The sequence below is a fragment of the Lissotriton vulgaris genome, chromosome 12 (assembly GCF_964263255.1).
Source record: "Lissotriton vulgaris chromosome 12, aLisVul1.2, whole genome shotgun sequence".
In the NCBI taxonomy this organism is placed as follows: Eukaryota; Metazoa; Chordata; class Amphibia; order Caudata; family Salamandridae; genus Lissotriton; species Lissotriton vulgaris.
In genome coordinates this window covers 201,734,318-202,887,750 of record NC_141700.1, presented here as the reverse complement: position 1 = coordinate 202,887,750, position 1,153,433 = coordinate 201,734,318, and the positions used below count along the sequence as shown (strand labels likewise).

The 1,153,433-nt window shown below is 42.9% G+C and overlaps 1 protein-coding gene across 1 annotated transcript; it reads left to right on the top strand.

Moving 5' to 3' along the window:
* The first annotated feature begins 259,263 nt into the window (after nucleotides 1-259,263).
* On the top strand, nucleotides 259,264-1,071,632 carry CDH8 (cadherin 8). Its single transcript, XM_086947716.1, has 11 exons — nucleotides 259,264-259,600; nucleotides 537,130-537,424; nucleotides 626,629-626,748; nucleotides 752,662-752,829; nucleotides 801,256-801,443; nucleotides 814,839-815,092; nucleotides 851,131-851,267; nucleotides 954,530-954,651; nucleotides 956,399-956,516; nucleotides 1,066,956-1,067,207; nucleotides 1,069,631-1,071,632. Exons 1-11 carry the CDS (start codon nucleotides 259,349-259,351, stop codon nucleotides 1,070,119-1,070,121), a joined length of 2,397 nt encoding a protein of 798 aa, XP_086803842.1. The 5' UTR covers nucleotides 259,264-259,348; the 3' UTR covers nucleotides 1,070,122-1,071,632.
* The last annotated feature ends 81,801 nt before the right edge of the window (nucleotides 1,071,633-1,153,433 follow it).

Below are 1,153,433 nucleotides of genomic sequence, written 5' to 3'. Positions count from 1 at the left end.
AATCAGTATAACAATACAGTAGGGAATATAGCCTAGGAGATAAAGGAAAATGAATGATGAAATGTTAAGCAAACTAGTTTAGAATACCTCACCCTATAAGAAAGGAATGTTTCTCTCTCTCTCTGGTGGAATCAGGGCTCTCGCTCCCTCTATCACCACGGCTTCACTCCACTGGCTCCAACTGCTTCAATAGCTCCAACTGGCAGCTCCAACTCTTCCATCTGACTGGCAACTGCTTCAATACATTCTGATAAACTGGCAGCTCCAGCTGACAGTTCCAACTTCATTCCAAGATTCATCTGACTGCTCTCTCTCCAGCTCCAAAAATCATCTGACTGCTCTCTCCAGCTCCAGCAACCAACTGACCACTCTGCCTTTCTGCACTTCACTAATATGGAATGCTATCCCCTAGTGGAAAGTTCCAGCCAGTAGCCTCCTCCCACCAAATTCCTGTGCCAGCTCCAAGGCTCTCCGCGCAACTGCAGTGGCCATCTGAATGTTACGTCTGGGCCTAAGAGACAAACACATTTCTTCGATAAGATTCAGCTCCAGCCGGTTCTCTCTAGTATGCAAAGGGCGAACAACACCTCATAACTAAAACATCACACTTGACCTACATGCATCTCAGTCTGCAGAGGCAGAAAGCAAAATGGAGTCTCTCTAGTTCTGGGCCTTGTAGGCCCGAAAAGGATGAAATAGACACGTAGCTCTATACACAAACCCTACCAATAGATAATATAAAGTCAGAACTACAGGATCCACCCTCTACTATAGGTAGAATGATGAAAGGACACATAATTATGTCAAAGCCAATAGGCAATAGATGGATTAGAGTCAGAAATAAGGGATCTATCATCATATAAAGCGGCTATCCTCTAGTTTATGCTTCTAGGTCTGAAAAGAGGCCTGAAAAGGACCAAAACAAGCTAAGAATAGGGATCTAGGATGGTAGCAAGCTTAAAGTCACCATCACTCAGAAATAGAACCAAAAACCCGGTCACAACAAATTATAATTTTTTTTTTTCATTTTTTAATTTAGATTTTATTGCAAGCAAGTCAGATTACATATATTTTTCAGTAAATACAAAATATAAGAACTACATACGTTTCAAAGTGCATTTTAGAATTTCCAAGAGCATAGATAAAAAAAAAAAGACACAGCATTTCAGCGTACACTTAGAAAGAAAAGAAAAACTGAAAAAAAGAAGAAGAAGAAAAAACATAATAGCGGGGATAGGGCTATCCCAATTCCCCCTGAATCCACTGCTGAACTGGAGCCCATATGTTCCCTCCTAAGGCTCTTTTTTTCTGCCCCTTTGTTCTATAGATGGCATGTTCTAAATTATGCATAGCTACCAAGCGAGCCCTCGAAGTACAGAAGGAAGGCGGCTCTGGACTAATCCATTCTTGAGTAATACACCCCCGCAAAATTGCCATGGAAATAAATATCAGATTTCTCTTTTCATCTATCAATGTAACCGAGGACACCCCTATCAGTACTAACTCCGCTGTTAATTCTACTGAAAATCCAAGTAATACGGAAAGAAAAGATTGAATTGCAGATAGCAATGGGGTTAATTGTGGACAAAGAAAAAAACATATGAGCTGCATCCGCAGCAAACAGGCCACATCTACTACATGATGTACCATCTGTTGTTCCCCATTTGGAAATTTTTGTGTGGGAATAATGTAGATCGAAGAGTGCCATATACTGCTGTGTGCGGGTTCTACCTGTCAAAAGAATGGAATTGGCCAGGAAAATAGAGTCCTCTATCATAATGTTGTCAGAGCCCAGCTTCTCGGCCCATCTCTGTTGAACAGTCAGTATGTCGTCTGAGAATACTGAAATTAATAAATTATAGAAAAAGCCAATCCTTCTTTTACTGTACAAACTGTAAATCAAAGGAATCTTCTGTATACCAGAGCGTTCCAGAGGTGTTAGCGTGTTAAGAAAGCTATGCAACTGGAGGTACTTAAAATATTCAACATGTGTCAGATTGAACTTAAGTTGAAGGTCTGAAAAGGATGTCATATGGTTATTCTGCCATAGGTCACCAAGGAAATTAATACCACAGTTGCACCATCTCATCATTATATGATCTCTAAAGATAGGAGGAAAAATGTGTGGTGAATTCAAAGGGGTGTATCTCAAAATGTTTTAAATCCCTACATGACGCCTAATTAACTTCCAGGCCCGGAACGCTGCTTTCAAGGTCTTAAATTTAGTTTTTTTGTAGTAGCTGGGTTCTAGCTTTTTTAGCAGACAGCCACAAGCCTCAACCCCTAATGCAAACTCATATATAGATGGAGCATGTGATTCTAAAATTTGGGCCTTTGCACCTATTATTAAAGGAGTAATAAACTGTAGTACAGATGCAAGATAATAAAACATGAAGTGTGGAATACCACACCCCCCCTTACCTTTGGAAGAATCATCTTTTTGAATGACGTTTATATCCCCACAAAAATCTCGCAGCCATCCTCTCCAATTGTTAAAAAAAGGTAGGAGGGAATTCGAGGGGTATAGTTCTGAATAGATATAGCAGTTTCAACAGTATTAACATATTAAGCACATTATTCCTCACATATAAAGACACATTCAGGTGATCGATACGTTCCAGTGTGGAATTAGCTTTTTTAAGAACTGGGTTGAAGTTAAGTTCTGGAATAACAGACACTGGAGTTGTGATATTAATGCCCAGGTATGTCGCAACAGGTACTGTGTTAAGGTGTGCAGGGGGATTCTGGCCAACACATAATGTTTGGGTCTTAGACACGTTCAATTTATACCCTGAAAAAACGCCAAACTGGGTTGCAAGGTCTACGATCTTTGGCATTGCCAAATGCCTATGTCTGAGGAGATCACCACCACATCGTCCGGATAGGCAAGTGCTCTATATATGGTACTCGCAACGTCCACTGGAGTTATATCATCCGCTTGATTCAGTTCATTAAGAAAGATGTCAATATAGATGGCAAAAATAAGCGGTGAAGACGGGCACCCTTGTCTTGTACCTCTATAGATAGGAAACGAGGCAGATTTATTTACCCCAAATTTGATACAGGAAAATTGGTGAGTCATACAGAGCTTTCAATGCCACAATCATGCGAGGTCCAAGCCCTTTCAAAGAGAGCAAATCCCAAAGGTAGGGCCAGGCCACACTGTCAAATGCCCTCTCGGCATTCAACAGGGTGACCCCTATGGCTGTGTTAGAACACTGTGCCCAGTCCATTAGGGCAATAATCCTCCGGACATGATCCGTGGTATCCCGGTTGGGAATAAACCCATGTTGCCAGCGTGGCACTATACCAGAGATTACCCCTGAGTTTCGGGAGGCTAAGATTTTTGAGAAGACTTTGCTGTCGGCGTTTAGTAACGAAATCGGCCTATAAGAGGCCGGATTAAGGGGAGATTTATCTTTTTTAAGAAACACCATTATTGTTGATTGTCTCCAAGAAGCTGGAGCCGCCCCTTTCTGTGCTTCCAGAAAAGTAGCCAACAGGTCTTATTTTAATAGATGCCTAAATAATCTAAAAAACTCCAGAGGGATACCGTCAGGTCCCATGGCTTTGCCAACGACAAGAGAGAGCAAGGCCGTCTCAATTTCCTCCCATGTTATATCGGCATTTAAGGTCCGTGCCTGGGCAGTGGTTAGTTTCGAGGTGCTATCTAGAGTGGTAAAATTCAAAATAGAATCACTAGAATACATTAAGGTATCCTGCTCATAAAGCTTAGAATAGAACTGCCGGAAAACCTCAAGGATTCCCTCAGGTTTATTGTGGATCTGGCCTGCCTCATCCTGTATTGCATTAATGAAATTAAGGACCTCTTTTTTTTTCGCCAAGATCCTGCCCGAGTTTTCCCCCATTTCGTATATCTGTGACCTAAACATTGCCACCTGCTCTGCAAATACCTCATATAGCCTTGCTTTGTGTATGGCTAGGGTGGTTTTAATATTCTCTGCGTCTTGTGATAGACTAATGGCAGTAACTAGCTTTTCCTCCTATTCCTGTACCGCCTTATAGAATGTATTGAGTTTATTCTGAATATTTTTTTGCTTCTTGATCGAGTAAGCTAAAGTCTCCCCGTGCACCCCAGCTTTAAAAGCATCCCAGACATTTTGAACAGAAGCACTTCCTCTATTAAACTTAAAAAATTCCCTAATCCAGCTCCCCATATATTCTATATATGATGGGTCTGCCAGCAGTTTCTGCTCAAATGACCAAGGTCTTACCTCTGCTGAATATCTGGCCTCTGTTTTGACCTCTATCAGCACCGGATTATGGTCTGAGATTATTCGAGGAAATATCTCAAATAAAATATTATTAACAAGCCCAGCAGTAGCAAAAAAATAGTCCAAGCGAACAAACTTCTGGTGCGGGGCAGAGAAGAATGTAAAACCCGGTGTCAAAGGATTTTTTGCATACCCCACCTCACAGAGACCAAAATACACTACTAAACCTCCTAATGCCTTATATGTCTTCTTTTTTTAAGCCTGGATATATTGAGTCGACCCAACCATCTTCCAAGTGAATATTTAGATCTCCACAGATTATTAGAGGAGCTGGACAGTCAGCTAATTCTAGGCTTAAAAAGTTCAAAATATCGGGTTCATCCGAGTTTGGAGCGTAGATTGAGCATATCTTCCATACTTTGCTATCAATACTGATCTCAAGAATCATCCATCAACCATACTGATCTACTTTGGTACGTTTGAGACATCCCAGTCCTTTTCTCATAAGGATCGCCACCCCTTTTGTAGTGGTACCTTGGGGGGTACATCCCAATAAACGTAGAACCAGGTAATTAAATAGAAGCCTGTCGTTCCAGATGAGATGCGTTTCCTGAAGACACAATAAGTCTATCCTCATACTCTGTATTATTTGTACACAGACCCCCTTTTTTCTGTTATTGAGACCACATATATTCCAGAAACAGATCCTCAACTTTCCCATCTTGATAATTTATTCAACAAAAGCAAGATTATTTTCCCAAATATATCTGTATTAAGTTTTGCTTTAAAAGGAACAAAGTTTTTATGGTTCATATTTATATTCAAATTCATATTCATATTCACATTACTCGACAGATCGCTCTCGGTTCCACCATTACTGAACTTGCTTGCCCCTACTCACCCCTCCCCAGCCACCCAGTACTTCCCCCTACCGCTCCCTCTCCCCCCCTTGACCCCGAACCAAAGAGGGCAGAGGGACTGAATAGTCCCTACCATTGATGATGTGAGAAGCATCTTGTGCCTCGCGACTCGCTTCCCGTCACGTTTACACTTTTAGGTTATCACACTGTGGGATAATTGATAGAAATGAAAGTATAAGTCTGGTTCATTTTCACTACAAGAAAAAGAAACCACAAAGAACACACAGCTACTACCCCACCAGAGATAGCATGAGAAAAAATCAAAATGAGGCTAGTAACTCTTTGGCCGCCCCCTCAGATGTTAGAAAGTATGATCTCTCTTTAGAAATTATTTTCAATTTTGAGGGGTTAAGGAGAAAGGCCTGGGTGCCCTTGGCCTGAAAAGATGGAATTAGTTGGCGAAATTGCCAGCGCTGTTGGACAGTGGCATGGCAATAATCCGGGCGAACAAAAACTCCAGGCCTTTCCCCCTACGTTTATGATCCAGTCTTGCCAGGTCATAAAGAGCTTCTCTAGCCAGAAAGTTGTTCAAACATATCAATATAGCTCTTGGTTTGGCATTTGCATCAGATCTAATATTTTTTTTAAAGGGAAATCTATGAGCCCTTTGGAGTTTCACGTCCCACTTCCAGTGGGATAATTCCGGAAAGGCCTCCAAGAAAAGCTCACTGACGAATTGCCTTAAATTTCCCCCCTCGCTCCCCTCCGGTATGCCCAAAATTCGTAAGTTATTACGCCTAGATCTGTTTTCCAGGTCAACCAGCTTCCAGTTAATTTCATCCCTTAGACCTTCCAAAGACGATATCTGTGATTTTTGCTAGATCATAGTGTCTTTGATCGCCGAAATCCTGCCTTCAGCCTCCACAACTCTAGCAGTCATTTCATTGCAAGATTTTGCCATGCGCCTTAGGTTGTTTTGCAGCCTGTGGACTGCACCTTGAGTGTGCAGGTTCTCTGCTCTTGTCTCCTCCCAATGCTGGAGCATCAGCTGATATGAGGCCCATCTGTAGTGTCTACAGGCGTGATTAGTGGAGAGCCAACATTATCACCTTGTGCTGTCATCACTGTGTTTTCCTCTGCCCCTCACTCTGGTCTACCGGAGGGTAATCTCTCCATGTCGCCATCCTCCTCTTCCATTGAACTCCGTACTTCATGTGTTGAGCTATTCATGCTGTTTGCGCTCGCATCGTCCCTCCATTCCCCATCTAGGCTCTCTGACTCCAAGGCATTGGATAAGTCAGACATGGAAAAGAAGTTCCCGGCCGAATCAATAGAGTCAGTGTCCCCCAAGGGGGTCGGTGCCTCGTGTGTGTTGATTCCAGCAAATAATGCCTCTCGAAGCACTTGCGCGGTTGGGGAAGGATAGATAAGAGCTATCGAAGATAAATCTGACTCTGATATAGCTCTTCCAGGAGCCAGGTTTGATCTTTCCTTTGATACAGCAATATTACCCAGCTTACCAGCATTGTCTGCTTTCAGAGAGTGAGAGAGCTGAGTGATGCAATATTCTGGGAGATATTTACATCGTCATCAGTTATCCGATTGTCACCAGTTGCTTGGCTGCCCTTGCCTGAAAAGTGGTTCTTTTTCTTAAACATCCCCAGTATTTTGGGGATCGCACCGGACCTACAAGTCCCAGAATCCACCAGTGCTGCCTGTACGGGAGCGGATTCATTAGCGGATTCATTAGCTTCAACTGAAATAGAATTTGTGCTTGGGTGTGCAGCTGAATTTTGCTTTTGAGATCTCGTAATATCACCTGTATTAGAATTGATGGTACCTCCATTCTGCTCAGCTCCCACCGCTGCTGCTCTGACCGCTCTGGTTTTCGGCTTCTGGGTCTTAGAAACTAGACCGGAGGTAGGATTCTTAGGAGCCATCCTGCTTCGAGCGCTCCTTCCCGGATGATACCGAGACCGAGACCACCAGTCCCTGGAAGCCGCTTGGTGAGAATCTGCAAACCGCGTTTCGCCGCCCTGCGCCGCTGTATACCGTTCCGCACTCCAACTCCGGGTCGAAGCAGCGGCTGGGAAACGCCACGCTAACTGCAGTGACCGCCAAAAACTGCACCATAAATCCAGCCGCATCCCAGGTAAGAAAAAAGTTCTCCAAACAATAGTGTTAGCAGGTTAAAGATTACTCTAAAAGTGCTCTGGCAAGGCTCCGCATATCCCCAGGTAACTCCGTATTAGAACTCCACATCAGAGCTTCAGTGGGAAGCGAGCACAACGAGAGCACCTCAGCTGCTGCTCACTCGGACACCTCTGCGTGTGTCCGCCATCTTGCCCCTCCGAGTCAGTTTTACTCCTTTCAACAAAAAAAAGAAACTATAATTTGTTAATTTGAGCAGTGGACATCTGAGTTTATTAGTTTGATTTACATGATAAAGGATGAATAAAGAAGGGAAGAGTCTAGCTAGTGTTATTTGGGAGTTCATATTAATTAAATGAAGTTTTGGATGTGTCAAAGGCAGGATTGAGGAGGTTGGAGTCTATAAAGGGTTATTAGTGAGATCATAGTAGTAAAATGAAGTTTGGGATGAGTCAAAGGAGGGATACAGGAGAAAAAAGTCTTGGAAGTGTTATTTGAAGATCATAGTAGTAGAATGAGGGTTGGGGTGAGTGAAGGAGGGATAGAGGATGGAAGAGTCTAGAAAGACATCATAGTAGTAGAATAAGGTTTGGGGTGAATCAAGAAGGGACAGAGGAAAGAAGAGTCACAAAAGGATCTTGGGGGGATCAAAGTAGTAGAATGAATTTTGGGATGAGTCAGAGTGGAGGTAGATTATATATTGAGATAGGTATAGGATGAGCCAATCAGCCAAACCTGCGCTTAGGTCTTTACACTGGCTTCCTATTCAGGAAAGCCCGCTGCACCACCCATAAGATGCTAAGGGGTTTGGCTGGCTATCATCTCTTCCTTTGACGAGCCCTATCAAGCTAACGATCTCTACTTGGCGTCTGTTCCTAGAATTAAGAGGTCTAGAAGCGGCGGTCGGCTTTTCTCTTACAATGCCTCCAAACTCTGGAACTCCCTACCGCTTTATCTACGTAGTAAGCCAGACTATACCTTCTTCCGCAAGAGGCTGAAAACTTGGCTTTTTCCTAATTGATTGCCAAAGCTTAGCTCGGTTCTGCCCTAGCGCGGAGATGCCTTTGGGTAACCATGCGCTTTATAAATGCTACTTCAATGCTACTTCAATTCAATTCAATGAGACATAGAGTAGTGCATTGGAGGGAGTTGAAGTTTGTTTTCATTCTTCTTACGGTAGGAGTAAAGTAATACATTTATAGATACATAACTACATAGAAAGGGTATACATGTGTAAGGAAAATATTAAAGAGATATAAAATAGTATTGCATAAAGTTCCATTTGTGCAAGTACGGATAAATAGTAAGAAATTTAGACTTTCAAGTTCTGATGTACGTAAAAGCTAATTTATTTGTGCATTTTTATATATTTTTTATTTTATTTGGATCTTTTCCTCAATATATCAATAGTGAAGTACTTATAGATAAAACTGGTACATATTGTGTTAGATACATGAAATAAGACCCTTATGCGGTTATTAAGCAGACCTAAAGAAAATCTATGTATTTTTCAACCATAAGCAGTATCTGTTTTTGTACAAAGAAATGCACATATCTAAATAGATGCATATAATCAAATGATATTTGCATGCACAGGCATATGCTGTACATTTGTGTTTGAGTGTGTGGTCATGCAGGAAAGAGGCAACATTTGAGTAATCTTCTGTAGATAAGATAGTTATCTGTTGATCATATGTTTTGAAGTAATGAATTCCAAAGTTTGGCTGTTTGAACAGAGAAAGATGTACCTACCACCCATAATATTTTGCTTGTATGCTTGGGTTTTGAGGCAAGGTGCCAGTTTTGAGCAGGGTTTTTTTCTTGAATGTACTTGATGATTTTATATCTGATAAAAAGTGGCCCTGTTAAATGTATTGCTTTGTGGGTCATATAAAGGAGCTTGACTGACACTGATGGTTACCAACTCTAATTGTGCCCTGATTTCTGCTAAAAAGTGCCAGTGCTCTGTTTAAAAGGTAAATAACAATTAGGTAAAATTACAATTGGTACTGACATCCTACCTGTAAGTCCCTAGTGTATGGTAGGGTATGTAGGTTTAGGGGCCCAGTGGATTTATTGCACTTAAGTGTGCACTGCTGTCATTTAAAGGGAAGCCCGACTTTGCAGGCTGCTTTTAAAATAAACCTATATCCATATTCTACTTTGGAATTAAAAGTACTTCTGTAGTCTTAAACAACCTTATTTTAATTTATAAGTCACCCAAAGGTCTACCCTAGTTGCCCTAAGGGTAGGGTGCATTATGATGATAAGTGAACGTATTATAAAATATGTTTTATATGCCCTGGTGAGAGACAAAGACTGCGGATTTTATTTTCCCCATTGTCGATTGCTAGCTCTATAGCCTAACATGGGAAGGTTTTATTAAATTTTAATGAAGCTTCTCTTTTGACAGGAGTGAGCTAGAAATACAATCCAAAGTATGAAGATAAGAGTCACAATAAATCCAGAAACTTGCCAAGGTTCGATTTATTATAACTATTGCAGGAAAGAAGTTATGGAACTGCTTCCCTGAAGTTACCTAAAATCAGTTCTGTAGCAGCCTTTGATAGGCTGAGCCAAGCTTCCTTACTGAGAAGTGACATGTCCTGGGGTGAAGCAAAGAGTCCATCTGGTGGGAGGTGAAATTCAGCTGCAGATGCCAGGACAGGAAGGGGACGGGAAGTCAAACTGGTCTTCAAAGCTAGAAAGACAGTGAGGACAGGAACAAGGCCGACCCCCACTTCCTGCACCTCCAGGCAGAGGGCAGCCCCTGTAATTGAATTAGGAGAGGTACTGGAAAGGGAATGTAGGGACAAGTTAGCCACACCTGTGGGATGTGTTAGCCAGATCTGAACCTCCAGGAGAGATTTTCGCCATTTTGGATTTATGTGTGAATTTCTTTTTGGGACAAAAATATGCCAAACTTCTAAGGAAGTTGCCATCACAGAGGGTGGCAATCTGCACCTCACTGGATGAGGTGCTCCCTTTATGTCAGCCCTGAAACTGGAATAATTATGGGGATCTCCCCAGCAATTCAGATCCCTGCCTGGAAACATCAAGAAAAGAAGAAAAGAAGGTCCTTGTGGATGATGGCAATTCTCCCTCACACTCTGTTGGTGGGCTCTCTGTGGGAGATTTGGTAGCCCTCTTGGATGGTAATGGGGATGTCTTGTGCCGAGGTGACTTTCAGCCAGGTCTCCGTCTGGAAGGCAACATCAGGGGTGGTTGAGTGTTGGAGGTCCCAGAGTACGATAGCGTCCTTGCGAGCAGAGTGGGTGTTGAGGAGGATGCATTGCAGGTGGTGGGTACTCTGTTAGATGGTTTGGGGGTCCGGATGCAGTAGAAGCTGCAGTTCCAGCAGGTGAAGGACCCTTGGGTGTTTTTTGGGGTAGCCCCGTAGCAGGAGTCATTTCCAGCATGTGTAGGGACTTGCATCATGAGTTAGTGATCGTGTGGATTTGGTGAACTTGATGCAAACATTGATGTAGCATAGCTGGATGGTGGTGTGTCTGTTCTCCAGGCAGGAGTAGCTCTCCCACTGAAACATTTTTGCCTGTTTAGCTGTGGGCCTGCGTGCTGAAGTACTACTACAATGTCTGAGGAGCAATCAGGAACGTTGTGTTGCAGCCCAGTGGTTTACGATTAGAACTCAATTTATGTTGAAAACTCTCAGCTCAATTAGCATATGTTAATCCACTTCCCCTACTGACCCCCTGAACACAAACCACCACAACATCCTTGCTAAGATACCCTATGAACACCGAAACGTCATGTGGAACCCTTAGGTCAGATTGGTCTGCAACCCAGATGTGTGGAGATACACGTTCATCCTGCACATCTTTACTTAAGGCAGGGGTCTCCAAACCGGTCCTGGAGGGCCGGATCCGTGCCAGATTTTTTGGATATCCCCATTGAGATACATGTAGTTATTTTAAAAATCTGGCATGGATCCGGCCCTCCAGGACCGGTTTGGAGACCCCTGACTTAAGGTAACACAGATCCTGTTTAAGCTTCCAACCATAAACCAAGATCCATCTATCAGTCCTGGCAAAGATTGATATAAATTTTTCTTGTAAGCAACTTATGGCCTTTTTTTAAGCTAATAGCCTCCTTCATTACTCACTATCCAGCTTCCATCCCACCCATACTATGCAGGTGGCCCTCATACAAATGGCAGACTCCATACGCTGGGAGGTAGATGGAGCTTCCAATGCGGCGTTGGTGCTGTCCAACATGTCTACAGCATTTGACACCGTAGACCATCACAATCTTCAGACCCACATGAAGACCATAGGTGTGTGTTCATCAGTGCTGAACTGGATATTGTCATAACTATCTGACTGCACACATTAGGTCCGCACATACAACATCGACTCCTTAGTCAAAACACACAAGTGGGGTATGCTGCAGGGCTCTGCTCAGAGTACGCATACTTTGGCAATATTTCCATTACCACGCAGGCTGAATCGATTGCCATGTCTAGAGTCTAAATGATATCATATGCAGAGGATCTTCTGATTCTAATCAACTAAAATTCTGTCAGAGCTGCACATTTTGAGCATCACCACAATTGGTACTTGGTGTAGTATGTCACTCAGGGGGTGTTCCTCACAAACTTTTGTCAATCATATTCTGGAAAGTTGGTGTCGTCCTTGCGGGTGGTCTACTAACCATCTGTGATGGCAATGTAGAAGTAGTGTTTGGGTCTTACTTACAGCCAGGTCACAGTAGTTATGGTTTTGTGTTGTGCTGTTGTGTTGATGAGGTAACAGAGTCCAATGTTTTGCTGCTGTAAGTAGCATATGTGCAGAACAACGCACATGAGCTGCTTGTACGATTAATGATTGTGTAACTGAATTTGAACTTCAACTCGAGCACCTGCTTTACATTATCTATTAGAGCTTCCTGTTGAAGCTGACTTTTGTAACTATTTTAGAATGGCTCTGGCAGCTTGCCGGCGCCATTCTAAAAGATTTACAAAAGTCAGCTTGAACTTTTGACCCAATCCGTTCCGCCCGCGGATTTTGCGGGAAATTCACAAATCTCGCTGATTGCAAATTTACCGAAAATCCGCGAGCGGAACAGATTTTCCGCCCATGCTTAGTAAACAAGCATTACAATTCAACTGTTCTTGGCACTGATTCACATAATATGAATGGCCTATTCTGTAACTGTTACACCTGTGTACATTAACCACAGCCACTGTATCAAATTTGTCTGCACATGTTTAGAAATTATAGTACATCACAGTTTTTAACATGGACACATAAAAGGTAGCAGAGTTTGTCTCCAAAATGAAGGGGGTCTAAAGCTCACCAGGCTGCTTCAATGCAATTAGAACCAAGTACTCCCAAACTAACTCACAGTGTATGAATGTGGCTCAAACTAATACAGTGAATTGATTGCAGACGACCTCGCCCCACTGAGGACCCCGGCTAGCAGACCCAGCAGCAAGAAGGCCCCATGGTTCACCGACGAACTCAAGAGCTCCAAGAAAAACTGCCGAGCCCTCGAGAAAGCCTGGAGAAGGGAGCCAACACCGGACAACATGACCACCCTCAAGCTCGCCACCCGGAAGCACCATCAACTGATCCGCGCCACCAAGAAAACAGCATTCAAGGACTGGCTGGACAACAACGCACACAACTGCAAGGAACTTTTCAACATCGTGAAAGAGCTCTCCAACCCCAACACCGGAAACAACGACATCACCCCGTCGCAAGACCTCTGCAACTCCCTCGCCTCCTACTTCCACAACAAGATCGCGGACATACACAACAGCTTCAGCCCACAAACAACGCTCCCAACGACCGCACCAACGCCCCCCACCACCACCCTCAGCGCCTGGACCCAGATCAACACAGAAAACACCATCTGCACGATGAACTCTATTCACCCCGGATCCCCGAACGACCCGTGCCCCCACCACGTCTTCAACAAGGCCGACGCTGTCATCGCACCCCACCTGCGGGACATCATCAACTCCTCCTTCGACACCGCCACCTTCCCTGAGAGCTGGAAGCACGCCGAACTCAGCGCTCTACTAAAGAAACCAACAGCGGACCCCACCGAACTCAAGAATTACCGCCCCATCTCGCTCCTCCCGTTCCCAGCCAAAGTCATCGAGAAGACCGTCAACAAGCAGCTGGCCGCCTTCCTCGAGACGAATGGATCCCTCGACCCCTCACAGTCTGGCTTCCGAGCCAACCACAGCACCGAGACCGCCCTCATTGCTGCCACCGATGACATCCGAGCCCTGCTGGACAACGGTGAAACAGCGGCCCTCATCCTCCTAGACCTCTCCGCGGCGTTCGACACTGTCTGCCACCGCACCCTAGTGCAGCGCCTCAGCAACATCGGAATCCAGGAGAAGGCACTGGAGTGGATCATCTCCTTCCTCGCTGGAAGGACACAGAGAGTCCGCCTACCACCGTTCAGATCTGCAGCCACGGAAGTCATCTCCGGCGTTCCTCAGAGCTCCTCGCTCAGCCCCACCCTCTTCAACGTCTACATGAGCCCCCTTGCGGCCATCGCACGCCAACACAACCTCAACATCATCTCCTACGCCGAAGACACCCAGCTGATCCTCTCCCTGACCAACGACCCCGCCACCGCCAGAACCAACCTCCACGAAGGGATGAAAGACGTAGCCGAGTGGATGACGACCAGCCACCTGAAACTGAACTCAGACAAGACGGAAGTCCTCATCCTGGGCTCCTCGCCCTCCGCCTGGGACGACTCCTGGTGGCCCCCCGCCCTGGGCACCGCACCCAAACCGACAGACCACGCACCCAACCTGGGCTTCATCCTGGACTCCTCCCTCTCCATGACCAGACAAGTCAACGCCGTCTCCGCGTCCTGCTTCAACATCCTGCGCATTCTACGGAAGATCTTCCGGTGGATCCCCACCAAGACCAGGAAGACGGTCACCCAGGCCCCCGTCACCAGCCGACTGGACTACGGCAACGCCCTCTACGCCGGAACCACCGCCAAGCTCCAGAAGAGACTCCAGCGGATCCAGAACGCCTCAGCCAGACTCATCCTCGGCATCCCCCGGAGCAGCCACATCTCCGGACATCTGAGAGACCTGCACTGGCTCCCCGTCAACAAGAGAATCACCTTCCGTCTCCTCACCCACGCACACAAAGCCCTACACGACCAAGGCCCGAGCTACCTCAACAACCGCCTCAACTTCTACGCTCCCAAACACCACCTCCGATCGACCACCCACGCCCTCGCCGCCGTCCCCCGCATCCGAAGAGCGACAACAGGAGGAAGGTACTTCTCCTACCTGGCCTCCAAGACCTGGAACACCCTCCCGACCGACCTTCGCCTGACCCAAGACCACCTCTCCTTCAGGAAGAAACTCAAGACCTGGCTGTTCGAGCAGTAGCGGCACCCCACCCCCACCCCCAAGCGCCTTGAGACCCTCCGGGTAAGTAGTGCGCTCTATAAATGCCTTGATTGAATGTGTAGCAGTGCTACTCACAAAATTCAAATTACTGTAGTCAGCCATGGGAATCAGTGAGGCTCATGATTGTAAGATACACATTGTAAGGCACAGGAGTGGATTGTCTTGTTCCTTGCCGGAAGAACACAGAGTCCACCTCCCCTCGTTTTGATCAGAGGCTACCGAAGTCATCTGCGGCGTTCCGCAAGGATCATCACTCAGCCCCACCCTCTTCAACGTCTACATGAGACCTCTTGCCGCCATTGCATGCCAATACAACCTCAACATCATCTCCTACGCCGACGACACCCAGCTGATCCTCTCCCTCACCAAAGACCCGACACCGCCAGAACCAGCCTACACAAAGGGATGAAAGACATCGCCGAGTGGATGAAGAACAGCCGCCTGAAACTGAACTCAGACAAGACAGAAGTCCTCATCCTGGGGCCATCGCCCTCTGCCTGGGACGACTCCTGGTGGCCCCCAGCCCTGGGCACCGCTCCCGAGCCAACAGACCGTGCACGCAACCTGGGCTTTATACTGGACTCCTCCCTCTCGATGACCAGACAAGTCATCGCCGTCTCCTCATCATGCTTTCACACCCTACGCATGCTTCGCAAGATCTTCCGATGGATCCCAACCGAAACCAGGAAGACGGTTACCCAGGCCCTCATCACCAGCCGATTGGACTACGGAAACACCCTCTATGCCGGAACCACAGCCAAGCTGCAGAAAAGACTCCAACGCATCCAGAACGCCTCCGCCTGACTCATCCTGAACATCCCCCGTTGCAGCCACATCTCCGGCCACCTAGGGGACCTGCACTGGCTCCCCGAAAACAAGAGGATCACGTTCAGGCTCCTCACCCACGCACACAAGTCTCTCCACGACCTGGGCTAGCCTCGCCCTCGCCGCCATACCACGCATCCGAAGAGCAACCGCCGGAGGCAGATCCTTCTCCTACCTGGCGGCCAAGACATGGAACTCCCTCCCCATCCTCCTTCAGCTGACCCAGGACCACCTCGCCTTCAGGAGACATCTCAAGACCTGGCTGTTCGGGCAGTAGCGGACCCCCTCCCCCAAGCGCCTTGAGACCCTCCCGGGTGAGTAGCGCGCTATACAAATGCTATGATTGATTGATTGATTGATCACCTGCTAGAGCCGTACTTAGCTGACGCAACAAGGAAGGGGATTATCTAAACACAAGGAAGCCTAGCAAGAGCCAAGCATTGGCTCATCAAACTGTGCCTTACAATGCCAAACATGACAAGCAGGTGTGATCAAACTCTACAGAGAGTAATGAGGAACAAACCCAGTAAACCACCCCTACTGTGACCATGATATGCAGCACGGCACAAGACTTGTCTGCAATTAACGGCAACCAACTGGTGTAATGGAAGTGTTTACATTACCAACACCTCTACGTTCCTACGTCATCAGTGCAACATTACTGGAATAATGGGAATAGAAAGTTGACATCAAGTTACCAAGAAGGCTTGCAAAGCAGTGTTCTCCACTGGCACAGATGTTGCGACCTGACAGTGACATTACATACTGGCACAGGGGGCAATGCATCCATACGGACACACTCACTGGACAATTGTCAGAACATGTGGGACCTACAGTGGTCCACACCTTCACAATATGTCAATAGGTAAACCTAACTGTACTGGCCAACAACAGCAATGTGAGGAACCAAACACATCCTGCTGCACACAGTGAGTTTGCAAATCCACACAGAGCCTGTGGTTGTGATGTCACACACAATGTAAACCGGTCACATCCGCAATGTCTCAGGACCATGGTTTACACACATTGATGCATTCCCCAGAGTCATCAATCAACAACATATGACTGAGAAGAAGGGTGAGTGTTCAGTAATGGGAATGTTGCAACAGGCATCTTGATCCATGTTAATGACACATGTATGCATGCTTCAACGACAAGCACAGTAACAGCTCCCACACATTCCCATAGCATACCAAGCCAAAAATAATGTTAAGATATCTTACCAAAACTGACATTTCCACAGGTCTGTGCATGGAACGGTGATTTGACACATGTTGCAATCATCATGATCAATAGCAGGAGTACCAAGATAACACGAACAGACAACAGGCAGAGCAACCTGGGAAAGACAGGCACACAAGGGGACACATTAATAATAATTTCATACAGACATGGTCATGTGAAAATACATCACAATCTAGTACATATGTACATTACAAAATCACTCATTGCACATATGCGTGTGTCATTACATCATCACTTGTGTGACACATCACAACAAACATCAAAGTGTATTCACATACAGTCAGCTGGACACACAGTATGCAACACATGCCACTCCATGCCACAAGCTTGCACTCGACTACCCAGTGACTCACCATTAAAAGAGGAAGTTGCATATGAGCTGACTCCGGATATCCCCCTCCTCCGCCTCATCACTTGCATTGTGCCCAAGCCCTTCATCCTCAACGGGTGTGTAGGAGAGTAGGGTCTGCTATCCTATGGTCACCCCAAATTTTTGCTTTTTGCTTCACTGGTTTATAACTTAATGTGGCTGTGGGCCTGCCAATCAGACCCACAGCCTGCTGTTCTCTCTCTAAATTAATGCCAATGCACTCTAGGTGCATTACGAATTGGAACTGGTTCACCTTATAGGCCCCTGTAACAGTGTACTCCAGGTACCCAGGGCATAGGTGTATCCAAGGCCTACCAGGGGCTGCAGCATGTATTGTGCCACCCCTGGCCTGGCCTCCATATTTGACACAACTGGCTGATCACTCAGCTGGGGTAAGTTGGTGTAATCACCTCTTACTTAGATGTAGTATACCTATATCTAACCTAACTGGACACATGGTAACTTATAAGCCACTCCTATGGAAGGCCTCTGCAATCCTGGAGGCAGAGTGCATGGTTTCATGTGAGTTGGTGCTCTAGCATGAGCTGAGCCTGTCTGCAGCTGTCGGGAACAACTCCTTTAGCTGTTCCGGGACATTGCCATACCATATACTCTTAAGTGCATTATAATCCTCGCGGTTATATGCTAACTTTGGTTTGGCTTTATCAAAACATGTCGAGTAAGGTGTCATGCCATTTGGAATACTATCCCCTCGACATTTATGTCAACGGGGATAGCATTCCACCTTCTAGAGGGACACGGCATGTACATAACCTGAACCCCGGTTAAAGTTAAACTTGAGCCTCAGCATCAAAAAATGGATGCTGCCACCACAGACAAGTCTGACCTCCTGCTGCTGGGAGTCCTTCCAGCGAGGGAGGCTTGGACAAAGGGTTTCCTGCCTTGGGAGGTTCGAGCACCACCCAGACAGGATTTTGTGTATTGGGTAGGACAGGGCTGAATAGAATCAGACATGCCCGGGGTACACAAGGTGTCCTCGTGCATTACCCAGTCCAAACCGGTGCTGGGGCTTTCCAGCCCCAGTCCTGGTGCGGAGCTGGACAAAGGAAAGGGGGTGTAACCGCCCCCCTTCCTGGTCCCACCCAGAGGAGGGACCTAGCAGGTGATCCACCCCTCAGATTGGGAATAAGAGTGGGAGCAGTGCTATAGCACCTCAGATCATCCTGAATCAACTTGAAACTAAGAAAACGACTGGACTTCGACATTCTGCTGCACAGAAGACTGAAAAGCATCTCCCTTGTGGCCTAGGAGTGGTCACCCAGTGAACACAGGCACCATCCAGCAACTCGACATCTGCTTTGCCGCCGCCTCCTACCGGAGCTCAAGCCCAGAGCCCAACCAGACCCAGACTCCCAGACTTCCCACAGCCCGATCCACAGTCCCTGCAAAGAAGGGACCCATGGAGGCACCGAGAGACATGGGACCGGACATCTCAAAAGACCCCCAAGAAGCTGACTGCGCAGCACCCGAGGCACCCTCGATGCTGTGCTACAGGGTTTGAGAAGCCCCACCACCGAGCAGCATTTGCACTGAAGATCAGCCCCGCAGCATCTCCACGATCTGCGTGGGGCCCTTTTGCATCTTGCCACTCGACGCGCCATCCCGACCACTTGACACGTGGCTAGCGGCCCTCTTGGCAACGAAATCCAAAATCAACACTGCGGGTCCGGTTGCTCCAGACTTGCCCTCGCTCCTGTAAAAAGGGGCACCCGCTCTGACCTTGCTGGTCCGAGTGAAAAGCTTGCATCGTTTCCTGCATGGCTTGCATTAGCCAAGGCCTGTTTGCTCCGATCAAGAAGCCAACACGGCCAACACCTAGAACGTTTGTGGGAAAGTTCGTGACCAACGCCTGGACGTCCTTGACCTCTTCGTGTCCACGTGGCTGCAGAGACAATCTTCACCTCATCGCCTGTTTGCACCCAACATCGCCTGGTTCAGTCCTGGTTCCACGGTAGTCACTGGCTAGTGACTTTGAACATTGTCCCCTCTGCTTTCAGGTCTTCACCACTTCAGATCCACCCTTGGATCCACCGGAACTCTTCTTGTCTCGACCCCTGCAGCACCTTCAGCCCCAAGCACCATCGACCTGCGTGACGAAACCCGACACTACTTCGCACCTATGTTCCCGCTCCCTGTGGTGAGGTAACTCAGCAACACCGGTGTTCCTACACTGGTATACTCCTCTAGTGCCTAGGTCTACAGTTCTGTCCTTCTAGGTCCATCGGATGGTTCCTTAAACACTAACTTTGTAACTTTTATGCACCATTGACATTGCATTGGTGTATGCGTGCACTTTCAGCACTGCACCCGAGTCCCGCAGGCCTTTCCCGACTTAGTCACTGCTAGTCCCGATCAGCTCCAGCGATTCCCAAGGCCCTAGGCCTACTTCCTTTCAGCTAGGTGGTTCTTATACCACTATTTTAGTATATGGTTTAGGTGGCCCCTAGGGCTCATCCATATTGTGCAACTTTTGTGTATTTAAACTGCGTTTTGTTTTAACGCATTTGCTTCTGTGCTCATAAAGAGTATAGGGGATTTGTAGTAAATAAATATATATATATATTTTCAATATATATCTGTGTGGTGTCCTTTCATTTGGTATTCAAGGGGATTGTGTATGGTAAAACAGCTTGCTTCTCATGCCTTTACAGAGGTTAGCCTAAGACTGCTTTGTCCACGCTACTAGGATAGCTGGTCTATAAAGTTGACTTACAACCAATCACCATAAGGGTTGCTTGGCATGGTACAAGGTGATCACTAGAACTAGTGAGCATCATATACCAGGCCAACGTCTCACAGGGTGGATGTTCCAGCTCATCAGGATCCAGGATGAGTGGCACGGCCTTCCCAACTGCCATGTTGTGCAGCATGCAGCACACAATGAAGATGTTACACACCTTGACCGGGGCTTATGGAAGGGATCTGCCGGTCTTATCAAGGCACCGGAATCTGCTCTTCAGGAGTCCAAACGTTCTCTCAATCACACGCCTGCCCATGTGCATTGTTGTACCAATGGTCTGCAGCTGTCCATGGGTTGCGGAGCAGTGTCATGAGTAACGCCATGTTGGGATATCCTGCATCTCCTAAAAATATACAGCGTGTTGAAATGTAGGGTAAAGCAATTTTGTCAGAGCAATTTAAAATGTTAAACATACAGGACAAACAGAGTATACCCACCAACAAGACATGCCCGATCGTTGCGCAGCTGCAGCATCATCTGTGTTACCCTTCTACGCCTCATGATGAATGCATCATGGCACGATCCTGGAAAACGTGCCAAAGATGGGAAATCAGCATGTTAGCAAGACACACCACAAGGGTATTTATTGAGTGGTAATGCTTCCTATTGCGGTAAGCCATCTCCTGAGCCTGTAGTGGCACCAAAGCCACATGTGTACCATCAATGGACCCAATTACATGTGGCATCCCTCCCAGGGCATAGAATACACCCTTGACATCTCTCAATTCTTCAAGGTTTGGAAATTTGATGAATTCATCAATGTGCTCTAACATGGCAGCTAAGACATCACGTAGGACACGGCTGAACATGGTCTGGGACATACCCCCCACATCTGCAATGGTATATTGAAACGTACCTGTGGCAACAAAATGTAGGGCTGCCATCACCTTTAGCTTTGGTGTCAGCGCAGTTGGATACCTGTGTCGCGGATGGAGATGTGGTTCCTGCCTGTCCCTCAAGTCCTGAATTAAATCTCGAGTGAATCTGTATCGTCGGATGCAATCATGTTTCCTCATGCTCTCCAAGTCAGGAAAAGGCCTTGGTAGAGGCGGTGCCCTGCAGGACATATTTGGGAAGAATACAGAATAACTGTCATCCAAATACTATTCCAATGTGCATAGCACATGCAACCTTGCTACTACACATCAAGGTACTATGGGGTCTGGTGTAAGCAAAACATCCTGGACACATGTGGCAGTTTCATGGCCCTTTAAAAATTACCAAGATACATCTGTAGTAATAGTAATACACTTTACACGCACACAAAATAGTGCAGGGCTGCTCTGAGTGAGCAGAGCAAGATACCACTGTAGTGACGCACATCACCAGACCTGCATTAGAAGGTTGTCATCCCATACAGACAGCTGACTGCAAGGCACAGACCCAGGTCACATGGAATATCTATTGGACATATCGTACAACTTGCTAATGAGGTGTGTATGTGACAATGCAAGACCACAGCAATTGTCAAGATGTAGACATGTATGCATGTGGATCATTGATGTATGATGCCATCACACAAAAAAAATCTTGAAAAGGCACATGTGCCATGGTGTGCGTACATGCGAAACCATTTCAGTCACACCACAGACCCATTAGAGATGCACCCGCAGCAGATGCAGTATACTGACCCCAAACTGAAAAATCTACATTAAGAATTACACACACAGTACATTGTTACATAGGGACGTGATTAGAGTCAAAATGACCACTGAGAAATAGCCACGGTCCCTGCCATCATGTGACAGGTCCCGGAAGTGATGACTGTGCACTCCCAGTGCTTATGGCATGACAACATGTGCATGATGATACACAGGGGACAAGTGGAAAGTTGATGTGTACCACTGAAGGACTGGGCTATTTTAAGGCCCAGCGGTGCCAGGGGACAACACCTGAAACCTTCGTGGGATACCTGTTCCGGCGTACAAATCACAGAGACACGGGACACTTCCTTCGGCGTCAAAGATCAGCGTTTATTTACTGCAGGGACACAGAAATCGCTAGAAGTACAACATAGTGTAGGTTCAGGGAGTCTGCTTCAAATTTCAAAAGTGGATTGCTCCTTTTATACACATTTTCGTCATTGCACAACATAACGAACAAAAGGTTACAACTTAGTTCCCACAGTAAATTTCAAAAGGATCGCATTCATGTTTTCAGAAGCCCGGAACATAATTACAGTTACATGTCGGTTCCCAACTGTAAAAGCACGCTATCCCACCATTAAGCACATTCCATTCTAGTCGTAAACGAGATAAGAGAAGGGACAGGAACAGGTGCAAGGAAAACAAAGACAGACAACAGATTGAAAAGAGTGTGGGGGCAATATCGGAAGCGTGATCACAGGATCAAAGGATTCGAGCCTAACGCATGCAAGGCTGAAACAATAGACCAGCACGGCAAGATGAGCCCCGAGCGGAGCCATCTGCTTCTGCCGTGTCATTCCCCTAGTCATAAAGTCACATTCAAAGGAATATGCATCTTCCGCAAGAGCTTGGGAATCCCAGGGTCATTGAGTGGACATTGTCCATTCGCTGGCTACTTGAGGGCAAGAAACAAAATGGATGCCGTATCTAAAATGGAACCCGAGGGTTCAGAGGAAGAAACCCGTAAATAAGACGAACCCTTCCAAGTAGTGTAGCGAAAACGCATACACCTACTAATCTCGTCATTTGCGGTTCGTAGATACCAAACTCATCCATATCCGAACAAGCCCAAAACGTCGATACGATTCTCACGGAACCTCACCACATAGTGCCCCATCACACATCACATGTGTCACCAGGTCATCACACATCAATTGTGCAACATGAAATGATATGCTGTGCTATATCAGCACCTGCCACACCTAGGGCCTAGCTCATGTCAGTAAGCAATGAGCAGAACTTGATAGTCGTCCTTGTGTTAACTGTAATGCTACATCCCTGCCATGTGTGCGCCTCGTATCACTAACCATACGTGACTGTGTGAAACGTACCATCCCCCTGCTTTGACTCCAGCTGTGAAATGCACTGTGTAAAACGAACCGTACACCGAGAGTGCGTGCGTGTGTGCGGGACGTTTCACCATTGTGATGGTGCCATACACGCGCGAGGCGAACCCCAAGAGTGCGTGCGTGTGTGCGGGATGTTTCACCATTGTGATGGTGCCATACGCGAGTGAGGCATACCCCGAGAGTGCGTGCGGGACGTTTCATCATTGTAATGGTGCCATATGCAAGCGAGGCGTACCCCCAGAGTGCGTGCATGTGTGTGGGACGTTTCACCATTGTAATGGTGTCATACGCGAGTGAGGCATACCCCCATAGTGAGTGTCTGTGTGCGGGACGTTTCACTGTTGAATATGTGGCATTCGTGACGAAAAACACGCCGTACTTGTGTGGGGATCCCAGAAGATACATAGGGAACACCTAGGGGACGAGTAGAATGCCCAGAATGCAGGCTAGTCGTCAAGGAAACTGAGATTTGAGTGTGTGCGACAGGTGTCCTGCAAAATTCAGTTGGGCAAAACAATACAATGTTGCAAAACCATGCAAATGTGTGTCAGGGCCTTATGTGCAATGGGATTGGATGAAACATAGGATGCTAAGTAATCTGACCTATCACTCTGTACTCATGATACTGAAAGCCCCTCAGCAGCACTGATTTAAGGCTGCATGTGTCTGGGAGAGGGCACTTGCCTGCACAACATTGGAGTGGACCACACTGCTGCTGTCTCTGCATTCCCTGGACTCTGATTTTGCTGACCATAGAGAGGGCACCAGCATTCAGTGAGGAGGAGAACCAGGCCCTGCTGGATGCCCTCCTACCAAACTACAGCAAGCTGTATGGGAGACCAGGGGAGCAGGTGAGTGATGACTGCACTAGCTTGGACTGTGCACCTGCTGTGTGTGTGTCACTACAGCCATTGTGTATTTGTGGAACAGACATGCAATGTGGTTTGGCATTGAGTGCGGGGTGTGTACATTGTGTTATCTCCCATGCAGTGAATAATGTTGTTAAATAGTGTTCACTTCTTACCTGCATTGTGCTAACTGTGGCATTCAATGCAATGTGAATCACACATTCTGCTGTGGCACACCTTGCATGTTTCATTGCCATGATTTACTGAGGTGTCACAGTGTTCCCCCCAGAGTGACAGTTGAATGTACTCACTGTTGCTAATGGTTTTTGGTGTCCTGTGTGGATGTTGGACAAATGCATGGTTTGAACTCATGGACATTGAAGAGTGTGAATGTTCGTTGTCACCTGGCAAAGTGTGTATGTGATATCTTGCAACACAGCTGCATTGCATATGCCACAGCTGTAGCCATCTGATGTGACAAGTATGCAGTTTTGTGTGCATGACTTGGACAGTTAGCATGACGCCTGTGTCACATCTTTGTCAAGTGTGACATGTGCAAAGTGAGGGTTGTATACACTGTTGACACTGACAAGCAAATGATCTGTGCCAGGGTGTGTATGTGCGGTCTGCTGAGGGTTCTTAGGTGCAGTGGGAAATGTGACAGCATGTCACATGCTGTCCACCACCCTGCAGTGGCATGTCTTGTTCCGTGTGTGCCATGCTCACTGAGTGGTTTGCACCCCTTATGGCATCTGTTGCCTTTTAAAGGCATGTAGTGCATTCGTGTTTGCTCACAGGCCACTTTCACATGGACAATGATGCAAGCCCTGTCAGCATCCTATGCCCTGTTGTCATTGTCAATGTGGTGCAAGTGTGTGTCTTTGGGACATGGAGCAGTGTAGTGATGTTGTTTCACTTTGTCTTCCTGACAGGCAACTGCCTATGAGAAGGGGGTGATCTGGTTGGACACTGCCAGGGATGTCAGGTCTGTGGGGGGCCCTCAGCGAAAGCTGATGAACATCAGGAAGAGGTGGCAGGACATCCGGTGCTGGACCCGGTGTATCGCACGGGTCCAGCTCAAGCTTGAAGCTTCACGCCGGCATGGCGGCGGCCGTCACCTCACCCCCCACATGCTCTGGGTCCTGGAAGTGGTTTTTCCTGACCTCCACAGGCAGTTGCAGGAGGGACAGCAGCAAGGAGGGGGTAGGTACATGTCTGTTTGTTGTCTTGTGTGTCATATGCTACCTGCGGTGGTCTGAAGCCTGGTAACACTCCCACATTTGGGGGGTTTGGTCAGACTGGCAATTTATGCATTGTAGTTTCAATTCCCCATATTCAGCTGATGCTCTTTTACATCCCTTCCCCTCATCAACATGTGTCCCCTGCTTTGTGTATTTTCACTTTGCACATGTACTCCAAGGGTGCAAGGTATGAGTATGCACATTGCTTAGCACATCATCATGTTGGAGGGAGGTCTGTGACACGTGTTGGTACCTTAGCTGTTCCTTGACCTGTGTACTGTGTTTGGCCTTCATAATTTTTGGCACTGATCATGAGTCTCAACATGGAGTTCAGCAAGGGTCTGCCTCAGTGGCATTTGTCCCTGGCATACTTTGTATTACTCATGTGTCTGCTACATGTGCCCACTGACCATGTATACAAAATTTGGCTTGTGCATACTCACACTGGGCAGGGCCTGTGTGCCTATTCACAAGAATATGTTGCTGGTGGTTTGTGACTAATATGGATGGCCAGCCACACGAGGTGACCTTGGTTTTTTTTCAATTGCTGCTCAGTTTTTGATAACCTGATTCTGAGTTTACACTTCTTGAGCTGCATCACTGACATTGACGGAGTGATGGGGGTGTTGTGCAGGAGAGCTGTGATGGGTCTGTCTGTTTAGCCTTGACAGTGGTGAGCTGTGTATGTAATTTCTGATGTGAATTCATCACTATGCACTTACCCTGTGATGCTGGACAATGCTGTTGTTGGGGGCTTCACAGGCTATGTTGTTTGCTCACAGAAGTGTTTGATCCTCATAGATTTGTGCAACATGTATGTATTGGTGGTGCAACGCTGTTTGTCTTGGTGTGCACACTACTGTGTTCACATTTCCCATGTGGTTGAGGGTGTGCCAACAATGCAGCAATTATTTTTATGTTCACATTTGCAGGTACATTAACTTAGACATTGTCAGGATTGTGGACAGGTGGGCCACTTTACTTGACAGCCAGTGTGTGTTATGTACAAGCAACTGTATGGTCTGGTGATAGATGCCCCTGTGAGGAGTGTCACAAAAGGGGTGGTGATGGAGGCAGCATCTGTACCAAACATACACTCACACCCAGTCAACAGGTCAGGGTTTTATCCATCACCGTTCTGTTGCCCGCTCTGCACCCCAAGTTCAAACATGGTCATGTGCAAATCAGTCTGACCGTGTGCGTCATGGGAACAGTTCAGCCAGATATGCCAAGCCATGCCTTCCCTGGACTTTAAACAAGCTTCCTGGGACCGCTTTCTGGCATTACAGCCGTCTTAAGCCATGCTTGCTTGAATACAGATCTGGGTTTCACGCAAGCCTGGCTGAAGACGGCTGTGATGCCAGTGACCAGTCCTAGAAAGCTTGTTTCCTGTCCTGGGATGGCATTACTTGGCAGTTCGGCCAGGACTGTTCCCATGTGGCAGAGGGTCAGACTGATTTGCACATGACCATGTCTGTACTGGGGTGGCAGAGTGGGCAACAGAACGGTGATGGATAAAAACCAGATCTGTTGACACACAGTGGCTCATCATTGTGACTCTCATTCAAGTTGTGGCCTGGTCTGTTACTTGTAGCTTTGTATCCAAGGAGCATTGTGTCTATTACAACTGCGCAGTACTAGTCTTAAATGTGTGCTGAGTTATGTGGCATGTTACTCATGATGCATGCCATGAATTGAAATGTGCCCAAATGATTTTGTGCTCATGTGTCTGATGTGTACAGGTGACTGATACATTTTTTTCCTTTCTCCTTGCAGACAGCATCATCAACCGAAACAGGAGGAGACACAAGCACAGACCAGGCAGAGGGACCCAGCCGCAGTGCCACCTGCATTGAAGAGTCAGAGGGAGGAAGTGGCACAGAGGGTGAGGGGAGTCAGGCGGCCGGACCCATGGAGCAAGACACTTCCTATCATGCGGACGGCTCGGCTTCAGACTCCCAGGAGGAGGGGGAATACGCAGCAACTGCATCTGCCACCACTATGTCTGTAATCTCCTCCTCCACACCCATCTCCACCCTCCCAGTTGCTAGGGTCCCTTTGGTCGGTGCTTCACCCCGTGTCTCCTGCGTCCCCGGCACTGCAGCCCCTGCCCCTGTCTCCCATGCTGCCTTCAGTGCCGAGTCTGTGGACCTACTCCAGCAGATTCACATTGGTCAGACGTCCATGCTGACTGTCCTCCATGGACAAACACAACGTGATCAACGTCGGAGTTTGTCGTCCATAGACTCTTCACTGATGGCAGCACTTGCCCTTCCTCCTTCAGGCCCATCCACATCCCCCTCTCCCATACCTGTCCACCATACACGCAGACGCACCAGATCACACACCCCAACAGAGACACCCAGCACACCCACACGGAAGTCAAAGTGCAGAGCTCCAGGCACCCAATCTCAGGAGGATGTAGGCACACCCACAGGGAGAGGGGACAGACATCACGCACGCAGCCACACACATATTCCACCAGACGCAGAGCCCTCTACCTCCACTCCCATTTCGTCCCCGGGTGCAGGTAGTGTGCACCAGTTTATATGAAACCACCTTTGGCGCTGCACTCCCCACTGAGGTTGATTCCTCCCCCTCCTGCACCCACAACACCTACCCTTCCCTCTACTGTCCCTGTGGTGCCGGAGCCTGTCCCTGATGATGCCCCCCATGGGTCACCAACCCTTTGATTCATCCGTGTGCAGGCAAGTTTGGGGTTGTGATACTCCACTGTGTCCCCAAACAAGATTTATTTTGTGGACTGGCCATTGGCCTTGTTACCTCCGGGACTAATTTGCATCATCTTTTTGCTTTGGAGCTGAATAAAGCATTTTATTTTTCTTTCAGAAAATTTGCATTTCAGGTACCTGCTTTAGGTGCTGGGTGTCTAGGAGTTGTTGTCATGTTAATGTGCATGGATTTTGAAAGATGTCTATTTCATGATGGTGATGATTTGGACCATGGTATCTATGTGGCATCACAATGTTGCATCAATTACTCTTTGTTTGTTTGTGTTCAGTTTGCATACAGACATAGTCCCAAAGAGTGTCCCTTCCTCAGTGCCACATGAGATATTCACTACAGACAGTTGCACAATTGTTGTGGTGACTTTTGTGTAGATTTCCTATATATTTGTACATTCCCTTCAGCAATGGCCATGCCTGCTCACCAATGAGTTCTGATCATTGGTCTGTACCATCCATGCTACTCACTGTGCTCTGGCTTGTAGTATGTAGTAATGCCTACAGGAAAACAACTATGCATGAAAATGTTATCAGCCTTGACCTTATAATTCTAATTGTAATGCCGGTAATTTGTGCACACGACTCACATTTAGGTGATTTGTATCTAAGGGTTTTCAACCCTGTTCCTTCCATGAGGGAGTACATGTTTCACCAGCTGGACATTCACATCATGGCAGGGATGTAAATGATACTTCAATAGTCCATTTGTGCTTTATTTGTTTGGCGGGCTGTTACATGACTAGACAATATTGAGTCATGATGGCGGGGTGTGTGGGTGCCTAAAACCTCCATGGGTGGATATGCATGTGAGATCTGACAAAACACTCACATGTGGTGTGTCACGCAGTGTGTGACAGAATACCACCCTCCATGGAGTAGGTCACTGCTGTGAGTGATGTGTTGATATGCAACTATCATGAGTGTAGCAGGTTAGGGATGTCCACATACAGCCATGTAGTTGTTGGACGATGGTGGAAATGCACACCCCTACGTCTGAGCACTGCTGGGAGACCTGTGCACACCCCCCTCCTATGTGTGGGCACTGCTGGGAGTCCTATCCACCAACCCCTCCTATGTCTGGGCACTGCTAGGAGTTCAACGCACACCCCCCTCCTATGTCTTGGCACTGCTGGGAGTCCTATCCAGACACCCCTTCTATGTCTGGGAACTGCTGGGAGTCCTGTGCACCCCCCCCCTCCTATGCCTGGGCACATCTGGGAGTCATATCTACACATCCCTCAGATGTGAGCAACGTACCCCAACATTAATGGTGACATACGCGAGCATGTAACGCACTGTACCCCAACTTTAATGGCGCGTGTGCGACTTGTATCCCTTTTGCAATGGTGAAATACACGAGCATGTAACGCACCATACCCCAACTTTATTGGCGTGTGTGCGGCTTGTATCACTATTGCAATGGTGATATACGCCAGCGTGTGACGCACCGTACTCCAACTTTAATGGCAGGTGTGCGACTCGTATCACTATTGCAATGGTGACATACGCGAGCGTGTGACGCACCGTCCCCCAACATTAATAGCGTGTATACTTCTTGTATCACTGTTGCAATGGTGATATACGCGAGCGTGTGACGCACCGTCCCCCAACATTAATGGCGTGTGTGTGGCTCATATCACTGTTGCAATGGTGATATACGCGACCGTGTGACGCACTGTACATGTACACTTCCATTGTTGCGGTACGTTGTACTCACCGTCTGCGCCGTCATCGGTTTCTGTGCACCAGGTCATAGGCGTACAGGAGTGGGAGGACACGGTTGATGGGGTTCATGGTGTGTCTGTCGCGTACCGGGGTGCGGTTCAGACCGGACTCAGCTTTTACGGTAGTTTTCAGCTGCCGTAGCAATAGAGTCGTACGGAGTGTCGCCGACACGAATCGTACTTGCTGGGCCGGAAACTGCTGCCTGTTTATATACGGACGTCGCGTACAGCGTAACCCGGATATGTGTTGTATGCATTTTTGGTTCGTATGGTGTTTGGTACGAATCGTATGTTTAAATGCTTTGGGTTATGATCGTACTTCATCGTACGTACGGGGAGGGTGTGGGTGTACGAATCGTATGAGAAAAACGGACCGTACTGCGATTTGTAGGGGATTTTACCAGATTGGAATTGGCTCCTAAGTGTGTATGTAGAATTTTGACTGGTCCCAACCGCCCGAACGCCCATTGTATCTGATCTGCGGTCCATCGCTTTTGGCCTGAAACTTTGACTTGGTTTAAGTCAAGCGTGGCCAGATGTTCCTTTATTGCGCTTTATGCTTTTAAGCACCAGAATCACACTTTAAAAATGTATGTCTCCGATTCCTTAAATTGGATGTTTGTCATTTTGATGTCATTAAAATACTTACTTATTTTCTTTTTTGATTATATTCAATGCTTTACACAACTGCCGCCTAAATTAAGCCTGAATGATTGTGAGCCAAGCTACTAAGGGTTGAGCAAGTATTAATGTATTGAGCCTTTACTGTACCTTATTTGTGATTGTGTTGATTTTACTAGCTGTAGGTACCTACCTGCACCTATGAACAAACCACCGTCCAACAATATGAAATTGTGTGTGTGCTAGGTTTTGATGTGCTTGTGTGGGTGTTATGTTTTATTTCTGTGAAGTAGTGAAATGAGATATTGAATTAGTGAGTTTATGGTGATTGATTTGGATGTGAAGTACTGTTGATGAGTGAAAGTTGAATTGTAAAGGGGGTGGTGATGTTTGTTGGAGGAGAGTTTGGATTGTCTGTATGTTTTTGGTGAAAAGAGGATTAGGGTTTTGTTGGTGGATGATATGAGAGAGGGTTGGGTATAGGGTTGGTGGTTATGGAATGGGGTCTGTTAGGAGTAAGTAGATGATACACCTGTTTTTTGTATAAAACAGGAGTGTGTGGTTTAAGGGATTTAGGTTAAGAACAATGTGGGTTTGTAATGTGTTGATGATTTGTGGATTTGAAAGTGGAATATAACAGAGTGGTGGTATATGTGTGAGTCAAGGTCTGTGGCAGCAGGGGTAGAAGGGGATATAGATGTGGTTTGTGGGGTTTTGTGTTGCTTGTTTAGGGTTTGTTTGTTGTAAATGAGAAGTGTGCATTTGTGAGACTTTGTTATTATATTTGAGGATGGGGATGGCGTAAGGTGATAGCTCATAAATGGGAAAAAAGGGCAGCATCTCTGTCCCTAGGCCCGACTCAGCCCAAACAGGCGCAAACAGGCAACTGGCCTGGTCCTGTTCAATTCTTGTGTAGTTCCTAAAAATACATAGGGGCATATTAACAAGGGCCTTATCGCCGCTTTAGCTGCCCTTTTTTCTGATAAAGCGGCGATATTTATATCGCCCTATTAGCAAGCCAGCGCTGACATGCGTTAGCACCAGCTTTCCGGTGTTATCTGCCGGTTTTCCTATTGCCTTGCATGCCAGCAATAATTATCGCTAATGACATGCAAGGTAGGTGATCCTTACAAAAAGCACATGGAAAAGGTCACTAAAACAACTTAGCTCTATTAGCAAAGCTGTCCCGTGATGACAAAAGTCACACTAAGCCCCCATCATCGCAATTTTCTATCGCCTAATTAAAACCTGACTTACCATGAATGCCTATGGGAGGTGGATTGTAAGGTTAAGTCCACACTCCCCTATTACCAAGTCTGACATTAGCGCTGTGAAATCATTGCAGGATTTCACATGCTAATGTTCATTATTGCAGTCTATTGCAGGATTTCACTTCGCCTGTTAGCTAAGCGTTGCTAATACGCCGCTAACACAGCGATGTAATCCAGCGATAGCTGGCGATATTTATAGCAGACTGTAGGTAATATGCCCTTAGGATCTGCACATTTAGACAACATAAACTAAAGGATTAGAATCTAGACTGATTCCGGACACCCCCAAAGGATATGTTAACCTTAAGAGCAGCTAGCTCACAGTGCCACTATAAGCACCCTAACCATACCAAGTTGCGAATAGTTTCAGGCAACTATCCAACGTGACAGCCCTTGATCCTTCAGGGATCATGGAAACAGTACAGTACTTTTCGTTCAGTCAATCATACTTACTTAGTGTCAGAAAGATACACAGAATAAACAATGGGACGTTTCAGTAAGCATTTATTGAACCAGCGTCATTCTAGTATAAAACATTTTGTTGTAACAATCATTAGACAGAAGCAAATGTAAAAGATTACAAGCACCAACAGATTATATAAAAGGTAGAATTCTACCATAGTGCTAAAACAGTGAATATATGCAGGCAAATGTACAAGACAGTAGTCAAGTGCACTCCGACTATGCTGACCCTACCTAGGTTTACCTAGCATTTATGTTGGTGTAAAGCCATGAATCCCCTAGGAAAGAGCCACACCCATTAATTGATGTGAGAGAATGAAGGACCCAGTCTTGGTCTTGAGTTCGACATCCCGCAAGGGATGAAAGACAGCTGTGTGTTGTAGTTTCTGCATCCAGAATCCAGTGTCTTGTGTCAGTGTGGAAGCCCTTCCTCTATCTATCTAGGAAAGGTATTGTCCTTTTATACCATAAAGATAGTCATTAAACCACAAAGATCCACCCTCAGATAGTTTCAAAAGCCATGTCCTCCCAGCTTGAGTATGCTTCCTACAATGGAGGGAAAAACAAACAGTGTTTTAAATACCCCTCACAAACCAAAAGGGCCCTTGGTGTCATGTTTCATCATAGGGGTCTTCCCGCCCCTCTACGGGACGGGGCGTGCTACAACCTATGGTTATGCGGGAGCACTGTTGTTGTGAGAAGACTATGGGGCCCATTAGTATGTCGGGCGGATCGCCACGACCATGTGGGCGGTGGCGATCCGCCCGACATCCTTGCCCGCCAGCCACCCATTTCCCCCTGCCATATTACTATGGCGGGGGACTGCAGTGGACGGAAAGACCGTCCTTCGCTTTTCCGCCCCGGTCGCCTTGCGACCGGGGCGGAAAAGGTTTAAAATGGTGGCGGTGTCTATCGGACATCGCCAGCCATATTAGTATGGGCTAAAGCAGATGCATTTCTGTGGCGACAATGCCACCAGGGAAAGGCTGGCGGTCTTCACTTTGGGGCCACCCGGCGGGCCCCCATGGTGAAGGCGAGGTGGGGGATGCACATGGGGGGTACCTGTGGTACCCCCTTGCATTTGCATATGCAATGCGTCAGGCACCGCGCGGTGCCTGCCGCTTTGTGTATGCAAATGCATACATGCATTTTTAGCATTGTGGCGGGCGGTGCTGAGAGCACCGCCCTCCACAATGTTAAAAATGCAGGATGAGCCTGCCACTGTGGCGGGCGCATCCTAATACCCCCCACGGGACCCCAGCCCTTATGGCGGGCGGCCCCATTATCCGATAGGATGGCGGGCGGACTAAGTCCGCCTGTCATCCTAATGACCCCCTATGTGTCATGTAAGAGTGTGAGTGGAAGGGTCAGGAGTTAATGGAAAGGTGAGGTTAAATAATACCTGGCTCGTTGGTTAGAACATTTTTAAAATACCTTTGAGCTGGTATTGTTAAAAATGTGGGGACGGAGGTGTATTTGCCACAATGAGCTATGCCTCCAAAGTCAACATGTTTCAAAAGCACCCCTGGCTTCTTCTCCAGGACCTAGCAGATCCCTTCTACACTCACTATATATGTGGTGTGTTCATTAAACTAATCCTCTTCATGAAAATGTGTTTCTGAAAATAATTATACAGTGCATGTGGATTCCCAATGCACATATACGATACCTAAATAAGTATCTTTCCTCGTTATCTGGAAGAAAAAAAAGGCATCATAAATATATGTTAAAACGCGACAAAAGTGCACCATCCATCATGATAAAGTAGTGACCTGAAAAACAAATGGAATGAGTGAACATATACTCCTTCTCGCTAATTCACAGTGTAGTTTGATGGTGATGTGTCCCGCTGTTTATCGGAGGAAAAAGACATTTACCAAAGACTCACACACATGAAACATAAAGCACACAGTCCATGCAAAAGGACCCGGTCTATTCGTTCCGTAGGGTATTGTCACATCTGTCCAGTAAAACAGATGGTGATATAGTGTTTTTCAGGGCAAAAGTTCATCTCGGTGTAAAAAGGTTTACATACTTTTTTTCAAATAAAAAAATGCTCCATGAGCCTGTAACAGGTGGGAGGGGTGCCTATAGTTGCAACCTAGAGAAAATAGATAGGCACGTTTGTTTCTATAGTGATTGTCTCATCCAGAAACAAACGCTCAACAGCACGAATGCTATGCCATACTCACTGCTCCTGGGACACTGCCCAGCCATGTCTGGCCTCCCCGTGGCTCCGCTGGACAATGAAGCTTGTTCGCAGGGGGTCTTAAATATGACTCTTAATTATTGTTCCCGCTCTAAGATATGAGTTTAATTGGTTACACCTGTGTTTCGCCGGAAGGCTCCGTAGTTTAGAGCGCTGACCTCCGATGTTTCCTGGGTGGTGTTCCGCTGACTTGCAGTGGACGCTTCGCTACTGCATGTAGCAGCGTCTCTACATTGTGGCCGGATATGAGTGAAGAAGTATCCGGAAGGGGATAAACGCTTGGGGAAAGACTAGCACTAGTCTGCCAACCTTCTTTTAAATGGAATCCTAAAAGTAGTTGTTAATATACATATATAAAGAAAACGGCGGTACACAGTTTATTGAAACTAATTTCGTGCACATTAATCATTATATTCTGACATGAGTAGTGTTCCTGTAAGATTAAAAAATTCACAGGCACATTATTCAGAGTCTCTTCACATGGGTAGAGCTCTTATAGGTGTTAAAAGACACGGCGGGCGTTTTTATTTAACTCCTTCCATGCTAGTGACGGAGCCACTCTGTCACGAGCCACGGGCGCACTGTGCTCATGACGGAGTGGTTCACGCCACGGCCTCTCCGCCCACGTGGCACTGATTCCCTGCCTGTGCGGGAAAATTAGTGAGTGGGAGGAGCCGTGACGGAACCACTCCGTCATAAGCACAGCACGCCCATGGCTCGTGACAGAATTACCGCTGCGGCCAAGGGGTTAAGGTGCATATCCTTTTCTGTCAGTTTATGGTATAAACTCAGAAGGGACTGGTTTGGTGATGTTAGGTAATGGTGTAAAAACAGAGTTTGCTGATAAAATGTGTTAAACAGGATATTTGGGTTCAATTCGAGTTTCCGGTAGGAAATAGGTATACAAGGGCCACCACAATGACCGGTGTGTGCACACCCATTGTACTTATATCCATAGGTACTAGAGATCCTACATGGTCTAAAAAGACAACTGTAATGTCTGTTGCGAGCCTGATGTACAGGTTAGGTGCGTGGGCCTAGTTCACGGAGTGAAGGTTACGCACATTCCAAACTGAGGACACTTCTTACGTAAATTGGTTCCATGGTATTTCGTCATCGAGCACATCGATGTGTGTTCCAAGACGGAACACCCAACGTTGTTCTTTTTCAAACAAGCCATTCTCTCCATTTAGTTGTTCAATTGCGGTCTATTTCAAGTCTCCCATTCCGTGATTGTGGGTTAGGTAGTGGGTCGACATCTTAGTTGCGCTCCTCCTGTAACGAATGTTGCTCATATGCTCCCCAATGTGAACTTTGACGGGTCTCGTGGTCTTTCCTATGTATTCCAGCCCACATGGGCAGGTGATCATATAGATAACGTTCTTGCTGTTGCAATTCGTGAAACTTCTTTGCTCCCACTCACTACCATTCCTGAATTTCAAGTCCCTACTCCTGCCGGTCAGGTGGCATGTGCTGCAGTTGCCACACAGATGATGTCCCTGTACTGGTGGCAATAGTAGGCCCGTCCGTCTTGTCGGTGGGGATTTCTTTGGTCTGTCTTTTTCCTCCGATAAACAGCGGGACACATCACCATCAAACTGCACTGTGAATTAACTATAAGGAGTATATGTTCACTCTTTTTTTTATTTGGGATTTTACAGTGCATCATAGGAAAAAACAGATATTAATAAATTAATCCAGTCATAAAAAAATAATCATATATCGGGTATCAACAACAGTTCATAAATACAATCCATAGATAATAAACAGCAGAATACATCTTATCTTACAATACAAATCAACTCATCATATAAAACAGGGTGATAAAAGCAAATAATAGAATAAGGAACCAGTAAAACTCTGGTAATTTCAACTTATTCTGCCTCCAATTAGTTACTGGGGCCCATATCTTCCTTCCAAACTCTCTTAGCTTCGCCCCTTTTTGTTCGTACAAGCACGATTCAATATTATGGATTCCCAGAAACCTAGAAAGCCACATTTGAAAGGACGGGCCACCACATCCTTCCAACCTGCTCAGATTAAGATCCTGAGCACAGCCACAGAAATAAAAACAAGGGCTTCTTCCTCTTTCCACAACTTTTGAATAAAATCAATGCCCATGATTGCTAGGGTAGGGGATAGGTCGATCTTTTTACCTAGCAGCCCCTCCCAGAACTTCTCAATCTCATTCTTCACGGGGGTCAAGAGATTACAATTACAAAACATATGCAATATATCTGCTTGTCCAGCCCCACACCTAGGACAGGTATTGTCATCCCTCTGACCCCAGGAAAACAATTTAGAGGGAGTGAAGTATAAATTAAAGACAGTTTTGTAATGCTGGGCCCGTAAATTTGAGGCTCTAAGGATCTTTTTATTCAGTAATGAAGCCAGGTCGAAATGTAACTCAGGGTTCCCAAGTTTCCTAGACCAAGCTGCTTCCACCTTATCAACATCATCTTGAACTTCCAAGAGAAGTATATTATACAAAATCTTAATTTTTTTACATCCTTTGGTCAGGGCCTCCAAAAGCGGGCAGTTATCCTGAGGTGGCGGTTTTGGTCTGAGTGCCTTCAAAGATCTCAGCAGTTGACCATAAACAAACCAATGATTGGAGGGGATTCCGAACCTATTTTGCAGGGCCAAAAAACTTACAACTACATCTCCATTCATTACTTCTCCCAGGGTCTTAATGCCCACCCCCCTCCAAATTCTAAAGGTCTTATCGGCCCTATCCCTGAAAAGAGGCTCGAATTATAAATCTGTAGGAATGGGTTAACCTTTGGAATGTTACACTGCTTTCGACAGGCCGTCCACACCCGCCAGACACTCTCCATGACCTTATACCTGGCTTTCTTATAAAATCTACGGTCCACTTCACATAGCATTAAACCCATCGCCTTCCTACCTAACAGCAGCTCATATATAGAGGGGGGTTGCTGATCTTCAAAGTTTACATCGCTAGAGCGTGCCTTTGTCTGAAAAAGTACCGACATTTGTGATAAAAGACAAGTCCAATGGTACAGCCTTAAATTCGGCAGCGACAACCCACCCCTTTCTCTTGGAAGTGACAATAAATTTGTTGACCGCCTTACTTTCCAAAATTGCCAAATGAATCTAATATAGACAGATTCCAAATTTTTAATTATTTTCTCTTTCAGGAGTAGCGGTATAGCCCTAAAGAGATATAATATCTTAGGGAACATTGTCATCTTGACCGCGTTAACCCTCCCTATCAATGAGAGGTGCAGCCCATCCATTCTTCTCAGATAAGTCTCTATAGATTTACTAAGTGGTATATAGTTCTCTTCAACTATTTTCCCTACTGAGGCATTAATTTATACTCCTAAATAGATTGCTGCATCAACAAATCTGGGATCAGTCTTTACTATATTTTGTGTACAAATAATCTGCGTCTTTGCCTCGTTCAATAAATACCCTGAGGAAGCACCAAACTGTTTGGTGAGCTCGGACAGAACAACTTTTGCCTGCTGGGGGTTTGTTGAAAAAAACGAGAGATCATCTACGTACGCTAGAATTTTATTTTCGAAACCATTAAAAACCACTGGTCTTAGCCTAGGGCAGCCCAAGATAGCTTGAATGAGGGGGTCAATATAGAGAGAGAAAAGGATCGGGGAGCACGGGCACCATTGGCACATTCCTCTCTCTATGGAGAACAGGTCAGACTTCTCACCCATAACTGTGACTCTGGCCCTAGGCTCTACGTACATTGCCCTGAGTGCTCTGATGGTTTTCTGCCCAAATCCTCTGCCTTCCAAGATACCCCAGAGAAAGCTCCAGTCCACACGGTCGAAAGCCTTCTCTGCGTCGAGCAGGATCATGGCCATCTCACCTCCCGTGGCAGCATGGGCATCAAATAGGGCTATTGCCCTGCTAGTATGATCCGTAGTGCCACGCCCGGGGACAACGCCATGCTGCCAAGGGGAAACGAGACCGCCAATAATCCTGCCCAACCTCAAAGCCCAGATCTTTGAATAAAGCTTGGTATCGGCGTTGATCAGTGAGATTGGTCGATAAGACCCAGGGTTCTCACTAGGCTTCCCCTTTTTGTGGAATATAACAATATTAGTTTCTTTCCACGAATCCGGGATCAGCCCGGTCCATATAACCCCATTAAAAAGATCTATTAATAGCAGCATGATTTCTGGTTCAATACGCTTGTACACCTCTAATGGAATGCCGTCTGGGCCGGCAGCCTTCCCAGAGGCTAGCTCCTGTAAGGCAGCCTTAATCTCTTTTTCCGTAATATCCCTATCCAGCTCCTCCTGAAATGACTTGTCCAGTCGGGGTCCTATATCTGAAACATCATCCACTTGTCTCCTATCCATAACCTCTCTACCATACAGTTCCTGGTAAAATTTTCTGAAAACCGCAAGGATCTCTTTAGCCTCTGTGAATTCCCTACCGCTCTCTACTATTTTTAGGATAACATTTTTTGACTTCTCTTGCCGTAAGCGAAGGGCCAGGGCTCTACCTGCATATTCTCCCATTTCATACCTGTTAGTTTTGGTGGCCTGATATTCCCCTATCACCTTTTGAGTAATCAATCTCTGTAATTCTGCCTTAATTGTCGATAGAGCATAATGGCTACTACTACCATCACCCCCCGAAGTGATATCCTTGATGTCCGTACCTGGAACACGGCAACCGGGAAATCTAAAAGAGGGAGATCAACAACTACAAGGTTAGCTGCCTACGTTGACAAGACGGCGTATCCGCCCACCGACAACGTAGTTCTCCTCCCGGTATACTCTTCTCACGGGGAATAACAAGATACCGTATAACCCGCCTAACTAACTGGATATCCGAACCAGGATTCCGCACCACGCCCGGACTGGGCGTTTTTTCTGACCGATCATCTATCATAACTATCTCTAACGAGGACACGGAACAGAGCCGTGTACACTGACCGGCCATTTCCTTCAAAATATACTTACCTAAAAATGACAAAAGACTAAACATCTGTACAGATTGTATCTAGTCCCAAAGGTTTTCCCAATCCAGCCCTGAAGATTCGCAGCTTGTTCCCTGCGATGAAACACGTGTTGGCTTTTGAAATGGAACAATAAAACAGAAGTGTCCACACCAAGAACAAACTGTGTTTCTACCTATATTTCTCCATGTATATGAACTCATTCTCGGAGATTGACTACATGTTTAGATTTGTTCAAATTCAGTATTTGCTAAGTAAAAGACATTAATATTACAGTCACAACCTGTTATCACTAAATTGTTTAAGTGCAGGGGCATAGTTGTTTTTCTGATATCCTTGATGTGCTCTTCTTCTACTATTGCTAACCTCTTCACTAAATTCATTTCCTCAATCCTATCTTCTCTCCTCAACCTGGCTGCGATGCTGATTGTTTCGCCTCTGAATGCTGCTTTAAAGGACTCCCACACTACATTACGAGAGGAGCTGTATCTGTTGGCAGCGAAAAAGTTATCCGTCCAGCTCTTGATATGGGCTAAATATCTAGTCTCTTCCAATAGCCTCCTCTCAAAGGACCAAGAGGACCTTACCCTTTCACACCTCTCTCTTTGGTATATAATTACTAAAGGATTATGGTCAGAGATTACCATTGGTTGCCTGAATATATTAACTCTATTAATTTTGGGGGTGGAAATAAAGAAGTAATCAAATTTGGAATATTTCTGAGCTGGGTTTGAGAAATAAGTAACTCCAGGATTTTGGGGCTCCTTAGTCCCCCAGATATCCATAAATCCGAGCGAATCCATGAGGGCATTTATGGCCCTGAAAACCCTGGGTTTGCGCCCAGCATAATGCCCACCATTAACCCAGTCTGCAGAGATATTTAAATCCCCGCATACTAAAAGCGGTGCCGGCCAACCAGCTAGTTCAATTTCCAAATGGTTGAAGATCTCAGGGTCATCACTTTTCGAGCCATACACTGCACACACAGTATAGCCCATTTCTGCTTCTGCTATAGCCCATCTACCACAACTATCCACCTTTGTCCTTTTCACATCTCCCAAAGATTTCCTAATCAATATAGCGACCCCCCTGATTGTAGAGGATTGGGATGAACAGGCGACCAACTCAAACCCATTGATAGCCAGCAAATTCCGCTTTGACCAAGGAATGTGGGTCTCCTGGAGGCATAGCACATCAATCTTATTAAATTTTACAAAATAGCCAGTCTCTGTCTCTTCCGCCAGTCATTCAATCCACCCACATTCATTGTACAAATTCTTTAGTCAGCCATCCTTACTTTTAATTCGGCCCTACAATCGACCATAGATCTTAAACCTTCCAAGATTCCTTAGATACCCTTTAAGTCCAAATAATACAACGACAAATACAATACCAATGATGCATCTTTTCCTCCCATTTTCTTTTTTCACCCTACCACACCCACCCACTTCCCTCACATTCCCAACCCCCCACCCAACCCTTCTACAACCCAACCCCCCTGCATCCCCCCACTCAGTGAGGCGCACAGAACTAAACTGTGCATGTGATGAAAGTGCAGTGTTTGTGGTGAGGACAGCAATTAACACCTCTTAAACCTAAATTATGCCCAAAAAATACAAAACATGTGAAAACTAAACACTAAAGCAAGGCACAAGGAGCAGCTATCCTTCAACTAGAGGCACCGACTATTACCCTTATGATATGCCCTATATAAAGCCTATTTGCCCAAACTGTCCAGGTACTCCTTGGCCTTGATTTGTGAAGAGAAGTACAGTGTTTTCCCCTCGTTAATGACTTTTAACTGCGCCGGGTTGATTAGGTAGGCTTGGAGTTTCCTGTCCTGGAAGGGTTTGATCAACCCCCTAAGACGCCAGCGCCTTTCCACCGCCACGTGGCAAAAATCAGGGCGGACAAAAAACGACACCCCATCACAACTTCTCCTGGCATCAGGTCTTGCCCTCTCTGCAATTGCCTGTCGTAAAATAAAATTGCCAAGGAATATCAGCACCGCCCTGGGTTTATCGCCTTCTTTAGCATTCCGTCGTACTTTAAAAGGGGTACAATGGACTCTTTGTAGTTCATTTGGCCAGTCCCAACCGGACAGCTCGGGAAAGGCTTGCTGGAAGAGCTTAATGACGTAAGACCTGATGTCGGACCCCTCAATCCCCTCCGGAATTTCCAGGACTCTTAGATTGTTCCTTTGAAGCCTATTTTCCATCTCCTCCAGCTTCCATTGTATGTCTGAGACCTGGTAGTTTTGTGAGTCCACCTTAGCCACTGCTCCTGCCACCTTGGCTTCTGTAGCCACCACCCTCTCCTCCAAATTTGACACTCTATCCCCCGTGGTAGCACAAACCCTAGAGAGTTTCTGAACCACTCCCTGCATTTTCCTCATAGCGGCCTGGGATTTATGACCGTCTTGACGCGTTTCCTCTCTGTGTGCTAAGATCTCTTGGTGAATCGTCTCCAGCAGAGACAGTTGTGTCTGTTCCAACAGAGAGCCGCCTTGCAGTGGTAGAGCCGAGGAGTGGTCCCAGGTTAGTTCTCGTCGTAAATGAGCTTGACCCCCTGCGGCATTTTGGAGTTTCAAAGCTGTAGCCGGCTGATCATTCTCGGGGTCGCTTTCTGATTCCACAAAAGAGCTACGTTCATCCTCGTCTTCAGACCACTCTGCCCCCCCATCTGAAACAGAATAGAAGGCTTCACTTGGGGCGCTCTCTTTCTCGATGCTGGTTCCGGTCGCCCCTTCTATAGCTTCATCCAGTACAGCTTCTGTGGGTACTATTATGCCGGGGGGTTCGCCACTGAGCCCCACACCAGCACTTTGCTCCGAGGATTGAGGGTCCCCAACTAACTGCCCCTTCCCAGGGGGGCTCATAAGGGATTCCTGGCTCCCCTTACTAACGGTAACCAAATTTGCTGCCTCCAAGCCGCTTTCCAAGCTTGCAATCTCAGTTAAAGTCTCAGGAGCCAGATTCAAGAGACCGGCTACATTGGAGACATTATCCGCTCCCAGCTCTTTAGAGCTTTTCTCCTTGCCCACCTTTGTAAATAAATCCGCAATTGTAGAAGCCTGCCGAGTCTTAGGAGCACCTTGCTGCCTCTTCTTTAGCTGGGGCTGGGATTGGGGCTGACTATCCTCACATATGTCATCAGGAGCGGCATTCTCATTTTCCCCCTTTAATGCTCCCTTTTTCTTCAGGCTACTAGCTTTTGATCCCGGATTCTGTTTTGGGGCCATACCTCTCACCAGCAACCGTCCCTGCAGCCTCCCAGATCGGCTGTGAGCACTACCAGCGCCCTCAGTCTCCGACAACCGCCTCTGCTGGATTCCAAAGCGGCTGTGTCCACTACAGGCTCTGCGGTCTCCGCTCCCATTTTTCCTTTGCTCCGCAAACTCCGCCGGCACTGCATCAGGCTCCGCCCTCCTGCTGCTGAGAAACGTCCTCGGCCAGGATTGAGTCTCTCCAGCGACCACACCACTGCCCGCAAAAGCAATCTTGTCGGGGCAGACCCGGTAAGAGCCGACAACATTACCGCGGTCGGTCACCAAGTTCGAGCACGGTTTTCTTTTTCGCCGCTCCTTGCTTTCTGCTTAGGTCGCCATCAAGCAGAAACCAAACAGCTTCCTCACCGCACGTCTGCACCGGCCACTAAGCGGCCGCCATCTTGCCTCCGTTTGCAGTCTCCTTACACTTCATTAAATTGCTCGAGTATATGTTCACTCATTGCACTTCTTTTTCAGGTCACTACTTTATCACGATGGATGGTGCACTTTTTTTCGCATTTTAACATATATGTATGATTCCGTTTTTTCTTCCAGATAACGATGAGAGATACCTATTTAGGTATTGTATATGTGCACTGAGAATCCACATGCACTGTATATTTATTTTCATGAACACATTTTCATGAAGAGGATTAGTTTAATGAACACACCACATGTAAAGTGAGTGGGGAAGGGATCTGCTAGGTCCTGAAGAAGAAGCCAGGAGGGCTTTGAATCATGTTGACTTTAGAGGTATAGCTCAAGGAGGCAAATACACCTCCGTCTGTCAAAGCCCAGCTCACCTGAATTTCTGTTCAGTTCTGATGGAGGTTGAAGACAGTCTGACGCCACCCTGAAACTGCTTGTTCTAGCACACTAGTTTTAAAGCAGTGCACTAAGAACCAGAGGCTCAAGGGAAGGGGGGAAGTGGATAAAATAAAAAAAGAGAGACAACACCGTTCTTGAGTTTCCACTGTAGAAGAGCTGCTAAAATCTGCGGCCCTCTCTGACTTCTGTAGAAACTGGTGCCTAATGAAACATAAACAAAGAACAGATAAGTGCAACCTATCCCTAAATGTGTTCCTGACTAAACCTTAATCTTATTAGAAATTCTCTTCTAAAAGTACCTCTTGGATCCTGGTCTCAAGCTTCCAGGTTTGGAATGTGTTATTGTACTGGGATGTGCTTTCTATTACTGTAAAACTTTTGTAAAATCAAATGAAAATCATTATCAGAATTACCAACGTCTAACATTCACCTTAATATAACTAAAGCCTAAATTCTTAATAGCAAACTCTCTTTTCACACATTTCCAGACGTTTTATAAAACAAATACTGTACTTTTACATCAAAATACAGCAGGTAATTTGTGCAAGTCCTTGATTTACTGTTTGCCTTGCTGACAATGGTTTCCTCTGTTTGATTCTTAAAAAAAAGTTCCATGTAAAACAATGTTTATTTCACAAAGTATTCTTGTAACAAAGGGTTTGAACCACAAAGTTCGTGGGAGATATCTTGTTCCAAATTGTCCTTACATGAATCCAGAAATCGACGATAAACTTCTTTCAGGTAATAAAAGGTTTTGCACTTACTTGTTGCTGAAAAGGGATCTTGATCAATCTAACCTTGATCTCTTTCTCTTTTGCAGGTCGATTGCAGTGGACAAAAGAGGGGCTGAGGCAAGAAGTAGCCGGAAACCAGAAGAAGGAAGAGCCAGAAGCCGCGCCCGTTGAAGTCAATGAAGGTCTGGAGAGAGCAGGAGTGCCAGCGCCAAAGGATCTGTTCTCAGGTAAGTGGGAGGTAGACGAGCACAAGCACTGGGTGAGGCTCAGGGGATGCCTTTTATAGACAGGGCTGGGTGTGGTTCGAAGAGCTGGGTGTGGTTCGAAGTACTGGGTGCGGTTCTCACAAGCAGGTGTGCAGAGCTTCAGTTATTATGCTAATGAGTTGAAGTAACACCTGGCCTAGGGAGGAGTGTTCTAAATAAGCCTTGGTAAAAGCAAGGTCCAATGTTTTCTAAATAAGCCTTGGTAAAAGCAAGGTCCAATGTGCAAACAAGACAGCAATGTCCAAACTTGTGAATACATTGAGCAACATACACAGAAGTCCTAGGGAGGGGCTGAGATAACAAGAAAGGCTTTCAGTAGTATGTTTAAAGAGAGCTATTACAAAGACCACTAGTGCAATGAGAGGGGACATGCGCTTTGCTGTGCACAAACCCTAACAGTCATCCCCCTCAAAGGCCCTCCTACTGGACGGGGTTTCCCTGGATTTTTTATATAAAACTGTCTAATCAACTGTGGGGCATGTACATAGGACGCTGGTTCCCATGAATTCTCAGTTTCGTCATATCCTTTCCATTCTACTAAATAAAACAGACGTCCATGAATTCCTTTTGCGTCTTTTATGCTTTTCACTTCATATTCTAGATTTCCCTTAATTGGTATGGGTGGAGGTGGTGGTTCGGGTCAGGTATTTGGGTTGTACGGCTTAAGCAAGGACACATGGAATGTAGCATGTACTGGGTATTCTTTTGGTAAGTCCAATTTTACTGTTACCGGGTTTACTATGGCAGTTATACTAAAGGGTCCAATGAAACGTGGTTGCAGCTTTCAGGATCCTTCTATATTTAGGTTCTTTGTGGAGAGCCACTGACACCACTTTACTTGGCAAACCATGTGAACGCACAATTTCTCTTATAAAAGTATCGGCAAATTCTGCCACAGTCGGCAATTTCCGTAATGGTACAACATGTGCCATTTTAGACAAAAAATCCACTATCACTAATACTGTTGTGAAGGATTTTACTGCTGGTAAACCTACAATAAAGTCTACACTCACAGTGTGCCAAGGTTGTTTGGGTGATGGCATTGGTATTAACAAACCGTCAGGGGCCTTATGCGAAGATTTATGTCTTGCACAAACTGGACAGGTAGTGACAAATTGCTTAATGTCCTTACTCATATTGTCCCACCAAAAGTGTTTTAGCACATTTTCCAGGGTTTTTACCCAGCCAGGATGACCTGCCAACGGTGAGGCGTGATGCCAAACTACCACCTGTGTTTGTAATTCTGTGGTGAGCACTAACAGCATGTTGTCGTGATACAATAAACCTAGTTGTATTGAGTTATGGGAATCCTTTAACCAATCTTGAGGTGTGCATTATAAAGATCTGTGATGAAATCCTTCTGTTGTACTGGTGGCAAAAGTTTTTGGGGAGGAATAATGGGTTCTCCTATTCTGCTTTGTTTCTTGTCTGAGGTATATCCGTATCAAGATAACACATCAGATTGAATTTGTTGTGCACCTGGTCTATAGGTTATAACGAAGTCAAATGTGCTAAAAAAATTTAACCAGCGCATCTGAAGTGGAGTTAATGCTTTTAGTGATCCAAAGAACTGTAAGTTCTTATGGTCAGAAAAGATGGTAACAGGGTACTTGGCTCCCATTAAATGGTGCCTCCATTCAGAAAAGGCTACTTTGATAGCTAATAGTTCTCTTTCAGCCACAGTGTAATTTTGTTCAGCTGGTAATACCTTTTTGGAATAGAAGGCTATAGGATATAATTGGCCATCTACTGCATCTCGTTGAGAGAGAACTCCTCCTAAAGCTACTTGTGAAGCATCCGCTTCGACAAAAAATTGCAAGTCAGGATCAGGATGTTTCAGAATTGGGGCTGAAGTGAACTTTTGTTTCAGGAGTTGAAAGGCCTGAGCCGTCTCATCAGACCAAGGAAATTGTTGCTCTTTCTGCAACAAGGTGGTTATTGGGGCCGCAATGTCTGCAAAATGAGAAATAAACCTCCTATAAAAATTGGCGAAACCCAGAAATTTCTGAACATCCTTCACAGATGATGGTTCTGGCCAATCAGTAATAGCACTAATTTTTTTTTCATCCATAATTATTCCTTGAGGTGACAGGCAGTATCCTAAAAAGTCCACTTTGCTGACATTAAAAGTACATTTTTCTAATTTAGCAAAGAGATGATTTTCTTTTAACTTTGATAATACTGCACGAACATGTTGGGTATGTTCTTCAGAGTTCTTAGAGTAAATGAGGATGTCGTCTATGTATACTATGACACAAACGTCCAGGAATTCGTGTAGGACCTCATTTATATAGAATTGAAAGGCCGCAGTGGCATTACACAACTCAAAGGGCATTACTGTATATTCAAATAGACGAAACTTTGTCTTGAAAGCTGTATTCCACTCATCCCCCTCTTTTATTTGGACCAGGTGGTAAGCTCCCCGCAGATCTAGTTTAGTGTATACAGTAGAATGTCTTAATTGATCCAACAACACAGGTATTAGAGGAAGAGGATATTTTTTTTTTTGTAGCCTTATTTAGTCCTCTATAGTCGATACATGCGCGCAGAGATTTATCCTGCTTCGGGATAAAAAAAAGTGGAGATGACACCGGAGATGTGGAATGTCGGATGAACCCAGACTGTAGTAGGTCGTCTAGGTAGGTTCTTAAATATTTGGTCTCTTCTTCAGTCAAAGCATATGCTCTGTTATTAGGTAAAGGGGTCCCTGGGATGAGATCTATACGGCAGTCATATGACCGATGTGGGGGTAACACACTAGCCTTCACTGGATCAAAAACGTCTTTAATGTCAGAATATTCAGGAGGGAGACTTGGTTTGTCTGTATAACACAAGCACAGTGCATTACTGAGCTCTGTTCTGTACCTGCTTCTTGGTAGCAATTGGTTATACAGAATGAGGAATCCAAAGTAACTGTTCTGTTCACCCAATCAATTTTTGGGTTATGAGTTGTTAACCGGGGTACCCCGAGGATCAAGCCAAAATTAGGGGTATCTATCAGATCAAATCTAATCATCTCTGTGTGTCCGTTTTGACAGACCATGACAAGGGGACTTGTTTGTTTTGTGATTAATCCAGAGGTCAATTCTGACCCATCTACTGCACATACTGCTTCTGGACAAGGCTTTAGGCAAATAGGAAGACCTAATGTGTTAGCTAACTTATTATCCACAAAATTTCCTGTTGCTCCCGAGTCCAGTAGGACAGGGAGAGAATGTCTAAATTGGATAGTAACAATTAAAAAGATCTGAATTATGAATTGTCTAGGTATGTGCGGTACCATGAAGGCTGCAGAATTAGAGGTTTGATTAAGCTGTTTTCTCGAACAAGTAGCCTCCCCCCTTGTCGAGCTTAATCGTTTCCCGACTCAGTTGAGGAGATAGAGGAAACAGTACCCTTTCGTGAAGTTTTAGGTTTTACTAGACATTCTCTGGCAAAATGTCCTGCCTTGCCACAATATAAACATAATTGAAGTTTTCTCCTTCTTTCTTTTTCCTCTGACGTGAGTGGACCTCTGAGTGTCCCGAATTGCATAGGCTCAGGGAGTTTATTATCTGTGTCTTTCTTCTCATGTCTAATAAAAGTTAACCGCGATTTTAGTTTGGATTTATCTCCCTTTCTTTCTCCTAGTCTGTGTTCCGATTTCACGACTAAATCTACAAAGTCAGAATAGTCTTCAGGCAAATCAACGATATGAGCCATTGCATCTTTTAACTCGTCTCTCAAACCTTTATAAAAAAGGGAGACACGCTTTTCTTCTGGCCAACATGTCTCGGTGAGTAAACGATTAAAACTAGTGAGATAGGTCAATAAATCCATGTTACCTTGTTTAAGATTTAAAAGCACATTATCGCTTGCCTGCATAAAGTGTGTTTTGCAAAAAGGCTGGTCATAGTACGTTTAAATTGATTCCAATTATGGAGGATGGGATCATCTCTATCCACAAAAGGAATTGACCAATTGGCTGCTGTACCACCCAAATAAGACAAGACGAATGCGACTTTCGTAGCATCATTAGGGAACTGTTGTGGTTTACAAACGAAGGGTAATTGACATTGATTGATAAAAACATGGAATTTGTTACTATCTCCATGAAAACGTTCAGGTGCTGCTAAAGGCACAGCATTAGGAACATTAACAGTAACCTCAACTGGGGGGGGGGGGGGGGAGTTGCATGTTTTGCTCACGCCCCTGTCTCTGAGGAGGTTTTAAAGAAATGCGTAAAATCTGTGTTCCACTGAGATTCCCTAGGTTTATACCTGCTTAAATCCGGTTTTAAAAAGGTGTTTTCCAACAATTTCTCTATTTCCTCTTGCATATGTTGCAAGATGCCAGACACTGATTCATTATGGGCCAAGTCCTCGTTTAGGGCCTGCGCCATATCCGTGGTGTCAATGCCCTCTGTTTCTTCCCCGGCATTCATCGTCCAACAGAACTGAATATTTTAAAGGCTTGTGCTTCTGTCAAAGCCCAGCTCACCTGAGTTTCTGTTCAGTTCTGATGGAGGTTGAAGACAGTCCGACCCCATCCTGAAACTGCTTGTTCCAGCACACTAGTTTTAAAACAGTGCACTAAGAACCAGAAGCTCAAGGGAAGGGGGTAGTGGATAAAATAAAAAAAGAGAGACAACACCATTCTGGCGTTTCCACTGTAGAAGAGATGCTAAAATCTGCGGCCCTCTCTGACTTCTGTAGAAACTGGTGCCTAATGAAACATAAACAAAGAACAGATAAGTGCAACCTATCCCTAAATGTGTTCCTGACTAAACCTTAATCTTATTAGAAATTCTCTTCTAAAAGTACCTCTTGGATCCTGGTCTCAAGCTTCCAGGTTTGGAATGTGTTACTGTTCTGGGATGTGCTTTCTATTACTGTAAAACTTATGTAAAATCAAACAAATATCATTATCAGAATTACCAACGTCTAACATTCACCTTAATATAACTAAAGCCTAAATTCTTAATAGCAAACTCACTTTTCACACATTTCCAGACGTTTTATAAAACAAATACTCTACTTTTACATCAAAACACAGCAAGTAATTTGTGCAAGTCCTTGATTTACTGTTTGCCTTGCTGTCAATGGTTTCCTCTGTTCGATTCTTAAAAAAAGTTCCTTGGAAAGCAATGTTTATTTCACAAAGTTCCACAAAGTATTCTTGTAACAAAGGGTTTGAATCACAAAGTTCGTGGGAGATATCTTGTTCCAAATTATCTTTACATGAATCCAGACATCGCTGATAAAGTTCTTTCAGGTAATAAAAGGTTTTGCACTTACTTGTTGCTGAAAAGGGATACTGATCAGTCTAACCTTGACCTCTTTCTCTTTTGCAGGTCGATTGCAGTGGACACAAGAGGGGCTGAGGCAAGAAGTAGCCGGAAACCAGAAGAAGGAAGAGCCAGAAGCAGCGCCCGTTGAAGTCAATGAAGGTCTGGAGAGAGCAGGAGTGCCAGCGCCGAAGGATCTGTTCTCAGGTAAGTGGGAGGTAGACGAGCACAAGCACTGGGTGAGGCTCAGGGTCTGCCTTTCATAAACAGGGCTGGGTGTGGTTCGAAGAGCTGGGTGTGGTTCGAAGAACTGGGTGTGGTTCTCACAAGCAGGTGTGCAGAGCTTCAGTTATTATGCTACTGAGTTGAAGTAACACATGGCCTAGGGAGGAGTGTTCTAAATAAGCCTTGGTAAAAGCAAGGTCCAATGTTTTCTAAATAAGCCTTGGTAGAAGAAAGGTCCAATGTGCAAACAAGACAGCAATGTCCAAACATGTGAATACATTGAGCAACGTACACAGAAGTCTTAGGGAGGGGCTGAGATAACAAGAAAGGCTTTCAGTAGTATGTTTAAAGAGAGCTATTACAGAGACCACAATGAGAGGGGACGTGCTCTTTGCTGTGCACAAACCCTAACACTGTTCCCACATTTTTAACAATACCAGCTCAAAGGTATATTAAAATTTTTCTAACCAACGAGCCAGGTATTTTTTAACTCACCTTTTCATTCACTCCTGACACTTTCACTCACACTCCTACATGACACATAGTCTTCTCACAACAACAGTGCACCTGCGTAACCGTAGGTTGTAGCACGCCTCATCCTGTAGAGGGGCGGGAAGACCCCTATGATGAAGCTTGACACTAAGGGCACTTTTGGTGTGTGAGGGGTAATTAAAAACACTGTGTGTTTTTCCCACCATTGTAGGAAGCATACTTAACCTGGGAGGACATGGCTTTTGAAACTATCTGAAGGGTGGATCTTGGTGACTGAAGGAAGACGTATCCACCTCCACTGCTTGTGACAAGTAGTACCTCATTGCTCCCCCCATTATTTTTTTCATACCATAAAGATAGCCTCAGATTTCCTAACACAATCAATATGTTGTGAGTTTCATTATGTAAATGAGCCTAAATCAATACCTGCAAATATGCAAAATAGTTATTTCACCTCTAGGATGAAGACGACCATGACTTTTATACAGAGTATGTTAATCCTGTTATGTACGTCATGTGCAGGGGACTTTTCTAAGAATCCTCATACATAATAAATGAGGCTAGTTTTAAGGAACCTGATCGACGTTTATTCAGCACATAATTGGGCAAAAGGTCAGTGCTAGAACTGGTATGCACTGTCTGGCAGCTGTGTTTCGCTGGCTGGCTAATGCACAGCTAAAGTGCAACGAAGAGAAATCGGAGGTTCTCTTGTTTGGCACGTTCCCGGTGGACTTCAGAGCTAGGTTGTGGCCGCCTGACTTCCCGCCCCCTTTATCCGATAAGGGTCTCGCAAAAAATGTGGGGGTCTGGTTTGAGGAAAACTTAAACTTTGCCACACAAGTGAAGAAGTTAACAGGAAAATGTTTTGGCACCCTGAAAATTCTGAGGAAATTCCTCCCCCTTTTGCCAGCCGGAGCCAAAGAGATACTATGCCAATGGTCTCCTGGTAGGATGCCCGGGCTATCTGACAAGGAAGATGCAGGTAGTCCAGAATGCGGCAGCGAGACTCCTCCTGGGGCTTTTTTCCAGGCTGAGCGTGCGGGCCCATCTTCGCCACCTGCACTGGCTCCCTGTTGAGTCCCGTCTTCAATTTTAAATGCTGTCCATTGTCCAACGGGCTTTGAATGGGTTGGGCCCGCTCTATCTTCAGAAGTGCTTTGCCTTTTATAGACCTTCTAGGCAATTGCGGTCCTCTGACCAACTCCTAATACAGAACCCTCGGTTCTGTCGCCACAGGCTGGCTGGCTGCTCTTTCACCCGGAAAGCAGGTCTTGCCTGGAATGAGCTCACTTTGGCCCTTCGGAGGGTGTCGGACCCTGTTGTTTTTAAGAAGAAGTTAAAAACTCTACTTTTCTGATGGCTTTTTCTTTCTCCTTGTCTCCCCTGTGGATAGTTATGGGGTTGTGTTTTCCCTGAATAGTTACGTGGGAGGCTTTCTTGGGAATCAGCGCCGGGATACTTTGAGTAGCTGCGCGCTTTACAAATACAGTATAACATAACATATAACATAACATAACATATGCAGAGCAAGGTAGGACAAATGTAGGTGAAAGGTTGTTTGCTACTTAGGCCTAGTTTGGGGTACATAACACCCACTCCGCTAAAACACAGCTAAAAGCATGCCTGCTAAAAAGCGTAAAAAAAACTTTGTCATAAATCAAGTGTCTAAAAACATCTAAAAACAGGATACATGCAAAAAGGATGCTGGTAAAATTCCAAAGCTCTACAAGTCCACTAAAGAGTCAATATATTGTTAGGCCAACTGAGCACACTAAAAGCCATGGTGCTCAGTGAGAGCAAAAAATAGTAGAAAGCGACTCAATGCCTGGAATGAAACGCCCTGACCCTAAGGCTAAATAGCCCTAGATCAGGTGAACTTTGGCCAGTGGGAACCCCTGCCCTAATCCCTGGAACTGTTTGGAGCCCCAGCCCTATTAACCAATCACAGCCCTAGCAACCAATCAAAACCCAACCCCTAAACCCTAAGTCCAATAGAAGCCTAGCTGTAGGAACCGATCAGAGCACAGACGGAAAAACCAATAGGAAACCTTTTTAAAGTACATGTGAACTTAAGGGCCTATGCAGGTGTGAGGGGCGTCGTCAGGCCTGCTCAGATGCCACCCCTAGGCCAATCACTAAAGTGCAAACTGATGTGCGGTGGGCAAGTGGGTGCTCCTAAAGTCAGAATCTCCTTGGATACAGAAAGGATCAATGCTCACTTAGCAGATCCTGTTCCAACTCTGCAAGTAAGGCCCAAATCTAAACCACTAAAATACTGCTTTTGGCACACTAAAAAAAAATCCAGACTAAAACGAGTGCTAATACACTTTCAAAAGACAAGTCAAACCAAAAACAGATTTACAGTCTCTTAAAAATGACTCATGTTAGGCTTAGGGGTGTAGTTTGCCTTTTGAGCTTGTAAAAAAACAGGGGAGGGGGGGTTCTAGAAGCCTTAGCCCAGTTTAGGGGAAAACCAGGAGAGAAATGTAAAAGTGACGAGTAGAAAAAAACACAACAGTGCTGCCTCAATGAGGGCAAAGGGGTGCCGCCCCCTGCTGAAAGTGAAGGAAAACATGACAAAATAAAATGGTAATAAAACTAATGTATTAACATTTTATTTTTCATTCTTGCAAGCAACAGAGTCTGAGAGGGCGAGGCCAGCATCAGGGAGGAACAATGGGCACAGTGCACTTCAATTTAAAGCGCTCATGTTACTTTGGCTGACTGTCTTGGGACAACCGGAGCTGTCGTAGACAGCTGGGTGGAGAAGAAGCACAGGCCTTGAGTGCCTGAAGGAGCATCAGACCAGGGTTCTCCAGCTAATCCTGGTGGGGCTCTCATGCTGCCTGAACAGCATAAGTGCAGCGCCTAAATTGATAGAGGGGAGTTGAACAAGGCTCTGGCAGCTTGCTGCCTGGCTTATGGAGCTAAAGGGTGGAAAGACAGGTAGGTACATTTGTATTTCTTTATTTTAATTTAAATAAACTCACTGACAGACACTGTGAGAAACTCGCAGTGCCTTCAACCTCAACTCCAGAGCTCTTAATTGTGGTCCTTTATAAACACTGTTTAAAATGGATAGCAATTGAGAGCTTTGGCAGTTAAACTGGGCACTATTAGTTTTTTGTACCAGTGCCTGTCAGTGGATTAAATATTCGCCCCACCAGGTGGCTGTCACTGTGAAAACAGCAGTGTTAAAAGTATAAATGTACAAATTGCACAGAAACCAAAATATACATTCAAACTGTTTTGGGTGGAGAACAAGAACACTTTTACAGTTTCAAACAACACAGCACACAGTCTGTATTCTTATCACCTTCCTTTCACCTTACTCACTGTCCTGTTTAGTGTTCAGAGAAGCTGGGGCTACACAATGGAGATGGTAAGTGTGAGGGGAGTGGTCAGCCTCCTAAGATGCCACATGTGGGCCATTCACTAAAACACAAACCTCTGTGCAGGGACAAGTAGATGCTCCTTAAGTCAGAATCTCAGTGGATACATACAGGCTCAATAAACATTTTGTAGTTCCTGTTCAGCCTTGTAGGTGAGGTCCAATTCTAAAACCACTGTAATACTGCTTATGCCCTCTTAAAAAATAACTTTGTATAGCCAAAAACAATTGCAAAACACAATGTAGACCAAAAAACAGATTAAGCAGTCTCCTAAAACACTTTGGCTGGGAGCTGTGTTTTGCCTTTTTTTTATAGAGTACAAAAAGGGAGGGGGGTGCCTTTTAGAAGCCTTAGCACAGTTTAGGGGAAAACCAGGAATGAATTGTAAATGGTCATGGGTAGAAGAAAACAGCAATTTTGAACATGCAAATTGCACATACACCAAGTGAGAAATGTAAACAGTCAAGTGGTCTAGGCTATAAAATATGATTTCTAATAATGAAAGTTTACACCCTTTTGCACTCTTTTGCACAGTTTTGAGGAAAGTGATGAAATGTGTTATGGTGGTTATGCACTATCCCCATTAGTATTAACCTGAGCCCCCAGTTCCTCATTAATTTCCTAGCCTAGTATTGCTATTCCTTTGTTCAACATCTGAGAGATTAACACAGTGTTGGCAAGTCTGTGATTCTGGTAATTACCTCCAGGTACACACCTATCTTTGTAATGAGCTTATACTCAATTTTTATGGTGATTTATTTTGCTGCCAGCGATTTTTATTGATGGCTTGCCCATATATAGGAGACATTTTAATAATAATGATGTGCTGGGCTTCTCACCCAATGGCCAACATGTGTGATAGTGCGGCTTTCCAAACTGCAATAAACTAGTCCTTTTTACTGTTACAAAACGGTAAATTATCTTTTCATTGTTTCATTGTTTCATTGTTGAAAGAGCAGGCAGCTAAAACATAGTATCATATATGAATTGCATTCCAATTATTTTACATACCGATGGTGTGATAAATTGGGTTGTTGAATGGCTGGGGTGTGATCCTTCGTCAAACAAAATACACAATCGGCTGGAAGGTGAACCACAAACAACCATTAAATTAACTTGTGCTTAACCCTAGGTAGTCTTGCGAGAATAGGGACATCTAGTCTTGCGAGAATAGGTCAAAATTGAAAGTTAAGGCTGACAGCGATAGAGCGCAGTATGGATTTGGCCTGGTCAGTGCTTAACTTTACACATAGAAAAATTCTTGAAGAAAAATGCCTTAGAAGGTAAGATGCAGTGGCCCAAGGATGCAAGAGGATGTTGAGGAAGGAGTGTCTGCATCAGATGGCCTTGGGTCGAAGCAGCGAGGAAGATTTCTACGTTCTGACTTAGTCGTCGAAATGGAGGAAGAATAACTCCAGCGGGACAAGGCAGAGGGCTGTAGTCGAAGACAGTTCAACAAGATCGGATACCCTTTGGAGAAGGACCTCTGAAAACAGATTTATTGCTGCGGAGAAGAACAAATTGCTGCTGCTTGCAAGAAATGTGTATGCCCAGGCGTGCGCGCATGCGCAGTTTTCAAAAGGACTAACGAGAAGGCAAAGAAGAGGAGGAGGGCTGCCCGGGGACGCCGCTGTACAGGTAAGTGGTTTTAAATGTATTTTTTACTAGTGTTTAATTACTTTTTATAATGGGGGTGGAGGCGGGGGCTGGCCAACTCCGTTTCACTGGTGAGTGTGTGGAGATTTGTCATCTCCACGGAATGCAGAGTAGGCAAATCTCCGCAAACTCTGCGGGTGTAACGGAGGTCTCTGCCTGGGATTAAAAAGAGTACAATATAGAGATTTACTAACAAATATATGATCTAATCTGGTAAAAGAGTTGTGAGCAGGAGAGAAGAACATATATTCTTGGGATGAGGTAGGAGCTAATCTCCAAGAATCAATCAGTGATCTGTGAGAAATAAAGGAGCTCAACTGTTTCTGCATTTTATGTGGAATACATTTAACTTGGTATTTTCAATGGAGAAATGGGTCACATACATAGTTGCAATGCCCAGATAAAAGAAAATATTACAGTAAATTGAAGTCATATTTTCTCAAAATCAGACCAGAACACAATATAATTTTGGGTTGGAGCATAAACGTTAAAAAGAGTAATGTGTATTTTGTAGCAGATAATCTGGTAACAATCCATCTACCACATGAGTCTGTTTCCTCTGAAGGAACAGAGATTTCAATATATTTATTACATAATAACAACACAGTCTTACTTGTTGAGGATGGGAGAGACAAGTACCTTACCGACCAAGGATCTTTTCAATTTCTGTGCTTCTGGAACTGTGAGGTGGGTTTCCCCGAGAAGCACAAGACCAGACTTATATTTTGCCAGGTGGGAAAAACTCTCTGTCTCTTAATAGGTTGATTAAAACCTCTTACATTCCAAGTTATAACTCTGAATGTAAACTATTATACAACATATGACAATAAACAGGCCAACTTTGGGTACAAGATAAGTGGAAACGATAACGAAAAGGGAAAGGAGAGGTAACTGAAGGAAAATGGGAAGAGCATGGAAAAAGGCCAGTAATGGGATCAAAAGAAAGATTTAAAAAGGAAAAGCAGAGATAAAAATGAAAACAGAAGAAATCACAAACCATGGATGTGGTGACTAATAGATGTAGCTGTGGGTAATAAAACGTCAGGCTAGACGTGGGTTTGGCACATCACGAGGATGACAGAGTTCGAGAACTACGCAGGGCATGAGGTCAGAAACACTAGTGATGAAGTGATGACATAGGACGAAACAAAGTTAAAAATATGTAAAACAAGAAAAGAAGAAATAAACTAGTTAGGAGAGAGAAAAAAATCAAGGTACATGGAACAAAAGTACATATTTCTAGTAGGAGAGCCAGCTATTGACATAGAAGTTGAAGAATTTAACCTCAGGAATTTCCTCAATCCTGAAGGGTCCTTAAAAATATATAATTGACCCTTTTAGCGGACTTTAAAAGGGCAGGGGTGGAGAGGACCAAAACATGCACCCAAGTATCATAATGCTAGATGAGGAGAAAGAAAATCATTCTGTATATCTGCTAGTGCTTTGGCAACATCCTGTGTGAAGAAGAGCTTGGAGGCAGAATAGTGTTTTTTAAGATTTTACAGCTTGTAGAACCTTGAGGAGATCAGTATATTTCAGGAAAAAGATATTAATGCCTCTGGGATTGAATGAAGTGGGTATGCAAAGGAGACCTATGTCCAAGCCAATGAGATCTTTGAATATTGAGTGCCACAGACTTCGGCAGTTCAAGAAGCTGTGCTAAGAAGTTAGTAAATAAAGAGACAGGATTCATGCCTTAAACCTCCTCTGGGAGACCATGAATGCAAAGATTGTTGCATTGGTTTCTATTTTCTAAATCTTCAGCGTGTTTTTGAACAGCCTGAAGCTATTGTTGCATAGAAAGTATTTTTGGAGGATTCATCTTGAAATTCACTGATACCTTGTTCAGCTTCTGTTAGACAAAATCGATAGTACACCATTTTGTAACTAATGCTTGTATTCTGGTATTGATTTATTTTACAAAGGTAGCAAAGCACAAATTTCTTCTAGCAAAATCAATATTTTCTGGAGATGATAGGTCTTGCTTAAGATGTTTTGAGGAGCCAGCAGCTGAGGTTTCAATGTAGAAGCTACTTTGTGAATGGTTAAGGGCATGATGTCTAGAAGAAGAATAGACAGCCATGGGAACAGCAGGAATGTTTCAGTACAACTTAAGCTTGCACAGTTATTCCAGATAAACTTATACTGGTAAGAAGAACAAACAAGATAAATGAAATATTATTTGCCACCAAGCTAAATTGAGGAAAGCAGATATGAGGAAGCAGGCAGAAAGCAGGAGCTCCAAAAAGAAACATAACAGAAAGGGCAAGAAAAACAATTAAAATATATGAAAGCATTTCAGCTGGAAAATAAATTATTAAAATAGCAGTGGAAATAAGCAAATGCTCATATTGAATACCTCAGAGGTATACAGCATAATGTGAAGAGAAGTCCATGAGAGCACTGGAATTTGTAAGATAGCCACCGCATCTGAGAGAAAAAACTCAGTGGTATAAACTTCAAGCGTTGCAGCCGACAAAGGAGGTTTAGGGAGCCAAAAATGTGCTGAGGTCGGTCACGGTGACCTCTGTGACTTTCTCCTATCTTCATTACATATGAGCACTGATTCTAAAAGGAGCACCGGGAAATGAGGCCCACATTTTGGCTCTGCTATACTACAGCCATTCCTCTGGGTGCACAAGCCACAGCCCTAAAAGTGGTATTCTTAAAATGACATTTTAAAATCGGACTTTACCATTAAAGATTAATTTAAATTATAATTTAAAAGAGTGTAAGAACCTTGTTTCTAGCCACTACCTCTCCGAATTTAGCATTTAATAAAAGTAACAATGTAGCCCAATGATTTCCTATGGCAGCAGCCAGCCTTGATACAGTGAAAATCATTTTGGAGATTATTTCAGTGTAACTGCCACAACCCTCAGCAAGTCATTCAAGTTCTCTTTGCCCCCTCCTGTCTAGGTGACATCTGGGTCTCCTCAGTACGAGTTTGGAGGAAGCATAGGGTAGGTGGGTAGGACACCACATAGGAATTCTTGCAGCAAATACATGTAACAAACATACTTCAGCAAGCTTAGCACAATTCCAAGGGAGATACTATAGGCCACGTTATACTGCACCAATAGCATGAGGCTAATTACATACACATCATGAACCTTAGGAATAGTACAATTAATAAGATCAATGTAACAAAACACAAGTGCTTCGAAAGCCCTAAAACCTTCTGTTCAGACTGTGTGAGATCTGGCAATCTTGGCTGCCATTTTGTTTGACAAAGAATAAAGGATCATGCCCTGATCCACTGCTTGTTTGGCAACTGAACAACCACCAATGAAGATGTACGCTTACCACAGAGAAAAAAACGTACCTGGATTTCTCAGGTGCTGGATGCCCGAGTAGGGCCTGAGTCCAATCCTCCTTCTTCCTCCATCGCCGCAGTCTTGGTACTGCTGTGACAAACCTGAAAGTGAAAAGAGCGAAAAGTAAAGACTTTAATGTTTATGCAAATTCGCGCTTCAAGTAGAGAAAGACCAATGCGTGTTAAGAGAAAAACTTTAGTTGAAACCCTAATCCCTGCTAAAATACTTAAAAATTATCATGTTCCTGTTACTCGAAAGCGCTAGATGTGCCCAGAAAGGTCATTAGTGAAATCATGCTGCAATCAAAGAGAGAAGTGAACAGACAAAGAGTCAGGCGCATGCAAATAAGAGCAAGTTACTAAGATTCTGTTTTGAAAGCACTAGTCATTGTGTACCAGTCATAAGACTTTACAAACAATTCAGTTATACTTAAGAAAGGCGCCAATGGTGACAAATTCAGGGGCTGAGTTCACAAGGAGTGCCAAGGACACAGAGAACTCAATCACTATATCTATTCCTGCCCATTACACAGTTGCAGAGCATCGCAAACTCGTCGAAAAGGATGCATTTTCCAGAGACTGGTGAAACACATAATCCGAGGTGGGCAGGGCTCATGCAGTGCCAGCAGACTGAAATCTCTTCTCTCTCTCTCTTTATCTCTCTTCCCCTATTCCCCCCAGCATTCTTCGTGTTGAGCATTTCATTGTTAGCACCGCCGAGCGCAGTTGGGCATTGGAGGACTAATCATCACGCCTGCTTGTTTCGAACTCTACAGTTGAGTGCAACTGTACAATTGTGTTCTGGCAATAAGGACTAAGCCTGGGTGGTGAATTTGCGGAGTGCAGAAAACCCTGCTCCACGTGGTGCAGCAGAGTTTCTCCCCTGCTCGCACTCGCCAACAGTAAGTTGGCGAGCGTAAGCTGCTGCTTGGGTAGAATTTCTAGTCGAGGGAGATCAGCGCAAACGGCAATTTGCGCTGCACTTCACCACTTGTGTAACTCTGTTGAGTTTTTTTGACACTTCGTGGAGTTACTCTCAGGCCTAGTAGGGACACATTCAACAATAATTTTTACATGCCCTTGCTTTAGAATATCTGCACCCTGCCTTTATGGGCAATATGGCCTTCATATGATGATTTGTTAACATTTAGAAGGAAGGTTTAGGCCTGTCAAAAGAGATATTATGTCAGGGCATGCTTAAAACTGCTGCAGGTAGGTTACCTGTGTACAGCTACTAGGCTGCCCATGACTGGAGTCTCTCGCATGCAGCCTCCACCCGTGCACACATATGTGCGCACACGTGTTCATGCGTAACCAGCCCAGTGCCCCTTAAGATAGCTGCATTGCAGCAGCTTTATCTGAAAAGGTGGACTCTGGCAGTAAACACGTGCAATTAAATTTACTATGAAATTACTGGAAGAGACACTCAGGTAGGGAGACTCGCCAACATTAAAAGTCCAAACTGGGTGATCAGAAAGCAAAACATATGGTCATATTAAATAAGAGAAACCCATTTGCAACAATCATGCTTAACAATTATTATTTGATGTACCACAAAGAAACTGGAGAAAGTGCATGGAATGTTTTTCTTGTGGGCATAAGACTAATCCTAATAACCAACAAAAACCTCTTGTTGGAAAGAAGGTTATTGGTCAGGGTAAGTATGCACCTACACCAAGTAATAAGTCCACTAACATGGTATAGGTTCCAGTAAAGGTCTCATTGAATTAGTCCCTTGCTCAAACCTTGGTAGCTGTACCTGAGCAGTCTGGGCTAATTTAGGAAACAGGAGTGTAAAGCAGTTAAAAACACAAATCAAATAAACAAAGCACACAATAAAAATTCCACACCAACTTATAAAAATATTCAATATTTGTATGAACAAATAGACACCAAAAGGACAAAAATGCAATGTAGTGAACAAATAATATAATTATTTAAAGATTAACCACTTTATTGTGCCTAACAACTAGAGCGCCACTATGGGACTGTGGAAGTTCTCTGTTTTGTGGCGGCAGGACATACAATGTACACAACATGGAGGCCGCCACTGACCAAACAGGAAGTCGGGTTAGCGGTCTAGTGGCCCAAGCAGACGTCACAGGTGGTGCGCCAATCACGGGCCATCAGGAGGAAGCTGAAGGGGGATAAGGCGGCAGAACCAGAAAAGCTGCGGTGTCCGGAAGAAGAGGAGGCGAGCAAGGAGACGGAGGAGAAGACCGAAGAAGATGAAAAGAACACTGCGGAGGAGGCGGCATCCAGGAACACGCAGTAACCTGAGGAAGAGAAGCAGTTTTCGTGCAGCCACTCTTGGGAGCAAAGCGTTTGAGTCCAGCACTCCACCGGTTGGAGGTGAGACTGAGACTCCTGCTTCCACGACTCAGGAGGGTTATGGGCTAAGGCAAGTGTCCAGGACTGGGTTAGTTACGCTAAGGGGTTGGTGGGCAGGGGCCACAAGTCACTACCCCTTTCACCATTGAATCATCCCAGAGCACAGTAGGCACTGCACAATAGGAGCAATGGTGACGGGTGCACTTATACCCCTTATCTCCCCGTGAAACATGAGCCAAGCTCTGATTGATTCTTTCTTTTTCTTTTTGATCTACTCCCCATGGGATTTGCCCTTCATCTCTGCCACCTAAAACGCCCCGAGGGAAGTCAATGAGAGACTGCTGAACAAGAAGCAACACTATGGACTGACTTTCTTTGTTTTCCCTGGACTGTTGTTTTCTCTTACTGTAATCCCATTCCCAGGACAAGAGGAAGAGTCCAATCAGACTCTTATGCTTAATATTATTATTTTGTTGTCCTTCCCATCAATAAATCCTCCTGACCTTCATCTAGAGACCCTCTCTGCAATTCTTTTACGCCCACAACGCCATACAATCTACCCTGATCCGCAAAGAGATCACAGTGACATCTAGTCACGCTTGAACAGGACCAAGTCAGAATTTCAGGCTGTTAGAAATGGGGATCTCTTGTTGGCTAAGGCTTGCACCAAAGCCAGGCAGAGACCACCACTTTAGTCAGGGAAAGGGAGTTACATGCCAAAGATAACCCCTGCTCACCCCCTTGGTAACTTGGCACGAGTAGTTCGGCTTATCCCGGAGGCAGTGTGTTAAGCATTTGCGCAACACACACATTAACAACACACTACGCACACCACAAAAGGAACTCCACACAAGGTTATATAAAAAATAGACTTTGTATTATAATAAAAACACATCAGATTGTAATCACACAGTATGCACTGTGCCAACTGGCACGGGCAATATTTACAAGGGATTATTTACACATGACAAGGCCACTTGGGCCACTGTCAGAATTAGCACTTGGTAAAGTAATAGTAAAAATAAGAATATATATGAACTTAGAACACAGCCAGTAATCACTGGCAAACACTATACTCAGCGTCAACCTGTAACATAAATCATAACTGGCACAGTATCACATAAGGCGAGAACTCTATTCTGCACCAACCTCATAAGTCTAAATCTAGTAGACCACAACTCCTAAACATAACTTGCATTAGGAAATAAACTTAATAGCATAACCTGCAATAGGGAATCAATCAAACCTAGACCACAGTAGAGAAATAAAACTGTAGGTAAAAACCTAGTAAGCATAAAAGCACATCTATGAGCATAAATCAAGGTGCATAAACATACTACAAACATTACATTTCCTAGCACCTATAAAATTACACAAGGTCCTTGCACCCTATAAACCTAATAGTCCCGTGGGCCAACTGGCCATCTCTAAGGGGCTCAAAGTCCCTCTGTCCACAAAGTCAGGGATGCTGCCTAAGCAGCGTCAGTCACTGGGGTGCACTTGGCGCAAACCTTAATGTGGCAGCTGCCCACTACTTGCTGGGCAGCTGGGAGTTCAATGAAGGCCTAAACATTACAGCTGGCACTAAGTGCTGCGCAGCTGTGCAGGCCAAGGTAGGGGCGAAGGAATGCAAAGGAGTGCATCTCCCTCCTGGATTCACAAGCACATGTCCCCTAAAAGAATGAAATACCTAAAAGGTGCAGCTGCCCACTACTTGCTGGGCAGCTGGGAATCATTCAAAATGAGGCATGGGCCCTCAGTGGCCCTTGGAGTCAGTATGTAAACATGGGAGCCACTTAGGCTCTAAGAATAATTAGGTCCCCCATGCCCTGTAAAGCGCACTGGCGCTTTAGGTAAATATGCACCATAAATGGAAGGAACTTGCCCGAAACGTTGGAGCCACAGGGCTCTGGAAATAAGCATGTCCCCCAAACACTGGGGACAGGACACGGGCCCTTAAAATAATGGCCACAGCGTGGGAGCCACTCAGGCTCTAGAAATAATGGTGACCCGGATTGGAGCAGCCCTCTAGCTAGCGGGCCGCTCAGGGGACCAACAGCAATGTTGGCACGGGGGCGGGCACCAACAACATGCCCCGACACCACCCCCCCTAGACAATGAAGCATGGACCCCACTGGGCCCGAGTAAGCAATTGGGTAAGGTGTCGGAGCAGCCCTCTGGTGAGAGGCACCGGCTCTTCCAGACTCCACACGGAGGCGGGGTAGATTCCTGGCTCTCCGCTACAGCGCAGCGGCACGCGGGGCTCTCCCTGGTCATGGGAGCCCCGCCACATCAGCTTCACTGGTCCATCATCTCAGGACTCAGTGTGGCATCTCTCCAGGCTGCCATGGCATGCGCGGTACTTCCTGTTTCACCGCAGGCCCCGCCCACGCCCCGGGCAAGGGTGCCTAACTTCCTGGGGGCCGCGGCGGTGATTCTCTCGGCGATATGAGGAGTAGGCTCCCTCGAGAGTACGGAAATAAAGTTAGGAGTGGGGTGGGCACCCACTTTGGCTCCCATAAACGTGGTGGGCACCCGTATTTATTTTAAATTAAATCCAAAGACGCAGGGTGGGCACTAGCTCACAAAAGTAAATAAATAAGCGGAGTGGGCACCCGTGAGGAAGTCAGCACGGGTGGGGGAGTCCCCATGTTGGGAGTCCCTCATAGAGAATTACAGCCCAGTGCTGCAGGGCCAAAACAAAGCGCTCCCTCAGGAAAAGGCAGCGCTGGAGGAGCTAGGTGCCCCAAAAACGAAGCCAGGACTCACAAGGTGCTGGGACAGCCCCCTAAAGTCTCTCAGGGGTCCTGAAGGGAATGAAGCAAGGTAGGGGGGGTCCCACAAAAGTCTTGAGGGCATCCAGGGGCTGGGCAGAGCCCAGGGAGGCAAGCCTTCCCCTGAGCTCTAGCAGCAGCATGCCCCAGACAGATTCCAGTCCAAGAGAAGAACAAGAACATTTTCATGGGGTCACAGCCCCTCTTTTACACACAAAAATCCTTTGTCTCAAAGGTGCAGGCAAGGAGAGAAGAACAAGAACATTTTCATGAAGCATGGACCCCACTGGGCCCGAGTAAGCAATTGGGTAAGGTGTCGGAGCAGCCCTCTGGTGAGAGGCACCGGCTCTTCCAGACTCCACACGGAGGCGGGGTAGATTCCTGGCTCTCCGCTACAGCGCAGCGGCACGCGGGGCTCTCCCTGGTCATGGGAGCCCCGCCACATCAGCTTCACTGGTCCATCATCTCAGGACTCAGTGTGGCATCTCTCTAGGCTGCCATGGCATGCGCGGTACTTCCTGTTTCACCGCAGGCCCCGCCCACGCCCCGGGCAAGGGTGCCTAACTTCCTGGGGGCCGCGGCGGTGATTCTCTCGGCGATATGAGGAGTAGGCTCCCTCGAGAGTACGGAAATAAAGTTAGGAGTGGGGTGGGCACCCACTTTGGCTCCCATAAACGTGGTGGGCACCCGTATTTATTTTAAATTAAATCCAAAGACGCAGGGTGGGCACTAGCTCACAAAAGTAATTAAATAAGCGGAGTGGGCACCCGTGAGGAAGTCAGCACGGGTGGGGGAGTCCCCATGTTGGGAGTCCCTCATAGAGAATTACAGCCCAGTGCTGCAGGGCCAAAACAAAGCGCTCCCTCAGGAAAAGGCAGCGCTGGAGGAGCTAGGTGCCCCAAAAACGAAGCCAGGACTCACAAGGTGCTGGGACAGCCCCCTAAAGTCTCTCAGGGGTCCTGAAGGGAATGAAGCAAGGTAGGGGGGGTCCCACAAAAGTCTTGAGGGCATCCAGGGGCTGGGCAGAGCCCAGGGAGGCAAGCCTTCCCCTGAGCTCTAGCAGCAGCATGCCCCAGACAGATTCCAGTCCAAGAGAAGAACAAGAACATTTTCATGGGGTCACAGCCCCTCTTTTACACACAAAAATCCTTTGTCTCAAAGGTGCAGGCAAGGAGAGAACCAGATGCAACTGGTTCGGGAGCACTTTGTTTTGCTCAGCCCCTCTCCCTATTCACAAGGAAGGCCAGGGACATAAGACGCACCACAGAAGGTGGAGCCAGCATTGTGGAGGGAAGGCACAGCCCTATTCAGGTCCCAGGTGCAACTCCTCCCTCCCATCTAGATGCAGATCTCCCTATTCACCACCGGGCAGACTTACCCTGGCTCCTGTAGCCCAGCACACCAGCCAGCCCCTGTCACTCATAAGCCAGACAGGCAATTCACATCTCACAGCACACAGAAATACCAACTTCTGAAAGTGGCGCTTCTACACTAGACCCAATAAATCTGCGCACATCATTGTGCAGCATTTATTACCACGAGTTTGCACATACCAAACTCGACCCTGCACTCCCCACATATCAGGAATTACCACAGGCACACATATCCCCCATGCATTCCTATGGAAGGGCAGGCAATGTAACCACACGCACTCAGAGTGGGCACGCACTTTACACTGGGCCACAGTGCTAAAGTGCGCAGAGGCCTAAAATCACTATCACCATGCCAGAGGCTAAAGGCAAAAGATTTAGGGGTGAACCTGCCAAAAAGGCAGATGTCCAACACAGGCCAACCGCAATGGAGTCCTGGTTGGTTACAGTAAGCGGGAGTCCCTGGTCTAAACTTTACCTTCACACTTAGAAACATTTCTGGAGTTTTTTCGTCCACGGGCCATTGACCCCACAGCATGCCAGATTTGGAGGTGTTCGACAGATTGACTTTCTGCAAGCCCCCAGTCAAATCCTGGAAGTTTGTAGCTCTAGAGCCTACAGTGGGATGAACCTGAAATCCTCACCCGACCGAGATTGAAGGAGGCCATCTTGACTCTCGTGGTCGGGTTGGTCACCTTATGGAGCTTTTTCTCAAAACTTCTCCAAAAGTTCTCAAACTTCAGGACATTGTTCCTGAAAACCTCATTGTAGGTTCAAAGTGTCCAAAACACAGATCCAAAGGTCTGGAATCTCCTGGATGGTCTCTGGCAGGTCAGGACCACAGCTACCACCATGCACCGGATCTATGTTGATACAACGCATGTTATTACAACGCATGCTTTTACAACGCAATTTTTACAACGCAAAAACTTTTACAACGCATGTATTTACAACGAATGTTTTTACAACGCAGGTACCTTTACAACGCATACCATTACAACGTAAGTATTGGTAAGTATATGTTAATTTTATAATCGTAATTTATTTTTTAAAAATATAATTTAATGTAATTTAATTTAAATTTAATTTTAATTTATTTTTACCCTGTACCCCTTTACCCCCAACACCCAAAACTGACCCTGAACCCCAAAAATACCCCTTTACCCAAAAACTAAAAACTGACCCTGAACCCTAAAAATACCACTTTAACCAAAAACTAAAAACTGACCCTGAACCCTAAAAATACCCCTTTACCCAAAAACTAAAAACTGACCCTAAACCCCAAAAATGCCCCTTTACCCAAAAACTAAAAACTGACCCTGAACCCCAAAAATACCCCTTTACCCAAAAACTAAAAACTGACCCTGAACCCCAAAAATACCCCTTTACCTAAAAACTGACCCTGAACCCCAAAAATACCCCTTTACCCAAAAACTAAAAACTGACCCTGAACCCCAAAAATACCCCTTTACCCAAAAACTAAAAACTGACCCTGAACCCCAAAAATACCCCTTTACCCAAAAACTAAAAACTGACCCTGAACCCCAAAAATACCCCTTTACCCAAAAACTAAAAACTGTCCCTGAACCCCAAAAATACCCCTTTACCCAAAAACTAAAAACTGACCCTGAACCCTAAAAATACCCCTTTACCCAAAAACTAAAAACTGTCCCTGAACCCCAAAAATACCCCTTTACCCAAAAACTAAAAACTGACCCTGAAACCCAAAAATACCCCTTTACCCAAAAACCCAAAACTGACCCTGAACCCTAAAAATACCCCTTTACCCCAAACATATAACATATAAAAAATAATTATATACTTACCAATACTTACGTTGTAATGGTATGCGTTGAAAAGGTACCTGCGTTGTAAAAACATTCGTTGTAAATACATGCGTTGTAAAAGTTTTTGCGATGTAAAAGTTGCGTTGTAATGGTATGTCGTTGTAAAAGTTGCGTTGTAAGTGATGTTTCCCCCATGCACCTGGCCAAATCCTTTAAAGCTCATTGGATGCACTCCCTGATGAAAACTCTGTTAACCTGTACCTGCAGGAAGCCCACTCCTTATTCCTTCTTGAAGCAAGGCAGAGTCCACACGGCTGTAGTACCAAATTGTTTAGCAGGCTCAGCTATTCTGAATGCAGGCCTTTGGGTGCAAATTCAGATTCCAATAGGCCAGTCTTTCTTTTTCCTCTAGTTCCAGAAAGCAGAACTGAGAAGCTATGCACCTCTCTCATAATTAGTCTTAGCTTCTGGGCATAAAGAGAGGGCACTCCTGACTAATGGGCTGTAGGGTGCCACCCAGGTGCATGAGCACTTTTACCTAAGTGTGGCATTTCCTTGTCCTAGGAAGCACTATTCTTCCAAAATCCTTGATTGTTGAAGTTTCCGCAGAGCAGTATGCGCTAACTAAACCATCTCCCAGTGTGGCTCATTTCCATAGCTCTCCTCCTCCTAACATCTAAAAATTCCTTCCTTAAGCCTGTTATCTGGCTGGAGCACAGGGGTAGATAGGCCTGGCATTCCCTGCCTGTCCTTTCCTCCTTTCAAGCCTCATGCTTTATGACCCATTCCCCCTGCTCTCGCATTCCTGTGCAGCTGTGGAGCTCTCATCAACCGATAGCCTCTCTGCTGGATAGCCACTGATCACCTAATCAAGACAGCCTGGCTAATCTTGTTAGAGCTAACCAATCAGGGAAAACTGCAGGAATGCTGGATTTAGGCTTATGGGCAAGAAGGTCTTGTAACTTCCTTTCTGTACAAGTTATGATAAATTCAACAAGAGCAATCTGTTGGATGTATCAATACCATTCTTCTAAGTCTTTGAATGATATTTTTTCCCTTCCTAGCAATAATAATGACTGCATAAAATATTGCAAGGTTAGCCTTTGGGCTTTGGGTCTACAATAGTTAAAACATAAAATGGGCAAATTTCCTCCTCCAGGGTTTATAAAATAACTTTGATAAGGACCATGCTTATAGTTAAATGACCCCCTACCCCTGGCACTCCTAGGAGAGACCCAGGGGTACCTAATATGTAAACATATTGTAGTTTATCACTTGAAAGTGCCCATAGCACCAAAGTTGAGTTTGCAATAAATTCCCTTTTACAAGCAGTCGGGCTGCTTTTAAAATTACCTCAGCCAATAAGCAGTGCACGCATGCAAGTGCAAACAAAGTTGCTGGCCTCTAAACTTCCATGCCCTATTGTATACTAAGGTTTTATAGGAAGTTTAACTCCATCTCCCTATTATCTACTAGTGACTTAGAGGGTAGGCCATGCCAATTGAAAGAATTTACTTTTAAAGGTAGCCTGCAAGGCAAGGCTGCATTTAAAATGACAGACAACCACTCAGCAAGACACGTGCCAAGTGCATAAAATCTGCTGTGCTTCTAAACCTCCATGCCCTGTTATCTTCTAGTGGTGCATAAGTAGATGAATTCCCATTGTTCTATTACCTACTACGGACTTATAGGGTCCGTCAGGCCAATTGTAAGGGTACCCTAATACATAGTGTATCCTATAAAGGTGTTGGGTTTTAAACATAGCACTGGCCTGGGCTTGCCAGCAGAGCCCAGGACACAGTCAGAGCCAGTTACCACTAGTATCATTCAGCAAACAATGTGGGTAAACAGGGCAAATGTATGACTGTTAGACCTGGCACCATTGGTGTGGGTCTCCCTTCCATTTTTTTGCTTTTGCCTCCTGGTTTTTTTTTCTATGTTTTTTTTCTGGTCTAGATGCTTTGGGCACTTTGCCACTGCTATTCAGTGCCAAAGTGCAAGTACACCCTATTGTAAAGTATAGTATTGGATTAGTGACTCCCTGATTGGCTTATTTGGTTTACTTGTCAGACCCTAGTAAAGTGCACCGCGTGAGCCCAGGGCCTGTAAATCAAATGCTGCTGGTAGGCTTGCAGCACTGATTGTGACACCCACCAGAGCAGCTTGTAAACTATGGCTCAGGCCTGTCCTGTCATTGCAGAGCCTGTGTGCACCCTGGGGTTGCCATGTCGACTTGGCAAGTGCACCCACTTGGCAGTCCCTACACCTTCCCTTTTCTACATGTTAGTCACCCAAAAGGTATGCCCAAGGTACCCCCATGGGCAGGGTGCATTGTACGTAAAAGGTGGGACATGCCCTGATGTGTGTGGCATGTCCAGATAGTGAATTACAACCAATATCATTTTTTACTATTGCAAGGCCACCCGATCCCTAGGCCAGAATGAGCAGTTTAATTATAGCATCTTATAATCCTAACTGACTCAGGGAACTTGGTAGAAATTCGAATTTAGTATGCCTGAACTCAGAATGATAAAATACTTATTTAGGGAAGTTGGTTTTAACATTCTGTGTTTGAAAATACCACTTTTAGAAAGTAGGCATTTTCTTGCCTAACTATCCAATCTTGCATCTGCTAGATTGTGTATTCCATGTCTGGTTTGTGAGTGACAGGGGTTGCGGTGGCTCCAGGAGACAGGGTGAGTTAGCACAAGGCTGAATATACCTATGGTGGGAGGAGTAGCACCTGGGCCTGAATGGGGCTGTGCCTGCCTTCCACAATGCTGGCTCCACCTCCTGTGGTGAGTCTGATGACCCTAGTCCACACTGACACAGAAATAAGTTGTGCACTGGCATAATGCACCCAAAACTGGTTTGGAGTAGGTACAGACACTCTCTGCCTTCAGAGACAAATGAATTTGCAGTATAAATATTGGGGCCCAGACCCCTGAACTTTGTATCACTTCTGGGAATCAAGAAAAACCTTTGCTGAGGAGAAGAACCAGGAAATCTGAAAGAGGAGACTACCCCTGTGCTGTGTGCTGTTTAGGGGTTGGCCTGCAGTGGTTGCTTCATTGCCAAAGAAAGGAGAAAAAGGACTGAGTGTGCTTTCATCAACTTGAAGAAGAATCTCCAAGGGCTTTAACTGTGCTTGCCTCCTGCCTGACGTCTCAGGGATACAAGACTTCACCATCAGCTCCCCCCTGAATTCCCTTGCTGGGAATTGAAGTGCCTGCGGTTGTGCTGGGCCTTCTAAGAGACTGTGTGTCACTGGGAGCTGGAAGCCTGACTCAAAGAACAGAAGCGTGCCACCGCCGCACCAGTTGCCATTGCATCGCTGAAGAAGAGTCCTCCTGCTGCTACTGTCGCCATCATATCACCGAAGCTCGTTGCATCACCGGAGAAGCATGCTGCCACTGCAGAGGTTGCCGTCGCATCACCAGAGAAGCATGTCACAGGGCCTGTCACGGCTCAGAAGTTGATCGAGTCGCCTCACTGCCATCGGGCGTGCACACATAGCATTTACATTGTCGCAGCGTAACCAAGACGCCATTTTGTCGCATCACGCTGGAGCGTCATCGCGTTCGATCGCAGTAGGAAACCGCCGCCTCAACTCCCCACACAGTAAGGAAGAGAGCCTCAACTCCCCTGCGCAGCAGTAAGAAACCGCCGCATCCACTCCCCTGAGTGTAAGGAATGGGGCATCACCTTCCCTGCGACCCTTTTGTTTGTTTTGTGTTACGCAACCCTGGTACTGTGAGAGTAAAGTGTTGCATTTACAATCTAAAGTGAACTATACTATTTCTACCATTTTAAAGACTTATTTGGATTACAGTATTGCTGATTTTTGTTGTTTGGTCTTGGTTAAGTCTAGTAAAGATTACTTATTTTTCTAAACTGTTGTGGTGTCCATTTGTAGTGTTTTCACAGTATTAATGTATGTGTTCACAAAATGCTTTCCACACTGCCTCTGAGATAAGCCTGTCTGCTCATGCCAAGCTACCAAGGGGGTGAGCAAGGGTTATTCTAGAAGTGTAGCCTCTTACCCTGACTAGAAGCAAGGGTCCCCAATTGGTCAAAGGTACCTACCTCTGCCAACTAGAGACCTCCAATTCTATCAATGACTTTCTGACATGACCCTCACACGAAAGGTGATAGATAACTAATTACACCCTGGTAGTCTTCATCAGCTAAGTGGAAAAACCTGGAAAGTCCATCTGCATTGGCATGGGCATCCCCAGGTCTGGCTTTCACTGTGAAGTCCATCTCATGTAGGGAAATGGACCAGCATAACAGCTTGGGATTCTCCCCTCTCATCTGCATGAACCACCTGAGAGGTCTGCGGTCAGTTTGAAGATGTAAGTGGGTACCAAACAGCCATGGTCTCAGCTTTTTCAGGGATCAAACCACAGCGATGGCTTCCCTTTCAATGGTACTCCATCTCTGCCCTCTGGTGAGACGCTTCCTGCTAATTAAGTCAACTAGCTGATCATGGCCCTCCTGATTTACTTATGCCAACACTGCCCAAATTCCTTGTTCTGAAGCATCTGTCTGAAACACAACATCCTTTGTGTAGTGAGGGACCAGAAACACTGGTGCTGAACACATAGTGTCTTTCAGAGTGTCAAAGGCCTTCTGACACTCGGGGAGTCTTTGTCACTTCCTTTGGCCTCTCCATCGAAGTAAGTTCTGGCTGGGGAGCCATAATGGGCACATAATCTTGAATACATTTTCTATAGTACCAAGTCAGACCAAGGAATGCCCGCACCTGTGTCTGGGTAATAAGAGATGTCCAATCAAAAATGGTTTGGATTTTGACCTGGAGAGGTTGCACATGGCCTCCACCTACCAGGTGGCCCAGGTACACCAGTGAACTCTGTCCTATTGACACTTGTTGGCCTTAATAGTTACACCTGCCTGCTGCATGGCCTGAAACACTACCCTCAGGTAGGTTAAGTGCTCCTCCTAGGTAGAACTGTACACAGCAATATCCTCTGAGTAAGCAGCACTGAACTGCTCCAACAAAGACAGGACCCTGTTCACGAAACTTTGGAAGATGGCAGGGACATTTATTGAGCCAAAGGGCATCGCTTTGAACTGGTAACATCCCTCTGGTGTGAAGAATACTGACCTCTCCTTTGATTTACTCCTGCAGTGAGGGCAATCTGCCAGTAGCCTGAAGTCAAATCAAAGGTACTCAGATACCTAGCAGTACCTAACCAATTAATGAGCTCATAAGCTCTAGGTATAGGGTGAAATGCCAAATAGAAAAGCCAGTGCTGCCACTAATCTTTGTCCTTATTCCAAAGAAAGACAGAATAAAATAAGTCCTTCTTAACTACTATTTCCGTTTGAACTATTCTAATTTATTTTCCAATTTCAAAACTTCTTTTGCATAGAAAAATTAACAAAACTTCAAACCATCACAAACAATTCCTTTCTCCCCCCCCCCAAAAAAAAGTAATAACTATGCCTTGTGGAACTTAGTCAGTGTTCCCTCTGTCGCAGAATCTCATCATCACTTTCCCTACCAAACATACCAATAGTGACCCATTTATACTTGTGTTGTGTTCTTTCTCACATTCATACGATCATTCTTTCCACATTCAAACTGATACTCTCCCTGTAATGCCTAAACAAAATTGTTACATGAAAAGACATAAAATTGTTTTAAATTTGATTAGAGAACCTAATAATTAATTTCAACAACAGGCCATCAATAATTCACAAAGCAATGTAAATCTTGAAAGAATAACTATGCTTGATTGGCCTAAAGTGTCGTGGTCGACGTGTTTTGAATCACTTTCTTCTAGGGATTCTCCTCAGGACCAAGAATGCTCTGCTTTCACAATCAGATAGAATCATGTAGACCTTTCCGGTGTCATATTTAGAAATCATGGGCCCTGCGCGCCTGGTTGTGGGCCACTTCCCCAGAACATTAAAAGCTTTTCAGTTTCAGCAGGTGAGATTAATATTTTGTTGGTAGTATTCACTTTCAAAACTGGATTTATGGTGATAGTAACTCAAATAATCACTTAGCACCTCATGAAATAGACAAGAACTGATTAATCCAAGCTCCTTTGACTTAACGGGGGTCAAAAGAGCAAGCATCAAGGATCCCTCCCTTTTTGTTCTGCACTCCCAGCCACCATTTTGTGTTCACAAGCCAGTGAAACCAGCCCCCTGCATCCCCCCCAAGCAACAGGGATTTTTTTCTACATCAGAGGGTGCTTCTGTGAGCTGTTTAAACTGTGTTTTACTAGGGTCTGTGCACTCCATTTTTTGGCCAGCAGGGGTAGTAAGGTTTTATTCAAACAGTATTGTTAGATTTCAAGTTAGTGAAGCACGTACCTGCAGAAGTCCAAAGTGTGGATTGAGCCTGTCTGTCTCCTAGGAGATTCTGAACAGGAGAAGCAGCTGCCCAGCCCCCCACCCCCAGGCCAACAAACAGTTGGCTATTCAGCTACCAGGCAAGTCTGAGCCCTCTCACACTTGCCTGTGCCCCTGAAGGCCTTGCTGGGTGCACCCCAAATCATACTCCTCCATCTTATAAGATGCAGCCTACCTGTGCCCCAGATTGCAGTGAGCATAGTCCAGGAAGTGGTAAGGAGACAGACTAGTGATGTCTCTTCCCAGGACAAAAAGTTGTTTAAAAAACGATTTTCACTTTCTGTGTTTACTGTCTATGCCTGTGGTTGTTGCAATTAAAAATTGCAGTTTTAGCCTGCTTGTAATTGCATATTTTATCACCTGTGTTGTGTTTTAAATTTGTGGTTTTCCCTGCCCATGATTGCCTCAATTTAGTGTGTTGAATTGTGGGATTTGCAGTACAACCTCTGTGTTTTGTCCCTCTCATTCCTTGGTGACAAATCTGTTTTCCCTCCAAATTTCTCCTTTGCTCTGTGCTAAAACCTGTATGTTAAAACAGTGCACTCCCAGCCACCATTTTGTGTTCACAAGCCAGTGAAACCAGCCCCCTGCCCCCCCCCCGCCCCCCACAGCAACAGGGATTTTTTTCGACATCAGAGGGTGCTTCTGTAAACTGTTTAAACTGTGTTTTACTAGGGCCTGTGCACTTTGTTTTTTGGCCAGCAGGGGAAGTACAGTTTTATTCAAGCAGTATTGTTAGATTTCAAGTTAGTGAGGCCCTTACCTGCTGAAGTCCAAAGTGTGGATTGAGCCTGTCTGTCTCCTAGGAGATTCTGAACAGGAGAAGCAGCTTCTAACTCTCTGGCCAGCAAACCTTGTCTGAGGTCGCTGGACCTTATATGGTCTGCTAGTGGTTGGTACATGTCTACACTGATTGGTGGTTGTATCTGGTGTTTCTACTGGATTAGGGTTAATGTCCTCATTGGTTGGGTATTTGAGGGTTCTGATTGGTTTCTGGGTCTGTGATTCAATCATTGTAGGGTTAGGGCTAGGGTTAGGATTTCTATTGGAAGTAGGGACTAGGGCTTCCTATGTTAATAGTTGTTGGGAGTAGGGTGGGACTAGGGCTAGGGTTAGACCTTTAATTGGAAGTAACGATTAGGGCTTCTGGTGTGATTGGTTGCTGGACTAGGTGTGGGACTTAGAGTAGGGTTAGGCTTTCTATTGGAAGTGGGAACTAGGGCTACCTGTGGCTCTGGTTGCATGGACTTGTTTTGGGACTACTGTTAGGGCTAGGGCCTTTATTGGATGTAGAGATCAGGGTTTTTGAACTGATTGGGTGCTTGAACTAGGGCTAAGATTGGCTGTAAGGTCCTGGTCTCCTATTGGTTTCTAGATTTTAGGGGCAGTGTTGTGATTGGATAGTGTTAGGGCTAGGGTTCCCATTGGCGGAAGGGGTCACCTGATTAGTAGGGCTATAAAAAAGGCCAGGCTTATGGCACCTCAGCCCGGGCGTCGAGGCTAAGGGCAGAGAGGACAAGGGCAGTTGCCTGTCTGAGCCAGTAAGGGCAGAGAGGACAAGGGCAGTTGCCTGTCTGAGCCTGTAAGGGCAGATAGGACATGGGCAGTTGCCGGTTTGAGCCTGTTCGAGACTGGTCGGGACTAGGGCCAGAAATGCTGCCCTTTTTCTCATTTAGAAATACCCAGCCCACACCATCCACATCCACAAACAGAACAACACACTCACACCAAATGTACACCACGCACAACACTATGCACAGATTAATGTACCAGCCTGCACTACAAACCCAACCAAACCGCATCTACACACCCTACTATCCCGTCTACCACACATATCCACCATCACCTACAAACAGTACACAACTCTATCCTATACCACTAACCAATACTAACACTACACCAATCAACACCATACATATCTACATCCATTCTGACACACTCTCCCTGCTGTAATTACACCTAACAGACCTTCCATCAGTTGTCCAACAAACACATCCTACCATAATAACACTAACGCACAACACACACACTGCACACCACCACACTTTGTAACTCTTGCAACACATATAATTTCAATGTAATTATGGATCTACATATTTATCACTTTCTTCTAATTTAGCATTTCCAATGCACTACCCTATTTCTCAGCCTATACTTCACTCAATATATCTTCTAACCCAACCTTCTGACTCATGTCAAAATTCTTCTACTACTCCTTCCAATGCACTACCCTATCTCGCATCCTATACATCTATCAATATATCCTCTACATCCACTCTCTCATTTATCTCAAACCCCATACCACTACTATGATTGCCAAAATAACCCTTTCTAGACTCTCTCCTACTCTACCCTTCCTTGTATCATCTGACACCTCTTTTACTATACCTATCCCCTAAAACAAACCTTTCTAAACGTTTTCCTCTGAGTCCTCCCCTCCAAAACCCCGTTTTACTCATCCAAAAGCCTCCTCCTATTGCTAAGAGCTAAAAAAAAAAAAAAAAAAAACACTCTTTTATTTCTCCACTATCCTTTTCAATCGAAATTAACACTTAACAGACTAACATGTGCACTTCTCAAATTCCATATTAAACTATACTAATATACTACCCAAATAACTGAATAACATATCCACTACTCAAATTACTTCATATTTTTTTACTATACTAATTTTCAACAGTAATCTTTTATGGGTTCCGGAGTGGAGTGCTACTCACCAAAAAAGCGATTCAACACCCATCAGGGGTAATATGAATGCAAATCTTTCTTCCCCTTTTATCCCTTTGCTATCCTTCTCACTCCAAGTAACTGACGAATATCCACCACTGAAATTACTTCATATTTTACCTTAATAATTCACCACTAATCCTTTGTAGGCTTCCTGAATAGCGTGCGTCAACAAGCGCTATATAAATACAAACCTTTATCCTCCTGTATCCTTCTGCTATCATTCCAAATCCAAATAACTGACTAACCTATCCACCACTTAAAATGTACTTGCATGTTTCACTATACTAATTCAACACTAATCCTCTATGAGTCCTGGAGTAGCGTGTTACTCGCCGAAAAAGCGCTTCAACGCCTCCTCAGGGGTAGTAAGCGCTATATAAATGCTATTACAGTACATTACAATACAATCAAGGACTCTAGCCTAATTCAACAACAAACAGAGCACAGTGTTAGAAGATTAAGAAACAGCATAAAAACTGAAAAACGTTTAAAGTTCTGGGGAAGTGGCCCCCAACCAGGTGCGCATCGCCCACGATTTCTAAATATGACACTGAAAATGTCTACATGATTCTATCTGATTGAGAAAGCAGAGCATTCTTGGTCCTGAGGAGAATCCCTGTAAGAAAGGGATTCGAAACGCGTCGACCACGACCCTTTAGGCCAATCAAGTGAAGTTATTCTTTCAAGATTTACAGTGCTATGTGAATTATTGATGGCCTGTTGTTGAAATTGATTATTAGGTTCTCTAATCAAATTTAAAACAATTGTATGTCTTTTCATGAAACAATTGTTCAGGCATTATAGGGAGAATATGAGTGTGAATGTGGAAAGAATGATCGTATAAATGTGAGAAAGAACGCAACGCAAGTATAAATGGGTGACTATTGGTATGTTTGGTAGGGGGAGTGTTGATGAGAGTCTGCAACAAAGGCAACACTGACTAATTTCCAAACGATATAGTTATTACTTATTTTAGGGGGGGGGAGAAAAGAATTGTTTGTGATGGATTGAAGTTTTGTTAATTTTTCTATGCAAAAGAAGTTTTGAAATTGGAAAATAAATTAGATTAATTCAAACGGAAAGAGTGGTTAAGAAGGACTTGTTTTATTCTGCCTTTCTTTGGAATAAGGACAAAGATTAGTGGCAGCACTGGCGTTTCTATTTGTTATTTCATATTGTGGCGAGTCCTTGCTGCGTTTCAGCCAAACACTTTTTTGGTACTTCTCTAGGTATAGGGTGAGCATCAGTCTTAGTGACTGCATTCAGTCCTCTGTAGTTCACACAGAGCTTTAACTCCTTCTTCACCAAGGGGATTAGGTTTGGGCACCAGCACCACTGGACTGGCCCATGGACTGTCAGAGGGCTCAATTAACCCCAACTCCAGCATTTTAGCCACTTCAGCCTTGATGCTGGATTTGGCCTGGTTAGACAACCTATACAGTTTATTTTTGACATATGGGCTGTCACCATTGTCAATGTGGTGCTCACACCAATCGGTGATACCTGGGGTCAAAGAGAACACACCAGTAAACTGCCCCTGCACCTGCTTGTAGTCTCTGTGCTGCTGGGCTGTCAATTTGGGAGAGAGTACCACTCTCTCCACTGAACCATCTTGAACATTGTGGGGGAAGGAGGTCGGGCACTGGCTCAGTTTCCTCCTCTTCTCCTTCATCTGTGGCCAATAATATGGTCATGTCTGCCCTGTCATGACAGGGTTTCAATCTATTCACATGCAGGACCCTGTATGGATTATTTGGGGTGTTGAGGTCAACCTGGTAGGTAACCTCACCCTTTTTCCCAGTGATTGGTTAGGATCCAGTCCAATTTTCATGGAGAAATTTAGGAGCCACAGGCTCCAGCCCCCAAACATACAGCACTGGAGTATTCTCTGGCATGGCAGCCTTTTGATCATACCAATGCTTCATGAGCTCCTGACTGGCCTCCAGTTTCCTGCCTGCCTTGTACATATACTCTGCCATGTAAGATCTCAGGCTTAGCACATAGTCAAGCACATTGTCATTTGCTTCCTTGAGAGGCTTTTCCAAAGACTCTCTTAGCAGGCACAATGGCCCCATTGCAGGGTATCTAAACAACAGCTCAAATGGACTGAAACCCACCCCCTTTTTGTGGGATCTCCCTGTAGGCAAACAGTAGGCAGGGGAGGAGAACATCCCATCTCCTCCTGAGTTTATCAGGCAATCCATCGATCATGCCCTTCAAGGTTTTTTTGAACCTGTCTACCAGGCAATTATTCTGGGGAGGGTAGGTTGTGGTGAACTTTTAGGTAAAACCCCATTCACATTCATCCCACATCCCTTTTGGATAGCTGGACATGGAATTTGTGCCTCTATCTGAAACAACCTTATCTAGGAAACCCACTCTGGTGAACACACCAAGTAGGACCCTAGCTACTACAGGAGTAGTGACTGTGAATCTGGTGGCATGGTCCACTACCTCCAAGATATACTTATTCTCTGATGCATTGGGGGATTCTAAGGGACCCACAAAGTCCAACCCCACCCTCTCAGAAGAAGTCCCACCCACTGGCTGTAGTAGCAAGGGTGCCTTTGACCTGCCCCCTGCCTTGCCATTGGCCTGACAGGTGATACAGGAGCTACAGAACTCCTTTACCTTTTCAGACATATGCGGCCAATAGAAATGGTTCACTAACTGGTTCCAAGTCTTTGTCTGCTCCAAATGTACTGCCAAGGGGTTATCATGTCTTAAAGTCAAAATAAACTCTCTGTACTTCTGGGCAGCAGCAACCTCCTTGTGCCCCCTCCTTGAGGTTTCTGGACTCAGTGTAGAGCAGTCATTCTATCCAGTAGATTCTGTGGAACCCACTGCCATCCCCTTCCTCTTGCTTTAAAGCAATCTGCCTCAAGACCTCAACGGTGGAACAGTCTCTCTGCACCTGACAGAACTCCTCTTTGGAGGGCCCAACAGCTCCTGCCAGTTCTGCTATGTCTGACGGCTCTGGCGGGGATGGAATCCCTTGCTCAGATGCCAGGTCCTCCAAACTCAGATCTAGCGGGAGAAATGGTGATAAGGTGGGGTACTAGGCAGGGCTGCCCCTTTCCACCCTTCTATTTTCTCTTTTTATAGTGCCATTGGCGATTAAGATTAGCTCCAGTACATTAATTTGGTCTTCCCTAATAGGAATGGCAAAAATGTATCTGTTTGCCGATGATTTGATCTTGCACTTGAACCCAGACAAGGTGAACATTAAGCTGGCCCTTGGAGAGATTCAGGTGTCTACAGAGTTGGGGGGTTACAAGTTCAATCAGTCGAAAATGGAGCTTCTCTTATTCAATTCATTGGGAGGCAATCTCCCTGAGGGGATGACATTTCTGCTTTTAAGACCTATCAGATACTTGGGCCTATATGTGACAGCCGCTTTCTCTCAACTTTTTCCACTTAAATTATATAATTGCACTTAATAAAATCCAAAATCTTTCAGATAGATGGTCACTTTTACCAATGACCATAATAGGCCAATTCTCCCTAATAAAGATGTTGATACTTCCCTTGCTGATTTTTCCGTTTTTGAATCTCCCTTTAAAAATACCAATCTCATATTAGTAGAAGAAGGGATAATAAGATGAAAACGTCACATCTAAAAAAGTTGATAAGCATGACCATCATAGATTATATACATGTTAAAAATATTAAAAAAACAAGCAGAATTAATCAATTATGCATTAAAAGTTAAAAGCAGTGAGGAGCCAAAATAACAAACCAGACTTCAGGGTGTACACATTGAAATACGAGCACGCACTGCAGCTTTCAAAAAAGCGCTAACCCAAAAGGTTAGCTCTTCATCTTCCAGGGCGATGACCATACTGTGAGCTGCCTTATAATCGGTCTCGAGTGAACTTGAAAAGGGGAATCAAAAACAATTTAGTGTATTTTAAATAACACTTTGAAAAAAATAAGAAATGCGGCATAAATTGTTTACCTTGATCATCACAATGACGCAGCAACTGATCAAGGTTAGGGCTAAACCCCACAGGAAAACATAGTGAGAATTTCATCGTATCAGCCCTTAGGCAAAAAAGCAGACCCCTCTCCCACCGGTTTTAAAAGATATCTAGATGGAGAATGGGAGATATTCTCAAAAAGCATGTATCTAGCAACAGAGGGCTTCAAAGCCTCTGTGTCGTGTCTAATTTTACTATAGAGAATATATAAGGCCTTCTGCAGGGTTATCTTGCTTACACTTTCAGAATCTGTGGGGTTTAAAAATAAATACTCATAATTCACACTAATAAGGCTCCTCAGGACAGCAGCGTGGCATCTTCTTCTTATTCCAGAAAGCACTTTTCTTCCAAAATCCATGATGACTGAAATTTCAGCAGAGCAGTGAGAGCGAACTAAACCAACTCCCAGTGTGGCTCATTTCGATTGCTCTCCTCCCCTTTACATCTGCAAATTCCTTCCTTAAGCCTGCTATCTGGCTGGGGCACAGGGGTGGGATAGGTAGTCCTTGCATTTCCTGCCTGTCCTGTCCTCCATTGTAGCCTCTTGCTATATGACCCCCCTCCCCTCTGCTTTGACATTCCTGTCCAGCTGTGGAGCTCTCTCCAACAGATATCCTATCCCCTGGATAGGCACTTATCAACTAATCAAGGCAGTCTGGCTAATCCTGTTAGAGCTGACCAATCGGGGAAGACTGCAGTAAAGCTGGATTTTGGTTTACAGACAAGAAAGTTGTGTAACCTCTTTTATGTACACATTATGATAAATTTAACAAGGGCAATTAGTTGGATTCATCAATACCATTCTTCTAAGTCTTTGAATGTTATTGCATTTCCTTCCCAGCAATAATTATGGGTGCATAAAATATTGCACTTTTAACTTATGTGCTAAGTGTCTACAATAGGGAAAACATAAAATGGGCAGATTTCCTTCACCAGGATTCATAATACGACTTTTATAAGGACCCTGCTTATATTTACATGACCCCTGCCCCTGGCACACCTGGGGAGACCTGGGGGAGGGGTTCCTAATATGTCAATTCAATTCAAAAATACTTTATTCAGATAAAACCATATCCATAAAAGCATATCAGACATGACAATTTAAATTCACAAATACATAATCACGGTGAAAGTTCATTAACATTGGGCATAAATGCACAATATTTGAAGCACATGTGACAAATTCAAATAAAAGCTCACACACAAAAGAGGGAGAAAGGACTTATCAAGGGTTACACATTGTATTGCAGGCACGCACGCACGGTAATTCTCAAAAAAGTGCTGACATGAAAACTAGCTCTTCGTCTGCCAGTGTGAGTATTCTCCTATGAGCATCTACCAGACTGATGGGCATGTTTTTTTAAACGGGATTAAAAGGCATTTAGTATACTTTATATAAAACCTGCAGAAAAATAAAAAATGTAAAATGGTTTGACCACTCTGTCCTTCACACGAGCAGGGTAGGAAGTCAAGATTTGCATTGTACCCAAGAGGGAAACAACGCAAAAATGTTACAGTGCCCGCCCTTAAGCAGAAGAGGAGACCCCTCTCCCAGTGAGTCATGGGCAGGGTGAGGTAGCTGGCCAAAGAATACACAATATGTTCAATGGTCTTAAAATTAAGAACAGATGATTTCTTGGATTGCCTCTCCATCCTTTCCATGCCAGAGTGTATAAAGTGTCATCCTGAGAGTATTTTTGTGTACGGTGTCAGCTGTGCTTGGGCTTGGGCTTAGGAAAAGCCTGCCAAAATGAACAGGGCGTAGGCTCCGATTCACCCCGGACGGCCACGGGATGTCCAGCCTTTTCTCACAACTAATGCCATCACATATGATCTCTCTTGTGAGGGATGCTGCCAGATTTTCATATGGTGTGCCGGAATAGGGCAGGGCGGGCCCTTATAAAATCCTCAATATAGTTTAGAGTGAATTCTCTATGGCAAACATACTGAGCAGTGGAGGTTGGTGCACCTAGTAATTTCCTACAGAATCTATTTTTTTCTTGTTGAATACTATGACTCTTAGTGGTACCCCAAACCTCTGCACCATAAGTGGCTGTAGGTATGCACTGGGATTTAACATTTTTTAAAGTAGCTAAAATGGCCCCTGTTCTCTTGGGCCGGGGAAGGCTAAGAATAGAATCGGAGGCCTTTGAGAACTTGTTCCTGCAAAACGCCATATGTTCATACCAGGAACCGTTCACAGCAAAGACCAACCCAGGTATGGAAAAGTGCTAGTGCTTTTTAATTTTTGATTACCCACAGATATTAATATTTAATTGGTGTTTCCTCGGCCCAAAAGACATTGTAAAAGATTTTTTTTAATTAGTACTTAGGTCTAAACTGGCAATAAAGTCAACAAATCCCTGCACTAAGGTGTGTAGGGCAATGGGTGTGCAGCCCATTAGGACCGCGTCATCAGCATGTATTAGCACAGAAGTGTTTTCCATTTACTTTAAGAACATCATTGGTCAATGTGATCAGGGATTTATGCAGACCATTAATGTAAATGTTAAAAGGAGAGGGGCTATGACATATCCCTGTCTGTCCCCTCTACCTATTTTAATATCATTAGAGACATCGCCCCCACTACCGATCCTTCCCCGGGCCTTCAGCTCTTTATGTAAGTATGCCAAAGAGTGCACCAATGCCTCGTCCAAACTATAAGCTAAGAGGGTGGACCATAATCTTGACCTATTATCAAAGCTGAAGGCAGAGGTCAGATCCATGAATACCAGGTATATTGGCAAGCGCCGGGCTATTGAATATTTACTGATGAATGAATTGAGGTTTAGGCATTGTTCATTGGTGCCTACTTTGCTCCTAAATCCCAATTGACAGGACTCTAATTCTTCCGAGGGAGAAACGTACAGGAATTTCATTTGTACGGTCTCTGTACGATTCGTACGGAGTCCAGCTCCTGGTACGTATCGTACTTAGTCGTACGTACGGGGGATGTTGTAGGGTACGATTTGTACGGGGAAAATGCTCCAAACAGCTATTCAGAGGGTTTTTCCCAAATCGGAATCGACCCCATAGTGTACACTTAGCGAAAATAAATAATTACTCCCAGAAATCTGACTGTAGTGTGCATTTGTAAAACAAAAGTTAGTGCAAAAGATAACATGTTTTAAGATTCAATGATAAAGTGGTTAATTAGCAAAGAGGCTTCAAAAGCAGAATGTTATTCAGTAAAATAATCAAATACCTATTTTTTTTAAGACAGACACTTACAGCATGACGAGTTTGGAATACTCAGTGCAGAGTGCCTTTACCACTAATGAATAAAATGGTCATTATAATTCTCTGCACCTTTATTGGCTTCAATGGAGCTCTTAACATTCTATCGCCATGACCAAACTTTGCTCATTAAGAAAGGCCCTAATGACCACTCCTTATTAAAATAGTCAACATTCACCAAACTCAACCAGACAAAGCAGCCAAATTCTGAAATTCTATTTCAGAATTATCTGCTATAGCAGTGTTACTGTATGTACCTGCATACCCGTTCTTTGAATTTGTATGACGTAACCTTCATTGAGTGAATACTCTTGTTCTTCCTGAATTACCTTCTCCATTAAACTATCTTCAACTTGTATAATGAGAAATGTAGGCATAGTCGAAAAACATTACTTTGTGTGAGCCGAAAAAAAAACGTCCATGGCTTTGAAAATATGCATGATGTGAACTGTAACTTTCAAGGGCCTCAGTCTTGGATCCCTGTATGTGACCGTCGTTATTCAAAGGTTGTAGTGCATTTGATGTATATGCACACCAACAAACTAAAACCTTTGTAGCTATTCACAAACCCTATCCCAACTCCTTCCCACCCTGGGATTGATCAAAGTTGTATGCCTGTCAAGATCAAGCATACATTCCATTCTAGGATAAGAACTGGGAGGGAACGCCCAAAATGTGTGGGTGTTCAGGGGAAGCAGTGGAGAGAAACAAATAAAAAAAAATTAGCAAGTTCACTTGTTTTTTTTTTTTGTTTGTTTGCCAAAATACTCATGTGCATATACTTACATGCAAAAAAAGGAATTCACATATTATTAACAGAATTATGCATGGAAACCTACTGTTAAACAGGTGCAGGTGTAACACAGAAATGCTTGGTGATTTCCTGAAATTAGTAAATCTACACCCAAGTGAGGTTGTAAACATCTGAATGCCGATTACACCGTTTAGTTAATGATAGGGCACTGGATTTTATTTAAGTCAATGGAAATCACTAAATTGTACATATTTCTTAAGAGACATTATTACATTTTGTCAACCGACTATCATCATAGACAGAGGGGAAAGTCACGGTAACAGCTTCAAATAATGACATTCATACTTTATACCAGTGCTTACTTTGAGTCAGTGGTTTCCGGTACTCAGCAACATCACTTAATCATCAACACCAGCACTTTTCATGAGCACCAGCTAAGGGCACAGGGAGATTAAGTTATTTACCCAGAATCACAGGATATTGAACCAGCGCTAAGACTCAAACCTGGTTCCTCAGCGCCAAAGTCGCCAGCTCTGACCATTAAGCCACATCTTCTCCCCAATTTCATGGTTAGTAGGTTCTGTTTTATGCTGCGCTAACAGGAGAAATGGGCTGATGCAATCTGCCTCCTAACGAGGGCCCTTGCACTTATTTTTTTACAAATCAACCACCACGTTATACCTTTTTTGGTCTAAACTTCCACCTATTTGGCTAATTCATCAACTTCTTTAGTGTACAGGTGTGTCATTTAGATGTGTCTAAGCAAAGAGCTGTAAATGAAAGCTAAAGAAAACATGATTTACACCTATTTTACTAATCCTACATGTACATACGCTACATAGAGCACACATTTGCACGGTGAGGTAAGTAGATTTTCAATTTTACCTTTTGATTTGATTAGTTTCAAGTAGAATAATTGGTCTGCAAAGTGTATCAGATTACTACTCATGCTCTATAAACACTTACCAAGCTTTAACATTCTCCCCACTGTCAGCAGGACTTATGCTTTGATCACTCCGTTCTAATTTGAACCAGTCAAAAAGTGGTGGAAATGCATTGACAATTGTTTGTTATGTCACCAATTTAAGAAAGAGTGGCTTGTTACAAGATTTCCATAGGGTTTCCCAGGCCACAACTCTGACACACATTGGGAAAGTCTTGAAGTATGCCTAAAATGAAATCTATTAAGGCATACACTCTGCATGAGCCGATAAACTGTGAACTAGTGTTGCCTGAGCTCGTGGTTGTTACATGAATCAGTTATATGACACACAAGTAAATTCTGACTTATTCAAGGCATATGTAACACCTGGAAAAGGTTTGTGAATTTGTCTTTAATATTTAGTGGCATTTTGACAAAGAGGTGTGATTTATGAACACCAGCCTAGTCCTAATTTTTAATTTAATCCATCTAATTCACAACGCACTCTTATTAATGGCTGGAACTAGGAGATTTTACGATCAAATGTTTATTCTGTTACTCAAAATTTATTTTTCCTTTTCATGGTTATCGTTACCAATCATCACCCATTGCAACTGGAGATTTTTGATGCATTTCCCAGCACCGTAGGGCTAAAAATGTAAAATACAGTTCAAATGAATGGTAACCTAATGGAGTATGAGAAGATGTAAAGGAGCCAAGAATCATTAATTCCTTAAAAGCTAGGTAAACACATTCTGCTTACTTCCTGCCACCCTTGAAACGTGTCCTCGCTTTCCGCAATCCTACTAACCTTCACCTACAGAGTGACTTAGAATCAACAAATATAATCTTTTTGCATATTCCCATTTTTAGTTTTCTTTAAAAAACAAAAACAAATGATCAGTGAAGAGCTAAAAGTTCATATGTGTCTTTTTGCACTAGTAGCCAGGAGATTTGAGGTAGATGGTGTCATTGTAAGGGCAAGACATATTTTGGGATCCTTTTGATCAGAACAAATTTGAATTTATTACCATTTGTAAACATCTTCTGCAAATTCAAAGCCTAATGTTATGAACCAATATTGAATTATAGTCAAGCTGTCAGAAATGGGGGAGTGCAAAACATGCTGAAAGTTTAAACCTCCCATCATCCACTAGCGAAAAAAGTGCACAAAGAAAGATTGAACAATCATTGCTAAGCACATTTTTAAAGCATTTTCTGTTTTTTAACAGTAATATTTTTTGTGACATTTAGGGGCATATTTACAACAGAATGGAGAAGTGTGCATTAAGCAAACATTGCTAATGCCACTCTTCTCCATTTTGAAAACGCAGGGATGTGCCGTATTCACAAGAATGCAGCACCCCCTGTGTGTCCCCTAGCGCTGGCGCTGAGTTCAGCTGCCTAGCGGTAACGCAGGCACCCTTGCACCATAGTGCAAGGGTGTCTGCATTGGGGGAAATGATTGTTTACGTGTCTCTCTTCTTGCACATAAACAATCATTCATGGCATTCTGAAACTTCTATGTGTGCTGCCTAATGCAGCACACATAGAAGTTGCAAAACGTAATTTTTTATTTTGTGATTGTTTATGTGCTTGAAGGGAGACCTTACTGCACATAAACAGTCAATGGCATTTTGGCGTTTCCATGTGTGCTGCGCAAGGCAGCACACATGGGGACAGCAAAAACTAGGAGAAATAAAGCATTTCCCCTTGTTGCACCAGGGTAATACTAGGTTTTACCTGGTCTTAATTTTGGCGCTGTCTCCTGTTTATGCCACCCTTGTAAATAGGGGGCAGCGTCAAAATCAATAGGTGCTGCAGTTGAACGCGCACTGAAACACATATTGCCCTCCCCTTTCATGCGGAGTACAGCGTGAAAGGGATCCTTATTTAAAAGGCGGCGTTAAGCCACGTTAAGTGGCTTAATGCTGCCTTGTAAATAAGACCAAGGCCCTATCGCCACAGGAATATCACTAGAAGTGATGTTCCTGCGGCGATACAAGCTTGTAATTATGCCCCTCAAATGGGAAAAGGTGTGGGCACATTAGCGTGCCTACAGGGGGTCACTTGTAGAGCCAGGCAGTGGTCGGAGAGGCTGTAGACGATCTGAGAATGATTTCCCTTTAACGTTGATTCTTCCTCATTCCCCGAATGGATTTCCACCCCACCCTATCATTTGTCATCCTAACCTATGTAAACAGATCTCCAATGCGTATGCTTTGGAGAATGTTATTGTACTGTCGATTAAGCATGTTCAATAAAAAGATTTTAAAAAATTAAAAAATGTAAATATGCCCCTCAGTGGCTAGCTATCCTGTTCCTTCCTTTGTAATATAGACATGGTGAGATTTTCATGGGGGATGTTTAGTGGACTAATACAAAGCAATAATGTAAGACAAATGCACATAGTGGTTGAAATTGCAGCTTTCATTGCCAGAAAATCGTAATCACAAACAAATCGACCTTCACAAGTGGCATTCAAGCTGCAGTAGTAAAAATCAAAGCACTGATCTAAATATTTTCACCGTTCCACTGGGAAAGTGTTGATTTGTTATTTCTTTCCCCAAAAACATTATTTATGCTGGAAAGTTGCACAAAGCTAATGTATAGTAGCGCTATGTGCTGTGTTGCGTGTCATTGCATTTGTTTGCGCCTAGGGGCATCCCATGGCTGGTAGATGGGCATTCCCACGCTACCACCCATGGTTTTTGGCACAAACACCTAGCTACAACAATTTGTGGAAAGGGCTTAGCACAAACAAAATAATGTCTCCCAGAGACAGGTGTTCATTGGAGAAATATGTATCCAATGTTTTCATGTGTGCTCCGTTGTACAGAACACATACAATGTTTGAAAAGTTTAAAAATATGTTTTCGCTATTTTTTTTGTACTGGAAGGGTATTCTTCTATTACAAAACCAATGCTAGACATCACACACAAGCCTTTGCAGTATGCCTCAAAATTGTGTGTGGGGGTGGGCGCTAGGTAGCCTGTTTAAGCTTCAGCATTGGGGATGACAACAGCAGAGCCATATTGTTGTATATATGAAACTGCAATGTATTTTCTCCCTAGCGCAAAGCAGGACAGCAAATAGGAGATTGGATGCAGTATTTCCTATTAGCAAGTAGGATTTTATTATGAGGGCACCCTCAGGGTATCACTCAGAACCCCGTAGAATGCCCCTCCTCCCAATCTGTAAATCAGGATGGGGTGGAAAGTACTGAGCAGCTCTACAGCCCACTTGTAATGAGACCATATATTCTGTCACTATTGTGAGATAAAATGAGAATGTGGTGTGTTAATTTCATGGTGTGGTACAGTCCAGGCTTATCAGAAATGCTCAAAGAAAGAGCGATACATTACTTTTTGCTAGACATCCCCATTAAATGTTGAGAAGAAAAGACTTAATTCACCAAGTGGAACACCTAAAACATCTAGATGCTCCAAGCAAAAATATTCCTGTTCTAATTAGTAGTGCTTACGCCTGGGGGGGCAAGAGCTGAAAGGAACAACACCTAAGGACTGATCACTGTGACCTTCTTCTAACAGAAGGTCACAATGCTAATTTTCCTAAGTGCATGCTATTGTAACATGGCCCGGGGTTCACTGACCCTGCACTTTTCAGCGAAAGTATAAAACCTCATGTATTCTTGGAAAAAATCTGCCACAACTCACATTATTTTTTTATGTTTAGGACAAGCATATTTATCAAACCTTCGTTCCTGCTTAGAAATATTCTTTAAGAATTACTTCAATTATCACAGATCATATTTTTTTATTCTTGCATTGGGTTCTCTCCTGCAACGCTGGCATGCATTATCATGTTCAAATCCGAGGCGCGGTAGACAAGTACAAATATTAAAATCAGATGTCCCTTTTTAAGATATGTTAAAAAAAAACGAGCATCATTAATCTTACAGGTAGCTTCAGACACGTCGTGCTAATATGGGAGATTTGTCTCTGTCTCTGAGTGCTAATGCAGTGTCTGTGTCCCCCCGGAAAGAATCATGTCACGGTAACAGTTGGAAGCAGCAGTTCTATACTTATCAACACTTGGGGAATTGCAATGTCCTTAATGCTGCTTTGCAGCTTAAAATGTCCTTTTCTAAGCATGCCGAGAAGTGAACTCCATAACCTTGAAGCTGGGACTGTGGTGCAATTATGATACCGCTTACGGGAGTGGAATTTCTCAATGAGAGCAGAAATAAGTAAATATGAAAAACTTGTAAGGTCTGAAGCACCAGGAAGTTGTTACAGCGAGGAACAGCTGCATAGCAACGTTGGAGGCTATGCCCCGCCCATGTAAAAACCGGAAATTCGTAATACTTGATTGCTTTACTGCTAATGGATCCCATGCCATGGATGAACATGGTTCAGTCCTTCACAGGCTTTTTCTGTCAAATGTGCGATCAGGCCGTTTAGGGTGCAGTGAAGTGCTAATCGAGAACACCCTAGTCCAGTGATCACTGCAGCAATTGTTTTTAAAACAATCTGCAGCTTTCATCCAGATGTGATGACTCTGCAGCCATAATACTGATCAGTTATCTCCTTCCCCATACCGGAGATCAAATGTGCTCTGTCTGTGCCACAACTTCATCATCTTCTTGTTTCTTGGCTAACATTCATAACTGCAGCACAAGATGTTCCCTATTTATAGCTGGTAGATTTGATAATTAATTTTAGATGGAAAGAGTGAACTAAAGGGACGTTTTTCACCAAGGGGTTCTGATTGACATCAAACAGACAACATGAGAGAAGCTTGAGTTGTCTATGCTGTCATTCAGAATCCAGAGGTGAAAAAATCCCTGTAATTTACTTTTTACCATTCTATAATTTTATGTTATGCATGGCCCCCAAAATCATCTGCCCTGCTTTGAACTAATGCACACGGGCATAGCTTGGCCTCAACTCCCTGTTTCAAATGTGTAACATCAAATACCTGACTTTCTGCCACCCACCCCCACCCCACTGTTTTGCTTCTATTCCTTCAATTACAGAAGCTGTTCTCCCTCCTCTCTGCTGCTGCTCTGACAGTCTCTCACAGAGTCCTGCCAAAGCAGCCAGGAATTATGTTATGATGTAGCAACTGTGGGTTACAGCTTATATTAACAACTGTTGCTAGTCAAAGCAGTGAGTTACCAGATTTTGAATCTTGCATTCACGATAAAGGCTTCTAATGGAAGCCATATATAGCATATGGAATTATACTAAGTAACAGTGAATAACAGCAATGTTTTTCACTCAGGGTTTCTGAGTGATATCAGATAGACAACAAGAGTAAAGCTTGGGTTGCCTATATTATGCAGTACTTCAAGTTGAAAACACCCCTTCATTTACTTTACCCATTGTTATACATATTATACTTAGGGTGGGCTTCCCCCAACGTTTTGCCTGCTTACCTGCACTTTGTGCTGTCTCTTTTTGTTGGTCTTAAGACTCTGAGCACTTTGCTACCGATAACCAGTGCTAACGTGCATTTGCTTCTCCCCTAACCATGGTGACATTGGTGTATACCTGATTGACATATTTAGTTTACTTATAAGTCCCTTGTAAAGTGTTATACCATATATCCAGGGCCCTTAATGCTACTAGTGGGCTTGCAGCACTGATAGTGCCATATACACAAGAAACCTTTCAAACTTGTCTCAGGCCTGGCATTGCAGGGCCTGTGTGTGCAGTTGATTGCCACTTTGTCTTGGCATTTAAAACCACTTGCCCTGCCTTAACCCTCCTTTTATTAAACATATGTTACAACTAAGATGAGCCCTATGTAGCCCTAAGGGCAGTGTGCTGAGTAACTAAAAGGTAGGACATGTATTTCTAAGTTGTACATGTCCTGGTAGTGACAAACAGCTAAATTCATTTCTTGCTACTGTGAGACCTACTCCTCTCATAGGCCAGCATTATGAATTCCTTAAAACACTTTTAAGCTGTAACTCCTGATTAGAAAGGAGTAGCTAAATCATGCTTCATATCTTTGGAATAGTAATTAAAAAATCCTCTTTAATGGTAGAGTTGGGTTTAACATTACTATTTAGATAAGCCACTTTTAGAAAGTGAACATTTCTCTGCTCTTAACGTAGCTCTGTGTGCCTACAACCTGTCTCCAATACACTTTTGTCCTGGGTATCAGCTACACTTTGTGCATTCCCTCTAGACAGCCACGAACAAAGGAAAGATGGGTGTGACAGAGGACTCATCTGCATTCATTTGTATTGTCATAATTTTCCTGGGCAGGAAGGGAGAGAGGGAGATGACACTACTGAATAGGCTGTGTCCTGTCCCCACACAAAGTAATGATTATCCCCACAGACAGCCTGGTAGAAAGGCCAGCGATGAAATGGATCATGTGCACTTCAATGAGCTGCTTTGAAGTAACCCCCACTTCAAAGGCAAATTTGGGTATAAGTACTGGGGCTCTGACCCTACCACGAAAATACACTACTGGACCCGTGCAGAACTCTGCCAGGTGCAAGAACCCCGGTGCTACAAGGTTTACCACTCTAATTGTCTGACTGTTCTATGGAACTGCTGCACTATTGGGCTGAGCTGTCCTTGCGGCCTTGTGATCTCTGTCCTGCTGAGGACAAGGACTGGACCCATCTCACTTGAACCCAGTGTGACTCCAAGGGCATGCTGATTTGCCTCCTGTTTTCTGAAGTCTCAGGGTCATAAAAGACGTAGTTTAACTCTGCTGGTGGACTCTGCCATCTGTGCATTCTACCCTTTCCTGATGTGTCCTGTCCAGTCCTAGGCCTCAGAAGTGGGTTTTGCAGCTGTTTTCCCACAAAAACAGCAAATTATCACAACTGTGTCGGTCGGAACCAAAGCAGGGCCCTTCGATGCCGATGCAGTGCCGATATAAAGACATCCCTGTGTGGCTTGACGATGGCTCAGAGCCGATATTAGGTCCTGACGGTGAGGTTCGACTCTGACAGAGTGTCAATCTGAGGTTCTAATTGTGAGGCTTGACTTTGACACATCTACCCAACTGGTTGAATCAGAACTGATGCATCAGATGGTCAACCACAACACTTTGCTCCATCTAAGGTACTATGTCAGAGTGACCTATTTGAGTCGTGCAGCCGGCCTGCCCTCCATCGCAGTTGACCTGAACTTTGCATTTAAACTAGTCTAGTCTGACCTCAAGCAACCTCTTAGTGCTATTGACTTCTAAGAACTATTTTTGGTGTATTCTTTAAAAATAAATGGCTCCCGTTCTACTTATTGTAGTTTTGTTGCTTAGGTCTTGATTTACTCAGATAACTATTCTATATTTTTCTAAACCTGTGTGGAGTCTTTTTGTGGTTTTTGCATTTTGTTACTGTGTGTGTGTTTTGCACAAATACTTCACACATTGCCTCTTAAGTTAAGACTTTCTGGTCTGTGCCAAGCAGCCAGAGGGTGAGCACAGGTTAATTCAAATTGTGTATCTACCTTCCCCTGACTAGGATTGTGGTCCCTACTTGGACCGGGTGCATACCTCTGCCAACTAGGGACCACATTTCTAACACTCACCTATAATTATATATGCCCCCCAAATCATCTACCTCTGTTTTCAACCTCTATGCAGGGAAAGAGAATAATGGAGTAGCCACATATACCATGGCCTTCCCTTCCATAGATACAATTCTGTTCTGCTGCTACCCATCCCTAACACTGTCTGTGCCTTACCTCCTCCTACCCACCTGACTTTCAGCAAGTCGGATAAACAGCAACAATATTTGTTCCCTACTGCTACTACATCATGTCAGTGAGTAAGCAGATTTCATTATTCTGTGCCAACAGGTTTTAAATCTTGCTGGGATGATACATATCTGTCTGGGTGCACTAGTAGCATTGTCACAGTAGTGCTGGGTCAGTCAGTCAGTTTTTGTTTTACATGTTCCGGGCATTGCTGAATTTTTTAAGATCACAGAATACAGTATGAAACACATAAAATGCCTGAAAACAAATATTCATTGTGCTAATTAATCTAACTTACTCCTGCACATGGTACTCCAGTTTTGTCCTTTGGCAGATTTTCAGAGCACGAGTGAGGCAAGGCTCATTTTTGGTTCATTGCCCAGGTTGTCAACAAATTAAATATAATACATCTGAGAGCATTCAGAAACATTTTCTAGATCTTTTACACTCTAGAAGAAAGCCTCTATTCAAGAGAAGAGTCGTAGATAAACCTGAGGAAATGGTTTGTCATAGTATATTGTCACAGTAACTACTTACCTTGGCAAAATAGTGCTAGTCTTGTATTGTTGCAGATCAATAATTCGACTGCAGTATTTGGAGCCCCAAGTAAACATTCATTTCCACCCCCTCCTCAAGCCATATGTGTCATTTGAAGTTTGACTTGAAATAAAACCAGAACAGATAAAACATATAGAAGAATATTGCACTAATCTACATCCAAGCAATTATTTTTTTATTCTTCAATCTGTTCATGTAAGCATGAAACTTTACAAATATGTGAAAACGATTACATCATAATTCGCACACTGGACAGAATGATAATGTAATTAATATTTACAGCTTCCATGGATTAAATTCCATATTACTGAAATTCAGTTAGTCATCATTACAAACTAGATGGGCTTCTTTTTTGTATTATCTTTTCTTTCATTTACATGCAATCCTTAAAAAGCCAGTTACAAAGCTAGATACAACATATTGCATTACAGGTTGTCTAGTCATATAGGGGAACGTGCAAGCTACTTCATGAAAACACAGTGAGTAATGAGTAGGACAATTTATCTTGAATTAGGTCCTCAATACAGGAGACAAAACACCATACTATGTCTAATGAGTCAAATTACCTCTGTATGGAGATACAATTTCTTAAATTGCTAACACCACCTCTTGTCTTCCAGCCTATGATGGAACTTGAGAGAAAATAACTTACATTTTCTATGTATGTGTTAATACCCTTATTGTTATTTACCCTAACCGTAAAACTTTGAACAAGGGTGAGCCTCATTTCAAGTAGTTGGGAGCTTGTACTCCTGATCCTTTTCTTTAACATTAAAAACTACATTTTAAAAAGCTCATAGTGCATTCTGGATATAGACTGCCCAAGGATACTTTTGTGGCAACTCTCAATTCAACGAGTATCATCACGGCTAGTCAATAATCAGATGATTACTCTTTCATGCAGAAATTCAACCGAAAGATCACAGGCTATAGCCCATTAAGTGCTCACTCAGAGATCCAGTGTCTGCCACAGTTGTGGCCGGACTCATGTCTTGAGCAGTTGAAGAGCTGAACCAGAGCTATTCAATTACTACAGTGATAAACATTTTCTTGTCACAGAAACGTTTTAAACATATTCTGCTTTTGGTTGGAAATGTAGAAGAATTTGTTGACATATCTAAAATAAACAACACAATAGCATACATAAAGTGACAAAACAACACTAATAAAACATAACAACACAGAGCACAGCAAAACATTCCAAACACAAAGCAACACAACAACCACAGTACAGAACAACAAAATAATATTGCAATAATGCAGCATAAAAACACCACAGCATAAAAAACAGTAGACCACATCCCCATCACAACAAAATTCCACCGAACAAATACAAACAAACGTTCTTATTACACATTACTATCCCTAGAATCCTGTTTTTATAACATTGTGGTAAAGTGCATTTGAAGACAGCAAAGGCTTAACTAACAACCAGGTTCATGGAATAGTACCAGTCGGAACTGTTTTGTGATCCATCCTATGGACTTTATCATAGTTTAGGTCTGACTGAAGCAGCTGCATATTCCTAACATAGATAGTAGTGAAGGGCTGCTAGTCTTGGGAACGGTAAAGGGATGGCCTGTATTTAATGACAATTCTAAAGTACATAACATAAACTAACATAATATCATACATAGTACACATTCACAACACAACTAAAATTTAACGGAACACATCACAACAAAAGAGTTTGACAATAATCAAAGTAGAACACAACATCACATTTCAATAATGAAGCACCAAAATAAAACAACACTTCATCCTGTGTAATTTCCTTATTTAACTCCCCCATATAATCGTCTGAAAGTGGTTTCACCAAGGGTAGCCATCTTTCTATCTCTACTTTACTTGGGCAGAGATCCTCTGTATAAACATTTACAAAATGATCGTAAAATGCTTCTACGATTTTTTTACTCTCTGTTATGACTTCTCCTGAATCCGCCTTCTTAATCTCTTTTATTTGATTACGTATAAAGTCTTTCTTGGCTTTCTAGGCTAGTAATTTGCCACATCCTTCCCCATATGAAAAATGTGCCAACTGGCTAGCTTCCCATCTTTCTTTAACTCTTTGAGCGAGTACTGCCGTAAGTTCTATTTTTAGATCTAGAAGTTTATTTTTAGCTCCCTCTTCCGAGATATTTCCCCCCTGTACAGTTTGACTGGTTTCCCATTCTCGAATTTCTTTCTCCAAATTAGTGATTAAACAATAATACAACCTCCGCTTCTTAGCCCCCTGAGCCCCCAGTCTCCGTCTCATAAAAGCTTTGCATGTTTCCCAAACTGTGTCCTCCTTAGCTGATCCTACATTCACATCCAGGAAGACTCGTAACTCATCTTTTAAGGCTTCTAGGTATTCTTCATCCGCTAAGATAGTATGATCTAGTCTCCAGACAGAGCTCATTTCATCTGTTACTGATCCTAAATTTAGACTCACAGCTGAATGATCCGATAGATGTGCCCCTAAATGCTCCACTTTTGTAACCCGTTCTTTCAACCTGATATCTACCAAGAAAAAATCTATACGTGAACTATGCTTGTATTTTTTATTGTGGAAGGTGAATCCTGTCTGCTGTGCTGCTTTCAGTCTCCATATATCACACAGACCTTGCTGTGCCATAATCATCCTTAACTTAGCTGTCATTTTACCATTTACTATTGCCCTGTTATTTCCAGTTCTATCCAACTTACAGTCTAAAACTGTATTAAAATCTCCAGCCATAATTATTTTACGTGAAAATTCCATTAATTCCACCTCAATTTTATCTAATACTGTTGGATCGTCCACATTCGGGCCATAATATCCAACTATTACAAAAGCTTCCCCTGCCAATCTTAACTTGACAATCACCCATCTTCCTCTTCTGTCTACTAATTTATTTTCGACAACAATATCAACCCCTTTCCTAATCAAAATTGCCACCCCTTTTGTTACTAAGTCTTGAGATGTAAAGATGGCATTAGTAATCCACTTTTGAGTACTAAAAATCTCCTTACTTTCATTCTCAGTTAAGTGGGTCTCTTGTAGAATAATCACGTGAGCAGGGGAGTCTTCTAAGTATTTCAATATTGATAATCTCCTCATTTTAACCCGAAGACCATTCACATTCCATGTGAGGAACCTTAGCTCCTTGTTATTAACCCCACTCATAATAGTTTGCCCATATTTCCCATTTACTTATTTGGCGGCGAGAGAGCTCCTGAGGAATATTTTTCTTATTTTCTCCCTTTACCCTCCCCCTCCCCTCCCCCCCCCTACCCCTGCTCCTAACCCTACCCTTCCCCCACAACCTACTTCCCCTATCCCCCACCCCTCTTCCCTCCCTGGAAAACCCAACCAAAACTCCCAAGGCCTAGGCCAGTGGATGTCGCAGTGGCGGTGCCTCTATTTATCTATATATAATCAGTAATCAGACCATTTTACTATTAACCATCCTGAGAGTGATCCAGAAAGGCGTCTACCTCTTCCACTGTATGGAACGTATACATCTTATTTTGCCACATTACTTTCAGGAAAGCAGGGAATTTCAACTGGGCTGTTGCCCCTATTGCTCTAAGAGGTGCCAATCGTTTTCCTAGTTCCCACTGTCTACTGGCTGTGGCAGGTGACAAATCTGACCTGATATCGACTGCAATTCCGTCCACCAATATATCCTTTTTCCGAGGAGCTACTGTCAGAATCTTTTCTTTTAGAGAATATGTCAAAAAGTTAATCAGAATTTTCCTTGGTTTAGTGCGATTTGGATTTAACCGGAAGGGGTCACGATGCACTCTCTGAATGTCACGTAGCAACATTTCTTCTGTCTCTACTATCTGCAATTCCTTCTTCAACAGTTGCACTACAAAACTTTTTATATCTGACCCCTCCTTCCCTTCAGGCACTTTTAAAATTTTCAGATTATTACGTCTTTGCATGTTCTCCAACCTCTCTATTCTCTCATCAGCTTCTCTATCTCTGAATATTATGTTCTCAATTTCCTTGCGGTTATCCAATATTCTTCCCTGCATAACTTTCATCTCTGTTTCAATATCTACCGTGCGAGTGCTTAATTTGTCGATTTTATCCTCTAGTAACGTACATGTAGCACTTATACGTTCCTGGTTTCTTCTGGAGGCTTCAAACCCTAAGTGAATATCTTTTTCCAGTTTCCTTAGCAATGCCAAAACTGACGAATCTGGCGTGTCTAAATTATCTTGCTGAGCCAAAAACTGGCCTATTTCGGGTCCTTGCAAGGGTATCAGCGTTTTTCCACTATTTAAAGTGTCACTTGACGTTGCAGGTATATCATCTCTCATATCTCTCATATCATTTACTATGTCCAACAGTTCATCTGAAACTACTGACACTCCTTCTCCTGTTATATCTTGTAGTTGTGGTACAATTACCTGTTGGGAACCCTCCTCATTAACAACATCTGCAGCCATGCTAATGTTTTCCCCCTTATCTGATTCCATCTCAACTGCGAGTACCTGAAAGGGATATGGAGTTGAGAGAGTTGACCAATCCTGCTCTTCTTCTATAGACTCAGGCAGGGGCTGCGCTAACTCGCAAGTAAAGTTTTGGGTTTGAGATATGGGATATGGTTTCAAAACCAGAACCTTAGGAACCGGTTTAAAATATGCGTTTAGCGAAGGGGTTGTTGAAAGTTTATATCCAGCCCCTTTTTGCCTCTTTTTTTTTTTTTTCTTTTCTTAAAGGGGACTCTTCAGATTTAGTGGAGTTAACTTCTTTCTCAGCACCCTTTTTAACGCTCTTTTGCAGTTGCAGTTGCAATGTTTTGGGTTTTCCCAGTGCAAATTCTTTATTTTCTAAGTTATTGGAATTCTCAGGTTTGTTGCTCCTTAGTAAATATCTTGGATGCCCCAGCAACTGCCCCTTCGCTCCTGCCCCTCTGCTTACTTGTTTTAATTCAGCCTCCTTCTCCTGTGTAGACGCCAGTAATCCAGCAGCGCTTCTCACCACCGGGGGGGCAGGGGGGGAATTAGTGAGATTTTCTTCTCCTCGCCCTCGACCTCCACACGTCGGTGTCCCAATTTTTGCCAGTATTCGGCGCCCTCTGCCGATACCTTGAGCAGCTCTCCTCCAGCACCCGGCCGGTGAATCCAACGAAGTACGTGACTCCGCCTCCTCACTCTCTGCAGCCGGCAGGGCTGAGGTCTCCGCCATGCGCTGCGAAACGCCAGCGTGTGGCCGACAGATGGCCTCCAAAATTGCCCGGTAACTCGTCTTGAAATTGTTTACAGGCGAAGCCCGCTTCCCGGGTAAGTAGACTCCCTCCTAGAATCACGTATGTGCCCCACAGCTGACTGCTAACTCAACTCGGCACCGCCGCTGCTCCGGACATCCGCGACCCGCTGACTAGCCGGCCGCCATGTTTTCCCCAAGGAGGATTTAAAGTGATCAAGGAGGGTAAAAGAGGGAAAGCTCCTGGACCGGATGGCCTCCCAGTGGAGGTATATAAAGTGTTAGGAGATATAATTGCTCCCACGCTATGTCAACTGTACAATAAAATTTTTAGAGGGGAGGTAACAATACCAAATTCATGGAATGAGGCAACAATCACCCTAATACTTAAACCAGGGAAATCTCCTAGTAGTTTAGATGCTTACAGACCTATTTCACTTCTAAATTGTGATTATAAATTTTTCTCAAAAATTTTAGCTGACAGACTCAGTAAAATTATTCACAAATTGATTCATGAAGACCAAAGAGGTTTCATCAAGGGGAGACATCTAAAAGAATTAACATATTCGTTGATAGGTATGATAGATATGGCCTCTAGTTTTGAGCACCCCTTGGCAGTGATCGCTCTAGACGCTGCCAAGGCTTTTGACCGAGTCAACTTCACATACTTAAAAATATTGTTGCAATATCTGAACCTAGGAGATAAATTCACGCAATCTCTCTTTGCTTTGTACTGTTCACCAATATAGCGTGTTCTGGTTAATGGAACTCTCACACATCCTATTAAAGTAATGCGGGGCACCAGACAAGGGTGCCCTTTATCGCCCTTGCTTTTCAATTTGTACATAGAGCCTCTTGCCTGTAAAATCAGAGCCTCAGAAGAGATACCCCCTTTTGAGGTTATGGATTGGTCAAAGAAACTTGGATTATACGCAGATGATATTATTATTTATTCTTCTAATTTGTTGCTTTCTTTGGAGAATCTAGTAAAAATAACGTTGGAATTTGGAAAGATCTCTGGCTATCAGATAAATCAGGATAAGACCGAAATAATGGCCTGGAATCTCAATACGGGGGGGTAAAAACTACATCAGAAATGAGATATCTGGGGGTCAGGATTACACAAAAGATTGATGAATTAGCTAAAACTAACTTTGATAGGATTAAAAAAGACGTCGTTGCTACATTTAAAGGATGGATGAATCTACCTCTTTCAATATATGGACGAACTAATCTTGTAAAAATGGTGATAGTACCAAAAATCACATTTTTGTTTGAGACTATCCCACTTGGCTTTAAAAAGGAATGGCTGGCTAAATTACAGAGCGAGATAACATCTTTTATTTGGGCGTCAAAGGGCTCTCGGATTTCATGGAAGAAACTAAGGAGAAGAATTAATAAAGGAGGTTTGGCGGCCCCAGATATTCAAATTTATGCATGGGCTTTTTGCTTAAAAAACTGTAGGATGTTGTTGGGTACCCTACTCAAATCCACGATTGGAGAAACGTTTGGAATTTTGTTGAAAAGGTCTGGATATCATGATTTTGATTTTTTATATAAGTTTGCAGACCCTAAATTTTTTAAAAAGGTGAGACTTAAGATTTTGCGGGACTTGGCTGAGACATGGTATAAAATTAGAAAGTTGTTAAAACTGCCTTACTTTAGTTATATGGCTCCAATATGGGAGTCTCCTGGTGCTCCATTCTGGACAAAAGATGCGTTAGCACTACATCTGAAAAAGGAACCTGCTTTGCAAAGATGGAAAGATTTGTTTCAGGATGGCAAACTTATATCATGGGGCCTTTGCCAACAAATGTGGGGACTGGTGTTTTCAAAATACAAGTACTTACAGATCCAAAGTTGGGCTAATGATTTGGAAACAGAGATTGGAATTGAAAATGACTTTGAGTTGAAGCTGGAGACAGGGATCTTTAAGAAGGAAGTGGCCTTTTAGTATTGGGCGATATTAGAAATGGAAGATGGACCATTTGTCTTGCCAGAGACCCTGTGGATGGATAGCTTGCCAAGGATCGCGACAGAAAACCAATGGCAAGTAACAATGTCTATGCTTTATAGTATCGTTAAACCTGCAAACCTAAGGCGAAATCTTTTGTTTACTATCCACAGGGCATATTGGTCTCCATATAGACTTTCCAAATGTAAAGCCGGCGGAGTTGTTGGGTGTCCAAAATGTAAAGCCCCAAATGTGGATGACTTGCATATGTTTGTTTCCTGTCCAAAAATAATGCAATTCTGGATAGATGTAAGTAATTCTCTTTCCAAATCTCTGAACCAACACATTGAGGTAAGCCCTGAATTAATTATAACAGGAAGATATGATTTAGAAAACAAAAATATGAATAACAATGTTAGACTCACTTTTTATGCTATGTTGCTAGCGCGTAGAGAGATATGCAAGTTATGGGTCTCACCACTTAGTCCTAATTTAATGGATTGGATTTTAGCCATGAGGTATATGGCTAAGCTTGATATTTTAGACCATTCTAAGAGAAATCGAGGATTCTGGATACCCTTTCTTTTATGTTTTGGTTGAACAATTTTGTTTTGATTTCCGATGATTAAGCCCATGCCTATCTCGCTGGTATATGGTTCTCCAGGACGAAAAGTAGAGTTGGAGGAAGACACACTTGTTGAGTCAGGCGGCCAAGAAGGGCAGTTTGGAGAAAGGCCGGATTCAAAAATAGGTGATGTCTACGCCCCACTGCTCTAAACCAGCTTATGAGATAAAAAGCCCAGTGGTGGACTAAGATAGAAGTTATGGGTGGCGAGGTGGCAAATGAGGGGAAAAAAAAAAAAAAAAAACAACACACAAACACAACAACCCACCCTCCCCTAACAGAATGCTAAACAGGAAATATGCACAAACATTCTTGTCACAAATTATCACCTCCAGAAATCTGCCTTCAAATACAGTACTACAAACTATTTGCAGCAAGCATGGTCTTACTTATAATCAATTATATCAAAAAGAACCATCAAAAATACTTTGTGATCTGGCACCAATGCTTTGAAAATCACAATGTATTTTAAAGCCCTTCCTTCAAAAGTTATTATTAATTCCTTTACAGGTGCCTCAATGCTAACAACAGAGCATGATATTGTATTACCAGAAATTTCAATTCATAATTAGAAACCAGACTTAAAAAAGTACAACTAAAGTCTTAATCAAGTTTTGAACTACTTCACATCTATTCCAATCCTATGTTTAGGCATGTATGTCTATATATACTTCTACATGATAAGAAAAAGAAACCTAAATGTCATAGGAATTTCGAGCATTCTACGGGAAAATCTTTATTATAAGACAATACAAGTGTTGCCACTTCACAAATGTTGTGCTAGAAGTCCATGCTATTGTTTTTATATCCCAGTGGTCATTGTGTTTTTAACTTAGTTGATGCTATCTGGTTTTATTCCTGACCTACCATCTTAGTCCTGACTTGCTGTACGCCAAAACCATTATTTCTGTGGTCTTATGTTATCCTCTTATGGTCTAAGCTAAAATAGCCGGTCACAAAACCTGATAGCATTCACCAGTTAGCTATACCCACTGATGATATATATGTATAGTATTAAATCACTGCGTAAACTGGGCAGATATAAAACCAAAGACGCTTTAAGCAGAACGTACTGTGGGAGAAAACAAGACAGATGTTCAGTATAATGAACCCCCCAGTCGCTCACTCTCTCTCATTCTCTCTTTTATTCTTACTCACTTAACATTGCCACTCTCTTTGCATTTTTTTTTATTTCTCTGCCTTCATTGTTTCTCTCTAAGTTAGAGACTCTAAGTGTCTTTTGTTACCTTTCTCACTATCAATTGGCACCTTCTTCCCTGGGCCTCATTCACTCTATCTCCAACTACCCATACACAGCTCTCTCATTCTCTTTTTTGCACCTCTTCTCTTTCTTTATATCGCTTTGCACTGTGTTCCTTTTTTCATTTTCTTACTTTCTCAGTATATCTCACTTTCTACTTTTTTTCATCCTCCAATTGTCCGCTTTTTGTTTTTCCATATCTATGTCCCCATCTCTCCCTCTCTCTCGCTTTCTCATTCTCTTTCTCTCCTGCTCTCTGCCTTTAATTCTCTAGGTGAGACACTGTAGAGAATAACAACAAAGCCCTTTCACAACAAGAGGAATTTGGCCTTGAATTTCAAGTCAATCTTTGCACCAACCAGCAAAATTTCAAATCCACAATGGACAATCTCTCAAATAATGCATGGCCCAACCCATCTTACAACAGCTGTCCAGCCCTGTTTGAGTCAGGATTTAATCATTTATGAACTCTTTTAAGGCCCTTATTCCATCCTCTAGACATCAGCAGAAGAGAAAGAGGGTCAGCATTCTTTCCACCCTCACCCAAGATTTTCATTGCAATGTCATGGAGGATGTAGTGAAACGGGGATCAATCTCCTTGATCTGGTAACCAAACCTTCATGGGTAGGATCATCCTGGGTCCAGTAGGATTGCAAACAGCACGCTGGTGAAGGCCATTGTAGTGCTATTGATGAGTGCATCTGAGGTGACTCACAGAGAGCGAGAAAGAGATTCAACAAAGGGTAAGTCTTCAATATACAAATGATGGTCTCTGTAATCCTGATGGGGCTGGTAAATAAAAGGTTACTGTAGTAATGAATCACCACAACGACGGCTGTTTAAACTGTAGTTTATTTCTGGTCAGAGTGTAGTTTACTTCTTATATCCCTGATAGGCTTTGCACATTAAAATACTATACACTATAGTTTTGGCATAGGATTGAGGTCAGGATGTCTCTATTGAGTACATTAAAGTTAATCACTTGTGTGTGCCAGCTAACTTAGAGGTCACTAGAAACTTCTCGAATAAATAAGAAGGGATTAGTTTCTAATGACCGCATAAACATGACAACTTTGTTTCCCTTTAGAATCGGAACAGTCTCAGAATCGTGGAAACAATAGATAACAGTTTCACTCAGTCAATCGTGGATGCTTCGTTTCTACAGATTTACACAGAAATAGATAGACGGGCGTTTCAATAAAAAAGGGTTTATTGAACAGTCTTATTTCTCGTGCAAGAGATAAGAGCTGCTACAATCGTAAGACAGAATGCGAAGAGGGAAAACCTTCCAGGTCTGTGCCGTCTCTTACTGGAACAAACTTCCTCTTGCCATCAGGTTGATCCCTGAGGAGCCCTCCTTCCGTAAGGCACTAAAAACTTTCGTTTTCTGCTGATCCCTTCAGGAGTAAGATTTATTTACACTCTCAGAAGCGCCGGGACACCCCGTTGGGGTAGCCGCGCGCTATATAAGACACACTAAATATATAAGACACACTAAATAAAGTATAATACGTACAGCGTTAGCAGTAAGATAAAATAATACTGCAATAGCATGGTTTGTAGCTATGACATATATTCATAAAAATACATACACTTAATAACACAGGCTAAAATGTGAATACTCATCTGGTGCTTGTAGCTAGTACTACCCCAGTGTACCTAACCTAAGTGTAGTAGGAGGTGAGAAGTAGGTGCTGTTTTTCTATAGTCTAGGTTAGCTATAGTTAGGATTGGTGTTGCCAAGATTAGCCAAAAGTCCCTCTAGGTTCTAGTCTGCTCTATACCTTAGAATTAGAGAGTTTGGAATCTCTTTCAGGGTCTCAATCTTTAACACCCCGCAAGGGGAGTCAGAAACACTGGAGCTGGATTCTCTGCAAGGAGGATGACAGCATCTAGTCAGTGCGTCAAACGGGTACTCGATCTCCTTCCGAACTTGCTCTGGCGAGCCGCGTAGCTATGCCGTGCAAATAAATAGCTGGACCGTACCGTGGTTTGCCATGGCAAGTGATGGTATATTTATACTTTGAAGGTGTTTAGGAATGCAAGCATTGACGTAAAAATCGGGGAGGACTTTATGAATGAAACCTAAGGAATAGATGTTCATCAATAATAAATGAGTTCTTGGAGAAATAAACAATCCAAGCAATGGGAAGTCCTAAAGGCTTAAGAGTCTGGTTTTCAAAGGACTCGCTGTGACTTGGATGGACAGATGTAGGTGGCCATGCCTGTATTTGGTTAGCATGGATAATGCCTAAAGAAGGGTAGGATTTCTATGCCTAAATATGAGCAATGCGATTTGTCCCTATATAAGGACATAAATCGGGAAACCTATATACGGTATCTAAATCAACACACGACAAGAGACAGACAACCCCACACCATGCAGCAAGCACAGCCAACAATCTTAACTTGCACTGACAGCGCTACATGACCCCACGCACTCTCTCCTTCAGAATGTATTAATGCCACAATGGTCCCAGCCTAGCTGAGGGTAGTAAGTACAGTATGACAGTTACCTTTGTCATTAGGGTAAAGAGATCCAAAGTGCTTCCACAGCTCTGGAGTATTTCACAATTAGGCATCGCTTGCTACAAGCAGATGACGTCTCCTACAGATATATCAAACTAACATAAATGGAGCTGTGTTGAAACTGATTTAAAAACATAACAGGTTTGGGAGAAATGCTTGCAGTTTTTCTAACTGCTGTCAATCACCACAATGCCATCTCACATTAGACGAAGCCATGTACAAATCAGCCTTGGTCCTGCTCCCAAGGAAACAGTGCAGCCCGAATTGCCAAGCCAGGACCTCTCTGAACCGGAACACAAGCAAGGTGGCATGATGGACAAATAAACAGTGGGTTAACATTTTAGCAGAGTGAATGTCAGTGGTTAGGGTTACTGCAAGCATTCCTCCCATCACCTTTTGTGTGTTCGATGTTTCGTCTTAGTGGCAACGGTATGCCCAGACATGGGTCTTACACTCACAGTGCCAATAAAGCCAAGCTACACCCAACAGGCGAGCCCCAATCAGGGTGAAACCTCTTGGGTTGCTTGTATTTCAGCTCAGGGAGGACCTCGCCTGGCAGTTTGGGCTAGATTATTCCTATTGGAGATTGGTCAAGTCTGATTTTGATACGACTTGGTCCAAACTGAGGTAGCTTGGTGGGCAACATAACAAGGGTTTGCAATGCTACCTCAAGCCATTTCCAGTGACTTATTGCAAGCATTCCTCCCATCACCATTTGTGTTTAATGGAAACTCTGACTCAAGTTATTGCTCAAAAACATGGAATGGGGCATATGTCTGCCCCCTATGAAATTACAGTTGCTCCAGGATTTAGTAATTTGGTGACTGTACCATTTACTGCCCAACTTTTAGTGGGGCCCTAAAGTAACTTTGTGGATTTACACAACTAAGTAATATCGCGGCTAAGATCTCAACCTTTCTTTAGCAAATATAGGAGATTCAAGTTTTACTGTGACCATCAAGTTAAAAGCACAAGCATAACACTGGAAGCGTACAATAGATTCAACAAGAGGTTGTGAAACAACATACATAATATATGGAAACACGGTTCGTTCAGTAATTGAAACACTATATTGCAATTTCCCCTTAACTAAACAGCCTTTCCTTTTCTGCTGATGTCAGATTTGAACAGGAAAGTGCAGAAGTTTGCTTTAGATGTGCACGAGAAGGGGCCTGTGCAATTTTCCAACATGTATGAATACTCTGAACACTCAATGAAACATTCTGGAGCACCGACATTTTAGAATTCATGTGCCCCTTGAAAAGAAAATCGATAAATATGAACATTATTAACTAGGGGGCATATTATCAAGGGGGTTTATCTCCGCTTTTTTTGGCTTTAAAAGCCAAGAAAGCGGAGATAAAATTATCTCCCTATACCTAGCTGTCGCTAACACCAGTTAGCGACAGCTAGTAGGAGATAGCTACCATCTTGGGCCCCACTTTGCATGTCAGTGATATTTATCACTAATGACATGCAAAGTGGGCGTGCCAAGATGTTAGCGACTGGAAACAGTCGCTAACATCGCTATCTCCTATTACCAACTTTTGGAGATATTCGCGCTAAGCGCAAATATCTCCAAAAGCTAACACCTGCCCTGAGCAGTTCTTAGCCATGTTATCCAATTGGAGGTGGATAACATGGCTAAGAGCATTAGCTCGGTAATGCATGAATATCGTGGACTTTTCAGCGATATTCATGCATTGCGGCCGATTTTTATCGCATTTGCGATAAACCTTGGTAATACCAAGGTTTATCTGCGATAAAAATCGCAGCAGCTCAGCGGTAAATTTCTGTCTCTAACCAAGCAATAGCGATAATTATATCGCTATTGCTTGGTAATATGCCCCAAAATTCGGGAATTTTTGTTGGTAAAATAGAAACGGGTTCATCCCCACTCCCTTGTAAGATATATCAAACCAGGTATTGCTGTTATCATAAATTGTAAATCTTTCTAAAACGTCTAGTTTACAAGGCTTCTATTGATGCATTTCTTTCTAGGCCCAAACACATAATGCAGTGCCACACTTAAAACGGGGACTTTAATTAGAAACTTTGAATTATAAACCTACAAATACATTATAGACTAGCTGCATGAAACGCCTTGGTGAAGTGTTTTGAGACTTAGCATAAGGCTTTGTTTATTTATTTGTGTTCCATGTTTCCCAGGCTTAATAAACAGGAGGTAATACATTATAGAGTGGGCCTGTCAGCTATAGGTTTGCAATCTTTGTTTATAGCTCGGCTTCCTTTTTTTATCAGAGCATCATACATTTTAATTAGGAGAGTGTGCTGCTGCAGAGCATTCTCCAACTGGCATGTGAAAATGAATGTTACATTATTTGAGATAACAGTTGTCCAATATGCAAAGGGATTAAATTTATCTCAGCACAAGATGCAATATTCTGTGTGCAAGCAACAAAAGCAAGATTGGACAAAGGACGCTGATTTGCATGATTCCTTGGATGTGCTGCCTGGGAGGAATGGTTATGTTCTTGCATTCCACTTTACTTACTGCTGCCCTGTTCTAGAAATGCAAAGATTGCTATGATCAGAGTAGAGCAAGAAACAGAGCAGAGACAGCTTCGCAGCAGAAGTGAAGAAAGTGTGACATCAAAACGAGAGCAGAAGAGGACTATTTTTAATCACAAGTGAGAACAACACTGGATACGTACAACACCTCATTCCTTAGTAAACAATGGCATTTAAAAGAAGGAATTATAGATATTTTCAGCGTTGATAAGTAGAATTACTCCAAGGGCATGTGAAAATCGCTGAAATTCAAATAGAAACAAGTTATTTGATGTCAACCTTTGTTCATTCAGCACTCCTGCCTGTACTGCTGCAGTCAGACAAGGAAAGGGGATTTCGTGTATTATGTTTTCTACATGGGGCATTGGCACTATAGTGTGCACCTGCACCCATGCATTTATGCTGGTTGGAAGGGAATGAGCAAACTTGCATTTTATGGGGTATATTCTCAAGAACGTGTGATAACCATCGCAAAAGTAACTTAACGAAACTTCCACCATCACAGTCTATTCCTGGCAAATTACGGTGTGTTCACGGCGGTGCCATGCGATAGTCTCCAGATAATGCGTCAAATGTCCGCGTTAAAATCAACGCCACACAGCAAAAATGCGAAACGCGAACGCAAAATATCTTGCGATGAGGCCAATTGCGTAACAAAAAGCAGCGAAAACCAGTGACAGGCCTTCAAATCCCCTGTGTCTGGCGGGAAAATGCACCATAAAAACTACAGAAACAACACACCAGAAACAATCCAAAGCACGTAGCAACATGGATGCACCCTGACCGAGCACAGAAGCCAACGCAAACCCCACAACCCTCACAGACCACCAGCAAGGAACAGCAAGGATGGGGACAGCCAAGGAGAAGAGGGAGAGGAAGACAGGGTGCAGTCAGCAGCAAAACCAGATCAGAGTCACAGAGTTGACAGAACACTACTGTTAGACCTGGCATCATTGGCATGAGTCTCCCATTCATTTTGACGGATTGCCTCTTCTGTTTTGATATGTTTTTGCTGGATTCTTTGGGCATTGTGCCACTGCTAATCAGTGCCACAGTGCAAGTGCTCCCTATGTTAAAGTTATGTACTAATTGGTTATTCCATGATTGGGTTATTTGATTTGTCTCTCAGCCCCTAGTACAGTGCACCATGTGTGCCCAGGACTTGTAAATCAAATGCTGCTGGTGGGCTTGCAGCACTGGTTGTGCCACCCACTGAAGCAGCTTGTAAAGTGTGTCTCAGGCCTGCCATTGCAAGACCTGTGCACAGTCTAGCACTGCCATATCGACTTGGCCAATTGCACCCACTTGCCAGTCCCTAAACCTTCCCTTTGCTTCATATTAGACACCCCTAAGGTAGGCCCAAGGGCAGGGTGCAGTTGGCAGTTGGAGTTGGTCCTGGCAGTGGTGGCATGTGTCTCTTGCGGTGATCTGACATCCGGGCCGGTCAGGACTTGATTTGATGTGTGTACCCTGGTGGGCCGCAGTTGATGCCAGAGGCAGTGGACAGCGCAGAGCCACAGACACATGGGGTTGATGACCCCAAGGCCATGGCCTCAGAGGCCATCCAATATCTCGGAAGAAGGGGTTCCGGACCTGACCAGCACAGAATTAGTGGCCCCGGATGCACAGCGGCCGGCACAGGCACCCTGCCATAGGACGGTGATTTGCGGTGCACTGAGGTAGGGCCACGCAGACTGGGAGGGTCCTCGTCGATGTCGAAGGTGAATATGGCGGAGGATTGCTGGGGACCGTGGAAGGTGTCCTCCAGGGCATGATGCGGAAGGTCTGATATTATACAGAAGCAGCAAATGGTGTCGTGGAAAGCGATTGCCAGAACCAATTCGGTATCAGCTACATGAGGATAAAAACTATCCCCTACTCCATAGACTCAGATACCACCAATGTACGACCAGTGAGTGTCCATGAATGTCGGGGAACAGACTTAGCGGCACCAGGGCTGAGAGGGTATACAGTCTGCGATGATGCCGGTACACTGAAATGAACTCCGCCATTGCTAAATCAAGACTCTGTGACCTACTGGACTGCAGTGTAGGCCGGAGGCAGCAGTCAGCAGTGGCTCACAGCCACGTGTCGTTGGCTCGCGATGCACAGAGTTAGTGACACCAGGGCAGTTGTCAGTAGTGTTCGATCACCTCTCTAACGATGATCCTTTCTTGCTCCTGACTGCAACGCGTCATCCTCTTACACCTCTCCTTGCATGCAATATGTACTCTGCTATTGAAAAAACGATGCTCATTTCCAAATGTGTGAACAACTAGAACGCAGTGTAGGCAGTCGGCGTTTCCTGCAAGGGGCCACAGAAAGGTGTGGTTGTGATGCTAATCATAGACTTAGTGTCACCACATTGAAGGGAGTATAGTAATTTAAAGTCTTCATTGCCATGTGTACCCGGCCATTGCATGATCAAGACTCAGTTCCAAATGTGTGACCTATTCGAGCTTAGTGTGGCCCGGGAGCAGTAGTCCACGTGGGCCCACAGACATATGTGGTTGTAATGCTATGCACAGACTTGGTGGCACCACATCGAAGGGAGTGTAGTGACTTCAGCACAGCCATAAACAACATCCTCAACCATAGTATGATCAAGACTCAGTTCCAAATGTGTGACCTACTAGTATGCTGTATATGCTGGTAGAGTACGTAAACGAGAAAGTAGTACTGCGGGCCGTGCTCGTAGAGGACGTGATGCTCATAGCAGGTTGCCAGGGTCACGGGCCTAGGGCCTAGAGCTTGTCCCGGTACGTGGTGGGCCCTCTTTGACACACGCCATTCTCGGCAGGTGGGCATTGAGGCCTGGGTGCACAGGGGCGGGTAAGATTGGTTCTGGGACCAGCATCCCAGGGTGCAGCAGGCGTACAGGATCGCTGGCAACCCCACTCATGGCGACGGTGTCGGCCTCGTGACGGGGTGAGAGGCGCCACCCTGGCAGAGACATTGAGCATTCCAGAAGGGGACCACGCCCAGAGTTATGTGCCTTTTCTTCAAACCCCTACGCTGACCTGTTGTACTCTGGGCCAGCCCACTCGGCTCATGCTTAGGGGGGACGTGACAAGCTACATTTCCACGTTCCTCCCCACTGACTGGGGTGACATGGTTGTGTCCACTGTCCACTACACTCAAAACACCAGAGGTGTGTGTTGACATTGATATGTGTGTGGTCTCCATACTGCAGTTTGTCCAGCACATCCATGCCACACTTGGCATTGTGTAAATTCTCATTCATGGGTCACTTGCCTCCTTCGCACATGCCTGGTCCGGTATGCACCTGTTACAACGCATTTTTTACAACGCGATACTGTAACAACGCATCTATTACAACGCAGATACTGTTACAACTCATGTTTTTACAACGCATTTTTTTACAACGCAGGTACCTTTACAACGCATACCATTACAACGTAAGTATTGGTAAGTATATAATTATATTTTAAATGTTATATGTTTGGGGTAAAGGGGTATTTTTAGGGTTTAGGGTCAGTTTTGGGTTTTAGGGTAAAGGGGTATTTTTAGGGTTCAGGGTCAGTTTTTAGTTTTTGGGTAAAGGGGTATTTTTAGGGTTCAGGGTCAGTTTTTAGTTTTTGGGTAAAGGGGTATTTTTAGGGTTCAGGGTCAGTTTTCAGTTTTTGGGTAAAGGGGTATTTTTAGGGTTCAGGGTCAGTTTTTAGTTTTTGGGTAAAGGGGTATTTTTAGGGTTCAGAGTCAGTTTTCAGTTTTTGGGTAAAGGGGTATTTTTAGGGTTCAGGGTCAGTTTTTAGTTTTTGGGTAAAGGGGTATTTTTAGGGTTCAGGGTCAGTTTTTAGTTTTTGGGTAAAGGGGTATTTTTAGGGTTCAGGGTCAGTTTTTAGTTTTTGGGTAAAGGGGTATTTTTAGGGTTCAGGGTCAGTTTTCAGTTTTTGGGTAAAGGGGTATTTTTAGGGTTCAGGGTCAGTTTTTAGTTTTTGGGTAAAGGGGTATTTTTAGGGTTCAGGGTCAGTTTTTAGTTTTTGGGTAAAGGGGTATTTTTAGGGTTCAGGGTCAGTTTTTAGTTTTTGGGTAAAGGGGTATTTTTAGGGTTCAGGGTCAGTTTTTAGTTTTTGGGGTACAGGGGTACAGGGTAAAAATAAATTAAAATTAATTTTAAATTAAATTAATTAATTGAAATTAAATTAAATTAAATTACATTAAATTATTTTTGGGGTTGAGGGTCAGTTTTGAGTTTTTGGGGTACAGGGGTACAGGGTAATAATAAAGTAAAATTAATTTTAATTTATTAAAATATTTAATTAAATTAATTAATTGGAATTACATTAAATTAAATTACTTTAATTTATGTTTGGGGTTGAGGGTCAGTTTTGAGTTTTTGGGGTACAGGGGTACAGGGTAAAAATAAAGTAAAATTAATTTTAAATTAAATTATTTAATTGAAATTAAATTAAATTAAATTACATTAAATTATATTTTAGAAAATTAATTTACGATTATAATATTAATATTAATATATACTTACCAATACTTACGTTGTAATGGTATGCGTTGTGAAGGTACCTGCGTTGTAAAAAAATGCATTGTAAATACATGAGTTGTAACAGTATCCGCGTTGTAAAAGATGCGTTGTAACGGTATGCGTTGTTACAGTCCGCGTTGTAACATCATATATCCGCCTGGTCCCCACCTCTTCCCACATCCTGATATTCTTGGCTGAGGTGCCATGCCGTTGATGGCTAATGTACATGGCTGGCCCAGGTTCCCACAGTAAGTTATTCTGTTGTGTCTGGTGGGTGTGTGCATGTTGTATATGAGCTTGTGACGTGTGCATTTCCTGTGTTATGAGTTGCATGATTGTCCATTTGAGGTGTGTGGTGTGTTCATTTGATATTGGCCAATGAGCAGTGCATTTCCGTGGATGTCATCCTGGTAGCGCAGGTTGATGATGCACTGTCGGAAGGTGTAGGGCTCATGCACACTGCCTGGGGGTTGGCGGCGACGTTGGCGGGTATTCCTCTGTGGTTCAATATTGACGGACATTGGTGGGATATGTGTGCTTTCTGTTGCACTTATTGTGTGCATTGTTGCCAGGGGGCACAAGTAGGACATGTGTGCAGTCAATTGCCCCCTGAACCGTGCGGGAAGCCAGCTGTATCGTAGACACCTTGCTTGGTCTCTGGCTGTTCCTACGCAATGTGTGGGAAGTATAGATAGTGGGGTACCAAGCTGATGGTGTCATCCATGACCGTTGTGAGGGACTTGGATTGGGCTGGCTGCGTGACTCCTCTGACTCATGTAAATGTTGTTTGGAGGGTACCAGTGGTCAACAGGTGCATCACGGCCAGCAGCTTGGTCTGAGGAGGGTATTTCCGCTGTGTTGGTACCATCAGCCTGTGTACAATGGTGGTAAGAATGCGGAGGATGATTGTCCTTTTGTGCCTGTGGTGGGCAATGACATTCTCTGGTGTTGGGTCTATGAGGTTGGGGCATTTTCAGAGGGCCGCTTGCTTTGTCTGCGCTGCCTCTATGTTAGTCCGGGGGGTTTTCCTGGGGGAGGTGTTGTGGCCCTCTTGGGTGTCCGGGCTGCATGTTCTGTGGCTCCATGGCATCTTTTGTTCTTCAGGTGTGGCTCTGGGCTCACCTCCCTATTGTGGTGCAGGCTGTGGTCTTACTTTACACCAGGTCAGAGCAGGTGTTAGTTTCTTGCTGCTACCATGCCTTATCGCATGTTTTGAGATCTTATCGACAATCTGGCTGGTCATTGTGAATGTGGCGAAGTGGTGTTGTCACAGCTTTTTGCACAGGAACGCCTACTCTGCATCTCATTAGCGATAGTTGCATGGGTCATCTGTGACAATGTTTTTTGTGGCTCTATCGTGGGTAAACTGGTGATATGGGCTGTTAACACCAGCTTGTGAATGGGATGATGAATTTATCATGAATTTGGTTGCGATAAGGTGCCGTTAACTCGGCAATAGCTCCTCGAGAATATGCCCCTATGAAAGGCACATTGTTTGTGATTTAATAAATAAATGTCAGTGGAACTCTCTGAACTCATTATTCTTACAGTCACTGTCCATAAGTGATACTTTCATTGCAATCGAAGGCAAGGGATGACAATTTTTGTGTGGCATTTAAAAATGCTAAATTCCCAAATGTTATTTTAGGCCTTGGCCACTGTAGAATCTGAAGTGTTTATTTTCCTAATAGTATTGTCTAGATCTGTGATTCAGATTCAAATGTTAGTTACATGATTGCCCCCAAAACAGGGCATTATCTTTGTACAAACCTTGTCCAACAACTGTGTATTTGCAGTCTTGTCTGTATGGAGCTGGGTCGCTGGTGAAGGAAGGCAAATAGACACAGTCAAGATTTGAACATAGTCCTCTGCTGACAAGGAGAAGACGTTGTGTTACATCAAAGAGCTTAAAATCAACCGAAAGGCTGTGTTTTTTGCTATTCTCACATTTTAACAAGATAAGTCCCTACCAACTACCTCAGCTAAGAGCACCAAAGATTACACTTAAATAACAGTACTCTCTAGCAGAGCTAATGATTTAACACCTAAAAAAACAGATACCCCTCGTGACTCCGAGAACAGCAAAACGAGGAATGAGAAAACAATCTGCACCTCACAGGATGTATGTTATGAAGATGTGTAAGGCCTAAGTCTATCACAGAACTCTACATCTGGTTTAGTAATAAGATAACTTCTTTACCTGTACAATAAATAATCAAGGAAGTGAGTCAACTACGTAGTATGAATGGACAGCAGCTGCCAATGTAATGATCCCTGTCAAAACAAACTCTAGCAAAGGCAAGCAAGCATCTCCATTGGGCAAAATTGAAGTATTGTTATCTTCTATCAACCACAAAAGGGAAAATTAAACTAGCTATTAAACAAGGCACGGAGCGAAAAAAAAAACAAATGCCACAAGCACCTGCTCCTCAATCCTAGGTAACTTATCGAACGTGTCCAGCATTCATCAGTCAATGGTGGATGACTTCAGGAACTTTTCATATAGCAAGCAGTTGCAGTACAGAGAATAAAAAAAGAATGACTCCTCAAATACACTAAAATCAAATCAATACAAAAATGTTGTGTGCACAAGTTCACCATTCCCTCCAGCCTCCGGCACACCCAGCGATGCCCAACCCTTCCACAGCAAAATGACAATTGTGGTAGTGTTCCTGTCAGCACATATTATATAAAATACATGTCCTACTTAATAATATGCAACTCCCTGCCTTAGGGCTTAACAGGCCTTCCATAGGGGAGGCTTACATACATGGTTAAGAGACGTGGGAGCTTTGTCCTTGGTTTGAATGGCAAAGTCGAACTCACAGTGTTACCACTACCCTTCAAGTCTGTCGTGGCATGCTAGGAGCCATTTTGTCACACACAGGGTGGCACAATCATTGCTGCAGCTCTGGGTGGATACTCTGCCTTAAATGCCCTGGGTGCCATAAACTAGAGTCTTACAAGTAAGTCAGTGTCTGTGAATTGGGGGTAACCAATTTAACATGAACTTTGTAAGGGATTACAACACTGGCACTGAGGTCTGGTTAACGGGCCTCTGTGCACTCTCAGAGTTGAGAAACCAGCAGCATCAGTCCACAAATGTGGGGGTTGAACATGCAAAAGAGGCATTTCCTTTCAGAAACGTTTACCCAATTCACAAAAAAATATAAAAAAGGACAAGAAAGCATAAAATCAATTAATCCTGAAAGGAATTAGAGCAGAACAGTGACACTCTGCTGGATTGGAACTCAGCAGAAGAAGAGAACTAAACACCAAATGACCAATAAACATAACAGACAAAGTAAGTTAATAAGAACAAACCTATACAATTAAATAATCATAACAAAAAACAAAATCTATACTATACATTTACATATGCAAAACACAGGTACCATCGCTACATGGAGACAAAAAAGTAAATAAAAGCAAATTAAACCACACACATCTGAAAAACAGAAGTACAAGAAAGACAAACTGAAAAAGTAAGTGTTATAACTAAAGCATGAAATTAGCATTTAAAGCAAATATAATGTATAGGATAAAATTAAAAATAAATGAAAATGCAGAAAGTCAGAATAAAAATAACAATATGTAATAAATCAAAAAACAAATATATCTCTTCCTCTCATCAGACTTAAAGAGATGTCAAATGTCACAAGAAAACAGATTTAAACAGCCCTGCAAAACAAAAAAGTCTACAGAAGAATTTAAGAAAAAAAAATAACATCCAAAATGTAAGTTAAAATGTGACTGGCATAAATATAAAGAACAATTTAATTACTGCCTTTTCCAAGAGACATGGTTATTAGAACCACCGTATAAACATGCAATCCCCTCAAGGCATAGGAGACCATTGGGAGGGCTGGTCAAATGGATAAAAATGATCCTAGATACAACTACACATGCCCACAACATCGACTCTCAGGATATACTTGGAATTAGCATACCTAAGAGCGAGGGGAAACCATTACATGTTTTTAATAATTACATTAGACCGAAGAAAGCTAATATTGAATCTGAGATTGTTAGATCCCTGGACAATATTTTAAAAATCATAGACCCCGGTGCCACAATAGTCATAGTTGGTCATATTACAAACCCCTTATGGGACTGGATCCAATCACTGAGGAAGAGGATCTAGCGAGAGAAATCCCACTATTAGAGGCAGATAACCATGTACTATGTACAACTGTAACACTGCAATTGGCCCACTTTGCAATAGAACATGGACTACGAGCATGTAGCACAACGTCACGGATGGTAATATAGTTAGAACTCCATTATATACATTTAAAAGGGGAACAGCCCACTCAACAATTGATTATATCCTGCACAATATGACGACAAATGAAAAAAATTGACAGTTTTAAAACAGATAGTTAAAGAGTAGACAGTGACCACTACCCCTTAGCAACAAGTCTGTTGAATTTCTCTTTTGCAAATACTCAATGAAATGCTTAATTTTCATAGCAAAGATACATATATCAGCATCAGGGGGGACTTAAATATGACCTTTCAACTCTCATCACTTCACTAAGTAGAGACCCGGCAGTGGGTAATTAATTGGGCCACCCAGGTATCATCTCTGTAAGTCTTCTTTACAACTAGTAGATATCACATTCTCACACAGCTTACATGCTTGCAAAGGCCGATCTCTTTCAAATACTGATGCAACCCCTACATTTAGACAATGCTCATACTTAAGTAATATCAGTTATATTGTGCTAAATTTGAGGCTTTGAGGTGAAATAGTTGATATGGCCTTGATTTCAAGATACAAGAGTGAACATAACCCTCAACCCTAAATTTAAATGGAACCCTGATTAGTGATTTATCTGATCCATTGAAAAATGTAGATGATTAATTAATTATTGTTAACAACAGAAGAGCGGGAAACTGGGGAGATATAGCACAATGTCCAATCCTCATAGAATCAATGTATAGCAGTCCAATTCCTGTACTGACTTTTTGGTTCTAATCTCGGCCATGCTCTAATGTTACTTGAAACTCATAATAATTAATTTTTTGAAATAAAAGATTTCTTCTTAAAATATCTAAAAAAAAGGGGACCAAAGGGAAAATTGGTCAAAGAATGGTTTAATAGTGATTGGTGGTTAGCAAAGACAATGCTTAATAACACTATCAAACAGGGAGTCAAAAGTGGAATGCAGGAGGCTAGGTGTGCCTACAAAGATATATTTTACAAGAAGCTAGAGCAGCTTTAGAAACAGTATTGTGGGAAGAGGTATTGGAAGCACCCATATGTAAAGACACTAAGGGGCATATTTACAAGGGGGGTTCGCCACTAGGAATATCACTTTTAGCAACATTCTGGTGCCGTTATGCCCTTCTTAATATTTACAAAGAAGCGTTAAGCCACTTTTTGTGGCTTAAAGGCGCCTTCTAAATAAAGCACCTTTACACACATCACTCAGCATGAAAGTGGCACACCCGTTGCTTTTGACGCTGCACCAGATTTACAAGGTTTAAATCTGAGCCAGCGCCAAAAACGTTGCCATGCAAGAGCAGGCATTAGAATAGAAAAACGAAGAAAAATACCTTTATTTCTCCTCATTTGTTTTTTTTCTATGTGTGCTGTATTCTGCAGCACACGTGGATTAAGCAAATTGCCATTAGTAATTGTTTATGTGCATGAAGGAACAGCCTCTTGCACATAAACAATCATTCCCTGCAATGCAGGCCCCTTGGTGCTATGGCGCAAGGGTGCCTGCATTGGCGCTAGGCAACTAAAATTAGCGCCAGCACTAGAAAAAACACAGGGGTGCACTGTCTTTTTATGAATATGGTGCATCCCTGCATTTTGAAAATGTCAGAGTCCTACGCTGCCAATTTTGGCGCAGCTCCGCTCTCCGACATCTTCTCGTAAATATGCCCCTAAAACCTTCCGGCACATAGTTGCCCATGGGGGACATAACAGGTGTATGAAACTAGGGAACTACATTCAGCCCTCAAGTGGGTTGAGTACTTCCAGGACTAGTATAAAACACCATCCAAGGGAAATGCTACTGATACCGCCTCTAAAAACTCAAGTGATGCTATCAAATTAATTAAAATGTGTTCCTTCATGCCTTTTGAAGGAACTACCTCTATTGTCTCTGTTTAAAGCCCCTATGATACTCCCACGTCCACCACAGTGTGCTACCTTATTCTCTGTATCTGACACTTAGCTAGCTGTTTGCACCCAGAAACAGGGAAGCCATATGTTTTATACAAAATCCTAGCGTACTCGTACCGTACAGAACCCTCTATATAGGTACCATATATCGATGCATTTTAAAATGCCATTGCAGCTGATGTTCCAAATCCTGAATAAAGGTGTGGAGATGACCCCAATCTAGAAGAAGGGCTGTCATAACATACCTGGCATCTATTGCTCTATTAGTTTAATTGGTAATATCCCAAAGACTTTCTACACAAAAGTCCTTGATAAGCTGACAGCCTGAATCTCTAAGAACGAGATTCTCAGTCATTAGCAGGTAGCTTTAGATCAAGGGAAAGTATGGTGCACCAGGTCTTCTGCTACCATACGATTAGATGGCAGATGACGGATATTGATCAGGGCAGTGTTTATGTTGCTTTTGTTGACTTAACCCCATCGAGGCTTATGACGAGCTCAGCTCGTCATGAGGCACAGTGGAGCTGCACTAATGACGAGCTGAGCTCGTCATGTGTAATGGATATGAAGACCCTTCAGCACAGCAGGGGAATTGCTGTAGCATCGATGTGGTTAAGGTCTGATGTTGATATGACCTCAAGAGGGAACTTTGGCAGGAGCTAATGGGGTTGGGAGTTCCATCTGATCTATGACACTGAATAAACCATTTGAAAACAGATAATTTCATGCAGGTACGATGGGGAGAAAATACGGAACTCATTCAGAACATTGTTGTTAGCGAAGGAGTATGACAAGGTTGTGTCATGGCACCCACTTCTGCTATACCCATATTCACCAGGTGCTCTAAAGTGAATCCAGTGTCCCTTGCCCTCAAATTTTATCGAGCACAAGCAGTAAATGTGGCCCTTTTTGGTTTAGAATTATGAGGTCATTGTAATGTTGTTGTTCTAGGAGCAACTGACAATAATTTTATAACCTCCTTACTGAGGCTCCCCAAAAGTAAACGGCTACTCAAATTGAGACTGGACCTACCTTTGAAACCAATTATTGGGTTTATCATTCTCTGGCCCATTCTTTTTCAATTTCACTTTTGGTCCTCATATGAGCTGAAACTTTACAGGGGAGACTTTGGTGATATTTTAAAAAGATCTCAAGCATTTAGAAACCCTTGGCTAAGGTAGATTACATCCTCCCTGACAGCCCCAGTTTGGGAGATTTCTAGTATAACACATTATTGATTTTTTCCACTACATGTAATAACGTGAAAGCAAGATTTTGGTATAGAGAAGGGTAGAATTTGCAATCAGACTCATCTTTAATGTAAGAAATTGGGTTACTGGTTAAAGGGAGTAGAAGCCCCACTCAGGCAACATCCACAGTTCTTATCAGGAAAAACCACAAAATCATTTATTTAGTCAGTGTTTGACGCTTTGGTAGATTGGCACAAAAGTAGTCAGGCTTTACTAAAAAGCAAAGTGCAGAGTGAAGTACACAAACAGTAGTATAGAGAAAACAGAACACATGACAAATCCCCCCAAAAATAAGAATAATATAGTACATTTTAACAATTATGCCAGAATAACAAAAATCCAATCAGGAGAACCAGAGATAGTCAATTTTTAAGTTTTTTGTTCCAAAAACAACAAAGCACCACTTTCGGACTTCTGGTCGCGCTAGACTGGCGTTAAGTCACAAGTTCAGACCAACAGGTCCCAGGTTAGTACTGCTGAAGAGATACCTTCTCAAGTTGGGCCAAAGGGTTCCATTTGTGATGGAGTAGGCCTCCTAGAAGTGGAGGCTTCAAGTGCAAAGAGCAGATCAAGCATTGCCGACAGTCGTTGCTGTAGTGCGAACATATAGAAACTGCTGAAGCTTGGCATTGGTGGTTGTTGAATCTGTCATTGCTGTAGTGCAAAGTGTAGGTCTTCCATTGCCGGTTGATGCTTTTGGCATAAAGAGCAGGTCTCACCAAAGCTTCACGTTGGCAGTCATAGCGTGCGGCGGAGTTTCAGTACAAACCAGTGCATGTGCGGTAATGAGGAGCACAAACTTCAGGATTTTCAAATTTTCTCACTAAAGGAGCTGTCAATGATTCCTACCAAGTGTACAGGACCTGGGGCAACTTCTTTGGGGCCAGGTCTCACTCCAACAACATCCAGCAGATCCAGGCAGGTCCAGTTGCAGCTGGGCAGCTGCTCAGTTTCATCGAGGCCCCTGAAGCTCATTGTTTCCCTGCAGTTCACATTTTAGGCTAGCCAACTAGCCCATAGAGCCACTCTGGTGGCCTGGGTTCAAAGGAGCAGGTCCAGTTATCCTTCCTCAAACACCAGAGCAGCAAAGCAGTCCTTCAGACAGAAGGGCAGCAAGGGAGCCCTTCCAACAGCAGGGAAGTCCTTCTTCTAAATCTTCCATAGATGCAGGAATGTACTGATGAGTGCCTCTTGAGATCAAATAATTTTTTCCCCTGGTGCCAGCCTTTGTATGGGGGATTCCCTGACCTATCCCTAACACTCACTCTAGAAAGTTCTTCCCGTTCCCCTGGTCAAGGCAGAACATTGTCTGGGGTTACCAAAGGCAGGGCAGGTTTGGTGTCAGGTATGCTCTGTAGGTAAGACCCTTTAAAAGTAAGTGAAGCTAGGTACAGCTCCTCTCTCTGCCATATTGCCAGGATCACCCATCCTGACCACATCTAAGCACCTTTTTTGTCAATGTCTAGAAGCAATAAACAAACTCGAGTAGAAGAGATTTTAACAGTCATTGAACAAGGACAATGTCAGAAAGGCACATTTGATTTGGGCAAAAAACATTAAACTTTCTGAAAGCAATCTGACAGTGACCATAACTTTCTGAAGGTAACTCTACATGGAGAATCCTTGAAACAAACAAATATTTTTTCTCTCACAAATGTCCCCGCTCCCTCTGCAACCAATAATTGCCACTCTGTTCAGTAGCCCATAGTTTTGTCAAAACAAAAACTGTATTCACAGTTATATAGCTTGTTTGTTGCTTTTTTAGAACATTACGAGGGATTGAAGGCAGCCAATATTCCTATTTCAAACGTTCATAATCATATGGTCGGGGAGCTGCAAAATGTGTTTTACAAGAAGGTGAACGCTACAAAACTTAAACTGCCCAAGGAGAATGAATAGTTTGACTCAATATCTCAAGCTACTAAGAGTTCTTTAAGGTTGGCTATCTTAGATGGGAACAGGTCTAATATTAGAATAGGTAGACTTACCTACAAAGCCCGACTGAAGCAGGCTAAACGGGTTTGGAATAAGAAATGTTGCCAAGATCTGCTTGTTGCTGGTAAAACGAAGGATAACAGACACTTCTGGAAACTGGTAGCTCTAACTAAGCCAGGAAGTACAAAAACCCATCATTATAACACATCTCCTGAAAAGTGGTCGACCCACTTTTCTGCTCTTTACGCTGTAAACCATTATAATGATAATGGGCTAAGTAACTGCCAGATCTCTCTCATAACGACATCCACGGTAGACTGGGAAGGAGCTGCTATCCCAGTTTCATTTAGTCTAGAAGAAAAAATGTGTCCATTGACTCGCTAAAAATGGCAAAGGCACCAGGTCCAAATAAAATTCCAGCAGACCTTTATAAAACTGACCCACAAATGTGGTTGACTTATCTTGGAGTCATCTTTGATACCAAGCTATGCTTCTGTGCTCAGATCAATGCAGTGACCTCCGGGGGCTTTTATTTGCTATGGATTCTGAAAAAAAGACTTCTGTTTATTCCAGCTGAACTTCAGAAGGCAATTATGTTGGCCCTAGTTGGGTCAAAGCTAGATTATTGTAATACGCTCTATCTAGGCATTCCAAAATATTCAATAAAAAAAAACTGCTGCCTCTCCAAAATGCGGTAGCAAGAACACTTTCGAACATTCCTAAGTTCAAACCTGTGGCACATCTTCTACATGGCCTTCACGAGCTCCCTGTGGAGAGGAGACTTTCATTCAAAGCCTTGAGCCTAATGCATAAGGCACTTTGTGGAACTGGCCCCCTTTCCGTTCAGGAGCTATTTACTTGGTATACTCCTAGTAGAATGTTGAGATCCAGCACAGAACATAAGTTTCAGATTCCTAGAATGAAGAATTAAGCGATTAAAATGGGATGGGGAGACTCTGACATTTCAGGGGGGAAAGTTATGGAATTCCCTCCCTCTGGCCCTCCACTCCCAGCACAGCCTGCAGCTGTTCAGAAAGCAGCTGAAGACCTGGCTGTTTCCGACGACTTAGCTCTAATGTCTGGTGACTTATCTACCTGGTTGTTGCTCCCTATTTTTGTCTTGTTCCACCCAGCGCTAATAGACCCTTGGGTATTGTGTGCTTTACTAACTCAATTCATTCATTCATTCATTCATTCATTCATTCATTCGTTCATTCATCTGAACCTGCTATCTAATGCCATTTCTTCAGGGGGAGAACTACCTGAATCAGAGAGGGGAGCTGAGCTCATAACCATATTTAAAAAGGGAGATGGACTCAACCCTCACAATTATAGGCCATTAAGTTTGATTGACAATGTGCGAAAACATTTTGCCAGGCAAGTTTTGAACAAATTAAACGACTGGGTGGATGCCAGTAAAATAATGTCACCATTTCAAGCTGGCTTTAGGCCAAAGGTCAGCACTATTGACCCGATTTTTAGATTCACGATTCGACACTGGAAAACAGTTATATTACAGCAACAAACGCTGCATGTGGCATTTATAGATCAAAGAGCTGCATTCAACCTTATCACACGCCCAAAAACTATGGCATGTTTTATAAACCTGGAAGTGCCCGACAATCTAGTTCAGCTTTTAAGAAAACTGCATGAGATCAACTTCCCTCAGGTTCGTTGGGGCCCAAATGGAGAGCTGAACGCATCCTGATTGAATGTGGGGTGCGTCAAGTCTGTGTTCTTGCACCTACATTGTTCTCCTTATATATGAATGATATTGTTGAAGTTTTAGAAAACTGTAGAAATGACTTCCCTACTTTGAACAACAGGAAGGTACCCATTTTACTCTTTGCTGATGATTCTCTTCTCATCTCCAAGACGCATATGCGCCGGAAAATGTTAGTTGATAGATTTGTAGGTTTCTGCAAATCAAGGGGCCTCGAACTGAATGGAAGCAAGACCAATGTTGTGGTGCTGGGCGAGGGGGCATGAAAAACGGTCATTCAAGTTGGTAACGAGGCACTAGAAAGGGTAGATAACTTTGATTATCTAGGGGCGCGACTCATTGAGAATTTTTAATTGGCTGGGTGAACAGCCTTTTAATTGAGCACAAGTTGAATGCTATCATTCGGATGCATAAGCAAACAGTCTCACATGTAGTCTCACCAGTTTTGAAAATATATCGTGCTACAGCTCAAGGGGCTGCGCTCTATGGTGCTGAAATATGGGGTCATGTGGATGTCCAGCCCATGGCCTCTGCTGAAAACAATTTTGCAAGGAAATTGGTTTGTCTTTCATCCAGCTCACCTCTTATCCCATTGTACTTTGAGCTGCCTTAAAAATACCAGTTTACTGGGTCGCCTTTGAACCACGCCCGAGCTATATGATTACAAGGATTCACTTGCAGAATTATTAAAGATCCGAGGTGCCAGGATGCTCCCTTGGGTCAAATTTGTATGTATGTGGCTGGGAAAGCTGGGGATATATAGTTATTGGGCTGACCCTTCAGGAATCAAAAAATCTGATATTAATATACTGCAGGCTACGTATTGGGTATACATCAACGAAGAATAGTAGCTCAATAGGTTCCCTAACCAATGCGTTTTTAACACAAATTTATACCATCTTTTGAGCAAATTTAGACCTAATACCTTATTCTCTATACAAGAGCCTCTATCGAAAAGATTATTATACATTCAATTGAGTTTGGGAACTCTTCTGTTAGCTTCCTTTACTAGCTGGTGGCAGGCACAATCAATCAAATGTAATCAGTGTGCCACATGTTGATTCATCAAAAAAGCGAGTAATACTTATTGTTCTTTTGCACAGTGTACTCGAGAGAGATCTAGATGGTGACAGAGTGGAGAGGCTTGTATCTCTGTCTTCAAGTGTAATCATTAAATAACCAACCTCACTGGTCATAGGGACCTTTGTTGGACAACAAGGAGAATTTGAAAGGAACAATCCATTACATTAAATCTTCATAACAATAAAAACCCATCTAGCTTTTGTAGTAGTCAATAAAGAGAATTGGTGTGCATTTAAAGGCTTTCATTAAAAATTCTATTACTGTTAAATGGTTTTATTCAGTGAATATTAATCTTTAGTCATCATAAAAACATATTAAAATAATCCATTAGTTGGTATTTCTATAGAAGGCCAAATACCAAATTAGTGAAGATTGCAAATCATATAGAGATAATACAACAAGCGTGTTCCATAAAAGAATTTCCCTAATTTAAATTAAGGATCCTAATGGCAATATAGGCTGAAGTAAAGGTGTCAGTTCAGAAACCCAATAACGAGTTCTGATTTCATTTTTACGTAAAAAGCTTTTCAAGATAGAAAATATTCTGTAAATCAGCAGACATCTTTTGAAAAGACAAAAGGGCTAGAAAGAGAATTTCTCCTGAAACGAGTAACCCCACGGATCTCAGTAAAATATCCAGAGTGCTCTCAGATGCTAGTTGTCAGAGTCCCAGCCTACTTTAAAAACATATGCTAATACAAATTAGTTAAATTATAAGTTGAATCACATTACACATTTCATTCTTAGCATCCAATCCAATTTCAACAAATCACTGGGTGCAGGTAAACTCTTTAGTTTTTCACGTCTTCACAATAAACCACAGAAACAAGTCCTTGAAAGGATACTTTTGGCAGTTCAGACAGTTCTTTATAGGAGACATGCTTCCAGCCATCTCCTCTCTTCCCCGTGGGAAATTCACTATCCGTTTTCTAATACAGGGTTCTCCAATGTCGGCCCTTAAGGGCTGGATCCATGCCAGAATTTCAAGATAACTACATTTATTCAAATTTGGATATGGTAAAAACTGACATGGATCCAGCCCTCCAGGACCAACATTGGAGAACCCTGGTCTAATACATAACAAACTCCTATTCACTAACTAACAGAAGGCTTCTGAAAAGTCAAAGCATCCGCATTGGAAGAGAAAAACATCTTGTGCAAAACAACGGTTCAATGTGATAGCAGACCTTTCAATGCTAAATGTATAATCAATGTTAGTATGGCATCAGTAGTTGGGATAACTTATGTCAGTAAATTATGTTACTTCATTTGTATGCTAGCAACACCTAAGTATGATTATCAACTATAACTTTGCATTAATCATACATGTGTTATTTTTTGCAGAGAGTTTTGCCCTTTTTAATATAAGTGCGTTATTTCCAAATTGAGGAGATTCACTCCAGCAACCTATTGTATTACTTTGTTGATTGATAGAAGCTAGACGATACAAAGAAGCATCGCTTACATGTAAAGCTGACACTAGTCCTTGCACAGTATTCTCTGTCTCAAACTTTTTAGCTGAGCTTGGCATGTAAGATCTAAGGGCCTTGAGATCAGGCTGTCAGAAATAGAAGTCATTCATTGTGTTAACTGTATTTGCAAATGCCTATGAATTAGGAATGTTTTCATATATAATGTTGCTTTGCTCAGTGCATTTTATGTAAATATTCTTATAGAAAATGTATTTATCTTTTTTTGTTGATGGATTTTATCTGATGTGACAAAATAGTGGACCTTTAGTTCATTTACTCTAGATAACTAGTGCTGGCAAAATATTTTCTCAGTGGGGCTTCTAGTCATGATAAAGGGTGCTGCTTCCATTGGTGAAGGAGGTACAGTGGCATCAAAGCTCAGATGCCTGAGGAGCCCATTGAAGACTGGTTTTTGCTGTGTATTATAATGTAGACAGAAGCCAGAGTGCACATTTCCTTCCCTGCACTAGGGCCCAAAAGATAATAGTTACTGTTAGACTTGACATCTTTGGCGTGGTTTCCCCTGACTTTTTGCTTCTACCACCTATATTTTTGATTCTGTGCTGGATTTCGTTTTTTGTTGGGTTAGATGCTTTGGACACTTTGCCACTGCTGATCAGTGTCAAAGATCAGGTGCTCCCTGTTTAAAATCTTATTACAATTGGTTCTCCCAGATTGAAATATTTAATTTACCGGTAAGTCCCTAGTAAAGTGCACTGAGTATGCCAGGGCATGTAAATCAAATGCTACTAGTGGGCCTGCAGCACTGATTGTGCAACCCACATGAGTAGCCCTGAAAAGGTATCTCAGACCTGCCACTACAGTGTCTATGCACAGTTTGTTAACTGTCATGTCAACTCGGCAAGTGCACCACTTGCCAGGCCCTGACCTTCCCTTTTCTTACAAGTAAACACCCCTATGGTAGGCCCAAGGAACCCCCATGGGCAGGGTGCAGTATATGTTTTCCGAATGCAGCACCGCTGTGAGAGAAGAATCTCCACGCATCTCTGTGCCGCTTCCGAACTGTGCCTTTTGCCACTGCAAGAACCAAAGCATTGAGGAATCACGGATGAAGAAACTGACGCAGCACCACATAATGCCGACGCATCACCCACAGACCACAACAATCTTGAAGTCCACGCATCAATTCCCCCTACTGGCCAGATTCGACGCATCACTTCTCCTGCGTGCAGCAGAACTGTTGCATCGCCTCCCTTGGCCTCAGGAACTGACGCATCTCTCTGTTTCTTGACGCTTTTTTACGCATCTGCAGGTACTTTGTGAGAAATCACGCATCAATAGTTTTATATGGCCCCAGTTGTTTGAAACCTTTAAAAAGTCATATTCTTATTAAATGTATGTTGGATTTTTGTTGTTTTGGTCTAGTTGAGTTTAGATAAAGATACTTTATTTTTCTCTAAACTGGTGTGGTTTCCATTTGTGGTGTTATCACTGCTCAAAGTAGGCAACATGTCCAGGTATGAAACTGTCTGCAAATGCTGCAATTTCTTACCAGTAATACCATTACTCTGAGTCCTTCTCTTGCAGTGAAGACTTACCGATTGAGTCCTCTGTGCCTCCAATTACAACCATTTTCCACAGATAACAATCTCTTCCCCTCTTACTTCCTTTTCTGTTCCAAGCCCATACACCACACAATTGGACAGTCTGGGAAGGGCAGGAGGGGAGGACCTGAGTCATCACCGTAAGTGAAGAACTAAGAATAATGTTATTACCAGTGAGTAATCGCGGCATTACCTCTTTGTCCCTCTCGCAGTAATGACTCCCTTAGTGAGATGTACTTGAGCCAATATATGGACCTGGACAACTGTACAGAAAATGCAGCACAAGTTGAAGCCATAGGCAAAAACTAATTGCAACACGGATGCCAGCACCGTGATACCCAATAAATCTGGAACCTCCGGACCCTCGACCACCCGAGAATGAGTCATAAAGGGAGAAGGAACTGCCCAAGAGGCAGCCTAACAAAATTCCCACAAAGAATCCCCCTGTACCTCAGTAAGGGAAGCGGACATGCCCCTAGGAGACCTCCCCTGGATCCCCAGAGGACAAGACAGACCAAACTGCTGATATGCCAGCAGAACACAGACACGATCCACCTGCTCAAGGTCTTAGAGGAAGGCTCACCCCCTATGCAGGGGGTACCAAAATGCAGAATAGGCCCCAAACATTCACACCAGCTCCAGTTAAATCAACAAACCCCCACACAGAAAGTGAATGAAGAGCCACCACCTCAATAGACCGAGGCCCAGGAAAGAACACCAGAAGAACACTTCCTGCCAAAGAAGAAATGGGGACTTCCCTTCGGGCACAAATCCTGGACCCAACCAAAGCACAAGCCTGTTCTCTAACACCTGATAGACAGGAGACAAACAAAACAGAAAGCCACGTACCCCAAGGTAGCAGGCAAAAACCTCAGCCACCAGGAAAAAACATGGAGGATACTGGAAAACTCGCAATACCAACTAAAGATCACAAGAAGGACACACAACCAGCAGGACTGGATGTAAAGGAAAAACCCCTAAAAGATCCAAGAGAGCCGACCTCGGTCAGCTGCCGGCACAACCCAGGGGATCGGAACGCGTTTACAGCTGCACACACTCCATAAAAGTAAAAGGGGAAAGACCCAACTGAACACCAGTGTTGAGAACTACACAACCTGTGAAAAAGAAATGGCATGAGGAACTAGACCCTGCCACACACACCAGGCCTGAAATGTCAGTCAACTTCGAGTAGAAGATAAGCTAAATGATACCCATCAGGATGCCTGCACAGAGGAAGACACAGAAGCTGAGTGTCTCTAGAGCCTCAAACCTCCCCTTACAAACTCTAAGCTGGCAGCTCAAGTTTCGCCAATGACAGAACCCCACTTGTTGGGTGAGTGGTCTGGTCATGGCCAGCATCCATTGTAATGCCAGGTGAATAACATATGCTATTTTTCCCCTTGTGCACTTCGGGAAAGCTGCTCTTGGGCCTAATGCACTTTAGGGTGACCAACTGGCATTGGTGCAAATTCAGTGCAGTGAGTGTAAAAGTTCAGGACAAAAGATCAAACTTCGGGAGAAAACCTTAGGGCAAAAGGTAAGTTTTGAAGACACATCAGAGGAGGTTGCGCAATAATATATAAGTAAATAGACAACCAACATAAGTGCAAGTCAAATAAGTTTACAATAGGTATTTATGTGATTTGATTTGATTATGAGATTCATATAGTGCACGAATGCCCAAGGGCATCTAGGCACTATGCGGAGGGATATGCCAGAGTTTCAGTTGAAAAAGGTATAACTTATTTTGAAAATAGCCATATCTTTAGTAACTTTCTGAATCCGAGCAATGTTGGGCATCTTTTAATAACTATCGGGAGCGAGTTCCATAGTTTCACTGTACCAAGGACAAAGCTTCTTCCTACCCAGCAAGCATTCTTGAATTTGGGTGTCTGGAGGAGTTTGGTCTGTGCTGAGCATAGGTGTCTGGGTGGATGGTACCAGGTTAGGTGTTGTTTCAGAAACGCTGGTCCATTACCGTGCACAACATTGTCCGCCAGACATAGGGATTTAAATTCTATCCTTATCTTCACAGGAAGCCAGTGGCGTTTTTTTTAAGCCTTCTGAGATGGACTGGAATTTGTGAATGTCCAGCAGCATTCTGGCAGCAACGTTCTGTACCCATTGAAGCTTGAGCATGTGCTGTTTTTGAAGGCCCAGGTATAGGGCATTCCTGTAGTCACCGTTGTATTAACTGCTGAAGGGGGGGATGAAAGTGTGCACTTTCTGGATTGATTTTAATGTTAGAAAGACCAGGGAGGCAACCTTATTGACCTGGTGTTGAAATGTTAGTCTGTCATCAAAGATGATGCCCAGATTCCTCACCTTGTGGACAGGGGTAGGATGAGCTCCCATACAGGGAGGCCACCAGTTCTGTGGCCAAAAGGAGGTGTCAGATCTCAGTAGGAGAACCTCTGTTTTGGTTCCATTGAGCTTTAGGCAGTTTGTATCCATCCATTGGTTTATGTGGGACATGCATTGGCTAAAGCATTCAGCTGTTTCCTCAGGCCTACGTGATATGACACCACAATTTGGGTGTCGTCCGCGTAAGAGATTAGTGTGAAGCTGAACAGCCTGATGATATTAGCTAAAGGGGTCACATATAGCTTGAACAAGGTGGGGCTCAATGAGGAACCCTGCGGCACCCCACGCTGAAGCGTAAACTGCTCTGTATTAGAAAAGCAAAAGCTCTAACTTGAACGAATGTGTGGCCGATTGCATATGCTTGTTTCTTATAAGTAACTGGTAATGTTACTTCCATCTAATTTATTACATTTGTTTCCTTGCCTTTAGCCCCTCCACATGCCTTAATTGCACAGACTGGCTCATTGTCATTTTGTATGCAACAATCAGCCAGCAAACAGAAGGACAATGGATCCATCACAGTCTGTGAGAGGCTGGGGAGTGGCTGCTCTTGAGCACAGAGGAGTACGAGGCAGCCCCAGCAGGGAGCTTTCAAAACACTGAGGCATCTCAGAGGTGAGCAGTGCAGGTCGCTGTCAACCCCCAAATTATGGGCACAAGGCTTCCATAAGAGGGGTCGTCAAGGACAACAGATGTGACTTCCAATTAACGGACAGTCTGTGAAATTTAAGGACGGTTGGTCACCCGAATGCACTTCTATGCGAATGCGGAGCTAAGTGAAACTAGTAAACGCATCCATCAAACAAGAAATAAATAATAAATAAAGCTGGAATCCCCACCCAGTAGCATTTAGCAATGACGGATTGCCCTCAGACACTCGAGTCGTCCAGCATGCTGTTGATTGCAGAGGAGTCTCAGCCCCCAAGACACGCCTACCGCCGCCGATGGGAGGCAAGCACAGCAGACTCCATCCCAAGCTCACAAAAAGGGTAAAGGCTGGAGGCTCAGAAACTGCTGCACCACAGGCAGACACCTCGTCTCTCACTCACTGTACTGTTTGGCGAGGGTGACAAAGGGATAATGAAGAATAATGTGAGGGAATTGATATGAAAATATCAATTGCTGCATATGATTCACCATTCCAACTGCAAAAGTTGAACAGCTCAGTAAAGATATCATAATTGTAGTGATAACAGCTGCAATATAACCATGCTGCACTACTTCTGATAGGATCTCAGTTGCTGTTATTCACTTGAGTCCCTACATGACCGAAGCGCAAAGCCCACCTAGGTGTTAGGTATGGAGCAATTTGTCAGATCCACAAAGATCCACTTAAAAGGTCCCTGGAGAGATGTCTGGTTGCTCCATCTCTAGCTGCAGTGCTTGAAGCAATGTAGTAGATATAAATCAGCAGAAACTGTACAGTTTTATATAATGTACTGTGCTGAATAGCGTCATTTGACAGCAGAGAAACTGATGTATGTGTATGTGGTATTATACCCGGTACTGGTCTCAACAGCTTTTCACACACTTTAGGTTAAATGCTGCTAAAATTACTATTTAAAAAATCTTTTAGAGGGGTTTTAGATAGTTTTAGATTGTTATCCTTTATTTGAATTGGGGGGGTGGGGGACGCACTGCAAATGCCGGTACATACCTGTTGAAATGCTGTGAAATACTTTTGCAAAAATGTTGCTAAACACCTTTTGAGAAATCCTTGAAAGACTTTTTATGTGTTCATTTGATATGATGTAAAGCCTCAGTGCACGATATTTGGACGGCCATCTGGGTGGGCCATTAATTGCAGAACGATTAGCACTATAGTTCTCCAGAGTGATTGCTACACGATCCCGGCCAGGAGCATTTAAGCGCAGTCATGCGCATCACCGTCCCGGCCAGGTGTATTTAAGCGCAGGTGCCAAAGGCGTGTCAAAGGCAAGTCCGTCTGTGCCTGTCCATGACCCAACGGGGCCAGGGGATAGAAATTATGACCCACCTGCACCAGACAGGCTAGTATAATTAGCCTCAAACCTATTTGCTCTCTGTCCCAGTAAGCCAATTGCCTGCCTCTCTTCAATTGATTTAAATGCCAACAAGGAGAGACGTGCTCACTGCAATTTCAAGATTGCGTTTTCCTGCATAACCTGTAGCCACCACGTAAACCAACTGACATGATGACAGGCCATATCCTAAAAGTACATTTATCAAATCCAAAAATGACCCAATATAAATGTTTCAATATTACCCGTTGCTCCATAGTGAAGAGCAAAAAGGATATTAATGACATTTTAATAGACCACAATCCGGATGCCATTTTTGTAAACAAAACATGGCTTATTGAAGCCTAGTTTCCAGATATAATTGCCGCCCTACACACAGCGAATAGCATGATCAGACTTGATTGCCAGGTGGGGGGGGGATTGTAATTATTATCAAAACACAATATTATATTGAGAACTATAGCAGGGATAATATGCACCAATCTGTTCACTGCTAGCTATGATTGTAATATGTTACAGATGTAGATGTTCCAAACTTCAAAATGGGATTGATGATGCAATATAATGCTTTTTGCATGTACAGCAATTTTACATACCGATTAAAAAGATTTATAATTTAAAAAAAACACAATATCAATGCAAAATGGAGAACCTGGAGATCCCTGACTGCAAGATTCTCTTGTTCTTCCTGTCACTATTGAACAACTTTGGTTAGTCATAAACCCTAATATATTGTCCCCCTAAACTAGTGGGTAATTGGGGCACCCATATTATAGAGTGCTTCTCCCCACATATCTTGAAATATGCTAATTTCACAATATTAGGTGACCTTAGCATTCACTTCGATCGCAAGGAAGTTAACACAACCTCAACCATTATGGAGAACCTAGAAGGCTTAGACATAGGCTCACGAAGAGTGTGCCTCGACCCCGCTGTTTTCATATCTGGAGGACATGCAAACTGATTGCCCAATTCCTCTGTTGTGGGCAGAACACTTTGCTGTACCTTTGTCTCTCAATTTGTCCGCTACAACCAGTATCCAGGAACATGGCATACCCTCGATAGGGAGGAATTAATCCCAAATGGACACATCTACCTTGAACACTAGGTTAATGTTTAGCTGTACAGATATGAGGAATGCCGTGAAGGCGGTCTCCATCATTATTGATGAATGGCTTCCACCACCAATTGATGCTGTGTTACCTCTAACCCAAATCACGCATTACAGAACAATTCCCAAGCACCATGGTTCAATGAAGCGCTGCGTAAAGCTAAAAGGAAGAGCAAACACTTGGAAAGAATGTGGCGTACATCCTATCCTGAAATTGATAAAACAATTCACAACCAAGCGCTGAAGGTTATCACAAAAGCTGTTTTCCGATTATATCACCAAAGCCCAAAACAGTCTGCAAACCTTTTTTCAAGTGGTTAGAAGTGTATACGATCCCACCAAGATATCCACCTCAGTGGCAGTCTTGCAACCCCAATACGACAAATTAGCCTGCTTTTTTCTGAAAAAAGTGGCTGATATTCAAATTTCCTTCACACTGGTTGACAGCTCGGGCACCTCTAGGAGGATGTAATTGGGAGCTGGTACTCCAACCACTTTTTTCTCCCCACCCATCCCTGACAGTTCTCGAGATGGCTCAAGAGAAAATGGTCTGATCCAATATTTATCAGAACACCATCGGAGGCAGGTCAACGGAGATCACCTCAAGAGTCCTGCTCCACCCACTTGCTGAATAAATTTGCACCGCTACACCCTTGAACATTACAGAGTTCCTAAGCACGACAATCTCAGGCTTCCCTCTTGATACATTAACTCATTGGGCTCTGGGTAACTGAACCCCTTAGTTCAGTGGCCGGCAATGCGGCTAGCACAAGGTTAGTGGTTTTCTTTTTTTTTTTTTCATTGTTGTCGTTTGTTGACTCCCCCAACCCCTGCCCTGCCGCTCTTGGCTGCATTCTATGTGAAATTATAGGATGTAGGTAAAATGGAAGGAAACCCACTGCGGGTAGCTTTGCACTTTACAAGACACCAATATTATTAATGTTATCTTTTGAGAGCCGGAAGTGTAAGAGAATTTTTAACACATTTCAGGATCCAGGCACATCAGGCTGTCTGAACTGCCTGATTTTCTGAAGAATAAATAGAACGCCATTACATTATCCTGTGTATCTCACACAACCTCGTCTCACAACTCTTGTCCATTCGAGGACCTTGAGCGACAGATGTTACCCCGAAAACAATTCCGTTTTGTATAGTTTAGCATTCACTTTTTCCCTTTCTGCATTTATAACTATTTTTTTTTTAATATGAGTGTATATATGGAAGTTACATTTCTATAGCTCAAATCTAGTAAAAAAGCAGCGGGTGCTGTATATGATTAAGGATCAGCATAAAGTCAATAAGTGATAAGAGAGGTAGCTGGTTTGTGGACAGTTAATGCATTGTTATGTACTGATCTTTAAAGAGGTGCATCTTTAACTCTTTACTAAATCCCTGCATGTGGGGTGTTCCCAATGGAAAAGAGGATGTTTTTTCCATATCCTGGGTAGATAGATCAAAAATGCTTGCTGCCTTGTTATAGGTGCTTTAATTCCAGTTGGACTATTGAACAATGTACCTCTTTGTTTATGTGCATCCATAGTTGTTTAACCTGCTTTTATACAAGAGTTCTTCCATTCACTGTTGATATTTTAGCGGTGATCAGTTAATAGATTTTGATCATGCATTATAATTACTTTCTTTTACCTATTAAATTTCTACCTTTATGTCCTTCTGCCTTGTTGGTGGATTAATTATAATTTTGCTGCATGTCTACTTCCGGATCTTTGAGGTATCAGTTTGTTTGTTATCATTGTATGATGTAATTATGCCAAATGTATGTTTCCCATCTATTTGGTACTATATCTGTCTCAGGCTTGGGGTGGGTGGGTGGGTGGAAGCGGGGAGGGGAGTTTGTTCCTGTATGGCTCATATTGCCATACCAGTCTGATGTTTCTATATTTGATGAAAATCAATAAACACATTTAAAAAAAATATTAATAATTCTTTATCCACACTTTGTTCATACACTTCTTATTGTATTATTTATACCCTTCTCTGTAAAAATTTAAATTACCTCTCCAATATTTTGTTTTGAGCTTCTGAATAACTTGGCATGGGCAATGTGGAAGGGTGGTCAGGGGACATTAGACTTCTAATTTTTTTCAACCTCCATGAAGCATGGCACTACGGCTAAAGAAGTAGCTTTCTAGCCAGTAATTTGACTTTGATTAAAATAGACAGAACACTAATAGAATATCAATTGCTATCTGAAGGGTTCATCCTGGATCAAATACCAATTCATTCTTCTCCCTCTTTGGCTACTACTGCCGCCTCATTAAAAGAAGCAGACTTCAGAAAATTAGCGGTTCCATCCTTCTTCAGTTCTACATAAACTTCACTGTCTCAGCCAGTCAGTTTCAAGTTTACAGGCACTTTCACAAAGCCCTAACTGTGCACCATTTATTGGCGAAGGGAGGACTATGTGAGGGGCAGAAACTAGATGGACCCAACAGGTAAAACGGAACAAAGAAATATTGTTAAGGGCTTCCGGTAAAGGGCTGTGTGGTTTTATGCTGTGTGGATGAAGACTAGTTCTCTCACGCAATACAGTGCAATTGCCTATTTATGACCAAGATTACTCCACAGTATGCTATACCACATACAACATGCACTTAAGTAGGCATGGTGGTCGTTTATGCTATAAATGTTGAGCTATCATATCAGTCTGTTAATAAATATGCAAAACGTCCACTAAATGGAAACCTTACTATATTTGTTTACATTCATTTTATTGTCTTATAAATATAGACAATTTCGGAATATATTTAATGCATTCCTTTATGAAACTGGGTTATTGGTTGAGAGGGGTGGGAGCCCCACTTAAGTAACAACCTCAATCCTTGTGAGGGTGAAACACATAATTCACTAAATTAACATGTTCTTAACTTTCTGGTAGATCAATCAATTTAGAAGTATAGGGAATATTTTAATAAATACAAATACAGCAAAATGATAAAAGCAGATTATAAGTTATGAGTTCTTCAAATTAAGGTAAAAATAGCTACAAAAAGGTGTGAAGCACCAACTGCATGTATCTGGTTGTGCAGAACTGGGACAAAATTAAAAGCTCTGTCCGACCAGTTCGGAGTACCAGTCAGATAAAAGACCAGGTGTGGTCTGCTAGGAGTTATACCTTTTGTCCTTGCTGTGGGGACTGCATGGATCTGCAATGCAAGGCTTTGGGTCACACTGCATTGGGTCCATTGATTTGCCAATCAGGAGCACAGTGAAGATCTGTGTCGCTCCGCTTTGGGTGCATCGAGTCGCTGATAAGGAGCTGTAATGTGAAGCACTTGCATGTACCTTCATGAGATCCAGTGAAGGTGGCAACCAGGAGCTGCAAGGTGCTGCGATGTAAGGGAAGTGTATGTGTGAAGGGGGGAACCCTCTCACGAAGACGTGCGCACTATTAAACTGGAAACTGCTAGGTTTCTTCTCTTCTTCGTCATTGAATTGTTCAATAATTAATCCATGAGGCTTTTTTCATAGTTCATCTGGTATTTATTGCATCAAAATATTATTTCTTATTGTACTCGATAAGAAAAACTTTCTTCCATATTTACAATCTCTGCATTTTATCCGTTGCCCAATGCATTTCGGGTCGACAGGAATGACCCTTCTTTAGGGGCCTAAAGGTAACATAATACAGGACCTTAGAAAACACAATCTGTGAAACAACTGATGTATACATACTCAAGTGGATGAAACATGCCCGATATGTGAGTGAAAGTGAACATGGAGTACATTCAGTAGCTCAAAGGTGATTACAATGGTGAAAGCACAACATCAAGGGAGATAAACGTGGCGTATGTTAGAGGGTTGTCAAAATAGAGTTCAAGAGTAACGACTAAACCCTGGCGTGGGGGCGGTGCTACGAGATTGAAAGTGAAGTAAGGTGGCTGTGCTAGCGGTTCTGTGGCCAAAGTAGTACTCAGTTATACAAACGGAGTGAGGGGACGGTGCTGGTGAGGTTAAATGAACCGAAATGTGGAGCGACTAAGTATGCTGTCGGGATGATGAACTTACTCTGGATATAGAAGAAGACTGACGTCCGATACTCGAAGCAAAGTTTGAATGCGGGAAGCTGCCGGCAGAGGAATGAAACATGGAAAATGTAGCAGAGGGCCTGGTCACATGATCTGAGTAACAGAGCTTCAATGGAAAGCGAAGAAACTTGTGTGGGGCGGTTCAAGTTACAGATACGGGAAAAGTTTAAGCTAAAACAAAAATAAATAATATTTAGAAAAGTAAAACATGCAGGTGGGGAATGGTAAGTGCGAAGGGTATGAATCGGTGTGAATACCGACAAGGCGGAAACAAGTCTGAGTACGGGGCCTCACTCGGGTGCCGGTCACGTGATATGAGGACATGTACTTCATCAGGAACAGCGGGTTCGTGTGTGTTGTTAGGATTAGAAGGAAAAATAAAGTTAATATTGAAGGGCTGTAACAGGGACACTGGAGAGTGGGAAAAAAAGTGAATATACATGAAAGATGCATACGAGTAGGAGAATGGAAATAAAGTATGAAATGTAAAGTCCTGGGGTGAGAAACCATATAAAAGATGGAAAACATTTGTGAATAACTGTGAATACTCTCAATAGGGGGTATGTTACAGAGACAGGTATAAGTGACAGGAAATGGCATGAATATCATCAAGTAACACGCTGATATAGATTATTTTAGTAGTTTACCAGCACCGTCCCCCCACGCCGTTTGTATAACTGCGTACTACTTTGGCCACAGAACCGCTAGCACAGCCACCTTACTTCACTTTCAATCTTGTAGCACCGCCCCCACACCCGGGTTTAGTCATTACTCTTGAACTCTGTTTTGATATACCTCTAACATACGCCACGTTTATCTCCCTTGATGTTGTGCTTTCACCATTGTAATCACCCTTGAGCTACTGAATGTATGCCATGTTCACTTTCACTCACATATCGGGTATGTTTCATCCACTTGAGTATGTATATATCAGTTGTTTCACAGATTGTGTTTGCTAAGGTCCTGTATTATGTTACCTTTAGGCCCCTGAAGAAGAGTCATTCCTTTTGACCCGAAATGCATTGGGCAACGGATAAAATGCAGAGATTGTAAATATGGAAGAAAAATTTTCTTATGAAGTACAATAAGAAATACATATTTTGATGCAATAAATACCAGATGAACTATGAAAAAAGCCTCATGGATTAATTATTGAACAATTCAACGACAAAGAAGAGAAGAAACCTAGCAGTTTCCAGTTTAATAGTGCGCATGTCTTCGTGAGAGGGTTCCCCCCCCTTCACACATACACTTCAAGTATGTTTAAGGCACGGTTATGCACCGTGTGTCAGATGCAGCGCCAACCCAAGATAGATTATCTTCTGAATTTTTGATCACCAGAGTGCAAAGGGATCATAACTTTATTTAGCTGCGATGTAAGGCCCATGTGCCATCCTGGAATAAGTCCAGTGAAGCCACCAATCAGGAACTGCAAACTTCTGCGATGCGAGGCCCCTGCGCCATCCAACATCGAGTCCAGTAATGCTACCAATCAGGAGATGCAAAATGCTGCAGTGCAAGGCCCTGCATTGTTCTGTGCCATGTTGCATCATATCCAGTGAAACCTTCAGTTGAGCAAGGAGGAGTACATTCTCACTCCAGTCATTGGCCCGGGACGGGGAGAATAGCACTTGGGCTGTCAGGACTCACTCCCACAGAGGTCAACAGAGTGAATATGTTCAGGAGAAGTGGGTCTGGTCAGGTGGAAAGCAAAGAAAGTTCTCTGGAAGGTTGTTGTGTTCCTGTATCTCAAATAGGAGGTCGGCAAATTGACCATGGAGTCACTTCCTGGTTCCCGGGATCACAGGAAGCAGGTCAAGTTTTCCTTCTTTAACCCCTTCGATGCTGATGACAAGCTCAGCTCGTCATCAGCCACGGGGGCGTGTGCGGATGACGAGCTGGGCTCGTCATCTAACGCGGCTTTTACAAAAAAGCCGCGTAGCGCAAAAATAACCGCCGCAGAGATGCGGTTAGACAGCAGGGCACTCTGTCTTCAGAGTCTTCTCAGGCCCGTGTGTTCTGAGGAGAGGTTCTCAGGTTGCCACTTTTATGCTGAGTGCCAGTCTGTAGATGGTAGAAACTCCTGTTGTGTAACCCTAAATTTGTTCTCGTCAGTTCTTCCCTTTCCACTAAGTCTGGCTCCAGCCCAATAGTGAAACAGAGGGCAGGGTCTAGATGTGAGCTGCATTCGCCAGTGACATTTTTCGAAGTCAAGAAGGTGCTGGATAGAGCCCTCAGGCTACCTTTTAAAGCTAAGGAAGGGACTGGGTACAAGCCCCCAAATCATCTTCCCCAGGAGAGGGAGACCCTTACCAACACTTAAGGGCCTTTTGTCCCCTATCTGTTAGGAATACACATCACTCCACAGGACAACCAATAACTGTCATGCAATACTGGAGAATGGCATAAAACACATTTGATTTAGACAGTAAAATATAAAATTTCTAAATGTGGCATTTTGAAAATAGTAATTTGTGATATGAGTTTACCATTAAACAGGATTTTAAATTGCAATTGGAATGAGTAGAAGACGTGTTTCTAAAGTTGTTCCCAAACTGAAGTGTTTATCTATGGGAGGCTAGCCGTGCCACAATGAAAAATTAATTTGTGGATGTTAGATCTGGCATCCTTGGCATGGTTTCTCCTGACATTTTGCCATCAGGCCTCCTGTGCTTGCTGGCTTTAGGACTCTGGGAACTTTAAAAAATGTATTTGTAAGTCACATTTTATTGGGTTTTGTGAGGATTAATGCACATAACCAATAAGGCATCCAATACATTTTAAATCCAAAAACAAGATGGCAAGATGCTCAGTTGTAAAGTACACAGGTGTACAATTCCATTTCCTTATGACTGGAGGTATCATGCAAAGCGGTGCTTAGGGATCTAGAGGATTGTTTCCAAACGATGAAGCAATATTGTAGAAACAATGCCACATACCAAGTAAGTACATCAACCCCTCATCCTCCCAACCAATGTGTGCACCTTTTGTAGTGAATAATAAAGGATGAGAGAAAAAGGGTGATCCATCCAATCTGTACTCAATGCCAATATTGAATGTAATGGCGTAAATGTACCAGTATGCAGTGCCTGGGGCTGGGCAGGAAAGTTCAATTACATTAATCTCCATTCAAAACTGAGTGCGCAAAGCCATCGTGCTGCGGCTCAATGTGGGGCTTGGATCTGCACAGGGGCCCAAATGTGCTGCCTGTGGTTTGCACGTGTCTGATTAAGATGTAACTGTATCTAGCACTTTGAAGGACTCTAAGGACTCTGAACACCTTACCACTGCTAACCAGTGCTAAAGTGCATTTGCTCTTTACTTTAAACATGGGAACATTGGCTTATCTACAATTGGAATATTCAATTTACTTATATCTCCTTAGTAAAGTGTACTACTTGTGTGCAAGGCCTGCAAATTAAATGCTACGAGTGGGCCTGCGGCACTGATTGTGCACACACCTCTGTAACACCTTTAACTGTGTCTCAGGCCTGCCATTGCAGAGCATGTGTTTGCAGTTTTTCACTGCCATATCGACCTATCAAGTTAACCCTATTGACAGGCACAACTTTTACATTTTAATACATGTAAGTCCCCCTAAGGTATGCCCTGGACAGTCCAAAAGCAGGGTGCAGTGTACCATATAAAATTAGGACATGCACTTTTAAGTTTTACCTGTCCTACTAGTGAAAAGCTCTTAAATTAGTTGTCACTACTCCAGTGCCTATGCCTACCATAGGTTAACATTGATATTATCTTATTACATCTTACATGTGTAATTTACAATTGGGAATATGCCCCCCCCCCTCCAAGTTTGGTTTGTCTGGAACCACAATTTAAAAATCCAACTGATGGTGAAGTTAGACATTTAATTTGCAATACTGAAAATGCCACTTTCAGAAAGTTGCCATTTTCTTACTTAGCCATTTGGTTGCCTTCTGCCTGTTTTTGAATACACATCTGGGGTGGGTGACAGTTGGGCTTTGTGCATTGGATCTAGATTAGTGATACACAAAGTACGGCCCGGGGGCAGCTTGCAGCCTTCTTGACCTTTATTTATGGCCCGCCTGGTGAACAGCAGCACGAGTAGCTTAACACTAATATTCAGAAAAAAATGTTAAAAAAACAGGCAAGCATTTATTAACCTGCAAATAAATTCTTGCCCGTTTATGTAATTTTCTTTTAGACCTCCTTACAAATTCTGTGACCCACCCAGACCCTAAACCACCACCCTGATGGCATCAATGCAGCCTTCAGTCACACCACAGACTGTACTTTGTGGCCCCATGGCAAATGTTTGCAAGTACCCATGCTCTAGACAGTCACATACAAATCAAGTTTTGGTGTGACTAATGGGCCATCCATGATCCTGATAGGCCATCCTGGACAGGATTGGAGGGAGGAGCTGATTCTTACACCTGAATAGGCTGTGTACTGTGTCCACGCAAAGGGCTGGATACTCCCCTGTATTGAGTCTAGAGTCAGGACAGGAAAGGCAGGGACTCGTTGCACTTCAATGGCATCTCTTTGAAGTACCTCCCACTTCAAAGGCACAACTGAGTATAGGCTGTGGACCCCCTGACATCACAAACTCAGTACACTTCTAGACTTGTGGATAGTCTCCCAGTAAGAAGGACTGCTGTGCTGCTGAAAGGACAGCCACTCTGCTGGACTCCTGCTCTGCTCGACTCCTGCTGTGCTGACCTGCTGCTCTCTTTGCCTGGGAGTGAGAAGGAATGGACCTGCATCTCTCCAACCCACAACCAAAGTGCCTCCAAGGGCTTGCTCGCTTGCCTTCCGTTTGTCAGGGACATCAAAAACTTCCAACTCACCTGCTACAGCACCCGGACTCTCCCATCTGAGAGTTTTCCCCTGCTAAGTGGTGCCAATCCAGTCCTAGGCCCTTGGAAGTGGGTATAAAGTGCTGCGCCAGTGGAAATCCATGCATCAATTCTTTTGTGCCACACGGAACCGGGCATCTCCATCGACAATGACGCATCACCACTGCTGCGAGGTTCCAGGACATCACATTGCTGACTGTGCAGTGCAACACTTGCAATTCCAATGCTTCATTGACTCTGTGCGGTGCGGTACCAATGCATTTCTTTCATCCTGTAGTTCAAAGATGATGCATTTTATCTTTGCTTCACGCATCTCAGCTCCGTTGATGCAACTAAGATACTTTGCATCGGACCAAGGCTGTCCCTCCATCTGACCTTCTCTCCATCGTGGTCAGCCTGAACTTTTCTATTTGGCCCGGTTACGCATGACCAGATAACCCTGGTTGGCGCTATATGCTTTTAGGCACAATATTTCAGTTTTTTCTTGAGAAATGCATTCCTCTGATTCTACCTATTGGGTTTTGTCATTTTGCGAATATTTTGTTCTTTAAATTAAGCACTACTTTCTAACCAGGTGTTGTTTTTTTTTGTGTGGGGTTTTCACGTTTTACTATTTGAAGTGGTGCACAAACACTTTATATAATGCCTCTTAGGTTTAGCCTGACTGCTCTGCGCCAAGCTACAAGATGCTGAGCGCAGATCAATTTAGGGTGTGTTTCTGTGTTACCCTGACAAGGATTATGGTTCCTGCTTGGACATGGTGCATATCTATGCAAACCAGAAACCCAATTTTTAACGGTGGATTTTTTCACTGCCAGGACATGTAAGACTTTACATAGCCAAGTCCTCATTTTTTATTTTTATAATTTACTTTTTATTTCCAAAACTAAGAGGCACAATCAATATGTCGTAATGTATGTTACATTTGAATGATATGGTCCATTTATATTTATACAATGTTGGCAATCTTACATGTACATCACAAAAACCGTTTCGCTGGAGCTTTGATTTATACAGCATTACCAACAGCAATATTGGTCATATCTAAGTATTCACTTTCTAGAGGTATGGAGGGCAGTTAGCAAATATCTCCTCTATAGGTATTCCATCTTCCCCATTTTTTTATCGATTTTTTGGGACACCCCCTATGTACATACACCACTTTCTCCACCACCATAACAGTGTCCATGTCTCTACACCATTCTGCTAATGTAGGGGAGGATGGCCCACCCCAGTGGCTGGCAATATTTCTCTTGGCTATCATGATACCCAGAGTAGCCCAGGTATGTAGTGTTGAATTTAAATCTGTTGCATCCCAGATATTAAGTAGGCAGCATTTGAGATCCGTGGGGACTAGGTTACCACTTACCCTCGCGATCAGAGACATGACTGACTCCTAGTACGATACCATAGCGGGGCACGTCCAGATAGTATGGAAAAATGTGCCAACCTCCTCACATTGTCGCAAACAGAGTGGGTTGCGACTTTACCAGTCTTACAGAGGTTACTTCTAGTGTAGTAAATTCTGTGAAGAATTTTGAGTTGTACTAGATGTAATTTGGATGTGAACGCTACCTCTCTGGGGGACGCAAGCGCCTCCTGCCAATCTGTGCCTTCCAAATCGCCCAGGTCTGCCTGCCATTTGTCTTTAAGCTTCTCCATCGGGTCTGACATGTTATTAACAATGTTGTAATATGTTAAGGAGATTGCTCTTTTGTCCAAATAGTGGTCAGTAATCTGTCCTCCAATAGGGACGCTTCAGGCAGGGTGGTGTCCGGCAAAAAGTTTATTTTGTCAGATCAAAATTTTAGTTTTAAACCTGCAGACACAGGCTGCGATACAATGGCAAGCCTGAAACATGTTTTACAGAACTACTTTAGTAGGTGGCATAGTGAGTGCTGCTGCCAACATGTAGTATTACATTTTCCAGCCCTGGGTACATACTAGGGAGTCATAAGTAAATTATGCATTGATCAGGTGTATGCCAATTGTACTAGGTTTGAAATGTTGAGCACAAGCGCTTTACCACTGCTAATCAGGAGTAAAGTGCACAGAGTTCTAAATCCAACAAACGAGGTTCAGCAAAAATAGGGTAGTGAAGGCAAATATCTAGGGGATCCTATTCAAAAGATAGTAATTACCAACAATTTCACAAAATATGCGCTTGTTAAACACATGTGCACCCCTAGGGTTTTTTTGGCTCTAAGCCCTCAGTATCAGCCTAGGGAGGATAAATTGCTAAGCAGACCCAGGCTGGCATCGAAACTTTGGCCATGAGGTCGAACAAATGCTCCTTAAGTTGATGCATTTGTCCACTGAGCCACGGCCTAATGTAATGGCTCATTTTGATGCATATGCCCCATTCAAAGATGTAAGAGTTGGCGATTTTTATGGTTGCTCCCTAAGTGATCATTGACAAATAGTTGACATTCAGAGCACAAAATAGCCAAATAATTGACTTCTCTATAAAGACAGTCACCTACGTTTAATGATGCTTGTGCATGATCAGCACAATGGAGGTGATGTTGGTTGCCATTATGCCTCTCCATGAATGGGGCTCCTGCATACTCATTCATTGCTTAAGCTCCAACGCAAACCAAGCACAAACGCTCTTGTGTGCATTAATATACTTTTAAGGGAATTGTGAACATAACAGTGTGTGCAATTCATTTTTCATGTCCTATTCCTCCACACAGAAGTCCACCTTGGGAGGCCTACCTACGAGGACTTGTGTGTGTGGGTCTGCTAAGGAAGTTAGGTGCTTCCCTCAACCTTAGCATATTTCCCACAAAACAATCAAAAACCCAAGAAGGTTGATAAAGTCTGTGCTAGTTTGACACCCACTTGAAAATGGGGACCTTTTCATAGACGCACCACTGTATACTCACCACCAGGAGCGGCCCGTGCAGGTAAGAGCAGTGGGGCCAGGTTGGGGGGATTCGACAGACGACCATGAGGAAAAATAAACAAATAGTAAATGTTCCCTCGTCGTCTGTCGAAATCCCCTCTGCTGTGCTCCAACGCCCCACCGATCTTACCTGCACTGGCCACACCTGCTCACCACTTTCAACCTATTTTAAGTGCTTATCTAGTGATGTTCTCTCTTATTCGAAGTGCTTATTGTTTAACTTGGTTTTCACCACCAACAATTGAGAGAGGGATATGCAACATTTGCGTAATTTACTTCTGTGCAATTACACACAATTTCGCAAAAACGATGTGTTTAGTGGTATATTTTAGGGTACAATTACTCCTCATGTCTATTTTGGATGCACGGATGCATTTCATGGCGACATACTGCAAATAACACAATTACTGTGAACAACAGCGACTGGTCATTTCTGGGTTTTTTTTTTTTTTTTTTTTTTAATCATTTAGGTCATTTCTGTTGTTGCCATACTCCTCTGCTAAAATGTTGAGTAATTACATTACTTGGCATAATGGCTTAATTTTGTGAATTTTGCATAACAAGCATAACAAAAATTCACTAAATTAATCAAGATTTGTTGGAGTAGTGGAAATTTTGTCTGCACCTAGGAAAAGCTACCCTAAGGGTAACATAAGGGAGATGGGTAAGATCTGTCAGTTATTTAAACGCCAGTAACCTGGAGCTATTTGAAATGTTGCTTGCATAATAAAACTTTTGCACAATGTTACTCATGACAGACTCCTGTGAGCCCTATCAGCCAGTATGCTTACACTTAAGTCACATTTTCTGGCCAGTGTCCATATATATCGCTTTTGCTGTCTCTGATTGGCTCCAGGGACTTCTTGTTTACTGCTTGCTTTCCTGAGCTTCCTCTTTCATTGAAAATGGAGGTGTATGAAAAAGAAACATAGGCACAGGAAGGACATCCATGTTCAAACACCAGCAGTTTCAAAAGCTGCAATTGATTTCCAAAATGTGTGGAAAGATTCTGAAATCAGTGCTCATTAATAAATCTCTGTTTTTCGCTGGGAAATACATACCATCAATTAAGCAGGCTCTTCTTCAGGAACCTGGGCTTTGGACAGAGCAAAAAAATAGAGAACACAAAATGCATTTCCATATTCATTTCCAGCTACATTTATTCTTTATGTATATATGCGCTTTAAGAGCGCTCATAATTAACATAAAAAAACAGGAGGCTAAAAAAATGTTTTAGATTTGCATACCATGTTGTTTAACAATACTAAATGTAGTTTGTGCAGACGAATGCTCAGGAAATTGGGTCACATGCATTGTGAAAAATAGATTTATCTTTGTTTGTTAAATGTTAAGAATTCACAAGCTGTAGATTGCTTTTCTTGCATTTTAACTAATTGCTGAAGCAGTTATTTACCTGCATGCCTAAAATTGTGGCAGATTGCTGTCAGTTTTTAGGCTTTTTTGTAATATCTATTTGCAAGTGATGCTCAGCATAGAAATGTCCAGAATAGCGGATTTTGTGTAGTGATTTGTGTACGGTGACGGTGGGACGTCATTTATGGCATACACCACTAATAAAAAGATCTTATTCTACCAGGAAGTCACCTCCCTTCGATACGTCAAAGTTATCCAAGTTATCCGATGTTTAGTTAAATATTTCAACTCTGCAACCAGGATTAAAAATTCCACTTGGACCTAGTCAGAAGCACATTTAGGTTATCTCATGGGTTCAGTTGTCTGGATACAAATATTGCATTCCTAAGCAAAATTACACGTGATTGAAAGCCTGCAATTCATAGGCCTAGCTTCCATACAAACGTCCCTGGTTCTAGACATTAATACGAAAATGCTTGATAGAATGAAACATAGGAAAATGTGCCTTTTCTTAAACATGCAAAATTAACATGTAGCATGATTTTCCCATTAAGCACTAATTTCTATTGTTATTACACCACAAGGCCAGACTAGGCCTCTTCCCTTTTCTATCTTTCTGTTAATTTTTCTTCTAAGAAACAAATCTTTTTAGGAAAGGATCAACTATGCAATGTGATTTGATAAATGATTCATACTTGACTTGCTTAAATGTGTCATCTCAGTAGCATGTGCTGACTTCAAAAATGTATTTCTCTTTTCCTAAGCTATGTGTACTTATCGTATTTCGTTAGTTTTCTAAATTTACAATGCAGAATCGTGTATTAAAACAATAATGCTTACATCGAGACGTGAATCTCATGACTTAAAATCATAGGTTACAACTAAAATGTTTCTGCCTTTAGAATAGTTCATTGTTTCCCAGTCAGAGTGAAGCTCGCGCAGATGAATGTTTAGCAACTAAGTTGGCACTTGTAGATAGCACCTCGCCGACTTTGTCCATTTACCGTGGGAATGAAGGAAGAAGCAGCAGATCATTGGAAGATCCTTCCTCAGTTTTTTTTTTTTGGTCCTCATCTCACCTGTCAAACCTCTGCGGGTCTTATGAAGCCGCTTTTACGATCTGTGGCCCCTACGGCTTACCGCACTCGCTTGGGTCATCCGACCGGTCCTGTTTTGTGAGGGAGCCTGGTGTAATCATTAGACCAATTACAATAATCTTAAACTTTGGCCCCAACTCACGGCTTGTCTTCTATGCCCTCGTAGTCTAGACGAGCCATGGTGAGTGATGCCTTAAGCCAATCCTCCCTCTGTGGTGGTAAGGGGTCTTTCCACCTCTTACAAATTTCCCTTCGGGCCAACAATACCAGATAGATTATTAAACCTCTGTTTTTCTGAGAGAGAGTCTGGCTAAGTTTGCTAAGTTGGCCATCGTCTCCAAAAAATACCAAAAAATACCAGTGACATATTGATATCTATAGTGGTGTTAATAATATCTCCGATATTGTCGCCCACCTCTGCCCAAAATGTTGCCAACACTGGGCACTCCAGAAAGATATGTAAGTCGTTGGCAAGAGGTAGCAAACATCTTGGGCATTTGGGGGATGGCTCCGGAGCAAACTTGGCGATCTTGGCGGGGGTGTAATAGATCCTAATAATAATGAAGAAGTTTTTTTTTTTAAACAAGCAGGCTTGACATATTTATACAGGGTCGTTAAAGAGGGCTCGTAATGGGACTCTATTGATGGCCCAAGAGGAGTTCCCGCCCAAACTGCAGCTGAGCGGGGATCTCATGGTCCTCAGCTTCCAGAAGGATGTTATACTATACCGAGATTTCCTTCTTGATTTTGAGGGTAGATTGCCTCAACCCTTCGATCCCTCCATTCACATTGACCTCCCCCTTTTCTGCATTGTACCATGAGATCAACTGTAAATATTTAAATCTTGAGAACCCTGGGCCAATTTTTCCTCTTAGTTATTCCCACGGGTGTATCCCTCCAGAATCCACAAGCTCGGCCCAAGTGGTGATACCTGCCCTTCTCATGGGCAATGCCTAACTATCTCTGAGGCAGCCCGGTGTTCCTGGTGTATCCCATACGGGGTCCCTGTTCGAGTAGTATCCTATGCCCCAGCTACTTCGGAGCCAATACCATAGCTCCAGGGCCGCCCTCAGAACCTTCAGGCAAACCCACTTAAAGAATTTTGGAGACCCAAACTTGTATAGAAAAGCCTGACCATCTCCTCCTCCCTTTGCTCTAGCCATTTCTCCAAGAAGCCTACCCCACTCCCACTCCACTGGTTTAACAAGTAGCATCCGTATGCTTTTAAACTGGAATGCTGCAGCATATAACCTGACGTCGGGAAGAGCTAGCCCACCCTTCTTTTATCTGCGTCTGATCTTTTTCCATGCCAATCGGACCCCTTTTTCACCCCACACAAAGCTCCCGATCTTACTCTGTACCTTGCTTAAACTTTTTTTCATAAATTTTAATGGTATAGAGGAAAATAAGTACGACATCTTGGGAGGAATTACCATCTTTACCAAGTTAGTTTTTCCATAAATGGTTAAGGGCAGGTTCCTCCATCTACTGAAGAGGCCATCTATTTCTTTAATGACCCTGTTGAGATTAAACTCAGGTATCTTCTCCAAGTCCTTGACGATACAGATCCCCAGATATCTCAACTCTACACTAACTCTTCCTGTCCACTCCAGGTTCCAGCACATCACCTCTGTCTTAGTTTTATTAAAATGGTAGCCAGATAAAGAACCAAATTCACACATAAGCTTCTTTACCCTCTGGATCGTTGCCTCGAGGTCACTCATATACAATATTAAATTGTCGGCATAAAGGGCTATTTTAGAGTTATATTCTTCTGATCTAAAGGGATAGATTAAATCATCCAATCTCAACGCCTGTGCCAATGGTTCCATGTATATATTAAATAAAAGGGGGGAGATCGGACACCCCTGCCTGGTTCCTCTCTGGATATTAAAGCTCGGCGTGAGCAACCCATTTATCAGAATTCGTGCAGAGGCACCCTGATAACAGTTCTGCAAAGTTTGAATAAAAATAGGACCAAACCCCATTGCCCTCAAAACGTCCCAGAGATACACCCAACAGACTCTGTCAAAAGCCTTGGCCGCGTCTAGAGCGACTACGGCCAAGGGTTCAGTGCTCTGAATGGCCAGGTCTATGTTGCCTATTAAGAGCTGTGTCTGCTCCTGGATGTGTCTCCCTGCAATGAACCCTTTCTGATCCGAGTGGATTAACTTTGGGATCAATTTTGCCAATCTCCCCCCAATATGCCCATGAAGATTTTGTAATCGGCATTCAGCAGGGAGATTGGACGAGAGGAGTCCGCCTTTTTAGGGTCTTTGCCAGTTTTTAAAATCAATACAACTGTTGCCTCCTTCCAGGTCTTGGGAACTCCTCTTTGAGGAGTTTATTAATCTTGCTTGGTAATGAATCTGGGCCTGCCGCTTTTTTGTTTTTAGACTTTTTAATCTGATTGGCTATTTCCTCTAAAGTGAAGGGAGCGTCTAGTTTATTCTTACTTTTTTCTGACAGCGAGGGGGGATGTTTATTCCTCAGCAATGACTGAATAGTACTCGGTAAAGGTGCAAGATCTTCTTTATATAGTTCCGAGAAAATGGAGAGGAGACAGGATTGCATATTCTCAATCCTACTTGAGGTTTCCCCGCTGGCGTTGATGATTCTTTTATAATGTTTCTAACATGATCTGTTCTCGCTTTCCATGCCAGAAGTGCGCCTGCCTTTCCCCCATATTCAAAATTCTGCATCCTTCTGGAATTCCACTGCGCTCTACACTTGGCTTCTAACTTCTCTCTATACTCTGATCTTGCCTCGTCCAGATCCTTCAAGACTTGTGTAAGTTGCTCCGAATCCTTGTTACTTAATCCGTTTCTTTCTTTCTCCAAGTTGTTTATCTTCCCCTCAATACCCTTTAGTGCCTCCGGTTCAACCCTGTCCATAAAACAGATTATTCCATGCAATTTCCCCCTTAGTCAAGGCCTTATATGTATCCCATACAACATCCGGTGTTGTGGAACCCATATTTAAAGAAAATAATTCCAAAGAGGGAGCTTGTACTGCCTCAACAACCTCAGAGTCTAAAAGCTCAGCCCTATTGAGGGTCCATCTCGCCGGCTGCCGCTGCACCTCCTTACTCTGATAAACAAATTGCAAAGGTGCGTGATCGGAGAGATGGCTCGGGAGGACTGATATCTCCCCTAGACTATCCATTGACATTCTGTCCAAAAAGACATAGTCAATTCTTGAAGAGTGACCATGCTTCTTGCTATAAAATGTAAAGCCCTGTTGGTCACCTTTTTGGGCCCTCCATAGGTCGATCAGGTCCATATCATGTGTCATGTTCAGTAGTGCTTGGCGGATCTTAACCACTCCTACCTTATGGCTCAGGTTGGATCTATCTTTTAACGGGTCCAACAGGACATTGAAGTCCCCTCCGATGACGTAAGGTGGAGATTCCAACATCAATGCCGATTGGAGTTTATATATGTTTTTTTTTATAGTACAGGGGGCTCCTTGTTTAATTAAAATTGCTACCCCTCTACTTTGGGATGTCTGATGTGAGGCACAGAAGCTCTTGATTATTATTATTATTATTATTTATTTTTATAAAGCGCGTAGTCACCCGGAAGTATCCCAGCGCTGGAAAAAAACCTTAGAGACATGACTGAGGGCTGAGTCTACGGGGAAGGCATAAGGCTAGGGGAAGAGATGTGTCTTTAACCGTTTCCTAAAACGGAGGTATTGGGGGTATTGGGTATTGACCCAAGGAACCTTAGAGAAGATTGCTCCGCTTTCTTTATAACTCAAATGTGTCTCTTGCAAGATACAAACTTGAGCAGTTGATAGTTCTAAATGTTTAAAGATTAGCCTCTGTCTCCGAGAGCACCTTAGCCCATTAACATTCCAGGATATAAAGATGGTCTTTCTATCCCTCAGACCCAGACTACCCATCATCCCCTTGTTCAGCCTGGAGGAAATGGCACCCCTTTATGTCGTTATTATCCATACATAAGTTTAAGATGAGGTCGAATTTTTTTTCTTTTTTCCCACTGCTCCCCACCCTCGTGCCCCCCTACCCCCCCACCCACCTCCCCTTGCCCCCGTGCCCCCTCTACCCCTGAGGAACCCTCCCTCCTAATAGACGAAAACCTATTTAGCCCTTCCCCCCCTATGGGATAGTGTTAAAATTTTCAATTTTTAACAAAGTTCCTGCTAGGTACGTGTCATGTACATATTGAAGCCCCACTGGGTCTACTTCCCTCCCTGCCCGTCTCTGATCTTTTCTATGAGAGAATCCGCCTCTTCGCCAGTTTTAATTTGGTACATGTGGTTGTTCCACATCACCCGTAGCAGTACTGGAAATTTCAACTGAGCCTTGGCCCCTATACTGTTCAGCTCCTCCAACCGTTTCCCCAACTCCCACTGTCTCGTTGCTGTTATATGTGAGATGTCTGATCTTATTTGGAAGGTAAAGGGGTTGGAGCTGTTAAAGTGTATGGAGCCTTCTTTCAAAGCAGATGACAAAATCTGCTCCTTCACAGAGTACGTTAGAAAATTCACCAGGATCTTCCTAGGTTTCTGCTTTGTGGGGTTTCTTCTAAAGGGATCACGGTGCACCCTCTGAATATCATGCAGCAGGTCTACTTCTGGTGAGTCTTTTAACACTGTCCCCCTCAATAGAGATATTACAAAACCCTTAATGTCCGCCCCCTCCAGGGCTTCAGGGATATTCAGAAGTCTCAAGTTGTTCCGGCATGAATAGTTTTCTAAGCGCTCAAGGTCTTCTTTTAGTTCTTTGTTCTGGGCAGACAGATTGGTCACCTCCACTTCAGTGGTACGCATGGATTTCTTGATTTTAGGGATTTCTATCTCAATTGCCTCTGTTCTAAGGGTGACCTCACCAAGTCTCTTGACAAGCACTTCACAGGATGCTTGTATTGCTGCCTGGTTAGCCTCGGAGGTTAGAAATCTATTAGTCAGTTCCTCTTGATTAACTTCAGATACCGTAAACCTGCTGGTGATTTCATCCTTCATAGCTAACAGTATGTCGGCCAGTGAACGTGAGGTTGCATCTGGTTTATCTGCCGTGGTCTTCATGTCTACAATATCGGATGGGGCGGAATTATGTACTTTCTCTAATTGTGCTCCATTTGAGGCTTCAGTACTTTTTATTGTTTCTATGGAGTCCATTGAGATATTTTCTACTCCACCCCCCCAAGCACTGAGTACCTATTTGATATGCTAACACCCGAATGTACAGCAACCACTGCCTCCTCCGAAGCTGAGGACTTGTCTAAGCACCCCTCAGTGGAGAAGTGTGGCTCACCGGTTAGAGGAGGCAGTCCCTGATGCAGAGGTCAGACCCAGGACCTGGGTTCAATCCCCAACGCGGCAGGGCCTGAGCTCAAAATGTCCACGGACTCGATAATTCTCGCCTCGGTGCCTACTTGAATCGTGGGTTCACACTCTGCAACTCTGGGCAATAGCTTGCTTAATCTCCACTATGGCCCTACCGTGATGGGATGCCTGGTCTTCACCTTGGGGATGTCCAGTAGGGGTAATCTCGCAGGGAAAGGCCAGGACGGGTTCCCAAAGCAAGGGCCTTGAGACCTTACGGTCATATGAAGCCCAGTGAGAATGTTTTCATGACAGGTACAATAAATAAGGGTTTTCTTTATTGCACTACCTACTATGATGTGTTATCTATGTGATATTATAATGTGCCACGTATAAGTATTTACTTTAGTGCACTAAATGGGATGCCATGACAATGGATGTATGAGGTTACAACGCATACTATTACAACACATACTTTTACAACGCAACTATTACAACGCAAGTACCTTTTCAACGCATGATTTTACAACGCATACCATTACAACGCGAAAAAGTAAAATTAATACTAAAGTACCATTACAACGAAAACTACAATAACGCATACCATTACAACGCATATATATATTAAATATATATATATATATTTTTTTTATTTGTAAAATAAAATCTGGCACGGGATGCAGGGAAAATAGGGGTTTTGGGTGGGGAAGTGTATTAAAATGTAGTAAAAAAACTATGCATTAGATTTACGAAATACAAGCATATTTTCATTAATTAATACTCGAGTATTAATATTCATACTCGAGTTTTAATAAACGAAAACAACCACAAAAACACATACCATTACAACGCATATATATATATAAATATTTATTTTTTTTCAAAAATATATATTTTTTATTTAAGTAAAATAAAATCTGGCACGGGATGCAGGGAAAATAGGGGTTTTGGGTGGGGAAGTATATTAAAATGTAGTAAAAAAAACTATGCATTAGATTTACGAAATACAAGCATATTTTCATTAATTAATACTCGAGTATTAATATTAATACTCGAGTTTTAAAAAACTCAAACAACCACAATTACACATACCATTACAACACACATATATATTTAATAAATGTAATTTTTTTTTTTTGTAAAATAAAATCTGGCACGGGATGCAGGGAAAATAGGGGTTTTGGGTTGGGAAGTGTATTAAAATGTAGTAAGAAAACTATGCATTAAATTTACGAAATACAAGCATATTTTCATTAATTAATACTCCAGTGTAAATATTAACATTAAAATAAATATTCGAGTATTAAATATAGAAATCTTTAAATTATAAGGATAATTAACACATTAAAAAACACACATTATTCTTAAAAATATTATCATTATTTAGATATTGGAACTTCATTTTAAAAATAACGAACATAAACCGAATATATATCAGACATTTTAGATACCTTACATGATAAAATAGTCCTATCACTATTTCAACAAAGGAAACACCACAACAATTATATGTTTCCACATTAAAAGAATAATTATTAAACGCTGTCTAAAACGCATCTTTTCTCGAAATTTACGAACACAGTGACACAAACATATAAATACTAGGCAGACACCATTTTGAAATCTGTTGATTTTCAACTCGCAGAGTGAGCAGACGCCTGAACCTGACCCTCTGACCTAGTGAACCTTAAAGAACATTGAAGAACTTAAAGTTAATATTCGACTCATTTATCTGAATAAACAAGTAAGTTTTATAATCAGAATAAGCATAAAGTAATATTACTACATTTAAAACGAATAAATACCTAAAACAAATATATATTTAATTTTCAGATAATTGATTTGTTCAAGATAAAAAAGTCACATCGTGATATAGAATGTGAAAAATCATTACAAAGTAAGTTCATTTTTTAATAAAATCGCAATGTACTAAATAGTCAAACAATTAAGACTAATTAATTAAAGAATCGGTAAAAACAAATTCGGTATTTCACATTAATTCAAATGCATATCAAAACCAATAGAAATCAAAGCGGAATACCAATTACATATTTACTGTAACGATAAATTCTGAAATTAACTAAGTCGATATTTACAGAATTTTGAATTATCTTCAAGTCCACTCCTCTAATTTACCACAACTAAAATAACTAATCGGTATGCTTGTGTATTTTAGACAAAGTCCACTCCTCTAATTTACCACAACCAAAATACCTAATCGGTATGCATGTGTATTTTAGATATGATAAATTAAATTTACCTACATCGAGCACTAAATGTTATAACCTACAAAATAAATACTAGACTAAAAAGTGAAATATTGCACAAAGCTTATAGTTACCAATTCTGATCAAAGACTAAAATTAGAAATATTTAAGTAATAAACAGTGCTCAAAAATGAATACATTTCCAAATTTGAAAAAAAAGCAATGCTTACTTTAAAATATTTTTTTTTAGTAATTCAATCCGAATTACATCACGTGAGCCTCATCAAAAACATCACCTTCAAAAAAGTCACCTTAAGAAGAAAAAAACACCAAACTAAAAAGGTAAATATAATCGAAATAGACCTTAACCACTTGGCTACTAAGGCTTTTCTTTTTGATACTGTAGGTGTATTAATTACTAATATAACTAGTACAAAATACATCAGTAGAAAAAGAGCTGGATAGTGTTGAGGTAAAAATTACTATTGGAAATCCACAAAATGCAGCAGTAAGAAAATTGATAGATACTCTAAAGGAGTAATTCACTATTCCAACTCCAGGAAGGTGCAGCAGTAAGTAAAGGGAGGGACAGTGTAAGGGTGTAATTTACTATTCCAACCCCAGGAAGGTGCAGCAGTAGGTAAAGTGAGGGACAGTGTAAGGGCGTAATTTAATAAACCAACCCCAAGAAGGTGCAGCAGTAGGGAAAGTGATGGTTAAGGAAAGGGTGTAATTTACTATTCCAACTCCAGGAAGGTGCAGCAGTAGGGAAAGTGAGGGACAGTGTAAGGGTGTAATTTACTATTCCAACTCCAGGAAGGTGCAGCAGTAAGTAAAGGGAGGGACAGTGTAAGGGTGTAATTTACTATTCCAACCCCAGGAAGGTGAAGCAGTTGGAAAAGTGAGGGACAGTGTAAGGATGTAATTTACTAAACCAACCCCAGGAAGGTGCAGCAGTTGGAAAAGTGAGGGACAGTGTAAGGGTGTATTTTACTAAACCAACCCCAGGAAGGTGCAGCAGTTGGGAAAGTGAGGGACAGTGTAAGGGTGTAATTTACTATTCCAACCCCAGGAAGGTGCAGCGGTAGAGAAAGTGAGGGTCAGTGTAAGGGTGTAATTTACTAAACCAACCCCAGAAAGGTGCCGCAGTAGGGAAAGTGAGGGACAGTGTAAGGGTGTAATTTACTATTCCAAATGCAGGAAGGTGCAGCAGTAGAGAAAGTGTGAGACAATGTTAAAACATTTTTCAAAATTACATTAAAGACAATCTTCATTTAAACACAGTATTAATCACATTTACATCTGAAACAAGCTCATTTATCATTTAATTAAATATTTAATTTTCCATATTTCTTTCATTTAGAAATTCTGATAAAACGTCTGTGATAAACAACCTCCAAATTCGAAGAAGACACCAAACAAAAAGCCCAGTAAGAAGAAGAAAAGCAGAGCAGAATCCAGACCTCAAGATCAAAAAAAGAAAACCACAAGGTAAATAAAAATTCATGAAAAATATTTTTCATTTCTCTACTGCTTCACCTTCCTGGAGTTGGACAGTGTAAAGGTGTAATTTACTATTCCAACTCCAGGAAGGTGCAGCAGTAGGGAAAGTGAGGGACAGTGTAAGGGTGTAATTTACTATTCCAACCCCAGGAAGGTGCAGCAGTAGGTAAAGTGAGGGACAGGGTAAGGGCGTAATTTACTAAACCAACCCCAAGAAGGTGCAGCAATAGGGAAAGTGATGGTTAAGGAAAGGGTGTAATTTACTATTCCAACTCCAGGAAGGTGCAGCAGTAGGGAAAGTGAGGGACAGTGTAAGGGTGTAATTTACTATTCCAACTCCAGGAAGGTGCAGCAGTAAGTAAAGGGAGGGACAGTGTAAGGGTGTAATTTACTATTCCAACCCCAGGAAGGTGCAGCAGTTGGAAAAATGAGGGACAGTGTAAGGATTTAATTTACTAAGCCAAGCCCAGGAAGGTGCAGCAATAGGGAAAGTGATGGACAGTGTAAGGGTGTAATTTACTATTCCAACCCCAGGAAGGTGCAGCAGTTGGAAAAGTGAGGGACAGTGTAAGGATGTAATTTACTAAACCAACCCCAGGAAGGTGCAGCAGTTGGAAAAGTGAGGGACAGTGTAAGGGTGTATTTTACTAAACCAACCCCAGGAAGGTGCAACAGTTGGGAAAGTGAGGGACAGTGTAAGGGTGTAATTTACTATTCCAACCCCAGGAAGGTGCAGCGGTAGAGAAAGTGAGGGTCAGTGTAAGGGTGTAATTTACTAAACCAACCCCAGAAAGGTGCAGCAGTAGGGAAAGTGAGGGACAGTGTAAGGGTGTAATTTACTATTCCAAATGCAGGAAGGTGCAGCAGTAAAGAAAGTGTGAGACAATGTTAAAACATTTTTCAAAAGCTACATTAAAGACTATCTTCATTTAAACACAGTATTAATCACATTTAAATCTGAAACAAGCTCATTTATCATTTAATTAAATATTTAATTTTCCATATTTCTTTCATTTAGAAATTCTGATTAAACTTCTGTGATAAACAACCTCCAAATCCGAAGAAGACACCAAACAAAAAGCCCAGCAAGAAGAAGAAAAGCAGAGCAGAATCCAGACCTCAAGATCAAAAAAAGAAAGCCACAAGGTAAATAAAAATTCATAAAAAATATTTTTCATTTCTCTACTGCTTCACTTTCCTGGAGTTGGACAGTGTAAGGGTGTAATTTACTATTCCAACCCCAGAAAGGTGCAGCAGTAAGGAAAATGAGGGACAGTGTAAGGGTGTAATTTACTATTCCAACTCCAGGAAGGTGCTGCAGTAGGGAAAGTGATGATCAGTGTAAGGGGTGTAATTTACTATTCCAACTCCAGGAAGGTGCAGCAGTAAGGAAAGTGATGGTCAAGGAAAGGGTGTAATTTACTATTCCAACTCCAGGAAGGTGCAGCAGTAGAGAAAGTGAGGGACAGAGTAAGGGTGTAATTTACTATTCCAACTCCAGGAAGGTGCAGCAGTAGGGAAAGTGTGAGACAAAGTTAAAACATTTTTCAAAAGCTACATTAAAGACAATCTTCATTTAAACACAGTATTAATCACATTTAAATCTGAAACAACCTCATTTATCATTTCAAAAAACATTTAATTTTGCATATTTCTTTCATTTAGAAATTCTGATTAAACTTCAGTGAAAAACAACCTCCAAATCAAAAGAAGACACCAAACAAAAGCCCAGTAAGAAGAAAGAAAGCAGAGCAGAATCCAGACCTCAAAAAGAAAGAAAGAAAACCACAAGGTAAAAAAAATCATAAAAACTATTTTACATTTCCCTACTACTTCACCTTCCAGGAGTTGGACTGTGTAAGGGTGTAATTTACTATTCCAACCCCAGAAAGGTGCAGCAGTAAGGAAAATGAGGGACAGTGTAAGGGTGTAATTTACTATTCCAACTCCAAAAAGGTGCAGCAGTAAGGAAAGTGAGGGACAGTGTAAGGGTGTAATTTACTAAACCAAACACAGGAAGGTGCAGCAGTTGAGAAAGTGAGGGACAGTATAAGGGTATAATTTACTATACCAAATCCAGGAAGGTGCAGCAGTAGGGAAAGTGATGGTCAAAGAAAGGGTGTAATTTACTATTCCAAATCCAGGAAGGCGCAGCAGTAGGGAAAGTGATGGTCAAGGAAAGGGTGTAATTTACTATTCCAAATCCAGGAAGGTGCAGCAGTAGGGAAAGTGATGGTCAAGGAAAGGGTGTAATTTACTATTCCAACTCCAGGAAGGTGGAGCAGTAGGGCAAGTGAGGGACAGTGCAAGGGTGTAATATACTATTCCAACTCCAGGAAGGTGCAGCAGTAGGGGAAGTGAGAGACAAAGTTAAAACATTTTTCAAAAGCTACATTAAATTCAATCTTCATTTAAACACAGTATTAATCACATTTATATCTGAAACAACCTCATTTATCATTTTTAAAAACATTTAATTTTCTATTTTTCTTTCATTTAGAAATTCTGATTAAACTTCAGTGATAAACAACCTCCAAATCCAAAGAAGACACCAAACATAAAGCCCAGTAAGTAGAAAGAAAGCAGAGCAGAATCTAGACCTCAAGAAGAAGAAAGAAAACCACAAGGTAAAAAAAAATTAATAAAAACTATTTTACATTTCCCTACTGCTTCACCTACCTGGAGTTGGGCAGTGTAAGGGTGTAATTTACTATTCCAACCCCAGAAAAGTGCAGCAGCAAGGAAAGTGAGGGACAGTGTAAGGGTGTAATTTACTAAACCAACCCCAGGAATGTGCAGCAATTGGAAAAGTGAGGAACAGTGTAAGGGTGTAATTTACTATTCCAACTCCAGAAAGGTGCAGCAGTAAGGAAGGTGAAGGACAGTGTAAGGGTGTATTTTACTACACCAACCCCAGGAAGGTGCAGCAGTTGAGAAACTAAGGGACAGTGTAAGGGTATAATTTACTATTCCAACTCCAGGAAGGTGCAGCAGTAAGGAAAGTGAGGGATAGAGTAAGGGTGTGATTTACTATTCCAAATGCAGGAAGGTGCAGCAGTAGAGAAAGTATGAAACAAAGTTAAAACATTTTTCAAAAGCTACATTAAAGTCAATCCTCTTTTAAACACAGTATTAATCACATTCAAATCTGAAACAACCTCATTTATCATTTTTAAAAACATTTATTTTTTCTATTTTTCTTTCATTTAGAAATTCTGATAAAACTTCAGTGATAAACAACCTCCAAATCCAAAGAAGACACCAAACAAAAAGCCCAGTAAGAAGAAAGAAAGTAGAGCAAAATCCAGACCTCAAGAAGAAAGAAAGAATACCACAAGGTAAACAAAAATCATTAAAACTATTTTACATTTCCCTACTGCTTTACTTCCTTGAGTTGGACAGTGTAAGGGTGTAATTTACTATTTCAACCCCAGAAAGGTGAAGCAGTAAGGGAAGTGAGGGTCAGTGTAAGGGTGTAATTTACTAAACCAACCCCGGGAAGGTGCAGCAGTAGGGAAAGTGATGGTCAATGAAAGGGTGTAATTTACTATTCCAACCCCAGAAAGGTGCAGCAGTAAGGAAAATGAGGGATAGTGTAAGGGTGTAATTTACTATTCCAACTCCAGGAAGGTGCAGCAGTAGGGAAAGTGATGGTCAAGGAAAGGGTGTAATTTACTATTCCAACTCCAGGAAGGTGCAGCAGTAGGGAAAGTGAGGGACAGTGTAAGGGTGTAATATACTATTCCAACTCCAGGAAGGTGCAGCAGTAGGGAAAGTGAGAGACAAAGTTAAAACATTTTTCAAAACTACATTAAAGTCAATCTTCATTTAAACACAGTATTAATCACATTTAAATCTGAAACAACCTCATTTATCATTTTAAAAAACATTTAATTTTCTATTTTTCTTTCATTTAGAAATTCTGATTAAACTTCAGTGATAAACAACCTCCAAATCCAAAGAAGACACCAAACAAAAAGCCCAGTAAGAAGAAAGAAAGCAGAGCAGAATCCAGACCTCAAGAAGAAAAAAGAAAACCACAAGGTAATTTTTTTTTATAAAAACTATTTTACATTTCCCTACTGCTTCACCTACCTGGAGTTGGACAGTGTAAGGGTGTAATTTACTATTCCAACCCCATAAAAGTGCAGCAGTAAGGAAAGTGAGGGACAGTGTAAGGGTGTAATTTACTAAACCAACCCCAGGAATGTGCAGCAATTGGAAAAGTGAGGAACAGTGTAAGGGTGTAATTTACTATTCCAACTCCAGAAAGGTGCAGCAGTAAGGAAGGTGAAGGACAGTGTAAGGGTGTAATTTACTACACCAACCCCAGGAAGGTGCAGCAGTTGAGAAAGTGAGGGACAGTGTAAGGGTATAATTTACTATTCCAACTCCAGGAAGGTGCAGCAGTAGGGAAAGTGATGGTCAAGGAAAGGGTGTAATTTACTATTCCAACCCCAGGAAGGTGCAGCAGTAGGGAAAGTGATGGTCAAGGAAAGGGTGTAATTTACTATTCCAACTCCAGGAAGGTGCAGCAGTAAGGAAAGTGAGGGACAGAGTAAGGGTGTGATTTACTATTCCAAATGCAAGAAGGTGCAGCAGTAGAGAAAGTGTGAAACAAAGTTAAAACATTTTTCAAAAGCTACATTAAAGCCAATCCTCTTTTAAACACAGTATTAATCACATTTAAATCTGAAACAACCTCATTTATCATTTTTAAAAACATTTATTTTTTCTATTTTTTTTTCATTTAGAAATTCTGATAAAACTTCAGTGATAAACAACCTCCAAATCCAAAGAAGACACCAAACAAAAAGCCCAGTAAGAAGAAAGAAAGTAGAGCAAAATCCAGACCTCAAGAAGAAAGAAAGAAAACCACAAGGTAAAAACAAATTCATAAAAACTATTTTACATTTCCCTACTGCTTCACCTTCCTTGAGTTGGACAGTGTAAGGGTGTAATTTACTATTTCAACCCCAGAAAGGTGAAGCAGTAAGGGAAGTGAGGGTCAGTGTAAGGGTGTAATTTACTAAACCAACCCCAGGAAGGTGCAGCAGTAGGGAAAGTGATGGTCAAGGAAAGGGTGTAATTTACTATTCCAACTCCAGGAAGGTGCAGCAGTAGGGAAAGTGATGGTCATGGAAAGGGTGTAATTTACTATCCCAACTCCAGGAAGGTGCAGCAGTAGGGAAAGTGAGGGACAGTGTAAGGGTATAATTTACTATTCCAACTCCAGGAAGGTGCAGCAGTAGGGAAAGTGAGAGACAAAGTTAAAACATTTTTCAAAAGCTACATTAAAGTCAATCTTCATTTAAGCACAGTATTAATCACAGTTAAATCTGAAACAACCTCATTTATCATTTTTAAAAACATTTAATTTTCTATTTTTCTTTCATTTAGAAATTCTGATTAAACTTCAGTGATTAACAACCTCCAAATCCGATGAAGACACCAAACAAAAAGCCCAGTAAGAAGAAAGAAAGCAGAGCAGAATCCAGACCTGAAGAAGAAAAAAGAAAACCACAAGGTAAATAAAAATTCATAAAAACTATTTTACATTTCCCTACTACTTCACCTTCCTTGAGTTGGACAGTGTAAGGGTGTATTTTACTATTCCAACCCCAGAAAGGTGCAGCAGTAAGGAAAATGAGGGACAGTGTAAGGGTGTAATGTACTATTCCAACTCCAGGAAGGTGCAGCAGTAGGGAAAGTGATGATCAGTGTAAAGGGTGTAATTTACTATTCCAACTCCAGGAAGGTGCAGCAGTAAGGAAAGCGATGGTCAAGGAAAGGGTGTAATTTACTATTCCAACTCCAGGAAGGTGCAGCAGTAAGGAAAGTGATGATCAGTGAAAAGGTGTAATTCACTATTCCAACTCCAGGAAGGTGCAGCTGTAAGTAAAGTGAGGGACAGTGTAAGGGTGTAATTTACTATTCTAACCCCAAAAAGGTGCAGCAGTAGGAAAAGTAAGGGGCAGTGTAAGGGTATAATTTACTATTCCAACCCTAGGAAGGTGCAGCAGTTGGGAAAGTGAGGGACAGTGTAAGGGTGTAATTTACTATTCCAACTCCAGGAAGGAAAGAAGTAGGGAAAGTGAGGAACAGTGTAAGGGTGTAATTTTCTATTCCAACCCCAGAAAGGTGCTACAGTAAGAAATGTGAGGGACAGTGTAATGGTGTAATTTATTAAACCAACCCCAGGAAGGTGCAGCAGTAGGGAAAGTGAGGGACAGTGTAAGGGTGTAATTATGTTGTATTCTAAAATCAGATAAATGCACCAATAGTTAAAAAGCAGGCAGAAATATTATTCAAAGTAATGTACAGAATATTATTATTCTATATTTTTAAACAGAAAAAAATAATGACGTTTTTTTTATCTTTACAGCTTACTCTACAAAAAATGTCAAGCCAAGCAGCAGCAAAATATGTCAAATCCAGGAAAGGAAACAGGTTATTAAAACATTGTGGATATATATATTGCAATGAAAGAATAAGTGAACCAAGGAGGCATTGGTGATGTGTGCAATATTATTCATCCCGTTGCAGTGGCAGAGCGGTTACTGTTGGAGAAATTGTTGTAAAAACAACTGAACATAACCACTCTGCCTCTGCAATGGAAATTGAAATTTGTGAGACCATTAACGAAATGAAAGATATTGCATCCACCTCCAATGCCACACCTGGTTCAATTTTAAGAGAGGTTGCTCAGCATGTCCCCGGTCATGTTGCTTGTAATATGCCAATTATTCCTAATTTGTGACGAATTATCCAAAGAAAAAAGCAGGCAAGTAACACTCACACTGAAACGCCACAAACTTTTGCAGACATACATATTCCTAATGAACTTTCTATCTCTTTCTCAAATGAACCCTTCTTACTCTACGACAACCAAAACCCTCTAAAACGTATACTAATCTTTAGCACTCCCCCAACCTTGTGAAATTAGAGAATACTGAAATGTGGATGATGGCTGGAACGTTTAAAAGTACCCCCATCCTTTCACCCAAATTTACAGTATTCATGCACAGATTCAAAATAATGTAGTACCCTTAGTATATAGTTTGCTACCTGATAAGCAATCAGCAACTTATACTGAATTTTTGTCAGTAATTAAAGAAAAAAATTCTAATAAAAGTCCTAGGAAAATCATTGTGGATTTTGAATTGACTATGATGAATGTCATCACCAAAACGTACACGGATACCCAAATTCAGGGATGTTTTTTTCATTTTTCCAAGGCTTTTTGGCGTAAGTTACAAAAAACATCCCTAGTTACTGATTACTGTTCAGATAGCAAACTACAGGTAGAATTAAAGAAACTAACTGCACTTTGTTTTGTACCTCCTGAAAGTGTAGATGAGTACTACACTGCAATTTCTGAATGAGAATATTATATTGAAAATGAAGACCAATTGGCACCCTTACTAAATTATTTTGAGGACACATGGATTGGACATCTAAGTAGATCAGGTCACAGGAGGAAGCCACGTTTCCATGTGGAGTGGTAGAACTGCTACTCAACCTGCTTAGAAGGAGGTGCAAAAACAAATAATGCCATAGAGGGATGGCATAACTCCTTCAACCACACAATTGGTAAACCACACCCCAATTTCTACTCATTCTTAATAACTTTTAAGAAGTAGCAAAGTTATCAAGAAATGAGAATTGCACAAACTTTAACAGGTAGCCTAAATCCACGGATTTCAAAACAATCTAAGGAAATGTCTGAGAGACTATTGGCAATACTTCAACAGTTTTCGTTGAGTGTGGCATTAGACTACCTGGAAAATGTAGCTAACATTTTACATTTTTAAAAACATACACCCACCTTACTTTCCTGCTTTTGCCTAAAAAATTTTTTTTATAATAAATTAAATTGGCAACTTTTTTAATAATTGTTTTTTCAAAAATACAGTCGGGTCACCAAACAATAATATATATTTTTTTAAAAAACAAGATTATCTGATATTTCAGACTTTTTTTCATAAAAAATGTCATTATTTATTCATAACTAAAATAACATTTTCTTTAAAATGTCTAAATTTTTTTGGACTTCCTGAAAGCATTTTGAACGTAACATAAATTTCATTAATTCACCCTATGCACTATTTTATCAAAAAGGATATTTTGGTATTATTTCTAAATTAACAGCTGTTTTTTTGTTACTAAATTAATCTAAAGCAATCTTCTTTCAATTATAACAAATTAGCCTATAACAGTTAAGTTGCAATCAACAATTTTCGAAACTCCAATTTCACAATCAGTCAATCTGCCATACAAACGTTTATAAGAGTAATAATTCACTATCAATTAAATGGCAACCAGAAAATGAAAGACCATATTAGAAAAGCCAAACTGTCTAACTCCATTATTTCTCACTAACTAAACCTTTTTCAATGATTAAATGACAACCAGAAAATGAAAGACCATTTTTTGAAAAGCAAAACTTTCTAACTCCATTATTTGTCGCAAAACAAAACCTTTTTCATTTTTTTTTCATTTCCGACCTCTCAAATTTCTCGGTTAACAGCCCTTTTTTTAATCTTCATTATAAAATCAATGTAACGAACAAACGATTAACCAAAAACAAATCTCCAGCGAACCGATCCGAAAATAGAAAACAATATTTCTTTTGTAACACAAAAACCAGCATGTTATAAACTCGATAAAACCAAAATACAACTTTTTTGAAAAACTAACGATACTGTCATTTTATTTTTTCAACTTTTTTCATAAATACTGTACTTTTCTTTAAGTTCACTTACTAAATTACGTTCAAAATATTTTCTAATATTAAACTTTTCCTTATGTAAAACAACGTACCCGTTTCCCCATTTATAATTACGACCCGACAAAGGCATATTCAATTAACAAAATCAGCGACATGTTAAAAACAATTAAAAAACATCAGATTTAACAAAGGCAACCTCCCCTTATCCTTACGTTAAAATATATATATCCACAATGTTCATATTAACTATATTATAAGTTATTTAAGTTTCCTACCTGAGCGCAGATCAGCTTCCAGCTGCTTCCTCCAATCAATGATGTTCAAAATGGCCGCTTGCGTCGACGTTTACGTGACGACGTGATCCAAAGCAACAAAGACAAAAAAAGGACTATTTAACAAAGCATTTTTTATCAATATGTTTGTTAATTGTTTATAATATAATTCTTTTGTTAATACATTTTAAAAAATATGCATTAATTCAAATAAAATACGTATATTTTTGGGGTATTTTTTTAAAATAAAAATATATTTTGATACAATAAATACAATTTCAGAGTATTTTTTACTAATCTATATTTTACCTTTTTCTTCTCAATTGTTCATTTTAAAATTATCTTTTCTATCACTTACCTTACTACTAATTGTATTTCCATGAAATTTTGCATATTTCCTGCTTTACAACGACCATCACTATTATTACGTGGGATGCTATGAAGAAGGTATGGAAATAAAAGAAGGAAAAATGACTCCATAGACATCAATGTTAAAACGTGGGAAAAAAATTAACTCAACTTTTAAAAGTAATTCCTTTTTATAATAAAATGTCAGATAATTTTCAAAAATAGTAAATAAAACATTAGAATACTTTAAAAAATATTGATTCTTTTTCACAATTTTTTATATATTTTTTTAAAATAAATAATTTTAAAATAATTGTTTAAAAATCTCTCTTCAAAATAATATCATTTTTTTATACATAAATCAAAACATTTAATATAAATTAGAAAATAAAATAATGTAATTTTTTTTATTTTATAATATTATAAAACCATAAAATCCAATTAAAATCAATTTATTTTGTATGAATAAAATTAAAAAACAACCAAAATAATACATATAAATTTTCTTAAATTTAATTTTCTAAAAAAAGTGATTATACTACATTTATTGAAAATGTTTGCCTAAATTAAATAAAGTAACATTTTAATTGTAAAAATATTAATTATCAAATAAATACTTCAAAAATACTTTTAAAATACACCATCAAAAAATAAGCAATCAATCTTAAAAATGTTGAACATTTTTTAAAATAAACATTTAATAATATAATTATTATATTAATACATTCATTTTTTAAAAAAATATTAAAATAATAATTAAATAAATACAACATAAATACTTCTAAAATACTCCATCAATATTTAAGCTATCAATCTGATATTTTTTTGAATATACATTTAATAAAATAAATAATGTAAAAAAAAAAATGTAATAATTATGCGTTGTAAAAACATGTGTTGTAAAAACATGCGTTGTAAAGGTACTTACGTTGTAATAGTTGCGTTGTAAAAGAAATGTGTTGTAAAAGTTGCGTTGTAATGGCTGTTTCCCGATGACAATCGCTCAATTGGCAAAGTGATTTAAGTGATTGTGAGATAGTTTGCTTTATATCAAATATATGAGATATTTGTATATAACCTTGTGTGGAGTATATTTTGTGATGTGCCCAGTGATGTGCCTAGTGTGTCACTGGTGTGTGTGTTGCGCAAGTGCTTTACACATTGCCTCTGGAATAAGCCTGATTTCTCTGCCAAGCTACCAATGGGTGAATAGATGTTATCTTGGGTGTGTAACTCCCTTATCCTGACTAGAGCGGTGGGTTCAGCCTGGCTCAAGTGCATACCCTAACCAACCAGAAACCCCATTTCTAACAGGCACTACATAAAAATGACATGTCACCCTATTAGGTACATCTATGTTGCAGATGATGACTGCAGTAACTAAGGTTCTAAACCCTTCTTACAATGCATTAAGGGTTTGGTCCAAGGGGACAGGGCGGCAAAATATAGATAGTTTGGCAGAGCAATAAATGTTGTTGATTGTAGATTCACTAGAGTCTGTAGGTCAGATCTGAGGGTTGCATGTCAGAACGTATGTATGCATGTGTTTGTATAGTATTTCTCTAGCGCAAACCTAGCCAAAAGCAGCAGAGTGCTGCGCATGGTTAAAGACCAGCATAAATTCAATGAGTAATAGGAGAGAAAGCTGGGTGGTGGATGATTAATGCATTGTGATGTAGTGTTCTTTAAAGAGGTGAGTTTTCAACTCTTTCCTAAATTGGAGCAGCGAAGGTGCAGTCCTTGTTTTGTCTTTTTTACACTTCTTAATCAGCAATCTGATGGTGCCTGGCTAAAGGTGTGCTGCGAACCACCAGAGATGGTGATCCTGTCGCCAAAATAAGCGGGGTTGATAATTGTGGTGACTTTGTTAAGTGATACAGCTGTTTTTTAAGATGGTGTGGTTGGCAAAGGGAAATAATGGAGTTCCATCAGGATTGGGGTGATGTAATCAAATTTGTACAGGCCTTTGATGAGACGTGCAGTGCAGTTAGGATGCCCCTAACGGATGCCACTGTGGACACTGGGATGTCATGGAGTAAGGCTTTACCACCATCCAGATGTGAAAGTACAGGGGCTTGAACAGCAGTTGTGAAAAAAAAATCTGGAAGAAGAGAATGCACTTTCTTTATCAGCAAAACTGTGTAAAGTATTTGTACAACACACACACACACAGTAACACAATGTAAACACCACACAAAGACTCCACATAGGTTTAGAACAATAGATAGTATGTATCTGAATAAGACAAGACCAAAATGACAAGTCCAAAAAGTATAAGTCGAGATATGGATTTTTAAACAATTAACTGAAAATAGTGCTTAGAAGTTACTAGCGGTCAAAGGGTTACTTGAGGTTGCGAGGCACTGGTACAATTCCAAAGTTCAGGCCAACCATAATGGAGGGCAGGTAGGCTACAGGACCTAGACAGATCCCCCTGAAGACATACTTTGGCTAGAGCAAGTGTCGACGTCAAGAGGCTCCTGCATCAGTGGTGAGCCGCACAAAGTGGGTCGCGATCGTCATTGCACTCCGTTGAAGTGAATGCAATGTGCCGTTGTTGAGCCGCGCAGAGCATCATTGTCGAGCCTCACAAGCTGTGGATTCCACTATCATCAAGCAGCCTCAGCATCGGCACCAATGGGCGATGAGACAGAATTTCTCATGCAGTTGAGACGATGCATCAGTGTTTGCAGGAATCAGCTGTAGAACCCACTTCTGAAGCCCAGTAATGGCTGGGGTACATCGTGCAAGGGTAGGACTCACAGATGACAATGTCTACCAGCACCAGTAGTTCCCTGAGACTTCAGAAAACAGGATTCCAGCCAGCAAACCTTTGGTGTCACTCTGGGTACAAGTGAGATGAGTCCAGTCTTTGTCCTCGGCAGGGCAGAGATCAACAGGCAGCAGGGCAGCTCAGCAAAACCGGAAGCTGTTCCACAGAATAGTCAGTCAAGTCAAAGTGGCAATCCTTACAGCACAGAAGTCTTTACTCCTGCAGAGTTCTTCCCAGGTCCAGAAGTGTACTGATTTGGTAGAGTCAGAGTCCTAGTACTTATACCCCAAAAGCGCCTTTGACGTTGGGAATAACTTCAAAGGAGCCCTTTGGCGTGGACAAAGATCCCTGAGCTGTCTGCCAGGCAAACTGTGGGGGTGAATCAGTGCTTGTGTGTGGACAGGACTCTATCTATGTAAGTGTAAGCGTCCGTTTCTCCCATTCCTCCTGGCCCAGGAAGACCCACCAGAATGCAGAAGAATGTTGATGAGTGCTCAGAATGCTGATGACCCCCACCTTCCTGTGTTTGTGACTGTTTAGAGGAAATGCACAAAGTGTAGCTATCACCCATCCAGTTGTGTGTTGGAGACAGGCTACTGGCACACAGAGTTAAGTTAAGAGCAAAGAAATGTCCACTTTTAAAAGTGTCATTTCGAAAATAGTAATTTTAAATCCAACTTTACCACTAAAGAGGATGTATCATTGCCATTACAGCGTTATTACAAAATAATATAAAATTATTTAGCTATTTTTTCTAATCAGGACTAACAGCTTTAAAACGTTGTAAGGAATTCCCAATCCTAGCCTATGAGAGGAATAGGCCTCACATTGGTGAAAAATGAATCTAGCTGTTTGTCACTACCAGGACATATAAAACTTAAAATAACATGCCTTCTCTTTTAGTTACATAGCACCCTGCCCTTAGGCCTATCTAGGACCTCCCTTGGAGGCTACCTGTATGTACAAAAAGGGGAGATTAAGGCTTGACAAGTAGTTTTAAATGTCAAGTCGAAGTGGAAGTGAACTGCACATACAGGGCTTGCAACTGCAGGTCTCGGACAGGTTTGAAAGACTACTTGTGTTGGTGGCACAATCAGTGCTGCAGTCCCACTAGTAGCATTTAGATTACAGACCCTGAGTATATGGAATACCACTTTAAAGGGACTTACAGGCAAGGTAAATATGTCAGTAAGGTATATACCAATGTCATCATGTTTTAGGGGAGAAGCACATGCACTTTAGAACTGGTCAGCAGTGGTAAAGTACTTAGAGTCCTAAGGCCAACAAAAAGAAATAGCAAAAAGTGGCAGTAGGAAGGCAAAACGTTGGGGGAAGACCACCCTAAGGATGACAGATCTAACAGCTGGGTTGACCTTCAGGAATGGACTGGGCATCCAGTCTGAATGATGGGCAAGCAGTGTTTGGACACAAAAAAACAACCTTCCCTTTTCCTTTTCATTATAGCTGGGAAGAATCTATATCTTCCGGACCCTCTGTTTTCTCTGAAAATGGGACTTAGTATAGGATATAGTAACAACTAGGTTACCAACAGTCTTTTTCAAATATGTTTTTTATTATGTATTGTATGTTTTTTTAATTAAAGTCATGAAGAATTATTTTTAATGTAATGTATGAATAATGATGACAAAACAATTAACTGGTAAATAAAATAGGCAAACACCACATTCCTTTGCACTTGTTTTGGGTTTTTTTGAATGAAGAAGCATTGTATAAAAAACAATTGTAAATTTGGTAACCTGGTTGAGACTATGGGCCAGATGTATCAAAGGGTTTTACCCATTCTGTGTCTATGGGGAAATGTGTTGATACTTCTGGAAGCAACAGCATAGAAGACCCTCAACGCAGAAGAACATATGCATGTAATATATAGTGCATGTACCAAGCTAGAGGTCAAAGGAGCGCTGCACATTTCAGGCCTGGGAGGCGATTTTATTTACATGAAGTGACTAGATTACACAAATACATGTCACATTTTTAGGCCAAGGGAAATGCATTGATTCGTCCTATGGCATAAGGCATAATGATGGGGCCCTCTGCCAAATATAATGAGGGGCGCCTTAGTCTCATGTGTCACAAATATTCACTTGCCTTGTGTTGAATGATGCTCCCCCCACCAAACCCTGTTTTTTTATTTAATGGTAAATCAAACGCAAAATCATAGCTTACCGAAATCCCTGCGACCGGGTCATTGATCTTCTCAGATAATTTTACCTTTTGCTGTAGGTGGTAGAACGTTCTAGAACGGATGCATTCACTCAACCCACGTCCTAGAATGTTGCAGTGGTTTGAAGAGTGACGTGACGCTGTTCCGCGCTGCAGTTTAAGCGCGCGCATGGAAATGCACCTATTTCACTTAATAGATGGGACGCGCTGGGGTCGGCGGACTTTTGATCATGAAATTTACTCAGAGTCACCTCATCGAAAGAGCTCTGCTTGTTGCCGGTCAAATATGGTAGTTGTCGCTGCAGTGCTAAATTTCTATTTAACTACATTTTAAGAATTCATGTTTTACTGATGGGGGAATGTTTTTGGCATTATGTCCGCCCCCTCACACCCCCCTCCCCCACCCCAAAGAGAATAGGCATTTTCATGCAGCATTTGCCTCCATACCAAATAATTTTAGAAGTTAATTTCGCCCCGTTTTCACCTGACTTTGTAATCGCTTTGAAATAAGCTCACTTCACTGCCAGGAGAGAGTACAGTGTGCGCAGTTGTGCTCGCACTGAAATTCCTCGAGTTTAATAGAAACTTGTTTTCCAACACGTTCCTGCACTAAAGAAATCTCTTGTAGATGCGCACATCTCTTTCAATCGAAATAACCAGTTTGCAGGGCACAAATCCTAAAAAAGAAGTGGGAGGACGGATAATATGCAAATGACCACATGACGTCACGTGCTGAAAGTGTCCCGGTGTCTGAAAATTACACCGGGACGCGTTCAGTATATTTCTGTGGGGCCCAGCTTCTTGGCAGGGGGGACGGCGTCCACCCTGTGAAAGAGCAGTGCTTTAAATGGGCCGGTACTCACAGGTACTGAGTACCGGCACTTTTTTCCAGAAGAAAGAGAGTACCGGTACTCATGGGGATCTGACTTTAACCTAGCCAGTGCACTCCCTTTATCCCTCAAGTTACACTACGGCTGCACCTTTCAAGCACTGCACCGAATCAATCAATGGAGCTCGTCACCAGGACCCAGCGTGAACTGCTTTGTAAATCAGAGCAGGGGTGTGTCTGCTGAGTCATTTGCTTATCCAAATATCTTTCACAGTGGGCGCTAAGAGGGGGCTGTAAAATCTAATGGGTGGCGGTGGGAGGCACTATTCAGGACATAACAAAAGAACGTATGGGAAGGCTTTTAAAGTCGCCACGCATCTGAATTGCTTTCTTGCACACTTCCACTTCCACACTCGCTGATTCCTATTTCATCGACCTTGGAGTCTTGGACAGACCTTAAGACCAATCAAAAATGTGGAGATTGGCACCTGGTTCCCCAGTACAGACGTTGTCAGCTCTGGCCCTAACTCCGGTTTACAAATGTTCCAGGAGAGACTTGTTTATTTATTTCATATGTTTTTATATAGCGCAGACTTTTTCCGGAGGTGTCAGAGCGCTTCACAATAGGAACAGTACTGATACATGAGGAGAAAATTACAAGTGAACAAATTACAAAAGCAAAAGCAAACGTTAAGTTACATGAGGCAAAGGTGACAATTGTGAACAAAATACAAGAGGTAGCAAACAATACATTACAGGAGGAAAAAGTGATATGTGTGCTGGTTACAAAAGCATAAAAAGTACAAGTAGAGGTATAGTACTGCAATAAATGGCAGACACTCCAGCACAAGAACAAACGTTACATGAGGCAATGGTGGCACTTGCGCAAGTATATAAAGCAAACAAAATGTAAGAGGGCTATCAAACAGTATGTTACAAAAGAAAAGTGACGTGTGCATGTTACAAAAGTGTACCAGTACTGGACAGATGGCTCAGTGGGCTGTAGGCCACCAGTTCGATTTAAGGCAGGCTGAAGCAGCATGTAATCCTTAGGCGGTTGATAAAATGCATGTAGATTTCGTGCATACAACCTTAAAAGCTAACCCCACCCCTTGTCCCCCCTTAGCCCCGCCCTAAACTCCGCCCACTGCTCCTTTTGGTGAGTACCTGCACTTATTTTTTTTCCATTTAAAGCACTGGAAAAGAGGGGGGGGGGGTGCCGTGTACCACCTTGTACCCACAACTCAAGCCCTGCCAGTTTGTATGATTGCCGCCCGGTGCCAACTCTCCGTTTTTCGAGGCATAGATTGTTATAAATTACAAGCAGGCGATTGTGGAGTCTGTGTCATCATTGCCCACTAGAGGGAGCGTGAGGCAGCGCAGAAGGCTCTGCTTCCAGCACGGCCTTTCTCTGTATGCAAGATGCAGCGCTCGGCTCTCCACAAACAGAAAAGCCCTGGCTGCTTTACCCTCATAAGTTACCAGCCGGGGATAATACTATATGAGGAGACGATGATAACGTGAGCGGCCCCTGAAGGTGCGCTGTCTTGTGCCATGCTGCAGTTTCATCGCGCTATTTCCGAATTACACTGTCTACACAACCTCTCCGGAACCTGGATGCGGACCCCGCTTCTGCCACTCATCCCTCCGGTGTGGCATGAAGGGATGGCCGCAGTGGGCCGGAGCCAGCCCTGCCTATACCATTCGGGGTTCAAAGTGGATATCAACATCAAAAAACCTCTACAGCCGATTCTTCAGATGAGTCCCGAACAGGTGTCTCTGGAAATGCTTTCACTATGAGCTCAGTAGATCTGCTGATCCAGAGAGAAGTCATTCAATTACAAGAGAAAATTAAAGAAGGCATCAGTCCAACAGAATCCGATTGGTTTCATGCTCTAGGTGCAGAACTTCGTGAAATAATTTTTGAATCATTTACCTGAACCCATTCCACCATTAGAGACATTCCTCAATTATTTCAATGGATGTTTACCTCTGGACATACTAAAGAGTGATATTGAGATACATTTTAAGTCTATAAAAACAGCACTGGTGGCAGATGAAGGATCTAATCAGGAACCTATTTTGTCTGGGTATTGCCTTGACTGGATGCTTAATGTTACACACACCTCATCTCCACAGTGTCTTCGCTCCCCGAAGAGTTGACAGAAGAAATTGGACCAGCTCTGTCTCACATCGCGGTTTTATGACGTCTCAGGGCAATGGCACAAAATGGCGTCTGCTGTCACACATCCGATGACTGTGAAAGGGAACAATGTGATCATGTGCAAATAACGAACACAGAGAAACAACGTATATTACAGGGGCGTTTTAAACATAAATACAACTTCGACTTTTCGCAAGAATTCCTTGAATCTTCTCTAATGTAGTTTCATTTATACATCTGGACCTCTAAAAAAACGTAAAGGTTATATAACACATTTACTTTGGGTTGTAACTCCAAATATTCAAATGCTGAAACACATGACAGATACAATACACTTCATGGTATTGATGTAATAAACGTGTACTGCATGTGTCAACGCCCAAAAAAAAAAAAAAGTTACCAGCCGGGGCTACCCAAACACAGACGGCCCCAAGCCAGCGCGTGCGGGCGTGTTACTCACAATCAGGGAATATACTATTACTCCTCCACCGGTGGCGTTACTTGACAGGATTTTTTTTTTAAGAATGGTCTTATTTATTTGAATGCCATTCAATTTCTTTATGTAAGAATTGGAAATGCGCGCCCATGGCATTCAACGAGCCCGCGTTCAATCGAGCTTTGTTATTGCCATCTTAACTCCCCGAACGCATTTTAAAAATTCATTTACAAGGGCATACACGTTTTCTCTCCCTTAGTAAAAAATCTAATATGCAATACTGCACACTTCAGATTAAATGTAATGAACGTTGCTTCTTTCAAACTGACACAAGGTCGTTTAAACGAGTGCCATTTCTTTCCATTGGCCTCACCTTTCACGAGCACCTTTGACCTCGCAATGCAGAGATACGGCTTCTTTTATCATCAATTTGGAGCGGATAACGAAGCGCCTGTTTTTTTTCTTTTCATGGTCACAGAGATGCTTATCGCCAGCCAGTAATTGCCCTCTCAGTGTTTTCGGTAATGAATAAAACTGGCCCCTCTGCCCCACAGGAAGAAGTGTTAACACGCTTCGGCATTTGGCTTTTTAAATCAGATGTTTTTAATTCTGATAAGTAGCACTTAGTTTTTTTTTTAGATGGTCTCCAATGTGTGAAATTTCCAGCCATCCAATAATGAGCTTATTTAGAAATACAACTGATGAAGGGGCTAAGAAGCAGTGTCTTGTGGGGGCAAGGCAGTGGCATAGCAAGGTCGCCATGGGCTCTAATGCAAATAAGGAAATTGCACCCTCCCCCCCCCAATAATCCCCTGGTTTGGTAGTAAAAACTGGTTTGAGACCCTCAGGCACACGAGCCTCGGTACACTGCACCTGCTAAACTTTTGAAAAATCCATGTGGCAAGGTTCATTTATTTACAGTTAGTTGCCCCAACGCATATTCTGATCAGACCCTATGATTCATCAATGTTTTTTTTTTTTATTCACAATTTCATGAAGGGTAGAGATGTGTCATATGAGCTTTATTCAGAGGCGTAAGCTCAGACCCCTGCAGTGCAGGTGCAACCATTCAGGGGGATCCCAGCCATTTAAAGGGTCAGATTCAGTTGAAGGCCAATGAATGTCTGTGAAGTATGTAAGACTTGGAGGTGGCTCATCACGTTCTGCATAGAGGGTGGCATCCTTTTGAGTTACACCACTGACTTCATTGCTGACCAAGAAATCTGGTCACCTAGATTCCAACCCCCTCCCAACCTTGGCTTTTGATAAATCCGTCTGTGATTCTATGCAAAAAATGTCATCTTTCTGTGTTGGACATGGCCTTTCTTAGGGGGATTTCCCTAAAACCTTTTGCTTTTATTCCTCCTGGTTTTTGCCAACTCTCTTTCATAACCTTAGGACTCTGGTCACTTTCCCACTGTACTGCAGCAGGAAGGTTCTCATGCCCTTCCTACACATGCCAGGAAGGGGTGTCTACTTGATTAGTTTAGGTGTTGCACCTGTGGGTGCCATTTAAAAAGGTACACCACATATCCAGGGCAGGTACTGTGCTGTCTAGTAATGGGATTCAACACTGATTGTGCCACCCACCGGAATAGCCTGTCAAACATGTATCATTCTCAGGTTGGCCATTCTCACTCATTGGCCAATCCCGAGGGGGTCTTTCTTTACCCCCAGGGCATTCCTAGGGTAAGTCCTGAGGGATGAAGCTCAGGGTAGGGGAGTGGAATAGTAGGTACATCTGCGTGTTTGCTGCCCCACTAGGAAAGACCCCCAGTGTGGGTTTTCCCTATTTAGGGGATAGGCTCTCCCCATGGGACACCTCATGCGTGTTGCTGTTTCTCTTGTTGTGTCCATAGGACCTGCGTCAATTTCCCACAGTAAATGCAGTGTGAACGTGCACATACCCTTCCTTCTCATGTTAGGAAGACGTGCCTACCTAATGTTTGTGAAACAGTAACCAGGCTGCCATTGCAGACCAGTGTGCCTGCTGGCACCAATGATGTGCTTAAAATGTGTCCAGCCTGCGCACTTGCCCCAATGATGAGATTAAAATGTCTCCAGCCTACCATTGCAGGCCAGTGTGTGCACTTGCAATTGTGATGTTTTAAAGCATGTGTCCATCCTGCCATTGCAGGCCAGTGTCCGCACTTTTACCTATGGTGTTTCTAGACATGTGTCCAGCCTGCAACTGCAGGTCTGTGTGTGAGTAATTATGCTTTTGCTCAGGCTGGCCATTTTAAATACTACTCATCCTGAGAGCACCTTTCACTACCACTAGAACACCCAGAGGGTACATCTTAAGGGGTGAAGCGAGCGGTAGGTGGAAGGCCTGGCAGGTACTCCTGAGTGTTCCCTACCCAGGAACTGAGGAATACCCATGTGTGTTTTCACTACCTGTTGAGGTTTGCTCTTCCCATAAGCTGACATGGGGACATTGGGAAATGGCTAAAATTACTTCAGGCTACATTAGTGGACTGCAGTGGAACAGCCTCATTGTGTTTCCTATCATAGGATTCACAATGACAAACCCTTTCCTGTGGTAAAGGATATTTTGCCATTACTAGTTAAACGAAAGGTTTTCCATTCTAAAACTCTTTGTGTGCATTTTAGCTTGACTCCAGTCAATACTGGAGGCTGGGGAGCCCATTTAGGCATTCCCCAGTGACAGTTATAAAACATTGGGCATGCAACTGGAACAACAGACCTCTGCCATTTGAGGACCTTGTGGGATAGATTGGAGGAAGAGGTCTTGACACTTGACCTCGGGAGCCGGGTCATGGCCCCACTAAATATAAAGATCTTATTTCGTGGCCTCATGGCAGACAGGACTGAAATTTAGAGGAGATATCTGTGGTTTAAAGGGAAACCCTCTGAATCCCCACCTACACCAAAGACACAATACAGTAAAACTACTGATGCCATACTTCAGCAGGACAGAGATTCACTTGTGGGGACGTGGAACCAGAGAACCTAGAACTGCATGGTGCACACTGCCAGAGGATCTGTTGTGTACAAGGAGGATTACTGCCATTAAAAGGGACCGTGCACCCTTTCTGAATAGTGGTTTGCCTGGACTGACTAACTGCTGCTGTGTGCTTTCCAAGGGCTTGCTGGCAATCCTCTTCTTTCTCAGGGACAGCAAAAATCTCCTAGTATGGACCCACACTGTTTACTTGTGACACCTGTAGAGCGGTGCCCTCTAAATTGCCCACATTGTCTGCTGGGTCCCAACTGGTAGCACGGTGTGAGCGTGGAACTAGTAACTGTGCCTGGAGACTGAATTGCCTTGTGTGGAGCCCCAGAAATCTTGCCCGCATCTAAGGGGTGTAGCCCCTGCATTGTGGGGTCCTTGACACGCATAGGTGTCTTGTTGGTGGTGAGCAGATTCACCGGCTGCGGGAATCAGCGTAGCCCGCTTCATCGATCGTGATGCATCTCTTCAATGCGACACGCTTTCTGCATGTTCATTGAGTACAGTGTCCGATTCACAGGTTGCGACCCTCAGAGGTGAGGGTCTCTTCATAGTATTACCGTATTCTATCTTGTAAGGCAGTGCTGAACTTGCACCTGTGTGTGTGAGCGGAATTGTCTGGGGCGACCAATATACACATGTACCAGACATTGTCCCTCCTTTACAGAGAAGTACGGACTTTGCAACTCTTCATTGTGTGTGACGGGAATTATCTGGTCAACCAATATCAATGCGCACCGGACGTTGTGCCTCATTTCAAGGGCGGTATGGAATTTGTAACTCTTTGTCGTATATGACCGAAATGGTCTGGTGCAACCCTTATCAACGTGTTCAAGTCGTTGTGCCCAGATGGACTGGGTGCGACTCTGATTGATGTGTACCTGAAGGGGTGCCTCCATCTTTGAAAAGCCTCCCCTACTTAGCTCTCCATTCATCGATTGTTTCTTTTTTTGCCCTGCGAGTGGTTGACCAACTGCCCTCTCCTCACCTGGCCCCCATTAAATCATGTTGTCAGGAAGTATTGCCCCCCGGTTCAGTTATGCAGAGTAACTGGCTGGGACGAAGGAACGTTTCTGATAGTGATTGAAAACATGTTGTGAATATGTGTGACCCCCTGTCCTTCACAGAACTGGGTTGGTGCAGGAAGGCCCTTGTGAACCTTTTGTAATGTCCAACTATTGCCCTCCGCCCGCTTCTCCTCCACATACAGTGGGTGAACTTCCCGAGTTACTGCCAAGCCCCCATTTGATGACTGTCTCCTAACTAGCCCCGTTACCCACTCCCACCTGCTTTCCTGGGACACTGACTAAGTGTGACTTCAGCTGCGTGTGGCTTACTATCTGGGGTAGGGCTGGTAATCTTCATTCTGTGTGCGTAGGACAGTTGGGCTGAGCTGGAGGGAGGCTTGTGCAACTGGGTCTGCATTGTGTTATCAATTGACCTGCTGGGTATAAGTTGCATCACATTAAAGTGCTGAGTGCTTATGTCTGCAGCCCATTCTGTATGAAACGGCCCGATATTCATTGCACCGCATATCGGTGGGAGTGAGTGTCTGTGTGTGTGTGGGACTGACAGTCTGCGGACCACCTGTGATTCATGGCACTGGCCGGCCGTGTTGCGTTTCACGTTCATTTCTTGCCAGAAGAACACAATGTTGCCATTGGTTTTATCCATGCAGCCTCAGCCCACAGTGCTGAAAATGTTTTTTAGAGTTCCTAGTATACACCTATTGCTGATATTGTTGTGACTCGGGTGCACCCTATAAATGTGTGGTTTTGAATAATAAGAATTGCTGGGGTGGGCCTGGGGTTAACAACATGTTGCACCATGTAAGGATGCTGGGGAAAGGGGTTAGGATAGGATCTGTCCCAAGTGTGCATATGATTGATGTCACTTCATCATGATTGGGCATAATACTGCTAGTGATTTTTACAAGTAACATGATGTTCATTTTGTGTTGTTTATTGTGTGTGTTGAGTACAAACATTATTTACACTCATCACGTGTGAAGTCTCGTTTGTGATGCTCAGTGTATTTAACGTGAATGAGTGCTGTGCCAGTGCTTTACACATTGCCTCTGTGATACGCCTGACTGCTCGGTGCCAAGCTACCCAAGGGTGAGAGCAGGTTATACAGTGTGTGCAGACACCCGCCCATGATGGGAGTGGTAGGTTCAGGCTGGCTGGGGCATCGCCTCAGCCAACCAGAAAGTGTCAGTTCTAACATTCTGTGACTCAAATAATCATACATATGTAAAGTGCAATGTAACACTGCATCCTAGTTTGTATAATAATTAGTAGTACCCAATGGCTGATGAAAGAAACCTTAAACACACATGTTTATGAACCTTTATATGGATAATCAAATGCCTTGGTAAAGACCTACTTACTGCCCTCCCGAGATATTTCTAAATAATAATTCTTTATGAATTTCTATATGACTACATCTTTCCCCTTTACTGTTTGTATTTTCTAGCGTTTATGAGATACACCTTGCACAGCAATGTATCAGGCTATCTATGGAGATTCTGGTAATTCAGTTTTCTTCACATCATTTCAAGTTATCAATCAAATAGCCACACTTATTTGCAAAGTCTTCCTCAAAATGAGTTAAAGCGTTTTTCTAAAGTATGTCATTTTAGTAATAGTATTGAATCAGAATTGTCGTACCATTAGTGCAATTTTGTTAATTTGAGGAAATCAATATACTAAAGCAACCTTTTTCCTCCCCTGTTCCTAGTGTATTCCACTAGTCAAGAAAAAGTGGGACTAGGTTGGACGATCCTTGCGCTAATACATTACCACTATTGCCAGTCATTACGCTTCCATAAGGCTAGGTAAACCAGCATTCATAAGATACCATTATTAGGAACACAAAATAACAAGGAGAGGCTAAAAAGGAAGCCATTTCCTTGGTGGATTGGGAGTGATCCATTGATAAAAGTTTAATTTGCATGGATCACTAAACATTCTCTCACAATTCCTAAGTACACATGATCCAAACTGGTGCACTTGTGCAGAAATGTTAAAATGATGCAGTGTTCATCACAGGCAGTTTTTTATTCAACATAAAACCCAATGCATTTCGGGCCCTTATAGGGCCCTTCTTCGGGGGTCACTGCTGTGATCAAGCTTTAAAAGCTGCAGTCCGCTCCTTTCTTCCTCAAGCTGTGATGAACACTGCATCATTCATATTCTCTCAAGAGGCCAGGATCGGCACTGTTAGAATAGAAGAAAACTGAAAATTGGCATAATAATCTGTTTCGTGGATTTGGACAAAATAACATGAAAATGAAAATGATTAAAGAAAAGTGACAAAACTAGAATAAAAATCAGGATTACTACTGAAAAATGGTAAAAAAAAACTTCGAAATTAACATGCACGCCAGGGGCGGCATGACGCTGTGCAAACGGCTCATGGGGCTGAATGCAGCTCCATCTCACATGTTGATTTTCCTAACCTGAAAACATATGTGAGTATGCTCCAAAAAATAAACGAATAAATAAATACAACAAAATAGGAGTACACTGATTGTTATGGCTGGATTAATTAAGAAGCATGCCTGCATTTGCTACGAATGGAAGGAAAATTATTTATCCACAGTGAGAAATACATGCTCGCATTCTCGGTAGATAAAGAAGTGTTTTCATAAAATGTGGAAAACAAAATGCAACCCCAAAACTAAGCAGGCTGATTTCTCCCCGTAGGCCTAGCATGCTGCCGACCGCCGCTTGTACTCATGGGAAGCTACAGTGAGCCCACCTACACAGGTGTATCTCTGCCAGTTATATTAGGGACATGCTATAATTGAGACATTCATCAACAACCAATGAGAAACATCCTTACATCCCGCCCGGTCCGGCACAGAGCCTCTTGCTCACTGGCCTCCCGGACATTACCTCTCCGCTCGTAACTTTGAAATGGAAAACCTGTACATCCCACAGCCCCAGCTCGATCCATCCAAGCATTCATCTCTGTTGGTTTACAATTCTACTATGACTAATAGGCCCGTGCACCTGTTGTAAAACGGCGCGCCTCTCATCTTTTATTCATGCAGGTTAGGAATGCATTATTTAAAGCGGGATAAAGGTTGATGCTCTCCGTGGGGCTTGCACCGCTGTTCCTCGTCCTTGCTCCGTGCAATGCCAGCAGCGAGCACCGTGACCGAGTGGGACTCGCTTCTGATTCTAAAACAGTTTTTCTTCTAATTCAGTGTCGGACACGACTGCACTTAAATATGCGCTCGAGATATCCGCAGACCCCGTTTGCGACTTTCCAGAATTTTTTTTCTCGGCTCGTTGGGCTTCTGCCACTTGATTTTACCGAGCGTTGTAGCAGAAAAGCGATTTAGGAGGACACTTGTGCCGTTGTGATGCGGGCTCCTTGTAGGCAAGCTATAATAGTTCTGTGCCAGAGATCTGCTTTTTACTGACAATAGGGCATCGTTTTGCAGCAGGCATAAAGCTTTTTATTGACAAGAGGGCACCGTTCTGCTGCAGGGCACACGGGCCTGCTGCCAGAGGTCGTGCCCTTGGCGCACCTGGCTGTTTTTATAGAGACATATTACAAACTTCCACTGCAGCGATCGATGCAAGATGCACGCTGTATGAACTGGAATCACCTCCTTCAGGAACAGTGTTGACTTATCTGGGCCTGATTGACATTTTAAAACAGTGAAATCCCTTCACCCCGCGTTTCGCTTTACGCGAAATTAGCCAGAGTTCAATTTACGCTCTTTTGCGTACCTTTTTAAACGTGGCTTGCACCTTGCGTAAAGACGTCACGCGGAAATGTCCTTCAGACGTTTTCTGCCCAAACCCATATATTACAACACTTTTTTTGCTAGGTACAGATTCACTTAATTTTTTTTTTTTGAAGCAGTTATGCGTGATAACAGCAAATCACATTTTGCTATGAAAACACAATTTCATGAAAAGTTCACACCCTTGCCTTTGATTAAAGTAGCACAGACCATTGTCAAGACTATTCTATAGCAATAGGAGAAGAGCTATCCGCTAACTAGAGGCTCATTTCTAATATTAACTCACTTAAACCAGGTCCTTGTCACTAATTAGAGCGCTGTGAGTCGCGTGAAAAGGCAGATTGCCAGAGCCCACTTTCAATGGCGTTTCAATCTTCTAAACATTTGCACATTTCTCATGAGGCCATGTGAAATCACAGGGACACTTGTGAAAATGTATTTCGCCAGAGTATCCTTGTTATTTTGTGTCATGCTGGCACAAGTGACATCTTTCGAGCAAAGGGAGGCAGAGAAAAGGCGGAGCTCTCATTCTGGGGGCTAAGTTGTGGTTTTAATCGACTAACACAAAAAATAGCTGCACATGGTCAGGGCAACAGGGTCAGCGCTTTTCACAGTGGCAATAGCTTTCTATAGCTATTGTACTGTCCGGTACTGAGTACCAGCACTTTTTTATTTTGCAAGGGAGAGTACTGGCACTTCTCAAGATGAATGTAATACTTTTAATTGGAGAGTACCAGCACTTCTCAGAAACAAGCAGGTACTCTGTTAGGGTGACCAGAATTTTAAAGCAAAAAACCGGGACATTTCACAAAAATGGAAGAAGGACTATAATTTTAAGTCAAGCCAGCGCACAGAATGATAGCGCTCCTCAGCAGAGAATTACAAAACAGGCAGTAAGAACATACATAAGATGCAATTTTCAAACCCAGTTGCTTGCCTGTGAATTACACTGCTTTCTTGGAATTACTGCTAACTATCCCCACTTTGTAAAACATAAAAAACACCTCACCCCGTTTTTAATCGACCCTCTCAAAAAACCGGGACATGAGCAAAATTTCTCGGAATTTGCCCGGACAGCTTGTGAAAAACGGGGACCGTCCTGGCAAATCCGGGATGCCTGGTCACCCTATACTCCGTGTATCTGCACTTCTATGTTTCCATTTCAAGCACTGACTGTACCTAGATATAGTTGCAAACACTCTCTTACCTTCCTTGGACACAGGCACTTCATTCCACAGTGCTATGCACGTTCGCCAGCTATGGGTCAGCATTCATGGCCACGCCCACGGGTCTTCTGGCTCAGCTGCAGGAAAGCAGGCACAACATATCCCATTGCTGCTCAGTCTGAAGTTCTTCTTCCTCTGTTTCTGGTGTGTGTTGTGCTCTTGCCTGCCCTAGCTGTTTCAGATTGCACTGGAATCAATGGTAGTCAACATTGGCAGCTGCTGGCAGTGAATAATGATAGCTCAAACCAAGCAGACCTTTGATATTTCAGATGTGAGGATTGGCGGCTTTGATGCACTTAGGTTCAATGTCTTTAACTGTCGCCTCATCCAGACCAGAGAATACAGGGGCCACTTATGTCATGGCACTATATGGATGCCCGCGAACTGCCCACCCCAGCCAGGGTGCTCCGCAGACTACAGGCTCGAAGGCATTGATTCTCCATGGTTCTAGAGTCTCATGGTCCTTTGTTCTTGCTGCTGCGCTCTGTGCCTGCTGTGGTTTTGCCCAGTGCTTGAAGTGGAGAAATAGAAGTTGTACCAGAGGACCTGCTTGATTCTAGGAAGTGCAGGTACTCTCAAATTGAAAGTATTACATTTTTCTCGAGAAGTACAGGTACTCCCCCTCTCAAAATTAAAAAGTGCTGGTGCTCAGTACCGAACAGTACCGGCCCATTTAAAGCACTGTTTGTGCCACAAATACCGCTATGATCTGCTACAAATGGATCTTTAACCTATGTCACACACCCTACACTTCATTTTCCACTTCAAATTTAAAAATGAAAAATGTGAAGGACATGTGAGTTTTATACATACCCTACCCTTTAAAACACTGCAAATCTTCTTTGTTTCTATAGACAGACCTCATTTAGCCCTCACAAATATGCAAGCATGAGATGATTATGCACCAGCCCTAGCAGAAGAAGCATTGCAACTCTCTCTAATGTGCTAGAGTTTTTGTCAGCCGCAATGGAGAAGTGGAAAAGGTTGTGTGGACGTGAAAAGAAAGAGAAAATTAGGAGCTTTGACTAAGGATGGCAGACAATTTAAGGATATGAATACTGAAGAGAGAATTACAGTGACTATTGCATTCATCTCGGTATGCCCATAGTTTTTTACCCGCAAGTAGAATCTTGTTCAGCCTTTAACACACAACTAGCCACTTGTTTCCAAGTGTTTTTATTTTCAGGGTGTTTATTTCAAAGGCACTCTTCGTTGCTGAGTAGTGTTGACAAATGTGTGGATTGCAAGCTGATGATGTTTTTAGTGATGCAGCCCATGGGGCATCAATCTGAAAGAACATACTAGAAAATATTGTATATAGCCACAGAACGTGTTTTTGACACTGCACACTGAAAAGGTAGCAATAGGCATGAATAATTACAAATATGTTTTTTTATGTAGCGCTTAACTTCACAGTTATTGACATTTCGAGGCACTTGAAATAACATATGTTACTCTTACCCTGTTAAATGGTACATAAAGTCAGTCATTTGTGGATTTATAGGAAAACGTAATATAAGTAGGTAAAATATGTAGTCACGAGTTTAAGGTTAAGTTCGCACAGTGTGCAATAAAAGCTAAATATTGAGTAGACAGGTGAAACGTTTTTGACACAAGAAAAAAAATGTTCACATGTTGATTAGCTTAGATGAAAGCCTAATTTGAGTGTTAGACTTTGACAGAAGGTGTGGGGTAGATTAAAGGAATAAAAGCATAATTTGGGCCTTACGAATGGCACCCCTACATCAGTGTTGGAGTTTTGGTAAACTCACCCCCTCCTCCCAGCTAATGGCATATGGCAATTGACTTTTCATAGATAAAATAAGTCTATATGTTTTTCATCCATTGAGGCACTTTTCAAAACCATTCAAAATATAAGTTTATAAATTTATACCAGATTGAAGTGCTACACATTTCGCTTTCAACAATGAATATCTTACACTGGAAGTAAAAATATATTGTAAAGCGTACAGTATTAAGGGCAACAGGGAAAAATATTGGATCACCAATTATACCCCTATAATAGAGAGTCACGGTGCATATGAAATGTATAGAATCTGATGCCATGACTTTTTACAGATAATCTAAATATATATGTCTAATTCTTTGCAGCACTTTTGAAAATTCTTTGAGATCCAATTGATTGGTAGTTTCGAAATAAAGTGTTACATACACATTTTACCTTCAACAATGGACAGCATACAGGGGAAAATAAAAAGAAAGTAATTCATAGTGACTCTGCCCTACGAAGTGCTGATTCTCTGTGTTACTACTCAAGTTGTTATCTGATTCTAAATGCGCACATGAGGATAACAAAACGGACAATGGAAACAGACGAGAACTGCAATGGTTTCTAACTTGAACATTCCACTCACTAGCACTGCAACCCGACAGATGAGTGCCAGATAGATTGTTTTCCCCCTGCTTATCATATGTGAAGCATTTTTTAACATAGCACACCTTCACCATTTACTTAGCATTTTAGCACTATCTGATCCCTGTCTGAAATGTACACATGATTTGTTTTCCACAGTTCCTGTTGTTGATGAGTTTTTTGCCTTAACAAGAATTACAAGCATAAGATGTATGTTTGCTTAGCTCCTTTTTTTACTCTTCTATGCCATGCTGAGCTCTGTTATGCTGTGCTATGGTAGTGGCATTCATTGTTTAGCACTACTTGCGTCATCAATGTTTGGCGCAAAGCATGGGCCCGGCAAGGGTCAGTTTACTGAACGCACTTGCATAAATGAAATCCAAATGAAAAGCCTGTAGAACAATTCGTTTTCAGAATATTCTGAAAAATAGTCTGGCTTTCCACTTAAGGTGAGTCATTTCACAAGTGGTTATCTAGGGCTGCAAGCAGCTGCCTTCCCGCAGCCCCTCCAGATTTCATTTTTTGGTATTTACAGATCAGAAGAGTTTGTCATTTATGTGATGCTCACTGCACTGAGGAAAGTTAATTTACACGTATGTCTTTTTCTCTATCAGTTCCTTATCTTTATTGATTTGCACTTGATTGCATCCACTGTAATAAAATATCTAATTCAAAGAAGTCTCTAAATTATTTTCTACAAGCCTCACACTAGAGGAAGTTTATCTTTTGGGGGTGTTCACGTGATTTATAAAAGTCAAAGTGGTAAAAAAGAATGCCTCACAAACATTAATTATCCGTTCACAAATAGCTCTGCACATTTTATGCATGTACAGGCCATCTGTGGCATGGCAAGGAATACAAGTATTGTGCATCAAATGCGGAAAATGGTTTTAGATATAGTTCCTCTGAGAAAGGGAATAGTAAAAGAAACAGAGAAATTGATGGGCCGAATGACAACAAACACATTTCCTATTGGGAACCCCAAAAAGCAGGCACAGTACAGTTAATGGGGTAATGAAACCTAACCCAGTGGATCCGGCAGATCATTTTTTGAAGAAAAACACTTTTGAAAAGAAAGATCAGAGTTCTAGAGTAATCTGAGATTAATTGCTGGTACAATAACACAAATTTTCACCTTGTAATGGACTACATTTATATAAATACAGTTGGGAATCTTTGCAAGTCGGTCATTATTACACAGTCTACATTTGAACACTGCGCCATCCCGGTAATAAATAATAGTGCATGTGTCTCTTATGAACATTTGACCTTGGGGATATTTCAGAACAGGACACATTACAAATGAACATATGCAGTGTGAACTGTGAATCAACAACTTATCATTTTCTCATTAAATGCACTCTGTAAAACCTGCAGCCGAACTCTCACCCTTTAAAGATTTTGTCATTTTATTTGGACAACTCGAGGTCCATTGCCTAGATTTCTAGTATGTTTTGCTGAACAGATACCTAATTGTATCATGCTCAGACCTACAACTTGAATTTACTGCAAAAGTCTAATTTAAAACGTTATTGTTAGTTTGCACTTGTATGTAGAACACCATACCATTATTATGGCACACATAGAAATAGTACACATCTAAAGCTTTGCAAATGTAGCAGTTTATTAAAATGAATGAAGATTTGTTTAGATACTTAACTGAAGCCGGATTCACGGTAATGCAAATCATTGCATTCGATTTTTAACAAACTATTACAGAACATTCCATTGTAAAAAAAAGACATTGCAAATGATAAATTATTTGCAAGAACTAATGACTACTGAAATTTCTTTTCAACTATGTTTTCCAATTTACCTCTTATCCAATTTTGTGTTCCTAAAGGCCCCTTCCTGTTTATACATTTCTTCACACTTCAACATCCATACATTGTGAAATGTGATCTCCGAACATGCACATATAAGCCTCTAGTTTGCTGAAGATATTGAAATCTACATATCCATTTCCATAAACCTTCTGCATGTTGTGTAGTAATAGATCAATTGCATGTGAGAATGAGGCTGAAAATCGCAGTAGGGATAATTGGCTGATCGTAAATTTTAAAATGAGCCTTTATGGTTGATGTCTCAGCAGTAAACATCTGGCACGCGTGGATGAATGTCTCATAAGTATAACATCTACTATTAATGTGGGCTAGTATTGTACATAATGTTGGAACTGAGTTCAATTAGATAAATTATGAACAATAATGAAACAAGTTAATGCAGCTGTCTAGAAAATCATTTTGCATCTTTCTAATAGCCTTGCTTAAAAACTATGTTATTTTTTTCAATTATGAAGGGAAACACGGGGCCATGAATTGATTTGGGTGCAGAAATGTGTAGTGTCTCTTTGTTTCAAGGACAAATGCAAGGTAACTTTAAATATGTATGGGTAGTATTTTAAAGATAATCCAATCTACATGAGCAAATGTGTCTATAATTATGGGACAACACTGCACTTTATACATAGCATGTTGTTTAAGAACAATTCTCTTAGATGCACTATCATCAGCAAGCCTCCTGGCCAGCCTGGCTTTGTGAGAGATCCAGAGACAAGATGGAAAATAATGACAGGATGGAAAATATTGTCAGGAACGATTAAGAATGGCTCACTGTAGTGGAATTAAATGTAAGTACTTCAAATAGTCCACCCAATTGCTTGTTAGGGAAGACACTTGAAATATAATAAACCATATAATACTTTCAGTGAGTATAATCATATATTACCAGACATTGACCACAGGTGCCTGAGGGAAGAGCAACTCTCCTTTTTTATTGGACACCTGTTAACAAAACATCTACTTTCATTGATCCTGACACTTGCTACTTACTTTCATTGCAAGAAATCGATTCCTCAACATCTGCCAGTTGGTGTGGCTTTTGTATGTTAGTTTCCTTGAAATTACAGAGTCTGGAATTCCTAGAAAAGTACTTCCTTAAATTGAATTCATCTTATTTCTATAGATAAAACATTAAAAAAATGTAATAGATGAAAACAAAAAATAAATCAGGTGCTTACTTCGGTACTTCCCAAAGAAAAGTTACACACCAGAAAGTGGTCAAAAAGATATTTTATGATAGATGTTTTGTTCAATAGATACAATTATAGAGCCATATAAAATGCTGTTTCGGTGTACTCTAGAACAGTGTGCTTATACATGTTTTAATGAAAGTATTGAGCAAACTAATCTGGCCCTAGTGATAGCACTAAATATTGTTGAGCACATGGAAGCATCTAAGTGTTGTTTAACAGGGGACTCTTCACTTTTTCAATAGCCTGACAGAAAGAAGGCGGACAAAAACATAACTGATATGTTGAGGTTTCAGAGCTGATTTCTAGATCAACAAAGAAGTTTAACATGACCTTTGATATATTTTTGTTTGAAGATAGCAAAAGGGATGGTCATACACTTATTTTTAATTTTAGGCAATCTCAAACATGATAAAAAAATGTGTCTGTTTATGATGCGAAAAGCACATTTTATGTATCTGTGGTATAAACAACCAGACCCTGGGCATAATGTATATAAATATCACAAGTTCAATGAAGACTAAATTAAATGTATCTCTCAACCATTTCTGATTGTTTTTTTTAAATAATTTTTATTGACAACACAAGCATATAATCATTACAAAAGTAATTCATTACTAAATAAAAAACATTAACAGAAAGTTCCAAAGTTCATAAAGTACTAGATCACATAGCAGAAGAAATCATTCAGTACAAAAATGAGTGCATATCACTAACTAAATAATAATAAAATGTCAACTCATACATGGAAACAATTTTCCCCAAATGTTATCAACTTTCTTGAGTGAGCATTCACCTCGTATTCTAGCTAGGGAGAGTTCCATATCGTAAACTTCTTTCACCAACCGCCACCATTCGATTATATAAGGTGGTTTATCCGAGATCCATGCCCTTGCTACGACCAATCTAGCACAGGATATTAAAATAAACATCAAATCCCTGAAAGGAGAGGTAATTGGTTGAATTCTTAAAAGTATCATCTCAGCTGATAATGAAGTATTTATCAATTGTTTCTGTTTCAGTAAAATATTCCACATTATCCCAAAATATATGTAAAATTTGGCATGAAACGATCATATGCTCCAGGTCAGCCGCGAGCAGGTCACATTTTGGACATTTTGTACGATCGTAGGGAGTGTTATTCCTGACCACTTCGAAATTTTGAGCGAAGTGTAATACAATTGACATACAGTCTTATAGGATTGAAGCTTTAAACTGGATGAATGAACCAAATTATTGCTACTATGAAAACATGTAGAAATGATGTTTGGAGATATGCAAATCCCGAATTTAGAAGCCCATTTCTGCGCCAATTTAGGGCTGTCGTCCGTTTTAAATTGACTAAAGCATTTATACCGTCCATTTTTCTGAGTCTGAAATGTCTTTATGTTTCATTTTACCAATAAAAAATCGCAAATCTGCATATATTTAAATAGCATGTTTTTGGGGAGTTCATAAAGTAATCTAAGGGTATCAAATTCTAAGAAGCCTGTTGAGCCATATAAGTCAGTCAACTGGGTTATGCCATGATTAGACCAGATTCTCCCCAAGGAATTGCTAAAAATGTCGGGTAGACCCGGATTTTTCCACAATGATAACTTAGAGTGAAAAAAAGAGGTTTTATCAATAGCCATTATCATATTCCAAATGCGTACCGCGTCTTTAGCAGTCTTAAACCTGACTCTCTTAAAATAATTTGGATCGTTGGTTCTCGTTAAAAATTGTATGGATTTAAGAACTAACATAAATTGATGAAAGTAGTATGGATTTTTAGAGTTAAAGAGACTGCGAATTCGGCCCAGAAAAGAAGCATAAAAATACGTTTTGAAATCCAGGAAATTTAAACCGCCTTTAATAGGTTTTAGTTTCAGAAGGGAAAGCGCTCTACGACTTTTTTTATAACCCCAGATGAAGCTACCAAAAATACCATCCAATTTTCTAAAAAATAAGTTGTTAATAAGCAACGGAATAGACCGAAATAATTAAAGAAATTTAGGTAAAATATTCATTTTAATAGGGTTAATTCGTCCAAGCAATTTAGGGGAACCTTATGCCATTTTTTCAGAAGCAATGTTGTATCCCTTAGTAAGATGTCATAGTTTAGTGCCTTAATATCCCTAATATTAGATGTTATTTTAATGCCTAAATAAGTGGCTGTTTGGCAGATACTAGTGACTGGGACCTGCATTTTATGGTTTACAATTATTTGCGTTTTGTTTAAATTTAATTTGTATCCTGAAACCATGCCAAAATCGTTGGCTTCTTTAATAATCCCAACCATGGCTTCTGCCACATCAGTAGTATAAATTGCAAGGTCGTCGGCATAAGCTGTCATTTTAAGGGAGTGGATGCCATGAATAAAGGGTTTGATGCATTCCTGAGCCTGTATTGCATTAACGAATGGCTCCATAGAGAGAGCAAATAAAAGTGGAGACAAGGGGCACCCTTGACGAGTGCCTCTTAAAACTGGGAAACTCGGGGATAGTAAATTAGCATATCCTATTTTCCTATTTGGGCAATCATAAAGTGCTTGGATTCTTGTTAAAGATCGTGTCCCAAAGCCAATCTCCCTGAGGGTTGCCCAAAGATAGTCCCACCCCACTTGGTCAAGCGCTTTTTCAGCATCTAGTAGCACCATGCTGAGTGGGGAGGAGTTAGTAGAAGCAACATCGAATGCTGTGATGGCCATGTTAACATGTGCAGACGTATCTCTACCCGTCACAAAGCCATGTTGCTGTTGACATACTAATTTGGGCATGAGAGGGGCTAATCTCAAGGCTAATAATTTTGCGTATGCTTTAGCATCAGCATTTATCAAGGAGATTGGCATATAGGACCCACACTCCAACGGCGTTTTATCCTTTTTTTTAAAAAATATTATTTTTGCAGTTTTCCAAGAGTCAGGTGTTTTGCCTGATTCTCCCATTTGATTTATCACTGTGCACAAAATAGGTAACAGTTCTTCGCTGCAGCTTTTATAAATTTCAATGGGGAGCGTGTCATCTCCCGCGGCTTTCCCCAAAGGAAGGGAAGAAATAGACAATTGTAATTCTGTAAGTGAAAAATTTCTTTCCATTTCTACCATCATTTCTGTTTCCTTTCCTTGTCTATTATAAAATACCACAGGTGTACTGCACAAATGTGTAGCAACAGGCAAGTGCCTGGCAACCCTTGGTAAATCAAGGCCTATGAGTTTTACTTTTATATTGTAGTTACCAGCTGGGCATTTGTATTACATGTGCTCAGGATTTATGCAAAACAATAACTGTAAAATGACTCATTTTTTTCTCCATGCTGATGACTTCAGCTCTCGACTGACCTTTGAAATATTTACACCTTGCAAATTCCTTTGAAATTAAGGCTGCACCCAACCTTGTGCTACGGCATTTTGTCCATACATCATTCATCTCGTTTCTTGCCATTCGGAATTGGTGACAGGCACACAAAATCTCGTCTTAACAAATGCATTTGTCTGTTACCACACACTTACAACACATTTTGTTAGTCCAGTAGATGGACCATCCGGGTACCTTTTTTTTGTGAGTCTAATAAAAACAAATTCCCCTGCCTTACATTAATGATAAGGAGAGACCTAATGAATGGAGTTGACCACAGCATTATCACAAAAGAATGTGGTATACAATTGTTCTGCTCCAATGATAATCTATATTTCAATATTGGAATTTCAACAGGTCCATAGAAGACAGTGGAGCTGCATTGGGCTATACAAATTGGTTAAGGCCCACTATTCAATCAATCAACCAAAACAGGATTTATAAAGTGAAGCTAATCACCCAGCAAGGATATCCAGGCGCTGTAAATATTCCAGTGCCCAAACTTTACAGGCTCTGCTTCTTCCAGGCTTCTGTTTTCAGGTAAAAGAGAAAGGCAAATACTGTTGGCAAAGGCTCACAGCAGCCTTGCCCTCTCCCTTCTCCTGTGCTGCAGAGTGATACTAGAACCATGAGCGGACAGCAGGGCATTCTTCTCAGCTCCAGTGTCTCTCACAGCTCTTCCAAATTAAGCAAAACAGGGTTTAAAGTCAAGGGAGTACCAGGGGCTGAATTCAGCACCATTCTGTACCTGTACCATGTTTGTTAGTTGTTGCCAATACAGTGAGCATGGCTGCAACTGTTAAACACAGACAGTAGGAGCTGTGAAAGGCTCAGAAGCTTCTAGTTGGGGGGATTTTAAATCCCTTTCCTCAGGAAACTTTTTTTTCAATTAGTACTTCCACTCTCATGTGGCAGAATATTCTAATAGTCTTATAGTCCAACACAACAGCATAAACTGTCCATTAGTGGTTGCAATAACCTGCTATGGTAGGTCATAACCCTATAGTAGAAAACTGGAATGTTGAGAGCTCCTTTGAATACATTGAAGTAGCCGAGGGCTAACATGGGCCTTCTACTCCAACATCCCAACTGTTATCTTTCTGTTTATCACTTTTTAATGTATTATACGCTAAACTCAGTGGGTGGATTGTTTTAATAGCATTATAGCCCTTTGACTTTGGCCTACACTGGTGGCTAAATACCTCTCCCTCATTATAGGCCCTCGCCTGTGGCTTGGACCTGTAACTTGGGCTCAGGACCTTTAGCAAGTGGTATAGCCATCCACAGCAAACTATAGGGCTATATTAGAACATTGGAATGTTCAGAGCTGTGTTGAAGATAATGGAGTGGTTTTGAGCCTACAACGACTGGTAGAGAACTTATGCTCTAACATTCCAGTCTTAGCTTTGTTTCCCGCTTTTTATTTCAAACATCCTACCTCCAATTGCTGGAAGTTTCTACTAGCAGGATAGTCCTCATGCCTTAGGCTCTATTGCTTGATCAGGGACCTCAACTCAAGTGAGGTTACTGCCTATAAAATGGGAGAGGGTCTTTCTGCCCATGTTTCTGGGCTCATTTACTATCCTTTTGCTCGTCTATGTGTGCAGAGCAAACAAAATAGGCGTTGCTTATTCTCCCTTTATTTAATTTCTAATTTTAAGCCATTACGTGTGTGTTAACTACCTCATTTCTTAAAACTGTTGAGTCCATGTTCTCAACTTTTATCTGGCAAAAAAACCCACCCAGGGTTGCACTGAGCACTCTATATGAATAACGGGAAAATGGAGGATTGGCGCTCCCTAATCTTGGAGAGTACTACTATACCTATTTTGCACAATTTATGTCTAGGTTCAGTTCAAAGACACTCTGTTTTTTTAAATAAATAACTTTATGCAGTTCATTTGTAAAGAGCTTAACATCCAGAATATACTAAAGACGACTAAGCTGCCTAAATGAGTCCGTTATAAAGGCTTGAAGTGGCTCTTTCGGAAACGCAAAGATCTTTATACAAGATACTTCATTCCCCAGACTAATGCGGGACTCCCTTGGCTGCTGTGAATATATGTCCAGGGGGGATGCTCTCCCTCAACATTTTTCACAGATGGGGTAAAGCAGGATATTGGAAAATTTCGGACTTCCTTATGGGAGACAGATGGCAAAACTTAGGGGAAATACAGCGTATACAGAATGGCATTCTCCTCTCTGGCTCAGAGTTTGAGTTTGAGTTTAAAAATTCTTATATAGCGCTCTTACACCAGCGGTTTCATGGCGCTGTAACTGGCAGATCTCCACAAAGAACAAGGGAAAGAGGACTGGTGACAGAGGACTAGATAAAAGTTTTACTGAAAAAATAAGTTTTAAGTTTCTTTCGAAACTGGGGATATGAGGTTAGGGATCTGAGCTCTAAGGGTAGTGAATTCCAGAGGGTTGGGGCGAGGGTGGCGAATTTTGAGCCCCCCCACTTTTTCCGGCGAAACCGGGGGACTGTCAGAAGGAATTGGGAAGAGGATCGGAGCTCCCTGGCTGGCAAGTAGGGGATAATCTCCGAGGAAATGAATGCAGGGCCCGTGCCCAATCGAGCCTGGTAGGTGATAGTCGCAAGCTTGAATTGGATACGTTCCCGAACCGGGAGCCAATGTAAGATTTTCAGGAGGGGGGTGACATGTGAGGATTTGGGAAGGTTAAAGACCAACCGAGCCGCCTGGTTTTGGATCATCTGCAACCGCCTGAGACTATATGCAGGTATACCTGCATATAGGGCGTTGCCATAATCCAGGCGGGAGATGACCATCGCAAGGAGGATCAGTTTCAAGGCCTCAAAGGTGAAAAATCAAGAGACCTTGCGGATGGTACGAAGAGAGAGAAAAGAAGAAGAAACCACAGAACTAACCTGGGAGTGAAGGGTAAGGTGAGAGTTGAGTTTGATACCTAGGGTTTTGACAGAGGTAGAGGGGACCGGAAGGGGACCAAGGGAAGGGGGCCAAAAAAGTGAAGACCAGGGACTGGAGCAACCACCCGTCAACACCAACTCGGTCTTATCGGGGTTGAGTTTCAGGTGGTTGAAATCCATCCAGTCCCTGATGAAAATCATAATAGACTGGAAATTAGAAATAGAGGCAGAAGAAGAAGACAGATTGAAAACAAGTTGGAGGTCATCCGCATAGTTATATACGGCGACCTCCATTTGTTCTAAAGAAAAAATGAGGGGAGAAATGTAGAGGTTAAACAAAAGAGGTGAGAGGGAGGAACCTTGGGGGACCCCGCACAAAACCTTCCGAAAGTCCGCAGAGAAGTCACCCAGGCGAACTGCCTCGGTGCGGTCCCTCAGGAAGGAGGATAACCAAACCAGGGCCGTGCCCCCGATCCCCGCCGCTGCGACACGGGAAAGTAAGATGGTATGATCCACCGTGTCGAAGGCGGCAGTTCAAATAGTCAATAAAATTAAGTGGATTTGGATTTAGGCCAGTTTCTTAGTAGTAGAGAGGTGGTGCCTGTCTTAAATAAGGATGGAGTTTTAAGAAGGCAAGGGGAATGGAAAAGAATGTTTCTAGTATAGGAACGCCTTGATCCCGCCCAAAAAGCAATTTAAAAATGGGATAAGTATGAAGACCTCGAAATGGCAATATATTACATTTTAGTGTGTTAAGAGGAGCCAATTGGCGCTGGATGCTTTTTTTCTCTAAATGACTTCTGTATAGAACCCCAGTTTTTTTTAACACATATTAATCCGGCCTTCCTGGGTAATTGTGCCTGGTGTATAGCGCATTCACCGGCAAACTGGATGCATGTCATCAGCCACTGTCCAGCTATACAGGGATTTTGGATTGAAGTATTTCACTATCTTGTAGGTGTTTGGAGAGTTAATCTGGCTCCAACTATTTGGCTGAGAGCCCTGGCTTAAGACCCAGCTCAGGGTTTGTCCAATAGAGGGGTAAAACTAGTATATATTGCAACAGCTGTAGCGCTATCTCTTTTACTTAAAAGGTGGCAAACTCAGATAATTGCCTCAATGAAGGATTGGTTACTAAAAATTAGACGAGTAAGAAAAAGTGAACAGTTATGTGTAATACCAATTGGTGGAGTAAGGAAGTTCGAGAAACTCTGGGGACAATTTTCTCAATCTGAAGATATAGGAGCGACATGAAAGGGATTGATTAAACCGCCCCAGGTTTACTTCCTTACCTTATTATAGTCATTTCATGAGCTATTTTTCCTCCTTTTATATGGTTTTAAGCCAACTGCATTTGGAGATTTAGAGGTTTTATAATATTTTTTGCTATGATGAAATTCTTTCACTGTAAGATTCTGTACCCTGTGTATTTATTCTATTGATACAATATGAAATTATATTTGTATTGAATACTATTATGTGCAATTTATGATGAACATGTACTGCAACTTATACCTATGAAATAGCAATCCCTGAATCCTAATAAAACATATATTTACAAGAAATAGGCTTTGCTTACTTGGTTACAGTAAGAAAAGTTCTCCTGTATTATTTCATTAGAAAATGAATTACAAATAGCTCCTTTTGTCACAAGAGATATCTTAATATACACATATTAATGTAATATTTAAAGATTTAAACTGTTTTTAGGACACAAATACACAGCAAGTTAATTCAAGATCTGGCTTAAAGCAGGTAAAATATGGAATTTTGCAAACAACCTCTCTTGCATGCAAAATAAAAGATAATTCACTTTCACATACAATAACTTCCAGGTAGGGAGTTGTGTTTGACTTGAGTGCGTGACGTACTAGCACCTGGCATGGCACAATTCAGCATTTGCAATTGTTGTAAAGAATTGTTAAATATATTTTTCACATTACAGCACAACATCTGGTATGCATAATGGAGTAATCTCTACTTGGATTACATCCTAAAAAGTATGGATGTGGTTAGATGTGGAGGTTTATGAAGCTGATGCTGGTATACGTAAGGGAAGAAAGTTTCTTATCTTGAAGCACAAAGAAGCCCCACAGGCATTGATTTGGGGAAGGCACCTGATTGAATGTGCTTGTATTGCAAATAGTAAAATCTGCCTAGGTAGGAGCAACAAAATGATTGCAAAAGATATCCGACAAAGGTACATTGATTGCATACCGCTGAGCCAGGGATGGAATCCCTAACCTGAGTGAGGAAACCAGAATGCAAGTCTAGTGTCTGAAAACTGGAATATTGCATCAGTTGGTGATATGGTGCAGCATGGTATAAATCTTGACACATCTAATTGAAATGTGTACATATTGGAGCGGTACATTGACTTGTAAATTGACAGAGTGGATACCAACAGTCTAATGGGCGCACTACAACATATTATCAGGGTATATTTATAGAATATATCACATATGGTGCATCAAGAGGGTGGATGTGTATCCAACATCCACAAGTCCCGCAGGTGCAGAAACAAACAAAAACAAATACCCTCCGAGCACACTATTATTAATTCTCTCAGTAGATGTAGCACAAGTCTTATTGGCAAATGTCACTATTCAGTAAATCAAAATGAGTAGCCCAAATCTTCTCCAATGAAGGTTTCAAAGTTCTTCCGTATTTATTTTCATGTCATCAGCCATTTCTTGACAATCAATTGTTCATGGTACATCAGCCAACATGTGTTTCGTTCGTGCGATTATACTCCGTACGGAGTAGTGAGGATAGCTACTGCCCGAAGAAGACCAAGGACCCCGTAACTTGAGGTGTCGCGCGCCGAGGTCGGGGGATTATGAATGTGTACATGAAGTCTGGGGACTTTTAATTCAGGATCGCTACATGTATGTTATAACGATACTGGAAGCAAGTATCTGAATATAGAAGAGGAGGAAAAAGTATACACACTCAGATGTGGTGAATAGAGATTTGACATATGGTTGAACCCAGTGGAGGATATTACTCTTGAGGAAACTATGGATATTTAGCCCTGAGGACGTCAATGTGTTGTATAATTGCACGACGAAACACATGTTGGCTGATGTACCATGAACAATTGATTGTCAAGAAATGGCTGATAACATGAAAATATATATGGAAGAACTTTGAAACCTTGATTGGAGAAGATTTGGACTACTTATTTTGATTTACTGAATAGTGACATTTGCCAATAAGACTTGTGCTACATCTACTGAGAGAATTAATAATAGTGTGCTCAGAGGGTATTGTTTTTGTTATTGTGTTTGCATTGACTTGTACACTTGGCTTGTTCATTATTCCAGAAGCTTGCGTAGATTGACCTTGTTGGATCTCTGTTTGTTCTATTAAAATAATACTTGAGCAATAAAAGAATAGCATTGAATTGCCTCTGATCCATCGTTGCGGACTTGCAAGCTTGTTATTCATTTTTTGGGTGGAATAATCTGGTAGGTTTCTTTTTAAGTCAGAATTGTACCTTTGTTCTTCAAAAATAAAAGGTCTTTTAAAGCCACAAAAAATCAGCTAGAACACATAGTTCTTAGTCAGAGTTGTACCTTTGTTCTTCAAAAATAAAAGGTCTTTTAAAGTCACATGAAACCAACTAGAACACATAGTTCTGCTAATTACATGCACTGATACCTTTGCGTGTCAAAGAAAACTCTGCTTAGCGATGATCAACCGAAACCATTGAAATTGGCTCCAATGTACTCATCTATTGAATCAATAGCTTCTTGTTACATGTATTTCGAAAGGATTTGTCTAAATAATAATTCATGAGTCTTTGTTAAAGATAGAATAAAGTTTCAAACACATTGTCATTACAGGGGACAAATGTGAAGTCTCTGCAGCTGTAGTGATACTATTTATTGGACCAAAACAAGTAATTAATTGATGTTAAAGCAGGGGTCTTCAAACTAGGGGAGCGGGCCCCTTTAGGTGGGCCTCAAGAGACCGGGGGGAGGGAGGGGGTGGTAGGCAATTATTATGCTGATAACAGTGCTTTGTTTTAATTTGAAAAAAGATGAACATCAGTAGGCTGCTCTGTAATGCGCCATCACTAACATCTTTTGACATTTATATCCTGGCTGGGAGAAGGTATGAAATGGGAAGAGACTCCAAATAACCCCCAGCCCCATTTCTAACAATCACACAGTGTATACTTTTACAAGTCAGTTAGACCTGCCTGACCAGAATAGTATGTTTGGCAAACGTGTATTTGATTGCATTTTTAAAACGATGACAGAACTTAACTGCAATGTTTAACCCCTTGCATGCTCATTACGAGCTAGCTCGTCATGAGCTACAGTGCTCCGGTGCTCATGACGAGCTGAACTCGTCATGGCCTTTAGAACGCTCGCATGCTGGGCTAATTCCCCTGCTGTGCTGAGCGTTCTAAAGAAACGGTTGCGGCCGTGACGAGCTCAGCTCGTCATGAGCACAGGAGCACTGTAGCTCATGACGAGCTGAGCTCGTCATGAGCATGGGAGCGCTACGCGCGCCCCCCCTCCCCCCAGCACAGCAGGGGAATGTGCCGAGCAGGGAAGGGGTTAAATGAGTCTAGACATATTTAAACAATGCCAATTCAATAGGATAATTGTGGAACATTATGAGGGGGGCCCAATGATCTATTAATTCCATTGGGGCTATGGCGTTAAAAAGTTTGAAGACCACTATATAATGGAATATGTCTATGCCTTTTCAACCTCTTTCGAGGCTTCATCAGATGCTCATCATTCCATAAAGTCTCCATTTAGGCAGTACAGTAATTCCATACCTGTGTGTCAATCACAATGCATACGCAGCCAATTGTGGAATCATATTGGAAATTGAATTTATACTCAAATTACATTTATGTAGATATTGAAAGGGCATCCAATGATAACTAAAATATGAGTTGGATGTATCAATGCACTACATTTGCATGTGAAATAGGTGTTGTATATTCAAAGCTGTCTTTCCAAGTGTTGTAGAAATGATTTTAGTGATAAAAAAGTAAAATTGTTAATATTGCAATATTGCTTTTTAATCAGTGGTGGCTGCCTCAGAACAGGGGTGGTAGGGCGGGGGGGAGGAATTTTTTTTTTTTAACTTACCTTCTTTGTCTTCACTGCTGCCACTGTACGTCTTTCCTACGTTTTCTATTCTGCTGCACTGGAAGCTCCCGGACTCTCCCAGCTAATCACAACGCTGCATGAGCAGCGTCGTGATTGGTCTGAGTGGCCTGTTTGGGCACTCAGGCAGTACCTAGGAGACTGGTTTGATTTCCACTGGGCTGTGCAACACAGCCCAGTGGAGAACATGCCAACTGCGCCCAGAGGGCCGGACAAGCCTTCATGCACACTTAGGGAGGGAGTGCAAACCACTCCTGCTCCCTATGACAGGGGGAGCCCCGCCCTGCCCCACCTGACCTGGCTGAATTCACAAAGAAAAATAAAACCATAGTATCTTCTTGTTATGATCATTTTATATTTATTTTCCTCTGCTCAATGAGCAGTGGGGCGACGCTCCTCTGCCTTAGCGGAAGCGCTGCCACTGTTTTTAATATCTCCAATTATGGCTGCAGGTTTCTGCCATGGCACAGCTGCTTGATACACTATGGAGGGGCATACTGAAGATACAAAATATTGCAAAAAGAAAGGAGAAGGTTTGCTGAGTTCTGTAGTTTTAGTGATCTGGTCCTTGTGATTCCAAATAGAATTTATGCCCTATTCATGACCAATCTGGTCCATATCATTTACAAAATGGCCTGCCATTATCCATTGCGCCATGATTACCACAAGGTCTGGTAGATGCTAACCGAGCCATGTTTTCAGACCAGAGCATCAGTTGCAATCGTTTATTACTTATTATTGTGCATCCACAGGTAAGGGCACGTCGCATACCATATCTTGTTTATTTTTTAAGGAGTCCCAGTGTGGCCATTGTTAAATATCATGGCGCTTGACTGTTTGCATGCAAATTCTGCATTTCTAGATTTGAATATGTACACCAATTTGATACACATGGTCGCAAATCCTCACAGTAGCTTGCGTTCAGAGATTTTGAATTTATTTTGCTATTTCTGAAAAGCTCTTGCATTTCGTAGTCTAAGATTTTTTAAAAGAGCTTAGGAAAGAATCAATTTTACAAACTAGTCTCCTGTTTCTTGAACAGTAAGGAGAAACTACCTACTATTCTTGCTGGCATTCCTGAGACAAAAGTAACAAAATATTGTGGACTGCGTTTACAATATTTCAACGCATGACAGCGCAGCAAGCCTTCCTGCAGCACTGCTGTACGTCAAGAGAAAAGGGCAGGAATGCGCTGTATCTACAACGTACGGTGCATTCCTGTCCTTTTCCCCTGCGCTGGAGAACAATGGGCTGCCATGCACCAAAGCAGGAACCCTTGCGTCATGGAGCAACAGTGTCTGCATTGTAGGGGTGATTGTTTTTGTGGAGGTAGGTTACACCTTCCTGCACAAAAAAAAATCATGAGAGGTGTTTTTCTCTTTCTATGTGTGCTGTAGAATGCAGCACACATAGAAAAATACGAGGAGAAATAAAGGTCTTTCTCCTCATTTGTCCTCCCTCACAATTCCTCTGGGGAGGCGTAGGAATGTGACGCATTTCCAGGTTTACAAAACCTTTTAAATCTGGGAAGGCATCAGGTTCCATGGATGTTACGTTGGAACACCCACAGCAACACCCATGGAACGCCTATTTCATGCAGAGTAATGCATGAAAGGGGCCATATTTACAAGGCCATGAAAAGCCACACAGAGTGGCTTTACTAGGCCTTGTAAATATGGGCTGGCACACTGCGCCGCCGGTGTGTCAAAAAAAAAATGATGCACCAGAGGAGAAATGGCCTTGCAAATAAGTCCCTGAGTGTAGAAATGGCCGTCCAAAACAAGCATTTTCCTCATTTAGCACTATATGTGTACACAGAGCCGGACTCGGATAGCAAACCAGCCCTGGCAACTACGTCCAACCGGCCGGCCGGGGAGGATGGGTGGGGTGGTGCTGGCGGGACCACTGCTGCTGCGCATTTGTTACAAGGGGCCGATTTTGCAGCACTGCAGCAAAACTGGCTCCAATAACAAAAAACGTCACCCACCGGTCGAAAAACACCCCCCCACCCTTCCGGCTGACCGGGCAAACACCAGGTGCCCGCTGCGGCCAGTCCGGCCCTGTGAGTACACACCCGTTTTCTTCCTAACACATGTGTTTTCCTAAAAGAAACCCACTTTCAGACTACCCATGCCACACAGTGATGCAAGCTTGAAGAAGCAGTAATGTAAGAGTGCCTCCATAAATCTCAGTATGAGCTTAGCCAGTACTTTGCAGCTCGAGACTGCGAACTGAACAACCTTGTATAATGTCCTACTTGAATTATAAGAGCACTTGATTTAAGTCATAGACATTCGCTCAGCAATACTGCAGGAATGACTTGACCAAGGTCAGAAATATCCGGCATATGTGAAAGGAATATGGCGGGCCTTTTCTTGGCCTCTAATACTAGTCTCTACCACACCAAGGTGACATAATAGAATTAGGTGATTTCAATAGTGTCGCTGTCTGTTGACCTCAGATCACTTTGTGAAGAGTAGAAGTAAATATTGAATGAAATCCAAATATATTCATCCAATCACGAAAAATAGAACTGGGAAAGTATTTGTTTGATCTTAATAGCAAAGCCCAGTGTGCCGGAATTGCAGATGTATTTATTATGAGTTAAATATTAGATCAGGGTGAATATTTAATATGACAATTAAAACGCAGACATAAAACTGTTGCAATAAAGCTTTAAACTGTGGTATATATATTCCCTTGATAGAACTCTTGAGGCTGTCACTCACGTTCCATTTTTTCGACGTGTTTGTAAATCATCGTTGCATATGAGATGGCCATATCTGCCAAGTTGGAGCTCAGAGGATAAAAGAGGCATGACGTTTGGAAAACAATATTTCTCAGTGAATATTTACCCATTTTAGCAGCAGAGAGTTAATCTTGCAGTTTTTGGTTACTTGTCCACAACCAGACATTCTAGGTATGTGAGTTTATTTATATACATAAAAAGGTTAGTGGGTACCAAGTGTAATGTAGATCTGGCAATCTGAAACTGTCACACAGAGAACATTTTAAAAACTCCATGCACTTGCTAACCCAAGATATCTATTTTTCCATATTCACTGTAATGCCTAGATATAGAGTTATAGAGTCACCGCTATCCCTGATCTTCTGTGTAAGATTACAAACTATTTTATGAGTGGGACACAACTTGTAGACGAATCTTTCTAATTTTGCATTTTTTCCCCTACACTTACACTACTTACATAATGTTCACGGGAGGGAGGCTTGGTTTGATTAAAACAATTCTCATAGGAACTCTAAAACTGGGTGTGTGCTGCAGCCTCATGCGTTGTGATAGCATCACTCATTGGGGCAGATTTACACGCCCCTTTCTACAACTTTACCCTGCCGTTGCGTCACTTCTGTGACACAGCATTGTTGTAAATAATGTGCCACGTTGCGACATATTTACAACGTGACGCATCTAGGGAGAGGCGTCACATTGCAAAGTCCTGCGGTACAATATACCTGCATCAGGTATAATTTATGCAGGGTGGGGGTTTAGACGCAAGAAAGCCTCGTAAAAGTGGCGCAGTAAAATCTACAAGATTTCACTGTGTTACTGCTACGACGCCACTGCGTCAAAACCTTGTGCCTGCTTGAAGAAGGCGTCAGAAGTGAAGCAGCATGATAGAAATAGGCTTTTCTGACCAATGCTGGTGATGCGTCGTGCTTGCGACACAACTCCAGCAATGCGCTACCCTTACCCCAAAAGATGCGTCAAGCATCTGTCTATCCTTGCGCCACAGTGCGCCGTATTATTAATGCGACGCATCCATGGTGGCGAAAGGATTTTTTTACGTGTCGCAAATTAACTGGCGCATCTCTGCTACTATGCAGAGATACGCCAGTTCTTGTATATCTGCCCCTTCATGTGACTTTAGAAACTACAGATATGAAAAGTTGCTGTCTTGCACGCTTTTTATGTGCATACTTTGGTTACAATTTTGTTGCATTTGATCGCCACAGCAAAAGTTTGCAATACATGAAATTCTTGTATGAATTATGCATACTACGTGTGGAAAAAATTTAAATTTCCGCAACCCCAAATTTTTGTTTCATAAATGATTGGACCTCTCGAATTGCTTGATCTTTTCACCACCAGGATGGAGGAGGTATACTTTCGAATTCCCACTTTAGTTACTTATTTTATAAATGGTACCCAATCAAAAGTGGTGACGTCAGCATGAATTATGTGGTGACCAAAGTGATACTCAAAAACTGGAGCTCTTATTGAACTTTTCCAAATGAATTAAAAATATGGAAAACATTTATGTGTTGTTCAATATATATGGCAAAAGGTTAGGTATGTCAATAATATTCACAGAGCATTCAGGAGCAGACTTATTCGTGAAAATATATTTTCTCATTAGCCATATCATTATTTTTTGATCGGAAAATAATTTACATTCTTCTTTCTGCTGAGGGAAATTGTGATAGCAAAGGCGACCCTGGAGAGAGAAACTTTCATAGCAAACTGTATGAATTCAGAAAAAAAAATGGAATGTGTCTATATAAATGTCCTTAAACAAATTTCACGTGGCAATAAATTGTGTTGTAAATATAACTTACCTATGCGTAGCATGAATAATTGCACACAGGTGTTAGCTCGAGAAAGTATGAACGAAGTATGAGATTCGAGTCGTCTGTTTACTCCAGTTTGGACGACTTCTACTTTGCAGTTTTTCTCTGGGATAAATGATTTATTTAGAACTTACAACAAGGTAAGATTCACTGCGTTTTTTATTGGATGGCCCGACTCTTTATATTACACGGTCAAATGCCAACAAAAACTATCCCCATGGTGCGGCATAGGCTTCGGAAATTGGGACAGCAGATTTTATTTGGGGACTGATCTATTAACTACCACCTCAAACTGAGAATGTCTAGTATGTCAGCAAATGTTGGGGCAGTTATGGAAAACAGAAGTGTATTTTTAAAAATCTGCACGGTGAAATATATGTACTATTGTGGAAAGCAGATGCTTACAAGGGAAAGCCAAGCACTCTTTTAAGTTAATATACTTAAATACAGTGGATAAGTGTGGCTCACTGGTTAGAGGAGGCATACCCTGAAGCAGAGGTCAGACCCGGGACCAGGGTTCAATTCCCGACGCGGCAGGGTCTTGAGCCCAATTGTCCACGGACTCGATAATTCACGCTTCGGTGCCCACTCTAATCACGGGTTCACACTCTGCAACTCTGGGCATTAGCTTGCTTAATCTCCACAACAACCCCCCCCCCCCCCGCGGTGGGATGCCTGGCTTTCACCTTGGGGATACCAAGTACAGGTTATCTCACAGGGAAAAGCCAGGACGGGTTCCCAAGGCACGCGCCGAGATGCCTTATTTTTCTTCTATATAAGAACACACATACATACATACATACAGAGAGTGGAAAGGATAGGACCACACAGAGATTATTGAGGTGACTACTGTGTGCTGAGGAAAGTTTGCTAAGTCAAAGTGAACACTGAACATGTCTGTAATTTTGATGTTCTCTGTGAAGTTACTTTGAGGAATCCATGCAGCTGTCCATTCATTTTTCATCCGGAAAAATCTGAGAACATCTAATGGTATGACACCCACAGCAGTAAAATACATTGGAGGCAATCAGCAGGTTTTCTGGGGTAAAAGTGTTGAAAATAAGAAACCAGCGTCAGTGAGTCTCCCTCTCACCTTGGCCATGTGACTTACTCTTACCAAGCCCTCCTAACCTTTCACTCAAATGACTGTCTCAGTCACAGGGACCTTCCATGTGGTCAGCTGTTTCCCACCCCAGCTGAACTGGCATGCAACATGCAACTTGTTCTGTCCAACCCTTTGGGTCTATTCTGTTACTTGTTCAGCCTGATTACTACTAGCCCATCATCAGGCACGGCCCGTGCTGGGCGTTATACTGGGGCGGTGATGTCAGGCAGGGGAGGGTCAGGGTGGGGGGATGTAAAATACGGGATAAGGACCATTAGAGGTAAGTATCGACAAAAAAAAAACGAATTACGTTGCCCACGCTGCATCACATTTGGAGATGCAGAGTGGGCAACGAAATTTGTTTTCTTTATTTTTTTCGATACTTACCTCTAATGGTCCTTATCCCGTATTTTACATCCCCCCACCCTGACCCTCCCCTGCCTGACATCACCACCCCAGTATAACGCCCGGCATGGGCCGTGCCTGCCCATCATCCATCTGGCTCAGTTCCAGCCACAATGGCCTACGATGCATTTGGCGCCTCCGAAGCCCCACTGTAGGATTGACTGCCTGGCTTCTACTCTGTTCCAGTGACCAGTGATGAAATCAGCTTGGTGAGCTCAACTGACCTTTCAAAACATTTTCTCTGATAGAAATACGGATGTCTACAGTAATGTCTAACTGGATATTTTACAGTCCCTTTCAATGGCATGTGACTTGCTCTACACTAGCCTTGTGGGCTACCACACACATAGCTTTACCAAGTACAACCAAGTACTACTTGACTATGTGGAACTGGCTCCTTCCTAGTCATCCTGGCCTTTAATGTGATTGATTTCACCCAATTTAAAATTCTGCTGTGAATAGTTAGGCCCCAATTCCAGCAGGAATGGTTATGTCACAATTTCACTGACATCACATTCAAATAGCTTTAACCAAACCCACTGCCCTACATTGTTAATGGCCCCGCCTCAGCAACACTCTTCTGCAACAACAAGAAGGTGATGGGTGGAATGCTTGAATGAATCTCAGCCTCTGGCATTCCCTCAGGCCGCATCCCAAGCCATCATTTTTCACCCACCATGCTACCTCAGTTTGGACCCAGCCTGGCAGTTCAGGCTGGACTGTTCCCATTGGAGCAAAACCAAGATTTACATATGGCTGGGTCCAAAGTGAAGTGGCATGGTGGGCAAAATAACAATGGAATGGGATGCGGCCCGAGTATTTACCAGTGTTTGAGATTCATTCAAGCATCCATTCATCACTTCTTTGTATACTTTATGGTCAGTGACACTTTTCTGGCGTGCAATTGCCTCTTCTCCCATGACACTATGCTTTAACCCTTTCGCTGCAGCGACTATTCCGCCGCAGTGCTAAGGGGCGGGGGGACGCGCTCCCACTCTGGTGACGGAACCGCTCCGTCACGCCCCTTGGGTAAGATGTGCTTGTGACGGAACGGTTGCGTCACGGCCCCGCCCGCTCAATAGAATGCACTGCGCAGGCGCGAAATCAGCGCCGCGCAGGCATGGCGAGCGGGCCATAACGGAATCGTTCCATCTCCAGCACAGCACACCCGAGGGGCGTGACGGAACGGTTCCGTCACCAGCGTGGAAGGGGTTAAAGAAACTCTCTATGTCACAGCTCTGTTGACAATTCGCTCAACTGGTACCTGCCAAGCCGCATTTAACAAGCCTATGAATGGCTCTATACCAGCCCAATACTCATATGGTTTCACTGTCTTTCCTTAGCCCTACTGGTCCATAATGTTATTGGTTCAACCATAGATCCATTGAGGAGTAATTTGACTTGCTCTTCTTCAGTACTACTGGTCTGCCTTGCATGTGGTTGTATCTAACCTTCCACAATTCCCTTCTAACGCTGTCTCTGGCCTACAAAGCTATTATGCAAATGGTGGCTACCAAGCCTACTGACTTACAGGTGATTGACTCTCTCCAAACCTTAGTTACCTCACCCCATTTCACTGGAATAGACTTCTCCTGTATATTCACACCTGTCCAGACCACCCAAGTTCACAAAATTCCTCAAAACGTGGTTATTCTAATTCCACTGTGCTACTGTTGTGTAGCAAGTGCTTAGATACTTCTTCTGGAGTGTGTTGCAGTGCTATATAACATAACATAACACCTGGCATGTGAACGTCTGATACAACTCGAGTGGCCTAACATGAAAATTACCCCAACCCAGTCCATCTGACAGACCTATAGCTTGACTTGAAGTGAAGTGAAGTTAATTTTTTTTTTTTTTTTACTGTTTCAGTTAATTAAAACCACAACAATACATTTTAAAAGAGTTGACTAATATGTTTAAAAATTTCTTGATATATAAGTGCGATCTCTGTTGGTATATTCTTTGTTATTTAAAATAGAATAAAGTGTAATTAAAATACAGTCTGTCTAACTTAGTGCAGAAGTTCTTGTTTTTTTTTCTCTTTCAATGTTCCAGAGAGCTCTCTCGCCGAGCTACCACAGTTATGTTATCCTTTTGTGGACAGGGTGCCCGGGTGTGCTTTAGCGCTTGGGTGTGGGCTGCAAGGAACTTTAGTAGTAGGCAGTTCAATCGCGTGTCTTCTGGGTTCAAGGTTGCCATAATTGCAGATCTGCACGTTCTTATGCCCCGCTCGTTCATAGACTTTTTAAAAAGAGAACTTCGAGCTTGAGCTAGATTCAGGCAGATACAGACAAGATGAATGAAGTCCTCATTACTCCTCCCGCATAGTCTACAGATTTTGAGTCCGTCGTGCACCCAGATTGGTTGGTCCATAGTCGATGGAAATTTCCCCAGACGGAGTCCCATCAATTTCTGTTTTCTATGAGCTGGGAATGTGATTGTTAGATAGGGGGCTGCCACAAGTGTTTTGTAGTTTGATATGACCATCCATGCGTGTTTTCTGGCACTAAACGTGGCTTTATCGAGTAAGAGGGAGTGAAATTTTGTCGACTTATTTATAGCATGTTTGAACGCCGGGTAAGGCAAGTTGAGTTCCCAAAGTTTTCTTGTTCCGGTCTCAGTTATGGCCTTTTCCAGATACTGATTGTATGGGGAATTAACATCAGATCTTATTTCTTCCCATAGTGCTTGGTGCAATTCCGAGACTGACGTGTTCTGTTTCAGTGTGTACCAGTACTTAATGCTTGACTTGAAAGTGCACAGCTGCCCTTACATATGACTGTTTCTGCTCCAGTACTGATCATCTACCATTATTTTGCCCTAGCCTTACTTGACTGCCATGCAGCCTAATATGAGCAATTCAGACAAAAGGACAACCCAATGTTCCCTCGTGAGTTTGGGTATGTAATCGTAGTAAGGTAAACTGCTGACAAGGGAGTCATTCAAAAAAACAGAAATTTGAAAGATACAACATGATTAGAATGCCCAATCAGTGGTATCAAAATTAATTTGTATCATTCAGATAGAAGAGTTGTGCACAAATTTGGACCATGAATCCTCAGTAAAAAACAGACAGGCATGTAAGATGACTAAATCAGAAAAACACGTATTCATAAATTGAAAAGAGTGGGGTCTAATACAAACGATATCCACATATACATTGACAATGTGTTATCCTAATATAAATACACTGTTTAATGACTCCATCTGTAATGTGTAAGTAACCCACTCTCAAGCAAAGCAATGTAAATGGCGTTTTTTTCAAGACAAAATTCCAAATTGATATAGAGAATTGTACCAGAGAGATGGGCTTGTCGTCAAAGTTTTGGTCCCAATTGGTATCAATCCATGAGACCATCCTCAGGACCATGAAGATTGTATGTGGCAATACATGACCCCATCAGAACAGATTAAAAATGTGAAGAACAATAATATCAAATATTACAAATAAATATGCCTGTCTGAGATATAAATTACCTGCTATGATAATAGTGGATACAAATTCGTTTTTGATGCCACTGATTGGGCTTTTGTATTCTGTCATATTTTTCAAATGTCTGCTCTTTTGAATGACTCCCTTGTTCAGTAATTTGCTGTACTATATGCATCTTTATATGGCACACCTTTACTGACCTGGCACATGACTGGTTTTGTGGTGCTCTCCTGGTCTTCTGTTGGCCCTGGTGTAGACCCATTGAAATGGCATCTTACCTGGCATATGATTTGCACTGCTCTAGATTCAAAAGCTTGCGAGGAGAACTCTTTCTTCCCCAAGGCCATTTACATACCATGCAACTGATTCTTTCCAAATCACACCAACCAATCTTGCAGTTGGCTTAACCCAAGCCCTACTAACATAGAATGTGATAGCTCTGCCCCAGCCCATATGGCTAATCATGGAGCTAGTTCTGCCCATGCCAACTGAACCTATCTGATATTGGCATTGCCCCAGACCACCTACTCGGTCATGTGAGATCCTCTGCATTCGTCTTGCTGATCTGCCATGTGAAAAGATCTACCTATTTCATTGACCCAAAGTTGGCTGTATCTCAACCACCTGATATGATATATAACATATCCTGACTCAGCCCCGCTCTCCTTCAAGCCCCTGACCAGGATCCACATGCAATAACCTGACATGAGATCTGTGCTTAATTTGAGCCGCTCTTTTCCAGTGCTCAGCACCAGCACTTAATTGTCAGCACCAGAGCTTGTGACAGTCTGCCACAAGGTAGCCCAGTCTGGCCAATTTACACATGACACTAACAACAGTTAATTAGTAGTGCGATATAAATTTAAAATTTACTATTACCTGCCACCCAAGCCATTCTTATAGCTTTAAGGGCCGAAATAGTCTGAATCGTCACATGTGTAGGAGAATGATTGTTATTAGTTGTGTTGTTACTGTCCTTGGCAGGGGTAATGTGTGGTGCAAACTGCAGTGCCCTCCCCACGAGAGCCCCAGCACTTAACGTTTTGCCAATTAAGCACTGCATGAGACTGACTCTTTCCCAACCTTGCTGGTGGTTGCCTACAATGACATGATGATCTTGGCAATACCTTTGAATGCCGCATCTCACCGACGAGGAATGAGAGCTATTCACATTGACGGAGCCAGATTTTGGCCTTAAGTCTCCGGCTACTCCAGCCATGTTTGCAATGAGCATATTTTAAAGCCTGAACCATCGCTGCGGGTTGACTCCGCTGCGCTAAAGATTAGAATCATCAGCACTGAACGTTTTGTCTCCGAGTACAGAATCTCAGCACTGAAGAATCCCTGAACCCCAGGCCGCCGCTGTTTTGACGCTGCCACCTATAGCCATCATTATCTTTATCTCAACATAGAGTTCCGTCATTGAAGATGCCGCCCCCTAGAGACCCTCTAAGGTGACGCTCACTTGAAGAAATAGTGTATGTGCGGCTCCAGCGGATGAGCCACTGGTTTTGCTGAGCATCTCGACTTTGTTTGCTTGAAGTGCAAACTGATGTTTTGTCCCCCTCTCCATATTACATCATCGCCCTGATGAAGGTGTGGTCCCTTGCTTGGACCGGACACCGAAAGGCGCGTTGGCTTTACCACTGTGGGCAATAGGATTGTTCTGTCCATCTTTGGTTCCATATGTGTTTTTGCCCCCACCGCCTTTTCATTGGATGATTTGTTTGTCACCGTGTCATCCATGTATCAGATGGCGCTAATGTAATATTGTAATAACGTTTCTAGTTGTGAATGAGAGATTAAATGCATGAATATGATTGTGTGTGTGTATTTATGAATGTGAGAGTGGAAGGTGCGTGTGGGACTATAGAAAGCTGCCGCTATGTTCTTGACCATTTATTGAAATGATTGTCACTTTTGTAGCCTTTTTATACTGAATCGCTAATTCCAAAAAAGATCAAAAGAAAAAATGAATAATAAAATTAATTGTTAAAGCATCAATGATCTTTTTCTCTGACTTGTGTCTGGGTGGCTCCGTTGCTCTGTTTAATATATAGGACCCTATATAGGGCCTTTTTGAAAATAGTCTTGGCAGGGCTCTTCTCAGTTTCGTTTTGATTGCCTACAATGACATGCCATGAGGCTTGACTTGCTCCAGACTTGTCCTACCAGACAACAGACTGTCTGAGAACCTCTGACCTGACATTTGAATAACTCTATCCCAAACCTATTGTCCTTTAGGAGACTAACTCTGCCAAAATCCCAATGTCAGTGCTTGAAACTTTCTCTGACCCAGTCTGACATACTAGATGTTTGAATGGCCTTTTCAGTACTAGTCACGGGCATTTAACTGACTCCAACATAGACCTGGAAGTCTTGCATTTGGCAGATTCTGCTTCAGCCATCCTGTTGAGGCACATGGCTGGCTAAGCCCCAGCTCCACTGATCTTCATGTAGCTGAATATGACCCAGTCACACTGGCCTACCAGGTGGGAGGCTCTGGACAGCCGCACTGACCTTGCATAGCACTGGCTTTCTGCAGCCCACTGTCATGCTGTGTGATTGGGTCTGGGCCAGCTCTTCTGGCTTATCATGGTACTAACTCTGCCTTAGCTCCACTGACTTGGCCTAGCATATGTCCTTCTCCAGTCATATTACCGCCCTGGAGGAATAGGACACGTTACAATGCAAACATTCACAATGCATACCTTTACAACGCGGTTTATACATCGCAACATCCATTACAATGCAGATTTTAAAATGCATGCCATCACAACGCATTTTTAGAAACTGCATTTACAAGCATTCCATTACAACGCATACCATTACAACACATAATACTTTTAGGACAACAGTAGGGTAAGTGTTGGATAGTGTAGGGGTAAAAATTATTATTCCCACTCCAGTGAGTGCAACTATAGGGTAAGTGTTGGATAGCGTAGGGGTAAAAATTACTATTCCCACTCCAGAGAGTGCAACAATGGGGAAAGTGTTGGATAGTGTAAGAATAAAAATTACTATTTCCACTCCAGTGAGTGCAACAGTAGGGTAGTGTAGGGATAACAATTACTATTCCACATTGCTTAACTTATGATGCGTTGTAATAGCATGCGTTGTAGTGACATGCGTTGTAATGGCATGCGTTGTAGTGACATGTGTTGTAATATCTGTATTGTACTGGCATGCGATGTAAAGGCAGTTGCGTTGTAATGACTGTGTTGTAAATATAGTGCGTTATAATGACTGTGTTGTAATGGCTGTTTCCCTTCTGGGGGAAAGTCACCCCTCCTCTGCTGGTTTCAAATGTAGCTGATGCTAACTACTCCCTGGTGGCAGTACCTGAGACTTTCTCTCACTCAGGCAAACTGGCCTGGAATGTTTCTTGCTCATCTTGTGCTCTACCATCTTGGTATGAGATTGGCCCTACCCAAATCATACTAGTCTGCCATGCATTTTACTCACAGTGCCAGCCCTATTGATCTGCCTTGCAACTAGTCTCTAATGGCTTGCCATATGATTACCTCTGAGCCTGCCTCTGGTCTGCTGACCGGCCATGATTGAAGGCCACCCATCACTGCCACGCTGCTCTGTGCCCGGCCCTATCCCAACCCTAGTAACATAGTGACATATCATGTGACTAGTTCTGCTCTATTTGCATGGATCTGCTTGGTGACTGTCCCTACCCCAGCCCCACTGACATGGCATTTGATTATTTTTCGCTGCCCCTGTGACGTGGCACGTGCTATTAATAAGGATCTTACTTTTTTTAAGATGGCACCGCTTGATTTTACCGAAGTTGAAAACTTGGTCGTTAAGCTAGAATCTAGCTCAGGACCTCTTGTATGCATATTGCTATACAGACCCCCCCAAAACATGCCGTCTTTTCCTTTTTCCTTATGTGATCAACTGTCCTCCTTGGTCACTGACTACTCCAACATACTGCTCATTGGCGATTTTAATTATTGGCTTAACTGTACGAAGGGCGGCCCTGCAGCCACGGAGCTCACGGAGCTTCTTGCTGGACTTAATTTTCTGCCTCATATCAATGAGGCGACCCATGTCAAAGGGCACACTTTGGACCAAATCTGGAGCACTTACGTTGACCTCTCTCCCCCCACGGTCTCGCCGTGCATCTGGTCAGATCATTTTCTGATCCAGTTCAACATCTCCATTTCTGAACCCACAACTAAGGCAGTCACTGAACAGGGACTCATCAGGAAATGGGGTACTTTAGACACCCCTGCTTTCTTGGAAAGTCTAATTGATTCGCAACCAGCTCAAAACTCGGACCTCAATTCGGCCGAGTCAGATGTCTTTAACTGGCTCAAGACTGCTAGCGACACCCACGCCCCATTGACAAAATGTAACACCATTCGTCATTCCAAAGCCCATAAATGGTTCTCATCGGATCTGAGGGAAAAAAAGCTCTTTGTTCGGCAAAAAGAGCGTGCATGGAGGAGAACCTATAATTCTCTTGACAGGGCCAGTTACCTGGCTGCCCGCGCAGACTATATGAAAGCTATTCTGTCTGCCAAATCTAAGTTCTTCTGCAATTTAATCGAACATTCAAATAACAACCCTAAGGAGATCTTTTCCATCGTTAAAAAACTCTCGAATCCCGGTAGAACTGAGTGCAAACCTGTTGCCAATCAAGAATTCTGTAACACCTTGAATCAATATTTCTTGGATAAAATCGCCTTAATCAAATCCAGCATTCCTGCCTTTGTCCTGGACTCGCCTGTCTTGGCCCATCCACCTAACCATCCAATTTTGGATTGTTTTCCTCTTTTAGACACCACTACCCTTGCATCCCTATTAAATAGGGTAAAATCAGGCTCCCCACATGACTGTTGCCCCCCTCACATATTAAAGACGGTTTTTACCGCTGCCCCCACTCCGGCGCTGAGTCTTCTCAATACCTCTCTGCTCCAAGGGATTGTACCGGAATCGTTTAAGGATGCAGTCCTACTGCCTCTCCTGAAAAAACCAGGAGCTGATCCCAATACCCTGTCGAATTACAGACCCATTTCCCTGCTTCCATATTTGGCCAAGGTATTGGAAGCGCACGTCACCTCTCACCTCTCACTATTCATTGAACAGTCAGGTGTGTTACATCCTTCACAGGCCGGTTTTCGACCAGCCCATTCAACCGAGTCAGTTATCGTAGCGGTCTTGGACTCCCTACGCCTCAGTGCTGACTTGGGAATACCTCAAGCGCTGGTCCTGCTAGACTTGTCGGCCGCGTTTGACACGGTCGACCACAACATCCTTCTCGACCGTGTCAGATCGGTGGGCATCTGAGGCCGTGCCGTGGACTGGCTCAGATCATTTCTTTGTGGCCGCACTCAAGCTGTCGGACTCCCCCCTTTCTCCTCCCACAAACTCCACACTACCTGTGGAGTTCCCCAGGGCTCTTCCCTTTCACCGTTATTGTTCAACATTTATATGCTTCCTCTGCTTCAGTCCCTTCACTCATTTAAAGTCACTACCTTTAACTACGCAGATGATCTGCAGCTCACTTTCACAATCGATAACTCCCCTGACTCAATCCACCAATTTCAAAACACCATGCTCCACATTTGCCAGTGGATGGATGTGAATCAACTCAAGCTGAATCCGGGAAAAACGGAACTGGTCTTGTTCGGCGATAGTCACCGTTTCTGGGGCCCCAATACTGGCCATCTAAGCTGGGGTCCCCACCTGTGCTGTCTAGATCAGTCAAAAGCCTGGGGGTAGTTATTGATGACGAGCTTTCCTTAAAACCTCAGGTCAATGCCGTTGTGTCCACCTGCTTTTTTCAATTACGGAAAATAAAGAAGATCAGTCGGATGCTCACTCGATCTGCTCTGACGCAGGTTGTAAGAGCATTGGTGTTGTCTCACTTAGACTACGCCAATGCCATCTACCTCGGTCTGCCTGTCACTCTCAACAAACGACTACAGTTGGCACAAAACCAAGCAGCGAGACTGATATATCACCATCCTCGATGGCAGTCCGCCAGACCGCTTCTGAGGCAACTTCATTGGCTTCCGATTCAACATCGCGCCAGTTTCAAATCGGCCTGCATGATTTTCAAATCTCTTCATAATTCCGGCCCACAGTTCATTCAAAAACTTTTTCTTAGGTACACCCCCTCTCGTAGCCTTCGCTCTGCTTCCCAAATTCTCCTGACTGTCCCTCGCTACAAGCTGTTGCGCAAGGGAGGCCGTAGGTTTGCCACCCTTGCTCCCAAGCTATGGAACTCTCTCCCCCTGGAGCTTCGTTCATGCACCGCTCTCCTTCCATTTAGGAAGCTCTTAAAAACATGGCTGTTCACCCAGGTCGCGGCCTAGTGCTTATGGCCTCTTGTAAGTCAGTTCCCCTGTTGGTCAGCGCCATGAAACCTTTGGGTGTGCGAGCGCTTTATAAAATCTTGATAAGATAAGATTCAGGGGCAAGTACCAATGACCTGTTCTGTGAATGGTTCTTCCCCAGCATCGCAGGCCTGCCATGCAGTACCCTCTACCCGAGGCCCACTGACCTGGTATGTGACTCGCTACAGAGAGGGAGGCGGTTGTGACAGCAAAATCATTGTGATTAGGGAGTAATAATATAGGTTGAATCAATAAAAATAATTGAAGTTGGTACATTTAATGAAAGGAAAAATAAGCTATTGCCTCTTGTTGCACTTGCACAGGACTCAAGCCAAGTTGGTAAGACCTTAAAGTAGGGGTTTTATTTATGTCCATCTCTTTACACAAGCCATACCATCTGCCTTGCAACTGATTTGTCCCAGCCAGCCAGGTATGTAGTGACTGTGTCAAGACCAGCTCTGCCCAGTCTCACTGCCTTGCTGCCTGCCTAGTGACTAACTCGTCCCTGCCTGGTGGGCTGGCATATCATTAACTCTGCCCCAGTCCGACTGGCTTTAGACATTATATTTTCCTGCCCAGCACAACGGGCCTGGCTTGCAGCTTCCTTTGCCCCTGCCCCCTGACTTGATTTGGTACTGCCCCATCCATGTTAGTCTAACACGCATGTGACACACTGCTGCAACCCTATTACTCTGTGATGTAACTGTTTCTGCTCCCGTTGAATTGGAATGATACCGGCTCTGCCCCGGCACTCCAGATGTGAGCTGTGAATGCATTTTGAATGTTCCCATTAGCTTGACATACAAGTGGTTGTCGCTAGTGACCTGGCGTGACATGCTGTGACTCCGCCCTACTTGCAAATGACTAACGCCACCTCAATCCCAACCGCTTAGCATATAAATGGATTTTCCTAAATTCACCATTATATACACATAGAACACAGATTCCTCAGTAACTAGTAGTACTGACCTTTCATGTGACTGAATTTATCCCAGTAGATGGCTGCAATGTGATTGGCTCTCACTCAGCTACACTAACGTGGCATGTGACTGCCTCTACCCAGCCATACTGAACTGCAATAAATGTGCCTCTATCCCAGCTCTACTGCCCTACCATGAGACAGGCTCTGCCACAGACCCATTGAGCTGCTGCGCTATTGCTCTGTCCCAACCCCAGCAATTGTGCAGGTGCCTGCCCTGACCCTCAGTCCGATTTGCTGATTTGTCATGCGATGTGATTGATTGTTGGCCAGCACTGACTGCCTTCCATGTGACTGACTCTAAACCAGGCTTAGTGACACACCATGGGGCCTATTTACAAGCCCCTTGCGTCACTTTTTGCCATATGAAACGAGACGCACCAGTGGAGCAAGGGGCTTGTAATCTCCAGCCCCGTCGACCGTCCAGGAGACTGGCTCGGCTCCAGCCCCACTCACCAGGCATGAGAATGGCTAATGGCCTGTCCCACTGATTTGTCATATCGCTCACTAGGCTATGGCCAATCCCCGATCACCAGTGCTGTGACTGACACCACCGACCCTTCTGGTCTGCCAGGTTATGATCTCTGACCCAACACAACTTACCTGGTATGTGACGAGCCAAAGAGAGCGAGGACGATGCGAACGAGAAACAAATTTGGCTAGAAGTTATTAAGACGCAGCAATTATATTTTAAAACATATGCAATAAAATAAAAATAAAAATATGGTGGACTATGTTGTTTTTTGGGGGGGGGGGGTTGGCAATTTAGTGGTGAAACTACTTCTAAAATGTGTGCTCACCCACTGCTTAATCCCTGGCATTATGTTGGATTTGTTGGGACGAGAGGAAATGAGCTCCCCCCACCACGGAGATAAAACCATAATTAAGGGTTTTCATTGAGGCCATTATGACATCTCAATGACGACTAAAGCCTTTGAAACCGTTATGTATGTATTTTTTCATTCCCATGTAAGAAACATGAAATCAATCGCAATTCCCCAAAATATTAATCATTGCCATTTCCATCAAGCTCCCCCTGGTTCTGTTCCAGGTTTCACCTACACCCCTGTGTGCTTACTTGATGAAAAAAAAAACTGCTTATGAATTTCAAAGCTGCAGACCTGCCTCTGCGATCAGCCCAATAAGAGCTGTCAGGGGAGGCTCCGAGCTCACTTTTACACATCACTTCACAGTTACAGTTAGCAGGCAGGCACGCCGGAGTCGCTCGCGCACTGAATGAGTGGATTTCTGTGGAATATCGCCCTGCGCCGGAGAGCCGCGCGCTCGACTCCTCGCGCGCAGGAAGGGGAGATGTTTTCCTAGCGGCACGTTGGTCTCGCGGCGGACGGAGCTGCGGCGCGCGCGGGATCCGTGGCACCTGCTCCGTCCGCGTCGGAAGGCATGCACTCAGTGCAACCTCAAGGGCTTTGCTACAGGCGCATCTGCGCGAAGTGCGCCTTTTGAAACCGGCTGCTTCCAGAGGCGCTGCCGACCTTGCAGGGGCATCACTGGCGGAGTAAGTACGCTTTGCAAAGGATTTGCTCTGCATATTGTCTGTCGCCGTTGTAGTTGATCCCTGGGTTTCTTTAGACGGGGTTGGGAGATTGATGGCTGTGTTGTCAATTGATTATTTCAAGGAATTGCGTCTTTAGTGGCGGGGGAGAGTGAGTTGTGCGCCTAGGTGCGGGTGCGCTGCACCGGGTAACACATGCCCCCGAGTTTATTGTATTTAGAACAATAAGTCTGCCGGCGACATCATTGTGGTGAAGGGATGCACAGGGGCGCTCATGCACCGACACACATTGCAGTCCTCATGCTGAGAACACAAATCCCCCTCGAGCCGGCTATGTAAATCACTGGAGGGAGTAAGAGGTCCACTGGAAGGAAGGCAGCGGTCTCCCGGCGAAGACAAAAAAAACCTGTATGATTTATTCCTGCTGCCTGACAGGGTACTCGGGGAAGAAAGTAAAGTGCGCGGGGGGCGCGGGCTGCGGAGGAGCCCGGAGCTGTGATTGCAGTAAAGCAGCGGATAAAAGCCCCTAAGTCCCCGGCTTGGCGCGGAGCGAGCTCTCTCCACAGAAGTTGCTTCGCTAATTGACTGGATAGGAAATGCGCCCGTGTGCAACTTGCGGCGGGGGAGATGCCGTTATCTCGCGGCTGTTATCTCACGGCTGTTAGCCGCCTGATTCCCACGCCGAGCCCTGGACGGCGCTGCACCGGGAGCATCATGAGCATCCCGGGGTGAGGATAGGCACCAGTCGGGCTCTTGTGCTCCGACCACGGGTCTTGTGTTCCCCCCAGGAAGGGGGGGGGGGGGGGGGGGGATACGGGCGAGCAGGTCTTTCAGCCGGGATCCCACAATGTGCGCTGCATTATCGCACACGGGGGTCAGCCTGATCTCAGCCGCGCGAGCATCATTTAGGAGAGATGCTGATGCGAGACCAAAGCTCGCTCCATGGCACATACCAGGAGAAACACGTCCCCGCCGAGGAACAATCTCTCCTTGTTGTGTGACAATTGCGTGATGCTGCTGTGTGTGGACGTAGACTCAAAAGTCCCATTCTGTGGACGCTCCACGGGGCTGAAACGGTGCCTGTGGGCTGCGTTTTGTGATGGCATTTACATTTACAGCCTGTGGAATGTTGGCAGGGCAGGAAGACGTGTCACTCGGTGGCAGGTACACAGCACACGCGAACTGCGAAGACACTTTGTCATGGTGTGACATTCACCCAAGCTGCAACTGATGCACATCTGACCCTGCACGTCCATCAACCCCCCCCCCCCATCTCCCCTTAGCACCAGAGGCAGATGGTTTCGGTGCAATGAAATGCACAACTTACAAGCAATGAAATGCACAACTTACAACCGCATGCTCTCGAATGACATCTCAAAGACACGGGGAGAACAGCTGCACAATGCTATTCAGATTACCTATACCCTAATTCTAAGTCATTAGGACATATTTATATCTCAGGACATCTTCTTGGGTGAGGACTGGTGTGAACCAGTGTGGAAGGTTTACTTTGGCACAAATTGATATGTATATGTGACATTCCTCAGCTTATCATACAATGATTTAAAACAAAACAGCAGGAGACTCAATTTGGCGCGTTGTGTAGTCACACCATCTCCGTTCTATCTACAATTTAGGTCAAATGTGCATTGGGATTCTTGACTTACAGGTCCAACCCGATTAGTGCGTATTCTTCTGCCACTTTCTATATTCCTTGGATCCCGAGTGTCAGCGACAAGGTATGTCATGACATTGTCATGATAAAAGAGGTAGACAAAGTCACCTTATTTCCCTGTGTGCAGCTGGGTGAACTGTAGAGGCGTTGAGATCCCTGCACGCTGAGCAATTTTCCTATTGAAAAATTCAAAGCAACACTTCTTACCCACAAAGGGCAATCTCTGTTAAAACTGCAACATTTTATCAAACTATGGAGAGGTGCTTCATACGCTGAAGCAATTTCTAATAATTGAGGCTGGCTAAATTGGTCATTATTAGAGAGTCTAAACCCAATTCAAGCTTCGATAATTGAATAGTGTGCTCAACGTAGTGTTCTGTTACCGGTGAGAATTTCTGATGGCATTTGGAATCTGACAGGTTTCTCTCGCAGGAACAGGATTCAGTCTAGAATGGATTAAAATACATTTTCAAGCTGAGACCTTAAAGGGCAGGATATTAGTGGACACAGTTCAGGGGTCAAAGTGTTTTGCTAATAGAAAGGTAGCATCGTATTACTGGGTGAGTGTCCCATAATCGAGACACCAGGTAGGTAAAGGTAAATTATGTATCATCTCAATGACAGTAGCACAAGGGGATAGGGCGGTGTTTGTGCCGTGGAAGATAAATTGTCAAAAGGATTTTTTTTTTAGTTGGCATCACTCAGCTCCATCAATCATCCACCCACCTCAGTCTAAAAGTGTAATGATATTCACAAGACATGTTCTGGACTAAACAGAATCTGCACTGCTATTCCAATATTCAATTAATCAGCTTGCATTGTAAATATAATGACCTAAAAGACCAGTAAATCGATTTCAATTGGGAAAAATATCTCTTATATCTGTTAGTAGATTGTCCTTGCAAGCAGCCTCCGGTGGCTAAATCCAGGACCTTCGTGGTAGCAAATGAAGCACAGCTTGGTGCAAGAACTATTTTACTACGCAAGGCGAATTTGCCTGTGCCAATGTTGAGATACAAATCTGCTGGGACACTTCATACAGTAACCACATTTAAGAAATTCTGGAACAAAAAAATAACTTTCAAAGACAGCTCATGTGACCACAGACCCTATTCTATTACAATGTAATATTGTGTTATTAAAATGTAAAATTGTGTCACCTCTAAAATCTGTGCTAAAGTAATTAATGTTTCTATCTAGGAAAGCATTCTCAATCTATTTTGCAAGCTAAGAGCCAACAACTTTTTAAAACATGACTTAAATTTGGTCCTGTGTACTTTGTGCAATTGCCGTGATCTCTCTGTTGCTATCTGAGAAATGCTCAGCTTGTATTGTTTAGACTCGGGTGTATATTTTAGAAATGTATGACTCACGTTAGAAGGACCCGGAAAGGAAAGAGTTTCTGTTGATAGATGGTAACATGTAATTCACGTAGACATCGTGTATCTATCAAACTTGATGAATAGCAAAATAACATTAAAGGTGCACGCATTATGCACCTTAAGTAACAGAGGGGTGTTAATTAAGCCTAGGTGGCCTGAAAAGTTAATATGTAAAAAATCTATTTATTTCGAAATACTGTCGTTTTTAGTGAGGGTAATTTATTGTTATTGAATTGTCTGACCTTGGTGTATTATGCAGGGTGCAATTACAGATGTGTGTTGAAGAGACGCTTCTGTGTCGGCATTTCCACCTCGCAGGATGCGGTGGTTGGTGGTTAAAGTGTTAATTCGGACATTTTCCAATCTGGATGAGCATGTGTCTTAGCACAAAGTGCACAGCATTTGCTGCGTCATGTACTGAGCCCATACATGAAGCAATTGAAATGCTGCCCCCACCTCCTTCCTAAACATTCCTTGACACTCTGTGTGTATTAAAGTCAATTTTATCTGATAGATCTGTTGAATGGATTCAAGCAAAATACAAGAACATAACCACTTGCTGTAATGTAGTGCTGAGGTCTTCAGTTTCTAAGTGCTGTAAATAGCAGCTGTCATTGGTATCCAATTTACTGGTACTCTGTTTACTGGCTTGGAAGGATTGAATCCTGAGTTGACCGCGCCATGGGTTGAACTCGTTTCATGCAGTTCAGACAAGCGTCAGCAGTGGGTGCTCAATTCATTGAGCCACCGTGATGGCTGATACTGGAGACTACCCCGTCAAAAGTCTAATGAGTAGTCATATGGGCATCATCAAGACCAGACAGGCCTATTATTCCTCCTGCCAATTCCCTGTTGGTCTGCAGCCCTTGAAGGCTGGTTTTGAAACCCCTTGTCCTGGTGTCTCTGTCACTCTCTCCAGTGCCCTGATGTTAAATGCTTACAAAAAGGGGTGGTGAGGGACAGAGTCTCTGAATTAAGCAGAAAGCTCTCACCCAGTCAAAAGATCAGGGCTAGATCCAACACCGTTTTTTAGCTCACTGCACCATCCCAGTTTCAGAACCTGGCTGTATGCAAATTAGTCTGTTCCTGTCCCAGTGCATGATGGGAACAGGACAAACCAAACTACAGAAGCCAATTCTTACACTGGGAAGGAAACAAGCTCCCGGGGACCGGTTTCACCCCCTTTTTGTAAATCGTTTTTGGCCACTATAGGTGTGGCAGGGTATACTCAGACATGAGTCCCTTTCTCACTGCTCCATCAGGATTCAAGCAAGCCGGGCCGAAGAAGGCTGAAATGCCAGAAACCGGTCCCCGGTAGCTTGTCTCCTTTCTGGTAAAGAATTGGCTTGGTAGTTTAGTCTGCCCTGTTCCCATGATGCACTGGGCCAGGGACAGACTGATTTGCATATAGCCAGGTTCTGAGCTGGGATGGGGCAGTGAGATAAATAACGGTGATGGATCAAGCCCTGATCTTTGGACTGGGTAAGAGTGGTCTGTTTAACTCAGACACTCTGTTCATCACCACCCCCTTTTTGTAAACTGATGTTAAATGCAGCAGGCACAGTGAGGCTTCAAGAGAGAGAGAGAGCGACAGAGAGACAGAGAAGGAGGGAAGCTGAAGTTGGAGAGAAAGAGAGGGCAGGAAAAGGGAAGGAGAGGAGTGAATGAGAGAGAATAAAGGGAAAGAAAGAAATTGAGTGAATAGACGAAGAGGCTGGACTGGTTTGATCATTTTTGCCAGGGTTACGTGCGGTTCCCCAGTCCAGCCCTGGGCTTTATGTATTTCTAAAAGACTTGACTAGCACAGCCCACACAACCCTTCAACTTCCAGGAGCCTCCTTTTAAGATAATAACATAATTGGTGCTAGTCTTAACTATCCCAAAGGAGAGAATACATTTCCAGGAATTACTATGTCAAAGAGATTGAAAATCTGCCCAAAGTTCTTGTTTTCAATCCTTTCAAGTCATATGGGGCCGGAATCCAACTTTCCAATCGACTGCGTTCATGGTAGTCAGATTTGGAACAGATAAGAGGGCACACTGATGCGCCTTTAATTAACTTTACACGTACCAAAAGGTTTGCAGTACCTACCGTACAATCTTCAGAGTAGATTTGACTTTAGTAACCACCATTTCTTTTTACCTACTGCTTATAAATACTCCTCCCTCCTTGCTAACTGGCAGGTTTTGCATATTGTGTGCAAAACAAGTTCCCTGTGTATTTGACACTCTACATGCTTTGGTGAAAAGCAATGAAGGGGTATGTATGTTTTTACAATGGTGAGTGCAGCAGAATTTGAAGTAAGAAGTTTGCTTTTTACACACAATAGTTAAATGTTCTTGAAAATTTGAGTTAGCGTCAACATTATACTTATTTTCTCGTGTTTGACAGTGTAAATTTGGATAGGAATCCCTATTTAAATACTTTTATTTTTAAAGTACTATTATTATTACTATTTTTAATACTGTTGCTATTAACCTAGTGCATGTCAGTTGAGGGTATCGTGTTTTCAAAGATCACAAATCTTTTATTGAACAATGTTTGTAGAAGCACACATAGCCAGCCCTCCAATTTGTTTGTTACGCTGCTCCGCTGGCAATTAAAGTTTTTTTTAGGGACACACTATCCTCCTATGACACGTTAAGAAGTATGATGTGAGCAGTGAGAGAGCCTGTAGTGTGTCTAGTGGTAGCAGTGAGAAATGAATAGATCATACTCATTCAAATATTACATCCCTGCCCATCACCCACAAAGGCATGTACAACACAGAGGCACAATACAGCAAAGGCAGGCTATCTCTCCCTTGTTCTTATTAACTGGATATGAATGCGGAAGCACAAGTGGAAGCCCCTAAGAGGATTTTCTTGCTCTACAAATACCCACAGCATAATACTTATCTGTTACCTTTGTGTGGTCATGCATCATTACGATTCCCATTGAATGTATTAGCAGAGTTTTCTGTAACCTCTTAGGTGCTGCGCCTATTCCAACGGCCGACGGCATCACTACTTCAGGAGTGCTGCCGTCGGACGTTCGAACCTCACCTGCGCAATGGAACGTTCAGCACTGGAGCTGGACGTTCCATAACTGCTAAGAGGTTAAAGCACAATTTCTATCGAATTCGGTGAACCAGCCATGCATTTGAAGATTACCTTGAAACTTCTGAATACACCATGTTCTCTTTGCTTATTGTCTTACTACCAAGCAATTCGTATCTCCGGCTCAAGCGTTTCCACCAATGAGCGCTCTATAACCAGCTGCGAATAAGACCTTGAGGGTATGGCTCCCACAGAGCACAGCATTCTGAACAATGTTCGGAAATTTATGATCCGTAGCAAAATCTCAGTAATGAGAATTGATACATTTGGATCAGTAGAACGTACACGCTTAGAGTCGTGGGAACTCTGGGGTGTCAGACAGGCTCTCTGGTTTTTGTAGCCGCAAACTGCTTTGCATCTTTATATGCTATTGAATTGGTCACTTGTTTCTTATTTGTGAATCGACAGGGTACTAACCTTTCCAAAGCACTCTAACTCCGTTAGAAGTATCATTGGGTTAGTCCAACACCACAGCTAATTGATGTTTTTCCGTTGTTAAATGGAAATGCAATGTGAGATCCACAGTAGAATTCAATGCTTGTATTACATGAAAAAAAATCTTCCATTCTGGGATAGCATCTATAGCCTATTCATGAGACAACTTCAAATATTCACGCAGACTGTTTTTTAAGCTCTTTCTAACAGGACTAGAACAAAATATATCATATTTTCTACGTGTTTGCCCAGTTTCTGGTTATGTCTTCATTCTGGCCATGGTTGAAATGTGAGCGAGTAGTACACGGGCTCCCTGTTTTGAGAGCAGGCGCCTGTGAGTCTGTTTCATGTACCACGTCGCAAAGATGAGAAAATGAGTTCGGCCCGAAATCCACCAAAGGTCGAAACAGAAATCAGTTCAGAAGATGGCATTTAGTTTCTAGCGTCATAGGCTGCATTTTGCTCATGAGAGCCACGTCTTAAAAGAAGTCACCTCTCAAATGACTGCTGTTCTGTATGGCTAGGAGTGAAGCCCCAGGGCGAGAGCACAGCCATGTGTCATCTGAGACCCCTTATCATGTCTTGAAGTGTGAATCGCAGCCGATCCACTCTCACACCGTGACCTTGGGCAAATCGCTTGTCCTCCACCAGGGAATATCCCTCCTTTTCTGCTTTTTTTTCCTACTCCTTGACTGCAGCATGCCTAATGCTAAAGTAATTGCTGCTCTGTTGTAAACCAGATGTGGCTTTACATTTGCATATTCATTAGCTGGACGTACAGCAAATTCGGTGCAATGCAAATTAAAAATAAAAATTGCATCTACATGACAATGCTTTGTATTGATTTGCGTTCGGCAGGGAATGCAGAGAGTGACTTTCCTGGGCCACGTCTACCCAGTGAATACAAGGTTTAAAAACGTGGGCACGTTTCAGATTTTACTTATTACAAATGTTACATTATTGGCCGTTTTCACAAGAGATACTCGGAAAAGGAACTTTTGTTGTAAGGGTGCGAATGTGAGGAGCATATTGCAGTGACAGATCATTTCTAAAATTATTAGAATCGGTCCGGTGAATCTAATCCTACAATGACATTCCATTTGCAGGACTAGGAAAATACAATGTACTCAATTTAACAGGTTTACAAAGCTTTTTTGTTCACGAAAACCCGCTTGTGGCATAAAAAAGTGCATGTGCTGACTTATGTGCATGATCCAGAAAGAACACACAGGCGTATGCCATAAATAAAGTTTGTGCTAAATTGTGTGCATGATCCAGAAAATAAAACACAGGCTTATGCCATAAAGAGTGTGCGCGCTAAATTGTGTGCATGATCCAGAAAAGAAAACACAGGTTTATGCCATAAAAAGTGTGTGTGCTACATTCTGTGCATTATCCAGAAAAGAAAACACAGGCATATGCCATAAAAAAGTTTGAGTGCTAAATTGTGTGCATGATCCAGAAAAGAAAACACAGGTTTATGCCATAAAAAGTGTGTGTGCTACATTCTGTGCATTATCCAGAAAAGAAAACTCAGGCATATGCCATAATAAAAGTTTGGGTGCTAAATTATGTGCATGATCCAGAAAAAAAAACAGAGGTGTATTCACAAGGATTTAACTCCGAATTATCCCCACTTTAACATATCAAAAGTGGTGATAGAATTAACACCCCATTCACAAGCTGGTGCAAACTGCAGACAACACCAGTATTATCGCGATAACTGCCCCCAAATGTATCTCCACGGTGAACACCACCAACCAACACTAATGAGATGCAGAGTAGGCGTTCCTGTGCAAAAACACACTGGAAAACCACAACACCACATTGAGAATGAACTGCCAGATCTGCGAAGCAAAGGAAAAACAGGAGATAAACCGCATTAGCACAAGGGATTTTACACCTGCCTTTTGCTGGTGTTAAAAATCAAAAAAGCCGGGTGTCTACCCAATGAACCCCAGTGCACTGCTCGACACACTCAACAGAGTGTTAACACAATTTTTTAGTAAAGTAGTCAAATGACGCATAAACTGACATTAGCATCAACCAAATGTATACATGTCATCAGAAATAAATGTCATCAAAAATAAATCTCCTGAAATCTTCAGCTGATGATCAGGTTCTTGTTTTAATTCTTCAAAGAACTTGTTGAGACTTTCACAAAGTCCATGACAATGACATCTTTAGTGCAGATACAAATCCCAATGCATTTTGGGCTTAACAAAACGCCCTTAGTCAGGTAATCTACAAACGATAATTACGCAACATTATGAGACTGGAAATGCAGCGAAACTTTAAGTTCAAACAAGTAAGGTCAGGAAAACATACATCACTCAGGGAAAATTACTTAAAGCATGCTCCACAAAGTAAATGCAAAAAGTGAGAAAGATACTAAACCACCAAAGATCATGTCATCCAAGCAAAGAGAGAGGAAAATGTAAAATAAATCATCTGAAACCACGGTGAAACCTCAGAACCTAAAGTTCCCAGTTGGACAACCGTGCTTTTGAACATGAGTAAAAAAAGCCGTACAACAGACAAGTGAATGAAAACGTGACAACTGAGTAAAAAACGTGACAGACTAGTGAATTAAAAGTAAGGGGGCTTACAAGTGTCTAGTCATTCTATTTTGGGAAAGATGTAGCGTGTGATTACCAGATTCCTCATAGGACCGAGTAAGCACTCAGGTCCTCGAGAGCGGTGACAGCAGCTGTGATAAAAACGAGCACAGTCAAATGAAGAAAAATGGCTGTGACGAAATTTGCCAAACAGATGGGGTAATAAAACGGGGACTCACCCGTAAATAGCCAGGCATCGGCCCACGGCGTTGAAAAAGAAAGTAGTTCAGGGTCCCTATAAAATAAAGTAATTCAATCGTATCAATCAGCCTCATTAACAAAATATGTCACCAAATTACGCTACCAGCAAAAAACCATAATCTCACCATGTAAGGCGACCGCTCGAAGAATGGCGTTTCACACGGTGTAACAGGTACTGAAGACGCTGGGAGTTCGCGTCACTGTGAAGCATATTAGTCAGTGTGCAAGAAAAATAAAAAACGGACTGCTGAAAAAATATACTAACTCAGCGGCCATCTTAATTGTGTGAATCGGAAAGGGACTGAGGAGTAAATAGACTCAAAGAAAGAGTAGGAGAAGTGAAGCAGACACCGAATTTTAGTGAATTTTGCTGGTGTTAGGCAGGACGACTACCTGCAGCATGGAAGGGAACACTGCCAGGAGCCTTTGAGGATGCCAGTATTCCAGAGGGAAGGTGTCTGCCTAAGTTAGCACCACTAAAATGACAGTATTTTTTATTAAAACAAATGGTCAGACTGTGAGGAAGCTGATTGCCACAGTCACCATGCTGCCAGTTTCACAGTGACACCTGGCTTCCAGCAGGGGCAGTGTTGGGCTGGGAGCTAAAAGTAGTGATGTTGGGACTTTGCAGCCGATTATCGGCCATTCACAATGTATAGCCAGCTAAAGCAGGATTTCAATGCGCCATCACGATGATTAGTACATGGATTTTTACACCCCTTCCCTGTTCCTATCGCCATGTACTGCGGGCTTGAAAATAAGCCGCTAACAAGGCGATATTATTCAGGGTTAGGCAGCATTAACTATTCTGCAGATAAATTACTATGGCAATAGTTATTGCACGTTCTTGTGAATATGGCCCACAGCCTTATGTCATAAAATTGTGTATGTGCTAACTTATGTGCATGATCCAGAAAAGAAAATACAGAAAATGCAAGCTCACACCCATTAACAAGTGTGTGTGCTGACTTATGTGCATGATTCAGAAAAAATACAGATTTATGTCATAAAAAGTGTGTGTGCTGACTAATGTGCATGATCCAGAAAAGAAAATACAGACTTAAGCATAAAGAGTGCATGTGTAGACTTATGTGCATGACTCTGAAAAGAATCGAAAGGCTTATGTAATTAAAAAGAGTGTGCTTTGAATTATGTGCACGCTACATAAAAGAAAATAGACTTATGCCATTCAAAAGTGCATGTGCTCGCTTATGTGCATACTCTTTAAATGAAAGAACAGGCTTATACCATACAAACGTATATGTGCTGACTATGTGCATGATCCAGAATAGAAGATACAGGCATATGCCATAAAAAGCATATGTGCAGTCTTATGTTTATGATCCAGAAAAGAAAATGCAGATTTATGCCATAAAAAAGTCCGTGTTTGACCTGTGTGCTTGATCCAGAAAAGAGAATACAAGTGAAATATTTGCATGCCAATTGTCTGCTAGGATCCTGACTACAAGTAATGTAGAACATGAGAGCATGCGTTAATTTTCTTATGCACCATTTTGACACAAGTGCTTTTTCCTCCCCCCCTTTTTTATCTGGTAGGGGTGATCCAAACACAATTGTTCGAGTCGCTAATTCTGTCCAGAAAAATCGCATGAGGCTTTGGCTGCAGCAGTAGGCAAGGGTCGTTCTGTGTTTTTATACTAGCAGTTGCAGCATGCAATGTTAAAACCTTCTTGAAAAACCATTCCCTTCTCTTCCCAACTCTACCCCACACCCTCCCTCATGCCCACCCAACCACAAGCATATTCAAACAATTACCATCTGCGAAGAGCAAATGGCGAATGTATGTGGTAAGACTGCATGACTAGGGGATTCCATGTGGCTTTATCACAAGAAATATCAGTCCTGAATGGCAATTTCCATTCCATGGGATTTTTCTCCTTAAGTGCATGGCACTAGGATGATTTGCCCTGACAGAACCTGTAAAATCAGTGCGGTTTTACCAAGGACCCACTAAAGTGCAACTCAGGTTCAGGGCTAAGTGTTCATCTTGTGCACATTACATACATACAGTTTGCACCTGAACATTTCAAGTTGTCATGAATAAGAGGGGACATTCAAGGAAGCGTCAACAGTGTGACATAGAAACACATTGTGCATTTCCCATACACCAGTGGAGTGTGACGTTGCAGTTCCACTGATGAAGTTTTGCAGAGGTAGCAATCCTCCAATCTGAAAGATTTCCTATTTTTGTCCGCCCCCCCCCCACCCCCCACCTCCAAAAAAAGTGCATCTGGGTTAAGTTTCAATGAATTGAAAAGCTTTGCAGGAGGTTTCTGTGTGAGAATGTGCTCATCACAAATACTTGGGCTGTTTTCTCATGCTAGTTTTGTTAAATCATTGACAATTTCATGGGTTTTGTGGGAATTTCACAAAGTTAGCAGTACCTATTTTAACTAATTTCGGTCATACCTAGATTACAACCCCAAGGTATTGAATTTCGAGACATTCACAAATATGTAGCATTTTATTCCCTATACTCATTGAAACACCAAACTTACATCCCAAAGTTCTGGCATAGGTTGTTCAGGAATAGGTTGTAGTGCACCAATCAATCCAATACTATCAAGATGTGTGGAGGAAAAAATGAAACGCTGGAGGAAAATGCTTGTTTTGACAGAACTTGAGCGAGGTTTCGAAATGTCTTTTCCTTGAATTTACATAATATAGCTTCAAGTAAGTTACAAGAATAAACGGAATTGGAATAAGTCACAATTCTGCCTTTGTACCGTGCATCGACGGTTTGCATGTTTTGCAAGTCAAATATTATAGTAGAGCAAAGAAGAAAAGTTCATCAAGCAACCAAAAATTGTGACATATGCACAGTAAATAAAAAAGACTTTGAGAAAAAGATTTAAATCGTTCAAATGTCTCATCGGTGAGAAGGGTGGGTGATCTCCAGTAAAAGCCACTTTGCCCACCGCTGGGTAATCTTAGCTCAGGTGTATACCACGTTTTTTATTAATGACTTGACTGGAGAGGCGATGCATTTTCCTTTTCCTTCTTCTGGGATAAGCCCCATTAAGAATGCCATGGCTGGCACCTTTCATGTTTGCAAATAAAATCAGGAGCAGGAAAAATGCCTTTTCCTTGTGTAAGTTGTGTGATGAAGAGAACATTCAATTCCCCACAGCTACGTTTATTTGGCGAGCTTGGGTGGTAAGGAGACATTGCCTTAGTGGGGTGCATTCCGTGCTGTTTTATTTGTACTAGTTATTAAGATTTCAGCAAGGTTACATTTCATAATGATCCATGCCCGCGTATGCTAATCATTCGCATCTGAAGAGCCAGAGCCGGCGGCTGGGTCTTTTCGTGCCTGGCACTGACAGCCTGGCATGATCTCCCCTCATACGAGAGCTGCCAGAGAAGTCCTAGTATTCCGAAATAAGCTGAAAACTTGGCTCATCCCATTGGCCCCGGATATGGCAGTTTTCCCTTCTCTAAGCACCAGAGTACCCCCGGGTGAGTTGCCTGCTCCACAAGTAAACATAACATAAGATATGTCATACTTGCACTGTGGTGGTGTTGTAGGGACCGGAACATCTTATTGACTATTGCATTGAAGGCGATAATGCATATTAGCTAAATTTTAGGTGCAGTTTGCAAAGAAACTTGGGGGATATGCACAATGAAGTGGAGTAGCGCGTCGTTAGCTTTCTGGGCATAACAACACGCTCCGCCACTTCAGAAACGCAAGGCTGCACCATCTTTACAAGAATGTGGTGCAGCCTTGAGTTTCCCCCTGTGATGGCGCTAAGTTTAACAACTTAGCGCCAACGCAAGCACTCTTCCACTAGAGTGCAAGGGAGTCTGTGGGCAGGGTGAGGATTGGTTATGTGTAGGGAGGTGTTCCTTCCTGCACCTAAACAGTCCTAAAATGCCATTTTGTAAATTTCATGTGTGCTGATTCATGCAGCACACGTGAAAGTTAGAAAATGGCGTTTAAAAAAAAGGTTTGTTTATGTACAGGAAGGGACACCTTCCAGTACATAAACAAACCATGGCATTTTGCTTTTTCCATGTGTGCTGCACAAGGCAGCACACATGGAAAAAACAAAAACGAGGAGAAATAATGCATTTTTCCTCATTTCGCCAAATTAAGATCAGGTTTTCCCTGGTCTTAATTTTGGTGCTGTCTCCTATGTAAGCCACCCTTGTACATAGGGGCCAGCGTCAAATACAATGGGTGTTGCTGTGGAACGCCCACCACAACACCTCTGCACGCCCCTTTCACGCTAAACATAGCGTGAAAGGGTGCCTTATGTACAAGGCCGCGTTAAGCGTTTAGAGCAGCCCAGTGCTGCTGTTAACCTAGGGGCTGCATGTGAAGGTCAGGAGGGCCGCTGGCGCGTCTCAGGCCATTCTTTGAGTATCACTGGTCTAAGGTGTGCATTTTACAAGACTACTTATGCACTCTTTGCCTTCATTCCGAACTGATTATGGGTAAAAGATATGGAGACAATGATTTGCATGTTTCAGTCCTGCAACTGCACTGCATGTAAGGGTGGTCAAATGCATCTTAATGTTTTTACCCAGCATTCAGCCTGGTTCTCATTAAGATGCTCAGATAGTTGGTGTCCTCTGCCTGAGATATATTTCCTATTTCGAACACTTGGAGACTTTTAGTCACTGGGCCTTATTCACTAAGGTAAACTTACACCTTTGTGTACATTTACATTTTATTTGGTATTCACAATTTGTGAGTTTAATTTTACGAATAGTAATTTTATGACCGCTGAGACTCCGCACTTGTGGCGGAGATGCCACTCATGAAAAGATAGACCTGCCCAATATTTTATGTGTGGATTTCTCCATCCCAGCTACAATTACTATTAATAAAATAAAACCCACAGTTTGTGAATACCACAAAAAGAGTAAACTTACACAAAATTGTAAGTTTATGTTTGTGAATCAGAGCGACTGTATGGGACTTTTGTACAATATATTGAGATTAAATTTACATTATAGTTGATTAACTGGGATATTTATTTGCAAAATTGCACTCTGAGATGTAATTCAGGGCCCTTTGTAGAGTGGGAAGATATGTACAATTCAACAAATACACAAGATATATGTTTATTCATGTATGCTTCCTACCTCATAAAGGTGAATATTCTCAGTCATTGAATCCTTACAGAAGCAATTTGAAGGCATTTTTGTCTTTGCTGGTATGGGTATGTTATATTAATCATGACCTTCTCCAATACTGATAGTGGCTCTGTTCAAGGTGCATGGAATGAGAAATAGCTTTTCAGCAGCAATTTCTTAAGGCTATTTGACACTAAAAAGGAAGAAATTACTGATTACTGTAATGATTCAGTTAAATATTTCTTGAATTAAATAATATTTTTTAAACAGGGGCGTACCTTGGTCAGTAAGATCAGGGGGCTGTAAGCTTTAGATTTCCCAACAATCACCCTGGCATATCTTGGTAAATTATACTATGAGATGCTGCACACGAGGGGGGGTTTAAGAGGGGAAACGACCTTTACAACGCAACTTTTACCACGCAGTGCCTTTACGACGCAACTTTTACAACGCAAACCATTACAACGCATTGCGCTGGGGGGCGCTCTAGGATAGGGAATACGTTTAATTTACAATCCAACACCTTCCCTTGTTTCCACGGGGACTAGAGTTGAAATAGTAAATTAGACTATTCACTATCCAGCACCCCAAAGCGCTATGCGTTGTAAAGGTTTTCGTTGTAAAAACCGCGTTGTAAAGACATGCATGGTAAAAGCATGCGTTGTAATGTCATACATCCGTTTAAGAGGCATTGGAAAGAGAGAGGGGTGTGGATTGTTAGCAGTCTTTAAAACACAATAGTTTTCAAACTAACCAAGATTTAAGACAGAGACCAGGGAGAGTGTGTGTGTGTGTTTTTGTCTGTGTGTGCATCTAAAACTCCAGTGTGAAATCTGACAGACAACCCACCATACCCGACTGAAAGCACCTGAATCAAACTATTCACTATCAAATGATTTTTTAGGGGGTAATACCCCAAACACCCCCCTGAAGCTAGCTTCTGCGTTTAAATGCTTGGTACATTAACAGAGCCAATTCATATAGATTAGGACAAACCTAATATGAAATCCCTTAATGAATTTAAAAAGGAGACTTTTTAGCAAGGTTTGAAAGAGGCTTCCAGGCAGAGTCACTAAAAATGTCAACCATACCACGCTCCTAAGGAACATCCATATGTTGTTCTAGAGAGTGTGACAAGACTTCAGAACAAGTTTCACATATTTAAATGTATGCAGAAAAAGTAGCTCAGAGCGGATTTCCTTCAGTACTGGTAGGATCTCAAAGAAAATCAAGCATTTGCAATGCAATAGGTCTTGCATTCGCGAGAGTTTAAGCTGTTGGCATTGTAAATGACAATGCTATTTATTTATCTGTTTTGCTAACTAACACACAAATAAAAGGCATTGCCATTTACAATGGCAATAGATCAAATTTATGAATGCAAGACCTACTCAAAGAAGCGGCAGCCATTGTCCCGGGCTACTCGGAAAGTGAAAGCACACATGGCGCGCTGAATGTTGCAGGAAAGCATGTTGTGCCTGCAGTAGGAGAAACTCATTAAAGAAGGTAGTGCTTACATACTAAAAAAGATGTACAGTGTAACAACTGATGTAAAAGGGCCAGTCCTCATGGGAGGTTACAAATGAAGGAAAGGCGGTACTAAGAGTGGCAAACAAGCATATTTATGAATCAGAAGCCAGCATTTATGAAGGGCAATGACACAAGCCAATAACAAATATTGGCGGAGAGTGGGACAGGCTTCTATTCCATACTCCAATACAGCATGGCTCAGAGTAGCGCATGCGCTGCCCAGGCTCGACCTACAAAATGGCCAAATAGTACCAGGATTCTTTCATTTGAAGCACAGGTATACACAGGGTTGGTTAAAGGGTGGAAGGAAATTACCTACCATGTATATTATTTAAGGTCCTTTTTACAAGTAGGTCGATATATTCTGATATATGCTGTAACGCATGATCACCTTCGTGCTGATACTAATGACTAAGTCATCATGTTTGCTAGAGGTGGGCAGGGCAGCAGATTAACAGGGAGAGCCGAGCTAGAGCCAAGCCAGGGTCCAGTCTGAGCTCTAACAGCCAAAGCACGAGCCAAACCAGCAAAATATTTGGCAAGTAAGTTGGACAACATATATCATGTAAACACAGATTATGGTTTATATACTGAACCAAGAGTCTTTTGCAAGAAGTGATAATTTATTAAGATGAATTTAGAAACATTCATTCTACCTCGTGTCCTGGCCTGACGACAATGCCAGTGGTGAACCAAGTGGCAAGTCAGGTGCCACCTGCCTCCCATATGCAGCTCAGGCACAAGATAGGATTTCATAAAGTGCATTTCCTGAACTGATGAAGTTCAAGATGCTGTCAAATGCACTGGTAATGCAAAAGGAGGCACAATAAAATAAAATATTTGTCCAAGAACACACAATTGCTTCAACTGAGGTAAGGACGCCGGGATTGATCACAGGTTTCCTAGAAACACACTGCGCAGTTCCACTATTGTGCCTTGCCGTGAAAGCATACTGCATTAACAATTACCCCTCCCCCGGGTTTGTTCAAAACCAGACCCTATGCAGCAAGACGGCGGAGTAAGATGGCTGGGAAGGCAGGTTTGAACAGTGCAGTAAGAGCATGGTCCTCAGGGCAAGCAGAAGCAATTTGAAGGTCCGGCTTGTATTGGGCTCCAGGTTCCAAGATGACCTCGAGCTGAGCCAAAGCCAAGATTTTGACTTAAGCCTAGCTCACCAACCACTAATAATTACCAAAGTATTAAAGCAAATTTTTGAATCAGCTAATATATAACAGGAGAAGTGCAGGCATGGCTTGTTCAGAACATATTTAAGTGTAGTTTTGATTTTAATGAAAAGTTGCATTTTTAATAAATGTAAAGAGACCAAAACCTGTAGTCACAACATTCCCATCCTTGTGTCTGTGCTGCAGGCTATCCACAGGGGCTGCCAATACTTCAATGCCGAGTCCATTGCGTCAATGTTATCCTTTGCAGTGTGAAACGATCAGTAAGGGAAATGGTGAAACTTCATTTATAAGTGATGTTGATATAAATGCCTTTCTCACAAGTCCATCAAAAATTAGATAGCAGAACAAAATAAAAAGCAAATATAAAATGAAAAGCTAACAGAAGATTCTTAATGATTCAAGTTGGAGTCTTTTCAAACCATTCACAGCTACATCTGGGGCCTATTTCCTAGGTCCTTTCTCTTATATAAGTTCAGTACCCACTTGGCTTTCAAAGATTACTTTACTTTAAATATTACATTAAGTGAGTCCTTGTTGCAGTTACCAGGGATCCCCTATTACTTGTGCTTGTAAGAGGACAACTGTGGGTAAGTGTGGAAAGTATTCTCATATGTTGAACCTGTAACAGGGGTTAACTGTATAGCAGACTCGCAACTTCTGCCACCATTTTGTCATTTTCACACTAATTCCAATCACACTTCTAGGTTCAATGCTTTTTTATCAGTGAAGGACAGCGTTTGCTCAAAGTTCTTGGACCAAATATCTTTTATTATTCTAGCTTGTATTTTATATTTTATCATTAATTTATTTTTAATTTATTTTTCTCATTCATTAATGTACACTTTGAATAAGGAGTATTATAAGTGCAGCTCTCGGTGGGAAATTACCTAAAGGGCTTTTTCTCCATTGAATGTTAGTAAGTGGCAGAAAGGTTCACCTATTCCTTTCTCTAAGTGCTTTGAAGTTGCTGTAAAGTGGCACTCAGGCGCTAAAAGCAAACATATGGTTATTGAAATTATAGTGCAACCATAATCATTCATCTATATTGAATTGAATTATATTTGACTTCCCTACAAGTGTTTTAAGACTAGGCATTGTAGGTACATTTATTAAAATGTGACCATATCTTAAATTCAGTATATGCTTTGTGCACAAGGGTTACAGTGCTTGCCCAAAAAACCTAATCAGATAAGTTGACGCATTAATTAGGTCAATGAAATATTTTAATTTGCAAGCCTTGGCAAATTTAGGCAAACTAAATTATGCAAAAGAAAGGTAATACACATAAAAAGAACATCTTGTCTTGGTGTCCACTGGTTAATGATGTGTAGTGGTGTTTTTTGAGTTGTTAGTTGTGATGTGACACATTACTCATAGTGCAATAATTCACCAAGGAACCTTCATTTGTTTGGCAAATAAATCACTCAGTGTAAATTTTGAATGATTTTCTTCACTTTGCTAGATATACATTAGTGCATATACACTGCAAATATGAGGTGTCAAACACATATATTAATATAACAATTAATATCTGCACTAAACATATGGGCTAAGTTGGAGGCCGGTGGTAACTGTTAAGTACATTTACATGTTCAGCACAAAGTGCATCTGCATCCGGGGATTTTCACTACGTAAACACATCCAGGTGATGAAAATAATATGTTCGGGTAACCGAGTTAAGCAGACCAGTGCTAAGGCCTCCCAGTACCATGTATGGCAACTTATGTGATTCTGGTCAACAATTTAGTAATATAAATATTTGGAGGCACATCTTAGTAATAACTTACAATTCCAGTTTCTCCTTTCATTCAAATATTTTCTTGATCTTCAAATCACAATCAAATTTACATGCTAAATGTCATCATCGCTTGTAATCCGCAACACAGACAGACTAGGTTTTATAAAGATTTAAATGAAACGCGGATATTCTTAGTTGTATGTTTTCCACATATAGGAGCCTCTTTAGCTGGCTTTCTCATCCTTCACTAGTTGCTATCAGTTTCTAAAATCAATATCCCATGACAAGGGTTTGATATTTATTGATTGTATCACACACACTTTACATCATCCTTGCATTTATATTCAATAACATCCAGGTAATATTTGGAGGTATTTGTGCATCGAAAATAGAGTAGAAAGTTGAACACTATATGGGATTACTGGCCAGTAAATTTTGAGTCACTTGTTATTCCCCAGTCTGACTGGGACAATATAGAATAGAACACAAAAACACCCAATGGCATTGTTGTATCTGCATGGAGATGTTATTTCCCATAGCACTTTTTGTTCCGCATTTTGGGGGTCATTAGGATGGAGGATTTTCCGCATCCTCCGGGCCGGCGGAAGCCACCGCCGGCCCGGAGGATGCGGAAAATCCTCTGCGGACCCACCAGGACCCACCGCCACATTAGGATGGCTGGTGGGTCATGGTTTAGGTCCGCAGCTTTTCCGCCGCTGCTGGCTTACAACCGCGGCGGAAAAGCACTAAAATGGTGAAGGTGTCTCTTAGACACCGTCAGCCAGATTAGGATGTGCTTGGGAACATGCTTTTCCGCGGCGGCTTTTCCGCCGTGGAAAAGCATGTGTAACTGCACTGCAGGGGTCCGTTGCGGGCCCCCTAGGTGTAGTGGGGGGTGGGGGGTGCACATGGGGGGTACCTATGGTACCCCCCTGCATTTGCGTGCACAATGCAGCAGGCACCGCGCGGTGCCTGCCGCTTTGTGCACGCAAATGCTGTGCATGCATTTTTAACATTGCTGCGGGTGCAGCTTGAAGCTCCACCCGCAGCAATGTTAAAAATAGAGGATGTGACCGCCACCCTGGCGGTCACATCCTAATCTGCACAGAGGGAACGCCGCAGCCCATGCGGACGTTCCCTCATGCTCTGGGGTCGCGGACGGACTCAAGTCCGTCCGCGATCCTAATGACCCCTTTAGTTAGCACTTTAGAATTAGTGGCAGAGTAAAAAAAAAAGAAAAATGGAATCCTCTGTAAAACGTACAATTTGTTTGCCTTTGTCAGTGTTCAAGGATGAACAAGCAGCCGCAAATATCTCTATCCCACATTTTGTATCACACTCTCTGTACAAGCTGAGTCAGTTCAAGCAATAAAGGCTAGAATATTTAGGATTGCTTAAGCCCCTCCCAAATGCTTCCTAAATATGACACATTAAGAAGGAGATAGTTTCAAACACATTAGGAAGATTTCTGCCCGGTCAGTTCATGAAGGCTTTGGTCATGTCTTTCTATTTTTCCACATTGCATTGGGCAGTACGGAACTTGTGTTTCTAAAAAAATTACATATGTCCAGATCTTACGAATACAGAAATCTACAGTGATACATTGATATGCTCACCTTCTAGAAGAACAAGTAACTTGATATATTTTAGGTAGGGTTATGGTCATAAATGACCACTGGAAGACATGATGTAAGGCCATGTTGCTTTTTATATAGTCCTGGCATATTTTCAAGGGTTTCATGGCACTTGTAAGCTACTATATCCATAAACACCAGAAATAAGTGTGTGCAGCTGTTGGAAAAGATCCATATCTGGAGGTTTTTTTCTCTAAATTTGGTGTTATCAATTACCATGTAATACTGAATCAGATTTATATTGCAGAAAGTGAAAGTTAGAACTAAACAGGTTATTTACTGATTTAGATCTCAGCAGATGGGATATTCTGTCACAGCGGTGATGGCTACCCTGCTCGCCGAAATATAAATCTCATATAATATAATGGGATTTATATTTCAGCTGATGGGATACCCTTCGCCGTTGTGACGGAGTAACCCATCCACCGAGATCTAAATCAGGCCCTTAGTTTTGATATCGAAGGGGGCAGGCAACGTTTAGACCAAGTACAGGCTGGTTCTGAATAAGGAAGATGCACAGCAAGATTTTTGGGAACTTGACCCAAATTAAACAATCTACTTCATACATTACATTAACCAGTCAACGGATTGAAACTTTGTGTTGGTAATGGTAAATATATGGGTTGTATAATCAAAATGGCAACCAGATTTTGCAAAGCCTGCAGCCTTCCAAAGGACTTATTAGAATACCAAAGTAGAAATAATTTTCATAGTCTAATCACAATCTGACCCATGTGGCAAGTGCAGATACTACTCCAGGACAATGGATTTAAAAAAAAATATTTTCATTAGTTTTACATATTTACTTTTAACTGAACGTTTTCATACCATCTTTATAATTTACACCTGGCATGAAAATAGCTGTTGCATCTATTTGAGGAAAGTGTAAGGCAGGATAGGCTCTTAAAGAGCTCATAAAGCTGGAAAAAAGACATTCACACAATTCAGACAACTGGAAGGTTAATGTGCAAAGAAATGTCAGCATCAACATTGCAATGTAGCCTATGTCCAGACTGCTTTGATAACCTTTCCAGAAAAGAATGTCAGCATACCTTTGCTACCATGCTGCTCAGGTTCTTCCAAAGATTGGTATTTATTGCTTCCAGCATCTCCGAATTGAATTGTAGTCAGTGGCTTCATATTCAGTCCTCAACATTCAGCAGGAGCTGCTAAAGAAATAGAGATTGCCACCAGAAACAAATAGTAACTGATGGTGGCATTGCCAGTGTCAGTTTCCTGATTCTTTTGTGTCTATTTCCCCAATTTGTCAGTGTCTCCCATCAGGAAGCACAGGCTTTGCAGCCGGAGATAGCATTTGGAGGAACAATGATCACAAGTGAATAATACCTCTCCATTTAATCAACTAGACTATATATATATATGTTTGTTCAATCTCTTCTCAATCTGTTTCCTTTCCTTTGGAATCCTACATCAACCATGGTTATCATATTTACATTCCAACCTTTCATTTGTGCTCCTCTTTTATCTAACCTCTACCTCTCGGATCTCATTAGGATTGCCCAAAGGTAAAGACACACCAGATATCCTGTTTATACCACTGTTGTAATATATTTGCCTTTGTATACCATTTGTTTGCATAAAAAGAGTGTACAAATTGAAGATCTCATGTTATCAATAATTTCTAACACTTCTTTGGTGACCTCTTACTTCTTACAGTGGATAAAGCCCAGCTTCAATTTCCTTGGTGGAAGCTTTGGCCTTCATGATGGGCTCAGACCTCTACTTAGTCCTCGGAGTGACACAGTGACATCATATTTTTACTACTATATCAACCCAGAAGTAATTTTACCCTGCCTGGATTTCATGCATCATGGCAAAGTCACTGCCTTGCTTCTTTTCTGCCTTGCTAGATGTACCAATCCTCACCTGTCTTTCCCAGATCAAACAATATTCTGCCAGAGTGCAATTATGAATTTGCGCTTCAAAAATAAATCTAAAGAATTCGACTGCTGCCTTTTTGTACTTGCTTAATTTGATGAACATTGTGCACTGAATGACTCCATTATTATCCCCTTCTCAAGACAAAATTCAATAATTACTATCATTATAAGACATTGTGTTCAATGACAGGAAAGTTAATAGTTGTCCTGCACTATGATAAGGAAGAAACAAACCTTGGTTAAATGTTTCTCAATTCTTGCAGCAAAGCTCTGTAAGTCTTTCAAAAGTTCAACCCAGCTGATCAAAGATTTCTAGGACAGAGAAAGTAATTTCCCGTCTCAGAAGAGAATGACTGCTGAGGTTAAAATGGGTTCAATCCCATGCCCTGCTCTCTTCTGTAAAGGTGAAAGTGCTATGGTGGGGAAGTTCACATGTCAGTATTGATCATGAACATCCAATAAGACTGATTACATTTTGATGCAGAGAGAAACCATGATCAGCAGCATATGACAGGAACTCAATGAGAGAACAATCCAGTTTAATAATCTGCATTTTTCAAAAAATCGTCTCTAGTTTTTAGCACAAAGAAATAATGATGATAAATTATTAATTTATGTAAATGTGCATATTCTAAGATATAAGGTCTAGGGTTGCTTGAAGCTTTGAAGTAAAACAACTATCATGAATTGAGTGTGACTAATTTCAATGGGACTATACTAGTGTCTAAGGCCTAACCAGTGATTCAGATAACATTCCCATATTATCTTAATGTTTAATACAATCAAGATACTCCTGAGGCAGCTGAATATGATCATGGGAATAAGAAATAACACTGGTAGGACACATGATGCCAAGTGTAAGTGGTAATCGCAGTGTTATAATGGTAATAACACAATCTGCTATCATAAAACGAGTTGCAAGGGAAAATGCTTGAAGACTCCGATGGTTTACTAAGTATAGCTTTAAAAGTGAAGGCAGAACACAAGACTGAGGTATTAAACCAAGGCTTTGCTTTAAGTTTGATTTCTGCTTTTATTAGAACATTGCCTTCGGATCAGGCCTTTAACGCTGGAGTGGGACTTTAATGGCCGGTAGAGCCCACCAAGGGGGGTTCTAAGGCTATATAATTCGTTCCAGGTTAGGAATTCTCCAGCCCCTGTGTCTATGAAAGGTAACTAGAGTCGGACATCTATATATAGATTAATGCATTATTAGGTGTAACATGTAAGCCTTATGTTACTAATGGCTGAATATGTCGACTCACTTGTTGGACAGCTGTAGTCTAGTCAATTCCAAAGGCAAGTTTCCATAAAAACAGTCTACTCTTGAAAAAGGATTTTCAGTGCACAAACCAAAGGAGAAATATTCCTTGCCAAATAAAAGCCATTGTTCTCCCCATTAATGTATTTCTCTGCCGTACTTGTTTTTATATACTGAAACAACCTTGAGTCGAAATGGGTTTGCAGGAAATTCAGGAAAGTTTATAAAAAGAAACACCATACTGACATTGATGAGAGTTAAGTTTAGGACAAGGAAATAGAATTTATACAGTATATTCCATGATACAAAAGGTTCAAGAAACGAAGTGGCCTTGACAAGTTACTCTTTGTATTTTAAATAGCTGATCTTCCAAGAGTATTTGTTTCCTAATAACTAAGGATGTCAAGCTGATGCAAATACCTTTCAGTTTACCATTCTACACGAGTGGCACATTATTTCTAGATATGATGCGATGTTGGACTGTAGACAGTGGGCATAGCTAGACCTTGGACTGTCCGGGGCAGTCCCTGCATTTGCCGCCACGCGGCAGCAGCATTGAAGGGCAGGAGGGGTGGTGCCTGAGATTCCTCGGATTGCTGAACCGCGATGGCGGCACTGTAGAGTGGGGGAAATTTGTTGTCGATTGCCGCCCAAGACGGCAGTTAAGAGCTGCGGGGAGGCTGCCGTCCCCAAAACTCCTGCTGCCCGGGCCGAACCACCACCGACACCCACCCACCCTCGCTACACACCTGACTGTAGAGATCAATAACAACTTGGCAAGTGTAATGTGATGTAAGCATCTTAAAATCAATGTTCTAAAGAACAAAACTTGTTGTCATCTCAAAAACTAGAAAAGAGCATCAGATTACAGGGAACGGAGGACATGAGAAACTAGATTCTGTATCCCAGTGATACATAGGCAAAAATGGCGGAAGCAGCTAATCATATTATAAATCAAAGGAATCAAAAATGGTGTCAGCTTAAATACACTGCACGAGGGAGGTGTTCCAAGGGCAGTGCGGTGGGTATTCCCCTGCAAATCCCATGGTTTTTGAAGCATTCCCAGATTTTAAACCTGGGGATGTGCCAAAAAGATATTCGTCCCCCCCAGTTGAGGTGTAAGGAGGAGAAATATCTTTATTTCTCCTAGTTCTTTCCGCTTTCTATGTGTGCTGCATTCTGCAGAACACATAGAAAGGCGATAATGCCTCTATGGATTGTTTTTGTGCAGGAAGGTGTGCCTACAGTACAAACACGCTTTCAAAATTAGTGCAAGTGTGCTTGCGTTTGAGCTATGCTGCCCAAACAGCGCCAGCGCAGGGATAAAAGACAGGAATGCACCCTAATGCTTAAATATGGTGTCATAGCACCCTTTTACAGCGCCTCAGTAACGTCGGAATCCAAGGAAAAGCACTGGAATGGATCACCTCGTTCCTCACCGGAAGAACCCAGAGAGTTCGCCTCCCACCATTCAAGTCAGAGGCCACTGAAGTCATCTGCGGCGTACCACAAGGATCCTCACTCAGCCCCACCCTCTTCAACGTATATATGAGCCCCCTCGCGACCATCGCACGCCAACACAACCGCAACATCATCTCCTACGCTGATGACACTCAACTGATCCTCTCACTCACCAAAGACCCAAACACCGCCAAAACCAACCTGCATGAAGGAATGAAAGAAGTAGCCGAATGGATGAAGCACAGCCGTCTGAAACTGAACTCAGACAAAACAGAAGTCCTCATCCTGGGCACCTCCCCCTCTGCCTGGGATGACTCTTGGTGGCCAGAGGCCTCTGGAAGAGCACCCATCCCGACGGACCACGCACGGAACCTGGGCGTCATCCTGGATTCCTCACTCTCGATGAACAGACAAGTCAACGCCGTTTCTTCATCTTGCTTCAACATTCTTCGCATGCTCAAAAAAACATTTCGCTGGATCCCCACCGAAACTAGAAAAACGGTCACCCACGCACTGGTCACGAGCCGCCTGGACTACGGAAACACCCTATACGCCGGTACCACCGCAAAACTCCAGAAAAAACTCCAACGCATCCAGAACGCTTCAGCCAGGCTCATATTAGACATCCCGCGTAAAGAACACATCTCTGGTCACCTGAAAAACCTCCACTGGCTCCCCGTCAATAAGAGGATCACTTTCCGCCTCCTAACCCACGCACACAAAGCACTTTACGAAATTGGACCCGAATGCCTCACCACACGACTGTCCTTCTACACCCCCTCCCGCCAGCTACGATCCTCCAACCAAGCCCTTGCCACTGTACCTCACATCAACAAAACCACCATGGGAGGTAGATCCTTCTCCTACCTGGCAGCTAAAACCTGGAACTCACTTCCCACTCACCTTCGCCTTACTCAGAACCACCTAGCATTCAGAAAGCAACTTAAAACATGGATATTCGACAAGTAATTCCCCACCCTTCTTCAAGCGCCTTGAGACCCTCTGGGTATGTAGCGCGCTATATAAATCTCTTGACTTGACTTGACTTGACTTGTCCCCGGGTAATGCTAAGGTGCGCTATAAGCAGCTGTGTCTTACTTTGCCTTAAGGGGGCACTCTATGGTTGGTACCCAGGTGTTCCTAATCTACCACCCAGTGGTTTTGATGCAAATCCCTGTCTACATACATTCAGAGACAGGAAATTGTGCCAAAATCTTACGCCTCCTCAAGGCAGGCATGAGGAGGAGAAATGTTTTAATTTCTGCTCGTTGTTTCTACTCTGCATGTGTTCTGCATTTTACAGCACACCCACAAATCAGGCAAAAAGATAAAGTACAGTTTTTTTATTGGAAGGGTCCCCTCCAAGTACAAAACGTTTTCCTTACAGTAGCCACAGACCCTTATTCTCTGGTGCAAGGGTGTTAGCGTTGATGCGTGGCAGCTAAATTGCTCCTTCGCAGGAAGACATGAAAACTGTGTCATATCTTAGTAGGTATGCTACTGTTCTGCTCTCTCCCTTGCATGAAAAGAAGCTCAGCAACTTTAGCTGCTGTGCACCATTGCATGAATTTTCATATATATTGCCCACTATGACTACTTTGTTGACAGGAATTTAATCATTTTCAAAACAGACTGTGAGTTTCTGTTTGAATTCATTTTGAAGTAGACAGATTTCCCTGACCCCTTATCAGGAGTTAGATCAGTTCTAGTCATTCATATTACTGATCTAGTCATTCATATTACTGATCTAGTCATCCATATTACTGATTTCCTGGTTTGCCCAACATTCTGAATGTATCTGCTTATCATCTATGTGCATCAGAAAATGGAAATGTGTTGGGATTGAGGGCCTATTTACTAAAGGGGCCGTCTAGTATAAAGAAAAGAATACGGTCTTTTGATGATGATGTTAGCAGAGGATTTAAAATTGGTCATGACATCATTTAGCAGGCAGCAGTTCTAACTGGTGGGGGGTAGCGAGGCCCTGCATAGAATCCCCAACTATCCCCGAAAGGCCAGTGGTAACAATACAAATTCTAACCTACATGTTTTTGTGCTCATCAAAGCACTTAATCTATTTCATTGCTGGGGACAGGCCAATGAGAGTTATGGTAATGTATTTTTATTATTATTTTAGGACAGCCTTTGCGCTATTGCAACCTATAACATAAAAATCACAAGATCAAAAGTTTAGCGCGAAACCACTAACTAATATGAAAAAACAGGATTTAAGCTCTTTTACAAACGTTAAATAATTCAATTCACATAAAAGACCAAAAGGAAAGTTGTTCCAGTTAGGTGTACCTTTGAGCTTCAAAACATCTGAAGTGAAATTTAAGAGCGAAACATTGCTTCATCCACGACTTTTAGGATGTCCTCTCGGATACCCACCTATAGATACTCTGACCATCTTGAATGCCTGAAACTTCAAAAACTGTGACGGAGGGAACTGTAGTTTGCTGCCTTCTCTTGTAGATGTTTTGTTGATTCACTAGGATCCTACTAAAAAACAGCAGGTTTAATGTGAATCAGTAGACAAAGCTGAGACTCTTTGACCATCACAAGGTAGCATTCATTACTGGGATGGTAATAGCATGTTTTAGAACTTTCAAAACATTTGCCTGCAACCGGGGAGCAATAATAACTGAATAGACACCTGGAGGCAAATGTATGTTTGGAGTTACTGCTCTCTAAATTAGTACATAGTACAGTCAGCTGAGTATATGATTTGATTTTCATGGCCGTTTCATTGATATGGGCTTTTCTGACTTGTTTGAAGGCAGCCATGTAGGCTTGTAGGCGTGGTGAAGAGCCTCTTCCATTAGTTCATAAATTGGATTTCAATTGCGTCTGTTTTACGTTCTTTGACATATCCAACTTAAAGATCTTCACTACCCTATGGCTGTTATTTGACCATTTTCTGTCCTTATACTGTTTGGATTCAATGACATATACAAGGACATCGTTTTGTACATGTGGGATAGGAAATTATTTGACCTAATATTTTCCTCCACCCTTGAAAGTGAGGTCAAAATATGATTGTAAACCTTTTCCAATTCCTTGCCTTGACAAAGTTTGTCACCTTTATTTGATCGCATGCTTATTGTGCATGTCACCTTGGTCTAGATTAGCCAATAGACTGGAAAAGCTTCTGGATCAACAATGTCAATATTTACAAGATTTTTTCGAAACCAATGTGAAACTTGCTTCATGTGTGAGAATCTTCATTTGATGATTAGATTGGATGTCATCCATGTTCATACGAACTTTGGGGCATATTATCAAGCAGGGCGTTAAAAATTATTGCAGTTTTAGCGGCAGAAAACTGCCGCTAAAGCGGTGATAATGGGTTTGATAATATGCCCTTAAGAATTCCAATAGAAACCCATGTTCTGGTGTGAACATGGGCTTTTATTGAAATTCACCAGGGCATATTATCAAACCCATTATTGCCGCTTTAGCAGCAGTTTTCTGCCGCTAAAACGGTGATGATTTTAATGCCCTGCTTGATAATATGCCCCTTTGTGGTATGCCTCCTCCCTTTGTCTTGAATCAATTGGTTGTGAATGCTCTGGTCTTGCCTTTGGTTATTGAATTGAGAAAATTATGGAATAAGGTACTGTCATTGCCTGATCTTTCTTAAATCATGTTGAGTGGTATTTATAGACTTATTTGAGTTAAAGGTTAGATGTTCACAGGAGGTGCTTGGTGAGCCATTGAATTTTGTTCTTAAAAGACCAAACACAGATGTTTGAAAACAGATTAATTCTGTTCTGCTTGTAAGAGATACTTGCTTTGCTATTTTATACGCTATTGTCATGCCATGAGTTTTAGTAAAGAACGCACTGACATTCTGGGGCCATATTACATAAAGTGCGCTGGAGCGCAACAGGCGTTTGTGCCCACTTTGTATGCCCCAGGGACACTTTTGTATAACAGAAGAGGCTGCGGATGCTTGTGAAGCCCCTTTTGTAATACCGATAGCACTGGGGCACATAAAGCACCAGCATTATCTGCAGCGTGCATTTCCTCCATGCCTTGCCCCATGCAAATCAGGTAATCCGTTTGCCTCTGCTCACGCTCCGTATTATAGACGCGGGTGCAGAGACAAAGAAGTCCTCAGGAGGCGCACTGAGAGTTTGCCATCTAAAATGTGCTGCACTGTCAGTGCGCCCCTTGATGGCAGCCCTCTGGAGCTAGCGGGTGCAGCCTGCACTTTGAAAACACAGAGCGGCTGTAAAGCTGTAAAGCAGCTGCTCCTTTTCTCACAGGACCGTGCTGCCCCCTGGGCAGCACGAGTTCACGGCTACCCTGGATGCAGTGCATTCATGGTAATAGGGTGCATTTTCACTGTTTGCACCAAAGCACCTTTTTAAAGGTGCATCCGGCGCAAACAATGAAAATGTGCATTTACCATAATATCGCCCCTGGCCTTTAAGTATTCAGGAACATTGTTCTGCTTCTACTGTTCTGCATCTTTTTATGGGTGGCCACTTTGCAGTCCTTGTGACTGTGCCCTACCTGTTTTGTATGTAAAAGAGAAGACAATGTTGTTCTTGCCTCTCCAGCAGGTAATATATTAGTGAGGGAAGACTACATTGCTACTGGCTAAGTTAATGGCATTGTTGATTGCGCGAACCTTACATTGAGGGTGCACATACTAAATGGATGTTGCACGTGTTAGAGTAGCATGAGTTGGGGAGCTATGTCTCCTCGTGCCTCTCTGAGTTAATGTTTCATGACTTCTGCTCATGTTCTGCCTGATTTTGTAGGTGAAGAATTCATGCACAGTTGCTTATTGCACAGTACCACACTTATATGTTTTGTGGGAATTTTTAGGGTTTGTCATCATACTGTAACACATTTTCTTTTTCTCATTTGGGATACTTTCCTTAAGGTAATTGATGTAATTATCATTAAATCACGTCAGGTACTCTTACAGATTAATACTGATAAGTTATTACCTGTATATGTGTGGTGCTGATAGTGATATGTGAATGCCTGTTGATATTTAGTTAAAAAGCTCTCTGATAACGTGAAGTGGCATTGCTTGTGACATGGCAAACTCTTCTGTTTTTCAAATTAAATGTGTTGGAGTGCCATCTGTTATCTGTCTGCAAAGTTGTTTTGCATGTTTGCCAGCTATATTTCAAAATCTGCTTCTGGCCTTGTGCCATTTACTGAAATCATTTGACCTTTGTCCCACTATTAACTTACCATGAAACAGAGTCTGTGGTCTTTAAAGACCTGCACATTTATAAACAGAAGAGAGACTTAAGATTTTTAGAAAGAAAATGCAAGATGACACAATACTGCTTCTTAGAAGAGTCGAAACAAAACACTAGTCCCTGTGTGTTTGGAGCTCTTCACAACAAAAATGAATATGATCGAAGCAGACATAACTGTATGAGACCTGGTATCCAGATAGAGATCATGGTACAAAGTTACAATTGTATATGCTCCTTGTAAACACCACTAAAACATTTGAAATTGAATGATCTCCCACAAGTTTCATTGATCATAGAGCCTGGGATTAAAGTCTTTATTCTAACAGTAGTAAGGACAAACATTCCTACATTGTTTTACCAGCCTCTCTTGGTTCGCCATCTTGGGTTCCACCCAGAGAGAAAGCCTTGAAATTTCATTGGGAATGAGAACGTGCATTGCAAATTTAGCGTCTAACGACTTTGTTAAGTACAAGTTCGAATATACTGTCCCTTTTGCCATTTTGCAAGCTGAAGAAATATCATCAAATGGTTTCACAATGCGCTTCTCAATCCGCAAGCTATCCTCAGTTCAAGCGGTATCCATCTGCTTATCATTGTAATCACTAGGATGTTTCTCTGTGCCTCTTTGCTAATATCACATCCATTCGCTTCTACGTTCCAATTATATTCTTTAGGAGCACTGGTGCATCGGCAGTGGTCATCATGGGAATGTAGGAGTCATCGCCTCATCCTTCCAAAATGACCTGAGCTGCATGGAACGGCAGTGGAGTTAAAGCCTCCATCACTGTAAGATCAATGCAAAGAGTCTATGAGAAATTGCCAGTATCGTGAAGAAAACAATGCTCTTACTACACACATAAGTCAGGTGATGTGTTGTAGGATACCATGCTCAGCACCTGGATTTGGTTCCTCACAGCCTGATCTGTGATGGCATTTATTTGGTTCCAGTCACGCAGAGGGTTGTTTCAGGATCATTGTGGAGCATTAAATGGGGCACTAAGGGGATTGTGGAGTTCTTTGGTGGACAAAGGATGGCAGGCTTAAGCTTCTTCTTTGTTAATTCACTGGCTCGAGTTACTGGAAAGGGGCAAGGACAAGCTTCGTGAACTGCTGTTTCCAAGATGGTGGTGGGTTGAGTGAACAATGCCTGAGGTTACCAAATCTGAGATGAGGTTGAGTTTTTTCATTTGACTTCAGTTTGTGTTTAAATTGTGTATAAATGAGACATCAAAGAGTGATGGATACATCAAATGCATTTGATCCCATAATTTGCGTCACATTAGTTGTCGCACTGGTACTATTTTGTTCCTGATTTTGCTTCTTACAGTTGGAGTTTCCAATGGACTCCCTGCTGAATGTCTTTTCCTAGTTCTTACATCTTACCCAATTTCAGGCAGAGATTGGTGCCTTGCTATTTATTTCTGCATAAATCATCATCTTAAATGAAGACTAACAAGATTGTGTAGGAGAGTTTTTGTTGCCCATTGTGGCTTTTCCCTAGTAACGTGCACCCTTTTAAGGAGACACTTGACAATTTCCACATTAATTTTTCTCTGCAGGTTGGAAGGGAGGTCTCTCTTTCCTTGGGCAATCAAGAATGAGAATTAAAAGATGTTCTCAGGGTGCAGTTCTTGACAACCACCTTGACACATGACGTTTCTTTGGGAAATAATAACCAAGCGTGCGACACTTCAGATCATAGCATGGACTCTGTTAATAGCACATTGCATTTAATCTTGAATTTGACCCTTTCATGATGTACAGTACATTGATGCTTCCTCTATGCGAAAATATTCTAAGTGCTTTGAAATAGTCTTTCGTGACATACTTTGTGAACAGTTAACTTATAACATAACAACAAATAATACATCAGTTGCATAAAATTTCATAGCAGGATTTTCTGTGCAGGTTTGGATCCTACACGGATATGATTATTTTCTAACACTGTAGCAGCAAGTACAAATTTAACTTTGCTATTCACAAAACATGATTTTTCACACATATATGCCCATAAAAATGCACATAAAATGCGATCAGCATAGTGTAATTGTATGGGTGTGCTGTGAGCATGCACGTGTAATTTCACCATTACTTCTGCTATTTGGAGAACACTGTATTCTCCACTTGCAACTTACAGGGCAACAATATTGTTCACCGTTCAGCGTGGTGCTTACTTTCTTCTCCAGCACTAGCTCTCCAAGAGCACTGTGCATTTCTTAGAGAGCTGTGTCCTTCTTCCAGGCAGCATGTGTGCATTTCATGTTCTTTATGAACAGTGTGGTAGTTCTTTGATATCTTTGTACTTCAAGACACCACATGCTCATTGTCAGCTCTTTATGAACAGTGTGGTATTTGACATCTGTGTGCTCTTTTCAAACAGTGCACTCACTGTGTAGTGCACATTATGTGTCCTTGTCAGCAAAGATGCAGTGAGGTTCATTTCCCTGAGTATCTTGCGCTCCCTGCAAGTATTGCATGGCCTGATGAGCTAATCCCATTTTGATGAGTTGTGCATTCCATTCTCTTGCAGTACACTGCACACAATTTGAGAAGATCAAGATCTCTTTGAACAGTGTACACACACCAGTGTGCTCTCCTTTCCTTTGCTTTGTTTGCTGAAGGCACATTGCACGCTTATGCACTGACACCAGCCTTCCCTGGGGCTCTCCCTTTCCAAGGCATGTGCTCTCATCAAGCAGTAGCATAAGATTTCTCAATGAACAGTCTACTTGACGAGTGTAGGCTGTCTTCAAGCAGACACACTTGACTGCAAAAAGATGTTGCCCTCTCTTAAGATCTACTCTCTATTATAACAGCTTAGATTTCTTGAGACAAGGCCACTTTGATCAGTTTATACTGCATTTGAAAAGTGTACTGTCTTTGAATAGTGATTCCTATTTCGCCACTGTGGGGAACTATTGACTGTGTGAGAAAATATGAACTGATTTACTCATTCAAGCAACACATCACAATGAAATATTGCCTCTGATTCAGATTTTGCAAGAGATTGTATGTGCAGAGATCAATATTTGAGTTTGCTGGAATTTATCAGTTCAATATTCTTTATTTTGGCATTTTGCCATATAAGAGACAATAACACAAACATATAATATGTAATACAGATCATTAAAATCATGTTAAAATTCCTTACGGAAGCAAAAGATTAAAACTGCCAAATAAAAAACTTGTGCAAGAAGCAAACGTTAAAACATTATTCTTACCATTATATGCACATATAAAAATTGACTCAATAAGAATATTTTGCAATAAATACAATGCTTGTTAAAATATTGAACTGAGGCCAAACATACAGAGGCTGGTTAATATATAAAACACTCAGCACCATTTACCCACGGAACTGAAAGAAATTTCCTCCTAGTAAACCACACAGCCAGTTAATACCTTGAAACTGCAAAAGCAATGGGTTGACAAGTATCTGATTTCAATACTCTACAAGCAGAGGCAAGCTGGATAAAACCTAGGTTCTTGCAGATGGGCATCACCCCTTTGGCCCTAACCCTACTATACATGGGCAGAAAAAAAGCATACGAGCCCCAGTTGTCTTGGTATAACCTTAAGAGGGACAGGGGAACTCTTCTGGGCCAGCGGATTCCTCCCATTTCGATGTAAAAGTATGAAGTGGAAGGGTTCCATGTCTGAATTGTACATACAGTTTCTTTGCCAGGCTTGGTACTATCTCATCTAGAATTCCTTCTCTAACATGAATGAACTGGTTAGAATACCTATAGCCTGTGTTAATAACAACATATCTACCTTAAGACTCTTGAACCAACTTTTGAACTCCATTTTGCTAGTCAGCAGACCTAACCCCCCTGGGTCATCCCAAAATTTCACAAGGCCCATGCTCAAATGAGCCTCTCTTATATATTTAATTCCAGAGAGATTACCTACCCTGGGGAAACTGAGTATTTCCTTAAATCCAAAACAATAATGTGACAATTTTGGTGAGGCCCAGAGTCTTCTCCAATGTGTAATAGGTCTGACTGTGATTTATTTCAGAAATTGGCCTAAGCCCTATATCAAAACTTAACGGGATCAAAGGAGTACTAACTGGGAGGCACAACACTTGCCTCAGGAAACAGTTTAACCCTATTTCTAATGTTTTTATGGACGTGTGCCCCCAATGACCGGCACCATATAGGGTCGTACCCATTGCTTGATAAGAGTCCAACTGAACAACTGGGGAGACTGGTTTAGAGTAGGACCCCTGTGTGCTGAAGTGGCAGGGATGGAACAAGATCCTGACACACACCTGGTGGGGATTTATAAAAATTTACTATTGGCAATAAAACAATCCTAGATTCCCTACTCTAGCCTGCACATCGACAAACAGCAGTGTATGAACTACTGCAGTTTTTTTTAAAATTAATGATAACACACTCCCCGCGTTATTCTTTTCGCCCCTTCCCAAACCACCCCACCCTGTGTGTGAGAAGGATATTATCCTCCATTGATGCTGGGAAATTCTTACTTTTACCCAGCCAATTAAGACACTTGCTGCCAATAACAGGGTGGGTTTCCATCTGCCCTCTGCGCAACCCTGAAACTCCAGTCAACACGGCCACATAGGGGCATGCCGCAGGGTAAAAATAGGTCAATCCTTTGTGTATTGACTAAGAGCTCCAACTCCAGCCCCATGCCACTCAGAGCTGCCCCCTCGTGGTGAGTATGTCTATGTTCAAGGACCATTGGACATGTGGACCCTTGTGACCTTGCACAGACACCATTACTAATTGTTTAAGTAGCAAAGGAGACCAGGGTGCTCGTCCTATCACTACCCACCATGACTGGCCTTACAAATTAACCAGGCAAAGAAGGCCCTTGATCTCCACTTTCTGTTGGCAGTTGGAGCACACTGCAGGTATTTTGTTTCTGGTCATCCAAGATGGCCATTGTAGCTTCAAAGAGTAGATCTCACAGGACCTTTGCGTTGGTGTTTTTCACGTGCAGCAGACTTTTAGTGCAAACAGGCATGTTTGTGGTTGCGATGCCCAAACCTCAGGATTCTCACTTTTTTGTCTTGGAGGAGCTTCCAGCAATGCCAGCCAAGGGTTTGGCATTTTGACAGTGCTACGTTAGTGGGTTCCAGAATAAGTGCTAGAGGCCCACTTATACCATTTCATTTAACAACACTTGGTACTGGTATTACAATTTCCTAGGGACCTACAAGTAAATCAAATGTGCCACTTAGGCAGTGCTGTAGAGAACCATCTACTAAAATAGTTTAAGTGGGTTGCTACTGGGCTCCATGGTCTGTGGTACTAGGTCCTATTTAAACGTGAATTAGGTTGTTATGGGCCTCTACTGCCCACAGATCTGCAGATAAAGAGCTTGTAAACAATACTGTGAGGGAATATGATGAGAGAGGGATGTGAGAGACCGACTAACATGTATATCAAAGGAATCAGAGAAAGAGAAGTGCAGAAATTATGACAGCAGGGGAATTTGCAGAGAAAGATACAACTATAAAGAGTGAGCAAAAAGAGAAAGGAATAAAAAAAGTAAATTTGAGAGGCAAAAGGTGGGTAGAGACCAGTACAGGGGGAGAAATGAAGGGTGGATGGAATAAAACATGAATGGAATAAAAAGTGGAAAGTAGCAAGGAAGGGTGAAAGGAAGAGTGGGAGAATGAATGGATGAAATGGTGAAAGTCTCGATGGAAGACTGAAGTGATTGATAAGAGAAGGAGTGAATGGATGGAAAGTAAAATGATGGATGTTTGAAAGGATGAATATGTGGGTATATTGATGGGTTACCACATGAACGGATGTATGTATGTATGAAAGAGTGAAAGGATGGATTATGGCTGGGTGGGTAAAAAAAGAGAAGGAATGGATAAATAAATGGATGACTAGTTGGAAGGGAAAAATGGATTGAAGGAGGATGCAGAGTTGAAAGCAACAGTTGTACTTTCTCTAATGCTTCATTTGATTAGTGGTATTGTTCAAGAGGGGGGCATTTTCATTTTCTGACTACTCTCCTGCAATTAGGTGTAGTGCAATCTCACCATGTGTGAAGGAGATAGTAGAGGCACTTTAGCACTGGTTAGCCGTTTTAAGGTGCACGGAGTCCTAAAGCCAAAGAAAAACTAATCCAGCAAACAGGAGGGGTGAATAACACATCAGGTCGAACAGTGAAATATGCTGACAGATGATAGCATAGTTTTTGATAGGGTGCAATCTGAGGTTTATGGGCTTTTGAAACATAAAGGTGTAGAAAGAAGTACATTATTATTTGAGAAAGCATTGTGGCCCTAGTACAGATTTTATGTGAAGTTCCCCCTTTCATTCTTTGAATAATAATTGAAGGTAGCAGGCATGTTTCCTATATCTAAATCTTACTTGCTGACTTCAGTCACGCCTAATATCTGTAATTGAAGTATTTTCGATCTGCCTGGAGTGAATCACCTTGTGATTTTGTCAATGGGTTTGTGTGCCAGTTGACCAGCAGGGACAAACTTTGAGTTTCAGGCGGAATGATGAAATCGTGTATGTTTGAAAGTGCACTTCATCCATTAGATAACCATAAAAATATTTCACGAGAAAAATATTCAGAAAAAATTAATAATCCATTGGTCCAATTTTATTTAAATACACTAGCACTAATATTTAAATAGAATTCTGAAAATAAATAACATTTACAAAAAGTATTTTATTAAAGATTTAATTGACTACAATTGTGCCATCCCTTTGAACACTGGTGATTAGTCTGAAAAATGTGGCATCCTGAAAGCAAATACCACGTTGTATAAAAATATATGTAAACCATATGACATAGACAGTCTTTTAATATGCTGCTTTAATGCAATCTCAATGTTCTGGTGACATTTACAGTGTATGCCTCTTAGTATTTAGCTTTGGAGTTTATTATATTCTTTCACTGGCAGAAATATAACCAGACATGGCTACCTCTCATGCACTTTATATGAATGCTTGGTATGTGAAATGCTTCCAGTTTTGTAATTAGAGGAGTCTGAGGACTATGATGTTCCTTCCTGAAGCAAAAAGCAAACATAGTGGAATTTGGTCCCTCATGGGCCTGTTCAAAGCCTAAAGAAAATAATTGGTTTGTTTGTGGAAGTTGGTGATTTGTAATTGTTGTATGCTTATGTTAGTGTTTCTGCGTACTGCTCCTGTTAATAAAACACTGCAAGATTTGCCTGTAGTTGTAATGGATGAAGGCAGTAATTCCCCGATGTGTTTAATGACCTAAGAATAGTACACAGCTTTTTTCCTTGTAATGTTTTGTAGCTCTTGCCTTGTACAGATATTAAATGAGCACTGAATACACTGGAATAAATGAAGGTGAGCAAAGAAATACCAGAAGGTAATATAAGGCCCAATGTCTTATCCCCGTTCTCAAACTAAGTGCCTCATTTATGAAAACTGTTGCATCGCTATGATAAAACAGCGATTAGACAGTTTTCACTGCACCCTCTATGTGACACAATGGATGCGCCATATTTATTGTATGGCGCTCCATGTCACAAGAAATTACAGAAAAATCAGGTATCTGTTGGTGCAAAAGTTGTGTTTTGTTTCAAGCATGACTCAACTCCAGCAATGCATGAGGGAGACCTGTGCCTATGGCACTGTGTCACCCTAACACCTGCCACGAGGCAGGCCTAAGGTTTTGACTTCGTGGCGTCCTAGATGTTTCGCAGTGAAATCTCAGATTTCACTGCTACACTTCTACAACCCTTTTTTACTTGAGAACGCCCACCCTGCATACATTATACCTGATCAAGCGATAGTGTGGTGCAGGGCTTTATAAGGTGACGCAGCTGCCTAGATGCGTCACCTTGTAAATATGGTGCAACGTGGCTCATTGTTCTTACCGCTGCTGCATCATGAAAAGTGACACAATGGCAGCGCAAAAGGGTTGCAAGGCCTTCTTAAATAAGGCCCGAAGGATGTGGAAATTTTGCAGCAACTGTTTTTTTGAAAGTGGATGTCATTTGTGATGCAACCTATGTACTACTAGGTCGCAACTCAAATTGGCCAAATTGGCCAATTGCAGACCATCATAAAATGCATAAATAATATTTGACAAGTTACATTTTATAGGACCATTACATCATCACCCATAAAAAACGGAAGGTTAACCCCTTCCATGCTTATGACGGAACGGTTCCGTCATGAGCGTCGGTTGAGCTGTGCTCATGACGGAACCATTCCGTCATGAGCCGATAGGCTCATTAGAACCTTCAGCACAGCGCGAAAATTTGCGCCGTGCTGAAGGGGTTAAGGACACGGTTTACGCGAACAAGAAATTAAAAGAACAACGCTTCATCCTACCTCCTGTATAACTAACCAATACAGAGGTCTAAGGAACATCTATACGGTCTGTGTTGACGGACCGACAGTACGCTTCAGAAAGAGACCAGGACTCCAAGTGGAGCAAGGTCTGCAAGAGGCTGTCCTACATAGACACAGTCCTGATGAAGACCCGCCATTGATGCGTTAAATCACCGCATCGCTCCCCAGGGTCGAAACGTCGACGCAATCCCTTCTGACACGAACCAACTATTCAAAATCTTTTAGGATCCAAGATTAAATTGATGCACCTACAAGATTATTGTATATATAGTTGTCACTGCCAATAAGTATATGAATTAGCAATTTTACTTGTTTTAATTGTGTATTATTTCTTTGCACAAAATCTATGTGTCATGTATGTTTTAAGTATGTTTTAGGGACCGCAATTGGAATAATTTGTGTTTCAAATTCAAGAGATGAAAGTTTATGAGTAAAAATTTACTTTCATTTTTTTCTTTGTGGTCAGTGTGTTTGTTTGTATTGGTATAAGTACATTTATCTTTGTATCCTGGTTAGGAACGAAGTGTGCAAAAAATATCATTGAAATACTAAAACACTGTGTATTTCCGTCCGACAGAACCATTATTATTCTGTTTTTTACATTTTATAGGACAGCAGTCCAGAATTCCATTTCTGTAAAGCAGTCTTTTTTCTGAAAGCAGTCTGGGTCTTTTAAAGAAATGTGAACCGATTTTTAAAAAGGTCTCCCATATGCGAACATATCGGGTGGGAATGCAGTAGTCCCCTGGACCACTTTCTACCCCCACTACGACCATCTGACACGATTCTCATAGGTAAAGCTTTAACCTGGGACAGCTACCTCTTTGCGAATCACTTCGTTCCCCAGCTTGAGAGGTAGTACGTTCTCAATGACTTGCAACCACAATTGAGGCCACAAATCTTTGATATATGCTCATGTGTGACTCACAAAGTGGAGAGAAACATCTCCTCCAATACTCTTCTTAATTGTGATGAGAAACTGTAGCAAAAGCCACTCTTTGGGACATGAAGACTTCTGAAGAGGCTTTGTACATTGCAAAAGTGTATGGTGGCCAACCTTGGTGACAAACCTTGAATTTTGGAGAGCGTGGCCTTGAGACTGCTAAATACTTTTGGAGATCAGGGCCACCCTGGATAGTTGTGCCTTTAATTTAAACTGCAACAGTAGAGGAGGTATGCACTCCAAATTTTGAAAGTTTATTCCGATAATCATCCTTCTGCGTTTTGCGTGCAATCCAGGTTTGCGCCTGCCCTAAAGCACTAAATCAACATCACTACAAAGGGGAACGCAGAAACTACGTCCCACACCCGGATGCACAGCATAATTGGATACTGGATCCTTTTTAGTCCATATTTCTCTTAACTCGAATTTAGTCCATATTTTAACCATAATTGTTCGTTTTATCTTTGTTAGATCCACATCATTCACATTTTGCATTTTCGGAAGCTTCAAGTATTTCGGTGTGCCCATCCAGACCTTCACTGAAATATGATCCAAATACAATAGAGAGTTTTAAGCAGCATTTCTTTATACTTGAAGCTTCCGAAAATGCAAAATGTGAATGATGTGGATCTAACAAAGATAAAACGAACAATTATGGTTAAAATATGGACTAAATTCGAGTTAAGAGAAATATGGACTAAAAAGGATCCAGTATCCAATTATGCTGTGCATCCGGGTGTGGGACGTAGTTTCTGCGTTCCCCTTTGTAGTGATGTTTAATTTAAACTGGCCATCAACAATTCTGTCCGCCTTAGTGTGTAAATCCTGTTAGTGTGTAAATCCTGTTAGTGTGTAAATCCTGTAGAGTCATTTGGCCCTTAATGCTGAAAGTGGGTGCAAAATACCCTGGTGCAGTTATCATGTGTGATGGGTGTTATTGTGCCTAATTAAATCTTATGTGTTAAAAGAAAACAAGACTGATGAGAGAAAAAGTCTTTTGCGTCAGTTTCAATTTGATTCTTTCACAGGAGAGAGATGTTGTCACAAGTCTTTAGGAGGAATGACAGACATTGGTACCCATCTCCTCGTTGCCGCTGGTGCTAAATGAGATGCAAATACCGATCAGATCAGTTCAAAGCTGGTACTTCCATGAACTGACCTAAGGCCAGTGCTTTAAATGGGCCGGTACTGTCCGGTTCTGAGAACGGGCACCTTTTTTATTTTGAGAGAGAGTACAGGCACTTTCTCAAGAGAAATGCAATACCTTTAATTGAAGAGTACCGGCACTTCTCAGAAACAAGCAGGCACTCTGTGTGGTACCAGCCGCGGCCTGTGGAGAGAGTTCCGGTGGAGCAGACAGGCGGGGCGGGGAAGGGGCAGGGTGGGGGGTGGTAAACACCGGAATATGGATGATTGCAGGTAAGTAAACAATTAAATTAATAAAACGAATTTCGTAGCGCGCCCTGCATCGCATTTTGCAATGCAGGGCAGGTAACGCAATTCGTTTATTTAATGTAATTGTTTACTTACCTGCAATCATCCATATTCCGGTGTTTACCATCTCCCACCCTTCCCCTCCCCCGCCCGCCTGCCTGCCCCACGGAACTCGCTCCACAGGCCGCGGCTGTATGGTACTCTGGTACAGAGTACCTGCACTTCTATTTTTCCATTTCAAGCACTGCCTAAGGCAGCCTTCCAGCAGAGCCACCAAAGACCAACAGAGAGCACTCGTTTGTGTCTGGCAGCTGCGAACAATTGTCAATGGCATTTATATAGCGCTAACTACCCTTGACGAGGCGTCGAAGCGCTTTTCGATGAGTGGTTCAGGGGCAAGGACAAATCAACAGCAAAATCACCTTTGGTCTGACGAGCCAAAAAAGCCCTGCGCTGCACCTACGCCCATGTTACCACTAACTCAGCGCGCCAAATGACCATATTTATATCCGAAGGACCGTCACAATATTTTTGCTTTCGATAATTTGCAAATTAAATTTAGTCCACACGATATTTTACTCTGGATATTTTGTCCAAAACCTGTTTATCTTATTTCACTGAAAAAAATGCTATTACTGAATATTGTCACTGAAATGGTTTATTGAGACTAGAATAACCAGCATTCCTGATGCATGTGAAACTCTTAGGCAGTCAATGCTAATTACAATTGTCTTTGTCTTGTAGGGACGTCCAATGACTGAACCCCCCAATGGGCCTTGCATTTATCATCTGAGCGATACTCAGTCCCCTCATGTTCGTGGCGCTGTAAACACACGGAGGAGCTGTTGTTCCGCCTCATGATGAATTGGATGGCTGCAGTCTGGAGGCAAGCAGAGTAATAATTCCTCGTCGCCAGTGATTTGTTTAACTTGTGTAACGATGGCAGAGCGACTCGGAGAAATGTTTATGGATATGTGGACTCCATTAATAATTCTGTGGATTACCGCGCTTCCCCATGTTTACATGGCTCCCAGGAACCAGCCCCAGGTCCCGTCAACCGGCTCCACCTTGGAACTGAACGGCCTCGGCTCAGAGCAGCACATCCTGAACCGCTCCAAACGAGGCTGGGTGTGGAATCAAATGTTTGTACTGGAAGAGTTTTATGGGCCAGAACCAATATTAGTTGGCAGGGTAAGTACGAAATCCTTTTGTTTGTGGTATGGATTAAAACCCACAATCTAGCACACAAATGTGTTTTAACTACAAAGTTGTTGAGGGCAAAACTCTAGAGAGCCCTGTTTCATGTTTATCCCTATAATGTTTTATGAATATCATGGTTTGCCGTGTGAGGGAAAGAATCGCACTGTGCTTGTTGTGATCCCCTGGTAGACGAAAATCTGAAATATTTTCCCTGCTCTCTAGACGCTGGGCGGAAGACAATCTGTTCAAACTGGTGTTCTGCTCTGCAAATGTTATGATATCCATTTTTTTGAAAACTGTTACAGGAACAGATGTATTTTTTTTTCTAGTGTCAGAGCCTGGCTTGCCATGTCTTTCTCGTCTCTAGGGAAGCGTTTCCATTTGCAAAGCTCTCCACTCCCCCCAGCTATGTGGTTATTCTTGTATTCATCATCTAGTTCTACGTGTTCTCTACCTGCTTAGAGCGAGTGCTTCCACTTATGTCTTGGTGCCTGCAAAGAAATCTAGTATTGGTGCAAATCACTCCATGCACAATCATGTCACAAAACCCACTTATTGTTTCATGGATGAGACCGAGAAAAATGTACCTTTCAAACCTGAAACTATAACACATTTCAGCATTTGCTCCCCATCCATTATTTAATAGATGGCCACAGTGTGTGGAAAAGAGGTATTCTGGATCATTGTTTCATACTTTTGAATGATTGTAAACCCATACATTGCCTGGCAAAAATTGCATCGGCAAATGTGCCTGGAATCAGTGAGCAGCCACAGATTTATGTTGGTATTTAGGATTCCATAGGTAAACATTTATAAAAGTAAAAGTAATTTGAGATATGTAATTAATAAAGTAGTTTTTGCAGTATACTTTTAATGAGGGTTTTAAGGCCTGACTAATAGTAGCCCTTGTACGATGGGATAATTATTGAATCCAATAAAATCTGACAACAAAGTTAAAGATTAAAGTTAAATGATGTAATCATTGTTGCCTATTTACACGTTTTGGGGAATAACATGCAGATGTTGGTGCTTTCCACACAAAACTCTTCAGGTCCCGGAAATACCAGGACTTTTCCCACTGTTAAATTAGGGCAGATTTGACCTAATCAAATTTAACAAAAGTGCAAGCTTTATCACATCTTGTAATGACTGCACAAATTATAACTGTGATGCTGTGGAAATAGGTTTTTAGTCAGGGATCACAATTTACCTGTAATCCGGCCAGCAATAGTAAAATAGAACAAGATTGACATTTGGGGACTGATGCCTGTTGAGCTCAGGAAGAGGAGAAAAGGGCTAAATGTCTTTGAAATAGCATCCAGTCGAGCAAGTAGATTGATAGATTTGAGAATTTGAGGTATAATAGTTATGGGTGGTTTGGATAACTTCCAAGATTATCATGCTACTGCAGTGATTTATGATTTATTTTTAGGTTTTGTCAGCAATAAGACAATCAACAGCACCTTACAGTAAACACCACTCATTTTATCCGGTGGCACCGTACTCCTACATTTTAAAGAACTACCACGTCAGTTTCTATAGTGCTGTGTTTATGCACTTGTTTTAGCCCCTGCACTGCTTGTGATAGTATGAGTCCATCCCTGCATGTGACGCCAGCCAGTTAAGGAGGTGCAAAAATAAAAATTACATTGAGGGATTGTGGACTTCATTATGAAGGCTGTGGCAATGTAACTGTCAATCATTTTTGCAATATAAATATGCACTATGGATTGAGTCTGTTTCGAGTTTAAATTCAATGGAAAGGACAAATCTAAAGTAAAAAAAGTGCTATATTTTTTCGTTCATGCTTGTTTGTGAATATATAACTCTACACAGTTGTTTAGCAGCGGAGCCCCCAGCAAATGCAATAGCTGAGCCACGGGGCTTTAATTAATTTGATGATGACAGGTCTTACCAGCAGTAAATTTAGATGAGGCTGTGGCATAGCTAGGTCTTTCTCTGCCAGTGGCGGTCCATGCATGTGCCTCCCACAGAGGCTGAATGTAAGAGCGGGGGTGCTGGCGATTCCTCCGTGATGGTCACAGGTTAGAGCAAGGGAGTTAGGCCGCTTCCTCCCTTTGCTACGCCTATGGGATGAGGTGTATTTTGATTTTCGAAAATATCTTACCACACTGGCAGACAACATGTGTATTTTATTAGATGTCTGGTATGATGTGAACTGAACAGAAATAAGTGGTTTCACATGATCACTTTGTTGTACCTTCTTGGGTATGATTCAGCAAACGTTTTTGTGACTCAATTTATAATGAAGGAATGGAAAAATGGCTTTGGAAATTCTATCCATCATTATTCCGATTCACAAAACATAAGCGCTCTTAAGGGTAGCTTAGGTGTACAGACGCTAGCATTTGCAGTTCTAAATCTCATTTGAATTTTAGAAGCATAAAGTAAACTTAAAATAGTAGAAAATAGAATATTATGGCATATTTTTACTGCGTAATTTGCGGGTTGGATTTGGGAAAAGTGTTGCATTGGGAGTGTATCCATTGAAAATGCATCAAACACACACAAACACGCAAGGTTAATAACATTCACAGTCATTTTGCCTGGCCATTCACAGCCTGAAAAATATAAATGTAGTTATGATTGGTGGAAAGTTAAGTCAGGGCTTGCTACAAACAACTTTTACCACTGTATTATGAAAATAGGACTGTGGAGGTGGCAATGAGTAACAAGAATTTGTGTGCATATGTTTTTGGGTGTAAATGTGTTTGATAGTGGTCTGGTCTGCTGTTTTAGTGATGCTTTATATTTATGCTGCATTATTGAAAGTGATTTTGTATTGTTATACTACACTTGTGTTGTTATGCTTCGTTTTGACTGTTCATAATAAAGTGTCCTGTTATGTGTTATTTGTGTTGTTATATTGCTTTGTGTTGTGTAGTGTTTTTACTTTAACTATGTCACCAAATACTGTTACATTTCCAATCAAAAGCAGCACATGTCTTGAAACTTCTTGTGACAAGCCACCATTTGTCACTGTCTAAGCTGCCAATCTAGCTCTAGACAAGCTCCTCAACTACGGTAGACACCAATCACCCCAAAACTGTGTCAAAGACCACAACATGTGGCGCTTTATTTGGGATCACTGCCTTTCATATCAGTGGCGTAGGAAGGGGAGGCGGTCTGCCCTACGAGGCACGAGTTTTGGGGGCAGCGACCCCCCTCTTACCTGCACCAGACCCCCCTGCTTTTAACGTAGGGGCCGCCATTGGAGGTCTAAGGCCTATCTGCGCCACTGTTTCGTTTGGCATCCCAAACAACTTGTGAAAGTTTGTGAGTTTACGGAATACACTCTAGTATTTATTTCTGAATGGCAAGGCTTGTTGCCACATTTGCTCTGCACATTTTGCAAGCATCATACACTATACTATTTGAAAGTAAGTATTTGTTCTCCATTATTGACTAAAGTGCATTGTGTTTTTTCCGTATGTTATCTTGTTGATGGACCAAACCAACTTCCGAAACTGGCTATACTTTCGGCTAAAAAAGCTGTTTCCATAGAACGGGGTCACTTTAGACTACATCCGGTATACCAGCATTTGCCAACTAGTCTGCTTATTGTTGTGTTCTAGATATGGTTTCTGTGAATATATTTTAATCAGTTGTTCACAAACCAGGTAGAACAGTTGCAACTGCATGCTATCAACATTTCTTTACCAAACTGAAAAAGTTGGTCAATATTCAATATATAGATGGTAAAAGTATTTAATTGAAATGAATTTCCGCTAGGTACCCAATTTTTTCATATTGTAAAAAAAACGGCCACGAATGTATTTATTTATGTGTTTATATATGATTATGTTTACATTTGTTTATAAGTTTGCAAAGTTTCCCAATGGCAGTAGGGCGCTCAGTGCAATTTGATGGTGCCACGAGTTACAGTGACATTTCGGATTCTGTCAAATCTGCTTTGTCCTTAATGGGAAGCAGTGCTCGGGTTAATGTGGGCTGCAAGATAATAAGAACAGACTGCAAATGTATTCAAAGCAGTGAATACAAAAGAGATTACATATTCAATGTCAAAGTCGCAGCAGGATAAAACTGCATCGCCCGCTTGCAACAGAGAGATAATCACATAAACCATTACAATAAATGCGGCGGTGCCTATACACGTGCATGAATCATCGAAAGAAACAGGACAAGATGGCACACCTCAGTATCCTTTGACAACACCATCACATAGGATGCGCCGCCAAAAATAATGTATGACCTATGAATTCATTTGTATACACGGAATTAGTTTTTTTATGTGTTTTAATACAAACATACTATGCTATTGCTTAGACTGCTTTCACCTGCCTGCGCTATCTGTGATCTCTTTCCTCGTCATCACAAATTGATCTGTGAAAAGGTGAGCCCCGATTTCCGGTGTTAATGTGCCCCTTTCAGTTTCCGAGAGCTTCGCGCCGCTGAGCGGCGGTGACAACGGAGGCCCGCAGCAGCGCCGCCGGTGACTGACAGTCCCATTCGACTGTGCCGCCGCCGTACGTCACGTGACGCCCACAGCCTCTCCCCACGGACTTGATTAGTTAGATGAAACTTTTCCCTGATATATATGCCGCTGTACGCTCCTGGCCGCTTCTGCATGCATTTACAACTGCCTGGCAGATGTGCGAGGAATCTGTGGTGAATCAAATGTCACCGTTCCCTCCGCAGAGACAACAGCGGAATTCGCAATGTAGCAGGCGATGAATCTCAGAGACGGTGGGCAATCGTACACTGTGGTGAAGTGCACGAATCACTTATCATAGCTCTGCTTCTGAACATGTTCGAGAGCCCAAGGTTGACATGTAATACATATTGCCGAAAGTGTGCAAATGGGAAACAGCAGAGCTGAGAAAACAATCCTGTTCTGCTATAACCTGAAATTGTGTTTTGGCGGCTTATTCCTTCATATTGAAAATGTACATGGGCTACATGTTTGCGCTTTCCCCGCGGATGGGAATCCGCGCCCAATGCTTTCTGTGGTTTCCCAAAAGTAGAATTTAAAACAACAGTAGAATATATACGTGATGAGCTACTGGCAGCTTTTTCTGGGAGTCTCAGCAGAGCAGATTTTAAAATAAACACTCTGACTGCTTGGCTAAGATTGAAGCTGAATGGCATCCAGATCCCCAAAGGCCAGTGCCACTAAAAATGAGCATCTGCTCGTAGCCTCTAGCCACAATTTGCGGAAACAAGGCTTTGGCTGAAAAATTGGAAGTCTTGTACAGTCGTCATCTTAGTGCCTTGACCAATTTAAGAGTCTGTAAGTGTTACTTGGCTAAGACAGTCTGTAGGAAAATGGATGTGTTATTAGTTATGTGGCCTGCAGAAGTAATGGTCCACATTTGTCCTTCAATGGAAACCAAACACCCCATTGTAGCGTTTGACCCTATCAGGGTAGCGAAGTCCAAGGCCTACTCAAGGGAGGTGGTGTGGGCTAGCAATTGCCATTCCCAGATACACAATAACAACACTTGATAAATGATTCTCCAAGCTGTGCTTTTTCTTTTGTAAAAGACAAAAGTACATTTATTACACACACGCTACTCACTACTATGCAGAAATCTACAAATATACTTATGCTGAAGGAAGTACTTGATGGTGATATCCTGTAATTACTCCTACTCCTCCCAATAGGGAGGTCTAGTTCAAAGAACCACATGTCAAAACACTCACATGTATTAAAATGTAGCTTAATGTTGTCAATAAAGCGTCTATACTTTGAATATTTGTGGTTGTCACCATTATTACTTCATTAAAGCATTCACAAGAGAAAATGTCCATGCATGTCTGGGTGATTTGTGTACTTAAAATAACTTTTAGCATGAAAATACACAATTAAAACATTGCCCCTAAAATGCATTACATTTATTATCACATGTGCAGTGATAGCCTTTCGCCTCTAGTTGGTGTTTGCGTAGCATGAAAACTGATGTTGAACAACTGCAGCCATAGACCTTGTCGCTGGAGAACGCAGCGCTCACAGCTGAAGAGCACATGCTCCAGCCTGGGAAGGGCTTGAAATTACCAAGAAAGTTGGAAAGTTATCCATTTAGAATCCCAACCAACCTAGGGTGGGGACTCTGGAAATACATTTGGGGGGAGGCTGCGCCATTCCTGTAGGTCCTCCTGCAGTTGTGATACCTTTTGGTAGTAACCCCATCCTCCTGTGGGCACCACAAGCTAAAACAAGTGATTTTCGTGTTGTAATTTGAGCAGCCCCCCTGGGCCGCTCCTCCGCAAGCGTGTACATCATTTATTAGCAAACTCTCCTGCTGAGCTGGGGAGAGCCTCTTCTTTCTTTTTCTTTGTTCCTTTGTTGTTTTTCTTGTGGCCTTGCGCTGTGCTTTTCTTTTGTCTCTGCGGGTCCGAGTGCAGGTTTTCTTGTTGAGGAAAGCTCGGAGATCTAACCCCAGCTGTCCTTGCCGGCTCCCCGTGCCAGCAGCAGCACTCCAGCATGCTGCAGTGGGAGCTGGCAGCACCCTTCTGGTCTTCCAACTCTTGAGGGCAAACAAGTAGGCTGAGGTTGGCTTCCTGCTTCCCCCAGTCACAGGCAGGTGGAGGAGGATGGGCCAGCTGTGCTGGGCAGTGCTGCAGCACTCCCCCTATATCCTTTGATTCTGGGGAGCAGGGATGGGGTCCTGGGCTCCTTATTTCTCAAAAGGGGGAGTGTGACAGTACTCCCTCACAATGGACACCTTCTTGGGGCCCAGGGATGGGTCCTGGGCACATTTCTTCCTTGAACGGGGAGCGCGATGGACTTCCCCGCTATTCTTTGTCTCAGGTGGTGAACTCCGGTCCCTGGCTCACCCCAGGGCATGACAATCCTCCCGCAGCAGAGTTCCACGTGCTCTGGGATCTCACTGGGGTCAAAAGTTGCTGCAAACTTATAAAGGCAATATCTTGGGCCCCACTGGGCCTATTTTGACACTCTTCATCTCTTTCTGCTCCTGGTGTTGAGCCCTAGCCTCCTGGAACACCTTCTTCAGGCCTCCTGGCCGCAAAGATGATGAACTTTGCAGAGAGTTGATTTCACTAGCTCCCTGCAGCAGCCTTTCTCCTTGTTATTGCTACGGGCCTTTCTCCTCCTTGTGCGCAGAAGCCCAGTCTTTCCTCCAACTAGTCCTCTGAGGGTGTAAGTGAACCAGCTTTCATTGTCCTGCAGAGAGCCCCCAGTGGTCCTGGTGTCAATTGCAGTCAGGGTCCTTAGTCCTGATGGCAGTCAGGGGGTTCTTTCTTCTAATTGTCTATGGCATCGGCCACTAGTCCCAGTGTCCAGCAGAAAAGCACAACCATGAGAGCTCTCTCACCTGCGCAGGACCTTTTAAAGGAGAGGTGGGAGGAACCAGCAGGGATATACCTCTGGCATATCCTGATATGTCACATCCCCTCTCCGCCCTATTCCCAACCTTCTTGCACAGCCTTCAAAATTGCATCACCCAGGAGTCACTTGCTACATCTGCTCTGGGGTACTCATCTCCTCCCCTCACTGACATCACTGCCAGGGCCTTCCCCAGCATAACTTTAAAGAGGGCCACAAAAGTGTAAGCTGCTCCTTTGTTCGGTGGGCTTGGGCCGGCCCCCTTCCTGGCACAGAGTGACAGCTGGCTGATTGATGCAGAGCAGCCGGATCCTTTTATTATCAGGAGCTGACTTAAGTACTGTTAATTGCACCCTTTGTGAAAGGGAGGCTTTTGTTTCTGCTGCTGGAGAGAAATGTAATTAATCCAGCCCACCAGGGTGACAAAAGGCCTAGGCTCTGACCTTGAGCTGAGCAAGAGAAATATTACACTCCTGTATGGCCCATAAGCTGTTCAGATAGGTCTTTGGACTTTGCAGAATGTATTTTTTCATACAGGTTACACTGTAAATCGGTGCAACTCTGGAATCTGTAGACCAAGGAAAGTGACGCTGCACACTAAGGCAGCCTTCCCCATAAGTTATAATGGACTGCCACTGCAGACAAGACAGTAAACCTCACTGACTTTTCCTATCTGTGTACACCATCATTATAAGGCCTACCCCAGGTCAATGCCCAATCCTACAGAGTCCCCTCTTCCCCATCCTTCCTGTGCGCAGTTAAGGCGTGAGCAAGAAAGGTGTCTCCCACGCGCAGCCCTCCCACGTGTGTTCACGTGTAACCAGCCAAGTGCCCCGTACCCTTGCTGCATCACAGCAGCTTTATCTTAAAAGTCAGTCACTGGCGGAAAACAGGGTGCTGTCCATTTACCATTTACCGTGGGAAAGTCACAGGTTACAAGGCTCTCCCACAGTAAAAGTTCAAAAACCAGGTGTTCAAAAACCAAACAATCTGGGCAGATTAGATGGGCTGGATCACCTTCTCACACATTCCACGAAGGTTTGGATAATATCTAGCAAATATGTGCAGTAACTAAATTAAACTAGGACCTTGAGATCATCTGAGCAAAAACCAGTCATTCAACTTAAAAGTAACAGAAAGAAGGCTGGTGGCAGAGGGTTTATGAGTGTCGCTTGTTAGCTGTGGGGCTCTATGCTGCACTCTCTCAGGCACATCAACCTACCTCTGCATATCAAGAAGATGTGAAAAAGTCCACTTGTTCTGCGCAGGCATTTTCTGCAGCTGTGATAGCTCTTTATTCTAATCTAACAAAGCTGATAGTTTTAGAGCAGTGGTCACCACTGCAAACTATTGTTCATATGACTGAACTAAATATGTAAATCTGAGCAAATCACTCTAACAAGCATTGAGTAGATTTGGAAGAAGATTCCACTTCAGTCTTAAAAGTATGGGATGACTCACAGCTGGTTCAAATGGATTCAAACCAATTAAAGTAATAGAAAGAGATATGACTGCCCTTTGATTCACAGAACTGTAGGTAGGGCTATTTACTGAGTGCCCAATGATGTTCATTAATACCCGTCCAGCTACAGAAAATAAAACTCATTTCATTTAATGGGGATAATATAAACAATAAGTACTATTAATAGTATCAGGGCAATAGTAAATTGCCAGCCCTCCAGGCACTTGAAATAAACTTAACCTCAAGTTATTTTGTAAAAACAAAATGTTGAAGTTAAAAGTGCAAAAATAAAATTGCATGTATACTAACGACAATGGATTGAAGTGGGCAATGAATTACAAAACCCTCAATAAATACGGAAATTAATAAAAAAATAAATACATAAATAAGTAAAACAAGACATAAAACAATAAATAAATAAAACAATGAATTAATAAATAATTAAACCTCAATAGGTTACCTCAGCTGTGATCAATGCTCACAGAGCATGCTTCTTCTTCAATACGAAGCAAGAAAAGTGAAAATAAGTGATCTTCAAAAGTGAAATGAGTGTTCATAACTAGGAGTATGGAATTGTGATATTCTGTTAGTTTTGGCTTTTCAAAATTCTAGGCCTACAGAAAAGTCCCTGAATGACTCACATCATTGAACATAAGGCAAACAGGAGGTGCTGACCCCACTATTTAATTTGGTTATTCATCCCATCAATTCCCAAAGATTTCTACTTCTGTATAACCCTTAATGATAACACGTAAATGTTTGTAATTGTATTTGTGTATAATATTTTTTACCGCTTATGCTTAAGGCCAGGTACATATCCCTTGTCTTGGCTTTCAGTTCTGCCTCTACTCACAAAGCTTTGCCATAATTTTGGAAACATATTTGATGGTGGTTATAAACGGACACCCTCCTTTCCTGTTTAATGATTATATGCAACTGTCCTCTATTAAACCCACCACTCCCACAAGTGCCTGTTACCAAAAGCGCATAAGGCTATTTCATAGCGATTAGTGGCACTTTAATAAGCACCCAATCAAAATTAAATAACATTAAACATCTAGGTTATTCAAATAAAAGGTGCTGCAAAAAGCCACTCATGAGTAAATAAACAGTTTCAAGTGGAGACGGGCATCGAAGGCTTTTCTTAAAGGGGGCTTTAAGCCTTTTCCCTGTCTTCCCACTAGCCAGGCAGGTTACACAGGTCCTGTAGAATGCATCTGAGGATGTCCCGATCTTAGACCAAAACAAATATGGGACACGCCTTACAAATGTATTGGCCCTAGTGTCCTGCCAGGGAAATCTCATGAGCCAGCTACACTAGGAAGACCCTGTAGCAGTTGGGGGACCACCAGGGACCTTGCTGTCCCTTGCACAGGAGCCTTAGGCTCACTGTAAAGGGGGTTGTACTCCCAGTAAATGTGATAACTCCCAGAGACATCCCTGCTGCTTGGGCTTCAGCCTGTTTCCTCATGCCAACAAGAGTTGGGCACTCACTCTGCCCTACGGAACTCTTCCTTTGTTGGTCCTCATCTAAATGCCTGGTTAGGCGTGGTAAAGTGCTCAGAGTCCTAAGGTCAACAGAAATATACACAAAATGTGGAGGTAAGGAGGTAAAAAATTAGGGGAAGACCACCTTAAGGATTACAGGTCTAAAATGCTCATATTCAGGCACACATTTAAAGTGAACAAAACCTACGTTAATTTGCCAACGTTTTAATTTAAATAAAGGTTTTAAGTCAACCTAGTCATTTGCCTGTGTATGTGTGGCTTGTGCACAACCATAGCCGTTTGCACATTTCAATCTACTTTTATAATTCAGAAATGTTTTATTTACAGTCATAACAGCGTTCACTTCCATGGCGATTTTCAGCGTAGTAAATTAGCTTAAAGGGGTCCAAATCTCCGGTGAGTAGATATTATAGGGCTGGAATGCCTTCTGAGCTTGTTCACACCCACAGATATGCATTTGTGAGTTTTCACAAAATACTCTCCGACTTCTTATAATCTTTTAAAAGGCTGGAAAGGTTTTCTTGACATAGGCATTAGTAACGCCATTCCGGGATGGAGAGATGTCCAGTACATGTTCAAATTAGTCAGATTTTAGCGTAAAGTGTTTCCCGGCAAGCAAAACATATTTTTCTATATGGATAAGAAAGACAAAAATGTGTTTTGGACAAAAATTTGCTCTTCTGAAGAAAAGATTAACAAATAGTTTCCAAGTATACTCGGACATCTGTGCAGTCAAAGTTTCCTGACAAATTTCTGGAATTATTTGAGATTTCCTATAACTCCCGGATCCACACTCATGAAATGTTACTGACTTGCGGGTGCAGGTTTACCACTTTCTTTAAGAATTTGGCCGTATGCATATTAAGAAAATACCACCATAGATGTCTGTACTCTTAAAAAATGTTAATGTAACCATATCAGTCTACATTGCTTACAGAAGCAAATGTTTTCCAATCTCAAGTAACATCAGTCAACATAATGGTACCTCCTGATCAAAACATTACATAAGAAGACTAGATGGCACTTAAAATTATTCTTGTTCTTCGAAATCACTTCTGTGACCTGATACAGAAAGCAGTTATGGGACAAGTAAAGAAATCTAATAAACTAGTATTTCCACTCCATTTATTGTACATTTCTTAGTTTACCCGGATTCATGGATATTCTAGTGAATACTCCTTGAAATCAATGTCTGCCATAGAGTATGCTACGTCATCAATAATTATTCATGGTCATTTTCCACTGGGGAGGGGGGTCAATCATAATTATTAAGTGTGGAGGAAATGGGTACTTGCACTTTATCCTTTTTTTAATCCTTTTTTTTAATCCTTTTTGTCTCCTCTGCAAAAATCGTTTTTCTGTGAATAACATTCTTGCCCTTCTGGAAGAATAGATTGTTTTCTTATTTTCCCACCCCCTTTAGGCTATCTTTTTTACATGAATTTTGCAAGCCATGTGGCATGTATAATCCATTAAGAAACTTTCGGGATACCCATATAGATATGACTTTGATGGGTGCTTACAACATTTTTAGTGGCCACCACTTCCTCTCCACTATTTATATGCCTGCTCTTTTACAAAATTCCAAAAGTGGAAAATTACCCAAAAGAATGCAAATGTATGGCTGTTGTTGTATTTCAGCTCATATTTGTTTATTTCCTCATGCAATTTCCACTTTTGTGTGCAATTATCTTGCGAATTCGGCACTGCTCTGTTACTTCAGCGTTTTGATCATGTGCATGTAATATGTAATTTATGTAAACTGTCAGCACAAGTACCTGGGGTGTCTCTTACTGAACTGGGCAGTGGGCACCACAAAAGCTGGTTCAGATCAACCACTCACCAGCATGAATAGTGGATTTGGGAAGGTCAGTAGTGTTGTGGCAGAAGACAAGTCTTTCCTTCGAAATAGCTGACAGTCACTTAACTTAAAACATCCCAAAAAAAAACAAGACAACTGCTTAGAAATCAACTTAGAAAAGCTGATGCATAAATTTAAGAACACCTCGAAGATACTATCTGAAGTACTGAAACATCAAGGTATGTCTAGTTAAGCACAGCTGGTTGTTTTCAAGCTGGTTGTTTTCAAGCTGTGATATATTAAACAAGGAGACCAAGACTTTGTTGTCATCACATGTCCATCCACTTTCATCTACTGTATATTACTTTGTGCTGCATTGTTGTTTCTCTGCACTTATTTGTCAATTTGTAAATGGCCACACTGTGACCTATTGTACTTGCTGAGTGTGTGCATAGGGTATGTCTTTTTAAGGCATAGGGTACATTCCTGTCATTTCCTCCTGCTTTGCCGCACAATAGGCTGCCTAGTGCCAATGCAGGCACCCTTGCACTATGGTACAAGACTGCCTGAATTGCATGCAGGATTGTTTTTGTGCTGGATGGGGCATCTTCCTGCACAAAAATAATCCTTAGAGGAATATTCCTCTATCTATGTGTGCTGCAGAATGCAGCCCACACAGAAAGAAGAAGTAACCAGGAGAAATACACATATTTCTCCTTGTTAAGCCTCTTCTGGGGGGGACATATTTTTTTGGTGCCTTACCAGATTTACCAAAGTTTACCAGGTTTGGTAAATCTTGAAATGCGTCAGATACCATAGGAGTTGCAAGGAAACACTCATACAACATTCATGGAATGCCTCTCTTGCGTAGAGTAATGCAACACAGCAATTTACGCTGTTGCATTACCCCAGAATTTAAAGCCATTCAAAGCCACGCAAAGTTACATGGCTTCGAACATATGACAAGGTTTGTTTCATTCTATTGTTTGGTGTAAGGGCAAGACAAACCAGCTCACAAATTAGTCCCTAAGTTTACTACTTTATGTCAAAGTTTAGTGCACATGGATTTCCACCTTGCAATAGACACATTTACGTCCATTTTAAGTTGTTGTGTACAAAGATTGTCAAGATCTATCAAGATTCAGAGTTGTGATCAAAATGGTGTTTTGGTAACCTCACAAGAAAATGGCACATCCTTTTTCAGTACTAAAAGAACTCATGATAAAATACTGCCAGTTTGATAGAAAAAAACTACTCACATGAACAGACATATGTAAAGTGGAAAACTCCGCAAAATAGGGGAGCCAATATTCATAAACTATATGCTCAGCCGATCTCTTAGGGTCATTTTTGACAAGTGATGATATTAATTTCTTTGTAAGGGTATCTTTTACCCAAAACTGAGTTGTAATAAATGTGATAATCACAATCTCCTCATTCGCCGATTCAGGAAACTTGGACAAAAAAGAGACATAAGAAGTTTTCCTCCTGAGGTTCCAAATGCTTTCTCTCATCTCAAGAAATTACCACTCTGGCCTTGGATCAAAAATATGAGTTACAGGAAAGAGAGGATTACCAATACTAATATGGGACATATTTGAAGCATGCACGGCTGTGTTCTAGCCAACCCTTAGGTGAGGAAGAAAGGAAAGTGACAAAATACAGAGTTGAGGACAATTTGGATACAGAGACCTCTGAATAAAAAAGGGTGTACCTTATTTAGCTTACCATGCAAATATTTTGAGAGGCCTGTGGCCTATCAAGTGTGCCTTGGGCTGATTTGGAAGGATTAACAAGCACCTGCAATGCAATAGGTCTTTCATTTACGCAAGTTTGAGCTATTGCCATTGTAAATGACAATGTGTGAGGAAGATCAGGGTCAGGGACGGGAGATGCCACCCCCTACAGCAATCCCCAATGACATTTCATTCCGCTGGTCTCCTTACCGTCTTTATGATGATGACAACTGTACAGGCAGTCCAATAATCAGGACTCTTTTCCCCGCCCCACAGTATGATGTGCATGACCCGGAAGCCATTCCCGGAAGCGGCGGGACTCAGTGACCCAACCAATGGAAGAACGAGGACAAAGGTCAGCACCAACAGAAAAAGCCGGAAGTTGAGTTCACCGGCCCACCAGCTGAGCAGGAGAAGACGGAGAAAGCAGCAGACGCCGACAGAGCCGATGACTCCCCATCGCGGCGAGGAATCGCCGGACGAATCCCCAACGAGGATCCGGAAGACCCTGAGACCTGGTCCGAGGATTGGTGTAGCCCGGAGGACACGCATGAGCCGCCACAACTCAATGAGAGTTGTGGCAGACACGGTACGTGAAGGCATTGCGGGCGGAAGTTTGAGAGCGGGACACGGGTTGGGGCACTCTGGGGGATAGCACTAATTTTCTTCTCCCCTTGCTTTCTGTATGTGCCCGGTGCTCTGATTTAAGAAGAATGCCACTAATCTTGCGCCCGGTGTTCTGATTTAATAAGAATGCTCTACTCCTGCGCCTGGTATTTTAAGCTCAAAAGAACACAAATACTCTTGCGCCCATTCCTATAATTAGTATTAAAAAAAAAACTCACATATTACCTTCCCCCCTAACTGAAGAGTCCAACCTTGCACTTGTTGTGGTGACGGAGTAGATCAAGGCTATTGTCCTAACAGGGTCAGTGACTGCTATTTTCTTTTCCTTCTTTTCGAGTGCCTCAAGTACTCCGGGAAAGACTCTACCCAATTGAAGTACCAGGAATTATCCGTTCCTCCGGAGCTGTTTTTCACCTGACCACCTGACGACCTCCCTAAGAGTGTACCCTGGAACTCACTCCCGAGACTGATTCTCGGGACATTGGACTATTATTTTGTTAATCTTATTAATCTTATTCCATCCACCGCTACTCTGGGCTACTGCATCTCCTCAATAAACCCTACAATATTCACCCCATACGGCCTCCTTGCTTCTGTTTCCGACCTTCCCTCCAACACAATGCCTTTAATTTATGTTTTGGTTTTTAAAAAGTATATAAAAGGCAATTGGCATTTACAATGCCAATTGCTTAAATGCTTGAAAATGCCAGACCTATTGCCTTCCAAATGCATGAAGGCATCACTGAGTTGCCTCTTCTGTCTCCCATGGGCCCTGAAGAGCTCCCCATTTGCTATAAACAAGCCAGTGGACACAGCTGCACATGACAGGTCATCTTGCCCTCTTGCAGTAAGAGAAACTTATTAAAGAAAATAGTGTTTACAGACTAAAGAAGACAGACCGTGTAACAACTGAAGAAAAAGGGCCAGTCCGGATGGAAGGATACAAATGAAGACAAGGCAGTACGAATCAGAAGCCAGCATTCACGAAGGACAATGACACAAGCCAATGGCAAATATGGGCGGAGGGTGAGCGGGCAGCAAGTACATTTTCCAATACATCATGGCTCGCAGAGCAGCGCATGCGTCGCCCAGGCTCGACCTAAAAAAGGCTCCCATGCCCTGGGTTGGGTAGTATAATACAGGTGTCGGTGTCACTTCACCTGCTGCACCATTAGTTACTTCACCACTAGCACTAAGGAAAGGCCTTACTGTAACTATAGACCCACTGATGAAATGTATGATTTCACAACATTCAATCAGGAGAAGGCTAGACGCTTCTCGTTTAGCCATCTCAAATCCTTTCACAGAGAGCGACATTGCAGTTCCCTTGCTAGGATAAAAAAAATGAAAAAACAATAGCATTTGAAAGGGCTGACGGGCATATGAAGCAATGCTATTGAAACTGCTGGCTACTAAAATGTTTATTGGCTGCCTAACAGATCATTATCTACAAATGGAAATCCAAAATGAAATTAAACATTGAGTACTGGATTAAAATGTTGGCACACATGACATCTGCGAAAACCATTTACAATACGCTTAGAACAAAAGGATTTGTTTGAAATCTGGAAGACATGCACAGACGTAAAGGACACACATATAATTATATATGTAGATATTCAGAGACTATAAAGGGATAGCATTTCTCTGATATAAAGTATGCTGTCTATTTATGACTTTATTTCTGACCCCTCTTAACGTTCAACATTTCCATCGCCATGCACAATAGTGGTTGCTATTAAAAGCGCATATCAATTAGATGTGTTTTTTAAGTTGTAGATTTATTACTTGAATACCACATACTGATTTTAAATATGAGAAAACTTGCTCATTTATTTTTGTGTTTTGAAAATCATTCACTTTTGTTATATCTATCTATCTGTCTGTCTGTCTGTCTTTCGGTCAGTCTGTCGGTCGGTCGGTTGGTCGTCGGTCAATCGGTCAGTCAGTCAGTCAGTCAGTCAGTCAGTCAGTCAGTCTGTCTGTCTGTCTGTCTGTCTGTCTGTCTGTCTATCTATCTATCTATCTATATATATATATATGCTTAAAAACTAAAAAAATATATAAATTGAGTAAAATATGAAAGTATATGTACATGGCTGTGCGTGTATGTGGCTGTGTGTGTTTGTGTGGGGACATGTTTGACAAACTATATGGGATAAATCCAGTGTAGCCATTGTTGCTCAACCGTGACAAAGTCAAACAGCATTTCTTTCAGGTCCATCACATTTTAGGGACTGGAGAGCAGTAGTATCTTTAGGTACTTTCAAGCAAGTGTGTCAAAGAAGTAAAAGCACTGCTATATTTGTTTTGATTCTCTGTGTTACCTACCCCAGTATCAATGCTCACAAGGAGTTAGAAATGCACATAGTATATACAGGACTTAATTAGGTTTATTAGCTGACCCTAGTAGATCTAGGTATGTAATTGTGTGTGTGTGTGTTGTGTGTTGTGTTTGTGTGTGTGTGTTTGAGTACGTGTGGTTTCATGCATTTGCATACATTAAAAAATGACTGCGTGCAGGAGAAAATGAAACAGTACATTATTACATCACTTTCCACCTGCAGACATCAGGGATGGACAACGCAAAACCAGGGGGCTGTATCCATGCCAGGCTTTTAGTATAATCAATTGCTATATTAGTAAGTTGAATTTAGGTACAGTGGGCCTGATTCACAAACCATTGTTAAGGATGTGAACAAACATTTATTGCCAAAAATGCCTTCATGATCGCCTGTCTTGCATAAATATGCAGGTTATGTAATGGGAACGCCTTCTCTGCATTTTCTCCATGCTTATCTTACAAACGCCCCTGGATCTGAAATTAATAATAAGGGTGCCTGCTCTTACCAATCTAACTGTAAGAGCAGCATGAAGGCCTCATTTATTTTTTACAGAGTTTTATATAGGGTCAACTTGACCCGAAGGTATCGGGTATCAGAGCGCTTTACACAAGCACCGGTTGCGTTACATGAGGACACATTCATCTTTGTTAGGCACAGGGAGATTACGTGAGTTGCCCAGAATCAAGGGATGTTGCGCATCCTTGCCAAGACTCGAACCCAGTTCCCCAGATTTGAGATTGACTGCCCAAGCCCTTTGGCCAACTCCTCTCCCCTACCTCTCCCCAATCTTGTCATTCAATAAAAGGATTTCCTTGAAATTAAACAAAAATATGATCATTGACTGATCATTCCAGTTGGCCCTTCTCTTTAGTAGCGGAAGGTGAATTTCTTTTTTTTTTAACTCACGGAGCACTGTTCTCAAGAGCACAGTTCTCAAGAGATCTACATGTGCTATACCCACATGGGTAAGGATGGCTGTCAGCTTGACATTTTTAACTTTTCTAGTGCTTTTCACCATCAAATCCTCATTTTTACTACCTGATCATTAATCAAAGGATCTCATGAGCTTTTCTTTGTGACTGTCCACTCTCCAATTTCTGTAAGTCAGTGCAGCACCTATCAAACACTTCCGGTGTCAAAGTTCCCGGAAGACATTTGTGCCTGATCCAACTCTCCTATGAGAGAAAGGTACATGTCAGAGTAGGCCAAATAAAAACTGAAACATCACACAAGTTACATGTAGCCCAATAACCAAGATTTACACAAGATTACACATGCGTAATACAAAATTAAGCACAGCCTAACTAGAGCCAACATAATAGTACATCACAGACTTGCCATAATGTATTACATAGTAGTGATTGTATATTTAATTGTTTATATGTGGTAAAGGAATGTGTCGAGCCTATTGGCTATTCCAAAAGACATATGGGCCGCCTTCTGCGTTCCGGTTCATCCATTCCCTTCTGTTTCCACCCTGCCAATCTCGAATGATGCTTTTGTTTTTGTACCACGGTTCAAACACGTTATTAACAGCCCATATTTCGCTTCACTGAAGTTTTCATTCTGTCGTGGCCCGAACAGCAGCTTTCCAAATCAGCTATGGGTGTTTTCACACCTACAATCCTACTTGTCAAACCTGCCATCTGCTCCAGAGCATCCAACAGATTCCACTACACGCAATTTAGCAATTTCTGAACCCAGACATCCTCTCAAACATATGTGAGGCTCTGGGCAGATTCCAGAGACAAGCATTGGAAAGCGATCCTGACTTATTGACTACACATGTGGGCTAGAGGTATTTCAATGCGTGTTTTCTGAATACCTTCATTTTGTGCAAGTGGCAACGAGAAAAAGCAGGAAGAAGACGTATTAACCTGATTTTAATATCAAATACTATTTAGACAATTTTATCATCAGTGAACTGTAATCATACCATATGATTCTACAGTATTATTGCACTGATTTTGCTTTTTAGTGCCAAATTGCCGAATTCTCTCTCCAATGTGTTGCCAGACTCTTGTGTTAGATTCAGACGTATTTTTAAATATTTGATCAATTAATGAACAATACTGGGCCATGTACATTCTTGCTATTAATTGCGTATCCTGATAATGACTTTGTTCATAGTACACAATGCCGACATATTTACCATATGTGATTGACCAATATAAATTTGTAATGAACAACGTAATTCCTCACCCAGGGGAAGACGAAAAAACAGATTTTGTCCCATTTGTTAAATTTTTACCCATATGCAGATAGTCCAATATCGAATGTACTCTTAAAAGATGTTTGTGGAAAATTGTCTCCATTTGCCCCCATTTCTTTCTGCAATTCCTGCACTTCATTACCAACCAATTCCTACTGCGTTGGAAATTGCTGTTGAACAAGTTGTCATATAGGTTTGTGCTTACTTGGCAAAGGTTAAAGAAAGAATATCCATTTGACTGTGGTTTCTAATGTTGTTTGTCAATTTCAGTTCATCTTTTTATTTCACATGTAGAATTTGCTTGTTTACCTCTGCTTGGCAAACCATTAATGGTCTATTTCCTTTTTACAACAGGGTCAGGTCCAAGATTGAGCGGGTGATCATTCTAGCTGCCGACCAGTAAGGCTAAAAAATACAGCTGGATTACTAAAAGTAATCCCACTTCATATAAATAGGTAGGAAAATGGCATGAATATTTTAATTCAATGTCAGACACATTATTTTCTCACATTTCTCCAGCGGAACAGCATGACGTAAGCACAGTGGGATGCCCAACAACAATACCAGTGCCTCTTTAGCCCCCTCCGCACAGGTTACAGGGTCCGACTCACAGACTGGTGGGCCTCAAAGACACTGGCCTTTGTTCCTTGCCCAGACAACTGAAACGTAAACCAAAAACAAGCTGGATTTGACATTGAAAAATATCCATTATGAGATGGATAAGGCCGATTCATTGAAAGAATGAACTGGGCCCCCCCCATGTGTATGGCGGAACACCCCCTCCCCCCTCCCACATTGAGCATCTCCCCACCAATTAACCTGTTGGTGATCATGGTGTTGTTTCTTACCTATAGAGAATTGCTGCCTGCAGGCTTAACAGCTATGGACCACTGGCCATCCTGTAATGGTGGCAACTTCTGCCCACTGATTTCTCTAATAAGGTTCTAGGTCTCTGCATCTCACTCATGCTTGTGAACTCTTATCCTTATCCTGCCAATCAATATAAAACAAGATTTTAGTCCTGGGTAGAAAGCTCAAGGATTGGTGGCAAAAGCACCATTCATGCCTTCTAAAATATAATAGACTCATCCAATTTCACTCTAAAAAAATGTGCAATATCTTTTCTCTCCTCCATTGCTTCTTGTGGAACGTCGACTAACCTCCCCATGTAACTAATTTGAGAATATGTTTGTCATTTAATACACCAGTGCTGATGTTTCCATACACTTCCTATGATATATCAAGTGAGTGAAGGTAAACCACCTTTCAGTGTGTATTCCACAGGATTTTGAATAGCAATAATTAAATGCATAGCCTATTTTATTTGATTTAAACAGCCATTTTGTGTAATTAACCAACCTCGCAGCCAATCCCTGCACACATACCTTAATGAATGTAATGTATGCACAGGTAAATAATGCAATGGTTCTCCTTAATCTCTCTGTCTGTTGAATGCCTTGACTGAGCCACACAAGGGTAAAGTCTATGATATTGTTTATTATTAGGAAGGGTAGAGTAGATCAACATACTTTCCCATGAAAATATTCTGAATATATTCCACATCATTGTGAGACAGAGTTATTCTTTTTCATCATTGTGTTCAGAGAAAATGGGATTGTATTTAATATGTTCATCTATGTTTAGTACATATACAGATCATTAAGTTAGGCAACTGTTGCCCTCTTTATGAATTAAAAACATCAGAAACTAAAATATGTCTGTGGATAGTGGGTATACTCTCATACCAGTAGGAATGTGCTAAATTATGTTGCAGAAATGTGGCATATTGGACATAGTATTCAGGCTAAACTTTGATTTTTTCTGAAACTTCCTAAGGAAAAACAAATATTGATTCTCAGTGATATATTATATATGAAAGACTGAATACAATATTAGTCCAATGTGAAAGCACACATTCTTCAGGATTTGACACACTTTGTTGGAATAACTGATAATACAACTCAGTGATGGTACACGCATTCAAGGTACTAGAGATCTCTTTGTCAGACTCGTTCATTACAGCTACAAGACCACATTGGCATTCATTATTTTTCAGTGCAGTGGCACTGGCTGCCCTCGTTTTGAATTCCAACTATGCCCCATGTTAAAAGCTTTCAACGTTTTACAATAGTTCCTAAATATCATTTGAATAAGTAAAACATTAGAAGTAAAGTGTTTTTGAAAGGACACAGGTTAAAAGTTGTTTTCTTTACCATCATAAGAAGAGAAGGAAGAGCAACTGTGGTAGAAATATAAGTCAAATGTCAAATATTAATGACAGCAGGATTACCCTGGACAATTTCAATAAAGGACATAGGAAATCCAGAGGGGATGCCACATCCTTGTTTTTATGCACAAAGCGGATTGCTAGTCGTGAGAACACAAAATGAAAACATTCTATAATCTTTCTACTTTTAAATAAAAAAATAAGCAGAGAGAGCTAAGCATCGGTTCAGTACAGAACACCCCAAAAAGTAATTGAATGTTTTGGGCTTAAATGAATATATATAGAGGAGGCCTTTTTATTTAGTTTGTTTTTAATTACATTTGGGAAGTAGGTGAAGGGGCTTGGGGTAGTAGTAAACATCTGTAGAGAGGTGCTAGAGGTAGAAAATGTTAGAGAAATGGTGAGCATACATGTAGGGAAACTAAAAGTATAATAGGTTGAGTAGAGGTCATTCTCAATGTGACACTATTTTAGAAAGATATGAAAGACAGGTTGGCATTTTGTAGTAAGGAAAAGGATTGGTGTTGCAGTTAGCTGCTCTCATTCAAGCCATGGCAGTGACACATTGTATATCTTTAGTTGCTAATATATTTTTCTGGTGTGTAATGAGACACTATATAAACACATATGTTGAAGTGCTATATAAATACATATATTGAAGTAAAAAGGTAAAGTTGGAGGCTATACAATTTTTGAGTTGCCATATGGCACTTCAGTCTCATAAATCAGGACCAAGTTCTCACGTTTGAGGATGAAAATGCTATGGGATTTTTAATAAGCATAACCTCTCAAACCTACCTTTTAAGGAATATCATCCAAGTTATGTCAATCTGATTGCAATACAAGTCTTCTATGTAGGATTTGGATTAGGAAAAACAATGCAGTTCACTATTGAAATTCCTATTCATTGATTTGAGAACTTTGCTAAAATAGAGAGTGTTGGGCGGTGGTTTTAATGTCGGTGAATAGATAGGCACAGTCCCGGGCACACTTGATGGGGATACAAAGATGATGCAGCAGTCTTTTAAAGGTCGAAATTTCTGAGGTCGATACCAGTGTGATCTTAAGAGATATTTAATGAGGAAAATCAAAATGAAATCAAACAATCAGCCTGATTGGCTATGTGCACCATCACTGTACCTATCAAACTATTGTGGGTTCCTGACTCATAAAGCAACGGGTGTTAATGGGTAGTTCCCCCGACCTGGCAGCACCCCATATACTGATAATACCATCTAGACAAAAACGCACACTAGTCTGAGCGCCAATCTTCCTGATTATACTAAATAAAAACAAATCCCAGTTATCACTTTAAAGTAGGTGTTGGTACTTGCCACTAGTAATAAGGCCACAACCACAATATAAGGCCTAGCCAAAGTCTTAATAAATTATTTTCTTGCTCAATCCTTGGCAGCTCGCTGTGAGCAGGCAGGTTTAACTTAGGAGACAGCTGTGAATCATTTAAAAATACCAATACATTAAATAAGTAAGATGCAACACAAAATAAAAATCCAACACCAATTTATAAACATGGGAAATATTTAAATAATTAAAATTACTACAAAATGACAAAAGTCCAATGTAGGGAACTAGAGATATGAATTTTAAATGAATAACGCTTTCTTATGCCTAAATGCCAAAAGTGTCACTTTGGGACATCTTGTCACTCTTGACTGGGAAAATTCAAAGTTGTAGCGCGGGCCGGATACAGGGAGAAGTTCGGTCCAGTCCAGTTTACACCTTCTAACGTAGTCATTTATTTTTAGCTTTTTCTCTTGATGTCGAACAAGTATCCTTGTCAGGCCAGCTTTGGGTTCAACTATGGCTGCTTGGTCCAGTGGTAGGCCTTGGTGAACTCCTGGAAGGCGCGTCAACAATAAAAAGCTCTGGTGCTTCAGCGATATGAACTTGGATTTCAGGCCCGCTCTGTGTTCAACGTCGGATTCTTGACTCTTGACTCTTGACAATGGGTCGGTCAACTTATTATATATTATTATTTTTTATTAGCGACTTGTAAAGTGCCTGGTGACCCGAGGGCATCCCCGCGCTATGAGAAATTTGTATCCAGCTGAGGGAGAAGGGCAGAGGGCTTATTTGGGAAATAGAAGGGTTTTAAGCTTTTTTCTGAAAGTCAGATAGCTGGGCTCAAGTCTGAGGGAGCGTGGGAGGGAGTTCCATCCAGTGGACGCTTTTACAGAGAAGCGTCGGCCTCCGGTACGTGTCCTCTTGAATTTGGGGATGTTGGCTAGGTGCTCGTTCTCGGACCGTAGAGCTCTGGGTGCTTTGTATGGAGTAACCAGGCCTCTGAGGATCGCAGGTCCCGAACCGTTGATCAGTTTATAGGCCGTGCACATGGCTTTAAATTCCACCCTTTGGCGAACTGGGAGCCAGTGCAGAGCCTTGATAGCAGGCTTGGCAGACACTCTAGGGGGAACGTTCATGAGTAGACGCGCTGCTGCATTCTGGGTTTGTTGCAGTCTCGCCAGGGTAGTCTCTGACGCTCCCAAGTAGACCATATTACTATAGTCCAGCCGTGACAGTATGAGCCCTTGGACTAGTAATTTCCTGGACGCGGGTGGAAGTAAGGGAAGGATTCTGCGGGTAGTCCGCATAAGCCCAAAACAGGTACCTGCAGTTTTGGCCGCTTGTGTCTTCATTGAGAGGTCGGGTTCTAACCAGACTCTGAGGGTCTTGATTTCCTGTTTCGGGGTGGGGATTTCCCCGAACACGTCTGGCCAGACCGCTGGGGGGATGGTCACCCATTGTTTACCCATGAGCATTATTTCGGTTTTTGAACCGTTTAGTTTTAATGATGATTCACACATCCAGCCGTGGATTTCGGTGAGACAGTTTGTCAGGTTGTCTGGGTGGTCGTCTAGTTGGGATAGGGAGACGACCAGTTGTGTGTCATCGGCGTAGCTCACTATTTTTATACCGAATGGTGTCACTACGTCTTCAAGGGGGGCCATATACGCATTAAAAAGCGTGGGGCTCAGGGAGGATCCCTGAGGGACCCCGCTCGTGAGGGGGAGGGTGGACGAGTGATAGTTACCGTCCCATACCTGGAACGTGCGTCCGGTAAGGAAGGACTCTATCCAGCTGAGTGCCGTCCCGGTGAGCCCTGCTGCCGCCAGTCGATGGAGGAGGACACGGTGGTTGACTGTGTCGAAGGCTGCGCTGAGATCCAGGAGGATCACTGCCACTGACCCTCCTGAATCTAGAATGCGCCTTGCCTCCTCGATGACGGCAAGAAGGGCGGTATCTGTGCCGTGTCCCGGGCGGAACCCGGTTTGGGATTGCCGTAGGATGTTGTTAGTCTCGAGGAACCGGGACAGTTGACCATTGACCAATTTCTCGGCTACCTTGCTGATCCCAGGGAGGAGAGATATTGGCCGGTAGTTTGCCATATCTGTTGGATCGAGCTGGGGCTTTTTAAGGAGTGCTTTCACCACCGCGCTTTTCCAGCTGTCGGAGACCGATCCCTGTGCGAGTGAGCTGTTAATAAGCTCCGTGAGCTTATTAACTTATGGAGCTTTTGGGTAAAATGCTCCAAATGAACTCAAACTTCTGGAGATACCTGCAGAAGGTCCTTTTGGGTTCCAAAGAGTCCACAACACCAATTCAATGCTCCAGAACCTCTGAGTTGCTCCTTGGGACATTGGGACTAAAGTTCCCGTTATGCACCAGGCCAAATCCTTTAAATCCAGCTGAATGTGGTCAGCGTTTATTTCGTGTAGGAGATGATGCAGGTTGAGTTTTTTTAACCTGTTGCTTTCAGGTAGTCTACTCCTTAATCTTTCAGAGCAAGGCAAAAACCTTCTTTTCCTGTAGTTCCAAAGTGTGCAGCAGGTGGAATCATTCAGGGTGCATTCCTCTTGCTGCAAGCCAGGGTTACAGCAGAGCAGTCCTTCTTCTTCTTGTTTCTTCAGGCAGGGTTCAGGGTTGCGGGGCAGCTCCCCCATATTTATCCAGGTTTCTGTGGTGACAAGCAGTGGGAATGTCCTGACTAGTGGTGTGCAGGGTGCCCCCCTCAGGTATGCCAACTTCCTCCAAATGTTGGCATATGGTTGCCCCAAAAAGCACGTTTCTTTAAAATTCAAAATGGAAAAAATCTCTCCTGGAGCTTAAAGTCTGGCTAACCCAACTTACTGATGTGGCAAATTTTCCCTAACACACCTCTGCCTGCCCTTCTGCTAAGTCAATTAATGGGGCTCCCATCTCGCTGGGCATGCAGGAAGTGGGGGTGGGTTTGAGTCCTGTCCTAAGTGTGTCTCCCTCTTTGAAGACCAGTTTGGCTACCCAGCCCCCTTCCTGAGTTTTAATCTTCCTCTTCAGAACCCATCCCACAAGATGGCTCCTTGTTTCCTTTCAGGCCACTTCATACCTCATCAGAGAAGCTTGACTCAGCATGTCAAAGGCTGGAAAATCAGGAGAGGCAACTCAAGAGCTGGATTTAGGCATATCAGAAAAGCAAGTTCTATAACTTCTTTTCTGCCATAGTTATAACAAATCTAACTGTGGAAAGTTGTTAGATTAATTCTAACTATATATTAGACACCTATGAGTAACTTTTCCTTCTCCTGTCAATAGGAAGACATTATTACATTTTAATAAAGGCTTCACATGTTAGTCTATGGAGCTAATGTATTGCAATGGGGAAATTGGCAATTTTCCCCCCACCAGGGCATGTAAAACATACTTTATTGTGTCCCTATTTATAATCCTAAGGCACCCTACCCCTAGGGCACCTACAGGAGACTTTAGTGGTGACATACGTAAAAATAAGGTCGTTTAAAACTTTGGTTTCACTTTTCATTTCAAAGTTGAATTTTGCTTATAGTTTTATTTTAAAAGCAGCTGGCAAAGCAGGACTGCTTTAAATGTCAGCAGGTTAACACAACAGTGCACTCTTAAGTGTATTAAACCTACTAGGCCTCTAAACCCACATGCCCTACCATATACTAGGTGCTTATAGGGAGTTTGTCATACCAATTGTAATTACACTGTATTACCATACGCCTTTTAAACAGAGCCCTGGCTCTGGGTCTAGTTAGCAGAGCCTAAGGTACAATCAGTGTCAGTAACCACCAGGATCAGTCAAAAATGGGGGTGATCAGGCTAAAAGGACAACCTTCTCTCAGAGAGTATAGTCCATTAGGAAAATGTTTCATGCGATACATAGCAACAGAAAACAAAACAGCAAGTGACTGTAATACTCACAGATGAAGAAAACTTCAAGTTAGGAGATGCTATAGAGGAGGAATAATGACAAATAAAAAACAATAACCACCACATTTCAGTCCTCATGGTAAAACTATCAAATTCTCCACTGAAGTTAACCAACATATGAATTATTTATTTGGAAAGAAAACCGTTTATGTGCTTTTCTTTACTTGGACAATTTCCTAATGTTTGAACGCCAATCGCAAACCGTGAACCTTGAGGCTGGGTGATCTGATGCTTGACTGAAACATATGAATTTAGGATATTAGATAGGTAATAGTGACAATTTCTGAAAAAAGCATAAGTTGCCCTGGTAGAACAATTTGTTTTTTCTGCAGTGAGGGCAGACTAATAACTAGAAGGTAGGCTCGACCAACACAGACATCAAGTAGTGAAGGCAGTCAGGAAAACAAAGATGTATTCATCAGTCAATTAGAACGTAATATTCCCTGAAGACATTATGTCTGTGGTATACTTTTTAATATCTAATTCAGAGGTGGTCTTTCTTATTAGCAGTGGAAAGTCAGTCCATCAGATTGACATGGAACTTGACATAGTAGACTAGGAACCCTCAAATTGGAAACCCAGTAAACTGGTGGAGGCCCACTGGAAAGTCAGTTCTAAATGTTCATAAATATTTCCATTAAAGGTTTACTTTCTGCTGTCAGTTTTTGAAACTCTGAGTAGGAGAATGGCTGAAGAGTGGAGTAATCTAAGCTACCAAATTCCTTTCTACAGGCCTCAAGACTTGGCTAACTTGCTTACTATTTTTATCAGGCTAAGCAGCATTGTGTGAACTTCTGATTTTGCTTAATGTCTCACCAGAAATTTCAAATGATTTGTGGGACTTGCAATGGTTTCTGTCTCCTCCTCGGAAAACACCAAATTGCCAAGCAGGATAAATCTGCAGTTTGCTCATCAAATCTAGTGCCTACTCTCAATTGTCTTCTACCAGTTATGTCTCAAAAGACACATTGGGACACTCACAACAGTGCAGTGGCTACACACTCTATGTTCAACTTTATATAAAGCAGCTTCCTCCAAACACTTTGACAGAAGATGCAGAACCTTTAAGTGACTGGGGTTTTCTGCATCAAAACTAATGAATTTAATGATGAAGCACATTCTGACACTGATGAGTATACATGCAAATTAACATAATAAGGACCGGCCAGTTGTACATTTCTCACTGTCTGTATATAGTCATATACTTCGAAACGGAATCCCCCCTAAACGTGTTATTTGCTTTTTTACTTTTGTAAGGTGATCACAAAAGCCCTTTTCTCTTTTACCCATATTACTGATAACTAAAATTAAACATTCCTTGATGTCTCTGATGACTTCCTGAATCATCTTGTGTGAGATGCACCCTTTTTTAATATCATTTAGCGAGCCAGGAAAGTGACTGCTGAGGTGCAATGCCTCGTTATTTTCAGCAGCTGGTGTGAATGATAATGCAGGAGCCCTGACTATGTGATGAACTAATAAATAGATCACAGTCTGTTTGTTGAAGGTTTTCTGTATTTCACACTGCCTAGTTAATAATAAGATACTATGTACCTTCTAATCATAGTACTGCATGCAGTATGTTATGTAACAAAGCAATGAACTATTACCTTCCTTCTCTAATCAAAAAGAAATGTGTACACTCCTACACTACTATATGTCACAATTTATGAGAATGCAAGCTGAAATGCACTTTCATTTAGCACGATTGTGCAAGCGCCAGTCACTCTCCTCCACTACCAAGAACCATGAACAGGGAAGAAGTCATATTGATGATTTATTATCTTTTGCAATTGACTCTCTTAAGAAGTCCACTTACATCTGAAATGTGACTGAGCATTGGCACCTGGATAACAGTTATCTCCATCCGATGTTGTCTGGAAGCGCCGGGATGCCCAAGGGTAGCTGCGCGCTATATAAGATTTTAAATAATAATAATAATAATAATAGTAATGGCTTCAGTAATAATATTCTCACAGAAGATCTGAGGGTTAGGCGGGTAAGATGCCTTCAGAGCATAAAGGTAGCCATGCAGACAGTGGGAACAATTCTTCCAAGTAATACGCAGAATATCATGAGAATTGCTCAGGCCAAATGCACAAAATACGGTAAGATACACATAATGGTTGCAATTATCTTACTCCAGTGGAAGTAAACAAAAAGGTAGAAATGAGGAAGATGTGTGGGTTGATCCTACTGTTATGTTGTATGGGTGACAGCAATTTTATGCAAACATTAATCTGAACAGTGAGGGTGGTAAAGGAGTGTCAGTGCTTCATCCTGTTTATACAGAAGAACGTCAATCAAGATGTCCACTTGAAAGTAAAATGTGGCACAGTCAGGGCCTGTACATGTAAAGTGGTTTTCTACAATGAAAAGTATGGGGTGTATATTTTATGCTCCATTTATAAAGCATAAATGGGAAAGATGGCATCTCCAACCCTTTTGGTGCCCACATATGTGTGCCCTATAGCAAAATGTGCAATTGAGATACCTGGATTGAGGCCATGTATTTGCATAGAATACTTGCCATAATTTGCTCAAATATAGTGGTTTTCATCTGCTGACCGATGAGCAGGTGCGCACTTTGGAGACTCCCAGTTGCACAGTTTCTCTGCTGGTTGTTCTTTATGGCAAGAGCTGAGCCTGATGCTTGTGAGCTGTCATAGCTAATGAAATGGTATCTCTGCATTTTGAGAACCTACACTGTATGAAGCCCGCTGATTCCAGTGCATCAACCTCATGGAGGAAAGTCAATTAACCTTATTTCAATGACATTTTGAATTATAGAATGTTTCTTAGAGATACATGTCATCAGTTTTTGTTTGAGGCCCATGAATTAGCAGTTTGCAAAGAATAAGACGCTTAATGTGCAGCAGATTTATAGGCACCAATCCATGCTATATCCACTAGTAATATTCTTCTAGGTTATTGGTCACTGGACTATTATTCCTCATGAAGAGCATTGTTGTAAGTTTTACCATTGAGAGACTATTGAAAGTATTATTCATATTTTACTGCATTGTCTCCTGTTTAGTAGGTAAGTTCATTGTTAGATTGCCATTATACCCAAAGAAAGATGGATTATCATTTTTCCATTATTTTCATTTTTATGAATTTAGCTAATGCTGATGAACTTAGTTCTTAATATGTTTTTTACATGTTAAAATAATTTAATATTTGTAAAGTTATTTTAATATCACGTTTTGCAAATTGTTTCTATAATCTAAATAAAAAATGATGTAATCAATTGTTAATATTGAATGTGCATATGGTTTTAGGTAATTGCTAGTCATGGAAATTCACTTCCCTCCAGATGAGCACAAGGCTTTACAGAATCAGTAAGGTCTCATGTACCTTGCGTTATTAGGTACTTTCTGAAAAGTTCTTAGACAAGCAACAATTTGCTTGACATACGTGAGGCCGCATTCTTGATACCAGACTGCTCTGTCTATAGGTCTATCTTACATTTTTCACACAACGTTCAAACATTATTTATTATGTAATATTCTCACCGACTATTCATAAATAATCAAACAGTTATCAACAATTAAAAGAGCCTCACGAAGCTTGATCCAGCTATAAATGCCTCAAACCTAAGTGAAGTACAAACAAAAGGTTGGATTAAAAGTGAAAAATTGAAAATGTGCAAAGTAAAATTGATTAGATGATATAGGACACTACATATGGGCGTGGACAATCCAGTAAATCATTTGTGTGGTCTCCTCTGCACAAAGAATCTATGGATTTTTTTATTTTTAAATAGATTTTATTGTTGTATACAGCATTATTTCCAATAAAGTAGGAGATATTCTTACTAAAAACCAGGCTTATAATTTGGGGGAAACTGTATGCAAGCTTGTGAGAAGTATGGTGTGTAAGTAGCGAATGAAACATTATAAACAACACGTAGAACAACATTTTGTTATTGGATTAAAAGTAAAATATTTAATGATTCATAAAATGTCCGATGGATTCTTTGCATCTACTGATAAAATAGCATTCCATATGTGAGAGCTAAATCATGTGAACACTTAAATATATAAAACCAGGTCACAGAGCACGAAGAACCTCTGGAAGAGTCTTGCAATGACTTCAAGTGCTGCACACCCCGAGCTCTATATAGATTGCTAAGGATCGGACTCAGAACCCTTCATAACCCATCTGTGAGGAATGACAAGACAAGGGTCTTTTAACAGTATCAAGCCCCTGTTTTACATCGACACCGCAATTTGAGGACATTAGGAAAGCTTGAAAGGAACAAACCATGGAATGTAGTTTTTATCAATTACTGGGTATGAAAGGAAAATGCATAGCTGCGGTGATGCTCCCAAAAGGCTCAGCAATTTACATAGGATAACATTAAGACTCTTCTACACATTTTGCATTATTCGAATTAGTCCTCATTCTTGTCTCAGTGGTTGCAACTGAAGCATTAAGTTGAGCATGCCTGTGTGCAAGTTTATTTTTGAAGGAGGGAGAGGAACACGGATACAATAAACATTACTACTCACCAACCAAGTTAGTGATCAAATGCACAACCTCTTGTCAGCTGCACTCAAGAAAGTGCCCAGAATGTATTCCTCATGCAAGTTGGAGGGCATGTGCAAATCAAAAAAAACTTTCATTAATGAGCAAATGTTCTTTGTCCCACATGCACATTACTGCCATCTTCATATAACACTCACATTCCATTAATCTGTCAGAAAGTATGTACTGAAAACTAACACTTGCATGAGTGTATCACACAGCAGCTCCGGTTAAAGACAGTCAGAGTAAGCTGTTTTCCCTCTGCCTCTTACATTGAGTCTAACAACAATGGTAGGTTTTTAAAGGTGTGTGCTAAACCTGCAAGGTATAGTTTTTGTAGAACAATCCCACAAAGCCTGTCCCAGCAGGAGATTTCTCATTCTCTAGTACATTTTTCGGTGAATTCACCAACTTCAAAACTTCACAAAGGTGGGATATATATAACTTTGAAAAACTCAGCAGATACAAAAATAATACCGAGGATGATTTAACATTAAATACCGAGGATGATTTAACATCAGTCTTAACACACCTCCTGATAGATACACATTCGTTTTTCAAATTTTCTTTGTTGAATATGTGCTGGTTTTAAATTTGTAGTTGGCTGAGAGGGAAGATGACCTTGGAGAAAAATCAGGCAATAATATTTCACGAAATGTTGTGATGCATTCACTTAAATAATGCTGCATTTGGATCTCTCATGGAGTCAAACCAGACCACATGATTCGTTTGCACAATTGTTTTCGAATCCATTGCTTGACCAATATATCTGGATACCGGAAAGCATAACAAAGCACACAAAAATAGATATATAAAAACTTTTTTTTTTTGCAAAACTAAGGAGTGGAGACCAGATAATCGCTCTATCACGTTTATAAACATTGACTTTTTAGTGTTGTTAACATACTTCTTACAGGGTTTCTAGAAAATGTAATGTGACACACAACCAGTCAGGGCTCTACAGGACACATTTTGTGCCAGGATTGATTTCATTGACCTGCGAAAAGGAAAAATTATATTGCAAGTTACATCCCACAGATTTAATTATGTATTATATATCGCATTTATATATGGCATTCATATTCAGTAAGTATGACGATTTGACAAAAAAAGTTGCCAAGAAATTATTAATTCGAACGTTTAAAATAGTACAAAGCACAAAAAAAGAAAAATGTGTACATTTAACAGATGCTGTTTAAATATTAATCAATGTTATCTTGCAGAAAAGAGAAACAATAACTTAATTGATACAATACTTTCAGCCTCCTAGGATACCATCATCTGAATCAAATGTGTCATAAATGTTGACCCCCTTATATTCTGTACAACCATGTTTCTGTGTTTTTCCTGTTTCTTAGAATGTCATCTATACTGTTTTTACATAATGGTGATTTTACAAACACTGCTTTGTAGCTAGAAACAGTCCCGAAGAAGAGCATACATACTGCATGATATTATATATCTATTTTCGAAGCTCTTTACGTTTCAAAACATCGAACTATGATAGAGATGCCAACTTTTGCTACCCCTCAGCATCATGACTCCTAAGTTGAAGTGACTGCTGTTTTAATAGAAGAAAATGTAAACATGAATTAACAGCAGCTGTGAAATAAAACATGAAAATAATATGCCATACTTTACAGTCAGTAAGGAAATACGTGTATATAGCTATTCCTGGTTTCTTACCTAAAGAGAAATAAATAGAAGATCACTTTTTCCTAAATATCAGGAACATCATTAGAAGCATTAAAGCCTTTTGGGAGATTCTCACCTCTTTAATGTCAGGATAAATTAATCAACCGGTGAGAGTTATTCCATTAAGGTCTGCAGAATGTGAGGAGCTAAAGTGCAACCCAAATCCAACATCCGTCATAACGTTTTCTAGGCCGGAACTATTGTTGAAATATGCAGAGTATAAACAAAATAATGGATTGTGTGGTTAATAGACCAAATTATTCTTGTGTGGAGGTGCAAGATTTCATTGATTCTAACAATTTTGTCAATTTGAACATTGTCTCTGAGTTTGAAGGCAGAGTTTCAAGATTTTTTTACTTTTCGCATTATAAGATACAATAACATTTTACAGTTTACGCTCACACCCGAAGCAACCTGTCCTGATTGAATATAAGTCCCATTTCAGCTTCTTGACTCCTGGTTTAAACGCTGTCCTGACACTGCTGTTCTTACAAGAACACAATGCTATCTCTTTTTATCCTAGTATGATATTGTTTCATGGTTCTTTTAGGTCCCTGACTATTTTGTTTTAAATAGATATTGAAGGTCAGTCAGTCAGTCAGTCAAAAACTCTTTATTCGATTAATTAAAATCATAAAAGAAGCAACATTACATACATACAAAGTAAAAATATATATACATTTAAAAACAGACATCTATGTACATACATACATTCAATGCAGATTATATATTGCAACGTTCATGGGGTGTTAATTAATACAAATTATCTCCTATTGTAATTAAAAACCACTATTAAAACAGTACAAATATTTAAAAATTCTGTTCCACGATTATGGGGAAGTGGTTTAGATCAATTTATCTGTAGGGTTCTTTTGTTTTTAACTCTGGCTGCAGCCACCAGAAAACTAGCTACGCTGAAGATAACTCGCACATTGTTCAGTAATTGCAGATACAGTAGTGCAGGCCTCACCTGCAGGAAACCCGCTTCTCGTAATATGGGCAACAAGAATTTATTTCGTGCCACCGCAAATTTGTCACAAAACATAATAAGGTGAAGGGTGTCTTGTGTCGAGAAGTTGTCGAAGGAACATGGTGGAGAATCAGCTGGCTTACCCCAATGTTGTTGATCTCCCAACACAAGATGAATAAGGTTAAATCTAAACCTTGTAAGCAAGAAGCGATGGTATGGCTTTGTTACAATCCTGAGGTAGGGTTCAGTGTGGGGCGAGGAATGCAGAGCATAAATGCTTCTTACTCCTGATTTTTTGAGTTCTATATCCTCCCTGTCTGCCTCAGCCATGATTTGAAAGTTCTGCTTAATCCATCCCAAATCCTCTTTCTTGATACCCTCTGGGGTGGAGAACATTGAAGGTCTTTGCTTTGCAATATATATAGCCCATCTAGTAGAGCACAAATGGTTTTGAAGAGCCTACATCTGATCATTTATTTACTTTTTATTCCCTATCCTAGGAAGTTTTGTATTGTTAAAAACCCAACTGAATGATATCAGGCATACTTCACAGTGCTGATACAGAAAGACACAATCTACGTGGGCAGATTTGATAGCATAGCCGCAGCCCATGCAGGCAAGAGCAATGGGGCCAGGTGGGGGGGGGGGGGATTTTGACTGACAATGCAGAGGGAAAATGAATTATTTATATAATTTTCCCTCTGCATCGTCCGTCGAATTCCCTCCCCACCCGGTCTCACCACTCTTACCTGCATGGGCCACAGCTGTAATAGCAGGAGACTTCTCGTACAGTCAGATGGAGATATCTGATATTCAACTATGTTCAGTGCTGCCGAGATTCTTCCATCTCTCCCCGGGAGATTAGGGTATTTCCTAATACATTTGTTTCAGTATCCGTTCAGAACTTCCAAAATGATATATTGTTTCTTCTCTGAGTCACACACAATAACTTATTTCAAGGATCTCTTCATATAAAATAAAACAAAAATGTATAATTTGCCTAATTTGTTTCAATCATTGCATATTTAGAGCTTTATATCAGGCTGTCTGTAAGATTTGGCATCCTTGGCATGGTTTCCCCTAACTCTTTGCCTCTACCTGCTGCAGTTTTTTTGATGGCATAGCAGGTTTCATTTTGTTGGCTTAGATGCTTTGGGCCTTTGCCACTGCTGGTCTGTTGGAACTGACACTTTTTGCAGAGTTATCCTTAAACATTTTGCCTTCCTGCTGTATTTTTTCTGACCTGTTTATTTTGGTTTTATGACTCTGGGCACTTTACCACTTCTATTCAGTGCTAAAGTGCATGTGCTCTCTCTTGTAAACTTGGTAAGATTGGTCTACACCTGTTTGGTATATTTAATTTACATGTAAGTTGCTTGTACAGGTGCTGAGTAGGCAAAAGGTAGGACATGTGCCTTAGCTGTGTGGCATGTCATGGTAGTGACAACCAGCTTATTTGGTTTCTCACTGATGTGAGGTTGCCTTCTCATAGGTTTGTATTGGGAAGTCTGTGATATATTTTTCAGTGGTCATTTCTGAAATGAAAGGGGTAGTGTGACAATGTTTGGAATAGTAGTAATAAGGTGAAAGTAGATTTGTTATTACTATTTTAGAAATGCCACTTTTAGAAGTGGGCATTTCTGTGTGCTCATGACTCTTTGTGTTTTGCCTGGTTGTGTATTCACCGTGTGGTTTAGGCTAACAGGATAAGGGAATGTGCATTTACTGTAGACAGTCACAAGGTGGGTTGGGTTGTGTTTTGCCTTTCCTGGGGGACTCGGCGCTGGACTAAACAGACCTTGGCTGCATTTAGACCGATGGGAGGAGATGCACCTGCACCTGAAGAAGGTGGTGCCTGACTTTCATAATCCTGTCTCTACCCCCCTGGAGTGTGTCTGGAGCCAGGGCTTGGGACTGAATGGGGGTGTTGTGCATTACTGAATGTTGTTTGAAGTGCCTCCAGAACAAATACTTTTAAACTCTAAGTACAGGGGCTGTGACCCCATGATTTTAGACACTGCATGGGACATGTAACTCAACACTCCAGCTCTACATTCTGCACCAGAAGATTACTGCGCTGCCAGGAAACCCCCAAGGACCCTTTGTGCTGGCCTGCTGCCTGCTTTAATGAAACCTACGTGCCGCCCAGTGCTCTCACTGGAGCTCAGCGCAAGGTGACCATTGTGGACTGCTCCTGACAGTGTTTCCCTATAGCTGATGCTTCATTTCATTGCCTTTTAAAGGAAGCCTTCAAGAGAACGTTATGGATTTCTTCCTCCAAAGTGTGTATGGAGCGCTTTACTGTTCACACCAAGCTGAGGAAGGGCTAAAACAAAAGCAAACACAATAAGCGCGTTGAGAGTGCTTTATTGCCTGAGAGTTCATGGTGCCTTACTAAAGAATTGCGGGGGCTTTATTCCCTGGAAAGCCCAGTGTATTTGTCACTAGATTCAAGACTGGTTGCTTGTCAGCAGAGCGAGTGCTGTAGGCGTACCAGACGTTGCCTAGAACCCAGGCAAAGACGTCAACCTGGGATAAGAAGCCGAAAAAAAGACCTCATCCCACCACAGTCCTGCCCCCAAACAAGATGCTGCACCGAGTGCCTTCAGCAAGAGCCGATGGCCGAAGAGGGTGGGGCTGCTCTTGAGGGTGAAGAGAGCTGACACCTCACACCTGCCCTGGGTCAGTGCATGGCCCTCGCAGCCTGAGATTCCGCACCCCAGTGGTGAGTGTCCTTCCCTTATCTGGGATTAAGAAACCACTCATCACTGCGCTGCTCCTCTCACTGTGGGGAAGCGTGGCAATCAGCACTTCCCCCCATGCTCATTTTCGCGAGTGCACCTGGACAGTCTGCGTGTGTCCTACTAGCACCGCTGTCGTAGTCCAAAGGGGAAAGAACTTCCTTTTGCTGCTCCAATTTTCAGCATTTCTCACCTATGTAATCTGGGGCCCTTGCCTGCTCTACAAGAATGGGGGGGAGCGTTTCCTTGTGGCAGGAGCGGTCTGAGAATACTGTACAGGGAAATTGTCCTGATGGAAACCGAGCTTTTCAGCAAGTTTGTTCCGTAATATTTTTACTGCGATACCTCTGACATTGGCCTAGTTGGCCAGCTACTGTGATGTACCCATAATAACTAACCCTGGGCAAAGCACTACGCTATGCTTGTGTAGTTTGCGAAATTTGCGCTACTTCACACTACACGAATTGCACATAGCACTGTGCAAACACGCGTAGCATAGGGTAGCGTACTGCAGCTGTCATTTTTTGGCTGCTTGCGGTCCTCAGCATTGTTGGCGACCACGAGCAAGCAAAATGACATCCCGGTGAGACTTTTTCCTCGTTCGCGATCAGCAACATCAAGTTGCCAATCGCAAGCGTGGAAAATAAACCTCGAGGCGAGATTCTCAACTCGGAGAGTTCAGGTTTCTCATTGCGAGTGGTCGTGCATGCTCGCGACTTCTCGCGATGAGAAACTACCAGTCTGCGTTGAGAAAGCTGGCGCTCGAGAAAAAATCTACTCGAGCGGCAGAAAACTACAGCTCGAACTGTGCAAGATGCCATTTTCAATGATTGCATAGTGCCGGATGCTTGTTCGCACTGTGCAATCATTGAAAACGGCATCTTGCACAGTACGAACAGGGGGTGCACAGTCTAAATATCGATTCCGAAATTTCGACCTACAGTAATATCGAGTTGGAAATATCGAAGGTGAAGAATATCGAGGTCAAGAATATCGTCGGACAGAATATCGACCCTAAGGTAAGTAATATCAAAATTTTTTTTATCGATGTAAGTAATATCGAAGTTAGTAATATCGATATCAAATATATCGATGTTACTAATTTCGATGTTACTAATATCGATATTTGTTTATTGTTATGTATTGTTATGTATTTTATTATGTATTTTATATGTTTTTGTTATATGTTTTTTGTTAAGTATTTTCTTTGTTTTAAATTATATATGTACTATTTTTTATATATTAATAATGTTATTTTTAAGCTAATTTTATGTTTTAGTACTGGAGCGGGTTGTGGGTTTATAGGGGAATAGGGTGGGAAGTAATTTAATTATAGTAAGTTAATTATTAATTTTTAGTAATTGTAAATTAATTTTAATTAATTTTTGCGTTTTAAGTTCTGTAGCGGGTTGTGGGTTTATAAGGGAATTGGGTGGGAAGTAATTTAAATGTAATAAGTAATGATTTTTTTATTAGTATTGATAATTATTTTATTTTTAATCAATTATTGATTGGTAATTAATTATTTTAATCGGTAATTGATATTTTTAATCGGTAAATAATGTTTGTAATTAGTAATTACATTTTTTTAATTGGCAATTTTTTTTTTAATTTGTAATTACTTTTTTTAATTGGTAATTAAGATTTTTAATTGTTAATTACTTTTTATTAAATGGAAATTACTTTTTTTTTATTTGGTAATTATTATTTCATTAAAAATATTTTTTGATTTAAAAATACATGTATTGTTTACTTATGTATTGGTATTTATTGTTAATTTATTGTTAATTAATTATTCAATTGTAATTATGTTTTTAGATTTGAAAAATATTTTATTGTTCAATATTTATTGTTTGGTAACTAATATTTATAAATTAATATTTATTGTTAATTTATTGTTAATTAATTATTCAATTGTAATTATGTGTTTAATATTTATTAATGGGTATTTGCAAATGATGTAGAGTTATTTAAAAATTATAAATTATTTTATTTACAACAATTATTTATAAGTATGTTATATTTTGTTTCTACGCTATCCAACACTTTCCCTACTGTTGCACTCTCTGGAATTGGAATAGTAATTTTTAGCCCTACGCTATCCAACGCTTTCCTTACTGTTGCACTCACTGGAGTGGGAACAGTAATTTTTAACCCTATGCTATCCAACGCTTTCCCTACTGTTGCACTTACCTGAGTGGGAATAGTAATTTCTATCCCTAAGCTATCCAACGCTTTACCTACTGTTGCACTCTCTGGAGTAAGAATAGTAATTTTTACCCCTACGCTATCCAATGCTTTGCCTGCTGATGCACTCTCTGGAGTGGGAATAGTAATTTTTACCCCTATGGTATCCAACGCTTTCCCTATTGTTGCACTCACTGGAGTTGAAATAGTAATTTTTACCCTTACGCTATCCAATGCTTTCCCTACTGTTGCACTCATTGGAGTGGGAATAGTAATTTGTACCCCTACGCTATCCAACGCTTTCCCTACTGTTGCACTCTCTGGAGTTGGAATAGTAATTTTTACCCCTATGCTATCCAACGCTTTCCCTACTGTTGCACTCTCTGGAGTGGGAATAGTAATTTTTACCCCTACGCTATCCAACGCTTTCCCTACTGTTGCACTCTCTGGAGTGGGAATTGTAATTTTTACTCCTACGCTATCCAACGCTTTCCCTACTGTTGCACTCTCTGGAGTTAGAATAGTAATTTTTACCCCTAGCTATCCAACGCTTTCCCTACTGTTGCACTCTCTGGAGTTGGAATAGTAATTTTTACTCCTACGCTATCCAACGCTTTCCCTACTGTTGCACTCTCTGGAGTTGGAATAGTTATTTTTACCCCTACGAAATCCGACGCTTTCCCTACTGTTGCACTCACTGGAGTGGGAATAGTCATTTTTACCTCTACGTTATCTAACGCTTTCCCTACTGTTGCACTCTCTGGAGTTAGAATAGTAATTTTTACACCTATGCTATCCAATGCTTTCCCTACTGATGCACTCTCTTGAGTGGGAATAGTAATTTTTACCCCTACGCTATCCAACGCTTTCCCTATTGTTGCACTCACTGGAGTTAGAATAGTATTTTTTACCCCTACGCTATCCAACGCTTTACCTACTGTTGCACTCATTGGAGTGGGAATAGTAATTTTTACCCCTACTCTATCCAACGCTTTACCTACTGTTGTACTCTCTGGAGTTGGAATAGTAATTTTTACCCCTACGCTCAGCGACGGCTCGTGGAGGGAGTTACGGTGGGGCAGGAGGGCGGGGAGGGGGAGGGGCAGGGCGGAGGTTGCTAAAAACCGGCATATGGATAATTGTAGGTAAGTAAACAATTTAATTAATAAAACGAATTTCGTAGCTCGCACTGCATTGCATTTTGCGATGCAAGGCGCACTACGAAATTCGTTTTATTAATTAAATTGTTTACTTACCTGCAATTATCCATATGCTGGTTTTTAGCAACCTCCGCCCTGCCCCTCCCCCTCCCCGCCCTCCTGCCCCACCGTAACTCCCTCCACGAGCCGTCGCTGCCTACGCTATCCAACGCTTTCCCTACTGTTGCACTCTATGGAGTTGGAATAGTATTTTTTTCCGCTACGCTATCCAACGCTTTCCCTACTGTTGCACTCTTTGGAGTGGTAATAGTAATATTTACCCCTACGTTATCCAACGCTTTCCCTACTGTTGCACTCTCTGGAGTGGGAATAGTAATTTTTACCCCTACACTAGCCAACGCTGCACTCTGCACTCTCTGGAGTTGGAATAGTAATGTTTAGCTCTACGCTATGTAATGGTTTCTCTACTGTTGCGCTCTTTGGAGTTGGAATGGTAATTTTAAGTTCTTTGCTATACAGCATTTTTATTACTATATTTTTTTAGCTATGGGTTTTGAATAGTATTTTTATTTATTTAGCTATTTAATATTTTTTGTATAATTTTAAATAATGTAGTATATAATTAATTTAAAATTTTTTAAAAGTATATATATTCTTTTTAATGTATTAATAATAATGATTTACTTTTTATTTATGTTTTTGTTTTATGTTTGTAAATGTATTTGGAATTTATATTATTTGTTATTCATTTATAAATTAATAAAATAATTATTCAAATTTATTGGTAAGTAAGTATATATTATATATCGTCTGTATATTTTTAATTAATGTATTATTATTATATATGTATTATTTATTAATTTTAAACATTATCAGATATGTTTAACTATGTTTTTTTTTATTTATTAGGGTTATCAACTTTATTTTACATTTATATTCTTACAGAAAAAAAACGATATTTTTAACATCGATATTTTTAACATCGATATTTTTGTACTTACCATATTGTAGATGGGATGTCGATATTCTTGCCTTTGATATTTCAGCATCGATGTTTCTGTAGGTCGATATTTTCTAGGTCGATATTTTGTCAGTGATTCCGAACAGGGTACTACGCAGTTCCCAAAGTGCTACGCGTAGCTCGCGTGGTGCGAAGTGCACTTTGCGTAGCTACGCATAGCGCTACTTCGCAAACTACACCCAGGGTTAATAATAACCCAAGTGATTCAATGTGCTTTATATATGATATACAGTGATGGTGGTCTAATGGGCTTTGCCTATCCTACCAAAGTGATTTATGATCTGCAGATCCTTTTGAAAATTGACTTGTTGTCAGAGTGATTCATGAACTATGTGTCCTATATGCAGTTTTAGGACACGTGGCTAGTGGCACAGTGATGCAAATAACTGTGGTCTATGTGTTTTTATATTACAAAGGAAATCTTTATATACCCTTGTGTGGAGTTTCTTTTTGTTGTGTGCCTAATGTGTCACTGGTGTGTGTGTGGGGTGTGCAAATGCTTTACACATTGCCTTTGGGACAAGCCTGACTGCTCTGCCAGGCTACCAAGGGGGTGAACAGGGGTTTTCATGTGTGTGTAGCTCCCTTACCCTGACTAGAGTGGTGGGTTCTGCCTGGCTTAGGTGCATACCCTAGCCAACCAGAAACCAAATGTCTAACACTGTTGTAGACAACAAAGTGAGTGTTATGCCTATTGCTATTCAATCTGTCGCACATCGACATAAGAATGCATAAGCAGCTCAGAACTGTACTCTTCTGTCTTTTTCACATAACAAAGAGATACTGAATATTTTTGCAAGTGAGCACCTTTTAGGTAAAAAGTCTTGGTAATACTCTATGAATTATTTTTCCCTTAAAATCAGCTCCTCTGTTGTTTCATAATTGGCTGATAGATTTTTTTTTGTGAAGATAGAGATTAGAACGTACAATTCCAAGGATTCTTGCACATTCTACCTGACTCACAGGTGGCTTTGTACCTGGTCATTTACACAAATAAAAGTTCCAGGGCACATATTGAATAAAGAACCATGTTTTTGAGTTCTTTCTGTTTGCTAGAGACAGCTTTTGAGAAGTAACACTGCTATTTCCTAAAATAGTATGACATTTTTTTTAAAATATGTCTTTTTGAGAAAAGATTTTTACTGAAACAAATTTTGAATGTTATTTATTTTAAATCTGATTAAGTTCATAATTTCTAGGTGTATGATTAATGATTTACAAGTTGACATATAGTACCATGGTTTGTCTTAAAATGGCTAACAATTGGGGCCACATGTATGGAGGGAAGGCTTAAGCGCTGGTGGCGCCCAGTGCAACAATAGATTTTGGTGCCCCCACCCTCATGACTGCCTTCTCGGATTCTCTAACTACCACCTGGCAAAAGGGCCCCATGTATCTTCAATCATCAGCTATTGCTAAACACAGCCCCCCTGCCAATTAATTTGTGATCGGAATATGGTCACAAAACATTCATAGTTTACGGCATACTGCATACTTAGATGGTAAACGAGTAGCAAACAGGAAGGTGTAGTAGTCTGATGTTATGGTTTCTCTCCTAAGTTATCCTGTTCCCTAGTTGCTCAGCCTGTGTGAGTGTTCTAAGTGGAATGTTGGTGTGTGGGCTATGTGTAGAATGCCTGGGTGACTGGATGAGGAGTGACAGTTGGTGAGAGGGGCTGAGCAACTAGTAGGCAGCTCCTGGTTGTGCTGTTGATTATCATCTACAGGCTGCCCTACAGGGCTTATAAACCTGTTAATGATGACCTACCTGTTGTTAAGGACCTACTGATACTACCTGTGAATAAACCTACCTGGATTACAACTTACCAGCGTGTCATCATTACTACAGAAGGGTTCCCCAGGGGACCCTTTCCCCTTTGAAAAGCATGCAAAACGTTTATGAAGAGCAAGCAGTGGTCCCATGGACCACTACCTAGTCTTAAAAATTGAACTAAAACTTTTAATTTTTCTTTTTGAAATGCATCCTATTGTCCATTAAGGAAAACAGGCGGAATTAAAAAAAACGTGCTTTATTTAAAAGCATACAGAGACATGGTGGTTGCTGTCCCCAGCAGGCCACCATACCTCTGTTTTTAGCGGATCACAATGGGTCGCAAATTGCAACCTACCTCAAGAATATTGATGAGGTAGGTCCATTGCGACCCCATTAGGAATAACTAAGTACATTGCATTTTGCGACTTCCTAATTGTGAGATGCCAAAAATCGCAATTAGGAACTCAACAAAATGAAGCGGTCTTACATGTGGACCAATGACTCTTAAAAATCTTTTAACAATATTCGAAAAATATTCTGTTCAAACCTTTTTTGCAATCAAATATGTCAGAAAAGATTTAGAATGTCTAAACCTAGAACTTTTTTGAATCCTTCCAGCAAGACATTTCAATATAGTGCAGTCTTCCCAGATTCTGATGCTTTAAGTGCAGATAAGAATTATTATGACTACTAACTCTGTCTCTATAGTTATTATTCTATTGAATTAAACTATGAAAAACACCAGTTACTATGCTTTACTGGCTATTACCAAATGTTTGTTCTAGTTTAAAAAATGGGCGAGCAACTGACTGTTGTCTTTTCTCCATCCTCTCTATTTTCCTTTGCACTACACTGTCTATTTTCCTTATGATTTATTGAATATGTGGTTGTTTGTTAAAGTAGACAAGTGTTTTATTTATGTTGTCTTGTTTTCAGTGATCTTTGATAGAATTCTGCAATTGTGCTAAAATTAGAAAAGTGGAAAGATGGTATGTTTAAGTGAATGCACTTCTGATTCCGATGCTTGTAAGAGGAGCCATATTGCATTAAATAAAAACAATCTGTCAGATGCTGATGTACATCATCAATCAGTGTTTAAACTTTGTGTCAATTATCATGATACAACCTTTTGCACTACAATGTAGTACGGAACTCTAATCCTTTTTTTGTTCACATGTTTTGCATCAAATATTATTTTTTTGGGGGGGAGGCTCATCAGGGCAAAAGAACACACATTTGCATAATGCAGGGCAGTATTGCATTGGCCAGTGAAAAAGTACTTGCACTGAAAAATGAATGAGAAATATTTGAACAAACCAATGTACCAGTTAAAAAACTTAAATAATGAATAAATTCAAATGTGAATTTTACTCTGGTTATCACTAAAAATGGCAGTACAGGTTTTCTAGCAAGGGTGCAAATGAATGAAACCCAGGCCCATATTAGAAGTAGGGCACACTTTCATGGTTTGCAACACTTTAAACAGGGACAGTGCACCCTATTATGGTGAATGCACTGCCCCCTGGGCAACCACAAGCTTACACTACCCTGGGGGCTACCATTCAAGTGTAATATGGAGCAGCTGCTTAAAAGTTGTCCCATGCTTCTCTGTGCAGGCAGCGACTTGCCTGCACTTGGAAGAGGGATTAGAGATTCTATTTTAAGCAGATGCAGTGAATGACAGCACCCACAGAGGAATGTCTGGCGGGTTTTTCAACCCCCTGAAGATGGCTACCTTCTGAAGGTTCACTTACATTGCACTAGCTTTTTGTGGTGCACAGTGAGTGTGCCTCCTAATGGATGGCCTGTTTGCATCTGCCCCTGCATTTGTAATTCAGAGCGGGTGTAGAGGCAAAGAGATTCTCTGCATTGAGGAAATGCCCTCTCATTTTAATACCAGTGCTACATGTGCACCAGGGCTATCAGTATTACATAAGCTTCTGTAATACTATTGTGCCCTGGGGTGCAAAATGCAGGCAGGCAGACATGCCTGTTGTGCCCCCTAGACAGAATGTAAAATACGATCCCTTGAGTGAAACAAAACTAAACTGAAAGCAGGCAATTTGCTCTGGTTTGACATACATTTACAAAGGTCCTGCTAGTCTAAAACATAAAAAGACTCCATCAACTCTGATACAGTTTCTCTTCCCTTGTCTGCAACATGACTAAACTGAAACAATTGCAAAGCAAACACATTTTTGGAAGTGATTCTCGTGTCCCTAAAAAAACAATACATCTTACTAGGAAATCTTTTGATGTATGCTCCTCCACACATCTCTTAACCCTTTTTTTAAAAATAAGCAATACTATTTAGAAGTACAGATGTGCTTCCCTCGAAATCTCTTGCTTAAATACACATTTGTTCAGCTCTACCTTTTGGTTTGCCAGTCTGCTACCAGAATTTGCAAAAAAGGGTGTTGTTAATAAATAACCTGAGTTACCTTCCCCATCAGCATTGCCAGTTTTCATGTTTCTTCTGGGGACTCCATCCGCATAATGCAGCCAAAATCTCAAGGTGAAACTCCATGGATGAATCTGAAATTCCCAGTGGAAATCTCATTGTAAGCCCTCATTACTCAGGGGAACTTTAGGGTACTACTACAGTCTCTAGTAATTCAACATCCCCAGAGTTACCTGATATTGATAACTCTGGGGAATAGGAGATACTTCGAATAATTTTGGAGAACTCAGAATGGGGCTCAGACTGGAAATCACATTAGTCTATAGTCTGGATGCCTGAGTGTGACAGAAGACCTCTTTTGACAGATTTTGCTCTGGAAATGGCAATACTTTGGTAACCTGTTTCTTTAAAGGACAAATATTGCAAAAAGCTTGGTAATGTGCTATTAGTGTGCTAATAACTTGTAATCTTGTAATACTCCAAAAATCTTGCATTGTCTGTAAACAATCATGCCACATAGACTTGTACTCTACAGAAGATCAAATGATTTTCTGCTGCAAGTGCAAAAATTTGTCATTGACAAACACAAGGAAATAGGGAGCAATATAGCAGAGAGAAATTACATTTTAATAATCCTGAGCTAATACATTTCACACAGTTTGTGTCTGTGCATTTTCATTTATCAAATCACAAACCATTCTCAAATCACAAAAAAATACGAACTAGGTACTGATGACATACAACCATCAGAAACGCTTATAACAATGCAGGGAGTGAAAATGTATATTTAAGTGGGCAGAAGAAACTCGTCATGGAAAAAATATGAAAGAGGGTCCCACATACTTTCAGCGATGATCTATAAAGACCCTGACAAGCATTTAATGAAATCAGTTTTATGGTTTTCAGCGAGAGCACTATGAATACAAAATGTTTGAAGATTCATAGGAGAGAAAATGATTTTGGTTTCACCTGGCACAACATAGATTGGATCATAAGGCGCTAGCACAATATACAAACTTCTATGAAAAAAAATCTCCAGTACTATATTGAAGACATGATGGCATTACGATAAAATAATGCATAGAAATATCTTGAGACACAAATATTGTGTCGAAATATTGTTATGTCAAGGATATTTTGGAACTGGATATAGAAGGTATGAATATTTTTTAATTCATATTATTTTTACAAATAATTGTATATAATAGTTGTTTCATGTAAAATATTTTAGTATTATAAGTTATTAGTATTGTATTAATATGTAATGATATTTATTAAACATTTTGTTAAATTGTTTTAGTACATTTTACATTAAATACATTTTTTTATGTAGTTGAAAATTGTAAACAATGGCTGGGAAAGGGCACTTTTGACAAAATTCCACTTGGGAACGATCAGATGCTGTTTATGCTTTCCTTCTTCGATTTGACCCCAAGTCTATTTTATTGTGTCCCTACAATGAATCTTCACCTCAAACCTTGGAGCATTTTTTTTCTGCTAGTTTTATACAACCCCCAGACTTAACTTTCTACTCCCAATTCTTAAAAACCTGAGGTTCCGCCAGCACAAGCTTGTCTTCTATTTTCTCCCCATGTTACCAGTATATAATATACTAGCAGCCCGCCCCGTCCTTGCCCGGGGCAGAAAGGGGCTAGGGGCAGCATCGCAGCAGGAGAGGCACAGCAGAGCGGCCGCTTCTGCCCACGCTTTGTTTCCCCCGACGTCCCGACTTTGTGCTCACTCTCTGTTCATGGCCCCCGCCCGTCCCTCGCTGCGCACCCTTTATCACTCACTGTTCATGGCCCCCACCCATCCCTCGCTGCGCACCCGAGGCTGCTTGACTTACCTCATCCGCCGCTCCTCCCCGCGCTGCTGTGTTTACCGCTCCACTGCTCCTCCGCTTCTCGCCGCTCCTGACCGCTTGTCCGCTACCTCATCCGCCGCTCCTCCCCACGCTGCCACTGCTCCTCCGCTTCTCGCCGCTCCTTTCCGCTTGTCCTCCGCAGCTCCTCCCCACGCTCATGTCCTCCCCTCTTACTGTTGCTCCTGAACGCCGCTCCTCCCCGCGCTCCCGATGTCATCATGCAGACGTCGCGGCCGGCGCTACTTTCTAGGGACTACTTTATTTTTATTCGTAAATTTTTTAAATAACGTATATTTGTTATTTTTATATCGCCTATGTCCTTCTGCTTGCCCTGAGGTTTTTATAGATGTCTTGGGTGCTTAGATTGGTGGTGTACTTTTCGAGTTTACTTGGCTCAAAGGACAGACTTCTCTCTTTATAATAGTAGTATAGATGTCATTCAGTCAGTGCTTTCTTAAAAAGTGCCTTGCACTGACGAAAGTAGATCAAAATCCAGCTCTTTCCTATGGCTGATGGAGCACTTTTCCACTCTGCACATTTACTGTCTTGAATTTGTTTTCTTTATCATTGACTGTCCTTTCAAAGTGCGGCTACAGCAGGACTTTATGGGGGGAAAACAACATGACGGGTCTATGTTTTTAACATATCTCATTTTATTCATTTATCTATAAATGTTTCATTGCAAATCTGAAATTACGATTTAATGTATCATCATGTTTGTTCTTTTATAATTATATTTTATAATCAAATAAACAAATCAATCAATCAATCGATCAATCACTTGTTAATTTAGTGCCAATTAGGAAGGGAAGATTTTAATGTGTATATATTATTTTCTTTTGTGTAATTATTTTCTATTTAATTTGATTATATAACTCGTTGACCACAGCGCGAATTCCGCTGCGGTGCGGGCAAAATAGTGAGTGGTGGGGTTCGGACTGCCCCCGGTCGTCCTCCGCACACGCCTACTGTGACATCAGACAGCCGGGGGCCGTTGGATACCTGGAAGGGGTTAATTGATAACTAATTATGTAAGAGAAATTATTGGTTTGCTAATGTTTATTTTTAATCAATTGTTAATTGATATATTATTACATCTATTGTTTAACTGTTTTAATTTGTATTGATTAATTGTAATATTATTATGTTGTATTAATTTTTAATGTAATATTAACAATTTATCATTTTTATATGACTTAATTTCTTATTCGTTTTACTTGTCATTTTCGGTTTTTAAATATTAATATTAATATACATAGGTGTTGTCTATTTCTATGCAATATGAAAAACGAAGGGTCATTCTCTAAATACATTAGTATGATTCTTGGTCATCTTTCAGGGACTTGTAAAACATGTCATTTGATGCAATTATATTGTGGCAACATAAAAACACATATTTACATATAAAAAAAATGAAGATATTGCTGACATGTCCCTAAGACAAGAGTGACCCAGTCCAGTGCAGAAATCACCCCAAACATGCAGTCAATACACTGTAGTACCACCCCATGAAAATAAAGAAGCACCACCATCAAACCTGGAGTATGCACCATACTACCAGTCAGAAAGAGATGTCTTTCAATTTGAAAAGTGAGATTACAATCTTTACCCCAGCTCCAACTAAAAAAAAACATAATCATGGATATATCCTACAGACCTTCACAGCAAAGTTCAACTATTTGATAGTTCGTGTTCTTGAAGGTTTCTCCACCCATTGCTGTTCCTTTTTGTGAATTACTTGAGTTACTGATGTGAGATTGTGTGCCCCACCAAAATCCTCCCAAATTTTGTGAGAATTTGTAATCGCTAAGACACCTCCTTCACCTTTGCTAATTTTGTAGGTATGCCAGGTAAGAGTAGTTAGTAATGCAGCATTTGGCGATAGGGCAAAGAATCAACAATTTGTTACATGTCACTTTCTATCACCACTGTGGAGCAGGAGGACTTTGAGGTTAGGCGTTGTAATGGGCACAGCACTTTATATTTGTTGGTAGTCTCTAGCCGTGCACTGAATCATGTTCCATGACGATCCGGGACATAAGAAGTCCCTTGTGAGTCTTTAGCTTGTAACCTCTACTCATGACTCTCCTTCAATAGCAACTACTCTGCTTCTAAGTATTTTTTAGCTCCCCCTTCTTCTGATAAGTCTGTTTGCAATCAATATGCCAATGTATCTCACACCTGAACAAATTTTTGACATTTAGGTGAGTGGTGTACATTTTTAGACTCCTTATTTAACTATGTTGCACATTGCTACCATCTGTTGCACCTTAGTACAAAGTTTCAGGCTTTTTACAAAAGAATGTGATTTTTTGGTGCGGGTCATGCACCATTTGCTAATTTGGAGGTGTTTTTATGAGAGACCTGCAACACTTTTGCACAAGGTAAAGTGGCTCATGCATGATGTAGGGCTCTCATAACAATTTATGAAGCCATGAAAAGCCACCCTGCGTGGCTTTGAGTGGTCTCGGAAATCATGAGTAAGATGAAGCAGCGCAAATAGCCTCATCATTTAACTGTGCACACAGGATGCACGCATGGGTGTTGCGGTGCGTTTTCCCATGCAACGCCCATGGAATTAGACGCTGCTCCAGATTTACAAAGTGATGTAAACCTGGGGAAGCACCAAATCCACATGCCTCCTGAGGTGAGGCATAACAACGAGAATTAACTTTATTTCTCCTCACTTGTCTCCTCTTTCCATGTTTGCTGTATTCTGAAGCACACATAGAAAGAGGAAAACACGTCTTTGGATTAATTTGGTGTATTCATGCACAAGAACAATCCTGCCTGCAATGGAGGCATCCTTGCACCATGGTGCAAGGGGACCTACGTTGGCACTGGGCTGCCAAAACGGCACTTGGTTCAGGCAGGAAGGTTTGGAATGCACTGTATTCCTTAAATACGGTGCAATCCGACCCTGTCACTTTGGCGTAGGGCAGTGCAGAAAGGTGTCTTTCTGCACTGCCTTATGCCAACATGCCATAAATGAGGCCCTCAGTTTGCTAAGTTTAAATTTACAATGCTGATTCACTATTGTGATAATGACGAAATATCAGTTAATGCGGTGAACAGACATTTACAAATACTTCACAGCAATGGAAATCCCGTTTTTTGCTACTGTGGCACAATGTTAGCAGTTTTTCTATGTGTGCTGATTTTTTAACCATTGTTTGCAGCTACATCTCCCTATGGACTTTGCTTGCAATTTAGAAGCAGGTGCTACCAGGAGCTTTAGTGCTTTTAATGCTGGATACAAAAGGTACTATTCTAGTGACGGTGCACTTTAAACAAATTTCATCTTCTCATGCTTCATATTATTCTTCGGAAAAGCAACTCTTTAGTCATAGAAAAGTATGGAATGATGTAAACATGCCCATCATACAAAGTAAGCACAGAATTTATGTTTGGTTCTGGGCATTCATTTGCACATATATTTTCATGAGAGACTGGACCTTAGCTGTTTTTGTCTATTTGTGGATAGGTTGTCATCAAAACTCTCAGTAGCCAAAGAGGGAGCCTTCTTTGCTGTGCAACTTTATTGCTGTTGTTTAAGATCACCGTCAGTATTTTTCATCCCTTTCTTGTAGTCACAGGAACAACTAAGGTTAGAGTGCGGACCAGGACAATGGATGGTCACTATGCATCAGAAGGTCGAAACCGAGGGCCGTGTAGAATTGACTCTACGTACATTGCACCCCAGGCATTCCAGTTGCTTAAATAATATCATTGTTCAGCCAGAGCTGTGAGTTTTTGTCCATATGAAGCAATTTATTCATATTTTACTTAATAACTGTGAATATTACCAATCAAACAAAAACAGATGCAAAGGGCCATACATCCCACTCAGTGACTAGTCACAATATCGAAAAAAATATATCGACTCGACAGAATATTGTGTTTTTTATATAGAATGGACAGAATATCGAATTGCAAAAATATAGTGGTGCAGAATATCGAAAATCAGTTAAGAAATATCGATTTTCATAATATCAAAGTTAGTAATATAGACAGTCATAATATAGTTGTTAAAAATATTGATTTTTTATAGTGTTTTTAAGTGTTAGTAAATGTGTTAAAAGTATGTAATATTTTGTAATGTATGCTTATGTTATTTAATTTTTGCATAATTTAATTCCGTAGCGGGTTGTGGGTTTATAGGGGAATAGGGTGGGAATTATTTTATTGTAGTAAATTAAATATTATTTTTTAGGAATTATTAATTATTTTTCTTTTAATTTTGTGTTTTAGTTCTGTAGCGGGTTGTGAGTTGATATGGGAATAGGGTGGGAAGTAATATGATTGTAATTAAGTAATTATTTATTTGTATTTATTGGTATTGATGATTTATTGTTAATTAAATAATAATTGGTAATACATATTTATTAATTGGTAATTATTTCATATTAATTGATTAATTGATAATTATATTAATTGTATTAATTTATTATACGGAGCGGGTTGGAGGTTTATAGGGGAATAGGGTGGGAAGTAATTGAATTTTAATTTATTAATTATTGAAAATATTGTTCTGTGTTGATAATTAATTTACTGGTAATAATAATTCGTAATTGTTTTTTATTACTTATAAATATTTGGTTTTGAAAATTATTTTGTTGTTAATTAATTAATAATAAGTAATTAAGTTTTAATAAATAATATTTATTGGTATTTATAATTAATTAATTATTAAATATTTTGCAATTGGTAATTCAATTAAATTATTTATTATTGGTACTGATAATTAATTTATTTTTATTTAAATATTAAATCATTACTTTCCCTACTGTTGCACTCACTGGAGTTGGAATAGTAATTTTTACCCCTACGCTATCCAACACTTTCCCTACTGTTGCACTCTCTGGAGTGGGAATAGTAATTTTTACCCCTACGCTATCCAACACTTTCCCTATTGTTGCACTCATTGGAGTGGGAATAGTAATTTTTACCCTTCCGATATCCAATGCTTTCCTTAGTGTTGCACTCACTGGAGTGGGAATAGTAATTTTTAGCCTTCTGCTATCCAACACTTTCCCTACTGTTGCACTCACTGGAGTGGGAATAGTAATGTTTACCCTCCCGCTATCCAACAATTTCCCTTCTGATGCACTCACTTAAGTGCGATTAGTAATTTTTACCCTCTCTCTATCCAACGCTTTCCCTACAGTTGCACTCACCGGAGTGGGAATAGTGAATTTTACCCTCCCGGTATCCTAGGCTAAACATATTGAATACTTTTTAATATTAAGTTAATATATATGTGTATTAAAATATAAAAATGCATGTTTATTTTTTTTAATTATATTAATGATTTATAAATTTTAAGGTTATTTAAGTATTTTTAAGTATGTTTTACTTAATTATATTTATTATTTCCTTAATTGTACATTACTTTTAAGGCTTTTAAAAAATTCGATATTTTAACAAACTATATTATTTACAACGATATTTTGGATTCGATATTTTTGTACTTACCTGTTTGTAGATAGGAAGTCGATATTCTGTCATTCTATTATTTTTCGTCGATATTTTGGCAGGTTGATATTTTGCTCCTCGATATTCTGTTAATGATCCATCTCACTCAGTGGTATGTCAGAGTGTTGAGTGACACAATATGTGCCCGCCACAATACAGATTCTAGAATACTAACTGCCACTATATTGTCAATGTAAGTATATTTAAAAGAGACAATATTTTCTATTTTATCTCCTCGTCTGTGTACCTTGAAGATATGTATATCTTTGACACTTATAGAGGATGAGTTGAAAATAGTACATATATATTAATCAATACATACTTAATTTGACAATCGAGTGGTAGTCGATATTGTATGCTCGTCATTGGTGCAGGTCGATATTCAAAACTTGATAGCATAGTAAAATACCTATATGCTTCAGACCAATAATCTTCATTTGAATGGGGATGACAATAGTCATCCTTATGTTAAGCTACTGCACCCCAAAACTCAGGGCCTATGGCGATGGAGTCAAGGGGGCTACTTATGCAAAACTACCGTGAGGGGAGCCACATTTAGCACCTCTCTCTTCTCAGTGAGTTTCATGATGACCTTAATGAGCACCAGAGTTGCAGATTGAGGGGCCTTCAACATCTGTGTCTTTCAACTGTTTTCATAAATAAAAAACGCTGTGGAACTTGCAGGGACAAAGAAAAAGTAGTGGGAATGTTGTAGCAGTATTTAGTGCTTTTATAATCTATGTATTTGTGCCCAGTGTTTTTGATTTCTAGCAAAGCACTCAATCTAGAACTTGTAGTGGCACAGTTTCTACATGGAGGAATACTAGTACACTGTTTGTGGAGAAAAGTCCTCAAATATTCATTTGTATTGTTTAAAAGTAGAAGGGAATTTTTTACATGGAAAAATATTTCCCATATTACTAAAATGGGAATGTTATGTTTAATTGTGCATTTACACTAACCCATCTGCATATATTCTGCTTCATTAACAATCTGTCAATTTTGTGATTTCCCAGAAAGATCATTAACAATCGATTCGCCACTCGTTTCTCGTGTGCTTTCAGGGCTGATAACATGTAAAAAGTTGGTCCAACATTGTTGTTTAAATTGGGTGCATGATTTCCCGAGTTGCATGAATGTTGGATTTATTTTCATGATAACCCACTACTGATTTAGCGGATTGGGAACTCAACTACCTCCTATACCTTGACTTTTATAGCCAAGTATTATACCTCTTTGCTTGCCATCTTCAGGAGCAAGCCAGGTGATGTACCTCCAATTTAGACACTCCCTAGGATTGTAGGACTGCTGTCACAATTCTTCTGGTGTCTCCTTCAACCCTCTTCCTAATGATGACTCTTTTCTTATTAATTTTGCTTTGTGGGCCGAAATATTTCAAAATGTGATTATGGATTTCAACACTCATAATATAAGTGCCATAGTTAACGTCACATTACCCCTATCAGTCACATGTACATAGTATTATTCTGTATAGCACCAGCAAAATATGTATTCACTGTATCACTTTTCACTGCACCATCATTGATGGGGAGCACCTTATCATGCTACTAGCATTGCTGAATTCTTGTCTTTATTAATTCTTGAAACAGTATTCCTGTAAAGTGGAACAAAATGCACTAAATCATAAGCAAACCTTACTTGTAAGAAGGGCTCTTTAAAACTATTGCAGTGGAAGTGAAGTGCCACAGTTCCTCCATGGGGACCACTTGTGTTTTTAATCAGGATCAAACACAGGCATGAAGTCAGTGAGTGTTAGGAGTGGCAACTGGCTCGTGGACTGATATTGCAGTGTGATGTGGTGTTCTTTAAAAAGGTTTTACTTAATTTCTTTCTGAAATTGGAGCAGCGCTGGGATGGTCCTGCTGGATCAAGGGATGTAGTTCCAGATCCTTTGTGCATAGATGGGAAAGCCATAAACCTACATAACATAGATTTGCTTAGTGTTTGTTAATCAGACTCAGCATAGTAAACTAGCTGCATCATTGTTATGCCTGTCATTTTAAAGTGAGTTCTTTATTTATTAAATATGAAATATATTTGTATTCATCAGATGCTGTGGAATATAGGCTACATAGAATGAATCCGGTATATAATCATGTGCATGTGTGTGTCTGCGTGTGTGTATGTGTTTGCACGTTTCTGTCTGTGTGATTTGGATGGGTATTTTGGAAAAACAGCGGGTGTTTATGAAGCTTGGGAAGGTGTTTGATTTATCTGCTAGGTGTCACAATATGCCATGCCTGGAGCTCCAATTTCACAGCGAGAATTGGACTAAACACTGACCTGAATGGATCATGACTTCATGTCCCAGCAAATTAAGTGAAGATTAAAACCTTCCATGTACGTGACGTGAAGATCTGAGTGAATTCGTGTCTTTGTTCTGCTTTCCATTCACGCTTGACCTTGACATTTTCATTACTAGTCAAGGCCACCGCTATATACCATTCAGTGTACTCCTCCTTTTCAGACACACAGCCATTTAACTGCTAGGTGATTACCGTATGAAAATACTATAAAATGCCTTTGGAATAGAATGTGGCCGTCATATACATTCCTGGATGTAGTGCTGTGGGTGATGCTTCATGCAGTTTGCTACGATGATGCCTTGTGTCCACAATTTCCTACATTTGTTTGCTGAATCCATTGTCATGCAGTGCATGTGCTTTTTGAAAAGAGCATCCCTCGTGATTCTTTGAAACACATCAATGAGAGTGATAACTCAGCAAAGGGATCCATGCTTCCTTTTAACAATCAGGTTCATTTTTGACAGGGAACAATAGGAATGTTTAATGACACAGGAACATATGTATTATTTATTCAGGCTTGAAAGCAATGATAATAACCACATCAGCTCTAGATTCTGTCTACATCACACGCAGAGATTCAAAGAGTAACCTGCAAACACAAAGGCTGATGTAGAGTTTAGTGGATGGGTTGCTCCATCACAAACATGACAGATATCCTGTCCGGCTTATTACAAGTGTGTTATAAACAGATGTGGCTGGTACAGGTAAGAGCAGTGAGGCAGGGGGAAGTCGATAGATGACAGAAAAGGAAAAATAAAATAACAAAATTAATAAAACCCCCTTACCTTGCGCTCGCAGCATCGCTGACTCGGCATGCGCAAAGTAAGCGGTTTTATTAATTTTTTTTATTTTATTTTCCCTATTCTGTCATCTGTTGACTGGATCCCCCCGCCCCACCCACCCACTGCTCTTACCTGTACCGCCCCTGGCTAAATTAGGACCACAGTCTTCCATTGCTTTAAAAGTTCGTACAACCATAGTAATTGTCATTAATTTACATCAAAGTCATCAAAGTTAACATTTTTTCAAATGCAATGCCCATCTCCTTGCTGTTTCCCAACAAAATAACAAAAAATGATAGTGTCCTCTGCAGAATGTGAAGAGGGTCTCCCATATCACACAGATATTCATTGGTCTTGGGCTGAATGAGGTCCCCCCTGAAGAGTTGGGAGAGTCTTGAAGGGTCGGGCCCACCTATGCTGCAGCGACTGTGGGGACCTTCATTACTAACTTGCTCTTTCCCACTACACCAGAATATAGTGATTATAATGAGCGATAATTAGATTTTGTATCTCCACAAGCAGTGCTTTTGTAAATACAGCGCATTTGAATGTACACTTATGGTTGAATGCTGCACATTCCCTCATTATTAGGTGAGCAATTTGCACCTGATGAAGAGTTGCACCTTCCAGAATGGGGCATTCTGTGCAATATGAGCATAATTTCAACCAATCTGCAGGTGTGAAAACTTGCATTGTGAGAAATCTACATCCACAACGGTAGCATGTTTTTTATTTGTATTTAGGGCAGTTTTATGCAGCGCAAGCATGGTGCCAGGCCATTAGAGAACTTTACATGAGAACACGGCGTTACATATTTTGTGGGCACTGAGAGGTTACATTATTTACAGAGGATGTTGAACCTGTCTTGGTTTGAAACCAGATACCCAGGTCTAGCCACTAGGTTCATCTCTTCCACCCACCTATCCCCAGCCCCCCCCCCCCTTCCCCAGCCCTCCTCCATGGCTGTATGCCAACTGCAGCGTTAAACTCCAATGTTGTCAGCAGTTTGCAACTGATTTGTAATCCTGTTAAGGTAAAAAAAAAGATTTTGCTCCCGAAATTGATTTAATGGTCTGTTTATAAACTTATCCTTGGTCACTCAGTATTGTCACTACATTATTGTAACTGTAACGATTGAGCAGAAGGGTGCCTGCGGCTGCGACAATAGGTCTCCGCAGGACACCCTTCATTTTGGACTTTTATGTCCTTTTTTTAGAAATCCTAGGCGTTTATTTCTGATTGGCATCCTTAGAAAACAGAAATTTTGCCATGCAAGAGCTGCGCTGTTTTTCTTACAGAAAGCCAGTGATACTCATACCTTATGTGCCATTTTAAGTTTTTTAAAAGTAGCCGTAAGATTGAGAAACACAAGAAATTAACTAATTGTTGTAAATAATTATCTCTGCTCATGAATTGTATCCTTGCCTCCCTATACTTTTAATTGTTTTTTATCAAAATGTTCAGTAATGTAATTTAATGGAATTTTTACTATGCAATGTATTTTTTATGAGGATTTTTTATTCTTATAAATAAAGATTTACTGAACTGAACTGAACACTACAGTATTGTCTGTGGTATTTCATTGGTAGCTATCATGTTTACCAAAGAATATTTTTTATTATTTATTTATTTAAGAATCTGACCTTGGAAACTAATGCACACATTTTCATGGTGATAAGGAAGGCCCTCAATTCCATATAACATACTACTGCTCTTGTTTATTTTTGTTCTCTCATTGAACGATCAAGTCCCTTTGCGAGCATAAGCAATTTTTCCTGTTCAGAATGATCAGAAGCCATTTAAAAGATAAGATATTCAAACTTTATGGATTCATGTTATCTAGAATAATCTGCAACATCAATCAAAGTTTGTCAGGTTGCTTCACTATTTCACATTTCTGTCAAGAAAATATGCATTCTATTTTTGAGATAGTGGTTTTCAATTGCCATGAACCGAAATAAACTCTTTTTCACGTGTTGAAGGTACTGTGTTGTTGATTCCATACAACAGCATTTCCTCATCGTTTTGGCACATATAGCACATGGAATTATGTACATACCATACTTTCCATATGGACCTTAGACCAATCTGTTAGATATAGGAACATCCGTAGATCAGATTACTTAGCAACAGGATACATCATATACTTTAAACATATATATTTTTTAATTATGATCTTTATTTTTGCTTTTAAATGTACAGACTACAGTTTTGTGATGCAATATGCATTAAGGATTATGGGCCAGATGTAGCAAGCCAAATTGCCATTGCAAATGATGAAATTTTGCGAAATTCTGCGATAGCGATCGCAATTCAACTGTGTGCAATGTAGGAAGGCAAAATACCTACTCGCAAAATAAGGAATAGCTAAAATTGCGATTCCTTATTTTGCGCAAGCATTTAGAGAATCGAAATTTGCTATTCCCTAAATGCTATGCTAGTAGGCATTGCAAATTGCGATATTGCCTTAAAGAATCACAAATTACCACCTACTTCAAGTGGGTGGTAAATTTCAATTTCCTTTAAAAAAGCACTTTTTTGTTTTTATATAAGTGCACGCATTCATGCCCTTAGGGCATGTATGTGCGTCACATGTGCACACTTGCACATTTCAGGGGTGCAACAGCATGTCCCTTTGGAACCCTTGCACCCATGAAATTGTGCACGCAATTTGCGAGTACCTATTGGGTACTTGAAAATTGTGTGCGCAATTCCCATTCATTCCCATGGGCTCCTTGGCCCATAGGAATGAATGGGAAGGTATTCCTTGATTGCAAATCGCAATTTGCAATTCGCAATTAAGTATTATTGAGGAATCGCAAAAAACGTTGCGATTTCCTACCAACATGGCATTTTGCAAGTCCTAAATAGCGATTCCCTAAAAATCGCTGTTAAGCACTTGCTAAACTGCTTGTACCTACATCTGGCCCATTTAGTTTCAACGTACATACAGAACAAAGTACTTGCTTAATTGTAAAGTTCTCTGGTGGTATGGAGCAAACTGAAGAACAGATTTGAGAAAGTATGGCCAGTTTTCATGAACAAACCTAGTAAAAAAAAGATTCTAATTCATCGATTAAAGTAGATTGTTGATAACCTTGGTTGAAAAGTGCATTTTGAACAGTGTACTTTGTGCTGCTTAAGAGGAAACTAGTTTAGAACTGGCTTGCCTCATAGTCCTGCTTTAAAGACTGAGGGGCAGATTTACAAGCCCCTTGCGCCACTTTTGCGTCATTTTTCCCATATTAAAAAAGACACAAAAGTGTTGCAAGGCCCTTGTAAATAAGCCCTTGAATATATACCCTTGGCTGAATTGTTGATGACCCTCCTCTTGGAAAACAATGGCATGGAAGTAAGGATTAATCATGATGGAGGGTTACTTCATCAGTTAGCAATAAAAAAGGACACTATCGCCTCTCTTGATGTGGAGTGGTGATGACTCATAGACTGTCAGTAACAGCAACCATTGATACACAGAGCCACACAGATTTTCTATCTGCATCCCTACCAAGAAGGAAAAACAGTTTTAGAACTGACAACAAAAGGAAACCTCATCTCTATAGGGGAGTGACCAGAGGGAAGGACAAAGCCTCAGCAGGTGGATGAATGAGAGGGCCATCTTAAATAGATTTCTATCCACTATTGTATAACAATATTATGGCTGAAGGGTTAGAAATGCAAAGAGTATATATATCATAAATAGTCTTGTATTCTTCTGTGGATTAAAACATGAAATGTGTAAAGGGATTACTTTTCTTGTGTTTAATGTTTTAGATTATTATTATATATGGAGTAAGTTATATAATTTTCATATAAAAGGAGATTGCTGTTTTACACTGTATGTAAAGTATTTAGAAAATATTTTCCATAGATGCTCCTACATTTTCTATCTGAAATTCTACTTACTTTATAAAACCTATAATAGAAATAAATAAAATAATTCCCCTGTAAAAATGCCTCATTTATACAATGTTATGCACTAGAGTTAATCCATACGGAGATTCAGTTTGTGTTGGTTTTTTAAACTCATTAACTTCCTCGAAGCAGTTTTTTGAGTGATATTGATGTGCACGGATTGGACTTTCTTTTAGTTACTTTTTGGGAAAAAAAGGTTCCAAAACATTAATCCAAAATGCATAGCTTAAATTAAAAAGAGATATTTAATTCACTGTAGGTGGCTATTGGCCACACTTAATATGTGAAATTCTGATCCACTTGTGACTTTGTATACAAAAGTGCTTTGCATGGGTGTACTTTGAAAGTGAAACATTAGACTAGATGTACCACAATGCAGCGTCTTGTTAGTATAAATGCAAGGTCCATGTGAAGTGATGCAGAAGATAGTGGTAAACTTGGCAGCTACATTTCAATAATAGATGACTCATTGGAATTTCGAATAGTGGTGACCTGCATCAAATGCAGTTCACAAAATTGTCGAATTATCAACATCTTTGCTCATCCCATCCTCACCGATACTTTGCTTTGAATGTGAATGGTAGACCCAGTAAACATCAGTAAAAATTTTAACCTATACGTATTATGCATTGATTCACAAATCATTTGTAGCATTGGATATGAGGTTAGTCATTTATTTTGAGAGTTTTATATAGCGCTGGCTAGACCCGGAGGTATCAGAGCGCTTTACGTGAGGTTCCACAAAATTATAAGATTACATCAGTTCCAATTTACATCAGTTGCAAGACAAACAATTACAAAAGCATAGAAGACAAGATAAGTGAAGTGTAGAGGGGAAGGGTAAAGGGATAGGAGGGAGATACGGCAGAAAGACGAAGGAAAGTCTGCCCAAAGTCCGGCTGGGTAGGTGAGTAAAGATTCCCTTAAAAAGGCTGGAACTGGACAAAAAGCAGTACATTCTGTGGTTTTTCCAATAATTTCTTGTTTTGTGACCCTAGTCAGACCAATTTACAGAACTGTGATTGCTGTCCATGTTCGCTCTCATTAGACTAAATTTTTTTGCCAGTGCTGCTCTTGGTCCTGTTACGCAAATAGTGTACACATTCCTAGCCCTTTGAATTATTACAGTCAAAGATCTTGTAAGCCTTGGTGCCATCAAAAGCCACTTTATCCTATTTGTTTTTTACCTTTTGTTGTGGCAGTAGGTACAGCATGCTCCTTTGATTACCTCAGTCAGGATACTTTGTCTAAAGTACTATTTTGATACATTTGTGCAAATAAATTGGAACCCAGTTCCCTATGTGCTCTAGTGCCTACTCCCTCTTTAATTTAACTCCACATTAGAGCGCCCTGTCTCGGAATTGCAGTAAGCATGATTTTGTAAAAGTAATCAAATCTTTCAAGCGCTAGTTCATTGTTCTTAACCTTAGTGGGATTCAAATCTTACAACATAGCAAAGAACACAAAAACATTTCAGAACACAACATAAACTGCAGAAAGCCTCTGCACAAGTATAAACAGCAGTCCTTGCAACAATAATTTGTCTATTAATCCTATCACGGTCGGATCGACCTGGTGGGCATTCTGGCAGTCTCCAATGGGCTGAGCAGACAGGTCATCGGCATGGCGTAGGTCCTTGCAGCCCCTGGGGTGCGAGGGCCCCCAAACCTTCAGAGAACCCAAACCTTCAGGGGTACCCTATTCAGCCCAAGGTTGATAAATATATGTGAGATATGGGAGATTCATGTGCCCCTCATCACATTTTGCAGGGGTGGCTCCAACATTTTCTGTTACGCCACAGAGAAGGGTCAGTGAGTGGGCCATTTTATTGTCTGTTTGTGGGCCTGTTTTATGGTCTGCAAGGCAGGTTTTTACTATTGATTTCCCTGATATTAAAATGAACATAACCTGCAGCCAGCTCAAATCTGTGCAGTCTTTCATATGCTGTAAATCACATATGCAGCTTGTCTTTGCAAGTTCAAAACGATGCCAAATTGCAAACATGGGCAAGTTTTTAGTTATCTAATTGATTAATTTCCACTTCAATTTTGGTGCCCGGGCCAACTTTCTTACTCGGTCTGACCCTGATTCTGACTCGTCAGAAAGTCTTAACCCCTTCGATACTCATGACGAGCTCAGCTTGTCATGCCGTACACTGCTCGTGTGCTCATGACGAGCTCAGCTCGCCATGAACCATGGGCTTCAAAGCCTCTCAGCATAGAGGGGAAATTGCTGCAGCACTGATGGTGTTAAGTAATATAGTTTCAAAGCAGGACTTTAAGGGGTTAATATTACTCAGAGACTGGGGTTCAAAAATAAAAAAAGGACACTGAGAATCATATGTTTTTGGTACTGAGAAAAAATAAATATTGCAGGCTATGCAAGAGACCTTCTTGGTTTCACTTACCGGTTTAAGAAGAGAAGACCGCTCTACAATTTTTCTTTTAAGTATAAACGCTAAGCAAATTCATGCATACTATTTATGCGACTTTTGTAATACACAATAGAGAGTAGAGATTTTTCTCAGTGCACATCAGAAATATATTTTTGCATCAGAAGAGTAGAGCGAACAGACTATGAAATCGTATTCAAAACAGGTAACTTTATACAAAAATAAAGCAAACGTGTGTTGTTTATATATCAAAGCCCAGCAAAGGAATTTCGCTTTATTTTACATTTCAAAAATAGTGCAAAGACACTTTATCCAGTTCCTATTTTGGTAACATTACAACTTGGGATATCAGTTTTTTTCATGTTTTGCTCTACAGCGAATATTATTTGATCCATTCCACACAAAGTAAAAATACCTTGATTTGCACCTTTAGCATTCTAAGATAAGGCTGCTAGTGTTACAAATATACAAGCCCCTTGCGCCACTTTTGCTTCACTTTTCCCATGTTAAATATGACGCCCAAGTGGCGCAATGGGCTTGTTAATCTGCCCTTTCATGTTTAACTTACATATTTTGTTATACTACTCATGCAATTTCTGATATCGTCACGATAAAGTATCATTCTGATCCTGAAAGAGGACAATAGTCCACTTGAGGTAAAAGGAAAATGTCCAAGATCTCTGAAGCAGGCATCACCTAATGGTAGCTATTGAGCAAGAAGCAGCTGACTGCCACGAATTGCTACCAGAGAGAACTGCCGGAGGTAAGTGAAACCGTACCCACTACAATCTTTCACATAGACACGTGCATGCAATCACACCCCACCTCAAAGCAGGTCACAAAAATATCCTCACAAAAACAGCAACATGCATAGATATACAAAAACACCCATACCCGAACCTGCCACACAACCATTTGGTAGGCAGTGCTGCAGATCTTAAGAATTCAGTTACAGTGTGTGTTTTTGTACATCCATGTACGTGTCTGTCTGTGTGAGCCCATTTTTGTGTTCGGCTTTGAGGTGGTGTGTGCTGTTGAGTAAGGAGGGTTGGAAAGGTATAAATAATGTTTATCATGCAGCAAAGAGAAAAGATTCAGATCACGATTGGGGAGAGTTTTGAATGTACCCTATTTTCTATGTAGGAATATGGAGTGCTTTACTCTTATGGAGGACATCATGAAACAATTCTTCGAAACATTATCAGAAGCACAGTGAAAGAGCGGGCTTTGGTCAGCTCAATTTGTCAGAGGGCTTTCATGTATTTGTCATGGCTTGGACAGGCTATCTATCAAGGCCATGGTTTCTTGTGGCTGGTTAAATTTCATTGTTATTCCCATTCAGTTCTGGAGGTGAGTCATTACGTTTTCAGTGCCAGACACACTTAAGAGTGATAGTGCTCTTTACAAATAGACATAACATAGCACAACATAACAGAACATAACATGTAGTGAATTATTTGGACTAGGATTTGTGCATGATCTTTACTTAATTTACTTTCTTGACAAAAATAACTTTTTAATTGTTGGTTTATGTGTAGTTTGTTTGGGTGCTTTAGAATATTAAAAAGGTACATTGCTATTTAATAATCATCATTGGTTATTATTTTGTTTTATGTGCTGCCATCATTATGGTTCTGGCTTCAAAGTTTTAAAGCTTTCTTTGATCATAGTGCACAGATGTGAGTGCACATACGTTTTGTTGAATATGCACTAAAATGCTTTTTTTAGAGGCATCTACTATGCAATATTTTGTATGCTTTTTCATTTCACCACTGATATCATAAACTTCATTGTGTGTCTCCTTTTTATAACACTCTTCCTTGAGGGTTCAGCTTAGCTCTGCTATTGGAATCTGTTCAGCAAAGAATCCCTGCTCTCAGAGTCCATATAGTTGTAGTCAAATGTGTTACTGTTATGAAACTTGATGTACTCCAATATAGGCCATGGTAGTTGCACAAACCTTTACCTACATTTGTCCTAACTTGCTCTAGATAATGGTTTTGGCGCTGACCTTTTACCTAGTTAGGTGCTGATTAAATGTTGTGTGGTTTTCTCCGAAAACTAGCCTCATTTATTATGAATAAGGATTCTTAGTATAACAGCAAGATTACCATCTTCTGCATAATAACTCTGTATACGGGTCACCACTATCATCATCCTTGGCCGACATGCCCACAGTACCATGACAAATCTAGGTAAAACCCCTGAAGGGTACCTATTGGGTATATAAGTACCACATCTTCGCTCGGCAAACCAGAGGAGAAACTTCCATGCTGACATTAGACGCTGATGTCTCTGCACGCAGACAATCCAACACGCAGTGGTCTGACATCCCGTGTGGGTGTCCAACTCAAGAACAAGACGGGGTCCTTCATTCTCTCCCATCAGGTAATGAGGTTGGTTCTTTCCTAGGGGCTTTCTTGGCTATAGACTTCCATACATGCCAGGTACACTTAGGTACATCTAATTAGGGCTTGCATCGTAGAAGTACTAATGATTACTGCCATGTACCTAAATGCCTGCATATATTCACTGTTTTAGCACCATAGTAGAATTCTACCTTTTATTTACTCTGTTGGTGCTGGTAACCGTATATATCTGTTTCTGTCTAATGGTTGTTGCAGCACACATATTTTACACTAGGATAACGCTGGTTCAATAAGTATTTATTGAAAACTCCACACCAATTCATTCTGTGCATCTCTCGGTGACAAAGTGAGCATGAGTGACAGAGCAAAAAGTACTGTACTGTTTCGACGATACCTGAGGGGTCAGGGTTGTCATGTTCGAAAGCTGCCAGAAGCTATTTGCTCCTTGGTAAGGTTGTAGGGTGTATAGTGGCACTGTGAGCTAGCTGAAAGTCAGACAAACATATCCTTTGGGGGTGTCTGGAATCTGTCCGGACTCCAATCCCTTAGTTTATGTTGTCTAAACGTGCAGATCCTATATAGATTTATAGGAACTACACAAGTACAAAATTACCACTTTATGGGATTTTATTTCTAGGACAGCATATAGTCGCCCAATATTATTGAACACTTCTCCTAACCAAAGACTAGGTCCTTTGGCTTTGGCCATCGGATTCACTGGTCAACTTTTTCAGTGCAATTGCTGCCAGACACGTCTACAAAGTCAGGACCTGATTTAGTTTTTTGTTTAGCCCTTTTATCTGTTATGCGAAGTACAATGTTTACCTAAATCCAGAGTCATAAATTACAATGGAAAGTAAATGCTAACACAAGTATGGGGGATGTGACTGGATGAGAAAGCCAAAAAGAAACAAAGAAAGAAAGGAGAAATAAAGAAGTCAACTATGGTGAATGGTAGTCATGACCTGATAGAAGGCTCGACAAGAGTCCCCTCAATGGATCTTATATCTTCCTGAGCCTAGATCATCACTTGTAATTGTCCATAATCAAACTCTCGAGACGGCCAGTATTGATGAATTTATGCCACCAGAGCATATGGCTGGGAGCCTGAGCCAATAACCAATGGCAGGCCAAGGTCATTCGAGCTAATACAATAGCGAAAACATAAATTCCTTCCAAATGACATGGAATATGAGGTGAGTGACCTAAACTCCTTAGTTTAGGGTCCCACATTATGGTAGTTGTGCAAAACTGATTAAACTTCCCGAAAACTGTCTGCCAATAGTAAAAGATAGCAGTGCAACTGGCAAAAATATGAACATAATCTGCCTGATCTCCTGCCCATCAAAAACACTTTGAATCCTGCCTGAAAATCATAATAAATAAATGGTGAGTGGTGTAATAAAAATGATTAATACATTTAAACTGCTGAGTTTTAACTCAGGATACATTCAGAACTGTATGTGAAAAAACTTTTGTGCACCTTATGTCGTCAGAGGTAACTTCGACCCCGGGATTTCAGCTCCACTTGTCAGCCATGTTTTGAAGTGGATCAAGCCACCGTTTAACTATGGCCATCAAAATCATGTTATTGGCCAGACTGATGCCCTTCTTTTGTGGACCACACTACAGGTATTTCAGAAAGGCATTAGAAGAACAATCAAGATTGTCCATCTTCAGAACCCTACCATAAAGGCAGTCGTTGAAGAAAGCAAAAAAAACAAGAATGGGGAAGAGAAACTCTATGAGATAGTATCTCAAATGAGAGAAGGCCGTCTCCCTCATAGAAATAACCCAACATAAAAAGGCAGGATGCATGCCAACAATCAATAACATTCCTGTGTACTTGCTGAGGAAAGTTAGGGTTGTAACCTAAACAAGCGTATGTATTGTCAATGGTCAAACTCAGAGATTGCATTTTCAGGCAGGCCCATATGGAATTGAAGACCCACAGAGTTTTAAACCGAGGCCTCTTAAATAATACTTTGTCAATAATTCCACTCTGTGGACAATGTCAGCCCCGTAGGGACGGTATGCTGGAAACAGAAGGCCTAACGCCCATATTTTGCAACCCAAACCCTTGGCAGGGTGAGCCATAAACGCAGCTAAATAATTTACTCATGTCCCCCATGAGGCCTCTAGCTGGGAGAAATAGGCTTTGGGTAGATAAAGATATATACATCAAAAGATAGATAATGAGGCAAGATATAATTATAATGAAATTACACCTTCCTATTAACTCAATCTATGAAGGGTTCCACTTGCTGAATATCTTAGTCATTCCTGTGAAACGGTGACCGAAATGTAACTCAGTTACCTCTTCCATCTTCAGAGAAATTTCTACTCCTAAGAATGTGGACGAACTGGCCCAGCACTGATCATACCCAGAAGGAGCTGTGTTTGCCAGAACCAGAGTTTTTTTAAGGTTGAGTTTATACCCTGCCATAGCCCAAAATGAGCTTGCTATTATTTTAACTGCTACTAAAGAACTCTCAGGGGCTGAAGTCAAAACAATAAGGTCGTCTGCATAACCTAACCCTTTAAGCATGAGTTGATGAATCCACAAAGAAGGGATATCACTAGAACTTTTGAGAGCTTGAATGTCAGGTTTCATATTCAGTTTGAAGCGATTGGGTGACAAGTGACATATCTGACAGGTGCTTTGATTGATTTGCATTGAGTCTGTTGAGCTACATAGCAAAGGACTCTGGTTGTGAGTTACTGATATAGCTGCTCATACCTGAGTAACATACCATGCCCCAAATCCTGATGCCTTCATAGTGGCCCAGAGAAAAGGCCACGAAACCTGGTCAAATGCCTTTTCTGCATCTAGCATTCTCATTTCGACCGGGTTTCCCTGAGCACAACTAACCTCGAGAGCAGTAATACTGTATTAACATGTGCTGTGGTATTCCACCCTATAATAAACCTATGCTGGTTCTCATCGAATAAATTAGATATCACTGTAGAGAGCCGGTTAGCTAAGATCCGAGTATAGATCTCGAAATGGGCGTTGATCAGTGATATAGGACGGCCTGAGCCACAGAGAAAATGATCTTTCTCTTTTTTGGGACGAATGACAATGTTAGTATCGGCCCATGAGTCAGGAACCTGTCCGAGTAGCTAAAATGATTTAAACAATTTGCATGAGAAAGGCACCAAAACATGTGACAGTCTGACATAATATTCCAATGTAATTTGGTCAAACAACAAGCCTTACCCTGTAGCAGCTGGAAAATTGTAACTTTAACTTCTGAGGGAAAAATTGGGCCCTCTAACCTGAGCCACTGTGAACTAAACAATGTCCGGTGGTGATATGCTCTATGGAAATCATTGATTCCCTCAGTGGAATGGACCAGTCCTCACTGGAAAGCTTCTGATAAAGGCTACAGAACTCCTCCTGAATAAGTTTTCGGACAGTCCTTTTCTCACCTTTGGAATTTATGATAGTTGGATAATAGAAACATTACCCCCCATCTCTGATCCTAAAACAAAGAGTTTTGCCCATTTCTTCACTATTGTCCGAGATAATTCATTGTTTGGCCGGGCCTTCTTGATCTCCTTACACTGCATCTGCTCCCAGATGGAAGCCTGAGCAATTGCAAATTGATCCATCAGAGAAGCGAAAGACGCCAAGTCTTGAGTGACTGCAGTGCATACCGGAAGGACTCCAAGCAGGTACGTGAAGACCAGATACTTGCCTCAGCCAGACCTATCCCCTTCTGACAAAAGGAGTCATATTTTACAGTATGGCCTCTGAAGAAGGCTTTAAGGGTGTCCCAACCCGACAGAAGGGATGTTGAGCCGAAATTCTGCTCCAAAATGATTCCTAACTCCCTGTTCATAGAATGAATAAAGGATTCATCAAGAAGAAACTTCCTGTCAAAGGTCTAAGAATGGAACTTAGTATTTCATAAGCGGCCCTCTATTCGAACAAAGAGAGAAAGTGAATTATTGTCAGAGATCACGCTAGGATTAAGAAAAGATACTAAGATATGAAAAAAGAGAATGGCTAGTGAGGAACATATCTACCCAGGAGTAAGAGTTGTACGGTGTCGATTAATAGGTAAACCCATACTTTTCCGGCTGGCTGTGCTGCTAGACATCCACAAGAGTGTAAGATTCCATGACTTGCAGCAGAGTAGCCCTGGAAGGTTTTTCCCATTACAGATGGTATATCTGAGTGAGGTAAACATGTTCCCAGGATAAGATGAATCAATTTGTGGGTTGAGGGTAACATTAAAATCATCACAGAGTATTATGGGTTCCTGCCACTGATGCAACTCTGACAAAAAAACATTGAAGACTACAGAATCATTGATGTTAGCACAATAGATTACACATAGTGCAAACCAGAGATGGCCCCTCGTAACCACAGCGATGATCCATCGACGGACTGTATCTACACAATGCCCAGTAAGAGACCAACTCTTATCCCGAGCCAAGTGGGTGATCCTTCTCTGGGCAGAAATGAAGCAGGCAGTAACCAAAATATGATACCCCACGTCATCCAAGTGAGGGATCGGGTATAAGAGAAGTGGGTTTCCTGTAGACCGACTAAGTGTGAATGGAGATAGTCTATCACCTCCTTTATTATTTTGCGCTTATGGGATGACTTCATACCGTTTATATTGCATGACAGTATATGTAGCTGCTGGTCATGACCACCCCCAATCTAGCCCTGAACATAAACTATCCAGCATCCAGCAAGTCCTGCAAAATGATGAAAGCATGAAATCTGAATTTGTCTTGCTTTTTCCTGAAGCAAATGATACCTCCAGAACTCAATTTATTTTCTACCCAGGTCCTGACCAAATGCTAAAGCCATATTAAAAAGATGAAGCCTAACTCCCCCCCCCCCCCCAGAAAAATCTCATGCCCCCTCTCCCCGGGCCTTCACATAGACCTACTCCTATCCAAAGCCCAAGAAAGGGCTGCATACACCCTCAAACAAGAGAATACCTTTGACCCTACAATTGTGGTGAGAACAAATTCCTCCCGAGATACCTCATGCTGAGAATAAAAGAAAAGTGAAAAGTGTAGAGACCACCCAGGGACCCTGAGCAGCCCAGTCCAATCAGATCCAAAAGAATGTGTACTGGAGTAAACACATGATCAGAGGGGTCAGGAGAATAGGTAGCTAAACAGACAGCTAGAGGAAGCAAACAGGGAAAAGAAGAGAAAAATGTAAATAAAACATGAAACAAGAAACATGGTAATGGTTCAACTGTCTCTCAATTCACAGGCTTAGTCCAATTCCCTGAACGAAAATGAAGAAACAGGAGACAGTCAGCCTGTGCCATCTGTTCCCTTGCTTCTATTTTACCACTGGGACAGGAACAGACTAATTTGCATACAGCTAGGTTCTGAAACTGGGATGGTGCAGTGAGCTAAAAAACGGTGTTGGATCTAGCCCTGATCTTTTGACTGGGTGAGAGTTTTCTGCTTAATTCAGAGACTCTGTCCCTCACCACCCCTTGTTGTAAATATCCATTTTACCACTTGACAAGGAGCTCTTCAGCCTTTGGGGCATCGAAGCAGGTACAGACTTGCATCTTGTACTAATTATGTAGAGTTGCAGGTTCCAGTAATAAGACAAAGGCTCTGAGTTTCTGCAACATGGAAATACACTCTTTCAGCTGCAATCGCCGAATAGTTTTGTGAAAGAAGTCAAAGCCAACAAAAAACTCCACTCTGGAGGCCTTGATCAGGGACCTAGGACGAGCAGCCAGAAATATCTCCAGGTACAGCAACCAAAAATTCCCACATATATTAGGATTGCCCACGGGAAGCAGGGATGAACCTCCTCACGAGGGTGCAGAAATGGATATCGAGGGCTCTCTGAATCATACTGTCCATGAGGCAGTCTCCCAGGGCAGAAAAAACCTCCATGAAAAGGCAAACTATACATTTCCAGGGGTCATCGCTTTCTGCCCTCGTCAGAATACCCTGAGGTTGTTCTGGACAGAACGGTTCTTGAGATCCTCGACCCTTGATGATAGCGTGGTCCACTGGGATTCATATTTTGAAATCTGTGTTCTAACTGCACTTACAGCAGTTTGGGGGCTTTCCTGCACCTTTTCAGCTTTACCAAGTCATAAGTTGAGAGTGTCCAAGTTACTTGACAGTTTCCTGAAGACCACTTTAGTCTTTAAATGGACAGTTTTAAGTGTGAGCAAGGACCTGATTTAGAGATTGGTTGATGGGTACTGTGCAGCAAATGTGACAGGTATCTCATCCAGCTTATTACAAGTGCAATATAGCCTTATGCACTTGTAATAAACATTCAGGCGTGATGGAGCACACTGAAAATTAGTCCCCTTGAAGTAGCACCCTATAAACCCGCGCCGACATTATTGCACTTCCCTGAGTGATTCTGCCTTGATTAAAAAATTTCCCATGGCTTGGAATTCCTCAATATATTTGTTCTCCACATCCCATCTTGTTTAAATTGAAAGGAATTTTTGATATTCATATTCAACCTAGGTATAAATCTGATTCCCATCACTAATTTGGAGATTTTGTGACCATCATCTTTGCTTCAGAGTTAAGCATAGAGGACCAGACAAAGAAGGAACGGTGGGCCAAATTGCTGCTTTGTCTTTCATTTCAGACAGAGTGCCCCACCTACTTTTGTAGTGGGCAGAAACTTCATAATAGAAAGCACCCCCTTGCAGAAAGTCATGGGGAGGTTTTTCTGTGCTCCCAACAACAGGGCAGGATAGAGGGACAATTAGACATGTGACCTTTGATAGTTTGAGCATAATTAGTGCACCGTCAATGAGCCTTTTTACCCTTCTGCCAACATCTGTAATGCAGTGCAGACACACAAGTCAAAATGCTGCTTCATTTCCATGGGTAACATAGAGGCAAGAACATGTATTCTTTAACAGAATTTATTTATGAAAAATGTGATCCGTTGACCCAGAGATATTCCAAAATAATCTTCCTCAGATACTAAACTTGTGTACTAGACAAATTACTTTCTCTCTCTCTCCATAATTCACATTCAAATATTCATTAAAAGCTTTAGTCAAACAGGCAATACTCTTAATCATGCTGAACTTATTTTGTACAACACACTGATTGGTCATTATACCATGTATCACTGCTGCCCAATAATTATGGACCTCAGCACCTTTAAAAAATGTTTGTTAATATTGTAACGGTCAGAGGAAAGTCTGTGCTCTCGACATGTAATAACCTCTTTTAGCGCACAACATTAATCTATAAGAATACACAGGAATATGGGGACAGAAATATATTTTTTAGCATAGAGCAGTATTTGTTTGTGAGTTCCAGCGCACCACTCTCAAATAAGTGAATTCATGGAATTTGGAATTGGAAATATGTTCTAGGGACTTACTTTTGTATTTTCAAGTCACTGAAATCTAAAAATATTGTATGAGAGGTAAATTTGTATCTATGTTTGTGATCGGTGGTTGTCATTTCACAAGTGAAGGTTTTTGCTTCATGTCACAAAACCTGCAAAAAATGTTCATCTATAACACAATGACATACAATTCACTAACAGTAGTAAGTCTGCACCTGTAAAAGTGGCCTTACAAAAGGGTGTAGATTTACTAAATTTGACAGAATTCCCAAACTTTCCCAGTTCTACACCCGCAAAGCAATGATAGGCAGAGGTTTCTAGACATTCTACTGGGAAAGTCATTGTGGGAGTGTAGGCCGGATAAACTGACGCGGAGGCTGTATGTAGTGTGCCAGTCGGCGGCTTTTATTTACAGAGTCAGGTTTTGAACTAGAGGAGTTTGATGATTCTTCGGCTTCCTTGGGATTTTTCTCTCTTTCAGGTGAAACGTCGTCTTCGTCAGTTCCCTCGTCTGTCTGATCTTCACCTCGGTCAGGCAATGGCTTCCGGAAACTGTGTAGCATAGTCTACTAGGACCAAAACATAACGACACCCACTACAGGAGGATAATAGTGGACTGATAATGTCTATCCCCACCCTATAAAAGGGTTCATCTATTATAGGCAGGGGATGTCGAGGTGCTATAGGGGGTCTATATTGGCTTTTTTTTTGCCAAACGGTACATGCGCGATAGTACTGTTTCACTTGCCTGTAAATCCCTGGCCAATAGAAGCTTTCCATTATCAATTGCTCGGTTTTCTCATCACTAAAGTGTCCCCCCAATAAATGACTATGGGCCATGTATAGGACTTTTTCCCTGATTGGGGCGGGAACAAATAACTGAGGGGCTCTGGTGGCCCCAGCTTTTCTATACAATAGTCCATTTTTAATAGAAAAATAGGGACATACGTGTAGAGGGTCTTCATTAGGCAGGGCTTGATTCCATGCTTCCTGTAAGACTGGATCTTCTCTTTGTGCCGCATTGAAGTTTCTATTGTCTTCCCATGGGTTTTCTTCTGTATGGACTAGAAGGGCGGTTACAGGCTTTCTTTTCTCTTTCCGACTTTGGTTTTTTGTTTTCCTAGCTTTGGAGTGTGGCCATTCAAGATTATCATCCTGAGAGAAGGGGGCGACAGTCCACCAGTCTTTCTCGTCCTGACTTGCCTTGGAGAGCAACCGTGATAACTCTGGGTAATCGTTCCCCAATATGACCTGCTCAGGTAGTCTAGGAATGAGACCAACTTTCAAACTTGATCCTGGATTGGTGGAATGTTGTATACTTACATGCGTAGTGGGGTATTTCATGTCCCCATGGACACAACGTATATTCACGATTCCTTTGGTTTCTCCTAGCTAAAGCCCCCAAATCCTGAGGACGTATCACACTCTGCCGACATCCTGTATCCGCTAGAGTGGTCATGGGTTATTCAGTCATGGTTCTACCACATCGGTAAGGGTGCAATTGGTTATTCTGGGACAGACAACAATAGTTCCTTGCAACCCCTACTTCCATCGGTTCTTCTTTCTGTGGACAGAAGCATGCTATATGTCCTAGTACACAGCAGTCAAAACATTGTGGTCCGGGAGTAGGGGCTGTAACCACAGGAGGACCGGGAACTCTGAACACAGGGGGTCTGGGGACGATGGTAACAGGATCTGGCTTTGGAACCCGTGGAGGTCAGGGTGGTCGATCTATCCCGCTGATCCCTGCTTTCCAAGGGGTTTCCTCTCGTCCTTGTGTGTTTCTTGAGCTCTGCTGTAGGTACTCGCGATTTCCACTGCGGTCTCGAGGGTGAAATGGGCATGTTGCCTCACCCATTTCTGAATGGGTGGATGAAGCAAGGATAGGTATTGCTCCAAGTATAGCTTGGCCATGATTTCTTCTTTGGTGGCGGTAGCGGGTTTAAACCACCGGTCGCCCATATCCGTCATTCTGAAATATAGGGCGCTGGGGGTTTCTTGGGGACCCTCTTTAATTTGTCTGAAACGCATTCTATGTGTTTCGTCGTCGATGCCTAATCTTTCCAGGATGCATTGTTTTATTTCTGCATATGGGGTGAATCCTAGGATATTGGCTTCTTGGTAAGAAGCCTGAACCTCTCCCGACAATCAGGGTCCTAGGTATTGGCCCCATTTATCCAGTGGCCATGCGGCTGCCAGAGCAATCCTCTCAAAATTATTGAAGAAATAGTCGGAATCTTCTCTGCTTATGTATTTCTGTAGGATGACCGATGGTAGGGGGCTTTGTTGACCGATAGCATCCACGAGTTTTCCCATAGTGGTGTCATGGGATTGGCCTTGTTCAGAGATGACTTGTAGCTTCCCCCTGTCCTCTCCTACAACTGACAGGAACCTCTCCATTGCCTTCCCCAAACTCTCTTGGTTTTCAGCCATATTGGCCAGTACAGCCTCCATGTCTCTGGCTAATCCCACTTCGGACACCACTTGTGGGAGTGCGCACCGGATAAACAGACAGGGAGGCTATATGTATGTGCCAGTTGGCGTTTTTTATTTACAGATTCAGGTATTGAACTAGAGGGGGTTGGTGATTCTTCGGCTTCCTTGGGATTTTTCTCTCCTTCAGGCGAAATGTCGTCTTCGTCAGTTTCCTTTTCTGTCTGATCTTCTCCTTTGTCAGGGTGTTTCCCACGGAGGCTCAAGGGAGTAAGTAAAAGAAAAAGGAGCCGTCCATCCTCTCTTTAAAAAATAAACCCGTAGACTATGGCATTCTGTACCCACATTCGTTTGGTAGTTCAATACAGTTTAATGGCAGAACAGGGGTCACTCGTGCGTGTAGGGGAATTTTGTGTCCAAGGAAAAGGGTGGGAAATGTGCACGGTGAATAATTTATATCACGCTTAATGTCACACCTAAATTCAACAGTTTGAGGCCGATCCACGAAAGGATAGTGTATCAGGGAAAACACAATGTGCCCGCACTCTCGCTCTCAGCCTTTTCTCCCCCCTCCCTATTCACCCCTCTCCCTCCTCCCCTGTACTGAGTCACACACCGGCTATGCCACAACTCTCCTGATGCGCGGCGACTCTCCAGCCTCCTCCTGTGGGGACCACCTATCTTCACACCACCTCTCGTCTTCTCTGTTTACTTCCTCGTCTTACCTTGCATCCTTGTCCTCTCTCGATTCTACGTCCTTCTTCTTCACTGTTTCTCCATTCGACGACTTCCTCCCTTCTCTGGGGTCTTCGCCCCCTCCTTGAGTTGATTCGGTCTTTTTCTCTTCTTCTCGGAAACCACTTCCTGGGTTACTCCCTCCTCCTTCCTCTGTGAAGTCCTGAGGGACTAGTTCCTGTATGGGTAGAATACATAGGGGTGTGTTTATCGTCCTGAAGGGTGTCATGCACAAAGTTGGAGTCCAGGTCTTAGCTCCTACAGGTAATCAGTCTCCGTTATGATATATGGGCAAGGGACGGGACCCGCTCAGCACCCCCTCACTGTCATGTGATGTATACCCTAGTAGCAATGTACCCAGTGCTAAAATCCACATGTTGTTTTCTTGTTTTCTCCCATAGGGAAAATATGTTAATCTGAGAAGAAACCCCCAACCCTACTCCTCTAAGTTTAGAGGTGATTTGTCCTCTTCCCATCCTTGAAGGACAGTTACTTCTGCGTTTGCTGGAGTAAATCAGAGTTTGTGAACTCCTGCATACATACAAGTGTCTTCCTATCACTTGTGAGGAAGTTACCATTGCACATTTCTTCATTTTTGTGTGAGTGAAAGTAGTAATTTATAGAACACTCTAATATCAGCAGTAGTAGTGGAGAAAATAGTAAAACCATTACACTTGCCGGGATTTCCTTTGCACATTCCTGACCGGGCACATGAAGGCACTGTCATCCATATACATATGCTTAAGCCAAGAAAATGAAATGGACCCTCATATTTTTTCAGTAAGGATGTGCTTTAACTAAATTGGTTTATTTCACTAGTTGTTAATAAACGTGGTCAGCTAGAGCACTGGAGATTCAATTTCACAATGGCCATGAGTGGTTAAGTCTTCTGTGTGCTCTAATGTTATTGGTAGCTGTCAAAATATCATTTAAATGGAGTATGTTCAAATTAAAAATAGATACTGTATCCGGAAGTGGCATACTATTGAATGTGATGACATTTATCACAAATGGCAATTATTTTATCTAGGGTACGTAGTAAGTGTTCCACAACCTCAAGGAATAAAATTAATAGCTTGTCAGGTCAAACCCAAAGTCACTAAATTTGCCTAAGTTCAACTTCCTGGTGGCTATGGCACAGAGCAGACATGGACCAATGTGTAAAATATTTAAACATTGCATTTTAAGAAACATTTTAATAAAAAGAATCTGACTTAAATTGCAAAGCCCCAATAAGGGGAACCAGAGGAAATTATGTTTAAAGCTGTAAGTAAAAATAGTGCAAAAAACACAAAGCGTCAAAGATAGTCTATGGTAGACTTGGTAGACTTGGACTTAGGTGAGATTTCAGGCAGACCGCAATGACACTGGCGCCAGATAACCAAGCATGCTTGTTCTGGCCAAAGATTTTATTTTCTGACTGACTCTCTATTTATGGTTAGCACAAATAGTCTCTATTTAAGGTTCTTCCCTAACCAACAGGGAAAATATTCCCAGGAGCATACCTTTTCCATTTTGCTGCACACCCTCTTTGCCTTACTGCAAACTATCCAGCAATGCACCATTCTAAGGGAAATCCAAATTAGGACAAGCATTCTGCCCTTGATGGGAGGCTGTGTGCCAGCAGTTGTGCACTTAGAGAAATGAGCAGTCCCGTTCCTAGAGTCCACTGAAAACTGGTTCTGAGTGTAGCTTCCCTCCCACGGCTTCAGGGCCATCCTGGCTAGTTTAGGCCTTAGAAACAAAGGCTTCCCTTCTTCTGGTCTCCTCTTACAGCAGAGGTCTTCAAACTTTTCTAGGTTGAGCCCCCCAAGCTGAATTTTGTTGAAAGTCGGGCCCCCCCACCACCTGACAGAAATTTCTGGAATCTGATACACCTCATAATCGACCGCCATTCGGATATCCCAGGCCATATCCGGCAAATAATGTTAAACACAGTAAATGTGTTTAGTAATCTGCAGGTTTGTGAGTTGGTGTGGTTAAATGAAAGAAGCTTATTAGACAGTTTAATAAAAAAATGTCCAAGATAAAGTGCGCACATATTCTTTTAACTAGAGTTTTACTTATGTATTTGAGTCATAATGGAACAGTATTCTCTGGAGCAGCCCCGTCACCTACTAAGTAAGTACCCTCAAGTCAGGTAAATACCTACCAATCTCTTCATAAACATTTTGAATAGAAGTGAGCCACTCAGTCCCAGACTTGTTTTTGCACCTTCTCAAATTGTTGAGTGTTACCAAAGCAATTGAGGTGGCAACATCCCTTTCTGTGATATCAGTAACACCAATGCGCAATGCTTATTCTTATTAGTCCCCACACTTGTTTTTTTAAGACCTGAGCCCTCAGTTGGTGGTTTAGGACACATGTCAGGCTTATGTTTAATACAATAAAACTAATAAAAACTTAATGATGTTGCCTATTTTACTTCGTAGCAATGTTGGCTGACAGACTTTGTGGTGATCAAATGGACCTGGCTCCGGCTGCACAGTGAACTGGCAGCATTACTGTGCATGTAAATGCAGTGGCGGCTGGCACAGGTAAGTGCGTTGGGGGGGGGCGGCATGGCAGGGAAGTCGACAGACGACAGAATTGGTCAAATTAAATAAATAAATGATAACTACCCTGTTTCCCCGTACCACTCCACCGCCCCATCGCGCTTACCTGCACCAGCACAGCTGATGCGTGAGCCTCCAGGTAGTAGATCTAGGAAGAGAGTTGAAAAGATTGCCCCAAATTACTTTTAATTACCCAAGCTGGCGTAATCACCTAATTTCAGTACTTTCACATCACAAGAGTAATGCGTAATTGCTGAAGTTAATCTGGCATAATTAAAATTTCACCCAGGCCTATCATTTACCCATAACAGTGGATTGTCTGCAGGTATGGCAGTATGACTATATTGAGTAAAACAGTCTCAACTAGCCTAAGTGGAGGAACGATATATGAATGAGGATTTCCTGTGGTGATATTAATGTGGGATTTTCACTTGGAGGTTATGAAGCAAGTTAAAGCGTTTATGTCGACATAGCTCCCGAGTTGGACCCCATTTCTTGGTCTTACCACATTGAGCTAAGTAAAATGGGAGTGGATCTTCATGTCCAGATGCTGGTTGGAAGTTAAGAGTGCCAGTAATAGTGAAAATGTTGAGGAGGCAATCCCCAATGTGAGGAAGTACTATTCTAGAAAACTCAGAATGGTGTTACTACAAAAGAAGATTTGCAGGAACCACAGGAAATGACAAAATACAAAAGTTGTATCTCATTTATATAGGCATCTTATAGAAACTGTAAATTCACCTACAACTTTGGGCTCTTTTTTAAACTTGCCCTTTTACTTGGTTTTTGATGGGTCGGGAACCCCTTATGCACCTTAGAGTAAGTATAAGGTTATTTTACGGAACATTATTGTGGGCAATAGTCTGGTGTCCTTGCCTCGCTCATCATGTCCCCTATAAACAGTCTAGCTCTGTGAAATCTCTGAGTTTGATTTCTACAACTACTTATGTTCCAATGACCCTTGAATCTCTGCCTTCCTCTAAATCACAGACTCACTCACGTGTCACATAATACTGTTTCTTTCCAAAAGCAAAAGTAATTTACAGCCTACTACTTCTAGAATGATTTAGTTTCAGCTCTCCTTTCAACAGACTTCTATTACCCATTCCCCTTCTGTTCAAGATCATTGAAATCCACCCACACCTTGCCTTCCATTTTGGAAAAGACTTTAGACCTGGATCTGATCTACTGCATATCATCTCACTGCTTCCTCCAATCACCCAAAAAACACCTTCCTTTCACCATGGATATCTGGTACACGCATCACAATTCGCATCCACTGCTCCCTACAGCCACCAAGTGAGCGAGCTCACGTTGCTCCAGAATTCCCTACAAAACGCCCTCATTCTAGTATTCAGATCAGTCCTTAAACTTTAGGTGTGTGAAGAACTATCAATCCGCGATGATTAATTCAGAGAGCTGAAATGTTTTATCTGCAGTGGGAGGCACAGAGTCTCCTGTGCTGTGAAACCGAAAGCGAACTGCTTGTGGTTTTCTTTCAAATTACAGAAGTAGGGGCCCATCGTGGCCTCTCGATTGGGACAATGTGAAACTAAGGTGAGATTTTTGGGTGGAGTGCGCGCCCCCCCTGAGATGGTGTTGCGCACCCCGGGGGGGGGGGCCTGCCCCACAGTTTAAAGAACTCTGCCTTATAGTAAACTATAAACAGGCAGTGTTTGATCTGGGGGTCTCTAGTTGGCAATGGTATTCACCTTTGCCCAAATAGGGACCCTTTCTTCTAAGTCAGGATAAGGGGATTACACTCCTTAATGACCCTTGCTCACCCGCTTGGTAGCTTGATACGAGCAGACAGGCTTATCTGAGAGGCAGTGTGTTAAGCATTTGTGAATATACACACTACTACAGTGAAAACACTACAGATGGACATAACACAGGTTTTATAAAAAGAAGTATTCTTTATATAGACTTAAACACAAGACCACAAACGTTAAAAATCCACAATACTACACTTAAGATTGCTTCAAGATGATAAATCGTTGCTTAGTTCAAGTTGATGATAAATGCAACAAAGTTTTCAACAAAGTACCTGGATGCCTAATGCAAAGTAGACAAAAGGCTTGCAAAAGGGGAGATGCGTCGGTTCCGTGATCCGGGGGAGATGATGCGTCATGCCTCAATGCTTGCACAGAGTAGGGGATGCGTCCTGATCCATAACGGTGCGGAGGTGATGCGTAGATTCTTGGCCTGCAGGCTTGTTGCGTTGCGCAAGATGGCACCTTGATGCGATGCGATGATCCGGTTGCGATGCAAGAAGATGGCACCCTTGATGCGGCGATGACGATGAGTAGGCACACTGGCAGCCTTGCGACGACTCTGTATTTTGGAGCCGTGACAGGCCCTGCGACACCCTTCTCCGGTGATGCGATGGTGACTCTCATGATAGCGTCACACTTCTCCGGTGATGCAACAGCAGGCAGCTTCGATGAACATATGCCTCCAGGGAGATGCGGTGAAGGCTTGCTTCTCCGGCGTTGTGACGATTTCAGCTGCGGCGGCGACATGCTTTCTCTCGATGCGTCGCGCTTCCAGCTCCCAGCAACACGCAAATGTCTGAAGTTGAGAATTCCGAGCAAGGAAATTCAGAGGGGAGCTGGAGATGAAGTCTTTTGTCCCTGAGACTTCAGCAGGAGAAAAGCACAGTTCAAGCCCTTGGAGAATATTCTGAAGATTATGAAAGTCCTTAAAAAGTTCTTTCTCCTTTCCTTGGCAATGAAGCAACAACTGCAGGCCAACCCAGCAAACAGCACACTGGCAGAGAGGCAGTCAAACTCCTGCAGCTTCCGTGGATCTTCTCCTTGGCAAAAGGTTTAATTGTTCCAGAAGTGATCTAAATTTCTCTGGGGCTGGGTCCCAATACTTATACCCCAAAATCCTTTGTTCTCTGAAGGCAGAGAGGCCTCTGCCTAGTCCAAACCAGTTCCTGAGCACTCTGTTTACATGACTCCCTTTTTCCTTTCACTGTGCAGGGCAGAGACATCAGCCGCCCCACAGGAGGTGGAGCCAGCACACAGGAGAGAAGATACAGCTCTGGAGCACTTTGTTGACAAGATTCCTTCTCTCCTTTCACAGTGCAGGGCAGAAACATCAGCCAAGCCACAGGAAGTGGAGCGGTCATTGTAGAGGGAAGGCCCATCCCTATTCAGGTCCAAGGTGCAACTCCTCCCTCCCATCTAGATGCAGATCTCTCTATTCACCACTGGGCTGCCCCAGTCTGTCTCCTGGAATCCCCCAGCCCTGTCACTCACAAACCCAGACAAGGAATACACAACCTAGCAGAGGAAGGCCTGGACAGTTAGGCAAGAAAATACCTACTTTCCAAAAGTGGTATTTTCAAACAAAGAATATTAAAACCAACTTTACTGAAAGATTTATTTTATTATCCTGCGTTCAGACATATTAATTCGAATTTCTACTGTGTTCCCTGAGTCAGTTAGGATTATAAGAATGTAATAATCTAACTGCCCATTCTAGCCTATGGAGAATAAGTAGCCTTCAATAATGAAAAAAGAAAATGGCTGTAATTCACTATTAGGACATGCTGCACACACCAGAGTATGTCCTACCTTATACTTACAATGCACCCTTCCCTTGGGTCTACCATAGGGGTGTCTAATATGAAGCAAAGGGAAGGTTTAGGGGCTGGCAAGTGGGTGCACTTGGCCAAGTCGACATGGCAGTGCTAGACTGCACATATGCCTTGCAATGGCAGGACTGAGACACACTTTAAAAGCTGCTTCTTTGGGTGGCACAACCAGTACTGCAAGCCCACCAGCAGAATTTGATTTACAAGCCCTGGGCACACATGGTGCACTGTACTAGGGGCTGGCAGGTAAATCAAATAACCCAATCATGGAATCACCAATTAGTACATCAATTTAACATAGTGAGCACTTGCACTGTGGCACTGAATAGCAGTGGCACAGTGCCCAAAGCATATAACCAGCAAAAACATATCATACACAGGAGGCAATAGTGTCAAAAATGGAAGGGAGACTCACGCCAATGATGCCAGGTCTAATAGGCAGACTTTAATGCTGTCTCTTTAAAGTTAGAGGAGCTCCTGGGTACACCATAACTGTCCTTCCTCAGATGATAGGGATCACATGCCCTACATCTATCCATCATGTCACTAGGCCTAAGCCATTGCTCTGCTTTGAGAGCAGTTTTTATACCTCATTCCTGTTAAACACAGACTGTGCCGTTGCTGGTAGGCTAAGCAAATTATCCCCGGAAAGTCTCAGGTAGTGAAAGTGTAAGTTTCTAAAAGTTACTTTCCCTAAACATTTATTAAAAGTCTCACTTCGTCAATGAATTGGACTTTTAATTAGTATGAAAAATAGTGGATGAGAACCATTTCTGTTGCTTCTCACAAACCAGAGATAGTAAAATTAAAAGAACAATCAGTATTCAGTTTTCATCATAGTACAGCTAGAGTTTTCTACCCAAAATATAGCTTTTGGGGGCTGCCACTGTAGGGACATTCCAACATTAAATTACTCCATGTTCCTTTTTTAAATACTAGGCATCCTAACTTTATAACTACAAGGCCTACTTAGAGGACACTAATTTAGACATTTCTTTTCAAACGTTAAAGATTAAACTTTGAAATCTGTACATTTACATTTCCTATGAGCCCACTTCAGCCCTGTCAGTTAGAATAGCTTTTTGGGTCTACTTAGGGGAGGGTCATGCCAACATTTATTTTGCACAAATTCTACTTTTGAATATTAGGTACCCTGCCTTGAGGTAGTCAAGGTGCCCTTATGGGTGGTTTATTGATAATTAAAAACATGATTTTTGCTTGTGAAAAAGTGTTATTTTGACTGGTTTCACTGCAGGCTTTTAGGCTGCTATAGTCAGGCTACACATGGTAGACACAATAATGCATAGGCCACAGGAGGCATTTAACTTCCATGTCCTATGTGCATTTTTCTGTACCTTATACTAGGGAACTATAGGTAAACTAATCAGAGTCAAGCCAATTTGACCATGTTTAATGGAGAATACAGGCACCTAATGCATGTTTAGCAGGGGTCAAGTGCACAGATTTCTAATGCCAGTAAATGTACGTTCTAGAAACATGCATAAATCTGGGGTGACCATGCAGAAATGATGAATTTGCTACACAGTGTTTCTTTTTTTTAACAAAAAGTGTTACAATAATAGTCACAAAATGTTTCAGCAAATGATACAACACAAGGGTTCTGCTTCTGGACTTGTGCTCATTTGCCCAGCAATAATGGGCAAAAAAGGGATGGAATTTCAATAATAAACTTTTAATTCAAAAAAACACTTTGGTAATCTCCAAAATGATTTTAATCAAGAGTACACAGAAATGCAAACATAATGTTACCATAATTGCGTATATCATTTTTCGTTTAAAAAAAACATGGTACTTGTGTGTCCAAGTCACAATATTCTGTGTTTAGAACCAATTAACTAAATCAAGCATAGTCAGTCATTTTGTGATTCTAAATATGGAGTTGTAGTAATCATTTAAAATGAGCTACACTCATGTGTAAATTTGGACGTGAATACACTGAGCACTCACCAGCCATGATTTCCCCTATTTCAAATGCCACCTCCACTGCTAGTCCCACAGAGTGTGGTGTGCCAGTGACAAACAACTACACCCTGAGGTGAATGTATGACGTTACAATGCATATATTTACAATGCATGCATTTACAACACAGTTTTTATATTGCAACATCCTTTACAATGCATTCTTTTACATAGCATGCCATTACATTGCATTTTCAGAAACTACCTTTACAACGCATTCCATTACATCGCATTATACCTTTACAATGCATACCATTACAATGCATACCATTACATTGCATTTAAGGTAAGTGTTGGATAGGATAGGGGTAATAATTACTATTCTAACTCCAGTGAGTGCAACAGTATGGTAAATGTTGGATAGTGTAGGGGTAAAAGTTACAATTCTAACTCCAGTGAGTGCAACAGTAGGGTAAGTGTTTGTTAGTGTAGGGGTAAAAAATACTAGTCTAACACCAGTGACTGCAACAGTAGGGTAAGTGTCGGATAGTGTAAGGGTACTATGCATTGTCAAGGTATGCGTTGTAATGACTTGCGATGTAATGCCTGTGTTGTAGTGACATGCATTGTAATGACATTTGTTGTAGTGACATGCAATGTAATTGCTGTGTTGTAATGACATGTGATGTAATGATTGCTGTGTAAAGGTAGTGCAAAGAAAAGACTGCGTTGGAAAGGTTGTTTCCCCCTGAGCCATATTCTTCAGCCCTTACAATTTCCAGTCAATATTACATGAAAGGTCACTAAAAATACAATGAAGAACACTGCAATTATATTAATTGCTTCTAGCTCATAAACATGCAATGACCCACACTCAACCCTTCACCACAGCTCAATGAGTGATGGAAGGGTCCTAGGTTTGGAATCTGACTTTGGCTTCTAGTAATGAGCACAGTAAGAGATAGTTGAGAGCATGGACATGGCAATATCACCCTGCAACATCTCAACTTAAGTTGGAAGTAGACTAGAAAGCTTGGTGATGAACTTCTAATCCACAAATCTCCTCTAAATGTCTGCACTGGGGGATTAAAGAAAGGGTACAGAGGTATGCCCAAATGGAGTACACTATTCTGCTGTATCACAACACCTTAACCCCATCCAAAGCACACGCTGACTACAATTTGTACAAAAATATCATGGTGGGCTGTGTATTGTTTGCGAAAGAAGATTTGCATGGCCACAGAAGAGTTTATTTATAATACTGTTGCCAAATGTTGGTCTTTACATTGTTCAGGGCCTATAGCATGAACATTTATCAAAGTCAACTGAACTAATATACTGATAAACAAAGTATCATGCAACCCATGTTTTAAAAAGAATCTCCACTTAGTCCCCAATTATGCGTTACATAGTATTAGAGAGTTTAAAACTCAACGCATGTAGCTTCTATGTCTTTGTGGTAACACTCCGCCAGTTCTGTGCAATTACAAATTAAACGCCTTGGTATGAGCAATACTGTGCATATACAGTCATATTGTGAGGTATTCCACATGGTATTCCCCATCTAGAGGGGTTATACACAAACTTTTCCCATCTGTTCTAAGCAATTGGTAAATGTGTACTGGAGCTTTTGTCTGGAGCGGCGATGCCTATTTCTATTTAATTTAATTTATTTAAAGAGCTTGTAGAGCGTGCAGCTACCCAAAAGGGTCTCCTGACGCTATTGAGGGGCAGAAGCAGAATAGCAGAGTCTAAAGAAGCAGAATTTAGTCAGTTCTGCTGAAAAGTAAGGTTTTTAGGTTTTTCCGAAACTGAAGCAGTGAGTTAGAAGATCTAAGAGAAAGCAGCAGAGCGTTCCAAAGTTTAGGGCCCAGCACAGAAATAGAGTAACCCTTAAGAGGACATCGGGGAAACCTCAGCACCGAAAAGAGAGCGAAGTTGGCTGATCTCAGCTCACAGGTGGGGACATACAGAGACACCAGAGCTTGGATGTAGGAGGGAGCCAGACCATGTCTTGTGCGAAACATGTAGCACAGAGCCTTAACCTTGATCCGTTTGTCCACTCTTAGTCAGTGCAGTCTCTGCAGCAGGGGGGTGATGGAAGATAATCTCGGAAGCCAAAAAAGAAGGTGGGCAGCCGCGTTTTGGATGATCTGCAGGTGGTGAATTGCGGCTTTGTCGGTGCCCAAATAAAGGACATTCACATAAATTAATCTAGATGTGATCAAAGGTTGCAGCACAGTTCTCTAGCATCTGGGGGGGATCAGCCAGAGTATTTTCTTCAGCCATTTCAGAATTGAGAAGCAGGAGGTGGTGAGCTTAGAGACCTGTGGTGTCAAGGAGAGATTTTTGTCACTAATGAAACCGAAATTCTTCACTTCATTTACCAGCACGGGCACTGCGACCATTATGGCAGGCCAGTGGCTGACACCCAAATCATCTGGGTTATTTCCCATGATTAGAACATCAGTTTTGTCACCATTACGTTTAAGGGTGTTTCTGTTCATCCATAGTGAAACATTGGCCAAACCTTGCCTGAGCACGAAGGGGTATTTTCTATGAGCCTTGAATATTGAGAAGATAATCTGGGAATCATACGCATAAGAAAAAACTGTGAGACCAGACTCTTCAATCACATCCATTAAGGGGCTTAAATAAATGTTAAACAGCAGGGAGCTCAAAATGGACACCTGCAGAACCCCTGAAGGTAGTGTTAGAGTAGTGGAGGTGTTGTTTGCTGTGGAGACCTGAAAGGTTTGCTCCTTTACAAAGGAGGACACCAATTTCAAAGCAGTATCAGTAATGCCTAGAGCCTCCAAAATATTCAGAAGAATAGAGTGTGAGATCGTGTCAAAGGCAGCAGTTAGGTCCAAGAGGATAAGGGCTGCTGTCCCACTGAGTCAAGTTCTTTCTTTAAAAACTCAGTGACTCCATGTAGGGAGGATTCGGTGCTGAAGCCTGCACTGAAACCAGACTGGGAAGGGTGCAGCACGTTGGAGATGGTCACAAATGAGGAAAGGTGAGTATTAACATGCTCTTCCAGAATTTTGGAAAAAAATGAAAGCAGTAAAATAGGCCTAAAGTTGGACCAGCACTCGGGGTCGAGGTTCTTCTTCTTAAGCAGAGGGAGTATCAAGGCATGCTTCCAGTTCTGAGGTACCACCCCTGTCGCCAAGGAGGAATTCAGAAGATTCAGCAGTACTGTGAGGGCAGCGTCCTCAAGCAGGCTGAATTAAGATGGTAGAAAGGGGTCGAGCGGGGAGCCCGACTTCATAGTAGCCAATAAGGTTCGTAACCATTCAAGGTCCAGAAGATGGTATTAAAGGATGTATCCGACTTTACTGTGTGTTGACCTTCCCCGAGGTGAGAAACTGAAGGACTGGGTGGTCGAGCATCTGGAAACGGAGTTGCAAGCATGGGTGTGTCCTCTTCTAATTGCTGGTGAATAATCTCGACTTTGTTTAGGAAAAACAAAGCCAGTTCCTCACACTGTTGCCGGGAAAGGGAAGGAGGTGGTGTGAATGAACAGGCTGCAGACAAAACTTTTACCACTTTGAATCAGGTTTTCTGACAGCTGTGGGCATTAGAAATTACTTCCATATAGAAAGCTGCCCATGCAGTTTTACTTGAGGCATGATATTTTTTCAAGGCAAAAACATAGGTAGCCTTAGCCACAGATGTATAGTGTTTCATCCAAACCCTTTCCAGAGCTTTACATGCCTCTTTTTCCAAGCAGAGGGCGTAGTTTAACCAGGGTACTGGAGGGCCCTGTATTTTAGAAGACCGAGGCAAAATTGAAGCTATGGCACTTTTGAGCCAATGATGTACAGCGATTTTGTCAGAATCCGGTCTAGACGAAAGAACAAGAAGGGTATGGAGGAGAAGATTGTTTAATTCCCGCATATCCATTTTGACCCAGTGCCTGTTTGTGGTTTGTCAGGGCGACCAGTTTGCCGGCGGGGGAGGAACTGTATTATGGAATGGAACTGCAGAATGGTCGGTCCAACTAAGTTGGACCGGAAGATACACAGGAAGATTGGAGAAGACAGGATCCAAGAGATGGCCTGTGGTGTGGGTGACTGTAGAGTTCAAAAGCAGGAGATTGAGAGATCTCATGTCTTCTATAAAGGCTCCCCCTGACATCTTCAGGATCCTCAAGATGTGAATTAAAATCACAGAGCAAGGTGAAATTTGCTGCCTGTAAAGTGAGAGGCGCCAGATAGTCAGCTAGGCTAGTGCACCAAGCGCTTGACGGTCCGGGAAGGCGAAAATATTTCTAGCAAGGGAATTGCATGCTGCCCCTTGCCATATAAGAGGGTCTGGCAGAGCTGGGTTACGAGGTCTGGCTGCTGTTGCATCCAAACACTCAAACAACTTTACCAGCCAGAATTTTCAGCTAATAAAATCAGGACTGGTATTTCCACACCTGGAAAACTGGGGCAGTTGTGAATGGGCAGAGTGGAACTGTACATGGGAATTCCTTTCTGCCCGATTCATAATCAATGCCTTTATGGGCACATCTGTGGAAAAATAAGAATAATTATTAATACTAACTCGTTTTGAGTCCAACATAGCCTATGTAATAGTATCTTTAGAAACCAAAAGGTAACTAAACATGAATTGTTCTCTCATTTCATAGGGCAATTCATATGTTTACTGGGTATGATCTTTAACCCCTTCCCTGCTGCCCACGGCCGTTGGCCATCGCGAGCTCTACCTTGTTGGTGCTGCGAACGGCCGACGCGGCCCGCCCACTCCGCGGAACCACCGCAATGCCGCAAAATAACGGCCGCGTCTAAGGTGTTAAGACCTCTGTACACCAGTTCATAAAAGAACTTCAAAAAGTCTTCTTCACAACACATTTCAGCATCACATTTAGAAGTTTATATGCTCCCTCTCTCAGCAGTTTTCAGCCTAGCCTACCCCTTGTCTGCTACGTGAACTCCCTCACAGTGAGATCCTCACCATGTGGAATGAAATTGCCCTTATGTCATGCACTTTAAAGTGTCAACCTGTTAGAATGTGATGTATGAACACATAAAATAAGTTCCTGTTAGCACCTCTGGAAAGAAACTGTTTACTTTGAGATCAGTTTGACGGACAAGAAAGCTAATGAATTAAGGAATTGCACCTGTTTAATTATTAATCACATTAACCTCAGCATGTCTGGAGCTGAAGTTGATTTTAAGCATCTATAGTAGATACAACTATCAATATGTTATTTTATGTTAAGGTAATTTGTACAGTGCACGATTACCATGAGCGTCTTGACGCTGAATACACAAATAAAAATACAATTCTGAATCACTAAGAAAGCAATCTTCAAGAGTGTAGCAGAAGAGCATATTTCCAATAATATACCACATAGCCATGGTCAGTATAAAGAACATATTGGCTCCTGGTGTTGAGCAATTTGCCTACATGCTATGCTAATAAATATAAATATAATAATTGCAATAAAAACTCTAAATATGGTGCCAGAACTAAATTGTAGCCTTTTAAGTATTGTACGGCCACTCTGGTTCTCAGAGATGCTGGTGCCATAAAAAATATATACATAATTGCGAGAGGTCCTACTGAGTAAGGTAAAACATTTGTGATTGGCAAAATATATACTGTATCTATGACCTCCACATGTGGTCCAATTGAAAAATATTATTCTGTCAGATGATTTAAAATGCCTTTTTAAACTGTTTGCTTTTTAATCCTTGCAAAACAATGCGGTGATCTAGCAAATGGACATATGTAACATTAGATTCTGTAATTGAGTCCTAATTACTGAAAAGGTATGTAAAGGAATGGACCTATAATTCATCTGCAGAGGAAATAGTTGGCATCATATGAACACAGCTAGTGACAAATCACAAATAAAAAAATTATTCTTTTTTTTTTTTAGAAAAAGCTGGTACACTCTCACTAGGGGACTCTCACTCTAACAAAATGCTACCTGTAAATATAATAATATGTCCTTTCCCCTCAAAGATTGCAGTGGAAACTTGTAGAAAGAACATAACAATAGTATACTGATTGTAAAATAAATTTGTACTCCATTCCCCAGTTGATAGTTTGTTTTAATAAAATGTGTGCCTTAGATGCTGAAAGTAACAGCAGGTAATGGCACAGCATCACTTGTGTACTTTAAAAGGTCTAGTTACGGAATTATGTGGTTTGTGCCTCTTTAACCACAGGAGTTCAGGAGGAGAAAACCAGAAGAAGAAAATGTAAAGGTAAATGTATGCTAGAAGTCTCCAAGGGCTACCATATTTCTTCTACCATTTTATACAATTTCAGGGCATCATGTAGTTTCTACACAACTAATAAAATGTGCCTATCTCTACAATTCATTTAATTTATTTCATAAAAGAGTCCACACAAAGGGCCAGCTTTTGGCCTGGGTGAGCTAAGCACTTGCTGACGTAGGCAGGGACTTCCAGCTGCACCGACGGGATTGGCCGGTCGCTAGAGACACGCCCACTTCCGTAGCCACGCCCCCTTTAGTTTATAACGCGCGCTGATCTCGAGCGCGGCGTTTGTATAGCTAGAGCTCTTGAGGCACAGCCGGGAGCAGGGCACAGATTGTTTTAAAACTGCACTAAATTGCTGAAAATAACTATTTTAACTCGCCGTTTCTGTCCCTCTTTCCCTGGCCAGCAGATTGCTTGCTGACGTAGGCAGGGACTTCCAGCTGCACCGACGGGATTGGCCGGTCGCTAGAGACACGCCCACTTCCGTAGCCACGCCCCCTTTAGTTTATAACGCGCGCTGATCTCGAGCGCGGCGTTTGTATAGCTAGAGCTCTTGAGGCACAGCCGGGAGCAGGGCACAGATTGTTTTAAAACTGCACTAAATTGCTGAAAATAACTATTTTAACTCGCCGTTTCTGTCCCTCTTTCCCTGGCCAGCAGATTGCTTGCTGACGTAGGCAGGGACTTCCAGCTGCACCGACGGGATTGGCCGGTCGCTAGAGACACGCCCACTTCCGTAGCCACGCCCCCTTTAGTTTATAACGCGCGCTGATCTCGAGCGCGGCGTTTGTATAGCTAGAGCTCTTGAGGCACAGCCGGGAGCAGGGCACAGATTGTTTTAAAACTGCACTAAATTGCTGAAAATAACTATTTTAACTCGCCGTTTCTGTCCCTCTTTCCCTGGCCAGCAGATTGCTTGCTGACGTAGGCAGGGACTTCCAGCTGCACCGACGGGATTGGCCGGTCGCTAGAGACACGCCCACTTCCGTAGCCACGCCCCCTTTAGTTTATAACGCGCGCTGATCTCGAGCGCGGCGTTTGTATAGCTAGAGCTCTTGAGGCACAGCCGGGAGCAGGGCACAGATTGTTTTAAAACTGCACTAAATTGCTGAAAATAACTATTTTAACTCGCCGTTTCTGTCCCTCTTTCCCTGGCCAGCAGATTGCTTGCTGACGTAGGCAGGGACTTCCAGCTGCACCGACGGGATTGGCCGGTCGCTAGAGACACGCCCACTTCCGTAGCCACGCCCCCTTTAGTTTATAACGCGCGCTGATCTCGAGCGCGGCGTTTGTATAGCTAGAGCTCTTGAGGCACAGCCGGGAGCAGGGCACAGATTGTTTTAAAACTGCACTAAATTGCTGAAAATAACTATTTTAACTCGCCGTTTCTGTCCCTCTTTCCCTGGCCAGCAGATTGCTTGCTGACGTAGGCAGGGACTTCCAGCTGCACCGACGGGATTGGCCGGTCGCTAGAGACACGCCCACTTCCGTAGCCACGCCCCCTTTAGTTTATAACGCGCGCTGATCTCGAGCGCGGCGTTTGTATAGCTAGAGCTCTTGAGGCACAGCCGGGAGCAGGGCACAGATTGTTTTAAAACTGCACTAAATTGCTGAAAATAACTATTTTAACTCGCCGTTTCTGTCCCTCTTTCCCTGGCCAGCAGATTGCTTGCTGACGTAGGCAGGGACTTCCAGCTGCACCGACGGGATTGGCCGGTCGCTAGAGACACACCCACTTCCGTAGCCACGCCCCCTTTCTCTCCCACTCCACATTGCTACAAAACATGTGTCCCTACCGGAAGCGCAGCGGACGGGCGCAGCGGGCGCGCCGGCGGTGCGCCGAAGGCGCGCCAAAGGCAAGCCCGTCTGCGCCCGTCCGCGTCCAGACGGGACCAGGGGCCAGAAACCCTGGTTCCCCCACTCCTCAGAGCAGCACATACAGCTCGGCAGTCCTACATAGCATAGGAAGCACAGCTGCTGTCCAGTGCACTCACATCTATGCACCTACAGAGCTCCCCCCCCGTTGCCCTGACTGCAAACACTCCTTCCGCAATACCTCCCCGTCGGCCTTGTCACAGAAATACTGTATGTATGCGTTAAACTGCCGATCACTGCCGAAGCATAGCACACAAATCGCTATGCTGCTCGAGGAGCACAAGCCAGACGCGATTTTCCTGACGGAGACTTGGCTCACTGCTCAATCTGAGCCAGATATAGTCTCAGCCTTACCCGCTGGTTACCATATCTTTAGATTGGACAGGCCGGAAGGGAGAGGCGGAGGTCTGGCAATTATACTCAAGGACCAGTATCGTTGCCGTACTACAGCGGAAACCATCCCTGAGTGCGAGAGTGTCAATTTTTGCATAGAGTTTAATGCCAACAGTTCATTCTCTGGCACTTTGATTTATCGCCCCCCTGAGCCAGCAAAACTCTTCCATAGATCTCTCCCAGAGATTATAGCAAAAAGAATTTTGTCTTCTGCCAACTATACGGTCTTAGGGGACCTCAATTTTCATTTTAACTCCCCCTTAGACCACATCGCTATGGAATTAATAGATGACCTAGGAGCTCTTCAACTGTCCCAGCTGGTTACAGCCCCGACCCATGAAAAGGGTAATTTACTCGACCCAATTTTTAGCAATTGCACCGACCTGACTGTTGACCAACCCACCCCCCTCCCATGGTCAGACCATTTTTTGGTTCCCTTCACCTGGATTACTCACAAAACCCCCCAGCTATCCCCCCTAGTCACAACCAGGAGGAATTGGACAAAACTCCCCTTGGAATCATGGACGCACAACCTGGACTCCACTCGTCCACCTCCCTGCCCTGACCCCAATGTATCAAACAAAAACTATGTGAGCTGGATTACGAATTCGTTAGATACGATCCTCCCTCTCTGCAGATCCTCTTCAAAAAGATTGCAGAAATCAGCTCCCTGGTTTTCCGACGCTCTGAGAGAGCTAAAACGCCTTTGCAGGCAACGAGAGAGAGCCTGGCGATTAGACTTCCTCCCGGAAAAAAAGGTATCCTACAAAGAGGCGATTAGAGCCTACAGAGAAGGGGTCAAGGCAGCCCAGGCAGCCTTTTACTCTGATAAAATCTTGGAAGCCAAATCCAAGCCCAAGGAGATTTTCCACATAATAAAGCAATGCACTAGCGTCAACACTGCTCCCCCCCCGAACAAAACTCAGGATCAATGCAATGAGCTTGCGGAATTCTTTTACAATAAAGTTTTGGAAATCTACTCCACTTTCCCAACAGTAGTCACAACCCCCGATGCGACTGACCCTTCCCCCCCCAGACCCCCTCCGCCCCCAGACCAGCCAACTCTTGAGCACTTCCCTCCTCTGGATCTTGACACTCTTAGCAAAGTGGCGTGCCAAGTCAAGTCGGGCTCACCACGTGACCCAGCTCCACCGGAAGTCCTGATGCAGGCATGTCAAACCACCTTGCCTGTAATCTTGGAGCTTCTAAACTCATCCATATCCGCATGCACAGTCCCCTTAGCTTGGAAGCAAGCCATGGTGCGGGCGCTGTTGAAAAAACCCAACCTGGACCCTGACGATCACTCCAGTTACCGCCCCATCTCACTCCTCCCATGGGCAAGCAAGGTGCTGGAGAAATATATAAATGCCCAGCTGGTCCAGTTCCTAGAAAATTATTCTCTATTACACACGTCCCAGGCAGGCTTCAGACCGAAGCATGGCACTGAAACCGCCTTACTAGCGGTCACCGAAGAATCTCGAAGGGTACTGGATCAGGGAGGATCAGTGGCAGTGATCCTCCTTGATCTAAGTGCTGCCTTCGATACGGTCAGCCATGCCACCTTGCTGAACCGTCTCTATGACATCGGAGTATCAGGTGACGCACTTAGGTGGTTTGACTCTTTCCTGTCAGAAAGATCTTTTCAGATCTTCGACGGTGACACAGTGTCACACAGCAAACCACTCAGCTGCGGAGTACCGCAGGGCTCCTCTTTGAGCCCTGCGCTATTTAATATATATATGAGACCGCTGGCTGGGGTCGTCGAACCGTACGGCATTAAAATTGTGTCGTACGCCGACGACACTCAGCTAGTGGTTTCATTGGCCCATGAGAACAACGGGCAACCCCTGGGAGGTCTGCTGAAATGCTTAGAGGACGTCAAGGAGTGGATGACCAACTCCTTCCTCAAATTGAACGGAGAGAAAACGGAGCTCATGCTTCTAGGCCCAGCTCCGCCAGTACCTTTCACTTCCTTGTGGCCCCGCGGGCTGGGCGCTCCTCCCACCCCTAAGGAAAATGTAAAGAGCCTAGGAGTGTGGCTCGACAAAAAGCTCTCTTTTTCCACCCAGGCTACCAAGTTGTCCGCCACATGCTTCGGCCTGCTCAGAATCCTGAGGAAGGTCCTCCCGCTTTTACCTCTGGAAGCAAAAAAGGTAGCAGTACAAGGCCTCATCCAGTCCCGCCTGGACTCAAATAATGCTCTATACGTAGGGGCCCCCGAGATGACCCTCCGGAAGCTGCAGGTGGTACAAAACTGCGCAGCACGTACCCTGCTACAGATTCCGCGAACCCAGTCTGCCAGACCTGGACTAAAGAGTCTGCACTGGCTGCCAGTGAGGCAGAGAGTGGCTTTTAAGGCGCTATGCATTGCGCACCTGGCCTTCTGGAAAACAGGACCAGCAATCTTTGACAACTTTGTCATCCCCTACCATCCAAACAGGAACCTCCGGTCCACGGAGGCTTTCCTAGCAGTTGTTCCTAGAGTAAAGCGAGCCAGGACCGGGGGTAGGCTATTCTCCTGGAACACTGCTAAGCTTTGGAACGCTCTCCCCCTTCCACTTCGGTCCAACCCAGATCTGCTCTCGTTCCGGAAAAAGCTGAAAACGTTACTGTTTGCCAAATCCTTTGAGTGCTAACTCTTCTGCTCCGTCTCTTCTCTGCTTGAACTCAGCGCTTGGACGCCCGTGGGCAGCAACCGCGCTTAATAAATTTATTTACATTTACATTTACATTTACAGACCTAGGGCAGCAATCTTTAGAAGGGTGCACAAGGCGAGAGCATTAAGGTCATACTTACAGGAGCGACCCTCTCATCTGCTCCACTGTGTGGGCTATTCATGCAAATTGGGGAAAGTGTGGAAATGTTTGCCAACAGATGGACCATTGTCAAATCCTTAACCCCTCCCCTGCTGATGACGGAACCGCTCTGTCATCAGCTACGGTTGGGCTGTGCTGATGACGGAGCGGTTCCGTCATGGCCCGGCCGCCGCGCCTGCGCAGCGCTGATTTCGCGCCTGCGCGGCAGTTGTATTGAGCGGGGCGGGTCATGACGGAACCGCTCCGTCACCAGCACAGCTCAACCGCGGCTGGTGACGGAGCGCCGCGGTTCTGTCACCAGCATGCGGCCGCCGCGCGGCCGCCCCGTCCCTTTAGCGCTGCGGCGGAATAGCCGCCGCAGCGAAAGGGTTAAGAAAGGTTTTTGTTTACATTTACAAAGAGAAAAATAGACACTTAGGGATGCCCTCTCATTTGCTAACGTATTACCATCTTCTTTGAGATGATGGTAATGTTTAACTGTTTTGCAACAAGATTCCAGTTACAAAAAAGTAATACCTACCATAAAGAATTGGTATTTGGAAAGGAGGCCCTAAACACACGCTTCCAAATACTGATCCTTAATTGTGTTTAGTGCATTTCAAAAAGTGCTTTAGCGGCCACAAACCCTGAGGTTTACCAAATCTGAATATTTGGCCCTAATTCTAATGCAAATGGACCATATTATACATTTACTGTCTATGAGTCCGAGAGAAGTTAGACACATTGAAAATAAACTAGCTAATAAGAGAACGTCATTACGGAATGGAAAGTGTATATAAAATAGAGATATATTGTATACAACGTGTATATGAACTGGTTATTCTGACCGTGTATGAGCTGTTTTTAAACAGGTGCACATCAACAAACAATTACAAAATGTGGAACAGCGTCACAGGTACACATTGAACGATGTGCATAATTATTGTGAGATATGAGTAAAGGATGTTCTTCACACAGAGCAAGACATTTTGAATATTCTTGCGTTACCATGACAAACTGAAAAAATTGTATTTGTCTAACTTACTACTACTTATAGACACCCACTTGATTAAAAAAGCTATGGATATAAAAGTCAGATATTTGCTCTTTTAGGATCCCTCCTTTTTTGCAGCACATCTAAAACTTCTATGGGATTCACAAAGGAAGCCGTAAGACTCAAGGACATCTACAAAAGTTGTACATTTCCTTCAATAGTACATTCCATATATTTTGCAAGAGATTATCTGTTAAGGATACATGAATATTGAAAGGCATTAGCTTGTGGCTGTTGACATACTTTTTCAGGTAGTTGCACAACATGGTGGGCACTAACCCACCAACAGCAGTATGAGGTCAGTGATTACTGACATTCAACCATAGTGTCAGAATCTTTGCATTTGCTAAAGCCAATTGTAAGGATTAAGTCTAATAATGTTGATCCTGTGAATAAGGACAGCTAATTCAACTTTGCAAATGCAATTTTCTGCATCCAAGTTGAACAGAAGTGCACACAAACATTCGGACCCAGTGTGTAAAATCGATTAATAATAAAGTTCGTAAAGTGTACTAGGTCATATGCATAATTTAATAAATGTGAACAATATTTAAAAGACAAAGGCATATAATTACTGAGGGTCACGGGGATCTCTGGGTTCTGTACTCTGTATCTGAATGATCGCCCAGGCTTATAGGAGCTTTGCAGAAGATGACCATCATGCTGGACTCCAACATTTTCCTGGAAGAATAAATACATGCTGTATAATTGCTTTATTTTCCAGTTAGTTTTCCCAGACGTGAATACAATATTTTGCCACATAACAGTATGTTTGGAATTTGATAAGAAAAGAACCACATACACACTCACAACTTCCCTATGTGATATGTTCATGGAGTCGAAGTGACATGTCTTTTCTTGAGCTAACTACTTGACAATAATTGGCAAAAGTGATGCATGATAACACTGTGAATGGTGGTTACTTTGGTGCTTGAAAGGGGTTGTGTGTACAGAGATGGCAAGTTAGGGCTCAATTAAAAATACCTTAATAAACCCAGTGGTCCATTGTGCGGGAGTGATTTAGAGTAGAAAGTCCGGCGCTCTGTATTCCAGAAAACTGTTTGAAAGTATGGCTGCCAAACATCCTAACAGAATCTGTTTCTTGCAGCTTTAGACAATTTGGTATTACTGGAGTGAATGATGAAGTACTTTGCTTGAAATTCGTTAATGGGCGCCCTTGGCAAATTCAAGTTAAATCCCGGGAACATTATTGAAGGGTTCGCTATTTCTGCTTTGTGAGTGAATTATGCTCTATTTGTATGGTACGTGTTACATAATAATTCGGCTATATATAGTCGCAATGTTATCTGAATGCAACTAAGTCGAGAAAAAGTGACTTTGGCAAGATCATACACTCCGTTTTTGTTTTGTTATTCAAGTGGGAAAGGCAGTTCTAGCCATGGGGTCTCTGGATATCAAAGTGTCTAAATTAGCAACTCTGAACATCACCTTTCAATGTTTGCCATCCACCACACATTCAAATATTCTATTCATATTTTATTGACTAGGCAAGGAGACAGTTCTGTTCTTCCAGTCCTTATGGACACATACATGCATTCTAATTAGCTTGCCAGTTACCAGACCTTTGAGCCAAGAAAAGTGCTAAATAATAAAATATTTTAAAAAAGAGCATTTGATCCAGCAATCCTTCTCCAGGCACATGTCTAAAATATGATACTGTTTGTTCCACAAGTCAGTATCTGGTGGCTGACTCGAAAGTTACCCACCTGAAAATCGACTCGATGTATGCTTTATTATTAGAGTTCTTAAACCCAAACACGTTGCCATGGGTATTGCTCAATCCACTGAAACCTAGTGCCCTCATTATGATTTGTGTTATTTCACCAAGTAAAATAAAATCAGGTGAAATTCTGCATTTCACACTAAAAACGTTTCAAGGCCCTGCATTTTCAGGTTTGCCCATTAATTTCTGGCGCTGAGATAAATGACTTCTGCATAGACAGAGGCTGTGAGCAGTCTGTGAGCAGCATCCTAACCCAAGGTAAATAGCAGTATGAGGGAGCAAACAACAATCATCACAGTAGTCACCCCAGGCAGGCACATGTCAGTCCTGAACTCCTGTCCCTGGATTTCCCTTTCGTTGGCAACTCAAAAGCAGCCTCTGGCTTACAGGATGGGGTAGAGAAAGCTGTTGGGGGCCAAGGAGATGTCCAGGGCTTCGAGAGAACCTATTAGGACAACCCTGGACTCTTCTCTGGCCAGAGCAGTTGAGGTGGTCTCAAAAGAAATTGACCTGACTGAGAGAAGACTGTCCCTTGAGTTTAGTGACCAGCAATGCCCCTCAGCCTTTTTACCTTGAGACTAACTTGGTCGCTAGTGGGGCATCCGCTTCAGCTGAATGCCTCTCTGCATGCACCGACCTAGCCCCTCAGGGCCAGGAAGTTTCCCAGCCAGGGCTTGAGCCACATAGAAACATCAATCCACCCTCAAGTGCAGAAAACCCACAATCTAAAAGGAAGCGCCAAACCAAAATGCCTTGCAATAAGAGAAACATAGGTGTCACAACTAAGGGAGCATCTAACTCTGGTTGCGACAACGAGGTTCCTGCTAAATTCTCTTATGAACTTACCTCAGTCTCCAAAGATAACGGCCCCAAAAACACTTTGGATAAACTTTTGGAGCAATTTAAGGCTTAGAGTGAGACATGCAAGGAAGGAAAAGCTGGATTCCTTGGAAATCATGGTCTGTAAGCTGGTGTCAAAAAGGGGGATTGTCAAGCACCTGGGCTCGGATTTGAAAGTGCTGTATATGTGCCTGTAGTATTAACTGTAGCAGATAACCACATGAAAACAGGACCGGGCCTTACAGTAAGTTCACTCAAACCGGTAGCTTCTGGTAATCCACCTGCGCTTACATCTTCTTCATCTCAAGAAACCAATTCCAGGATGGAACAAATAGGGAGCAAGTATACAGCTGATCGTAATAAATGCTCTCAAGGTGCATCTGAGGGAGCTAGACTGGAGGCTTTTCAATCCATTGGTACCTCTTCTCGTCTCAATCTCCCCCCAGAGTGTTCCCCTATGTTGCAGTTCCATCGTTGTGGCCAGAAGTGAGGGAATCCACTGCAAACATGAAAAATAAGGTCTGCTTTTAGCCGAGTAAGAATTCAGATTTCCTCCTCATTGAGCATAAGGGGAAGGAAATGGTGGGTAAGCTTGTCAGCTAAGCAGCTGGAGGAATGACTGTGTGGTTATGAACTGACCATATCCCAGGCTGGCGCACCGCCCGATTTTTACCAGTAGACAGCTTGACTCAATGTCCAATGTGATTAACTTGGTACCTCTGGGGTCCACATGGAAGATGGTGGCCTGTCAACAACCGGTATTTGGAAATGGATTTTCAGTACATCTGGCCATTAGGTCCAGCAACAGATTGACAGCACTATCTGGTTTAGAGGATAATGACTGACTGTTACCAATTGATAGCTCCATAGCAGTCCATTAAACTGTGTTCACCTCAGCAACTAGAGTGGGAGACAGTCATCCTTCAGATTCTCATACTAGGGAGGACTCTTTACTGCAGCTAGTCTGCTGGAATACTGTCAGGTATGAAAGCAAGCTTTAGGATGGGGGCTGGTCGGCGTATGTATCTGAGTTTGATATTGTAATGATGCAGGAGACCTGGTCAACAGAGGACACAAATTGGGACAGGTTTTTAAACTTTTCAGTACCAGCTGTTTGGGATCCTGGCCATAGAGCTGGGGGGGGGGTTTAATGATACGTATTTGTATTGCTAAGATATATCAGGCTATTCTAATTAAATGCAACCATCAGAGTATTCCAAATGTGTGGGTCATCCTCCTGAGTAAGTTTAATTTCTCTCTTGTTAACTTCTATAATCCAGGATGGGAATTGTGATGCCGAATTCACCCTCTGTTTTCGGCCCTCGTTATATTGAAACAAAGAATGGAAACTATCTCTAATGATTTCTACTACCACTGTTCCAAATCCCTTTGAAATTAGAGATATTAATTGTCTAGAAGGACCACCAGGTGCAGACCATAGAGGGGAAAACTCTTAGGGGCCCTTCTTTGTTTCGGGCTGACAAATGCATCTGAACTGGTGGGTAGTGTTTCTAGGCAAGTAACGACTTTTGTGGGCTGGGCTCAAGTACAGTGATTGATTATGTAATTGTTTCTAGTCCCATGAGTCAGTTGTACTCTGGGGTGGGGTAAAGGAGGGGGAGCATAGTGACCATAACCCTATTGAGATAGTGCTTGACCTGCCGGTTCTTAGATGCCCCCATGCAGCTGAGAGCTCCAGTGGTTTTAAAATCAAGGATAATGGGCTTAGTGTTAGCTGTTGTCATGTTAATATTCCAATTTTCCCTTTGGCCCTGGTAAAATGTAATCTTAGCTTGATCACAGATGTGCCATTATCAGCTAATTCATGAGATTATGGCTGCTATGGATAAACCAACCAGCTCTACTAGGGACCTAATTAATGGCACCTGCACACTAATAAAGACTCGCTATCCCGGATGGTTTGATAGCTTATGCAGAGCCACCAATATGAGGTTTTGAAAGAGCTGACTAGTAAGCCGAGAGACCGGGCAAGGATAAAACAAGATAAATTAGAATATGTTAGCAATTAAAAACAGGAAACTGGGGGCCAAGAAAGAGCTGTAGGAGGATCTTGTTCAGGCATGCCAGACTAAAGATACTAGGAGTTTCTAGAATATAGTAAATCAAGGGAACTTTACAACCTGAACAACAGAGGGATTGGGTTCTAATATTCCACGCAAACGATGGCTCTATCATTTCAGTCGCAATAATTCTGAGGGGGAGACCATGGAGGGTGTAGGGCTGCCAAATGATACCCACCTTCATTTGGAAATTAGGTTTTGCCTTTGCAAAGTGATGGCTGCTGTCCTAGAAGGTCCATCAAAAAAGGCTCCCGGACCAATGGAATACTGATGGATCTTTATAAAGAAAATGTTCATCTGTCGGCACTTATCATTACTAATATCCTAAATGCCCCTGCTATTCATGACATACCCTCCATCTGGCGTTTGGCATGTATAGTTCCCATTTATATAAAAGGCAATAGACCTGACCCCAAATATTACAGGCCTATTTCCTTGCTGGACTCTATAGTGAAGATTCTGGGGAACATTATCTTGCAGAGAATAGTGAGCTGGGCCCAGGATATTGCAGTTATGAACCCAGTAGAGTACAAGTTTTGAGAAGGTCTAGGGACAGAGGAGCAGTGCCTAAATTTACACCCGCTAATTTGGAAATACATGATTGCCAAGAAAGGTACTTAATACCTTGCATTTATGGACCTCAGTAATGCTTTTGATAGGGTTAATTGCATGAAACTAAGGGGCATTTTACACAAGTTGGGCATGACTCACCCTATTGCGGAATGCTTATAAGTGCTTCATGATGGTATTAGTGCCTTGGTCAGGTGTGGCACAGAGGGGAATGCACTGATTCTTTTAATCTTTTTAGGGGTATCCGCCAAGGATGTGTTTTAGACCCCATTTTTTTTCTTTTATATATCAATGGTTTGCACTCTTTTTTTACTTTCCCAGAGTAAAGATATACCTATTGTAAATGGCAAGGGCATGCTGTCTCTGCTGTACACCGATGACACTGTACTTCTATCTTGTACCTCAAAAGGCTTGCGGGGTATAGTTGACGCCTTTGTCAGAAACATTAAAGACCTGGACTTCGAGGTCAACATATCTAAAACCCACTACATGGTGTGTGGCAAATCCCAGAGTAAACATGGTCCAGTGGCTATTAAAGGGCAGTCAATTGTTCATGTTTTGGAATTCTCCTATCTGTGGGTAACCTTTGATGACAGTGGAAAACTGACGACATGCATCTCAAAGTAATGTGCTTGATTAAATGATGCAGTGGGCCCTGTTTTTGAACTTTCCAGAGTTGGCAACAAACCAATCTTGCCCCTGCTGGAGTTGTGCTAACTAAAATGCCTACTGGGCAGTACATATGAGCAGGGCCGGACTGGCCATAGCGGGCACCAGGCGTTTCCCCTGTAGGCCGCTAGGGTGGGGGCCGGTTTTGGGCCCCTGGGGGGCCGTTTTTGTTACCGGGGGTCGGCAATGTCGGCCTTGGGTAACAAAATCAGCCAAAACCGTCTGTCGCAAACTGCTCACCTGCACCCCCCCTGACCCCAGGGGGGGCCAGTTGAGCAGTTTGCCAGGGCCAGTTTTGTTTCTCAGTCCGGCCCTGCATATGAGGCTCATATCTGAGGATATTGGAATACATTCTCTCCACAGCCGGAAGAGATTCGATTTTGCAGGCAGCTGCTTGGAGTTAGACCCAGTAGCTTGAGATTTGCTTTGCATGAGGAGTTGGGTCTCGATTATGTAGATGATGGTATAAAGCTCTCCCCCCTGCTTCTTTGGATCCCAATATGGGGCAACAAGTATGCAGTTTTTGATAGGGAAATTGTCTCTGACTGTCTGTCCTGTGACACCAGCCTGTAAATACCACCTCTGAATTACATTAGAAATATGCCCAACAGTCTGGGTCGACAACAAATTATTCATTACCCCACACCTATTGAATAAAAGGGGGGTGGTCAGGGCCAAGATTCACAAAGGTAAAATTACAGTATTATGTAGGTTTACTACATTTAGGTATTCACAAAGGTAAACTTAGAACAAAAGTCTAAGGTTATGTCTTTCGGTATTCACGAATGCATTTACGAGTAGCATGTTTACGTCCACACTCGGGAAGGAATCACTGTCCCAAGTGAGTTGATTCCACTCCGGGTTAGGAGCGTACTCTCCACACCTGCAGTGGAATCGCCTCACTATGTGCGGAGATTCCCCTCCAAGTGTTGACATAAAGATACTATTCATAAATGCTTTTTATGAATACTGAAAGTAAAAAACGTAGACTTTTAGTCTAAGATTACCTTTGTAAATATCTAAAAGTAGTAAACTTATACAAAAGTGTAAGTTTACCTTTATGAATCATGCCCAAGGAGTTAAAGATACTGGCTATGGCTAACATGAAATCTACGGAACTATGAAACCATTTGTGCGTGACTTTGTTATAGTTCAGACAGATCAGGGATGGGGCCGTTCCTCACACAGATAACCAATGTATGAGAGAGGTCACTCATAACCAGATTTGGGTTGGGCACCATTAGGTGTAATCTCAGTTTCCCGCTTGGGCCAGTATTATCCAAAGAGCATTTTGGTGTGCCCCTGTGATGATTTCTCCCAGACTTTGATGCATTTTTCCGTGTTTTGCTAATTTTATGAACATTGTAAGTGAATATTTGTATCACCTATTTTAAAAAAGCTGCTCTCTATTTTCTGCTTCTGGTAGCAGATGCCACAGGGTGTGTTTTGGTGGGGTCTTTTCTTAAATATGCAATATGTTGGCGCAGTTCTGTGATTTTTTAATGTTTTATGTATTGAGTGTATTTTTATTTCTCTATTGCAATTTGATCATATATTTTATGTAATTTTTGTATCTGTTCTTTTATGGTTATTCTCAAATATCCGAATAAATCTAAAGATCTCAGAAGATAATCAGTGCCTCCATGGGAAAACTGCACATTTCCTGCAAACTACGGATTTTCCCTGGTGTTCTGTGTTCATTGTATGGATGTCTTTGCAGTATGGGCCTTATTTCAAAACAAGTGTTCCATATGTCCTAGTTTTACCCTATCCTATCTTCGTCTATTGCCAATACAGCCAAAGCCCAGATGCAAATACAGCTAATGCCCATACCCAATTGCTAATACAACCAATGCATAGTTGACCCAGAGGGCAACTCTCAGAGTCGTTTGCTGAACACCTTCTTCTTTAATAGAAAGTGAAAGATCATGAAAGTTTCGTACCATTATTTCTGAATTATTGTGTTTTATTACATTCATTTTTTACTAACAATCTGAGCTTTCCTACAACTTTAGAGAAGTAAACCTTAGGTCCCTCATCCTGGAATGAGATAATGGACAAGTGCAATTAGAATTTGCCTTGTCCTAATGGTTGGTCTGGCAAGGACAGCATACCAGCAGAAAGCAGTTGAATAAATGGTAGAAGAAAATAACTTTATTCTGGGAAGAAATGGTAGGCATTTGAATCTTTTCTACTTCCTTCTGCCATATCCCAAGTGAAGTCCTGTCCACATTTCAACTCCCAACATTTATCCACTCCTGATTCAAATCTCTTCATTGACTTGGAAGTGTTGCCATATTCTTCTTCACCAATTTATATACACTCTTTTTGCTGTCAGCTCCTGGCCATCTGCAACATGACACAAGGGTGCCTGTGTTGGCGCTAGGCAGCCACAAGTGCACCAGCCCTGTGAGAGAGAAAACCTACACCATATCCTTGGGAATATGCCACAGTTCTGATCTCTTCCTATCTCACCACACAGCTCAGAAACTTCCTTTGTTGGTCCAAGTTGAGTCAGATGTTAGTATGTATGCCTCAAGGTTTTTTCTGATCTTTGTTGTATGTGAATTCTCTCCTCCATGTCAGACTACATGGTTGTCTTTTTACTAAATGTTATTTTGCCCTGAGGTGCAGTCAAGTCTCTAACATAATCTCACCTTTCTTTCACACTTTGTTCAGATTTTGACATCTTTTGAGCCAGCATTTTTTTTAAATGAGTTGATGATTTTTTATATCGGAAACCTGAATAAAGATTATTATTCTGCATTAACAGTACTTGTAATCCCCTTTCAAAATGGAGGCAAAACCTTACGTAACGATTTTGAGCATGTGTCTACATTGAAATGGAAAATCACGGGCATGATTTTTCATTGCATACTATACCACTATTGCCAGGCACCTCAAATTCAACAATTGCATATGTCTAGAAAGAACTACAACCCGCATTTGAGTGATTCAGTCTCGCTGTAGTAAAACGTCTTCATCTTCTCTGAACAAGTTACTCTAAATGGTACATTCTATAAGCTGAGAATAAATATAACCAGTAATAGCACTGCACTGAAGCAGTTCTAGAACACCTGTCAAAATGTTGCTGTCAAAGAAACAAGCAATTTCACATCCGCGTAAAAAAGAACAATGCGTGCAAACACGAAAACAGAGCATGGCTACCAAACTGAAAATTAAGCCAGTGTGATGTTCTTTTTTCATTGGTATTGAATATTTTGTATTTTTAATTAAAATAATAGCTAACTAGTTTGTGGTCAGTTACGTATGGAAATAAAATATGTACAGCAAATAAGTATATTAAATGAAAAAAGGGATATTGGTTTTATAAATCATAATATCTATTTTGGGTGTCTGCGGTTGCCACTCGCATCATATTGCAATCTTGATTTAACCCTGTGGCGGCTTCATGTGGTCCTAAAAAAGGGGGTGATCTAACTCATCCCTGATGCCACATGAAGACATAACTTCGGAATCACACGTTTGAATGTTAAAATCATCCACACAGATTGCTAATAATTGCATCTTATGCTTCTATGGACTTTATGTTCTATCTTCTCAAGCCCATGCATCACCTTTGTGACTACAGAATCAAATATATTATGATAAAAATGTACTGATAGTAAATCATAAGATTCAGACAAAGGGATCAGTCGCACACAAGAGTGAGGCGTGAAGATAACGTTGCATATTTTGGTATCAGCGAAAGTTACTGAAATAAAAGAGACCAGGCCAAGCAGTCGCTGGTACATGATATGTGACATAACCATCTAGGTAAGTAGTATCCAACACAGTGGCGGCTCCTCCGCAAAGGCAGAGGAGTATCTCCCCACTTCCAGTATCAGCAAAGAATATAAAAACTAAAATAATAATAACAGGATGTTAGTATCATTTTATTTTTTCCTCCTGCTGCGGTAGTGCATGAGGTGGTGGGGTGGAGCTGGAAGGCACTAGTGGTAGACACTCATGTGCGCAATGACTGTATGGTCATCCATCTCTTGCCTCCCAAAATAGTCATGCGCACTCCCCTGTCCTCCATGAAGGCCGCATTACAGCTTACATGGAGAACATGCCCACCCCTACAGCCCCTGGCTGAGCAATGTGTCTTGAAACTCCGACAAACAACAACACTCCATTGGAGTGTTGTGATTGGCTTAGTGGTGGGAGCCTGGCTGCCTGCTTTCGGTTCCGACTGGGAGTAAGACACAGGCGAGCAGGAGAGAAGGCCAGGACCCGGCGGCAGCAAGGTACATTTTATATATATTTTTATTTTATTTTTTTAAAGCAGCACGCGAGCCACCGACCCCACCACCTGTGAATGCTTCCCCACTCGCAAGCCGTGCCGGCCGCCCCTAATCCAGCAACAATGTCTCTTGACAACAGATTATTGAGTGCTGAGCCACAAGACTTAGCCAGTCAAGGTTGGTTAACTCTGAGCAGAATCAAGGTATATGCCACAAGATTATAGATCAGATCTTTTCCTTGGTCCTAATGGTAAGAGGCTGGTACTGGGTAAAACTTTGAGGTGTTGTGAAGTGACGACTTGGTCTCCTCTACATTATGAGTATCTTGCAGGAATCAATCTTGATGATCCAGAGATGAGAAAACCACATATATACTAGAAAGAGGGAGACTATTTTGTAAACTTTGTGGGAAATTAATTCTGGACACCTTCTTCCCCAAAACATTTGTTTGGACATGTTGCTGGCCCCTGTCATCTGATTTCCATAAGTAAGAGGGGTTTGGTCTATAAACAAACTAAGAGCTGAGGTCTGATGCCATATGGTACAGGGCCTTTATTTGAAAGACTATAAAGTAGCACCCACACCAAATCAGGTCTCCTGAAATGTAAAATCACAGATTCCTCTTGTGGACTAACCCATGACTCTCGTTTAACAGTAATTATATCATTAGATAGGTCTCTCTGCCAACTTGATTGTTTTTTCAACCAATGTTGTGCCTTATTCAGTGAAGATGCATGAGATTCGAACAATGAAGGATCTATGTGTGGGACATTTTACTAGACAATTATATAGGGAGTACACTATGGAGGTATGTGATGTCATATGTCAGGAGCTTCAGACTGGGTCATAATTTGGAGGAACCTCATCTCTATGCCCATATTTCTCTTGCGTAATCGTTTTTCCTTGTAATTGAGAATTCGAAAAAACTGCACTGGAAACCGGTAGTACATGCAAATTCACCCTTCCTACATTTTCCCGGGAAGACATGACAAGATTGCGGAGTTAGATGCCTGCGCCTGAGTTAGATATACACTTGGGCATGGAGGGACGTATCAATTTTTTCTGAAGCGGCTAATTTGGCTAGAATTTTATCTTGCATAGTTTGAATACTACCCAGTTTTCCATCCAGGAGACTTTATTTTGATGTTGCAAGGGAACAACATTGGGAGATTGACGAAAGATGACTCTCCATCTTGGCCATTGTAGCAAGGCAATATTGAACAGGTACATTGCTTTTGATCGTGACACATGGGGTCTTTTTTGCCGACGTTTTGCCTCATCCGTTCTTGCCACTTGAAGTTTGTTTTCCCTGGGGCACAGCCCTGGCTGTGTAGTTTTACTAGATACTATTTTGACTGCCTCTCGTCTGCTTCTCTTACAGGGAGGACTGTCAGGGTTAGATATTATTTCCAGTCTGTGCAGAGCCAGGCGTTCTCAGACGATACATGAATTTTAAGTACTTAATACAGCATTAACCTTGTTATAACTAGTAGGTGGGTCTGGGTTTGAAACAGCTCAGGGATCAGCTTGAGGGACACAATTACATTAGATTCAATTAGATCAGCAGTGCTGAGATTTGCTTCTGATTGACTGTGATCTGAGGCACCAGGTCTTTTTAAAGTGTTAAAGAATCCAGACTAGCTTCCACACGATCAATTTCAGTTCCTATGGCCCCCATAACATGCGTTAGATCATTTTTAATGCCATTGGACTTCCTGGCCCCTGCTATCATTCAGTTATGGCCTCCCTTCCTCTATCCCAGGTTCCACCAAATACCTGTTTTGCTCTGCTGCTCAACTCGGAAAATCTTCCTCTGGGTCCCACAATATCCGAAGGAGGGTTTGTTTGAAATTGTAATGCCAATAGAGCCAAACCCGGCCTCATCTGGCCGCAGACCCGGACACGCATCCGGGTGTGTCCAATATGCATCCCATGCTGCGGGAAGTCTCCGGTGTTTTTCTGGAGCTCCTGTGCCTGGTGATGACCTGGATAGCTTGGGAAGCTGGTGGACTTAGTCACACCCCAGCGAGTACAGCACGCTCCCAGCAGACAAAACAAAGTTATTGACCGGTATGCGAGGCACCTGGGCTGCGGGACAACTCAGGTGTTTTTTTTGGCACTTCTGTGCCTGGGGAGTACCTGGACAGCTTATAAAGCTGGTGGACATAGTCCCACCCCAACGAGTATAGCTGCACTCAGTGGGCAAAACAAAAGTTAATGGCCGGTACGAGAGGCCCAAAAAAGGATACTCTTTTTGCCACAACCAACAAATGAAATGTATGTAGTCCTTGATGAGTCCTCAGCAGCGCCTTCGACATGGTAGACCATTGTATTTTATGGTCAACCCTGCTGACGCTAGGAGTCCCTGATGGCATAATCTTCTTCCTGGTAAGGCTGTACGAGAAACTACAAACTAGCGTACGCTTTGGAACCAGAGGAGAATGCACCCCGAAATTTAATGTTAAACGGGGAATTAGGCAGGGATGTGTTCTTGCCCCACTCCTTTTTATTTTATTTATCAACGGAATTGATGCTATTTAAAAAAAAGTCAACGCAAATGCCCCTCAGATTAAAGGCGCCCCAGTACCAGTGTTATTGTATGCCGATGACGCCGTACTATTATCAAGGACCCCTGTGGGATTACAGCGACTAATGGATAGTTTTTCCTCTTTCATTAAAGACAGAAAATTATTAATTAATAAATGGAAAACACATACAATGACCTGTGGGGCCAAAAGCAAATTTTTCAATGCCTTTTTTATTGACGGTGAAAAGGTGCAACAGGTTGAAAAATTCTGTTATTTAGGTATTACCTTCTCCAAGGATAGGAAATGGACTAGTGAGTTTATTAATATACAGAATAAAATGGCTAAGAATGCCTATGGTGTCTTCAGATTTGCTGCGAAGGGTGGGGAAAGGCGTACACTGGATATGCTTAAGATCTACCAGGCTAGATGCGTGTCCATAGCATTATATGGGGCAGGAGTATGGGGTCACAGCTGCAACTATAGGTTACAGCTGGAAGAAAACCACTTCTTAAAAAAGCTCCTGTGTTTGCCAACATCTGCCCCAACCAAATTAATTCACCGAGAATTAGCCATCAACTACTTAACCGATCTGTTATCCCTTAGACCACTGATGGTTTGGTGATCTATCTGGCTAAAGGAGGAGAAATCATTTAACAGATCAATAATTAAGGACTGTTTATCACTGGACAAATATCTTGAGATCCCATGGGTTAAATATGTTGTTGTCTGTTTCTTGGACATATTCGAGGTGAATATTTTAACCGACCCCTGCGCAGCATCGAAGATCCCAAAAGCCGAGATGAAAAGTACATTTATGGCATTTGTAGGGAAGAAGCGGGCACTTGCCTCTGGATCGGTCCACTGTTAAGTTCTATAATAGATACAGTGTGAGGGAAGGATTTCCTATTTATTTAACCATGGTGACTAGGCAGTCACATAAATTTGTGCTCACTAGACTTAGACTTGGTATGGCACATTATTTAGTGGTTGCTGATATCTCCGTGCACTCCTTAATTTGAAACCACAATTTCAAAAAGTACGTAAAGCGCAGTCCTTGACGCACTGTGCCTGGCAGTGCCTTAAATCATAGGAGACTGTGTGATATGGATATCACTAAGGACGCGTAAATTAACATGAAACACATAGGGTTTCTTCACTCATTCAACGTTGCTTGATTGTCAGGATTAAACCAATTTTATCATTCGTATTTTCATCATGTTATTTTATTCATAATCGTCAAGAATGTTTATAGGAATTCATTCCAAACATAAGTAGCTAGATTGCATTACTTCATGCTCGCCCAATGCATTTCGGGTTAACAGGGTAACCCTTCGTCAGGGGCCTCTATTGTTGCATGTCGCGTTTCCTTCGCCTCGCTCGGGTAACCACTCGGCGTTTGTTCTAGCCATTATTTAGTGGCCCATCCGAATATTAAGAAACATCCGATGGGGCCATGTATGTGTAATGGTGTGTCTACCCAGAGCACGTTGCACTTTTTGCTGTTTTGCAAACTGTACATGAGCTTCCATACTACATTTCTGAAACCTATGTTTGTTAAGTACGGTGCACGTACAGTTAAACAGGCTATGGATTTAATTTTTAACTTACAATCTGCGGATACCTGTTTTTATACAGCAACGTTTTTAAATAAGTGCATTAACTCCAGGAAAGGTATGTGTTTCAATGAACTCTGATTGTTAATTTTATTTGTAAATATCTTTTAAATTTAACATTTTTATGAATTACTGTATATGGTATGCTTGTGCTTTTATGGTCATTCATTTGTACCGAATAAAGCTTCATGAATTGAATTGAATTGAGTCTGTCACAGCATAACTCAGGGGCTCATATTGCTGATCGGTTCAATTTTCTGTTGCCAACTCCCAGGCCATCTCTGTCGATGCAAAGGACCTGTTGGAAGGTGCACTGACAGTGCACCACATTGAGATGGCACACAGTTCCTCAGAATGAGGGAAAATGAGTCCTAGGGATCTCTGCTTCCCTTTCAAATGCACACCAGATGGCCTTCTTCAGTGTGAAGGGCCACTAACACTGCGATACACAGCCAGTCCATCATTCAGTATTACACTGCTACCCAGTGCAGGCATGACTTCATGGCTGCATTTGGAACAGTGCATTTACAACAATAGGGTGCACTGTCCCAGTCTGAACCCATTGAACCCATTTAAAGGTATACATTGGCACAAGCAGTGACAGCATGTCCTGTATGTAATGCAAGTTCAGTTTATGTTAGATTTGGGCAATGGAATACAGTTGTTTTCCTCAATATTTTCTTATGCAATATTGAAACACATTTACAGCCTTTGAGACTGTTTGTACAGCACACAAAAGAGAGGAATGGGTTACAATTCTTGGAGTACCTAAAAATGGTCAGTACTCTTTTTGTCTCCATGTGCTAACCAGTTTTCTCAATTCAATCTGATCATCATTACCGTATAAAATTATGTAGTGGATATGAAAGATTCTAGTCAGATTACTAATTGTAAGTTGACTGGCCTAAATTCACTTGTCCATGTTGAGTGGACTGCACCTTTTTATATGTGGGTCTTCTCCAAACTTCCACATACAAATTGCAATTCATACATCGGCTGCCCTTCTCATTACAAGAGATCCTTTATTTTTCAACACCCCCGATTCAGTCATTGCAGTGGCCTCCTAGTCAGAAACAAACCATTTTCAATGCATTATGTGTCCGTCAAACACACTTTTTTGTGCCCATTCCAAAAACTATATGTCTGACATTTGTTCAGCATGTGAGCCAGGAGTTAAAAGGCCTCTGTTCCTACATCTAGTGGGTTAGAATGATCTACTGTTAAGTAAAAAAAAAATAGGTGGAAGTCATCTAACCACAATTTCTTCATTGGGTATATGAGTCAATCTCCTCAGTGTTGCTCCATTATCTTTTTTTTACTCCTTGGTAACTGAGTTTTGTATGAATTTCCGGAACAGGCGCGTTTCTTAAACGCAAATGTAGTTCAAAGTTGCTGGACATTTTTAGGTTTCGACAGGGTAAAGAAGGGGTTATTCTGGAAACAAAAAAACCCATCCCTCAGTCCGCAAAAACGTCTCCTCCATCTTAGATATATTCTAAGATGCCTGACGCAAACCAAGAAACAAAGGCGGATCCATTTTGATCTCCTCCTTAAATTAAATAAAAAGATTTATTTTTAGAATCAAGGTGATTTATATCCTGGTGGGCCTGAAAGAGTTGCAAGGTATTACCATGGTTCAAAACATGGAAGTTTCTTTTAATTGTATATTCTAGCAATGAATTAATTTACAAGACGATTCTACATCTGCACTTCTATTTTAATTTTGACTGGCATTGCATATTGAGCCAGATCTATGTACTGCTGGTTGTAGGAAAGCACATTCTGATATCTTCTACTTGGGATCAGAGGTGAATGATGAGGAAACCCTAGTCGACTGTGAACTTCTCTATTGAACATAATTAGACACATGTTCCAAAGGAAGCCAACCTTGGCCGGCTGCAGGCATTATCATGTGTCCCTCTGGGTTGTCTATTGAACACTCAATCTTTATTCCAAATAGTTACAGCTTAAATTCTCTTCCCCACAGGTGAACTTACTCTTGGAGCTTTCTCTGGTAGGTGTTACAGTATGAACTGATATAATCCCTGGAACCATATAATGGCAAATCACTTAACCCGTTTGATGCTGATGACAGAACCGCTCCATCATCAGCTGCGGTTGGGCTGTGCTGATGACGGAGCAGTTCCGTCATGGCCCGGCCGCCGCGCCTGCGCGGTGCTGATTTCGCGCCTGCGCGGCGCGTTCTATTGAACGGGGCGGGCCATGACGGAACCGCTCCGTCACGAGCACAGCCCAACCGCGGCTGGTAACGGAGCGGTTCTGTCACCAGCATGCGGCCGCCCTGCACTGTTAGCGCTGCGGCGGAATAGCCGCCGCAGCGAACAAGTTAAAATAACAGTTTGATATATTTTGTGAGTCTTCAACTTAGTTATCGCACCCGCCACTACTTTTGGCAATACTCAGCTGGTTTGAAGGTAATAAGGCTAGGTGCATGGCCATACATTTGGCCAAGACTTTCAGCCCCATGCTTAATGTGCAACGCTGTGTCAGAGCATATTGATTTGATGATATAGAGGATGGAAGCCGATTGTGCAGGATTGCTGAGCCTGGTAGTAGGCCACGCTCTATTCTAAGAGCATAAATCATCTGGTCAAAAGTCATATAGCGTTTATTTGTGTGGGTGCACGGCTGGGTGCTGGGCCTGACCAAAAGTCAGGTTCTGTGCCCAGAACCTGCCACTTAAAGCCAAGGGTAGTTTAAGAGAGACATGGAAATCGCTGCATTATGCAAAAAATACAACACTATGTTAAAGATACCTGATATCATCCTTGAGGCGTGAGCTCATGAGCAGTTCCTGGTGGAGAAATGACGCAGAATTTGAACACATTTCTATAAATGGGGAATTTTAAAGGTATCTATTTACTTAAGGGAACCAAAGCATCAGAATCCTCACTGAATGCAGAAAATGAACATTTGGAAAAATAAAAATAAAACATACAAAATTGAAAACTAATTAAGAGGTGAACGAACCAATTCATCTCTTTAAATGAATTATTATTCTTGATTTAGGTCAGCCACATATGTTTAAAAATGCTCCTAAGTATGAACTTTATCATTCCTTGAATTTCAGCGCCCTTAGATTGCGATAATATTTATTTTAAAACTCAAATGAACCTTTAACACCTGGATTAGCTATAGCTTAATGACACTTCTAGAGAGATCTTGCATTTCTTATCGCTAATATATTTGTAATTAAAATTAGTTGCTGCTTGTATTAAACAGCACCTGCTTAATCAGAGGTGGAGAGTCAGGCTGAACACATGAGCACGCCATTTGTTTTTCATGTGAGCAGAATGGCAGGTCTGTAATTGCAAATTACCCAATGCTTGATGATGATTAAAGAGCGCTTTTCTCAAGGAAAGCAAATGCAATCAGATAATGGAAGTGGAACAGTTTTACCAGCATTGCTCGCTGATACTTTTGGATGCCCTCTATGTTTCAACACAATTAATGAGCACGAAGGAAGGTGTCCTCCAATCAAACAAACATGCACAGGGATATTTCAGAATGCCCTTCGGCTGAATGCCTGAATTAACAAGCATCGGTAAAGCCAATAGATCCATATTACTTTATTGTGTGCGGTTTGTTGTGAGCACTGCAATAAAAGATGCTACTGTTGCCCAGATTGATGCAGCGGAGAGGAGTTGGCCTAACGGCTAAAGCGGTCAACCTCAAATCTGAGGAACAGTGTTCAAGTCTCAACAAGGAAACGCAACATTTTGTGATTGTGGGCAAATCACTATCAGTCTAATTTATGAAGCCTAAATCGGCTCGCAAAGGGCCAGATTCTGAGAATCTGGCCCTTTGCGAGTGCGATTTTTGCATTTGGGATTCAACATCCCAAATGCAAAAATCGCTTTTTGCTAATTCGCATATTTGCGAGGAATTACATTTAAGGAATCTCTATTTGAGATTCCTTAAATATAATTCATCATCCATTTTCCAATTGCGAAATCGCAATTTCGGCCCGCAATTTATCGCGAGGTCAAACCTCGTGGTAAATTGCGAAAACTCAGAAAAATGCATTTAAATGCATTTTTCTGAGATGCATGTTACACACACACACAGGTCCTTTGGACATGTGTGTGTGCAACACCTGTGTTAATTTCCATTGCAGGGGTGCTACAGGTTGTCCTTTGGACACCCCTGGCACCCTTGTACTCGCAATCTCATTTGCGATTAGATAATTGCTAATCGCAAATGAGGAATGACTCCCCATGCATTCCTTTGGGCCTTTTGGCCCATAGGAATGCATGGGGAGTTATTCCTTATTTGCGATTAGCAATTAGCTAATCGCAAATAAGGAATCAGTGGGAATCGCAATTAATATTGCGATTCCTACATGAATACCGTTTTGCGAGTCTCAAATAGCGATTCCTTATGATTCGCTATTTGAGCCTCGCAAAACGGTACTTTGATGAATCAGGCTGCTAATCTCCCTGTGTCTAACAAAAATGAATGTGTCCTCATGTAATGCAACTGGTGCTCGTGTAAAAGTGCTCAGATACCCCTTACATTCAGGTCAAGTTTGTGCTATGTAAAACTGCGTAAAAAACAAGAGTGCATGCCTAAATGGAGTGGTACCACATGCCATTGGCACCCCACTATAGACTTATCCCCGGTAAGGAGTGTTATTGGATTTACATAGTGCATTTATATATGGGCATAGTAATGGAAATCAAAGGCTCCCTGCATTTTATGCAAAATGGGCCTACCACCAATGGAACACACTTACTGTATGTATCTATGTACCAAGGCAACATTAGTTTTTCCACAGAGTGCATTCATGAATAAACTTTGTAAGAGATCGCAAGTTCCCAAAATGAGATATGCATTGTCTAAATACAGCACAAAAATGTTGAAGAACAAAGCATTATGAAGATGCTGGAACATCTACTGGGCAGTGCTGTTCAAGATCGCTATTTCCCCATGACACCTGCCAGCTTTCTCATAGAAGAAAATCTTGCTGAAATGCAAGAAGAGGGGGTGCATATATGGACAGGTAGCCTACAGCTCCCGAGTTGAGTGCACAAGTGGCTATAACTACATGTTTCGCCGCTTCCTCAATCTCCAAGCACATCTCCCGCATGTACCGTTGCCCACAATTACCCTCTCTGTGATCCCACACCTGAGAGACATACTGGAGTTCTACTACCTGAATAAAAACTAGAAGCTGAATGTAAGAAACTGCGTAACCGTTTGAGTCGGGCAGAAGCCCAACTCCCACAATCCTAGTCAGGGTAAACCACAAAAGTCACAAAATTAACCTGTGAGTAACCCTCTGGTTGATTAGCACAAAAGCAGTCAGGCTTAACTTCAAGGCAATGTGTCAACGATTTATGCAATACACATGCGGTAATAATGTGAAAACACAACAAAAGGAAAATTCCAAACCAATAAAAAGAAATAGAGTACATTTTAATTAATAAAAAGTTCCCAAACTGACGAAACTCCAATCGTAGAGTTAGAGATATTCAATCCTAAATTTTCTAGTGAAAATAGCACCTAACAGTGCAAAGAGCCACTCACGGTCACCTGGTCATGCTAGACCTGGGGAAATTCACAAGTTCAGGCTGATGCGGGTCGAATACAGGGGCCAGGTTTGTCTAGCTGATGAATTACTTTGAAAGCCTGGCGTGAAGTGTTTCATTCGCGCTGGAGGAGGCCATGAGTAGCCCAAACTTCAATTTTTTCATCTTTTCTTGAAGAGTACAATTTTGTGCCAACCAGCATTCCAGGAACTCGGAGGCCCAGTTGCAGATTTGTAGCTGGGCAGTTGCAGGGAGGCCTCTGAAGGTTGTTGTGTCCATCTAGTAACACAAAATGGCCACATGCATCAAACTCCCGTTTTGCGTTTCCAAATTTGCGATTTTTACCGAATCGCAAATAAGGAATCGCAAAACGGGATGCATTATTGAAAGTGTATTATGCGAAAAGGCCCATAGGAATCAATGGTAATTGCGAATTCGCAAATTGGAATTCGCAAATGTTGATGCATTCCATGGGTGCAGGGGGGTCCAAAGGACCCCCCCCTGCACCCCTGAAATGTATTTTCAAATGGATGTTTCACACACACATGTCCTAAGGACATGTGTGTCTGTAACATGACAGTGTTTAAAATGCAAATTAGAGCATTATAAACATTTTTCGCAAAAATCTTCAAGATCGCAATTTTTAAAAGAATGATGCATTGCATTTAAGGAATCGCAAAATTGCGATTCCTTAAATGCAATCGCATTTTTGAAAATTGCAAAATTAGCGATTTTCTACTAAAACCAATGATGCATCTCAAAAAGCATTTTTGGAATCGCAAACGGACGATTTTAAGGAATCGCACCGTTTGCGACTCCAAAAATGCTTGATGCACGTGGGCAAAAGTCAGCCAACTGACCCTTGAAGTCACTTGGTTTGCCTGGGATGAAGGCAAGCAGGTCCAATCTTCCTTCACAGACAGCAAGACAGTCTTTCAAGGCGCAGGGTAAATCAATGACAGAGGGGCAGTCCTTCTTCTGTACCTTCCACAGGTCCAGGTGTATTCTGGAGAGCAGCTTTCTGTTGGGGGATTCCCTTATGGTGAACTGGAAAGAAGTACAAGCAATAAACAATGATCAGTAATTTGAATTAGTGCAATCTGTTTTTGTTCTTGCTACATCTGCAGCCATCTTCTCACATTTACTTTATTAAATATGTATGGTAAATATGTACTGGCAGGGCCTAAATGATTTTAGCTTGGGGCTACAGATTTCCTTCATCACAGAATTCAACATATAATGAACTTTGCTGCCTGATGTCTACTAGATCCGGGACAGCATGTTTACATCACCTCAACCCTTCAAGATCTTCACTGGCTCTCAACAGCCATCCAATATCATTCAAAGCCCTGAACATTGCAAGTCGAGCTGCTCACGAGGCAGAACCAAATTTTAGGGGACACATATACCTAACTAAAACAGAAGACCCCTCAGATCCCTCCAAAAATGTCGAAATATGTCTTAACCCCTTCGGTGCTCATGACGGAGCGGTTCCGTCATGAGCGCCAGATGGGCTGTGCTCATGACGGAACCGTTCCGTCATGACCACACCCGTTTTTAAGAACGTTCAGCACAGCGCGAAAATTTGCGCCGCGCTGAACGGGTTAATATTTAATATCAGAATTTGTGTACTATATTGTTCCATTCTTTTAACTGTTGCCTGCACAATTGTCACGAGGTTCTCTGTCCAAAACGTTCAGTAGCAAAGCACGATTCTATGTTATCGGAAATCCTGATTCAGGCACAAAACCTGTGGCTGGATCAGGATTACCAGACTGCATGAAATGAGGTCCTAAGTATCAAACTGAACAATGCTTAAGTCAATACTCAAGGACTGATTATGAGTGGGCTGTTGGGTCCTTTTTTCGAGTTCACTGTTATGTAAGGTATCCGATAATTATTGGGTGCTTTAAATACATCAACCTCCATTAAATTTCGGCAGGTAAAACCTGCCAACATATAATGTGCAAAAGTATATGGTATTCAATGTATCATGCAAATTGTGGTCCATTAAACACCAAAATATGTGCGCTATTCCCCACCACCTTGTAATAGGCATTAGTTATCGCACCTGTTCAATAACCTACCCCCTGCTATCGTTATTTATCAGGTGCGATAAATAGCACTTCAGCTCTAACTCAGGGCCTTGGTAAGGGTCTGGACTAGTCACCACTACTGAACTTAAATTTTTCATATGTGACTTCAAAAGATCAAGCTTCATGTCCTTTGGAGGTGTTATGTCCAGAGCAGTTTTGCTTAGTGATACATGTTTTCTGAATTAAACAATATCTCCCTAAATTAAGAAAAAAAGTATATATGTATTAGAATTTACTTGGTAATAATAATAGAGCTAACTACTCAATCAAAACTTGTATCCACAAAATAATTAAATAATACTTATGTGATAATAGATATGTTTCATGTTGGGCGTTTATTTGGTATAACTATTTCTTGATATTTGATATTTCATTTTTGTGCTACTGTAGACATGGAAATAAGGGACGATGAGCGGGTTCATCTGACATTTTCCTCACTCCTATGCAGACAAGATTAGTGCTCAGCATTTGGATTCCAGAGCTCAAGTTTCTGTCCTTTTCATGGAACAATGGAGCTCCCTTGGTGAATCTCATTGCTCATAAAAAGAAAAGATTTCACAGTACTGGTTTGATGCAGGCGTAATGAGGCCTATCGGTGTACAAGCTTTCATATCCGGTTCTGCCAGAATGCCTGACTTGTGAGCCATAATACCTGCACAATACAACTCTTCATTTTCTTCAGTGGCCGTTACGCCAAATGTTCTGAATGCTTCCAAAATGCGAGTAATTGTTTTGGCTGCAGCATGCATAAAAAAATCTGCACTGGAAAATGGCTCACTAAACAGCGCATTCTCTTATCATAGGTTTGGAGAGGATATTTTATGCATTTTTGGAGCTGTGCACATTAGTCTTAGAGTCTGGCCGCTTAGTTTGCTTTGCAGTCTATAAATGTCATTCAGTACTGATAAGGATAGAAATCCGTGTTCAATGTTTGAGTAATACAAGACCACAGACTCAGGTGAATCAAGAAGTGGTGGTGCTTAATTTGGAAAAGAATGATAGCCAGGGCCCAACGCGCTGCCCAGATACCTGAAGGAGGTGCAAGTAAATGTGGGTGTGCTAAATACGAAGGCTGCGTAGTCCTAAATATACGCCATGCCTCTTTTATCCACCATCAGACACTCCCTACTTCTTTATCTCCTTCTTTCAGAGGCCTATGTTCTCCCTTTGTTCTATTTTCCTGTTTCTCTCTTCCCTGGTCTTTCCGATTTGTGTGGTTTTCCCTCTTCTGCTCTCTGTAAAGTTCTGATGTGGAAAATAAGTGCTGGTCCGATAATTTCGAATGTGAAAAATAAGTGATAGCCTGCAAAAATGAACAGAGGTCGCAACCACCGGTACAAATTAAGCACTTGGAGTGCGACTGTTATCCTCAGGTTTGAACATAAATTACCGGGGGATTCACAACTGAAGTGTTAGTGTGCTCTGCCAAAGCTTCACGGGCACCTGAATCTAGCTATGTACAGGCAGAGCTGAGCCAAATGCTCTCTAAAGTTCACTTGGCACTACATTGAACCTAGCTAACAGCAAAGGGAGATGGGCTCTGCAAGTTGCAACAGAGAAAGATTCCGATAAATGTTAATGCAAAACTAGCATTGATTTATGAACCTGACATCAGTGAAGAACCACTAGTCAAAATAGCAGGAACTGTAATATAAAATACCCTGCGGCCAGCATGGTTTGCTGGTGGCATGGCAGGCGCGCAGGGATGGGGGCGTGAGGGAGGGAACGATACACACTTAAAAATAAATATCTTACCCTGCCGCGCCATGTTCCACGTCTCTGCTCCTGCTCTCCGGGGATTGAGTCACAGGAAGCACATCCAGGCTTTCCTGACCAATCACAATGCTGCAATGCAGTGTTGTGATTGGTTTTGTGCGTCCTGTTTCGACGCTGAACCAGGGAATGGTGGCCTGGGCTTGTTCTCCATGCAGGCTGTAATGCAGCCTGTGTGGAGATCATGGAAAGTGCAAATGACTGGTTTGGGCGGTCCGAGAGGGCTGACCAAACAGTCATTGTGCACTTAGGATTGGGCAAACCACTCCTCCTCTGCCATTCCCTGCTACATCTATTTACCTCTCTCTATCAGAAATCTACAGAGAGAAACACTCTACTGACCTACTCCAGCCATCACCCCCTTGCCTTGAGGGACTCATTAACATTCTCACAATTTCTCCGTATCAGGATAAACTGTTCATTTAAAGAGGACTACTTTTGTGAAGCCAACACCCTATCTGACAAACTACTGACTAAAGGCTACCCTCGAAAACTTGTCCGGAAATCCGTCAAGAGAGCCTGGTACTGCCCACAAGCTACTCTTCTCACACTGAGAGCAAAAAAGGACACTACTAACCGATTAGTATGAGTGACAACCTTCTCATCTATATCTAACCAAGTGAGGAATTGCATTTTTAAACATTGGCCCATACTAAACGCTGGTGGTTTCAACCTTGAACCCCCTCACTTTGCTTTCCAAAATAATTGGAGCATTAAAGACCACCTAGCTAGAGCTAACCTTCCATCAAAAAGACCAACACAAACACTGCATGGGGTCTACCTCCACTTGTTGAGCATTCTAAATGTGGTAATTGCGGGGCATGTCAATTTACAATTGAAAGCAAAGAATTTGTTTTTGGTGACATCAAAATCACTCTAGAACAATTCTCCAACTGTAACACCTCAAATATTATTTATGCCAATATGTGTCCCTGCAACTTAATTTACATCGGGCAAACAATGCAAAAGATCCAGATCTGAATAAGCCAACATGATCCGTGTAAGGTTTCAAATGCCCCACTGCTTGATCACTTTTTGGAGAAAGGACACTCAGAGAACATCTGTTGGCAGATCAATCAAATCACCCCCTAGAGGAGCAAACATTAATCAAATCCTCAACAAGGAGGAACTTAAATGTATTCTTCATACCAGAAGTCTATACATAGGTCTGAATCGGTTGGAGGACGGACCACCCTTACATAGACAATGTCCATATGAACCCCCAACATGGTTCATAAATGTAGAACCAATTCACTGACACCAATTGTATATGTTTCAATACACAGTCATAAGGTGACCATTATTGCAATCCTATTGAATGTCCTCTGATGGTGACCCACACAGGCTTTCTAACTATTGTATATGTTTGAATTAGTAATTGTTTACTATTTCTAACAATAACTAACTATAACCATAATAGTATTTATTACTTTGACAATTGTGAATGGCTGTTATGACTACATTATCTTTCTTGCCTGACCAATTCCTTATTATCTATCCTTTTACATGGAATCCTTAGTTCACCACTCTAGTATGGCGGCAACACCAACCGATGCACGTCTGATTATGTCATCATGTCGCATACACACGTTCTTAATTGGTACGCACAATCATGCCCACCCACCCGGCTCCACACAGAGCTAAAGCGTTGCGCGTCTGGTCACATCCTAATGTTGAGTCCTTGCAGTCACATTAGTTTGCAGAATCATGTCTTCCTGCTTCACACTGGCCTGCAGCATCGAGGTGACTACCATGGTAAGAGCACCTAGTTCTGTTGCTCCAGTCCTTAACTGGCAGGCTATTCACTGGATTTGCTTTTGTTTTCAATCCTCCATAGTGATCATTCCTGATCCAAGAGCAATCGCTCAACCTTGATCTCATTGCGTTTTTTTACATCATATTCCACAACTATACCATACGGTTTGCACCACATTACCTGACACATTGTTCCTTCTCTAACGTATGATTCCGGATGATCACCCCTTCTCTTCTCCTGCCAGGATTTATGAATAATCTAAATGATTTGCTGCTACGCTCACCACCTGTCCTCCGGGCTCTTGATGACCGTCTGCTATTCCTTGGACATTGGTGTACGTGTAACGCGCTCCGGACTCCTATACCACTGCGCTCTGGAATCACTCCAGAATTGCTTTTTTCCTCCGGGTCACTGTCCTGCTCAATGTTCTGGACTAACACTCCAGGGTTAGTCATTATCTATTATGAGCAACATTCGAACGAGCATGTCCTAGCCACATAACATAACATAACATGTGTATTTGTAAAGTGCACGTTCACCCGTAGGTATCTTGGTGCTGAATAACAGATGTTTCTTTTCACCCAACTCAATGATACTCATTTTATCGACCTCAGATGGGAAAGGCTGAGTGGACCCGCCGGGATCTGAACCTGTGACTACGAGACCCCTGCAGTTGACACATTAGTCCACCGAGCCACCAGACCCAGCCACCACAGTAGTCTTCTGTCACTATCACTTAAGACCTCTGAACATCCAGTCTCACTATATGATAATTATTGAACTTGCTCACCCTACTCACTTTGCACTAGTGCTGATTCATACAGTGTCTTCTAGAGAATGCATGCCCACTACTTGTGCATGCTCAAATGTAATCATTTTATTCCCCAATTGGACCTAACAATAGCAGAGTACTGTTTCTCTTATTTTCCCATCCCCCACCCCTTCCCTCTCTCTATCTATTTCCTCCTCTTAGCTACTACTGCAATTATCATTTAGCTGAGGAATAATCCTTGTTGCCCTGAAGATGATCCCAGTATTTTGACAGTGGATCGAAACGTTATCAACTCTTTGCACCTAGACACAATCTTATTGTTTACCAAACTGCGGAGGAGCCTCCCCTGATAAATAACCTAACACTCCAAGAGGATTTAGGTTTTTGGGCCAAGGAACAAATGTATAATCAAGGAACCATTGAAAGCGCAGAAGTTAAAGATTGTTAATTTTATTTATTTTTGTCAAGACCAGTATCAACAACCTTCCCAGCACTCTGAGTTGACCTGACTTGCATGAGGCATAGGTTTTAGCCCTACCATTCCTCGGTATTTATAGGAGTTTTTGGAGCTCAGTTTACTAATCTGGGTACTCGGCTTGGCTGGTGATTGTGGTGCCAAATATTTGAGGAGACTCTAGAGCTATAGATGGGAGTGAGCATAACTATATTGCCAACCAAGATGCAAGATGCTTGGATGAACATAGCTGTCTTATTAAGTTACTTCCATCGATAATGGTACCTCATAAAAAAAGTTATTTATTGATTGCCAATTGATTGAAAGAAGACTGTATACTTTTGAGCCTGCTCCAATGGAAATTTGGCTGAAGGCCGAGAAAAAAAATGTCTTGAAGGAGTATTGTTTTGAACTGGCAGCAGCCACAAATTAGCATCATGTTCTATTGAAACAGATTGACATCTCACAGCCTACTTTTGGATGATGCTGTCAAATCACAAAATCCTACACTGATTGGCGTAACACCAAAAGGATTTATTCACATTTTCCCAGAGTGTCTAGAGGAATGGATCAGGGCTTCTCAGAACTCTTGACATTCACCTTTTTAGGTGTTCATTTCTACTTTATTTACAGTAAGAGTGCTGGAGACCCTATATCTAACACACACCATGTTTTCTTCAGTTCATTTCAGTTTTTCTTAAAGGAGTAGGACATTTTCTCAACTTCAATAATAGGACAGAAGTTTTAAGCGGTTTCTGTTCATCAGGCAATTAAAATTCAGTGATGATGTTTGTGCTTTTAAAACTTGTATTCAGTACTTGGGTAAAAGCAATTGCTCAAAAAATACTCATCACAGGAAAGACAGTGTATGTTTTAAACATTGTACACAGTAGTGGGCATCTGCTGACACTTCCAGGGTGTGGTAGTAATAGTTTATTTGGGTCTCACCATCAGTGTTGCATGATTGCAATGGTGCCAAGGATGTCAGGCTACCATTAATAATGTCTGTTAGGAAGTGTTTGAAGCATCTGGTCATATGATTTAACGGCTTTGACTGATGCCAAAGGGTTTGATGTATATGTAGAAGGTGCAATTTTAAAATACATTACCTTTTTTTTAAATAAAACATTTTCTATAATCAAGATGAACACTTCAGAAAACTGTTCTATGTCTAAAACATATATCAACAACAAACCATTACAAGAGGGTCCAAGGGATATCAAGTTTTAGAGACCCACACCTGGTTATTATCCCCAGCTCTTATGTCTAAAACACGCATTGCCACCCAATATCTCTAAGGAAGGGGCCTTTACAACTGAAAAATCTAGCTATTCTATGAGCATTGCATGTTCTGCTTGTAGTGGTATGTGTTTAGAAAAATCGGGTTAACACAATTTGGTCAAGGACCTGGGTATCGTATTATATGAAAAAGACAACGGTCCTGGACCTCAATGTAAATAAAGTGTAAATCAATCCTAAGTTAATTCTTCTAGAAAATTATGAGCATACAACTAATTATCAGCTCCAAGTAATGAATACAAAGATAAACAACAGTGCCAAGAAGAGGCTGCAACGGACTGAAATACTATAAAGCAGTTTTTAATTCATTACTATATCCAAGTGGTTTGTCGACATCTGTGTGGATGTTAACATAAATTTGTACCAAAGGATCACAACAATGTAATCCATAAACAAAAGTGCCCCCGAATAGGGAACGTGCATAGATAGAAGTAATAAAGATTGATGTAGGTGTTCAAGAGAAAAAAGGAAGAATCAGAAATGGTGACAAAAATAAATACATTATTCTGAGAACATATGGGCAGTCAATTACAAATCACTATCCCACACTGTGTGTGTTTTCACCTGGCCTAAGCATAGTTTATATATACAGTCTTTTTTGGTTGGATATAAATTCCAAATTGGGCACGTTAGGTAAGAAAACGAGGTCCAGGGTGAAACCAAAAAAGGTAAGCGTCGACGTTTTGACTCATCTTTGGGCTCAATGGCAAAATTACACCTCGGCCGTGCGAGTCTTCATCAGGACAGAATGAAAAGGGGCACTTGCACCATAATTTGAATGATCCAGTAATCCCCCCATGGGAGAAACCTGAGAATTCTTCAACCGTATGCAGACTCTCTCACATCGGGAAGGACGTAGGTGTTTCGAGTATGGTGCAATAAATAATTCTCTTCAATTGTAAAGTGTAATCTAAAGTTACAATTTAGAAAATGTAACTTTGAGAAAGTTGGCATAGACCTGCCATAACTATTTGGTGCCTGCAGCCTGTTACTGGTTCACGTGGCTGGGCTTTGTTAATTCTTCCTAGCCATCCACACAATGGAGGGATTAGATATGCATGGATGGCCACCAAATGGCAGGAAGGGGAGAGAGCCTCACATACAACTAAATAGACTATGCTCTGCCTTTACACAAAGGATTTGTCACCCTTACATTGAACCTGCAGCCAGTTTGGAGATAGAACAGAGGAGTCAGGAAACTTCAAGCACTTCAACGTGAATAATCTAGAAACTTCTCCTACTTAGAAAAGGCATCACAAATAAAAATAGGACTCTAATTCCCACTGTTCAGTTCACTTCCTAGGCCTGTGGAAGGACTCTCAGAGGACTGCCTGCTCCTGTGGCCTGCTGCGAACTCAACAAGTCTGCTTTGCTGCACCAGGATAGAGGGTTTTGCTGCCTGGAGCTTTCCTTGTACCCTCAGAGTCCGGCTGTTTGAGCCCTCTTTCATCACTTGATCCCATGACTACCAGAGTGGCTCATAGGGCTAGTTGATTAGCCTCCTGATCAGTACCTCACGGGACAGAAAAGGCTCTAACCGTCAAAAACCTGCACCTGAACCCAGCCTGAGTGAATCCTAATCCCCCAAATGGTGCCCTACAGTCCTGGACCCTTGGTGGTGGTGCTAATGGTGCCCAGTTAGCCAAAAGTCAAAACGTTCAACATTTTTGGTTAAAAACGGCTCAGAGAATCAAGAGATGACTGGGACCAACCTGCTTTTCTAAATGTCCAAGTTGCATCGCCAAGCAGCATGCCCTGTGACAGCTCCTGCTACATTCTTCTCTGCAGCAGCATATCCTGTTCAGCAGTCCTTTGACAACGGAGTATCCGGCCTCCTCGAACTCTTGTTGGCTAGCCCCCAGCCTTTTCCCGCTAGAGATTTTTGAGTTCCAAAAAAGTTTGAACAAAGGAATCTTTACTGCAACTTTGCACTGCAGCTCCCCGACGACAACACTCCCTCCTCAGACACTGCTTGCAGCCTTGCCCCACTGAACTTTACCGTCTTGGAATACTTTTCTTTGAAATTGAAATTCCTTCTAAGTATGAAGGTAAGCACTGACCAGGCCCATTCCACTTTTTGTATCCAACCTGTGCTCCATTACAGACGGCCATATTTTTTAACTCTAACCTGGTCTTGTGCGACTAGGTTCCTGCAGTTGGAAATTTGAGCTTTTGGTTCTCTTTTTTTATCTTGAACTTTTAAAATTCATAACTCTCGTTTGTTTTTTGTTTTTGTTGAATCATTTATTGAAATTTGCTCTTTGTTTTTAAATTGGATAGGGATTTTCTTGAGTTTTCCCTTTATTTTTGTTTGTGTGCTACATAATTACTTTTCGCATTGCCTCTACGTTCATCCTGACTGCTTTTGTGTCAAGCTACCACAGTTAAGCACAGGTTAATTTACTGATTTTTGTGGCTCATCCTTACCCGGTTGGTGGCAGTTGCTCGAACAGGATCACCCGCCCATTCAACCAACAACCCAATTTCTCACAAGCTGCGACTGCAATCTTGCAGTCCACTTTGACCAAAGATCCATCTATTAAAAGATCATTGAAAAGGCAGACTTTGTTTAACTCCAAAATCACATTATTACAACACATCTCCTGCACAACTACCAGTCTGACTCCAGGAGCATGCTGCCACTTTGCCACAGGATTCAAGCAAGCCGGGCTGAAGACGGCTGGAATGCCAGAAACCGGTCCTCGGAAGCTTGTTTCCGGTCCAGGGAAGGCATGGCTTGGCAGTTCGGGCTGGACTCTTCCCATGAGGCACAGGTTCAGACTGATTTCCATATAGCCATGTCTGAACTGGGGTGGCAGAGTGGGTTAAAGAACGGTGATGGATTAAACCCAGATCTTTTGACTGGGTGTGAGTGTTTGAATGGTTCAGATGCTCCGTCCATTACCACCCCTTTTTGTACCGCTTTTGGCCGCCATAAGTGTGGCAGGGTATGCTCAGACATGAGTCCCTTGCTCACTTTGCCACTGGATTCAAGCAAGCCGGGCTAAAGACGGCTGGAATGCCAGAAACCGGTCCGCGGAAGCTTGTTTCCGGTCTAGGGAAGGCATGGCTTGGCAGTTCGGGCTGGACTGTTCCCATGAGGCACAGGGTCAGGCTGATTTGCATATAGCCATGTCTGAACTGGGGTGGCAGAGTGGGCTAAAGAATGGTGATGGATTAAACCCAGATCTTTTGACTGGGTGTGAGTGTTTGATTGGTTCAGATGCTCCATCCATTACCACCCCTTTTTGTACCGCTTTTGGCCGCCATAAGTGTGGCAGGGTATGCTCAGACGTGAGTCCCTTGCTCACTTTGCCACTGGATTAAAGCAAGCCGGGCTGAAGACGGCTGGAATGCCAGAAACCGGTCCTCGGAAGCTTGTTTCCGGTCCAGGGAAAGCATGGCTTGGCAGTTCGGGCTGGACTGTTCCCATGAGGCACAGGGTCAGACTGATTTGCATATAGCCATGTCTGAACTGGAGTGGCAGAGTGGGCTAAAGAACGGTGATGGATTAAACCCAGATCTTTTGACTGGGTGTGAGTGTTTGATTGGTTCAGATGCTCCGTCCATTACCACACCCTTTTGTAGTGCCACTTCATATGGCCACAGATAAAGATCACCCATGACTCCTCATACTGCAGTATTTCACAGCTGCCTTGTATTATCAGCAATGTGAAGATGTGGGAGTTCGTTTTCTTTTGTTTGAGATATTTATCTGCCATATGTTGGCATCATTATTTTCTCTTTCTTACACAATAACAGTCTTATATTGACATTTGCATACCTGTAATCAATCGTACATAGGTGAAAAAGGCTGTTAAATGTAAGATTGAAACATTTAGAAAGGAAATTTGCAGGACATGTAAAGTAATTATTCTGCATACATTGCATGAGATGGCTGAAGTAATTTGCTAGCTACACATTCACTAGTATTCATTTTTTTATATAAGTTGTTGTCAGCTGTTTTTTATTTTTTGTCATAAAGAAATGTTAGTATGCTATTATAGTACACACCAGAAATTAAAGCCGAGAAGTCTTCAGAAGACCAATAAAACTAATTCTGATCAAGGATAGAATTTTCCTTTCTTGAAGGTATTTGACAAGATGAGAATGAGAAACTTCCTGATTCAACACATGGCTGTTGATATCTTATGTTTAAAATGTTTCCTACAGAAATGTTCTTAGCTTTTTCAACCCGTTTCGTGCTAGTGACAGAACCACTCCTTCACGAGCCACGGGCGCGCTGTGCTAATGACGGAGTGGTTCCGTCACGCCGCGGCCGCTCCGCCCACGCGGCATCAATTCCCCGCTGCGCTGGAAAATTAATGAGCGAGCGGGCCGTGACGGAACCATTCCATCATGAGCACAGCGCGCCTGTGGCTCGTGACAGAGTGGTTCCGTCACAAGCATGGCGGCGCTGCACAATCCCCCTCCCCCCCAGCGCCGTGGCGGAATTACCGCCGCTGCCAAGGGGTTAATGCAATCTGATTGCATATACATTTCGACACAATCCTTTGTTTTATTTAAGACAGTTTGTCCTAAACAAAATGTTACAAGGGATAAGCTAACATTAAGTTCTTACAGCCTGATTCATGAAGTAAAATTGCGCCCGCAATCGCAGCAAAAATGCAATTGCGGGCGCAATTTCCGTAATCGGCATTCAACATCAAAATTGTGAACTCGCAAACACATAATAGCGAATTCGCTATTATATTCGCAGAATCCCGGTAGGAAAGCATTAGCGAATCGGAAAAAGCGACAAACCACGGATTCTGCGAAATAAATAGCGAATTCGTTATACAATCGCAATCGGTATTCATGAAAAATCGCAAATAGCGAAAAACCCAAAAATCGCAGTTTGCGCCGTGCAAATTAAGGACAACTCAAAGCAGGTGGTAACCATAAAAGCCATGCAAAAATTACATTTAAAAAACCGTTGGCCAATCACCAACAGGTTCAGGCCTGACCAATCACACATAAGGACAATCAGCAGCAGCAGCATTAGGAGTTCCACAATGCCAGGAATGTACATGGTGGTGAGGTGTCGAAGGCTACAGCGATTAGTACGGAGGAGACGCAGGATCCAGGACAGGATTTTCCGCCAGCGGGTCACCTTGCTTGGCCAAACCAGAGAGCAGATATATGCAAAATACGGGCTGAATGGGGAAATGATAATGCAGCTAATACAGGACCTTGACCCCCTGATGCAGCACCCAACAAGCCGTATCAATGCGGTACCTACACATGTGCAGGTATTGTGTAGCCTGCACCTCCTGGCCTCCGGGAGTTTCCAGGGGATAGTAGCGGCTGCTGGGGGGATATCCCAGCCCACCATGTCACGCTGCCTCCACACTTTTGTTGACGCCATGCTCACCCAGCTACACCGTCACATCAAATTTCCCGTCAGCCAACAGGAATTGGACTTGACCAAGCTACAATTCTACAATGTAGCCCATTTTCCACATGTACTCGGATGCATAGACTGTACCCACGTCGCCATCTGCCCACCAGCTGCCACGGAGTATATGTTCCGCAATAGAAAGTCCTACCACTCCCTCAACATCCAGATGGTCTGCAATGCTAAGACATACATCACTGACATTGTCGCACAGTACCCAGGGAGTAGCCATGACTCCTTCATATTCCGGCACAGCGGCCTCCACACACGACTGGTCAGGGAAGAGTTTGGGGAAGGACACCTACTTGGTAAGTACACTTTGTTGACAATGTCACATTGCTATGAAGTAACAGCGCAGCACAGGCAATCACCATCTGCTCCTCTCATTCAGGTGACAGTGGCTACGCCCTCCGTGAATACCTCCTGACCCCATACCTCAACCCTGCTACACCACAGCAATGGCGCTACAATATTGCACACATACGGACAAGGAATTGCATAGAAAGGACATTTAGCCTGCTCAAGAGCAGGTTCCGCATACTGCACAAGACAGGTGGGGCCATGTATTACAGTCCTGCAGTGTGCTGCCGCATTGTGGCTGTCTGCGCAATACTACATAACATTGCAACCAAGCGCCGGGTACCTTTCGACATCTCTGGCAGTGAATCTGAAGGGGACAACCGGCCACCTGCACATGCGCGCCATGCACGCGGGGAGAACCCAGCTGAAGGCCACAGACGTCGCAACCACATCACAGTGAACAGTTTCTAGTGCACCCTCTTCCCTCACCCCACAAATCACTAATGCATGCAATATGTAATAATGACACAACGCTAATGTGTGCTGCAAAATAAATGTATTTGTTTCAATCACAAAAAAGGTACCAGTTCAACTATCTTCCACTAACAGTATTACTGCATACTGCAGTGTCAAAGGACAGGGCAGGCTTATAGTCAGCCTGTGCCTGTTATTGTCAAATGTACTCAAGTGCGCCTCCTGCGCGTTCCGCCCAAGCGCCTCTGAGGCGCATCCTCTTCCGGGGCATCTGGACCTGGTGTGGGCCTGGTGCTGCGCCTGAGTGGCGGGACTTGTGAGGCAGAGTGGCTGCCGATGCTGGATGCCCCCTCACTAACATCATCACCCCCAACAGTGGCAGGTAGAACAGGAGGGTGTAGTGCCGTAACCGCCGTGGTCAGGTGCTCCAGGACCCTGGTCATGTCCTCACAGCACTGGACGAGTTGGTGCTGCTGTGCTAGTGACCGCCGCGACAGCTGTGAAGTTGCATTGGCTGCAACATAATTGGACCTGCTGTAGGAGGCCAGCCGGCTCATGAGCTGATGGTGGCGCCGGCGTGCTGCACTGCACTGAGTAGTCATCGCAGCAGTGTTGGCCTCCATGGCTGCAGTCATGCGGGCCATTCCCTCCCCCACACCTGCCATGGCTGCAGTCATGTTGTCCATGCGGTCCCCCATACCTGCCATGGCCGCCGTCATGCGGTCCATGCGGTCAGCGACTCCGGCCACATTGCGCCCAATCTTGTGGAGCTGGAGCTGAATGGCACCTTGCTGCCGTGCCTGGCGCTGATGGATTCTCAACATGCGTCTTTCGATGCTCATACGCGCCAGCCCCTGTCCATTGCCCCTCCTGCTGCTTGCTGCAGTGGTGTGCTGGTGAGACCTGCCACTCCTGCTCTGCTGGCCTGACACTGTGGCTGGCTGCTGTGTTGCAACTGTCGCGGGCCCAGATGTTGTAGCACCAGCTGCTGGTGGTGTCACAGCAGGCGTTGCTGGTGCGGCAGGGACTGGAGGCACACTAGTCGCGGGCCTGGCTGCGGCTGTAGGTGGTGCGCCAGATGCAGGGGGCACAATAGTCACAGGCCTGGCTGTGGCTGTAGGTGGTGCGCCAGATGCAGGGGGCACAATAGTCGCATGCCTGGCTGTGGCTGTAGGTGGTGCACCAGATGCAGGGGGCACAATAGTCGCTGGCCTGGCTGTGGCTGTAGGTGGTGCGCCAGACGCAGGGGGAACACTGCTGGTGGACCTGGCTGCTGGTGTTGTTGCAGCAGCAGGGGCTGGTGCCTGTGTTTGTGGTGGCACCTCCTCCTCCTGGGCCTCCTCACCAATTTGCAGCCTTTCACTGTCGCTGCTTTCAGCACCACCAGTGAGGGTAAGTGGACGAACATTAGTTGCATGTATCTGTCAGACATGCAGTTGCTGCATGCATGCTGGGTGACATTCCCTGAATGGCTGTGGCTTTGCGTACTTTGGAACCTGTCTGGCTGCATTGTGGTACTACTACATTATGGCCACACTACATCTCCCACAATGCTTCAGGGCATTCCCTGATGTGCAACAATGGCATGACTATGGGACATTATGGGAGCCTATTTGGTCATGGACATTCATAGGGGACAGGGTCGCAGTCGCATGCCACTTACCTTGGGTGTCTTGGGTGGTGCGGGATGAGTCCAGACGTGTGAAGCCAATGCACGCCTCCCTCTCAAGGGTGTCTTCCACCTGGTCCTCCATGGGTGTGTTAGGAGGGACTGTAGGTCCGCCACCTCCAGTGCCCGACGACTCTCCAAGGCGCTCCGCCACCTTCTCTTTGGCACGACCTCGGAGGTCGTACCATCTTTTTTTCAGTTCCTCTAGTGACCTATCGGCCACACCCACGGAGTTGACGGTGGAGGCAATTGCCTGCCAGATCCTCCTTTTTTCTTGCTCCGGGACCCTCCTGGAGTCTTTACCAAAGAGTTTGTCGTGGTTGGCCACCACCCCTTCAATCAAATGTTCGAGCTCCTGCTCTGAAAATTTGAGCTTCCTCTTCCGCCCTGTGGTGTTGCTGGGGCCAGGAACAGGTTCCTCTGACATGGCAGCAATGTAGTTGCAGAGTACAAATCACCAGAATAGCAGCAGCTCTCCCATTTGCTCCCTCGAGGTCTGCCTCACTGTGGTGAATGGGGGTGGGAACTGGCTGCTTCCTGGTTGTGATGTCATCACTGTGCTCGAAATGCGACTTCCCGTTTTCCCGATCTCGCGATTTTGCGATCTCGCAAATAGCGATATCGCAAATAGCGATATCGCTATTTGCGAGTTTGCAATCCCGACGCGGGTAGCCGGAAATAGCGATTTTTCGGCGATTATCGGTAATCGCAAACGGAATTTGCGTGCGAATCACATTTTTTTATCGCTTATCTTCATGAATTCAGATTTGCGATTTCTCAATAGCGATTCGCAATTTTTCGCTATTTGAGAATCGCAAATCCCGCTTTTCATGAATCAGGCGGTTAGTCTTTCACTTTCAAATTGGATGTTTAATTGAAATGATACAATAAAAAGGCATTTTAGGCCAAATCACAAAACATTTTTGACTATTTCATGTACTTGGTGGTAAATTATAGCAGCGCTCACTGAAAATGCAATTTACTACTTTTTTTAAAAAGAGTGGACTGGGGTGCTCATGTGTAACAAGAACTTTTGGGCGTATTTGTTGTGTAGCATTATGTTGTGGTGGTGATATGTTTTGTTGTTTTCTAATCTGCTGTGTCTTTGTGCATTATTGCAGTGTGGTTTTACTATGTTGTACTGCAGTCAGTCTGGGTTGTTTTTTGTGTTTTGGTCTTTTAAGTTTTTATTTTGTTTATGTGCTGCTTTTTGTATGTCATTGTGGTAGGTTCAGTTGTTTACCTTAGGTATGTCAACATTTGTTGTTTGTAGGAAAGTGGAGTATTATGTGGTGTGGCATTAGACCTCACTATCTAATACTATCACAAGACCCCAAATATGATCCTTGGATTCACACTAATGAATCCTTAGTTCAGTGTTGGCAGTGCGCCAAAATGCAGCAAGGCTTTACTAGAGGAACGTGTGTTAAGCATTGCAGAGTAACAACATTGATGATAAGTAATTGACATGACTCGAGAGAAATTTGATGCCAATTTATACAAATAAATGCTGTTTAAAATGTATTAACAAGTACACAAGACTAACAAAAATATACATATGGTCAAAGGTAATCTGTGCACAATGAGACTTCCTTATTTTGTGAAGGTTTTGATGCTTACACTCCTTTTGCAAGGATTGTACCCCTTAGGTCAGAGCAGGCGCTCTGCACGATGTGGGTAATGAGAGGCTCCTTATAAAAAACAGGAAAACTGGCAGTTTGGATGTAGTCTGACCTCTCGGCACACTGTCCTCACAATTCTCGCTGAGGTGATCGGTATCATCATGCCTGTTCGCCTGGAAGGACTAGATTCTCTGTCCGGGGCTGGTTAAATGGCAATCTTAGTGCAGCAGGTGTGGGGTCAGAGCACATCCCACATGACCGGTAACCATGGGGTTGGAGGGGAATGGATGTGGTTCAAGTTGTTGAAGCTCAATGCCTGGTATCGAGGCGGCCATCTTTGAATGATGAATACGGCCGCACGGAATCAAGGCCTACTTTGCAAACAGTGTCTAGGTGGGTACAGAACATCAACCCTATTGTCAGCCACTAAATAAACTGTACTTGTCAAAAATGTATTGCAATGGAAGAGTACAAGAAACGGGATAAAGTAATCAATGTATAGCATCATGAGGAGGGGAGGCTCCTCCATGTGGGTGAAGGAGCGTCACCCCACTGCTTTCTCGCAGTTCGAGAAGCAGAAACATAAAATGTTATAAATACCATTTTATGTTTCTGCTTCTGGCACTGCATGGAAAAAACGGCCTCCCCATAGACGCCTGTGCAGTCGGCGTCCCAGCCAATCACAATGTGCCATTGCAGCATTGTGATTGGCTTAGGGGAGGGGATAGAGACTGCCTGCAGCTACATCCTGCCAGGACAACGCAATGCAGGACCCAACTACAGAAGTTAAATTTTTTAAATTTATTTTTAATTTAAAATGACCCCCCTCCCTGTGGGACCCCACACCCCCACCCGCGAGTCATGCTGCCCGCGACTGGTCATGAGTGCCAATGTACAGAAGTCCACAGTTAAAGCTCTATTGAGAAGTTCCCGTAGGGTGTCAAAGGAGGGTGTAAAAAGCATAGAAGTGGCAATCAGGATAGTAAGCTTCAAAGCTTTCATCACCTGTTATATGCAATAGGGCTGCCTCTCAAAGGAGGAAACAGCCCTCCCCCTGACCCCATGCACAGCTGCATCCCAGCAGGTGGGAATATTATGTAGTCAAGAACTATACACGCCAAGAAGGCTAGCCACACCCCAAGGATGGGTTACCCAACCTGTACAGCTATGGAAGTTTTCTACCATTTTAGAATTGGTACAATAAATGGTTCTGGTAGAGAAGGTAAAATACACCCCTGGATGTGGTCACCTCATGGACGGATTAGCCTTTAGTACAAGTAGCTCATTAGCTACTTGCATCAACACCTCTAACGCCCCTAAATATAGAAATCAAAGAACACTCCTGACATCATAAGTCCTACTCTGATTCAAATTGCAACATAGGACACAGAAGAGACCTGATTCGGCGAAAACAGGATCTGTACAAACCAAAGGAGTGACACTCTGCACCTGTGGCAACCTTCCTGGAACTGCACAAATGTGACTCACCCCAGACCACAGATTGGTTCCCCCAGACAGAGGGGCTCCTTTAAGGGTCAAATGCAATTGCAGACTCCCCTGGACTAGTGGTACTAGTCCTCTGCACACCGCAGGCAAAAACAAACTACCGGAACTAAAGTATTGCTGGCCTTCGGACCCTGCAAGGGATAGTCCAAAAGTAGATGGTCCATTGCATTGTAGTGGACCAGTGCATTGTGAGACATGTAGTCCTTACCTCCAGCACGTTTCAGGCAGGTACTGTTTTCCCTCGGACATCAAAATAAATTCTTGCTGGCCTTACCACTGCCAAGGCTTGTTGGTTCCCAGTTCGGCAACCACTACCTTTTCTCAACACTGCAACTTGTGGGATCCACACAGCACCTTATTCTGATGCTGGCAGAGGCTTTATTGTCTGCTTTTTACCCCCGTTTCCTCACCAGCACAGTAAAACTAGCGCCCTGAGGCTCCTGCTTCAGCACCTAGGACAGCCAGGACAACTCTGCACCCGGGGTTCTTGAGCCAGGAAAAACCAAACTGTTGTGGCTTGGTCCTGGGACCTGCATCACCTTCACCCTCCTTGAGTTTCATGCAGCTCGACCTGTACATGACCAATTGTCACTAGATATTTTTTCCATTGACACAATGTTAAAGCTTTGCAGTATTGTTTTGGTCTGATTTAATTTTGCTACCATAATTCATAACTCCAGTTTTACATATTTGATTGAATTATCTTTGGTGTCTAAATTTATATAAAAATCTGCTTTCTTTTATTAAATTGGTGTCGAATTTCTTTTGAGTTGTGTCAATTACTTATTGTCCATGTTGGTACTCTGAAATGCTTAACACATGCTCCTCCAGTAAAGCCTGCCTGCTCCCTGATACTCTACCAGGACTGAGTTAAAGATTTATTATTGTGAGTCCAAGGAACCTTATTTTGGGTATTGGGAGAGCACTGCAAGTAAAGCCTAACCAGAATCACTACGTAATGAACCACCTTCCTTCAGTGTGCAAGACCCACTAAAGTCACTGAGGAAGGACCACTATAGAAGTGTTGTAATATTGGGGTCCCGGTAAATCACTCTGCAGTAACTCAGATGTACTCACTTCACCTCTTGCTCGATGTAGCTCAGGTCCAGTATTCACATCCCACCTCTCTAAGTCAACTGCTGGCGTTCAACCCAGCAAAATTATGCCCCAGACACCATCAGTCCTCCTTACCCAGCTCTCCATTTTAAGACTGAACAGAAGCGTAATCCTAAATCTAAGAAGTAGCAGTAACATGACCTTAATGCGCCTGAATACTCTTAAGAATGCTGTAATGACAAGTAACAAAAATGCAAGTGTTTCAATCTGTGCATAACCATACCCTTATAAAAATCGAAACGTTCTACAGCAATCTTTAACCCCTCCCATGCTTGTGACGGAACCGCTCCGTTACCAAGCCATGGGTGAGCTGTGCTTGTGACGGAACGGTTCCATCACGGCCCGCTCGCCGCGCCTGCGCGGCGCTGATTTCGCGCCTGCGCTGACGCTTTGATAAGCGGGCGGGTTCGTGACGGAACCGTTCCGTCACAAGCACAGCTCGCCCGCGAGCCGTGATGGAGCGGTTCCGTCACTAGTATGGAGCCGCCGCGCGGGTGCCCCACCCCCTTAGCGCTGGGGCGGAATAGCCGCCGCAGCGAAGGGGTTAAAGGAGGCTTTCGAACTTGCCAATCAATGGATGTCATCTGTAAACCAGAGAATGTGGCTCTTCTTCACTCCAGTTACTGGAACAACTTTTACCACTGCCTCTTCCCCTCAACAATCCCTCTTTTAAAAAACAAACTAATAGGAGTAAACTCTCTCCTTTGCTAGCACTACGTGTGTGACCAAGTGATTGGGGCACTCTATAAATGCACAAGCATAACATCTTATAATATTATATCCATGGGGTATGCTGAGATTTAGGTCCCTCTGTGCCAATACATTTACATAGCATTGTCCTCATTTCTACTTTAGAAGCATTATGATGCCATTCCCTGGATGCTCCAATCCCCAGTTTGAGCATACATCCCATAATCTCATACTCTAGGCAGGCCTGTAATGTTGTTCTCTCTTTGAGCAAACTGAATATAAATAAATCAGTGAGACTCCCTCAATCCTGGCATTCCCACCCGCACCTAATGTGCACAAGAATTTTGGCAGGAGCCAGTCCTTTCAAATACAATACAACATTCAACAAGCATATTTTATTCAATTTTGTGGGGGTATTTATTAATATTGTTAGATATTTTATTACTGGGTACTTGTGAATCAGCACACTCCTGAAAACGATATATGCTGTTTTAATTTGATGGGTTGGTTATTGTGTTTAGCATCACAGAGTCTGAAGCAGGAGAGAGCAGACCCTGCAAGGTATTTGCATGCACAATATCTGATCTAAAAGTATGCCTTCTTTCTTCGAGCCCCTGAAGGTGAATAAGAATTAGGCGTGTGAATTGAACGCGCGCTGCCTTCTGGGGCATGCAAATAGATGTTTTCGCCAAGGAGAGAGAATGCGCAGTCGAAGAACAAAAGCCACCTCAACAAGAGTGACTCTGCCTACCCAGGAGAGATTGAGAGACCGACTTTAATTTTAGTTATAATCGAGGCATAATTAGGTTTAGCTCAGTGTAATGAGCAATGTCTTCAAAATAATCATTTAAACGTAATTGACGAAACCTTTGGGAGCTGTTAGGAGTTTGCTAAATACCCCGGTTGTAAAGGGTTCCGGCTTGTCAATGACTGTGGGGCATTATTATAAAATTGCGGACATTCTAAACCTAGGCAACCATTTTTTTCTGATATTTATCTGATTAAAATGAGCCATCACTTTCACTGGTGGTGCTCGAATGGATTTGTTAGTGCATTGTTAGCTGTAATGAGTCGCAGCATGCTCAGACCAAAGACTACTCTGATTCATACGTTGTTGAAATAACCTTTTAGGATTACTTACACATTCATGAAAATACATATGAAAAAATAGGTAGGCAGATGCATCAAAGAAAAAATGGGAGCATTGTTGAACCTAAGCTTATTATTTTTGGAAACAGGCTTAGAATTCTCCAACGCTGTGTGTCAACCAGTAATGAATTAGGGGGCATATTACCAACAACTAGCGATAATTATCGCTATGTTGGTTTAGCGGCGATATTTTTATCGCCGAGCTGCGGCGATTTTTATCGCTTAGGAGCCTTGCTATTATCAAGGTTTATCTCCTAAGCGATAAAAATCGGCCGAAATGCATGAATATCGCTGTAAAGTCAGCGATATTCATGCATTAGCGAGCAAATGCTCTTAGCCATGTTATCCACCTAACTTTGGATAACATGGCTAAGAACTGCTCAGGGCAGGTGTTAGCTTTTGGAGATATTCACGCTTGGCGCGAATATCTCCAAAAGTTGGTAATAGGAGATAGCGATGTGCTAACATCTTGGCACGCCCACTTTGCATGTCATTAGTGATAAATATCACTGACATGCAAAGAGGGGCCCAAGATGGTCGCTATCTCCTACTAGCTGTCGCTAACTGGTGTTAGCGACAGCTAAGTAATAGAGAGATAATTTTATCTCCGCTTTCTTGGCTTTTAAAGCCAAAAAAGCGGAGATAAACCCCCTTGATAATATGCCCCTAGGTTTGTAAAAACACAACAATGCAGAAAGATCTGTGAAGCCGACATGGGCTTCCATGGGCATGACAGTGGTTCAGTTTGGGACTCTCGGTGACTGCCATGGCTGCCCGTCCTGCTCAGCATCTTGTATATTAGAGTATCCTCTACAGAAAATACATTTGATGTGACATAAATGTTGTGTCCTAGTATAGGCTGCTGATGCATTGTCCAATTGTGTGTACATTTTCTATTAGAAACTCCAAAAAGCCAATATTTCGGTAAATTATATTTTACAACACAGTTTATGTCACACACATTCTGATGTCAACATCTGATATCACACCGCTCAGGGTTATTGCTACTCTTTTTTTTAAATTATTGTGTGTTGTTTTCAATGTTAAACCATTACAGCAACAGAAACAGCAGTGTCTACATGTACAATATAATCATTATCGTGGAACCAATCAGGTGCTGCATGAATATAATGTACAATTATACAGCAATGTATACAAATTATGCCGATCAGTGGCAATGCACAGTACATGGAATCCACTTCAGCAGTAGGGTGACCTAAAACAATGTGTACATTGGCACCAATGAAAAAGAAGAAAAGAAAGGGGCAGGAAATACAGCATACACGCAACAGAGTCAGGGGGTCTATAAGCACCACACAAGAGTGCGTAAATTAATGGCGTTGAATCAAGGCTTCCTGTGAACAGGTGGTCTTGCAAGGAACCCCATATATTCCTCGGTCTGCTGGATGGGGGTAATGTAAAAAAGTATTTATATAATTGCTCCTGGAAGTGTGCCAGATTTAATAGCCAGTCTTAGATAGAGGCTCAATGCCCTCAGCCCCACCCACATGCCACTCGACATTTAGCAAGAAGTAGCACAGGTGAATTATTTATACTCTGCAGCACATCTGAACAGCGCTTGTGGCCGCACTGCACAGAGGTCTGAGCACATTGAGGGAGCATGGAGAGTCTCTGAATGATCTTAAACACCTTGACATATCTCACCCAGCAGGGTGAAGGGGATACCCTGAGCTCACACATTCAGAGTGAAGTTCCTAGTTCAATTCACGGTTGTGAGGACACACAGACCTGCTCTCAAATGCCAGCCACAGATTCCCTTGGCACCTGTAAATTTTATGTGTCTGGAAATTGTACGTATCTCTGAACCAGAAAATCAGTCACCTCACTTTAAGAGGACCACCAATGGTACTGGAATGTTGCAGCGCATAAGTGCTCCCTCTGTGAGAGGATTGGACAGTTTCTGCACATTATTTTCATCCGGCTAAAGTTGGTAAAATGGGGTGAATTTAAAGGAGACCACCACTGGGAGGGTCTACTTTTTCCATCTCCTTTAGGTGGTGGTTTGTTTTGGCACTCATTACCTACCAGGAACACTGTACTTTGCAAATCCAGGCAAAGCACACCTTACTCACTTTGATTGTGCATGGCCTGGACTATCGCCCATTCCATTTTATAGAAGAAGTATGTGATCTTGTCTGCAAAACAAAGCTGCAGCCCAGCTGTACAAGCAGCAAAAAGTTCGATTTGCAGTTAGCAATACAACATATGTGCTGTTGAACTCTGCACTGTGTAGCTATGTGCACAGCAAAGTCTTGAACTTAGCTTTATGGTAGTGTTTGTTGACTGTCCTCATGCACTGGTCTCTATTTGTATTTCCAGTTTATTTATTCTTATTTTATTTTTTTCATGTTAAGAGTTCTCTATAGCATTGATTAGACCAGAGGGTATCAGAGTAGTTTACAACATTGTCACAGCATTATCAGTCAGTAATAATAAAATATACTTAACACCTTAAGTGCTGCGCCCGTCCAATGGCCGATGGCACCACTACCTCGGGAGTGCTGCCGTCGGCCATTGGACGTTCCAACTGCACCTGCGCAATGGAACGTTCAGCACTGGAGCTGGACGTTCCATAGCCGTTAAGGTGTTAAAGTGATGAGCATGAAGTCAGTGTACAGCCCGTGCCCGAAAACAAGATAGAAAGAGGTAGTAGTTCCAGAGTGATTTTGATGTTATTTCCTGGATGGTTGAGGTGTTGAATGAACAAGATTTCTTTCAGTTGTCTTTTGACGCTCATGAAGGAAGGGTTAGCTCTGATATGTACTGGGAGAGAGCACCAGATTTTCGCGGCATTGCCTGAGAAAGAGCGAGAGAGGGCTTTTTGTTTATTTGTTTCTGGGGGGATGAGAAGTGTGTTGGAGTTTCTTATATTTCTTGTTTGGCGTGGCTTTGTGAGTTTGGACATGAGGTATGCTGATACCGCTGTGGAAAACTTTGTGGGTAAGGCAGGCAGTCTTGAAGCAACAGCATGCTTTGGTAGGTAGTCACTTTAGACTGTACATTGCAGGGGAGATGCAGTCGAATCTCTGCTCCTGTGACAATCCTTGCTGCTGCCTTAAGAGTGGCCTTCAGTGGGTACGTGAGATTTCGGGATGCCTGTGAGGTTTGCGTTTCCATAGTTCAGTCTGGATGGTCCCAGAAATTGCATGGCAGTTTTAGGTCATGTGGTGGGAGATAGGGCTTAATTATGTTAAAGAGTTTTAGGTTTTCGAAGGCCCCCTTTGCTCGAGCCTTTATGTGAGTGCTCATGTTCAGATTTGAGTTCCGGGTGATCCCCAGAGAGTTAGAGGAGTCTGCCAGAGTCAGTTTGCATTTCAATGCATCTAAGTTATTTAGTCATACATGTTTCTGGGTGGACTGGTTGTGATTGGACAGAAGGAGGATTTTGGTCTTTTGTTGTTTAAGTTTAAGGTAGGTGTGTGTCAGCCAGATTTGGACTTGTGTGAGAGTGGAGTACAGCCGGTGAATATCATCCAAAGAGGATATTTCCACTTATAATTGGGTGTCGTCCGTACATTAGTGGTAGGCAATGTTTGCTTGTTTAAGTATTAAGGTGATGGTATTGGTTCCATGTAAATACGTAAGTGTGTAGGTGAGAGCACTGAGCCTCGGAGGACCCCTTGGGTGATGGTGTAAGTAGCAGAAGTTGAATTGTTTATTTTTAATATTTGAGATCACTTATGTAGAAATGATGAGAACCACAGCAGAACTGTGACATCTGCTCTGATTCATTGTTGTATTAAGTTCAAAAGTAGTTTTTGGTCAACTGTGTCGAAGGCCTCTGATAGGTCAAGGAGGATGAGCAGGCAGCATTTATCTGCATCCATCCAGAGAATTTGGTTATCATCTATTATAGGCAGCATAGATGTTTCTATGCTGCACCCCTTCCTGAAACTTGTTTGGTGTGAACTGAGTAGTTTGTTAGTGTCAATGTTTTGGATGAGTTGTGAGATGGCACACTTCTTATAATCTTTGTTCCAAGGCTTGCCATTTTACAACCATTTTTTATTTACTCCATTATTTTGCCCCACACAGATCTGTCTCTCACATAATGCCTCAATGCATTTCAGGAATCACATACCCTTCATCGGGAGGAATTCATTGATTCATTTTTTATTGCTGGTCAGTTTTTTTTATCAAAAAATACAACCATATAGGAATAACTTACCCCTTATGTATCACATTTCATAGTATTAGTCATCAGTACCGCTTTAAATTGTGAAAAGGTCTGATGTAGTCATGTTTGTGAAGGCTGGTGCACAATCAGGCTCCTTATTTAGCAATCTTGGAGCATGTCAACTTGTTGCTTTGGAAGTGCTGAGCAAATGACATTACAGCAGTTAAGGCATTCCATAACATATGTGTATTGTGCTACATATGGTAACTGATTTGGAGACTAGGAGGTATTTTCAAAGGTTTGAGAGATGCATATTGACACCTTTTACCAATGTGGGGCGCACAAGACAGCACCCGGGTCTTGGAATCACATCTACAGACAAGCTAAAAATTATGAGGTTCGTTCCAAGATCAGATGATTGTCGAGGCGTGATGCGCGACCTGGGATTGAACTCCTGTGGTCCTGTGGGTTCCCTCCTGCTGCTTCTTCGTCCGCCCAGAGTAAAATGAGGAGAGAGGTGGGCTTGGAGGCTAGAGTTTTTATGTTATGTTATAAAATCTTATATAGCGCGCAGCTGCCCCAGCTAAGGGGCGTCCCGGCGCTTTAATAGACAGGAGAGTAGGCTGCCGTAGAGACGGACATATGGCTATAACATAACAAAGCAGTTAGCAAAACAGGTAGGTTTTGATGGCCCTTCTGAACGTCAGAAGGTCCTTTGGGCCGCGAACCTGTGGTGGTAAAGCGTTCCATATTTTCGCTGCTAAGTAGCGGAAGGAGCGTCCTCCCATCCGCGCACGCTTTATTCGAGGGGCCACTACCAGGTGCTGGCCCTCTGAGCGTAAGGTGCGCCGAGGAATGTAAGGGGTCAGAAGGGGACAAACCATAGGAGGAGAGGCAAATTTCAAAATTTGAAATGACAGACATAAGGTTTTAAATTTGATCCTCTTGTCCACGGACAGCCAGTGAAGTTTGGTCAGAGTGCTGGAAACTGTATGGAAGTGGGGAAGTCCTATCAAGGCTCTAGCTACCGCGTTTTGCACTTGTTGTAATCTTCCCACCTCCGCCTGATTGGCCCCTAAAAGTAGAGAGCTCGCATAATCCAGTCGAGATAGAATGGAAGACTGCACTATGATCTGGCGGGTGGGAGAGTCAAAGAATTTTAAAATCGGCTTGAGGTTCCGAAGAATCCCAAAGCAAGTAGCGGCAACCTTTTTTGTGTGGTGGATGAAGTTGAGCGAGGTATCTAGCCAGACTCCAAGGTTTTTTACCTTATTTTTAGGCTCAGGAGGATTCCCGAGAATTTCCGGCCATCATTTGTCTCCCCAGCCGGAGACATCCTTACCTAGCAGTAAGACCTCAGTTTTGTTGGCGTTGAGCTGTAGGTAATTGGATGTCATCCAGTTGGTAACTGCTGTTAGGCCCGATTTAAATTCGGACGCACTGAGCCCTGAGTCATCACTCAGCAGTACCACTAGCTGAATGTCGTCTGCGTATGAGACTATAGAAAGCTCCCACCGTTTAGCGACCTCAGCCAGTGGCTGGACGTACAGATTAAAAAGTGTCGGGCTGAGAGCAGATCCCTGGGGCACTCCCTGCTCAATTGGGCGTTCTTTTGAAAGAAATGGGGGGGTGGAAACTTGGAATGACCTTCCGGTCAAGAATGCCCTAAACCAGTCTAGTGCCTGCCCACAGATCCCTGCTGCCTCCAATCGATACAGCAACACCTCGTGTGAGACCGTGTCGAAGGCAGTGCTGAGATCTAAAAGGATCAGCGCTGCCATCTGACCTGAATCCATAATGGTCCGCAGTTGTTCCGTTACACTCAGGAGTGCTGTCTCGGTGCTATGCCCCGCACGGAAGCCATGCTGGGAGGCGTCTAGAATGGAATTGGAGCAGAGGAATTTCGTTAGAATATTAGTCACGTGGGATTCGGCCACCTTGGCTGGCCAGGGCAACAATGAAATTGGCCTAAAATTTTCTGGTCTTGTGGGGTCCAGCGTGGGCTTTTTAATAATAGGAGATACCCAAGCTTGCTTCCATCTAGTGGGTATGATGGCAGATGTAAAAGAAGAGTTAATGATTTCAAGAAGGGGGTTGAGTATGAGCACAGGGGCCTCCCTAAAATGGTCCGGTTTAAGTGGGTCTGCAGGAGAACCTGACTTGATGTTCCCGCAGAGTCTGAGAAAGTCGTCCTGATTTAAGTCAGGTATAGTCATAAGTTTATTTCTCGGCTCGCTGCTAGCGGAGGTTAATCTGGGAGTGGCTGGGAAGGAGCTATAGATGGTTTGTACCTTATCGATAAAAAAGGAGGCAAGTGTTTCACAGTGTAGATAGGATGCAGTTGTCATTACCACCGCTTTTTTGGCGCTAAGGTCTTTCAGAATTTTAAAAATAGTTTTCGAGGAGTTCTGACTAGCCTTGATCTCCTTGGCATAGTAGATAGCCCTTGTCCTACAGATATTTCTGTGGTAATTCTTTTGTGCAGCCAGATATTGGGTTTTTGACAGTGGGTCATACATTTTCCTCCATCTACGCTCAGCCCGCTTGCATTCTTTCCTAAGGGTAGTGAGCTCCTCATTGTACCACGGACTAGACTCCAGAGTTCGAGCTCTAATCCAATCAGCTGGGATCAGTGAGTCTAGGGCTTGAGACAGCCAGATGCAAAAATTCTCATAGCCCTGTTCTGTGTCACTTCCTAATTCAGGAGGGTCCGCTTTAAGTAGGGCGTAGAAATCCTTAAGACGAAGCTTTCGCCAAGGACGTTTGAAAACTCGTTGGCTTGGAGGCTAGAGTTTTTATAAAATATTGAGACTTTGAACTGGAAGCCCAGTCTGTTCTTAATGAGATCCTCATTCCCAGTCTAACGCCCCCCTCCCAAGTACTGGCTCACCCCTGAAATGACTCAAGATAGCCGCCGAAGCTCAACACCAGCCTCCCTTGCTTGACCTTTAAAGGGAGACTGAAAACAACATCTTGATTAACCCTTTATAATTGACCAGCCCCAATCCTCCAAAGTTACTACAGACATGAAGACCCCACCCCTCAACCAATATCGAAACCTCCTTCACATCAAGGAAGGAACACAGGCTCATCATACAAAGCAAACACATCCCTTGATGTGTACTGATGGTTCTAGTGATGGAGTTTGCAAAGAAAATAAAGCCAACAGGTGTTGCCAACTTGATTGGGAAGGACTTCCCAAGATGGCCGACCAGTGAGGAGCTCCGGCCAGGAGCTCCTGACCAGGCATCGCCTTTCTGCTTGTTAAGAGGTGCCTTCCCAAGCGACTGCTCCCCTGAAAAGAGGGCCTCTGAATGTCTCTCAATTTTCTAATCAGTGCCCCTTTTATTTCCTACCTGCAATAGCCCAATATGATTGGCGGGCGATCGACCACTTAACATTGCCTGACCCTAAAATGGCGACTGCGCTAGTAGCGCTCGCTTAATTCCAGTCTAGGGGAGTTAACGCTTTACCTCACTCATACCAGATCCTTAATTCTTCACTTGCCAGCTGCCCAATTTGTTATCTGGGTACAATAACGAGCATCTTCATTGACTCTGATCTCCCTGCATATAAGATGGCGCCCGCCTAATGGAAACCTGACATTTCACATCATTTGTGACTACACTCAGCATCCACGCTCTTCTGAGCCGATAGTGCAGAAGCCTGCTTAAGACCTCCCAATCGCATGGATGGTTCGCTCTGGACTACAGATACCACAGACAGAATCATGGAACGCGAAGCTACACAGTAACCCCCTATTGCCGAGATGACCTAACGCTTAATCTTGACACTAGACTTAATGACAATGTGACCACATCTGAGCTATGGGCCCATTTACTCTTACTTACTAGGCCCCCACAAGGTATTTCTCTACCACTGCTAATCTGCCAGAACTGTACTGCTTCTTAGTCCCCTGTTACTACCCCCCCCCCCCCCACATTCCCTCTATTCCTCTATTGGGGACTTGTTTCTTCTGTATTTGACTATGCAACTGTAACGATTATAAACTTGTTTATCCATGACCGCCGAGACCTGAGCAACATGGCTGATGCCTGGTGGAGCTTCTAGACAGCTATAGAGGAGATCCGCCCAGGCTCACCACCTCGACGGTCACCTACTCAGCCGGACATTGGGCACTGTTCTCCCCGTCTCGTCGATGCAGCCGTAGCTAATGTATCCTAGTTTCCCTGACCACTGAGACCTGAGCTACATGGCCGATGCCCGGTGGAGCTGCTAGGCAGCTATAGAGGAGATCTGCCCTGGCTCACCACCTTGGCCGTCACCTACCCAGCCGGACATTGGGCACTGTTCTCCCTGTCTCCCCGCCCTGTCTCCTTCCTCCCCCTCCCTTCGACGAATTACTATAACATTGTTTTTTTGCCTATGTTTTACTATGCTCTGGTAACGGATGTAATTTGTAACTTGTTATGCTACGATTCCTCATGTAAAGTGCTCTGATACCTTCGTGTCTAGCTAGCGCTATATAAAACTCTTCAAATAAATAAATAAATAAATATTGTTCTAAGATTCCTACATTTTAGTGAGGGCGTTGGGGTTGTTCCTAGGCTAGCAGGCCAGTCGATTGCCAGAGCTTCAATTTCAGCCATGATATCAGGCACCGTCACAGGAATGTCATGTTGATCTCGGTGGTTGAAGACAGTCGCAACTCCCAGCTCAGGTCCCCCATTACCCCTCGGACACCACACACTTCGGAGTGCAAGCTAGGACGTGTCCCCTGATTGCAAACACTGGTCTCTCAGACTCTACAAGCTTCCCTCACACTCTCGAAATCCTCATGTCCCGTCAACTCGTGTGCTGCTGATCTTTATGAGCACACTTGTCTGCACATGTGTGATGGCGGTGTACGTCAGGATGGTCCTTGTTCTAACTGACAATCACTTCCACCCATTTCTGCCTCACCCTGTGCAGTCCCTATGATTTCATCGATATGGAGAGATCGTTTGTGCCCCTGAAATATCATGGACAGTAGGCCAGCCTACTGACCCATGGAGAGTACTTAGTGACCCGGGCCACAATAGGTGGCACTTAGCTGCAGGCCAGCAGTGTCCAGGCAAAATCCACCAAGTGATAGTTCCCTTCATGGAGCATGCCAAGTTCCAGGCCATCACAAGTTTGCAAAAAATCCAGTTGCAGTCTCTTCTCCCTTAATGATTCCTCTTGTCAATGTCCCAGTGTCAAACCAGTATAGTGTGGTTCCAAATACAAAAGTGTCTCTAACTTCTGAGGCCAGAGCCCCAGTAGTTGTACCCTCAATGGTCTTTGAGGATGCGATCAGTTCGGAAGACCACCATTGAAATGCACAGTCCCCCTCTAAATCTTTTCCTGTCTGCCATCCTACCCCGGGAGGTTTGATCACTATCTTTAGTGGGGCCTAGACCCTGCCCCTTGGATTGCAGGTCCCAATTTCCCCCCGTAACCATCCCAGAAAGGCCCCTCAGAGTCAGACTTTGACAGTTTTCCTTGAGCCCCTAGTTTATGGCCTCCGATCAGGAATGCACAGATATAGCTATCCCCCCAGTGCCCAGATGTGAATTGTTTACAACAAGGGGTGGTGAGGGACAGAGTCTCTGAATTAAACAGAATACTCTCACCCAGTCAAGAGATCAGGGCTAGATCCAACACCGTTTTTTAGCTCACTGCACCATCCCAGTTTCAGAACCTGGCTGTATGCAAATTAGTCTGTTCCTGTCCCAGTGCATGATGGGAACAGGGCAAACCAAACTACAAAAGCCAATTCTTACACTGGGAAGGAAACAAGCTACCGGGGACCGGTTTCTGGCATTTCAGCCTCTTCGGCCCGGCTTGCTTGAATCCTGATGGTGCAATGAGCAAGGGACTCACATCTGAGTATACCCTTCCACGCTTAGGGTGGACAAAAATATTTACAACAAGGGGTGGTGAGGGACAGAGTCTCTGAATTAAACAGAATACTCTCACCCAGTCAAGAGATCAGGGCTAGATCCAACACCGTTTTTTAGCTCACTGCACCATCCCAGTTTCAGAACCTGGCTGTATGCAAATTAGTCTGTTCCTGTCCCAGTGCATGATGGGAACAGGGCAAACCAAACTACAAAAGCCAATTCTTACACTGGGAAGGAAACAAGCTACCGGGGACCGGTTTCTGGCATTTCAGCCTCTTCGGCCCGGCTTGCTTGAATCCTGATGGTGCAATGAGCAAGGGACTCACATCTGAGTATACCCTTCCACGCTTAGGGTGGACAAAAATATTTACAACAAGGGGTGGTGAGGGACAGAGTCTCTGAATTAAACAGAATACTCTCACCCAGTCAAGAGACACCACCCCCTTTTGTAAATCAGATGTGAATTGGACACAGGCCAACAGGCACACAGAACCAAGGTCATCAAAATACCCACTTTCCCAAAGTGACATTTCAACATACGTAATGTCGGATATGCCCTCCCTATCGGAGAGGATTCACCATTACTTACTCATCGGTATTGAACACATCACCAGGTACCATTCAGGACCCTTGCATATAACTCACATTCACACTTGCCTCACCTCTTCCCCAACACCGCACCCTGTCCCCAGAGGGAACTCTGTTATAGCAAGAGATATGCAGAACCTTGGCGCATAGCTTTTTAAATGCCACACAGGCCACACCACAACAATCCTGTGACACGATTGAGAAGCTACCTCCATTTGTGGCACAACCAGTGCTGCAGGTCCATGGAGGAGCAATTGAGATACAATCCCTGTGTATATGTCTTACCACTAGGAACTTACTGCAATCAGCCACTCATGTATAAACCAATCACCAGTATGTATATGAAAAGCACAGGGCTTTGACACTGAATGCCCAGGGAGGGGGGTGGTAGCCGTCGCTGGCCATGCACCCCATAGACCTCACAGACACAACATCCGAAGCACAATACAAATACATGGGTCAAAAATAGAGCATAACATTCAATAATGCAGAAAATATGTGGAATGTCCTAAATAACACTAGTAAAAAAAAAAAGCACTGTAGCGCCAAATATGATATGACTCAGTAAATATGGTGGAAGAACAGACGTTTCTGCTTTATTTAGATATATGCGGCGAAAAATGGGAATTTATTGGCCGTAAGAATGAGGCACTCGTGCCATTTTTCCCTGTGCATTTGCCAACATTGTTTTTTATTCGGGTGATATCAGAGCATGGTTTTTTGGTGTCACAGATTCTGTAAAATTGCATCATGGAAACAGCGTTAGAACTGAACGCATTTAAATATATTTTGGAAATACAGATTCCCTACATTTTTCCTGCTCCTGCAGCTCCCTAAATAAGTACAAATAAGTACAAATATGTAAGCATGACGAATAGCATCATAAGCAAATAATAATGTTGGCTTGGCAGTGATGTTGAAATGCACAGGTATTTGGTGTCTGCAAGTCTATCACATGTAAATGAAAATAGGGCATAGAGAGATATAACGGGAAATCGGTTCTAAACTTTCATGCATCATACCATCAACTATTGTGTTTTTTTGGACCTTAATAACATTTTTACTCTGTGTTTAATAGAAATTACCCGTTTGTACGTGTAAAGTTCCATTTGAAGGCACGCAGGTTTTAATCTACAGCTCACACTGTAGCTGCCTCGGTTCACGCTCTTCTGTGCCAGAGCATTAGTGCCAACAAGCTCAGCTGCAAAATTGAAGTCAATGAAGAGAACATAAACAGAAATCTTCAAGTAAAAAAAAAGAAAAACAAAAAATCAGTAGATCTCCCTTTGAAAAAACAGCAACTGCTCAAATTAAAAATGTACATCAGAGTCTTATTATTGTATATTTCCTGTCGTGCTGCAGTACCGCTTGTACCCCTACTTCCCTTCCCACTGCATGGAGGAACCTTCTTGTTATATATGACCATCTCTACAAATCTACTTTCATATTACATTGGTAAAGGGTGTCTTTCACCAGCACTGCCTTACATACAACCAAGGACGTCTAATGATGGCAGGAAAACTCGTTTTGTCAACAGGCTCTTCTTGTGTTAAGTAAATATTCATTATTTTTCTGTGATATTGTCATGGCGAACATGGAGAGGAAAATTCACATACCTTTTAAGGCGAACGACTGTGAAGAGATACCTGTTTCAACATGTGCACCTCCAATCTGGAGATATGGAAACTTGGGGCATATTACCAAGCAATAGCGATAATTATCGCTATTGCTTGGTTAGAGACAAAAATTTACAGCTGAGCTGCGGCGAATTTTACCGCAAATAAACCTTGGTATTACCAAGGTTTATCGCAAATGCGATACAAATCGCCGCAATGCATGAATATCGCTGAAAAGTCAGCGATATTCATGCATTACCGAGCTAATGCTCTTAGCCATGTTATCCACCTCCCATTGGATAACATGGCTAAGAACTGCTCAGGGCAGGTGTTAGCTTTTGGAGATATTTGCGCTTTGTGCGAATATCTCCAAAAGTTTGTAATAGGAGATAGCGATGTTAGCGACTGTTTACAGTCGCTAACATCTTGGCACGCCCACTTTGCATGTCATTAGTGATAAATATCACTGACATGCAAAGTGGGGCCCAAGATGGTCACTATCTCCTACTAGCTGTCGCTAACTGGTGTTAGCGACAGCTAGGTAATAGGGAGATCATTTTATCTATAAACCTCCTTGATAATATGCCCCCTTGAAACTTATTGAGTATACAAAATCAGTACTTTTAGCCAATAAAGATCAGAGCAAGCTTTCCAATTCGTACCACTGCTCAAAAATAAGATTTTCCATATGAACATTACGGCCAGGTTTAGTCTCTGGATTGAAATGCTGAGCTATATTAATGCCAGGTAATGAGAAAGAGCAGTGAGGAGTGATACAATATACCGTGGTATTATTTTCATTCATTTTGAAGTTTCCTTTGTCAAATATTCAAAAGAAATAGGCGCCTTTGACAAGTGATTCGAATGCTAATATAGTGACTTTCAAGATCAAAGAAGAGTCCCTTAATCAATTGATTGACCACTGCTCAGAAACTGATCGCGAACTCCTGATGCATTAGCAGACATGATGTAAAACCTCTAGCTATCATATTGAGCTGAGGGCATTTAAACTCCCTATAAAGACTTTCAATGTCTCTATGGCAACGAGGTCGATCTTTCTTCCCCGAGACGGAAGTCAAATCATGAATGCACATTCATTCATTTAAGAAAAGCACATTGCAATACAGATGTCCGTGTCTCACAATAAGATGCCACGAGTTACGGTTGTGACACGCCGTGGCCTCCAACACATGTCCTTCACATATTTCAATTCAGAAAATGCTCTCACTGTTCTGACATGAGACGATTTAGGTTAAAAGAGTACATACACACTCCCTTTAACTCTGTTTTTTTGGAAGTCTTTTATTTCCTGCTAATTTCCATGTAGCCGTGAAATGTAACGTCATTCCTTGCCTAGGTTTCAATTCTTTTTCACTCTCAGCTGAAAAGGCCACTTCCTGTTCCCATTGTGGCATTCACAGCGGCATTAAGGAAAATGAACGAGTGATAGCCGCGCGCGTGTGATTGGAAACTTCCCCCTGACGCGCGCGCTTGAAATGTGAACAAAAGCCGTGGGGGGCGAGCCTGGCTTAAAATGAAACAGGTTTCTAACAGCATGACTTTGTGAATCCAGTAAGTGGATTTGAAAGCGTATTAACTTTGGAGACAGCGGATGCTGCATCTTTTATATCTATTATTAAATGCCTGTATTTATCTCGGAGATTGTAGGGACTGCCGCAGAGGTATTTAAGCGAAAAGAAAGCCCACCTCCATACATTATGAATCAACAATATTTAACAAATACGTTTTCTGGCACGTTCAAGAGCCTAAGGAAGAATGTTAACCATCCAAGAGTTCCACTTATATTTCCTCGAACAAAATATAATTTTTGCTGACCAAATGTGATTTTTGAATCCTCAACAGATCGGATTAGTAGGGGGTCTGCAAATGAATGGAATGTATTCTGCATAACCTTCACTACGCCCCCTGCAACAGATAAAACCTGGCCTGCCAAAATTGAGCCTGATAATATAAGCGAGTGCACAAATTCCTGAAGTTTCATGAAAGGAAGCCTGTTATAAGCAGCCCAACCAAAATCTATTCAATTCAAATTGAGATTTAAACACAAGTACAAAGTCAAAATAAATATTACATTACAAGTATTCAGGTTATGCATTGAACATTGCTTATGTATCTTATTTACATATTTAAAATACTTAAAATACTTATTCTTCTAAAGTGCCTCTTTTTGGTCACGCCATTGCAAAAATACTACTGGGCATTTCATCCCCGCACACAGAAGATCTACCTGGGTTTAGATTGTTGGATATGTTATTAATACAGAAGAACATGTCAATAATTAAGGGCACCTGTGATGATGGCCCTGACTGGATATTTTTAGCAGGAGCTGTACACTTCGATTAGCTGTTGGTGTCTTCTTTAGTTAGTGTTTTTTTCCTTCAAAGAAGACGGATCATCCTGGAAATAAATGGAGACCCTACTATGTTTAACAAGAACAGATAGAACTTCACACATTATCTTGGTTACCAAGTTATTTGTCCAGACTTTTGCCTGACTATTAAGCAGTGGGATTTCTGAATAAGTATAAAGCATCAATCCATGTTCCAAATCATTAGTTTTCCTCAACTCTGTTGCCATGCAGGGAACATGGTAATGTGCCCTCCAGATCTTTTAGTTTCAAAAGTTTTAGAGTAAATAATGGGGGGCACATTTATCAAGCTTTCGTGCAGCGCAACACAGCAAGACACATTGCTGTGCTGCATGAAAGGGAAAGGGCAGGAATAGGAATGTGCCATATTTAGCATTATACGGCACACTCCTGTGCTTTCCTTGCGCTGGTGCACAATGTGCTGCCTAGTGCCAACCCAGGCACCCTTGAAGGATTTTGCCTTCCTCATAATGGATGAAGTTCCATTGTAAAACCGCCAACCAGATCGAAACTGGTTGGTGTAACCAACGCGCTCCTTCGCTGTCGACCTGAAATTGCACTGGCTCCAGGTATAATGAGACCATTGACTACTACTGGTTCTTTTTGTTTTTTAAGCGCTATTTATACTTAAATCTTTCAAGATTCATATCTCTGGCACCCCTACCCTTTAATTGAATGTACCAAATTAGTGCTGTTATCGCTTGTGGGTATCTCAATCCACTCAAAACTAATAAACCATTTTTTTCACTAGAATTTTCTCAGACCAATTTCAAGCATACTACAATTTATCTATGCAGCACCTGTAATGTTCTGTGGCCACCACTAATAATCATTATTTAGCTATGTCAATGACCAAAAGATGATTCTATAACAAGTCGTGTGAAAAACAAAGACAATGGTATAGAAAAAGGATGGTCAATCAAAGTGTAAAGTTGAACCCAAGGAGTTCAACGTTTTCAGAGCCCAGGATTTTGAAGACTGCTATGTTTTCTCCCCTGAGATTCTTCAAAGTAAATGAAATAATTAACTTACCTAGGTAATGGTCACATGCACAGGAAGTTGAGAGAAAGGCCCCCTTCTAATCTAGAACCTTTGAGTATTGTTTCACTGTCTTTCCCTGCTTTGTTACTGTAGAAAATAGAAGCAAAATTACTTTGAACAGAGCCCATAGTTGTGAAATCCAGTGGAAAAGGAAGAGAAACCATAATTCATGTCTTAAACCATGGAGCCAATAAATTATAATAAGTTCCTATCTGTCCAAGGATAAGACATTCGTTCTGTTTCCATTTTAGGACATTACCAGTTCAAGTGATTTTTCGTCATTGCATCTATTCATCCATGGGAGCTCCCAAAGTTATAATTAAAAGCTGTAAAACCATCCATGACTTCATTTCTGAAACATAATGACAAACTACATTGACTTCTTTTAGATTTGATATCCTTGGTGTGATACTCCCCACTGACCTTTAACCTTCAATCCCCTATCTTTTCTGAACTCGTTTTTGTTGGCTTTAGGACTCTGTGCAGTTTATCCTGCTAACCAGCTGTAACGTGCTTTTTCTTTCACCCTTAAACTTGGTAATATTAGCTTACACCTGACTGGTACATTTAATTGCCTTATATGTCCCTAGTAAAAAGCACGTTATATATCCACGGTCTGTAAATTAAAGGCTACTAGTGGGCTGCAGCACCTGTTGTGCCTCCCAATAAAGAAGCACTGTGAAAGATGAGTCGGGCCTGCTCCTGCAGCCTGTAGTGCAGTTTAAACTGCCATTTTGGCCAGGCAAAATATACCCTTTGCCAGGCCTAATCCTTCTCAATACTTATAAATGACTCCTTAGTTAGGCCCTAAAGATCTATGGAGGAGGTGGAATGATATTTACGAGTTAGGTCCTGTGTTCTCAAGATTTACATGTCCTGACAGTGCAAAATCCTAAAGTTGTAGCAAGGACATCTCTCCCAAAGACTGGGTTGCCTTATTATACTTAGTAACTACTAACTCCAGTTTAGGATCAGAGAAATACATATTTCACTCATTTGAACTGTAATTTAAAATCCTGTTTATTTGGACTGTTGGATTGTAAGTTACTATTCTGAAAAGAAAATCCCCTGGCTCGCTTTTGTAAAAAAAGAACTGTACTCCATAAATTTGTCCGAGTTATGGGAGGATCCTGAACAAGGCTGTCGAAGGGTTTCTCGCAAAAGTCTGGTCCAAATTTATAAAGATAACAGACTAGCACTGCTGTTGTCTGCACAAAATAGCGGCACTCTAACAGACCGTTTCCTGGAATCCAAAAATTCCTATGTATTTGAAAGTTTTATGGATTTTATTTTTCCCATTTTAGCGAGGAAATTGTTTGTACAGTGGAGGCTAGGAACTTTGCCCATCAGAACCTTCACTTGTAAATGGCTAAAGGGTAACAACAAAATCTGTCCATGCTGTAACATTTTTGAGGAAGATGAACTTCACATAATGTTTGTCTGCCCTGCCTATAACAAATCCAGAAAATATTGGCTGGCGCCGCTTTGCAGGAATCTGGGGTTTAGGAATTATTCACATGCGTACAGAGTAATGAAAACCAGCACTCTGGCCCACATTGTGTTTGCGGTGGCCAAATTTTTAATGGCTATTTGGCAGATTAGGAAAAAAAAAATCCTCTAATGTGTGGACAATGTTATGAACTGTTTTTAACCCCTTTTTGCCTTGATTATTTGAGAAATCAATTGTATGAATTGTATAAAATGTTTTTATAATAGTTAAGTTTTATCCATTGTGTCTTTGTACTGTATCTTTTATGGTCTAAATGACCGAAATAAAGAATTTTTGGATTGGATTGGAAAAGAAAATGCTGTTAGAAAGTTGGCAATGTTTCTTTCTAAACCAAATGTGTCCAGGGTCACATGACAGTAATAGCCTTCCTGTGGTGTGAAGTGTAATCCTTTCAGACATGGGAACAAAATGGCCTTGGGTGTTATGTAGGGTGCTCCTTTCCTGAACAGGATGTCCTTGGGGGTGTATTAAGCAGTTCCTAAGCTTCAAATGATAGCCTGGGGGCTGTGCCCATCCCCTTCCTGACTTACAAAGCTGCATGTCCTGTCACTGACAACTCACACCTAGGACTACCTGCTTTTTACCCCCTAGAAAGATTGGAGCCAAACCCAGGAAAGAGGGAAGTTTAGACAAAGGGATGACCGTCCACCCACTGGCTGGCACTGGTTATAAGAAAGGCACCATCAAAACGCCTCTTCAGAACACTCTTGGACCTGTGAAATATTTAAGGAGAAGGACTTCCCTGCTATCTGAAGAAGGTATACTGGACCTGCTTGCCTTGAACTAAAGATCCCCAGAAGTGACTCAAAAGGGCCAGGTGGCTGACCTCCTCTTTGAGTTACAGTGACAGAACAAGCATCTGATTCCCAAGAGACGCCCCTGGTCCTGAACCCATGGTTGGTATCAGACTGCGCTCCTCCAGCTTCAAAGCTGAGCTACAAGTGAAAACTTTGAAGTTTGCGTCTCTTCGCAACCACTGGCGGGCTCCTCACATAAGCAATGATAGTTGCATTTCCAGCCAATGCAAAGTTTGGATGGTCACCTGCTCTTTGTGCCAAACATCGACCGCCTGCTTCTTCTGCCAGAGCACAGCTCCAGACACAACCTGCTTCGTAATGTGAGAACGATCTCCTTGTTATCCCTGTAAACTTGAAACTCCAGCCGAGGATGCTCACTTGGACTTGGAGAAGATAAACTCTTAATTCAAATGAATCTGGTACCTGTATACAGCCGGTGCTCGATCACAATTGGCCTGAACTTATGACTTTGACCTGGTTCTTCGCAACCAGATACCTGAAAGTGGCATTTTGAGATTTGTGGCACTAGTTTTTTTGTTGAAATAGTAAACAGTAATACCTCTAGTTCAACCAATTGGATTTGTGATATTTTGATGTTGTAATATTTACAAAAATGTAATATATTTTTCTAAATTGGTTTTGGATGTTTCTGGTTGTGTTTTTAGTTTAGTACTGTTTTGGTGCTGTATAAATACTTTACAGATTGCCTTAAAGTTAAATCTGATTGCATTTGTGCCAATCTACCAGAGTGTTAGGAACAGGTTTATTTAGTGACTTTTCTGGATCACCTTGGCAATGACTTTGTTTATTACTTGTGTGGGACTCTCAGCCCTCTCAACCAATCGCCCAATTTCTTACAGCTTTCAGCATAATTTCTGACAGATACATAAGGTTTCCTGTCCATTAGGGTTATTTAAAAATAACAATAAATAAATGTACCATATCTGGTACAAAGACAATCAATAATTGAGGAATATACTTGAATTGGTAAGACAAGTTCAGTAGATAATCACAGATGTTCTAGAATCAACAGAGGTTTCTCTCAGTCAAATACCTATTAGGATAGAACACTTTCTCTGACTAAATCTAAGCCACCAAATACGTCACTATAATTTACACCCTCCTTATACTCACAGATTCCATTTAATAACCTTTGTTCATGGCTTAATCTGTTAATGAATAATCACTGTGGCTCAATGTTTTGCTCAGAATACCCCAGCCAGAGCTATTGAACATTGGTGGGTGGGTATTTCTGATTCCACCTCATGCCTCTGTAGTCGATCAATAGACACTCCCTGCCCCTTTATTTCATTCTTGCAGGTGCCTCCTTTCTCCCTTAGCAGGGAGCTAATTCTTTCATTCTCTTCCTCTTTCTTTTCCCTTTGTTAGTTGTTCATACCCCATCTGGCTCTGGGTCAAATTCTGATTGGGCAAAAAATAAAAAGTGTCAGACCCCAAAAATGAGTACAGGTGGGCGCCACCAGCAAACCACTGGCTTAAATTAAGCACTACCCATAATACTGCATTGTTGCCATGCCTTTTTGATAGAACCCATGTTAATGTACAGATTATAAAAGTTTTCCACCTGTAATCACTTTCTACACCTTCAAATGCCTCACAATTGCATTTAGTTCACTACACATATATTAAAGTTAAAGAGATGTGAAACGCTGTCACAAACACAAAACATGTATCCTAGAGATGTATAAATGTGTTCTATATTGCATTCATCAGTAAACATTGGTAACTGAGTCACAATTACTGAGGATTGCATCTGGCTTCAAATAGTCTTGTAAACTTTAGTGAAATTTCATCCTCTCATATTAGAGTGTAAAGCTTGTTTGTGGCGGTAAGATCAGCATCTCAGATAAAATTAGATATCTGATATATAAAACTACTCATGCTGTCAACACAGGTTACTAAGTCTAACCTGCTGTTCACCAGTAATGGATTTTTTAGATCAATACATCATTAACTGCTCATGGTTCCAGCACAGGGTTGGCAGCGGTTGACTTTGTACATGAAATGGCGTTGCTGGGAAATTGAGATAATATAGTGTTTAATATCACACCATTTTAAATATACACCATGCTTTCTTTAAAACAAAGCACAAGAGGCAACACAGTGGACCCAAGTGACATCATTATAGGACTTCTCACCTTTATTGAGCAACAAGAATTCAAAACATTTAAACATTTGGCCAAGCCGTAAAATGTAAATGTAAATTGATACTTGTATAGCGCACTACCAACTCGCAAAGGTCTCAAGGCGCTTGTACGAATACCGCTGTGGAACCCATCCTGGCTTTCCCTGTGAGGTGTCCACTCCTGGGCACCCCCAAGGTGGAGGCCAGACATCCTTAGTGTTGTGGGGGCCATTGTGGAGATTAAGCAAGCCATTGCCCAGAGTTGGACTCCATGATTGGAATAGGCACCGAGGCGAGAATTATCAGGTCCGTGGAATTTTGAGCCCAAGACCCGCCGAGGCGGGGAATTGAACCCTGGTCCCAGGTTAGACCTCTGCATCAGGGTCTGCCACTCTAATCATTGAGCCACACTTCCCCTTAGCAGTATGGGCATTGATGCACAAAATCAAGATTGTAAAACTAGCCTACACTCCTTGTGATGAATATACCATGTTTGGTTGGTTCACTATACAAGTATGGTATGCCTATTGTATTCATATCAATCCGCCAGATATATTTTTATTAAAAAACATCACTATGATAAATAATATCAGATTTCCCGATACTCAGTAAGATGGTCTCTGATCTACCCTGTTACCCTTAGGCCGCAGAACTGTAAAGGAATTAATTGTCTAGTTCTCTAATTCTTTTTTATTACTTGGACAGTTATTTTTTACTATGAAAATCATAGTTATGCATAAACTTGCTTAGGAAGTTAGTGTCAACTTTGCATACAATTTTAGTCTCTGTTGCATATTCTCTTGAATGCTAACAAATATCATTTTAGACAAGCATTGGAAAAGCCAATAGGTCTAAGCTCTAAAAGGCTGAAGGTATTGATCTTGCCATTGCTTCTTCCTTTGCTGTTCCTGTGGAAATGCAAGAGTTATTACATATGAGTGTGTATTTCTGACAATATTGCAATAGGTTTCTATAAGAAAATGGGTTGTTAGCTGGGGAGGATGGGAATCTTTCCCAAGTAATAAGTCTAAAATCCCGGCAGGTCCAAACACACAAGTTCAATAAATAAACCTGGGCTCAAGTCCTACAACACACAACAGTCAGACATATCGTAAGGAGAAGTGTGCAAAGTTCTTATAAGTACCAGACAATAAAAATGTCAAACAGAATACAACAAAAATCCTAACCAATAGAGAAAAATATAATAAGAAAAATTACACTAAAATTACTCAAATACAATAGGGGGAACAAACAACTGAAACAAAAGATATCAATTTGAAACACACAAAAAGTGCTAAGAAAAAGTAAAGTATGAATCAGAAATCACTGTGGATGACCAGGATCTAGGTGAAATTTTAGGCTACTCGCGTTGGAACAGATATTGGATTCCCCAAGTCGGTTGTCTATCAAAGCTTTTATCTTCAGACCTATTCTTTTTATGTTATTCAAAATACTCCAGGTGGGTAAGGTAGCAGGTCGTATCTGCAAAGTGCTCTGAAAGTTCAATTGCCAGAGGACAAGGTGCCCCTGGAAACTGTTTTTTTTGTGTCCTCATTTTGCCCTTGGAAAACCACATAGGAGCACTAGGAGAGAGAAATGAACTATACTGTCACAGGTAGACTGGTAGTGCCATCAACCAACTGCGATTGACACTCAGTATTGTTCAAACTCTCCAAAGGGTGCGCCGTGAGATGTTAACCATGAAGGAGCAATGTTGCTGCTATTCGATACCTATTACAGAACAGGGATGCCATAACATTGGGTAAGTCGAGGGAGGAGAGCAGACCAAGCAGCGTTAATCATCGGACAGTGGGGAAAAAAAAACCCACAGTCAAAAAAAGGATCACTTAAATCCAATTTAAAAAGTGCCATAAGCCATGTTTATCGGGGTTTCCAGATCTTGCTAGATCGATTTTGGACTTTTGCAGAACTGATATACGCCAGTCCAGTGCCCCTGGAAACTGTTGATTTGGGTTGAAAAAGTTCAGAGCATGAAAACTTAACTTTTGTGGCTGCAAAATGTTTTCTCATCAGATGGATACTCTACATACCTTTGCCCAGTTAAGATTTCTATCTTCAAACTTAGGGCCTGATTTAATTATTGGGGTATAGAGTAGTTACCATTGGCCTGGCGGAGGACTTTATGTTCACCAGGCCGAGACTACTCCGTTTGCCGAATTTATAAATGACCGCCTAGCAGGTGGTCTTTTATAAAGGTTAAAAGGTTGTTTATAAAGGCATTGGCAGGCGGTTCCTGTCAATTCACTTTACTGTTTGTTACTGGGATGCATTGGAAGGCTCCCGAAACAAAATGTTCTTTTTGTAAGAAAAAAAGTAATGCACTGCTCACCTTGGCATGCTTTTCCCATGGTGGAGGGAGCATTAAGAATGTTTTTACTCTTCCTTACTGCCAGATTTTAGCTGACGGTAAGAAACAGTGAAAAATTACTGCATATCCACCCAATCAAAATTGGGTGGGCAGACATGTAGTCATTTCTCCATTGACACTTGTTCCCCATGGCTGTCAGAGAGATCAGTCACAGCAGAGATAGAGTAGTCGTTGCCTTGAGTAACCCAAAACTCTGCCCACATCTAAAGGTGGTGTACGGACCTCATTCTTGGAGGTGAGGTTACTCTGCCACCTTTGAGATGGAATATCCTTACCAAGAAGAATTAAATCGGGCCCTTAGTCTCGTTTTGGAGCTTTAAGTCCTCCAGTGGGACAAGTATGAAGATCTATGTGATGAAGTCCTCTTAAAGCCATTTCTTTATGCCATACTACCTCCTGATACACAGGAGTTCTTGGAAAACCGAATATTGTCCATGTCTCAACTTTTCTGACTTTCTGAAGCAACTCATCTTAGTGACTTCTAAGGCTTCCAAGACCACTGGCAAAGCACGTAGGAGCCATGACTCACTCATGCAGAAATCACCAGCAGAATGCAGTCCACGTCCAGTTGTAACTAGTCAGCTTGTCTTTCCAGGAAAAGGCCTCTTGCAGATTGATGTGTCCCAGTTACCACACAACTAGGCCATCTACTGACCTGTGCAATCAACTTTATATTACTGGGTATAAGTAGGAGGAGTAGGTCTAGTCTTTCAAGTTTACACACAGGTCACACACCACAGTTCCAGTCCTCTTCTGTTCTTCCACAGTTACAGATGTGTTCTGATGAGTTGAGAGTGAGATCCCAGAGTTGTGTGATTCACTTATGTAGGTGGGGGTGATTCTTGGCACTATTTATCCAGAAGGAAAAAAGTACCCAAGGACAATTCCTTACACGTTTACATCACAGTCTGTTTTCCTTATTGCTAACTAGTCAACAGTGCACTGCTCTGGGGAAAATCAAACATGGCAGAACCTTTTGTGCCGTTGGAAGTAGTTGGTGTCCCAGCCTTGGGTGTGTCTAGAGACATTAACTCTTCTCTTCAACCAACCTAAACTAGTTTTGGGACAAGCTAGTCACAGTGGGAACACGTCAACATAAAGTTCTTACTTTTTCAATTTTTATAAACTGGGCACTCTACCTTGTGGATTACAAGACCTACTGAGGGTTAGCATATTTAATATTTGAAAGTGGGTGTACTTGTAAAGCGCACTGCGACTCCATGGAGTATCCTGGCGCTGAAGACCGCTGGGGAACCCGTCCTGGTTTTCCCTGTGAGATGGTCCCTTTTCTGGGTATCTCCAAGGTGAAACCAGGCATCGCCGGCGAAAGTAGGGTTCCTTCCTCCAAAGTTTGCCTGCAAGTTTAAATCCTCATGAGCCAGGCAACACATGTAGGAATTAAGCCATGTTTTCCCTGTCAGCCTAGTGGATGGTATAATTTGTGCTGCAGTCCACCGGTGACATTTAACTTTCCATGCCATTGATATAATTTCCTGCCTTAACCTTATTGTAAAATATAATATGCTAATTGGATATAGGCCAATTGTACAATGATTTATGGGTAAAAAACCCCACCATGATGGACTGGAAAGCAATGCTCCAGAGAGTGGAGTGCAAACCCATCATTACCTGAAAACAAAAAAAAGTGGTGGGATCGTGCAAACAGAATGTTTTTTCTATGTTTTCTAACAAAACTCATTCCAAGATGCTCCAAAGTGCAAACACGTGTGTCATGAATCTAAAGCTTGCATGCATCATGATTATACTGTGCTGCAATTAATGTGTGCATATGATTTACAATGGATTGCAGACATTTTAGTACTATTAGGTTACTTTTTAACATGATTAAAAAAATGTAAACAATGTGATTGCTAAAAATAGAAGCAAGCAGCTTGGCAGAACTTTACAATTGCCAGTTGCACTTGAAGAAAGATAAATAGGAGGGAAATAAAAACATAGCAAGAGTGAGGAGCAGAGAAAAAATCAGGAGCCTCATTTATGAGAAATGACGCATCGCTGCGTGAAAGCAGCGATGCGTCACTTCTCAGTGCGCACTCCTTGCGACATACCTGATGAGTCATATTTACAGTATGACGCATCATGTCGCAAGGAGTTACAGATACGTCAGTATTTCTGACGTATCTGTAAGCGCAAAAGTGACGCATTGCTGGAGTGCGTCACAAAAGTGACGCAACTCCAGCAATGCGTCCTTTCACATGGAGCAAGCCCCACGTGAAAGGGCCTGCGTCAGTCTTACGCCTGCTGTGAGGCAGGTGCAAGATTTTGACGTAACAGCGTCCTAAAAGTGACGCAGTGAAATCTCATAGATTTCACTGCGTCACCTCTACGAAGCTTTTTGCGGGGGAACGCCCCCCCCGCATACATTATACCTGACGCAGGTATAATGTAGCGCAGGGGTTTACAAAGTGACACATCTGCTTAGATGCGTCACTTTGTAAATAGTGCGCAACAGGAGGCATGTTTTACGCCGCCGATGCGTCACAAAAAGTGACGCATCGGAAGCGCAAAACTGACGCAAGGCCTCATAAATGAGGCCCCAGGTAGGGCAAGCAACGAAACACATGCACGCCCATGGCGTGCTGAATGCAAAAGATAGAGCCCTCTCAAGTAAAAGCATACCACTCATCCAATCAGCACACTATGAGACTCAAAGCTTTAGGGTGGGGCAAACACATGAATAGGGAGTAAAGCCATTGGATCAAGAAGAGACACTTTAGACAGACAACTAAGCCATGCAATCATGAAGAAGGGCCAGACTCACTGTGCACCTATTCTCTATTGGAAACAACAGGTATGTCAATAGACAAATAAAGCTGCCTGAAACCAAGTGCTAAAACATTATTGTAATTGAATTTATATAGCGCTCACTTCCCCTGTCGAGGCGCTGAAACGCTTTTCGGCAAATAGCATGTTATGAATGCTTTAGAGAGGTTCATAAACACTTACAAGTCACGGAGCACTGTCATACAAAAAACAATCTCTTATATTGAGCATAAGGATTAAATAACATCATTCAAAGCCCAATTGTAATCAGTCATCTGAGAGCTAATTTTGTTAAATCGGAAAAAATAAGAAACTCACAATTGTTCAGTGTACCCGAGCTAGGAGTGCGCCTCTCTCGTGCCAAGATGTTTGACCACGACCTGGCGTATCTCCTGCCAAAACCGCCAGCTCCGATTGTGTGGGATGGGCGTCCCCCGCACAAGAGGGCACAAAGCATCTGTTATGCATGTCTCTCATGACATTCACCAATCTGTTATTTTAAGCTTGCTGGCTATGTTTCAGCGCTGGCTGCCTTGCGGAATTCATCTGCATGCGCAGGGCTCGACCCCTTCCTTTAAACATATCTTCACTTGAAAAGCTTCACTCTTCGTTTCTAAATTTGACTTCTTTTATCCGACCTTTCTCCAACTCCCCTATGACGTCAACGATAAGACAAAAAATAAAGCGTTCTTTCGACACCATTTGCTAAAAATGGCTGCCATCTGCTACAATATTTTGCGTCACTCATGTGCTCGCCTCAATTTTCCAGGGGAACGTTGCTCATTTTTTAAAGTTTTTTGCTATCATTTTTCCTGATTTTTAAGGCAAAATCATTTTGGTTATGCACAAGTGAAGTGCAGCTTTGCATGCACAGACGAAAGTATGAACACATGTTTCATTAAGATCCAATGAGTACACTTATTGTTTTACTTCTGTTGGCCTCCACACCTATTTATTTTTTATTTGCATGATATATCATCATCGTCATTTAGCATCTAGCCGGATTTCTTGATCCCATTAACTCTGTATTTAAATAAGAATTAAGGAATCCAGATCACAAACTTGTGTGTGGAAGCAGGAGTGCATCGACACTGCAAGTGATTTTGCAGACGAAAAGGAAACGGCCCTCCCTCTATAGCAAACTCCACTTGTTGACAACGCTTCTTCCAAGAGCTGATAAGGAGGTTTCAAGCAATCACTTCACTTGATGAAATTGCATGTCCTGTTTTGACAGGGACAGCAGAACAGCTTACGAGATTTTCTTGAGTTACAAGGATAAAGTGTATCAATGAGAACGGCTTTAAACATTGAATTAGCCAAGTGGTGCAAACACATAATGAGATGATGTATGCATTCTAAGTTGAGCATTCATTCGATCTTCAAAAATGTCTATTCCAAGTCTGCAGTGTCTTTAAATGATAAATATTTGTTACCCCAAAAACCGGATCCACATCAACAACCAGCATACAACGTGTATTTCAATATAAATAAAGAAAACAAGTCCACCATTTTTTTTGCATCTGAATCGAAAACCGTATCAAAAAAAATTTCTCAACCAAGGAGTACAGAAAGAGTACCCTGATCGCTTGTTTCCACATTGAGCTGAATATCAATTTGAATTTGTTCAAATGTCTGGGAGGTCCTGTAACAACCTTACCTGGCGTTCTGAGAGGGGAGAAAATAAAATATCTCACAGACACAACTGTAAACCTCAGACAATATCTGGGTATGGTGATTTAACAAATGCATGCGAAGGATCATCAGTGAAATTCTTGTCTTGCTCTTAGATAGTGAAGCCAAGTTCAAGAATTACTTTAGGGGAGGTGCATGAGGTGCCATGATCAACATCTCAAATAAGCAGGTTATTTACAATAGAGGGCTGGATTCTGATCGCGCTAGGAAAGCCCTCCGTACAACTCGGATCCGGAGGGCTTTCCTACCGAATCGCGCTGTGCGAGTTCGACCGAACGAGTACGATGCAGCTGTTTGCTGACGGACTCGGTTCGCTCGGACTCCCATTAAACTCTATGGGAGCCTGTATACCGACGCCTACACAGGCTCCCATAGCAAAAAAGGGGGTGGGTGGGAAAATGCGTACATTCTGTGGCAGGCACCCCATGTTGCCCGCCACACTGTGCATGCCCTGGATTGGGGGACCCCTGGGCAACCCCTGTGACCTATTCGGAGGGCTCTGGGTGAAGTGGGGCCTGTTCTGGCCCCCCAAAATCCGATTCCGAGAGCCATTTTATCTCGCTGAGACCGAGTCGATACCGCTGTCCAAATCGTGCAGCTTGTCGCTTGTTCGGAAGCTGGGTCCAATGCGGTGCAAGATTGGGCTCCAGACAAGTCAGACGGACAGATTTGGGTTCGGAAACAATTCAGTCAGCACGGACGAGATCTTCGCATCGTACTTTGTTGTTCGGAATGGGGGACGATTCGGACGGAAACAGTGGCTCCGAATTGGATTTGGTTGTTCCGGATCCCGTCAGGAGCCCTTTCGACTGAGATCGGAATCGAGCCCAAAGAGTGAAAGCTTCAAATCCAAGATTATAAAAAGAAAATGAAGTATTAACTAACTTATATGAAAAAGGGAAAAAATGATCAAAGGGAAAATGGAGAAAACACATTTCTCTTTTTCAAAATACGTTTATGTTAGCCACAATTATAATCAAAGACAATTTAAATAAATATTATCCTATGGGATGGGATTAAATAGAGGCATTTCTAACTGCAGGTATGTTTTTTTCAGTGACTACTGGACCCAAATTAGTGTGATTTGTGATTTTACATGCACATTTTAGCTTGGAAGTTTGAGTTTGTGGAAAAACATACTGTAGAGTCTTGTAAATTTTGTGAAGTTAATGATTCATAAAGGAATGGGTCCCGGTTTTTCATTTCATGAGGCTCCACAAGATTGGATATAACACTGGGTTACAAATCCTGAGGAATAAAATGTTGGTTTGGTTGTGTTTGATTTGCTTCCAGAGCTATTGTTTCGCTAGTATTCAGAGACCGCAGGCTTAGGCCAATCGGAGAACCACAAGGTCTCAAAGTTCTTGTAGGAGCTTTCAGTGATGTTCTATGTGGGAGTGGAACAACCATACCTCAGCATGACCATTAATTGTTCGAGGCTATTGCTATATAAGGGATCCTGGTACAGGAAATTATGGATGGGCTATTAGATCCCTCCCAAGTGTGTACTACCAGAATATCGGGGGGGACAACAAAATAACGGTTGAAAATTCATCTGGTGAATGATAATGGAAGTTATATTGTCCTCTGCAATAATATTGTAGGGTAAGTATTGAAATAAGTTTTAGGCAAGGGCTAAGGTTAGGTTTAAGGCAAGGGCGACATTTAGGCTAGGCCTAGGTTCAGGACTGGGGTGAGATTTAGTATTAAATCTGTGCTTAGGTTTAGATATAGATTTAATTTGAATGTATCATTTTAGTATCTCTTATTTACTTTCCTGTGATATTGCCTGCCTTTCTACCGTATGTGTTTACCAAAACAATATCTTGACAAACAATAAAAATGTAGACTTTAATATGGTAAGATATATAGGATAGACTCAATTCATATTTTGATGGTATTTCTCCGACAATAAAAATGCACCACAATTTTGTTGGTAGTCAGTATTCTGTCATACACCTATCCAATGGTCACTTTTAGGTACCGAGAGAATAGCTGCCAAAGACAGAGTGGGAGGTGAACCTTTAAAGAAGCAGGCTGATGAGGCTCAGAAGGTCAGATATCTCTCTGTGGCTGTGGGACATGAAGGAGTGAGTAGCGGTCATATGGGTGCCATTCAACACATTGTCACAACATCAAGAACAGTTTCCGAATCTTTTAAAGGACCACTGATTCTGGCACTATTTGTTAAAATATGGGAAGCTGAGCAGTTTCCAAAAATTAAATAACATATGGAGAGATGTGGATCTTCCAACTATGAAGCTTCTCACTTCAGTACTTTCACAAGAGAAGTCGTTTTCATCTTTTGACCCAAATCCAGAATGAAGTTGTCTAACACCCAGCAAAGCATGCTAGCTGGCCTCATGTCAGAAAACCTCTTTCTCAACAGACACAAGAGACTGATTCCCAGCATTTAAGGAAAGGGTTACATTGGCCATTCACAGATTCACATACTTTTCTCGCACTTTTAACTGTTTAGATACTTAGGCAATTAAAGAAACCAGTGCCAAGATGATAGTGCGCTTTACAAACACATATAACATAACGTTTGAACAGTTATACAATGTTTTGATAATGCTTTATGCTTAATTTTTCAGTAAAATCAATCATGTGGTATAAGCTAACAATGGTATCCCAAAAACATTCCTACTAAACAGTAGTAAAGCTTCAACTTAATAGACAAAACAAGTGGATTTTCAATGGGTTATTCTTTCAATATCACCAAACCTCCAAGCCGAACTCACTTCCTGATGCAGCCAAATCCGAAGGAAATAACAGTATGGCTTCACGCCTATATTTGTAAAACTCTGTTTTGAGAACATGACTTCTTAAATATTGCAGAAGGAAGTAGTTTTCATCTATCTCTACTTGGACATTGGAGTGTATAGATGTCATCGCGGCTTTCAGTGATCATAAATTCTACGGTGGTTAGACAGAAGATCGTTGTCAAGAATATCGATTTTAAGGTAAGTAATATTGATTTTTAAAATATAGAAGTCTTTAATATCGTTTGTAACAATATGGTTGTTTAAAATATCGTTATTGTAATGTTTTTTAGTATATATTTCAAATGTACTTGATATACATTTGAGTTAATTATTGTTTATATTTCTTAGTATATTAGTTACATTTTAAGTAGTTATGAAATGTATTTAATTTAAATGTTGTGTTTTTTAGCTCTGTAGCGGGTTGTGGGTTTATCGGGGTATAGGTTGGAAAGTAATTTAATTATAAATAATTAAAGAATATTATTTTTAATCAATATTATTATTTAAATGATATTTAATGTTCTTAATTGTGTTAAGAATTTGTTATGCAAATGTTTTTTGTGGTTTGTGGAAAGTAATTTATTTGTAATTAATTAATAATTAGTTGTAAATTAATATCAATTAATTCATTGAAAATTAGTTATGATAGCTATGTAATTTTTATATTTTCAGGTGTGGGTTGTGGGGGTGATAAGGGTAAAGGGTGGGAAGTAATTTAGTTTTAATTTATTGATAATTAGTTTTTACTTAATATTAATTAATTAATTGATAATTATTTTAATTTTGTAATAATTTTTTTAGGTGTGGGTTGTGGGGTTTATAGAGGTAAAGGGAGGGAAGTAGTTTTCATTTAAAAATTAATAATTCAATGTTAATATTAATGAATCCATTGATAAAATAATTATGTTAATTGTTTAATGACATTTTTTTAAGGTTTGGGTTGTGGGGTTTATAGGGTTAAAGGGTAGGGAGCAAATTATTTTACTTGTTAAATACTTGGTAAATACTAATAATTATTTTAATTGTAAATTCTTTCATTAAATTGTGTTATGCATTTTTTTGTTTAATTTTCGTTGGGGGTTGTGTAATATTTGTTTAATTGATAAATAATTATGTTACTTGTTTAAAAAAATGTAGATGTGAGTTGTGGGTTTTGTAGGGATATGGGGTGTTAAGTAAATTAATTTTACATTTTTAATTGCTAATAGACTTGTACTTGTATTTTCTAGTCAGCATATATTTTAATGTATTTGCTTTGCTATTATTTTCATTTTGTTTAAGATATGTTATTTGTTTTAAATGTTGAACTGACTAGAGTGAGAATAATAAATCTCACCTCTCCACAATCCAATACTTTCCCTACTGTTGCACTGACTAGAGTGGGAAAGGTAAATTTTGCCCCTTTGCAATCCACACTTACCCTACTGTTGCACTGACTGGAGTGAGAACAGTAAATGTTACCACTCCACAATTCAACACTTTCCGTACTGCTGCACTGACTAAAGTGGGGATATTAATTTATTACCCTCCACAATTCAACACTTTCCCTACTGTTACTGGAGTGGGAATAGTACATTGTACCATTCTGCAATCAAATACTTTCACTACTGACTTGAGTGGGATTTTTATTTTTTTGTTATTTATAATAATTATTTTTGCTTTAAATTGTACTGGGAATAGAACAATTGTTGTATTTTTTAATGGTATATTTTAATTCATTTTATATTCATTGTAGTAGTTAGAGTAGTAAATCATATTTTTGTGTTATGTAACTATTTTGTTACTGTTGTGTTAGGTGGGAGTACTTATTTTTATATTTATTTGGTATAAAAAGTTTTTAATGTAGTGGGCAATTTATATGTATTTATTTTGATTTTTAATAATGTATTTAATGTAATTCATATGATGATGTGTTGGATTTATTATAATAATAATATTCAAAAATCTCAATATTTTATATTTGTAAATTATTTGTATTTACATTATAAAAAATGTGCGTTGTTTACTATTAATTTTAAATTAAAATGGTTTCCTTTTTTGATTCTTTATGTTTTTGGTATATTAATATATGTATAAATATTCTTTTGATAATATTACCTTATTTACAATAGTTTTCAATTATATTATCATTTAAAATATTAATTAATTTATATTTTTTACATATTTGTATGTTCAAATAGATGTATCTGTTTACATTTTTAAAAATTAGTGTATATGCTATATTTGGTTAAATAATTTTTTTAATGTATTTTATTTTCATGAATTAATGTTAGCATTTAATACAGGTTTATTTTAATATTGTAATATTTTAAACTATATATATTTAAAAATCGATGTCTAATACAACTATATTTTTGTAAACAATATTTTTTACTCGCTATAGTTGAACTTGCCTTTTTAAGTATAAGCAGTTGATATTTTTGTATCCAAAATATTTTCCTCTACATTTATTGACATAGATATTTTTGATGTCGATATTCCGTCAGTAAACCGATTCTACAGCTGCATTTCAGGGTTTGCTTTGGGGTGCTAGGATTAGTTTTAGGGTTGCACTCACTGAGGTGGGAATAGTAATATTAACATCTTCGCTTTCCAACACCTTCCCTACTGTTGCAATATGCCTTGTATTATTATGCATTGTAATGGAATGCAATGTAATGGTATTCGTCTTAACCACATCAATGCTACAGCATTTTCCCCTCTGTGCTGATACTCATTGACTCTCATGGTTCATGACAAGTCCAGCTCGTCATGAGCACACAAGCAGTGTACTGCATGACGAGCTGAGCTCGTCATGAGCATGGAAGGGGTTAACTTTATATATACCTGTCACATCAGTGGTACGCCCGCTGACCATGGCCGCACAGCGGCCGCCATTGCGAAGTGCTGGGGGGGGGGGGTCTGGACAGCGGGGAGGTGGGAAACGCCAGAAAGGACACTGGATGGGGCGTGGACGTGGGTGTGTGTGTGAGCAGGCGTTGTAAATATTTAAACGAGAGAAATCTTACCTCGAGGCCGGGTCCTGTATCTTCGTTGCTCCTGCTCTCCTGACTCTGCTTCCAGGAACAGGAAGTAGGCAGCCAGGATCCCTCCCCTAAGTCAATCACAACACTGCAATGTGGAGTTGGGATTGGTCATTGGCACCTGGACAAGGCGTTCAGCCAGGGGCTGGAGGGGTGGGCATGTTCTCAATGCAGGCTGTAAGGAAGCCTGCATTGCGAACAGGACAGTGCAAATGACTGCTTTGGGCTGCCTGAGTGGGCCGGCCAAACAGTCAGTGCACACTTGAATGGGCATGCCACTTCAACCCTGCCCTGCTCCATGAGTGGAGTATCCCTACTCACTCTCCTGCCCGCAAAGGAAACATAGCACAATTACATCAGGAAGTTATCATCATGCAATGATTTCTCCTCTTCTTGCACTGCTTGAAAGCAGTGTGGTGACCCTCTTCCGCCATAGTAAATGAGCTGCCACTGGGGGAGTGTCATCTACAGGTGATAGGCCTTGCTGACTCGACCCCAAGGCCTCCTCCACTTTGTGTCCCACTTTCTCCTTACTTGGACATTAACACCATGGCACAATCAGTGCACTCTCTCCAAATCTGTAACTCAGCCAGCAGGAGCCGGTGGGATTTCAGAAGTCCGGGTACCGGAGTCACCGACAAGTCCGCTGGTGAACCTCACGATCAGTTGATGCGGAAGGCCCCCTTAGGCAACAACTTAGCTCCTGCCACACAAGTCTGGCGCAGCTCAGGGGCCTCACCCTCTACAGCGGCCGGCCAACATAACATCATCCGGCCTGTGATGCAGATAGGCGCTGACCACCGTTGGTAATCCCCTCCGTGCACCCAGATGTAGTGGTGGATCGTAGTATGCAATGCAGACCTCCCTACCTTGATGTGCAGGAGTGCCTCTACTGTTCACAGCTACATTTTGCTGGACATTTAGTAGCACTACAATAGTATTAATAAAGTATTTTAAAAAGCTAGTCACATGCCTTTGAGTGTAAATATCCACTGCCACCTCTCCCATTGTTTCTATGGGGAGATCTTCATACATGTAAGTTTACTACTTAGGTGCGGATTCTGATCTGGGTCAGAAAGCTCTCTGACCGAGCCGGATCCGGAGTGTTTTCTGACCGAGCCGGAGTCCTGCAGTCCGACCGAGCGAGTACAATGCGACCGCATGCTGTCGGACTACCATAGAAGTCAATGGGAGCCGGTCGTCCGACGTGTACATGGGCTCCCATCGACTGAATTGGTAAATCTCGGACTAGGGCGCCCCCTACAGTGGGTACGCGTCAGTGCCATCCGCACCGTACATGCCTGTGTTGGGGAGACCCTTGGGTCGCCCCCTGTGTTCCACTCGTAAGGCTGCGGGTGACAGGGGGTCCTACGCGGACCCCCAAAGGCAACATCCCAGACGTTTTGCGAGCCGGAAACTTCAGCTTGCACTGGCTTTCCAATGCGTGCGTACTGGCTCGGTCGTAAATCGCATTCTTTGCATGGCACGGTTTACTTACGGACGAGACGGACGGAGCGGTTCGGACCCGGAAATGACTCAGCTGGTGAATTTCATGTTGCTCGCATCGTACTTGCTCGCTCGTAAAGCTGTATGAGTCAAGTGGAAAATATGCGTATGACTCGTACTTTTTCCAGCCGGTTCGCGTTCAGTGCCCTTCAGAGCAGGATCGGAATCGGCCCCTCACTAGTAAATTAGCAAGGGACTAAGGGAAGTGACTGGAAAAAGGGTCATACTTACTTCTAAATGTGAGGGGTTTAGGAGGGGCGTACGAGAGTTTTGGGAGGGGTTTAGGGAGGGGCATGCATCCTATTCACAAACTGCACTTCTAAAGTTACTGCAGTGAAGAAGGAACCCAAAACAGAACTGAATTTCTCTAGCTCCGAGCTGAAGTAAATCCACCAATCAATACATATACTAATATAGTCATTTAGATTCATAATATGTCTAGATATTGAAATACCGGTCAAATTATCCATACAAAGTGAAGTATGTATGTGTTTTTAAATGCATGTATAATTATTAATTTTTGCATAACTTACATATATAAAATTCTTCAGTTTTGGCAGCAAGGCATTTGTAGACAATCTTAATCACTACTTTATGCCTTATCTTAAAGAAATGTTAAATTGTGATGGCTTTCAATAGCCACAAGCTATTTTAACATAAAAGTGTGATCTTTAGAATTATTTTTGAAAACTTTGGAAAACCTATCAAGAAAAATGAACAACCACACATTTGCCATTTTGTTGTAATTAAATGTCATAAGAGGAATAGTTTCTGCATTTTAGTAATTTTCATTTCTGTTGGATTAATTGTGTGTCAAAGCTGAGAAAATGATGTGGCTTCCACATAAACTAATATCTGCATTTGCAAAGAGAGAACCATGAAACTCAATTCATATCTCTTTGCAACATTTTAAGTTCTTTCAATTGGTAAAAGGGAATCAGTTTGCTGATCCGTTGTGAACATTACATTCTAATAAAAAATACTTACCTTAGGGTTATGCACCTTAAATAATTTTATTCAGCAAAGTCAGTCAGATTCTCAGTTGTAAGTAACCATATCAAGTGTCAATTATCTTGCTACATAAATATAGTAGCAAACATTTCAAAAACCAAAATATTGACAAAGTACCACACCACCCTAGGTCAGGCAATGGCTATATGCAAATCAGCCTTGACCCTGTGCCTCATGTGAACAGTCCAGCCCGAACTACCAAGCCATGTCTTTCCTAGTCCGGAATCAAGCATCCAAGGACCGGTTTCTGGCTATCAGCCTTCTTCAGCCTGGATAGCTTGACTCCAGTGATGTGGAGAGCCTGGGACTCACGTCTGAACATACCCAGCCCACTCGGGGTGAACATTGTCTGACCTAGGGTGGTGTGGAGTGCAAAAAAACAATGGATTTAAGCCCAGATCTTTGTACTGGGGTGAATGTAAGACATTGTTCTGCATTCTTTCCATCAACTGTGTTTTTTGCAATTTTCACCCCGACTGGGCTGGGTATGCTCAGACGTGAGTCCCAGGCTCTCCACATCATTGGAGTCAAGCTATCCAGGCTGAAGAAGGCTGATAGCCAGAAACCGGTCCTTGGATGCTTGATTCCGGTCTAGGAAAGACATGGCTTGGTAGTTCGGGCTGGACTGTTCCCATGAGGCACAGGGTCAAGGCTGATTTGCATATAGCCATTGTCTGACCTAGGGTGGTGTGGAGTGCAAAAACGATGGATTTAGGCCCAGATCTTTGTACTGGGGTGAATGTAAGACATTGTTCTGCAGTCTGTCCATCAACTGTGTTTTTTGCAATCTGCTTATAATATTAGCATCATTCTCAAAATGGTTGAGGCTGTTTTTAAGGGCCAATTATGAGTGCAGCATTATTTTTTAACACCTTGGCTGCTAGCAGTTTTCCCGTCCTGTGCTGGAAATTTATATTTTACTTTATTCATGACGAGCTCAGCTCGTCATCAGCACAGCTCAACCGTGCATCATGACGAGCTGAGCTCGTCATCAGCATCGAAAGGGTTAATATTTGTGTATAACTAACTAATGATGTACTAATGCTAGCAGTTCATTTTCATAGTGGTTGGTGTCCATGTGTAGGCCAATACACAATACTGCACCAACCCCTCTAAGATAATATTCATACTATGAGGCAAGCACAGGGAAAAGATTTTGCTGTATAATTTATTTGGAATGGCGTGCACATTGTATTTTGACTGGAATCTCTCAGTTGAAATCGAAGTTTCCAATTATCTTCTCTGAAACTGGTCAATGCTCCTGTGCAACAGTGTGTTATAAAGCATCATCAGAATACTTTAAAATCATTTTTGTTGATCTTCACTCTGCCAGGTTCCCACTAGATATTTCTAGATTAGGTTAAAAACAAATGTATATTTTTGAGTAAAGACCACACACAGCAGAAGTCTGGAATTCCTATAGCCTGTCACATTGTTTGAGGTCAAGGACAATAATTGTTCATGTTTATTTTGTCTTTGGGACAAGTAGGCCCAACCTTCTTCGGCTGCCAGATTATACTACCACATTATAGATCAGGAAAGGGCACTGTATGAAGTTAAGGGGGTAGTTGTGCTCCAATGTTAATGGTGTTCAATCTTTTATTTAAGGTTCATTAATACAAAGCCTTTATTATTAGAGTGAGCGCTTTACGTTTCGGACTGCATTACTGACAGTGCTTCCAGTATAAAAATGTGTACTTATGTTTGCAAAGTTTAACAATAGAAGGCTACATATAATGCTTCCAGGATGCTCTCTGATTAGATGCAGATATATGCAACAGCTTGAAAGCAAGATTAATGATTCTTTGCTTTCAAAATATAATAGTAATAAAAAATGCAACTAGGAAAAAAATGATTTGCTAAACTACTTTGAAATTTTAGGCACAAGTTCTTTGAAGCATCATTTAGCAAAATGTGTTGATGCATGCTAGTATTTCCCCCAAAATATTCATAATGGAAAATCAGAGAAACCAATTGCAACAAAATTATAGGGAACATGAAAATAAGCATGCATTGGTAAAACTAATAGTTATGACTTTGGTGATCAGCCTTTGGTTATGTCAATGCGTGCCTTGTTTTGACGTGGGCTTGTAAAACTTTATTGTTGTGGGAGCTGTTGGGCCCTCATAATGATAACAAACAGTGTCAAAAGCAAAAATATTTTTCGTCTCAAAAACCAAACATTGCCACAGTAGATCCTGTCACTGAAAAAAACTACTTTGCATGCCAATATGCTCCTTCTGAAAGAGCAGAAAGCTGTCACTCACAGTCAAGCCAGCCGGTAGATAGAGAGAGATAGCATTTTAATAAAAACAAAATTACAAACCTAAATATGGGCCCTATTCTTAAAGAAAGTCACAAAAGTTCAACCATGGTATATATCCTCGCAGTAGTGCAGATTTACAGCTTTCATGAATTCACAAAAATTTACAGGTGTAGCTCAGGAAATTATACCCCTAGAAAATATTTGTGTACTGCATTTTAGCACTGGCAAAAAAAGCATGTGTAGATTTCCTCATGCGAATATCTGTTTCACAGTAACATGTTCGCTTTCCCACCAGCCACTTGTTTTCCCAACCCTGGATGAAGTTTTACATCTGCCCTTGTCAGGAGTAAATTTCCATCCTTTCTCTATATGGGAAAATATTAGAGACAAGCTGATGAAAACCCATAAAACATGCAACGTTGTAGGTTTGCAATGACTCAAAAGGGCATTCCAACCATGGGGACCCATTGCTTGCTGCTACCTCCAGCCCCAGTATGTAGATCTGTGGAAAAGTGACAAAACAATTGAATTGCTAATGTTCAAACTCAACTATGGTATGAGCGCTGACATAATCAGAGAGGCTCTTATCGGAGCTCTTATATATTGAGATTGCAGCTATAATTTGTCACCGGTCTACATGGCACCAGAGGGACAAGTGGATTTTGTTACAGGACAAGTCGTTTTATGAAGCAACCGGTCCCATGGACAAGTATATATTGCATTACATTCTACTCTCCTGCAGACACACACACACACACACATTTCAGAATTAGTTGTACACTTAACTGTAATGCAGTAATAACAGTCTGGATAGACACGTTTTCATGCAGGGTAAACAGCACACTTCCAGCCTGCTAGCACCATTCCTTACAATTCAGTATGGTATGTAGAGTTATCAATGTTTGTATTCACAGTTAAAGGTATTTCAGAATAAGTAAATGTTAAATAGTCATCATAAATAGTAAGGTAATAGCCAACAGCCCTCTACAGTATTGCCACGTTAAAAAGGCGCAGAAATCATCTGAAAGGACATATCACCATCATGTAATAAATAATGTAATGTTATATTTCCCTGCTATTTAGGCATAATCCAGGCAGAAGTAGAACAGGAAACATGACAATGTCCACTATTTGTAAATGCCAATCCTATACTTCATATATGTTGCTAGATTAATATGGAAGAGATCCATATTCAATACAGTGAAGGCATCCAAAAAATAAACCACCGGTAAATTGGGTCTAAAGAGAAACCTAAGGTTTGGTAACTGAGAGGCGGTTCAGAGGTTGAAGAGCATGGTGCTTAAATGTGATGAAAATACCCTGTCTACCAAACCCTCAGTCCATCTACCTTATTTTGAGACACTGAAGTGTAAAAAGAAATGATGGGCCACATCCCAATTCATCATTATTTTGCCCACAGTGGCACCTCAGATTAGACCCATCTGTATGCAAATGACCCCTAATCCTGCTCCAGTATGAATGTACAGCCTGACCTGCCAGCAAGGTCCCTGAACCTGAAGACAAGCAACCCAAGCATAGTTTAGACCTTGTTGGTGCTCTTTAGTTAGGTATAGCCTAGTTCCGGTGGCAAAGTGGGATGTTTAGCCCTAGCTGGGGCTCTTCACTTCAGTGTAGCTTAGTTCCATTTGCAAAGTGAGATTTAAAAGTAATGCTACAGCTGCACTACCTACAAGTACGACACTGGGCCATGCACCCTGATAACCGAACCTAGGCGACTAGACTTCTCACCCTTACGAACGGTGGCTTATCATATGGTCGTTGGACAAGAAGTTGATTTCGGATCTTTATAAAATGCTCCTATCACATTACAAACATATCCATCACGTAGGTCACACCCGCTGGGATAAGGATCCTGTCCATAGTCTTAGCCTCAAAGAGTGGGAGGGAGCATGTTATAGGGCTTGTCACACAGCGACTCACACAGGCCTTACTGAAACGTACACCAAGCTTGTCTATTACTGGTATTACACCCCGGAGCGACTCCATCACGTTGACAGTACATGAGCCCTGAGTGCTGGAGGGGCTGTGGGGTGAGGGGCACACTAGTCCACCTTTTGTGGGAATGCACACATCTACAGGCCAACTGGACGCAGATACTCGATGATGTTGATATGCACCTCGACACAGAGCTTCCCCAGCTCCCTGCATATGAGCTACTGGGGGTACCAAACCCACTCACCTACCTATTGAAATCTAGGAGGGGAAAGCAGATTGCAATAGCACTAGGTACAGCCATCCAGAACATATTGGTACATAGGAGGTCCCCACGCATTCCAACTCACATGGGGTGGCTCCACCAACTGTAGCATGTCCTAGGCATGGAAAAGATTTCATTAACTCTGGCGGGGAAGGGCTCATCCTTTAGTGACCTGTGGCAGCCATTCTTGAACCTGCTCACACAGGAATTCCAGGAGCTGACTTGCCCCAAGTATTTACGCCTCCTGCATCTTACTATGCTGAACCCCTCTACGTAATTGAGCCTTATTTCACAAATGGCACCTAGCAGTGCATAGCGACACATAGGAGATGATGGACCGAGGGGGTGGGGAGTGGTCTTCTCAGTGGTTTCTTCTTTCAGTTTCTTCCTTTTCATCGGGAGGAGGGCGGGATTGTGCCAGTTATTTTCTGTTCCTTTACTGTATTAATGCTATTGCCAAGATGCGGCCCTGTGAGAACTGCTCTGACGCACGTTTGATACTTGCATTCTTCAATAAAAAGATTTAAACCATAAAAGTAATGCTACAGTGGGAGAGGGAGGAGACAATACCTATGCGTGGGGAATGTTGTTCCTGTGGAAGTGGCATAAAAGGTCAAACGAAGAAGCATAGAGTGTTTTCGGTACAGTGAGCGAGTTGTTGCAGGTCAGGATTGTATCCCCCCTTTCTGCCATGAAAAGGTTGGTGGACCAGGAACTCGTAATATGCTGAGCGGGATTGTGCCAGTCCCCACTCAGCATATTGCATTGTGGCGCTCCTTCACCACTGCCATGGAACAATTGTTCCCAGGTGCAACCGACGGTCTACGGCTGCATTGAATTTAGAAGTCATAATGCGGCAGGCGGTGGACCGCCACTGCTGCGCCACTGTGTATCTGGCTTGTGGGAAGACCACCAGCCTTGTAATCAGGCCCATACTACCCTTTAATGGTGACAGACAAACATACTTTCCTATTCCACTATTTCATCAGCAAAGCAAATTTTGAAAAATCAAACCCCCTTTTTATTTGGCTCCATTCTCTGCATCCCAAACTAAATATTCCTATTTAAATTGGACGTTTTCATTTAGTGTAGGAATACTATTAACCACCTTCTATCACCAATGTTGCAAATATGAACTGGATCCCAAGAATCATGCATTACAATTCAAATGTCCCAAAACTGATATTCTTACTCATATTAATTCTATGTAAGGTTATTTGTTGTTTTTTATGTAATGCACCCAAGCAGTGCTTCAAAGTGACAATGGGGCAGGAAGGCATGGGGGTGGAGGATAAATGAATTGAGCAAAAGGTTAATTAACACATACATGTATAAGAAAATATGCTTGGTGGACAAGGTAGGTCATCTGATATTCAACTCTTGTCCTAGTAAGACACTTTGCAAAACTATCAATGAAATGGCGATTAACAAATACATAGTACCATTTATTTGGCATGAAGATTAAAAAAAATATCACAACCCATGATCAGTCACAGTTGTCAAGCAGCTGCGTAAGCAGATTATTTTCTCATGCATATATTATGTCTGAAATATGACCCACGAAAACATGCCCCATTGCGGTTATATGTAATTTATATTGGTTGAAGGGGTAGAGGCCCCACTCAGGCATCAATTACAATCATGGTTAGGATGAACCACAAAGGTCACTACATTAAGATGTTCTTAACCCTCTATAGCTTGGCACAAAAGGAGTCAGGCTTAACTTAAAGGCAATGTGTAAAGTATATAATGCAGCACAAAAACACAATATGAGAAAAATTCCAATCTAATTAAGAACAGTTTAATTAATTTTTTTAATAAAATGATACCAGAATGACAAAAATCAAATCTGTAGAACTAGATTTATGCATTTTTATAGTTCTTTCGTGAAAATAGAACCTAAAAGCACAAAGCAGCACTCACAGTCCTCCAGTTATGTTTACTGGGTTCTTATTAGTAAACTCCACCTACTTTGATTAACTTATCATTATGTTCCCCAGGCTGAACTATGCTGACAGTTTTTGTTGTAACCAAAAGTGAGGGTTATTAGTGAGGGTTTGGCGTTGTGGATGGTTCTTGATGTAGCACAGAGAGCTGGTAAAGCATTGAGGATAATTGTTGCTGTAGCTCCGCATTGGTGGTCATCACGGGTTGCTGTTGCTGTAACATGAAGTGCAGTTCTCACATTACAGGAAGCCACAGACAGTCATTGTTGGCGCAAAGAGCAGAGTTCACTGGAGTTTCACATTGGCGGTTATCACAGGTGGGAGAGTTTTGATGGGAACGGGTGCACTTGCAATCACAAGGAGCCCAAAATTCTGGATTTTCACCTTTATTTTCAGGAGATGTACATTCCGATGCCAGCCAAGGATCCAGGACCTGGGGTGCACCTTTGATGATCAAGAACTCCTCCACCAGTGGACAAAAGCAGGGTTCAAGCAGGTTCAGTTACAGGTCCAGTTAGGTCCAGTTGCAGCATCTCAGCATGGACGATTCTGGGAGGCCTCTGAAGCTTATTGTTTTCCTGAAGCTCACACAACAGGTCAGCCAACTGACCATTGAAGGCACCTGGGGTGACTAGTATGAAGGCAAGCAGGTCCAATCTTGCTTCTCAGACAGCAAGGTGGTCCTTCAAGTAGCAGGACAGACCATCTTCTGTAATTTCGACAAGTCCAGGAGTGTTCTGATGAATGGCTTCAGGTGTCTATAGTGATACCTGGTGCCAGCCTTTGAGTGGGAGGACTCCCTGCCCTTCCCCCATATCTAGTTCTGGAATGTTCTTCTCCTGTCAAGGCTCCAAACTGTCTGGGGGTGCCAAACGGCAGGGCAGGCCTGTGTCAGTTTCCTTTGTGTGGGCAGGAGGTACAGGTCTTTGAAGTGTAAGTAGGCTCTCCCAAGTCTTCCAAGTCACCCTGTCCACACCTAAGCACCCTTTGTGTCACTCTATGGAAGGAAGAAAACAAAGCTTACAGCAGGCCAGTTGCTGTCATATGACCCAAGCCACTGTCAGAAGGCACAGATGATTGGGGTAAGGAAATGCTAACTTTCTAAAAGTTGTTTCCGACAGAGTACCGAGGCTGATAATCATACAATCAACACACCTTTTCAGGAAGGCAAAGTAATTTAGTTATCTTAACCTTATTTTTGATTGAAAGTGTTTTTTATATGTTAAAACATTAAACAAATGCACTTAATATTGCCATCTATCACATTATTTTCCACTCTTCTGGAAACAATACACAAACTATTTCTAAATCCTACAAAGGGATACCATTAAAGAGGATTTTAAATTACCATGCATTTGATTCTAAACAGCATATCTATATCTGCTCCAAATCAAAAGTTAGCACTTATTAAATTTTAAATTAAAAGGTAACCCAGTGTCAGTCAATGGGAGAGATAGGCCTTGCAACCGTGAAAAATGACTTTAGGAGTTTCTCACTACCAGGACATGTAAATCTTCAGTACACATGTCCTACTTTTTAAATACAGTGCATTCTGCCATATGAGCCTTTAGGGCCTACGTTAGGGTTGATATAAGTATTAAAAAGGAAGATTTAGGCCTGGCAAAAGGTTTATTATGCCAGGTAAAAATGGCAGTTTGAAACTGCACTACAGGCTGCAGTGGCAGGCCTGAGACTTGATTTAAAGACTAGTTTAGTGGGTGATACAATGAGTGCTGCAGGCTAACTAGTAGCATTTATTGTATATGTCCTGAGTACATGTAGTACTATCTACTAGGGACTTACAAGTAAATTAAATGTGTCAATTAGGTGTTATTCAGTTTTACCATGGTTGAAATAGAAAGCACAAGCACTTTGTACTGGTCATCAGTGGTAAAGTGCACAGAATTCTAAAGTCATCTAAAACAAATATAGCAAAACCGGAGGGGCGAAATCAAAAGGTTTAGAAGGAATATCACAAGGCAAAATGTTTAGGGGAATACGACTCCAAAGATGTCAGGCCCAACAAAAGTCTACAGCAAAAGCACCAATATTTTTGTGTATTATATTTTTGGCATTATATATTTGTTAGATTATATTTCTGACACCTAACTTGTAGAGTAACTTTTAACCAAAGATAAGCACTTTGTGCCTGATGCTATTAATATACATTCTTTGACCAGTGAAAACCCACCTTGGCACTGTAAAGTTTCCATATTTGTGTAAGATGTTAATGATCATCGATTTATTATTCACTTAGACTGGCCCATGATGTAAGATGAAGGATACTCAGATCCTTGACGTTTTTTCATTCATTAATTTGTGCATATTCTAATTCCAATTTACTCACATTTCTGTACTCAGTGGTTATGCTTACATTTTCTGTCACAAATGTATGATTGAGATGGAGCATATTTTATATATTTATCCAAAATGTAAATGATGTTTGAGATTGAGTGGGCCGTGATGAACAATTTAATAAAAACAGATCTAACACACTGAAAAATCTAATAGTGCATAAGTAATTTAATATCAGTTTAGTGTTCATGTGAAACTACATTAATTCAGTGAATCGTATTAAACTCGCTGCAGTGCAGCTTTTCTCATCTAACAATGTAACAGAAGAACTGGAAATGACAGCAAGTGTCTTACTCACTTAGAAGGAATCATTAAATTGGAATTAAAACATGTGCTTTAGCATTATTAGAAGTTTTCTGTTTGCTTCTTATGTGGGACCCAGAGAGCTAGCTCTGACCATTATACTTGAGACACAAACATAGGAACATCATCACAATAGCACATCAATTTAATTTTCTGAGAAGGCACTGTATTTTGTATGCCCCTCTTAGTATTGTGAGTCTATTTTCTGTGGAACAGCTTTGAACATCCATCCATTCATACACCAGAGTATCATTTTGTATCTATTTCACTTTAATTCACTCTCTGATCTATCAGTCTATTTTTATTTATGAACAAAATGTATAGCGCAAACATCACCCTTGCGGGTATCACAGAGCTTTAAAGTGTTTAATGAGATAAGGAGTATAAAGAACAACATCATTATCAAGGACGGAATATGTTATGATAGAAGACTCAAGAGAGATCAATACAGAGTCTAAGACATACAAAAATCCAGAATCAGGGGATACACATGAGTACAGGTCTAAAGGGACACCTAGGCTGCAGGAGTGGAGAATGTGGAGGCAATGCCTCCATCAAAAGACTGGAGGGCATGTCCAAAGGTTGAGCCCAGTGACCTCAGGGTACAGGAAAGTTAAGTTCTTTCAGTATTCAGTAATGTAAATGGTGATGTGATATGGCTTGTCATCCATGACAAAAAGAACAATTGATGGACAGAACAATGTCATACATTCACCCCAGTACAGAGATCTGGGCCTAAAACCATTGTTTTTTTGCTCACCATGCCATTCCAGTTTGGACCCAGCCATATGCAAATCAGTCTTGACCCCTGGGATGGGTATGCCCAGACGTGGGTCCCTTGCTCACTGTGCCACTGGATTCAAGCTAGCCTGGCTGAAGAATGGTGACATACCCTGAAACCGGTCCCAGCATGCTTTTTTCTGGTCCAGGGAGGACCTGGCTTGGCAGTTCGGACTGGACTGTTCCCATGAGGCACAGGGTCAAGACTGATTTGCATATGGCTGGGTCTAAACTGGGGTGGTATGGTGATCAAAAAAACGATTGATTTAACCCAGATCTCCTGACTGGGGTGAGTGTATGATTCATTCAGCATTCCGTCCATCATTTGCTTGCGTAGCACTTGTCACCCATGACGTCATCAATAATATCATAGTTAAGGTGATGATCTGAAGAATGCAAGAGTGTACATAAATGGCATGTACTGTGTCACTTACATATTTTTAGATCTCCATAATGAAGGTTTAGCGGTGCAAACTATGTGTAATGTTTTGTGTGACTTAATTTTAAACAATTCATTATTAGCCTTCTCAATAACATTGAATAGCATAATAGTCTACATGCTAATAGAACGTGGAAAAATTCCTATAGAATAATAATCTTAATTTTATTATATATATAAGAGAAGATAATGTAGGATTAAAATGCATGTTTTTGCCGTAATGTAAACTGATGTTCAAATGAGGTTTGTATTTGCACGCTTTCTTGGCTTTTGCCCTGATTATAAATAAGACTGTAAGCACTGAAGTACAACTTCTGAGACTGAAAGATATCGACAAGAATCAACCAATGGAATTCAGGAATTACTGTGTATCTCTGAGATAAAGTGAGCACGAGTGACTGAGCGAAAATTACTGCACTATTTCCCCAATCCCTAATGGGGCAGAGTTGTCCTGTTCGATAGTTGCCAAGAACAATTCTCTCCTTGGTAAAAGGAGTTTACAGTGACACTGTGAGCTAGCTGGTATACATGCTAACATACCTGGTGGGGATGTTTGGAATCAGTCAGGACACCAATCCCACAGTCTATGTTGTCTAAACCTGCAGATCCTATATAGGTTTAGAGGAAATACACAACAAAGGAAGGGAAAGAATGCAGGGGCTCTCTATATTTGCCTTTAGACTCAGCCTTCAGAAATTCCATTCAGTTTCCGCAGAGAGGTCCTTCAATTCTTGATTAACCTAATAAAGGTTTTTTTAACACCTATATTGTGAGAATTGTGCCAGTTTACAAAGATGTTTTTGGCCTAAGGATCTTAAAGGAAATTTGGTGCAGTGACTTGTTCTTTCTTTAAGTTGTAAAGTGCATCAATCAGGAATGCACTTGCCCTTAATCCACCCAGTCCTTGTATCAGGGGACTATGTGGCAACAATGGAGCTAATTCTCCACAGAGACACAATTTGGTTTCTCTCAAATCCCATTCCTAAATTTGGAACAAGGACACAGTGATGAGAGTGGATGGAGGTCTTCTGCCAAGGTGTCTCAGCTGTTCTAATATCCCTCCTTCTCTTTGTCTTAGACTAAGAGGCATATTGACAAGGTGTTATTACCACCAGAACGTCACTTTTTTGGTGTTCTGGTGGCGATAACCCCTTCACCTTATTTCTAAAGTGGCATCACACCACTTAACATGGCTTAAAGCCGCCTTGTAAATATTTCCCCCATTCACGCAGCACTTGGCATAAAAGGGGCATGCAATGCGTGTTACATTGGGCGTTCCGCTAAAACACACCTTGCTTTTTGATGCTGCTCCATATTTTAGAGGTATGCGTCTTAAACAGGTGATACAAGGAGAAATGTTTCATTTCTCCTCGTATTTTGCTCTTTCCATGCGTGCTGAATTCTGCAGCACACAGAGAAACAGCAAATCGCCTTTAAAGATTGTTTATGTACAGGAAGGTGTCCCTTCCTGCACATAAACTCCCCCCCTCCACCCCCCTACTGCAGTGCAGGCACCCTTGCACTGGCACCAGGCTGGTTGTTTAGTGCCAGCTCTAGGGAGAACGCAGGGATGTACCACCTTTTTGTAACTACTGCACATCCCTGCATTTTGAAACTGATGGAGTGCAGGGCCAATTTTGGCATTAACACCGCACTAACCCAGTTTCTACTACATATTCCCCTAAGAGGCATGGAAAAAGAAGGCAGGGAAGAGGAACAAGAGGGAGACTCAGATTACAGAAGGCAACAATTGACCCTGGGCAAAGCACTACGCTACGCTCGCGTAGTTTGCAAAGTTTGCCCCACTTCGCACTACGCTAACTGCACGTAGCACAGTGCAAACACGCGTAGTGTAGCGTAGTGTAGTGCAGCAGTCACTTTTTGCTTGCTCGCGGTCCTCAACCTCAAGTTGGCGACCACGAGCAATCAAAATGACATCCCGGCGAGACTTTCACCTCGTTTGTGTTCAGCAACATCAAGTTGAAAATCGGCAGCGTGGAAAATAAACCTCCCAGCGAGATTCTCAACGCGATGAGGTCAGGTTTCTCATTGCGAGTGGTCGCGTATGCTCGCGACCGCTCGCCATGAGAAACTACCAGTCCGCGTTGAGAAAGCTGCCGCTTGGGTAAAAATCTACTTGAGCGGCAGAAAACTACAGCTCCCACTGAGAAAGATGCCGTTTTCAATGATTGCACAGTGCCGGATGCTTGTCCGCACTGTGCAATCATTGAAAATGGCATCTTGCACAGTGCGAACAGGGTACTACGCAGTTCACGTGGTGCTGCGCATATCTCGTGTAGTGCGAAGTGCACTTTGCGTAGCTTCGCATAGCGCTACTTCGCAATCTACGCTCAGCACTAAAATGCATTCAGTTGAATACGCACGCACACATACAAAAACAGCACATGCATATATGAGCATACATTACGGCTACTACCTCAAGTACAGTGATGCTCAAGAAACTACAAAGCAATACTGTACTCTCAGTCCACATAGATCTCTACTAAAAAAAATACCCCCGGATTAAACCATACAAAAAATATATTGTGTTACTGAAGCAGACGTCCTTCTCACAGTGGTTTTTCTACTAATTATGAAGACCAGTATTGTACTATGCAATGCAAATTGAACAGGATACCATTTGCATTGCTTCTCTACTTCATGTTAGATTGAGCATGGTTTTCACCCTAAAAACGAATTCCTTATTATTTTACATCAAAAGATCATCACACCATTAATTGCAGTTCAGTTATATTGCAAAACATGAAACTAAAGGCACACAACACTAAAATATACGCTTATATTTCGTTGTGCAATAACTAAAAATATTCCAGTACTAGTCAGGTTGACAAAAGGCAACTGGTAATGCCAGCTAGTGAATCTGATTGAACACACAATTGACTATTAATGTGGAAATGTGGTAAATTTGGTCTTTGCTGGTTCATATTATTGTAAAAGAGAGCCACCTAAAGCCATCTTCAAGTGGTAATCAGCAACCTTTGTCCTTTTTGACCTATTGTGTTTTTCCAACAATGAAAAACAGTGCAGGCTGTCAGGTTTGACAGATTTTACAGGCAGTCGTCCATTACTGAATGAGGACGAGTGATTAATAGAAGCATTTTCTAAGTCCAGACATCAATACTCAGGGACATATTATGAGATAGGTTATCAATAGCTGACAGTGTGCTCGAGTCTCTCTGAATTGCAGCATGCATTTACTGAAATCGAGCTTTATGTCCCATAAACAAACATCATTGAATGGCTGCTAGAGCATAGAGCTAACACAATAGCATCTTGTCCTTCAATACACGAGGAAAATTGCCTTAAGTACCCGAACAAACAACACAAATCGCATCAGAGAGTAAAGGCATCAATACAAATAATATAAGTTGTAACACAATCTATCGCAATTGCATTTGCCATAGATCATTGAAGAAACATTTTGTGCTTGTCGTGTTAAGGGTGCTTAGGAAATGCAACTACTTTAGAAATAGGCATGTGTATTTGTACAAACTGGCAAAGCTCTCAATTGATTAATCTATTTTTGTGGGAAAAAGAAATCGATAATTAAATAGAAATATTTTTTTTTTATCTTGATTTACCTTCTTGCAGGTACAACTAATATATCGGAAGTGCATCAAAACAGATGCTAGTTAAACATATTAATGTTGGCGTTCTTAAATGACTAACATCCCAAAATTCATTAGCTTTTAAGAATACCTCCATCTATCTATACTAATATAATAAAAAGAGAGCCCAAACCTTTGAGGCGGGTAATCTCAGGAACCACAACACCAATCACAACACCCAATACAGCATTGAAAAGGGCAGTTGCAGCAGAAGGACATAGGCTATGCAGACGCCCACCATATACATTTAAAAGGTAAAAGAACCGTGCCAGCAAAGTAGTCCCTTGTGGGCGTGTCTGCGTTGTGCTGTGGGCGTGTGCTGGGGGCGTGACAAACGCTCAGGGCGTGTGGTACATTCCGCCCTTCATGCCATGTCTCATATTTTGTGCTGTGGGTGTGTGCTGGGGGCGTGGGCGTGTGCGGGGTGCGGGATTATGAAAAAAAGTGAGCATTGTGCCCAATATTTCATTGTTTTTTCTACCCAGGTTCTGTACAGTCCAGCTCCGAGTGTGCTTGCCCCGCGCTCCCAGTGATGTGCACCTGCTTTACTGTATGGAGGTCAGGCATGGCGCTATTCCCAAGGGCTGGAAGGAGCGCAAACAGGGGCCATTGTACAGGAAATGTAATCTTGCCTTAACTTCCGGTGACGCTTTAAGCGCACACTGGAGATTTTCCACTTCTGTTGCGCACAGTCCTCGCGGCACGCACATCCGGACACAAGGCCCGCCTCAATGAAAATAGCAAGAAAGGGACTATCCCTCCACCGGGAATATGTGATGATATTCCGCAAACCAACATCCTGCATACCATCACTCCCCAATTTTTATAACGCGGGACTATTACTCCGCAAAGACATCATTTATAAAACTTTTACAATGCATATGACTTTATCACTCATGCCATTATAACGCAAATGCATGTGCGGTAAAGTCATATACATTGTAAAAGTACATTATTAAAACATCAAATATATGTTTGTATATATATGTGTGTATATATATATATATATATATATATATATATATATATATATATATATATATATATGTATATATATATATATATATATATATACACACATGTTTTAAATTAAATTAAAACATGTATTCTTTTAAATTGCATTATTTATATTATTTGTATTCCTTTTTTATTTTATTACCCTTTACACCCTAAAAACTAATCCCACCCTGCTCCATTTAAATACCCCTGCACCCCATAATCATAACCCACCCTTACTCCTTCAAATACCCCAACATCCTTAAACACTATCCCATCTTAATCCTATAAATATACCCTGTACCCCAAAACCCAAACCTATCACTAAACCCTAAAAATACCCCTGTTCCCCAAAACCCAAAGCTTGCCATGAACCCTATAAATACCCCTGTACCTCAAAACCCAAACCTACCCCTGAACCCTAAAAGTACCCCTGTACCCCAAAACCAAAACCTAGCCCTGAACCCTAAAAGTACCAATGTACCCCAAAACCCAAACCTACCCCTGAACCCTAAAATACCCATGTAACCCAAAACCCAAACCTAGCCATGAACCCTTAAAATACCCCTTTACCCCAAAACCCAAACCTACCCCTGAACCCTAAAAATACCCCTGTACCCCAAAACCCAAACCTAGCCCTGAACCCTAAAAAAACCCTGTACCCCAAAACCCAAACCTACCCCTGAACCCCAAAATACCCCTGTACCCCAAAACCCAAACCTAGCCCTGAACCCTAAAAATACCCCTGTACCCCAAACCCAAACCTAGCCCTGAACCCTTAAAATACCCCTGTACCCCTGTACCCCAAAACCCAAACCTACCCCTGAACCCTACAAATACCCCAATACCCCAAAACCCAAACTTAGCTCTGAACCCTAAAAATACCCCTGTACCCCAAAACCCATACCTATCCCTAAACCCTAAAACTACCACTGTACCCCATAACCCTAAACTATATCTGAACCCTTAAAATACCCAAACACCCCAAAACATATACCTCAGTACTCCAAAACATATACCCCTATACCCATACTTACCTTATCCAAACATAAAAAACATGCTTTTACCATTCATGCATTTACAACGAATTTCGTTGTAAATGTATGCATGGTAAAAGCATATAGAATCCTTTTGTAAGGCTATTACAGTGCACATAATATTTAACCCATTCTATGCTCATGACGGAGCCGCTCCGTCATGAGCCTCGGTTGAGCTGTGCTCATGACGGAGCGGTTCCGTCATGGCCCGCACGGCGCGCCTGCGCGGCGCAAATTCCGTGCCTGCGCTGGACGTTTCATTGAGCGGGCAGGGCCATGACGGAACCGCTCCGTCATGAGCACAGCTCAACCGCGGCTCGTGATGGAGCGGCTCCGTCGCGAGCATGCGAGCGCCGCTCGGCCCCCCCTTAGCGCTGCGGAGGAATTCCCGCCGCAGCGAAAGAGTTAAACAAAATTGTTTTTATTACATTTTTCATGGTATTTTTCCTTATAACCTCTGCGGTGCCAGTCTATTACCCCATTTCTAGGCTCATCAATTGGAAAATATCCGACATCATTAAGCTTGATTCTATACATCTCCAAGCAATAAATTGTGTTACTTGCCTGCTCCTACAGTTGTGGGTCTGAGCTGCTCTCAGTTATGGGTAATTGACTTCTGTACTTCGCAGCATCTCAGGGCATCAACTATTAGCATTCAAACTCTTTCTTTTGGTTTCACCTTGCCACCGAAAAAGGTTCAAGCTTCTCACCAGGGCATCAGGAGCAGTAACTGCCCACCAGCAAACGTTCTCAAAGTCCCCAAAGCATCATTATGGAGCATCAACATTCTTGCCTGTCATAACCCTACACTAAACAAAACCTTCAGATATACCAACAGTAACCATTGGAAAAAGCTGAACATGCACACTTGGGTAGTGTGCGGCAGCTCTCCACGCATCAATACCACAATACCAAGCTCACAGATTGCTGATGGCCTTCCAGGGGAATTTATTGCATAACGTTAATAGACAACCCCAGACAACCAGTTGTCGGCACAATTTGAATGATCCATTTGGCATAACTAGTAGAGCCTCAAAGACATTCTATAATACTAAGGAGCCTGAATACCAGGAAAATCAGCCCAAGCAGGTAAATGTTCCTATAGTGCAGTTAGTTCCTAGATTTGTTTTACTGTTACATGAAGCCCTTTTTCTTTATAAGGTTGTAATCTTGCAGCAGATTTGTGATCCTTCATAGAAAAACTGGGATTTGCAAATTAGACCTATATATATACGCAGCAATAGGTTTTTAACATGCTTTTTCAAAATGTTTATCAAAACGAAAATATAATTTTGGATTGAGATAATTAATGAACTACGAGTCTGTTATCACTGACACTCTTTTTGTAGTTTCTGTCACGCGATTATTTGTGGTGCACAGCGGTTAAATGGCGACTGCAAATGCGTAAAACTTCGGTGAACAAGCCTGCGGGTCAGGCGAAACGCGTCCGAAGGTCTGACTTAAAGAAAATTACTTTGGCCAACACATGGTGTCGTCAAATTGTGGTGCTTTGCTACATGGGAGAGGATATATATATATATATATATATATATATATATATATATATATATATATATATATATATATATATATCTTCTCCACTCCTTGCCTCGGAAATAGTCACCGCCGCCAAACCAACGGGTGTCTCGTCTGACAAAAGACCTCCGATGCCGGGTCTTTTCGAAAAAGCCTCAACGAGTAGAGAAACCACACGCTGACGAGACCGTGTACCAGACAAATTAAGTTTTATTTGTCAAAACCCTGGACGCGTTTCGCCTGACCAGCAGGCTTGATCATATATTTATTTTTATTTTATTTTTTATTTTAGGGCCAAGTTTCCATGGGAAAAGAGTTTATCAACTTGCCTATATCTTTGGCATCGGTTGACTAATTTTCATGAATATTCCCTGAAAGTTTCAGGGAGATCCATCAAGAAGGGGCTGAGAAAAAGGGAGGGGGGTAAGAAATAGGGTGTTTCCCAATTTAATACCCATAGGGATTTTAGAAAATAACTACAGCCTGGATGGAATAACAACAAATGTGGCAGAAAGGTAGCTCTTCGTCAAGAAAGTGCCCTTTTTGTGATTTGGTGTAAATCTGTTCAACAGTTTCGAGATATTTAAAGAAATACAAATTTGTATATCTATGGACTATCAACTAGAATGCCATGATTTGCTGGCCACAAGCTGAGCAGAAAGTTGCTGCAGCCATTATATGTAACAAAACATGGTCCCCGGGGGTAAAAATAAATACTCAATGTAATAGAAGTGGTCAGGTCAGTGGTACCCTTACCCATGGCTGGAATATAGGGGTGTTTGAGGGACCCCTTATTAGTAAAACACATTGAACTATATCGTTTTTTTCCACCTGCGATATTCATGAGTGCGTTGTGACACTCGGTGTGGCTCTCTTTGTCACGTCACAATGAATTTGTGTATATTATCAAACACAACTTTAAACTACATTCATAGACTCATTCAGACATTAAGGCATTCACTCACAGATGCACTCACACTCTCTTACAACCACTCACTAATCCATACAGACACTTATGCAGCCACTTATACCCACTCAGAGACTCATGCACCCACTGACAGAACCACTCAGAGACTCACACACCCATTCACAAACCCACTCAGAAAATCACACATCCACTCACAGATCCACACAGAGACTCATGCACCCACTCACAGGCCCACTCAGATACTCACTCACCCACTCACAGACCCACTCAGACACTTATGCACCCACTAGCAGACCCACTCAGAGTCACACGGACCTGCTCACAGACCCACTCAGAAAATTATGCACCCACTAGCAGACCCACTCAGAGACTCACGGACACACTCTCAGACCCACTCAGACACTCATGCACCCACTCACAGACACACACAGGGAGTCACACAGTCACACATAGACCCACTCAGACACTCATGCACCCACTCACAGACACACACAGGGAGTCACACACTCACACATAGACCCACTCAGACACTCACACCCCCACTGAGTCCCACTCAAAGACTCATGCACCCACTCACAGACCCACTCAGACAGTCATGTGCCCAGTCACAGTACCACTCATACACTCACACACCCTCTCACTGACCCACTCAGAAGCTCACTAACCCAGTCAAAGACCCACTCAGAGACTCATGAACCTACTCACACACCCACTCAGACACTCATGCACCCATTCACTCACCCACCCACTCAGAGACTTATCTATCCACTCACAGACCCTCTCAGACTCTCATGCACCCACTCACAGATCTACTCAAAGACTCATGTACCCACTCAGAGACCCACTCAGAAACTTCCCCATCTACTCATTGACCCAGTCAATAATACACATACTTACTCTCATATGTGCTCTGAGACTCACATACCCACTCACAGACCCTTACAGAAACTCACACACCCACTCACAGAGCCACACAGACATTCACACACCCACTCTCATACCCACTCACAGACCCTCTCAGACACTCATGCACCCACTCGCAGATCCACTCAGAGACCCACTCAGACACTTTCCCGCCTACTCTCAGACCTAGTCAAACACTCACACACTCATTCACTGTCACACTGAGATACTCACATATCCACTCACTGACTCACAGAGAAACTCACACACCCACTCACAGACCCAGACAGACATTCACACACCCACTTACAGGCACACTCCACACCCACTCACACACCCACACAGACATTCACACACCCACTTACAGGCACAATCTCATACTGAATCAGAGACCCACTCAGAGCCTCATGCACCCACTCACAGTGTGGGAGAGTAGGTGTGTGAGTGTCCATTAACAGGTGTTGCCCTAGAACTGTACAGAGTGTGTGTGTAGTTTAACTGCATGGTCGAGTTGGCATTACAAACTCCTTGCTAAGTTTTAAACTTCTGTTATACTATGTACTAGTTACCACTTACAATGGGTGTAGGTAAGTCATAGAGCAGGGTGCTATTTGGTTAGTATGTAAGACATGAAGTTGCAAGTCTCAGCTACTTACTCATCAAACACTCAGACAATCATTCACTAACCCATACCTCAACTGACACACCCTCTTAATCACCCCTATACCCGCTCACTTAAGACTTTTATGCATGCACTCACTCACTCACTCACTAACACAGAATCTCACTCACTCATACTCTTTCATATGCATGCACACACATACAGTTTATATTTTTTAAACCTAAATGGTGATTCTAATGAGAACCTTTGTTTTCTTCATAAATTCTCAGAACTTTCTGTTTTTGTTTTTAACATTTTGTTTTAAAAGAAAATGACAACTGGAAAATGTTTTAACAGAAAAAAAACTGAGGAAATAAGTGGCCATCACCCAAAAATAATACTTGTGCAGTTTTGCAGTGTCCAAAAGTGCAACAACAGATTGTTCTCCTTCAGTTGAGGTAGGCAGATTGCCTGCAGTGCACTGCCATTGTGCTCTGGTCAACTCCTTAGAGTGGTATATCTTCAGATGATACAAAATACTTGTTGTGCTGCATGGAAACCTCTTGGACGTGCCCCTGGAGAAGCTCTTCTCACATATTAAGCCCTTAACATGCTTAGCCTCCACTTTTTTTCTCCCTAAAGAGGATGGTAAAACATTCCCAAGCAATTGATTACCACTTTGCTCTGCGTTTCTCCTCCAAAGAAATGTCTCAATCAAGGTGTAGCTGCTGATCTTCACTGCCACAAGATGCCATTTTATTTGGAAATAAAATTTCCCGAAAAATAAGCCAAATCAATATTCAAATTTAAAAAAGCAGGTGCTGAATTCTGAAAACCAAAATCAGCACAAAGAAAACTGGATGGGGACTTTCTATCTAGAATAATCAAAATTGGCTTGTCCAATGGAATCCCTTTCTTCCTTATTCGTATGATATTCACAAACACCATATATTCATGTTGTTATTATGGGAAGTAGAATAAAGCAGTGCTCAACCATAAGTTTATTTAGGAAAATCTCACTTTATATTTTATATTTGTAAAGTACTTATCACAAACATTGAGTGCAATTTGTGTATATATGTTTTTTAAGCTTTCTAAAAATCACACTGCTTTTGTGTGGTAACGGAATATCCTTTTTGCAATTAATTCTCAAATATAAAAAAAGCCTGGTGGGAATATCTGTTTCCTGATGCAGAATAAAATGATGCTCCATTCTTGATGCCCAAGAAAATGAGGACATCTCAACCAAAGAAAGAAGTACTTGCTTCATATAGTTAGGAGAAAGTACCCTTGTTAGGTGGAGATTTACCTCTTTGTGGTTGTGTTGTCTTCTCTATAGCAGGATTCATGTTATCACAGATTTCTGGATGAAGACACATGAGGAACAATAACATTGCCAAAATGCAGAGAAAGCAGCTGGGGACATTTCCTCATGGTGCATTATGCAGCTACAGTGTAGAATACACACCAAATGATATAGCACTTACTAATTAACCAGGGTATAAACTACTCCAGCTGGGTAGACATTTTATGTGCAACTGTGGACTCTTGTTGGATAAATTGGCTGGTGAGATTCCTTTATGGCCTTATGCTGATTTCACAGAAATGAAACCTCAATGGGAAGCACTTACAAATATAACATAGCAGTTGCCCCAGTTGAAGCTTCACTTCTGTAAAGAACAGATGATTCTAATTTCCTGATCTTTGCAAGGGAAAAGTATTGCAAAGCAATCTGAAATCCTTGATAAAGGTTAATGCATTGTAGATCTATCAGAGCGCAATCTGTAGTGACTTTGATGTATGGGTTCTTTCTTGGCTTCTCCTGGTGAAAGCAAAGTCCATGGTTCTCCCTTTTAATAACGACAAATATGCAAAAGTGCAGAATCACCAGGAGGCATCGCCCATTTGGCCCCAACCCGTCCACCTTAATACTATGCAACTCACACACCCATACAGCCACTCATACACAGAAAAAACATCTTAACTCCTGCCTTCCACATCCATACAGCATTTACAAACCCAGCCACCAACCCATACAGCCGCTCAAACACCCACTCACAGACACCTACAGTCACACACACACCCATACAACCACTCACATCCACAAAACCACTCACGCACCCACTCACAGACCCATGCAGCCGTTCACACACTAATTCTCCAACTCATACAGCTACTTGTACACACACTGTCAAAGGTTACTGGTAGGAAATAAAAGTAAAAAAACCTTAGTAGTTTACTAGAAAAACAAGGTTACAGGGATGTTATAGTTAGGAAATCACCTTTAAAAACAATAAAACTTCAAAGAAAAAAACAATGATTACAGGGATGATATTGTTAGGAAATAGTATTAAAAAAGCCTTAGAAATTAGCTGTAAAACCAAACATTCCATTTACGTTATAGTTAGGATGTGTGAATAGGTATGTAAGTGGCTCCTTGGGTGTGTGAGTGGTTGTATGGGTGAGTCAGTAGCTGTGTCAGTGGCTGTACGGGTAGCCGAGTGGGTGTGTGAGTGGCTGTATGGGAAAATAAGTGGGTGTGTGAGTAGCTGTATGGGTGAGTGAGTGGCAGTGTGAGTGGCTGTATGGGTGAATATGTGGGGGTGTGAGTATCTGTATGGCAGAGTTAGTGGCTGTGTAAGTGTCTGTATTGGTGAGTAAGTGGGAGTGTAATGTGAGTGGTTGTATTTGCACTCTTTCTCGGCTTTTGCCCCAGTTAAAATAAGGCTGTATGGACTGAAGTACAGTTTTTGAGATGGAAAGATATTGACAAGAATCAACCTATGGAATTCAGTCATTACTTGTGTTTCCCAGTGGGTGTTTATCCCAGTTACCTCAGCTACCAATGCACTCCACAGTCTTTTCTCTATTGACTTATAAATAGTGTTTTCCATATATTCTCTTTCTTTAGACCTTACTAATGCTCCCTGCAATTTCTTCGCACTTTCAAAGCTTCACCTTGTAGTATGCAGGCGATCAAGCTGTGAGGGTGAAAACTACTTGCATGCAGGATCGTATTTCCTGCTGTTGGCTTCCTGAATATTCTTGTCTCTAACTTGTTGTTCCTGACATAAATCATCAGTTCTAATAAGATCACTTCTTTTTAGCTTATTAACTGCAAACTCAGGTTATTATTACTGAAAATTGTAACAAATTCACTTGCACTGTTTTCAGATGCTTTCCACACTATGAAAAGGTAATCTATGAATCTGACCCATAAAATCACCTTCTCATTCTCATTCCATTTGTCCTCATGTTCGACTTGTAGCACCTGCTCCTCCCACCAGTTCACATGCAAATTCACATAGCTAGGAGCGGAGCAGGTGCCATCACCATCGCCTTAAGCTGTTTGTATATCTCATTGTCAAACAAAACATAGTTATTATCCAAACAGTATAGCTCTCAAATCATGACCATGATTGATGATCATTTGAAATTGTTTTGTGTAGAACACTTATATGTGTACATGGCAAAGATCGAACATGGTGTTTGTCGATGGAGCATGAGAACCATATGAAAATGAATGAAGCAAGATTCCAACAAAGTGAAAAACAAATATGTTTGATAGAATAGAGTGATTTAAAATACTAAGGAAAACCAATAACTAAAGTAATATCAAGGCTCTAATCTATATATATATAAAAAACAAAAGTATGTCTGTCTGTCTGTTTGTCGTTTATGCATTACTACACCATTCATCCAATCGCCATGAAACTTTGGGAAGTTGTTGAGTACACTCCCGCGAAGATTTCTGTCAAATTTCTATTTTAGAAATCGCCCCCTCAGGGCACTCATAATCTGTAGAATCCTGAAATAGACAGCGAATTTGTGAGCATCGTCAACAGTTATGACCTCCAAGCAGAAATCGATTGGTCAATCTACATCAGATGTACAAAAGAAAAAGGCATTACGAGCTTCAGAAACAGATGAGCAACAGGAAGCAAGATTAGAAGCTGTTCGAATACAAACTGCTCAAGCCCCTAATTCTCAAACGAACGAGCAACGAGGATCTAGATTGGAAGCGGATCGAGTACGCACTGCTCAAGCCCGTTCTTCTCAAACGAACAAGCAACCAGAATCAAGATTGGAAGCCAATCGGGGACGCACTGCTCAAGCCACACTTAGAAATGTTTTCCAAAATAAAATGAAAAAGTTTCAATAACAATGACACAATGTAAATTTAATGTTATCATAACGAGTTTCCTTGAATTTCCTTTCTTCTGAGATCGCAGCAACGCGCGACGGGTAAGCTAGTCACAAATAAAAGACAATTTCTGATTCCATTGCAAACAAGAGATCGCGCATGGATTGAAATCCCAAACTTTGTGGTGTTTAGTGCATGAGGTATTGAGGACTATTTATCAATAGTGGTCAGCACTGCACGTCAAGCATATTTGCCATTGAGATGTGCCTCAGACAAACCAGGCATAATCTATTTTAAAACAAGCAGGAAAAAAGATAAAACATGGATAATTCCATGTGGTTAATGCTAATTCTGCAGCTTATGCCTATTTGAAACTCAAAATGCAATATATTTACAACATTTGGTAAACACCAAACTGTAGATTAATGGTAACTATCAGCTCTCTGATCACAAACGAGGAGATGACCTTGAGAAATGTACAGGACCTAGGTTGTGCTATTTACCAGGAATGGTAAATGCCTTCTATTCCAAGTTCAAACTTAGAAATATGGCATAACATGTGGGACTCAGTGCATACCAATTTGAATGCTGCATGTGCTGGTAATTACAGGGCTTTGCCTCCCCCCAGTAAATCTCTGCACACTTAACCTGCTGAGGCTGACCTGGAAAAAGTAGAGGTGGATGCAGTTTACCTCATCCTACAATTACTATTTTACATAACCGAAATGTTACTTGGAATTCCAATCCCTATTTAAATAGGACTTTGCAAAGGGAGCAGAATTTCATAGTCCACTTGTGATTGGGATCCAGGTTCAGTATGAGCCACGCCCTCTTCTGAATTAGACTGTAATTATTAGTAATTAAAAATAGGGATAGATGCGTACCACATCAGCTATATGCCAGTAGAACACAGTGACATATATACTGGGTGTGGTAACTTCTCCTGTATCGCAATGAAGCACAACATGTGGGCTCAATGTTTACTACATAAAATTTTGACTTATTTCCAGCTATATTTTCCAAAGTTTTACTGATGAAATCTGTCAGGAGATATTTGTGGGCTGGTTGGTATTTACCACATGAGGTATATACCACACTCTGTGTAAAATACCTGTGTAAATACCCACACTTGTCCTATACAGGTTCCATTGTGTTAGAGGGGAAACTCCTGAACAGGGTAAATTAGTTTAATTATTTAGGTATAACATTGTCCAAAGACATGTCTAGGTCATGCCAGGTGGCCAGTAGCTCTTTGAAATTAGCACAGCAAGCTTCAGCGGTGATAAGGCTATGCAAATCCTCTAAATGTAGGCACATCTCTCTTGCCCTAAAATTTATCCAGCGAAGGCTGAGGATAGCGCACTATATCGGGCGGAGCTCTGGGGCCATACATGTCTAACTAAGCTTAGCTCAGCGGAAATCACTTTGCTTAGAACACAGGTGTATCCCGCTAAACGTACACCTTTGCACCCCTTACAACATGATTTATACATTTTACCGATAGCTACCAAGGCGCAGCTAAGGCCACTCAGAATAAATGATTAAGAAAATGCGTCTTCGTCATGAAAAATGCACAATGATTCAAATGTAGAGTGCCACTGTGCTGTCTTTTAATGTAATGCAATTGAACACACTCTACGCTGGCATGCATTTCCATTTATCCTGATTAAACTTAATCATCATTCCCCTAGACCCTTCATTATTATTAATTAAATGGTCTTTAGTCGGTGTGTGATTACCATTCGTAGAAGCCAGAAGAACTTTTCTTTGTTTCGCTATCCAAATGCTTAAACACAGGGATGTTTGTTCTGTGCTTTTCGACTTGGAACACTGGTTTTATTTTTTAACTGGACCCCTGTGAGTTGAGCATGGCGTTTTAATATCACATCGCAATACCATCATGGCTGGTGAACCATTGGCTCCACATAAAATATTGTAGTGTTTAGATAATACCTCTTTGAGTTTTTGAAATACTCTATTATTATTGTTTGTAGAGTGGGATCATTTTATAATATTTATTAAATTATCATCTAGGAGATTGTGCTAATTCTCCTATTCTCTTCAGTGTTTGTGAGTCAGTGCAATGCATCGTTATGCATATGTTTAATTTGAAGTCATTGTGGTTTCCATTTAAAAAAACATCTGTGAAAATCAAATCATAATGAGTCTATAAAGTCTGTCTTTTGGACTGCTGTCTACATAAGTAATAAACAAGAAAAAAGGGGGAACATCAACATTGGCACCTCAAAAGATGGTGGCATATGCAGTGGGCTTTTGCATGGGAACACCAAGGGCGATATTATACATTGTGACCTAAGGGTGCAAGGAGAGTGTAAGCCCATTTTGTGCTTCCCTGGGACACAATGGAAGGCGTTGCAGACGCTTATGCGTTCCCTTCAGCAATACAGATAGCACTGGTGCACATGTTGTGCCATCACTGTCATAGGAGGGAGTCCCCTCATTTGCATGGGGGCTTGGCCCCATACAAATGAGGTAATCAGTTTGCCTCTGCACTCGCGTTGTATAACCGACCTGGGTGCAGAGGCAAATTTGACTCTAGAAAGCGCACTGAAAGTGACCAACAAAAAGGTGGCACACTGAAAGAGCACCTCCTACAGGGAGCTCTCTGAAGGGGAGAAAAGAGGTCCCACAGACCCCCCCAGGTGTCCCTCTGCAGGGGGATCTCTCACCTCTCTTGAAAGAGCAAGCAAGTTGTCGCCTGCACAGTGAAACATGGAGCAGCGATTTAAACACTTGCTCCATATTTCACTAGAATGTGCTGCCCCAAGGCCAGCAAGTGTGCAGCTGTCCTGGAGGCAGTGCATTCTTTCTAATAAGGCACATTGCCCCTGTTTGCACCAGTGTACATTTTGAAAGGTGCACCATAGTGAAGACAGGGAATGTGAGCCATATTCATAATACAGCTCAAAGATGTTATGTGACAACTGCAAGGTCTAAAGAAAACATGCAAATGAGCGCATACAGACACACACAAACATACTGACTAAACAACAAAGGAGAATATTATCTAGGAACAGAGTTAAAATTATCGCCGCTTTAGCGGCAGAAAATTACAGCTAATGCGGCGATAATGGGCTTGATAATATGCCCTTGAGAATTCCAATAGAAGCCATGTTCTGGTGTGAAGATGGGCTTCTGTTGGACTTCTTAATGGCATACTATCAAGCCCATTATCGCCACTTTAGTGACAGTTTTCTGACGCTAAAGCAGTGATAATTTTAACGCCATTCCTTGATAATATGCCTCAAAAAGAGTTATAATATAGATAGATATACAGTTCAGATGGCTGGATACTTTGGTAAAGATACATCAAAGAACTGAATCATTAGTTATTTCTCACACTTATAATCAATAAATGCTTCAAAATAACCGCCTTAACATTTTAGTTCTTCTGAGGCACCCATCATACCAGTGGCTAGAGAGTCACCAGTGACAGATGAGGTATACCCCTGAAGCTATGGAACATTTTTTTTACTGTGCCCCCAACCATACATCTCTTGCAGTGAGGGGCAGCTCCTGCTCTGGCAACACCACCCTGTTCCCTTGGCTGACAGGCTGGTAGAAGGAAGAGAGTTGGTTGGTGAGATACAGAGTTCACAGGGACAAAACAACTGTTATCCAGATTCAGGTTTAACCTTTACCTCCTTCTACTTGCTGTCCCAAAGTGAAGTCATAAAGGGCAGGTCTTGCCGCCCTGTGGCTGCGATGTTTCATCTCCACAGGACCTAATGCACTTTATGTTCTTTTGCCATTATTATGATGTTCCCCGTAGACTCTTTTTAAAACCTCTTTAAAAAAAAATGAATTTCACCCAGGTTCGTCTGGCTCTTTGCTTCCTGCGAATGTTGAGCTCAGAAAGCACTTTATTTGTGGTTGGTTTTTAAAAAAATGCATTGAGACTGAGAAAAAACCTCCCAAACTGACGGAACCTTGTACCGTAGTCATGATATCAACTACATTTTAGACTTATGTTTGCACTTCTGGGATGCAAGCTTTTTAACTTGTTTTGTACTAATATACGAAGGAACTATTTTATTACTTGCCCAAGTTTAACGTACATATTTTTAATCATATAATTGTCCTTTTTATTGTTCAAATTTCGCTTTTATGGTTTGCTATTTGTAAAACCGAATAAAGTATTTTGACTATGACCATGACAAAACAACTCCATGTTCTGACAGGAATAATGTAGAAGGATTCCAAGAATTACTGAAAACGTACCCTAAGTATTAACCTAGTAAGTTGTCTCAGAATATTTGTTTTCCAACAAGTCAAACTTTCAAGGGCATTCTATGTTCCTAACAGAAGTACTCCAATTTAAGGGTCTCATTGTGTTCATCAAAGCTATAAATAAATGTCCATTTAGTATTTAGTGCAAGCCTGTTGTGGATTCCAAGTAGTGTTCATGGTATGCTGGAAATAGGGTGTCTTCACAAACAGAACATATGTGATAACATACCAATGTATGTAAACATGTGTACCTATAACCTTTAACTAACAGTTCTTGCATTTAATCATTGTCCCGAACTTTGTAGGAAAGCTGGACCTTTTTGAGCATTGTTTTGTTTATTAAGCATTAACCTACTAAGCATTTTTATTTAGGGGTGCACTTATACACAAACTTTTCATCTCTTTTGCATGCATGATGTCAGGTAGTGTCTAGTACGTACTTTGTAGAAAAAACTCCTTTCTGGAATTGATACTAAATAGCAGAATTGGTCTACCTTATTCTGTGAGAAGGATATTTCCTTACTAGAGAAAGGCATGAAAGTTCAGTATGCAGTCTTTAACATGCTGGTCATTACCTCACAGGTAAGTACCATGCAAGCCATTTTGTTTATAGACATTACTGCATTAAAAAAGGATTTCAGGGTTAAAGGATGGAAAATTATTCAAATTGGTAAGGGAAGGGGTAGGTGGTGGTAAAAGTATTTAAGGAGTTTTAGGGTTTAGGTGCAGGTAGAGGTAAAGGGATGTAAGGATTTTTTAGGGTTCAATGGTGAGTTAGGTAAAGGGTGACATGGGATTTTCAGAGTTCAGGGGTGGGTAAAGGGAGGTAAGGGTTTTTAGGGTTTAGTGGTGGGTGGGGAAAAAGGATGTAATGGGTTTTTAGAGTTGACAGGTGGGGAAAGGGTGCAAAGAAATTGCCTTGTGCAAGCCTGAGTTTGACTAGGCAATATAAATGATCAAAATATATCATTTTGATTTTAACATCTGCAAACCTCTGATTGGGACCTACTCGTCTTTCACTGTGATGCTTTATGTCTATTGTCAGATTACACTGGCTGCAATAAACAGTTTCGTAATTTATTGATGTCAAGTTGGATTACACTGTAACCTGAACAATCTTCGATGTGGCACTTGCACATTTATACTTACAGTCATGAATTATTTGCATTCTGATTCAGATCAATCTGACTGGTCTTGGAACTTTGAAATCTTTTTCTTATGTGGACATCTTGAAGTAAAGGATTTAGCTTGACTTTCCTTAGATACCCAATCAGGTAAGGTAACTCTGCTCTGTCCACTTCTGATACTCGAGTAATTTTTTTCAATGTGGCAAAATAGGAGTTTCAGGACAGTTAGTAGTAATTGTATCATGGGTACCGTCCCTCTGCTTCATGTGAATTCCCACTAATTCACATGAATTCCCACTAATATTTTCAAGGTTATTTACCAATATTTTTCATGGGCACATATGTTGTGCAAACCGACATCCCCATCAATCCAGCCATGCAAAAAATTGTGTTAATATACTTACCACTAAAAAGACCCGCGAGCACCAAACAAAATTAAACAATGTCAATGAAGGGCCCGTGCAAGTCTTCCATAATAAATATAAGCCTTAGAATTGGCAGAGCATGTTAACCTCTTCACTGTGTTTTGCAAGTCATACGTTCATATCCTGGCAAGTGTTTAATACTATTAAAGCCAGTTACTTATGAACTGAGTAAAAGTAATACCTGTACTTGGAAACAGTGTAATTGTGATATCAAGCACTATCTTAAAAGCAAGCCACTATAATTGTTTATCCTACACATTGTGACAGTTGTTGTTCCAGAGATAGTGAATCGTTTATGGGTGTCAAAGGGCATTAGAGGTACATGGAAAACAAGCTGACATCATCATTTGGATTAAAGTGATGCTTTTGTTCAGACCTCTTGTAAGAAATTACATTATTGGTTGTGCGGAGTGGAAGCCCCTCTCATGCAATACCCACAATCATTGTCAGGGGGAACCACAACAATCATGAAATTAACATGTGCTTAATCTTCTGGCAGCTTGGTATGAAGCTGTCAGCCTTAACCTAAGGGCAAAGTGTGAAGTAGTTATACAGCACACAAATGGCAATAAAGTGAAAACATAAAAGAAGAAAAATCCCAAACCAATTTGTCAAAAATAGAGTACATTTTGATGAATGAAAGGATATCAAAAAGGTTCAAATCCAATCATTGCAACAAAAGATATGCAATTTAAAAGAGATATAGCTCCTGCAAGCATGAAGTACCAACTGAGAGTATCTGGTCGCACTGCACCACGACAAAGTCACGAGTTCAGATCGACCACGATGGAGTGCAAGTTGGGTGCAGGAGCTAGTTTGGCCCATTGAGAGTTGTACCTTATATCCTTCTTGCAAGGTCTCAGTGGCATTGCTTTGCGATGGATCAAAACACTTGGCATCAGTTTCGATGAAGCTTTCAGCTATGCGACAAGACTTTGCTGCGCTCTGCCTCACTCAGCGTCAGGTCAGATGAGGCTTGCAGCTTTGTGTCAAGACTTTGCTGGGCTTTGTGTCGCTTGGCCTCGGTTCCCATGAAGCTTTCAGCTGTGCATCGAGGTATGGCATCACTCGGCATCAGTTCCAAAAAAGCCTTCAGCTGTATGGTGAAGCTTTGCATGGCTTTGTATCTCTCAGCGTAGGTTCCGATTATGCTTTCAACTGTGTTGAGAGGCGTGGCGGGACTTTGCGTCACTCAGCGCTGGTTTCAATTAAGCTTTCAGCTGTGTGGAGAGGCTTTGCATCGCTTTGCAGCAGATTTGATGGAAGCTTTTGATAGGCAAGGAGGAGTTCTCTCTAATGCCATTCAATGGTCCAGGACCTATGGAACCAACTTGTGGGGATCAGGGACTCACTCCAGCAGAGGCCAGACGGGCTCAGACAGGTTCCGTTGCAGGTCAAGACAGGTCCAGTGCAGTGGCATAAATGCCTCCGGAGCTTGCTGTGTCCCTGTAGCTCAGACAGGAGGTCTTCCAACTGACCCTTGGAGTCACTCATGTAGTCTGGGATAAAGGGAGCAGGCTCATGCTTCTTTTAATAGAGCAGGGCAGACCTCAGGCAGCAGAGCTGACCTTCGGGGGACAAGGCTTCAAGTAGCAGGATCGTCCTCTTGGGAACAAGGCAGTCCTTCTTCTGTAATGTCCTTAGGTTCAAGAGTGAACTGAAGACCATCTCTAGAGGTCCACTATTTATATGTGGTGTCAGCCTTTGAGTGGGGGGATTCCCTCTCCTACCCCACTCCTGGTTATGGAAAGTTTGCCCCTTCCAGGTGCCAAGTTCCTTTTTGGGCATCATAGGCAAAGTCCTTTTAAATGTTAGTGAGGCTGAGTACAGCTCCGTCCCAACCATTCTGGCAGGATGGCACATCCTGTCCACACCTTATCCCCTGCTGTATCACTGTGTCAAAGCAATACGCAAACAGCAGAACCATTCACAATCACGAGACCCAGGATATTGGCAGAAGGTATTTATGCTTAGTGGAAAAAAAATGAGAATCAATGGGAATTAGCTTCCTGCCACTTATATATAGTGTCAAGAATGTATTTCACTCCAGTCTCAAGAGAAAACAAAAGAAAGCAATGGATATTTTAAAAAAAAGAAATAACCCTCACCGTTACTTAGTGGCGTGCTTCATCATTGGGTTTCCTCCCAAGACCACTAGATCATTTTGGGTGTGCTGCGATGCCTGAATTACAGCGGAGCAGGTTTGTTTGTGAATTCATTAGTTGTGAGTGAGTTAAAACTGCCTCTAGGTGACCCGTCCTGTAAGATTTTTTTAGTTGTGGATATTGACTAGGGTTAACATTGGTGATGGCGGATGTGAGATTATAATGGTCTCCCACATCCTAGGTCAACATGGTTCAGCCAAATGTATGTGCTTACTGGTTCAAAAAAGTTTTCTTCAGGATCAAGTTGCTAGGAAAAAACCTACCCAGCAGGTGCTCATGGTTTGGAATTTCCGATGTTCGCCAACCTTTTCACTGCTGTAGGGTGAATATAATCAAATAAAAATTCTGCATCATGACCAATATGTCCTCAATACCATTCACAGACAATCAAGTCAGAGTTTTGGTTAAGGGTCTGGGTTTCTTGAAATGAAATGAGGGCTTCATAAAGTGCTACAAAACCTAAAGGTGTCTAGGCACTGGATAGACCAGTAGGCAGTCGTATTAGGAAGGTGTGTTAATAAATCCAGGTTTTTGAACGCTTACTAAATTTTAGCAGGTGAGATTCATTTTTGTGGTGAAGTGGGTAGGGAGTTCCAGAGTTTAGCAGTGGTGTAAGCAAAACTTTGGATATCTTGGGGATAGATAAGTTGCCACTGTTAGATGATCTTAGTGATCTGCCCGGGATGTAGAGTTTAAAGAGTAGCAACAGTTGCCATGGACCCTTGCCATGTGTGGCCTTGAATGCAATACATAAGGCATTAAACTAAATGCACTGCTTTATGGGCAGCCAATGTAGCTCTGCGAGAGCCTTTGGGGCTGAATCGAAGCGAGTGAGCCGAAGCAGGACTCTGGCAAGGGCATTTTGAGTGCCCTGGTAAGGAGAGCATTGCAGTAGTCCAGCCTTGAACCAATTAAGGCTGTGACTACGGTTTTCCTGAGCTCTAATGGGATGAACGGAAATACTTTTTTCAAGATTTTGAGAATGAAAAAGCAGGCTACTGTGGTATGATTGATCTCGGATTCAAAGGTGAGCTTGGAGTCGAAGAGCACTGCAAGATTCTTAACCTTGTTGGCTGGTGGTGGAGAAAGGACCATGTGACTTGGCCACCAGCTGTCTGACCAGATAATAGGCGAGTTGCCAAAAAGCATAACTTCCATTTTTGAGGTATTAAGTTTCAGACAGTTAGTCTGCATCCACTGCCCTATGTGGCTCATACAGTTTTTTTTTATCTAGATGCAGTGTTGGCGGACGAGGTGTTGATAGACACGATGATTTGTGTGTCATCCGCTTAGGACACTAACGTAAATCCAAAGGTTCTTATAAACTTGGGCAGCGGGGTGACGCACATATTAAAAAGAGTTGGGCTCAGCGAAGAGCCCTGAGGCACTCCGCAAGGTAGTGAGAAATCCAGGGAGACAAATGAATCAAGTGCTACTGATTGTGTCCTATTTGACAGGAAGGATCTGAGTAGGAGGAGCGCTTTATCACTGATTCCCAACAAGGCAAGGTGTTTAACCAACAGATCATGGTTGACCATATTGAATGCCGCTGAGAGATCGAGAAAGATAAGTGCAGCGCTCCCACCTCTATCAAGGGTTTGCCTGAGTTCCTCCGTGGCTGTAATTAAGGCCAGCTCTGTGCTGTGGTGAACCCGGTAGCTAAATTGCGAGTGGTCCAAGATAACACCTTCCGCAAGAAAGGCGGAAAGTTCCTCATTTAGGTATCCTTCTATAATTTTAGCAGGAAACAGTACTCTAGAAATAGGTCTGTAACTGGAGGGGTCATCAGGATCCAAATTGTTTTTTTCTAGGAGTGGCAATATAGAGGCTCTTTACCAGTCGGTGGGAAAGTCCCCCGAAGAAATCATGAGGTCAAAGATAGGTCAGAGAAAGGATGCCGCGATTTCAGAGACCAGGTGCAAAGTTTGGGAGGGCAGGGATCAGAGGGGGAACTAGACTTAACTAAAGAGATTAACTCGATAGTCCGGTCGAGTGTGATTTGCAGAAACATAGGCAGTATAGTGGTAGAAGGGCTATCTGCATTGGCAAGGAGGGCTAGACTAGCACTTGGGAATTTGTTTGTGGGTGCAGACAGATTAGATTGGGGAATGAAGGCATCAAAGACTTGTTTGATTTTTCGTTGGAAGGCATCTGCTAGCTTGTTGCAGAATTGCAGGCAATTAACCTGATTTTGAATTTGATGAAGCTTGGAAAGTTTTTTTACTGTGGAAAATAATCTTTTAGTGCAGCCATTGGATGCTTCAATTTTTTCTTTGATGAAATCAGATTTAGCTTTCAGAATAAGCTGCTAATAGGTTTGCATGGCCAGTCTATAATCTGATTTGGGCATCATTAGCTAGCCTCCATTTCCTTTTGAGTTTTCTACAAGTCTGTTTTTGCCCTTTCAAAGACTCATTGAACCAAGGTTCAGAACGTCTGGTTGAGTGCCGCACAGTTGGGGGGGCTAACTGCTTCCCCGCGAGATCAATCCAAGAATGATAGATCCTCACTGTCTCAACCAGGTTCACAGGGGTGGGTTGACAAGAGCATAGGAGTGTTTTGCTTAGCTCATCTCCCTCAATACTATGCCAGGGTCGAGCACTAAGAGCTTTTTTGGGTATGTAGGTGGGCATTTTAGATGGTAAGCTAATTGTGAACATTATTGCTCTGGTCAGACCCGATGAGCGGCAGAGCTTTATTCCATAATAAGTTAGGATAGTCAGAGAATATTCCATCCAGTCAGTCCCCAGCCGAGTGAGCAGCTTCTTTGACCAGTTGATTGAGTTGTGCCCTGGCTATATGATCTAAGAGGGCCTCAGTATCTGTGTCCGTCGTGTTTTCAAGGTGAAAGTTGAAATCACCTGTAATGGTAAACCTTGATACATTTTGCTTCACTGTAAATTAGCAGATTTTTTAATAAAACTGAATCACTTGGGGAAACTGAACCTCCATGAGATACAGCACTTAAGATAAAATCTACCTTTGTCCACAAACTACTACTATACCCATTGAGGTGCTCACATTTAAGCAGTATTCAAAGAGGTAAAACAAATACAGGAGGGAGGTAGCAATATCTACCATAGCATGAGTGAGGAAGATACCAAAACACTGTGTGATTAGAGAGTTGATCAAACAATCATTATAAAACTGGCAGGTAAGGGGGGGCATTGTCATACAGAACAAGCAGCATTTCTCTGCATAACAAACCCTAAGATACCCTAATAATATGCACTTCCAAAGTTCAACAAAATTAGGACACCACCACATTGTTGCCCAATCATATCAGGGATAGGTTCTCTTCTAGAGCTGTTGCTCCATTTTTGCTAATTCGTCCTCAAGCTCTGAGTTGAGGACCCCTCCACACTAAAGGGCACAAAATATTTACTGCACTTGCTCAAAGGTATGGAGTATGCTCCAGGAACAAAACCTACTGGTAAGCCATGACATTGAAAGCTTGTATACAAGCCTCCTGCAGGAAGAAACACAGACAGTCAACAGATATGCTCTAGAGCAGGGGGAATGGGAATATAACATCCCAAGGAAATTTATACTAGACTGTCCCTGCCTAGCTCTGATGAAAACCTTCTTTGGGTTTGAAGGGACTTTGTACCTTCAAACATTTGGGACTTCAATGGGCAGTTTATTTGCCTCCATCATAGCTGGACTGTGCATGTTTAATTTAGAAACAAAAATATTCTACATGACAACAATCTTTACACAAACAACATAATACTGTGGAAGCAGTATATAGATGACATTCTGATAATTTGAGATGGGGACAGAACATCGGCAACACCCTTCCTAGATTGTGTTGTACTTAGTTATGCTTGTTTGAGGTTCTTACTAGAACTTTCATATGTTTCCATACTACCCTTGTGCAGGGTATTCTACTAATGACAGTTGGTGCCTCTTGCCTGTCGCGAGAGGAGCGGTGGCTCCTTGTTCCCACAAATAAACTAAAGAAACCTACCAGCTGTGTCCTGTGGTGATATCCTGTGTCCTGGGACACAACAGATTGGATTAATGGCTCTGACACCAACCGAAAGTTCCTACACACGGTAGACAACACATCCATCACATTTCTGAATGTGATGATATTTGAATAAGATGGCAGACTACAGACTAAGGCATATCAAAAACCTACAGACAAGAATATGGTGGTAAAATTTGGCAGCTTTCACCTGGGAGCCCTGAGGCAAAATTTTGCCTATGGACAATTTTTATTGTTTAGAAGAAACTGCAGTAGAACCATGGACTTCAACCTACAGGCTAAATCCTTCACTGAGAAATTATGTGAGCATGATTATCCAGGGAGGATTACAAAAACAACTCAGAACCAAGCACGTAATCAGGCCAAGGAAGCCCTGTTAGAAAACCATGCTTGCCTGAACACTACGATCCCTCTCATGTGTCACTACCTTTAACACTATATCAAATCAAGTAAACATAGTGATGAATAAACACTGGCACATTCTACAAACAAGAAAGCTCAAATAGGAGAAACCACTATTCTCTTTCAGATGAGAAATAAGTCTAAAAGATATTCTGGCATCCACCCGCCACCAAAAATACACAGAACTATAGAATACTGTGCTGAACAACTGGGGCCTTTTTGATGTAGTGAGACACTATGATTGTGAGAACTGCAGCGAGTGCCATCTCACTTCAATGGCAAAAACGCTCAACCTAGAACCAGGGAAAGTGCGGGTAATAAAGAACACATTAACTGTACTAACGTAGTCTACATGATAACGTGCTGCTGAAAGCTACGCTACATGGGGATGACTTATAGGAAAATCAAGACACGGATCTGCAAGCAACAAAGCAACATCCGATGCAAAAGCAACGCAACTAAGATGACACATCACATCCCCAGAGAAGGCCACACAACCAAAAACATGAGGTAGGTTGTTATTGAACAATTGGAAGGACATTTGAATAATCCACAGAGCCTCCTGTTCAAGTAGGAACAACAGTGGATATACAGCTTGTACACAAGAAAAACAGGACTAAACAATAATATACCGTAGAACACCATTTACATGTAACAAGGCTCTCCATCAGTCAAGGCTCAAAAATCTGCAACATTTTTTACCCTGGCAGCACACCTATACACTTTTTTGGTTTGTCATATTATAACATATAAACAACTTTTGTTAAGGTAAAATACACGTTGAAATGGTTACCAACCTGTACCTTGAACAAATAAACAAGTTGAGGCTTTTGCTAACATTTTGCTTTCCTTCATTACAAACCTTTACTATTGGGTTCTCTTAACAGAGAATCAGAGTAACTAATTTTCTGGTTTAACAAACTTTCATAAGTCCCAGGTAGTAGAACATAGTTATGCAAACTGAGTTCTGAGTTACATTATTTTGCGTTGGCAGTCAGCCATTTGCTGCCAAATGTGTTTGCAAAAAGTTCTTTTTTTTTCTTTAATCCTTGCATGTTTATACTAATGAAGGATCTAACATGTGACATGAGAGAACAAGGAGACATGCTGATTTTACTTCAGAGCTGGCATCAAATAAGGTTACAGCACATAACAGATGTCACATATATTTCTATGGCATGCATCCATTTAAATGAAAGATTTTCTGTACTGGAGAACAGCTAGAGTCTGTCCAGCCAAACTGTTCCTTGCAGTATGCCAGACGAACAGGTGGGAAGCAATGTTAGGCACCAAGGAGACTGCTTTCGTGCATCATTTGTGGGTGTATAAGGCAATATTCCCAGCTGAGAAGATAACATTTTAAAAAATACCTAATTTAATTTCTTGCGCTATAGGATTATGCCCTTGCATTATTTTTGTCTAAAAACGAAAGGTTTATCTGTGCTCAAATACATAACTATTTTGACTTGTACTGTCCCAAACTGTTACATTGTTCTTTATTTATTTCCCTATCTTTTTTTTTTAATCATGGAGTCCAACTGAAGCGCTGAACACGCCTATGTGAAAAAAGAAATACCTAATTTGTCTCACTTAAAGAGAATGGGCAGGATCATAAAACATGTTTGACTGGTGCTATTAAGGCAGTGCAAGCTTCAAAAGCCTTTTAACACCATATTATGGAAACAGGACTCTGCAGGTGGCAATGTGTGACAAAAATGTGTGTGCGTATGTATTATATTCCATTTTGTTGTGCTGGTTCGGTTGTTGTTTGTCTTTCTGTCTTCTGATGCTGCATATTGCAATATGATTTTGTTTTGCTGTAGTATAGATTTTGTGCTAAAATTTAGTTAGCATGTGCTATGTAATGTTTTAATTGTGGTGTTATGATGCTTAATGTATGTTATAGTTCTACGTTTAGTTGTTTGCTTTAACTATATCAACAAACACTGCGATACTTGTGGCTAGTTTTGTGGAGACAACCAACTGCATAAATCGTGATGTACCGAACAGACAAGTGCAAAGCACTTCCAATCATGATCCCTGGGAGAACTATTATTGAAGATGCTGAGCTTTGAAAGGCTTGTAGCCTCTTGAGAAAAGAGGTATTTGCTTGTTCTAATTGGGTGTTGTAGTAATCTAAAGCTGGACCTCTATCAGTTCATATCATTACAGTATCTTGCAGCAAAATAAGCCACATTTCAAGAAGACAGATTGAGAAGGAATGCTTGTTAGTGTGTTACCAGCAGTGTGATTTTTTTATGGACAGCTTAGACAGCTCTGACTTACACGCCGGACCTCTGTTGATATTCTCTCTGGAGGTGCCCCATAAAATACCAGCCATGACTTTTTTATGGGAGTCAGTTGGACAAGGTCAACTCATGTTCACAAATACTTAAACACATAAAGTGCCTGGCTGACATCTGTGATTTGATAGTACATTCCAACCACCGTGACATGTAGGCTCTTGTCCTAAAATATAGTTCTTGTTTGTAGACATTGACACACATGGAGATCACTCATGCATTTAACATATGCCAGTTTTACATGCACATGAGATAGAACCTAGGTTTGCTATTAGTAAGAATGCAGTGACATTGGAGCACTATTCCCTTTTCACACACATCCTTCCAAGGAGCATGATTGGAAAAGTATTATAGTAATAATGCTCATATACAATGTTCTATTGTTTGTCCCACAGCTCAGGAGAAGACAGCCTTCTGTGAACAGATTTCGAACTCGTTTAATAGTTCATTCATGAAGCTGTGGAGACAAGTGCCCCATATATATACTTTGTCCAAGATATGTGCAAATGCCATCATTGATTTTCCACAAAACATACAATTGACAGTAGCCCCGTGTAGAGTCTGACAGTGATGCTCTTTTGGAACCTAAGCTGTGTGTTTAAATGTAGTGTTGACTTTAGTTGCTAAATTTCTGTCATCGACTGTAATCAGGTACGCAAACTGTTCTTGAGTGCAAACATTGTATTGTATTGTCATTGCATTTATATAGTGCTTAGAACCCCTGGCGAGGCTTCAAAGCACTTTTTCGGCAAGTAGCACGCTACTGCGAATCTCATCAAGGATTAGTGGTCAATTAGCATAGTGAAAATATGATAGTAATTTGAGTGGTACTGTTATGGCTATGTTTCTTTTAGAATTTCTGATTAGGTCATTTAATGATGCATGTATGTTCTATGTTCTACTACTGAATGTTGGACACGGATCCTGATCTGTCGGTTGCTGCTGGATTGAGGTCCGTGAGGGTTGTAACTTATTTACTCCTGTAAATAAACTTGGATTCTAACCTGACTGGCACTGAAAATTACTTTTTAACAATCGCGACGAGGTGAAGTACCTGGAATTCAACACTACACTACATCAAATTATAATTGGAACAAACTCACACGTTATTTTGAAATTCAGTTCCCAATCTTCTTCAGGTCGAGTTGGTTAATTTCGAATCCTTGAGATGACGACGGTAAAATGAAAAGCTTACGGCAAATACCTCTGAGTGACTGCTTGTTGCGGAAGGTACAAGTGGAAATTTGTGGTCTTGGCCTCTGATCCAGCCGAGCTGATGTTCATGAATTGAAATCCGGAGTTGAACTGATGAAATCTGAATTGCTTCAACTGTAACTCCAGGTGCATGCTGGGGGTAAACATCTAGACTGTTGTCCTTCTTTTTTTTTCACGGTTCAGCTACGGTGCGCCATGACGTAGTGGTGTCATCTGCCATTTTAGCAAGCTTAACTGTTTCACCTAGTGAACTGAAATCAACATTCACTGAGTGAGCTGAAATCGACATTCACGAGTGATGGCAAGTCAATATATTGGGGTAAGGTGAAATCAATTTTTTGTGGATATTATTGCAAGGCTGCATCGATTTTTGTGGAACTGTTTTTAAAGCGTTAATGTTTGGTGCAAATTGTAACCATTGCACTAAGATTCAATTAGAAAACGACTACGTGGGCAAATAAAAAAATAAATAATCTTTTTGGACTAGTGACTAAAAATATTGTTCTACATTGTTCACAACGTCATGATTTTTTGTGTTTTTATTTTTTCTCTCTCTTCACACAATACAAAGCAAGTGTTTCAAAGAATACTTAATGACACAGGTATCATCATTTCTTCACAGAAATGCAGCAAACTGAATGAAGCTTTCACTCTGGAATATGCTCATTTTTATCTTGTGCATACAGTGATGTGCACACTTCAAACTTCTACATATTGTGATTAAAACATATGACATTATTAGCAGTGACAGCCACAGTTAGCTCCTTTTTGCCTATATTTTATTAATTACATTATGGTGGATTTACATTGTTGAGTTAACTTTATTATCATTTAATTTACACCAGTATGGCTACTTCATCTGAACCTCCTCATTTTTTAACTGAAAAAGGTGAACCTGTGTTACCTTGGACAAGATGGAAACTTATCTTCGGTTCCTACCTTATAGCCATCGGTGGTGAGAAATTTTCAGCCTGTTGTAAACAAGCTATACTTTTGCATGATTTATACTTTGAGGGAAGATGTATTTATGAAAGTCTTGACTTAATTGAGATAGGTAATGAGACTGGTGAACCTAGCAATATATAAGACATGTCTGTGTTGATGTTAGAGAGACATTTTGGTTCACATATAAATGTTGTTTTAGAGAGGCAAACATTTTTTTCCAGAGTGCGGGGTAAGAATGAGAAGATTTCCAAATATGTTGTTGCTCTTAAGACACTAGCTTGCACATGTGATTTTGAACACCCGACTGACTGATTCATTGATCAGAGATCAAATCGTCAGGTGCACAAATAATGTCAAAGTTCAAGAAAAGCTTTTAAGCAAAAACCCTAGCTTGAAAGATGCAGTTGCCATAATTGAAGGTATGGAAAATACCACTATGTGGGTATGTGAAATGCGAGAAGAGACAAACAAAGATTGTGCCACTATCATAAAGAAGGTAGTAGTGAGTCATCTGTTAATGAAGTTTACAGAGTTAATAATCATAATGAAAATATAATGACAAAACATGTAACGATAAATCTGTATCATCATCCAACAAGGAAGTTGAAAAGAAATTTGAGAAAAAAACATTTCCTTCTTTTGACACTAAATCTAGTGGTCCAAAATGATACAGTTGTGGCAGTGATGGACATTGGAAAAATCCACCAGGGTGCTTTGCAAGATTTGCATTTTGCAAAATTTGTGGCAAAAAAGGTCATTATGCTCGTGTGTGTAGAGGGGCAAAATAACAGAACACAAATTATATTGGTGATGAGGTCAATGTTGTTTCTAGTATACGTGAGGATGGCAGTGTAGATGTGGATCCCATTGAAATGCCTGAGTGTGAAATAACAGTGGGTGGTCAGAAAATAATCGTTTTAGCGGATTCAGGATCACCGAATACAATAAATGGTGACAAAAACTGGGACACCACATTTGGTTTGAGAATGTAGAATTATTACCTTCAGACATTAATCCAGTAGGCTATGGGGGATTCAAAATTGATGTAATTGGATATTATATCAAGAAAATTCATTTTTCGGATCGTGAGACTGTGGGTAAAATGTATGTGGCTAAAAGGGGTGACAATCTTCTTGGGTGGAGACATCAAAGGGATATGGGAATCACAATCCTAACAGCGAACAAAACGTGTTGTTACTGGCAAAACCTGATTTACCTTCAGATATTTTCATGAAGTTTCGAGAAGTCTTTAGTAACTATCTTGGTCTTCTGAAAAACTGTGAACACAAAATCATCCTAAAAAATGGTGCTACACCATTTGTGTTAAAGGTGAGGAAAGTTCCTCATATGAAGATGGAACCATTGGAATAGGAGATTTGTAAGCTCAAACAGAGAGGGGAAATTGAAGAGATTGAAAGCTCTGAGTGGTTGGTTCCGGTGGTTTTGGCACAGAAGGATGGTGGGAAAGAAATTCGACTATGTGCGGATTTAAGAGATTTGAACACATTTTTTTGGGTTAATAGACAGCCTTTGCCAAATATAACTGAGACTTTGGCCCTCATTAAAGATGCAAAGATTTTTTGTGTGATGGATTTGTCCTCTGCTTACCACCAGGTTAAGTTACATCCGGAGTCTAGGCATTTATTACACCTGTGGGGGCTTTCCAATTTTTGAGGATGCCTTTCGGACTTGCATCTGCTACAGCATGTTTTCAAAGAATAATGAAACAAGTGCTTCAAGGGTTGAATAAGGTGTTATTTTTCCAAGACGATATTTTGCTTTATGGTAAAGACGTAGATGAACATGATGACATTTTGTGGAAAGTATTGGAAAGGTTACAGTCTGCAGGGTTGGTGATTAAGAGAGAAAATTTAAGTTTAGAGTTACATCTGTAACTTATTTAGGTCATATAATTTCCAGTGAAGGGATTAGTCCTAAATTAGAGTTGGGTAAAAGCATAATAGAAGCTCCCAAACCAGTTAACAAAGACCAGATACGTTCATTTCTTGGTTTAGCAGAATTCTGCTGCAAATTCATTCAAAATGTTGCTTCTATTTCACAACCATTGAGAGCTCTGTTAAAAAAGGATCACAGTTTGTTTGGTCTGATGAATGTGCATTGCATTTAATAGAGTGAGAGATTGCATTGCAAAGTTACCTACATTAGGTAATTTTGATGTGAATAAAAAACCTATTTTATCAACTGATGCAAGCATTTGCGGTTTAGGTGCAGTACTCTCTCAGGTTGTAAATGGTGATTTGAAGTTGGTAGCTTTTGCTTCACTCGCCTTGAGAGGAGCAGAAGAGAGATATTCTGTAATCGAGCGTGAGGCACTGGCAGTATTTTGGTCAATTCTTCATGTCCAATTTTTTTGTGGGGTATACCTTTTGTTGTAGGATCAGATCACAAACCACTTACCAGGATTTTCATCTCCAGGAAAATAGATAATCTTTTTCCGAGGATCTCTCGTTGGGTTGATGGAGTATCTTACTATAATTTTTCTGTTGAGTTTGTTCCTGGTTCCAAGAACTGTATGGCAGACTGTATTTCTAGGCTACCAGTTCAATCTGACTTAGTCAGTGTCGATAGTCCTGTAATAAATTGGATTTGTGAATGTGCTTTGGAAAATAAGGAGTGGACTGATGCATATGAAAAGGATCCTGATTTTAATATGTTGAAGGAGTTTATTGTAAATGGTTGGCCAGATAAAAATATGTTGTCTGCAAACATGTCCATTTATTTGGGTGTGAATGATAAATTGAACATACTAGACAATAAGATTTTGAGAGGTAAGCGTTTATTAGCTCCACCTGATTTAAAATCCAAACTAGTCAATTTGGCACATGAAGGTAATTTAGGCTGTAACAAAACTAAAGCAAGACTTCCCCAATAGTATTGGTGGCCAGGAATGGACCATGATGTGGAAGTGTTGTGAAAGATTGTTGGCAATGTGCCAATAATGACAAATCTAAGAAAACTTTTTCTGCACCTATTTCACCATTTAATGTACCTGAGGAACCTTGGACAAAATTAGGTCTAGACATTTCTGGTCCATTTGAGTTGTTGAATCATGATGAACGCTTAGTTATTTTACTTGTGGACTATACTTCCAAGTGGGTGGTAACAAAATGTGTTCCATCAGTTAATTCTCGTGTGGTTATTGCATTTTTGAAAGATGAGTTCTCCAGAGAAGGTGTCCCTAAAACATTAATTACTGAGAATGGAGCACAATTTGTCTCAGATGAGATGAAACAATTTCTCGTTAATGAATATCAAAGGCTCCCTGATTTTCTGGGTAAGTCAAATCCTAGGACATGGAAAATACATGTGTGTGAACATCACTCCTAGGCAATAACAACAATATACAGGCAATACTATGAGGAGGACACAGGAAGAACAAAGAACTATTAAAGGATTATGGAAAAGGGAAGTATATTGTTTTATTCAGTATCACAAATGTATGTAGTTAAAATTCAGTAGAACAGAACAGTACACAAATAAATCATAATAATCAACAACAGTCATTTGGTCCTTGTGCCAGAGAACATAACAAATGAATTAAAAATATCCTTTTAATTAAAAATTTGAATTTTTTGATTTAATTATAATGAACAATCTAAACACATTTTTTGATTGAATTAGAAATGTGGTCTTTCCCTGTGATAATTTTCAATATCAGTATAAAGTGTGTTGTGCTGCTCGGTTTCCCAAGAGTGCATGTATGCACCTGTTTTTATCCAGATTTCCATCTCTTTTTTGATGTGCAGGTGTATTTGACTGTTGTTGTACATGTTGGAAGCACGCAAACTCACCTCCTGCATCATCTCGGAGCCGTGAGGGAAACAGCTGGGTGCTTTTCCTCCCCCATCACGCCGTGAGGGAAACGGCCAGCAGAAACACCCCAGAATTACCACTCCTAACCACCCCGGGGCCACGGGCGCGCTGGTGACACACTATCCTGCGCCTGGAGACGCTACAAACACCGGGAGCGCCCCCGCAGCTCGGGACGCACGCAAACTCACCTCCTGCATCATCTCGGAGCCGTGAGGGAAACGGCAGGGTGCTTTTCCTCCCTATCACGCCGTGAGGGAAACGTCCAGCAGAAACACCCCAGAACTACCACTCCCAATCACCCCGGGGCCATGGGCGTGCTGGTGACACACTATCCTGCGCCTGGAGGCGCTATAAACACCGGGAGCGCCCCCGCAGCGCGGGACGCATGCAAACTCACCTCCTGCAGCATCTCAGAGCCGTGAGGGAAACGGCTGGGTGCTTTTCCTCCCCCATCACGCCGTGAGGGAAATGGCCAGCAGAAACACCCCAGAACTACCACTCCCAACCACCCCGGGGCCACGGGCACGGTGGTGATGCACTATCCTGCGCCTAGAGGCGCTACAAACACCAGGAGAGCCCCCCTGAGCGCGGGTCGCACGCGGGCAGCACCCGGGCAAAGCCCGGGCCAAGGGTGGCCCGTCTTTGTCTGTCATTGCCCGGAAGAGGCCGGGCTGGGCCATCCCCCTGTTGCCTGCATCCAGTACACCGGACTTCGCTAACTCTTAATGTGGTAAAGGTACATTTAATACGATTTCCAGGACATATCTGGCATCTGGCTGTACTGTTGGTTTTTTCCCCTCTGATCTTGTTTGCTTCCGAGTACGCTCGTATCCGTCAAAGGTTTGGCGATTGTTTTTGTCTTACCTCTATCCTCTATTAACTAGCAAATATGGGCAAAAGGGAACTTGTGGACCCTCTAGGTGGAACAATAGTGGGAAACAGAGGTGGGGGGGGCTGAAAGGAAAAAGGTAAGGAAGGCCTCTAAAAGCCCCTGCATTTTACAGTCACTAGAAAGTATTGAGACCTTGGTAGCTGATTGCGGGGATATCCTGTCTTCGGATTCTGTTCTACCCTCCACCTCCTCGAGTAAATCTACCATAAGTAGCCCCCAAAGTCTTATTCTAGCAGTTATTGTACCCTCGATGTTGCAAAAACCTCAGGCTAAATATATTGATTCTGGGGTTGAGCTCACAACAACTCCCAACCATATACCTTTGGAGCCCATAGTAATATCCTGCTCTAACCGCTTTTCGGTATTGGCTGAAACTGTGGATTCATTGGAAGAGGCTGTGAAGGAAGCATCTCCTAGAAACAGTATGTCAGAAGGGTCCCCGGGGCCTTTACCGAATGGGGGAAGCTTACATGACGTTGTTAAATCAATCGCCTCCCTCAGAGCAGAAATCGGAGAACTAAAATTACTAGTGCACAATCTGCTGGGTGTCGTAAACAAACTTCCTACTTGTCCACCAGTCAGGGGTATTGTCTCTAAAGCTGATGGAGAAACGGGGCGGGACAAAAACAGGTCAATCCCTAATGGAAACAATGCCAAATCCCCGATTGTAATGATCTCAAAATCGATTGACAGCACCAATAGGCAGAAGATTTGACAAACTGATTCTAATAAATTAAACCACTACAACAGCCCTTGGTTGAGAACGTTTCCTGTTGCTCCAGTGTTGGTCTTGCTCCCAAATCTCTATATAGTAGTCCCGGTCCTGACCCCTTATCCTAACCTTGTATAATTCAGGATTCGGGCCTCAGACTATCCAACCCAGAGTGTACATGGTTAACGTCCCTAAAATCAGCTCCCGAGAAGATGAGGGCTCGCTGATTAACAAGGCAGCACACTGGATACGGCATGTAAGAAGGTGCCGGTCATTGATAAGGGAGGACATAAGTGGGGCACGCAGAAGTAGCTCTAGGGATAACGGTACAGACACCATCGAGTTAACTCTCACAAATCATGTGCTCGCTGAGGGCCTTCTTGCATTGGACTTTAGAACCTTTCCCCCAGGCCAATCTGCCATACAGTTTAGGCAGTTCCCTAGCATGGAACCTAAGAGATATCTTAGCTGTGCCCCTGTTTCAACCTTAGAGAGTCAGTCCGCACTCGACGTAAATGATTGACTGTTTGCCAACGCTAACCCTGTCAATAGGAGCACCAAAATTAACCTCTAGTGCATACACAACATCCTCCATTCTGGTTGAGCATCAACAAGATGATCTTGTGCTCTCTACCACCACTGACACAACACGAGTGACTCTCTTTCAGTTAGTCTTCCGTCCTCCTATACTTTGGCACCTAGCAGCTGTGCGAACACCCAAAGGGTAAAATCCGCGAACTTCAAAATAATCTCCTGGAACATAGCCGGTCTTCAAAGTAAATTACCCCTGCCAGACTGGAATAATTTTATAGACGGCTATGATTTATGTGTCTTCCAGGAGACCTGGAGCTTAGTACCACTCCACAAACACGGCTACTCGTGCTTTTTTATACCTGCCATCTCCCAAGGGCGTGGCCGTCCATCAGGAGGGCTTATGGTCTGGGTGAAAATTGCTCTTAAATGTAGGGTCACCCATCATATTTGTTCCATTTTGGATTTAATGAGACTAACCCTGAGGGGGCCTTTTGGAGGTACCACCATCAATCTTTTTAATGTTTATGCTAGAGGCACGAGGGTAGGAGTTAAGTCACCAATTATTTCTGTTCTATCTAACGAACTCCTTTTATGTCCAGCTAGTGCCCAGATTATGGTGGCCTGTGACTTTAATTGTACCTTCGAACACTTGGCTTCTGATGATCTCATTGGGACGGAGGAGGATGATGTGAGATGGGGTATACCGCCTCTAACACTTCCGCCAGTTAAGAGATGGTCTCCGCTGGTCATTCAACTGAACGCCATGGTTCTTGTATTTGGACTAATGGCACTCAATGGGCGAACCCCCTCAGATGCCCTAGGAGCTAATACATTTAATAGGGTTTCATCCCCCTCGAGAATTGCTTATATACTGGTCGATAAGAGATTTTGGAGCCAAGTGGTTGATATGATCGTTATTCCATCAATTGCTAGTGACCATAACCCACTTTCTTTCGTAATGATGGACGTCTGGCCACTGAGGCATCCCGTTCTATAGTGGCCACATGATGTTAACCAAAGAAGTAATATCATCTAACTGTAAGCGGTTTCTAAGATGGCCAAAAGTCGCAATCAATGAGCAGAAAAGGTTGGCCACTGGTGAAATACTGAGCGTCCATACTCCCAAGTTGATCATAGCTTGTAGTGTAAAGGAAGGGGCACAAACGGTTGGGGATGTATATACCAGCACTATTGAAAAGTTAAGCTACCTTTTCTTGGCACCTTTAGCTTCTAATAATAAATCCACGACTTGTAAGTCCCCACAAGTATGGTACAACAGGGAGTGTAGACAAAAGAAGTCCTCTCTGATCTTAGCAATTAAGAATCACAATATTAAGGAGGTTCAATGGCTTAGAAAGGATTACAGATGAACTATGGTTGATGCGAAAAGGGTGTGGGAGGAGTCCCACTGGCTAGATTTAAAGGCGGCCAGCCTGTCCAAAAATGGTGGTTTGTTTTGGAATTTGGTGAGGAGATCTAATGGTCATGATCCTGATCAGATCTCGAACCATATCACCAATCAGGAATTTGTTGACCATTTTAGAAAATTGTACGAGGGAGAAGATAGTCCTGGGTATAGAGAGTCCTTTTGTAGTCAATTGTCTCTCCTCCCCTCTGAGCTTTTTCAACAAATAGCGGTAAGTGAGGTCGAGAGAGCTATAGATAAGATCATCCCGACAAAGGCCTCTGGTCAGGATGGCATTCCAGGTGATCTATACCATGCAAATCCAAGAGAATGTGCCATCTTTTTTGCCCACTTGCTCAATGCCCTCTTGGCAGGGGGAGCTGTCCCCGCCTCTTGGAAGGGGGCTGAGGTAATCCACATCTTCAAGAAGGGCTCCAGAGATGACCCGGCCAACTATCGCCCGTTCAGTCTTATTGATGTTTGGCAGAAGGTGGCTGGTCAGGTCCTCCTGGAGAGGACCCTCTCCTGGGTTGGGGAGAACAATGTCCTGTCAGACTATCAGGCTGGGTTCAGGGCCTGCACCAGCACAATTTACCAGGCCTTCAGGTTGGCCCTGCTATACTGGAAGGTGGTGACCATAGGCAAGGGCAGTCTTTATCTTGCTTTTATCGACCTAAAGACTGCCTTTGACCTGGTCCCACGAGTCCGCCTTTGGCGGGTCCTTCTCGAAATGGGGATTTCCCTGCCGATACTGAATCTTTTGGTGCATATGCACGAGGGCAATTATGCCCGAATTAGGTGGGGTACACAGGGACAAAAAACAGAGAAAATCCCAGTAGAGAGAGGTGTCCGCTAGGGTGAACAGACAAAATATCGACTCCAAAATATCGACTGGACATAATATCGAGTTTTAAATATAGTCTGGACAAAATATCGACTGGACATAATATCGACTACAAAAATATCGTTTTTCAGGTAAGTGAAGTAATATCGACTGTATAAAATATAGATAGCAAAAATATCGAATTTTTAATAATATATAATACTTTATAGTGTATTTTTATGTAATAATATGTGTGAAAAGTGTGTATTATTGTGATAAAATATTTTATTAAATGGATTTTGTTTTTTTAATAATTGCGTTATGTAATTCTGTAGCGGGTTGTGGGTTTATAGGGGAATAGGGTGGGAAGTAATTTAATAATAATTAATTAATTAATATATGTTTGTAAATATTTATAATTAATAATTAATTGATAATTAATAATAATTAGTTAATTAATTAATATAATTTTGTACATATTTTGAATTAGTAATTAATTGGTAATTGATTAATTGTAATTAGTTAATTACATTAATTAGAGTACATTTAAATATATATAATTTTGTGTTATTGTTAAGTAATTAATTGGGAAAAAATAATATTAATTATTAAAATAATTACAGCTAATGTGCTAATATATTTACTTTATTGTTATTGTTAATTAATAATTATTTGGTAATTAAATAATATTGATAAATGTTGGGTAAAGGAGTATTTTTAGGGTTCAGGGTCAGTTTTTAGTTTTTGGGTAAAGGGGCATTTTTAGGGTTCAGGGTCAGTTTTCAGTTTTTTGGTAAAGGGGCATTTTTAGGGTTCAGGGTCAGTTTTCAGTTTTTGGGTAAAGGGCCATTTTTAGGGTTCATGGTCAGTTTTCAGTTTTTGGGTAAAGGGGCATTTTTAGGGTTCAGGGTCAGTTTTCAGTTTTTGGGTAAAGGGGTATTTTTAGGGTTCAGGGTCAGTTTTGGGTTTTTGGGTAAAGGGGTATATTTTAGGGTTCAGGGTCAACAAATAAGATTGTAAAAAATTATTTTTATTATTTTCATTTATTATTTAATTATTATAATTTAGTTTAAGTATTCTTAATTATATTTTAGTAATTAAAATTTAATATTAATTTAATTTAACACTGTTTTTAATAAAGTCGATATTTTTTACATCTATATTATTGTTAACGATATTTTGTACTCGATATTTTTGTACTTACCTGTTTGTAGATAGAAAGTCGATATTTTGTCTGTCGATATTTTGGCAACGATATTTTTGCAGGTCGATATTTTGGCAGTCTATATTATTTCAGTGATCCGTCCGCTAGGGCTGTGTTATGGCCCCAACTCTTTTTTCTCTTTTTGTCAATGGGGTCATATCTGATCTTTTAGAAATAAACGCAGATGCCCCGAGCCTGGTGGGAGATAAGGTGCCCACCTTACTCTTTGCGGATGACACCTTACTAATTTTCAAAACCCCTGTAGGCTTGCAGAAATTGTTAAATAGGTTTTACTCATTTTGCAAATTGAGGGGCTTGGTAATTAACACAACAAAGACCAAGCTCCTGTTCTTCAACCCCAGTAGACAGTCAAAGTCCATTCTCACTCTCGATGGGGTGCCTTTGTAGTGCGTCAAAACATTTGATTACTTGGGCATTAGAATTTCAGACCAATTGTCCTGGAAACCCCACATTGACAAAATGCTCTCAATTAGGAACTAGGAATCACTGTGAAGCCCTGAGAATTTTACGCACGAATACTAACACTACTCTGGTATGTGTGGTGGTCAAATTTCTCAGATGGTCATGGGTGATCCGTTCGAAAAAGCAATGTGCTGGGCGAACCTTTTTCTTAAATTGAGTTTTAACTTTGATTCAAAGCTGTGATTATTTAATTCACTCTTAAATAATATATACTGTGTATTTTAGCTTCTTTTTACTTCAAATGTTGTGATGGTCAATGATTTTATAACCATGTATTCTCCTTTCTTCGGATGAACTGACATATTTTGATTGTTTACGAGGGGTATACGTTTTATCTTGTTATATTTTTAAATTTTCTCCTAATCCTTTTTAAACCATATTGGAAAATGCTTTTATGATATATTTATATCGAAATAAAGCTTTGATGATGATGTTGTACATTACGTTTGTTCCCACCACATTCTCGACTGAAAATTCACATGAGATGCATTGCACCAGCTTCGTCTCTACTGCCGTGATTTCACAGGCATGTGTGTATGCCAATGAAGTGTGACCTTGTTGAGACAGGGATGTTCTGTTTGTGGCACTTGGAGCAGCTCACTGCCTCAGTTGCTATTTTATGAAGCAACATTCATCCTTATCACTTTGATGCGATGTGCTGTGTTTTCCAATGCTTAGTTTGGACCAATGAGCTTTAATCTTGTGCTCTCTTCCAAATTTTATTTTGGATACATTTCTTGCTCGACTCACACGTTTACAGACTGGTGATCCAAAGTGAATGTAAATCATGTCCTTATATTTTATTTTAAGAAGACTTGAATTTAATAGGCAGGTAAAATGAGTGTTTAAAAAATACCTAAATGTATGAAGCTTTATTCAAGATGAAATGGGATCAAACAATAGACAGACTGGTCTGACTGATCATGAGTGGGTTCCTGCATCCGATTTTTCACGGTGAAAGGCTTACGGCGCATTCCTGCCCTTTTCTTTTGCCGTAGGTTAGTGCAGCAGCAAGGCCTACAGCGCTGCCCTATGGCTAAAAAGCCCATAAATGAGGCCCTCAGTATTTTTTAACAACCAGTAAAGTGCTGCAAAACCTAAATGAGATTTACCAAGCCAGGCAAGGCCATCTTGTGCGGCCCTGCGGTGCTCTGTAAATCTGGAGCAAAGTAAGGCAGCACAAGGCACTGCCTTACATAACTCTGTCCCAGGGAGACATTCCATGGATGGAGTGTGGGTGTTGCTACACATCCATCCATGGATTTCAGCACATTCACAGATGTACCAAGACTGGTCGACCTAGGAATGTGTTAAAATGCTACTCCTTCCCAGTGTAGGTGTAACAAGGAGAAATATATTTCTCCACGCTTTTTCCTCTTTCCACATGTACAGCATTCTGTAGCACACCTAAAAAAAGGAAAGAAAAAGGCTGAAAGGATTAAGGTGTCCCTTCCTGCACAAAAGCAATCCTGCCTGCAAGGCAGGCACCCTTGCACAACATGCGCCATGTTGCTGGCGTTAGGCAGCCAAAGCGCCCCAGTGCAAAGAGAGAGCAGGACTGATCCATACTTTGAAAATGAGTGCATCACTACATCTCAGATTTAAGGGTAAATTGAGATCTATAGTGTTCCTCTGGCATTCAGGTGCCCGTCGTAATTTTAAATGATATAGCAAATCGTTCAGGCCACCATTTGAATAGAGCGAAAGGGATTTAAAGGTTATTTACAAAGATAGAGCAAGTTAGGGGAACATAGTCACAATTCTGATTCCCAGGAATCTAAAAAACAACACTTTTCAAGTAGAACAGCGGTGCCTTTCCACAACACCTATTTTTTTCTGCAGTGTTTTACAGCGTGAACTTGGCCCAAGGACATTAGAGCAATTTACAACAGAACCAGACAAAGTCACACGTTTTTCTAAAAGGAACAGAATTATGAAGCGATTTGCCAAGGATTTTGCTCTGAGGCCAGGATTCGAACCTTATGGCCCACCTTCCATCTTTGTAACTCTGGGCAGTAAGCCTCACCCCCTTCCGACAAAACACCACAATAATATTAGGATGAAAAAGAGGCCTTCTTTAATGGCAAACGGTCGCAGACATTCCTAAATCTCTTCAATGCCGGAACAGCAGAAGAGTAAGAGAAATAAAGAGCCAAGGAAAGCCGGAGCCATTAATACTAAGTAATATGCAAAATAAAATTGGGCGCCATCAGTCAACAGGTGATGTAAAACAAAGTAGTGAAAATTGAATTTACAAAAGTAAGTAGCGGTTTAACGAAATTAAAAAAGTGTGGATTATTCAAGCTACATTTCGTAGAGTTTTTTTGAACCTATATCGTTTATAATATCAAGGCATTTTTATTTCCCTAACTTATCGTGAATTGCGAAATCGAATGAAAGTATTATTGTTACTAGCAATTATGAGGAAATATAAACTCTTTTTAACCTGTGCATTAGACTATTACAATTCAGAGATTAACGTTGTCCCTTTGGCTTATTTTACTACAAAAACTCTAGGCTAGTATACATTTTTAGGCTAGCTCTCTCTCACTTACGCACACATACACACACCACACACACATCCTCCCTCTCTCTACACTCCCTCTTCTTTTGAACATTACACACACTTTTCGGCAACAGCACAGAATTTCCCCAAAAAGTATTGTTATTAATTGCGACTTGTTACAAACTAGTACCTTTACACACATTCGCACATGCAACATCATATTTCAAAGGACTGCCATTACACCTCCATCACATTATTTTCAAGATCTTACACCTGCAGTGAGAATTTGTAAACTATTTTGATGAGAAAGTGGATTGAAGTGGCTCCTTTGATTACTGCTTAGGATGACAGAAGCCGCGCCGTTCAAGTGAGTGCTGCCTCGTCGGGCAGGTTTACTGAATGGCTGCCTCAAATGAGGAGGTTGATTGGCTGAATTCTCTCGATGGCTGTGATTTGATTTTAAAGCTCTCTTAGGGCCTACGTTTCTGAAGTTTATTAGTGACTAAACCACTCTTGTTGTATAGCAGGAGGGAGCCAGAGGGGAGGGAGGTATAACACTGCATGAAAGACTTTATAAATCACTGTGGTCTGCTATACACAAGGCCAGACTGTGGACCCTAATGCAGCCCTTGCAAAAGTGCTCAAGCCCGCTCCCTACCTTCGTCTCCTCACACAGTCTCCCTCTTTCCATTTAATTATACTCTAGCTCTTTTTGAAGCTACACTGAGCCTGCTGCAATGTCCCTCTGAAGGCTGAGGAAAACTACGCCGCCACCAGCAGCGACCCGGGGCTTTCAAAACCGGCCTCCCGGGGCTCCAGCTCATGGGGAATCATCCCAGGGGCGTGACAAAAGTACCCGCAGCCCCCGAGCACCAGGGGCCCTCTCTGGCAGGTCCCCGGCCTGAGAGCTCCAGACTGGGTCCAGAGCCACGGCCCTCTCTGGCAGGATCCCGGCCTGAGAGCTCCGGACTGGGTCCAGAGCCAGGGCCATAGCAGGCACCGAGCGTTTCCCCCCGGTGAGCTGCCAGGGCGGGAGCCGAATTTGGGCCCCTGGGGGGCGTTTTTGTTACAGGGACATTTTTGCAGTACTGCTGCAATATCGCCCCCTGTAACAAAATCACCCAAAACAGGCCGTGGCAAACCTCTCGGCCGCACCCACAATCCCCAGGGGGGCCGGCTGAGCACTTTGACAGGGCCGGTTTTTGTTCCCAGTCCGGCCCTGTCTGGAGCATGGGGGCCCCTGCATGTACTGTCTGCCACCTGGGAGAATAAAGGGCCTGTCTGGCCCTGGTTGCACACTACAGAACTTCAGTAAAAAGTAACCATTGAGGAGAAAATGACTTTTATGACTGTAGAGACTTGCTGCCAATAAAAGGGTAACACAGGCAGGAGCGGTGGCTGAGTAGTTGGTTGGGGCAGTCTTCCCTCGGAGCTATCCTGCTTGAAACTAAGGGCCTCATTTATGAGTTTTTGGTGTTGGACCGTGCAGCAAGTCACTTTGCATCAAAAGGACAGGGCAAGAAGGCTCTGTATTAATGATATACAGTGCATTCCTTTCCTTTACCACTGCACTGGTGCTGTTTTGGCTGCCATGCACCAACACAGGCACCCTCGCACCATGGTGAAAGGGTGTCTGCGTTGTTGACGTGTGTCCTCTTTCTATCTGTTACACGTAGAAAGAGGAAAAAAATTAGGAGAAATATAAATATTCCCCATTGTTAAACCTCCCCTTGGATGGCCCAGCTTTTTGATCCATTCGCAGGTCTATCCCTCATTGTAAATATGGCAATGCACCAAAATCCATGGGTTAATGCATGGGAACAACCACGCTCCACCCATGGAACGCCTCCCTGGGGCAGAGTAATGCAAGGCAGGGACTTGTGCTGCCTTGTGTTACTCCAGATTTACCAATCACTGCAGGGCCACAAAAGCTGCCCTTGCATGGCCAGGTAAATCTGACTTTATTTCAGCGTTGCCCTTGCGTTACCTTGGGCAGTGCCACTCTTTGATGAATCTGGCCCTAAGTTTACTCATGTGTCGAGTTGGAAGATATTCAATGTATTTGATAATTATCGGATGCGCTAAATACCTCAACCTTTGGTAAATTTCAGCTGGCCAAACTTCCCAAAATGTAACAGGGGGAAAGCATATGGTATTTACCATTATTATATGGATTTTTTATTTCCCACAAACTTGAAATAGATGCTATGTATCACAACCGATAAATAACATACCCCTAGGTATCTTTTTTATTCAGTTGCAATAAATAGCACCTATATTCAGAATCAGGACCTAGGTGGTGTTTTCAATGGTATTGCACTTCAGAACATAAAAATGATCACTTGTTTTTTGTATAGCACTTCCATAAGACTGTTATTACTTTTCTAAGTCCTGTAAATAACATGTGTTCATATTATGGAATTGGAAGGGTGCTCCACTATGACACATAGTAGTAAAGTAGAAGCATTGCATCCAAAAAAGGCAAACAAGTGTGTGTGTGTGTTTTTGTGATTTATAGACACATGAATAAAAACCTTACTGCTACTCATGCAAACAAAAACAACGTTGACCATGAATGCTGGAACGTGAACAGGCAACATCATTCTGAAAGGGCAACTGGTCCAAGACAGGCCTTTCCATCTAGTGAAGTCCCAGGTCTTGGCACAGAAATGATGTCAGTGGTCCACACTTGACTTCTTTCATCATTCCTTGCCCCAGCCATGGGTCAATGCACCTCATCATAATGTGATGACTGTTGTCTTAAGGAGAAGGATTTTAATGTTGGGGTGATTATGCCACATATGCACGAAAGAGAGCCGTGACCTGACATACTTTGCTCCATCTCTGAAAATCGTCAAGACAAATGAACTCCATTAGGTATATGGGCAAACCTAAACATATGTAGATTATACATAGTGTGTACGCTCTGGTAAAATTCATTTTGAGCATAACATTTTGTAAAATTTGCGAATTTCACAAAATACTTGCCCACATGACATGAGTTGGAGCAGAACATGTCTTGCATATGCTGCAAAAAATAGCTCAAGCAGATGATGTTTTCTTAAAACTGTGCCCTAGTACGGCACATTCGGTTAGTAGGACACCGGTAAATTAGACTTTTTAAAATACATTTAATTTGACTTGATCCATGTACTCTACACGTATTTCAAGTACAAACACAGTTTTGGCCACCCAATGTTTATACTCGTTTTTCCTTGTATTTGGTCGCAAATGTGTCTTGACAGACCACTTCATCATACACTCTCTTGCAGACTTGTGAAACAGTAAGGATAGCTGCAAAGAAAAACAGCATGGTAACTGCGCGAGACTGCTAACAACCTTATGATACATTTTTCCGAAATACGTTCTAATATGTGTGTGTATGTGTGTGTGTATGTACACACACACACTTGTATATCTCTATATATCTATATATACACATATAGTATTAAAAGATGGCTAACCATCTGCGACCCTTGAAAGAAATAACATTACAATTGCAACGTGAACAAATACTGAAATATGGTGCATTACCTCCTCATCCTGTCTTCCCGTCCCATTCCTTACAAGTGAGCAGCAAGTCTGTTCCACAAAAACCTACCACCTAGCTGAGCTTTTCGCACCTCCCCCAATACGGCGTCACCCTCAGGTGACCATAAAGGGGGAAGTGCATCACTGCAACATCCTGAGAATACCAATGAAAACCCAGAACGAAAACAGACAATCACCCAAAAAACAAAAGACAGGGAGGGAGGGAAGGGATCAGGAATGGGACGGGAAGACCAGGACTCGGAGAAATGAATATTACCAGTGAGTAACCGGGCATTTGCGTGTTTGAATAACATAATTTGCTGATCCATAAAGGCAATGACGAGGGATGTGCTGCCAAAGAAGGCTTGGGCTGCTCATAGCTGGAAGTCCCGAACTGAAGCATCAGCTGTACAGGTACAGATTTCTCTCTTTAACTGTTCTTTAGCCAGTGTTCACAAAAAGGGTCCTGCATTGCAGCAAACCACACCCTCCTCTGCATCAGAACGGACCAGGTTGACCTGGCTCTTTCACCATAAGTGGGTGCATTTCATAATATACAAAATTGATGTGCATTTAATATAAAGCATAAAATATTTTACATTGATTATGGTTGTATGAGCACCGATTTTTATTATTATTGTGTTTTTTTGCCCTTTTGCCCTTTGTTATAAATATATTCAACCCCTCTTGCTATCTTGAAATATTAGGCAAGTGCACTTTGCTTTATTATTCTTACCGACTTTATCCAATCCTCGTGTATGTTTCTTTGATCATGGTTTTTATCTGGAGTTTTAAGAATGAAATATTGAGCTGTACTTTCATTTTTGTTTTGCTGTCGTTTTTTTGTTTGATGCAAATATTTTCTTTTTACTTTTATGAAATGCATTGATCAATTAAAATACAGTTTCTTTGATTGATTAATTATTTCAGCAAACATTATGGTTTCCTTCTTTTACATGGTGGACTCCCAGCAGAACTTTAAACCCAATTGGTTGCGCATCTACTAAGAATTAAGGGTCAAGAAAGCCCTTGGGTACATTAGACATATTGCACATTAGATATATTGCAAATCAGAGAGCTATTGATTGGATTTGTTTTGAATGCTTTAATATTCAAATCTCCTTTTTAATAAAAATGCAAATAGAAATGTTTAAAATGCGCGTCCGTTACAATGATCTTAATGCTGTTATTCAATACAATTCTTACATTTATTGAGATGAAGAATTTAGAAAATTGGGTTGCTGGTTAAGAGGGGTGCAATCATACTCAGGTAGCAACCATTATCTTTGTCAGGGTGAAACACAAACAAACCCCAATTAACCTGTGCCTAACCCTCAGATAGCTTGACAAAAAAGCGGTCAGGCTTAAATTTGAGGCAATACATGAAGTATTTATGTAGCACCTCAAACAGTAATAAAGTGAGTTAGAAATTGGGTTATCGGTTGACTGGTTGTGAGCCCTGCTCAAGTGACAACCAAAATCCAAGTCTGGGTAAGACACAAGTAACCTCAAGTTAACCTGCGCTCAACCCCTTGGTAGCTTGGCACAGAGAAGTCAGGCTTTACTTAGAGGCAATATGTAAATTATTTGAGCTCCACTTCAAAAAATAAAACAGTTAAACACCACACAAAAGGATCCCACACCATGTTAGAAAAATAGAGTGTAATTTAATAAATATAACAAGACTAAAATGACAAAAATCTACCCAGTATTTCCATAGATATTAATTTTTTAAAGAGCAAACTGTAAAATTGCCCCTAAAAGCAGAAAGTGCCAACTTTCCTGATGGTGCAGGACCGGGTCAAAGTCAAAAGTTCAGGCAGACTGTGGTCGAGCACAGATAAGATTAGCACTGCTGACGGTTTCCCTTCTCAAGTTTTATGCCAAGGGTCCCATTCTAGTTGGAGAGGGTCGCCAGGAGCAAGGACAGTGTTGCAGCTAGTGGGCTGAAGCTTCGCATTGGCATTCTAGGCAGAGAAGCCGTGAGCATGTCAGTGGAAGTGAAAACAACAGAGATTACTGACACATTAATACCTCTGTCCTTTCTTGCCTGCTGTCAAGTTGGAGTTTTGGGTAAAATCAAAGTTTCATTCCGGAGCCCCTGTGTTCAGCTGTGACCACTGGATTTACCTATACTTCCCTAATTGAACGTCCGCTGGGTGAGATTGTGCTAAGCTCAGGAGCACAGTATAGTGGGAACACTTAGCATTTTCCAATCAAGAGGGGTCAATGTGCCAACCTCTCTCAGTGAGTGCATACCGAAAATGCTGGTACTGTCATTCGTAGTTCAGATCAGTCCACAAGACTATTAGATTTTGAAATTATCTTTGGTGAGGTATGGCGGTTTTCTTCTTCACTAGTGAGGTCAATCTGCATTATGAATGCTTCCATGGCAATGTATGGACACTGAACAGCATATGTTCTGTAACGGCCTGTGAACCTAATCCTCATTTCCAGCAGCAACAAGATACATGGCCATAGCACATTTGTGCCCTGTGCTTCTAGCTCATTCTGGAATTCTCTAGGCTTTTTGAAGGATATGACTGGGAGGTGTGAATTTAATGCTAGGTATGTATGTATGTATGTGTATTCTTATATAGCGCTCGATGACCCGAAGGGTATCTCGGCGCTTGCCTTGGGAACCCCTCCTGGCTTTTCCCTGTGAGATAGCCCCTACAGGGCATCCCCAAGGTGAAAGCCAGGCATCCCGCCGCAGGGGGCCGTTGTGGAGATTAAGCAAGCTTAATGCCCAGAGTTGCAGAGTGAGAACCCATGATTAGAGCAGGCACCGAAGCGAGAATTATCAAGTCCGTGGACATTTGAGCTCAAGACCCTGCTGCGTCGGGAATTGAACCCTGGTCCCGGGTCTGACCTCTGCTTCAGGGTCTGCCTGCTCTACACCGTGAGCCACACTTCTCACAGAGACAAGGGGGCATTGGCCTGGTATAACTCTACCTCAGCTGGTGCCCTGCTGATTTAGACTAGATTGTTGTTTTCCTGAGGTGGGCTCAATACAACAAATACTTCTCCCATGTGAGATGCCATTTAGCGCCACCATGCCCATACCTACATCAGAATATGTTCCCGACAGGAAATCTCCCCGCCATGCTGTGTGCACGGGTATCTTGGTGAAGCTCAGGTTGTTTTCCTGCTCCCTCTCCTCCACTGTACACTGTGCACAAAGAAGGGGATTGCTAAAGAAGGAATGTTTGCTGTTGATTTGTGTAGATGGTTTTGATGTTTTGTTAAAAACCTCAAAACTTCCTAAGAAAGTTAGACACAAGTCGCTTCAAGCTCTCTCTAATAGACTCTTATTCTCAAAAGTCCTAATCTACAGGGTTCAAATATCTGGAATTGACTGGGGCCTCTACATTTGTAATAGTCATACTAAGCTTTGGGAATCAAAAGATTTTAAAGAGCTAAGCAACTTTATAATAGGAGTTAGATGTATTAATTGGGAGGAGGTTCAGGCTAGATGTGGTATTCAGAGTAGGTTACTCTTCTTTAGCTTCCTCCTGATTAGATTACTGATAAATAAATATATACCACCAGGAAACATGGCTATCCCCTCGGTTCTTGCTGCTGTGTTTAGAACTAAACTACGAGGTATAGGGAATTGGTATCGAGTTTTTCAAAATCTATGGGAGTCGCTACTAATTTTCTGGAGAAAAAAAAACGAACTGTTCTGCAATTTTTCAATTAGAGACTGGCAGACTGTTTCTCAACATGGCAGCAAGGTATTGAGAGCCACAAACCTTTAGGAGAATGGCGTTCCTGTCGCTTTGGATGGCCCATTATACCCCATATGCTCTTCATAAAATATACCCTGAGGTTGAAAATAAGTGTTTTTGATGCCAGCAGGTTGGGGAGGGCGGTTGGTTTCACGTTGCTTGTACATGTTCAAGGTTGAGCCAGTTCTGGGTGAAAATGTGTGCCGAGCTCAGTTGTGCTCTCGGAAGCAATATACAACCTGAGCTGGAGCTTGCACTGTTTGGTTTTTTAAAACAGAACTTAAAACAGGTTTTAAAAAGAGGGGGGGGAAATGTTTCTATCAATATCCTTTTTGATGGCACGCTCATTGAACAAACTCATGCAAAAAGGGTGGGAGCTAGTAGAAAATGAATTTCAGTTTGGAATTATTTTAATCAAATGGAAATGGATCTCCAGGGGTAACATCTCTGTTGGACTTATGGCACTTTAGCACTGTCACTTTTTTGTTTTTTTTATATAGACAATTGTGATGATTATACTTTCTCTTTATAGAAAAAGTGGGTTGAGTACGAATTGTATAGTATTACTATATGTGATGTCTACATCTCTTTTTTAATTAAGACATAAATGGAAAAGGACTTCCAGGGATATCATGCTTGCTCGATATATGTCATTTTGCTGCACTTGCACTTAAGTTTATATGAAGTGATCTTTCTCAAATTATATTACTTTGTGATGATTTTTCTCTTCTTTGCAAGAAATGAATTGTACAGTATGAACTGAATTTGGATTTATTAGAAATGGATTTTTAGGGCTAATACAGCCAATGGTTCTATTGCACTTTAGCCCCTGCAGTTTAGTTGATATGAAACAATCTTTTTTAACTGTATAATATTTGCAATGTCTATATCGCCTTTTCTAAGCAACAGGATGCCTCAGTATGAATTGTATTTGTCAGATTTATCGCACTTTAGCATTTGCACTTTCGTCCATATGAAATTATCCCCTCCCAGATTTTTCATAGTATCAATTTCATCTATTTTTTTTCTATGTCAAACTGCCTTTTTCTATGTTATTAATTCTGGTCAATAAAAAAATGGCGTCAATGGGACATTTCAAGACTGATATTGCTCCTCCTTGCCCACTCTCCCATCGTATTTGCACTGGGTCCGGGTCCCTCTAGCTCAGGCAGCGAGCATGTGAATCATTTTTAACTACAGCAACAGCAGCTGTTGTCCAGATTCTCTACTTATCTCCCCATGAGCCAGTTGTTTAGACCTCCTTGTTATGTATTTTATTATTTATTTATTTATAAAGGTTTATATAGCGCGAACTTGATCCTGAAGGATATCAGAGCGCTTTACAATTATAGGTAAAGGTAACAATCAAAACATGAGTCTAACATGGGGAGTATACTAGGCATTGAATCAAATAGTGCACACATAACAGCTCATTTATAAATCGCGAGTGAACGAGGAGTGGGCTATATGATAGAGTGTAGTGATATAAGGGGAATAAGTGAAATAATCATATACAGGAATAATAAACAATACCAAAAAGTATGACTGGGTTTTGGAACAAGAGGGCTCCTGTTCTGAGAGATACTGCTCCTCATCAGAATGTGCTTAAATTATATGGATATCACAGAGGAGTATGAACATAGAACAAATTCAATTACAGACTGAGAGACGGCATCCAGCTCATGATAATTCTCAAGATACTGTGAGTCTTTACTGGTGAAGTAGAACCCATGCTAGTTTTTGTCCACGGTAAGAACCTCACTACTTAGGACCATAATCATAGCAATGTTTCTGCCTGTGGCAGGATTTCCAGCAGGTACTGGAGGGTGGGTAGATCCCCAGTGCTATTGACAGAGGAGCCACATCATTTACTGTATCACCTACTGTACTGTTCCTCTAAAGTCCACAATCCTATTTATTTATTTATTTATATAGGCTATTTGTTAAGCGCTCAATTACCCGTAGGTGTCTCGGCGCTGAGTGAAACGAACTAGCTCATAAGGAGATTATTGCTTAAACAGCCAGGTTTTTATCTGTCTGCGAAAGGAGAGCAGAGAAGTGGAGGTTTTGATATAGGACGGTAGACTATTCCAAAGTTTAGTGGTAGTTACTATGAAGGATCTGTCTCCCCAGGAAACTCTTTTTGTCCTCGGGACTTGGAGTAGTCCAGCGGTTGATGATCGTAGGGATCTGGTAGGTTCGTAAGGACAGAAGGAGTCTTTCAGATACGTTGGTCCTTGATCATGAATTGCCTTGTAGGCAATACAGAGAGCCTTGAACTTGGCTCTTTTCTTCACTGGCAACCAGTGGAGCTCCCGGAGAGTTCCAGAGATAGAGGCGTACTTGGGAAGTCCAGTAATCAATCTGGCCGCCGCATTTTGCACAAGTTGCAGTTTCTTTAAGACACCTTCTTGGGCATTGACTAGCAGGCCATTGCAGTAGTCAATGCGGGCCATGATAAGTGCGCTGATCAGAGTTTTTCTTGTATTCATTGGAAGGTAAGGTAGAAGTTTTTTTATCATTCTTAGAGTGTAGAATGAGGAAGATACTACCGTGTTGACGTGAGACATGAAGGTGAGTTTAGTGTCCAGTATAACTCCAAGATTCCTGGCCTTGGTTACAGGGGAGGGGGGAGGTCCCAAGGCATCAGGCCACCATGTGGGAGACCAGGCAGGAGAGAGATTTCCGAACAACATCACCTCCGTTTTATCGGAATTCAGTTTCAAGCAGTTTTGTGTCATCCAGTTACTTATAGCCAGCATACCCAGATTGAAGTTGGAGGCCACTTCATCTCCGTTTTTATTTATGGCTAGGACAATCTGGGTATCGTCGGCGTAGGATGTAACCGTCAGGTGATGGATTTTTATGGTCCTCGCCAAGTCCGACACATAGATGTTGAATAATGTCGGACTTAGCGAGGATCCCTGGGGTACACCACAAGGAAGAGTGAAAGAAGGTGAACTGAAATTACCGAAGGTAACATATTGAACTCGATTGGTAAGAAATGAGGCGATGAGGTCCTTCGCTGAGCCCGTGATGCCGGCCGATTCGACACGGTCGATCAAGATGGAGTGATCCTTTGAAAGGAGGTGCGTTTGGGACAGCGATCGAGAAGGACAGAGCTTCGCAGCTAGAGATGGGAATGGTTTCTGTTCGTACTGTTAGGTTTGAACGGTAAATAATCGCTAGTCCGCCTCCCCTTTTGGGAGGAGGTCTATCCAGTCTAACAATAGAGTATCCTTCAGGAGTGGCCGTGGCGAAATCAGATCCGCAGGAGAGATCGCCCCACGTTTCAGTAATGAAAAGGAGGTCGACATTGTGGGTCTCGATGAAATTGGAAATTTCAAATTTATGTTTTGGGAGGGAACGCACATTTAGCAGAGCGGCTAAATAAGGTTTAGGTAATACTTTTTTGGTAGTAGATATCGTAGGTAGCAGTTGATAATTATTAGTGACAAACGAGCATGTTGGGCAGGTGTACGGAAGGTGGAGAGGTTGATTTGCTAGATTAATGCACTGGCACTGATGGGAGATGGTGTTTAGCGCACGAAGGCATAGGGAATTGTATCTAATGGGAGTTCCAGGATTATGGATGGTAGAACGGGCAGGGGAAGGGGCCCTAGGCCCGGTCCAGGCGCGGACGGGCACAGACGGGCTTGCCTTAGGCGCGCCTTCGGTGCGCAAACGGCGCTCCCGCTGCGCTCGTCCGCTGCGCTTCCGGTGACAATACATAATGAGGCTGAAGTAAGGGGCGTGGCCTGCAATGTGGGCGTGGCCCGCGATCTCGCCGGAATGGCGTCTCACTAATCGTTGCAGCCGGCGCTAGGAGCGCTCTGGGCTGTTTAAGGTAGGCTCAGGTTTAACACAGAATCAAGAAGTTTTAAGACACAGAATCACAATAAATTTTAAAAAGTGCTTCTAAAAGCTCCCGGCGTGCGTGTGCCTGCGGAGTTAGTTCGAGTCTGTGGGCGCTGGGATTTTGGCGCTTTTATCTGCTTGTGGTGGAGGGGGCGTGGCCTGCAATGTGGGTGCGGCCCGCGATCTTGCCGGAATGGCGTCTCACTAATCGTTGCAGCCGGCGCTAGGAGCGCTCTGGGCTGTTTAAGGTAGGCTCAGGTTTAACACAGAATCAAGAAGTTTTAAGACACAGAATCACAATAAATTTTAAAAAGTGCTTCTAAAAGCTCCCGGCGTGCGTGTGCCTGCGGAGTTAGTTCGAGTCTGTGGGCGCTGGTATTTTGGCGCTTTTATCTGCTTGTGGTGTAGGCGGCGTGGCCTGCAATGTGGGCGTGGCCCGCGATCTCGCCGGAATGGCGTCTCACTAATCGTTGCAGCCGGCGCTAGGAGCGCTCTGGGCTGTTTAAGGTAGGCTCAGGTTTAACACAGAATCAAGAAGTTTTAAGACACAGAATCACAATAAATTTTAAAAAGTGCTTCTAAAAGCTCCCGGCGTGCGTGTGCCTGCGGAGTTAGTTAGTACCCTTTTCCCCTGTGCTATTCTCATGCACACACATGCCACTTTTCCCTCCATTTGCTCACCCTTTCACCAAGCGATCCATTCATGCTTTGATCATCCATTCATTGTTTCATCCATCCATGAAGCCATTCATCCAACCAAGCGGGCAATCCCTCACTGCAGGAAATATGGAGAGAGAGAAGCCTTAGTCTTGATATTTACTGTGGCAGCACTGCCAGTCAGGCGGAATAATCTTTCATCTATAAAAATATTTAAAAAGGTTTCCATGAGAAAGCTTGCCATTACCAATGGTCTCTTGGCAGATGTGCCTTACTCAGAGAAACGCGGTGGTAATAAATGGAGAAGAGAACGAAAAACAATACTACAAACCTGATGATATTCCAAAACATTAAAAAGGACAAAATGGCAAGACTAAAATGACAAGGAGCAAATTAGATCTTATTTTGGGAGTGGAGTATATTAAAGATATGAACTGGGATGTTTTTTAAATCCAAGGGAGGTTTTCTACATGAAAATGAGAGCACAAATGGATAGGCTGTAGATTTCTGAACTAACTGTACGTGCCACTTGAAGGCAGCTGGGAACTAATTTTTGGTACTGAACAAAGCAATGCCATCCGACTCAACAAAAGCAAATACTTTTCGGGAACACGGCGTTCTTTAAAAACATAAGGGCAAAATTTCTAAGAAATCATGCCAAGCAGCAAGACAACTTGCTGCTCTGCATTGCTTGTCAGAGAGAGCGGAAATATGCCATATCTATTGAGATATGACACATTGCTGCTGTCTGTTGGCACTGTTTGCTGCTTAGCGCAGATGCAGGTGCCCTTGTGCACGGGTGCCTGTGCTGCAGACAAGATTGTTTTTGAGCAGGAAGGACACCTTTGTGCACAAAAAATTATTTGAGTCATTTTCCTTTTTCTGCATATGCTTCAGAATGCAACACATATACAAAGAGGAAATCATGAGGAGAAATACACATATTTCTCCTTGTTATGGCTCTGTTGGGAAGCAAACCATTTTGACATAATCCCCTGTTTACTAACCTTAGAAAAACTGGGATTGCATCAAAACACATGGGTGGATACATGGGAACACCCATGCTCCAAATGCGGGACACCTTATCAATGCAGAGTCATGCAAGGCAGCAATTTGCACTAATGGCTTGTGTTTCCTTGCATCACCTTGCATGATGCAAGGGCAACACGTGCCTTTTGTGAATCTGGGCCAGAGTTTTACTCACTTGCAGCAAATGTATTGGATTAGAAAGTAGTTAATGAATAATGCTCCAGAACTTGAGACTGGCTCTCTCCAACACCTGTTTTCAGCTTTCCATCGACACCACGCAACTTCCTCTTTGCTGCTAAAAAGTCCAAAAGTCCCCAAACTTCCAGGAACTGCTCCTTGGAGAGCAGGTCATGTGCTCAAGAGGGAAAATGAATTTCCCCACTTGCAAACAAGACTACATCCAGAAGTCCCATTGCTACTTGTCTTTTTGATTTTCCTTAAGGGAGGTGCAATTCATTCTATTTCCTGCAGATTCCAATTTTTCTGGTCATGTCCTGAACATTTCAGCCTTTTTGGTCATAGTCCCTTGTCCGTTAGCTGCCCCAAAAATTACCTCAACCATAGCTTCCCCACCCTGAGCCCTAAAAACTGCCCCCCTAAATCCCTGAAGTCCCCCCACCCAACCCCTCCTGCCCTGAGGCCTAAAACTGCCCCCTGCCCTGCAAACTGTTCCTTTTCCACTGCCATTACCCCTACAAACTGCCCTCACCCTAAACACTATCCTGATCCCAGCCCCCCACCTTGAGACATAAAAACTGTCCCCTATGGCTGCTAACTACCCCAACCCCAGCCCCATGCCCTGAGCCCTAAAACTGCTCCCTGCCCTACAAGCGAACCCGACCCCCTCCCGAGTCCTAAAACCTACCCTAACCCAAAAAAAACGACCCCCCAAGACCCGGCCCCAGCACCATGTACCTCAGCACGTCATCTCCTGATCGTCCTTCCTCTTCCTTTCTTCCTCTTCCACCCATCCGCATGGCAACTAGACCATGCATTGCCTTAACCATGCATATGCGTAGTTAAAGCATATGCATGATTAAGGCAAGCGTGGTTCTGCTTGCGTTGGTTTGACACACATGGCTGAGTCGGCATTGTCCTGATCGTGTCCCCCTCCTCTGGTGCTCAATTCCACCTTTTTCATCCTCCATCGTGACCTTCACTTCCACCTGGAAGACCCCACTAATCCGAACATCAACAACCTCCTGGAATCCTTAAACACACTCAATTTCACCCAAAGGGTGAAGCACTCTATCATCACCACTGGACTCCTCCTTGACCAGTTACCAAATTCTCTTGCACTGTGCTGTACAATCACACACCCCTCACCTGTACCAACCACTCCCTCATCCATTTTAACATGCACCTAACCCACCAACATGGAACTGCACCCATCAAAATGGCCCAAAGCAACAGGAACAATATGCTTGAGGAGACCTGTACCACAGAGCTCCAAACTCACCGCCCACTGCACCTAGACTATCACTCCCATTCCATCACCAACTTCAACATCTGCATCACATACTGCACAGAGACCCTGGGCCTGTTCAAGCCCATCACAACCTTAATTGCCAGACTGCAAGCAGACTCCAAGTCAGCTGATGCTCAAAGGTACTATGGCTATCCAAATGTAACTGCAAGTAACTAGACCACCGATGGAGGCACACATATGACAAATACCTTAAAAGTACCTACAGATCAATCCTCTGCCTCTCCCACCAGCATGTTCGATCCACCAAACACTCAGCCCTGACTGAACAAATTGAGAACAGCTTCAATAATACCAAAGACCTTTTCTCTATAGTGAAGGGCTTCACCTTCCCCTCCCCTCCACAACTGTCATCCCATTGTATAATCTTGGGACCCAGCACTTCAACTACTTCAGTGAAAAAAGGGCACCATATGAAGCAACTTTGCTCCCTAATCAGACCTGTTCACCCTTGCTGCAATCCAACTGGCTGAGGACACCTCAGTTGCTGCGATTACCTGCTAGCCCATCATCACTTCAAAGGAAACCACCTCCTTCATGTGTTTCACCCACTTGAGGACCCAGACCTATTTCCTTGTTTCCCTACCCCGATAAAGTCTTGGAAAAACTTTTCAACAAACAACTGAGAGACAACTTCAATGACAAACATCTCCTAGACTCCTCTCAATTGGGACTCAGCGTCAAACACAACACCAAGACTTCCCTCAGCAAAACCACCAATGACATCCATCTGATCATGAATACAGGCGACGGTCACCTTCCAAACCAGTACATCCAAACCTAGTTTGCCACCGCACCCTAGTGCAGCGCCTCTGCAACGTCGGAATCCAGGAGAAAGCACTGGAATGGGTCGTCTCCTTCCTCGACGGAAGAACACAGAGAGTCCGCCTACCACCGTACAAGTCAGAGGACACCGAAGTCATCTGCGGCGTCCCTCAAGGATCCTCGCTGAGCCCTACACTCTTCAACGTCTACATGAGCCCCCTCGCGGCCATCACACGCCAACACAACATCAACATAATCTCCTACGCCGACGACACCCAGCTGATCCTCTCCCTGACCAACGACCCCGCCGCCGCCAGAGCCAACCTGCACGAAGGGATGAAAGAGGTAGCCGAGTGGATGACGACGAGCCGCCTGAAACTGAACTCAGACAAGACGGAGGTCCTCATCCTGGGCTCCTCGCCCTCCGCCTGGGACGACTCCTGGTGGCCCCCCGCCCTGGGCACCGCACCCAAACCGACGAACCACGCACGCAACCTGGGCTTCATCCTGGACTCCTCCCTCTCCATGACCAGGCAAGTCAACGCCGTCTCCTCATCGTGCTTCAACATCCTGCGCATGCTTCGGAAGATCTTCTGGTGGATCCCCACGGAGACCAGGAAGACCGTCACCCAGGCCCTCGTCACCAGCCGACTGGACTACGGCAACGCCCTCTACGCCGGAACCACCGCCAAGCTCCAGAAGAGACTCCAGTGGATCCAGAACGCCTCAGCCAGACTCATCCTCGACATCCCACGGAACAGCCACATCTCCGGACACCTGAAAGACCTGCACTGGCTCCCCATCCACAAAAGAATCACCTTCCGGCTCCTCACCCACGCACACAAAGCCCTTCATGATCAAGGCCCGAGCTACCTCAACAACCAAATCAACTTCTACGCTCCCAAACGCCACCTCCGATCAGCCAGCCACGCCCTCGCCGCCGTCCCACGCATCCGTAGAGCGACAACAGGAGGAAGGTCCTTCTCCTACCTGGCCGCCAAGACTTGGAACTCCCTCCCGGACGACCTGCGCCTGACCCAAGACCACCTCTCCTTCAGGAAGAAGCTCAAGACCTGGCTGTTCGAGCAGTAACGGCACCCCCCCCCCTAAGCGCCTTGAGACCCTACGGGTAGGTAGTGCGCTCTATAAATGTCTTTGATTGATTGATTGATTGATAGTTGATTATCCACAGTGGTGGATAATCAACTCTCAATGACAAGTCAGATTAACAGATTAACAAGGTCACCTCCTCTGTCTTCTGCTCCCTCAAGATCCTTAAAATATTTTTTAGATGGCTACAGCTCTAGAATCATCACACAAGCCCTGGGTTCCACTTTTAAATATTTCGCAGTCGTAAATTTTAACTGGCATTCTAGGTGCTTAAGGAAACTTTTAAATGAGGTATCGAATGAGTTGCTGGTAATTAATTCTGCTTTTAATAAATTAGTTTTCTTTGGAAGTCTAGATTTTAAATGCTTGCACATAGTACTGTTTTAAGAGACACATTGTTGTCTTTTATGATTCAGAATTGTATTAAATAAAGTTATTTGACTGACTGACTGACTGTCTATGGGAATGCACTGGACATCGACATCACCACACATCGCACCAAGAGACTCTCAGTCATCCAAACCACAACAGCCAGATACAAATTCAAACTCCCTCCCAGCACCCACAAGTCCACACAACTCAACAAGTCTCCATTTGCTCACAGTTCACAGAGGCATGTTATTAAAGCTTGTTATACATACATTCAAAGCTTTGAACAAACTAGGCCTCCATTACCTGAACAATCACATCCGCTTCCACGCCCTGAACAGAATCCTCCACTTGGACAGCCTTCTACTCACTCACATTTCCCACATCTGAAGAGCCAGAGCTTTTTCATACCTGGTTCCAAAAGCCTGGAACAACCTCCCTTTTCACATCTGAGCCGGGTGATATGCTCTATACAAATGCACATAGCATAACATAGCATAGCATAACATATCATTATATTCATGTTCATCCACTCACTAATCCACACAACCATGCATAAAAGCAATCAACGAAGAAATACTTTCACTTATATCCAGATCTGATGGTATTACCAGTGTATTTTCATCTCTATTAGCAATAGATATTTGCTTGTACAAGTTGAACAGCAAATCTGATAAAATTATTGATGAATTGCAGTAACCTACTGTTGGACTTGGCTCTTTCTGTGTGATCATCCGCAAACGTTTTCCCTTCACTACTCCCATTTTTGCTGAGTTTGTTTTTGTTGGCCTTAAGACTCTGTGCACTTTACCGCTACTAATCAATGCTAAGGTGCTTGTGCTCTCTCCTCTAAACCTGATAGAATTGGTTTATACCCTATTTTCATATTTAATATGCTTGAACGTTTCTAATAAAGTGCACAGCACCTGTAAATGAAATGGTACTAGAGGGCCTGCAGCACTGATTATGCATCCACTTAAGTAGTACTTTAAATATGTTGCAGGTCTGTCACTGCAGCCTGTGTGTGCAGTTTTACACTGCCATCTTAGCCTGACTAAATAAACTGCTTGCCAGGCCCAAACCTTCTCTTTTAATACATATAAGTCACCCATAAGGGCATAGTGCAATGTATTAAAAAAGTTGGACATGTGCTTTTAAGTTTTACATGTCCTGGTAGCAAACAAATGCTGAAATTCATTTTTCACTACTGCAAGGCCTACCTCACCATATGATAACATTGGAGTTACCTTATTACATTTTACATGTGTAATTTCGAAATAGGAACAGGTAACCATCTTTGGTGACTCTGGAATTGTAATGAAAAATCCTAACTTATGGTGAAGTCGGATTTTAAATTACACAAATTTGAAAATGCCACTTTTATAAAATTTGCATTTTCTTGCCTCAGCCGTTTGGTGCCTGCAACCTTTTCCTGAGTACTGTGAATGGGTGTAGTTGACAGTTGAGCTTTGTGTATTCCTCCTAGACAGCCACATGCAATGGGGATCTTAGGTGTGACTAAACAAGTCATCACTTACAGATGGGAGGAAGGAGCTAGACTTAGCACCACTTACCCTTGATTAGGATGTGTCCTGTCTCCACACAAAGGGCTGCATACCCCCTGTAGTTAGCCTGGAGCCAGGGAAGGAAGGCAGGGCATCTGTGCATGACAAAGGCATGCCTGTAGAAGCTTCTACCCACTTCAAAGGCCCAAATGGGTATAAATACTAGACCTCAGACACCAACACTCAGTACACTTCTGGACCTGTGGATATTGTGCCAGGAAGAAGGACTGCTTTGCTGCTGAAAGGACTGTCACTCTGCTGGACTGCTGCTCTGAAGGAATGATGTGGTGTTGTGCGGACCTGCTACTTACTGTCATCTTGCCTGGGTGAGAAAGACTGGAAAAGCATTTCTTGAACCCAGAGTGAATCGTAGGGCTGGTTGGCTGGCCTACTGATCTGAAGCCTCAACCTTGCACCTGCGCTCTGCCATCTCTGAGTCTACCCTGCAAAGTGGTGCCACCCCAGTCTTAGACCCTTTAAAGTGAGCTTGAGGTGATCTACCAGTCTCTGTGGATCTAGCCGAATGGATGCTTCTCCTATGCTGCGCAGCACAAACCCAGCAGAACAAATGCATTATCACAGAATGGATTGGAGCCGTCACAAAGACCTTCATCACATCTCAACCCATTGGAACAGCCACTGCGCGGCACATCCTCGGCACAAGCCCTAACATCCCTCATTGACCACAGCCTCGACGATGATGCCGTACTCATCATCGCAGCCTCACAGCTCCTCAGAACGGACACATCCTCCTGACTGTGCACTGAATCCTCAACACCAGACTTCGCATTGCAAGCTCTATCAACAGGATCCTCAATGATGATGCAAGTCCTAGAGTTGCAGCTTTACCACATCTCTGAACCAATGCATCACTTTGGCAGCAGCATAACACATTTCGATGCAGATTCTTTGTTCAGTGGACCTAACTGTGTCACTGCAGCCAGTCCGTGTTCCATCACAGTCGGCCTGAACTTCTTACTTTGTCTCGGCCTGGCACAACAGATAGCCACAGTTGGTTCTTTATTCTTTGTGCGTTATTTTCATTTAACATCTTTAAATTGCATATTTACTGTCCTTCTGATTGTCATGTTGTTCTTGTAAATGTACTAAAGAATGTTCTATTTTTCTAACTTGGTGTGGGATCATTTTTGCGTGGTGTTTTCACTTTATTACTGTTCGAAGTGTTGGGCAAATTCTTTTCACATTGCTTCTAAATTACGCCTGACTGCTCTGTGCCAAGCTGCCGGAGGGGTAAACACAGGTTAATTTAGGGTTGGCTAGTGCTTCACCCTGGCAAGGACTGTAACTGCTGCTTGACCAGGGTTCATTCCCCTGTCAACCAAGGACCCCATTTCTCACACTTACTTCCTGTAAGACAGCAATTACAATACGTGATAACGACCGCCAATAACTGAATGTTACCTTATAAATTGAGCCAGCGAACCACACAGCTATATTATCTACTGGATTGTGAATGTTTTGATAGCATTCACAGACTTTGTCATTTTTAATACTAAATTTAACAGGTAACAAAAGCTACAGTTAAAGGGGCATTAGGTGAGCTTGTAAATACAAATACCACCGACATTCACAAATGAGTATTTGTATAACAAATAGCTCTCCCATGCCCATCTCATGACTTAACATATACTATCAAATATGACATAAAAGACAACATAAATGAAGCTACTAAACAATGGGCCCAAAAGTCTGGGAATGGTACCAGAACATAATTGCCTAATTGTTAGCTCTCCAAGCTGAGGGTGGAATGGGCATTGAGCCTCCAGCTATAATGCAAGTTTCTATTCTGTGAAAAGAACTAGAACTTCCCTCTAATGCTTTTTCTTCAGTCAATTATGTGAGTGGGGGGCTATTATGCCATTATTTGGTCTTTGCTAATGTAAGATTTCCCTATTACCAACCTCTGTAGAACCAGAAGTTGTTGAGCATGTTCATTTTGTGCAGTGGAGACTGGCCAGTTGATGTTAACTCCTGTAATGCCCTGCACACTGACGTTATGACCCAAGATCCATTGCAACTGCTCTGTGGATATGTGGAGTGAGCAGTAGGTAGAGAGCATGGACTCCAACATTGCCATGTGCTTATACCGATCACCCCACTACCGACTTTTATTGGCTTTCAGAAGTGTGCATTGGACCTGGGTACAGAGCATGGCCTACAGCCATAACCTGCTCCCAGCTTAAGCCCTCAAAATTGACCGTGAATAGTCCTGGTATCCTATTGCCAGTGGTACATAAAATACCATTAAATACACAAATAATTTGGTTAGTTTTTTGTGTTTATCCATGTTTTTGGGCTCCTGAATATTTCTCATACCACTCTGGGGACAGCTCCTTCTTTCCTAAACCTAATGTGAAGGAGGAAAAAATCAGGAAGAACAAATCACACAAATGTCCTCCAATTGTTCATAGCATTTTAATATCAACCCATGAATTTAGGATATCTTTGGATCTTTCATATCCCATATAACTTTTATAAATGACCATTGTTGAAATTATAGATGTCTAAATAATGCAAGGTCTGCTGCCTACATCAATTACTGAAGATGTTACCGAAAGGATATGATTGTGATCAAATGACACTGTTGGTGCTGAAAGATGTGCAGGGAAACAGTGAAGGACAATGTTAATAGAAACTGGATTTTTTCCAAGTGCATGGAGTGCTTTTAAAGCCCATCAGTTTATATCCAGGGATGGCACTGAGATGTCTGAAGTGCGGCAAACTCATGGTGGTACCTGGGCAAGCCTTCTGGAGTCTAATCAGCGCCAACTGAGAGGCGGCCTTTCAGTAATTCATATCCTGGAGTTTGGCTTGCACTTGTATGATTACAGAATTGTGGGCAGTAGGCAAGCTTAGTAGGGTACCCAAACAACATATCACCAGTTTTAGTGTCTATGTTTTCAATTTGACGTATTTGATGAGCAATTGTAAGCATGTTGATGTTTATTGCTAAAGCCACACCCCTTGACCTGAATATAAATCCGCACTGCTCAGTTTCGGCATTTCATTTTTATTGTGCCATATTATGTATTATGTACACATGTACTTTGTTAATGAACATGATTTTAATGTGAACAGCTGTCTGCGTGTGTTTGCACTACATCTGTTAGTATACGAGTTAGTGCACAGTCCAGCTCAGAAACATGAATCTTTGGCTGTTTTCCTGCAGGGACATTTTAAGGATTTTGGGCTCCTTGCTCAGAACAACCCTGCATTTATTGTCGACTTTCAGCTTATCTACGCCCTCGACGACTTTGGTTGTATTATTGACAAGCCTCTTTTTTGGCCAGCCTACATCTAGGCCTAACATCAGACAAAACAGCTTCTCTCTGGCTTGCTAGCAGAAGAGAAACAGAAAGATTAGCAGTCAGAACCAGCCTGTTGTCAGTGTCACAGGTAGGGCGGTGCGGTGGGTGCAGGCCGCCCCGGGTGTCATCACTGAGAGGGGTGACAAAATGGCAAAAATATGTGTTTTAAACACATATTTTTGCCATTGTGTCAAGCCAGGGGTGACAAGTGTCATCACTGAGAGGGGTGACAAAATGGCAAAAATATGTGTTTAAAACACATATTTTTGCCATTTTGTCAAGCTGTGGTTGACAAGAAATTATCTGCAACGGGTACCACCTGACCTTGCTACGCCACTGCCTGTTGCATGTATTGCAGTGTACCGTTGCCTCACCTTTTCGCTTGTACCTACAGTGGGTATTTCTTTGTTTCCTGCACTCCAGTTCCTGATATGTGAGCAAAAGTGACTCTGTGTCAGGAAGCACTAGGCTCTGCTTCTTGACACATCCGACCCAGTAGAGGCTCCATGTGGATAGTGTAATCCTGGTGGGAGCGTATACTGCCGCACTGCACATTGACACATGGCCTACCTGCCATAAAAGCTTGTGGTCTAACAACACTTCTGCAATCACTACAGCTAGTTTGTTAGAGCCATTTGTGGACACAGTACTGATGGATGATTTTGTTTACCATCATCATATCATCCCTATTTTGGCATATTGCCATACAAAAACAATTAAAAACAAATTGTACGGACATAATACATTTAAAACATGTTAGGAGGTAATCCTAAATAAAAAAAGATAAACTGATAAATAAAATACAATTTAAAACACAAAGGGCCCGATGTAGGTAGGCAAATACCGGTCCGTAACGGCCGAAAATCGGTAATTTCGGCCCTTACCGACCGGTATAAGAGTATCAAGATGTATGTGTAAAAAAAAGTCCGAATTGGTAAAAACCAGTCGGTAAAATACCGAATCGGTATTTCACGATTCGAAATATACCGAATTCTCATTTATCGAATCTGTAAATAAGAAATGGTTATTTTCCAATTTGGAACATACCGAATTCTTATTTACAGAGTCAGTAAGTAAGAAATGGTAAAAATGGCATATCGAGATGTAGGAAACCCAAAAAATACTGAATCCCATGAAAATCGGTATTTAAGAGTATTTAAGGGTATTTTAAGATTTTAATCCATTTAACATGGATTAAAAGCAGGTGGAAACCAGGTACAGGATATAAAAGAAGGCCCAAAAATGCAACAGTGCAACCACAATGTCGGCTTTCTACATTATGACTAGGCGGCTACGGATACAGGCAGCAGGAGAGAGGGTCTGGCTAAGGGAGGAGCAGGTGTATAGGCAGAGGATCACCCTCTTCCAACTGACTGAAGCTGAAATCCTGCAAAGGTACAGACTCCACCCCAGAACCATCCTGGACTTGATCAGGGACCTTCCCCCATATCTGGAACACCCAACCCCAAGAGCATACGTCATCCCACCCCACGTGCAGGTGTTGTGCTGCCTACACCTTCTTGCTTCTGGGAGCCACCAGCATGTGATTGCTGTGGTAGGTGGGGTGTCCCAGAGCTGCCTGTCATGTTTCTTTAGAAAATTCCTTGACGCCATGATGCAGAGGATGGAACACTACATTGAGTTCCCTGACACACCTGCTGAACTAGCAAAGACCAAAATCGATTTCTACCAACCTGCACAGTTCCCGCACATCATAGGCTGTATCAATGGGACGCACTATGCCCACCTGCAGCAACAGAACACATATATAGAAACCGAAAGTTTACGCATTCAATCAAAGTGCAGGTGCAGTGCAACGCTGCCAACATAATTACGGACATTGTTGCAAAATTTCCAGGGAGTACCCATGACTCCTACATCTTCCAGAATAGTGGGATATACCGACGCCTTGTGGCTGGTGATTTTGGGGATGGATACCTGCTAGGTAAGTAATTGTGAGACACCCTGATAGTCAATGCAGAAGGATAAATCATGAGTATGTGACTAATCAAAATTTCATTTTCCACCCAGGTGACAGTGCATATGCCCTGTGTTCATTTGTTCTCACCCCCTCCATGAATCCATCCACCAGGAGCAAAAGGAGTTACAATGTGGCACACAGAACAACACGTTGCGTGGTGGAACGCACTTTTAAACTGTTTAAAAGCAGATTTTGGTGCCTCCATAAGAGTGGAGGTGCACGGCAGTACACGCCAATGATCTGTTACAAAATTATTGCGACCTGCGCCATGCTGCACAATCTTGCCACCAAGGAGGGCAGAGAGGTAGAACTCACATATCATGAGGACATAGATGATGGGACAGAACAAGCCGATCACAATGCAGCAGGTGCAGCACCAGCAACAGATGGTAGACTGAGACGAGCAGAAATCACAAACAGATATTTCCAATAGAGTCATGAAACACAGGCATGTTTACTTCTTGAAGCACTCAGTTTAATATGCACTACTGCACTTCACATATTCAAGACCACATGAACAAATACAATCCACTTTTCACACTGGGTGGCCAAAGTTCACTTCACTGTGACCTGTCCTGTGTTCTGGATGATATGTTAATGTTTGCGTTTACGCATTATGTTGTGGGAGCCATGGGGCAGGGGGTCAACTTGCGCAGTGGTGCCAGGGTCATCTGCATGGAGCCTGCTGCTTCGACGAATGTCCTGTACAGGCGTGCTGGATCCACTCCTGCTTGTGGACTCCTCTGTGTCCCCGACACACATGTTACCAGCAGTGGCTGTCTGCTGTGTCAGCAGTACCTCCATAGCAGAAGTCATCCTCCCCATCCCCCTGGACAAATCACTGCAGCAGTGTACAATGTCAGTCTGCATGTTCACTGACCGGCGGCATAGCAGGGTGGTTGCAGTTGCCAGACGGTTGATGGACTTATTAAGCTGCTTAAGTTTGTGCCTATTACTGCGCCTTTCTGTCTGGTCACTCTCCAGCCTGTCACAGAGGGAACCCATGCGCACACCCATGTCCCTCACCCCCTTCGCCATGGACTCCATTCCTTTGGCCATGGACTCCATTCCTAGGGCCATGGAGCATATCCCCCAACCAATTTTTGACATCCTGCTGTTCAGGATGCGTACCTGTCTGTGCACTGCCATGATCCCTTTGGCCTGCATGCGCTAGATCCTCACCATAGTGCTTTCCAACCCAGCAAAGACCCCCTGCATATCATGCCCCTCTTCTCGCTCACGTGCCCTACAACCACGGGCACTTGCACGCCCAGATCCTAATGACTTCTGTTGCCCTGCGTTGCCAGCCAGTGCTGGAGTGCTAGGTGTGTGAACCTCCACCTCTTCCTCATCAAAGCTTTCCAGGATCCTGAGTGGTGGAACGTCCTACCTCCTTGTCCTCAAATGCACAGAGGACCCTGAGCTTGAAGTTGTGGCACCTGCAGTTGCTCCCGGAGTCTGTGTCTTAAACAGCAGGGGTGACAGTTGCTGTGCTGTGGTGTCTTCCTCCATTGCTGTGGGCGCCTGCGTTGTGGAAGTGTCCTCAGGGACCATGCTGGGTCCTGCTGTGTCTGTGGGCTTCTCCCTTGCAGCCGTTGCTGGTGCACTTGCCTCCCCTCTCTGCGCTGCACTGCGGGATGACTCTCCTGTGGGCAGACATGGGCAATGATCACCTGTGTGTTTCCATTAGACAAATTTCTATCACAAAATTTCCTAAGCCTCAACTGCTTGTGTATGGGGAGTGTGGCATGGCATGCAGTATTCTGTGTTGGCTGCTTTGATGAATGTTCCTATGACTACGACTACCATGATGCATTGCTGGTGAGTACTGACATGTGTTCTGGATTGTGAATGAGTCACCCACATTGGGGAAGGGGCCAGGGAATGGGTGGGGATTCATGTCCATGCATCTTACCTTTCTTTCTTGCAGCTCTGGCTGAGCTGTCAGCATCCCCAATCCTGTGTATGCTTTCAGGCTCCATGGTGGATTCCACCAGCTGCTCAAGTTCAGTCAGGCTTGGTGCACGGTTCTTCCCTCCACCTGTGGCTGAGTATTCTTTCCTCTGGGTTGCAATCTTCTTTTTGGTGGTGATCCTCAGATCATACCACCTTTTTTTGATGTCTTCAATTTGACGATGTGTGACCCCTAGGGCATTTACTTTGCTCTGGATCGCCAGCCAGGTGTTTCTTTTGACAGACTCTGCTACTTGCAGGGACTGTCTCCCAAAAAGCTGGCTGTAATGCTGCACTACCTCCAACACCAGCACCTGGAGCTCAGTTGTGCTGAATTTAGGCTTCCTTTTTCTGTCAACACCATCCTTCTGGACTTCCTGGGACACCATGGTGATGCTCTGCTGGGCTCAGTGCAGCCTGCTCCTCTGTCTCCCCTCCAGCTCTCCAAACAGTTCTGTGGCTCTGCACCTGCATGGGTGTGGCCAACTCCAGGTACTGGGTGTGGTACTTGCATCTGATTGGTTGATTTCACAGTTGCTTTGTTGTGGGGTGTGGTGGGTGTCCCTGATTGGTTGACTGGCTCACATGTCTTCTATTCGAATTTTCGAGATCGGATTTTACCGATTTCGTAAATACCAATTCGGTAATCTCCGATTCAGTAATCTCCGATTCGGTATCTCCCATTCATTCCTAAGGCCTGGAGGCCCATAGGGTTGAATGGGTGATACCGATTCGGTGATTACCGATTCAGTAATCTCCGACAGAGTCAGGATTCCGACTGTTACCGATTCGGTATTTTTTAACAATTTTTCAGCTACATACGGTTTTCCGATTCATAAATACCGATTCGGTATGATTCGGTATTTATGAACCGGTAAAATGAAATTACCTACATCTGGCCCAAAGTTATGAATAGTACTATAATTAAGCAGACACACTCAATATTTTCAGCTCATCCTTCACTGGGAAACTACATCCACAATAGGGGTAATCATTACTCCTCAATCCAATAAAGTAAAATAATCCTAACAAGAGGGGAAATCAGACTAATATTTGGAACATATATCTAGAATCCCCTGTGGCATAAAGTGCAATGTTCTTTAGATGGCGGTCATCCACAGGGATATACTAACTCCAGGACACCTGACACCATAGATTGTGAGCTAAGCTTTTGCCAAATCTGCCACATCAGTAACAGGTACCATGAGATGGCCAAAACTAGAAATCGGCTTGTGTCCGTTAGTAGAATTCGCAAGGCCTCCTTATACACCCGGAAACCTATTTCCAACATACAGTATTTATCCCTTTTCCCCTGCTAAACTTGTTAGCTGGGCAAAAAAGGACATGTTCCACTGTTTCCTTTGTGTATCCACAGGACTAGCCCACTGACTTAGATGGTCCAGTGGTACTGGTCCATTTGGCACTTTATGAGCAAGCTGTGAATGCACCACCTGGCAGCAGCCCCAAAGGACGATACAATCACAGAATAACTAATCCATGCCAATCTTTACTGCACAGTAAGTGATATATGCTGAATAAAGACAAAGACCAGGGCAACAAGGTTGCAGCTATGCAGTGTGAAAGCTTAGCATGCTTGCTGAATCAAATTAGAATGAAATAGGTATTTTCTTTAAGTCTTTCAGTCTGTCTGTCTTTCAGGCATGGTCCGAACTGGCTGGACAGTCTGGGTTGGCATAAAAAAATAAAGTAAGTTAAAAAAAAACAGGTGATTTTCTAACTCTAAACCGTGTGGGAGCTGTCCTGAAAGGTTAATACACGTTAAAGGCGGACGCCAGAGCTCACTATGCCAATGCCGTAAAACATCTCAGTTTTTCTGGGTTCATGAGCTGTACTGTCTGCAGCTTATGCGCCAACTCAGAAACTGTGCACTGTAGTCAGAGTTATTATAATCAAAATCAGTCTCATAGCTCCGTTTTACTCCTGTTCATGTGTTCATGAAACAGCCACTGAAGTATTTTTGTACCTAACACACAATTATCGCCAGTTTCCTCACAGCATGCTCACAATAAAATACATTTGCAAATTTAGCAGTGAATTTTACAATTTTAAAGAGTGGCTTCTAGGTCACAAGGGAGTTGAAGCAATCACTTCACTTATAGATCCATTCTAGGGACGATTCACATAAAATGAGCACTGGCAGCGGCCACAGTTTTGGGTTGACTGAAGTCTTAATTAGTTGCTATTTTACCACCTTAGAAAGAGCAAATGGTTGCTTGTCACGGAACGTTCGAAACCGTTACCTGCTTTTGATTGTCAATATAGCAGCGTTTGTTGACATCTAAACGATATATAACAAAATAACATACACAAAGAAACACAACATCACAATAAAAATATAACATGCCACATAACTTTACCAAAGCAGTCAAAACAGGATGTAATACAAAACTGCAGTGCCACAAAACTAAATCACATTGCAACAACAAAGTACAAAAATACAGCAACACAAAACCGAGTAAAAACATCAAATGTTGACAAACTGTCTTGGAACACATTGCCGCCCCAGAATCCCGTATTTATAATATGGTGGTAAAATGTGTTTAGAGCAAGCACTACCTTAAAACGACCACCCAAAAATATTTTTGGTGGTCCAACTCCTCGGCCGCAGCCGCTGTTTTGGACTGGCCTGTGTCTTAAATGGTTGATGAGCTGGAGCACTTTAGACAATGGTAAATGATTGGTTGGCATGGAAACTGCATAGACAGAAATTCCACTGGCTGCAAATGATGCAGTATTTGCTGACATATCTGAAGTAAAGAGCAGAACGTAACACAATGGCCTAAATAAAGCAACATAACAACACAAAACATAACAGGGCATAACAATACAGTCAAAATAATATTGTAACATATCAACCACAGAATGAAATAACATCACATTACAATAAGGCATTACATAAACAAAGTAGCACACAAAAAAGCTGCAGAACATATCACCACCATAGCAAAATGCCACACAATGTATGTGCATAAACATTTGTGTCACACGTTACCACCTCCAAAAACCTAATTTCCTTAAATTGTAGAAGAAGGTGAATGCACTCAACACTACTACAGGGTGTCCTACAGTTGAGGGTTCCCAAGACTCCTCTGTTTGGGCCTGGAAGGACCTTGGGCAATGTCCGCCATCTGCTTGCCATTGTCATCTCTTATTGGCAAAATAAATACTGTTTATCACAAGCTGTGAAATTGGCTATAGTCTTGCTGCCCTTCTGATCTAACCACTGTTCCTATTCCTGTCACTCCCTAGCTGTTTTTGTACTTAACTTAACACATTTCCTCTACAAACACTACTAGATGTCAAGTCAAGTCAAGCAAGCTTTATTCGACGATTGTCATAAAAGCATGTTCCATATATAAAAAGTACTACTACTAGATGTCATCTCAGCCAACAACTGCTTCTACCTAATAAATCAGTGCATCTATGCCTAAACTACAAACCATCTACCTTGCTGTCTCTCTCTCACTTGACTAGATGTAGACAGCATCGTCTAGAAGCTTGTGGCTGCCCAATGATAATACTCAGTTACTCTGGTGTTAAGTGCATGTAGTGTTACTTGGTGGCTTGTGAGTGCCACCTGATACTTCTAGTCCGCCTCTCCTGGGTACACAGTATATCATACTTCCCGGTGACTTATCTCTGTCGCCAAGGGCTGGAATTCCCTGACTCCAGTGTTACAATTTGAGCATGGGATTCGGCCTTTGCTTAGATGAAGACTTTTAGGATTGCATTGGTACCACTATTACCAGAATATACCAATATGCTTGTGTAACTGCATGTAAGATCAATACATGACCGCATGCACAATGAACTGAACGACGGCATTCCTGTCATATTACATATTCTTTTAAGTACATTTGGTATGACAAATTGCCTAGCAATTTTTGACACATTCATATGCCATATTGCATGACAAATCACATGGCAACCTACTTAAAAAGTGTGTGACCGCCTGTGTGATTAGGAGGACAAATAAAAGCTCAGTTTGAACAACAAATGTCTCGGATGTAAGTGTCTAATAGAGTAGTGTGCTAGTATCTGCAAAGCAGTTCATCACTGGAGAACTTTGTATGGGGTAGAAAAAAATAACATTAAAATCCAATACAATCTCAAGGAAGCTAATGGTGTGGAGCATTCATAAAAACTCACTGAACCACAACAATACCCTCTGTATACATCAGAAATTGCACACTGCATTTTCATGACAGAAGCATCACAAACAGCTATACTTATGCTTGACAAAATCACTAATTCTGGGCTCTAACCAATTAGCCTACTATCTGTCACTAAAGTACTGTACGTCTTCATAGTAATACGCGCTATATAAATATCCATTCCCCAACTATACCCAATATGTAGTTCAAGAGCAACATTTTGCTTACTGTAATCTAAAATGTTGCTCACCAGCTGAGCCAAGCCCTATGGTTTTCCTTTTTTTACTAATGCTGCAGTATACACACACATTCGTTTTCTTTTGTAGGGAGGATGAGGAGGCTCTTCTGATGTTTTGCCTCCTCCATGGCTTGCTACTTCCCTGACACTTTTACCCTTAAGCAATTGTCTGAAAAAAGCACAGACTCTGGGACTCTTGAATTTGAGGTAGTGAAGCTTTTCCTCTTTAATGATGGGTTGCCATTGTTGAAAGGGTGCTGCAAGCTTCCTGCTAACACAGAGACAAGAGTAGGTGGCATCTAGTAGCTGTTAGTAAAGCACCTTGGAGAGGATGAGTGAGAAGGATAGGCACACACATCCCCTGCTTCTAACTCCTTGCTTGTTGACCTAAAACACTGCCAGTGTTGTGCCCCTTCTGTGTTTTTCTCCTTTTGAGGCATACCAGGCAGTGTAATGCATAGGCTGAATGTAAACAACAATGAACACCAGAAAAAATCCTACTTCTGTCCATTTTATTCCAAAATTTTGCAATGGCCAAACTACCCAGACTGTGGTATAATTCATACATTTTGCCAACAGGAATTTTATAAATGTGCTAAGAGTGCCGCCTAGGAAATTATGGAAACCTAGAAAGAGTGTGTGCTAGGTATTTTTGCTACATGAACAGTGGAAAGTTGGCATTGTGACTTTAGCCAAGAATGTTCACTGTTTGCATTGTGGAGGCTTGCAAATCAGACTAACTAGAGAATTAGGGAAAAGACCAAAGTGATACATGAGGCTATTTGTAGAATAGCAATGGTTGCTGGAAGGACACTACAGACAACTCTAATGCATGCTTGCTGGATTGTTATAGAAATGTACACAATCCTTTAACTTTCATCTAGGATGGCTATGGAATAGTGAAGCTGGGCGTCTACCTCGCAATTCAAAATAAATACCATGCAGCATAGAAGGATGCACTGATTCTTAGTACACCTGATGCAGGAACCATGTTTTATGAGGATACATATAAATTAACTGTTAATTAGGATCTGGAAAATATAGGAGATTGCCAATAAGTGTGTCTAAAAGACTATTATGGCATTTGCAGAGATTCCATAGTTGTGGCACTGTGCAAGATTGCAGAGCAGAATCGGCGAAGGATGATTTACGTAGATGCGCAAAGTGTTACACCAACAGAATTATGGAAAGTTGTAAAAACACTCTCTTGTCAAGTGGTCTTCACTGCGACAAAAAATCCTTGTGGGAGAACCATGACTGCCATTTCAAAGGTGACCATTTAAAACCTATCCTTTTTTATTTGTGTTACAAGACTGATGTAGTTCATTTTCATCATTTTCAGTATATTTGCTTGAAGATCTTTGGTGAGAACACTCAATCTCTCCACTTAAAGGGATTCTTGAATCTTTAAAAGTTTTTACCCATGTTACTGCCCTAATGTTCTCCAAAATACACAATGTGTCCTGCAGTTTTTCATATATCTTTGAGGAGGAGCTGTCCTCTTCCTCCTAGAGAGCTTTGAAATACATCTTGTTTTCAGCAATGGCCATTAAAACTAACAATACATCATGACTCTCTTGAGAAGAACTTACCTCATGTATTCATTTGTTTTTAAATCCTTAACATTTTCATCCTTGATAATGGCCTATTATCTGATTAAAGTTTCAGCTATTAAAGTTTACCTCTAAATCACTCCCTCCAAAGTACTGTTGCGTACTACTAATACCATGTACTGTTTATGAATATTATGGTAACTACAGTACTGAATCATGCTTTAATTATTTAAACAACACATCCTTGCTGTTTTAGTCTTTAACTTTTAGGATGTTGCTCACCATTTTAATTGGCACAGATATGTTGCTAATTGATTACAGGTGGTTGAGGACCCCTGATGTACCATATCATAATCTGGTTCCTGCTACATTGGGAAGAACCCTGACATACTGACCAAAACCTTAATTTAAATATTACACCTTGGCATCTTTAAGACTGCCTTCTCATTTTGAGCCACATTACTGAAGATGGTTGATTGATTTCAATAACAGTTTGATGTCATGTAAATAAGTCAATACAAATACACAGCATATTGCTTTTGACTGGGTGTGAGTTTGATTGATTCAGATGCTCCGTCCATCACTACCCCCTTTTGTACCGCTGATGTCGTCTGTGGCAGCGATGAGGGCTGTCTCGGTGCTGTGGTTTCGTCTGAATCCCGACTGGGAAGGGTCCAGGATGTTGTTGTCTTCGAGGTGGCGGGTCAGTTGCATGTTGACGATTTTCTCTATGACCTTTGCCGGGAACGGGAGCAGGGAGATGGGCCAGAAGTTCTTGAGTTCCATGGGGTCCGCTTTGGGCTTCTTGAGGAGGGCGTTGATTTCGGCATGCTTCCAGCTTTCCGGGAATGTCTCTGTTTTGAAGGAGATGTTGATGACCTTCCGTACTTGGGGTGTGATGGCTGCGTCTGCTTTGTTGAATACGTGGAGTGGGCACGGGTCTGACGGAGATCCTGAGTGGATGGCGTTCATGACCTTGCGTGTCTCGTCGTCGTTGACGTTGGACCAGGAGGTTGGCACTGGTGGTGTTCACAGGGTAGGTGGTGTCTGGCGTAGTCGGGGCGGTCGTGGTGTTGAAGCTGTCGTGGAAGTCAGCGATCTTGCGGTGGATGAAGATGGCTAGTGAGTCACACAGTTCTTGTGAGGGTGGGATGTCGTTGGGGTTGGCGCTGGGGTTGGAGAGGTCCTTTATGATGCTGAAGAGCTCTTTGCTTTCGTGTGCAATGTTATCCAGGCTGTTTTGGAAGGAGGATCTCTTGGCTAGTCTGATGAGGTGGTGATGTCTGCGTGTGGCATCCTTGTGGGCTGCGTGGTTGTCCGGTGTGCGTTCTTGGAGCCATGTTTTCTCGAGTTTCCAGCATACGCAATTGTAGGTCTGGAGCTTGTCAGTGAACCAGGTGGCTCTCTTGCTGGCGTGGTTGTTGGAGGGTTTCTTGAGCGGGGCAAGGGTGTTGGCGCAGTCTTCAATCCACTGTCTGAGGTGGCAGGCTGCAGCGTCTGGTTTGGTGAGGTCGGTGGGTGGGTTCTGGGCGAGGGTGGTGATCAGCTGGTCGTCAGTGACTTTGCTCCAGCAGCGGCTAGGTAGCTGTTGGGGCGGTGGTGTGTGGTTGGTTTCTTGAAGGTAAAATGGATGCAGCGGTTTTCTGGTCCAATGGATTTCGGTGGTTGAAGGTGACGTGGGAGCCTGTGGAGAAGACGGGGTTCAGCGTGTGGCCAGCAGCTTGGGTGGGTGCGGTGACAAGTTTTAAATTGTAGAGCTCCGATATATAACTCACCCACGTTTTTTCGAGGACCGGCACTGTTACAATATTTTTGGTCGCCCACAGCACTCTATTCACTCTATTCTACATGCCCTTAGTACTTCCCGATCTCAGAGAAGCAATCACTTTAGTCCATATACTCTCCCTGGGTTCCCAAGCTATTCTTCCAAGCTCTTTCCTATAGCTTTTCCTTATTAACCCCACTTGTTTTATATACCTCCTACATATTCCTATTTAGTGCAGCCTTGGCCTGTCAGATGATACCTTCCTGCCACAACCACACTTTAAGCCTGCTAATTCCATTTTGCTTATGGAGGCATACTCCTGCACAATGAGCAGAGGCAGAAAAGTAGACTGATCTTTCAGTACCTCCTTCATTCTATTTTGAGTATAAAGTTTTAATTTACCAGTCAATATCAATCTATGCTCATTCAAATAGTGAATTGGTGCACTATTTTGCCGAACATCTCTTTAAATATGCATCTCTATGCAATGTAAGGAATAAGGTCTTGTGATCACTGCACACTAGATCACCGACTACTAGATCCTTAACTATACAAAAACCTTCTGTGGAGATCATCACATAATCTAGCAAAGATATGTTGAGCAGGCTAGTACCCTACGCATCTACCATTAACAGTAGTCAGGTTCAAACTATAAAGCAACAAAACCAGTTGTCTTAGCATTACAATTGATTGATGATTGATAAACTGTATTACTGCAGGGTTTATTTATAGCTCCAGTCAACATTCAACTCAAAACCAGTTAAATATTTACAGGTTGCTGACACGTGATTTTAGGATTCAGGAAGCAGTTTATTTTTTTCATATATATGAAGTAGTGGAGCATCGAATATTTACCTACAAAATGCTTCCTTTATTTTTAATTGTCACAAATGAAAATAGCTTAAAGAAACACTTCACCAGGCCTGGTACCCTTGAAGCAGCTCTTGGCAAGGGCTTAAACACCAAGGTTAAACAATTAATACTTCATGTCCTCACCTTTCCATCTGCTGTCTAGGAAGTTAGTGATGTGAGACTGTTTATTCTTTTCACCTTGATGTGCAATTTCGTTTGTAAATTCTAATCACATCACTCTTATATATTTAACTACTTAAGCCCAACATTTGGAGTATTTCTCTGTTTTGTATTTAAGGCTTATTATTTTGTTTATGATGTGATGGCTCACCATTAAACAGGTTAGCGTTTAGCCCTTCAAGCCACAAGTTAAAATCCTTTTGATGTAGATAACCTGAGTACTGTTACATTTAGAAATACAAATAAAGGTTATTTCAAACATTTAGAAACTGAAAATTGTATCGTACCAATTACATTATTAAAGTAAATGTGTGTTTGCATTATGATATCTCAGAGTCGGTAAGTATTGTATAAAATGGTATTGCTTTCTTTCCAATTACAGACACTTTTTGTCATATGAAAACGAAATCACAATTGGCTTGTAATCAATTACTTCAAGCGCTTGTGATGTAATTAATGGACATGCCACTCTTTGTTTTTAGGTCTCTCATTTTCTGATGTATCCACTTACACCTCACTGCTCTTTAGCGAAATTGAGGACTACTGGTATGCTATCATTGGAATTGAGTGTGGGCCATTTTAGGTGCAAATAGTGCATCCAGGTCTGTTGTTTGTTTTGCATTCTTGTACTTGCAGTGCTCCTTCGTTTCTTAGAAACATGCTACAAGTTCACCAATTCAAAAAAATAAATAGAACTGATTTTGCTACTGAATCTTTGCACATGCAGCTGGGTTGAGATAGAAAGGGGAAGCTCTTTATTATAAACACAAATATACTCATAACTGTACATTGAAATAAAAATTACAATTCAGCTCAAAATGTCATGACCTCGTAAACTCTATTTGGTTGTAATCTCCTCCCTGAATTACAATATACTTATGATATAAAGGATAGAGTTTGTTGTAAAAAATATTATATTGAGGTGCATAGAACTCAGTAAGATGCATCTGCCGCTCTTTTACAAGGAGAGCTCAATGCCTAATTGAGCTGAGTGTAGAAAACAAATACAGAGCACAGAAACAATGGTTAAGTATTTGCAGTATGGTAATTGTTTGAATGTCCATTTGACATCATGGTTTGTTAGATTAGGAGAATTGAGGTCCACCACAAGTAATAACGGCACTATTTAGTTAGTTCCAGTCGAAGGTTTCAGGAATTTAAATTTGAGCTCAAACCCTGGTAGCTTTGGCACAGAGCAGACAGGCTTAACTTAGAGAAAATGTGTAAAGCATTTAGAAGTACCAAAACAGTTAAAAAGTCAACACACCACAATAAAAATCAACACAATATTGATCCCATTTCAATTTAATGAAATAGAGGATACATTAGACTATAAAAACACCAAAACTCCATTAAAGGATCCAGAGATATGGATTTTTAAGTTTAAGTAAAAATAGCATCAAAAAAGCACAAAGCACCAATGGTAGTCACTGGTCTTGGTAGACAGAGACTGAGGCATGACTTGAGTCATTATTTGAGGCTGACCGTGATGAAGTTGAGTTAGTATAAACCAAGTAGGATAAACCAAGTAGGCTCAACCCAATCTGAGGGTTGGCCTTAGGAATCAGTCTTTTTCTGGAAGTCAAAATTGTTCAGCTGGGTAAGGCAGCAGGCTGCATTTGAGGAAGTCCTCATGAGTCATGAGGTTAAATAGGCATTGAAAAATGTACCACTTAAGCCAATGGTGTAGGTGGAAAAATCTCTGAGCAACGGGGAAGTCATCTTGCCAGCCATATACTTTTGGTACCTTCGCCTGATTAAGATTTCTACCTTCAGAGTTAGGGCCTGATTTAAAGTTTTAAGGATGGATTGTCTCATCCCCTAATGACAGGTGCATTAGGATACAATGCACTTGTAATAAGGCAGACAAGATGTCTTTCACATTTGTGCACCAAACTCTAAATCTGGCCCTTAGCCCCTTTTTGGGTTAAGGCTTCAGGCTGTCTCCAAAGAGGACAACATGACACTAGATACCATCTCACCGGGGTCCTGGTGAGATGGATTTGCTGCTGTTAAAAAGCTCTTCAGCCTAGTGAGGTCGCGCCTTGGTCGAATTAGCTTGTCAGGTTTGTCCAAGTCCTGCGGAAGTCTTGAAGTCCAAAACCTTCTAAGCCTCTCGGCTTCGGAGATTTTTCGAGAAGTCCAGTTACACTCAGCAAATAGTCTCATTACCTTCAGGATCAAACTTGTGAAGTCAGGGTTCACTCAAGCTGGGTCCTGGTCAGGTCTAGTAGGTACCAGGAGTTGTAGGAAAAGGCCTTTTCAATTTCTTGTACCACTGTATTCAAACGGGAGACTGCCTAACTGTGTTTACCCCAGAGGTGTGGTCAGGTTAATGAACAGCTCCTCCTGTGTTGTCATTCCAAACCAGTTCTGTGGGCAGATTTACCCCCACTGGGTTTAGTGCCTGCATGAGACAGAGGAGAGAGGAAGGGGTCTATTTAGCTATATCTGACATATGATTATGATGGTGGCCCTTTGAAGCAAATTAAGTTCCTGGGCACAGCCCAACTGACCTTCCTGTCAGGGCAACAAAAACACCTCACCATTCAGGCAATTTTTCCCTACTCTGGGAGCAGTTTTCACACCTCACAAGGGCTAAAAGCTCACTGGGCCGTTGCTTGAGAGAAAATGCAAATTCACCTCCAAGAGCTTCAGGCAGGTAAATTGTTACTTGCTAAAAGATATATTTCCCTTAATAATTATTAACATTCTGTCTTGACTGTTGCATTGAGCTTTAATTAAATATTACAAATACTGGTTTAATCATATTTCTAGGTGTTGCCAATCCGGAAAAAGCAGAATAATTATTTAGTATTACTTCTCAGTGTTTCTCTATGGGCAAGCCAGCCATGATTCAGTGAAAAATACCTGTGTATGCTAGTTACTGTAAGGACATGTTAACTTCAAATTTCTGCATGTCCTGTTGTTAAATTCTATGCACCCAGCCTCTTGGACTGCAAGGCCTACAGAGGGCTGATTTATTTATATTTAAAATTAATATTGTCTCATATCAAAAAGGGTTTATTTTGACTGGTTGGACTGCAGGTTTAAATTGCCGCTGCCAGGCAGCAGTTGCAGGACTGGAGTCATGTTTGTCAGGTCACACTAGTGGATGGCACAGTAGTGGTGAGGTCCATCCATTGGTGACATTTAAATTGGGCATTATATATTATGACCATATTGGAAAATTAAACATGCCAATTAGGAGCTCTACAATTTTGGCATAGTGAAGGGGTCAGGGCACATGCACTGGGGCCTGGTTAGCACTGTTCAGGTGCAAAAAGTCAAAAGAACAGCAGCCTCAGTTCACAAGAAATAGGAGTGACTATGCAAAAATAGGCACCTACTCGAAAACAAATGTTAACAAATCGATTTGTCTGAAAAATAAAGAATTTTGCATTTTATGTACAGCAAACACTAAAATATCTCATTTCAAATCCTAGGCCAGGTCTTTCTTTTGAACCTCTTACACTATTCACTAATATGTAAATACATTTATGATTGAGAAAAGCCAATTCCTGTTTGCGTTTATATAAATTACTAGTAAAATGGAGGAGACTTCTTCAGCACTTTGTCCATTACATTATGCCTGGTTAAGTTGCAATGGTGCATACCTACGATAAAGTAAGCCACTCTTGGAGCAGACACAATTTTCAATGGTTGAAGTGTATTTTGTTGATGTAAAGAGAGGCTGGGATGAGAAATGAGATGTTGGAGAGATTTGATGGATGCGTATGGAGCCTTTTTTGTTTTAAAGACAAAAGCAGTGAAGGAAATTGGAAAATAGAAGAATGGTGATCTCTTCAGTTCCACAGAACTAGAGAGTGCTGAGGGGCAACTGGACATGTAATTCTGCAACAGTGGTTGCTTCCCCTCTAAGAAAGGCCCAAGCAGTCCATGAAAGTGTTTGAGGGAGCAATGGGGGGAGCATCTTCATTTTAAGGAATTCATACATTAAATAATCTATCAAATAAGTATTTCCTGAATATTTAGGCCTAATATTTTTTTTAAAAGCATGCCACTTCCACAGCATTCAAAACACGCATTTTCACTGCAATATGTCTCACATTTGGATGAGTTTAAGCTAATGGCATTGTAGAGTATGATGCCTTTTATGTATCTTTTGTGATAATTAACATATGAATAAAAGGCATTGTCATTTACAATGCCAATAGCTCAATCTCTTGTAAATGCGAGACCTCGGCCACCATTGTCCCAGCTGCTTGGAAAGTGAAAGCACGCATGGCACGCTCAAACTGCAGGAAAGTATGTCATGCCTGCAGTAGGAGAAACAGATTAAAGAAAATAGTGCTTACAGACTAAATAAAACATACCATATAATAACTGAAGTAAAAGGGCCTGTCCTCATGGGAAGTTACAAGTGAAGACAAGGCGGTACTAAGGAGGGACTAACAAGCCTATTAACGATTCAGAACACAGAATTTACAAAGGACAATGACACAACCCAATGAAAAATATGGGCGGAGAGTGGGCGGAACTTCAAGTCCATATTAAAATATAGCATGCCTTGCAGCACGTGCACTGCCCAGGCTTGACTAAAGAACACCCCCAGTCCCACTATCTGCTGTTTACCCACATCGAATAATTATCTGAGTCTGCAATAGTTCTCAGTGAAATGAAATGAATGAGACTTATATAGCGCACGACTTTACCCTGGGGCATCTCAGCGCTTGCTTAGGGAACCCGTCCTGGTATTCCCCTGTGAGATACCCTGGCAGGGTATCCACAAGGTGAAAGCCAGGCATCCCACCGCGAGGGGCCGTTGTGGAGATTAAGCAAGCTATTGCCCAGAGTCGCAGAGTGTGAACCCGTGAGTCAAGAAGGCACTGGAGTGAGAATTAACGAGTCAGTGGAATTTTTGAGCCCAAGACCCGCCGAGGCGGGGAATTGAACCCTGGTCCCGGGCCGAACTCAAGCTCCAGGTCTGCCGCCTCTAACCCCTGAGCCACACTTCTCAGTGGCACACAAGCTCTTAGAGACACTTTCCAGATCTCTAATAAAGCCGGGTCAGATATACACAGTTCAAAGAACTTCCTTTGTGATCAGTAGCTGTTGTTTTGTGAAGGTCTATAAACAGTGTGTGGTGCGCCAACTTGTGGTACAAATCCTCATTATGCGACAACCACACAATGTGGCTTGAAGATTGCAAGATGTTTTCTGATATCTTACAAGTTTTTGAGGACAGTGAACTTCACATAACCATGGGAGTAAGAAGGAAGATTTTAAGAATCTGCTGGGTAAAGCAGTTAGGCTTCCTAGAGCTTGAGTCAGCATATGTTCAAATGGTGCTGGTATTGTGTTCAGTTATCTGTCTGTGAGTTGTGGTTATTGTTCTTCATTGAGCTGCTGGTGTATGATTGGTACTTAAGAGTTGGTCTAGAGGGGTTTGACAATTGCTTAAACATCTGCTAAGCCAGAAGGCATGGTCACTGCCAGGCGGGTGAAATAGTTTGATTAAGCAATGTCACTACTTTTTTTATTCACCATACAGTAGTGGAAAATAAAGAGAGAGGAAAAACTGTATGATGCCACACACAGAAAATGCAAATTTCAATAGAGGTGCTGTGTTTCAATGATCACAATATTTTGTCTGTTTAATACAGTGGGTGTCCTGCATCACAGGAGTCATACACAGTATAACATTTTCTCACTAACTAGTGGCATTATTAAACTTTTTTTTTTACTTACTGTGCGCTTTTGAACTAAACTCTGGAAATGTATGTAACTGTTCGGTGGCACACTGCCACGTCAAGAGAAGTCCCACTGGGAAGATGGCTTTAGGAATGAGATGGAGCAGGAGGCGCATTGGGGGAGAAGAGGCCAATTGTGACTGCCCACAACACTTTTACTGTGTTAGATATTTGTACCAAATGTTACAGCTGTGACTGTACATACATAATTGCGTAAAAAACATACAATAGAGGAATTTAGGGGCATATTATCAAGAACCGGCGTTAAAATTATTGCTGTTTTAGCGGCAGAAAACTGCTGCTAAAGCGGCGATAATGGGCTTGATAATATGCACTTGAGAATTCCCATAAAAGCCCATGTTCTGGTGTCAACATGGGCTTCTATTTGAATTCTCGAGGGCATATTATCAAGCCCATTTTTGCCGATTTAGCAGCAGTTTTCTGCCGCTAAAATGGTGATAATTTTAACGCCATGCTTGATAATATGCCCCTTACTTTTACATTGCCAAAATATGAATGCTACAACTAGGTTTGACAAACCTCATTATTCAAAGGCTCTCTATACATAGTTATGTTTTAATCCGTTTATATCAATCAACAAAGGTCAATCCAGAAAGTGAGAATTTAATTACAAACACCTCAAAAACATCAGCTAAATAGCGGACTCATGAGCATAAATAATGAAATACCGTTTTGGTTCAGAAATCGCATAACGCCAACAGACCAACCACCATACTGTCATTAAAATCTCTCACTACCTGGGATACACACTAATTACAGTCATGGCAGTGCAGAGGCAGGAAGAAAACATCGCACCCCCTTGTTCTGGAAGAGTAGTGGCTGGCTCTTGACATTGAAAAAGCAGAGATTTTAGGAAATCAGAAGCAGCTACTGAAGGGACGGGCTGCTGCCAAAAGTAAATACTCAGTAGTAAGCCAGTCGTTCTGTCATATGGGTTTAGAAACATTGCCTGCCTTGTAACAATATTTTATGTAGAACCCACAGGCTAGCCAGGCATCCACTGCCTCAATACCTCTCATATCAAGGAAAGGTAAAGTAAAGGTGACCCGCCGGATGCTCATTGAAGACAGGTAAACATTATACAATCACACATTTCAACAAGATGCTTGATATTGTGGTTATTATTGCCAGATGTCTGCAATCACACCAAAATCCTTGTTCCCAAACAGTGCTGCGGCTGCAACAGTGAAAATCAACAAGCATTTGCAATGCAATAGGACTCGCATTTAAACGAGATCAATAGCATTGCAAACGGGAGTCCTCACGTACCACGGGAGGGAGGGGGCAGCCACGAACAACAGGAGTACAGGGGAGGGGGGAGAAGGCATGGACAATGGGAGTGCTGGTAGGGGAGTGGGAGAAGGGGCGAGAAGGCAAGGACAACGGGAGTGTTGGTGGGGGAGGGGGCGAAGGCACAGACAACGGGAGTGCAGGCGGGGGAGAAGGCACTGGCAATGGGAGTGCAAGTGGGGGGGAAAAGGGGGTGAGAAGGCACGGACAATGGGTGTGTGGATGGGGGAGGGGGAGAAGGGGGCAAAAAGGCATGGACAACGGGAGTGCGCGTGTTGGGAGTGGGAGAAGGCACAGACAACGGGAGTGCAGGCAGGAGGGAAAAGGCATGGGCAATGAGAGTGCAGGCAGGGGGGAGGGGGGTAAGAAGGCATGGACAACGGGATTGCGGATGCGGAGGGGGGAGAAGGGGGAGAGGAGGCATGGACAACAAGAGTGCAGGCGGGGAAGGGGGGAGAAAGGGGCGAGAAGGCAAAGACAACAGGAGTGTGGGCAGGGGGAGGGGGTGAGAAGGCAGTAGGAGAACCTCATTAAAGAAAATAGTGCTCACAGTCTAAATAACACGTACCATGTAACACTTGAAGTAAAGGGGCCAGTAGCCATGGGAGGATACAAATGACGACATGGCAGTAATAAGGAGGAACTAACAAGCCCATAAACAATCCGAAAGCAGCATTACGAAAGACAAAGACAAAAGCCAATGAAAAATGTGGGTGAGGAGTGGGCGGGGCTTCCCTCATGTACTGAATTACATAAGCTCTTCACCAGAGCAGTGCTTGACTCTAGGCACGACTTAAAAACAGCAAAGGATCAGTGATTGCATAGTACCCCTACACTATCCAAAACTTACCCTACTGTTGCACCCCCTGGAGTTAGAATAGTAATTTTTACCCCTAAACTATCCAACGCTTACCCTACTGTTGCACCCCCTGGAGTTAAAATAGTATTTTTTACCCGTACACTATCCAACACTTACCCTACTGCTGCACCCCCTGCAGTTAAAATAGACATTTTTACCCCTATACTATCCAACATTTACCTTAAATGCAATGTAATGGTATGCGTTGTAATGGTATGCGTTGTAAAGGTATAATGTGATGTAATGGAATGTGTTGTAAAGGTAGTTTCTAAAAATGCGATGTAGTGTCATGCAATGTAATGGAGTGCGTTACAAAGGATGTTACAATGTAAAAACTGTGTTGTAAAGGTATGCATTGTTAATGTATGCGTTGTAACGTCATACATTCGCAAGGGACAGCACCTGCAACAACCAGTAAAACGTATTTTGATGTTAAAACTGCGAAAATACTGTATAATATCTGTCTATCATAAAAATGCAAAAAATAGCACGAGAAGGATTCCTCCTCAAAAACAAAGACTGCATGTTCAGCAGTCCCAGTGCGAAACAAAAACTTTTTAATTAGTAAATGAAATAAGTTGCCAAAGGGGAAAATAAAGAATCATTGAATGTAATATGCATCTAAAGTTTGTTCATGCATCCTGGAACTGATTAGAATCATGAATAGATTCTCGTTTAAATGTGAGATTAGGGCAATTAAAACGTTGCCTTTACTGGCCAATTAATGAGCCTAGAACACATCGCACTTCGAGCAATGCAATGTCATTTTATATGCGCCATGTGATTGGGTATAATTTTCAAAGACGACACTGCCGGTGGGAATATGGTGTGAAAGTCTCAGTCATATAAATCTTTATTCGGCCAATATAGGCCCTAAAGCTTAATAAAAATGCCCTATGAAAAGGTAAAATCGCAGCTGGCCATATATATGGCTCAGGATAAAAATACAAACAAATGTGCGGTGGAAAAACACTGTGGACAATAAAACAAGCACAATTATCTATATAAGAAATGAGCAGCAAACCATGATGATATGTGCAAGTTAAAAAGATACAGGGGAGACAGTAGAAGTGGTTATGACCTAATTGCATTGGGCCCAATCATAAAGAACCTTACAACAAAAACCTCTTATTAAGGGTCCCCTATGTTTACAGGTAATATTCGAGACCACCCTTAGCCATTCCTCTGAATGTTCAATGTGGGACTGTTCTGGACATGACTACGTCAGCAGGTTGTGTAAAGTGCAAGTCCATCAGTACCAGAGCGCTCTACATGAGCACCAGTTGCTTACAAACATATTCATTTATTTTTATAGGCACAGGAAGATTAATTGATTTGCCCAAAAACACAGGCTGTTGAGCACCCCTGCCTAGACTCAAACCCGGTTCCCCAGCTTCGAGGTTGGCTTCCCTAGCTATTAGGCCACATCCTCTCCCATCACAAGGTTAAAACTGCTATTCGATAAATAGCTTTTTTCTGAGTCTAAGTGCTCCAGTAAGCAAGCTAGCAACCCTAAAACAGAATGAGGGGAAAGACAGTATGTGTAGGTACGTCAGAACTGGTCTTGCTTATGTAAAATGACTATTTTGCACCAACTGGAGAATATATCTAGATCTTAACACCTGATAAAAACCACAAGGAAACATACACTTTTTAATATCTTGGTCTGAAAGGTTGTCAGTGGAACATGATTTTAGCTCGCCCAGTTTGTAAAACCCGCTGGGGATTGCAAGGAACCAGTGAATTAGGTTGAGCCTAACAAAAAGCGGTGGTGGGCATTGGTGACAAATGACAGATAGGGACCCCCCCCCCACATGTTTTGAGTAGGGTATATTTTCTCGCTGTGAGTTTGAGTAACTCCCTGCTTTCTCTGTCACTTTGCCATCTGGTTAGAAACACATTTAATGATTGCAGTTACTCTGGCTGTACCTGTCTGGGGTTAATGAACACATCTGAATGGCCCACACACGTGAGTGTCTACTTGACATACCTCAGCCAAGGTTTGTCAAGAGCGCTGGTGAGGGATCTGCAGTTCTCAATTACTAACTGGTTTAATTTAAGGGCTGGACTGGACACGATTCTCAGCCACCACAAGATACGTGCCAAGGCAATGATGTAGGTAATATAACCGAGGCCCACTACTCTCATGTATCGAAAAAAATGAGGTGCTAGCAGGGACGGTGAGGAGACTACAGAAGAACGTATTTTCAATCACTTGGAGCTTCCCAGCTTTTTTATTCCCCCAGATGTCACACCCGTAAGTTGCCATTGTGGGGCACTTCTCCTGCTACAGCTTGACCATTGCTTGAACATGCGTAGCCCCAAGTCTCTTGGCTTAATCTGTACTCGCTCCTACTGCTCTCAGAAAGATATTCCTTTCCAGGGATTTCTGTGCTAGGCATGTCCCTCTCTCATAGAAGAGTACTCTGACACATGGGAAGGTAGATACTTTGGTAATTTTAGTCCCTTTGCCAAAGAACTTAATTGTAAGAGGCTTGCGGCAACTGATCATCATTCGGTGTGATTTGGTGTAGTTGGTGGTCTGGTCTAAAGAGTCCATAAAATCTATGAAGGAGTTCAGGAGGTGTTGTCAGGACTTCCCCCAGTATGTTAATGTAAAATAGTAGGGGTGACAAGAAGCATTCCTGTCATACTATCCTCCCGACCTCCCATGAGGCTGACAGGCTTCCTTTCTCATCGTACCTTACTGAGGCTGATAAATTAGAGTGTGGGCTATATAGGAATGCCACAAACTCAGGTTTGATGTCCAACTCTGTGAGAATGGGCCTGAGTCTATATCTATTTACTGGGTCAAAGGCCGAGGTGAGTTCCATAAAACCCAGGTGCAGGAACCTCCCCTTGACTACAGTATATTTTCCTATGATCAACTGCAGGTAAATGCACTGATCCATTGTTCCTCTCCCCTGCCTAAAGCCATATTGCAGCTCAAAAATTAAGTTGGCCTTGCCAGCCGGAGTGTTATACACCCCAGAACAACCTTCTCCAAAACGTTGGCAGCAGAATCCAGAGGAGGACTATAACAGAGTGGATTATCCCTTGACCCTTTTTAAAAAAAAGGGTACTAGGATGGTTTAGACAATGTGGAAGGGGGCCCCGGTTGCATACCGCATTGATAACATGAGTCAGCATCTTGGCCCAGGTTTGGAGATCTGCGTTGTAAAAATCTGAAGGTACCCTCTCTGGGCCTGGCGCTTTTCCTGCTGCTGTAGCAAGAATGGGATTACTTACGTCGTCTACATTAAATCAATTATGGTATATCGCGTTCTATGCTTTATTTCTTGAACATGAATACTCAATACTGCTTATCACAACCTCCTCTCTTCATCTCCTTTCTTCACACAGCAGCCACTGTTATTCGTGCAGCACTCTGCACGGACGGTAACAAGTTGTGATCTCTTAACACGCTCTCTGCATCCAGCCACTCCATCCCTCGAGCCTGTATACTTGAGCCTGCATACCACTGATTCCTACCTTCACACAGCAGCCTTTGTTGTTTGCGCAGCACCCTGTGGGGACGGTTGTCTTAAAATGGATAAACCTTTGTACCATTAGCGATTTTTGGGAGCATTTTCATAGCTGATTCTTTCCTGGAGTGCCACTTCAGCCTGTTTTTTTTATTCTGCTACAATGCTGGTAACACTGTTTACGCCGAGACGCCCAAGGGCATTTGTTCGCGCTCTATGATTGTTATTAATAAATAAATAAATAAATACGTCCAGTTCCTGGGGCTAACTAAAACAAACATCCTAAAACCTCCACTTCCCCTTCTCTGAGCCCTAACACCTACACCAGGTTAGTCATCCTATTTTTCATTGTAATGGCATGGGCTGTATCGCCATTTGTAGTAGAAAACAATTCAGAGTAAAGACAGGCGTAGTAATGACTCAATTGTGGTGTCAGTTTTGTTGTTAAGGCTTCTCGTTGTAAAGCCTTTGTTAAAAAGGATGTTTCCCGTCAAAGGTGTGTGGTGGATGGAAGGATCCATTGTTCTTCAAAACATGACACAATGTTTGGTGTGCATCCTTTTCATCCTTTCATTTTTACCCTAGGTTTAAATTGATTCGCGGATGTGGTCAAGGAAATAATCCCGATGTTTGAAAGCATTTGAATAGTTATTTTTGGCATTGTTTGGGGTACATTTATTCATGATGAACATGAAAGAAATGTGGTTACTGATGTTCTAATCCAAGGTATAGTTTATCAATAGGAATGTGTTTGACTTGGCATCCTTAGGCTGGTGTTCCCCCAAACTTTTTGCCTGCTTACCTTCTCTTTTTGCCAACTTTTTTGTGCTTCTTCTTTAAACATGCTACTAACACCTGACTACGCAGTCTCATGTTCGAATGAATGAATGAAATAAACATTTATAAAGCGCATAGCTACCCTAAGGCATCATAGCGCTGTCTGCGGACGTGGGCCTAAAGGCCAGCTCTGCTAAAATGTACAATGAGGTAAAGTAAAAGTAACCAGGTTTTAAGTTGTTTTTTGAAGGACAAATGGTTGGTTTCCTGTTGAAAGTAAAGGGGGAGGGTGTTCCACAGTTTCGCCACATTATGAATGAAAGAACGACCCCCATTTCTTGCCCTCTTTATTTTTAGAATTGTTGCGAGCAGCATATTCTATGATCGAAGGCTTCGGTTGGGATAGTATTGAGTAATCAAAGGCTCATTGATTGCAGGTCCTGCTCCCTGAAAGGACGTTTGGGCAATGCAAAGCGCCTTGAATTTGATCCTTTCTGATATAGGCAGCCAATGCAGAGTTTTCAGAGCGGATTTGGCTGAGTGCCTATGTAAAAGACCCATAAGCAGACAAGCTGCACAGTTCTGGGTGATATGGAGTCTGGTTATCTTAGTTTTCGGGGTCCAAGGTATAGTCAATTTCCATAGTCCTTTCGTGTAAGAATGAGAGCCTGGATCGTCATCCTTTTTGCTGGAAATGGAAGAAGGGGGGCACTCTACAAAGCATCCTCATGATGCCACAGCATGTTTCTGACAGTTTGGCGGTCTGGAATCCAAATGGTCAGTGAGTGGTCCAGCCACATACCCAGACTCTTGATCTGACTTTTCTCCGGTGGTGTGGGGCCGAAGCATTTTGGCCATAGCTGTCCTGTGCTAGAGATAGGAGAGTTGCCTACGAGCATGAGTTCGGACTTATATCCCTTCAATTTTAGACAGGCGAGCTCCATCCATTGTGCAACTTTCTCTAGACATGGGCATAAATTTGCAGATGCATTTTCAGGTCGATTTAAGGTCACAACAAGTTGAGTGTCATCGGCATACGAGAGTTTTTTATGCTGCATGGCTGTACTATGGCGGCTAAAGGCCTCATATATACTTTAAATAGGGTGAGGCTCAGCGAGGATCCCTGAGGCCCCTCACAGCTGAGAGCCATACGTTTGGACACCACTTCTTCGAAGACTTGAAAAGATCTGTCTTCTAAGAAGGATTCTAGCCATGTCGCTGCCTCTCCTGACACTTCCAGATTCCGTAGTCTGTGCATCAATGGTATGATATACAGTGTCAAATGCCGCACTAAGGTGCAGGAGTATAATGGCGGCAACACCTCCCTGGTCCAGAATCCTCCTGGACTCTTATGCCATAGATAAAAGAGCAGTTTCTGTGCCATGACATGGTCGAAATCCCATCTGTGAAGAATGGAGCAAAAAGTTTGATTCTATAAATTTAGAGGGCACTGAGGTGACATGCCTTTATGAGATTTTGCTGACTACTGAGAGTAGGGAAACTGGTCAATAATTCCCCATTGTTCTGGGATCCAGATTGTTTTTTCAACAAAGCTTTGACCATGGCATTTGTCCATGGTAAGGGGACCACTCCTGAAGAGATAGAACTGTTGATAACCTCTAGGATCAAGGGAAAAGTGGTCTCCTTTGCCAGATTCAGGATGTGAGGGGGGGCTGGGTCACAGGGTGAACCTGATTTAACCTTGGTAAAGGTAGATTCAAGAGCACATGAGTCCAGGAGGGGGATGTGCTCTAATTTCATTTGTACATCTGGAAATTGCATAGTCGGTGGATGTGGGTGGACGTGGGCTGCTGAGGCCGGGAAAGTCAGATATATATCATGAATATTCTTATAGAAGAAGTCAGCCAGGTCATTGCAGCGAATGGAGTCCCCAGCTGTGCTAACTGGTGGTACGGAAACATTTCCTGTGGTGAATTGGCAGCTACAGTGATCCTTTCACCATAATATAAGGCTTGTGCTTTTCGAATTTAATTTTGATATATTTTAATGCTGGCCCTATATTTTTGTTTTCTAGACTATGCATAATCTCTTCTCCATTCTCTCTCCAGCTTTTTGCAAGATTGATTAAGTTCACGGAATTCACACAAAGGGATGATTACCCCCTACTGATGGTCCGGAGCCAGGACTAGAAATACCCTTCTTTGAAGTCACCCCCACTACAAAGGCACAACTGGGTATAAGTACTGGAGCTCTAACCCTACGAAGACAGTACACTCTGGATCTGTGAAGCCCTCTGCCTGGAGTAAAGACTACTGTGCTCCAAGGATTGCCACGCTGCTGGACTGCTACTCTGGAAGAACTACTTTTCTGCTTTACTGTGCTGTCCTGCTACCTGCTGACCTCCTTCTCTGCTGAGGACAAGTACTGGACCCATCTCACTCGAACCCAGAGTGACTCCAAGGACTTGCTGGCTTGCCACCTGTTCTGAAGTCTCAGGGCCATGAAAGACTTCCTACAACTCGGCAACAGCACCTGGACTCTGCCAATTGTGAGTCTGGCCCTCTCAAGTAGTGCAAATCGACCCTGGGCCCTTGAAAGTGAGCTTCTGCTTTACTGAAAATTCAAAATCAATGCAGTGCTGACATTGCGCCAATCAGAGGTGACACATTTCCCTGGGACCCCGGAGCTGATTGACGACATTGCTCTGATGGTCTGCACGACTCATCAATGATGCACAGCATGGTTTGACAATACAGCATCTGCATAATAAAGGGGTTAATCGACGAAGCCTACATTATCTGGGCGGATCAAAACCGACGCATCGAGTCTTTGACATCGACGTTTCCTCCTTCAATGGTACTTTTTCAGTGGGACCTGCATGAATCCTGTTGCTGGCCTACCCTCAATCCTGGTTGGCCTGAACTTTGGATTTACCATGGTCCAACCCGACTTCAAGTAACCCCTAAGTGCTATTCACTTCTAAGCACTCCCTTTTAATTTATTCTATAAAAATTCATAACTCCGGCTCTATATATATAGGAGTTTTGAGATTTTGGTCTTGTTTTTCTCAGTAAATTATAACCTATTTTTCTAAACCCTGTGCAGAGTATTTTTGTGTTTTTTCATTGTGTTACTGTGTGTGTGTGTGCGTGTGTTTCATAAATACTTTACAGACTGCCTCTTTAGAGAAAACTGACTGCTCTGTACCTAGCTACCAGAGGTTGAACACAGCTTATCTTTTGGTGTGTATCTAGCATACCCTAAGTAGAGTGGTGATTCCTACTTTGACAGGGCGCATACCTCTGGCAACCAAAAAACACAGTTCTAACACAATGCTATAATCTTAAATGCAAACCAAAAACATAAACATGTTACCTTAGAACATTTAACATCTGAAACATTTGAGGTCTCATTACGATGTTGGCAGAAGCTTTGCGAACACGTCGAACCCTTCCAACCGACTCGGTCGGTTTACGGTCCGACCGCCCAATTACGATGTTCCCGGTCGGAACGTACACTGGCCAGTAATTCCGACTCATTTCCGACTGGCCCTGGGAGTATTCCTGTTGTCCGGAACCTCACTGTGACCCACTATGGACGGTGTTTCCGCCGTCGAGATTGCAATGTTGGATTCCGACAGCCTTTCCATGCTGGCATTTCCGACACGGAAAGGCTGTCAGAAAGCAACTTTGTGGGTCCCTAGCATGGACCCCCTGCCCCTACAGCCTATGGTTGGATACACTCTACACTCTATGGCAGACACCATTCGGTGCCTGCAACAGGGTGCAGGGTTTTACACACGCACACCCATTTCTCCATAGGAGCTTGTGTTATGGCCAGTTTACAGCCGCAGCACAAGCTCCCATAGGGTACAATGGGAATCCGACCGAACAGTGTTCAGTTGCATCGTAATCCGCCTGTCAGTTGGTCCTGAGTTCAAGTCTGTGTTGATGTTGGTTGGAAACTTTCCAACCAACATCGCAATGAGACCCTAAATGATAAGATGAGTCAGTGTCCTTGACTTATCTTATTACTTTGAGGCAATGTGTACAACATATTGCGTGGGTTTTTCTACACCCTCATACAATTGCTGACATATAACGCTGTTTTATTAAAGGTGAACCACACGAACAGGGAAAGAGTTAACTTATGAATAGGTTTATTTTGCTTTTTATCATCTGATTGTCAAATAATAGCTACAGGTTATTTGTACAAATGTTGAGAAAACATTTTTGTGATGCAACATTTGAAAGTACTATCAATTCCGCCAACTTGAACATTATATGCATTATAGGCACAATCAGCAGTGAATGACTTTACCCTTGAATTAATGTTTCTGCATGCAGGAGAGATCAAAACTCTCTAACCACTCATAAGTAATTGTTGTCTACGCTATTTGAATGCAATAAATAAGGCAAATATGCAGGCTTGGAATGTAGATTGACCTAGTGATACATGCTATAAGTTAAACAAATGAAATATGTAAATGTACACCTAAATGAGAGTTGGCTAACTTTGCTCTATGAGGTCTAAATGAAATGTATGTGCTTATTCATGAAGCCAATTTAAATGCTGGCAGACAGGGAACTCCATTGCACTGATGACAGAGTTCCCTCGCTGGCAAGAGTGTGGTTGGCTCTCCCTATTTTAATTAGGCATACCACAGTTTGAAGACGGTGGAGACTTCTCCGTCTCCACGGTGGTCAAACTTCTCCGACGGCCCGTTGGAGATTTGGCATTATGTTAGCCCACAATATTTCGATGGCCCGACATATATCCATTTTTTCAATGCCTGTCAGTGCCAGGCAAAACATGATGTTAGAGGCCATCTAGTTATCTCCCATGTATATCCTGTATATCCTCTGCACCATGTAAATATAATTTTCAATAAAAATCTGCTGAAATAAAAAAATAAAAAAAAAAGAAAAGTGCCTCTCACGTTGGTATTTTCCTTTTGAAAATAAAAATGAATTGTATCTTTGCAGAACAGCTCTGCCATGTTTAACAGAACCATCCGGCAAACTCACAATGCAGTGGTTCCTATCAAGGTTTGAAATGCCCTCCCCTGGCCAATGGATGTTTCAAAATTTGGTAGGCAATGCCTGTAGCAATGGAGTAATTGGCACCATTGCCCTGGCAGTGGAAGGGCTAACTGCCTGGATCACAATTGGGTCCTTAGCCTCAAAACATAAATAATGGGACTACAATAATAATTATTATATCCAGTTAGTACAAATAGATCGGTCGGTCACCTCTTTGAACTTTTACTGAGAGGAGTTGGATGTTTCGAGGCCCATTCACACCTGCTTGTAAGGGTACCCCTGAGGCACTATTTCCCATGCTCATAAATGATTTTGTGAATCAGCCTCCTTATTTTCGGGGATATCCACTTACCAGGCAAATGATTCATTACACTCAGTTCCCAAAGACTTTGCTGTGACATCATTTAGATGTACTCCTGGCTTGCTCCTCACTTCCCAGATAAAGCATGGAATTCAGAAGTAAGCCAGGAGTACCACACGAGTAAGTCAGACCTACTCACAGCAACATCTATGTAAAGTTTTGTGGGTATCCTGAAATTCTATCAGGGGCACATACCTAGTGAACTAACTTTGGGCAACGATGATTTAACTAACAATTAATGTTTTTCTGGATGTATAATGGCATATGTATTTGGAATAACATGTATGGTAAAAAACTAAATACAACAATGCAAGTAGCTCCATTTAGATTACTAAGTGTGTCCTGGTTTTTCACTTCTAGCTACACACAGACCTGGATCCTGGAAGCAGCAAAATCAAATATATTCTGTCGGGAGAGGGAGCGGGAACAATTTTCGTTATCAACGACAAGACAGGAGATATTCATGCTATGAAAAGGCTTGACCGGGAGGAAAAAGCTGAATACACACTAACAGCTCAAGCAGTCGATGCGGACACAAGCAAGCCTCTGGAGCCTCCTTCAGAATTCATTATTAAAGTGCAAGACATCAACGACAATGCACCAGAGTTTCTTAATGGACCATATCATGCGACCGTTCCAGAGATGTCTGTTGTGGGTATGTATGCCTAGCAAATAGCAATATGAGAAAACCTTTCAAATTCACCCATTCAGATTGCCTTTTAGATCAAGGATACTGCGCTGCTGAGCAAAGGACAATTATTCCAATCAATTCTCTTTAATTGGCAATTTCAAAGCTTGATTGACCAAGCTCTGGTGAGCCACAGTGCAGGTAGCAATCCAGTGATGAAATGTAAAAGCTAACTGTCAGTATTAATATGCTTTTCTTGCAATCCTTCAGTTGTTTGCATGGGTATGATATCTCCAGTGCCTTCATTATAGCATTATTAGTGGGGTGCAATTATGCTCTCTTTCAACTTGACATTCACGCAGTAGATATTCACAAAGTTAGCCAGTCATGTTTTTCTATTATGCAGGAGCAGCATAATGTAATGTGCCAGTACTTGACATGACACCAATTCCCTTCTTTTTATTGATGCACCGGAAAAGACTGCATGTGTCAGTAATGAAAAGCCACTTTTGTGAATTCATTTGTTCATTTGTAACGTGCTTTTTAGTGTTGTTTATTCAGGCCACGAATGATGACGCAACAAGATGTCTGTGACCACAGAATTGACATCATGCACTCCTAGACCCTCCGCCCCCCCTCCCCCCAGCAGACAACGCCAGGCAGATCTTTTATCCCACCTTAGAAACTCAATAACATACTATTTTCTACTGATTGGGAATGAAGAGGGTTGTAGTGAAAGTACAAACACCATAAAAGGGTTTTTAGATCCCTGTGTATTTGATGTTCCTGATGCTCCTGATCCCTGAGACCAGCACTCATCAGTGCAGTCCTAAGGGTACCAATGGACATGCCTGAGAGAGCAGTTACAACACCTATTTAACCCTCACTTGGCAGGTATGATCCCATAATTCAGGGACACGAGGAAAATTCTGCCTTTTTTGTGATTGCATTTTCTTTTTTGATGGGCATTAAATCTGCGGCCGCTCGTGATGAATAGCTCTTTAGGATCATGGCTGATGTGCAGACCCTTCCTTCGGCTAAACTGCCGACTTTGGTGCAGGAAACCAGGGTTCGAGCCTTGAGGCCGCGTCCACGTTCTGTGATTCTGGGCAAATCACTTAATCTCCCCATGCCTGAATGTGTAATGTTAATACGGTGCTTATGTAAAGCGCTCCCATACCTTCGGTTCGAGTTCGCGCTATTAAAAAAATAAAAAATATATATATCTCCGGGCATATCCTGGAAGTATTAATTTACAGTTTCTTCCAATTAGTGCACCCAAAACAGAACGGCTCTTTGTTTATTCTACCTCTTTCTGAGCAAAACGGTACCACATTTATAAAATGGGAAAGAGTTGGCGACAACGGTTAAATTAAGCATAGACATCTTTATTTTATGTTCTGTGTCGCTTATTATAATCAGAATTAATATAAAGAGATGACATACCTTAGAATGTGAATGAGGATATTGGATGGGAGACAATGAACTGCAACATCCCCAAGGAGGTTGAAATTATAACAGTGCCATTCATTTATTTATTCTGGGGTTGCTCATAAGTGTAATAATTTTTTCCTCATGCAATACATGTAACTTTATTGAAATTTAGACATGTTACACAAAACATGATGGGGGTTGTTTGAAGTCATGTGATAAACATTATTAACCTAGTGCACGTGGCTACAGCATACACCGAATGTTGTTTCTATGTTAGAATATTGTTAAAAAATGTTTCCTGACCTAAAAATGATGTCCTAAATATTGTTTTAAAAATTATTACTCACTTGGAAGTATATTTTTTATTTATAACTCCAATTAGGTATATTTTTGTAAATAATATTTAGGGCAAAATATTTATATATGGCAGTATTTATGCCATGATATTCTGGCACCATACCACAATTTCATACACAGTTCCCCAAGACATATTCTGCTTGCGCCAGTCTCCACCGGAAACTTTTCAGAATGCACAGATCCCAATGGTCAGGGTTTACACAAAATTCTGCATATGTTAAAAAAACTCACATAGGCCTAGTTTATTTACTTATTTTACATTCTTCTAAAGGGGAAGTCTTGCGAACATGCCTCAACAATTCACAACAAAAGAGTCATGGGCCATTCCTCGGTTAAAAAATAGCGATATAAAAAACCTTTACTGACAGATCTTTAGTATGGAATTTCTTACACTTAGATGTAGGCTGATTAAATTAGGATAGGTATGAGGTTTTTATTTGAGCTTTACAATCTGAAAAAATGTCTTTCTGACTTTTCCTGGAGTTGTAGATTTTGATTTGAAAATATTGTGCTTTGTGCTTTTTGATGTTGATGTATTTCTTTTTCTTTCAAATATTAAGGTCAAAAGTGATTGTGAGTTTTGATTGACCTCCTTGTCTTTATAATTTTAATATTTTATTTCTTTTGGTTGACTGATCATCTGCAAAGATGGGATTACATACTAAGGTGAAGATTTTCATAGTTTATAGGGTGTCATTTTGTTAGGAGCATTCACAATTGCTTTTGAGAAACAGAGATCGAAATTGGGTTGTTGATTGTTTGTGGTGTAAACTTTAGTCAAACAGCAACCACAAACCTAGTCAGGATAAGCATCAGGCCAAACCCTAAATTAGCATTTGCCCCCCGTCTGGTAGCTTGGCACAGAGCAGCCAGGCTTAACTTAGAGGCAGTGCGTAAATTATTTGTGCAACACTTCAAATAGTAAAACAGTGAAAAGTCCGCTCAAAAAGATACCACTCCAAGTTAGAAAAACAATTCTGACTTTAACAAATAAAACAAGGCCAAAATGTCAAAAATCAAATCAGTGGAACTTGAGATATTAATTTTAGAGCTAAGAAGCGTAAAGCTCTAAAGGAGGATATCTGTTCGTACAGGACGGGAAAAAGTCAGAAGTTCAAACCTACCAGGATAGAGAACAGGCAGAATACAGGAACTCAGTTAGGTCTACTGAACAAAAGTACCTTAATCCCAGGTTACAGAGAGTTGCATGTGCACAGGTTGAAGATATGTGTATTGAGCAGTGGTCATGTGTCAGTTCCGAGATATGGCGAGGCTGCAGTGCGAGGCCCTGATGCATCGAATGTTGAGGATCCTGTAGACAAGACCTGCAATGCAAAGACCAGTGCCGAGGAATCTTTTATGCAGATGAGGCGATGCATCAGCTCTGATGAGTGAGGAAGCTGCAATGCTGAGTTCAGCATTGTTGTTGAGGCTGCCGTCGAAAGGGATGCAAGGACTTTGAGCCAAGAAGAGCATCGCGCAGTGGCAGTTCCGAAGGCGATGCGACAAGTCCAATCCACGCAGTAGCAGTGATGTGTTGGTTCTGATCCACGCAGTAGAGAACATTTTCCAGTTCCTACCTGTGTAGCAGTGACAATGCATCAGTTTTGCAAAGGATGTGTTGGTACCACTGGAGCAAACACCTTAGGACCACTTCAAGGGATCCAGGACTGTGGTGGCACCACTTAGCAGGGCAGACTCACAGATGCCAGAGTCCAGGTGCAAAAGGATGGTGGTTGTAATTCGTTTATGTCTGTGAGACTTCAGATCAGAAGGGAAGCCAGTTGGGCCTTGGAGTATCTCTGCTTTAAGTGATACAGGTCTAGTCCTTCTCATCCAGGCAGTGGTGTTGTCAGAGGTCCAGTACTTATACACAGTTGGGTCTTTGAAGTGGGGAAACTTCAAAGACAAGTCTTTGATGTGCACAGTGACCTTCCTGCCTTGGCTTCAGACTCACTACAGGGGTGCATGCAAACCTTTGTGTAGGGACAGGACACAGCTTATTCAGATGTAAGTGAGGCTGGGTCCAGCTCCTCTCTCCCACCCTTCTAGGATGCCCATCAAGTCACCCCCATTGTGTGTAGTTGTCTATGGGAATACAAAAAGCCCATCTGTCACCCACCTCAAACAAGTGACTAGAGACATGTAGCAGGCACCAAATGGCTAAAAGTGGAATGTTCATACTGGAAATTTTAAATCCGAGCACCATAAAATGTGATTTTAAATTGTGATTCCAGAGACACCAACTGTATCTCTTCCAGTTTGTGAATTATACTTATATTATGGAATAAGGTAATCCCAATGTTATCCTATAGGAGAGATAGACCTTGCAGTAGTGTATTGCCTTTGGGAGTTTTTCACTACCAAGATAGGTGAAGTTTAAAAGTACATGTCCTGACTATTAAATACACTGCACCCTTCCCTCTGGGATGTCCAGGGCCTGCCTTACAGGTGGCGTACATGTATGCAAAGAGAAGGTAAATACCTGGTAACATGTTTATCTTGCCAGGTCAACTTGGTAGTTTAAACTGCATGCACAGGATCTGCAATGGCAGGCCTGAGCTATGGTTAGAGGGCTACATAATTGGGTGACACAGTATGCTGAAGGCCCACTAGTAGCATTTAATTTGTAGGCCCTGGGCACGTGTGGTGCACTATACTAGGGCATTTTAGATAAATTAAATATTCCAATTGGTGATGAACCAATATTACCATGATTAGGACAGAGAGAACAAGAACTTTAGCACTGATTAGCAGTGGTAAATAGCACAGAGTCTTATAGCCATCAATAACATGGTCAGAAAAATGAAGGAGATAGGCAAAAAGTTTGAGGGAAGATCCTTAGGCCGTCAGGTCTAACAAATAGTATTAACTTATTATATGTGTATTGAAAGTAGTTAGAGTTATTCCTTTCATTGCTTTGTAGACATGCTTGTATTATCTTTTTGTTGTTGCCTCTGAATTACAGTAATTTTTTTTGGAAGCTTCGCAATAATTAAGGGGAAAGATCAATTAACCTTTAGAGTTATATGGCATTTCACTTTGAAATAAGCAGAAATGACAAAGGCAAGAATATGAGAAGGTTAGAGAGTTATTTCAGGTAATGTATGTGTGCATGTTTGTATGTTCTATATGTACAATAAAGCACGTAAGGATAACTGCCCTTGTGTAGAGAATGACAGCAGCTCTACAAACTTAACTTCAAATTAACTTCAGTGTCTCTAATACAATTAGAGTGGGCTTTGGGCAGAAGCCGTTCAACCTGCGATGGCAGGTTGGAGTTACATTTACGGGCTGTTTGGGTGCATGGCACAATCCAGTGCTGCTGCCCACCAACAGCATTTGATTTACAGGCCCTGCCACCCGCAGTGTACTTTACTACTGACTGACACATAAGTTAAACAGGCCAATCATGGAAACACCAATCCACAACACATTTTACCACAGGAGCACTTGCACTTTACCACTGATCAGCAGTGAGAAAAGTGTGCAGAAACACTAAGCCAGCACAGAGTCAAAACCAGGAGGTCAGAAAGCAAAAAACTCAGGGGAAACAGGCTAAAAGATGCCAAGTCTAACAAACACCAAATGACCTTCCCTTACAGTGATTTCTTAGTGCCACCAGAGCAAGGTATGGTTTTTTTTCACTCGCTTATTAATAATGGACTATCAATATTGAAAGCTCTTTTATTTTCAAAATGTCCTCTTTTTGTTTCTATGTAAAATGAAAGTCAAGTGGCAAGCAAGCCTTTCTTATAATACTTCTTTACTTTTATACTATAGAAACTAAAGATAGACTATAATGTTGGCTCCCTTGTTATTAGAACTTTAGGTGACTTTGAATCAACACTAGGGATGTATTAAGAGGTTTTCAATCAATATCAGTTTTCATTTTGTAAAAGTGTTTGGGTTAGGTATGCTTACGCTGCATACATCCGCATATTAAACCCAGACCAATTGCTTTGTTAATGTTTGTTAGATACGAATGGAAAACAAGAGCAGAGGACCTCTACACATTTTCACCACTGACATAGGGCCTGATTACTAGTAGAATAAAAATCTGATATTCTAAATTTATCAGTTGCAATGATTATAGCATATTCCGGGCATTTGGGGAGTAACACTGAATTTACTGCACCAAAATCCACATGCCGCTAAATACTGGGCATTTATCGCTTTTGTGATTGTGTAGCAAGACGGATCCAATAAAAGTGTACAGCTGGCTCGTGCCCTATAACTCGCTTCATTAACTTCTTTAAAGGTGTGACTGCCGTGGAGTGTGCAACTTCGCAGTGTCCTCCCAAAATGTACAACGTCCCTAACTCCGCATATGTACATTCTCAATGAACTGACCAATACACCAAAAGTTGCACCCCTTTCTGAAAAGTGAGGATTTGCACCTCAGGCCCAGTTTAAATATAACAGCAATCCAAGAACAAGTGTCCCCAGCATCAAAATTAAATTATATTTTTTTCCATGGTTGCTTTTCGCTCGCCACCGCCTTGAAATGGCCGCTCCCGCCCGCCGTAGCGTTGCTGATGAAAAGCCTGCAGTCGTTCCTCAGTGATAGCAATCATTTAGCCTGTGCTGATCTGTGGTGATGCATAACCTCCCCTCCGCCGTCTGCCTCTAAACAGCAGCACAGGCAGCACTGGCTCTGCAACACTGCCAATCAGCTCAGGAATAGGGCCCATATATTTTTATTGCCAGTCAAGCTAATGTTACAGTCTGAGGCCTAGTGATATTAAAAGGAAATTAATGTTATTTTCAGGAGCCCATAAAACGTTTGCCTGTCAGGATTCTGTATGCAGAAATGTTTACTTGAACAACCTCACCAGCGTTTCAGAAATAATACCTTGTCAAAGAGTCGTGAAGTCATCACTCTTTCGGATTCTAATGTAAAATTCTGAAATATAAGAGGCCTGAACTGTCATCTGAGTGCAGTGCTTTGCAAAGTGCTACAGTCATTTTTTCATCTCGTTATGGAGACATAGCCATTTCACTAGCGTGGTACATTTTATCTTCATAAACCTGCTTTTGAAGGTCAATCGCCATATTCTTTGTACTCTAAATTATATACTGTGTATTTTGGCAGGAATGAAAAGTGATAAGCACTGTCTGATGCAGATATTTTACTTATAAGGCCACAAAACAATTTAGGAAGAGGAAGGAAACAGCTAGCAAATTAAAAATATTAAATTATACATGCTGTCACTTTTTTTCCTTAGATCAGGCAGTTGATTCCGTTACGCTGGATATCTTCATCTTATGTACTATGTTTCCATTATTTAGTTAAATATTCTTTTCTCCTTATACATTTCAAACAATGTTCTTAAAATTCAAGGTGATTTGAAGACCAATGTCATTTTAAATCAAGCATTGGCAACCCCAATTGGTCTGGCCCTGGAAACTGGTGTGTTTTTTTTATTTTATTTTATTTTTATTACAAACATACATCACTTGAAAAGAAGAACAAACAAGCATTTGCAATGCAATAGGTCTCCCATTTACGCGTGTTTAGGCTATTGGTATTGTAAATGACAATGCCTTTTATTTATATTTTAAAAACAAAAAAAATAAAAGGCATTGTTATTTACAATGTCAATAGCTCAAACTCGCGTAAATGCGAGACCTATTGCATTGCAAATGCTTGTTAGATTAGGGAGTAGGAATGCTGCTTTTCGGCCCACGCGGCAAATTAATTAAATAAACACTACTGAGCTGCAAATTAAAATAAAATTGTGCTTACCGACTTATGAAGGAGACCGTGTAACGCCACAAGTAAAAGATCCAGTGTTCATGGCAAGTAACACATGGCGACAGGGCGGTAACAATCCTCATTATCAATCAGAAGCCAGCATTTACCAAGGACAATGACACCAGCCAATCAAAAATGTGGGCAGAGAGAAGGCAAGGCTTTCACAGCATACTTGACTACTGCATGCCTCTCCGAGCGAGCAGCACCGGCATGCTGCCACTGGGCTCTACCTAAAAAGAAAACATGACATTTTTCAAACGTGGCCGTCACATGTTTGTAATAAGAAAAGTTAAATAAAAAAAAGAACTGCGGATTATAATTTTAATATGACAGGGCTGGGGGCTTCATAGCAGGCAGAGAATACTTACAATATTAATTAAACTTTTTTTGACTTTCAAAGTAGATCACAGGAAATATGATTATTGATTGATTGATTGATTGATTACTGCTGGAGCAAAGAAAAATACTATTGGTTTTAAATTACTGTAACCAGAAAGGATAAAGGATGGAAAGAAAAAAAGCTATTGGCAAACAAAAGCATTGGCCCAAAAACCCAGGATGGATATACCCCTCTTTTTAGTCAGATGTGTACACCTTCTACAGCAAAACACTAGCACTTACATTGCAGGAGATCTAGTGGCCATAGTGGGCCGACACATTGTCCCATGGGGTATGCTGTGGTGGGCAGATGCAACATGTGAATGGCAGTTGAGCGATCCAATGATTGAAGTGAGCTAAAACAAAGACCGCTATGTCTCTATATCAATGCATTTTTAGTTATGGACGATTTGGTTACGTGAGTCTGGCATGACAACAAAATCTGTCTCGAGGCCTGACCTAAAAAGGCATTCCATGCAAACCTTTCAGATAAAGACAGCAAACGTATTGGAAACATATACATGTTGCCTTGTAAATCATCATTAATAAAAGAACATACAAGTACCAAGCTGTTTAAATTGTTGAGTAAAAAAGAACAGACATTAGGAGTGATAATCTCTGAATAATTAAAAAATATATATCTGTGATACTCTAGAAAAGATAAAGATCATCTAGAAAGAGTATATGTGACAGAAATGCAATTCAAGTAAAACATATAAAATAGAAAACAAGATGGCATATGCTGATTGAGACTGACATTGTGCAGAACTATGAAGACAAAAAATCACAAAAAATAAAAGTAGTAATGATTGCATGAATAGAGGATACTCAAGTGATGCAAATGACTATAAAATGCGTTCACTGAATTATATTAAAGCATGCAACCAATAATTTGCCAAAAGAAGAGATTGTGCACGCTCTCTATAAGGAGAGGATGTGTTGTTATGGCCAGAGCATTTTACTTTGGAACTGGGGAACCAGGTTCAAGTTTCGACATCTGTGCAATATCCTGTGGTTCTTAGCAAATCACTAAGGGTCGATGTATCAAACATTTTTCCAGTCACAAATGGCCGAATTTGCAGAATTGGGCCATTTGTGACTGGAAACATTTATTTTGGTATGCATTTTTCCCAAATTGCAATTCATTAACATGTATCCCAATCACAATTTGGAATTGCGAATACATACCGATTCGGTATTAGGAAGGGGTGTGTGGTTAGGGCAACCTTTCCTAATACCGAATCGCAGTGGGATGTAAGAACGCTCAGTGTCCGAAATGCTGTTGCTAAACATTCACATTTTTCCACCTACTTCAAGTTGGTGGTAACCCATTCGCAAATGGAAAGGTGCCCCCAACGGACCCATTCCCTTTTGTTCTCTCCCTTGCTGACAATTCCTGATGGTGATAGGGAAGCGAGCCCCCAACCACCGCAAGCACCGTCACCCAGCTATGCCGGGATCATTGCTGGGAATAATGGCACCATGGACATGACCCAATTGGTTAATTTACTTGGGCTTGAGATTGTGACAACGAAAACAATGATTGGGGACCTAACTAAAACAGTTACACTTTTACTGCTGAAGGATTCCTCCTATACAGAGCATGATTACCCTATGCCCAGTCTTCCACTCAGACCTGGTCAGTCCATTACCAGGAGGAATGGAACAGTTCCCGGTGCTAAAAGCACCATCCTGCCTGGTCATTAAACAGTGCCCACCGTAGCCCTGACCCAAAATTTAACACCAACCCCTTCTCCAGCCATGAGTTTACCCCATCGTAGAGAAGGGAATGCTATTATGCATGGTAGACCAGAAAATGTAAAAGACCAGAATATACAGAGCAGTTACACCTATTCTTCCCAAATTAAACAGCTCCAGAACAGTATCCAAACTGACTTGGTAGATTTGAATCAACCCCACCCACGCAGAGTGTACATAGTGAACGTACCCAAATATGACTCTAGTGAAGGAATGAAAATTGCGGACTCCGTAACAAACAAATCAATTAATTGGCTTAGTTATGTTAGAGGATGCCTCTTAGTTATTAGGGAAGACATTACCAAGGCTCGTAAGCTTACATCTCAAACTTATCAGTTGGATTGCATTGAGCTCACACTAGCAAGGACAGATCTTGCTGAAAATCTTATTGCACTGGAATTTAGAACTAGTTCTCCAGATTTGTCTTCTATTCAGTGTAGACGATCCCCATTGAACATCCAGGGTAGGGAATATTCCAGGCAGATCTATACTAGACAGAGGGAATACTCTTCATTTGAGACCAACGATTGACTCAAGTATGTCCCCCATATGCATCAGGAACCCCAAAATGGTTGTACACCTGTAAGGGACGATTCTCCTAGTCCTGAGTGTTTGAGCATAGGCTCTTACCCAACTGTTAGAAAAATGACAACATCCCTGCTTTCCAAGGAGGGCCCGAGGGTGACTAGATGTACTGCAAAGGAGGGATTGATGGGGTCATCTATAGCGGAGCACTCCTCTCAAAGGGTAACCTTGTTGTCATGGAATGTTGCAGGACTCAATTCAAAATTCGTATCTCCTGAATGGCATGATTTCATTGAGGGTCACGACATCTGCCTATTCCAAGAAACCTGGATGGTGGCTCCCCTCCACTGTTTAGGTTACTTAAAACTATGTTCCAGCCATAAGAGGTGCAAGGGTCCGTCCATCAGGGTGGCTGACAATTTGGGTCAGTCAAGAATTAGGCTATGGTATACAGGTACTTGAGACTCTAAGTAACGATATCATGGCCATAAGATTGAATATGGGTCCCCATGGGAGCAAAGGCATTTATAATGTTTATGTTAGAGGAGCTAGAGGAAAGGAGTTTTAGCAGTTTTAGCAGCACTTGACAATCTTCTTGATCACATTGTACGGGGAATCCGGTGTTTTAATAGCGGGCGATTTTAATTCGCTGTCTGAGCCCCTAGCTAATGATGAACATTACCTCACGGAAGAGGAAGATGCCCAGTAGGGTATTCCGGTACAAAGTCAAATTATCGAGTCCTAATTGTCGACCTACACAAATATCGTGTAGCAAATATCGAAGGTACAGAATTTCGATGTCAAGAATATCGTTGGACAGAATATCGACCCTAAGGTAAGTAATATCAAATTTATTTATATCAATGTAAGTAATATCGAAGTTAGTAATATCGATACCATATATATCGAGGTAACTAATTTCGACGTTACTAATATCGATATTTCTATTATTTTTATGTTTTTAATTATGTATGTGTAATATGTTTTTAAGTATTTTCATTTTTTAAAATTATATGTGTATTATTTGTATATATTAATAATGTTATTTTTAAGTAAATTTTATGTTTTAGTACCGGAGCGGGTTGTGGGTTTATAGGGGGATAGGGTGGGAAGTAATTTAAATATACTAAATGAATTATTATTTTTTGGAATTATAAATTAATTTTAATTAATGTATGTTTTTATTTCTGTAGCGGGCTGTGGGTTTATAGGGGAATTGGGTGGGAAGTAATTTAATAGTAATTAATTATTGATTTTTTTATTTTTATGGATAAGTATTTTTTTTAATTATTTATAGAGTGTCAATTATTTTTTTATTTGATTCATTAATTATAAATTGGCAATTAATTATATTCATTGATAAATTAATTATTAATTGGCAATAACATTTTTTAATTGATAAAATAATCATTTAATTGGTATTTAATGTAATATGTTTTTGTTAAGTACTTTAATTTTTTTAAATTATATGTGTATTATTTGTATATATTAATAATGTTATTTTTGAGTAACTTTTATGTTTTAGTACCGGAGCGGGTTGTGTGTTTATAGGGGAATAGGGTGGAAAGTAATTGAAATATACTAAATTAATTATTAATTTATAGGAATTATAAATTATTTTTTATTAATTTTATTTCTATTTCTGTAGTGGGTTGTGGGTTTTTAGGGGAATTGGGTGGTAAGTAATTTAATTGTAATTAAATATTGATTTATATTTTTTTTGTTATGGATAAATAATGTATTTTAAATTAATTATAAATTGACAATTAATTATATTAATTGATAATTTATTTTTTTAATTGGTAATTAATGTTTGTAATTGTTAACACATTTTTTAAATTGGTAATTCCTGTTTGTAATTGGGAAATATTTTTTTTTATTGGTAATTAATTTTTTAATAGGTAAATAATTGTGTTAATTGGAATTAATATGTTAAATTGGTAATTATTTCTTATTAATTGGAAACTATTTGTAATTATTTGCTAATCAATATTTCATTAAAAAAAAGTATTATTTGGTTTATTGTTTAATACTTTTCTAATTGTGAATTAATTTTAAATCATATTTTTATGTAATGAAATGTATTTAATTCTTTAATATTTATTATTTGATGAGTAATATTTAATAATTAATTTTTTACTGGTATTTGTTGAAAATTTATTGTTAATTAAATATTCAAATGTAATTGCTTTTAATAATTATTAATTGTTTGAAAATGATGTAGACTTATTTTGAAATGTAATTATACATTATTTTAAAAATAAAATTATTTATAAGTATGTTAAATTTAAATTCTACGCTATCAAACACTTTCCCTACTGTTGCACCCTTTGGAGTTGGAATAGTAATTGTTTCCCCTACGCTATCCAATGCTTTCCCTACTGTTGCACCCTCTGGAGTTGGAACAGTAATTTTTACCTCTACGCTATACAACGTTTTCTGTACTGTTACACTCTCTGGAATTGGAATAGTAATTTTATCCCTACGCTATCCAACGCTTTCCCTACTGTTGCACCCTTTGGAGTTGGAATAGTAATTTTTACCCTTACGCTATCAAACTCTTTCCCTACTGTTCCACCCTCTGGAGTTGGAATAGTAATTTTTACCCTTACGCTATCCAACGCTTTCCCTACTGTTGTACTCACTGGAGTGGGAATAGTAATTTTTACCCACCTACTATTCAACATTTTCTCTACTGTTGCACTCTCTAGAGTGGGAATAGTAATTTTTACCCCTACACTATCCAACGCATTCCCTACTATTGTACCCTCTAGAGTTGGAATAGTAATTTTAACCCCTACGCTATCCAACGCTTTCTCTACTGTTACACCCTCTGGAGTTGGCTTAGTAATTGTTATCCCTACGCTATCCAATGCTTTCCCTACTGTTGCACCCCCTGGAGTTGGAATAGTAATTTTTACCCTTACGCTATCCAACGCTTTCCCTACTGTTGCCCTCACTGGAGTGTGAATAGTAATTTTTACTCACCCGCTATCAACGCTTTCCCTACAGTTATACTCTCTGGAGTGGGAATAGTAATTTTTACCTCTACGCTATCCAACGCTTTTCCTACTTTTGCTCTCTCTGAATTGGGAATAGTAATGTTTACCCCTATGCTATTTAATGCTTTCCCTACTGTTTAATTTTGGGAACAGTAATTTTAAATTTTACGGTATCCAATGTTTTCATTTATGTAGTTTTTTTGGGACTTTAAATAGTATTTTTATTTATTTATGTATTTAATATTTTTTGTATTATTTTAGATAATGTTGTATTTAATTAACTTTTAAAAATATTGAAAGTATATTTAATTTGTTCAATTTATTAAATATAATTAATTATTTGTATTTATGTTAATATTTTATGTGTGTAGATGTATTTGTAATTCATGGTATTTGTTAATAATTTATAATTAATTAAAATAATTAATAAATATTGTTATTATGTAAGTATATTTTATATATTGTATGTTTATTTTCAATTAAAGCTTTAATATTAAATATGAATTATTTATTAATTTTAAACATTATGAAATATGTTTAATTTATTTATAAGTATTATTTACTTAATTTAACTTTTTTTTACAGAAAAAAAACTATATTTTTAATTACGATATTTTTAACATCGATATCTTAGTTTCGATATTTTTGTACTTACCGTATTGTAGATAGGGTGCCAATATACTTGCCTTCGATATTCCTGCGTCGATGTTGTTGTAGGTCAATATTCTGTCCGTTGATATTCTGTCAGAGATTCAGGTATTCCAAAGTTGGAGCTTGCACCCATAAAAAATGGACAGTTGTGGCCATCCAAATTAATTCTATTACTTTGGAGAAAGGCATAAGGGCGGCAAACGGTACATCAGTTTCTGACAAAGGTGGGGAAAATACATTGAGTCGGATTGATTTCCTACTACTTAGTCTAAACCTATGGCATTTTTTGGATGACATGGCAGTGAGGGACAGCATAGACAGTGACCATAACCCACTGTGTGCTTCGTTTAGCACAACAGAAGGCACAAACACCAACAGGTGGTGAAGTGCTAGCCCTTGACGTTGTACCCACCAACGACATGAGACACTTAAAATGGGTGCAGACAATAGACAAGCCCGAACTCATATCTAACATCATCAAGGATATTGATGATGCTATAGCCAAGTTAGAGGCTTGCACAGGCAAACCCGAGGTCCTTGAGGCCACCATCTCGATTCATAAGGAATTGTTTGCCCTCCTACGCACATATTTTATCAAACAGGGTAAACCACTAAGTAATCAAAGTTTGAAATCTGGTCGTTGGTTTAATGAGGCATGTAGAATGGCACTTACATCGCTAGCACAAGCAATCAGAATGGGCAACCCTGCTGCTGTCCGATCAGCTAGGCAAATATATAGGAGCTTTCAGAAAAAGGCAAAGAGAGATTGGGATGAGGAGAGATGGCAGGACCTTAAGGAAGGCTGTGCCACGGGTTACACCAAGCACTTCTGGAACATTATAAAATGGAACTGAGAAAGCCAGCCGCAGCAGTCACAAAATCATGTGACCCGGAGGACTGAGTGAAACATTTTATACCGCAATATGCTCATATGCAGCAGAGCCTGATCAAGGGGAGCTGAGTCACTTATTCTATCAAGGAAGTGCTGTTTGCAGAGCTGAAGTCGAAGTAGCACTTAGATCAGTAACGGGGGGAGAGCCCCAGGTCCCGATGGCATTACGATGGACATATTTTTGCATGATAACGCCAGATAGAGCCAATATATCCTCCTGATGGCCAATGTGGTTGCCAGTGGCGCGCCAGTGCCTGATTCTTGGAAAGGGGCCAAAATTATTCCTGTGTATAAAAAAGGGGGATATATCACTCCCAGGTATCTAAAGACCTATTAGTTTATTAGATTTATTACAGAAGGTAATGGGGTGACTTGTTCTCAACAAGTTGCAAGAATGGATAGACGAGAATGGTATCTTATCCCCTCTACAGGCTGGCTTTCGGGCCTTTACTAGCACCATCAACCATGTGTTTCTGTTCAACCTGATTTACTGTAAGATAGTGGTCCTGGGCAAGGGCAGCTTGTATGCCGCTTTTGTTGACCTTAAGTCAGCTTTCGATCTGGTCCCCCGTGCCAAACTCTGGGCAGTCCTTCAAATTATGGGGGTGCCACTTGAATTACTCACTCTTATTGTGAGCCTTCACAAGGATAATTATGCTTAAATCCGATGGGGCTAGCAAGGAAAAGTGACTAGTCCCTTTCCTTTCAAGTGAGGTGTTAGACAGGGCGGCGTCATGGCACCTAAACTGTTTTCCCTGTTCATTAACGTGTACATTGTATGTCATTTATTGCAACTGATGCCCCAACACTAGCGGGCGTAAAAATCCCTATTTTAATGTTTGCAGATGATACATTAATTATCTCAAAAACCCCTAGTGGGCTCCAACAAGCCATCGCAATATTCAAGGAGTTTTGTTGTACAAGGGGATTGGAAGTTAATGTATCTAAAACAAAAAGCATGGCTTTTAATCAACACAGATTATTCAAAGGTGGCATCTTAATGCATAATCTTTGCCTAGATCAAGTCAAAGCTTTTACCTACTTGGGGGTTAACATACAGAACGATTTCAAATGGAACCATCAGATTAACTTGGCAACCCTAAAGCATTAGCAATTAGCAGGAGTGCTCCAACTTGAGTATAACACCTCATTCATGAAACCAATCAGCCCAGTACTCCAGATATATAATATGAAGGTGGTGTGCTCAGCCTTGTACAGGGCAGAACTTTGGGGCTGCGAGAACCTCTCAAAGCTCACCGTAGCTGAAAACAGGTTCCTACACAAGATTATGACTCTCAAACAAAGTAACCCTGTGTGCTACTCCATGATCTTGGAAGAATACCACTGGCAGACACAGCCAAACAACACCCGTACTATACTGGCAGAGAGTCTGGAGTACACCTGAATTAGCATTGTATGCTGCAGGCCTTACAGACATACTAAAGGCTGATAATTTCCATCGAATCAAATGACTACGGGGGGTCAGAGCCACCCTAGCATCAATGGGCAGGTTAGCACTCTGGGATGATCCAACTGGTTCCCCATTCTCCCCAAAAGAGAGCCTTAAGGAAAGGTATTGGGAAATGGTAGCATACAACACATGGAGAAGAAACGAGTCATCCTCACCAACCAGTGGCTTTTCAGAAGTCAAAACAACCCCCAGGCTAGAAAAATACTGGGGTTTAATTACCCACCCTAAATACAGTTTAGGTTCGGTTCACCACCAGTCTGAGAGTTTACCGCTAGATGGTCACAAGGAGGTTATACCACCTGCCCTGCCTGTCAGGACCAAGAGGAATCACTTGCCCATCTATTGTTTGTATGCCCCGCCTATGCTCCCCTTCGACATGTTTGGCTGAGGCCAATTTGTAAACTATTAGGCACCAGAAGGAGCAACGAAGCATTAAGAATTTTATGTACCAACAAGTCTTTTACTCTTGTTGTAGCAGTAGCAAAATTCTTGGGGTGGTCGTGGGCTATAAGATCAAGCTCACTTGTGATATAACAAGGGAGTGTTTTTCATAATTGCTCATTTGTACATGTGTAAAGAAAGAAAGTTAATGATTTACTATGTAAGGTAGATAGCAGCTATGTGATGGATTTTGTTTGACAATGAATTTAAGACAATGTTGTGCTTTTTAAAAAAAGGTTTTAAACCGTTTTAATATTATTAGCTATTTTAACAGATAATGAACAAACAGGCTCTTGAACCAGATTTTTTTTAAATCACATAAATTCTGTGTTTTATGATACGTTTTGTATGATGCTTTTATGACTAAATATGTTGAATAAGGCTTATTTGGATTGTTGTCGGAGGGTGTGGAAACAGGAGGATGAGATAGTGTTTATTTGGTGTTCCGTTTTGAATTCGTAGTACAGGATGATTTCGAGGTTGGCTGCATGGTCCCTGGAAGTGGGCGGGAGGCCGAGGGGCCACTAGGTGTCGTTCCAGGCATCGGGGTGTTGACCCATGATGAGTACTTTGGTTTTGTCTGTGTTCAGTTGTAGGTAGCTGCTCTTCATTCATTTGGCGACTGCTTCCTTTTCTTCTTGAAAGTTATGTTTGGATGCGTTGGGTTCACAAGGAAGGGTAAAGGATGAGTTGGGTTTTGTCTGCATAGGATACAATGTTGAGTCTGAGAGATGTGACGAGTTCTACTGATTGGATTTGTCGTTATGGTGTTTAATAATTTATTATATTTTACTCTATTTTTCTGAATTGGCATAGGGTTTTTCTTGTGTTGTCGTTTCCTTTTAGCTGTTTTTGTGCTGCATAAATACTTGATACACTGCCTCTAAGTTAAGCCTGGCAGCTTTTGTAGCAAGCACCAGAGGGATAACCACTGATTAATTCTATGTCTTTTTGTGGTTTAGCCTGACAGACAGGAATTGTGGTGATTACTTGAGAGGGGCTCAAACCTTCCGCAACCAACAAACCAATTTTTTAAATTAAACGTAAAGAAAGAGATAGATTTTTGTCTGGTTCATGGAAGAAAGACAAAGGAAAGTTCATGCTTACCACTTTATATCTCTCTTTCCCTCACCTGCCTCACTCCATTCCTTTATTTTGACTCTCTACTAGGCTTTTAGGTCTTCTTTGACAAAATCCATCAAAAACCTTTTTCTACATTGGGTGCATCCAACTGACAGGATATTTATGTGGTGAATGGTTCTGCAATCTTGTATATTACACATATGAGAAAATATAAATGATGTAGCCTTTACAAATAAACCCTCTACCCCCTGGAAGCTGTAGAATATTGTCAAATAACAATCTCTATTAGTAATAAGTCTGCTACCGCAACCGAAGAATCGACTTTTGAAAAGACTGAAATACATGAAAATTGAAATTGGAAATACTGAGATAGATAGTTTGATAAAAATCAACCTGCATTTGCACTGTGGAGGAAGAAACAGAAGCAGTCACACAATAGTACATTCTGAGTCATATGTCCTAAGAGTGGATGAGATCATATCCAAGACAGTCAATATTATTCGAACCTTTTGGAAAAAATAATGAATCAGATAGTTCTCAATGGAAAAATGCGAACTGCAAACATTGTACAATTCTGATTCAATGAACAACCCAGCGCTTGGTGTAACAGTGTAAGACTTTGTAAATAAGATGTTTGCCCTCATGGTCTGTTTCAGATCCATATTAGCTGACAATCCTTGCCTACTAAAGAGAACAGCATGGGCGGTGTGAATGGCCCTCGCACAAATACATCTGAGTTGTAAGGCTTCTGAACGAATCTCGTTTAATTAATGTGATATACGGTTGTAAACCGCATCTACAGTCAAGCCAACATATCACTATGTAAGTAAAGGGACCTAGGGGCATATTATCAAGGACCGGTGTTAAAATTATCGCCATTTTATTGGCAGGAAACTGCAGATAAAACGGCGATAATGGACTTGATAGTACGCCCTTGTTAATTCCCATAGAAGCCCATGTTCTGATGTTAACATGGGCTTCTATGGGAATTAACAAGGGCATATTATCAAGCCCATTATCGCCGTTTTATCTGCAGTTTCCTGCTAATAAAACGGCGATAATTCAAACACCGGTCCTTGATAATATGCCCCCTAATATTATAAGGAGAATACAATCTCTCAGTATTTGCAAAATTAAATTCTTATCGGCTCTGTGAACTGCAGGCTTGACCCGACATGCATTCTCCACAATTAATCATTTCTCAGTGATACAAAATATATTTTATGTCTAATTTTTTACAAGGCTTTTAATCTTAATAGAAAAGATGTATTGTAGCACTTGGAAACCACATAGTCTGGAGCTAAAGACAAAACGCTCCCACCCTTAAAAGGGATATTCTTTAACTTTGCACAGTATCATTAGGCATCCCTCAGAGAATGACAGGCGACATTCTGTATCTATCAAGTAACATCATATAACTTGTTAAGGACGGTGTACTTTATTGTGTATTGAGTTTTTTTCATTTATATCGTTGGCTAGCTCATGTTGATCAGAAATAGTACACAATGCAACAGAGCATAGGGCAAGGTTACGTAATTGACGTAAATCTAAACTAAAAACAGTAGCAATGAGGATTAGAGACACCGTTATGTGTAAGCGAACTTGGGTAGACTCCTAAATGTATCATGATATGCTGGTAGCAATGCAGGTAAATAAAATCATTTAAGAATGTATACTCTTGCTCGCTCATGGCCTTCAGATAGCAGGGGGTGGTTTGGTTTGCATTGGCAAGAAACAGTGCTATGGAGAATTCTGAATTGGAACTTGTGTGAGATGTTTTGTTTAGTGGAAAACGCATGTTTCTATGAGCTCCCTAGTGATTAAGATGTCTGGTGAACGACTTGATGCACCTGAAATTAGAAACCTGGAAATAGAATCTGCAGGCATTAAAGTAGCAAAATTAAGATTCGCGAGTCACGATTCATAAAACGATTATTTTACATAAAGGAAACGTGTATCTGTAGGAGGTGATTTTTGGGGCTTTATTTGACATGAAGTATATAGAGACTCCTTTATGAAATGTGAATGGAAAAAATTAAAAGGAGGGTTGCCTTAGAAAGGTAAATTAACATGTGGCTGTTCTTGGTAAAGTAAAACCTAGAATTCTATAGTAAACTTTAAAAACTGAGAAAAAATCGGTGTATGTGACATTATTCCTTTGGTGATCAATGTGTTACTCTTTGGTCACTCCTTATATTACTTTCTAGTGGTTGAACAATGAGCTATTATTTGATACCTCCTCTTTGGCTCTTGGGTAAAACTCCAAATAATATCCTCTGGTGGTTTAACAATGCTTACTATCGTTTATTTCTCTGTTGCACATCAGTTGCTCCTAGGTAAATTCCAAATAATACTCTCTATTAATTTAACTGTACCTCCAGAGGAGTAACCAGTGCTTAATGTGTTACTGTGGTTTCCGCTGCTCAGCACCGGTATATATTTTATAAGGCTGGTACTTTCACATTTCATTTCTTCACTTCACATTAAAAAACTTTATACACTTTACTTTTTCTGCCAACAACCATCAAAGTAGCAAGTTAACACTTTACGCAACAACTGCACAAACTGTAAAATCGGTTAATAAAAGATTATAAAGTCAACATGGGCACAATTCAACAACTGAAAAAAAGTCAGCAGACGGAACATCTACTAAGTATTGAATAAGAGCAATTGTACAAAAAAGAGGACCAACATATTATCATGATGATACCATAGTTTTCACTCGTTCTATAAATACATATCCTCATCAAGTTGACAAGCAAGGCATACACATTTAGTATATGTTCAGAGTGGGTACCACATCACAGAGACAGATATGTATTACTAACCTCAAAGTGGCTCTTCAAGTACAATCCAACCAGTCAATTTCTGGAATGGCTATTTCATGGTCCTATTCTCCATCATAAAGGCGGTGCAGGGGTAAGGAATTTACACCTAATAGGCCAGATACCCTCAGTAACTTTGCAATTGAAAACAACAATAATTTATGTAATGTCTAGCTTACAATTTCTCAGAGCTATTCTAAGCTGACGGATTCTCAAAGATTGACATTGGGGAACTATCCAGTGTTTATGCTGCTTGTGATAGCATGGGCAGAAAAACAGTATATGCTGTTTCATCCTCTTCTCCACACACTGGGCAAATAATGCTACTCCGAAAAGTGTCCTTCCATTAGGCTGTAACTGAGGCAACCTAAACTTAATATAGAGAGTCTTGTTGAAAGGTGGATCTATCTCGTCCATTTATGGCTCAAAAGCCGGAAAAGGTTTAACCTCAAGAAAACATTTGGTTAAGCATCCCAAATCTTCCTCATTAATACACTTCATCTCCTCATGCTCCCAACGAGGGATTTCAACTTTGTGGCAGAGGAGGATGGAATGGCTGTTGGGTCCGCCCAATACTCTGCCAGACTCACTTAGTACAAACACTGCTTCACATATTTCAGCCAGGATAAAGTCACCTCACCCTTTTGACTGTTCAAAGTATCTCTCAATCCTGCCATGTCGTGTACCAGCTCAGCGAGAGACCATACACCTAGCCAGCAGAGCAGTAGTTTGAGATACCCAAAGGAGTCTACTTCCCCCCTCAGGAATATATTTTCCACCACTCCCAGTGACTCAGTATCACTGTGGCCCTGCAGTTCAGCACCATAGCCTGTGGCAGCCACTGCTTAGGATCTCCTGTCTTCTAAGAGTGGGGAGGCAGGATGAAAAGAAGTCTTGTTTGCAAAGCTTAAAATGACTGCCACCCCGTAATTCAGAAAGAGTGTGCTTTTTGTAACTCGGCTAACCCATGTATTGTAACTAGAGAGACTCATTTGTAAATAATCGAAGTCAATTACGTGCTTCAACTCTACCCCCCTCTAAGGTTAACACCCTTCATGATTGGAACAAAATTAATTAAACCTAAGTAAAAGAGTCTCTAAGAATTCTGGGGGTTTAAATATCTAATTAGTGTCGTCTGTGAACAATAAGGCTGGACTTTTAGTACCCTCTTGAACCGGGGAAATCATTGTCACCGTCCATGAGGTAATCAACACAACTATTAATAAAAAGGAGGAACAGCGTTGGAGCAATAGTACGGCCCTCCCTCACTCCCTTTATCCCAAAATGGTCTGTGTTTTTCCTATTGGGACCCCAATGGATTTGTGAGAAATTCTTGCTATGGAGTCAGATTAGTACATCAGGGAGGGGTCTTGGAAGCCCAAGTTCTCTGAAGATACTCCAAAGTTTTCCTCTAGGGACCATATTAAATACCTCTCTTAGGTCATCAAAAGTGACATAGAGGCTACCTTTGTTGATATCTACCTCCTTCCTCAGGATTAGTTTGAATCTAAAAACCTGGTCAACCGTACTAGTTTTTGGATATAATCCTGCCTGTAACTGAAACTGGCTCCCATTATCGTGGATCCAAGTAAAAATGTGGTCTAGGATTAATTTGCAGAATATTTTTTTACTGGAATCTATGAGGCTCGAGGGTCGATAATTCACTGGGTCAGATTTAGGACCCTTCTATGAATTGGAATGATCTCTGCTCCTTTCCAAAAAGCAGGAATCTCAGCACCCACCACATTAGCATTTGTGACTCAATTAAAATATGGAGCCCATATTATTATTATTATTATTATTATTTATTTTTATAAAGCGCGTAGTCACCCGGAGGTATCCCAGCACTAAGAACCCTAATTCTACAGACCTGTGGACCAGGAGCAGAGAGCAGAAAGAGAAGAGGGATGAGGATTCAGAAAGAGGGGGGTGGTAAAGAAAAAAAAAAAAAAACTAGGGGAAGAGATGCGTCTTTAGCTGCTTCCTGAAGCGCAGATATTGTGGTTCAAGACGCAGGTCGCGAGGGAGTGAATTCCAAAGGCGGGCAGCTTGTACCGAAAAGCGTCTTCCTCCTGATCGGGCTTTCCTGAATCTTGGGGTATTGATGAGGTTTTCTGCGTTAGAACGGAGGGATCTAGTGGTTTTATAAGGGGTGATAAAGTTGCTAAGGACTGGGGGGCCTTGGTTATGCAATGTTTTGTAGACGAGGCACAAGGCCTTGAATTTGACTCGCTCCCTTATGGGGAGCCAATGAAGGAGTTTGAGAGCAGGTTTAGCAGATGATCTGGCCGGGGTGTTTGTGATAATCCGGGCAGCGGTGTTCTGGATTCTCTGAAGTTTATTGAGGGTCGCTTCAGGGGCGCCCAGATAAATCACATTGCTGTAATCCAGTCTCGATATTATGAGACCTTGGATTAGCAATTTTTGGGACTTGGGGGGGAGAAGGGGCAGGACTTTCCTCAGCGATTTTAGGAGAACAAAGCAGGTCCCTGCTACCTTCTTTGCTTGCGTGGCGAATGAGAGATCAGAGTCAATCCACACACCCAGACTTTTTACCTCTGTTTTTGGATCAGGGGGAGGACCTAGACAGGCTGGCCAGATGTCCAGGGGGAGTGAGGTTCCTTTCGGGCCAAGTATGAGGACCTCGGTTTTCATCCCATTTAGCTTTAGGGCTGATCTATTCATCCATCGGTGGACCTGCGTAAGGCAGTTGAATAGATCAGCTTTCTGTTGCTTGGGGTGGGACAAAGACACCACTAGTTGTGTGTCGTCAGCATAGCTGACAACGCTCACTCCGAATGGGGTGATAACCTCCTCCAATGTGGACATATAGATATTAAATAATGTGGGGCTCAGGGAAGAGCCCTGAGGCACACCACATTGGAGGGGCATTTCGGAGGAGCGGGCGTTCTTCTCCCAGATCTGTTAGGTCCGTTGGGCCAGGAAGGATGAAAGCCAGGATAGGGCTGTACCCTCCACTCCAACTCTTTCCAATCTTTCGATGAGGAGTTGGTGGTCAACTGTATCGAACGCCGCACTGAGGTGGGTTCTCCACCATATGGTGGGTTCTCCAATAAACAAATCCATCAGAATCCTGTCTAACCCGGGTGCCTTGCCAGCCTTCTGCGCACCGATGGCTAGTTTAATTTCTGGTATGATAAAGAAATCACCGACATTAATTGGGTCAATATATTTGGCTGCCAGATATGATGTTACAGGTGACATGGGTCCCAACTTGGCTCCATCTATTGGGTAGGGAGAGAGAGAAGATATAGGATCATTATAAAGGGAATGAAAATAGTTTATCCACTCATGTGAGAGGATGTTAGATTCAGGCCTCAATCTAGCAGTCTTAGTGCCATGGGGTATAATATGCCAAAAGTCTGCCTTATTCCCAGAATGTGCTGGTAATTAAAATATTGCAAGTGGCAGTGTCTGAGGCTATTGTTGCCTTCTTTTAAGTGGATCTAGCTTGCCTGATGGTAACAGGAGAACTGCATTTAGGAACTGTAATTACATTTAAATAAATCACTCTTAGCTGTCCTGCACTCCTCGTTAAACCAGGTACGGTCTGTAGCTGGAAGCGAGCACTCATTTGAAGGGGGTTTGGTAAAACAACTGGCGTTTCATGTCCTCATGCCACTTGGTCTGAACATCCAGAATGCTTGTGGTGAAAATCGCCCTCTGTTAAGGTGAGCAAGACAGGAACCATGTCCATATAGGGCATTAACCCCCTCATTGTTGGCCTTATTCTCCCACCTGACCTTTCTCCAAGTGTTACTAACAGTCAGTTCTCCATGGGGCATAAGCTGGATCTTGTCTAGATGAGCTTTACTGCCCTGTATGCTAAGCAATTGTGGGAAGTGATCACTCTCAAACTGGGGCAGAATTTCCATGTCAACAAAGGATTTCCAGAACTGAAGATCGATAAGTATATATTCAAAATGACTATGGTATAAGTTCTTCCTGAAGGTGGGCTACCTCTCTGCATTTGAATTGATTCTGACATTAGTGGATCTCACATGACAGCACAGGCAGAGATCTAACAGCTTAAGGGCTACTTTGGAGGGGGTTGTTAGATAAGGGCCATTGGGTTGTGGTATACCACAATATCGGTGTTCCTCACCTGCTATATCTCTTCATAATGCTGAAGGATCAAAAATGTACATTAAAATTCCCACCCACAATGATAGCAATCTCCTCCCTGATATCAAAAATAATATCTCTCAGAAGTGTTGAAATTGGGGACTCAATGTATTTAACAACACTCCTGCTACAGACATTAAAAAGGAGACATTTTTCTTTGTTCTAAGAGATTACTTCAAGTCCTACTAGATTTAGGGAATTAATGGGCAACAGTTTTACTTTTCATACCAAGGAAACCTTGAGCCATATGACCAAACCGTCCGAATGTCTACCAGCTTAAGCTTAAGAGCTTAAGAGCTGGAATGGAAAATGATTTATAGCCTTGTCTAAGTGTCAGAATGAATTCCCAAGTCCCATGAAACATAATTATATTGCTATTATCAATAAAGTTCCCCCAGTACTCCTGTATAAGCTTTTGACTAATCCCAGCAATATTCCAAGACATAAGATTATTAGTAAGACTGGGCGGGGAGGGGGCTTGGATGCCCTGGGGTACTATGGGATAGTGACTAGGAGGGTGCAGAGGCGTTCCGGCCATATCACAAGGCATCCCCAATCTAGATGGATACTGGTAGATCTAGAGGCACTGGAATACTCTAGTAATGGACTGGAATTAGAGCCCAGTCTAACACACTTATGGTAATTCACTGTGGGCTCCAGTCCATCAACATGGGATAGCAGTGGGGATGAATAGGGGTGCTCCTCCGCTTGCTGAGCGAAAACTTTTGTTTTGAACTGGATATCAGAATTCAAAGAGGTAAGGGTCCATGCTTAATGGGACAGTGGAGAAGTGTGGCTCACTGGTTAGAGCAGGCAGACCCTGAAGCAGAGGTCAGACCCGGGACCAGGGTTCAATTCCCGACGCGGCAGGGTCTTGAGCTCAAATGTCCATGGCCTCGATAATTCTCGCTTCGGTGCCTGACCTAATCATGGGTTCACACTCTGCAACTCTGGGCATTAAGCTTGCTTAATCTCCACAACGGCCCCCCTGCGGCGGGATGCCTGGCTTTCACCTTGGGGATGCCCTGTAGGGACTATCTCACAGGGAAAAACCAGGACGGGTTCCCAAGGCAAGCGCGGAGATACCCCTTCGGGGGTCAATTCTGGCGCTATATAAGAAACATAATAATAATAATAATAGCAGACCATTAACTTTGGCTGGGTGACTAAATTGCAATGTGTTGCAATCCAGATTGCTGTTTAAAGATGACACCTATATGGCTCTGATAATATCTGAATGAATTACATTATAACGCTTTCTGATATCCCTAATCCAGTTGATCAATTTATTGGTCAGAGAGGCCTCATCTTCCTTATTGTGAGGCCGGAGTTTAGGAACACCTATCATGAATAAGGTCCTGTTATGGGAAAAGGTATCATGAGTGATGTTAATCAAAAGATCTAGGTGAGTTTTGGACCCATAATAAATCAACATTTTGAGCTGAAACTACAGAAGAGGGTCGCTGATTTGGGCAGTGAACTGATTTGGACAACGGAACTCTTGAGTTTCCCTCTTGGTTATATCTAATGACGGTAGATTGACGAACTGTACAGTCCCAGTTGGTTTGGAAAACCTGGGTAGAGGTGGAGAGGATGGCAGTTTTCGATTTAGGGCCCTATAGTGGGTTGGGCCTCACTATATAGTCTATTATGGGTCCCAGATAGCAGTGAAGCAAAATCCAGGGAGGGGCCCACTGAACATGGGAGATCTCAGGCCCTTGTACTGGACCTGTAGGAGGCAGCCCAGATGGTTGGAAACTACTTAAAAAGTGGACCTTCTCCTTGAAATCCACCATTTCGGTCCTCAGTTGGTGAATAACTCCCCATAATTATTTTTTCTGTGCACTAGTTCATTCGATGACTACTGACGGGGGGGTAGTGATTGAGGGTGCATCAGGGCCATTTGATGCCTGAGTGCTCAGGGTCAATAATGAAAAGCAATTTTTATATAGAATTGTGGGTTCTAACAAAACCAGAGGGTTAGATAACAGGCTTTGTTAAAAAGATGCTATGGCACTACCCACCCACCCTTTTCCTCTTGATGCAACATGACCTTTGATTTAACAGCCATTTTAGTGAAAAGGGAAACTATTTGTGGTTTATTTGCTTTAGCACAGAGTTTACTTGGAGCATCAGGATGTAGAATCTGCTCTACGAGTTTATCTATATCTTGCAGAATAGCATTCCAGGAGGCGCGAGCTCGGGCTTGTTTGGCAGTGGGTTTTCCTGGGTTTTTTTAACAGTAAGTTCACCAAGGATTTTTTCAGTGCACTTCCTTTTCCCCATGACAATTACTAAAAACAAAAGTAATGCCCCTGCTCCTTTAACAATGGGTACACAAGTTCACCTTCACAACAAAATGCACCTTCACACTTTGGTAGAAAACTAGCAGAAGAAAAGAACACCTACAGTATTAAAAACACACTATCTATATTAAAAACATATTACAAAAGAAAAATCACTTCAGCTAGTATCCATTTAGGGGCCCAGTGCAGGGCACATTTATCAGAAAAGAAGCAGAACAATCATGGGTGACACCAAATAGCAGGTCAAGGAAGAAAGACTGCTAATCCAATTATGGCATGGGGACAATAGCAATAAGTAAAGAAAAGAGAAAGTCCCCTATGAAAGTAACTATTTGCCACAGATGAAAATGACCTAAATGCAGGCACATGGGACCAACGGTGCCCTGTGCCTGCTACGGGAACAATGTGCAAGCACTTGGTTTGACTTAAAGAAGTCAGTGGACATATAAAGGAGGATAATGAGTCAATTTACACCAGTGAGCAAGGAGAGTCATTTTCACCACAAGAAGGGATTGTTTGGCCTAACAATTAAGGGGGTGGCCCCAACCTGGCTCTTACTGGCACTGACGGGTGCAGGACACACCTACCCTTGGCCTGGGCTTAGCCCGGGCATGTTTCGCACAGTGACAAAAATAGGAGCTCTTTATAGTTCTAGACAGATGACAGGTTAGCAATTTGCCTGCAGGTATGGGTGGAAGAGGCCTCGGTCCTCGCGCAAAGCTGTCTGGGGTTTGAAGACCCTTGTTCTCCTGTATACATGTCCTGTGTCATGGCATAGATAAGAGCTCTTTATAGCGCTAGGCTGATGACCGGTTTGAAAATTGCCAGAAGGTGCAGGTGGAAATGGTCTCCTTCCTCACCCAAAGTTGTCTAGGACTAGAAGTCCTCATGCCCCTTTATAAGCATCCCATTTCTTCTCATGCGGACAGCAGTAGTCCCGATCCCAAATTGTTTTAAAATAAATTCATATGGCTGAGTCGCTTTATCATGTGTCCCAACCAGTGCTTAATTTGAGCCAGTGGTTGCAGGTAGAACCCACCGACCCTCATTTTTGTGGATCAGCATTTATTTTACCTCAACGAACTTTGATACAGAGCAAGAGAGAGAGAAAAACACAAAAAAAGAAAGTATGTGGCCGAAAAAAAGAGGGAAAATCTGTGACAATAGAAAAAAACTGAGATGAAACAGCTTGCCATAGTGAGATAAAGAGACAGTGGATGTTTGGTTGTGGATTCTTAAGTTGGACTCATAAGTCGCAACCAAGACTAGGCAGCCTTGGTATTTGGCTTCCCAAACTTCTATTGCACTGGATGCTGGCTGCTGAGCGAAACTTTCAGCAGTGCCACTTAGGGCCTAACTCACAAACTGCACTATTGAGTAAGTTGACAAGATTGAATACGCTTACTACTTTTAGTATCCACAAACTGCACTTTTGTTGTAACTTACACTTTTATAGTAACTTACACTTTTGTAGTCAGTACAACAAAATACAAGGCCAACCACTGGTACTGCAACACCATCCCATGGAAAACAAGGGAGGCACCTAAAATAGACCCTTTAGGAAATAATGTTAAATTAAGTGACATTATTTAACATAGTAAAAATATAAATTAATGCCTAACAAATTATAAAAATGTTTACTGTTTAGTTATCAAATATCTTATTAGCCTATTTTTAATTCAAACATAATTTAACAATATATTTAATAAAACATTATTCACTTAATTTTAATTAATTCTTTGTATCACTTTTAATATATATTAATGCACATCAGAATATTGTTTTTGTCTAGGGCGTAATTTATTTTTTTATTTGAACTTCAGAAAAATATTTTTCATTTCACTTACAGTAATTCCATTAATTAAAGTTATAATTCAAGAATAAGTTCATAGTGATGTAGTATTTTGTTTCAATATTTAAAGTATATATAAAGTGAACTTACTTTAATATTTAGCGTAGAATATTTGTAATATTTAATTTTGTGATAAAACATTTTTAAAATGCTCTCTATTCTTTACCATAGGGAGACTCCACAGTTGGGGCGGAGAACTCTGCATGGTACATTTTAGGGAAAATAAATGTCAATTAAGATCACAGACACACGTCAGTGGTGGTTTCAACTTATACTACTGCCCATCCCAAAACATATTAAGTAGTTGCATGTGCATGTTCAGCTCCATCTATTCTCATTCTCTCTGCAACACCAATGTGTTTGACACATTACATTAAGATGTTCCATTTAGGGTAAACCAAAAACATCACTTTTCAATATAGCACTTCTAAGGGCGCCTAGGAACATGATGAAAACTGGAACACTTGATGACTCCATCGTGAGTATAAATTGGTTGTTCTAATAATGCAAGTGGACCACCCAGGAAAGCTTGTTATAAGTACCAATACAACACAAAATAATACTTTAGAAACCAGTGCTAAATAAGTTGCACCTGCCATGGCATTATATGTATTTCATTGGCCCACAGAAGACACAGGCAGGTGTGCAAGCAATAATGTTGTGGTTTTTATAGATAGTGCTCCTAGTTGTGCAGTGTAAGACTTTCCTGGAGGTGGTGAAATCCTTGATTCCACCACTTCACCTTACCTTTTCTTACAATATTTTCATGTGCATTTTATTTTCCATGTGGATAGGTGAACAAAGCACAAGTACCCAATTCACATAACTGTGGTTGCCTTTCACAATGACACACATTATACAAATTAATGTTTTGAGAAAGTAATAACTGTATGCATAGCTTGTTGCACACAATTAGACTACATGAATGGATAACCAATATATTAACCATATCTGATCACTTCTGCAGTCAATAGAACAGGATGATGGACGGAATGTTGCACAATGGCAAAACATTCACCCCCAGTCACAGATCTCTATATTTCATTGCTTCAGAGTTGTTCGGTGGGAACCAGATGACAACTTGTGCTCCTCTGTATTGCCTTTGTTATACACTTTGTTACCCAGTACCATAGTGATTGATGCTAGAAGCGAGCAGCATTACCTTCCTAATAACACCTTGAGGTTTAATAAGCTCTCTAGATCCCATTTTTGCCCTTTAAAAGATCTGTACCTAACAGGTGTTAATATCCAATGTAATAACCGTTAATTATTTGATTTCAGAAGGATGATTTGCTTTGCGAAGAATCAAACTCATGATCACACGAAATGCACAAGCGTTTTTGCTTTCAGATCTTTTATTTGAGGTGGCACCATCACATATTTTAGAGGCTGCACAAGGATGAAATAATCAGGGTGACTTATCCTCAAAGTTGTTTTGGGGTACAGCAAGTAGTACTCCTATAAGTCTCTTTTATACACTGTAACACGCCTTACCAAATTGCCTGAAAACATATAGGGGCAGATTTATGTTTACTTGCACATCCCCAGGGATGCGCCAGTTAACATGCGCCACAGTGCGCCACAGCTCCGCCACCCATGGTGCGCCGCATTTGTAATGCGGCGCACCATGGTGCAAAAACGGCACAGATGCGTGACGCATCTGTGCTGGAAATGTGACGCATTGCTGGAGTTGCGTCGCAAGCGCGACGCAGCTCCAGCAAGGCTCGGGGGTACACCATGTGCACAATGCTGAGTTAAGACCTACGCCTGCTTCAAGCAGGCGTAGGGTTTTGACGCAGCATTGCCCTGAAAGTGACTGATTGAAATCTCATAGATTTCACTCAGCCACTTTCAGGAGTCGTTCCTGCGCAGGAACGCCCCCCCTGCGCAGGAACGCCTCCTTATGGCGCAGTGCTTTACAACGTGATGCAACTCCTAGATGAGTCACGTTGTAAATAGGCTGCACTGTTTGCGCCGCAGTTGCCTCAAATAAAGTGACGCAATTGCGGCGCAAAGAGGCGCAACGGCCTCATAAATCTGCCCCTAAGAATGTGAAAAAATGGGTATAGGCATATCATGTTTGTACAAATAGAAAGGTCCTTGTCTTATTTGCACGTTTAGTAACAGGGAGTTGGACATATCTGGGCCAACTCACAAATACATCAGTAGGTAAAATAGCACTCATGTTGTACAGCTTTTCTTGAATTTACATCAGGTTAATCAAAGCTCATTTTGGTTAATGTTTTAGTCAATCAGCCACACAAAGTCGATGATTTTCAGAAGAGTTATGCGAAATCAGTTTCTTGTGGCATTGTAAGTGAGCATTTTCCTCTTTCAACTGTCCGTGCTGTAGTGTACAAAAGACGATATAATAATAAAAACGATTACCGGTTGCTGAGTTCGAAGCTCTTGCTTTTATTTTAAAGATACAGTAAAGAAAATCATTTTCTTGATAGTCGGGGACTACATCGTGTCCATTGACAGGGTTTACTCCGGTTACCAAATAGTCCTTCATAAATACATTCCTGAAGGTCTCCAAGCATACACCTCTTGACACATTATCTAAAAGCTGATTATCCGGCAAGGCTATTTTTGTTTGCATTCTCTTTTTTCATTGCAGAAGTATTTAGAGATTTGCTGTAAATGTTATTATAGGGCAAACGTTTTATATTTTATCAGTTCAGAAAGAAAATATACGTCTCGACTTATTGCAATTAAGATCTTCTAAGCTTGATCACTATATTTTGCATGGCTTAAAATCATTATTCGCCTTTTGCAGAAAAGTGTATTCATGTTAAAGACTTTATACAAACATTTAAAAACACAGGGGCATATTCTCAAGGACATATCGCCGAGTTATCAGCACTTTATCGCAGACAAAATGGCAATACATTTATTGCCCCTTTCACAAGCCAGTGCTAACAGCCCATATCACCAGTTTACCTGCGATAGCAGCCACAATAAACCTCGCCACAGATGACCCCGGCAACTATCACTAATGAGATGCAGAGTAGGCATTCCCATGCAAAAAGCCGCGGCAACACCACTCCGCAACATTCTCAAAGATCAGCCAGATCGGCGATAAGAACACAAAACATGCGATAAGGCGAGTTAGCAGCAGGAAATTAACACCTGCTCTGACCTGGTGTAAAGTCGGACGACAGCCTGCACCAGAAAAGGGAACCCTGCCCAGAGCCACACCTGAAGGGCAACAGATGCCATGGAGCAACTGATCATGCAAACCGGACACCCAAGAGGGCCACAACACCCACTGCCACCACCCCAGGACCCCCCCGGACCTCCACGCCCCCGACCAACACTGAGGCAGCGCAGACAAATACAGTGACCTTCAGAAAATGCACCACCCTCACAGACCCAACTCCTGAGAACGTCATTGCCCACTACAGGCACAAAGGGACAACCATCCTCCGCATCCTGACCACCATTGCCAACAGGCTGACGGTACCAACACAGAGGACAACCAACATCCCACCTCAGACAAAGCTGCTGGCTGTGCTGTACCTGTTGACCTCTGGTACTCTCCAACCAACAACCGCCTGAGTCGGAGGAGTCTCACAGCCAGCCCAATCCAAGTTCCCAACAATGGTTGTGGATGCCATAATCAGCTTGTTACCCCACTATCAATACTTCCCCCACACTGTGCAGGAATAGTTGGAGACCAAGCAAAGCGACTACGCCATTGCTGGCTTGCCACATGTGTTAGGGGGCAATTGACTGCACACATGTCCTAATTGTGCCCCCTGGCAACACTGCACACAATTACCGCAACAAAAAGCACTTGTATTCCATCAATGTGCAGGCAATAGTGGACCACCGGGGACTCTTCACTAACGTCGTCGCCAACTGCCCAGGTAGTGTGCATGATTCTTACATCTTCTGACAGTCCATCATAGACCATCCCTACCAGGATGGCACCCACGGAAATGCACTACTTGTTAGCATGTACCAAATGAACACACCACACACCTCAACTCCACAATTATGCAACTCACAACACTGAGAATGCACATGTTACAAACTCACATACAACATGCCAAACAACATGCCCACCTACCAGACACAACAGCACCACTTACTGTGGGAACCTGGGCTAGCCTTGTACACAAGCCATCAACGGCATGGCACCTCAGCTACACAATAGCAGAATGTGGGGAGAAGTGTGAACCAATAATGTGTGAAGAAGACAAGTGACCCATGAATAAGAATGTACACAATGCCAAGTGTGGTGTGGATGTGCTGGCCAGACTGCAGTATGCAGACCAAACACATATCCATGTCGACATACCCAGCTGGTGTTTGGTGTGTAGTGTCAAGTGGAAACAACCATATCACCCCAGCCAGTGGTGAAGCTCACGGAAATGTAGCTTGTTACGTCCCCCCGTAAGTGTGAGCGGAGTGGGCTGGCCCGGCATACGTCAGACCAGCAAAGGGGTGTGACTCTGGGCATGGTTCTCTTATGGAATGCCCAACGTCCCTGCCAGGTGGCGCCTCTCACCCCACCACGAGGCCGACACTGTGAGCGGTGTTGCCTGCGATCCTGTATGCCCACTGCACCCCAGGCCGATGGTCCCTAAATCAGTCTTGCCCGCCCCTGCGCACCCAGGCCTCAATGCTCAACTGCCGACACCGGCGTATGTCAAAGAGGGCCCACCAAGTGCCGGTGCAAGCTCCAAGCCCGAGGGTCGCGACCCTGGCAGCCTCCTCAGACCTTCACGGCCTCCGTGACACAGGCTCGCTGTACTCCTTTCTGGTTGACGTACTCCACCGGCGTAACCAGCGGACTAGTAAGTCACACATTTAGAACTGAGTCCTGATTACACTATGGCAGAGAACATTATCATGGCAGAGTTTATATCACTATACTCCCTTCGATGTGGTGCCACCAAGTCTGTGTATAGCATTCCTACCACACTTGTGTGTGGGCCCACGTGGACTACTGCCCTCGGGCCACACTGCGCTCAATTAGGTCACACATTTGGAACTGAGTCTTGATTTAGCAATGGCAGAGTACATATTGTTTCAGGCAAGGAGAGCTGTAAGAGGATGACGCATTTCAGTCAGGAGGAAAAAGGATCATCGGTACAGAGGTGATCGAACACTACTGACAACTGCCCTGGTGTCACTAACTCTGTGCACCAACAACATGTGGCTGTGGGCCGCTGCCTCCAGCACACAGTGCGGTCAAGTAAGTCACACATTTGGGACTGAGTTTTGATTTAGCAATGGCCGAGTTCATATTACAGGCATCATCGCATACTGAATTCCCTCTCAGCCCCGGGGCCACTAAGCCTGTTTCCCGAAATTCATGAACACTCTCGGGTTGAACTTTGGTGGCGTCTGAGTCAATGGACTGGGGGTTGTCTTCATCCTCATGTAGCTTGTATCAAATTGGTGGTGAAAACAAGACTGTAGCATTCCACTCCTCCATTTGCTGCTTCCGGATGGTGTCTGCCCTCTGCATCATGCCTTGGAGGAGACCTTCCACTGTCCCCGCAACCCTCCACCACATTCACCTCGGACATCGATGAGAACCTGCACAGTCGGCGTGGCCCTACCTCAGTGCACCACAAGTCACAGTCCCGTGGAGGTGTACCTGTGCCGGCTGCAGTGCATCCAGGGCCACTAACTCTGTGCTGCTCAAATCAGGGACCCTGTCTTCTGAGATATTAGATGGCCTCTAAGACGATAGCCTCTGGGTCATCAATGCCATGTGTATATGGCCCTGTGCTGTCCACTGCTTCTGGCCACAACTGTGGTCCACCAGGGCTCACACATCAAATCGAGTCCTGACTGGCCCGGGCGTCGAATCACCGCAGGAGGCACACCCCATAACTGCCAGGTCCACCTCCAACCGCCAACTGCTAGAGTTGAAACTGTGCTACCGGCAGAATAACAGAGTTGCTCACACCTGTCGTGGATGCCATCATCTGCCTGATACCCTGCTCAACACTCCAGATGCCACTAACTCAGTGCACCGCAACCCATGAACCGTTACTGATTGAGTTTTGTGCTGTGGAGAGGTTACGCAGCAATGTCACCTCAGGCAATGTGGGAGACCTGGGACGATGATGAGAAAGATGATGCAGGTGTACCACACCCCGCTGCAGCTGCATCAGGTATATCCCAAAGAGACACAATCCTAGACAATTCGCATGGGCACGCTTAGCTTTAGTGCCCCAACCTCAGTGCACTGCAACTCACGGACACTTATGTTTGCATTTTTGGTGACCTCTGTCCTTGCTTTGGCTACCACCATGATGCTTCAAAGTTGTTTAAGTTATGCTGGTGTTTTCTGTTTCCATTTTAATAGTGATCACTGTCCAAGTTGTTGCCAGCTCCAACCACTAAGTGTGGGCTGGCTTACACTCACCCCACACCCATCCAGTACAGGCGTCACTATACATGTGACCCTGCCAATAGAGGGGCCGGGGGCACGTGCCCATAGCCAGTTTCACGAACCATCTGCGTGTGTCCGTGTGGTCATAATATGCATGAGGGTCCGGGCACTACAACATTACATTGTGCTGTGTACAGCGGATGCAACCATGTCACTGCAGGCACTGTGTTAGAGCCTGGACATGTAGCTTTGTCGTCACCCACTCAATGCGTAAGAGCAGTGGACTGGGCCGTCGTACGCAGGTCCAGCGTGGGTGTGTGCATGATAATTGCGTGCCACTGGGTGTGGTTCTGTACTTGAAATTTGCAAATGCATGTGTCTAGGTCGCAGTGAGGGTCTCCTTTGAGGGGTGTAGGTGGTCCCTGAAGGGAATTAGACACATACATTTGTGATCTGGTTCATATTCCATGGGTTCGTACTCCACCCACACCTGGTTTGGCCACCTCCTTTTGGCATTCTGATGCCTGGTATTAGAATGCCATGTGTGGCTCGGTGAAGTGTTGGGAGCCAGCCGTGCTGGTGTGTGCTTCCTGCTGTGTGCTCTGTGAAGGAGCTGGGTTCTCCTCTATGTAGCTTGGCTGCCCTGGTTCTGGTGGTGGGATGTCCATGAGCTGTTGTAGTGCGTCGGTGTCGAAGGTGTGGTAGTCCTCTCCAGCATCACTGATGAGTTGTCTGGTCTGCTCTGCTGGAGGCGTTGTTTGTCCCTCTGCAATGTGAAGGGGAGATGCATGTTGACATTGTGTTGACATGAATGTTGGCGCATTGTTCTTGTTTACATGCATACTGTGTGACTATGTACATTGTGGATGTTTGGGAGGTGCTGGATTTTGTTGTGGGACTGTGGGCATTTGGACTACAAGATGGATGTCAGGTTGTATGCGTACATTTCCATCTCACAGTTTACTGCTCTGTTAGATGTAGTTGGCCTGTTTCTGCGCATGTGCGGAGCCAGTTGTGTCCTCTGTTTTACATTGTCAGGGTTGCACATTGTGCAACATTGTCGTCAATGTGGGTATGCTGTTATTGCTATGTGTGTGTGCTGCAGTGTGCTACGGTGATCAGGGATATGATCCAGGTTCATTGAGGGTGTGCAGTGTGCTACACATCGTTGTGCATGTGTGCCATTGTGCCCATCTCCCCCCGACCCCCAGTCCCTGGTCGTTAGTCACCCTGTTAATGTTGTTTCTGTCTGGTCCTCTCGAGCTGTGTCCGGACTCCCAACTCCTTGCACCGTCTCCACACTGATGACTGTGGCCTCCGTTTCCTCCAGCTCCTCCTCTGGCGCTGGATTCCCACCTCCTGTCGCTGTTGCAGCCTTCCTGTTGGCAGAGGGTTTGTGCTTGGTTTAGATTTTCCCATCATGCCAGTGCCTCTTGGCCTCCTCCATTGACCTCCTCAACACTCCGACTGCATTCATTCTAGTCTAATTGTGGGTCAGTTGATGGTAGTGTGCTGTCACCTCCGTGACGCTGATCTGGTTTTCCTGTGGGCTGCACTCCGTCTTCCTCTCCCTCTACTCCTTGGCCTTTCCTGACCCCATTGTTCCTTGCTGGTGGTCTGTGGGGCTTGTGGGGTTCATGTTGACCTCTGCACTTGGTCCCGGTGCATCCATGTTGCTACGCACTTTGGAATGTTTTTGGTGTGTTCATGTTGTTGCTTTTATAGTGCATTTTCCCACCTAACGCAAGGGATTTTCAGTCCTGTCGCTGGTTTTCGCTGCTTTTTGTATCGCGATTGGCCTCATCACAACTTTTTTTGCATTCGTGTTTTGCATTTATGCGGCACCATGTTGGCTTTATCGTGGACATTTGACGCATTGTCATTGGGCTATCGCATGGTGCTTCTGTGTAGACTGCGATGTTGAAAGTTGCTTTAAGATAATTTTGAGATCGTTATCACACGTTCTTGAGAATATCCCCCTTAGAATCAATGCCAGGTAGGCATCGCTTCTTCCTGTGATTTTAAAAGTGTTGTGTTGTGATGTAAGTTTTATGTTATTTTCCGAGCTGTGAAACATCAGCATTCTCATAATATCGTTCTTGGCAGAAAAAGTAACCATTAATTAAGACATCACAGGTTTGTGTACGCATTTAGCAGTGCAGACGTGGAGACGTTCTTAGAGAAACACACACACACCCTCTCTCACACAAACACATACACCCACACACAGACACACACATTTACACATATTATAGCTTAGATATGTTTATTAAGTATGCACCACGTTGTAATCGTGTCTGGCTCCAAACCCCATCATCCAAACAAAACATAAATTGTACAAAACATTTCTCACTTATGTAAGTCCAGACCTGTTTCTCAGGGTCGAAGGGTGAGAAGGGCCGGTGATAGGGAGAGAGAAATAAACAGAATAGAGCAGAAAGACCGAAGTCAACTTATATGTGCTAAAATCATGCAATGTACCCTTTGACATCCACCCACAAAAAGGGGTACAGTCCTGGAATCCTATCGCTAGATATGCTCACCTCTGGATATCCTCACCCTCTCACCCCCTGTAGCAGCCCAGCAGAGACTTAAAAAAACACTAGAGTCTAGAACCAACTCTATCAGGAATGTCTTGGAAATGTAACTTCAATACATCAAAATGCTTCCAATTTCTCCATAATCACCATTAGCTCTTTCTTCCTCAATAAAATATAAAGCTGTAGGTAAGTAAAGTATAAAAATCCTGTGTCATGTACTTGAACAATATTCTGCAAAATTGCCAATCCTTAAGATTTACTCTCTTCAGTTGGGGGATCCCAAGACCATCTTCCCTGTCGCACCAGAGAGGCTCACTGACTCATTGTTGGTTTTCTGGGCCACCATAGAGAGTCTGTATGCCTGATTATCCAACGTTATGGACCCTACCAAGGCTCAGCCTTGGATCTTACGCCACTTGACTTCCATTTCCAAGAGTAAGGGCCTGATTTAGAGCTGGGTGCATGAGATATCTCATCTGTCTTATTCTAAAAGTGTTATGTCCTATAGCACTTGTCTTAAGGTGGCTTAAAGTTGCATTTGTGACAAAGACCCCATCTTCCATCTTTAAATCAAGCACTAAATCTGAAGAAGTAATCTTTGAAGGGACAACCCCCATTGTGTATCTTACCTAAGCGCCATCATAGACTGCGTGCAATTACACCTAGATCCCTATCAACTGTGAACTGCTGTTTTCCAATGGTGAATTTCTTATTCTGGCTGCTTTTTACAATAAAACAAATTATCTCTGTCTTCCCTTATTCAATTTTAATCAGATTGCTATTTTTTGGTTATTGCATTTTTCTCTATTTGTCAAAATTGATTTAGTAATTTTCGATGCTGTGTTATTTTAAACTAGTTGGTACTGTTCGAACTTAACACCTAATTCTAGTGATTGCCTGATGGTAATGCCATAGCTACCAGGGTTTGAGGAGAAATTCTCTAAAAACTGTATTTTGGTCTAAGCAGCGTGTGTTTTCTAAGTTGATGAGGTTTCACTTTCCCAAATTGTTACCTCACTTTCTGACAATGACCTAATGACAAAATACTCTGCATACAAATTGTAGGGAAGGAGATTGTGCGCAATGAATTTGAGCAAGCATGTTGTGCACAAAAAATATCACTGACTACCATGAACATAAGACACCTGTAAACGTGAGTGGTAAATATAAACATGCAAATACTGAGATAATGGCCAATGGAGAAGCATACAATGGATTCCTACATTAATACTCCATCCTGTTCTCATATAACACTGTAGGGATTTCCTGATGTACACTTGTATTATTCAACCATCAACAATAATGAAATTGTTAGATGATGAGTTGTGCCCATCTAATCTGCCCAGATTTTTTGCTTTTTGATCACCTGGTCTTTTACCTTTTAACGTGGGGGAGCCTCATAACCTGTGATTCACCCATAGTAAACTCATGGTAAATAGAATGTGCATGTTTACCACCAGTATCTGCCTTTTAAGATAAGGCCACTGTGAAACAGCAGGGGCAAGGGGCAGTTGGCTGGTTACACCTGAACACACGTGCATGCACTTATAAGCACGTGTAAGTCCTCGATCAATCAATCAAGTTGTATTTATAAAGTGTGGGTTGTCATCCAAGAGGGTATCTAGGCGCATGCTGAAGGTCTCAGTCAAAAAGCCATGTCTTGAGCCCCTTTCTGAAGTCGGTCAGAGAGGGAGAGGTAAAGAGGTAAAGAGGTAAAAGGAGCGTCCTTCTGTAGTGTGGCAGCGTTGAATGCATGGGATCTGTGCGAGGGTGACATATGTGTAGCAGAGTTTCCTGGGGGGTCGGTGGAAGTGCAGATGGCGGTTCATCTAGGTAGGTTTTTGGTCATGGAATCCTTTGTATGTGTGTGTCAGGAGCTTGGTCTGGCATCTCTTCTAGACAGGGAGTCAGTGGAGGTCTTTCCGGTGCTGGGTGATGTGGGTTCTCTTGGGCAGGTTGAGGATAAATCTGGATAGTCTGTAGTTGTTGTATGAGTTTGGTGGTGGTTCCTGCATAGAGTGCATTGCAGTAGTCCAGTTTGCGGGCCTGTGTTACTGTCTTCCTGGTGTTGATTGGGAGCCACTTGAAGATTTTGAGGAGCATGCTGAGAGTGTGGAAGCAGACTCAGGAGACAGAGTTGACCTGATGTTTCATGGAGAATCACTTTCAAGGATGATTCTGAGGTTGCAGTCATGGTCTTTAGGTGTATGAGATTCATGTTGTGAGAGATTCTTATGCACAGCCTAGTAACTGCGCACATGTAGCTTGGCACAAAGGGGACTCTGCAGGATTGGGAACTGACCTGGGATGTACCTTATAATGTTAGTATACACTCATATGGAAAGTCAGTGTAGTTTACAGTCTTGTCTGTTGTAGCACTCCATGATACACCAATGATGAAGGCTGACTAAGAATGCAGCTTGTTTTCCTCTGTCTACAGATACCAGTGACATACCAATTTGGGGTGTAACCTGTATGGCAAAATCAATTCCACCAGTTCCAAAAATATATCTGTAAAGCTTTTGGGTAATCCAGGATTGTCATACTTCTCTGGCCCAGCTCAAAATGAGAGCCCAGTCAGTCAGTCAGTCAGTCATATTAGCTTTATTTCGATAGAACATATCTTAAAAGCTATGATACATGAGTTAAAAGCAGAATTATTATTAGAAAGACAAAGCATTACCACAAGTATTACTAACAGTCTGAATGACTGAACCCAGTTCTTTTGTCACCCGGCTGTGCCACGTTAATTACATTTCTCTCCAGCTGCAAAAACAAAGGCCTTCCCACACAAAGGCAGGAATTAATGCTTCCCCATCTCCTGAGAAGGAAAGAGGTAGGTTGAAATGGTCTGCATCAATCAATCAGCTGTCACACTGTACCAGGGATGGGCTGCCCAAGCCCACCGAAAAGAGAAGGGAGCCCAGACCTCTGGAGCCAACACAGGAGGGGGCACCCTTTGAAAATTTGGTGGGAAAGACCCTGGCGGTGATGTCAGTGAGGGGCGGTGCTGCGGCTCTCAGAGCAGAAGTGACTAGTGATTCCTGGGTGATGCAATTTTTAAATGTCCCAGTAGTCTGTGCAGGAAGGTTGGGACAGGGGTGGAGAGGTGATGTAGCACCCCCAGACAGGACAGAGTTGACTCACTTCTGGAACCTTCTGTCCTCACTTAAAAGGTCTCGCGCAAAGGGGAGAGCTCTCTCTTGGTCGTGTACTTCTACTGGAAACTGGGACTAGAAGCAGCAACCATTGACAATTGAAAGGAAGAATCCCCTTGAAGCCATCTAGACTAGGGACACTAACTTCAGTTGACCCCAGTACCAGTGGTACTCTCCCCAGGACCAGGAGAGCTATTCCCCTAACACCAGCAAAGCACTACTTGGGAGAAAGACTGGGCGTCTGCAGCAAGGAGGAGAGAGGCCCAAAGGAAACCAGGGACAAAGGCTTGTGGAGGGATCCAAGAGAACCAGAGGAACCACCTCCCTGCAAAGTTCATTACCTTAGCGACCAGGAGGTCAAAGAAAGTGCACCAGGTGGCTAGACCTCTTCACCCAGAGCAAAATGAGGCCAAAAGGTTGTAAGAAGGCCCAACTGGGCCCGAGGTATGCACAAAGAATTTGACCCCCCAGCAAGGTCTGAAGCACATGACGTTGTCCTGCCTGAGTATTTTCAACCCAGTGAGGTGGGCCAGGACCCAGGAGTTGCTGCAATAAATCATTTTAATACTTAGCCCTGGGAGGGGGCTTGCGTGGAGACCTGAAGGCCCTGGAACCCAACCCCCAGGCCATGCAATAGAATGGGGTCTGTGACCCCCTCCCCAGACCCCATCCACCAGGGAGAATCCAGGAGCTCTGTTGTGTCCTCTTGACCAGTCATGGAGGGGCCCAGGTCCCCACACCAAGGCCTTGACACCAAGTAGGTTCAGGGGGAGCACTGCTACACTTCCCCCAGTAGTGGCAGGCCTGCCCTGTTCCCTGTGTTCTTTGAGAGTGGGAGGTTGCCCTGTTCCCTGTGTTCTTTGAGAGTGGGAGGTTGCCATGACAAGCCGCACCATGCCCACAGGAGCAGGCGGGCTGAAGAGACCTGCTGGCTCCTGCAGCAGCATAGAGGAGTGCTGCTCACAAGGGGAGCCAGCAGGGCACGAGGGGTGGGTTCCTTCAACTGCTCTCATCCTGTCCTACATGTGAGGATGCCCAAGTGGGCCTGGGAACCCCCAAGAAAAGAATAGAAAAAGGTGCAAAGGACATGCCGCGCAAAGCCACAAGGTAGAGTCACGAAAAGCGACCGGACCTGATAATAAGTTAGGCATGCTCCTAGGAGGGAGCTCCACATAATGGCCCACAGAGAACATTTTTTCCCCCAGGATGGCAGGCCACCACCAACCATACCCAAAGAGTACCGGGGAGCTGCAGGAGTGGCACAGCCCCCCTCCAAATGATTGCAAGCAAGTACTGACCCTAATACTGCAGAGTCCAAAAGTAAGGACCAACAGAGGGTTTTCTTCCATTTTCAAGCACTCCTCAGGAGCTCTATAGCTGGGAGGGCAGCGTACTGTAGGGGCTAACATTATGGACACGGTGAGGGTGGTATGAAGGTGTATAAAGTAATGTACATGCTGCACAGGTGCTCCGTAAGGGCAAAATGTCTGGTTACAGGCTGAATGAACCTAATATGAAGCCCTTCGGGGGTGGGGTTTGTGGTTGCATTTTCACTAGCTGACAGTACATAAAAAGCACAAAGACACGTGATGTTAAATTTTTTTATCCTTGATTGAAATAATCATGTTGACAGTGACCATAAATCAAAGTGTATTTGTGGTAATAGTAATCAGTGCATAAGGGTCGAGTATAAGGGTCAAATTTTATTCTAAAATAATTGTAAATTTGGTTCTGCAACAGGCAGAGAGTTTCCAATGCACAGGTATTGATGTCTTACCGATATTGAAGTTTGGATATAAAGACGCTTCTCATAGGATGTCCCAAAAGGATGATAGACAAACTGGGGTTGCTTCACCACTTAAAGATTTAAAGATTTGGGTTGCAAAAGGGAAACGTTTGGTTTCCCAGGTAAAACCACCTCCACTGATTCAGAATTCCTCTCAAATAGAGGACTCTAATCGGTGGAATTGGCTGCACAATGCCCTATCATCCAAATCCACAGATAATCCCAAATTGTTTCAGCACCTTTAATAATCAACTGAAAATCATCTCATGGAACGCAGCCGGGATACACAGTAGTCCAGAGAAATTCGAGTTCCTATTCACGTTGGATGCAAACGTGATCTGTATTCAAGAAACTTGGTGTACCAATAAAATTGATGTTAGAAATGACTACTTTGTGTTGGAAGTTCCGGCTGTTGCTTCCAAGAAAGGGCATGCTAAAGGGGGAATCGCGTGCCTGTTATCAAATAAAGTGAACTGGAAATTCTCTCAGTATACTGACCCTAGTAACCTCTTCCAAGCCATAACCATAGCAAATCTTCCCACTCTCCCAAAGATGTCGTCTGTTGTAATTATCAATGTTTATATCCCTCCAGAAGAGTGTTTTAATGGTGTATTGAAGCAGGTTTTCCAATATATTGGCCAGATTAAAAACAGATCACCTTCTCCAGAAGTCATACTAGTGGGTGATTTAAATTGCAAAATATCTAACTCCAGTATGAACCTTTTTAGAAATAAAGCCAAAGAAAAGGCGCATTTTTATTCCACAATCCGTCTTCCCCAATAAAATAGCAACTAGTAAAAGAGGGAAGATTCTCCTTGAGGAATTATCGGCAGTCGAGGGGCTTATCTTAAATGGGAGATTCCCCTCTGACGTACCTGCGAAATTCACGCATAAGTCTTATTGTAAGCCCTCTATAATTGATTATGCGATCTCGGATTATGACATGTTCCCGCGCATCCTGGACCTTACGATAGTTCCCACGATATTGAGTGACCACAATATAATCCTCCTGACTATTTCCTTAAAACCTCCTAGTACGGCATCATGGTCTATTAATAGTAAAGATACAGCTTTCCATGCATCCTCTGGTAGATGTTTTTGGAACCCATCTGCAATTTCTGGGGTGCATACTATTCTATGTAAAACTATAGTAGATCTGAATGCTTGGTATGGTTCGGAAATTGTTAGTTTTGAAATCTTCATGCGGAACATTATCCTGGATGTAAAAAAGGCTAGTTGTCCCCCGAAGCGGGTATACATGCCCAGTGCCTTGTGCACACTGAACAAAGAAATTAATAAATTAGTCCGAGCCCAATTTTTAAGTAGATCGGGGGAACGGGAAAAAGAAGTATTGAGGTTAAAAAGAAAGAGAGTTAGATTAAAGGCGAAACTAAAAAAGGAGAAGGAAGACTTAGTATGGATTAACCTAAGGGAAGCAGTAGTGCATGGCAAGATCCGTGAATTTTGGTCCATAATCGGGAAGGGATGTGGCAATAGATTAACCCCTTGTCCAATTCCTATTGCCGAAGATGTTTGGTCTGCCTACATTTGGGAGCTTTATGGGGGGAATGGCACTATAGTGGATACTAGCTTCCCTGATTTAACTTCTGAAGGAGAAATTAAGTATCCATCAGAGGAAACAATAGCAGTGGCCATAAAAAATATGCGCTCATCTGGCGCAATGGGCCCGGACGAACTCCCCATGACGGTCCTGAAAGCCCCTCCTTTGGAGTAAAATTCTTTTTCCTCTATTCAAATCCTGTTTTGATTCGAAAAAGGTACCAGCATCTTGGAGGGGTAGTATCTTGGTCCCCATCTTTAAGAAGGGTGCAAGGGATATCCCTAGTAACTATCGCCTGATTGCTCTCCTCGACTCAGTCGGTAAGATTTTTGCGAAATGTCTTTTAAATCTACTTTCCGACTGGGTTGATGAGAACAATATTTTACCACGCGAACAAACGGGATTCCGTAGGGAGCACGGCACTCTAGATAATTTAACCACCCTTCATGTGATATCGGACAAGTATACGCAAGTGAGAGGGGGATTTGTTTATGCAGCCTTCATTGACTTCTCCACGGCATTCGATAGAGTGGATCGTAGAACGCTGTGGAGAAAATTATCATCCCTTGGAGTACCCCCGCACTTGTTAGACCTTGTTCGTACATTACATACGGAAACCTGGTGTAGGGTGCTGCAGGGGGGTGAAAGGGGTCTCTCCGATCGCATTCCTTCCCTAAACGGCCTAAAACAGGGCTGTCTTTTGGCGCCTCTTTTGTTCTCCCTATATACGCAGGATCTACCTGCAGCCGTGTCTGCCTGCGAGGGTATCGCTCCAGTGATAGGGGGGCCTCTATCTCCTGTCTGATGTACGCCGACGATATTCTTATTTTAGATTTAACACCCAAAGGTCTGGCAAATAGGTTGCAAGCACTCCATGCTTTTGCAGTTTCCCACTCTATGAAGATCAATATATCAAAAAGTAAAATTATGTGCATAGGGGGGAAAAAGAAGTGCCGCTCGGAAAATTTTGGGTGGAACATTGGCGGCCAAAAGCTGGAGGTAGTTAAAACTTACACCTTTTTGGGAAAAATCATTGCGGCTAACCTGAGCGAGAAGCCTCATATTGAACATTGCTCTCGAAAGGCCCTAGCACATGGTAAAGGCTTAAATTCGCTATACTCAGCGACCGTTAAAAGACACTTTGCCTGTATGCTTGAGGTATATAGGGCTAAGATCCCCGCTACCCTTCTTTGTGGTATCGAACTTGTTGAGTTAAAACTCTGGGATTTCTGCCATAAAATTGAAGGGAAACTTTTAAGATCCTCGTCCTCCCTAAACACTAATTGCTCTTTGGCAGCGTGCAGACTTGAGTTTGGGCTAAGGAGCAGCTGGGTGCAGGGATTATGTGCCCTGGTACGATGGGTGGCCTCTCTTGCCAGAGCAGAACCGGGGACAATGAGAGCCCTACTCAAAAGTGAATTATTAGGCAACTTTAAAGAGTTTTCACAACTTGTAAAGAATTTTAGAAGAGCTGTGACTCTTCTGAAGTTAGATGAAAGTACTTTGTTCCTGCATTCTCAATTGCAACTAAAAATCCTGTTAAAACAGGCATCGTGGGAACTATGCTTTCTAACAGATAAGAACGTAATACAAGGAAAAGGGGGTTGTGATCTTCTCCTTAACTCATATGTTGCCAAGAAAGCCCAAGCCTATGTTTTATGGAACATACCCCATGGCATTAGAAGAATATGGTTCCTTCTTCGCTATGACCTATTGCCATTAAATGTACTCCTTTCCAAATGGTATGGATCATCTAACATGTGCAATTTTTGTAATTCAAGTATACAGGATCGCATGCACGTTCTGCTGATTTGCCCTGCACTTCGCACGTTGCGCCTTAAATGGCTAAAACCAATTTGTCTCCGCTTAGGTATATCTAATGTAAATATCTTTGTACAATCTTTATATTGGCCTCCAAATGAAATGTTCTGCTTCTACATTTTTAAATTTTTTAAAGGATTTTTAGATATTTATTAATACGTCATTTAATTAATTTGTGCCAGCTTTTGTTGTACTCTCGTTAATGAACGATTCATGGACTTGAATAACATATGTACATGGAATATCATGATAGAATTTGTAGTTGTTTTGAATTTGTTGTATGTCTTTTTATGTGGCCCTCGACGAGAGCCAAAACATAATAAACTTTGAACTTGAACTTGAACTAATAAGTGCATTATGAATCAAAATGCATATGTGGTAATAACAGTAATACGGTCATTCACCCATGGGTATTTTTGATTATTGCATTTAATTGGGATGATGTTTTTTTTAACCTGTGGTTTCCTGAACTCAACTGACCCCTTTAGGTCATTTGAGGTGATTACACAATGTCATCAAAAGGTATTTTCACCAGCCTTATGCATATTAGTAAATCACTGCATAGTATAGAGTAGTGTATGTGTAATAAATGCACTTTTTCTTTTTGAAAAGAAAAAGCACAGACTGAATAATGATTGATTGAGTGTTATTATTGTGGACCAGCAAATGGTGATATCCTGCACACACCACCTCCCTTGAGTTGTCCTTGGAATGCTCTACTCCTCTACCTGAGAGAGTCAAGCCCTACAATGGGGTATTTAGCTGCCAGTGGAAGGCAAATGTGGACCGCTTACTTGTGAAGGCCACATAACTAATGGACAGTTTTCTTACACAAGTAAAATATTTACGCTTATTTTAAACTTCAGTTGTTATGTAACTTACTAGGAAGATAATTAGTGTGCATATTATCAGATTGGAAATGCAAATCATAAGAAATCTTGGCAATAATAGACAAACTAAACAATTTAGAAAGCCTACTCTGCATAATGTATTTAGAAAAACATAAAAGCCATAAGGAACTTTGACATTCATTTTATGCCTAAGTAATAGAAGAAAATTTAATTTTTGCACAAGTGGGTACAGGGAGCGTAAGTAATATGTCTAAGCATATTCTACATAGGAAATTGAAACAAAAATATTTAACATTTGGGCAGAAATAGTGTAGGTAAGCAGTCTTGTTAAGCAAATATTAGTTATATCATCTGTACTCATGCATAACATTCACAAATAAATATGAGCAAGCAAACTGTGCATATGAAATCTGAGAAAAATGTTTTTATGCGTAACAACAACCCGACAAATGAGAGCGCTTTCTATTTTGTGATGTAAAACATTACAATGCAAATTGGACATGTACAATCACATATTACAGACTTGCCTACGAACTTGGGGCCTTAAACTGCCAATTCAACTTGACAAATTAACCTTTTTACTAAGCCTAAAATTTCCTTTTTAATAAATACAAGTCACCCCTAAGGTAAGCCTTAAAGAGCGTCCAGGGCCAAGTGCATTGTTCTTAAAAACCTTGGCCATTTACCTTTAGGTTTTAAATTTCCTGGTAGTGAAAACGTAAAATTTATTTTACACTATTGGGAGGCCTAACTCTCCCACAAGATGACATATGGTTACCTTATTACATTGAATAAATGATGAATTAGAAAATAGGTACAAATGTCATGTTTGGTGCCTAAGGAACTGTAATTTGAGACCCTCTTTACTGATAAAGTCGGATTTTAAGTCACAGTTCAGAAAATGCAACTTTTAGAAAGCTGCCCTTTCCTTGTCCTAATTGTTTGGCGCCTGCAGTCTGTTTCCTGAGTCACATGACTTGCTTTAGTTGGCAATTAGTTGGCAATTGGTGTTTCTGACACACACAGTCACACAGAAGGGGAACTGGGTGTTTTGCCAGGATAGGCCATTCTGACAGGATGGTAGGGCCAGAGCTTAGCACAGCCATACTTAAACATCAAATAGGCTCCCTTAGCTCACACATAAAGAACATCACACTAGCGTTTTGTGTCCCCAGACATGCTGGGACTAAGGCAGGCAGGAAGGAAATTCCAACACCACCTTTGGGGGGTGGAAACTCTAGAAGTTTTTCCACTTCAAAGCTGACATCAAGAATAAAATTCGGACTCTTGGACCCACTCTTTAGCACCCTCCTGGAACTGTGGATACTTTAGAAGAAAGGCTACCCTGCTGCTAGGGATCTGCCCACCTGCCTGAGGCCTGCCCTGCTGTTTGAGAAGGAAGACTGGATCTGCTTCCTTCATCTCAGGCTACCTGAAATGACTCCAAGTGTCAGGTGACTGACCTCCCATGGAGTGTTAGAGAGACATAACAAGATCTAGAGGACTCCCTGTAACTGCCCAGCTGACCTGCTTCAACTGGACCTGCCCGGGACTGCCACTGGACCTGCCTGAGGCCTGCTGGGCTCTGCAAGATTGAGGCCCTGATTCCCAAGATGTGCCATCCCAGGTCCCGGGCGCTTGGTTGACATCAGAGTGCATGCACTCTTCTGAAGAAGATGAAATCCTGACGTTTTGGGCTTCTCACAACCAAAATCTTACCAACCATGACGATCACTAGCCCACAGCTCCTGTGTACCCATTCTTTGAGCAACAGCATTGACAGCCCATGATAACTGCTAACGTGAAGCTCCAGCAATGACGGTTTGCGACTCACAACAGGATTTTCATTGTGCAGCAACAACTGGCTGTGATGCCCTGCCTGCTCTTTGTGCTACAGTGACAACCATCCACAAGGCTCTCCCTGCTCCTGACGGCCTCCTCCACTGTGAACAGGGCTCTCCATGCCAGACTTTGAGAATTTAACTTTTTCAGCAGAATTAACCTGGTCCCTATGTCCGGCAAGCATTCCATCATGGTCAACGTAAACTTGTGACTTTCATCTGGTCTAGTTTGATCAGATAACTGGAAGTGTGGCTTTGTGCTTTTAGGCACTATACTTGCCCAGTCCTGGTAGTGTGGCAAAAGCAGTCAGGCTTTACTGGAGGAACATGTCTTAAGCATTTCAGAGTACCAATGTTGATGAAAAGTAATTGACACGACTTTAGAGAAATCTGACACCAATTTGTAATAAAAGAGTGTATTTTTTAGGCCTTGGTGGAGTTCCCGGATTTCAGCGTAAACAATGGAGTGAGGTAAATCACGCTGCTCACACTGATTTTTAGTGCCAGAAGTTCTTCCATGGCACCACGCACTGCGCAAGAGGGCGCAGCTCCTTTCTGCCACTCGAGTAGATGTTCTACTTGAGCGGCAGCTTCCTCAATGCGAGCAGCAGGTTTTTTAATGCGAGCAGTAGCTACCTGCTGCAATCGCCCGCATTGAGAAATATCACTGGGAGGTGATCTAGCATTGGTGAGGGATGAAAGAGTAAAAACTCTGCTTTTCAGAACTCCACTCTCTATGTGGAGTGGCGAGTGGGAAAAACTATGCAAACTCCATGAGAGGAGTGTAATTTTACACCCAAGCCTAGTATTTTTTATCTTAATTTAGACCAAAATGAACTGAATAGCCTAAATATAACTAGAGTTATAGATTTTAGAAGCCTACAAAATCAGCGGCAGTCAAATTCTCTAAAATGGTCTAATTGTGTGTCAATGGAGAAAACAACTAGTGACAATCAGTCACTTGCAAGTTGACTTGCATTGCACTCTTGCAGGGTAAAGGTGGTGCGGGGTTCCTGGACCAGACCACAAATGTCAGTTACATTTTTCCTGCCCCATGGAGCCCAGGTGCATAGCTGTCCTGGTTGTCCCTGTTGCTGAACTGGAGCCACAGGAGAGCTACTTTAACCAGTGCTGTGGGGGAAAACTATGCAAAAACACAGAAATGGTGTGATTGCTGATATCCGCTAGAGGTCCAATAGAGTAGCCTCTAGGTTCAGCATCAAATTAAGGGGTTGGTTGCTAAGCTCAGCAGGGTGCTTGTTCTTAGATGTCTGGAGGTCCAGTGGAACATGGTAGCGGCTTTAAACTTCATGGAAGGAAGGGCTACAGTTCCCACAATGCACAAGACCATCTGGATATGTGTGATCCTCGGAGGCCCAGATGGCCAGTGATTCTTTTGTCCCAAAGCATTGATTTACCAGCACTTTGTAGGGGACTACTCCCACCAGTCTGAGCCTGGGTTTGCTTCTGGCTCTCACACGGGTCCTTATGTCTAGGGAAGCCATCCTTTAGCCTAGGACGAGTGTCGTTCATGCAGTTCCATGTGAGTTGCCACAGGTGCAGAGTATCCTACTTTTGCTTTCTGCAAGTCCTTTTGGCGCAGACACTGGTCTCTTTTTCTATCTTTTTTAAAGGTTCCAGTGTCAGGGGGGGCCTTAAACCCTTGATTTAGGGGAGTTAGGGGCATAGGAGTCATTAGTCAATTAGTCTACAGCTCGTACCTCCCTGAGATGACCACATACAGGGTGTGGGTCAAGTTTTCTACCCAGAACTCTCTATTTTGCCACTTCTAAAAATGGCAGAACCCTTCTTCCAGTGTCTTGACCGATCTGTCCACCATGGAGGTGTCGCTAGTCTACTGGGGTGTACAAAGGCTTGACTATCTAATTTACCACCTGCCTGTATGCAAATGTGCCTGTGGCAGGGGGGTGGCTGTTTCCTCCTCTAGGAGTCACCTCAAATGCTTATTAGAGGCTGCGCAGCTTTTGAAGCTCACCTCCTTGATGTGCCTCTTCACTAGCCTGACTAGGAGGGAGGGAGGAGGTGTGACCTCCTTCCTACCCAAACCCTTTTTCCTGACTCATGGGAGTGATCACACTGCCTGGCAAGAGGTCATAATCCTGTCTTGGTAGCAGCAACCATGGGAAGCACAGGCTTGTCAGCCAGAGCACAGAGAAGCTGGGGCAACCAGGTGGGCAGCCTCTAAAGTAGCCACTGGGTGCATGCCACATCACCCTCAACCTGAGATTCATGTCATGGGTGAGAAGCACATTGTTTCATACCAAACATGACATATTTAGGCTGTACCATAATGGAGCTGCCCAAAACGTTTGCCCGCGTGCCAGACTAGGTTATCCGATGGACCGTCTATCCATTATAATGTCCTTTAATTGTAAAGAAAAACAACACTGGGTGTGGGCTTCCCACAGTAAGGCCAAGCCTCTCAATCACAAAACAACATATGATAAATAAACAGTGATCTATTCTGATAAATTGTCCAAATCTTCACTCAGTTTAATTCTTTGTGTAGTTCAATTCAATTCTCTGTAGTAGAAGTCACGGTACTGGCATTGATTCTGTTGTTTTGTCTTTAATTGTAAAGGGCACCATAGGGTTATTTAAGCTTGTACTTACATGTCCACATCTTTGAAATGACACACCTTGACTCGTGGGCTTTAGGAGGCCTTCCTTAGGGGTGACTGGCTGGTATCAAAGATAGTGCATTGACTTTGCCACACATGGCGAGAGCAGAGTCGAGTTTGAGAAGTTTGCACTGCTCCGCAGTTTGCAATGGTAGGCCTTGCATCAGTAGTTTATTTTGGGTCACTCAGGGTGGAAAAAATATTGCTGCAAGTCCTGGGGACACCTTTACCACCCGTGTACTGGATAACACTAGCACCATATACTAGGGATTTCTACAGGGGCCAAAGTCCTTGTCAATTAAGATTGCCAATTTACATATAACAGTTTTAGGGAGAGATCACTGGTTAGCATGCTTCAGGGCACTGTCAGAGTCGAAAACCAGCATCTAGCAGTCCTAATGGGGTAAAACATTGGGGGACGCCTAAAAAAAACCCTGTTGTTTACATGCGGAATAAATACTTTTCACACTGCCTCTAAGATAAGCCTGAATTCTTTTGAGACAAGCTACCAGAGGGCTAAGCACAGGTCAATTTAGTGACTTTTGTGGTTCACTGTGACAGGGATTGTGGCTGTTGTTTGAGAAGGGCTTACATCCCTCCCAACCAGCATCCCGATTTTTCACATCCTTCATACCACATCTGCTGTTTGTGATCACTTTTTCATACCACATCTGCTATTTGTAAGCACTCTGAATAACAACATTTACTGTTATCAAATCATAGAAGTCAATTTGTTGGCCTTAGAAGGAAGACCAAGTCTTACTAACTGTGATGTGAACTTGTGATATTGGGAACTCATTTGCTAAATTCAAACCTTCAGCTCACTGAGTTATGCTGCCAGCCTCAAGGTGTATGAATACATACACAGTTATGACAAAAGAGGTTAATTTGTGCATGCTGCAGTTTACCTGCAAGAGGTTTTCATGTATGAGGCTTACCATCATGTCAGCATTCACCGTAGCTGTCTGAATTCCTTTGCGTGACTGTGCCTGCATGTCTGCACATATGTACTTTTCTACATTTGTAGGTATACATTTTTTGGTTCATGCAGCTGTGATGTGCGATGTTTTCACTTACTTTCTGGCATACATGTTTTACTTTATACGTTATACTGAACAAGGAGAGAGGATGTAGCCTTGCGGCTAGAGCTGTCGACCTCAAAGTTGGGGAACCAGGGGGCATATTACCAAGCACTTATCGCTATTGCTTGGTTAGAGACAAAAATGTACCGCAGAGCTGTGGCGATTTTTACCGCAAATAAACCTTGGTATTACCAAGGTTTATCGCAAATGTGATAAAAATCGCCGCAATACATGAATATCGCTGAAAAGTCAGCGATATTCATGCATTACCGAGCAAATGCTCTTAGCCATGTTATCCACCTCCCATTGGATAACATGGCTAAGAACTGCTCAGGGCAAGTGTTAGCTTTTGGAGATATTTGCGCTTAGCACGAATATCTCCAAAAGTTGGTAATAGGAGATAGCGATGTTAGCGACTGTTTTCAGTCGCTAACATCTTGGCACGCCCACTTTGCATGTCATTAGTGATAAATATCACTAACATGCAAAGCGGGGCCCAAGATGGTCGCTATCTCCTACTAGCTGTCGCTAACTGGTGTTAGCGACAGCTAGGTAATAGGGAGATAATTGTATCTCCGCTTTCTTGGCTTTTAAAGCCAAAAAAGCGGAGATAAACCCCCTTGATAATATGCTCCCAGGTTCGAGTCTCGGCAACAACGCTCAGCATCCTGTGATTGTGTGCAAATCCTTTATTCTCCCCGTGCCCAACAAAAAAATAAAAAGAATGTGTTCTTGTGTAACGAAACTGGTGCTCATGCAAAGCGCTCTGATTCCCGATGTCTTGGGTCTAGTTCACTCTATATAAAACGCCCCCCCCAAAAAAAAAAAATGAATACTACAACACACCTTTTGCTCATTATTTGTGAATCAGCCAACCTACTTATACATTGTGTGCATAGTTCTGAGACTTGTGCTGAATTTGTGAAATGGTGATTCAGTTACTAATCAGCTTTGCCCAAATTTACTAATGTTTTGCATGGATGCTCACATGATGCAAAGCAACATTACACTACGAGATGCTATAAGAAGGAAGTGGCGTAGGAAGGGGGTGCAGGCCGCCCCGGGTGTCATCACTGAGGAGGGTGACAACATATGTGTCTTAAACACATATTTTTGCCATTTTGTCAAGCCGGGGTGACAAGAAATGTTCCGCTCCGGGTACCTCCTGACCTTCCTACAGCACTGATGCGAGGTAACCAGTAGTGTCAATCAATGTTGTTATTTGTGCCAAAGGGAGCAACACTAAACAGCAGTCCCTCAATTTTTTTTTTAAAGAAGGCATAATAGTGTTTGGAAACTGCTAAAAGTTCTACACAAATCCAGATCAAGTAAAGAGATGCAATGCTGCACAACCTGATTTTGAGTGGAATACCGGTTCCAAATGAAAACAATGGCTAGAAAGGAAATTACATATTTTCATACATACCAGGTATAGTTTTTACAACAATTAAGCGATTTTCCATAGTCCTTTGCAGAAAAACAATTGCTCTGAACCTCGTGTCTCAAACACAAATTTCATGCATGACACTGCATAATTGCGTTTGCTTGATGAGCCTATATAATGTGAGAAATTCTATCTTTTTTATCCTCTTGAAATTTCATAAACTTTAATGAATATGTTCGTGCAATTACATTTTTATAGTTAAACCTGACTTGCCATAGTCTCACGTCACTATTTTTTTAATTCACATAAACAAATTCCAACAACATATTGGCATGAGGCTTATTGAGGCAGAACATGTATCTAGGCTAGACAATTTCTGAGGGGGGTCACTCAGAATCGATTTGCAAGGCTTTTGTATGCGAGGCAAAACAAATGTGCCACATTTTAGGACTTTTCATGAATTTTACCCAACCCAAATTTTAGGTATTTCACAGGCATCAATAAGAATTTCCGCCCAGGCCTAGTTGATGTGCTTCAGCAAAGGAAAACAGGTGGTAGAGGTTTTATTCTAAGCAAAGAATGCATTTTCTTCATTCCTACTGCACACTACACAGAAACATTTATCCTAGATTTACAGTTAAATCTCTCACATTTCACGTTCAACAACAGAGGATTGGATAACGAATAACTTCTGCAGCAGATGTCAATATGTTTCAAATGAATTTGTCAGCAGAGAGGTGCACTTTAATGCCAAGCAAACACCTCCGCCATATGTTTGACGTCTAGTCCTTGAGGGGTTTGAGAAACCTAAGTATACCAGTTTACAGCTGAGCCTTGACATAAGGTGTATCAGGAAAGTGGCTGTTGAAGCGACACAGCAATTACTAGTTAAGAACACACACAGAGAATAGACTATCAGGGGGGATATGCTTTTTCTTTCTGGTTTCTATTTTATAAAATGCAAACATGGAAGGAGTTTGCTAAAAGGATGATGCATTGGCAGTAGGCACTTTGCATAAGTACCACATTACAAACGCAGAGTGACGGCCGGCTCAGGTAAGCGCGGTGAGGCGGTGCAGGGGGTGCCAGGGGGGGAAAGCCTGATGGACGACGGAATAGGTATAATTAAATAAATAAATAATACCTATTCCCTATTCCGTCGTCCATCGGATTGCCCCCCTTGCTGCTCCATACCCAGCCTCACCGTGCTTGCCTGAGCAAGCCGCCACCGAAAAATACATCTCACATATGTGGATCTTGGTTTGCCGCACAGTGCAAGCAATAATAATTCAGCATGAAATGTGTATTTCTGACAATTATAACCAATTGTAAATAACTGAATCCTGGAGATCGGAATAGTCGGCGATGAAGCAGCAGAAGGCAGTCAAGGGGCAATTGTTTGAAATTCTGTTCAGGAACATTTCTAAGTAGAAAAGGCATTATCGTTGAACAAATTTAAAAACATGCACATTTTATTACACATTTGCTACAACAGTGTGATTATATATTGCTCTAAAGACAACAGGGTCCCTATTATTCCTAGAAAATGGGCTGTAGTGAGGAATATCATGTACTGAATGTCGAGTTACACGAATATCAAGACCATGTGCCACTGGATTCAAGCTAGCCTGGCTGATGAGGGGCGATATCCCGAAACCGGTCCCAGGATGCTTGTTTCCTGCCGAGGGAGGACCTGGCCTGCCAGTTTGGCTGGACCGTTCCCATGAGGAACAGAGTCAAGAATAATTTGCGTATGTCTGGGTCCAAACTATGGTGGGGTGGCGAGGAAAAAAAGTATGGATTTAACCCAGATCTGTGACTGGGGGTGAATCTTTGATAATGTTCAGCATTCCGATTGTTGTTTTTTTGTGTTGCAACAGTAAGTAAGGACACGGTTTGAAGGGGACGTCCTTATCACAGAAGCACATTGGCAACATACCAAGTAAACTATCTTCAGAAGGAATCCAAAAATGAGAGGCGATCACAAATGAATTAAAGGCTTCCAACAGTAGAATGGTCCTACTAAGGACATCTCAGAGAGGCGTTTTGACGGGCAGGGCCTTTTGAATTGTACATAAAGTGCATGCATGGGGGACAGTAACAAGTACTATGTCGGTTGGTAGACAAGTGCACAGCTATGGATCAACGGTTTGTAAGCAAAAGTTCAATCTATAGAATAGGTTTTCCCAGGTATCGTCCTCTCCCCAGTGGACGAGTGGTAATCCAGAAAAGGAAGTGCTATCAATTGGAAACTGATTGCCTCCCTTAGGGCACACTTGTGTTGGGGGGTCTTTGCCTCCAAAACTTTTGGAGGCAAAGACCCCCCAACACAAGTGTGCCCTAAGGGATGCAATCAGTTTCCAATTGATAGCACTTCATTTTCTGGACAGTAACAAGTACCCATCTATGATTAAGAACATGAAATGACAAGCCCAAATGTCATTGAGGCCTGATCCACTTTCTGGTGATATGTGTCTCGCCCACATTATCGTGCTCCTGTGGAGCCGGGAGTAGGAGAAGTGTACTTAGCATCCCAGATGATATTAGCTGAGTCGCCTCTCTGAGGTTTTTTGGGGTTCTAATGGGCCGGTGCAGGGAGGGACCGTATGCCAAAACGTATGCAGGGATGCTGAGATGTTGTTCATACTAAGGACTGTTCCTCATTTTTACTTAGTAATAATCGTTGCAGGAAAACTAATATGTATTCACACTGTAAGATGTCAGAAATACATTCTACTCCAGTTTTCTGTATTCGTAAATCTGTTTTATATAAATATGCTGTCCTCACAAACAGCAATGAATACGACTTCTGCCCTAAGCCAATGACTCAGAGGACTACAGATTTTGCCGCATTTCCTATGAATAATTCTTGTTGGAGGAGTTTGGACATGTCATGAATGATATGACGGCTCGCATGTTAATTTGTTTGGATGCCTTCCACGCAAACTCGCTAATTTGAAAAGCTGCCCTTTCTGCTGTGTAATATTGAGTGCGCTCAACAAGGTTTGCAAACACACTAACCCATTAAATACGAAGCACATTAATTAGTGAATTGCTGTCTTGCAAAATAGCCTGAACCAATTCGCATGATCATTGCTCTGTGTGAGTGAGCAGTGAAAAAATTATGTATTTGTGAAGCCGGCACAACCAGAGCGCTATTCGCTCATTTACAAGAAGCGTAATGTTTGATAAACCCAGGGGCATGTGTTATGTATGGCACGCGCCACGCCGCATTCTAATCCCGACACGTGGGAGCCCCCGGGGTTCTGTAATAAACTACCTGCAGGCTTTCCATGCGAACCATTTTAGATGTGATATTCAGAAAAATGGATAACCTAAAAAACCAAGCGGAAAATGTCTTATTTCATTATTCACATAGAGGGAATCTATGGGTGAAATATTACCATGACTGCAATTAACAATGATTTTGGCTAACATCTTACCTTTAGTCAGACCAACATATTGTAATGCAAGTATTTTCTTTCAAATACATTATGCTACTAAACACGTGATGGTGTGTTTTATTAACTATCACAGCCGCGCTTCCCAGCTCCCTCATTATGCAGTTGTATAATGCTGCAGGCCAGCTTTCCTATTGTCTATGTGCAGCGCTTCAGGACGTGTTCTCAAATGCACAGCATCTTTGTGTTTTGCAGTTCCACATTTTAACATATTTTTGTTGATTTAATCTGCATTTCTCACGTTGTATAAGCGATCAATTTACCTTTGGGTCTAATGGAAATTGCAGTTTCTCAGCTTTTAAGGAAATATTATTGTTTCTGTTTTTATAGAAATTGCATATTAAAGTCTGATTCTGATCTGCATGGACTAAAGCCACCTCTTATATAAAAAATTAAATAAATTATCTCTGGCTGCCTTTATTTGTCTCTGATCTCATGATACTTCTTATTTATGTGTGTTTGTGATAATGCAAGGGGTTGTCTTGTGGCTGGATCGTTTTGTGTACAGAAAAGTCCGTTGTGCACTGTTGTCTGCATTACATTCCCTGTCTATTGACCAGCCGGGGTCCGTGCAGGTAACAGCGGTGGGCGGTGGGGGCGGCTAAGGAGAGATTTCGAGGGACCATGCAGAGGGAAAAATAAATAAATAATTAATTATCCCTCTGCATTGTCCCTCGAAATCCGCCCTTACCCCCCCCCCCCCCGCCGCTGTTACCTGCACGGACCGCAGCTGCTATTGACGCAGTAATGGTGTCGAGGAACAGTCCTAGGGCCGTGGGTTGCTGGTGTGGGCAAAATACTTTATTTTACTGCAGCAGATTCTAGTTTTCTCCTCAAGACAAGACAATTAATAAAGACCATGCAAAGGCTGCAAAGAGGGTGAATGGAGGAGACCCACGTGCGCCATAGAGCAAGGGTGCCTGTGTTGCAGGGATGATTTCCTGCAACAGGCAGTCTTGCACCGTAGTGCAAGGGTGACTGCATTGTAGGGAATCATACCTCCAATGCAGACACCTTTACACTATGTTGCAAGGGTTTCTCTGTTGCAGGAAATTACTGTATATATGTAAACACCTTCCTGCACATAAACAATCTTTAAAGGCGATTGTTGGAGTGGAGAAGTGTGGCTCAATGGTTAGAACTATTTACAACAAGGGGTGGTGAGGGACAGAGTCTCTGAATTAAGCAGAAAGCTCTCACCCAGTCAAGAGATCAGGGCTAGATCCAACACCGTTTTTTAGCTCACTGCACCATCCCAGTTTCAGAACCTGGCTGTATGCAAATTAGTCTGTTCCTGTCCCAGTGCATGATGGGAACAGGGCAAACCAAACTACAAAAGCCAATTCTTAGTAGTAGTAGTAGTTTAGTCTGCCCTGTTCCCATGATGCACTGGGCCAGGGACAGACTGATTTGCATATAGCCAGGTTCTGAGCTGGGATGGGGCAGTGAGATAAATAACGGTGATGGATCAAGCCCTGATCTTTGGACTGGGTAAGAGTGGTCTGCTCAATTCAGACACTCTGTTCATCACCACCCCCTTTTGTAAATCGATTTTGGCCACTATAGGTGTGGCAGGGTATACTCAGACATGAGTCCCTTTCTCACTGCTCCATCAGGATTCAAGCAAGCCGGGCCGAAGAGGCTGAAATGCCAGAAACCGGTCCCCGGTAGCTTGTCTCCTTTCTGGTAAAGAATTGGCTTGGTAGTTTAGTCTGCCCTGTTCCCATGATGCACTGGGCCAGGGACAGACTGATTTGCATATAGCCAGGTTCTGAGCTGGGATGGGGCAGTGAGATAAATAATGGTGATGGATCAAGCCCTGATCTTTGGACTGGGTAAGAGTGGTCTGCTCAATTCAGACACTCTGTTCATCACCACCCCCTTTTGTAAATCGATTTTGGCCACTATAGGTGTGGCAGGGTATACTCAGACATGAGTCCCTTTCTCACTGCTCCATCAGGATTCAAGCAAGCCGGGCCGAAGAGGCTGAAATGCCAGAAACCGGTCCCCGGTAGCTTGTCTCCTTTCTGGTAAAGAATTGGCTTGGTAGTTTAGTCTGCCCTGTTCCCATGATGCACTGGGCCAGGGACAGACTGATTTGCATATAGCCAGGTTCTGAGCTGGGATGGGGCAGTGAGATAAATAACGGTGATGGATCAAGCCCTGATCTTTGGACTGGGTAAGAGTGGTCTGCTCAATTCAGACACTCTGTTCATCACCACCCCCTTTTGTAAATCGATTTTGGCCACTATAGGTGTGGCAGGGTATACTCAGACATGATTCCCTTTCTCACTGCTCCATCAGGATTCAAGCAAGCCGGGCCGAAGAGGCTGAAATGCCAGAAACCGGTCCCCGGTAGCTTGTCTCCTTTCTGGTAAAGAATTGGCTTGGTAGTTTAGTCTGCCCTGTTCCCATGATGCACTGGGCCAGGGACAGACTGATTTGCATATAGCCAGGTTCTGAGCTGGGATGGGGCAGTGAGATAAATAACGGTGATGGATCAAGCCCTGATCTTTGGACTGGGTAAGAGTGGTCTGCTCAATTCAGACACTCTGTTCATCACCACCCCCTTTTGTAAATCAATGGTTAGAACGGCAGACCCTGATGCAGAGGTCTAGCCTAGGACCAGGGTTCAATTCCCCGCCTCGGCGGGTCTTGGGCTCAAAATTCCACGGACCTGATAATTCTCGCCTCGGTGGGGTCTTGGGCTCAAAATTCCACGGACCTGATAATTCTCGCCTCGGTGCCTATTCTAATCATAGAGTCCCACTCTGCAACTCTGGGCAATAGCTTGCTTAATCTCCACAATGGCCCCAACAACGCTGGGATTCCTGGTTTCACCTTGGGGGTGCCCAGGAGTGGACGCCTCACAGGGAAAGCCAGGACGGGTTCCACAGCGGTATTCGTACAAGCGCCTTGAGACCCTTGCGGGTGAGTAGTGCGCTTTACAAGTATCAACTTACAACTTACTTACAATTTCTGTGTGTCTGCACAATGCAGCACACAGAGAAATAAAAAGGAGAAATAAATATATTTCTTCTCTTTGGGTCAGCATCAAAAAGCAAGGTGTGACCTGTCATAGACCCCCAGCAATTATCTGCAGAGGCCAACGGTGCACACAAACCCCCTCAGGTCTTGTCATGATGTTTCTCAAAACAAAACCCTGTGGTGTGGGTCGAGGGAGACAGTGACTTTGGATGGAGGCAACGATGTAAGGCACTATCACTCTCGCAATCTGGAGGCTGAAGACAGTCTCAGCTTCTGGCTTAGGTTCCCCCAAATTCCCTTGGACACCACACGCTCTGGAGCACATGTGGGCACAGGTCCCCTTGGTTGCAAGCATGGGTCCCTCAGACACTGGAAGCATCCCCCACACTTCTCAAAATCCTCATGTCCTGGCACCTAAGAAGGCTGCTGATCTTTGTGCACACACTCCGCTTGCACAGTGAGATGATGGTGTATGTCAGGATGGTCAATGTCCCAACCACTTTTCCTTTCCACCTGTCTCTGCTGCACAGAGTGTTGTCCTTACACTCTTGTGGAGACAGTGAGATTCCTTATGTCCCTGGGATCTAGAGGACAGAAGGCCAGCTCACTGGCACTCAGAGAGAACTTTGAGACCCAGCTCATGACAGTTGGCAAAAAAAGTGAAATTCTCATTCTTGGAGCACGACGCGACAAGTGTCAAGTCACCACAAGTCTGCGGATAGTCCAGATGCCGTCCTTCCTGCCCTAAGGATTCCTCGTTTCAATGTCCTGGTATCCACCCATCATAGTATGGCTCCAAATCCAAAAATGAATCTAACTTTAGGAAGCCCCAATAATTATACCCACCTTGGCCTTTGAAGATACGTTCAGTTCAAAAGGCCACCTTTGAAATGCACAGGCCTGTTCTAAAATTTGTCCTGCCTTCTTAACACTCTTCTAGTTACATAATGCATGCATAGGATCAATCACAAGGAGTCTGCATCCTAGCTGAAGAACATACAACTCCAATTCTAAGTTTTTCAAAAATCATGGAAAGCTTTCATGGGGTCATGCATTCAATGACCCAGACACTTGCTGCAAGTTTTCATTACATGTTCCTAGGGGCAACTTCTACACTTCCTAAAGCCCCAGAAAACATTTAAATACATGTGTGTGGTTCCTCTGCCCTTCCTTGGGGCACCACTAAGAATGAAAAATGCATAAACATAGGGGCAGATTTACAAGCCCCTGGCAACATATTTATGTGCCGTTGCATCACTTCTGTGACGCAGCAGTAGCATAAACCATGTGCCACGTTGCGCCTTATTTACAACGTGATGCATCTAGGGAGATGTGTCACGTTGTAAAGCCCTGCGCCACATTAAACCTGCGCCAGATTTAATGTATGCAGGGTGGGTGTTCCATCGGAAAAAGCCTTGTAAAAGTGGCGCAGTGAAATCTACAAGAATTCACGAAATCACTTTTTAGAGGCTGCTGCGACGAAATCTTATGCCTGCTTGAAGCAGGCGTAAGGAGTGGTGCAGCACGTTAGGTATGGGTGGTCCTGGAACATTGATGAAGTTGCGTCATGCTTGCAACATGACTCCAGCAATGCGCCGTCTTTACGCCATTAGCTGCAGCAGGCATCTATCTACGCCTGTGCCACAGTGCACCACATTGTAAATACGACGTATCTGTGGTGGCGCAAGGGTAGAATAGAGTGTTGCATCTTTACTGGCGCATTCCTGTTGATATGCAGGGATGCGCCAGTCCTTGTAAATCTGCCCCAAAGTCCTTACAGGGTATTATAGGGTGCCCCTCTCTGGAGCAGTGAATATTGTTTTGATTGTCTGCACTCTCTTTCTCTACATCTGCCACTTTCTCTTTTTCTATTTCAATTTATTTTCTGGGTGCCCAACATGCTCCCGTTGAGGGTTGTTGGGGAGAGGTACAATGCTCCACTGTCCACACCAGCTCCCCAGCGAGCACTCATCTTCAGGTGCTGCCATGGGAGCAAACCACAATGTCATGTGCTCCTTCCCAGCTGAGCAACTTTTTTTCTGAACCCCCCTCACAGTGGGGGCAATCCAGCGTACCGTGCCCTCAAGTGTGGGAAGGAGGTAGGTCTCCTTAGTTTCAGGAGTGATGGGGTCCTCTGGACACTAAACTTGTGTAGGGCCCCAGGGAATGGGGTCCCCAGGGCCAATGCATGGCTCAGAGAGGGGGCCACACACATCTCTTCTTCGCAATCTATTTTTTACTAAACCATACAACTAACAGCCCCAGGGTATGAGATCCTTGTGGCTAAAAGTTAGCTTGGAGAGGGGGGCTGATGCACACCTTCATCGCCACTTTAATAAAAAAAAAAATATGCCAACCCCTACAGTCCATGGCCCACCATAGGGGATTTTAATGAAAAAGGGTGACTTTGGAAAAAAATGTTCTGGGAATCCTGATGTACTCCAGGGGGACTGCAACAAAAAAAAATGATTTTCCCGCCAGGCAGTGTCCCTCAGGTACCCCTACACAAAGGGTAGGGGGTCAGCGTAACCCTATCCTGAACCCTTACAACATTTTTAAAACAATTTCACAGCAAGGGACCAAGTCGCAGTCCCTCAGCCCTGTAATGGCCACTGCAACATTTCTGTTCATGTTGCAGCCAGCCAATCAGAAGGCTCACCTTGAAAAAGTCCCCTTAGCCAGTTAGAAGGCTTGAATTTATTTAATTTCAGCACAACTCTCTCTCTCTCTATATATATATATATATATATATATATATCCCAAAAACCTCTCCTTCACCAAGGAGAGAAGCAACACTCCAGCAACTTCAGTCCTTTCATTTTTATTTATTTCAATGCGGCAGTCCTAATATATTTCGGTCACCATTGACCTTCTTCAGAGGTAAGCCGATGGGAACATCCGTACCGGGCAAGAGAGACCAATCAAGTGAGTCACGACAACAATGTCTTTTATTCGCCCCCTGATGGGCGTCCACTTAATTTGGAAGTGCATTCTGGTGCTTGTGGTTCTCTGACCGGAATCCTTTTCAAGCCTCCAATGGCTTTTCAAGCCTCCAATGGCTGTTGTCCCCATTTTGTTGAATTATTTTGTTTTTAAAAAGGTCCGTTGCGTCTTATAGCCAGCCCGCTTTTGAAGCTGACAAAGAACCATGCCGAGGTTAGTCTTCGGCAGTGCCGCCGCCCTTCGCTTTCACGTTCATCCAAGAAGGTTCACTTTCGGGCGGGGATCGGCACACTCACTGGCGGTGCACGCTGTCGGCTGAACCACGCCGTAAATACATCCCAAAAACCTCTCCTTCACCAAGGAGAGAAGCAACACTCCAGCAACTTCAGTCCTTTCATTTTTATTTATTTCAATGCGGCAGTCCTAATATATTTCGGTCACCATTGACCTTCTTCAGAGGTAAGCCGATGGGAACATCCGTACCGGGCAAGAGAGACCAATCAAGTGAGTCACGACAACAATGTCTTTTATTCGCCCCCTGATGGGCGTCCACTTAATTTGGAAGTGCATTCTGGTGCTTGTGGTTCTCTGACCGGAATCCTTTTCAAGCCTCCAATGGCTTTTCAAGCCTCCAATGGCTGTTGTCCCCATTTTGTTGAATTATTTTGTTTTTAAAAAGGTCCGTTACGTCTTATAGCCAGCCCGCTTTTGAAGCTGACAAAGAACCATGCCGAGGTTAGTCTTCGGCAGTGCCGCCGCCCTTCGCTTTCACGTTCATCCAAGAAGGTTCACTTTCGGGCGGGGATCGGCACACTCACTGGCGGTGCACGCTGTCGGCTGAACCACGCCGTAAATACATCCCAAAAACCTCTCCTTCACAAAGGAGAGAAGCAACACTCCAGCAACTTCAGTCCTTTCATTTTTATTTATTTCAATGCGGCAGTCCTAATATATTTCGGTCACCATTGACCTTCTTCAGAGGTAAGCCGATGGGAACATCCGTACCGGGCAAGAGAGACCAATCAAGTGAGTCACGACAACAATGTCTTTTATTCGCCCCCTGATGGGCGTCCACTTAATTTGGAAGTGCATTCTGGTGCTTGTGGTTCTCTGACCGGAATCCTTTTCAAGCCTCCAATGGCTTTTCAAGCCTCCAATGGCTGTTGTCCCCATTTTGTTGAATTATTTTGTTTTTAAAAAGGTCCGTTGCGTCTTATAGCCAGCCCGCTTTTGAAGCTGACAAAGAACCATGCCGAGGTTAGTCTTCGGCAGTGCCGCCGCCCTTCGCTTTCACGTTCATCCAAGAAGGTTCACTTTCGGGCGGGGATCGGCACACTCACTGGCGGTGCACGCTGTCGGCTGAACCACGCCGTAAATACATCCCAAAAACCTCTCCTTCACCAAGGAGAGAAGCAACACTCCAGCAACTTCAGTCCTTTCATTTTTATTTATTTCAATGCGGCAGTCCTAATATATTTCGGTCACCATTGACCTTCTTCAGAGGTAAGCCGATGGGAACATCCGTACCGGGCAAGAGAGACCAATCAAGTGAGTCACGACAACAATGTCTTTTATTCGCCCCCTGATGGGCGTCCACTTAATTTGGAAGTGCATTCTGGTGCTTGTGGTTCTCTGACCGGAATCCTTTTCAAGCCTCCAATGGCTTTTCAAGCCTCCAATGGCTGTTGTCCCCATTTTGTTGAATTATTTTGTTTTTAAAAAGGTCCGTTGCGTCTTATAGCCAGCCCGCTTTTGAAGCTGACAAAGAACCATGCCGAGGTTAGTCTTCGGCAGTGCCGCCGCCCTTCGCTTTCACGTTCATCCAAGAAGGTTCACTTTCGGGCGGGGATCGGCACACTCACTGGCGGTGCACGCTGTCGGCTGAACCACGCCGTAAATACATCCCAAAAACCTCTCCTTCACCAAGGAGAGAAGCAACACTCCAGCAACTTCAGTCCTTTCATTTTTATTTATTTCAATGCGGCAGTCCTAATATATTTCGGTCACCATTGACCTTCTTCAGAGGTAAGCCGATGGGAACATCCGTACCGGGCAAGAGAGACCAATCAAGTGAGTCACGACAACAATGTCTTTTATTCGCCCACTGATGGGTGTCCACTTAATTTGGAAGTGCATTCTGGTGCTTGTGGTTCTCTGATATACTTTTGAAACCTTAATGTTTCCAAAAATACTGAACGGGTTTACATGAAATCACGAAAAACTATTTCTGAGTCAAGATCTAGCTTTGGTGCAAGTCCATTCAGCGATAGCTGAGCCTCAAACTTTAGTGGTGGTCAAAATCATGAATCCAAAAATCAAACGTTTTTGAGTAATATGGTAACATTTAATGGATTAATGGATAAACAGAACAGTTCGGTATTCAAACCATCTGGATATGTAATCAATTATTGAGTTCATTCAATGCCCATTAGATCCCCCATGGTTAGACTAATGTTCTGATTTGTTGCCTTTGCCTCAAATTGTAAAGCGCTCAGATATCCTTCGGGATCAAGTTCGCGCTATATAAAACTTTATAAATAAATAAATAAATAAATAAATAAATATGGACACCCTATACAGAGGGCTTACGTTTGTTGAGACATACAGAGCTTTAAACAAAGATCGCCAAGGATAAGTGACTACCCCACAGAAACAATGTGTAATTTCCATCTCTGAGAATTTCTATTGTCATAGCTGATTCTGAGAAATCTGTCTCACCCAATGAATTATCAAACTTAAGAGAAGGCTAGCCGAGTTCTGATTATGAATATTGAGTTGGCAAATCCTTGATTTATAGAGCAGACTTCATTTTTTCATCTTAAACTATATTGCAATGTGCCGTTTAACTAAACAAAGTGCCATGGAGACATTTTGAAATCTCCTTATGCTTGTTGAAGCAGGTTACAAGAATGCCATAGCTGGCGCTGTACAATATTCTCTGTCCAGTCAAATAGAATGGAGTCCATTCACAACATACATTTTTCAAATTAGCCTCACATAACAGACACAACAGACCTTTATGCTAGTGGAAAGAATTGATACATGCACAGTATCATGTACCTGGTGCTAAACTCGCATGAATTCCAGTAACACCCAACACCCATGCTTTCTGTTAAGCATGATCTTTTAGATCCTTCATCAACATGTTAGTAATGGGTCAATTGCTAGTGAAATATCTTGCGAGTAGAGCTACTGCAATACTCATTCTCCTTGTTCGGCAAAGCCTTATATTTTGCAATGTGTGCTTACAGGAATGTTTCTATGTACATATCCACCCTTCTGCATTAACACCATTCTGCAATAAACCTGTCCAACAGAACCCTCTGCAACTTTTAACACTAGTTGTATGACTCATTGCCACACCTATTCAATATACTCTCGTATATCCCCCAGAAAACAAAATTCCTGGAATTCCCAAACCACATTTATTAATTCCAGATCTTGGTACTTCAACTAGTGCGGCCTCATTAATTGTAGTACACTTCCCACCTCAAAAGGCATCCACAGAGGATGTGAGGAAAAGTGTTATATTAGTTACTTTAATTGACCAGATTTTAACTAGGTCAAGTGGAATGCTAAACATATGCAGAAAGGTGAGGATAAAGTGATCAGACTCAATTGGTTGAAAGATTGGACACGATCAGTATTGGGGAAATGGGAGTGTGCAGAAGACGGTAGAATGCAGACTCGCCCACTTAGAGTAAAGAGGAGAATTGGAGATGTGTATGCGAAAAAATGATTGAGTCAAAGGAACACAGTTAAAGAATATATTTGTACAATGTTGCCAGTTGAGGAAATGCAAAAATGAAAACAGAGAAGACAGTGAAGGAATTTGCTTTGCATTGGCATGCTGTACTGCATCAAAAAGCTTCTAGTAAGCAGATTACATGCATTGTGTAGTACAGCTTGTTGGCACAAAATGAGGATCATTACAGGAAATATACTGCAAGAAGCATGACAACAGAAAAAAAGCGGCACAGTGTTCCAAAGGGCAAATCATATTGACTTGACAGTAATACTTTTTCTGAGTGTTCCAATTTAACTCATATAAGTGAAGGGAAACAGGTCCCAGGGTAGTAAATTGATCGGTCATGACCACATAATTTGGTCAACTGGGGAACCTGCGATAAGGACAGGAATGTAGTAAATACAGAAGAAAAGGCATCTTCCTTTCAATAATGAAATGAAAAAGATAGCACATGGATTTTCATAAGAGAAATACCTGATTATTCAAGAGGAATTCAAAGAAGAAAATGTTTCTCAATCCAAGAAGTAGACTTTAACAATAGAAGAATACAAAGGTATGAGCTTTAACATATTTAAGAACATGTTTATTTTCAAATAACTGAGACCACTGTACCCAGATTTATTCCGCTCTTGTTACTTTACTCATCCCAAGCCACCTCCTACTGCTATGAGCTCCAAAACAAAACAAATTAAATCTAAATCCTTCCCTTCTATGCCTCCACTATCCTTTTCAATCCAAATAACAGACTAACATGTCCACCACTCAAATTACTTTCATATTTCACTATACTAAATCACCACTAACACTGTATGGGTTTCAGAGTAGCATGCTACCCGCCGAAAAAGCACTTCAACACCTCATGAGGGGTAGCAAGCAGTATATAAATGAGGGAGTGCCTGGCGGTCCATGGGCGGTGCCCGGATGCACTCGAAGAGATAACGAGGCGCCCGCAGGAAGAATCGGAACGTGGACAGCCGGCCAGCTGAAAGAGTGGGCGACCATCTTCTTGGATGCCTGGTGGAGCGGAGGGACCCGTTGTGTGGGAGGCAATGGTGGGTGCTGCTGAACGCATTCACACTGAGAGGGGCGGCCGCTTGGCAAAGCTGGGCATCAGGGTACCAAGCAGAGAGCCTGGTGGACTACAGTCAGCGGCGTGACTGGGGGTTGCCTACAGGAAGCGCAATCCCTGAGGGTAGGCCCGCTACTCAGTGGAGGAGCGAGGAGAGGCTGGCCAACGGCAGGAGGCGAGGGCAGAAAGTGCGGGTCGGTGGGGAAATCTGCAGCGGCACCATAGGAGAAGATTGTGTCCCCGGATGGCAATCAGTGGATTACCCATATGCAAGAAGTATTGAGATAGTGGAAGGGGAGGCAGGACAGTGAATGACTGCCATTTTGGGACCCACCGCCATTTTGGGTGCCCAAACGCGAGCAAAGGCCAAACTGTGAGGCGCGTCGAGTGGCACCACTGGTGGGTAACTTGTTTTCAAGCACTGACATTGGGTGTCAGTGTAATTGACTTAATAAAATTACCATTTAGGCAATTACACTGTCTGTGCCCTAACAGTGCTGGACAGTACAGGAATTCCTCATACCATATGTCTGTGCGTATATAAGGGGGTGTGTGCGGATCCACGTATGTGTTTGTGCGCCGGTGCGTGTATGAAAGACTATGTTCACATTTGTGTGTGCTGGTGCATGTCTGTGCATGTGATGGTGTGGACATGTATTTGGGTGTTTTTGTTTTAGAGATATGATTCTATGTATGCTTGTGTTTGTGCGTGCAGATGTTTCTGCATGTGTGCTTATGTCTGTGCGTCTGATGGTGTGTGCATGTATTTTAGTGTTTTTTTATTAGAGCATGAGATTGTATATGTGCGTGTGGATGTTTCTGTATGTTCGCCCTTTGTTCAAGTTTGAGAGTGTGTGCGCAAATTTGTTGTGTGCTTGTGCATATCTGTGCGTGTGTGCGTGTGGACATGTATTGGTGTGTACGTCCTTGGGTATATTTGTACTGGAGCATGTGATTGTATGTGTGCTTGTGTTTTTGATAGTTTCTGTATGTGTGCGTATGTGTTTGTGCGTGTATGCGTGAATAAGAGTGAGGGCATTTGTGTGTGCTTGTGCATGTCTGTGCATGTGATGGTATTTGCGTGTGCATGTCTTTGGGTGTTTCTGTATTAGATCTTTGGATTTTTTGTGTGCTTGTGTTCTTGGATGTTTCTGGCTATGTGCGTGTCTGTGTGCATCAGTGTGCATATGAGAGTGTGTGCTCACATTGGTGTGTCCTTATGCATCTCTGTGAGTGTGATATCCTGACCTTAGGATGACCACCAGTGTACCGTATAGTCACCTGCCTGACCCCAAGATGGCTTCCATAGTGGACCACTACACAGTGTTTTACTTCCCTGGGACAACAATTGGACTTTGACCAGACCTTGAGCCTATCCCCAAACCTGCCTACACATCAGGACTTGGAACCTGCGGAACTTACCCCATTTGGATAATGCCCAGTGGATAATACCCGATTTGGATAATGCCCAGTGGAGCTACCATATAGCTAAAGAGGAGATGGGTTGTGGACTCCCCCTCCCTGCCGTCACCTACCCAGCCGGACAGAGGGCAAATTTTCCCCTCGTCTCTACGTCCTATCTTCCTCCTACCCCTTTACCCAATCTCCTTCCTTGCTCCATTCACATTGTCCCCTATGTTCTCAAAATGTTTTTCTTGATACTTATGTAACTTTTAACTGATGTAAATTGCAACATTATTGTCCCTCATGTAAAGCACTCTTATTCCATCTAGTCTAGCCAGCGCTATATAATAACACATTATTTAATTTTGTTCCCATTTAGTACTTTTTCTCTCTTTGTCTTCCTCCCTAGCTCCTATCCACTCTCCCCTGAATCTCTCACCTTGCCTGCTAGTCTGCCTAGCCCCTGTCCTTTATGCCCTTTGACTAAGCACTCCTTCTCCCCTTGTTGGGGAAAGATCCAATATTTATACTCTGGAGTCTCAGTGTACACGCTGAGAGAGTCCACTGCGCCAAGGGAGCCACCCACAGCTGAGGTATGGTATGGCACCCCTTGCCAAAGCACTCCCTCTCCCCTTTTTGAGGCAGGATCCAGTATGTAGGCCTTGGAGTCTCAGAGACACCTCTGAGAGTCCACTGCGTAAATGGAGCCTCCCGCAATAGAGATAGGGCAGTGATACCACTTCCCCTGGGATCACAGCTTACTGGACTTTGGTCGTTGCTTTGACTTGTCTACCGGTTGGTGTCCCATTCACCCTTCCCCTCCTCTTTCCTTGCGGTGTCCTTCACCCTCCCCTCCTCTTTCCCGCCTTCATTACCTGTCTACTTCCCCGGCTCCTTCCCCCCTCCCCTAAATCTTTCCCCTTGTCTGCTTTTCCCCTTACATATGTGTGCTTATTGTTTATCCTGACCTTACAAGTAACTATGTTGCCATGCTCTAATAACTGTGTAACCTTTGTAACGATGTAGCCTGTAACTATGATCTGATGCTCACATAAAGTGCTCTGATACCTCCGGGTCTAGCTAGTGCTATATAAAACCTTTAAAATAATAAATAAATAAATAAATAAAATTAACTATTCTTCGCATTCCAATTATTCTGACTAACATATCCACCACTCAAATTACTTTCATATTTTCACTACACTAATTCACCACCATTACTTTCTGGGTTCTGTAGTAGTGTGCTACTCGCTGAAAAAGCACTTCAACACCCCATCAAGGGTAGCAAGCGTTATATAAATGCAAACCTTATTCCCTCTTCTATCCCTCCACTACCCTGCTCAATCCAAATAACTGACTAACATATCCACCACTCAAATTACTTTCATATTTTCACTATACTAATTCACCACTAATCGTTTATGGGTTCCAGAGCAGCAGGCTAATACTTACCGAAAAAGCAAATCAACACCAAATCATGGGTAGCAGGCGCTATATAAATCCAAATCTTTTTCCCTTATCTATCCCTCCACTATCCTTCTCAATTCAAATAACTGACTAACATATTCACCACTCAAATTACTTTCATATTTTCACTACACTAATTCTCCACTAATCCTCTCTGGGTTCCGAAGTAGTGTGCTACTCACCAAAAAAGCGCATCAACACCCCATCAAGGGTAGCAAGCGTTATATAAATGCAAACCTTATTACCTCTTCCATCCCTTTATTATTCAGCTTAATGCAAATAACTGACTAACATATCCACCACTCAAATTACTTTCATGTTTTCCCTATACTGATTCACTACTAACCCTTTATGGGTTCCGGAGTAGCGTGCTACTATTTGCCAAAAAAGTGCTTTGACACCTCGTCAGGGATAGTAAGCACATTATAAATGCAATTACAACACAATACAATACAATGTATGTATGCATCTATGTACTATTCATGTTCCGCTAACCTAGTGAAAGCAGTTGAGCATTCTAGAGGGCCAAAATACAGAGAAACAGTCAACAAGCGATTGCATGATTAATCTCATATTGAGAGTGGAACTGAAACTTTACATGTTTTGCTGCAGTGTACTGTAAAGAGATGTGTCTTCACTTCTTTCCTACATTGGAGATGTTGTTTCAGATCCCAGGTTCATAAATGAAGGAATCCTTTTCCCTCGTGTTTTTTACACTCCTTTGTCTCCAGTCTGATGTTGGCCTGGCTGTGGGTGTACAGTTGAATTGAGAAAGTCGGAAAGGACTGTAAGAGACATGAGTTTGAAGGATGACCCTTCAAGAGAAGCAGTCTAGGTGAGTTTGTTATGCTGTCGAGTCTTCTAGATTTTTTCACTGTAAAGGAAGTTCATTGCATTGTGTTTTTTTGGTAAATGTAGGAGTCAGACAGAATGTTGATGCAGGGCATGATTGTCTTAAGGGGCTCACCGTTTTGTTGCAGTTTAATACACAATGTTGATGTAGTATTTTGCTTTGAATGGTATGATGAGTTGTCTGTATGTTACGCACAGTGACGTCAGTAGTGGGACATTGCTTAATCCATCTTCTCTACAATTTGTTCATGTAAAGTTTGTACTCCAGGGTCTTTGGATTATGAGTGCCTCAAAGGATTCATCTTGCACTTTAGTGTTTTAGTTGGAGCACGGAAGTTAATGTGGTTTTCCAGACATGCGTTGAATGAGTGTGTAGAGGTGACAGTGCAAGAGACAAGTTTAAGCTTTCCCTTGTTGATGCGAAATGTTGGCTCCTGTTGGAATGGCTTCTACGTTTCGGTTTGCCATTGTGAAGGATAATGGGGGTGACCAGGGTTGTGGGGCAGTCCAAGGATTTGGGAGGGATGCATTTGATGGTTGGTGATGTTGAGAGGACAAAGGTTTGGCCGGTAGAGTGTATTGGTTGGATGACATGCTGTTCCACGTTAAGTATGTTTATGAGGTCGAGGAGGGTGACGCTTGCTTTTATCATTTTTGAGTTGTCTGGAAGGTTCAAGTCTCTGCAGAGTGTGGTGTAGGCATGTCAACTGGATCACATGGGGTGAGGTTTGACCATTTGCTCTTCTGAGAGGTCAGTGATGAAGTAGAAAGTGGTGTACTGTGATGAGGGGAGTAGGAGTTGACATGTCAGTGCCTTCCTAAGGTGAGTTGCACTTGCGTGTCCAGGGTGCATGTCTAGGAGGACTTATGACGAAAGATGAGGCCCCTTCCATTCCTAAATGCATGGGTCACAGGACGAATGCTATAGTGCAAGGATATCTCTGATGTGCAATGATATTGGGTTTGAGCCCTAGTTCGGTGACAAAGCATGCACAAAGGTTCCAATAGGTAAAGAGGTGTGTAAAGTATTCAAAATGGAGGACACAATCTATGCATTGATGAGCATGAGTTGGAGCGTGTGTTCAGTTGTTTGAGGCTATGTAGTGGTGAGTGAGATGTATATGGGATGGGCCTATGTTTTGTGAAGATGTGTATGTGTAAATGTACGCTAGATAGGGGTGTGATTGTAGGGAGGGGTAGAGAGGTGTGCTGGGCTGCCACATGTTGAATCTTCCACTTGAGATGCTTGGTGTAGCTGCAGTGAATCAGGGTTCTGGTCCAATGCCCTGTTTGTTGCTTAACAGATCGAAACAAGAGACCCATTTTTCTGCATGAACTCTGGATACTCTGGTAGTGGAATGCCCTGATGGGTTGGCTGAAGTAGGAAGCAAACAAGATGTCTTGGTGGGAATTTGTGATGCCACTTACTGCAGACATAGATGCATTTAAAATTCAGTGATGACACTTCCTGTAGAGCTTGATGCTGTAAACCGCTGTGATGTCACATCCTGTAGAAATAGATGCTGGGGAAGGTTGTCTGCATGTCTGATTATTCTCTTAAAGACTGTTTCAGTTGTAAACCAGTCATTTTAATTCCTATGTAGATGGATGCTATGCAATGGAGTTCCATGTGCCAAAACCGTACACTAGCCAGTATATCATCACTTGAAAAGCTGGGGAAATAAAGTCTCTATAAACATGGAAAAGGGGTGAAATGTGTGTGATTGACCTGTCGCTCATTGGTTCTCCCACCATCCACTCCCTCCTTTACCAGTCACAGTAATTTAGGGCTTCAACATCTTGAAGATATCCTAAGGACACGACAATTAATGATGAGGCGAAGGGCCGGGGTCAATGATGCCTGTTCCCTATCTTGGGGGTTAGAGATTCCCTAGTTGAGAGGTATTGGGGACAAGGCTGACAGCCATGGGCAGGTGAGGCTTGTTTGAAGACCCTCGACAAACTTTGTCTATGAGGGACCAAAAGACGCTCAGGGCCATGTGCTATACTCACTGGGAGGAGGAAGAATGGGCAAGTTGGGCAACGGTATCTGAACCCCTCTCTGTTGTTTCATATATGCAGCTTAAGCCGCCACTTAAGAACATTCAACCATTTTTTGTTGTATGACGCACAGCACTTTCAACACTTTATTATATTCGGTTTCCGACTAATCCTATTTCCTAGACTAGTTACTTTCTCCCAGTGAAATGATTGCTCGCAATATCTCTTACCCTGCCCATGTGATCAGAAATCAGCACAGAGCACTTTACATGTGATGTTCTTTTTCACTTTTTATTCCCATTATAGACCTGTTTCCCTAAAGCCATAATTAATTATGTACTCGCCGTGTCATTGCACAGAAGCATTGCACTTTTTACAAACTTTGGCCGCAGAAGAGATTGTGTTTACCACATACACTTTCCTGAAGCTGGTGCTTAAGGCAAGGAAAGCGCTTTCTAGTTTTCAACAGTTGTGCTTTTTTTTCCTGTCTGTTTTGGTTTTAGGTCCTTTTGTATCCCTAGTTTCCGTGTTATTTATATTTCCTTATGTCATTGCTGTGACTCACTGTATTATACACAATTTTAGTTTAAGGATGAAAGTTGTTTTTTGTACTAATTGGAATTGTATCGCAAGATGCAGCATGTTACTCATGATCACTCATACCGTGGCTTGTAAAAGTGCCATCGAAGTCTGTAAGTGGGTCTCTAAATTGATATTATTAGAGTCAAGGCACTTTGTAATTTGTTTTTTACTTCAATTCAAATTTTTTTATTTGCTTTAATAATCTTAATAAGAATTTGTGCGGTTATATCGTGTTGCTGAATAGGATTGTATTTTAATTTTGTGGTCTATTTTAATATCACTGAATAAAGGTATTTTGTATTTCATTGAATTGCGTCTATAAAAAATGAAAAAGTGGTGACATGTGTGATTACATTGTCAACCTGCATATAACACTGAGTTTTCCTTTTTAATCAGTCATCCCAGTATATGATATTGTGTTACAGTGTATCTGAGACAGAACGCAAGTCAAGAGCAATCAAAGGATCTCAGGCTTGTGTAGTAAAAATATTCACAACAGCCATGCTGCATTTTGTTTTCTACAAGCATTTCGATTCTGCTATCATAAAGTTATTACCTGGATGCACAAAGCAAACGAAAAAGTGAGAAATGTGTCCTGCTCCTTTAAACATGCAACTGGTATAGATTTCAAGTTGTGTGCAAATGCATACCTTTTTTTCTGAATTTGGAAATATAACAGGCTTGCAATACCACATGTGTTAATGGGACACACCATAGCACTCAGAACTCTCAGATCTGAATGTTCAGCATGTTTTATCATGAGAAATATCTCCCCTTCAAGCCATCAATTTTCAGCTCTCTGTTCTGTACCCCATTCTTAAAGTACTTATATCTTGATTTGGCAGTAATGAATTTATAGATGTTTTTCCATAGGGATCATTACTAAATGGTGATAAATAGCCTGAAACACAGTTTGTCAGTGTTCCATGCCTATTAAATATTGTCCATGCCAGGGTCTGCCACAAACCCACCCATAATACAAGATCTTGCCGCCATACTGGTGGAAGTTGAGTTCAATCACATCCGTTTGTGACTCTAACACTCCTCCATTTCTGTTTGGGTAAGCCAGGAATTAGATTTGGTTCTCACAAATCAAATTATTCGCGAACATAAGTTTGGGCTCCTAAGTTTGCCCATTTAAGTTTCACTTAGGCACATAGAATATTTTAAATATTAGACCACGAGGGGTGGAATAAGGTTTTCAATCTGGCAATTCATGAAAGGCTGAGAATACAACAGACAGTAAGAACTGACTAGCCAATGCCGACCTGCAGTATTTATCAATGTAGGATTTGCACAATAACCTCTAAAGTATACAAAATATGTTCTCTCTGAAATACAAAATAAAAATGTTATCATCTGATTGAGCACGGTTTTTGACTGATAATTCCTATGAATAATTTGCTTTAACCAGTTCCATTCAGGCACATAATTCTTTTTGAAAAAAACATGTTAAACTTTCGCCTGATAGGACAATAATTCAAAAATAATGAAAACACCTACATTAATGCACATACACTTTTCTTTTATGGAACCTCTTGTTCTTAAACTGTCACTGAACAGAAGCTATTTTTGACAACTGTGAAAGTTTTAGTGTTCACACTCCCTTGTTTGATCATTTCCCATTTGGGAATATGGGGGAAATTACAATAAGTGAATCAATCTGATACGAATTATTAAAATCCCATTGAATCTGCTCATTAAACCAATGCTGGTATACTGCAACGCAAAGCATATGTAATCAGAATGACATTAGCACCATGTATAAATAGAGCTCAAACACTCATGTGGAAATGACCAGCACTAACAATTTTCGACACCAACTACTCATACCAAGCTAAATTTATCTCATCTGTCCAGGTCACTTTAACAGCTTCTCTCCATGTTCCAAATGCTAAGCCAAGTAAACAAAAAGATGCCACAAAAAAAACATAACTGAATAACTTTGCACAAAATACCAAAGCTTTGATCGCAGTATTAGTTACTGTTCACTTTTCAGAGGCCTTGATTATGCAACTAAGTGAAACTTAATAAATGAATTTTGTTGCGCGCACTGTATTGCATTTGGTGATGCAGCGCGCACATCAAAATTCGTTTTATTTATTTATATGTTTACTTACCTGGTAAGGTCCTGTGGCCGGTACTTAGCTTTTGCTACCTATCCTGATGGCCCATTACCAGGCTGATGGGTCTTCCTGAGCTAGAGTAGTGGAAGGAGTTGTCATTGACATCCCAATTGTGCAGTGCCTATCCTCTCACAATACTGCCTACCCCCCACTATAGTGTGTCTGGAGCTAGGGATTGGATTGAATGGAAGTATTGTGCACCTCTAAAGGTTGTTTCAAGTTACCACCACATCAAAGGCATTGTGAGTATAAATAGAGGGGCTCTGACCGCATGCTTTTATTCACTGTGTGGAACCTGTAACCAGAAACTTCTAGCTCTAAATTCTTCACCTTGCCAGGAGAAACTGTTGGGCTGTCAGGAGAAACCACCACTTGTACTTTGCTCTGTTGTGCTGACCTGCTAAGAAGGACTGCCTCTTCTCCTACAAAGGACACTGTGTGCTGAACATCTGTCTGCACTCCTGCTTTGGTGCCCCCAGTGCTCTCCACAGGCTCGCCTCTCCCTTCCCCTGTTCTGGTGAGGGGCTCTGAAGTGTGATTTGCCAAAGGCCATGGGACTAGTGAGTCTGGTCTGCCTCAGCTATTTGCCCCCCCCCCCGTCCATTTGGAATTCCAGCTATGTAAAGGATTCCTTGTCTGTTTGTAAGATTTCTGACAAGTTTGTGAAGTACGTGATGAGTGCTACGTTAGGCGAATCAACTTTGTTTAGAAACACACGCTTGTGTCAGAGGATCATGTGATTTTAACCTTTAAATGACTAGTGTGTGGCAAGCCCTTTATTACTTGCAAGCGCCATGTTTTGCTCTACCAGAGAGAGGCACTTTGTTGTGACTCAAGGGCTGATGAGAGGCGTGAGTGCCTTCTCGTTGCCTAGCAGCCACCACAAGTTGATCACATCCTTTCCAGTCAGCCCAGGGGTGAGGATTAACAGGGAATCGCCTTTCCATAACAATCTTCCAGCCCTGCATGCATGCAGCCATGTTTGAGGTCGCCAACACTGCCATTCCTAAGCGCAGGTCGACCTGCATAATTGGAGCCCGACTCCACTATCCACTGGGCCTGGGAGAGAGCCCCCTATGGTGAGGAATGTAGGACATTACCGTAACATGTTTAATAGAGGTGAAGGTGAACTACACCCCCTTGTTGTCATTCTCTGAGCTTTCCAGCTGCATGTTACCAAGTGGTTGCTGCAGCCCGCCCCTAGGGATAGATAGGGCGGGCCCCTTTTGGGACTATCTGGAACTGTGCTAGGCCTCAGCAGCTGGCCCTCCTGTTCCTGGGCAGCTGCCTTGATTCATTGATCATGGGGGGAGGATCGGGTGAGGTCTCCCCACATTTGCCCTTCCCTTTGTGTTCCCCCCTTTGCACGTTGGACAGTGCCTGGGGAGGGGCACCCAGGTGTATTGGGGACACCAAATCTTATGGTTCGGACATGGTGAAGTCTCGATAGAGCCCCCCGGATCTCTGTTGTCTTCACTCCCTTTAAATGATCATACAACGCCTGATAGGAGGACTAGTGTATTGGTTCCCTATAATTGAGCTGGTGGTTTATGTACAATGATCTTTGATAATTCATGTGTTTGCACTCACTAATCTGCTGCATTTCATGCCTTGATGTGTTTATGTATGTAATTTTTCATTCCTGCACTGTCAGAATAATGAGTGCTCTTCAGGATTGGCTTTGTACACGCAGTGATGTTGTTCTTATGATGTGTTCAACATATACTTCTTTATCTTATTGCACTAACTGTGATGTAATAACAAATTGCCTAGTTGGAAAAGTGATCATTGAGTTATGTGGTTTTGGTCTATTCTTAGATGCAATACAGATACGTATTTTTATATACTACTATGTGGTGTCTCTTTTGTAGTGTATTTCTTGTGTCACTAGTGTGTGTGTGCGTGTGATGTGCAAACGCTTTACACATTGCCTCTGATATAAACCTGATTGTCCGTGCCAAGCTACCAAGGGGGTGAGCAGGGATTATCTTAGGTGCGTAACAACCCCTACCCTGACTAGAGTGGTGGGTTCTGCCTGGCTTAGGCGCATACCCTAACCAACCCGAAACCCCATTTCTAACATGGTCATTGCTGTGAGTGCATCTGGGGTGACAGTGACACAATGGGGAGAGTAAAGGGACGAGTTAATATTAAGTAGAAGGCAATTTTCCCACATTGGTGCTATCACCACACAATTGCAACAGTACCGCATGCTGCCACAAATTGGAAGGGACAGCGTATTGGTCCTAAAACCTCAGTGAGCTTTAAAAATGATGAAATAGAAAACTCAATCGAGTTTTAGGGCCTCTGATTACATATATATTTATATCATACACTTAGTCGCAGTCACCCTGTTTGATTTTTACATTAAACGAGGCAGTGAAGATTAGTTTGCTGACAAGGAGTTATGTGCCGAGGCATTTGGGCCTAGGATTTGGGATGCTACTAGAAAGACATACATAGTATAAGAAAATGTTATACTGAATCAGTAACTTTTTATTAGCACATAGAGAAATGGGAGTGTGGCAATTCTTTTTTCCAAATAACAGTGTGTAGGATTTGATGACAGTCAAGAATTACACTACAACTCAAAGTATACATTTGAACTATTTTCTTTCGTTTCTCTCAAAGCATTATTTAATTTGCACTTTTATGTTCATAAATGCTTTGATAATACACATTTGTGGTTATAGCTCTGCAACCAATATTATCGATGTCAATCATTCAATGTACTTGAGAATGTGTTCAGGAATAATACAATATGGGAGTTGCAGGAGCCCATGTTCATTTCAATTATCTTTTGCATTGTCCCATGGTTTTCTTACTGTCAAGTCGCTGAATTGAAAGATGTTTATTGATAAGGATGAAATGCAGTACTATTTACCCTTTCATTAAAATTGTGATTGATTTACGCAAGTGCGGCACATATTATATTTAAATAGGCCGCATTGCCACTTTTTCAAATAGTAGGCAGATCAGTATACCACATTGTTAAAATGCTACTGTGCTGTAGTGGTGACAACAATGTTTGTGATACCGTTCCCGAGAGGCCCCATGGAGGTTTAAAAATGGGAGTCATAGTTTAAGGATTCAGTGTCACTAAAAGGGATACATGTAGATATTAATAGGTTGCTGCAGACGTACAGTTCATGTTACGTTTTAGACCAATTAATACCATTCATTATCTAGTCTTTGTTTCTGAGACAGTTTTTTCCATTTGCCCTTCCAATTTTCTTCTAATAAAATGCTTAAGTCAGAGTCTGAATAGTGTGCTGCAGCAGAATGACTCATTTTTTCTTCCATACTGACAGTTCCACAGTAATGAAGGATATACTCGAGTAGCCCTCGACCACCTGGTCTTGCAGGCTGCTCCCAGCTGCCGTCCGTGTAGCACAGAGGCACTGTTCCAGGCCCTCCAGCTACCAATACCCCAGTCCGCCCCTTGGTTTGCCTCTCAAAATCCTACATTTATCTTATTTTATTCTATTCACTACATTGACTACATTGCTTTTAACTCACTGTTGTGTCTGATTTGTACTCTTCTGTTTTCCCTGTTTTTGCCTACAGGTTTTGTAGTTGATCCTTTCAGCTTCTTTTCCAGTTCATCCAGTTTCAGCCTGCGCCACCTCTATCACCACCCTAGCCCGCTTCGCTCCTGCCTCCCCGACAGCCCCTTCCACCTCTCAGGGCTAATTAATGGAGGCCACAGCATGGCTCCAGTCAGTATCCCTCGAACTTTAGGATCCACCCATGAAGGATTATGTTAGAGGATTAAATTAAGGGTCATGTGCACTTCCTACATTGGTTGGAGGCACATCGTGTTTCTTAAATACCCCTCAAACACCAAAAGGGCCCTTGGTGTCATGCTTTATCATAGGGGTCTTCGCGTCCCTCTTCGGGACGTGGCGTGCTACTACCTGCGAATACGCAGGAGCACTGATGTTGTTCACTATGTGTGATGTGAAAGTGGGTGAGTTGCAGGGTCAGGAGTGAGTGATAAGTGAATATTAAAAAATACCTAGCTCCTGTGGAGTAAAAAACTTTAATATTCCATAGCGCCGGTATTGTCATAGGGGACGCGAGGACCCCTATGATGAAGACACCAAGGGCCCTTTTGACGTGTGAGGGGTATTTAAGAAACACAATGTGCTTCCAACCAATGTAGGAAATGCATATGACCCTTGATTTAAATCCTCTAACGTAATCCTGCAGGGGTGGATTCTATTGTTTACAAATAATTGCAAGGGGAGATCGAATCCACCCCCGGTGTTTGTGTTTGACACCCCCTCTCCACTCCCTCTTTTGTTATTTATAGTATTCCTCGAACACCTGGTCTTGCACACTTATACCAGCTGCAGTCTGTGTAGCACAGCGCCACTATTCCTAGACTTCCAGCTACTGGTACCACTGTTCAAGCCCCGGTCCCCACATGGTTTGCCTCTCAAAATGCTATATTTATCTTATTTCCTTGTACTGACTGCACTGCTTTTTCCTCACTGGTGTGTTTGATTTGTACTCTTTTGGGCTCAGAGACTACCACTGCCAGCTTGAAGTATAAAAGAAGGAGGCTTTAACTTGCCGGATCGAAACCCAGGTCACCCAAACCAAGGAACTCTTCACATTTGTCAGAGAATTCACCTGCCCTTCAGTCACACAAAATGCAATTATTCCGACACAAGAACTCTGTGACTCCCCCGCCAACCACTTCCACAACAAGATAGCAACACAAACTTCGATCGAAAACCTTCAACATCCTCTGCAAACTATCAACCACAACCACCAACCACCCACTCACCACTTGCGAGCAACTTAGCACGCCATAAACTACCACCCTGATGAACTCCATCCACTCAGGAGCACCCACAGACCTGTGCTCCATTGACTCTTCAACATAGGAAGCAATGAGTTCAGCTGCCAGCTCACCACCATCCTCCTTGACTACAGCCACCTTTCCCGATGAGTGAAAAAATGCGAAGGTTAGACTCCTCCTCAAGAAACCTTCAACTGATCGTTTAGAGCTGATGAACTACTGTTCTATCTCTCTCTCCCCGTTCACCACCAAAGTCTTGGAGAAGGCAATGAACCGCCAACTCACCAATCATATGGAAAGAAACAAACTGATGGACCCATACCAATTGGGTTTCAGAACTAACCACAACACTAAGACAGCCCTGATCGCAGCAACAGGCGACATCCAAGCCCTACTTGACAAAGGAAAAACTGCTGGCCTAATCCTCCAGGACCTCTCTGCAGCATTTGACACCGTCTCACACCACAAACTCATCTATTGACTTCACCAGATTGGAATCACAGACAATGTGCTCAGATGGATGGCATCCTTTATCACGGAACACACACAGAGAGTCCACCTCCCTCCCTTTATATCACAACTCAAGCACCCCATCTGCAGGGTACCCCCAGGCTCGTCCATCAGCCCGACTCTCTTCAATATCTACATGACACCACTCGCAGACATTGTCAGATCACACAACATCAACATCATCTCCTACCCTGACGACACTCAGCTAATCCTCTCACTCTCAACGAACCCCACTCTGATGAAGACCAACTTCCACAACTGCCTTAAACAAAGACAAAACGGAACTCCTGATCTTCGGCAGACACGCCGCCCTTTGGAACGACTCCTCGAGGTTAGTGGAGCTCAGACCTACCCCCACACCAAAAGACCACACCCGCAACCTCTGCATCACACTGGACAGCGAACTCTCCATGAATCGTCAGATCAACGTTGTCTCCTCAGCCTGTTTCTACACAATACACATGCTCTGCAAAATCTTCTAATTGGCCCCTCATCAGCACCAGGAAAACTTTGACACAGGCACTCATCACCAGCCGGCTTGACTACTATAACTCACTCTATGCTGGCACAACCTCAAAACTCTTGCAAAGACTCCAGACAATCCAGAATGCAGCAGCCACACTGATCCTCAATATGCCTATTCAAGATGATGCACATCACCCAGCACCAGAAGACCTCCACTGACTCCACATTCAAAAGTGATGCCAGTTCAAGTTCCTGATCCAAGCTAATAAAGCCCACCACAGCCAATGACCACACTAGATTAACCACTGCATGTCCTTCCACCAACCAACCAGAAGCCTCTGCTCCGCACACCTCACCCTTACTCAGACACCACGTATCTGAGGGATTCATTCTCTCCTCTTGCCGCCAAAACCTCTAACACTCTCTCCCTCCACCTCTACACTTTGCAGTCTCGGAACTGCTTTGGGAATGGACTTAAAACCTAGCTGTTACACTGATACCTGCAGCAGAGCAATTGCATACCACCCGAGGTGATAAGCCACGCTGTACAAATGCTACTTGATTGATTGATTGATTGAACTATTGGAATTGTTTACATTATGGCAGGAACAAGCTAGTATGCTTTATTTATAGTGTAAAATGGAAAAAATGCAACAACTCTTGTTGTTGCAGGGATTTAATGCTGAAATACATACAATTGTAAAAGGCTACCATGTTTAGTCATAAGCAATGAGATCCATAAAGCCTTTATTTCGAACTATAGAACAATGTTTCATTCTATATTTCACCTTGAACAATTATGTGATATAGCTGATGGAAGACTTGGCAATTGTGGGATATAGATATATATATATATATATATATATATATATATATATATATATATATATATATATATATATATATATATATATATATATATATATATATATATATATATATATATATATATATATATATATATATATACTTGCAAAGTTATCCCACAAGGTGGAGGCACGCCCAGGATCGCTCAGGTCCCCACCTGACAGCCTCTGCATTTTTTTGCTGTGACGTGTTTCGAGCATCAAGCCCTTCCCTCGGCAGCCATGATGAAATTGAATGGCAAGCAACCACCAGCGTATCCCCTTATTTATGTTTATTATTCCTTAATTTCCAATCTCAATGAATTTTGGGGCTGGTAGTTATCAGCAATCATCCCGATGAAATGCCATTACAATTTTCAGCAATTAAAAACAATCAAAGTCGAAGAAACAAAGTCAAATGGGGAATATGTAATTATGTCCAGGCATCTCCCGTTCCGCAGTGAACTCGGTGCTGGGGCAACCGCAGACCCACAATCTTCCTGTGTGATGCCATCCGTGACCGGGGGTCGGTCACTAGTATGCTTGCAAAGTTACCCCACAAGTTGGAGGCACGCCCAGGATCGCTCAGGTCCCCATCTGACAGCCTCTGCATTTTTTTGCTGCGACGTGTTTCGAGCATCCAGCCCTTCTTCTGGCAGCCATTATGAAATTGAATGGCAAGCAACCACCAGCGTATCCCCTTATTTATGTTTATTATTCCTTAATTTCCAATCTCAATGAATTCTGGGGCTGGTAGTCGAGGAAACAAAGTCAAATGGGGAATATATAATTATGTCCAGGCATATTTTTGAAAATGAATGAATCCTATATTATATTTGTATTTAAACAATTTTTTTAATGTATATATATATATTATTTTTTTTTGCCCTGGAGCGCTCCCGGGGCGCGCCCCGGAGAGCGCCCCGGAAAGCTTAGTCTTTTGAAGTGCCCCAGGGCGCGCTCCAGGGAGCGTCCTGTTAGCGCTATTGCCGCGAACGAAAACAACATTGTGACGTATTGCGTGAACCGTGTCCACGTGATACACACAGCGTAAGTGCACCTGGAAGCACTCGAGCGAATACGATCGCGCAACGTAAACATCCGACGTGCTTATGCGACGCGACCCGGGGCGCGTCGCATAAGCGCGTCGGGTCATTTGACCTGAAAATAACACTTTTAATTGGTGCAGAACAGTTTTGGTTTCATAATGATGAAATCCCTAGTCTTGTGACCTGAAAATAACACTTCTCATTGGTTCAGGACATTTTTTTTTCTAAATGATGAAAGACCCCACCTTTTTTCCACATTCTGACTTTGTCCTTTGACTGAGGAAGACCTATTTTGAAATCTTTTAGGTATAATTTGTACTTTGAAATGGCTACAGTTGCAGCATCAGCTGGAGCATCTCCACCACCACCACCAAGAGGACCACCACAACATCACATTGGTGGTCAAGAAGAAGAGGAAGAGGAGGAGGGGACGAGGAGGAGGTGGCTGGAAGAACACAATACCCCATACTAACCCAAGCCACACATTGTATGGGAGTTTTTTTCCATCCCTGAGGGAAAAAAGAAAGTGAATGCGGAAAAGGTGACTTGCCTTATCTGTGACATGGAACTCTCAAGGGGTAACCCAAATAATAAATATTCATTTGGGAACAATACCATGATAAGGCACATGCAGCGCAAGCACCCTAACAACTATGCTGCCGCAGAGATGAGAGAACTGGCCAGCAACCCTCCCCAATCTACACCCAGCACCTCCAAACAAAAACAACCCACTCCATCAGGACCAGAGACAAGGGAGACAATCCCTTGCATTCAACCACGATTTGGAGAATTTAGGGTCACCTGTATTTTTTGTGGTAAGACCATCTCCTATGGTGAGCAGAGCCTAAAGCTCATCCTCCTTGCTGGTGACAACCACAATTGCACCAAAAAACCCTAATTTTTTCCTGATTTTTTTTTGCTCCTGTTGTTTCTCCCCATAAAAATAACCCCAAAAAATACAAAATAGTTCATAAAATCCAAAAAAAGTACAAAATGTTCAAAAAACATTATAAAAAATATAAAACAACAAAAAGAAGAAAAAAAAGTTCTTTTTAGAACTACCTCCAATTTCTAAAAAAAGGCTACATTTTTTTAAAACTCTATCATTCATTTTCCCCATGGCACGCTCCCCGGTCCGCTCCCCGGTGCGCGTACCGGGCGCTCCCCCCACCCTTTTATAGCCCCCACATCAAACCTAGGGGGTCAAGGGGGGGTCTACTCTGCCCCCTTATGGTCAATTTCCCCTTTGTTTTTGCCACCTCTTGTGTCTCGATCCTACCGAGACACAAGATGGCGGCTGCTTGGGACTGTTTAGAATGTTTACAGACACCCGAGAGCCAATCAGATTTCTGCGCGCAAGTCGCGTAGCGCGCCCGGAGCGCACTCCGGTGCGCGTACCGGAGCGCGGCCATAGATATATATATATTTTGAACCTAAATTACTCAAAATTCACTGGAGCACATATCTTGAGACATAGCAAAGGCACATCAGGCTACCAGTCCCTACAATTTTGCCAAGTTTGGTGGAAATCCATTCAGCCGTTCGGGCTAAAAGTGAGTTCGACCGCCCTATGGAAATGAACATGGAGAAAACATGTTTTGGGACCCCCCTTTTATCTCGGCCCCCGCTTGACGAATTCCCCCCCCAAAACTTTCAAGGAAGGACCAGAGCGCCGCGAGGCAAATTTGAGGAAATTTTCAGGCAGATTCATCAACCGGCGCCAAAGTTATTCACAATAGAATTTTGAGATTTTGCATTGAAAAAAATCCTAACTATAACTACCTACTGGCGACCGCCAGTAGGTAATATATATATATATATTTTTTGTCACCTTTTATATTTTATTGATAAGCCCACTCACTTTTCAAGGACACATACCTATCTCTTCACTCTTTTGTAACTGCACTCAATATGATCAAATGCTCTGAAAGACATTACTGTGGTATCAAGTTCCATATGGAGATTATGTCATGGTTTCACTTTAGAAAGTTCTTTATCCATCCAAGTGTTAAAAAAACAATTCAGCAAAACCCCTGGATTTTGAAACTGTTATAAATGCTTACCATTTACACCTTCGGTGGACATCATCTGGCTCCTGCTCCCTGCACATTCAAGAGACTAATGGTCTGATTTAGATATTGGTGGGCAGGTTTCTCCGTCACAAGCATGGTGGTCATCCTGTCTGCCTTATTACAAGTGCCACAGGACTTAATGCACCTTTAACAAGGAGGACAGGACATCCGTCTCTTTTGTGATGGATTCATTTATTCGCCACGCTAAAAACAACACCCTAAGTGCAGAATGTAGGAGAATAATGATTCCTTTTAATCAGTTTGCTGTTGCTTAGTTCCATCATTTCGTAAATAATGGTTTGCCAGTAAAGGCTCTAACCTGCACCAGCTGTAATACATGCAGCTTTCAGGCTTCAGGCTTTAAAAGTAGTTAAAATATGGATAACATTGTCAACAATTTGGATAGCATTTTCTTCCAGCTCACCAGCATATCCAACTCTCACCTAGACTGTCTAAATATTTGAGTGCATGCAGTTGAGTAAATTTAAAAAAAATCTGAAATATTATGGTTACATCTCCTAGGGATTTTGGGGTTCTAGGCAAGACATATTTTGGGGTGCCCTAATCGGTCCTAATTTGAATTGTATTACCTATTTTTCGCTAATTCATGCCTGTGTTATATCATACAATATTACATTGTACTTAATATTTCACACAAAGGAGGCTGAAATACATTTTGGCTAGGTCCCAAAAATAGCTAAAATTGCCCTGAAAGATTCAGATGTAACCAGAGAATGGGGCAGAGGTTATGATAGCGAAATCGACAAAGGTTTGATAAAGTGAGAGAAATATCACTTTATCCAGGAGGACTTGGAAGGTTGGAGCCCTGGGCAAATGTCCATGTTCCCATTGCCTTAATACGTCTCTGCTGCGGTGTCTGCTAAAAGGAAGAAAATAGCTACAGTAAAACATACCAGACCAAATGAATCACCTTGTCAGGCGTCAAATACAACACACCAGACCTCCCATTGCAAGGCTGGAAATCTGAAGCTGCAAAAAGGAAATATCCAGAATACATTGTCATTATATGAAGAGGAGTTCTAATATAAAATCTCACCAAACTGAAGCTTTCCTTTCAGTACCATCCACTTCAGAACGGAGCTGACAATAATCCTCTTCAACAAAAGGTGTATCAACAATCCTACATTTCACATTGTGTTACTAAAACCTAATACAAAATTTAATCTAAAGGATTTCTTTTTCTCACACATAGAGAATTGGCATAAAATGGAATTTGAATGGTTATGAGGATTTATGTAATAAAGACAAATTTAGAGTTTAAATGTTATATTCCATTACTAAATCAGTTTGCAGCAAACTCTCCACTCACTTCAAATTTTCTTATGTCCCTTCTTCGGTTTGTACAAGTAGATTTACAAAGCGTAAGAAAGTAAACATGGGGCCTTATACAAATGGTGTCCCAGGGGCACATTGGGTGTTTGCGTCTGCTTTGCTTGCCCCTGGGGCATTTTGATATTACAGAAAGGGCCACAGACGCTTGTGCATTGCCTTCTGTAATACTGAAAGTGCTAGTGCACAAACAGCGCCAGCGGTTTCTCAATAGGGCGTGACATCATTTGCATGAAGACGTGGCCCAAGCAAAGGAGAGAATACCTTGCCTCTGCCCTCGTGCCGTATTACAGATGCGGGTGCTGAGGCAAAGATGCTCTGAGGATGCGCACTGGCATGCCGTCACCTTAATGGTTGCACACTGTCAGTGCACCCCCTGACTGCAGCCATCTGACGGGGTGAAGGGGGTCCCAGGGAAGATCCACTTGCAGGCGGGTGCAGTCACTCACTGCACCCGACTGCAAGGGAATCTCTAATCCAGGTGCCGCCTGCACTATGAAAACATGGAGTGGCTTTAAAAAGCCACTATGTTTTTCACATCAATGCGCTGCCCCCAGGGCATCTCAAGTTCAAGGCTGCCCTGGGTCAGTGCATTCATCATAATGTGGCGCATTTTCCTGAATTGTGCTGGACGCTCCTTTAGAAAGGGGTACCCAATGCTAACCAGGAAAATGCGCTTCATCTGTAATATAGACCTAGATTTGTTACTTGATTACACCCCAAATTATACTATTACTATTACTAATAATAATAACAATAATTCTTCGTTGGACTAAGAAATACATTATACATATTTGAGACTAATCTTCTGCCTAGGCCATCAAGATGATATCCACCTCTTTAACTTTAAACCCTTTCCCTGCACCGCGATTTTCGGAGCGGCGCGTGAGGGGCTGGGGGAAGGCATGGCGCTCCCGTACTTATGACGGCTCCACGGCGTCATGAGTCACAGCGGCAGGAGCCGTTATGACCCTGCCCACTCACTAATTGGCCCGCACAGGTAGGGAATTAGTGCTGCGTGGGCGGAGTGGCAGCGGCATGATGGCTCCACGCCGTCATGAGCACACGCCGGCTGTGACTCATGATGGCGTGGAGCCGTCCCGAGCACGCAACGGGTTAAATGGAAACACAGAATGGATGAAATTGTCACAACTGGTCACCTTCACAGCTGAAGAATGTGCATTCACTTCTGCATATGGAGGCATTGGCTGCATATGTGTTAGAGACATTTCTATGCATCGCACTGGAAACATAAATTAGGAAAATACTCGTTTAAACCATTTTATCAATACAAGTGGTCATTGTTAACTAAATTATGTTTTCTTCGATATGTGAAAATTAACGATTAGTTAACATTTATTATGTAATGTTTTGCACAATGCTTAAATACTGCTGATACACAGAACATAATGTAAACTCTTTCATTTAGTGGAAGTTATTGATGTGCTCTAAATTCAAAAATGTATCAAATCAGGTATTGTCTAAATATTAGTTTATATTGCAAACGTGTGTACTTTAGATGTTCTGAGGAGTGTGGAATGTATGATGCCAAAGAAGACAATGAAACCATTTTTTTTTTTATTTAGGTACTTTTGTCACCAAAGTAACAGCCACGGACGCCGATGATCCTGTCTACGGAAACAGCGCAAAGCTAGTGTACAGCATTTTAGAAGGGCAGCCCTATTTTTCCATTGAGCCTCATACAGGTAGGTTAACTTCCTTATTATAATTGTTATGTTGGAAAAAACGTTTCTAATGATCAGGAAATGTATGGAATGTTTAACTTTGTAAAGTGTTAACATGGTATTAAATATCCGTGTTTATGTATTAGAGCTGACGACATTTATTTATAGGGAAAACTTGAAATGAGTTTACTGATTATTTTTTTAAAGTTGCCTCTTTCTGGTGGGACTCAAGCAGGGCCGGACTGGGAACCAGAACCGGCCCTGGCAAAGTGCTCGGCCGCCCCTCCCTCCCCAATCGGGGGGGTTGGAGGTGCCGCTGAGCTCCTTGCCGGGGCCGGTTTTCGGCCGATTTTGCTGCAAAACGGCCCTGTAACAAAAACGGCCCCCAGGGGCCCAAAACCGGCCCCCACCCGTGTGGCGCATCGGGGCATTCCCCGGTGCCCGCTATGGCCAGTCCGGCACTGGACTCAAGTATTTTAGGTTCCAATTCATACTTCACACACATTGAATATGCAGTATGTGTGTCATTCCTTTAAACAATAAGTCAAATAAAATCTAATGTTACCATGTGTTAAAAACGTGGCCAGGTAGAAACTTTTGGAAGTTGTTTTATTGAACATGCTGGCAGAACTCCAAGGGGCATATTTATGAGACCCTTTATATCACTCTTGCACCACAAATAAAAAATGAAATTTATGAAGACATGCACGGCCACCTTGCTTGGCCCTCTGTGGCTTGTACATTTTTAGTAAAGTGACGCAGAGCAAATCGCTGCGGTGCATTACTTTGTGCCGGGGAGGCGTTTCCATGGTTTCCATTGATTTTTTATGCATTCCCAGATTTACAAGAACAGGCAACCCTGGGACTGCGCCAAAAAGATACACCTCCTAAGGGGAGGTGGAACGAGGAAAAATATCTGTATTACCTTGTTTTTCCTCTATCATATGTGTGCAGCAATGATAGAAAGAGGAGAAAGCCTCTCAGAATTGATTTTGTCCTGGAAGGTGCCCCTTCCTGCACTAAAACAATCCTGCAAGCAACACAGGCATCCTTGCACCATGGCAAAAGGGTGCCTACGTTGGCTTTAGGTAGCCCATTGTGCACCAGTGTAGGGAAAAGGACAAGAATGTCCATATTGCTATAAATACAGCAAATTCTTGCCCATTTGCAGTGATGCTGTACAGCACAGGAAGGCGGCTTGCTGCACTTTACCACTATTTCATAAATATGGCCCCAAATATTGTTGCTGTTAGTTGAGAGTTATTTTCAATTCTTGACGGTTAATTGGTTTGATTGTGCTAGCCTTCTCAACAGAGAAGTTCCAGAGGTTAATTCGTAAAAAATATGCATGGGACCGAAATATCTTTATGAGAATACAGCCTGCACTACAAATGCCAGGGTTGCCTAATTTCTAGGCTGCTTGGCCTTGATTTCATCTATTGCCTATTTCCGCAGGAATCCAACAATTGCTGTTTTATCTCATGTTTGAAGTTTCTTCTCATGCTTTTTCCATCACTTTTTTTCTATTTTTCTCTACCTTGCCTTTTTCTCCTTATTGTCTTTCTCTCTCATGCTCTGCCACAAAACGTAATGATAACAAATTATTCCTGACCTCCAAAAATGAGTGTTGGTGTGATCACTTGCAACCACTAGCACACACTTCCATTTGAATGTTATTCAAAGTTATTCCAAGAAATCCTTTACTTGTGTATTTAATTATTTTTGTCATGTAAGAGACAACACTATAAATGTGATGAACTGTTATTCATTACATTCACTATTGTCCACTACAGGAAATTGGCAATTAGCTACAGTGTGCATTACATCACTTTATTAAAAATATATTTAAAGCCATGTGAGGGAGGATAAGCTCAGGGCATGTATATCCTGAAATTATTGCAGTGAAATGTAGTTCCTTGATGATAAGAGCAGGTTTTAAGTTTAAAGAGCTCAGTGGGATGTGGTAGTCCTAGACACTGCAGTTGAGGACTTTCTCTAGAAACTTCATGCTTGAGAGGTCAACTCCCTATGGACATGGCAGAACGTTTTAAAGCTCCGACCCACTCCAATTATTGAAATAAAGATAAAAGAAAGTCTACATTGCACTGTGCCAGTTCCAGGGCTGTCCAATCATAGTGCAGGGTTTTCTTCATATTCACGTGGGATCACTGTCCATACAATGTTTACAAATGAAAAGATTTTGCATAGTGTTTGGTTACCCTGAAAATCGAGCACAGAATTTGTCTGTGTGGATCAAAACCCCTGATGTACGCCATTTATGTGACAGGTGTAAGTGATATTCATTTATTAATGATAAAATAGACATATTACTACTGTCTGTCATCTATTTTCACCATTCGCCAAGATAGTCCTTCTTTAGTGTTAAAACCGTGGGCACTCAGAAGTGGGCAGCATTCAAAATGACTAGTATCCGCATTATGTATTTTTATTTGTTTTTTTTTTTAATTTTGAAAACCTTTATTGAGGAAATTCAAGTCAGACACATTACACAGTGTTATATAGCAACTCGCATGAACACATTACAGCCCAAGTCAAGCGTCAAAATCAGGTCGGCTGCCCCATGCAAAGAACATAACCTCATTAAGGCTGGAATCACAGGCATCATTTCACGGGGGTCCCTTGACATATGGGGGCCATACACTCAACCATCCCATCAGTGGTGGGTGACTCTGGCGGAGGGGGCCTACACGGAAGAGAAAGGCAGACACCAGCTAGCATCAGCGGCCGCCGCAGGCGAAGAGCCGGCGGGGAGTGCGGGAGAAGCAGCTCCGCTGGGAGAGACACGGGGTGGAGGTAAGTCACCAAAGGGCCCCAAATATCAACAGGATGGGACCTGGCGGGTAATAAGTCCCAAAACTCCGACACCAGCAGCATCGCTATTAGGCGTCGGGAAGCATCTGGACAGAACTTAACGAAACCTAGTAGGCACAGGGAAGGGTCAGGGTGCACCGTAGTGCTAGTAATGTCGGAAACAGTAGAGCACACCACCTGCCAGAATTCGGAGATCCTAGGGCACAACCACACCAGATGTGCAAAATCCGCAGCAGGGGGAGCGCAACACATGCAGGCATCTGTGGGAATGAGCCCAAGCTTGTGTAGCTGAGCAGGGGTGCGGTACGACCTGTGCAGGAACTTAAAATGTATCAGATGGAGCCGATAATTAGGCGACAGCTTCTTCATCTGATTACAGCAGTAAAGCCAGTCAGCCTGTGTAAAGTCCATGCCGAGATCCGCACCCCAAGCCTTCCGCGCACGGTCTGTGGATAATTTGGGTGGGGACGGGATGTATACATGAACTCAAGAGCCAGATTAGAGAGAAGGATCTGAGGGAATGTAGAGAGTAGCTTCCGGCAGATAGCATGCAGCTGGTAAAATAAAAGCGTGTCCAACGGGCCAGAGGAGTCCGGAAGGGGATAAAAGGTGTTCCCTGGGTAAAGGTCCACCACCGTCCGTAAACCCAAATGTGTTGCCTGTTTAGACATGCCCGAAGGCTGGAGTGGGGGGAAACAGGGTGATTCACTATTGGCATAGCATTGGCAGAGAGTAAGGGGAGATTGGAGAGCCAGCGAAGGCTGTACCAGGACCAGCGCAATGTCTCCACGGTGTCCACCTCCGCCCCCAGACGAACCACCGGCAGAAACAGTGCCGTGGATAAAGACCAGGGGGATGCGGCATACATCTCAACAGCAAAGTGAGGTTGATAAGGGGTAGGGTGAATCCAAAAATGCAGAAAGCTGGCCTGGGCACACAGGGCATAAATCCTGAAATCAGGAGCACCCAAACCACCGACAGACATTGGGAGAGTTAGAATGTCATACCCGACAGGGGGCTGAGGTTATCCTGAGGGTGACGGACGTATAAAGTGACGTTGTCCGCATACATGGAGACGAGAAGGGAGCGGGCCGAGAAACCAATTCTCCTGTGGGTGTGTTGCTGCCGGAGCCTAGCAGCCAAGGGCTCCATTGCGATGGCAAAAAGCATGGCCGATAGTGGACAGCCCTGCTGGGTGCCACGCTCAATGCTAATGGGGTCGGAGATCTGGCCATTGATGCAAAGCCGTGCCGAGGGGCTGGTGTAAAGGAGCTTAATCTTGCAGATGAATATTTCGCCGAAGCCCATGCTTGGCAAGAGGTAGAATAGAAAGGGACACTCAAGCGTATCAAACACCTTTGTAGCCTCCAGCAGGGCAGCAACCACAGGAAGATTGGGATTGATTTGATGTAGAACTGAAAAAATGGTACGGAGGTTGTGCTAGGTAGCTCTGCCAGGAATGAAGCCAAATGGGTAATAGAGGAACAGGCCCCATCCCTTCAGGCAGCAATACTAAATAATTGGCTGTCCAACGCCTGCGATCAGGTGGCACCCCTAAGACGCATTAGGGTAAGATGCGCCCACGACGTCAACAAATGGTTCACCCCAGAACTTAAGGAGAAAAAACTGGCCGCCCGCCGCGCAGAACGTGCGTGGAGACGCACTTACTGCACAGCCTCCAAATCACTGTACTCCTCCACCCAGGCAGAGTACAAGAAAGCCATCCTTGATGCCAAAACCTGCTACTTTTCAAAACAAGATCCTCCGGGCAGAGAACAAACCCAGAGAAATCTTTGCCACAGTCTTCGAATTAGCCTCTTCGGACAGGACCTCATCCAGGCCGGTACCTTCCCAGCACTTGTGCGACTGGCTGAACAACTTCTTCATCAATAAAATTGCACATATTAAGGCCAATATACCTCCACCCTCCCAAGCTTTCCTAAACCCCGACCCACAACCCAACACCTGCCACCTCGACTTCATAGTCCCACTATCTAAAGAAACTTTCCTCTCCTTGCTCCATGCGTCAAGTCGGGATCCCCCGCTGACATCTGTCCGACCTACATCCTGCGCGATATCTTCCTCACTTGCCCATCTCCCCCCCTCACCTTACTCAATGAGACCCTCAAATCAGGCACTGTCCCTTCATGTCAAAAATAAGCCACCATCATTCCAATCTTGAAAAAACCAGGCGCATACCCCACAGTGCTAGTAAACTATCGGCCCATTTCCCTCCTCCCCTACCTGGCTAAAGTCCTCGAACGCCACGTAACCAAAGTCCTTAGCTCTTTTATAGAGGACAGCGGCTATCTATCACCATGCCAAGCAGGGTTCCGCCCCCTCCATTCGACCGAAAAAGTGGTGCTCTCTGTCATTGACACACTCCGAGCGGGGCAAGATGCTAATCTCCCTCAGGCATTGGTTCTCCTCGATTTGTTAGCCGCCTTCGACATGGTTGATCACACCATCCTCCTTTCCCGTGTCGAGGCGGCAGGCATTGGAGGTTCTGCCCTGGCCTGGATCAGCTTGTTCCTGAGCGACCGCTCACAGGCAGTCCACCTGGCAAACTTTTCCTCCGAGGCCCGCAAAGTGCTATGTGGCGTCCCTCAGGGCTCCTCTCTCTCCCCCATTCTTTTCAATTTATATGTCCGCCCGCTCATTTGTGCTCTGCAGAGGATGGAGGTCACGGTGTTTAACTATGCCGATGACTTCCAACTCATTTTTAACCGATTCTATTTTTATTTTCCGGTCGGTGATGGTCTTTATCAGGGATTGGATGTGCTTTAACCACCTCAAGCTCAACCCTGATAAGACCGAGCTTCTTCTCACTGGCGGCAAACTCAACCCTTGGTCCCCCTTCTTCTGGCCCCCCTCCTTTGGTCGTCCCCCCCTTCTCCCTCCCCCGCTGTTAAGACACTGGGAATCACCCTCAACCAACAACTGACCCTACACTCTCAGATCAGCACAGTGGTCTCTTCCTATTTTTTTACTTTGCGCACCATTCGCAAGATCTCATGTTTTTTTTCCTTTTCAGCCCTTAAATTGATCTTGATGGCCATGGTCCTCTCCCAGATGGATTATGGGAATGCCCTATACAACGGCGCCCCCGCTTACGCCATCCAGAGCCTCCAACTTGTGCAAAACCAAGCTGCCCGCCTGTCCTATGGTTTACCCAAGCCACACCACACCACTCCCCTTCTCAGATCCCTCCATTGGCTCCCAATTAGAGAATGGCCCCTCTTTAAGATGGGATACATCACGTTCCAGGCTCTTGCAGGAACAGCCCCATCTTTTATCACGTCAAAAATCGTCCCCTACATCCCCAGCAGACAACTTCGATCTTCCTCTCTGTCCCTACTGGTGGTGCCCAGATTCAAGAAGAGCAGAATGGGAGGCTCAATGTTCTCCGTTCTTGCTCCACAATTTTGGAATTCTCTACCTTTCCAAATGAGATCAACACCCTCGTATCTGGAGTTCCGGAGCACCCTAAAAACCAATTTGTTCGCACAGGTTTTTAAATCTAAGCCGCATCACCCTCTCACTCAGGTATCATTTTCCTCTACAGCGCCATGAAACCGCTTGGTGTACGAGCGCTCAATAAATATTTTTAAATTCAAATTCAAATTAAGTTGGTCCGGAAGAGCAATGAGGGGCATGAGTAGCGTGAGACCAGAGGCAATCAGTTTGGCAAAGATTTTATTGTCGATATTAATTAAAGAAAGAGGGCAGTAGGAATCGTGACGGTCTGCAGGCTTATCGGGTTTGAGAAGCAGGGTTAACATGGCCTCGCGGAGAGACTGAGGGAAAACCCCGTTATCGAAAGATTCATTGTACATAGCTGCCAAGTGTGGTTCTAGAAGATTTGCATACATTTTGAAGAAAGAGACCGGTAGGCCATCCAGGCCCGGGGCCTCCTTAGTGAACGGTTCATCTAAAAACGTCCGGTGATAGTCTTCAATCCAGACCAGCGAAATAGACTCAAAGTACTGATCAAAGGCCTCCCGTGTCGGGGGGTAGTTGCAGAATATAGCTGTGAGTAGAAATCTCAAACGGCCGACTTGATCTCCTCTAGGGAGGTAGTTCTGGACGGACCCCCCTCGCTTATGGCCAAAATGAAGGAAGCCGCCCGAGTGGGCGGAGTAGATTAGCTAAGGTATGGCCCGGGTGGTCGCCCTCTCCGAAGAAGGAGAGTTTGCGGTCTGCCTCCTCAGAGAACTCTGTGTATTTTTTACTTATGAGTGGCAACTTATCAGGACTGGGATGCACAACCTGGGCGGCATGCAGATCCTTTATCTCCATCTCGAGCCTCGTCAGGGAGGTGTGGATGGATCGCACAACACCGGCCTGTTTGGAAATGCATTCACCCCGAATGACAGTCTTGAAACCTTCCCAAAGCATGGATGCCGAGTCCACAGATCCCGTGTTTAAGTCGAAATAATTAATGATAGCCGTTTGAATGTCCTCGCAGGGCGTGGGGGGGGAGATGCCAGGCGAATGCACGTTGCGGAGAGTGGGGAAGACAGAGGCTAATTTGTACCGGCGCATGGTCAGAGAATGTGCGCGCCATGTGTGTTGTATCAATGAGCCAGGTCAGGACATCTGGGGAGGTCAGCCAAAAATCTATGTTTGACTAACATCCCCTCGACCCGGTGACACAGGTTCCCTCACGGGCATCAGGCCGAAGGTGGCACCAAGCATCGTAAATGGAATTATCAGTTAAGATGGAAGTGAGGGCGCGGTGGCGCGCGAGTGGGAAGCAATGGGACCGGACCTATCGAGTGCCGCCAATAGGGTGACAATAAAGTCCCCTCCCCAGACAACAGCCACAGGGCCACAAGTGGAGATGAGGTGCCATATGTGATTAAAAAAGTCTGGATCGTCCGAGTTGGGACCGTAGACCGTGGCGATCGTCACCGGCTGGGCCAATAATGAACCGTGGAGGATAACATACCTGCCCTCAGGGTCTACAATTACCTGAGCAGTGTGTCAAGGGAGACCCCTGCGTATCAGAATAGAAACCCCCCAAGCATATGAAGAGTAGGTAGAAGAGTGTGACTCACCCCAGTAGCCTGCCTGGACTCTGGTGAGGGAGCTGGGAAGCAGGTGCGTGTCCTGCAAGAGGCAAACCTCCACCCGGTGTCGCTGTAAGTGTGAGTGAATCAGTTTGTCCTTGCGGTGGTCATTCAGGCCACGGACATTCCAGGTCCAGCAGACGATGTCAGTCATGAGGAAGTGGCCCTAAGTGTAGCAGTCAGCAGCGCGGTGGGGAGTGCCGTGGGCAGGTGACATCCATGCATCGGGGACGTTGGCTAGCAGGGCAGTGTGAAGAGAGCGCAGGCTTGGAACAGGTAGGTGTGTAGCAAGAAAGCAGGAACAATGCCCCCGACACCCAGACCCAGCAGATACAGTAAACAGTCAGAAGGCGGGGCCAAAGAAGCAGTACATACATACAATGTGAAAAACGATTGACTAGAGGCAAGAAGAGGCATAAAGCACAGTGCAATGTCGCAACTCAGACCACCGAAAGCAGTACATATTAAGCAAACTGTGACAAAGTAAAGCCACATCCCCAATAAAGGAGCATAAGACCACCAAACAAAAGACCCCTACCCAACCCAACCAACCTAATCATAGAAAAAAACGCCAACCCCGCACTCACTCCAACCCCTCAATTAGGCTGAGAAACTCCCCCGCCCCAACCCTGGAACCCACAACTGGGAGAGGAAAAAGCTACTGTAGAGTAGGGTATCATTCCGTGGGGGCATGGCAGGGCTAGGCATACACCCCTGCATAGCAGCAGGGTAGCCAAGCTTGGGCAGTGTTAGACATCATACAAAACAGGGTTAAGAAAAAAAGGAACTATGTCCGCACAGTCAATCATTGTCACTGAGAGGATCAGCACCGTTAAGCTGAGACTTGGGGGGAGGATCGGGCTTCTTTTTTGGGTTTCTTGGCAAGTGTTTTGGCACCCTGAAGGACTTTCAGCTTCGCCGGATAGGCCAATGAGTACGAAACGTCATGCTTCTGAAGAATGTGCTTGGCAGGAAGGAATTCTCACCTAGCCGCTTGAACAGTGAGAGTGTAGTGCCGGTAGAAGGAGAGAGCATTCCCCTGGTGGTTAATGGTGCCCTTATCACGTGCCGCACAAAGAATGGCGTCCCGGTCCCGGTAATTCAAGATTTTAGCAATGATAGGATGCGGAGGCAACCCAGGACCGGGACGCAGACCCAAGGAATGGTGAGCACGCTCCACAATGAACATCTGGGAGAGGACATTGCCAAAAAATTCCTTGATCAGCTGTTCCACAAAATCCTCCATCGTAGCGATGTTGGTGTATTCCAGAAGGCCCGTAATGCGGAGGTTGCTCCGGCGGGAGCGGGCCTCTAAATCCTCATTCTTCTCACGGATTACCGCCAAGATTTTGTCCATCTTGAGTAGTTTTTAGCGATCTTGAGTGTCAGCGTCCTCGGCGTCCGACACCCTGGACTCGAGCTGGAGTAAGCGATTGTCGTGAGAGTCTACCCGGGCCTTTACTGAGTCAAGACCGGGTGAGAGCTGGTCTAACTGAGTTGCAATTCCGGTCACGGTCGACTTGACATCCATGATTGCCTTGAGGTGATCATCCCGATTAGGGGGGGCGTCCATCGTGGTAGCAGAGTCGGTGATGTCTGAGCCCCCACCGTCCTGTTGGGAGGATCTACGGAGCTCAAAAGCAATCTTGGGCTGTTTTGGGTCTGATTTCCCCATGATGAGAGGCCCTACTGCAGGAGGTGAGGCTTACTCGAGGTTAAATAGCAGCGTACAAGGGCGGGGGCACACCGCCCACCAGCACCCAGTTACGTGAGGTGAGTAAAAGTCCGACAGTACCCCTCCGATGGAGGCCGCAGCAGCTCGGGAGAGATGCCCCCAGGCCAATTGAAGAGGCAGGAGGCATCCAAAACAGAGAAGTAGTAGAGCTAACAATGTCCCATTATTGACCACCTCCCGCAGGAACTACAGTCAAATGAGGAAGGCCAGCCAGGTCTCGCCCCAGCGCCACCGCCCTCGGAAGACAAAGAGCAGAAGAGTGTCAGCAGGGCGCCAGATGAACAGCCCCACCGAGGCACCAATCCTATGGGGTAATGACGGAGCATCCAAAGGCCAAGCCGGGGGGGGGCAATCACCCCTACGGGAAACATGGGATGGTCCACCTGGAGCCTGGCAGAAAGGGGGAGGCAGCACCTCAGGGACACCCATAAAATGGTGATTCCCAGCACCCCAGCAGGCAGTCTGTGCCACTGCGTGGAAAGGATTGAGCCCCACGAAAGCACCTCCCAGGCCACAGGCATCCAGCAAGTATGGAGTGAGCTGGTCGAGGTGAGGATGGAGGATGCTAATACACAATACTTCTAGAGAACCAGGCCCCACCAGTAGGGGCGGGCGGGCCTGCAGTGCAAGGGGCCGTGGGCTGGGGCCTCAGTTCCGGAGCTCATGAATTCAATGGCAACAGCTGATTCAGCGACCCAGGTCAGAGCTGAGATCAAACAAAGCAGTGTGCCCCCAGTCGGCCGCGGGTACAGCTCCGCCGTAATTCAGGAGGCAAATCTCCACTTTGCAGTGAGTAGTGGGAGCCCAGGGCCGGTAGCAGAAAGGAGCAGGCGCAGACGGGCCACCGGGAGAATCAGGGCCAGAGGTAGACAGTGCGCACCATGCTAGTCCAGCCGGTCAGGTGATGAGGCAAGCGGGGTGGTGCGCACCAGACAGCCGCGAAACCAGCAGGGATATGTGGGGGATCCACCGCTCCCGACGCCGGGCCCGGGAACCAGAGGCGGCCATCAGATGCGGCCGGGGGAGATTGAACAAGAGCGGCAGCGCCTCGGCCGTGGCACCCCGCACCAGGCCGTACAGCTGTCAAGCCCCCAGCCCTACCAGTGAAGCCCCCGAGGCAGCGCCACTCACCGAATGCTGCAGCACGCTGTCTCAGATCTCACAGCAACAGAATGGGGCGCCCAGGGCACACGCAGCTCCGGAAGCGGCAGATGCAACCCCCTCAGGCTCCGGCGCGAAGGACCACGCATCACATGGATGATGTATCTCAGCAGCTGGGTCAGGTCAGAGAATAGGAGTCGGAACAGTCAAGTCCCCTCACCACGCAGATTCAGACAGCAACATTAAAGTGCAGTAAGGGTGTAGATGTCTGCCGGATATTAACGGATAATGAAGCTTGGCCGGCAGAGCCCACTCAGAGTGTAGCCATCTTGCAGCCGGCCAAGCCACACCCCCATCATTTGAAGTTTATTATGTCTAAAGTTTGTAATGCTAAATTTCCAAACTAGCTTTCTCACTGGTACACTTTTGAATTTTTATGACAATTGTTTTTCAGGGGTTCCCTGATTTCTCCTAATGAAAAGATTTTAAATATATAGATGCTTAGAGTTGAATGTCCTTCTTTGCCCTATTATCCTCTACCTTTTCACATCCTTTTTGATCTTCTTATTCATCTGTTTGATATTTTTGGTCAGTTTAAGTTTCCTCCTATCTTTTTAAGATCTACTATTAGTTCTAAGAGGTGTTTGGCTTCTGTTAACTTTAGCTTTATATCTTTTATGAGCATATGTGAACAGCACACTTTCACGATTTAATCATCAAGTTGGTAAAGTAGCATGATGCAGGAAAACTCTATGGCATGCTATCCAACTGCCTCTAGATACTGGTACTGTTTTCGCTCACCATATTCGCTTTTCATTCGGTCCCCAATCTTATTTGAATTCAAGTTATTCTCATCATTTAAAAAGTAAATTAACGCGGTATCACTTTGGTGCCCTGCCAACACTGGACAGTGTACCACCATGGATTATCTCAGCAGATTGCTCCAAGTGTAGATTATATGGAAAAAGAGAGGAAACATGAATCCACATAATATACCTCTGTCTGGACTTCTAACAGAACACAGATGCCATCTAAGGAAACTGCTTAATCACTTTGGGGTCAGTGGCGTAACAAAACGTGAGGAGGCTCACCTTCAACGTACATGGAGGGCCCCCCCTTGGACTGACTCAGTAGCTCTCAGGCCAGTGTACTATGTTGAGGGGGCCCCAAGGAGCTCGGGCCCCCGCTCCGCGGGGATACGAGGGCCTTTGTTACGCCACTGCTGGGGGTTCATACCTTCAGAAACGCAGCCACCAAATGTATGAACCCTTCAAATATCACCCTCAATGTTGGTTTAGTCTAGTTCTTGACAATGTTTGAAAAATAACTTGGGATTCATGTCTGGCCACAGAATATAGAATTGGCATCATCCTAAGAGGTATATAAGATATTTCTCCTGGTTACTCCTCACCTCGGGAGGCATAAGGTTTTAGTACTTTCCCAGGTTTCCGTGGGTGTTGCATGGGAAAACCCACCATAATGCCCAGGGAATGCCTCCTGAGCACAGAATAAGGCAATGCAATGATTTATGCTGCCTTGTCTTATTCCCATATCTTTGAGCCATTCAAAGCCACGCATACCGGTTTTGCATGACCCCGTAGACATGATTTTGTGATGCTCCAGTGGTGCAAGGGGCTCGTAAATATGCCTCATGACTCCAAAATGACCCTGATGCATCCTTAAAATAAGAATCCACTATATCCATACTCATTATAATTGCATGTTGTTCAATCCACGCTCTGTTAAGTTAATCTGTTAAGGATTGTGCGAAGCGGAACCCTCAACAGCGCTGACTTACGCACAGTCAAAGAGCAAATGGCCTTTGTCTTATGGAGAGTAATGTGTTATTTTTTACAGACTAGCATGCTTTGCACACCTGTTAATGCACTCTGAACATGTTTGTTCTAAGGTCCTTGGGCCACTAGTGTGTCTTTGTTGAGCCTCACAATAAGGGACTACTTTGTGCAACGCTGAACCATTCCTGTAGAGTCAAGCAACATTAAACCCACAAAGGTCCTACCACCTAAACGTGCATTTTAATGATGCTCATGAAGTGTATTTTGTTATTTGTAATTTGTTGTGCACTAAGACCAGGAAGGTATTTATTGGAGCTTATCCGCATTGTATAAACTCTAAATTCACTTTAAACAAGTTTAATGTAAAATTACCTTTTCGACCTGAAGGATTTTTTTATTGGTAAGCCTCGCATTAAAGGGGGGGGGGGGTACCATTGAATTCTGCGACATTTTATGCTTTTTTTCATGTAATGGTTTTATTTAATGTTAAATAAAACGTATAAACCTTTGATTATGTAGTATAATATGGAAACTGTAAATTATGGTGTGTTTGGACAGTTTTGGCAATAATCTTGGTCCTGTTTTCAATCATGATGTAGTATCTGGGTGTCATTGCTTTGAATGCACAAATTGAATGTAATGTATTGCAAAGGCCTAGTAAGTGCAAACTTACGATGCCTTTCTACAGTTTACAAACATCCTCAAATAGACACAATGATTTGGTGTTCCTGCTGTAGCTGTATTAAATGAAGAAGTGCATATAAGGTATGAGATCCCATAAAAAATACTGTATTCTGATGACATAAAAATACATATTTTGCTCCTTGTCCACCATTTGCCCATTCATATTTTTTCGTTCATCTGTTTATTGATTTTCAAGTGTTAACAAGTCACATTTACTGTAAATCATAGATGCAAATATGCAGTTAGTACAGCTTCCCTTAGACAGATTTCAAGAGAGTACATTTATTATTATGATTATTATTATTATTATTGGGACTTGTAAAGAGCATGGCTGCCCTTAGGCTTCCCAGCGCTGCACGGTCAGGTACTGAATACGGGCAAACCATGCCTTGCATAAACAACCAAGTCTTGATATCTTTGCAGGACTGTAGTTCTCTGTCTATCAGTCTGTTTTCAAACAGCAAGGAGTTCCAGAGTTTGGGAGCTAGGTGGGAGAAAGATCTTCCTCCCCATTTCTCCCTCTTAACCTTTGTCAGTTTTAGGCGTTCTTCCGTGCCAGATCACAACTGCCTCTTTGGGATGTAGGGAGAGACTAGCCTCCTAACTTTTTTTGGGCCTCTATTGTGCCGTGCTCTATGTATAATAGCCAGGGCCTTGAATTTCATTCTGGCTTCTACTGAGAGCCAGTGGAGTCTAAGTAGATGCTTGTTTACTGACTCCCGTACCGGGCTGCGTTCTGGGCCACCTGCAGTCCTTGAGTGACATATTTAGATGCCCCCAGGAACAATGAGTTTCCATAACCGAATCACAAAGTGACTAGAGAATGAACCATTGTTTTTCCGTAGTTGTATGGGAATTCTGTCTCGGATTTTACGCAGACTTCTGAGAAGTCCGAAGCAAGTTGCTGTAACCTTCTTGGCCTGTGTCACCATAGAGAGATCCGTTTCTAGCCAGAATCCTAGGTATTCTACTATTTCTGTGGGAATGGTTGGATTACCTAGGCATGCTGGCCAGTCTATGATGGGCCTGGGTATTGCTTGATTTCCAAGGAGCAGTAGCACAGTTTTATCACGATTTAACTTTAAGCAACTTGTTGTCATCCACTCTTTAACTTTTACTAAGAAGGAAGATAGTCTCTCACCATCCCTGCAGTTTTTTGGGGTCCAGGAAAATAACCAACTGCGTATCATCGGCATACAAAGTCATAAATGTTTCAATTTCCAGTCCAATTTTAGCAAGCGGCTCAACATAGACATTAAAAAGTGATGGACTCAATGACGAGACCTGTGGGTTGCCACATTTCAGAGGCATGATTTTCGAAAGAGTGGTATTTTCCTGTACTTGAAATGTCTGATCACTCAGAAATGATGTCAACCATTTGAACGGCATGCCCCTGATCCCAATGTCTGAGAGCCTTCTGCGTAATATACGACGATCCACTGTATCAAAAGCAGCGCTCAGATCTAATAGGAGCAATGAAGGTGGTTTCCTCTGGTCTAATGATTGTCTTAGCTCCTCCACCACAACCAGCAGGGCAGTTTCTGTACTGCGTTGTGCCCTGAAACCCATCTGTCTGAGGTAAAGGCATTGGTTAATCTCTAGAAATTCTGACAGATTTCTATTGACATGTTTTTCTAATAGCTTGCCAACATATGGTAGCAAGGAGATGGGGCGAAGGTACCCTGGTTGCGATTGATCTGCATAGGTATTTTCAGTAGAGGGTTTGTCACAGCATGTTTCCATGCCACTGGAAATAAGCCTGTTTCTAGTGACTGATTCATAATCTTCAATAAAATAGGTGAATAATGGGTGCTACTGTTTTAAGAATAGGAAGAGGTGCAGGGTCCAGGGGCGAGCCAGACTTCACCATCTCTAATAAGGTGTCTAGAACCTTCTGTTCCATACTTGGGAAGTTAGTGATGACCTGTAGTGAGGGTGCTAGTTCATGGTCTTTTTCCCACTCTGTTGTGAGGTCTCCATCCGTTTTAAAGCAGCTGTAGATATAAGTTACTTTAGAGGAAATATGAGGCCAGAATATTACACCTCTGCTCTGAAGTTTCGGAGGGACCACTATCAGTGGGTGGGTTGATCAGGGCCTTGATTACTTTGAACAATTCCCTTGCTGAGTTTGCTAGCTGTCAATAGAGTGAATGTGACAGTGGACGGCATTGTCTAACAAACATAGCTATACAATAGCATACAGGTGGTTGCCAGGATAAGAGCGAGCTCTTTGGGTTAAGGTACAATGAAATCTGTTAGGGTATTGTAAGAGACCAATCAATCAATCAATCAGTGACACTTATAAAGCGCGCTACATACCCGTAGGGTCTCAAGGCGCTGGGGGGGGGGGGGGGGGGGAGCCGCTACTGCTCGAACAGCCAGGTCTTCAGCTTCTTCCTGAAGGAGAGGTGGTCTTGGGTCAGGCGCAGGTCGGGAGGGAGGGAGTTCCAGGTCTTGGCGGCCAGGTAGGAGAAGGACCTTCCTCCTGTAGTCGCTCTTCGGATGCGGGGGACGGCGGCGAGGGCGTGGTTGGCTGATCGGAGGTGGCGTTTGGGAGCGTAGAAGTTGACTCGGCTGTTGAGGTAGCTCGGGCCTTGGTCGTGTAGGGCTTTGTGTGCGTGGGTGAGGAGGCGGAAGGTGATTCTTTTGTTGACGGGGAGCCAGTGAAGGTCTCTCAGATGTCCGGAGATGTGGCTGGTTCGTGGGATGTCGAGGATGAGTCTGGCTGAGGCGTTCTGGATCCGCTGGAGTCTCTTCTGGAGCTTGGCGGTGGTACCGGCGTAGAGGGCGTTGCCGTAGTCCAGTCGGCTGGTGACGAGGGCCTGGGTGACGGTCTTCCTGGTCTCGGTGGGGATCCACCAGAAGATCTTCCGTAGCATGCGTAGGATGTTGAAGCATGCCGAGGAGACGTTGTTGACTTGCCTGGTCATGGAGAGGGAGGAGTCCAGGATGAAGCCCAGGTTGCGTGCATGGTCTGTCGGTTTGGGTGCGGTGCCCAGGGCGGGAGGCCACCAGGAGTCGTCCCAGGCGGAGGGAGAGGAGCCCAGGATGAGGACCTCCGTCTTGTCCGAGTTCAGTTTCAGGCGGCTGGTCGTCATCCACTCGGCTACCTCTTTCATCCCTTCGTGCAGGTTGGCTCTGGCGGCGGCGGGGTCGTTGGTCAGGGAGAGGATCAGCTGGGTGTCGTCGGCGTAGGAGATTATGCTGAGAGACAACAGCATATGTAACAAACAGAGGCAAACAAGTTATATTTGATAATGAAACAACAATCGATAAAAAAGAACCTTGCCTCCACTCACACATACCTGCATCACTTTTAGACAGGAGATCATAGAAGTGAATAGGATATGGTAACAATTCTAATTGCAGGAATAGAGTGCATAGCTAAGGCCACATATCTCATAAAAATTGTGTATTCAAACTGATCCCCGAATGTCCACTGCCTCTTCCCCATCCATCCCTTTAAATAACAGATGAAACATGCGTTGACAAGGATCTTAACAGCAATGTGAAGTGTTTGAATGTTCGACTAAACAACAGTGGATTTTCTAAATACAACGCATCATTTGACTCATTGAGTGCTTGGAGTTTCCAATTTCGCATTGGAGAGATGATTATTGGTGATTTGGTAGCCAATGGCTGGCGAGGAGAGGGTATTTGGGCAGATAATTGGGGTAGTATAGTGCAGTGTTGCCTCATTGCATCCATCATGTTAGATGTGCAGACCACGCCCCCTCCTCCACCATTTTACCCCTTCATACATGTGACTAACTGCATCCTGGCTTTGCTGGATCTTGAAAAGACTATTCTGAGTGTGTTTTAAGAGAACATAGTTGAGGGATATAAACATATTGGTTATTGCTAACATTGTCACTTTCACCATATGGCTGAAGAAATTGCCTTATCCTGGTAATGATGAAATCATCAATGCAAAACATACTTTGAATTAGCCCACAATTATATAAACAATTATGTCCAATGTGCTGGACACATAGGTATTGTACTTCTCACTTGATGAGTTTCAACGTTATGTCTATGAATGTGTCCTCCATGCAGTGCTTACTTTGTGCCCGTAGTTGCAGCTGGTAGCACCAGCATTCATTTTTCAGCATCTGATTCTTACCCAGAGCAAAAGGGAGAAAGTGAAGAAAAGAGAATGAAGAAGAAACAAAGATTAAGAAAAACAGTGTCAAAGGTAGAAAGAAGGTATGGAAAAGAGTATGTAAAAAATAACAAAAATAAACAGGAAGTGTAGGATGAAGGAGGAAAGAAGCATGAGCTAGAATCAAGACTAGAAAGCTAGTCCTATCAAAAACTTTAGGCTCCTGCATTTAACAAATCATATCATATGCAGCAGAAAATGTACAAACTAAACATGAACTGATCTGGACCTTTAGTATTGATTGATGTTGTGCAACTGACTTGGATTCTCTAGAGCAGTTAAATCATGGTGAATTGTGATCCAGACCTGGCATGTGGTGGCTAAGCCTAATGTCTGCACATCTACCTTCAGTTCCCATACACTGCATACCCGGTCCCGCATCACAACAATTTGGATTAGCATGCTTATCAGGGTACTGCTTAATGGCATTTCAGTGAACTTGATTTACATCAACTATTCCCAAGAAATCATGACACATAAATATACATTATTAAGGGGGATACCACTCCCACAGGGAAACATTACGTTACAACGCGGGTAACTGACTATTAAGAAAAATCAACAAACACATGAAATGCACTGTTATGGAAATCCAGTGAATATTCTTTCATTGACATAACCTTGAAAAAGACAAAACGTGTCGGCTGCGGTGTTTATGAATATTGATGTACTTGGATGTGTTTCTGAATTACCAAGAATCATGTACCATTTGTGTTTGGACTAAATATTGACTACAGAGAAATTTGGAACCCAAAAAGGAAAACGTATCAACAAATACAAATTGGACTTTGTATGCTTACGTGCCATTTTTTTTTGCAATCATTGTGTATTGTTGATATGATTCAAAAAGCTTTTTATGAGCTTACCACTACCTTTAGCTGTACAAACAGCCATTTTAGCAAGCACAATCCTACTTTTATAGTTCACAAAACTTGTCTTCACACTTCGAAAAAGATTTCCTCATACAGAGCTTTTCTCGTCAGCAAATCTCCTGTGGAAGGGGAATGGGTGTTCTACTGCAAGAACGTTCAGGAAGTTTGTGCAACCTGATTAAGTTAAATATTTGTGGGAACTTAGTATTAAACTTTTTCTCACCTGGGAAATGTCAAGGTCGGGATTGACCTTCTTTAAGGCAATCCCCCTCCCCCCCTCAAAAAATAACATCAACAAAAATATCTTCAGCTAGCAAGGGGATAGAGTACGTCAAACATGTTCCAAATGGTCAAAATGGCGATACTCAACTTGTCGATAACCAAGAAACTTCCAGTCACTGATAAACTGTATTTCCAAGTCCAAGAAGGAGAAATCAGTACCTCAGCCTCTATCACACAATGTTATCAGTTTCCGCACCAGACTCTTTAAACACAGAACTGTTCTTCAAGACTTTTGCCTCTTTGCCTGCTAACTCAATTAGTCAATCGGCCAATCAATCAATTGGTGAATCAACATAAAATTAATACAATTTTAAAACTTTAATATCATAAAAGTGCAGTTACTTCAACATTTCATGTAATTAGGAAAATAATATTAACTGTATATTTAAAAGTGCATGATATCATAGAGCCAGCTTACACATTTAAAATCAGATTAAACTAACCCCCCAGTTTCTGTCTACTATGAATAGCTTGTCTAAAATCCAACACTATATGAGCATAGTTTGTAACTGTTACAAAAACAGCAGTGCCTCCCTGCAGTGTCTTAACCGGTTTAATACATTTATGATGAAGCACATCAAAGTATAGACAGAAAAACATAAAGTAGAGCCTCAGCAGTCATTCTGATTTGGGAACGTCATAATTCAATACACCATGTTTAATCTAAATGGTACTAGCAAATATCTCTGATAGCTGTAATTGATGTGATGCCCTTCAGAAGCTCTCCCTAGCGAGGGAACTGGGGCTGCGAGCGACTGTTGTGTTCTAAAACGTGCATTCTGAATTTATACTTTTAACAGCATTGTGAAACCGCATTTTCAGCGCCTTTAACTCGTTTTTATAACTGTTTGGAATTCTTCTCTGGGGGCTTCAAAATTTACTGGAATCGATATCTAGGCACTCTGACACCCTAAACACCTTTCTTCCTCTTTTAAATCCGCCCTACCGCTCCTTAGCCGATACTCGGCGGCGGTGGGCGCCATCTTGAGTGAGGCAGTCGGGGAGAGCGCTCTAGTCGCGCCCTACTCCCGCCCTCCTTGTGTATTTTAATCGAATTGTTGCAGAGCTCTGCGCCCTTCAGAAGCTCTCCCTAGCGAGGGAACTGGGGCTGCGAGCGACTGTTGTGTTCTAAAACGTGCATTCTGAATTTATACTTTTAACAGCATTGTGAAACCGCATTTTCAGCGCTTTTAACTCGTTTTTATAACTGTTTGGAATTCTTCTCTGGGGGCTTCAAAATTAAGGGGAATCGATATCTAGGGACTCTGACACCCTAAACACCTTTCTTCCTCTTTTAAATCCGCCCTACCGCCCCTTAGCCGATACTCGGCGGCGGTGGGCGCCATCTTGAGTGAGGCAGTCGGGGAGAGCGCTCTAGTCGCGCCCTACTCCCGCCCTCCTTGTGTATTTTAATCGAATTGTTGCAGAGCTCTGCGCCCTTCAGAAGCTCTCCCTAGCGAGGGAACTGGGGCTGCGAGCGACTGTTGTGTTCTAAAACGTGCATTCTGAATTTATACTTTTAACAGCATTGTGAAACCGCATTTTCAGCGCTTTTAACTCGTTTTTATAACTGTTTGGAATTCTTCTCTGGGGGCTTCAAAATTAAGGGGAATCGATATCTAGGCACTCTGACACCCTAAACACCTTTCTTCCTCTTTTAAATCCGCCCTACCGCTCCTTAGCCGATACTCGGCGGCGGTGGGCGCCATCTTGAGTGAGGCAGTCGGGGAGAGCGCTCTAGTCGCGCCCTACTCCCACCCTCCTACCTTCCTACATAATGTGCATAGCAACCAGACGGCGCAGCGGGCTGGCGCAGCGGGCGCGCCGGATACGCGCCGAAGCCGCACCTAAGCCAAGCCCGTCTGCGCCCGTCCGCGCCAAGACCGCTCCAGGCGCAGGACACGCTGCTTCCACTTCCCCTGTACTCAGGTACGACTCTTCTGAGCTGCTGTCTATGCGCTCCGCCTTACCTAGTCCTTCCTGCTGTGTGCATTCCTTTTCTGACCACCTGTGTGGCCCTTACACCTGTCGATCGTGTGGTTGGTCATCTTCCAGTCCCGCCAGCCCCATTACCCCCCTTCCCCCTCGTCCTCGGCATAAGACAACCTCCTTTAATGGCGGCCTTATCAATGCCAGATCCTTAGCTCGACATGGACAAGACATCCATGATCTTATCATAACAGCCAATCTTGATGCCTTGTTCATTACCGAATCTTGGTTGCATGATGCTTCAAATCCCGACCTTGCCACCGCTCTCCCCCCTGATTACACCATCTTCAGGCGAGACAGACCCATTGGTCGGGGAGGCGGATTGGCCATCATTGTAAAAAAAGCACTCAAGTGCCACACATTTGATCTGGCTTCCTTCAAGGACTGTGAATCCCTGGGATTTGTAATCCAAACTAGTTCCTCCTCCGCCTTTTCTGGAGCACTCGTCTACCGCCCCCCCAGAAATGCCACTACTTTCCTGGACTCCCTTGATGAAACTCTGGCAGCTTTCCTTACCTAATACCCTACCTTCACCCTTTTTGGAGACTTTAATCTTCATTTGGAATCCGATACTGATCCCCACACTCTCAATTTCCGCCACTCTCTTGAGATTTTTGGTCTTTCCCAATTAGTTTCCCTCCCTACCCATTGTGCCGGACACACCTTGGACGGCATTTGCACAAACTTGACCTCCCTAGATGCTTCCACCCCCGTGCCACAAATTTGGACAGACCACTGTCTCATTCCCTTTTCCATCAATAACAAAACCTCGCCCCCCCCTCCTATTAAACTGTCTCACACCCCCTTCCCTATTAATTGGAAAAAGGTAGCTGAGTACATTAAACTCAACCCACAACCGGTGGTACCCCCCCCTTCCATCACGGGTGACGTGTCACTAGACTCCACAAATTTCCACCTGTGGATTGAGAGAGTAATCCCTGCCAATGCAAAACCTGTCATCCAAAAACTTGTTCGAGGAAAAAAGAAACCTAATGCCCCCTGGTATACTCCGGCCCTCGCTGACTGCCACCTTAAGTGTAGGCTTTTGGAGAGAGAATGGAGAAAAACCTACGATCCAACGTCTAGATCCATCTACATTCTCCAGAGAAAGCAATATCTCTCAAATATAAAAAAAGCAAAAAAGGCATTCTTCACTCAAGCAATAGACTCTGCTAAACAGAAACAACAAACGATCTTCAATATTGTAAAATATTTTACCCATCCCAAAGCACTGGCACTTGAAATCCCTCCCTCGCAAGCCCTCTGTGATCAAATTGCTGATTTCTTTGAGGAGAAAATTAATAATATCCACAAGGACTTCCCCCCTGCACCTATTCCTACCCAAGAGCCAGACACAACTATTCCCTCATTAAACCAATTCAAAGCAGTTTCTCTATTGCAAACGCATAAAGCCATACTAGCCTGCAAATCAGGTGCACCCACGGATTCCTGCCCCCCAGTCATCTTGCACCATCTTGTTGAGGCCGTCAACCCTCTAATCAATGCAATTGTGAACGAATCCCTCGACTCCGGCATTGTTCCTTCTGAGTGGAAGAAGGCCACAGTCAAGCCCCTCATGAAAAAGCAAAATAAATCCTCTACTGATTTGTCTAATATGCGCCCAATCTCACTCCTCCCTGCGCTAGGCAAAATCACTGAGCAACTAGTTCATGAGGAATTAAAGAATTTTGTGGAAAATCATGGTATCCTGCACCCACAGCAATCTGGCTTCCGCTCCGGCCACTCCACAGAGACCGCTTTGATTGAGTTGTCAGACACCATCAAGTTCTTGCAGGATGAGGGCAGGCAGGCCGTCCTCATCCTGCTCGACCTAACTGCGGCTTTCGACACCATCTCACATGCTGTTCTAATCAATAGGATGCGTGAGATTGGTGTCTCGGGCTCCGCACTTGCCTGGATAACCTCATTCCTGTCCAATCGCTCTCAAACGGTCTCCTTGGGCCCCTTTCTTTCCGATGAACGATCCATCATCTCAGGGGTACCTCAGGGTTCCATCCTGAGCCCCCTCTTTTTCAATGTATATATGGCCCCCCTTCTCACGTTGATTGAGTCACATGGGATTCTAGTGACATCCTACGATGACGACTACCAGCTTGTCGTCACTATCGATAAAAGACTTCCGGATGCTGCCACCAGATTCCAAAACTGTCTGTCAGAAGTCTTTTCTTGGCTTAACCTGCATCATTTAAAATGCAACAGCGCCAAAACAGAAATAATTCCCCTAGGTAAAGGCACATTCTTTTCCCCCAAAGACTGGTGGCCTCATAACTCCGAAGCACCACCAAGCGCGGTTGCTTCAGCCCGCAACTTGGGCGTTCAATTTGACGCTTCCCTCAGCTTCGATGAACATGTGCGCATTACCGCTGGGCGCTGTTTCAGTCTGATCAGGTAATTAAAGAATTTTTTTTATTTTTTGCCTATCACAGCCAGGAAATCAGTCGCGGTGGCGCTTATCCTCGCCCGGCTGGATTATTGTAACGGCCTCCTAGCAGGCATCAAGAAGTCCTCTCTGAAAAAGCTGCAGAGTGTCCAACATGCAGCAGCCAGGCTTGTTTTGAAACTTCCCCGTAGGTCCTCAGCCTCTGCAGCCCTTAACACCCTTCATTGGCTGCCCCTCCATAAGAGAATCTTATTCAAGCTCTTAGTCACTGTATTTAAAGCAAACAGGGGCTTGGGTCCATCCTACCTGACCAAGCGCTTCCAGCATTACACTCCTACCCGCTGCTTGAGGTCATCTGGCGCCAATTTCATTTCGGAACCCCGTATAAAACTAAAATCCAAGGGTGGAAAGACCTTCTCTTTTCTGGCGGCTAAGGCATGGAACCGTCTCCCCCCCAACCTTAGGCACGCTCCCTCAGAAAGCCTATTTAGGAAATTTCTGAAAATCTGGATTTATTCTCAGTCTGACTCCTCAGTCCTCGCAGCTATTTGATCCATGCCCCCCTAGACGACCTTCTGTGTGCTCAGCGCCAAGATGCTCCCTCCGGAGCGAAAGTTAGCGCTTTACAAATGCCAATAAATATCAAATATCAAATATCAAATGTGAGTCAGATAAGATTTCATTCCCTCATCAACTGAGAGGGTAGTGATGAAAAGTAGCTTGTCTTTTATCTAATAGCTGTAGTTCTCCCCACACAATCATACAACTGATCTTCAAGTCTTATGCCCCTTTGCCGTTAAGTCACCATGGCTAGTGGTCTGCCTTTTAAGAAAGTAGGTTACTGACCTTCATCTCTTTTCTTCCAACCTATCAATGATCCCGAGCACTGAGCTGCAGGATGTGGAGAACAAACCTGAATACTACTGGCTTGATTCAGATCCTAATGAGTTTGAAGGTTGGAACTGAACTAAAGCAAGGTTGATATAATTCAGGCTTTCAGAATGTTCTCCTATCTGACATGATGCAGTATTGATGTCTGATGAACATTAATAAGCAGGCTTTTCTCTGTAATACTTTTTCCAGGCAGTCTCAAAGCACATAATATGAAATGGGCTGGAAAAACATGGCTCGATCTCCTAAATGTTTTCTAAAAATAAATACAATGTAAACGTTTGAAGCTGGCGGAGCTATTTGATTTTCCCTTGATGCCCAGCACATAAGGTAGGCTGCTATGTCAGAGCAGACCAAAAGAGGCCTTAAATTTTGTGAAGGATGATGTTGGAGGAGAATCTGGTTGATTCATAGTTGGCAGCGTTACATTTCTCTTCAAGTTGGCAAGTAAAAATGGGTGTTCCAATTGGGAACACTTTCTTGCCTTTTGTTCTCACAGAGGTGCTGTCAAAGGTTTTTTGTAAGCAGAAGCTGATTGTGTCATGGATTGTACACATAGATATTCCTATCAACCCTAGATGTGAGCTGAATTGGTGTTTGTGGAACCTGTGCTGTTTTTTTGTTAAATTGTGGGTAATGGTGTGGGAAGAAAAGTTGATGGAGCTGCTATTTGCAGTTTTCCCACATCACCAGAATATAAAATAAGGCCTGATTTTTTGGCAGCAATGGAATCTATGTAGACCCTTGTGATTCTGTGAGAGGTGCAATAGTCTTAGTGCCTATTTGTACAGGTTAGGGCAGTGCTTATCAAGGAAGATAAATGGGTCACAATACATGTCATTTTTCCACATATTGCACCCAAAGTCAATTACAAGCAGACTTTGCTGTGCACAGTGGGTTAAGCATATGGAGGCGTAGCCCATTCAGCTGTAGGGTGAGATATGTGGACTGGAAGCCATAGCTTAAAATTTTGCAAACAAAGCCTGCTTCACAGGTGGAGACTTTGTACCTATTATTGATTGGTATGCAGGTGCCTTACTCAACTCAAGGGCTATCATAAATGAATAACAAAGTGAGCTTCAGCTCCACACCAGAACCATCCAAAGCAAAAAAAGGCTAGCCTCCCATCCCTATCCAATATGGGCGACCCAGGTCACCCTTGACCTCTTTAAGAGGCGGGCCAGCCCAACCCATCAGCCTGTTTTTTTGGTTCTGCGCTGCAGATTCTCCAGAGCTTGTTTCAGGTAAGTGGTTCCTGCTATAGCTGGGACTGGGGTCCCTGGTTAGTGGCCTTTCTCTAGGAGGCTCTAGGACTATGGGACCTTCCCTATTCCTTCCCCCGGTGTCTGGTCTGGGCCAGTTAGGCTCTGCTTTAGCGAGCCATGGGTTTACAGTGGGACAGACGAGGTGGTTTGGGGCGCTACGGGCGGCCTTTTTTCCTGTCACCTCGCCCATATGGGCAGTTGTTGCTGGCTTGGCTTGTGCTCGGGCCCCCCACCCCCTAATGTCGCTTCTTTGTTTGGATTATGCCCGTCGTCCCCGGGTCTCCTTTTGCTAGGGCAGTTGTGGACCTATTGTATGGGGTGGGGCGCCTGGCAGTCCGTTCAATGGTTCCATGGGTGCGCACCCGGTTCATTGTTGTTCAGGGACCACGAGGGCCTCGCTACGGCCTACGCTAATTCAGTCCCAAGGGGCTACCAGCCAGGCCTGGAAAAGCCAAGGAGCTGTACCTGCCGGACTCCCTCAGTTGGAGGGTCTGGCCTGTTCGTGTACTTGTTTTGCAGCCCCTGTTTGTGAGGCTGGCCGCGAGGGACTTTTTCCTCGTTGGTCGGCTTGCTGTGCGTATGGACTGGGTTTGGTTTCCCTGCAGCTCCCGGACCGGAGTAGGTGCACGTGCTGTCAGGAACTGCGCAGTTCGGCATTCAGCCAGGGGCCGCACTACTGCCGTGGTCTCAGAGGTACCCAATCTCATGGGAAACCTCACTCTATCCCGGCTTGTGGATTACCTTGGGTCCTTGTGGTTGCACTGATCCTCCGTGTGGTTCCTTCCTGGGTCTTTTCATTGCCTTCTGGGTTTGGGTTGTGGTGCTGTCTCCTTCTCTTCCGAGGTTTTCCTGGGATAGGTGTTTGGATGGGTGTCTTGCTCATGCGCATGCGCATGCGCACTAGGTTGTTCTCGAGCAGCAATGCTGATAACTCTGGTTTTTGGCTGGCAGTATAAGTTCCCCGTTGGAGCTCTGGGATTTGCTAAGCTCTGCTGCTGCTCTCTCGTTTCATACTCTGCCATTGTCGTTGTTTGGCGTCGTGATGTCCCAGTGCTTTAATGAGGATCAACGTACTCTGGGTGTGTGTTTTGTTTTTGTATATTTTATTAATTTCGTGTTTTCCCTGAAATGGTTTCCGACACCAGTTGCAGCAGTGGGTTTGTGACCTGGCTGCTTTCATTGGTTCCTGATGGTTGCATCATCCAATTGGGGTGCGGATTGGTCTTTGGTTTCCCCCCATCGTGACCTGGTGCTGTTTATTCCAACTCCTGGGAATGTTTGGACATATGGGATAAAGCTCGAAAGGGTTGGTCTTCTGCATCTGCTGGCGCTGGCTTACGCTGGAGATGGGTTTGTGTGCTACCTTTGCTCCTCATTATGGATTTGCGTTTTCTGTGCATGGGTCTTCTCCATGCCATTTTGGTTGCATGAATGCTTTGTGTTTCTTACCTGCTGGTCATGATTGTTCTTTTTGTACTGGAGATGGGACCATACGTGCGGTGTCATGTGCACTGCGGGACACGGCCTTGGGGCCTTCCACGTGTTTTCTGAGTTTTTCTTCTTCTGGGATTGCCATTCTGGTTCCATCTGGTGGTACTGCACACGTTATGGAGTGCTGTATGTATGTATTTGTATTATCCATGCTGACTAGACACACATACATCAAGGTTTTGTGCCTGTGGTCAATCCATCCTGCTCTCATTTATTGTGCAAGGTAACTCCTGGTCGGTCTCCGCTGAGTCGTCCTCCTGGATATGCCGGGGGCTGTGGTCTGCTGCATGTCTGATGGGGGCGGGCTGCATTTGGCACCTGTCCATCCTTCTCTGGGCTGCTTCAGGGGTTGTCATGTGGGCTTTTGCATCTGTTTCTGTTCCTGGTGGGATTGACCTTTCTTGTCCACGGCCATGGCGCATCCTCCTCCTCTTGCTCTCCGGCTCGGCAGGTGGCTCTTGCACCCCCATCCTGTTCATGCTTCTCCTCGCTTCCTGGGGATTGGGGCTCCATTGGGAGCCTTCTGTTGCCTCTTCTCCCATCCTGGGTGGCCTTTGTCTCCGTTCCATGGGTCTTGCCCACGGCCGGGCCGCTCCGGTTATCGGTTGTTGGGCTCCCCTGCTCTTGTCTGAGGTGCTGTGGCTCTTTGGTTGGTATACTGTGGGGTTGCTTTTTGGCTGACTCTCTGGTCCTTCTCCGGCGTGTCCTGTTCATCCGGTTCTGGTTTGCCAGTGGGGTGTTGTTGTTTTCCCCATCCTGTTTCTGGCTTTCCAGTTTTTGGTTGCCTTCCTCCTTGTGCATGTCCCCCTTTGGCTTGTTTCTTGTGGCCCCTCGGCTGTCCTTGTCGGGATGTCTGCCTTGGTAGGGGCCTTCCACAGGGTGTGTTTTGGGTGTCTTGGTGCCTAGTTAATGGATGGGGGTTGCCCGATTTGTCCGTTGGGGGTCTTCCCTGTCCGGTTGGTCTCTGTGCCTCTGGGCCTTCCTTGGTTCCGGTTTGTTAGCGGCTTCACCTGTTCCTGTGGGTGTCTCTTCTCTTGCCCCGTGGCTTCCTTCCCACCCTGTCAGCCAGTGTGGCCAGTGGCCTTTCTGTTTCCCCTTTTCAGGTGCTGACGGCATTTGCTGTCCAGTGGGGCTTGTTGGGTACCTAGTCTGTGTTGGGTAGGTTGGTGCGCCTGGTGGCGTCTTTCTTGTCTGTCATCTGTTGGTCATTCCTTGGCTTGTCTGGTGTTTGCCCCTGCCCTTCTGGGGCTTTCTTGTTGCTATTCTGGGCTGTTTTTCCCCTGCCTAGTTCTCCAGGGAATTACGGGGTTTGCTTCTTTGGCACGCATGTGCTGTCCTTGACTGGGTCATTTTGGTTCCAGTTTCCGTTTGAGTCCCCGGTGTCCCAGCTTTGCTCTTTCCTATGGACCCTTCGCTTATGTGGGTTCTGGGCTTGTTTGGCCTGGTCGGGATTTGACCTGTTGGGGTTGCTCGCCTGGGGCTTCTCCCTTGGTTTCAGCTGCTGCGGGTGTTGGTCCTGGGAGCTGTTGCTCTTGGATCCATTTTGTGATTCTTGGCGCACTGGCTTGCGCGGGACAGAGTTTGTCTCCTGTCCCTCCTTTCGTCATGTCCCACGTTGGTATATGTTCGCACGGTGCCTTTTGTTATCTGGGGTTGCTGGGTTTCCCGGTTCTTGTTCCCGGGAGGGGCCCTGCGCATCCTGTGCAGATTTTGTGTCCTCTTCTCCTTTGTCCGTGGTTTTGAGGGCTGGGTCTGGAGGCTTACTGGACTACTGCGTCCATTGTAGTGGTCTGTGTTTGACCTCGTGGTCACAGGTTCTATTCACTGCTGGTCTTCTATTCCCTGCATCCTTCTGGGTTGACATTTTGGGTACCATTGAGTTGGGTGACATTGAACATCTGTTGTTCAGCGGGACTATACTGTTGGATCCTTGGGGCCTGGAGTTGTTAACATTGCTTGGGCTCATTTCGTCTGGCTCTTCTGTCCTTCTCACCTTTGGTGTGTTTCTGCTTGTGGCATTGCCTTCCTGTCTGCTCCTGTTCATGTCAGCTCTTCATTGTTCAGCTGGGTCGGGCCTGGATGTTGGCTGCTGCATGGCCTCCTGGGTGCTCGCTTCGGCGGCTCGCTTGCTGCTTGTGGAGCATTGTGGGTCATTTGCTTGGCCCCTGGGCGGGGCGGTCTCGCTCCCCCATGCTGCTTTCCCCTACATGCCGGGTTCTGTTTGCTTTCTTGTGCATGGTGGCCCCTGGTGGGTTTTCGCTTCCTTTCTGGTGGTTGGGCCCTGGGCCTGGTCCCTTCTGTTCTTTGGTCTCCGTGGGCGGCCTTCTGGGTTATCCCTTTTTCGGTTGTTGGCCAGTTGGGTCCCCTTGGGAACCGGGTCGTTCCAGCGCATCCTGGTTTCTTTTTTGCCTTGTGACTGCCTGTGTTCTCTCCTTGGTATCACGCTCCCTTCTGGGGGGTCCTTTGTGCAACTGGGGTCCGTGTTCCACCTGTTTATCTCCTTTCTGGTGGGGTTTTGGCAGCCTTTCTTTTTATGTTGTTCGGTTGGCGTGCAAGGGTTCCTCCCTGCGCCTCATTCCATTCTTGCGGCTCCTGCCTTTCTGTTTTGATTGTGTCTGGTTCCGCTGCTTCGATCCTCCAGTGGATTAGACTCTCTCTCTGTTGGTGGTTCACCGTGCAGTGTTGCTGTGTTTCGGTCGGACTGCGTCTCTTTCCTGCTGTGGCTTGTTGTTGGGTCACTGTCGTGGGGTTTCCCTCTGTTTTCTTTGGTTCCGAGGTCTGGGTTTTTGCTCCCCTCTCGCTTTTGGCTGTCCGTTGCGCGGTCTTGGTGTGTTTGGTCCGACTGGCTGCTTTCGGTTCTGGGCCTGTTTGTTGTTGGTTTTGGCCCCGTACAGTCTGGTTCCGTGCCTTCTCTGTCCTCCTTCAGTGGTTGGTTCAGGTGTATTTTCTGAGGTTGATATACCCTAATACGTATATTTGTCAACCTCACACTGCCAGAGGTTGATATACCCTAATACGTATATTTGTCAACCTCACACTGCACCTTTTTAACAATACCAGCCGAGGACACAATAAATAATTTTTTCCTACGAGCCAGGTATTTTTTAACCTTCACTTTTTTCACCTCACCTCACTACTCACACTTCTCCCTCACACACGCACTAACACATAGTTCACTATCAGTGCTCCTACGTATTCGTGAGTCGCAGCACGCCGCATCCCGTAGAGGGGTGCGAAGGCCCCGATAATGAAGCATGACACCAAGGGGCCTGTTGGTGTGTGAGGGGCATTTAAACAACACTATGTGCTCCCCATAACTTTAGGGATCACTACCACCCTCTGAGTGGATTCCATTTTGTTTAAACGTATTTTCTGATAGCCCTCCGAGTCCCGGGGGTCCGGGTTCTCTGTCCTTCCAGTGTCTCTCTTTCCCAGGCTGGTTCTTACTGCTCGAGGTTGCCTCTCTCTTGGGTGGTCCTCTGCTCGTCTGGTCTTTTGAGTTTGCTTGAATCGTTCATTTCCCCTTCTGGTCTGTTGGTTTATTGTGAGTTTCCATGAAGCTGCTTGGCTTTGGTATGCACTCACTTTGTTATTCATGTGGCGAGAAAGACTTACGAGGAGGTAATGCCCCAGTAACTTGCCGGTAATCTTCATTACTCCGAGTCAAAAGGCCCATAGGAATGAATGGGGAGTATTCCTTATTTGCGATTAGCAATTAGCTAATCGCAAATAAGATAGCGATTTAAAGGGTGCCAGGGGTGTCCAAAGGACACCCTGTAGCACCCCTTAAATGCAAATTGAAACAGGTGTTACGCACACACATGTCCAAAGGACATGTGTGTGTGCAACATGCAACTTAGAAAAATGCTTTTTAAAGCATTTTTCTAAGTTTTCGCTATTTACCACGAGGTTTGACCTCGCGGTAAAAAGCGGGCTGAAATTGCGAATTCGCAATTTTTTAATGGATGATGAATTGCATTTAAGGAATCTCAAATAGAGATTCCTTAAATGTAATTCCTCGCAAAATTGCGACATCGCTATTACCGATTTTTGCATTTGGGATGATGAATCCCAAATGCAAAAATAGAGCTCGCAAAGGGCCAGATTCTCAGAATTTGGCCCTTTGCGAGCCGATTTCGGCTTGATGAATCAGGCTGTTAATGCCAATTGTGTCTAAGTTCAGACTGAACGTTTGAGTTTACTTTTGTGAATCAGGTCTATTGTTTGCTACTCTTCTTATACATTGGCAGCTAAAGTTTTAAATACACAAAGTACTGTTTTAATGTGCTACTAGCTGAAACTTTTCTAGCAAACTATGTGATCATCTTTTAAACAATATTCTTTTCTTCAGATTCCAAATTTAAAACACAGCATCAATCAATAATGTGTTTACGTTGCTTTTGCTTTGTAATTTCTCAAGCTCTGACAGCATCAAAGTGCATTCTTAATAGAGTGCTGCAGTTCAATAATCAATAACACATACCTTTGGTAACATGTTGGGAATCACATTTCAATACAATGTCATAGAAAATCTGCTAAAGCTAGCCATTCTTTCTTTCGATTGTGCCGCTTCCTGGCTTCCAACCTTTCAGCAGTTAATGATATTTCTAACTGGTTTGGTTGGAACTTCGCGCAGCAGTTTAGCAGGCAGACTTTTATTTGATCTCTGGACTCCTTGTGAGCTGATTGTATTCTAAAGGTCGCAGAGTGGGGAACAAAATTCTCCATTAAAATCTGCAGTGCTTTTTTCTAAAAGCTAAGTCGCATTTATTTTCCAGGGGGAAAAAAAGAAGGGGCATATTATCAAGACAAGCGATAAAATTATTGCCGTTTTAGCGGCAGAAAACTACCGCTAAAACGATAATGGGCATGATATTATGCTCTATGGAATTCCAGTTGAAGCCCATGTTAAATGTGAAGGACATCTAACATGGGCCTCAATTGGAATTCCATAGAGCATATTATTAAACCCATTATCGCGAATTTAGCTGCAGTTTTCTGCCGCTAAAACGGCTATATTTTATCGCCTGTCTTGATAATATGCCCCGAAATTCGTAGCAAAGAAATTCCTGAATTATATGTGCCCGATGTTTTTTGAATTATGACGATCTTGAGCTTTTTTGACAGCCATCATTAAACTGATTAGGGTCTGACTTAGAGTTGGGTGGTAGTGTATTATTATTATTCTGAGTTTTGTATAGCGCCTGGTTACCAATAGGCATCCCCGCGTGGAGTTCTGGACTTTTTTGGTTCCGTCCAGAGGTGTCAGGGTACAACACCCAAAGACCCCGGAGTCCCACCTGCCTTGGTGCACAAATGAACAGAAACACGGGCTTCTCGATGGTGGCGTCAAAGACCAAAGGTTTATTACTGCAGGGACACAGAAGTCACAGAATCTACACACGGGCAGAATCTAGGAGACTGTTCGATTTGTACAAAGTGGGTTGCTCCTTATATACTAAAAATTGTGCTCTAGGCAAATATTTCACATGTCGGTACATTCCCAAACCTTTGTGTCTCTAAACAATAAATATTTGGCGTTACACAGGAACTGTCGATAATATCTGATACCAAACATCACGAAGAGGGGTTCCCACCAGTTCATCACAATCCCTTGTCAATATTGCATTCAAGACCCGGACCGCCTCATCGTAAAGTTCGCTACCTCCCCCTAATAAAGGCCCAGAAGGAAAGGAGCAGAGCCAGGTGCAGAAGATAGAAAAGCGGGATAAGAGATGTTTGTGGGTTGTAAATGGGCAAGGCTACCGGCTTCGGCCGCCTAATCATGATCAGGTACAATGGACAGGAAAACCAGTTCAGGTGGGCTGGCCTCGGGCAGAGGAGGCAGCCTTTGTCGAGTCATGCAGCTTCAGCGTGATCTGGTTTAAGGTGCACGTGTCATGTAAGAGGTGAATCTCCGGCTAAGGCTACGTGTCCTTAATCAAAGTGAAGTGAATGAAATGATCAGAGGCTATTGCATATGTGAGGGCAAGGAACCACAAAATGGCGGTCATGATCTAAGATGGATGCCGTGTGTATATCAGAAATGTGTCAGTGGAAGGAGTGCTCTTGCTCGTAGCGTAGCGAAAACACTAGGATATACTAAATGGATCATTTGCGGTTCGCTGATACTAATTTTATGTATTTCCGACAAACTTGAAAACACGGGTTCAAGTCGTCACGGAACCGTCACGGAACCTCAGACCCTCCTTTTGCCCTTACATAGGCAATTACTCAATCTATGTCTGAATCTAGTTCTATGCTCATCAGGTCAGTGACATGCTGTTGTATCATCATCCTTTCTCGTGTCTTTTCTCCAAATGCAGGTGGTTTCCTAAAACAGGTTGTAGCACAAAGACTACACAGAGCAGGACCACACTGGATAATCAGACAACATGAGAATAGTAATATTAAGATGACACCAATGACCATTAGAACCTTCCATCCCCACGCTGAGATCAGAGTCCAAACCCACTCCATAAAGGACCAGTTTCCCTCATCTACATGTATGGAGTCCGAAATCTTGTGCAACTTAGAGATCGCCTCGTAAACTGTTGGAGCATTATTAGGAATAAAGACACAGCAGCTCGATTGGATCATTCTGCATACCCCACCTCGATCTGCAAGTATAACATCTAGAACCATACGGTTCTGCAATGTCATGAGCCTATCCGCCTGAAGCTCAGCTGTCAGATTGCTAAGGGCACCAGCAGTTTCGGTAATAGTAGATTCAACTACCCGTGTTAGCTGACGTATGTTTCTACTATTGGCCATAGGCCCCCAGAACGGAAGGAAGCCTTTGAAGAAGTCTCCAGCTTCCTGACCAGCTGTATCTTCCTTGCTGAAGACACCTCTCGCTACTCTTGTTCTGTGGTAATCAGGTGAAGCAGTGTATGTCGGAGGCAATAATCGAGCAATATAACATGATCCTGAGAAGTCGGCAGGCAACCATGTATAAGCTCTGTCTCGACAAATGAAATAGGTACCCCTAGCAGTAAGAAAGGCAGGGGAAGAGTTAGCCGGAAACACATAAGTCTCTACGCACTCACTCCTCCCTAGCTGAGCTCTCGGATTTCTCCCATTACCTTGCAAACAGACCTGACCTCGGTGAGGTACGACCCAGATTGGAGTTGAGCTTTTACGCTTGCTTTCTCCTAAACTAAGGCGATACTCTGAAGTATTCCAACTTAAATATACTCGCAATTCGTCTCTAGGGTATGATGGAGTATTATTGACGTCTTTGACCATGTCAATAATTCCCTGGACTAAAGCTTTGTTGGCAGAGTTATATTTAGTGGAACGTGGTGGACGTGGAGGATAGGTCTCAAGAGCATAAGCAAAGATGGTTTGAAGGGCCTGAAATGATCCATTGTAGCTGAAAGGCAAAACCAGATAGGGAATACCTTTATCCATAGTGTGGGGTATCAAGCCACACACCCAACAGTCTGTCGTGTTAACTACCAGTTGGTGTTGGTGCAAGAGCTGTACAAAAGTATTATTAATGAATTCTGAGCGTCGAGCTTGCTCATGTTCCGGAAACGAGTGAAAAGAGTGTATAGAAGAAACAGTAGAAATAGCAGGATCAAGGGGAGGTACTGTAGATACTGGCACAAAAATCAAATTTATGCTAAAGACAATTCCACCCACCAGTGTTGCTAAAACAATCAAAAATGTAATGGCACATTGCATCAAGAAACATTTGCTATGAAGAATTCTATTTAGTCTGTTTCTGCGAACGTAAATCACATTTTCTCGTTGCAGCGCAGGAAGTTCCATCTTCTACAATCCGCTCGCGACCACTGATGATGTGTACGTAGATGAAAATGCCTCTGTCAGCCCTGGGAGTTCCCAGTACTAACAGAAAGATCGACCTTGTGTCAGACCCCTGCAAATTCAAACTAGGCACACAGCCACGACCCTACGGCTACCCAGACGGCAAGGCAATTTTAAAAACAATAAACAATAACAAACTTCCTGGCTGAAGGCAAAAGTTCAAAATATATATATATATATCAAAATCACAGTATGCAGTTGCCTGCTTTATTAGTCCTTTTTATGGCTTCTAAGGTTGTATCTTTTCTTCGCTGGTACTGTTTGATCGGAAAATAGTGTATCACTAGCAGCTGTTGCAGAGTTTACGTTCGCAGATGGCAAAGTTTCTTCTGATGCTGGAGACAAATTTTCAATGTTCAAAGCAGTCTTTTCAAGAGGAGAGTCACGTTTCAAAGTGTCAGAAATCAAATCGGCATCGCTGAAAGGGACAAATTTTGGAGTTATTTCAGATTCGGAGGCACCAATTCCCTTCTTCACCCAGTCGTCGTAGGGCAGCGGCAGTGGAACACGCTTTACGTGAGAAGCGTGGATCCAGTGCTTGCGACCAGCAACACGTACAGCTGTCCTCGTCGCCAGCAGGATTTGGAAGGGGCCGATGTAGCGAGGCTGAAGATTCTTTGTCCTCGCAAAATTTCTGACCACCACGTGGTCGCCGGGTTTCAGCTGATGCCCTGGACTCTCCGGAGGTTTTGGCAAAGCATCAAAGACCTGTTGATGAATAAGACTTAATTTAGCAGTCAAGTCGTAAAGATAGTCTATCAACATAGGATATTCAATGGAGCAGAATTGTTTAGGCCTTGGCACACCCCAGACATTTGCCGGGCGGCCAAATACAATCTCATATGGAGAAAGCCCTATTCTAGAATGCACTGTTGCTCTCGTTGATAACAAGGCCAAAGGAAGTGCGTCTGGCCAAGCCAAACCTGTGGATGCTTGAATTTTGGCTATTTTAAGCTTGAGGGTGCCATTGTAACCCTCGACTAAACCAGCAGACTGGGGATGGTTCGCACTATGAAATTTTTGTTTCAATCCTAGACCAGCACACACACTCTGCATAACTTTCCCTATAAACTCACTTCCGTTATCTGACCATACAATCCGTGGCATTCCAAACCTAGGGAAAAATTCTTTGAGAAGAATTTTGGCAGTTGATAAAGCAGTGTTGTCCTTTAGTGGGTATGCTTCTATCCACCTGGAAAAAGCACAAACCACCACCAGGACGTATTTTAAATTGTTGCAGCGTTCCATGTGAATGAAGTCTAACTGTATTACTTCAAAGGGACAGGAAGGAGGAGCAAAATGACCAGCTGGAGTTGGAGTTCCCTTGCCAGGATTATGCATCAAGCACACCATACAATTTTTCACCACTCTCTCTGCACACTTACTGATTCCCTCATTCTTCCAAACCGGAGCTAACATCTTACATATCCCTTTAGAACTTATGTGCGCCACTCCATGCGCCATCGTCACTACTGCAAGCACATACGCATCAGGCAACATCCAACGCTGCTGTTCTGTCAAATCGATCCAACATCCATTCGAGTCCAATTTGCCCGTACTTTCTCTCCATACGCGTTTCTCTTCCTCAGTCGCTTCTTTCTGAATCTCTTTTACACTTTCCATTGTGTCTTCACACATTCCAGACTCAGCAATCCATCTTGCAGACGTAGCAACATACATTCTACTCATCATGTCTCTAGCTGTCTGTTTAGCGGTTTCATCAGCAAAGGCATTTCCCCGACCAACATCATCCGTGATTGCTTTATGAGCACTGCACTTCACAATCGCAACTTCAGTCGGTAAGGTTAGAGATTCTAACAAGTCGTTAACTAGCTGACCATGTTGAATCTTAGTCCCATGGGACGTAATGAAACCCCTTTCTCTCCACAACCGGCCAAAACTATGGGCCACGCCAAATGCGTACTGACTATCTGTAAACACATTCACTCTCTTTCCCTCAGCTAAAACACACGCTCTCGTAAGAGCTATTAACTCTGCAGCTTGGGCAGAATTCTGACTCACTCTTGCAGTCTCCACAATCGTCTTCAAAGTCGTTACCGCGTAGGCAGCAGTCACATCACCATTCTCCAATTTAAAACATGACCCGTCCACATACAGCGTACCATCTGGGTCGGATAGAGGAGTATCTCTCAAGTCGATACGACCTTTTGTCTCTTCCTCCGTTTTGAAATAACAGTCATGTGGCTCAGAATCACTCGACTCTTGATCAGTCGGCAACAATGTTGCTGGGTTCAATACATTGCATCTTTTGATCTGAATATGACTCGCTAATAACGTCAGCTCGTAACCAGATAATCTCGCACTAGTAAGGTGTTGTGTCTTCGTTCGGTTCATGAGTGTGTCCACTGCATGAGGAACCATGACCACTAGCATATTGTTCATCACCAAACCAGCAGATTGTCGAATGGAAGCTGCAGCTGCCGCTGTAGCCCTCAAACAACTAGGCAATGCTCTAGCTACCGGATCTAATGTTGATGAGAAATACGCACAAGGGCGTTGTTTATCACCAAACTTCTGTGTCAAGACACTCAACGCGCAACCTTCTCTTTCGTGAACGTAGAGCGTGAATGGCTTACTGTAATCAGGTGTGCCCAATACAGGAGCTGAACACAAAGCTTTTCGTAATTCAGCAAAACTCTCTTGACATTCATCAGACCATGGCACCGGACTCGGAACATTTTTCCCAGTCAAAGCTACCAACGGTTTTGCTAAAAGTGAAAAATTTGGGATCCATTGCCTACAGTAACAGGTAATACCTAGAAAGGCACGTACTTCCCTCTGTGTGCGTGGAACACTCATTTGCATAATTGCTTTTATTCTTTCTGGGGTCAACTTCCTTCCCTCCTTTGACAAGAGATGACCTAAGTAGGTTACTTCTTGGCAGCAATATTGCATTTTGGAAGGTGACACCTTATGATTCAAATTAGACAAATGATGCAATAGTGAAATTGTAGCTGCTTTGCAAGTTTCCTTGTCATCGGCAGCCACCAAAAGATCATCTACGTATTGTACTAGGGCAGAACCTGGAGGAAGGACAAAAGAATCTAACTGACTTTTTAAAGCTTGACTGTAAATAGATGGACTTTCACAGTAGCCTTGTGGAGCGCGTTTAAATCTGAAACTGCGACCTCCTAAACAGAAGCCAAAAATATCTCTGCTTTCCTCGGCTATCGGAATGCTGAAAAAGGCATTCTTCAAGTCGATGACTGAGAACCATGTAGCTGTAGCAGGAATCAATGTTAACAAAGCAGTAATGTCTGGCACTACAGGAAACTGCGGAATTACAATCTTATTAACTTCTCTAAGGTCTATGACAAACCTATAGACTGGAGGCTTTGTAGGATCTGTTCGTTTCAAAATCGGCAATACAGGACTATTACAAACATTTCCTCGCGTTTCTTCAACCACACCTTTTTTAATCAAATCTTGCACAATCAATAAGAGTGCACGCTCACCTTCATTCGATATTTTATATTGAGGAATTCTTGGAAATTTCACATTCGCTTTCACAGTTACTACATACGGTGGAATCTCTAGTAGACCTACATCATTGGGACCAGTCGCCCAAAGAGAATCAGGGAGTGAACGTAGCTCCGGCGGGAGTTTGTCCATTGACAAGTACATCGGAGAGGTGAGTCTTTTACCCAAAGTAAGCTGTACTCCTTCCGGAGAACAGTACAATGTCGCATATAGTCGTTTTAACAAATCTAAACCAAGCAGATTTTCATTACAACCTGTCGTCAAAATTAAGGGTGCTTTCAATTGACACGGTCCAACAGAAATAGACAAAGGACCAGATATCGGGTTGTACACAGGGGCGCCTGAAAAACCTACGGAAACATTTGTTGAGCCAGACAAAGGTGCGCCAGGGAGTTTCGCATGCATGATAGAACTTTTTGCGGCACCAGTATCCAACAGAAACGGTTCGACTACACCTGATGTTGCTACTGCGACATAAGGCCCACTCTGATCCACTGGAACTGATACTACTCCCTCTCTCTGTCTATGGCTGTCCTAGTACCCATTTTGTTGAAATCCCTCTTCAACTTCACAATAATCTTCAACAAGATATTGCTGAGATCTATTCTGTTGAGCTGACTGTACATTTCGCTGATCAAAGTGATTAGAAGGACGATCATTAGTTTGTGGAGGCATAGCACCTCGTCCCCGACCTCTAGAATTCTGTGCAAAACCACCACGACCTCTCTGAGCTGCTGCCGCATTATTTTGCGCTAAAATCTGACAATCATTTTTATAGTGACCCTCTTTCTTACAGTACGCACACTGATTCCACTGGTATTGAGGCCTGGTCGAATTATAATCTGTCTTTTGATACGAATTCTGTTGCATATTAGTCTGATTCGTGCGAGGCGGATACGCCTGCTGTAAAAGAACTTTAGTCTTTAAATCTTTCGTTTTCTTCTCTGATTTCTCCTTTTCCTCTTTATCCCTATTTTCATAGTACTGTGCAGTCGCAAGTATTTGCGCTGTCGTAGATACAGCCCACGCACTTTCTGAGTCTTTCAATTTATTGCATAATTCGGGTAACAAATTATGCACAAATTTATCGACAAACAATCTCTGTCCTCCTTCAGTGCTCATATCCTGACCACTATGGTCTACAAAAGTCTCTTCGAACCTCGTGAAGAAGTCGGAGACACTTTCGTCTTTCTTCTGCTTGCATGCGGATAATTTATCCCAATTAACACGCAATGCTGGCATCAGAGTCTTCATTAAATCTATTATTCTGCCAGGAAGATTAGCAATTAGGGGTTCGGGTTTCGCACCACCTGTTTGTTGAGCATCTGCTGCAGTGATAGCTGCCCAATCACCACCTAAAGCAGCCTGATGATCCTCTCTACGAATTTTAGCCCACACTGGTTGTGGAACTACATTACCAAACAACATATCAATGTCGGCTAAGTTCATTATACAAGCCTCAACTGTCTGTGTCAATTCCTTGTAATATCCGGCTGGATTCTTACGTGGATCTGGCAAGGCCTGTTTCACTGCTAACACTTCTGCTCGCTTCCACGGAATATGTATCCATACTCTTTGGAACTGTGCTGGAGCAGCTGCAATACCCGCATTATCATCACGTTGTACTGCTTCGCGCCAAATTGGAGGAACTTCCCTCATAGGATATTGGCGACTTAGCTTCATTCTACCTTTCTCTAAATCTCTCGGCGAACGAAGAGATGGATCATTCCTAAAACTCAAAATGAGTTCCATCGCTTCCTTTATATTATCGCCCACTATCATTCCAGCAGCAAACTCTTTTTGAATCTTAATTAAATCTTCCAAATCTGATTCGACATCGTCTTCTTCTATTTCCTCACGCAACAACGAGCACATCTCGTCGAAGACGTATCGCTGTGTTGGCTCTCCATTGCATAAATGTCTCTAACACATCTTTCGTACTATATCTTCTAACCTTTGTAATCCATCTGAGAGCCGTGGAGTCTAAAACTCCCCGTTCCTCAGTACTTGGAAGCTGACTCCGTCTCTGAACAGAGTCAGGAGTAGGAGTCTTAATCAAGGTTTTATATATAGGAGACAGCATATTAGTAACAGAATCAGTAATTCTTCGACGAACAGAAAGTGGAGTTAGTACACTCGCAGACATAGAGAACGCAGTAGAGGTAGGAATAGATGACGAAACAGTAGGAGTATCGAGGAAAATAGTTTGAGGACCAATAGGTACAGTGGTAGGTATAGGAGCGGGCAGTGCAGGAAGAGGAGGAGCTGTAGGAACATTTACATTCACCACAGGAGGTATAGGAACTTGATTCTGAGGAACAAGAACACCAGGTTGTCCAGCAACCGGCAATTGAACATCCGGTATAAGTGGAGCCGCAGCACCTTGTGCATACGGTGGAGGCGACCGTAACAGATAAGATAGCAGAGGATCGTTTTCGGAATCCTCCAGTATCTTAGCCATTTTCGATGGCAAGGCAGGATAGCACTTGTCAATCGCTAAGTTACGCTCTCTAATGGCTACATCTATGGCTTTCTCACACTCGTTAGCCTGCAACTGCTTAGTCGCTTGCTCTAGAGTTAACTCTTCTAGTTCTTTTTGCTCTTTTTTCAACCTTTTCATTTCTCTCTGTTTGGATTCTTTCCGCCAATAACGAAAAGAGTCAAACATTGCCGGCCGGGCTTTCTTCCTAAACAATTTCGCTTCTAAATTGTCGAGAATCTCTTGTTCAAAACTACCATGCAGTGGCCAACTAAGGACACCATCCTTCTTACAATAACGGACCCATATCTCATTATAAGTTATAGGACCCACACCATACTTACAATATAGGTCATATAGGGGAGTCCCAATCGGAGGAACCAGACAGGAATCCTCTAATTGTGAGTCACTGTTGCAACTAAAACAAGACAACATTTTCCGACTTACCATTCTCAGTCCGGAACACAAAACAAACAAAACACGAAACAAATTGTGCACTTGAACCAAGAACTTAGGCCTACCAAAACGAACTGATGTATCGATACCCAAAACTGAACCAAATAGATTATCGTAACCAGAACAACTAGTGATAATCTTACAAAACCAAACCAAACCAAGAACCGATCAAGGATTTTTAACAATCCTCACAAAAGTAACCAGCTAGCTATCACTAAATACTTAACTGAGGCACTGAAGACGTCACCAAGGAGAAACCCGTCACGTTTCGCCGTACTAAGGACTGCACCACTTCGGGTCCAAGACAGGGCGACGGTCAAGGCAACGGCCCACTGCAGCCGTCCTGAACGGGAACCCTCGTGGAAGAGAACTTCAGGGCCACTTTTGCGATATGCCGGGATCGATGAAGTGGGGCGCCTCCCTCAGGAATCTTCACACGAAGCTTCTCGAACTCTTCAGGCTTTTGGACCGGTACCGAATGACGTCGCCCCACGTTGGGCGCCAATTGGAGTTCTGGACTTTTTTGGTTCCGTCCAGAGGTGTCAGGGTACAACACCCAAAGACCCCGGAGTCCCACCTGCCTTGGTGCACAAATGAACAGAAACACGGGCTTCTCGATGGTGGCGTCAAAGACCAAAGGTTTATTACTGCAGGGACACAGAAGTCACAGAATCTACACACGGGCAGAATCTAGGAGACTGTTCGATTTGTACAAAGTGGGTTGCTCCTTATATACTAAAAATTGTGCTCTAGGCAAATATTTCACATGTCGGTACATTCCCAAACCTTTGTGTCTCTAAACAATAAATATTTGGCGTTACACAGGAACTGTCGATAATATCTGATACCAAACATCACGAAGAGGGGTTCCCACCAGTTCATCACAATCCCTTGTCAATATTGCATTCAAGACCCGGACCGCCTCATCGTAAAGTTCGCTACCTCCCCCTAATAAAGGCCCAGAAGGAAAGGAGCAGAGCCAGGTGCAGAAGATAGAAAAGCGGGATAAGAGATGTTTGTGGGTTGTAAATGGGCAAGGCTACCGGCTTCGGCCGCCTAATCATGATCAGGTACAATGGACAGGAAAACCAGTTCAGGTGGGCTGGCCTCGGGCAGAGGAGGCAGCCTTTGTCGAGTCATGCAGCTTCAGCGTGATCTGGTTTAAGGTGCACGTGTCATGTAAGAGGTGAATCTCCGGCTAAGGCTACGTGTCCTTAATCAAAGTGAAGTGAATGAAATGATCAGAGGCTATTGCATATGTGAGGGCAAGGAACCACAAAATGGCGGTCATGATCTAAGATGGATGCCGTGTGTATATCAGAAATGTGTCAGTGGAAGGAGTGCTCTTGCTCGTAGCGTAGCGAAAACACTAGGATATACTAAATGGATCATTTGCGGTTCGCTGATACTAATTTTATGTATTTCCGACAAACTTGAAAACACGGGTTCAAGTCGTCACGGAACCGTCACGGAACCTCACGCGCTCACCAGAGAATAGCACTACCAGAATAATGCATTGGTTAAGCAGAGAACAAAAAAGTTTTTAACAGTTTGCGGAACCGAAGAAGACTGGCTTCCGAACGTAGTTGTAGGGGAAGAGAATTCCACAGGGTGGCCACCTTTATCGAGAACCTTCTGCCACCCGTTCTTGCCTACTTCGCCCTCCCAACCTGAAGAAGATGTTGGTGGTCAGAACGGAGAGAGCGGGGAGCCTTATAGGGCTGAACCATCTCCCCCAGAATAGGTGGACCTACCCCCTGCAGGACTTTATGGGTGATACAGAGTGACTTGAATTTCACCCTGTCCCTAACAGGGAGCCAGTGCAACGCCCTCAGTGCCGGGCGAGCAGACTGACGCCTGGGGAGACCCGTCAAGAGCCTGGCGGCCGCGTTCTGCACTTGCTGCAGTTTGTTCAGGGTAGATTCAGGTGCACCCAGGAACAACGCGTTGCTGAAGTCCAGCCGCGAGATAATAAGCCCCTGGATGAGAAGCCTCCTGGTGGCCGCCGGGAGCAGAGGTAGAATCTTCCGGGCTAAACGGAGCAGGCCAAAACACACGCCAGCAGTCTTTTTAGCATGAGTTTTAAACGAGAGGTCCTGCTCAAGCCACACCCCCAGGCTCTTGATCTCCTGCTTGGGGGTGGGTACAGATCCCAGACAATCGGGCCAGCTGCTGGGGGACAAGGATGGAGAAGAGTTCCCCAGCAGCATCAGTTCCGTCTTGGAGCCGTTTAGCTTTAGTGCTGAGCTGCACATCCACGTGTAGATCTTCTCCAAACACGAGTGCAGCTGGTCGGGATGGTGAGCCGACTGGGAAAGGCTACCACCAGCTGAGTATCATCAGCATAACTGATGATTTTAATACCCAGCGGCAGTACCACACTCTCCAGGGGGGCCATATAAACGTTGAATAAGGTAGGGCTCAATGAAGAGCCCTGTGGCACACCACACTGGAGAGGGATTGAAGATGATTTTTCATGGCCTTCCCACACCTCAAATGTACGTCCTTCCAAAAAGGAAGCCAACCACTTGAGGGCCAAACCAGTAACCCCCACCCCTGACAGCCGTTGGAGAAGCACCTGATGGTCCACGGTGTCGAAAGCAGCACTGAGGTCCAGGAGGATCACTGCCACTGATCCCCCCGAATCCAGAATGCTCCTAGCATTCTCCACGACCGCCAGCAGGGCGATGTCGGTCCCCTGACCGGGACGAAAACCCGTTTGGGAATCGCCCAGGAGGGAGTTAACCTCAAAGAAGTCCGACAGGCGACTGTTCACCAGCTTCTCAGCCACCTTACTGAGACCCGGCAGCAGGGAGATAGGCCTAAAGTTGGCCAGGTCGGCGGGATCCAGGTTAGGCTTCTTTAAAAGAGCCTTAACCACCGCCCCTTTCCAACTAGGGGGGACTACCCCTTGAGTAAGGGACAAGTTTATGAGGTCCGTCACTGGGCCGCCAATGGTAGAGGCCACCTGTTTGAGATATTTAATAGGTGCTGGGTCTTTCGGGGAGCCACTCTTCATGGTCCTCAGGACCGACAAAGCTTCCTCCATAGTGACAGGACCAAGAGAGGCCAGCTCTACTGATCGCATCCTAAGCTGAGAACTGGAATTATCATCCGTGGAAGATACCTCACCTTGCCGGGGAAGGGAAGCCAGTATGTTGTCAATTTTAGTTTTGAAAAAGGAAGCCAATTCTGTGCATTTTTTGCGCGGGTCCTCGTGGATAACCCGAGGTTCGGGGGTATTCAGTAGTTCCTTAATGACCCTGAATGACTCTTTAGAAGAGCTGGCCGCAGAGCCTATTCTCTCTTCAAAGAATCCAGATTTTGCCACCCGAATAGCAGATTTGTACCTACTCAGAGCCGCACGATATGCTTTCCGACTCGTTTCACTCCAGTCTTTTCTCCAGGACCGCTCTAGCCTCTTGCATCCCTTCCTCAAGGTTCTCAATTCAGACGAATACCAGGGCGCCGAACCCACTCTCTTCCCCCTCGTAAGTTGTTTCTTTTTGGGTAGGAGGATATCCAACGAGTCCGTAAGCCAGATGTATAGATTCGCATCAGCGACAATCGGATTAACTCCCGGGGGGGGCCGCGTTGCCTCCAGGTGTACTGCCCAGGTGTCAACCGAGAGCCTCGACCAGGCTCTTTCCAAGGTGTGAACCCTAGGGACCACCGCAGCTGGGCTATCAAATTGCCACATTGCGGACACCAGAAAATGGTCTGTCCAGGGCAGAGCAAGCGCAGGAGATGAAATAAGATGGTCCAGATTTGAGAAAATAGGGTCAAGCAAGTGGCCCTTCTCATGGGTCGCACCCGGGTTAGCCAGATTGATCCCAAAAGCTTTGAGATCATCTAGCAGATCTACTCCCGCGGCATTAGAGGGGTCATCAAGATGGATATTGAAGTCCCCAAGAGCAACAAAGTTGGCAATTGAGGAGGCAAGAAGTGCGGTTGTTTCTAGGAGAGAATGAGGGAAGTTTCCCAAGGGTCCAGGAGGGCGATAAATCAGCAGGCCCTGTAAAAGAATTCAAACTGTGGAGGCAATGCTAAATTCTCCTTTGGAGTTTTCAACTTTGGCAGATACAACTCACAAGTAATTACTTTCCCTAGAGTATCCCAAAGGCTGAGGTAATTCCATTGGGGGATTGCCTCTCTAGACCCTCAATAACACACTGAGAAGTCAATAACCCTCAGGAAAAAAAAACTACGAGTTCTGAGTGATCAGGATTACAGAAAGTCCTCCCTAAAAGTCAAAGGTTTTACTCTGGTTGTGAATGCCACTGAGAGGTCTTCTTTTTCAACGTGTCCTGAAGGTTAGAGTCACATTTGTGTCTGTACATGGGAATGATGAGTAGAAATTGGATGCATGTTGTCTGATGAAACCATTGGCTAGGGATGTCTGTTTTGCTTTCACCTTTACTTGCAGTCCTTTTCAGTTTAGTGGGGTGAAAGCTCTATATCTCCATATATGACTTCCAGAGGAAAGGGATAAGCCAAGCTAATCTATCCAATAAAAGCATGACTGCGTCAGAGACCCCTGAGACATGACCAACTATGAGTCTGGAAAAAAATCAATCTTAACCAAGGTTTGCCATGAAGTTAGTTTGATCTCACTGACTCCTGAACGAATAGTTCCTCTTGCGCATTCCACTGAAAGTCTCACCAGAAAGAAATCTGATTTTCAGGCTATCCTTGTACACTTGTAGGTCATCTTTGTTTTGATATCTTGTTCCACTTAATACTTTTAAAATCGGGTGACTTTGTATGACCTTAACATGCACCCACCCAACCAACCAAGAGCATAAATGTTGGTCCCATTGAAAATTTTTGAGAATCATAATTTTAACGAAGTGTGAAGTTAGAATCATTCACAAGGGCATGTCCTCAGCTTATAGTCAACTGTATGTCCTCTCCATTTAGGCACAAAGGGCTGTCTAGCTCCCGGTCTACTCTCCCTCAGACTTTAATGGCTTTCTTTCATGTATTTCCAATGGGAAAATGTTTTTGTGACATTTTGGATCACGTGATTCATTTTGCTTCAATTGTGTAATAATTATCTATTCAAATATTTGCTTCCACCTAATTTTGTTGTCAATCTGGCATCTTGTTTTCTCAAGCACTTTTGCTTGCTTGGGTTGTTCACCATACACATGCACCATTTCGCCGAGGATAACTTCATCACTAAGGTAAAGAAACATACGGTTGAATGATGACACACTTCTTAAAGCCAGTCTACCTCTCAGGATATTTCTGATTGAGCCATTTAACAACTTATCTACAGCTCTGTCAAAACTCTGGTCTGTCTCTCTCCTATTACCTAAAAGCCAGATTTCCTAGGACCTCTCATATTATATGATTTTACTTTGCACATTTCCAGGGCTTAAATATTTCAGCGACACTTTGCTTGGTAGCAAACGTTCATAGACTTTTACCCCTGCTCACATTTTGGGTATTTTAAAGTTCACCAAAACGACTTTGATTTCTCCTTTCTATAGTAATTTCTTCCACAATGTGCAATTTAGAAAGTGATCTAAAGATCTAACTTATCGGGTGACCTTTGACTCAAAAAAAAGGTGTCACACAAAATATATAAATAGATCAAGCCAGCTGTTATTCTTAGCACAAGCAGGAGTGCAATGTAAACAGGGGTTAAACCTGTCTTTTCACTTTAGTGTTGCTAAAATAGTTAGCTGGGATCATTCTTAACAGGGTCAGCAGCACACATGTCTTAACAACCCGTCAAATGGGGGAGACAATTAGGTTTTCCCCTCTTCAGGTCTGTACTCTGAATGTTGTGATCTGCTCTCCTTGCCGCGAGAGCCAATGCATCAGCAAAGCATAACTTTAACGCTGGCACCAGTGGCCTTCACACTTTCTAAGTTAGGACTTGCATATTGTGCACCAAAAGTGCAAGATTCCACCAGTGCTGGTCTGGCTGTGTGCGGCATGTGGGAAAGCCTTTGTAGGCTGAAGTGAGGGGGGCTGCTTCGATGGATGGATGGATGGGTGAGTGGGTGGGTGGATGGATGCGTGGTTGGGTGGGTGAGTTGTTGAGTGGATGGATGGATGGATGGGTGAGTGAGTGGGTGGATGGATGCGTGGGTGGGTGGGTGAGTGGATGGATGGATGGATGGATTGATGGAAGGATGGGTGGGTGGATGGATGGGGGTGGGTGAGTGGGTGGATGGATGGATGGGTTGGTAAATGGATGGCTGGGTGGATGGATGGATGGATGGATCGAGGGATCATCAACAATCAAGACTAGCATGTAGAGATATTTTGGTACACGTGTATATCATTTGGCACTCTCAAATCCGCTCTGGAGAAGGCCAGACATGCTCGCTCCACTCAATTGATGCGCCAGGGGACTAACATGAACACATTTTCGAGGGATGCCTTTAGGTCCCTGTGCAATAATGGCTTCTGGAGCACAAACTGCACCACTCAAATATATCCACACAGCCACACAGTGGTAGTGTATCTGCATTATACTGACAAACAAATGTTATAGAGCTTTAGAGTCCAACAAACAAACTCATTGAAAACATACATTTCACTCACCGCTTATTTACTGAAGCACACACGCACTCAGTTACACAATGATACTCTCGTTCACTTAGACACAATTATTCACTTATGTTGTTCAGAAGCAACAGGGCAGAGGGGTCTACCTACAACTGAGCATCATTCATACAAAAAAACAGCACTGATGCATGCTGCAAAAACACAGGCCATTATACACTTGACAAAGCGAAATGAATACTGTGTGTAGAGTACGTCTAAGAATAGGATACCGAGCCAAAGGTCTGCTGTTATTGTGAATTCCTTTGTATTCTCTACGTGCGCCTCGAGCAAAAACAGTTTTGCACATTTTAATTCATGTTTTCATATAAACAGAGCACAAACTATCAACTAACATCAGTTCAAGCAGTCAGTCTTTTTATTATAAGGAATCGTGGTGTGGCATGCATAGGTTCTGATATTGCAAAAAATGTGATTTTTCAAAAACATCCCAGGAAATCGAAGCATCAGAAAGTTATATCGATTGTTAATCAACCAAGAACTGACAGCCTTAGAAATATTTCACTATATATATATATATATATATATATATATATATATATATATATATATATATATATATATATATATATATATATATATATATATATATATATATATATATATATATATATCAGAAGATGCAGTTAGTTATCAGCAATCCCCCGTGAAATGATTTTGCAGAGTAAAGTAGAGCAGTGTGCTACATTAGGGGACAGGCTTTCAGTTGAAATAGACGCGCAGGCGGCTTCCTTCACAGAACACATTGTTTCCACGGGAGATGGCGCGGCAGTGCTCACGCGCGGGGCTGTAATGCGCGGTAGCATTCTCCGCTGGGAGGTAATCCCTTTAATGAATGTGTTCTTGAACATGTAGGTCTCGCCGAAACGGACTCTCGATTCGACGGCCTGCATCGGAGGATTGTCTCACAATGTTACTCTTTTCTCAGATTGTTACACAGAACGACCAAGGCGTTAATCCAGTCACGTGGCATTTGCCCCTGTTGCGCATATTACAAAACCTGGAAAATGCAGTCCTCGACTTTATTACTCCAATACTTTTCATAACTTCAAATTATACGGAGAAATAACAATACAGCTGAGTGTGGGTCTTTCATGTCAGGTAATATGTGATGTTGTCACATGTTTATATAACACAGCATTTGCCAAGTACTTGGCCTCTTGGCACTTCTGCAGAGACAGTCAAATTTGTCAGACACAATCAGTGATTTTGAGTGGAAACGTGTCGGTGGTCCCAGTGGTGGCTGCTCCACAAACGGTGTGGATCTTGTGATCTTTCCTCAAACTAATGCAAATATACATCTGATAATGTTTAGGTTGGACTGGTAAATCGCAGGCCTAATTTTAGCAGTAGGCTATAGGAACTGTTGGGCTGGGCAACTTTCCTCCAGTCCACTCTGTTGTCAATAGGCCTTGTGATTCCGTAAAACTCCCCTAACATCTCATATGTCTGCTTGGAAGATTTATGTGATGCGTAGAGGTGGGCGTAACTCAAATAATCCCGTGTTTTATAAAGACACTGAATTACCCAAACATTATGTGAGATTACACAGAATTACGCGCGAAGAGACATTTTGCATTCAGCACTATTGTTTTTGCGCAAAAATGCCCACTCACAACCAAAATGCATATACAAGGAGCACTATGTCTGCACACTAGCTAACAATTTTTCCACCTACAATAAAGTTGTGTGTTTCACATCTATGGCTATTTTTAGAGCAGGATGAATTGAGCATCTAAAAGCCTATGAGGGTACATCCTGGGTCTGGTTTTAAAGTGGTCGAAATGTTGTTGTTTTGTAAAAAAAAAAAAAAAAGTTTTTATTGAGTTCCAAACAAGATAAGAGAGCACCGTGTACAACAATAGTGGTTCAGAATGAGTACAGTGTTACCCGTTCGCTAGGGCAACAAATGTATTATTGTTCCCTTTAGTACCATGCTTCAACCGAGAGGAAAGGGGAGAGAAGCAAAGAGGAGGAGAGAAAATGCTCAGCAAGCAAAAGATTATATGACGATAGTGCAATGCAACACAATCTTGGTCTCGATCCATCATCAACCCCCTCGCCACGCCTGGGCCTTACAATTACCCTCAGTGGGCATACTCCCCTCCTGGAGCTGGCCCTGCCCGATCTAGCACGCCATCTCCAGTCGTGGCCTCCTCTAAGTCAGCTCTGGCACATAAGTACACCTCTAAGGGAGACCACACATCCTTTGGGAGAGTTGTCCAAATGTCTCAAGTACTTCTCCTATAGGGTCTGCACCATATTCTTACTACTATTGATATAATCAATGTTCCCTTGTTTGGAAAGAAATGCACTTTTTTAATTAGCAGTGTAAACACTCATTTTTGAAAATGTTTTTGCAGTTTTATGTTGTCCAAATTTGACCCAAGTGAATCAGAGCACTTTACATGGGAAGCAAACATTCTACATCAGAGGCAGAAGTTAAAAAACAAATTCTAAGCAGAGAGAGGTTAAGTGATGTGTTCATAATCGCAGTATGTTGAGCCTAATCCTGGATTCAAACCTGGTTTCCCAGTTTCAAAGTAGGTAGCTGTAGCCTTTGATCCACATCTGCTTCCTGGATGCATGACAGTGCATTTAACCAGCCATCCTCAAATAACTTCATAATCGTCACGTAGCTGGCTTCATCAATGGCCATTGCTTGTGACTGCAGCAGTGTCCTCTTTTTAGTAGCTTGATAACACCGGAATAGACTGGGATGTGACTGCACAATTCCTATCTAGCCTTCTGCCCTGAAGAGAAGATTGCACAGATAAATGTGTGCACTCAATTACTTCTTTAGAATGGGGCCCTGGCTAAAGAAAATAACCAGCTGAGCATGTTCAGTCCTCAATTTGCTTACAAAGACCTCCTTGTAATTATTTACTAGAAGATGTGTGCATCCTGTTCCCTTCTGTGCTCTATTTCAGCGGGTCCATTGACAATTATCACAAATGGACTATAGTCCAGAGTAATCACATCCGCCATATTGGAACAGTGTTATGCTAAACTCATAATTCAATCCTTCAATGGACTTGCTTTCTCTTGAAATCACTGACGAATTTAATTGAATGTTCATATATGTGATGTGCAGAGAAAGCAAGTCCATTGAAGGATTGAATTATGAGTTTAGCGTAACAACGTTCCAATATGGCGGAAGTGATTACTCTGTACTATAGTCCATCTTTGATATCCATGTATGCCACTTGACAACCTTCACATTTTAAAAAAAACATGCTTTTCCAGCCTGCTACTATACATCGAGAAAGACACAAGCCGAAATGTGTCTGTTTGTTGCTCGAATAAACTGACTGCAATTGCCCCGTGAGTGCTCTTTATATATATATATATATTTTGTCTTTGATAATTCTATTTTCCACTTTACTTCATTTCTACGCACAGGCTAGTGCGGCTGAAAGCAAAGTATACCAGTTTAAATCTCTGTAGACCTACTTTCTTGAAAATCGATGGGCAAGACTTATGGCATTGATAGCCAGCACAAACCAATAATCTGCGGAGCACAGTCATACATGAGGGTAAATTCAGGGGCATAACGTTGGCCCCGGCAGGTCCTGCTGCTCAGGAAGGCTACCAACTCCCCAGGAAGCCCCCAACCCTTTAAGGCAGAGCTTTCCAAACTGTGTGTCCCGACACAGTTCTGTGTCACCTGCAAGTGGTGGGTGTGTCGCGGGATGACACCACAGGTATTAGGGGCACTTACTGCTAATTAAGAGGCATTCCTTTGAAAGAGTGTCTTGGAGTCTGCCGCAGCGCGGACTCCGAGGCACTCTGCTCTATGGGGGCCAGCGATTAACAACAAAGCCCCATTAAGAAGTAAATGGTCTTTTAAAGACCTGCGAAGTACTCGGGTGTAGCTGTGTGTGTGCCCTGTTAAGCTGGGTTGAGGTGACATAGGGAGGCACGCAGAGGGAGGGAGACAGGGAGACATGCAGAGGGAGGGAGACTGGGAGACAGGCAGAGGGAGGGAAACAGGCAGACGGAGGGAGACAGGCAGAGGGAGGGAGACTGGGAGACAGGCAGAGGGAGGGAGACAGGCAGAGTAAGACAGGCAGAGAGAGGGAAACAGGGAGACAGGCAGAGGGAGGGAGACAGGCAGAGGGAGGTAGAGTGGGAGAGAGACAGGCAGAGGGAGAGAAACAGGCAGACGGAGGGAGAGAGGGAGCCAGGCAGAGGGAGGGAGACAGGCAGAGGGGGGAGAGAGGGAGAGAGACAGGCAGAGAGAGGGACAGAGGGACACAGGCAGAGGGAGAGAGATAGGCAGAGGAAGAGAGACAGGCAGAGGGAGAGAGACAGGCAGAGGGAGAGAGACAGGCAGAGGGAGAGGCAAGCAAAGGGAGAGAGACAGGCAGAGTGAGAGAGACAGGCAGAGGGAGAGATGGAGACAGGCAGAGGGAGAGAGAGAAAGAGACAGGCAGAGGGAGGGAGAGAGGGAGAGAGACAGGCAGAGGAAGGGAGAGAGGGAGGTAGACAGGCAGAGGGAGGGAGAGAGACCGGCAGAGAGAGAGAGAGAGAGAGCGGGAGGGAGAGAGGGAGACGGGCAGAGGGAGAGAGACCGGAGGGAGAGAGACAGGCAGAGGGAGGGAGACAGGCAGAGGGAGGGAGAGGGGGAGAGAGACAGGCGGAGGGAGGGAGAGAGGGAAAGAGACAGGCAGAGGGAGGGAGAGAGGGAGACAGGCAGAGGGAGGGAGACAGGCAGAGGGAGGGAGAGAGACAGGGAGAGAGACAGGCAGAGGGAGAGAGACAGGCAGAGGGAGAGAGAGAGACAGGCAGAGGGAGAGAGAGAGACAGGCAGAGGGAGGGAGAGAGGGAGAGAGACAGGCAGAGGGAGAGAGACAGGGAGGGGGAGAGGGAGATAGTCAGGCAGAGGGAGGGAGCCAGGCAGAGGGAGGGAGACAGGCAGAGGGAGGGAGAGAGACAGGCCGAGGGAGGGAGAGAGACAGGCAGAGGGAGAGAGACATGGAGAAAGGGAGAGAGACAGGCAGAGGGGGAGAGACAGGGAGAGAGGGAGAGAGACAGGCAGAGGGAGGGAGACAGGCAGAGGGAGGGAGAGAGAGAGAGAGAGAGAGAACCCTCCAAACACCCCTTAGGTTTTTCGGGCTCGCTACACTGCCTTACTGTATTCCAAAATGATGCATCTCCAAAAAGTGTGTCCCCAACATGAAGAGTTTGGAAAGCTGTGCTTTAACCCCTTCAGCGCGGCGCGAATTTTCGCGCTGTGCTGAAGGTTCTAATGAGCCTATCGGCTCATGACGGAACGGTTCCGTCATGAGCACAGCTCAACCGTCGCTCATGATGGAACCGTTCCGTCATGAGCATGGAAGGGGTTAAAGGGGCCTCTTTAGTCAGAGGCCCATGAATATATGTGAGATGTGGGAGACTCGTGGGCCCCTCAGCACATTCTGCAGGGGGGGTGGGGGGTGGGGGGTCATCCTTTTGTGTTACGCCACAGTTTGAATTGACCACCAAGACTACTGTTCTACTCAACACACCTTCAGTTGGCGCGGCCCTCCATGTCCGTTATAATGACCTGGCCGCAGGTGAATAGACGGCAGATGAAAAATTGAGGTAACTTGTTTATGTTTTAATCGGTTATCCTCTAAATAAACGTGACAATATAAAGGAGATACATTTGATATCAGAATATTAGCAGGCTGAATTTTGGCATCGTTCTCACCAAAATATAATTTTTATGCAAATCCGTCTCTAAGTATTTTTTGTCAGGGTTTCCTGTGATAAGAGAGCGTGCCATAGACTAGCACTCACCAATCAAGATTGATTACCATTTGGGAGTTCTATTATGTTTGCAGAGCCCAAGAACAGGTCTCGGATTGAAAAGCTAACTTTCAAATACCATCTTATTTAAAACTCCACACAAGCTCTCTCCCTAATGTTCTCTTACCCTATTTTCAAGCGCTGTAAACTGCATCCTTCACAGCAGCAGACTGATAAGCCACAGAAAGGCAATTTAGGAAGGAAAATGAACCAGAGAACTAATGGAGTGAGGGCAAGGAAGTCAAGATGGAATAGGCAAATAATTGCAATGTTTCAAAAAAGATGGGGAAGTAGTGGTAAGGCTGACTGGCAGCTGACTGGCTATTTGAAAGATGTTTAACCACTTGCTTTTAATGTTAGTAATTTACTGGCAAGTTCTTTTGTTGTGATAACATTGTGCAATTATGTGCCCTTCTGTACTACTTATTCATCACGTTCCACAAAGATTGGCTCTGGCTTGAAGATTATTTTTGCAATCTTTGAGTATGCTTGCAAAAACAAAACTATCCACATAAAATAAGGATACAATGCTTAAATACAATGATTTATAGGAGTTTGGTACAAGGGCCTACAACGCCAGCAGCAACTAGCACTTTTCTACGGGGAAAACTTTTACGAAACTTTCAATCACCACATTTTAACACAATGAATTAGCCTAAGTTTTAACGATACTAATATGGCAGACAACAAATGACCACACTGGACCTTTTGACAACAGTTTGTAAAATATGACAAACATTTCTTACCCTCTTGCAAGATGGCCACCATGCAACTGTAGAAACATGGCTCTCATGCCAAGTGAGTCATGTCGCTGCTGTTACCTCAATATGGCGAAAAAGATTTGGGTTAAGTCCTTGAGTACTACAATTCGAATAAAGCTACATTTTCCTGGGTGGAAGTACTGGTGAAAATCAAGAGGGTACACACAAATAGAGACAGGAAGAGATCTGAGAAAGGAATTAAAAATGTGTTTATTAGAATGATGTAAATGGTAAACAAGACGTAAACACCTGAGGTGGAGAAACACATACTTATTGTGGTAACATAAATGTAACTTTAAAAAGTGATGCATAGCATAAAAGCATTTCTTTCATTTACAGTGATTATAAAGCAGTGAACCAATGAAAGTTTATAAGGGTCACTTAGACCCTCGTGATCAGCCTGCCAGTTAGGCAGAGGCCAAGTCTCTGCTCCATGAGAAAGGACCACAGGCCAAATTTAAAGTTCACGCCTGAGGATCAGGGTTATCTATGTCTTTGGTGTAACCACCAACGTGACATATCGACTTAAGACTATGAACATCGCCATTAGGTATCATGTTGGTTGAGCCAGCTCTGCTAATTTTTTGGTTTTGAAGAGTAGATTCCCAAAACCCGAGTTTGTTTCTTGACAACGAAAAAAGAAATAGCCTTGATGCAGAGAGAGTTTTATTTTATCCCACTGGAGCCGCCAATGTTGGATTGCCCTCCCCTATATATTGACAAGAAAGACCAGCCCGCTCTTCAATGAATGCAAAATAAACGAATGCCATGGGCACCAGCAGGCATGCAGAAACCGTCATGGGCAGAGCATACTTTTCTTCATTTAAAATAGTTAAAATGTGTACACAGTATTATGTATTTATAAGGTTCCATCTTACCATTTGACTGGAAAAGAGGGCACCCTACTGCTCCCTAACTACACTCTTTCCTCTGGAGCCAATAATGTATGCTCCTGATCCACCATTGATGGACTGGCGAACACTGTTGGGGCGTTTAACATGGTTCTTCAATTTATTTATTCATTTTAACTTTATAGCTGATATCTCTGTGACCTCATAAAGGCTTTAGGGGTCAGATACAATATTATTATGTTGAACTCCATCCAATCAATCTGAATGTCCTGCAGTATTATATAAGTGGGTATAGATCCTCACATTTTCATTAAAAGAATAGCCCAAGTCACATAGGAGTTCCATGACCAGACAGCGACATGGAGCTGCAGTGCCGTCACCTTTTCTTGCTCTTAGTTCTCCAAGATAACTTTTAATTTTCTTGGTAACGTACACATAGGGGACGATTACGATGTTGTCCAGAAAGCAATCATACCGAATCGGTCCAGGAATGCTTTCCGAACGACTCAAATCGGGGGAGTCTGACTCAGTGATTTGGATGCATCTGGATGCTTCCAGATACAATTTGGTTGGACTCCCATTGACTTCAATGGAAACCTGTGTTTCAAATGAATTCACAGGCTCCCTTTGAAGAAAGGGATGGTTTGGGAAAATTGTGCACCCTGTGGCGGGCACCCCTTGGTACCTGCCACATTGTGCATGGTTGGAAAGAGGGGTCCCTTGGGTACACCCAAAGAACTGATCCAGAAGGCGTTGGGTAAAGGGGGTCCTTCTATGGGTCCCCAAAGGCAGATTCCGACAGCTGTTTCTTCTCGGGCATACCGATTCGGAACAGCTGTCCAAATCGATCATCGTAATCGCTTGCCTTGAAACTGTGTCCATAGACCTGTACATATTGCCTCTGAAAGACTCAGGCTGTCCGGATGCCTTTCAGAACCGATTTGGTCTGCTTGAATGGTTTCTGGGCATCGTAATCGGTTGTTGGAAAAACAGTATGATTCGGTAGGAAACAGGGGTTCTGAATAGGATTAGACAATACCAAATCCCATCCGGAGCCCTTCCTAACGACATCGTAATCGGCCCCATAGTGTTTATTTTTCCATAAAATCCATGGATGATTCTATCATAGACAGAGCTTGCAACTTGCCCCAGGCCAGGCTTGAGTTGCTCATTAGTATTTTTTGTATCCTACACTTTGCAGATTTTCTTTTCTAATTAGAAATGCAGAATTAAGAGCATCAGAATTGAATAGAAAACCAGAACTGGATTGACAATTTATGCCTAGGGATACCTCTAGAGCTTTGTGGTGATCGGAAAGACCCTGTGTATAAATAATATATCTGTGTTGATAAGTTACGAAGAAGCTGAAGAAAGCATCATAAAAATAGTACCCCCCTCTCCTTTTTGATAAAAGCAAACATACAGCATGGAGTCTGGAAATGGAGCTGTTTTTCAAAAGGGGGACCTATTGTCCACTTTCTATGTTGCAGAATGTATGACCCGGGGTTCTGTACTTTAGTTTGGCTTTGACGCATGATCCAAAAATATTTGATAAAGGTAAACAGTATTATGAATGTATGGATGTTTGTAGTTTAAACAATGAAGCTCTGGACTTGATGGAGAGTTTACAATCTATAGTTCAGTAGTTGGAAATGGATAAGCAAGAATGGCTATATCACATCAGGGTTGATGGTTTAGAATGCACAATGATTGTACGTGGGGTAGGCTTGCCTTGATGGTCAGGACACAACTGGATTATGATGGTGCTCGAGATCCGAGCAGCATAGCAGCAAAACACATATGCGAATTCCGCTGCCTCCCAACTTTGCAACTTTTAAAAATTCTGAGTGCCTGATTTATCAATGGATTGCATTGCCTTGTGTCATGCAATGTATTGTAAGTCAGATTTACCAAGGTATCCAAGGCCACGTTGTGTGGCTCTGTGTTGCTTGGTAAATGTGGAGTAACGCAAGGCAGCACAAGTTGCTGCCTTAAATTACTCTGCCCTGGGAAGGTGATCCATGGGTGGACCATGTGTGTTCCCATGCATCCACTAATGAATTTTACTTGGGAATGCATCAAACTAAGCTGGTGCAACAGAGAGAAATATTGCTTTTTCCCCGTTTTTTCTGCAGCACACTGAGAAAGAGGAAGAAGCCTCAGAGGATTGTTTCGTGCAGAAAGGTGTCCCTGGACTGCACCCACAATCCATGGTCCGATAGAACACCACTGGTACACTGTCAATGACCGCAACCCTCACTGCCATAATCACTGCTTCGACGCCGCACATCACACTATGGTAGGACCGTTCACATGCTTACACTTTCACTTCACCTGCAACAACACCCCTGCACACCGCCTACTCGCAAGCCCCTCTCACTTGCATTTCCTCAACACATGCTCACTCTGTAAACACAACACCAAGAAATGGGACTGAATCAAAATACACATTGCAGACATCCTCTTCCTCACTGAAACTCAGCTCAACCCAAAGTCGTCACCAGTTTTTACCACAACCATCCCAATGGGATTCAAGGTAGCGCAACAAGACAAACCCCACAAATTAGGAGAAGGCATCACCATATTCCACAAGTACACGATTCACTGCACCTCATCCACAGACAAAAACACACAGTTCATGGAACACATGCATTTTGAACAAATGGAAAAAGGAACCCTTGCATACAGACCCCCCTGGATCACACACCAATTTCTACAATCTCATCACGGATTTTGTGGCCCCCCTCTGCATCAGCTCTAAGGACTTCATCCTTTTTGGTGACCTCAATTTCCACCTCAACAGCCCCATGGACCCCAACTCGGCAGCCCTGCTGTACAGCCTCAACAACATTGGAGACTCTCAGCTTGTTCAGGGTTAAACGCACAACACAGGACACATCCTGGACCCCAAATTCACCTTTAGCGACATGGTCAAATTCAACCACACCACCCCACTCACTTGGACAGACAACTCCATTTTTCACTTCATCAGCAACTCACTACCAGCCACCACACCGACTATACCCTGCAACACCATACACAGCTACAATAACATTACTGAAGCAGACTGGACCAACATCTACGGGACCGACCTGCCAATTCCCAACAATAGCCTAAACCACAATACAACAATCTTCAAAAAATGGATATCTAATGTGCCAACATCTTTGCAGCTCTCACTTACCCCAAACAGAAGAGAACCTTCAAGCAAGCCAGCTGGTATGCCAATGACCTCAGGGAATCCAAATGCTACTGCAAAAAAATGGAAAGGAAATGGAGAACCAGGCAAGATACCTCAGAAACAATGAAAAAAAGCCCTACCACTAAAGATAGAAACCAGCTCCAACAACAGCAAAGAACTCTTCACCATCATTGAGGTATCAAACCCTGCAGCTACTTTCAACTCCATCACACCATTGCAAGAACTCTGCAGCTACCTCTCCAACTTCTTCCACAACAAAATCACAAAGATCTACAGCAACGTCAACCCCCAGTCCAACCCAGAAGATATCTTCGACTAACTGCCCACCACCATGAGCTAGGACAAGCACCTAACAGAATGGAAACTACTCATCACTAGGGACAAGGCTGCAATTATGAAATCCATCCACTCTGAAGCCCCCATAGTCCCATGCCCCCACCAGATCTACAGTTTAGGTGGATCCACTATAATTTCCATGCTCATATCAATGAAAAACACATCCATCAAATGTGCAACCTTCCCAGTCAACTGGAAGCCCACAGAAGTCAAAGCTATCCTGAAAAAGAAAGGATGATCCTAGCGAACGCAGCAAATACAAACCCATCTCGCTGCTACCTTTCCCCACCAAGGTAGAGAAGGCAATCAACAAACAACTTTTTAGTCACCTAGAACATCACCATCTACTGGACAGCCTTCAATCAGGCTCCTGCACCAACCACAGCACGGAAACTGCCCTCATTGTGATCATTGATGACATCCATACCGTCTTCAACCATGAAAGATACAGCATCCCTCATCCTGCTTGATGTCTCTGCAGCCTTTGACACCATCTCTCACCATACCAAAATAAGAAGACCAGCCTCCTTTCTGACAGGTAAAACTCTGAGAGTCAGGATCTCACCATACACCTTGGAACCCAAGAAATTCATCTGAGAAGTCCTACAAGGATCATCTCATAACTGAAGACTCTTTTACATCTACATGTCACCCCTCGCAGGCATCATCAAAGCCCCTAAAATCAACATGTTTCTTATGACAATGATGCACAGCTCATCCTATCCCTGACATACAACACTAACACCACCAGAAACGACTTCACAAACTGCATGACCAGCTTGACTAACTGGATGAAAAAGAACTCCCTAAATATCCACATGGACAAAAGGAGGTTTTAATCTTTGGAAACAAGAGCTTCTCATGGGACTCCTTTCGGTGGCCAGCTGAACATGGATCCATTCCAATTTCATGAGAACAAGCCAGAAACCTAAGAATCATCCTGGATAATAAACTCACCATGGCATCCCAGGTAATTGCCATCACCACTTTGTGCTTCCATATGCTGTGATTGCTACGCAAGATCTTCAAGTGGCTACTCCAAAACACCAGACGCACCATAACTTAAGCCCTCATCATTAGCAGGCTAGATTAAAGCAATGCACTCTATTTTGGAATCCCAACCCACCTCACACAGAGGCTCCAGACCATTTAGAACGCTGCAAGACTCATTCTTCACCTCCCTCACCACACCAAAATGTTACCTCGCCTCAGAGAGCTCCGCTGGCTCCTCATACAAAAACACTGCAAATTCAAACTCCTCACCCACTCACTCAAGGTTCTCCACAAAATTCGACCTGCCTACCTCATTCACTGCCCACACTTCTATCAACCCACCAAACAACTGTGATCAAAGCCTCTTCCTTTTGCATGTATCATGCAAATTCACAGATGCAGAGCCAGAGGTTGCTCTTTATTCTACTTTACTGGCAAGAACTGGAATGACCCCTGACACATCAGGAGCTCATCCTCGCTACTTGACTTCCTCAAGAAGCTAACTCTTCAACTAAGCCTGCAGATCTCTTTAGACATCTCACAACTACTCCTGCTCGACCTACACACCTGCTCAAGTGCCTGTATACGCTCACAGGTGACAAGTACACTCAACAAAACAACTTAACATAACATAATATACTTCCTTAATGTTCTGCGGATGCCATTTATATGCATAGTCCAGCCTTTAGGTGGAGGGCACCCCATTGTCTCACACAAAACTGATTCTGGTCAGTGCTCCCCTCCTGCCTAGTTGGCTGCAGCTTAGCTAGTGACACACATGGCTGGTGTCAGGTTTCTCTGTGGGCTTGGGACAGTCTCTTGTGTAATCAGGGTAGGGCACAGCTACTCCTCAGCCATTCTGTGAGGAAGACCCACCCCCGCTACACCCAGGCCCTTTTGTGCACTGTCCGGCTTCAATGCACATTTCCCAGTGGGAGAGACTTTACCAGCCCAGGCACCTGAAACTACCAGAAACTTTAAGCATGAAAATGCCAATTTTCTAAAAGTGGCATTTCTAAAATAATAATTGAAATTCTGTCCACGTCATTCAAGAGGACATTAAATCACTGTTCAAATGAGTGGAAGATGTTTTTTTTTCCATCTGCTAAAAATCCAAATTTGGAATGTAATAAGTGTAACAATATGTCCAAATGGCCCCCTATTGCAGCAGCCAGCATTTCTACAGTGAAAACCATTTTGAGATTTTGCACTGTAGGGGCATGTTCAACATTCATTTCTACATACCGTACTATAAGACTGCATTCCAGCATGCTATAAAGGGGGAGGAGATCATCCCGATATTTAAAAAAGGGCATAAATCTATACCAGGGAATTATAGGCCGATAAGCCTTATAGAATCAATCCAGAAAGTTGTAGCACAACTTGTTTTAGAAAAAAATCAAACTTGAATTGATGATAATGATATTCTGAGTCCCCTCTAGGCAGGCTTCTGGGCTCATCTAAGCACAATTGATCAGGTTTTCAATTTTTTATTAATTTATTGGCGGATGGTGACTCACGGAAAAGGCAGCATTTATGTTGCTTTTGTTGACCTTAAGTCCGTCTTTGCTTTAGTTTCACGTCCTAAATTGTGGAGGGTACTCCAAGAGCTTGGGATGCCCCTGACCTACTCTTCCTAATCATTTGTCTGCATGAAAAGAATTATGCCCAAATCCTATGGGCGGCACAGGGAAACAAGTCTGATCCGTTTCCATTGGAGAGGGGAGTACGCCAGGGTTACGCCCTAGCTCCCACATTATTTTCACTTTTTAGAAACGGAATAGTTAATTTCTTCGTTTCTTTCCCTACAGATGTCCCAATTCTAGTAGGCAAAAAAATCCCTATATTAATATTTGTGGAAGACACTTATATTATCTAAAATACTGAGTGGGCTAAAGCGTGCGATGCAGCGCTTTGAAGAATTTTACTCATTGCGTGGTCTAAAAATGAATACTGAAAAAACAAAGTTCATGACTTTTAACCAACACAGGTCATTTAAGGGTGGTTGGTTATGGATGCATTCACTTATCTAGGCATCACCCTGCATAAAGGTCTTAGCTGGAGGCCGCATATCGATACCATAGCTTTAAAACACCGGCAATTAGCCGCTGTTATGACTAAGGAATTTAAAACATCATTGACCAAGCCTCTTACCTTGGTGCTGCAGATCTATAGCTCTAAGATATTGAGCTCAGTTCTGTACAGTACCAAACTATTGGGTTATGAGCAATTGTTTCCATTAGTTGCATCAGAAAACAGGTTTCTCTGAGGGATCACAAGCGTAATTCAAAGTAAACCCATGCTTCTCCTGTGTTATGATCTATGCAGAAAAACTATAGAAGACCTTTCAAGACTACGCCCAATCCTTCATTGCCGCAGAATCTGGTGTACGCCAGAACTGGCCATTTTCGCAGAAGGCCTTAAAGATGTAAAGGAGGCTGATAGCTTCCATAAAATTAGCTCGCTGCGTGTCATTAGAAGCTCCCAAACCTGTATGGGAATGTCATCATTGTGAGAAGCCCCTAATAGCAGTTCCCATCAAAAGATCTAATTAAGCAAAGGTATTGGGCATTGATTGTGCAAGAAGCTAACAGAAAAAGTGATGCCACAACACTGATAGTAACTTTTTTGCAAAAAAAAATGTGCCCGGCTGTAGAGAATTATTGGGATATACTCTCCAAACGGCTAGATCGCAAACTGTATTTTCAGTTCAGAGCAGGCTACTTACTCCTGAAGTCTTTTACTGCTACATATTTTGCCACTGTTGATGACAAATGCCCAAACTGCATTGACTTGGAAGAAACCTATGCACAAGTGCTGTTTGTTTACCCTGCGTATCTCGCACCTCGCAAACTTTGGCTGGCGCCGGCTCTCAGGAACATGGGCACCTACTCGTCTGGTGTAGCTATGAGAATTTTATGTACTGACCTATCTGTATTGTATGTAGCATATCAATGGCAACATTTTTAAGATGAATGTGGATAATAAGATCTAAATTAATTACTACTAAGAATTGATGGAAGACCTTTGCCATTAATGATAAGGAATTATGTTTCAGTGTTTCACTTCTAAAGTGTTAATTATTTATTTGTCTTAACTTACAATATTATGGTGTGTATGTTTTAAACTTTGTTCTAAATCTTCTCAATTTTTATGTATGCTTTTTTAATCAATATTATCCATCAACTCAGTGACATTTTTTGTGGACTAAAGCTTACGTTGAGTGACTGGCTACAAGTGTACATTTTATTGTTTGCAGTGTATGGTGATCAGCAAAATTCTTTCTTGGCGGAGCTCAGTTTGACATAGGCCTTGAATACCAAGGCACATATTTTGCAATATTTTACACAATGCAACACAGAAAGCCACCTTGCTACGCTGCATGAAAGGGAGCGGGCAGGAATGCGCTGTATTTAACATTATATGGCATATTCCTGCTCTCTGCCTGAGCTGGTGCACAAACCTCTATCTAGCGTCAACATAGGGACCCTTGCCTCATGGTGCAAGGGTGCCTGTGTTGTAGGCAGGATGGTTTTTGGCCAGGAAGTGCACCCTCCTTCACACACAAACAATCCTCAGATGCATTTTCCTCTTTCTAAGTGAATGCATCACACTTAGAAAGAGGAAACAAGAAGAAATAAAGATTTTCTCCTCGTGGCACTTTCGGTGAGGAGGCATACAATTCTGATGCTTTCCCAGGTTTACCAGTGTTGGTAAATCTAGGAATGTGTCAGAATGCATGGGCGAATACGTGCGAAGACCTATGCTGCACGAATGGCATGCCTCCCTGCCTCAGAGTAACAAAAGGCAGCGATTTGTGCCATCTTGTATTGTTCTAGATTTATCAAGCCAGGCAGCTGGCCTTGCATGGCTTGATATATCTCATGTAGGCATTGTGCCTGCTTGCATAGCGCAACGGCAAAACAAGCCACTGATAAGTATGGGCCCAAGTCTCAGTTTGCGGCAAAGCAATCCACCAAACACCTAATGTAGCAGCATGGGACTTTCATAGAAAGTTGTGCATCTTTCAACTACTAGTGAATCCGTTTTTTCAAGCTTTGTTCTACGGTACGTCCGATTTCGTTAGTCATAGTTGAAACTAATTACACCTGCTGGAGAAAAATACTGGTATGATGATGCAACTCAATGCAAATCATATAATTTAAATATAAAAATAAATTCCAGGTTTGTGATTATGTGCATTTTCAATTATTTATTATGGTCTACACATCGCCAAGCTGTAATTAAACTGTTACAGCAGTTCTGTTTCATGGCAATGTAATTAAGGAGGCATCTGTGCAGAAATACTATGCTGATGCGAATTTTCCATGCGTTCTGTAAGAATGGCAATACCTGATTATATTACGGGTCATTTACCGATGCACAAGCCTGTACTTTTCTTTCACATTAATGTTCAAGTGTAATGGATTGGATATTGCAATCATTCTTCCTGTAGTGACTACAATGAAGCACACTGGAGCCTGTCTGTAACACTTTTGCTACACAGTTTTCCATTCTGGTTAGCAAGCATCATTTAGAATGCTTCTCATAGATTAATTACATGATTAAGTCACATGTTTCAACAAGATGTCAACAAATAATAACCCAAGAAAATGAGGGTATCAATTAGAGAACAGCAGTACCAATTACAGCATTATCGTCTATTATTGACAATGCTATGGCTTTGTCTCTATATTAGAATGTGCTACTTGAAAATATAATTCTACATGCGATAACATTACACAAACAGAGCAGTTAATGTACATGTGGCACAGATGACGATACAGGTTTCATGACATGTGGAGTAGAAGTACTGCATCTAGCAGTATCGGGAGAGAGAATATAAATATATGTATTTATGTAAGTATATGGTTTACTATAGCACAAATCTAGCAAAAAGGCAGTGGAGTGCTGACATGATTAAACACAAACATAAAATCAATGAATGAGAGGAGTGGGAGCCCGGATGGTGGTGGTTAATACATTGTGATGTAGTATAGCATTAGAGCATGCAGTACTGGGCTCTACTGGCCATTAAAGACCTGCTCAAGCGTTAAAGGCCTGAGCTGAAGAGGAGGGCCTTTAACAAGGAAGCAGGCCAATAATGGCAAGTAGAGCCTGCTATGGAGGGCTCTAAAGCTATTAGAACATTCTGCCCCTAGAGGTCACTATGTTCCAATTTGCAAAACAAAGGCCTCACGGAGCCTGAGTGGATTGGAAATCCGCTCGGACTCTGTGAGGCCTTTGCTGTGAAGCAAAAATGTTGATGCTCTGGGCTCCTACCAGGCATTAGAAGCCTGGAGCACCCCATTTTCATAAATGGAGCTCTCAACATGTTAATGTTCTTTAAAGAAGAGGAGAGTCTTCAACTCTGTCCTGATGAGATATGCTATCACCCATCACGGCAACAGTGGTATATTGGCAGTAGAGAATATTTGTAGGGCTCCTGAACATTCACCAATGCAGAAGTGGCATAACCCATACACTTCTGGAACATTTTTAGATGTCTTCAGTGCCACCCTAGGAAACCCATGAGGCTAGGAATCAAATAACTGCATATGCCTGAATATTACTTGATATTTCCGGTGTGGCTTAATTGGACCGCCTTTGCCAGCTTATTGGTGGTTTTCCTCTCTTTGGCCAAAAGTGGAAAGGGGCCCCTTTTACTCTTTTTGTTTTACTTTGTGTTCTATGTGTAAGCATAAAGTCAGTAGAATTTAGCTATTTTTCCCCCTCTCATATCTTCATATTTCAATCAAACGGATGGATATAGAGATGAATAGTTTAAAATAAAAATATGAAATCATCTTATTGTTTATCACAGCAGTGCATGGTCTGATAGGTGCATTTTGTTTCCCAGTCTAAAGAGAGGAGTACTTGTGTCACTAGCACTGTAGCTTCACCAAATTCTAATTATTTGTCCTCCTTTATAAGAAATATTGCTTCTTTCTATTATAATACTACGCCCAAGCAAGATAAACACTCAAGACATATGTAATTTTTTGGCAATATGTTTATGTTATAGGAAAATCGCACATGCAAATATTGGTGTAATGTTAGCTTTTATTCCCTAATAAATATGCATGCATATCTTTGCAAATTAATGCAAAAATGACTTTTCAAATTGAATTGGTATTCAGCAATTTGTATGGAGCAGAGCAGATGGTGGAATCAGATTTTCTTCTCCCGAGAGACTGAAACAGAACAGGTGTGGAATAAGCATTGATACTAAAGGCAATTGAATTATCACCTGAAAAATACTGACGGAATGAATACATCCGTTTTTTTCTCTCAGAGCTTCAGAAACTCTCTATTGAACCAAGACAGAATCCACACAATCCCATTATTTGATAAATACACACACATATATATCTACATAGATATAATGTGTGTGTATGTGAATATGTATCATCAAAGCCCAGTCATTGCCAATGGTGGTCGCTATTTTGTGCAACCACCTCCGGTGTCTCAAATTACCACTCAATCTTAGTGATGTCATTTGAAATATCCTCATTTATATCACTGACCATGCCATGAAGTTATATGCAGTGCATTGCGGGGGTGTAAATTATAGTTAGCTCAAGTAACTATAACTGCTGACATTCTATGGTTTTGTTCGAGTGAAATCTGAGCCTAAATATAACGTCCCCGTAACCTTTGTTTTATTCAGTGAAGTTCTAAGTTTTTTTAATTCTGTTTCTTACCTATAATGTCCCTGTAACCATTGGAGTTTTCTGTGAACTTCTAAGATTTTTTTAATTTGCATTTATGAAATATTAACTGTTTCTAATGTTAACTTTTTAAGTTAATTTGTTGGATTTATTTTTAACATTAAGTGTATTATAAATTATTTTTTATTTTTTATAAAATAAGTTCTTTTAATATTATAGATATTCTTATTTTACAAAAAAACATTTGATCAATTTAAAAATATAAAAACACGTATGCAGTAATTGGAAGATAAAAGAAGTATTTTTAATGTAATTAAACAATTCATTAAAAAATATATATTTTTGAAGTACCGCAGTACATTTACACGTCCAAAAATATAGACGCTTTTTTACTCCATGGTTGTTACACCAGTTCAGGTGATCAGAATGGATCATCGATTCTGAATCCGCAGATTCAACAAAAATCTTACAAATTATTAAACATGTGTATATTTCCTTTGTCATAAATAACATCAGTGTGAACATATTTAGAAGTTTATATAAACCATCTTCTATATGTTTTTCCAGAAATGTACTTATTTTACCAGTTTTGCTGATTCACAAATTCAATCACCTGAACCACACAATCATGCGATAAAACATCAAAGTCTTGCCTTCTGATTGGATGCATTAGGACCCTACCCTTCAACATGGAAAACCATAACAAAAGACAGTTACTTCTTCAGTGAAGTCTCTTGAAGGAGGATTGAGAAGCAACCATTCTGTGCTTTAGACAATGGCTGAAGCTACATCGTCTATCCAAGATAAGGATCCACAACCTCTTGAGATTGAAAAAGAAGACATACCACCTTGCAGAAAAGAAAGTGAGGTGTGGAAGCACTTCACTATACCTTCTGGGCAAAAGAAGGTATCAGCAAAATATGTCAAGTGCACAATTTGTGGCAAGCAGTTATCCAGAGGCACTGCAAAGAAATATTTGCATGGGTAAAGTTCTGTGTGGAAGAGCCTAAAAACAATTCATGAGAGGGTGTACGACCAGATGTTGCAAGAGAAAGCAGGTGCAACAGGGCAGTCAACCTCTAGACCCTCTTTGAGAGAACCATCTTCAGCTGCACTCCTTACAATACCAGCTGCCTGTCAGGAATTATCTGACATGGTTACTCAAAACACAAAATGCCACATGCTTGTCATCGTAAAAATGTCTTCTGTGGGTGCATTCTTGGGTATAGTGAAGAAGCATCACTGTTAGTTATTATTGTTTTGCATTCAAAGAGTACAAAATGTTTGTTGAAGAGTGAAGCCAGTTGCTTCTTTACATCCTTGCCTTTTTTCACCGCTTTGTTTACTTTCTGTTTAATTTCTTTTTAAAAACTGTTAAAAATCCCTTCTAGAAAAACAAACTGGTTCTTGTTAGAACCACCATCTACTAAAACAAAGAGCTTACTCTGTGTTTTTATTGTGTCAGTGACTGTATTGGTGTGAGAGTGGCTGTGTCAGTATGTGTATGAGTGTATGCCTAGCTATGTTAGTGTTTGTGTTAGAATATGTATTAGTGTGATTCTGAGTGTGTTAGTGTATGCATCAGTATGTGCCTCGGTGTGTTAGCATATGCAGCAGTGTGTGCCTGTGTGTGTTATTGGATGCATTACTGTTTGTCTGACTGTGTCAGTATCTGAATTCTTGTGTTCAAGTACATACATAGGTATGTTCCTGGGGGTGTTAGTGTAAGCATCAGTGTATGCCTTGGTGTGCTATTGGATGCATTAATATTTGTCTGGCTGTATCAGTATCTGAATTGCTGTATGCCTGGGTGTGTCAATGTCTGTATTGCTAAGTCACTGGGTCTTCAGAATATGCATTCGTGTAGGCCTGGGTTTGTTATTGAACGCATTATTGTTTGGCTGGCTGTGTCAGTGTCAGTATTACAATATGCCTGGGTGTGTTAGTGTGCATTGAAAAGTCCCTGGGTATGTCGGTGTCTGCATCAGTGTGCGTCTGGGTGTGTTCGTACTCACATTACTGTTTAGCTGGGTGTGTCATTGTCTGCAGTGCTATATACATTGGCTTAGCAGTGTTTGCAATGGTATGTCCCTGGGCATGTCATTGTTGCATCAGTTTATGCCTGGGTGTGGTATTGGATGCATTACTTTTTGGCTGGCTGTGTCAGTGTCTGCATTACAGGATAGGTGAGTGTGTTAGTGTGTGCATTAAAAAGTCCCTGGGTGTGTCAGTGTGTGCATCAGTATGTGCCTGGGTGTGGTATTGAATGCATTACTGTTTATCTAAGTGTGTCAGTGTCCTCATTGCTGTATGCCTGGGCAAGTCAATGTCTACATTGTTATGTCCCTGAGTGTGTGTGTCATTGTATGCATAGGTGTGTTATTGTAAGCATTTGTGTTTGGATGGTTGTGTTGGTGTCTGCATTGCTGTGTGTCTAGGTGTGTCAGTGTCTGTGCTGATAAGTGTCTGGGTGTGTCAACGTATGTGTGAGTGTATGCCTGGATGTCTTATTGGATGCATTTGTGTTTGTCCGTGTCTGCATTTATCTATGCCTGGGCATGACAGTGTCTGCATTGGTGGGTCTCAGGGTGTGTTCATGTGTGCATGAGAGTTTGCCTGTGTGTTCTTATTGGAGACATTAGTGTTTGGCTGGATGTGTCAGTGTCTGCATGGCTGTGTGCCAGTGTGTGTCAGTGACTGTGTGCATTAAAAAGTACCTTGGTGTGTCATTGTGTGCATAAGTGTGTGCTTGAGTGTGTTATTGGATGCATTACTGTTTGGCTGGGCATGTCAGTGACTGCATTGCTTTATGCCTGGGGTTGTCGGTGTCTACACAGATAAGTCTCTGGGTATGTCAGGGTATACATGGGTGTATGCTTGCATGTGTCATTGAGTACATTAATGTTTGGCTGGGAGTGTCTTCATTGCTTTATTGCTCCATGTGTTAGTGTCTGTATTGCTATGTCCCTGGATGTGTCACTGATATCATCAGTGTATCCCTGCGTGTGTTATTCATGTCAATAATGTTTGCCTAGCTGTCTTAGTATCTGCATTGTTGTATGCCTGGGTGTGTCAGCGTCTGCACTGCTATGTCTCTAAGTGTGTCAGTGTATAGGTCGGTGTATGCTTTGGTGTGTTACTGGATGCATTAGTGTTTGGCTGGATTTGTCAGTGGCTGTATCAGTGTGTAGTTGGGTGTTTCAGTGACAGTATCAGTGTGTGTCTAGGTGTGTCGGTGACTCTATCAGTGTGACTCTATGTCTGTTAATACCGCTGTCTGTGTGTAGCTGGTTTTTTGAGTTGCTGTACTGATGTGTGACTAGGTGTGTTAGTAACTGTAGCAATCTGTCCTTGGGTGTGTATCCTCAAAATGTAAAGTTTTGGAACAACACTGTAATAACTAATTAGTAAGGTACATTACCCCAATATATGATGCCACCGATCTGCATAACAAGGAAAATACTGAAATATTTATTAATTTTAAAATGACTAGTATAGTTTCAACAATGCATAAATACGTAATTTCTAAGATAAAACGAGGCATTTCTCATACTGTAAAGTTATATATTAATATGAATAGGCAGTTCACTTTCCCTTTTTTACTGTTCTCAGCTGCTTTACTCATATACCGCATATGTACTTTTTTAAGAAGACATCATAGAACAGGGGGGGACATAATCTTAAAGATTGCACAAAACAACAAACTGCACACTCTTATTAAAAATCAGGAACACTAGATTGCACTTACTAAAAATAAACCAATAAACATAATACACCTTATTTAACTAATATTAACCATTATTTACTATTTCCAAATATAGTTTACCACACAATCTTTTCAAACACATACAAGTAAATATCCACACCACCACAAAAGAAAGTGATGTTTGGAACCACTTTACTATACATTCTGGGGAAAAGAAGGTAACAGCTAAATATGTGCAGTTTAATATTAGCTGCATACAGTTACCCAGAAGCATTGCCAAGAAGTATTCACACGGTAGAGGTTCCAATTGGAAGCACATAAAAGTGATTCATGAAAGGGTGTACAATTGAATTGTGCATGGGAAACTAAGTGCTGCCGAATATTCTACCACTAGAGCACCCTTGGGAGAACTATTACCAGCTGCAGTCATCAGAATATCAGCAGCCTGTGAATATTTGAGTGAGATGATTACTCACTGTGCGGAATGCCACGTTTGCCACTGTAAACATTTCGTGTGTGGCTCCATTTTCCTACTAATGTACCTGTGTGAATGACTGAATAAGTACGTGAATACATGTATGAATACCTGTATAGGTATGTTTGTGACCCTACATTAACTTAATAATAAATATATTTATAACTTCTAAGTGTATTTTTTAAAATATTACAATAGAATTTTATATCAAATGATTAACAAATAAATATAACATGACTTATTTAACTATTTACAAATACAGAAACAAACTGACTTTTACAACAAAAGGTAGCACCATAGGAAAAGAAGAGATGCTTCCTAGAAATGTAGAAAAAATAAATAGATGAAGAGGTACAAGGGAAGTGTAGACATGCTCCTGTGAATAAATGATTGTAGTAGTATTTGTAGGGTTTTCCAGGATTACATTGATACAGTAGGACCCTACCCATTTTCTTGCAGTGCTGTTGTCATCTTTATTTATTGTTATACCACTTGTAAAAGGCATTATTACCTTAACCCTTTCCATGCTACCTGTGAAGGAGCTCGATTTTGTTATTTTTTTCCTGAATCCGCTGATCCTCCGTGATGCTCAGCGCATCCCCCCAAGTAACTTTGTTGCGCCGTTTGTGCATGTATATGGAGTGCCTCGCTGAGCCCCGCAATAGCTCCGCGGATCTCGTAAGTGGCCAAAAGATATGTTTTGGGGCATTTTACTGGCCATTAAACATGCCTTTGCCTCATTTTTAACACACCCATTCATGTGCTTTACATGCTTGTTTTTAGCCCCGGTGAACCATTTCCCAGCACATAAAATGACAGCTGCAACTTTTTGCTCAAGGTGTGGCCAGCCTGCTGTGGCATGTGGGCACGCATATTCACCACGGGTGGATCCGCAGAGGGTTTGGATATCGGTTAATATCTGAAAAATTGCTGTATGGATTTAAACAAAACTACAAAAGGCACTTCTCCAGACCATGGTCTACCTTTCTGCTAAATTTGGTGCAATTCTATTCAATGGTTTAGGCTATAGTTGCATTAAAAATCCCTATGGGAATTAACATGGGGAAAACACATTTTGGGACCCCACTGTTTCTTGGCCCCTACTTTGCCGATCACCTCGAAACTTTGCAGACACCAGCTGAAGTGAGGGTTGTATTTGTTTTGAGAATTTTGTAAAGATTCGTCACACGACGCCAAAGATATTGGCAAAACAAAAACACTTTTCCTATGGAAACTAGGTCTTAACTATCACTACCTACTGGTGACTAACTGCAGTTCTTCTGACCACTCCCACCTAGCAGGGTTGGTGCTGGGGCAAAAGGGTGCAGGATCCCAAAAAATATTACAATGGCAGTCGCGCAGCAGTGCAAGTGAGAGCCTGTACTCCAGAGTGATGTTTCAACATAAATGAATTCCAGCAGGTGCGTTTCAACCTGCCTGGTCTTTGTCAAAGCCAACATTACAATAGTGAAAGTGCCCTACTTCTTTTAAACAGAATTCACCGACTTGAGTAAACACAGTAAACAGACTCATGTGATCTAAGCAAGTTATATTCCCTGAAAGAAAAGAAGACTCAGTGAATGTTACTTAAGCAAAATAGGGTAATGCAAATCGAATAGGCACAAGTGTGTTTTAAAAATAAATTAATGCATATTAAAATTTTGTCTATAATGTTAAAAGAAAAATTCTGAGTACCTATGCAACTGACTAGGACTGCAAATCAATCACGATCTTAACACAAATTATCACAATGCTGCACTAGTGTGCTTGCAGATTATATAAACTTAGCAGTATCTGATGATTGAGTCAAAAATGGAAAAGTAAAAAAGAAACAAAAAAATAGAACATGTTAACTGGATAAAGAAGTACATGCAATTGAACTTCATGCACAGAATTTAGCAAATATTGGCTGAATATCGCCATACTGTAAATAATCACCCTTTCGGAAACATTGTTTCCACATAATGATACATTTACACTTGCAAATAAACAGGTAATATTCAGTTTGTTCATCAAAAGTCACGTGATTCAGAAAATAATCATGTTAACGCCAAACAACTGGTGAACCAAGATTAACATACAATGTTACTGGAAAATATCTGCCATAAGGTCCCATGACTCTAAAAATAAAAAAGCCAACAATAAAAGAACTGTGAAGGAGAGTAAAAACCTCCTCATAAACTAGACACTAACTTAACATGCAACCCCTATAGAAATCACCTTGACCTAAAATTCATCTGTGTTACATGTTAGAGAGACTCATCAAAAAGTAAACGGAGTAGTGTCAAGAGCAGAGCCCACCTGTAGTGCAGAGCAGACAGGAAACCTAGCCTAAAGGTATGTGTTGGAAGGCTGTGTAAGCCTGAGGAGAGGGGTTTTTAAAGTGCAAAGAAGTAGCGGTCTTTTTTAGCATTTCAGTTAGGGGAGCAGAGACTGAAGCAAAGTGCGGAACGAAGTGGCGATAATAGGCGACCAGTCCCAGGAAAGCCCTGAGATCTCTTCTGGTGGTAGGAAAGACCTGTGACTGGATGGCTTTTACCTTTTCCTGCTGTGGAAACAGATGGCCTTCTCCCAGAACGTAACCTAGATACTTAGCTTGTGTAAATGTCATCCGGGATTTTTTTGCATTTATATGTAACCCGGACTTTTGTAAGGCCCCTAGTATTTGTTCCAGGTGGGAAAGGTGGCCTTCCCAGGTGGGACTGTGAACAACTATGTCGTCCAAGTAGGCAGCTGCGAATTGGGTGTAAGGGGCTAAGAGGGCTTCCATGAGACATTGAAACGTCGCAGGAGCCCCATGCAGGCAAAAAGGAAGAACAGTAAAATGGAATAACCCATCAGGTGTCGAAAAGGCAGTCTTTTCCTGATCTTGAGGAAGAAGGGGCCCTTGCCATTAGCCCTTGGTGAGGTCAATTGTTGTTATATATTGGGCCTCACCAAGGCGCTCGATAAGTTCGTCCACTCTCGGTAGGGGATACCCATCCTGTTTGGAGACTTTGTTAACAGCATGGAAGTCTATACAAAACCTAGTACTTCCATCTGGTTTCGGCACTAAAACTACTGGAGACGACCAATTGCTTTTGGAGGGGACTATTATGCCTGCTTCTAATTTTTTTTTTTACTTCTGCTTTTAACAGCATCCTTCGTGCCTCGGGGACGCAATAGGGCTTTTGTTTTACTGTTACTCCAGCAGGGGTTGGGATGAAATGTACCGCTAACGTTGTTCTACCAGGCTGATCTGAAAACATGAGATGGTGTTTCAGGAGTATGTCTTGTACCTCTTTTTTCATACCTTCAGTAAGATCAGGGTTTAGGACCGTTTGGTCCACTGTATGTGAGACTGACGTGGCAACAGATACTGTTTGAGAGGTATGTGGAGGGGGACCAAACCATTTTTTCAAGATGTTAATGTGGTATATCTGGGTTCTAGAGGGTGAAAGTTTGAGCACATAGGTGGTTTTTCCTATTTTCCGGACCACTGGGAAGGGACCTTGCCACTCCTTACGGAGTTTGTGGGTGGACGTGGGTAAGAGGACAAGGGCCCATCACCGATGGCCAGTTCTCTCAATTTTTTCCTTTGTCATAAAAGGTTTTCTGCTTAACTTGGGCCTTCTCAAGGGTCTCATATGAGAGCGTCCTTAGCTTATGCAAACTGTTTTTTAGCTGTGCTGAGTATTCCAAACGTTCTTGGGCGTCCTGGGTCCCCGCTCTTTCCCAGCTATCTCTAGTGATCTCTAATAGGGTGCAGGGTTTTCTTCCAAAAAGGAGTTCAAAGGGGGATGCCCCTAGACTGCTCTGAGTTTGGCTTCTTAGAACAATTAACGCTAACGGAAGCAATTAGTCCCAGCGTTTCCCGTCTCCGGTTGGAAGTTTCTTTAGGGTGGTTTTCAGGAGGCTATTATACCGTTCAACTAAACCGTCGGTTTGGGGGTGGTAAACCGAGGTGCAAAGGTGTTTAATGTTTAAAAGGGCACATACCTGTTTCATAAGACGAGAAACAAAAGGTGTTCCTTGGCCTGTGACCAATTCCTTTGGGAACCCCATTCTCGTAAAGAATTCTACAAGATTTTGGGAGATAGCTGTTGTTGTGGCGGCCCTTAATGGGAACGCTTCTGGTTAACGCGTAGCGTAATCCACGACAACCATGACATATTGGTAGCCCCCTGTTGATTTAGGAAGAGGTCCCACTATGTCAACTCCAATCCTATCAAAGGGTTTCCCTATGATCGGGAGGGGTACTAAGGGCACTTTAGGAGGTATATAGGTACTGCGTTTTTGGCAAATGGGACACTCTTGACAATACCGTTACACCGGTGCATATACCCCAGGCCAAAAGAAGTGTTGGACGATCGCGTCAGTAGTTTTTTCAGCTCCTGAGTGCCCTGCCAGGAGATGGGCATGAGCATTAAATAGGACTTGATCACGAAAATCGGTGGGTACAATCAGTTGGGGAGTAGCTTGGTCATGGCTCAGTCTATATAAGAGCCCTTTTTTTCCACAAAAGCGGGGTAGATTAGCTTCCCCGGGGTTTTGTTATCCCGGGCATTCTGCCAGGCTTGGGTCAAAGAGGCATCGTTTAGTTGGTGGTTCGAAAGTTGGAATCTGTTGCCCATGGTTCTGACACTAACAACGCAGACCTGCTTGTATCTAGTTGCTTACTCCTTTGTAACGCCTCAGTCATTAGGGTGGAAAAACACACATTGTCAGTACCTATGATAAGGGGTTCAGGCAATTCAGGGAGTACTCCTAATTCGCACTGTACTTGTGTGCCTTCTTCCGTTGTGATGGTTACCCTGGCTAATGGATAGGTTCGAATGTCCCCATGTACGCATTTTATCCTGACTGTACAACCTAACAAAAGAGAAGGGTTAGGAATTAAACTTTTCCGGACTACTGAATGGCAACACCCTGAATCTAGTAAAGCCTGGGTCTTCTTGTCATTAAGTAACACACTTATGTAAAAGGTGGGGTTGGTTTCTTGAGCGTACATGATGGCACGGGGCAGGTATCCTACTTCCATTGGATCTTATTCTTTATCTTTCTTTTTACGACAATAACTCGCAATATTCCCCCATTCCCCACACTCATAACATTGGGGACCAGTCATAACAGGAGGTTCGAGCTTAGGGGGACGGAGTTTAAAAGGAGGTTCTGTCTGGGTTTTGGTTCTTTTCTTTTCTATTTTCACAGGTGTTTTATTGATGTTGTTTCTTTCAGCTGCTCAGAAGTTAGGACGGATTTGGGCTCTGGCCTAGGAATTAGCCATTTCTATTGCATGTTCCAATGTTAGGCCTGCATGCTGCCTATGCCATCTTTGAGTCCCATAGGGTAGGGCTTCAAGAAATTGCTCGAGGTATATCTTGCTCATAACGTCTTCCATAGTCAAATCCTGTGGTTTCAACCATCTGTCAGCTGCATCTTTTAACTTGTAAAACAAGGTTTTGGGTGTGTTGTTTGGAAGTCCCTTTTCCTGTCGGAATCGCAATCTATGGCTCTCATCGTCGACCCCAAGCTTGTCTAAAACGAATTGCTTCACATGTCCATAGGTCGCTGTGCTGTCTTTGTTTGCCAGCTGATACGCTGCTTGTGCCTCTCCTGATAGAAGAGAAGCGAGATAGAAGGGCCATCTTTCTCCTGGCCATGCACTGGCTCTAGCAGCCCTTTCAAAGTTCAGAAAGAACGATGTGGGATCATCACCTGCTATATACTTTTGAAGAGGCACCACAGCTCCTGGAGGTGCAGCGGCGCGGGTTTGCCCGAGGGCTACTAAGAGTTGGTTTTGTCCTTCGGCGAGTTTAGTCAGGTTATCGGCTTGCTGTTGTATGGCAGCTGTAATCGCGGCTCTATCACTGTCGGCTTGATCAGTGGATTGCCCTATAGCCCATTCTAATTTGGCCTGTCCTTCCCTCATCTGTGTAAGCAATGTCTCTATCTTGACAGACAGAAGTCTCCTATCTGGCTTGCCACCTGTAGCCTTATGGGTGTACAAGGAGAGAAGGAGCCAATATTGGGGTTATAGAACACCAAGGTTTATTAGGTTTTCTACAAAATTCAGTTCAGGTTTGCTCATGGAGTTGTTTTCTTTTTGCTTTGTCTTCTGTTTACTCCTCAGCCCGGTCGGTTTCTGAAGGTCTCACCGTCTCACCCGGAAGAAATAAGAGAAAGGAAACGTGGCAGTTAGTTCACTGCTCAATGCTAACAAACTTGAAATGGGGAAGGAGTGAGGGTAACATTTATGAGGAGGATTCAAACAACCAACCGTCACCATCAGCGACCGCAAAAGGACACTAGCCCCGAGTATGAAGTGGAAAGTGCACAAAATAACCGGTGCCCTGGAAAGACGGTACCTCCCTCTCCCTACATTACCTGCCCCCCCCTTGTCAATCGTAAGAGATCTCTAAAGTGCCCCCGTACCTGGCTGAGCCACGTGTCTTCCTGCGTGTGGCTGGGCGATGCATGGGGACGGTGGCCTCCTGGCTTCTCCCTCGGCGGGTCTTCAGGGTCTTCCTCCTGCTTTGAAGTTCCGTTGTCTGCTCTCCTAGTCCCGGCTTCTCTGGGTCTTCCTTCCGACTCGGCGTCTCCTCCCTCCGAGTCGGCGTCTCCAGTCCCGTTCTCCCCAGGCCGGTTTCTGCTCCTCGGCTCGATGTCGCCTCGGTTCACCAACAACTACGCGTCTTCCGGGTACGCCTTTTCTTCTGTTGCGGCCAATGAGGATAGGCCGACGACATCTGACATCAGGGGTTTGGGTTCAAGGTCTGGGAAGTCCAGGCTTCCCTTAAAGGGCCCGGACCAGTCCTGTAGGGGAGACGGAGAGTCAGTCACGGGGAACGACATAGGTGACTCCGCGACCCCGTGACAGTAACCTTTTGTGAAATCATATGGTCTTTTTTCTATGGGTGGATATAAGACAGGTGGGTCCAACACAGTGACAGCTCCTCTGCAGTGGCGGAGGAGTTTCGCCCCACTACCTGGCTCCGAGCCAGCAAATGTAAAATAAAATGATGTTCTTGCGTCGTTTTATTTTACATTTGCCAGCTCTTAGACGGAGGTGTTGGGAGGGGTGGGGCCGTAGTTTGGGAGTGGAGGATGAGTGCTAGTGCACTCCACTGCCTAAGTGCTCATGTATGTTCGGCCGGCCGTCTATTTGCAATTTCCTTGCTAGTGCAGCCTCAGTGAAATTGGTTATGTTAGCTATTGTTGAGATTTTCAGAATGTCATAGTGTTCCAAACAATGTCATGATGTCAAGGTGCTCCTGCAGCATGTTCTTGCTCAGCTGCAGATGGGTCCTGAGTTTTGCCACCATGAAGGAGTGGAACTCTCCATGTGCACTTTCTAGAAAGCACAGTCTCCTCAATATCGGTCACAACCTTTCAGGTTTTTCATCTATAGAGCCTGCACTTCCCTGGGAGGAATATCTCCTACACATGGATAGTCCCTTCACATTTGTTTTCTCTTTGTAGCAACACTGCCTAAAGGCTTAACCACTTCAAACATCTCTATGCATTTGAGACCCAGCACACATTTTTGCCACTGGACCTTGCAATATTCAGCTTGAAGATGAGATTCTTACTATTTCTATTCCTGCCCAAAGTTCGAAGTTTTTATCATAGGTAATTGGTCTTGTTCAAAAATATCACCTTGTTGTTAGCATATGTGGTTATACAACTGAATAATATTCTTGGAAAAGCCAGTCTATAGAAGTAATATGCTGAAATCTTCTGCATGAAGGGCTGCTTAAGGGAAGCTAGACAACGTTTTGGGAAGTTATTCAGAGAAGCATCTGCATACTATATAAGTAAAATGTCTAGGACCTTGACAGTCAACTTCAATTTTTTCCTGAAAAGGAAGGGCTTTAGTCTGCCAACGCATTGTAAATGGAAACTTGCATTTTGCCCATCTTCTTTAATATGCAGTATAAAGTGGAGTAGCTTGTCAGGTTTGAACCAAAGGAGCTTGTTCATGTTTTTGTTTTGAATGCAATGCTTTTGTCATAAGTATATTAGGCCACTCAAAGGGAAGATCCCGGTCTTTGTTGAGGAAAGTAAGAGGATTCCTGGGGGTTTAGTTTTAGCTTCATATTAGCCTTTCAGTTTTAGGTTTACTTGAAGAAAGAGATAACGCTCTTGACTCTAAGTGTACAGCTCGGCATCTCAGCAAATTGAGCTAAGGAAGCACCATATTCTGTTTGTACATTAGGAGTGGCACCACATAAAGAATGAAAAGTAAAGCTATGTTGTAGAAGCCTCTATGAACTCCAAGTGGAGCAGTAAAAAGGTAGCTGGAGGCGGTTTCTTTGACACATTGTGATGTGCCTGAAAGTTCCTTCATTGTACAGAACAGGGGACCCTAGTAATTGAGGATCACAAAAATGATAGACATATACTTATTAGTATATAGGACCTCTGCCCAGCCGGACAGGTATTTTTATTATGCAATATTTTTGTATTATTCCATATACAATTATATAAAAGTGGGCACAGCCTGTGACCCACAAAGGACAAGACAGAACAAGTGACACGAACAATTATGTAGAAACGCTCAAACGCGGTCTGCATCAACATATGGTGCAGTTAGGTCGACGACGTTTCGATGCAATTACAGAATACTTGCATCATCATCAAACATATGTTGATGTGATCTTATACATACTGAACAACAATGGGTTGCTATGATTGTAATCTAGTCTGTATAACCTATGAATGAGTACAGACCGCGTTTGAGCGTTTCTACATAATTGTTCGTGTCACTTGTTCTGTCTTGTCCTTTGTGGGTTACAGGCTGTGCCCACTTTTATATAATTGTATATGGAATAATACAAAAATATTGCATAATAAAAATACCTGTCCGGCTGGGCAGAGGTCATATATACTAATAAGTATATGTCTATCATTTTTGTGATCCTCAATTACTAGGGTCCCCTGTTCTGTACAATAGTCTACTGCCCAAGGACCCTAGTGTGATTCCTTTTGGGTTTCCCTTGTTGTGCCAAAACATATGAAAGTTCCTTTAGCCAGTTTAGCTCGGTCCAAAATACACTTATTCTGTTGTTTTGGATTTTGGGAGAATTTTGATACAAACAGCATAAAAGGCTGCTGGCAGTTAAAATAGGAGGAAGGAGTGTCCTTCATTGAAAAGCTAGATAGAATAATCCCCAGTTTTTAGGTCACAGGTTTCAGAGCTTTAACAGAAAACAACCTGACATGTAGGACATGGTTACTACTGATACTTATTTTGCACCTTTCCAAATGCTGCCCAGGTTTTAGAAATCCAAGGCACTCTAGTCAAATTAATTTACCAGTTTTAGACAGTAAATCCGGAGGACTATAACCCATGGACAACTGATGCATTACATGAGAATAGTGTGTTAAGGGCAGTCATCAGTCCTATGAGGCAAGAGGATTATTAGTTATGTTAGTGAGTTCTGAATCTCCTTTCTCGATGGATGGACACACACTAGAAATATTTTATTAAAACTAATGCTATAATCTGGTGCAGCGAATATGTATGGATGTAACCATAAAAATGAACACAATAGTGGCAATGAAAAAGTAATAAGCACAATATTAAAAAGAATTACAACATTGCGATGATACTTCAGTAATTAATTCAGCGATGGAGCCTGTCAATGTTAACCTCCCTTTTAGCCCCTAGTTAAGCTGTTTTAAGCACCAACAGTGCCCTTCTAAGTTTCTTTTGGTGGCCTCTTGACAGCATACCTTAGTAGAATCACAGGTAAGTTATTTAGGCATCTTCTGTGCTTGAAAACAGCCACTCTATCCCTCAGTTAGGGTATTCCCAACTGATAAGGGCCTCGTTGCTCTATGGTGTCAACAGTCTTTAGTAGGGATGTTTTCAGCTCAGCTCACATGACCTCAATCTTCCAAGAAGTTGAAGATTCCTCTCCGTCTTATACTTTCCATACCATGCCTAAATATGATTTTCGGATTAATTGGTAAAGGCAGGCATTGTTATAAATGATGCAAGAAGAAACAATTTCCATATCAATTCTGGAACACCTTCACTAAATTATATCATACCTTGCTGGAAATCACCCTCTCTGTAGGGTCACCCACAAACTTTTTTGCCTCCCTCCACCCCTTTTTGTTAAATTAGTTTTTGTTGGCTTTAAGACTCTGACCAGTGCTAAAGAATGTGTTCCCTCCCCAAAACATGGCAATATTGGCTTATTCCCAATTAGCATATTTAATTTACTTATAAATCCCTAGTAAAGTACACTACCTGTACCCAGGGTCTGTAAATTGAATGCTACATGTGGGCATGCAGCACTGACTGTGCTACACACTGAAGTATCCCTGTAACCATGTCTCATGCCTGTCATCGCAGAGCCTGTGGTTGCTGTTTTACACTGATAGGTCGACCTGGTAAGTTAAACCTCTTGTCAGGCCCAAACCTACACCTTCCTTTTTAATACATATAGGTTACCCCTAGGGTAAGCCCTAGACAGCCCAGATGGCAGGGTAAAATTTATTTAAAGAGCAGGACATGTACTTTTAAGTTGTGCATGGTAGTGAGAAACCATTACATTTGTTTTTCACTATTGCAAGGCCTATATCGCCAAGAGGATAACATCGGGATTATCTAAGTGTAATGTCCAAATGGGAAGATAGTATTGGTTCATGTCTGGTGTCTCTGGAATCAAAATTTAAAATCCTAATTTATGGTGCAGTCAAATTGTAAATTACAATTTTGAAAATGCCCCTTTTAAAAAGTGTGGATATTCTTGCTGTTGCCATTTTGTGTCTGCAGACTCTCTCTGATCACACAACTGGGTGTAGTTGGCAGTTTACGACCACACAGAGGAAGGGAAGCAGGTGATAGGTCACTAGTTTTCAAGTGCTTTCAAATCAGTGCCGGATTTCTTGAGGACAGGGCATGACCCTGAGTGGGGAAAGCAAACAAGGCCTTCATTAAGCGAATCAGGAACAAGCAAATGTTCAATTAAAATGTTATGGTTTTCAGCCAGTGAGGGCATTTGGGGTTTCCTTAAATAGAGATGGTCTTAAGGGGTACGAAGAGATTATTTTCTTGTAGAAGTGGAAGACAAGGTCATATCGTTTAGATTCTTTGAGATAAAGTAGGACACACTCGGTAGAGTGTTTCTGTAATATCTGAAAATGTTCCTTGGAGGGTTTAGGCACTTGTACAACTCTTGATCTTAAGCAGAAGGATTTAGTACAGAAAATAGTTTATAAGATTTCCTGGTGATAAGGAGAGGAGTTTATTTGTGCTTCAGTCAAGGACATACTCGATAAAGCTCTTTTAACAGCAAGGTGGCCATATAGGACATTTACTTTCAGAGGGTTTAATGTTGCATGGGTAATCTTCACTGGGAAACATTGGAATATAGGGTTCTGAAAGAGTGTATTATCTTGTATATGAAGGATTCTTCGAGTATAAGGTTATTCTCACCACCAGGCTGCTCACCACATGCCAGAGCATGGAATCCTGACCCAGACTGGCCATGGAACTACCAATGGTAGATTTTGCTTTAGTGTTAATCCAAAGCTCTACCTGAAAGTTATGTATTTAAATGTAATGAGCACAAGATGTTCAACTAGTACATGTTCAGTTCACACACATTTCAATTTTGGGATATTCTGAGAGTATTTGACTGCTTCACAAACCGCATTTTGTAATACATATTGTAGTACTACAAAACATACTGCAAATAATATTAATAGTGTAAATGTAAAGTGTAAGTTGTGCCCATGCTTATATGTGCAGAGTTGTCTGCCCCAAATGTATAGCCTCTACACAAGTAAGTATAGATTTTAGTTGTAAATGTGGGAGGGACACAGGCGTGGGTGGGGAAATGGGCATAATTACTACTAAAGGGGATGGGATTAGGGAAGAGTAAGGGGTATAGGATGGTCATGGAGGGGAGAGCAATCCATCACCCATCCACACAAGAGTAAGCAATTGCATGACTCTGGGGGGCAGAGTCATGAAAATTATACTTTTGTTGTAATTTTACATTTGGAATTTGTGAACACCAAAAGAAATACATTTTCTAAAAAGTCCAAACGTACTCAAATGTGTACCATAATACCTCCCACCTAAGGTATGACAGTATGATCCTTTAGGCCAAGAATATTGTTGACCAGCATTGTGATATGTGCTTATTAGATGTAGTGCTTGGCTATATCATACTCAACCACAGCAATTCAGATATAGAAACAGAAAATCACTGATTCTGATAAATAGAATCAAGGAGGAAGGAAATGAGAAAAGAACATGAAGGCACAGAGATAGATAGATGGATGGAAAGGAATCAGTGACTCAGAGACATGGACTGAAGCAGGGCCAAAAATACACAGAAACAGTGCAACAAAATGAACAAACAGCGATGAAGGTGCAAGAATGTTTGGGTATGATAAGGAAACAGTCGTGTATTTGAGAGATTCTTTGAGGGCAAGGTTAATCTCACCACCAAACTAATCACCATATTCAAGAGCATAGGACCCTGCCCTAGATCGGCCATGGAACCACAAATGGTACTACCGCAGGTCCCGCCCCAGTATTTTTCCTGATACTGTTCCTTCATTGTACTGCCTGCATTTGTACTGTCTTATCTTTTGTCTGACATCGTTATTGTGTCCTTTTCTCCTGTTCCCCCTTCCTGTTGTTTCTACCCCCTCTGTTTTCCCTCCATTGCTCACTGCTATCCCCGGACCCCTCCCCTTCTGCCCCACTCCCGCCTCCCAGCTGCTCGTCCCTCCCACCTCCCCTTAATTGGAGGCCGTGCAGCGGACGCATGCAGCGGACACGGTGCTGGCGTGCCGCTGGCGCGCCTAATGCAAGCCTGTCTGTGCCTGTCCGCACCCAGTGCCAGAACCCCTGGCCCCCGTGAACGCCACAACGCCTGTCTCCGCTACGACTCCAGCCCCCTCTATGCCTTCAATGCCGGACGATCACGCACCTGCTACCTGGCCGCCCAGAAGTACACCCAAGGACCCTTCTCCTGCCGGAACTGCAGCTTCAGCAGCATCCGGCCCGCAAACCCACCTACAAAAGAACCCAACCACCTCATATGCATCCTTCTAAACACCCGCTCCACCCCGCAAACACGCAGTTGAACTCTGGGACCTACTCGACACTAACACCCTAGACGTTGCTTTCCTGATGGAGACCTGGCTGAACCTTTCCTCGGCACCCAACATCGCCATAGCCATCCTGGAAGCTACAAGATCACCCGCAAGGACCGCAACAACGGAGTAGGAGGAGGAATTGCCATCGTCCACAAGAACATTCTCAAAATCTCGACAAACACTGATGACACCCTCAGCACTGCCGAACAGCTGCACCTCCAGATCCACATCGACCCCTACACCACCCTCAGATGAACCCTAGTCTACAGACCCCCCAGACTTCGACCACAGTTCAGCGACTCCATCGCCGACTTTGTCAGCACACATGCCCTCACCTCCATGGACTACATCCTCCTCAGGGACTTGAACTTCCACCTTGAGAACAACAACGACTCCAACTCCCCCACCCTGAATGACAACCTTGGCAACCTCAGACTCAGACAACTCGTCACAACACCCACCCACTCTGCCGGCCACACGCTTGACCCCATCTTTTCAGCAAGCTCTGACATCTTCTTCAACCACACCACCGAACTCCACTGGACTGACCACTGTTGCATCCACTACACCTTCCAGACACCCACCACACACCACCGCACCGCAGATTCCTCGCCGCGGCTGGAGCAAAGTCACCGAAGACCAGCCAACCACCACCCTTGCCCTAAGCCCACCCGCAGAGCGCAGACCCAACAGACCCCAACACCACAGCCCGCAACCTCAGACAGTTGATCGATGACTGTGCCAACACCCTTGCCCCGCTCAAGAAACCCTCCAACAGCCACACCAGAAAGAAGGCGAGCTGGTTCTCCAAAGACCTCCAAGCCTCCAGGCAAACCTGCCGAAAGCTAGAGAGGAACTGGATCCGCGAACAAACACCAGAAAACTACGCAGCCCACAAGAACGCCACCCGCAGACACCACCACCTCATCAGATCCGATAAAAGGGCCTCCTTCAAAGACCACCTAGACAACAATGCACACAACAGCAAAGAGCTCTTCAACATCGTGAAGGAACTCTCCAACCCCAGCTCCAACACCAACGAAATCCCACCTTTGCAAGACCTGTGTGACTCGCTGGCCACCTTCTCCCACCGCAAGATTGCAGACATCCTTGACAGCTTCAACACCACAACCACCCCGGCAACCCCCTAGACCTCCAAACCCATTACCACCACCCACACCAGCTGCTTGATCTTCTGAACCAACATCAACGAGGATGACACCATCAAGATCATGATCTCCGTCCCCTTCGGATCCCCGTCAGACCCATGCCCACACCGCATCTTCAACAAGACCAGCACCACCATTGCATCCCATCTCCGGAAAGCCATCAACATCTCCTTTACATCTTCTTTGAAACCGCAACCTTCCCGGAGAGCTGGGAGCAGGCCGAGATCAAGGCCTTGCTCAAGAAACCCAAAGCGGACCCTAAGGACCTCAAGAACTTCCGACCCATCTCCCTGCTACCGTTCCTAGCAAAGGACATTGAGAAGGCCGTCAACAAACAACTGACCAGATTCCTCGAGGAGAACAGCATCCTAGACCCGTCCCAGTCCGGGTTCTGCAGCAACCACAGCACCAAAACTGCTCTCATTGCTGCCACCAACGACATCAGGACCCTGCTAGACAACGGAGAAACTGTGGCCATCATTCTCCTGGACCTGTCAGCCGCCTTCGACGCGGTCTGCCACCGAACACTACAAACTCGCCTCCACAATGCCGGGATCCAAGAGAAGGCCTTGGCCTGGACCAACTCCTTCCTCTTTGGCAAAACACAGAGCGTTCGCCTTCTCCCCTTTCCGCTCCAAAGCCACCGAGATCATCTGCGGCGTACCCCAGGGCTCATCCCTCAGCCCAACGATGTTCAACATCTACATGGCAACGCTCGCCCACGGCACAAGACTGCATGACCTCAACATCATCTCCTACGCCAATGACACCCAGCTGATCCTCTCCCTCACCAGGACCCCCACACCGCAAAAACCAACCTCCACGAGGGAATGAAGGCCGTCGCCGACTGGATGAGAAACAGCCGACTGAAGCTGAACTCGGCAAGACGAAGGTCCTCATCCTTGGATCCACCCCCCCCCCCCGGCCTGGGACAACTCCTGGTGGCCGGCCGCAGTAGGAACAGCTCCAACGCCAACTGACCACGCACACAACCTAGGGGTCACCCTCGACTCCACCCTCTCCATGACCAAGCAGGTCAACGCCGTCTGTTCCTCCTGCTTCAACACCCTCCGCATGCTAAGCAGGATCTACAAGTGGATCCCCAACGAAACAAGAAGGACGGTCACCCAGGCCCTCGTCAGCCCCAGACTGGACTACGGAAAGGCATGCTACGCAGGAGCTTTGGCCAAATTCCTGAAACTGCTCCAAAGCATCCAGAACACCTCTGCACGCCTGATCCTCGATATCCTTCACTGCAGCCACTTCACACCCCACCTGAGAGACCTGCCCTGGCTCCCCGTCAACAGGAGTATAACCTTCAAGCTCCTCACCCACGCACACAAAGTCTCCACAACACCGGACCAGCAAACCTCAACAGCCGACTCAGCTTCTACACCCACACCCGCCAGCTCCGCTCCACCGACCACGCCCTCACCAATGTGCCCTGCATCCGAAGAGTGACCGCCGGTGGCCGATCATTCTCACACCTCGCTGCCAAGACATAGAACACCCTCCCCATCCACCTACGGCAGACCCAAGACCTACTGACCTTCAGAAAACTCAAGACCTGGCTCTTCGAACAGTAGCAGCATTCCCCCTCCAATTAGCACCTTGAGACCCTCACAGGTGAGTTGTGCGCTTTACAAATGCTTGATTGATTGATTGATTGATTGATTGATTGATTGAAATGGTGGATTTTGTCTCAATGTCAAACCAAAGCTCCACCTGAGAGATACGTATTTGGATGTGATAAACACACGTTTTTAACTAGCACATTTTCAGTTCACACATATTTTAATTTTTGGAAATGCTGAGAGTATTGGCCCTGCTAATGTGCACTTGGTGAGCCTGCTTCACAAATTGCACTTTGTAATACATGTTGGAGTACTACAAACCATACTACAAAGTTCAAGTTGTGCATATACTTATATAAAATTAACAAACAGCCATTGATGTGCAAGGATGTCAGTGAATTATATGGAAACAGAAATACAAACATGTTGAAAGGGATTGGCACAGGGACAAAAAGGCATGGAACCAGAGACGAGGAAATGGAGGGAGAAGCCTGAGACCTACTGGTACTGAGTGAGGGAAACTAGGACTCAGTGATACGGAGAAGAGCTAGACACAAGACATAGACTCAGAAAACCAGGTAAGCATTAGGGGCCCATAGAAATCTAAACTGTGAGACATTGTATGATGTTCATGTAGATTGAGGTAATCCTTATATAATAAATCCTTACAAAACTGAGAAACTGAGAAATAATGATTTAGCCCACATTAGTACGGAGCTGCATTATGAAGTTTGCACTTGACCTAACGAGCACATACACTGTAAGAAAGCAGGGCTTTTGGACTACAAGATGCTGGAATTTTGACTCTGACAGTGCATTGAAGCCCGCTAACCAGACCCCAGTGATAGTGATCTCTCCCTACAACTAATGTGTGTAAATTGGTAATCACAATTGATAAGGACTTTACCACCTTATAAGTCCCTAGTATATGGTGCTAGTAGTACCTAGGGAGTGTAAATGGTAAAGGGGTCCCCAGGGCTTGCAGCAGTGGTTGTGCTCCCCTGAGTGACCCAAAGAAACTACTGACAGAATGCCTGCTATTGCAGACTATAGGAGCAGAGCAAACTGCTCGAACTCGACTTTGTCCTCACCACATGTGGCAAAGTCAACTCAATATCTCTGATGTACGCCTGTCACCACTAAGGAAGGTCTCCTAAAGCCCAGAAGGCAGAACGCATTACATCAAAGATGTAGACCTGTAATTGTAAGCTTATATGAGCCTATAGTGCCCTTTACCATTAAAGGACACTATAAGTGATAGATGATCGGCAGGATAACATGGGCTGGCACCCAGACAAACCCCAGGTTGGGAGCTCCATTATGGTACTGCTTAAATACGTTGTGTTTGGTATCAAACAATGTGCCTTTTCACCCCTGACATGAATCTTGTCTTAAGGGCAATGTGGTATGCACCCAGGTGGCTACCTCTGAGGTTGGCCACCTGGTTGCCCCAGCTTCTGTATTACACACATTTGCTGTCATCAAGACAAGATTCTGTCCATCTGCCAGGCAGTGTGAACACTCCGAAAAGTCAGGAAAAAGGCTTGGGCAGAAAGGAGGTCACACCTCCCTCCTCCCAAGCTGGCTATTGTAGTGGCACATCAAGGTGATGAGCTTCAAAGGCTGCACCGCCTCTGTGCAATAAAATATATTTCTGACATCTTTATAAGTGGCAGAATAAAGGGTTCTGGGTAAAAAGGTGACCCACACCCCAGATATGGTCATCACAGGAGCTGACTAGCTGTAGGGACTAGCAGCCCATGGCTACTTGCTCCCACACCCCTAACTCCCCTAAATCTAGGATTTATAAGGAACCCCAAGCTCCAGAATCTCAGTTCTGAACAACCTACTTCACAAATGACAACAAATGAGACCTGTGTCAGCAACAACAGGAAATCCACAAAGCAAGAGGGAAATACTCTGCACCTGTGGCAACGCTCCTGAAACTGCTGGGTCGAGACTCATCCCAGGCTATCTCTCAGTTCCCTCAAACAGAACGTCTAGTGGCAATAGTTCCCTGCAAACTGCAGGTAAAACAGTGCTCCAAATCCAAAGAGTCCCTGGCCGTTGTGCACTCCTGGGGATCACCCACATCATGATGGTCTAGTGCATTGCAGGAAATTTTGTCCTGCCTTTCACACAGTTACAGGCAGCTACTGCATTCTCTGGGACCACTGAAAGTCAAAGTTACTCTCTGCTCTACTTACAGTTTCCAAGGCTTGTTGGTCCCCAGTCCGGCAACTGACCCCTTTACTCGATGCTGGGGCAAAAGGGAACTTAATCCTACCCACGACCGACATAAGCAACCACTCTGTTGTTGTTTTTTAGCATATTTTCCCCCTGCAGCACTGTGTCAGAGGTAAAGGCAGCTCTCATGCTGCTCCCGATCAGCACCAGGGACAGCCAGAAAAACTCTGCATCTAGGCTCCATGGGCCAAGTAAGATTCAACTGACTGTCGTGGCTTTGCCCTGGGACCTGCATCACCTTTACCTTCCAAGGTAACAATACAAATGGACCTGCAAGTGACCGATTGTAGCTAGTGGATTTTCACATTGACCGCAATGACAACGTTTAATTGTATTACTCTGCACTGATTTTATATTGCTTCAAAAATCTGTAACTCCAGGTATATGTATGCTATTCCATTCATTGTGGTGTCTAGATTAAGATAAATATACACTTTTTTTTATAAATTATTGTCAGATTCGTGTCAATTACGTATTGTCCATGTTGGTACTTTGAAATGCTTAACACATGTTCCTCTAGTAAAGCCTGGCTGCTCTTTGCAACAACACCAGGACTGAGTTAAGGATTTATTAGTGGGAATTCAAGACCATGTTTGGGGTATTATGATAGTATTACATGCTAAATTCTAACCCCCACACCACATACTACTCAACTATCCTACATTAGGCAACCCCTCACCCTGCTGTAGATCACACAGAGAATATCTTTCAGCATTTGACATTCTAATACATTTATTTTTAGTACTGATCAACAAGGGCGTATTATCAAGCACATTATCGCCGTTTTATCAGCAGTTTCCTGCAGATAAAACAGCGATAATTTTAACACTGTCCTTGATAATAAGCCCATCTGTTTCCTTAATTTACAGACACTGTCATGGCATTTGGCCTTTTTAGATCGTTAGGTTGATGAGGGCCCTACAGCTTCCTCAGTAACACAGTTTTGAAAAAAACATTACAAAACATGCACTGACAAAGCAAAAAAGTACCCAATGCAACAACTATTAGCTTTGCCAATGATTGTTTCTGTATTTGTTTGGAAAAACAAATACAAGTACACAATACATGACATTCATTAAGACGCATGGTCTAGTAAAGGATTAAAGTAATTTACATAATTACCTGATCACTGCTACAATATATCTAGCTAATGCAAAATGCACTTCGGTAATACATTATTTATTTTTACATAAAAATGTATGGAATATAATCACTAGATGAAGAAATTAGGGCCCCTCCTTAAACAAATACGGAGGAGAAAACTGTAAGAGGCAGGAAACTTAGTGTTCACTGTCCAAACTCCTTTAATGAGTAATCCAAGTACACATACATTTTTTCAAGAAAATTCGAATATTCCTTAATCCTACGGTTTCGAATATTCCTTCCAAATGCTTTAATAGTTGTTAATGTAGATCGCTTGACAAACACAAAACCTGTTTTCCAGACATAAATTGAAAAACTAAAGCCTGAAACCTCTGCTTTTGATGTCGATTTGGATTGGAAATTTGACAGAATTTTCGGAAGTCAAATGATTTTTAATAAACTCATTTGACGTGCCTTCTTCATTTGTATTCAAAATGTAGTTTGACGCGGTCTGGCTGTTAGTCTAAATAAAACAAAGAATACTTTTTTAATAGTGTACATCTGCCAAACAATCTATAATTATTCTCTCGCTTGCTATTGCTTATATTTTCGGTTCATTGTTGTTTATATTATTAGCATTTATTTGTTTCTGTCAATAGGCATGCAGATAGCATGTAATCCGCGGAAATGACTAGATTATGAATAATAATGACCCAATTGTAAGATCGTGCATCAATGAAAGCAGCAGTCATTGAGGGTGGATATAATTTCTGGAATGAAAATCGTATCCTTATAGTCTCAAAAGCCAAAATAATATTGCCTCCAACATCTCAAAGTTGGATTTTTCTTGGCTGTCGAAGGTTTACAGCTTGCCCATGAGTCTACTGAGCTTGGGAAACAAACAACTAGGGCCGGACTGGGAACCACAACCGGCCCTGTCAAAGTGCTCGGCCGGCCCCCCCTCCGGGGGTTGGAGGTGCCGCCAAGCTCTTTCCTGGGGTCGGTTTTCAGCCGATTTTGGTACAGGGCCGATTTTGCAGCTATGCTGCAAAATCTTCCCTGTAACAAAAACAGCCCCCAGGGGCCCAAAACCGGACTCCACCCGTGCGGCGCACCGGGGGATTGCCGGGTGCCCGCTATGGCCAGTCCGGCCCTGCAAACAACAGTCTCGCCAACATATCACACACTCTCCTGTGGGCACAGTTTGCAGGGATGGACTTGTATGGGGACTACTTCTGAACTGCCAGAGACAATGGAGAATATATTTAGATATATGCAGGAGCGCAATGCAGGCCCCTGCATTCCCTGTGGCACAGGGGTCCTACAACCCTCCAAGGACGCCAACTCTTCAAGGGGGAGCCCTGTTTAGCTGAGGGCCAACTAATATCTCTAAGATATAGTAGTGTCAGGGGCTCCACATCACAATCTACAGGGGATCACCGTCATTTTTAGTTATGCCACTGGATATGTAGAGTACTCTACTATTTTCTAAGAAGTCTAAAACACAGCCGCAGCCCATGCAGGTAAGAGCGGTGGTGTGATGAGGTCTGGAGGGGGGGGTGGAATTTCAACAGATGACGATGAGTCATTTTTTAAATTTATTTATTTTTCCCTCTGTGTCCTCTGTCGAAATCCCCATACCTGGCACCACCGCTTTTACCTGCATGGGCCACGGCTGCAAAAGCAACCACAACTCCGCATTGCCAGCCTGTGCATGACTCTTGCCTAGACTATAAAAGATGTGTTGAAACTATTCTAGTAAAAATATTAGAATAATAGCATGATTGATGCGAACAGATTCTATCTAACATTTTAGTGAAACTAACATTTCATTTTCTGACGAACATCTTGAAAAGTAAACTTTCTCATCCCCTCATACCTATTATTTGGTCAAGGATGGCAAGCACATATTTCTGAGTCGATGATCAGATTTCTAAAGCAGACCACTCAGCTAACCAGTATGTGTTCCTGGAATTCCATAAGTCCTCCTATAGTGATAGACCCATTCTCTGATAACCTGTTCACCTACACAAATGTGGGAATTGTCCATTTTAAAACTGTCACCGGATATCAGGTCACATAATCATAAGTATTGTTTTCATTAAATAATAAGTAAAATAGTGTAAGTACTGTGCATATGACATAGATGAGTTGAGATGATATTGCTGACAATGAGCAATGCTTAGCAAAAAGGTTAATTATATTCATATATTGCAAATGCAAATGAGTGTGAATCATTATGAAACAACAACAATTTTTTATCATATACATTCTTTAGTGCATAAACATTTCTTTTCACTCTGCCCAAGAACATGCATGTAGATAATTGACAATATTTAATCCAACTTCATCACCTTTGTATAAATTGAAAAAATAGATTAGCAAGCATGGGCCAAAGGAAATGTTAACACTTATGGAAAGACTGGGGATTAACAAAAGAATAATACATTTGTTATCGTATTCAATGGTGCATGTGTCTCACAGCATGGTCTATCTCACATACATATAGCTCTACTCATTCTGTCCTTGATGGCTGCTCATCTATTGAAGTCATATCGTTTAAGCCTTTAGCTGCACTGTAGTAGCAATCCTTCTTTTTTAAACTATATTGTTCTCCTTACTTTAACTTCTCCCTTTCAATTGCAGTTGTTTCCTTACATTCTTGTTTCATTTTTCATCCTTTCCTCCTCCGAAGTTATGTTCTAGGTCTCCCTGTGTACATTTTGCTTCATTCCCAAGTATGTTTTGTTTAAGAAGATGGTTTATGTTGATTATGTTCAATCCTGGTGATTATGATCTTTTAGCCTGTCACCCACTTTCATCTCCATATTATTTATCTCTCTTTTTTACTTGTTCATTTTTCTAAGTTTACTTTGGAAATTCTTTAGAGGGTGTTACACTTATCTCTTTAACTTACTAACTTTCCTATCCCTCCCAAAACGATCTTCCTTACCATATCCGGAATCTTATTACCATACAAAATATTATCTTTCATGCCCTTACAAAATTTTGAAAAACTAATTCAAATCTCATTCCTTCTTTTACAATATGCTATATTCTCTCTTTTTCACTTAGTCTGCATTGTGAACAATTCACTGAATGGAATTTGTTCTCTAAATATAGTAAGCATTTAAATGTCTCTACAGTTAATGGGGGTGATCTTTTTTTTTATATAAAAACGGGCTTCTGTTGGACTTGGCCCTTTTGGCAGGTTCACCCCTAAACTTGTTGCCTTTTCTGTGACCTGATAGTGGTAGTTTTTGGCCTCTGAGCACTTTAGTACAGTGGCCCAGTGTAAAGTACGTGCGTACTCTGAGTGCGTATGGTGAGATAGACCTGCCCTTCTGTAGGAATGCATGGGGGATATGTGTGTCCATGGTAATTCCTGGTATGAGAGGAGTGCAGGGGTGAGTTTAGTATGTATGAACTCATGAGAATAAATGCTTCGCAATGATGTGCACAGATTTATGGTGACTGGTGGAGAAATGCCACTTTTAGAAGTTGGCATTTCTGTGTGCTGTGTGTCTGCCTGCCTAATGTGAATTGCATGTCTGGCCTGTGATTGACAGGTGCTGGGTGGTGTGGGTGGTTCCAGGAGCCAGGATGAGTCAGCCCAGTGGTGAATAGAGAGATCTGCATGCAGATGGGAGGGAGGAGTTGCATCTGGGACCTGAATATGACTCTGCCTTCCCTCCACAATGATGGCTCCACCCCCTGTGGTGCGTCTGATCCCAAAGCTTTTGCAGCCCGCCCTGACATTCTGGACATTGGGCATTTTAAGCGCTGAGAGGCCAGTTGGCCTCGGGCCAGTTTCAGAGCGTTGTGCCCCCGATAGGGCCACACTGTTTTTATGCCAATTATTTCCTAAGGTGTTTATGCTTGTGATGCCTACTGTGATGCCTATTGCTTAATGTGTGATGCTAATGAGGTTTGGGCCTTATGTAGTTTATGCCTAAGGTGATTCATGCGCAAGGTGATTTAAGCATCCTCTGTTTTACGTTGCAGGATCTCATGCTAAGTTCCTAACTTTACCAGTAGTTACTGGTTGTGGACTACATTAACTTTGTGTGCTACAATTACAATTGGTGATTTGTGAAGGTTTTGACAGTGACCCCATTGGCCCTGTCATGTGTATATAATCCCCTGTAAATACTGCCTAGTGCCCGTTGGCACAGTGTACATTGTGTGATTATGATCTAAGGTATTTACTATAATACAAAGGCTATATTTATATATAACCTTGTGTGGAGTTCCTTTTGTGGTGTCCCTAGTGTGTCGCTGCTGTGTGTGTGTGTTGCGCAAATGCTTTACACATTGCCTCAGGGATAAGCCTGACTGCTCGTGCCAAGCTACCAAGGGGGTGAACAGAGGTTATCTTGGCGTGTAACTCCCTTGTCCTGACTAGAGTGGTTGTCTCTGCCTGGCTTTGGCGCAAGCCTTAGCCAACCAGAGCACCCATTTCTAACAGCTTCTTTATTTCTTCTTTCACTTATTTTTTCACCTTGAGCAGTCTCTGAGCTAATATTTGTTTTTCACAATTTCTGTTACATTTCTTTATTCCATATCCTCAATCCTTGTTGCAAGTTTATTACACATGCTAGATCTTACCAAACACCAACATTTTTTTGTCACAACTGTCAAGAACTCCAACATTACTCATTCTAATATATGAAGAACTCACACATTCTAGCATCTATTCTTATTTGCATTTGTTTTACAGGTAACCAGAAGTATATACAATAAAAGGGATCCAGCCTATCAAGATAATGTCAATGGCGGGACAAACCCTGAATTAGTAGCAGTGTTAGACTATTTTTACTGACAAGTAATAATGATAATAATAGTGCAGTAATGTTAGCTTATCATTGGCATTGGTTAAACTGGATACTATTTACAGCATGTTGATCAATAATGTTAGTCCACTTAGGATTAAAGGTGCCCTACTGCAGTAGCTTAGCCCATATCTGTCTGGGCCTTTAAAACTGTCTCCTTGACCCTATGTGCATCCCATACCAGCATTTCAATATTCAATGCCCCCTTAGCTCATCACTCTAAGATGTTCTTTTGAACACTCATGATCTTGGTTCTCCCAGATGAAAAAACTACAAGAAATGTTGCATGTGTGCCTCCTACGGGTGTAATTTATGTAAGTACTTTTGGCACAAGACACAGCTATGAAAATCCATGGTATTTTTGTCTCACCAATTGAGCCTTGCTTTGGCTCCAGCTGAACCGGATCTTTGTAACTAGGATACTCATAGTTATTCTAATATTTGCTCCTATTATACCACTGTTTTAAATTATACACTGGTGACATAGCTCATTGCAATTGTTTCATTCATATTTAGGCATGGATCAGGAATATTATTTGTCCCTAATTTTCAACTATATGCAAATAAATAGGAAATGTGAAATAACATGCAAGCCTAGGTAGATGAGAGAGTAATATATGCTCATCATCCAGTTCATATTTCAAAACCATTTAATTTTTTTTACAAGATGTGATGTTTGCACGGTATACCAATTGGCATTTGGAACAGTCATTACATTTCAGAAGTACAAATTCTATAGGTACTTACCATTTGAAACCAGTTCCTTTACTACTGAGTTTCTTCTTTCCATTCCTTGAATCAGGAAACAGGCAAAAGGGGAATATTATTTTCCTTTATTATCTCTTATCAATTATACAGACACTCCGAACAGATGAGCCATTGATAAAGGAGAAAGAAGGTTGCCGTACCCATACCGCATGGAACAAGGAGGATTCCATCCGCTCACCACTTGACACAAAGGCTCTCTTAGAGCAAGTCTTACCTGGTTTCCTGGTGACACATTGATTTGAGTGCATGGTTGTTTGCTGTACATGTGTAAGGCGTTAACATTATGTTAAGATTGGATTATGCCATAACTGATCAATATTGACTGACTTACTCTTTAAATCTTCAATGGAATGTTTTACTCACTGCCACAGTGAACAGGCAGACCATAAATCGCCACTATCTTTAACATCCTCACTGCAATTAATAAAGAGCACTCCCACCAACTTCTAAAACAACTATCCTGTACTGAAGAAAGACTACTGCTCCTTGAAACCAACACAGAAAAAAAGACTACTACTTTACAACAAATACAATAGAAAGAATATTATTGACTCAGGAGAAGAAGTACTACTTCCCCTCCTAAGGAAACATAAAGCAACCTCCACTCACTGTAAAAACAATTTTTTACAGAGGAATGACTGATGCTTGTCCATCTAAGGGCAGCCCCCACCCACTCTTAAATTATTTGTTTAAAAGATATAAGAAAGAGTAGTGCTCTTCAATTAATTAAACTTAGAAACACCTTACACTTATTCTAAAAAGGAAGTATAACTACTTAAGTAGCCATCCCCAAATCTCCCTATAGAGAATTCAGCAACTAGAAAATCACCATGAAAGAAGACCTATACACTTGCACTTCAAACGTTATGAGTGATACCCAGTAAAAATAACACAGTTTTCTTGAATTATATGAAATAGAAACATAACCCACAATATTTTACTTAAGATGAATACTCTAGCATATCAAAGATACAAGTCCAATGTAAGATCAGAGTGAGGAAAGATTTTCCACTTAATTTCCACTATGAAGCTGCTGAATGCCTAATCTCCTAATGTCATGTTAACCCACTCCGATCTTCTTTTTACAAACCTGTAACTCCACAACAGACATGTTTTTGAGCAAGAGAGTTCGGACCATAGTCCAAGTTCTACATAATGGTTCATTACAACAAGAACTCTCTTTTCAAACATTAAATTAAAGATGGACCTAACCCACACAAAACTCCTTCTAATTATTGAAGAATGCCCAAATAATTTCAAACACTATTTTATGAAACAATTCACTGAAACGCTCACTGTAGATCAGTACCTCTGTGGTCAAATTGGGCACTTCAAGACTAACCTTCACTTCTTTACATGCACCAATAATGGTTGAAAACCTTTAGTAATGTATTAAACATCTGAGAGTTGGAAGATGTTATTTACGGAGAATATCTAGCCGTCAATTACTGAAAGAGATTCCTTGGAAACCTGATCATCTCCATCTCCATCTATAATAATGGCCAAATAAAGATTAATTACTCAGATAAGACTCTGGCCCACTTCGACTTTCATTTCAAGACACTTCTGCAATCACAGAGAACCATCTCTATATCAACTTACTCTGCCACTTTACCCTTTACCCCAACCCCCAACATAGATTCCATTCCTTCTCACTCTTGTCTCCTCCTCAAGTAAACATGCAAAGACCACTACATCCTCACCCCCTCACAAAAGGATTAATGACCTCAATAGATTGTATAACCTCACTTATCCCATAGACAGATTCAACCCAACACACTTCCACATGGTATCCTCATGCTGTCTCATACTATGCCACTGACACACCAGCTACTATTCCTTCAACCCTCTCCACACGCCACACCAAATCAGCCCAAACTGGAGGTCCTCATAAATTGAATTCATCAGTTTATTGCTTTCTGACTCATTCCTCTGCACATCAGCTAATATGTCCTCAAACAGCATCCTTGCTTGCATCCAGTGCTAGTGTCACCAGCCAAGAAGCATCTGCGAACCCTCGGCCCAAGCACCTCAGAAGGAACACTCAATGACCAGGAGAAAAGCTTGACTTGCTTCACTCGGAACTGAATCCCTTAAGGTACACTTTCATAGATGGCCAGAAATATGTCTACCCTCAAACACATATTTATATCACACCTTCCAAGAGTCCCATACATCCTCTGCCCAAGGCTACTACCACAGTTACATCCCTTACCACCCCAGCCTTCTAACAATAATAATTAACCATGCCATGGAAGAGTGCCTCAGCCTCTCACAAATATATCTGTTGAAGAACTGGTACTTTGTTACAACACTGATATAAACACCCATAATCACTGACATGATCACAACCATTTTGAAAAACAAATGCCTCATTTCCTGAAACAATAAAAACAACACTGTGAAACCTCATCCCAATCCTTATTTTAATGACAACTAACTCCAAGACAGAGACCTTTTGTTTCAGATGAGTACTCCGCAACTGCGAGTCAGCGCCCAAGCAAAATCACAAAATTTCATATGTGATAGAAACCCACAATCTGTGGTTACTCTTTTTTAATGAAACAAAGCCTAACCAGTTGTAGACCTCCCCATCTCCCCAGGCTATCAAACCACTGATGCTGATCGAGAAGAAAAATATGGGGGTGAATTGGCAGCCATTCACAAATCCTCATTACATTATAAAACTCTGAAAACACTTCAGTTATCAACTTTTCAGTGATTTTCTTTGGAAAGGAAAACTGAACTAAAACAAGCAGGACTACATCAGATACCATAACATCTATAATTCTAGAGCAAAAAATACAGTATTTTTGGAACAAAAGTATATTAAATCTCAGGAAATGTCAGTTTCACTGTACACTATATTGTCTTAGGAGACATAAAACTCCATAGGGGAGATACATTTGACTCAGCAATCTCAGAACTTGAAACTTGCATACTCAATAGTGGCCTTGAATAATCATGCTGTAACCCTATGCACATTAAAGACAACTTACTTCACATGATAATTTCGAAAATAGGAATAGTCAGGATTGGCTTACCCTTTCCTTTGTATAGTCCAGACAACCTCTTAATACCCTTTCCATCTTCTGTGATCTAAAACAATGTCATGGGGACCACCTAGACATCCAATGGCCTCAGTCAAAAGCTACAACAACATCAGCCTATTTATCTTAGCAAACACATTTTCAGTGAAACTGATGACAATCCCAGATGACCCCCAACCCTACATTTTCGATGTTCAACCATAAAATAGCCATGTTAGTAGTGCAAAATGAAATTACTCTACACTCTACTAAATCAAAAACAAAAAGTCAAGATGAGAAAACTACAAGATGATTTACAAAAAAAACAGTTTGAAGAACATACATTCTTTGAGCAAGTTGAGCATTATGGAGCGAAATTCCCACAAAATTGAATATATTGTCTCTGTGTAACAAACACAGAAAATACAAAAAACACATCATGGCATCCACTGCTAACTGCATCAGACCAGAAATCAATACTTCTAACAAGTTCGATGTTGTCACTGGCCCACAGATTGCCACAGTCATTCCAAACACCAAAATCAAAATAGAAAACTTCTCAAATGTATCTGACAAAAATAAAATTAAGCTCTCTTCTAAACTAACAACTAAAATGACAACTACTGAATAACTCACCTGGAAACGTCCAACAAAATAGTCATCTTTTAAGGAAAGAAGCCATTCTGATGGTGTGTCTACAATCATCAACTTAAAACTATCTGTTAACTTTATTCAAACATTTCCAACCAGATATAAATGATATCAGTGCCTCTTTCTCTCTACACCTTACTAAGGTGATCAGTGACTCCCTGTCACAAGGAATAGTTCCTGACATTTTCTTAGTATAACAGATATCCCACCTCCTAAAAAATCAATGCTGACCCTCAAGACCTAAACAACTTCTGACCTCTACTCAATCATCCCGTCATGGCAGATGTCCTGGAAAGCTGTAAGGAGTAACAGCTAAAAAATCTTCATAAAATAAACCACTGTGCTTGAAATCCACAAATCCAGATTAAGAACTAACTGTATAATAAAATCTGCAACACTGTGTATAATTGATGTTGAACTCACCATCGTTGACAATGGTGAATACTGCCTTATGGTCCTTTTGGACTTGTCAGCAGCATTTGATAAAGTCAATCATACCTCCCTGTTAAACAATTGAATGGATGTCCCTAGAAAGCCCAGTGCTGACTTAGTTTGAATCATACCTTACCAATGTTTCACAACAAATAAAACTGTCAACACACATCTCAATCCCTGTGTCCATTGACCAAGGAGTCCCTAAGTTCTAATTCCTCTCCCCTGTACCTTTCAACTTACTCATGAAACCCATGACCAACTTCCTTAGTAGGTCTAACTTCTCATTCCACTTAGATAGAGACAACACACAATCATTAATACCGGGAAATATCATTACCTGATGGCATAACTGCACTCAAAAAAACATTGTGGGACCTACAATCCTGGATGACCCTAGACAACTTCAAACGTAACCGCCCACAACTGATTCCTTTTGATCTCTCCTCAACTTAGCAACATTTCTATTCAAGCATGCCTATATGCAGCAAATATTCTTGACTGTAAACCAACCTTTGTTTAAAAAGTGAAACCTCTGTGCTTTTCACTGTGTAAGGGTCTAAACCGGACACACACACACACACACACACACACACACACACGCACATCAATGCCTGAGAAAGGAGTGGCTAACACCAAATCAGATTACTACAGAAATTGAAATCAAGATTTGTATCTCTAGAAACTCTTTGATATAGCAATCAGAGAAAACCTGCCACTGAAGCAACATGAACCACATCCATTTTGGTCTCCAGTTTTGAAATGCCTTTCAGGTGTTGTTCATAAAATTGTTCAGAATTCAAAAATAAACAGTTAACTTTACCAGTATCAAACCCTTACTTAAGATAATTGAGTTCCAAAAATTCTTCAAAATCCAAAGGCTACAAATCCATTAACATAAATATCCACAAGCAGGCTGTCCAAGGCTTCTTGTGACCAGGGTTGCCAATAGATGCACCCCGGAAAAACATGCATTGTTTCAGTTTCATGAAATGTAAATATTATCTGTCAAATATGTTGCCCTGCTAAACTTTGCACCCTATCAATCAAGACACTTTTTCGGATTGAATTTCGTATTGCTCCAATTTTGTCATGTCTTTCATACCTTTGTCTAGCACCCTTTTAGTGGTAAGTATTTAAGCTTAGCACAGCTACCCAACAAAGGATCCAAATGGTACAGTAGAGAACCTTTTGGTCTACCACTCTATGATTAACTCAATTGTGGTGTTATACAAGCCTGGTTAGTAATTATAACATTGCTAGTTTCTCATCTCTCATTATCCTGCCGACAAAATGATTCAATTTTACTAAACATCAAATGACAAATTTGCGTATTGTCATGATTTTGTGATCAGTGATTTTGCATAATTTGTCTGCAATTCAGTTGACATCTTGTATGCATCACTGCATCAATGATATTTTTTTTCACATAATGCAAGGGAGAGCAGGTAATTGATTAGTACCATGCTTTTGAGATCAAGATTGGGCGTTTAAACAGGGATCTAGAGAACACCACTGAGGGAAAACCACAGAATTAAACATGAATGAGAGAACTAGGAAAGTATTATCTTCAGTATTATTTTCAAAAGGAATGTAATACGTTTGAAGTGTTAGAGTTTAGAGCAGAGCTTTCCCTGTCTCTCCCTCTCGTTCTCTGGCGCTATCTCTCTTTCTCTCCCTTACTTACCCTGCCTATTATTTTCTTTGTCTTGCACCCTTTTTTCTGATTCGCCATCTCCCTACTCTCCTTGTCTTTCTCTGTGCCTAATTGCCCCACTCGGCTCGGGCATCTGCAGAGATTTAAGGTCACTGTGGCCACAAACTACCCCAGACAGTATGGGGAGACAGAAATAAATTTTGGCCACAATCTGTACCTACAACCGTGGGGATAGAAGCGGATTGTAGTCACAATCTGGCCCAGTATCTGCAAGGACAGTGGCCTTGGCGTTTGGATTAATGGCAGTGTCTAGCAAATCATTTATGTCATTTAACCATGCATTTTTCACAACCATTCTCTGCTGTAGTCATTAATATATGGAGGACATGTTATAATTAGAAACTCTCTTCTGTTACCATTATATGCCAATTACCTTAAGAGATGTCATGAGATTTGACTATTACTTCAAGCACCATTTGATACAAATTTTTAACAAGTTGCTACAGTCTTTTAAAAACCCGTAGTAATGTGTTCCAACTCATCCTGTTAAATCTTCTTCTACAGCTACTAATATATGTGCACTTGATTAGAAAATACAAGAATATATTGTAATGTACTGGGACAGAGAGGTGCTTTCGACACAATTGGTTGGGACAACTGTCTTAAACTTACAGGTTGCAAATGAACGATTTGCTAATTAATTATAGGGCCTTCAAGCTGTACACTGAGTAGAGTGTAATCAATTTGGGAATGATTTGGTGTCACATCTAACTTTGGTGGTCTGACTGGTGGGTTTGTGATGTCAATAGTGCATCAGCCATGAACTCCAAGCAGGAGTCATGTTTTTAAATCAAATGTTATTGTTTGTTTAATCAGGCTTCAAAACAATTAAACCATATCAAGGGCTGTATGATACAACAACGCATGCCTAAACACCACTGTCTCAACCATGACCGAGTCTTTACCGCGCATGCCTTTACAACGGATTTCATGTATAGGCATAATTAGTAAAGGCATATGTGTGATAAAGATCACATCCCACCCCCCTACCCTGAGCCCTAAAACCCGGCCCCCAGCCCTGCAATCCACCCCGCCCCAGCCCAAAAAAACTACCCCGACTGAGACGTCCCACCTAAAATTGATCTCCAGCCCTGAAAACTGCCTCTTTTCCCCGCTCTGAGTCCTAAAAACAGGCCCCAGCCCGACTTACCAAGCTGCATCCCGGTCATTTCTCTGACAATCCTTCCTGTTCCTTTCCCCTCCCTGCCCCTCCTGTCTACAACTAGAGCACTAACTGCTTTAACCATGCATATGCCTGGTTAAGGCATATGCATGGTTAAGGCAAGCGTTGTTCCGCTTGTGTTGTAACACCATTCATGCCAAGGGTGTTCTCCTTGCTCTAGCAAGTCGCAGGAGCTTGTATGAATGTTTTGCAACCGGAATGCGGTTGCAAAACATTTATATTTTAGCAACTCCGTGAAGGAAGTTGTAACCTATTTGCAAGTGGCTAGGGGTCCAACTTGTGAATATGGTCGCCAACATTTTTTAAAAGCAGGCAATGTTTCATGGACCACTGCCTATCCTTAAAAAATGAAAAGGTAGCTTTTATTTTTAAGTTTTGAAATGCATCCCTTTTTCCTTTAAGGAAAATGGGCTGCATTACAAAAAAAGACACTTGATTTTAATTGCAATCACAGAAATGGTGGTCTGCTGACCCCTGCAGGCCACCATCCCTGTGACTGCAGGCCATTCCCAATGGGTCACTAATTGTGACCTGCCTCATGAATATTCATGGGACAGGTACCTTGCAACCCATTTGGCAATTGCAAACAGTGTTAAGCACACTGCAATACATCGCATTTTGTGATTTCCTAATAGCGAATGACAAAAATCCACTATTAGGAAATCACAAACCAGCGATTTGATACATCTGGCCCAAGATGTTGTTCCCTTGGCATAGGAGCACTGTGGGATATCTATCTCACAAGGCTCCTTTTGATAAACTTAAAAAATACATTCATTGAGTTTATCACCCACCCAAATGTTTGTGGTAGATGTGCCACAGTGATTCATCAAACTGCCAACTATTTGTTTTTTTTGGCCTTTAGGGCTCTGCACACTTTACCACTGCTAACCCATGCTAAAGTGCTTGTGCTCCCTCCTTTAAACGTGGGAAAATAGGATTACACCCAATTCACCTATTTAATGTATGTGCAAGTCCATAGTAAAGTGGGACTTCCTGTGCCTAGGGGCTACAATTTAAATGTCACTGGTGAGCCTGCAGCACTAATTGTGCTACCCACTTAAGTAACTCTTTAAACATGCCTCAGTTCTGCGTTTGTAGTCCGTGTGCATTTTCAAACTGACAATTTGAACTGGCAAAATTAAACCTCTTGCCAGGTCCTAGCATTCCTTTTTTATAAGTGAGAAAGTCAGTCTTTTTCCCCGAAAAGCTCCATATTTGTACTGATAATGGGGGTTACTGATTGTGCCCTGGCCTCTGCTACCCAGGCCCAGGGCTATGTTTAAAAGGTATATGGAATTTAGGTGTAATTACATTTGGTACTGACAACCTACTTGTAAATCCCTAGTATATGGCAAGGCATGTAAGTTTAGAGGCCAAGTAAATTTAATGCACTTAAGTGTGCACTGCTGTGGTGCCTGCTGTCATAATAAAGAAAGCCCTGCTTTGCAGGCTTCTTTTAAAATAAAACTATGTCCAAATTCGACTTTGGAATTAAAGGTACTTCCAAAGTCTTAAACAACCTTATTTGTACATATATGTCACACCAAAGGTCTGCCTAGGTGCCATGTTGAAATAAGCAGAGACATTATAAAATATAGGTTATATGCCCTGGTGTGGGACAAACTGCCAATTTCGTTTTCCCCCAGTGTAGTACATTAGCTCCATAGGCTAACATGGGAAGGCTTTATCCACATTAATAAAGTCTCTCTTTTGACAGGAGCGAGCTAAAATAATAATTCAAATTGTCGAGTTAAAAGCTGCCATGAATTCAACAGCTTGCCATGGTTGGATTTATTACGACCAAGGAAAGGGAAGAAGTTATAGAATAGCTTTCCTAAAGATACCCAATTCCGCCCTGAAGCAGCCTCTTCTGTTTGGCCAGCCATTGACAGGCTGAGCGAAGTTGCCTTAATGACTGAAGTGGCCTGGGTTGAGACAAAGGAGACATCTGGTAGGAGGGGATCTACAGCAGCAGATGCCAGGACAAGAAGGGGGGTGAGTAGCCAAACTGTTCTGCAAAGGGAGAAAGACTGTGAGGGCAGGAACCAGGCCCACCGTACTTCCTGCATCCCCCAGAGCATCTGTAATTGAATTAGGAGAGGGGCTGGAATGAGAGTGTAGGGAAAAGTTAGCCCCACCTGTGGTTTGGGTTTGCTGGACCTGAACCTCCAGCATAGAGTTTCTCCATTCTTAACAGTGCTTTCTGGGACAAGAAAATGCCACATTTCAGGGGAAGTGGTCATCACATAGGGTGGCACCCTGCACCCCATTGGTCAGGGGTACCCTCCTTTTTGCCAGCCCAGAAACCTGGATAAATATGGGAGAGCTGACCAACATCTCAGATCCCTGCCTGGAAAGAACAAGAAGAAGGACTGCCATGCGAAACCCAGGTCTGCACCAAGAAGGAATTAACTCATAAGGACTGTACATGCTGCACACTCTGGGCTTCATAAAAGAGCACTTTGCCTTGCTTAACATTTTAAGAAGTGGGATCCCTGAAAGCAACAGGTACAAAATACCTTTAGGAAGTCACCTGCAACAACCTCAAGAAGAGCCCAGCTTCCAGTGGACTTTTAGGGATTTGACCAGATTCATTGTGGGAATTATAGTCCCAACCTTCCAAGGAGAAACTCAAAGATTCTCAAACCTTGACTGGTGGACACTTCAAAACCCCAAGCAGACCTAATGGAAGAAGATCCAGAAGTTTGGAATCAGTTGGAGAATTTTTGGTAAGAAGCTCCATAAGCTGACTGACCAGTCGTCGAGAGTCAAGCAGGCCTGAACTTCAGATTTGCTCCACTGAAAGCTCCCCGTTTGTAGATTTATGCTCTTAACCACTAGAAAGTACATTTTTACATTTAACCTTTAAAAATTCATCTCTCAGGTTTCCTACATTGGATTTTTGTTGTTTTGGTGTCATTTTAAAGATAAACATAATTTCTATTTTTGAAAAATTGTTGTTGGATGTTTATTGTGTTGTGTTTTACTTATTTACTATATTTTATATGCTTTACGTTCCTGACTCCTAAATTAAGCCTAACTGCTCATGAGTCAATCTACCAAGGGCTGAACAATTGAGACTTTACTGAACCTTATTTGTGATTGTGGTGTTGTACATAAGTACCTACCTGCACCTACTAACACACCACCTTCCAACAATATATATATGGAGAAGATGAGGAGAAAGAAAGTGGGGGATGATTGTAAGACTGTTAGACACTGTGAGATGAAGTGGAATGTAGGGAGGGCGAGGAAAAAAGAACTGAGAGAGAAAGACAGGGTGAGGGGCAGCAAGTGAGAGAGAGAAAGACTGGGAGAAAGACTGAGAGAAAGAAAGAATGAAAGAAAGAAAGAAAGAAAGAAAGAAAGAAAGAAAGAAAGAAAGAAAGAAAGAAAGAAAGAAAGAAAGAAAGAAAGAAAGAAAGAAAGAAAGAAAGAAAAAAGAAAAAAAGAAAGAAAAAAAGCAAAGAAAGAAACAATAGATTGAGAAACTTAGGGAAAGGGAAATTGGGAGAGAGCAATAAACAGCAAGAGTCCTTGAAAGACAAATAGATGCAGAGAAACACCAGAAAAATGAATAGATGGCCCTTAAGGAGTAAGGCCTGGTGCTAGGAAGTTGTGGTGAACAAAGAATAGAGAAGCAAGACCAGGGGACCAGGATGCCTAGATTTCAGATGAATACTAAAGAGAAGGGAGTTAGAGGGAGGAAAAAGGCTCAGGCTCACCCTCCAAATACTATATTCAACATAAGGTCTCTGTTACCAGATACCTGAGAGCCTAGCCGGTCACTATAAATCCATTCACAACGCTCAATGGGGTTGGTCTGGATGGTATAGTAGATAGAAAAGGAGAAATTGCTCTTTTTCTTGGTGTCCCCTCACTCACCAGGGTTGCCCCATGGTGACATGCTTCATCATTGGGACCATCCCAGTCCTCTACGGGCTGGGGCGTGCTGCTACTTGCGAATTACGTAGGAGCACTTATAATTGACTATGTGTGGTCCGGGTGTGATAGTGGAGTGGACTAGGTGATGTGTTTAAAAATACCTGCCCAGTAGGTTTTCAATAAACTTTATTCCTGCCTCTAGGTGGTAACATTAAAAATGGAGTGGAAAAATAGGGTCCCTAAACGTAATGTGTTAAGGTGTACCTATCAACTCCTGTCAACATGTTTCGTGCGTACCCCAAGTACTTCTTCGGGACTACACAGGGACCAGCCCTGTGTTCGCCACTCCTTAGCTCTGCAATGAGTTATTCTAAGTAATTAATGATGCAATCGATAATTAGTGCATGCAAAAGTACCTATGTATTCATTTGAATCACGTGGTTCCTGTAAAACAAAAGACAACTTGAAAAGTCAAGGGGTGTTACCCCCAACATAACACACATAACACATATTTCGGATTGCACGCGGAAAACGTGATTTCATTTCCCGTGGTCCTCAACAGGACGTTTTTATATGCAAAAACGTGATTGTTTTCATGCACAAAAAGTGGTAGTTCTCATGCATCAAAACGTGATAGACACCTTACTGTGACACAACCAAACATTCATCTTGCTTACACACTCATACATATTTACATATATGTAGTGGGACCTAACTGCGCCCCATGGACTCGGAGGGGTTCAGTATCCCAGCAAATCTAAGAGAGGTGGGAGGAAGGCAAATTGTAAATTACATCCACTGATTTCGTTTCTCCCGACCTGCAAGGCTATGCGATGGTTCATCACCCCGTAAGAACGATAAATAAAGGCTCAATTTGTATTCCTCCCACCTCTCTTAGATTTGCTGGGAGCTAGGGCACTCTATAGTAATAGGATTCACACAAAGTTCCAATAATAAATCTTCTTTATTTGAAATAGTATTCAGCCGGTACAAACAAGGGTCCTGCGCTGCCTTAGACTCCAGCATAAACTAATCAGGCAGCATACTACATTCTACCTAACTATTCTATTCTAAAAGCACAGTAAACTTCTAATTCTAATAACGCATTCTAAATGCAAAAACTATGTTACAACACACTCCCGTTTAAGTCAGTGATGACCCGGGCGGTGCAGGAATTCTGGGATTGTGACGCTAAATATGCACTCGACCTATTTCGATAGTTTAATACGGATAGTGGGGCAGCAAATGAGGGGGATGTTCAGCAGCTGGTGCGTCCTGTTACACCAGACTTTTAAAAGTGTTGCCATTCGACTGGTGGTAGAGATCGTTTTGAAATTAACAGAAGTGAGACATTGTACGAGGCATGAGAGGGCGGCACACTGCAAATTACGAAGTGATGAAAGATTCCGTTAATAAGTTCTGTCACTCACATTGTACCATTCCACATTGTGAAAAATGTACGCCACTTACAAGCAAAAATATTCGGTCGCTGATCCCTCGCCACCAGGTGTCTTTTCAGCAGTATTCTTTATTGACGTAGGCGATTGGAGTTGTTGTCATAAACCCGGATTCAAAGTCCGCGCCTGTCTGTACAGCAGCCTACGCACAACGATTACTGCTATAGAAACAGAAGAAAGACAAAAGAACCCCATTGTCCAAATCCTAAGATCACGAACTGAAAGTGGTGGCCATCTTTAAAGAGTATTTCAATTATAGAGGGATATATCGTGAGATAAGAAACTGCTCACCAAAACCTTTTATCGTATCATTGATCTCATTTTCAGCACTGTGAATTAAAAAAAAGAATACTCGCGCTCTCTCAGCAGCTATTGTTTTATGTTTTAATATTTAAATACGCATAGTTAAAAAGGGTCTATTGCTAGACTTAGTGATTGAAATGCAAATCGAAACTTTAAGACTGACGCATTACTTTGTTACTCCATGACTTAATGGATTCAGATATAGCAGGGTTAGTAGACTAGAGCTCCATTCATACTTGCACGATGCAGTTCATTGTCCATGAAACCAGACAGTATTCTGAATCCGAATTTGTACAGAGTAGGAAGGCAGCTGGTTATAGTTCTGGATTAAAGGAATGTTGTGTAGTAATGTATTACAAGTGCATTACAAGTAACTAGTATAGGAATTAATATGTTTTTGTGCGGAAGTAAGTAACTGTAGAATATTACTAGCAGCCGCCCCAGCGTTGCCTTGGGCAGAAGGGGGCAGCATTTCAGGCTTGCGTGCACTCCCGCCCCGGCCCCCGCCCGCCATGACATTGTCTGTGTCCCGGACAATGTCGTGGCGGGCGGGGGCCGGGGCAGGAGTGCACGCAAGCCTGAAATGCTGCCTCCAGACCCTGAGCCTTACCGCAGTTGTTCCGGGCCAACCTCCCGCACCGGCTCCCTCCCGTCCCGTGTCCCAGAGCCTTACCTGAGCCGCCGCTCCTCCCCGAGCTCCTCACTTCACCTCGGCTCCTCCTCGTCATCACGTACGTTGCAGCCAGCGCTACGTTGTGGCCGTCAGTGTCGCGGCCGGCGCTACTTTCAGGGCACTACTTTTTTTTTAAGTTATATTTTTAAATTTACGTTTTTGTTTTTATTTTCTATAGCCTATGTCCATCTGCACACCCTGAGGATTACAACAATGTATTGGGTATGTGGATTGGCGCTGTGGTTCCCGAGTTTACCTTGCCAAAAGGTTTGTGTTCTCTCTTTATAATAGTAGTATAGATAGATAGATGGATGTAGGTTAAAAGGTCAGGTGACAGTGCACTGTCACGCCAGACCTAAACATCCATGTAAGATAATGACTGCTACCCTCCCATCTGTGCTACTGCCATAGAAAGACAAACACCAAGAAGTATGTAGTTATAAAATACACTTTTACTGCATTGCAATGTAATATGTGTACCCCTGAAAGTTCAAGTAAGCCAGCAGGATAAACACAAAATGATCACAGCTGGTGAAAGCAAGCACTTTTTTAGTGGAAAAATACAACTTCTGCCCAATCCAAACATGTACTCCTTTTCCCCAAGTTGTGGGCGGAGCCAAAGCACCTCTCTAGTGTTGCTCACATAATGGTTGGGGCCAGCTGCTGTCAAGCAAGACCATAAAAACAAGCCTTGGCATAGCCAATAGGTCTCACCTTTGGGACCTTATAAGTATTTAGTTATGCAGCATAATATCCTTGGTGCAATAACATCAACTGTTGCATGGCTAAACACTTATACGGTCCCAAAGGTGAGACCTATTGGCTATGCCAATGCTTGTTTACTCGTCGGCGGTGATATGTTTTTCTGGGCAATGAGGCTCCCACTTCATAAGAAGTACATAGCTGCCAAGGTTTCAGATTGGTATTTGTGACATTTTCCTAATTTTAGTGCAATTATGAGTGACATTTTAACAGCTATGAGTGTCATTTTCTCGTGAGCAAAATCAAGCAATGAAAATGAGAGAAACATATAAATATCAGAAATTAAACCCATTTATGCAACGAGAAACTCTAAGAAGATCTTAAAACTGGTGCAAAGCATCAGAAATGGATAGGCATTGTTTAAATGCTACCCTTTAACACCTTGATTCCAAAATGTATTCACTGTGTCTAATTCGCCCCAGCGCCCTTGTCCTCTGTCACTTCTTTCGGCTTTTTAAGGGCAGACCAGACAACCTGAAATAGTCACTTGGTAGTGGTTCCCACTTTCTAGCAATTAGATGGGAGTGGCAGGGCTACTCTAGTCATCTAGAGTATGTCAATGCTGGGAGAAGTGCCATTGTGCCATTGTGTTCTTGGCATCTGAAGGTAGTGCTAGTGAGTCACTGAACTGGCACCTGCAGGAAGTGCTTATTCCTTCTCATTCATACTCAGCAGCAGTAGATGTGCACTAAGATGCTGTTATCTCACAATCACGACGAGCCACTTGGCAACTGTGTTAGTTGTCATCTAGAAAGACACTAATGCATAGCACACATGCGACATAGATGCAAAGTAAAACTGATCCGAGACTGAGTGTTCTTTAGTGAAAGGTGTGTGCATGTCACAGAGCAGGAGTGATCTTTGACACATGCAGTATTGTGTCTAGGGGACTGTCATGGTAGAGGTATGTCATCTGCCTAACTTGGATGGAGTCTTCTCGAAACCCAGCAACGTGACTAGACACAGAGGAAACACTTCAGGGCAATAGCCTAACAAGAACAAGAGTTGAGAACCTCTGAAAATAACATGGAGTCTGCAGTGCACCTAGCCTTTCCATGATAACAAAATGCGAAGGGGTTGCATGCAGAAAGAAATGTTCCTCCTCAAACTGAACACTCACTAGGCACCCTGCATTGGTTTCAAAATGACTAGTTTAGCAGCATAAACCCTAATAAAAATATCATTACCCCGATCTGTGCGGGCCACCCGGGTTGGCATGCCGCTACCTGCCCAGCCCCCACAGCCTGTCTGTGTCACAGAACCAGGCTGTGATTTAGTAACACTCCGGCTTGGAGGCATGCTGAAAGTAGAGTAGATGTTGGACCTTGGAGTGTGACTGCCAAACACCGAACAAGTATAATGAGCGACAGACTCCCTGCAGTGTGTGGCAGCTCAGAATATAACACGATCATGACGGCTCTGTGCCATCATTCTAAAACACATTAGAATCAGCAACTTAAGAATGCTACATCACTCCAGGCTAGCCACTTACGTTATTTTTGCTGTTCGGAACGGTACAGGCCTACCTGGAGCTTGCCGCCGCATCGTCTGCTCAGACTACCGGCCTGCGGCAACACTAGCTGAGCATGATTGAGACTGAGCTAATTAGGCTGCACAGTGATGTCTGCTCCGGGGACTGGTGAGTAAGGAACCACATTTCAGCACCCGCCTGGTGCAGTCCCTGGTACACTCAGCCACCGGGCCGGTGAGGTCAGAATGCAAAGCCGGGAGATCAGCTAATGTGGATCTTTAATTATTGCCAGTGAAGCACTCTTACATTACTCTTATTTCACGTACCTCTCTAACTTCGGGGCTAGGCAGGCACACACACTTACTTGAAGAGAGCAGCTGCATTTCACGCAGCGATGCTGGCTGCCTATCTCGCCTCTCCCTGTGTTGTGACTGGCCGCCTGAATCAGGTTCGCTCGGGCCGGCCGGCTGAGCTGCAGAGTTCCTGGTGCTCTGGGGCCTCAAATGAACCACTCCAGCCGCCGCAGGCGTTCTAAGGGACTCTGCCACCACCCGGGCTTTAGTGAGAGAGCTGAGTCAGGCGCGCGTGATGCAGCGGGCGCGGGAATAATTTACCCCGCCTGCTGTGACCTCATCAAGACCAGCCTGGAGCCATTTCTGGGATCAGTTGCTGCCCGAGAACTCATGAAAGTGAAAGTATGCTGCGCTCCCGCGCGGCGATTCACATACACTTGCTACATTGTAGCAAGCGCCGCAACTCAAAACCCAGCCCCCAAGAAGTCTCCCCTGAAGTCTCCCAGCACGAGCTGCCTTCCTGTACCACTGACACAAGTGTTTTATAAGAACAGCGCTTGATAGGCACAGACCCTAATATGCGTGACTTCGCATTTCAGTGCAGTGTTGCGGACCACCTCACTGAAGTGCGGTAGAGTCATGCCTGATGCGTGATACTTGGCAGGGCTGGATGTATACCACGGGGTGGGCACCATAATGCAGGGTGGGCACCTGCAATTAAGACAGCAATACGCGGGGTGGGCACCCGCCGTGTCCTTCATCACGGGCATGCTGCCAAGGTTTCAGATTGCTGTGAGTGACTTTTTCATAATTTCAGTGTAAGTGACATTTCAACAATTATGAGTAACTCTTTCTCGCAAGTAAAATCAAGCATTGAAGACAAGGGTAACATATAAATAGCATAAATTGCATCCATTTGAGCAACAAGAAACTCGAAGAAGAACTTACAATCGCTGTAGGCACCAGAAATGGAAGGGCACTGCCACAGACTGCTGGCACTGCAGCTGGTCTGAATATGATCTAATTAATCTGATCATTCATGACAGTTCATCAGAACAACCTTTGCATTTTCGATTTACTGCCATAGTGTGAGACATTTCATCAAAATTAATATAAAGTAGGGTTACCCTCCCCGACCCCCAGTCCGGTCCCAACACTTGAACACTACCCTGCACAACCCCAGCACTACCCTGAACCCTAAAACACTACCCCCAGCACGACCCCCGACCCCCAGTTCGGTCCATACACTCAAACACTACCCTGCACGACCCCCCAGCACTACCCTAAACCCTAAAACACTACCCTACACGGCACAAACACCACAACACTACCCTAAATCCTTAAACACTACCCCCAGCACAACCCCCGACCCTCAGTCCGGTCCCTACACTCAAGCACTACCCTGCACGACCCCCCAGCACTACCCTAAACCATAAAACACTACCCTACACTACACAAACACAACAATACTACCCTAAACCACTACCCCAGCACAACCCTCCCCCGACCCCAGTCTGGTCCCAACACTTAAACACTACCATGCACGATCCCCCAGCACTACCCTGAACCCTAAAACACTACCCTGCACTACACAACACTACCCTAAACCCTAAAACACTACCTCCAGCACGACCCCCGACCCCCAGTCTGGTCCCTACACTCAAACACTACCCTGCATGACCCCCCCAGCACTACCCTAAACCCTAAAACACTACCCTACACTACACAAACACCACAACACTACCCTAAACCACTACCCCCAGCATGACCCTTCCCTGACCCCTAGTCCGGTCCCCACACTTAAACACTACCATGCACGACCCCCAGCACTACCCTGAACCCTAAAACACTACCCTGCACTATACAACACTGCCCTAAACCCTAAAACACAACCCCCAGCATGACCCCTGACCCCCAGTCCTGTCCCTACACTCAAACACTACCCTGCATGACCCCCAGCACTACCCTAAATCCTAAAACACTACCCTACACTATACAAACACCACAACACTATCCTAAACCACTACTACCCCCGGCACGACCCTCCCCCCACTCCCAGTCCGGTCCCCACACTTAAACACTACCATGCACGGCCCCCAGCACTACCCTGAACCCTAAAACACTACCCTGCACTACACAAACACCACAACACTACCCTAAACCCTAAAACACTACCCCCAGCATGACCCCCGTCCAGTCCCTACACTCAAACACTACACTGCATGACCCCTCAGCACTACCCTAAACCCTAAAACACTACCCTACACGACACAAACACCACAACACTACCCTAAACCCTAAAACACTACCCCCAGCACGATCCTCCCCAATCCTCCAGTCCGGTCCCCACACTCAAAAATTACCCTGTACGGCCCCCGAGCACTATACACTAAAACCTGAAACACTACCCTAAACACCGCAACGCTACCCTAAAAAACTACCCCAGCACGACCCTCCCCTAAGCCCCCAGTCCGGTCCCTACACTCAATCACTACTGTGCACGATCCCCCAGCACTACCCTAAACCCTAAAACACTACCCTACACTACACAAACACCACACTAGTATAATAAATAACGCATAAAATTAGTATAATAAATAAGGCACTGATCTACCATTCAGCATGCAGCTTGAATAGAATGTTAATAGTAGTCGGTTTAAAGTCCAGTAGTATTCAAATTGTTTGTATTCACTAAATGTTCTGCGTTGTAAATGAAGACTATGCGACTACAAATAAGTATGTGCTTAGTATTCTGTTAGTATTCAAGAAGTACCACTCACATATCAGTAGTCTTCATGCACTAGCCTTCCAAAAAAGAATACTACTGAATACTAAAATTGGCATAAATTAGTCTTCGAATGCTATAAAAAGACAGGTTAACCACTAAATGTAGTATTCCACTTCGGTAAGGGAAGTGTTGGAGAACATGACAAGTGAACCATCCTAAGACCTTGGTCTTCAAAATATGGCTTCCAGTCACTCAAGCCTTCCGGGAAAATGCCCGATTGCATACATGGTCATTCCGGCCCTGGCTGTCTGACTCCAGCATTTGCCAAAATCTGAATTTCTTCCCTCAATTAACAAAAAGTGACTGGGGATGGTCGCTAGACAGAATTAAACGCTCAGTGGAGGGCGCTTGTAAAAGTGCGGCTAAACATAGGTAGGAATGCAACCTCCTGCATAGAACAGAATATTTGCTCTTTAGATTATATAATGCAGGATTTGTGTAGTATCATATTGCATGTCTGTAACCTAATTTCCCATGACACAGTCTCAGCAAATCAGTCCCGAAAGTTATACATTGGTCGTGTGGATGGAGGGGAGGGGCAGTGCGAGGGGGTGCAAAGACACTGAACACTACACCCCACAACAATTATTACAACGGCCCTGGATACCTGCAAGAAGGCGGTGTTTCACATCTCCCATGCGACTGGTCTCCAACCTCCTACTCTACAAGTGCTTCCGCAATGAAGCCAGTCAGTCACCTGGGGGTCCTGCACCCAAACTCGGAGGACAGAACCGAACCACCAGCGCTCCAGAAAACGTCTCAAAAGAGAATTAAATAAGAATGCATGTCTCAACTCAAATTCCTTCCGGGGCAGAGTTTGAAGTATAACAGACCGAGATGGACATGACTTCCGCCTGGCCTTCAACTGCCAAATTTTGTGAACGTTAATTATTTCATTTAGCTGTGGTATTTTGACACCTTGAGGCCGCCACAAAGCTACTACGGCATCCCACAGTTTCCCTCCTTAAAATATTGCGTTTTCAGAATTAAAACAAATACAATTTTATAATGGTAACTATATAATAAATAGTGCTGTCATCTTCACTTTCAAATCAATTACTACATTTGAGTTACTGTAAATGGTGTAAGGATTGTTCACGGACTCCTTCAGTGGCTTATCTGTGATTTTCCGAAGCTGGAAGGAGGCGTTGTTTCCTTTGCTTGAGAACGAAGCCCGGAGCACTGTTGTTAAAAAAAAAAAAGAGACTGTTCTGGTGGATTAGATTTCCCTGGGCAGTTCTTGCGCTTGACTTACTTAAAGGATGATTGAGTATTTTACCATATTTGCTCTCTATTTTCAGACATAGACATTTATTATCACTTTCTCCCGGTAAGAAAAATAAAATAAATAAGAAGAGAACATTGATAGATTCAGTATAACATGCCCCATTTCCTGTTTAATACAGTTTGGCATCATGACTGCACAGTGAAAAGCATGGTTCAGTAATGCAGAGTGAGAAAATGCCATCACTTTCCTATCATTTGCTTAATTTCATTCTGTAGCTGAAATTTCGTAATCAGTTTTTCGCGTTCTTGTTTTTTAATAGCGAACTGTCTTTTCAGTGATAATTACCCTGTTCCTGAAACGTACCTTAAGACTGATCGGGATATTATCAGTAGTTTGGCAGTGTAATGTTCGATAGAAGGATAATGAGTTGCAGGTATAAAGATCACTTAAATGTCCCATAAACAGGTGAATGGAGTCTTTTGCAGGCTGGTGCTGCTTCTAGGTCACATTGTCCTTCTCTGTACAATTATGCAGAGCAAACAAAAAACATCTGTTTAAAATAAGTCCCTTCCAGTTGTTCTAGAAGTTGTAACCTATTCAAATATGACACCGTACACTTTCTTCCAGTTACAAAAAGTACTATTTTAACGCGATTTGCTGACTCAACCAAAAGGGGTGGTGTTTTTTTTAAAGAAACATTGCTGCAATCTATACATTTTGTTGGCAATTTTAATAGGAAGATGGTGCTGTGCCATGCACCTAAACGGATTGGTGCTTCCTCATAACAATGAGGGGAACACTAAACAAGTGATTTTTAATCAAAAAGATGGCAACCACAAGCACAAGTTGCTGCATGATTATTTTTTTTTTTTGCATTATTGAGTTGTGAGTTATAGAATGATGAAAAGGGATGGCATTATCACAGAAACAAAGAGCTATCATCTTTCATTTTTTTAAATGCAGCATTATTGATTTGATTCGTCATCCTTAAGCAACGAGCAATAGAAATAAAAATACTAACATCACCACCTTACACAAGTCCAGCAATACCTTGTAATTTGTATTAACTTGAAAAACCCACTCCATATTGTTCACCCACCTCCTCTAGTAATGGCCGCAGATTACTACATTGAATGCTTGTGTCCCATTTTGAATCATCCAATTTCAATCAACAGCAGGCATCTGACACTGCTATTAATGTAACTGTACAAGTTATGAGAAAAGCAAATAAAAAGATATTTAAAAAAAAAAAAAAAAAAACAGCAGGCATCTGGCAACCTTATTTCATGAGCTGGTGTTGGCCTATTGGAGTGCAGGCATAAGCAGGCAGTGGCTCAAGAATTCCAGCAGGGCTAAGAAAGAGTAAACCCTAATGGAATTCCTGGTGGTATTCCTTGCAGCAGGGAATCCAGAACCCCTTGTTGAATCTACCAGTGCCTCCCAGGCCCTGGCCCTATCAAATAGTCCATGGCCATGTCAAGCCTCTTGGAGCAGCACTGCACTTTTATGCCCTGCCCACCTCTCAAGCTATCTGTGCCATGTTGCTGCGCTGGGTCCCCAAGGAGGCTTCCTATTCCTAGTCATTTCCCGCATCACAAGAATAAAATCCAAATCTTGAAACCCACTTGTGGCCTTCGTCTTAACAGTGTGTGAAAGTCAACTTAATAAACAGTGTCCTGGGGTACTGGGGACCTCTCTCTCAATGATATCTGTAACCATCTGTGGGACTTCAACCCAGTAATGAGTGAGCAACGGGCAACTCCAGAACATGTTTAGAAACTCCGCTTCTACCTCTCTTCATCGCAGACCTGCTTCTCCTACTGTATGAAAATACTAATTATTTTTCTGGGGGTGAGGTACGCCCTGTGTAAAGCATAGAAATTAAATAACTTAAAATGGGCATTTCTTGGTACTTTGGGAACCCGTTCTAATAAAATCACCCAGTTGCCCTTTGGTATGGGGATTCACAGGTCATTCTCCCATCAGATTTGGAGGGTGGTCAGGGGCAACATCATGTCCTCTCTGACCATGCTATAAAAGCAGGTGACAGTATTGAAGGTGCTCGAGGATGTGACTATATATTGACAACTCTAGTTTTGTTTGCATAACTCTAGTGATGTGGTGGTTCTCATAGGCTTGCACCCCAGTGCCTGTGGACCACGACTGTCACTGCTTCGTGGAGTAGAAAGTGGCCTGGGTAGATCATCTTCCAAGCAGAACTCTTTAAATAGGAGGAGTTTCTCAGATCTGAAAAAATCACCCTTCATTGATGCTCCTGCAGTTATCCAATCCGTGAGAACCTCCCAGCCCCCGTGCGGAAGTACCTTCAGTGTGCTCATGGGTATGTCTGTCGAGTACAGGACCCTAACTCATGTCTTTCACACACAGCGGGACCAACAGCACTCCAGCACTTGGAATTCTTTGGTATCATCTCTAGGAGGGCAGTCTAGCTTTATCAGTATCCATAGCAGCTGGTGGAGATTGGGTACACAATGACCCATTTCTCGCTCTGGAGTCAGTCTGCCTGTCAACCACTGTGTTAGCCATTGGACCTGTGCTTCAAAGTAGTAATATTTGAATTCAGGGACTGACAGTCCTCCCTCTTCCACAGGTCTTAGCAACTTGGTCAGAGCCACCCGTCTGCTGCCTGCTTCCCATATAAAACCAGTGATGAGCAAGTCGAGTTCTCAAAATACCACCTGTGGGATCCATATCAACAGCACCAAAAAGAAATACAGTATTTGGGGGAGCGCAATCCTTTTGAGTAGTTCATCTCAGCCCGCAACAGAGATGGGGGCATCCTTCAAAAGTCAGTACTCGTTCTAAGAGCCCAAATTGCCTTCCCAAAATTCCCTTCTAACAAATCTGTTTGATCATTGTATATTTTCACACCAGAGTTCTGCAAGCATCAGGTCTCCCACTGCAATATCTCGAATCCCACTGGGAGTGCCTTGATTCACAGGCGTCAGGAATAATCGCAACTTCTGCAACCCAAAGTCCTCTAGTAGTCATCGTATTTCAAAGGAAAAGTAAGAGTTCTTCTGCATACAAGACAATGTGATGGGTCAGCCCTCCAACCTGTATGTCTGGATTGCTGTCCGCTGCTCTGGCATAGCCGGCCAGTGACTTCATTGCCCGCACAAATAGCAGAGGTGACAAAGTCCACTTATGCCTAGTCCCAAGGCGCACACTGTAGGTCTTTGAGATAATCCATACCATCAGGACTCTGTCTGTTAGGTCCGTGTATAGAAATCTGGTCCATGCTATAAACCTGTGCCGCAGTAGGAAGTGCTCCATTATGCCCCTGAGAAAGTCACACTCCAGTCTGTCTAAAGCCTTCTCTATGATTACTGCAAAGATCACTGCCTCGGCACAGCTTGTGAAGGCACCATTTAACATCCAGGAATGTAGGCTGCTGTTTTTGTACATTCCTAGTGAAGTCTGGAAATATCATGATTTTGCTATTTTCAACTCTTTGGTCTCTCCTGTACCCGGCTTGGCCCAGGATGTGTTCCCAGACTTTATAGTGCAGCTGTCTGGCCACTACAGGCTGCAGTGGCACCCCAAGCAGGGGGGTCCATGCTGAAACCCTAAGTGCCCCCTCTGGGATGCAAAATGGGGAGAGTCCCTCCGGTGCCACCTCTTCATGCAACCATCATTCTAGGTATTCCAGCAAGCTGCTCCCCTTCAAACATTCCAGCAGTCTAATCACATGGATGTTATTTCGTCGTGACCTGTTTTCAGTGTCTTCCACCCTGAGCTCCAGTGTCCGAATCTTCCCCTCCATGTTGGTGAGTCACTCTTTTATTGGCACTAGTTCTGAAGGGATCTATGCCAGTTTTCTCTCAGCTGTTTTGACCCGTTCTGCCAGACTTCGGTAGTCACCTTGCAGGATGCCCAGATCTGTTACCAGCATGTTCTTCTTCAACCCCAGCACCACTCTGGAGGTGGTGATGCCCTGCAGAATACCTTGAAGAGTAGGTCCTTTACATGGTCCCACATGTAGGGCAGGCACTCCAGCAACCTGTGTGTCCTCAGCGGTGTCACCCAGGGTCGAACCCCCAATATCTGGGTCCTGTTCCTGGGACACCTTGCCCATGATGATGGTCAAGTCGTGGGAGGTAAAGCAAGAGAGGTAGTGTGCTCCTATCACTGTGGCTCAGTGCTAGGAGTGCTTTGGCTTGGGAAGAGGGATTGTCTGGGTCCAGGTTGGAGAAACCTGAGATGTTTCACAGAGTTACACCAGCGGCTGCCTCTAGGTATCTCTTGTGATGGTCAATATGTGTGACCAGCAACACTTGTTACAGCCAAAGAACTCCCACTGCTAGAGTGGTTTTTGGTAGGTCGTCTTGCAGGTCCCGACAATTCCCCAGGGCCTTTGAGTATGGTTCAGTAGACGAGGTAGCTCAGGCTAATAACTAAATACAATGGATAGTACTTGATCCAATCAACAAGTCTTGGTAGGGGGATCCGCACCTAGCAAGATTGAGTGGGAGTGTAATAAGGCAAACAATAGCAGCTGAGACCCTCCGGCCCCAGAAGGAATAATGTTGAAGAGCATGTCGTTTGCCTCAAGTAACAGTTCTCAATGTCAGAAGTTACCAGCACCAGGTCTAGGGAGCCGTAGGGCAGCCAGGCGCACCAGTCCAATCCGAAGTCCAGTCTACTCCCAGCACTCAGGGCAATAGGTCCTCCAACAGGAAATAATTTGGAGAAGTCACAGCACTCAGCTATTAGTGGATGGCAAGTGACCAAGGAGTCTAGTGTACTGTAAGTGGAAGGTGGCTCCCGTGAGACTCTCAGTCAGCTCCCTCGTGGGCTGCCAGTCAGGCTTGCGGGACTGAGTGGTTCAGGGCATTCAGTATCACTCACCACTTATTCGCAGCTCCAGAGTGTCTCTGGGGTATCACTGTCCAGAGGTGCCCAACTCGGACAGTGCCTCTCCAGCAAGGCAGCAGGTGCAGTCAGTAACCCCCTCTGCAAGTTGTCTCGCCACCCAGACACAGTCACCAATGCCTCACCTCTCATAACTTCCTTTGGTGTTTCACCAGTGAACAGTTCACTCCCCTCTTATCACCTTAGCAGCAGCCGCAATAGCAGGAGCACTCACCGCTGGGTGTGCTGGATGGCCGTTTTGACCAGGGGGAAAATCGTAGGTCATGTTGGAAAGGGCAAAGCAGAGGATTTTGAACTGCTTACTGCCCTTCCGTAGTTCAAGCAGGTCTCAGAGTCCCAGCACCTTGCACTGTCTAGAGCACATTGCCCAGGGCAGATCCCCAGCAATGCGATAGGGGAAAGCGGTTTAGGTATTCGGGCCTAGCAGTGCTCCCTGTGCCACTCACTGTCACCCAGAGTAAACCGCCATCCAGTACCACCCTCCCCTCCTGGGTCTATGGTTGCAGACACAGCTGCAAGAGCCCTCACCACCGGAGAACCCTGGCAGCCATTTGGTTGAAGGCTCTGGTGCTCTACTGCAGAGGAATAGTCAGCAGATCAAGCCAGGCCGCGCCTCTGCCGTTCTCTGTAAGTTTGGGCAGCCCTTGTAAACCAACTTAGAGTCACCCGCTTGTGGCTCCCTCAGGGGGCTGGCAGAGCTCCTGTGGTGCATCAATGTAGTATCGACAGGCAATTGAAGCATGCAATGGGGTCAGAGGGGAGTCACGGATTAGATGCCCCTCTGTTCAAGAAATCAAGCAGAATGGTGTCAGATGGAGGATCACTGGGCAGGAATTCTGATTTGTGTGATGAGCACCATAGCAGTTGGCCATGCCCATCAAGAGCAAGCATCTTTCAGATGCTTGCCCTCCTTTTTAACCCCTGAAGTCCACCAGGCACTTAATTTCTAATGTTAAATGTGTTCCTAAATAGGGATATTGAGCCAATCCAAAAGTGCAAGTTTATTCTATTTATGTCTAGAAAGCTCACAATTCTCTTGACCTACTAGCAAAATCCCCATGGAAGGTGTATCAGTTTGTATAAAAAGATTAATAAAAAGGGAAAGTCAAAAGAAAGAGATATGACCTTCAGTCCATATACTTGATTTGTTAGTTCAAAAAGTTCATTTGATTAATACTATTTCTGAAAGGACAGACTTTTTCACAAAGCTTGAATCCATTTTCTGTTTGTGCCATTTCATCCACAGCATCAGGATTACAAGCTGTTACATGAGCCCAGAACTACCGCAATCAGTGAAAAATACAAAAATTCACAGGGCTCAGATTCAATTGGGTATGCAGCTGTGGCTTTTCACTTGAGAATGCTGTTGTGTCCCTACAACTACCTGTATGTTTGCCATCACATTGCGATATAGGTACAAAGATGGACAATGCAGATAGACCATGCATGTGGTTTGTTTTTGTACAGCCCACAACTAGCCAAAAAACGTTGGATTTTATAGGTAGATGGTTCTGAGAGTGGCAGTGGACTGATACTTTGTCGTGATTAGTGGTCTTTTAGGGAGTGTGTTTTTGGCTTGTTCCTAAATGGAGCAGGATTGGAATTATCTTGATGGATAAGAGAAAATTGATTGAAAGCGTATGTGCACTGATGAAAAACGATCTTGACTTTATGCAAAATCTTAACTTATCTGTGCTCAAACTGACCTAATTCACAAATGTAATAAACAACCGTAGTGAGCCGCTTCCTCGTGCAGAACAATTGCACGACTTGAAGCTGTTTTCAGGGCTCCTGGTCTGCCTTGCTAATACACCTCGAGGCGCTCAATCCACGGCCACCATCTTGGAACGGGGCCTGGGCAGCGCTCTAGTGGCTGGGCGATTTGGGCCCAACCTCCATAAAATGTAGTCCTCTTCTCGTCCGCACAGCGGGCGGGCGCAGCGGGCGCGCCAATGGCGCGCCAGAGGCAAGCCCGTCTTGGCCCGTCCGGGCCAGGCCGGGCACAGGGCCACTCACTATGCCCATTTTTAGGAATCACCGATTCGAATATTCTCGGGACCACCTTCTACAACTCCGTACGGCTGCATTACCCCCTATCCCTCCACCTTCCCTTCCAAGTGAAACAAGAGGGAAATCCAACCGCCATACGCCAAATCTTGTCAGTCTAGCTTTGCTGAACTGTAGATCTGCATCTAAACACTCCTTAGAAATTAAATTGCTAATCCAAGATATGAAGCTAGATATTCTTTTCCTTACGGAAACGTGGCTGACGCCCCATTCCGAGGCTGACATTGTCAACATGCTCCCCATGGGTTACCTTATACTGTACCAAAACAGAACAAAGGGAAAAGGAGGGGGTTTAGCGATTGTGTACAGAAACACTCTCACATGCAGGATACAAGAGGGAGGTATTGAGGACTGCGAAAGCATCCACTTCTCCCTCCAAATAAACCCCAATAAATCCCTCTCGGGAATTCTCATATACCGTCCGCCCGCCAGCCTAGGCAACTTCGTTAGCTCACTGCTAGAGGCCACTATCTCCTCTTGTACATCGACCTCCAACTTTCTCTTGCTAGGAGACTTAAATCTCCATTTCGAGGATAGCACAGACAAAACCGCAGGTGATCTTATTTCGGAATTAAAGGCATTTGACCTCCAACTTAAAAACTCTGAGGCAACTCATGCCAAAGGACACCTTTTAGACCCACTCTTCACCAACCTCCATAATATAGAAGTCCCTCACCCACTCCCCCTCCCATGGTCGGATCACTCCCTTATCCCTTTCACCTGGCAAACCACTTTTGACACCCCCCAAATTTCAACCTGCAGACAACAGGAAAGAATCTGGTCCAAACTCTCATTCGAAAACTGGACCCAGAAACTAACTCACTCTGCCCCTTCCGCAGACCCAGACCCTGAAAAAGCAGACAAAAATTTTACCAGATGGCTCACCTCCACCTTGGATCTAGTTGCCCCCAAGAAAAATCTGAAGAAAAAATGCACTACTTTCAAATTCCCAAGAATTGAGGAATTTAAGAAAAATCTGCAAAGTCCAAGAACGTAAATGGAGAAAAAACTGGGACCCACTCATCAAAGAAGAATACAAAAAAGCAATGAAAACCTATAAATTAGCCCGAAAATCAGCACAGGCTTCCTTCTTTGAAGAAAAAATTAAATCTGCATCGAACTCGTCCCGTGAGACCTATAAAATATTTAAAGACCTACTTAAAATCCCCAATCCCCCCCCCCACTCAGGAACCCTCAGTTGCCAGATGCAATCAAATAGCAGCCTTCTTCCAGAACAAAATAACAACCATCTTACAAACCCTCCCTACTAAATCTGATAACAAGCCCTCTGACACCTCTCCACTTTCAACAACCGGCCCGTTCTTAGACAGCTTTAACCAGCTGACCAATGAAGAGTTTCTGAAAATCCTATCAGGCATGAAAAGTGGGCCCCAAACGATCCTGCCCCCATTCACATCCTCAAACAAGTCGGACCTACCATCTCACAACTGGCCACCAACCTTATCAATGCCTCTCTTAGCCAAGGAGTGGTCCCCCCAACTGGAAACACACAATAGTTAAAGCCCTACAGAAAAAAACAGGTCTTAACCCACTAGATCTCTCCAACCTTCGCCCAATTTCCCTCTTGCCAGGTATAAGCAAGATCACAGAAAAGGCTGTTAATCAGCAACTATCGGCTTTCCTCAAAGCCAACAACCTTCTTCGCCCTTCTCAAACAGGTTTTCGCCCTGGTCAGGGGACCGAGACCGCTCTCCTACAAGTGGTAGAGGAAGCCAGATGCATCTTGGATTCAGGAGGATCGGTACTACTGATCCTCCTGGATCTAAGCGCTGCATTTGACACGGTAGACCACAGGATCCTGATCCAGCGATTGCTCAACATAGGAGTGAGAAACACGGCACTTCGCTGGCTCTCATCCTTCCTTAGGGACAGAACCTTTCAGGTCTGTGAAGGTAATGTGCGATCTGACCTTTTCCCCCTCCAGTGTGGGGTCCCTCAGGGCTCTTCATTGAGCCCTACACTATTTAATATATACATGGCCCCCCTGGAGGAAGTGGTTACTCCCTTTGGGATAAAAGCCATCACATACGCTGATGACACCCAAATGGTTGTTTCATTCTCGCTAGAAAGTGACAAACTTAAAAACCTCCATGACTGTCTCGAAGGAGTCCATAAGTGGATGTGTGACTCAAGGCTGAAATTAAATGGCTCTAAAACCGAGCTCATGCTACTGGGACACCCAACATCACCCCTCCCTAGCGCTATGTGGCCATCATGCCTGGGTCCCCTTCCGCAACCCAAGACTGAGCTCAAAAGTCTGGGTTTCTGGCTGGAACAGGACCTCTCTTTTAAAACTCAGGCCAAAAAAACAGCTGGTACTTGTGTGGGCCTACTCCGTTCGGCCAGGAAGATTCTTCCTCTTCTCCCAGCACAATCTCAAAAACTACTCATCCAAGGTCTTATCTCATCTAGGTTAGACTACGGCAATGCCCTCTTCCTGTCAGCCCCTGAATCAACCATGAACATTCTTCAGAGAACCCAAAATGCTGCTGCAAGGCTCCTGACAGGCACTCCCCGAAGAGCATCCGCCAAACCTGCCTTGAGGGCACTCCACTGGCTGCCGATCCGTGAAAGGGTCAAATTCAAGGCCCTATGCACAACCCACAAAGCTCTACAAGACCAAGGTCCCCCGTTGCTCAAAAACATGCTCTTTCCATACAAACCTAATAGGTCCCTGCGCTCCTCCCAAGGTAACTTGGCCACGGCACACAGAATCAAGAAGGCCCGAACTGGAGGGCGTCGATTCTCGGTTGCATCTGCAACATCATGGAACGCCCTACCAACCAATCTGCACGTCAAACTTAACTATATGAAATTCCGCAAGCTACTTAAAACTCACCTCTTCCCGCAATAACCCCTGTACCCCCTCTCTTCCTCCGCTCTCCCCCTCAGTTGTTATTGCAATCCTAGCGCTGGGACGCCCCCGGGCAGCCATGCGCTTTAGAAATCCCCTTTTCATTTCATTTCATTTCATTTAATTTCAATTTGAGGAACTGTGTGAAAATAACATTTAGGGACTGAAAACACATCTGCTTTTCAATGTATTTTCTTAAATGCTCTTGCCTTGCCATTAACTTAGCTTTATTTTACACACATATACTCACTTTTTAACCCTTCATCAAACACAGATTTCTAAGGATCCAACCTCCTGATGAAGACCCATGTATCCATTCCAAGAGTCGAAACACTCAGAGACACTGACGAAGGACCACACTATGTCAACATATACTGGACTTAAAGATAATTTTATGAACTTTGCATTTCAATATGCCTCTTTTCTTACATTATGGCCCCATCCAGCACTGACCTTCAATAAGTCTTCATACCCTCGTCAACCACTAAGCCAATTTCTAATACACCAAAACTCTGGAATACTTTGCTGCTTAACAGAGTTTGTTAAGCAGCAGTGTGTGAGGTATGAAGTAGATATCTGTAGGGTTGTTGCTAGGGCCATGGATGAATGGCTTTCAACTGGTGGACTACTAATTTCAGTTACTGACACATATACAATTCCAAGTGATCAAGGTATATCCAAGGTTACCTGGCTGCTTAAAGCAACCAAAATCTCTGAGTGAAACTCGAGGTGGAGTGTAGAAACGTCAGTAGGTTCCGGCATTCCTGATTGCACCAATAATTTCTCATTTGTACGTGGAATGTCAAGGCTTCACTCGTAATCCCAGTTACCTCACTATCCCTAGAGTTACAGCTACTATTGGTAGCTACGAGCATGGAAACAGCTGGTAAATAACCAAGCACTCATAATGAGGCCTGCAGTATATTAACCTGTTAAAATTAATTAGGAATAATGTGACACTTCAGCAGCAATTTGGTGATGACAAAAACTATGAGCTAGATTTACAAACAGGTGAGTAATGTTTGTGTTAGTTACACTTAAGCAATATAATGGTGGCTTTGATTAAGATTTGTATTGATGAGCATAGGGGATTTTATAACCTTGTCTATAGATTCCAGGACATTTTTAAAGTCATGTTTATGTCATGTAAGTGAACTTAAGGTTTGTAGTAATTTAATACCTATCAAATTAAATTGTGTTCAAATTTGTGTTGCCTCTTATTCCAGCAATCATTAAGACAGCCCTTTCGAACATGGACCGAGAAGCCAGAGAGGAATATCTTGTTGTTATACAAGCAAAGGATATGGGTGGTCACATGGGTGGACTTTCTGGGACGACAACAGTGACGGTAACATTAACTGATGTTAACGACAACCCTCCAAAGTTTGCAATGAGTAAGTACCAATACAAGTGTACATATGTATATTTCAAATTCTTTAACATGTTATCGCATTATTTGGAAATTATTAACAAATTCACAAATGCTCTCTGATTAACACTATGGTGATTATATGTCTTCCTGTGAAAATGCATTATGAAAACAATCAAGGTTTCTTGATCATAAATGTTTAGCTTTATCCTCATTCAAGGGTGCTGGGCGTTTTGTTGTAGGAAAGAAGAGGTATATTAAATTGTAGTACATTTGCTAAGCATTACGTTTTTTCCCCATGCAGCTACTACCCTTTGGTCCTTCTGTCAATAAATCTGTGGGTTTGCTAAACACTAGCTAGTTTAGAGTGGCTTTCACTTCCCTTATTGACTGAACTTTAAGTTTAAAGTGCTATGACGTTGAGGCTTAGTTTTATTAAGTAGATAACACCATGAGAAAATGCAACAGTCCAGAGATCACAAGGTCACTGGTACAACATTTTTAATATTCCTTTTTTAAATGACATCATTTTGTTATAATAAATACTACTGCATTTAAGTTAGGATTGTATTGAATTGCAACTGCACCTGCCCGTATTATTGTTTTTCAAAGGCCACTGGGAGTCTTAATTTGCCGGATTATCACGTCAATATGTACAGCACCTATTTTTCAATTCAAGCTTCATTTCACCCGAAGGCCATAAAGCACAGATAAAAAAACAATAGAAACAATTGCCTGGGTTGTTATACACTTGAAAACATAACATCATAACTCCGAGTAACAATGAACTACTTTATAGCCAAGCAGTAAACAGGACAGTATACTCATTGACTTGGAGAAAGCGCCAAATATCTTTTTAGAACATATTTGAAGGAAAACGCGACTAGACCGATAAGTTCAATGATGCATTATTACACACCTACAATCAAAGAAACAAAGTTAGTCACATTTGTTTCTAGTTCACAAGTGAAAATAAAAGAGAAGGAGGACAAAAACATCAGCAGGGTCCGTTATGTGCTCCTACACTTCGAATAATTTCGTTCAGTGCTTGATTTAGCTCCACTACACAGCTAAAATTCTCAAATAAAAAAATTGTAAAAATGCGACAGCATAGGGTCAGAAACCAGCTTGAGTTCAGAGGTTTGCACCCATAAGATTTCATAAGTAGATGGCTTAGGACGTTAGGGGAATTAAGAAACCTAGAGCAAGCTATAGACAATACATGAATAATTCTATAAAGAGTTTAGCTAGCAGCTTCGAGTATGAGGTTGCAAACACATTAGGCCTAAAACATTGTGTTCAGAACAGCATCCATCTACGCTGTCACAGATAACTTATTAGATCTTATTTTCCATGCCCACATTAGGAATCCTGACACAGCAAACACTATACACTCCTCTGTGTCATGTATTCTTATCCTCAGCCTCTCCCAACCTGACGCCTCCACCAACCTGAACCAGGCAGTGGGGAACTTCAGCACCTGGATCACCTGATCGACTAAGCTGCCGCCATCAAACCAGCCAGAACGCACAGACCCACCAGACGAGCCAGCTTGTACTCACCAGATCTCAGCGTGGTGAAACGCAGATGCAAACAACTGGAAAGAAGATGGTGCTTCAGCAGAAAGAACCAGGGATCGATCCATTTTTAAGTCTTCCTCGACTACCACCACCTACTCAAAGCTGGGAATAAGAGGGCCCTGACACACCACATCGAGGCCAGCGCCAACCAGACTAAATCATCTTTGCCATTGTCAGAGAGTTCACCTGCCCATCAGCCACTAAAAACTGGATACCCTCATCACAGGAACTCTGCGACGCTCTTGCACACCAGTTCCACAACAAGATAGCCACCATATACAGAAACTTCGATCCTTAAGCCACCAACCTCCTTAGCATGCCCACTCCTGCAAAGACTGCCGACACCCAAGCTCTAATTAACTGCATCCACTTGGGAGCACCCACCAACCCATGCCCCATCAACTCTTCAACCTTGTAAGCAATGAGACCAACCATCTGCTAACCACCTTCTTCAATGCCTGCATCATCACAAGTACCTTTCCTGACACACCTTGAAACACGCAGAGGTCTGACCCCTCCTTAAGAAACCCTCTGCAAACCTTAACAACCTCCAAAATAATCATCCCATCTTGCTGCTCCCGTTTCCCCCCAAAATCCTGGAAATGGGACTAAACCTCCAAATCCCCGAACACCTGGAGACAAATAACCGCTTACAATCAGGATTCAGGGACAACCACAGCACCATGATAGCTCTGATCACTGCGACTGCTCACCCTACTTGACAAAGGGGAATCAGCCGCCCTGATCCATCTCGACCTCTCCGCCACTTTCGACACCGTCTCCCACCACACACTCATTAATAGACTGCACCCGATCGATATCAAAGATGTTGCTTTTAGAGAGATGCATCCTTCCTCATGGGGCGCACAAAGAGGATCCATCTCCCTCCCTTCACATCACAGCCCAAGCACACCATCTGCAGTGTCCTGCAAGGCTCTTTCATCAATCCTACCCAATTCAACTTCTATATGACGTCGCTAGTAGACATTGTCAGACCTCACAAAATCAACATCATCTCCTACACCAACGACACCCACCTCATCCCCTCACTCTCAGTGGACCCTATCACCACTTAAAGAAGGACTTCTTAGCCTGGATGAAAGAAAACTGCCTGAAGCTCAACATGGACAAAACCAAAGTGCTGATTTTCGTCAGCCAACCCTCCCTCTGGAACGAATCCTGATGGCCAGCAGAGCTCAGAAACACCCCCACTATGAAAGACCACAAACCCAAACTCAGTATCATCCTCGACAGCAACCTCTTCATGAAACAACAGGTCAAGGCTGTCTCCTCGGCTTGCCCCCACATGCTCTGCATGCTTCACAGATTTTTCAAATGGCTACCCACCTGCACCAGGAAAACTGTGAGGCAGACCTTCAACACCAGCCGCCTAGACTACAGCAACACACACTATGCAGCCATCACCAGCAAATTCTGGGGAAGACTCCAGGGGATTCAGAATGCAGCAGCCAGGCTGATCCTCAACATGCCCAGAAGGACCCACATCACCTAGCACCTGAGGGACCTCCACTGGCTCCCCATCCAGAACATATGCCACTTCAAGCTTCTTGCCCGCCTTCAAAGTCCTCTAAAACCAAGCATCAGCATACATGAACCACCGCCTGAACTTCCACCAACCACAGAGAAACCTCCAGTCTGCCCACCTCACCCTCGCACAGACACCACACATTTTCTGCTGCCACATCAGAGGCTGATTCTTAGCCCACCTCGCCACCAACTTCTGGAACACCCTTTGCCTCCACCTTCAAGCAGCTACCTCAGTGGCAGACTACAGGAAGGGACTACAGACCTTGCTCTTTGACTGAGACCCGCAGCACATCAACTGGATACCCTCAAGGGTGATATGCTGTGCTATATAAGTAGAGCTTAATTGATTGATCCAAAATACTTTCCAATAGTGGAGGATACAAACTGACTTGCCAGTCGGGCTAACCCAGTTTTTCTGGGGAAAGGTGTAGGTTGGGCAGAAAAACTGAAAATAATCCACACTTGATTCAAACTGTGGGAAAACTAGAGGTAAGGGGTGATTTATACTGCACCTATTTATTTGTTGGGTCAGAATGTTGGCTTTTAATATGTGTTGTATTGTTCCTTTTTGACTAATAATATACAACGTGTAAAAACAGCTGTGCATGTTGCAATATTATTTATGACGTGAGAAAATAATGTTTTTTCAAAAAATATTGATTGCCATCTTAAGCAACTGTTTTAGCTGAATTGATCATTCGTAACCTGGAGGCTTAAAATGGATTTTGCTCCTGTCCTATTGCATAGGTTTTGCTTTTCATTTTTCTTGCAATCTGCAAGGCTGTGCCTTTTCAGCAGTTATGATATGGTAATGATCGCAGTTCCAGGCAAATGAACTACTGCCTAAAATGTGGGACACATTTGGGTAACATCCTTGCTACAAGGAAGAGAGTGGTAGAGTAAAGCACAATATAATTCATAACATGACCCAGCTATTTCCCTGCGCTGTTGGAAGGAAAGAAGAAGAAGCTCTGAAACACAGCACATGTTGTGAAGAATGGAACAACATTCAATGATCAGCCTTTTCCTGGTTTCTCTAGGATGACACATTAGATAATCTGAGTTTGCAAAGGGTATAACTCCGAGCCTGAGGGAAAATGAAAAGGGATAAAATATACTAAAAACCTCAATGTTATACGCAACACTCCACATAACTGGGGGAGGGGGAAGTGCTCTTGAAAAGGCTCAAACTGATATCAGGCAGGGAACAATGCTCAGTGTCTTTCTGAATTTCTTTGAGGTAGGCTCATGCAGGAATCCCATTATGCATGAGCCAATATCGAAGAAACAAGGAAAGGCACTTGGTTAAACAAATGAACCTGACCTTATGCAATGTAATCTGGTGCCCTAATGCCCTTTTGTCAGGTGTGCGGTATATAAAACTGCAAAAAAGTTAGTGATGCGGGGTAGGATTTCACATAGTACAGAAAGGTCTAGCAGAGACAAACAGAGGTTGTATGCTTTGTTTATTGCGTATTAGAGTATCAAACAGAATATATTTTATGAAAGCAGCTGGAAGAAATCTCTCAGAATGGAAATGAGCAAACCAACACTATATTTGTTGGATAGAACATTTACGACAAGACTGGCACCGCAAATACTGTATACGCATATGAGGACATATTATTAAGGAAAGGAGTTAAAATGATTGCAGCTTTAGCGGCAGGAAACCGCCGCTAAAGCGGCGATAATGGGCTTGATAATATGCCCTTGAGAATTCCAATAGAAGCCCATGTTCTGGTGTTAAAAGGGTCTTCTATTGGAATTCTCCACAGCATAACATCAAGCCCATTATTGCCGTTTTAGCAGCAGTTTCCTGCCGCTAAAGCTGCGATAATTTTAACGCTGTTCCTTGATAATATGCCCCCATGGTTTCCCACAGCAGAGGGATTCTGCCAGAATCTGTCAGGGAGGTGGTGATATGAGTATTGCCCGAACAGGGATGAGATCTTACTGATGTACGGTCATACAGACCATTCTCCTTTCTGAACACTGATGGTAAAATCTTGGGCGATCTGAGTAGTTGGCTGAAATCATACAGAGCCCATGTGGTAAATGTGTCCTGAACACTACTTTTAGTTTCTGTCATTTGGTAGTAAACATGTCACCATATGTGATGAAAAACATTAAAGTAATTCTTTTCAGATGTCCTCTATTCCTGGATTTAAATACATGTCAATGGCATGGGCCATAGTATTCTTTGCTAATAGCTGATATCTTGTTTCCCTGAAAGTGTGTCTTTTCATATTGGACTCTTCCTTACGTTCTCCCTTACTGATTTAGAACACTTTCAGATTCATATGGAAATCTCCAGATGAAGAAGAGGATAATATATTATTATTATTATTATTATTATTATTATTATTATTATTATTATTATTATTATTATTATTATTATTATTAATAATAATAATAATAATAATAATAATAATAATAATAATGATAACAATAATATTAATAATAATAATGCTTTTTAGAGCATGTCAGCTACCTAGAGTTACCATAATGCTAAGTACATTATTTTAACATTTCTCTGTAATTTATTTTGCTAAACACTTAATGAAACTAGTATATTTGGCAGACATTGGCATCGATTTGATTAGCAGAAGTTAACGCAATCTTGCACCCTCTAACTTTAAATCCACTTACTGTCAAATGCATTTCATATTTTTAAAGCCACTTATAAGTAGGTTAATTGAAACAGTACATTTGCTCTAAACTATTTTAATAATATAGTTCAGTATCAAACCAAGTTGCTGTAATTTCATGTGGCCCGTTACTGTATGTGATAATTATCTCATTCTTATAAATTCTGACACCAAGGCATTTGGCATTTTTGGGATGTGAAAGTCAATGTCTATTAAACGTTTTTTGGGAATATCATTGCAGATTTTAATGCTAAGTCTGCCACTATCTGCATATTCTGAGAAATACAGGCATCATGTTCCTAGGTAATTTCCAGTGGTGCACATTTCACAATTCCTGTGTGTGGTAAGAGGAGCTACTTGTAATGATGGCCCTAGTGTTCCAACTCCATTCGAATAGTTCTAATTGATGAATGATTGCATGTTAAGAAGTCAATACATATATTCCACTTTCTAAAACAAAGAATAAAACACTTTCCCCTTCAAAGTGCTCCAAAATATATATACATAAACGCCTGCTCTCGTATGAACCTAACATCTGAAATAGAGCAATGCATTGCATGTGGCCATTGAGGTTACAAAGGCAATAGTATACTAAAGAAGATGAAAACAACAAATATGTTCACAGTTCTTCCCATGCGGTGAGCACCATTTTTCTCATTTTTTTAAACTAACATGCTGGAAGAATTTCTCAAAGGGGTGGTAGAAATTTACTTAGAGAAATCACACACAGTCTAAGTAAATGGCATGGGTCATCTCTCAAAAAGATAAAACCAAGTAACTATAGTGTTCAAACTGCATCTCTAGAAAAGGTAAAATCATTCACTGATACACAAATCACTTTTGTCCTCAATAAATTGGAATAATCACTTTTTAAAACTAATGTTGAAAGCTTAATTAAAGTAAAGGCCCAGATGTAACCAAACATTTGACACCAAGCCTTTTCCATGCTTACTGTCTATAACTGAATAATGAGACTTTCATTTTACTATACATGGAGAGCCTGGGCAACCCTTGGCTGCCAGAGATTCATTGGAATACCATTCCATTCGATAACTTTATTTCGGCCACCTCGGGACATAAAAGTACATTAATGTAAACATACAAAACAACAAACAAGTTCATAAATAGCATAAAATAATACAATACAATCATGTATTCTGCATTTTTTCCAATTTAAAAATGTAATTCAACCATCCCTAGATAAAAATAAGGCTGGGCGTAGTGGGGCTTCGCGAAGCTACGCGAAGTGGGCAAAAAACTACGTCCACCCACGCACTTCGCGTATCCCCACTACGCGCCACCCGCCTCCCTCCCACCCTCCCTAAATGCTTTAAATGAATATATAAATGAATTATAAAACCACTTTCTTTGTCCGCCGCGTCCCCGGGGCTACCGCTCGTCATCGCGCCGCCGGCGCCGCCTTCTCAGATACTAATGTGCATGCATGGCCGCCCACGCATGCGCATTTCTCACGAGAAATGCGCATGCACGGGCGGTCGCGCATGCACATTAGTATCCAAGACGCGCGCGCCGGGGGGCGCGATGACGAGCGCGAGCCCGGGGGACGCGGCAGACACGGTAAGTGGTTTTATAATTCATTTATATATTCATTTAAAGCATTTAGGGAGGCGGGTGGCGGGCAACTTCGCTACGCCCACAAAGTGGGCGTAGTGTTGCCTGCTTCGCCTACTTTGCAAAGGGCGAAGTAGGCAACACTACGCCTACTTTGTGGGCCTAGCGAAGTTGCCCGCCCAGGGTTAGATAAAAACAGCTTCAAAATCCTTGAAAGTTATCGATATTAAAAAATAAATTAATAAGTGCTACAAGTAACCACATTATAAATGCCTCCATGAATTTCTTTTAACAGACAGGCAGACATACGGCTCCACAAATTATTATTCTAGGAAATTCCTACACTTGTGCCACATCCCATTCAGAAAGCGCAAGACTGCAAAAACAATAGGGGGATGGGTATCATACTTTAAAATCCTAAGGGCTTGAAATCCTAGATTTCAACAAATTGGAATTTCCCATCGTTTGCGGGATACATGATAAGCAGGGCATAGGAAAAACACATGATTTTTAGACTCTATCTTATGTTTACACGCCGGGCATTCCTGATTCTTGTCATTGTCCGATTTACTTGTGAACGACATAAGAGGGAGAGTCCCCAATCTGAATTGCATGTATAATTATTTCCTTGCCAGGGGAGGATGGATCAAATCTAAAAACTCTTCTTTTTTATATTCCGCTTTCACCTGTAGAAACTCTGTTGTCAAGCGACCCACAGTGGAACTTACTTACTCGAAAGTTCATTGGAATACCTCAATCATTAATATGATGAAGGCTGCAGTAGCTATTTTGTTTTATTCATTTTTTTTTACATAGTTTTATATAGCGCAAACTTGACCAGAATCGGGTATCAGAGTGCTTTACATAGCACCCGTTGCATTACATGAGGACACATTCATTTTTGTTAGGCACGGGGAGATTAAGTGATTTGCCCAGAATCACAGGATGTACAGCTGTCATTGCCGAGACTCAAACCCAGTTCCCCCATATTCGAGGGTGACAGCCCGAGCTGTTAGGCCAACTTCTCTCCCCTATTAATTGAGCTATCTCAAATAATCTGTTTTTTTCAAAAGTGATTGCGCATGTAAGAAGGACAAATAAAAGGCCAGGGACATTCATTTATTTGTCTTACAATTTCCCTTATCATTTTTGACATTGGTCTGAAAAATAAGAAAGATGCAATTCATAATGATAAACATGCATGCAATCACAAGTTCCCCATGGGTAATTTGTAAGTAGATGCTGCCTCTGACATAGGCTTATCATGTTGTTTGGAGTGCCAAGTATTAACAGGTCAATAACTGTCAAAACCTGTGACAAAACCAGGAATTAAAAAGTCTATTCAGGATATATATTTTTAAACCACATCATAGCTTACTCTCTTCATCATTGTCCCTTGCTTTTCTCTGAATGTGTTTGGGTTTCAAAGTGATTGTCATTTTTTTGAGACATTATTGAAAAAAAATCCACAGGTGATTGAGCCATTCTTTTAAAAAATGTCAGGCCTCAGACTTAAGGAGGCCCTGTACTGCAGGCAAAGAGCATACAGCACCAGCTCAGACTGTTTTCAAAATGTGAGTGAATCTCCCCTGGGTTCATGGATTTATGACCCCGTAGACGTACTGTGTTTTTATAAAGTTGCTGGGGGCTGCTGCACTCCCTGCAGGCCAAGATTGAAAACAATGCAAGAAGGGAAGGCGGTGCAACCAGGATCCTAAAATATGATATATAAACAAAAAGCCCTCACAGGACAATATGGGGTGATCCTTGTCTGGCGCTAATGTATTTGTCCTTTTTTAATGTTTTGTATAGCACCCATTCCTTTGTTAATGTTGGGTGTTTTGTGGGGAGCCCCAGGGCCCCTGTGGCACCAGCCAGCTCTACAGCCATCACAGTATATGTTGTTGGGGTGGGAGATAAACTCTTGTATGCCGGCAGATTCTGCAGAGTTTTGCCTACTCAGCAGTAATCTTGTAATGTGGAGTTACAGCAAAGCTCCTCCAACCACCGCGTGGTGGAGATTTTGCTCATGCACAGCTCACCAATGGTAAGTTAGCAAGTGAGAATAGGCATCCTGTAGTTGAATTTTCAGGAGCTAGGACGGCAACCGGAGAGATATTCTTTTCACAGAGGAGTAGATACTGGAGCGGCAACAAAGAAGCACCTAACTCTGGCAAGCCACATGATTCTGTTTGTGCTGATTTTGCAAAGTGGAGCATGCTTCCGGTGCTAAAAATCAAAGCAAACAATGCAATGTGCCAATTGTGCCAGCTTGCGGAACTCTGAGGAATCTCGTGGAGTTTTCATGGACCTTTGTGGAATTCTGCAGAGTGAAACTGAGAGTTTCACCCACCCCCAATATTTTGTAAAAGTTGGAGCCCCAGTGCCCACCCGGGACACCCACATGTACTCACAATGTTATGAGCTACGGGGGAAGCCCTTAGGCCCCATAACTCCTGACGGTCCCCAGCCGATACCCATCATAGGTGCTGGCTGGAGACAGCTGTTACTTCACTGTAGGCGCCCCAAGTCCCCTTCAGCTGCAGGTGGCCCCCAAATCAGCAACACATTGTGGTGCTGACTGGAGCCGTTTACATTACTTTGCTCCCAGACAAGCACAAGTAGAATTTGTCCGAGTCAGGCTGCACGCCCCCCTACCAAAAGAATGTACTGCACTGACCACCTGGCTGTGGTCTGCCCAAACATGAATTTGTCTTTGGTAGGCACTGGGAGATTAAATAATTTGCCCAGAATCGCAGAATGTTGAGCCGACGCCGAAACTCAAACCTCTTTCCCCAGTTCCAAATTCGTCAGCTCTGGCCGTTACACCAACTCCTCTCCTCCGCTTTGCCAGTGCTTGACTTATCTTGTTTGTTATATAGCAGCATGGTACTTCATTTTTTTTCTCTCTCATCTGCCTATGTGGTCTAATATATATTTTTTGGTTTTTAATGTAAAGTCTAAAAGTCTGGATGAGAAACGAAAACGGGAAACTTCGTTTATTCGCAAATTTCTATTAAGTATCAAAGCAAGGTTTCTCTAAAATATTATAACTTAATCTCCAGTGCAAAGCAGTAAGAATTTTTGACCTAGAAATAATATTTCTAAAATATAGAAAATACAATAAAATGGTAAAAGTCACATAGTTTTCTTTAATGTATCAATCTTTTTTGTTTAGGTGCAAGCATGCTTAATAGGCATCCGTATTTTGCAATGCAAATGGGTTTTTTTACTTCAAAAATGGTAAAGCGCTGTTTTGTACAAAATGATTCACTATTTTTCCTAATTTACGTTAGCATATGTCATGCCTGGCTGTGAGAAACGAAGAGGCACATTTTGTACCGCGGCGCTGCATAGTTTTCTGAAACATGCTGCACTAAATGTACCCTCTGTTCGTGTAGCTTCAATGTGCTGCCTGCGAGGTGGTGAAAAAGCATTCCCATTTTAGGATTATGGCATTTTGCAAAAGTAGGTCATGAAATTGTTGTTGATTTTTGTGGAGCGTTTAAACAACCATATTCTTTCATGGGAAAACGCTCCCAAATTTGCTATTATTGCAGATAACGTGTCATTGTACAGTTGTGTGTGTTAGATGGCATCGTTAAGTCAGTTCATCTTGCAATTTTAGGACCATTACATATAATTTTGTAATGAATGTTTGCAATTAATTTCTCTGCAAAATCTTTCAGATTGACAGTCCCCATTAACAGTGATATAGAACTCAATGTTGTTCTTTGTCTACATTTTTTCTAAAAACAATACTCTAGCTGACGGTTAGAGTATGCCCTCATTGGTGATAATTTGACATGACATGTGCTAAAAGCTAAACTTTATAACTGAGCTAAAGTAGATTTTGTATGGCAATGGTTTTAAGTAACTGTGCTAAATTAATAAACTTGAAACTATTAAATTATGAGACATGACATTACCTTAAATACTTACCTTATTCTATTGGCCTCCCTAGTGCTAGGGGCACGTGGTACTGATAGCATCACTGTCATGTTTGGCCCCAGCCCACTACACGTTTTGACTGACAGCACTTAGGTGAAATGTGTCCTTGTTGGTAAGTCTATTGACCAGATTTATAGTATGAGGTCCTGGCAGGTGTGCTGTCTTTGCCTTTTGCTTGATAACCTCATTTTTTTTGTTTTGAAGACATTGTATAAATTAGCATATTTTGAATCTGACTAATGGGGAACACATTAGAAATTCTAAGTGAATGTGCTGTCACCCTAAACATGGTAACAGAACTGATACCCAAATGGGCTTGCATGATTTTAGGTAAGGCCACAGTACACCAGTGTAGAAAAAGCACTATTGACTCAAACGTTACCTGTCACGTGCAAATTGCAATGTTTATTTACAACATTCAAGGCAGTGACTAAAACAATGTTTTCGGGATAGAAATTTCAAGGCTGTACTGCTGTAAGAAAGGCAGCTTCAGAAAAATGTTGCAGAAACCCATTTGCTGACAGGAGCCTGCTTTTTACATTTCCTAGATCACTAACGTGGCCTTCATTATAACTGATGCAAAAAGAACGATTGATGGACAGAATGCTGAACAATGTCAAACATTCAGGATGCTTGTTTCCGGTTAAGGGAGGACCTAGCTTGGCAGTTCTGGCTGGACTGTTCCCATAAGGAACAGCTTCAAGACTGATTTGCATATGGTTGGCACCAAACTGGGGTGGCATGGTAAGCAAAAGTATAATGGATTAAACCCGGATCTTTGTGACTGGGGGTGAATGTTTACATTGTGCAGACTTCCTTCCATCATCTATTCCTTTTGCTTTTGTCACCCTACGTGGGAAATGTATGCCCCGAAGTGGGTCCATGCTCAGAGCACCACTGGATTCAAGATAGCCTGGCTGATGTGGGGTGGTGCCCTAAAACCAGTCCCCTGATCCTTGTTTCCAGCCCAGGGAGCACCTGACTTGGTAGTCCATGCTGGACCGTTCCCATTAGGAAGAAGGACAAGACTGATTTGCATATGGCTGGGTCCAAACAGGGGTAGTGTGGTGAGCAAAAGAAGGATGGATTAAACCCAGATCTTTGTGACTGGTGGTGAATGTTTGCATTGTTTTGCATTCCGTCCATCATCTGTTCCTTTTGCTTCTGTCACCCTCAGTGGGAAGGAAATGCCCAGGCGTGGGTCCCGTGCTTGCTGAGCCACTGGATTCAAGCTAGCCTGGTTGATTTATTTATTTATTTATTAAGAAGCTTATAAAGCGCACGGCTACCCCCAACGGGGGTGTCCCGGCGCTACATACTGCAAGCTAGAGAGAAATGAGCTGCTTATGAGATGGTGAACAACCAAGTTTTCAGTTTGCTTCAGAACAGAGGCTCCGAGTCAATGAACCTAAGATCCAGTGGGAGGCTGTTCCAAAGTTTAGCTGTTACTACTCCGAATGCTCTGCCCCCACTCCTGGCCCGACGGAATCTGGGTACCACCAGGAGGCGTAGGCTATTTGATCTCAGAGATCTGACAGATTGGGACAGTTTAAGTCTCTTTCTCAAATATCCAGGGCCTAACCTGTTGAGGGCATGGAAGGCAAAAATCAAACCTTTGAACTGGATGCGACGGGCAATGGGGAGCCAGTGCAGCTTCTTCCGGTATGGAGCAACCGATTGGCGAAAAGGAATATTGCCAATCAGTCTCGCAGCGGCATTTTGAACTATTTGCGAACGTTCAATTTGGTACAAGGGGGAGCCCGTATAGAGACTGTTGGCATAATCTAAATGCGATGTAATCAGGGCATGCACAATAGTTTTGCGGGAATCCAAAGGGAGGTAAGGGAAGATCTTCCTGATCATACGTAGTTTGCCGAAGCAAGCTGCTGTGACCTTGTTGATTTGTGATTTGCAGGACAGTGCATTATCAAATTGAAAGCCCAAGTTTCGAGCTGTCTGGACTGGGACCGGAGGAGGATTCAGTACAGTTAGCCACCACTGAAGGGCAGGCAGCACGGTTTTCTGATTAAAAAAATAAAACCTCAGTTTTATCGGTATTCAGTTTAAGGTGGTTAGAGGTCATCCAGGAGCAAATATTGCTGAGGCAGTGGCGAAAGTTGATGAAATTGGTGTCAGGGTGATCTCTAAATGAAAACATAAGCTGAGTATCATCAGCGTAGGAGATCACTCTGACCCCCCAAGATTCCACCACTTTTGCCAGCGGGGCCAGATAGACATTAAAAAATAGAGGGCTCAAAGCCGAGCCCTGAGGCACTCCGCAACAAAGAGGTTTACCCTCTGATTCAAAAGGTCGGAGAAAGACCTTCTGAGTCCGACCTGTAAGGAAAGATCTAATCCAAGTCAGAACAGTACCTCCAATTCCCGACTGCCATAGCCGGTCCAGCAGTATCTCGTGAGATACTGTATCGAAAGCGGCAGATAGGTCGAGGAGGACCAACATGGCCTCCTCGCCCCTATCCACACACTCACGAATAGTCTCCGATACCTCTAAAAGAGCGGTTTCGGTATTATAGCCGGTTCTAAATCCAGACTGCGAGTCATGTAGCAATTGGTTGGATTCTAGATAGTCTGCCAATTGTTTCTGGGCAGCCTTTTCCAGGATTTTTGCTGGCTTTGGAAGGAGAGAAATCGGACGGTAGTTGCAGAATTGCGAGGGATCCGCATCCGTTTTCTTCAAAATCGGGACTAACATACCCTGTTTCCAAGCCATGGGGAATTGGCCCGTGCGTAACGAGGAATTCCAAATGGAAAGGAGTGGGCTGATCAGTACAGGGACAAGATTGCCCATCACCTTAGCAGGAGCCGGATCAAGCAGCGACCGCGATTTACATTGGACAAGTAGATTTATGGCAGTCTCAGAAGTGAACTCTTTAAAAGAATACAGCGAGACTTTCTGAGAATCCGGATCGCTGGTCGGAGGGGAGGCCAGAACCGGATTGAATGAAGAAGTTAACTTAATAATTTTATCCTGAAAATAGTCCGATACCCCATTGCAAAGTGCCTGGCTAGGAGAACTCTGAACCATCATGGCAGGAGGGTTAACGAAGTCCTTCACAATCTTAAAAAGAATTTTAGGAGAGTTCTCTGCATTCTTAATTTGCTGAGAATAAAAATCTCTCATAGTGGACCTTTTTAATTTTTGAAATTTGTTCAGGGCAGTCTTGTAAATCACTTTAGACTCATCATTTGCGTTCCAACTGTTTACAGCGGCTCTTTTCCTCTCGCAAGGCGGGGGAGAACCAGGGGGCAGAGGGCCTAGATCTAGTGGAGGTGATAGGTTTTTAATGGGGAGATGTCATCATTAGCAGCTAATAGCGCGGAGTTGTATTTCGCCACTTCTTCGTTAAGGTCCTTAGAGAGAGGATCAAACTGATAAGAGAAGCGAGGATCAACGGCATCACATGTGACTTTATGCCATTTTCTCCCTATTCCCCCATTAGGAGTTGAGAGGATGGGTAGTGAAGGGATCGTAAGATCAAAAGGAAGGAGGAAATGGTCCGACCAGATAAGGGGAAGTGAGGGAAGAGTGGTGATACCAGGATGATTTGTGAATATCAAGTCAAGAGTGTGACCTGCTGTGTGAGTTGGGCCCTGAACTAATTGGGAAAAGGTTAGTCCTTGCAAGGTCTCAATTAAATGAGACGCTTGTGAACAGGAGGGATTGTCAGCATGCAGGTTAAAATCTCCTAGTACAGTAAAGTGTGAGTGTCTGAGGGAGAAATCCGCTATCATGTGCAACAGAGTGACCAATGATGAAGTTAAAGCATTAGGGGGGGTTGTATACTAAGATGCCAGCCAGAATAGTAGTAGCCGAATCCAAGATCGTAAAATACATGGCTTCAATAAGCCCTATATTGGTTAGTTTCTTAAAAGTCAAATTAAGATGTGACTTTAGGATGACGGCAAGACCACCCCCAGTTTTAGCATTATCGCGATTGATACCCACCAGTCGGTACCCTGAAGGAATGGCTAAGTGAATGTCAGGTTTTGAAGTATCTTTGATCCAAGTCTCCATGAGAAATAAGATGTCCCAGGCATGGGTATCGAGTCACATCCAGATCTCACTAGCGTGACGAGGAAGGGAGCGGCAATTGATCCGAGCAGCCTTTAACCTCCGAGGGTAGCTCGGGCATTTAGCCAAATTCGAGGGCTGAGGGGGGCCGTTTCAACCAAGAGTGAGCTCACAGAGTGCGCATTTAAAACGAAGGCCCTCTAGGCTGAATGGGCAGCAGCGAGCAGCTGGCACGCAAGTACCTTGTCTCATCTCGAGGAGCTGAGTTCTAGTCCAGCAGATCTTTTTGGCCAAATTGACAGGGGGACCCGCGCTAGGCGCGGGCCAGGCGCGGACAGGCGCAGACGGGCTTGTCTTAGGCACTCCTTCGGCGCGCCACCGGCACTCCCGCTGCGCGGACAGGAAGTCCCATTGTTTATATCCATACTAGAGGAGGGTGGGAGGCGTCCAAGAGCTGGACCGCTACCCTGCCTCCCCCTAAGATGGCGGATTAGCCCTCTGACACCCGGCATCAGCGCTTCAATCGGCTGCGCCGGGAGGGAGATCTGAATACCGGGAGCCTTGGAGCGATGTAAATCTCGGCCACAAGCATCGGCAAAGTAAGTAGGCAGATAGCTAAAACTGCACAATTAAAATATATACAATCTTAAAATCTTATGATATGATCAGCAAATGCAAATTTGTGAGGGATAGTGGAGAAACGCCCCCGGCTTCCGCCTCAGGGGAAAGTAGCAAGTAGTCTGCAAGTGAGCTGGGTTTGGCGCCTTAAGTAACCAGGGAGGGCGGGAGGCGTCCAAGAGCTGGACCACTCCCCTGCCTCCCCTTAAGATGGCAGATTAGCCCTCTGACACCCGGCGTCAGCGCTTCAATCGGCTGCGCCGGGAGGGAGATCTGAATACCGGGAGCCTTGGAGCGATGTAAATCTCGGCCACAAGGATCGGCAAAGTAAGTAGGCAGATAGCTAAAACTGCACAATTAAAATATATACAATCTTAAAATCTTATGATATGATCAGCAAATGCAAATTTGTGAGGGATAGTGGAGAAACGCCCCCGGCTTCCGCCTCAGGGGAAAGTAGCAAGTAGTCTGCAAGTGAGCTGGGTTTGGTGCCTTAAGTAACCAGGGAGGTCAGGAGGCGTCCAAGAGCTGGACCACTACCCTGCCTCCCCCTAAGATGGCGGATTAGCCCTCTGACACCCGGAGTCAGCGCTTCAATCGGCTGCACCGGGAGGGAGATCAGAATACCGGGAGCCTTGGAGCGATGTAAATCTCGGCCACAAGGATCGGCAAAGTAAGTAGGCAGATAGCTAAAACTGCACAATTAAAATATATACAATCTTAAAATCTTACGATATGATCAGCAAATGCAAATTTGTCAGGGATAGTGGAGAAACGCCCCCGGCTTCTGCCTCAGGGGAAAGTAGCAAGTAGTAGATGAGGGGTGGTGCCCTGAAAATCGGCCCAGGATGCTTGTTTCCAGTCCAGGGAGGACCAGGCTGGGCAGTTCAGGCTGGACTGTTCCCATAAGAAACAGGGTCAAGGCTGATTTGTATATGGCTGGGTTCAAACTGGGGTGGTCTGGTAAGCAAAAGAATGATGGATTAAAACCAGATCTTTGTGACTGGGGGTGAATGTTTGCATTGTTCAGCATTCTGTCTATCATCTGTTCCCTTTGATTTTCTTCATTATGACTGGCCACTTAATTCTGATAGAACCGGCAACTTCAGTTACCAGCCCAAGTAAAATTAGACGTTTGGGAACACCACAGATCTGATACTTTCACGCTGATATTTTGGCTGCAAAAGCATTGAAAATCTCAGAGTGCAAGCCTGGGTTAAAAAAGATTAATTCCTTGGGGATCATTGCTACTACCAGGAGCGGGCGGTATCCTAAGAACCATCCAATCATATGAAAGCCGATTTGAAGTTACTGTGTTCCCAATAGACAGGACCAGGCCTGGCAATTTAAACTGGATTGTTGGCCCTAGTGGAGAAAGAAAATGTCTGATTAAAAAAATACCTAGTAGTTACTTAGAGTGGAATGCTGTACAGATAATGATGGACTAGAATGTAGCCCAGTGGCTGTAGTTAAAACAAACTTTCTATCCATCACTTTTTGAATACGTCTACACACATGCAGTGCATTTGATTGCTGGAAAAAGGGCATGGATAGTGCATGTAAATAGCATGGCTGTACTAACCCAACTCTGAAGGACTGCACTCTTGCAATAGTTCATGACAACGGCAACAAATAAAAGTGGACAGTTTAAAAAGGGACAGGACGACACGGACAAGACCAATAAAGATTTCAAGGAATCGATCTTATCCATAAAACTAGAGAAGTTTAAAAAGGATCTCGAGAAATTCTCAATGGAGAAAATATACCCCTACAGTAGCGACAGTTATGTAGCACCCACATTCAGTCGCAGTGGCAAAAGAGGCGGCTCTAACTATGGCACCTCCAGTTCAGATGGGACATCCAGTGACTCAGATGCATCACAGCCCGGATCATCCAACCAAGCCCCACGGGGTCGTGGAAATAAGAGAAATTGGAGAAACCAATCGCAAAACTTTGGTAACCACCAACCATGGTGGCCTATCAACCCATGGATGATGGGTCCAACCTGCCCTCCACAGATGGGTCCCCCCTTTTATCCACCACAGATGCAACAAGGCCCGGGATCGTTTCCTTTTTTAGGTTTTGGCCAGAGACGAGGCCGAGGCAGGAGGAGACAAGGGGCAGTGCAACAGCAAGTCCATTGGAACACGGACACGAACATCCCGCAACAATCGGGAATGGGTCTACGCAGCGGGAAGAAAGTCCCCCAAGACGCTGCGGGAACAAGCAACCAGCCGGCCTCGTGATAAACCTTAGTTCACACACCCTGTCTACCAATGAGGAACTTCTCCTGAATAAAGGTTTGGGATTCGTGGCTACCCAAAAAGGTGATCCCTTTTTGGCTCAAATTGAACTTTCCAAGCTCTTCAGGAAGATCAGGTTGCATTACTTTTTTGCGAAAACAACCACTTTGGAGACCACCTGTATGGACGTTAACACTGGTCTGAAGAGACCTTCTTCATTTAATCCACCCAGTGCCACACTACCGCCGAAAGTCCTTACCTTCGAAATGGCTGTTGAAAAGGATGTCACGGACCTATATAAAAAGGATGTCAAGCCATTTATGAATCTCTCCAGAGATGAGCAGCAAGCTTTGCGCTCACTCACCGCCAACGATAATATCACCATAAAACCGGCTGATAAAGGGGGAGCGACTGTAATTTTAGACACTACAGTGTACAGAAATGAGTGTCTGCGACAACTCAGTGACCGTAAATCCTACTTACCACTGAGATCGGATCCTACTGAAGGTCTACAAAACAGAATAAGTGCCTTGGTAGAAGAAGCCACGAGTGAGGGATGGATAACCTCACAGGAAGGACAATATTTGGTCACACAACACCCTACAATTCCTTACTTTTATTGCTTGCCCAAAGTCCACAAGCCAATGAGGCCACCACCTGGGAGGCCCATTATTTCTGGCATTGGGTCAGTATTGGAACCCCTTTCTACTTTTGTGGACCACTTCCTTAACCCGATGGTCAAAGCTATGCCCACCTTTCTACAAGACACCAAAGATGTCCTAAGACTTCTTCCGACGATACAATACAATATGGAGACTGACATCTTAGTATCGTTCGATGTCGAATCCCTATACACCTCGATCCCTCAAACTGAGACTCTAGAAGTAGTGGGAGCACTTCTGGAGCAGAATAACCATCAATCGATGACACCAATACCATTTATAATGCAACTTGCAGAAATGGCGATGAAAGAGAACTACTTCTGTTTTGAAGACACGCTATATCTACAAACGTCCGGGACCAGCATGGGCACTGTTTTCGCGCCGAGCCTGGCGAATCTATATGTGCACCATTTTGAGCAACAGAGTGTCTTTACTAACACCAACCCATACCTATCATCAATACACGTGTGGAAACGCTATATTGATGATATTCTTGTAGTATGGCGGGGCACTGAAGAACAACTACTATCATTTCATGGTTGGTTAAACAGTGTAAACCAATATCTGAAGTTCACCATAGAGCACAGTAGAACCTCACTGGCATTCCTTGATCTGAGACTACACGCAACCCCAGCGGGCATTGAGTCCGAGTTATATCGTAAACCCATGGCCAGGAATGCTTTGTTACGGTATGACAGTTGCCACCCAAGAGCCCTGAGGGACAATTTACCTTTTGGCCAGTTCTTGAGGGTACAAAGAAACTGTTCCAAGAAGGAGTCTTTTGAAACGCACTCCAAAAACCTGGAGGAACAACTAAAGGAGAAACGATACCCTAAGAAAATCATTCGGAGATCTAAAAAGAGGGCCTCTAACAACCAGAGGGATGCCCTTCTTGCAATCAATCCTCCGAAAGAAAAATCAGACCGGATTGCCTTTGTAAATACCTTCAACAGCCGATCCAACCAGTTGCAGAAAATCATAAAGAAACACTGGTCCATCCTAAAAACGGGAGGTGACAACATTCCCCAGCCCATGTTTGCATATAAAAGAGGACCCAACTTGAAGGACCAACTGGTTCATACACGCCCACGCAGTAAAGAAGAGAGACAAGTGGGGACCCTGTGGGATTTACCAGCTGTGGTTGGCCACCACCCATGTGGTAATTGTTCTGTCTGCCCTCAGACTAATAAATCCACAGAAGTTGACATCGGCACTAATCGCCCATGGACACAGAACAGGTTTACTAATTGTAATAGCAGTAACCTGATATACCTGATCAAATGTCCTTGTGGATTACGGTATGTCGGTATGACTACTAGAAAGGTACGCACACGCATCCAGGAACACAAAAGCACGGTGCGTTGCCGCAAACAAGCAACCAGACTTACCGCACATTTCCTGGAGAAAGGCCATGGTCCAGAAGATTTTTACTGGACAGTTCTTGAACAACCGCACATTCCAGACTCATGTGCAGATATAAGCAGGTTCTTGTTCAAGATAGAACAGAAATGGGTATACCGCATCAACAGTGACAAGGAGGGACTCAATGAACCCATACCCTGGATGTCCCTCTGATTGGGCGTAATCATTATATTCCTCCCATTGATACCTTAGCACTGTACATAATACCCATTGGAAATCTGTCTCTATTGCCTCCCTTCAAAATATGCAAGTATTAATAGCGCATCACAATTCCTTTGAAGCGCATTAATATTAACATCAGCAGCAACAGTCATCTTCTACATCCACTGCGCATATGTGCATCAGCTCCAATAGCGCATAACAACCCCATTAAAGAGCGCTTTCATATTATCATCATTGTTAGTAGACGTCTGTAACTTAACATCCATCCATTGCGCAATAGTACACACTGCCCCAGAGTCATGCCGTTAAGGCCTTGTTTTTGTAATGTACTCGTAAAAATCACTTTTATATACCTTTGCGCATCTCAGTACATCACTTAGGACCCACACTTGACATTGGTAGTACCAGCATATTTGGTCCTATAGAGTTGGTTCCTAGAGCGGACTACAACTCCCAGCAGTCTCACTATCACGTGACTGCTCGTCAACGCGCTGGTTCCGTGAATCAAACAAAACACTGGCTCACTCGGCGGTCGGCGCCCCCCCGAGCAGTACTGAAGACTGCCTGGAGACGCCGACGGCCAGGTGAGCTAACGCATGATCCAACGCATTATGCGTAGTTTTCTGATGCCTCGCTCGGCTTGTGTTTGCCGCTAGAGGCCAGCCTGACATCGAGCATATGCAGCGCTTCTCTCCACCCTGAACGCCGCTTTACAATGCGTAGCGGTTTTCCCCTGTGCGCGTTCTGAAACTGACACGCTGTTAGATGCTTTTCCGTAACTTAAATATTAAGCGATCTCCGTCAGTACCTCCTAACTGACGCTGCACGGCCCTTTCGTATTACCTATCCCCCTCGTGTGGTCACTGCCCCTGAGTCATGACAGAACACGGCGCCCACGCCCAGCCTGGTTATAAATAGCCCAGTTAACCTGCCATCTCAAAGTTTATTATGCTACTCAAATGGGTTAGTGTTTAATCACTGACCGCTCGATTAAACGTTATGTGATTTCTCACAGAGCGGTGCTCCTTTTACCTGCGCTGCAGCCAGGTGGGGTGAAGCTCCTCAGCCTACACATAAGGGTGAGTGCATACCTGAAATAACGATCAGGCATGATTGAACATATTGTAATGTCACTATGAATACAAATAATAACGTGCATTGTATTATTTGTTTGTTTGTTTGTCGTTTTGTTTTACATGTTGGATCCCTAACCATTTCATTGACAGTTTACGGTTGAGCACGCCTGGACTTTCAGGTGACACCTTTAATTTATTTTTTGAAAGCAGTAGTGTATTATATACAGGTCCTGAGGAATGCATTAAGAACATCTTACAATATGCTGAAACATGTCGACCACTAAGTGCGGTTATTATTTAAAGCCTGCACCTACACCTGCCTTTTAACCTTAGGGTTTGGGGGTTATTATTAAAATTCTTTTTACCACCCATTCACCTAATTTTAGTACCCTTCACTTTTTTCATCACTATACACTGCTTTTTTCAGCAGCCACCACCACACTTCTCTGTTCTGCTCTCATGCCTCATATTACATCTCGGTCACGGTAATATTTACCGGCCGTCTTGCCTCCTGGGTAAGGAGATCCCATATGATGATAATAAGGGCGGTACAGTGTGGCTTCTGATGGGAACAATATTTCCCTCCTGGTACCCTTGAGTCTTGACTCGACCACTCTTTTATTATTTCTCACTGTTACTGTCTGGTATAGTGGATCCTACTGTCAAAACTTTCCTTTCTCTTTCTGACCCCCAGATATCAATTGTTGTGATAGATTGTGTTAGGGGCGTATATCTGGTTGGTCGGTAAACTTGCCCTTAGACCCTCCTCACTTGTTGTTGTTGTGTAACAAATAAAATACACCAAACCTAAATGAAAACTATTTATATATTAGTGAGTATCATAAAACACTGCTAGGAATCAAAACATCCTGGACCTGTTAATGAAGTTGTAAAGAATTTAGGTTGGAAATTAGCTTTATTAAGTGTATGTTTTTCAGAAATGTAAGGTTCTGCCGGATCTTCATTGAGGTATAACAGCCATGGTGGATAAAAATTAGTAAAATGGCAGTTATCGTGTGTAGAATAGATAGCAAAATGGCATTACTGTCTCTTCAAATCTAACCACTTTCTATAGCATTTGTGTACCGCTGTATTTTGGTCATGTCTTCACCTCAAGTCTTTGGTAATGTAAGATAATATGAAAATCTCTGCAGTCTGTGGATTTTTATTTTTCTGGTGTAAACTAGACAAGAATATGTGGATTATTATGTGGGAATCTGTGAAGGAAATGTCTGTAGAAAACCTTAAATATTCAATGCCAGACATTGCGTGGTTATAGAGTACAAACTTTCTGAGGGCTGCATGGCCCATGATTTGAAACCAAGTACATGTTGTCTATGAGAATAAATATGAAAATGTACACCATAAACTAATGGGAGCCCCCAGTGAGAAGATGCATTCTTGTTAAAAAATTATGAAGAACTGCCATGTCTCATTCTTACCCACATCCTATAAGTGACTGTGTTTTCCCAGTCAAACATTTTACATTGGTTTTTAGAGTATTTGCATTTTTAATAAACTGAGAAACTTCAACCTATGCTTTCAGATGGTTTCTCAAAACCTCATTGAAGCCTAATTTACATTCCTTGGTCACAGTTCAAAGCAGTGTAGTGGTTTGGATCATTTTCATATGTTTTGGTACATAATTTAAAAGAATTAGAATATTTTCTTCAAACTCAATTGTGATGTAATTTTTCAATATGTTTTCCTGATTGAATACAATTAGTTCAATTTCTTTGCCCAACATACATCTCTCTGAAGAAGGTTCGTTGAGCAGGCAGACAGGGCTGCAAATATCCAAATAACCAAGTGAGCCAGGCAAAGAAATTGATTCACCCAGTTTTGGAAACAAGTCTTTGGATTACACTTCATGTCTGTGTTAGAAACAAATGGTCTAATGTTTTTGTAGCAGACAGAAGTCCTTCCCTACATTTGTCATTACAGTCTGATTTTGTACGGCAAAGAGGCCAAGCAACAAAACTGGTATTAAAAGAGGGACTAGCATAGCACAGGAGGGTTACATAATCAAATCTTAAAACATTCCCATTCATCACAAATACGTTTTGTCTTCAATCTGGTATAGTTCTTGTACTTAGTGATACCAAAATCTTTTCATAGTTCTTTCTGACATAAATTACAAGATGGTGGAAGAGAGCTTGAGAACTAAAGGCTTAATTTAGAGTTTGGTCGACAGGTTTCTCGGTCATGAAAGTGAAAGATATCCCATCTATCCTCCCTCAACCAGGCCCTAAGTAGGTATTGCTCATGTCCCACATGAATCCGCCTCAAAAAGAATTATTCTAGTCTACTTCAACTGTGTCCCAGCACATTATTCAAGCACTATCTAATGCTGGAAGTCCATCCAGTCACAAATATCCATGCAGTGCACACAGGTACTATCTACTGCCCTTTACTTGACATTGTGTGTGTCCCTTTGAGCATACACCTGTCTGATAACCTTTTCATGGCTATTTAAATGTCTAAGTAAGTCTATAGTCACTACATAAAAGATGTGGATAGGTGTAACCAAGTACTGAATTCATTTCACTATTGCAGTTCCATCAGACACACTCAATTCTGTGTGTCAGAGTCGTAAACTGAAACAGATAATTCACGTCTGATTGCAGATTTGAGTGTTTCCGAGCAAATTACATTAAAGATATATATATTTTTTTTAATTGTATTTATCAAACATATAAAAATTAATATAGGAGATTCTCTGAAGCATAAATCCTATTGAATTTTTAGTGTGTCTTGTGAGCAGACAGAGAGACACATTAATGCCTCTTTCTTACAAGTGGTAAATATTGATATGCTGTTATTCCTCAGTGATAAACCAATGCCTAAAAGAGTCCGTACAAGACCACGAAAAGTAACAAATGGATTGCAGTTTCACAGAGCAAGTGAAGTTGTTGCTACTTCCTATATTACTACATCCCAGCACGATATAACTTCTCTTCCTCCCAGACCACATTTTTTCCTGAGCCTGTGTTCTGGCATGCTATCTTGGGAAGATGGAATCTTGGGCAATGCTATTTTCTAAGCATTGCCCAACATGAGTTTATAAGCTTTTATGTATGTGAAACTTGTCATAATTACATTTTAATTACACTGCTTCACTCCTGGAGGCACAGATTATCCCCCCATCCCTTATGAGGGCATATAATAGCTGCAGGTTGTTGAGGTATATTTATAAAAGGTGTCACAGTAAATAGTGGACAATCAGCTCAATCATCCTCATTTCAGTATGCAAATACTTGTATGTAAATGTGGCTGCAGTTTATCAAGAGTTTGCACAGTCACAAAGTCAAGCAAAGTCACACAAAGTAATGTAAAGTCTTAAAACTGTATTTTCCAACGCAAGACTTATTTTGCACTGGAACAGTACCTGTGTATGCCATTTTGCATAAAGGGGGCATAAATGGCTTGTACCTGGGTGTTCCAGTACAAGCACCCATTTTATTTTATGTAAAACTCTATCTATTAAAATTGTGAAAGCAGACTGTGAATTAAAACAGTTACGTTTGAAATTTCTCCAAACAGTGCACATGTTGCATGTGTGATGCACTGTACAGCATACATACAATGTATGCAATCTGTTAAAAATTGTCTAGGCATATAATTTTGTAGGGATAAGATATACGTCCAGTACAAATTCTATGCCAGACATCACACTCTCACCTTTGCATCATGGTTCAAAGACGTGCATGTGGCACTTGGCAACCAGTTTGTGCGCCAGCACTGGGGAAGAGAGCAATACTAGACTTTATTTACTTAATATGGCTTTGGACCACTCTCTCCTGTTGTGCACTGTAGTGTGCAACTATGGCTGCTGCTCTGGGTTATGCTATATTTAATAAATCTGACTCTAAACTTTACACTCACGCTTTTCATATTTTACACAGGTGCTGGGCTATAAAACCTTTATCAGCTTATTAAGAAGAAATAGAGCATTACTATGTTGTGCTGAGACCCAAAATGAAAAGAGGTCTTGTGCTCTTGAACTTCTAAATAATGTAAGAGGTGTAATTCTCTACCCAGTGACTGAACTCTGGTTGTGGGACCTTTCATGAACAAAAAAAGAAGTAGCAGACTAGTTAAAATTCCATAGATGAAGAAATGTTCTAGTGAATTTTTGTGCATGTATGACAAAGTCGCTTGTTGAGGAATGTTTGTGCTGTTCAGAAACAAATTCACTCACTTTTTAAGTCATGAACATGCTATTTGTAAGAACTTGTATTATTGGTTGAAGGGGGTGAGAACCCACTTCACAGAATAATCACAATCAAATGAAAATACAACACTAGAAACATTCAATTTAGAAAAAATATTGTAGATAGCATGCTACCAAAATGATGAAAATCCAATAGGTAGAAACTGAGTAATTAATTTTTAAAGTTTGAATTAAATATTGTACGAAAAAGTGTAAATGCCAACCACAGTTATCTTGTCACGCTAGACCTAGTCACAGTCAAAAGTTAAGGTTAACCATAATGGGAAGTGGGTAGGACACAGGGACCAGGCTTGACCCGGTGGGAAATTTACCTCCAGAATTAAGACCTTTTCTGGAGAAAAAATGGTTGTCGAAGTGTCATCAGTAGGGAAAGCTGCAAGATTGAACTGAAGCACGGTTCAACAATGGCTGATTGCTGGAGAGTGGGGACCCATTGGCATCATTGATAAAGGTGGGGAAAGCTCTGAGGGGTCAAAGTTCGAAGTCCATGCACAAGAAAGTCTTTGTCAGTCATCCTTCGCTCTGCATCAATCTCGGTGAAGCCATCTACGATCAGAATTCAAAACTTTACTGGAGGCTAGATCTTCTACAGTGGGACAAAGCAATAAACTGTGGCAAACTGTTGATTATTGTCGATGGCTGCGACTTTGACTGCAGGACCGGTCTCACAATAGAAATTTGTAAACTGTTTCTTAATCCCAGTTTAAACAGTGGACAGGGGGACCACACTCTAACACCAGTAAAGGGTCCAGGACTTGGAAGGCAGGGGGGTTAGTGCTCACGCCAGCAGAGGCCATCAGCAGGCTTCTAGCCAGGTCCAGTTGGAACTGGTCAGCTGGGCAATTGCATGGGAAAATGGCATGTGGAAGCATCCTGTGTTCCTGTAGCTCACAGAGAAGGCCAACTAACTTACCTGTGGAGTCACTTCAGGGGTCTTGGGTTCAAGGCAAGCAGGTCCTTCTTCGGATTTTCCAGATAGCAGATCAATTCTTATCCAGATATAGACATTTGTAAGCATTTTCAGAGGAGAGGTCTGTGTGGTCCACTATTGTGCCCAGTGCCAACCTGTGGGTGGGGGTAAGCCTTTGTCCATTGCCTAGACCAATTATCATCAGTTCCTTTACTGGCCAGTAGAACAAAGGACAGGTGGTTCCAGGTGTGTGTTGCACCTGCCAGTGACAGGGTAGGTATCCTTTGAAGTTGGGAAGCGATTGGGTACAGCCCCCACGCTATATTTTGAAGCTCAAGAAGTGGCTGGGTATAGTCCCCAGGGCAACTGTTCAGGAGAAGAGTTCCCTCCCCACTCCCGGGCCATTTTTCTACTGGCTGAGAGCAGTACACATTTCACTCCAGGGGTGGGATCAAGGGTCAGATGACATTGGCTCCTGGAAGTAAGAGCCATTTGGCTTGGCCAGGAAAATGACAACCTTCTAAAAGTGTTCTTTTCAATATAGTAATATAAAATCTAACTTTATCATTAGGTTGGATTTTAAATTACAGGTAAAACAATGGGTCCCTGAACCAACTGTCTACCAACTCTCTACTGAAATTAAACACAATACGTTGTGCTAGTGTAAACCTGTATTTTTCTATGGGAGGGCCTGCTTTGCCACAGTGAAAATCGACTGTAGGTTTTTCACTACTAGGAAAAGTAAAACATTAAAGATATGTTTCCTACTTTTTACATAGTATGCACTCTGCCCTATGAACATTTCAGTCCTACCTTAGGGGTGACTATATAAGTACTAACATGGAATGTTTACTCCTGGGTAAACGTTTATTTTGCTAGGCCAAATTGGCAGTTTACAACTGCACACATGCTACAATGGAAGGCCCTGAAGACATTTTACAGGGTTACTTTAGTGTATGGCACAGTGAGGGCTGCAGGCCACTGGTAGCATTTTCAGGACCTAAATGCACATAGTGCTATATACTAGGGGCCAATAAGTTAATTAAATGTGGCAATTAGGTATGAGACAATTTTACCACGTTTTAGAGAGCACAAGCACTTTAGCACTGGTTAGCAGGAGTAACATGTGCAAAATCTTATGGCCAACCCAAAAAAAGGGGTTTGCAACTGAAGACAAAAATCTGAGGTGACCTTGCAAAAAGGGCACCTTTCCAACAATGTTCCTAAAGCAGTGCTAAATAATGTCAACTGCCGATCAATGTGTTAGCTGATATGTGGTATGAAATAATCTGTGATTCTACATGACAGGGAAATAATACCAGGGCACTTCTGCAAAGTGACTCATAATACAAACAACATATGGGGAAACAGTTCTCATTCATACATCCTAAACCAGGATGTCTGAAATATGTTTCTTGTTAACACTTACAAAGTTACTAATGCAGAACTGGGAGAGTGAAGCTTAGGTAGGTAAAAATAGCAATCTGTTTCTATTAAACGAAATATCTCTTGTTTGACAGTCGTGTTTTTCATAGCTGCAATTTGCCTCTTGCTGGGTGCAGTAACTAAAGTTTAACTGCCAGCTGAGATTTTATTTCATGTTTTATACTCCGTTTCAAAAGAATAAAGAACATATTGAGAATTGTTTTTTTCGGAGAAGTAGCTTTGTCTGGCACAATATTTCATTACTCCTTGGCTGCACAAGGGTAGTTCTGGCAAACAATAATACATTATTTCTTGTTAGCAAATCTCTTAATTGAAACTTTCATGTGCCAGTCGTCTCTGAAGGTTTTAATCTGCTCTTTTTGTTTTTCAAAGAAACATAATTGTGGGAATCGTTCTTACCTTGAAATCAAAAAGTAAATTCCTAACTGCAACATGAAAGCCCAATTAGCATGAATGCATCCACTTCTGACACCATTATTTCAGTCAAAATTATATTTTATGGGTTTTTCTTTCACAAAAGGACTAAAATCATTCTATTTTCCAAAAGGCTAACAAGCATCTAAAGTGTTGAGCTCATTGTAAATGCGATCACCTGCGGTAAATGCTGTTACTATGGTTGTCATTCTGGGAACCGAGTAATTCTTGGTCAGAAGAAAGAGCAGCTTCCAGCTGTATTTGAAAATTCAAGTGATGCAGTCAGACCGCATTTCTGGGTTCTTTGACCTGCATACATTTTGCCAGCAGAAAGCTAGTGGAACCTCTTCATGGTAAATAGCTGGAAAATTGGAAGTTAGCGTGACATTCAACTTTAGAATTCCAAAAATGCACAGCAATTCACTACTTCTTATGTAAGTTCAGGAAACAATTCGGAATATAGCTGCACTCCCTCATACTGGACTTACTGAGTGAACCCTGTGGTATCAGCGCAATGGCTGTGGGAATAATGATGCATTTTGCCCCTCCACCTTCAATATGGGCTTATATAGACATAGACTACCATTTTTTAGGAGGTATGTTTCTATCATTAATTTACGTCCCTGTCCCCTTATCTCCTAAGCCATCAATTTTGCAGTTTCCGCTGCAAATATCATAGTGAAGGAATAACTAAGAAAGAAAGCAGAACAAAATAAAATGTTAGCCTACTGTTTTAAGAGTGGATTCAAGAAGAATTGCACTGTGTACAGCAATGTGGTGGATTTTACAAACTAGTTACGCAAAAGGGATATCAGCACCCACTATCTTCTGTTATTCCTAATAGATTAGTAACCGTCTGTTCTAGAAACCCAAGAATTTCTTTTTAAGGGCCTTTCGCACTCATCAGTGGCATGCTTCATAATTGAGTCTCATCCCAGTCCTATATATGTTTATGTCATTTATTTACTTTCAGCTCTTGCTCTGGACATTGTAAAATAAGAACTGATTTATTTGTATTTTCTATCAATGTTTTTTGTATATTGTAGCTTTCAAATGTATTTATTTTTTTAAATTATTTTTTGTTTGCATCCACTATTGTGTACTAATTGATGTTGGTGGGAGGGAACAACATTTATAATTTAATTTTATATTTGGTCTTCTGTATAGTATAGTGTTTCAAAAAAGAATAAATGGTGATTGCTGTTATTGCATATAGCACCCACAGATTAATTTTAGTTAAAAAAGTATAGTCAGTTTTGGAACTTTCCAAAAGTTGCATTTTCAGAAGTGATTTACGATCCAAAATCACTGTACGTTAGGATTGTAAATTCCATTTCTAGAGACACCAAACATGAACTAGGTACCTATTCCCTTTTATAAATGACACTTATAAAAAGTAATAAGGTAACTCTAGTGTTATCAATGGGAGAGGCAGGCCCTGCAGTATTTAGAAATGAATTTAGGAGTTTTTCACTGCCAGGATATGTAAATCTTAACAGTACATGTCCTACATTTTAATTACAGTGTACCTTGCCCTCTGGTCTACCAAGGGTCTGCCCTAGGGGTGACATTTATATTAAAAAGAAAGGTTTGAGCTTGGCAAAAACGTTTTCTTTGTCAGGTCAAAATGGCAGTTAAAACTGCACACACAGGCTTGAATGGCAGGCCTGAGACATATTTAAAGTATTACTTAAGTGGGTCTCAAAATCAGTGCTGTAGGCCCACTAGTAGCATTTAATTTACAGACCCTGGGTACATGTAGTACCACTTTACTAGGAACTTATAAGTAATTTACACATGCCAATTGAGTATAAACCAATGTTACCATGTTTAGAAGGGAGAAGACCAGCACTTTAGCACTGGTAGCAGGGGAACAGTGTCCGGAGGCCTAAGGTCAGCAAAAATGAGATCAGCAAAAATGGAGGAGAAAACCAAAGATTAGGGAAATGCTGACCAAAAGGTTGACATGTCTGACATCCATCATAAGCCGACCTGAGCGACATAGCTAAGTAGATGACCATACACATCCTTTTTTTATTTTTTAAATTTTTATTAAGTACCTGGTACAGCGACAATAAATACATGTTATACTTCAATCTGTTAAAAAACAATATACACAGATTATAAAATGTAAAGACAGTCAAAATACACTGTGGCGTTCTACCATTGATTGAGATGCAAATAATTAATACAGAATAAAATCAGGGTGAGAGACCACATGAAAGACATCAATTAGACCTGCCAGCCCATTTAAAATAATGACATCCTGTTCACAGAAAGGGGCTTCCTCCAGGCAATTCCATATGTGATCTTCAACAATCAACCCTGTTCATAAAAGGGAGTCCTTCTACCCCTTAATAGGGGCCCAGATATTCAATCCCAGCTCCCTCATCTTCCGGCCTCTCTAAGTACATAAAGAGGATTCTATATTATGGATCCCCAGGAGTCTAGTCAGTCACATCTGAAAAGTAGGTGCTGCAGTATCCTTCCAGCCTGCCGTTAGCAGTATCCGCAGGGCTGCCACACATATAAAAACAAAGGCTTCCTCCTCCTTACTGAGGCCCAGAGTACTATCAATTCCTATTACCATTAGGGTAGGGGATAGGTCGATCTTAATACCTAGCAGCCCCTCTCAGAACACCTCGATCTCTCCAAGAATTAAACTTAATTTAACGCACTGATGGAACATGTGTATCAAATTAGCGGGTCCTTCCAAACACCTTGGACATCTATCATCCGCCCTCTTCCCCCAATCATACTGTTTAGCTGGTGTAAAATCAAGGTTGAAGAGGGTTTTATAGTGTTTGGCTTTTAAATTCGTAGAGCAGAACAATTTCCCTGCAAGTTGCAGTGCTTTATACAGATCTACATCCGGATTGTTTAATTTCGTCACCCAAGAGGCCTCACATTTTTCAAGATCATCTTGTACACATAATAAAGAGCTATACACCATTTTAATTTTAGTTCCACCACCTAATAAATACTCGATCATATTGATTCTACCCCCTGGAGAGATCAGTGGCCTAATACCCTTGAGAGTATTATATATTTGTAAACATTTGAAGCCTTGGTTTGCCTGGATACCAAGTTTCTGCTGAGTGGTATTGAAACCCATCAATTGGTCCCCTTCAAAGATATCACCTATTCTTCTAACTTCTTGCTGCTCCCACAGTCTCCCCATTCTATCAAAGCTAAGTTGTGGGAGTATGCTTGAATTCCAAAGGGAGTATAATAGTTTATTCTTGGAACTCCAAGCGTTCTTTGTATCAGCTTCCATACCTCCCAGGCACTATCCATTATCTTGGGCCCACTTCCTCATATATTCTACAAAATTAGGTTTAGCCAATAGCTTTCTCTCAAAAGGTCCATCTTGAATGACTCTTATTTAGGGCATCCTTATTAAGCTGTAGGATTAATGGGTTGTGGTCCGATATTACTTTCAGTAATTTCTCAATCATAACTTTCTTGATTTCTGTCACAGAGATCAGAAAATAATCTTGCTTGGTATACTTCTTATAGGGGCAGGAAAAATATGTAAACCCCGGCTTGTTAGGTTCTTTGTTCCCCCAGACATCTACCAGCCCATGCAAATTGATTAATGAATTCAAATGCTCGATGTTCCTTTGGTTTAAGGCCTACATAAGGGTTATTATTAACAAAGTCAGCAGAGATATTGAAATCACTGCACACTATCATAGGTCTTGGTCAGTTTGTCAACTCTACGTCCAGCTGGTCAAATAAATCAGGATCGTCCTGGTTCGGCCCATATATTGTGCACAGAGTAATTTCTAATCCAAGTTCCACCACCGCCCACCTCCCGAGGACATCTATTATTTTGCGTTTTACCCCTCCCAGGGTGGCCTTAGCCAAAATTGCAACCCCTCTGATGGTAGATGTCTGGGAGGAACAAGCCAGCAGGTCAAATCCTCTGATACTTAATAAATTCCTTTTTGCCGAAGCTAAGTGGGTCTCTTGTAAGCATAACAGGTTTATCAATTTGACCTTACAAATTCCCACAACCATTGCCTCTTCCACCAGTCATTTAAGCCCCCAATTTTAACTGTACAAATCCTAAGCTTCCCCATTTCTCTCTAAAAAAATGCTGCATCCCTTATCACTCAAACAGTTCAACTGTTTTGTGTACAGATCCTTATGCCACAATAAAAAATAATTCCAGGCATTTACTTTCTTCCATATGCCGTGTACCCCCCCCCACCATCCCCATCCCCCATCATACCCTCTGAACCCCTCGTCCAAGCATCCTAATATTCTCTTGCTTTTATCTCCGATGAGAAATACCAACTCTGCCCCTCATGGATCACCTTAAGTTGTCTCGGGTTGATGAGATAGATCTTGATGTTTTTTTCCTGGATGGGTTTTATAAGTTGCCTCAGCCTCTAGCGCCTTTCTACTGTAGAGTGGCAGAAGTCAGGCGACACAAAGAACTAAATCCCCCCATTTGATCTCTTTGCTTCTGGTCTTGCCTTGTCTGGGGTTGCCAGGCGCAGTAGGAAGTTGCCCAAGAACACTAAGGTCGCTCGTGGTTTAGCATCTTCTCTTGCTTGCACCCGCGGCTTGAAGGGAGTACGATGTGATCTTTGTACTTCTGCTGCCCAATTCCAGTCTGACAGCTCGGGGAAAGCAGACTTAAAAAGATCAATTATGTATGCCCTGGTGTCAGACCCTTCCATCCCCTCTGGAAACCCCATAAACATGAGGTTATTCCTCCTTTGTCTGTTCTCAAATTCCTCCAGCTTCCACTGGATATCTTTAATTTGAGGCCCTTGAGCCTCAACCTGGGTTGATGCACTTGCGGCTTCTGCTTCTGTAGTGACAATTCTCTCCTCGAGGTTTGTCACTATCTCCCCTATGTTTATACAAGCTTTAGAAAGCTTCCTGACGACCCCTTGCATTTTCCTCATTGCGACCCGCACTTTATGGCTATCTTGGCGCATTTTTTCCCTGTGGGAGAGGATAGCCTGGTGAATTACCTCCAATGTAGGGGGAACCACGCCAGTTTCTGCAGGGAATATACCCGAGAGGGTGCCTGACAGCGGGGTTGCAGATGAATAGTCCCATTTTAAGTCCTTTCCCTCACGACCCTGAGTACCAGGGCGAAAATTAAATGTTTTAGCTGTTATAGGCAGCACTGGGTAACTCCCCCCGGGATCCGTGTCTATATTACTGACCCCGATGATGTGCTCAAGCCATCATCTGACCACTCTGCCCCCTCTGAGATTGAAAAAGAACAGTCACTAGGCTCCTTATCCAATTCACCTCTGTTCTTGTCCCCTGCTAACAGAACGGTTGCTACAATCGGGTTATTCCTCCCAGGTGCTGAGGTAAGAGGCTGTACTTCATTTCCACCTCCTTGCTGCACTTCCAAAGTCAGTATGGCCATAAGCCTTATTTTTACCCACTGCCTCCTGCTCCACCATGTCCATACGCGATTCTGGGGGGGGCGGTGGTACATGAGCCGCTTCTACAGTTGTGACATGCTTCCCAATTTTGGAATCAAGACATTCCCGTCTCCTCCAACAGTGGCATCCAAGTGGGGGGGCATCCCCCTCCACCCCCTGTCCTCGATTCAGAAAAATGTAACCTACAGCCCTAAATCTGGAGTATCCTGAGACTCTTCCCCGGTTTCTTCCCGACTCACCTCCTTGCTCTGTTTCTGCCTGTCCTTCTCACTGCTTACTGCTCCTGCTCCAGTCTGTGCCTCCTTCGACCGCAAAAGTAACTCAGCCACCGACGGGCAGACCGGGCGATTTTTCCTTGTTGCTCCGCCTCTTCCTCTCTTTGCTGCCGGCGGGTCAGGCGTGAGATTCTGCTGCAGGCGCCCCGGTGATTGATTCGGCACATCGAGGTCTGCTGGAGTCTCTCCTCGCAGCTTTCGGCTTCCCACGGATTTGGCGGCCGCGGGGTTCACAGCTAACATCGGTGCCATTTTTACCCCACTTCTCTTCTTCTGATGCACCAGCCGGTTCAGGTACTTGTCTGCGGCGTAGGGGAGGGGGGATATTTTCTTAGTGGTTAAGTGGTTCTTTTAGGTTCATATATCCTTACAGGGTTTTCCGATAAACAAAAAAAAAACGTGCTGTGGCTCACTGGTGCTGCTGTCGGCCTCATTAACGGCTGCCATCTTGCAATGACCATACACATCCTAATGTAACAGTTTCTGGAAGCACTAGTACTTATTGGACAGTACACTTTGTACAAGTTATGTATGGGTAGAATAAGAAGAGTGGGCACGTTTTTTCACTTGCCACACAATAACTAACGGTGGTGGTTAGATTGCTTACAAATGACAGTGCCTGAAACAACAAAGATTAGAGTTTTACTGAGTATGTAATGTACATTTAGAACAATTTAGTAAATGCAAATAGATCAAAGGAGCATCTTTTCTTAGGTTTTTGCTCAACATTGTGTTACTGAGCAAACCTATAACAAACCCAACAAAGGAGCACTGCAGTACAACTTTATTTTCTGTGATTATTCAGAACATTTATACCTCATAACACTAGTGGTACATTCTTTCCAGCTTCAGTCATAATTAAACTATTTTTAACTTTATCATACTAAACAAAAAGGTATGATCTGTTGCAGACATTCCCTACAAGAGCAGCTACTCCAATAGAAATAGCCAGGCTGGACTTGGGAGTCAGATCGAGCATTCATTTCCTCATTATGCTGGATTTTTAAATTAAGCCCACCAAGACGTTTTATTATCTTGAATATGGCTTGAACGTAATCATTTTCCTGGCAATCCATATTGATAAAATGTCTGTAATTTTATAAGATGGATTGTGAAACTTGAACAGTTTAGTGACTATCATTAAAGACATGTATCATTGTTAGGGTTTTGAAGCAAGTTAAAGTATGTTGTATAAAATATCATTAATCGAAACACAAAGAAGGGGCCAAGTGAGATTTTAAGGACCAGCAGGTACATACTCCCCAAAAGTAAACTTAAACATAAGCTACTATACCATGGTTTACATTTTTTTGTAATCAATAGGGTCAGCTGAAAGCCAATGTTTCTCACAAGTGTGAAAAAATATATTTTTTAGGATGAAAACCCTAACCCACCATAAGGTGGCATACTTCATTACAGGGTTCCTCCTCACACCACATCTAAAGTTGTGGTGTGGGCTACAACTCCTAACATTAGGATGTCTTAAATGGTACCCTATGAGAGTAAAATGCATGGGTGAGTTTAGCATAGTACAACAGTGTATGCAGTGTGAAATTAAAATATTGCCACATTAGACTATGATTTTTTTTTACTGTTTGGGACAGGATTAAACACAAAGCGAATGAAGTAGGGAAACATGTAGGGAATTATTTATATATCCTTGACCTTTTGGATACATGTTTCTGCTCTAAGATCACCCTTCAATAAGGTGCAAGGTTATTCATCAGGATCTATATCTAGATCAACACTCTGCTGTGTATTGCAGATGTGCTATTTAGTGCAAATAAAGTTAACTTGCGATACAACCGGTGGCCCCAGAGATTAAGGGAATCCACATCTCATGGACATGTAGGGAAATAAGATATAGGCAGAACATCAAATAATCAGCCTCAAATCCTGGCAAGCCAACAACATGTGCCTAGTGAAATGTGGCTTAAATAGTGCACCCCGCAAACCACATGAGGAATCAGCCTTGCTTATCATGTGTGGTGACTAAACAGTGTTGACTGTGAAAACATTCAAGGTGTCTGGTCTTACCCTCAGTAGTTGGGTTTTAATGCCTCTGAGAGAGAGGGTGAGTTCCAGAGGAGGAGAGGGAGGCCATTCCCATACTTGGCAGCAAGGTAGGAGAAGGAGTGTTCTTCACTGTTGCTTCAGCGGATACGGGGGTGCAAGGGAAAGGGAAGCAGGGCAAAGGTGTCTGGAGGGAAGATGGAAGCTAAAGCATGAGTCCATGAACGACTGGCTATCCCCCCAGCACACGTTCAATAATAGAATTCTCTCTCTATAGGCCTCATTAACATTGTATCTATCCATGTCGTCACCAGCAATTGAAAAACCATATTCACAGATGGTAGGCAAGCACCATCCCAATTCTCCCCACACACTTCACAGTGGATGCTGGGCTACTCAGAACATTGAGAATAATGCATGCTTCCCTATCCTGATTTAGACCAGTTATTTTATGAAATGCAAACCTCTGCAGGATTGTCATGTCAATAGTGCAAAGCTGTTCAGTATCCTTGAAACACAAGTTGTATAGCACTCTAACAAAAACAGTGCAAGGGGTTCAAGCTAAACCATACCAACACACATACATTAAAAAAAAACTACTTGAAAGACCTGATGGAATAGTCAATGTTATCCTCTTTCTATATTTTCAATTCAGTAATTATTCAAAATTCAATATTAAGCCATTTTAACTATGTACACAAGAGCATCACTCAGAGGGACAATAACGCTGACATTGTGGTCCAAACAGTATTTTGTAAACTGCAGCAAAACACAAATACCTGTGACTTTTTCAGGGAATTTACTCACAGTTAGGATTGTCATTTATTATTGTTTTTCAGTATGCAATGGGACATTAGAGTAAATCCAACATCCTTCCATGGGGACTTCCAATCAAGGAACATGCAATTACTCTTCCTTACAGTAAAAGTCCTCAACAACTGCGCTTCCATACTAAATCTGAAAAATAAACCCCAGGAGCAAAAAATCTGAGCTCTCCCTGCAACAGTGCCTTCAAAGACTCTCTCTATGGCGCTAAAGCACACAACATATCCCACATTCAGTAAGCCACAGAAAATCAAACAGCACATACCTGAGCCTTTAACTCAGAAAAATGTCAAAGCAACTCAAACAACAATATCAGGTGAATGTCTTCTTAGCTGCAGACAAAATTGGTTGCACTGATTTTGAAGTGTGCAACTATTCCATAAAAATATAAGTTTCTAGTCTGATGGATACATCTGACTGGGAACTCTGAAATAAGCAGGAGTAGGAATGGTGTCTGAGATCTCCATCTGTAGTTAGAGGAGGTTTCTGAAAAGTTGACAAAGTGCACATGTTAATTGTGAAGCTAGTGAATTACTGGTTTGCTACTTATACTCAAGTGTATCGGTCGGAATGATACGTCTCGAATATTATGATGCTTTTGTTGAGTTGAGTGTTGGTCTAAGCTATTCATTAATCCAACCTGTTGTTGCTTGTGTTAAGAATTTTCATCTTGAAGCATGGGCTAAATAAGATCCAGTTCTTAAGGGAAGTCTGCTGTGGCACAGTATCATGATATTTAGGTATGTTACAAAAGAAAGGGCATTAGTAAATCCAACATGCCCATTGATAGAATACATGATCATTAATTGCATTGTTGAAACTTTGGGCGTGGGAACTGAACATGGAATTGTGGCACCGGGATCATGGCCATGCCAACTGCAGTCAATGCTGTTAAACTCTAAGGGGCCGATTCACAGAACTAACTTAAGACAAAATCCTAAACTTACTACTTTTGGTATTCACAGAAGTTACGATTTTGTCATAAGTTTGTCTTAAGACAGACTTAAGACAACATCCTAACTTAAGTCTGTATTAAGTTTGTCTTAAGACAAACTTAAGACACAATCCTAACTTCTGTGAATACCAAAAGTAGTAAGTTTAGGATTTTGTCCTAAGTTAGTTCTGTGAATCGGGCCCTTAGTGTGAAAATTATTGAACAATTTGCCAGTAATATACCATCTTGACAGGTTTGCACATTTACTTCTGTAAAGGCAGCAATAAAAATATTCCAAAATGGGATGTGAAAGCAGTTGCCATGATATTTCCTGTGGGCTTGGGGAGACCTTTCCTTGTGGTGATAAAGGTTATATGTCTAAATTGACAATTTATATGTAAATGAACAATTGCTCCTTTACCAGTTAAGATTTTCAGTTGAAAACTCCGACAAGTTGAAATAAAAACTTGTCTTATGCCTAGAAATCTATGATTGGCACAGACTTTCAAGAATACTTAGGGGATTATTTTTAAATGTCGTAAAAGCTGAAATCTACTCCATGGGAGTAGTTTTTTACGTTTTTTTGACATGATTGCTCTTTTTTACAATGTCCTTTCGAGTCATCCAGATGTGAAACCAATTTGAAGCAAAAGTAACTATGTTCCCTTCAGAGTTATGGCCCATCTACACTAAATCCTCTGTGTCTAACCACCAAGGGCCAAAAGGCAATTGATTTTGCAGAGCTGTTCTTATATGTCTGCAGTTCATTCATTCATTTGAAAATTTCAGCCATACACAATGTTTGCCATCTAAAAAACATCCTTGCCGCCATCCAAGTCTATTAGCTTAAGGCTTCTCTCAAACTAAATGCCACTAGAAGCATCAATATTGCTGGATTTCAAGTGAAAACATGAAAGTAGGAGAAAATCTTAAAACCTCCTATGTTACACTAGGGAATCTGGACAAAGCTCTCATACAATTGCTGACATGCATGTGGCTTTGGTTTTTTTAAAAAATTTGAACATTTCTTTTCACATTGCATCTCACCTCATCCTAACACTTCCCCACTGATCACTCGTGTCCAATTACAAACTCTCTTCAATTTCCTTCTCCTGTGTGTGCCATTAGATTGTTATGGCTGACAGTAGTGTAACCTCCACAAGACGTGTGTATTCATTCATTCATTCATGTACCTTTGGTTTTAGATGCTTAGAGGGTCGTTTAGAGTTTTGCACAGAAGGAACCCCTCCTCTTTTTTCTTCAGCCTGGGAAATATCTGGCTAAACAGCAGTGCAAACATATATGAGGGATTTATGAGGCTTTTTCGCTTTGGAAATCATGGCAGGGTACCGTCAGGTGGTAGAGTGATTTCTATCCCACAGTCTGTTATGGAAATGCCTGAATTTATTATGATTTCTAATAAATACAGATTCTCACTTTAATGGTAAATAAAGCTAATGAAAGCAGCAAATGTGACGTCATTGGAATGCAACAAACTTAATTTCCGACCTTTCCGGTCATTGCTGCTTGCATACATCCCTTTCTGAAACACATGTAAGAAGCAAAATACTCCTCATTTCTATTCATCGAAGAGTCGTCGTGAAAACTAAAAAGGAATTCCCAGAAGAGATGTTATCACATCCGTGAACATGAGTTATGGTCGAAACCGATACTAGAACAATACATAGTACCATACCACCCAAATATGGGATGACATTGGAAGATTTGCAAGGTAATATTAATACAGATCATCAGCAGAACACCTGCCACATTTGAAAGTTGACTCTATAATAAAAGTATAGCCAAATCCCCCAATAGAAAGAAGGTTTATTATTAAAAATACAATGCAAAATAATGTAGCAGTTCTGATTCCCTGCTATAAAACTCCAACTTGTTTATAACAGACAAAGTTATAGATGGATAACAATGAATTATGAGGTTTTTCACCGAGGGCTTCTGAGTGACATCAACGGAGCAAATATTGAGCTGTCTTTAATGCCTCTCTAAAGCCTGATGTAAAATACATTGCAGTTATTCAGTTTTTATCTGACTATACCTTTATGTAATGTATGCCCTCCCAAAAACATCTACTGATTCTTTCACTGTCTATGAAGATACATAGAAGAAACATGCCTTCTTACAGACTCCTTAAGATAAGGAAAACCTGTTCCCCGTACCCTTTGCATTTACCCACCCTACGAAATACCCGACTTCCTTCCATCCATTAAAAGGTGTGGAGAAGAATGCTCGCAATAAGCCTAACCACTGGCAAAGCCTCAAGGTAGCATTCCAACCCATCATTCTTTTGCCCATCATGCCACCTCATTTTGGACCCTGCCATATGCAAATCAGTCTTGACCCTGGAACAGTAGTAACGGTCCAGCCTGAACTGCCAGGCCATGTTCCCCCTGAACTTCAACACAAGCAACTCACGCCATACCCAAATAATGAGCGAAACTAGTCTTGGCGAGCTTGTGTTCTGCTTCTGGGAGGCTGCATTGAGTGATTACCAGTGACTGAGATTAATTCAGACATTCCATCATCACCTTTTTATATACTCCTGCCCTCCATGCCCACAACCCTTTACATATATTCCCCCCTTGGCCACATTAAGAAAAGATTAACCTGGTGTCATGCCACTTCGCTCTCACATGAGAAAAGAACCAGCACCATGATGACAGTTGCTTTGTGAAAGCAGGTGGTCTACAGGGGCTTGCTTTTGTCTGTCTGCCCAGTTGTGCAGATAAGAAAATATGGAAGTTGGTACAGGTACTGCTGATACCTTGTTCACCCGCACTCTCTCTAGATACCTGGAAGAGGTGGTAAAATGTAGGTGTGACCACCAGACACCATTCTGTCACATCACTCAGGTCTCCACACACATGGGCGAGGTGGAAGAATACCGGAAATATAGCACCTCCCCTAATTACATCACAGCATTCGTAAACGAATGGTGTCTCTCAGTTCTGTTACATCATAGCATCAACTGAAGCCATAGGTAGCAATTCATAAATATTCTGCCAGCCGGGTATTGACCTCAATGATTTAAACCTGAGCAACAAGACATTTCTCAATCATAGTTTGGCCAGCTTCTTGGGATGAAGCACCTACCCCTTTCTGATAATGTAAGTGCCAACGAGCACTGGTTCAAAGAAAAGGTTGATGCCTAGAATATTTCCATTATTTTGCTTCTAAGATCTTAAATTGTTGCAGTGGTAAAGTTGTGCATTTAAAAAGATCTAGGTGTTTTCCATGATACTTCTCTCTAATACATTTATACCTCAATGGTTTTTTCCTTTGGTACATTCATTAGTGATAAGTGAGGCAATGTGATTGAATACAAAACGTTTACATCTATTAATCCTTCAACAGGAGAGAGATTCTTTTGAAACCCACACAAGAGAAGAATGAATTATTTGGAGACTAGTGACAGCTTTTGTTGTAGAAGCCACCTCATCTGGATTTATAATTAAAACCTTTGCAGGTGTAAGGATGGCTAGAGTGTTTATTTGTGCCCTAAATGAGTTCGAACAAAAACTTTCCTGGAAGGATACAAAAATGCAATGCAAGTTGTCGTGAAGTTTTCTTGTCTCTCACTTTGTTATAATAGGATTATCCAAAAGCTTAGGCACGGTTCAACAATGCAAAACTATTACACCTACATCAATATTGTATACACCCAATTTATACCCATAGTCAAATAGAATTTTTTTTTTAAGTATAGGAAAGTAAAAATGGAACTGGGACCAACTGTTCCACAGAAAGCAATAGAAACCAATACCGGTTTACAGGGATAGTTGGGTCCAAGCCAGATATATATTAAACAAGTTTATTCTTGCATAAATCCTGATTAATTTCTCGCAGGCATTTCGATACTTTTTCTTTTCTTCCACACACGACTTTCACATAATTTTTGTCAACAGGGACTCGTTAAGCAGAAAATGTCTCTTGAGAACTGTGAAACTGGATGTGTGCTGAAGCAGCATTAATTGTGCAAGTACATTTTCCTGCCTTGTCTAAAAAAAATGTAAGTCAAATGCATTGGTCAGGTATCTTGTATGACTTTTATAGTCACTTACCTTTTCCATGAGGGTGGTTGTCCAGCTGTATTTTCTGTAATTTTCACAAATATTACCTAGTTTCCATAAAAAAAATCACATACTCCTGGAAATCCCTGATATCTAAGAAAATAATTGAAGCATGAAAAGGAAATCGACACGCGAGTTCACAAAGCTTGAGCTGTGGGTTTGACTGGGTGAAAACAGTTGTCTTCATACATAAAACATTTTGGTAGACCAAAACTTTCAGTTGTGATTGAATCAAGGCTGTATATGGCAAGGTGTCCACAGGGTCAAGTAAGCAGGGTTCCAGGAACTGTTGAAGGTGATTGCAGAGCAGAACAAAAATTCCTCTATGGGGAAGTTGTCATTCAATGGAGACTGTTGGAGGTGAGGTTGTTGGGTGTAATAAATGGCTTCCACAGTCATCAGGGCTGAGCTGAAAATTAAAATCACCCTGCCAAAAATGTTCGAATCAGCTCCACTTCCTTATTCTCTATGGGGCATATTATCAAGACAGGAGATAAAATTATCGCCGTTTTAGCAGCAGAAAACTGCCGCTAAAACGGGGATAATGGGCTTGATAATATGCTCTATGGAATTTCATTTGAAGCCCATGTTAAATGTGAAGAACATTTAACATGGGCTTCAATTGGAATTCCATAGAGCATATTATCAAGCCCATTATCGCCTTTTTTAGCGGCAGTTTTCTGCCTCTAAAACGGCGATAATTTAATCGCCTGTCTTGAAAATATGCCCCCAGATTCTCTCGCTCTTTCTCTCGCATTCTTTCTCTACTGCTCCTGCGTCCATGAATGCTGAGGAGCTGCAGACAGAGGCATTGGCTTTTAACATTGAACATCTGCCTCTAAATTCTCCAATCCCCCAGAAAGATGCCTGATAGAATAAATGGTCAATCTTGCCTGATGGTCATTAAATGTTTTGTAAACGTCTTGCAGCACACAAAAGTCTGCCAGCCAATACAATTTTACGGAAGCCGAAATTTGCCCTAAGGGGTCATATTTTATTTATTTGAAAACTTTTATATAGTGCAAACTTGACCCATGCGGGCATCAGAGCACTTTACAAGATGAAGAGATAATGACATACAACAATATTGTGTGGTGGTGGTGAATGATCTTTGAAGAGTTGTTGAGATGACATGAAATGGCTTCAGAGGTTGCCTTCACATCTTTCCCAGAAAGATTGACGCTTGACAATGGTTTCAAGAGCTTCATGAATTCTTGGAAAAATAATTGGGAGACTAATCTTCATTAAGAGTGGTACCAAGTAGACCTTAAATACTATTCACTGGAATATCAATAATGTAAGAAATTGAGTTGTTGGTTGAGGGGTGAAAAGCTTGTCAAGCAGCAGCCTCAGTTCTTCTCAGGGTGAAGTCAAAAGCAAACTCCAAATTAAACTGTGTTCAATCCTTGGATAGCCTGGCACAGAGCAGGAAGGCTTAACTCAAAGGCAATGCGAAAAGTATTTTTGCACCACTTCAAACAGTAACACAGTGGGAGCACACCACCATAGTTGCCCAATTCAATTAGTAGAACAGGAGAAATTACATTTTAAAGTTTTTAGTGAAAATAGTTCTATAAGGCGTGAAGTGCCAACTGTGGCTATCTCTGTCACGCCGGACCAAGACAAAGTCACAAGTTCCGGCTGACCAGGATGGAGAAAGGGCCGGCTGCAGGGACCCAGTTAGGAGTGCTGAACAAAGTACCTTCAATTATGGTTTGTGGCGCATTGTGAGAATCCATGACACAGATGTGTTGCACAGCCAAAAGCATGCATCGGGACCCAGATGCATCAAGGCTGCAGTGCAAAGTCCTGCTATGTCGTTATTGAAGATCCCATCGACAAGGGCTTGCCTTCCGAAGTCCGTAGTCTGGGATGCATCGAGTCGCAAAGGTGCTGTGATGCACCTGTTCCAAAGAGCTGTGAACAGAGTCGGGCGTAGCTGTTTAGGCTGCTGTCGATGAGGGATGTGAGGGCCTGCGCCGAGGATGCATCATGCAGTGGTGGTTTTGATGGGGTGAAAGGTTACGATGCATGTCTTGCAGAAGTTTTGATTTGCGCAGCAGCAGCAAGGCACCAGTTTTGCTAGGGGTTGCACCACGCAGCTGGAGATGTATCGCACTGTTAGGTCCACAGAGAGGGCAGAGCACCTTAGGCCCACTTTCCAAGGGTGCAGGACTGGGGTGGCACCACTTGGCAGGGTAGGTTCACAGTTGGCAGAGTCCAGATGCAAGGTTTTTGTAGCCTTCTGCCCCTGAGGCTCAAGCCAGAAGGTCAGGGAACTAGCCCTTTGAGTCACTCTGGGATTCTGAATTTAAGAGATGTGTGTCCATTGCTTCTATCCTCAGCAGGAGTGCAACACACAGAAGGGCAACACAGCAAAGCAGTGCACAGCAAGGCAGTCGTCTAGCAGAGTGCAGTCCAGTAGAGAGGTAGTCTTCCAGCAGCACAGCAGACCTTCTTCCTGGTCCACAGGTCCAAAAGCGTGCTAAAGTGGTGGTGTCTGAGGTCCAGTATATATACCCAGTTGTGCCTTTGAAGTGAGGGAGTCACTTCTAGAAGTTTCCTTTGAAATCCCCAGGCATCCTGCCTTCCCTGCCTTGGCTCCAGACTACCCACAGGGGGAATGCAGTCTTTTGTGTGGAGGCAGGATACAGTCTATTCAGTTGTAAATAGGGTTGTTCTATGCTTCTGCCTCTCATCATGCCAGTGATGGTCCATTCAGTCACACCTAAGCTTCTTATTTTACAATAGCAAGTTCAAAACTGTAATTTAAAATCTGACTAAACTTTAAATTAGGATTTTAAATTAGTTTTTCAGAGACACCAAAGATGAGCTTGTTACCTCTTCCTATTTTGTAAATTACACTCAGTAGTGAAAAATGTACTTAAGAGATTTTCACTACCAAGGCATGTAAAACTTAAAAATATTTGCACTGACTTTTAAATACACTGCACCCTGTACTCTGGGCTGTCCCTAGGGCTGGCTTTCATGTAGAAAAAGGGAAGGTGTGGCCTGGCAAATGGTCTATCTTGCCAGGCCAACACTGCAGCTTAAAATTGCACTCATAGTCTTGGCAAGCCAGATTGAGAAGGATAGAGGTGGAGTGGATGTAGCCTTATGGCTAGAGCAGTTGACCTCGAAGCGGGGGTACCGGGTTTGAGTTTGGACGCCCAAGATCCTGTAAATTCTGGGTAAATCACAATTCCCAGCGCCTAACAAAAATGTATGTGTCCTTGTGTAACAAAACTAGTGCTCATGTAAAGAGCTCTGATACCTGATATCTTCAGGTTGAGTTCACACTATATAAAACTCCCCCCCAAAAAAAGCCTGGGACATGTTTTAAAGAGACACTTAAATGGGTTGCAAATTAATATTTCAAGCCCACTAATAGCACCTAATGTAAAGGTCCTGGGCACATGTAGTGACACTTTACTAGGTGGTTACAAGTAAATACAATTTTCCAATTGGAAAGAAGCCTATATTACCATATTTTAAAGAGAGAGTACATGCACCTTAGCACTGGTTATCAGTTGTAAAGTGCATTGAGTCCTAAGACCAGCAAAAATGAGGCCAATATAATGGAAGATGAAGGCAACGTGTCTGGGGGAAGACCATCCTAAGTCTGACAGGTATAGCAGATAAACATTCCCTAGCCCCAGTAGAACACTTGCTGATTTTATGCCAATGTCTAACAAGTATGCATCAAGATAAACTCATTCTTAGAAAAGGCATGATGCCAGTGCACATGATATACCTCTGCAATATTGTTTGTTCCCTCTGTTTCTCTGAACTCCCAAGCTACCAGTTGTAAGAAATTAGGTTGTTAGTTGAAAGGGGTGAGAGTCCCAGTCAAGCGAACTATAAAAGCCACTAAATAAATATGTGCTTAACCCTCTCGGAGCTTGCGTCAGAACTAGTCAGTTTAGAGGCAATTTGTAAATGATTTGCACAAGAAAAATCCAAATCTAATTTAGAAAGTTAGAATTTAAAAAGTTAATTGATACCAAAATGACAAAAATCAAATGAGTATGTTTGTAGTTATGTATTTTAAACATTTCAGGTTAAAATACAACCAAAAAGCAAAAAGCGGTTATTTGGCTCAGCCGGTCCGGATCAAAGTCATAAATTGAGGCTGACTGCAATGACATGCAGGTCGGATACAGGGGCCAGATCTGTCCCGGTGAAGAGCTTACCTTCTCACACAGTCCAAGTCCATGTAAGGAGTCTCAGCGAGAACTTTGCATTGGCGGGGACAGCAACAAGATTGTTGTTGGCAGGAAGTGAAGGTCACTGTTAGAGCTTTGAGATGGTGGGAGACAAAGGGCAGTCACTTCTGATGTTAATAGACCAAAAAAGCTGAATATTCCCCTGAAGTCCAGTTATTGTAGTTTGGAGAAATACACTCTGGCACCAGCCAATGGTCCAGGAACTGGGGAATCACCTCTTGGGGATCAACACTCACTCCAGAAGAGGCCAGCAGCAGTGCTAACTCAGGTCCAGTTGGTGCTGGTGAGCTGGGCAGTAGAAGGGAAGGCTCCTAGAAACTTGTTGTGTCCCTTTAGTTCAAACAGGACATCAGCCAAATTACCCTGGGTTTAGGGCAAGATGGTCAAGTGTTCCTTCTTTAGACAGCAAGGCAGTCTGAATCTTCTCAAGCCCAGGAGTATTCTAGTGAGGGTTCCGTGGCTGTCACTTTTATACATAGCGCCAGCCTTTGGGTGGTCAAAATATTTGTTTTTTCAAGCTGCTCATACAGACTGCAAGGGCTGGCCTTTAGATGTGCGTTGCAGGGCTATTATAGTGGGTGGCACAATGAGTGCTGCAGCCCACTGGTAGCATTCCATTTACAAGCCCTGAATACATGTAGTGTCATATGCTAGGGACTAATACATAAATTAAATATACCAATCAAGCACATACCAATTTTACCATGTTTGGAAGGGAGAGCACAAGCAGTTTACCACTGGTTGGCAGGAGTAGAATGCACAGAGTCTGAAAAGCCAAAAATACTGATTTAGTAAAGGAAGGCAAACATTTGTGGGGACCCTGCACAAAAGGCCAGGTTAGACGCCTGTACTTGAAGATTATTTGTATGTGGGACTCCAACAACAGGAAAACAAAGCACCACCAGCAGAAAAGGGATGCTACTGTGCTTATAGATAAAGCAGGAATCTGACTTACCCGGCTCTAGTGAACCTCAGCACCACCAATCCCAGCCTTTATTTACGATAGCCGAAATGGGTTTTTGCTTTTACTGACTCACAAGATTATAGCTGCTTAACAAACCTACTACACTTTCTCAGCAAAGTAATATCGCTCTGCTTTACTCCATAGTTAAGGTTTTCTGTCTTGCTTTGTTCCATCAAAGGCAGCTCAAAACATCCTTAGTAAGTCAAGTAGGAGGAAATCAATCCAATGAAAACGATTTGTTTAATCTTTAATAACAGAAGCTGGACAGGTAAATAACTGGAGCAGAGCTGTTATAGTTCAGTTGGAAATTAAACAAAAAGTACGTTTCTTGTTAAACGAAGACAGAAAAGAGCAGGAGAGTGAGAAAAAACTATTTTAAGGAAAGGAGGGCAACAAAGATGGAGACTTTCTGAATTTTGATTGAGTGCAGGTCTCTGGTCCAATTCACTAATAAAATCGGGGTAATCAAAATCCCCCCACTGCCAATCATGATAAGAAAAAAAGCACACAAAAAAGAGACTCTGCAGAATGAAAGTTTCTTAAATATTTTAACAAACACACATAGTTCTCATTAATGCAAACGTTTTATAATTTCATACGGATATTATGCAGATGCTCGGGTGATGAGTGCAATCATATCTTCACTAAAACAAAATGTTAGATTTTCTCTTTTTTTAATGTAATATCTTTAAATACTTAGATAACATGAAAAGATCTTTGCAGCATATTAAACATCACATCTTGTGGTGGTGGAAAGGGCCTAATATTTTACGTTCAGCAACATTGAACATCCCGGAGGAAGTGGTGAGGATAATTTAACAAGCGAGTGGAGGCACAATCACAAATTGTACTCTCGAAACTGCCATGTATTTTCATATGAGGTACAGGAACATTAAGCAGCTTTAAGTACACATTCGTTTTAAATTTGTTTTCAAAATGCATACGGTGTGTCTCTCAAGGGTGCTCTTTGTGAAGCACAATTCTGTTAAAAGCTTATGCCCTCTCTACCTGTCTCAGAAATATTCTGCTGGCATGGACTTGTCTATTTAAATCGAGTGTCACTTTTTATTATGATATATTATTGTTCTCTCCTAGACAAAGAAATTCATGAAATGTAGATATAAAACTGCAAGATAATGTCCTCATGCACACAATGTTGATGTTGGATCTTTTCTCATCTCTGTAAGGTCAGTATCAGTTCACAGTACCAGAGGATGTTGCTCTTGGAGGTTCAGTTGGAAGGGTGAAGGCAAATGACCGAGACATTGGGGACAATGCAAAGTCATCATTTGATATTATAGATGGAGATGGAGTGGATATATTTGAAGTCACAACAGATTCCCAGACACAAGACGGCATTATACGACTACGAAAGGTATGGCACCATCGAGTTCAGACGGGACTCACAATGTAAAAATGACACAACTGCTTATACTTGTACTGCATGCCATAGATTGTGTTAATTTTGACTGTTATTTGCTCCCCGGGGGAAGTATAGTAGGAGCCGCAGCATTAGTCAAATCAGTGCCATCCTAATGCTTGGGCACACTGGGCAGTTGCCCAGAGGCTCCATGAGCATAGGGACCTCATGCAGACCAGAATTTAAGGCTAATTTTCTGTTAAACATTTTAATTCCTGTGAGTGGTTGTGCAGCGAGGGCTTCGTTCACTGCTTGGCCCGGGGGCGTAAAATGCTGTTAACACTGCCATGAGTCAAATAGTGGTGATACTCTAGTTCCGACATATCAAAAGACTAATTACCGAAGGAACTCTATAGGTAATTCTTTGCGTTTGCCCCTTCGACCCTCATTGCAAGGTTTGTGGCCGCATGTGTGTCTTTCGAGTATGAAGGACAGATGGGGACTGAACCCTTTGGGGTTCACAAGATAGACCCATTAAGGTGCTGTGTATGGCATTCATGGCACTCGAGCAATGCAATTAAATGCCACTTTTGACTGCCCCCTTACGACTTCACATCTCACATTAGTCTTAACCAGAATGTATTCCTCTGTGCAATACTGTATGTTTCTGGACTGAATTGCACATTTGATTATTGTAAAGTGTTTGTTGACCAGGAATATGACTCATTGCTATAACTGTTAGAACATGTTGAAATGTTCCAATAAACACTGCAAATTATGCCCTAATATGTGTTGAAATTATTTATCACAATGTATACTGTTAATATGGTTTATTATTTATGATTAGCAATAACATCATGTTTTGAGAAAGAACCGATCACATAGATGCTCACATTGACAGAAAACAAACAAAATAAGAATGTGTTGATTTGTGAACAACCAATCAAAAATGTAATGCTTGAAAAAATAGTATTGTATTTTTTCCATAAAAACTCAAAGAAAAAAGACATTAGTTGCAGAACAGAACATTGCTTCACCAATGTTCTACGAAGAAAATCAAGTAGAACTTATCATTAGTAACATTTCAATTTGCAGGAACAAAAGGACTGGAACTTGAAAACGTGAAGGGCAGAGCAGGATAGAGCACGGAATCCTCTTGAAAGCTTTAATGAAAACAAAACATAATGCCAGGAGATTACATCAGTGCAAAATGTACTGATTAAAAGAAAGGAGCTCATTGAGCATTGATCAGCATTTGTTGCTAAAATGAAGATTAAAAAAGATAAATAGAAAATTCAGGGACTCCGTCTTCCACAACTCAATGGGGACTCACCAAAGGCACTCATCCATGCATTGTTTTGTGCTGCTTTGTCTGAGTGCTACTTTATTCTCTTCATAAGTGTAAGAGGAGGATTAACCTGTACTATGTTGATAAAACATGTGAGGCTATTAAGCAGTGCTACCTAGGAATTGTTTATACCTCTAAACTTATAAGTAGCATCCATCGTTATTTTAGGGATCTAGGCCTAGATGTAGGTAATTTTATTTGACCACTTCTTAAATACCGAATTTTACTGATTCGGTATTTAAGAAGTGGTAAAATAGAGGGGGGGGGGTGTAGGTATTACAGAATCGTTAAATACCGAATCGTTGAGATTCAGTATTTACTGATTCTGTAAATACCGATTCGGTAATGCCCATTGATTCCTACGTGAATTGAAACCCATAAGAATCAATGGGCATTACAGAAAGGGTGCAGGGGTGTCACTTTGACACCCTCTAGCACCCCAAATAGAGGCATGTGTGCCATGCATGTCTGTCTGTCACATGGCATAGGTGTGCATGCACACATGTGCATGCACACCTGGATTCAGTATTTTACCACCCAATTAGATTGGGTGGTAAAATACCGATTCTGAAAGGCCTTTGGGACTCAGAAGAGTCCCACCTACATCTAGAAGTTACCGAATCGGTAAAAATACTGATTCGGTATTTTACCAAATTGGTAAATTTACCGATTCAGTAAATTTACAGATTCGGTAAAATTGGCCCCCTACATCCCAAAAACCCATTTACCGGTCGGTAATGGAAGAAATCGGCCTTTACCCGCCGGTAAATGGCCACCTACATCTGGCCCATAGTACAATCAAGTATCTAATGCCTTTCAGCCAATGGCATAGAAATGCACTCGTAAAACCATCAAGAAGAGATTGGCAATATGAATCCACTTGGAAGAGAACAGAGAAGCCTGGTAAATGGGAACTGTTTTTCGGTAATGATTATCTATATTGGACTTGCTTCGTACCAAATGCCTCATTGTGAGTGCTATGGTACGTGTCAAATTGTGCACAAATAGTGATTGTCAATGCTTTTTTATCTTACTGTTGATGCAAAGTATATTTAGTCACAAACCAAGCTGTACAAGACTTACTATATATATGAATTAGAAAACTAGAAAATACTTTTATTATAATGCGAACCTACCACTGTGTGGTGACACATCAATGTTCGTCCATATATATGTACGTGGAATAATTTCTAATACAAAATACAACAACCATTATTCTTATAAATGGTGATCTCTAGTTGGCAGTGGCTTGCGTCCTGTCCAAGTAGGGTAAGGGAGTTACACACACCCAAGATAACTCCTGCTCACCTCTGTGGCAGCTTGGCACGAGCAGCCAGGCTTATTTCAGAGACAATGCTTAAAGTATTTGTGAAGAACACACCCAGCAACACAGTGAAAACATTACAAATGGACACCAAACCAAATTAGAAACATAAACAATCTTTTTCCAAACCAAACAAGACCAATAAAACAAAATGTCAACATACATAACTGAAAATATCACTTTCTAAAAGGTTTAAGCAATCCTGTTGTTAGAACTCCATGGATGCAATGATTTTAGCACAAAGTACACTTGATGTATCAAGATCCACAAGGAAAATCTGTAGCAGAGGAGGGAAGCATCGGAAAACACAGTGGTGCATTGGTTCTTGACTCCCTGGGAAAGTGTTGCATCAGTTCTTCTGCGTGCAGGAGAAGTGTTGGGTTGGTTGAAGACTTTAAGTAGAAGCGACACCTTGAAATCAAAGGCAATTTTGGTCTGCAGGTGATGCGGTGGAGAACTTGGCACATAGGTGCGAAGCGTTGAAATCCAGATGCGCTGGAGGTCAATGCGTTGGGGACAAACATATACTGAATTGATTCTTTAAGCCATGGATTAGTGATGCATTGATTCTTTCAGCCGCACAGCAGGGCCTGCGTCGAAGTCAGTGAATTGGTCTCGGACATCGGAGACCTGGTGCGTTGGGCTCATGCTGCAGAGGTTCTTCGGGCCATGAACAGGAGCTTCTTTGATTTATTTGGCCAACTTGCAGCAGTGCATGGAAATTTCTCTAGCACGGAGGTGCTATGTTAGAAAAACATGTGCTGGAAGGGTGATACGTCTATTTTGCAGATTTTTGTAGTTGCAACAACCTCCAACGGCCAAGAATTGGAATTGGCACCACTTGTCAGGTAAGAACTCCCAGTAGTGGAGTTCAGGGGTGCTGCCGGTGAAGTCTTTGATGGCCTTGAGACTTCCAACAAAGAAGCAAGCACACACAAGTCCTTGGAGAAACTTGGAAGCAGGATGTAGAAAACAAAGACCAGTACTTTCCATCGAATGACAGAAGCAGTAAGCAGCAGACCGGCACAACAAAGCAACAGGCAGAGTGGCAGTCCCTCCTACAACATCCAGCTCGTCTTTCTGTCAGAATGTCCTCAGTCCAGAAGTAGTCTGATTTGGGGTGTCAGCGGTTCAATACGTATACCCCTTTTGGCTTTTGAAGTAGACATACTTCAAAGGAAAGTCATTTTTATCCACAAGACCTTGCCCTGCCTTGGCTCCAGACTTACTGCAGGGGTGTGGAGCCAGCTTTGTGAGAGGCCAGGCAGAGCCCTATTTAGGTGTCAGTGACAAATCCTCCCATCACTTTAGCTCAGGAAGACCCACCAGCCTGGTGATGGGTCATCAGGATAAGCAGGGTACACCTCAGCTCCCTTTGGGTGACTGTCTAGAGTAAATGCACAAACAACTGAGCTGTCAGTCTAAACCAGACATTGATTCCACAGGCAGGCAGAGCTGCACAGGATGGTATAGCAAGAAAATTCCCACATTCTAAAAGTGACATTTTCAAACACACAATTCAAAAAACAATTCCTAAAAGATGTGTTTTTTAAATCCTGAGCTCAGAGAGCCCTAACTCCAAATCTCTAGCTCTTCTCAAATGAAATTTACACTTGTAAAATATTACAAGGCATCTCCAATGATAACCTACAGGAGAGATAGTCCTTGCAATAGTGAAAAACCAAATTGGCAGTACATGTCCTACCTTTCACATACACTGCACCCTGCCCGTGGGGGTACCTTAGGCCTGCCTTAGGGGTGCCTTTCATATAGTAAAGGGGAGGGCTTGGGCATGGCAAATGGGTGTACTTGAAGACAACAAAAGAGATGACTGGACTGTTCCTTAGGAAAGGAAGAAGTAAAGGGTCACTAGGGAAAAAGGGTTAGTGCTCAATGGAGGACAACCCCTGGGTATCCAATTTGTTGGATATAATGGCCTCACACACCCTTGCGAGTGTCATGCTTCATCATCGGCAATGCTCCTCGTTGGGTAGGCGGTGCAATGCCCAACGGGCTCACCTCAAAGAGGGGCTCTTTATCGGAGATCTTTTATCCAACTGCCTATGGATGAAGTGGGGGTGAGGGGCCAGGACAGAGTAGATAGTGTGGGTGAGGATAAAATGTGGCACAAGGTACCGGAAAGCAATTTTATTCTGGTGGTCCTCTGCCACAAGTAAAATCAAGGATAGCCGGTGCTCATGGGGACTATGGTTTCCCAGAGTGGACCAGGGCTAAAGTGCAAATGGTGTGGTCAACATGTTTCTCGCTTCTAGTACATTGACTGCAATTCTTCAGGACCTAGTAAAAAACTACAATCTACAAAACATTACCTAATGATTAGTATCAGTTTAAATGCAGCACATAAGTTGTACTACCTGTATGACACTGCTCTTGCCTAGAGAGGGGAGATAAAGGAGAACATTACCACAGGTAAGTAACAACATGTGACCCTGTAGTGACCCTAAACACACTGTGAGGAAGTGACATACTAGTGCAGATAGTGACTAGTATGTGATTAAAAACAAGTTAAAAACTGGTAGCAGCAGTATCCATTTGAACTACTTCACACACCCATTGAATCGGTGATACTGTTACTCACCTAAGGGTTAGAGTTATAGGGTGTCAACCGTACCCGGTGGGTCTGACATCAAGGGAGAAGCCATAAAGTTTGAGGCTGGGAAGGAAAGGACAAGAGTGGGGTGGTATTGAGATAAGTGGTAAACTCAAATGCTTTGCGCATGTGTATCCTGCTGCCTCGGTGCAGACGTTCTGTCTACGGGATAGAAAGCCATAAGGTGGAATATTGGCTACAAGATGTGCATTTGAGGCGCTACACGGCGCTATGTGGGAGTGATCTAAATACCTCTATCCCGCCAGTAATGACCCGTTAATAGATGGTGGATGGGAATCGGGGCGTCATATTCGGTAGCTAACAGTGAGGAGACTCTCCTGGTATTGTAAAAATAGACCAGAGTCATGGGACACTAGTGCGCCGCAAAGAGTACTAATCAAAACGGATATTAGATCCTGGTCGCTGTAAAAGCGTACATTTCAAAACTACTGTTTGTTCCTCCCAGGGCCAGATAGGCTGCTATAAGAAGAACAGGAAAATAGTTTGACAATAGGACCCTGCAGCGCGGCAAAAAAGTTTTAGTCATAATGGGTTGGAGATCCCTCCTGTATTGCCAAAGGAACACATAGCTGGTGTCCACTCTCGATTGTGGTTACCATTTATGGTTTAAAGGAACATAATGTGGGGGTCTGTAATTTACAACCATACTAACTGTAACACTCCTAACTGCATCTACTTATTGAGATGCCCATGCAATCTGCAATACGTGGGCATGACCTCCCGCCCTGTGAAAATCCGTATCTCTGAACATAGAAGCAACTTCCGTTGTAAGAAAACAAACACCAAGATGTGCAGGCACTACCTAGAACAGAACCCCACGGCTGACTCATTGTCCTGGTTAGTTCTTGAATCCTTCCCAGACAAATCCAAGCACAGTCTTTTTCTGAAGGAACAGAGGTGAATACATCGTTTGTCCACCGACAGCCAGGGATTGAATGAGGATATACTGTGGAGTGCACTGTGAACACATCTCTGCCAAAACATCCCTAATCTGCCTAGCGAACTATGCTAAGTTCAGTGTACACCCGCTGGCTTGGTCTTACACCGGTTATCATGGTCAATACACATGCCTTAGCATACCATAGGATTACTTCACCATAATGTAATCCCTATTATACCCTATGTACCTACCACCTTAATTTTTGGTCAGTGTAGCTTACACGGAATGCCCCCTACTAACCAGCTAGGTGGGTGCACTCTCCCGGGCAGTTTCCCATGACATTCCCTTACTATTTACTCCTATGTATGCCCGAACCCAGCAGCATCTGTGGGTTTTCAACATCAGGCCCACAATTCAGTAGATTGGCCAACACTCTACTGACTGTAATTTACAGACCCCCACATTATGTTCCTTTAAACCATGAATGGTAACCACACCAGATATGTGTTCCTTTGGCAATACTTGCCTGACCTCACATACCTATGCCAGATTAAGAAACCAACCACACTTAATAAGGCCAATCACTTCCCACTTATAACTGAGCTACACCGCCATTTAGCGACATAACTCTGGATTTGTTCATTGACTTTTTGCACACTACCCTCCACTCCATCATGGCCGCCCAATTCGGGAGGGAAACCACATGAGATACGGGCGGGTCCTACTTCCTGTTTGGGATCCTGTGGAACACACCCGGGTTGCTACTTAATGAGGAGGTACACGACCGGCTCTCCACTATCCGGACCCTGTGAGATGGGTAGGCTTGACTGGCCCTGACACGAGCAGTAGAAAGTAAGTGTACCGCCTTTTACACCAGCAGGGATCTCCAACCCATTATGACTAAAACTTTTTTGCAGCGCTGCAGGGTCCTATTGTCTAATTATTTTCCTGTTCTTCTTATAGCAGCCTATCTGGCCCTGGGAGGAACAAACAGTAGTTTTGAAATGTACGCTTTTACAGCGACCAGGATCTAATATCCGTTTTGATTAGTACTCTTTGCGGCGCACTAGTGTCCCATGACTCGGGTCTATTTTTACAATACCATGAGAGTCTCCTCACTGTTAGCTACCGAATATGACGCCCGATTCCCATCCACCATCTATTAACGGGTCATTACTGGCGGGATAGAGGTATTTAGATCACTCCCACATAGCGCTGTGTAGCGCCTCAAATGCACATATTGTAGCCAATATTCTACCTTATGGCTTTCTATCCCGTAGACAGAACGTCTGCACCGAGGCAGCAGGATACACATGCGCCCAGCATTTGAGTTTACCACTTATCTCAATACCATCCCACTCTTGTCCTTTCCTTCCCAGCCTCAAACTTTATGGCTTCTCCGTTGATGTCAGACCCACCGGGTACTGTTGACACCCTATAACTCTAACCCTTAGGTGAGTAACAGTATTACTGATTCCATGGGTGTATGAAGTAGTTCAAATGGATCATGCTGCTACCAGTTTTTAACTTGTTTTTAATCACATACTAGTCACTATCTGCACTAGTATGTCACTTCCTCACAGTGTGTTCACGGTCACTACAGGGTCACATATTGTTACTTACCTGTGGAAATGTTCTCCTTTATCTCCCCTCTCTAGGCAAGAGCAGTGTCATACAGGTAGTACAACGTATGTGCTGTATTTAAACTGATACTAATCATTAGGTCATGTTTAGTAGATTATAGTTTTTTACTAGGTCCTGAAGAATCGCAGTTAATGTACTAGAAGCGAGAAACATGTTGACCACACCATTTGCACTTTAGCCCTGGTCCACTCTGGGAAACCATAGTCCCCATTAGCACCGGCTATCCTTGATTTTACTTGTGGCAGAGGACCACCAGAATAAAATTGCTTTCCGGTACCCTGTGCCACATTTTATCCTCACCCACACTATCTACTCTGTCCTGGCCCCTCACCCCCACTTCACCCATAGGCAGTTGGATAAAAGATCTCTGATAAAGAGCCCCTCTTTGAGGTGAGCCCGTTGGGCATTGCACCGCCTGCCCAACGAGGAGCATTGCCGATGATAAGCATGACACTCGCAAGGGTGTGTGAGGTCATTATATCCAACAAATTGGATACCCAGGGGTTGTCATCTCTTTTGTTGTCTTCATATCTGGGGCTACGACTCTGGCTGGACCTTCCGTTCCCTTCTCTTGTGAATGGTAATCAATGCCCTACTGGATCACAATTGATCCTTGTATTCCCCTACCTATTGTCACATTCAAATGGGTGTACTTGCCAGGTCGACATGGCAGTTTAAAACTGCACTCACAGACACTGCAATGACAGGTCAGAGACAGGTTTACTTGATACTCATGTGGGTGACACAACCAGTGCTGCAGGCCCACAAGTAGCACTAGATTTACAGGCCTTGGGCACAGACAGTGCACTTTACTAGGGACTTACCAGTAAATCAAATATGTCAATCATGTATAACCAATTATAATTACCCTTTACACCAGAGCATGTGCACTTTAGCACTAATTAGCATTTGTAAAGTGCCCAGAGTTCCAGAGCCAACAAAAACAGGTCAGACAAAATAGGAGATCAAATAGGAGAAAGAAGTAAAAATGTTTGGGGAGAACCCTACAAAAAGTGAACTGTCTTATTCTATACAGTGAGCATCACAGATATTATGTCTTAAATTTTGTTTCCCTATAATACAATTATTATATATCAAATATAGGGCTCAATAGGTTTGTATGATCTCAGTGATCACAGCTGATACAGCCAACATGTGTTTCATCTTGAAGACTTCTTCTGGGCTATCAAGACAAGTTTGAAGCATGGACTTAGAAAAAGGTGCTTCAATATCAATCAGTCAGAGATAACTTTATTTCAATGTCATAGAACTTTGATCTTTAACATATACAAATATTCATAAAAATCACAAGAGTAACCAAAATCATTTTAGGGTCCCACTCTGCTGTTGTGTGTTATCTCTTTGGCAGAGACTGCAATGGCGTGGATCACATACGCCAGGTGTTTGGATCCAGGTCACATAATCCTGTTATTTGGATCCTGGGACAGATTCCTATGTGATCCATGCCATTGTAGACTCTTGTGTTTTTTATTACATGTGTATAATACTTTTGAAAGCGCTTAGTTTTTATTCCAGACATTCTGATTTTTATATTTTGGTCTACTTTCAGTTGTAGTCCTAGGTACACCTCAAGGTAGCAGGTATGTAGTCTGTTGTAGTACTAAATGAAACTTTAACTTGGCTCCATATTGCAGTTACCACTTTAATGTTTTGGGACTGTGCGGGTACTCTTCCACATCTACTTTTTTGATGGTTTCTTCCCTATATGTATTCATCCATAAAGCTATTCAAAGAACGGAAGAACCATGTTTAAACTTGCTCATGTTCACCAATGGTGAATATTGCATAAGTAAACACCAACATAAATATACACATACATATTAAACTACTTTTTTAAAAATGTAGATTGTGGCATATTTTTGCTATACATCATGTCATTTCCCTGCACAAGTTGAAAGAACTGCTGGCAGGGTGAACGTACTAATAATAATGTAGTGCACTTTAAGTTATTTAAAGTCGGCTACAAAATCAATATGGATTGTAGTGGAAAGAAAAGCTAAATGTTCCTCCCAAGCTTTGATCAATTAGGCAGGACCATATTACAGGGATGGATCTCAGTGTCATCGCCATTTCTTCTTTGTAAGTGCATCCTCATTGTGGTGCACTTACTAATACAATCAGAATAGCAGTGATCTGTTAAACTCAAACTCTGGAGTAATTAATTAAATTCATCTAAATTCCATCTTTTATCTTTCAGAAATTGTACATTTTAATAGCTAAAACGCACACTTTGAATTAAATGTTACACCAATGTTATAAAGAAAGAAATCTTATAGGCTATATGGTACAAGTACAGAGTATTCAAGACTGAAGATTAGCATGAAATGTGAAAGAGGTCTATGTGTTAAAAATGCATTTATTCAGTAGCTAAACGCAGTTGTGGAAAAGACTGTACAAAAAAATGACAAGTTAAGTATTCTGTGCATGAATGTGATACATGACATTGCAGAAATAACCAAACAGAAATGTACGGAAACACAGTTTTTAAATGCGTTGATATTGTTGTGTAATGTATTGCAACATATATACACTTACTACCCGCATCGGGCGCCGTAGCGCTTCACAGTTATGCTGCTTAAAAAACTTTAGATGATGCACTTCTACCACCAGCACACACTAGAAACTGTCCTAAGGCTGAAGAGATCATACTAACTTCCTGACAGTGCTCACTGCAATAAGAATTGGTTTTTTTTAAATATCCAGCAAAAAGATTAGATGCTCGTAGAAGGCAATGCAGCAGATAAATATAGTATTTTTTAGGGATAATGATGGCTCTAAATTTCCAGTCCATTGTTAATAACCCTTAGATAAGAAGGGTAACCATTTCTCAAGTGTCATTGCCTGACCTGAGCAACAAGGAAAACTCAGAAAATGGCCCATATGTGCTGAACTTATCAAACCAAACACTATAAGTGTACGTAAATATATGAAAAGTAAATTATGACTATGTGCACAACAAGGTTAAGTATGAAATTAAACTTTTATTTGAAATAAAAACACTGATAAATAAAAGTGATGAGAAATTCCAAAGTTGTAGCTCAAATGACATTGAGAAGATGACTAAGAAGCAAGTGGAAAAAAGTAAGCAACACAAAAGTAGTAGTAGAGATATATATCCCATAACACATTCATGGGCATATTCACAACAGAATTGCGGAGCGCGGTTTTACATCACAATTGGTAATGATGCGCTCCGACATTCTGAAAACGCAGTGATGTGCCGTATGTGTGCTGCATTGTGCAGTACATAGAGGTGTTGCAACTCGTCATTATATAATGATTGTTTATGTGCAGGAAGGGACACGTTTCTGCACATGAACAATCACTAATGGCGATATGCTCCTTCTATGTGAGCTGCAGAATGCAGGACATATAGAAGCAGCAAAAACAAGGAGAAGTTAATCATTTCTCCTCGTTGCGTCAGTTTAAGACCAGGTTTTCTCTGGTCTTATTTTTGGCGGTGCCCCATGTTTACTACATCCGTGTAAATAGGGGGAGCGTCATAAAGCAATGGGTGTTGCGTGGGAGTGCACCTTCCACTCCGAGTGCTATGGGAATAGGGTCATTATTTACAAGGCAGAGTTAAGCCATGTTAAGTGGAGTAACGCTGCCTTGTAAATAAAGCAAAAGGGTTATTGCCACCAGAAAGTCAAAAAAGTGATGCTCTGGTGGTGATAACCCCTTGTAAATATGTCCCTCTGTGTTGAGAAAGTTGCATACAAAGAAGCTGATATTCAAAAGCCACACGAGAAAGGCACTTAGTAGTACGAAGCCCAAAATGTCTCCTCAAGCCAAGATCGTCTGGTCCCTTTTTAATTTCAGGGCAGCCGGGAATGACAGCTACCAGCCCTTTCTGAGTAAAAAATCTGCAGGAAACCCAAAAACCTGGTAAGTTCCGTCCCAAAACTCCATCTGGCTGAAACTAGTGAAAATCTCTGAGACAGAACCTGGAATAAGTACGGGGCTATTGCACAAATAATTACTGAATTACCCAACTGTTACCCCCAATACCACCAACCGCTCCCAGGAACTATTCTTACCTCTAGCAATGTTAACTCAGAGGGGGTGGCGTTAACAGTACCAAGCCCTGCTTCCTTATTAACCCCTTGTATGCTTGTGACGGAACCGCTCCATCACAAGCCACGGGTGAGCTGTGCTTGTGACGGAACGGTTCCATCACGGCCCGCTCGGCGCGCCTGCGTGGCGCTGATTTCGCGCCTGCGCGGCGCGTTCCATTGAGCAGGCGCGTCCGTGACGGAACCGTTCCGTCACAAGCACAGCTCACCCGCGAGCCGTGACGGAGCGGTTCCGTCACAAGCACGTGACCACCGCGCGGCCTCCCTACCCCCTTAGCGCTGCGGCGGAATAGCTGCCGCAGCGAAGGGGTTAAAATGTAATACAGTATTTCTAAAGCCCGAACTAATCACCCCTCAGGGTCTCAAGGGTGATTAAGTGAGCTATTTCCCAGACTCACATGGTGCTGGGCTGAGCTGCCTCGGGTGCCAGGGATCGAACCAAGAGGCACGTATTTAAGAATCAGCCACACTTGCTGCTGCACCACACCTCTCCCACATCATGTTGACATTGTGTTTCACCACCAGCAACATCAAACTGAACTGCCAGGTTGTGAAGTTCTTTGACCTAACAAAGGAAAGACTCAATCACACTTGAAAGACTCATTGGGACTTAGTAACAAGCTTGAATTGACCACAGTAATTGTTGCATTTTAAAAAAAAAGTTAAATCACTTTTTATTGTCATATGGCTTTTATACTTTTGTAAAGATTTTAATTAATCATATACAAATAAATATTACTTACATCATGTTGAAATGTTTCCACATGATGTGTAGTATCAATAGCGATTCCTCTTGACATACCTTTGGATGGAAATAGACGGCTTCTGGATTTAAAAAAATACACCAGTATAAAAAAATATATCAGTACAATGTGCCCATTTGGAAAAGGATAAAAGGACTGCTTCACGTATCCCAGATAACAGTGATAGAGGGTCAATGTGAAATAGTGTGAACAATGAATACTGGGTGTTCTCTGTAATGCTCTCCTTCTGGGCTTAATGCTCCCTATGCCTGTAGAATGATTGCTAGACTTTCACATTTCCCAGTGTCCCCTGTAAATAATAAAATATTTACAACACACAATGGTTCTAGACGGTATCACCTTATCTTGGACAGGCAGGATGCTTATTAAGCACCCTGCAATATGCAGGCAAATCCATCGCCAGCACAATTGCCGTAGGTATCTAAAGTGGAATCTTGATGGTGAATGTGTTGACATGAAATATTTTAGAAACGTCCAAACTGAATGAAAGAGGACAAAGAACAAAAACACAAAGAAAACCCTTTCGTATTAAAAAAAAAGTACACTTTGCACACAATTTACAGGTAGGTTTCAAATGAAAATAATTATCAGTAACTATGATTGTATAGAAGTTCTCCAAGTGCGTTTAAATGCTCATACTTTTCTTCCACCAGCATTTATTCAGAAGTTCTTGCTCTTGCCGTCATTAGTGAAAGACATTTTTCTTTGTCATTCCTAACAGCCTCTTGACTTTGAGAGTAAAAAATTCTATATTCTGAAGGTAGAAGCGGCCAACGTTAATATTGATCCACGCTTCATCGGCGGGGTGCCGTTCAAAGACACAGCAACGGTTAAAATTACAGTGGAGGACTCTGATGAGCCGCCGGTTTTTTCATCGCCCACTTATCTCCTGGAAGTGCATGAAAACACTGCTATTAACACCGTGATTGGTCAGGTGACTGCGCGGGACCCGGATGCGACTTCCAGCCCTATAAGGTACCGCCATCATGTTAGCGCGCGCAAGGTTGCTGACAGAATACTTAGTGGATTAATTGTACTATAGACTGTGCAAGGGAGTGTGACAGGCAGTTTAAAGCTGTCGCTTTTCCAGGGTTTTAGGAAACTGAAAGCACTCTCGGTGACAGAATCCTGTTAGTCACAGCGTGACTTTTGGTATGTGTCAGGTTTCTATTGTAACTAAAAACAACAGAATTATAAATACCATACATTTATTTATTCTGACAACACGCCTGAATGGTAGAAATCGCACACACCGTATCTGGATTAGCATTTATTTTAATTGTTTTCTGTTCCATTTCTTTCTTCCCTGACAAATGCATGAGCAACTGTCAAGAATAGAATAATTTGTTTTTGATGCCTGTGTGCCATTCAAAGAACATCTTTTTTGTCTCAGCTGCAGGCGTGTTCTTAATTTTCTTGTTGTTTTGATGGTGGCAATAATGTCTACATTTTAATTAGAAACTTTACAATGTATGTCCTCCTGGAGGTATTTTTCGAAACAAGCCACCTGTTTTTTATTCCTAAACGAGCTTGAACCAGACTCATTAAGACCTTTTTTGCTATGGGCCCCCATTCAGAAATACCCAACCCGTAATAAATAAAAAAATATATAAACTATGTAAAATTAAAAAGATTATCCGTTTCTATGTTAATTCATTACATTTTGACAGAGTGAAAGGGGTTTATTCAAAGACAGTTGGGGTGCCACAATGCCTGGCCCCAGGGAACAGATAGTCCCAGACTAGTCGTTCCCCCGGAGGTAATCGTGCTGGGGTAAACAGGACATGGGTAGGGATAAGTAGGTATGGGTGGGTCAGGCAGGAGGACCTGCCTCTTCCGGACCCTGTGCATCACTGGGAAGGGGGAGTTGTTGTTTTTTCTAGGGTAGAGAAAGGTTTTGGCCACCCACCCACCCTACATGTTGAAGAGGTTCCGGGTAAGATCATTTATGTTGCAATTGCAATGTTTATTCTTCCAAAGTTAGAACAGGTTGCGGGGATGGTGGGTGGAAGTTTTGTGTGGTGGGGAGTCAAATACGGGCTCTTCTGCACCCTTTGGGGGGCAGAAGAGCAGAGTGCTAGGGAAAATGCTGGGGGTGGTACCTTGTCGGGGAACGATGGAACGAGGTAAGACGTTTGGGAATAAAAGTTTGGGGGAAGAGGTGAATGAACACGTGAGGTTGGGGGTTTTGGGCCTTAGTGACATCGTTGATATTATTTGTTAATAAAGTTGAAATTATGCAAACATGTCCTAATAAATTGGCCTTTTACGCTATTCAGGGTCGAGAGTTGTTCTGTTAGCACGAAGGTTCATACCTCTTGTGCTATCCTCCACAAAACCTTTTCCGGCAGACATGCATATTAATGAAGACGTAATATGAAATCGAGTGGCCTGTGAACTATAGCAGGCCTTCAATTAATGTGTGTTTTTGATGCTCATAAACTCATTGCTCCATTATGCAAACATTTAGACTACAGCTTACTGATAAAATAAGCATAAGTGACATCTGAAAGCACACTAAGTATTCCTGCCACAAATACTAAACACCTTGGAAAGAGCATCCACATTTTTCATTGTATTTTTGTTCTTGTTCTCAAAAGGGGGGTTGTGCATTTGGGGCAACATGACTACATAAGGCCCAATTTACATTTTTTTCGATCTGAGCAAATGCAGAGTGGAAAAGCACTATTTCCGCATGTGCAAATCCACATATAAAATGCATGTAATTATGATTGCATTTATATAGCCCTTCTTACCCCTCATGATGCGCCAAATCGCTTTTTTGGCGAGTAGCACGCTACTCCAGAACCCAAACAGAATTAGTTGGAAATTTGTGTAGGGAAATATGAAATTCATTTGAGCAGTGGATGTTAGTCAGTTAGTTGGATTGAAAAGGATAGTGGAGAGATAGAAGAGGGAAGGGTCTAGAAAGTGTTAGTGTTTTTTTTTTAGCTCACAGCAGTAGGAGGAGGTTTGGGATGAGTAAAAGGCGAGCTGGAGAGGGAGGAGTCAGAGGGAAAGGTTTAGAAAATCCTGTTTGGAAGATCTGAATAGTAAAAGAGGTATGCGATGATGCAAGGAGGGGAAGAGAAGGGAAAAGTCTAGAAAGGGATATCTTGCGGATCATAGTAGTAGAATTGGGTTTGGGATTAGTCAGTGAGTGGAGGTAGAGGGTATTTTGAGAGAGGTGTATGGTGAGAAATAGGGTAGGGCTTTGGAGCTGCTGAATTAAAAGTAAAGTAATACATTTAAAGATACATAGGTACATGGAAGGTATATATGTATAAGGAAAGTAAAATATGTAGATTTAAGTTGTATTTAAAAAACTCAGACTTTCAAGTGTTGCTTTACTTTAAGTTAATTTCTTTATTTTCTATTTTTTTTGTAATTCAGTAGTGACCCAATTGTAGGTAAATAGTTATGATAAAAGATTTACTTATGGAATTTTTAACAATATACTAGATTTCTGTCTTACATTCCAGGCTGCTCTGAGGGGTTTAAAACGGGTTTTCTTAGAGTAACTCCCCTCCAGTTGTCTCAGTACTGCCCCTGGGGCTGAGTCGCCCATAGCTAATTCAAAAATGGAAGGCGGTATCTCCCTGTCCTGATCTACTGTATTGTCGATCTAGGCCTAAATAAAATGGTCATTTGCTGGAGCATTATAGCCCAATAAAGAGTTTCAATCCTCCCTATTGCCACCTGTGAGTCAGGGGTAACCACTGCAATGTCGTCAGCATAGGCTAAGACCTTCGTGCTATAACCCCTGACTACTACCGGCTCGATTGCCTGTTCGTTTAGTAATGATCTAATCAACGGGTCTATGTAAAGTGAAAAAAAGGATTTGGGAGCAGGAGCAGCCCTGCCTTGTACAATGGGCGATCCTAACCTTCCCCGATTCCCTCCCCATCAGCTCTATTTTCAGAGCAGTTAAGATACGTGGACCAAAGCCGCTTGACCTTATATTCTGCCAAAGGTTTGCCCACTCCACCTGGTCAAATGCTTTTTGTGCGTCCAATAGTATCAGAGACATCTGTTGCCCCGAGACCTCCGCTATATTAAATAATAAAATTACCCTTTGAATGTGGTCTGTCGTTCCTCTACCCGGAATGAAGCCATGTTGTACTAGGGAGGCAATTATCTTTGATAGCCTAAGCACTAAGATCTTAGAGTAAAGCTTTTTGTCAGTATTTAGCAAAGAAACTGGCCTATAAGAGACTGGATCTTCTGCTACCTTTCCCTTCAATAATATAACTATATTAGTCTCCTGCCAGGATTTTGGTGGGATTCCTTTCTGTTGGACTGCTAAAAACAGATCTAGTAAAAGAGGAGCTAATTCTCTATGCAGAGCTTTATAAATCTCCCACGGTATACCATCAGGGCCTGCCGCCTTCCCTGAAGCCATCAACAGCATTGCCTCATTGACCTCCTCCATTGTGATGTCTACTTCTAGTTCCTGAATTAGTGGAGGTAAACCTTACAATCCTGCATTTCCTGGTATTGGAACGCTCAGCGTAGAGCGATAAAGATATTGATAAAAGCCCGCAAATATTTTTAGAATTGAGGTTCAGTAGCTTCCCTTTTAACCTTGTAATGCTGTTTGCGGCTACCCTTTGTCTTATACAAAGTGCCAGATGTCCCGTCATTTCTCCATATTCATAATTATCCCGCAGACAGGTTTGAAACCTTTCAGCTGCTATTTTATTAAACACCCTATTTATTGCAGCCTTAATTCTAATTACTTTTAATTCAAGATTCTATTGCAGCTGAGTCTGTTTTTGCACAATAGCTTTCATATGTTCTTCCTCATAGCTGCTCAGCTCTTTCATAAGCAGAAGTATCCCCTCTTGTTGTTTTTTCCAAATGGAACCCCACAAAACGAATTATCTCCTCCCTAAGCCCTGCCTTAAACGTGTCCCATACATTTTACCTTGAAGAACTGTACCAATTGATGTCATAGAACTGAGTAGCCCATCCCCAAATATGGTCAACAAAACCTTCAGTAGCTAATAGCTTCCTATCAAAAGTCCATTTTGCGGGAGCTTTTACATACCCCGGGGTCTCTATATCTAATATGAAGGGGTTATGGTCCGAGAGAACCTTAGGTAGCTTCCTAATCGGTGCTCCTTCTGTTAAAGAGGAAGAGACATAAAAGTAGACTAACCTAACATATTTTCTATGTGGGCATGAAAAATAGGTATATCCTGGATCCCATTGCTTTTTAAATGACCACATATCTACCAGCCCATGACTATCCACTAATGCCTGTAGAGCTTGAAAGACCTGTGCTTCCTCCCCTGCCCACACCCCTTGCGTCGATATGAATATTAAAATCACCACAAATAATAAAGGGGGCTGGCCAAGAAGCAAGCTTGATTTCTAATTCTGCCAGCAAGTCTTCATTGTCTAGATTTTATCCATAAATAGTACATAATGTGCAGCAGCTTGGGATTAGGGCACTTGCCAATCTAACCCATTTGTCCGATAATGTTTGTTTAATAGGTGGCAGCCGTTTAGATACGTGAATTGCAACCCCTCTGGTGTTAGAAGTTTGTTATGAACAAATTACTTGGGTATAGCCTGGAATGATATTAAGCCCTCTCTTCTGCCATGGAATATGAGTTTCTTGTGATAAGCAATGTTCAAACCAAATGTGGGCAGTACTTCTACTGTCCTACCTCTCTTACCACGATCATTAATCCCTCCGATGTTTACTGTACAAATATTCAAACTACACATCCCTACCATTTCCTTTGTGCCTAAACCATTCATTCAAATTGCCTAGAACCAATATCTTTTTTTTTTACAACAGTACTCTACTTTCCTTATTTTTTCCCCCATGGGAGATGCGGAAAAGGGACCAAGAGAACCCTGAATGACCATCCAGGGGGGCAGAGCGACACCTTAATGTGCAGGATTCAAGCAGCTTGAATGTGGATCTTCTGGTAACCAGTAACCAATGTAGAGCCTTAAAGGCAGGGGAGATGTGGACTTGTGGCTTTATACTTAAAAGTAGGCTGGCAGCAGAGTTCTGAATCAATTGTAGTCTTTTCGAAGTTGTTAAATATGACCAATGGTAGAGGCTATTGGCGTTATTGAGTTTAGACAGAAAAAGAGAGATATTAGCCTCGACCTTGTGTGGAAATCCCAGGAAGGGGAAGATGCATCACATGTTTTTAAAGCCACGAAGATTGATTTTGCTAGTTTGTCCACTTGGGCATTTATTCATAGCTTGGAGTCCATGGTAATTCTGAGGTTTCTTCCTTAGCTACTGTTGGTGGAGTTCCCAGATCATCAGGCCATGCTGCGAGTGAATTATAATTTTTCCAATCATCACACGTGTGTATTTCCATTTTTGAAGCATTCAATTTGAGATGGCGCCATGTCATTCACTGATCCATGGCTCTGAAACAACTGAAAATGTGTGTATGTGTAATGTCTTTGGGGCTTTCTAGTTGATGGAGTATTTGTGTGTCATTTGCATAGTCATAGCATGTGAGGTTAAATTCATACATTTATGTTGGTAATGAGTTTGTGTAATTGTTAAAAAGAATGGTTGAAATGATAGAGCCTTAAGGCACCCCTTCTTTTGTGAAGTACGGTTTGGATGAAAAACGGGGGTTACGGATGACATTAGTTCTATTTTGAAGATAGGAGGTGATCCAGTCGAGAGCAGTCCCCTCTATGCTGGCTTCATAGTGTTTTTGTTTTAGAGTGTCACGGTCAACAGTGTCAAAGGCAGCTGAGAGGTCCAAGAGAAGTAGTGCAGACACCCCGTTCCGGTCAACTGTGTACTTAAGGTCATCTCAGATAGCAACGAGGGCAGATTTTGTGCTTCTTCCGGGACAGAATCCAATCCAGAAGTCTGAAAGTGTGGAATTATCTTTAAGGAATTGTGACATCTGGAAAAGCGCAGCTCTTTCTATCAGTTTGTTCAGGAAAGATTTCATTGTAATTGGTCTGTAGTTGTCAGGGTTATGTAGGGTAAGTGGGTCCAGGTTTATTTTCTTTAGTAATGGGCGTATCTGTGACTTTTTGAGATTTTCTTACTGGTGTGGCAGCAGAGGTAGTTAGAAGAATTTTCTTGAAGGTTTGTGGTGGACACGGGTCAGAAGGGCTGCCAGCTGGCCTGCTTTCTTAGACCACGTCCATAAAGTCATCTCGTGATATTTGTTTGAAGGAATGCAAAGGCTGGGTTTGCATACTCTGGGAAAGGGTTGGTGTTGGTGTTTTTTCTTTGTTTTAAATATGATTCTAACGTGTCTACTTTTGGTCGTTTAATTAATTTCGTATCTTTTTTGATCGCTGACTTTTATAATCCGCTAAGTGTCTGTAGGCAAAGTTTGTCTTGATTGGAGTTTGTTTTGAGCCAGGTACGTTGCAGTTTTGTAATTTGGTGTTTCATCTCTTTCATCTCTGTATTTCTCTAAGGCTCCCTTTTTCTTTTGTTCTGTTGTGTTGCTCTTAGTAGTATTAGAATATCAAAAGCTTCCTATAGCCACTCATATAATTTTGTAACAGAATTTATTGTTTGTAGATTTATACTGGATGTTAGTTGTGTTTATAAGTGTTCAAAAATGAGTTTGTTCCACGGTCAAAAGGTGGATGCATGTAAGGTGGTTTTAGGTGTAATGCTTTGTACTGTTTTATGCTGGAAAGCAAACAAATTGTGGTCTGACCAGGATACTGGAGACATTGCCTGTCAGGTAACTAGTTCTGTATTTTGAAAAAATGACATCTCGAATGTGTCTAGCGATGTGTGTGGGTTTGTGGACGATCTGATGTAGGCTCAGTGCGTCTAGGCCAGTGGTGATTGTTTTCGGGTATGGCATATTGGGTTTGTCAAACCAAATGTTAAGTTCACCCAGACTGCATAGGTTGGAGTGTAGTGTTATCAGGTTTGAAACTGTGTCTAGAAGTGTGTCTGGGAATGTTGCATTTCTAGGTGGAGGTTGGTAAAGGAGCAGGAAGTTGCAGGAGGAAAATGGTGTAGGGTACATCTGGTAAAGATGGCCTCAGAACCTTTAAAGAAGCCATTATCTGCTTTAGTGATATGTACTGTTTGCTTTAATACAACCTTTAGGCCACCTCCTATTTTGTCTATATAATATTGTGTGCAAGTTTGATAGCCTAGAGGAATGGCTTCGTGCAGCACTGGAGCCATGTCATCTCCCAACCGGGATTCAGTTATGAACTGTTAGTCAGGTTGTGTGTCATTGAGAAGGTCATAGATGTGATGCTTGTTTTTTTTTTTAGAGTGATCAAGCATTTATTAGTAGGCAGCTTTAAGAATGTGCTTTGGTGATGGTGTGATTTTGTTTTGTAAAAGAGTGAACAGTATTCTGTTGGCCAGTAGCAGGTGTGTTCTTAGTGGTAGTATTAGCTGTGCGAGGATAGCAATTGTGTAGCTGTTCTGTATCGTGTTCCTCGTCCAGCAGGCTAAGATGGTATTTTGATTGGTTTGTGTGTGTAGGTGGTAAAGATGGTGTTTGAGAGTGAGTTGGTGAGCTGTGTTGTGTTTGTAGAGTAGTCTTGTTGTGCATTAGGCATGGAGATGAGAAGTTGTGACGAGTGGCATGTTGCTTATTTTGTTTGCGTCTGTTTAGGGTTGAAGGTTTCTGAGTTAGGGATGGTGCTGCAGCATGTGGCTCATGTTAAAAGGTTCTAAATTGCTCAATGGATGAGAGGCGGTTAAAAGAGATCTGCTATAGGGTTTTGTAGTGGGTATTGAGACATTGAAAAATGTGTAGTTTTTTGTGGTAGTAAATTAGCAGAGTACATTGAGCAAAACTAGGGGCGTTTGTACATAACAATTCGCAAACATGTATTTTGGGCATAAACAGGGCTGGCATTGGGCATGGGCAAGCTGGGCCCAGCCCGGGGGTTAACATTCCATGGGGCATAGCACGGGGATGTCTATACTTAATGCTATTGAAACAGCAGCTTGTCCATCCCACTTGGTATAAATGAGGTCCCTTTAAAGACATGGGGATTATTTCCAAGCCCCATGCCCTGCCGGTATGTCACTTTTTCCCATATAAAAAGTGATGGACAGACAGCACAAGAGACTAGTAAATAAGCCCCTTTGTAACCAGCCCATAATGTGCCTCAGTATAATTGTTAGCACGCCATCAAACCCCTGCCCTCCTCTAAAACTTCCTCACAGCTCACCATCACACTGCAACGTCCCCCCGCCCCTATTACAAACACCTAATTTTCTTTCTGCCCGGGGGGCTGTCACTTCACAAATGCTGCTCTCAAGCTGTTTGTGGGTGCAGAGTCTAGCACATCCCTCATTCAGCGATGAACTAGATTAAAGTCAGGGCAGTAGCAAGAGAAGCAAACAAAGGCAGGGGACAGAACTGTCCCTCCTGCTTGTATTGCAGACCCATGCCCCACCTCTCATGACATGTATGAACTATGGAGTCGATTTACACTTACAACCTTGGTGTAGTGGTGAAAATTAAATATATATGAACTGACACATAAGGAATCCAAATATTTTTCAATGCAGGATATGGCTTTCTGGGTGGTAATATCTTGACATCATTGATGCCATGCCAGTAACAGACAGAGGGCATTATTGTCCCATTAATGCAGATCAGGGGTGCATTGTTGCTTCTACAACCATCGTTATGAAATGTTTTTCTCTAATATTGTAGAAACGCTGTATTATTCAATCTGTTTTGTTTCAGACCAACCATATTTGTTAGTCAATGTAGCAATCCAAATGTTCAGTTCTATAATTTTGTCAGAATGGTGTTTTATTACTAGTGGAGAAAAGGTATTGCAATTGTATAAGAGATCTGGACCGAAGACAGGAAATTAAAAAATGATTGATGTTCTGCTTTTAAAAATAGCCTATCCTTTTCATAATGCTCAGTATATCCTGACACAGTGCCATTGAGTGTTGAAAAGAGGCCCTGATGTTTTGTTTCTCCATCTTTGATGTCACTGTTGTGTGACTGATGTCAGGGGACAGATTTTAAGGGGGGACATTTTGCAAAGCTGTGAGAATTTCCGGCATTGGGCCCATGTTTCTGGCCACTGAGAGTGGTGTGATTGATGATGAGGGTTAATTGATAGGACTTTGTGTGTCACCGATGTGACACAGTGGTTGTTTGAAGTTCAGAACCCACATTGCCTCTCTATGAATTGAGAGATGTTGGATTTTACACAGTATACTTAGTGCACATTTATGGAACACCCTGTATCTATGTGCTCTATGTGAGATTCACACTCAGTCAGAGCTTGTGTATTCCAATCTTGTGGCCTTCCATCTTCCTTTCACATGCCTCCTTCAAACTCAGGATCTGCTAAAGCCTACACAGTCGTATTTTGGAAGACCAATAGTGAGGGCTGTGGTGCTGTGTGTTAAAGATAACATCATGTGAAGTCAGCTATATTTAAAGGGTGTCATCTTCATTTGAGAGCCCTCATTGCAAAGCTTCAAATCTGTGTGTTGGCAGGGTGGCTAGCAGAGTCATTATGATTAAAATGGCTTCCAGCAACCTGTTGAGGCATCCATAAGCCTACACAGTAATATTCCCTCATCCTCTCTGTCTTTCTCACAATTTTTTACCTATACTTTCTCTCTCCCACTGGCCTTTCCTGACACATTCTTCCTTTGACCCCACCTTTTAATATACTTTGTGGATTCTTATCTCTCCCATCATGCTTTTCTCCATTTTCTCACACAGCCTTAGCACCCAATAGCCTTTAACTCTCTTCTTTTCTCTCATCTTTGTTCTTTTCCATTTTAATGTCATTCTTACGTTCCTCTAATTCTTTCTACTCTATTCATCACTTTGTATATTACTCTTTGCCTTCTCTCCCCCGCATCCCTTCATCTTCACTCACATCTTCTCCCTTCTTTCCTACCTCTCTCACTCCCTTTTTCGAATCCAATCTTTCTCACCTCCTCTCACACTATGAATGACATTCTCTCCCCATCTGGTTCTGTCTACTACCACCTTAACTTGGCAACACTTCCACTTCCTTCCTCATCTGCCTGCTCCCCTTCACATCTTCTTCCATCCACTCAGTCTCACCCTCCTTTCTTCCCCTCCCCTTCCCCTACTCTCTATTAAACACACGTCTGTCATTATCACTTGTACAGATTTGTTCTTTTTACTTTTCACATTTTTTGTCTCTGTCTTCATGACACTACAATCACTGCATCGGATATCCATTTTCAGATCCCTCCCTGTTTCTGTCTTAGTTCACTCATAATATTTTTCTTTTTTTTCTCTGTCATTTTTCCCACTCTCCCTGTGTCATCCTGTTTCCTATCTCTGTATTCTTCTCTTTCCTTCCTGCTGTCAAATACCCAATCTGGCAGAACATCTCTAGAGCAATTATCAATAAATTAACGATTTGTAGAGTGCTGCTTATCATCCCGATGGTATCCATGCACTAGGTGGGGCTGCTACTGGGAGTTGTCAGTTGAGCGGGGCATGTGGGCGAGGGAGAATGAGGTGGATCGTAGTTGTCTGCCGGGTTGGTTGAAGTTCAGTCTGTGGTTGAGGTAGGCTTTGTAGTTGTGGGTCAGCAGTTTGAACTGGCACCTTTTTTGGATTGGGAGCCAGTGGAGCGCTCTGAGTTGGGGGGTGATGTGGGCTCCTTTCGGGAGGCCGATGATGAGCCTGGTTGCATTGTTTTGGATGGCGTGAAGTCTGCTCAGTAGTTGTGAGGTGATGCCCACATAGAGGGAGCTTCCATAGTTAATGGGGGGTGTGATGGGGACCTGGGTGACAGTGGTTCTGGTGTTGATGGGGGGCAATTTGAATATTTTCCAGAGATTGTGGAGGGCGACAAAGCAGGCTGAGGAAACAGGGTTGATCTGCTTCTTTATGGTTAAGTTGTTAACAAGTATGATGCTGAGGTTTCTGGCATGGTCTTTGGGAGGAGGCGAGGGGGCCAGTTCCGCTGGCCACCAGGAGTCAGCCGATGGGGAGGTGCTGTTCCAGTAGATGGGTACCTTTGTTTTTGTCTGTGTTGAGTTTGAGGCATTTGTTTTGCATCCAGCTGGCTACACTAGTCATACACCTGTGGAAATTGGTTTTGATGTTAGTCGGATTCGAGGATAGGGAGAGGATGAGCTGGGCGTTGTCCGCGTATGGTATGATGGTCAAAGCATAGAATTTGAGGTGCGTGGCCAGGGGTGGCATTTATGAGTTGAACAGTGTATGGCTCCGTGAGGACCTTTGAGGAACACCACATAGGTATTTCCTTAGATCTTAGGTGTAAGGCTGGAGGTTGATGTTCTGCATTTCGGCATCATGAGGTTGAAGCATAACTTATAGACCTGACAGGATCCTTTTTCCCTAGAATGGTTAAACAATGAATTACCACCTTAGATACCCAATGCGGTGACTATTGCTTACACTGACTGAAAGGGCATTACTGCTTGCATTACACTATGATGCATAATTTATCACGTTTGCTGCCTCATTGTGGAATTATGCTTTCTGCTGCCCAGCAAGGTTGTTATTATTTATACTACATGTCATACATCATTTCCTGGTTCATATTAACCTGACAGATGGCTCAGTGAGTTAAATGCCTGCTTCTTAAATCCAAGGTGACCTGTGGGTCCACAGTTGATTCCCAGGAAGTCTAATTCGGCTTTCCATTGATCCAAGATTGTTACATTGAAAGCCTTTTAACTAGTTCATAGTAAAACCTGACATATAGACCCAGGATAAGGGTAAATGGTGGTATGAAGAGATATACAAAACACTCCGTTTTTTGCACCGCCTGCAGGTAATATAATTACCTAATAGCATCCCAACTAAATGAGTAGTTAGTATCTATACTGTCCATTGGGCCATATTGTACGTATTCTTCTTAATAGAGCAGTGTTAATCCATATTACCAGATGGGAGATTTATTGAAAACACTGCATGATAGCACTTACAATATCTTTAATACCTGTTGACAAATTATGTCCCAAACAGCCTGTTGTGGACATTACTACCTACACTACTCAACTGAGGCATCAACATCATCAAAATTCCCCCAAGCTACACAAATGATCTATTTTGTCCTGAATGTATTCATTTGCTCTCACAAATTAATACATTCTTAGCTATTCTGCCTCCCTGGGCTAATATTGCCCACACTGTCAATACAAAGATTGTTACCTAAACTGCCGAAAGAGGCCATTGATATATGCTCAGGTTCCTTAGTCTATAAGTACCTCTTGTTGCCTATGCTTTCTGAAGAACCATTCTTGCTTTACTTTGCTTTACAATGCATGTTACTAGGATTTTTAGATTTGTATTTAGGAAAACTATTCAAATTTGTTAGCTAATCTTTACTCCACACATTATTGAATAGTATTCATGCTGACTTTGTATATATTTCCATTTACCAAAGGAATGCCTCAATTTAACAATTATCATAGGTAGAGATTCCCTTATTTATGGTTCACTAATTGGTATTTTAATAAATGTTTAAAATGTGTTAGGTGTCCCTAGAGGAGTGTGGTTTGTAAAGGTCACATTCACTATTATCTATTTTTTTAAATCCTGATGTTTATTACCCAAGTCCACTTGTAAAATGTTATGGTGACTCTGTTAATTGCTGACAAATTACTGTTTTCTTCTGTTTTCTGAGCCTGGAGACGTGTGATGGATAAGGGTCACAAAGACAGTTTCAGCACATTTTAAGCATGAATTGGAAGGCAGGATAAACAAAGCAATGTGTTTTTGTACTTATGCTTTCCCTGTAGTACATTTACTTCTTGCTTTTATGCTGTATTTTGCAAGTTAACATATTTTTTGTGGCTATTCTGTCTTCATCCCCAAGTCCAAGATTACAGGTGTGGTGCAAAGTGTGCAGGTGGTGCAGTTGTGTTAACCTCATTGTGACTGAACCTCAAAGGCAGTTCGATCCCTACTGTGGGAGTAAATGCGCAGAGTTCGGGTTACATGGCATGCAATGTGGGGTCCAGACAGACATCGTGGGGGGCCAAGCATTGATGGACCAACCATTTAATCAACACCTCTCTATAGCTAGGCTGTGCATTGCCCACCCCATCCCAGCTGAGGCAATATGCTTGAAAAATATACAATTGGATGTAGAGGACAGGGCAGACCAAAATTGGCTCTTCGTTCCGTCTCGAGCTCACGTGCAGCGGGGAGGTGCAGCTGCAGAGCACAGGAACAAGAGGAAGCTTTCTTGGCTTGTTGCTCCTTTTATCCGTCTTCAGGGCGGGCGTCAACCCGTCCCCGCCTGCCTCCGAGGGCGTGGCCGGTCGCGTCAGTGTCTAGGACAACCCACTCCAGGGCGGGAAAAAGCGCGCCCCGGCTACGCCGCTTCGGGCATACCAGCCGAGACTCGCCTCCCGCCCAAGATGGCTTCCAGGGGGGATCGTGGTACTCCACCATACGTTCGGGGGGACCGAATGGTCGCCCCTTTCCACTCTGGGGGCAGGTCAGTCCCACACGACGCAACAGGTCCCCCAGGATCTTGGTAGGATCCCATTTGGGTAACCCCATAAGATAATCATGTAATAACGATCAGGGCATCTGTTGGCTGGGGCTCTCATGTACAGAAACAGCTCGGATACATGTGCAATACATTGTGTAGCATTTTCAACAAGGAATTAGGTGACTTTAGCAGACTCCACAATGCTCCCACGTGATTGCCTAGATATGTATTTTTTGACCCATTCTACTGATCTGCTTTGGAGAAAAGTGACACAACTTGAGTCCTGCAGAGAAATCCATATAGACAGATCATATTCTGCAGATACCTATAAAAGGTATAGATAGTGGAAATAGGATCAAAACAAATGCACACAGGATCCTTAAGAAAACAGGGACCCCGGGAGTAGAGATATACTGCTAGAGGAAAATAGCAGCATTACTCTAAGGGTAATAACACACATACTTGGGCTGTGGCAAGAGATGCATGGCTGGACTTATAGAGGCACCACACTGCTGAAGGACATGCTACCAAATGGCTCAGTGTGGCATCAAACATCATCAAGAGTATATTAGCGTCAGGACTTTGAATGGTCTTCCTGCGATTAAAGGGTTCTGCCAAGCTGAAATATGAAATTAGTTAACCTATTAAGCAACAGTCTATCTGCCACTATGTTTCTCAGCCTCCTGCCACACACATTTATTCTGAGCTTTGCATACAGTGACTAATTTTAGTGTTAGTCTTTAAGAAACCTATTATTGACAGTCTCATCCAGTTGTGATGTAATTATCTTTAAAAACATCTCAAGTTTCTTGGTTGTAGATCAAACATGCATCATGGTGTGGTAATAGGATTGGCCAAATACATTTTGATTTAATCTTGCAGCAGCTGCGATATAACAGTGGTTGCAAAAAGTGGTTTTAAATTGTGCGTCGTCTTTCAGCGACCACTAGTTATTTTATGACCTGCCAATTTATTACTAGTTTGGTACACAGTGACCCGCCTTATTCCTATTCCTCAGGTAGGTCGCAAATTATGACCTCCTTTTATGACTGCAATCACTAGACTTGGTAGCTTTCAAGGAACAGAAGACCATGCAATTTTATTTCAGCACTTTTTTTAAGCAGCCTTAGGTCCTTAAAGGAAGTGGGCCTGCTTTAAAAAACACACACAAAAAACACACACAAATAACATGATCTTTTTTTCTGATATGCAAAAACTTAAATTAGAGCATAGAGTGGTTCCCAGCACCACTTCCTACCCCACCTCAGTCAAATGGGAGTCCTTCCTATTTGTAAAGCAATTACCACCCCACCTTAGTAGCAGCCACGGCCGGCATTGGGAGTGCCTGCAGGGCGGTGACGTGGGGAGGGGGAGGGGCAGGGTGGGGGGTAGTAATGTATAGAATACGTAGTTTTACAGGTAAGTAAACATTTAAATACATAAAACGGATTTCGTTGCGCGCACTGCATCGCATTTGGGGATGCAGTGCACTCAACAAAATTCATTTAATTTATTTAAATGTTTACTTACCTGGGAAGCTCCGTAATCCATACATTACTACCCCCCACCTGCCCCTCCCCCTCCCCACGTCACCGCCCTGCAGGTACACCCACTGCCGGCAGCGGCTGCTTAGTAGTCATTAAATGACCAAAGGTTAGCTACCGGAATTACGGTACCTTACTGACTCACAATTTGAAAAGAACGCCCAGATCTCTCCCCTACCAAACTGTGACTCGGTATGGATTTCAAATTCCATTTTATGATTCAGAAAAACTTTTAAGAATCTCAAAATTGGCTTGGAACAAAAGAAAAGGTGATTTAGCGTTTGCAAACCCTATCCTTTAATTATTTGCAAGCTTTGCGACTGCCAAATCACGATGACATCTGTCCCTCGCTTCAAATGGTTTAGGTAAAGTATTAAACAATAACTCATGTACATCCATTCAACAAGAAAAATAATTTCGTGCGTCCCTGTGAAAAGTGGCACAAGGTGAACATTTTCACTGTTGCAGTCATGCTGTTTTAGCAGTTGTTTCGATCTACTTGCCACCTGTTATGTCTATCACATATCTCTATCTTTGCCGCTTCGTGCAAATTTTGATATTGATTTCTTTCAGCGGTTACAACAGCTCAATATTAGTAGTGTATCAATTTACATAAAACACCTTTGGTTTCATTGCATCTCATTTAATATGTGTTTTTACATTCTCTGTACTATTGGTGTGTAATTCTACAAAAATGTAGTTCGAAGCTTTAAAGGAATGTAAAATAAATGAACAATGTGGAAAGGGGCGACCACTCGGTCCCCCCGAACGTATGGCGGAGTGCCTCGATCCCCCCGGGAAGCCATTTTTGGGCGGGAGGCGCGTCTCGGCTGGTATGCCCGAAGCGGCGTAGCCGGGGCGCGCTTGTTCCCGCCCTAGAGTGGGCTGGCCTAGACACCGACGTAGCCAGCCACGCCCTCAGGGCAGGCAGGGGCGGGTTTACGCCCGCCCTGAAGACGGATAAAAAGGGACGCAAGACCAGAAGACGTCCTCTTGTTCTTGTGCTCCGAAGCTGCACCTCCTCGCTACACGTGAGCTCGGGACAGAACGAAGAGCCAATTTTGAGCGTTTTGATCTTTTTCTTTGTCTTCTAGATACTTCGTCGGAGGAATGCCTAAGAAAGGCGCAAAGAGAATGACGACTGACCAGATGGTTCGGGCCCTTTTCAAGGAGATGTCCGACATAAAGAAACGACTGGCGGAGCGAGACGGGGAGGAGGGTTCGGGCCCTGCTCCGGCCGGGAGGAAACCTAAGAGGCCGAGAAGGGTTCCAGCCGGGGGAGACGTCCCGGTTCCCTCTGCCCCGCTCGAGGCGCCGACCCCTGTACCGACGGAGGGGAATCCAATCCCCGTTGTCGTCACCCCGACATCCAAAGAGGATATGCCCCCTGAGCTGGCAGCACAGCTAGCAGCGTGGTTGGGGGATAGTAGTGAGGGCGCCACGGCTGCCGAGGCACAGGCGCTGATAAAAGGGCTGCGTGAGAAAAGAGATGCAGCCAAGGGGACCGCGCCGGTGGCAGGGATAGACAAGCCGCAAGTGGCGGAAGCAGCGTCCAGTTCAGGTAAGCGACCATTGCCGATCGCAAGGGATGAGTCAGCACCCTCTCGTAGAGAGAGATTGGGACAACATGTGCCTTTAGCAATAAAGGAAAAGATTTGGGCAGGGGGGTATGTGAATATTTTCTCCTTGCTTGTCGATCATTATGAGGTGGAGCATGTTAAGAGTCAGAAGGACCTAATGCATCCGAGTGTTTGGCGCGCAAAAATGGCCGCCTTTAAGGTAAATGAGAATATTGGCAACTGGGGCAATGCGTGGGGTATTTTTACATCGATTTTAGGGGAACGCAGGCCCGAGTTGCTTCCTGAGTTCCCCATTTATCAGTCACGAATTATGGGTTACTCGACAGCTTATCAGGGTAACCATTGGTTCTGTTATGACAACTTGTTTAGGAAAGAAAAGGAACATAACAAAGGTTTAACTTGGGATTGTTACGATTCTGTGACATGGGATAAAATGAAAGAGTCTGGAATGTTGAAAATGCCATTGGTAGGAAGCAATGTTGTTGATCACTCCCGCCAAAATGGGGGGACGCCCTTTCGGTCAGGTACGGGCACTGACGATTACCCGAAACCTGCCGGCAACACAGGTAAAAGGGGTTTCTGTTTTAATTTCAACAAAGGAAAATGTACCAGGCCTCCGGGATCATGTAAATTCAAGCACGAATGTAGCAATTGTGGGTCGTCCCATCCTGAGTCCTTGTGTAGAGCCAGAACAAGTGAGAATGGGGGTAAAGGAGGCGCCAAACAAGCCTAATATAGGCCGAGGGGCGCCTTTACCGACCCCGATTGATACCTTGGCGATGACTCCTTGGCTCAACGAGTACCCGGATCGTACTTCTGCTGGGGTGCTGCGGAACGGTTTTTCATATGGTTTCCGCATCCCGGTGGGGGACTTTCAGGGTATCGGGACGTGCAGAAATCAACTTTCCGTCTTGCAGCATACATCTGTAGTGCAGGATAAGATCCAGAAAGAGGTTAGCAGGGGACGGGTCGCCGGGCCGTTTATTGTGCCCCCGGTACCGTATTTTGTCTGTTCTCCGTTAGGGGTGGTCCCCAAGAAGGACCCAGGTGAGTTTCGATTAATCCATAATCTGTCGGCCCCGCGGGGCCTTTCGGTAAACGATGCAATTGATCCAGAGGTATGTTCGGTGCAGTATGCATCATTCGATGAGGCAGTAGCCATTTTAAATCGCCTGGGGCCCGGGACGTTGATGGCAAAATCAGATATCGAGTCAGCCTTCCGGTTGCTCCCGGTACACCCAGACGACCAGCGTCTTCTGGGATTCATGTTTCAGGGATCATATTACATGGATAGGTGTATGCCAATGGGATGCTCTATATCGTGTGCATATTTTGAGAAATTCAGCACGTTTTTGCAATGGGTGTTCACGAAGAAAACGGGTTTCCGAAATGTGATGCATTACCTTGATGACTTTCTGTTTCTTGGACCCGCCGGAAATCCCGAATGTGCCCAGGCCTTGGCTGAATTTTGTGTGTTGATGGGTCAATTTGGCGTGCCATTGGCACCAGGTAAAACCGTGGGTCCCACGACTTGCCTCGAGTTTTTGGGGATCGAGTTGGACTCTAGTGAGGGCTGTTTCCGTCTACCGGCTAGCAAAGTGTCGAAATTCAGGGCAGCCCTGCAAGTATGTTTAAACGCATCTAAGGTTACACTGCATCAGTTGCAACAATTGGTGGGGAAGTTGAACTTTGCCTTGAGGGTGATCCCAATGGCCCGCCCCTTTTCCCGTTCAATTGCACAAGCGATGGTTGGCCTAAAAGAGGGTCATCATCGCACGAGGTTATCGGCCGAGGTCCGCCAAGACATGCGTATTTGGTTAGCATTTTTGGCGGATTTCAATGGTCGAGTCGTCTGGAATAAACCAGCCGTGTCCTCTGAGGAGCTTGGTCTATGGACGGATTCAGCGGGAGGCATAGGTTTTGGCGCCATCTTCGGCACAAAATGGACGGCACAAAGGTGGCCCCCATGGTGGCATGAGGAGGGGCTGACGAGTAATATTGCTTTCCTTGAACTGTTTCCCATTCTGGTGGCCCTGAGAACCTGGCCCGAAGGGTTTAAAGATCATTATGTCGTGTTCTGGTCTGACAATATGACCGTGGTAGAATGCATCAACAGTCAGGCAGCCCGTTGTAAACTGATTTTGAGGCTGCTCAAAGAAATTGTCTTATTGTGTATGCAACTGAACGTGATATTCAGAGCAAAGCATGTCCCAGGGGTGATGAATCAGGCTGCTGATGCACTGTCTCGTTTTCACATGCAGGCTTTCTCGGGTTTCCTTCCCTCAGCGGACCCAGAGCCGGCACCCTTCCCCGAAGCTCTCTGGTCTCTCGGTGCCCCGAACTACGTTACCTCGTGGGAGAGAGTCTAGCACCCAGGACGAGGAAGGCATATGAAGGGGCGTTTCGGGCCTATTTAGCCTTTTTGGGGACTGAGAGAGGGGGACTTTGGGGTGAAGAGGAGTGGGTTGTACTTTTTCTGATGTCCTTACGTAAGGCAGGGAAGTCGGTGGCTACGGCCCAAAGGCATCGTGCCGCCATTTCCTTTGTTGCCAGGGCCCATAACATCCAGGACCCGACAGCGTCTTTTGTAGTACAGAAGGCGCTGCGTGGGTGGCAACGCATGGAGGGTCGCAGAATAGATGAGAGACGACCGATAGGTCTGGATAGGTTGTCCCAGTTGCTGGCCACACTCCCTACCACATGCTCGTCTCCTTTCGAGACGTGTTTGTTCCGGACTGCATTTACGCTGGCGTTTCACAGGGCTACGAGGATAAGTGAGCTGGTTGCAAGGAACAAACAGGATGTGGTGGGGGGGTTGTGCCGGGAACACGTTCAGATCAGGGGTGATGCAATGATTGTCTCCTTTCTCAGGTCCAAGACCGACCAAGATGGGAGGGGGGACTGCACGATCATTCGCAGGATCCCCGGGTCCTCCATGTGTCCGGTTCAGTGTTTAGAAGATTACCTAGCACGAAGGGGGGCATCATGGGGGGGGACATTGTTGAGGCATGCAGACGCCACCCCACTGACGAGGTTTCAGTTTCAGCGGGTGCTTGCAATGGCCATTGCCGCAGCAGGCTTGGACCCGGGCGAATTCGGGACCCATTCCTTTCGTATAGGGGCTGCCACTGAAGCTACAGCCAGGGGTCTTAACGTAGAACAAGTGAAAAGAGTGGGGCGATGGTCCTCCAATTGTTATAAGAGATATGTGCGGTTGCACATGTTGTGAAGCTGTAATAATGTACTCACGCTTCTTGTCTTTAGTTTGTTTTCAGTTGCGCAAGCCTACGAGGCAGGGCGGACTATGCAGTCGACCCAACACCGGGCCAGCGGTCAGACATCACCGGCTGTGAGACAGGAGGTGTGGGTCGTGGGCCACTCATACGTGAGACGTGCCGCAGACGTATTCAAAGCAGGTGACATGATTCACGTACCTGGGGAATACGGGTACAGAGTGTCCTTCTACGGAAGAGGCGGTCTCTGTATTGACCAGTTTCAAGCATTCTTTGAGGGTTTGTTAGGGCGGACAAGGTCACCGCCGTCTATAGTCATAGTACATTTAGGGGGCAATGATTTGGTCACCACCGGTAGACGACTTCTCCTAGAGGCAATGCTTTCCACGGTAAGTTGGTTAGCAAGGAAAGTTCCGGGGTGCATAATTGCGTGGTCTCATATGATTCCGCGAAAAGTGTGGCGGGGGGCTATCTCGATCCCTGCTTTGAATCATTCTGTTAGAAAACTTAATAACAAAGTAAGTAGGTTGTTCCGTTCCAAGACTTTGCATTCAATCTCACATAGTTGTATTAACGATGACAGTATGTATTTGGGGGATGGTGTGCACTTGTCGAGGTTGGGAAATGAGTTACTCATTGGAGACTTCTTGGCTTGGTTAAAAACGTTAAAACATGACCTTTAGGTAGGAGTTTTGTGGGGGGTCCGGATAGCCGGTCAACTATCCGGACCTGTGGCGGTAAGGTCATGATCGGTGAGCACTAATTAGAAGATCCCTATGAGTGGGCGTCACCCAACACGGATGGGAGCGCTCGGGAGAGGTGGCCATTGGCCCCTCAATGGGGAGGCGGTCCCGTCTAAGGATGGGTCGCCGGAAGTAAAGGAAAGGCGGTCAAGGCCCCTTCCTTTGTAGGAGGGGTTACAGCCCCCTCCTGGTGAATTTCCCGGGGCCAGTGTCATCTGCGACGGCAGATGCTGTAAGTTGTGTGGGGTGGGGGGAGGTCCACGATACCTTCTAGATACCTCACACGAGTCTTCGAACGACCTTTAAATGGCGTCGAGTCTTAAGTGCCCCCGTCAAGTCAAGGGAAATTGTTAGTAGTTGCACTTGAGGTAAGCCTCTGTGCTGTCGCCCCTCCCAAGTGGGAGGGGTAAGTCTGGTTAGGGATCTTGACACCGGTTATGACCTTGCCGTTGGCCCTTAAACGTTAGGATGTACAATTTCAGTATTTCTAGAGAATGTTTTGTAGGATGCTAGTTCGGCTAGGAGAACCTCTGTATTAGAGATTATGTTAAGGTTAGCCAAACATCGCAATGTGGTAATGAAATTGTACATAACATGAAACGTTTAATGTTTTTAATTTTGTTTTAATAAATACGGCCGGGAGGGTCACTCCCTCCCACTTCCAAAAACTTCAAGAACTGTTTCCGGTTTCCCTCCTTTTGGGGATTGTGTTGAGAGGGGGTGGCGGGTATCTCAGCCATATGGAAAGGGGCGACCACTCGGTCCCCCCGAACGTATGGCAGAGTGCCTCGATCCCCCCGGGAAGCCATTTTTGGGCGGGAGGCGCGTCTCGGCTGGTATGCCCGAAGCGGCGTAGCCGGGGCGCGCTTGTTCCCGCCCTAGAGTGGGCTGGCCTAGACACCGACGTAGCCAGCCACGCCCTCAGGGCAGGCAGGGGCGGGTTTACGCCCGCCCTGAAGACGGATAAAAAGGGACGCAAGACCAGAAGACGTCCTCTTGTTCTTGTGCTCCGAAGCTGCACCTCCTCGCTACACGTGAGCTCGGGACAGAACGAAGAGCCAATTTTGACCCACCCACCAGCCCCTGAGGACAGCCAGTTGTTTTATGATAAAGTGAATTTATAAGTATGTTTTTCCATTTCGTTTACAGGTTGTGATGGTATCATTTTTATGTTGATCATAATAAAGAATGGTGCATTTTTGTGTAGGTTTTTCGATTAAAATGATTCGATATGGTGTTGCATTTTTGAGCATGCTCTGTCGGTCGTAGCGACCAATGTTTTCATAAATTTGAGTAGAATTGTCGTATTTATTTTTGGTAGGCGGTAAGGTCATGATCGGTGAGCACTAATTAGAAGATCCCTATGAGTGGGCGTCACCCAACACGGATGGGAGCGCTCGGGAGAGGTGGCCATTGGCCCCTCAATGGGGAGGCGGTCCCGTCTAAGGATGGGTCGCCGGAAGTAAAGGAAAGGCGGTCAAGGCCCCTTCCTTTGTAGGAGGGGTTACAGCCCCCTCCTGGTGAATTTCCCGGGGCCAGTGTCATCTGCGACGGCAGATGCTGTAAGTTGTGTGGGGTGGGGGGAGGTCCACGATACCTTCTAGATACCTCACACGAGTCTTCGAACGACCTTTAAATGGCGTCGAGTCTTAAGTGCCCCCGTCAAGTCAAGGGAAATTGTTAGTAGTTGCACTTGAGGTAAGCCTCTGTGCTGTCGCCCCTCCCAAGTGGGAGGGGTAAGTCTGGTTAGGGATCTTGACACCGGTTATGACCTTGCCGTTGGCCCTTAAACGTTAGGATGTACAATTTCAGTATTTCTAGAGAATGTTTTGTAGGATGCTAGTTCGGCTAGGAGAACCTCTGTATTAGAGATTATGTTAAGGTTAGCCAAACATCGCAATGTGGTAATGAAATTGTACATAACATGAAACGTTTAATGTTTTTAATTTTGTTTTAATAAATACGGCCGGGAGGGTCACTCCCTCCCACTTCCAAAAACTTCAAGAACTGTTTCCGGTTTCCCTCCTTTTGGGGATTGTGTTGAGAGGGGGTGGCGGGTATCTCAGCCATATGCATTCTCTCATTTCGGTGAAGGTTAGAATGTCCTGATTGATACACGTTGCACATTTTATTTTACAAAGGCTCTATTTATGAGAAACCATGCCCAGCATAAGGTTGGCCAATTTCTGTTTCCACTTGCAAATAATATTCAAGTTTTGTGCTGTCTCCTCTTGTGTTCAAAACATTTATGCGGGCTCTTTTTCATTTTAATAGGCCCAGCTAGCATTTGTTGGTCGTCCTGTATTTCTTTCCACTCTGTGTCTTTCTTCAATTGTGTGACTTTTTATTGCTTTTTTATGTATTACTCTGGCAAAAGCGTAGGTCAAAAAACATAAAAAGAGATTCGTGGGTGAATTTGTCATATGTATTTCATCCTTCACATAAAATCAAGGTCATTATTGCCCTCTGAATTTTCTCGGTGGTATGCCATTAACTGCCTGTTGTAACACAGTCCTATCCGAAGTGATTAACTGCTTTGGGTTTGCAATTTATTTTGAATAATTGTCAGCATGCGGTTTAATATCACCAGGCACTGGAGTCTGCCTTTGCAGACTCGTGCTGTTGCTGTTTTTTTTATCTCAATCTATGGGATTGTTGCCCACTTTCCCAAGATATCTCTGACATGGTTGCTTTGAAAGGCCATAATAATTGAATTTCAGAGATTATCAGAAAAGAACAGAGTGAGAAGGATGTTTACAAAAGGATCATAGCTGACACGCCGATGCTGAATGGGTCAACAGCATGCCAGATGTAGTTCCAGCCTCAGTCACCATTGCACACATGATATGCATTAGTATGCACTTGATGACTGAAAATCTGTTTCGTATTATTCACAAATCACCTTAATTCTACAATCTACGAACAATGGGGCGGCTTTTTACATCGAGTAGGGCGGTTCTTTGCCAACATTCTTGTTATTATTGATTGAGAGGTCTACGCTGCTGTGCATCCCTTAGATATATTGTTATCATGTTGTACAATATTTTACAATATTTGCAACGTGCTTAGGAAAGCAAGGTACTGCATAGCAATGCTATTTTATTGTAATGGTAATCCTTTCTAAAATTGTTAAATGTTAGCACATTGAATCTCAGAGTTTGACCCAGAGGCTGGTATACAGCAACACTGGCTGTATTTTATTGTTTATTGTTAGCATTTTTCTAGTAAACAACTGCTGTTTACTAGAAAGATACTAACAATAAAATATGTCAATTAAACAGGCAAGCATTTAGTTAAAGGATAATTGGTGTTAAAGAATGGAAGTAACTATTGAGTCCTGCACCACTTAACTTTGGAGCACTTTCATTTTTAAAGCCATCTTGCAGTAAATGTGTACACATATGATGAAGCCTTTTCAAAATTCTAAAAGTGTAGTTTTATATTTATGTATCATGCAGAACGGTTTGACTTCAGCACATCAGATTATATCAGTGCATTGAGAAGTATTGTTTTAGTAGTGATAGTTTACAAACATGAAATTAGAAACATTATTTCTTCCCTCCCACCCTGATAAACAATGCCATTAGTGAATTGAAGAGGCAAGTTAGTTGTTATGGCAACAAGATCAAATGAATCCATACCTGATTTGTGCTCCCTCTCTTCCTTTTCCCCATTGCTAGACCAGCAAATAGGGTTAACAACAGGGCAATAGACACATCCTGTCTTCACACCTCATCAATGAACATTTATTAGTCAACCAGCAAGCAGGGTTTTTCCTTCACACAGCCCTTCATGACATTTTTGTAATGTAGTAACACCAGAAGTACCAGTAATTTTGTGTTGTTGTGCTTCTGAGGGATTAACAATTACTGGATGATTACTGTCTATATCACCAGATCACACAGGTCTTCCTAATTTGTCTATTTAAAGAGACAAGATTACAAAGAAGAAATTGATACATTGGGGTTCTCATTCATTTGGTTATAGTGGATATCTGAAATAATGAGCTTGCCTTTTATGGGTTTGCAACAAAAGAAAAGTGATGTAGCGTTTGCAAACCCTTTCATTTAATCTTTTGTAGGCTTTGCGACTGCCAAATCAATATGTAGATTTGCCCCTAGTTTCAAACGGGTTAGGTAAGTAATAAACAATAAATTATGTAGATCCAGTCTCAAGAAAATAATTTTGTGCATCCCTGTGAAAAGTGCCTCAAGGTGAACATTTTCATTCCTTGCAGACATGCTGTTTTAGCAGTTGTTTCTGTCTACCTGCCACCGGTTATGCTTATCACATATCTCTTTCTTTGCCATTTTATGCAAATATTGTTATTCATTTCTTTCAACGTTTACAACAGCTTAATAATAGTAATGTAGTAATTTACACAAAAAGCATTTGGTTTCATTGCATCTCATTTAGTATGTTTTTTTTCTCCATTCTCGGTAATATTGGTGTGTATTTCTACAAAAATGTGTTTAAGCCTTTAAAGGAATATAAAATAAATGAGCAAAAGAATTTTACATAAAACACACGTGCATTCTCTCATTTCGGTGAAGGTTAAAATGTCCTGATTGATACACGTTGCACTTTTTATTTTACAAAGGCTCTATTTATGGGAATTTCAGTTTCAACTTGCAATAATTTTCAAGTTTTGTGTTGTCTCCTCATGTGTGAAAATGAATGCAGGAACAAGGAACAAAAGGGATTTTAAAAAGGGAAAATATAAAAGAAAAAGGAAGCAGAGAAGGGGAAGAATACATGGTCAAAGAGTAGAAGAGATAGAGCATAGCAAAGGGGAGATGGAGAAAAGGAAACATTAGAAGGAAAGGAAGAAGAGAGGCTTCTGGTTTAGAGAGCTTGGCCATTAGATGCAAGGATTGAGCAAAGATTTCTGGACATGGAAGCTCAAAATATTTGTATAACATTTGGTTTTTCTGTTTTGAAAGTCATCAGGATGTCTTCTCAAAATCTTAGTGTTAAACAAAACCAACCTCATTGTCCTAGACTTACTGAAGTTTTGCTGAAGTTCAATTTGTTACTGGGAACATGCAAAGCAAGTTTAGGTTTCTACAATTTCATTTGCTAAATTGCAAACAATTTTTGTTAAAGGCAACATTACAGGAGTTATTGTCAAATAGTCCCTTTACCCAAACCAGAAAAGTATACTGAATGTAATGAAACTGTGATTAAACACTCTGAAACCATTACACTCTAACCAGGCTGTCATTCATTAGGATGAAGAAGTAATTTGTGCATGAATGTGCCCTAACATGGGATTAAATGCATTTGCTTGTATATTTATACACTAATTTGGCAGCTTTTCATTTTGTGGAAAGCATGCTGGTAGATGCTTCAGGGTGAATGTCATAATAAGCAAAGGTATTGCCAAGCCCATCAGTGGTGGGAAAAAATATTCAGTGGTCCCTGATGATTGGGACTGCCACCTCCTCTAACTGGCTGACCTTGTTATGGGTCAGCATCTCCTCTCAATTTGAGACCTTGTTAGGGGTCAGCCAATGAGTGGAGGTGGCAATCCGTAGCCCGTCAATAAGGAGGAAGGTGTCAGTGAGACTGCTGACCCCACTCCACTTTGTGATGTGCATCACTGAGAGACTCTCAGCTGTGGGCACTCCAGGGCTTTAAACTTTACCGCCTATGTTTCAGATGTCCCCTCATGATGAGTATAGGACTACCAAGTGCTTTGTCTGGCTGAGGAGGTCATGCCCACTGGGCTATAACATCTTCAGCCCAATAAAGCTTAGCTCAGATGCCTGCACATTTAGTGCATGCACAGCTCCTGGTGGTCTAACCTGAACATTACGAATGTCTATCAGGCTGACCTTTTCTCAGTCTGACAGACGCACTTCATATTTGGAAAAATGTGGACGGCCCCCTGTTGACCATGTTTGACCATGTTTGGAATCAATTCACAAAAAACATTTATGGGTAAGGGAACTAGTACTACAGGAATACCAATTTACTCACACTTACAGGACTTTCTTAACTTTTTCCAATTTGGAATTAGGAAAATAGACTTTACTTCACAATCATGCCTCTATAGAAAATGCCACTTCTCTCATTCAATGACAAAGATCTTTAGGTAACTGTCTACTGTAGAGACGTTCTTTTATTTAATATTTATCATGGATCACTTGTCCACTTTAAGGACACAAATGTGAGGGGTTACAGAGCACACTCTGAATCAAATTATTTCTCTGACATGATATTGCAGTGTATTGTCTTCACTTAGACTCCAGTGAGCCAAGACACACCAGTGTCCTTGTTGTCATACACATGCAGTCATATTCGTGGGTGGTGTACATGTACACTGAACTCCATACATAACATTTAACTTCCTTGTCACTAGGGCATTTCCAGGGCCAACTTCCCCTGCCCTTTCTGGGACCTTAAATGAGCCATTTTGGGGATAACCAATGATGCCTCTTGTTTATAGGGAAATTACAAACTTCGTATGACACTGGATGGCATTCTCATAGCTCACAGAGTAAAAAAACCAGCAAAATTCAGTCCATTAAATGGGAAATACCACAGAGATAGCACTCAGACAAGATAATATAACTAAAATTTGGGAAATTAATTGCCAAAATGACAGCACACATGCAGAGTTGATTTCCAAATGAAGTTCCACAACCTGAAGTAACACTGAATCGATCACTTTGCTTCACCATCACTACATTACTTGAATCATTGATGCTGTGATATGTGTTTCAGACCATTCTGTCTTTATGTCTTGGCTTCTGTCAAAGAGTGATTGCTGATGCCTCTCCCATGAAGTGGTAAAGTGGATTAGCTCTTTTTTTTCATGACAGCTATTCCATCATTGTTGCTCGAGAATACATTTGCATGTCTCGTGTTTCTCACAATCCCCCACCCAGCTTCACCAACAGATTCTTAGTTGTTCTAACTGTCACACAGGCTTTCCAGAATCCTAAAGGAGAACTATACTGATACCAAAAATTATGGAAACAGACTGTCCAATTTCATTACATAGGTACTGGTAATGGACTAATTCACAACTTTTAAAAGTAGAAATTAAAAATGCAATCAACCTGAAACTGTATGATAGAAATATCTAAGTTAAATAAGGCAATTTTCGAAAATGACACGATTATCAGAAATGTTCTGGCTGACAAACCCCACAAAAATTCCAATGCCCTAATGGAATTTATTGATAACGAAACAAAGAATCCTAAAACATAGTTGTTTTATCTATACGGTAAAGATGTCAGTTGGATTCCTCAATGTGCATACAGAATAATATACTCACAATGTCATCAACATCTTTTATCTATTTAAATAGGACAGTTAAGTCAGTATATTGCCAGATTCAAAGGAAGATGGCAGCTTAGTTCGACAGATCCAGACACCAGAGATGAATTCACAATAATTTATAGTACTTACAACATCATCTTTTGGTCACCAATACCTCTATGCGCAAGAAGCGATACTCACATCTGGACCAGAAGAATTCAGAGCCAAAATGATGGTGAGAGCCACTCTCTGTTAGGTGGGCTGTCTCTACAAGTGGCAGTTAGCAATGGGGTCTCTAGGTGGCAGAGATTTGCACCCTGTCCAAGTATAGTCAGGGTAAGGGAGTAGCACAGCTAACATAACCCCTGCTCACCCGTTTGGTAGCGCGGCAGGAGCAGTCAGGCTTATCTCAGAAGCAATGTGTAAAGTAGTTGTACACACACACACACTATAACACAATGAAAACACTACAAATGGAGTCCACACCAGTGTAGACCTGTAGCCAATATTTATCTGGATAAAACAAGACCAAAACAACAAAACCCCTAATATACATAAGTCAAAATATCACTTGTAAAAAGATTAAGCAGGTTTAGTGCATTGAATGTCAATACTTTGAGAAGGAGTGTTCCACTCCTGGCAAATTGTGCTTTTTGGTTTAAGTAAAAAATGATGTACAGTTGCAGTTAAAACCCGAACCATGAAATAGAAAAATCCATGTACAAAGAAACGTCATAGTTTACAAGTATGCACATGCAGGGAAATGTATGATTTTTGCAGATTTGTGACTATTCATTTAAAATTTTGAGAATCTCACGGATGAAGCAACTTGATCAAAATGTTTGCCAAAAAACCCCATCCGGTAACAACTGTACTGTATGTACACAGTGTAATTTACACCATACTCTAAAGGCAAGGCTGCTATATGAAGGGTGTGTTTCTCTCTAGAATGCACATTTTGTAAAAATAAGTCCATTTAAAAGACAGGAATTAGAATTTTAGCATCAGCAATTCGCTACTCATTCAAAAACACTGTACAGGATTATGGTTTCAAAACAAAGCTTCTCTCAAATCCTTCAAAATCATTAAATGGCTAGGTTTTCCCAAAGACTCACCCTCCTCTTTTCCTGCCTGCTCTTCCTCATGTCTAGACAGATCCTTTGGTAGCACAGGAAGCATCACTTGCTGCTGGACATATGCTGAATCAATTACAGCATATGAAGATGACTAGAGATGACAATGCGGCTGTGAAGTACACTCCATCGCCTTCTGTACAGTGTCTGTTCTATAGTAACTGTGACATTTACAGAAAGTCTATTCACTGGCATGAAAAAAACTGTGAATCAGTTTTAGCAGAAATTATCTGAGCGAACAGAAATAGAAACATTCCCATCTAGCAAGGTATGTGGTATTCACAATCACTTTAAATTAAAAAGACTATTTTGAAGAATAGTTGTCGCTTAGCCAGATACAGCTGTGCATCTGCAATATATTGTATGCACAACATTAAAAGACACTTTACTGCAGGTGCTAAATCAGGAGTCACTGTTTTGCAGTGAAGTATTGATAAAGATTTACATAAATGTCCATAAATGTCAGGTCTCATTACATAGCAGGTTAGATCATACATATTAATCTCTAAATATAATAATGTTCTTATGCGAGTGTTAAATTGCTACTAAGTGTGCACTTTTGCTTCTTTCTGCACCCCTCTTGACTTTTACTGCATTTCTGCTTTTTCTTTCTGCACCTTTCTTTCTTTTTCTGCACTTCTCTTGCCTTTTTTTGCACTTCTCTTGCTTCCTTCTACACCTCTATTGCTTCTTTCTGTACTTCTCCTGCCTCTTTCTGCATCTCTCTTTCTTCTGTCTGTACCCCTCTTGCCTCTTTCTGCACCTCTGTTCATTTTTCTTGGACTTCTTTTGTTTGTTTCTGCACCTATCTTGCTCCTTTCTGCACCCTCGTGCCTCTTTCTGCACCCTTCTTTTCTATTTTGGCACCTCTCTTGCCTCTTTCTACACCCCGGTTCCCTCTTTCTGTACCTCTCCTGCCTGTTTCTGCACCTTGTTGCTTTTTTCTGGACTTCTCTTGCTTCTTTCTACACCTCTTATAATTCTTCCAGCACCCCTGTTGCTTGTTTCTGCACTTGTCTTCCCTCTTTCTGCACCTCTCGCCTCTTTGTGCACCTCTCTTGCCTGTTTCTGCACTTCTCTTGTATCTTTGTGCACATCCTATGCCAGTTTCTGCACCTCTGTTGCTTCTTCCTGCACTCCTCTAGCCTCTTTCTACATTTCTGTTGCTTCTTTCTGCACTCTTGCCTCTTTTTTGAATTTCTTTTGCTTTTATCTGCACCTCTCTTGCTTGTTTCTTCACCCATATTGCCCTTTTCTGCACTTGTCTTCCCTATTTGTGCACCGTTCTTGTCTCTTTGTGCACCTCTCTTGTCATTTTCTGTACCTGTCTTGCCTCTTTCTGCACTTCTGTTGCTTCTTTGTGCACCTCCGTTGCTTCTTTCTGCACCTCTCTTGCCTTTTTCTGTACCTCTGTTGCCTCTTTCTGTACCATACTTGCTTCTTTCTGTACCCCTCTTGCATCTTTCTGCACCCTTCTTCCCTCTTTTTGCACCTCTCTTCCCTTTTTTGCATCCCTGTTCTCTCTTACTGCACCTCTGTTGCCTGTTTCTGCACTTTGTTGCTTTTTTCTGGACTTCTCTTGCTTCTTTCTGCACCTCTTATAATTCTTCCAGCACCCCTGTTGCTTCTTTCTGCACTTGTCTTCCCTCTTTCTGCACCTCTCGCCTCTTTGTGCACCCCTCTTGCCTGTTTCTGCACCTCTCTTGTATCTTTGTGCACATCCTATGCCAGTTTATGCACCTCTGTTGCTTCTTCCTGCACTCCTCTTGCCTCTTTCTACATTTCTGTTGCTTCTTTCTGCACTATTGCCTCTTTTTTGAATTTCTCTTGCTTTTATCTGCACCTCTCTTGCTTGTTTCTTCACCCATGTTGCCCTTTTCTGCACTTGTCTTCCCTATTTGTGCACCGTTCTTGTCTCTTTGTGCACCTCTCTTGTCATTTTCTGTACCTGTCTTGCCTCTTTCTGCACTTCTGTTGCTTCTTTGTGCACCTCCGTTGCTTCTTTCTGCACCTCTCTTGCCTTTTTCTGTACCTCTGTTGCCTCTTTCTGTACCTCACTTGCTTCTTTCTGTACCCCTCTTGCATCTTTCTGCACCCTTCTTCCCTCTTTTTGCACCTCTATTCCCTTTTTTTGCATCCCTGTTCCCTCTTACTGCACCTCTGTTGCCTGTTTCTGCACCTTGTTGCTTTTTTCTGGACTTCTCTTGCTTCTTTCTGTACCTCTTATAATTCTTCCAGCACCCCTGTTGCTTCTTTCTGCACTTGTCTTCCCTCTTTCTGCACCTCTCGCCTATTTGTGCACCTCTCTTGCCTGTTTCTGCACCTCTCTTGTATCTTTGTGCACATCCTAGGCCAGTTTCTGCACCTCTGTTGCTTATTCCTGCACTCCTCTTGCCTCTTTCTACATTTCTGTTGCTTCTTTCTGCACTATTGCCTCTTTTTTGAATTTCTCTTGCTTTTATCTGCACCTCTCTTGCTTGTTTCTTCACCCATGTTGCCCTTTTCTGCACTTGTCTTCCCTATTTGTGCACCGTTCTTGTCTCTTTGTGCACCTCTCTTGTCATTTTCTGTACCTGTCTTGCCTCTTTCTGCACTTCTGTTGCTTCTTTGTGCACCTCCGTTGCTTCTTTCTGCACCTCTCTTGCCTTTTTCTGTACCTCTGTTGCCTCTTTCTGTACCTCACTTGCTTCTTTCTGTACCCCTCTTGCATCTTTCTGCACCCTTCTTCCCTCTTTTTGCACCTCTATTCCCTTTTTTTGCATCCCTGTTCCCTCTTACTGCACCTCTGTTGCCTGTTTCTGCACCTTGTTGCTTTTTTCTGGACTTCTCTTGCTTCTTTCTGTACCTCTTATAATTCTTCCAGCACCCCTGTTGCTTCTTTCTGCACTTGTCTTCCCTCTTTCTGCACCTCTCGCCTATTTGTGCACCTCTCTTGCCTGTTTCTGCACCTCTCTTGTATCTTTGTGCACATCCTAGGCCAGTTTCTGCACCTCTGTTGCTTATTCCTGCACTCCTCTTGCCTCTTTCTACATTTCTGTTGCTTCTTTCTGCACTCTTGCCTGTACTTTGAATTTCTCTTGCTTTTATCTGCACCTCTCTTGCTTGTTTCCTCAACCATGTTGCCCTTTTCTGCACTTGTCGTCCCTATTTGTGCACCGTTCTTGTCTCTTTGTGCACCTCTCTTGTCATTTTCTGTACCTGTCTTGCCTCTTTCTGCACTTCTGTTGCTTCTTTGTGCACCTCCGTTGCTTCTTTCTGCACCTCTCTTGCCTTTTTCTGTACCTCTGTTGCCTCTTTCTGTACCTCACTTGCTTCTTTCTGTACCCCTCTTGCATCTTTCTGCACCCTTCTTCCCTCTTTTTGCACCTCTCTTCCCTTTTTTGCATCCGTGTTCCCTCTTACTGCACCTCTGGTACTTCTTTCTGCACCTCTTTTGCTTCTTTCTCTAACCCTCTTACTTTTTTCTGCCCTTTTGTTACTTCTTTCTGCAGTTATCTTTCTTCTTTCGGCACCTCTCTTGCCTCTTTCTGCACCTCACCTGCCTCTTTCTGTTCTCTTGCTTCTTTCTACACCCTTTTTGCTTCTTTCAGCAATTCTCTTGCCTCATTCTGTACTTCTCTTGCCTGTTTTTACACCCCTCTTTTCTCTTTCTGCTCCTCTCTTGCCTCTTTCTGCAGTTCTCTTTCCTCCTTCTGCACATCTGTTGCTTCTTTGTACTACCCTTGCCTCTTTCTGCACACCTCCTGCCTCTTTCTGCATCTCACTTGCCTCTATCTCACCTCTCTTGCCTCTTTCTACAGTTATATTGCCTCTTTCTGCATCTCTCTTATTTCTTTCTGCAACTCTCTCGTCTCTTTCTACACTTCTCTTGCCTGTTTCTGCACCTCTCTTGCCTCTTTATGCACCTCTCTTATCTCATTCTGCACCTTTACTTACTTCTTTCTGCACCCCTCTTCACTCTTTCTGTACCTCTCATGCCTCTTTTGTACCCTTTTCCCTCTTTCTGGACCTCTACTGCCTGTTCATGCCTCTTTCTACAACTCTGTTGCTTCTTTTTGCACTTCTTTTGCTTCTTTCTGCACCTCTCTTCCTTCTTTCTGCACCCCTCTTGCCTCTTTCTGCACCCTTCTACCCTCTATGTTCACCTCTCTTGCCTCTTTATGTACCTCCCTTGCTTTATTCTGCAGTGCTCTTACCTCTTTCTGTACCCCTCTTGTTTCTTTCTGCACCCCGATTGCTTCTTCCTGCACCCCTCTTCCCTCTTTCTGTAACACCTTTGCCTGTTTCTGCAGCTCTCTTGCCTCTTTCTGCATTTCTCTTTCCTCCTTCTTCACCTCTGTTGCTTCTTTCTGTACTTCACTTGCCTCTTTCTGCATCTCTCTTGCCTCTTTCTGCACCCGTTCCCTCTTTCCGCCCTCTGCTGCCCGTTTCTTCACCTTGGTTGGTTCTTTCTGCACTGCTATTGCTTCTTTCTGCACCCCTCTTGCTTCTTTCTATACCCCTCTTGCTTCTTTCTGTATCCCTCTTCCCTCTTTCTGCACCTTTTTTGCCTTTTTCTGCAAATCTCTTGCAGCTTTCTGCATTTCTCTTGCTTCCTTCTTCACCCCTATTGCTTCTTCCTGCAACCCTCCTGCCTTTTTCTGCACCTCTGTTACTTCTTTCTACAAATCTCTTGCAGCTTTGTACACTTCTCCTGCTTCTATCTACACCTCTGTTGCTCTTTCAGCATTCTCTTGCCTCATTCTGTACTTCTCTTGCCTGTTTCTGCACCCCTCTTTCTGTACCCCTCTTGCCTCTTTCTGCATTCTCTTGCCTCCTTCTGCATCTTTGTTGCTTCTTTCTGTACTTCTCTTGCATCTTTCTGCACACCTCTTGCCTTTTTCTGCAGCTATCTTGCCTCTCCTCTCTTGTTTCTTTTTGCAACTCTCTTATCTCTTTCTGCACTTCTCTTGCCTGTTTCTGCACCTCTCTTGCCTCTTTTTGCACCTATCTTACCTCTTTCTGCACCTCACGTGCTCTCTTGCTTCTTTCTGTACCCCCTGCCTCTTTCTCTACCCCTTCCCCTTTTCTGCACCTCTATTGCCTCTTTCTGCACCTCTGTTCCTTCTTTCTGCACTTCTTGTTTCTTTCTGTACATCTCTTGCTTCTTTTTGCATCCCTCTTGCCTCTTTCTGTACCCCTCTTCCGTCTTTTGGCACCTCTCTTGCCTCTTTCTGCACCTCCATTCCCTCTTTCTGGATCCCCTACCTCTTTCTGCACCTCTGTTCCTTCTTTCTGCACTTCTTTTTTTCTGCATCGCTGGCACAATGACCGCGTTTTGCAGTGAAGTCACAGACTGCACCTCACAAGAGTCCCTTGCATACCTTGGTCGTGGCAGTCAAAAGGCTTTCCACTCCCATGGATCTCCTCCAGTTTCATACCAATGATGCCTTTGACAACTTGTAGGGTGGGTCCTCCATCCGTGCCACTGGTAAGCACGTAATACATCCTAAAATGATCACTTCATTACAAAGTAACCGGAGGACACAGCAAGGACGTTAGTAAAGTCCGCTTATTGGAAGCAGGTGTGGCAGGACGAGTTTCTGCGTAGTTTTGCCCTTCTCAAATGCCTTGAATGTTGGGTATTTGCCTCCTCCCTCTTTTTTCCTGTATAGGTGAGCAAATTGCAGTGTTATTTAGTCATTGGGTGACTGACTAGGTTTGTGAGAATCTCAGTTTTCTTTGGCCCAGGGGGTCCTTGTGGGACCCCCTAAGCAGGCCTAGTGGCTCAGGGTGTTTTTACCCTGCCCCCTTTTCACGTTTTGCGCATTTATTTTACTGGTTTCTTGTGCCTCGGTTCTACCTCGGGGTAACTGGGCTATTAGGTTCACTGAGAATGTTGGCTGCACTAGTGACCTCAGGTGTGGATGGGACCTCTAGCAGTTCCTCCCTAGGAATGGCATTGGCTCTGTCAATGGATTTCGGTATGACAGCCGCTGAGTAACCTTGTGCAATGAATCTCTTAGCTGCTTCCCCCTGGCACTCACCGCGATCTTCATAGGTGATGCAAATTCTGGCTAAATGTAACATTTCCCCATTGGAAATGCTGGTTATGAGGTGCCTAGGGTGAAAGATGGAGGCGTGCAGTGTAGAGTTTTGTGCAGTAAGCTTCCGATGGAGCTCAGAATGCAAAGAGCCATTGACGATGTACAGATTGACATCTTGAAATTCTGCAGAGATGGCACTAATGTTTAGATTAAATTCCAAATTGAGATCATTGTCATTGATCTCATTAATGAAAATTCTAGCACTGTTAACATCACCTCACCAAATCAAAAAGACATTGTCTATGTAGCGTAGCCAAGACACAATGTTGTTGTTGAAAGCTGTCAGGTGCTTGTAAACATGCATAGCTGGGCGAGAAGCAGGCTCCCATGGCCACACCCCTCAGTTGCAGGTATACCTTCCTGTTGAACATGAAAAAATTATGTGTGAGACACCAATCATATATATATATACACATACCCAGGAGACAGAAAATAACCAATCACTTACTGCACGTGACAGCAATAGCAACCCTCTTTATTGACGTTATAATAAAAATAGATGTAATTTGATTTACCAGTCTAGCTATAGCGAAATCTTCTTGTTACATCCGATACCACAATAATTATAACTGTCATCTTTAAAAAGTTGTCTTTTAGCATCTTTGTTTTGAAGGATAAACAATCCAATTTATTTGTTGGCTTGTCTTTTTCATTATCAATTAAGCAATATTCTCCAAGCTAAAATATAGGAGACAGCACAGCAACAAAAGTGCACCACGGATTTGAATAGCCATTCACAACAAATCTAAATTTCTAAGAGGGCAGTCATTGATCCGTGTCTGTTGGGTACACAGAACTCTTTTTGTTGGCAATAAACGTGTTTATCAATGTCTGCGTCTATCACTTTGTATTATAAACTATGCCAAAGTTAAGCTTTTAACTCCATTAGACAGTTTTACAATGTTTCTCAAAGGATTACTTAAAGTGTACTGCATTATGTAAGGTTCTCCTAACCTTATATCGAGTAGATTACAGTGAAGTCCTTTTTGTAGGTTTTCCATTGATCGGCATACCGACCTCGAAAGGCAGTTCAACGTCAATGCAGAAGATGGAAAAATCACTTTGGCAACACCGCTGGACAGAGAATCTAATGTTTGGCACAACATAACAATCATGGCTACAGAAACTAGTAAGTTTGCATGATTTCTTCTTATTAATTCGGGGGTGTAGAAATTGTGGGTGTGTGTGCTTTCATTATGTACAAAAAGCGTTTTAAAATGTACTGCCAAAAATAATGTGGCACATTATAAACAGATTTAGAAATCATAATGGAGGCAGTTTTTACAAAGCTTTTCTTCCTCCTGCCTTCTACATTTCTCTCCTGTTTTCATTTGTCTTGTCCTGGATGTTGGCCAGAACTCTCTGAACAGTTTAATGCAAATGCAGGTCTTAGTTTGAAAATGTCATCCAATACAGAAATGTATTATTTTGCATTTATTTTCCACCTCTAGTCAAGTGTAAGCCAAAAAAACAGCACATAGACAGATTTATCGACATTACACTGACATAAAAGTTTGGGGCATCACAAGTATTTCCTCTGATAGAATAAAAGAACAATGCTCTGAAATGTTTCTCTTAACAGTAAATGCAACATCAAAGGTGTTAACGTTCAAGACAAATTGTAAAGCATGATTTTGAGGCAAACAAATCAAAACAAAGTTTACGTTTCAGTGTTATTCAATCACATTGAGACTGAACATAGATTAATCAAATAGAAGAAGACCATTGAACATTAGATACATTATTGGCAATATTACAATGCCCAGGAGAAGGGGGGGGGAGGTTGTGATTAGGTGAGGTAGTGGGTTTGGAAAAGAGTGCAAATCACATGTAATGCAAACACATATTAGTGATGTGCCAAAAGACATTAATCAAAACAACATACAAGTAGAAGTACATTGAATCTGTACTGGATCACCTACAATGGAGGTCATGCTTGTCAAGACGGTCCCCTGATTATTTTGGGAATTTGAAGCTTGCTGACAGATTTGTTCCTCAGCTCACCGGTTCCTGTGATCCACTCAGACAATAGTTGCTTCTATGCAGTTTTTGAGTGTATTCTCACTTCTCTCATGTAATGAGCCTCCGCCGCCATGTCTGTTCCCAACATTGATTTGGGAGGAGCCTTTTCTTCCCCACTCACGGTGCCCGCAACCCCACTCACCCGCTCCCTGTCCTGAGGAAGACCCCAACTGTAAGGCTCTTGAGGTGGCCTACGTCTCCAAGGGGGTCGAAACGTCGACAACTGTCCAATGCCAGTCTTACCTACAGTACTTGAATTACTGAGCTACTATATGTTACATGGCATACCAGTACAGATTCCATGTACCTCTACTTGTATGTTGTTTTTGATTCATGTCCTTTGCCACATCACTAATATGTGCTTGCATTACATGTGATTTGCACTCTTTTCCAAACCCAATACCGCACCTAAATCACAACCTTCCGCCTCCCCTTCTCCTGAGCACTGTAATATTGCCAATGATGTATCTAATGTTCAATGGTCTTCTTCCATTTGATTAATAATCTATGATCAGTCTCAGTGTGATTAAATAACACTGAAACTTAAACTTTGTTTTGATTTGTTTGTCTCAAAAACATGCTTTACAATTTGCCTTGAACGTTAACACCTTTGATGTTGCATTTACCGGGACCACCCTTTTATATATTGTTTGATTCCGGGTTTACCCTTTTGTGTAACCTAGAGATGTCTTAACAACCGATGAGTGCTCTAGTAGGTAATTTTCTCTAATGTATCTTTTTTCAATACATGAGAATATCCCAATTGCTGCATTGAAAAATTGCATATAGTTGAAAGTCTGAACTAATTGTTCCAAATTGTCACTGGAAGTAGATGCCATAGATAAGGAAAGTGACTATACATGCCAAATAAGGCAAGCAGATTAAGTGATACTTTTATATGGATACCCAGAATTAGTGGACTGGTAATTGCATTTTCTTCTTCATTATTATTGTAAAAGATTTATGCTATGATCAAGTCAAGGTCGCTCTGTGCACACAACATTTATAATAAACAAAGTTGCAACCTCCATAGTATATAAAAAGGAATCAATGGAAACAAACTTGGAATCATGCCAATATTTAGATAAACATACCAATAAAATACTTACATTTACTGATAATAGTGTAAAACCACAAAATCATTGATTAGAAAGGATTGAAATGCAGTTAGTTGTGTCCAAGTGAATGCTAAGATGATTTCCTATCTGACATTTTTCTAACTCTTCTCTGGATTAGCAGATCATTTGAATGATGGTCTTTTGAACAATATTGTTTAGGAAAATGTCTTGAAGAGTAGGTAGCTTGATTTTGGTCTCCCGTTTTGGATCCAGGACATTGTAGAGCTTGCTTGATGTGCTCGTATTCAGTGGTTCCATGGTTTAGTCACTTTAAATATGTTAACTGGGTCAAAATCAGATTGTGGTTGAAGTGTGTAAACCCTGTTTTCGAGAAGCATTGTGCACAATACTTTGAGTATTAAACATGACCAATAAGGCCACAGGAAGTATGAAGGTCCTTTAAGGTTTCTTTAATTCGTTCATCTGTATGCTGGTTAATTTACATCTGAACCTCCCTAGCCTTGAAATCTCTTCATTCTATGTACAAGATTCATGGCAATGCTAATGAGCACTGCATTATAGCAAGAAAGCCATGTCTTCACTAGATCTCTACCCATCTTTATCCTGTGTGCATCCAGCAAATAAAATGTCTTACAAAAATGTTTAGTTCAACTTGACTATTATAAGAGAACAATGTCATATACAATCAGATATATTTGCTCCCAACTTAGTGATGAACTCTTAACCACTTCCAGTGACATTCCTCATCATACGGTCCCTCGTCTATCACTAGGAAGTATCCTGATTTGGCCCTATTGATCTGGCAATGTATCCTTGACAGCAGCAGTAATGATATAGTGAATTGGTTATGTATGTAACATGATCAGTTAACGTTTGTAAACAATAAGAGGTGTACAGAGTTCCCCCAGGAGAGCTCTAGAAAATTAGCTCAACCAGTAATTCTCTCTCACTCAATCTAGACAAAGGGTGAAGTGAGGGTCTCAAGTGTGCGGTGTAGACCCATATTCCAGAATGTAAAGGTACCTCACACAGGCTACCGACAGGACTACAGCTGTAGCCCCAGTCGATAGTCGTCCAGCCTCATCATCGGTACCCTGCTCCTTCGGCAGGCTGGCGGTGCAATGCCCGTCGGGCAGCGATGGAAGCTGCACTTTTGATGGAGATCTTTTATTCTGGGCCAGCGGGTGTGTGTGTGTGAGGGGCCTAAGGGAGTGTAATAGTGAGCGTGGTAGTGAAGTTAAAAGAAGTCAGGGAAGTCCTGTTGGTGAATATTTTAATAGTCAGGCTTCCTGCTTCATTAAAAAGGTATAGGGGTACTAAGGGGTGGTAGGTAATGGAACCAACCCTTACTCGACCCTTAAAGTGCAAGAAATGGTCAACGTTAACGTTTGTGTAAGGGTGGGCTATCATTCTACTAATAGATGTATTTATGCTTCCCTAACCACACAATTTAAAAAAACAGGCGGGAAGATTCTTTAGCCTTGTTTATCAAGGGTGGTAACATGTTTTAGCATCTGTCATGGTTTTACAGTTTCATCATGCCTGGCTATTTATGTTAAATTCAAACAATGCAGTGAGCAAGAGGGTCTCTTGTTGAGGTGTGCAACAACTGTTCCAGCAGAAAACTAAATGGTTTACTCACAGTTGACACACAATGTGCAGTAATGATTTTCGTTTCATAAATAGCGGCTCTCCAAAAAATTGGTTAGTGCCTAGGAAAAATAGTTTCCTCCTAGTTTCAGTATGTTGCAACAATTATAGAAGTCTCTTTTATCCTAAATATTTTTAATGACTCTAGAATTTTTTTTTGAAGGGGATATCATATTGAGGAGAACCCTTTAGTCAGAATAAATTATCTATTTATGCAGTGATCATCTTGTTGTGGATTACTGTTCTCTTGCCTATGATGTGGTTGTGACTAGACATATTGCACAGTTGGCTTCAATACATAGCATGGAATTTTAGAAAGTAATTGTATTGTCTCTTATTCAGATGGTTAGCATCTGCAAAATCAGTAATACTAAATTCAGAATGCCCCTCATTAACCAAACAAATGCTTTCTTAGTTTTTCAAGATGTCCCGAGGCAATATGAGTGACAAATTACACACTTATTATGCAGAAGTAGAGCAGTGTAATATGTTGGTCAGAGCAGGACCCTTGTTTGAAGAACGATTGAATTTTAGCTGGTCCAACACAGAGGGCCATTGAAGATGTTCAGATGTTTTCTCTGCATTAACAGAGGCCAGGTGCCATAGGAATTGCTGCTTTTCTGCCACACTGTCAACAAAACAATCTAGAAATTGTTGCTACTGATCTACCCTTGATAAATCTATTCTGATTAATCACACTTGATAAATAAAGGGAATAGGCTGTTACCAGTCTCATAGACATAATCCCTGTATAGATGTTCTATTCTGTATTGATAAAACATACGGGATTGAATCTAGAAATTAAGGTTGGATCTCCTATTTGTTTGGGAACTATCATGGGTTCCACAACAGTGACTTGACGAATACCAAAATACTTTGATGGAGGTCATAACGCTCTGGTGTTAGTGACGCCCAAAAATAGCTATGAAATTCCATTTGGAGTTAATCTAAGCTAGGATATTTGTCCTTTTTGGAGTTATGAATTGCTTTGTTAATTTCATCGGCATTTAGAGAGATTTTTAAGGTAGATATATTTATTTCATTATCATGAGCGATCCTAATTATAATGTCTTAGATCTGGCTTTAATATATAGAATTGTACAAGAGAGACAGGCAAACACACTAAAACATATTTATCACAGTAGCTCAATGTGTCTTTTTCATCTTTAACTTATTTGAATTTGTCCCATTAATTTATTAATTGGTGTTAAAACTGGCTATTTCTGGTAGGCTAAGGCTGACGCCAAAGCCAGGCAGAAACCACCAATCTAGTCAGGGCAAGGAAGTCACACGCCAAGATAACCCCTGCTCACCCCCTTGGTAGCTTGGCACGAGCAGTCTAGGCTAAACTCGGAGGCAATGTGTAAAGCATTTGCGTCAGCGCACAATAGCAACAACATACTAGGTACACCACAAAAGAGAATCCACACAAGGTTATTATAAAAATACCTTTTGTATTGTAAAAGCACATCAGATAAAATCACACATATACATGGTGCCAATTGGCACGGGCAATATTCACATGGGATTATTCACAAAACAGGGCCACAAGGGCCACTGTCACAATCAGCACTTTAGTAGTAATGAAATACTATCAGAACTTAGACTAAAAGAGTATAAAATCACTGTAGCACAAAGTAACAGTTATGAATCACATCCAGTAACTACTGGGAACAGGTAAGTACACACTACGCAACCCTAAACCCCTTAGGAGCATGTCACGCAGGGAACCAGGACCTCACTAGGACCCCCTGTATTAAAAAGGACAACCACCTAAGGATAAAATCCACTTAGGGGTATAAATCAGAACACATTACCCATGATGCATGAATATACATTCAGAGGAGTAGCAAAGAAAGAAAACACATGATGTATAGACCTACACATTCAGCGGTGTTAAGGACAGAGCACATGATGTAATCACAATACATTCAGGGGTGCAGCGCAAGAAGACACATGATGACTAAACATTCAGAGGTGCAGCGCATGAAAAGAAAGACACATAATGCATCAAACATTCAGAGGTGTCAAGAGTAAAGCAATAGCGCAAAAATCACATGAAGCCTAAAAACCTTCAGAGGTGCAGGAATAACACATGATGCAAAAGATCACATTCAGAGGTGCAATAACCATACCATTGCACAAACTCACATAAGCCACCACCTGTGGCAGTCCCTAGGCCAATGGCCTTGTTGGGGCTCAGACGCCCTGAGTCTCAGTGTCAGGGTGCGCTGCCATGCAGCGCCAGTCTCAAAGTACCAAAAAGCCTAAACGTAGCAGGTGCCCACTAAGTGCTGGGCACCTGGAGAACAATAAAACTGCGCCAGGGCCCTCACTGGCCCTTAGGCGCCAACTGCGCCACTGCTGGAGCCACACAGGCTCTGGGCATAGCACATGCCCCAGACGTTGGAGCCACAGAGGCTCTAAAGCAATGATGCCAACCGTTGGAGCCACACAGGCTCTTAAAACACTGATGCCCCCGTGAGCCTCATCGGACTCTAGCCCTCACACTCAGGGGCAGGAGGGGACGAGCACCGAAAATATGCCCCGAAGCCCCCCTCTCGAATATGGCCCTCTCTGGAGCCAAACGGGCTCTACACACCGTTGGGGCGGCCCGCTGCCATCCGGGGCCGCCCTGAAGCAGTGCCTCCAACCCGGCACCAACACGAAGAAATGCGGGCCCTCAAGAGCCCCTCGCGGGCTCTGTGCTCACGGTGGGGCGACCCACTGCCATTCGGGGCCGCCCTTCCTTGGTGCCTCGACCGGCACCACGAGAACCCCTCTGCTCCCTCACGGAGCAGCAGCATCACAGAGCCCCCCCCAGCCCTCTGGACTCACCGGGCTGTTCTCAGCGGGGGCTCTTCTCGGCAGGCCGTCCTCGCGCTCCTCCTTCTCTTCTCCCCGGGCCCGGCGGTGATCCTCTATCGGCACCCGGGCTGCGGGGGCGGGACTTCTGCTGGCGGCGGGGCAGCTCCGGTCTCCCTCTGCACATGGGAGACCGGCAACGACGACCTAGAGCTTCCCCCAGGCAGGGGGAAGCGGGAACAGCCCTCTCCCGGCCGCCATGCGTCTCGGCGCCCTCTTCCTCGTGCCCCCGGACTCGGGGGCCGACCAGCCAATCGCGTCGCGGCCCTCCGGTCGAGCCCCTTCAGTACCCGGGAGTCAGCCAATGACAGAGTGGCTCCCGGGACAGTCAGGCGATGACGATCCGCTACTTCGGCCAATCACGGCCCACCACGCGGATGACGCTGCGCCGCACGGGCCAATCCCGTCGCGGCCCCTTCGTAGTTTGTTTTTCTACAAGGCAGGTCGAGGTGGGCACTCGTAATTGATTAAATCCATGCAGGCAGGAATCTTCAGCGCGTCCAGCGCTATAAACGAGCAGGGAAAACGCTCCTCAGCGCTACAAATTCCAGAGAAGGCGCTCTCAAGCGCTTGGGGGAAATGAAGCACCCCAGAGCTCTGGACAGCAGGCAGAGCGCTCCCAGGCGCTCAGGGGGAAGCACAGCGCCTCCAGGCGCTAGAAATTAACTCCAGCGCTCTCCCCAGAAAAAGGCAGCTTCTCCATGCTGCCAAGGTCCCAGAGCTTCCCCAGGGGCAAAGCCAAGTCCCCCCTTCAGCCCAGGCAGGGCAGAAGGGTCCCCCAGGAGTCCAGGAATCCAGGCACCCAGGGGCTGGGCAGCGCCCACCCCGGGTAGATCCAAGTCAGCCACAAGAGCAAGAACAAGAACCACTTGGAAGGAGACTCATCCCCTTCTTATACCCAGAAATGCCTTTGAAGTACTTCGTGCAAGGGACCCTGAGTGCTGGAATCTTTCTGGTTTTCATCTTCCTGACAGCTTCAGGGCCAGAGGTGACAGTGAGCCGTCAGGATGGAGAGCCAGCAGGGTGGGCGGCAGGCACAGCCCGGCACCACCAGACGCTCTTTCCTCCCATCCCTGACAGCAGAGGGGCCTTTCATCCACGGCTGACTCAGACCCCCTCCTCTGGGGCCTTGCAGACCCTGCAGACCCTGTCCTACTCAAACCGGACAGTCCATCCACCAGCAGGTCCAGGCACTCCTGGGCAGACTCACCAGCCAATCACACGCCAGCACCAACTTACACAAATATACCAACTTCCAAAAGTAGTACTTCCAGACTAGGCACAGTCATGCTGCATACATCATTTTGCAGCATTCATTCTCACGAGTTTATACATACCAAACTCGACCCCTGCACTCCCCACCCAACAGGAACTACCACGGGCATACATATTCCCCATTCATTCCTATGGGAGGGCAGGTCACTCACCCTTCATACAGAGAGCTCCAGCACTTTACACTGTACCACAGTGAAAAAAGTGCGCAGAGGCCTAGAATCACCAACACCAGGTTCCAGAAACAGGCTAGGAAAAAGCAAAAAGTCTAGGGGTGAACCTGCCCAAAGGGCCGGGTCCAACAATTGGCCTGTGGTTTACCTCATTAATTAACACAGGCGTAAAACTTTGATTTGCTTTTCCAGGCGACCAAAGTTTTGTAAAGTGCTGTTTCAGGATAACATATACAACTAAGTATGCACAATACTTTTTTGGAAAACGTAGCATCAATAATTGTCTCGAAGTTAATCATTGCTGAGAAAAAGCATGAAAAATCCGTGAAATGCTACAGTAAACAATTTCATCAAGTGTTGAGTCTCTCTCTTTACTGTTTGCATCAAGATAATTAAGAAAACCTTTAAATGGTGCTGATGCTAGCATAGGAACACAAGCAATAAAAAAGCAGATACTACCGTGAGGTAAACGTATAAAAGTTAATTTATCCCTCACTTTGATTTTCACTCTTGGTCCTATGCTTCTTTCAGTCAGGTGTACTAGCCCATTTTGAGAGCAGTGGCATTTAATTACACTATTCGAGTCTCACAAAAAAATAATATCAAAAACAATATTCAGCTTGTTCTGTCATTTGGATGAGGCGGATATTACATACTGCTAGGGGGTTGTATTTAACATTTATCAGAATCGTCTGGAATTAGGAACGTTTTATGATAGTCAGAATGGAAAAAAGAATTTGGAATTTTAAATTATTGATATTGTTTTTCCGCGGGTGTGTATTTTGTTCTCTGTGTACCGAACAGAATATTTTTAGCTTAATTCACAGTTAAGATTGCTTTGCTTGGTGCCAGTACGTCTAGTAAATCGTCTCCAACTAAAATGTGAAATTAAAGCCCAATCTCAAATTGTATTACCAATATTAACTGATTAGAACGCACATTAAAAATTGCTCTTAACATTTATTGATGAGGCGTGTTTGAGCTGTCCTTCGTGCAATGTATTTGTATGAAATGTGTGACTCGATGTGATATATGTTCTGCTTTTGAAATACTAAACATACACTGCTAAGCAAAACAGCTGAATGGGGCTTGCCGACATTCACTCAAAAAGGAATGACTGTCAAGTATTAAAAGGCTTAAGTGGGTGATGATATTGTCGTATTGGCTCTTACTTGCTCCTAGTTGAGCAATGAAAAAAACATAATGTATTTTATTATTATTTATTTATTTTTCACACCACAGAAAAACATACTTGAGCAAAAAAACTATTTTAAGGATAATTCTCAGATGTACCCATTACACTAAGTATTCTCTCAAGCAAAGGAAAAAGCACATAGCAAATCAACAGTGTATAGAATAGGTAAAATCAGGAGGTACAGCCATGCAGACTGGTAGTAGGGAAAAATGATAGAAAAAGTGGTTCCAGAAGAGGTGTTAGGAGACGTATTGGCAAGTCAGTCATTTTTTGCAGCCCAGAGGAGAAAAGTAGCTTCTAAGGCAGAATAAGAGAGTTCTACACAGTAAGCCTATGTCCAAAAAATTACAGTGAAAGCACTTTGTATATTCAGGGATTTGGAGGTTAGAGACTGATGATCATTCACTTATCTACTTGAGACATTCAACCCTTGGGGTAGTTCTTTCTAACAAGGAGTACTAGACAGTCTGGTACATGAAGCAATCATTGTGGAACAGGGAGGCTCTAGCCTCTTCTGGATGTTGGTGTGCTCCATTTTAGAGGGGGAGCAGTGTTGATGAGAAGTCTTTGGTCAGCCTGGCTGTGGCATGCAAGCTAACTCTAAGCAAGGTCAGAGTGGGAACTAGGCGGGCTCCTAGGATTATATTTCTGTAGACAATATTGACTATCACTACAGCTTCGATCTCTGCTCAGAAATTTAAAAACAGGTATGTGATCTTCAATTTTGTTGACCAGATGGAAGTGACATTGACAGGCTAGGCAAATATGTTGGGCTAATGTGATACCATTGCCACTGGAAAAGTCACAGCAAGGGCAGTTTTGCTCTGTGTTGTCACAGTGAATTCCGAGCTGTTATTAAACATTTGATCGAGTTCATTTGCATGACAAATTGCATCATGCAACTTTCACTTTTAAGGAGTAATTTCGTAAGGTACTAAGTGTCTTGCAACTTTTAACTCCCGTCTTTGTGATGAGGAATGTAAACAACTACAGCTATTCAGCCATTCTAATGAATTAATGTAAAGTTTGAAGACCAAAGAAGAGAAATCCTAACCCTGAGATGAATCCACAGGGCATCTTGCAGCATTCATTACCTGCTGCTGCAGGCCTCGCACTGTTGGAGCATTCAATCTGCCCTTATGTGAAACCCAAATCATTTTTTTCTTTTCTGCACCTGAGCTTTGACATACACTGATGCCTTTATTCCTGCCTCAGCTCTCGAGTGAATCTGAAAATGGACTCAGGTCAAACTGGTAATATGACTTAGACCTGAAGGTGGTAACACATTTCCTGATCCACAATTTCATTACTGGCACAGACAAAACAGCCATGGTGCCTGAACTTTTATTGGTGTCGTACAGTTGGTAGTTATCAATAGTTTGATTTTTGCAGTTTTAGTGTGATACTCTTCGAAAAACTTCAGGCTGTGCCAATAGTAGTAGGAGCTGAACTGAGAGAACAAAGATAAACCATTTTATGAGCGCATATGTGGCTGAAGGCTGTTTAGTAGTCCTCATATCGCAGTAGATATAAAGAAAGAATGTAGCAAAATGGAACAGAGGGAAATATATTAACCATTGTTCATATATTGTTCTGAAGTCACAGAAAAAGTACACGGCGACCCTTTGGGGCTGCCTATATTGTAGATTCTGCAAACTGCAACTGCTCCATTAGAATCCAGTCTAATTGACACATTTCATTGAGTACCTATGATCCTAAAATGCATTCTTAGGTCTTTTTGAAAAGGTACAAATGTATCCCTGACAGTAAAATTATGGCATGAAACATTATATCCTTCTCAAAAGGCTGGATCAAAAAATAAAGAACCAATGATATAGGGTGCAGAATTTGAGCAAATCTTTTGGGCGCTGTGCATTTGACGACAGAAATTGAAGTTCTTGTCGTTGCTGGTCTATTAAAGCACACTACTCAAGGATGTCACTGGTACTTATTTATTATTTAACCTTTCAGTTCACTTGTTTGAAATTAAATTTGGATCTCTGTTAGGATTATAGCCTACTATATTCAATATAGATAGGGAGGCTCATGGAAAATAGTTATAGAGTCATCAGGTACTTTCGCCAATTCTCATTCTAAAGTATAATCAAAGCAAAGCCTGAACTTAAGCTCTGGATATCCTCAGCTCAGGCTGTGCTCCATTACAGGCAGCCCATCAGTTCAATACTTGGAGCAAGTATAAAATGTCTCCGTTTAGTGAACTAAGCTAAGTGGTATTTAATCAGACTAAAAGTTCAAGACTTTGCCTAAAATCTCACAAGAATATTAGGAAATATTTAAACATGTGATGTTTGTGCCTCAGCATTTGTAGAGCAAGCATGACTCTTCCACCTGTATTCCAAAGCAGGTGGTAAATGGGTTTTCAAAGGAAAGCCAGTTGTCCCAATTGACCCTTTAGCGGGACTTGTGTGATATTTCAATCTACTTCTGAGACAAGTAACATCATCAGCTGCACTTTGCATGATTCCAAACAATCACACTTGTATGTGAAGTCATCATTTGTTTGAAGAGAGTTGTTTGCAGTTTTATGTCTGCAGAGGAAATGCATGGCTATTGGTGTCTGCCTTTAAGCCTTTAATTCCTTGTAAATATATATATACACATATATATATATATACACATATATATATATATATATATATGTATATATATATATATATATATATATATATATATATATATATATATATATATATATATATATATATATATATATATATATATATATATATATATATTTTATATATATATATATATATTTTATATATATATATATATATATTTTGATGTAAGCCTGATCCACAAAGGTAAACTTACACTTTTGTGTAAGCAAACCTTCTGGCTGGCCTGAGACATGTTTAAAAGGGATACATAACAGGGTGGCACAATCAGTGCTGCAGGTCCCTTTAGTAGCATCTAATTTACACGCCTTGTGTACATATAGTACTACTTTACTAGGGACTTACAAGAAAATTAAATGTGTTCTTTCGGTGTAAGCCAATTCGAACATGTTGTAAGGGCTGAGCACATGCCCTTTCTCACACTTTAACACTGGTTAGCAGAGTCCTATGGCCAATAAAAATGAGATCAGCAAAAATGGAGGAGTAAGGCAAAAGGTTTTGGGGGATGACTACCCTAAGTCTGACAGGAATAACAGGGCCTTTGTAAATGTGGCGCAGTTTAGCTATCTCTCTTTCACACAATGCAGCACAGCAACGTCCCTTGCTATATTGCGTTGTGTGAAATGTTAGTAAAGTTGCTTTTGTGCCTATAGAGTCACTGTCAGCGTCAATGAAGGTGGAGTTAGCTTTATATGTTTGGGTATGTGAACAAATTTGAATATGTTGGAAGGTTGGACCTGATTTTAAGTTAGCCTAGTTTTGTTAATGTAGGAGAAATGGTAAAATACAACACTCAAAATAATAATGAAATCTGATGCTAGATAGACATATTAAAATCATATGTATATCACAAACAATGTCACAATCATGAGATTCAGTAGACACAACATGCTTTTTTCACACCTTTAGAGCTGTGTGGTAACATAAATGTGGCGTAATTGTAACACTGTATCTCTCTCGTAGCATATAATCACATTAAATGGGGTTCTTTGCATTTAAAGTGGATGTTGTTTTCTCGGCCCATCTATAAGCATTTCTCAGACTCTGAGATTTTGTTTATTTCCTTGTGTAAATTACTGAAGCAAAAATAAGCTTGCATTTGAGCCAGAAATGTCCTATATACCAGTGTTTAAAAATAAAGGTAAAAGGATTTTTTGAAGAGTGTTTTGCAAAAACGTCAGCGAAATTCCATGCATTTAAAAATGCATCTGTAGACAATGTAATGTGTTCATTAGCTGTAGGATTCTGCATATTTCACAAATGTGCCCTAAAAGGCAAAGGATGTCATTTTAATCTGTTACGACTCAGCACTACAGATGTAGAAAATAAACGCATATACGGATTGGGCATGGAAACAGTCAATAAAGGTGGAATGGAGGGACATCTTTTCAGTGTAAGGTTCTGTATGGGATTGTAATTTAGAAAGTGCTTGTCGAGTGGTTGCAGGCTAGAGCAGCAGTACCTCGGACACCAGGTTTAAATCTCGTTCTGGCCATTTACTGTCAAGCCCCAATCACATTGCTGAACCTTCCATGTGTTTATCTCTCCATTCCGCAGCTTTATTGCACGCGCCAAGTGGTTTCCGCGGCAGATAATGCATCGCTCAGCATTTTGGGTAGTGTCTTTAGGAGTAACTACTGCATTGCATACAAAGAACATTCCAGTTTCTCCATGCATTGCCTTGTTTTGGCATTTTGGTAAATTATTCTCAGCAAAAATCAATATAGTAAAAGATTAGTTAAAACTTGACAGTTCAAATTTCCCTTATATGTCCCATATATAATACAGGGAAGGAGAGCAAAGGATTGATGAGCTATGGAAAACCTTTCATTTATTTCTAGAAAATTACTTATATGTCGAGTTGGGAATAGCGCATTATTTAAATGATTAAAAAAATAGTTCATTGGCACCACATGACGTAATAAAGCTGGTTTTTATATTTGCGTTAACAGGGTTATGCTCCCCTTTAAACAAAATTAAAAACGTATTATTGCATTTGCTTCTTGCCAAATTTAGCGCATGTGCATATGAGTGCACAAAAGGCAAGTACAGAGCCATAATGGCGTGTGCATAGGGGGATCCCATATTCTACAGAAATCCTGACCCACAAAGGCGGCCGTCAAGGCCTGAAGTGCAGGGTGCTCATGTGAGATAACGACAACGCACCATGCTATCGACTGAGAATTCAACTTAGTGATTCCTCAGAATACCTAGGGCCTCATTTATGAGGCTGTGCGTCACTTTTACGTCGCCGGTGCGTCACTTTTTGTGACGCACCAGTGGCGTAGAAAATGCACCTTGTTGCGCCATATTTACAAAGTGACGCATCTAGGTAGATGTGTCACTTTGTAAACCCCTCTGCGCCACATATGGCTGAGATACCCGCCACCCCCTCTCAACACAATCCCCAAGAATGGGAATCCGGAAACGTTTCTGAACTTTTGGAAGGCGGGAGGGAGTTACCCTCCCGGCCGTATTTATTAAAATATGAAACAAAATTAAAACATTAAAATAACAGTTTCATATCATGTACAATTTCATTTCCACATTCGATGTTTTGGCTGACCTTAACACATCTCTAATACAAAGGTTCTCCTAGCCGATACTAACATCCTACCAATGCATTTTAGACTGAAATTGTACATCCTATCGTTTAAGGGCCAACGGCAAGGTCGTAACCGGTGTCAGATCCCTAACCAGAACTCCGCCCTCACTTGTGAGGGGCACCCGCACAGAGGACTGCACCTCATGTGCACATACCAATTTCCCTTTTCTTGACGGGGGCCCCATTAACTCGACGCCATCTTATTGGTCGTCCGAGGACTCGTGTGAGGTGTCTAGAAAGTAGCGTAGACCCCCCTCCCCACCCCACACAACTTACCACATCTGCCGTCGCAGATGTCCTGGCCCCGGGAAATTCCCAGGAGGGGCCCGTAGCCCCTCCTATCCCGGAAGGGGCCTTGACCGCCTTCCCTTTCCTTTCGGCGTCCCCTCCTTAGAAGGGACCGCCTCCCCATTGAGGGGCCAATGGCCACCTCCCCCCGGGCGCTCCCATCCGTAATGGGTGACGCCCCCCCCATAGGGATCTTCCAATTACTGCTCACCGATCATGACCTTACCGCCCGACCAAACAATAAATACGACAAACTAAACTAGAGAGACTAAAGAACAAGGACAAAATCATTCCAATTATGAACTGCTAAACATTACTAACCAACTTAGGTGCAAATACTTTATTCGATAACAGTTTAAACGAAATATCACTTTATTGCATACTGAATCATAACTTTACTCAGGACGACCTGTAAGAAAAGAATTATCACGTCATATAACTTTATTTAAAAAAAACAACTTGCTGTCCTCAGGGGCTGGTGGGTGGGTCCAAATTGGTTCTTCGTTCCGTCTCGAGCTCACGTGCAGCGGGGAGGTGCAGCTTCAGAGCACAGGAACAAGAGGATGCTTCCATGGCTCGTCGCTCCTCTTATCCTTCTTCGGGCGGGCGTAAACCCGCCTCTGCCCGCCTCCGGCGGCGTGGCTGGCGGCTTCAGTGTCTAGGACAACCCACTCTTGGGCGGGAAAAAGCGCGCCCCGGCTACGCCGCTTTGGGCATACCAGCCGAGACTCGCCTCCCGCCCAAGATGGCTTCCCGGGGGGATCGGGGTACTCCACCATACGTTCGGGGGGACCGAGTGGTCGCCCCTTTCCATATGGCTGAGATACCCGCCACCCCCTCTCAACACAATCCCCAAGAATGGGAATCCGGAAACGTTTCTGAACTTTTGGAAGGCGGGAGGGAGTTACCCTCCCGGCCGTATTTATTAAAATATGAAACAAAATTAAAACATTAAAATAACAGTTTCATATCATGTACAATTTCATTTCCACATTCGATGTTTTGGCTGACCTTAACACATCTCTAATACAAAGGTTCTCCTAGCCGATACTAACATCCTACCAATGCATTTTAGACTGAAATTGTACATCCTAACGTTTAAGGGCCAACGGCAAGGTCGTAACCGGTGTCAGATCCCTAACCAGAACTCCGCCCTCACTTGTGAGGGGCACCCGCACAGAGGACTGCACCTCATGTGCACATACCAATTTCCCTTTTCTTGACGGGGGCCCCATTAACTCGACGCCATTTTATTGGTCGTCCGAGGACTCGTGTGAGGTGTCTAGAAGGTAGCGTAGACCCCCCTCCCCACCCCCCACAAATCTTACCACATCTGCCGTCGCAGATGTCCTCGCCCCGGGAAATTCCCAGGAGGGGCCCGTAGCCCCTCCTATCCCGGAAGGGGCCTTGACCGCCTTCCCTTTCCTTTCGGCGTCCCCTCCTCAGAAGGGACCGCCTCCCCATTGAGGGGCCAATGGCCACCTCCCCCCGGGCGCTCCCATCCGTAATGGGTGACGCCCCCCCATAGGGATCTTCCAATTACTGCTCACCGATCATGACCTTACCGCCACAGGCCGGATAGTTGACCGGCTATCCGGACCCCCCACAAAAACTCCTACCTAAAGGTCATGCTGTAAACCCTTTAGCCAAGCTACGAAGTCTCCTATGAGCAAAGCATTCCCCACCCGGGACAAATGGACCCCATCCTCTAGATACATACTGTCCCCCCTGATACAACCATGAGGAATCGAATGTAATGCATTTGTACGAAACAGTCTAGCCAACTTGTTATTTACCTTCTTCACTGAATGATTTATAGCAGACCCAGAATTCGCCCCCCGCCACACCTTTCGTGGAATCATATGGGACCATGCAATCGTGCACCCTGGAACTCTTCTCGCCAACCAACTTACTGTGGATAATATCGCCTCGAGAAGTAGTCGTCTACCAGTGGTCACCAAATCATTGCCCCCGAGATGCACTATGATTATAGATGGCGGTGACCTTGTCCGCCCTAACAAACCCTCAACAAAAGGTTGAACTGGTCAATACAGAGCCCGCCCCTTCCGTAGAAGGTCACCCTGTACCCGTATTCCCCAGCCATGTGAATCATGTCACCTGCTTTGAATACGTCCGCGGCACGCCTCACGTATGAGTGGCCCACGACCCACACCACTTTTCCCTCAGCCGGTGATCTTTGACCGCTGGTTCCCAGGTGTCGGGTCGACTGCACAGTCCGCCCCGCCTCGTAAGCTTGCGAAACTGTAAACCAAACAAAAACAAGAAGCGTGAGTACATGATTAGCTTCACAACATGTGCAACCGCACATACCTTTTGTAACAATTCGAGGACCAACGCCCCAGTTGTTTCACTTTTTCCACACTCAGACCCCTGGCTGTTGCCTCTGTAGCAGCCCCTATCCGGAAGGAGTGGGTCCCAAACTCGCCCGGGTTCAAGCCCGCGGCAGAGATTGCCATTGCAAGCACCCGCTGGAACTGAAACCTCGTCAGTGGGGTGGCATCCGTGTGTCTCAACAAGGTCCCCCCCCATGATGCCTCCCTCTGCGCCAAATATTCCTCAACGCACACCACGGGGCACATGGGAGATCCGGGAATCCGCTGGACTACTACACTGTCCCCGATCGCACCCTGATCGGTCTTGGACCTGGCAAACGAGACAATCACAGTGTCCCCCTTAACTAGAACATGCTCTCGGCACAGTCCCCCTCCTGTATCCTGCTTGTTTCTTGCCACCAGTTCGCTTACCCGCATAGCCCCATGGAATGCTAATGCAAAAGCGGCCCGGAATAACACAGTTTCAAACTGGGATGAACAAGTCGCAGGGAGAACGGAAAATAACAGAGCCAACCTCTCCAGACCTATCGGGTGCCTTTCATCTACTCTGCGACCCTCAAGGCGTTGCCACCCACGCAGCGCTTTCTGTACTATGAAAGATGCAGTAGGGTCCTGGATCCCATGAGCCCGTGCCATAAAGGAAATGGCGGCCCGATGCCTCTGGGCCGTGGCTACCGATTTGCCTGCCTGATGTAAAGACAGCAAAAACCTTACAACATATTCTTCCTGGCCCCAAAGCTCTCCCTCAGCCGAACCCAAAAAGGACTGATAAGAACGGAACGCCCTTCATATGCCTTCCTCGTCCTGGGTGCTAAACTCTCTCCCACGAGGTTTTGTAGTTCGGGGCACCGAGAGACCAGAGAGCTTCGGGGAATGGTGCCGACACCGGGTCCGCTGTGGGCAGAAAACCCCAGAAGGCCTGCATACGGAAACAAGAAAGCGCATCAGCCGCCTGATTCAGTACTCCTGGCACATGTCTCGCCCTGAAAAGTACATTCAATTGCATACATAGTAACACAATTTCCTTAAGTAATCTCAGAATCCATTTGCATCGAGCTGCCTGACTATTGATACACTCCACCACGGTCATGTTATCCGACCAGAACACCACAGAGTGATCCCGAAACCCCTCAGGCCATGTTCGTAGGGCCACCAGAATAGGGTACAGTTCGAGAAACGCAATGTTGCTCGTCAGCCCACACTCGTGCCACCATGACGGCCATTTTTGGGCCGACCAGTGAGTACCGAATATGGCGCCAAAGCCTATACTCCCCGCCGAATCTGTCCACAGCCCCAACTCCTCCGAGGACACAGCCGGCTTGTTCCAGACCACCCGACCATTAAAATCCGCCAGAAATGCCAACCAAATGCGCATGTCCTGGCGAATCTCGGCCGAGAGCCTCGTGCGATGGTGCCCTTCTTTGAGGCCGACCATGGCTTGAGCAATCGAGCGGGAGAAAGGACGGCCATCTGCGCTACTCTAAGGGCAAAATTCAACTGACCCACAATTTGCTGCAATTGATGCAAGTTCACCTTAGTTTCCTTCATACACGTTTCAAGTGAGGCCCTGAATTTCATCACATTTTCTTTGGGCAACCGGAAACAACCCTCTTCGGAATCGAGTTCAATTCCAAGAAACTCGAGCGAGGTTGATGGCCCCACTGTCTTACCTGGCGCCAATGGCACACCAAACTGACTCATTAGACCACAAAATTCTTTTAAAGCCTGTGCACATTCAGTGTCCCCGGCTGCCCCCAGGATCAGAAAATCGTCAAGATAATGCATGACATGCTGAAACCCCGTCATTCTTGTGAATGCCCATTGCAAAAAACAACTGAATTTCTCAAAATAAGCACAAGATATGGAGCATCCCATTGGCATACATTTATCCATGTAATAACGTCCCTGAAACATAAAACCAAGGAGACGCTGATCGTCTGGGTGTACCGGGAGCAACCGGAACGCTGACTCGATATCTGATTTGGCCATCAGCGCTCCGGGCCCCAGGCGATTCAACATGGCGACGGCATCATCGAAAGATGCGTACCGCACCGAACACACTTCCGGGTCTATCGCATCGTTCACTGAAAGACCTCTTGGAGCTGACAAGTTATGTATCAATCTAAACTCACCCGGGTCCTTCTTAGGGACCACACCCAAGGGTGAACAAACAAAATTAGCAACTGGTGGCATGTCGAATGGTCCGGCCACCCGACCCCGGGTCACCTCCTTCCCAATCTTTGCTTGTACCACCGCCGTATTCTGCAGGACCGACAGTTGGTTCCTACATTGTATTTTACCCTGAAAATTCCCCACTGGGATGCGGAAACCATACGAAAACCCGTCTCGCAACACCCCAGCGGAGACATGATCCGGGTATTCATTGAGCCAAGGAATCATTGCCATGGTATCAACCGGGGTAGGTAAAGGCGCCCCTCGGACTATTTCAGACCTGTTTGGCGCTTCCCCTACCTCCGTTATCACCCGTTTTGGCTCTGCACATGGTCTCATGATGAGAGGACTGCCCACACCCCCCACAGTCGTGCCTAAACTTGCATGACCCCTGGGGCCTTGTACATTTTCCCCTGTTAAAATTCCAGCAGATCCCTTTTTTACCTGTGTTGCCACTCGACCTTGAGTGATGCTCGTTACTTGCACCTGCCCGAAAGGGCGTCCCAGATGAATGGCGGGAAAACTCTCCCCCGCTTCCCCCCAACAATGGTGCCTTTAACATACCTGTTTTCTCCATCTTTTGCCAAGAAATGGAGGCGTAACAATCCCACGTCAGAGATGTGTCGAACTCCTTAGCCTTCCTAAAAATATTATCGTAACAAAACCACTGATTGCCCTCATATGACTGAGAGTACTCAAAAATACGTGTCTGGTACACGGGTAACTCGGCCAACATCTCCGGCCTTCGTTCCCCCATAATTGAAGTAAAAATGCCAAATGCTCTGCCCCAATTGCCTATGTTTTCGTCGACCTTAAAAGCGGCCATCTTGGCGCGCCAAACACTCGGGTGCATAAACTCTTTTTGACCTTTCACGTGCTCGATCTCATAGTGATCAGTTAGCAAAGAGAACATGTTCACATATTTCTCACCCCATATCCTCTCCTTTATTTCAATCGGGATATGCTGAGCCACTTTCTCCCTTCTCGAGGGTACAGACCCCTCCCCCGCAATCGGCAGTCGCTGCTTACCTGAACTAGAGGCTGTAACCGTAGTCGCTGGCGAAATCGTGCCTGCTGCGGTTTCACCCACTGGAGCCTGCGGGGGAACAAAAGAACATGGTGCCTTTGCAGCCTCCTTTGATTGCCGCAACTGCTTCATTACTGCCCTGGTGTCATCTGCCGTGGTGCCCTCACTATCTTTTCCCAACCACGCTGCCAGCTGTGCGGCCAACTCGGGAGGCATATCCTCCCCGTTTGACTCCTCCGTCGGTGTTTCGGGGAGCGCCGGCGGCGCCTCGGGAACCGGGGCCTCTCCCCCATTTGCCCCCCTCTTGGACCTCTTGCCTCTCCCGCTAGGGACTACTCCGGGCAATGCTGGTCCGACGACTCGCTTAGGGCCCCCTACACCGTTCGTTGCCGCCATCTGTTTCTTCATCTCAGCCATGTCCTTCACGAGCATGCGGAGCATCTGATCGGTACCGACCCGCTTTCCGACCTTCTTGCCCGGCATTTCTCGAACGATGATCTCTGAAAGAAAAAGGACAAAATTACAACGCTCCAAATTGGCTCTTCGTTCCGTCTCGAGCTCACGTGCAGCGGGGAGGTGCAGCTTCAGAGCACAGGAACAAGAGGATGCTTCCATGGCTCGTCGCTCCTCTTATCCTTCTTCGGGCGGGCGTAAACCCGCCTCCGCCCGCCTCCGGGGGCGTGGCTGGCGGCTTCAGTGTCTAGGACAACCCACTCTTGGGCGGGAAAAAGCGCGCCCCGGCTACGCCGCTTTGGGCATACCAGCCGAGACTCGCCTCCCGCTCAAGATGGCTTCCCGGGGGGATCGGGGTACTCCACCATACGTTCGGGGGGACCGAGTGGTCGCCCCTTTCCATTATACCTGCGCTAGGTATAATGTATGCAAGGGGGGCGTATTGACGCAAGGAAGGGTCGTAGAAGTGACGCAGTGAAATTTATAAGATTTCACTGCGTCACTTTTAGGACGCCGTTGCGTCAAAATCTTGCGCCTGCCTCACAGCAGGCGTAAGACTGACGCAGGCCCTTTCACATGGGGCTTGCCCCATGTGAAAGGACGCATTGCTGGAGTTGGGTCACTTTTGTGACACACTCCAGCAATGCGCCACTTTTGCGCTTACAGATATACGTCAGAAATACTGACGTATCTGTAACTCCTTGCAACATGATGCGTCATACATCAAATATGACGCATCAGGAATGTCGCAAGGAGTGAGCACTGAGAAGTGACGCATCGCTGCTTTCACGCAGCGATGCGTCATTTCTCATAAATGAGGCCCAAAGAGCTTTGCAAAATTCCTCGAGGCGATCTTGAGGGACATCCTAAATGTCTACCATATGTTCTGGGAATACATGTATTGCTCTAATTTAGGGACGGCTCTCCATATGCACATAGTTTAATGCTGCCTGTATGCCCAGGCAGCAGGTATTCTATCATTTGCGTGGGGCCACAACCCCCCGCAAATGAAGCACCACCTAATTTTTTGGACTTGCCTGCACCACCTACTGCATGCTGCAGAAAGAGCCTTATGGGGATTGGGACTACACCAGTGGAGGTCATGCACATGTAATCATGCTGAAATTGATGCAATGCAGCGCACACGGCAATAGGCATTTGTGCATGTAAAGCTCAAGAACAAATGGTGTCATATATCATGAGGAGAGAAACAAACAATCCGCAATTTACCAGCATGCCAGGGATTTGCACATGATGAGATGTAAACTTGTAGGTTAGAATTCTAGATGAAGTGAAGAATGTTTGTCCTCAAGGGCTAGATCCATGCCAGATTTCAAGAATAACACTGAACGACATAAAAGATTAATATTTATCCCAGGTGGACATCCTGTAAATCTGCAACAGGTGCAAATCTCGTGGAGCTCCTGAAATATGATAAGGTATCTCAGAAATTACCATAAGATAATATAACATTATTTGACTTTAGTAACAGTTTTCCTGTGCTATGATCTTTCTTAACCTATTTTCAAAATCACTAAGGGGCATATTATCAAGAACAGCGTTAAAATTATCGCTGCTTTAGCGGCAGGAAACTGCCGCTAAAGCGGAGATAATAGGCTTGATAATATGTCCTTGTGAATTCCCATAGCAGCCCAGGTACTGTTGTGAACCTGGGCTGCTAAGGGAATTCACGAGGGCATATCATCAAGCCCATTATCGCCGCTTTAGCGGCAGTTTCCTGCCGCTAAAGCGGCGATAATTATATCCCCGTTCTTGATAGTATGCCCCTAAGTTAGCCATGAACTATGATAAACCTGAACAAGTAAAAACTTACAATTTTCTGCTGACCAGTTTTGGAGTCCTGACCAACGCGTTTGTTTAAACTTTTTTGAGGTCAAAGTGGCTGTTCCTTGTTAATGCTTTACAAGTAAAATGTCGTTTAAAATCTTCTTAAATTTCCAATTTTTATAAGACTTTTGTTAGGCCTGAGAAAAATATCTATTGCGCGTGTGCAATCTTGCGCAAATCATTATTATTGTTTTTCTTGTATTTCACATAATTTTTGTTTTCTCTTGCTTATACAATTTTGACACGCAGGAAAGAGCTCACGAGAATTGTGAAACTGAACATGGGCTGCAGCACATGTCCAGTTTACAATTTAGCATACAGTTGATCAGGATACTTCATGTAGTGCACGTATTTTTCACGAAAATTGGATGTTTTAGGCATAGAAAAGAATTTACAATTCATCTCTTGTGTCAAATTCGATTGGCCAGTTAGAGTAAATTCGTCTTGCTCATGGCCCTCAGTCCTATATTCAATTTACCCTAAGGCCTATATATGTAAATACCTCTAGCAAATAATTCAAAGCATATTAATAAGGATCTTAGACAACAGCAGTAACTAGACAGTGTTTGACAATAATCAGGTCGATGTCGATAAAAGGGTTTTCATTTCATTTTTAACAATTTTTGCTTGTAAAGTTTTAATGGTATGTGAATATTAAATTACTTTCCCTCTAAGGAGTCCCTGTGACTGCGAATGCATTCACAAACCAGAGCATACGTGCCTGCCTTCCCATTCTTAGAAAAATTACCAATTATGCCTTATATCCTTGGATGTCATTCTGACGGCTACTGTATCTAATTAAAACATTTAATTGTAGCCGTGTAAAATCTCCATGGCTTTCTGACTTTATTAGATGGGAATTTGTCGCTTTTGAATGGGCTGAATTTTCAGATTGCTGAGGCAATGGATAATGCAGCGTTTCTCTCCTGATGGCTTCATGTTTCTTTAAGAGTTAGCACTCAGTGGATTTCCCACAACAAGCTGTCAATCATTTTGAAAGGCAAGGTTGAGAGCACTAGATGTTTGGTACTTGGTTGATTACCTCAGATGCTTTTATCCCATTTGGAGGCAAACAACTGACTTGTGGTTACCAGGAAGTGAGAACAGGAGGAGAGATGGAGGGGAACACACAGTGCGTGGGATGCATTTTGTAGGCATCTGAGAAAGACCACAGCATTAATTTTTTAAAGCAATGACATGAACAGATTGATACTGTGCAGCTTCCTACCCACTATACATAATGTAGGCCGGCTACGTGGTGGTAGAAATGCAGTCTCTATCTTTTCATACGTACTGCATTATTTTAATTTATTTTTATCTGTGCCTGATGGCTCGACTTCAAAACATGTGAGAGATACATGGAGGTAATAACTTTTGGAAACCATAGATCTATAGTACATTGAGTCACATATGGTATTGGTTGTGTGAGCTTCATACATTCTTGTAATGTGAAGTAATATTCAGTGGCACAACATATGTGAACAAAATGCGACATAATGTGTTCAGTATTAGGGCACCAAATCACACAACGTTCATAGTTACACACTTTTGTTGACCTACTTTTAGGATATTGTCCTCAAGATAAGCTAGAGAAGAACACAACTATTAAGAATGTAATATAGGCCTTTTTTAGCATGATAACCTAAATAGTGCAGCCAGTGTCCGTTTTCTGATAACATCTATTTGACAAGTGTTGAGCCTATTTGAGCATACACGTTGCTTTTCAGTGTGAAGTATTCCTGTTGTGTGTTTGCATGAGCAAGAACCTTTGCATACATGAAGAAGGCACTTTCTCTTGGAAAGGATCCTCTTATCTTCCAGACAGTCGGTCATATGCTACGTGCTGTTTCCTCATAAACTGCACATTCTTCTCACCTTATAAGGTTCACCTGACTCAGGAGTGCTGCATTAAGTATTTCCAAGTTAATGAGCACTCCTTACCCAAGTGTATTGGGTAGTTACCCAAGTATATTGAATATTGAAACATGTATTTAATACTTAGACGAACCCTAAACATGTTGCATGATCACAGGGAGGAACAGAACTCCTTGTGGATCATCAGATAGTTGTTTACGTAGTGCATTGTTCGAATTTATGAGTGCAAGTTCTAAAATAGAAACACACCTATCTCCAGATACCCAGAGATGGACTACTTGTGGGTGGGCTACACAATGCAATCCACCAATGGATGAGTGTCTGTTTTGTATTGGAAATACACCTACCACTAATTGTATTTCGTGGACCACCACAGGGTAATTTACATAGCGTATTGCACTAATGTATAATTGATGTTCTATGATGTAAATAGTTTGAAATTGGGTTTCTGGTTGGCAGATGTATGTACACTATCCAAGCAGGAACCAAAATCCTCATCAGGGTAAGTCAGTGGCCCACAATAAATTTGCCAATGCTCAAGCTCTGGTAGCTTTGCACAGAGCTGTCAGGCTTAATTTAAGTATGTGTAAAGTATTTGTGCGTGCAACACTTCAGACAGTAATACAGTGAAAACACTGCAAAATGACTCCACATCGGTTTAGAAAAATATCTTATATTTTTACGAGCAAACCCAAAACAACAAAAAAATCATGGCCAGAGCTATCTGGTTAAGGTAGACCGGGGTAAATCCTAAAGTTATGACCGACCATGAGGGAGCGTGGGCCAGATACAGGGACCAGCAGTTACCCACTTAATAATGCCTTAGAAGTGTTGTCAATGGAGTTGTGATACGGGAAACAAGGGAGAGATGCGTTGTCGTCAAACAGCTGGGTTTAAGGCAAAGCTTTAGCGTTGAGCCGCACAAAGTTTGAGATGCGTCAGAAACTGGGAATGATGTGCTGCGCAGCCGGTGATGTGATGTCCGGGGTTCATGCAGGAGTTGGTGTCAATGGAGATGCGCCGGTTCTGACCTGCGCAATGAAGTTGATGCGTGAATTCTGAAATTGCAGCAATTTATATGCACTTCCAATGGCCTAGGACCGGATTGGCACCACTTGGCAGGGCAAGACTTGCAGCAAGTAAAGTCCAACTGATGTTGCAGGTTGATGAGAAGTCTTTGATGACCCTGAGACTTTGAAGAGGGGGCAGGTCAGCATGCCCTTGGAGTCACTCTGGGCTCAAGTGAAATTAGTCCAGTCTTTCCTCAGCAGGGCAGAGGGTTGCAGGCAGCAGTACAGCACATCAGAAAAGCAGTTCTTCCAGAGCAGTAGTCCATCAGAGTGGTGGTCCTTGTGGAGGCACAACAGTCCTTCCTCCTGGGAGAATTCTTCACAGATCCATTAGTATACTAAATTGTTAGGGTCAGATGTCCAGATCGTATACCCAGTGGTGCCTTTGAAGTATGGGTGGCTTCAAAAAAGGGCTTTGAAGTGCACAGAGGTCCTCCCCTTCAGCTCTGGCTCTAGACTCACCCCAGGTAGGTAAACAGCCCTGTCTGTGGTGATAAAGCCTTTTCAAGCTCATTCCTCCCATCCTGCCCAGGATTACCCTTCAGGATATGGATGGCCACTCAGTCACACCTAAGCTCCCTTCGTGTGTGGCTGTCTAGAGGGAATCTACAAAGTCCAAATTTCAACCACCCCAGCCGAGTATTGGAGGCAGGCTGCAGGCACACAGGGCTAAGAGAAGAAAAATGCCATCTTTCTTAGAGTAAAAACAAAAGATGATGGACGGAATGCTGAATTAATCAAACAGTCACCTGCAGTCATAGATCTGGGTTAATTCCATCTTTTTTTGCACGCCACACCATTCCAGTTCAGTTTTGCCTCATGCAAATCAGTCTTGACCCTCATCCCAAACTGTCAGGCCAGGTATTTTCTGGACCAGGAACAAGCATCCTGGTCTGGTTTTGAGATAACACCCCGATCAGCCAGGCTAGCATAAATCTGGTGGAGTAGCAAGAACAGGACCCAGGTCTGGGCATACTCTTCCCAATCTGAAAGAAACACGTTAGTTAGATTCCTTACCTTAGAATATCCCCAGGCGTCAGACTGGATCCGGAAAGTTTTTCATCAGCAGTGCCCAAGAGCGTTAGTAGGCGGCATCTGCGGCTCCGCGTCTGTCATTGGCATCCTGATCGCAGGGATGATGTTGTCGGAGTACTTAGATGCCGCCCTCGCGCGCTAACGTCAGTTCTTCTTTTTTCCGCACCAGCAAGAGAAGATCCGGGAAGAGCTAGTACCCGCAGTCACTTTTTGACTAACTTTTTGATCTTTTTGACTATATTTTTCAAGTCGACTTTGACTCCTGTTGCCGGTAGGGATGCCTTGTTTTAAGCCGTGTGATGCCTGTCACCGACTGATGTCGGTTACTGACCCCCACCGCCGGTGTCTCTACTGTCTAAGGGCCGACCACGATGACAAGTCGTGCCCCGACTGTCGGGCCTTGACCTCGAAAGCTAGGCAGGAGTGGTCTCGTAAGCTTCTCGAGATCTGACAGTCAGCTGCCACCACCGCTCGTTGGTTCCAAGTCCTCACATTCAGGTAAGTTGAGGCATGGGAAGAAGAAGTCGAAGAGGCAACATCGCTCTTCTGACTCCCCTCGACGGTTGCGCGACTTGGCTGAGGGTTCGGGTGACATCGCCCACGCGGCTCCGCCGCAAGCATCGCATCCAGCCCCACACCCTCCCGTCCCTGGGCTACATACGATGCAGCGGCAAATTTCGAAACTTCCTCGGGTCCATGAGGACTCTCTTCCCGCCCTCGAGCCCCAGCGATTTTGCTCTCGACGCCGCAGGACCGCCCGAACAATGCCAGTCGACCTCACGACTCACGACTCCTCCACTGGCGCCGACCCATATTGTGCCACTACCGGTGCCATCCTCGGACGACGCCGCCCCCGGTTTCAGCCCCGGTCTGGATCCAGCGCCATCTCCGGCGTCTGTGGGTGAGCAATTCATGTATGACCTGGCTCCGTCATTTATGCCTGTTTATCAGAACACGGAAGAAGGGGAGGACTGGGAGGGGTCTGAGGACCCTCTGGCACAACAGGGCTAGTTGAGGGCGGACTGGGCAGATGAGCTGGTGGATGCCAGTGGTCTTGAAACATCGCCTGACACTGGCTTTATCTCTCCTCCCTCCGTGGCTACGGAGGAGGGTGCTACATATGGTGTGGTGTTGCGCAAGGCAACCAAGGCCTTGGCTCTTGAACTCCCTGCTGCGGCTTGAGGACTAATCTCCTCACCGAGGTGCTTCAGCCGCTAGTGAGCTCTTAGGAGCCTAAGCTGCCATTCAATGAGGCCCTCACAGATGTTCTTATGGGCACTTGGTCCAAGCCCTCCACAGTGCCCCCTGTGGATTGGAACGTGGCCCGCACCACCGCCCGGCTCGGGGCCACCCCTGCTTTCTGTCCATACACCCACCCCAGAGAGTCTGGTGATCTAGGCCTCTACGTCCCAGACGGCATTCCCAACCCTTCCCCCGGATCTGGAATCCAAAAGGCTTGATCAGTTTGGGTAGAAACTGTTCTCCTCAGTTAACTTGGGGTTGCGGTCCATTAATACTGCATGCCTTTCGGGCCATTACACCCACTCTCTGTGGGATTCGGTGGTGGAATTGCTGCCTCAGTGTCCGGAGGCGGCCCAGACACGGCTCGCCTAGGCTCTTGCTGAGGGGAGGGACGCAGCACGGTATTCCATCCAGTGTGGACTTGATACCAAGGACTCGCTAGGATGAGCGATTTCCATGACGGTGGTAATCTGTCGCCACACCTGGCTGATGTCTGCTAATTTTTCAGGGGATGTCCAGAACACGCTCATGGACATGCCCTTTGATGGCCGCCGTCTTTTTGACAACACAGCAGACAGTGCGCTTGAGCGTTTCAAGGACTCCAGGGCTACGGCCAAGTCCTTGGGCCTTTCAGGTGAGCGCCAGCAGACTTCTGCTTTTCGCTCCTTTAGTGGCCAAGGAAGGGGTACCCCCACACGTTCTTCCAGCCACAAGCCACGGAACCAACCTCAACCCGGTCGCGGACTTGGTATCTGCAATGGCGGTGCAGGGGGACAGAAGCCCGGTCAGTCCACATCCACTCCCGCAGCATCCTCCTTAAAGCCTTACTAGTCTGAGCTTTCAGGCCCATTCGACACCAGTCGGAGGAAGGGTCTGCCATCACCTACTCCACTGGCGTACCATCACTTTGGACAGGTGGGTGCTGCAAATCGTCCGAAGGGGCTACTCCCTCCCCTTCAAGACGACCCCTCCAGCCATGCCACCACAGTACCACTGCATGTCGGGGGATCACTTGCAACTTCTGCAGGAGAAAGTTATGGCCCTCTTGGCCAAGGGAGCCATCAAGTGCGTTCCAGGGCCATAAGTAGGTTGTAGTTGCTACTCCCACTACTTTCTGGTTCCAAAGAAGGGCAAAGGGGGCCTGCACCCTATCTTGGACCTCCGGAGCATCAACAGCTTACTCGGGAAGGAGAAGTTCAAAATGCTGACTTTATCTCAGGTCCTGGCTGCCCTGGACCCTGGTGACTGGATGGTTGCATTGGACTTGCAGGACGCATATTTCCACATTCCCGTCCTGCCGGCCCACCGGCGCTACCTGCGGTTCACAGTAGCCACGAGCACTTTCTGTTTACCATGCTCCCCTTCATCCTCACCAGCGCCCCTCGGGTGTTCACAAAAGAGATGGAGGTGGTAGCAGCTCATCTGCGCAGATTAGAGGTTCCAGTCTTCCCCTATCTCGACGACTGGTTGTTGAAGACGGGCTCGCCCCAGACAGTCGTCTCCCACCTCCGGACTACGGTTGATCTCCTGCACTTGCTGGGGTTCTCCATCAACGTGCCAAAGTCACACTTGAGTCCCTCTCAGAAGCTCCTCTTCATCAGAGCGGTTCTGGACTCGGCACAGTTTTGAGTTTATCCTCCCGAACAGCGTTGTTCGGGATATTCAGGCTCTGATTCCGATCTTTCGGCCTTTATCCCGAGTTTCGGTCAGGCTGACGCTGTGGCTGATGGCCTCCTGTATCCTACTGATACATCACGCCCGGTGGCGGATACGGGCTCTGCAGTGGGACTTGAAGTTCCAGTGGGCACGGCATCAAGGCAACCTGTCCGACCACGTCCTGATCTCAGAGGGCACTGCGAATCAGCTGCAGTGGTGGCTCATGGACCGCAATTGGGTCAGTGGCAGATACCTCTCCGTTCCCCAACCGGAGCACATAGTGGTGACGGAAGCATCCCTCCTGGGATGGGCGTGCCATATGGAGAGGCGGAGATCAGAGGCCTCTGGTTTCAGGTGAAGTCCCGGCTACATATCAACCTTCTGGAGCTGCGGGCGGTCCGGCTTGCACTGAAGGCATTCCTTCCCTCTGTCCGGAGAAGTGTAATGCAGGTGTTCACGGACAACACCACACCATGTGGTATTGCAACAAACAGGGCGGGATGGGGTCGTGGACCCTTTGTCAGGAGGCATCTGTGCCTCTGGACATGGCTGGAACACCAGGGCATCACCCTGGGGGTTCAACACCTGGCAGGTTCCCTGAACGCCAAGGAGGACAAACTCAGCCGCCTGTGCATGATGGATCATGAGTGGCGTCTGAATTCAGACGTGGCGCAAGGTCTCATTCAGCAGTGGGGAGAGCCTTGGTTAGCTCTATTCGCCGCCGAATAGAACGTGCAATATCATCCATTCTGCGCGTTGGAATTTCCAAGGCGGCACTCGCATTTCGTTGCGAGTGGAGCTGAAGTCTGTTGTACGTCTTTCCACCTATACCACGCCTGCAGGTGGAACAAGTTTGTGGCATGGTGCACAGCAAAGGCTGTGGATCCAATCTCTGCCCCTCTTTCAGAGGTTCTCCTCTTTCTTCTTTCTCTTGCCCATCAGGGCTCTGCTCTTGGCACTGTCAAAGGCTATCTGTAAAGCCTTCTTGAGGCTTCCTGATAAACCTTCTCTTTTCAAGTCCCCTGTTGTAACTAGGTTCTTGAAAGGCATCATGCACATGTTTCCTCCTGTTCCTTTCACGATGCCTAGGTGGGACTCGAACCTGGTTCCTATTTATCTGATGTTCTCTCCCTTTGAGCCACTTCATAATTGCCCTCTTCGTCTTCTGACTCTCAAGACTGCTTTCCTGGTTACCATCACCTCTGCCAGAAGAGTGAGTGAGCTCCCGGCTCTTTCATCTAAACCCCCTTTCCTCTCAGTCTATCCGGACAAGGTTGTTCTGAGGACTCCTCCTTCTTTTCTGCCGAAGGTTGTTATTGCCTTTCACATCGGGTAGCCATTACCTTGCCCACCTTCTCTCTGCCTCCGCATCTCTCGAAAGAGGAAGATGGGCTCCGCCGTCTGGACCCAAAACCTGCGCTTTCCTTTTACCTCAGTCGCACACAACAGTTCCGGGAGGATGACCAACTCTTTGTTGGCTACGTGGGTGCTAAGAAGGGACAGGCGGTGTACAAGCAGACCATCTCTCAGTGGGTCATTTTGTGCATCAAGGTCTGTTACTCCTTGGCTAAAAAGAAGCCTCCTGTGAGTCGTGGAGTCCCCTTGCAGGACATTTGTCAGGCAGCTACTTGGGCTTCACTGCACACGTTTGACAAGCACTACTGCCTGCACAGTCAGGTCTGGAGAGATGGCTTTTTGGCCGTTCTGTTCTCCAGGACTTTCTGGTGTGATCTTGGTTACCAGGCCCACCACCGGGGTTGGTATTGCTGGGGTATTTATTCTAAGGTATGGAATCTAACTAACGTTTTTATGTCAGATGAACAAGTTACTTACCTTCGGTAACGATATATCTTTAGGAAACAAAAGTTAGTTAGATTCCTTAACAACCCACTCATCCTCCCCGTTCTGCGAACCGATATTTAGGGTTAAGGTATCTCCCTTTGAGGGCCCTAGTTTCATGGCACCAGTGTTGGTTTCTTACGTTGCTCTGCGTTCCTTGCATGGAAAGCTATGTACAGAACTGACGTAAGAGCGCAAGGGCGGCGTCTAAGTACTCTGACAACGTCATCCCAGTGATCATGACGCCGAGGACGGACGCGGAGCCGCAGACGACGCCTACCGACGCACAGGGGTACTGCTGACAAAAAATTTTCCGGATCCAGTGTGACGCCAGGGGATATTCTATGGAATCTAACTAACTAATGTTTCTTACAGATATATTGTTACCAAAGGTAAGTAACTTGTTCATTAGGGTGACAAATGCAAAAGAGAATGATGGATGGCATGCTAACTTAATCAAACATTCATCCCCGGTCACATATCTGGGTTAAATCCATAATTTGTTTTCACGTAATGCCAGACTTTAGACTTAAGAATGTATGTGTGTGGGTACTGCACACTGTTTTGCTGAATTTTGAAGGCGTTTAATCAAGATCGTGTGCTACCTTTGATTGAAGTCTGCCGCACCATGTAAACCTATGTATTATGCCTGACACCTAACTGGCTGCCAGGACTCTAGGGTGCACAACATAAAACTGAGCGAGCTCTTCATTCGTTTAAACTTCTTTGTTTATATTCCAACCATAAATTCTTTTAAATTCAGTTATTACTAGTCATACGAAATTATTCTGTAGTTATCACTATATCTCAGTACTTAGGATTCAAGCCTTTTTAATTTTCAAAAGAATTATATTCCTCTTTATTTTAGTTGCGCTTATTTGGTTACCTTTACAAAACGAAATGACCATTAGCTGCACGTTAGAAAACTGTTTTGTGTTCATTTTCATTGGTGATTTAAACTATCAACTAAGCCTACCTACCGTAACTGACAAGTTGCTTGAAGCAATAAACGGTGTTCCTATAGAAAATGACTAGTAATAACTGAGAAACTCATAAACATCAAAAGAAAAAGTTTTCTTTCCACTAATTTTTGTCTTTTTTCGACAGACCCCTGACGAAGGGGCCACGAAAGGTCCCGAAATGCATTGGGTTCTTATGTGTTCATATTGTGTAACATTATTTTGTGTCACCTTTATGTTGAGTTTGTAACCCTCACTGATTTGCAAAGTATAAGTTGTGTTTGATGATGAAAAAAACATGTTTATGAAATGTATATAGCATAAAGAATTTATGGTTGGAATATAAACAAAGAAGTTTAAACGAATGAAGAGCTCGCTCAGTTTTATGTTGTGCACCCTAGAGTCCTGGCAGCCAGTTAGGTGTCAGGCATAATACATAGACTTTAGACTTAGCCATATGTAAATCAGTCTTGACCCTGTTCCCCATGGGAACAGTCCAGCCCGAACTGCCAGGCCGGGTCTTCCCTGGACCAGCAACAAGCATCCTGGGAGCGGTTTCGGGGTAACATCCCATATCAGCCAGGCTAGCTTGAATCTGGTTGAGTAGCAAGCATGTACCATGTCTGGGCATACCCTTCGCACTTAGTGGTATTTTGAAAAGTGGAATAATAAATTAGACTTTTTCAGTAAAGACAATTTATCATTACCATTCCAATGATATGAAATATGACAGATCTACTCCTTCTCAATCAGGAATTGCGGCATGAAAGTATAATAAGGAATTTGGGCATTTTGTGCTACCTGGACATGCAAAACCTATTAGTATATACGTTACCTTTTAATTGCACTGCAACCTACCATTTGGGCTACCTAAGGACTACATTAGGGGATATTTATATGTAATAAAAGGAGAATTTAAGGCTTGGAAAGGGGTTTTAAATGCCAAGCCAACATGGCAGTGTAAACAGCACACACAGACTCTGCAGTGACAGGCCATAGACATGTTTAAAAAGGCTACTTGTGTGGGTGGCACAATCAGTGCTGCAGGCCCTCTAGTATGTAACAAAGCAGTGTCTCAACAGGTAATATTCAACAGGCTGTTCGAAAAACATACTCAAATAGTTGCAAAAAAGAAAAACAGGGAGACTCAAAGGGTTTAAGAGAAATGAAAGAAGCATTCTGTATTTAGAACATGTATAGAAAACAAAAGTATCAGCACAGATTACACTGGATGTGGGTCTAACCCAAAAAAGCTTTTGCAGATAAATGCTCGTGAAACATAAGGTGGATGGCACAAGTGACACAGCGAAGAGTGGCGCAGGGTGGACAATAGTGGCAATATTTATAGGGTACTTTTGGTTCACGGGTAATTATTTACAAAACTCAATTAACAATTTTGTGAAACAGAGAATCGAGCCAAGAGTTGTACTGAGAGGTCAACGGTGTTTCGACCTGTAGTAAGTTAAGGTTATCTTCAGGACAAGGGTATAATTTTGTTCGTGCTGATCTGGGTATGGATGTGGAGGTGAAGTTGAACAACTCTGTGAGAAAGACCCACTCCAACTCTTCTCTACTCTGTCCCCTTGTGTCCCCATGTCTGAAAAGGAATACACAGCACATTCACAGTCATGTGACCCTGTACACGGGCAGAAAGGCAGATTACGATCAGACAGAAAATGCCAACTTTATAAAATTACTGATACTGTAGTTCACAAACCCCTTTTATCAACTAGACAAAGATATACTTCAAGACTGGGAGTTGCTATTGAATAGGCCCGCCTGCTTTTGGTCTGCCTTTGATTGTTCTAGTGCTATAATTGCACTAGTCCTGACAATTGTACACTCACTTTTGTAAATATTTAGAAATAATTGATTTGTTTTAACCTAAAGGAGTGTATTATTTTGAATTGAATTTTTCAGAAATTTACAGCAGACTTATTACTTCCCCTACTGGTGTATCAACTCTCCAGTCTGTGCGAAGTCTTCCAGTATGAATGTATGAATGTTTGTGGTATGACTGTGATATGGTTGATTTATGACTGGCTGATTGACATTTTATCTTATGCTGTGTCCTTATTTCATTCCCTTGCCACAAAATTTCTTTGGTTTTGACGATACCCAATAAGGTTTAAATTATTGTACCTTCCTTATGATATTTTGAGAATAAAACAGCCATTCAATAGAACCTCCCAGTCTTGAAGTATATCTTTGTCTGGTTAATAAAAGAGGTTTGTGAACTATAGTATCAGTACTGGCATCTCTCTTCTGTTGTTTCGTTGATTAGGCTCAGCCTTACTGATTAGAGCCAGCCCTAGTTGTTTCTTCTAAGTTTATAAAAGTGGCATTTTTTGAATAGTAACTAAAAATCTGACTTTACTATAAAACGGTACTTTAAATTACAATACAAAAAATTTAAATAAGTATTTCACTATCTGTTCGCACTCTAAAGTTATCACGTATTAAGTGTAATACGGTAACCCTGTGTATGTCTTTGGGATAGATAGCCTTGCTACAGTGAAAACTGATTTTAGTCGTTATTGTACTGTGAGGACATTTAAAACCTAATCACACATGTCCTACTTTTAGATACCATGCACCCTCCTCGTAGGGGGGACTCGTAAATATTGAAAAACAAGGTTTAGACCTGGCAAAAGTTTCATTTTGGCAGGTGGAAACGGGTATTTAAAACTGATCTACAGGATTCAGTGACAGGCCTGAGACACCTTTTATAGGACTGCTTTAGTGTGTATCACGTGAGTGCTGCAGTCCACTTGTAGCATTTATTTTACAGGTGCTCGCTACATATAGTACAATGAACTAGGGACTAACAAGTAAATTAAATGGACCAATAAGATATATATCACTATTATCACGTTTTCAATAGAGCACTTTACTACTCATTAGCAGAGATAAAGTGCAAAGAGTTCTACAAGACAACAAAAATGGTTTAGAAAGGTAAGGCAAACATCTGGGGTAACCCTGCAGAAAGAGCCAGTCCAACAATTATACATAAATCTAAACATTACACAAAATGTAACAACTTTTTACAGACTTCTATATGGAAATATCTATGGGTCTATGGGGACGCCCATCTGTTTTCACTAGTCTTCAAAAGTATATAATAAAGGGAACAAATACTCACCAAATGTACACTTTACGCATTAACTCATAATAAAGGCAATAAATGCACTCTTCACAAATAAAGTTTTAAGTACAAGTCCTACATTAAAATATGCTAGTCTCAAATATGCAACCTACATAGTTACCTTCTAGTGTCTCATATTTGGATGTCATATATGCTATTTATTGAGGTTCCCAGTTGTTCAATTTGCTATAGAAGCTCATTCTCTAAATAAAATATTCCTTTTACCAAACTCAAATTCACAAAATAACATTCCTTTTTTCAGTAAAGGTGTGCTATTCCAGGACTTTTGACTCAGTCATGACAGTTTGGCATGCAACTAACTGGATTAGCAGCAGAAGTTAAATGCTTCTAGGGCAATAAAACTCTTGCTCTCGATCCTCCATTCACTAGCAAAGTTTGTAAAGTAAACAACCAAAATGGCCACATGGATTTACTTTCCCAAGACTAGCCATATCTCAAGAGAGTTGGAAATCCACCAAAAAAGGCAGCACTCACCTAGTGCACCTATTGTAAGAGTCCTGTTTTAGGGAAATGTTAACCAACATATGACATAGAGATGATCCCCAACTAAATTCCTTCTCCATTCTACAGACTTAATTTACAGTTTAAAAGATAAGAGACTGCATTGCAAATGGGTTGGACATCCAGTCTGCTGTATTACGATTACAGTATACATATGCATAGGATGTAATGCACTTGTTATACAGCAGATTGTTATATGATTACATAGGTCTCAGGCGAGGAACACCACAACTTTCAATGTTTACATTTAAAGTTGACATCTTTCTTAAATGTTGACTCTTGACACACATTTTCATTCACACACATATAGGACAATATTCTCTGAAATGGATTTGCTTGCATTTACACTTCTTCATAGGCATATTCTCAAGACCTTGAACATTCTGTAAAAGGCTTAAGTTCACTGTGCAAAATGTTGATGGCTGTTGTCCGCTCTGCAACAGCCCTGCAAGGGTAGAATCGATAAGGATGGCCTGACTTAGGCTCTGGTATTTTAACATGAGTGAAATTTATTATATAAATGACACCATTCCTTTGTTTAGACAGAGAAGCATTTCACCTTCACTGTTGAGGTAGAACCATGCTGGAATTCCAGCCGAGCTGGATCCTGTTTGCCTTGCTAAGAGGGACAATGGTCTGATCTACACAAGAGCGAGCACCTAGATGAATCATACTTAGAAACAGTGTTTCTGGCTGGTTAGGATATGCACCTAAGTCAGGCAGAGCTCACCACTATAGTCAAGGTAAGGGAGTTACACACCCAAGACAAGTCCTGGTCACCCCCTTGGTGACTTGGCAGAGCAGTCAGGTTTATCCCAGAGGTAATGTGAAAAGCTCAACACAGACACACCAGAGACACACTAGACACACCGCAAAAAGAGACTCCACAAAAGGTTATATAGACATATCCTTTGTATTATACAAAATGCACATTAGACCATAATCACATAACTCACTGTTCCACAAGGCACTTGTTATGACGCCACATAGATCATAAAATCACTTTTTCAACCTGGCAATTGTCATAACAGCATAGGTAGTGCAATAAGTTAAATATACATATTTTGCACACTGTAAGAAACAGTTGGCATAACATCATAGTTAGTGCACTAAAGGCAAGACTGATATGATGCGTACATCATAAACCCTCCATGCATCCCATGTACACTCTAAAATGGTACTTGTTATCCTGTTATTTGTGAGGCATCAACCGACATACACCATACCATCATGGCATAAAATGCTGTTAGGTTAGAGCCGGCCAATATAAATACCCAGGTAACATCACACATAAGCAGCATGTAGGAAATAAAGCACCTTATTGCCAAATATCGTCCTAAATACCTGAAGCCTGTGGTGAGTAAATCTCCTAATTACCAAGTCACCTATGATGCAGCGCATCTGCGCTCCTATCAGGAGTTATTCTGTACTCAGTGCAACATGTAGGGTGCAGAAGCCTCTGGGCCGCAAATGAGGAAGACTGTTACGACTTTCAGGGTCGTGCCTCCTCTGTGGTCAGCAGCTTTCCTGTGGCCAGGGCCTCACTGGGAGGGTTTGCGATCTGTTAAGCAGCCTTTCAATCCCTGGTAGGGAGCGGGTGCCACAGGACGGCACCTCTCATAACATGGTGGTTCTCTGTGGACACATAGCTGCTCCCAAAGGAGACACACGTCATGGTTTCCCTGGTTGAGGGGGGGTGCACTGAATGACACACATGCTGCCTTCTATAGAAGAAATCCTCTGGTAAGCATCTCCAGGGCTTCCCTTGGTGTCACGGCTGGCACGAGCTGCAGAACCTCTGCCGTTCACTATGCTCTACAAGGTGCTCCAGACACGCTCCTTGCCACCAGGAGTGAAGCGTTCAATACATGTCTTGGTAGCAGGGTATTGAGCCAGATAGTTTGCACTGGACAAGTGGGCCCTACAGTTATCTCCTGGTCACAGAGCCCTGTACTGAAACACAAATCAATTGAAGGCTGTTGTCCCACAGAATCCTTAGAAACCTCCGCTAAACAGGGAGGGGGCAGCCCACCCGCCCCAGGAGAGCACCGGGGAGCACCAGAGCAGAGGATAAGAAGCAGGCCTGCACATCAGGGTACTTGCAGTAAAGTGTCAGTCCTTCTTGTAGCCCCATAGGCCACAGGTCAGCACAACAAGCAAGGGAGTCCTATGGAGGTTCCTCCTTGCAGCATAACATTTCCTTCTGGTCAGGTGCAGTCTGTAGAGCAAGCAGTGTCTGGTTACAAGTCCATGCAGTGTCTGACACTATGGAGTCACATCTCCTGTACTTATACTCCTAAAGTCTTTGTTCTGGGGACACTTCAGAAACTTTAGAAGTGCACAACACACCCATTCAATCCCACTGCCCGGCTCCAGACATACTAAAGGGGGACAGAGACAACATTGTATAAGGCAAATACAGCCCTTTTCAGGTGCTTGTGATAACTCCTCCCACCACTCTAAATGCAGATCAGGCCTATTGAGCTTAACTATGTGTCACCCAGGAAAGGCAGGACACACCTCACCCCCCTTGTGACTGTCTAGAAGTAATGCACATCCCCAGCTCCTATCATTCTAAACCAGCCTTGAACACACAACCAGGCAAGGCACAAAGATTCAATAGCACACAGCAATGCCTACTTTTAACAGTCCAATTTCTAACATTGTAATAACAAATCGGCTTTCACCAATAAGCAGGATTTATCACTACTATTCCAAACATACCAAACATGGTCATGCTACCCCTTTCCAATCCCAAAATTCCACTGAAACACAAATCAGGGAATTCCCAATGCAAACCTATGAGAAGATCAGCCTCACAGCAGTGAGAAACCAAATAGGCTTTTAGGCACAACTATGACATGCCACAAAACAAAGGCACATGTCTTACATTTCACCTACACAGCACCCTGCCCTTAGGGCTACCTATGGCCTACCTTAGGGGTGACATACATGTAGTAAAAGGGGAGTTTCTGTCTTGGCAAACACTTTAAATGCCACATCACTTGCAGGAGTAAACTGCGTATGCAGGCCCTAAGGCAGCAGAGGCCTGAGACATGTTTGAAAGGCTACTTCTGTGGGTGGCGCAGGCAGCGCTGCTGGCACACTAGTAGCATTTCATTTACAGGCCCAGGGTATTTCTGCAAACTGTTGTGCTCCTTTGATTTTGAACTCTGACAATGGCCCATCTTTCAATAATAAAGAATTTAAAGAAGTCTTCCCTCATCTAAATGTCAAGCATCCGAAAAGCACTTCTCTCTGCCTCAGGCAAATTATGTCATCAAGCAATTTATGAGCACCCTCAAAATGACAGTTCAGGGTACTGCACTGGAGAGACTTGAACTCAAATCAGCTCTTCACTCTACTCTTTAAGCATATTGGTCAAATTTCCATTCTACCACAAGTGAAAGCCCTTCAACCTTTATTTTTGGGAGAGCCATGGGAACCAAATTGGCACAATGAACCACTGAAAGATCTATTGACATTGATATACTTTGCACTACAAATTTGTCTCACAAATACAAAATGAAGACCTATCCGGATAGACGCCGCTGTGTTTAGATTACTGTGTTCAGAAGAAGAGACCAAGTCATTGGGAGGCAGAAACAGAAATGCAAGTCTGATGCTCCTTTTGATGCTGACCCACTGAGGGTTGTGACTAGGAAAGAACATATGGAGACTACTCATCTACCTCGAAAGTCCATCCCAAGAGATTCTTCTGATTTCAAACACCTGTTTCAAGGTTCTTTGACTCGAGAAGTTCAACATGAGAACCTTCCATCTGGAGGTCAGGAAAGCCCAAACACTGCACCCGTGCCAGTGTAACCTGTGGCTGTGTCACCTGTGAGAGCCACGGATGTCTGTCTTATGTTTACTGTGTCTCCTCACCCTCACACAATGAGATCTGTAAGATTGATTCAACCTCCTCAAAGACTCATTGAGGAGGTATGTATATAGGATTTTGTTATGTGGACTTTTTATTAATTAAAGGGGGAGAAGTAGTGTGGTGTGTGTTAGAGATCGTGCAACCCCTCTGGTGCCTGAGGGATTTCATAGAAGATTGAGGTAAGTGATTGGGTGTGGTTAAGAAAATTCATGACTAAATAAGGGCAGTTAACGGTTACACTCTGAGGAATAAAGACGTGTAATACCAATCTCCATTTGTGGCAGCATCATTTACATGTACCCAAGCTGGGGTGGGTGCTACAATACCCATAACGCCATCATATTACCACAAATTGATAAATGAGTCAGAAACACTGAGCAGATCCAGACATAGACTTTTATTGAGCAGAGAACTTTGGTACCGAATTTAGCTCAGTGCTGTAAATAAATAGCTTTGTGTTTTTATTATATAACTGAGCTGCCACAACATATACTTGTACATCCAGTGTACAGGTATTCTGCATATCTAAAAGCCCATTTAGTGATGTGATTAATCATCAATTCTTCAGGACTCTTAGCTGTAAAATGCAGTTTCTTTATATTCTGGACAGGAGAGTTTTTTATTCATTTCTATCCACGTGCAATTCCTTCATGCTCGATAGGGGTGCAATGCAGGTCATGGATTCGATTGTACCAGGGTTTTGTGAATGGTTTGTGACCACAAATGTCACCCAACCATATATTAATTTACGAATGAGAGACTTTGAAAGATTTTTGTTAATCCGTCTTAGATTTGATATTTTATTCAGGTTGTTAAGTTTCCCCGTTGCGAACGATTGGTCTAGGCTAATTATTAAGTGTCCTTGTGACCATCTGCCTGATCAATCTGACATTCACATTTTCTTTTTTAAGTTTTATACAATTCCTAGGAAAAGGTGGACACTGCCCATTTTAAAGTATATGAATTTTAGACAATGCCAACCTGCCTTTTTAGCAATCCAGAGGTTAGATAACATTTTTATTGTCGCATCTCTTTCCGCTTTTCTTAAAAATGTTTTTATCTCACGGAAATCAATAACTATTTAAGTCGTATTGAGTTCTTTGTATGATATTTATATGAAGTTGGATACCCTGATTTTTATTCTGTTTTGTATATTTACCTGATGTTTAATAGATGATGTGATTTTACTGTACTTTCATGGTTACTGTGTATTATAACCGAATAAAGGTATCTGACTCTGATTTTATTAGACTGTTAAAACATTAAGATAATGTGTGTAGGACTAAAGTCTTGGCAGCATTGGTTTCTGATGAAATAATCTGTGAACGACGTCAGCAAATTGTGGTTTAATATTTGAATTAATGTTTACGTTACTGACAGCAGCTCTGAAACTACAAACTGGAAGGCACATAAATGACTTTGAAATCTGTCCTTTTAGACAAGACGTGATCTGACATTTATATCATAACTGCCCACTTGAATGGTCTAGGTAATCAGACACATAGGTATCATAATACAATAACCAACTGCATCACAGTGTGTTAACAAATGCATGACAGCTGTCTTTGAACCAAGGTCTTGTGCCACGTTTCCTATTCACTGTAAAAGGAAGGGAAAATTATTTGTGCTAGCTTCTTCATTTCTGGCTTTAACGTAATTTATAAAATGTGTAGCTTTTGATACTAAAGGATGGGCCTCTTTAAACTGTATTGTTTTAACATGCTGCATACAGTGGAGCTTGATAACACTGGTCTCCCTGCTTGCCTACTGAAGGATGAGTCCCAGAGACACTCTGCAAACAAATACTGTCAGTATTCTGCAGTTAGATACTGTGGCTCACAATGTATCCACTCTGTCCTGATCATTATTCCAGCTCCGCTTTCAAAGGTTGCTTGGCATTTGCAGGATTTATTGCCATATTAATCTGCCAGCAGCAGGAACACAAGCTTGAATTCAGAAGCAAACCCTTATGTAAGCCTGGAAAGCTTTTCTTCTCAGATGAGAAAGTTGTTGTTCAGTGATATATCATGTCACTGAACAACAACTACAACAACAACAACACTTACTTTGTGCTAGACCTGGTGAAAAAGTTGTTGTATTTGTTAGACCTGGCATCCTTGGTGTGGCGTCTCCAGTCTTTTTGCCTCTACCTTCCTTATTTGTATGTTAAGTTGGACTTTGTTTTTGCTGGTTTAAGTACTCTGGGCACTTTTCCACTGATCAGTGCTAAAGTGCAAGTACTCCCTGTGTAAATTGAAATTTTGATTGGTTCTCCATGATTGGCATATTTGATTTACTGATAAGTCCCTAGTAAAGTGCACTGTGTATGCCCAGGGCATGTAAATCAAATGCTACTAGTGGGCCTGCTGCACTGATCATACCGCCCACACGAGTATCCCTGTAAACTTGGCTCAGACCTGCCATTGCAGTGTCTGTGAGTGCAGTTTTAAACTGTCAAGTTGACCTGGGAAGTGCACCCACTTGCCAACCCCTAACCGTCTCTGTTACTACATGTAATGCACCCCCCCCAAGGTAGGTCCAAGGTACAACGTATGTGAAAGGTAGGGCATGTACTGGTTTGTTCTACATGCCCTGATATTGGAATACTGCCATTTTCAATTTTTACAATTGCAAGGACTAGCTCGTACATAGACTATCATTGGAGCTGCCTAGTAACATTTTACAAGTGTAACTTTTAAATGGGAACAGCTAGAGATTTGGAGTTTGGGGTCTCAGAGCTCAGGATTTATTAACACACCTTGTAGTGACTGTGGTTTTTAAATTGTTTGAAAACTACACTTTTAGAAAGTGGGCATTTTCTTCTTTAACCTTGTACCTATGCCTGTCTGTGGAATCAACATCTGGTTTAGACTTGCATGGGCCTGTTTGTGCTTTCACTCTACACAGTCACACAAAGGGATTGAGGTGAGCCCTTTAAATCCTGATGGGCCATCATCCGGCTGAATGGGACTGTGCCTGACCTCTCACAATGCTGTCTCCATCCCCCTGGAGTGTGTCTTGAGCCAAGACCAGGCAGGACAAGGACTTGTGCACTACAAAGACAATCCTTTGAAGAATGCCTACTTCAAAGGCCAAAAGGTGTATAATCGTTGGAGCTAAAACCCCAGACTTTTAGAACAATTCTGGATCAAGCGGAACCTCTGCCAAGGATAAGAACTGAAGAGCTGTGAGGAGGAGTAATGCCCCTTTGCTGTGTTTTGATTTGCTGAATTGGCCTGTAGTTGCTGCCTCTGTTTTGGAGATGAAATGGACGGCTCTTTACTTTAGTATCCTGCTTGTTAAATGTCTTGAAGTGCTTAATTGTGCTTGTTTTCTGTTGGGAGTCTCGGGGCCATCAAATACATCATCTGCAGGGGAAACATCACTTACAACGCATTTATTACAACGCACTACCATTACAACGCAACCACTACAACGCAAACCATTACAACGCATTGCGCTGGGGGGCGCTCTAGGATAGGGAATATATTTAATTTACTATCCAACACCTTCCCTATTATCCACGGGGACTGGAGTTGGAATAGTAAATTAAATAAATCACTATCCAGCGCTTAAAAGCACTATGCGTTGTAGTGGTATGCGATGTAAAAACCGCGTTGTAACAGCAGGCGTTGTAATAGCCTGCGTTGTAACGACACCAATCACATCTGCAGCATCCGTGAAATCCACTGCTTGAAGTTCTGACCTGCCTTGTGGTGCCAAATCCAGTTCTGGGCCCTTGGAGGTTGTTCCTGCTGAAAAGACCTGTTTGAATCCATCAATATCCGCACATTGTCCTTCCAGCACCTGTTTTTCTAATGCAGCACCGATGTGCGGGAGAAATTTCCATGCACCTCCGCCGCATGGCCGATAAAAACGATGCAGCAACTTCCAGCGTGTGAAGAAAACACTGCAGCCAGAGTTCAGTGCACCGGTTCCTTGAAGTCCGTGATCTTCGCGCTGATTCCGATGCAGGAACTGCTGTGCGGCTGAAAGAATTAGCGCATCATGGGACTTCATCTGAGGAAATGAACGCAGCAGTTGTTTTGCCACTGCAGCATCGACCTCCAGTGCATCTGGATTGCCATGCTTCACACCTGTGGACCAAGTTTTTTTGACACACCACCTGCAGACCAGAACCATGTCAGAATTGACACATGGCTTCCCCCAACAGTCCAGATTTGATGCAACGCTTCTCCTGCATGCACAAGGACTTAGGAATCGAAGCTCGCTGTGTTTTCTAATGCTTCCCTCCTCTGAAACTGTTTTGCCTTGTGAATTTTGACGCATTTGAGGTACTTTGTGTAAAATCATGGCATCCATAGAGTTCTATGTACAGAATTGCTGGAAAACTTTGAAAGTCATATTTTGAGCTGTGTATGTTGGCTTTTTGTTGTTTTGGCCTTGTTTGATTAGATAAAAATACTTTATTTTTCTTTGTTATTTTGTTTTATGTGCAAAAACTTTACACATTGCTTCTGAGATAAGCCTAATTGCTCATGCCAAGCTACCAAGGTGTTTAGCAGGGGCTATCTGGGTGAGTAACTCCCTTATCCTGACAACAAGGAAGGGTCTGTATTTGGACAGGGTTCAAGTCACTGTAAATTAGAGATCTAAATTTCTAACAGTTCTGTAATGTGCATGGCTAGGGAACAGTTGTGTGGTACTGTGCTGTTGACAGCAAAATTTGCCTTGTGACGTTATGAGGCAGTAAAAATATTTTATGGTGGAAACGGGGCAGAGTGTCTGGGGACCTGATTTAGAGCTTGGTAACTTGGTTGCCCCATCACAAATGTGATGGATATTCCACCCACCGTATTACAAGTGCATTATATCCTATGATGCTAGTAATAAGGTAGAGAAGATAGGTTTCATGGTTTTAATGGAGTAGCCCACCGCAAACTTTGAATGAGGCCCTGTGGGTCAGAACCCATAAACTGCACCCATGCTGAAAAAACTGTTTAGAATTCAACTGCAGACAGTTTTAAGCATTGGGAGAGCAAGCAATTTGCAGAGAATCATGTGATGCTGAGTCAAGCACCAGTGATTTAATTTTATTTCAAGGTTCCAAAGTAGATGTTTTAGACACTAGGCTATATCTCCCTCATGAAGAACATAAATGCCTTGTCACCCTCTTGATTGGATTAATTATATCCTTCAACTGAGGTGTCTAGGAAACTACTACTTATTTTTGTTTGCTCTCTCCTTCTTTTCCCTGTATGCTATTTTTCCATTTACAACCCCACTTCTGCTCTTTCCATGTTTCTTTCCCTTACCTTATATTGTTTCCTGCTTCTCCTACCACTCCCGCTATGCTCTGCTATTTTTAAACAATCCACTCCTTTACTCCTTCCTGATCACAAGCATTATGATCATGTTCAACTTTTTAGGAAGGTCCACAGTAGAAATTTAATAATTGGCTGTTCCTTACTAAAAGTGCCCTTTAGCACACCACTTTTTTGTTTGCTACTCCAAGATGGGTGTCAGCATCTTGGAAAGGTAACTTTAAAAAAATCCTTAAAGGCTTCTGCATTATGTATGCATATCTGTGTGGAATGAAACATGCAGGCGTATATGTCATAAGGCTGAGGGTGCCTTAACCTCATAACTCATAGTCATGATGCAGGTATACATATGTACACATATATATCATGACATGGAGGCTTTATTTGTAGTGGCAACATCCAAAATAACCATTTCCTCTATTTGCATTTAGTGTGGTAAAAGAATTGCAAATGTTGATTGCCACACGTGGGCTGTTTATTAATAGATCAATTTCTGTGAAATTCAGAAGTCCAAGCTAAGCCAGGAGCAAGAAAAAACTTCCCTTAGAAAATAACATTATGAACCACTGTAAAAAAACGAAATATTGATTGGAATGGGTGTCTGTCTACCTCAAGGAACAATAACAACTGTTGTCAGGGTAAACCCTCAAAGTCACTAAATTAAACTGAGCTCCACCCCCTAGTAGCCATGGCATGGCCCTAATGTAAGGCTATGTGTAAAGCATTTATGACAAAAATCCCAAAAGAGGAAGCAGAAACATGTTTTTAAAAAGTTTTAATTAAAAATAGCACCAAGAAGTGCACAATGCCAATGGTAGTAAATGTTTACGGTAGGCTGGGATATAGGTGCGATTTGAGGTCAACCACAATGGAGCCCAGGTTGGATAAGCAACCAGGTATGGTTCAGTCAGAGATTTTGCCCTTTGTATTCTTTCAGGAAGTCAAAATAATTCAGCTGAGGCAAGGCTGTGTCTGAGGAAGAGTTCACAAAGTGGCATAGTGTTGGACTAATTATAATTGGAGCTGTAGTTGTTTTTGTAGGAAAACCTCTTCATTTTGCACCTCAGCAAATGCACTAGTTGGTTGGATACTTTTGCCGCCTTTCTCTAGTCAAGATTTTTACCTTCGTATTTAGTCTCTGTTTTGGAGTTCAAAAGTCTTCAGTGGGGCAAGGCTGCAGCTGTATCTGATGCTGAGTTCCACAAGGCCTGATAAGTTTTCACCAAGGGTCTGATGAATGGGATTTGCAGCTATGCTTGATCTCTCAGCGGCTTTCGACACTGTTCCTCATGCCTTGCTTCTTAATCGACTATCCGCCATTGGCATCTCTGACAGTGCCCTGCAATGGATCAGCTCCTTTTTGGAGGGCCGGCAGCAGCAGGCTTGGCTCCCACCGTGTGCCTCTGCGGTCATGCCTGTGACCATTGGCGTGCCCCAAGGTTCATCACTTAGCCCCATTTTGTTTAACATCTATTTGACTCCGCTGGTGGCGCTGGCGGAGTCACTGGGGGCTAAGGTCATGGCATATGCTGACGATACTCAGCTGCTGTTTACTAGGCCCAAGGGGAAGGCTGCCGTGGAGATGGCCCAACACTGCCTATCTTCAGACTTTCACTGGCTGGCCATGGCCCAGCTGAAATGTAATGAGGGAACGTCTGAGGTGCTATTGTTTGGCTCCTTTCCCTCGGATTTCAGATAAAGGTTTTGGCCTCCAGGCTTCCCATGCCCCTCTGAAAGTACTGGAGCCGTTAAAAATCTCGTCATCTGGTTTGACAAAAATTTGAACTTTATAACGCATGTAAAGAAACTCTCTGGAACTTGCTTTGGCTTGCTTAAGAGCCTGAGGAAGCTTCTCCCTTTCTTGCCTAGCACTTCCAGAGAAACAGTGGTCCGTGCGTTAATTCTATCTCTTCTGGACTACGCCAATGCCCTTCTGGTCGGTGGTCCGGGGTCCCTGGTAAAAAAATTACAAGTGGTCCAAAACTCTGCGGTTAGACTTCTTGCTGGCCTGTCTCCCAGGGACAGTGTTGGGCCAAATTTGCGCGCCCTGCTCTGGCTTTCAGTGGATTCGCGCCTGAAATCTAAAATGCTGGCCATAGCGCATCGGAAGATGTATGGCACAGGACCCATTTACCTGCAGAAGAGATTTTCCTTCTACGTACCTGGGAGACAGCTTAGGTCCTCTGCTCTATTGCTGATGCAGACCCCAAACTTTAAACGCCAGCTTCTGGGAGGCAATTCCTTTGTGCGCAGGGCTGGTTTGGCCTGGAACTCGTTGCCTCTAGCCATGAGGAGCATCCAAGATCCACTGTTTAGGAAGAAACTTAAAACTCTGCTTTTTTAATCAGCTGTGCGGGCACTTCTCTATTTTTTTTAAGCTTGCGCCGGGACACTCCCAAGTAGCCGTGAGCTCTATAAATTAAATATAACATAACATAACATAACAGCTGTGTAGCCACTCCAAATGTGAGAAACCTGATTTCTTAGCCCAGCGAGGTCGACCTTTCAACAAATAGACTAAATTGTTTTATCATGGTCCTCCACAGGTTTTTAATAAAATAATTCCCAGTTTCTATGTGTTAGTAGGCGAGGTTCAGTTAGGCGCAGTCAAAGGTCCCAGGACATTTGGACCAGGCTTTTAGTAGCACTGTAGCCACACACGAGTTCAGCAAACAGGCCCATGGAGTCCCCTCCTTCACAGCTTCTCTCAGGTTACATACATTAGATCCACTCCTCTTCTGTTCTTCCTCAGGTTGAGAAAGTGTTCTGAGGAGAGTGCCTGGGGATGCCACATTTAGACCTGGCACTAGCTACTGTATGGGGATGTCCCCTCGCCAACCAATGAGGTAAAAGTCCCCATTGGTTGGGGGTTTTGCCCCAACCAATGGAGGAAAACTCCTACTCACTTTTGCAACAGTTCCTGTTTGCCATACTACAAATAATTCCACAGTGCCCCTCACTCAACATGAGGAAACCCTTATCTATTTGTGCAGGGTCTGCCTGCCTTCCTAGTGACGTGGCCCGGGTAATGAGCAGTCTTCTTCTCTGTGGTCCCTTCACACCAGTTCTATGGGAATCTTCACCAACTGGGTTTGGTGCCTGTCTGACTGGGAGGATGAAATCTGATATATTTCCACGTGTCGCCTACCATTTGCTTGAAACAATGGTGGCCCCTTTGAAGGATATTAGGTTCCTGTATGCACCCCTACTGATCTTCCTGCAAGAGAAGAAGAAAACATCTCCCTGAAGATAAGCCTCTAGGAGCTTCCGGCAGGCATAAAGTACCATTCTAAAAACTACTTTTCCTAGCTATTTATTAAATATTCTGACTTCAGCCTTAAAGTGGGCTTTTATTAAATATTAAAAGAGTGGTTTAATAACATTCCTACCTTGCCCAAAACCAAATAAATCTGAATTCATATTTAATCCTGCTTCAGATTATTTCCAAGGGTCATACAGAGCAATCTTAAAGTGAAAATAGCTTTTCGGTACTTGTCACTGTAAGGAAATGTTAACTTTACATATTTACACATCCTACTATAATATAGCATGCACCCTGCCTTATGAGCAGTAAGGGCTACATTGGGGTAAGTAATTAATATTTAAAAGGAAGGTTTTTCTTGTCAAAAAGTATTAGTGTGACAGGTCGCATTGCAAAGTTTACACTGCAGTAATCAGGCTATACAGGGTAAGCACTGCATTGGTCGGCACACTAGGTGCTGCAGTCCACATATGATATTTGGCTTCCACTCTCTGGAAGCCCTTTCTATACAATATACTAAGGATTTATAAGATAGTTAAATGTACCAAATAGGAATAAGCCAATTCAACTATGTTGAAAGGGAGCAGAGGAGATTTACTGTGTTTTAGCAGAGGGGAAATGCAGCATTACTAGTAGGCTGTAAACAATGAACAACCCAACCATGGTAACTAATATATTTATCTAAGCCTATCCTCACTATGTGAGCACAGGGATACATTAGTGATCTCTGAGACTAGTGCCGAACCACATGTGTGGTTAGATGGTCCACATCATAGGGGAAAACTCAGTTTACACAAGGCTGCTGCCTCCATTCCAAGACCGGTCTCTCTGCTGCAATTCTCCTCTCTAACCTTCAAAGGGTCGAGACACAGTTTATATTATAAGAACTGTTGTGTTAAATATTTGCAGCTGTGCTACTGTGTTGTATCTAAAACGTAAGGTGATGTTGCTGACCAGGAACAGAAAAACAGTACACCATATTGTTCGACCTTGTACAAAATGTTCAGACTAAATCCCATGAAGAGTCACTGAAAAACAAATAATATGCACAACATATTTCTAAAAATGTATTATGCCATAAAAACAAATGTATTATGTGCGGCTGTACGAAGCAAGGATAGCCTAGAGCTGCTAATAAGTGCAACCAAGGGAGAACAAAAGTAGGCCCAGAAGGGGAAATGCTACACCTGCTGTTTGTGCCTCTGAGGCACTTCGTAGTACAGAAGGGGATGCAAACACTTGCAGATACAGAGCCCGATAGCACTAAATCTGCACATGTGCAATCCCTTATTTGCATTTGGGTATGTTACCATACAAGTGAGAGATTCCATTTACTTTGCACAAGTTCCCTATAAAAAAGTCAGTCACATAGGAAAAGAGGCTGTCAGGAGGGCAACTGATTTTCTGCCACCTAGGGGGGGTGCATAGTTAGCATCCATCTCAAGGGCACCTTTTGAAATGGTAGAAAGCAGTCCCCTGAAACCACTCAAGCATCCACCTGCAGGTTGGGTCAGTAACTCATTGCTCCAACTTGCAGGGGGACTCTGCCCCTTTTTCAAATCAGACCTGTTGCTGCCTGAGTAGTGCAATGCAGACTGGTTGATAGCTAGGGTAATAAAAATAATATAAATTGGACTGTTTCATCCCTATTAATGAGGGCAGTTTAATCCTTATTGATGATGTGTACCTGCTCAGATTGTCTATGAAATGATCTTTGCTTGTGAATAGGCAACCATCAACTCTTTCTCTCAAGTGTTAACTAAATTGATTCATTTGTTAGAAGTTATTTCCGATTTGGCCATATTATTTGCATAGAATGGCTGACGGTATTGGGGATGAGCTAGTCTGACATGCATGAATCTAAGGTGAATGTTGTTACTCTCAGGAGACCATTTAGGTGTTTTTATTAAGTGGATGCATTTGTAAAGTGCAATGAAAACATTTCATATAAGTGTGTAACTGAGGGTAAGTGAACTAGCATAAACATTGGCTGGCAGAGTCTTCATTTCAAGTTTGTGAAAGTGTAAACCTTTTGACTTTCTGCAACATGAAAGGGTTGTTGTTCACTTTTGTAACTTTTTAAAGTGTTTCATATACCCTGGGCTAGGTTCTAAAGTGCTTTGGTGTGAATACAGCCATCTCAAGCATGAAGTGCTGCACACTGAATCGAGGCTTGTGTGTGTAGACCAGAAGAATTGAATGCAAGAGTAATCTATAGTACATTTCAGTTATTGGATTTCATCCTAATGCTTCACTTTTCATTAAATTGTTGTTAGTATGAAACTGGTGTGAGTAGAAAATATTGTGGAAATGATTGGCCAAATAATTGATCAGGTATTTTGCATGATTTTTCTAACTAAAGGCATACCTATAGTCAGTAGCGGCCCGTCGAGGGAGTTCCAGGAGCGGTGAAGGCGGGTGGGGGGTAGTAAACCGCAGAATAGGAATGAACGGAGGCAAGTAAACAATTAAATAAAATAAACAAATGTTGTTGCGCAATGAAATTCGTTTTATTTATTTAATTGTTTACTTACCTCCGTTCATCCATATTTCGGTGCTGACTACCCCCACCCTGGCCCTCCCTTTCTCCGCCTTACCGCCCCAAGGAACTCCCTCCACGGGCCGCCACTGCCTATAGTACAGCCGCTTAAGGAAGAGAATTTAATCATGGGATTACTGCCAGATATAGTCAAGGATTAGGTGAACAGACATGTCACTCTGATTCTAGGAAGTGTCGACTTCAAGGGAAACACCAGCCTGTTGAATGAGTCAATGTGTGCTAGCCAATACAATGCGATCGACTGAAGATGATTAAGAAGCCTGATTTCCTGGATCCCTGTTTAGGTGACATACACCATGACCATAAACCCAGCAAGCCCATTTTGGGGCACACCCCTCCCAGTCATCAATTTAGTTAATTCTTTCTCATGTCACTGAACCCACTTCTAGAAGTGTACACCAGACCTCTTGTAAAAGAATCAAGTAAAAATGACTGGGAGTCTTGGGTCTTCAGTCAGTTAATTTGTTCACCTGGATTTCTGTAGCATCAAATTGTGCTGTATGCTATCTCAACTGAACTTTAGCATGGTAAGAATCTCTCCATGTTGGAAGGATATTCCTGTGTGTCGAGAATGTTGTGTAACAGTTAGTTCATTCCTCTTTATGAATCATATTCTCATTATTTCATTTACAGTTTGGAAGAAAAGGTACATTTTTCTTCTATTGCTCATGCTTTTCATTTAGCTATATTTATATCATGTTTTTGCAGCATCTGAACATAGACTGGCTGCCACATTCGCAGGCTTGGATAGGTGGCTAGGTATACAAGTGGACACAGAAAGTATGGAGGTAGTTACGAGTTCAACCGGGCGTGAAGTGTTGGCGCATATATGATAATCCCCAAGTGATGGTCCTATTGTTGCCTGACATTAGTTGAACATCATTCGGAAGAGTTTGGCATTCAGGAGTATCCTGAAATGTAGGCGGTGGATCACTATGCAGTCTAAAACTCAAAGGGTATCAGCACTTAAAATCCTGGCTTCCCAGAGGTCTACCTCCATTTTCTGTCCTCTTGAGGTACGTTGCTCAGTTGAGTGCCTGTTCAAGGAGCGCAGGCTGCTGGTTGTGGTGCATAGAAGGTCATATTTCAAAATAGCCAAGGGGCATATTACCAAGGGCCTTATCGCCGCTTTAGCAGGAATTTTTTCCGCTAAAGGGGCGATAATTTTATCGCCCTATTACCTAGCTGCCGCTAACACCAGTTAGCGACAGCTAGTAGGAGATAGCGATCGTCTTTGGGTCCACTTTGCATGTCAGCGATAATTATCGCTAATGACATGCAAAGTGGGCGTGCCAAGATGTTAGCGACTGGAAACAGTCGCTAACATCGCTATCTTTACCTACTTTTGGAAATATTTGCGCTAAGCGCGAATATCTCCAAAAGCTAACGCCTGCCCAGAGCAGTTCTTAGCCATGTTATCCAACGGTAGGTGGATAACATGGCTAAGAGCATTAGCTCGGTAATGCATGAATATCGCTGACTTTTCAGCGATTTTCATGCATTTTGGCCGATTTTTATCGCTTTTGAGATAAACCTTGATAATAGCAAGGTTTATCTGCACTAAAAATCGTCGGAGCTCGGCGATAAAAATATTGCCGCTAAGCCAACATAGCGATAATTATCGCTAGTTGTTGGTAATATGTCCCAAAGTCTCTTGTTTCAACAGACCGTTTTGAAAGTATAAAGATTCTGAATCAGTTCCTTGACTCTAAAGTGATCCAACGGAGTGCGTTAAAGGCCAGTTTACATGAACATCTTTGTAAATGCGAGGCACAGTTTAGTAGTCTGAATGTGCATCCCTTGTCATCTCGTATGTGAGCTTTTTTGAGTTTGGTGTACCCTAAGACGCAGTAGGTGAGCCCATCACACACTACCTCAGAAACCCCATTCAGTCATTGGTTTATTTCACCTGGAGTAGGCAGCTCTTTAAAACAACTTGCTTTAATTTTAATTTGGCCTTAAACCCATGCTATTTTAAAACTGTGCCATAGCACTATTGGCATGAGTTTTGAGGATTAGTGTCTGGAAGAAATTCTGAAAATAATAAGGTAAAGGCTGTTGTCGATTGAGGTAAAATGGAAAGGGGTGAACAATTAGTATATAGAATCATATTATGAATCATGCTAAACCCATCCTAGTGACAAGATGTAGGGTATGTTAGAGTTAAAAGTAACAGATGTCACATCCATCAACCACACAATTACCCAACACATTTAGAGGGCGTGGAGCAACAAGATTTCTACTGGTGGGGTCTCAGCCATCTCTGGCAGTAAAAAATCTTGACCTACTGGCCATCTGCCAAACAACCACTAGGTGATAGTGATGGTTGACCTTCCCTGTTCAAGGGACTGGCATCATTGGAATTCCCTGCCAAGGACTGTCTTGCAATGTCTTGGTATACCCGGGCAATGAAAAAACACAATGGCCCTGACACACAGGGAGGAAAAAAAATATCCTGAATTTGTATGCAGCAAGGTAAGCAGATCTGTTTTTCCAACGCCATGCGTGAAACCACTAAACAGGAAAATTAACTAGAAAGTGCAAATTTACGGCTATGTATGTTGGTGGTGGTGAACCCCAGGGGCTGTATTATTATAATTTTTCTGCGCTGCACCAGTGCAGGAGAAATTTGTGAACTTTTCTTGAGGCATACAAGAACTCCGAATTTCGCCAAATTAAAGCATGTTTTACAGACAGCGGAGCTCGGAAACACAGGACAGTAATTGCCTCTTTGTGTGCCGGGAATCTGCTGTCCGAAAAGCATGCATCAAGGCAGAGATATTTCGACTTAATTTGCGCTCAAGATGCTGAAAAGAAGAGCAAAGTCCTCTTCTATGCTGGCACAGCACGGAAAACAGCATCATTATACAGCTCCAGTTTTAAAGTGGTGTATTGTCTTGAGATGTTTTTCGAGAACCTTCTGTTCTTGACTACCAAGTGAGCATTGGGAATATGCAAGTGAAAATGAAAGCAAACTGAATCCTTGCAACACGGTTTTACTTAAAAGATAATTTCAGCACATTTTTACAATTTGATAACTTTTTTTCATTGTTTAAGTTTAAGGTTATATGCATGCTTGTCAGTTTGCTCAAACTGATAATTGAAAAGCTTATCAGTTTAATGACTCTTTCTTGCAATTTATTTTATATCTGACCTGAAGTAATTCCATTAATTTTGAAGAAGGTATAATTGCATTAATTTGGAGGAAGGTGGTATACTGTGAGTTACATGTGATTTTTTACTGCTATAACTGATAAAAAATTCGACCAAAATGTGTTTCGTTTTAGAACTATTCTATTTTTAATTAAATCAACAACATGAATGTTCACAGAATGCACTGTGTTCCTGCAGAGAATGCTAACCAGCCAGGGTGATTTTTGCTAATTTGTTTGTTAATACCGAGCTACTGCACACTGGGTTAGTTACAATTATCAACTAGGGTAAGATCTCAGTGACATCCAGGCCGTCCTGCATTCGCTACTTTATTGCCTGCGAAGTATTTCAGCAAACTAGATAATACATGACTAACTAGCCTTACCCTTTATTTGTGAATTGATATTGACTATTGACAACAATACTAATGGGAGCACTTAATGGTGGTGACAAATTAACACTCAGAGAGGGGGATATTCTCAAGAACAGGCGACAATCATCGCCAACCTAGGTGAACACACCTGCACATAACGCCGCCTATTGCGAGTTAACGGCGTATTCCCAACATGCCGGCTGCAGGCGATAGTATCCAGACATCGCCTCAGATGTCGGTGACAAGCCCACTGGGACGCCGATAACAAAGGACCCCCGAATGTGAAAAAAGTTGTGATGTGCCCAACTGCGATAAAAATAGTCCACCTGCCTCATCCAGCTCATCATCGGTGCATCTGGCACCCAGATACATTGGGCATTGTTGCGCACACACGTGCTGTGCAATACACAACATGCAGTGACCTCCTTGCACACCATCACTGGGCTGCACAGGATCACACCACCTGTGACGCCCATGCATGTGAAAGGTGACTGCAACACGCCAAATGTGCGTTCTACAATGCCTCTGATGCAGACGTGGGCTACATGTACTGCTCTGGGCCTGTGTCTCCCGGGCTCGAAGGGGTGTCATCATCCATGGGCAGAGTGCATATCCCTGATCACCTGTGAGACGTAAGTGTGATATGGATGAATTGGTATTTCTGCATGCTGCATTGCCAGACTCACAAGTTCTGTGGTGTGTGAGTTGTGCGACTTTGGAATTCATGTCTGCCATGTTTTGCTACTGTCACATGTGTGGGATCAATGTGTAGCAAATACCCCCACACCTCCTGCCCCCCCCGAGCATGTTCGCTTGTCTGCGCTGCGTAGTGGCATCACTTGCACCTCCTAAGGCATACCATTGCCATGCCCATCTGCGCATGTCCGCATGGCTGACAACAACACCTTACTCTTTGCCACTCTGAACCACTTCGTAGCGCTTCCATGCATGAATCATCAGAGATGCCCTCTGCTCATCTGTGTCTGAGGGAGGATGAAGCACTCATCCCTCCAGGGGAGGGATGAGGCTCAACAGTTTGTCACCCTCATGTGTGCAAACACGTTCAAATGCACGGCAAATGGAATGTGTCAGAGCAGAATGCAGCATGCCTATCAAAGGGGACACCAAGACCATCCTGCACGGCTAACTTTCATAGCCTACTAATGACAGCTAACTCATGTTGCACAATCAAGGCAGCTGTAGCTTGCAGACCGGAGTCACATAGTTGGTAGCAGTTTCCCAGGGAGCACCTTGCAGTGGCAAGGTCATTCTCCTGCCCACGCAAAGGAGTATAGGTTCTACACTTTGGCCTTCCACTCCGAGCTTGGAGGCAGAGTTCAACATGCTGTGCAGGCACAAAGCCCTTTTGTTCCAACAGGAGGTGACACCCACTTCTGCCAGAGACACATTCATGTTGAAGGTGCGTCAGAACTCGAGTGAGATACAGTCGCTTCTTACAACTGACCTCCCACTTAATTGTGTGGGACTAATTCACCAAATGTGCAATGCATCTGAGACGGCAGTCCGTGCACATTTTATTAAATGTGTGGGACTTAGCATGCTCAATTCTGTTCAAACTATATCCTGGGTGTTACCAGTTTGCATTCATTCTATCTGTTCCAGCGTCTTCGGGGGGTGCCACATTATATTGGCACTGGAACCTGGTGTTCTACATCTCCACTTTGTGCTTTATAACGGCTGCTCACCTTTAGGCTATGCACAGGCCAGGCCAGCTGCAACTGTACCTCAGACGCTTGCATGAGGCATTTGGATGCTTGCCCTTAGCAACGATTGGCATAAGTTATGACTTGCCCTTTCGACTTGGATATTATACTTGCGTGCAATCAGTGCTTCATAGCAAGAGATGTAAATTCTCCTGGGCGATGGAACTTTGCTTATTGAACACGAGGTGTACAGTCCCTGATTTCAGCCAGTTGATGGGTCTCTTGGAGGCGCATGCCAAGGCTTGTACAGTGGATGGTCAAATGACGCGAGCAGCTGTACTTGGAATCTTGGCTCAATTGGATATCTGTGAGGCTGCGCAGGCTTTCCTACAACGTAGTTTCATTGAATATCACGCATGTCTCCCAATTCTGGTTTGGGATGCTCCTGTCTCTGATGTACATGAATGTTCCTTCGACTTACTCAATTGGATCTCATCGCTGTTTTCTGACAATGATGGGGATGACCTGTTAGAGGGGATTGCATTTCTTTGCCCACGTACCTTCATGGATTAACTGCTTAGGTCTTCACAACTACACTGTCTGTATTATTGACTTCTCTTCCAAAGACTTAATGTGGCCTTAGCTCTTGTCTGTGAACTTTCCATTGTTCTGCCGATTCTGTCATTTCTTTTTTTTTGGAGTTCCTCACTAATATTTTGAACACTGCCTGACTTTTGAACTCTGTTTTGTTTCTACTGTCTATGGCCTACAGACTCACCAGGGGGAGGATATCATCTGGGGTTATGGGACCCTTTGGAAACATTGTCGACATTGCTAAGTCAGCAAGAGTTTGCTTGCCATGTGCTGCTGCTTTTGCGCCCGCCTCAGCTGGAGTTTGTTTTCGCAGCACTTTGCCTCTGCCCTGTACATGGTTACGGATTTCTTTTTCACGTCCTCAGCTTTCACTCACATTGATAGAGCGCCGGTTCACCTGCTCAACATACTCACCTGGCCCATATATCTATGTATACATTAAACAGGTAAACCTACACTCAATCAATTGGGGTTTTTACCATTTGGATTTTTATACCATGTATCTTACCAATCGAAGTCACCGATACCTAAAGTCCTAAAGGGTCAAAGGAGTTACAGAAAATAGGTAGCAATAATAACATTTAGCATTTCATAAATAACCACAAACTCTGGAAAGGTTTAAAATCTTTAAGTAAAATCCGAAAACTCAAATACATTTCTTATTCTGTTTAGACTAATGTAGATTTAAAAACATAAACATTTGAAATAACTTGGAGAGAAATTGTCGTTAAGCATTTGAACAGAGGGTGGGTAAGAGAGAAAGGGAAAACATTACAATGACACTTAATATTTACCTATTTCGGTATGATGACCAACCCTGGTCATAGGCTGAGCCAAAGAAATAGAATCCCAAAGTACAGGTGCCAGCAGAAAAGAACAGGTGCAAGCCAGAATCAGGACAGGTTACGGACCAAATTGGATCAGGATAGGACCACCACAGGCTAAGACCAGCACCACAGTTAAAGTTCAAAATGCCAGCGTTGTGAACCCTCTCTGCAGCTAACAGTCGAACCCCGATTGGGTCATCGATCTTCTCCCCAGAACCCCGATTGGGTTATCGAATCTTCTGAGAGTGCTCCGCCAGCAACTCTACTCCCGATCACCTATTGAGTGCGTTGGGTCAGTGACAGGTCAGCTATTCGTACAAGTCGCGCAATCTAACTAGCTAAGCCTACTCTAGTTATACTATTTTCAGGTCAGTGTACCACCCCCAAATGTTGCAAATGTGTGAATGTGTAATGATGCTTGCCACATGCCTTTTGCTGCTCCTCGTGGTTTGCACAGTGTTTCCTGAATCACTATAGTCAGAATTTTTTGGGTGACTCAGATTATTCTTATTGTGGACTAGTACGGGAGTGTGTGGGATTGTCTTGTTCTGTGCTGCCTGGGTGGTGGTCCGGGGGCAGGATAATCCTGTGGGTGCTGGTGGTGGGTGTTGTGCCCTCTTGGGTCTCCGAGCTGCATGATTCATAGCTCCATGCCATCTGTTGGACTTCAGATGTGGCTCTGGGCTGGGCTCTCATTCTACTGCAGGTTTTCATCCTCCTTAAGACCAGAAAACAGCAGGTCTTAAGTCTTTGCTGCTAGCGTGCCTTATCACCTGTTTTTGTCCTGCATCGCTGATCTGGCTGGTCATTGAGAATATGGCGAAGTGGTGTTATCATGATTTATTGGACGGGAACGCCTACTCTGCATATTATTAGCATTAATTATCTCTGTCTGCCTTGGCAATGTTTTTGGCAGTAGCTGTTTTTGGCAGTAGCTATGGCAGGAAAACTGGCGATGTAGGCTGTTAGCGCAGGCTTGAGAATTGGGTGATAGTTCTATCGCCACTTTTGTGGCGGAAAAGTGCAGATAAATTGGTGATGGGTTCTTGAGAATATGCCCCAGAGTTATTCATTTAACAAATCTACACAATTATACTTCAGAGAGCAGCCCAAGAAAAAGAAGTTATGATGGGCAAGAAGAAGTGTGGAGATTCAAGTTACCATATAAATGGTCAGATCTTTCAAAACAAATTTTTGGTTTCTTTAGATTATTTTGGATTTATACATTTAGAACAGGGTTCTTCAAAGTCTGTCCTGGAGGGCCGGATCCATGCCAGATTTTTAAGATAACTACATTCATCTAAATGAGGATATAGTACAAATCTGGAATGGATCCGGCCCTTCAGGACCGACTTTGGAGAACCCTGATTTGGTTCAAAAGTACAATGGGGCAATTTTATATTTAGACTTTTAACTTGCTCATCATCTTTTCAGCAATTGGTAATGGCCCTACGCGAGTTTTTACTGAGAAAATGAAAACAATGGTTTGTGAAACAACTTACTGTGGTGAATGAAAGATTTTAGACTTATATGAAGTTCCATTCAACTACAATTAAATGTCGAGCTTCTAGAAAGCTGCTTTTGTTAGAGTCTCAGACACTTGCATTTCTCTGGCCAACAAAATCTCAATGCTCACAACAGCTTCATGTCTGTTGTACCAAGCCTCTAGTCAAGCCCAAGGTGAGCTTAAAACAACTTCCAGTGTCTGTTAATAAGTTCATCACTATGTCTCGGAAACATACATATCTCTGTTCACTCAAATGGTCGAGGCTCACAGGTGAAGTCCCTGTTACCCTGGAGCACAGTATGCCAACGTTGTGCATAGAATGTGGTGTACAGCCATGTACAGTGCCCAGCAACCATGTGTCAGAACCCACTGGCTCTCGGCTTGTGCCATGCAACATGGTACTCTAACCAGGTAGAGTGGGCATGGGGGTGGCAAATGGCCACATCGTAGATCCAGATCCCACAGGCTCAAGGCTAGGGACAGTGGACACAGAGTAAATATGTATGCAATTCCCGGAAATCATATCCACCATTAGATGGTTATAGAACATTATCATTAGGTACTATACATGTCTAATTGTTTCTGATCCTTGAGCCTGGAGTGAACACAAGTTGAACAGTCCTACAGACAAATACGTCTTTTAGCTGTTGGTAAATACAAAATACAGGTGTTCTCATTCTAATTGCGATCTGCAATAAACACAAAAGGAGTTCCATAAAGACCATCAAAACAGAAAACGTGGGATTCATTTTCAGCAACTATTTGTCATCCTTAAGCTGTTTGAGCCAACCCGGAGCTTCAACTGCCAATCAACCAAAGAAAACCCCTTCAAAATGTCCATATGAAATTGTTAAATTTTTCTTCTTATTAGTCACCCCACCCAAATATCAACAAATGACAGATCCTTAAGAATATTTCAACTGAAATCCTTGACAGGTGAGCTTTTCTATGTGAAGCGTCTGCTCCCCTAACAGGCATACAATAGCCACCCATCAAATGTACCAAAATATGTTAAGTTGTGCACAGGTACTGCACATCTTTTGAAATAATGCCCACTTCTTCTTCAAGGATAGAGTTCACCACCACATTATTTTGAGGTCAGATTCCTTAGCTGCTGTATCACTTGCAGTATTTCCAAAAATAAAGAGACCAGATTTGGTGGCCGATCACTGAGCTCTCATTAAATGAGGCACTGACTTTACTTATTACAAATTCACATTACTCTTATGCTCAATAAACACTTCAAAATATACCAATTTAGGAAAAGCTGCACGATGACCTAAATAAACCTGTTTTGCATCAAAAGTTCTTCCAGCGCATTACCGCGGGATATAGCACATAAAATTCTGTGAACGACCAATGAAGGCATTCATTTCAATATTGCAAATGTGGACATACTTTTTACAACTTATAAACATTACGAGCAAGAGACGAAGAAATATACGCTTTTAGTGGGTGTGTTTTCTAATACGTGTTTGTTCTAATTATCTTCCCACTCAATATCTGTAAAATTACGAATCCTCAAAGCTATAGGTCGGCACAATGAGCATTTAAATATTAGTTCACAGTTTTCTATCTGAATGCATACCTTACCCATTTGTTAAATATTAGTGTGCCTGGCACTGTATTAGCGTGCCTGGCACTGTTCACACCTACCACAACACCTACAACTACTACACTTCGTTGTACGTTTGTAAGATCACTGTGGATGGGAATTAAATTGCATATATTTATGAATATCCACAAAGTTAATATTTTGGAAAATCCCTGCATTCCTACTTCCAGTACCCAAGAGAAAACATTTCCACATCTCTTGGACCCACTTGTAACTGCTGTTAAACTGGCACCTTTTTCAGAAAAAAATCAATGGATCTTTTTTGTACGTTAGGAGCGTGATTTCCAAGATAGTTGTACATGCACAGCCATTTGTGTGAATCTAAGCCCTTGTCAATGAATAATTTATATATTGATTTACTCTGTAAGCCCACCCCCCGCCCCTCGTGGTCCTTTATCTTCAGTGATTCCATATGTGAGCATTATAAGGAGATCTTTAGAGGAGAAAGAAAGAAAGAACGAACGAAAAAGGTAGAAAGAAAGGAAAGAAAGTAAAAAAAGAAAGAAAAAAAGGGAGAAAGAAAAAAGGAAGAACGATATGTGCCAATGAGCACATGGCATGAACAAATAAATAGATAAATATGTGTTGGCTAGCTAATCAATAATCATATTAATTTGAAAAGAAGAGCTTTAGAGCCACTGCCAAATAACAGACAATGTCAACAGCATTTTCGACTAGGTACTATTGTACTTCAGCTTTTGAAATACATATTATGATTAGCCCTACTTTTTAATGAACGGATCTGTGAGCTAGCACACCTCCTGTAATTCCCAAGGACTCCTCTCACTAATTGTAATTAGGAATTTCCTAACCATTTCACAAACCCACTCTCTGGGCATTTCTACTTGACTGAACCAGGACATTTTAATTTAACTACCTTTCATTATCCATCGACTTTTCATGATTTTTTTTTTAATGAGTCGCTTTTCTGTTAGCAGTTGGAGCAGCTGTTAATTGATTGATTGGTGTATTTCACACTATTAATAAATGTGAGATGGGTACAATTGTTTCGCACAAACTGGCACTTTATTTTCAGATTAGTTGTATAATTATTATAAAATGTTAGTGCACTTTATACTTTAAAAAGCTGCATGTTTTTGCATTGTTATTTGAATATGCAGCTTAGTTGGTTATAATATATAAGCCGTTTTGAATAAATAGCAGGTAAAGCTATGAGAGATATCTGAGCAGCAGTCCTGTTCTTAGATAATTTCATAATTTTCAGCAGCACACATTGCATGTTCATCCGATGCTCAATTCATTGTAATTTTTTCTGCATTTGTGTAATGGTTTAGTATGTTGACTTTGGGCCAGATTTAGGCTTGTGTGGCAATGAAGCATCTTCTAACTTGTGGAAGATATACTGCATCTGGATTGGAGTACATCTGTGAAATTTACTCCACAATAACTGAGTACCCAATTGGGGTATAATGGAAAGTCTTCAAAGTTGTCGGGTGTTACACCTGTCGGCCTTACGGTGGTCTTCCAGAAACTTTTTTTCGTCCTCCATTTTTACTGACCTAAATTTCACTGGCCTTAGCACTCTGTGAACTTTAAGACTGCTAGCAGTTGGCGTTTCATGCGTTTTGATGTTATTTTCATTTGAAACTTAAAAAATTCATATGTCCATTTCTCCTTATTGGAGTTTTTTCATTTTGATGTCATTTAGTTCAACCTTCAATTCTTTACTCTAATTTTTCTAGTTTTACGTTTATGACATGTTGCTTATTATCTTGCAACTTCTTCAGATTATTTTATATGCAGAAGATTGTCAGTTGCAATAGTCAGGAACGTCACTATACAACTGCATGGCAACTGGATGGTAGGCCACACCGTGTTAAATTATAATTTATCAGCCACTACTCTAACTGGGGCAGGACCTCTATAACATGCAGAGCACTTTCTGCATACCTATGTTCTCTGATCACTGTGAAAACATCCAGTTCATTTTTGTCATGTTTTCAAAAGTGTGAGAATGTAAAGCCTTGCACCTTGCAACTCTGCAAATATTTTTTTTTAGATTTGCAAATTTCGAAGCTCACATCATTAAAATCAAATGAACAAGAGACAACTTCAGCAAGTTGGATGCTTGCAAGGATTTGTCCTCCTGACATGAGGGCTTACGCAGGTCATGTTTCGGACAAAAGGTGAATGGGCAGAATCTTAGGAGAAATATACTTTGACACAGCCAAGTGTCCCAGAACCTCAGGCACAGCACTTGTGGTTCAAGTCTCACTACAGCAGAAATCACCAGCAGGGCAGGGCCAGTTAGAACTGGTCAGCTAGGCTTTTCAGGAGAAGGGGCTTTTTGCTCACACTTGTTAGCCCTGTCGCTAGACAGAAAGTCTACTAGTGTGGCCTTGGAGTCCACTTCTTTTTTCTGGCTGCAAAAAGGAGCAGGCCCAGCCTTTCAGGTCTCCTCAGTTGCAGGTGCAATCATTCTTCTGTCTTTCAGATGCCTGTGGGCTTCTGGAGAGAGTACCCATTGGTGCCATATTTATGCATGATACTAGTCCATGGGTGGGAGTGACTACCATCCCATCCTTAACCAGGGAAAAGGTACCCAGGGGTAGCCTTACCTACTGTTGCAGTGGTTCCTGTGCCCTACTGCAAACAATCATACACCACACCTCTAGGTCCAAATCTAAGAGGTAAAAACCCCTTCTACCCTGTGCAGAGCCAGTATGCCCACCCCAGAGGTGAAACAAGGGGAATGACCACCCCCTCCTCTGTGGTCACATCAAACCACTTCTAGGGGCAGCTGCTATCCCACTGAGATTGGTGTCTGCCTGACTGGGGAAACATAGTACAGAATCTGCACTGGTAGTGGTCATTGAGGAGATTAATGATATCATGGACAATGGAGGAAAGGCTGTGGTGGTACTTTTGGACCTATCCACAGCCATCAATACAGTGAGTAACTCAGCCCTGAAGCAATGCCTAGTTGATATAGGTATTAGCAGCTTAGCCCCTAACCTCTTATGTTCCTTCCCTAATGATAGAGAGCAAATGGTCTCCTTATGAGACTCTGCACCTAAACCTTTTTCCTTACCCTGTGATGTCCCGCACGGATCATAACTGATTCGCACACTATTCAATATATACATGGCTTCACTTGCAAAATGGATTACGTCATTTTGCTTTTCGATGATCTCCTTGGCTGAAAATACCCAAATCGTAGTGTCTTTCACCAGCAGCATGGAGGAGGTGGCTCACCACTTTACTAACTGTATGAGAGCTGTAGTTAGTTGGATAAGTGGCCATTGTCTAAATATAAACTCTGAAAACACGGAGGTGCTCCTTTTTCATAGGCACTCCAAAGTCTTGGAACAACTCTTGGTGGCCAAAGATTCTTGGTCTTCTTTCTTCTCCGGTACGGAAAGTGAGAAACTTGGAAATAATTTTTTACTCCAAACTCACCTTTACTGACCAGACCAATCAGCTTATATCTTCTTGCTTCTTTCTTATAAAAACATTGAAGACAATTCTGCCTTTCATACTCTATGATCTTCGGAAAGCAGTCATTATCTCCCTGGTCCAATTGAGGTTGGATTTCTAAAAATCCCCTTTTTTAGGCATGCAGCAAAGCATTAAAAAAAAAAACTCCAGAAGATATAGAAGGCAGCAGTTCACCTCCTTAAAAACCTTTAAATCATTCTTGGCAGCATTGGATGAGTTACATTGGCTTCCTGTTAAAAAGAGGACGTTTTTTAAAGTGTTATACACAGCAACTATATAGGCCCAAAATATCTTTAGAGAAAATTCTCTTGGTATTACCCTAGACGGTGCCTATGTTCACCACTATTAAAAATGGGCTGGTGCCTAGAATTCGCAAAACTTGCTGGGGCGACAGAAGCTCTACGTACCAGCTTTGTAACTAAATGCCAGCCAAATCTGTAGATTTTCAGACCGAATCCTATAACCTGGCTATTTGCTTTTCCCCTTGCGCCCCTTTATCATAGGCCTCCAACAGATTAGTTTGTTGCAGACGCTAGCACCAAGATGCCATTGGGAATTCATCATGCTTATAAAATAAAAATAAAATCAAACATAGAAGGGCTACGCCCAGGTAACAGCTAACATTTGCATGTGAAAGGATAAGCCACTTTAAAGAGAATCAAGTTCCTGGGCTCAGAAAAAATGATCATAGTGCCAGAGGAAGAGAAACACCTCCCCACACGCAAGCATTTGTCCAACTCTGGGTATCATTTTCACACCTCACTAAGGGCCAGATGTAGGTCGGTCGGTAACGGCCGAAAATCGGTATTTACGGCCGTTACCGACCGGTATTTCAGAAATGGTATGTAGGGGCATTATTTTACAGAATCAGTAAATTTACCGATTCGGTAAATTTATCGATTCTGTAAAAATACCGAAACGGTATTTTTACCGATTCGGTGAATCTCAGATGTAGGTGGGACTCTTCTGAGTCCCAAAGGCCCTACAAATTCGGTATTTTAACACCCAATCCAATTGGGTGTTAAAATACCGAATTTAGGTGTGCATGCACACCTAGCCATGTGACAGACAGACATGCCCTTAGGGCATGTCTGTGTGCCACATGGCGCACATGCCTATTTTTGGGGTGCCAGAGGGTGTCAAAGTGACACCCCCCGCACCCTTGCAAAAGTCGGTATTTACCGATTCGGTAATTACCGAATCGGTATTTCCCATTCATTCCTATGGGCTTCACAGCCCATAGGAATCAATAGGGAATACCGATTCGGTAATTACCGAATCGGTAAATACCGAATTCTAACGATTTGGTATTTCCACATCTGTTAATACTTTCATCTCCCCCCTTCATATTTACCGGCTCAGAAATACTGAATCTGTAAAATTCGGTATTTCAGAGTCGGTAAATATGATTTACCTACATCTGGCCCTAAGCCAGTTATTCAGTTGAAAAGTGACATAAGTTCATGCAAATTGGCCTCCAGGTGCCTTGGTCATGGAAAAGGTAACTCTCTAAAAAAACTTTTTTATAAAATATAAATTACAAATTTAATTTCACCACTGTCTTGGGCTTGTGATAAATATTTAAATAATGTATAAGAATGTAATTTGTTTTTCGTAGCCAAAGATAACTTTATTAAATGTATTATTGTATTCTAAAACTTTCTATGGAACAGCCAACCACGGCACATCGAAAATAGCTTTTGGGGCCTTTTAGCTGTAAGGACATGTTTAACTTTAAACATTTACCTTTTTTAAAGACTATGCGCACTGCCTTGTCGGTAGCAAGGCTTCCTTAGGGGTGACTTATTAATATTGAAAAGAAAGGTTGAGGCCTGACAAAAGGAGTCATTTTGACATGTTGAATTTGTAGCTTTAGAACTGTTGAGCCATGCTTCAATGGTAAACATGTAGTCATATTTGTACGGTCACTGTAATGGATGGCTCAATGAGCATTGCAGTTCATTAGTGACTTTTAACTAAAAAGTCCTGTGTACACTTTTTGACACATAATAGGGATGTATAGGTAAGTTAAATCTGGCAATTAATAGTATAGCCAATTTGTACATGTTTTAGGTGTTAGAGCACATGCTCTGGCACCTGGTTAGCAATCCACAAAAATGGAAGTGAACATGCAAAAAGAGGCATTTTCCTACATGCATGTACTCAGAAAATGTGGCTGGCATCACAATGTAAAGTCTGACTAACTTCTCAGTATAGAGAATTGGGACATGATGCATCTGTTGAAGCTTTGTGGCACCATTGAAATATTACATCATTGATTAATCTTGTTCTTGATCTTGTCAGAATAGGCACACAATTTCAACCACAGCTGGAGTCAGATAAGGATGTATTCTGTCACGTCTGTATTTTTTCTGACTTTGTAGTGTGATTACCAGCTGCAGTCCATGCAGGTAAGAGCGGTGGGGCAGTAGTGACGGGTGGGTAGTGATTTCTAACGACCATAACGAGGGAAACATATTTTTCCCTTTTCATCGCCCATCATAATCCCACTCCACCCGGCCCCACCTCCAATCTGCTCTTACCTGCATGAGCGGCGGCTGGTCATTTCCTTTCGAAAGATATTTGCCATCTAAATCCAGTTAGACTCATTTGCTAAACTTGTTGGGATGGAAGACGGAATCAGATTTGCCAGAACTACAACTCATTACCTTCTGATAACTGCATTTGTCAGCAATAAATAATCAGCTTGCTGAGCTATCCTCCTGGTAACCACAATGCTTCATAATCTCTTTAAAACTTTAGTAAATGAGGGCAGGTATTTCAGCTTTTATTAAGACAAGCAATACTGAAATGGAATGTTCAATGTCTTAAGACCTGTCTTTTCTTAAGTACCAACGTTTCACATTCAAAGAAATCCTAAGGTAAATTAAATTGTAAATGCAAATGATAAAGCTAATGTAAATTCAAACTCAAAGTTTTGCAATTAAAGTTTATTAACAAAACTATTTGAAAAATCACTAAATAGTATTTTGTACATAGGTGCTGTTTTTTAATCTTAAAATCTCAGAGACAGCCATCACAGAATACAATAGCAATCTATACCATAGCAAGAACAACTAAAGCTTCTCTGAGATACTTCAGCTCCCTTTATAGAGGTCAATTTCCTACATGAGTTCTTCAGGATTATGAAACCAAGGTTATTGCAGCAATAAAGGTTTGTTCCTTTCTTCAAGGCTAGGCTAATGTTTTGTCATTTGATGCTCTAGGGGTTTCCCTCAAGGTCGCTGCAGGGAGTTTCGTCTTCAAACCTTGCGTGCTTTTCTAAGATTGGAAATTGGAGACACGAGTTTCTTCATGTAAATTTAAAATTACATAAATACTGTAATGTTTGTATATTTTATAAAACTTTGAAATTGTTCATCAAGTATATCTATATTTCATGGACTGATTAAGGCATCTTATTTAGTCGAGGAAGTACTTTTTTTGAAGAGATAATATCCCTGTGTATTTTTTTGTATCAATTGCAATTCAACTAACTTAAAGTGTGTTAAAATCAGAGGCGCATTACTGTGTTACCATGATGGGATTACAATAGCCTCTTGTTATGTACATCTATTCACACTGTGGTCCGCTATATCAATGGTGCTGATTTACTAATACTTACACAAAGTGTCTCAAAGTGCCAAGTGACATCCCATGGGTGATATATGAACTTTCCCACACCATCAACCATGCTTTTTGACACAAACCCCCGTCTATTAACATTGGTAAACAAGACTCTAGACCAGAAAATAAGCCTTCTAGAGGCAGGCAGAAGGAGAAATGTTTGCATTTTTTTCTCTTAATTTTTCAAACGTTGCGTTGGTGCTGCACTGTACAGCAGACATCCAATATAGTATTTTGTTCTGGAAAGGCACCCCTCCAGCATACAATCTATGCTAGATATCATGTACAGACCCTTCTATGTTTCCATGTTTGGGGTTTTGTAGAGCGCATGGCTGCCATAGGGCTGCCCGAGCTAGGTAAGGAATTTAATGGTGGCAGCATAAGTTGGACAATTATCTTGGGAACAGCCATGCCTTGAGATTTTTCCTAAAGCTGGGTTCCTCTATCAGCAATCTTAGTTCCTTGGGTTTGGAGTTCCACAGCTTGGGGACCAAGTGTGAAAATTATCTGCCTTTCCATCTTGATCTCTTGATTCTTAGCGTCTTATGATGACCTGAGACATCTCCTTGGTACGTATGGGGAGATGAGTTCTCTGATTTTAAACAGGCTACTGCCATTCATTGCTCTGCGGTTTATATTTGGTAAATGTTTGTGCTGAGTAAGAGAGTTGCACCAGCATATCTTAGTGAATACAGCTCAATGCTTTTACTTTTCCCTGGATCAGTGCAGCAGAGCAACTTTGCTTGCTGTGCTATGTGCTATTTCTTAAAATAAAACAGTGGGCTTCATTTATGAAAAGTGATGCATCGCTGCGTGAAAACAGCGATGCGTCACTTTTCACTGCGCACTCCTTGCGACACCAATGATGCGTCATATTTAATGTATGACGCATCATGTCATAAGGACTTACAGATACGTCAGTATTTCTGACTCATCTGTAAGTGCAAAAGTGACGCATTGCTGGAGTGTGTCACAAAAGTGACGCAACTCCAGCAATGCGTCCTTTCACATGGGGAAAGCCCCATGTGAAAGGGCTTGCGTCAGTCTTACGCCTGCTGTGAGGCAGGCGCAAGATTTTGACGCAACAGCATCCTAAAAGTGACGCAGTGAAATCTCATAGATTTCACTGCGTCACTATTACGAGGCTTTTCGCGGGGGAATGCCCCCTCTGCATACATTATACCTGACGCAGGTATAATGTAGCGCAGGGGTTTAAAAAGTGACGCATCTACCTAGATGCGTCACTTTTTAAATATGGCGCAACAAGGTGCATTTTGTGTGCCGCTGGTGCGTCACAAAAAGTGACGCACCGGCGGCGCAAAACTGACGCAAGGCCTCGTAAATAAGGGCCAGTGTGTTTACACATTTGACCTAATTACTCTTGACCGTCTCCCATTCCTCAAAGAGGACAACCGCTCCCGCCCCCTGGTTCAACGATCTTCTCAGAACCAGTAAAAGAAACTGTAGGAAAGCGGAAAGGAAATGACGCAAGCTGTACCTGCCTGAAGACACGAGAGCTTATAAAGATATTCTAAAATCTCACTATGTCATAGTAAAAACAGCCAAATCCAGATTCTTTCAATCAAAGATTGATACTGTCAAAAATAAAAGCAAAGAAATCTTCGGTATAGTTAAATCCTTTACTTCACCAAAGGCAGGCTCAAATGAAGGGCCACGCCCAGAAACATGGGCCATGCAAGTTGCGCAATTTGTTCACAATAAAATTTCTGTGATTCAACAAGCTTTTAGTAATACCTCGGAAGAGGAATTATCTTTCTATCATAATGCCAATAGTAAATTCCATCATTTGGATCCTCCAACTCTACATGTCTTCCCAGAGCCCCAGCCAGACGAGTCTATGGCCTTGCTTCATAGCATTGTCAGGCTCTTCGTCTGACCCTTACCCAGCCAACATCCTGACATCACTGGCTTTCACCATTCACTCTCCAGTTCATCAGCTCTTTAATGTCTCCCTCTCCACTTGTATCATGCCTAAGTTATGAAAGGATGCAAAGATACTCTCTTTGATCAAACAGGTCAGCACCAATGTAACAGATCCAGCGAAGTATAGGCCAATCTCTCTGCTTCTGACTCTCTCAAAGGCATTGGAAAAGCATGTAAACAAAACCTTGCAGAGCCATATCGAAGAGGGGGGCTTCTCCATGAATCCCAATCTGACTTCAGGGCAAATTTCAGCACAGAGTCCGCCCTGTTGGAGGTGACAGACTACATCAGGGGCATACTTGACCCGGGAGGAAAGACCGTTCTGATATTGCTCGATCTGTCAGCGGCCCTTGATATGGTCCCACATGAGAGACTCTTAACTAGGCTCAAAGACATCAGCCTAAGTGTGACCACCCTGGCTTGGATGTCTTCTTTTTTGGCAGACAGATCTTAGAATATTTGGCTCCCTCCGTTTTCATCGCCGGTGCCTACCTCTGCTGTGGGTTTTCCACAGGGCTCCGCTCTCAGCCCTACCCTTTTTAACATTTATATATCCCCTCTTGCATTGATGGTAGAGGCTGAAGGCGCAAAAATCATCTCTTATGCTGACTACACCCAGCTGATTTTCTCCTGTGATAAGGGCTCCGACCTGGATGGGGTCAAAAGCTGGGCCTGTGTCACAAAGGTGTTTAACTGGTTCAAGATCAACCAGCTAAAATGAAATCCGGACAAAGCGTAAGTGATTTTCTTCGGAAACTCTGTAACAGTTGACTGGCTCTCCTGTTGTGAACGTATCTAGGACCCTAATTAAATATTCCCGATTCATGCCCTTATGTGGTTATAACAAATCATATCCTTATAAAGGCATAGGAATCATATCCATATTTAGTCATAGCCAATGCAGTCCAAATACGGCAAGGCTACTTCCCTAGACCCCTAGAAAGTACAACGCGTTCTTTAAACAAACCATGCCTCCAGCAGGCCTGAAATTCCCCCTGCTTCTGTTTTGATTTGTCCTAGAACTCCTGAGAGTCCTGAAAGAACTGCCAGTTCTAAGTGACAGTTCTTAGTGACGTCTTATGTCCAACCTTACGTCAAACTCGGCACCTTCCAGGTATATATATGCCAGCATTTGCCTTAAGCAAACACACTGTGGTTTGGAGCAGAGAGGCTATCTACTTACCCAAAGCCCAGCTGATGCGAGTGCCGAAGGAAGCCGACCCTCCCATTTGACGCACTGAGAGGTACTCTGTCTTTTCTCCTGCCGAGAAATCCAGCTCCAGTGTTTCCAGTCACCCTTGCTGGTTGCTGGGAGATCGAGTCCTGAGAAAGAGATACAAGACCTCCTTCATTCTAAAACCAAGGTACGGAGCTGATTAGATTCTTAGTGAATTCTTGATTCAGATTCTTGGCAAAAATAACTTAACTTAAACTGCAGCTCACTTACTCCTTCCCACATACTAGGCTTAGGTTAGATACACCGGGGTAGGGGTATTTTAGAAGCACCAGCTGAGTATGTTTAATCACCTTTTATCATTGTATGTATTGTATATATGTTATACGTTTTAAGTATCATATGGCTCTGAAACCATATAAATGCTTTTACAGTATTATTTCATAAATACTCTTTTTACTGTGCGCACTTTACTTTATGACAAGTATTGCAATTGTGGCAATTCACTTCTCTTACATGAGAAAGAAGACTGCTCAATAAATAAAAACTTTTATTGAAAACGCCCGTCTCTCTATTTCTCTGCACTCTGGTGAATGCATGCACGATTGACTGAGTGAAATAGCTATCTATTGTTCTCACACAACTCTGGAGATATACTCCTTACTCTGGAGGGAGCAAAGTTGTCATGTTTATGCGGTTGTCAGAAGCTAATCCCTTCTTGTCTATTCAGGAAAGTTAACTCTTTCCTGTTCACTCGAGAAAGTTTCTAGTGACCTCTGAGCTAGCTGGCATTCATAATTAAGTCTAACATATTCAATAGAGGCCTAGTCGACCTCAGTCCTACGTCTAAACTATCGTTTATGTTATTCCAATGCGGAGAGCCTATTGGGAATATAGGAAGTACACTGCACTCCTGGTGGCCGGCAGACTTGTCAACGCCACCCGCAGAAAAGGAGAAGGCCAACAATTTAGGAATTATGATAAATAAAACTCTCTCTATGCATCCACAGATACAAAACCTCACCGGCATATGTTTTGGCATTCTATGTATGGTAAAAAAATTCCTACCATTGATCCCGCTCAAAAGTAGGAGGCTCATAGTGCAGGCTATGGTAACCTCAAAACTTGTTTATGTCAGTAGCCTGTACCTCCGTCTGCCTAAATGTTTGATACGCGGCAGCCTGAGCCATTTGTAAACCGAAACTCTGATCTAACATAACTTCGATTCTGACATCGTTACACTGGCTTTGCATCAAGGACCGGATAGATTTCAAAGTTCTGACCATCTTTTTTAAAGCATTCTACAATGTTGGAGCTGGGTATTTAAAGAAGCGGGTCAATAAATACATAACTCCGAGGCCTCTTTGTTCCTCCAAGACCAACCTGGTCAGCGTGCCTAGGATACGTCTGACCCGCTCAGGCGAAGATCCTTTAGTTTCCTATCCCCAAAACTGTGGAATAGCCTTCCAGCACCTTTGAGGCTTACCTCCGACCTAGTCTCCTTCAGGAAAAAATTGAAAACTTGGTTGTTAATCATTAGGCTGGGACTTTCACACTTCATCCTCCCACTGATTATGGCGCCAGGACACTCTAGCTTGAGTAGCTGTGCTCCCAATACAAATACTTTATTTCATTTCATTTCATATGTTGCATCATTTCCTTACAATTTGCCAATTCTTATAGTCGAAGCACCATCTGTTTCCTGAGATAGTGTGCTTTGGGAACAGAAGGAAGAGTACAAGGCTTGGTATAATATTCACTATGTGCGAAGCATGATAGTATTAATCATTTTATATAGAAAAATAGAACTCAATCTTAATTGCCTCGTAGCAAAGTACAAAACATTGGGACTAATATTTTAAACATTGATATTTTGTGTATGCACGAGGAAGAACTCATGTTTTCACTGTGGGACCTAGAGATATGCAATCTAGTTCGTTTTCATAATCACAAGTTAATCATAGGGCAAATCCACATTATTTTGCAATCTGCATCAATTTATAGTGCAGAGACAAAAATGCTCATAGAAGGGCCTAATGACTGAATCCTATTCTGACTGGTTAGAGGCAGCCAGACAGAGTTGTTGAACATCCTGCTTTTTCAACATTTTTTTTTGGCTTCCCTCAACCAACCAGAAGGGCTGTCTGTGGTCCTAAGGACATTAGAAATGGCTTCAGGAACCATTTTAAGAACAGACAGCCTTGCCTCGATGGGAAATGTTGTGATCCATAGAGACATGAGACACCTGAACATGAGTTGCCATCTGTGTACGGGCAAGAAAGCTTCCCCTTAACTAATCTGCCCACAAAGTGAGTTTTAGTTTTTTAACTCTCCTCTTTCCTCTATGGAGGAAGGCAAGAGAAGATGGATCCCGCAATGGATTCATTTTGGAAAAAAAATCCCTCTGCACTATTGAGTGAGGAACTTTTGGACATCCGTTGTTTTTTTGCATGCTGCTACAATTACCAGAATCCAAAGAAAAACAATGACTAGATGGAAAGCCATTAGTGCTGTGCAACCTGAGAATGCTGCTGCCTACCATTTGTATAAGAGATTGGGGATAGCTAAAGATTATTAGTTAGATGGGCAGACAGTTATGTTAGCAAAGAAGTGCATTTGAGTTAATAGTGGCCCTTTCCCATCCCATTGTGTTTGCACTGTAGATGAGATCTTATTTCAAAATCTGAGGATGAACTTCGATTTTTCTAATGAACGAATTATAACATCTGTAAAAATGGGTTTCTTCTAGGGTGCAACTAGATTCATTTTACAAATACACACATATGCACAAATATGCCCCCATAAAATCACACCAATTAGAGATAATGTCTATTTATTTATTTATTTTATTTTAAAAGTTTTTTATAGCGCTGGCTAGACCCAGAGGTATCAGAGCGCTTTACAAAGGGCACTATTATCCTCCTGTTTGGATTCTGTGTTACCTCCGGCACTGATAGGCACCAGTCTCAGATAATTCCTTTCTCCTCTTAAAATGTGCTTATCATCATGATCAATCTACCCTGTGTGATGTTTTGATCTTTCAATGGGAGAAAGCATACTGGTATCTCAGAGATAGCTTACTTATTATTGAAAAGGAAAATTATAAATGCTTTCCTTTCAGTTAAAATGGTATTGTTGATACTATGGATTTGCGGACATGTCACTGCGGGACAAACAAAGATTCACTTTTTATGCTGGTGTTTTCCTCAGGGTGGTTGGTTTTTGTAAACATACTCCCGCTGTCCTCCCCACCCTGCCCATGAGCATTTCACCACCTAAAACTGCAGCGCCATTTAATAAAGCATCATGAAGTTGAAACAAAATCTGCAAAGCAATACTATGGTACATTCACCCGTCATATACCTAAAACCTACTCAAGTCTCTATCTTCTTTTGATGCTTTGATGGGTCCAATATCAATTTGTCATGAAATCAAGTACCTGTACTTGAAACCAATGTGGACAATTCACAAATGAAAAATGTCATCCAATATCAATTTGGACACCGTGTTAAAGACTGAAGGTGTGATTTAGAGCTTGAGTGGGAAGTCTCCATGATTGGTCGGTGCTCTTATCCACCAAACCCGTGGTCCTCAGCTCCATTTAGATTCATGGACTGACTAGGTTTACACTAGCAAAGTCTCAGCTAGCTCCGCTGGCATAAACCTCTGGCCTGATGGCCTATCTGCGACAAGACTGTCAGGCCACAGTGAGGATCACATTCACTCTTTGTATAGCACCTGACTGTCGGTTGCTTTCCCTACCGCTGCACAGCAGTCCTGAGAAAACACATAATGGCTCTAAATGCAGAGGGAAACCACCCTCAAGATCAGGGTCATTGTTTGTTTTCTGAGGACAAACACCTGCTTTGTAACGTTTTAGAAAATAAAAAACCTTACCCAAGTGGTTGAAACAAAAGTCAAGCTTACTCAGAAACAAACTGAACGCTTTGGGTGGCGCTATCGTTCCAGCAGCTATTCTGAATGCACATAGTTCTCCACATGGTTGGCGCGCATTTCCAAGTTTGGTAGGTGTCCTTGGCCAAAGAAGCAGATGTCAAGCAGAGGTCACGACCTCTCCAACCACCACCATTCTAATGACCTCTTCAATGTCTCCAGGCTATCATTCTCAATACTCACACTAAAACAATGAGCTGAGGGTACTTTTACAGGCAGCCAGAAAACGTCTACTCAGTCTTAAGACATATGAACAGTCAGTGGTCATCCAATACAATTTATTATTATTAAAAAATTTTATAGAGCGCGTAGTCACCCTGAGGTATCCCAGCGCTAAAGATCCCTACACCTGTGGGGTCGGGGGTGAAAAGAGGGGGGGGGGACAGCAATTGTAAACAGAAGTGGTAAAAGATTAAGGGAACAAGTGAGTTTTGAGTCGTTTCCTGAATCGCAGGTAGTTCGGTTCTTTCCTCAGATCTCGGGGGAGAGCCTTCCATAGGCGCGCTGTGTGGATCGAGAAACGTCTTCCACCAGTGCGGGCTTTCTTGAATCTTGGCAAGATGATGAGGGACTCCTTGTCCGATCGGAGGGATCTAGGGGCTTTATAAGGTTGTATAAATTTCCTCAGAATGGGGGGGCCCTGATTCTGCAGTAGCCTATGGGCAAGGCTTAAGGCTTTGAATATTACTCGTTCCCTCACTGGGAGCCAGTGAAGGAGCAGGTTTGGCTGAAGCTCTGGCTGGGGTGTGCGTGCGGATCCGGGCGGCAGCATTTTGGATTTTCTGTAGTTTGTTTAGGGTTGCTTCGGGTGCGCCCAGGTATATAGCGTTGCTATAGTCAAGCCTGGACAGTATGAGGCCTTGGATGAGAAGTCTTTGCGATGTAGGTGGAAGAAGGGGCAGGATCTTTCTCATCAATTTGAGTAGCCCAAAGCAGGTGCCTGCCACTTTTTTGGCCTGCGTGGTGAATGAAAGGTCCGTTTCAATCCATACTCCCAGGCTTTTTACTTCCTGTTTGGGGGCAGGGGGGGTCCCAAACAGGGTGGCCAGGTGTTCAAAGGGAAGGTGAGTCCTTTCTGACCCAGAAGGAGAATGTCAGTTTTAGAACCATTCAGCTTTAAGGCTGAGTTATTCATCCACCCTTGGATCTGCGTCAAGCAATTGAATAGGTCCGCAGGCTGTTGGCTAGGGTGGGAAAGGGAGACAACTAGTTGTGTGTCATCCGCGTAACTGACAATGCTCACTCCGAACGGGATGACGACCTCCTCCAATAGGGACATATAGATGTTAAACAATGTGGGGCTCAGGGAGGAGCCCTGAGGCACGCCACATTGGAGGGGTGTGTCGGAGGAGCGGGTGTTATTCTCCCAGATCTGGAAGGAGCGTTGGGCCAGAAAGGAGGAAAGCCAGGATAGAGCGGTGCCTTCTACTCCTACCTTCTTGAGCCGTTTGACCAGGAGTTGGTGGTTGACGGTGTCGAAGGCCGCGCTCAGGTCGAGGAGGATCACTGCCACTGATCCTCCCTCGTCCAGGAGCGCTCTGGCCTCCTCCACTGCTGCCAGGAGGGCGATGTCGGTGCCCTGTCCTGGGCGGAAGCCTGTCTGCGAGTTTTTTAGCAGATTATTGGATTCAAGATACTGGGAGAGTTTCTTATTCACCAGTTTCTCGGCGACCTTGCTGGTCCCGGGGAGGAGGGATATTGGTCGGTAGTTGGCCAGTTCTGCTGGGTCCAAGGAGGGTTTTTTTAGCAGGGCCTTAACGACTGCCGCTTTCCAACTAGGGGGGACGACTCCCTGTCGAAAAGAAGCGTTAATCAGCTGGGTGAGGGGGGGGATGATGATGGGAGCGACTTCCTTGAGGGTCCGAAGCGGAGCGGGGTCCCTAGGAGATCCGCTTTTGATGGATTTGAGCGTGTTCTCTACTTCTTCGTTGGTTATTTGTCCCCAGGAAGTTAGGCGAGGCGCGATCGAAGTGTCAGGGGGATCGTCAGTCTCGCTCGGAATGGTCGAAGGGATGGAATCAAGAATTTTTTGGATTTTTTCTTGGAAGAAGCTGGCTAGCTGATGACATTTTTCCTGGTCTGCCTTTGGATCTGGGGGGTTTCTGGGGGTGGGGTCGGGGGCCTTAAGAAGTTCTTTCAGGATGGTATAGGTTTCTTTGCTTGAACAGGCGGCTTTTTCGATTCGTTCCTGAAAGAATCGACTTTTTGTCTTGCCGATCAAAGATTTGTAAGCTGATAAGGAGGTGGAGTAGGCGTCCTTATTAGCGTTGGATTTCTCCTTCCTCCATGACCGTTCGGCTCTTTTACAGTCCTGACGTAGCGACTTGAGCTCTGGAGTATACCATGGGGCTGAGGGTATGCGTTTGTTGTGTCTGAGGGTGGCGGTTTTGGGGATAAGGGTGTCCAGAGAGGAAGTGATCCAGGAGCGAAACTGTTCATCGGCCGTTATGGCGTCGGAGGAAAGCGCTGGGGCAGTATTGGAGAGGATGTCCGACCATTCTGATGGTCTGAGTTTATGCCATCGTCTATCAGTGACTTTGATTTTCGCAGACTGGGTGGTGACAGTAGGAGCCTCCCATGAAATGGGGACTAAAAGGTGATCAGTCCATGGCAGTGGCAAAGGTGGACTGGTGGTGATATTGGCATTAGTGAGGACGGGATCTAACAGGTGTCCCTTATCGTGGGTGGGCTCGTTATTGGCCAACCTGATATTAAGTGACAGAAGGTCCGCTAGTAGGTCAGAGGCAGACCGGTCAGTGGGATCTGTGAAGTGAAGGTTCAGGTCGCCAACGATGAGAAAGTTGGAAACGGAGGCGGCTAGTTGCGAAGCCGTTTCAGTGACTGCATTGAGAAATTTCCCAAGGGTACCTGGGGGCCTGTAGATCAGGAGTCCCGAAAGGGAGTGCGTCGGGGAGGATTGAAGGGAAAAGTGACAGCTTTCGGAGTCATCAATTTGGGCGTCACTGGTTCTGCAAATTAGATGTTCCCGGTAGATTATGGCCAACCCACCTCCTCTTCCTCTTGGTCTGTGGAGGGTTTGGATGAGGTAGCCTGGGGGGAGGGCGGAGACAGCGTCCGCATCGGTGCTGTCAGAAAGCCAGGTTTCTGTGAGAAATAATGCATCCAAGCCTTGGTCTTGGATCAACTCATTGATTTCGAGTGCATGCTTGGGGAGGGAGCGACAGTTGAGAAGACCCAGTTGTAGTCTGGGGTTGGCTGTGGTCTGAGTGATTGGGTAGCAATGCGTGCAGCTTGTGAAGGGTTTACCTGCATCGTGAATGTAACGACAACCTAGGTTTCTTCGGGTCGGAGATCCAGAAGCGTGTCTGCAGGGTACATCAGACGGCTAGGGGGTGGATCTGGCAGAGTCCCTGAGCCTGGGTCCGTCCGGGCCCGGACGGGCCCAGACGGGCTTGCCTTTGGTGCGCCTTCGGCGTGCTGACGGCGCGCCACTGCGCCCGTCCGCTGCGCGAACTTGCGATGCACTTGTTTAAGAAGGCAAAGAGGGCGTGGCCTCGAGCGAGTGGGCGTGGCCACAGGATCGGCTCACTGGCTGTTGGCGGCGAATCTGGGCGTTCCCGCTGCAGCGATTAGCTCTGCTGCGTGGGGCAAAGAGAGGCGATCAGCCCAACAAAGGCACGATCGAGTGAAGGAAGAGGGGGGGGCAGTGACACAGTATACACCACACAAATTTTTAAAATCAACAAGTTACAAAGTTTCTAAAAAGCGCTCCCGGCTGTGCCTCAGGGGTAGTGACCTGACCAGAGCTCGTGATCAGCTCTGTTTGAGAAGGCAAAGAGGGCGTGGCCTCGAGCGAGTGGGCGTGGCCACAGGACCAGCTCACTGGCTGTTGGCGGCGAATCTGGGCGTTCCCGCTGCAGCGATTAGCTCTGCTGCGTGGGGCAAAGAGAGGCGATCAGCCCAACAAAGGCATGATCGAGTGAAGGAAGGGGGGGGCAGTGACACAGTATACACCACACAAGTTTTTAAAATCAACAAGTTACAAAGTTTCTAAAAAGCGCTCCCGGCTGTGCCTCAGGAGTAGTGATCTGACCAGAGCTCGTGATCAGCTCTGTTTAAGAAGGCAAAGAGGGCGTGGCCTCGAGCGAGTGGGCGTGGCCACAGGACCGGCTCACTGGCTGTTGGCGGCGAATCTGGGCGTTCCCGCTGCAGCGATTAGCTCTGCTGCGTGGGGCAAAGAGAGGCGATCATCCCAACAAAGGCACGGTCGAGTGAAGGAAGGGGGGGGGCAGTGACACAGTATACACCACACAAATTTTTCAAATCAACAAGTTACAAAGTTTCTAAAAAGCGCTCCCGGCTGTGCCTCAGGAGTAGACAATTTTAACTCAATTTCGCCTACATATCTCTCTTGAAACAGGGCACAATGTACACACCATCACAAAATCATCCCTTTCTTATGAGGAGTTTTACTGCATGGTGTCAGCAACGTATAAACATTAATGTGAAGTTCATAATGAGTGACCCAACTGGGGCAAAAATGTATAGTTGTACCTTTTACTTATCTTACGTAAGTGACAATGTGTCATTTGTAAACCATAATTATGCTGAAATCAATAAAGAAAAAGCATTTTGCATCCATTTTTGGCCCACTCACATAAATTCTATGCATATGACACACTAAAAGGCCATGGCTAGAGGGGCGTGAGATAATTATTGCACCGTCAATTATCAGACGGAATCGGAATATGAATTTAAAAGGTGTGATGTTTATTACCTATTACAATTTGTATTCTTTAAAATGGGGCATACCGTGAGGATTTTTGCTGCTTTGCACATCAAAATCTGCAGGTACCGGTATTTAACAGGCATTTTCCCCAGATAAATGTTCTGCAGGCTACACTTGGCGAAACGTATCTATGGAAAATTGTAGGGGATATAATAGTTACCACAAAGCTGAAATAATCAATCTCTGCGCATCAGAAAATAACAAAAAAACGTTTTCCCTGCATAAGTCTGATGTATATAATAGGAAAAAAATCACAATGTATCGTGTGAATAGGAATTATGCAAGTACGTTTAATGCTGTTTTATCAACATACTAGAAGAACCATGCACATTTTTAAATACAATATGCCAAGCATAATTTACAATTGTAGGATCTAAGGGCCTCATTTATGAGGCCAGGCGTTACTTTTACGCCGCCGGCGCGTCACTTTTTGTGATGCACCAGCAGCGTAAAAAATGTGCCTTGTTGCACCATATTTACAAAGTGATGCATCTAGGTAAATGCGTCACTTTGTAAACCCCTGCGCCACATTATACCTGCGCCAGGTATAATGTATGCAAGGGGGGGCGTATTGACGCAAGGAAGGGTCGTAGAAGTGACGCAGTGAAATCTATGAGGTTTCACTGCATCATTTTTAGGACGCCGTTGCGTCAAAATCTTGCGCCTGCCTCACAGCACGCGTAAGACTGACGCAGGCCCTTTCACATGGGGCTTGCCCCATGTGAAAGGACGCATTGCTGGAGTTGCGTCACTTTTGTGACACACTCCAGCAATGCGTCACTTTTGCGCCTACAGATTCGTCAGAAATACTGACGTATCTGTAACTCCTTGCGACATAATGCGCCATATTATAAATATGACGCATCATTCCTGTCGCAAGGAGCGCGCAATGAAAAGTGATGCATCGCTATTTTCACGCAGCGATGCGTCACTTTTCATAAATGAGGCCCTAAGTGTGTATAAATACCCAAAAGACATAGATAATGACGTAAGTAGGGGGTGAAATACATACATCGCAGCGTGCATATTTTACCATTTTCTTAGTGCATCGATTCTACTGATTCTGAGCCGCATATCTCTGAACACACGAAACGATTTAGCCTAAAATCAGAAGGAAAATCACACTACAAAGACAAAAAGTGGATAAATAAAGCATATAAACTGATCAGTCGATAATCTCCAGCAAAGCCAATGAATACGGTAGGGTTCACTAGAGAACTTTTTCTTAAAATATTTCGACCTATAACAATATTATTCCCTGTGTTTAATAATCTCTTAATGCATAATTTATTACTGTGCAAAGGTGCAGTTCTTTTGGTGATGATGTGTAAAGGGTAAATCTATTTCCAGTGGCATTTTAGACAATCTGATGTGCTTGAATTAAATTTGATGTGGCCGCTATGGGGATTACAACTTGATGTAATCAAGTCTAAATTAGGTCCACTGTGCCTTACTGTCTCTGGCAATTAATTTGCCTAATTATTTTTTCCCTTCCCTCCTATTCACTCTAGATTTCAGTGTCCGTAGAGGGGCGCACATCCATCCCATCTCCTATCTTGCACTGTAACAATGCTTCTCAAGGGTACAGAAAGCGAGAGGATCATTACAGGAAAGATTCCCTCTGAGATCGATGATTGCTTTCTGCTCTGCGGAGGAGGATGGATTACACAACAACATGACATAAGTCTGAGGTTACCTAGAAAGTGATATTCAACAAAAAAAAAAAATAGACCAGCTCCGAGAGAACAAAGTACAGTTTCTAAAACTGGATATGCTTCAAGTACAGAAGTAGTACAGCATAACATATTGGTCACACGTGATTGCAATAAGAAAGCAATTTGATCAAATGTTCCAGTCAGAAAGGAAATGAAACTTAAGATGCATAATACACCACAGATAGTATTACAAAATGGAGGTATATAACTTTATGTCCACCGAAACGCTCAAGAGTCATGATTTGTGACTTGCTCTGTAGCTTTTACCTACCTGTGCTTTGGCCTTTTTGTCACTCTTGTCATCCATCGTAAAACGAACCCTAATCCGTCCTTACTTCCTTCTCTTCTCTCCCTCCCACCTGTACTAATCGACCACATGCGTCATTAACCCATCCATTCATGCATCCCACCGTCTCATTCCTTACATCACTGACGCCCTCCATCTATATATGCGTTGCATTTCTATTTTTTTTTCACAAATGAAAATTAACCTGTTAATAAGTTACCAGAACTGTACATCAAAGGGATAATAATGCCTCATCATGTGTTCCCCTATGACATGATAAGGACTGCGAGCATATGGTTCAAAATGTAAGCATTTGTATTACACGATTTCCATGGTATTCAGTGTGAAATTAGTCAGCTTTGTTTTTAAAGCAACATGAACTGATTCCAAGAGAAACAAAAAGCCAATAATGCTGAACCATGTCTCACCTGAGTTCTAAATCAGGGGTTCTCTCCATATGTCCTTGAGCATTTGATGTGTTGTCATTTGCCCTAAACTCAATTAATCAGCCAATCGATCAATAAATCAAAATTCCTTTATTCGCATAGACTGCATATTAACCATAAACGACACCGTTAAATACACAAATAAAAACTTGTGAATAAAAATACACTCCTACAGTCAGTCTACCCGAGTGCCCCTCACTCTTAGAACAGTATTTAAAAAGCTAGCAACATTATAGGTAACAAATGTATCAGACTATAATCAATAATGCAGGGCGAACTTGAGTAAAATTCCATCCCTTCAACAATGGAACAATATACAATTTCCTTGGATTATCAAAAAATCGGAAAAACATTGTAAAGTCCATGGTATCTTGTGGAGATAGCTGGTCACAGCCGCATAGGGCCATCGTTCCTACCGCTTGAGGCCAGGTGCAACAATTGGAACTGGTTACGCCCAAATCTGGTAAACATAATATGATGTGTTCTGTTAGTTGCAAATGTGAGATAGGGTTCCAGTGACTATACTGTTTTCAACAGGATAAACCCTGGGACTGTAGATTTCTGTAATTGTTGACGTTCCCTTTCCCTCACCCTATGTATTAGGAAGTTGACCCATTTCTATTCACCCTTGACCACGCCCGCCCTCGCCAAGTTCCTTGATGTACTTAAGCCACGGTATGTGGTGGGCATTACCAAGGGAAATACAGTCCCAAAAAATGTTCTCATTTAATTTAGTTACAGCACTTGCCCAAATGTTTATACAACACAGCAGGGGGCGGAGGGCCACTATGTCCGAAATACAGCTTGCACCAAGTTCATCATGAAAAATAAATTATTGAATACTCAGGAATACTTGGCAAGAGCCAAAGGAATTTGTTTACAATAATCTATAGGTGATTAGTTTTCATGGATCCCCATGTATCACTACCTTATAAAACTTTAGGAAGACATTATGCCTGATATACCTGCAATAAAGCCTTCATTGGCTTCCTACCTAATCAGGGTGCAAAAACAAAATCAGCTGTTTTGGCCCTTAGGAACTCCTCATGCTTAGCTCGTAACACAGGCTTCTAGCTCAATTCAGAGTCAAACATTCATCCCAAATAGGGCTGGAAACCCTGGACCCAGATGTATGTCTTTACAACGCATACTTTTACAACGCATTTTTTACACCGCAACATCCATTACAACGCATTCCATTACAATGCATTCTACTACAACGCATACTACATTTACAACGCATACCATTACAACGCATACCATTACATTGCATGTATGGTAAGTATTGGATAGTGTAGGGGTAAAAATTGCTATTCTAACTCCAGGGGGTGGCACAGTAGGGTAAGTGTTGGATAGTGTAGGGGTTAAAATTACTATTCTAACTCCAGGGGGTGCAACAATAGGGTAAGTATTGGATAGTGTAGGGGTGCAAATTACTATTCTAGCTCCAGGGGGTGCAACAGTAGGGTAAGTGTTGGATAGTGTAGGTATGCGTTGTAATGGTATGCGTTGTAATGACTGCGTTGTAAAGGTATGCGTTGTAGTGGCATGTGTTGTAATGGCTGCTTTGTAATGGCATGCGTTGTAATGGATGTTGCGGTGTAAATGTTTCGTTGTAAAGGTAGTGCGTTGTAAAAGTTGCCTTGTAAGTGTTGTTTCCCCCTGGACTCCTGTACCATCCATGCCCGGGTAACACTGGTACCATATGCTAGCGACTTATAAGTGTGGTAAAGTCCTTGTCAATTGGGATTGCTACTAAACAGAGATAGAGACTGCATCCTGGAGATTTGGCGCCGCACAACCTGAGATAGTCACTACAAAATACAACACGACAAGTAGAACAATTGTTGCCCACCTCAATGGTCAGCTGCACATTGACCATAAATTGAATTCATCTATATACAAAAATGAGAGGCAACAGGAACAGTTTAAGATAATCACATTTAGTAAAAGTGGGAAATCGTAAGTCTTGAATGATGGTGCTGAACATTTCTTTACTAAATACTTTCACGATTGGACAGCCAATGCTTTTCACCTTACAAAGGCTTCATCAGTGCTGCAAATAAGAAAAATACAAGTGTGTCAAATATTTACAATTGTACAAGCCAGTAGTTAAAGTGCTACTGCTTTGTTAAAAACATATTAGCCATAAATAACTTTACAGATGTAGTTTCCTATCTCCACACACCAAGAAAACATGAGTAGTGAGCAATAATTACCTTATCCTTATCATGGGAAGAGTCAGAATGTTTAGAAAAGCCTTACTATACCATCCTAATAACTTTGTGTCTTCTAAATGAGACAGTTTACTCAAACCCTTGTGACTTTAACCTCAAATGCTTGGAAACACCAGAAAGAATAAGACAGTGAGAAACAAAGAGACATAAAAGAATGGTTCAAATGCAACCACATGTGTACCCAACTCCAATTCAATGGGTTTTGAATTTGGAAATACTTTGTAAGGAACCTTTTATTTGTGAAATTAAGCTGGATATTTCCCCGTGCATTTATTCATGCAGCATGAGAAAGATTGGATGTATAGTATGGTTTCTTACTCAGATAGTTGAACCACTGGGAACACGAGAAACCTCCAGGTAAGATTAGGCCATAACAATGTTCTAAGAGTCCTTATAAAAAGGTTTTTATTTATTATTGAGATATTTTCCCACACTCAGTTTCATGGTAAATTGGCACAAAGTAAGGAATGTCCTCATGTTCCAAACTTACATGCTATTTGGTATTGATGTCTGCTGAAAGGTATTGTGTGTCTCATTCAGTAATCGCTGTGTGAGACTCCTAATCCTTCATGCAAGTTATCTGATCATGACACCATCTGGTAGATTTTAAGGAGCACAAATTCTTCTGCATGAAAAAGAGAGGCAGGCCATAGACCAATTTATTATTAAAATGATTATCAAAAAGGATAGATGTAAAACAATAATACCACCCAGAAATCTTTTTGTTTCAAGTACCTTTGAGTAGGTCAATTTTAAAGCATGATGCACTACATGCACCTTAGTACAAGCTTTGCTAAAAATTAGACCTACTACAAAAAGTAACCAGCAATATTATATATATTTGTTAGAAAGCATCCAAATTCGAGACAAGGATAGGGCTATAGCCAGCCATACGAGCCGACATATTGCTATTTTGTTGAGGGAAAATCGTTATCCCATCTAAACCCATCTTAAATGGAATGGGAAACTCTATTACCTGGAGGGTCCTTTGTGGCAGTATTCACATGAGGAATAGCTGGAGGAACTTCAGAGCTCTTGCAGTTCTGTACAGCTGTACTCATGCAAAAAGTAAATGAAAAATTGGGGGTTCAGAGGGTCTCAATGTCCCAGTCCAAATAGAGTTAGAAATATGTGTATCATATTTATATCATATATAAAGATTTAGACCAGGTGTAGTCACACCGTATGCTATTCTTCATGTTCAGAAAAGCCCACAAACAAGGGTCCCAATAATAGCCAGTACATCAATTGGGATTGGCAATTCACATTTAAAAGTTTTAGGGAGAGACTATTGGCACTGGAACCTGGTTAACAGTGACCTGTCCGATCCGAATACCAGCATCTAGTAATCCATAAAGTGGGGGATATCTGCAAAAAACCTTGTTTTCTGTTTTCTTACAAATATGGATACTATAATTGTCCAAGTTCCCCAGTAAACCATCCATATTTGTCACGCTATGTAAAGTTTTTTTTTTTTTATTTGTTTAGCTTTATGGACTGCCCACTATCTTTTTTCCTCTTCAGGGCCAAAGCTAGAGAATCTGAAACAGTATCCTCAGAGGGTGCGGAGTGCCTCTGAGCAAGCCCAATGGACTTTATTGTGGACCCTCACAAGGTTGCCTACACAAAAAGGCTCAACCTCACCAGGATGCTCAGACCCAGTTGCTGGTACAGAGTCATTCTTGGAGACCAGCTTGGGACTATTTGGACTTTGGAGAACAGGCTTAAGATGTTATGTCCAACAAAAGCATGATAAGCCAGCTCTTATGTCCAACAAAAGCATGATGAGCCAGCTCCTCCTCTACATTTGTAATCTTTTCTCTAAGACCCTTCTACTGTAGGTAATAAATATGATAAAATACTGGCTGTAACCCGATTGGGCTCAGCCATCTCAGAAACGTTCTGTGTCAATGGTCCAGTAAACCATTATTAAAAATTGGGTGACCTTGTACCTTCCAGACCCTTGGTGTGCAACAGTATATATGAACAATGGGTTCTGTTTGGAAAAAAGCTATATGATCAATTCTTTAATGGGTATGGAGGAAAACAATCTCTCTCTTAATTTCTCTAGAAAAATAAATGATTACAAACACACATTGGTCTTGTTTATTTCACATATCAACCTTTCATTTATCGAAGTTACATGAAACAATACAGAAGGGCTGCTTCAGAAAGTGATGTGAGTAAAGTGCTTGTTAAGTGCAATCAAGTGACTTAAAGAATAAAAACAATGGGTTTGTTCAAAGCTAATTATGACGAAAATCCTTTTAATCAGTAGAGTTCCGGTCCCCAAATCCCTAAGCCAAACCCCGGAATTGGAATTGCATTATTCATACTAAGGCATACTTTTTGTGACACCCACATGTTATCGTATTGAGCAGTAGTTCTTAATATGTGACCCAAGGTCCCCTTGGGGGTCAGCATAGAAATTGCTTAGGCCAGGGTTCCTTGGCTACTTATAATGATTCATTGGGTGCCCTCACATTCCAGTAATGAGTTAATGATGGTCCACAGAAGTCGAAAGGTTAGGAACTGCTGAACTAGAGTATTTTATTACAGCTCAGGAAGAAAATGGAGAATTATCTCTAGTTAGGAATTGCCGAAAAACTCCCAGGTGTATTAGTGTTTTGACTGCAGTCAGATCTGAGGGCAGCATCCTTTGTGCACACATGTTACTTTGATCTTGATATAAAGTGTCTTCAGTCTCTTGACTCTGATGCACAGTGTATCAATTTTTCAGGTAGTAAACAGATGCTAACCCAGATACCAGACTTTCACTAGAATGCCATACATCTGACAGCAAAAGAGAATCTTCTTTGAATTGACTGGTCAAAGTATACATATTGAATTATTTGAATGTTTTATGTTGTTACACAGGCACCACACACTGCTGTATCTGCCATTAATGTCATTGACATTAATTATTAAGAACAATTACTGTTTTATATTACACATTGGAATGATCATAATTTAATGCATGATTTAATTATTTTGGAAACGTTTGTTATATTGTGCACATAGACGGTGCATGGTTCATTTTGTCCAGTTCTTTATCTATTTACTTTTGTATACGTTTTTGTGGTTATTGTCAACCACAAAAAACAGTAGGAAAAAATTAATTCGGAAATCATAATTGGTGTTTTCTGACACAGTTACAGTAAAAAAAACACTGTGTTTACAGGCCTATATAATTGTTGGTTAACATTGTGGTGTTTCTTCACTGTGGAATTGGCTTAAATATTCACTCCAGGGAAAGTAAAGAGGCATATGAACTACAATTTCAGGTACTACAGTAGATTAATTGTGCTTACCCACAATGGATGTGGACTGAAGACACCATCAGAGGTACATTCCAAATATTATTGACACTGCTCATGTTTAACCACATTACAAGCTGTTGAAGACTGAGGCCTGTACTGTGATCACTCATTTGATATATCCCTAACTTACCAATGGTGTCACTAATCCAGACTTGGTTACATGACCACTACTACTGAATTGCCCCCACATAGGCACTCATTCATATCACTGCGGTAACAAGACAAAATATTGAATTCAAAATATAGAATTACCAAAATATCGAAGTCTAAATATAGAATGGACAAAATATCGAATGGACAGAATACAGTGGTGAAAAATATCGAATTGAAGGTAAGTAATTTAATATTGAATAGTAATTTTTACCCCTACACTATCCAACTCTTTATCTACTGTTGCACTCTCTGGATTGGGAATAGTCATTTTTACCCCTACACTATCCAGCACTTACCCTACTGTTGCACTCTCTGGAGTGGGAATAGTAATTTTTACCCCTACGCTATCCAACGCTTTCCATACTGTTGCAGTCACTGGAGTGGGAATTGTAAATGTTATATTTATTATTTCATTATTTTAATACTTTTAAGACATTTAAAAAAATTCGATATTTTGACTAACTATATTTTTTAAAACTATATTTTTGATTCGATATTTTTGTACCTACCTGTTTGTAGATAGGAATTCAATATTTTTGCATTCTATATTTTTTCTTCGATATTTTGTTAATTCTATATTTGTGTATTCAATATTATGTCAGTGATCCATTACTGCACCCTATACTCTCCTTTCTTCAAGTGTCACTCGCCCATTACTCCTTCTCCCCCTCCTTGTGCTACAACACACAGAGGGACCTGGGCTATGTGCATGTAAGTGTGGCCTGAGGATAAGATTAAGTAGTCTGATGGTTGACAGCAAATACTCCAGCAGTGGACGCCACTTGTAGTCTTCATTTTCAGTGTTTGATAGGCACTCAGAGCTCAAACTCGTTCCAGCACCGCCAGCATGTGGTGAGACTCAAGTAACGTGTCTGATATCCTAGACAAGCTGTGAATCATCTGCACCCTGCACAATAGCTCTTACTTCCTCCCTGGACAGCATTCTTTTTTTCCTTTCAGCAACACAAATCCCATAAATGGGCTTTGTTGGACCCGGCCCATTAGGCAGGTTCACCCCTAGACTTTTTTGCGTTTTCCTAGCCTATTTATGGAACCTGGTGTTGGTGATTTTAGGCCTCTGCGCACTTTTTCACTGTGGTACAGTGTAAAGTGCATGAGCTCTCTGTATGTGTGGTGAGTGACCTGCCCTCCCATAGGAATGAATGGGGAGTATGTATGCCCATGGTAGTTCCTGATGTGTGGGGAGTGCAGGGGCGAGTTTGGTATGTATCAACTCGTGAGACTGAATGCTGCAAAATGATGTATGCGACATGGCTGTGTCTAGTCTAGAAGTCCTACTTTTGGAAGTTGGCATATTTGTGCAAGTTGGTGCTAGTGTGTGATTAGCTGGTGAGCCTGGCCCAGAGTGCATGGGCCTGCTTGTGGATTGACTGTCTGGTTTGAGGATGACAGGGGCTGGAGAGCCCAGGAGGTTGTCTGAAGTCAGCCCATGGATGAAAGGCAGCATCTGCTGCCAGGGAAGTGGGAGGAGATGGCACCTGATAGTGAAGGGCTGTTCCTGTGTAACTACAAAGCTGGCTCCACCTCCCGCTGGGCGACTGACACCTCTGTCCGTGATACTGAAGGGGACTTCCCTCTAAACCAGTCCAGCTGGTTCTCACACTGCCTGCTTCAAAGGACTTCAAAGAACTTCAAAGGTGTTGCACTGTATAAAAAGGGGTTGTATCCCCTTCCAAAATGTTCTTGTTTTCAACTTGAATCTGCCAGGGGCTGCTGCTGCTTGAGCTCAGGGGAATCCCTGGCTCTGCCCAGCCCTGGGCACCTGATGGACTTTCCTGGACTCCTGGGGGACCCCTCTGCCTTGCTGGGCTGATGGGGGGGACTTTGCTTTGCCCCCTGGGACTCTCTGGACCTTTGTGCAGCATGGTGGAGCTGCATTGCTGGAAGGACCCTTTGTACTTTTTATTCTAGCGCTTTGGGAGCGCTTTATTGCCCATAGCGCTTTCGAGCGCTTTATTTTTGATTATAGCGCTGAGGAGCGCTTTGCCAGCCTGGCGAGTGCCCACCTCGCTTATTTGCGACTATATTTAAATTTTGGCTGCCCACGCCGATATCTTTAATGCCTGCCCGCCTGCCTGCCTAAAGGAGAAGGGCCGCTGCGCTGCCAGCAGCGACCCGGAAGTACCTGGCCGGCCGGCCAATCTCAGCGCGGCCGGCCGGAAGTCCCGCCCCCGCAGCCCGGGTGCCGAGAAATGATCACCGCCGGGCCCGGGGAGGAGAGGAGAAGAGTGATGGCGGCCGGCTGACAGGGCTCCCGTGAGCGGAGGGAGCCCTGCCACGAGAGGAGCGGCCTGAGGACGGAAGCGGAGGGGGCGCGAGGCACAGTTGTCGGTGCCTGCCCCCACCGCGAGGCTCCCCGGCGAGAGAGAGAGACCGGCAGCAACGAGAGCCCCGGTGAGTCTGGTCTGGGGTCGGGCGGAGTGGAGCAGAGCAGGGGAGGGGCGCCGGGACACGTTGTCGGTGTCCGCCCCTCCCCCGCAGTAGCGCGAGCTCGCGCTCGAGAGAGAGAAGCCACGAAGGCTTCAAGGGCGGCCCCAGATGGCAGTGGGCCGCCCCAACGTTACGCAGAGTGCCAGAAGGAAGCCATGAAGGCTTCATGGGCGGCCCCGGTTGGCAGTGGGTCGCCCCAACGTGCACAGAGCCCGGAGAGGCTCCCCGCCCCATTTTATTGTATTTAGAGCCCTGAGAGGCTCTGGGGGACATTTGGTGAAGTAAATGGAGAGTCAGGGCGGCCCCGTTTGGCAGTGGGTCGCCCCAACGCTTTGAGAGAGCCTGTGTGGCTCAGAGGGGCCATATGTGTTTTTAAGAGCCTGTGTGGCTCCAACGTTTGACCAGTGTTGGCCAGAGCCTGTGTGGCTCCAACGTGCACAGTGTATGTGTTTTAGAGCCTGTGTGGCTCCAGCCTGGGCGCAGTTTGCTCCTAAGGGCCAGTGAGGGCCCTGGCGCAGTTCTTTTGTTCTCCAGGTGCCCAGCACTTAGTGGGCACCTGCCACGTTTAGGCTTTTTGAACTTTAAGACTGGCGCTGCATGGCAGCGCAACCCTGACACTGAGACTCAGGGCGTCTGAGCCCCAACAAGGCCCTTGGCCTAGGGACTGCAACAGGTGGTGGCTTATGGGAGTCTGCGCAATGGTATGGTTATTGCACCTCTGAATGTGATCTTTTGCATCATGTGTTATTCCTGCACCTCTGAAGGTTCTTAGGCCTCATGTGATTTTTGCGCTATTGCTTTACTCTTGACACCTCTGAATGTTTGATGCATTATGTGTCTTTCTTTTCATGCGCTGCACCTCTGAATGTTTAGTCATCATGTGTCTTCTTGCGCAGCACCCCTGAATGTATTTTATTGCATCATGTGCCCTATTCTTAACACCTCTGAAAGTGTTACCGCATCTTGTGGCTTCCTTTCCATGCTCTGCACCTCTGAATGTTTAGTCATCATGTGTCTTCTTGCGCTGCACCCCTGAATGTATTTTATTGCATCATGTGCTCTATCCTTATTACTCCTCTGAATGTGTTCATGCATCATGGGTAAGGTGTTCTGGTTTATGCCCCTAAATGTGGTTATTCTTAGGTGGTTGTCTTTTCTACTCCTCTGAATGTAGGTTTATTGCATCATGAGTAATGTATTCTTTCTTAGACCCCTAATGCTGTGTGATACTTAGGTGGTTCTTCTTTCTTAGTACAGGTGGTCCTAGTAAGGTCCTGGTTCCTGTTACCAGTGGTTACTGGTTGTTATCTTTGTGATTACCATTTTATGTTTTATTATTTCTTATTCTAGAAGTGCTATATCTGACTATGACAGTGGCCCTTGTGGCCCTGTCTTGTGTACACAATCCCTGTGAATATTGCCCGTGCCAGTTGGCACCATGTATATGTGTGATTTTATCTGATGTGTTTCTACAATACAAAAGTTATTTTTATAATAACCTTGTGTGGAGTCTCTTCTGTGGTGTGCCTAGTATGTTGTTGCTGTTGTGCGCTGGCGCAAATGCTTTACACATTGCCTCCGAGTTTAGCCTTACTGCTTGAGCCAAGCTACCAAGGGGGTGAGCAGAGGTTATCTTGGCGTGTGACTTCCTTGCCCTGACTAGAATGGTGGTTTCTGCCTGGCTATGGCGTCAGCCTTAGCCTACCAGAAATAGCCAGTTCTAACATTGGTGGTCAGCGGTGCGGATTTGGAACTTGTGTTTGCGCAGTGCCATAGCGACAACTGGCTACATTACAAAACTCTACAATTGTTTTTTTCAGATAGTCACATGTTTGGGATTATTGTTTTTGATTTTTTTCCTCAAGAGTGTCATTTTCAAATGTGTTTCTGCGCTTTATGTTTAGTGGCAGATGAGAGAAAGTGATAGGGCGGGACGCCAGTAGAGGGGGAGGTTCCCATAGCTTAGGAATTAAGCATGGGCGGAAAATCCGTTTTCGCTCGCGGATTTTGCGGATTTTCGGGAAATTCGCAATCCGCGAGATTCGCGAATCTCCCGCAAAATCCGCAAATCCGCGAGCAGCGGATTTTGCTCGCACTGCTCGCACTGTTCGCGTGAGTTCGCGGCTTCCCAGTACAACTTCGCGCCCCGCGAATAAGTGCAAAATTGCAGAAATACGATCTAATCAAAACTGAAACTACTTACCAGGTTCAAAAGTTCAGGCTCATCATTAGTAGCCATTTCCTGTAGTGCTTGCTGAGGGGCCCCTCCAGAGTTCAGTTGCCAGTTGCAACTATTATGTGACCCTGCTCTGAACCTCAGAATAGTTACACATATGCCACAAAGGTCCTGAATTACAGCTAAGGGAGACAAGCAGGAGCCAGGCTGGCAGTTTAAATCCATTAATCAGCCCCTAATTCATTATTGTCAGTTGGCGCAGGGCAGGTGTTGTAACTAATTTTGCAACAATGAAAGCACTTAGCAAGTGCAAAAGTTCACTAATCAGGAAGCACTAAGGAAGCAGGTGCCAGCTAAAAAAATATTCTGTGACACATTAATCAGCCCCAAATTAATTCAGGTCACTTGAGGCAGGGAAGGTGTGCTTGCGTTGCCACAATAATGTACACTGACTGGACAACCAGAGGGTGCTGTGATGAAACAGAGGGTGGCATGGGTGGGCCAGAGGGTGGCATGAGTAGTCAGAGAGTGGCAGTGGTGACAGAGAGTGGCAGTGATGAAGAAGAGTGTCCCAAACAGGCTGGACACGTAGAAACAACAAGTTCGCGAAACTTGCGACCCGACAGGTAAGTTCGCAAATTGCGAAATTGTAAAAACCCTCGCGAACTGGCAAAAACACGGGCAAACACACAAAAAAAAAAATCCGCAAATTCGCGGGAATTCGCGGATTTTGCGGATTGCGAGTTCGCAAATCCGCAAAATTCGCGAACGCGAGATCCGCAAAATTCGCCCATGCTTATTAGGAATCCCTTGCTGGGTCCAATGTCCAATCCCAAATCCTGTCCCTGTGTGGGTAGATGGAAGAGAGGGAGTGTGAGGAGAAATGACTTGCTCAGGAGGGTGGTTGTTCCCTGAGTGTAGTGTGTGTCTGGATTCCCCAGTGTGGTAGGATCCAGTGGTGGCAGCTTTAATGTGTCCAGTGTGTTAATTCCCATTCCCCGCTCCCAGAGTTTGGTACCTGTGTCACGTGTGGTCAGGTTGAGTGATCAGGGGTGGTGGAAACTGCCTTACCAGTCCGAGGGGGGGGGAGTGTGCGAATGAGTGATGTGCTGAACTGGAGGAGTTGGTGTGAGTTTCTTTTTGTTAAAGAGCTTGCATGCGAGGTGTACCTCTGGTGGTGTGCAGGAGGTCCTGCAGAGGCACTGGACAAGAAGGTGGATGTCTGGCGGTGTGCTAGGTGTCTTGCAGAGGCATTAGGGAGTGGTTCCAAAAGGAGTGGCTTGTGTATCTGATGATCCTGTAAAGGGAAAGAGGTTCATGTGTAACCCAGCTTGGTCCCAGTAGTATGGTAGGGGTGTAGGGGCTCACGCCCTGTCTCAGTGGAGGCGGAGTGAGTGTGGGACGGTGTGTTCCACGTTGGCCTGAAACCCTATCTAAGGGCCTGGAGGGTTCCTTAAGGGAGCGCCAGGTCAGGGGCCTAAGCTGTACAGAGGTCATTTGAGGAGGATCTTCCTGTGTCTAGAGGACGGGGAGTGTCTGTAACCAGAACTCCGGCGGTCCTAGTGTTAGGCAGTACCGCTCCTAAGTGGAGGGTGCAGAAGTCCTGGCTCGCTGAGCATTTGACCGTCTAGAGTGCTTGACCATTTGTGGGGCCTCTGGAGGTCGTTCCCCGAGGAGGGGGGAAAGCCGGGTTGGGGTGTGGCCTGCCCTGGAAGGAGTAATGGAGGAAAATGTGTCGCTGATACGCCGCTGGCGTGTGCTCTGTCTAGCCTGAGACATACTGATACTGGAAGGGGGTGCAGAGGGACGGTGTCCTTACTTCTGACCCCGGTGTAACCTGAGGGTTTAGATCTTAGGTTGGGAGATTAGGAAACTTCTAGGTCAAGAGGAATCTCTACCAAAGTGGATCAGCTGAAGAGACTGAGGGGGCTGCCCTTGCTGTGTGTTCTGGGGCTCACCTGCAGTTTGTTGTTTTCACTAAGGTAGAGGAAAGGGGGCTGTGCTGTGTCTCCCCACCTGCTTGAAGAGGGACTGTGCTGTGTGCTTTGTACCTCAGAAGTAGAATAGTTTCCAGGTGGTAGACCAGTGATGGAGTGAGGTCCTGATCTGGTAAGATTGTGTTCTGGTGAGTGCTTCTCTGTGAGGGTGCGGAAACCCAGAAGTAGAGGTAGGGTGGGGCATTCTTGCCCGTGACCTCTGGTCAGCCTGAGGGTATGGTCCCTAGGTTGTTGGATCAGTGGTAGTTGTAGCTACACTGAGAGAGAGAGTGGAGAATGGCTATTGTATGCCAAGGGTTACTACCCCCACTCTGTGGATTAGTTAGGACCTGTGATTGGATGGCCTATGGCCTGGTCTTGGCTGTGGATGACTAGTGTGTACCAGTGGGGTACCCTAGTTGAGTCAGAGAGTTATTATTTGGAGGAAACCATGTAGGTTCAGAGTGGCGCAAAACTGGACGGTGTCCCTGCTGTGCGAGGCCGTGTCCGTGGTTTTGTCGCCCAAAGCAGTGAAGCCCATCAGTGGTGTGGTTGGTCTACCCTGCGTTTTGGCTGGAAGGGGGTTGTGTTGGACCCGGCCCATTAGGCAGGTTCACCCCTAGACTTTTTTGCGTTTTCCTAGCCTATTTATGGAACCTGGTGTTGGTGATTTTAGGCCTCTGCGCACTTTTTCACTGTGGTACAGTGTAAAGTGCATGAGCTCTCTGTATGTGTGGTGAGTGACCTGCCCTCCCATAGGAATGAATGGGGAGTATGTATGCCCATGGTAGTTCCTGATGTGTGGGGAGTGCAGGGGCGAGTTTGGTATGTATCAACTCGTGAGAGTGAATGCTGCAAAATGATGTATGCGACATGGCTGTGTCTAGTCTAGAAGTCCTACTTTTGGAAGTTGGCATATTTGTGCAAGTTGGTGCTAGTGTGTGATTGGCTGGTGAGCCTGGCCCAGAGTGCATGGGCCTGCTTGTGGATTGACTGTCTGGTTTGAGGATGACAGGGGCTGGAGAGCCCAGGAGGTTGTCTGAAGTCAGCCCATGGATGAAAGGCAGCATCTGCTGCCAGGGAAGTGGGAGGAGATGGCACCTGATAGTGAAGGGCTGTTCCTGTGTAACTACAAAGCTGGCTCCACCTCCCGCTGGGCGACTGACACCTCTGTCCCTGATACTGAAGGGGACTTCCCTCTAAACCAGTCCAGCTGGTTCTCACACTGCCTGCTTCAAAGGACTTCAAAGAACTTCAAAGGTTTTGCACTGTATAAAAAGGGGTTGTATCCCCTTCCAAATTGTTCTTGTTTTCAACTTGAATCTGCCAGGGGCTGCTGCTGCTTGAGCTCAGGGGAATCCCTGGCTCTGCCCAGCCCTGGGCACCTGATGGACTTTCCTGGACTCCTGGGGGACCCCTCTGCCTTGCTGGGCTGATGGGGGGGACTTTGCTTTGCCCCCTGGGACTCTCTGGACCTTTGTGCAGCATGGTGGAGCTGCATTGCTGGAAGGACCCTTTGTACTTTTTAGCGCTTTGGGAGCACTTTATTGCCCATAGCGCTTTCGAGCGCTTTATTTTTGATTATAGCGCTGAGGAGCGCTTTGCCAGCCTGGCGAGTGCCCACCCCGCTTATTTGCGACTATATTTAAATTTCGGCTGCCCACGCCGATATCTTTAATGCCTGCCCGCCTGCCTGCCTAAAGGAGAAGGGCCGCTGCGCTGCCCGCAGCGACCCGGAAGTACCTGGCCGGCCGGCCAATCTCAGCGCGGCCGGCCGGAAGTCCCGCCCCCGCAGCCCGGGTGCCGAGAAATGATCACCGCCGGGCCCGGGGAGGAGAGGAGAAGAGTGATGGCGGCCGGCTGACAGGGCTCCCGTGAGCGGAGGGAGCCCTGCCACGAGAGGAGCGGCCTGAGGACGGAAGCGGAGGGGGCGCGAGGCACAGTTGTCGGTGCCTGCCCCCACCGCGAGGCTCCCCGGCGAGAGAGAGAGACCGGCAGCAACGAGAGCCCCGGTGAGTCTGGTCTGGGGTCGGGCGGAGTGGAGCAGAGCAGGGGAGGGGCGCCGGGACACGTTGTCGGTGTCCGCCCCTCCCCCGCAGTAGCGCGAGCTCGCGCTCGAGAGAGAGAAGCCACGAAGGCTTCAAGGGCGGCCCCAGATGGCAGTGGGCCGCCCCAACGTTACGCAGAGTACCAGAAGGAAGCCATGAAGGCTTCATGGGCGGCCCCGGTTGGCAGTGGGTCGCCCCAACGTGCACAGAGCCCGGAGAGGCTCCCCGCCCCATTTTATTGTATTTAGAGCCCTGAGAGGCTCTGGGGGACATTTGGTGAAGTAAATGGAGAGTCAGGGCGGCCCCGTTTGGCAGTGGGTCGCCCCAACGCTTTGAGAGAGCCTGTGTGGCTCAGAGGGGCCATATGTGTTTTTAAGACCCTGTGTGGCTCCAACGTTTGACCAGTGTTGGCCAGAGCCTGTGTGGCTCCAACGTGCACAGTGTATGTGTTTTAGAGCCTGTGTGGCTCCAGCCTGGGCGCAGTTTGCTCCTAAGGGCCAGTGAGGGCCCTGGCGCAGTTCTTTTGTTCTCCAGGTGCCCAGCACTTAGTGGGCACCTGCCACGTTTAGGCTTTTTGAACTTTAAGACTGGCGCTGCATGGCAGCGCAACCCTGACACTGAGACTCAGGGCGTCTGAGCCCCAACAAGGCCCTTGGCCTAGGGACTGCCACAGGTGGTGGCTTATGGGAGTCTGCGCAATGGTATGGTTATTGCACCTCTGAATGTGATCTTTTGCATCATGTGTTATTCCTGCACCTCTGAAGGTTCTTAGGCCTCATGTGATTTTTGCGCTATTGCTTTACTCTTGACACCTCTGAATGTTTGATGCATTATGTGTCTTTCTTTTCATGCGCTGCACCTCTGAATGTTTAGTCATCATGTGTCTTCTTGCGCAGCACCCCTGAATGTATTTTATTGCATCATGTGCCCTATTCTTAACACCTCTGAATGTGTTACCGCATCATGTGGCTTCCTTTCCATGCGCTGCACCTCTGAATGTTTAGTCATCATGTGTCTTCTTGCGCTGCACCCCTGAATGTATTTTATTGCATCATGTGCTCTATCCTTATTACTCCTCTGAATGTGTTCATGCATCATGGGTAAGGTGTTCTGGTTTATGCCCCTAAATGTGGTTATTCTTAGGTGGTTGTCTTTTCTACTCCTCTGAATGTAGGTTTATTGCATCATGAGTAATGTATTCTTTCTTAGACCCCTAATGCTGTGTGATACTTAGGTGGTTCTTCTTTCTTAGTACAGGTGGTCCTAGTAAGGTCCTGGTTCCTGTTACCAGTGGTTACTGGTTGTTATCTTTGTGATTACCATTTTATGTTTTATTATTTCTTATTCTAGAAGTGCTATATCTGACTATGACAGTGGCCCTTGTGGCCCTGTCTTGTGTACATAATCCCTGTGAATATTGCCCGTGCCAGTTGGCACCATGTATATGTGTGATTTTATCTGATGTGTTTCTACAATACAAAAGTTATTTTTATAATAACCTTGTGTGGAGTCTCTTCTGTGGTGTGCCTAGTATGTTGTTGCTGTTGTGCGCTGGCGCAAATGCTTTACACATTGCCTCCGAGTTTAGCCTTACTGCTTGAGCCAAGCTACCAAGGGGGTGAGCAGAGGTTATCTTGGCGTGTGACTTCCTTGCCCTGACTAGAATGGTGGTTTCTGCCTGGCTATGGCGTCAGCCTTAGCCTACCAGAAATAGCCAGTTCTAACAGGCTTGATTCTCCCACCCCTCGTTCTGCTGCTGTAGATTCGTTGTGACATACTCACAGAAATCCACTTTTATCTTTTCTGCAGGAATCAAACAAAGATTCTCCGGAGAAGACCAATATAGATCTAGGCTCAATTTCTGGAGTAACATCCTACCAGCACAAAGCCATTGATTTTCTTTTAACTCTGTGCGGGCTTATAAGATAGCTAAGGCTCAGCTGGTAAGATTTTAGGGCTGAAGTTCACTAAAGTTGATGCCATAAATCTAGGAGTCTACAATCAATTTTGTTGCGATCCTTCTTTGAGCAAAATCATGATAAAGTAGGACTAGTGGAATATTTAGTAATATTACCACAATCAATAATTTGTCCAGTCTCAGTAAATTAATCCTTGATCAGCCCTTGCAGTCAGGCTTAACCTAGGAGACATATGTGTGTTAAGCATTGAATGCCAACAAAACAGTAAATAAGTAAAAAGACACAACACAATAAAAATCTAACACCAATTTGTAATAGTGGAGAATATTTCTATCTTCAAACCAACACACAAATTACAATAATCCAACATAGGGAACCAGAGATACACATTTTTTAAGCTATAGGTAAAAATAGCACCAAAAAGCAAAAAAAGCCAACTGAGGATCCCTGGGCACAAGTTCAGCCCAACCATTCTTAAAAAAACCTGGTCTTGACTCCTCCCTCCCTTCTAATTTCAGACCTATTTCTCTTCTCCCCAATCTTGCCAAAATCCTTGAAAGCTACGTCACTTCCTGTCTTTCCTCTTAAATCGAGCAGAACCATCTCCTTGCTTCCCACCAAGCAGGTTTCCGTTCGGGCCACTCGACCGAATCAGTGGTGCTCGCCGTCCTCGACGAGCTGAGAGCTAAGGCTGACACCAACTCCCCTCAAGCTTTGGTTCTCCTCGATTTGTCCGCTGTGTTTGACACGGTCGATCACAACATCCTTCTTGACCGTGTCAGCGCAGCGGGCATTCGGGCCCGCCCTCTCCTGGATCACGTCCTTCCTAACAGGACGTTCACAAGCTGTCCACCTTCCCGGTTTTTTCTGCTCCCCCCCTCCCGGTGCCCTTTGGGGTCCCCCAAGGTTCCTCCCTCTCTCCTCTCCTCTTCAACCTTTACATTCACCCCCTTATTTTTTCTCTCCTTGAGCTGGGGGTCCCTGTGTATAACTACGCAGATGACCTCCAGCTCGTCTTTGATCTCTCTTCTTCTTCTCACTCCCTATCTTTTTTTTGCTCCACTATGGTTTTTATTTCTGGGTGGATGAGCGCCAATCACCTCAAGCTCAGTCTAGACAAGACTGAGCTTGTCCTGACTGGCGGCTCATCCAGCCCTTGGTCCTCCGCTTTCTGGCCCCCTATTCTTGGTCCCCCTCCCACCCCCGTCCCCTCCGTTAAAACGTTGGGCATTAAGGTCAGCCAGGACCTGTCTATGCGCGGCCAGGTCAGTGCTGTAGTGTCCTCTTGCTTTCTCTCCCTCCGGTTGATCCGAAAAATTTCCCGTTTCTTCTCCCTTGACTCTCTTAAAATGATCATTTCTGCCCTCATCACTTCCCGCCTTGATTATGGAAACAGCTTGTTCGTAGGTTCCCTGCCTACGAAACTCGCCGTCTTCAAGCACTCCAAAATCAGGCTGCCCGTCTCATCTTCTATTTCCCCAAAACTCACCATATCACTCCTGTCCTCAAATCTCTCCACTGGTTATCTATCCTGCAGAGATCCCTGTTCAAACTAGGGTGCCTTGTCTTCCAGGCTGTTGATCGCTCTGCGCCGGCGTTCATCAACTCTCTGATTTCTACCCCCACCCCTGTTCACACTCTCCTCTGCCCTCCTCACTGTTCCCCGTTTCCGTAAAACTCGCACAAGCGGAACTAGATTCTCTGTCCTTGCGCCCCGGTTTTGGAACTCCCTTCCTCTCTCTATGCGTTCTATCCCCATCTTCTCACACTTCCGTAAAGCGCTTAAAACATTCCTGTTTGCCCAGGCCTACCCCTGCTAACCTCCTCGGCCCTGTCTGTTCTGTTCACTAGAGCTCTCAGCGCCAGGAAGCCGTTTGGCCACCGTGCGCTCTATAAATACTTTCATTCATTCATTCATTCAACCATGATGGAGCTCAGGCCGGGCACAGGACAAAGCTAGGACTGCTGAGTATTGTCCCTCATGTCTTTGGTGTGCAGCATGCGTGGCATTAATTTGCGAGGCTTCGCGTCATTTGGTGTCAGTTCGGAGAAGCTGTGAGGTCTACGGTGCCTGCATTGTGTTGCGTCGCACTACACCGGTTTCAATTAAGCCATGCAGCAAGGTTTTATGCATCTTCACGTGACTAGCATCACTTCTGTTGAAGCGTTGCAGAAAGGCTTTGCAAAGCTTTTCTTCATTTTGCTTTAGTTCTGTTAGACCTGGCAGCTGAGGGGTGAAGCTTTGTGAGGCATCACGTCAACTCACACTGGTTTGTGTTGTTTCCGATGAGGTATCCAGCAGATTTTTGGCTCCTTTGGGAAGACAATTGTCCCCTAGCACTGGCTCTGGATTTCCACGTGGGGGCTAGGACTCAAACCCCCACAATACACTTGCACAGTCCATGACAAGTCCAGTAGCATTTGGTAAAGTTACCTACCTGTGCTATGACCACTTCCTGTGCAGTACGGCGTATTTTTGCCTCAGAATATACTGTTCTCCCAAAAATTTAAATTGAGAAAATCTCTCCTTGGTGTGTGTCTGTGTAACCCAACAAGGCATGGATGGCTTTAAAAGTACACCAGAAAGCACAGCGGTGCACTCTTCAGTGCATTAAATCCATCGGGCCTCTAAGCCTATATGCCCTACCATGTATTAGGGACTTAGTGGTAGGTTGTCTTTGCCAAATAGAATGATACTAATCAGCACAGTTTTAGAGCTGGTGACCACCAGCATCAGTAACACATGGGTTGATCAAGGCAAAAAGTATTACTGTCCTAAATCTACACCATGCATTCTTTAATATATCACCCAAATTAAATAAAAAATAAGAACCTTTAGCCAGGGACCACTACCTCTTCGGGTGGTCCTTGCTGTGTACTGAAACTTTGATGGAATACAATACAATACAATGAATAAAAATGCAGAATTGATTTGTAGGAACCATATAAAAGTGAAGTGGAGCATTATGATGAGCTCCACAAAAGTGCTGCTTTCAACCTCAATGCAAGTCCCTATCAGATTCTGTGGGACAAATAATTGTAGATAGATCAGTAAACCGTTGGAGATTTAAGAAGCCTCTTGAGAAAAGGTACCAGAACCTGGACACCTTTCACATTCACTATCAGAAGTGTTAAACCATGTGCATTATCCAACTCCAGGGATGGGAAACAACCTTTACAACGCACTACCATTACAACAAAACTTTTACAACGCAACATCCATTACAACGCACGCCATTACAACGCAACCATTACAACGCATGACACTACAACGCATACCACTACAACGAATGGCATTACAACGCAGTCATTACAACGCATACCATTACAATACATACCATTACAACGCATAGTACCCTTACACTATCCAACACTTACCCTACCGTTGCACCCCCTGGAGTTAGAATAGTAATGTTTACCCATGCACTATCCAACACTTACCCTACTGTTGCAACCCCTGGAGTTAGAATATTAATTTTTACCCCTACACTATCCAACACTTACCCTACTGTTGCACCCCCGCCGGAGTTAGAATAGTAATTTTTACCCCTACACTATCCAATACTTACCATACATGCAATGTAATGGTATGCATTGTAATGGTATGCGTTGTAAAGGTAGTATGCATTGTAAAGGTAGTTTAAAAAAAAATTGTTGTAATGGCATGCGTTGTAATGGAATGCGTTGTAATGGATGTTGCGTTGTAAAAGTATGCGTTGTAACGTCATATATCCCCAGGCACAGTATTGAATGGGTATCCAGGTATTTACAGCCACATGGTCAAGTATATCAATCATTGTTCACCACTATACCTACTCTGTATGTCTCCAAGTCTGCCATTTACCCATATCAAGTGTTCCCAAATCCCTTGTCTCTTCATGCACACATGCATTCAATATTTCCACCCATCTTCCAGGTCTGATGCGATTATCTTTCTGAACATGTGAAATCAATTTTTGGTCAAATGATGTTTAATGATAATTAGAAGGAGTGGCATGCATTGGGCATTACAAAATGAGCCTCCAGAAACACAATGAGTGAAGGTGAGCAGGATATATCAAAGGGCACCTTAATGAGAACCATGACAAAGAGAAAATGGAAACAACATGGTAAGGATGGCCACTGCTGCTAAAAGTATGCCATGATTGCTCTTGCACCATGAAGAAAGGATGTAGTAAGTTTGTACACAAAAACTGAATCTTTAAAGATAAGCATTTTGAATGATGATCAACCTACCACCATGCAGAGGAATTAGGGGGGCTTTGTTTTGAAATATTGACTCTCATACACTGATTACTCTCTTGCACAGACTAGTTTTTAGCTTTCACAATATAAACAATTGCTTTTTACTGTATACAAATTGTTTTGAGACTAGACAGGTTGTATATCTGCCTCGAGAAGTGCAAAGTATTATAGAATGATGTGCTTGTGTACTTGAATTTTATAGCTGATTCTCATAAACTCACTCACTCTACCATGATATGTTAGTATTGCACAGCACGTTCTCATCTTAAACGTGAAACATCGTACTTTCACCACGAAACAAAAATGTTGAATCACTCTGAACGGAGGTTTCTATTTTTATGTTACCTTTATGCTCTTAATATACTTTGCTGTCCCCTTTGGTGCAACAGTGCAAGATTCCACTCATTCCAGATTCCACTTGATGAACAATCAAACATTGGTTTGGAGGGTCTTCGATTGTTTTAGAAGGATTACTTTGGTAGGACAAAGACTCTGGTCCTTAAGAGATGTGCGATTGTTTCCACATCCCCCAAAAAAACTACAAATGAAAACTTAAGATGTAGATTCCTATGTTCCTCAAGCTCAACTTTGAATTTTAAATACCTGACCTATGCAGCTCCTCTCAAATGTGATTAACGCACAGCACTATACAATAACATATGCTTTCTAATATATTATTAAAAATGTTTTGCAAAATATCACTTTCCAAATGTCATATGTGCAATCATTTCCCACATCTAGTGAAAGCTGGAAGAATACATTTGTGCCTAATTAATAAATCGCTTTTTTATTTAATTTAGGAAATCACAGTCAAATCGCCGGCGCAGTTGTTGCAATCAAAGTGTTGGATGTGAATGACAACGCACCTGAGTTTGCATCAGAATATGAAGCTTTTTTATGTGAAAATGGACGGCCTGGACAAGTAAATACATATTTTGAACAATTGATATTGATATAATTGAACAACTACGTTGAAATGTGCTTACTATGACTACTGAAAGGTTGTAATTTGCTTTTGACAACATTTTTAAAGAAATGAAATAAGATTTTAGTTGTGCCCAACCCACATGTCATGTCCCAGCTCTTTCAAATGCATTTGTCACACAGTGGCCTAAATAGAGTGATAGTACTCACCTATTATCATTGTTATCTGATGGGAGATTTAGAAAAACAAGACATTTTAGTAACATGGTGCTTTTTAATGGAAGCCTACATTTGCTAATACCTGATTCTGAAGCCAAAAATACAATCCTGCACTTGTACTCTTGGAACATATGCCATTTTTTTTCTTGTGGCAATTGTTGAAGATAAGTCACCTTTTACATTCTGAAAGCATTGTAGACTGAAAGAAAGATTATATTCCCTTTTAACCCGTACAATTAGAAGTTAATCGTGCAGCTCACTCGGCAATATACCGCGACACATACAAAAGAATATTTCTGTGAATTTCCAGAGGCGGTCACTTTCTTAACCCCTTGGAGCACATTCTAGTGCACGAATCCGCTTTGTATAAAGAGCCCACATCAAAATGAGGTTGGATTCAAATTCACCAGGTTCAGATTTAAGTCACAGTCTCCGTTGCTCAATTCGCTAATTTGAACAGATCTCTTTTTACAGTCCCTCGCTGTGCATGTTCAAAAGATATCTTAGCCAAAGTACAGTTGCTGAAGCAAAGCTAATCCACCCATGTCGTTGCAAAAAGGTCAATGTTTGAGCTTGAATCCTTCCTTTCACTTGTGCTGCACTGTTCAGCCAACTCTTTATCATTTTAAACTATTCAATGTTGAAGGAAGGGTGCTTGACCTATAAAGTCAGCATTATATCTAAATTTAAAACTTTCTGTTAGCCATGGGAACATAATCTTTCTAGACGTTTGAAGCATGTATCCTGTTTTGCATTCCTCATATTCAAAAAGAGGTGATTAAACTGCCAGTGGATAATTCAGTTATGACAGAATGTATTTTTTTCTGTAGCTTAGTTACTCATTCTCAGTGCTGTCTGCGCTGTAATAAGATGTAACTGTTAAAAACTGTAAAACTGCAACACTTATAAGAATGAGATTTACTAATATTTATTGCTATTCGAATAGAACAATTTAAAGACTAGCAAATGCAGACTTCTTGAACACATGTGTGCTAGTTACATGCTATGCCCTTTCATATGACAGTATGCAGCGAAAACTGAAAAAAACATTATCACTTATTTAACAATCTTAGCTGGTATGTTTGAAAATTTAAATGTATATATTTTCGATAGTTTCTATCAAATCTCTTTTAAATGAGTAATGTAAATGTATGCTACATGTGTGTGTGTGCTTTTTTAATTGACAAAGTTTTGTAAACTGGTCTGTGGTCACCAATTACTTTTAAATTCCTTTTATGCTGATTCGGTGTCACACCCAGGAGCGCTCCTTGCAGGTAAGAGTGGTGGGTTGGTTAGGAGGGGACACTACAAACAACTTCGAGTCATCGTCTGTCGAGTCTCCCCATCACGCTCTACCTCTCCGCTCTTGCTTGCATGGGCCGCTCCTGGTCACACCTTTCTTAAATAAATACATTTACAGGTTTGGGTTAAACCGAGTGGACATCTGGAATAACCACATATGATTGGTCTCTTTTTATTAAACATATATCTCAAATTAATTTTACAAATTGCATTTTATATTGTAGATAATCCAGACAGTAAGTGCTATTGACAAAGATGATCCCAAGAACGGCCATTATTTTTTCTACAGTCTTCTTCCTGAAATGGCCAACAATCCTAATTTCACAATCAAAAACAACGAAGGTAAATATGCATAATATAAATGACTTGTTGAATTAAAGTGAGCTCAGGCATTTAGAAAATCTGAGCTGGTTCGTTGGTTTCATAATAATCATCATTACCTGACTGTATTTTGGTCATACTGGTGATAATAGTTGGCGTATGTTATGTACAGTAAATGTGAAAATTAATAAACATGGCTTTTAGTAGACACAAATAAAGACATGCCGGTCATATGGCTTAACTGATGAATGTAATATGATAATTCAGTGGCAAACATGATTAAGGCACATACAGTTCTCAAGGAATGTGAAGAGATTGTATGGATAATAAAAAAAAACAAAGGCATCTCCATATTCTTGTATTTTTCATGTTGATTAATTCTGTTATTTTTAAATGAGAATAATCAAATTGACTTTTTTTTCAAATTATGCCAATATCAGTGCCTCAAATCATTCGACTTGTATTGTAGCCTTGCATATGACTTGGGGCCAGATGTACAAACATTGGGAATACCGATTTCCTAAATGCGATTCTCTCTGAATGACAATTAGGAAATTAGTATTCCTAATGTAAGAAACTCAATGACTTTCATTTAGGGATTCCTTGTGGGTCGCAAATCAACCTACTTCATGAATAATAATGAGGTAGGTCACTGGTTGCGATCCATCAGGAATCACAGCCATCACAGGGATGGTGGCCTGTTGAGGCCAGCCAACCACCATATCTGCAATTGCTTTTTAATTAAAGTAATGTTTGTCAGGCCTTTTTCCTTAAAGACAAATGAGATGCATTTAAAAAGAAAAACATGAAACCTTGAAATCGTATTTTTTAGAAGTAGGAAATGGTCTCTGCTCTTAAAAATGTTTATATTTACATTCTCAAAGGGAAGTGGTCCTTTGGGGACCCCTTTCTCTTTGTGAATGGGTTACCATCAGTTTTAAGCAGTTGAGAAACTATTACTTTTTTTTTACCAACAGTAATACATACCTTCACATTTTGGGATTTGGAAGGGACACCCTAAACACACTCCTACCAAATACTAAATGGAAATACAAAATGTGATTCAATAACAAGTTACTGAATGGCATTTTGCATTTTGTACATTTGAAAAATCTTTTTTGGAGTTGCAAATTGCCTGATTCTGCAAATCGGGCAATTTGCTGCTTGAAAACTGCTTTGTACATCTGGTCCTTAGATCATTGCAGCTCACAAGACAGAGAATCTAAGCTTTGTTCATAAAGACAGGCTGCAAGTTCCAGTCAGCCAGTATGAAAATAATATGGTTAAATGGTCCAAAAAACTAAGATGCCGCTGATATTTAGCAAAAAAGAATGAACTGAATTATTACTGAACAAGCACGAGTAGTAAAGAGCTGAATTTTGATACCCAAAACATTAAAGCTGCCGGAAATTATAAAAATCCTTGACCTAGAAAAATAAAAGACAAACGTTATCATCATGAGTGTTTTCACAATAGTTTTCCCAATAGTAGCAAGGCAAATGGTTGGCAGTGTTATCAAAGAAAGGAGAATGCTGAATACTGTGCACACAGTAACTAAAACCACTCAAGCGAGTGTCTGTAACCGGGTGTAGTTCCCAAAAAGATTGCACCTTTAAAAAATGCAGCAATGTGTTTCATCTCGAGAGATTAAGCTGGTAAAATGCTTATGAGTGGCACTTCTGAATTTAAGAACTTTGTATATTTAAAGGTAACCTCAAGTCTTATAGCAGTCATTCGGCTTACCTATTGACAATATAATATATTTAAAACATCATTATACTAGAACACCCAATTGCATATGATGCTGTGTACCCAGAGGTTGCTTATAAACACGAAACTAAAGTGCATATGGGAATATGTCCTAGTGTAACTTGTCAGCTTACCCAAGATGCAAACCTTCTGAAAGATAATAACAGATATTCATGAACAGCCCATGTTGCCCCTAGGATTTCTCCTATGTGTAGACACACCCCACAGAAAACTCACAACAAGAAATTATGTTCTTAAATTAAGCTGTGCATCTTTGCTAAAAATTCTAAAACATGTTTAAACATATAATCATGTTCTGCCTACTATAATTAATGGCATTGCATGAATAATAAAATTAGAGAAATGATGTAGCTCATAACAATTTAGGTTGTTCCTTGTCTTTAGCAATGCTTGAAGCAGTGTGCCATAATCTACTTTGTAATGTGTTTACCTTGTTATATGAAAACATTGTATGTAAATGTAATTTATAATGCTATATTTGCATAGCAGATTACCTCTATTAAAGGACCTTCATTGTACTGCTGCTTTGTTTGACTGATGAGGCAGACCTAATTCTGTGGCTAGGCATATTGGTGTCACAGAATCTTAATGAAAGTTACAGATCTCAGCAGTGGTACTTACAAAAATAACATAAACACTTTTGAAAGAATGATGCTGTGATTCCATAGGGAGGGTGGTATGCAGTACGGAATGGGCTTGACTGAGATTAATTGGCAGGCTGGTGGCCTGTGATTGCTTGCGGTACAGGATTTACTTGGTCCCATTGATACACATCAAAAAAGGTCTTACAACAAAGTTCTAAAGTCTCTGGCAAAAGCTTAGAAGGTAATCAAGTGTATCAATATGCATTGTATTTCCTTAATCAAACCAAGAGAACCAGCACAATGGATTGAGTCTTAGAAAATGGAGTAGTCACTCAAGGGTTTTAAAGAGGTGAAACAATGCCATGATTACTGAGTTGAACTGTGGGTCATTGTCCTATATGGCTGGGTCCACCAAGCAATCCATTCCAAACAGTGGATTTAAAAATGCTCAAATACCTCTTCAGTGGCAGTTTCTCTGCATTCAGAAATTATATTAATGTTTGTAAAAGATACGTATTCCTAGAAATTTGAAATTGGATTAAACGTTTAACCTAATTTGTTTACACTTCGGAGTTGAACTTAATGAAACAAAAGGTCTAAGTATTGGGCCTAGTTTTGGAAACAGTAGAGAAGTGTGCAAACACATTGGATGGATAGCACAGAAAAAAAAACTAGGAAATCTTGATACAGTTTTATACTTACCCAATGCTTTAATCGGAAAATCTGAGTTTTCTACATTTAGCCAGGTGATTATTTTTATATTTTTCATCAATTACCTGTTTTAGATGCTTATGTTGCATATTTGTTGTCAATTTGTTTCTATAGCAATTTGACTATTTTCCCAAAAACAAATATTTTATTAGAGTTTTGAAAATTGTTATGATTTTAAACCTTAATTAAAACTTAACAGAGCAATGTTTTAACAAATCCAATATGTTAGCTCGCAGCTGAAAGAATACCCATGCCACTTTTGGGAAAACCAATGCATTAAGTTATCCCTTTAAATAGAGGTACAAAAGGCACACATAGCAGAGAACACATTACTATCATTAGTATAAGGGTGCCTTTTTTAAATACAAAAGAATATAAATTGAGATAACTGCTAGGTTTATATTGATGTTATTCTGAAAAATATTTTCATCTTCTTTTGATGGAGCAATTTTGAGATTACAATTTTTAAGAAATTCCGAAAAAAGATATTTTAGGCCTGTGCCCAAAATCCTGTCCTGTCTTGAAAATATACTGCATTTTGGTTATCTGTGTTACAGCGTAAATATCTAGCTGTCAAACTTTCTTCCACATTTTGAGGGACCCTAGGTGAGGGGGGACACCTTATTGCTAATATTTGTCCCTGTTTCCTTAGACCTTTCAGTCTTCATTTTTCAGGTATTGCCATGGCCAAGGCAATGTCTTCATCACTGTTGATTTCCTCTCCTCAGCGTGACGTAAAGTGATTTCCCATAGAATTAATATCAAATCCATGACTATATTTGTATATTATTCTGTAGTAAACATGCTTGTTAAATTTCAACATTTAACAACTACTTATATGAAACCAAATTTGTAGAAGGAGTCTATGACTGATTATAAAGCTTGAACAAGATGAAATCTGACATGTTCCGATCAGGTGAAATTGAGAAAAAGAAATAACAATACATTTTGATTATCAAAATATCTGAATTTAAAAACAGGCATTTTCGTAGATACCTGATGGAAGGATGAAAGCAAGTGTCATTCTGACCAGTCAGATGTATTAGAAAATATACATCTAAAAAATATTTCTCTTTGCCATCACTTTTGGATTATTGTTATGATATAGGTAGTAGCTTAGGTCACTTCAATTCAGATATTAAACTGGCAATAAGAAACAATTTGTAAACATATTCATATCTCGGGATACAAGATGTGGGTGCCTGATACAGTTCCTGTTTTTTGCCTAGTTTATAGAGTCATTGCTAACAAACTTAAAAATAATGAATTGTCGCAATGTTATCCTAAAAGTGGGGCTTAAATTAAACTGTACACCCATAAAATGGTTTTATTCAACATCACCTCAAAAGAGAAAGGAGAAAGGGCACAAAGAAGATGCTAGCCTACCTGCCTCAACGCAGACTTTGTCAACACAATTTGTCCCTCTAGAATACCACAAAATTGGTAGAGAGTAAAATAATGGTACCCAATTAGGACACAATGTTTAGCAATACCAATCACACAATTGTGTTAGAAGCAAGGGGCTGAAATACAATGTATGAGCCAACTGGTGCAATCAATCTCAAAAGCTTACACAATTAGAGCACTATAGCACACACTTCATCATTTGAATAGAAGAAATTAAAATTAAAAATTAGAGAAACCAGAGAACGGTGTTTCGGAAAAATATATATACACTTTGTGCATTTATTCAAAAGAAAACATTTTATCACAGACCAAGTTCTGATATTAATAGCGTGTTCCAGATAATTCCTGGTATGCTGTGTACCGGTTTTAATATTCGGTCTGGAACTGTTAATGGTTCTACATACGTTGTGATAGTCTCTTATATTTGTTTCTAGATAGGTCTTGCTCTGGTAGTAGGAGCCACCGATATTGGGCTTCAGTTATGCCAATTTTAAAATGACTGGCATCTAAATGTAATCACGAGCTTTTCAATGGGCTTGTGTCTTTGTATTGGATATTCATATCTTGGTGGGGATTATCCTATCACTGGTGCTTAAAATTCGGCCTCCCTGCTCCTACTCCATTCAGCGCGTCCTCGGGTCTGATAAAAAGGGAAAGACCCGAGGACGCGCTGAATGGAGTAGGAGCAGGGAGGCCGAATTTTAAGCACCAGTGATAGGATAATCCCCACCACCATCAGAACTTGGTCCTGAAGAAGGTTCACTATTGTTAACCTGTAACCGAAATGCCGCGTCGACCCATGTTCTTTTGACCTTTTGCACTTTTTAACCTATGTTTACTTCATGTGATTTTTAATGTTTTAATGAAATGTTCAATATACTTTATGTATATTTTTTAAAAATGAGTTGTTATCACTGTGATAAAATGTTTTCTTTTGAATAAATGCACAAAGTGTATATATATTTTTCCGAAACACCGTTCTCTGGTTTCTCTAATTTTTAATTTTAATTTCTTCTATTCAAATGATGAAGTGTGTGCTATAGTGCTCTAATTGTGTAAGCTTTTGAGATTGATTGCACCAGTTGGCTCATACATTGTATTTCAGCCCCTTGCTTCTAACACAATTGTGTGATTGGTATTGCTAAACATTGTGTCCTAATTGGGTACCATTATTTTACTCTCTACCAATTTTGTGGTATTCTAGAGGGACAAATTGTGTTGACAACATATCTCCCCTGTCCCTAAGACGACAGATAAGGGGGCCTCCTTTGTATTTCTTATGTCAACGCAGACTTTGGTCATTGATTTAGATGAGAATGCATATAATGATTAGGATAATCAAAGACATTGCAGTACATTGAGTTCCCTTTCCTGAACAAAAATCAAAAGCTGTTTCACAATTGGAATTCTCTTTTTTGTAGTAGAATTGGAAACATGTTTTTTTACAATGGAGGTGCTCTGCCAGTGTATTTTCCTGTTCCCTGTTTTCCTTGTCATCTAAGCAAAAATGTTTTTTGCATTCCGTATGCTGGTCTTCATTGCTTTATTTGGCCGTAAAAAGAGCAAGGTGTGCAAAAAACATTCCACGTACTCATTGTTGAAGATGGGCCTTGCCTGAACTAGGAATTTAGTATGTTATAATCATTAGAGCTAGTTTAAAAGTTACAGACCAGGAAAGCATCATGGGTACACAGGCTTATATTACTTAATCTGTGACATATTGACACAATCATAAAAAATACTTGATTATATTTGGACATCCAGAATATGTTGAGGTTTTGTATGATATTGGTATTGATTCAGAATTTTTGATTGGTGAGTAAATTAACAGTGAACATACTGTGGTGACATAAATTTAAAAGAAACTGTTGAATCTACAGCATCAATCAAAAATCTAAGAGGGTGGGAAATTCGGATTATTCATGGTAATTAACACTTTGGGGTCATTAGGATGACGGGCGGACTTAGTCCGCCCGCCATCCTATCGGATAATGGGATCGCCCGCCATAAGGGCGGGGGTCCCGTTGGGGGCATTAGGATGTGCCCGCCACAGTGTCGGGCACATCCTGCATTTTTAACATTGTGGCGGGGGGTGCTCTCAGCACCGCCCGCCACAAGGCAAAAAATGCATGTATGCATTTGCAAACACAAAGCAGCAAGCAGCGCGCGGTGCCTGCTTTATTGCGTATGGAAATGCAGGGGGGTACCACAGGTACCCCCATGTGCACCCCCCACCTCGTCTTCACCATGGGGGCCTGCAGGGGCCCCCTAAGTGAAGACCGCCTGCCTTTCCGTGACGGCATATGTTTTGGCCCATGCTAATATGGCTGGTGGTGTCTAATAGACACCACCACCATAATAAACGGTCTTTCTGTCTGCCCCGGTCCCCCCACCATAGTAATAAGGCGTTGGGGAAATGGGTCGCAGGCAGGTGAGGATGTCTGGCTGACCACCACCGTCCGCATGGCGGTGGCGATCCGCCAGATATCCTATTGGGCCCCTTTGTGTTAGATGGCCAAGTGACGGAAAAAAGCTGATCTTTCAATTGCATAACTTCATTGTTGGGTGCATGTTCATCAAATTATATTTGGAAGGCAGGGCTATATAAGGAGATCAGAAAGGTGAAACTGTCCACAGTTTATGGGAGCTGAAAAACTACCCAGAATGTTGTTTGAGGAACAGTTATGGGGTTTAGAGTGGAGTACTGAAACCTGAGAAGAATTAACTGATATATATTTAAAATGCATAATGTAGTGTTTGGAAATACTTGCACATGAGATGTGTAGACCTTAAGAAAATAAAAACAGTGGAGCAAATGTGATGTACTGGACAGAGTTGCCCACTTTGGAGTTGAGAAGCTAGATTCTAGTCTCAGTGTTGTCTCAACATCCTGTGATACTAGGCAAATCATTTAACCACCCTGTGCCTACAAAGATTAATGTGTCCCTGTATAATGCAACTGGTGCTCATGTAAAGCAATCCCATACCTTCAGGTCATGTTTGCGCTACATAAAACTGCACAAAAAAATCTCAGAATCACTGAATGCATTATTGTGATATCCACTGTGTAACACCATGTACTCTGCATTTATCTCACTAGTGCACCACATGTACCATCATGTGATTCTTTTGTCGAAATGGAGTGCACTGATATTCTTTATGTGCTGCACTAAGTACACCATGGAGAAACCGACCAACAGTGATCTGGTTGTTCTTGCAATCCTGCCATTTTCTGGGTTGTGCAATCTTGGCAACACTTGCCATTTAAATAGTGTACTAAAAATAAGTCTTATTTATTTGACACATTTTATTTTGTGGTGACTGATTTTGTATAACACTAAATTTCCAAACATTATGTAGGAATTCAGTACTTCAATGCCCAGCAGGTGCTACAGACAGCTTTAAGCCCACAAGGCTGAGGTTTCTGTTTAGAATTGATGTATGAGTGACTTGATATAGAAAAATAAATGCTACTGAAATGTGTATCCACTGTGTCACTAGCGTTTAGGTGTGAGACAAATGTGATAGGCATAAAGCCACTCCTACCTTTTGGAACTGCAAAGATAATTTGAGATGTGGGTCAGTTCACCATAATATACAAAGAAGCAAACTTAAGTTGCATCGAAAATAAGCAGGAAATGCCCTCTACTCACCTGCACCATGAATGTAATTTGGGAGTAGTTGGAGCACTGCTGTGGCCGTCAGCTTGCTTCCTGCCACTCCTGGCACTTGCTTTGTGAGACCTGACCTCAGAGAGGGCAACACGTTTGCCTCCTGTGAGACCAGGGGTCACAAAGTAAGTACCAGTAGTAGCAAGGAGCAAGTTAGAGGTTACAGATGTGACCCCTGACAACCCCCAAAATGACATCCATGATCTGCAAACACTTTGGGCACTGGTTGCTTTCTTGCTAACATAATTTTTAAAGTCATAGAAATGTGGTTAAAATGCCTTAAAGCAATAATGTCAGGACACAAGCACAATATGCAGACAAAATAAATGCATGAATTCAAAATGTATAAATCTGTGAGGAGAAATGGAGTGGTTCTAAAGAAAGTGGCGGAAAAGAGACATTTTAAGTTTGCAAAGGTGTCTAAAGGATTAGATGTAAATTCTGACTCATCTGCTACATACAGTTTGGATAGTATGCTTTAAATTTCTACTGACAACATTTTTGTTTTTCTTTTGTATTGGTCAACAGAAACTGTGTTTGGGTAGAACAAATGCTTCACAGACCAAACTCCTCCATCTCATCTCAGCAACACACCACTACTCTAATTTTCTTAACTAATTCACAGTGTCTTCACTCATCCTGATTTCCTTTGGCTTTCTTCTCTAAAGGGGAAGAAAGGGAGTGGAGGCTGTGACTTACTAGTTTGTGTTGAAATAATTTGTGATACACATGATAATAATGAATGCTACAAAGGCAATGCTAGTTCACTAGGACCTGTGTAGTCTTCTTGCTATAGAGGTTGTGAATGCCTCTTAAAACTTTTTCGTGCCCAGTTTTGATGTTCTTACACCTGAAAATAATTTCAAGGATAGATTTTAGATTTGTCTGAATAAAAACTGGTTTTTAAGAGGACCGAATTTGAATATTTTCACTTTAATTGATTGTAGAAAATCCACTTTTTCTGCTTGGCCACCCCAAATTTGTTCACCTTTTGTTGTATGCCATATTTGAACTGGTTCTAGAACTCTGTACACCTTACTACCTGCTCACCAGTATCTAAGTGCCTGTAATCTCTCTTTTAGCTAGGTTGAATTGGCATACTCCTAATTGGTGTATTTAGATTGCCCATGAGTCCATAATATATGGTGCAAAATATACCTAGGACCTAAAAGTTAAATAGCACTAATGGACTGCAACCCCCATTGTGCCATCTATTACAGCAGCAATGAAAACATGGCTTCCTGCCTGCCATTCTAACCTGAATATACAAGTTTAAAACCTGCAGTGCGACCTGTCAAATCATTTTCACAGGTCAAAGCCTCCCTTTGAAACAAGTGACTCCAAGGAATGGTTATAGTATTTATAAGTAGGACGTGTAGAAATGTAATATTAACATGTTTTTACAGTGACAAACACCCAAAGGCAATTTTTCACTGTGGCTGGCGTAACTGTCCTACATAGAAAACCTAAGTGGAGAATAAAAAGAACTAATAGTACAACTCAGAAATGGGTCTACCTCCCAATGATTAGCATTTGAATAGGTGTGAAAAGTTGTGAAATGCCTTCCGAAGCAAACAGAAGGCTGACCTGAATTGACAGACATGTCTCCTCGGACCTCCCAAAATATGCAGGGTGAGGCTGTGAGCCTTCTCCTATAGCACAGTGTCAAATCCTGTTTGTTATGTCTGCTGAGCCACATATTACACTAGGGTACACTTAAAAAGAAGGGAACAGGATTCCAAGCCCATTCTTGTATATCCACTGTCTTGTTGTTTAAAAAGCCTGCCTTGTTCTGCCAGACTCGTCTCTTGCTTTAGTGTGGGAACAGTGGCTGCTCCAAACTGCATTTTAGTTTTAGATGTAGGAGGACACTAGGATTACAATAGCACACTCCTCACAATCACCTCCAATCCTCAGAGCTCAAGTTTAGTATGGCTGAAGTCTTTCAGCATCTTGAAAATGCCCAAAGTAGGGAGGTTAAGATTGACTTCTGGAACTTTTATTCCTTTGGTTAGTTCAGTCATTTCACCCACTAGCTAGTGCCAGACATAAATGTGGCACCTCCAGGCACCCGCTTTAGAACAGTCCTAGACCTAAGCAAAAAAACAGACGAGGATTGTACCTGCTGTCTGTGAGCTGAGAGGAGGCCTGAAGAACGGGGCTGTTCCCCCTTGTACCCAGGGTAAGGACATGGACTACAAGGGTGATAAGACTGACCTCCTTCAAAAATACAACAAGTTACAAAAGGTATTTTCTGCAACTGCCCAGCTGACCTGAGGAAATTGCACCAGGAATGCACCCTGCTCTTGGCCTCTGCCTGTCACCCTGTGAGTCTCTAAGTGCCATGCTTGTGGTCATGTGTGGCTTTAGAAATGCACTCCTGTGGTGGATTGGAACTTAAAGGTCTACATCATAAGGTAAAATCTTTGACCATGATGAACCTGATTGATGTACCCAACCTGTGCTCTGCCGTGGTCCACTTCAAACTGCGCCTAGGGCCTGGTCTACCATGACCTTTGCCTATCACTGGTGCTTTGTCATTTTTGGGCATACTTCTACTTAAAACTTTCAAAAATCATATCACTCGTTCCCCTTTTGAATTGTCATCTACTTTTCTAATTGGGTTGGGATTTTTATTGTCTTGCCTCTTGACTTTATTACTGTTTTGGTACTGCATAAATACTTTACACAAAGCCCTAAGTCAGCCTGCCTGCTCTGTGCCATAGCTACCGAAGGGTTAAGCTCAGGTTAAAATAATTACTTTGAAGGTTCACCGTAAAAAGGGTTGTGATTGTTCTTTCAGGTGGTTAGTCACACAACACAAAAACTAATTCACTTTTTTACACTGATCATCTGAAAACTAAAGCTGTCAGGTCATCATGGGTAATAGTTTTGTTGTTACAAGATGGTGATCAGTGTCATTAAATTTTGATTGAGCCCAAATTGCCTTCAAGTTAGTAGCAGTGATGTGTTTGAAAGAAACTTTTGAGAAAATGTGAGTTTCATTTTTTAACAATTCGTCTGACCTGTAAGTGAAGACTGTGCTACACTGAGGCAATATTTGCCTTTGCCCTTAACATTCTCAGTTTAAACAGTTTTAGTCAAGGTGCCAGACCAAGCACCTTTATACTAGGTTAATCCAAATTCTGTTGCAAAGGCATATTGTGGGCTTACACAGAATAGACAGGGGCTTCTATTCTGCCCATTGCTTACCGTTGGTTGGATTAACTGTCACTCATTTGTCTAATGCATATCAATGGTTTTTGCAACCCAGATTGTCAGTCTTGAGTCAGCACCTTTTACCCTGGATCATAGTCTCTTTACCATCTCTCTGGCTGGTTTCTGCTTACCTTAAGGGATCTGCTTATTTTCTTACTGATTAAACATCTAAGAGTTCATGTGTTCTTGGGCACTCATTTGCCTGATTCTTATTCAAGGACTTTTTGTGACCCAGCTTGTCAGTCTTTTGTTTGTACCTCCCATGGAGCATAGCCTCCTTGTCATCTCTCTGATTGGCAAGCTTCTGTGCTGCCACTGCTCACCTTAGGGATCTTCTTTTTTCTTCTTGTGTAAACATCTATGAGAATGCATGTGCTTTTGATCTGTCTTCCTCCTGTGTATTTCTCCCCCTTTTTTGCTCTCTGTCTTCATGTGGTTCTTTGACTTCACCTGCACTCATGTTTCTCTATTTCATCCATTTGCTTTTTCCTTCCCCATGTGCCACATTGTTCTCTTTCACTGGTGTGCTCTTACTTGTGTTGCTTCACCCTGACCCCCTTTTATTTATCTAAAAAAAGTAAAAGTTTTAAAAGAGCACTTTGGGTCCCGAAGCCAGACACTGAGCTACACCATGAGCAGGTTTGTTATAAAATAAAATAGTCCCTTCAGCCTTTGTCTGTTCCCTCCTTTCTCTGACTCATCCCGTCTTTCTGATTACTATGAGCTCCAAATCATCCTTCTCAAACTTCCTCTTCTTTTTAACCAATTCACCCAACTAAAAGGAACACACAACTGCTACTTACAAAAACAACTTACTGTTTCCCCATTTCTAATCCATTCCTATCATTCTATCCCGACTCCGAACTCTACTAGACACAGAAGAAATCAAGAGCACAACACTAATACATCTAATGCACAAGTAAAAAAAGAAAACAATTATTACTAATTTACTAACTATTAAGCTCAAAATTTAGATTCTGGAGTAGCGTGCTTCTCACCGCAAAATGCGTTCACACGTCATCAGGCATAGTAAGCACCTTATAAACATAATTACATATCCTATTATGATTGTAATATGGCATATATGTTCTTTATCTTCTGCCTCGATCTGCGTCACTTGTAATGTTTATCTATGTGCAGGTATCACTCTGTTCTCTTTGCTGTATGTATAAGCCTGTTTGGAACACCATGGCATCATGGACACCATATTCCTGCCAAGTCAATCTCTCTGCAATTTATTGAAGTGGACAAGGATCACCACTTATAGAATGTATTTTGTTGTTACATAAGAGGATTTGCTTACAATGACTTGGAGAGATGTATTACCCTGTGGACCAGAGAGAACAATGCTACTATTTTGTGTGCTGCACTGACAGCGAACACTACTTTGATGGTGGAGATTGTTTTTCACTTGAGCACTTATAACTCTCATTTACAACTTTTCTGCCACAAATAACCATTCAGACAATGCCCAATGAAGGATACAGATCCATAGCCTCATTGGGATTGTGCCTGCGTTGAAATGTCTAGATGGGAGTAATGATAGGGACGGTGCAACACTGAGATTGGTACAGAGAAAAAGGGTGTTTTAATGAAGAAGATAGATACCTCTAAAATGTCATCGAACTCATTCACAAGTCTTTACTTATCAAGGGCAACTGCATGCCAAAAAACCGCACCTAGTAATACTCAATCTCTATAAGACTCACTGTTTTCAGCACTCTGCTGTCCTGAATGCCCAATTGTGTCTACCATGTTCTGCTGGTCTTCCCATAATGCTGTTAGGCCATTTGCCTGATGCTGTTACCTAGCAATACCATCTGTTCTATTATATGTATGCTTATTATTGAGACAACGCTTCTTGTATCAAACGCCTGGTACTGTTTCAACACAATGCATTTCTACTAGCTTCAGAATACACTGCAGGTCTACCTCATTCCTTATGTACAATGCAGCAGTTGTGACTGTCTTGCTCTTACAGACCTGGCACCCTGACAGTGTTGTGATTTTGTAACACATGCTTGATCTATGATTATTATTTATTTTCTAAACAATATCCTTTTCAGCCCCTTGCTGCTGTGCCAGACCTTAAATTCTGTACCAACATCCCGATTTACGAAGCACTTCCTTCTCTTTATCAAGAAAAATGTTAATCAATGTCCAAAGCTTGCGACTTAAAACACAAATTTATTGCAAACGGTTCACTAGGCAATCACACTTAAACGTGCTAGGCGGAATTCGCTAAGACACTGTCATATTAAAGTTTACAGAGCAAAATAATTGTAAATTCAGCATTCAAACTTGATCTTGATCTTTTTAATACATTTGTATTTTCAAATGAATGGTTGTTGTGCAGAAGTGTTTTCTGTTCACTTGAATAGATGTTTCAACTTCCAAAAAGACCATTGTTAGCTAATGAATAAACTTGCTATTTAGAAGGCTAGGTATGTAGTGTTATACATGGAAAAGTAGACATGAGTATGAGAATGAATTATGAGAAGTTTAGGAATGATAATACATAGTGGCAGTCTTAGAAGTTGCTGTCTGATGAATACTGTGTTCCTATGAGAAAACGGGGTGGGGGTGAACAGATTCCTATGGGCACATCTGAAGCTGATTGGTTGATAGAAGAGAGAGGAAGTAACATGAAGATTGAACATTTTTGGGTTTGTGTAAAATAGTGAATGTTCCTAGAGTAGGAAACACTCTCTTACACCATGTTTCTTACGTTATCCCCATTCCATGTTGTTTTGAAACTCTACTGAGTTTCTTGAACGTATCTTTATGGGAAGTCCAGTTTTGATCAACTATTGATTATTTAAGGGATCTTAATACGGAAGCTTTATGCTTTATGATTTCTCTCGATATCAGAGCTCTTTATGAGTCTCTGTGACTGACATCTTTTCCTTCTCATTCTTAAAGTAGGGATTTTCTTTCCTTTATGGAATGAATTTGATCCATTCAATTGCGATTTGTTGATTACTTATTAATTAATTAACATCAAATGAGTTTCTGCCTAAGATTGAGGAATTTAACTTGTGACTTTATTAAAGATGACTTACTAAACATTCTGGATAATAAAACCCTTTAAATCATTACATAACTCACATTATCATACCCGATATTGATAGAGGTTGTGATAATTTAGGCACTTTACAGCTCTGATCTTTATTAAAACAATGGCAAAGGATCCATCAACCTGAGTGGAAAAATAAGACAGCTGGGTTTAGTCGATGATAGAAAACTGAGACACCCGCTTGACACCATCCCAGCTCTAACATGCCTGTTTGCCCAATCATCTCCTGCTGCTCTAACGTGCCTTTGCTACTTAACAATCCTCTTGCTTTCTCCCCCCTTACTTTGTTACCAGTTTGGTAATTCTACACCACTCCCCTGTAGGTTATAGGACACTGTTTCAAAATGAGTCCTACTTCATAGACCCACAGATCCCCTAGCTTGTCAGCTACACACTGATTGGAGGAATGAATGACTGCAAGTCAGGTGGGGGTGATGCAGATGACTGATGAGGCATCCAAAAGGACCGAGCACATTGGTTAGCAAAATCTATTTCTAGTTCGAGTGTCAAAACTCTTTATACCAAGCATAGCTGTGGCACATTTAATCTCTTGGAATGTGGCTTAGTTAGAGGGAGTAATTTGGAAAACATATTTGAAGGTATTCCCTGTAGTTTTTCTTTTCTTACTGTGTTGTGTAACCAAACACTCTTACTTTGCTTCTTTATAAAGCAACCAGCGTTGCCTGGGGCAGAAAGGGGCTGCGGGCTGCATTATCCCAGGGCAGAACTCCCTCCCGCCCACCGCCTCCCGCCTCCCGCCTCCTGCCTCCCGCCTCCCGCCTCCCGCCTCCCGCCCTGGACTTCAGCAACACGGCGGTGCACCCGCCGACTCCCTCCCGCCCCCCGCCTCTCGCCTCCCGCCCGGACTTCAGCAACACAGGGGCTGCGGGCTGCATTATCCCAGGGCAGAACTCCCTCCCGCCCACCGCCTCCCGCCTCCCGCCTCCTGCCTCCCGCCTCCCGCCCTGGACTTCAGCAACACGGCGGTGCAGCCGCCGACTCCCTCCCCCCCGCCCCCGCAACGTACCTCTCACTGCTCCTCCGCTTCCCGCTGGCTCCTCCCCGCGCTGCCACTGCTCCTCCGGTTCTCTCATACTGGCACTGTTGTCCTCCGGCTCTTCCTGGTTCTGCTTCTCGCCGCTCCTCCCCTCACTCAGACGTTGCGCTGCTCTTCCTAGTTCTGGTGAACGCCGGCCGCTCCTCCCCTCACGCAGACGTCACGGCCGGCGCTAGTTGCAAGGGACTACTTTGTTTTTATATTTTAATTTTTTAATTTACGTTTTAATTTTATTTTATGGAGCCTATGTCCATCTACACACCCTGAGGATTACAACAATGTATTGGGTGTGTGGATTGGCACTGTGGTTCCCAAGTTTACCTTGCCAAAAGGTGCAAGTTCTCTCTTTATAATAGTAGTATAGATGGTAAAATATTTTTTGCTTGTTATTGTGAAGAAGTTAATTTTGTCTTCTAATTCATTAGACCCCCTTTCTTTGACTGTTTCTGCTAAAGACCTGTTACATGCTTTTTGAATATGCTGTGTTTTCTAATCTTGGATAAAAGGCATCCGTCATCACTGTCACCCTTGAAGACAATTGGGAATTGGTTTCCATTTGCCTTTAGTCTACTTCACTTTGAGCCACTTTTACCTTAGTATTAAAAACCATTCCCTTTGTCGTTTTCACAAGTTTTGAATTATAATGTGTTGTACATTTGGCTGGCATTCCTACCTATATTGACCACTTTGTATGCCTGCCATGAAAGGGAATAGATTAATATATCTGCCAAGGTTAAAGAGAAAGAGATGTAGCTGATCTTCAAAATAACCATCCATTTCCCTTGCTCTCTGTGATAAGTTACTAGGGCTTATTTGTTCTGATTTTGTAATTAAGGGTGTGTGTGAAATTTGCATAATTCACTTTTGCATAATTACTCAAACTTTCGTGTAAATTAGCACAAAAGTATGCATCATTACAACGAACTGTAAATCTGACATTTAACGCTATATTTTATTATGAAATGAACTCTTGCATCAATTTTTTAAATCATGGACACATTTCTCACTCAAAAAATAGTGCCAAAGACACAAGCAATGTAAATGGCTGCCATTTGCATTCTGGTCGTTTATATTAATTCCACATACAGGCAGTATATTTTAGCCACAAATGCATCATAATTTTATGTTGTGGCATACTGGTGTAATTTTGGGAATTTGTATAACACGCTTCACAAAATTCACAAAATCATAGGAATTATGCTGGTTCCATTGAAACTTTAGACACAGTTTTTAAGTACACCACTTAATTATCTAAGGAATACCTTTAAAATAACTCTAATGGTATCAAGTACCTAATGTTTCCTCAATTATGTATGGAAGAGGTTGAAAGAGGGAGATTGAAGTAAAGGGATTGGTTTCATTACTGAACAAGCCTTACTTTTAAAGTCAACAAGTAAATTTTGTCTATTTAGGGTATAATTTTGTCTAAAGGAGACTGTTTTTTCATCAGTGATCTAGGGGCAGATTTATCAGCAAGTTGTGTTGCCCTTGAACTACACAAGTGCGAAACAACTATTAAGTCAGATTTATCAAGCCAAGCAAGGCCACCTTGTGTGGCCCTGTGAGGCTGGATAAATCTAGAGTAACGCAACATGCCGCAAATCGCAGTGTTACATTTATCTGCACCATGGAGGCATTTCATGGATGAGGTACGGTGTTTCCACGCATCCACCAATGGATTTTGGTGAATTCCCAATTCTACCATTACTTGTAGACCTGGAAATGTGTTAAAATTCTGTGCATTCGGTGGTGATGTTCAACGAGGATAAATCTATTTATCTCTTTCTATGGGTATTGCATTCTGCAGCACTCATAGAAAGAGTGGAATGCCTAAGAGGATTGCTTTTGTGTAGGAAGGTGCCCCTTCCTGCACAAAAACAATCTTGTCTGCAATGCAGGCACACTTGAACCACAGCACAAGAGTGTCTGTTTTGGCGCTAGGCAGCATATTGTGCTCCAGTGCAAGGAAAGACATAAAATACACTGTATCATGTTAAATATAGCACATTCCTGCCCTTTCGCATTCACGCAGTACAGGAAGGTGGCTCCCTGCGCTGCATGAAATATTGATAAATCTGCTACTTCATGTTGAGTGGGCTGGGTATTCCTCCTTATTCTTTTGGTTTCAAGGAAGGGATTTCCTTATTTCTGTATGGCTGCAGGAAATGGTTCCTCCGATGATCAATGATAGCTGATGTTGATCTGCTTCCATAGCAGTACATGGTAGATCAAAAATTGGTGAGTCATTTTTCATTTTGAGTAAACATTAAAACACCATAAGTAATTTCCCATTATAGGAGCTAATCCACATTGAATAAATGAGGTGCAATAGTCCCAGATTAAGTATGTTTTGTTTTGGCACGGTTACAGTGTACTTCTATTTGCACATTTGTAATTCCAAAACTTCTACAAATACCCTTTAGCTACATTAACTTCAATGAGACCTATGTTTTTTTCTAGATTCTAGGACATTTTGTGCAATGTTTTTAGGGACCCTAGTCTCTCTTAATTTTTAATTATTCAGTTTAAATATGCAACATGCATGAACTACATGGATGCTTTGCTTACATTGCATGACAATGAATCTAATTTTTAAGAGGTTAGGCTTGTGTTTACTACATGTTTGCTCTGTGAACTCAGCAACAAGCTTTTATTTTACCTATTGAGAATATGAGATATTATTTTCTTTATTTTAGAACATTAACTTTTTAAAAACTAGTTTTAAATGTGCAATGGGTCACTATAAAAACAGCATAACAATCACACTCTCCTAATATTTTGATATTCTCCTTTATTGGGGGGTGGGGTTCTATCTAGGTATAAATTATTTTATGGAACACTAAGGTTTTATCTCCATAATGCTTTTTAATTAAGCTACTTGATCTAACTAGAGAAACTGGTGAAGCGTGACAGAAAAGTATAAAATAAATTGCCTTTAAATTAAATTGAGTTGGATTCAATTTATAAATGCACTATAATTTATTCTGTGTGTTTGCTGTAACACATATTGTAATTATATTTTTCTTCTGTACCAGTGTCTTCTGATTCCTTGCCAAGAAAAGAAACACTGATTGTTTTCCGAACCCTTCCTCTTTCTGTCGATTTAACATAATTGGAAGTAGAGATAAACTAGACTATTTGTACATTCTTTCATGTTTTTATTGAGGTTTGTATCAGCCACGAGTTTTGGGGACATAATAAGAGTTGTGATTCATTCAGATGTTGCTCTAATAAGGTGAAATCATGTTATTCTATTTTCTTTTATGGGATCTACTGATGCGAGTAATCAGTATCCTATTATTGATTACATATTATGAAATGTATACGCAATTGTAGGTGTTATATTTCTCACTATTCAACAAAACATGATTGCATACAATTTCATTTCATATTTGCATATGTTGAAAACCTTTGCAAATATGACCAGGACCAGTGGAGGGAGACATGGACTTTTATGCCCCAGCAAGGGAAGACAAGCACCAGGAGATAGGGAAGGGAGAAAGCAGGCACAGGGAGACATAGTAACCAGCTTGCTGGTGAGTGCACTCTTTTTGAGGCGAGAAGGTTTCGGTCAAGAATGCTACAGATGTGTAGGCTTCGCCATGAGGAGCAATATGATCTTTTAAGATGGATCATTTAAACATGCCTCCAATTGAACAATGGTATGCTTGGGGATCTGTCTCTACTTTCCAGATTTTCCTCAAGAAGGTCCAGGCCTCCAGGGGAAGAAGCATAACTTTTTATCAAATTGCCCAGTGAGGGGGCATGGTGGGGCTCTCCCCAGACTTCTATGGGGCCCGGGCAACCCATTTCCAGGGCCGTCAGATGAAAGAATAGGCCCTGCTACCTGATCCCTGAGCTCCAAACACAAGAAAGGTATCCTGGGACACCATCATCAGGAACATGAAGACACTGATGGGTCTGCAGTCTGCAACCACCCTCTTGCCTGCATTGACCATGGGCAGTAGGAAAAGAGAAGGCCAGCTCCTGCACAGATGCAGCACAATGCCAGCCAGGAGGTGAGCGAGCAGGGCTGTACTGGAGTGAGCAGCCACAGCATTCTGAATGGTTGTGAGTGTCCCTAGAGCGACCGGGCACCCAGTCTAGAAAAACATAAAAAAAGAATGAAAAGGCCCCGGCATAAGGCTACACGTGTGAATCAAGAAGCTAGAGACACTAATTCAATACTCATAATTTACGTAGGGACCAACCAGTCTTGCCATGCTGGGCTTCAATTTCTTTGTAATCGGTGACTTGTGATGCACCCAGTCAACGATTATAGAGGAAAGACATCACAATTTTACTATTATAAGTTATTACAGTCTACTTCTGACATCGAAATACAGGCTGTCAGAGCCAGCAGCCAAGGTGAAAGGTAGGCCAGGTCATTGATCATAAATAAAGCAGCTGTTTATAGCAATAAAAATTGAAAGTTGCTATTCTTTCTTCTGTTTTATTTTAATAGCTTACAACCACAAGAAGAGAGATTCTGTTTATTTTTTTCAGTCTTTAGACGGAGAGTAGTTATGATCTTTCTTCATGTTTCAACACATTCCAAGCTACTGCATTTTTTTAAAAACTGACTTGTATTGAACTGTTTCTAATATCTGTTTGCAACAAATAACTACCAGGTTTTTGATGTGTTTAATTTAGCACTAGTTGTTTTATTTTTATTCTTCTTGTTTACAAACATGCTCACTCCTTCATATAAAAGAGCTATGCACTAGGTTTTTAAGTGGTGTGTGGGAAAAGTGATAGTATGACATGTATTACATAGGATGAAGTACCCACTGGCTTACATGATAGGGATATTAAAGTCACCTCGGAGATCCATGACATTATAAAGAACTCGGCCTTCAGCACAAAATGTCAATTTGCTAACTACACAGTTGAGGAACTCAGGAATCTAATAATTTAAAAAAACAGTTGGATGTACAAATTATTTTTCATTACTGAGGATGTTATGTCTTGGATCATTGCAGAATATACGTTCTGTTCTATAATTACCTGTACATGTTCACAATTGAATCTACGGTAACATGATGGCTGTCCTCCAACCTGTTTCAAACGTTTCCAGCAAAAAACAAGCATTTGCAATGCAATAGGTCTCGCATTAGGAAAGTTTGAGCTATTGGTATTGTAAATGACACATTTTTTATTTATGTGTTGGTTTTGAAAATAGCGAAATTAATAGCTTTGTCATTTACAATGCCAATAGGTATAACTTTTGCAAATGTGACACCTATAGCATTTGTAATGCAATATGTGTTGTATTTACATGACTTACATGTATTGATATTACAAATAACAGTAGCTTTTAATTTTTTAAATAATTAATACTTAAATAAAAGTTATTGTTATTTATAATGGCAATACATTAAAGTTTTGTAAATAACTTTTGTGAAGATTATGTTCAGTGTATTTTATTGTGACGAAAATCCAAGAACAGAAGTGAAATATTAACATCTTTTTGTGACATTTGTAATAAAGCTTGAAACATTGAGAGAACATATTTGAAGCAGTTGTTGTTGAATTGTTGCAAAGATTGATGCTGTGGTGGTGCTGAGTGATCTGCATGGTAAACGTTAAATGCAGCAGGGATATTAACCATCTGTACTACCTTACAAGCAGTCACAACTTCCCCTGGACAAAACTCATGTCTCTCTCCAGGAATATGATTAATCACCAGAGTTATCTTAACATTTTAATTTATGCCTGAATATTACTGAGGCCAGGAAGGAACTCAGCAGCAAGGCAGCAGGTGCTTTTAAAACAAGAATATACCAGCAAACTGACGCCCCCATAGTGTTACATGAAACTACTAGAGAATTCTCCTCAGTAAGAGTTCACTGAGTAACTAATTCAACAGGTGCCATGACACACAGGGGCCCCCGCCCCACACACAACGTCTTCAGTTCAGCAGAACAACACCCACCACTTTTATGTCCCAGAGCCGTAGACAAAGATCATTTCCAAGCCACCCAAAAAAGTCTCCTCATGCAGCAGCTAAATTCCGCAGGGTCACCGCTAGGCAGTTTACATAGGCCGCTGGTGCGTGCAAGATCAATCAATAGGTAGCCAGGTCAACATCGTAGGCTACTCTTTAGCATGTTCAGCCTTTCCGGGTCTTCAAAAATGTGCATTTGCAGATTCTCACGGCCCCCCACACTCACTACGGCCCTGGGCCACCGAGACAGTGTCAATGCGCCAGCACTTATGGCCATTATCGCCACATCCTTGAATTTCCCAGGCTTTGTCTCGCAGGAAGGGGGGGCGGGGGGGGGGGGAGAGGGGGGCTCTGCCGAAGGACCACAACACGGAAGCCACTACATCGCGCAATATAACTAATTAAATTAATGGAGGACACTGCAGGCTGACGGACCTACTCCGGTCAGTTATTTTTGCACAACATCTTCTTTAATATATATATTACGGCACGATTACAACCACTTACTTACTTTACATGCACAAATGGCATGATTAAAGAGCTTTACGTCTATGGGCTCATTTATACGGTGGTGTGCCGCCCGGGTTGTGCGTGTGCACAACTACTTACTGCCTGATAGAAAAGAAGGCAATGAACCGGATTATTTACCGTATTATCATGGCTTTGATTTACTGGCCACTCTTGAGAGGAACTGTTAGGGAAGGAATGCAGTCGAGGATACTTCAAGGGCAGGGCCTTTATGTAACATCTTTTAACCCCGGTCGGCCTAGTATTGTGAGTGACTGAGTAAATGTGTATGTGGGTCGGCAGCAGCCTCTACTGGGCCAGGGAGGGTAGCAGGCACAGTGGAGTGAGTGCGTCATCCAGTACTGGCGTCATTGAATCTGTGGAGCTGCCACCGGAGTTATTACAGTGCCCAACACACCATCACTCGCCACAAACAAAAAATAAAGCAGCGCATGGAATGAGCTGCTTAGTACTTACAGTTATTTATACTACTGACCGGTCCGGATATAGCTAGGTAGGCCTGCGTGGTGCTGCTACTGCCTGCGTACCTGGCCTGCCCTCTCAACCTCACAACGTCCTTGGGCTGATGATGGCTGTGGCTCCTGGGATGCGGGTGTGCCTGGGCCAAAGTGGCAATAGGAAAGAAATCTGTGAGCGCCATGCTGCCTGCCCAACACAACATTTTGTTTTTGTTTTCAAAGAAAGCAGGGGCCTGGCAGGGCCTTTAACTTCAAACTCAGCCGGCCCTATCGTGATACGTCAAGTGCCTTCTACCAACTGAACCCCGGCATTATTTGGATATGCTCCCCTGTATCTTTGTGCCCTGGGCACGCTGGCACAGTCTTGGTCTCACCTTTGGCTCTGTCTTGTGGTGTAGATATTCCTGATCACGGATGGGAGACTCGAGGGTGCTCAGAAGAGTAGGTACAGCACCCATCCTTGAAGGCTGAAGGGGTGAGAGATTCCCTAATCCTTTGCTGGTCATTGGGAACCTGGTTTGGGACTATAGTCCGTTACGTTATGCCCCCAGAGAATCGGGGGTGGGGGAGGGGGAGTGTTGGTTGGAGGGGTAGCACCTGAAGCACTTCCCGAATAGCCTATATGCAGTTCCTCCCTGGCGTGGTGCTTCCAGGCATCTTTGTGAGATGAGAGTGCGCCTTCGGAATACGCAGCCGCCGGAACAGTGTCCACATATTCCGAATGCAGAAGGTGACCTTGTTATTCCTTCTGTAAGACCAAACCCATTTTTTTGTTATTTACAAGCCCAACAACGAATCCACTAAAGATCTTGGCTGGTTGTTCATGCCACTATCTGTAGTTACAAACATCGTGGTAGTTCAATGGAGATTTAGATGGACTGGAAACATTACTAAACTGTCTATGTAGAACGTTGTTGTATTTTGTTCAAGTTTCTGTGATCTAGCACATGGGTAGAGTGACTTGCAACCTGCTGCATGTGAAACACTGGTTAAGTTAAATTGATCCTATTTGTTTTTAGTCTGTAGTGGGTCTGTGCGAGGAGCCGAAGAAATAAAACGATTGTAGGAATAGCCTTTTAACTACTGTATTTCGATTAGGAGGGAAATAAATGTGTTGACATATTGATTTTTTGACAGTAGTGAGAGGAAAAGAGTTCTGTACAGGAAATGAAATGAAAACATACATTAAAATGTACTAACTTCACATTAAAAAAACGTATCTATAGGAAGACTTCAACGTGTCTCTTAAAAACGAGAAACACGCGCTAGCCTCCAGGTCCAGGGCCCGGGGAAATTTTTCTCTTTCACCTTGAGTAATGTTTTAATAGTGTTTTACAATTGCTTGTCCATTGGTCTTTCTAGGTGTGACTTTCAATGGTGCTCCCCTCTGGGACTCTTTAGGAATACGAGGTCATTACCTTGGGGTCAGGAGGTCACACATCTCCACACATCAGCACAATGAGTGGTTGCGCATCGGTATTGATTGAAGATCCGATCTATTCACCTAAGACCTGCAGTTCAACGCGCCTATCCGATAAATGCAATATATCAACAAGTTGCCGCCGGGCCGCCGCGCTGCCTGCGACGACCCGGAAGCGGTTGGGCAGCCGGCCAATCGCAGCGCGGCCCCAACCGGAAGTCCCGCCCCCATCGCGGCGCGAGAGAGAAGAGACTGTCCGAGGAGCCGTTGTGTGAATGCGAATAGCAGGCAGGGCGACGCGACGTGCGCGCTCACGAGCTGCAATCTCCAGGACAGGCTCGTCACAGTCTGATGTCCACAATATTCCCAGAAAAGCGGCAACATAAGTTGTCTCGCATAGACAGCAAAAGCTTCGCTTTTGCTTTCGTCTAGGCGAGACCTAAAAATGGCTTAGTTTTTCTTCAGTTCATTTTATATCAGTTTGAGAACATGAGAACAATGTATACTGTTTTTCACAAGCATTGCAATGTGTACAAGCCTAACTCACACATAACTACAGGACATCTATACTTCAGGAGTTTATCTACAAATGGCTCTATCAAACTTGACCACTTCAAAAGGCACTGAAGGATATAAAAACTCTGCATATTATGCAAATGTAGTGGATTTAGGTTCAGCCCCCTTTGGGTTTCTCAAGCAGATAGTTACCCATTGAAGTTTCCACGGGACCTGGATCTTTTAAGACTCATTTAATGCTGTAACTTGTGTGCACCAAACTTCTGAGTCTACGTGAGGGTTCGGGACAATAATCTTTGTGTGCAAGACAGTTGGTAAGTATCGTAAGCCCTTCCATAACTGTTAGGATCTGATTCACAAGCGTGTTTACCAGGGCTTTAAAATCACATTCAACAGTGAAATAGACATGCTTGATTCACATCTATTCACAGTGTGCTAGATTCAGGAGAGTAGTTATAATTACTTCCCCTGAATTTTTGCAGAGCAACGTTACTCTCGAAATGGCAAATGATTCAGCTAGAGGCTGTGTGATTAGACTTGAGAAGCATTTATTACATTTGCCTGCCATACCATCTGAGCCAATGATTATCCCCATCAATTGCTAGTTGGAGATTTACTAACAAGTTAATTTGTGTTCTACTGTGTCTCTCTCATCCTGGGAAGCATTTGGTAACTGGAAGGCACTCTAAGTGTATATTTTTCAGCCTCAAACTCAACACCTCTGTGGCTGTAAAGATTCTAGTAGTGGCAGTGTATGTATGTGCCATGGCTAAAGGATCCACTGTGAAGTTATTTACATCATGAGTTTTGTTCCTAACGTGCCTGTCTACTTTTCTTCTCTGCCTAATACAATGAAGGAGTTTGTCACTGTTGGCCACTTGATGATAGGGTCTGATTTTTAACAGAACCTTACTTTTGGTTTTGTCAATCAGCCATAGTTGATGAGTGATTTTTGGCTGGTGCGGCTCGTGTAGGTGCTATTTTGATTTGACTGTACAGTACAGTTTTTCTACTTCCAGGACCTCTTTCTCAAGTTGTGAGAGTTTGTTTCAGGCTTAAAATTTACTTTTAAACCCCAATGCCCTACGTCTCACCCCAAGTTTGCGCGATTCAGGCACAGTGGTAGAGAAGTTAACTGTACCTGTGTTTATCAGCAGATATATTTTAACCTGGTCCTTTAAATTGTTTATAATCTTGCTTTGTCAGGCACAAGGGGCAGAGGTACCATAACCTCAGATTTGCAGGTGCTCTTTTTCATCTCCTGGTTTCTGCAGGGGCGAGATCTGTTAGCTCAGGGGCATAGACACATGCTTCCATTACTCTGCCTTGGTCATTCAGTGGGATGAAAATATAATCAGTCTATGAGAAGAATTTTTAAAGGCCAGAGAGAAATGTGTAGCTGTATTCTAATGGGTGATTGTCGAAAACATCTCAAAATCATTAAGTCAATCTTTTTTGATGATAGAATGTGCAGTATGAGCTCTTTCGTCTGTAATATGCAGAAGACCTGATAAGTTCCTCCAGGAAGTACTCTTCCTAGACCATAAGGATCTCTGGACTATATTGTTTGCAATTTTTAGCACCGCTCTCCCTTTGAGCTTATTGATAATGCCATTGACTTTCCAGTAGAGGCACTTAACTTAGAAGTGGTCTGTCCCTTGCATTTAGTGTGACTGTTTCTCAGCCTCAATGTTTAGCTGTGAATTACTCTATTCACTCTCCAAACTTCTAACTGTGAAGCATCTCACAATTTCCTGTAGGTCACTGTGTCATCCCATGGAGCTTGGATTATCCAGCTGCCTTTCAAACCCTCCAGGAATCTCAATAGTCTCTGGTTTTTATGTCAGGCTGTCCTTTCAGCATCCTCAGCATGATCAACCAGTTCCGTGGACGTCACTGCCAGTCAGAACACTGTAGATTACAGCTCTTTAACTGTGTCTTCTAGTTTTGTTATGCAATCTTCTGCCTCTGTTATTCCCTCTAGTGGCTTCCTTGGATCTTGCCTTAGCAGAGCTAAATCCATTCCAACTAGCCAATTTTGGTTTCCAGGTCCAGTTGGGATAATTGGATCACTTGTAAAATTAATTTTGACAAGAAAGCCTGTGATATGAGTGGCATGTGCACATTTACCTTGGTCACAGTTTGTAATGCAAACTATGTCTATTTTTCCATCTAGCTTTGGCCTAAAATAAGTCCAAGTTTGTCCTTGGTCATTCCCCTTAGTGGCTTAAGATGGGGACAACCCACATTCCTTCTAGTTATTCTTCCATTAGGGCATCAGGTGTTTGGGTTAGAATAAGTATTTCACTGTGTGACTTTCCCATTCTTTGCACTGGACTAACATTGTAATCAATTGCTGTTGAAATCAGTGTCCATATTGATGGCATCTATAGCCAATTCTTTCACTACATTACCACTACCCAAGACCTGTGTCATTCTCCAGGTTGGCTACATTCATTTAAAAAAAATCAGCTTGGATTAGCAGTCAGGGGTTCAACCCTGCCTTATATCAGCAGTGTCAACTTGAATCTCTGGTCTGTGGCACCTATCTGTCAATGCTCGCATTATGTGATAAGTATCTCATGCTGGAGGAGGCATACCCATGAGGAGACATCCAAATATTGTCTTTGATAGGCTTTTGCTCACTTATCTTCCAACCCTGTGCGTGGCCTTTCTCCAATGCGTTTCGCCCCAGTTTTCCCCAACATCATGCCTGTATCACCTCAACCTGCTGAGCTCCTCTGTTGCCTCGTTCTCATGCTGTCACCACGCTGTTCCTTTCACATGTCAATTTTTCCTTGACTCAGAGCCCCAGTGTGGGGACCTGGATTGCATCCTGCTTCTATAGTTCCCAACAGTTAGTGAGATGGCACATGTGTGTGCCTCACTTTTCAATCTCTGTTAATCTCTTGCTTCAGTATAGCCGATCCTCACTGCCCCACCCAGACCTCCTTCAATCTGCACAATCCAGGCTCTTATTAAATTTAAATGATATGACACATGATGCCATATCCATTATTGGCTCATCCCATGCTTGGGGGAGTCAGACCAGGGACTATGACAGTGGGTACACGAGCAGCCAGCCTAAAGCTCTGCAAGATGCTGCCACTGCAGCAACCCATTTCTCCTCCCCAGGACAGTTGGGTCTTCTTGGTCCCTCTATTGTGATGTGGCTGCTATTTTCTATATTGCTCTGCAGTTCTTCTTTAAGTCTTCATTCTAACGCTGGCCCCCTCCTCAACCACCATAGATGCTTTGAACTTTTTATTATTTTGGGTGACTCTACCCAATTTCACAGCACTTTCTGTGTGTTCACTGTAAACTATCATACAGGGCACCTGCTACCAACATGTCAGAAACTTTCTTTCTCTTTTCAGAGTTCCCTGTGCCCATCCAAACCTCCCCTGTGTTCATTCCTAACCAGTTCTGGGTCAGCTCATCCCTCCACCCGGGTTTGGTTCTAGACTGACTAGTAAGACACAAGGGAGGAAAGCCTAGGTCTGAACTACATGTGCAAGTGACAGGGTAAGCCTCCTTTCAAAATATGCAAGTGAGGGGGCAAAGCCACTAGACCATCTTGCTCAGGAAGTAAAAATATCTCCCTCAACCAAGCACTGTCTAGGAGCGATACACATCAAACCAAAGGGAAGCCATCAACAGTCAGGTGACACTGAACAGTGGCAGAAAGTCACTTTTGACTTAGGTAGGAAAATGCCAACTTTCTAAAAGTATAATTTTCTAAATGATAATGTAAAATCCGACTTGACAATTTGGCTGGATTTTGAATTACTATTCAAACGAGTCCTTGAGTTATTTTTCTAGCTATTTACAAACTGAAATTAAGCATTATTATGTTTCTGAACGTAATCCAGTGTTTTCCTATGGGCGCGCCAGCCTTGCCACAGTAAATAATGAATTTGGAGATTTTCCACTGCTGGGACATGTAAAACCTACGTGCACATGTCCTATGTTTTAAATATCATGTACCCTGCCCTATGGGGATTTAGGGCCTAATTTAGGGGTAACTTCTAAACATTTAAAAGGATGTTTTAAACCTTTCAAAAGGTTTATTTTGGCAGGTCAAATTGGAAGTTTAAAAGTGTGTGCCCTCTGTGCAGGGGCATGCTTGGAGACATGTCTTATTGTGCTACATTAGGGGGAGGCACAATGAGTACTGTAGCACCCTATTAGTATTTAATTTATAGTAGGTCCTTGGGACATGTAGTGCCATAAATTAGGAACTGAAATGTACCACTTAGGAATATGTCACTTTCACCATGTTTAAAGGGAGAGCTCAAGCAATTTATTGCTGGTTAGCAAGAGTAAAATATGCAGAGCCCTGTGGCCACCAACAAATGGGTTCAGTTACAGAAGGCAACAAATTGTAATTTCTAACAGGGGTGAATTCCAAGCCATCATTATCTAGCCCACAAAACCATTTGAGACAGAAACCAGTCAAATTCAAATCAGCTGTATTCCTACTCCAATAGGAACAAACCAGACCAAACTACTAGGCCAGGTCCCTTCTGAACAAGAACACATATAAACCCAGACAGTAGTGGCCGGTCCCCTGCCAACGTGGTGCAGCGGGCTGGATGAGGGAGCTGGAGAAGTGTTTGGGGACAAAATAATAATAATAATAATAGAAAAACGTACCTAATCATTGCTGCCGCCCGCTGAAACACGCTCCTCTAGGCTTCTTCTTGGCGCAGTAACCCAGAATGCACTGCAGCCAATCCTGATGCTGCATGAAAGCATCAGTAGGATTAACCTGAGTGCTGGGACTTTGCACTTCCAGGCAGATTGAGAGCCTGTGCCTTCTCTCTCCAAACCCAGCAATGTAGCTGGGCCTGGAGAGCTTTACTGCGCATGACGGTTTGGCAAGCCTGAGACGACCAGCCAAACCATCATGTGTAGTGAAGAGAGTGAACTACCACTCCCCGACCACAGTGTCATCCCCCTGGACCTGCCCCCAAGGCTTGTCAGAGTCCTGGGGGGGGGGGTGCAAGGGGATTAAAATAAAATGATAATAAAATGGGTTTCAAACACTTTCTGTTATTGTTTTATTTGAGGGGGGTGGCAGGGGGGCGGCCCTCCTCCGCTCTAATGAAGGGGCCACTGCTGAACCCAGATTGTTTCATTCTAATTGGGCCACTCCAGTAGAAATCAACTTGCTGTTGAGGTCTATGTTGTAATGAGCATAGGGCCTACGTCTGATTATGCTCATCACACTTTCAGTGGCACAATGTGGAGAACAGAAAAGTGATAGATTAATTACTTGAATTAATCTCAACCAATGGTAGTTACTCTGGGCTACAGTCCAGGCCATTCTTTTTTGCCTAACTTCCAAACCCAGACAGAAATCAGACTTAACCCTCCTCCTTCAGGAATAGTCCTAGCCTCGGCCTTGCAGTTTGGACTGGGCTGTTCCTATAGGAGCAGGAGCTAGACTGATTTGTATAAAACTTGTCTCTGTGTAGAGTGGCATAATGGGTAAAAAAGGGGAGACTGGAAAGTAGTCTGAGCCACTGCCAGTGGATAAGATTAATTCAAGCATTCCATCCAACACGTTGTTCTTGTTGTATGCAACAAAGAGTCTCCCAAATACAACTGCAACTCATCTGTGGATGGATTTCGGAATATATTCCCAATTACATTATTGTAGTTGTATGTTTATTTTAATATTTTATCCATTTAATGTAAGAACTACCTTATTTTGGTATGTAACTTGTGCAAAAGCATTATAATATCTTTCTACTACACGTATGTCTTCTCAGATTCTCAAGGTGCAAGTGGCCTTTCCATGACATTCTCCTTATAATGAACTCATTTCCAAAGGCCATGTATACTAACTCACTACAATATTACTACTGGGCAAGGTTAAAAGTTCACACATAGGACAGGTGGCTGTGATAACTGTTTAAATTAAGAGGTTTAAACATCAAACTTCACAATCACAGGATAAATAGGCTCAAAACTATCCAGAAAAGAACATCACAATGTGTTAAAGAAAAAAAGTAATGCGATTTGTTAGTGCAGCCCAGTAAGCTACCAGCCATGCAATGTAGTAGAGACGATTCAGTCTTAGCTGGACTAAAGGTCAAAAGAAAGTTTAAGAATATTTAAGAGACAATTATCTAAAGTTCACTCTTTTTGAAAGGAACGAAATTCAGCATTATATATACAATTATCTAAAGTTCACTCTTTTCCAGAGGAATGGAACTAAACTTCATGTGGACAATTATCTAAAGTTCAGCTTTTTCAAGGACATATTCCAAGCACTCGTAGCCCCAATTGTCTCCTCAATGTCAGGATTCAGTGCCTATTATCTGAATATGTGCATCTTAGAATACTTGACTACTGCAAAATAACTAATAGTTAAAGAAAACACAGCATATAAATAAGTAGCTTTATCGTATTATATAATGTAAAGGTTAGAGAATGTGTAAATGTGTACAGAAGGTTATTAACAGAGTACATATCTGTATACGGCGCATATATATTGTAGGTTAAAGTAACAATGTTACCACCCATCACAAAGAAATGTGGCTGGAAAATGTCCCTCAGGTCTGTATTGTTTACGGTCTTCAAAATGGTGCTTTTAGCTGAATGCTTTTTGACAGAGAACTTGCTTGACTTATCTTGAAGAAGCACTTGACAGCAATTGGCAATTCTCAAATAGTTTGAGTTGTCCACCTCAAACATAGAAATTATTGCTATATAGTTTGAGCTGCTATGAACAACTACCGTTATTTGCTGTGACATGCTGCCCATCAACAAAATACAAAAAATACTGAAAATTAAAACTACTGTGAAAAAAGTAACAAAGCTTATTTTATAAAGCACAATGAATCACTTCTAGGCACTTATGAAACGTTTAACGTGTCTCTTTTGTGGGTAAGAGAGACATTGATTTAAATATGTGTTAATGAAGACCTGCCACTAAAATATATTAAGGGGCAGATTTACAAGCCCCTTGCGCCACTTTTGCGTCACTTTTTACATGGGAAAAGTGACGCAAGAGTGGCGCAAGGGGTTTGTAAATCTAACTGACAGAGGTAGGGACTTGCAGTAGAAGGAGTCTGGATTATGGCAATGACCTTTGACTCAATACTCTCTCATATGCTTTGGAGGGGATTTGAAGTGGGCTCCACCCTAAAAACACGTAGCGGGTCGTGTGTTGGAGAGGGCCTTCCCCTCCCAATTTGGAGCCTCCTTAAAAGATAGACATTTTCATCATAAAGTTATGTCTTACAAATGTATTTTCTCTTTGGAGGCTGCATGACCTTTCATCCCAGCAAGGAACAGGAAGTCAGCCAAATTCAAGAAGCCTGCTGCTCATGTCACGTTACTGATTCAGGGCCTACCTTTCAACAGCCCTTTAGACCCATAGTTGTGCATGTTGATGCACAGTAGAAATGTAGTGCTCAATAGAATGTGGTATTTGGGTGGTGCAGACTGCATACCTGCATGAGGCCATGCTTCAGTCACATCAGCTGTCCAACAACTCATTCCATTTCATCATAGGCAATGATTGGTTTGCAAAATGTGCCCAACCCAGCCATCCCCGCTCTGTGAAAAATGGGAAAGTGTGGAATAGAGTAGCAAAGTCAGGAGATAAATTAACATGAATGACATGGAGTTGCTAGCGGAGACATACTTCTATTTATTGTCCTTGCTGTTTTGCTTGCTCTATCTAAATCATGCTCACCTGTCCTGCAACCATACCAACTGTTGGACTTGGCCCCTTTTTGCAGGGTCGTCCCAGAATTTGTGCCTCCCGCCTATATTTTTCTGACCTGATGTTGGTGGTTTTATGACTCTGGGCACTTTACCACTGCTGATAAGTGTTAAAGTACATATGCTCTCCCTAATAATTGTGTGTATGGATTGGTGATTCCATGATAGGCATAGTTGATTTACTAGTCAGTCCCTCAGACAGTGAACTGTGTGTGCCCAGGGCCTGTAAATCAAATGATGCTAGTGGGCTTGCAGCACTGATTGTGCCACCCACATAAGCAGCCTGTAAATGTAACTCAGGCTTGCCATTGCACAGCCTGTGGCCAGTCTAGGGCTGCCCTGTTCACTTGTCAAGTGCACTCACTTGCCAGGCACTTACCTTTCCTTTTCTTACATTTTAGTCAACCCTAAGGTAGGCCCAAGGTACTGCAATGGGCAGGGTGCAGTGTATGGGAAAGGTAGGACATGCCCTGATGTGTGTGGCATGTCCGGATAGTGAAATACTGCCCATTTTGTTTTTCACTATTGCAAGGCAATCTGTTCCCATGGGATAGAATTGGGAGTTTGCTTCTAACATCTTATGAGCATAACTGCCCCTGGGAACCAGACAGGAAAATAGCGTTTAGTATGCCTGAAGTCAGAATGTTAAAATGCATCTTTTAGTGAGGGTGATTTTTACATTCTTTGTTTGAAATTACCACCTTTAGAGGGTAGATATTTTCTTGCTTAGCCATCCAGTGTGCCTCTGCTAGGAAGTGTATTGACTGTCTGGCTTTGGAGTGACAAGGGTGGGGATGTGCAGTGGCTCCAGAGAGTTTGGATGAGTCATTACTAGGCTGACTAGACCTGATCTACATTTGGAGTGGTGGGAGGAGTAACTGGTTTGGACTGGGCTCAGAGCCCTGGGCCTTGAGAGAACAAAGACATTTACTGTGTAAAAAGAAGGGCCCAGACCCAGACTTTTAGTTCACCTTCGAACTAAGGAACCTGCTCGGAAGAAGGACCAGCAAAGCTGGAATAGGAGTTCTGCCCATGTGCTGTGTGCTGTTGGGTTTGGCCTGCAGTGGTTGCTTCTGCCTTGGGTAGGGAAAGGACTGGACTGTGCTTTCATCATCGTACTGTTAGAGTTTTCTCCAAGGGCTTGAAGTGTGCCAATCCCTTATGTCCATCATCTGATCTAATTTCCCCATAGATATCTCCATTCTCTCTATCTGCCTAGCCTTTCTCTGAAGTCTTTTTCATGAGAAGCTTTTTTCTGAACTGAAAAGTCAAATGTTTAAGCTGACATTTGCACTGCATGTATTTATAATATCAAGCCGTTAAGTATTTATACCCCAAATAACATGCTAGTAAAGTTAAAAAGATGTGTTATGCTCAGTGCCTGCTGCTTATCATTTCACTTTCATGCTTTGCCCATTCTCTTCCAGGCCTCTCTTGACTTTCAAAGTTTGGATTTGGTATTTATAGTGCACATATACATTTATAGATATGTGTATAATGAATGTTGGAATGCCTTAAGTATGGTGTATCCATTACACATTGTTTGTAACTAAGTAAGCTTGCCTGAATGTGTGGTTTAGTTTTCCTGCAAGTTAGTTGCAGCTGCTCTTAAATGTTAACACATTCCAATATGTTGTTGCAGACTGTTGGGGAGGATAGCTACGCCAAGGGGAGCTTACACCGCTGAAACAAGTAGTTCCATGAATATTTTAGCCAAGTCACCCCGAAATGGGTAACATTTATTGCACTTGGGATGATGCCCTCCGACTGAACTTACTCACAGCTGTAGTTAACAAATAATTTTTTCATTAAAATGGTTTAATAAATGCCTCATTTGTTTCCGCTTATCGAGTATAGATTTCTTGAACTGATCGCCACTGAGCCTTCCAGCCTAGTTCCTGCATCTCTAGGGAATATTAAGCTTCCTAGTCAAATTACTAGTTATTTTAGATGTTCTATGAGGATCTCTTCCCAAATTTCTATAAAAACTTTAAATCTAAGATCACAGAAAAAAACAATAAAAAGGAAAAAAGAGGGAGAAAATGGGGATAGCAGCAAAGACAGCAGCCCACTTGGACAAAAAAACAAAGTTAGAAAGGAAAAAAGATACCAATGAAGCCAATGAGACCCTGATCTTCCCTCAAAGTATCCTCACCAAAACTCTAATTCAGAAAATCTCAACCACACAGGAAAAGAAATTATTATCAGAAGAAGGAACAGAAACAGAGGCAAAAGCAGACATAACAGCCAACTTGAGCTCATGCCCTGACACTCTAGACCTAACTAGCATAAAGGGCTCATCGAAGTTGAGAAACCTCTGAATATTTCAGCCTAAGATTTATACTAAGTTTTCATTTCTAAAAGACCCAGGGACCGCAATATTTTCAAAAACAGGAGAAATAAAAGGGCTGCAAACTCCTTTCAACCAAGAAATCAAGATCAATTCTTGCAACCCCTAATAAAAAACCAAACAAAGAGAACAAATGAAAAAACCCAAACTGTTGCATTAATCCACTCAGAAAAATCTGCCACAACCAATGGAAGAGGGGACATCAGCAGGAGTATACAACAATTTCAAAAAAATCCAGAAGAAAATGACAAGTCGGAAACAACTAGGGGGTTTACAAACAAAAAAGAAAACTGAAACATGAGTCAAGAAGAACAAATAAGGGCAATCGAAACTGAGAAAACGCAGGTGAGGCAGGAAGGTGCAGTGGGCACTGAGCTCCCCACAGACATCTTCGAAGAGCCCTTTTAGTCTCCAAAGGCTGCTGTCGAGGGCATAGAGCCTGCAACACCAGAAACAGAACAGCTGGGTAGGTCACAAATCAGATCCAACTCTAATTTGACCAAACACTCTGCCAGGCAGAGGAGACACAAGCTGCCTCTAAAACTTGCAAAGAACCGCAACAACTTAGCCCGTCAAAATTGACTGACTCCAGATTTTATCAAACCACCCTCAGTAAACCAGTTAATCAGGAAGAAAATAAATCAAGGGAGCACAAAATGCTATATAAAACCACCAATACTCAACAACTGCCAATTAATAAACTACAAATGTTAACACCCCAAACGTCTCACAGCAACCCTCAAGACATTGTAACGTCAGAACAGAGTGAGGTGCCCCTTCAAGAAAGTAAATATAATCTTAACGGCAATATGTCTTTTTTATGATCGCAAGAATGGGAGGAATTAGTTGCGTAGTACAGCCACGACCAAAAAACTTTAACAAATTGTGCAAACCGAGAAACCAAGGAAAAAAACAATAAGACCAAGGACTCGATTTGGGTAACACTATTGAGCACAATGCAATATTCAACTGCAGCACTGCAATACCAATCCCACAAAATGGATCTTCAGCTAACAGTATTTCAAACATTAGCTGACTTCACCTCAGGGATTGACAGAAAGTTAGCAGATTTGAAGGGGCTAATAAAACGAGGGTGAGAGTAAGCCCTCAAGGATAGGTGGCAACAACAAGAATGCACTTGCACTCCAATAGTAGATAAACTACTCACGCTTTCATTAATAGTGGGTGACTTACTTTCAATCATGAAACCAAAAAATGAAATCCAGAATACAGTGAGTGACGACCAGCCCACCTTCGGGGGAAAAAGAATCTGAACCCGAAGTTTTGGAGATAATAAAACACCCAGAGATCCCTCCTCCGGAGGGAGAGAGACTGAACAGAATAATAAAGATTCATTGACAACGAACATCTGGCGAAAGAAAAAAAGGAAAGGAAGGAACAAGAAAACAATTTTTCAGATCAAGCAATGGGCAAATCAGCTTCATCAGCTCACAAGATCTCCGGAACAAGTAATGGAAGAAGGATCTAGAGATCCAACGAAGACACAGTTAGGAGATTCCTCCCCTCCACAAAAATTACAAAAAAGGGAGAGTGGCATTAATGAGGCATTGAGGACACCCCCGGGTAGCGAACAAATAAAAAACATTAACCTCCTGATTAACCAGGAGAATGAATGTCAGTAAAGCACCTCTACCAAAGGCCCATTGGATAGCAGAGCATTAAACGAAGCCGCCCAACACACAATAATGAAGCGGGTTAGCCATACACAAGACGAATTAAAAGAGCCTCAGCATTCACTAAGCACAATTTACCAACATGGCATAATGGCACAGAATAATACCAGGAAACCTAATGACATAAAGTCAACCTTGCAATATAGCACCGACCGTAGGTCAAACAGCACTAACAACACAAGGCCAGAAGAGCATACTACTAGTAATGGGGAGCTCACTCAGTATGCAAACTACGAACTCTATAATGAAGAAGAGACAGATACCATGATCTTTTCTGCCCACTATAAATCAAGGGGTCAAGGAGACATTTTAAATATAGGAAATGTACTAAGACTTCTGCTATCTATCCCCAACCTTGTGAATATTAACACCTCGGACCTACTGTCAATTGAATTCCAGCCATACAATAGTCAGTCCAGCCCAGAGGTTACAAAAATTAGATGGAAAATACCAGAGATAGCAAGTAGAATAATACAGGAATCAAATACTTTCCAAAGCTGGGGGAAAGTCTTGAGACCAGTCCAAAAAACAAACATATCCAGCTCCTTTTTTAAGAATAGCCACCAACAACGAAAACAGTAAGCTTTCCTCAATTCTAAAAGGAGCAAGGGGAAGCTCTCTAACCCCAGGTCAATCGGCATTAACTCACTTTTCGTCTAAGAACAACTTGCGGAGCATACAACTAACAATATCGTCAGCTCAACCAAATTGACACCAGAAGTCCAATTTACAGAATGCACAACTGGCAAAAAACGCGATTACCATGTTTACTTGGAATATAAATGGTTTAGCATCCAAATTACATGACGAAGTAGTCCTAAATGAATTAACAATCTTTAACATCATCTTTATTCAGGAAACCTGGGAAGAAAAACCCTCCGAGCTACAAGGTTATACTTCTATCTTTATTCCGGCAATAAAGAGGACATGCTTTGGACGTAGCTCAGGGGGGCCTACAGTCCCTATTTTCAATAACCCGAAGAAACAAAACCTTTCCTTTAAAGATATCTATGACTCCTCCAAGTTGCATTCAGGCTTCAATAGTAAAATTGTTCCTAAATCAAACTGCACAAAAAGTAATAATGATAAACATCTACTTACATCCAAAATACAAATTAAAAACAGATAAAGAACTGATTAAAGAACTAAAAAGAGTAATGGAGGGAGAGGACACCGAACACATCATCCTGGCTGGTGATTTTAACATGCACCTCCTAGGGGGAGATTATGATGAAGACATCGCACAGGATCTCACAGACGCATGGGGAATTCCTGCTCAAGGCCACGCAAAAAAATTGAAGCAAACACAATGCTCCAAATTTCTTATTCAGGAACTGGAACACCTAAATCTAAGATCCGTGAACGGTCACTATAAGGAGGACAACCCCCTAGCTCCCACATATCACTCAGCAAAAACATAGTCCCATCTGGATTTTACTTTTATGTCTTTATCTTTGTTCAATATAGTATCCTTTTTCGAAATAGGCAATAATGTATCGAGTGACCTTATGCCACTGGAGCTGACAATAAAGACAAAGACAGTCTTACTACTGGAGGCTGACAAAAATATTGTTTCAGTTGAAGCAACAAATCTCAAGCGACTTAGTTGCAACTCAATCAATATGGAGGTAGTATCAAGTACAGCAAAAAACATTCTAATCCGAGTACAGGTAAACTCAGCTCATCCGATGGATAGTTGGGATAAATTCATCACATCGCTTGGAGATAAAATTCCAACTGGGACTAACCAGAAACAGAGGAGCAAGGCTGTCATTTTAACAAAAATGGCTATGAGCCCTGTCTCAAAAAAACTGAAACAGATTATAAATTACACCTTAAGGAAACTCCGTAAATCACCGGCAAATCAAAAACTGCACCAATCTCTCCGTGAATCAAAGGCTCTTTTAAAGGGAAGGAGATGGGACAGGAAAAGAACACTGAACAATGATTTATGGGCTTAATTACTTTATGAATCGAACATGAAAAATAGTGCCAAGTTCTGGCAATCTATTAAAAGACTACAACGTCCGACCCATCCTGGTATAAATTCTAATATCTCCAAAGCCGCCTGGGTCGACTTTCTCTATAATCACTTTAGTGAAACTAATTCCACACCTGTTCTAACCGCTAGCTCGGGAACTGAGAGAGTCATCAGACCTCCAAATGAGACGTTATACTAAAACCTTGTCCCTCCAGATGAAAACTTCTGGCAAGTCTCAACCCAACAACAAGGGGATACGAACTTAAGACCAGCTCAATGGAATGTCAAAAGCACAAAAGAGATGTCCATCAGCTTGGAAATATTCTCGATCCGGAAACAAATAGCAAAGGGAAGACTGTCAGGGGCACAAGGCCCCAATGGCATTCCTCCAAAATTGTACAAACACGATCCGAATTTTGGAGCAATGCATTAGAACCTGTTTTTAAATACACATTTGAAACATCCACAATCCCACAGTTTTGGAGAGGCTCAATTATAAGCCTAATTTACAAACAAGGCAAGAGGTCTGATCCAAAAAACTACTGATTGATAGCCATCATAGACATCGAGGCTAAATACTTTGCGGGGCTTATTTTAAATGACCTAACGACTTGGGCTTCAGATAACCACATTATTTTACCAACACAAACAGGGTTCCGTCAAGTTCAAGGGACAACAACAAACAATATGGCTCTAACTTTACTTATGGACGCAGCAAAACAGAGGAAATATCCCCTGTTTCTCTGCTTCATAGATTTTACAGCCGCCTTTGACCACGTGGGCAGAACAAAACTTTGGCAAAAACTACACAGTTGGGGAATAAAGCCCCCGCTTTTGGACCAGCTTAGGAACCTGCATACAAACACATGGATAAGGATAAAGCTTGGTGCAAGGACTCATGTATCCAAAGAAATCCCTACCTCAAAAGGGTTAAAACAAGGGAGCGTCCTAGCCCCGTCACTTTTTAATCTTTACCTAGCGGATTAACCAGGGGAACTGGACAAGTGCAAAAATCACGCACCAAAATTAGGAAATATAACCCTATCAAACCTGTTATATGCCGACTATTGTGAGTGAAAAACTTTATTATATAATTAATTAAAACCATTACAAAGATACAGATATGATAGTATGCTAAAAACACACTGAAAATGTACACTAATGTGAGAATAATACAATTTAAAATTGGAGGTAAAAACAAGTGTCTTTCTGGGGTAAAGAATAACAATTTCCAAGTTCAAGATTTTGCCAATGTTCTTTGCTTTTTCTCAAAATATTCAATAAATTTGATTGATCTACAAATGAATTGTGGGTCTGTGGTACATAATGTTTGTATAATCGCAGACCTACAGGTACGTATTCCAAACTGCTTGAACTTGGCTTTCAACCAATTTTGACGTTCCTGTATGACAGCCGGGCAGATGCACATCAGGTGGATGAAGTCTTGTCTTGCTGCACCGCATAGCCCGCACCCTTCACTTTCTTGGGACTTCCACTTAGGATGCTCGGTGTTGGTTGGCAAGCTACCCAACCTTATATTAAGATATTTATGTTTGATATAAGGTGAAAAAGTCAGGTCCAGGAAGTGCGCCGGCACTAGTTTTTTGTACGATTGGATAGTCATCCAGGCATGTGACCGGAGACTGAAAGCTATTTTGTCATCCAACAATGAGTGTTTGATTGCTGCCTTCCTGACCACCTGTTTGAATAAAGGTACTTGTAGCTCGATTTGTTGATTCCAATGACATTTTGAGGTACTTGGCATAGTTTGAGTTTGGACATTTAATGATGGTTTCCCACATAGCAGGATAAATCATGATCTCTTGGTGCATCCAGACATTATGCCAGAATTTTATGGTCTCATACTTCCTCAGTAGCACTTGAGATTTCAGGCCAAGTTCCAGTCTTACCTGGGCCGGGGATGCTTTACTTGGTAGCGCGAAGATGCGCTTGTAAATTTTCATTTGCACCCTATCCAAAAGTTGTGCACTCTTGCCATGGTGCAATATGCTCCCGTAAGCTATAGTTGGAATAAGTTTAGCTTTCATTATTGTTAACAGTGGTGAGACTAAAGGACCTTTGAGTTCGGTAGCTAAGCTCGTAAAGGCATGCATTAGGGCCATGCCCTTCTTTTCCATGCAGTTGAATTGTGCCTGGAAGTTGAGACGCCGACTATTTAGTTCTGATAAGCCGGACCCCCATTGGAATACAACATCTCCTGAATGTGACTCACAGTTTTTCAGAACGGAACGCCTTGAAAATAAATTACAGTAAGAAAAAAATAATGGCAGTAAATCATCATAGGAAGAAAAGCTTCAATTGGTTCCTGGACGGTCACTGCTTATACCAAGCACCCAGCTACAAATATCTGGGATTAATACTAGATCAAAACAATTATTTCAACCTACAGATAGAATCCTTGCGAAAGGGGTAATGATATATCTAGCTATAAAACCTCTAAAGAAGCTCTTGCCGGACTTAACACTTGACCCTTTAATAAAAGCCCTGCAAGCAAAACTTCACCATACAATAACATACAGTAGCACAGCAATGAAAGGCAAAGATGCAACAGCTGTAAAGAATCCAATAACTAACGCATATCGAGAAATCTTTCAGATCCCTAAGTATTCTTACCCGGCCCAAATACGGTTGGAGTTTGGGCTACAAAAACAATCAATTGAAAGAAGGGGAGCATATGTAAAATGCTGGCATAAAATCAAAGAAGCAGAGGAAGGATCTTTGAATAGCCAAATCTGGACTGAGTTATTCCGCCCTAAAAAATCGCCAGCTAGAGAGTACCTGCAGGACTCTATCAAACTGTTAGGACTAACAGACATTTGGAGCATCACTGTGTCACACTCTGTATTTTAAAAAACTGTAACAAAGGTATCCCATCAATTGTCAGTCACAGAGGATAAAAATACGCTATCCAAACGATCCCATGGCTAGGTAGTACTAAATACGTATAAAGCCTTAAAACCGCAATCATACTTGAAAATCGGAATAAATTTATTCACCAAGGAAAAATTCTTAAAATTCTTAAAACCCCGCCTGGGGATTGGTGCAATTAATCAGTTTCTTCCTCCTTGGGAGAGAAAAGGCGGTGACCAGCCTTGTCACCTCTGTGGCTGCGGAGTGGAGGACCTATTACACGTTATCTGCACCTGCAACAACCTAAGGGACATAGAAATAAGCCTTTTAAAACCAATTTTCAAATAGTATGGAGTTAGGACCTGCAGACAAGCGGCACTGCTGTGTTTCAATCCAGAGAGAGTGCTGCTAAATTATCGATTTACTAAGTTTTTCGACATAACATCCAAGAGATTGAAAAATTCATGCACGTTGCCCTTGGAACATTTAACAACAGAATGGATTGATCTACCAAATAGAATAAGTGGGAAAAGAGTTATAAACTGAGCCAACGCCCTAAAAACTCTTCTTCTTTTTTCTTTAATATAAAGCAGTAACTAGTGGTAAAAAATGCAGGCCTGCCTCAGTGCTTTTCAGCATAATCACACTGTAGGGGTTTATCCTGAAGGAGTGTTGCAAGTTGCTGACGGAAAATATGTGTTAAGGCAATGACACTGAAGAATCTCCCTATGTTGGCCACGGTCTTCTTTATAACAACACTGTGTTTTTTGGGGGAAAATGTTAGATGGTACACTGGAAAAGGTCTAATAATTGTGTCAAATGTTCTCTTCCACCCCTTTTTATTTTTTTTTTTTTTAATGAGAAACTGAAGATAAATATGTGGCATTTTTACCAGCACTTTTAAATATACATGAAAAATATGTTTTTAATTATGTTTTAATGTATGCAACGGTTTTAATTAATCATTCATATTAAAATACTACTACTACTGCTATGAAAACCAAAGCTTTTTGATCAAGTTTTAGGAAGATATCATAGAAAATGCTTAATATTCTACAAAGAAAATATCTCTCTCCCAACCTAAAGAACCACTCTTTGGGAGCAATCGAGGGTCAGCCTCACAAGCTAAGCTCACTGGCAGGCTGCAAACAGTATTTGAATGTACGCCCTACCGCTTTAGGTGTTCACTAATCGCCAATGCTAACAAAGACATTAATTGCTGCTCCCCCTGTAACAAGGAGGATGCAAAACTCCAAATAGGTGTCAGTAGTGCAGAGTCTTCACACACAATCTGGAATCGAACTCTGTGCATGAGTTTCCTGCTCACCTTCATTTTCACTGTGTGATATCAGCTTTTCACTGAGACATAGGGCCCGATTCTGATCTTGTTTGAAAGCCTACCGAACAACTCGGGTCGGGAATGCTTTCCGTACAACTCGGTTCGGGGGAGTCTGACTGAGAAAGTACAATGCATTTGAATGCATCTGGATATGATTTGGCCAAATTCCCACTGACTTTAATGGGAGCCTGTTTACTGTACGTGTACACAGGCTCGCATTGACAAAAGGGGTGTTTGTGGATAATCTTACACACTATGGCAGACATCCCTTGGTGCCTGCCACACTGTGCATGGTTGGGAAGACGGGACCCATGGGTACCCCCATGTGCCCACTTCGGAGGTCTCCGGCAGCGTTTTCGATCCCGGCAAACCGAATAGGAAAGGTTGTCCAAATTGTTCATCATACTCTCTCTGTGAAAACCTACTCCATAGTGATGTACGAATCGGCTTCGGAAGGCTCTATCTCTCTGAATGCCTTCCGGAACTAATTTGGTCAGCGCTAAGGCTTTCCAGGCATCGTACTTGGCCATTCGGAACTGTGAACAATTCAGTCGGAAACAAGGGCTCTGGATCGGTTTAGGCAATTCTGAATCCGATTCGGAACACTTCAGACCGAGATCGGAATCAGGCCCATAATGTGAAGACAGTCAATATCATGTGACAAACAATGGCACTGTGGCCTTTGGCAGGTTTTTAATGACAGTTCCTTGTTCACCCTTCCCTGTCATTGTGTTTGGGAGGAAGGAGGGGGCATTAATCCATGTTGAAACTTCCAAGAGAGAACAGATACTGCAATGCTGCATTGCATTAATCAGGGAAGAGCTGATTCTCTCTCAGATGCCGTCCTTAACGTATGGCCCGTAAACATTATTTGTTTGAATTCCTCACTGAAAATGCAAAAACATTTCTCTTCCTTAAAGGAGTACAGTGGGAGTTTGAAAATCCCAGACAAGCAGTGCAGGTGGTTCTGGCAGATGTTTCATTTGGAGTTAATTGAATTAAAAGTGTGGACGCTACTAGAACTGAAATGTGGGGTAGAATAAAAGCAGGTGCGCGACCGCTAAGGTGAGCACATCAGACGGTGTATAACCCATGGCCCTATCTGATTCCTGGCTGAAAGTTATTTCAAGGCCAACTTTCAAATATGTGTACTGTAGAAAGTACAACATTTAACAAACATGAAATATGTGATGGATTTGAAAGCTGAATATCACAAAATTATTTTTGTATTGTTTAAGTGTGGATTATGCCTCAGCCTGAATGCATGTGTAATTTTGTAGCTCCTAATACCTCTATAGCTTTGGGAAAATATGTGCTCATTCATTAAATCTCATTATGCATTCACTGTTACATTGTGGTATTACCAAGTGCAGACCTGTCACTTATGGAACTCAAATATTGTCTTTCCTAAATATTGTTGCTCGCAGCCCCATTGTGAACGACTGAGACATAAGCACAGAGGAATGAATTTTATGGAAGCCATCACAAAACTATAGAATCTTATAAACCTCCATCAGCTAGTATGAAGTAATTGTTAAACATAAACCGTAATGCAACTGCACAGCATCAAAAATAACACTCCACATGTTTCCGAAAGTCTTCAGGGAACTTGCAGTAATGTATTTATTTTCATTTTGGTGTGACAGTAAGCAATAAAAGTGCTACTTTAATGAGGGGGCTAGTTTCTTGAGTGTGAGTAAACAAAAGATATATATAACAAATCTAGCTGCTTAATATTTATAATGCATGACACATGGTCGATTTTAAGCACCTGTAGACCAAGGACATATTTTCACCCACGTCAATTTTATTTCTCATAAAGCGATCACGTTTCGTTCAAGCATGCAGCCTGCTTGTTGAGGCTCTTGAGTTCAGAAAGGCCATGTGCTTACCATCGCACAGGTTCTGTGGGGGTGACCTTCAGCTGTGAGGACCACCAGTTTTACACCGAGGACAACGAGTCAGTACTAAGATTCCCTACAAGCGGCCACGGCACAGGTTGGCCCTACAATTCATACTTAAATGATTTTCTTGCATTCAGGTTGGGTACTGGTTGTTACCCCTGAAGTATGAAAAGACAACACATTTCTTTGCTATTGTTCCAGTGGAAAGAGAAATAACAGGCCAGGTCTGCACCAAATAGAACAACTCTTGGCAGGAAACATTTTCAAGTAATTTTAATATTGCGTAGGCTCTCACTACAGATCCTGGCACAGTGTCATTCAATAAATAACAGTAACAATCAACAGCTTTTACAATTTTGGAAACCTGCCTATTTCTCTTGATTGGTGCCTGTGTAAAACATAGTTATAGAGTAGGAACTTTATTTTCGGTTTGGAATGTTACATATGGCACAAAAGGGTTTTGAACTGATTTTGTATCCCAAATATCACAATTCTGTTTTGCAGAAATCCATATAATTCTGCTCAATTTTTGTTACCACACAAAGTTGTGGGAAACCGCTCTACTGAAAGCACAGTCATAGTGTGCAGAATTTCACTACAAAAAAGTCCATCTTCAGAACAAGACCAAATTCATACAAGACACCAGATCACAGTTCTAATGATGTGTTACACCGCTCTTCATTTTGTACCTGCAAAAAAGCAGCATGTTATATTGCTCATTCCAAATCCAGAATGCTGTGGGAGTTTGCTTATACCATCTGTAATGAGTAACATTACATTATCGAAATAGGTGGCATGTAATTAAAGATTACAGCCTACCATAATTTGTACAGTTCATGTCTAAATCCTTACTTCCACAAAACATGTATACTGAATAAATGGAATGTACATTTCATTAAAGCTTTTCAGGTCTCACTTTTATTGCAATTATTTCCAGCTAATTGTTTTTACGTGAAATAAGAGCGAACAAAACTCTTAACATTGACTAAACGGATGGTGTCATTATGCAGAGCAAAGCAATGGGGTGTGGTGTGCCTTGTGGAGCGATTGTCTGCACTAGTAACAAATGCACTTCACAATTCAGTATATTTTATCAGAGCTCTTGTTCTGCTCTTAGTTTGGACCACTGTGTTCCTGAACTGTTTTTTGATCAAAACAGAGAGCAACGCTTGTCTCTTTTTAACCTCATAACGGCTATGGAACGTCCAGCTTCAGTGCTGGACGTTCCATTGCAGCTATGAGGTTCGAACGTTCAACGGCCGACGGCTGCACTCCTGAAGTAGTGGTGTCGTCGGCCGCCGAACGTTCGAAGCACTTAAGAGGTTAAGAAACTATCATGACATTTTGTAAAAGTCAAAACTATAGGAACCTAACTAAGAAATATTGGGGCAGATTTCCAAAAAACGGACGCATCTCTGCGTTAGAGCAGAGATGCATCGGTTTCCTTGCGTCAGGCCAAGACACCCTTCCTCCACCATCGATGTGAGAATACGGCGCACCATGGCGCAAGGATCGACAGATGCGTCAAGAATTCTGATGCATCTGTTGGCGCAAAAGTCACGCATTGCTGGAGTCATGTTGCAAGCATGATGCAACTCCAACAATGTTTGGGGGAGGCCTATAACTAATACATTGCGTCACTTCTTACGCCTGCTCCAAGCAGGCAAAGGGTTATGACGCAGTGGCATCCTAGAAGTGGCGTAGTGAAATCTTTCATATTTCACTGCGTCACTTCTAGGAGGCTTTCCTGCATGGGAACACACACCCTGCATACATTATACCTGATGCAGGAATAATGTGACACAGGGCTTTACAACGTGACGCATCTACCTAGATGCATCACGTTGTAAATGGGCTGCAAGGTGGCAAATTGTTTACGACCACCGCTGCGTCACAAAAAGAGACGCAACAGAGGCCCAAAAGTGTCGCAAAGGCAGCGCAACAGTGTCGCAAGGAGCTTGTATATTTTTTCGGATTAGTGATAACCATTTACATTTACTGGTATGTGAGCTAATTCCTCTTAGACAACTATAATGTTTTGAAATGTGTATTCTTGCAGTTATTAGTTTTGTCCTCTTCTTAAATGTTTGTGACTGGACAATGACAGGTGATTGAAAGATATGTCATTGATAATAGAAAACTAGAATGTAGTAACAATTTCCTCAGAAACTCCAAGGAAGGTAGTGGTTAATTGGGTGCTTCGAAAATCTCGTCTGCATGAGTTTTTGTCCCAAATCAGATGAACACCTAAGATTGACCTCATGAAATATGCTCTACGTCCATCCGGCAAGTTCAAATATTTAGCAGTAAATCTCTGCACATGCAAAGTGTCTCCCTCTGGCACTCTCTCGTGTAACTCTTCTGCCTCAAAAAGGTTTTGCATCGATTGAGGGAAGACATTCTTATTTTGTACTTGCTTATAACTGATATCTGTGAAATTTGAACTACTTGTGAATGCTGTGATTCTGAAAATAAAAAAGGCATCCACTTGATCTCCTTTAGCCTAGGCTACTGTCCTTCAAAGTGTTAGGATGTGGTCGACATGATGATTAGAGTTATAGAAAACAATATATTTTAAAATAAAAATACCTCAATCAGCATTAAGACGGTATTCAGGCCTCATTTGAAGACTGCATGTAAGAAAATGCCTCTTTGTTTATGTTCACCCCCAAAATTTTGGACTGACGCAGATGGTTTATCGACTCTGAGAGCGCACTAAGACCTGCTAACCATACCTCAGTGCCAGTGTTCTGACCCATTACAAAGTATACATCGAATTGTCTATTCCTATTGCTGACTTACTTATAAGTCCGTAGTATATGGTACCCAGGTCATGTAAGGCAAAGTGTCAACCCAGGGCTGCAGCACTGTTTGTGGCACCCTGTGTGTGACAATGTTCAAAATGGCTCCCAGTCTGCCACTGCAGACTGGAAGGGCAGTGGTAAGACTGCTAATTGATTTTTCCATTTAAACTAATGGTATAGACCCACCTTCCCTTAACAATATATGTACGTTTTTCCTAATGAAGGTATATAGAGACCTAAGGCAGGAAACTTTATATTATTAAGTAGGACATTTATTTTTTATATATGTCTTAACAGCAACACTTCCAAATTGTTATTTTGCTGTGGAAAGGCTAGTAGCCTCATTGGCTAACACAGGGTTACCAGCTGACTCATCAGCCTGGCTAACTTAGGAAATGGACTATCTAGCTGGGTACTGTAAGGTATCAAATGAATCATGGCATTAAACCCGACCCGAGCCCAGAGCAAATTTAATAACACTATTAAAGAAATGCAGCTTTTAGGAAGTTTTTTTAACTCACAAAAAGAACGTTCTCGAGAGAATTATGACATTGTGTATGTCATAAAGGAAAACTACTAAATTGCAATCAAAATACGTAGATGATAGGTAATATCTCTTGTTGGGGATAAGGAGAGACCTTTTTAAAGGCGAGAACATTCACTCACCCGATGGTGACATGCTTCATCATGGGGCTCCCTCCTCACACCAGGGGCGCAAGGTCCCAGGTGGGGGTTACAACTCTTCAGAAAAATGGAAGAGGAGATGAGGTGCTTTAAATAGAGGGGACCAAAAACTCAGTGAGTGAGGGGCAGAGTGCAAATGAAGAAATGTTCTTATGTGAAGATATTAAAACTGTCTCCAGGGGACCTAATAACTTTATTGTTTGGTGCCCTGGCAAAAATGAAGGGACTAGGGACTACCAACAAATATACCTGTAATGCACCGATTGCTACCTCATGTATTTTGGTTGCTCACTAGTGTCACTTTTGATCCATGTAACTTATTGTTTGCATTTGTATTTTGTTCCTGTATATCATTATTGGTCCTTATGTGAAGCGCTCTGACACCTTCGGGTAAAGTCTGCGCTGTATAAAATTGCATAAATAAATAAATAAATAAATACCTCTGCTAGAGGTCAACATGTTTCTGCCCTTCAGCGACCCCAGTCAAGGTTCATAGGCATCCTTCAGGACCAAAAAGAAAACTAGTCACTCTGCATATAAATCATACAAACAGTGTTACAAAAATTAGTGCAAAACAGATGTTTATACTGGCCGTCAGGAGTTTGTAGACCGTATATGCAATGGGTGAGGAATACACTGTCTCACCTGTTCAAACGCATTCAATTACTCTGCCTGCCTGGGGAGTAGTGTGAACAACTCTCAGGCTTAGGAACAACAGCAGCCTGCCATAGGGCGAGGTGTTACCTACCCTTCGCAAGAAGCAACTCAAGGTGTTAGCCCAAAAGGTGTGCTTCACAGCATAGTCGTCTTTAGTGGGAAGATGGTTTTCACACTCCTGAGGGGGTGCCATCTGTTGAGGTAGACAGGCTGGAGACAGGGACAGAGAGAGAAACCCAGTGGCCAGTGACCGTACTTTCCCAGGACAATTATGGCACCCCTGGTACCTTGAACTTCAGATGATATTAGAACTGAAACAAAGATTGAAGAGGACTGCCCTGCTGCCCTGCTGCCCCCTATACTGAACAAAGAAAGGCTGCACCATCTGCTGGAGTGCACTTGCAGCAACTTGGGCTAGCGAAGAGAGGACTGTGCCTGTGGCGTCTGGCTCAAAGAAAGGTTGTGCCCCAGACCAAAGAAGTGACTCACAGTAACCATTGACTTACCCCCTAGAAACTGCACCAGGGTCAGTAAAGCTTAAGTAGCCCACACCGGCAAGTTGCTAGCCACAGCAGATGATTTGCTGCTAGCTGCCATTGGGTGCCCCAAGAGTCCAATCCTCAATGGCCAAAAGTTGTACCCAAGTCCGCTGGACAAGGGAGGGTCATTAGAGTTCAGATTGTAAACCCAAAAGGGACACCACTGCCCACTAAAGGATTTTCCAAGGACCGCTGTGAATGGAAACAGGTGGCCAAGCCATAGCCGGCCATCTACAGTCTGAAAGAGGACTTTGAAGGACCACAACCTCTGTGGCCAAAGTCACCCCTAATGACCTGTGGACGAGGAATCACAGCAAAGGCATGTCCGTTGACCATACAGCAAACAGCATTTTTGAGCATTCTGTACCCTCAGCATCAGGATCACTCTATTAAAGTCTATGGCAGTCATGCTGAAATGTTTGGGACTAGACTGTAAAATTCTCTGTCACCAAGTAACTGTCCAAATCCATCCCATTGGCCCATCAGATCTTCTCCCTGTCGGATTTCGTTGCCCAAACCAGTCCGGGGTAGCTGAACTAACTTTTACAAATGTTTCTAAGTTTGCAAACTTTTGATTGACTAATGCTTGTTTGTTATTTAATAAAAAATGGATAAAACCTTTAAAAATCTGTACCTCCGGAACCTTATAGTGGAACATCAAGGGCTCATATAAATATAGGGAATTGGTATACATTGATGTTGTGTTTCTTTTGTGCTGCATGGCTTTCTTTTTATGTTGTTTCTCAATGTTAAATGCTTTACACTAAGTTATTTTGCTCACACTCATTTCCAGAAACCAAATAAAAGATGGCATATCTGAGCCAGCTAAACCAGGGTGAGTACAATAAAAATACGACAAAAAAGATTATATCAAGCAATCAATGATTTCCAGGGATCCGAGCTTGGAAGTTTGCAGTAGTTTATTGCTATTAAAAACTGTTAAACAGTGTGCAGTGAACAAAGAATGATAATAAGCCTGCAATTTGTTGCACTTCCATGTGATTCTAGATTAAATACCTAGGGTCAGATGTACGACTCTGTTTTGCATGCGCAAGCGGGTTTGCGACTAAAATGTGAAAAGGCTATGTATAATTCCTAAATAGCGAGTCGCAATTTATTTGCGACTCGCTATTTAGGAATTGCAAGTCGCTATACGGAAGTGGCGTTCCCTTCCTAATGGAGACTCCAACACCATGTATACATGTTTTGCGTCTGCAATTGCGGTCCCAAAACACTCGCAAATTACCACCCTCTTCAAAAGGGTGGTAATGCACTCGCAAAAGGGAAGAGGTCACCAGGGGTCCCCTTCCCCTTTGCAAATGCAGGGGAAAATATTTTTTAGGGGCAGGCAGTAGTCCCAGGAACACTGCCTGCCCTTAAATAATGGAACAACAACCTTTCAGTATTTCTTTTAATCTCTTAGCAGCTATGGAACGTCCAGCTCCAGTGCTGAACGTTCCATTGCGCAGGTGAGGTTCGAACGTCCAACGGCCGACGGCAGCACTCCTGAGGTAGTAGTGCCGTCGGCCGTTGGAATAGGCGCAGCACCTAAGAGGGTAAATGCATCCCATTTTCCTTTTAGGAAAACAAGTTGCATTTTAAAAAAATAAACTGCTTTATTGAAAAGCAGTCCCAGCCATTCCCAATGGGGTCGCAAATTGCGCGTGGCTCATTAATATTCATGAGCCTCGCATTTGCGACCCCATTGGGAATCACTAACAGTGTCTCTGACACTGTTGTCCATTTGCGTTTGCGACTCGCATATTGCGACTCCCAATGGTCGTACATCTTGCCCATAATGTACTACTTAACAACAAATTAGTATTTGTGTGGAACTTTAACTATTTCTAAACGCTGCCAGATCCTCAATCTGACCAGAAAAGTAGCTGATCTATTAACTATAGCGCTTGGCTGCATAAACAACAGACCCCTGTGGATGCAGGGCATGGGAACTGGCACTAAGCATGCTAATAGAACAAAACCTGTACCCGGCCAGGTGGGGGGCATTTTCTGGACTTGGTTGTCCAAAGGACTCAGTGACTTCTTAATAGAATGGCAGTGGTGTGGGAGAGGGGAGATGAAGGCTGCCACTCAGGACCAACCACCAAAAGAAAGGTGAAGCAAAGCCTGGATGGAAAATACAGCCAGGGGTCCAGGCTGCACAGGGTGAGAGGCTGGCCTTCACATGACGCAACGAAGGTCGCCTACAAAGGGATCTTGTGCTTTGACTATTGGTTATTTGAATATGGTACAGGCAGGGCACACCACAGGTACTGACACTTGACACTACAAATGTTTGTCAAACTACAATCTGTTCTTGTATATGGTATCATGCACAGCCATGGCCATTTCTGCAATGCAATTATGGCTGACTCAACGGGTGGCATGTCAAACTGTTGTTTCATTGGTTAGAAAATGGGTTGCCACACTGGACATGCATCTTAAGTTTCCAATACTTAGGGGCAGATTCATGTTAACTGGCGCATCCCCAGGGATGCGCCAGTTAACGTGCGCCACAGTGCGCCACAGCTCCGCCACCCATGGTGCGCCGCATTTATAATGCGGCGCACCATGGTGCAAAAACGGCACAGATGCGTGACGCATCTGTGCCGGAAATGTGGCGCATTGCAGGAGTTGCGTCGCAAGCGCGACGCAGCTCCAGCAAGGCTCGGGGGTACACCATCTGCACAATGCTGTGTCAAGACCTACGCCTCCTTCAAGCAGGCGCAGGGTTTTGACGCAGCATTGCCCTGAAAATGACTGAGTGAAATCTCATAGATTTCACTCAGCCACTTTCAGGAGGCGTTCCTGCGCAGGAACGCCTCCCCCTGCGCAGGAACGCCTCCTTATGGCGCAGTGCTTTACAATGTGACGCATCTCCTAGATGCGTCACGTTGTAAATAGGGCGCATTGTTTGCGCCGCAGTTGCGTCAAATAAAGTGACGCAATTGCAGCGCAAAGAGGCGCAACGGCTTCATAAATCTGCCCCGTAGTGTGACATCAGCATCCTGGGTTGTGTATCGTGTGCCTTATCCCTCTGATGCTGGTCCCTCTCTCCTATCCTCTGTGAAAACTCACCCAGTACTACCATGAATGGGCTTGTGAAGTAAGCCCTATCTATGTGGACCTCTCTATGTTTATGTTTATTTTCAGCCAATTTCTTTTGATAAACTTCTGTCCTGTCATTTCCATTTTTAGTCTAGGATTCTCCCCTTATACATTATCTCTCTAAAATCATAGTTTTACTTTTCGTGTGTTTAATCGTCATTTTCAGCAGCGTTTCGCCTTCACTACTGCCAATCTATTTAGTGACTGCATGCAATTACTCACCAACTTATATTTTCAGTAGCTAATAATTGTTTTCTGTTCTCCATTCATCCTGATCGTACTGATCGTCGTGAAGGAGTGTTTGCTGCTGCCAGTCTTCTTGCCGTTTTGGAGCCCCGTAGGGCAAAACTACTGTGTGCCTGGAGCCCCGCTGGACGCGGATTTACCTTGGGGGAGTCGCCAGCATCGAGGACGGGACTGCGAGTGCCAGCAGGCTGTGCGCGTTCCATCTAGCACACCTGCCGCCTCTTCCCGTGTCCCCGCCCCCCGCTGGACTCTGAAAACTCCTCGCGGCCCCCGCTTCGCGGGAGCCGCTCGTGAAGGAGTGTTTGCTGCTGCCAGTCTTCTTGCCGTTTTGGAGCCCCGTAGGGCAAAACTACTGTGTGCCTGGAGCCCCGCTGGACGCGGATTTACCTTGGGGGAGTCGCCAGCATCGAGGACGGGACTGCGAGTGCCAGCAGGCTGTGCGCGTTCCATCTAGCACACCTGCCGCCTCTTCCCGTGTCCCCGCCCCCCGCTGGACTCTGAAAACTCCTCGCGGCCCCCGCTTCGCGGGTGCCGCTCGTGAAGGAGTGTTTGCTGCTGCCAGTCTTCTTGCCGTTTTGGAGCCCCGTAGGGCAAAACTACTGTGTGCCTGGAGCCCCGCTGGACGCGGATTTACCTTGGGGGAGTCGCCAGCATCGAGGACGGGACTGCGAGTGCCAGCAGGCTGTGCGCGTTCCATCTAGCACACCTGCCGCCTCTTCCCGTGTCCCCGCCCCCCGCTGGACTCTGAAAACTCCTCGCGGCCCCCGCTTCGCGGGTGCCGCTCGTGAAGGAGTGTTTGCTGCTGCCAGTCTTCTTGCCGTTTTGGAGCCCCGTAGGGCAAAACTACTGTGTGCCTGGAGCCCCGCTGGACGCGGATTTACCTTGGGGGAGTCGCCAGCATCGAGGACGGGACTGCGAGTGCCAGCAGGCTGTGCGCGTTCCATCTAGCACACCTGCCGCCTCTTCCCGTGTCCCCGCCCCCCGCTGGACTCTGAAAACTCCTCGCGGCCCCCGCTTCGCGGGTGCCGCTCGTGAAGGAGTGTTTGCTGCTGCCAGTCTTCTTGCCGTTTTGGAGCCCCGTAGGGCAAAACTACTGTGTGCCTGGAGCCCCGCTGGACGCGGATTTACCTTGGGGGAGTCGCCAGCATCGAGGACGGGACTGCGAGTGCCAGCAGGCTGTGCGCGTTCCATCTAGCACACCTGCCGCCTCTTCCCGTGACTCCGCCCCCAAGGATTCATTAACAGAAGTCCCGCGCGTTAGCGGGACGCGTGTGCGGGACTCATCCCGGGGCTAAGCCCGGGCAAAGGGCGGGCCCTCTAAGGCCCTCGTAGGCCAGAGGAGGCCGGGCAGGGCCTTCCCCCTAACAACTGTACGCAGACCCCGATTCCTTATAATTGGGTCATGGCTGAGGAGGACACCCCAGGGAGAAAGGTCAGTTTACGTAATGGGTCCCTGGAGAACTACTTCCAAAAAAAGAGTGAGGGTGACGAGGACTCCACATTAGCTAAACGTAGGGCAGAGCGTCGACGTTCTGTCGAGAGTATGAAGCTTAAACCTCTCCTGGATAGCTCCACGCTTGCCATAAATCAGGAAGTAGGTTCTATACACTTGAGTGTGGCCAACACTAGTCTAGAAGACGTTCCCTTACTGTTCCGTGACTTTGCTTCCACACCGTCTTTAGTTGTGGATAATATTACAATTGCTACCCCTACCCCCGGCCCCAGCCGCACCAAGACAACCCTTAAATCTAGGCAACAGAAACCCAAGCCGCCACCGGCAGTACAGATCCACCGTCCTCCACCAAGTAAAAAAAGAAGGAAATGTAGGCAGGCCCTAGGCAAAGCTAAAATCTCGCATCTAGATTTTGGGAACAAGGCTCAAACCCCCCCTTTAAATGATATTACCTTAGCAGACGCTCAGGACCCGACACCCTTAGTAGATCCAATACTGATTTGCAGCTTACCTGAAGCAGCCACACAGGTTGGGCCTTTAGACAATAGTACCAGTAATACTGTTAGGGATATTACACCCTCCCCCACATTGATGGGGAACTTGGAGTTCATGTTAAGATCTCTCCTTGTACCTATCAATGAGTCGATCAAAAAGGTGGAAATTAGACTCACCATATTGGAAGCTGCTATGACTAGTTTAGCCACTCTGACAAAAACCCAAGGGAGTGGGGTGGCGCAACTTACACCTGCAAAAAAGCCCCCCCCCACAATTGCTCAAAAGATCCCACATGTGGTAGCCCAGCTGTCCAAGGAAACATCTCAACCTAAGGGTATAGTCGACCCTCCCTCTGTAAAACCAAAGCCTCCTAAAAATGACAGGTTACCTGCTGTTGAATCTGGTGGTGTTCCAAACACATCAAACCCTAAGGTCCCGGCAAGCGTCAGTCAGGATGATCAAGGGGAACATAGTAAAAATAGCGTAACACGCAAAAAGGTGCCGCCAGTGGAGATTCCACCTGAAGCGGTGCCCTTTGTGGTGGTACTAACAGGGGTTCCCCAGTTAACTGCTAACAAAAAAGAGGGATATGCTGACCTGAAGAATAAAATCATTCACTGGTTAAGAACGTACAGACCGATAGCGCCAAATATAGATGGTGATATAGCCCACGTTAGGCGCATTAACTGGTTGGGCCCCAGAAAAAAAGATCTGGAGGGGGATCTAGTTGTGATCAACTTTAGAGACCCTCGGGCAGTCGACTACATATTAAATTGGTCATCAGGAAATGGAGGAACATGTATAATCCCTCGGGCCCTCACATATTTTTATCCCAGGCAAGAGGATGCTCCTTTTAAATACCCAAACAAGTTTTTTCCCCCTAGGCCTCCACCCTTACCACTTATACTGCCCCATAACAACAATTATAATTATTATGGGCAATATTTTCCCCTACCACCGAATCAGTTCTCTGCCTGGTCTACTGTCCCCTACAGGCATACGACAAATCATGGTAATAGGATGAACCATCTGAGGCCCTTTACCCCACTGGACACTTACAATCGGTTTTCCCAGCTTTCTAGGCTGGAGGATTGCGATTGATGTTCAGCTCCAGGGGGGGAGGCCTGTGAACCTCTGGGTGGGGAGGCTCCGACAAAAACCCTTGGTAGTATAGATATAGGAGACGATTGCACACTACTAGTGCAAACGGTTAGCACATGTGACGTTATAGAGACTCCTCTTTCTGATGAGCCAATGCCTAGTGTGGTTGGCCACCCTATAATACCTACTCTACGGGTACAGGAGGGGGGGGGACACAAGAACAAGTACAGGGCGGATGGGATAGGTGTCAATGGGGGGGAGTTAACCTTGGCACCCAATGGTCGGCAGGTAATAAATTTCCTTTCATGGAACATTGCAGGCCTAAAAAGGAAGCTAGATATCCCAGAATGGCACGCGTTTATTGAGAGGTTTGATGTCTGCCTTTTTCAGGAGACTTGGTGTCTACTACCCCTACATAAATCAGGGTACTCTACTTACTTCCTGCCAGCAACAAGTAAGGGGAAGGGTAGACCTGCGGGTGGTCTTATGGTGTGGATTAAAGTGGAATTAAATTTGGAGGTCACACCCCATAATCTTGAGTGTAAGGACATACTCCATCTTTCCCTTAAGGGGAAGTCAGTAGGTATCAGGCTTGACATCTTTAATGTCTATGCGAGAGGGACACCTGGGGATTCGGCTTCTTTGACACTAGCAGCCCTGGACTCCGCCCTAGATAATTGCCCCGCTGCAGCAAAAATTATCGTGGGGGGGGATTTTAACTGCACGTTTGAACCCCTCCTCGGGGATGACTCCTTGGGTATCGAGGAGGAGGATTCAAAATGGTCCATCCCAAGTCTATCTCTACCCCCCATCAGGAAGTGGTCGGCGAGGGCAATCCAACTTAATACACTGACTAGGGTCCATAAGCTCAGAGCCCTCAATGGTAGGACTACATCCGATCAGGCTGGGGCACTGACCTTTAATAGGCTCACTGGGCCATCTCGTATCGATTACATCCTGATGGATATTAGTTTTTGGCCGGAGCTTATAGATATGGAAGTCCTCCCAACCCAGGATAGTGACCATAACCCCTTGTGCTGTAAGTTCTATTGGGGTACTCTTAAAGTTAAGAGGCTGAATGGCCCTTTAAAATCATCTAAAGAGATTATCCCCTATAGGAACAACCGAAGTTTAAAATGGGACAAGGCTAAACTTAAAGAGGAAGATCTTGGGGCGATAAAGCAGTTGGTGGAGGGCTTGACCTCCAAGCTGGTAGACGGGCTGGATCAACATAAGACCAGCAGGGCACTATACCCCCCTCTTGACTCAGCATATAAGGATGCAATTGTTCACGTTGGTAATTATTTTACCTCGAAAGGGAAAGGAAATAGGGTGGCCTTGAACCCCCCCGCTACTAGTAAACCATGGTATACGCCACTGTGCAAGGGCAAAAGGAATCAGCTAACAAAAGCCCTAACCTTGGGGGATCCTTCGATGGTTAGAGCGGCCAGGAAGGATTACCTCAAGGTTCAATTAAAGGCCAAAAGTGAGTGGGAGGAACAGCATTGGCTGGATCTATCCAATGCTGTTAAAAGTAGGAACCCGAACCTCTTTTGGAATCTGATCAATGGTTCTAGACGTAGGAAAACGCAACCCTTGGCTGTCCATATAACCAGCCAGCAGTGGTTTGACCATTTCTCACTACTGTATGGTGGAAATGTGGAAAAGCCCTGCTGTGAGGTAGTTAGTCGGTGGGATGGTGGTCTCGTAGGGGCGGACGAGCCTCCCTTTACGTCTATAGAAGTAGAGACGGCGATTAGACATCTAATCCCGAGGAAGGCAGCCGGACAAGATGGGATCCCCGGAGATTTGTTGATAGCTGAGCCGCAGGTTTGGGCTAAATTAATTGCCACAATCATGAATCTGATCTCCCGGGGTCACCAGGTTCCTGAATCTTGGAAGGGGGCGGAGGTCGTCACTGTGTACAAGAAGGGGGCTAGAGAGGACCCTGCGAATTACAGGCCCATAAGTCTGATTGATATAATTCAGAAAGTAGTCGGCAGGGTCATCATTTCAAGAGTAGGAGATTGGATAGAGGGGGACAGTATTCTCTCGCACCTGCAGGCGGGTTTTAGAAGGAAGGTAGGCACGATGGATCAGGTCTTTCGCTTTTTTGTTATCTATTGGAAGGAAGTCACCATCAAGAAAGGCAGTCTATATATGGCCTTTATAGATCTCAAAACTGCATTTGACCTGGTCCCACGTGCAAAATTATGGGAGATTTTAGGTGAAATGGGATTCCCATGTGGTCTCCTGTCCCTTGTCATAAGGCTCCACGAGGGGAACTATGCAAGGGTTAGATGGGGATCCCAGGGGAATTTGACCGAGAAAATCCCTGTGCAAAGAGGAGTACGCCAGGGCTGTGTTATGGCTCCGACTCTTTTCTCCCTATTTGTGAATGGAGTGGTGGACCATCTGAAGGGGGAGGAGTCGGATGCTCCATCCCTGGCGGGGGAAAGAATCCCCACTCTCCTCTTCGCCGACGACACCATACTAATCTCCAAATCCCCTGTGGGCTTACAAAAACTCCTGAATCGGTTTAGCTCCTTTTGTACAGCTAGAGGCTTAACCATCAACACCTCAAAAACTAAACTGATGGCATTCTCCCCCTCTAAGAGATTTACAAATAACTTCTTGTTGAACGATGTCCCCTTGGAGTTGGTCGAGTCCTTTGACTACCTTGGAGTTAGGATAAATAGCCGTATGACATGGAAGGATCATTTGGCCAAAATGTTACTCAACCATCAAAGGGTATCGGGGATGGTCCTGAGGGAATTCCGTGAATCCAGCAGTAAACCTATATCCCCGGCGATGGCCATTTATGAGGGCCAGATCCTCCCAGCTGCATTATACGGCGCTGAATTATGGGGGTTCGAAAATGTATCCGATCTAACAACTGCGGAAAACAAATTTTTAAGAAAGTTGGTGGCTCTCCCTGCCTCCACCCCTTTAGTTCCCCTAAGACTAGATCTGGGCAAGAGAGCATTAAATGACCTGGTAAGACTACGCCCGTTGCTTTATTGGACCCGCCTACGAAGGACGGAAGAACTTGCTAAATATGCTGAGGGGCTGGATGATCTCCTCCTATTGGATACCGGGAAAAAAATTGGATGGTTGCACAAATTGAAGGACTTAGTGCTCAAGTTAGGCCTAAGAGATGCTTGGGAGACACAATCGCCGCCATCAAAGGAGGTCATTAAAAAGCTATACTGGGACTGGGTCCAGAGTAACATGTGGAGGGACCTAGGAGGAGGCACTCTTACGGACCTATTTTTGTCATTTAAATGCACGAGGAAATTAGAGCCTTTCTTGGACTTGATAACCAAACCCCTTGACCGTGCTCTATATATAAAACTGCGTTATGGGACACTTTCGGTGCATGACTTCACGTCAAGATGGTCTAATTCTGATACCCTCCTGCGTTCATGCCCTGGATGTGCGGCACCAACTGAGTCAGTGGCCCACGTATTTTTCGCCTGCCCTGCTTATAAAGGGGCGCGCAAATTTTGGCTGAAACCTGTGTGCAGGGAATTGGGTTTGAGGTGCCACAGATCAGCCCTTCGGGTCCTCTCTACTGACTCCTCATCTTCCTTTATGATTTGCGGGGTAGCAAAGTTTTTAGGAAGTGTATGGATGACACGATCCCGCCTATTGAAACTGCAGCCGTGAGGTTAATATACTGATGGGGATCTATGAGTATCAAATCGGTGTTGGAGTTGCAAATCGTTTTTTTAATTGTATCTTAAATATTTTTATCTGATGGAAATGTATTGTATTGTATATGTTTACTTTTATGGTGACAAAGTCGCCGAATAAAGTACTTTGGGATAACTACCAAAAAAAAAAAAAAATAAATAAATTTGAATTCATCTGAACTTTTATATTTAATTACGTTTTCCTTTTTAATTATGACAAGATATATTTCTATGAATCAGCTGCAAAAATAACTTGCCGTTTTCCTCCAGTGAACAGACAATTTAAACAATTATCATTATCTGTCTTTTTCCTCATGTTGTTAATGATGGGTTTTGTATCTGCTCCATAGACTAAATGATTGCTTCCCAACCACATTTGCCTTTTGCAGTTGAACTTATTTTTTTATTTTAAAATCGGCATCATTTGTCAATTTAGACTCTGGTTAAGGCAAACCGCGTTATTTTTGGCAAGTGCTTAAATGCTTCTTGAAGATGCAGTGATTTTCTTTCAAATGCGCTGAGAGTCCACAGTTTTTCCCTCGTGAAGGTATGTGAATTTGACACAAAAAGGATGGTTAAAATCTGAGACACCCAAAAAATTTCCAAATTTGCTCTGGAGCACATCTCTGTAAATGGATCCTGAGGTACAATTCTCATAAAAAACGATGGGACTCCAGAAATTGTACTCACTTCTATTTTGGGATTTTATGTTAGATTTTTAAATATTATCTTTCTTTCTCTTCGAAATTAGGGGGCAGATTTACAAGCCCCTTGCCCCAGGGGTGCGTCACTTTTTGTGACGGATCGGGCAGTGCATTTTAGTGCCCATATTTACAAGGACATGGAAAGCCACCCTGCATGACTAATCATGTTCTTGTAAATATGGCCCCTTTGCCCGCAGCACTTTGCATGAAAGGGGCGCTCCATGGGTGTTGCTGTGGGTGTTCCCACCCAACACCCATGGACCCAGACACATTTCCAGATTTACAAGGAATCGTAAATCTGCTAATGCGTCTGAATACTACGCCTCCCAGAGGAGGCGTAAGGAGGCGCAAAGAGGAGAAATGTATTAATTTATCCTCATTTTTTTCCTGTTTCGATGCGTGCTGCATTCTGCAGCACATATAGAAAGAGGTAATCACCTCTGGTGATTGCTTATGTACAGGAAGGTGTTCCTTCCTGCACGTAAACAGTCAGTAAAACAATGACGTTTTGCAAGTTCTATGTGTGCTAATGCAGCACACATAGAAGTTGAAAAACACCATTTCTAATTGTTAATGTGCAGGAAGGGAATCCTTCCTGCACATAAACAATCACCACACGACGCAGCCATCCTTGCACCATGGTGCGAGGGCACCTGTGTCGGCGCATGGCAGCAGTTTGTGCGCCAGCGCAGGGGGAAGCACAGAGATGCAACATATTGTTGGAAATATGTTGCATCCATGTGCTTTGAAGGTAACTCTGTGCAGCACAGCCAAATGTCTTGCGGAACACACTGAGGGGCATATTACCAACAACTAGCGATAATTATTGCTATGTTGGTTTAGCGGCGATATTTTTATCGCCGAGCTGCGGCGATTTTTATCGCTTAGGAACCTTGCTATTATCAAGGTTTATCTCCTAAGTGATAAAAATCGGCCGAAATGCATGAATATCACTGAAAAGTCCGCGATATTCATGCATTAGCGAGCTAATGCTCTTAGCCATGTTATCCACCTACCATTGGATAACATGGCTAAGAACTGCTATGGGGCAGGTGTTAGCTTTTGGAAATATTCGCGCTTAGCTCGAATATCTCCAAAAGTCGGTATTAGGAGATAGCGGTGTTAGCGACTGTTTCCAGTTGCTAACATCTTGGCACGCCCACTTTGCATGTCATTAGTGATAAATATCACTGACATGCAAAGCGGGGCCCAAGATGGTCCCTATCTCCTACTAGCTGTCGCTAACTGGTGTTAGCGACAGCTAGGTAATAGGGAGATAATTTTATCTCCGCTTTCTTGGCTTTTAAAGCCAAAAAAGCGGAGATAAACCCCCTTGATAATATGCCCCTGAGTCACTTTCCTTGCGGGTATCTAGGTGACAGACTGTAACCTGTCAAAGAAGGAACCACAATCCTAGTCAGGGTAGCGTTGCACACACTAAACGTGTACCTGTGCTCACCGTCTTGTAGCTTGGCACAGAGCAGTTAGGCTAAACTAAAAAGGCAATGTGTAAAGTATTTGTGCACACAGTGAAAACACCACAAAAGTACTACACACCAGTTTAGAAAAATAGCTAATTTTTATCTGAGTTACACAAGACTAAAACCACAAAAATCCAACGTACACAAGTCAAGATATGAATTTTGTAAGATTAAATCAAAATGCAGTGCTTAGAAGTCAGTAGCTCCAACTGTGGCTATCTGGTTTCACTGGACTGGGGCAAATCCAAAAGTTCAGTCTGACCGCAATGGAGTGTGGGCCGGATACAGGAGTCATACAGACCCGCTGAAAGTACCTTAGATGCGTTGATGCTCAGAAACAATGCGTTGAAATACGGAGGAGATGCCTCACTGTCGAAGGTGATGCGTGGGTTCTGAAGTCTGGCAAAGTTGTTGATGCATCAATGTCAGGAGTGTTGTATATGGGTTTCGAGGCACCTATGTTGAACCACTGGGCTGAGCGATGATTCGGGTAGAAGCAATGCTGCCTCGGGATGGTGTGTTGCAGACATCGACAACGCACATTCCCAGACTCACACAGTCGTGGTGATACAATGGCAATGCGTCAGCAAAGTCGAGGCTGCATTGTAAGTTGAAGTCATTGCGTTGCGCACTTGGCGAATGGTGTCCATGGCATAAGTGCAGGTAGGCAGGGCGTCAGTTACACAGGGAATGCAGCGTATCTGAATGAGACTTAGGAGTTGATGCATTTATTGTTTGGGTTGCAGCACTACACACTCACTTCCAAGGGCCCAGGACTGGATTTGGCACCACTTGACAGAGTAGGACACCCAGCAGAGTAGCCCAGGTGCTGGTAGAAAGATGCAGGTGAGGCCATTGATGTCCCTGAGACTCCAGAAACAAGAGACAATTCCTTGGAGAACCTTAGGAGTTGCAGGATGTAGAGAGTAACGTCCAATCCTCTCACTCCCAGGCAAGAAGCAACAGGCTGCATGCCAACACAGCAAAGCAAGCAGCAGAGTAGCAGTCCCTCCTGGTAGCCCAGCAGCTCTTCTTCCTGGCAGAATGCCCTCGGTCCTGAAGTGTTCTAGTTTTATGTTGTCAGAGGTCCAGTCTTTATGCACATATTAGCCTTTAAAATAGGTAGACTTCAAAGAGAGGTCTTACTAGCACCCTTGACCCTGCCCTTCCTGGCCCTGGCTCCAGACACACTACAGGGGGATATGCAGCTCTTTCTGTGGGGACAGCCCTATTCAGGTGCATCTGTCAGCTCCTCCCTCTCACTCTAGCGCAGGAAGACCCATCAGCCTGGTTATGGCCATCAGGATATGCAGGGCATAGATCAGCTCCCTTTGTGTGTGACTGTCTAGAGAGAATACACAAAGAGCAGCTGTCATCTATCCCTTTTGTGTATTCCGGGGACAGACAGAGGCACAGAATTGTTAAAGTAAGAAAATGCCAACTTTCTAAAAGTATCATTTTCAGACCTGCAACTCAAAATCAACTACACTAAAACATGTGTTTTTAAATTGTGAGTCCAGAGACACAAAACCTACACCTACTATTTATTGCCAATTAGAATTTACACTTGTAAAGTGTTACAAGGCAGCTCCAATCCTTACCTATGGAAAGATAGGCAGGCATTGCTGTAGTGAAAAATTAATGCAGAACGTTTTCACTACCAGGACATATAAAATGCAACAGCACATGTCCAACCTTTTAAGTATGTGACTCCCTGCCCATGGGGCTACCTAGGAACTGCCTTAGGGGTGCCTTACCTGTAATAAAAGGGAAGGTTTCGCCCTGGCAAGTAGGTGAACTTGCCAGGTGGGCATGGCAGTTTAAAACTGCACACACAGGTTCTGCAGTGGCAAACTTGAGATAGTTTGAAGGGCTACTCATTTAGGTGGCACAATGAGTGCTGCCGGCCCACTAGTAGCATTTTATTTACAGGTCCTGGGTACATGTAGTGCACTGTACTAGGGACTTATTAGTAAATCAAATATGCCAATCGAGGAGAAACCAAATGCCATTTTAGACCCAGGGCTCATGCACTTTAGCACTGGTCGGCAGTGAACAAGTGCCCGGAGTCCAAAAACTAGCAAAACGAAATTCCGCACATAGTCAAGAAAGGGGTCAAAAGGCAAAAAGACAGGGGAAATCACGCCAAAGGATGCCCGGCCTTATAATTACATTTGGGCAAATTGGCATGGATGTCATTTGAGGCTAGTTAGGGGTTACTCGTCAGATGACCATTTTGCAAACTAATGTTCACATTTTCCCTAATATTTTGACACATTCATCAACTTATCCAGACAGAATACTAAAAACAATATGATTGCCAAAGTATAGTTTATAAAGGAGTTTTCAAACAACAGAGTCTTATTAGGACAGACCTAGACCCTGTAATTCATGCAAATATAATTACATTTTGTGTGACTTCATTAAATCAAGGCGATACAAAAGGGGATGATGGACGGAGCGTTTGAGCAAATCAAACACTCACCCCCAGTCAACTGATCTGGGTTTAATCCATCACCATTCTTTAGCTCACTCAGACACCCCAGTTCAGACATGGCCATATGCAAATCAGTCTGACCCTGTGCCTCATGGGAACAGTCCAGCCCGAACTGCCAAGCCATGTCTTCCCTGGTTTGGAAACAAGCATCCTGGGACCGGTTTCGGATTCATAATCCTCATCAGCCATGCTATCTTGAATCCAGTGGCCAAGTGAGCAAGGGACTCACGTCTGAGCATACCCGGCCAACTTAGGGCGAACAAAGCGATACAAAAGGGGATGATGGACGGAGCGTTTGAGCAAATCAAACACTCACTTCCAGTCAACTGATCTGGCTTTAATCCATCACCATTCTTCAGCTCACTCAGCCACCCCAGTTCAGACATGGCCATATGCAAATCAGTCTAACCCTGTGCCTCATGGGAACAGTCCAGCCCGAATTGTCAAGCCATGTCTTCCCTGGACCGGAAACAAGCATCTTGGGACGGGTTTCGGATTCATGATCCTCATCAGCCAGGCTATCTTGAATCCAGTGGCCAAGTGAGCAAGGGACTCACGTCTGAGCATGCCCTGCCAACTTAGGGCGAACAAAGCGATACAAAAGGGGATGATAGACGGAGCGTTTGAGCAAATCAAACACTCACACCCAGTCAACTGATCTGTGTTTTGTATCGCTGACTTCATTGAATCACCTTTTAACAGTGTTACAAAATCAAAGAACAGATGGTGATACAATTTGCATGGACGTCATTTGAGGCTAAGGGCCAGAGTCACAAAAGAAGTGGCAGAAGTAGCAGGGAGCAAGTAGGAGGTGGCAGCTGAGGCTCCTAACTAGCCTCAAACGGCGTTCATGCAAATTGTGTCACCATATGTTTTTTATTATAATATATTTCAATATATTATAAAAATCAAATTCCGATTTTATAGCATCAATGTCTCTTTACATTATTAGTAAGTAACCTAGGGCCTTATTTACAGTTTGGCAAACAGGATTCTCAGTCACAAACATGGGGGATATCCTGTCCACTGTATCACAAGTGCATTGTAAACTATGGCACTTGTAAGAAGGAGGCCTGGATTTCAGCCATGTTTGTGACAGAGGTTCCCATTCACCAAAAGCGAAATAAGGCCCTTAGCTGATTAAAACTTTTTGATCACTAATAACCTTCATGTTTCTGAAACTGATGTAAGAATGCATTTTGCACCAATAAATTAGCACTAAATGCAGCAACGCACAAAGAGCAGTGTGAGCAGCTGCTTGCACTCACTGAATGTACTCTCGCTATAGGATTCTTTCTCCTTCGTCCAGCTTACTCTTAATTATCAAGCATGCCTAATCGTGTCATTAATAGTAACAAAAAAGAAGGGTGGGACACATTCCCAGCATTTACATCTATTCAGCACTGGTCTCCTCCAAGTCTGCCTCCTTCTATATATTAAAGACAATATGCCTCTGGAATTTATGGGTGGCATTGAAATATCTATGTTGCAGAAGGAAATGTTCTGGTAACTATGCCAGTTCCAAGCTGTCTTAACCATGTAAGTCTTAACCACGCCTATGCATTTAACACGCATCACCATTCTTTAGCTCACTCAGCCACCCCAGTTCAGACATGGCCATATGCAAATCAGTCTGACCCTGTGCCTCATGGGAACAGTCCAGCCCGAACTGCCAAGCCATGTCTTCCCTGGTTTGGAAACAAGCATCCTGGGACCGGTTTCGGATTCATAATCCTCATCAGCCATGCTATCTTGAATCCAGTGGCCAAGTGAGCAAGGGACTTTATACCGAAATATGAAATGTTAAGGCATGTATGGCAAAGACATGCATGGTTAAGACTTATCAGGTAGTGGTACCCCCAACCCTTGACCCCCACCCTGTGTAATGCAGCACACATAGAAAGAGGAAAAAACGAGGAGGAATCAAATATAGTTTCTCCTCGTTACACCTCCCGTGAGGAGGCGTACAGTTCCGATACATTCGTAGAATTACAGATCCTTGTAAATCTGGGAATGTGTCAAAACCCATGGGTGTTGCATGGGAAACGCCACTTCGACACCCATGGAAAACCCACATGATGCACTGTAAGGCAACGCAGAGACTGGTACTGCGTTGCCTTACACCAAATCTACGAGGCCATGAAAAGACATTCAAAGTGGCTTTGTGTGGCCTCGTAGATATGGGTCTGAACTCTGCGTTGACAGAGCCGTCATAAAATGTGATGCAACGGCAGTGCAAGGGGCTTGTAAATAAGCTCCTCAGACTGCAGCGGAAAGACTTTCTAGAAAGCCAGGTGTAGCAGGATTCAACTAGCTCACAGGAGGCAGTGTGCAAGTTGTGTCATGAACAGTAGAGCATGACAACCGGAGGTACTATAAAATGGCCAATAGGGCCAGAGATGTTATATTATTTAAAAGCGCAAAGCTTTACTGACCTCAAAACATTTTTAATCATGGCCAGTTTAAACAGTAATAAAATGATGACACTCACACAGCTAAAGTAACAAATTAGCACAAAGAAATGTAATTGAAAGACTGAATACTAGAGTTACACTGTAATCATTACCTAACCAGAAACATTGTGCACACACAGAATTATGATCCTCCTTCCAAAATAGGCTGACTGTGCAGCAGTCTTCCTCATAATTATTCTTTTTGGCAGTGTCCCCTCCCCTGTCTTTTTGTTTGTTTTTTACAGAGTTTTATATAGTGCAAACTTGACCCAAAGGTTTCGGAGCACTTTAAACGAGCACCAGTTGTGTACATGAGTACACATTCATTTTTGTTAGGCACGGGGAGATTAAGTAATTTGCCCAGAATCACATGATGCCGCGCGTCCTTGCCGAGACTCGAACCTGGTTCCCCAGATTTGATGTTTAAACGGTCCTAGCCACTAGGCCAACTCCTCGTGTTAATAGTTCATGTGGCTGCTGATCTTGAAGAACCTCTTGAACTGTCAACTGGTGCTCCTTACGGATACTAGTTTTACCTGAGGGAAGACTCTCAATTCAGGGCTCGAGTCGGGGTACCACGCAGGTGTACGACGTCCCCCCACTTATTTTTCCAGGAGCTCGATAACTGGAGCAAATGTAGCCACACATTCACTCTTTGGTCTCTCTGGGGCAAGATCGGATCCCATTCAGAACGCTGCTCACGCGCTGTCTTCTCTGATGCAATCGCATCTAAGGGGTGAGCGAAGGAGGCAATGAGTCTGATGGTGCAAGCCACCTGTCGTGACGTCAGCGTCCCCCACTTCTTTTTTTAGGACTTGTGCCCTGTCTCAATTACTCTCCCTGTAATCTCACTAGAAAATCCATAGTTGACTCCCACTGCACATTTACTGGCTTGTGACATCATTTTCCAGGTTTTGTGATTCTGCAACTGCACCAGTGAACTCCCTGCTGGCTTCCATGTGTTAATGCAGTCTAGAGGCTTGACGAGAAGGGGGTCCCTTCTTGATTATACATATATTTGGAGTATTTTAGATATTTTCTAATATTATGAGCCTTCACCCTTGAAATAGTGAACACTGATACATGTGCACAAACCAAATGTCTGTAAACAATATTGGTGCCTCTGTCATTATGAGGATAGAATATGACCATAAATGTCCCCTCGTTTTTCTCTTCTGTTCTTTGATTCCATAACTGACTGGATGTAATATACAAGGTTTTCTAAAATCAGACACCTCGGACATATATTTGGTTAGCAACATCTATGTAGTCAGTAAAATCAGTAATGCGCTGTGGGGAGCAGACCTACCCAATGGCCTCGCTGAAGAAGAAAACTCTACCCCAGTCTGATTGGCTGGCCTTTTTTGAATTCGGAAGATCTACTGACTCTGATTGCCAGTGGCTCATCACACCAACTGATTGACCCCAGCCATATAAGTAAAATCTTTCCACCAGCTTGTTGGACAAATATTGGAGCTCAACCTAAATGGTCCTTTCTTCTGTTGTCTGGCTGGTACTCCAGTGATATGTGGATAACTCCTGTCTATTTCCTTATTGCTCAGATAAACAAAACACCCCCTGCTGATGCTTGGTTGGTATACCCTGCTGGTTCTGTCCTTCCCTATAGGGAAGCTCTGACCTAACGCATGGATTGCAGAGAACCAGACACAGCGCTGGGACACCCTCTTTCCTCTAACAAATTCCCAGAGGAGGGCTACCCAAAATAATACAGTGGAGCTTAATTGTGAATCTGACTGGTGGAAACACATTGATGATTGTGAATCTGACTGGTGGAAACACATTGATGATTGTGAATCTGACTGGTGAGCACATTCCCGCACTGCACCAACTGTTATTTATTACTTGATTTGAAACTGCCATTTTGCAGTGGCCTGCCACCCGGGTGGCTCCCCAGCTAGCTAAATTGAGGGAACATATGTGGTTTTTAGTAAGGTTTTTTTTGTCTGTGGTTGGCACCCATTCCTGTGAGTAAAGCTGTGCTCTGAACCATTTCATAATTGAGGATAGTCATTCTTTGATTGTGGTACAGCTGACCCGGAGCCACTTTGACTCCACACAGGGTAAGAAAACCCATTTTCGCAAAAATCTCCATTCAACAGGTAGGGATACCTACTTGGTCTCAGTACATGCAGGTTTTGCACCTTGAGACTCTCTCACCTCTGTTCCTTGGTTATGAGGAGCACTCTGCTATCATTTGTGATTGTGTTTGATTGTTTCTGCTTTGATTTCTGCAATAAAGACACTGGGTTCATGATAAGTTTGTATTACTGACTCTTCTAAACAATAACTCATTTTGACAGGACTGTGATCTTTTAATTTAGAGTGGTGCAGCACAAAGTTGCCCCCTCTTTACTCAGAAAATGATAACGGATACATGACATGAACGTGCACTTAGCACATGTTTTTTACCTGATTCAATGATTAATGAAAATATTTTACTTGACATTACCATAAAAAGAGTGCCTTTATTGTAGAATTAGAGAATCTACTTACTTATGTTTAACCAAGTTAAGATGTTTGAATTAAGTCTTGATATATATAAAAACCATTCTCTTTTAATAAATAATGTACTTGGTTTTCCTAAATGTGTGCTATAACGTATAATTAAAAATTAGTGACTTGAAACTGTGATTAAAACTATCCTTGTATATGTAGAATGTGATCTCACTAGAAACATAAAAAGGTTTACGTAATGTGTGCATTGATTTTACCTGTATATGCAAACAAATGTAGTTCTTAGTCATACTCCCTGTTGATTTATTTAGAAGACCTACTGTATGCCACAAATAGTCTAAATTATATAATGTGTTCTAGAAACTTATATTCAATTATATTTAAATGTGCACACACATAATATATGTGCACCATTGAATTGATGTTTTAGCTTGTCCTAACGGTTTAGGGCTGTATTTTGCCATGATGCATTTTATAAAATACTTTTCTCAATTACCGGCTACCATGACATTCCTTGCAGGTATTCACATGCATTGGTAGTGTAGAACAGATACATTACTGTACTAGAAATAGGGGAAAGTTCCTGAGAAGAAGACCTTGATGAATGTACATGGAGAGCCAGAGTGCCTACTGAATGGACTTGTTTAACAAATGTTACAATTTACGTGTGAGAGCTGTCCTTTCTATATCCAGTGTTGGGTAAACCATCAATGTTGCAGTCTGCAACTTTAGAATTTGATGAGGAAAATGGACCCCTCTTGGTGTGATTAAGGGGGTGTTACCTAGTGGCCTTTACACATTACAATATACATTCCCCCCCTGGCTTATTCCAGAGATACTTTGCAGATCCCTTTCTTCTGTGCCCCTGCAGTACTCTCGCGGATTTCTTGCAGACACATTTCCTGATTCCCCACTATTCTGAATGGATGTTAAGGTTTGAACTTCATTGCTTCTCCCTTTGATTCTTGCTCAAGTGTAGCTTAGGCTAACACTTTCCCTGACCCATAGAAGACTCTTGACTGAGCTCCAGATATGCTAATGCTTCCCTGCTTGATTTCTTTTTCTCCTGTCCTGACTTCCTTCATGGAAATCCCCTTATTTGTGATAAGTTTGTACCTTATCTATCCACAGGGCTTTGAAATTCTAGATTACTAATGTCTAGGAGAGAGAGACTATTTTCTGAGCATCAAATATTAATGCTATAATTCTGTATTGCAGTAACAAAATTTCTTGCTAAATACTAGTTCACCTAAATGTCTTCAGGTGTCTAGGACTTCCAGTTGTTAAGTTGTATCTTTACAGCAGGGTTTTATGAGTAGTGTATTTTAACTTGAATATTAATTTGTATTAAACCTTTTAACATGGCTACCGATTCCTGGTCCTCACTTCTCAGACAGTTCTAAAAGATCTATTGGAGAACCAATGGTAAGCAAGTGGGTCAAAAAAATGCTGTATCAACTGTGTGGTTATTGAGGTCTGTCCATGATCATCATTAGTACGTATTTGCAAACATTATTTAAATTTTTCAAGTTTTCTAAACTGCAACGCTGTGATATTTTTTCTTCTTCTCTTTCAATATTGTGTCAGTGTTCACAATTGCTGTATTAATCGCTAACCACGTTTAGTATATGTATATATGTGGAGTTTACTTTTATTGCACCAACTTAGCTAGGATGGCCATGGGTTACAGTGAGGAGTAGTGGATCGGCACCTACCAGTGATAGCGTTACTGTTGTTTGAAGATGCATATTTTTCATCCCTCTGAATATCAGAACTGCTCTTATGCTACAGCAATCCGCTGCAGCGTAAGAGCCGTTCTGATATTCAGAGGGATGTTGGTCATATGGCTGAGATACCCGCCACCCCCTCTCAACACAATCCCCAAAAGGAGGGAAACCGGAAACAGTTCTTAAAGTTTTTGGATGTGGGATGGAGTGACCATCCCGGCCGTATTTATTAAAACAAAAAATTAAAACATTAAACGTTTTCATGTTATGTACAATTTCATTATCACATTACGAGTTTGGCTAACCTTAACATAATCTCTAATACAGAGGTTCTCCTAGCCGAACTAGCATCCTACAAAAAACATTCTCTAAGAACACTGAAATTGTACATCCTAACGTTTAAGGGCCAACGGCAAGGTCATAACCGGTGTCAAGATCCCTAACCAGACTTACCCCTCCCACTTGGGAGGGGCGACAGCACAGAGGCTTACCTCAAGTGCAACTACTAACAATTTCCCTTGTCTTGACGGGGGCACTTAAGACTCGACGCCATTTAAAGGTCGTTCGAACACTTGTGTGTGGTATCTAGAAGGTATCGTTGACCTCTCCCCACCCCACACAACTTACCGCATCTGCCGTCGCAGATGACACTGGCCCCGGGAAATTCCCCCAGGAGGGGGCTGTAACCCCTCCTACAAAGGAAGGGGCCTTGACCGCCTTTCCTTTACTTCCGGCGTCCCGCCCTTAGACGGGACCGCCTCCCCACTGAGGGGCCAATGGCCACCTCTCCCGAGCGCTCCCATCCGTGTTGGGTGACGCCCACTCATAGGGATCTACCAATTAGTGCTCACCGATCATGACCTTACCGCCTACCAAAAAATAAATACGACAATTCTTTACTCAAACCTATGAAAACATTGGTCGCTACGACCGAAAGAACATGCTAGAAATGCAACACTACATCAAATCATTTTAATCGTAACACCCTAGACGATATTCACCATACTTTATTATGATTAACCACAAACTGATACTGTCACAACCTGTAAACGAAATGGAAAAAACGAACTTATAAATTCACTTTATTGCACAACAACTTGCTGTCCTCAGGGGCTGGTGGGTGGGTCAAAATTGGCTCTTCGTTCCGTCCCGAGCTCACGTGTAGCGAGGAGGTGCAGCTTCGGAGCACAAGAACAAGAGGACGTCTTCTGGTCTTGCGCCTTCTTTTATCCGTCTTCAGGGCGGGCGAAAACCCGCCCCTGCCTGCCCTGAGGGCGTGGCTGGCTGCGTCGGTGTCTAGGCCAGCCCACTCTAGGGCGGGAAAAAGCGCGCCCCGGCTACGCCGCTTCGGGCATACCAGCCGAGACGCGCCTCCCGCCCAAAAATGGCTTCCCGGGGGGATCGAGGCACTCAGCCATACGTTCGGGGGGACCGAGTGGTCGCCCCTTTCCATATGGCTGAGATACCCGCCACCCCCTCTCAACACAATCCCCAAAAGGAGGGAAACCGGAAACAGTTCTTAAAGTTTTTGGATGTGGGATGGAGTGACCATCCCGGCCGTATTTATTAAAACAAAAAATTAAAACATTAAACGTTTTCATGTTATGTACAATTTCATTATCACATTACGAGTTTGGCTAACCTTAACATAATCTCTAATACAGAGGTTCTCCTAGCCGAACTAGCATCCTACAAAAAACATTCTCTAAGAACACTGAAATTGTACATCCTAACGTTTAAGGGCCAACGGCAAGGTCATAACCGGTGTCAAGATCCCTAACCAGACTTACCCCTCCCACTTGGGAGGGGCGACAGCACAGAGGCTTACCTCAAGTGCAACTACTAACAATTTCCCTTGTCTTGACGGGGGCACTTAAGACTCGACGCCATTTAAAGGTCGTTCGAACACTTGTGTGTGGTATCTAGAAGGTATCGTTGACCTCTCCCCACCCCACACAACTTACCGCATCTGCCGTCGCAGATGACACTGGCCCCGGGAAATTCCCCCAGGAGGGGGCTGTAACCCCTCCTACAAAGGAAGGGGCCTTGACCGCCTTTCCTTTACTTCCGGCGTCCCGCCCTTAGACGGGACCGCCTCCCCACTGAGGGGCCAATGGCCACCTCTCCCGAGCGCTCCCATCCGTGTTGGGTGACGCCCACTCATAGGGATCTACCAATTAGTGCTCACCGATCATGACCTTACCGCCACAGGTCCGGATAGTTGACCGGCTATCCGGACCCCCCACAAAACTCCTACCTAAAGGTCATGTTTTAAAGATTTTAACCAGGCTAGGAAGTCTCCTATGAGTAACTCATTCCCCGCCCTCGACAAATGCACACCATCCCCCAGAAACATACTGTCATCATTAATACAATTATGCGAGATCGAATGCAATGTCTTGGAACGGAACAACCTACTCACTTTGTTATTCAATTTTTTAACAGAATGATTCAAAGCAGGGATCGAGATAGCCCCCCGCCACACTTTACGTGGGATCATATGAGACCACGCAATCAGGCACCCCGGAACTCTCCTCGCTAACCAACTTACCGTGGAAAGCATAGCCTCCAGGAGAAGTCGTCTACCGGTGGTGACCAAATCATTGCCCCCCAAATGCACTATGACTATGGACGGCGGTGACCTCATCCGCTCTAACAAGCCCTCAAAAAATCCCTGAAACTGGTCAATACAGAGACCGCCCCTTCCGTAGAAGGACACTCTGTACCCGTATTCCCCAGGTACGTGAAACATGTCACCTGCTTTGAATACGTCTGCGGCCCGTCTCACGTATGAGTGGCCCACGACCCACACCTCCTTCCTCACAGCCGGTGACGTGCGACCGCTGGCCCGGTGTTGGGTCGACTGCACAGTCTGCCCTGCCGCGTAGGCTTGCACAACTGAAAACAAACAAAAGACAAGAGGCGTGAGTACATGATTACAGCTTCACAACATGTGCAATCGCACGTACCTCTTATAACAATTGGAGGACCAGCGCCCCACACGTTTCACCTGTTCTACATTAAGACCCCTGGCTGTAGCTTCAGTGGCAGCCCCTATACGAAAGGAGTGGGTCCCAAATTCGCCCGGGTCCAAGCCCGTTGCGGCAATGGCCATTGCAAGCACCCGTTGAAACTGAAACCTCGTCAGCGGGGTGGCGTCTGCATGCCTCAACAATGTCCCCCCCCATGATGCCACTCTCTGTGCTAGGTAATCTTCTAAGCACTGTACCGGACACATGGATGACTCGGGGTCCCTGCGAATGATCGTGCAGTCCCCTCTCCCATCTTGGTCAGTCTTAGACCTGAGAAAGGAGACAATCATCGCATCCCCCCTGATCTGAACATGTTCCCTGCACAAGCCCCCCGTCACATCCTGTTTGTTCCTTGCAACCAGCTCACTAACTCTCATAGCCCCGTGAAACGCCAGCGTAAATGCAGTCCGGAACAAACAGGTCTCAAAAGGGGACGAGCATGTGTTAGGGAGTGTGTCCAGTAACTGGGACAACCTGTCTAGACCTATCGGTCGTCTCACGTCTACTCTGCGACCCTCTAGGCGTTGCCACCCACGCAGCGCTTTCTGTACTGTGAAAGACGCTGTTGGGTCCAGGATGCCATGGGCCCTGGCAACAAAGGAAATGGCGGCACGATGCCTTTGGGCCGTAGCCACCGATTTCCCAGCCCTATGTAAAGCCATCAGAAAGAGTACTACCCACTCTTCCTGACCCCAAAGACCCCCTCTCTCTGCCCCTAAAAAGGCTAAATAGGCCTGGAACGCCCCTTCATATGCCTTCCTTGTCCTGGGTGCTAGACTCTCTCCCACGAGGTGACGAAGTTCGGGGCACCGAGAGACCAGAGAGCTTCGGGGAAGGGTGCCGGCTCCGGGTCCGCTGAAGGAAGGAAACCCGAGAAAGCCTGCATGTGAAAACGAGACAGTGCGTCAGCAGCCTGATTCATCACCCCTGGGACATGTTTTGCTCTGAATACCACGTTCAGTTGCATACATAGTAGGACAATTTCTTTGAGCAGCCTCAAAATCAACTTACAATGGGCTGACTGACTATTGATGCATTCTACCACGGTCATATTGTCGGACCAAAAAACGACAGAATGATCTCTGAAACTTTCTGGCCAGGTTCTCAGGGCCACGAGAATGGGAAATAATTCAAGGAAAGCAATATTACTCGTTAGCCCCTTCTCGTGCCACCATAGGGGCCATCTTTGAGCAGACCAGTTCGTGCCGAAGATGGCGCCAAAACCTATGCTTCCTGCTGAATCTGTCCATAGCCCAAGCTCTTCTGAGGACACGGCTGGCCTGTTCCAGACGACTCGGCCATTGAAGTCCGCCAAGAATGCTAACCATATCCGCATGTCCTGGCGGACCTCAGCCGATAACCTCGTGCGATGATGACCCTCCTTCAGGCCAACCATCGCTTGGGCAATGGAGCGGGAAAAGGGGCGAGCCATTGGGATCACCCTCAAGGCAAAGTTCAACTTTCCCACTAATTGTTGCAACTGATGCAGTGTAACCTTAGGTGTATTCAAACATACTCGGAGGGCTGTCCTGAATTTCAACACTTTGCTAGCTGGTAAACGGAAACACCCCTCCCTTGAGTCCAACTCGATCCCCAAAAATTCGAGGCAAGTCGTGGGACCCATAGTTTTACCCGGTGCCAACGGCACGCCAAATTGACCCATCAACACACAGAATTCATCTAAGGCCTGGGCACATTCGGGATTTCGGGCGGGACCAAGGAACAAAAAATCGTCAAGGTAGTGCATTACATTTCGAAAACCCGTTTTCTTAGTGAACACCCATTGCAGGAAAGTACTGAATTGCTCAAAATAAGCACATGATATAGAGCATCCCATTGGCATACACCTATCCATGTAAAATGATCCCTGGAACCCGAATCCCAAAAGACGCTGATCGTCTGGGTGTACCGGGAGCAACCGGAACGCTGACTCGATATCAGATTTCGCCATCAACGTCCCGGGCCCCAGGCGATTCAAGATGGCTACTGCCTCATCAAAAGATGCGTATCGCACCGAACAAACTTCTGGATCAATTGCGTCGTTCACCGAAAGACCATGTGGAGCAGACAGATTATGAATTAATCGAAACTCACCTGGGTCCTTCTTGGGGACCACCCCTAACGGAGAACAAACAAAATCCGGTACCGGGGGTACACTAAACGGGCCGGCGACCCGTCCCCGGCTAACCTCTTTCTGAATTTTCTCTTGCACTACAGATGTATGTTGTAGAACGGAAAGTTGATTTTTGCACATCCCTACACCCTGAAAGTCCCCTACCGGGATGCGGAAACCATGTGTAAAACCGTTCCGCAGCACCCCGGCAGAAGTCCGATCCGGGTATTCGCTGAGCCAGGGAATCATTGCCAAGGTATCAATCGGAGTTGGTAAAGGCGCCCCTCGGCCTAGATTAGACCTGTTTGGCGCCTCCCTTACCCCCATTCTCACTCGTTCTGGCTCTGCACGATGACTCAGGATGGGATGACCCACACGTACTACATTCGTGTCTAAATTTACATGATCCCGGAGGCCTGGTACATTTCCCTCTGTTGAAGTTATAACAGAAACCTTTTCTCCCTGTATTGCCTGCGGGCCTCGACTGGTCGTCGGTGCTCGTACTTGGTCGAAAGGGCGACCCCACATTTTGGCGGGAGTGATCAACAACATTGCTCCCAACCAATGGCATTCTTAACATTCCCGATCCTTTCATTTTATCCCATGTTAAAGAATCGTAACAATCCCAAGTCAAACTCTTGTTATGTTCTTTTTCTTTCCTGAACAGATTATCATAACAAAACCAATGGTTACCTTGATACGCTGTCGAGTAACCCATAATTCTTGATTGGTAAACGGGAAACTCAGGAAGCAACTCGGGCCTACGTTCCCCCAAAATCGATGTAAAAATACCCCACGTATTGCCCCAGTTACCAATATTCTCATTTACCTTAAAGGCGGCCATTTTTGCGCGCCAAACACTCGGATGCATTAGGTCCTTCTGACTTTTTACATGCTCCACATCATAATGATCAACAAGCAAGGAAAAAATATTCACGTATTCCCCTGCCCAGATCTTTTCCTTTATCGCTAAGGGCACATGTTGTCCCAATCTCTCTCTACGAGAGGGTGCTGACTCGTCCCGTGCAATCGGCAATGGCCGCTTACCTGAACCGGACGCAGCTTCTGCCGCTTGCGGCTTGTCTATCCCCGCCAACGGTGCAGCCACTCTAGCTGCCTCTCTCTTCTCACGAAGCCCTTTTATCAGCGCCTGTGCCTCGGCAGCCGTGGCGCCATCACTGCTATCCCCCAACCATGCTGCTAGCTGTGCTGCCAGCTCGGGGGGCATGTCTTCCTTGGGTGTCGGAGTGACGACAACGGGGATTGGATTCCCCTCGGCCGGTACTGGGGTCGGCGCCTCGAGCGGGGCAGAGGGAACCGGGGCGTCTCCACCGGCTGGAACCCTTCTCGGCCTCTTAGGTCTCCCTCCAGCCGGCGCAGGGGCCGAACCCTCGTCCCCATCTCGCTCCGCCAACCGTTTCTTTATGTCGGACACCTCTTTGCAAAGGGCCCGCACCATCTGGTCGGTCGTCATTCTCTTTGCGCCTTTCTTGGGCATCTCTCCGAGGAAGTATCTGGAAGACAAAGAAAAGGATCAAAACGCTCAAAATTGGCTCTTCGTTCCGTCCCGAGCTCACGTGTAGCGAGGAGGTGCAGCTTCGGAGCACAAGAACAAGAGGACGTCTTCTGGTCTTGCGCCTTCTTTTATCCGTCTTCAGGGCGGGCGAAAACCCGCCCCTGCCTGCCCTGAGGGCGTGGCTGGCTGCGTCGGTGTCTAGGCCAGCCCACTCTAGGGCGGGAAAAAGCGCGCCCCGGCTACGCCGCTTCGGGCATACCAGCCGAGACGCGCCTCCCGCCCAAAAATGGCTTCCCGGGGGGATCGAGGCACTCAGCCATACGTTCGGGGGGACCGAGTGGTCGCCCCTTTCCAAAATCTTGGGTACATGAAATGTAGATGACTAACTATTGCCATTTTCCACAGCATTTCCTCGTCTCCTGTATGCCATTTTATCGACACCTTCTGTAGCACCATGTACTAGATTAGCCAGTTACAGTCTTTCTGTGTTTGTTTGAACTTCTCCAGGCCCAGCTTATATGATGCCCTTCTGGGGGGATATTGAGGAGTCAGAGTGGATGTTAAGTACAGTGTTAGCTCTGTCTAACTGGGAGAGAACCAATACAGCCAATTAAACAAACGTTGGCAGAGTCCTCAATTTTCATGACGGAGAGCTGGTACCAACTGAAATGGTGTTTTAATGTGCATAACAATGTCTCTGGCTTTTGAAGAATATTGTGATGCATTACCATTTCATTATGTATTGTATTATGTGTGCTTTCTATTATTTGTATTCTAATTTCTCTTTCTATTATTTGTATTCTAATTTCTCTAATATTGTTAACATGATGTGTCTACAAAACTCTCATTGGATATTTGCATTTTTGCTGCAACTGTAATAATTGTGTTGATCTGCAACTTTAGCCATACTATGCTACCTAAATTGAGCTGGGTCTTGACTGCTCATCCATAATTAGAGAATTTGAACAGGCATTCCATCTGCGACCAAGTATGTAGAGTCCTAGTTAGTGGCTAACACCTGCACTTCACTTTTACTTGTTTCATTTTTTATAGTCAGAAGTTAAATAATGTGAAACATTTTTCTTTTCCGCCTTTTATGGGCGAGGCTTTGCAGGCTGATTCTAAATTAAAGTGAATACCCCACATCTTGATACTTTAGTGGTGTTTCACTGTGAACGATTAAGGGGACACATCTTGCTACTAACATAGAGAAAATGGATATCTTACACATGGGATCAAATGGTGTTTGAACCCACAGACAAAAGGGCACACACTGGGACATCATAGGAGGCATTTGCGCTGTTTGGGTCAATGAACACCTATGGTGGCTCAGGGGCACTTCTTTCAGTACCCAAGCCTTGTAGCTTGGTGGAATGCTTCACTTCACTTTGATAACTTTATTTCGGTCAAAGACCATAAAAGTGCAATAAAATATGTACAAGCACGATGTTAAAATATAAATACATCGAAGTTAAAAAATTATTAAACAATGGATATCAAAGGAGTAGTTAAAATAAAAGCAGTGGTCCCAGTGCAAATATTCACACCACACAGGCTGTGTGGTACGTGGAAAGGGCAAATGTGGTGCACCATATTGGATGAAGCATGAGAAGGGTTGTGCTTGCGCTCATTGTCACCATTCAACTGAATGGTTCTTCAGAACGTATGACGTTTTAGCGCTCATGATAAAAGGGTGCTATAAAATGCACTACTTGAGCATTTTTTGTTCTACCATTAAACCGCGAGCCATTCTAGAGGGCACTGGTCTTGCTCTATTATTTTGCTTTCTGCAAACTGGTGAAACTATTTAATCCCACAACTTCTAAATATCGCCGCCCGCAAATTAGTTTTGTGTGGGGTGATGTCAACCACTATTTTAAGGAGAAAACACCCTTTGCTGTACGAACAACCATATTGAAAATCGTCAATCAGTTCTACGTGTCCCAAAGTTAATAGATAAAATATGAATAGGGCACAGCATGCATGTGACATTTTTGATGTGAATTAAAAATCGGAAGTTTATAAAAAAAATCTTCTAAACAACAATTGTCAACACTTTAGAGTACACATTTTTGTTTGTAATGGTTGACACATCTTTAAATAAGACCGTTTCCATCAAAACATATCTATGGTAAAACCAAGGACCGTATTATACATAGATTATAAAAGTGGTGGCGCAATTTCAATCAGACAGGGATTGGCCAGTGACAAACCTATTCATCTGTTTTAGGGTTCGGCGGGTGGATAAGCAGTCACAAACGTGGAGATATCCTGTCCGACTAAGAGAATTAAGATATAAGGCACTTGTATTAGGGCGGACGGAATATACGTCATGCTTGTTACCAAGAAAAGGAAAGCCAATCTCTAAATCCGGCGCTATATTTTGCAACATTCGATTGGTTCCAATATTGGTGCAAATGCCAATGAAATGTGCACCGCTAGCATCAGTGCGGTCTTTGTAATTAGACGCCAAAGCAGTGACCTCCAAGTAACTTTCAAACAGCGAGAACGGACTATAAAGTACACGCTGAAGTTATGTGTCAAAATGTTTTATAATGGTGGGTATTGAAATGAACCTTTTGAGACATAAAATGGCAGCGCCTGAAAGAAACGAAACGAGGCAGGATATGATTCGGTTCATTTGCATTCAGAGGTTTGTTGGTGATGCAGCTTTCAGTGCTTTTCTGATTTATGTAGCCAGAGACATTTTAGAATAAAAGTAACATTGCATTTCAGCCTTTTACCCAGTTGTGTCCTTGAAAGTTTGCTTTCAAGATATTTCTCATTTCCCTTTGTAAATGGCGCCTTCCTGCACTATTGATGTGACCCCACACGGTGCTCATACAATGAAAATTCTCTTTAATCTGCTCGCCAGTGCTCCTGCGAACTAAACAGAACTAATATCTTACCATTCGAAACACAGCAGTGCCAACGCACATTAATAACATCTCCTGATGTGTTACGGTTTCCAGCTGTAAAGTTTCCAATTAAAACCCACTTGCATTTTCCGCACATGCTAACAATTCCGACATGAAAAGAACGGCGCCCTCGAAGTCTTTAGGAATATTAATGGTTCAATTTTTCTGAGTGCATGATGAAATAAGAAATTGGACATGCAGGAACATTAATGCAAGGCTGATAGGGTGTTTAACAGCGTGGTCACCTAAAGATTTCAACCGGCAATTTACATTTCCAGAAAAGACGTGCCTTTTTTGATTTACCAGTTAAAATGAAATAGTTACAGTCAAGGCCAATAACACTTGTTGTGACCTTTAAAGCCAAACATTGCTTTCTTTTTAAAGGGCATAAAGATAACGACATTTTAGGGACATCTGCTGTATTAGCTTATAGCCATTGTCCTTGCATTGAAAATGCTTCATTGGCTAGGTTTGTTTCTGTGTCACCTGTGGTACTTCCGGCTGGCAAGTGTCTCCCACCGCAGCAAAAGACACTGTGAATAGGTGACACAGGACAGGTGTTGTATGCTCCTGCAGAAGCACCTCACACTCAAGGCCACGCAGTCAAGGTGCTCCAGTTATCGCGGTGTCTACAGATCAAGGGGCATGTTCACAAGCACCAATTGCCATCGGAGCATTGCTTTTTTTGATGCTCCGGTGGCGTAGAGCCATTTCCCATATTTACAAAGTGGCTCTGAACCATTTAACGTGGCTTAACGCTACCTTGTAAATATGCCCTTTTTTGCCGCAGTACTCTGCAGCAACGTTGGGTGCAATGGGTGTTGCTGTGGGCGTTCCAACGCTACACCCATTGCTTTTTGATGCTGTCCCGGATTTACAAGGCGTAAGCAGTGCCAAACCCAGCGCCATTCTAATGCCATGGATTCCCAGGCGTTAGAATAGCGATACCAGGAGAAATCCCCTCCTTTCTTTTCTCTTTCCATGTGCGCTGCAGTCTGCAGCACAAATAGAAAGAGAAAATTGCCATGAATGGTTGTTTCTGTCTCCTGCACATAAACAGTCACCCTTGCATTGCAGGCACTCTTCCAACATGGTGGCAGGGTGCCTGCGCTGGTGCTAGGCAGCTTTGTTTGCACCAGCACTAAGGGAAACACATGGGTGCATTGTATTCCTGTGAACAAGACACACCCTTGCGTTTTAAAATGTCAGAGCATGGCGCTGCTGATTTTTGTACAGCTCCACACATTTATTTGGTAATATTCCCCCAAGATTCTTTGTCTTTCCTTGCTCAGTCAGTCCCATAGTCTGTCGCAGGCAGCACCAGCAAGCCCAAACACTATCTAGGGCTGGGGGATGGCTCCAGGGACCCAGAGACAGGGGCCAGTGCCACAAGTATATTTGGAACTGAGTTTGATTTGTTAGTGTGCATTTTATGGTTCATGAATTATAGCCGTACAGCGGTACCACCATGCCCCTCTAACCCCTTGCTCTCTCTCGTGTCGGATTAACATCTGCTTCAGAGTCTCTCTCTCTCTTTGTCTCACCCTTACCTTTCACTCACTACTGTTCCCATTTCTCTCTTTCCTCCCCACAATCTCCTCCTTTTATTTGCTTTCTCTGCCTTTCTAAATGTGACTGTGCTGGATGTGTGCACATTTGCTCACACTCACTCACTGCACCTGTGAGCTCCACACCTGAAATAGGCCTCTCAGTGACTGCTGAGGTCCTAGCTCCCAGAAGGCCCCTTTGAGTGCTGTGGAAATGCAGAGCTCAAGCGTTAAGCCACCATCTGTTGAGCACACCTGCTGTACACCACAACCCTGTCACTCATGTTTGACCGAGACAGACTAAGTGACCCTAAGGGTGTGGCGCTGTATGAGGAAAAGATTGACGAGAAGACAGTGGCCTGACTGCAATGAACACTTGAGTATGATGTCTTTGTTGTTGTTGGTTATTGCAGGTAACTCAGTAATAGAGTCAGATAAGGCTGTGTGTTGTTACTATAAGGAGTGGTGGTGGTGGTGGCACACAAGGATCAATTGACTCCTGTGAACACAGTTGTTATGCTTTTCACAATTTGCTGGTCATGGGTAGAGTCACTAAGTGGAGGTTCTGAATAAAGTAGAGCTGGCACTTTACACTTTATAAATAACAAAGAAAAAATTCAAAGAAAAAAATCCTAAAGTATAATTCACAATTACAATAATAAGTTCATTTGTCACATCAGAGTGTTAGTACGTTAGAATCATTCCTTGATGATCTGGCCATTTATTTTCAAAAGAGTTCCAACAAAAAAGAAAAATAGTCCATTACAAATCTTAATTTTGCTTAACAGAACTTGCTGTTCCTCAAGTGAGGAAGAGCAAAGTACTGAGATGGATTCCCACCCAAAGAGGGACATTAGTCCTCGAAATTATTGATACGAACACAAAGGTTTTTGCATAATGAGTAACTACTGCATAAAGTGGGGCTTCAAAACGGGTCTACTACATTAAGGGAGTACCGGCCCATGCACAGAGAGGCTCCTCCCTAACATGAAAGTCCTGCATTGAGAGGCACACTCCATAGAAAGTCATACTGCTGGACAGATATGCACAAGGATAGGCTCTAGCATAATTACAATAGAAGTATGTTATTTAAGTGACAGAGTGCTGCACAGAGAGATTCCTGCATTAACTGACAGTCCTGCATTAACAGACCCCTGCACATAAAGGCATCCTCTGAGTAAGGTTATGCTTATGTATAGTTGTTGTATACCACATCAAGAGATAGAGTTCTACATACTGAGACCCATGCTTAAAGACTCCTGCATAGAGGTTTGCCTATTATAAGGTTAGCTCACGGGAGAGCGTTTCATTAAAACAAATACATTAATTCTAATTTTTACATGAAGTCAGACTTATGCATAAAATGGAAACCTCTGTAAGAAGCCAACATCATGCACAAAGTAAACAACTCGCATAAACTCATTTATAGACAGAGACTCTTTATAAAATGAGATTCTGCCAGAAATGAACCCTCCTGCATGGAGGCAAACTTCCACAAAACTGCATCAAGTAAGACAGCTGCAAAGAGAGAGACCCGTACATAAAGCCAGACATTTCAAATGAGTGTATTCAAGAGTTGAACTCGTGAATAAAGTGATGCTTTTGATAAAAATACATATACGTATACTAAAACCGCAGTATAAAATCAGGCCTCTCCATAAAAGAGAGACCTCTTTACTTAGTAAAACCTGTGCACAACTGACAATAGTGGACAGAAAGACAGGCTATACAATGACACATTTGAAAGGTGATATATTTCCTAAAGTGGGAGTATGCATAAAGGAATGATTGCATAGAGAGCCACCTGCAGGAATATGATCAATTGTAAAAACAGCATTAAGAGACTCTTATATGGAGACTACATTAAAAGGTGAAACACTTGCCACAAGACAGGCTCTTAAATATCAAGCTAGACTCTGTTATCAAGTGATAATCTTGCAAAAAGTTATGAAACATCTGCTTAAGGCAAGACTCCTTGAAATGTGCAAATCCCAGTTAATATTGAGATTGAGCACTGATACACATTGGTGCAGGAAGAGAGCAGGCGTGCGTCTGAGGGCCTACTAGGGAGAATAGTAGCATGTGCACGAAAATATGTTGTGCAATTTAATTTGCCTCTTACACCAGCTTACCTAGCCACCACCCTAGATTGTCTTTGTCCCTTGATCCAATAGCTCTTGATCAAATTCAAGTGAAAGAGCTGCTCATCCAAGTGCCTGCTATAGTTTGTCTACAAGGAGTGGCACATCTAGCACAATTGCTCCTGAATTGTTGAGCAAAATCCTCAAACAGAATGCGCATGTGTAGATCCCTGTCTATGTCCTTATACCTGGCTTACATAATTTGTATTGTAACTTGTGGATGTTAATTAATTTACAGTATTTCTTAATAATAATAATAATAATTTTAACTTGCAGAATTTTTTAGCACATCAAAGCAATTAAAAATGCAAGTGAACTAACGCCAGTCCATCCTTTGAAAGATGAAAGTAAAGTCATGTATTGTTGCTATCAACAGAAGACAATTAAGATACATGAACTGGATATGCATAGACAAAATATGGCAGCAGTTAATGGACGGTGAAAAAGTCAGACATATCTTTACAAATGAACTTATAGAAAACTATAGCAGTCATTGGTTCCAAAGAGTTCACTCAGGAATCTGGAACTGCCCAACCTAGACAAGTTGTGTGGGTTGTAGGGGGAGGAAATGGGCCATTGTACTCCTTGCCCCATTTGAGAAACGTATTCTCAACTTGATGTTTATTGGTGTTAAAGTCTCTTGCGTGATTTAACTAGACCTGGAATCAAGGATTCTTGTTATCTGTATCCTTAAAGTTGTTACCCAGAATATGTGGGATCACCATATCAGTGTTGTATTGTAGTTTGAAACTGAAGCAGAAGTTGTGTTCAAGTTGGGTATGATTGATTTCTTCCTGCAGTTTGATCATGACTCTCTTAATTTCCAGAAGTATGGTAGTTGTGTTATGGATCTATTATTGGTGAAATGCTCAGACATTAGAACTGCTCTCTTAAATATTCAGACTATATATCCTGCATTCTATCTAATAGAGAAGATTCCTTGCGTGAGTAATGTTTTCACTAGGTGATGTTACGTTGTGACGATGATAGTTAAATCCATGATTGAAACTTATTTAAAGCAGTTAATTTGATTATGTGGCGTGGTGGGTAGAAGAAAGAGTAGTGACTTGTTTGTTGTTGAACTCTAGTGGTTCATAACTCTTTCAGATTTGGTTGAGATTACGTTTTCTACATACAGTCATGTAGACTCACTATGCATTAGGGTGATAACAGCTGTTAATTGGTCTTTTAATTTCATATTGAAGTACTTTAGAGTTCATACTAAAAGGGACTATGATAGTCTAGCTGGATCCCAGTGTTAAAGCTGTGATTGGCAGATGTGTTTCTTTTTTTTTTTTTTTTCACAGATGTGTTTCAAGTATATTGTTTTTGGAAATAATTGGCACTATTAGTTTAACTGATTGGTTTACTACGCCTGCTTCTTCGTGGTCTTTGTGTTATAGAAATAGCACCCATTGACTTTGTGTGATGGTACATTTTCTGGGGTGGAGGTAAGAGAAGGATGATTGAGCTTATATATATATCCAGCACAAGCATGGCTTTTACAGTGCTTAGCATCCGAAAGTGGTTTCACATTTTGTCTTTACTAACAAGAAGTTTTGGTTTAGTCTGTCAGAATCTGCATGACAGGTTACGCACTGTTTTAAAAGTTGGTGTGAGTAAATAATGTAAGATTTAAACATCAGACATTGATACATCAAGGCACATTAAACAGGTTTACAAGCATTTCAAATATGGGAGGAAAGTAATTTGTTGTGCAATATGCTATGACACACCATTGACTGTGGTTTTGGTATTGTTTTTAATGCCATGGTCGTTTCAACAAAAAGAAATGACTTAAGGAAACCCTAAGCCTGTTGGGACTCCACTACATGTTTGATTAACATTATGTCTCTTTAAATTTTTTTGAGGAATCACGTGCTGAAAACGATGAAAATGTATGCAATCTTTCATGTTTTGTAATGGTATTATGGATCGTTTGCATAAAATTAACCATGATTGAGGTTGTATTGAAATTTAAATTTATTGTGGTTTAAAAGCCGAACGATTGGAGAGAATCGCACTAAAGTACATTTAGCATTTTATATAATGCATACTTCAATATATTTTGTTTCAGTAAAATGTTTGTATGCATTTAGAGTTTATTTTCTAGAATTCAAGTTAAAAAAAACTATTTGTTTCAGAATTGAAAAAACTATTTATTTTTGTTTCCAGGAGTATAACATTAAAATCCACATTTGTGATTTCTAAATTGAAAGCATGTAATCTCTGATGTAATCAAAAAACAATATATGGCAGTGGCTCTATGTAAATGTGTAAACTCTTTTCTCGTATGAAGACTCTCATCATTAGTATACATGTTATTGTTTTACTTCAATTTCGAAGTCATTCTATGCTTGTGTTTGAGTCATCACATACAAGAGCCTAGAATATCAGGGTTCGGTGGCTAGTCATAGCCGGCCTACAGAGATTCATGCAGCTGCAAGTGAAAGTGACTTGTGCTTCAGGACCCCCTTTGAGGAGTCTATGAAGTGGACGTTCCTCAATAAGAATTGAGGTTCCGTGACAATTGTAAGTGGTGTTTTCGACTCGCACGAATATAGTCGAGTCTGGTATCTATGAACCGCAAATGACGAGTTTAGTAAGTGTGCGCAGTTTCGCTGTGCTAACTTAAACCGTTCGTTTGTTATGTGGGTTTTTCATCTGTACCCACGGGTTCCATCTTAGATACGGCATCCATTTTGTCTCTTGCCCTCAAGTAGCCAGCGAACGGACGCTGTCCGCTTCGCGACCCTGGGACTCCCAAGATATTTGCGGAAGACACATGTTCTTTGTAAGTGTCTTTATGGCAGGGGGGTTGCTGCTGTAAGGCAGGTGGCGCCGCTCGAGGCTCATCTTGCCGCACGGGCTTATTGTCTCAGCCGTGCATCTCATTAGGCACGTCCCTTTGATGCCTGTATCTCGTGTTTCCCGACACCTCCCCTTTTACACCCTTTCCGATCTCCCCACTGTCTCCGTCTTCCTCTGCACCTGTCTTCGTTCCTATTTCGATCTACTTTACTGCTGATTGGAATTTGCTAATGGTGGGAAGATGGGTTTTTACAGTTGGGAACCGCCAAATGTTTCCGCACTTATGTTCCGGACCTTGTGTGTTTCAAAGTGACCAAAGCGACCCCTCTGGGAGCTAAATGTGGGAACCGGGTTGTAAACTTTTGTGTTCAATGTTATCCTATGGGTAAGAACTGTATAAAAGGAGCGATCCACAGAACCAATTTGAAGCAGTCTCCCCGAACTACACTCGATGTACTTCCTGTGACTTCTGTGTTCCCTGCAGCAAATAAACCTTGAATCTTTGACGCCCAAGGAAGTGTCCCGTGTCTCTGTGACTTGTACGCCGGAGCAGGTTACCCACGAAGGTTTCAGGTGTTGTGCCCTGGCACCGCTGGGTCTAAAAGAACCCAGTCCTTCAGTTGGCGCCCAACGTGGGGCTGCATCAGTGGTACCGGTCCAAGCCCGACGATCGTGAGGAACTTCGTGTGAAATCTCCGAGGGAAGGTGCACCCCGCTTCATCGATCCTGTTGTCGAAATAAGTGGCCCGAAGACTTTTCCCGCGAAGATTCCCGCCTCCTGACGGCTGCGACGGACTGCTGCCCTGACTGTAGACCTGTTTTGGCGCCTGGCGTAGACCTTGGTATAGCGAGACGATTGACGGGCCTTCCTGAGGACGCCATCGATCTTTGAGTTAAGTATTTGTGGGTCGCTCCCAGAGTTCTTGGTTGTTGACACTTTAGCGAGTGTCTTTGTTGTACACGCTGTGTGAGTGTTTTTGTCGGTGACACTTTGCTAGCGTACTTTGTTGTTGTATTTGTTTGACGACTGCAGCCGCCAAAAACCGAGGGTTTTGTTCTTTGCTGGGACTTGGTAAATCCCGTAACCCTTGAAGTTTGTGAAACTCGGCTAGTGTGCGAGATGCCTGGTCGCAGTACTTTGTTCAGTTGTTTTAGACCTTGTGGTGCGGATTCCCTGCTGGAGGACTCGTGTCCGATACCTCCGGTTGGAACTCCTACTTATGACTTATATAGCAAACATGGGCTAGGCCCGATTGCTTTTAACGATTATTGGATTAAATATACAAAGAAAGACGGCGACCTTCGTTGGCCACCTCACGGTAGCTTCGAGGCGTCGATCTTAGATAATCTTGAAATAAAGTTGTTCGAACGTAAATCAAGGCCGGCCATGTTTGATGCCTTTCGGTTGTGGCGCAAAGAAGCCCGACAGAAAGAAATCAGACAGAATAAACGTAGTCAGCGAGATAATGTTGCTACTATAGTGAAGAAAGCTGAGCAGTTTCAGCGTGATAAGGAGGATAAGGATAAGGAAGTGTTTGAGAGGCTACAGCGTATGTCCATAGATAAATGTTGTCCTGCTTTGCCTACGGAGTCGGATAAGAAGGAAGAGGCAGTTGAGGATCCTTTAATGTCCTATCTTATGAAGTCGCCTCCTCCGTACGTACAGGGTACCGCAGCTCCTGTGGTCCCTGCCGTACCTGTTCTTCCACCTATTGTTCCTCCACCAGTTCCTCAACCTGCACCCGCTCTTCCGACTGTTCCTGCTCCTTTGTCTGTTTCTATTCCTACTGCTCCTCCGCTTCCACATACTCCTGCTCCCGCTACTGCTCCTGTGTTGTTAACCCCTGTTGTTGCTACTGTCTCTACTCCTTCTCTTGTTAGTCCTGTGTCTTACTCTTCTCCCTCTACTCGTAATCGTAATTCTCCCCTTGCGACAAACTTCTTTCAGTCGCTCGGACCTGTTTTTGGGTCTGCTGGTTCTGATGGTCCTCAGAGACGTAGCCAGCTTCCTGGAAACAGAGAGCGTGTTGCGCTATATAATATGGCGATGGGTTGGATGGTAAACCCTCTTAGAAATCCACCTCGTGTTGTCCTCGAAACGTTTAATCAATTCAACATACCGACTCAGAGATATGTGTTTGACGAAATGTGCAAGTTCCTTCATGATCAGATAGTGGCCGATGCGCCTGACGAGGTGCTGACCGCCCTGTCCGACCTTCGACTTCAGTTCGCAACTGGACTGATAGTAGATACTAACGTCCGACGTGCTATTGAGCGATTGCTATCTCTTCGTCCCGCTCCAATACCTCATGCCTTGTTTGTTGAGGATATTGAAAGACAAGACGAGTCTGGCCAATATCCTATGCGTGAAGTTCCGCCGGTTTGGATACCAGCTGATCCAAATGCTCAACCTCGTCCGATATTGGCACATTTTGAGAGAGTGTGGATACACCTCCCATGGAAACGATCGGAAGTGCTTCAGGTGAAACAATCTCTGCCCGATCCTCGTAAAAATCCTACTGGGTATTATAAAGAATTATCGCAGCTCGTAGATGCTACGGTAATGAATCTTGCCGATATCGACATGTTGTTTGGCAACGTCGTACCGCAACCGGTATGGGCTAAGATTCGTCACCAAGATCACGCAAATGAATTAGGTGGTGATTGGGCTGCCATTACAGCGGCAGATGCTGGACAAGTGGCTGCTACTAAACCCGATCGGTTGATTACTGCTCTTCCTCAGCGAATAATAACATTAATGAAAACGCTTATGCCAGCCATGAGAGTCAATTGGGACAAGTTGTCAGCCTGTAAGCAGAAGAAAGATGAGAGTGTATCAGACTTCTTTACGAGGTTTGAGGAAGCATTCATTGATCATAGTGGACAGGATATGGGTACTGAGGGTGGACAACGGTTGTTTGTGGATAAATTTGTGTCGAACTTGCTGCCCGATTTGAGCAATAAATTAAAGAATTCAGAGAGTGCATGGGCCGTTTCTACCTCAGCTCAGATATTGGCTACGGCACAATATTACGAGAATAGAGAGAAAGAAGAAAATGACCGTGCTGATAAAAAGACGAAAGAGCTAAAAACTAAGGTGTTGTTGCAACAAGCGTATCCGCCACGTTCTAATCAGAATGCGCCTCAACAGAATAGATCACAGTCGCAATCGAATCGATCGCAGTCGCGTAATGATTCCTCTTTCCAAAGATCCTCGTTAGGGTACAATCAATGTGCTTATTGTAGACAGGAGGGACATATTAAATTTGATTGTCCTGCTTTAAATGGACGTAATAGCGGTAATGCGTCTAAAGGAGGTCGTGGTGGTTCACAGCACGCATCACGTGGTAGAGGTCGTGGTGCTCAGAATGATCGTTCTGACAATTCATCAAATTCTAATAATTGTTTCGATCAACGTGGATCATCGCAAGGACGATCTGCGCAGTACAATGTAGACGATTATTACGTCGATCAGGGGACTGACGACAGTAATTACTAGGACAGCCAAAGACAAGGAGAGGGAGTGGTATCAGTTCCGGTTGATCAGAGAGGGCCTTACGTCGCAGTTGCTACATCGGGCGTCGTTGAGCCTTTTCTGTTGGACACTGGTGCAGCGAAAAGTTCTATCATGCATTCGAAACTCCCTGGCGCACCTTTGTCTGGCTTAACAAATGTTTCCGTTGGATTCTCTGGCGCCCCCGTTAGCAATCCAGTTTCGCGCCCTTTGCCCCTTAAAATTGGGCCACGTGAGCTAGAAGCTCCGTTGATTTTAACTACTGGTTGTGGCGAAAATCTTTTGGGTCTGGATTTGCTTAAACGCTTGTATGCAACTTTGTATTGTTCTCCTGCGGGTGTAAAGCTTACGTTAGGAGAGAGGGTAGTCTCTCCCATGTATTTGTCTCTCGATAAGCTTCCACCGGAATTGAATTCTCTTCCTGCGTCTTTGTGGGCGACGGGTCCAAATGACGTGGGCCTACTTGATATCTCCCCTTATGTTGTTCAGTTGAAAGCTAATGTGCGATTGCCACGTATTCCCCAATATCGTATCTCCCTTGATGGTGAACGAGCTTTGTTAGCGATCATCTATGATTTGATCGAGAAAGATGTTATTGAGGAGACTCGGGGAAACGTGTGCAACAGCCCTGTACTGCCCATTCTTAAACGTACTGATCCTACCAAACCGCCTGTTTATCGTTTTGTTATCGATTTACGGGAGGTAAATAAAATTGTGGTTCCTCAATTTCCTGTTGTGCCTGACATCACGGCGCTACTGACTCTGATTCCAGCTACTGCTTCATGGTTTTCGGTGATTGATTTGAAAAATGCGTTTTTCAGCATCCCGATTGCCGAAGAGAGCAGGGACCTTTTCGGTTTCTCTCTCGGTGGGCGTAGCTTCCGGTTCAAACGCGCTCCTCAGGGCTACTGTGAAAGTCCATCGATTTACAGTCAAGCTTTGAAGGGTCAACTGGATGCGTTTAGGTTGCCGGTTGGTGCGGCTTTAATCCAATACGTCGATGACTTATTGGTGGCTGCTGATACTCAGGACATTTGCAAAATTGCTACGATATCGTTGCTGCAACATCTCTGTGAGTTGAATCACAAGGTGTCACCTTCTAAACTCCAATATTGTTGTCAAGAAGTAACCTATCTAGGTCACTTATTGTCAAAGGAGGGAAGAAGATTGACCCCTGAGAGAATTGCAGCGATTGCGCGAATGGCTGTGCCACAAACCCAAAGAGATGTGCGTGCCTTTCTAGGTATCACGTCGTACTGCAGGCAGTGGATTCCTAATTTTTCATTGCTAGCGAAACCATTGGTGGCTCTTACGTGCAAGGATGTTGCAACTCCTTTACCATGGACGGAAGAATGTCAGAAAAGTTTTTCTGAATTACGTGATTCATTGTGTTCGGCTCCTGTGTTAGGTACCCCTGATTACAGTAAGCCGTTCACGTTATATGTTCACGAGAGGGAAGGTTGTGCTTTGAGTGTTTTAACGCAACCTTTTGGTGGTAAGCAACGTCCATGTGCATATTTTTCCTCGACCTTAGACCCAGTAGCTAGAGCATTGCCGAGTTGTTTGAGAGCAACTGCGGCAGCTGCGGTCTCCATCCGACAATCAGCAGGATTGGTCATGGATAATATGCTTACGGTGATGGTTCCGCATGCAGTTGATACTCTGTTGAATCGTACGAAAACTCAGCACTTGACGAGTGCGAGGTTGTCTGGGTACGAATTGACGCTCTTGGCAAGCCATATTCAGATAAAACGTTGTAATGTCCTAAATCCGGCAACTTTGTTACCAATTAGTGCAGAGTCAGATGAAGTAGCAGAACATGACTGTTACTTGCGGACAGAAGAGGAAACGAAAGGTCGAGTGGACCTTAAAAACACCCCATTGGAAGACCCGGATGGCACTCTGTATGTGGATGGGTCATGTTTTAAGTTGCCGAATGGCGATGTGACTACTGCTTATGCTGTTGTAACATTGAATACTGTTGTTGAGACTGCAAGATTGAATCAGAATTCTGCCCAAGCTGCAGAGCTGATTGCTCTCACTAGAGCATGTGTGTTAGCGAAAGGGAAACGTGTGAATGTGTACACCGATAGCCAGTACGCTTTCGGTGTAGCGCATAGTTTTGGACGATTGTGGCGAGAGCGTGGTTTCTTGACGTCGCATGGCACGAAAATACAGCATGGCCAGCTTGTGAACGATCTTTTGGATGCATTGACTTTGCCTGCACAAGTTGCGATTGTTAAGTGTAGTGCGCATCGTAAAGTGACGGATGATGTTGGTCGTGGTAATGCGTTTGCAGATGAGATTGCTAAGGAGACTGCCCGGAACCTTAGCACTCGAATGTATGTGACGAGTTCGGTTAGGTGGCCTACAGAATCAAGTATGTGTGAAGATACTATAGAGAGCGTGAAAGCGATTCAGAATGAGGCCACTGAGACTGAAAAGACGAAGTGGAAAGAAAGTACGGGAAAGTTGGATGTGAATGGTTGCTGGATTGATTTGTCAGATCAGAAAAGATGGATGTTGCCTGATGCGTATGTGCTGGCCGTTGTGACAATGGCACATGGGTTAGCACATATTAGCGCGAAAGGTATTTGCAAGTTGTTGGCTGCTGTGTGGAAGAATGATGGAATTACGAAATGTGCTGAACGTCTGGTGAAGAATTGTATGGTGTGCATAATGTACAATCCTGGCAAAGGAACCCCAACTCCCCCTGGCAGTTTTGCTCCTCCTTCATATCCCTTTGAGGTGATCCAATTGGACTTCATCCATATGGAGCGATGCAATAACCTGAAATCCGTTTTGGTTGTGGTTTGCGCATTCTCCCGATGGATCGAGGCCTATCCCCTCAAAGATAATACTGCTTTGTCTACTGCGAAAATCCTACTGAAGGAATACTTTCCTCGGTATGGAATGCCTAGAGTCGTGTGGTCAGATAACGGAAGTGAGTTTGTTGGAAGTGTGATGAAGAGTGTGTGTAAGGGCCTTGGAATTAATCAAAAATTCCATAGCGCCAATCATCCCCAGTCAGCTGGATTGGTTGAGGGTTACAATGGTACCCTTAAGCTAAAACTAGCGAAGATTCAGGCTACGACTGGACTTTCGTGGCCTGACGCTTTGCCTCTAGCACTACTGTCAACTAGGGCGACTGTACACTCCCGAATAGGGCTTAGTCCCTATGAAATAGTGTTCGGCCGTCCTGCGAATGTGTGGGGGGTTCCTAGGCCAGGATTATTCTCTGATCTTGAGTATCCGATGTTGATTGATTACTTACATGACTTGACTGCTAAACTGAGGTTAATTCACCAACAGGTTTACGACGCCTTGCCGACGCAGACGGAGGGTCCAGGCCACCAGCTCCAGCCCGGGGACTGGGTGGTTACTCGTAACTTTTCACGCAAGAACAATCTGGACCCCCGATTCATCGGACCTTACCAGGTGCTCCTGGCCACGAGGACTGCCGTTCGTCTTGAGGGGCGGAAAAATTGGGTACATGCTACCCATTGTAAGCGAGTCCCTATTCCTTTGCCGGCAGACCCGTGGGTAAGGAAAGGCATTGCGTCAACAGAAACAGAAACATTGCCGGCGTTTGTGCCTTTCAGCGACGCACAGCTGGTTGGAGAATCCTCAGCGCAGCAGAGAGCCACTGTTGAACACTTGTCAGCAAAAGACTCAAGACCAGATCAACCAACTGATCAGCAGGACGCTGTCTCGTCAACGGATCCTTTGTTCGACGAGCTGACACATCCCGGGAAACATCGATATTCTTTGCGATCTCACACTAAGGACAAATAAAATTTTCTTGCTTTGCTGAAATTGATAACTGCAATATCCTCGTTTCCCATGATCAACTTTGAACATTCGTATCATTGAAAATTTTTGTACATATATCAAGCTTCCTTCCTTGTATCTTTTTACTTCCACAGCTGAGAAAAATTGTGCTTATATATATACATATTGTGTATTAAAGGCCGTAGGGCCGCGCGCGTACTTCCTTCTGGACAGTAGGTCTTGACGCTAGGTTAAAGGCCGTCGGTTCCTAGGAACTCCTGGGGATTGACTATTGCTGCACAGAACGAAGTGCGTCAAGAAACGTTGCGGACGGTCGTAGGGAATGGCATTTTCGAAGCTGAATGATTTGGAAGGAGCTCAGGCATACAGATTCAAGCTGCAGCAACTCAGTCGTACCAAATGTTTTATACTTCAATTGTTTGTATTGTTTTTGACTGCTTCTGCATTATTGGCGGGTGGGGTGTATTACACTATGTCTTACTTCTTACTTGCTACCCCTACTCCTACTCCTCACCCTAATCTTACCACTACTGCTTCTCCCCATTCCTTTCATATGTTACCGGAACACGAGCAGGCTAGACGTGTAGAATTCCGCAACAATTCCTTTATTCAGCTCCTCCATCAGCATCAGTTAGTGGTTAACACTACTAATTGTTGGGTGTGTGGGTTGATGCCACATACTGCGGGTAAGGGAATTCCATATCTGGTGTTACCGTATAGTTCCCAAGGGTCAGCTCGAGCATTCCAAACAATGTTTCGAAGCACACTGGGTTTCCACCCCATTCAAGAACAACGTTCCCCCAACTCTGGTCCTACCTCGTATCAGAGGTTGCTATCAATGGCAATAGAGGATATGGAAGATGAGATCCATGATCCTTTTCTTATCCCTAAAGAGGAGGTACAAGCCTATAGGGTCCTAAGTAGAGGGGAATATAGTATGTTCACTAATGAAAAGCAGCTTAAAAGCTCGCCTCCAATATGGGTCGTACCCCACACTGGTAATCTTTGTCTTGTGGGTCGTGGTTCGCAAGCCCCACTTGGAGCAAGTGCTTGCACTGAAAGTTACGTTCTGCCAATGTTCTCGTCCCCTGTGTTTCCGGCTGCCAAGGGTACATACTTCATCTGTTATGATCGTGCATACACATGGTTGCCCGCAGACTTCATGGGCTCATGTTTTATTGCAAATTTGTTGCCTCCGACGTTTACTGTAGATGCCGATTACCATAAGACTAGAGTTGTACGAGGCGTAATTAGCGAAGAGGATACTGCCGGTCAAGAGGCAGGAGACTTTTTCAAGGGTTTCCTCCCGTTTTGGGGACCTATGGTTAATAGTAGGAACCTGAGACAGTTGACTCGAGTGGTAGAATCGACAGCTAATATTACTGCCAGTGCCCTTGGTAATATCACCACAGAACTTCAGGCGGAGAGACTTATGACGTTACAAAACCGTATGGTTTTAGATGTCGTCTTAGCAGATCGCGGTGGGGTATGTAAGGTGATCCATTCGAGCTGCTGCATTTTCATTCCAGATAATGCTCCTACTGTCTATCAAGCCATCTCGAAGTTGCATAAGAGCTCCGAATCCATACACGTGGATGTAGGGGATTGGACGCTACTTGGATGGTTTTGGGGCCTGATATCGACTTGGGGTTGGAAGATTCTGATGATCATCGGAGTTGTGGTAGTGTTCCTGTTCACGTGTTGCCTTTGTGTGCAGTGTGGTCCTGCCTTATGTGGCCTTTGTGCTACAACGTGTATGAGACAACCATCTGTTACCAAGGGGACTCGATTGGACAGAGCTATGCTACAACGACATCTTGATGGTCTGATGAATATCGAATATGATTCTGACTAGTGCTTGCCTACATGAGGGCAAAAGGAGCGTCTGAGGTTCCGTGACAATTGTAAGTGGTGTTTTCGACTCGCACGAATATAGTCGAGTCTGGTATCTATGAACCGCAAATGACGAGTTTAGTAAGTGTGCGCAGTTTCGCTGTGCTAACTTAAACCGTTCGTTTGTTATGTGGGTTTTTCATCTGTACCCACGGGTTCCATCTTAGATACGGCATCCATTTTGTCTCTTGCCCTCAAGTAGCCAGCGAACGGACGCTGTCCGCTTCGCGACCCTGGGACTCCCAAGATATTTGCGGAAGACACATGTTCTTTGTAAGTGTCTTTATGGCAGGGGGGTTGCTGCTGTAAGGCAGGTGGCGCCGCTCGAGGCTCATCTTGCCGCACGGGCTTATTGTCTCAGCCGTGCATCTCATTAGGCACGTCCCTTTGATGCCTGTATCTCGTGTTTCCCGACACCTCCCCTTTTACACCCTTTCCGATCTCCCCACTGTCTCCGTCTTCCTCTGCACCTGTCTTCGTTCCTATTTCGATCTACTTTACTGCTGATTGGAATTTGCTAATGGTGGGAAGATGGGTTTTTACAGTTGGGAACCGCCAAATGTTTCCGCACTTATGTTCCGGACCTTGTGTGTTTCAAAGTGACCAAAGCGACCCCTCTGGGAGCTAAATGTGGGAACCGGGTTGTAAACTTTTGTGTTCAATGTTATCCTATGGGTAAGAACTGTATAAAAGGAGCGATCCACAGAACCAATTTGAAGCAGTCTCCCCGAACTACACTCGATGTACTTCCTGTGACTTCTGTGTTCCCTGCAGCAAATAAACCTTGAATCTTTGACGCCCAAGGAAGTGTCCCGTGTCTCTGTGACTTGTACGCCGGAGCAGGTTACCCACGAAGGTTTCAGGTGTTGTGCCCTGGCACCGCTGGGTCTAAAAGAACCCAGTCCTTCAGTATGGAGGCAGAGGGTTCTTGGTGCCTGAGGAGTCTCTATTTTACAATTAACGAGCTGAGCAGGAAGAGTTACTTTGCGGGGTGCGTTACTCTCTAGGTTCTAAATAGGAGGACAGCGGGGAATGGAAAATAATAGAACTCCAATGTTCAGGAGTGTCTTGCAGTGAACGGCGGTGGGGGGGTGATCCGCCGCCAGGGCTGGACTGGGAACCAAAACCGGCCCCGGCAAAGTGCTCGGCCAGCTCCTGGGAGGGGGGCGGGGGGGGTGAGCTCTTTGCCAGGGCCGGTTTTCGGCCGATTTAGTTACAGGGCCGATTTTGCATAAACGGCCCTGTAACAAAAACGGCCCCCAGGGGCCATAAACCGGCCCTCACCCGTCCGGCGCACCAGGGGATTGCCCGGTGCCCGCAACGGTCAGTCCGGCCCTGGCCGTCGCCTCTCCTCCGTCCTCGTCCTCTTCATGTAGTCCGGGCAGCAGGAAGCACCCGGCTCAGGGAATCCCCTGAGCCAATTGCAATGCTGCAATACAGCATTGTGATTGGTCTGCGTGCCTGGTTCGGAGCTCAGAAGGTGACAGGGAGGCTTTGCATGTTCCTCACCAGGCTGTGTAATGCAGCCTGGTAGGAACATGCAAAGTGTGCCTGCGAGGGCCGGCCAAACAGTTCATGCACACTTTGCGTTGTGTACACCACTCCTCCCCCTGTGCCATCAGCCCCACTCCGCTTTCACCCAGCCCCGCAGCTACACACAAAAAATGGATAATAACAATGTTATCATCATTTTATTTTTGCTGCTCTGCAGCGGGGCAACGCTCCTCCTCCTTAGTTGAGGAGCTGCGCCTGCCAATGTTATGCTCAATGTGTCTCTAATGCATCAGAAACTGTGGGCTTTCCATGATGTGAGTAGGACAACACTTTTGAATAAGAAAATAGGTAGATTGGAGGAGTGCACCATAAGGGCAAAAAGGCAAAGAGGCTGATGCTTTCCAGACCTTTGGCATTATACCCACTTGAATGAAGGAATTTTAATGGTTATCCACTTTCAGGATTCCCCCAGATTTGCACATTCCCATATTACTCCAAAGGAATTTGAGTTGGTTTCACCTTATTGCCAAAAACCCAAGCCTTGCTAGAAACGAGTGCACTTTTTTTCTGTAGTAAAATTATGGTCCATTCATCTCTCTCCTTAGGGAAGGTTGCATGCGCGGTTCTTATGAATCATGCAAAGTACCTTGACGTCACAAAATGAAGGAAGCTAAAAGGTCATAAATGTCAAAAATAGATATATGCATCCTCCAGTTAGGCACTTAAAAAAAAAATCAGTGCCGGACATTATCTGCCATAAACATGTTTTCATTAACGCAAACGTAGCACATTATGAAGGAACGCTTTCATTTTCTACACTTAGTTGGATTCTCCTACAAAATCCCGCATGTGGTAAAGAGAAATTAAGTACATAATTAGCAGTAAAAGCCACTACACCAATGATAAATTCCAGATTTATACATTTGTACGTCCCAGTTTATATTATGCAGTGCTGTTTTTTAAATATATGAATGCAAGGAAATAAAAGGGCCTTTATTAAAACATTTGTCATGTTCATTGATTGCATAATAAACTTGATATTATTTAGAATTTTCATTATTCCACCGCTGGTTGCAAATAATGATTTATTTCAACGGCGTATTACATGTATATAAATAACTGCCTCAGGACTACACGGCGAACAGTTTCTATCCTCTACTGTCCTTTCAGGCAATGTCACAGACACAAGGTTGGAACGGCACAATTTGCGGCACATTCACACTTTATATCGATTGTAAGGAATGAAAGTATCTACAAAAACTAAAGGGCCAAAGACTTTAAGACAGGTCTGGGATAGAGCGTATGATGTATGTGCCTCACGTGCGCAAAATGAATATGTTTTAGGTTGACATTCATCCGTTTCAAAATTGATTGACCCTTGTGGAGGAAAGCCAAGTAGGAGCTATTCACACGTGCCATCAAATGGTTTTGTGAAATGTCAGGTGCATGAAAAGGCAGAGTAATGTCTACCTCATGCATCTAGTAATGCATGAACATACCTTTCTGCAAGGAAAATCCAGGACTAGAATACAGAGCAAATACTTTCTTGGTACATATATACGTTAGAGCACATACATTGCTCTTTCTCTTTATGATATATCACGGTCATACCGAGAGGTCTGTTGCAGTTTCACACTGCCGTGGCCACTAAGCCAGGCATTTTCATAATTTCACCTACCACAATGTGATGTTGTCTGCTTTGGAAATGTGGCTTGAAAGCTGCCGTGTCGAAGTTAATGAGTGGAGTTAATTCAGTCATTGTCGACTAGTGTCGCGCCACTGCCTTAAGAAAAAATAAGATGATAATAACAGAACAATATAATCATTTTATTTTTCTGTTCCTGCATAGGTGCAGGGTGGAGCAGGGCAGGGCTGGCCAGAGCAGGGGGAGGAGTGATGAGAACACTCTAAAGTGCGCATGACAGTTTGGCCGGCCGTCTTGGCCCAGCCAACCGATCATCTGCACTTTGCATGTTCTCCACAGGCTGAAATGCGCAGCCTGGTGAAGAACATGCCAGGCTTCTTGTTCCTCTCTGAGCGTGAACCACTGCGCTCAGACCAATCACGACGCTGCTGTAAGGCAGCATTGTGATTGGCTAGGGGAGTCTGGGAGCCTGTGTGCTTCCTGCATCGGAGGAGAGGCAGCGATTGGCAACCCGCGGCCACAACAGCAGGTACGTTTTCTTTCTTTCTTTGTTTTTCTAACCACGCCTTTCCTCCCCGCCCCTTGACACTATTCCTTACCAGCCACTACTGAATTTAGTGTCAAACCGTGCCATCCAATTCAGCCCCAAATTACATTAAAGTACGCGATAAACATAAGGGAACAACATAGGCCATGCATGTTATTCTTTGGATGTGGAAGCTTCTGACCAATGCTCATCCATGTGCAAATGACCAGCAATTATGTACTCTTTTTCAAAGAAAGGCAATTTTAGAACAGACCAACAGCTGAAAATAAGCACACTGTCTCATAATTCCACTTTGTCCCGGTAGACCTTACTCTTTATGCTGGGGCTAAAATACAGGTAAACATCGTTTACCACGAAGTTTTTACAACGCAGTACCTTTACCACGCATCCCTTACAACGCAAGTCGTTACCACGACTTGCACTGGAGGGCGATAAAGGATTAGAAATAGTAAATTTACTATCCCAACACCTTCCCTAGGGTCCACGGGGACTGGTGTTAGAATAGTAAATTATACTATTCGAAATCCGCACCCCCAACGCAAGTCGTGGTAACGACTTTCGTTGTAAGGGATGCGTGGCAAAGGGATGCGTTGTGACGGTACGTGTTGTACCGTCATACATCCTAAAATACAAGTATAAATATATGCTGTTTTAAACACTGCTTCCGAATGAAGATGGGAAGATGTGCAAACCCCATTGACTTAAGTGTAATTTACACACTGGTTGGCAAGATGAGATACTCCAGCAAAACTTGACTGCTATCGCATCCTCTGTATTTGGGACTGGGAACCCAAAGCAGCCCTGGCAATTTTCTCAGACCAGCTTCTAGAGAAACACTGCTGAGCTCCTGGAGCCTGGAAAGACATGCTTGTTGCTTTTGTTACAGGTGTCCGATATTGAAGCACTTCTGCAAAACTGGCCCCCAGTAACAAAACCGGCCCCCACCACTGCAAAACCAGCCCCCACCCTTCCATCTTCCCAGGGAAACGCCCGATACCCAGTATGGCCAGTCTGGCTCTGTCTGCTTTACAAGTGCCATAGACTAAAATCGACTTGTAATACAGAAGACGGGACAATCTCCATGTTTGTTGCAGATTTTCCCATCCACAAAAATCTAATTAAGGGCTGAAGCTTAATATGTTGTTATTTTAAAAGGAAATTAATATAGTGCAAGTGACTCATCCCTGAAGGAGTATCTAAGCGCTCTATGTGGTTCTAGGCAGGAGAGAGATTCAAAATATCCAGGTCTTTAAAAGTTTTTTTAAACTGTTAAAGTATGATCAGGAACAGATATGAAAAGAAAGTTTTATTCCAGTGAAGAGGAGCCAGATAGGAGAATGACCTTCTGCTGTATCTCGCAGTAGGGATGCAGCAAAGACATAGCAACAATTGATTCTTAGATCTAATATTCCTACCAGGTAAGTAAGATAGAAGTTTCGCTCGTAGATAGAATGGACCCTTGCCAACCAGAGATTTATGAGCTAGACAAAGAAGTTTGAACAAGGACCGTTTTCACATTGTGGGCTCCGAAGGCGAACCAGAAGGAGCTTACAGAACAAACATAAGGCAGTATGTTGAACACCTTGCAGTTTAGAAAGATGCGACTTGTAAGGTGCTACGGGGCATATGTATGAAGCCATTTGCGATTCGCAAACGCCGGAATTGGTATGTACGGGTCACATAGCAAAATAAGGAATCGCAAAAATTGCGTGCAATTCCTTATTTTGCTCAAGCATTTAAGGAATCGCAATTTTGAGATTCCTTAAATGCTATGTAGGGGTGCCTTGCAAATTGCGATTTTGGCCTAAGGAATCGCAAAATACCACCTACTCCAAGTAGATGGTATTTTGCGATTTCCTGTTTAAATGCATTTTTAAAAAAAATAGAAAGTGCCATGTGGCGCACAGACATGTCCTTAGGGCATGTATGTGCGCCACATGTACTTACATGCACATTCCAGGGGTGCAACAGGTGTCCTTTGGACACCCTGGCACCCTTGGAATTGCGATTCTCAAATTGCGATTTTCTCTTAGAAAATCACAATTTGAGAATGTATCCCCATTCATTCCTATGGGCCTCTGGGCCCATAAGAATGAATAGGACACTCATTCGTTAATTGCGATTTGCAATTTGCTAATCGCAAATAAGGAATTTTAGCAATTCGCAAAAAAAGTGCAATTTATTTACCTATATTCCATTTTGCAATTCTCAAATAGCGATTCCTTAAAAATTGCTATTTGAGAACCGTAAAACCAAAATTACAGACATATGCCTCCAGATTTCCATAATCAAGGCAGCGCAGAATCAGTGCTTGAATAAGAGTTCTCCTAGAACTTTGAGGGAACCACTGAAATCCTTTATTGAGCATGCACATAATACCACAACAAGTACCTCAAGTAGATATAATCTGTTCTCTATGGTTCTCGTCAGCCATGATGCAGAGATTTTTACCTGCATTCCTTGAGGGACAGAGCCTAACTCAGTTTTTGCTATAACAGTCATTATGGGGGCTGAAAGGGAACTTCACATTTATTGGACATTGCTTTGGGAATGTTAACCAGAATTTCTGTGGCAAGTCAAATGTAAATCAAGTGTGGTCCATTGCTGCTAAGGACGCCCCAAAAAGGAGGCTGTGCAGAATATATTTCACCTCCTCTTGGAGTACAGTCTATGTAGCACCTTGGGTGTGTTGCAAATGTATTTTTCCACAACTAGGTGATATAGGTGGAAGTTTCTAGTGGGTTAGAATTTAAGGTCTATTCACACTGCAATCCAGGAGCATGAAATCTGAGACAGAAACTTTGATTGTTCCCAATCTGCGTGTATAACAGACTTGGTTTATATTTTTTCTTTGATCAGGCTGTTAGACTGCCCCTGGATATGTCTATTTTCAATAATCAGTTTGCGTGTCTCTTAGCGCACTCAAATACATCTAGAAACAGCAAGCTCAGCTTATCTTGGCGTTTGCAGCATAGCATCCACTCCCTGTATTAGTGGGGGCATAAGGGCCCTCTGCAGCGACTTAGTGTGGGACTGGACACCGTTTGCCCTTTTAGAAGTGTTTCTTCACTTGGGCAGCCAGGAAGGTTTCTCACCACTTATTGTGGAAGCTGTAGAGGAAGTTGTGGTTCCCTGAGTCTGCAGCCTTATCAATGTAGTCAAGGGAAACAAAGCATTATTATTAATAATATGTTTTCATTTTGCAGTTCTATATAGTGCAAACCCAACCCAAATGTATTAGAGCTCTTTACATTAGCACCAGTTGGATTACACAGGGCCACATTCTTTTTTTTTGCCACGAGGAATTAAATAAATGATTTGCACAGAATTATAAGATACTAGCAACCCGCCCCAGCATTGCCTGGGGGCAATGAGGCTTCAGGGCCAACCGCCCGCCCAGGCCCCCGCCCGCACCGACATTGTCCGTGCATGCCCATGCACGGACACGGACCAGGCCCCCCTCCCGCCCCCCTCCTGCCCCGACTTACTCCCGCTCCGACATTCGCCTCCCCCTGCATCACACAGTCTCGCACTGAGAGTTTATGAAAAGCTCGAAAACTTTCCCTTTCCTTACCTGTGCCGCCGCTCCTCACTGCACAGCCGCTCGTCACTGCACTGCCGCTCCTCCTTCGTCGTCATAACGCACGTCGCGTCGAGGTCATCACGCACGTCGCTTCGCGGCCAGCGCTAGGTCCCGGCCGGCGCTACTTTCAGGGCACTACTTTGTTTTCAAACTTAATTTTTTTAATTTACTTTTTTTTTTATTTATATAGCCTATGTCCATCTACACACCCTGACATTTTCATAGATGTATCGGGTGTGTAGATTGGCGCTGTGGTTCCCGAGTTTACCTGGCCAAAAGGTGCAAGTTCTCTCTTTATAATAGTAGTATAGATTGAGCTGATGCTGAGACTCGAACCTAGCTCCCCAGGTCCATCGTCGCCAAAGCCACATCCTCTGAAAAATATATCTTTGATGTTGATGTTTATAATTGTGTCCACACATTTTTAGAAACTCCTATTAACGTTTTAAAAACCAACGCAATTGGCTCGAGAATGTTTTTAACAAGAGGCCACAATATGATGGCTCCTGAGAATGCCTTATCTTATATGGCATATATGGCATACATAGTATTTACGTTAATAGTCCATATGCACAGTAAACAGTATACAACAGAATTGAACGTGGTGACCCATTTCCAATTGCTTTACTTGTGAGGAGAAAGGGGCATTGTAAAACAGCAGTTTTCTCTTCAGAATCCTGTTTTGGTCTGTTCATTTCAAGACCATTATTCTCTGTGAACTACTGTCCCTGCTTTAATTTTGTCCCTTTGTGATGAATCTTTGTATTCATTTTGACATGTTGAGATTACTCATTGCTGGACATCGGGTTTTGACAAATGTTGCTGACTGCACGATTCTTAGGACGCGCCAGCTAGGGTATGTTTTCATTCTCTGTCTCTTTTCGCCAGCTTCTTTTTTTGTCACTATGTCCAGTGGGTCATCAGCATTGATTTATGTGGTAATCTGTTGACTGTCAACGCACGGTAGTTAGCCGAAGATGACTTATGTGAATTTGAGCTTGCTTCTTGAAATCTGCCTTCCTGCTGCATCATTTTGGATGGATTCACCTTGTGCTTCCCAGACAAGTCCACATAAAACACTGGCATTTAAATTTGACCTCAAGCACCAATGACTCGAAAAGAGCACTGTTTCAAAACTAAACTTTCTGTTAGGAAGCTTAAGGTTAGAAAATCACCTAATGAGCATTTAAAATAATATGGATGGAGGATGGAGGAGGTGTTTACCAGGAATACAAACACTCAAAAAAGACATGTGTCTTGAAAATATAGTGCAAGAGAAAGAGGAAGAAAAACATAAAAACTGGGTTTAACAAAGAAAGCCTATCTTTTTCAAGAAAACTTTGAGGCTTCACATCCTGCAGATTGGCCTGGCCTATGTGAGAACAAGATTCAGGTTTTATCCTCCAGCTAAGCTGTTACGCACATCCACCAAGCTTGTGGCATGCGTCCCTAGGTTTCGTAAGCAGAGGTTCGGTGGCAGCTCCCTCTCAAGTATGGGTGCCGTAGTCGGGAACCAACTCCCCATGGAGTTGCATGCTCTGAGTGATCCTAACATTTTTAGATAGAGACTGAAGACCTTGCTTTTTATAAAGCGTTCGCCTTCTCTTCTAATCACTTTAGGGCACCCACCTGGACACTTTCTGGAGTAGATGTGCGCGATACAAGCGCTGTTTAACATAATCTGTGCTTTCTAACATTACATGTTTACAGGTAAGCTCTTCAGAAATGTATCCAAAACCTTTCCCACAAATAATTTGGAAAGACTCTCTGGGGCATATTACCAACAAGTAGCGATATTTATAGCTAAATAGGCTTAGCGACAATTTTTTTATTGCTTCCTATCGCTGGATATGTTTGCGGAGAAAACATGCTATTAGCAACGTTTTCTCCATTGTGCTAAAATATCCAGCGATAGTGGCGAAATGCGTGAATATCGCGGAGAATACAGCGATATTCAAGCATTAGCGATGAAAAGCTCTTAGCTATATTATCCACCTCCCATTGGATAATATGGCTAAGAACTGCTCTGGGCAGTATTTGGAGATATTCGCGCAGGCCCTAAACCGCTCGCTATCGCCTAAAAGCTGTTGCTAACATCAGTTAGCGACAGCTTGCTAATAGGGCGATAGAATTATCGCCGCTTAGCGGGCGAAAACGGCTGCTAAATCGGCGATAATTGCCTATCGCCCCCCCTAGGTAATATGCCCCTCTGTTGGTTGCTCATCAACTTATGGCTATGATTTTGAAAGTGAAGGTAGCGTGGTTAGCTAAGTGTAAGGAAGATTTAAATAAAAGTTCTGGATTTTTAGATAACAGATGCTGCTTATTGGTGGGAATTGTTGCAGGAATCTGCATGGTAGTCCTTTTCTAAATGTATTTTTTGGAAGGTCTGTGATACCCACTGTTAAAAATTGGATTTCTGTTTGACTGAGGTGTGCACCCAGGCCAGAAAGGAACCACTGCTCTAGTCAGGCTAAGCTTGATACACAATAAGATAACCTATGCTTACCCTCTGGTAGCTTGACACAGTCAGGCTTATCTAAAAACGCAATGTGTAAAGTATTTGTGCAACACACACACGCATATACATTCACACATTACACAATATATAAGCCACAAAAAGACCCCACAAAGGGTTATAAACACAGTGATTAGTTATCTGAGCAGAATGAGACCAACCTGACAAAAATACAATCAGTATAAGTCAAGATATGCATTTTTCCAGATTACATCAAAAATAGTGCTTAAAAGTTACTAGCAGTGAAAAGGATACTTGCGGTCACGAGTGACCAGAGCAAATCCAAAGTTCCGGCTGACTGTGATCGACGGTAGGCCAGCTACAGGACCCAGACAGATCCTGCTGAAGAAATACCTTGGTTGGAGCAAGATTCCACGTTGAGAGCCTACTGCGTCATTGTTGAGTCGCGCAAAGGGGGTCCTGCTTCGTCGTAGAGCTCCATTGAAGTGAATTCAATGCATCGTCACTGAGATGTGCAGAGCATCATCGAGCTGCGCAGGCTGGGGATTCACTGTCACTGAACAGTCTCTGTGTAGGTATTGAAGGGCGATGCAGTCGAATTTCTCACACAGTTGAATCAATGTGTCGGTTTTTTATGAAACCAGCTGCAGACCCCACTACTGACACTCAGAGCCTGGAGGGGGCTCCACAGGCAAGGGAAGTACTAACAAAAGTCCTACAGCACCAGCAGGGTTGCACAAAGTGTTTTGTGTACCTGAGACTTCAGAAACCAGGAGGCAAGCCAGCAAGCCCTTGGAGATCACTTGGAGGGAAGACAGAGTCATCCAGCAGAGTCAGGAAGCAGCAGGCAGCAGGGCATCAAGCAGAAAAGCAGTCCTTCTAGAAAAGCAATCTAGTTGAGTCCTTTCAGCAGCACAGCAGTCCTTCTGACCTAGGTTCAGTTCAAGATCCAGATGTGTCTAATTTGAGGGGGTTTGCGACCCAGTACTTATACCCGAAAGTGATGTTGATGTAGGATATGACTTTAAAATAACTCTCTGCCAAGCTATCTGCGGTGGGGTAAACCAGTGCTTTGTGTGTGGACAGGACACTACCCATTGAAGTGTAAGTGTCAGCCCTCCCCATTCTTCCTTGCCTAGGAAGACCCATCATAATGCAGATGAGTGCTCAGAATGTAAATGGGCCTCACCTTCCTGTGTTTGTGGCTGTTTAGAGGTAATGCACAAAGTGTAATTGTCACTCAACTCAGATGTGTATTGGAGGCAGGCTTTTAGGCACAAAGAGCAGAAAGTACAGATAAATGTACACTTTCTAAAAGTGGCTTTTCTAAAACAGTAATGTTTAACCCAATTTCACCAGTAAGGAGGATTTATCATTACCATTCCAAAGATATGAAACATGAAAAAGGTACACCTCTCTGATCAAGAATTACTGCTTAAAAGTGCATTAAGGAAATCACAATGCTAGCCTATGGTAGGGGTAGGCCTCACAGTCGTGAAAATATCAATTTAGGAGTTTGTCACCACCAGGACATGTAGAGATTAAACACACATGTACGACCTTCTACTTACATGTCTCCCTGCCCTTAAAGTTACTTAGGCTTTACCTTAGGGGTGACATATGTAACAAAAGTGAACTTGAGGCTTGGCAAGTAGTTTTGAATGCCACGTCGAAGTGGCAGTAAACTGCACACACAGGCCCTACAGTGGCAGGTCTGAGACAGGTTTGAAAAGCTACTTATGTGGGTGGCACAATCAGTGCTGCAGATCCAGTAGAAGCATTTAACTAACATGTCCTGGGTATATGTAATACTGCTCTATAAGGCACTTACTAGCAAATCAAGTATTCCAATCAGGTATACACCAATGTCACATGTTTAGGGGAGGAGCACATGCACTGTAGCACTAGCTAGCAGTGACAAAGTGGTCAGAGGTTTAAGGCCAACAAAAACAAGGTCAGAAAAAGAGGAGGAAGGAGGCAAAAAGTTTGGGGTGACACTTCAGAGAGGGCCATTTTTCAACACCCACAGTCGAAGATGCACATTCTCCAGCAATCTCAGTTATTACATTTTACATGTGTTCCTTTATCGTTCTACTGAAAGAGTGAACGTTTCAAGAAGCAGACTCAGGTAATGTATTTGTTATGTACGGTTCTCATCAAGAGACTATCAGATTCCAAATCTATTTATTTATTCCTATGAGTTAAAAACAGTTTAAAACAAAAGCTGTTTTTACACTGTTGTTATGCCACAGGGAAGGGTGGACTTCTGCAGGCTTTCAGCACTACTGTTGTCTCTCAGGAGACACACGGATGGAGGCTATATGGCACATGATTGTCACAAACCTTCTTCTTCCTTTCTTTGGGTGGTAGTGATCTTCTGTCAACCACCCTCTCTCCTGTCTGATCAAATCAGTGCTGGCACTGAACGGTTGTCTCACAGAGCCGCTTCTCATCATAGCATAGGCTTGCTTATTGAGAGCGCAATAATGAGTAGGGAGAGGGATATTAGCACAAGCTGTGGTACGTGTGGATGGCAGGGAACCAGGTCATTATTAATATTTGGGCAAGGAAGAGGATTGACATTTTTTGAGCGGTGTGGGTGGGTATTAGTCCACAAGACAATTTTAAATATTATACAGTGGAGGAGAAGAAGATGTTGATGATGTTGTTGTGGGGAGTAGGATCCATAGCATTTCACATATGTGAGAGGGGATTTACTGAGGGCGATGAGGTAGGTGGAAGGACACACAATCGTTTTCAACATTTGGGTTGAGAGGATTATTGCAGAGAGTAGTCAGAGTAAATAAACTTTATAATTTGCATACACCATAAGGTAAGGGAACGGAGACCCTATTGTGGATGGCTTCTTCATGACTCTGCACCGTGTAATGATGATCTGACCAGGGCACGAGGATATGAAGGACATACATAACACAATATGTAACTGTCAATAAAAAGGAGGCTATTTACCTCCTGTACGACACCATAGAAAACTTGAGCTTCACACATGTGGTGTCACTGATGTCTTTCAGAAATATTTTTAGGGAAACATCACCAGAATTGCTCCTAAAATGTTGTTTATTTGTATATTTGGAACAGATTAGTGAGGGAATGAGCAATCACATTTGAACTCAGCTACTCTTAGCCCCCTTTCAGTGACAGTATCACCTCAAATATGTTACCTTTAATCTTGAACATTCCAGTAAAACGCATAGACACACGTATGCCTGTTGTCTATGTACATACATACATAAGTACATAAAATATGACAAGTACAGATAAAACCTGATTACATTTGCTCTCAGCACAAGTAAAGAGTTGTGATGAAACATTTTCTGCGAGTATGCATATGAGATTTTGGGATGTCAAATTATTGAGTCAATGCAGGTAATGTATTATCAATTATGTCTTCACAAACCTTTGGTATCTTGGCCTCAGCAACCTTCAGTTGAAGTTTATGCATATGTTGCAATTAAGACATCTTGTGTAAGCCCTCAAATTTCCCAAACAAGTGAAGTAAAAATGTAAGAAGGTTGGAAGGAAAAAAAAGGCACAAATGAAGAAAAATAGTTATGGGCTTCTAAAGGTACAAGAAGGGATATGTTTCACAGTCTAAAAAACATAATGGAGAAAAGTGTTGCCTTAAGACTGAGCTGCAATCCAACGATAACATAAAATATTACTAAAAGAAATCAATGGTAACAGGTGTTATATCACTGTCAAATTAAACATTGAAAATAATCTATATATTTCTAATTGATCTACATAGTACTGCCTGTGGAATTGGCACCACATAGCTAATTTAGAGTGCACATATTTAGTGACAAATTCCATAGAAAATTTCTTCCTTTCCATTAAGGAGTAGATTCATCAAGAATTTATACTGGAAAGTGATGCAAACCTGCGGTATACAGTCTACCATGCAAAACGTTTGTTTTGCCGGAAAGTAGCCCTAAAAGTAATGCAAATAATGCTTTGTGCTGGTTTGCGTTACTTGGCATCAAAGGGCACTCCATGGGTGGGACGTGGTATTTCCCACGCTATGATCCGTGTTTTTTGACTCAAAGCTATACCAACTAAAATTGTTAGCTTGGGCTTTGCACAAAAATTAACCCGTCCTTCAGGTAGGCACTAATACGCAGGAAATGCTTTATTTTCCTAACTTTTCTTACATTCCATGTGTGCTACCTTACAAAAACACTTCCTCTGTATGAAAAGTTTTATATTTACTCTATGCATAGTATTTTGTACTGGAAAGGTACCCTTTCAGTTCAAAGCCTAGTCTATCATTACAAATACCACTTTTCACTATAGTGCAAGGTGTGTGTTTGTGGTGTGTGTTTGTACGCAACAGCTTGGGAAGATAGCAGCAGTACCATATCTTAGTAGATATGGCTCTGCAATGCTCTCTCCCACTAAAACAACACATCACAGCAACTTTGGTTGCTGCACTCAGTAGAATTGCTTTTAACCTGTTTGTTGCGTGAGTCGGCCTCCGTAGTGCTGCGCACGTCTGCAGGCCGACGCAGCCCCGCCAGCGCATGGAATCGTCCGTACCACAGCAGATACTACGCCGCGCTTGATGGGGTTAATAAATCTGCCACTAAGAATCTATATGTGCATAAAAAAACGCAATACATACTAAGGGTCTGACTACAAGTAAAGGTGCTATTTATTCCACCTGGTAAATACTGATACCCTGGGGTTTCATATATAATTGGGAGTAATAAATAGCACCGATTACAAGCTATTGCTGAATACAATGCAGATTTTGGGGTTTAAAATACCATAATCAGCATGCTTCGGTAAATACAGTACACATTTCCCCTGTTATATTCTGGCAGATTTGACCAGACAAAATAATAATGCATGTTGGTTTATTTAATGCATTCAATAACTATCAGATGGGTTAAATAAAACCAAAGTCATAATTCCGTCCCATGGGTAAACCAGAGAATACGCACTGGACTGAATTAACCGCCCAACTTGTATTCCGGGCCTAAGAAATGGATTGTGTCAGATAAACAACTTTGCCTTCTTTAAGCTAATGTATTTACTTGCTCTTTCTTCCAGATAACTCGCTCAGCATAATGGCACGGCATAGTGGATTCAACCGACTGAAGCAAGAAGTATATTTGCTGCCAATCATAATAAGTGACAGCGGCAATCCGCAAATGAGCAGCACCAGCACCCTCACCATACGCGTTTGTGGCTGTAGCAGTGATGGGGTTGTGCAGTCTTGTAACGTTGAGGCTTATGTACTTCCGATTGGACTCAGTATGGGCGCCTTAATAGCTATATTAGCTTGCATCATATTGTTGTTAGGTAAGTCATTTATTTACAAATTTGCCTTCAATAGGTTTCATTTTATGGGGAGGGACAGTTTGTCAGACAGTTCACCAGAGAAGTCTATGGTAAAGAAAAAAATATTTGGGGTAATTCACAGATCAATTCACAGCCTTAGAACTACGTTTATGGCCAAAGTGGCATCATTTGTACCTGAAAGCTAACCATAAAACTGCACCTACGATTGGGGTGTAGATGTTTGTAGTAGTGCATAAATGTAGCCCACATCTGCATTGTCTTATATAGTAGTAAATCCCATGCAATTAGTGGGGAATGGGTGACTCAAGGTGCAATTTGCCTTTTAAAGTTTGAAGGAACACAACATTTTGGGACTGTGGACATTCACAAATTCCTCTCTGATCTCTTAGCACCCTAGATACAGTCGAGATCTGCTCCAGCAAAGTGCTGGGGTAACTGCACTCCAACGGGGGTGCGGGGGGGCTCGGGGGGGGGATGGGCTTGGGGATGTAGTGGAATGGAACGCGCTCAGATGTTGTGCGAGTGTTTTCCCTATGGAAAAAATTGCCATTTCCACATTAAGCTGCCTTCTCAAGATGCATACATTGGGGAGGGAATTATTACCTAAAACCCTGACATCTCAGTAGTTTTGCACCGCTTTACAGGTATAGTACTGTTAAATGTTTTGAACTGAGTAAAATCGCAAATCTGCACTGGTGAGAAATAGTACTTCTACAAGTGCAGTTTTAGGTTCAATTTGTGAAAAAAACGTTATTTTTATATCCGAATAGGTAAGGTGCAAGATATATATATTTAGAGTAAAAAATATCACATTTGGAACACATTTTATCATTTTAAGACAGTTCTGAACAACAACAAAGGGAAGTCGTTTTATCAATGTGTGTGTTACCACATTCCGAGACACTGTCAATGGTCATGTGCAAACTATGAACACACATTTCGACATCACAAACAATACATGTTGTTTTGCACTTTAACATAACAACTGAAAAGTAAAGTGGGCATTGTTTTGAATAGAAGCAGAGAAAGGAAAAATGTCATTTCGTTTCATTTATTGCTAAAATACCTTCTTGTGTTGCTATAGAAGAGGCAACTGCCTTGCATTAACACATTTAAAGAGAGTGGAAGAGCAATAGAACTTGACAAGAATGTAAAAGGAAAAGGGGACCTCTGATGTTTAGTGCTTTCTAAGTGAACAGCAGGAACCTGAAGTCAATCTAGTCGTTTACCAAGAAACAGTGGGAGGGATAACATCCTGTTGAGAGAAACAGAAATGAGTCAGGCCTTGACAGCTGTGTTCGGAGTTAATTGGAGACAATGACTCTGAGAAATAAAGCTAATATGTTCTGGGTAGTGCAGTCACTATCATACCCTGCCTCAAGAACCCGAATATAATTACAAAAACAAAATCGCTAAACAGAATAATACATCTACACCCACTTTTTCGGGTATATATAGAAATGATAGAAATGCTCCCACAGATGGGGCCTAAGTAAAATTCAGACTTTTTGCCACCTGTCTGTGCTTTTGCGATGCAAACTATGTGCATTGCAAATCTCCAGTAACAGGGAGTCACAAAATGACTGTAGGCTGTTTGAGATCCCCCTGTGATTGGCTACAAACACAGGATTGGTTGTCTGCAAGGGAACTAGGCTACCATTTCTGCTTTTGCATCCCCAAATAAGAAACCTATACATTTTTATTTTAAAGCAATCTGTGGGTTTTTTTAAGTAATTGATCTGAGGGCAGCTTCCCCATTGCAAATGGGTTGGCACTCAGTTTGATTAGTTAATGGTGTAAAACTGCAGTTACAGTCACAAGCCATTCATACATCTCATAACATTTCAACCCTATCATGCTCCCTCCTAATTGTGATTCAGAATCACTCAATCAGTAAGAAATAGTTTTCAAATCACAACATGGGCTCTAAGGCATAGTAAGACAGTATTTTGCAGTCGCAAAAAAATGCATTTTGTTAAAGGCAGGGTTTGCAACCACCAAAAGGTTTTGTGCATCTTTTCCATAATTTTAATTTCTTGCTTTCCTATTATTTAGCCAAACAAATAAGGAGTCAATTTTCACTGGAACACAATCCTCAAGAATTTTCTTAAACATAAGCTTCATTTTAATATTGTTGGATGTATTGATATAGTACAGACATAGCCGTAAAGCACATATTAGTTCTATAGATAATGTAAGCTATACATGCCTAGATATGGGCTGTATAGCAGAATTTGTATAGCGCTTCCTATCCTGACAAGGCTAAGAATTGCTATGAGAGTGTGTTTCAGCAAGATAGTTGCTTGGTGGTGTGGGCAATTCTGTATATTATAATGTATAACTTGATTTGAAGCAGTCCATACAAATGCTGAGATACATTTTTTTAGCTTCTTAGTAACTGAGCAATTGTTTTTTTCTTCCAGTTATTGTGGTGCTATTTGTAACACTAAGAAGACATAAAAATGAGCCACTTATCATCAAGGATGATGAGGATGTGCGGGAAAACATAATTCGTTATGATGACGAGGGAGGAGGAGAAGAAGACACGGAAGCTTTTGATATTGCAACGTTACAAAATCCAGATGGCATTAATGGCTTTCTGCCAAGAAAGGACATCAAACCAGATCTCCAGTTTATGCCCAGACAGGGCCACTCTGCTCCCAATGGTGTTGATGTTGATGAATTTATTAATGTCCGGCTACATGAGGCGGACAATGATCCCACTGCGCCTCCGTACGACTCTATTCAGATATATGGCTATGAAGGAAGAGGTTCAGTGGCTGGTTCACTTAGCTCCTTGGAGTCTTCCACATCAGACTCAGATCAAAATTATGACTACCTAAGTGAATGGGGTCCTCGCTTCAAAAGACTTGGTGAGCTTTACTCAGTTGGCGAGAGTGATAAAGAAACTTGACAGTGGATGACAAACTTTTTACATTTTGACTTACCTACGTAACATTCTGGGTCACTATTGTTAGGTTTGGCTCATGTGGCCATTTGTTTTAGCGGCAAATTTAGCACTCGTCATCAAGAAATCAACTACATTGTAAAGTTGAACCAAAAAAGTATATGTTAGGAGGTAAGTCTTGTGGAGTGTGAAGTAAAGTTTGTGGAGTGTCTAGAAGTCTTTGGGTATTCAGTATTCACTATGACCAAGAAGAAGATGCCATTTTGGAAGCTGCGCAAAGAGAATTGGGAAAACCGATATTCTAGAAAATGGTCCTCAGTGGATTTCCTCCTGAACTGTTTCTTGTCATGACGTTTGGTTTAATGTATTGCCAGCCAAGAACCCACCACCACATGATTTTAAAGCAATAGTGGTCTTCTTTACAAGGATTGACTTAAATAGTAATGTACAGCGCTACTGGTGTCTACTGTTCAGTGACCATACATTGTAAATACCGAAATTTGCGGCCACATTTCCACAAACTGAAATTTCATCCTTTAATGTTGTTGAGCCTTAAAATGTTCACATGCGCTATCTCCATTTCAGTAGCAAAATTGTGATTCTTACTAACGTGCGCCATCTTCTGCGACAACGACAAGTCTCAGACAGTAAAAAGCCTATTTTCTAGTAGAAAAAAACATGCTATCGTTCCTCAGTTCATCTTCTGAAACAGCACTTTGAAGGGAATACGGAGAAAAAACGGTGGATTTATTGCTGTATGTTTATTTATTTTTCCATCTTTAAAAAAATAGTCTATTGGTTTAATTTATTGACGTTGATAATCATAATTTGACAGATTTTATGAAAGTTAAAAAACATTAAGTAATAAACCTTTTAGATTTATTTTTTCTACATATATGATAAATATTTAATACATATACATGTTTAAATGAAAATGATTACCATTGCAGATGATGTAATAATTAATGTTTTTCTTATTTTATTCAATTTATATATCGATTGTCAAACAGTTGATTTTAAAACGAAAGCTAGTTTGATGGGAACCTTTTCCAGAAAGACATGCCCTTTTTATATAAATATTTAAGTCATTATCGACAAGAAAATATCTGATGTTTTAATACAAGCACAAGTAGCTGGAAGCAAACAGGTTCATGTGAATATTTAAACTTTAGACTTTTAGAAGAGAAAACATTACAAGGAAAAGTAAAAGTTACATGCATAGTCTTTGTCTATTTTAATGCAGCAACCAGGATGTACATAATTCCACTGCCTATGTTACTAGCATTTTCATGATATAATGTTCATGTTTACACATAGGGATTCTTGCACTCCAGAACAGCTCGAGAACCTTCAATCATGTCCAATTTGTAATAATTCCCTGCCATTTAGAAATAGGTATTGTATAATAAAACCAAGCATTACATGCAGATCATATTAATTTTCTACTTTGCTCTGATGCTATATTATTGTTTGTTTAATAATTACATGTATTGTATTCAGAGAAACTCCTGTATTGTTTACTACTTTGTGAAATATATTTTTATAAATATGCTCGTGTGCTGCCTATTTCATGAGTCATGCATGGTGTTTGGAAAAGGGTGAAATTAGTTGCAGGATCAGTGATTGCTGGTGTTTCCATGGAGTTTATAGAAATTATATTTTACATTAGAAACAGACTATAAACTTGAATTCCTGCCAGATGATTTTATGAATGTTAGTGATAATGAGCGGGTCTGATGGGGTATGGTTCACTACTCCCATAATGCTTGTCTGACAAGAACCTGATCTCACCATTCAGAGCAAAGTAATCCAAAACAGGAGGTTTTTAATTATTGTTCCAAAATATGTATTCTTCTAAGTGGCTGTAAGATGGAGTGATGGGTTTAATGCAAACCATAGGGCCCCCATACAAATTAGGATGATCATGGCCCTGGGCCTCCCATATCTCATAGAAATGCACTGGCCTTGGGGTAAATTGGGATCCCCTGAAAGATTGCGTGGCCCCTGTGGGGGCATGCGTTAAACCCCTGATCAGGCAGGACAGTGTTAGAAAGTGTTGCAAGGCCCACATTCCTATGCGTGGTTACCACATTGCTTCAGGGGTGTAACACAGCCCCCCTGCAGCCTGTGCAGCAAAGAGGGCCCCTAGCACTTCGGGGGCCCCTAACTCATTTGGGGGCATTCCGGCAAAGGCCAATGAATATATGTGAGATATGGGAAACTCAGGGGCCCTTTCACCTTCTGAAGGGGGGGGGCTTCATTTTTCTTTATGCCACTGTAGGGCTTCAATACAATACAGCCAACATATTTTGAAGGAATACAGAGAAAGAAGGCGCGTGTTTGATAAAATACACACAATTGAAAGCTGTGTCCCTGATGTGCATCTAAAAATGCATATAATACAGACCACCTGTGTTGTTTAGCTTTGGCACACACCGGATAAGACTTTCCCAATGTCTTTGGTTTGTGATGGTAGTAAAGTCCATCTACTTATGGTGCACATTCTAGGGTATTGCACTTCAGCAATTGCATGATAAACAAAACCATGCATCACATTTACAAAATCACAAAGGAGCGGAATAGCAAGATTTGCCATGCTGAATTGCTCTAGAGGATGAGCAGCACTGAGACATATTTACTAAATATTGCCTACTGCTGCTTCTTCGTTTGTGCTTAGACACAACAGACTGCTTAGTGCCATGCAAGCACCTTTTCACCATAGTACAAGGATGTGTGTATGCTAACTGGCATGGGGTTTGCACTGTAAGGATACAGTTTCAATACAAACTCCTAAGATAGGACAGTATTTTTAACATCTCACACATTGCATGTGAGCTGTACAGGGCAGAACACATGCAATGAGTGAACTTTCTGGAGAAAATACATTTTTTTTACAACTTTGCCTCTGCCTTTGAATGAAAACCATAAGTGGTGGCATTGGGAACTCAAAACAACACCCACTGGATACCCCTTTTACTCAAAGTAGCAGAAAACGCTCTTTGTGGACCCCACAACGCTAAGGATGCCTGGCCTCCACCTTGGTGGTGCCCAGGAGTGGACGCCTCACATGGAAAGCCAGGATGGGTTCCACAGCGGTATTCGTACAAGCGCCTTGAGACCCTTGCGGGTGAGTGGTGCGCTATACAAGTATCAATTTGCAATTTTTTGTGTTACATTAAAGGCAATTTTCCAGTGCAAACACATTTTTGCACTAGAAAGTAAATACATTGTAGTTTTAATATAAGGGTAGGGCAATAAATATATCCTGGGAAAACAGTTTTGCTTTACACATTGCAGTTACATCTCAAAACATAGCACACTATTCAGTGTATGTAGGATGTCAACCAGGTGTAATACACAATGATGGTGCGCATGTCAGAATGTTCTGCTTAACCCCTGACCTTTGTATAAATGGGGCCCCTGAAGGTTTGGGGACCTCCTGGAGGTTTGCGGGACCCCTGCGCCACAGGGGCTGCAGGGGCCTTTGCTATGTGCCTGATGTCAACCCCACTGCATCATAATAAGAGAAGGCGGAAATAAACAAACATCTTTCTGAACAGGTCTCCGCTATTGAAGTCAACTACCGGTGTTGGGGACATTTGAAACTGATTAAGAATGAAAGCTCTTTTTAAACTAAACTCCCACGAAGGAGATTTTGGGTGGGATTTCATAAGGCAACTACATGCTGCATGATAGTGTGCAATTTCATATACATTTGCTAAAAATGTAGTCGTTTTGAATTGGCACAGATGAAACATTTCAATTCTTGCTCTGCAAGGTGTGCTTTCCCCAGATGTAGACGTCCACCTGCCCAAAGAAAATAAAAAAAAAACAGTTGCAAAGCAGTACATTGTTCAGTGTAATTTTCCTGGAAGGTCTCCAAGTAACCAAGATTTATTTCAGGCATTTAAAAAATCCAGTTTTGCAGTGTCATATGTTCGTTGGGGCATATTATCAAGGACCAGTGTTAAAATTATCGCCGTTTTATCGGCAGGAAACTGCCGATAAAACGGCGATAATGGGCTTGATAATACGCCCTTGTTAATTCCCATAGAACCCCATGTTCTGATGTTAACATGGGCTTCTATGGAAATTAACAAGGGCGTATTATCCACCCTCCACCACAATGTCCGAGGTGCCATGAAGTGTTGGCGGATGACATCCATATGTTTGTTGAATGTAAAGAGCTGGACAAATACTGGAAAGAGATAGGCCAGGTACTGTCAGGTCTTTTTAGCACTGTGAATAATGTAAACTCCTCTCTGATCATTTTTGGGGCTGATGGGGTGTCTTATCAGACAGTTACTTTGAAAGAGAGAGGGCTCCTTCTCTACTTGATCTTATTAGCAAGGAGGGAAATTTGTAGCGAGGACTGGCTAAATGCAACATTCAATATGGCCCGGTTGGAATACGAAAGGGCAGAGGAGAAGTCATCCAACATCCGGCACCCTCTAATGAGGTGGGGTAGGAACCTAAGATTGATCCGGACACTCCAATGATTACACCATGCCCCCGGTACTAAAGGGGAGGAGGTCTGGTGACCCAAGTTACAGTGTGGTCAGCCTGGTGGCCCACAGAGAGATAGTAAGGCTGTAAATGTTAAACAAAGACTTGACACGGTGAGATGAGGAGAAAAAAAAAGGGGCGTATTATCAAGCCCATTATCGCAGTTTTATCAGGAGTTTCCTGCCGATAAAACAGCGGTAAATTTAAACCGGTCCTTGATAATATGCCCCCTGTCTTTTCGAAATTTGCCCAGCATATTCCTTCACTGCCCACCAAGTACATACTCAGTTAAATATCATGACTGCAAATACATTTGGAAGAGGCGTGGTAAAATTATAACCCTTATGCTAGGCAGCAGAGCTGGACACATCTTACAATCTTTGACAATGTTACTGCTGTTGCTTAATTACAAAGAACTTAATCAGATTGCAGACCACTTACACCAGCCTTACATGCTTAGGCTTCTGGCAAAAGTGGTGATAACAGCATAAACAGACACATCAGTGTAAATTATGGAATGATCACTAGATTTGTTTTCACAGCCTGCTTTAAAAATAGTAAACACATGAAGAAGATTTCTCTCCTTAAAGACAAAGTCACATTAACCAAGAGAGCGCATGCTTGAATGATTATTAGTAGATGCAAATGTTAAAACCACAATATTATATTTGGATGAAACTTACACTCTTTATGTAAAGTTAAGGTACTTGAGATATAGATTCAGTGTCTCATTATTAAGATGAAACTTGCCACCGTAGGAGAAGACAAAGGGTTTGGCTGAGTGGAATGCTGTCTATGGGGCATGTATGAGAAAGTGGCAGCCCGTATTTACAATAATACGGTGCACCTCGGCGTTTCTCCCTGCACTTGCACTTAATTCAGCTGCCTAGTGCCAACGCAGGCACTCTTGCACTATGGTTGAGGGAATGTTTGTTTATGCGTCCCTTCCTGCACATAAACAATCCAGAATGGCAATTTGTAATTTCTATGTGTGCTGCTTTGTGCACCACCTATAGGAGTTGCTAATCGTCATTTTTTAAAATCATTGTTTATGTGTAGAAAGGGACACCTACCTGCACATAAACAATCATTCATAGCAATTTGCTGTTTCTACGTGTGCTGCACATTGCAGCACACATATAAACAGCAACAACGAGGGGAAATAAAGCATTTCTCCTAGTTGCGCCACGTTAAGACCAGGTTTTTCCTGGTCTTAGTTATGGCGCTGCCTCCTATTTACGCCACCCTTGTAAATAGGGGACAGCGTAAAAAATCAATGAGTGTTGTGGTGGAATTCCCATCTCAAAACTTATTGCCCACCTTTTCACGCTAAGTGTAGCGTGAAAGGGGACCTTATTTACAATGTGGCATTAAGCCACGTTATGTGCTTTAATGCCACCTTGTAAATAAGGTGAAGGGTTTATCTCCACAGGAACGATAATGTGGCGATAGGGGCTTGTAAATCCACCCCTACATTTCTGCAGGCAAGCTGTGATCGCTTGCTTCAAGTCAGAGGATACTATGCTTAGCTGCAGACTTGTGAAGTTTTGAACATCTGCTGACTCAAAAATAAAAATCAGGGACAGGCAGAATAAAACCCTTGAGGCTAGCAATGCTCCAGCCCTCACCCAAATGTCCATTACATTTCAATCCTGCTAATGGATACGTTTTAGCAGATTGGCGTTTGCACTTTAATATCTATATATGATGTAATTTTAGACGTTTTTCACATAACAAGCATTTTGAGGGTTTTCATTAGCAATTACATATAGTTCCTTTTTACATTATGAAGACATAGAACTGGATGAATGCTGTCTTTGCAATGTTGGTTTTATTATTCATTGTGAAGCTATTTGTTCTGGTTTTAATTAACTAAACAATAAATTCCAGGACTGCAGGAACTGAGGTACTAGCCTATACATTTGTTTCAACCTATACTATGGAATGCCTCCACCTTTCACAATATCCTACCTCGTCCTTTTGACATATTTAGAAACTGCAAACCAAGCAGTAATATCCTCCATTGTGGACTATGCAATGTAGTTCATGCAGCACTCTCTAAAAAACGTATTGCCTATTAGCAATTGATACAAATTGTTGGACACAACTTATGTTCACCTGGACTGCTATATCTTACATAATCTGACTGAATTGCACTGGCTTCTTTGGATTCTCTCTGCTATCACACCAGGAAATCTCTTTTGTGATCTCGTTTCCCAAAAAGGCTTTCAAATCCAACCCTCCTAAATGCATCTCTTCACGTACTTCAACTCCCTACTAAAAGGAAAGCCCGACCAGGGGTTCAAATCTCTCTCCTTTGTAGTAATAAGCTCAGAAATAAACTGCCCTTCTCTCTCTTCAGTGTTTTCCCATCCTTTTCAACTTCTTCAAAAAATTATACATTTACAGTTGACTCACCATGCCAATTGTGATCTGTTTTTAACTTTAAGTTTCACCTAGTGCCTGGAAATCCTTCACAAATACTTTTCTGATCATCATCATCCATGAGTGTCTTGAAATAATTGCCCTAGTATTATGCCCTCTCAGATCCCCTGAAGAATAATCAAATATAAGACAACTGGCATCAGCACATCATTTATTTTGCGCTTTATATACATTTTATAAATTCAAAAAAATTGTTTATATGATAAACTTGCCACTTACTGAAAATAAAGAAATTTAGCTACAAATACTCCATTTTGGATAACACGTATCAAGAATGGTCACATTACGTGGCGGAGTACATCATTTTGCAGGCCCATCGCTATGCAGCACATAAGTGTGTCAATGGTGCCTTGAGTATGTTAAGGCATGGAGACAGTCATACCTAGACCACCAGTATGCCACAAATAGCCAGGACTTTTCCAAGAACATCCACAGTTTGTCCAAGAGTGGAACCATTATGTCTTGGAAAAGCATAATGTTGTGCTAAATGCTCAGAGTATGTCATGGATGAGCACCACTATGCCAGTGATAGGCAGAAGGTTGTTGGGAATGTGCAAAAAAAGTCAAGAATTGACCACAATTATACCAGATAAAGCCTACATTTTTTAGTAATACTAGCAAAAATATTAAAGATTGTCCGAGGTCCAGGACTCTTTGGAGAGCTGCTCCAATCCAGTCATTATGGTTGGGCAACTGCATGTCTGCGATGGTGAGAGATGAGTATGTTGAAATGGACGGGTGCATGGTCAGACCAGGTGATGGGTGTGAGCTTGTCCACTGTTATTTAGCTAAAGCTGGTGAAGATGGGATCCAGTAGGTGTACATCAGCATGAGTGTGATTTTCCACTTACTGATGAGTTAGAGGTTTGTCAGGGCCCTTTAGAATATTGGCTTTGTGGGGGTCTGTGGAGTCCTCCAGGTGGTATGTGAGGTCGCTGAGGCAGATGAAGTGGCTGGAGTGACGGATCCCAAAAAATGGCAGACAAGAGTGGGAGATTCTCAAAAGCATTAAAGAATGAGAAAACTACTTGAGAGTGTCAAGGCAAGTATGAGAAATTTAAAAAAAAGCATCAAAGAATGAAGACGAAAGAATAAGAAATGCACAGCGAAGTGGCAAAGAAAGATTGAGAAATATCCAAAAAGCAGCAAACAATAAATGAAGGAGATATGCACCGAAAAGGGCAAGGAAAGGGTGAGAAAGTGAAATTAAAAGAGAAAGGAAACAGAAAAGACCAAAAAGTGGCAATGGATGGCAACGGACAAATAGGCAGTGACAATGGTAACACTGGAGCAAGAGCAGGAGAATTAGAGGGAGAAGTGGACTGTAGAAAGAGGAGCTCAAGGTAGATGGATCCAAAAGTGCAGGGCTTGGCCGAAGGACCAGGCACAGTTATGGACACAGTCCTACCATTGTGAGTTTTGCAACATGTTGAGGACTGGGAAGATCATGGTTGCAACATGACATCCATATTTTCGACATATATGTATGTTTCCACCAAAATTTGGCAGATCATTCAGGCATCAAATTAAAAAAAACCTGGAGAAGGCGCACAACAATATATTGAGGATCAGAAATCCCTTCAGACTATAGTGCGAAGATCATATCTTCACAAAGTAAAACTGTACGAGATCAACCAGTATGTTTTACATTGGTCCATTTTTCTTGAGGTTGTGTTGCTTGTTTGTGGATAGAATTGTGACGAACAGGGCATTGGAACAGGTGTATGGCTCTCTGGTTACCTTAATACAATCAAATGCACTTTATTAAGCATGATTAAAACGAGCAGTACATGATGCAATTACCAGTGTTGGCACCTTATTGCTTAAAATTATTTTTTATTGCTCAACATTAAATAATAACTTTGCAGCATATTTGACATTTTCCCAACTGTACACTCATTTAAATATCAGGACTAACTACTTTGTACACCTTCATAAAACATGCTCGATTTCTATTTTCTCAACATTTTAGTTTAAGTCAAAGCAGATATAGGTACTTGATATGTCATGTCACAATGTACTAGATTAGGGTACAATAAAATTTCTTATAACGCATGCGAAAATGACTCGGGTCTGAAAACAAGGTTTACCAAAGAGAGCCGGACTGCTCACAGGGATATTTAGAGTAAATGAGATAGATACTTATGGGCTGATTCACAACCCCCTTGCGCAACTTTTGCGTCATTTCTTACATGGGAAAAGTGACGCAAAAGTGGCGCAAGGGGCTTGTAAATCTGCCCCTTAGAGTGGAGGCATATATTGATACACCTGCAAAAAGACTACATGCTCTGGATTTTTTCATAAAGGGGATTCCAGTATTCCAGTAACAAGCATTTGCAATGCAATCGGTCTCACATTTTGGGACCTTATATTTATTTAGCAATGTAGCGCATTAGCCTGGGTGCTGAAACATCTACTGTTCTTAAGATTGAGGGAAAGTAAGCACCAAACTGCATGAGAAGCCAGGTATGGAAACACATGGAGAGAAATATTGCCTTTCAGCAGGAAATGGTATAGTCCAAAGCTCTGTTTTTAATATTAAATCAAGGCCTTCGGTGGTCATATCACTGAAAATACAAGATTTAACCCCTTCCATGCTGATGACAGAACGGTTCCGTCATCAGCTACGGGTGAGCTGTGCTGATGACGGAACCGTTCCGTCATGAGCCCGTTAGAACCTTAGAACCCTCAGCACAGCGCGAAAATTCGCGCCGCGCTGAAGGGGTTAAAAAAATATTATTGTCCACGAGTGATCATGGAAGACAATTTCTATGGACTGGAATCTAGAGATTGCTAAAGTGATTCTGGTATTTTACTGACCTCTGCTGGTCGTTTTCCATAAAGAAAGTTAAATAGAGGAAGTTGGCAGAAAAAATTAAAAAAAGAAAGTCGCTAGAGAAGAAAGCAATTCTGGTATTTTACTGACCTCTGCTGGTCGTTTTCAATCAAGACAGTTAAATAGAGGAAGTTGAACAGAAAAAGAAGTCCGTAAGTGGAAGGAGACAAGTCCTAGGGCTGATCTCCAGAGCCCACAAAGTACAAACACATATAACTACATACTGAAGTCGACCTAAAAACCAGTGCAAAGATTGAATATGTGAGCTGGGTATTTAATCTAGGAAAAAGATTTTAAATTGCTGAAGTTGCTGAAAATGAGCTAAAACTGATAATAACTGTAAAATGACACCCTCCTCTGATTTGCAGTAGGAGACCACAGGATGGACCTGGATTGTCCTACATGAAATAAAACATTTGATGTTGACAGCTTAAGTCTGGACTTGCATATCCAGATCTGTCAAAATTTGAGACATAGAATTTCAACAGTTTTGACCGGGAATGTTCATGAATTCATTTTGTATGCCAGTAGTTCAAGTTCCATAAATGCTGATTGCTTCCCAATAACATCACCTCATTCATATTCAAATTTAGCCACAGCCATTATGAACTCCTTTCAGCACTGCCTATATGAAGTCTTCAAACAATCCAGCCTATCCATATATAAGATGATTTGGGCATCATTGGTATAAATTACTAATATGAGGCCATATTAACTGATGAGCCTGTCTGACAGTTCACCATAGATACTGAAAAAGTATGGTGACAGTGAAGAGATTTCAGAAACCACTCAGATCAAAAGGAAAATAAATAATCAAAACAAAATGTAAAATGGAAGCAACCTAAAAAAAATTCCTAAACACATGCAGGATAAAGCCGGGTAGCATTACAAGGACGCAAAAATAAAAGATAAATTGCAGGTGTAATTTAAGTTTACAACTAAAATGATTGTACTAGGTGTCTATATTTTTCATTTTTTATAAAATTGGCAGAAAAAGAAATGGTGCAACATTACTCTCATATTATACACAGACCTTAAATGGTGAGGAGCTATTACTGAGGATATTTCTGTGCCACTGGTATTTTATTCATTTTAAAGGTTTTATATAGCTCTGGCTAGACCCGGAGGTATCAGAGCGAGCGCTTTACATGAGTATCAGATCATAGTTACAGGTTACATAGTTGCAAAGGTTACACAGTTATTAGAGCATTGCAACATAGTAAGATCAAGATAAACAATAAGCACAAACACATAAGGGGAAAAGCAGGCAAGGGGAGAGATTCAGGGGAGGGGGGTAGGAGCAGGTGACATAGACAGATAATGAAGGTGGGAAAGAGGAGGGGAGGGTGAACGACACAGCATGGAAAGAGGAGGGGAGGGGCGACGGGGACACAAACCGGTAAACGAGTCAAAGCAACATCCAAAGTCCAGTAAGCTGTGATCCCAGGGGAAGTGGTATCACTTCCTTATCTCTGTTGCGAGAGGCTCCCTTTATGCAGTGGACTCTCCCAGAGGGGTCTCTCAGACCCAAGGCCTACATACTGGATCCTTCCCCAAAAAGGGGAAACGGAGTGCTTTGGCAAGGGGTGCCATACCATACCTCAGCTGTGAGTGGCTCCCTTGGCGCAGTGGACTCTCTCGGCGGGTTCGCTGAGACTTCAGAGTATAAATATTGCAACTTTCCCCAACAAGGGGAGAAGGAGTGCTTAGTCAAAGGGCACAAAGAACAGGGGTCTAGGCAGAGTAGCAGGCAAGGGGACAGATTCAGGGGAGAGGGGATAGGAGCTAGGGAAGTAGACAAAGAGATAAAGAGTACTAAATGGGAACATATTTAAATATTGAGTTTTATATAGTGCTGGCTAGACCCGAAGGAATCAGAGCGCTTTACATGAGGAACAATAATGTTGCAATTTACATCAGTTAAAAGTTACATAAGTATCAAGAAAATCATTTAAAGAACATAGAGGACAGGGTGGATGTTCTTTAAATGCTTTCATGGTACAATAGTGTGCGGCGTGTACATTGTATTTAATAACAGATTACACAATATTGCATAATAACTCAACAGTCCATAAACATTTAGGGCCAGATCATAACACATTTCGGACTGGTACTAATTTATATCTTTGCTGCTAAGGTAAGGCTGCAGAGACATGGTGAGCTAAACTCGGTGTGCATTGGATTTTTCTGCCGTGGGCAGATGCTTTGTCGATTTATTTGTCTGCATGGCGGTGGTGCATGGCAATGTATCCTACATAGTGGTGCTGCTTTAGAAAAAAGGCGCTGGAAGGTCAAAGCATCAACTTTGATGTCTTCAAGCAGTTAATTACAGCAGGAACAACCTCCAAGGGCCCAGAACTGGGTTCAGCACAACAAGTCAGGTCATATTTCCCAGCAGTGGAGTCCAGGGATGCTGAAGGTAAAGTATTTGTGTCCCTGAGACTTCTTAACAGGAGGAAAGCTCTAACTCAAGCCCTTGCTCACCAAATTCCTGGAACATAACCACCTACTGGGCACCTCGCAATCAGGATTCCGGACAAACCACAGCACTGAGACTGCGCTGATTGCCACCATAGATGACATCAGAACACTCCTCAACTGTGGCGAAACCTTGGCCTTGATCCTTCTTGACCTCCGTGCTGCCTTCGACACCATCTCCCACAGCACCCTCATCAATAAACTCTACAACATAGGATTTCAACAATATGCCCTCAAGTGGATTACCTCCTTCCTTACAGAATGCACACAGAGCATCGGACTGCCTCCCTTCACCTCCGCACCCAAAGACATATTATGCGGCGTACCACAATGATCATCCCTCAGCCCCACCCTGTTAAACATCTACATGACCTCAATCGCAGATGTCGTCAGATCTCATGGACTCAACATAATCTCCTACGCAGATGACATTCAATTGAGCCTGTGGCTCACCGAGGACCCATCCAACACCAAAATCACCTTCTGCAATGTTATGATCAATGTAAGTGAAGGGATGAGAGACAACTGCCTCCAGCTCAGCTTCAATAAAACTGAGGTACTTATCTTTGGGAAGAACATCCCTGCATGGGACCACTGCTGGTGGCCTGCAGAACTCGGACCCACACCACTTAACCATGCATGCAACTTTGGCATCATCCTGGACAGCCAACTCACCATATAATGACAAGTCAATGCAGTCACCTTCTCCTGCTTTTGCATGCTCCACAGAACCTTCAGATGGATCCCTACCATCAATGGAAAGACCGTCGGTCAGGCCCTTGTCACCAGCCACCTCAACTAGGGCAACTCCGTCTACTCCGGAATCTCCATCCAGCTCCTAAGAAGCCTACAACTCATACCGAACGCTGCAGCCAGACTCATCCTGAACCTCCCCAAATGAACCCACATCACTCCCTACCTGAGATACCTCCACTAGCTACGCATCCAGAAGAGTTGCCAGTTCAAGATCCTCATGCACACCTACAAAGCCCTCCATGACCTGGGACCTGCCTACCTCAACCAGCGACTGAGCTTCCACCATTGCTCTAGACACCTGCGCTCCTCCTCACTCGCCCTCAAACACTCCTGCATCCGTTGCAGCCAAAGCAGTGGACGCTCGTTCTCCTACGTCACTGACAAGACATGGAATGTCCCTCCGCTCCAGCTTCATACAGCCTCCTCGCTGGTAGACTTCAGAAAGAGACTCAAGACCTGGTTCTTTGCCGCAGACACAGCACCTGGATACCCTAGGGGCGATAGTTTTGTGCTTTAGAAATGCCATTGATTGATGGATTGATCTCAGAATCTTCTCAAGCAGAATACAGCAAAGTAAAAGTCCAGTCCTTTCCACTGCCCATGGGCAGAAGCAGCAACTGAAGGCCAACCCAGCAAAGTAACAAACAGCAAAGGGGCAGTACTCCTCCTGACAGCTCTTCAGCTCCTCTTTTTGACAGGGTCCTCCTGATCCAGAAGTGTTTGAAAAGTCCAGAATTTTAGGTCCAATACTTATTATCCTTTGGCCTTTGAAGTTGTATTAGTCTCCCAGTTCCTGCCTTGCCTGGCCTTGGCTCCAGGCACACTCCAGGGGGATGGAAACAGAATTGTGAGAGGTCAGGTACAGCCCTATTCAGGTGCAGATGACAGCTCCTCCCACCACTCTAGCTCAGGTAGGCCCATCAGCCTGGTGATGGTCCATTAGCATATGCAGGGCACATCTCAAGTCCCCTTTGTATGGCTGTCTGGAGTGAATGCACAAACAGGCACCGTCAGTCTAAACCAGAAGTTGATTCCACAGGCAGGCAGAGTCACAGGGATGGTTAAACAGGAAAATACCCACTTTCTAAAAGTTGTCACAACTTAAAAAACACCTTTACTAAAAGATATTTTTTCAAATTCTGAGATCAAAATGCCCAAGCTCCAAATCTCTAGCTGTTCCTAATTGAAAGCTACACTTGTAAGTTGTTACAAGACAGTTCCAATGAGAGAGCTAGTCCTTGCAATAGTGAATAACAAAACACTTTTGGCAGTATTTCGCTATCAGGACATGTAAAACCTGCCAGCTCATGTCTTACCCTTCACATACAGGGCACCCTGCCCATGGAGGTAACTTGGGCCTATGTTAGAGGTGACTTACATGTAGAAAAAGGGTAGCTTAGGGCCTGGAAAATGGGTGCCTTTGCCAGGTAGAAAAGACAAGTTTACAGGCCTACTCATGTGGGTGGCACAACCAGTCCTGCAGGCCTACTAGTAGGATTTGATTTACAGGTCCTGGGCAAACACAGTGTACATTTATTTAAAATTGTGTTTATTGGATTTTTATTTAGCACCAGAAATTCAGAAATTGCATGTTGTCAAACATTACATCACCACCACCACTGATGAAGCATTTGTTCAGAGTTTATTATCAATCACTCGTAAGTTGCGAAAACAATACAGCATGGAAGTCAGGAAACATAACCAGAAGAGGGATCCATATACGTTATATCTGCAAAGGTTGGGTTGAGAAGGGGCATCAGTCAGCAGTGTTGTGCTCGAGAGTGTGGAGATATGTACAGATTTGCATCCAGATGTTTTGGGATGCGAGGTATGAGATTGTAGGGGGGCATAGTCGTCTCCAATATTCTAACCCAGAGTCATGTTCCCAAGCTTGCTAATGGATGTAGGTGCCAGTGCAGTGGTATTTCCTGCTTGCCCAGCAGTAGTGCCAGGGAAGTGAGGTAGGATGAGGCACATTCTGGGTGTAGCCCAGAAGGGCAACTAATGGGTCAGGAGGCTGCTCTGTTTCAATCATAGCAGATATGTGTGCAAATGTTATGTTATGTTAGGAGGTATTTATAAAGTGCACATACACCGACAGGTCTCTTGGTGCTGGATTGGGAAGCCTCCAGCAAAAGTCACTACCCAGTAGGTGGCCACCACAAGACAGGTCCAGGTCAGGTGTGCTAAGTCCGATCCAACGAGCTTAGTATTTCAGACATCAGTTAGGTCTGGTGTGATCGAATTTGGCTATATCCAGTGGGGAGAGGTAGCAGCGGTTTAGGAACTTAAAATGTAATATCTTGTGTCTAAGACTAATAGAAATACATTGAATTTGCATATAGCAATGCGTCCTAATTTTATTGGTGAGTGGTACCCCCAACTCGGTCCCTCAAACCCCACGCACTCATGTTAGGTTTCAAAGCAAGACATGAACGATATAGCCTGGACGTCAAGTGTCCTCCGTCTGTGTCTTTGATCGCTATTGCCAAAGGTGGAAAGACCTCAGGGGGCAGCGAATAGGACGCTATAAGTAATCACAAAGTGTACTGGAGCTGTCGGAGAATGAAGAGGCCCATGTATGAGGTGTCCCATGTTTGTGGATTGTCAGCCAGATGAAGAACGTGGCCATCAGGAAACAGGTCACTCCTGGCGGATAGGTTGTGCCGTCATAGCATGCGTTGGACCAATTGTTCCCCTGTAAGTGGAAGCCATGGGTTTTCATGAGCTGGAAACCCACTGGAGTAGAGTGGTCCTCCACCCAGCATTTGTCGCATCCTGCACTAGGCCCAGCATGTGGTGGAGATAAATAGTATAGACAAAAATCAGGAAGCCGAAGGCCACCGCGTTCATAGGGAAGGGTAAGGGTTTCCTAGCAGACACAAGACAAGCCCTGGCCCAGACCAGTTGTATAAGGATGCTGCTTAGGGTATGAAAGAAGGATTGTGGCAAGGGAATTGGGATATTGGTATAGAGATACATAAAGCGGGGAACTATGACCATTTTAATAATGACCACATGTACAGCCATCCAGAGAGGCAAACAGATCCAACTGTCCACCTGTGCAGTGAGATCTGCCATCCCGACCATAATTACACTGCAGAATTTGGTCTTTATGTTTATGAAGATTTTTGCCCAGGTATCAGGTGTTGTCCACTGCCCACATTAGTGGGTATTCCGCAGGTGCCGGCTGGGCGGCGTCCGTCAGAAGGAAGAACTCTGATTTCCCCCAGCCTATACGAAGGCCAGATAGGTCCCCATATGTTGCATTTTTCCACACGAGTTGAGCAAGGTTGTCATGCGAATGCTGGATGAATAGCAGGACGTTGTCCAGGTAAAGAGAGAGCAACAGCGTCCATGAGTTAGCTGCAGCCAGCAGTGCAAATGGTGGTCGTGCAGAGCGCTGATCAGTGGGTCCATCTCAATTATAAAGAGGAGAGGTGACAGCGGTAAACCCTTCCGGAGGCCACACACTACAGGAAAGGAGTCTTTAAGCTCGCTGTTGACCCGTAGGCATGCCCTGGGGTTAGTATATAGGAGCATAATCAGAGATATGAACGGGGTGCCTAGTTTACTGAGGACAGTCTTGAGAAAAGGCTATTTGAGGGAATCAAATGGCATCAAATACAGCCACGACCGCTGGGTTAGAGGAGAAGAATTTGGTGAGGATGGCAAAGATCATTCAGAGGTTACGCGTCATTGGGCGGTGGGGGATGAAGCTGGATTGGGTTAGGGAGATGATTTGTTCCATCAATAAGGCTAGTCTGATGGTGAATATTTTAGCCAAGATTTTATTATCAAGATTGAGCAATGAGAGAGTGTGGTAAATTCTAATTACCTATACGGAATTTATGCAGTAAAGTTCAATAAGAATAACTCAGTCAAAATGAAGAGGCAGAATCCGTGGTATCTGAGGTTTACAGTGGGGTTTTATTCCTTAAAAAGGAATTGGTTCGAACCAATGGTAGCATGACCCTTCGCCACGAGGGTTCAGGGTGGGAATTGCAATGGACATGTACAATGATTAAATAACAAGCAATTATATATATAGTCATTTCATACAGTAATATTGAATGCAGAAGGCGTAACAGCTGAGAGAAACGAGATAAGAGCAGAAATACGTAACAGGAGGCGTGCACTAGGGCGTACACGGAGGTGTGTGCTAGAAACGTCACATAGAGGTGTCATAAGTGGGTGGATCCCTAGAAGGATCCTGCAGAGTCAGCAAGAACATGTGGCAGGGATGCGCGCGCAGCAGCATGACGTATGATTGACGTGTAACTGGAGGGTGAAGGGGACTTGACATTTAGCCCTACATGTGGAGACATAAGTCTGGAGTGTCAGAACAACCTAATCCCAAATCATATCTAATATCTTGTGTTTGAGGAACTGTATTATCTAGAAGGAAAGGTCTCTTGGGCAGAGGCTATTCTATACTGACTGCTAGTGCGTGTATATGCAACTGCGTGTCTACGTGTAAAGCAGGGGGGCCATGGGCCTACCATGGTAACGGAGGCTATGAATTACTTGCATGGAGACAGAAAGGCCGGGCCCTTTGCTCTGCAGCTGGGAAGGATGTTTACCTAAACTACTAGACAGGAATGTATTTTTCGAGGAGCGGAGCAGATAACTTGAAGGCTGAATACAGTCTTGGCAGGCCGGCAGGCTGAGCCAGGCACCGCTGGCCGCGCAGGGAGTGAGTGAAAGGTCATGGATACAGATGCAGGTTCAGGCTGCAGCTTCCAGAGGCAGAAGGCAGGAGAAAGCTTGAATGGCAGAAAACAAGGCCCAACTCGCCAGGGCCAGGAAAACATGAAAGTGCACCATGTAAAGACGTTGGCAAGGCACACTTAGGAACTGAATATCGGACCCATTTATGGTGGATCTGAAAGAGGACATATTAACGTTGGACGCAAATGTATTTGCGTCTTCATAGCTGGTTGTGGAGGGAACTTACATGTACTAGAAGCAGGTACATGGAGCCGTTGGGGTCTACGATAGGGGACACAATTGACCATAAAAATTCATATTACCTCATTCCCTCCTTGTCCCCTACGGACCCTTCATGATATATCAATCCTCATTAATCTATCAATCTGTTCATGTAACATCATTTGCTCTTCTTTCTTCTTACGACGTATTGAATGAGGACTTGAATGAGGAATACATGATGTGGCGCACAAGCCGCAAATCGCTGGCCCACATTGCAGACATAGGCAGCAACTGAATACTACGAGAAGGCCAATACCTAGGAAGGATAGGACTTTCCATCCCCAGGCTGACAACGTTGTCCAGAACCACCCGGACCAAGTCCAGGTGCCTGGATTCTGGTGTATCAGACTTGCAATCTTATGAAGACGGGTAATGGCTCTATATACTGATGGCGCGTTTTCTGGAATGAAAACACAGCAGCTCGACCCGATGACCTTACAGGCTCCGCCCCTATCGGCCAGGATGACGTCAAGGACGAGACGATTTTGAAGAACAACAATCCGCATCGCAGACTGCTCCTCTGTTAAGTTGCCCAGAGCGGAAGTAGTTTCATTCACTACAGCTTCAAGGGTTCTAGTTAATTTTCGTATCAGTTTACTATTAAAGACAGCACCTAGGTAGGGAAAGAAACCTTTATTGAAATCTGTATATTGTTCCCATGCCGTTTCAGTATAGTCGACAATTGGGAGATCTCTCTGTGGTCTATTGTGTACTAGATGAGTATTTCTATGATAATCAGGAGGGGCTAGAAAAACAGGTGGCAGAAGGAATGCGATGTAACAGGTGCCATCCCAATCTAGAGGTAAGCGTATATATGCGGTATGACCACAAATGAAGTAGGAATGACGTGAAGCTTTAAAGGTAGACTTGCCCTTATCACTGAATTCGATCACAGTAGTACATCTACTATGACCCAGGTGTACTGAACGATTTTTTCTGACACATAATTCACCTTTGACTGGAAGTACGGACATAGCGGGCAAGACTGGTTCTGTTTCGGATTCAACACTGAGAATCATGAGGTTAAGTGTAAAGTTACCTAATCCATATACTTCATTTTCTAGATCAGTTCCTGTCCTTTTGGGGAGACCCTCCTTGTCGGGGAAACAGACTTTATGCAAAACGACGTTCAGGTTTCCCCATACCCAGTTACCCTGGTAGACTACGGAGTCTGAATTCAAGGAATTAATCAAACTAAACCATGCCCCACAGGACCCATTATGTGTGAACGGGTACGGAAAAAGAGGCAGAACTCCTTTGTATTTCTGATAGGGAGGGAGTCGGCCACATATCCAACAATTTGTAGCATTGCTGGTCTGATGGGAATGATGTAACATACTAATGAATGTATTGTTGCGCAGCGCAAGTCTGTAAGACAGCTCATGTGGGGGTAGTTCACTAAAAGAATGCTCGGCAGTGACGTTGAAGGGAGAATTTGCACGCTTGAATATAGGATAGTATATGTGTAGAAGCACACTTGCAGCAATAATCATAAGGCTCAGAAAAAACATAATCAATAAAGTCACAATACAGTGGCTGCGGAGAGATTTGCAATATATTCACGTTTCTTGAGCTGTTTCTGTCTATCTCTCTCTCTGTTGGGGTCTAGGGGATACATGTCAGAAAACACGTCTAACCGATTCACCTAGGGGAGGACTTAAACAATTAAACTGTCTGACTTGCTAGACCTCAATTTTTCTTTATACTCCTGCTGTGGAGTTTTCTCTATCAGGGGAAGTTTAGAGTCACTAGAATCTGGACAGTCCTTAGTGGGGGAGGGTGAGTCAGTCTCTGGCAATGCACGAAATTTCTTCACGTGACTCGAGTGCAGCCACCCTTTGCGGCCCTCGACCTTGATTGCGGTCCTCGTGGTGAGAAGTACCAACTTCGGCGCCTGCCACCTGGGCTCCAGCGGACTTTTCCTGTCGAAATTTCTTACAAGTACAATGTCTCCTGGAACAACGTCATGCGGTTTCACCTCGGTGTTGTCGGGAAAGGCTGCAGCGACCTGTGAACGACATGATTGTAGTGCAGACATCAAGGAGGCAAGGTAATCTGTCACCATATTACAATCGACATCAGTAATTTTTCTTGGCAAAGGCGTCCCCCACATATTCGGTGGTCTACCAAAAACCACCTCATACGGGGATAGCCCTGTTCTGGAATGTGCGACCATTCTCATATAAAAAAGGGCGACCGGCAAAGCTACGATCCAGTCGACACCCTTCTCCTTACAGATTTTTGCAAGACGAGTTTTCAGGGTCTGATTGTGTCTCTCTACGAGACCTGCTGCTTCAGGATGTCGGACACAGTGGAATTTCCATTGGTAGCCTAGCAGGAGTGATACCTGCTTCATAAGCTCGGACGAGAATGGCTGACCGTTGTCTGAGTACACAACACGGGGCAAACCATATCGAGGGAAGAATTCACGAACCAGCTGCTTGGCAGTGGTCGGAGCAGTGTAATCTGGGACTGGATATGCTTCTGTCCAACGGGAAAGTGCACATACAACTACGAGGACATATTTGAAACCTCGACAACGTTCCATCTGAATATAATCCATCTGGAGGACTTCAAAAGGGTGATCGGGAGGATGAAAACCACCTTGCTCTACGGGAACGCCTTTACCTGGGTTGAACTGACAACAAATCATGCAAGTACGCACTTTCTGTTTGGCTGCTGCTCGTAAGTGTTTATTAAACCAGAGATGTTGAATACTGTCTAACATGGCTTTTTCTCCTAAATGTGCTGGACTGTGTACGGTATTAATGATAACTTGAACCATAGAGTCGGGGAGAAACCATGTGGATTTTCCCTTCGTCATCCATCCTTGATCTGTCTGAGTCCCTCCTAGTTCAATCCATTTCTTGATTTCATCTGGGGTAGCATGTGTCTGTATGTCAATTACATCTAGGGCGGGATCCTTAACTGTCATGCAATGTGTCGGTGTCGCGCCTATTGTCTTTGTCAGGTCAGTGGTGTGAATCTGATTCTGAGCTGTATGTTTTGCGGTTCGGTCTGCCAGGTCATTACCCTGGGAAATAGTATCTGTAACTTTTGTATGTGCCTTGCACTTCATGATGGATATCGCTGTAGGCAGATGTATTGCATCTAATAGAGTTTGAATGAGGGGACCGTGTTGAATTTTGGCACCGTGAGAAGTCAAAAAACCTCTCTCTCGCCAGAGGACACCGAAGTCGTGAACAACTCCGAATGCATAACGGGAATCTGTGTATATGTTAACTCTCTTGTTCTTGGCTTGAATACAGGCTTGTGTCAGAGCGATGAGCTCTGCTGCTTGTGCTGACAGGATGTCAATACAATTTGTTTCTATGACTTCAGTTTCTGTTGTGACTGCGTAGGCGGCCACTAATTCTCCTGTACTTGTTCTCATGCATGAACCATCCACGTAAAGTGTCAGGTCTGGATCTGGTAATGGAGTGTCTGTCAAATCTTGTCTGGGTTTCGTCGTGATAGTAATGACTTCAATGCAATCATGTGCCAATGGGTCTGTTTCAGTTAATGGCAAAAGTGTAGCAGGATTCAATGTATTACAACGTCTAATCTCTATGTGTGGCTGAAATAGTGTCAATTCATAACCTGTCAATCTTGCTATAGTCAAGTGTTGAGTCTGTGTTCGATTTAAAAGAACTTCCACGGAGTGTGGAACTTGTACTGTCAATGGATGTCCTAACACTATTGAATCGCTTTGTCTGATTGCTAGAGCTGTTGCTGCAACTGATTTCAAGCACGCAGGCAGAGCCTGGGCTACTGGATCCAATGTACTAGAGAAGTAAGCACACGGTTTGTGTGAACCTGCTTGATCCTGCGTGAGTACCGACAATGCAGTACCTTCACGTTCTGTGACAAAAAGTGTAAAAGGCTTACTGTAGCATGGTGTTGCTAAAACTGGTGCTTGACATAAGGCTTTCTTTAAGTCGTCAAAAGCTTGTGTATGTTCCTGAGTCCAAGGGAGGACAGTCGAAGACGCTGCCTCCTGAGTTGTTAACTGAATGAGTGGTTTTGCTAGAAATGCATACTGAGGGATCCATTGTCTGCAGTAAGAAGTGAGGCCTATAAAAGCCCGCACCTCCTTTTGTGTCCTGGATGGTAACATACCTGCAATTAACTGGATGCGATCGGGCGTTTAGCTGCCTCCCCCATTTGGACAGCAAGTGGCCTAAGTAAACAACTTGCTGAACACAGAATTGCAGCTTCGAAGGGGATACCTTGTGCCCCTTGTCAGCCAGGAAATGTAAAACCGTCAGTGACGCTAGTTCACATTCAGGTTCACTTCGGGCGGTGATCAGCAGATCATCGACATACTGTAGTAGGGCAGTGTTTTCAGGCATGTGTATACTGTCGAGTTGTCTTTTCAGTGCTTGGCTATAGATGCTGGGGCTTTCTTTGAATCCTTGAGGTGCGCGTGCAAATTTGAAGCTTCGTCCATTTAAACAGAATCCGAAAAGGTATTGGCTTTCCGGATCAATTGGGACACTAAAGAAGGCGTTCTTAAGATCAATAACAGTAAAGAACGTTGCTTCAGAATCAATAGCAGTCAATAGAGATGAGATATCTGGGACCACAGGGTACTGCGGTACAATGCATTTATTCAATTCGCGCAAGTCAATAACTAATCGGTAAACTGGTGGTGCATTGGGATCTGTACGTTTAAGAATTGGAATGATAGGAGAATTACATAAATTCGAGTTGGTTTCTACAACCACTCCTTGTGCAATGAGCTCTTCAATGATTTTCAGTAAAGCCACTACAGCATCGGGGGGTAACTTGTATTGTCGAATTCGTGGTAAAACAACACCTTGTTTGAGTGTGACTCGATATGGTGTAATGTGCATACAACCTACATTAGTGGGGCCTTGCGCCCATAAATGTGCAGGTACATTCTGTAATCGGGGATCAATATCTCTCAACACATAGTGACCTTTAAAGTCACGTAGAAACAACCGTACTCCTTCCGGAGAACAGCAAATAACAGCTCCTAGAGCTTTCAGAGTCTTGATACCTAACAAGTTTTCTGGACATGACTTTGTGAGCAGTAAATCTGTAGTACGTGTCAACGGACCGACTGCAAGGGGAAGTGGTTGCGATACTTCATTAATAATAGGCTTGCCTGAAAAACCAAGGGAAACATTCTGTGAGCCTGAGAGGGGTGCCCCTGGGACCTCGTCATGACTTATTGTTGTTCGGCTTGCCCCTGTATCAATTAAAAACTTTCTGTCTTTCCCTAATACTTGACTGTGTACATAAGGACCCTCTTGATCTACAGGAACCTCAATAAGAGGCAAGCCAACTTCCCTCTCTAGGCTGTTTCATGTGTATCGCTGATAATCGGGATAATCAGTCTGGGCATACTGGTACATTTGCTGCGATGCATGTTGAGTTGCAGCAATCGGTTGGGGTTGTGGCACTGCTACTGTCTGTACTGTCTGTTGTGAGGCTTGCATAGGCTGAATATTCTGTGGTACTTGTTGTTGGACCTGGTCCTGTCTAGGAGGACGCGGTCTCTCTTTAGTTTTTCCAGTAAGTATATTATGTTTCAAAACTGCACAATCGTTTATATAGTGACCTGGCTGTTTGCAATAGTTGCATGTCCCTTTAACAGGAGCTGTTGAATTAATTGACTGTATCGTGCCCTTTTTCTGACCGTCAGCTGGAACTGACTGAGCAACTAACATTTTCATTTTCGTGTCTTTCATGCGTCTCTGTTCGTTTTCATGTTCCTCTCTAATTCTGTTCTGGTGATACTGTAACATTTGTAACATTTGTGAAGGTGTATTTGCTTGCCATGTGCTCTCGACTTTCTGTACACGATTCTCAACTTGGGGCAGGGAATTTTCGACTAGCTTTGTTACGAAAAGATGTGGATATGACTCGCTACTTGTTTTCAGGCCACTATTAATACCAAAACATTTCTCAAATCGGGAATAAAAATCGCTAGTGTCTTCATCGGGTTTCGGTTTACAGGCTGAGATTGCATCCCAGTCCTCCTTTTTAGTTGCTAATAAACGTGGCAATACTTGCACTAACAATCCTGGTAATGCTTTAGATTTGTCCCCAAGCCCTGTTCCTGGGGTACGAGTTTTTTCTTCGTCTTCTAATGCAGCCCAATCTATCTTTTGGTCTCCTACCTCCCAATCCTTTTCTTTGAGTTTCTCGTAAATACCGGAAGGCATTAACACTTTCAATATTTTCATAATGTCGGGGTAGGTGTAATCCCCCATGAGTAACATGTCTTTGATTTCGCGATGGAAACCTGCTGGGTCTTTATCGTGACTGGGCACTAATTTCTTCATTTCTAACAGTTCCATTTTCATTATGGGCGTGTACACAAACACGCGTCTAAAGGAATTATCAGCATTCTGGACTGGATGCACTTCTCGTAAGGGATTCTGTCTGTCTAAGTAATACATTTTTCTGTCTACGGGTGGAGCTGGAACAAACCGTGTATTCAGGAAAGTATTATACCTGTGTCGATGTTCTAGAATTACTTTAATCAAGTCAGTACCTAGACCTCTCCATTGTGGCGAGAGTAGTTCTATTAAAATATCAGGTAAGGGACCTGGATCAGAATGTTGGCCTTTGAATAACGTAATGAGGTGCTGAACCATATATATGCCAGCTAATTTCTGTTCATCAGGGGAAAGGTTTAAAAAGGTCTGCACTAAACCATCATCACTATATTTATCAGGATCGTCAGTCCATTGTACGGCTGACCTGGCCAGTTCTTGTTCATCCATGGAATTGAGTACATGGTACCCCATTCGTTCCTGAAGTATTCTATCGGCGGCCTGAAATAGATGTTCGGGGGTCTTTGGATTTGACATGGCAGCTTGAAAGATTCTTTTACTTTCCGGACGTACCGGACGCATTGAATTATTATAGGGTCTTCCCTTACCCACATATGCTATCATTTCTTTAGCTGGTAATTGTGATTGTCCTGTTGCCGTTTCTGGTGTCTCCTCCTCCCCTGAGGATTGGACCTTGTCTGAATCTATTTCTGTTTCTGGCTGTCTTCTTTCATGTATTTTTATTACTGCATTTCTGATCCTTCGGTACATGTTTTCTATACAACTCTGTTTATCATGTTTCCCCTCCGCTATATTCTGACCCCATTTGTTAAGTGCTCTCATTTCTTCCGGGTCTATACCCGGCCTATCTTGTTCTCTTATTAGGCAGTTTATGAAAAACCGTAATATCTTGGCTTGAGTGTCAACTTTCTGGTAAGTCATGGCCTCGCCAATACTTTCAGGGCCTTCCCCTGTTTGAACAAAATGATATATTCTGTCTAGATGTTCAACCATTCCTGGTAGTAACAGTAAAAAGTTTGTAACCCGTCTTAGTCGTACTGATGACAACATCATTCTGTCGTCATTTTTACCGGGTACTGGATCATATCTACAGTCTGAAAGACGTTCTCTAAATATGTCATAATCGGCTGCTTGAGGTGTACGTTGTTGCGCTAGATCCCTATAAGTCAATCGGTGTGCTGGTGGCGGTGTTTGAAAACCTGTCGCACCTCCCGAGGTGCCAGGACCAAAAGGATTTAATGGGTTAATGGTCGGAAGAATAGGTGCAGGAAAGGTTGGGGGAACAGGTGCAGGGGGTGGAACAGGAGAAGGAGTTCGTTGCGGAGGTGGGAGTAGATGATTTCGGGGTGGAGTACCATCAGCGGGTGGTGGTTGAGCATGTGGATTTGTATATGCGGGAGCTACGTCGTCTAGATAGGAAGAAAGGAATATGTCCTTTGTGGTCTTGTGATGTACTTTAGTCGGGAGCAAGGGAGGGGGCAGATCCTTCGGTATCTCCGGAGTGGCCTTAGGTAAACCCTCGGTCAGCAAAGGATACATAACATTCATAAGAGTGTTTCGTTGTCGGTCTACTTGTTCTGTTTTTACTCGTATCCCCTCCTCAACTAATACGTTTTCTTGGGCTTTGTCTGAATCCTCTTTATGTTTCTCTGCTTTTCTGAGTGCTTTCTCTGTGCGCCTATGCGATTCTTTACTCCATAGTTCAATGGCGTCTTTCTGTGACTGTCTGGCTTTCTTTTTCCATAACGCTTCCTCTACTCTCATGATGCACTCGGCATCCCATGTCCCTGCAGCAGGCCATCTTTGATTCTCTGCTAAATCTTTAGTATAGTCTACCCACAAATCGAGATATAATACAGCATCTAGGCCGTGTTTGTGGTACATAAAGTGCCCTGGAGTGTCCCTAGGTGGAACGGGCACTGCTTCTTCTAGAATCCCTTTTCTCGTTCCTATCTGTCTTAGTTTGGAGAACAGCGGCATGTTTAAGTCGTGCTACTCTGGGCTTGATACTTACTCGAATTTGGACACAACTAATACAGTGAACACAATAATACAGATCGAACAATCACTCATACCACGATATTAAAACATACTAAAACATTTCAGAGCGAACAATAATGATTAGAATAAAACTAGTTAATTGCATACTGGATATACTGCTAAACAGTACAGATACACCGCTAAACAGTGCAGACCGGGTCTGTGTACCCAAACCCGTCTCGACCGGCACAAATTAATGCGCTCGTCTAGATGCGTCCCCAGCAACGGTACTCACCGGGAAGCACGGAACAGAAGGCCTCGGAAACTCGACACTGGACTGGACTCGACTGGACTCGACTCGTGACGTAAGCACTTCGGAACTTCGGAACTGGTGGGCCTCCGGATACCTCGGACTTTGCTCTCTCAGCTAGGCTCTGGTCGGGATCCTCCGCACTCCTCACCGCCTCGTCTGGGTGTCGATCGCAGCCTCAGTCACCTCCGTTGGCCTGAGGGAGATACAGGAAATCCTGCGGGTACGCGTAAATGTCCATCAGCGCTGTGGCAGGGGACAGGGCCTGCAACGCACCGCCGGCGCGTGGGGTGGGGGTGGGGTCCCTATTCGGGCACCAAATTATGTGGTAAATTCTAATTACCTATACGGAATTTATGCGGTAAAGTTCAATAAGAATAACTCAGTCAAAATGAAGAGGCAGAATCCGTGGTATCTGAGGTTTACAGTGGGGTTTTATTCCTTAAAAAGGAATTGGTTCGAACCAATGGTAGCATGACCCATCGCCACGAGGGTTCAGGGTGGGAATTGCAATGGACATGTACAATGATTTATTAACAAGCAATTATATATATAGTCATTTCATACAGTAATATTGAATGCAGAAGGCGTAACAGCTGAGAGAAACGAGATAAGAGCAGAAATATGTAACAGGAGGCGTGCACTAGGGCGTACACGGAGGTGTGTGCTAGAAACGTCACATAGAGGTGTCATAAGTGGGTGGATCCCTAGAAGGATCCTGCAGAGTCAGCAAGAACATGTGGCAGGGATGCGCGGGCAGCAGCATGACGTATGATTGACGTGTAACTGGAGGGTGAAGGGGACTTGACATTTAGCCCTACATGTGGAGACAGAAGTCTGGAGTGTCAGAACAACCTAATCCCAATTCATATCTATTATCTTGTGTTTGAGGAACTGTATTATCTAGAAGGAAAGGTCTCTTGGGCAGAGGCTATTCTATACTGACTGCTAGTGCGTGTATATGCAACTGCGTGTCTACGTGTAAAGCAGGGGGGCCATGGGCCTACCATGGTAACGGAGGCTATGAATTACTTGCATGGAGACAGAAAGGCCGGGCCCTTTGCTCTGCAGCTGGGAAGGATGTTTACCTAAACTACTAGACAGGAATGTATTTTTCGAGGAGCGGAGCAGATAACTTGAAGGCTGAATACAGTCTTGGCAGGCCGGCAGGCTGAGCCAGGCACCGCTGGCCGCGCAGGGAGTGAGTGAAAGGTCATGGATACAGATGCAGGTTCAGGCTGCAGCTTCCAGAGGCAGAAGGCAGGAGAAAGCTTGAATGGCAGAAAACAAGGCCCAACTCGCCAGGGCCAGGAAAACATGAAAGTGCACCATGTAAAGACGTTGGCAAGGCACACTTAGGAACTGAATATCGGACCCATTTATGGTGGATCTGAAAGAGGACATATTAACGTTGGACGCAAATGTATTTGCGTCTTCATAGCTGGTTGTGGAGGGAACTTACATGTACTAGAAGCAGGTACATGGAGCCGTTGGGGTCTACGATAGGGGACACAATTGACCATAAAAATTCATATTACCTCAAGAGGACAATTGTAAGTGCAGTGACTGGGGTCCTTGCTGGGCTTTAATAACAGTGTCAGAAGTGCTTCGTGAAGTGTGGGTTGGCAGAACGCCAAGCTTTAATTATTCATTATACAGTGTGAGCAGTTGCAGAGCGAGTTGTTGCTTAGAAGCTTTATAGAAAGCACTGGTTAGCCTGTCCAGTCCAGGTGCCTTAGAGCCGTCCAGCTCGTTGATGGCCTGCCTTACCTCCTCCAGGGTCAATGGCTCACTAAAGTACTGCCACTGACCATCTGTGAGTCGTACCATTGCAATCTCATTGAGATAGGACGATATCTCAGAGGATGTATCGGAGACATGGGAAGCATGGAGTTCCTGGTAATAATGCCAGAATTCGATTAGGATACACTTCCTGCCTATGATAGCTGCTCCTGTGTCCGTTTGGAGTTTAGCTACGTAGTTTTGCAGCCTATTCTGGTGTAGCAGATGTTCAAGGATCTGACCGGGATGCTCCACCTCCCAATAGCAGTGGGCCCTGGAATGCTTGCCCATATATGCAATTACTCTATCCACGAGGTCCCGTAATTTCACCAGTAAAACTGAGCACTGGTGCAATCAGGCATCTATGTTCGCTGCATCAGTGTGCTCCAGATCCTGCAGATCACCTTCAAACCGGTGCAGTTGGGGGCAAATGTCGCTGAGATGCTCACTCCACGGATATACGTTTTAAAGGCTTCCCATAGAGTGGCCTGGGTGGATACCATCCCCGTGTTTAGTGTGAAATATTTCACAATAGAGTGGAGGAGATTGCTGGGAAATGCTTGATCTTGGAGGGCCTCGTTGTGAAATCACCAACTGCGTTCCAGGCCACAGCCGTACAGAGTCTATAGTTTAAGCAAGACAGGGCTGTGGTCCGAAAGTGTCCGGGAGAGTAGAGTTACATCAGAAAGTCCACAAGAGGACACTGTTTGAGAGGAGCCAGTAGTCTAGTCAAGTCCAGACTGAGTGGGGTGCGGAGTAAAATATGAATCCTGGGGTTGTCGGGTGGTGAATGCACCATGCATCTTGCAATGAATATTCATCGGTGAAGGCTGGAATATTTTCCATGCCCGGGTTTGCCACTGGGTTGTGTGCTTGTTGTCGATGTGCAAGCAGTGAGGCATATTAAGGTCGCCGCCCAGTATCACTTGGTCAATCTCCAGGCTGTCCAGTTGAAAGTATAGGTCCTGAAAGAAGTCAGGGTCACCAGCATTTGGGGCATATATGTTGATTAACAGAACTTTTTTGTCTGAAAGGGTCCCCTGTAGAAGTATGTAATGACCTCCCGTGTTAGAATGGCATGTGCAACAGTGGAATGGGATGTGTTTATGAACCAAGATATATGTGCCATGTGAGTATGAGCTATAGCATGACAAATAACAATGTTGGCCCCAGAATTCAATTTAGCAAAAGAATGGTCAGTGTGGGGGGAAGATGTGTCTCATGCAGAAAGGCAATTTTAACATCAGGTACGATACCACCTGCTTCTCTTTCTGCGGTTTGTTAATACCGAGTATGTTCCATGAAACAATGGACATGTCAACCATTTTAGTCATAGTTGAGAACAAGGGCATGTTTAGCAAATATGTTCTTGGAGAAAAAATAGCACATGGTGTCATGTGCGTGGTGAGGTGTGGTGTAGTGTACAGCAGCAAAAGGCAATTTAATATTAAGAAACCCAACCCCACATGCCTCCCTCCCCTCACTCACACCAGAAAAGAAAGCATCCAGTGAATCGCAAATAGTAAAGTAAGCAAAAAAGAAAACCCCAATACGAAATAACTGATAATCACCATTGGAGCGTAACAACAAATCGGCCACGACTACCCATCAATAAAGCAGACAGATAATATATACATTAATCAACTGCTAGTATATAACAGTAATCGGAACAAAATGTTGTGCTGTGAGCTTTCATGTCTGGTAGCAGTCGACCTGGCTGCACCCGCACTGATATTCCAGAACATTGAAGCGCAGAACCCTCAGGTGGATTCATCACAGGGGTGTGGGCGACTCCCTGGATGGCCCGACCCAGAATGAGCAGGAAATGTCCGCCGGTACACAGGTGACCCTTTGCATATATTTTTACAGAAAGCAACCACATTCTCCGGGACTGTAGTGTGCCCATTATGCTCCACCCGCTGGTGAGCGGGATAAAGCATAGCACACTGTTACATTCTCATTTCAATTAAACATGTACCATTAAAAATATTGTTTCTTGGTCGCATGTCACTGCATGCGACGTGAATGCTTGGGTTCACTGGCTGAGGACAGTTGTGGCTGGACCTTGCTGTGGACTGGAGATCATTACTGTGCTGCCAATAAAGGAATGCTGTGGAAAATTAATACGGTTTGGTAAACATTATCTGAGCCATCTTGCCTTTTACCCCGATGCCACACTTTTTGTCGTGCACACCCGCCATTTTAGGTGCCTTGGTCAGAACCACACTCTGCACGCCACTGACCCCTAGCACGGCTCTTCGCCCTCACAAGCACATCCCCCGCACGCTGACAGCCCCCGCTCTCACATGCCTTGGGTCATAAACCTCTCTTCCACGCAGCTCTGCCTCGGAACCCCATCCTGTTCCCAGCGCGACACTTCCCTCCATCCCTTTCATGGTCCCGGATCCCTTGATAACACCCCTCTTTCCTTTGTGCCCGTTTGTCTCACTCGTTCCCAAGCCGCCACCTGGCCCTGCGGATACTGTCATTGCCCCCTTCCTCCTGTACAGTAGGAAACACCCCCCCCATCAAAGGATCCTTGAGCTGATCAAAGCCCCCACCCCATGAGATCCGATCAACCTCACACATTCCGTGAATCGGCGGAATGTCCAGCTGCGCGATAATCATCATCTGTTGTGACCGGGGTGGGGACTTCAACTGTAAATGTGTGTGGGAACGGGCCTGAAGCGGGGATTCCGAGGATGTCTTTCCGTACATCAAAGGGTTGACAGAGATGTGTTTTATGCAATAAAGTAATAAATCCGTGTATAAGAGGCCAGGCCTCAGAGATGCAGTTAGAGCACCGCGTGACGATACTTGCTGTCCGAACTGATGTGTTTCTCCTCCGGAGAGAATAAAACTTCTGTTTCCTGCCTTCCAGTCTCCAGCGCCTGCCTCTTTGTTTGGTAAACTTAAGTGGGTATAGAGGCGGCTAACGCCGGGCAACTCCGGAAAAGGTCTTCTGCCTGTACCTTTTTCAACAATTGGCGCCCCAAACGTGGGGCCCATCAGCGACACGTGGATCCAGTGGGAGAGGTCCTGACGACAGAGTGAACGACTGCAACGATCGGGAGAGCTCCTGCCCAATAGACCCTCGTCTGGCAGCCGATCATCTGAACTTCACTGGTTCCGAACAGACCTCTCTCGAGTGATCTACGGTCCTGACTGGGAACCATCAGGAGTGCCGCGAGTAATACGGAGAAAAGAGGACGATCGGGCGCTGGATTTGGAAGACAAGAAACTGACCATGCGGTCCGGGTAAGGTCGTGTAAACACGACAAATTGTGAAATGATTGTTTGATTGTTTGGAAAATACTAGTATTACTCTTTGTTGATTTGTTTGGAGATTCGCTGTCTGCAAACGGAGAAACAACCGGCTCTCTCTCTTTGCAAGCAGTGAAAGATAGGTAACGCAGCCGTCGTGCCTATCTTTCTCCCCCACTGATTGATTGTTTGAACTCGAACTACGGTTCGTGGATTGTTTTCGGGAGATTTCCCTCTCCCACACTGATTAATTGATTGAACCCGAACTACTGTTCGCGGATTATTTTCTGGAGATTCTCTGTCTGCAAACAGGAAAGAACAGATTCCCTCTTTGCAGATAGTGAAAGAGTAGGTGACGCAGACCTTTGCGGGCCTACTTATTCTCCCCACTGATTGTTTGATTGACCGAACATTGACTGTTTGATATTGGTTCATGAGGTATTCACTGCCTGCAAACAACGTAGAATAGAAATATTCTGTCTAGTCTTTGCACGCAGTGATAAGATAGGTAGTGCTGACTTTTTTCCCCATTGTGATCCGTCATGTCTATCTTCTCCTCACTGATTGGTAGCTGGTTCAACCCGGACCGTTTATTAGAGGTGGACCATCTAGCTCCGCTGGAAGGCACCCCTAATAAAGACATGTTCACAAAATATGGATTAGTTACCATAGCTTATAGTAAGCTATGGCACAAGTATACCAAAGAAAATCAAGAGAAACAGTGGCCACTGATAGGATCCTTCGACCTTGATAAAATAGAAACGTTAGAAATAGCCCTTTGTAGTAGTAAGACAACGCCTATTATGTTCGACAGTCTCGGTATGTGGCGCAAAGAAGCAATGCTACGAAAAGAAAAAGACGAAGTCAGAGTAGGTAAAGAAACGCGACAGACAACCTTCCAAGCATCTGAAAGGCCAAAGGAAGGGATAGCGGCGACACGGTGCCAAGGAGTAAACACAGGAAGGGAACGGTGTAAAGGGATGTACCGACAGGACAACCCCAAGACACGACGACCCGAACGTAATCCTCCGACATTACGCGCAGGACGAACAGACTTAGGACAAAATCAATGTGCTTTTTGTAAATATTCCGGGCACTGGAAAGCCCAATGCCCGACTCTACTGAACACAGGTAAGAGCAGAGAGCCGACAGAGATAACAGGCCGGCAGAAAGGGAAAAAGCGTGAGACAAAGATGAATCAGACTGACACAGACAGGCCGGATAGAACCACCACGTTTGATTACGCCCGATGGCACAGATTTCGCCAGACCGATTTCAGCGACATGTTTGAGTTCTCATAGATCGAACAGCGCTAAGACGGGAAACCCAGTCAAGCTCTAGGTTAGCCGGTGATGAACCCCGTACTACCGCTACTGTTCCCGAACACAAAAGCCACCCTTTCGGATAACTTACAGAAAGAACACACAGAGTAGTTTCGGACAGATTAGTACACATTCCATTAATGAACTCAAACTTTGAGCGCAATGGGACTGACTACTCTCTGCTGCCCCCACTCTGTGGACAAAAGCAATTACAGGCCTGCATAGACAACCCCCCGTTCAGGAAAACTGTTCTTGTGGACACCCCACCCCCCATTACCCAGGCATAAATACCTACCCCCACTGCAGTGAGGTTCTCGTAGTAAAAAGATTCAAGGAAGCCAAGTCTCTGTCATATAATTTAAGATTTAATTCCAGTAAAGTAACACCATACTAATAGGAGCAATACAATACATATTACACCCACTCCGGAAGTTCCCAAAATGCAACAGGTCACCGGTCACGCCCATCCGGAAGGTGAAACACTCAGCACGTGTGGGGCGGGGTCCTGCCGACAGCCAGCAATCACGGAGGTCGCCGGTGGATGCCCAGGAGGCACCGTGGGCCCGGCATGTCCCATCCTCTTCTCCCATATGGTCTAGCGGTTAAGATTCCTGGTTTTAACCGCCGCGGCCCGGGCCACGAGTAGGGAGGGGGTGGATACAGATGACCCCCTCCCTCGTATCTTCTGGTCCGGCCATCACGAATACCTCCGCTGAAAAATTGGTGCAGGGTGGGCTGGGAGAGGGAGGCAACGCGAACGAGCCTCCCTCGCCTCCCCAGGTGGAGGTTTCCCAGCCCCGGCCCGGTGCAGAAATCCTCCAGCCGGGCGACCACCCTACTTGCGCAGCACAGAACATGGAATGGCTGGCCACCCTACTTGCGCAGAACCGGACACAGAATGGCCAGCAACCATACTTGCGCAGCACAAGACATATGATGGCCCTCAAGTGTACTGGTGGAGGCACCACAGCTGCACCCTAGCGCCCCGAGCTGAATGTCCTGCTCCTACGGCACAGTTCCGTTTTTTTCGCCCTAAGAAGTCTATGTAACTAGGACGCTTGCCCACCTGGGCACGAGTCCCCACCTCCGACAGCATCTCCACGACCTTGAAGATTCTACAAGAGTCCCAGGAGCCCTCGGCCCCTACAGGCTTCCGGTGGGGAACGACTGCTTTGATCACTAACGACGTAGCCACAAGATGGTGGTGCTCTCGCGTCAGCGCCAGCTTCAGTCTGAACCATCCAGAAAGATTGTGGGCTAACAAATTCGAGCAAGCTCCGGCTGAACCTCAACGTGACCCGGTAGGGGAAATTTTGCTTCACTCCCCTTTTTGATTGATGGTCCACATTGCCTGCCCCTTCTGTTAGCACAAGTCTTTTTGAACTACCGAAAGGGACTCTGGTCCAACCGCCGGTTGTTGGAGACATTTTGTCCCTGATGCTGCTTCCGGACTAACCCGGCCTCGCCCAAAATGGCGCCGGTGTCAACAGGAACTCACGAACACCTCGTGGTGTTTTTAGCTAATAAGACTTGATTTTCTGAAATATGTATATGATCCTTTGTACACTTGACGAAAAAGAGGGAGGGTTCACTTGGCGAACATGTAAAAGGATCCCGTTAAAATGTTATTTTCAATGTACGATTTATTATGATATTACTCTAACCGATACATAACGTCGCTTATGACACACGCCCACGGTATGCATATAGGAAATTTGATTACAACTAGTCTGACTATGCTTCCAATAATGAAATGAATGCCCCCTGATCCCTCAACTATTGATAGATGTTTTTAGTTTCCTGCAAATAACTAGTAAAAGCTTTTAAAATGTTTTTAATACTGCAAAATAGCCCCCCCCCGCCCCTACAGTATGCGCTTCAGCCAACGCCGGGTCCGGCCGAATACGATTACACTCTCATATATACATGCTGAACAATTGTGCAAATAAAGGTTTTTCAAACTATGAACAGGTATCGTATACTTTTGTAAATGTGGGATCAGCGGGAGGGTTTTCTGTGCGATCTGTTTTGTTCTCTTTTTAAGGTTACTAGAAAATGGTTGCTCAGCCCCGGATTGATGATCGAATCTAAGGCACGATAAGCTGCCACCAAGTGTGCGACTGGCTCAGGAACAAACGCATGGGGAAGGACCTCGACTTCTGAGAACGGGTAAAGTAAAGCGGTATGAACGATAAAATGTTATAAGGGTATGGTACTCAAAGGTACTAGGGAACAGGGTTGGCCGAAGAGCTGGTATGCCTTAGGACATCACAGCATTGGAAATGATTTAAGGATCCCGATAGCTAGATACATCTACAAACCAGGTACCTCGCACTAAACGCCTCTGATCTCTAACGTTTCCCTACACACGGCCTATAATGCCACACTCAGACCGTCTCCCTCATGATCAACTTATCGCTCGCCATCCTTACCACACTGCCCGCCCCCACCCTGGCTTCAGAAACCAAGACCCCAGGGATCACATCCCGAGGAGATAAGACGAGTATGTGGTAAGTAAAGGACTTTCGTGCCCGTACATTTGATATGCGTGAATGCTGTCCCCCTCTCCCTTCCCCTCTTTTCCTCCCCCTACAGGTTACATTGAAATCACGACTGGGGTATAATGAAGATCTGAAGCCGCGCCATGTCTGATACATGAAGCGGACTAACGCTGCAAGGTGGCACCTAAGGACACCCACGAACAACCCTTGTAACGAAAAAACCAATAGTTGTATGATATGATGGGACGTGATCACCCCTAACCCGTGTTGCGTGAATGAGCACATGTCACGTATGTCTGAAACTATGAGAAAATGCTTTCTATGCGACTGAAACATTGACTTAAACAGGCAAAGGACCGAGAGTGCGAGAAGTGCGACACAATGGTCCCTTTTACTCAATACATGTCCCTTTGTACCCGGCCTAATGCTCGTCCGTCCCAAACTGCATGCTTTCTAAATTCTAACACAGACCCATAATGTCTCATGTTGTGTAATGCGCTGAATAGCCTATCCTAGTACACGGCCACTCTCCATGTCTCACGTGTACTGTTTAGCCTATTGTTGCATCTCTCTCTCTCTCTCTCTCTCTCTCTCTCTCTCTCTCTCTCTCTCTCTCTCTCTCTCTCTCTCTCTCTCTCTCTCTCTCCTCCACACTCTCACTCTTCCTAACGACTGGCACCTGATTGGCAAACCACCATCCATGGTGCCCCACCCAATTGGCTCCAAATACCGCAAGTATTTGCACAAATTTGTCTTAATAAAATCACATTGATGCCATGTTACTACCTCTCCTTTCTGCTAAATATTGATAAAAACTAGATTGGCCAGAAGAGAAAGGACAGGTAAGACGACTGAGGTTCCCTAATCTGACCCATAATCAGGGAACCACATGTCAGTGGCTTTTATGATAAAAATGCCTCAGGTAAACGGACCCTCCCCGTCCCGAATTGTCTCAATGCCCAAACAGTAAAAGTGATCGAAGCATCCCCGATTTCCCAGAACACCCCCAGTTTTTTAATGAAGTAGCTAGGTTGTGAGAGACTATGTAGAAAGTGGAATGATGTTTGCGAAGTTAAGATTAGATCGAAATGAAGAAATTGTTGCAGTAAACCCTGTTGAAAGTAAAATGTTTAGCTGAAAGATAGGATGCATCGATATAATGGAAAATTGTTTAGCCCATGTTCATTCCTAAGAAAGATATCTATCAGGCCATGGTGATAGCACGTTGCACTTTTTCGTAAAATACAGAGCCCTGAAGAGCGGTATAGCTTTGCAAGATTCGTACTAGAAAAGCGTGTCTCTGCCAGAGGAACTAATGTGACGGTAATAAACAAATGCAATGAATAGGTATCAGACCTCGTACCACGACAATGAATGTAATACCAACAAAATGCCAAAGAAATAGTTACGATGGAAAGTTGTAGGGAATCCAGCAAACCTATCATCAATTATTTATACGTTGGTTGTAAACCCCAATGCAACGGATGTTTCCCCAGTTGCTTGGAGTTGGGAGAGAAATAGACTTATGTGATTACCTTCCTCTGCCAGTTCTCTAAAGACTGTCTTTTCAAACTCATTTAAGGGTACCACTGTCGGAGGAGAGAGAGACCGGATGTGGGAGCACGCGGCCTGACTGCAGATCGTGGAACACCTGCGACATTGACCAAGGTGGGACCGCAACAGTAAGGAGTCGCAGGACGAGGCACTGTTTCTGACAAAATGAAAAGAAAGGGCTGACCTGATGCCCCTGCTCGATGATAAACATGTGCCGAATAGTCCCCGTCCTCTGAGCCCGGTCATGGGCCCACCTACCTGAAATTTTCCGTCCCCTTGGTCTGTTCCCGATCTGGCCCTGCTCCATCCCCTCTTCCCCCCGACCTACCACAAGGACTACCCACACACCCCCTTCTTCCACCTGAACTCTTTGACAATCGACTCAAAAAAGAGCAAAAACTGCAGTCCGATTGAATAGGGTTTTGTTGCAAACTAAAATGAAACTTGGGTGCCCTGTCTAAGGTACCCATGAAAAGAACAGTTAGGACACAGGGCGACAAAGGACCTTTTTGACCAGAAAAACGAGGAAAAGGTCATGCCCTGCAACGCAGGACCCGGAATAGAGCTGAACGCATAGCTCCACCGCCGGTGCTCAACAGTGCCAACAGAAGACGACAAAGAATGCTGAGAACTCACTAATAATGGTCCACGACAATAAGACACTGGAAAAAGCAACACCCCTCCTCTTCGAACAGTGACACCCCTGATTATCGTTTTTACTACGTCTCATTTCTCTCCCAGCCACCATTGTATTGATTATGCTCCAACCGAGTATGAAATGAACTTACATATGTAATAACCTATCAGTTCATCTTCCGAATGACTATAAGCATCTATGAAATGTACCCAACTCTATCACTACAGAATCATTTTTTTGTCCGACATTGCATTACTATGACTTTCCTGCAACAAACTTAACGATGGGCTCGCCTCCTAAGATGAAAGATTTTAGATGTAATGTCTATGCACAGTTCTTTCGCCTAGGTTCCTACTTCTTTACTTATGACTGCCACAGTAGACATGGATAGGAAAATAGGCCAGCAAGATGTCTTGTGAATGTTAAAGGGAGGACTGTGGAAAATTAATACGGTTTGGTAAACATTATCTGCGCCATCTTGCCTTTTCCCCCGATGCCACACTTTTTGTCGTGCACACCCGCCATTTTAGGTGCCTTGGTCAGAACCACACTCTGCACGCCACTGACCCCTAGCACGGCTCTTCGCCCTCACAAGCACATCCCCCGCACGCTGACAGCCCCCGCTCTCACATGCCTTGGGTCATAAACCTCTCTTCCACGCAGCTCTGCCTCGGAACCCCATCCTGTTCCCAGCGCGACACTTCCCTCCATCCCTTTCATGGTCCCGGATCCCTTGATAACACCCCTCTTTCCTTTGTGCCCGTTTGTCTCACTCGTTCCCAAGCCGCCACCTGGCCCTGCGGATACTGTCATTGCCCCCTTCCTCCTGTACAGTAGGAAACACCCCCCCATCAAAGGATCCTTGAGCTGATCAAAGCCCCCACCCCATGAGATCCGATCAACCTCACACATTCCGTGAATCGGCGGAATGTCCAGCTGCGCGATAATCATCATCTGTTGTGACCGGGGTGGGGACTTCAACTGTAAATGTGTGTGGGAACGGGCCTGAAGCGGGGATTCCGAGGATGTCTTTCCGTACATCAAAGGGTTGACAGAGATGTGTTTTATGCAATAAAGTAATAAATCCGTGTATAAGAGGCCAGGCCTCAGAGATGCAGTTAGAGCACCTCGTGACGATACTTGCTGTCCGAACTGATGTGTTTCTCCTCCGGAGAGAATAAAACTTCTGTTTCCTGCCTTCCAGTCTCCAGCGCCTGCCTCTTTGTTTGGTAAACTTAAGTGGGTATAGAGGCGGCTAACGCCGGGCAACTTCGGAAAAGGTCTTCTGCCTGTACCTTTTTCAACAATGCAAGTAAATTGAATTTGGATCTTTATTTCAACACATGCCTAATTCTCAACTTACAATGAGTGTTTTTGACGTTGTTGAATTTACTTTGTGTCTCCTGCTCTGTTGGGGTGAAGTCCGGGAACAGTGAGACGCTAGCCCCTTGATGTCGGAGTGCACCTTTCTCATCTGCCAGTCATAAAGTGGTGTCTTTGCCCCACAGTTGCTGTGGCAGTGCACCCTCTGGAGGTCGGGGGCCCTGGGAGTGGTGTGCCTGCTCTACTGCGAATGTGGTGGAGAAGCTGGGACAGTTGAAAATGTCTGCCAGGAGTTGGTTCCACGAACACTTCGGGGCACCCCATGTAGGTGGTCTTCGCTATTCAGGATATGTGGATGTTATTCCTAGGGGACCTGACTTTCAGGTCCTCATTTTTGATGGCCACCTGCTTTAGTATGTACTCTATCTTGTTCAGTCGCTTCTGCATTGTGGTGGTGGTGTCCTCCAGACCGGAGATCCTTTCCTTCACACCCTCTATTCTGATCCCCTGTCAGGCCAGCCGCTCCATGTACATGCAGCCCATAAGGGTGTCAACGTGTGCATCCATTGCACAGAAGCCATGATTGTGGACATGTTGCTAGGAGCAGCCGCATCCTGGCCACAGTCCAAGAACTCATCCGTATCTTAATGGGAGCCTCAGCCCTAGATGTATAGTACGATCTAACGTAAGCCACTGCTGCTTTGGGTCAGTAACACCCATGGTGCATTAGTGGTGCTCAGCAGTGGCAGCGATATGGGACACAGTACCCCGACTCGAAGCGACTACAGCATATCAAGGCCATTGAAGATTGTGGTGTGACGGGCCCCTGCAGACGGCAGCACAGCCTCAGCGCTACACCGTGAGGGGAGTATAGTAGATCAACAGAGCGTTGTACAGAGGAACCCCTAGCATTCCTGGGAGTGCAGAGAGTCCTGTGGTCCCACACAGTAAAGGACCAGCTAGGCAGAGACTGTGGGAATGGGCCGGGGGCAGGCTGGCTCTCTGGAGGGTCAGCAAAGAAAGGGTGGCTTAGCAAACTGCCAGCAGAGTTTTAGGAGTCTCCAGGCAATAGAATGTCTCTAATGGGTACCCATCTAATGGGTGCAAATACAGCCTTCCGGTGTGGGGTACGGCAAATGTCTATGAATTATGTGAGTGGGCCCCCGGCATGCTGAGGATTCAGCACAGTGGTCAATGATGCGGGCCCATATGGAGCCTTACACTCATCACCTATCCCCAGGTCCAGTGCCAGCTCTCCAACCCCAGATGGCTTCCAGATTCAGTTCCTCAGAAGCTGCATCATCAGGCATGTCCCAGGTAGGCGTGGTCCCCAGCATACCAGGAGGGGGTTGCAAACTGGCTGCAACGCAACCAGGCAGGAATCAGCACTCGGCCGGCGGGTCAGAGGCAGGCCCCAGCTGCTCCTGCCATCCGGTCGGTCGCACAGCCCTCTGCAGGCCTGATGTCATCCATGCTTGGGAGCCTCCCCTGTGCCTAGTCCCCACAGGCACTGCGCCCGGCTACCACTGTGGCAACATGCACAGTGGGGAGGTGGAGGGATGGACCTCTCGCACACCGCCAATGGGATTTGGTGATCCCAGCCTCAGGCTCACCCTGTCATTTGAGGTGATGTTGGCCGTGTGAATCCACCAACCCAGGAACGAAGTGGTGCAGGCTACCACACTGCAGCAAAATGGCTCCTCGGGTATGTCAGCGCCCACCGGATCTTAGCGGGCACACTTCTCATTCCGGGAGCCATAATGGCAGTGATTGCAGGCAAAAACAGCCCGCTGGCGCCTAACAAGAGTACGGCCATCTTGATGGTGGTCACGGCCAGGTCCCCACACATAGTGCACTTTGCTAGGGACTTCCAAGTAAATCAAATATATTAATAATGGAAAACCAATCAATATTTTTATTTACATTGGGAGCACTTGCACTTTAGCACTTATCAGCAGTGGTACAGTGCCCAGAGAATCTAAACCAGCAAAAAAACGAATTCCAGCATGCAGTCAAAAATACAGGGGGTAGGGGCAAAAAGAGAGGGGAAACCATGCCAATAATGCCAAGTCTAACACATTCTTTTTCTGTGTCTTTTTATTGTGTTTTTGTACTGGAATATGCAATGTGATTTTTAGTTGGACTGTGATTGTTGTGTTTACTTATTTTTCACTGCTTTATGTTGCTGTATCTAGTTATATTTTAATTGTATTGCCATATTTTATTAGGTACTAATGTTTTCTCTACTCATGTCAAGATTGCACCTGGATTTCAAGACAAATGGTATACACACCTTTCACATTTCCATGGCAAGTAACTATTTGCTACTGTCTAAGGTGTGAAAATAATGCTTCTCCAACAGTGCTACTATTTAAGAGATTCAACTGACAACTTTAGCATAGATTGTTTCTGAGCTTGCTAGTGCTTTCTTTACTTGATACGGCCGAACAATTTTAAATACTGAAGAACGTTTTTGACTGCATGCAATTTAACAAGCTCTTACACACCGTTTCCTGGAAAACCCCTCCAGGAATTCTGTTTATGGTAACTTCATGGTCCAAGGCTGCAAAGGAACAATTCCCTACAGTGAATGTCTGATTTGAATGAAACTGCTTCCTCACTCATGCAAATAAATTCCTAAAGTTATTCAGGAACTGGAGAGATATCTAGGTGGATGCACATAGACCTTTAATGTCTTTTGGTGTCACTTTTGTTGGCTATTTCCTAAGAACTAGCCACTCCCTTTGTATTTGCGTTAGACAACGATGGACATGGATTATAGTTGGAATAATGTCACACTACAGTACACTTTTCTTCATGCTCATAGCTTTCTTCTTCATAGAAAACGTCTGTATTGAATACATATGTCACAAATATTTGTACATAAACGTATTTACCTTTTCCACATTTTTATGACATTTCTCGACCGAATATTTCACTTGCTTCACACTATTTAAGGATACCATTGAACATTTTGTGTTATCAATTGAAAATTGTATAAACTATTTTAGGTGGCACATTGCTACTATTTGCTTTGGTCTCTTAGGCTTCAATATTGTTGGTGCTATTCCATGCCTAAAATATTATGATTCCGTTTCTTCTTCGTATTTCATCAGCTTGTATATATACATTACAACTTTTCCCTGATTTACTTTGATGTGACTTTCTACTGAGTTGCTTATCTCTTTTTCTTCCTGTGCTTTACATTTTCTTAATCTTTATTACAACTGGATTTTCTCCAGAGATAGATACCGCTGCTTAAGGAGTTCATTTTGTGTTCTGTAGTTTCTTTAAGTAATGGTACACTTTACTTGTTTAAAACTCTTTCCAATGTTTTCACTTTAACATTTTCTTCAATGGAACTTTACCAAATGATGTTCATTTTTGAGAAGTTGATAGTAGCAAACTGAGGTTGCATCTAAGCTGGTCCTACATATATTTCCTATCTTTACCAATAATTTCAAAGGATAAGAAAATAGTGGTGGACAATGAAAGATGGTAGTCATTAATAATGTAAGCTATACTAACGTAACAAATATGAAGGATACAAATGCTGCTGCTGTTGCCTCAGCCAATTTAAGCTTCTCACGTTTGCATAAATATGAACGGAACGGACACCTTTCTCAACACTAGACACCAGGAAAAATGTAATGCATACACAATTCCTCATTGTCTAACAAATTATACATTTTTATATGTGTATGTGAAAATGTTTTTTTTCTGTAGAATCAAACATGAGTATGAAAATACTAAAGAGACAGAAGTAACAGATCATAAGGGATGAATGATAAGAGTGGAGTAAGGAGTGAGAAATAAAAGTTATGACATGCAAAGTTTGAGATGAGAATAATTATTGGAGTCATAAAAAATAGATGATGAATTATAAAAAATATAAAAAGAATAGTTGATGGACAGAATGCAGAACAATGTCATACATTCAACCCAGTACAGAGATCAGGGCCTAAATCCATTGTGTTTTTGCTCCCCATGCAACTTCAGTTTGAACCCAGCCATAGGAAATCAGACTTTACCCTGCTTTTAAATAATGGCTCTGGAATGAGGAACAAAACATAAGGAATGAGGAATATGTTAGGGATGGATGTATGACACAGTCACTGGGTATATGTAGTAACTGAGTAGCAAATTATCTGGTAGGATTGACCAAATTATGCAGCCAGCTAAGTTATGCAGTTTTCATGGCCATTGTTATATTGCTACTTTAAATGTTACCACAAATTGATGATTAATGGATTACCATATTATAGAAAATGAAAATATTTCTTAAGAAGTAAAATGACAATCATTCTTGTAGGCCTCCCTCATCATGTCAAATAGAGAAATTAGTTTATTAACACCTTGTTGGATTACAATACAGTTCACTAAGAAATTTCATTCTAGATAACTATAATACAAATAGTTGTATTTTCACTAGAAAAACCATGCCATAGGTTCAAGCAGTACCAAACAATATAAGGGTGAAGAAACAATTTGGAAAATAAAGAAAAACAGAATAAGCAAAATGGCATAAAATTGTTACAATTGAATTAAAAGAAATGGAGTTATGGTTTTTGCAGTTTTTAAGTGAAAGAAAATGCCCAAAAAACAAAGATGATATAAAGTCAATATTAGTTTATGTGCATTGCCAAAAGTGGCCACACGATGCAACTCTTGTACCAAAGACAAGGACACAGAAAAGTGACCAGCAAACATCTGCCTCATAGAGGTCCAATGATGGGTATTGTGTCAGTTACTTTGCTGGCTAGCTCACTCAAATTCTTTCAATTTTCTTGGCTGTATTCTGGGGGATTCCAGCCTAAGACTGACCTTTCTGCTACCACCCCAATTTTTACAGTAAGAGTTCCCTTATTTTGAAAATATTGGCAAAGTTACTCATGTCTTTCTCACAACTATTAATGTTCCACAAATGGAACCTAAGACCCATGTCTCTTCCCAGCTGAAGCTCCCATGGATTCAAGCACAGTCCACTCCCAACACAACAGCTGGGTCTCCTACAAAGGAGTGAGCCCCATTTCAGACCTTTTGTCCCAGAGACAACACATGATGCCAGCCAATTGACTCTTTTAGAGTTCTTTTTTCTATGGGTAAAAGTAGAGAGCAGTGCACTCTTCAGCCTTGTTTATCATTAGGTCCAGAGAGAATATTCATCCTTCTGAGTTTTCACCAGTTCCAAATGTGCTCTTATGTGCTGTTGGTTGGTTGACCTTTTTGTATGGAGTGACCCCCCCTTGAGAACTTCTTGCCATGTTGTTAAGAGCCCGCTGGACTACATAAAGATGTTTTACCCTGCTCTCACCTGTGCCTAATAGTCTAGCTGTTAAAGACTGCTTTAAGTCTCAGTTTTTCCTCTCCACGACCAAATTTCTCCTGGGATAGTATTGAGAGGAGTCCCGCAATGCTTCACCCAATCCTTGCATGGCCTCCTTGTAAGCCTTAGAGCTAAACCCAGGGCCCTGATTAGAATCTAATGTGCCAATTGTGGATGTCCCTACGAAGACTTGCAAATCTTTTATAACAGTTCGAGCGTGGGCCACAACGATACGAATCTCGAGCAGGAATCCACTGATACCATGATATTCCTTTTAGCACCCTCTCTTCTTAAGGGGCCGTAGTGGTCTAGGTAGACACACGCTAGTGGTTTGTCAGCTATTAACAATGGTTACGGTGTGATATTAGTTGCTGTACCCTGAGATTGAGTTCCAGTAGTGGCAACTATTGCTGGTTGGACTGTATATGGCCTACTGACAAATTGCATCATGTTTCTTTACATTTTAATTATATCTTTGTGTTGTATGAGTAAGTCTCCTGGTGGCATTGTGTCAATGTTAGGATGTGGTGTGTAGGCCGCTAATATCGGCCATGTTGCCCCTTCTCCTCCAAGCTGAGTCTTACTATTCTTCTATGGGGTAAGGCACTTTCAAACCAGTATAAATGTTCCTGGTACGTGAGTGGAACTTCAATGTCCTCAAACGGACAATATTCCGCTGGTGCATCTCCTTCTGTATAAGTGTGAAATGTCTTTATTTTTGCATTTGCTGCTGGGAATGTAACCCACAAAGAAAATATCTCTGTTTTGTAAGATTCATGTGCCTCATCAAGAAAGCCACTATGCCACTCGTAGGTGTTAAACCATTCTCTAGCAGTTTCAGGGTGTCTGTATTCCTGAATTTTTCTGCAACTGGATTTGCTTCTGCATCTTCTTTTCCGGCTGAGAGGTGTAGATCCACTGCTGGGTTATCTACTGTCTCAGTCATTTTTGTAAAGAGGAAGTTTGTCCAAGGGAACTAAGAGAAAGGCATTATATGCACAATTTTGGGAACAATGTGTTCTTCAAGCTTAATTAACCAACAGCTAATAAATAGGATTTTTCTCCTACTCAGCTGTGGCGGAGTTTGTACCCATCCACTCCAGACGTCTCTGGTGTTTTGTGAGTAGGGGTCTATGAGAATAGCACAACTGAACTATTCAGATTCTACTGTGGCAGACTGGTTCCATGCACCCCCACCAGATATGTTAGCCGGTTTGCATCAGCTAGATCCCAGTGCCACTAGAATCACCTCTTATCAGAGAGAGAATAGTTTTGTTTCAACCTCAGAACATGACAACCTTGATCCCCCAGGATCGTGGAAACAATATACTACTTTTCGCTCAGTCCCTCGTGCTGACTTAGTTTGTCTCAGAGATACACAGTTTGGGTGTTTCAATAAGGATTTATTGAACAGTTGTTATTCTTGTGTAAAATAGATGTATTGTAATAACCACTAGGCAGTAGCAGAGATATATGATTAGCAGTACTACGAAAGTAAAGGAATGGGGCAGTTCTATCATTTTGCAATAATCATGAATACATACAAGTGTATAAAACACTTGATAAAAGTGTGTACTTCTACGATGTCTCCCTAACTAGATGTACCTAGCATCTGTGTAGGTGTTATGCCAAGAATCCCTCTAAGGTCTAGTCAACCCCATTACCTGAGAAAGGAGAGAATATAAGACCCCATCCTGGTCTTGAGTTAGACACCCCGCAAGGGATGTTAGACTACTTTTAGCTGGAGTTTCTGCATGCAGGAACCTCAGCATCTCTGGTCAGTGTGTCAGCCGGGAATTCACGGTCTCCTCTGTCTTACTAAGCAAGACATGATGTATATATACCCACAGGTGTCCCCAGGGGTCCTACCTTGCTGTGTTACTGTGTCGGTCTAAAGGATGATGTCGGGCCTGAACTTTATATAGAGATAATATACAGGAGATGTTCGTCCCGCTGTCAGTCCTGCTGTGCTTCCAAGAAGCCTCATGCATAATGTATGAGTTTCGAACTAGGGAAAAACCTGCATTCTGACTGCAGTGTTGTATCTAGGTAAAAGGTCAGTCCCTATGAACTGTTATGCATGTAACATAGGGAGGGATATAGGTGAAAGGTTGCAGTGTTACCTGCGCCTATATAGGGTACCTACATGGAATATTGGGTGTGTAAATGAACACTGCAACCTAAATTTCGCCTCAGCACGACTCATCCTGGACATCCCCCGTCGCAGCCACATCTCCGGACACCTGAGAGATCTGCACTGGCTCCCGGTCAACAAGAGAATCACCTTCGGTCTCCTCACCCACGCACACAAAGCCCTACACAGCCAAGGCCCGGGATACCTCAACAGCCGCCTCAACTTCTACGCTCCCAAACGCCAGCTTCGATCAACCAGCCTCGCCCTCGCCGCCGTTCCCCACATCTGCAGAGCCACCACAGGGGGACGGTCCTTCTCCTACCTCGCCGCCAAGACATGGAACTCCCTCCCCACCCACCTCCGCCTGACCCAGGACCACCTCGCCTTCAGGAAGCAACTCAAGACCTGGTTGTTCGAGCAGTAGCAGTCCCCCCCCCCCCCCAGCGCCTTGAGACCCTCTGGGTAAGTAGTGCGCTATATAAATGCGATGATTGATTGATTGATTGATGCTACTGGTGCATTTTATACCTCAGCCTTGTGCAGATTTACTGACAAGTTAAATAAGCCAATTTGTTGTAGCCAATGTTGCTGTCTGGTTAATGGACAGCTAACAGACACTGTGATTCTCAATGGCAGAGTCAAAGTGGCCTATGTTAGAATACCGGAATGAGTGGGGACAACAATCAAAAGGTTGCATATTAGCCTAGCAATTCAGCAAAAAATGATACCTAAGTCCTGCTTGGAAGTATAAGAATGCCGCTTTATTAACACTCCATCCTAACTCCCAGGGTAAATTAGCTTGTGTAAAAAATGAGAGTTTACCTCATTGAAAAATAAACTTAGTTCCTTCAATAGAAGGTATTAACCTCTTTTGGTATATTTTGAACCTAAACTGGTATTCAGTTTCAGGAGTGTTCTGTGTCCACAATTTTGGTTCCCTGGTGATACTGCTTTCCAGTCATGCGCACATATTGAAACTTTGTGGATGAAGTTGGTAAAAAGCAGAAACAGCCACACAGAAGAGGGTAGCCACCTCCCTTCATGTCTTATGGACACAGTTTCCTGTTCTGAACTTTTTAGTACAAGTCACTGATTTCAGGTTTTTTAGTCTGAGTATTTCAATTGGGGACAAAACTAAGACAACCACATCAAGAAGCAAAAGGGTATCATTCAAAAGTCTAAGAAATAATTTCTGTAATGTCCTAGAGTGAGGTGGTCACACTACTGAAGAAATATTATTATACACTAGTGATGATCAATGTACGTGTCTCACTAGGAAGCCACTGTGATATTCAAGTAATCAGAAGTTAAAAAGAGAACTAAAATGTTTGGAGTTTTCTACACTTCGTGTGCTCTCTTCAAATAACTGTTGCCTAGAGAGCTCTGTGGAAGAAAGTGGATTATTATTGGAGGGGTGGTTGTCCACCCCAATGAATAATCACACTCACTTGTCAGAGTAAATCTCAAAGTCAATAAATCACTAAATTGATCTTAGCTCAACCCCCTTTTAGCTATGGCACAGAGCGGACAGGATATAATTAGGCAATGTTTAAAGTACTTATGCTCTAACAAAATATTGATAAAGTCAAAACATGTGTATGAAAAAAAAACAGAAACTGAATTACAAAAAAAGAGTATATCTTAATATATAAAATAGATCTTAAATAACAAATATCCCAAAATCGGATCTATTGATATGATGTTTTTTTTAAGTAAGAATAGCACTGAAAATGCAATAAGCAAATTGAAATGGTTAAGCGTCATGGAATAGGTGTGAATGTTTTGGAGATACACTGACTAGTTTTGGTTTGTTGGCAGTATTGATTGCTTACTCTATGAGGGCAATACCACAATGCCCACTATGATGAAATATATTTAAGTAAATTAGATTAAGCGATTCTTAATAATTCTTTTCATAAAATAGTTGCTAGAAATTACGGACTAATCACATACGTTTATTTTAATGCAGGTGAAATCAATGAAAGTCTCTATTTATTTGTGTGGCAGCAGAGAATATGGGGCCAGATGTAGGTAAATCTTATTTACCGACCCTAAAATACCGAATTTTACTGATTCGGTATTTTAGATTCGGTAAATAAGATGTAGGTAAATATTCCGTAATTTTTACCGAATCGGAATCATTCGGTAATTACCGAATCGGTATTTACCGACTCGGTAATCGCCATTGATTCCTATGGGCCTTGACGCCATAGGAACCTATGGCAATTACCGAATTGGTAAATACCGATTCGGTAAAATTACCGAATTGACAAGGGGGACAGGGTGTCACTTTGACACCCTGTTGCACCGCTGATTCAGGCGTGTGTGGCATGTGACACACATACATGCCCTTAGGGCATGTCTGTGTGCCACATGGCCCAGGTGTACATGCACAGATGTGCATGTACACAGGAATTCGTTATTTACCATGCAATAGTATTACATGGTAAATAACAAATTCTTAAGGGCCTGTGGCACTGTTTGCAGTGCCACCTACATATAGATTTACCGATTCGGTAAAGTTACCGAATCAGTATTTTACAGAATCGGTAACTTTACCGAATCGGTAAATTTATCGAATCTGTAAAATGTAGGCCCCCTACATCTCAATCACCAAATACCGCTTGGTAACGGCCGAAATCATCTGTTACCGACCGGTATTTGGTGACCTTCATCTGGCCCGTAGACCAGCCAATGACGTATTGGTGGAAGTAGTAAATTTGACCATTCCAAAATCTAATGCTTTCTCTAGAGTTGCTTAGGTTGGAGTGGAAATAATAAATCTGATGCCTTCAAAGTCTAGCATGTTCCTTAATGTTTCCTAGGTTGAATGGAATGACCCTGCAAAAGTTCATTGTGTTCCCTACTGTTGCTTTGGTCGGAGTGGAAATAGTATGTATGTATCTATATGGCATTAGTATAGTGTTAATCTAGCCAAAAGGTAGCTGAGTTCTGTACATAGTCAAAGACATGCAAAAGGTCATTGAGCAATAGGAGAGGAAGCTTAGTTGTGGGGATTGTTACATAGTGTTTTTTTTTAATGAGTTTAGACTTCAACTCATTCATAAATTGGAGCAGTATTTGGGCAGTCCTGATGGGTTTGGGGATGTTGCTCCAGGTATTTGGAAAATGCTTGCTGTCTTTGTTTACACTTCTTCGTCTGCTATTTGGTGACGTACCAGACGCGGGTGTGCTGAGAACCACGAGAGATGGTGGGCTTTCCTGCTGATTTTGAAGCTGGTGCAGGCTGGCAAAGAAGCTAATAGAATTTTATCAGAATGGGGATAATGTGAACCTATGTATTCAGGTCCTGGATGAGACATACTGTAGTGTGTAGGATACCCCTAATGGTGCTAGTGTGGAGAATGAGAGGCTATGGATTAGAGCATTATTGCAAGCCTGGTAGGAGAGAATAATCACTTTAACAGCCATTCAGAAGTCACTTTCTGGAACAAACAGTTTAACTTTGTTTAGAAGAGAGAGCTGACACTGGGCAGTTGTTTTGGGCAATGTGTTTCTTGAGGGTGATATTGGTCTCCAGACTAAATTCAAGTGATTATTCATTCAGTGAACCATGAGGTTTGAAGCAGTCAAGGCTCATGTCATAGACCCATGTTTGTACTGTATCTTTTTTATTGCTCTTTGGAAATAAGAGAAACTGAATGAAATGAAATCACATGTATAGAGCATGTGGCTCCAAGGAGCATCCCAACACTAATACAGTTTAGATGGAGGTTGACTACTAAATATAATTCTGGGAAAAAAGGCAAGTTTTTAACTTCTTTCTAAACTGTTGTTTAGTATCAATTTGATGAGGATAAAGGGGTAGCAGATCTTAAGTACTTGAGACAGTGCCCCAATACTGCAATGCATAATTAGCCACGCTTTATATATCCGATATGATTGATTAATTGAACATTCTCCTGGAGACCTATTTAGACAGAATGAGTGTATCCTAACTACAAGATCTCTTGGGTCAGGTAGATGCTGTGTTTTATTAGTCAAAACAAGAGTTTTGAACAGATTTTTTTTCTTCACAGGGAGCCAGTGAAAGGCACGAAGGTATGAAGAAATCTGGGTACTCAAATGGGAGCTTAATCATTAGGCATACAGCAGCGTTTTGTGTTACCTGTAGCTTACTTACTAGGTTCTGTGGGAGACCAGAATAAAGTACATTTGCATAATCCAACCTAGCCGTAATGAGGGCTAAAATTGGCGTTTGCCTGGCCGGAAGGGAGAGGTAATGAAAAACCTTTTTTGCAGCACGGAGACCACCAAAGCATGTTCGTACCACCGTGTTTATTTGATTTTGAACTGACAACTGATTGTCAAACTTCACTCCCAGATGTTTGATTACATCAACAGCGGGCCTGAAGGGGGAGCTCCATCTGGCCAGAAAATTCACCAGTCTAAATAAATGTTTAGGACTAAGCAGAGAACTTCTGTCTTGTCCAAATTGCACTTTAGTTGATTCAAGTGCATCATTGAAAAACTGCAGCAAGACAAGGTTCTATTAAGTCTGGAGTAATAACTTTGACTACACCAAAGGAGAACAAGAACTGCGTGCGTAGGAAAATATTTTAGCACCAAAGGACTCTATCATGGAAGTCAATTGGGTCATATAGATAATAAACAGATTAGGGCTAAGGTCAGAGCCCTGAGGAACCCCAACCATAATTTTATTGATGCCTGAAGAAAATGGAGGCATCTATACTGCCTGCCGCTGTCTTCCTGGAAGGACTGCAGCCACGTCAGTGCACATCCATCCATTTCTATCATCTGTAGGAGAGAGAGGAGCCTCAAATGGTGCACAGTGTCACAGGCTGCTGATAGATCTAGTAAAATCAGAACAGCCTGTATCCAGTGTATTCCGGATAATCTCAGTAACTTCCAACAAGGTGGGGTCCATGCTAAAGTTAGTCCTAAAGCCTGACTGACTGGGGCGTAACAGCTCATTAGTTTCTAAATAGCCAGAGAGTTGGTGATTCCCACATTTTTCCAGCAATTCAGACAATGCCAGCCAGCAATGAAATAGGCCTAGAGCTCTCTGACACATTAGGGTCCGCAGTAAAAAAAATTTAACAGAGGTGTGTGCCTGTTTTCAGACTGAGGGAACCACCACCATGGACAAACAATCAAAAGTGTTTTAACCATCTGGTTAATAACTTCCACCCTCATGTCTGAAAGAAAAGGGGGACAAGGATCTGAAGGTGATCCCCAATTACGAATTAGAATGTCTGACATGGTATCTTCCACCAAAATAGGGTCAAAGGAAAGTATGAGCTAGTTAAAATTTTCAACGTTCTAGTACCAATATCTAAGCTAGAATCTGGAAGTCTTATCAAATTTAGATTGGTCTAAGTTTCTGAATTTTATTGTGAAGAAAAGCAGGCAGTTGTTTTTGCCATTCAATTAAAAAGGTTCCTTACTTTTTACACCGCTTATTAGCTCTGTGAAATTTTGCACAATTTTAAACATTTCTGTCTTGGATATCCAAATCTGGATGATGAGCAAACAGTGTTTGAGGTATTGGAGCCCGTTAGTCCTGAAATCCTTTGTGGGCATTCGACTTTTTACCTTTAGACTTACAGTTTTTGCTGACTTTGTTTTTGCTGGCCTTAGTGTTCTGGGCACTTTACCACATCTGGCCAGTGCTAAAGTTCATGTACTTTTTGCCTAAAACTTGATAACATTGGCATGTTCACAACTGGTGTATTTAATTTAATTATAAGTCCCTAGTAAAGAGCACTACATGTGCCCTGGGACTTAAATTAAATGCTACCAGTGGGACTGCAACACTGATTAAGCCACCAACTCAAGCAGTCCTTTAAACATGTCTCAGACCTGCCATTGAGAGCCAGTGTGTGCAGTTTTAAACTGCTATTTCTACCTAGCAAGTCAACTCTCTTGCCAGGCCTAAACCATCAATTTGAATACATATAGTCACCCCTAAGGTAGGCCATGGACACTGGACAGCCTTGAGGGCAGGGTGCACTATATTTAAAAAGCTGGACATGTACTTTTAAGTGTTACATGTCCTAGTAGTGAAACATTTATTTTTCACTATTGCAAGGCATATTGCTACCATTGGTTTACATTGGCATTATCTTATTACATTTTATAAATGTAATTTCCAATTGGAAAAAATAGATTTTTTGAGTTTGGTGTGTCTGAATTCAAAATTTGAAACCACAAGGCATGGTAAAGATGGATTTTAAATTGTAGGTCTTAAAATGTCACTTTTAGAAAGCTATCTAAAGTGAGGTTTGGCCCTAAGACTAGCAAGGTAAGGTCTCTTAATTGGAAACTATGAAAAAAACCTAGCGACTGTTTCGTGGCACTGCTATTTAATTTAAACAGACACAATACAAGAACCAACGTTAGAAACTTCTTGGATCTGGTTATTTATTTAACCTTTTTCTTTTGCATTTCCGTACTGTTTTTGAGTTATTTCATAAGCGTTTCAGTGTAAAGGAAACACTTGTTCATTTCAACATCAATAAACATAATTACACTAAAACAAAATACACAATTAATAATGCTGTGACAAAAAATGTGGAACATTTAAAACATACAATAATGGACTATTCTCTTTACACACTATTTTTTGCTGTTGACCTTTTAAGTTTAACAATTATACAAAAGGGCAAAAGTGCCAATCTCATCAAATTTCAGAAAATGCAGTCCCAGTGAAACTCATGGGGCTCTTATCAGGGCTTCTTAATTTCTAGTCTGGCTTATTGTGTAGATGGGATCTGCTGTGTACAGCTTATATTCACCGTTTTTTGGATTAACCATGTATCATTTATTTTCAGTTGGAGGCTGAATCATAAAGGGCGGCGTCTTTCCTTTCATCTAAACAAGTCTCGAGTAGTGTTTGCAGGGCTCTTCAAAACAATTCTTTCCTGATTACTAACAGCCGGTGTCTCCCCTTTCATGTGCGCTATTCGCAAGGAACATTTGTGAAACTTGCCGGAAAGTTTCTCTCCTTTTTCAGGTGTGTATCCTTGCTTGCAACCGTCTTTCCTCTCCCATTCACTGCATGGCCTTCCCCGTCTCTGCAGCCGTTTTAGAAAGTTGCCAATTTCATGATGTAACCATTCACACAAAGAGCTGAACACCCCATAGTAGTGAGTATGGAGCCAGGGCAGGAAAGGCAAGGACCTTGTGCACTTTAAAGGCCTCTCTTTGAAGTCTTCCTCACTTCAAAGGCACAACTGGGTATGAGTACTGTACCTCTGACGCCACCAACTCAGAAAACCTCTGGACCTGAGGACCCTTTGCCAAGAAGAATGACTACTGTGCTGCTGAAAGGACTGTCACTTTGCTGAACTCTGCTGGACTACTGCTCTGCTGTGCCTGCACTTCTGCCTGCTGCCCTCCTTCCTTGGTAGTGGGAAGAACTGGACCTGCATCTCTACATCCCCAGACCAAGTGGGTCCATGGGCTTGCTAGCTTGCCTCCTGTTCCAAAGTCTCAGGGACATCAAAGATTTCATTCAACCCTACTACAGCCTCTGGACTCTGCCAACTGTGAGTCCTGCCCTTGCAAGTGGTTTCAATCAAGTCCAGGGCCCTCGGAAGTGGGCTTTCTGGCTGTCCTCTACCAAAAGAGACAACTTTTCGCTGGTTGGAATCAATGCAGTCTCTTTGATACCAACTCATCGCTGCTACGAGGACATCATAGATCTGACAGCGCAGCTTGATGCAGGCGCATTACCTTCACCAGCAGGGGTTCGACGATGATACATTTCCCAACAGCACAACTTGGAAATTACACATAACTTACAACCCTCAGGATCCCCGAGGATGCATCACCTCTGACCACTCCCAGCAGCTTTTTCCTTGACATCGACACTTCTTCCTTAAGGTACTGCTAGCAGCAGACCTATGTGGCTTCTGTATTCGACTCTCAGTCCATTGCAGTCAGATTGACTTTTCAGATATAACCCAGTCCAGCTTGACCAGATAGCCCCAGTTGATGCTTTAAGTTTCTAAGCATATAGCTCAAGAAAATCTTTAAAAATCCTGAATTCCGGTTCTAATTATTGGATGTTTGTCATTTTGGGCTTGTTTGTTCATTAAATTAAGCTCTATTTTTCTAGCTTGGTGTTAGACTTGGCATCCTTGGCGTGGTTCCCCTTACTTTTTGCCTCTAGCTCCTGTATTTTTGATGGAATGCTGGATTTTATTTTTGTTGTCTTGGTTCTCTGTGCACTTTGCTACTGCTGATCAGTGTCAAAAGGCAATTGCTCCCTGTGTAAATTGTTAGTACGATTGGTTATCTATGATTGGCACATTTGATTTACTGCAAAGTCCCTAGTCCAGGGCATTGTGTGTTTCCAGGGCATGGAAATCAAATGCTACTAATGGGCCTGCAGCACTGGTTGTGCCACCCACAGAAGTAGCCCTGTAAATGCAACTCAGACCTGCCACTGCAGTGTCTGCGTGAACAGTTGAAGACTGCCATGTCGACCTGGCAAGTGCACTCACTTGCCAGGCCCTAACCTTCCCGTCTCTTACATGTAAAGCACACCTCAGGAAGGCCCAAGGTACCCTCAGGGGCATGGTTCAGTGTATGTGAAAGGTAGGACATGTATTGGTGTGTGTCACATGTCCTCATAGTGAAATACTGGCAATTTCGTTTTTCACAATTGAAAGGGTATCTGTCCTATAGGCTAACATGGGAGTTACTTTGTAACATCTTACAAGTATATTTTTCCTTTAGAATAAAATGGAGACATTAACATTAAGATTCTTGAACACGAAATGTAATAACACATATTTTTAAGGAGATGGGTTTTAAATTGCGAGTTTGAATATGCCAGTTTTAGGAAGAAGGCATTTTCTTATTCTCTGTGTCTCTGCTACTTTGTCTATTGACTGTCTGGTGTTGAAGTGACAGGCCTGGGGATGTGCATTCCCGACAGACAGTCACAAGGGGGGGCTTAAGGTGAGTCCTACCTTTCCTGGGTGACTCATAGTTGGGCTGAATAGAACCTGGATGCAGTTAGACCGGTGGGAGGAATTTCACTAGCACTTGAATAGGCACTGTATCCTCTGTGCAATGCTGTCTCCATCTGCTGTAGTGATGTTGCACCAAAGAGGACAGAACTGGTTTTGACTGGGCTCGGAGACCCTTGCCACAAAGAAAACAAAGAGAACATGGGATATAACTATTGGATTTTAAAGAGAATTAGATCACTCTGGACTCAAGAGGAACCTCTGTCAAAGAGAAGAGCTAGAAAGGTTTAAGGAAGAGTAATGCCCCTTTGTTGTGTGTGCTTTGTTGGGTTGGTCTGCAGTCACTGCTTCTACCAAGGAGAGGACAAACACCTCAACTGTGCTGTGAGCCTGGTAGAATAAGAATCTCCACTGACCTTTGTGTGCTGGCCTCCTGTTCCGAAGTCTCATAGGCAAAAAAGACTTCACCTGCATCCCACTGACCAGGAAAGGGTGCCAACTCCAGTTCCTGGGCCCTGAGAATTGTGTGGTTGGTGCTGCAAAGCAAGAAAACCCCCTCAGACGCTGTCAGCGGCTCCACCAGGGACGCCGCCACATGCACCGAGGTCAGGGGCACCAATCTTAAAGTCCACGACACACTGCCCTGCCTGACAGGCAGCTTTGACATCCTTCCACTCCCTTCAATGCCTGCACTTATTGGCATTCCTGATGGCATCGCTTGCATCAACGCTGTCATAGCCAGTGCCAGCATCACATTTCGTGGAGCCGATAACCGACGAGGGTGACTTCACAAACTTTCCGATGTCACATCACCTCATGGGAACCGTCACCTCACCGCTGACCGCGCCTAACTTCCCTGTCCTGGACTCAATGTCTGACCTCCTCGTGGGCTCCACACCTCACATCCGCCATGGCAGAAAGGAACCAGCTTTGCCTCAGCACAACGACCAACCTCCATGAAGCAGTGCATTGTCTACTGACTTCGTTTCCAAGGTACTGTTGTTTGGGGGGTCTGTGTGACTCTGTGCCCGACGCCACACACCTCGTGGGTGGCGCCTTACTTCACATTTTACCCTGTCATGATGTTATATTAGCCTCAGGTGGTGATATTTGTCATATTTTGGTACATGTATGTTGTATTTTGTTGTTTTGGTCATGTTTGGTTTACATAAAGATACCTTATTTTTCTAAAGTGGTGTGGTGTCCATTTGTGGTGTTTTTACTGTGTTACAAATACTTTACACACTACCTTTGGGACACCCTTTCTGCTTGTGCCAAACTACTAAGGGGGTGAACAGGGGTTATCTAAACTGTGTAACTCTGTTACCTTGACTGGAAGCAAGGGTCCCTACTTTGACAAAGGTGAAAAACTCTGCCAATTAAAGGCCCCCATTTCTAATACTGGGAGTGTATTATTTTTGTGCGGTGTTTTCACTGTTTTACTGTAGTAAGTGTTGCAAAAATAATTTACTCATTGCCTCTTAAGTTAAGCCTGACTGTTCTGTGCTAAGCTGCCAGAGTGTAACTACAGGTTAATTTAGAGTATGTATCTGACTTACCCTGACTAGGATTGATGTCCCTACTTGGAAAGGGTGCATACCTCTGAATTGTGAGAAGGACAAAGATGGATAATTAGATCATCTTGTTGTAGTAATTCCAAAATGGGTACAAAGTCCAAAGTAACCGGAGGCCATTTATTTTGCTATGTTTATTTTTCTTGAGGTACAGAAAAATTCTAAAGCAAGTACCAGTTAAATAAATGAATCAAACAAGTCCAACTCAAAAAGAGAAAAAATGTAGTAACACAAGTTATCATAGACAAAAGATGAATAAAACATTTTTTCATATAAAGTCCCAGAATTAGTTGGTAAGACACAAGATTATAGTTCATAAATCGGTTTTGATGTAATCAACCATTAGTATGATTCACCAACACTAGGAATTCATATATAACAAAAGTGAGGTATGGTCATTACCACAATAGTGTGTCACAAACCCCAAAACACTTAGTATGATTCACCAAAATTACAAAATCATATACATCAGAAAGTAGGTATGATTGTTAACCAAATATTCTCGAATGTGATGATATAGAAATACCTTTGTAATAATACCTCATGCTATACATCCCTTGATCAGGAATGTACCAGCACCATTTGAAAATCTTTACATGTAGTGTATTGTGTTGTCTCCCTTGTATCCTTTATCAATTGATTATGTGATTGTGTTTATTTTTAACTGCAATTAAATTGTTGCACCGTATTATGACCAGGGGGTTAAGAGTTGTACTGTGAGAACTTAATTCTCTGGGGCCATTCCTGCTTCTAATGTTGTTGCAGGGATTCTGCTCTAGAACAGAACTATGCTTGAAACTGTAGAACATCAGTATGTAGGGACTGAGTCACCATACCACCTCATTATCTATGGGTCTGACTAGCTATTGTGTCTCAGTTGCCCTCTTAACCTCACCAGAGAAACAAGTGAGTTGACACCACAGAACACAACACTCTTGGCCCATTCAGGGATTGTGGTAACACTCCCTTTTACTCTCTCACTCATACTTGTCCACAATAAAATAACCAGGAGACATAAAGAAGTTTAGAATATTTATTTAAATTATTTTACTCTGAAATGCAGTATACATGCCATAATTTGAAAACAAATACATATTAAAAATACTTTTAGCATTGTTAATAATCTGTATACCATGAAAAGACCTATCATTTTTATAAGACAGAGTAACCTAAACCCCCTCCCTTGATACTAAAGCTAAATGATTATATATCAAAGATCTCTGGGATTACTGGCAGATCTCATAACTTAGCATTCACAGATGGAGGCTCTACATCTCAGAGGATGTAGTGCTCTTGTCTCAGAATTCTCATTCCATGTGTGTGTTTTTGGCTCATTATCTCATCTATATGATACGACATGGGTGCACATAAATAACAGCTGCATTCTTGTTGTATGTCTTGGTGCTACTGCCTGGCCTTCCAAGAATAACAAAAGACATTGTTATTTGACTTTGTCTACAGTGTTCAGACTTTAACAAAATTACAGAGGAAATAAGAAAACTATTAACAAAGGAATATACCCGTAGTACTAATAAAGCCCACAGATGGTTCGACAAGGATTGTACTAAGGCACATATTAACTTGAAACGTGCCTTACATGAAGCCCCCAGATCAACTGAGTCAGTACGGTTTGCTAGAAGATTCTACTGTGCTGCCATAGTTAGCAGGAAAAAACAGCTAAAAAGGGAAGCCTGGCAGACGTTACATGAAGCATGTCAAATCAATGATAACATAGCTTTCTGGAAAGCGGTTAACGCACCTTGCCTACAAGACAAGGATACAGATGTTATTGATCTAGCCATTCCAGGTGATACCTGGTTACACACTTTACTGGCCTTTATGATAAAGCCAACACAGATGATGGTGAAAAAGAACCAACGTCTGATGATAGTGGTATAGCTAGTATGTTCCCATTGGGGATTGAATTTGATTGCGAAGAGGTCATAAGAGCAATCAGGGAAAGTGCTCCAGGAAAAGCACCAGGCCCGGACGGTGTCCCGATCGACGTCTATAAATTTGAATTAGACTTATGGGCACCAATGTTAACTAATGTGTTAAATTGTTCTAACAGTTCTGGATACATTTCATCTTGGCCGGAAGCCATTGTGATTCTGATTTTTAAGGGAGACAGGAACGACCCAACTTGTTACCGCCCCATATCCCTGCTAGACGCCTTAATGAAGTTGGCAGGCAGGATAATTTTAAATAGGCTACAAGAGTGGGCGGAGGAGAAGGACGTTATTTCTAATTTACAGTAAGGGTTCCAGACTGGGAGAGGTACAATTGAACAAGGCCTCAATCTAGCGTTGCTAATAGCCAAATATATGCAGGCTAAGAAAGGAAATCTCTTTGTGACATTTGTAGATTTAGGTTACGCTTTTGATTGCGTGGACCATGACAAATTATGGAAGATTCTGAGTGACATAGGTGTAGAACAGCAGATCCTGTCATTCATTAAGGAACTGTATAGGGGTCAGGTGCCAGGGTACGGTATGGCAAGAGGGGAGAGTGCTCCGCTAAATTTAAAATAAGAAGAGGTGTGAGACAGGGGTGCATTTTAGCACCCCTTCTCTTCACACTGTACATCAATAGCATAGGACAACATCTTAGCGAATGCCAGCTTGACTACCCAACCTTGAGAGGTGCCCCCGCCCCTATCCTTTTGTATGTGGATGACGCTGTAATCATGTCACGGACCACGATCGGTCTCCAAAGGGCGGTAACTAAATTTGCAGAATACATGAATGACAGAGGTTAAAAGTCAACGTCTCAAAAACTTATTCTATGATCTGCGTAAATACGACAAAGACCAGCAGAGCAACCTTTCTGGACAAGAATAAGACTGAGAGCACCAACAGATTCTCCTACCTAGGAATCCATTTTGACAGAAAGGGAACATGGCAGGCAGCGGTGACTGCAAGGAAATTAGCTTTTGCTAGGGCTAATGGAGCATTGATAAATTTTGCAAAAAGACTGGGTGGCAGACCAGTACGAGAACTTCTACAAATCTATAAATCTAAATGTGTCTCTACCGGTACATATGGGGCAGGTATTTGGGGGATCGAACAGGAGGAGCAGATCCAACGCTGCGAAAACCACTTTATCCGCTATTTATTAGTGGTTCCCAACTCTACGGCTACTTATACCTGCCATAGTGAAGTGGGCCTACCATATATCTCCGATATTATCACAACCTCCCCTTTACTCTTATGGCATAAAATCTGGGTAACTCCCGAAACAAGTTTAAACAGAGACATCGTTTTAGACTGCCTTAAATTAGATAGAGTGGCCGATATAAAATGGTTAAAGTATGTAAAAGATATGATGTATGACATTGGGCATCCAGAATTCTGTAATACTCCAATTAGTATGGAAGCAGTATAAAGAAGTACACTTAAAAAGCTGGTCCTGGAACATCTAGACAATGTAAGGTGGCTCTCAGAAAAGGGTAAATGTACCGTTATGGAAAACCAGCTATTCATCACTGATGTAGGGACCCAACCTTACTTGCTATTAGAACCAAGTTGTTACTCTCGCATGTTGCTGATCCGTTTTCGTACCGACTCATTTTTCAGACTGGTAACCTTTCCAGAACGTAATGATTGGTCAAAGGACCTGGTAATGTGCCCATGTGACGATACCTCACACCAATCTAATATTCACTGTATTTTGTTCTGCAAATTCTATCTGATTCCGAAGAAAAGGTTTTTGAAACCTATATTAAAGAATTGTGGGATTAGGAGCTGTAGAGTGGCACTCTTTAAACTAAAACAACTAGAGGCTGAATATGTTATTAAGGCAGTATCTTCTTTCTTAAAGACACTCATTAGCTTCCGGAATACCATATGATGCATGTACATGTCCTTCTTCTTTAACTGGAATGCACTTGATCAAATGTATATAGTGTATATCTAACCTGTAACACTCTGAACTGAATATGTATACACAATACTTCTCCGTCCTCACCTTGACACTGGCCAAATGAAATGATCTGTTTAGAGCGGTGATTTTAACATTCCATGGGCTTTGTATGAACTGTATATAAGCATTTTAATACTGTTAAGAATTTTAACCCTGTATAGGTCTTTTAACATTGTTTTAACATGTGCTTTTATGATTTTGCAATTTAAAAACCGAATAAAGCTTATTTGAAAGTGTTCAGACTATATCCGAGGAAACAAACAGAATGAGAAAACATATGCAGGTTCTGTGTGAAAGTACAATGTGGCACAAAAGTAAGCTTGTTCATATAGTAACACGTGAAATCGAAAATGAGGCCTACAACGTGCCCAGTAAAGCTAACATCAGGAAAACTACAATGCACCATGAAGGAAAAACACAACAAGCTTATTCCTGTTAGAACACTATGATGAGATGCAGAATTTTTACTTCATAATTATGTTTATGAGAAGCTTGTGAACTCCCCCGTAGGATTTTATGAGGAATTAAAACTCTGCTCAAACTTGACATTGGCATGGAATAGATTTATGGATGTAGATCTTTGTAGTATGTGTGAAGACTGTGGAGTGATTGTCTGAAGATAAATGTGTGGTTGCAGTTTTTGCTTCCTCAAGGAGAATTGATTTTATTTTTAATATGGTGCTCAGTCCATCCAGTTTGTTGGGCCCCTCTCGCTTATCTGACAGTTGCCAGTAGGTAGTTATAGTTAGGAACATGTTTCCATAGGAAAAGCAAGAGGTAGCCTGGGGCAAGATGGCAGCATCAGGCTAGACGCCGGTAGCAGCCTCTGACCAGCGCAGCGGAGCATGCTGCTAAAACGAGTCATCATCTAGCTGCAAAGAAGAAAACGGGAAGAGAGATGGGAAACCTATCGCTATGATCAATATAGCGGCTATACCACTGTAATAGAGATGTCGAAATCGGGCCAAATCACACAAGCGGCTAACTCCAGGATTGTACCTTCCGACTGCCTGACCCCTGCAAGGGCGTCACTTTCACTGCTAGCCTCGGCAATCGGATACGCAGTCCTGCGGTTGCTGGTCGGTAACCGCCCCTCGTCAGGTGATCAACCTTTCCTGTGGCGACTGAACTCTGTCAGCACGGACCACGAAGCGCCAGCAAAACTCGCCGACACACAGTGTTCAATGGCCCCGAAAAATGCAGCCGCCGTAGCTTCCGCAGCAGCTAAGACAAGGGCAGCACGCCAAGCCTTGCTGGATCAGGAAGCAGGCAATAGACCCGGCACTACGCGCGGAGAACTGCATGATACTTCAGCTGCAGTGACAGCTGAGAAAACACCGATTCGGAAAGGCGTTACCTCCGGCAAAACTCCTGTGGCACCTTTGTCAGCGCAGGCTGCCCCAACGGTGATTACAATGTTTCAACGTGCCGCCAGTCAGAAACAATTGACTAAAACGGCGCAACGAAGTAATCAGAAGGATCATTTAACTATCCCTATTGAAGGAGTTACAATATTAGCAGCTGGGGGGAACGAAAGAAACAATGCAGCTATTGCAGAGCTGACGGAGACAACCGACGATCAGAATGCTCCTGAACCGAGTGAAGGGCAAGAGACTGTCCCTACCCTTGAGAGATCTGATACTACTGATACCACGATCACAGAGGTAAGCCAAACACCTCACTCTGCTTCTGCTCCTTCTGATAGACCTGTTATGCATAAACAGGGGGTTAGCGGTATCTCCTCCAATGCAATAGAGAATTCAGACCCCCCAGAGATGCAAGCAAAAACTCCTAATGATACTACTGAGCCTGCTGGGTCGGCCAACACCCCCTCTTGTAGTACTAGCAATAACAACATTAACCATACTTCTGAATCGAATTTGGAGCCAAATAGGGAGATGCTGATGAATACTCCGCCTTTGAATATGACACCTGATTTAAATGCAGACTTAAATACAGACTTACAACTGTGGGCTAATAAGACACAACTAGCTGCTAAGGAGAAAGAGGTTGCAGAGACTGCAAAATCAAATGTAGGGGCATCAAAAGCTAACTCGGCGATAAATCAGCACCCCATAGACTCTATTGAGGCTCTGGAGGCAGATAAGGACATAACAGATTTTTACTCCTTCTCAGAAGACATTAGCTGGTCAGGTGATACAGGGGATGAGCTTGATGAAGCAGATGAAGTTGAGAATGATACAGACTCCCACATAAGCTCAGAATCAGATCTTAACCCCCCAAAAGAGCAAGGCGATAGGAGGAGAACTATACTTAAAAAGAAAAAGGGTGGACACCATGGAGCTAATGAATTATCATGGGATTATACTCCGACCGTTTTGACCTTAAATCAGAATCAGATTCCTATTGCAAAATCTCAAGCATCATCCTCAGATCAGGCCCCAAATAGAGAGCAGTCTGATCCACCGGGAGCTACACTGACACAAGTAATGGAAACAGTTTTACAAGCCATAGCAGCTCACCGGGAGGAGACCTCAAAAGACAGTCGTAAAGCCCGAGCGGCACTACAGAAGGTTCAAGGTGTAGTTCGCAAACTCTCCAAGACAATGGGTGCCTTCACAGAAAGATTAAATGACATTGAAGACCGGATTGTAGTAAACGAAACAGAAGCCGCTGCCACAAATGAGCGAGTCGAAGCACATGAAGCACAGTTCCAGGATATTAGATGGAAACTAGAAGGTTATGAAAATAGACTTCGTAGAAATAACCTGCGCGTTCTTGGTGTGCCAGAAAAAGCGGAGGGTGAAGACTGTCGTTCCTTTATCATACAACTCTTTTGTGATACCCTTCCCGAACTTAACACCTGGGACTGGAGCTACGAAGTACAGCGAGCGCATAGAGTCCCCCTGTCTATAAAACCTACGGCACCCACAGGCAAATATCCACGTGCAAACCTAGTATGTGTTGGGAACTTTTTGCTTCGACAAGCTATATCAGAAAAAGCTACACCGGATAAACATCGCAGCAAGGATTCTATATCCTATTTTGTACGTCCTGACTTCTGCCATTGTACAGTTGAAAGGAGATGGCGACTCAGACAGCTTATCAAGCCTTTTCAAGAAAAGAAAGCTGTAGTATACTTGAACAATCCAGCTAAGCTAAAAGTAATTCATGAGGGTCAAACAAAATTTTTCACATCCAAGATCAAGGCTAAAGAATACCTAGAGAGCTTATGATAGATTCTTAAACAATACATCAAGCCCTATTAGCCAATGATGTAAAGATTCACTTGATCTCCGTATCTTTGGGTGGATCCAAGTAATTACATATGAACTACTTATGTATTGGTATACAATACTATGTCTTTTCTTCTCTTTCTTTTGCTATACTTTTCCTTTCTTCTATTTGTTGTTTTGTTCTTTTTTGCTATAAACTTAGGATTGCATGCTTTGCTGGTTCTGGTTAGAATATGCTAATCCATCACTATAGACTCTTATGGAGTCTTGTTGCCTTTTTTGGGGTGTTGGGATGTGCAAGGGGGTGGGGTCAGGGGAGGGTGTTGGGTGGGAATCAGGGTGGACAGGGAGGGGGGGGGGGAATGCAGTGTAAAATGAGCAGGTTCGAGATTACCAAAGGAATATTGAGGAACAGCATAACACTATGCAAGGTTCATGAATACCGTCTAAAACATAAAACAATTAAATGGGGATGTTAAAATTAGGATGCTGGAATGTGGCAGGTCTCAATGACAAAGGAAAGAGGGCCCAATTTACACAACTAATGGTTCATAGCTCCTGGGATATCATTTGTATACAGGAAACTCATATTCCTATAGGAGAGATAAGTCAAATAAAAATTCCAGGCTTTAATTTATTGGCCACAACTACACAAACCTCGAAAACTAGAGGAGTCACAATCTTAGCGAGAACAAGAGTAGGTACCCCAACACGTAAAAAAGCTGATACCCATGGCGGATGGGCCATTGCTCAACTAGATATAGGCATTACTATCTGTTCTATCTACGGTCCTAATCTTGATGATCCTGCATTATATATCGAGTTAGAATTAGAATTAGCATCATGGACAGGCACTTTAATTCTTTGTGGGGATCTTAATTTAACATTTAATCAACCACAATGTCATCAGAATCAATACAACTATACAGGCCGAAAACCGAGAGTATTCAGGGCAGTACTAAACTTGATTCGTAGCTATAATCTTCGAGACATATGGTCTTTAAAAAATGGAAGAGATCCTGGATACACTTACTTCTCGTATCCTCATAGAAAATATGTACGCATAGATTATATATTTACAACCATGGATATTGCCCTGAATGCTCTTATTTTTAAAGCCCCCAAGACAATATCAGATCATAACTCTCTCTATATTACATTCGAGGTTCCTGGATATAACCGGGTTTACCCACAATGGACATTTGACCGAAAACTTCTGGTTAATCAAGAATACATAGCACATATTACACAATGGACCAAAGAGTTCTTCGATATTAATCAATGTAGCGCTTCACGTATGATTGTATGGGATAGTTTCAAGGCTGCGTTAAGGGGTGAGACTGCCACTTTTGTTGCCAGACGTAAAAAAGAATGGGAAAAGATACATACCCAACTAACAAACAGACTAATAAATTTAGAACACCTACATGCTAACCAATTACATCATGGTGACCAGGCCGATGATACTTTGAGGAAGATCTTAGTACTTAAAGCCGAGATCAATAATGATTTAACTCAAAAAGCAGCGGAAATTCTCCAAGCTAACCGAAATAAAATCTATGAGACAGGAGAAAACGTAGGCAGGCATCTTGCCCTAAGAACTCGGCAAACTCAATCTCGTAACTTCATACAAGGTATTGATTACGGCGGTCAGAAATATACCACCCAGGAGGAAATAGCCATATGCTTTCATGATTATTATCAAAAACTATACCATAATGAAGATAAGCGATCAATCGATGAAACCAAAGAGTTTTTAGTCAACTGGCTCAGAGAGACAAACATGGCAGAAACCATAGATGAAGATACAAAGAAAGAACTAGATAAAGAAATTTCCAGAACAGAAGTAGAGTTGGCCTTAGCTGAATTAGCCGCAGGGAAAGCAGCAGGTCCAGACAAGATACCCCTAGATCTGTATAAAATACTGGGTAACTTAATTATTCCATTCTTGCATGATCTCTTCTTAGGGATTCAGTGGCATGGAAAACCCCCTGAATCGTGGAAGCAAACCAATATAGCTATTTTCAGGAAAAAAGATAAACCACCTGAACTAACAACATCATATCGGCCAATTTCATTGATCAATTCAGATTCCAAAACATATGCCAAAATCTTTGCTAACCGCCTGGGCAAGATCGTCGAACATCCAGTCTCTCCCTGGCAACACGGTTTCATACCAGGCAAGAGCACCACAGATCATACACGCAGAGTAATCTCTCTTTTTGATATTATGAAAGTAGAGGGGGGTCAGATGTCGATGATCTTGCTGGATGCCGAAAAGGCTTTTGACCGGGTTTCCTGGCAGTTTCTCTGGGAAATATTAGCTATCAATAACATCGGCCCGGTTTTTGTAAAATCAATAAAAGCCCTTTATGTTGATCCAAAAGCAAGAATTCTGACTGGTGGCTGCGAATCTGAATATATAAATATTTAGAGAGGCACGCGACAAGGATACCCGTGCTCTCCATTATTATTCGCACTCTACATCAATCCCTTAATTATCAAACTATTAACATCACCGGCGATCGCACCAATTAAAGTTGGCATCTACAACACCAAAGTCCTTGCTTATGCCGATGACGTGGCGGTTGTAACAACCAACCCTACAGAGGCCATAATTGAAATAGAAGAAACCACCAAATCCTTCGGGCTCTATTCTGGATACTCTCTAAACCAAGATAAAACTATGGTTATATGCACAGAGAATACACCATTTATAAGTCAATACAGAGTCAAAAATGCAAAATATCTAGGAGTGAATATCTCGTCAAATACCAATGATATTAATGCATTAAATTACGATCCTCTAATTAAAAAATATAAAAGCAGATCTACTCAGAGTAAACAACCTTCATCTGTCCATAATTGGTAGAAGTAACTATGTCAAAATGACAGTATTCCCAAAGATTCTATATTTGTTTCAAGCAATTACCCTTTTAATCAATAATGTTTCTATGAAAACGCTGGATCAAGCAATATCCTCGTTTATCTGGAACTATGGGAAGATAAGAAGAGCCCTACCTAAGTTAGTATTACCAGTCTCCAGAGGTGGCCTAGCGGTCCCAAATTTAACATACTATTTATGGGCAACAATCTTACAGCAAATGATGTTCCTGCTTACACCCAGTTGCAATGATTATAACGATTTACAGCAACCCATACCATCTATTTACGAATTAACGCTAGGCAGTAAAGCCAGAGGTTTGCTATTAAGACAAATCGAACCTTCCTATTTTAAAAAAATTAAATTCAAAATCATTACAGATGCCTTTAAAATTTGGACTAGAACCACTAAAACACTGTTAATTTCTAAATATACCAAATATGCACCCCTATGGTACAGTTCAGTTATACCCCACCACCTTAACGACAATATAACTAAACGTTGGGAGAATTTAGGTCTAATCACTATTGGCGACTTCTTAAATCAAGATGGCAGAACAACATTTGACGAATTATATACCAAATATCATATCTACTCTACAGATTACCTAAAATGTATCCAAATTTATACATCCCTTAGACAAAATATTCCAAATATAGACTTAAAATCCATACCACTCATAGATCTCATACAAAAACAAACAACCAGAATAAGCAATATATATGACATTCTATTGAGCAACCACCCCGATGACCTCGAATCTATAGAAACTAGCTGGGCCAATAAATTAAATAATCCTAATGTCGACATAGATATGTCTTTACAATTATCTTCTAAAGTTTTATAAGCGAGCAATCTAAAGGCCCAAATTTACAAAACTATATACAACTTATATTACACACCCTCCAAACTGTTTACCTGGGGTAAGATTGCTCATGATAAATTCCCCAGATGTACACTTGGAACTGCAAATTTGATACATATGTTCTCTGACTGCCCCAAACTAGAACAAATTAAGAAAAGCATTACAAAATACTGGGCTGAGATTTTTGGCCATGAAATAAGAACATCAACAACTCTGTTCCTGTTAGGCTATGATAGTTCTCTAGATCTTAGTAACCCAGAAATTTCTATTACTTATATAGGTACTGCTATCTATAGAATTATCTTAGCAACCAGATGGAAGGACTTTGAGGCTCCAGCTTTTCAGTGATGGCTCAATAGACTTCTAGCAATATACAAACAAGAAGTAGCCATCTATAGAACCAGAGGGAAAAAATCTCGATCACATGGGGAACTAATCTGGTCACCAATAGCCAATTGGTATGAACAGCAAAGGGATTAAAACTAGTTTACGTTAGTATAATGCATGTAAATAAAAGATCTCTAGTTTTAGGTTACAATTCATTTCAAAGAATTTGATCTTTTTGAAATCTGAGTTCTAAAGATATGTCGAGTTAATATGTTATGGTTTTAAAGACTTGAAAACTGAAGGTACTCTTTGCTGATTTTTTCATATCCGCCATTCTGAATTTTGCAAGCTTCTTACTTCTGCTATGTATAATACAATATCGCTTTTTTGCTATTTATCTAATTATGTATTGTTATTTGTATTTCTCGAATCTGCTCAATAAATAAAAAAATAAAAAAAGGAAAACCATTTTTTGACTCATTTATATCTTTGGCACCGCTTGAAGAAGCATCATGAAAGTTTGCTAAAACATTGTCAAAGTGAGTCTTGGTGTGCATGGAAAGTGTTGGGGTTCTCCGTTGACTGGGGGCCGATAAAAAGGGGGGGGGAAAATAGTACTTTTACAATGTTAATTTCCATAGGAATTTTGAACACGACTACAGTCCAAACTGCTGGACAGAATTACACCACACTTTGAAGAAAGCTAGCTCTTGGACCAGAAACAGTGCTTTTGGTTATTTGTTGTAAATGTGTTAAGTAGTTTTGGAGGAAATTCAAAACATTGTATATCTCAAGATCCTAAAGGATCGAACAGTCCCTGTGCTACAATGTGATTGGCTGCCAACACTTCAAGCAGGAAATGTTGTCAGCCATCTTCGGACTCAACTTCAGCCGAGTCCCGCAAAAAAAAATTACAAAAAGAGAAGGGGGCATGGTAGGAATAACCTGACTCCCTAATGGGAGGGTCCAGCAGATGTGGATATGGGACTGGCTGTAAAGGCGAATGACTGGTTGTTTTAGTGGCTGTATGGGTGAGTGAATGGTTGTGTGAGTGGCTGTACAAGTGAGTGAGTAGGTGTGTGAGAAGCTATATAGAGGAGTGAGTGTGTGGGTGTATGAGTACTGGTATGGGTCTGTGAGTGAGTATATGAGTGGTTGTGTGGATGTGAGTGTGGGCATGCAAGAGGTTGTATGGGGTTAGTGGGTGTTTGAGTGACTGTGGAGGATGTTTCTTGGGGATGAAGTCCTCAGGAAACAAGAGGACCTCATCGCCCCACCAGCAGTGTGCCAAGAGGTGCGTTTGCAAGGTGATGTAAAAAGGGGCGTGGCCTCAGACCAACTCTTAGCAATCCCACTGTGTGGTGTTTACGGGAGGTACCTGGTGGACTTGTTGGCCCCTAAGAATCCTTACCAACAAAGGGGACTTCATCCCTCAACCCGAACACACCAGGAGGCGCTTTTGCAGAGTGGTTCAGGGAGGGGGCGTGGCCTCTGGCGAGTTGCGGGTTTCTTGTTTTTTTACAGTTTAGAAAGGGGGCTGTGTGACCCCCCCTTCCCTTAACACTTTTAGGCCCCGGGGACACCATCCACCAGGGCCTGTGCAATTTCTTTTAAAAAAATGACCGGGAAGGTGGCCGTGCAGCCCCCTCCTGAGCCTAGTTATGGCCCTGGGACTAGGCCTTTCTTTTTTTTTTTTTGAAAGGATCATCTCCTGGCTCGGGCAGTTTTTAAACTTTTTTTTTTTTAAATGATTGTGGCTGCGCAGCCCCCTCCCAAAGCGGATTTCAGCCCCGGGCAGGCCTTTTTAAAACAAAAATTAAGAAAAGGGAGGAGGGCAGAGTGGCCCCCCTCCCAGGCCATTTTTGGCCACTGGGACACCATCTCCACTTGCCCTCTTTGTTGGGACCGTGGAGGGATCCCCGATGCCCCCAGGGTCCCTGCCAGCTCCCCATCTCCTGTGGGAGCCAGCATTGCTTCTGGGAAAAGAGAGCCGCTAACATGGAGCTCCCTTTGCCCAAAAGCAATTCTGCTTTGCTTCATGGACGCAAAAGCAGGTTTCTTGCTCTCGCCTCCATGAAGCAAATCAGTGTTTGCTATGGCAGAGCAGGAGCAGTGCTCTTGCTCTGCCATTGCAATATGCAATGTCCCGGGGCTGGGCACCCTAGGACAATGTTGAGGCCGGCATTGGGGGGTGGTGTTCCCCAGGGTCATGGAGGTCTCCAGGAGTGGGGCACGTAGCCCCCCTCCCTGCATGTTTTGAGCCCCAGGAGGTGGTGGTCCACAGGGTAGTGTGCAGAGGGGCAAGAGCCTCCCCAACACTTATTTATACAAATTTAAGCCCTGGGAGGTGGTGGTCCCCGGGACTTGGTGGTCCCGCAACACCCCCACCCATTAGAAACATAATGCCCCGGGAAGGTGGTGGTCTCCGGGCAACGTGGGGGTCCAAAGCCCCCCATGCATTTTTCATTTAAAGCCCATGGGAGATGGCGGTCCACTGGACTGCGAGGGGCGCGCGTCCCCACATATTATTACCAAATCCCCAGAGAGGTGGAGGCCCCCAGGGCAGCAGGGACCCCCACATGCCCCCTCATAAAAATGAAGGATTGCCCCCGGGACCTGGTCCACCCAGGGTCTTATAAGAACCAAAGCTCTGGAAAACCCTGACTCCCCAAGGAATTTGTGGAAACCGGTCTAGAACTTTTTTGTTTGGCTACTCATGCATACCTAAAAAGATACACAAGTAATACACAACATGCTGTTTTAATATTTATTGAAGCATTGTGATGCTTGAGTAAAATACGTGCATTGCAATAATTAATAGAAGTAAACAGAATAATGTGATTAGCATTGTGAGAATGGTGGACAAGTTAAACAGTTCCACCATTTTGCTGATTACAGAGAGTATATTGCTCTCATATATGTACTTTAACCCGTTGCATGCTTGTGACGGAACCGCTCCGTCACAAGCCACGGGTGAGCTGTGCTTGTGACGAACGGTTCCGTCACGGCCCGCTCGCCTGCGCTGACTGATTAATGGGCGGGCGGGTTCGTGACGAAACCGTTCCGTCACAAGCACAGCTCGCCCGCGAGCCGTGACGGAGCAGTTCCGTCAGAAGCATGGGACCGCCTCGCCACCCCCCCCCCCCCCTAGCGCTGCGGCGGAATAGCCGCCGCAGCGAAGGGGTTAATATATTATACTGCTACCTAGCACTTCCTAACCTGCATGTCTAGGGTGAATAAATCTGCCAAATCCCTGTAGGCTGATCTAACTCCCCATTACCTTTGTGTAATTGTCATCAGACTACCAGTCTTGGTGGAAAACTGGCCAGCATTACTAGGATGAGGTAAACAGGAATCAGCTGGCCTGGAATTCCGGCATGAGTCGACCTCTCAGTCCCAGCGAACTGCTCCTCTGTCTAAACAAAGGACTGATGTTGTGTATATATAATAACAGTATCCATATTACCATGCTGAATCCCCAGTTAGGTCGCTATTGTTTATTCTATTGTGATAGCTCTGTCATTGAACCACCAAAACTAATAACAACATTTTGCATTATGAACTTAGCCCTTTTACAGAATGTTCAAGGTATTTGATAGGGTGCCTACAAAGAGGAAGTGGAAGCAAAGCTGAGTTCAACTAATATTATTCTGTATTTGCACACAAATTGATGTGTGTCAAAGGTCAGTGTAGTTAAGGAGAGAAGGCAACTTAAGAATGTGATCATGTAAAATGGCGTTTCTATATGGGCCTTATGTAACCACATGATAATTGGGAACAACAAACTATTTGGTAACACTGGCCTTCCATCAGTAGATATTCAAATGCCATTCACACTCTGCTGTTCTGCTTCTGAAACATTTTCTTCGACTCTTTAAAATTCTTCCAAGCTTTCTGTCAATTTCATTGACATAGAGAACTTAGTGTCCTCCTCAGACTCACATGTGAAAGTTCCATTAAATGTGCAGGCCAATAACGCACACTACCATGCTATTGAATTGGCATACCTATGTTTAAAGGCTATGTAGCATTTCCACTCCGGTGTGCTGCACATTTATCAACTGCAGTTTTAAATAGGAATTGGAGAGCATTCATTAAATCCTTCACTTAAAATCATATACAACACCAAAGCCATCCTGGCAATCTTTAAATATAGGAACTCTCATTTGAGCAGTTAAACTGCATGCTCTGGTAAGGGCAATACATTCTGTAGCATGTGGGGCACTAGAGAGCCAGGTCATAAGATGGACTCCCACTTGCGAGGCTCTGCTGGCTGTAGCTAATATTCTGGTTATCCACTGTACACTGAGGCATTAAGGCACATAACACCCAAATGTGCACTCCAATTACCCTGCTGCACCAGCAACCCAGATTGTGTGCTGTTTTGACCTGGAGGAAGATAGTTTTTGCAGTCCTTGTCTGCCGAGATGCGTGGCTGCATTAATTGCCCTGAGCCGGAGTGAGGGATCTGCTTGCTTAGGTGACTAGGCATCAGCAACTGAGGACCGCAATTGCACTGGACTGGCCTTATTAATGGCCACATTGTTGAGGAAAGTCAAGGGCTCTGCAACAAAGAGGAATCACTAAACGGGACCTGTCGAGCCACAGAGCCGCTGGGCCATGGGGTGGTGGATAGCCCCAGGCACTGGGTGGCCACAGGTGAGTGGACAGCCTGCTTGCTCACCTTTCTACCATGCAGCACTGTGGACACCTGACCTGTGAATGTGCCTATCGGAGTATGGAGCCTGAAATTGTTGTGTGGGACTGTGCAGATGCCAGTTAACCTGAAAGCGGTGTCCATGCCATAGCCCTGGTGGATCACGTAAGCTATGAGGCCTGGAGGTGGTAGCTCAGGAGGGCTACCACTCCGTGGCTCCTGTCTGAGGATCCGCTGTGAGGCGCCGCCACACCTCAACCTGAGCGGGGATGCGAGAGAAGGAGAGATGCCCCTGGCAGGCCTGCAGGAGGTGCTGGGGCAACGGAGCCTGAACATTTTCAGCCACATAGTGAGGCTACAATTTCCCCTGTTGACAGAGCACCCCAGGGCAAGATAGCGTACAGAGTGAGGGGCCTTGTTCTCTATCTTCATACTTGCTCCTTCTAATTGCTGCCCAACAGAAACCACATACAAATAAAGCCTAACTGAACTGGGACATTGTTGGCAATGCTGGGATGCTCTCTCACATCCTGACTTCAGTTTATATCCCCAGCAACCCTGCTCACTGTCATTGGAGCCATTGGAGTGTGTAGCACATTTTGGCTTGGACTGATAAAAACACTGTGAGGAGCACTGCTCATACCCCCGGGCTCATAGGCGCATAGGCTCATAGGCGCAGATCTGCCATACATGCACACCTCCTCTGTCATATAGCATTTGGGATCATAGGAAAACAAACACAGGTCTGCTTGTGCCCTCCTCCTGACTATGGGCTGGAGAGGGGTGGGACCTTAAAAAGTACTGATGCCCAGAAGTGGATTGGAATGGGCACAGGGCCAACCGAGGTTGACCCTGCCTGCAGTGACTTACTGCATGGAAGATTTGTAAAGCAGATGCTAAGCATGACAAACTATCATTTGAAAACAGATGACAGACCCATTTGATGGTACACCCGTTGATGACTCCCTACCAGGTAGGAGGACCTGCACTGTCTTGGCCCCCGATCTACATACCAAATCCATGTCCCTGGACTTGAAAGAGCCTCACAACCATAGATATGAAAATGGACTTATTAGCGGATACATTTGACCTCCTCAAAAAAAAAAGTTAACAAGCACGACGATCCGATTGATGAATCTGGATGTCGCTCTCAGTTGTAAAGAATGGGCAGTCTGTGGATAAGGAAAAGTTATCACGTATTGAGAAATTACTGGATATGCTATGACATAAAAATGAAGAAGTAGAGGGGCGTTCGAGAAGACACAACCTCTGAATTCTGAGGGAGCCCGAGTTAACAGCCATGGGCAGAATGGGGGACAATGTCAAGGGTATGCACTGAGCACTGTTAGTGAACCACTCTCCGTCTTGTTCTCTGTTGAGAGAGCCCACATTTCCCCTGGTCAGCAAACCCTGCCAGGAACTCCTGCCGCTCCTATTATTACCTTATTATTGAATTACATGACCATGATGTGGCCTTATGCTTGGCGAGTGAGATGTGGCTGCTTTAGTACCAGGACAACAAAATATCCATCTTTCCAGACTTTACAATGGCCATGAAAGCTGCCAGAAGAGACTTCCTGTGAGTTAAGCGCACTCTTCATAAACCAATGCTAAATACTCATTGCTGTACCCTGTTGAGCTTTGAATACTACACAATAGGAAAACCCACTACTCACTGACCCTAAGTCTGTGGCAAAGTTCGACAAATCAATCCTGGCGAGGAAGGGGGAATTTTCTCTTACTGCTTGTGGAGTGAGATCGGAGCACTTCGGTGTCAACAATAACAATTAACTATGCACTATCGCTACTCGGACTCACCCTGCCGGTAACTTGGAAACTGGTTCTGCCCAGGCATCGGTCCCTGGAAACTATGAAAACTAAAATTTACCTGTGGGTATGCACTGAAGAGACACCTCCAATATCTGCACATGTTCGCCATTCTGATTACAGTAAGAGGGAGAGAAACTGTGATGGGTGATGCCCCATACATTTACATCTGTTTCATTGGAGATGGAGTGCACAATGGTGACTTCCCAATTCCAATTCTGACATGCTTTCATAATGTGCCTGAGCCCCCTTTGACATTGCAGTCTCCGCCCACCGGGCTCTCTCAGTCGGGGAGTAATCCAGACCCCTAGACTGCCCCCATGGGATGAGTCGCTGGCAAATTCTACCAATAAAGTGTTTGACAGTACATGGAATTTGGCGCAATTGCGACGGCGCTAAAGTGGAAAGTGTCTGCTGGATACTGTTTTTCACAATTCATTGGCTGTTCTTTGTTTTCTCTATCCATTCCCTGAGGTTCATTCAGCACATGGTCACAATTTGCAATACATGGCTAAAGACACCGGTGTGCATGCGTAAGTGGCAGGGGGTGACTAGGTGGCGTGAACCTCACTCAGCAAACCCATATCACACATAGGCTCAGTTAAGGTCCTAACCTGGAATGTTTACTGCATTAATGATTGGAGGGAGGTGCAACACAATCTTTCCTATTTGCAGCAACTTCCAATAGGCATGCCTTTTACAGGAGTTCCACTTCACTAAGAACACCGTGGTGAAGCTGAGGGCGGGTTGGGTAGGAGAAAAACACATGGCATATTACTCCAACTACGCAAGAGGAGAGGCTATACTTGTTCACAAGGAATTACCATAGGATACACGACAAGCAGCATGCGACTCTCAAGGGCGATATGCGATGCCTGCTGGTCTATTGCAGGGTCATCCGGTTAAGCTAATACCTGTGCATGGACAAAACGTTGAGGAGCCTATGTTTCTTGTGGAGGTGCTGCACATAGCCAACTCTTTGGGCCCAGTTGCAATACTGTTGGGTGGGGATTTCAATGTTGTGTTAGACCCAGAGATAGCGAGATCAAGCAGTGCCAGGTGCCTGCATCCATGTGCTGCGGCCCAGCTCCTTATGATTCTAGATGATTTTGGCCTTGCTGAATTATGTTGCTCCTGCCTCCCAAATACAAATGAAGGCACGTGCCTTGCGGCGGCACATACCACATGGTCCCACATTTATTACTGGTTGACGTCAAGGGGAGTTGATGCATCAGCCATCCAAGTCTCTCACCTGCCTCAGATGCTTTCTGATAATGCCCCAGTCCTGCTTGAATGTGCCCTGCCAGAGGGTCCATCATGAGCATTCACCTGGAGGCTCCTGTCTGGAGGACTGAGCGTTCCAAGAGGAAATTTGAACTGCAATAACAGGATACATTGGGCATAATGATAAATCTGAGCTGGCATGGTGTTCCTTCTGGGAGGCCTGTAAGGTTGTGGTAAGGAGTACATGCATCACAAAGCAGGCTGGAGTACTACGGGTGCTGCAAGTCGAGTTGACAAGGCAGGAGAAGGAGATTTGGAAATTAGAGTTCTGGTATTTCTCAGAATGCAGCACAGTAGTGCTCGCATCCATTTGGGGCAAATTCATGGAATATGAGGAAGCAGTGCGAAGAGAAATCCGGGGCCCAAGCGTCGATATGGGGAGGGAGACACACCAGGCAAGACATTGGCCCAAATGCTGTGCAAACCCTGGGCAACCAACTACATAGTAGAATTGCAGCAAGAGCACATTGGCACTGAGACGGTGCAGAGAGCAGTGATTGATTTCTTCTCTTCACTGTATCAGACACAGCAGGTTACCCTACCCCCATACCTTGAGACATACTTTGACTCCATAGAGCTATTATGGCTCGAGGAAGATGGCCATAGGAAGTATCTTGATGAACCCTTCGCATTTGAGGACATAGTCCGAGTTATTAGTGCCATGCCAGCTGACAAGTCCCTGGGGTGGGATGGTCTGACAGTGGCAGTCTATAAGGAATGTGTCCACCTACTGGCACCACACCTCCTCGCGATGTACAAGGAGTTGCTGGCTGCCAGCTCCCTTCCACCGTCCTTTAGAGAAGTGTTGATCATGACGATTCTAAAACTGAGTAGAGATTCCCGTTGTTGTCACTCATACTGCCCCTTATCAATGGTTAATATTTGCTAATAATCCTGGCTAAACTGATCGCTTTGAGACTGCTCCCAAATAGGGAGCCCGGACCAGTCAAGATTCACCTCAGATAGATCAACACCGCATAATTTACACATAGTCTTTGTCTTTCTGCACACTATTGAGGTGTCCCTGAGTGCTGCTGCAGTGTATTTAGATGCCATCAAGGCGTACGACTCACTTGAGTGGCCCTATCTTTTTGCTCTACTGTCACGCATTGGAATGAGTTCTTGATTTAAATGACTGGCTTACTATATGTTCAATTGGTGGCCCGGATACTGGTAAATGAGATGACAACTCCTTCATTTTCGGTGACAAGGGGGACTTGACAAGGATCCCTCTTTTCCCCCCATACTGTTTGCGATAACCATGGAGTCACTTGCGGCATGTTTAAGGCAACATCACGTGCAGTGCGCCCTTTCTTTCACACACCGTAGGATAATTGTATCCATGTATGCTGACGACGTAATATTTCTCGTCAGAGATCCACAGACAAACCTAGATCTCCTGATCAGGCAATTTATGAGATTTGGAGGGTTGTCAGAGTTCATGATGCCTACGGCCATACCACCCTGAATGCGCCCAATCTCGTCAGAGTTCATGATTAACTGGACAAAGTCTATCCTGCTTCTGTTAACAAATGTGATGAAGTTCTTTCCTAAATGCTCGATTGGGTTGGTAGTTGGCCCTGTGAAATACCTTGGGATATTGCTCAGCAGGGACATTGATGGCCTCTGGATGGTCAACTATGGGCGTCTAATGACGTGGCTTGATGAGAATGTGGAGAGATGGTATCTGCTCCTGCTTTGTTTGTCAGGAAGTTTGACCATCGCCAAGATGGTGATTTTTCCTAAATGTCTTTGTTTATTGATCTGCCACTGAGCTTTCAGCTCTACTTCAGATGCCAGTTATGATTTTTCTGTATCCTGTCTTTTATCACAGACTTTATTTCTGCAATTGTTCCTAGAACCCTACTGGGACAGTGGAGTTTTAGTAAACACAAAATGTGCCTTTATGGTAATCTGGACTTGTCCTACTCCTTTAATCAGCCCAATGTATTTCCCTGTGAGATCCAACACATCGGGATTCACCGTTTCCTATTAATGGGAACAAACATACGGCTGGCTTTTATTACATCATTTTGAATCCTATATCTTCACCATGTGTCTGGAATTTCACACCATTTGCTGTGTAATAGATTGTACAATTTAACTTGCACAATAAATCTCTCCCAAACAAGTTTACAGGACTTGTGTTGCAAACAACAAATTGATAATTTTCCTCGAATGTACCTATTTTTACAAGGACTTTTTTTATTGCATTGTATCTTCTTTCCTGAGAGGGGTAGGTCTACAACTCACACAGTTCTAACAGTGGATCTGGTAGAAAAAACTTGGGTTTGCTTTTGGCATCTGATTTACATGACATTCCGGGTTTCCCATGTTCAATGGGATCATTTGAGTTTGTGAAACCTGTATTATCTGGACTTATTTTTGCATTGGCATCTGCTCTACTGGCAGATTTTGCATCTGAACTTCTCGATGCATTGACACATTTCCGTTTGCCTTATCAGGATTAAATCTAAACTCCCTCTTCCAATGCCCCAACTTATGATAAATGGGACAAGGAGTCGTCTCTTTAATACTGAATGATCGATTCCTGAACCTAGACCAATGGGTACTCATCTGCCTCTACCCTGTGAAATACCAAAACCTTCAAAATGTCCCTGGAAACTATTCTGTGGAACAACAACACCTCGCATACCTCCTGATTTTCCAGCAAAAAGGAGAATTCAGGAACCCTTTATGGGACAATTTTATCTGTGCCAATATACATTTTTCTTTAATCTTTTTCTGCTTCATTTCTAATTTGTTGCTGCAATACTTTGCATACCTCAGGATCTCGTCAAGTGACTTATCCTGCCAAAATATTACACTTTGAGTTATGTGGGCACTGATCTGTGGTCCTAATCCTAACACAAATCGAGATACAAAAATCCCCATGTCCTCCTCTTCAGAGTATTCCCTTCCACTGTGCTGCTGAAACATCTGAATACTCATGATGGATTCTTTTGCTTACTGTGTGGTTGATTAATTTTCAACCAATCTAAGTGCCATATTTACAAGAAACTGGCAGACTGCAGTGCTACTCAAAAAAATTGGTAATGCTGTGCTCCAACAGTTTCAAAATGCAGGTATGCATCGTATTTCCAAGATGCAGCACAACCCTGCAGTATCCCTAGCATTGCTGCTGAAAAAGTTGCCCACAGGCACCATAGCGCCATTTTGCTAGGGTGCCTGTGCTGCAGGGCAATTGTTTATGTACAGGAACGGACACCTTCCTGCACATAAACTATATTTATGGCAGTTTTGCTCTATTGATGTGTGGTGCAGAATGCAGCCCATGTAGAAAAAGCAAAAGACGTGGAGAAATAAAAATGTCCCCTTGTATTGCCTGCTTAAGATCAGATATTCCCTGGGGGTATTTTGGGCGCTGCCCCATACCTTGTAAATTTGGAGCAGCATCAAAAAGCATTGGGTGTTGTGGTGGAATACCCACTGCAACACCCATTGCACGCCCCTTTCACGCAAAGTGCTTTGTGAATAGGGTTATTATGTACAAGGCGGCATTAAACCATGTCAAGTGGCTTAACGCTGCCTTGTAAATAAAGCGAAGGAGTTAATGACCCACCAGAAAGTCAGAAAAAGTGACATTCTGGTGGCGTTAACTCCTTGTATATATGTGCCTAAGCCTTTAGGAGGCGCTCTTCCCTTCAAGAAAGTAGTCACTGCTTCATATTTCTCCATAACCACAGGAGATGGTGCATTGGTGCATTTATCTCTTTGTGGCTCATTAGGTGTTCATCGTGCAGTAGTCTTACACTCAACCCACAGATCACTTGGCACCACAATCTCAAATAAAATATCACAATCAGTCCACAACAACTTCACATTTTTCACAAGTCATTCAACTTGTATGCACCACCGCACAGGTTTGTCTCTCAATTTAGGGAAGTCATTTGTAACAGCTGTAAGATCACCTCTGTTCCAAGGCATATGTATATACACTCCTCCCGCTACTTCCCTAAGTGGATAAGCTGAAGCTCCTTCTTTCTGTAGCTCCTTATTTTCCATCCTTATTTCTAGCTGCTTCTTTTTTCTTTTCATGTTTCTTTGCCCATTTGCTTTTTTAACATTTTAAAACCACTCCATTTATTAATGCAATTGATGAATTCAGTAATGTGCAACCGCCTTCTTGTAGTCCACATGTTATCAATTTCAGCATCTTCCAACTGTTCCCTATAAGACGTATTTATGAGCCAAATCAGGTAATTTCACATGTGTAATTGCTGCTTGTCTTGTAATATCTTTAACTCAGGTAAATCAATTACTTTTTGATCTGTACAAAAATTCAAAATCTAAGCATCCCTAATAATTTCCTCTAGTTCAATTTTTAATCTTGGTATGTTTAATGCCCTATCCTTCTCAGGTTCTGGGCTTATTATTTCCATTGAGCCTTCTCTGTTTTTAATGCCTAAAACTTCCTCAAACTATGGTGGAAAAATGGTGGAAAAATTCCATCTTCAAACAGGTTAGTTCCCTTTAGGGTCATTGTTGTCGCGAAGACAATTCTTCCCCTTTCTCTTACTGTTTGAGCTGTCTGAAGTGTCTCCACACAACAATCTGTGAATTTTGTGAAGTCGTGAAAAATCCTGTTGCAAGTAAACCTTCTACTCTACAGCTCTTGGTGTCTCCAGAGTCAAATTAATATGTACTGGAGCATTTTCAACTGTATGTACAGTCACTACTTGTGGTGCTTGCATTGGTACATGCATAACAGGTGGGTTACACAGGTGGATGAATAAATTGTCTTGTGGTGAGGCAATCAGCAACACTTGAATTGGTCACTACCATGTAACATGTTAGTTTCTACGGAAGCAGGCGCTATTGTACTGTTTGCTGTGGCAAAACTTCCAAGTCTATCAGCTGTGGTTGCATAAGCTGAGGCTCTAGGAGCTAACATCTGTTATAATATATCATCTCCTGAGACCCGATCTGTCTAATTTTTGTTCTCTTTACCCTCTTTATATTTTCTGTTAGTTTAGTATTTTTATTCTTTCCATTCTCCAGCATTTCAGTAGAAATTGCTGGACATAGTCTAGTGCCTTCAACTATGAGTTTCCACCATCTACGTTGTTCCTCATCCCATCGAGTATCTGCATGATTATGCATTGCTCTTTTTGTTTTTTTTCTGGTATCTTTCTCTCTCTTTGTCTCTTGCTGCTTTTTCCCACATGCTTAAAGCTTCAAATTGCAGAGGTCTGTTGGTGGCTTCATCTCACGTAATTTTTCCCTTAATTTGTCAGTTATTCTTATTTCAAAACTCCCATATTTTGGGGCCCACAATGGACCCCCTTTCTCAGTAATAATACAATTCATCTCATAAACAATTCACAGTTCAATGTTTCAATTCTGTTATGCAAATGTCCTTTCCTTCCAAACCTGTCTCATCTGTCATTTACCAAATCCTGTTAACAAATCTCAATGCAGCACTCACAAAATAGCTGACCTATCACAGTGTGGCACCTTGATGTCACCAACCAAATCCTACCACTAAAGTACACAAACCAACCAATCCTAGCGCGAACGACAATGACGTATGATCTCTCTCCCTGCAGCCATTCATGATTCTTTACAATTTCTCCGGTACTTACACAAACCTCAAAAACGTTTTAACAAAGCAAAATATTTATCAATTCTCGTCTACTTTCCTAAAGGAAAGGAATAACAATTAAACAAGCAGAATATGAGGGTTTTACACAGTCCGACTGTCATCATTCAAACAGAAATCTTCATTCAGAAGTGAGATCTCAACCAGCATGAAATCACCCTAAGCAATGCACCTTATCCTGATTTTGCATTTAAGTTCTGCTAACATCAATCTGTAATAGACAACCACAACAGAATATTGATTTTTGTCACACTCACACTCTGGTGATGGTACCTCACACTCTACACTATAAAATCTCTGCAAACAAGAAATACCATTTGACAATGGCGTATTCAAGTGTCTTCTACACCTGTCTCCATCTTTATTATCCTAGGGACTTAGGGCCTGATTACGAGTTTGGTGCATCAGCGCTGGCACAACGCTAGCTCTACTGTGCCAAACCCATGCATGGACCGACGTCCCTATTATAAGTTGAGCTCATGTTACACAAGTTTAATTCATAATACATTCAGCTGGACATTGTCCTTCCCATGTCAGTGCCTAGAAAACAGCCACCGCAATGGTTATGGCAAAAGTGTTCCAGCATTGCATGGGCAGTGATGTCCACACCATGCTCAAACTTTGTGGGGGATACAGACAAAGGCCCCTTGGATGTATGCCCCCATGGTGGGAATACATGGGGGCCCTGTAGGGCCCCTTTTGTTTCTGTACCACCAGCCTTTTCATGGCGGGGCTCAACCAAGAAATGGCTGGCGCTGCAGAAACTAAAAATCTGCTTAGTGGGACTGCGCCAGTCCCTGAGAAGCATAATGTGCTGTGGTTCTCCTGCACCATTTTGAGGGAAATACTGTTCTCTGGTGCATCTGGCGGTCCACCACTGATATGACTTTCAAAATTATAATCGGTAAAATGGTGGACCGTCACTCCTGCGCCACTGTGAGCCTGGTGGTCGCAAGACCGCCAGACTCGTAATCTGGCTCTAAGACTACGCTGAGTCTGATTCCTTCAATCTCTTCACATCAAAACAATAATCACATATATTCATCAAATCATTTATTCTCAACCTAATAATACAAGTATAACACATTTACAATTAAAATAGTTGTTGTATCACCCTGTTATTACTTACACATCCAAAACAGCAACCACCTTCAAAAACTGCACCCTGTCAGCTCCTCAAGCTCTGGGAATTAGATTCCAGGTTTTGAATATTTTATTCAAACTTGGGAATTACTTATAACTCCTTGCTCCTCACATTAACCACTACTCTGCTACCAAATTGAGGAGTCAAGGAGCAAAACAGACATCTCAAACAAAATTTCATTAACAGGCAATGATGAGAGTTGTATGATATTTGTTAAATCTTTATTTATCATTACCAGATTAGTAAAGTTATTTTCTTTATTTTTGTCTTTATTTAAGTTATTTCATAAATCAAATAAACTTACAGATATCTCATCAAAGAAAAATGGTTAGCATAAAGCATCAACTTATAAATTGTATTAAGTGCATTCCATAAAAGAATATGTTCCATATTCTATGGATGAGGATCAGAGATGTTGGAGAGGGAAATGTATTCAAAATTATAATGACATGAGAAATTCGATAATGGAAAGGGGCGACCACTCGGTCCCCCCGAACGTATGGATGAGTGCCTCGATCCCCCCGGGAAGCCATTTTTGGGCGGGAGGCGCGTCACGGCTGGTATGCCCGAAGCGGCG

Excerpts from the sequence above, each read along its gene's own strand:
- CDH8 (XM_086947716.1), top strand. The coding sequence starts at position 259,349 with ATGGCAGAGCGACTCGGAGAAATGTTTATGGATATGTGGACTCCATTA. Across the intron at positions 752,830-801,255 it reads CCCTCCAAAGTTTGCAATGA|GTCAGTATCAGTTCACAGTA; the intron begins GTAAGTACCAAT and ends CATCTCTGTAAG. Across the intron at positions 801,444-814,838 it reads GCATTATACGACTACGAAAG|CCTCTTGACTTTGAGAGTAA; the intron begins GTATGGCACCAT and ends CATTCCTAACAG.